At 42.4% G+C, this 1,153,433-nt stretch overlaps 3 non-coding genes and 1 pseudogene across 3 annotated transcripts; 3 read left to right on the forward strand and 1 right to left on the reverse strand.

The window, feature by feature from the left end:
* The first annotated feature begins 765,556 nt into the window (after positions 1-765,556).
* On the forward strand, positions 765,557-765,674 carry LOC126209252 (5S ribosomal RNA; annotated as a pseudogene).
* Positions 765,675-951,434: 185,760 nt separating this feature from the next.
* On the reverse strand, positions 951,435-951,509 carry Trnat-ugu (transfer RNA threonine (anticodon UGU)). The gene has a single exon. It is a non-coding gene; the product is annotated as a tRNA-Thr (tRNA).
* A 1,620-nt stretch (positions 951,510-953,129) lies between these two features.
* On the forward strand, positions 953,130-953,204 carry Trnat-ugu (transfer RNA threonine (anticodon UGU)). Its single transcript has one exon. It is a non-coding gene; the product is annotated as a tRNA-Thr (tRNA).
* Positions 953,205-953,556: 352 nt separating this feature from the next.
* Trnat-ugu (transfer RNA threonine (anticodon UGU)) lies at positions 953,557-953,631 on the forward strand. The gene has a single exon. It is a non-coding gene; the product is annotated as a tRNA-Thr (tRNA).
* Positions 953,632-1,153,433: the final 199,802 nt, after the last annotated feature.

Below are 1,153,433 nucleotides of genomic sequence, written 5' to 3' on the forward strand. Positions count from 1 at the left end.
GTTAAATCATGATGGCGTCCTCTTGGGTAAAATATTCCGGAGGTAAAATAGTCCCCCATTCGGATCTCCGGGCGGGGACTACTCAGGAGGACGTCGTAATCAGGAGAAAGAAAACTGGCATTCTACGGATCGGAGCGTGGAATGTCAGATCCCTTAGTCGGGCAGGTAGGTTAGAAAATTTAAAAAGGGAAATGGATAGATTAAAGTTAGATATAGTGGGAAATAGTGAAGTTCGGTGGCAGGAGGAACAAGACTTTTGGTCAGATGACTACAGGGTTATAAATACAAAATCAAATAGAGGTAATGAAGGACTAGTTTTAATAATGAATAAAAAAATAGGAGTGCGGGTAAGCTACTACAAACAGCATAGTGAACGCATTATTGTGGCTAAGATAGACACGAGGCCCATGCCTACTACAGTAGTACAAGTTTATATGCCAACTAGCTCTGCAGAGGATGAAGAAATTGATGAAATGTATGATGAGATAAAAGAAATTATTCAGGTAGTAAAGGGAGACGAAAATTTAATAGTCATGGGTGACTGGAATTCGAGAGTAGGAAAAGGGAGAGAAGGAAACATAGTAGGTGAATATGGATTGGGGTTAAGAAATGAAAGAGGAAGCCGTCTGGTAGAATTTTGCACAGAGCATAACTTAATCATAGCTAACACTTGGTTCAAGAATCATAAACGAAGGTTGTATACATGGAAGAATCCTAGAGATACTAGTAGGTATCAGATAAATTATATAATAGTAAGAGACAGATTTAGGAACCAGGTTTTAAATTGTAAAAAATTTCCAGGCGCAGATGTGGACTCTGACCACAATCTATTGGTTATGAACTGTAGATTAAAACTGAAGAAACTGCAAAAAGGTGGGAATTTAAGGAGATGGGACCTGGATAAACTGACTAAACCTGAGGTTGTACACAGTTTCAGGGAGAGCATAAGGGAACAATTGACAGGAATGGGGGAAAGAAATACAGTAGAAGAAGAATGGGTAGCTCTGAGGGATGAAGTAGTGAAGGCAGCATAGGATCAAGTAGGTAAAAAGACGAGGGCTAGTAGAAATCCTTGGGTAACAGAAGAAATATTGAATTTAATTGATGAAAGGAGAAAATATAAAAATGCAGTAAATGAATCAGGCAAAAAGGAATACAAACGTCTCAAAAATGAGATCGACAGGAAGTGCAGAATGGCTAAGCAGGGTGTGCTAGAGGACAAATGTAAGGATGTAGAGGATTATCTCACTAGGGGCAAGATAGATACTGCCTACAGAAAAATTAAAGAGACCTTTGGAGAAAAGAGAACCACTTGTATGAATATCAAGAGCTCAGATGGAAACCCAGTTCTAAGCAAAGAAGGGAAAGCGGAAAGGTGGAAGGAGTATATAGAGGGTCTATACAAGGGTGATGTACTTGAGGACAATATTATAGAAGTGGAAGAGGATGTAGATGAAGATGAAATGGGAGATACGATACTGCGTGAAGAGTTTGACAGAGCACTGAAAGACCTGAGTCGAAACAAGGCCCCGGGAGTAGACAACATTCCATTTGAACTACTGATGGCCTTGGGAGAGCCAGTCATGACAAAACTCTACCATCTGGTGAGCAAGATGTATGAGACAGGCGAAATACCCACAGACTTCAAGAAGAATGTAATAATTCCAATACCAAAGAAAGCAGGTGTTGACAGATGCGAAAATTACCGAACTATTAGTTTAATAAGTCACAGCTGCAAAATACTAACGCGAATTCTTTACAGACGAATGCAAAAACTGGTAGAAACCGACCTCGGGGAAGATCAGTTTGGATTCCATAGAAATGTTGGAACACGTGAGGCAGTACTGACCTTACGACTTATCTTAGAAGAAAGATTAAGGAAAGGAAACATACGTTTCTAGCATTTGTAGACTTAGAGAAAGCTTTTGACAATGTTGACTAGAATACTCTCTTTCAAATTCTAAAGGTGGCAGGGGTAAAATACAGGGAGCGAAAGGCTATGTACAATTTGTACAGAAACCAGAAGGCAGTTATAAGAGTCGAGGGGCACGAAAGGGAAGCAGTGGTTGGGAAGGGTGTGAGGCAGGGTTGTAGCCTCTCCCCGATGCTATTCAATCTGTATATTGAGCAAGAAGTAAAGGAAACAAAAGAAAAGTTCGGAGTAGGCATTAAAATCCATGGAGAAGAAATAAAAACTTTGAGGTTCGCCGATGACATTGTAATTCTGTCAGAGACAGCAAAGGACTTGGAAGAGCAGTTGAATGGCATGGACAGTGTCTTGAAAGGAGGATATAAGATGAACATCAACAAAAGCAAAACGAGGATAATGGAATGTAGTCGAATAAAGTCGGGTGATGCTGAGGGATTTAGATTAGGAAATGAGACGCTTAAAGTAGTAAAGGAGTTTTGCCATTTGGCGAGCAAAATAACTGATGATGGTCGAAGTAGAGAGGATATAAAATGTAGACTGGCAATGGCAAGGAAAGCGTTTCTGAAGATGAGCAATTTGTTAACATCGAGCGTAGATTTAAGTGTCAGGAAGTCGTTTCTGAAAGTATTTGTATGGAGTGTAGCCATGTATGGAAGTGAAACATGGACGATAAATAGTTTGGACAAGAAGAGAATAGAAGCTTTCGAAATGTGGTGCTACAGAAGAATGCTGAAGATTAGATGGGTAGATCACATAATTAATGAGGAGGTATTGAATAGAATTGGGAAGAGGAGGAGTCTGTGGCACAACTTGACAAGAAGAAGGGACTGGTTGGTAGGACATGTTCTGAGGCATCAAGGCATCACCAGTTTAGTATTGGAGGGCAGCGTTGAGGGTAAAAATCGTAGAGGGAGACCAAGAGATGAATACACTAAGCAGATTCAGAAGGATGTAGGTTGCAGTAAATACTGGGAGATGAAGAAGCTTGCACAGGATAGAGTAGCATGGAGAGCTGCATCAAACCAGTCTCAGGACTGAAGACCACAACAACAACAACTGTTTTAATCATACTGATGTACGAGGATAACTGGATGAAGTTAACAGCCGATCGTATTGCGACTGAGATGTAAACAAATCACACATGATTCACAACGTTATTGATGAAGAATATTTATGTTAAAACAACAGCACATCTTTACTACTAACTGTGTGTGCTTATTCGTGGACATGCGCCACCTTTTGATCAATTTATAAAAGTTAAAATAATTACAAAAAATGATACTTATGCAAAATACCTGATTCCTCACATAAGGTGGGGCGCAAATAAGTAGACTTGACTACTACAGGAAGCGACATTCCCATTCGGTACCCATTTAATGCAACAGTGACCTTCCATGTGTCGTTGTGTTGTACATTACAATATCACAATTTAAATAATTATTTTCTCTATTCTGTATTTTACTAATCAGGGTATTGAATTCTGTTGCTTGTCGAAGCACTTGTTGAACCTTGTTATAAGATTTTTTTTATTCATTCAACAATTATCTTGAATATGATTACGAAAAAATGGTTCAAATGGCTGTGAGCACTATTGGACTTAACTTCTGAGGTCATCAGTCCCCTAGAACTTAGAACTACGTAAACCTAACTAACCTAAGGACATCACACATATCCATGCCGGAGGCAGGATTCGAACCTGCGACCGTAGCGGACGCGTGGTTCCAGATTGTAGCGCCTAGAACCGCTCGGCCACTCAGGCTGGCTATGATTACGACATGCGGGTTGTATAATTACATGAAACAGAAACAATCGGTCATGAAATACATATATTTTTGAATAAAATTACATATACAGCATAATAATATTTTTATATTTCCAGTCCTCGTTTTGCGTCGCCAAAGTAGCACGTTTTTTAAGAGACGTGTTACACTAACGGTTCTAACCAAATACTGGGAACTCGAAATATTACGATTAAGAAGTAGCTGTCTTGGTAAATCATTCAGCGACCGTAAGTTTTAAATATCTTAAGTGCGCCAATGTGGTTCGCACTGGCAAATTGGACTTTTACTTGATATAGCAAGCAGGTTCCATGTAATTACCCACATTAAAAAAAAAAATGTTTTACATCACCTCTGCTCCGACAGTTCCGGAACCTGTGCAGAAAACTGGAATAGAGATGAAGATAAACATCATTTCCGACCTTTTTATTGCTCATGAAAACCACAAATTGCATGTTGTACCACCATACAGAGAGACCTTCAGAGGTGGTGGTCCAGACTGCTGTACCCGCCGGTACTTCTACTACCCAGTAGCACGTCTCTTGCATTGATGCATGCCTGTATTCGTCGTGGCATACTATCCACAAGCTCATCAAGGCACTGTGGTCCATATTGTCCCACCCCTCAACGGCGATTCGGCGTAGATCCCTCAGTGGTTGGTGTGTCACGTCGTCCATAAACAGCTCTTTTCAATCTGTCCCAGGAATGATCGATAGGGTCCATGTCTGGAGAACATGCTGGCCACTCTAGCCGAGCGATGTCGTTATCCTAAAGGGAGGCATTCTCAAGATGTGCACGATGGGGGCGCGAATTGTATGCGAGGTGCCGGGGCTAGTAGTGTATTTATCACTAAATTCTACTAGAATCCACATGTGTAAATCATGCTCTAAGCCCCCCCTATTCTAACTCCGACTTTTACTGTTGCACAAGGATAAAACAAATACGCGAACTGACTCTAATCAACCCTGCTAGTGGAGTAGAAGAGAGTTTGGCACCTGCAATAATTTAATTTGATAAATAAGTTAAATAAACAAAGGTTTCATTAGCATAGTGAGGAATGATAGGGTTGCTCTATTGATTAACAGAAAGAAAGTTCTGTCCAAAATAACAATATGATTTATTAAGATTAAACGCAGAATAGTAAAAGAGACACAGGAAATATAAAACATCAAATTGGCTAAAATTGGAGATTCATACAAACACAGTAAAGGTGAAGTTGTCCCTAACTTAGATCGTGAGGTTTAAGACGAAGTGGTATGTGGAGCCAATTCCTTTCCACTCAAATCTCAAGAGAGACACACAGCTAACCCAATAGTAATTGCTGCTACTCGAAACTGAACAAAGTTAGAAAAGGATGAACAGGCGCGCTCTGCTGAGCTCTGATTATCACCTAGGAAAATCCCTATCTGCCGGTGCTGCGGACGTACATTACCAACAGTCTTCTTATCTCCCAGAACACGATCTGGCGTACCGCAGGCGAGGGCTGGTTGCTCCGACGACCTCGACCGAAAGGCGACTGCCGACTACCCAGAGCACCCGTACAGGCCGAACACCGAACATTCCCGCCCCCACGACAGTGGCCGTGGTTACGTTCCAATCAGCAACTCGAAAACCCGCGGAAATTCCACTCCATTGCCGGAGCACTACCTTTCCACCAATGGAGATACTTGGCGCCAATTTCTGTGCTGATTTTGCAGAAAGTGCGGGAATTTTCCCGCCGCAACTGCGTGGGTACACAAGTCATTCCCACGCCTCGCTGGTAGCCCGCCAGAAAGTGTTTTCGCAAAGTTTCTCTGAAGTAACGGAACCTCTAGCCCAGCCGCTACTTCACACCCCAGCGGGCGTGTCTCTTGACAATGTCGGCGTCTGAAAAGCATTCACTCGACTGCCTCACACACGTCGGCTTAACTCTCTCCCGTTCCACAGAGCCCGCCTGTCACCGGCCCACCCGGGTGACGAGAGACGCTGCGTGAGAAGTACGCGTGTTAAGGAAAAGCAACCCTCCACCGCATGCAACTAGAGAGGAGAATCGTAAGATAGAAATATGAGAGGGGGCTCATGCCACCTCTCATTGCCCCTACGCCATTTTAGATTGTAATTGGTGAGCGGTTGGCTCACTTAGGAGCAAGGTAGTGAGTCAATCGCCCAAGAACAATCTTACAAAGTGACTCCACATACCGCACTCTATAAAAAAGATCATTGCAACTGTAAAATGCAACTCATAGAGGGAGGATTATTTATGATGTAGCCAACTTCACCTTCTTAATATGGAACACTAACACTCACATCACACATCCATACCCAGGGAGCCCCTTCCAAACACCGATTCACGCAGACATTCACGCTCTAAACATGGCCCGGGCATCTGAGCCAAATATGGAGCAGTTTATTCTTTACAATCAGAGTTGGAGTGCTCCGCAATTAAATGCCCAAGATGTTACAACAATTTTAATCATTAAACTAACCTGACCTCACTCACACATGATAATATTTAAGTTAACAATCTCTTTGTGAGTTTTCAGAATCTAGTTACAACCTCCGATTCATTCTGTCTCCCTGCAGCAAGAATAGCCTTTACAAAATGTTCCCTGAACTGATGGTCCATTCACAATGACAGTGGTGGTATCTGCTTCAGTTTATGGGGACTTCAGGCACACTGTTAGCATACACACAACAATAAACACAAAATACAAAAAAAACATGATGTGGAGAACAATACAGTAATCTGTAATAAGAATTACAGTGTAAAACACAAACGCATACAAGGTATAACATACATTACAGAAACAACATAAGAGAAAGAAATTTAAGAAAAAACAAAAAAAAACAAGGTTCATGGGGCATCAAATTGTGCGTGCACATTGCACAAAGTTCACGACTGTGTTGAGAATGAGGCACTAAATCACATTGTTAGAAATATCCGTGGCACTTCACTGATTCCACTGTACTGACATCACATAAGGCTAAACGTCGGTTGTAGTTGCTACGTTGTGGCAACAGCAATAGGGAGTTCTGGAGTGTCTGCAGTACGCTGTTGAGATTGTAGTCAGACCCACGCATATGATCACGGCCGTATGGTAGGAAGACACAGTGATAGGCTCTCCTCACGTCGATTAATTGTCTCTGAGGTCTACTCGTTGGGATACATCACTAGTCTAGGTCTCTTCTCTCGCTGGACAGAACTTTATGTTTCCCAATATTGCAGTTCGACGAGGAATGATGGCACGTGGAGTGACTCCACAAGTGTGTGAGGTCATCCATACAGGATCGAACTAGGAGCGACTATTGTTAAAAACTGCTCTCTAATAGAGAGGAGAAGTAAGACATGAGACCATACATTTGTTAGTGTGGCACGATACTGCTTTGTGTATGCAGATCGGCCAATGCTAGTGAGTTGTAAAAACCCAAACAGGTGAGTATAGAGCGTCCCTTTCTGTCCTGAGGCACATGATGCGCAGGTTCTGACACGATATGTGATGTTCTTCGTGTACTCACGACAACGTGGTCTGCCGCAGGGAATCCCTCCAAGCGGCTGCCGCGTCCGGAGAGCTAGCAGGCTGTCGCGTGTCAGGGTCAACGGCCAGCCCCACTTTCGCTTGTGGCGGGGCGAGGGTCCCGTGTAATCCCTCAGGTAGGCAGCTGGGTGACTGTCAGCGTGTAGGACGGGACGCTCGCCCTCTAGCAGGTAGCCGAAGACCTCTTGTTTTTGCGCTGGCTGGCCTCTGCATTGCCACGTTCCTCGTCATCTGTACAATTCTTACAAAAGTCTTATGCCTAACTTTTTCCCATGACCTTCTATGTTATAATAAATTTACATAATGAAACATTGATGGTCTGTCATTTCAGACACTCTTATTTTACTTTTATAGTTATTAATCTATGGCAATCATTATAACATCTAATCTAGACATGGAAATAATTTATTTTGATATATGTGTAGAGACCGATCTCAGTATGTACATGGTGTGTGATAACTGATGCTTTGTAATGGATGAACAACTAAATGTGCGGGCCCGCACTAATATTACTATTAATTATATAGATCGACAGTAGACATGCTTCAAGAATTAACTACCATATCCCAACGATCTACATTCTACGTCTTTTAATTAAATTATGTTGTTATGCAGGTCTAAGTTTTACTGTGCTATAAAGAACATGCAACTACGCTACTTTCGCTCGCCCGTCGTCCCTCCATCTCGGGTCTGTGGTTTGGTGACCTGAAAAATAGCAACTCAACAGGCGCGCGCCACACTTGTGGTAGAAAACCCCCACAATATTAATCTAGTTATTGTTAAATCCTACAGTTTAACTTATCCTAGTATCGTACTTTCCCTTTTATTTATTTATTTATTTATTTTATTTTATTTATTTATTTATTTATTTATTTATTTATTTTTTTTATTTACCTTATACAATACCCTTACATAGTTCCTGTTACGCTGAGATGTCTTGCTGCTCGCCGCTATTGACGACAGTGATGTGCGCGCCGTACGACATGACCTCCGAGTTTTCATTACGCCTCACTGAAACTCCAGAGACTGGGTTAGCCATGGCTATACACGACAATAAATTTATAGTTGCAACTTCCTTCTCTATGTGATGCGGTTTTCGCGATCAAAGCACACCTTTCCAGAAGCAATGTAATATGACCAAGCCAGGACTGGTTCCTGTTGAGGATTCAGACACCCAACACACGCCAGCTACACAGTATGTCACGAATATCCAAGTACAATTCCTTGGTGATTCATCTGTGACAAAAACGAGCAGCACGCTAAATCCCCAACCAGCACATTAGCATGGTAGGCTTTTATGCCCTCATTTCTCTCGTCTAGGGCACCATTAGAGTCAAATGCTCACAGGTTCACCCCGACTTGCAAGACAACGATACCGGCGCAGCTCTGCAAAAACTATACTGCCCATATTCACCCTCGAAATCACGCAATATACCACAATCTTGCAGTGCACTGACGCGTGCCTGCAAGCATTGGTATGAACGACTCACGAACTGGTTGTGGCCGCTATGGAGCGTATCACGACTTCTCAGAACGCTTCTAAGAGCACGTTCTTGTATGCGCCCGTTTGTGCGACATCTCGTCACTCATCATTATCCCTCAACATGGACACCAGATAGGAAGGGACAAAAACATTGCTCATGAAAAGGTAGTGTCTCCTACTCCATCGACATTGGAGATCGCGAACATAAACAAAAAGAGGATAGCAGCAGTAAATTCTTATGCAAGACAACGCAGCGTGTTAATACTTTAGCAATCTTAATCTATTAATGTAACGATTATTGTTCCCCGAAAAAAGGTTCATATCTTTGCCTATTCTACTATGTACATTTCTTACACTACTACTATTCTACGAACTCCTTTATGTGAGAGAAGTGGTGGAGTCCTATGGACTAGCGTCAATCCCTTCTTAGACTCCCCCTCCTCTGACGTGCATTAGGATTTGGAGGTCTAATTTCAATCTCCTGGTTCTCCTGTTGTCCTTGATTTCGCTCCCTCCAATTACGGTCGCTTTGCCGTTCGTCATTCCTCCTGTCCCAGATTGCTTGTCTGGATTGACCCTGTTCCCTGACGTTCTGGTTTCCGTGTCTCTGGTTTCCATAACCTTGAATAGCGTAACCTTGATCTCGGTAACCCTGGTTTCCTAACTGACCAGTGCGATTATGCGATCTGTTGTCGTCTTCCCTTGCTGGCCCGTGGTATTTGTTATTTTGCGCCTTCTTCCTGTCCTTTGCGTCTTGTTTATCGAAGACTACTTCGAGTTCGCGCAGTATACTCTTGAATGCATCTATGTCAGATCCACACTTCCCGACAAGTGTCTGTTGATACCTAACTGGCAATTTCGAAAAGCAAAATTTAATAATTTCTCCGTTGCTGTATGGACTATCTAAAAACTGATTCTTCTTGAGTAAATCATCAAAAAATTTGGTTGCGCTCTTATGCCCGGACACTTCCAGTTCAGGACAAAATATTATTTCCTCTTTAATCCTGTCTTGCGTTTCCTTTGACCAGTAGGTCCGCAGGAATGCACCAACAAATTCCTGATAAGTCCGACACGTCGCTGCCACGCCCCGCATCTTTTCCGCGGCTTGGCCTTCGATGTGTCCACACATGAATTCTAATTTGGCCTGGGTTGGCCATGACGACGGTAATGAATTAGTAAATTGCATCACCCAGCTCTTCGGATGCATCGACCCTCCATTATCTTTGAACTTCTGGAATTTGAGTATCGACAGGAAGTGATTGTGATCAAAATTCTGTCCGATCCTCGCACTGGTGTTGTCAGACGTTTCCGATACTTGCACGTCTGCGGAGTGTCCTGATCTATCTTGCTGATAACTGTGATGTGCTACGTCTGTATCACAGTGGAAGTGGCATTCAGCATCCACTCTTCTAAGTGGGCTGCAATTATTGGAGCTATTACTCGCTGTTTCTGCGTGTGCATTGTTAGTTCCGCACTCTGTCACTGGGCTAGAGCACGGCGGGCTTTTCCTCGGAGACACAATTCTGTGTATTCCATCATTGGTATCCGAACGCACAGTGCTCGTGTGCCCGTTTTGCTCTAGTTTTGCTATCCGACTCTCTACTTCTTCCATTCGTTTCGTGGTGTTTGCAACCGCGATATTACCTTGAGTTTTTAAGAATGCTAGGGATTTTGAGTGGGATTGTGCTGTACGTCGCAAGCGCCCTGCGAGTTTAGAAGTTGCTTCCGCGACTTTCATTACCCCTATTGCTGCCGTTTTGGCCAGGCCTGCTACTTTTTGTGCAGCTATTGACATTTGTTTTGCTTCTTCACATTCTTTCTTTATTGTTAGTAATTCCCCACGAATTTCCCCTATATGCGAAATTATAGTCTGAGTGTCCTTCTTACGCTGTTTCTCATCTTCTTCTTTCATGGATCGTAGGAAGCTCAGTATTGGGTTTACGTCATCTTTTTGATCCTCTTCAAACGTGGGAGATGTAACTCTGGACACCTGGGCGCTAGAGCTCTGACGTGGCCGAGCTAGCCCCTGTCTGCTCTCGTTCGTTTGATTATAAATTTCTGCTACCGTCTCGACCTGTGTGCCTGTCTCTGTTTCATCCTCTACTTCACTATCATAATCACGGCCGCAACGCTGCTCTGAGATCGCGTCCAAATCACCTTCCTCATCAATGCCCCTGGCGTCCTGTCCTGCTAAAAATGTGCCCATCTCATCTCCGAACCTATTCCCGTCAGTAAGCTGCCCCTTATCCATTATGCTATCCTCTTTTGTTTTAGCTGCGCTCGATAATAGTCGTGCCTTACTTCTCGTTATCATTCATGAAAAACAAATTTATCTAAAATGCACAATAAAATTAATCTACTCCATATATTTTTACACATAAACATAAAATTTCAACAACGCCGCTCCAACGCTGTAATTATACGCACGATTTGTTGTGGTACAGAAACCGCACACAAATTCGACAAAGTGTGAAGTGGTACGGACACCACACCAAAGAAACATATAAAACAATGAACAAACAAACAAATATATACGCTGAAAACAAAAACAGTAAACATGCGCCGCTACTTAAAAACTAAATGCGGAACTACCAGAAAAAACTTGCGTATTAATCAATAAAAATTAAGCAAAAAAAATTCTGAGTGTCCCTACTAATATTACTGCTTGCTTATCAGAAGATTCGCAGGAAAGATCCGAGGCTAAGGGTCGCCATATTATGCGAGGTGCCGGGGCTAGTAGTGTATTTATCACTAAATTCTACTAGAATCCACATGTGTAAATCATGCTCTAAGCCCCCCCTATTCTAACTCCGACTTTTACTGTTGCACAAGGATAAAACAAATACGCGAACTGACTCTAATCAACCCTGCTAGTGGAGTAGAAGAGAGTTTGGCACCTGCAATAATTTAATTTGATAAATAAGTTAAATAAACAAAGGTTTCATTAGCATAGTGAGGAATGATAGGGTTGCTCTATTGATTAACAGAAAGAAAGTTCTGTCCAAAATAACAATATGATTTATTAAGATTAAACGCAGAATAGTAAAAGAGACACAGGAAATATAAAACATCAAATTGGCTAAAATTGGAGATTCATACAAACACAGTAAAGGTGAAGTTGTCCCTAACTTAGATCGTGAGGTTTAAGACGAAGTGGTATGTGGAGCCAATTCCTTTCCACTCAAATCTCAAGAGAGACACACAGCTAACCCAATAGTAATTGCTGCTACTCGAAACTGAACAAAGTTAGAAAAGGATGAACAGGCGCGCTCTGCTGAGCTCTGATTATCACCTAGGAAAATCCCTATCTGCCGGTGCTGCGGACGTACATTACCAACAGTCTTCTTATCTCCCAGAACACGATCTGGCGTACCGCAGGCGAGGGCTGGTTGCTCCGACGACCTCGACCGAAAGGCGACTGCCGACTACCCAGAGCACCCGTACAGGCCGAACACCGAACATTCCCGCCCCCACGACAGTGGCCGTGGTTACGTTCCAATCAGCAACTCGAAAACCCGCGGAAATTCCACTCCATTGCCGGAGCACTACCTTTCCACCAATGGAGATACTTGGCGCCAATTTCTGTGCTGATTTTGCAGAAAGTGCGGGAATTTTCCCGCCGCAACTGCGTGGGTACACAAGTCATTCCCACGCCTCGCTGGTAGCCCGCCAGAAAGTGTTTTCGCAAAGTTTCTCTGAAGTAACGGAACCTCTAGCCCAGCCGCTACTTCACACCCCAGCGGGCGTGTCTCTTGACAATGTCGGCGTCTGAAAAGCATTCACTCGACTGCCTCAGACACGTCGGCTTAACTCTCTCCCGTTCCACAGAGCCCGCCTGTCACCGGCCCACCCGGGTGACGAGAGACGCTGCGTGGGAAGTACGCGTGTTAAGGAAAAGCAACCCTCCACCGCATGCAACTAGAGAGGAGAATCGTAAGATAGAAATATGAGAGGGGGCTCATGCCACCTCTCAAACAGCTCTTTTCAATCTGTCCCAGGAATGATCGATAGGGTCCATGTCTGGAGAACATGCTGGCCACTCTAGCCGAGCGATGTCGTTATCCTAAAGGGAGGCATTCTCAAGATGTGCACGATGGGGGCGCGAATTGTCGTCCATGAAAACGCATGCCTCGCCGATATGCTGCCGATATGGTTGCGCTATCAGAGGCCGGAGTATGGCATTCACGTATCGTAGAGTGGTTACGGTGCCATCCATGACCACCAGCGGTGTACGTCGGCCCCACATAATGTCACCTCCACCTCGTTGCACCCGCTAGACAGTGTGTCTGAAGAGTTCAAACTGACCGAGAGGTCTCCAAACATGTCTCCGACGATTGTCTGGTTGAAGGCATATGCGACACTCATCGGTGAAGAGAACGTGATGCCAACCCTGAGCGGTCCATTCGGCATGTTGTTGGGCTCCTGTGTTCTGCGCTGCATGGTGTCGTGGTTGCAAAGACAGACCACGTCATGGACGTCGGGAGTGAATTTGCCCATCGTGAAACCTATTACGCACAGTTTGAGTCATTACACGAAATCCTGTAGCTGCACGAAAAGCATTATTCAACATGGTGGCGTTGCTGTCAGAGTTCCTCCGAGCCCTAATCCGTAGGTAGCGGTCATCCACTGCAGTAGTAGCTCTTGGGCGGGCTGAGCGAGGCATATCATCGACAGTTCCTGTCTCTCTGTATCTCCTCCATGTCCAAACAACATCGCTTTGATTCACTCCGAGACGCCTGGACATCTCCCTTGTTGAGAGCCATCCCTGGCACAAAGTAACAATGCGGACGAGATCGAACCGCGGCATTGACCGTCGAGGCATGGTTGAACTGCAGACAACACGAGCCGTGTACCTCCTTCAAATGTTCAAATGTGTATGAAATCTTATGGGACTTAACTGCTAAGGTCATCAGTCCCTAAGCTTACACACTACTTAACCTAAATTATCCTAAGGACAAACACACACACCCATGCCCGAGGGAGGATTCGTACCTCCGCCGGGACCAGCTGCACAGTCCATGATGTACCTCCTTCCTGGTGGAAGGACTGGAACTGCTTGTCTGTCGGACCCCCTCCGTCTAATAGGCGCTGCTAATGTATGGTTGTTTACATCTTTGGGCAGGTTTAGTGACATCCATGAACAGTGAAAGAGACTGTGTCCGTGATACAATATTCACAGTCAACATCTGTCTACAAGGGTTTTGGGAACCGGGGTGATGCAAAACTTTTTTTGATTCTCAGCAACCTAATACTGATGATATAGGTCTGTAATTTTTCGTGTCCATTCTTCAACCCTTTTTATACACAGGAGGAACCATTGCATTTTTTCGAGTAGCTTGGGACTTTGCACTGGGCGAGAGATTCCCTATAAATGCAAGCTAAGCATCGACGTAAGGGGAGAATGCGGAGGAGTACTCTACATAAAAACTGGGATTCCATGTCTTCCTGGCGACTTTTTTGTTAAAAAAAGCGCTAACACAGGTCTATTTCCAAGAAAACGCCAACACGTACAAAAACTGGAACCTTCTCTTAGTCACATCCATACGTGCTGCCAACTCTCGTTGCATCTACTCGATATTCCATCAGAGAGAGAGAGAGAGAGAGAGAGAGAGAGAGAGAGAGAGAGAGACAGAGACAGGGAGAGAGAGAGAATTTTGTTTATTGTTACGCTACGTTTTACCTATTGTAACAGATATTAAGCATGAGTGATTAATTTACATTTTATGAATGTGCAGTGACAGAAAAAAAAATTCCTTTCCCTTGTTACACTCGAAACACATCATAAACATTCAGTCGACGTATTTTCACAACAAAATTTGCATATTTAATAAACAAGTTTGCAATACTATACATTTAGATGAGATTACAAATCCATTTACCATATAGACAGGTTTAGTGCGCTTGTGCGATTGTAGCACATCCTGTTAGGATAACACTGTAACAAAGCTTAATATTAAGCGTTTTCAATTTCACACCCTACAGGAGCGTTTCTTATATAAAAACGCTCATTAGTCGCAAATTTATTGGTTTCAATTAGACATTTCTAGGACCGTTTCTTTCGTTAAACAGCACTGCCAGCTAACTAATGGCTCAGCGCTCTATTAAGAGCCCTTTTTTTTATCGACAACGTGCTCTCTCGCTAACCTTTGACACTCGTCTACAAAACTGGAAAAAAGTTCAGACTTTCACGTCCACACATGGGAATGCAGTTTGAAGCCTAACATGGTTTGCGTATTTGGAAAAAGAAGCTCTGTTGAGTGCTAAGGTTCAATACCTATGACTTCAGAAATATTATTATTATTATTACAGGAATAATTTATTCAAGGATCAATTAATAACAACATTTTGCTGTATTCCTGCCATCTTCTGCCAAGTTCTCTATTCAGGTCATCCTCCTTACATACGCCGCGATGCCCCATTATTTCACTGATGTGGTCTTTCCAAGAATGTCGTGATCTGCCGCTTTTACGTCTGCCAGGTGGTTACCATTCAAAAATTTTCTTTGGTCACTGATGATATCGTATTCTAAACAAACACAGATACCACTCTGATGGTTTCCTTCAATTCCATCACTCTTTCATTTGGCTTCATTCTAGTTCTTACTTCATCACTGGTTTTCTCTCGATTCTTGATAATCTGGAGCTCCTTCATAAATAATCCATATCCGAAGCTATTATAATTCTTTTAAAGATTGCATTAAAATGCATAGTTGTGATCCATATGAATTTAGTTGAAGAACCTGAGGAATTTACCATCGAAAACTGTGTGAAACAAAGTGATTCTACATCTCTGTACCTATTTTCAGCCGTAATTGAAAAAGAGCAATGTATAAATTAGACGAAAAAAAGCGGAATCCAAATTTGGGGAAAGATTAAATAACCAGAGTTTCGCTGGTAACATTGTACTGCTTGCAAATAGAGCAGAAGAAATTCAAATACTGGTCAGCGAATTTGTGCCACTCTACTTGTAAGGTGTCAGGCAAATCCAACACCTTCCATCAAAACCCTGACATGATAAGCAAATCCAGTAGTATGTCACATAGCTCCGAATAAATCGTGACATTAAATTAACCAAAGTAATACGAGTAACGAGTGAGCAAATGGAATACCACAGACTAACACAAGAATGCCTAAATGCATGTCATACCTTCCCACCGTGAGACAGACGCAGTTCTGAGGGGAGAAACGAGAACAGAAGCCGAGAGCAGAACCGTGTTAAGCTGAAGGAACTACGATAAGGGACGGACACCCACATCGCCAGCTAACCGCTAGGACCATCCCAGCCGCAAGTTTTAGCGTGAGACTTTTTCGCGTCTCTGTTACGTCAGGACCACCCCCCAGCACATGTTAAAAGATAGAGCCCTCCATAAGAACAGTATAGATCTAACGATAACACTAAAAGGACCACACCAGCTGCAGGTTTTAGCGTGAGACTTTTTCGCGTCTGTTACGTTGCAAACTTTAAATACATTGCCCCACCACGAAAAGTATAACATTTCTCATTGGATAGACAGAATTTTTGTAGACGGAGCTTAAGGTTAACATTGAGACTCTGATTGGTCAGATGAAAACACAGCCAGATAGTTTTTTTTTAAACCAACTTCGGTAAATTGTAGTAAGGAGAAGTCAGGAAAGAGTTGCTTCCGAGACGGCGAGGTGAGCGGAGCTGTGCTGGCCACCGCCCCCTGACGAACACCGACAAGGTAATGAACGCCAGCGATGCCGCATAACAGCGCATAAAGCTTCACTCAGAACTGCAGAAGTGTCATCTGTTACACCCTCTTTTCTGCGTAATACTAGTGTCGATCGCCGGCCGAAGTGGCCGTGTGGTTAAAGGCGCTGCAGTCTGGAACCGCAAGACCGCTACAGTCGCAGGTTCGAATCCTGCCTCGGGCATGGATGTTTGTGATGTCCTTAGGTTAGTTAGGTTTAACTAGTTCTAAGTTGTAGGGGACTAATAACCTCAGCAGTTGAGTCCCATAGTGCTTAGAGCCATTTGAACTAGTGTCGATCGTCAATTAAAGCTCATGGTGTTCACATTTGCCACTTGAAGTAAAAATCTGAAACGCGATGATTTTTCTGTTGAGAAGCCACATCAGCCACTGTAATTTACGACAAGTTATATAAGTAATTGAAGATAATTGAGGGTCACTGTAGACCATTTTGATAGTTTTCTCTCTTGTGAAACTTAATTTAAACCTAGATTATAGATGTGATGTGGCATAGGTCATCCTTCGATCCATTGTAGAACTTGGAAACCCACTCAGGGAATATTCGTTCACATTTTTGTTGAACGCGGTTGGTTTTTATCATCCTGTATTAAAACATTTCCTTTTATCAATAGTGCAATTTATAAACAATGTTTTGTGAGTAGAATAAAATTTCCGATGGTAAACTTAACTGCTTTTTCGACGGTATTTTACCAGCTAACTAAAAATAGGAAAGCTTAGAACCCCTTCCACTAAATTTAGTTAGTATTAAGATTCTTTTACAGGGAGTGCAGTGGAGCTGACGCTGAAATCATTAAGTATTTGGTTATATCATCGCTAATCTCACTGAACTCTTCTGAACTCTACATGTCATGTGTGGTCTGGCGTCTCCTTTCCAGCAACAGGTCCCAGGTTCAAACTAGTCAATTCCCTAAAAAGCACGCTCAGAGCGTCGTTGCGCGAAAGTGGTAGGGAGACACGATATAGAAAAAACAGACACCACGCAGAAAACCAAGATCACGATAAACGAACGGATACCGGAGGGAAATATATCTGCTGGAAGTAAGGAACTTTAAAGGCTCACAGATTGCGTTTATCTGGCCGCGTGGTCTTATGCCCGTTGCCACGGTTAGTGAGGCTCCCCCCGCCGGAGGAGGTTCGAGTCTTCCCTCGGGCATGGGTGTGTTTATTGTACTTAGCGTAAGTTAGATTAAGTAGTGTGTAAGCCTAGCGACCGATGAGATCAGCAGTTTGGTCCCATAGCAATTTACCGCAAATTTCGAAACGTTACGTCTATCTAGATCAACTGATAAATATGAAATGAGACTTAAACCAGAAATACTTCGATGTATTAAATTAAGCTGGCTAGCTTATGGAAGACATTTCTCACTTATGAAGGCTGAGACATCGACCGAGCTGACGAAAGTAATTTTTGACCAATATATACTGCTGGTAACAACTTATGGTTGTGGTAAATGGACATTACATGAGTTAATTGTTAGAAAACTAATAGTAGCCCAAAGAGGAATGGAAAGATCAATGTTGGGCTACACAAAAAAAGACAGAAAGAGAGCAGTTGATATCAGGCTGGTAATAAAGGTGAGTGACACAATGGAAAGAATGAATACTTCGGAATGGCAATGGGCTGGTCATATTGCTCGAAAAAGAAAATGGCAGGTGGTGAATACGAATACTAGACTGGAGCCCAGTTTACAAAAAAAGACAAACTGGAAAAGACCATCGTACTGATGGGACAGAGACTTAAAAAAGACAGCCAGTTTGAACTGGCAACTGGAAGCTCAAGATCAGCAGAAATGGAAGAACTTGCAGGAATCTTATGTTGTACGCTGAGTCAAAGAGGCCATATCATCAAGTGGTGGGAATGGCTGATGACGATCTGCGTCTACATCTACATTTATGCTCCGCAAGCCACTCAATGGTGTGTTGCTGAGGGCACTTTACGTGCCACTGTCATTACCCTCCCTTTCCTGTTCCAGTCGCGTATGGTTTGCGGGAAGAACGACTGCCGGAAAACCTCCGTGCGCGCTCGAATGTCTCTAATTTTACATTCTTGATCTCCTCGGGAGGTATAAGTGCCGGCCAGTGTGGCCGAGCGGTTCTAGGCGCTTCAGTCTGGAACCGCGAGGCCGCTACGGCCGCAGGTTCGAATCCTGACGCGGGAATGTATGTGTGTGATGTCCTTAGGTTAGTTAGGTTTAAGTAGTTCTAAGTTGTAGGGGACTGATGACCTCAGATGTTAAGTCCCCTAGTGCTTAGAGCCATTTGAACCATTTGAGGTATAAGTAGGGGGAAGCAAAATATTCGATACCTCATCCCGAAACGCACCCTCTCGGAACCTGGACATCAAGCTACACCGCGATGCAGAGCGCCTCTCTTGCAGAGTCTGCCACTTGAGTTTGTTGAACATCTCCGTACCTCTATCACGCTTACCAAATAATCCTTCTTTGGATCTTCTCTATCTTCTCTGTCAACCCAACATGTTCAGATGTTCAAATGTGTGTGAAATCTTATGGGACTTAACTGCTAAGGTCATCAGTCCCTAAGCGTACACACTACTTAACCTAAATTATCCTAAGGGCAAACACACACACCCATGCCCGAGGGAGGACTCGAATCTCCGCCGGGACCAGCTGCACAGTCCATGACTGCAGCGCCCTAGACCGTTCGGCTAATCCCGCGCGGCAACCCGCCATGGTACGGATCCCACACTGATGAGCAATACTCAAGTATAGGCCGAACGAGTGTTTTGTAACCCACCTCCTTTGTTGATGGACTACGTTTTCTAATGACTTTCCCAATGAATCTCAACCTGGCACCCGCCTTACCAACAATTCAATCAGACAATAATGATGAGGATGGTGATGATGAGTTCCGATCCATAGCGAAAAATACGAGACTGGAATAGAAGGGAGAACCGATAGAGGTACTCAAGGTACCCACCACCACACATCGTCAGGTGGCCTGCGGAGTATGGGCGTAGCTGTACACAGATTCAACCATTAGCCTACCCACTCTTTTCTTATTGCTGTTAGAAAAGTTCTTGTACCGACAAAAAGAATTCATAGACCCAGTTAGTTTTCTGCTCTGTTGTATTTTGTGTTTTACCTCTGTATCACTGAACCCACTTTTGTCAATAAATGCCTCCTATATGTATCAAAGTAATTCAGGCGTGGTGCCAGTTGTTTGGCAGCCCTGGAGAGAGAATGACGTCACAGCAGGTAGCGGCTGGGGAGTTCCCCAGAGCGCAGCGCGGCCTTCTGGAAGAAGCGTCCTGTGTTTCTGCGCCGCGCCCGGGGCGGTGGCAGGGGATGCGGCAGGCTATCGACTGGGGCGGCGCCGCCCCCTGCGGCCTGGGGTGAGTGTGGGCGGCGCAGCCAGCGGTCGGCAGCCGGCGGCCTGGCCCCCTCCCAGCGCTCTTTCCGCCCCGCTTAACCCGGAATATGTACTGGGGTCCGCACACGTCGCATCCCACTCTTCTTCCGGCCGTGGTGAGGTCTGAAGCGGAGATGGCCTCGCCGTGTGCTTACCAGCATCCACATCTACATGTGCACTCTGCATGCCGCCCTTTCTATCAGTGGTAGAGGGAACTTCTGGAACTGAATGTTGGTCATAGAGTCTCGGCCCATTTCTAAGAAATAGTACATGCGTTCACGTAAGTTATTGGCAACGGCTTTGCCACAGTGGGTACACCGGTTCCCGTGCGATCACCTAAATTAAGCGCTGTCGGTCGTGGTCGGCACTTGGGTGGGTGACGATCCAGGCCGCCATGTGCTGTTGCCATTTTTCGGGGTGCACTCAGCCTCGTGATGCCAATTGAGGAGCTACTCGACCGAATAGTAGCGGCTTCGGTCATGAATACCATCTTACGACCGGGAGCGCAGTGTGCTGACCCCACGCCCCTCCTATCCGCATCCTCCTCAGAGGATGACACGGCGGTTGGATGGTCCCGGTAGGCCACTCGTGGCCTGAAGACGGAGTGCTTCTTTTCACGTAACTTATTAAATATCATTCACTAGGGGATTAACTTATTAAATATGATTCACTAGGGGATAATCTTATTAAATATGATTCACGAGGGGATCTTACGAACTTCCCTTCACCCATTTCGTTCATATTGACAGTGTTTGTAGTGGACGACCAGGACTTCAGCATAGGTAAACAGGAAGAGGCAACTCTCAACCCTTTTCGAGAAAAACGGATTTGAAAATTTTACGTTGGTTGGTTGATTTGGGGGGGGGGGGGGGGGACCAAACAGTGTGGTCATCGGTCTCATCGGATTAGGGAAGAATGGGGAAGGAAGTCGGCCGTGCCCTTTCAAAGGAACCATCCCAGCATTTTCCCGAAGTGATTTAGTGAAATCACTGAAAACCTACATCAGGATGCACGGACGCGGGTTTGAACCGTCGTCCTCCCGAATGCGAGTCCAGACTACAAACCACTGTGACACTTCGCTGGGTAGAATTTTAGGTGTGGTTAGGAACGGAATAAATAGGAAGTTAACCGAAGCTAAGACGAAATGGCTGTATGAAAAATGTGAAGAAATCGAAAAAGTAATGACAGTCTGAAGGACTGACTCAGCATATAGGAAAGTCAAAACAACGTGCAGTGAAACTAAAAGCGTGGGTCGTAACATTAAGATTACAATGGGGAATTCCACTGTTAAATGCAGAGTAGAGAGCGGATAGGTGAAAGAGTACATTGAAGGCCTCTGTGAGGAAGAGGTCTGATAAAATTAGAAACAGAGGTCTGTATGGATTTAGTATTTGAATTTAAAAGAGCCTCGCAAGACTTCCCATAAGGAAGAAGGGATAGAAAACATTCCACCAGAATTTCTGAAATAATTGGGGGATGAGGCAACAAAACGACAATTCACATTGCTGTGTAGAAGAATGAGACTGGGAGATATACCATCAGACTTTCGGAATAAACATTGTCCACACAATTCAGAAGATAGAAAGAGTCGCCAAGTGCAAGAATTATTGCGCAATCAGCTTAACGGCCCACGCATCCAATTGCTGACAAGAATAATATACAGGAGGATGAAAATGAAATTGAGTATGTGTTAGATGACCACTACTTTGGCTTTAGGGAAAGTAACGGCAGCAGAGAGCAATTCTGACGTTGCAGTTCATAATAGAAGCAAGACTAAAGAAACATTGAGACACGTTCATAGGATTTGTTGACCTGTAAAAAGTCTTCGACAATGTAAAATTGTGCAAGATGTTCGAAACGTTCTCTTGACAGCAAGTATTTGGGCCGCCGCGACTGACCGGAGGGGCTCAATGACTCGCTACTGAGTCACTCGTCCAGCAGAGCAGGTTTTGATCGCCAAAGGCCATGACAGTACATAGCGACTAGATTAGTGACTATTCCGAGATTACTGCTTCTAATAACAAGATTACCGATATTGTCTGCAAGAGGACTATTACAGATGAGCTTGTACCCCAAGACATGTACTCTCTTCAAGTTCAGTAAATGCTACAAGTCCATGTAAATAAAGAACCGGATTAATCCACGTGTGCATTTTGTAGAAAGAGGATACCGGCCACCCGTAACATTCTCTCCCTTGCCTCCTTGCAGTACAAGATCCTACAGTTCTGACCAGTGTTTCTCTTTCTGCAGCGTTCTGAAACTGGGACTTCAATTATGGACACCCTGTATTTTATCTTTATGTTGGCAGTACCGTTCGGAACTGTCACATCCAGCCATGCATTCGGACTGTTATGTATTTGAGTGTGGCGTTGTGTCGCCGCCGGTAACAGGCACAGACATCGGACGCTGATCTCCGCGTTCCCACGCTGTGCTGTGGAGAACCCTCCGGCGTACGTTGGAGTGGACAGGCGATGATTGCCGCTGCTTTGAGACCTGAGCAGGTAGCGTGACGCTATCGACAGCTCTGGAGGGCCACACCGCTTGTTGGCAGCAGCCGCCTTCCACGAATTGTTCTGCCGCCGGCCTTTGTCATGTTCCCGCATTCTCTCTGTCCCTCTCTCTCTCTCTCTGTCTCTCTCTGTCTGTCTCCCCCACCACACCCACCGATGCTGAGAACTGGATCGGATTAGACTGGGGAAGCGACACCATTTACAACACTGCCGCAGCTCTCGTTTCGGTTCAGACGCTTCTGGTAGTTGAGAACGGATCTCCGTAATTCACGTGTCACATTGTGCAGCCACGTGTCACCTGTTATTTTTTGCACCCCCGAAAGTTTGAATAATCATATGGAGAAAGTCATGGAACAGTGATATGCATATACAGGATGGTCCATTGATCGTGACCGGGCCAAATATCTCACGAAATAAGCGTCAAACGAAAAAACTACAAAGAACGACACTTGTCTAGCTTGAAGGGCAAAACCAGATGGCTCTATGGTTGGCCCGCTAGATGGCGCTACCATAGGTCAAACGGATATCAACGGCGTTTTTTATTACATATTTGTATAGTACGTAAAGAAATATAAATGTTTTGGTTGGACCACTTTTTTCACTTTATGATAGATGGCGCTGTAATAGTCATAAACACATGGCTCACAATTTTAGGCGAACAGTTTGTAACAGGTAGGTTTTCTAAATTAAAATAAAGAACGTAGGTACGTTTGAACATTTTATTTCGGTTGTTCCAATGTGATACTTGTACCTTTGCGAACTTATCATTTCTGAGAACGCATGCTGTTACAGCGTGATTACCTGTAAATACCACAGTAATGCAATACATGCGCATAATGATGTCCGTCAACTTCAGTGCATTTGGCAATAGGTGTAACGACATTCCTCTCAACAGCGAATACTTGGCCTTCCGTAATGTTCCACCAGCATTGCAATGCGCTGACGCATGTTGTCAGGCGTTGTCGGTGGATCACGATAGCAAGTATCCTTCAACTTTCCCCACAGAAAGAAATCCGGGGACGTCAGATCCGGTGAACGCGCGGGCCATCTATGGTGCTTCGACGGCCACTCCACCTGTCATGAAATATGCTGTTCAATACCGCTTCAACCGCACGCGAGCTATGTGCCGGACATCCATTATGTTGTAAGTACATCGCCATTCTGTCATGCAGTGAAACATCTTGTAGTAACATCGTTAGAACTTTACGTAGGAAATCAGCATACATTGCACCATGTACATTGCCATCGATAAAATGGGGGCCAATTATCCTTCCTCCCATAATGCCGCTCCATACATTAACCCACCAAGGTCGCAGACGTTTCACTGGTTGCAGCCATCGTGGTTTCCCAATAGTGCATATTATGCCGGTTTACGTTACCACTGTTGGTAAATGACGCTTCGTCGCTAAATAGAACGTGTGCAAAAAATCTGTCATCGTCCCGTAATTTCTTATGTTCCCAGTGGCAGAACTGTACACGACGTTTAGAGTCGTCGCCATGCAATTCCTGGTGCGTAGAAATATGGTACGGGTGCAATCGATGTTGATGTAGCATTCTCAACACCGACGTTTTTGAGATTCCCGATTCTCGCGCAATTTGTCTGCTACTGATAAGGGATTAGCCGCGACAGCAGCTAAAACACCTACTTCGGCACCAAAATTTGTTGCAGGTCTTGGTTGACGTTTCACATGTGGCTGAACACTTCCTGTTTCCTTAAATAACGTAACTATCCGGCGAACAGTCCGGACACTTGGATGATGTCGTCCAGGATACCGAGCAGCATACATAGCACACGCCCGTTGGGCATTTTGATCACATACATCAACACGATATCGACCTTTTTCGCAATTGGTAAACGGTCCATTTTAACACGGGTAATGTATCATGAAGCAAATACCGTCCGCACAGGCGTAATGTTACGTGATATCGCGTACTTACACGTTTGTGTCTATTATAGCGCCATTTATCACAAAGCGAAAAAAGTGGTCAAACTAAAACATTCATATTTTGTTTACGTACTACACAATGTGTAATAAAAAATGGGGGTTCCTATTTTAAAAAAACGCATTTGATATCCGTTTGACCTATGGCAGCGCCATCTAGCGGGCCAACCACAGCGCCATCTGGTTTCGCCCTTCAAGCTAGACGAGTTTCGTTCTTTGTAGTTTTTCGTTTGATGCTTATTTCGTGAGATATTTGGCCCGGTCACTATCAGTGAACCACCCTCTATACCAAAGGCGGCATTATTGCGTACACAAGGTATGAAAGGAGAGGGCTTTGGCAGAGTTGTCATTTCTATTCAGGTGATACATGTGAAAAGGTTCCGACGTGGCCCGGTCGCATGTTCGAATCCTGCCTCGGGCGTGGATGTGTGTGTTGTCCTTATGTTAGTTAGGTTTAAGTAGTTCTAAGTTCTAAGGGACTGATGACCTCAGAAGTTAAGTCCCAAAGTGCTCAGAGGCATTTGAACCATTTTTGACTATGGCCGCACTTTAAAGTGGAAGGTAGTTAGAATCAGACGCAAGGGAAATTCGTTTGGGAAATCGTTAAGGAATTCGATATTCCGAATTCTACAGAGACAAGACTTTGCCTGGAATATCAGATTGCGGGTATTACTTCTCACCATGGACAACGCAGTCGCCGACGGCCTTCATTTAACGAGCGCAAATAGCAGCGTTTGCGTAGAGTTATCAGTGCTGGCAGATAAGCAAGACTGCGTCAAATATCAACAGAAATCAGTGTGGGACATACGACGAACGTATCAGTTAGGACATTGTGCCGGCCGCGGTGGTCTCGCGGTTCTAGTCGCGCAGTCCGGAACCACGCGACTGCTACGGTCGCAGGTTCGAATCCTGCCTCGGGCATGGATGTGTGTGATGTCCTTAGGTTAGTTAGGTTTAAGTAGTTCTAAGTTCTAGGGGACTGATGACCACAGCTGTTAAGTCCCATAGTGCTCAGAGCCATTTTTTTAGGACATTGTGGCGGTCTTTGGAGGTAACGGGCTATGGCAGCGGACGACCGACACGGGTGCCTTTGTTAACGGCACATCGCCTGCAGCGCCTCTCCTGGGCTCGTAACCATATTGGTTGGATCCTAGACGACTAGTAAACCGTGGTCTGGTCAGATGAGCCCTTATTACAGCTGGTAGGGTTCGAATGTGGCGTAGGCTTCTCGAATCTATGGACCCAAGTTGTCAACAAGGCACTGTGCAAGCTGATGGCGACTATAATGGTGTGATGGTGTGTGCTGTGTTTACATGGAATTGGCTGGGTCCTCTACTCCAACCTAACCGATCACTGATTGGAAATGGTTCTGTTTAGCTGCTTGGGGACCATCTACAGCCATCCATGTGTAAGTAGGCTGTTTATGTTTTCTTATTGGCAACGTTACGTAGCGCTCTGTATGAAAATCACTGACTGTGCTGTGTGCGGTCTGTGGCTAGTTTGCATTGTTGTCTGCCATTGTAGTGTTGGGCAGCGGCAGCTGGATGTGAACAGCACGTAGCGTTGCGCAGTTGGAGGTGAGCCGCCAGCAGTGGTGGATGTGGGGAGAGAGATGGCGGAGCTCTGAAATTTGTAACACTGGTTGTCATGAACTGCTGTATATATTATGACCTTTGAACACTAGTAAGGTAAATACATTGTTTGTTCTCTATCAAAATCTTTCCTTTGCTAAGCCTATCAGTAGTTAGTGCCTTCAGTAGTTTGAATCTTTTATTTAGCTGGCAGTAGTGGCGCTCGCTGTTTTGCAGTAGTTCGAGTAACGAAGATTTTTGGTGAGGTAAGTTATTTGTGAAAGGTATAGGTTAATGTTAGTCAGGGCCATTCTTTTGTAGGGATTTTTGAAAGTCAGATTGCGTTGCGCTAAAAATATTGTGTGTCAGGTTAAGCACAGTCTTGTATAATTGTTCAAAGGGGACGTTTCATATGTCGACCCTTAGCCGAGGATATCTCACTGGAATCTTCTGATTTTTTCTTGTAGTTTGTGCAATTAGTGCAGCCTTTGTCTATTGCTAGCGCGTAATTATAGAGAGAATTTCCTTTGTAGTTGTAGTTTTTCATTGTTGTACAGTAAAACAGTTGTGGCATGCATGTAGATTTGCAGCAAGTATTTCGCAGCTGCACTTGCAATTAACTAGATATTATTTTCAGTGTTATGTTAATGTGTTCTCTTATTTTTGCTCTTCAAATTGTGCTTTTCTGTGTTGACGTGTGAAATATTGTGACAATAATGGCGTGTGAAAAACGTAACACTAGGCTCCAAAGTAAACAGAGAAATAATAGTGACGATGAGCGTAGCTTACAAGCACCACTGTGTAATGAAGTAACAGACATTCAAAGTAGTAATTTGGTAATAGTGCATAGGGGAATGGAGCGGGCGGCAAACAATGGCGTAGACAGTGAAACAAATAGTGAAAAGGAAAGCATTATCGATCGATCGGTCGGCAACAGCTCGCCTCAGGAATCGGAAATGACAGGACACAATCTTGCAAATACTGCAGATTCAGGTTTTGGGTTCTCACCGTTTTCTCGAATAAGTCAAGACACATTTTCTGCTTGTCAAAATGTCAATGTTGCCGGTGCAAATTCACTGCCGAAAAGCACTGAGGAACATGTTTCAGACACCAGTGCATTGTTATTACAGTTAATGCAACAAATGGGACAAAGGCTACAAAAGTTAGACACAACGCTTGAACAAAATCAGAAACAAATGGGACAAAATCTTCAAAAGTTAGACACAATGGAACAAAATCAGAGACAAACACAGCAAAAGCTTCAAAAGTTAGACACAATGGAACAAAATCAGAGACAAACACAGCAAAAGCTTCAAAAGTTAGACACGATGGAACAAAATCAGAGACAAACACAGCAACAGCTTCAAAAGTTAGGCTCATTGGAACAAACTCTTGAACAAACACGTGAAGATTTAACTACTGAGTTACATAACATTGAATCGAAATGTCAAAAAGTCTGTAATGACGTAAAAACACAAATTTGTGAGCATTTCCAACCTATTTTTTCGCGGCATGAAAATGCATTACAGAATCACGAAGCAGCCATAAAAGAACTGCAAATTATTGTTCATGAAAATCATGAGACGTTGCAAGCTAAAATTGACTCCGTTGCATCTACCGATTCGGTTACGCAACTTGCAAAAACTCAGGAAAACTTAAAGGACACAGTAGATACTCTGAAACTTGGTTCAGAAAAACACACTGAGGAAATAAGTACACTATCGGAGAAAGTAGCCGAACTTTCGGATCAGTTCACTAACGTATCTACAAAGGTAGATGATGATCTGAATGACACAAGACCTGTAGCCATCACTGACACAGAAGAGTATGAACAAATTAAGAAATTCAAACAAAATCAGAATCAAATTAATACGCAATACAAAAGAGAAATCCGGGAAGTACAAGATCAGTTGGCACAAGTAATACAAAAATTTCATATTTCAGAGGACACTCGCGCTCCAACACGGGAAGAGGGACTTAGAAATACGGAACAGCCACAAAATAATAACACAGGGCATTTCGGAAGTTATGAAAGAAATTGGCATGGCACATCGAATTTTGAGATGGAACCGCCGAAACGACGTAACAATGACCGACATGCGACTCGCCGACATGATGATTTTGACTATAAGCTGTTCATTACTACACGTAAATTCAAAACGTTTAAGAATTCTGGCAACGACATTCATCCAAAAGCGTGGCTCCATCAATTCTCTCATTGTTTTCCTCCCAACTGGTCATTAGAGCACAGATTAGAATTTATGTGTGGCTATTTAGAGAATGAACCAGCTGTAAGAATGCGATCGGTCATTCACGATTGTCACAATGAAGGAGATTTTTATCATGCCTTCCTCTCAGCATATTGGTCTCAAGCTACACAAGATCGAGTAAAACATAGCATCATAATGATGAATCATTTCGAACAATCTGAATTCTCCAGTCTTGTGAAATATTTTGAAGACATGTTGCACAAGAATCAGTACCTGTCAAACCCATACAGCCCCTCAGAACTCATCCGCATTTGCTTAATCAAATTGCCTGAACATTTAAGATATATTATTTTGGCAGGACGTTGCAAAGACGACATTGAAGCTTTTCAGGGACTCTTACAAGAATTAGAAACTGACACAGACAGTCGTGGGATGCGAAAACAGGAAAACAACCACTACAGGTCACATCCGTCACAATTCCGTGACGACAGAAATAATAACTGGACACGACAAGGCTATTCTTACAACGCAAATCGTGAACAAAACAGACACCACCCATATGACAACCACTGGCAGAGTAACAATAGTTACAGAGAAAGATCGCATTTCTGTAGTAATGAATATGACAGAGATTACCTTAGAAACAGACAATATGGGAACCAAAACAATTATTATCAAGGGAGACAGAATAACTTCAGACGCAACAGTTCAGCGCGCAGTTACGATTCAGGAAGAAATTCTCCACCACATGACCGACAAGAAAGAAATTATGAAATCTACCGACATGACGACAGACGAGATAATCATAACGACAGACCTGAATTTCATCAGAACTGGCGGGATTCAAACAGAGCAGGGCACTTTCGACAACGTGAATTTGTAGAAGCTAGGTCTCCTAATCCCAATAACGACGCACGCCAATAAAGGAACAGACAATGACTCGCACCGCAGGCAGCCACCTGCGCCGGCTGGCTCTGAGAAAAATAACACAGACGCTAACCTTGAGAAAAGATTTAGCATTCCTTACCGACATATAAAACATGACAATTGCTTTTCAATTGAAAGTCTGCGTACTAGGAAGAGTAAAGGGTTACACCACATTTCGCATGTAAAACCATTTATTGAGAGATAATCTGCCTTTTAACTTAGTCTTTGCCATAAAATTTTTCACTTCACATTACTAGTATGCTTTGTCAGACTTAGAATCTGTTAATATGCAACAATGCTTGAAGTTAAATATCCAGTCAAGAACCAAGAGAACTTATTTAAACAGAAATAACGAATGCATTGTTATAGTGAACAGACTACACAGTGTTGTATTTGTACATTCTTGCTTGTTAGTTGCACGATTACGTAACGACTATCAGGCTTACATACTTAGGACACATACTGGTACTGCTAATGAGATTTTAATGCAACATTTTGGTTCACTTGAAAATACATTCTGGATTTAAAGTACTTTCTGTGAGATACCAGATGACACAGTGGTTAGTTTATGTGACAGCTACACGATTTTTATCATGACGCTACTAATGAGTGACAGTTTACAATGTTGCTTTTGCAGTGTTTCTGTTTTATATCTGCACAGTTTTCTTTTTTATTCTGGAAAGTAAAACATGTTTTAGTAGTAACTTTTGTGGTATAGCTACAATGAGACAGCCTTTTCCGTAGCACATCAATATGTTACAGTACAGTACTTTCTTCATCACAACAATAAGCGTAATAACTACGATATATATACACAAAGCATTTCACTTTTGTTTATCATGAGGTAAGTACATTGACTTCTGAAGAACTTAGCTTTCGGAAGACGATAACTACGACACTTCCACAGAGATTATCTTACAGGAAGACGCACATTTAGCGCTACAGGACACGTATTTGAGTGATTAATTTTGTACTTAAAACATTTATTTTTAAAGATTTTTGAATTACAAAGAAAGTTTTCCGTGATACATTTCATTCCATTGCTGTAATCTGTAACACCTGAGGGTATAATTACATTAATCCTCAGGGGGTACATGCTTACTTTGTGTACCATGTGTGTGGCAAGCACAAGGAGCCCTAGCTAATATGGTATTTGCTTATACAACTTTACACATCGGTACCATATTTCTCTAACACACAAATTACACAGCTATCTGATCATTTTTTTTACTACATCAGTGACACATGTTTACGCAATTACACAGTTGGGTAACTTCACACTTATGAAATTGTGTTTTGTCTGTACTTTGTGAACTGTTCATATTTTTTTGGAACCATTGTGATACTATGAGAGCTTTGAATGATGTATTTGGTAAGGGAGCATGATTTTTAAAGTACGTTTGAGGTAGATGACACTATTGAAATGAGCAGAGAATTTTTTTTAGGTTTTGAAATTATTGGAGGAAGCTACGACGATTTTGAGATTTGACTGAGGTGTTATGATGTTATTTTTACGACGACGATGTGTATTATGCTGTTGAGGTATGTTTGTGACCAATAAGCTGATGCTATATGAGGAATCTGATTATGCTACGTATTAATTATGATGAAATATTGAAGTGTCGGCGCAAGATTGACGTGTCGACGAATATGTACACGTGTAATAAGGTAAGGAATAAGGAGAAGTGGTTAGGGACTCTGATTTATGAAAAGGATGTTGGATACCAAGAATCGTACTTTAAGAGCTATGAAATGTGTGTATATGCGTGAATGTATCACAATGCCGCCGAAAATTTTTTGGACACTGTTATATTTACAGGATTTTGTTTCTACACATTTGTAACACAAATTTTCGACCTGTGAAATTTTTATATGAGACTGTCACTGTAGCGGAAACTGCTGTTGTAAATATGTCGGTAAGAAAGGTAAGTGACCGTGACGTAATGCGTTGTGAGCGGCCAGGAGTGCCAGCCGCCTTGAGAAAAAGCCATTAGGTGGAGAAGAAAGAGGCCATTATCCTCGCTATTGACATTTCTTTGTAGAAAGCATCGCAAATATGACACGCTCAAAATTGAAAACATGATTTCACTGTAGAGTTCTTAATTTATGATATTTACTGAAATGAAATGATGAGAAACATTTCACATATATTGGCTTTCTAGTGGAAAGATTGTTTACTGCACTATGAAATGCCATATGGTTAGTGAATGACGTTTCACGCCTTTCTTTGCCTATTTTGTTTAATATCTAGTTTCTAGCTGCACTGCAGCATAGGTTAAAATAAAATTTTATAGATGTACTAATATAAATATTTTATGTCTACAGATCCAGTAAATACTAATTTTGTAATACACTTCCCAAAAAAAAATGAGGGAGCACAAAGACATTTCCCTTCACAGGAACTGCATACATAATTTACTTTTCAAGTACTTGGTAATTTTTATGGTAGAATAAGTTGTGGTGCACCACTTTAATTACATAGACATTAAGATGTGAATATACATTTCCCTTGTCTGCATTGTTGTCTTTACTGTAATATTTTTCTGCTTGAGCTTTGTCATGTTTAGATATAATTTATTACCTTTGCTTCTGCTGTTTGCCAGGCATAGTACTACTAAATTTCACTTTACATTACTCTGTTAAGCCAGTTTTACTACTGATTTATTTTTCTTGTTTGCTGCTCACTGCGTAATATTAGTTGTAATATTGCTGCTTGCTTGGCCAATTTGAATATTTTGTCATTGCTGTTTGTGTTAATTGTTTTGTACTGCTGCATTGCCTCGTCCCTTAGTTTAGCATCTGAGCTCAGTAGATTTAAGTTAGCTTAAGATGGGGTAGGCTATATGAGAGAACGAGTTGTGATGAATTAGAAGAAATGCATTGCGAAGCTGTAAGAAAATGGTTTGGCCAAAAAAAGTATTTTGAAAGAGAATATGAACCAAAAAAGTAGGGTTTAGGGACAACAGGTTTAGGTAGGATTTTCTTGGAAATAAATAATGAGGTAAGAAATATGTGAACATATAAATACAGAAAGCATGCTTGGATAGGATTTTTTTGGTGGAAACAAAGATTGAAATAAGACGAAAGATCTATGGAATGAAGTTTTGGGTTGGACTGCAGTACCAAATGTTACACTGAAAACAAACCCTGTCCTTTCCTCCTGTGTTATTCTGGTATATGTTTGTGCACTCTTGTGTATTTGTGTTTTTCCTGTCTTTATGTGTTTATCTGATAAGAGATATGTTGTAGAATTTTTCAAATACTATGTTATTTTCTTTGTAAAGATGTTTGGACATTATTTATTCTGTTTTGTTTTAATGCTCATGTGTGAAGTTGATGTTTCGAAAGTTATTCTGATCTTTTATGTATATACTCATGTCATAATTCCTGTAACACTGACGTATATGTTATTTCGATTCTTTTGTAAAGCCTGTACTACAAATGTTCTCTGTATTGTTATGTTCTTTAATGATGTATTTTGTACCTTTGTAATTGTATTCTCATGTTATAAAATTGTAATTGACACCAGTTCGTCAAATTAAGTAACTTGTAAGTTACATTTCACTGCACACGTTTCTGTTGGTCATAGTATATGGACAATATGTGAGACGTAGGGACTGATAGTGTTTGCACGTGCGTTAATAATTCAGCAAGGGACTCGTTAACAGCATTGCTGGTTCTAAGGACAATTAGAAAAAACGTTGTGAGTGCACAAGTGGTGGTTTATGGCTATATTATCCGCAAGACTCTTTGATGGTGATTGTGCACCTGCACAGTCGCAACAGATGGCTGCTGGCCGTCTCTACAAGGACTACAGTGGGTCTGCGTCTTTGATGGCCCACCAATACCATTATTTCTACAAGGATTGCAGTGGGTCTGCACCTCTGGTGGCCCACCAATACCATACTCTCTACCAAGACTATACTGGGTCTGCTCTGTGATGACCTACCTACCAATATTCTTCAAAACGTCGAATGGCTCTGCTGTGGGTTTGCTCTGTTGTGATCCATTACCTGTCTGCATGACAAGAGTCAGCACTGTCTTTCCGTTGGAAGGACAACACTACTTCTTCAAGACAGCATGGAAAACCACTACTTCCGTGTGCATTTTCTTTTACTGCTCAGACTTTGAAAAAAAACTGCAATTTTACTATGATGAATGATCAGAACTGTGAGAAAATTTTACCTTTTGACCAACATTGTATTAATAAGTGTGTGCATTTGATATCTTTGTTATTGTAATCATGAAAAATTTTTTCAAATCATTGTTGGCCCGTGCTCAAAACAATTTGTAAAATTTTTTGTGGGGAGCATGGGGGCTATGTAAGTAGGCTGTTTATGTTTTCTTATTGGCAACGTTACGTAGCGCTCTGTATGAAAATCACTGGCTGTGCTGTGTGCAGTCTGTGGCTAGTTTGCATTGTTGTCTGCCATTGTAGTGTTGGGCAGCGGCAGCTGGATGTGAACAGCGCGTAGCGTTGCGCAGTTGGAGGTGAGCCGCCAGCAGTGGTGGATGTGGGGAGAGAGATGGCGGAGTTCTGAAATTTGTAACACTGGTTGTCATGAACTGCTGTATATATTATGACCTTTGAACACTAGTAAGGTATATACATTGTTTGTTCTCTATCAAAATCTTTCATTTGCTAAGCCTATCAGTAGTTAGTGCCTTCAGTAGTTTGAATCTTTTTTTAGCTGGCAGTAGTGGCGCTCGCTGTTTTGCAGTAGCTCGAGTAACGAAGATTTTTGGTGAGGTAAGTTATTTGTGAAAGGTATAGGTTAATGTTAGTCAGGGCCATTCTTTTGTAGGGATTTTTGAAAGTCAGATTGCGTTGCGCTAAAAATATTGTGTGTCAGGTTAAGCACAGTCTTGTATAATTGTTCAAAGGGGACGTTTCACATGGACTACATGTTCCCAAACAACGATGGAATTTTTATGGATGACAATGCCGCGTATCACTGGTCCACAATTGTTCGCAACTGGTTTGAAAAAGATTCTGGATAGTTCGAGCGAATTATATGGCCACCTAGATCGCCCGACATGAATCTCATCGAACATTTGTGAGACGAAGTCGCGAGGTACCGGCAATACTTTCGTAATTATGAACGGCTGTAGAAGTACCGTGACTTAATATCTCTGCAGGGGACTTCCAAACACTTGTTGAGCCCCTGCCACGTTGAGTTGCTGCACTGCGCCAGAGAAAAAGAGGTTCAGCACGATTTTAGAAGGAATCCCATGACTTTTGTCACCTCAATCTATGATTTACTATGGTTTTCTTATTTTAAAATTATTTACCATGGAAGAGTCTTTTGTGATACATACATGTCTAAATTCACCACAAAATTTCCCACCTGGGTCGACAGTTGTCTTGTTAGGGAGACGAGTCTAGAGATTGAGAGTTTCCGTGCTATGAAATTCTCTCACAGTTTTAAAAATAGTAACTACACTCCTGGAAATGGAAAAAAGAACACATTGACACCGGTGTGTCAGACCCACCATACTTGCTCCGGACACTGCGAGAGGGCTGTACAAACAATGATCACACGCACGGCACAGCGGACACACCAGGAACAGCGGTGTTGGCCGTCGAATGGCGCTAGCTGCGCAGCATTTGTGCACCGCCGCCGTCAGTGTCAGCCAGTTTGCCGTGGCATACGGAGCTCCATCGCAGTCTTTAACACTGGTAGCATGCCGCGACAGCGTGGACGTGAACCGTATGTGCAGTTGACGGACTTTGAGCGAGGGCGTATAGTGGGCATGCGGGTGGACGTACCGCCGAATTGCTCAACACGTGGGGCGTGAGATCTCCACAGTACATAGATGATGTCGCCAGTGGTCGGCGGAAGGTGCACGTGCCCGTCGACCTGGGACCGGACCGCAGCGACGCACGGATGCACGCCAAGACCGTAGGATCCTACGCAGTGCCGTAGGGGATCGCACCGCCACTTCCCAGCAAATTAGGGACACTGTTGCTCCTGGGGTATCGGCGAGGACCATTCGCAACCGTCTCCATGAAGCTGGGCTACGGTCCCGCACACCGTTAGGCCGTCTTCTGCTCACGCCCCAACATCGTGCAGCCCGCCTCCAGTGGTGTCGCGACAGGCGTGAATGGAGGGACGAATGGAGACGTGTCGTCTTCAGCGATGAGAGTCGCTTCTGCCTTGGTGCCAATGATGGTCGTATGCGTGTTTGGCGCCGTGCAGGTGAGCGCCACAATCAGGACTGCATACGACCGAGGCACACAGGGCCAACACCCGGCATCATGGTGTGGGGAGCGATCTCCTACACTGGCCGTACACCACTGGTGATCGTCGAGGGGACACTGAATAGTGCACGGTACATCCAAACCGTCATCGAACCCATCGTTCTACCATTCCTAGACCGGCAAGGGAACTTGCTGTTCCAACAGGACAATGCACGTCCGCATGTATCCCGTGCCACCCAAAGTGCTCTAGAAGGTGTAAGTCAACTACCCTGGCCAGCAAGATCTCCGGATCTGTCCCCCATTGAGCATGTTTGGGACTGGATGAAGCGTCGTCTCACGCGGTCTGCACGTCCGGCACGAACGCTGGTCCAACTGAGGCGCCAGGTGGAAATGGCATGGCAAGCCGTTCCACAGGACTACATCCAGCATCTCTACGATCGTCTCCATGGGAGAATAGCAGCCTGCATTGCTGCGAAAGATGGATATACACTGTACTAGTGCCGACATTGTGCATGCTCTGTTGTCTGTGTCTATGTGCCTGTGGTTCTGTCAGTGTGATCATGTGATGTATCTGACCCCAGGAATGTATCAATAATGTTTCCCCTTCCTGGGACAATGAATTCACGGTGTTCTTATTTCAATTTCCAGGAGTGTAGTACACACGCATAGTTTATGAAATTTCGGGATACACATACAACATCCAATAACAAAAACATGTGCATACACAATTCAAGTATACGCATAGCACAAACAACAACACACACAATATACTGTATATAAGGGGCAATCAAAGAGAGATTGTTTCGTGGCCGCACTAACCCCTTGCTTACACGTCGGTGCTTTTACGCTCTCATCGGTGTAGCGCTGGGTTGCATACACGTTGCAGCAACGAACTCAAACGGAAGCTTTTTGCAAAATTTTGTCGCTTTTGCGAATATTTTTAACATCTGTTGTATTAGGCATTGAAATCGTACTTGTTGGTGACACATGAAAAGATTTGCTGGACCTAGAACCCGCATTTCCTGCTTTTCAAGAGCGGTCGCTTTGAACATTTCAGCTACCCTTGCACGCTTCCAGGCCTCATCCAAACATCCATACATCACAGTGTCTACGCAATTGGAGCAGCGTGCTCTTCGTGGTGTGCACTAATTGTCCTGGGCATCGAGATCACCAGATCTCTCGCCAACTGAACACGTACGGGACATGATGAAGCGGGAAGTTATTCAATCTCCACGGCCTGCAACAAACATTGGCAAATTGCAGCAAAAGGTGCAAGAAACGTGGGACACACTACTGCAGGTTACCATTCGGCACCCTTATGATCGTTTGCATGTGAGAATACACTCTTGCGTTGTCGCCAGGGGGAGCTACAGTGTGCATTGGCACCAATGAATTAGCGGTTACAATTGTCAATAAAATAAACTTATCCCTCAGGGTGTTGAATTTTTTTCGACGGTGTATTTCGTGCACCTTAAGACAACCAATCCAACTCACATCATCCGCTCTAAGTTCCAAACAGTGTTAATTTCTTTTTTTAATTTTTGAGGTGAAATCCTCCAAAAATTATAGAGTCCACTTGTAGCTCCTAATCCTCGTTTATTGTGGAATCAAGGTAAAACCCGTTTCGCTCTAGTGACTTACATTTTTAGGTTATATTTGCCTGGCTTGAATTTATTAAACCAATGTGATCTACCAAAGTTCTGTAAAGCACATATCTTGATTTTTAACATCTCTTGGCATCATTATTGTAATGGATGTGCTGTGGATATGGCCCCATTGTTCACGTCAGTTACCGCTATGGCTTACCACCGGCGGAGTCTACACACCGTTTCTTCATTATAGAGGAGACAGCTGTTTTCCTAAGCAGAATGGGGAATTCAACGTTGGTTCAAATTAGAATGTGACTCCCAATTAGTGTGTCTTTCAGTGATGATCCGTGATTATCTTCGATTATTGATGGATCTTTCAACATCCATTGCACTTATAATACCAGGATATGTGGCATTTAGAAAGTTGGGGGATCGTATTGGATTAATGGCTTAATAATGTAATCCGGGCAAATGTAGCCTTAAGATGCGATTCATTATCGCGAAACTGGCCACACCTTGATTGCACAATAAACGAGGATTAGCAGGTAAAGGAAGACTCTACAATATCTTACAAGATTTTACATCAAACATTAAAAAAGTATGCTTAGATTAAGCTGCAGTTACCCATGTAGAAAACGTATATGTTGTAAATATTGTAATCAATCCGAAACTGTAGAACTATAGTACGATCTACGGCGGCTCGCGCATGTCGAGGTACGGACAGGGATTCCATTGTTGGTGATTGCAACCGAGATACTCGCATGCCCGTGCGTTCCGCTTGAAGGAAGCGTATATCCTGCGAATTATGTCCGTCGCTCGCTTATGCAGAATTTATCACTTACCACCAACATCAACGATGATTACTCGCAACAAATGGAATAGACATTCACTAAACAACTCGCTAAGATCATGTTTAATGCTCGCCTTATCTACGGCATTCACAGCAGAGTGCTCTGAATACTTCTGAACGCTCATTGGCTGTCGGAGAATACGTGTCGTAGGTGCGCAGAACAAGGCGAAACTCGACCGCCATCGTTGGTGACTCCAACTATAGTATGAGTATTTTAAAGAGAGAAACGTCGTTGGATTCGTCTCTTTTAGAACTACGATACTAGTTCAACGTAAAAAAGTGAAGTTGATTACGAAATCTGTGTAATTAATAAAGCTATGAAAGAAACTATACGTCGTTTACTAAAGACTTTTTCACTGTTCATCTGAGTGGAAACGGAATTACAATATCTTAAACAGTTCCGGAAATATTTGATTGAACAGCTTAGATGAATAATCCTCTAACATGACGCTACTCTCTTACACTATCCAGTCAAAGGTATACAGACACCCTTAAATAATGTGAAATTGACCACTAGAGACCACGAAGGCCGAACCCGCCAGTATAAAAGGAGGCCGAGAGCTTTTCTTTTTTTTCTTTTTTCCAGAAGAGAAGCAGCAACAGGAGAATGGATGTGTCAGGAGAGTTCAGTGGCCTCGAACGTGGACTAGTCACTGGATGTCAACTTAGTAACATATCCATCAGGGACATTTCATTCTTGTGAAGCTTCCAAAGTCGGCTGTTGTTGATGTAATTGTGACGCGAAAACACGAGGGAACAACCGCAGCTAAACCAAGCGTCAGATGTCATACACTGACGGATGGGGACGGTGGAGCATAGCCGAGGATGAGTGTAGAAAATCGCATGAAATCAGCAAAAGGAATCACCCATGTGTTCTAAAGCACAGCTAACCCAATGACCGTGCGTAGGAAGTTCCAGGGACTGCGCTTCAGCGGTCGAACCGCTCGTCGTAGTCCGCACATTTCCACAGTCGGCGCTAGGAGACGTTTGAGGCGGTGTAAAGAGAAAGGCCACTATACAACAGTTGACTGGAAATGAGTCATTTGGAGTGGTGGATCACGCTATACCATGTTGCAGTCCAATAGAAGGCTTTGGGTTTGGCGAATGCCTCAAGAATATTCCCTACCACCACGTATAATGCCAATATTAGGAATAACAACAATCTACATAAAGAACTAAAATCACTTACCTTGGTCCAAAAAGGGGTCCAGTATTCAGGAATACACATTTTCCATAAATTTCCGCCGGCCGGAGTGGCCGTGCGGTTCTAGGCGCTGCAGTCTGGAGCCGAGCGACCGCTACGGTCGCAGGTTCGAATCCTGCCTCGGGCATGGATGTGTGTGATGTCCTTAGGTTAGTTAGGTTTAATCAGTTCTAAGTTCTAGGCGACTGATGACCTCAGAAGTTAAGTCGCATAGTGCTCAGAGCCATTTTGAACCATAAATTTCCAGCAACCGTTGAAAACTTGGTTTCAGATAAAGCACGGTTTAAACAGAGTTTGAAAGACTTTTAGATAGGCAAGTCCTTCCCAGCCTGTGTGTAATTACCCTCTGAGGGTTAAAATAAAATCTTCTTAAGGGTAAAAACTAAACGATTCAATTCTGTTTCAGACACGAAACTAAATTATTTTCAAACGATCATTACTATTATCACAATTTCGAAAGATTCTAATACCGATTATATAAGTTATCAATAATTACTTTTTCTCATAAGCATTAACGCGGTGGAGTTTACAGATTCCTCACATAGTCCATCCATTATAAACATATGTTGTGCTTTGTATCACACATCGTTGATGATAAAAGTGAGACATATTCGTAACAAATGCTAAATATGTCGAGGAAATGCCTTCTCTAAGGTGTAGATAGTAGATGCAGTCGTCCAGAAATTGCTTCATACTAGCTGCGAAAGAGATAAATGAATTCACAGACAGCACGACACAGCAGTAACTACATGAGGCTGTACACAGTATTATTGTTAGTAGGCTGGTTAGAAACAAAGCATTAACAGCCTGAAGTCGACCAATTTGTGCCAGTTCGGAAGTAAGGAGTCCAGTAATTGAGTGATTCGCAAACAGTAAGTATAGTGTTCACATCGGAAATTGTTTGATTTTAAGTGGGGTTGCAGCGTGGAGGTCAAGCAAGTACCGCAGTGGGGAGGTGTAATGCAGCCGAAGTATGTTTTGTAACAAGCGTGTACCCTCACTGTGCATAGCGTTTTTATCTGAGGAAAAGCTGTGGGTAGCACTTACGAAAAGTCTTTCATTCTACAGTTAAGTTAGGCGCTAAAGCTGGTAACAATGTGGGGTTAGCGGGCAACAGATAGCTAGGGGGGCGGGGGAAGGAATGTCGGGGGTACTGATTGGACTCAGGGTCAACGGTCTACGGAAGGTTGGGAACCACTGTTCTGCTCTATAGATGAATAACTTAATAGTGGCTGTTGACCAACTTAAGTGAAAAGTCTGCTAGATTTTAGTTTGTATAGCACTTTGTCACAACAGTCAAGATTAGGTATTTTGTGTACGATAAATTTATTAAAAGTGCACAACTTTGTTTCATTCTGAGACTTTGTTGCACTGAAGCCCAAAGAAATTGTTGTACGCATGCATATTCAAATACACAGAAATGTAAAAGGGCAAAATACGGCGCTGCTGTCAGTAACGCCTATATAAGACAAGTGCCTGGCGCAGTTGTTAGATCGGTTACTGCTGCTACAATGGCAGTTATCAAGATCTAAGTGAGTTTCATCATGGTGTTATAGTCGGCGCACTAGCGATGGAACACAGCATCTCCGAGGTAGCGATGAAGTGGGGATCTTCCCGTATGACCATTTCACGAGTGCACCGTGAATATCAGGAATCCGGTAAAACATCAAATCTCCGACATCGCTGCGGAATGAAAAAAATCTTACAAGAACAGGACCAACGAACAACTGGAGAGAACCGTTCAACGTGACAGAAGGGCAATCCTTCTACAAATTGTTGCAGATTTGAATGCTGAGCCATCAACAAGTGTCAGCGTACGGACCATTCAACGAAGCATCATCTATACGGGCTTTCGGAGACGAAGGCCCACAAGTGTACCCTTCATGACTGCACGACACAAAGCATTACGCCTCGCCTGGACCCATCAGCAACGACATTGGACTGTTGATGACTGGAAACATGTTGCCAGGTCGGATGAGTCTCGTTTCGAATTGTATCGAGCGGATGGATGTGTACGGATATGGAGAAAACCTCATGAATCCATGGACACTGCATCTCAGCAGCGAACTCTTCAAGCTGGTGGAGGCTCTGAAATGGTGGGGCGTGTGAAGTTGGAGTGATATGGGTCGCCTGACACGTCTTGACAGGTGACACATACACTGTGTCATCAAAAGTATCCAGACATCTGGCTGAAAATGACTTATAATTTCGTGACGCCTTCCATAGGTAATGCTGGAATTCAATATGGTGTTGGCCCACCATTAGCCTTCATGACAGCTTCCACTCACTTTGCAGGCATACGTTCAATCAGGTGCTGGAAGGTTTCTTGGGGAATGGCAGACCATTCTTCACAGAGTGCTGCACTCAGGAGAGGTACCGATATCGCTCGGTGAGGCCTGGCACGAAGTCGGCGTTCCAAAACAACCCAAAGCTGTTCTATACGATTCAGGTCAGGACTCTGTGCAGGGCAGTCCATTACAGGGATGTTACCATCGTGCATTATGAACAGGTGCTTGATTGTGTTGAAAGATGCAATCGCCATCCCCAAATTGCTCTTCGACAATGGGAAGCAAGAAGGTGCTTAAAACGTCAATGAAGGCCTGTGCTGTGATAGTGCCACGCAAAAGAACAAGAGGTGCAAGCCCCCTTAATGAAAAATACCACTATATCATAACACCATGACCTCGGAATTTTACTGTTGGCGTTACACACGCTAGCAGTTGACCTTCTCCGGGCATTCGCCACACCCACACACTGCCAACGGATCGCCACATTGCGTATCGTGATTCGACACTCCACACAACATTTTTCCACTGTTCAATCGTCCAACGATTACGCTCCTTACACCAAGCGAGGCGTCGTTTGGCATTTACCGGCGTGATGTGTGGTTTATGACCAGCCGCTCGTCCATGAAATCAAATTTTTCTCACCTCCCGCCTAACTGTCGTAGTACTTGCAGTGGATCCTGATGCAGTTTGGAATTCCTGTGCGATGGTCTGGATAGATGTCTGCCTACTACACGTTACGACCGTCTTCAACTGCCCGCGGTCTCTGTCAGTCAACAGACGAAGTCGGCCTCTACGCTTTTGTGCTGTACGTGTCCCTTCACGTTTTCACTTCACTATCACATCGGAAACAATGGACCTAGGGATGTTTAGGCGTGTGGAAATCTCGCGTACAGACGTATGACATAAGTGACGTCCAATCACTTGAACAAAGCCCGTGAGTTCCGCGGAGCGCCCCATTCTGCTCTCTCACGATGTCTGATGACCACTGAGGTCGCTGATATGGAGTACCTTGCAGTTGGTGGTAGCACTATACACCTAATATGAAAAGAGTATGTTTTTGGGGGTGTCTAGATACAGAGGTCGTTGAAATTGAGTACGTGGCGGTAGATGGGAGCACAATGCACCTAATATGAATAGCGTATGTTTATGGGGGTGTCCGGATACATTTGTACGTGGGCATCCTGTCTGATCACCTGCATCCATTCATGTCCATTGAGCATTCCGATGGACTTGGGCAATTCCAGCAGGACAATGCAACATAACACACGTCGAGAATTGCTACGGAGTGGCTCCAGGAACACTCTTCTAAGTTTAAACACTTTCACTGGCCACCAAACTCTCCAGACGTGAACATTAATGAGCATATCTGGGATAACTTGCAACGTGCTGTTCAGAAGAGATCTCCACCCCCTCGTACTCTTGCCGATTTATGGACAGCCCTACAGAATTCATGGTGGTAGTTCCCTCCAGTTCTACTTCAGACATTAATCGCGTCCATGCCACGTCGTGTTGCGCCATGCGCCATTTGTGCGTGCTCGCGGGGGCCCAACACTATATTAGGCAATTTGAATTCCTGTGCGATGGTCTGGATAGATGTGTGCCTACTACACATTACGACCGTCTTCAACTGTCGGCGGTCTCTGTCACTCAACAGACGAAGTCGGCCTCTACGCTTTTGTGCTGTACGTGTCCCTTCTTTGGCTTTTCAGTTTATGGCACTGGCGAAATGAGCTTATGATTTCGGTTAAGCAGTTTTGCTAAGAGGGCTTTACTTTTATATTTGCGAATTTTCAAAATTTGATTATGGTAATTTACTATTCTGATTCAGTGACAAATTTTGATTGGTTCTGTATATACACCCGGGATTTAACACGTTTGATGCTGCTTTCCGATTGGGTGTGATGTTTCTTCGACAGTCAGAAATTAGCATATTCGCGCGTATTTTGGGAACTAGAAATTTCTTTTGTGTTGAGGGGTGAATAGAGTTGTGGCTTGGATCTCATATTGACCAGACTTATAGATATGCGCTCTGCTGAAAATTATTGAGATATTACGGTACCAAAAATGTTTGAGAAGTGCCGTAAAGACTGGAAGGGAGTTCGATTGTCAGCACGAAATTCGGAACATTTGGTGGCATTTAAATAACCAAATTCCGCGCGGCCTGCTGCTTGCTGGCGAACGTGAATATTTTGTTACATGAGACTGATATTAGTAACATTTGAGCGATAAACTCCGAAAGAAACAATCCGTTTGTGAACTTTCGGTGAAGAATTACCATAAACTGGCCATGGTTATTAATGAGGTGTGCGTGAGAACTTTCCAAACTATGTACAGTTTAGAGTAAGACTTGGCAGTAACTGGAGTATGCAAGCTTATCGTAATAGAGTGAAATATTACGCACGCACATACTTTAATTTTACTATTTCTTTCCACTGCAAAAACAATTTTAGTGCGACTTAAGATTATAATGTGTACAGCTCTTTTTTCTATAGGTTTATCCTGCGTAGAAATGATTGTCAGTATCTTCAAGGAGACATGGGTGTGTAAGAAGAAATTCATCACCAGGTGATCGCAAATCACGCTGCGGCGCCGCATACTGACAACTGACACCAGTAATTCCTTTTTGTAATACTGAGTAATAGTTTTGGAAAATAAACTGTTTTCAAAACAAATATTTAAAAATTTACTCGCATCTGCAGTACGAGTGATATTTCATTCTTTTCAGAATCAGTTTTCCCCAGTGTTGTTACCATTTTGATATACGCATATAGCTCAACGTTCTGCTCTGTCCTCTGTTTAATAATTGTGGATTCTTTGCGTGAATATAATGGAATGTCTGTGGTTTCATGCAGAACCCCTCCTCCCCCTCTCTACATCGGGACGTCGTACTTTCACGAGTCACCGGGAAACGCGACGTAGTAAATTATTATTTCCGATCCACCCGCTAACCCTTGCCTGCACCCACAATCTGCGTTTCATGTCTCGGCTAGTGCTGGCTCTGTGTTTTACACTTGTTGGCAAAATTCCAATGTTCACCATCGTTGATGCGGCGACGCTTTCTGTTCAATAAAGGCGGGCAACTGTTTTCGCAAAGCGTGTAGGGGAGCGGAAGGGGTGTGAGGGGGGCAGGAAAAATTCTGTTGCGGTTTTGTCATCCGAGGACATGTTTTCCAGCTGACGTAATGAAACCTCTGTCCACGTCCGTACCGCGTAAAGAAAAGACCGCAGCGCTGCGTGTTCTCGTTTCTGGGAATCGAATGTTCTCTCGGTCCTCTTGCGTTGTTTTCTAGCCAGTGTGCTTTTGTTTCATGTGGGAAACCTGCGCTGGAACGCCAGTTCTGGGAAGGACTTTTCCTTCGTGGAACGACTGAAAAGTGGAGGACTCAGCTTCCTGAGGACAATGGAGCACCGACGTGAGCAGACGGACAATGCCGAGAGTACGTGCTATGTTCTGTACTAGTTCATTAATTAGTACTTTTGTTTTCGATGTCCTTTCTAAAAAGCTACGGCCAAGACTTAATTTGATGGATTATATTTATTAAAATGAGATTTCTATCACTCACCATAAATAGGATCTTTGTATAATTTATACTAGTTTCAACCGTGATCGAAGATATTTTTCGTTCAAAAGTAATAGAAGTTTCGTTTTTATATGCAAAGCTGTTCTCTTTGCCGCCTGCAACGGATGTTTCTTAATGTACACTGAAGTGCCAAAGGAACTAGTACAACAGTCTGGAACCGCGCGACCGCTACGGTCGCAGGTTCGAATCCTGCCTCGGGGATGGATGTGTGTGATATCCTTACGTTAGTTAGGTTTAAGTAGTTCTAAGTTCTAGGGGACTGATGACCTCAGAAGTTAAGTCCCATAGTGCTCAGAGCCATTTGAAACTGGTACAGGCTGCGTATCCAAGTACAGAGATACGTAAACAGGTAGAATATGGCGCTGTGGTCGGGAACGCCCGTATAAAACAAGTGTGTGGTGCAGTCGTTAGATAGGTTACTGCTGCTACAATGGCAGGTTATCAAGATTTAAGTGAATTTGAAATTGGCGCTATAGTTGGGGCACGAGCGATGGTACACAGCACCTCTGAGGTACCGATGAAGTGGGAATTTTCCCGTGCGACTATTTCACGAGTGTACCGTAAATATTAGGAATCCGATAAAACACCAAATCTCCGACATCGCTGCGGCCGGGAAAAGATCCTGCAAGAACGGGACGAACTATGACTGAAGAGAATCGTCCAACGTGACAGAAGTACAACCCTTCAGCAAATTGATGCAGATTTAAATGCTGGGCCGTCAACAAGTGTCGTTGTGCGAACCATTCAACGAAACATCATCGATATGGGCTCTCGGAGCCAAAGGCCTCCTCGAGTACCCTTGATAACTGCGAGACACGAAGCTCTGCGCCTAGCCTCCAGTCTTGATGACTGGAAAGATGTTGCCTGGTTGGACGAGCCTCGTTTCAAATTGTGTCGAGCGGATGGACGTGTACGAGTATGGAGGAAACGTCTTGAATCCACGGACACCCTCATGGATTTATGGACCCTGCATGTCAGCAGGGGACTGTTGAAGCTGGTAGAGGCTCTGTAATGATGTGGGGCGTCTGCAGTTGGAGTGATATGGGACCACTGATACGCCTAGATGCGATTATGACAGGTGACACGTACATAAGCACCCTCTCTGATTACGTGCTTCCATTCATGTCCATCGCTCATTCCGAAGGTTCAAATGGCTCTGAGCACTATGGGACTTAACATCTATGGTCATCAGTCCCCTAGAACTTAGAACTACTTAAACCTAACTAACCTAGGGACAGCACACAATACCCAGTCATCACGAGGCAGAGAAAATCCCTGACCCTGCCGGGAATCGAACCCGGGCGTGGGAAGCGAGAACGCTACCGTACGACCACGAGATGCGGACCATTCCGAAGGACTCGAGCAATTCCAGGAGGGCAATGCGACACCGCACACATCCAGGATTTCTACAGAGTGTCTAAAGGAACATTCTTCTGGGTTTAAACACTTTCACTGGCTACCAAACTCCCTAGACATGAAGATTATTAAGCATATCCGGGATGACTTGTTACGTGCTGTTCAGAAGAAATATCCCCCCCCCCTCTCGTACTTTTACGGATTTATGGACAGCCCAGCAGGAGAAATGGTGTCAATCCCCTCCAGCACTGCTTCAGATATTAGTCGAGTCCATTACACGTCGTGTTGCGGCACTTCTGCATGCTCGCGGAGGCCCTACACGATATTAGGATGGTGTTCCAGTTTCTTTGGCTCTTCAGTTATATAACAATAGATCTGCAGATTATCTATTGTTCCATCTATTAAAGAATACCTTATAGATCCTTATATAGGAAGCACACACTCTACCGACAAATTTTCAGCTTGGCACAAGGGACCGTAGTCTCCTTCGGTCGTAACAGAGTAATAGTATTTTCTTTGATATCTTTCGCCCATTCACCTTTGTATCAATACGGTGCTGAAAATATGTACACGACAGTAAAAATGTCGATAGTGTGTGCTGTGTGTCTTATTTGGAACCATAACACGTGTGGCTGTCTAGTTTAACTGAAAAAAAACTTTAAATCTTTGTCATTTATCGTACAACCGAAATATAGCAGATTTTTTAAATGTTTATGTGGAGTTCCTCAAACATTTGATCAATTTCCACTTCTCATACCTTATAGAAATTCTGTCTAATTCATTTCACAATTCGATTTGACCTCTTGATGACTTTATTGGATGGTAAAAGACAGCAACATCTGTATATAACCTAAGAACACTGCTCAGATTAGACTGACTCCTAATTTGTTTCCACAAGTCAGACGCAACTATGCACAGGAACGAAACACAAGATACCATATAGCCACAGGGAATGGGTACAACACACGAATAATGAACAAAGTGAGTAACAAAATGAAAGAAGCAAAGAAAAAACAAACCTTGAACAAATTACCGGCCACAACCAAGAACCAGGGCCAACACACGACCAACACCGAGAACACATTGAACCAGGAACATTTTATAAAGAACAAAGATTGGCTCATAATAACATACAACAACAAAAACGTCCACAGGGTGAGGAAAATTCTGAAGAAACAATGACTAAAAACACCATTCCACATAAAAATCTCGATACGGAAAATCTAAACACTAAGCTGGAGTCTGTCAGTTAAATCTTAATTCATGCTGATCTGTCCACATAGGCCAAAATTACAAAAAATTTAAGAATAGACATACTAAACACCTCAGAGCGTTGAAAAGTGAGAGTAAACAATCCAATGTTATAGATAATCTCATAGAAGGAAACCAACACACAAACAACATTGCGATTGATTTCAAGATCCTCAGAGAAATCGATCGTCTGTATCAAAAATTCACAAAAGAGGATAACTTCCACATACGAAAACCAGTGATACAAGGAAATAAAGTCTTGAATGAAATCGCAACACTATGCAACAAAACTCTATTATGGACATTTGATGAATTATATAATGACACTTTCCCAAATAAAACACAGTATTCAGACAACCTCAAATCTTCAAATACATCTGCTTCTTAATTCCCTTTTTCTAGTTTTTTTCTCTCTCTCTTCTCATTCCACACACACACATACCCAAACAGAAACATACACAAATCACGCAAGTTCTGGCTGAGCAGATACACCACAACACGTTTCACTGAACATTGAAAATCAACAACACACTCAGCAGAAACAAAACGATGAGCAAGTGAGCGGGCTATGGCGACTTACGTGCGTTTTGGACAAATGCTTACGAAAAAAGTGTGGAAAATGGTGTACTCAGTATTAATAGGAAAAGAAAATGCTTCAGAGATGCACAACTAGATGGAAAGCGTAAATACAACGAAATGCACAATCACTGTTCACAAAAAAGTGTTTCAGAAATAAGCACATTCCTTTACCACTTCTTCACTTCTTTGCAGACGGTATGATGTCAAAACGATAAGAAGGCATCAATACAAACCGATCTGTAAAAATCCATTTCACAAATAATGTAATTCCAGGTGAGCAATCGAAACATATTAAAAAAATGTACATGTTATAAGTTTTAGGCTTAAAGTAAGAAAAAACAACCACGAACGGTGTATGATATTTTACAGCACTAAATGGAAACGCTCGTAATATGAGACGTAGGTGTCAAAACGTATCTGGTTAAACAAAAAAAAATGTATGGTGTGTTTTACATAAGGTGGAGTTTATGAAAACACAAACCATCCGCTGACATCAGGTCTTTTTCCAACGGTAAATTTCCCTACAAGAATGTCAATGGATTATATGACACATTTTCGTTGTGAGAACTATCGAAAGTATCTAGCATTAACGTCCATTTGCAGTTTATACTGATGTTAGTGATGGACATCAGTTCCAGATGGGCTGAAAGTTTAATCGTTTGATACCTGTTATCTGATGACATTGCCATCTTGATAAATTTCAGATTGATGCTTCATGGTGTAACACTTTCACTTCTATTGGTGTGTAAGTAAATCTGCCCTCAGTATGAGAAATGTCCTCCTATTTTTATCTACATACATCTGATTAATTCCATATATAGACATGACTTCTTCCATCACTGCATTTAATATTCTCACAACGTGGGTCCAAGTAACGAAGGATCCTGTGTAAGCAGTAGTAGCCCTTGCCATCGGTTGGTTGAGGCGACAAGATTAATTATGGAGTACATTTCGGGGGGTGTTGCTGTGTCCGCCCTTGGGGCAGACTACGCTGGCTAGCTAGGTAGCGGCTCCAATCATGCAAATTGGCACCTCCCGGTCAACCATCTTTTATTCATAGGGCAGGTGTGGCTAAGTGGAACGTGAGATACCTTGTAGCGCCGCCAGCACACATGGCCATTAAGCTGTGCGGTAGTTTAGCTGGGTCAGCACACGTGTGGGTGCACACTCACTGACCCGCAGCGCGGACGCTTGCTTGCGGGTGAGCGATTATCTGTCACACGGGTTGCCTAAACAGAGGGCCTGAGGAAGCGACGTCACGACGTCAGTTAGCCACCTCCTACAGCGATAGCTCACAATGTCACTCGCTGTTCTGCTTGGACATTCTCTCATAGCAGTCCACTTTTAAACGAGATGGCAACTGGCGTAAACAGAAAATTTTAACGGTTGCAAAATGATACTACACCAGATTTTTATAAACTGCACAAAACACTAAGATATTTTAATGTTATCAATCTGTCAGTTCTTAATTACAATTAGTATTACATCATTGATTTTAGGTTGGGGCCTTCTGCATGCAAGTGAATTTCAATATTTGATTTGCCAGGTATGTTTCGTCTCACGTTCGTTAAACAGTTTTCTTCTGTCTCAGAGCTTGGGCTTATCAAACAATATCATTCAATGAGGTTGGTTTAAAAGAGGGGAGGAAGGGACCAAAGTGCAGCAGTAAATGAAGTAAGACTGTCGTGTGAGCAGCGCAATGCCATATGAAAACATAATGGATGTACAACAGCAATGGTGTAAAGTGTACAGAACTCAGCCACTATTACATACTACATTTTATCATATTCAGGATAAGTCTGTAACAGATGGTACTGTTCAGGATGTGCATAAGGAAAGATCTGGTTCAAATGGTTCAAATGACTCTGAGTACTACAGGACTTAACTTCTAAGGTCATCAGTCCCTTAGAACTTAGAACTACTTAAACCTAACTAACCTAAGGACATCACGCACATCTATGCCTGAAGAAGGATTAGAACCTGCGACCGTAGCGGTTGCGCGGTTCCAGACTATAGCGCCTAGAACCGCTCGGCCACCCCGGCCGGCGAAAGATCTGGTCGACGAAGTCCAGTTTCCAGCGCTACTGTGTTCCAACATTTTATTAGGTCACCTCAGAAACCTGTGAAATATTGTGCAACTGAAAGTATGGTAAGCTGATCAAGCATACGAAGAATTCTGAAGTCTGCAATAAGGAAAGTGTACATTCGAAGATAGCTGCACTCTATGAACAAGGACAATCCAGACCGAAGGAGTACTGCAAATGATATGAAGGCAGGCTTTGCGAAAACGAATGGTTTGCACTTATGTGGTCTGACGAAGCGCAATTCAAACTCACCGGTACTGTAAACTGCCACATCTGTGTGTACTAGACTCCTGAAAATCCCTACGTTCACGTGGACAGACATGTTTATCTACCAGGTGTTAATGTATGGTGTGTCCTATCACTGTGGGTTTTGATTGGTCCATTCTTCTTTGAAGGCACTGCAACGGTTGAAGTGTGTATTCATATGCTGGAAACATCTATTTTACCTGCCATCCAAGAGGTGATTGTAAATGAAAGATTTTAGTTACAACAACTTCGCCTCATTACCACAGAGATGTCAGAGCCTACATGGAAGAAACTTTACCTGAACGATGGATAGGTCGAATGTGAGCTGTTGAGCACATCTCTTGACTTCTACCTGTGTGGCACCTCGAAAGATGAAGTTCGTCAACAGAAGCCAGCTACACTGAACGAGCTACGAGAAACCATCGAGGCGTCCTGTGCAGCTATCACACTGGTAAAAGTGACAGCTGTAGGTCAGTCAACACTTCTGTTGCATCGACGTTGTTTGGCTGCTAATGGGAGTTACTTTGAACTCGTAAAATAACCTTCCCCCGTGCAAGAATTGTAACGGTATGGCATTTTTCTCCATTAATACTGACTATCAAAGAGTCTATACATTTTTCTGGCTCCCCTTATATTAAGATGTTTGAAGCAACGGAGCCACACTGTAGCAACTTAATTTTTGTCTCGTGTTTTCAGTGCGTGTGCAATGAGCATGGGTTCAGTAGGTAAATCGACACTGTTTTCTAGTCTAGAAATACCTTGGGGGTGGCTAAGTTGCAGAACCCACCGAGTTGTCACGTTTAGTGGAGAATAATAACGTAATCTGTTCGCCTGCTTTTTCTCGATGTCTTCTATTGCTACTCAATATTTTCTGATCCTAACGACCTGGAATAAGAACCTGTGCTCTCCCCTCAACAGGAACCCTACCCTCGATCAGTACCTGCATATCGTAAATGTGTACTAGGTATTTACTAATACTGTCATAAGGGCCAATTTCTTAAGCTCCAGCTACCAGTAACATTATATTCATTTTCATCTTCATAGAATTCTAAGTTCTGGACAAGCAAGTACGTGTTGAGGATCAGATTACCCCATATAATAACGATAACAGCAATAAACACATATACTTGTTTCAGTTTAAAGGAAGCAATGTTTAGAAATCAATAAAAATGGTCACACAGCAGTAAGCACTATTCTCACCGATAACGCAGCAGTCACATTTTTCATAGACGGAAAGCGAATAGTTCGTTGTCTGTAAGTTAGGCAGTCCACTTAACTAACAGTCTAACCCCCTCAGGGGTTCAGCATTCATTGTTGGGTACGGATTTGGCGACTCTGGAGTTCTTGAGTCGGGGACTGGTAAGCGCTGCCAGTCAACTGTTACTGTAAGCTCAAAAAAAAAAAAAAAAGTTCTGTAAGACTTACAAAGGAACGTGGAGCTCTGTCTGAGGGGACCCTTATTTTCGTTGTTGCTCATAGGACCGAAATGGATCCCCCGAAATGTTCTTTTCCTCCTCCCAGTGGAAAGGGTGGGCTGCTGAAACGTACCAATACCCAACGTAATAAGAGGGCTCAGATAACCAGCCCTTCACACGAGAGAGTGAATAAGTACACAGCAATAAAGAATAACAGAACACAGGCTAGTAATCAGAAAGCGTTTTTGTAATGAAAAGGAAAGAAGGTAGTTTAGAGAAAGTCTCGCCTTTCTACATCCAGAAGGGCTTAGAAGGAATTTCTCTAAAATCTGTAAAGCTGTTGCAGAATGGGACGCTCTTGGTTGAAACATCAAGTTCCCAACAAGCTGATAAACTAGCTGGTTGATAGCCCTATCCAAGAACTGAAGCGTAAGTGGGCTCCAGAGAGAATGTTCACAACGTTATGAAAAGGGTGGACGGGGACCTGGTGGAATCTGACTCCTTCATTCTTATCTTCAGTAACCCCCCCCCCCCCCCCCCCCCCCCCCGGAAACTTCCAGAGCAGGCCAAGGTAGACTTTCTTCGCCCAAAAGTACGGCACTACTATGTCCCAAACGCAATGTGCTGTTTTAAATGCCAGCGTTTTGGGTATACAACACTAGGGTGTAAAAGAAAAGCGATGGTCATGAAGGAGTTGGTTGCTCGTCTCCTGCCAGATGTATCAACTACTCTGGAAATAACCCAGTTTGGAGTAGGGACTGCAGGATGTTTCTAGAGGAACGCAAAGTACAGGAAATAACAAAGCATATCCCTTACGATGAGGCCAAAAAGATCTACAAGTCCATGCAGCCTCCCACATTCTCTACATCGTTTGCATCAATGCTTCAGATGCTTATTCCAAAAGTTGAGGCCTCTACACAAACTGAGGGTGGCGAGTGTCAGAACTAACACTTGCATGTGCCAGTGCACTTGCAAGGCAGCAAGTGTTTCAGAGCCTGTAGCCCCTCCTACAACAGTAGAAAGGTAGAGTGGCCAACATGGGCGAGCCCCAGGCACCTACAACGGCTGAGGTTGTTCAGAAGTCCACATACTCCAGCTCTGGAAAAGCCTTCAATACAGGGTAAAGCTGCTACAAAGCAAAAATAGCAGGTAAAATCAAGTAGTAAACTGTGGGACTGTGTCGACGTGATTCTGCCTGATGCTTCATCTGACTCTTCCGCAGAGCTGATGGAGTCTGAGGTATGGTGTGGGGCAACCATCTCACCGCACGAGTGAACCTCCACCCTCTGCGGTCTTCCCACCCCAGCGGAAAGACATGATGAAGGTGTACCCCATGATCGATGGCGTCTGTACTTCAGTGGAACTTGCAGGTGTTCAGGAAGCTATCTCAGGGTGGACCATTATATCCGAGTCTCCACGAGACTAATTTCACTCAGTTATACACCCCTGAGCTACAGGCAATGTACTCCACAAAAGGGATGACCTGAGTGGAAGGAGAGTTAGAGGAGTAGGTATTTTCGTCCGTACCGAGTAACACTCCTCGCCTCTCACGACGAATTTACAAGCAGTTGAAATATCAGTGCACATGTATCATCTGTTAACAATATGTTTCCTTTATGTGCCGCCACATGGTGTGATCGACGAAGAGGCTCTCAACGATCTTATTACACAACTCTCCTCTATGCTGATTCTCGTGCACACAATGTAATTTGGGGCTCTGCAACTACCGTCCCACTGGTAGATCAATTTAGAGGCTTCTCCTGGCATCATACGCAGATTTGCTAAATACAGGACGGAGCACGCACTTGTGCACTGCGACTGGGTCGTTCTCTGTCACTGATCTCTGTCTCTGCTCTTACTCACACTGTTCAATAGGGAGTGTTCGATGACATGCAGGCCGGCCGGGGTGGCCGAGAGGTTCTAGGCGCTACAGTCTGGAGCCGCGTGACCGCTACGGTCGCAGGTTCGAATCCTGCCTCGCGCATGGATGTGTGTGATGTCCTTAGGTTAGTTAGGTTTAAGTAGTTCTAAGTTCTAGGGGACTGATGACCTCAGAAGATAAGTCCCATAGTGCTCAGAGCCATGACTTGCACAGAAGTTATCACTACCCGACCTGGATTCACCTGCCAGATGGAGTGGGACCGGAAACGAAACCACCGCTATGGGTGCTCAGTAGATAATACTGGACACTTTACAGTCAGATAGCCCAGTTTGAACATTGCGTCAATGTTGAGAAATGGATGGATCGTATTAGCAAAATGATCCACCGTGCCGCTGAAGCATTCTTTTCAGCCTATCCCTTGGTGGAGAGACGCATGCCGCTCTGCAAACAGTACCAGACGTGCTGCTCTGCGTAGGTGCCTCTGTGGGAGTATAAACATAGTTTTCCAACTTTTGTTATTTCTATTTATATTCCTGTTCAGTGTATTTTACCGACATACGTCTCTAACAGTTTTCGCGTGGGCGTTGAAGATCTAGCTGTTGTCCGACCATACCAACATATCCTACCTACTACCTACCAAGAGGGTAGAGGGTCTATACAAGGGCGATGTACTTGAGGACAATATTATGGAAACGGAAGAGGATGTAGACGAAGATGAAATGGGAGATATGATACTGCGTGAAGAGTTTGACAGAGCACTGAAAGACCTGAGTCGAAACAAAGCTCCAGGAGTAGACAATATTCCATTAGAACTACTGACAGCCTTGGGAGAGTCAGTCCTGACAAAACTCTACCATCTGGTGAGCAAGATGTATGAGACAGGTGAAATACCCTCAGACTTCAAGAAGAATATAATAATTCCAATCCCAAAGAAAGCAGGTGTTGACAGATGTGAAAATTACCGAACTATCAGTTTAATAAGTCACAGCTGCAAAACACTAACGTGAATTCTTTACAGACGAAAGGAAAAACTAGTAGAAGCCGACCACGGGGAAGATCAGTTTGGATTCAGTAGAAATATCGGAACACGTGAGGCAATACTGACCCTAAGACTTATCTTAGAAGCTAGGTTAAGGAAAGGCAAACCTACGTTCCTAGCATTTGTAGACTTAGAGAAAGCTTTTGACAATGTTGACTGGACTACTCTCTTTCAAATTCTGAAGGTGGCAGGGGTAAAATACAGGGAGCGAAAAGCTATTTACAATTTGTACAGAAACCAGATGGCAGTTATAAGAGTCGAGGGACATGAAAGGGAAGCAGTGGTTGGGAAGGGAGTGAGACAGGGTTGTAGCCTCTCCCAGATGTTATTCAATCTCTAAATTGAGCAAGCAGTGAAGGAAACAAAAGAAAAATTTGGAGTAGGTATTAAAATCCATGGAGAAGAAATAAAAACTTTGAGGTTCGCCGATGACATTGTAATTATGTCAGAGACAGCAAAGGACTTGGAAGAGCAGTTGAACGGAATGGATAGTGTCTTGAAAGGAGGATATAAGATGAACATCAACAAAAGCAAAAGAAGGATAATGGAATGTAGTCGAACTAAATCGGGTGATGCTGAGGGAATTAGATTAGGAAATGAGAGACTTAAAGTAGTAAAGGAGTTTTGCTATTTGGGGAGCAAAATAACATGATGGTCGAAGTAGAGAGAATATAAAATGTAGACTGGCAATGGCAAGGAAAGCATTTATGAAGAAGAGAAATTTGTTAACATCAGGTATTGGTTTAAGTGTCTGGAAGTCTTTTCTGAAAGTATTTGTATGGAGTGTTGCCATGTATGGAAGTGAAACATGAACAATAAATAGTTTGGACAAGAAGAGAATAGAAGCTTTCGAAATGTGGTGCTACAGAAGAATGCTGAAGATTAGATGGGTAGATCACATAACAAATGAGGAAGTATTGAATAGGATTGGGGAGAAGAGAAGTTTGTGGCACAACGTGACTAGAAGAAGGGATCGGCTGGTAGGACATGTTCTGAGGCATCAAGGGATCACCAGTTTAGTATTGAAGGGCAGCGTGTAGGGTAAAAATCATAGAGGGAGACCAAGAGATGAATACATTAAGCATATTCAAAAGGATGTAGGTTGCAGTAGGTACTGGGAGATGAAGAAGCTTGCACAGGATAGAGTAGCATGGAGAGCTGCATCAAACCAGTCTTAGGACTGAAGACCACAACAACAACAACACCTACCAACTGAGTATTGTGTTGTTTACGTATCGCTGAATTGGATGACTCAAGTTGATTTGGTCAGATTATACCGACAGAAATCGATCAGTGGCTAATTCATTGTAAAATGTAAACTTTCACGGTTGGAACTATCACGATTAATAAAATGTCCCGGGCAATTATGCCGTGATCGAATGGATTTCACTTTGAAACCCGACGTTTCGTCCCCATCTGCGGAGCACATTTTCAACGGAGTCGTAGCTTTGTTGTGTGTCCCATTCACACCCTGGCTCGCTACTGACTACAGCACTGAGGTAACATCACGTGTTTTGAATACGCGAGTGCAATTGGCCGTTGTCGACTGCTGTCGTCCACTGTTACTATCATCCCCCTGGAGGGAGACTGCTACACATCTTCAGTACCGTAATCCTGATGTCATTCGATTTCAAGCCCTCCTCCTGCCTTATGAAATTTCTGAGGTGTTTCACAATCTCTACGACCTCTCTGTATAGCCTTTCATGGTATCCGCTTTTAGCTGCCAGTACTTGAGTCCTATCAGAATGAACGTGGTGACCTCCTGGTTGTGAGGCATGTTCCGCAACAGCTGATCTCTCAGTCTCCAGTTTTCTGCAATTGTCTTGTGCTCTTCTAGTCATTTTTTGAGAGTTCTTTTGTAGTACCCACGTACACCTCCCCACAACTACAGGGAAACTTGTAAATTCAGATTTTTCAAGCGGTTGGCAAGCATCCTTGGCCGACTATAGGTGATCTTGCATCTTTCGTGTGGGTGTGTAAATTACCGCGATGGCCTGCTTTTTCAAGATTTTTCCTATGCGGTCCTTAGTCACATAAAATCGGTCAAGGGTGCTATCCAACCGCTGGAAAAAGCCCGAATTTATAGGGTTCCGTGTAGTTGTAGGGAGATTTACATGGATACTACGAAAAGAACTCTGAAAAAGCGACTCGAATAACACAAGAACAATCGCAGAAGAAGGGGGATTGACAGATCAGCTGTTGCAGAACATGCCTCATAGTAAAGAGACAACCACATTGATTTGGATCGGACTCAAGTAACTGGCAGCCACAGGCGGATACGACGACATATTGTACAGAGAGGCCATAGAGATTGTGAAACACCCTAGGAATCTCAACAGGAAGAAGGAGGACCTGAAACTGAATAATAATTGGATTCCCTTGCTGAAAAAGATGCGTGCGTTTTCCACCACGGGGTGATAGCAACGGCGGACGTCGGCACTTGACAACGGACAATTGCACTCGCGTATTCAAAGCACATGACGTCACGCCATTGCGCGGAAGTTCGCGGAAGCGGAATTTTGCTGTAGTCATTAGCGAGCCAGGGTGTGAGTCGGACATTCAACAAAGCTACGATCCCCCTTGAAAATGTCCTCCGCAGATGGGGACGAAACGTCGGGTTTTAAAGCGAAATGTATTCGACCACGGCACAAAAGGCCGGAACATTTTATTACTTGTGGCTATCTCACTGGAGTCCGATTTTCTCTGTCATCCTCGTCCAACCGAACTTCATATTAACTCGCTAACTGTGCTGTGTTACGCACTCATTCTTCTTCCTCTTTATTCTTCCAAGTAGGTCATCCATTATCAGTAGCTGAAAACTCGTTAAAGCAGACTGGTATCGAACAGATGCAAAATGTTCCCAGATTCCACAACCTTCGTGACTTTTGAAAACAAAAGTAGTTGCGATGAAGACATGCAGTTTGGTGTTAACACAGAATAAAATATATTCTCATTCATGTAGGCAGACAGTGAAAAAAATATCTCCATAAAACTGAAGTAGGCGTCTAAACCCTCCCAGCATGGTCCGGAGAAAGCTACAAACGAAGTTCGCTGTCAAAAACTGCAACTGTATTCAGATTAACACGAAACATTTCTAATAAAAAAATCACTTTCTAAATTCAGTAAACTTATTCATTACAGCACTGTAATCAAACCTCAATGTCTTTATGGAGAGGAAACTTTAATTTTAAATAGAGAGAGGGACACTGAAGAAATTCAAAAGAAAGAAAGAAAGATAATCAGGAAAATATTAGGCCCAAATTTACTAATGGAGGAATTTATATACTGAGAATTAATAAGAAAGTAGAAGAATACACAGACATACATGGTGACATGAGAAAACGAAGACTTGAAGTTTATGAATGGCATCCACCAGGTTGACAAAACAAATATTAGAATTCTACGAAAGCAGAAGTAAGGCCGAAACTGAGACAATTAAATGGATCGCTGCTATTGAGAAGGCTCTTAAAGTAGCCAGTATAACTCAAGCAGACGTTACAGACGGAAAAACATTCAGACAAAAGATATTTGATTGGAAAGTTGATCAGAGGGAAATTGGAAAACTGACTGGAACAGCGTGGTCTGATGAAAGAAAGAGATCTCCCGTGGTACTATTGGGCCCATACGTGAATAATAATAATAGTCTCAGCTCATGTTTATTTGATTTCTTTCTTAACTTTAACACTCATTAACGAAATAGCGCTAGTAACATAGCGTTCGTGTCGACAGTATCGGAACACGTAACTAGCAGACTATACGACTGGCGATGTGCTTTCAAACATGATAGCCTGATTTAATACAATAAATCGTAAATTGGCACAGCTATTTTTTCTGCTTTTGTGTATAGTAGCACTATACTGTGGAGGAGAAGTTAATTTTGTCAGTGACAGTCTGTACCTGCATATCAAGCGTGGAAAACAGTTTTTCTTGCAGCAGAGACAAGGCAAAGACATTGTAGATCTGTAACGCTCAGAGGCAGAAGTCATTCTGCCGTAGAGATATGGAAAACTCTTTATTCTTGCTTAGTATCCTGCTCTAAATTAATCAACATGCATTCCATCAACAGGGATACTGTGAAACTCAACTCGCTCGGCTCGTCCAAGATATCTAGCGAGTCGCAGATGACTGCACACACGTTGATTCTACGTTCCTTGATTTCCTAGAGGCATTTGATGCATTCACTCACTAGCCTTTAGTTAACATATCAGCTTATCAGCTTTGTTACTGAATTAAGGGTGTCCTAGAATTTCTCCGACCATTGAACTGATTCCCGCCACTCACAGTGATCAACAGTTTAACAAGGACTCCAAGCCACGCTTCAACTCGACATTTTCCACATCAACTAAAACTGGAAGAATTGAAAGATACAACGCTAGAAAACTGTAGCAAAACGTGAGAAGACCTGGACAGGATCGACGCTTTAAGCAGAAACTACCCTGTAGGTAAATATATATAAGGTTGAGTAGGTTATATTGTCTCGGCTCCTAAGGGGTACCGCTGCTATAAAACTCGAACCTATTGTACTAACCAACATTTAGTGAGCTAGACATGAACTGCATGTTTAATGTAGTCCTATTATCACCTAGGAACAGATCGTCTGAAGACAGCACCGATTTTGTCCTAATTTTCGTCTAACTTTCTGTGTTCGTGCCTAAGAGAGTTCCTGTTATAAGGTAAGTGGGAACACTACGTTTTATTTATAGGTGAATATGCAGGGTGGTCCATTGATAGTGATCGGGCCAAATATTTCACGAAATAAGCATCAAACGAAAAAACTACAAAGAACGAAACTTGTCTAGCTTGAAGGGGGAAACCAGATGGCACTATGGTTGGTCCGCTAGATGGCGCTACCGTAGGTCAAACGGATATCAAGTCGATGCCGCGGTCCGTGAAAACCGTAATTTCACAATAACGGAACACTCTATGAGTGTTCCACAAATTTCACGAGTTTGTGGCACGAAATCATAACCGAAAAGCTTGGTTACCACAAGTTTTGTGCAAGATGGATACCAAAAATCTTGACAGAGATTCCCAAAAATCAGCCAATGGCTGCAGCGTTAACGTTTTTGGACGCTTACGACAAAGATGGCGACTCATTACTCGATCGCATCGTTACTGGTGACGAAACATGGGTTAAGCATGTGAACTGCGAGACAAAATTGCAGTCAATGCAGTGGGGGCACACAAATTCCCCCCAAAAACCGAAGAAATGCATGCAGACAATGTCGGCAAGGAAGGTGATGGCGACTGTCTTTTGGGACAGAAAAGGTGTGATTTTTGTGGATTTCCTGGAAAGAGGCACTACAATAAACTCTCAAAGGTATTGCAAAACTCTGCACAACCTCAGAAGAGTAATACAAAACAAGCGCAGGGGTACGTTGGGCTCAAAGATCTTGCTGATTCACTACAACGCCCGGGCCCACACGGCAAATGCCACTCGTGAAGTTCTCGAATCTTTTAAGTGGTAGCTGTTTCCTCATCCGCCGTACAGTCCCAACCTGGCACCGAGCGACTCCCACTTATTCCCAGCAATGAAGAAGTGGTTGGCTATGCAGCGTTTTGATGACGACGCACAGCTTCAAGAAGAGGTAACCACGTGGTTGAAGGCGCAGGCGGCCGAATTTTACGACGAAGGAATTTCCAAGCTCTTCCATCGCTACGATAAGTGCCTTAATTTAAATGGCAACTATGTAGAAAAGTAGTATTTAAGCGTGGCTTTCATCTGTATATAATAAAAAAAATTTCCAATATTTTATTTATTTTTAATTCCGAAACGTAATGTACTTTGTGGATAGCCCTCGTATAAGTACGTGGTATCACGTAACATTCCGCCAGTGCGGACGGTATTTAATTCGTGATACATTACCTGTGTTAAAGTGGACCGTTTACCAATTGCGGAAAAGGTCGATATCGTGTTGATGTATGGCTATTGTGATCAAAATGCCCAACGGGCTTGTGCTATGTATGCTGCTCAGTATCCTGGATGACATCATCCGTTCGGCGGATAGTTACGTTATTTAAGGAAACAGGAAGTTTTCAGCCACATGTGAAACGTCAACTACGACCTGCAACAAGTGATGATGCACAAGTAGGTGTTTTAGCTGCTGTCGCGGCTAATCCGCACATCAGTAACAGACAAATTGCGCGAGAATCGGGAATCTCAAAAACGTCGGTGTTGAGAATGCTACATCAACATCGATTGCACCCGTACCATATTTCTATGCACCAGGAATTGCATGGCGACGACTTTGAACGTTGTGTACAGTTCTGCCACTGGGCACAAGAGAAATTACGGGACGATGACAGATTTTTTTGCACGCGTTCTATTTAGCGACGAAGTGTCATTCACCAACAGCGGTAACGTAAACCGGCGTAATATGCACTATTGGGCAACGGAAAATCCACGATGGCTGCGACAAGTGGAACATCAGCGACCTTGGTGGGTTAATGTATGGTGCGGCATTATGGGAGGAAGGATAATTGGCCCCTATTTTATCGATGGCAATCTAAATGGTACAATGTATGCTGATTTCCTACGTAATGTTGTACCGATGTTACTACAAGATGTTTCACTGCACGACAGAATGGCGATGTACTTCCAACATGATGGATGTCCGGCACATAGCTCGTGTGCGGTTGAAGCGGTATTGAATAGCATATTTCATGACAGTTAACTGTCTTGCATCTCCTGTCGTTTCAGTATAGTCGCTTGACCCTATAAAATGGTGACAGAAAGTGACCACTGGAAAACACTATGTATGGCCCACACGTTCACCGGATTTGACGTCCCCGGATTTCTTTCTGTGAGGAAAGTTGAAGGATATTTGCTATCGTGATCCATCGACAACGCCTGACAACATGCGTCAGCGCATTGTCAATGCATGTGCGAACATTACGGAAGGCGAACTGCTCGCTGTTCAGAGGAATGTCGTTACACATATTGCCAAACTCAATGAGGTTGACGGACATCATTTTGAGCATTTATTGCATTAATGTGGTATTTACAAGTAATCGCTTTGTAACAGGATGCGTTCTCAGAAATGACAAGTTCACAAAGGTACATGTATCATATTACAACAACCGAAATAAAATGTTCAAACGTACCTACGTTCTGTATTTTAATTTAAAAAACCTACCTGTTACCAACTGTTCGTCTAAAATTATGAGCCATATGTTTGTGACTATGACAGCGCCATCTATCACAAAGCGAAAAAAGTGGTCCAGCTAAAACATTCATATTTCTTTACGCACTACACGAATATGTAATAAAAATGGGGGTTCCTATTTAAAAAAAACTCAGTTATTATCCGTTTGACCTATGGTAGCGTCATCTAGCGGGCCAACCATAGCGCCATCTGGTTTCCCCCTTCATGTTAGACAAGTTTCGTTCTTTGTAGTTTTTTCGTTTGACGCTTATTTCGTGAGATATTTGGCCCGGTCACGATCAATGGACCACCATGTATAAGAAATAATGTTAGTTTTCAGACAATCATGTATGTGCATTAGTTGGGGGTTTATAGGAAACTGATAAAGAAAAAATTGCGACATTGGCTGCTACAATGTACCGCTATAATTTTTCGATATTGGACAGGTACAGTTTGAGAAACATTTTCGTATAGTGAACCTTAAAAATGTGTTTAGGATTGTTAGTGAAACGTAATCATAAAATGTATTCGCAGTTTCGAATACTGACAACCATCAGCTACGTAATGGAATGACAACAATGAAAGTTTGTGCCGGGCCGGGACTCGAACCCTGACTTCCCCATATATATATAGCGAGCGGTCGCCTTAGCATTTTTCTGTTGTTGTTTTTTTTTTGCTTCTTTGATCTCATTTTGTTTTATATTGTTCTTTGAATTTGTTCAGGGTGCACTTCCGATGACACCCGTTCAGGTTCTTCGTTGATCTGTTCACTCAGTTTTCTTGATTACGGAGGGTAGGTAGCCCTCTGACCGAACACGCTGAGCCACCGTGCCGGCGCACCGTTACGCTCTCCGAGCATGCTCCAAAGCCAGTCCAAAATTTCTGTATGTCGTCAGCCATGCCTCTACAACCTTCACTTGTACATTCATTATGAATATTCCCAATCTTTGTGAAACACTAATCATTTATTTGTCTGTGTATGTGCTATCACGCTCAAAAGTATCCGAGCTACCTGAATTGTGTTTTACCTGATTTTCAGGGGGCTCAGTTAACTGTCTTGCATCTCCTGTCGTTTCAGTATAGCAGCTTGACCCTATAAAATGATGACAGAAAGTGACCACTGGAAAACACTATGTATGGCAATAAATACTGGTGCTATTAATTCCACGATACTATAAATATCAGGGAGCACCAGAGACAGTCTTTAGTGATTATAAAATTAAATTTTTTACAATAAGTGACTTTTCTTATCATTTACCATTCTCATTAGTATTTGACACAAGTAATGCTCGGAACTCTAACACATCAATTATTCCATAACTCTTACTGACAACTTCATTTTCTTGTGAATGTGCCTGGGGGGGGGGGGAGTCTCCTTCCCCCTGGGGTTTTACCAGCTCCGCAACTTTTCGTCTCGCCTGTTTTTGGAATGGGGGACTGATGACCTTCGCTGTTTAGTCCCCCTTAAACATCCCAACAACCACCATCTTGTGAATACGATATTTCCAAGAATATGCGGAGTCCCAAATCTCTATATTACCCGAAATATTCTTGCTCTATAAAAGGTTTTCCAAACACCTATTAACCATTGTTCCCTGAAGGAGTGCTTTTGCATAAGTTGAACAATGAACTAACCAGCTATAAAAATCATGATTAATAGCGTCAAGCACTAATCGTCATTACTGACTAGCTTTAAAGAGCCGTGATATAACAGATTTTAGTCAGTATCAGTTAGCAAATCTGAACTTAAAATTATGCGACAACTATCCAGAAACTGTTGTCCCTGTTAATCAGCCTCGAAATATGTTAAATATGGTTTCATTCCCAAGTAACAAACATGAAATGTAATTTATGTGTTGAATGTTTGAACGTCTCGCTACTGCGATGACTGAGACTCGAACCCCGCACGTATCTTTGTTAAATACACACGACGAGACGTCAACTATCGAAGTCTTTTTCACCAGCAGCTAGAAGTGGTATGTTTCAACTTGAAATCGAAAAGATCTGTGTCTGTCTGGGAGTCGAACCATCGCATGTCATTATTGACAATGAATGAACGGACGTTAAAAATCAAAATAAATTTGCATCATCAATTCGGCGTGCTCATGCTAAAGCCTGAAAGGACGTTATTAAAAATTATGTGCCGAATTAGAATCTGAACCATGACACCCTTCTTAAGTGGAGAAAATCAGAATGTTGGAACCTTGAGCAAACAACGAACTACGTAGTAACGAAGGGATCAAATCCCATGAAATCAGAACTGATAGATTCAACATCTCAAGCTGAAATAAAGGGTAAAATTAGTACCCTGTGACATAAAATGGCTTTTGGTTTCTTTAACTGAAATAAAAATACTAGTTTAAGGAATGATATTGGCGATAGAGTTCCTATACGCTGCCACATACGCCTCTATTAAGGTCTAACCCAACCGGCAATCGGCTGTGAAGGCACATCACGTTTAATGTGAATTTGGAACCACTGTGGAATCGTATTTTCTTCATTTGTCTTATTCAGGAGTAGAGAGGATCTACTAGAACCTGTAAAAACGTCTTCACCTGAAGTGGGAATCGAACCCTGACCCTATGTGCACTAACCTTGCAGCACACAGCCAGACTTGTTTTTTTGTTTCCTAACACCATTTATTGGAATGTTAAAGCGCTCCGGTATAACCGATTCTATAACTTCCGACGAGAACACTTCTTTACTACGCGAACTTTGACGCCAAGTATCCGATATTTTGATAAACACTTCCTGTAATTTGGACGAACGATTCTGCTTGTCTTCTAAAACTCTCTCCATGTTACCATGCATGATATTTCGTTAAAATGTGCCTTTCTGTTTTAAATTATACAGGAATGTTAACGGAAGGTTTCGTTATTTTACACAGATAATTTAAAAGATTAAAATGGCCTAAAGGACTGATTTGTTTACAGTTAGGCCGAAGACTAAAACAAGTAAAACTCGTCGACGACGGCAAGGCAGAAACTACGTAAGAGTATAACTCTGAACCAGCTCTGTATCCTACGAAACCGGCGGAAGAACTCTGCCAAGAACCGTCACTGACTAGTGGACTCATACTGTAGCTGCTTCATGACTGTTGTAGGACTGGTGCGCCAGACTAGATGAGGATTCTGACTTCCAGACTCCCTGGAGTGGTTTACAGTCGGTTCAGTACATTCATTTCTTGCTCGATCGAATCGTCATTAACCAGCTGCCTAGCTGCCCAGAGCGTTCATTCAACTTGATTTTGTAATAACTGAAATAAAACCACATAACGGCCGTCTACACAAACTGCCAGCACTATAGGATGCGTACGTTTCTGCAGGAAGTGTTGCTTCCGCTTAAGCTGCTCTCCAAGGCCAACGTCGCGCAGTGAAAAAGAAAAGCTGAGTTAAAAATGTGTTAGATCACATCTCTTTTTGGTTAGTCACAAGTGACGGTTATGGTGAAGTCTTACAACATATGGATAACTTAATGTCACTTTGTGTTAGGCAGCAAGTACGATAGGTGGCTTTCGAACTGGACATACGATGACAAGCCAAAATTTTATGACCGCTGGCCACTCTGATGTTGGATGCATTCGGGTGGCATTGCGGGCACGTGACGCTTAACAAAGGTATGTAAGCGTAGCAGTCACATACGATGGATCACCCTAGCGAAGATATGCTGCAAATTGGGAAATACACTCCTGGAAATTGAAATAATAACACCGTGAATTCATTGTCCCAGGAAGGGGAAACTTTATTGACACATTCCTGGGGTCAGATACAGCACATGATCACACTGACAGAACCACAGGCACATAGACACAGGCAACAGAGCATGCACAATGTCGGCACTAGTACAGTGTATATACACCTTTAGCAGCAATGCAGGCTGCTATTCTCCCATGGAGACGATCGTAGAGATGCTGGATGCAGTCCTGTGGAACGGCTGCCATGCCATTTCCACCTGGCGCCTCAGTTGGACCAGCGTTCGTGCTGGACGTGCAGACCGCGTGAGACGACGCTTCATCCAGTCCCAAACATGCTCAATGGGGGACAGATCCGGAGATCTTGCTGGCCAGGGTAGTTGACTTACACCTTCTAGAGCACGTTGGGTGGCACGGGATACATGCGGACGTGCATTGTCCTGTTGGAACAGCAAGTTCCCTTGCCGGTCTAGGAATGGTAGAACGATGGGTTCGATGACGGTTTGGATGTACCGTGCACTATTCAGTGTCCCCTCGACGATCACCAGTGGTGTACGGCCAGTGTAGGAGATCGCTCCCCACACCATGATGCCGGGTGTTGGCCCTGTGTGCCTCGGTCGTATGCAGTCCTGATTGTGGTGCTCACCTGTACGGCGCCAAACACGCATACGACCATCATTGGCACCAAGGCAGAAGCGACTCTCATCGCTGAAGACGACACGTCTCCATTCGTCCCTCCATTCACGCCTGTCGCGACACCACTGGAGGCGGGCTGCACGATGTTGGGGCGTGAGCGGAAGACGGCCTAACGGTGTGCGGGACCGTAGCCCAGCTTCATGGAGACGGTTGCGAATGGTCCTCGCCGATACCCCAGGAGCAACAGTGTCCCTAATTTGCTGGGAAGTGGCGGTGCGGTCCCCTACGGCACTGCGTAGGATCCTACGGTCTTGCCGTGCATCCGTGCGTCGCTGCGGTCCGGTCCCAGGTCGACGGGCACGTGCACCTTCCGCCGACCACTGGCGACAACATCGATGTACTGTGGAGACCTCACGCCCCACGTGTTGAGCAATTCGGCGGTACGTCCACCCGGCCTCCCGCATGCCCACTATACGCCCTCGCTCAAAGTCCGTCAACTGCACATACGGTTCACGTCCACGCTGTCGCGGCATGCTACCAGTGTTAAAGACTGCGATGGAGCTCCGTATGCCACGGCAAACTGGCTGACACTGACGGCGGTGGTGCACAAATGCTGCACAGCTAGCGCCATTCGACGGCCAACACCGCGGTTCCTGGTGTGTCCGCTGTGCCGTGCGTGTGATCATTGCTTGTACAGCCCTCTCGCAGTGTCCGGAGCAAGTATGGTGGGTCTGACACACCGGTGTCAATGTGTTCTTTTTTCCATTTCCAGGAGTGTACATTGAGGTAAGCGATTTTGACAGAGGAGAGATTATTATTTCGCAGCCGCGCGGGATTAGCTGAGCGGTCAAAGGCGCTGCAGTCATGGACTGTGCGGCTGATCCCGGTGGAGGTTCGAGTCCTCCCTCAGACATGAGTGTTTGTGTTTGTCCTTACGATAATTTTGGTTAAGTTGTAACACCCCACCTATCACTTATCTGGTTTTGGTGTGTGTTCACCCCGGGTAATTGACTAACGGATCAACAGAGAGTGTAAAACTGCCGCAATGTCGGATAACGCAAAGAAAGTAATAAGACCCTGTGACTCCTGATTGAACTGTGGTGGCAGTGCTGATATTGATTGATTCAGAATTGATCCCTTTTAATTAAAAAGGGGTGCACATTGATGTTATATTCAGCTATTGAACACGAGATGCAAATGTTGAACATAAAATTAATTTGGAAAGTGACTTGGGAGTTCAAGTACTTGACTGAAAACAGATGCAGTCGATTAGCACAAATTTATTTTAACTCACGACCTTCAATCATCACATTACATGACTCTCCTAACAGTTAGTGGTAATAAATTGCGTTTGCGTGGAGTAAAGCGCGATAAATCAAAAGTAATTCCTGTCGACTGACCCAGGCGTAATGCGAAGTGTGAGAAGAATCCTACAATACATGGCCCATGAAACCCTCATGGAATCTTTGCCGACGTGATCCAACAAATTAATCAGTGGCCTAACTCAAGTCGGAGCCATCACAATATCACCAAATTCAGCATGGTGGGGCGTCGTCGTTGTGCGGATGTTGGCCGACCTCATGGTGCTGCAGGGCTGCACTCGTCTATTCACTCCTAGCTATTTTGCTCAGTACATAGCTGAACGAAAACTTTTTATCTCCAAGCTCAATCGTTCCGTTTGCTAAGTCCTAAACTGCAGAGATGCTCACTCTCTCTCAGGCAAGCTGAGTAAAGAACGCCACGTCCACACTCTAGGCAAGCTGGGAACTGAAGTCGCGTTAATTATGCGTCGCTTCCCAGTGCCGACCAATGCGTGCTCTGGGAAGTGAACAAATTCCCACAAAGTTTCCCTTCCTCTCAGCTTCTGTTATTTAGCTCCTCCCAGGCCACCCATCAATGTTAGCGTCTGCACAAAACACCAATTTTTCCGGAATTCTGACTCCCAGGAGAGTACTTCAAATTCCTTGGTCCTATGTTCCCGTCAGAGGCTGGCGTATTTCATTCTGTCACTCTTCACGTGATTTACTTCAGGCTCTGCAGACCGTGAATTCAGCGTGAAGTTGCTATAGACATGAACACACATATTTTGGCCTCTGTTGATTGCTCCACCATAGCTTTGCACGGCTTTCTCGGATGTTTCACTGAAAACGGGTCGACACACATTTATCAACAGGCATAAAAGTTCTCTGTCTGCTTCCTGGTACACCAGCATGGGGTCAACCACCCCCCTTCACTGTCACTCATCTTAAGGCAGCTGGAGGCCGCACCCCGTTACCGCTTTCTCAAAGTTTGAGCCGTCCTAAGCTGCCTATTGTCGCTTCCCTTCGCCGCTCCCCAGCCCGGCCGCACTCAACTCTGAATACTTCCTTGGGATAAACTAGCCTCTGGTAAATCGACGCATTTCCACAAAGTTTTCATGTCGCGTGAATTACTTTAAAACCATCACTCGACATTAATTATTCCAATACGTCCATACTATACCCTCTACAAGATGCATTGTGCCTTGTCTGTCATTTTTGTTCAGCCCTACTGTTCGCTCAACGTGAGTTCGGTGATCTTCAATGACTTCATGTAAGGGGCATAGTTCTTGCCATCTTACACAGTAGTGTGTAAGCATAGGGACTGATGAAATTAGCAGTTAAGTCCCATAAGATTTCACACACATTTGAACATTTTTTTGAACATTATTTCGCAGAGCCTGTAAACGAGCATCTCGGAAACGGCGAAGCTAGTCGAATGTTCATGTGCTACTGTCGTAAGCACCTACGGAAAGAGGTCAAAGGGCAGTGAAAGTACCACTATGGGGTAAAAGATTGGACATGCAGACTCATCACAGAATGTGGGGTTTGGAGACTTGTCTGCTCTGTAAAGTAGGATAGATTGTGATTTGTGGCATCTCTGCCGAAAGAGCACAATTTTCTGTACTCACAAGTGTTTCGCAGCACACCGTTCATCGTACAATGTTGCACATGAAAGTCCACAGCAGACCATCCCTACGTGTTCACGTGTTGACCCAATGACATCGTGAATTAAAACTGCAGTGGGCACGGGACTTTCGAGATTCGACCGTCGATCGATGAAAATGTGCCGGATCTTCGGTTGAATCACATTTTTGATACACCAGATCGTCGACGATCGTCTGCACAAACGTAGTCATCGAGGTGAACGGCGGCTCGAAACGTGCAGCGCGCCACAGAAGCAGGCTGGTGGGAGCAGTATTATGCTACGGAAGACATTCTTCTGAGTTTGCATGGAACCTGTGGTAATAATCGAAGACATGCTGACAGCTGCGAACCACCTGCTTGCTCTTTCCCGACGGCGATGTCATCTTCGAGCACTATTAGTCCGTGTCTCGGGGCCAGAATTGTGCTACAGTGGTTTGATGAACATTATAGTCAACTCATGTTGATGTTTCGGCGACCAAATTTGCGTGATGTAAATCCTATGGAACCCACATTGGTCGCTATCAGGCGCCATTACCGCGTACGAAAATCAGCGGCCCTCAAATTACATGACCTGTGGGTATACATCTAATGCCACATACCTTCACAAACCTACCAACAAACTGTCGGATCGCTGATACTAAGAATCAGTGATGTATTTCGTCCAGAAGGCGGACAAACTAGTGATACGTTATTGACGGTGAGGTTTCGATAGAGCGTCAGGGGTTGTTAAGCATGGTCTTTCTAAGTAGTTAGCTCATTAATCAAGAATACAAAAATGATTAATGTGTAAGAGCTACGGTAATTATTTGTATCAGGTACTAATGAGTGTGGTAACACTTTACAAATGCCGTTTCTTTTAATAAGTTTGACTCTACAAGCGGTAATCACTGTCTCAGGCGTCCCCTAATATTTGTAGTATCGTGGTACTAATTCATTTCTGAGGTTGTCGTCATATAGAGCACTGTTTTCTAGTGGTCACTTTTGTATAGTCAATTGACTGTACCAAAACGAGACTGGAGGACCTGCAAGGCAGTTACGTTAGGTGGGATGCATGAAAATCAGACGAAACGCAGCTCAGGTCTTTCGGATACTTTTGAGCGTGGTACTACTTCATGTCTACCAAATTCCATCCCATTCGGAGAATTCCTTCATCTTGCGTCTTTTTTTAAGTTTTAGAGGGTAAATAAAACCTCAAAAATGGTACAGTTTCGCGTTGAGAGACGGAAAAAGCTGTTTGTGTTTTCACTGTTAAAAATATATACTTAAAATATCTTACAGTATCGGTCCTAGGTGACGTGAAACGGAACAAATACGTAAAATTAGGAGCAGCGAAAGCCGAATACGACTTTTTTTACACTCATGTAATACTGTTTGAATGATATTTCCGACATTTGAGCGTACAAATCCTTTATTTTATATTACTATCAAATTTTGGGCCTTGAGCCATTATCAAATACAACAAAAATTTTTTGTTCAAATGCAGAGAAAGTGAGAAGGACCAAACATAATGTCAGTACGGCATAGCAGTGTCAAATTAAAACTATCGAAATAACACTGCTTGCCTCTTGGGTATAATTAGACTTTATTAAGGGTATAATTAGACTTTATTAAGTAAAGGCATCGTCAAGATCTATTGAACTGGACGTCTCAGTGTGTCGATGAGCACAAAATCATCGAAATTTATGGCATACAGGTAGCGAATGTGTTTTCCTGCCATAAAACAATTGAGTTACAGAATGAACATCAATGCAGTAGTTAGATGTGCAGTGATCATGATCTGAAAAAACTATGGAATCTACCGGTTGACTGGTGGTCATAGATGAACAGCATAGGCTGTAAGCCCATTTTGCATAATCCATGATAATAGAAAGATCATAGGTACATAAGATCTTACATCATTGGAATAATTGTGTTATCTGTGAATACATGTGTAAATACAACTTTGGAAAAACAGTGTTATCTGTGAATACAAATTGTAAACAATATGGGCCGGCCGGCGTGGCCGAGCGGTTCTAGGTGCTACAATCTGGAATCCCCCGACCGCTACGGTCGCAGGTTCGAACCTGCCTCGGGCATGGATGTGTGTGCTGTCCTTAGGTTATTTAGGTTTAAGTAGTTCTAAGTTCTAGGGGACTGATGACCTCAGACGTTAAATCCCATAGTGCTCAGAGCCATTTTTTTATAAGCAGTATGCTTATAGTACGAAAATATGACATCATGCCTAAAGGAGTACCCTACCTCATATACTGGTTTAAAGGGAGTTGGAACGCCCTATCCCGACAATGTTAAATTTAGTGATTTGGCTTCCTTGTGTTTCAGAAACCAGGACATTAAACTGTATGTTCTGAGTCTACCGAACTACAATGATTGCAGTTCAGCCACTGTTTTCAGAAATACAATTTCTTAATTACACGGTTAAAATTTTGTGTACTTTTTTGTATGTTACCCTAAATAATTTTAATTGTACATAAAATTATGTTCTTTTATTTCGTTAGACTCAGGATATGTCTGTTATTACTCCCCGAAAATCTGAATACGCTACTTGAAGTCGTTTCTGAGATTTAGAGAAAAATGTAACAGAAAATGTCAGTTTTCAGGACCGTTTTCTAAAGTTTCAAAAGACTGTAACTCACTTAATATATGCTTAACTTTTTATGTTTAGTCAGAAGCACCCTGCGCAATACTGTATATCAACCTCTTGTTCCTCTTGATCTTTTTGCAAGTTTTTTCTTCTTTTCTTTTTTCTGGACTCCTTAGTGGCCAACTGTGCTGCATACTCTGCTTTATCAATGTGAACCTTGTCCATCCGTTCACGTTCTCTGATGCAGTTTGCTCCAGGATTAATTCCCATATGCTGTAGAACTTTCACCTTATCAATGTCGCCATCATTAAAAGCAATAACAGCATCAATGTCCCTCCACTTTAGGGTCTTCATTCCAACAAAAACAATTATTGGTAAGCGAATTCACAAAAGATTATTGAGCAACTCATTGGGACTTGGAGCCTGACCATGCAGACACTTCTTCAGTAATTCAGGATTTGCCAGGTCTCTGTAAATAGGTTTTATGATATCCATGACTGCTGCTGGGATAGAATGTTTATGACTGTATGATTTTGTCTGTCAGCCTGCCTCTTATGGTTTTACCATCAGAAAGATTCTTGTCTCTCAAACTTTGTTTCAACTTTCTCAATCTGGTGCCTATCCTCTTCTGGACATGACCTTTATAACAGAGCAATCCACAGCCTTCTACACTCCTGGAAATTGAAATAAGAACACCGTGAATTCATTGTCCCAGGAAGGGGAAACTTTATTGACACATTCCTGGGGTCAGATACATCACATGATCACACTGACAGAACCACAGGCACATAGACACAGGCAACAGAGCATGCACAATGTCGGCACTAGTACAGTGTATATCCACCTTTCGCAGCAATGCAGGCTGCTATTCTCCCATGGAGACGATCGTAGAGACGCTGGATGTAGTCCTGTGGAACGGCTTGCCATGCCATTTCCACCTGGCGCCTCAGTTGGACCAGCGTTCGTGCTGGACGTGCAGACCGCGTGAGACGACGCTTCATCCAGTCCCAAACATGCTCAATTGGGGACAGATCCGGAGATCTTGCTGGCCAGGGTAGTTGACTTACACCTTCTAGAGCACGTTGGGTGGCACGGGATACATGCGGACGTGCATTGTCATGTTGGAACAGCAAGTTCCCTTGCCGGTCTAGGAATGGTAGAACGATGGGTTCGATGACGGTTTGGATGTACCGTGCACTATTCAGTGTCCCCTCGACGATCACCAGTGGTGTACGGCCAGTGTAGGAGATCGCTCCCCACACCATGGTGCCGGGTGTTGGCCCTGTGTGCCTCGGTCGTATGCAGTCCTGATTGTGGCGCTCACCTGCACGGCGCCAAACACGCATACGACCATCATTGGCACCAAGGCAGAAGCGACTCTCGTCGCTGAAGACGACACGTCTCCATTCGTCCCTCCATTCACGCCTGTCGCGACACCACTGGAGGCGGGCTGCACGATGTTGGGGCGTGAGCGGAAGGCGGCCTAACGGTGTGCGGGACCGTAGCCCAGCTTCATGGAGACGGTTGCGAATGGTCCTCGCCGATACCCCAGGAGCAACAGTGTCCCTAATTTGCTGGGAAGTGGCGGTGCGGTCCCCTACGGCACTGTGTAGGGTCCTACGGTCTTGACGTGCATCCGTGCGTCGCTGCGGTCCGGTCCCAGGTCGACGGGCACGTGCACCTTCCGCCGACCACTGGCGACAACATCGATGTACTGTGGAGACCTCACGCCCCACGTGTTGAGCAATTCGGCGGTACGTCCACCCGGCCTCCCGCATGCCCACTATACGCCCTCGCTCAAAGTCCGTCAACTGCACATACGGTTCACGTCCACGCTGTCGCGGCATGCTACCAGTGTTAAAGACTGCGATGGAGCTCCGTATGCCACGGCAAACTGGCTGACACTGACGGCGGCGGTGCACAAATGCTGCGCAGCTAGCGCCATTCGACGGCCAACACCGCGGTTCCTGGTGTGTCCGCTGTGCCGTGCGTGTGATCATTGCTTGTACAGCCCTCTCGCAGTGTCCGGAGCAAGTATGGTGGGTCTGACACACCGGTGTCAATGTGTTCTTTTTTCCATTTCCAGGAGTGTATATACGAAATTACCGACTTTATTGGACGTTGAAGTAATGCATGTAAAACTTTAACATTTTCGACTTGTGTAGATTATATGTCAAAACATAAAGTAAAATACTTCCCATATATATATCACTCATAAACTCACATGGGAAATGGGAAGTATATTATTTTATTTTTTGAAATATAATCTACACAAGTGACATATATAATTTTATTCGGAAAATTGCAAATGTTATAATGAGATAAAAAAACGAAAACGTGGAAAAAAATTCCATTCTAACCCCAATTAAATAAGAATCAAACACGTGTCAATGCAGTAAAGAACAATTATAAGCGTGGCAGAACACAATCATGTGTCGAATCTACTATAATGTGGTTTTATGTGCTATACATAAACATAACACAGTAAATTACAAAAGTTTGCCAAGTGTTGCAACCAATATCTTGTAGAAGAGATACAGTGTATGAAATAATGGCATTAAATGCTTAATTATACAGGGTGGTCCATTGATCGTGGCCGGGCCAAATATCTCACGAAATAAGTGTCAAACGAAAAAACTGCAAAGAAAGAAACTTGTCTAGCTTCAAGGGGGAAACACGCTACATGGCGCTGCCATAGGTCAGACGGATATAAAATACGTCTTTTTAAATAGGAATCCCCATGTTTTATTACATATTCGTGTAGTACGCAAAGAAATTAGAATGTTTCAGTTGGACCACTTTTTTCGCTTTGTGATACATGGCGCTGTAATAGTCACAAACATATGGCTCACAATTTTAGACGAACAGCTGGTAACAGGTAGGTTTTTTAAATTATAATACATTTTATTTCGGTTGTTCAAATGTGATACATGTACCTTTGTGAACATATCATTTCTGATAACGCATGCTGTTACAGCGTGATTACCTGTAAATACCACATTAATGCAATAAATCCAGAATGAGATTTTCACTCTGCAGCGGAGAATGCAATAAATGCTCAAAATGATGTCCGTCAACCTCAGTGCATTTGGCAATACGTGTAACCACATTTCTCTCAACAGCCGGCCGGAGTAGCCATGCGGTTCTAGGCGCTGCAGTCTGGAACAGAGCGACCGCTACGGTCGCTGGTTCGAATCCTGCCTCGGGCATTGATGTGTGTGATGTCCTTAGGTTAGTTAGGTTTAATTAGTTCTACGTTCTAGGCGACTGATGACCTCAGAAGTTAAGCCGCATAGTGCTCAGAACCATTTGAACCTTTACTCTCAACAGCGAGTAGTTCGCCTTCCGTAATGTTCGCACATGCATTGACAATGCGCTGACACATGTTGTCAGGCGTTGTCGGTGGATCACGATGGCAAATATCCTTCATCTTTCCACACAAAAAGAAATCTGATGACGTCAGATCCGGTGAACGTGCGGGCCATGGTATGGTATTTCGACGACCAATCCACCTGTCATGAAATATGCTATTCCATACCGCTTCAACCGCACGCGAGCTATGTGCCGAACATCCCTCATGTTGGAAGTTCATCGCCATTCTGTCATGCACTGCAACATCTTGTAGTAACGTCGGTAGAACATTACGTAGAATATCAACATACATTGCACCATTACATTGCCATCGATGAAATGGGGGCCAATTATCCTTCCTCCCATAATGTCGCATCATACATTAACCCGCGAAGGTCGCTGATGTTCTACATGTCGCAGCCATCGTGGATTTTCCGTTGCCAAATAGTGCATATTACGCCGGTTTACGTTACCGCTGTCGGTGAATGAGACTTCATCGCTCAATAAAACGTGTGCAAAAAATCTGTCACCGTCGCGTAATTTCTCTTTTGCCCAGTGGCATTACTGTACACGACGTTCAAAGCCGTCGCCATGCAATTCCTAGTGCATAGAAATATGGTACGGGTGCAACCGATGTTGATGTAGCATTCTCAATACCGACGTTTATGAGATTCCCGACTCTCGCGCAATTTGTCTGCTACTGATGTGCGGATTAGCCGGGACAGTAGCTAAAATACCTACTTGGGCATCATCATTTGTTGCAGGTCGTGGTTGACGTTTCACATGCGGCTGAACACTTCCTGTTTCCTTAAATAACGTAACTATCCGGCGAACGGTCCGGACACTTTGATGATGTCGTCCAGGATACGGAGCAGCATACATAGCACACATTTGGGCATTTTGATCACAATAGCCATAGATCAACACGATATCGACCTTTTCCGCGATTGGTAAACGGTTCATTTTAACACGGGTTATGTATCACGAAGCAAATACCGTCCGCACTGGTGGAATGTTACGTGATACCACGTACTTATACGTTTGTGACTATTACAGCGCCATCTATCACAAAGCGAAAAAATTGGTCCAACTAAAACATTCATACTTCTTTACGTACTACACGAATATGTAGTGAAAATGGGGGTTCCTATTTTAAAAAAACGCATTTGATATCCGTTTGACCTATGGCAGCGTCATCTAACGGGCCAACCATAGCGTCATCTGGTTTCCCCCTTCAAGCTAGACTAGTTTTGTTCTTTGTAGTTTTTTCGTTTGATGCTTATTTCGTGAGATATTTGACCCGGTCACTATCAGTGGACCACGCTGTATAATGATCTGAATTTTATAAAAAAGAAGAGAAGTGGAGGAGGGATTGTGATGGGAGGGCGTGTCGTGGAGGGTGTGAAATGGAGTCGGGAATACAACGTTTTTTGGGGACTATTCTGTAATCTTTTGGTATAGGAGATATCATCATGATACTTTTTCAATTACAGGCCACATGTCCTGTGGATATACGTTATGTATCTTCCGTTGCGTTCTGCCGTTGATGTTTGCTGACTCTTCCACCTTTAGAAGCAATTTCCCACCCTAAGGACAAGAGAGTGCCCTGAACCTCTGTCCACTCCTCTACCCTCCTTGACAAGGCCGTTAGCAGAATGAGGTTGACTTGTTATACCGGAGGGCTGCACCCGCCAATGCTGATTATTAAAAAAATACTTTAGCTGTGGCGGGTTTCGAACTCGGGGCCCTGGACGTTTTCATAATCCGCTCATTCGTGGATTTGACACCACATTTATCACTCCTACATCCAGTTCCCCCAACCGTTTGTGTTCCACTGCACTGACATCTTTTCCACCACTTGCCTGATATCTTCCCCACCCATTTCTTCCCTGATTCCACATTATCCTTCCTCCATGTCCAACTCGTCCCTCCTAGTAGATGTTTTATCCCGCTGATAAGTTTTCCACCACGTTCCTAGCACCATTCCGACACACTGTATTTCTGACTCCATCCCACTCCGCCTGCTATCCCCTCCAACTCTCTCCAAATTTATAAACATGCGATCATTGTATGAACCGTTCATTTAATACCTTGTATTTCATGCGTTATACCTTATACAAGATACTGGTTACAACGTATAATATTTTAATGGAAAACTTCCATAATTTTCTGTACCATGTTTATTCATAACGATACACCCATTTTATAATACATTCGACAGATGGTTTTTGTATGTCCATCCTTTTAGCAGGACGTCTCAGGGACGACGGCCGTTTACTATCGTGACAAAAAATAAAATACCTGGAGCCGTCAGTTGATGGTTGGAGTGCTGATACATTATCTGCGAATCCAGTAATGCTGGCAACTGATGGGTCATGCATGGGGATCCTGTCAACCCGTACCGCATCAAAACAGCCTGAAGATGACGCAATGAAGTGTCGAAACTGGTAGCGATAAAATAAAATAAAATCATAAAGGTGGCTGTAGGTGTTTTTATTTTTTGTCTCGACAGATGGTTGTGTTCTGTCACTGCTATGATTGTTCTATATTGCACTGATGTATAGGTGGCTCTCATTTTAAGCAGTAAATGTGTACGGTACTCTTTTCGGTTTGTGTCATACATTTGTGCTATGATTTTTTACACCTTGTATTCACAGATGACAGTGTTTTTCCAAAGTTGTATTTACAGATATAGTCACAGATAAGGCAGTCCTTTCAAGATATATGATTTTATATACCTATGATCTTCTTGTAATCACAGATTGCTCAGCATAGACCTACAGCCTACGCTGTTCATCTTTGGCCACCAGTTGGTTGGTTGGTTTGTGGAGGTTGAAGGGACCAGACTATTGGCCACCACTCATCCAGTAACTACCATAGTATATTTTCAGGTAATGTTTATTGCACATGTAACTACTGCATTGATATTCATTCTGTGGCTCAGTTGTTTTACGATTGGAAATCGTGTATGATACCTGCCTGCCACACATTTCGGTGATTCTGTGCTTATCTACACTCTGGGACACCCAGTGCAATAGATCTTCAGGGTGGCTTCACTTAACAAATTCTAATTATAATCAACATGTAAGTAGCATTATTTTGATAATTTTAATCTGACATTGGCATAGCATACTGTTGTTTTGGTCCTTTTCACTTTCTATGCATTTGTACAAAATAAATTTTTTTCAATGTTGTACTTGCCGATATCATGATAGTACTACAAAATAAAGAAATTTGTGCAGTCAGATGAGGAAAATAATAACATTCAAACAGGATAAGACTCAGTGGATGAATCTTCATGAAACTTAATTCAGCCTCGATAGTAATGTCTTGGAGAAGCTTTGATGCACCAATTCTTGAGCATTAGGCATCAGTTGGAGACCATTACCGGTTACGATTCTTGGACGGATACAGAAGATTAAGACAAAGATTGGTGCATTTTGTGACGGATGCGATTTTGTAAGTGCGAAAGATTCACGCAGACACTCTCCAAAGTCCAGAGACGTACCTTACAATAGAGGCACTGTGCGTCGCGGAGATGTCTAGAGCTGGAATTCCGTGAGCGTACTTTCCGAACAGAGTCGGGCAACGTATTACTTCGTCCCTCTTACAAAAAGGTATGGTGAAACAGGAAACATTCCTCCCATGTAGAGCGAGAAAATAATATGCTATATGGAGATGGGTCTGCGAACGTTTTATTTCCTTGCCCTCCGTTAGCAATGATACATGCACCAACCCGCCGTCGGATTGAATCACCGATGCACTGAGGTATCCCTGGAGAATACTGCGTATTGTTTCACAACCTTCCACTGTGTCGGCACGAAGACTGTGTACATCTTGCACCAGGGTTCTGCACAAAAGTGCTTTCAGTACAATCTATTGGATTTAGGTTCGGAGAACGTGGGGGCACAGGGTCTGGACAACTTCTACCTATCCATGTGTCACGGAATCTGTTATTTGGAAGCCTACGAACATTAACATTAAAATGGGGAGGGACTCCATCGTGCATAAAGTACATCAATTGTCGGACTCGTTAAGGCATATACTATAACATGTAGATTATTGTCTAAGAAAGGGTGGTAAGTTTCTCCGTTGAGCCTGTGTGGAAGAACGTGAGGCACCGACAGACACCAACAATGGCGGCCCAGACGTTGACAGAAAATCTCTATTGATGACGTGACTGCACAATTTCCTGAGTGTTCTCGACAGCCCGTACGTGCTGATTGCGAAAATTTACAATCTGATGAGGTTGAAACGAACCCCACCTTTCTTTCGTTCTTTCTCGGGCCTGTGTCATGCTCCAACGCGGGGTCGGCTTTGTTATGATGGAATTGGCAGTGTTAATGGCAGAGGGTGGCCGGATGCCCTTCCTGCCGCCAACCCGAACCCCCCGGGACGGAAGTAGAGTACCCCAGCTGTCTGCGTCGAGTATGAGTCATGAAATACTGCGAACGTTTTCGAATGTCTGTGAGTCGTGTAACTGAGGCGGAACTTGAGGACCAGCCAGGTATTCACCTAGCAGGATGTGGAAAACCGCCTAAAAACCATATCCAGGCTCGCCGGCATACCGGCCCTGGTCGTTAATCCGCCGGGTGGATTCGATCCGGGCTGGAGCGCCTACGCGCGCCCAGGAAGCAGCGCATTAGAGCTCTCAGCTACCCTAGCGGGTCTAAACGAACCCCACCTGTGAACAGCATATTTGCGCTGAAGAGTAACACACTGTTAAATCAACCATTCGCAGAATTGTACCTGTGCTGGAAAATCAGCTGCTGACGGTGCCTGCATAGGCCATACATGGTGCGGATACAGCAGATTCTCATGCAGCATTGTCCAGACAGTCACGTGGTCAACATTACCTGTTACTGTAACTGTCTTACGCTGACACTAGTGTTGTCCTCAACTTCATGAACCATTTCCTCTTCTAGTTGAGATCTCCTCGTTCTTCTAGGCCTCCCCAATCGCAAGTAGTACACGAAAACGTTCCAGTCTCCCTCAGACGACGGTCAGTTGCTCCAAACGTGTTCTTGCCGAGACACCGTCGTTATGGAAATCTCACCCGATACAACCGTTGAGTGCCACGGCCATTACACCTGCTCATCAGTACACCCAATGGGCATCTGCCATCTCCACACTTCAGTACACTTCCAGTGCTCTATACCGGAAACCAAATCGGTGGTGAACACTAAGCAATTGATGCTAAGTGCTTGATGCTAGTAGAGCAAAGAGATCAGTCTCGTGTCAACACGAGCAATGAAGTGAGTCACATGTGAAGATTACCTTTGTTCCGCTCCGGGCACCTGAATGGTCAGCGTGACGGATTGTCAGTCGTCTGGGCCCGGGTTAGATTCCCGGCTGGGTCGTGGAATTTTCTCCTCCCAGCGACTGGGTGTTGTGCTGTCCTCATCACCATCCTTTCATCCTCATCGACTGCAGGTTGCCGAAGTGGCGTCAAATTGAAAGACCGGCACCCGGCGAACGGGTTGCCCGACGGGGGGGCCCTAGCCATACGATGAAATAAAAAATAAATTACCTTTGTTCCATTGGAACAGTAAACAATGAAGGTGAACCAAAGAATTACGATGGGCGTTCAATATGTAACAACACATTTTTTTTTCTCGGTCAATTTCGTTTGAAAATGCTTAATTTGTTGTGGTACATCGTGGAATGTTCCCGCTTCAACCCCTGTAGTTTCATGAAGTTGCGATGGGTGTCGGCGCTGTACGTAGCCTTCAAAATGGCGTCTGTAATGGAAGTGCTTCTTAGAACGTACTTTCCTCATCGTATCAAATCCCCAAAAACGCTACCAGGTGGCACTCAGCTTCGCCCTGGATACTGATCCACATTTTTTGACTTTGTAACGCCGGAAATGCATGTTCTCCTATTTCCATCTATTGCACTATAAATTTTTTCCATATTTTCTTACTTGAAGATATGACATTCCTGTGTCTTTATATATTGTAATTGCTTTATAATTGGTTTGGTTTGTAAATATTATTTGTATTTTTACGCTGGGTCTTGCCTAGGGAAAACTATGCTATCGAACGATTACACCTATAGGTCGTGGGGAGAACCAAAGTGTTTAGGATCTTGGGTAGTGTTAACTCCCCTGCCGCGTGGAGCGCGGGCAGAGCAGAGTCTGGCGGGAGTAGGGCGGTGGAGGAGGTGTGTTGAGTGACGCTCCAGCGAGTTGCCGCGCTTTCGGGGTTTGGCAGCATGCAATTGCGCTCGCCTTTCTATGGTAGTTTCTGGCACGGTGTCGCGGACGGGAAACATTAGCTGGCACACATCAAGAGCCCGTTTCGCCTGGTGACCGTGTCGAGGAGAAGGCGCGCCAACATCCAGCTTCCGCAACAGCGATGGCTGACAAATGAGTAACTGTCGCCACCTCCCCGATCGACGACTGCAAACCTTCAATCATCCAACAAGGAAGACTAAAAGCACGTAAGGTTTTAGAACTGTATGGCAGACCTCAGCTTTTCAAAGTGTTCCATTTGCATCACTAAAATACAGCAACTTAGCACGAACCTTTGTTGCTCATTGTCCCAGTTGCATTACCAAGCAGGGTCCCTTCCTTTTCCGAAATGAACCCGAGTGTCGTTGAAATTCAAACGCCGGCATTAAAGTAATATTACTCCATTTCACTGCTTTAATTTCAAAGTTCAGTTAAAGTATTCATAGCTGGCTACAATAACCGAACAGTACTATATTTAGATTACACAAGCACAAATTAAGAGTGCGAGTTTTCTTACCATATTTTAGCTTACCTGTGACTGCATCTCAGCTTGGTACGTACTAAATTTTTCTATTGATAGTTGTTCAAAATCATTTAATTCAAGTTCAAAGTTAAATCTCTTATTTCTAAATTGCGTAGGTTCAAGTTGCTTCGAGATGATTGTTGAGGTAGCCCAAGACTAACCTTATTTTACCTAATTTCGTTGTACTTCAGAAACAAAGTTCACTATTAATTTCAGTCACTAAATTAACTTTCAGTTTTCCAGTTTTATTAATTCTTTTGCTAAATTAAGTCAGAGTGTAGCGAAATTTATTAGTTCTGACAAACATTCAGTTTTCACGCAGCACGTGTCAACCTTCAGTTGCCACGCTTTTAGTGCTAATTATATGTGCGTTAACCTTTCTTTTTCAGATATTATAGTAGTTGTCCATAGGACTGGCGACCATAATTTTCCCCAAATCTTAAATATCTAATTAACGTCAGTTAATTGTTAACGTAGGGACTGCACATTTACTTTCTTTATTAACTTTACCCTTTTTCAAAATTAATTTCCACCAGTTTCATTTGCATTTTTCCTTTCATTTATGTAGTGTCGGCAGACTTGCCAACACTACGCACACTAATTGAAAGAGGCGGCCAAGATGCACGCGCTAACTCACGAAGGATGGAGTGAGGTCTGAAACAGGATACGTAATGAATGCTATAAAGAAAAGTACGTAGCTGCGGAAATACTTAACTTTAATCCATCCTTTGTATACATCGTTCTTGATGAGACATCTGGCGATTGTGGCGATACAAGTGACTCTTTAGAAACAAGCTATCTAAGGCTACTGGCGCCTTGCTAGGTCGTAACCATGGACTTAGCTGAAGGCTATTCTAACTGTCTCTCGGCAAATGAGAGAAAGGCTTCGTCAGTGTAGTCGCTAGCAAAGTCGTCGTACAACTGGGGCGAGTGCTAGTACGTCTCTCAAGACCTGCCTTGTGGTGGCGCTCGGTCTGCGATCACTGATAGTGGCGACACGCGGGTCCGACATGTACTAATGGACCGCGGCCGATTTAAAGCTACCACCTAGCAAGTGTGGTGTCTGGCGGTGACACCACAATTTAGATGTAACCTGTCCTCCCTCTTTACCGACTGATTAACTTCAGTGACGATTGATTCTCCCAAATTTCCATTAGGTACGCGTGGTTTAATTTTTCACTGTAATTAAGGTCGATAAGTGAGGGGTAGGTTACAACTTATCGGTGTTTGTAGATGTCGTTGTAACGTAAAACATTCAAGACACAACGCGTGATCAAATATGCTTCGGTTAATGCTCGTTTGTAGACTGAATTTCCTAGGATCGTTAGCGCTAGCTCTGGCTATAATCCGATTACGATCCCCTTGTGTATACTAGCAGCGAGGCCATTGCTGTTTTTGAGAGCTACATTACGCGTTAACTCTGTTACAATGGTACGGAATGAATTTTGCGTCTGTTTTCATCTTTTGGGATATTATCGGTAATTAGCTCGCAGCGGTACTGCGTACGCGAGATAGCGCACCGACGCCAACCTCGATTATGCGAGCAGGCCGGAGCTGCGAAGTGCTCGCGGGACATTTCCTCTGGCTCACAGTGGTCTACGTGCCGAGGGCCTCACAGCCTCGTAACGAAACCGAAAGTAATTTGGCGCGACAGTGGTTATGCGGCGGACTGGCTGGCGTAATGACATTGCCGCAGCGCGGAATAACCGTATTATAAGGAGGGGGGCGGCGCGGCTCCTGCCATAGGCCCCTGTGCTAACCGCGTTAGCCGCCTCCAGGGCTGGAACGACACCGGGTAATGCGAGCAGGGCGACGCGGCGAAACACCTGTGCGGATGTCTCTGTACTAAGAGAGACGTGGTGTGTCTCCAAACACGTTAACGTCGTTCTCTAGGTAAAACTCCCCGAGCTTAGAATCATCTCCTGCCAGATTATTTTAGCACTAACGGAATAGAACTCGCAGCTCTTTTCATCAATCTGTGACCGACTACGACTCGATATATACCTAATGATGATGATGTCCTCCTCGCCGTGTCCGGCGACAGCGACTCCGTCAGTCTTCTCTGTCCTTGTTGTGGTAGGCTCGGATGTGGCTCGCGAATCCGAATTTCGCTTTGAATATCCTGTTGCATGAAGCACAGTGAAGTTGACCAGCAGAGTTGTAAGTATACGTGTAGACAGGCTTGAGCTGAGATTTTCGGAGCTCTCTTTTAGCATCCAGGTTCATTAGACGCTTTTGCTCGAATTGTTCGATGCTCTTATGTACAGTTGATCGCCACTCCGATCGGCGCAATGCTAGCTCCTCCCAACGGTTGCTTGGAATGCCACAGGCTGCAAGGTGGCGTTTAATGGTGTCTTCATATCGCAGGTGTTGACCACCTTTCCTCCTCTTCCCGCACGAGAGCTGCGAGTAGAACACCGCTTTAGGTAGCCTACTGTCATCCATGCGTACTATGTGACCACTCCAACTCAGTTGATGTTTCATTATTAAAGCTTCAATACCAGCCAGTTTCACGCGGCGCAAAATCTCCGTGTTTGGGACACGGTCTTCCCATTTGATGCGCAGAATTGATCTCAGACATCGAAGATGAAATTTATCTAGCTTCTTAATGTCAGCTTTGTAACAGCACCAGGTTTCCGAGGCATAGAGTAAGGTGGATAATACTACTGCTATGTAGACTGCAATTTTTGTTTGTACGTAGTTAGAGATCATGTGATTTCCATACTCGGTCATTAAGCTTACCGAAGGCTGAGGCTGCGCTGGCTATACGCGCTGCGATTTCCGTTGTCAGGCTGTTGTCACTTCTAATTTGGCTTCCCAGGTATTTGAAATTTGACACATTTTGCAAGGGTTTGTTATTTATCTCAATACTGGAGTCATCTGCATTAAGACCTCTAAGTGGCTGTTTGAGAACTTGCGTCTTAGTGATGCTAATGGCTAAGCCAAATCTTCTGCAGGAGGCATTTAGCAGATTTATGTAAGTCTGAAGAGTTTCGCAAGAATTAGCCATCATGCATACATCATCCGCGTAGAGAATCTCTAAGATGGATAGTTTGGTTACGCGACTTTTTGTTCTGAGGCGAGAGATGTTGAAGACACTTTTGTCTGTCCTTGTGTCGAGACTAATTTGATTACTACAGGCTTTGGTCGCGTCTCTCATAACAACTGCGAAGTAAAGTGAGAAGAGTGTGGGAGCCAGAACACAGCCTTGTTTTACACCACATGTGACGGGAAACTGTTCTGAGAGCTTGTCCTCATGGCGGATTTTTGCCATCATGTTTTCATGAAACTGCCGAATCAAACCTAGTCCCAACAAGGAATCATATAGCGCTCTTAGAAAAAAGTGTTCCGAGACTGTTACCTGAAATGCTCCTCCATGATACTGACAAGAGGGAGATTGAGTTAATAATTAAATCACTAAAGACCAAGAACTCTCATGGATATGACGGGGTATCTAGCAGAATACTGAAGTATTGTTCCACGTATGTTAGCTCAGTACTTAGCCATATCTGTAACTTTTCCTTTAGGAGTGGTCGGTTTCCTGACCGATTAAAGTACTCGGTAGTGAAGCCACTTTATAAAAAGGGAGACAGGGATAATGTTGACAATTATAGACCTATTTCTATGCCATCGGTGTTTGCTAAAGTTATCGAGAGGGTTGTATATACAAGGTTACTGCAGAATTTACATTCACATAATTTGCTGTCAAATATACAGTTTGGTTTTAGAAATGGCTTAACAACTGAAAATGCTATAGTCTCTTTTCTCTATGAGGTTTTGGACGGATTAAATAAAAGGTTGCGAACGTTAGGTGTTTTCTTTGATTTAACGAAGGCTTTTGACTGTGTTGACCACAAAATATTACTGCAGAAGTTGGAACATTATGGAGTAAGGGGAGTAGCTTACAATTGGTTCGCCTCCTACTTTAAGAACAGAAAGCAGAAGGTAATCCTCCGCAATATTGAGAGTGGTAATGATGTTCAGTCCCAATGGGGCACTGTTAAATGGGGCGTTCCCCAGAGGTCGGTGCTGGGGCCACTGCTGTTTCTTGTTTATATAAATGATATGCCTTCTAGTATTACAGGTGATTCAAAAATATTTCTGTTTGCTGATGACACCACCTTGGTAGTGAAGGATCTTGTGTGTAATATTGAAACATTATCAAATAATGTAGTTCATGATATAAGTTCGTGGCTTGTGGAAAATAATTTGATGCTAAATCACAGTAAGACTCAGTTTTTACAGTTTCTAACTCACAATTCAACAAGAACTGACATTTTAATCAGACAGAATGGGCATGTTATAAGCGAGACGGAACAGTTCAAGTTCCTAGGCGTACGGATAGATAGTAAGCTGTTGTGGAAAGCCCATGTTCAGGATCTTGTTCAGAAACTAAATGCCGCTTTATTTACCATTAGAACAGTATCTGAAATAAGTGACATTTCAACACGAAAAGTAGTATACTTCGCATATTTTCATACGCTTATGTCATATGGTATTATTTTTTTGGGGTAATTCTTCTGATTCAAAAAGGGTATTTTTGGCTCAAAAACGGGCTGTTCGAGCTATCTATGGTGCAAGTTCGAAAACCTCTTGTCGACCCCTATTCAATAGTCTGGGAATTTTGACATTGCCCTCACAGTATGTATTTTCTTTAATGTCGTTTGTTGTTAGCAATATTAGCTTATTCCCAAGAGTTAGCAGCTTTCACTCAGTTAATACTAGGCAGAAATCAAATCTGCATGTGGAATGCACTTCCTTGACTCTTGTGCAGAAAGGAGTGCAGTATTCTGCTGCATCCATTTTCAATAAGCTACCACAAGAACTCAAAAATCTTAGCAGTAGCCCAAACACTTTTAAGTCTAAGCTGAAGAGTTTCCTCATGGCTCACTCCTTCTATTCTGTCGAGGAGCTCCTGGAAGAGCTAAAAAATTAAGCAAATTCCAGTGTTACATTCTTGATTTTCTTTATTTAAACTAACGACTTGTCGCCTGAATATGTTTCTTATATTTCATTTTATCTGTTTCTACAATCGTGTTATAATTTCATGTATTGACTCGTTCCATGACCATGGAGACTTCTCCTAAATGTGGTCCCACGGAACAATAAACAAATAAATAAAAATAAAAAAATAAATAAAACTGACAATTTTGTCAGGGCACCCAGTTTTCTTTAGTATGATCCAGAGAGCTTCCCGTGGGACACGATCAGAAGCTTTTTCCAGGTCTACAAAGCACATGAACAAAGGCCGATGTTGCTCTAAGCTTTTCTCTTGCATTTGTTTGACAACAAATATGGCATCCACTGTGCCTCTGTTTGGGCGAAAGCCACACTGGGTCTCTGGTAGCAGTTTTTCTGCAAAGTGTGTTAATCGGGTGTTAATTATGTGGGAACTTTTCCCGCTGCTGAGAGAAGAGAAATGCCGCTGTGGGAGCTGCAGTCTGATATGTCACCCTATCCTTTATAGATCTTGGAAATACAAGCATCTTTCCAGTCTTGTGGAATCATTTCATACTCCCAAATCCTTAAGATCAGAGCAAACAATGGTTTCTTGATGTTTGGCCCCCCATATTTATATAGCTCTGATGGCAAGTTATCTAATCCTGCTGTTTTGTCATTTTTCAGCTTAGCCAGTGCTGAAATGAATTCATCGTAGGAAGGGTCATCCGCAAGTTGTTCCTCAACTGGCAGGTCTTCAAGTGCTTCTATGTATGGAATATCGGTTGTCTGATGGGATTAAGAACGTCATTAAAATGTTCCCCCCACCGAGACAGGATGTCACTCTGTTGCGTCAGCCGACAACTTTTATCTTTGTTATAGACTGGTGCTACCTTCCCAACTCTTGGACCAAAGATAGTTTTCAGGGACTCAAAGAATCTGCCCGTTTGGTGTGTGTCGGCATATAACTGTATTTCATTTGCTTTATTTGCCCACCAACTGTCTTTGAGAGCACGTACCTTCACTTTCAGATTGTAATGCGCTGCTCTACGCTTGTTATCATCAGGGGTGCGAAGAGAGGTTCTGAAATCATTAATTAGCTTTCTGATCTCTGGATCTGAGTCGTCAGGTGCAGACGAAAATTGCTTTGTTCGGCATAACGTAAATTCTACGCGATAAAAGTTGTCGGTGGAGTGACATAACAGACAATTTCGGCCACTACACAAATCTGCTTTGAATTATCCGCTCGTTTCCATGTAGATCTTTTTACTGAAACTGGTGAAAGTGTAGGGAGCTGGTGTGGAGTGGCAACACATTGGGCCACAGTAATGTTATGAAAATACAAACAAATCACTTTATTTAAAGGAGCAAACACATTTTCACACAAGACAAACTCTGAGACTGGTGAAAGTGTAGGGAGCTGGTGTGGAGTGGCAACACATTGGGCCACAGTAATGTTATGAAAATACAAACAAATCACTTTATTTAAAGGAGCAAACACATTTTCACACAAGACAAACTCTGAGACAAGGTTAGAACACATCAGACAAGAACAGCACCTACCACCAGAATTTATTAATGAGACTTTATCGAAAGGTAACTGCTAACAGAACATACTAATAATCAGTGAGCTAAGTGGCGTAGTGGATTGCACACTGGACTCGTATTCTGGAGGACGACGGTTCAGTCCCGCGTACGGCCATTCTGATTTAGGTTTACCGTGGTTTCCGTAAATCGCTTCAGGCAAATGCCGGGATGATTCCTTTAAAAAAGGCACGGCCAACTTCCTTCCCTAATTCAATGAGACCAATGACCTCGCTGTTTGGTCATCTCTCCCAAATCAACCAACCAGCCATATTAATAATCGAAACAGCAAGATTTACTCTTGAAATTTTCTGAAAGCCAAAATTGGCATTTTTAATACAGAAAAATTAATGACATCAGTATTAAGCATCACTCGCAACAGGGTTTGCTATTGAAACTTAAGAAGAGCAGTTGCTGTCAACAACAAATTTGAGAAATGCACAATGGACATAAATGGATGCAGTTATCAGACAGGATGCTTACGTGTGTGTCACCTGTAAAAGTCGTATCTAGACGTATCAGGGGTCTCATATCACTCGAACTCTACACATCCCACATCATTACAGAGCCTCCACCAGCATGAACAGTCCCCTGCTGACATGCAGGGTACGTGGATTCATGAGGTTTCCTCCATAGCCGTGAGAGGCACCCACATGCCTTGCTCTTACTGTGGCATCAAGCAGTCAGGCCTGCAAGATGAGTAGTCTGCCAAGCGAGTGGATTCATTCTTATTTATCGAGTAACATGAACTCTCGTACTCACAATTAAGTTACAAATTATCCTCCTGTATGAATAATACGCAACGGAAACGCATATCTGACTATCAGTAATTTACAGAACTCTGACTGTTCACTACGCACTGGCAATACCACATTTTCTTTTTGTCTTTTATTTAACGGCTTTTATCAACACGTGGCCACCGCACTGAATATGAATGGCGCACACATTATAAATTCTGGACATCATGACAACATACAATTCGAAGGAAAAGTCCACCAATCTTTTTCTTTTCACTAACTTATTTATTCCGATAAATTCTATAACCTAAACGCACAAATTCTATAACCTACAACAATAACACAAGAGAAATTCCGCCCAGTGGGCATGGCTTTACATTGGTGAATCTCTATGTTATGGTCTCGTAATTATTTAACGCTACAGTGCACTTTCTGGATAGGATGGTGGATCTTTCATTATTTCTCACACTTCGACTCTCACAATCATCATCACGAAACTTTCCTCCAGACCGAGCAGTACAAAAGGAACACGCATAACCCACTAATCTTTTGAAACTACCTTGCTACTCTCCCATGCAAACCACACATACCCAAATTACATGACATACACCACACTACAACATGGAATACAATACAATAAATAGTCACAACACTATCACTTTCAGCTCTCCCACTTCAATTAGTATTTATCCCAGTTTCACACGACACTGCCCCACTTTGTAATTCTACTTTCCTACTATGAACTCTGGAGATATATGCACGTCTTCCTGTGCAATGCAAGCCAAGTGGCGTTGCTGGATAGACGGCCGACTCACCTTGCTTCTCTCTCAGAGTTTCAATCTAGCGTCACACGGAATCATATCAGGCAAAGTAATATTAAGAACATATTCATCACACACGCGAGTCCTCAACTGATCCTTTGTCTCATACACAGATTGAGACTCACACAGTACTCACCACGTGGAAGTACTCGCCTCTAATTTCAAATTCTGCACACGCTATTTCTTAAATATTTCATCTTATGGTACACACGCTATTTCTTAAATATTTCAACTTATTGTACACACGCTAGTAATTCAGCTTAACTTAAGCACACGGAAGTATTTCAACTTATTGTACACACGCTAGTAATTCAGCTTAACTTAAGCACACGGAAGTATTTCAACTTATTGCTACACGTAGTTTCATTGCGACCGTTGGTCACTTTCGAAGATTACTACGATCCCATTAATATTACCTGCCTGACACTTAATTCTCCCCACAAAAGTTCCTGAAATAGAGAAATTATTATTTCAAATTACTCTTAAATATTCCACATGCATACCATGTCACCACTCTTTTGTCTTTGCGGAGCACACCTAAGACAGGTCTTAACAACACAAGATCCAGCGGCAGAGTGCCGAAACATGGCCATTCTTCAGGTTCTCTCGCACCTCTGCTGAAGTGGGGGAGCACCTTGCTACCGTATTGGTCAGCCACATTTCAGGCGCTCAAAGCTCAGGTAAATTTCATCTCTTTGGTCCCACCAAAGGTGGCCAAAGGATCGTCTCAAAGATGATCATATATTCACATTCACTATCTGCGGTTAGCAGACGACCATACATTCATTCATTTCACAGATCTCACCAAACTGGATGTAGGGATTTACTTTGTGGGAGTGCACATGTGATCAATTAAATAAATAAATTGTCATTCTTTCCCACACTGTTATCCGGCTTCGCTGTATTAATTGAAATTGAGTTATTTTCCAAAAAAAATGTGTTGTTCTGACAAAAATAATGAAGTATGTTGTACCTATTTTCAATGTCGGGCGGTACTGTGCCCTTTCACCCGTACACGTCCATCCGATCGACACAATTTAAAACGAGACTCGTCGATCAGGCAACATGTTTCCAGTCATCAACAGTCCATAGTCGGTGTTGACGGGACCAGGCGATAAGTAAAGCTTTGTGTGGTGCAGTCATTAATGGAACACGAATGGGCCTTCGGCTCTGAAAGCCAATATCCCTGATGTTTCGTAGAATGGTTCGCACACTGTTACTTGTTGATGGCCCTGCATTGAAATCTGCAGCAGTTTGCGGAAGGTTGGACTTCTGTCAAGTTGAACGATTTTCTGCAGTCGTCATTGGTCCCTTCTTACAGGATGTTTTTTTCGGCCGCAGCCATGTCAGAGATTTGATGTTTTACCTGATTCCTGATAACGGCGGTACATTCGTGAAATGGTCATACCGAAAAATCCCCACTTCATCGCTACGTCGGAGATGCTGTGTCCCATCGCTCGTGGGTCCACTATAACACCACTTTCAGACTCACTTAATTCTTGATAACCTGCCATTGTAGCAGCAGTAATCTATCTAACAACTACGCGAGACACTTGTTGTCTTATATAGGCGCTACTGACCGCAGCACCGTGTTCTACCTGTTTACATATCACTGTATTGGAATACGCGTGCCTGTACCAGTTTGTTTGGAGTTTCAGTGTAAATGCTCACCGTAATTTCAGAGTATCGGTCTATAAATCAAGCTGGCCCAAATAACAGAGACTGCAAGCAAGCGGGCGTTTCCAAAATGTAACTGTCGTTCAGGAACCAACAGGGCTTAATCCACAGTGAACCCTTGTGCGCATTTCCTGGCGCTAATCACGTTAGAAACATTTCCCTATGAATCACCTGACTACAAACGACAGACCCACCAATGCACTGCCTTTTATACCACGTGTACGCGATACTACCGACGTCTATATATGTGCATATCGCTATCCCATGAATTAAACCACCACAGTGTAGGTCCTACAACGCTTGGATAGGGCTCACTTGATGCTGCTTTCGTTTCTGTAGGATGTTCACTGTGCAGTGTAACATACTAGATTGTATAAATGAAATATCTATTGAGCCAATCAATAATCTGCGAAGATAATCCTTATGATTATATCTTGGTTAGTAGTGGAAGATGTGTTACAGCGCCGATTGCCTTTGGGAAATCTACAAACATGGTATCTGTTCACTGCACCTGTTGTTTGCATCTTGTATGAATAAAGCAAGTTGTTTCACAAGAGTGTGTTTTTCCTGAAACCTTACTGACTGTATGAGAGTAACTTGTTTATCTGCAGAAAGGTGACAGTGTTTGACGTACGAATATGCTCCGGAATCCTGCATCGTACGAAATGTTTGTCTGGAAATCAATGCATCCGATATTTTTCCCTCCTTTTGAACATCATACTTCTGTGTGCTCTTTTCAGGTCATGCGGCTCTATTCGCTGCGCGAGTGATTCTCTGTAAACATGAGATAGAAAATGAGATAATTTCGCAGCGTATTCAGTGCGAGAATCAATTATGTCGGGGCCTGGGGCCTTGTTATTGTTTTCAATAGCGGATGTGCTTGTGTCAACACCTCTCGTTTGTGAGTCTGCGCAGCGCTCCAGCAATGGAACGATAATACCCAATGCGCAGATACACTTTTAATTGTTTTTGCTTCGCGTCTGCTGTCTTTCGTTTCCACACCGGACGGATCTACCACAGACTGGAAGGAAAATTTAGAGGTGTTCATCGATTTTATGATTGACCAGAACTACCTTGGATTTTCTGATAGACCTTTCTCCAGGATTTTACTGCAGAAATTATCGTGGGCTTCTCACGTGGCCCCTTTTACGAATACGCAAGTTGCTGTTAAGATTTCTCTATCAGTTCCGCTGCAGTCTCTTGTGTAGCGAGACCGTAGTAAATGCCAGTTTGTAACATTTTATGAATAGTGTCGGTAAGCAGCAAGGTCTTTGCCATGTCTTACTGCATTACTTGGTAAGTATTTATCTAGACCACAGTTTTAACATCACTCAGCATTTGTTTTGAGTCAGCAGCCGTCTGACTGGTGTGATGGGGCTCACCAGGAACTCCTCTCCTGTGCCAACCTCTTCATCTCGGAGCCGCACTTGCAACTTACATCGCCCGCATCTCGTGGTCGTGCGGTAGCGTTCTCGCTTCCCACGCCCGGGTTCCCGGGTTCGATTCCCGGCGGGGTCAGGGATTTTCTCTGCCTCGTGATGGCTGGGTGTTGTGTGCTGTCCTTAGGTTAGTTAGGTTTAACTAGTTCTAAGTTCTAGGGGACTTATGACCACAGCAGTTGAGTCCCATAGTGCTCAGAGCCATTTTGCAACTTACATCCTCCATTATTTGCTGGATGTATTCCAGTCTCTGACTTCCCCTCCAGTTTTTCCCCTTTACAGCTCCCTCTAGTACCATGGAATTCATTCCCTCACGTCTTACAGATGTCCTATCATCCTATCCCTTCTCCTTGTCAACGTTTTCCACATATTCCTTTCCTCTCCGATTCAGTGCTGAACCTCCTCTTTCGTTCCCTTATCAGTCAACCTAATTTTCAGCAATCGCCTGTAGCACCACATCTCAAATGCTTCGATTCTCTTATGTTTCGATTTTCCCATAGTCCATGTTTCACTACTATACTATACTGTGCTCCAAAAGGACATTCTCAGAAATTTCTTTCTCAAATTAAGGCCTGTATTTGATACTGGCAGACTTCTCTGGTCCAGGAATGGCCTTTTTGCTACTGTTAGTCTGCTTTGAATGTCCTCCTTGCTTCGTCCGTCATTGGTTATTTTGCTGCCTAGGTAGCAGAATTCCTTAACTCCATATATTTCATGACTATCAATCCTGATGTTAAGTTTCTCGCTGTTATCATTCCTGCTACTTCTCATTATTTTCGTCTTTCTTCGGTTCACTCTCAATCCATATTCTGCACTCATTATTCATTTTCTTCAGTACATTCTGTAATTCTTCTTCGCTTTTACTCGGGATAGCAATGGCATCAGCGAATATTGTCATTGATATCCTTTCACCTTGAATTTTAATCCCATCCCTAAACCATGCTTTTATTTCCGTCATTGCTTCTTCGATATACAGACTGCAGAGTAGGGGCGAAAGGCTACATCCCTGTCTTACACTCTTTTTAATCCGAGCACTTCATTCTTGGTCGTCCTCTCTTATTATTACCTCTTCGCCCTTGTACATATTGTATATTACCCGTCTCTTTTTATAGTTACCCCTGTTTTTCTCAGAATTTCGAACAACTTGCACCATTTTACATTGCAGCTTTAATCACAATTATTCTGCGTATACCAGTTCTCAACTATATTATCTCATTGATAGTGACTGCCTGTTAGTTCTCCCAAACAGAAATACTCTCGTAGCTTCCTTCATGACCATCCTTTCTGTAACGGAATCGTGGTGGCTGTGGAGTGGTACTTACATGAAGTAGTAATTATCACATCGAAAATACGGAACTGCGATCGTGAAACTTTATGGTGGCGTCAACAATTCCCTTCATATTCACCCTTTAAATTTACCTGGAGATCATCTTGTCGTAATTCTGGAAACGACGGCTACACAATGGCTTCTTCCCACAAGGAAGGTGGAAGAAGCCACTGTCTGTCATATGAGGAGAACACGGGTGAGCGGAACAAAACTGGACAGCCCCAAGGAAGCGGCATGTGCGACCGTGTTCTATTCAGAATGACTTGCAGCGTTGTCGTGGAGTTGAAGCACCCTTCCAGTCCACGCATTACGGAGAAGTGATTGCAAAAATTACTGTCTGAAAACAAATAAAAAATGAGCGTATAGGAAATTAAATTTAAATAGAGCTTCTGCTTAATGAAACACCACATTAAAAAAACTAGAAAGTTGTAAAAAAACAGATTTTCCTAAATAAGTAGAAAACTATAGATCGAAAAATGGGAAAGTTTTAAGGTTTAAAAATACTTATCGAGCATCAATTGATTTGTTACGTTTCGTGATGTATTGAAAAAACCGTTCAAAATCATTTTAACGTTCGCATTAAGTATCGCGTTAACGTTCAAGTTCCCACACTTGTTATTTACTGTAGGTATCAGAAATGTACCACTTTGAAAAACAAAAAATATTTATTATTTTTCGAGATATATCAATTTTTTGAAAAAAAGGCGCTCTTGTTAATTGGTTATACCTTTTCAGCAGATGGTCCTAAAGTAACGGTTTTAGTCTTATTTCCTTCAGAAAGATCTGTGCTACCGTGCTATGAAGTAATTTTTGACTATTTTATTGATTATAAGGTTAAAAAATTCCTTCGAAAAACTTGCACTTTTGTTGGGCGTGCCTTTCAACTACCTCTGTTTTCATTTTATGGAAATAACGTTTAAAGAAAGAAGTTTCTGACATTTTTTTCATGGATAAGAAACTTTCTCTTGACTTTCTGGAGCCAAGATATCTACTAAAATGTTCTAGTGGACACAGTTAACATTTTAAAGTGATGGGTTTGAACTTAATATTGCATCCCCCAGGCTTTGGCAAAGCCATGTCTCCGCAATATCCTTTCTTCCATGAGTGCTAGTTCTGCAAGGTTCGAAGGAGAGCTTTGGAAGGTAGAAGAGGAGATAATGGCGGAAGTAAAGCTGTGAGGACGGGGCGTGAGTCTTGCTTGGGTAGCTCAGATGGTAGAGCACTTGCCCACGAAAGGCGAAGGTCCCAACTTCGAGTCTCGGTCCGTCACACAGTTTTAATCTGCTAGGAAGTTAAATGTTTCATACTTACATTTTGAAGAAAAAATACTTTGATATGTTTCATTGTGGTAGTGTAGTTGGAGTCAAGAACATGGGCTGTTGAGTTTAGGCTCTTTCTTCGTACTTAACTTCACGCAGCCTCCGACAGCCAATGAGCGTTCAGCAATGTTCTGAGCGCTCAGCTGTGAATATCTTAGCCAATACAAGCATTAAACGCGACTGTATCGAGTTATGCAGTGACATTTTATTCCGTTTGTTGCGAGTTGTCACCGCTGTTGGCATTGCTAAGAGACAAATAATACATAAGCAAGCGAGAGACATAATTTGCAAGAAGTACGATTTAAATTAAGAGCAGAGTACGTTATGCCCATACCACTACTATCCCTTGGAAGTGTCAACAACGCAATCACAGTCGAAGCCCGACCTGCACGAACCGCCATCATTCTTGAATCGGACTACATAGCGCACGCAGAATAACATGGCTGGTAGATACACAGTCGACAGGGAACACGTGGGGAGAGCAGTGGTGGTGGGGATTGTGGGCAGGCGCTGTAGGGGACATGCCGAGCATTGGAGGGGAAGTGCCATCCTAAACTGAAGCCTAAACTCAGATTTTCTGTAAACATCAACTGGAGCTCCTCCACTTCTGCATTGGCATGGGGTTCATTGAAAAATATCTACTGATACCTTTGCTTTAGTTAGTATCTAGAAATAATTCTGCTGAAAATGCAAGAAAATCGGAGATTTATTTTCACTTGGCTTGTTAAACATTTGTAACTTTTAGAGAAGTGTCATGAGTGACCAATACTGACTAAAACTTACACTTTTGTCTTGTTGCCATGCTAAAATTTGCTTCTTTTCCAAAACATAGGGGAGTTTGCACAATTTCACCTCATTAAAATGTTGTGCAGATGCAATTGTGAGAGAATTCTGAAACAGCGTTTTGTTAATTTTATTAAGTGAGGAACTGAGGAAAAGTAAGGTCAGTAGCTTATGCAAAAGAACACTATCAGTAAAAAAATTGTTACAAACCCCATAGCATTTCTCACTTCACCAGCAGTGAACGGCCCTTAAAAATTACAATCTTTCACTGTAATTAGTGGAACAACAAGGTAGATAATGATGATTTGCACAATAACCATATGGAAAAATACTCTCCTCATTGTGTGCTATGATTTACCAAAATCTCAATTCGATATCACAAATCGTTTATGGAATATAAGGAATGTTGTGAATATTTCACTCTGCCTTTATCGCTGGCGTGCGCGACAGCAAATATTTGTGCGACATCAGATCAATTTTCTCAAGATTAATGGCAGAGACCCCCACGCAAATCTAAACAAAAATTCAATACGTTATCTAAATTTCGTCTGCAACAACTTATTATGTAATATACACCAAACGAAATATCATAGCAACCTCTATTAGCCGGCCGAGGTGGCCGAGCGGTTCTAGGCGCTACAGCCTGGAACCGCGCGACCGCTACGGTCGCAGGTTCGAATCCTGCCTCGGGCATGGATGTGTGTGATGTCCTTAGGTTAGTTAGGTTTAAATAGTTCTAAGTTCTAGGGGACTGATGACCTCAGAAGTTAAGTCCCATATTGCTCAGAGCCATTTGAACCATTTGAACCTCTATTCTTCATTGCAAACTTTTTCGAATTCCATGCTGTATCTTACTTATTGCAAATATAACAATAACTATGACCATTAACGAAATGATGGGCATATCATCGTGAAGCTGAAATATAAAGCTATAAGTAACGCAAAAATAAATTTTTTTATCGAATAGCTTTCCTAAAATCGTTTCAGAAAGATTGCAGGGCGAGTGCTTTGATTCTCTCATCGCCGACAGCTCGAAAGGGGGCAAATAGTCTCCCCTTCTGAACAAACGAATGAACTTGCCCAGCACTTTGGACGAAAACTGGTCACTGTGCAGCGGCCACCGTACTCTGCATGGACTATAGTAGGAGTCACGAACGATGACGGTCGAGTTTACGTTTGTTCTGAGCACCTACGTCACGTATTCTCCGACAGCCAATGAGCGTTTAGAAGTGTTCAGAGCACTCTGCTATGAATGCCTTAGCTAATGCGTGGATTAAACATGACTTTAGCGGGTTGTTTAATGAATTTCTATTCTATCTTTTGCGAACAGTCATCGCTGAGGTGGTGGTAAGTGATAAAATTCCGCATAAGCAAAAGAGAGACACAATTTGCAGGATATATGCTTTCTTCAAGCGGAAAGCGCGCGCATGCGCGTACCGAAACTGTCGCTTGGAATCGTCAAACAGTGCAATCCCCGTCAGTGCCTCGGCATGCGCGAACCACCATTGGTTCACGCAATTGAAGAGAAGATTAAAAACAACCCTATGTTTACACTTAGTGCCCTTGCTATGGAAGTTCCGCAAATCTGTTTTTGATGGTCAACACTTCAACAATGATGACGAGCTGAAAGAACATGTTACCACATGGTAGAATACACAGGTGGCAACCTTCTAGGAAGAAGGCATACAAAAACTTGTGCCACTCTATGACAAGTGCTTACAAAATTTCAGACTCTATGTAGAAAAGTAATTAAACAGTTGTAGATTTTTGTACAATAAATATTTTTTCTGTATTTGTACACGTTTGTTTTATATAACCAAACGGAACTTACTTTGTGGGCATACCTCGTATGAGTGGGATACCTACTTGAAATGAACTAAAGTTTTCTTTGAACTAGCCAGAAACTGTTACATCTGAGTCACGGGGGGCGGTAAAAAGAACCAGTTATTAATTTATTCCGGTTGTCAAGTATAACCTCTACCAATGCTAACTCAAATGAACCATCTACTTTGATTTGACTACAGGGTAAATTAATTTTGACAGCAATACAGCAATAAATTCGCCACCACCACCTTATATAATCTGTCCTTTCTGGTTTGAAGCAATTTCGGATGAACTTAATTCCGACTTTAGCCAGCTTTCCATATCTAGAACGATTTGAGCTTCAGTGCTTTCTATTAGCGCTTGGTGCTCTGGTTCCTTCCCAACACAGCTACGTCAATTTATGAGTAACAATACTGACTGTTGCTACGTTTACCTCCACGTATTTGCTCTGCACTCATTTTGACTGACGCCATTTCTGTAGTTTCCCGAGGTCCTCTAACCTAAAAATTCGCCCAGTCCCCTCCACACATACCACATTACCAGTGTGGCAGCTTCCTGTGCGTATTGGACCCCTGACCTATTAAGCAGAACCTGGAAACCCACCACCCACCACTAGGTCGAGGAATCTGATGCCTAGACGGTCGCAGAACCATCTGATCCCCTGATTCCGACACTCCACTCCGCTCTGTAACAGAGGACCACATTCAGTTCTGTCGATGAAGCTGCAGATGGTGAGCTTCTCCTTTATCTCGCAAGCAATACTAGCAGTCTTTACCACTTCAGTTAGCCGCCCGAAACCAGAGAGAACGTCTTCTGATCCAAAGCGACATATGTGCAGAGAATTTTCGTGTAGTAAATATCCGTGCAGCATTTATTCATATAGAAAATCGTGTGTGTTCACACTATTCTTTTTTAGACTATTCGTGAATCCTAAACCGTTATATTTCGAAAAATTAAATACTCACCAAAAGATATAAAGTTATCTTGTCACGTACGTTTTATGATACACTGATAGCTATTTCGTAGGTTATTCCGAAAACATACCGAGTTCTGGACAATCGATATCAAAGATTATGCAGGCGCACGCCGTTTGGATTCAGTTTTCAGAGGCAGCGCGTGCGAGTCGCCCCTCCCCTCCCTCCCCCACCCATCCCTCCCCACTCCATCGCCCGCTCTGGCTGTCATAGTCCACGCTCTGTTAACTAATACTTTTAAACATGGCTGACGTCAGCAACCGTAAATAAACTTTCAGTCAATAAAGTATACAGCCAAGCAGTTGCATAAGGTTAGTGTAAAGACCGAGCCCAGGATAGAGTACCACTAAGGGTATCTCCTTCAGAAGGAAAGTCACATAAATTAATTAACGTTAAAATTTTAAGTACACGTGATGAGCTAAAAATCTGAAGTCAAGCAGCAGGAAACATGGAACAAAGTCCTGCATGTAAACAGGAAAAACTATTATACTGAAACATACAGTAGTAGCTTATTCAATATTAAGCTCCATTAAGTGCACGTAAACAGGAAAAACGATTATACTGAAACATACAGTAGTTCCTTACTCAATATTAAGCTCCATCAAGTGCATCGCTGTGAAGTGTTAACTGCGTCTACTAGATATTTCTTTAAGTAATCTTGGCTCCAGAAGGTTTTAGAATTTTTTTATTTCTTTCAAAGTTATTTTCATAAAATAAAAATTGAGACAGCTAGTTAAAAAAAGAAACATGCCCAACAAAAGAGAAGTTTCAGGAAGGCACTTTTTGATCGTTACAATTAATAAAATCGCAAAAATTATTTAATAGCATTGAAGCAAAATTCTCTCTGAAGTAAGCCTAAAACCGTTACTGTAGGACTATCAGCTGATAAGATCTAGCCAATTACAGAGAGGGCAATTTTTTTAAGAAAAAGCTCGATTTGTCTCGAAAAATAATTAATATTTATAATTTTTGAAACAGGTAATTTTTCAACTTAAGGCGGGCTATATTTGCAGTAATCAGAAAAAATGGAAACGTGAACGTTAGTGAGATTTTTAACGTGAATGTTACGATATTTTTCAACAGTTTTTCCAATATGTCTCTAAACGTACCAAATGAATCGATACTTCTAGGAAAACAATCGATAGATACATTTAAGCCCTACAATTTTCTCATATAATATTTTTCGATCGGGCCTATAGTTTTTTAATTATTTAAGAAAAACTATTTTTCATTTACAACTTTTCGGATTTTTTTCCCATCGAGTTTCGTGAAACTCTCTGTCTACAATTTAATTTCGTATACGCTAGTATTGTTTCGTTTCCAAGGAATAATATTCGCAAATTTAGCGTTAGGCATGCTTGAAGTACTCCGTCAGTTTCTCGCGTCGCTTCAACTGGACATGCACCCATAGCCGCTTCAGCAAGTCGCGTCAGTACGCTCCTGTGATGGTTTGCCCACTTCTCTTACGACTATTGGTTCTTAATTTGGTTCTTCGTCTTTAACACCAGTCTGCCTGCACTGCAAGCGCTTGCGCCACCTAACCACTACGCCACACGATGGCTGCCGTACGCTTCTATGAACTTTGTTGCAGCGTTGTTCAGCTTCGGACGCAGAAAACGAAATAGCGCACTGTACTACACTTTGTCAGTTGGCTGAACCGCTTTGGTTTGCGTACGCTGGCTGGTTGTTACTGTGAGGATTTCTGTGTATACCAGGACAACAGACACATACGTGGAAACAAACAAAAAATTATGATCCCTGAGTCTTTTCCGGCTGCTATGTTCAATATATGGCTCTCACGTCTGCCGCACGATCATATTTTGTGCATGCCAGAATATTCCGTCGAGGTACCTGCTGAACACCATAAAGTGGTGGTTGACGGATATTGCTGGCAAGTAGCAACTGTAGTGCGGCTGTCCGAAATACTTGCTTTTTTTCGTTGCTTTCCTCTGCATCTAATAGCAGAACGCATAGGATTTCAGGAATCTTGAGTCCCTGTTTATCAGATTATCCACAATGCGAATGGACATTGCCTCCAAATAGCACAGTCCCAGAAAGAAGAAACTGAAACACTGTCCTACAATAAGGCAGTGGTCTGCTACTGCAGATATATACTGTTGGACCATACGTGTATGAAGATTGTGCTCATCACATCTATCTTGCGCCGAACAGAAAGTCCAATAAAAAAGGATTCAGATCACACTGAGGTGACAAAATTCGTGGGGTAGTGATGTACACGCATACAATTGGCGGTAGTATTGCATACACAAGGTATAAAAGGGCAGGGCATTGGCGGAGCTGCCATTTATTCTCAGGTGATTCAGATAAAAAGGTTTCCGAAGTGATTATGGCCGCACGACGGAAATCAACAGACTCTGAACGCGGAGTAGTAGTGTTGGATCTAGACGACTGGGACATTCAATTTCGAAAACAGTCACGTGATATTCCGAGATCTACAGTCTCAAGAGTGTGCCGAGAATACCACATTTCAGTCATTACCTCTCACCATGGATAATGCAAAGGCCGACGGCCTTCACTTAACGACCGATATCTGCGGCGTTTGCGTAGAGTTGTCAGTGCTGACAAACAAGCAACACTGCGTGAAATAACCTCAGAAATAAATGAGCGACGTCCGACGAACGTACCGTTAGGACAGTGCGGAAGCCGATGACCGACGTGAGTGCCTTTGCTAACAGCACGACACCTTTTGCAGCGCCTCTCCTGGGCTCGTGATGACATCGGTTGGACCCTAGACGGCTGGAAAACTCTGGTCTGATCAGATGAATCCCGATTCCAGTGGATAAGAGATAATGGGAGGGTTCCAATGTAGCGCACAGACCCCACGAAGCCAAGGAGCCAGGTCGTGAACAATGCGCTGTTAAGGCTGAGGGTGGTTTCATAATGGTATGGGTTGTGATTACGCGGAAAGAACCGACCACTCTGGTCCAACTGGACCCATCATTGGCTGGAACTGATTATTTTCGGCTACTTGGAAACCTTTTGCAGCCATTCATGGACTTCTTGTTCTCAAACAACGATGGAACTGTTTTTGCATGATAATGCGCATGTCAGAGGGTGTTCGCGATTGGTTTGAAGAACATTCCGGACAATTCGGGAGAAAGATTTGGCCGGCCACGTAGCACGACACGAATGCCATCGAACATTTACGGGACGTATTTGTGAGGTCCGTTGGTCCTTAAAATCCTATACCGGCAACACTTTCGCAATTATGGACGGTTATAGAGGCAGAATGGCTCAATATTTCTGCGGAAGACTTCCAACGACTTGTTGAGTCCATGCCATGTAGCTGAACTACGCAGGGCAAAAAGAGGTCCGACAAGGTATTAGGGGTATCCCATTGCTTTTGTCTCCTCACTGCAAGTGCAGCCTGCAAACCTTGGCTTGTCGCCAAGAAAAACGAGAATATCCAGGGACAGTTACACGGGAACAAAAGGAAGTCCCGTCCGTCTAGCGACAAAATTGGTTTGTCTCCTGGCCGCAGTGAAACTCGGTAGCACTATAAGCGGAAGGCCACAGTACGCCTTTCGGCAGGGGACTATGGAAGCGCTACAAACATCCGTCTGCAAGTAATTCGATTGCCCATGCGCGACTTTAAAATGAGTACTCTGTTAATAAATGTAACATATTGCGTTTATATGCATAAAGGAATCCACTACTGTACAACTACACTGTCGATGAGAAACTGCTGTAAACTCTATCTACTGTAAAATATCTTGAAGTAACTATCAAGAGCGACCTTAAGTGCAATAACGACAAAATACAAATAGCAGGACAAGCAGACGGCAGATTGTGTTCCATAGAAAAAAGTCTTAAGCGAAATGTTACTCATCCATGAAGGAAGTGGCTTATGAGGCATTTGTTCGACAGATTCTTCAGTATTGTTCATCAGTATGATAACCTTACCAAGTGGGAGTGATAGAATAGATAGAGAAGATCCAAAGAAGAGCGGTGATTCTCGTCACGGGGTCGTTTAGTCGGTACGAGAGCGTTACTGAGATTCTCAGGAGTCTGTATTGGGAGACGCCAGATGAGAAGCGTTGTGCATGACCGATAGGTTTAGTATTGAAATTTCGAGAGAGCACTTTTCAGGAAGAGTCAGACAACATATTACTTCATCCCACATACGTCTCACCTAATGACCACGATGAGAAAATTAAAGGAATTAGAGCGAATACAGAAGCTTGCCGATAATCATTCTTGTCACGTGCCATTCACGAGTGGAACAGGGTGAAGGGGATGAGTTAGTGGTACCAGAAGAACCCTCCGCCAGCAGACAAGAGAGCCATATATTAAGCAAAAAACAATTATCTTGCTTTATTTTTTAGATGCGATGGTTGAAACTTATGTGTAGCACTCGTATAGTTAGTGTCTTGCAGCACACGAGGTCGGTTCCAGGGATTTTACCGCACCATTGGAAAACGGCAAGCCTCTACTCAACCACCCACCTCCTAATTGCATTGTCAGACATCGTCAGTCTATTTCACAATGTCATTTTCATGTATCACACTTATTTACACGTGTTTCTTGGCGCGGGTACGTCTTTAAGACCACAGCCAGGTATGTGGCACAAGTCACTGAAACAGAAGTGAAACGTTTACAGTGTAATATACACACGTCAAAAAACGTTTTGCGTCACCTCAGTTCCGAGAGTTTCGGAACCTGTACAGAACATTGGAAAAGACCAAATCTAAATATCATTTCCGCCCTTTTTATTGCTCATGAAAACCACACATCGCATGTTGTACCACCATACAGAGAGACCTTCAGAGGTGGTGGTCCAGACCGCTGTACACACCAGTACCTCTATCAACCAGTAGCACGTCCTCTTACATTGATGCATGCCTGTATTCGTCGTGGCATACTATCCACAAGTTCATCAAGGCACTGTTGATCCGGATTGTCCCACCCCTCAGCGGCGAGTCGGCGTAGATCGCTCAGAGTGGTTGGTGGGTCACGTCGTCTATAAACAGCCCTTTTCAATCTATGACAGACATGTTCGCTAGGGTTCATGTCTGGAGAACATTCTGGCCACTATAGTCGAGAGATGTCATTTTCTGAAGGACGTCATTCACAAGCTGTGCACGATGGAGGCGCGAATAGTCGTCCATGAAAACGAATGCCTCGCCAGTATGCTGCCGATATGTACGGCGCCTTCCATGACCACCAGCGGCGTACGTTGGCCCCACATAATGCCACCCCAAAACAGCAGGGAACCTCCACCTTGCTGCACTCGCTGGACAGTGGGTCTAAAACGTTCAGCCTGACTGGGTTGCCTCCAAACACGTTTCCGACGACTGTCTGGTTGAAGGAATATGCGACACTCACCGGTGAAGAGAACGTGATGTCAATCCTGAGCGGTCTATTCGACATGTTATTCTGTACTTCGCTGCATGGTGTCGTGGTTGCAAAGATGGACTCCCGCCATGGACGTTGGGATTGAAGTTGCGCATTATGTAGCGTATTCCGCACAGTTTGAGTCGTAACACGACGATCGACTGTCGGAGCCCCTCTGTCTAATAGGCGCTGCTCGTGGATGGTTTTATACATCTTTCGGCAGGTTTAGTGACATCTCTGAACAGTCAAAGGGATTGTGTCTGTGATACAATAACCACAGTCAACATCTATCTTCAGGAGGTCTGAGAACCGGGCTGATGCAAAACATTTTTAAATGTGTGTGTTTTGAGTTACAAAATTAATTATTCCAAGCAGAATCAAGTTACGTCGCCTGAAGAGCGTGTAACTAAAGTCTGTCCACCTTTTCTCATTTCCCGAGCAAAGGGGGCAGATGCGACGCATGGGGAGAGGTTTGCAGCGTCCATCCCTTCCGCCTGCAGCGTCGGCATCCCGCATGACAGAACAGAGATGCGGGATGCCTTCATCACAGCGAGTGAAACCAAAGCAGATGTATACGGTACGAGCGAGGCCGCTGCCGGAGACGTAAACACAGCCTCGTGCCTCAGTCAACGGCCGCCAGGGCCCGCTACCAGCGCCAGAGGTCGCGATCAACAAGCGGACTGTTTTCCTACTCCAGAAGACCCATCCGACAACCGGCCTTGTAAGCCGGAGCACCGCCGGCGAGAGGGCAGTTCGACAGCCCTCCCGGACTTACAGGGATCTGCCGTTCCAACCATAGCATTCGCGCACATCGTCTGCTAGTACTCCCTGATCGTTAGGAGTGATAGCTTCGAGTGACTCAAGAGTGTCGTGTAACTATGCTCCGAACTCCCTGGACCGCTTTGTGGTAATGCTGCGCCGACCACTCTCTAGTAGTTTTGTTTACATCTTTTCTTCGGTGGAGTTCCTCGAACGGTTGACTTGTGAGGAAAACATTTTATTTTGTTATTCTACTGTTATCAGATCATAAGTGGAATCCATACTTTGTTTCTTGCTTGAACTGTGTTTTGTTTCGACTACATTGTTGAATTCAGCAATGTCTTGTTTATTGGTTTTTCGCAATAAATACAAATTGAGGAGTATCGTTCGAGTTTTGCCTCTGTTACCACAGACACAGCGTGGAGCATCAAGAGTGCTTCGGGGGGAGCAACAAGCTGGCAGGAGAGTCAAGTAGAGGTCTCACAATGCTTCCGTCAGCCCTGATAGCTGAGTGGTCTGCGTGACGGATTGCCGTTCTACGTGCCCTGGTTCGATTCCCGGCTGGGTCGGGGATTTTCTCCCCTCAGGGACTGGGTGTTGTGTTGTCTTCATCGTCATTTCATCACCATCCGGGGCGCAGGTCGCCCAATGTGGCGTCGAATGTAATAAGACCTGCACCAAGGCGGCCGGACCTGCCCCGTAAGGGGCCTCCCGGCCAATGACGCCAAAAAGTCATTTCCATTTACAGTGCTTCCAACGCTCACGGTTTGCGTTTCATTCCGACTTCACGCAGTAGTGTAAATGACGTACGGGGGAGGCATGTCGCGTGGAAGCACGTGTTTGTATTGTATTGTGTTGTATTGTATGTTAACCGGGGACATAGAAACGACGGAGGGTCTCCATCCCCGCCGCAGCCGCAGTGGTCCGCAACCCCACGACGACTACCGCAGTCCACTTCACCTCTCCGCCGCCCCACACCGAACCCAGGGTTATTGTGCGGTTCGGCCCCCTGTGGACCCACCAGGAAACGTCTCACACCAGACGAGTGTAACCCCTATGTTTACGAGTAATGGTGGTGTACGCGTGCGTGGAGAACTTGTTGCGCAACAATCGCCGACATAGTGTAACTGAGGCGGAATAAGGAAACCAGCCCGCATTCGCTGAGTCAGACGGAGAAACGTCTAAAAACCATTCACAGACTGACCTGTTCAGCGGACCTCGACAAAAATCCGCCGGGCGGATTCGTGCCGGGGACGGGGCGCTCCTTCCCGCCCGGAAAGCCGTGCAGTACATATTCGTATCACACCACAAAGATAAAAAACGGACACTTGTTCTGTGCACACTGAACGACTGCCGGCTGGAGTGGCCGTGCGGTTCTAGGCGCTATAGTCTGGACCGCTACGGTTGCAGGTTCGACTCCTGCCTAGGGCATTGATGTGTGTGATGTCCTTAGGCTGGTTAGGTTTAACTAGTTCTAAGTTCTAGGCGACTGATGACCTCAGAAGTTATGTCGCATAGTGCTCAGAGCCATTTGAACCATTTTTGAATTGAACGACTGTTCACTGCAGCACTAAACAGTGGTGCAACGCACGGCTTGGCAGAAGCTGCAAAAAAAAGGCAAGAAACTTTCCGAATTATTTCAGCGTGCTGAGAAAAGAACTTTGAGTTTCAGGTAACAAGAAAAAGCAAACAGACTATAATATGTGAAATAGCATCTCTAACGTTGGGCTTGTACAGGTGGTTGACATTTGGCAACCTACACAGAAACGCCAAAGACACTGGTGTAGGAATGCGTATTCAATACAGAGAAATGTAAACAGACAGAATACGGAGCTGCGGTCGGCAACGCCTATATAAGACAGCAAGTGTCTGGCGCTGTTATTAGATCGCTTACTGCTTCTACAATGGCAGGTTTCAAGATTTAAGTGAGTTTTGTTCCGACGTAACCACAAGTGCCGGAACGAAGATGATGGACGTAAGACCGGAGAAGGCGGTGCGTCGACGTCAGCCAATAGCCCGATGACAAGGACCGCGCCACGACAGCAGCGACATCTGCAAGGATTGAATATAAGCGCCGATCCTGCCAGCCTCGGCTGCTCAGATCGGTTCAGTATACGGACATTAGTGGACGGTTGTAGACCGGCACTCGCAGAACGGGTTGTAGTGATCCGTATCAAGTATTTACTTGGACTTTGTCTGCAGCGAAGGTCATATCACTGTTTGCATGCCGTCCCTCGCTTGCTGTAAATAAAGTTAAGTACTGTCAGTCTCCTTTATAGAAATAAAACGATGAATGTTATTTGTTTGAGTTGTTGTATAGCATTCCGAGAACGCAGAATCCTTTAGGCACCCTATAAGCGACGAGTGGGCAAGATCCAACAAGTTTGAGAGTGGTGTAATAGTCGGCGCACGAGCGATGGGACAGGGCGTCTCCGAGGTGGCAATGAAGAGGGGATTTTCCCGTGCGACCAGTTGGCGAGTGTAACGTAAATAACAGGAATACGTAAAACATCTAATCTCCGACATCGCTGCGGCCGGAAAAAGATCCTGCAAGAACGAATCCAACGACGACTGAAGAGAATTGTTCAACCCGACAGAAGTGCAAGCCTTCCGCAAATTGATGCAGATTTGAATGCTGGGCCGTCAACAAGTGTCAGTGTGCGAATCATTCAACGAAACATCATCGATATGGGCCTTCGGAGCCAAAGGCCTACTCGAGTACCCTTGATAACCGCGAGACATTGAGCTCTGCGCCTCGCCTGGAGCCATCTGCCGATGCAGATGGACTGTTGATGACTGGAAACAAGTTGCCGCGTCGGACGAGTCTCATTTCAAATTGTATCGAGCAGACGGACGTATACGGGTATGGAGATAAACTCATGAATCCATGGACCCTGCATGTCAGCAGGGGACTGTTCAAGCTGATGGAGACTCTGTAACGGTGTGGGGCGCGTGCAATTGGAGTGATATGGGACCCCTGACACGTCTAGATACGACTCTGACAGGTGACACGTACGAAAGCATCCTGTCTGATCACCTGCAGCCTTTCATGTCCGTTGTGCTTTCCGACGGACTTGGGCAATTCCAGCAGGACAATGTGACACCTCACACGTCCAGAGTTGCTACAGAGTGGCTCCAGGAACACTCTTCTGAATTGAAACACTTCCACCGGCCACCAAAGTCCACAGACATGGCCGCACGGGATTAGCCGAGCGGCCTGAGGCGCTACGGTCATGGACTGTGCGGCTGGTCCCGGCGGAGGTTCGAGTCCTCCCTCGGGCATGGGTGTGTGTGTTTGTCCTTAGGACAATTTAGGTTAAGTAGTGTGCAAGCTTAGGGACTGATGACCTTAGCAGTTAAGTCCCATAAGATTTCACACACATTTGAACATTTTTCCCCAGACATGAACATCGTTGAGCATATCTGGGATGCCTTGCAACGTGCTGTTCAGAAGAGATCTGCTGTTCCTCGTACTCTTACGGATTCATGGACAGTCCTACAGGATTCATGGTGTAAGTTCCCTCCAGCACCTCTTCCAGACATTAGTCGACTTCATGCCATATCATGTAGCGGCATTTCTGAGTGCCCACGGGGCCTTCTTTGGCTGTTCAGTGTATTTCGCCGTTACACAAAACAAATGTAGTCCCACCATACAACAAATCTTATGAGGTAAATGAATGAACAAGCACGATATATACAATTACATCAAAAGTAAATTCTTTGACAGACATATGTTTACACTCCTACCATATACTTTCTTTTCTTTGGAATCAGCACTCATGTAGAAATTAGTTTTGAAAACATTAGTGGAGATATCAGCGTTTCAAATACTGTGTTTGAAAATAATTATAACAGTATAGATCGGAAGGCACATTTATTGAAAGATGATTGACTTCGATGATCACACGATCGTCTTCAGATCTACAGCAATTTTGATGGACAATGGTTGCGTGTGTAGCATGCTCGACGCTGCCACTGCTTGTTGTTGTTGTGGTCTTCAGTCCTGAGACTGGTTTGATGCAGCTCTCCATGCTACTCTATCCTGTGCAAGCTTCTTCATCTCCCAGTACCTACTGCAACCTACATCCTTCTGAATCTGCTTAGTGTATTCATCTCTTGGTCTCCCCCTACGATTTTTACCCTCCACGCTGCCCTCCAATACTAAATTGGTGATCCCTTGATGCCTCAGAACATGTCCTACCAACCGATCCCTTCTTCTGGTCAAGTTGTGCCACAAACTCCTCTTCTCCCCAATTCTATTCAGTACCTCCTCATTAGTTATGTGATCTACCCATCTAATCTTCAGCATTCTTCTGTAGCACCACATTTCGAAAGCTTCTATTCTCTTCTTGTCCAAACTATTTACCGTTCATGTTTCACTTCCATACATGGCTACACTCCATACAAATACTTTCAGAAATGACTTCCTGACACTTAAATCTATACTCGATGTTAACAAATTTCTCTTCTTCAGAAACGCTTTCCTTGCCATTGCCAGTCTACATTTTATATCCTCTCTACTTCGACCATCATCAATTATTTTGCTCCCCAAACAGCAAAACTCCTTTACTACTTTAAGTGTCTCATTTCCTAATCTAATACCCTCAACATCACCCGACTTAATTCGACTACATTCCATTATACTCGTTTTGCTTTTGTTGATGTTCATCTTATATCCTCCCTTCAAGACACCATCCATTCCGTTCAACTGCTCTTCCAAGTCCTTTGCTGTCTCTGACAGAATTACAATGTCATCGGCGAACCTCAAAGTTTTTATTTCTTCTCCATGGATTTTAATACCTACTCCGAATTTTTCTTTTGTTTCCTTTACTGCTTGCTCAATATACAGATTGAATAACATCGGGGAGAGGCTACAACCCTGTCTCACTCCCTTCCCAACCACTGCTTCCCTTTCATGTCCCTCGACTCTTATAACTGCCATCTGGTTTCTGTACAAATTGTAAATAGCCTTTCGCTCCCTGTATTTTACCCCTGCCACCTTCAGAGTTTGAAAGAGAGTGTTCCAGTCAACATTGTGAAAAGCTTTCTCTAAGTCTACAAATGCTAGAAACGTAGGTTTGCCTTTCCTTAATATAGCTTCTAAGATAAGTCGTAGGGTCAGTGTTGCCTGACGTGTTCCAATATTTCTACAGAGTCCAAACCGATCTTCCCCGAGGTCGGCTTTTACTAGTTTTTCCATTCGTCTATAAAGAATTCGTGTTAGTATTTTGCATCTGTGGCTTATTAAACTTATTGTTCGGTAATTCTCACATCTGTCAACACTTGCTTTCTTTGGGATTGGAATTATTATATTCTTCTTGAAGTCTGAGGGTATTTCGCCTGTCTCATACATCTTGCTCACCAGATGGTAGAGTTTTGTCAGGACTGGCTCTCCCAAGGCCGTCAGTAGTTCCAATGGAGTGTTGTCTACTCCGGGAGCCTTGTTTCGACTCAGGTCTTTCAGTGCTCTGTCAAACTCTTCACGCAGTATCGTATCTCCCATTTCATCTGCATCTACATCCTCTTCCATTTCCATAATATTGTCCTCAAGTACATCGCCCTTGTATAGACCCTCTATATACTCCTTCCACCTTTCTGCTTTCCCTTCTTTGCTTAGAACTGGGTTTCCATCTGAGCTCTTGATGTTCATACAAGTGGTTCTCTTATCTCCAAAGGTCTCTTTAATTTTCCTGTAGGCCGTATCTATCTTACCCCTAGTAAGAAAAGCTTCTACATCCTTACATTTGTCCTCTAGCCATCCCTGCTCTAGCTATTCTGCACTTCCTGTCGATCTCATTTTTGAGAAGTTTGTATTCCTTTTTGCCTGCTTCACTTACTGCATTTTTATATTTTCTCCTTTCATCAATGAAATTCAATATTTCTTCAGTTACCCAAGGATTTCTACTAGCCCTCGTCTTTTTACCTAATTGATCCTCTGCTGCCTTCACTACTTCATCCCTCAAAGCTACCCATTCTTCTTCTACTGTATTTCTTTCACCCATTCCTGTCAATTGTTCCCTTATGCTCTCCCTGAAACTCTGTACAACCTCAGGTTTAGTCAGTTTATCCAGGTCCCATCTCGTTAAATTCCCACCTTTTTGCAGTTTCTTCAGATTTAATCTACAGGTCATAACCAATAGATTGTGGTCAGAGTCCACATCTGCCCCTGGAAATGTCTTACAATTTAAAACCTGGTTCCTAAATCTCTGTCTTACCATTATATAATCTATCTGATACCTTTTAGTATCTCCAGGGTTCTTCCATGTATACAACCTTCTATCATGATTCTTAAACCAAGTGTTAGCTATGATTAAGTTGTGCTCTGTGCAAAATTCTACCAGGCGGCTTCCTCTTTCATTTCTTAGCTCCAATCCATATTCACCTACTACGTTTCCTTCTCTCCCTTTTCCTACACTCGAATTCCAGTCACCAATGACTATTAAATTTTCGTCTCCCTTCACTATCTGAATGATTTCTTTTATTTCATCATACATTTCTTCAATTTCTTCGTCATCTGCAGAGCTAGTTGGCATACAAACTTGTACTACTGTAGTAGGTGTGGGCTTCGTATCTATCTTGGCCATAATGCGTTCACTATGCTGTTTGTAGTAGCTTAGCCGCGTTCCTATTTTCCTATTCATTATTAAACCTACTCCTGCATTACCCCTATTTGACTTTGTGTTTATAACCCGGTAGTCACCTGACCAAAAGTCTTGTTGCTCCTGCCACCGAACTTCACTAATTCCCACTATATCTAACTTTAACCTATCCATTTCCCTTTCAAATTTTCTAACCTACCTGCCCGATTAAGGGACCTGACATTCCATGCTCCGATCCGTGGAACGCCAGTTTTCTTTCTCCTGATAACGACATCCTCTTGAGTAGTCCCCGCCCGGAGATCCGAATGGGGGACTATTTTACCTCCGGAATATTTTACCCTGGAGGACGCCATCATCATTTTATCATACAGTAAAGCTGCATGCCCTCGGGAGAAATTACGGCCGTAGTTTCCCCTTGCTTTCAGCCTTTCGCAGTACCAGCACAGCAAGGCCGTTTTGGTTATTGTTACTAGGCCAGATCAGTCAATCATCCAGACTGTTACCCTTGCAACTACTGAAAAGGCTGCTGCCCCTCTTCAGGAACCACACGTTTGTCTGGCCTCTCAACAGATACCCCTCCGTTGTGGTTGTACCTACGGTACGGCTATCTGTATCGCTGAGGCACGCAAGCCTCCCCACCAATGTTGCGTGCAATGCCACTTTCTTGCATGAGTTTCAAAGTTTCAATTTTGTGCTACCAGGCTCTGCCAACGTTAAGGCCAATTTAAGTTCATTCTTTAAAATCGACAACACTGAACATAAAGTTCCGCTCCAATCGTCGTAAACATTACAGGAAATACGTCGATGTTGCTAAAATTGTGCTAAAAGAGATTTTCAGGTTCTGTACCATTCTTATACTTCAGTGCCGATTTAAGGAGTACGTTGTTAATAAAATTCAAACACATCTAACGAAATGCTTCTTTCTTTAGGTTTGTTTGGTGGTGGGCACAAAGTATCGCCCTCCCCCTCTCCCCCCTACACACACACACACACACACACACACACACACACACACACACACACACACACACACACACACACACACACACCGCCCCCTGCTTGCCTTGATATTACGAGTTATGGAACATGTTTTGGTATTGCTAGGGTTAAACTGATGAAATCTCTCACGGAAAGCACATATTACGCGTATAACATCCTGCACTTCAAAGTGAAAATCAGTTTTTTACTGCATTTATTAGCCAGCCGCTGTGGCCGAGCGGTTCTAGCCACTTCAGTCCGGAACCGCGCCCCTGCTACGGTCGCAGGTTCGAATCCTGCCTTGGGCGTGGATGTGTCTGATGTCCTTAGGTTAGTTAGGTTTAAGTAGTTCTAACAAGGGAACCTCCCCATCGCACCCCCCTCAGATTTAGTTATAAGTTGGTACAGTGGATAGGCCTTGAAAAACTGAACACAGATCAATCGAGAAAACAGGAAGAAGTTGTGTGGAACTATGAAAAAAATTAGTAAAATATACAAACTGAGTAGTCCATGTGCAACATAAGCAACATCAAGGAGACAGGAAGATCAGGACCGTCGTGGTCTCGTGGTTAGCGTGAGTAGCTGCGGAGCTAGAGATCCTTGGTTCAAGTCTTCTCTCCAGTGAAAATTTTATTTTCTTTATTTTCGCAAAGTTATGATCTGTCCGTTCGTTCATTGACGTCTCTGTTCACTGTAATAAGTTTAGTGTCTGTGTTTTGCAACCGCACCGCAAAACCGTGCGATTAGTAGACGAAAGGACGTGCCTCTCCAATGGCAACCGAAAACATTTGATCGCAAGGTCATAGGTCAACCGATTCCTCCAAAGGAAAAGACGTCTGACATATTCTCTATGACACTGGTGACGGCATGTGCATCACATGACAGGAATACGTTGTCGACCCACCTAACTTGTACACTTGGCGAATGGGTAAAAAGATTCTTCTACCTTGCCCGATTTAAGTTGTCTTGTGGATGTGATAATCACTCCCAAAAAAGTGATGAAAACATAAAAGTTTGTCACATAAACTGCAACAAATGAATGCAAGAGTTTCACAGTCGCACGGTTTTCCCTGTGCTCTGTCAAAACGTATGTTTTTAACGTTTTCAAATTTTTCCGTGTGTAGACCGTCAAATCCTGCATATGTCCAAGCAATTCTGAACATGTCCTGGAATTTTGGAGAGCGAAGCTGATTATGTGTGAGTGCCTGAACTTTGATAATTATCTGAAAATAAAAAATTAAACTTTTCACTCGAGGGAAGACTTGAACCAAGGACCTTTCGTTCCGCAGCTGCTCACGCTAACCACGGGATCACGGTGCTCCTGAGCTCGGAGTAGACTTGATGTTGCCTATCTTGCAAATGGACTAATCAGTTTGTATATTTTGCTTATTTTTTTCATAGTTCCACAAAATTTCTTCCTGTTTTCTCGATTGATCTGTGTTCAGTTTTTCAAGGCCTATCCACAGTGCCAACTTATAATTAAATCTGAGGGGGGTGCGTTGGGGAGGTTCCCTTGTAAGTCTAGGGGATTGATGACGTCCGATGTTAAGCCTCGTAGTGCTTAGAGCCATTTGAAACATTTTTGCATTTATTAATCTTCAGTTTTGTCGTCTTCTAACTCATACTGAAATTGCTTCTCCTTCCGTCTCTTTAGCATCTGCGTTGTAGGTGCCTAAGGCTGGGTTTATATTTGAATGACATGTATTTCCAACTTAATGTCACACCTCTTCATTTATGCAGACCTTTTATTGCACTATTTAATTCATTGACGTTTAAGCCTATTAAAGTTTAAGATTTTGCAGCCCCCATAATCCTGCCACCCGCAAACACTTGCCGCTCTGGGCAGTGGCACGGTTTGCCACCCCCTGGTAGCACAGTGAGGTGCAGCTGTAGCAGGCGCCGTGTCAGCCGACGCTGTCCGGCGGTGGTAGGCGGAGAGGGCAGCGTCTGAAGGGCGGCCATTGTGTGCCGGAAATGATTATCAGGCGGTCGTGGTTAAGGGCCCGTCCTAGCGAGTCGCAGGGCTTCGTGGACGGAGGCGGCCAGCAGCTGCGGGCTGCGCCGTGCCTCAACTGATACTCGGCAAATAGTCTCGTCACCGCCAAGTTCCCTGTCTACTGGCTTCCTGTGGACACTAAAGTGCTACAACATAGTTGTCATAGCATACCTGCTAATATCGTATCGCTCCTACTTTTTCCCGGCGAAGGGCAGCAATTCGACGTGGCATGGACTCAACTAGTCGTAAGTCCCCTGCAGAAATATTGATTCCTCTATAGCCGTGCTAATTATTGTTGTGTTGGCGATGCAGGATTTTGTGCATGAACTGACCTCTCGATTATGTCCCTTTTCTCTGCCTCGTAATGACTGGGTGTTGTGTGATGACCTTAGGTTAGTTAGGTTTAAGTTGTTCTAAGTTCTAGGGGACTGATGACCATAGATGTTAAGTCCCATAGTGCTCAGAGCCATTTGAACCAATTGATTATGTCCCATAAATCTTCGATGGGATTCATGTCGGGCCATCTGGGTGGTCAGATAACTCCTCGACTTGTCGACAATATCCTTGAACCCAATCGCGAACAACTGTGATCCGTTGATGCAGCGCGCTGTCGTCCATAAAATTTCCATCATTGTCTGGGAACGTGAAGTCCATGAATAACTGCAAATCTCCAAGTAGCCGAACAAAACCATTTCCAGTGGTTCGGTTCAGTTGTACCAGAGGAACCAGTGCATTCCGTGTAAACATAGTCCACACCATTATGGAGCCACCACAAAAAAATGGTTCAAATGGCTCTGAGAACTATAGGACTTAACATCTCAGGTCATCAGTCCCCTAGAACTTAGAACTATTTAAACCTAACCAACCTAAGGACATCACACACATCCATGCTCGAGGCAGGATTCGAACCTGCGACCGTAGCAGTCGTGCGGTTCCGGACTGAAGCGCCTAGAACCGTTCGGCCACCACGGCCGGCGGAGCCACCACCAGCTTGAACAGTTGTTGACAACTTGGGCCCATGGTTTCGTGGGGTGTGCGCAACATTAGAACCTACCATCGGCTCTTACCGACAGAAATCGGTACTCGTCTGACCAGGCCTCGGTTTTCCAGTCGTCTAGGATCCAACCGATATGGTCACGAGCCCAACAGAAGCGCTGCAGGCGATGTGTTGTTAACAAAGGCACTCGTGTCTATCGTCTGCTGGTAAAGCCCATTAACGCCACTGTCCTAACGGATACGTTCGTCGTATGTCCCACATTGATTTCATCGGTTATTTATCGCAGTGTTGCTTGTCTGTTAGCACTGACGACTCTCCGCAAACGCTGCTGCTCTCGGTGAAGGTCGTGGGATGTGCGTTGTCCCCGGTGTGAAGTAATGTCTGAAATTTGGTATTCTCGGCGCTGTGGATTTCGAAATACTGAATTTCGTAACTATTTAAGGAATGGAATGTCACCTGCTTCTAACTCATTATGTGTTCAAAGTCTGTTAATTCCCGTCATTCAGCCACAGTCACATCGGAAACCTTTCACATGAGTCACCTGAGCACAAATGACAAATGGTTCAAATGGCTCTGAGCACTATGGGACTTAACTGCTGTGGTCATCAGTCCCCTATAACTTAGAACTACTTAAACCTAACTAACCTAAGGACATCACACACATCCATGCCCGAGGCAGGATTCGAACCTGCGACCGCAGCGGTCACGCGGTTCCAGACTGTAGCGCCTAGAACCGCTCGGCCACTCCGGCCGGCCTACAAATGACAACTCTGCCAATACCCTGCCCTTTTATACCTTGTGCAAGCGATCCTAGCGCCATCTGTATATATGCACATGACCATCCCTTGACTTTTGTCAACTCAGTGTACTTCCTAGTGGTTTGTGCTCTTCCCTCTCTGGTGATGGAAGTGTTTATGGGGCAGTGGGTAGAAGACGGAAGAGGTCAGTCGGTCGCTGGTCCGAGCCACCAGCGAATACGTTCTCTTGTTCGCTTGGAAAGAGTTTTTCTACAGGCTGCGAATGTGGTTTGTTTATGGGCCAGCTGCACACACAGAGCGATCGCGGGCCTGCCGGAGTGTGGAGTCCGGACGTTGGGCACCCTCAATTTACACGAGTTACTTATTTTTTTCATGCTTAGCATGACGCGTTCCAAGAATTTATTCTCATTTTCGAGTGCATTTATTTAGATGAATATTTTTGGACATATCTGCATGTGTGGTATTATGGCTCTCTTGCATTGTAGATGTCTTTCTGAGATGGTACTGCAGTCGTTAAATGGGACGAAATGAATCTTTGATTGTTTTTATATGCTAATGTCTGGAATGGTTAAACTTGCTCAAGCTACTACATACGCTAAACTGCCAAAAATTTCCAGATTAGATACACTGAACACATCAGCTGTTACACACATAACCGATTTACGAAATCAGCAGTAGCAACACACATGAAGAACACTGAACACACATTCGAAGACACTTAAGATGTTAAGATACATCCACCACGTCCAAATAGCACTTGCAACGGATTTAATGGAGTAGCTTTAAATTTTTGAACAGCACAAAAAGCAAGGAGAAAAATAATCTAGATGACAAAATAGAGAGTGAATAACTTTTTCAAATGTTTCTCCTGAATATCATAACAGTAATAATTTTCATAAGTATTTACGATTCCTCATATACACAAAAAAATGTAATCGATAATTCAGTATTCAATAGTGGTAAAAATAAATTTTGTAATTGATGATTTTATATAGATATACAATGCAGTCCAAAAAACTGTGAACAACCTCTTTTTTGTAGCATGTTTTGATTACAAAAACAAACAGTGTAAGTGATAATTTGTGTGTGTGTGACATTCTGTGTAGTGTAAGAGGCACCATACCTTAGTAGACAAATAAAAATATTACATCTCCGACGAACAAAATTAAGTATATACTCAAGCTGAAAGTAAGAAAAGAACCCAAATACACTTCTGATTGAAAGAGTTCCTGTATCTCGGTGTGGCTATATCGCCATTTTCTAGTTATCTCTTACAGATTGGGTGCCGATTTAATGACTTAAACTGTATTGATGGATTTCGTTCCTCTAGATCTATACAGCGATAGACCTCCCATGAATATACGTTGTGAACGGACGGTTGCATGATACCATTAACCAATGAATCAGACATATTTTAATTTTGTTCTATGACTGTAGACTTCTGTGTTATTTCGAATAAAATAATTTTGGTTATTAGAGCACGTAATTGTGAATCACTAAAGCAACTAAATTGCAGACGCTTTGACCTACTTTACGCGGTGCTCTTCAGGGTGGTTAACTACTGGTTACTGGGGGATTTCTTCCCCTATATGCTGTGTATCTGGTGGCTAACAATATCACAAATATTGGATGTCATTATTGGATGTCATGGGACATAAAATCTTTGTTTAGAAATGTGGCTGTAATGAAACCATCATCATCCTACAGGAGCAAAAACCGCTAGATATCTGCGACCCAGTCCAAATGTACTTGTCTTCAACATATTTTAGTTGCCACGGCAAATTTTGCGAGCAGTCACACGTAATGACATTGGGCTCCCCCACTTCAGCTGGAGCAGCTAACATATTCACGGAAGCTTTAGAAAAGACCGAGCTAAATTCCGCCCCATTGTGCCCCCGATGTTGGTTGTAAGTGCACGATGTGTTCGTCATACGTCCGTACAGGGAAGCAAAACTACACAGAGTTCACGAGCACCTTAACAGCTTACACAGGGAAATACGGTTAACGACAGAAGTGGAAAACAACGAAGCGGTTGCTGTTCTGGATGTGGAGGTGTATAGAACATCTAGCAAGGTATGACATAAAGTCTACATAAAACCGACACATACCACCAGATACCTGCATGTTGATTCACACCATCATCCAGCACAAAAGAACGCTATGCTACGTGTGCTGTCAGCCCGGTCTCACCGGATTAGTGACGCTAACCACATAAAACATAAACTGAAAAGCTCACGGCAACATTCCGTGCTACTCGATACAGCTAAAGAGATATACCGGGTGGTTGTAAATAAAGTGTATCTACTCACAAAGGTCCAGTGTGGGCTGTACTTATCGTATGGCAGCGGAACTTGGTTGGTGTGCTAATGATGTAATCCGGAACCTATTTACGCTGAAAAGAAATAGCTTCCAATTTTGGCTACCAGGTGCGAATAGGGCGCTATACACCGTTCGTATGGCGGTATGACATCCACGCTGTCATTTAACAAGCCATGTGGCTATCGGGAGGAGAAACGCGTGCTGTCAGTGAAACATGGAAGCAGTTATTCGGCTTGGAATTGATTGGTAGAGTTGTTGAATGTTCTGCTGAGGGGTGCATGACAAATTCTGTCCTTCTGGCGCGTTAGACCGTCAAAATGCCGAGCTGGTCTCAGGCTCCTGCCCGTAGTGCTCCAAAACGTTCTCAACTGGGGAGAGATAAAGCGAACTAGCTAGCTAAGGAGGGGTTCGGCAAGCACGAAGACAAGCAGTAGAAACTGCCGCCGCGTGTGGACGGGCATTATCTTGCTGAAATGTAAGCCAAGGGTGGCTTACCATGAAGGGCAACATAACGGTGCCTAGAATATCGTCGACGTACTGCTGTGTTGTAAGGGTGCCGTGAGTGATAACTGAAGGGATTCTGCTATGAATAGAAGTGGCACCCCAGACTATTAGCCGTGATTGTCGGATTGTATGGCGGGCGACAGTCAGGTTGGTATTCCGCTGCTGTTCAGGGAGACTCCAGAAACGTCTTCGATGATCACAGTTCCTAGTGACACTCGCCACTTAAGGCAGTTATACTCCAGACAATGAGATTCACGCCAAAGACGTGGTCGGTGAGACTCCAGACAGCGGTGGAGTAGCAACTGAGGCCCTGGACAGTGATTGGGTAGAAACCTGACGGTTGCCTGCCATACAGCCCGACAACCAGGAACAATATTCTTGGGAACCATTTCTTTTCATTGCAAGACTCCATTGGTTGTCTTCTGTGGACACTTACAGCACATCGGTATGTTAACGATATTCAATGCCTCGTATTGTTGCCCTTCAGGAGCAGCCGTCCTGGATTTACATTCCAACAAAATAATGCCCGCCCAGACACGGCGAGAGTTTCTACGTTGTTCAGCAAGGTCGCCGGATCCCTCCTCAACGGATAGTGTCTGCAGCATTATGGGTAGGGCTCTGCAACCAGCTAGAGATTTTGACGAACTAAGGAGCAAATTGGACAGGATCTGGCAAAATATCCCTCATGAGGACGTCCAACAACTCTATCAAGTAATGACAAACTAAATAACTGCTTGCTGCGTTGCTGACTTTCTCAAAATGTAAAGCTCTCTCTTTTGAATAAATGATGCAGTTTTTCTGAAACTCTAATCATTTGATTGTCTATACATGTACATCGCATCTACCGACATCCGTCCCATTCGGATAGTTCCTACACGGTGTGTCTTTTTTTGTCTTAGAGAGTATTATTCTTAGTTACATGCAAGCATCAAACAAAATGCTTGATACGCCATAATGTTACTACAATACTGTAGTATGTCATCATTCATTATTGTGACCTGATGACAGTGTAACTTACGAAGTTAATACCTACTTAGGCAATAAATCTAGCTGTATATGTGTACTAAAGTGACAGATATATCACGTCATTGCCCAGTAAAGTAATACATACCGCAAAACCCAATCTGCTTGCAGAATTTCCCAATGGTTATGATCGTCAGCAAGAGATGTGTAGGCATACATGTGTATTGTGATAATCAACCTACATCTGGTTTGTATACACACTGTGTGGCACCTTTGTTCTTGATTTAAGATACTTTTCTTGTTTTTATTAAAGCTTTCTTTCTTACTGCAATAAATCGTAATTAATGAACAAGCATGTTGCCTAAGACAAAATACCAGAACAAAGAACTATACCATGCCATGACGCTTTCACATTATATTTTTTTTTTACATTATGAAAGTTATTGTTTTTTTGTGCCTAACAAGTCCACTGCAAGCCAACGTTCGAGTAAACTAGGCTTGTGAGGTTCCTTTGATATTACGAAATGAGTAATAGCAGTGTCGCCTGTAGAAAAACTATTGGTCTTCTTTAACGCAGTTTGGGAAAGACACACATTCTGTTTTGCAGATAAATTTCTCATTAATTGTCTGTGAAGCCGACTAAAAATTTCTCCCACAATAGCTTGAATTATTACAATGCTGAAGGACACTTTCACTATTTTAAAATGGAATATGACTCAGGATATCTATACAATGCACACAACTCTTAGTATTACATTTCTCTGGAATTATATTTTCAACTTGAATACACTTACATGAATCAACAACTAACAGTTGTTGTTGTTGTTGTGGTCTTCATTCCTGAGACTAGTTTGATGCAGCTCTCCATGCTACTCTATCCTGTGCAAGCCTCTTCATCTTGTGGGGCGGCGGTTAGAATTATTGTTGTTTAAAATGTTCCTATTATTTAGAATGTTATTTATGCTGTCTTTCGCCGTTCTCAACACTGGCTCTCTAACTACAATATTGGCCACCAGAAAGTGATTACCAAAACGTGAAGCCTGTAATTAGAATTCCTAGTGCCCACTTCATCTGAGAATACACTTACAGTTACAGCTTATAGCTCTGAGTAATTTGGAGATTGTCTGGGATTTATAATCAAAAACGGTCGTGAAAAAAAAAAAAAACGTTCTGTATTCTGAAAGTCACAGATGAAAACAAAAGAATCCACACAATCTGACTAACAGAGCAGTTCAGAGTCTAATGCGCTGATGCAACTATAACTGTCCAAATTAAATGTTTAAATGAATGCTCGCCATAATTTGATGATAATGTTCATCAAACGCCACGCTAAATAATGGTAGAATGTCTGTCCCGCGACGGCACGTGAAAATACGACAATACGCAAACTGAAGCTAGATAATGAAAATCATCCCAGAATTAACACTTCACTCGAAAATGATTTCATGGTTACGCGTATCTCGAGTAACTTAATACGGCATCCGAGGCTGTTTGTAGCAATGATACCGACGCGACGCGACTTCCGACACAGATGGCGTGTTATTCAGCGTCTGGAGAGAACTGGGGCCTTGCTTCCTCGCGCAGCGTTTTTGTATATAAAGCCGCGGTGCGGACGGCTAAGGGAATGTCTGATCAAATCGGCTCTCCCGACTAGCTGCTGGGCTAGTAATGCACCACATTAAGTTATTGAATAAATCGTAGCTTCTTTTGCTGATGGCCGATGAAGCTCTCAATTTAAATGTGCATTCAGCACGCAGGTAAGTATTGATAATAAAATTTTGACGTGGCTAAGTTAAATATTTTGGGCGAGAGAATTAATTTAGTTACACTTCACGCAGTAGACGAGCTCTGAACTGGCCCTTTGGAGATACGCTATCGCTATAGTTTTATAGGTATTCAAATGAAACTTCTCACATCCTTATAGTGATAGCGGATCTCCATTCTACTTAAATATAAACATCCTAGCCTTATTTATTAGCCTACTTAATCTATCTTGCTTCCTTAAGTTTTAAGACGAAAACCAGAAAATCATGAATTTCAACTAAAATCTTAAATTGTGAGATCCAGAAGACTGTTTCTATTAAATATTTATGAAAAAGGAATCTGATTATAAATTTTGAAGTCTCTAGCTCTTTTCTGTTGTGCCAATGATTTTTACAGAAAAACGTCCAAATTTCGAAAATGGCTAAAGTTATCGAACTGATATTCAACACATATTAATTTAGTATTACTCCTGACACGCTAGAAATGTTTTAGGTTATTTGCTTGATTTTTAAAGTATTGCGCATCCTTTGGCATACATATTGCCTTAGACAAACAAACACATAAGAATATGTAAAATTATGAAAATCTTAAATCCATTAAATACATTTTTACATACACAAATTCAAAGAAAATAAGTAATTCAAGATACATAAACAGATAATTATCTCTTAGCAGTCTTTTCTAAACCTGAAAGAGAATTTTACAAATATATTTTTTTTGTTACACGTGGTTGTAGCCGCTTTGGCTGGCGTTCTACACTTCCATTCACAAGGGTAGAGGAGGGGAAGTTGCTATGGTGTGCGTCCTTCACGTTCACTCTAAATTACATGGGGAAAGGGGAGGAGTCACTGTGAGTGGTGTCCAAGTCACTCCACGCTTTCACGCAGCTACCAGGCTGCCATTATCTGGTTTGTCCTGTAGAACAAACAAATAGAGTGCCTCAGACTCTGTTCACTTAATATCTAAGGGTGGGTCACAATGAAATGGGGATATATACATTTTATCCTTCAATATTTTGCCGGAACAAAGTTAACAGAACTTTTTCAATATTACTCTCGTGGTTACTTAATTGTCATAAAATCGGTAAACAAATGGCTCAAAACGCCGTTAGTCAAGTACTAGAGAAAATTGATGCTCAAGGCATACAATCATGAATCTTATTTAACATCAATCTATTATTTCTGGGCCGGAACACTGAACCAATGCTCGGTACATTCCTGATACATTTGTATTTTATTTATTTAGCTGACTCATCTTCGATTACCTTATTCTTAGAGATAGTATGAGTATATTTAATTAGTAGTTTTCTTAGCTTCTTTGTACATGTGAGTAACTTTTGGTAATAGTACAGTTCTGAGTGTTCAAAACACACAACGTTTAGTTGACTACAAAATCCACTTATTGGTCCTCTGCTGCTGTGTCAGTTCCACGTCTGCAATTAGGTACTTACTTACTTTGAAGTGTATTTATGCTGAGCTATCAATAATATTTCACGTCTGTCATTATGTTATTCAATTATATTGCTAGTGTATGTACTTATTTAACAGTCACTCTATTAACATTTAAAGCATAGGATAGCACATTTATTTCACATCCATAGTGTATTGCAGCTGATCAGTTTGCTCACGTGGCAATCCATTTCCACTCGATCGGACGCTGAAACCACAGGTAGTCTCTCTCGACCTACCACTAAAGTGCATCAAGTAATTATGGATGAGCGTAATGCTAAATTCCTTAAACCTATAGGACACCATTAGCTGCTCTGTCTCATCTTACAATAAGGGTACCTATGGTCGCATTCACGCCTCCAACTCATAACCTCAATACGTATAGGTGTGTCCTGTCACACACTACACAAAAATAATGGCCAGCTCCAACCTTATAAATACTTCAGGGACGTGTCCTTCACGTCTCAACCACAAACACTGTTCAATTCCATTATACTGCCATTCCTTGCTACACAAGGTGAGTTTATTCTTACAACTTGTCTGCATATTTTTCATAACACTAAGCACTCTCTCTTACTATTTATTAGTTAGCTCTGCAGCATACAATAGGTTTCACTGCCACTTCAGATCCTGCTTGTACACGAATTCGTATATCTTTTTAAATTACTATTGTGGGACCATCTCCAAGAAAACAACAACTTTGTACTTATAATATTACCACGGTTCTATACATAATTGTTACTCAAATACATTTGTATCTTAATTACGTCATACTTCTCTATTGTTTATGCCACTGTTAGGTTTGTCACATTAGGTATTTTCTTCACTAATTCGTGGATAGAATGGTTACAGAACTCATGGCTCGATAGCCATGACAGAAAATTTTTATATTGCAAAGAAGGAGTCGAAACTTTGGTGGACAGGAAAGATGAAGAATGAGTGAGACCTGAAAAGGAAAGAAGATCTCACACAGCTGGGACTGCACAGCTGCCACACTGTGTAGAGGTTACAGAACAACCTCCTCCCTACAGCATTCATTAGTTTCAGAAAATTTTCGTATTGGAAAGAAGGGGTCGAAATTCATGTATGGATAGGAAAGATGAAGAATGAATGAGACCTGAAAAGGAAAGAAGATCTCACACAGCTGGGACTGCACAGCTGCCACACTGTGTAGAGGTTACAGAACAACCTCCTCCCTACAGAGTTCATTAGCTTATTATTGGCTCGATAACCATACGGAAAATTTAGTGTTGGAAAGAAGAGGTCGAAATTTTTGGGGACAGGAAAGATGAAGATTGATTGAGACCTGAAATGGGAAAGAAGATCTCACACAGCTGGGACTGCACAACTGCCACACTGTGTAGAGGTTACAGAACAACCTCCTCCCTACAGCATTCATTAGTTTCAGAAAATTTTCGTATTGGAAAGAAGGGGTCGAAATTCTTGTATGGATAGGAAAGATGAAGAATGAATGAGACCTGAAAAGGAAAGAAGATCTCACACAGCTGGGACTGCACAGCTGCCACACTGTGTAGAGGCTACAGAACAACCTCCTCCCTACAGCATTTATTGGCTACCTATGAATTTCTTTGTTTCTGCATTTACTTTCTTTGATTTTTCCTTGGTTTTGACAGGGACTAACTGACCTATTTCAAAACTAGTAGGTACAGCTTTTGCTTCATGACGCTTCTTCCTTTCCAACGCTCTTTTTCTTATATTTGCCCTAGCCTTTAATTTCTTCTCGTCTGTGGATATTTGCGTTAGAATAGGGAATTCTACCATATCTGCAAACACATTGTGCGGTTCTTGGCCAAACATCAATTCGCAAGGTGCAAAACCAGTTGCATCATGTCTTAAGGTGTTAATTACATTCTCAAAATACTTAATGTGCTCTGCCCAACTTGAGTGTTTCCGAGCAAAATAAGTTCTGCAAAGCCTATTCAATTCTCTCATAATACGTTCACTCATATTTCCTCGGGGGAAATACGCAGATATTTTCAGATGTTTCACGCCGGCCTTATCTAGACATTCCCTAAATTTATCGGAAGTAAATTGAGGCCCATTGTCTGACAGCAAATTCTTCGGAACGCCAACGTTCACGAAGAAATCTTTTTCCAACTTTTCAACCAATGTTTTTGCATTTGCTCTCTTATTGGGTATAGCTTAACATAGTTACTGAATCCATCCACAACAACAAAAACATGGGTGCAACCACCTCTCGAAACAGGAAGAGGGCCAAACAAATCACAAGCCAGTAATTCTAGGGTTTCAGTTGGCTCTACTGAATGCATATCCCCTTGTATTCTGGTGTTAGCAGCACGGACTTTCTGGCACACTACACAAGATGCTAGACGCTTGGCCACACGGCGGTACATGCTGTCAAACACAACCTTCTCTTTTAATTTTGCAATGCACTTCTTTGCACCGTAGTGCCCATACCTCAGGTGTACATAGTCGATTAGTAAGTCTACATGTTGTGAGGGAAAGCACAGCTTCCACTCAGAAACACCTACCTTTTTCCTCCTAAACAGAATACCTTTATGCAGACAATAGTATTGCGAAAGCTTAGGATAGTTCGCATTTCCTAAATAGCTCTTCACTATTTTCAGTTGGTCATCTGCATTCTGCTCACGTCTCAAGTTCTTAATCACTCTCTTTAATGCACTTTCTTCCTTTACTTCGTGCAATGCAAACATTCGAACTTCATTTAGGTCTGTTGCTGTAATTCCCGCGTCATCACAGAGCTCCGCACTTCTAGATAACCCATCAGCTACCAGATTGTCTTTCCCTTGAATATATTTAACCTCAAGGTCAAACTGCTGGAGATACAATGACCATCTTACCAAACGAGCATTCCTCAACTTACAGGTCTTTAAAAAGGTCAACGCCTTATGGTCACTGTAAACAATCATCTTGTGACCTAATAGATACTGCTCAAACTTCTGTACCCCAAATACAATTGCCAATGCTTCCAGTTCTGAGATGCCATAATTTCTCTCTGCTGCCTGTAAAGATCGACTTGCGAAAGCTATAGTCTTGTGCACTTCTTGTTCGTTCTCTATTTCTACTTGGAATATCTCCACAGCTATACCATAGCCACTAGCATCAACAGACATACAGGATGATGTAAAATAGGACTATTAATTAAAGATTGTTTAAGCACCTCAAACGCCTGTTGACATTCTGCTGTCCAAACCCAAGGGGTATTCTTTTTCAGCAGGAGGTGAAGACAGGGAGCATTAAAAGCCTGATCACTAACAAAACGCCTATAGAAGCCGAAAAGACCGAACATCGATCTCAACTGCTTCTTGTTTCTGGGAGCCTCAAATTTTTCAATGACTGCTAGCTTGCCTGGGTCAGGCAGAATACCTTTTCCACTTATCATATATCCCAAGAAACCTATTTCCTCTTTAACGCACTCTGTCTTTTCAATCTTTAGTTTCATGCCACCTCTCTCAATAGCCTCTAACACTTCCTCTAATAAAGCAATGTGTTCTTCCCAGGTAGGAGTTGCTATTAACAGATCATCTACGTAGACTGTTATTTTATTACTTAAAGCTGGTCCTAAAACATGGCACATCACACGTACGAAGGCATAAACAGAGATATTAAGTCCGAAAGGTACCACACGGTATTGGTAACAAACTCCTTCGTACAAGAAAGCTGTGTACTTCCTTGAACTTTCCGCCAGTGGCAAATTCCAATATCCACACGTGATGTCCATAGAAGTTAAGAATTTTACTCCCCGGAACTTTTGCAATAACTCGTCCAGGTTCTGCGGTCTATCACTTTCCCTGACCACTATTTCATTCAACCAACGAGCGTCCAAGACCAATCTGACACTTCCGTCTCTTTTTGGTACAACAACAAGAGGATTATTGTACTCACTGACCGCTTTTTCAATCACACCCCACTCTAGCATTCTCTGTATCTCCTTTCGAACTGCCTCCTTCCTAGCTACATGTATTTGGTATGGCTTCCTGAAAAACACTTGGCCGGGTTTCACCTTTAACAGACATTCATAACCTTTGACCACGCCAGGTCGATCTGAAAATACCTTATGATGCCTTTTTAGAACCTGTCTCAGTTCTTCCTTCTGATGAGCTGAAATTTTATGGATTTCCTGCAATTTAGCTTCTATTTTGTCCAAAATAATTGCTTCCTCTTCTTCTGTGTTTAGCTTACTTGTACTAAGATTAACACCTTCGTCCCAATATCTCCTATTTTTCAGAACTCGTATAGGCAGCTCCCACGTTTCATCATTAGTTACTACATGTTTATCACTAAAAGGTACTGTAATTACTCCGGTTATTGGCATGACCATTTTTAACTGGCTTCTTTCAAAGTCAACAACACTCTGATATTTTGACAGGAAATCTATGCCAATTAAAACCTCAATACTGAGATTGTTTACAATTAAACATGGATGATCAATTAAATTACCATTAATGTTAAAGGGCAGCAAAGCTTCTTGCTTTACCGTTTTTGACACCTTGCCAGTAGCACCAATTATTCTTAGTCCTGATACCCTCATTACTGTAAGCTTGTCTTTACCAGGTAATGCATCAAAGAAGGACTGAGACTCACCTCACTTCCACTGTCTAAGAGACAACGTACATTGATACCCAACATATTCACTATTATTGTAGGGTGGTTTATTCTAATTTGTACAGGTGGTTCCTCAAACTCATCCAATAGTTCCTTTTGGATTTGTCTCCAACTAAAGTGATCGACATCTGTCTTCATTACATTTAGGTCACAGTGTGTAGGGGTTTCCTGAATTACATTTTCAGCTGCCTTTTCCAGTCGGTCTATGAATTTCAAATCGTAACACCTCACGACTTCATTACATTTAGTTTGCTGAACATGACCCAAATTACTGTAGTCTGAGCGATTCTGCGCCTCCAGACCGGGCATAACACTAGTTACAACTAAACCACTTTCACTATTATCGTCGGGTTCCTTCTCAAGTGACAACTGGTCACAGCTACTGGGTTCATCGACCCCCAACAGGCTACCCTCTACATTCTCACTTACCTCCTGTCCTAAATCTATTAGTACATTATCAACATCCTGCACAGGCACTTTAGATAAGAGCACACCATCCTCATCGTAAATATAAGCATGAATTTCTTCTGCTTCTTCACCTGACAATTCAGTATTTTGCAGCTCCTCCCTATCGTTACACTGCTGCGCCTTCTCTTTCTCTTCCCACTTAGAAAACGTCTCTAACACGGTATCTATCAAATACTGTGAGTGATCTAATATTTCTGCTGTATTCTTAGATGCTACCGACTCTTCATCCACATGTTCAGTCTGAGTATTCTGATCTGTCTTACGAATTCCCGTAACTACTGGCTTAGGAAAAGTAACCGCCTGGTGAGCGCCAGTGTCCTCATAGACGGGAACTAGTTTTCCTGCCTCGGCCTACTACTGTTTGCTTTATTTCCATTATAATTAACTGGAACAGCATTGGTTTGGTCACTGTTGTTTTCCTGCATAATTTTGTTCGGAACAAAATTACTATCATTTGGATGCCATTGTTGGTTCTGATAATTACTTCTACAATTCCTACCTCTCTTAGGATGGCGAACACCTACTGTTCTGATGTTTACATTGCCATTCTGCTCGTTCCTAAAATTACTACTATTGTTATTAGCATTTCTGTTATTACATGCTTGCTCCTCATTGGCAGCAACACGTTCTACACGTTCCAAATATTGTCTCTAGGGGCAGATATAATTCTAGTTTGCCAATAACATGGCAGTTTGGCTTCAACCTAGTATAATCATTTCCGGTTTTAGCTTTTCGCCCAAATGTGACAAACGTGAGATCCATGACCTAGCAAACTCTTTAATAGATTACTTGCCTGCATTGAAGCGTTTTCCACTCCAAAATTCTCTCAACACCTCATTTTGCTTATTGCTAGACCAATACTCATTAATGAAAGCTGTTTTAAATTCCGCTAATGTTTTACACTTCAACATAACATCAGCTGACCAACGCATGGCGTCACCTGCTAAATGGCTTCTAACAAATGAGATTTTATCTCGTTAGACCAAGTTGGTGGAATCACATCTTCAAAATCGTTCCAGAAATCTAACGGGTGGATATTTTTATCTGGATCGAATCGCAAGAACTGCCGACACCCGATAAAAGCGGCGTTTGCAGCTACAACAAGTTGTATACTACCATTACCAGAAGTTACTGAAGCTACTTTACTCTCAATGTTAGCAATGTTAGTACTGATATTTTCTACTCTCATTTCAACATTATCTACTCTTTGTACAATATGAGTAGTATCAGTTTTGATTGCATTTACGTCTGCTTGACATATGTTTACTTTTATATTAACATCTTTAAACCTATCTGAGCACAGTTCAGATTCCGCCTCGATTTTTTCTGTTAACTTGTGCTCCAGCTTCGCATCTTCCATTTGGGAGTCCTTGCGAACCTCAGCAACTTCGGATTTTACTGTTTTATACATTTCAGAAAATTGTTGAGCAACCTTTTTCTTAATATCCTCATGGTTGTAATCAATTTTATAGTTCAAACTGTCCAGATCCTCTTTCAACTTATTGCAACTAGCCTTGAAAGAATTTTCTAATTCAGCTTTATTGGATTCTAATTTATTGTCCATTGCCTCAAACCGTTTAGTAAAATTAGTTTGACTGGCCACAATCCTGTTATTTACCTCAATTATATCAGATTTTAATTCAGCACTACTGCTTTTGACCTGTTCACTTATTTCAGACTTTAATTCAGCTGTCATTTGAGCATTACTGGCTGACATTTTTGCATTACTGGCAGCTATTGCTTGTAATATAACATTTAAATCAATAGCCCCAGTATCTTTGGGTTGCTCACTAGCTGGCTTTTTATCACACTCAGGTGACGAAAAACTAGCTGCAACACCAGAATCATCAAAACTAAACGAAACTTCTGATTGATTAGTCATATCTAACTTATCCTTTTTAAACTCTACTATCTCTGATGACTGTTTCCTTTTTAACTCATCAGATAAACTATCATCCAATAAATTTACAATTTCTAATTTCTGCTTTACTACAGGGGTCTCTATTATTGAATCATTGCCCCTTTTTACACTACTGCCACAAGACAATACTTCATATTTTACTTTAACATTACTACTTTCATGCATATTTACAGTTGAACCGTTGTCTGGATTTACAGTTCCCTCAACAGACATAGGTTCTGATATAAGTTTAACCTCAGTTTCTTTTGGCGTTTCCATCGCCGACAGTCTTTTAGTGCAGGTTAGTAAAATTTTTAACAGTAAAATTTTTAACAGTTCCTTCTGCACGACGTATGGCGTTTCTGGCGTGGCGTAGCAGGATTACTGAAGCGACGCAGCCCGCTGAATTGCAGACGGCACTCCGACGGCTGCTGTGTGTTTGCGTGGCCCGCAACTGCAGGCGCTGCTCCGGCTGCTCCAGCGGATGACTGCGGTGAGGCGAAACTGGCTTCTCTCGATGCCGGCAGCGCCGCTAGACTCAGTGCCAGCTCCGTCAATCCAGAGGCGCTGTTAATCCAATTGCGTCGTCCACATACGCACGTAACACGTTCACTGTTCTGTGCTCAGTTGCGTGTCGCATTTCACACGCGAATCCGAATAGTTAAAAATCACTTTCACTTTTACTCAGTTTGTTTCCCGGCCGATGCACCATATGTGGGGCGGCGGTTAGAATTATTGTTGGTTAAAATGTTCCTATTATTTAGAATGTTATTTATGCTGTCTTTCGCCGTTCTCAACACTGGCTCTCTAACTACAATATTGGCCACCAGAAAGTGATTACCAAAACGTGAAGCCTGTAATTAGAATTCCTAGTGCCCACTTCATCTGAGAATACACTTACAGTTACAGCTTATAGCTCTGAGTAATTTGGAGATTGTCTGGGATTTATAATCAAAAACGGTCGTGAAAAAAAAAAAAAACGTTCTGTATTCTGAAAGTCACAGATGAAAACAAAAGAATCCACACAATCTGACTAACAGAGCAGTTCAGAGTCTAATGCGCTGATGCAACTATAACTGTCCAAATTAAATGTTTAAATGAATGCTCGCCATAATTTGATGATAATGTTCATCAAACGCCACGCTAAATAATGGTAGAATGTCTGTCCCGCGACGGCACGTGAAAATACGACAATACGCAAACTGAAGCTAGATAATGAAAATCATCCCAGAATTAACACTTCACTCGAAAATGATTTCATGGTTACGCGTATCTCGAGTAACTTAATACGGCATCCGAGGCTGTTTGTAGCAACGATACCGACGCGACGCGACTCCCGACACAGATGGCGTGTTATTCAGCGTCTGGAGAGAACTGGGGCCTGTAACATTATGTGATTGCCTTATCATTTTAAATCATTCATTAATCGAGCAGTCGCTCGGCAACAGCTACAGTTAGCAAATAACTTTGCGAAAATGTAAAAGGTGGACGACCTGTGACGTAACTTGTTTATTGTCGAAGCGCCGTCAGAGATGCTGTGAGTTATTGACTTTGAAAACCGCGGCGCGAAAAACGGACAGAAGAAGAACATTTTTACACATTTTGTTTTGTTGTACGAGATATTCTCGATGAACAGTTACTCATTCTTCTGTTGTCTCCTGTAACTTGTGTCGGACGCGCATGTCTTGCCGCCGTATTATTATTGTCAAAATTAATATTGTTCTAGTGTAAAGTAAATGTGTAATACTAAAAGTGCCTAGCAGTAGATTTATTGTGCGACGTGTATGTGAAAACGTCAAAAGGAATTGTTTTCATTAAGAGAAGTGCCAGTCAAAACGGCATCCATGTTAATTTCTTCATTGCAGTGTAAGTTCGTCTATTAATTGCCATAAATTCAGAGTTAAATGGAACTGGTGTATGGACTATTCATTTACTATAGAATCTATGTCTCACTTCTTCATGAAATTATTTAATTTTCTATATGTTTCTGCCAAATAGAGAGTTCATAGTCACGAATTCTTTCGTCGAGTTCGGACGGAGGTTGCATGCGGCGAAATATTTTCTCCGCGCCATATTCTACTGGTAAATGCATGATAAACTACGGTCCCTTAGGAAATTCATGTTGAGCTATCCAAAATAATTATATTTTGAATAGGCATTTACTCTCCTCTGCAATGCAACTTCCGACTGATCAGACGATCCAACAAGAAACAGCCGCAGACGGTCGGCGTTCGCAAATATGTTTCCACCGCTGATTATAGCTATATGATACAGCACAAAAGTAACATATTGTTATAATTAGAGACTACGAACGGGGACATTTATAACTGTATGTTTATGTATATACATCACGTAAACATATCGTTATAATTGGCGCCCGAACAGGGACCCGAATTAAAAAGAAACTTAAAGGAGTAAAAATTTATGTAAGATAGTCATTATGGAATATTCATAAATAATTGTAGCTAATCTTGTGCTTTTTATTTGTTACATGACATCAAACGCCATCCAATAAAATTTCCATTGAGCGAAAGAAAGGAGATATTCAGAGTAAATTACGGAAGAGAGATTATTTTTTTTGGAACCGAATTTGTGCGAAAATCTAGTTGCAACGCCCAAAGCAGTCATCAGTAACGTAAGTTAAAATTTCGTTAGCCGTAGCCAAGCTTCATTAATTTCAGCCGACATTAATCAATTTGTGACGATCTTTAGTAGTTGCAGTAAAAATTTGCTTTGAATTCAGTAGATTACATTTAGTAGATTAGTAATTTCTTCAAGTACTGTTTAAATTCCATTGTTGTGTATTGCATATCATTTGTTTTTAAATGTCCGCTGCCTGTTCACGGAGCTGACCAGCCTTAGTTTTCATTTATTTTGAACAGTGTGCAGCCATACTTTCTTTACGGTCCAGAATAGTCTCTTGTTCTCGTGACGTGCATCTCCCGACATTCCGATCTTGTGACGTAGCAGTGACAACTGACCCGCAACCGATAAATTACATCTCTGTCGACAGCTGACGGCCGTAGCTCAAACGAACTTCATTGACTTACTGTTTGTAAATAAGTGAGCTATGGCAGACGATAAAATGTCATCACTAGATTCAGATGAACAGAATGAAACGAGTGAAGTGTCGCGTCGCTTACGGTCCCGCACGATAATTAGTAGGGCTGAGACACCAATTGAAACAATTGTAGAAAGTGAAGTGGGAAATCTTACGAACTTTGGTGCCTCACACCATAATGTTACTGGTACTGAACTAGACAATGCCAGCATAGTTTCTGCCACTAGTAGTCGTAGCCATATACCGGTTACAAGGGAGGCAGGTGAAAGCAATTCAGGGGTAGTGACAGACGATGTATTCAAACAGCTACTGAGTCAAATAAGTCAAATGATGCAGGACGGAAATCGCCAATTGAAAGAGGAAAATCGCCAAATGGTGAATTCCATTAAAAATGATTTGAAAGACGAAAATCGCCAATTGAAAGAGGAAAATCGCCAAATGGTGAATTCCATTAAAAATGATTTGAAAGACGAAAATCGCCAATTGAAAGAGGAAAATCGCCAAATGTTAGCCTCGATTGAAGATAAACTGTCTACAGTAAGCGAAGAAATAAAAACTGTTAGAGAAGACGTAGCCAAAGAAGTAGCAAAGCAAGTTAAGGATGCTGTTTCTCAAATGCGAAGTGGAATAATTATCGAACTGAATGACACTTTAGCTACCATGCAAAGCGAGACAGCTGACATCCGAAACGCAACCAAGAATCTTGACTCCACCGTAACCACGGTTAATCACAGATTAGTCAGAGTAACTACGCAGGTAGAAAAATTAACCGAGGGAATGTCAAACTTGACTCTGGAAACGGAAACGAAAGTAAAGGAGAGGCTAGATAGTCATGAGAGAGAATTTAGAGAAAAGTATGAGAACTGGATTGCTGGAAAGGACAAATTTGTCGAAGATAAAATTAACAAAGACCTAGTAGAGACTGTGAAAGCAACCACTCTTGGTATCTTGTCAGCTCCTGGAAGCTCCGGAGATACCGTAATGTCTGAACTCGGTAGCATTAGGCGTACCCTTCAGCAAGAATTACCAAATTGGAAGCAAGAGGTAACGGAACAGCTAAATAACCTGAAGGCACAAGTGAGTAGTAGTTCCCGAATACAGAGACCGAATTATCCTAACTCTTTAGCCTCAGAGGAAGAAGATGAATTATTTCGGCAATTCCGAATACCTGTTGTATCTAATGAACACACTTCACCACCACATATTCCAGTTAGTCAACGAAACCAAGAATCTGACTCATTAGTAAAAATGATGAAGGAAGAAAGCATGATAAAGCATCGAGTTTTTCAAACCTTTAACCCGGAAAAACGAAATATCCACCCAATTGTTTTTCTTCGTGGATTCTCCGGCATTTTTCCAAATTCGTGGACTGATAGACAGCGTATCCAATTTGTTACCGGATATATAGGTGGCGAATCGGCAATATGGGGAACAGAAATGGTTGATAAGTGTCGAACATATGAGGAGTTTGAGCACTGTTTCCTCAGCAAATTTTGGAGCGAAGGTGTTCAGAAGCGCCTTCGTAAAGAAGTCTATAATGCAGAACAATTTGACCCCAGGAATAGCAGCCTGAGAAAGTACTTCGAAAAATATCTTGGCAAAATTAGGTATTGGGATAACCCTATCAATAGTAAAGATGTAATTATGATTCTCAAGTCTAAATTACCCATTTCGATTCGTGAAAAGCTGATAGCCATACCAGATGATGATCCAGATACCTTTCTGTCGATATTAGATTCCCTAGACCTGATCTATGAGGACATGAGAGCTAACAAACCGCGGAATACTCCGCACAATTCTTGGCCACAACATTACGACAGTAACGGCTATGAAAAGCCAGGGAACGATTCAAAAAATAGTAACGATTGGCAAAACGGAAATAAAGGCAATGGGTATCCGCACAAAAGGAATAGACATAATCAACACAACCGATTCAATCCCGTGTATAACACGACTGGTAACCAGTACGGCAATCAATCGTACAAGCAGAAGTTTGGAAACGGTTTCAGTCAAAAAGGTTGGCAACAGCAGAGCGGAACGCAATGGAATGCACCGTACTCGCGCAGCCAACACTCAGATTACGGGCAGCAACAAACAGCTGATAACGCCCACTCCTACCAATACAACTCCGCGCCTAGTAAAAATCAAGCGCAGGGAATGTACAGAAACACACAGTTTAACGGCAAACCGCAGTGTGAAGGTGGATTTCACAGCAACAATCCCGGAAATCATAATAGTAATAAAAATCATCAGACCCCGCGAAGGCATTACAATCCCCCTGTATTTTTCGCAAACGCGGAAGACAGTAACACGTATTGGACACCAGAACAAACGCAGCAACATTTTGACACGAGGTTTGTGCATAACAGTAATTTTGTTCCTCAGTGTTCTCATAATGTCAGATTGGTCGAACTTTCTAATGATGAAGGCCAATCAAAACCACACAAACAGGAAAACTAAGTTCAGCATCTGAAAGCTCCCTAAGCGATGCTGTGAGACAGAATGGGGCTACCACTTCGACGGAGAGACTAACTATGACGTACTTGTACTGAGATAAGGTGTTAACTTATAAAGTCGGGGAAAAGGTCTTGCTAAAAACACACTTTAAACCATCGTTGCTCTTACACAAAAATCGAAAATGGCAAAGTCTTTTTGAGGGACCTTACGAGATCCTTCGTATACCGCACACAGGTTGTTATCTGATTTCTGATCCCGCAAATGGAAAAATAAAATGGTTACACCATCACTCTGATCTTAAAAAATATCATGCTACAGAATAAGTCAAAAGGAAAGCTTTATAATGACAAGAGAAGGTTAGCCGCTAGTGACTAAGTGACAACTGATCTGACTTCGTTAAAAAAAAAAAAATGCTTAGAATAAATTACACGACAGTGAGTCTATCTTGCTATACAGCAGAGAATTTAAAATATGTTATCTTGAGCCATAATTTAAGTACAGACAAGCTGATAAATAAAAAAAAACAAATTCTTGTTTAACAAAGAAAGTGATCAACTCCAAGAACTCTAGTTTTAAGATTTAGTTTTAAGGAGATAATATTTAAGAGAGAAATGAAATATAAAGCGAAGGATGTGCCTAACAAGCCAGCTTCTGCGATATGAAATGCTAAAGAAGTGAAAATAAAACATAGTATGTAAGAATTTTTTTTTTTTTTAAGTTCAAGGAGCAATGATCCAGAAACTAAATTTATTTCCGTCAAGGACAAGGGTCGCTTGACAATTATTGGTTCCTGATCCCACAAAAAAGGAAAACAAGTAACTAGTTTCTAAGTCAGCTATGTCTAGATTAAGTTCTAATGTACACAAAAATCTGGAACAGGTTCATCTCTGCAATAAAATAACGTAATGTTCACGAAGCATGTGAGTTACTTGTAAGTACCACCATCACCACGAAAGCGCTATCCTTCAGCTAGATAAACAAAGTAGCATTAATTGTAATTGCAATACGCAGGACAGATACATTCAAAGCCATAAGTGAAATAAATACCAAGTATAAGAGCGTAAGTGGCAAGGACAAAGCAATGATGACTTAAGGTCATATATAGAGGTCAATGCAGTGTAGCGCAAGCAGGCGTCAAGGCGAGAATAAAATGACGATGAAACCGCCGGCAAAACAAAGTAGCTAGTTTGTAATTGGAGCGCGTACGCAGACGTACGGCGCAAAGGAAAATTAATTTCTAAGTCATAAGGAACAAGGAGTTGTTTGCTAGATTTCTTCTTCTATGTACTATTATATCTATGTCTTTCTTCTGAATTTGTGTAAATACCCTAAACCGCCTAAACCCGTCCCGTAGACTTGACGTCACAGATTGAGAAATGCGGTTGACGTGGAAGACTGGTTTGGCATACGATTTTCAAAAGGAAACGCGTGAACGAAAGCGGGAAAAGCTAGTTTTGAAATGTCTTTATTTTTCCTTTTAAAGTCAATCCGAGACGGAAACCGAGATCGCGATAAGGAATTTGAATATTTTCTTGAATGGTGTTCTGTTCTCATGTGAGAGGGCGATCAAATGTGACTGATTGATCCTCACATCTAGTAAAAAGAGAATTTTTGTTGAAATGACAGTGATAACTTTAATGAATCTAATAAATAGAAAGAACGGTTGAAATGAATTAAAATAATAGTAATTGCTAACAGATCGGAGAAACTAATGTGTTGTGACTGTGAACTAAAAGCATAATTAGTCTTAGAGAAAGATGAGGAACAATGTAAAGCGAAATGTTAAAGATAGTTACCAACAAAGTAACAGAAATTGAAATGGACATGGTAATCGAAGCTCTCAATTAGCAAGCTTCAAAGTGAGACAAACTATTTGATTATAAACTGTAAAAAATTGTGTACATAGTAGTGTATAAGTGAAGGCTTAAAATGGTGTGGAAGTCTGCCACAGAGACGAAGCAATGCATCGATGTTGTAAGTAAGTGATAATTTCATTCACGATGAAGATTAAAAGTGTTAAACGTGCAGATAGGCCGACGGACAATGATAGTCCGGTTGTGTAACCGAAGGCGGTGATGTGATTACGTGCAGTGCATCGGAAATCAAGTGTGTTAGCTGCTTTGCAAAGTGCGAGCGCTAGCCTACCTTAAAATCTTCAAAATCGGCTGGAAAATGTGGAGACAGGGATGGTTTCAATGGAGTCTCTGTCCCTGGTAATCTTCGTCCCTCCACACCAGCTCAGCAAACCACAAAAAACCACAACACCATCGACGCAACGTGTTCGCTGAACCGTGCGCGGAAAAGCTGAAGTACCGCGTGGAGGCTAGTGAGCGCCTCGAGTTGCGATTCAGCTCTAACAATCAGCCTGTGTCAACGTCCATCGACGCAACAAACGCGTTAAATTTAAAGTTATGTACTTGCACAGCACTCCCGCTACAGTTCGACGAAACGGACTTTCCATGAAAGCCGCTCCCAAAATAAAAGACTCTTATATGAGTTCACAACATATCACATACTATGCTAATGTTATATCCCGTGGATGAAATGCGAACAGCCAAACCACACGCGAATTGTGACCAAGTCAAATTCCTATGAATCCCAAGTCCTAAAATAGATTTAAGCTTAGTTTTTAGACTAATGGTTATTTATATTTTTTTGTTACATGTAACGTGTGTACGTAACGTGCGAGTGAGACTCGCCCGCCAGAGCTGATGAAAAGTTTTCTACTCGGAGACCGCAAAGTAGCGATCCAACTTCTCAAGGCATAAGTTTCACCTGGAGAAGAATCAAATTTTAACTTTCCTGTTAATACACAAACGATGAAAGCGTAAAAATTATAACAACTAGTGAGCAATGGAAAATGGACACGTGTGAGAAATTCCATGTGTGAGAAGTATATGTGTATAAAAATGGACACGTGTGAGAAATTCCATGTGTGAGAATTATGTGTGTATAAAAAGATGAATCCTATGTGTTTTCTTTCAGGAGCAAAGAGCCTATGAGCTCTGGACAATAACTTGAGGCCACAAAGATGGTCGTTATGAACTCTGTAAAAAAAAAAAAAAAAGACTGTAATGAGTACAATTGTAAACTTCGTAGATTTACTGTCTTAGTCTTTAAATTTTTTTTTGTGTATCTTTACCTTAAGAACTGACTTTGTCTGTGAATGAGAGATCACAATATTTGTGTAATCCTAATAATCAAATGACAGGAATACTGTGTTTGATCAATGTAAATCTGTAAAGTACTCAATCCCATAATGTTAACGGCGACATGTGAATCTTGGTAATCTCCTTGATTTCCAAGATTCCCATGGAAGGCAATGTAACATTATGTGATTGCCTTATCATTTTAAATCATTCATTAATCGAGCAGTCGCTCGGCAACAGCTACAGTTAGCAAATAACTTTGCGAAAATGTAAAAGGTGGACGACCTGTGACGTAACTTGTTTATTGTCGAAGCGCCGTCAGAGATGCTGTGAGTTATTGACTTTGAAAACCGCGGCGCGAAAAACGGACAGAAGAAGAACATTTTTACACATTTTGTTTTGTTGTACGAGATATTCTCGATGAACAGTTACTCATTCTTCTGTTGTCTCCTGTAACTTGTGTCGGACGCGCATGTCTTGCCGCCGTATTATTATTGTCAAAATTAATATTGTTCTAGTGTAAAGTAAATGTGTAATACTAAAAGTGCCTAGCAGTAGATTTATTGTGCGACGTGTATGTGAAAACGTCAAAAGGAATTGTTTTCATTAAGAGAAGTGCCAGTCAAAACGGCATCCATGTTAATTTCTTCATTGCAGTGTAAGTTCGTCTATTAATTGCCATAAATTCAGAGTTAAATGGAACTGGTGTATGGACTATTCATTTACTATAGAATCTATGTCTCACTTCTTCATGAAATTATTTAATTTTCTATATGTTTCTGCCAAATAGAGAGTTCATAGTCACGAATTCTTTCGTCGAGTTCGGACGGAGGTTGCATGCGGCGAAATATTTTCTCCGCGCCATATTCTACTGGTAAATGCATGATAAACTACGGTCCCTTAGGAAATTCATGTTGAGCTATCCAAAATAATTATATTTTGAATAGGCATTTACTCTCCTCTGCAATGCAACTTCCGACTGATCAGACGATCCAACAAGAAACAGCCGCAGACGGTCGGCGTTCGCAAATATGTTTCCACCGCTGATTATAGCTATATGATACAGCACAAAAGTAACATATTGTTATAATTAGAGACTACGAACGGGGACATTTATAACTGTATGTTTATGTATACACATTACGTTAACATATCGTTATAGGCCTTGCTTCCTCGCGCAGCGTTTTTGTATATAAAGCCGCGGTGCGGACGGCTAAGGGAATGTCTGATCAAATCGGCTCTCCCGACTAGCCGCTGGGGTAGTAATGCACCACATTAAGTTATTGAATAAATCGTAGCTTCTTTTGCTGATGGCCGATGAAGCTCTCAATTTAAATGTGCATTCAGCACGCAGGTAAGTATTGATAATAAAATTTTGACGTGGCTAAGTTAAATATTTTGGGCGAGAGAATTAATTTAGTTACACTTCACGCAGTAGACGAGCTCTGAACTGGCCCTTTGGAGATACGCTATCGCTATAGTTTTATAGGTATTCAAATGAAACTTCTCACATCCTTATAGTGATAGCGGATCTCCATTCTACTTAAATATAAACATCCTAGCCTTATTTATTAGCCTACTTAATCTATTTTGCTTCCTTAAGTTTTAAGATGAAAACCAGAAAATCATGAATTTCAACTAAAATCTTAAATTGTGAGATCCAGAAGACTGTTTCTATTAAATATTTATGAAAAAGGAATCTGATTATACATTTTGAAGTCTCTAGCTCTTTTCTGTTGTGCCAATGATTTTCACAGAAAAACGTCCAAATTTCGAAAATGGCTAAAGTTATCGAACTGATATTCAACACATATTAATTTAGTATTACTCCTGACATGCTAGAAATGTTTTAGGTTATTTGCTTGATTTTTGAAATATTGCGCAACATTTATGACGTCAGAGCTAGTTACAGCGGATTGGCTAGCACACAATGGAAAGACAGATGTGCATTTACTACAGCGTGAGTAGGCTGCTTCCCTACAATCTCCCAGTACCTACTGCAACCTACATCCTTCTGAATCTGCTTAGTTTACCCTCCACACTGCCCTTCAGTACTAAATTGGTGATCCCTTGATGCCTCAGAGCATGTCCTACCAACCGATCCCTTCTTCTAGTCAAGTTGTGCCACAACTCATCTTGTCCCCTATTCTATTCAATACCTCCTCATTAGTTGTGTGATCTACCCATCTAATCTTCAGCATTCTTCTGTAGCACCATATTTCGAAAGCTTCTATTCTCTTCTTGTCTAAACTATTTATCGTCCATGTTTGACTTCCATACCTAGCTACACTCCGTACAAATACTTTCAGAAACTACTTCCTGATACTGAAATGTATACTCGATGTTAACAAATTTCTCTTCTTCAGAAACGCTTTCCTTGCCATTGGCAGTCTACATTTTATAACCTCTCTACTTCGACCATCATCAGTTATTTTGCTCCCCAAATAGCAAAACTCCTTTACTACTGTAAGTGTCTCATTTCCTAATCTAATTCCCTCAGCAGCAGTTTTTATTTCTTCTCCATGGATTTTAATACCTACTCCGAACTTTTCTTTTGTTTCCTTTACTGCTTGCTCAATATACAGATTGAATAGCATCGGGGAGCAACTACAACACTGTCTCACTCCCTTCCCAACCACTGCTACCCTTTCATGTCCCTCGACTCTTATAAATGCCATCTGGTTTCTGTGCAAATTGTAAATAGCCTTTCGCTCCCAGTATTTTACCCCTGCGCCCTTCAGAATTTGAAAGAGAGTATTCCAATCAACATTGTCAAAAGCTTGCACTAAGTCTACAAATGCTAGAAACATAGGTTTGCCTTTCCTTAACTTTCTTCTAAGATAAGTCGTAGGGTCATTATTGCCTCACGTGTTCCAACATTTCTACGGAATCCAAACTGATCTTCCCCAAGGTCGACTTCTACCAGTTTTTCCATTCGTCTGTAAAGAATTCGCGTTAGTATTTTGCAGTGGTGACTTATTAAACTGATAGTTCGGTAATTTTCACATATGTCAACACCTGCTTTCTTTGGGAATGGAATTATTATATTCTTCTTGAACTCTGAGGGAATTTCACCTGTCTCATACATCTTGCTCATCAGATGGTAGAGTTTTGTCAGGACTGGCTCTCCCAAGATTGTCAGTAGTTCTAATGGAACGTTGTCTACTCCCGGGGCCTTGTTTCGTCTTAGGTCTTTCAGTGCTCTGTCAAACTCTTCACGCAGTATCATATCTCCCATTTCATCTTGATCTACATCCTCTTCCATTTACAGAATACTGTCCTCAAGAACATCGCCCCTGTATAGACCCTCTATATACTCCTTCCACCTTTCTGCTTTCCCTTCTTTGCTTAGAACTGGGTTTCCATCTGAGCTCTTGATATTCATACAAGTGGCTCTCTTTTCTCCAAACGTCTCTTTAATTTTCCTGTGGGCAGTATCGATCTTGCCCCTAGTGAGGTAAGCCTCTACATCCTTACATTTGTCCTCTAGCCATCCCTGCTTAGACATTCTGCACTTCCTGTCGATCTCATTTTTGAGACGTTTGTATTCCTTTTTGCCTGCTTCATTTACTGCATTTTTATATTTTCTCCTTTCATCAATTAAATTCAATATTTCTTCTGTTACCCAAGGATTTCTATTAGCCCTCGTCTTTTTACCTACTTGATCGTCTGCTGCCTTCACTACTTCATCCCTCAGAGCTACCCATTCTTCTTCTATTGTATTTCTTCTCCCCATTCCTGTCAATTGTTCCCTTATGCTCTCCCTGAAACTCTGTACAACCTCAGGTTTAGTCAGTTTATCCAGGCCCCATCTCCTCAAATTCCCACCTTTTTGCAGTTTCTTCAGTTTTAATCTACAGTTCATAACCAACAGATTGTGGTCAGAGTCCACAACCATGCCTGGTAATGTTTTACAATTTAAAACCTGGTTCCTAAATCTCTCTCTTACTATTATGTAATCTATCTGATACCTACTAGTATCTCCAGGATTCTGCCATGTATAAAACCTTCTTTTATGATTCTTGAACCAAGTGTTAGCTATGATTAAGTTATGCTCTGTGCAAAATTCTACCGGACAGCTTCCTCTTTCATTTCTTAACCCCAATCCATATTCACCTACTATGTTTCCTTCTCTCCCTTTTCCTACTCTCGAATTCCAGTCACCCATGACTATTAATTTTTCGTCTCCCTTCACTACCTGAATAATTTCTTTTATCTCATCATACATTTCATCAATTTCTTCATCCTCTGCAGAGCTAGTTGGCATATAAACTTGTACTATTTTAGTAGGCGTGGGCTTCGTGTCTATCTTGGCCACAATAATGCGTTCACTATGCTGTTTGTAGTAGCTTACCCGCACTCCTATTTTTATTCATTTTTAAACCAACTCCTGCATTGCCCTATTATATTTTGTATTTATAACCCTGTATTCACCTGGTCAAAAGTCTTGTTCCTCCTGCCACCGAACTTCACTAATTCCCACTATAACTAACTTTAACCTATCCATTTCCGTTTTTAAATTTTCTAACCTACCTGCCCGATTGAGGGATCTGATATTCCACGCTTCGATTCGTAGGACGCCAGTTTTCTTTCTCCTGATAACGACGTCCTCTTGAGTAGTCCCCACCCGGAGACCCGAATGGGGGACTGTTTTACCTCCGGAATATTTTACCCAAGAGGACGCCATCATCATTTAATCATACAGTAAAGCTGTATGCCCTCGGGAAAAATTACGGCCGTAATTCCCCCTTGCTTTCAGCCGTTCGCAGTACCAAAACAGCAAGGCCGTTTTGGTTAGTGTTACAAGGCCAGATCAGTCAATCATCCAGACTGTTGCCCCTGCAAGTACCTAAAAGGCTGCTGCCCCTCTTCAGGAACCACACGTTTGTCTGGCCTCTCAACAGATTCCCCTGCGTTGTGGTTGCACCTACGGTACAGCTATCTGTATCGTTGAGGCACGCAAGCCTCCCCACCAACGGCAAGGTCTATGGTTCCGGGGGGGGGGGGGAACTAACAATAATTAGTATTGAAATTACTATTCTTACTAACTAACAGTAATAATAGTAATTTCAATAGGAATCGCTAGAGGAGAAGTGAAAAAGAAGTGAATGATTTTATATTGTTTCGTCACATTTACACTTCTACAAAAGACACAATTTAAGCACATTATGATGTATTCTGCGTCATGTCTCTGGTTAACTTATAGTTCTTTGCATTGGTACTTTATCACATTAGGCACCTTCCTTCTTTACCAATTACAGTTTGTTACCAATAAGAAAATGTAGCTTAAATCAAGAAAAGAGGGCCCATAAAGTGTGCGTACAAAACAGACATATGCTGACTATCACGACAGACATGTATGCTGACACATTTCTGATTGGGAATCACAACCATTGGTAAATGCTGCAAATAGCTTGGGTTTGCGGTACGTATTACTTTACTGGGCAATGATTTAATACAGCTGCCACTTTAGCACATATATACGGCTAGATTTTTCGTCTAAGTAAGCATTTTGGGGTGGAGAGTAATGGTATGTGTACAAAATGACAGGTACGCTATCTGTAGTAGTGCTGGCAGCGTGTAATAAGTTGCAGAGGATCGATGATTGGTACATGGTCTGGAGGTTTACGAAGTATTTAAATACGTGTGACACAATGTGGAACGTCAAGGTAGTTTATTTGTAAGGGAAATTACCATTTTCATCTCTTTCTTTTTGTACGACTTGTTGCGGATGTAAATCAGATTCCTTTGTGTGGAAATTTATACGAGAAAACTTCGCTAAGGACACTATGCCAGAGCGATGGCTTATTAATAAGAGTGTATCATTCCCCACTTTTGGTATATGTGTGGGGATTGGCCTTTAGACCGATTTCGAGATGCTTTATTGAATGGGAACTTTAAAATCATTTTAATCTATGTGTGTGTGTGTGTGTGTGTGTGTGTGTGTGTGTGTGTGTGTGTGTGTGTGAGCGTGTGTTTATCTATCGTTGCTTAGTTGAGCATTTGAAAGGAATCTGTTGAGATAAAAATGCATAATAAGCATATATAACATTATGCTGATGGATCACGCCGTTTTTCCGTAAATGTGCGAAAATATATAATATTTCACCACTGACACATGAAAGGAGCCTCTCCATAGACTGTGATCGAGAAAAGTAAAGGGACATACCCTGGGCGTCAAGATATGACGGCTGATCCTTTCACACCAGAAATATCCATATACAAGCCCTTTTTAGGGCCACAGCTAAGCATTACCTCAATCAACATAAGAGGAATAATATCAGACATAGAAGAAGTGCTACAAGAAGTTTGCGAACGGCACCAATGTCGTATAAAGGGCACGCAAGAAACACATAGGAGCTGCGACATGCTTAGACCGAAGATAAAAGGAAACCACCTAGTGAAGAATTCACAGTTAATAAACCAACAAATAACCAGAATAGAAACGTGAAGAATGTGATTGGTGATTTCAACAGCGATAGTCACATTTTGGGCCATAATAATGAAAATGAAAGTGGGACAGCAGTACTCGAATGGGCAGAAATGAATCACCTTACCCTAACCCACAATGCAAAGCTGCCTGCATCATTTAACAGCATCAGGTGGAGGCGAGGGTACAACCCCGACCTCATATTCACCACCAATAGCGTTAGCTAACAGTGTATAAAGTCTGTCTGTTCTCTAGTACCCAATTCACAACATAGACCAATAATCTGTCCAATAGTTGCTGCTGTTACACCTCAAAAAATCCCATTTCGGAGGAGGTTTAACTTCAGAAAAGCTGGCTACTCGAGATTTGCAGGTTTATTGGATGGCGAAGTGTCTGTGGAAACAACACCAGAATGGTACGAAACCGTCACCACGGCCGTAAACAGATGTTCCAAAATACTCATTCCTCGTGGATGTCGAACATCTTACATCCCTGGGCTCCTATCAGATCAGGCAGTCTTATTTACAGAATACAGCAACTTATTTCGAGAAACCCTTTCAGTGAAACAACTACCAAAACAGGACACAAACCCATTTCCAATAGGAGAGAGTCAAAAAGGGGAAATTGGATTAAAGAAATAGAAAAGCTGGATCTGAAAAGCGGCAGTCATAAGGAGACGCCTTTGCAGAGATCCAACTAAGAGCACTACACACCAAAAAATCACCGCCAACTAAATAGCAAAACCAGCTACTGCTAAATGGGGAGCGCAGACATAACCCCTCCCGCCCCCCCCCCCAAAAAAAAAAAAAAAAAAAAAAAAAAAAAAAAACTACGAAGGACTGAGCAAGAGGAGAATAACTTTTCACTCCCATTCACGATGGATGAATTACAGAAGTGAAATTATAATTAAATTGGCACCCTAGCTGCAAACAGGCTAGCTCAGATGGATAGAGCGTCTGCCATGTAAGCAGGAGATCCCGGGTTCGAGTCCCGGTCGGGGCACACATTTTCAACATGTCCCCAATGAAGTATATCAACGCCTGTTTGCAGCTAGGGTGTCCATTTAATTATCATTTCATTTCTAGCAAAGCTGCATGGTCATCCACGGTAACTGTTCTTTCGGGAACAGATACTACCGTCATATATAGAATTACAGAAGGCTATTAAACAGAGTTAAACTGGTAGGTCAGCTGGCTTGGAGGATGCACGAACAGAACAGATTAAGCACTTCGGATTAGCAATAAAGGAATGGATTCTCCAACTCTTCAATAAATGGACTTATAGATGTCAAATTCCAAAAATATCGTGGATGAGCCGAGTAATTGCTATACTGAAACCTGGTAAAGAAGGAAACAGTCCAAAGAATTTCAGACCAATCGCACTATTGTCTCACCTTTACGAATTGCTAGAGAGAATGATTTTAAACCGGCTCTTCATAAAGAAGGAAACAGTCCAAAGAATTTAGGCCAATCGCTCTACTGTTTCACCTTTACAAATTGCTAGAGAGAATGATTTTAAACCGGCTCTTAATGTTACTGGTCCCTGGCTAATACCACAACAAGCTGAATTCCGCGCTGACAGGACAGTTAATCAAGAATTCCAACAGAAGATGGTTTTGAACTCCGTAAGGTGACAGAAGTAGCATTCGTTGACTTGACAGCAGCGTACGACACCGTAAACAACCACTTACTATTAAACAATGTCTACAACCTAACCAAGGATTTCAGCCTCACCAGGTTCATCGCCAATCTTCTGAAGAACCGAAGATTCTTCGTTGACCTCCAAGGACAGCGCAGCCGATGGAGGCTACAGAAAAATGGCCTTCGTGATGAAAATGGGTTGGCTCCAGTTCTGTTCAATATATATACTAACAACCGACCCATAGTCCCCACCTACTGGAGTTTCTTCTAAGTTGATGTTCTCGTCTCTAGCAAACCAGAGCACAAACTTCGACTCAATAGAAATCACCCTAAAGAGTGATCTTAAAGATGTCAAAATACTATAGAATAAACCAGGTTAAACCAAACCCATAAAAGACACAAGTGTGTGCTTTACACCTGGGAAATAGGGAAATCACCGGCAAGTTAAAGACAGAATGGTCAGGGGTTAAATTGAAACACTGTGACACTCCAAAATACCAAGGAATAACACTTTACGTATCTCTAACGTTCGAGAACCACTGCATGAATTTCAAATCAAAAGTCTCCAGCAGGAACAACCTACTGAGAAAACTGGCCAGATGACGGAGGGGCAACCAAGGTAAAGCCATCCGAATTTCTGCAGGGCATTGTGCTACTCCACTGCAGAATATGCCTGTCCTATCTGGTATAAGTCAGCAAATGCCGGACAGATGGGTGTTGCCCTAAACGACAGATGAAGTATTGTAACAGGCTGCTTGAAGTCAACTCCAGTCGAATGGCTCTGCCACCTTGCAGGAATCGCACCACCTCCTGTTCGGAGAGAAATAGCACCAACAGGGAAAGAATGAAACTGGAGCAGGAAAAAACGCATCCCATTCATAGGCAACAACTCTACCCACAACGACTAAGATCAAGGAAAAGTTTCCTCAGAACATCGTAGAAACTAACCACTGATGAAGAAGCCAGGCTGCAACTACAGAGGGCTGAGACATCTCCCCCCCCCCCCCTCACACCCCCCCCCCCCCCCACCAGGGTGGAAAAGATTTTCAAAATCTTTACCCGCTGGTCATGATGAGAATCTGGAAGTTCTTGAATAGGCTGAGGTCAGGAGTAGGCAGATCACGGGTTAACTTGGCAAAATGGTGATACATTGAAGAAAACAAAACCCAATGTGACTGCAGGGAAGAAGACACTGTTCAATATATGCTTCAGTATCGACAGTGTGCAACCACAGAAGATGATCTTCAACAGGCAACGGAAAAATGCACAAAAAGTGGCCAAATTTTGATGAAGGATTACATAAATTGTATAATAATATTTTTCATAATGCGGAGCCACAGTCATAATATATTTCTTTAAAGTCAGTACCACCATTATACTTGTTTATTTACTGTGTAATATTTACACTTACACAATCATGATTTCGGCTTCAAAGTGTCATTATCAAGTGTTTTCTGAAAGCAGGTTAGACAATAACAGTGAAATACTTAACAAGCGATATAACCACATAACAATCAATATTTGTAATGCTTACTTACAAGTGTTATAAATTGCCTAAGATGGCATACTGTCGTATTAAAATACACAATTCGGCACATTGTCTAAGAGTCGATATTTCTGGCAGAGCCTACCTCTTTGTTTCAGTACTGAGTACAACATCTTGACTGAATGACAGTTGGCTAAGTGTGAAATTGTCTTGATCAAAGAAATTCCTGTTACAAGCAGGTGACCTTTTTTGGTGTGTGGTCTCAGTGTCCAGTAGGATAGGAAAGGTTAGAAGCAATTTATTTTATTTGGTAGTTGTTACATCTCTGCAGTACCTGTTTATCTTTGTATACAATGAAGTTGCCTGCTCATAAACATAAACAATAACAAACCTCTCGATAATATTCGCTGCATCCATAAATATAAAAGTCCTGCTAGTCATTGACGTTGTTTAAAGTACGTTTTAGTACGTAAATATACAGCTTTCTACTTGAAATAAACACATGGCCAACTCTAAGTTGTGTAATTTTGCCTCAATTCAGAATTAGTACAACACAGTGCAATTACTTATTCTACTCACTCATCAATTAACCAGTGAGGTTTGAAGCGATGTTTATGATGTACATATCATCAGGCATGTAAATCGTATTATATGTGTTGGAACATTACTTACGAATAAGTGCAAAAAACACAGGTATGTGAAAAATGTCATGAACATAAAAGAATTTAAGCAAATAAAAGAATCAAAAGATTTCTTGTTAAACAGCACATTTAAATTTAACTAGGGATATCCTAGTATTCGTTAATGTTTGATAAGATACAATTACAAACGTGAGTGCACCGTGATATTGATACATATGGCTGTAGTCTTGGTGCTATAAATCTTATTTACATGTTATAGTAATGACATCTTATTTATATGACGTTAAGTTGTTAGCCGGCCGGTGTGGCCGAGCGGTTCTAGGTGCTACAGTCTGGAGCTGCGCGACCGCTACGGTCGCAGGTTCGAATCCTGCCTCGGCATGGATGTGTGTGATGTCCTTAGGTTAGTTAGGTTTAAGTAGTTCTAAGTTCTAGGGGACTGATGACCTCAGAAGTTAAGTCCCATAGAGCTCAGAGCCATTTGAACCATTTAAGTTGTTAAAATTACTGTGTCACTTGTAAGTAAGCATTACAAATATGGATTGTTATGCGGTTATATCACTTATAATGTTTTTCACTGTTATTGTCTAACCTGCTTTCAGAAAACACTTGATAATAGCACTTTTAAGCCGTAATCATGATTGTGTAAGTATAAATGTAACACTGTAAATAAACAACAGTCTAATGGCGGTACTGACTTTAAAGAAATATATCAACTGTGTTGATCTGTCAGCAACTGCATAAACTGTGTTTTATATTTGTTTCTGACACGGTAATAATGATAGTAAGTGACACTGACTTGAGCATGTGAATGGAAGTCGTTGAGATATCAATGTATAATAAGCTTACGTAGTATTACCCCAATACATCATGCGTTTTTATGTGGGATCAATAATATGGTGGCAAGAATCCACTGACGCACGTTGCGTGCTGCTTTCTGATGTGTGATGCCACCTCTCGTGCCTGTTCAAATGGTTCAAATGGGTCTGAGCACTATGGGACTTAACATCGAAGGTCATCAGTCCCCTAGAACTTTGAACTACTTAAACCTAACTAACCTAAGGACATCACATACATCCATGCCCGAGGCAGGATTCAAACCTGCGATCGTAGCCGTCGCGCGGTTCCAGACTGAAGCGCCTAGAACCGCTCGGCCACACCGGCCGGCCTCGTGCTAGTTGCTGACTAACAATGTGTGATGTGGATAGGATCTTGACAGAATGTTTCACACTGCAATAGCCTTACGTCAGGCACACAAGTAAACGGTAATGAAGGGTTGTGATCATTCGTCAGTGTGTTTCCAAATATTTGTCGCAAAGTTCTTCTAATATGCTAATATGCGTGCTGTGTGATACAGTATGGTTCATGTGCCAGGGAATGTGGCAGTTTCATCTCTACAATAGCACTGCACAGCTCCTGCCAACATTTGAAGAAAACTGTTAGGCATTTTTTTCGGGCTATCATTGACAAAGTGAGTTAGTTATTTTTTATGTTCCACAAACCATTTTCAGCAATAAGTCGTAAATGCATTAACTAAGGTACAAAACTTAGGAGGCGACCATTTCGAATAATTAATTACAGTATAAGTAATATCGACTCCATTATTATGTAGAACAGCCCTGTGTCACACACACAGTTCGCCTACAGGAATGGATGGACTATTGATTTCCGCCAGTTTTTTAGAATATGAAATGCAAAAGAACCTAATAACTTGCAAGAACCCTATTTAGGAACAATGTCATCAATGTCATGCTTTCTAATAAATATGTTGGACTCTTCCACCTTACTAGACAAATTTACCACTGTTTAGCGGAATATGTAGAATATCACACACACACTCACACACACACACACACACACACACACACACACACACACACACACACACATATATATATATATATATATATATATATATATATATATATATACTGGAAACCAATATCACTGGGAACCAAAAAAGATGACCTACAAATCCCCTACTTAGCCTACGCAGACGATCTTGCAATAATGGCAGATTCTAGTGAAATGGCAGTCAGACAGATGGAAACCTTAAAAGAGTGTGCAGGAAAAGTTGGCCTACAAATATCTTTTGAGAAAACGGTGTTTACAACAACAAATCTAGAAATTTCTAAGTTACAAACCAAATATGGAGAAATTAAGAGGGTACCATACTTTAAATATTTAGATTACAGAAAAATTCTAAAATTGAAGAATATTCTAACATAGAGATAGACATGAGGGAGAGGCGTCTAAAATTCTATGGCCACATAATGAGACTTCCCGATCACAGACTTACAAAAAAAATAGTAAGATACGTAGCATCCCTTGTTAATGGAAGAGAATGGATCAAAAATGTAAAGAAAGATCTGGAATTAGCCAACATTACTACTGAAGACATGAACAAAAGAAACAATTTCAAACTTAAAGTTGACAAATGGGAGGTCAAACCAGAGACAAAAGCGCCGAGAACTGGAACGAAATGGAGCGAAGAAAGAAAAGCTGAATTCTCGCAAAGAATGAAGACCTGGTGGGCAAACAAGAAGAATAAGAAGCCCCAGAAGTGAACCATCTTTACTTAGCGTCTTCCATGTTAGGAGCTTTACGACAAATAATAATAATAATAATATATATACTATTCCCCCATGAACCATGGACCTTGCCGTTGGTGGGGAGGCTTGCGTGCCTCAGCGATACAGATGGCCGTACCGTAGGTGCAACCACAACGGAGGGGTATCTGTTGAGAGGCCAGACAAACATGTGGTTCCTGAAGAGGGGCAGCAGCCTTTTCAGTAGTTGCAGGGCCAACAGTCTGGATGATTGACTGATCTAGCCTTGTAACATTAACCAAAACGGCCTTGCTGTGCTGGCACTGCGAACGGCTGAAAGCATGGGGAAACTACAGCCGTAATTTTTGCCGAGGAAATGCAGCTTTACTGTATGAATAAATGATGATGGCGTCCTCTTGGGTAAAATATTCCGGAGGTAAAATAGTCCCCCATTCGGATCTCCGGGCGGGGACTACTCAAGAGGACGTCGTTATCAGGTGGCAGGAGGAACAAGACTTTTGGTCAGGTGAATACAGGGTTATAAATACAAAATCAAATAGGGGTAATGCAGCAGTAGGTTTAATAATGAATAAAAAAATAGGAGTGCCGGTTAGCTAATACAAACAGCATAGTGAACGCATTATTGTGGCCAAGATAGACACAAAGCCCATGCCTACTACAGTAGTACAAGTTTATATGCCAACTAGCTCTGCAGATGATGAAGAAATTGATGAAATGTATGACGAGATAAAAGAAATTATTCAGGTAGTGAAGGGAGACGAAAATTTAATAGTCATGGGTGACTGGAATTCATCAGTAGGAAAAGGGAGAGAAGGAATCATAGTAGGTGAATGTGGATTGGGGGGAAGAAATGAAAGAAAAGCCGCCTTGTAGAATTTTGCACAGAGCACAACATAATCATAGCTGACACTTGGTTCAAGAATCATAAAAGAAGGTTGTATACCTGGAAGAATCTTGGAGATACTAATAGGTATCAGATAGATTATATAATGGTAAGACAGAGATTTAGGAACCAGGTTTTAAATTGTAAGACATTTCCAGGGGCAGATGTGGATTCTGACTACAATCTATTGGTTATGAACTGCAGATTGAAACTGAAGAAACTGCAAAAAGGTGGGAATTTAAGGAGATGGGACCTGGATAAACTGAAAGAACCAGAGGTTGTAGAGAGTTTCAGGGAGAGCATAAGGGAACAATTGACAGGAATGGGGGAAAGAAATACAGTAGAAGAAGAATGGGTAGCTCTGAGGGATGAAGTAGTGAAGGCAGCAGAGGATCAAGTAGGTAAAAAGACGAGGGCTAATAGAAATCCTTGGGTAACAGAAGAAATATTGAATTTAATTGATGAAAGGAGAAAATATAAAAATGCAGTAAATGAAGCAGGCAAAAGGGAATACAAGCGTCTCAAAAATGAGATCGACAGAAAGTGCAAAATGGCTAAGCAGGGATGGCTAGAGGACAAATGTAAGGATGTAGAGGCTTGTCTCACTAGGGGTAAGATAGATACTGCCTACAGGAAAATTAAAGAGACCTTTGGAGAGAAGAGAACCACTTGTATGAATATCAAGAGCTCAGATGGCAACCCAGTTCTAAGCAAAGAAGGGAAGGCAGAAAGGTGGAAGGAGTATATAGAGGGTTTATACAAGGGCGATGTACTTGAGGACAGTATTATGGAAATGGAAGAGGATGTAGATGAAGATGAAATGGGAGATAAGATACTGCGTGAAGAGTTTGACAGAGCACTGAAAGACCTGAGTCGAACCAAGGCCCCGGGAGTAGACAACATTCCATTAGAACTACTGACGGCCTTGGGAGAGCCAGTCACGACAAAACTCTACCATCTGGTGAGCAAGATGTATGAGACAGGCGAAATACCCTCAGACTTCAAGAAGAATATAATAATTCCAATCCCAAAGAAAGTAGGTGTTGACATATGTGAAAATTACCGAACAATAAGTTTAATAAGCCACAGATGCAAAATACTAACGCGAATTCTTTACAGACGAATGAAAAAACTGGTAGAAGCGGACCTCGGGGAAGATCAATTTGGATTCCGTAGAAATGTTGGAACACGTGAGGCAATACTAACCTTACGACTTATCTTAGAAGAAAGATTAAGAAAAGGCAAACCTACGTTTCTAGCATTTGTAGACTTAGAGAAAGCTTTTGACAATGTTAACTGGAATACTCTCTTTTAAATTCTGAGGGTGGTTGGGGTAAAATACAGGGAGCGAAAGGCTATTTACAATTTGTGCAGAAACCAGATGGCAGTTATAAGAGTCGAGGGGCATGAAAGGGAAGCAGTGGTTGGGAAAGGAGTGAGACAGGGTTGTAGCCTCTCCCCGATGTTATTCAATCTGTATATTGAGCAAGCAGTAAAGGAAGAAAAAGAAAAATTCAGAGTAGGTATTAAAATTCATGGAAATAAAAATTCATGGAAATAAAAACTTTGAGGTTCGCCGATGACATTGTAATTCTGTCAGAGACAGCAAAGGACTTGGAATAGCAGTTGAACGTATAAAATAAATAAAAAATAAAATGGAATAAAATATTAATGATTAATTATTCTGTATGTATGATGATTGGTTGTAATTGGTATTTGCTTATCTGGAACGTGGACGTTTAATTATTCGGTATCAGACGCTTGACAATGGCTATTTGGAAAAGGCAATGTAACTCGTAGTTGACCGTGAAAGAAAACTGAAATAATCGGACTTCATAATTAAATCGTTTCCAAAGACTGCTGCGGTAGGTACGGACTCATGATCTAATCTCAATATTACAATGATTTGCCAGCCATGCCAATACGTCGTACAGAGGTGATTGTCTACTAAACATAAAAGGTTACACAGTTAGTTAAATCAGATATATTCAATGAAATAGCCTACAGTTCATAATCCTACTTACTTTTATAAATATAAATTCATTACAGAATCGAGTGCCTAGTGTGGTTGCAACTCGCAGTATTCTTCTATAACATGAAAATATGGCGGTGTGCCAGACAATAAAATAAAATACGTGCTTCTCGCACCACTTCTACCTGAGCTCTCTCCTCTCTTAAACAGACATAAGAGTAACGTAATTATTCTTTTGTCTTTATCAGCGACACAGCGCTGCAGTTGTGTGCCATAGGCTTTATTAATTAGTCACTGATTATTTATTTAATTAATATTTCGCGTTTCCGCGGAAACTCACGCTCGGCATGCAAATGTGCCTTTATATTGCCCCCTGAATTGCGAGGCGAAAGGACACACCTGCAGGCGAGCAATTCACCTAAAGGCACAAGAAAATCTAAGTTATCTACAACTATTCACATGACTTACATTACACACATTATACACATTATATACAAAATTTGAATGACGCGGGTGCGTCGTAAAAGTTCTTATGTTGGCAGATAGAGTGCGCGCATGCGCAGAAGCGTCTGTGTGACACCGGCAGTGCCGTTATATCATACAGTTAGATCACGCGGCACAGTAATGCAGTTCATATTGTTCGTGTGCGCGCGTATCTTAGTCGTTGCACAAAGAAAATATTCAACCAAGATTACATATGAAGACTACATTCTATAACAGGTAACTTAGTTTTAAATTTACAATATTTGTTATATCACAATACAACTCAGATTGTTGAATGTTCTTAGTTACATAGTATTGTTTTGAAATACTTCAAAGAAAAATGTCCGTATGTTTCAGGTGCGTCGACCTATTCACATCGTGTCGTTATTACAGTTCATATTCATCTGCTGCACAATAATTTTTTCACAGGTTAGTATCATCGTTGTATAACAACGTGATTAAAACATAAGCGTGTCCATTTCCATTTCCATTATAGTCGTTGTGATGCAGTTCGTTGTGACAAAAAAACATTGTTTATTACAGATTTGACGTGACCCGTTAGTAATTGGTCCATGTGCAGTTCGTTTTTTACATTCCGTGGAAGCTTGGTTGCAGAACCTCGGACGGCACATAGCTGGCGTGGATCCTTGGACAGTCCAGGTAAGAGTGTCCGTCACATTTCGAGAACATTTCATTCCCTGAAGTTCCAACCAAAATTCTTCCACCCGTCGTGTTGTTTTCTGGACAGGCACTTTGTGTCCGTTTAATCCAGTTAACATCTTGAAGTTAGGTACTGTAGTATTGTCACTAGACGATGCACGAATTATGCACTTCACATTTTCAGTTTTTTTTTGCTGAATATAGCTCACCTAAATGTTTGTAGTTATTAATCAAAGAAATGGTTCATCGCGTTTACATAGGTACGATGCATAATGAATGTCATTAACAGTTTCTTTCACATAGGTTTCTGCGTAGTTGCAGAGTTAGTAATGTTCATTAATGTCCGTGAACAATGGTTCACTATGCAATGTCCTTTTGGCACTCGTTTTGTTCAAATTTCTTTTACATAGTAACAGTTACATTATACATCATTGAAAGAGAAGCAAAAAAATATAAGTAATCATACATACACACGTCACATATTTTCTTAGCATAATACAGTTGCACATAAACATGTTTACATCATTATTACATAGCTATGGGTTATTACATTGTGTCACATTTGATTACATGAATTGCAGATAATTACGTCCTCTTTATCAGTTTTGCTGGGATTTTATCGATGTTTATTTTGTGATGTCATCTGAAATTAAGATAGGTTAGACACAACATTCATTACATCAGTAGGCAAGACCAGGCATTTTCACTACTCAATAAATATTCAAAATAGTAAGAGAGAAAATGTTTGATTCCTCGCGTTTTGTGCGTGTGTGTATAGTGTCTGTGTGGCCTTGACTACTGATAGATGCTTTTCGTGTTGAGAGATGTGCGTCTAATCTATTTCTCAAAGTAAAAGTTTGCTTCACAGATGACGTCTGTCGGTTCGTCAGGTGTCACGCCAAGTCAGTGATACCCACAGTCACAAATGTTCCGTGAAAAAATTAATATATCATTCACTGCTACGTAAACATAAATTTTATTTTAATATTCCGTCTTCCAGGTGGTGGCGCGCGCTGAAAGAAGAGTTCTTCTGCCTTCAACTGCGTCACTGGAACCGCTGAAATGAAAATTTCTATACTACTTACTATCTGTGTTGTAGCAACAGAGTTTTTTGGAGTTGCTTAGCAATGTTTTGATGGATGTTACTTTGACATTATTCCGCATGAAATGCTCTAAGATCTCGGTGTGCGTATAGCCCAATAATTTTGTTAGTTCTACGATGTTGTAACAAATACGCTCCAGGATGCGGTATGTTAACAATTATATAAGGTCCTTCATATAGCAGACGCCACTTAGCGTTGCGTCGTTTGAGTGCTACAGATTTATGATGAGTACGAAGTAGTACAAGCATTCCTACCTCGAATTTTTGTTTTCTTTTTATTATGTTTCTGTGATGTTTGTTTCGTATCTGTGCGTGATGTGTCAGCGTAGTCAAAACTTCTTTTATTTTCTGTTCAGGTGTGATTTCCTTGTCTGACAACTTAGGTAATGGTTCTATCCACTGATCGTTCTGTTTGCAATTGAACATGATCTCGTTAGGTGTGTAATTTGTATCGTAAATATTTAAGTTATTGTGTACGTCTTCGAAAAGACTTAGGTAGGACACCCTATTAGTATGTTTTGATGAAATATAGGTCCTCATGAATCGGTTTAATTCTCGGAAAAGTCTCTCAGTCGCGTTACATTGTGGACTAAACTTTGAAATAGATATACTTTTAATGTTATTGTCCTTCAAGAAATTTCTCCATTTGTACCCAGAGTAGTATGCTGCATTATCTGACAGAATTGCTTTAGGTTTTCCCACGTGCGTCAGGTAATCACTTGAGAATCTTCGTATTATAGCACTTGCAGTGGCGGATTTTAAAGCATAAAGTTTTACATGTTTAGAAAATATATCGTAAAAAGCCAAGATATATTTGACGCCTCCAGAGCTTGCTGGATGCGGTCCACTGATGTCAGTACACAGAATTTCCAGGGGTTTACTGGGTAAAATAGAATGTAAATCTGTCTTTGTGGATAAATTCTGAGGTTTTGATTTTTGACATATGACACATGTTTTCAGTTCCCTGTAAATTTTCCTTCTCATATTGCTAAAATAACAGTATGTGCTGAGCTTTGCTAAACACTTCTTCGTCCCATAATGACCCCAAACTAAGTGTGTGTGCCAAATTAGATTACGTTCAGACTCTTTGGGAATGCATACACACCAGTTAGTAGCATTTGAATGTCGGCGATAAAATAACACATCATTGTGTAACTTGTAATACTTAGTCAAAGGATGATTGTGTTTTTCTACCAGTAATGTTATTATCTTATACCAGTGAGGATCAGATTTTTGTAATTTAGCCATGTTTCTGCACATATCAATATAATATTGGTGATACTGCTTGTCTTGCATTAAGAGAATCCTGTAGTCATTTATATTTTCTAAGTCACTGTTGGTTTCATTCATACCTTGTGGAAGTCTAGACAAAGCGTCGGCAATGGTGTTGTCCTTACCTTTTATGTACTTAATTTCAAAAGAGTAGTTCTGAAGTGTAACTGCCCATCGTGATAGTCTAGGATGTACAAGTTTACAAGTTAACAAAAATGTCAGGGCCTGGTGGTCGGTATAAATTACTGTATGTTTTCCAAATAAATAATAATTGAATTTCTTGAATGCCCATACAATGGAAAGTGTTTCTAACTCAGTAGTGGAGTATGTACGCTCACATTCAGATAGAGTACGACTCGCAAACCCAATAATTCTTATCTGTTCCTTATCTTTATTCTTTACAACTTGAAATAAGCAACATCCCAAACCAGTACGTGAAGCGTCACAAGTCATACAAAAATCTAAATTGAAATCTGGATGGCTCAATAAGTTTGCATTCACTAAAGCATGTTTAATTGTATTAAAGTCATTCTGGCACTGTTCCGACCAGATCCAAACTTGATTCTTTCTGAGTAGATTTAGCAGATGTTTACTGTTCAAAAGTGGTTGTGGCAAAAAACGTCTGAAAAATGAACATAGCCCAAGGAATGATTTTAACTGCTTTTTAGTTCGAGGACTAGGAAAGTTTCTGATAGCATCTAATTTACTGGGATCAGGACGTATGCCCTGTGAATTAATGATATGTCCTAAATATTTTATCTCACTGCAACCAAACTTTGATTTTCTAAGATTGGCTGTGACTCCAGCTTGTGCAAATTTTTCTAAAATTCCTTGAAGTGTGTCAACGTGTTCATTCCAAGACTGTGTAGCTATCAGTATATCATCAACATAGTGTGTGACTGTCTCAACTAAATCATCGCCAAGCACGGTATCCAGGGCTGTAATGAATACCCCAGAACTGACATTCAGTCCGAAAGGTAGAACACAAAATTGATAGGTTCGCCCCCCGAACATAAATGCAGTATATTTCCGAGAATCAGGAGTGATACTCACCTGCCAAAATGAATTAGCAAGATCTATTGTGGAAAAATACTTTGCATCTAGAAATTTCTGTAATTGCTCTTCTAAATTTTCGGGTTTTGTGTGAACTGGTAAAATTATTTCATTAATTGCTCGTGCGTCTAACACTAACCTAATGCTTCCATTTGATTTTTTGACAACAAGTAGAGGACTACAATAAGGTTAGGTGGATGGTTCAATGACCTTCCAGTCTAACATTTGTTTTAATTCTTGCCACACAGCAGGTCGTTGAGATAACGGTACGTTATATGTCTTGTGGTAGAAGATCTTGTGAGGCTTAACTTCAATCTTGTACGCATATGTGTTGATAACACCTATTCGTTTGGCAAAAACTTGTAAATATTTGGATAACACTTCCTGTAGTTTTATACGTTCATGTGCACTGAGAGCTGTAGCTCCATTTATCTTATGATCAAGCAATGTTTTCAAGTCCATTAGCCCTGTGTCAAATGAGTGTGTGTGCGTGTCTTGAATGTCATTGTCAAGTACTAACTGAACCTTGTACCCTGTACAGTGTTTGTCATGCTTTAGAGTTCTCCTGTCCAAATCAATAATAATTACACTGCCTCTATCATTTAAAATACATTTACCTTTGGAGAAGTCTATAATGCAGTCCTTCTCGCTCATAATATCTATTCCTAATATGCAATTTGTCACAAGGTTTTGTACAACCAGGAATGGCCATTGTACGGTTCCATTACCTATTTTAATGTTTACAAAAACTTGCTTCGTAACCCTACATGACTTATTACCTAGTGCAGTAGTTATTTTACAGTTTTGGGCAGGAAACTCAGGCACAGGTTCCAATTCACACATCTTTTTATAGAAATTAAAAGACAAAACGCTCACAGCTGCACCTGTATCTAGAATAATAGTAGTTGGAATCCCACCTACTACACCAGTGGTAGATGCTAAAACAATTTCATTTGTGTTTGAACGACATTGTGTACTGTCTTGTAAAAGTTCATCTGATGTATTGTTATTGTGGTTGTATCTTATAAATAAAACAGGTAATTTTTGTTTAGAATTATTCGGCATATCATTATTCTGATGTTCAACTGTGGTGCCAAATAACTGATTAACATTGAAGTCGCCCCCCAAGAATTCCTCAGCCACGACCTGGGGCATAGAAGTGACTGTTTCTAGTTTGTTGGATTAGCATTTGTACTAGGTACTGACACAGATTGAGGTTGTGTGTCAGGTGTCATTTCTATTATATTCACATTCGGATATTGCCTATTGTGATCTCCAAACTTTTGCAGTTGTTGTTGCTGTTGCGCATTATAACTTACCTGTCGGTCATAAGGTATGCTCCAATTTTGTCCTGGTGGCTGCTGTGTTAAAGCAGTGTTTGAATGAAAGTACTGATCGTTACGAGTCCAGCCTTGACGCTGTCTTGGCTCGTAGTTATTATTATTATTTCTGTTTCTGTTTGTGTTTTTGTTGTTGCCTATGTATCCGTTGTTACCGCTGTAGTTATTACCGCGGTACCTTTTGTATGGATTGCCGCATGAAGTGTTATTACTGTTGTAACTATTGTTTGTATTGGAATACGCGTGTTGATTTTGATTTCCGTATTGAGACGGCATGTGAGTTTGCTGTTTTTGTTGTACCGCGTATCCAACTGTGGGCGCGCCAGAATTGAGTTGGCAAGCCTGCATGTTTTGCATTCCACTAGTGTAAACATTGTGGCTGCTGTTTTGCCACGCGAAGCGCTGATCTTCAAGTAACATGTCAACCGAATCTAAAGCTGTTAAAAAATAATCTGAATCGTCATCCGGGATATGTAGGAGTTTTTCTTTAATGTTGAAAGGCAATTTGGCCTTCAACGCACGGAGTATATCGCGTGTTGCGACTGGTTCGTCTAAAAAGTGTCCCATGTTCAAGTATTTTTCAAAATATCGGCGTAAGTTGCCATTTTTACTGTTAAAAGTTTCAGGTTCTAGAATTTGTCTTCTGAGTCGCTCCTGGACGGATTGCGACCAGAATTTGTTCAGAAAAGCACGCTCAAACTCACTGTACGTGGTACATACGTCAGCTTGACTGTATGCCCAGACAGCTGCATCGCCTTGGATGTAACCGACAATATATGAAATCTTTTTCCGGTCACTCCAAGTGCGTGGAAATGCGTTACTAAAAGATTTAAGAAAAATCACCGGATGAATGGTTCGTTTTTCTGGGATAAAAATCTGAAATTGCCTGTGTTTCATTAAGCTTTCTTCTTCCTTCGCATTGTGATATGAATTTGTTCCACTGTAATTACTGCAATGTTCAGCTGGCGAGTAATTACGATAATGTTGCTGTGGTTTACCATGATAATAGCTTGTGTTTGTGTTTGCACCTCGTGGTATGTGTTGTAGTCGTGGTGTGTTTTGTTCTTGTGTGTTTGTCGTGTGCGGTATGTGTGTGTCATACTCGAATGTATATTGGTTCCTGAACTGTACATTTTGACTGATATTTTCGTTACATTCAGACTGTGGTCGATCGGTGAATTGTGTCATTGGTCCAGTGACGGATTGTACTGCGTCACTGATCAGCTGTTTGTTATTACTGATGTATTCCGCTACGGAGTCGTGCACAATTGTTGGTAAATTTTCACGTAGGCATCTATCAAAATGTTTGTCTTTGTTCACTACCCAATCATGAAATTCTTTATTAATGTTTTGAAAATGAGCTGTAGCATCAGATTGTAAGATGTCAGTCAGGTGTTGTTCAACATTGTCAAATTTATTCTGTACGTCAGTAATTCGTTTTTCAAGGTTGTCGTGTACTGAAGGATATGTTTGAATTTGTTCAGTAAGAACTTCACACGTGACATTAAGATTTTTTACTTGTGTCTGTAAAAGTGCTACGTCAGTTGTAGTCTTTTCTTGTGTCGTATTAAGCTGGGAAAATTTAGTACTGAGTTCAGTCATCTGTTTGGTCAGTGTGGCGTCTATAAGTTCCACACGTTTACATAAAGTGTCATTACTCGTCTTGAGTGCTATGAGGTCAGATTTAATTTCGTCATTTTGTGTCTGTAAGGTTGCCATGTTTTCGGCGTTCTGTTTCATTATCATTTGTAACATGTCGGCAATGTTTACCGTTTGCAACGTCTGTGCCCCCGCCGCGTCATTAGACGTGACGTCATGCATTAACATGGGCTCTGACTGAGACTTTGAAATTTTTGTGGTGGACGGCCTATTGTCAAAATTTCCGTCAACACTTGCGTCAATGTTTGATAAATCGTCACTACCTGTTGCTGTCGTAAAGTCATTTTCTAACATTTGTCTCTCGTCCGAGTCGGATTGTGTCTGAATAGTACGTCTTTGCTGTTCCATTTTTGCGTATTGATTTCTAGTCATTACCATGCCACACGTGATTTATGTTTCAAGAAAATATTTGACACTGATTTTAAAATGAAATGCAGTTGAGCATGAATCGCTCGTAGCAACAATGGCTGTCCCGTTAATTTAAAAATATAAACTGAATTTGAGATTATTGGTAATGGCTGCTGGCCATGTTACATCATATCGTACAGAAGTCGGCCATATTGCACACTCGTGTATTGGTATTGTTGGATACGTTATTGTTTAGGGAAAAGTGCTAAGAATGAAATTTGTTACTGAAAACTGTTATGCGCGAAAGAAACACTACAGAATTTACTGAAAAGCTAATACACTGAATTATACGTCTGGTCAAGCCTGCTAATGCAAAGATGCTGCGTCTTACCTTATTTTGCTGGAAGCTTCATTGCGTCTTCCGGCAAAACTTTAGAATTGGAAAATATCTTCAGATTTTCATTATCTCTCATACATTCACGTCCAGGTCCAGAAAGTTGATTTTTGACATGAAACAAAAAGAACAACGTAACAAATGACAAAATAACAAGTCCGACACGCAGTCGCCAATATAAAATAAATAAAAATAAAATGGAATAAAATATTAATGATTAATTATTCTGTATGTATGATGATTGGTTGTAATTGGTATTTGCTTATCTGGAACGTGGACGTTTAATTATTCGGTATCAGACGCTTGACAATGGCTATTTGGAAAAGGCAATGTAACTCGTAGTTGACCGTGAAAGAAAACTGAAATAATCGGACTTCGTAATTAAATCGTTTCCAAAGACTGCTGCGGTAGGTACGGACTCATGATCTAATCTCAATATTACAATGATTTGCCAGCCATGCCAATACGTCGTACAGAGGTGATTGTCTACTAAACATAAAAGGTTACACAGTTAGTTAAATCAGATATATTCAATGAAATAGCCTACAGTTCATAATCCTACTTACTTTTATAAATATAAATTCATTACAGAATCGAGTGCCTAGTGTGGTTGCAACTCGCAGTATTCTTCTATAACATGAAAATATGGCGGTGTGCCAGACAATAAAATAAAATACGTGCTTCTCGCACCACTTCTACCTGAGCTCTCTCCTCTCTTAAACAGACATAAGAGTAACGTAATTATTCTTTTGTCTTTATCAGCGACACAGCGCTGCAGTTGTGTGCCATAGGCTTTATTTATTAGTCACTGATTATTTATTTAATTAATATTTCGCGTTTCCGCGGAAACTCACGCTCGGCATGCAAATGTGCCTTTATAAACGGAATGGACAGTGTCTTGAAAGGAGGATATAAGATGAACATCAACAAAAGCAAAACGAGGATAATGGAATGTAGTCAAATTAAATCGGGTGATGCTGAGGGAATTAGATTAGGAAATGAGACACTTAAAGTAGTAAAGGAGTTTTGCTATTTAGGGAGTAAAATAACTGGTGATGGTCGAAGTAGAGAGGATATAAAATGTAGACTGGCAATGGCAAGGAAATCGTTTCTGAAGAAGAGAAATTTGTTAACGTCGAGTATAGACTTAAGTGTCAGGAAGTCGTTTCTGAAAGTATTTGTATGGAGTGTAGCCATGTATGGAAGTGAAACATGGACGATAACTAGTTTGGACTAGAAGAGAATAGAGGCTTTCGAAATGTGGTGCTACAGAAGAATGCTGAAGATTAGATGGGTAGATCACATAACTAATGAGGAGGTGTTGAATAGGATTGGGGAGAAGAGAAGTTTGTGGCACAACTTGACTAGAAGAAAGGATCGGTTGGTAGGACATGTTTTGAGGCATCAAGGGATCACAAATTTAGCATTGGAGGGCAGCGTGGAGGGTAAAAATCGTAGAGGGAGACCAAGAGATGAATACACTAAGCAGATTCAGAAGGAAGTAGGTTGCAGTAGGTACTGGGAGATGAAGAAGCTTGCACAGGATAGAGTAGCATGGAGAGCTGCATCAAACCAGTCTCAGGACTGAAGACCACAACAACAACAACATATATACTATTAATGCAAGGATGGCATAGATTTGGTACGTTCCAAGAGTGTATTTCTTCAAACTTCGTGCTGTGGTATATTAATACATACATATGTTTTCTTACTGCTACTAGCTCCACGTCATCATAACGCGTCTGTGCGTTGCATACAAAGTATTGCGCGATAATGTAAGAATTAAATTGAAAATTAAAGTAAATTTTCCAAACTTTGTTAATTTACGCTTGAGTATAGTAATGTTAAAGTTATGAAATTTAGGAATGATCAGATGAATATGTGTCGCTAAACGCATTACTTTAAGAAAAAATAAGTGCTGCTGGATAATAAAGCTAGAAAGCTGAAAACTGTTCAGCACATGAAAATGTATGTCACAATCAACTGTTACAAGTTTCAATTTCATGGGAGCATTATTTTGGTCAAAATCGGCGTTTTTGCGAAAAACTGAAGGCCCTAAATATTAGGCACAGAAAGATGAAAATCCATATGTATCCTGAGTTTCATATAAAAGCGTTAACTATGTGGCTCCATTAAGTTACCTCGGATAGTTTTCAAGTAATTTCAAGTAATGTGGAACGAACACGTCCTTATTTGTAATAGATTAAGTATCATTTGTATTAACGATAGAGAGTTCTTCTTATAGCACTTGATTACATTACGAAAATAATACATATGTACCAAGTTTCAAAATTTTAGTGTAGATACCAGTCAATACAAGGACTCTTAAAGAAGTAATTCAGAGGCCATGTTCTACTGTCGGTTCCATTCTAAAAATTCTAGCCAGCAAAGTTTAAATGCAGTCGAGCTGAAACTTGTTCTGCAATTAAAGCCAACTTAGGTCCATTCATATAAATATTATGAAGATTGTAAACTGAAACTCAACAGAGTTATTAAGTAATATGTGTCCGAGGAAACGGCCATTTAGATGATACTGCCTGGGCGTAGAGCGCTTGACAGCAGATGTTCCATTCGGCCGTCCGCTGCACCCCTATGTAAATGCACCCGGAGAGGCAGTACGAGAGAGACTTCGCAGCCAACTATCAATCGGTCTGTGTCAGTCAAACGCCGCCTTACGCGCTGCCTCTGAAAAAGTAGGAAGTCAACTCCCGAAGACGGTACACCGTCCTGGATCGCTTAGATTTCATGTAAATATCTCTTTGTGTTGACAAAACCACATGGAAATTGATGTGATTATTTTACACCTTTGGGTAAAGCAATTAACTTTGTGATTAGAAGTCAGGGCGAAAGACCATTTTAATTGGAACTTACCGTAACTATCGCCTCTGAACTGCTAATAGTGCTGTTTATGATAGGGACATTATTGTTATCAGGAATATTACTATGTTTGTGCATGTGAACTTTTGCTGAATATATGAATCAGTTAGAACTCAAAAATTTTGTTTATAGTTATGCTTCCTGATCCCGCTGAGTAAACAGAGAGAAACAAAAATGTTCTATCAGTGGGCACAAGAAGAATGCTGACTTGCAGACTGGAAATTATGGTCAGTATGTTCTCCATTGCTTTCTGGCTGACCACAAAAATGGTTTTCAGGCTCTTGTAAACGACGACAAGTAAATATAGCATAAATTAACAACTTGCAGCCCCACAACTGGTTTGTACACGGCAGTAGGTGGGATGTCCGTTTGAAATTTCATATTGACTATTCCTAACAACTTTTGGCTTCAGAAAGTCCATAGCCAGTGAGCCAATACTTAAGCAGTCACTGACTCGGTAGAAATGCATGTGTACTTTTTTCAGGACAGACTGACACATGTAAAAATGCGAGTTCGGAGTTTGCTGTTGCCTAATCGCCATGGGTCATGTCAGGCCAAACGAATATTCCACAAAGTCTTATTCTAACATACGGACGGCAGTGGATTGCTAATGCATATTCATAGCATTCAAATATTTGATGCAAATGCTCACAGAAGGATGAGTGGAGCTACTGCAAGATGTGTTTTCTGGCAACAATGCTTTGTCTCATACTTAGAACGAGTATTTGCCTAAAAATAAGCTACAGTTACAGTAAATTACATAAAATATCTAATAATTTGTTGCTAATTGTGTTAATTGAGATAAAGAAGTTGAAGACAGTCATTAATTATGGTTTTAGATAGGATGGTATAGTGTCTCTCACACTCACGAACTGCGTAGAGAACTAACGTTTTTTCTCATCATTTTGTATACTGTACATGACGTTATTTAATTACACACACACACACACACACACACACTATAATATCAATGTATCTTACGTTGATATTTACACCCATTTGGGCAAATATATTGTAACATACTTAATTTATAGTGTCAAACTGTCTTATCTCTTAATATTTGCAACCATTTATTAACTCTACTGCAAATTGTCTTCTCTAAAAAACTCCACTCGAACAGGCCATGAAGCCCCAACGGTACTGACCGGCCGCCGTGTCATCCTCAGTCCACAGGCGTCACTGGATGCGGATACAGAGAAGCATTTGGTCAGCATACCGCTTTCTCGGCCGTATGACAGTTTACGAGACCAGAGCCGCTACTTCTCAACCAAGTAGCTCCTCAATTTCCCTCACAAGGGCTAAGTGCACGCCGCTTGCCAACAGCACTCGGCAGACCGAATGGTCACCCATCCAAGTACTAGCCCAGCCCGGCAGCGTTTAGCTTCGGTGATCTGACGGGAACCGGTTTTATCACTGCTGCAAGGTCGTTGGCTTAATGGTCTCACTACAGTGAATGACGAAACTGACGTAATAGGTATAACAATAAAAATTTAATTTGTTGTAACAAATACCCACACAGTGGTACTCTCACTACACAGCAAGGACCTAGAATGGAGTGAAAATTGCACGAGAGTAATGACGCCCCGAGGTGATTGGCCAAGAGCAACATGATGGCAGAATTGGGTGAGAGCAAAATGGGGGGGGGGGGGGAGTGAGGAAGGAGAAGGGAAGTCAGTGACCTTGAATATAACAAACACAACTGGCCAGCACCGGGAATACTGACACTAGAGTGTGCTGACATTGCCACTTCCTGGAATTCTTACACCAAAAAGTGCTGACATTAATGCACTTCCTAGAATGCTGACAACAAAACAGCGCTGAAGTCAGCGCTTGAGCTAGAACGTTTGGTGCCCTTGTAAAGTCGAAGGGCTCATCACCTTTTTTGCTAGCTTGGCTTGTTATTCTTCTGAAATCTCTCACAGGCTGAGTGGATAGGCTAGGAAATGTGTCCTAAGCCTTTCATTGGCTTGTCATTCTGTAACGTAGTCCCCATCACAAACTACTCTCCCTTTCTTCCTTACAGGTTTTGCTCTCCATCTCACAATTATTTCATTGCCAAAGGACCTCACTTTATTAATTCTGTCACCTTATTTAGCCCTTACTATCTAAGGACCTTGCTTCATTCATTCTGTCACCTTATTTATCCTTTACAGTCAACTGACTTCGCTTCATAAATTGTGCAGCTTTATTCATTCTTTTATCATCTAAGGACTTTGCCTCATAAATCATGTTACATAACTTATCTTACAGGGCTCCCACGTCAGCCCTCCTGCGCTCGTTAGTCCCGACATGTGTGGGATTCGTGGCTTCTTCTCCATACTATAACTAACTTCAATATTGTGTTTTAGCTATAGGCATTGCAGTTGCGCGCTAATGAGCGGCAGCAGGGTTTGGTGTGACGTCAGCAATGCAGATACGTGGTCTACGTTAAATATAGTCTTAAGCGCCAGTCTGTGTGACCTCACCAATGTAGTGTTCGTGGCCAACGATAAATACTTATCAAAGCTCTATCGTCAAATCTTTGACACTACAGCAGGGAAGCTTTAAGCAAAGATCTTGAGTAAAAGTTAGGTCGAGGACAGTTGTTTACATATCACCTCGCTTGCTGTACTGCATTGAAGCTATAAAATGAAGTAAATTTGATACTTCGCTTCCACCACAGTGATCATTGCAAAGCATGAAAGATACAAATTTGTTTACAACATAAAGCACGCTGACTAGACAGACCGTACTAGGCGAATGGAATCTTACAAACAAATACCTGCAGAATCAGCTGCTTTCGAAGTTGCTGCGCTGTAGATGATGTTACGCTTATATATAGGACGAAAGAATATGGAACGAGATGGAAATGTGAAAACGCATGTGTGTTAAAAGTGCACAAAAGTGAAATAAATGTATTTATTTCTACTCTAAATTTCTCCTTAGGTGATTAATACACTCATAAAAAAATTTTTGCATCACCCCGGTTTCAAAACTCCTGGAGGTAGACATTGACTGTGGATATTGTATTACAGACACGGTCCCTTTGACTGTTCACAGATGTCACTAAACCCACCCAAAGGTGTAAAGAACCATACATGAGCTGCTCCTATAAGGCGAAGGGGATCCGACAGCCGATCAGTTCCAGTCATTCCACCAGGAAGGAGGTACACGGCTGGTGTTGTCTGTAGTTCAACCATGCCTAGACGGTCAATAATGCGGTTTGATCGCTTCCGCATTGTTACTTTGTGCCAGGAAGAGCTCTTAACAAGGGAAGTGTCCAGGCGTCTCGGAGTGAACCGAAGCGATGATTTTCGGACATGGAGGAGATACAGAGAGACAGGGACTGTCGATCACATGCCTCGCTCAGGCCGCCCAAGGTCTACTACTGCAGTGGATGACCGCTACCTACGGATTATGGCTCGGAGGAACCCTGACAGCAACGTCACCATGTTGAATAATGCTTTTCGTGCGGCCGCGGGACGTCGTGTTACGACTCAGACTGTGCGCAATAGGCTGCATAATGCGCAACTTCACTCACGATGTCCATGGTGAGGTTCACCTTTGCAACCACGACACCATGCAGCATGGTACAGATGGGCCCAACAACATGCCGAATGGACCGCTCACGATTGACATCATGTTCTCTTCACCGATGAGTGTCGCATATGCCTTCAAACAAACAATCGTCGGAGACATGTTTGGAGGCAACCCGGTCCGGCTGAACGCCTTAGACACACTGGCCAGCGAGTGCACTAAGATGGAGGTGTCCTAATGTTTTGGGGTGGCATTATGTGGGGCCGACGTACGCCGCTGGTGGGTATGGAAGGCGCCGTAACGGCTGAACGATACGTGAATGCCATCCTCAGACCGATAGTGCAACCGTATCAACAGCATATTGGAGAGGCATTCGTCTTCATGGACGACAATTCACGCGCCCCCATCGTGCACATCTTGTGAATGACTTCCTTCAGGATAACGACATCGCTCGACTAGAATGGCCAGCATGTTCTCCAGACATGAACCCTATCTAACATGCCTGGGATACATTGAAGAGGGCTGTTTATGGACGACGTGACCCATCAACCACCCTGAGGGATCTACGCCGAATCGCTGCTGAGGGGTGGGACAATCCGGATCAACAGTGCCTTGATGAACTTGTGGATAATATGTCACGACGAATACAAACATGCATAAGAGCAAGAGGACGTGCTACTGGGTATTAGAGGTACTGGTGTGTACATCAGTCTGGACCACCACCTCTGAAGGTCTCGCTGTATGGTGGTACAACATGGAATGTGTGGTTTTCATGAGCAATAGAAAGGCTAGAAATGATGTTTATGTTGATCTGTATTCCAATTTTCTGTAGAGGTTTCGGAACTCTCGGAACCAAGGTGATGCAAAACTTTTTTTGATGTGTGTACAGTGGTTTACATGTTTCTAGAATAATACGTAAAATGGTAAACTGAGGAATTAGAAACTGAGTTAAAAGCCAGAATAGCTTTCGCTTGTTGCTAAAAATCTTAACCTAATTATGAGAAGATCTTCAGCAGAAACAGCATTGATAATTTAAATAATGAAACACTTCACCAGTCACTAATTTGTTCCACAATCTGCACGACTCTTTGCGAGAATGTATTCTAATGATCAAGTATAAATATTTATGTAGGTTCGTTATGCCATGTTTCGAAAAATCAGACAAAGAAATCTGACCCATTCCAATAAACCATAAAAACACAACTGCAAGGCAAGAGTGCAGAACAACACACATACAGTCACCACGAAAAATACCTACGCAAATATTTCTTCTTGATAAGGAGAATAAATCCTCAACAGGCGTCATATTAAGCGTGAAAAAATACGTACGTAGTGAAGTGTTTCATTATTTAAATTGTTAATGACACAGCTGCAGGCTACCCAGAAACATCAATTACGATGAATGAACTAAGAAATTGCATTTCTTAAATGAGTATCACATATGCAAATATGAGGGATCACTTTCATGAGCGCAAATTGAAATCTTTGTACGCACATTCTCAAATAATTTTCGTTGATCTTTTTGTCTTTGCACTATAGCTCGCGAAGTAAATTCTGGTGAACACCTCGAGCTTTTCTTCTCAACATGCACACTTTCACCCACAATCGCTTCCATTTATTTTTCTTTTCAAATAATGCGCTCGCCACCAATATGTGCCAGTACTTTCGGTTTCCATTCCAAAATAACTACAGTGAAAAGAATTACGATAGTGTAATAGCTCCAATGAAGAAGTTTGGTCAAAGAAGTTCGATTAAATCTTTGACAGAGGTCTTTTAGAGCGCAGTGTTTGTGTCGGCCGTCAGTAACACTATATTGCTGACGTCACACAGACGAGCGCTTACGCCTGTATTTATCGTTGGCTATGAGCAGATAGCTACTGCGCACGTACACCATAATTCCTAGCATGTATTTCAGTAACTGTCGCACCGGTTCTACCGCCTCAGATCAGTGTTGTTTCTCAGCTATTATCGATTACACTTGTCGCATCATTCCGGAATTTACCTTGGAAGACTAACACCGTTGCCAGGGGTGACCAGCAGTGTAGTGCTGGAAGGTGCTCTCCAGCTCGGTCGCTTTGATCTGGCGATGCCCAGACGGAACCCGTTCGCTGCCTGCAGCCATGATCCCTCCATTCCTCCAGAGGGGACGACTCCTGGCGCCTGCTGCCGCCACATAAGTTCTCCGGTAATCTCCGCCGCCAGCGGTTGTAATTAATTTAACAACTTGCCTGCCGGGACCCTCCTTGCGCTCTCCGTACAGACAGCGGTGGCGGCCGCGGTGCGGCGCTGGTAATGCACAGTGATTGATGTCGCGAGCACGACGTTCGTCGATGGCCCTCTTGATAAGATCCCCGTGAATGCTCCTGCTCGGTCGGGCATTTAGTAGTACTTACATAGGATACAACCACTCTAGCAGTCTCCGATCAAGGACTGAATCGCGTTCCGTCTTGGGAGAAGGTTATCCTGTTGTAATACGGCGGAACAAGTTGGGCATTAAGCTGGTAGTCAGAATGTTATGGCTCATCAGAGTATGTATAACATATTACATGTAATTCTTTTGCTTTTTCGTTATTCAGACATTACAACACTGAATAACGTTACGAAGTTGCTTCAGGAGCGTAATACGCAACGTATCCTCGGTGAATTTATTACAAACTGTCTTTTTTTTCCTTTTTACAACCTAATTTACTTACTTTCCCAGATTCGATTTGGTCCAAATATATACGGGGACAAGGTCGATTATTCTTGTGGTAAGACCAGTTGATTATCTCTGATTAAACGTCGGCGGAAATTTTGCAGTATCTTTGATGACGTCTTTTCTGTATGAAGATCTGAAGAGAAACTATAATTTCAAAGTCACTGTAAACACATATCCCAATGCGATTTCCTTCTTCATGAAATTGAAAATATATACTTTCACGAAATAGTTTATTTTGTAATTTTAGTTTAAGGAAATACTATAATACTTCTTACAAAATTTTGGCGTTGGTAGTAATAACTGTATATTACATTCTCAATCACAGTGGTGCATGCTGGTATCTTAACAGTAGCCAAAAACCAGTTACGCTACAAATGATTACATTGTACGAAGGTTTATTTGTCGGCTCCCCTGACCGAGATATCCCATTATTGCTTTCGTTCCGTATAAGGTGATAGTGAAAGTTTTATCACATTGAATTGAATTTATTATTCTTTGTTGCGAGATGTTTGCAGTTCTGATTCCAGCTGAAATCCGCATGTCACAATACCGTGCCACACCACTAGACGAGACAAAAGAAAAAAAAAACATTGCCGATCCCCCTGAGGTAGTCGAATATAGTTTTTTGTGCATCTGAAGGGGAATACCGCTATAACAGTTCTTACTTAGTTGTTGGAAGTGTACGACAACAAAGCACCATCATATGATACAGTGATTTGGTGGTGGAGAAGCTACCAGTGTAGCCAAAAATTCTCAGGTAAGGAGAACGAAGTGGCGGACCATCCACGTGGAGAACCAGAAATCCCAAGATTAGTGTTAAGTATCTCGTTGTGGGACGGTGCGCACAGAAACCGAGAAGTTGCCCACGTAGCACTGAATCATAGAAGTTTATTCCTACAAAGATGCAAACAAGAGCATAAACAACGTGAAAGGAACGTAAAGCTCTGCCTGATCAGAAGAAATGTCACATATATGCTTGCATAATCATTGTCATGGTTCTGATGCACTGTACTCGCAGACTCATAATAGCAGAGGCCAGATTCACACAGGTGAAGAGCTGCAGCCGACGATCTTATAAAGGCCACCCAGCGTATGAATACCAGGAAGTTGGCCGAAGTTACGTGGTTCGCAGATGAAATATAGTGCCGGTTATGTCCGCTGATCGTGGCGCCTTCGTTACTGCATAGGTTTTCGCAGTGAAGCGGTGCTGCGTCGGCTGCAGGCGTCCTCCAGGGCGGCAACCCGCAGGACAAAGTTGTGTGGCGTGTGGCTGGAAAATCAGGCGCCAGCCGAACTCTGCGAAGTGGAAGCCCTGGCGCTCTAAATCGGAGTTTCGCAAACGAAGCAGCAATGCAAAAAGAGACAATCAATACTGGCCGAGATTTTGACATCGCGCACGATATTATGAACTCGACAAATTTCGCCGTTCGCTCGGTTCCACGGCAGAAACAGCCATTCGAAAAGCCCACCAGGAAGAATGCTAAAGCGGTTTCGGGACTTCTTTAGCTGCCAAGTGACTGTGGAAGAGTGTTGGGTGTAGCACTATGACCCCGAGACACAGGAGAAAAGCGAGTTGTGGAAACGTGAAGAGGGCCATTATAATTGAAGTTCCAGGTTCAAAACGCTGTAAAGATAGAATCGCTGCTCAGAACGACGTAGAATTTGAACGAAATATTGTTGAGTAATAGGGAAATGTAGTGGAAACAAAAAATAATAAAATGAAATAAAAAATAAATTAAAATAAAAATAAAAAAAATTATTAGATAGCGCTGTAAACGTCATAGCGGAAGAGTGTTCAGTGAAACTACGAAACGGTTAGAGCTGCACAGGAATTCGTTTCTATTTCAACGGCAACATTGGGAAACAGTTGAGATCTGAGGACGGATGTGGTCCTTGTCCGAATGTTCAATCTTCGTAGGTGACGATTCCGGAAGTCTGTTCCAGCTCGCAGGAGTCATCCGTTCGACGCAAGATGTCAACTTCAGCTCTGGGGGTCGGCCCGAGTTCGGTCGGCACCATGGCTGACTAACTACAGCGAGAACTTCCAGCTGGACTGGCTGCAGCGCGGTCTTGGTCACAGGCGCTGCCGGGGACTGACGCCTGGACTTCACGGCAACCCGGCCACGTTGCGTGGTCCGTCCACGACGGGACCTCGCGGACATAGATAATACATAAGGTCAATCAAAGTATGAGGGTTACCCAGAAAGTAATGCACCGCATTTTTTTCTTCAACAAGTCGTTATTGAAGATAATGAGAATTACACACACAAAGTTTTAGCTACACATCCTATTTTGCCATGTAATCTCCATCCCGTTCTATCGCCTTCCTCCAGCGCGAAACAAGAGCCTGTATGCCATGGTACCAATCCTTGTCCTGGTGGCGCAGCCAGTGCTTCACTTTGTGAATCACCTCCTCATCGTCCTCAAAATGTCTTCTACGAATGGCGTCCTTTAATGGCCAAAACAACATCAGCTCGCTGCAACATGTCAGGTGAGATAGCTGTGGATGGTCTCCCTGACCGCTGCAAATCGTCAAGCTCCGCCGAACAGCCTTCTGATGACCTCACCCTCCGTGCCTATTGACTAACTGCACTTCTGTCGATAGCAGATGCTCCATAGACCTTGCACAAGTGTCTGTGACTATTTCCCACAATTTCTTCCTCTGCAGTGAGAAATTCAATGACAGCATGTTGCTTGTTACGCACATCATCTACAGACGCCATTTTTAAACTGTCCTGTAGCTACGCTATCTGTCGGAAGTGACGGAAACATGGCGCGCTCACTCGGGAGACGTCAAATAATACATACCCCGTGGTCTAGGGGTAGCGTCTTTGATTCATAATCAAAACGTCTTCGGTCCAGGGTTCGATCCCCGCCACTGCCTAAATTTTGATAAATAATCAGCATTGGTGGCCGAACACTTCCGGCGTAAGAAGTCAGCCTCATTCTGCCAACGGCCTTGTCAAAGAGGGCGGAGGAGCGGACAGAGGTTCAGGGCACTCTCTTGTCCTAGGGGTGGGAAATTGCCCCTAAAGGCGGAAGAATCAGCAATGATCAACGACATGAGGATGCAGAAGGCAATGGAAACCACTCCATTAAAGACACGTAACGTGTATCCACAGGACATGTGGCCTGTAATTGAAGAAGTGTCATGATGATCTCTCCATTGGCAAAAGATTCCGGAATAGTCCCCCCATTCGGATCTCCGGGAGGGAACTGCCAAGGGGGAGGTTACCACGAGAAAAAGGATAACGTTCTACGAGTCGGGGCGTGGAATGTCAGAAGCTTGAGCGTGGTAGGGAAACTAGAAAATCTGAATAGGGAAATGCAAAGGCTCAATCTAGATATAGTAGGGGTCAGTGAAGTGAAGTGGAAGGAAGACAAGGATTTCTGGTCAGATGAGTATCGGGTAATATCAACAGCAGCAGAAAATGCTATAACAGATGTAGGATTCGTTATGAATAGGAAGGTAGGGCAGAGGGTGTGTTACTGTGAACAGTTCAGTGACCGGGTTGTTCTAATCAGAATCGACAGCAGACCAACACCGACAACGATAGTTCAGGTATACATGCCGACGTCGCAAGGTGAAGATGAACAGATAGAGTCATGGGCGACTGGAATGCAGTTGTAGGGGAAGGAGTAGAAGAAAAGGTTACAGGAGAATTTGGGACCGGGACAAGGAATGAAAGAGGAGAAAGACTAATTGAGTTCTGTAACAAGTTTCAGCTAGTAATAGCGAATACCCTGTTCAAGAATCACAAGAGGAGATGGAATATTTGGAAAAGGCCGGGAGATACGGGAAGATTTCAATTAGATTACATCATGGTCAGACAGAGATTCCGAAATCAGATACTGGATTGTAAGGCGTACGCAGGAGCAGATACAGACTTAGATCAAAATATAGTAGGCTGAAGTTCAAGACATTAATCAGGAAGAATCAATACGCAAAGAAGTGGGATACGGAAGTACTAAGGAATGACGAAATACGTTTGAAGTTCTCTAACGCTATAGATACAGCAATAAGGAATAGCGCAGTAGGCAGTACAGTTCAAGAGGAATGGACATCTCTAAAAAGGGCCATCACAGAAGTTGGGAAGGAAAACGTAGGTACAAAGAAGGTAGCTGCGAAGAAACCATGGGTAACAGAAGAAATACTTCAGTTGATTGATGAAAGGAGGAAGTACAAACATGTTCCGGGAAAATCAGGAATACAGAAGTACAAGTCGCTGAGGAATGAAATAAACAGGAAGTGCAGGGAAGCTAAGAAGAAATGGCTGCAGGAAAAATGTGAAGACATCGAAAAAGACATGATTGTCGGAAAGACAGACTCAGCATGTCCTTTGGTGACATTAAAAGCAACGATGGTAACATTAAGAGTGCAACGGGAATTCCACTGTTAAATGGAGAGGAGAGAGCAGATAGGTGGAAAGAGTACATTGAAAGCCTCTATGAGGGTGAAGATTTGTCTGATGTGATAGAAGAAGAAACAGGAGTCGATTTAGAAGAGATAGGGGATCCAGTATTAGAATCGGAATTTAAAAGAGCTTTGGAGGACTTACGGTCAAATAAGGCAGAAGGGATAGATAACATTCCATCAGAATTTCTAAAATCATTGGGGGAAGTGGCAACAAAACGACTATTCTCGTTGGTGTGTAGAATATATGAGTCTGGCGACATACCAGCTGACTTTCGGAAAAGCATCATCCACACAATTCGGAAGACGGCAAGAGCTGACAAGTGCGAGAATTATCGCACAATCAACTTAACAGCTCATGCATCGAAGCTGCTTACAAGAATAATATACAGAAGAATGGAAAAGAAAATTGAGAATGCGCTAGGTGACGATCAGTTTGGCTTTAGGAAAAGTAAAGGGACGAGGGAGGCAATTCTGACGTTACGGCTAATAATGGAAGCAAGGCCAAAGAAAAATCAAGACACTTTCATAGGATTTGTCGACCTGGAAAAAGCGTTCGACAATATAAAATGGTGCAAGCTGTTCGAGATTCTGAAAAAAGTAGGGGTAAGCTATAGGGAGAGACGGGTCATATACAATATGTACAACAACCAAGAGGGAATAATAAGAGTGGACGTTCAAGAACGAAGTGCTCGTATTAAGAAGGATGTAAGACAAGGCTGTAGCCTTTCGCCCCTACTCTTCAATCTTTACATCGAGGAAGCAATGATGGAAATAAAAGAAAGGTTCAGGAGTGGAATTAAAATACAAGGTGAAAGGATATCAATGATACGATTCGCTGATGACATTGCTATCCTGAGTGAAAGTGAAGAAGAATTAAATGATCTGCTGAACGGAATGAACAGTCTAATGAGTACACAGTATGGTTTGAGAGTAAATCGGAGAAAGACGAAGGTAATGAGAAGTAGTAGAAATGAGAACAGCGAGAAACTTAACATCAGGATTGATGGTCACGAAGTCAAAGAAGTTAAGGAATTCTGCTACCTAGGCAGTAAAATAACCAATGACGGACGGAGCAAGGAGGACATGAAAAGCAGACTCGCTATGGCAAAAAAGGCATTTCTGGCCAAGAGAAGTCTACTAATATCAAATACCGACCTTAATTTGAGGAAGAAATTTCTGAGGATGTACGTCTGGAGTACAGCATTGTATGGTAGTGAAACATGGACTGTTGGAAAACCGGAAGAGAAGAGAATCGAAGCATTTGATATGTGGTGCTATAGACGAATGTTGAAAATTAGGTGGACTGATAAGGTAAGGAATGAGGAGGTTCTACGCAGAATCGGAGAGGAAAGGAGTATGTGGAAAACACTGATAAGGAGAAGGGACAGGATGATAGGACATCTGCTAAGACATGAGGGAATGACTTCCATGGTACTAGAGGGAGCTGTAGAGGGCAAAAACTGTAGAGGAAGACAGAGATTGGAATACGTCAAGCAAATAACTGAGGACGTAGGTTGCAAGTGCTACTCTGAGATGAAGAGGTTAGCACAGGAAAGGAATTCGTGGCGGGCCGCATCAAACCAGTCAGTAGACTGATGAAAAAAACAAAAAACAAAAAGTTTCGCATTCATAGCATTGTTTTCGGCTGAGAAAAATATGCGATGCATTGCTTTCTGGGCAATCTTGGTACATGTATATTTGGCAAGATGATTACATAAGACATAAGCGCTATCCACAACCGTTGGCCACATTGCTTCTGTAAGCGGCTAAATGCAAGGTACTATTTGCACCTCACGCAAGCAACGTGCCCAGCGCTGTTGTGGTAGCGCTTATGTGGTAAGTAATCATCTTATCAAACGTACTTTTACTTTGATTGACCGTATATACTGTAGACGTTAACTGTAACACGATACACTCTGTTCTTGATAATGGACTAAGGTCCGAAACTGGTCGCCATTGAAATAAAAACGAATTTCTGTGCAAGTTTGAAGGTTAAGTAATTTCATAGAATCATAGAAAATTGCTGCCTATGACCATCGACCATCCTGAAAGTGAGTAAAACTGTTCGACTATAACTGACAGATGAATCAAAATATGATTGCTATGATATGAGCTGCACATTAAACCGACCGTACCTTTCAACGTGCGTGACCGCACAAGCTCGGCGGATAACAGTTGTGTCACTGTCTGTTAGGTAAGCCCATCCACTACTGTAAGGTCGTACCTCATCGGATGGGAAAAATTGGTTTTTAACTGTCCTAGGGCCAAAAACCACATAAAAACAACAATCTACATCTACACCTACGTGGTTTATTTCCTATTCACAATAAAGTGCCTGGCTGAGGGTTCAACGAACCACCAATGACATAGGTTTTTTAATTTCCTAAGGCAAAACCGCATAAACAAGCAACCATGAAATAGGATTTTTACTGTCCTGAGGTCAAAAATTGCAATAAAAGCAACAATGAAATCGGATTTTAACTGTCGAGAGACTGGCGCAGAACTCATTCAGTATACTGCCCACCATTTTCCGCCTCAAGTTGAAATAGAGATACAGCATGTTCCACAACAGATCGGAGTATCTCGTGGGTCACGTCCAGAATTTATTGCGCAATGCATGCCTTCAATTCAACTAAGTTTGTATCCTGAGCACTGGTCAGGGCACCTTCCAGATAACCATACAGCAGAAGTCACATTTATTAAGATCAGGTGATCTGGAAAGACAGGTTGTAGTGAAAATGAAAATGAAATGTCGTGTGGCTAGGGCCTCCCGTCGGGTAGACCGTTCGCCTGGTGCAGGTCTTTCGATTTGACGCCACTTCGGCGACCTGCGCGTCGATGGGGATGAAATGATGGTGATTAGGACAACACAACACCCAGTCCCTGAGCGGAGAAAATCTCCGACCCAGCCGCGAATCGAACCCGGGCCCTTTGGATTGACAGTCTGTCACGCTGACCACTCGTTGTAGTGAAATGACGGCTGATGATTCTAGCATTTCCAGAATGCCTTTTCAGCAGGTGCTGCACTGGCTCTGCATAGCGCGGAGGAGCCGTTACTTGACGGAGAAATACATCCAAAGTAGAGGTAGGCGACTATTCAGATTTGTCGCAAGTTTTTTTCTTCTTTTGCTTACGCCTGCGTCCAGCAGTTTTCGCAGAGTCGGCGTGGTTACAATAGGATTTGGCAATGTTATTTTAAAGGGGTGGCCAGATGCCCTTCCTGCCGCCACGCCGTACCTTCCAGGACGGAATCAATGTACCCCAGCTGTCTGCATCTAGTGTAAATCATAAAATAGTGCGAACGTGTTTCAAATGTTTGCGAGTAGTGTAACTGAGGCGGGACGTGGGGACCACCCCGGTATTCACCTAGTGGGATGTGGAAAAAAACCTAAAAACCACATCCAGGCTGGCCGGCACACCGGTCCTCGTCGTTAATCCGTCGGGCGGATTCGATAGGGGGCCGGCGCGCCTACCCGAGTCCAGGAAGCAGCGCTCTCGGCTAACCTGGCGGGTTGATATGTCACAACTTTGAAATACAGAAAGGTCTTGATCACGCAATTCTTTATTAAGCGTTACGCGTTCCAAAATATTATCATCAGACTGAAGCTGCGGAATAAAGTGTACATTTACTTAATGACATAAATATGTACATAGTAACATATGTATGTGATAAGAGCTTATCGATTTGACCTGTCGAACGGCCTTTTAGTTGTATCGATGCGGCTAAAGTCAGAGGTCGTGGTCGTTCCGAGCGTAAAAAAACCACTCTTTTCGTGCGCTTCGACAGTGAGTTGTGGGCTGCCAACGGGAAAGGGTCCTGGTACGGAGGTTTGACTTAATCATGAGCAGTGGACGCGGACGCGCCTCGGCAGGAGGTATTCGGCAGTTGTTTTTATATACCGGAGAGAGGCGAAACCTGAACAGCGAGGTGCCTGTGTTGTACTGGTAGTGCACAATGAGTATCTGAATTGTTACTGTGTTCTACTTCTATCCACCACATTAAATGCATGTTGAAAATTTTGTTTGCTCGTTTTTTGAGAAGTGTGGCGGGTGCTGTCTTTCATGCTCCTGTATGGATTAACATTGGTTTTATCTGTTGTAGAAGCAGGACGTTTTATATGTATGAACCGAAACGTCCTGAGTGTGATGCTTGCTTAACGTTAAGAACTGATGGCTTGTGTTTACCGACGGCCGGTTTCTACGCTGACAGCAAAACGCGCTGGTAAACCGTCTGAGACGGAATGGGTAATGTAAGTTTGCTTCCCGAGTGCTGGAAAGGTGGCTATTGGCTCAAGCTACTGTAAGTGATCACGTATTCTTGTTTCATCATTTCCAAGTGTAAATTTGTGAGTTATTCTCTTGGATGAGACGTGAGTAAAGCTCAGACGTAAGTGGTTAAATTTTAAAAGGAACAAACAGCTGTCGTGTTGCTTATTAGGGTTGTTGAGCTCAGACTGAAAGATCGTTCTCTTTAATGACAGAAACTCAATGCACCAATTTAAGTGTTAAATTTTAACGGAAACGACAGTTTCCGTGATGCTCAATGTAGTTGTTGATTTCAAACTGAAATTATCTTTACTCTTGTTGCGTACGTAATAGCGTTTAAGGAAAATTGGCCTATTAACCTGTAGCTCAGACTTGCTTGCGTCGGAGTTTAAATAACCACACTGTGCCATAGATTTGGGCTACTTTGAGGACAATTTCAAGGAAGGATAGTGCCTGAAGTTTAAGTCATTTACAGTCTGTATCTAAAAATGTGTGTTGTAATTCGTCTTGGTTCAGTATTATTCATGTGTGTCTTGTAATTTTAAAAGGGTTAAATAACAGGTCATTTTGAAAAATTTGCTAAATTTTAGGTTCAAATTTTAGGTAGTTAATTCCCGAGGACTAGTGTCCGCGTTCATGCAATTTTAGTGTAAAAATTTTATTTTTAGTATGCGAATTGTCTTTAAACTTCCTATTCATTGATGAAGGGGCTAGTGCCCATGTTTTGTGGTCCACAGATTTTATTTAGTTACATAATAAATTTTGAAGGGGCTACTGTTCGGCGTCGTGCAACCATATAGTGCATGTTTATTATCTAATCGCGTGGATAATGGGTTCTGGTTTCGCCTTAGGTTGAAGATAATACAGCGGGTGGCCACTTCGCAGATCAGAAACTGTGCCCATTGGCTTTATGTCAAGATGTCATTGTATGTTGTTATTGCCGTTTTTTTAATATGTGTGGCTAGCACCTCGAAATAAAGAAAACATTGTAGTTTTGTTAAGAACCTTCTAAGTGACTTAGTGCCCCCAATCAGTAATGTTAACATTTTTTCATTTGATTAAAGCAAATCATGATTTCAAATCATGATACTTATATAATTGATTCCGTTGATTGCTCTAAGTGCTAATGTGTGTTCCTTGAATGATGTTAACAAATGTTTTGTAAATCTATCATCCAGTGGCTTTCAACTCAACTGTATCCAAGCTATCCCGCTCTAAAGGTTTTAAAATGGTCGTTAGTTCCAAAGTAATTCCATCTGCCTTCACCAATACCGAACCCCCCTCCTCTTCCTACCAGTATGCACCTTGGTAATCCAAATACAGGAATTTAAATTAATATCGTACTTACATTTAAATCAAACTTTAGTAAAAGCTCACGAAAGTGAGCGCATAGCCAGAAAATAAGACAGATCTCATCTTATATAGGCATATTTGACAGTGTCGTTGTCTGTTCGAAGAGAACCAGTGCCGAACTGACTGTGGCGATTAAACTGTCAAAGAGGTAAAAGAAGAACATTGTGAGTAATATGACAAAGATACGTTTCTGCTATTTTACGGAGGAGAAACTCATACTTACAGCATGAAATGTGCGTCGTTAGGTAGCACCGTGAACAACATTACAGAGGTAGTCGTTAGCCAGTTAGAACAGAAGACATATTTGCAACCATTAACTGGTGTGGTAAAACAGAAACAAATAGATCAAAAATAAAATATAAGTTCTGAAAAAATAAGTTTACAACCATCACTAAGTAAAATGTATAAATATGACCAAATGCCGTCATATTACAATAGCCGAACATATAATAAATGACATAAAACAGAATCATATAGGTGAGCCTAGATTAGTGGCAACAATTTGAAATGAAAAGGAAGCTATTACTACAATAAAAGGGATTTTTTAATTTACTTGAAAATTGTTAGTTCCCAATAACACTCCATCTGTTATCAGTATAGAAAAGATTACAATATGAAATTTTATAAAAGTATGACCAACTATACTCATATTAGGATAGTCGAGCATATAATGGATGACATATAACAGAATGATTTTGGTAAGCCTAGATTGGTGTTAAAATTTTGGAATAAAGCAGAAGCTTATTTTACAATCTTCTTATCTTTCTTTTTTCATTTGATATTAAAAAGCGCGTAGGAATAATTTCAGAATGTAGCTAGGCTGTTATACATTCTGATATTATTCTTTATGTTTATATAGTACCACGCTAGTCAATGGTTGCAAATATGTCTTCTGTTCAGATTATTGACTAAAGACTATATCTGTAACATTGTTGACGATACTACCTAACAATGCACATTTCATACTATCAGTATATGAGTTCCTCCTCCACAAAATAGCATAAATGTGTCTTTGTCAATTTGCTCACGATGTTGTCACATGTAGTTCATGACAATGTGTAGTTGTTTGTAAAATCACTCTTTGGCTTCATATCTGTGAGTAATGCTAGCGGCACCTAGTGGCCTTCGTTTACTTCATAGCTAGCTTAAACGCCACAGGCAGTTTGGCACTGGTTCTCGTCGAATAGATAAGGGCATTGTCAAATATGCCTGTATGATATGAGATCTGTCTTATTTTCAGTCTATGTGCTCATTTTCGTGAGCTTTTTACTGAAGTTTGCTTTAAATGTAAGTACGATATTGATTGAAATTTCTGTATATGGAATACTTATGTTATTATTTACATATTTGCCATCGTTATTTTTCATGTACACTTTATCCCACAGCTTCAGCGTGATGACAAAATTTTGGAAAGCATAACGCTAAATAAGGAGTCGTGCGATCAAGACGTTGGTACATTTCACAGTTGTGACAAATCTGAATGGTCGCCAGCCTCTATGTATCCAAGGCTGTTTCGAAATATAAAGACACAAGAAAGAAAATTGTAAACAGAGGTAACTATTTTGGATTTTCTGATGATGACAACCCTAGCCGATGTCCAAACTAGGTCAAGTTAAATCTTATTGTAATCGGTTGGCACTGTTATACAAATCTAGTACAGTTGCTGGCTCAAAGCCATGTTTATTACTGCCAAAGAATTATGATAATAGTTTTTATAAAGACGTTCTCAATATTGGTTTAATATTTGAACTCCTCATTATGATTCCACAATTTCAGATTTGTATAATGGTAAATGACCATTTGACTTTTATTCCTAAGTTTCATAAACCCTAATGTGTTTTCAGCAAAAACTTTTTCATCAAAATTTATGCTACAAAATATGCAACTTAATTGGAAATAAAATATTATTGATAAGCACAAAGAGAATATTAAAAGTGGCATATTTATTTTATTCTAGAACTCTAAACAGTCCACAGCTGCATGTCCGATATACACTAAAAGTGACATAAATAGAATAAATAATCTGCAGTTAATGCTAGAAACTGCTAAAACACGATTTGAACCTAAAGTTATGTCCATTGTCGTGAGTGCTGATAAATTTGTTTGTCTTAATAATGTTTAGTTATTGCCAAAAACGTTTTTCTTGATTTACGGAAAACCTGAGATTTTGAGTTGTGTCAATTTTGTAGCAAGAAGGGCTAATACCAAGTTTAATGGACGTAGCTTGTTTTTTACGAGGTAATACACAGTGCACCGTATAAGTAAAGTGACTGAAATTTTTTTTCCAGGAACATTTTCAAGAAACGCATCAGATGTGATTACCACTTCACCCGCAACGTTGTGCTCAACACGCAGACGATTAAATTGTGTCGATGACTCAGTGAATGCACGCGGAGCTGCCGTGAGAGTAACGTTGTGTAAATAGCCGCAGTCAAACGTAGCATCGTGGGTCAAAGCGCTGCTATTAACGTTTAATGTAAATTAAGAAAAATAGCATCAGAAGTTTACACAGGCGTGCAACGTGTTTACGGGAAGGATTGCTTTAGGCGTGGCCAAGTGTTCCGCTGTTTTACCGCCTTTGGGAACGGGAGCAGTCCTTAGAAGGTGAACCACGCGTCGGACGTCCAGTATCTGCTCGCGCGGATGAAAATGTCGAAAAACTCTAGCAAATTGTTGCCCGTGATAGAAGAATAATCATCAGAATGCTTCCAGTGGAACTCAGTTTCGGTAAGGGAAAGGCTTCGTCCATTTTAGAGAAGAATTTGCGCGAGGGAATTATTCGTTCTAGGTATGTGCCTCATTCATTGACAGGAGAGCAGAGAGAACATCGAACTGCATTATGCGCTAGTGTCATTGGCGCAACTGATGAGGATGCTAATCTATTGAAAAGAATTGTGACTGGCTATGGAAACTGGTGCTGTCGGTTCGATGTTGTTGTTACGGTCTTCAGTCCAGAGACTGGTTTGTTGCAGCTTTCCATGCTACTATATCCTGTGCAGGTATCTTCAACTCCAAAAAACTACTGCAACTTACACCCTTCTGAATCTGCCTAGCGTATTAATCTCTTGGTCTCCCTCTACGATTTTTACGCTCCACGCTTCCCTCCAGTACTAAATTAGGATCTCTTGATGCCTCAGAACGTGTCCTACCAACTGATTCCTTCTTCTAGCCAAGCTGTGCCATAATTTCCTCTTCTCCCCAATTCTATTCAGTACCTCCTGGACGCCGGCCGAAGTGGCCGTGCGGTTAAAGGCGCTGCAGTCTGGAACCGCAAGACCGCTACGGTCGCAGGTTCGAATCCTGCCTCGGGCATGGATGTTTGTGATGTCCTTAGGTTAGTTAGGTTTAACTAGTTCTAAGTTCTAGGGGACTAATGACCTCAGTACCTCCTGATTAGATACGTGATCTATCCATCTAATCTTCAGCATTCTTCTCTAGTACCATATTTCGAAAGCTTCTATTCTCTTCTTGTCTAAACTATTTATCGTTCATGTTTCGCTTCCTTACATAGCTACACTCCATACAAATACTTTCAGAAAGGACTTCCTGACACTTAAATCTATACTCGACGTTAACAAACTTCTCTTCTTCAGAAATGCTTTCCTTGCCATACACAGTCTACATTGTATAGCCTCTCTACTTCGACCAGTATCAGTTATTTTGCTCCCCAAATAGCAAAACTCCTTTACTACTTTAAGTGTCTCATTTCCTAATCTAATACCCTTACCATCACCTGATTTAATTCGACTACATTCCATTACCCTCGTTTTGCTTTTGTTGATGTTCATCTTATATTCTTTCAAGACACTGTCCATTCCTTTCAGCTGCTCTTCTAGGTCCTTTGCTGTCTCTGAGAGAATTACAACGTCGTCGGCAAACCTCAAAGTTTTTATTTCTTCTCCATGGACTTTAAGTCCTGCTCTAGATTTTTCTTTTGTTTCCTTTACTGCTTGCTCAATAAACAGTTTGAATAACACAGAGGATAGGCTGCAACCCTGTTTCGCTCCTTTCTCAGCCACTGTTTCCCTTTCATGCCCCTTGACTCTTATGGCTGCCATTTGGTTTCCGTACAAATTGTAAATAGCCTTTCGTTTCCTGCATTTTACCCCTGCCACTGTCAGAATCTGAAACAGAGTATTCCAGTCAACATTATCAAAAGCTTTCTCTAAGTCTACAAATGCGACAAACATAGGTTTGCCTTTCCTTAACTTAACTTAAGTTTCCTGCAGGCAGTATGTATCTTACCCCTAGTGATATACACCTCTACATCCTTACATTTGTACTCTAGCCATCCCTGCTGAGCTATTTTGCACTTCCTGTCGATCTCATTTTTGAGACGTTTGTTTTCCTTTTCGCCTGCTTCATTTATTGCATTTTTATATTTTCTCCTTTCATCAGTTAAATTCAATATCTGTTCTGTTACCCAAGGATTTCTACAAGCACTCTTGTTTTTACCTTCTTGATCCTATGCTGCCTTCACTATTTCACCTCTCAAAGTCACCCATTCTTCTTCTTCTATCGCATTTCTTTCCCCTGTTCTTATCAATCGTTCCCTAATACTCTCTCTGAAACTCTTTATAATCTCTGGTTCTTCCAGTTTATCCAGGTCTCATCTCCTTTTTGAAGTTTCTTCAGTTTCAATTGACAGTTCATAACCAATAAATTGTGGTCCATATCTGCCTCGGGAAATGTCTTACAATTTAAGATCTGTTTCCTAAATCTCTTGTCTTACCATTGTATAATCTATCTGAAACCCTCCAGTGTCTCGAGGCCTCTTCTATGTATACAGTCTTCTTTCATGATTCGTAAGCCATGTGTTAGCTATGATTAAGTTATGCTCTGTGCAAAATTCTACCAGGCGGCTTCCCCTTTCATTTCTTACCCCCAGTCCATATTCACCTACTACTTTTCCTTGTCATCCTTTTCTAGTCCCCCTTGACTATTAAATTTTCGTCTCCCTTAACTATCTGAATAATTTCTTTTATCCCATCATGCATTTTTTCAATCTCTTGATCATCTGCTGAGGTAGTTGGCATATAAACTTGTACTGCTGTGGTAGGCGTGGGATTCGTCTCTATATTGGCTACAATAATGCGTTCACTATGCTGTTCATACTAGCTTATCCGAGTTCCTATTTTTTTATTCACTAATAACAGACTCCTGCATAACCGTTATACTATGTGATCAAAAGTATCCGGACATCTGGCTGAAAATGTCCTACAAGGCCGGCCGGTGTGGCCGTGCGGTTGTAGGCACTTCAGTCTGGAACCGCGTGACCGATACGGTCGCAGGTTCGAATCCTGCCTCAGGCATGGATGTGTGTGATGTCCTTAGGTTAGTTAGGTTTAAGTAGTTCTAAGTTCTAGGGGACTGATGACCACAGATGTTAAGTCCCATAGTGCTCAGAGCCATTTGAACCATTTTTTTGTCTTACAAGTTCGTGGCACCTTCCATCGGTATTGCTGGAATTCAATATGGTGCTGGCCAACCTTTGTACTTGATGACAACTTTCACACTCGCAGGCATACGTTCAGTCAGGTGCTTCAAGGGTTCTTCGGTAATCGAAGCACATTCTTCACGGAGTGCTGCACTCAGGATAGGTATCGATGGCTTTCGGTGAGGCCTGGCACGAAATTGGCGTTCCAAAATATCCCAAAGGTGTTATATAGTACTCAGGTCAAGACTCTGTGCAAGCTAGTACATTACAGGGATGTTATTGTCATGAACCACTCCGCCACAGGTCGTGCATTATGAACAGGTGCTTGATCGTGTTGAAAGATGGAATCGCCATCCCCGAGTTACTCTTCAACAGCGGGAAACAAGAAGGTGCTTAAAACATCAATGAAGGCCTTTGCTGCGATAGTGACACGCAAAACAACAAAACGACCACACCATAACACCACCGCCTCCGAATTTTACTGTTGGCACTATACACGCTGGCAGATGACGTTCACTGGGCATTCGCCATATCCACACCCTGCTATCGGATAGCCACGTTGTGCACTACGATTCGTCACTCCACACAACTTTTCTCCACTGTTCAATTGTTCAATGTTTACGCTCCTTGCACCAAGTGAGGCGTCGTTTGGCATTTACCGGCGTGATGTGCGGCTTATGAGCAGCCGCTCGACCATGAAATCCAAGTTTTCTCACCTCCCGCCTAACTGTCATAGTAATTGCAGTGGATCCTGATGCAGTATGGAATTCCTGTGTGATGGTCTGGACAGATGTTGCTATTACACGTTACGACCCTGTTCGTCGATCTCTGTCAGTCAACAGACGAGGTCGGCCTGTACGCTTTTGTGCTGTACGTGTCCCTTCACGTTTACACTTCACTATCACATCTTAAACAGTGGACCTAGTAATGTTTACGAGTGTGGAAATCTCGCATACAGACGTACGACACAAGTGACACCCAATCAGCTGACCACGTTCGAAGTGCGTGAGTTCCGCGGAGCGCCCCATTCTGCTCTCTCACGATGTCTAATGACTACTGAGGTCGCTGATACGGAGTACTTGGCTGTAGGTGGCAGCACAATGCACCTAATGTGAAAAACGTACGTTTTTGGGGTGTCCGGATACTTTTGATCACATAGTGTATTTGCTTTTGTATTTATAACCCTGTATTTACCTGATGAGGAGTCTTGTTCCTCCTGCCACCGAACTTCACCAATTCCCACTATATCTAACTTTAACCCATCCATTTTCCTTTTTAAATTTTCTAACCTACCTGCCCGATTAAGTTATCTGAGATTCCACGCTCCGATCTGTAGAACACGTTTTCTTTCTCCTGATGACGACGTGCTCCTGAGTAGTCCACGCCCAGAGATCCGAATGTGGGACTATTTTACCTCCCGAGTATTCTACCCAAGAGGACGCCATAGTCATTTAACCATACAGTAAAGCTGCATGCCCTCGGGAAAAATTATTCAGCTCGATACAGAAACGAAACGGCAGAATACACCACAGAAACTCAGTTTACAGAAATCAAGCACCAAGATATAAAATGAATTTTCTCATTATGAGAGTACTGCAGGGCGATCTGCTTTAATTGTTAAAAACCATTCAAAAACCAAAATCACACAAAATATTTTTTATTCTAGATAACCTGTTTCAGCAGTCTTAGCTTTCATCTTCAGGTATTAGAGTTTTTTATATTAAAACATGTTCGTTTTACGCTGTACCTCAAGCACAAGATGTCAAGTGGATAAACATTAGCACATTATAAACGTTTGTCATCGCTAAAATATTTAGAAACAGACAGAATCTTGTCCAAGAGGCCATGTCTGTATGCATATTGCTCACAGATGCTTGTTAAATGATACAAATACGGTACACGACCACGTTTTACGACAAAAAAAAGTTTAAGACCTGAAGATCACAGCTAAGACTGTTGAAACCGGTTGTCTTGACTAAGAAATATTTTGTCTGATATTGGCTTTTGAATGGTTTTTAACCACGATAATAGTGTTTTTGTTATTTTCGAAGCCTCTGCGGTGGTCCAGATTTAATGTCTTCCTGTCATCACAACAGTGAATGGACGCTACTACTTGGCAGCAATGCACTTCCTCTTTCCTCGCATGTCTCGTGTCAGGACGCAGTTGTTCCAGAGCAGCAGCTGGGTTCTCCTGCAAGACAATGCACCGGCTCATTGTGCACTGCCTGTGAAACTGCTTCTGGCAGCAAAACAGATCTGTGAAGTCTGTTTTTAGGATCAAAACAGGTCAGTGTGCTCTAACACCAAACTTACTTGCCCGATTCAGGTCCAGAAAAATTCCTTGTATTTCCGAAAATTAAATGGACTTTAAAAGGGGAACGTTTCACTTGCGACGAGGACAACCAACATGCTGTGACAGACACACTGAAGAAGGTACACAATCAGGACTTTCAGAGTTCTTTCAACAGCTTGTACGATCGATATAAGCGTTGTGTGGAGGTGCAAGGTGATTATTTTGAATCCATGTAACTGCGAAATCAAAACGAAGTTCTTAGTTTGGCAGTAGTGCTAGTTGTATCATGTTACTTGGCGCAGCGTGTATTTAAAACTTTATGAATTTTGCCTCGTAGCTTTCTTTTTACTCCTTCCCAGATAATACTCAGTTTGACATATTTCACTTTCTTAATTGCTCGTAAAAGTATCGACATGACAGGGACATTCCTAGATCTAAAGACTGATTTCTAACTTTTCTTTTGCGTGCGCGACACCAATCAGTAATCGTATTACGTCTCAGTGTGCGAGTGCTGAAAAGTGGTGCTTTGAACCAAAAAATGCTAGCAGGATCTAAGATAGTTACTACAATGATCTGTCTAGCGTTTTTAGTTCGTCTGTTCACCAGAAAAAGCTTCTACTTTAATACCGGCAATTAGCGACTGCAGTTTGCCGTGTAAGGGACGCTAAACACACAGCAGTTAAGCCGATCGGCAGAAAAGCACTCGATGTTAAACACAAATCTGCGCGACGGAATGTACACAACAAATGTGTTTAATACGGACGTTGATGCCCACATCGTTATTCAACGCGTGCGTCAGTGGAATCACGAGCGAAACGAAACGAGGCTATTCCATCTGCCTGTTTTAATCGAACCATTATCTCGTATGACCGCATTCTGTAACAACGACAAATTACCATCGAGCTTTGCATACTGTGGGTAAAATTATATAGAATAGTACCGGTCAATCTACATAATAAACTTTATGCGATGAAGTAAAAAGAAAAAGCAACCAGCCAATGTTAATTATGATATTTTTACGAACAAACAGCGCCCCATTACCGGTTTGAAAGCGAGATGTTAATGTTCAGACGACTGTTCATATTTAAATTTACATTTTGCGGTACATTTGATGTTCACTGACCATGACGGAAGTGGTGATCCACAGAAAAAACTGTAAGAAAAATGGACAATTTTATTGTGTATTGCGTTAATAATGAACTGTAATTGTGTAAACAACGTCCTTAGATAAGAACTGAATTACTTTTGTGTTATTTACATCGAAAATCCTGAGTCTTTTTATTCTATTGTACGGAATTATTAATATTGGTTGGTTGCTTTTTTGCTTTGTGGTAAGCATTTATCTGAATCTTCACACAACCACAGTCTCATCATGTCGATTTTTGACAAAACAACATAAAGAATAATAGTAAATGAATCAAAAGCAGCCAACCAGATACAACAAAAGGTGGTTTCATTCCGTCTTTGATCACGGGTTCGAAGGATGTAATCTCGTCTTCTTCGGAAACAAGCTGGAGGTAATTTAACAGCAATAACTACAAACTCGGAAACATATGCGTCCAAAATTACACGTCTTACAGAGACCAGAGTCCTAGCAAGGGGGTAGAAATATCACATACATCATAAAACAGAGCCAAAAGAATAGTTTTTACCAAAGCTTCGCATCGGTAAAAGACCAAATAATGAAGTGATTTGACCTTTGTCCATTGAAAATATTCTGTCAGCGCACATCATTGTACACGTTACTATGCATGCTGGTCCCTGTGATCAGAGCTTGGCAAGTAAGAACAATGCAGAAATAAAACCAGTCAAATAAAGTGATACTTATAGTAACACAAATACGTTATCGTACGAATAGCAATAAAGTTAGTACATAAACACGCTTTTGGTAAACGCACACAGCAGTGAAAGAGATTAGAGACAATGATGTGCTCTGACAGCTTATTTTCATTAGACAAACGTCAAATTACTGAACTATTCATGGACGACAATTCGCGCCCCCATCGAGCACATCTTGTGAATGACTTCTTTCAGAATAACGACATTGCTCGACTAGAGTGGCCAGCATGTTCTCCAGACATGAACCCTATCGAACATGCCTAGGATAGATTGAAAAGGGCTGTTTATGGACGACGTGAGCCACCAACCACTCTGAGGGATCTAAGCCGAATCGTCGTTGAGGAGTGGGACAATCTGGACCAACAGTGCCTCGATGAACTTGTGGATAGTATTCCACGACGAATACAGGCATGCATCAGAACAAGAGGATGTGCTACTGGGTATTAGAGGTCTCCAAGTGTACAGCAGTGTGGACCACCACCTAAGAAGGTCTCGCTGTATGGAGGTACAACATACTATGTGTTCTTTTCATGAGCTATAAAAAGGGCGGAAATGATTTTTCTTTGATCTCTATTCCAATTTTCTGTACAGGTTCCGGAACTCTCGGAACCGAGATGATGCAAAACTTTTTTGATGTGTGTAAATACAAAATCAAATAGGGTTAATGCAGGAGAAGTTTAATAATGAGTAAAAAAAAAAAGAGAGCGGATGAACTACCACGAACAGCATAGTGAACTCATTATTGTAGCTAAGATAGATACGAAACTCACGCCTACCACAGTAGTACAAGTTCATATGTCAACTAGCACCGCAGACGATGAAGAGATTGAAGAAATGTGTGATGAGATAAAAGGAATTATTCAGATAGTTAAGGGAGACGAAAATTTAATAGTTAAGGTGGACTGGAATGCGATTGTAGGAAAAAGAAGGGAAGGAAAAGTAATAGGTGAATGTGGAATGGGGGTAAGGAATGATAGAGGAAGCTGCCTGGTAGAATTCTGCACAGAACATAGCTTAATCATAGCTAACACTTGGCTTAAGAATCATGGAAGAAGGTTGCATAGATGGAAGAGACTTGGAGACACTGGAAGGTTTCAGATAGATTATATAATGGTAAGACAGAGATTTAGGAAACAGATCGTAAATTGTAAGATATTTACAGGGGTGGATGTGGATTCTGACCAGAATCTATTGGTTATGAACTGTAGATTAAAACTGTAGAAACTGCAAAAAGATGGCAATTTAAGGAGACGGTATATGGATAAACTGAAAGAACCAGAGGTTGTAGACACTTTCAGTACGAGCATTAGGGAACAACTGACAATAACAGTGGAAAGAAATACAGTAGAAGAAGAATGGGTAGATTTCCTATATGAAATAGTGAAGGCAGCGGAGGATCAAATAGGTTAAAAGACGAGGGCTAGTAGAAATCCTTGGGTAACAGAAAATATATTGAATTTAATTGATGGAAGGAGAAAACATAAAAATACAGTAAGTGAAGCAGGCGAAAAGAAATACAGACGTCTCAAAAATGAGATCGACAGGAAGTGCGACGGCTAGAGGACAAGTGAAAGGATGTAGAGGCATGTATCACTAGGGGAAGATAGATACTGCCTACAGGAAAATTAAAGAGACCTTTGGAGAAAAGAGAACTACTTGTATGAATATCAAGAGCTCAGATGGAAAACCAGTTCTGAGCAAATAAGGGAAAGTAGAAAGGTGGAAGGAGTATATGAAGGGTCTGTAAAAGGATGATGTACTTGAGAGCAACATTACGGAAATGGACTCCGGGAGTAGACAACATTCCATTAGAACTACTGATAGTCTTGGGAGAGTCAGTCCTGACAAACTCTACCGTCTGGTGAGCGAGATGTATGACACAGGCGAAATACCCTCAGACTTCAAGAAAAATATAATAATTTCAGTCCTAAAGAAAGCAGTTGTTGACAGGTCTGAAAATTACCGAACTGTTTGTTTAATAAGTCGTAGCTGCAAAATACTGACACGACTTCTTTACAGACGGATGAAAAAACTAGTAGAAGCCGACCTCACGGAAAATCTGTTTGGATTCCGTAGAAACGTTGGAACACGTGAGGCAATACTGACCCTAAGGCTTATCTTAGAAGATGCATTAAGGAAAGGCAAACCTACGTTTCTAACATTTATAGACTTAGAGAAAGCTATTGACAATGTTGACTGGAATACTATCTTTCGAATTCTGAAGGTGGGTGCGGTCAAATACAGGGAACGAAAGGCTATTTAAAATTTGTACAGAAACCTGATGGCAGTTATAACAGTCGATGCATCTGCCATTAATATTTCATTCCCTTATTCCCTTCTTCCCCCCCTCCCTCAATACACACAATATATTCATTCGTGTTTCACCGTTGCTTTTTGAGCGCAGTTTACAGTTACAGTTTGTCGGCTTCGGGACTTTATGCGGAATCTGCGGCGACGAGTGAAAATGTGTGCCGGAACGGAATTCGGAACTGGGTTCGCCTGCTTAGTGGGCAGTTACGTTATCAACTGTGCCACCGGGACACAGTGTTTATCGCAACCGCGTGAACTCCCTCTCACGTCTGTCGGCCGATTCACATTCCCACCATGCGCCACCTATCCACAGTTACTGTACAAGTCCTCCACGCTCGCTACTTTGAGATTCCCGCAGGAGGTCGGACGTAACTGCGCATCCTCACTGAAGGTGGTAGAGTCACTGCCCATCGAAGCGAATCAATTCTATTCTGAAAGAATACGAATGATTATATTTTACCACCTACGTAACTGCATCTGGAGGCAGCATTTGGAATACTGGACTAAAACACAAAAACTAAGGAAGCCGAAACCATGTTTTGCAATCCACGGGCAAGTTCTCTACCATCTGAGCTACCCAAGCACGGCTCATAACCCCTCCTCACAGCTTTACTTCCGCCTGTATGAACTGATCCCCTTCCCCCACCTCCTCCTGTTCCTCCAACATCTCCGCATCCTTTACATTGTTCGCAGGCTTGATCCCCCCCACCCTCTGGTTTCCTCCTTCCTCTCCACCCCCCGCCCGTTGCCGCGCCTCTATCGCTGTATCCCTCCCTCTCTCCACCTCCACACCCTCCATCTCCTTCATCAGGGCAATTTCCAACGCCTCCCCTTCCCGGATGACGAACTTCGCCGTGACATCTACCCTTCCTTCCAACTATAACCTGGCCTTGTTCCCCCCCCCTCCCCAGGGCCCCCTTTTCCTCTTTCCTCCTTCTCCCAGAGCGGATTTTCCTCCGTCCCCCCCTCCCCTGAGACCCTGCACCCCATTCATGCCTCTCTCCTTCCCACATCCCTCCCTACCTGGCCCTCTTCCGCGCGCCCCCTGCTCACCTCCCCCATCTCTTCCCCTCCCTCCCTTCTTCAGGTCTCCCTCATCTCCTAGCGCCTGGCAGATCCTCTGTATTGCTCTTCCTCAGTGTGCCACATCGGTGTTGTTTAGTGCTGTTTCTCGTGTGCGTCAAGAGGTGTGATTTTAATTGTGTCCTACCTTGAGGTTCGCCGTCAGTGTTACGTTATGTGCTATGCCATCCGTCGCTACCTTTATGCTCCAGTCATACTGTGCCTTGTGTTCTTTTAACCGTCGCAGTGTGTGGCTTTTTGTGTGTGCTACTTTTAAACAGTTTTTTATCTCCATTTTACAGTCACCCCGTTGTCTATTGCCTTCCATGATGTTCCCCTTTTTTATATCTATGTTCACCTTATTCTCTCCTTTGCTGTTTTTAAATGTCTTCTATTGTTTTGTTCTATGTCTTTCGGCTGAAGAGCAGCGCCTATGCTGCTGCCAGCCCGCCCCGATGGGGAATTGAAATACAATAAAGGAAAAAAAAAAAAAAACTTTACTTCCGCCAGTACCTCGTCTCCTACCTTCCAAACTTCACAGAAGCTCTCCTGCGGACCTTGCAGAACTAGAATTCCCGAAAGAAGGGATATTGTGGAGACATGGCTTAGCCACAGCCTGGGTGGATGTTTCTAGGTTCCGAGTTCGAGTCTCGGCCCAGCACACAGTTTTAGCCCGCCAGGAAGTTTCATATCAGCGCACACTCCGCTCGAGAGTGAAAATTTCATTCTGGAAACATCCCCCAGCCTGTGGCTAAGCCATGTCTCCACAGTACCCTTTCTTTCAGGAGTGCTAAGTTATGCAAGGTCTGCATAAGAGATTCTGCGAAGTTTGGAAGGTAGAAGACGAGGCACTGGCGGAATTAAAGCTGTGAAGACGGGTCGTAAGTCGTGTTTGCCTGGCTCAGATGGTAAAGCCCTTGCCCGCGAAACTCAAAGGTCCTGAATTCGAGTCTCAGTCCGGTACACAGCTTTAGTCTGCCAGGAAGTTTCATATCAGCGCACACTCCACTGCAGGGTGAAAATTTCATTCTGGCGTGTTTGGCAAGTTTGGGCTTGAGCAGGGGGCGGATGAAACTCGTGGTACGTCCAGAGACGAGCCATGCGAACTTTAAGATACACCTGCTCACAATCGTTATAGAGATAGAAGCTCCTAAGGGCAGACTATGGTATGTGGGAGCTGTTTCCTTTTTACTCGAGTCCAAAGCCATACTAAACTCTACTTTGTACAATGTTGTGGGATACTTCTAAAACAATAACTTACAAAATTAAGAAATAACAATTTTAAATATGAAAAAAATGACCTTCACCTAGGATTAGGCGACAGCGATTGCAGCGCCTTTACTCTCCATCAGCTATTCATCACTGCATGACTCAGGCAGAGCGGACAGTGCACTGGTGTTCCACTGGTTGTCCTCCGCATTCACATTTTGTCGGTCTTTTGGGCAGTACTTGTTTGACAAGGTTGTCCTGGGAACCAACACCTGATAAAAGCCTGTTCGATGATCTCTATGTGGATCAGTGTGAAGTACCTACAGGCGGTACGAACTCAGCAGGATTCAACCACGTTTGGAGTTAGTCACATCTAACTGCTGGCAGCTCTTATCTGTCCGAGCGTGGAGGCATAGTCAGTGTAGAAACTGTTCTGAGATTTTGGTGGTCGTAAGGTTGTAAGTGATTTCGTTCAACCTTTTTCCTTTCAACGACTGTATCTGCTTTACGACGTGTATCAGGGGGTACTGTACCTGCCAGTCAACAAACTTAGTCTGTAGGTGTCGATTTCAGACATCCAGAGGCTAGTCGTGTAGCTTTATTCAGTGCGACATCCACTTTCTTTCTATATCCACATCGACATTGATACTCTGTAAGCCACTGTACGGTGCTTGGCGTAGGGTACCATGTGCCACTACTAGTGATTTCCTTTCCTGTTCTCTTCGCAAATAGAGTGAGTGAAAAACAACTGTCTATATGCCTCCGTATGAGCCCGAATTTCTCGTATCTCATCATTGTGATCCTTACGCGCAATGTATGTTGGCGGCAGTAGAATCTTGTGGCAGTCAGCTTCAAATATTGATTCTCTAAATTTTCTCAATAGTCTTTCTGGAAAAGTGTCGACTTCCCTCTAGGAACTACCATCTGAGTTCCCGAAGCATTTCCGTTAACACTTATGTGTTGTTCGAAACTATCGGTAACAAATCTAGCAGCCCGTCTCTGCCTTACCTCTGTGTCTTCCTTCTATCCGACCTGGTACGGATCCCAAACACTCGAACAGTACTCGTCCTATATGCAGTCTCCATTAAGCTGGGTTTACACTAGCAAGTCGTTTGCAGAAGTTACTGCTGCAAGTTATTGCTAGCCGCTTGCAGCTGTGTTTACACAGCAGCGCAAGAATTAAGCAAGATTCTTCCACAAGTTCTTTGGCAAGAAACTTGCGTCAACAACTTGCTGATACTGTTTACATATGCTTTCAGTACCACTACGAGTGTCAGTCGAAGTATAAAATGACAAGTAGGCAGGTGAGATATGCTGCAGCTCTCGTAATTGCAATGCAAAACGTGTAAAAGAAAAAGAGAAGAATTTGGGTTAGAGAGTGGATAATGAAAAGATTGCAAAATTGTGCCTATAATAACCTTTTGCAAGAACTTAGTATCGAGAGCATGGATACTTTTGAAAAATTTTGCAGAATGTCCTCAAATGATCTAGAGTATTTGTTGATGTTAATAGCGCCCGTCATATCAAAACAAGACACAGACTTCCGTATTGCTATTTCAGCAAAGGAACGTTTGCTAGTCACTTTACGATTTATAGCTACAGGTGAGCTACGAATAAAATACGCATTTCATTTATTTATGTGAAACATACAACCAAAAAAAGTTTGAATTCTGAAATCTTTTCTTTGTAGGAGATTCATACAAGTCCCTAATATACTTGTTTCATATTCCCGTCAGCACGATTTCTCTGATCCTACCCGGTGTATGTAGAGCCATTTTTGACGTCTTGAAAAGGGAAAATTATTTGAAGGCCACAGCTGCAAAATACTAACACGAATTCTTTACAGACGAATGGAAAAACTAGTAGAAGCCGACCTCGGGGAAGATCAGTTTGGATTCCGTAGAAATACTGGAACACGTGAGGCAATACTGACCTTACGACTTACCTTAGAAGAAAGATTAAGGAAAGGCAAACCTACGTTTGTAGCATTTGTAGACTTAGAGAAAGCTTTTGACAATGTTGACTGGAATACTCTCTTTCAAATTCTAAAGGTGGCAGGGGTAAAATACAGGGAGCTATTTACAATTTGTACAGAAACCAGATGGCAGTTATAAGAGTCGAGGGACATGAAAGGGAAGCAGTGGTTGGGAAGGGAGTAAGACAGGGTTGTAGCCTCTCCCCGATGTTATTCAATCTGTATATTGAGCAAGCAGTAAAGGAAACAAAAGAAAAATTCGGAGTAGGTATTAAAATCCATGGAGCAGAAATAAAAACTTTGAGGTTCGCCGATGACATTGTAATTCTGTCAGAGACAGCAAAGGACTTGGAAGAGCAGTTGAACGGAATGGATGGTGTCTTGAAGGGAGGATATAAGATGAACATCAACAAAAGCAAAACGAGGATAATGGAATGTAGTCGAATTATGTCGGGTGATGTTGAGGGTATTAGATTAGGAAATGAGACACTTAAAGTAGTAAAGGAGTTTTGCTATTTAGGGAGTAAAATAACTGATGATGGTCGAAGTAGAGAGGATATAAAATGTAGACTGGCAATGGCAAGGAAAGCGTTTCTGAAGAAGAGAAATTTGTTAACATCGAGTATAGATTTAAGTGTCAGGAAGTCATTTCTGAAAGTATTTGTATGGAGTGTAGCCATGTATGGAAGTGAAACATGGACGGTAAATAGTTTGGACAAGAAGAGAATAGAAGCTTTCGAAATGTGGTGCTACAGAAGAATGCTGAAGATTAGATGGGTAGATCACATAACTAATGAGGAGGTACTGAATAGGATTGGGGAGAAGGGATCGGTTGGTGGGACATGTTCTGAGGCACAAGGGATCACCAATTTAGTATTGGAGGGCAGCGTGGAGGGTAAAAATCGTAGAGGGAGACCAAGAGATGAATACACTAAGCAGATTCAGAGGGATGGAGGTTGCAGTAGGTACTGGGAGATGAAGAAGCTTGCACAGGATAGAGTAGCATGGAGAGCTGCATCAAACCAGTCTCAGGACTGAAGACCACAACAACAACAACAACATGTGAAAACACTACAATGAAATAAAATTTTTATTGAAATAAACTGCATCTTACAGAATATGCTTATAAAAATGTTTTTTTTCCTAATGCTCATAAAATGGAAAGTGACAAGCTAATTAAATAGAACACGTAGTAATTACACATCGTCTTTTTCTAGACTCCTAAAACAACAAGCGAGTGGATGCAAGTGGCAAAGGGGTTGTGTATTCAAGTTATGCTACTTTCTCTGTTATTCCTTCACAGATGTTTCGAATATCGACGAGATTTCATTTAATGCGCTCATCTTCTGCACTCTAACCTTAAAATCTGGATTATGCACGTTCCATATTTCGGGGTAGCTCTCCACGGCTTCAGTAAAATGTTCTGTATCCTGCTTCATCCATTCCTGTTTCTCGTCCATTTCTGAAATTTTTTTGCGTATAATACGTAGGATGGTTGCATAAAATTAAGTCATCACATTAAGTAAAATGTTAAACATGAGTGTTATGCAGACGACATACTTACTATAACTTGCGCTAAGCTGCAAGCTACTTGCAGATACTTCTTGCGAGATGTTCACACTGGAAGGGGAAAAAATGCAGCAAGTCACTTCCGCAATAAATTGTTGCGGTCCTAAGTCGACTTGGCGATATGTTAACACTCGCAAATCGTGCGGCAAGTTCCTCCGCGCAAGTTAATTGCTGCAATAACTTTCCAGTGTAAACCGAGCATTACAGATGAACCATTTTTTCCTAAAAGTCTGCCAATAAACCGAAGTGGACCATTTATTTTCCCTATCACAATCCCCACATGTCGTTCCATTTCATACCGCTTTCCAACGTTACGCCCAGATATGTAAACTACTTGACTGTGTCAAACGGCCGCGCAGGGTAGCCGTGCGTTCTGAAGCGCCTCGTTACGGTTAGCGCGGCTCGCTCCTTCGGACGTTCGAGTCCTCCCTCGGGCATCGTCGTGTGTGTGTTATCCTTAGCGTAAGTTGGTTTAAGTTAGATTAAGTAGTGCTTAAGCATAGGGACCGATGACCTCAGAAGTTTGGCCCCATAGGATCTTACAATAAAATTTTGTCAAGAAGGACACTAGTAATACTGTATCGGAATGTTACAGGTTTGTTCTTCCTACTCATCCGCATTAACTTACTTTTTTCCTGATTTAGAGCCAGCTGCCATCCATCACACCAACTGGAAATTTTGTCTAAGTCGTCTTCTGCCTTCCTACAGTTAGTCAACTTCGATACCTTATCGTACACCACAACATAATCAGCAAACAACCGCAGATTGCTGCCCACCCCGTCCACCAAATCATTTATGAATACAGAGGACAAAAGCGGTTCTGTCGCACTTCCCTGGGGCACTCCTGGTGAAAGCTTTGTCTCTGAAGAAGAGTCGCCGTCGGGGGCAACATAAAGGGCTCTCTTACGTAAGAAGTCTTCGAGCCACTCACATATCTGTGAACTTATTCCATGTGTCGTATCTTCGTTAACAGCCTGCAGTGAGGCACCGTGTCCAATGCTTTCCGTAAATCTAGTAATACGGAATGTGACGTCCTTCATCCACAGTTCACAGTACATGATGTGAGAAAAGGGCAAATTTCGGACGAGGGATGGTTTCTAAAACCATGCTGATTTGTGCACATAAGCTTCTCAGTATTAAGAAATCTTTGACTTTCGTATATAATGAAGTCACCTGCGTTTTTTACAGTCACTTGGGACTTCGTGCTCGGCAATAGATTCACGATAAATGCAGGCTAGGTAAGGAGCCAACGCCATAGAGTACCCTTTGTAAAACCTAATTGGGATTTAATCTGGGCCCGGTGATTTACTTGCTTTCAAATCTATCAGTCGTTTCTCTACGCCAGGGATGCTTATTACTATGTTGTCCGTACGGGCTTCTGTCTGACGGTAAAAAGACGGTATGTTTGCACGATTCTCCTGTGTGAACGATTTATTGAACGTGAAACTTAATACTTCGGCTTTCCTTTTACTATCGTCAACTGCCGCATCAGACTGGTCAACAAAAGACTGAATGGTAGTTTTAGACCCCCTTAACGATTTCCATAGAACCAGATGGGCAACGCTGTACCAGAATGGCACGTATACTCGCCTGCGGAAAAGCAAAGTGCCATGGCGGAGGTTTTGATGAAGTGGATTCCCTAGTTAGTGCCAGTGAGTTTCCGAATATTGTTTCGGGGTGACACCTTGAGCTTGGTGTTACGACAGTGTGTGCTGTTTGTTAAGCCCCGCACCACATTTAATGTTGTAGTATGAAGTACTGGAGGAGAAAAGACAAAAAATATTTGGGTCCTAATTTCTGAAGAGACTGCGCCTAACAAAGATCTAGCAATGGGTCTCCCACGGCTCTTCATAGGCACTATCTGGTTTTATCTAGAATTACAGGGAAAGAAACCGCACAACAAACTCAGTTTCGCTGCCGAAAACAGCTGCCTATGGCCGCTTTTGCTTTGTTTCCCTGATTAAATCAAGTCAGATAAATTTTATACCACTGGAAATAGTTTAAAAAGTTCCATCTGCATGACCATCAATGCATAACGATACTTCAAGCAATTGGAAAGAATGAAAGTAGTAAAATTTTGTCGAAAAAGGATAAATATCCGTTGTTTGTGAAAATGTAGGATCCTCACACCGTCTCACGTATGAGTCTCTTCGAGTCGATGGGAGAACTTCCACGACTTTTCGGTCAATATTTTTCGCTGTTGACAAGGTGAGCGAGGCTACGCATTTCCTCGTTGTTGAAAGACCTCGCTCTTACTTCTTCTTTAGCGACTTAGAGAAACAACGGAAAACTTACATTTGTCAGGTCATACAGGAGGACGTAAATCTAGCTACCGCTGAGTACAAGTCCCGTATTGTGACATATCCCAAACGCATTCTGTAGAACGGTAGCAGTTAAAATACCAGACACTTCCATATTTAGTAGCTGACATTAATGTGTTAATTCATTTCAGGGGATGTATTAATCAGATGTAATCACGAGCTAACTTTTTATGTGTATCGTAGTCTTTACACGGTGTATGATGTAAACAATACACGAATTGATATCCCGGCGTCCACGTACAAATTCATGTGTGTGAAATTCGAAACACCTCCGTAAACGTGGCTACATCACAACTCGAAACGTAGACGGAGCATTTTGCTGCCGTCACAAGTACAGAGCTCTTTGAATAAGTAGGGCGGAGACAGTGATAAATTATTCTACTATCGCGCTCCGAACGACGAAAACCGACTGCAGCGGAAGGTAAGTGGTCGTTAATTTTGGTAACGACACTGAATTCCGGCCGGCGCTCGGTTCACTCTAATAGGCTGAAGTAAAAACTAATAAATAAAGGCACTATTCTGCTTGATTACTGCGGAAGGAGGCGTTCCTAAGAACGTAATCTCTTTAAGGCGAAGCGTCGCTGTCTTCTCTGTGGTTGCATGGCTACCCTGGTAGTCTGTTGTTGAAATTTATTTTCCTTTTGGTTTGGCTACATGTGCATAAGCAATTTGTTTTTGCTGTCATTATTATCTCTGTACTATCCTATGGTATTTATTAAGAGAAAATTTTGCCTCTTGCCGTGTGCTGAGGTTGCAGTGCTAAGATTCTGTTTAATTATTCACAATGATCCGGCTATAAATTGCTTTTCATGATCTCTGGAATTAATAAGCTGTTGTTGTTGTTGTTGTTGTTGTTGTGGTCTTCAGTCCTGAGACTGGTTTGATGCAGCTCTCCATGCTACTCTATCCTGTGCAAGCTTCTTCATCTCCCAGTACTTACTGCAACCTACATCCATCTGAATCTGCTTAGTGTATTCATCTCTTGGTCTCCCTCTACGATTTTTACCCTCCACGCTGCCCTCCAATACTAAACTGGTGATCCCTGGATGCCACAGAACATGTCCTACCAACCGGTCCCTTCTTCTTGTCAAGTTGTGCCACAAACTCTTCTTCTCCCCAATTCTATTCAATACCTCCTCAATAGTTATGTGATCTACCCATCTAATCTTCACCATTCTTCTGTAGCACCACAATTCGAAAGCTTCTATTCTCTTCTTGTCCAAACTATTTATCGTCCATGTTTCACTTCCATACATGGCTACACTCCATACAAATACTTTCAGAAACGACTTCCTGACACTAAAATCTATACTCGATGTTAACAAATTTCTCTTCTTCAGAAATGCTTTCCTTGCCGTTGCCAGTCTACATTTTATATCCTCTCTTCTTCGACCATCATCAGTTATTTTGCTCCCCAAATGGCAAAACTCCTTTACTACTTTAAGTCTCCCATTTCCCCATCTAATTCTCTCAGCATCACCCAACTTAATTCGACTACATTCCATTATCCTCGTTTTGCTTTTGTTGATGTTCATCTTATATCCTCCTTTCCGTTCAACTGCTCTTCCAAGTCCATTCCATTCAACTGCTCTTCCAAGTCCTTTGATGTCTCTGACAGATTTACAATGTCATCGGCGAACCTCAAATATTTTATTTCTTCTCCATGGATTTTAATACCTACTCCGAATTTTTCTTTTGTTTCCTTTACTGCTTGCTCAATATACAGATTGAATAATATCGGGGATAGGCTACAACTCTGTCTCACTCCCTCCCCAACCACTGCTTCCCTTTCATGTCCCTCGACTCTTATATCTGCCATCTGGTTTCTGCACAAATTGTAAATAGCCTTTCGCTCCCTGTATTTTACCCCTGCCACCTTTAGAATTTGAAAGAGTTATAAGAAGAAATACAAATGATAACGCTAGTTGCACCTTCAGCCAACACATTCAGCACAGAGATAGGTAACAGCTTGCTGAAAACATGTCGCTAATCAAGCTGGCACTAAACTAAACTATCGGAATTTTCTTAATTGTTCGACGTAATTTAATTTAACTTTGTTGCTACTCTTTTATTTAGGTTGTATTTGATTTGAATCATTCAGTTAATAAAGAGGGTGCTAGGAACTGTCATGACCAACAAATAATTAGCATGAATGCTTTTACTGTATCAAACAAGATTCTCATTCTCTATGAATTCGAATTGCAGGTGCTTTAATCGACGTTATTGCTAAATCGGGTAACGTAAACTTCAGTTATACGGAGTTACTAGCAAATGAACCCCTCTTAATCGGTCTCTTACTCATGAATTACCCTTCGGTCACACTGTCAGAAAGGCAAGAGGGGGGAAAACGATCTCAGAACAACAGAACATGGAAAGACACAGATACGCAAATCGAAAGCAGCCACGCGGTGCTGATATAGGGTGAAAAGTTATTGAACTATATGAAATAAAATTGTCATAACTTCTGAACGGTTTGCGTTAGCGCGCTCGAACTGCACGGTTGGCCGCGTGGCATTATGGGAATTAGTATGTGCATTGGTTTAACGACAAAGTCCACATTCATTTCGATGAGTTCACCAGTATGAAAAATGGGCGCATTTGGGGGACTGAGAATCCGCATTTCACGATGGAGAAGTCTCTTCACCCTCAATGGGTGACTGTGTGGTGTGCAATGGCCAGTTACGGAATAATGGGTGCGATATACATTGATGGTACAGTGACTACGGAACGGTACTGAAGCTTTTCGAAGATAATTTCATCCCCATTATCCAAAGTGACCCTCATTTTGACAAGATGTGGTTCATGCAAGACGGATCTCGACCCCACCGAAGCAGGGTAGTGTCCTGGAGGAGCACTTGGGGGAACGCATTCTGGCTCTAGAGTACCCAGAGGCGACTAGAATAGGCCTTGATTGGCCCCCACTTTCTCCGGATCTGAACTCATGCAACTCTTTTTTGTGGGGCTATATTAAAGACAAGGTGTACAGAAATGATACCAAAACCATTTCTGAGCTGAAGACAGCTATTCAGGAGGTCATCGACATTATTGACGTTCCCACACTTCAGCGGGTCATGCAGAATTTCTCTATTCGTTTCCGCTACACCATCACCAATGATGGCAGGCATATCGAACATGTCATAATCTAAATCTGTATATCTTCAGTGACGTTTACATGTTGAATAAACTGTGTGCACGCCGTTGTATGTACACTCCTGGAAATTGAAATAAGAACACCGTGAATTCATTGTCCCAGGAAGGGGAAACATTATTGACACATTCCTGGGGTCAGATACATCACATGATCATACTGACAGAACCACAGCCACATAGACACAGGCAACAGAGCATGCACAATGTCGGCACTAGTACACTGTATATCCACCTTTCGCAGCAATGCAGGCTGCTATTCTCCCATGGAGACGATCGTAGAGATGCTGGATGTAGTCCTGTGGAACGGCTTGCCATGCCATTTCCACCTGGCGCCTCAGTTGGACCAGCGTTCGTGCTGGACGTGCAGACCGCGTGAGACGACGCTTCATCCAGTCCCAAACATGCTCAATGGGTGACAGATCCGGAGATCTTGCTGGCCAGGGTAGTTGACTTACACCTTCTAGAGCACGTTGGGTGGCACGGGATACATGCGGACGTGCATTGTCCTGTTGGAACAGCAAGTTCCCTTGCTGGTCTAGGAATGGTAGAACGATGGGTTCGATGACGGTTTGGATGTTCCGTGCACTATTCAGTGTCCCCTCGACGATCACCAGTGGTGTACGGCCAGTGTAGGAGATCGCTCCCCACACCATGATGCCGGGTGTTGGCCCTGTGTGCCTCGGTCGTATGCAGTCCTGATTGTGGCGCTCACCTGCACGGCGCCAAACACGCATGCGACCATCATTGGCACCAAGGCAGAAGCGACTCTCATCACTGAAGACGACACGTCTCCATTCGTCCCTCCATTCACGCCTGTCGCGACACCACTGGAGGCGGGCTGCACGATGTTGGGGCGTGAGCGGAAGACGACCTAACGGTGTGCGGGACCGTAGCCCAGCTTCATGGAGACGGTTGCGAATGGTCCTCGCCGATACCCCAGGAGCAACAGTGTCCCTAATTTGCTGGGAAGTGGCGGTGCGGTCCCCTACGGCACTGCGTAGGATCCTACGGTCTTGGCGTGCATCCGTGCGTCGCTGCGGTCCGGTCCCAGGTCGACGGGCACGTGCACCTTCCGCCGACCACTGGCGACAACATCGATGTACTGTGGAGACCTCACGCCCCACGTGTTGAGCAATTCGGCGGTACGTCCACCCGGCCTCCCGCATGCCCACTATACGCCCTCGCTCAAAGTCCGTCAACTGCACATACGGTTCACGTCCACGCTGTCGCGGCATGCTACCAGTGTTAAAGACTGCGATGGAGCTCCGTATGCCACGGCAAACTGGCTGACACTGACGGCGGCGGTGCACAAATGCTGCGCAGCTAGCGCCATTCGACGGCCAACACCGCGGTTCCTGGTGTGTCCGCTGTGCCGTGCGTGTGATCATTGCTTGTACAGTCCTCTCGCAGTGTCCGGAGCAAGTATGGTGGGTCTGACACACCGGTGTCAATGTGTTCTTTTTTCCATTTCCAGGAGTGTAACTAACTTCCTTTTTTTCATATAGTTCAGTAACTGTCACCCTGTAAAACTAATTGCCTTAGCGTATGTCATGTGGAAGCTCTGCATCAAAGATGCCTCAGGGTGCAAACACGTGTTCAAAAGGGAAGCTTTGCTTACGATTAATAATATAGAAAATTTTTTATCACTTGAACTTATAACGCGAGCAGACAGGGGGCACTAGTCACTTTAGGCGGGAACGAGCAGAACTACACTACTGGCCATTAAAATTGCTACACCAAGAAGAAATGCAGATGATAAACGGGTATTCATTGGACAACTGACATATGATTACATTTTCACGCAATTTGGTTGCATAGATCCTGAGAAATCACTACCCAGAACAACCACCTCTGGCCGTAATAACGGCCTTGATACGCCTGGGCATTGAGTCAAACAGAGCTTGGATGGCGTGTACAGGTACAGATGCCCATGCAGCTTCAACACGATACCACGAGCCAGTTGCTCGGCCACAATTGGTCAGACGTTTTCAGTTGGTGAGAGATCTGCAGAATGTGCTGGTCAGGGCAGCAGTCGAACATTTTCTGTATCCAGAAAGGCCCGTACAGAACCTGCAACATGCGGTCGTGCATTATCCAGCTGAAATGTATGGTAATGCAGGGATCGAATGAAGGGTAGAGCCACGGGTGGTAAAACATCTGAAATTTAAAGTCCACTGTTCAAGGTGCCGTCAATGCGAACAAGAGGTAACCGAGACGTGTAACCAATGTCACCCCATACCTTCACGCCTGGTGATACGCCAGTATGGCGATTACGAATACACGCTCCCAATGTCCGTCCACCGCGATGTCGCCAAACAAGGATGCGACCATCATGAAGCTGTAAACAGAACCTGGATTCATCCGAAAAAACGACGTTTTCCCAGTCTTGCTCCCAGGTTCGTCGTTGAGTACACCATTACAGGCTCTCCTGTCTGTGATGCAGCGTCAAGGATAACCGCAGCCATGGTCTCCGAATTGATAGTCCATGCTGCTGCAAACGTCGTCGAACTGTTTGTGCAGATGGTTGTTGACTCAGGGATCGAGACGTTGCTGCACGATCCGTTACAGCCATGCGGATAAGATGCCTGTCGTCTTGACTGCTAGTGATACGAGGCCGTTGCGATCCAGCACGGCGTTCCGTATTACCCTCCTGAACCCACCGATTCCATATTCTGCTAACAGTCATTGGATCTAGACCAACGCGAGCAGCAATGTCGCGATACGATAAACCGCAATCGCGATAGGCTACGTTCCGAGCTTTATCAAAGTCGGAAACGTGATGGTACGCATTTCTCCTCCTTACACGAGGCATCACAACAACGTTTCACCAGGCAACGCCGATCAACTGCTGTTTGTGTATGAGAAATCGGTTGGAAACTTTCCTCGTGTCAGCACGTTGTAGGTGTCGCCACCGGCGCCAACCATGTGTGAATGCTCATTTGCATATCACAGTATCTTCTTCCTGTCGGTTAAATTTCGCGTCTGTAGCACGTCATCTTCGTGGTGTAGCAATTTTAATGGCCAGTAGTGTACTATCTGTGACGCAAATTCCGCATGAATGGTACCATACGCGAGGCTCAAGGCCGTTATAATTCTGATTCTGAAATCTGAAGGGGGGGGGGGAGGAGAAGTAAATGAAAAACTATGGACACATTCACCACATAGATCTTTAGTAAGTACATGGATATCATTCCCTCACAAAGGAACAAATTGAAAACTACACATAATTCACACAAAACTGATGTCAAAATGTTCCACATTACTTTAAATACTCGTTAGGACACTGAGTTATTGGTTGGGTGTCTTTTTAAAAACACTGCATACCACTTGCATACACATGGGCAACACAATGCACCTACCCCGAACCACAGAGAGAGTCAACCCAATACTCAAATTAATCAAGTAAAATTTCTATCACAATAATTCATGCTACCTCTTCTAACCCCTGTCCAGAGTGAAACACTGAACACTCATGGTATTCCGACCGTGTGCAAGCCGCACACACAAGTGACGCAGGCCAAAGATACACAGAAAGTGCCGGGAATTCGTCGAAAAATTAAGTAAGAGCATTCTAGCCGCTTTCTGTTATCTTTAGTGTCCATCCACTACCAATGACCGTGGTTAAACCTAAGTATTTTCCAGAGTTACTGTGCCATACCAGAAATGGTGCGAACCGGTGGCCTAGACACAAAAAAATGGTACCTCAGAATTTACCTCTATTCCACAAAATTGTGTCAGCGAAGAAATATCTTCTCCCCTTTCTTAAATACTACCATTTAATACTCTGAATATCGTCCTCTAAGGTGCAAGACTGATGGTGAGGTCTATTACAATGGCGTTTGTTGCAACTACCTCTCACTCATTATCTCATTGCGCCAGAATAATAACAATTACATCGACATGTGACACAAATCAACCCTAAACAACATATCGCGAGTCCTATGCACAGTGATGCAACTCTTCTTTTTTTTTCAACTTCTTACGACATACCGACTGGAGCTAAGATGCAGCATAGCTCCTCATTCCGACACCGTAGCAATAGTGCCGGAACATGGCTACTTTCGAGAGACAAGTAGCTGAAGGCCGACCTACGCCCACTGGTCTCTCTCGAATCGATGTTTCTGCAGCTTCCTGAGGTAAACTCTGTCCTTAGCTTTCTAAAAATCTTTGGGTTATCCCTTCACTTAACTACATCCACATATATTCTCATATCATGCCCTCATACACACTAGGAGAGGAACAGCTGAAATCGGGATTCGTAGGACAGAGCGGATCAGGTTGTGGAAAAGAACGAAGGTGAATTATTGTTAGTTATACGCCGGCCGCTTTGACCGAGCGGTTCTAGGCGCTTCGGTCTGGAACCGTGCGACCGCTACGATCGCAGGTTCGAATCCTGCCTCGGGCATGGATGTGTATGATGCCCTTAGGTTAGTTAGGTTTAAGTAGTTCTAAGTTATAGGCTACTGATGACCTCATATGTTAAGTCCCATAGTGCTCAGAGCCATTTGAGCTATTTTGTTAGTTATACAAGAACACACAGAACTTTATTCCTTAAACCAATGGACAGTTTTCTCCTTAAAACAACAAAGATCAGTTTACGGCTGAGGGCCCAAGTAACTTCTCCATAATGAGTTTAAATGATTGCTTTTAAAACACCAGGATTAAGAGTAACGGCTGCAGACCTTACTTAAGTAAAATTACAATATCTTCTTAGCTAAAGGCTGAAATAATATTTCAGGCCAGCCAAGGAAATTCTTTAAAATCAAAGCATTTACAAATTCCGGCTAAAGGCCAAATTAAGGGAAATTCAAGTTAATTCTTCGGCTGAAAGCCCAATTTAAAAAAATCCTTTACATAATAAAAGAGAGACTTTAAAGATAAGCATTTACACAGTAGAACAGAAAAACATCTTAAGAAAACTTGAAGTATTTTGTCGGCTGAAGGCCCAAACAATTACTGAAGAATAACTAAAGACAACCTTAAGATATACATTTACAGAACACAGCTGAAGGCCGTTTCAAGAATGCAAGTTAATTAAAGAGATACCTTATAGACAAGGATTTACATTTTAAAACCACAGATTCTGAAACAAACGCGGCTGAACGCCTAAATACAGAGCAACAACAATTTTAAATGAAACACGGCTGAAGGCCTAATCTTAAAGTTGTTATGAAGTTCGGCTGAAGGTCATGTACTAAACACAAAACTGACAGCATTAAAAAACGGCTGAAGGCCTGGCACAGTACCTGCGACCAAACAAAATGACAATCACAATTAACAAACAGTTGTTCTTAGAAGTGTTCCAAAGGGTCGGCCTGGGGAGGAAACTCTAACAACAGTTTAGGTGAGACAGGCAGCCAAGGGTAACACTAAATAGTCGGGTGGCAGCACGACCTAGCGACGGCTGAAGAACCAACCAACAACCTAATCAATTCCATTCCACCCAACCAACGGCACGACAACCGAAAATGACTTCCTGGCTGCTCTGTCGCAACCGACCGACACCCTACTCCAGTACGCAGACAGCATTCATCTGGTCAGTGGAAATCACAGAAGCTACACCCACGGTTCCACGTAATCACACTTGCACAAGAACTCGAACAATCAAGGACGAATCAGTTCGATACACAGAGAGTTTCCACAAGCGGTCGGCGACCTATGAGACCAATGAGACGACGGACCGAACGACCAACCCAGGTCGTTCCCACTCAGGTTACGTGTGTCGGCAACGGTCGGGCGAGTCTTGGCCGTCCGAAGCTGCCTGCAGCTCCAACCGGACTCAACTCCATGTCCGTTCGGAACTCGAAGACACGGCGACCCGGGCACACTGGCTCTGACCCAACCATGCAGAGGTAACTCTTGCCCATTGGCCACGACATCTCTGCACAAGGTAGGAACCGACCCACGTCCGACAAGGTGACCAACTGACGAGGCCCAGAAACGGTCAAAAGACCAAATACACGTCGCCCGATGCGGCGACCGACCGAACGACCAACCAGCGTTCGTTCCCGCTCCAATCTCCTTCCGTCGGGACAGTTCATGTGTGTGGCTAGCGGTCGGCAAGTACTGGCTGCCCGCGCCTCACTGGCGCTCCGTCCCCGACTCAACTTCAGTACTGCTGCGTGCCGACTGACCTCCAGACACACCACGACCCGGAAATACTGTCGGTCGCTCCAGAGATGGTACGAGAGTGCGCTTATTGATAAGCGCTGCTGCTGCCACTTACGGGCAAGTAAGGCTGGATGTTAGTGACGCCAGTAAACGGAATAAGAAAACGAGGCGGCAGTACCGTAAGAGTAGATGACAAACAAGAAATGAGATGAACACGAGCCGCGCACAGCTCAGCAGCCGTACAGTGTGAACGTTAAAAAAAAAAACCGAAAAACTGTAGGTACGGATTACTGACTGGAAATTGGGAAAAAAAGCCGTAAGAAGTGTGTCAGAAAATGCATCGTTGCCACAGTAGATGTCGCTGACGAATGAAAGTTCCTCTGTCGACGTGCCGTGTGTTCCTCGTCCGTTGCAGGCTGTGTAACTGTCGCAGAGTACTGTTAAGCAGCAGAATGGTTCAGTATTCATGTCGGCAACAAGCCGAGATAGTGTTTGTGTGCGGCCAAGCAAATGTAAACGATCGAGAGGCAGCACGGCTGTACCAAAACAAGTACCCTCTCAGACACCAACCACGTCACACAACACTGCAAGCCCTTTCTGGGCGTCTGTGTGATCGTGGGTCCTTTCAGACCGATGAACTTACAGGGAGGCAGCGAACTGTACGTACACCAGATGTGGAGGACCGGGTTCTACTGGATATTCAGATGAACCCTAGTGCAAACTCCGGGCGAGTGGCCCGCCAATATGGTGCAAGCCAAAGTTCGATTATGTGTATCTTGCATGACAGCCGCTCCTATTCCTGTCACCTGCAACGAATGCAAGGATTATCAGCAGTGGATTTCCCTCTACGGGAAGGATTTTGTCGATGGTATTTGCACCAGACCATCACGATTTTGGTATTTCTGTCGTCAGTTGTCTTTACCGACGTGTGCATTTCATCGGATGCCACTTTGAAAATCTGTTGTGGGGTGGATGCTGTGCAGCTCTGTTGTATATTCCTCGACTATTTGTTGTCGTTGCAGCGAACACTGTCCATCTCCGGCCAAGTGTTCATACGACCTTTCTCCTCCATTTCCGGCGGCCGGGGTGCCGCGCGGTTCTAGGCGTTACAGTCTGGAACCGCGCGACCGCTACGGTCGCCGGTTCAAATCCTGCCTCGGGCATGGATGTGTGTGATGTGCTTAGGTTAGTTAGGTTTAAGTAGTTCTAAGTTGTAGGGGACTGATGACCTCAGAAGTTAAGTCACATAGTGCTCAGAGCCATTTGAACCATTTTTTCCCTCCATTTCCAATCAGCAGTTCGACCCTGTATTTTGTAAAATGGTTCAAATGGCTCTAAGCACTATGGGACTTAACGTCTGAGGTCATCAGTCCCATAGACTTAGAACTACTTAAACCTAACTAACGTAAGGACGTCACACACATCCATGCACGAGGCAGGATTCGAACCCGCGATCGTAGCAGCAGCGCGGTTCCGGGATGAAGCGCCTAGAGCCACTCGGCTACAGCGGCCGGCCCAGGGAGATTAATCTGCTTCTATGATCAGACGAACGGATCATATAAGTGAAAGGAGGCCTCATCCTCCGTACTCTGCGGACCTGGCCGCTGCGGACCAGTTTATACTTCCAGAGTTAAAAACCCCATAGGAAGGACGGAGATTTTCAAAGATAGACGAGATAAAAGAATATTCGCAGACGCGCTTCGCGGGATTCAGCAAGAGGCATTCCAAGACTGCCTCCGGAAGTGGAAAAGTCGTTGGGAGCGGTGTATCAATTGTGGAGGAGAGTATTTCGAAGGAGACCATGCACAGTAAGTATAAGGTAACCGCAGAAAAAGTTTGTGGTCAAATTTTTTGAACAGACCTCGTACGTACCGTAGATCTACGGACCGAGCGAGAAACTGGCCACTGTCTTGGTGCGTGGCACACATTACCGGCAGGCGACACACCGGACCGAGCGACAAATTAGGCTCTCACTGCGGCCTCCGCTTCTGACTGGGTTAAATCGGCCAGCTCAGAGCTTGCTGTAGCAGGTGACAGGCAGTGCTGAGCAGCTTATAACGGAAGCATGCAGCCGCCTCTGGGCAGGGTAATTGGAGGCCACAGCGCAGTACGTGCCACAGTGTGTGTGTGTGTGTGTGTGTGTGTGTGCTGGAGAGGCAGAGGGGGCGCTGCACGCTGACAGGAGGATCCTGCCCGCAGGCCGGAGGTCGATGCCAAGACGCGACGCGTCGCAGCTGCTCATGACGGCCGCTAATTATGTCCTAATTTACGTCAGTACACGCCACACCTTCGACGTCCCACGTACATATTTATTTAACAATGAAATTCGCCGAACAGCCGTGCATTTGAAATGTTATTTTCGCCACTAGTTTCGGCAATGCATCATCCCATCTTCAGGCACCTGCCTAATAAAAAGAGTATACATCAAGATCCACCACGGAAGCTCTACAGTAAGTGACGGCTAACAATAAATCCACTTAAAATTACAAAATGAATCAAATACACATTACTGGCCATTAAAATTGCTACACCACGAAGATGATGTGCTACAGACACGAAATTTAATCGACAGGAAGAAGATGCTGTGATACACAAATGATTAGCTTTTCAGAGCATTCACACAAGGTTGGCGCCGGTGGCGACACCTACAACGTGCTGACATGAGGAAAGTTTCCAACCGATTTCTCATACACAAACAGCAGTTGACCGGCGTTGCCTGGTGAAACGTTGTTGTGATGCCTCGTGTAAGGAGGAGAAATGCGTACCTTCACGTTTCCGACTTTGCTAAAGGTCGGATTTTAGCCTATCGCGATTGCGGTTTATCGTATCGCAACATTGCTGCTCGCATTGGTCGAGATCCAATGACTGTTAGCAGAATATGGAATCGGTGGGTTCAGGAGGGTAATACGGAACGCCGTGCTGGATCCAAACGGCCTCGTATCACTAGCAGTCGAGATGACAGGCATGGCTGTAACGGATCGTGCAGCCACGTTTCGATCCCTGTGTCAACAGATGGGGACGTTTGCAAGACAACAACCATCTGCACGAACAGTTCGACGACGTTTGCAGCAGCATGGACTATCAGCACGGAGGCCATGGTTGTGGTTACCCTTGACGCAGCATCACACACAGGAGCGCCTGCGATGGTGTACTCAACGACGAACCTGGGTGCACGAATGGCAAAACGTCATTTTTTCGGATGGATGCAGGTTCTGTTTACAGCATCATGATGGTCGCATCCGTATTTGGCGACATCGCGGTGAACGCACATTAGAAGCGTGTATTCGTCATCGCCATGCTGGCGTATCACCCGGCGTGGTGGTATAGGGTGCCATTGGTTACACGTCTCGAACACCTCTTGTTCGCATTGACGGCACTTTGAAGAGTCGACGTTACATTTCAGATGTGTTACGACCCGTGGCTCTACCCTTCATTCGATCCCTGAATTACCCTACATTTCAGCAGGATAATGCACGACCGCATGTTGCAGGTCCTGTACTGGCCTTTCTGGATACAGAAAATGTTCGACTGCTGCCCTGGCCACCACGTTCTCCAGATCTCTCACCAATTGAAAACGTCTGGTCAATGGTGGCCGAGCAACTGGCTCGTGGTATCGTGTTGAAGCTGCATGGGCATCTGTACCTGTACAAGCCATCCAAGCTCTGTTTGACTTAATGCCCAGGCGTATCAAGGCCGTTATTACGGCCAGAGGTGGTTGTTCTGGGTAGTGATTTCTATGCACCCAAACTGCGTGAAAATGTAATCACAAGTCAGTTCTAATATAATATATTTGTCCAATGAATACCCGTTTGCCATCTGTATTTCTTCATGGTTTAGCAATTTTAATGGCCAGTAGTGTAAAAATCGTTTCCTTCGTAATTACTATAGATGAAAAAAACCCTAGTACGAGGCGTATTTGAAAGTAAGGTCTGATTATTTGCGAAATGGAAACCACTGCAAAAAACCGATGGAACTTTGCACAGATGGGTTGGGCAGTGTCTTTAGTGAGTATGTCGATCGCTTCACCTCGCTCGTTTCAGTGCAGAGCGCAAAATGATCACGTAGAAGTGCTGTCTCCCACCAAGCATGTGGATCTGGTGAGAGATCTCGCCTGAAGCTATGCAGTCAACATAACGTAAATGCCATGCTCTTCTTTCTTCAAGACAATTTTCAGCCGCATTCTGTAGGGGCAATGGAGACGCTCGTGCAGAGTTTTCCATGGGAAGTGTTCGATCACACACAATACAGCCCTTAATTGGCTCGCTCTGTTGTTCGTCTCTGCTCAGATGAACAGCTGGCTACGAAGACAACATTTTGGCACAAACAACAAAAGGCAGACCAGCATAGGGAACTGGTGGAAAGCAGAGGCAGCTGTTCTCTGTGACAAGGCTACTGGGAAGTTTGTACTCACGACAAATGTCTATGTCGGAGAGGCGACTACTTAGAGGGGTAGCTGGTTGTGGCTAACCGTTCCATTTCGCGACTGATCGGACCTCATTTTCCGAAATGCCCTCGTATTAAATTGTGAAGCAGTTTACGTGACAGGCTGGGCATGAAATGCCACATAAAAAGATATTTCTGGAAACAGAACAGGTGATCACTATGAAACTATTGATGTTACTAAAGAGCATGTGAGATATAAATTAAACGGTCTTATGTAGAAGAAGTCGCCAGCAGACGGTCAGGTAATATCAGAGATGATAAAGGAGGGATCTGAAGACGTCATTAAAGACTTGATCAGTCTAATCTGATTGGTACGAAAGAAGAAATTCCAAAAGAATGAAGCTAGCTGTCGTTGTCCCAATCCTTATGAAGAGAAGCAAAAGAGATTGTAGCACCCACAGGGGGTGTCCCAGGAAGAATGTCTGACATTGAGAGATATGAAACGGATACCTTAAGGAATACAAGTATGTCTTCCTCTTCGGTACTGCGAATCAAATTTATTTTACTGTGACCTCTATACGTTTCATATTTTGGGAGGAGGTAGTATGGATCAAAACAAGAAAAAATTGTATAGTAAACATGGGCTCTAAAATGCATATCATAACAGCTATGAACATTTGTTCATTAGAAGAAATGTGTTTCACAAAACTGAAGATGAACGCGTGCTCATATCTCTTAGTCCATGCTACCAGCAGTTAAAAATATGGAAAACAAAGAGCTTGCAGTAGAAGAGATTTATTTCACCTTATCGAAGACGAAGTGCTCAGAGCTCTGCAGGTAAGAATTTCAGAGCCCATGTTTAGTAGACTTTTGCTTCGAATGACTGTTCCTGTCATATCCCTGAATATTGATCATCCCTCCTGGGACATTCTGTAGAGAAATATCACTGCTGAATATGAGTTATAATACCTGTAAAAGTTAAGTCATACGTCAACGAAATAGTATGGCACTACCAAGCTGGAAAATGTATAATTTACCATATATTTACTATGAGATAGCTATGGAAAAAATTTTGGAACTGCATCAATATTCGTTACTTTCACAAATACTTCATAGGCATACAACAAAGTGAGGCTCTACGTCATCCTTAGGGAGATCAGAGTACCTGAGAAATTAGTCAACGTACTTATAGCGTGTATAACAGAGAAGAAAGGTAAAGTAAAATATGAAGATGGAATGGCAAAGGAAGTGGAGGTACGAACTGCGGTATGCATTTCACCCACATTATTTAACCTTCTTCAAGAACAAGTTGTATGCAAGGTAAAGGGAGTCGGTAAGGGCATCAGTCTGAACGGAAATCTGCAGATGCTAGCATGCGCAAGTATGACATTTGTATCAAAGAAACGAGATGATTACAACAACGGATGACATGTGCGGAAGTGCAGGGAAGGTACGCTTGAGAAAAGGGACAGAAGACACGGCAGTGATGAATTAAGTAGGAGGAGTAACCATAATGTCCTGGGGAATTTACAGCTGGGAGAGATGAAGTTGAAGTTAGTTGAGAAATTTCAGCCGGTGGAATAACGTCCAGTTAGAAGTAAACCAAGAATTGTTAATGTTTTCAGGTCATATAGCAGCCGAAAATCAATCATGAAATCAAAGATAATCTCAACAGAAGTTAAAATGAAGACATATAATACAACAATTGCTGTTGTTATGTTGCATAGAGATGCTGAGTACCACCAACAGCGACAGAGAAAAACTGATGGTGTTTGAGAGATAGATAATGCCCAGTATTTTTGGAGCAGTGAAGGAAGGAACAGGGTGGAAAAGACTGAAAAAGAAAGAAATAAACGCTTAATATTGTGCAAAGGTTAAGCGGCTACATTCGGCTGGTCACGTTACAAGGGTGACTACGTCCAAAAGTAGTGTTGGTAAGAAGGTCAGAGGGAAAGTGCCCCGTGGACGACTACGAACTAGGTGACAGGACTAGCTAAAGGAAGACCGGCCACACCAAAGCTTCAGAGGAAACTGGACAGAAGCTGCACATGGTAGGCAGCGGTGGAGGCAGTTGATGAGATCGGCATATGATCTTCAAGGTCCCTCATGTAAGTATGTAAGATTCCCCACGCACTGCAAGTGGTGGCCTTAACCACTTCGGCTATCCGTACACACTGCCCACTGTCGAGGTGGTTTAGGTGACAGCTGGTGATAAGCAGTAAATCTGGGTTCGGAAACTTTCCTGTCAGTATCGGGCAATGGATCTACTCGTGTACCTACTACAGCTCAAGTCAAGAAATTCGTAGTCAGTGTACTAATTTCAAAGGACACTCTAAGATCCTGGGACGGAAATCTGTAGATGTGATGAAAATGTGCAGATAAACAAATTAGTCCAATTTCCGAAAATTTGATTGACTCATTCAAGAACAAGAGTTTCAGGAATTGAGAAAAGCAAGGACGCATTCCTCCACCTTGGCCCTTATCAGCAGTTATTCGGCTTGGCAATGATTGGCAGAGTTGTTGGATGCCCTCGTGAGGGATATCGTGCCAAATTCTGCCCAATTGCAGCTTTAGATATTCGCGTTAGACCGCTAAAATCCTGAAATGGTTGGAGGGCGCTGTCCATAATGCTTCAAACGTTCTCAGTGGTGAAGAGATTCGGCAACCTTGTTGGCCAAAGTTTAGTTTGGAAAGCACAAAGACAAGCAGTAGACACTCTTGACGTGTGCGGGCAGGCGTTATCTTGCTGAAATGTAAGCCCAGGTTTGCTTGCCATGAAGGTCAACATATCTGGGCATAGAAAATCGTCGACGTATCACTGTGCTGTAAATGTACCGCGAATGACAACCAAAGGGGTCCTCCTCCGGAAACCATCACGCTGGATTACGTGTCGTATGGCCGGCGACAGCCAGATTGGCACCACTGTCCAGGGAATCACCAGACACGTCTTCGCCGGCCGTCGGGGCTTAATTCGAAGCAGGACCTATCACTGCTCATCACTCAAGACAATTCTACTCCAGCTAATGGGATTCCAGGCTGAATATGTATCAAGGAAATGCCACAGACAACTTTAAGTCTGAAAATAAGTCCTTGATCGTATTGTGTCACTTTATTTTACAGGCATGTCTTGATCCCACAGATTTTTACACTTCGCTATTACACTAGACAGCATGCGTATAACCAAAATAAGAGTGCTTTCGGTATAAATTGGGACAGAGAATAACATTCGGCAAGAAACATAGAGATTAATATGAAAGTGTTACATAGGGTACCAGAGGGCAAGTACTAAACCAACTCGAGGAATTGGAGATTTATGGACATAGAAAACGACAACCGAGATTACTGCTGAATGAACAGTATTCAGGAAAACTGAATGTTTATTTTGATGAGTCATGTGCGCCGGCCGCCAGCGACGAGGGGGCTAGAACTTTCTCCGAAGGTTCCGCCTCAAGGAAACTGTAGTGGGACGCGAAATTGAAGCGTCACCCATCCACCAGTGTCAGCCCAGTTTGCAGGTGAATATTAGTTTAATTTAGTGTTTTGTTTATGTATTTTGTAATATTTGTAATGTTTGTGAATTATCTAAAGTTTTGTATTTATTTTTATGTTTCATGTACGGAGAGGGCGGCGCAACGAACGGAGACAGCATCTTCACTGCCGGGACCAGAGAGAAAATTGCTGGCCACTATACGTCGCGGGTCGACAGCCAAAGAGCAACAGAATATCCTGAAACCGAGTTGTTGCGTCGTACTTCTAAAAACTGAAAAAAATAAGAATTTGTAATGTTTCTACAACAATGACGTCATAGAAAGTTTAATCATGTTGTAAATGTTCAGTCCTATCTTGTCAAGGCTCAGGTTCACGTCTATATGTAGTATATAGGAAGATAATAAACTAGTGTATACTACAAAAGTTTAAATACGTGTTCCGAGAATTTATTTCTGAAGAATTATATTAAGGAAGGAGCAGTACTGATTTATTTGACAAGATTATTAATTTTGACAACGTTCATCTCGAGTTTGAGTCTTAAAAGTTTATTCCATGCGGTTTTAATATTTATTAAAGCAGATAACTTGCATTAATATAATGTCTGAGAAAAAAAAAACGACATCTAAATTGAAAAAAGTTTGCGCAAACCAATTGGACTGAGTGACTTAATTCTGCGCATACGACTCAAATGATGATGCTTTAATTACAGTTTCGTTCAAGAACCATTCAGAGACAACTTTAAAAAGAGTTTAAATAATTTTGAAGTGTTTTGTAACTGACATTGGTGACGAAGTCCGCGCATGGTCATATGTCGAAAGGAAATCATTTATACAAAACTTAAGTCGTTACACTACACCGTGGCGACCTTATAAACAGGACTTGTGTGCAACTAAGGCACACAGGTACGAAACAAAACATCAAGAGTCCTTCGGAAGTCAACGCGAGTCTTCGTGGAGCCTTCACCTGCCAGCGGCGACGTCGTGGGTGTGGGCATCTGACGGAGCGCAGCCAAACAGTACGGTCACGCAGTTATTCCACGAGAAGGCGCATTTGTTTGGCAGCCGCTGAATGTTGCAAACCCCGACAACCTTTTTCTCCCTAATCTAACAGGCCCAGTACGTCAGCTGGGGGGCGTTCCTCCGGCTGATATTAGATGTGTTGCTGAGGGCTTCACCGGTCTACGGTGGGGCCGGCGTGGTTTCAGCCAGTGACGTCTCCGGTGTTCGACTCAGCGTCCTACCGGTCGTGGAAACGAGGTCGCAAGCATCTCAGCGGCTGCATCGACGGCTGTTACTTCTGCAGCCCATAGCAGCACACTGATCACCGAGAACTACAAATTACAATATTAGTGTCCGGTGAGTCTGTTTTAAGTTGGAAGTGGAGTGTTATACACAGGGAGTGTGCTTTTAATAGGATTGTTGATTACAAGTCTGCGTGTGTAACTAGTTAATATCTTACAATAATGTCGGGAAGTGAAATGTCAGACGAAGAGCAATCTGTGTCCGATAGGAGCATGAGATCCCCTTTTAGGGTGATCGTTAATTAAAACAATCTAACGAGGATTTTTTAGCTGAATTAAAACAATCTAACGAAGAATCTACTGCTATATTAAAAGAGGAACTAAAACAGGAATTAAAACAATCTAACGAAGAATCTACTGCTAGATTAACACTCTAAGCGCCAAGCCCGTAAAATTTACGGGCCTGGGATCGCGCGAAAATCACCAAGCCCGTAAAATTTACGGGCCGCTACATTTAATTTCATTCAAAACACTGCAACGTTATTTCTACGGGTTTGGCCAGCGCTATACGTTTTTCAGATGTTTATTAACAAAATGCGTCCATAGATGTCACGGCAGCGCTGTAATTCATGTTAAAACTTATCTTTGCGTTCTCAGTCTGTATATCATTCAGTTGTTTGTCATCATGTTTCGGCGCGGTTTATCAGACGCAGAAATTGCGGATTTGATCAATCATAGCGACACTCTGGATAATGTAGAGAGTGATTCAGACGATTCTGAATGCAATGGTGTGTTTGAAGGTACGTATTTCCGAATTTTCCACGTAATTGTGCAGTACGCACATATCTGTTGAACATGTGTAAACGATGTATGTAGTTACACATAATGTGATATTCTTTTTAGAAGACGAGATTGATGACAGTTTGTCTTCAGATGAAGACGAGAATGATGTTGAAGGTGTTGCTTCAAATCCAGCAGCTGTGCCGTATCCGAAAGACAGTGAGTGGACTGCAGTTGACACCTACCGACCTCTGCCTGTCAACACGACACCCAGGCAGATACTAGTGGATATTGATGAGTCGAGTTCTGTACTGGATTGCAGTTAAGTGTTCCTTACTGACAGTGACGTAAATGAACTCAAGAGACAGACAAATTTGTATGCATCACAGACAATACAGAAGAAAAGAAGAGGAAATAATCTGAAGCCCCATTCAGTTTTGAGTTCGTGGAAGCCAGTGACTATAAGTGAGATGAGGCGTTTCTTGGGTATTATTTTCCACATGTGTGTTTCGAAAAAGCCAAAAATTGCGGACCATTGGAGCACTAATCCTGTTCTTAGTTGTAACTTTTGTCCCCATGTCATGAGCCGTTTGCGTTTCACTCAGATACTGTCATGCTTGCATCTTGTTGACAATTCAAATCAGAAAAAACCAGGCGAAGATGGATTTCATCCACTTTACAAAGTTTTGCCATATTATAATAATTTGAAGGAGCGATGTATCCAGGCATATCGTCCCTCAGAAAAAGTGACAATTGATGAAGGAATTTGCCCATTTCGAGGTCGTGTGAGTTTCCGTGTTTACATGCAAAATAAGCCTCATAAGTATGGACTGAAAGTATATGCTGTTGCTGAAGCCAGTAGTGGCTATGTTGTAAATTTTGAAGTTTATGCTGGTAAGCATATTGTTGACAATTCTTCGTCTGCGGTTATTTTGCGATTGTTGTCTGACAGCAGCTTGCTGAACAAAGGCCACACTGTGTATTTAGATCGATTTTATTCCAGTCCAGAGCTATTTCAGCAACTGGCAGAGAAAGGCACTGGAGCTGTTGGTACTGTGAACAAATCCAGGAAAGGATTGCCTAAAGATTTAGTATCTGCTAAGCTGAAAAAGGGCGAAATGTCTTTTCGGCGTAAAGATAATGTATTGGCAATGAAGTGGAAAGATAAGAGAGATGTGTATACATTGTCTACAAGGCATCAAGCAACATTTGGTACGCATACTAAGAGAAATGGGTCTGTAGTATTGAAACCACTTCAGGTACTTGATTACAACCTCAATAAAATTGGAGTGGATATTGGAGACCAACGCCTGCAGTACAATCCGTTCCAGCACAGAACTGTGAAATGGTGGCGAAAATTATATTTCCATTTGCTGCTTATGGGAGTATCAAATGCATTTTGGCTGTACAATGCAGTGCACAGGAAGAATATTACAATAACAGACTTTATAACAGTGCTTGCAGTTCAGCTTGTTGAAGACGACACACTTGAATTCATTCCAAGAAATGAAGGAACTGTAGGTCGGCTAACAAAGAGACATTTTTTGCAGCACATACCTGCAACTACTAAGAAGTATGCTGCTCGTGTGTGTCACGTGTGCAGTTCCAGGAGCAAGAAACAGAGTGGCAAGGCTTCTCGCAAAGAGACACGATACGAATGTGAACAGTGTGGCGTTGCACTCTGCCTGGAACCTTGCTTTAAAATTTTCCACACTAAAAAACAATATGATTCTGTGTGAAATTTATATGTAATACTGTATACTATCAGAAACATGTAATGTAGTGCCACAATTTTGGTTAAAAATAAATCACAATTGTATTCCCTTATTCGTATGACTTTTTCTAAATTCTTAAAACATCTAAGTGATTTCTATAACTGTACCTTAAAGCTGTGCATTGTAAAGTAGTTTCTTTCACTCAGAATTAAAGTAGAAATGTGCAGCTTCAAGATGGTACCAAATTTGCCACAATCCAAACAGTAGATTTGATGCAGTAATTTTTTTAATATTGGTAAAATTGCCCGGTTTCTAGGGACGGGTGCATAAAATAGGCCTGGTACAGAGAGTGTTAAAAGAGGAACTAAAACAGGAATTAAAACGATCTAACGAAGAATCTACTGCTAGATTAAAAGAGGAACTAAAACAGGAATTAAAACAATCTAACGAAGAATCTACGGCTAGATTAAAAGAGGATCTTAAAGGGGAGCTAACAAAATCTACAGACAGGTTGGAGGAACATCTTAATGAAACCAGTCGAGAATTAAGTGAGCTAACAAAATCTACCGACAGGTTACAGGAACATCTTAATGAAACCAGTCGAGAATTAAGTGAGCTAACAAAATCTACCGACAGGTTACAGGAACATCTTAATGAAACCAGTCGAGAATTAAGTGATAAAATAGAGGCTTCTGAAGTTGAAATGCAGGAAAAACTAGTAGGACTTAGTAATAAGATTGCTGATAATTGTAAAAGGTTAGAAGAACATATCCAGGAATCGCGTGAGGAAAAAGCTCGCATGCGAAATGATATTACTGACTTAACCAAGAGACTAGATAATGTCAATGTCTTAGTTGTAAATGAAATAGAGAAAAATAACGATAAGTTACCAGATGAATTTTCTGTGCAAACAGAAACTATTCGTAGAGAATTATTAGATTCTAATAAGGAGGTTTCTACTAAACCTGTAGAGATTTCTTCAATAGATACTGTAGAATTAGAGACATTAACTCATCGAGTAGAAAAAGATCATACTGAAATAGAAAACATGAAATTTTTAATTACTGAAATATGCAGTAACCTTGAGACTTCCAAAGATAATAACATTGACGAAGGTACAGAGCGTTCACATCGTGAACACAGTGAAGAATCGATATTAGCTAACCATGTATCCAATACAGAAATGCGAATACAGGAAATTACTAAACGGTTATCGGAATTAGATAATAATGAAAACATTTCAAGTAGTAGAAGTAATAACGTAATCAGAGACAACAGTCGCGTCGTGTTTGCTAGCTCGGACGACAACAATACAAATAAAGAAATCACGGCAACCAAATCCAACGCAACTCCGTCTCTGCAATCTAAACAAAATCCAACTATCTATCTCGCAGAATGTTGGGATGATATAACGACAAATTCAAATGTAGCAAGTCGATTTCCTGTATTCAAACCAGGAGGCGAACTTCATCCTATAATCTTTATAAAAGCTTTTGAAACTTCATTATCTCCTAAATGGAGTAATGAAAAACGGATTCAATTTGTAATAGGACATTTAGAAGCAGAAGCTCCGGAATGGGCAGTACTGCATAGAACTGAATTTAGGGACTGGGATGATTTTGTTAAGGAGTTTAAACAAAATTATTGGTCAAGAGGAAAACAACAACACTTAACATTAGAGTTGTTAGATCCTCCTCCTTATTCTAAACGGTGGGGAGGTTATAGGAATTATTTCGAATGGCATTTAAACTGTGCTAAATTAATTGAAGAACCAATTATTGAAAGTCATATAACACGAGTCCTAATTAGTAGGTTACCGTATTATGTAAAGGAAAGAATGATAGAAAGGGAATGGTCACAACCTTGCGAATTATTAGGATATTTAGAACAGTTAGATATACTTAATAGAGAACGGGAAGACGAGAAATTCAGATTTGGTAGAAACGACAATTCTCGAAATAATAATAATTCAGAACCACGAAAATTTAACAACAATCATAGCCGGTTTTGTTATATAAAAAGTCAATCTAAAGATAAAGAGAGCCAACAAAATCGGGGTAATAACTCTAAAATGCGGAAATTACACAATAACGATAAAGAGATAAATCATCCTCAAGTAATTAATGAAGGTCAAGTTGTAGGTGACGTTATCATAGAAAGTTCGGAAAACTAGTAAAGTCCTTTAGTACGGGTCGACTAAAGGGAACTGTTAGTCAAAATTATACAAGACCCAATTGCACATGCAAATTGGAATTAAAACAATCTAACGAAGAATCTACGGCTAGATTAAAAGAGGAACTAAAACAGGAATTAAAACAATCTAACGAAGAATCTACTGCTAGATTAAAAGAGGAACTAAAACAGGAATTAAAACAATCTAACGAAGAATCTACGGCTAGATTAAAAGAGGAACTTAAAGGGGAGCTAACAAAATCTACAGACAAGCTGCCAAAAGGAAGGTGATTGGCAACAAGATTTACTTCAGGAAGACAATCAGATAAGGGAGAATATAACTTATAAACCCGTTATTAAAGTTTATATTAAAGATACCGAAGTAAATATTATAATCGATTCGGGTAGCGAAGTAAATATTTTATCTAAAGAATTATTTCAACTTAAAAGGAAATATTGGAATTTCCCAACCTTACCTATAACTGGAGTGAAAATTATAGGAGTTACTGGTAAAAGAAGTCAAAATATTACTGAGGCAGTTTATTTAACTTTTGAAATTTCTAAACAATTAATTTCTCACTCTGTACTTGTCGTAGCCAACTTAAATGTGGCCATAATTTTAGGTATAGATTGGTTGTGTAAATATAAAGCTATATTAGATTTTAAAGACTCTTTCTTAACCATCCATAAGGAGGCATGTGCTTTTAAAGTGAGGTTTTCTAATAATCAAGTACCTGAAAATTGCTACGAATCCTTACAGATTAAGTACACACAGACCATGAACCTATTAATAGATTCTAGTGATATTGAATATGAAGTATACCAATGTGAGGCTAGTAATAGTATCGAAACCGAAGTGAAAGAAAAATGTTATTCTACGAATTGTCTATCCGAACAAGAAAAGGAAGAGTTGAAATCTTTATTGTTAGAATTTAGAGCCGTCTTCTCAGTTGAACTGGGGAGAGTCAAAGATTACGTTTGTAAACTTAAGATTAAAGATCAAAAACCATTCTTTAAGAAACCTTATCCTATTCCAGTACAATTCAAAAAACCGGCTAGTAGAGAAATAAGTAAGATGCTAGAACAAAATATTATCGAACGATCATGTAGTGCTTTTAACAGTCCTTTGTGGGTAGTTAAGAAAGCTACTGGTGGGGTACGACTGGTTCTGGGTGCTCGTGAATTATACAAAATTATAGAGATGGAAAGAGGCAGACCTATTGCTATGGAGGAGGTACTTCTTAAGATTGCTGGTTCTCGTTATATGAGTACAATGGATTTAACTGCTGGCTACCATCAAGTCGTATTACACCCCAATTCACGGCAATATACGGCTTTTCTTTTTGAAGGCAGATCATATCAGTTCCAAGTTTTACCTTTTGGACTTAATATATCAATGGTAACTTTCATTCTGCTTTGAGTCAGCAATTATTACAAGAGATTATTTTATATGTAGATGATATTTTGGTAGCCACTAAAACGTGGGAAGAACACGTAACAATATTACGGGAATTGTTTGACCGTTTAATTGACAGAGGAATTACTTTAAAATTATCTAAGTCTTACTTTGGAAAGGAGGAAGTGAGATTTTTGGGGCATATAGTGGACAGTAAAGGTATTAGGCCAGACCCAGCACATATTGAAACTATTGCTCGATGCCCGAGTCCTAGAAATCGGAAACAACTGAAATCATTCTTAGGAATGGTAGGATTTCTGAGAAGATTTCTTCCAGGGCAGGATAGTGTTAATCCTAAATTACTGGATTTATTACAAGAGAAATCAGTATGGCTCTGGGGAAAAGAGGAAGAGGAAGTTTTTAATAAGATAAAAGGAGCATTAACAGAAGCAAAAATATTATACCATCCAGATTTCAATCAGGACTTTTGTATGTGCACGGATGCCTTTGATTATGGTGTGTCTTGTGTAATATTCCAAGGTGATCTGACCAATGAAAAGGGATTATATCAGCCTATTGGATTCGCTAGTAGAACTTTAAATAAACATGAAAGAAATTATTTTGTAACCGAGAAGGAAGCTCTCGCAGTGGTATGGGTTTTCAAAGATTTAGAGGATTATTAATTGGAAGAAAAACAATTGTATATACTGATCATCAGGCTTTAACCTTTTTGAACAATTGTCAGTTACTTCACCGTAGATTATTACGTTGGGTATTATGCTTGCAAGAATTTCAGTACGAAATTAGGTATATAAAAGGATCTCAAAATGTAGTTTCGGATGCTTTGTCGAGACTTCCAGTAGGAATGGAGAATATTAACATTGCGGAAGAACCAGGCACAAATTACCATGTTTATTTCCTTTTAACTCAGGAGAACGAACATAAGGTTAAACGGATAGTAACTGCTATTAGATGCAATCAAAGAAATGACGATCAATATAGGGAACTTATACAAAACCTTAATAATGGGGACGAAACAATTAACACCCGGGGTGTGTGGTTATATTTCAACGACTTGTATTGGAAAGCACAGAGGGAACACCAGAGATGGAAAATCTGCATTCCGAAAACTGTTGTGTACGAATTAATTACTTATATTCATGAAGGTTATGGGCATTTTGGAATTCATAAATGTATTAAACATCTAATGAAATATTATTATTTTAAAAATATGTCCCATATTGTGAAAAGTATTATTAGGACTTGTGAAACCTGTCAAAAGGTTAAAGTTAATAACAAAGCTAAGTGTTATAAATTATATGCTGTAATTCCTCGAGGTCTGTGGGATCTACCATCATTAGATTTTTTCGGCCCTCTGCATCGTAGTTCAGGAGGATTTACTTATGTGTTTGTTGTAATGGAATGTTGGTCCAAACATGTGAAACTATATACTTTGAAACGAACGAATACAGCAAGCGTTATACGCTGTCTTAGTCGAAATTACTTTGTTAACTGGGGCATTCCTAAACGACTTATGTGTGACAACGGTAGTGCTTTTATTAGTCCAAAGTTTCAAGATATGATAAAACAATATGGAATCAAACTTATCTTAATTTCGAAATATCACCCTCAAAGTAATTTAGTAGAAAGAGTCATGAAAGAATTAGGACGATTATGTAGAACTTATTGTGCATAAAAACATACTTGGTGGGCCAAACTAATGCCTGAATTCGAAAAGATATTAAATGAATTGCCTCATCTAACGACGGGATTATCACCTATAGAAATTTTAGGCAAACGAATTATAGGTGAGCCTTTACTAGCTGCTCCACCTTGGCCACCAGTAAATGAGATCCAACAATGCATTCCAAGCGACAAAATTCGTGAACAGATTGTTAAAAATGCTGAACGGAGAATTAAAAATTATAATCAACATGCTATAGAACCCTCATTTCATGTAGGAGACCTTGTATTAGTACGATCTCACCCTAAAGGTTCGAAGATCAGTAAGGAATGTAGAAAATTCTTCTTTATCTTTGAAGGTCCATATGTTGTTCATAAGATTGTACACCCCAAAGCGTTACTTCTTATGGAACCTTCATCAGGTGTAATTAAAGGATTATATAGTGTCGATCAAATTAAACCCTTCATTCCTAAATAAGTTAATATTTAGTATATGTTACATACGGACGAGCGTTCATAGTTTATTCATGTGAAGTTTTTCGTGATAGTTACGTGTTATTTTAAAGAAATGACAGGAAGTTTAAACAAGTGTTCTACAATAATCTACCGGTACTTCAAAAAGGGAAAGATAACTAAAAGGGGATTTACATGGAAGAAATATTTGTTATTAGGTCAGAAGGAGTTTTGTATATTTTATATTTACTCAGATAGTAGGAACCAAAGGGGATGGTTAATAATTTTAGGGACCATGGGCGTCCAGAGCTATATGGCTCACGAGAACATAGCAGAGTGCATTTAATAGAGATTTGTAATAGTGTTAATATGGAACACACCAAACGGGGCTCTCTCGCTTGTTTCTCCTAAATAAATTGCCATTACCCAACAAAGTGTCCGAAGGTAAAGAAAGCCGTGCCGAGATTCTAAAGAAAGTTTTGCTTGATTTCTTCTTGACCTCAGGCATAAATAAAGCATTAGGGAAAAGAACGACGTAAAGTAAACAGTACTACTAGTTATTGTGAGAAACGTATTAGTAATATATATTTTGGGAAGAATAACTCTAGTAAATGAATAAAATTGAAACTAACCTATCACAATTTGAACGCTCTATCCTAATGTAACAACGTTAAAGAACGCACTAAATTATTATTTACTAGCAACTATTAAATGAAAAGGAGTAATCTCCGTATATTCGGTTATGAATTACCATAATAGCACAATTAAAAGTAAATGGCAAATAGTCACAACATTATCGTCATAAAAGGATTGAATCTATCTAAGAGCAAGGACTTCAGATTACGGTAAATGTGAGAAAAATGTATAATATTAACAGTTAAATATTGTATATAGAAGAAGTTTTGTTTTCGGTTAAAACCTGACAAACTGAGCTTGTGGGTGGGGTATGTAGTGGGACGCGAAATTGAAGCATCACCCATCCACCAGTGTCAGCCCAGTTTGCAGGTGAATATTAGTTTAATTTAGTGTTTTGTTTTTGTATTTTGTAATATTTGTAATGTTTGTGAATTATCTAAAGTTTTGTATTTATTTTTATGTTTCATGTACGGAGAGGGCGGCGCAACGAACGGAGACAGCATCTTCACTGCCGGGACCAGAGAGAAAATTGCTGGCCACTATACGTCGCGGGTCGACAGCCAAAGAGCAACAGAATATCCTGAAACCGAGTTGTTGCGTCGTACTTCTAAAAACTGAAAAAATAAGAATTTGTAATGTTTCTACAACAATGACGTCATAGAAAGTTTAATCATGTTGTAAATGTTCAGTCCTATCTTGTCAAGGCTCAGGTTCACGTCTATATGTAGTATATAGGAAGATAATAAACTAGTGTATACTACGAAAGTTTAAATACGTGTTCCGAGAATTTATTTCTGAAGAATTATATTAAGGAAGGAGCATTACTGATTTACATGACAAGATTATTAATTTTGACAACGTTCATCTCGAGTTTGAGTCTTAAAAGTTTATTCCATGCGGTTTTAATATTTATTAAAGCAGATAACTTGCATTAATGTAATGTCTGAGAAAAAAAAAGACATTTAAATTGAAAAAAGTTTGCGCAAACCAATTGGACTGAGTGACTTAATTCTGCGCATACGACTCAAATGATGGTGTTTTAATTACAGTTTCGTTCAAGAACCATTCAGAGACAACTTTAAAAAGAGTTTAAATAATTTTGAAGTGTTTTGTAACTGACGTTGGTGACGAAGTCTGCGCATGGTCATATGTCAAAAGAAAATCATTTATACAAAACTTACGTCGTTACACTACAAAACGAGAGCGTCATACAAAGAAGCCACAAGGCAGTGCCATTGAGAACCCACGCTAGATTTATAATCGACTATTGACTGTTTAATTAATAATCTCTGTTTCGTTAATTACCTTACACTTACAGTTATGGTGTAATTGTTATGTCATGATGGCAGATTTCGTTTCATAGATGTGATTTTATTCTTAAACTTTTTATACTGCTTTTTACACAATTATGTGTTTTGCTTTGCCAGGCTATGAGCTTCACACGATTACTCCTTGCACATTCTATTTGGTTTCTAAGTATGGATCTAATTCCGTACGTTTTATGTCAGTACATGTTTTTGTGCGAGACGCACATTTTACCACGTGATGTAATTTTAATTAATGACTACGCATACTGCATTTTAACCATTACATTTGTAATACTGGCTGCCCATGTACCGTAGCTATAGAAAGCTGTGTTGGTTTCAGTTAATTATATAAATACCATACGCATCCAGGCCTTCACCAGCAATTACTTAGTATCCACATATATAGTTTGACGTTGGTACGTACATCAGAATATTGTTACACCCTATTTTTTTCCCAACAGATCTGAAGATAGCAGTAGCCGAAACCAGTAACAGAGAAGTGTAACATTTTGTGTGATCAAGACGGACCTGTAAAATAAATTGCGACAGACAGCTGTGGATAGCGACCTGACTGTCATCTGCCATCCGGCGCAACAGCCAGGTGTTATGGTCTGGGGTACCATTTCTTTTCCTAGAAGGATACCTTTGGTTTTTATCGCAGTACAGTGGTACGTCAACGATATTCTAAGTCACGTTTTGTTGCCATCCATGGAACGCTATTATGGACACTCTTTTTAGCAAGATAATGCTTATTTTTATTCTTATCAAACCTTACCTTGGCCAGCAAGGTCGCCGGATATCTCCTCAATGGAGAACATTTGGAGTATTATGGGCAGGACCCTGCAACCTCATCTGGATTTTGCAATCTAACGCGCCAGTTGGACAGAATTTGGCATGATATCCCTCAAGGTATAATGGAATGTAGCCACATTAAGTCGGGTGATGCTGAGGGAATTAGATTAGGAAATGAGACGTTTAAAGTAGTAAAGGAGTTTTGCTATTTGGGGAGCAAAATAACTAATGATGGTCGAAGTAGAGAGGATATAAAATGTAGACTAGCAATGGTAAGGAAAGCGTTTCTGAAGAAGAGAAACTTGTTAACATCGAGTATAGATTTAAATGTCAGGAAGTCGTTTCTGAAAATATTTGTATGGAATGTAGCCATGTATGGAAGTGAAATATGGACGATAAATAGTTTGGACAAGAAGAGAATAAAAGCTTTCGAAATGTGGTGCTACAGAAGAATGCTGAAGATTAGATGGGTAGATCATAACTAATGAGGCGGTATTGAATAGAATTGGGAAGAAGAATTTAGTGTCATTGCCACAGATACTACTACAATGCTGCGCCAACTCAAGGTTGGCAGTCCGTCGTCTGCCGAGTACAGCGCACTCTAGCGGGATGTGCAGCTCGACGGAACTGGAGTGTGCCTCGTTCACTTCTTAGCTAGATTTCAACCTAGGCAGATGCACTTTCATAATCGTCCCTCAGCCAGTTCCTTAATGTTTGCGTTGTTTGTCTGAGGAGGGGCCACCAGGCTTAGCCGCTGAGAATATGCTGTGTTAGTTCATGGTATTCCATGTTACCGAGCGGTTCTAGGCGTTTCAGTCTGGAACCGCGCGACCGCTATGGTCGCAGGTTCGAATCCTGCCTCGGGCATGGTTGTGTGTGATGTCCTTAGGTTAGTTAGGTTAAAGTAGTTCTAAGTTCTAGGGGACTGATGACCTCGGATGTTAAGTCCGATAGTGCTCAGAGCCATTCCATGTGACAAGACTGTCAGTTCACAGCCGCAGCTGCAGTCGTACAAACTACTGAAGATAAGTAATTTCATTGTACTATGTGTTTCTTGAATAATAATCCTTCTGTCTAACAGTGTGCCGTACCGCATATTATTGCATCCTGGACTCCTTCAGCTCCTATCAACTCGGCCTCCTACTTATTTACATTTAGTAACGAGCTGAAAACACCCACGTGTTTTGTGCCTCTAAACAGTGAGACACAATAAAGAGGAGTTTGTGGCACAACTTGACAAGAAGAAGGGACAGGTTGGTAGGACATGTTCTGAGGCATCAAGGGATCACAAATTTAGCATTGGAGGTCAGCGTGGAGGGTACAAATCGTAGAGGGAGACCAAGAGATGAATAGTCTAAGGAGATTCAGAAGGATGTAGGTTGCAGTAGGTACTGGGAGATGAAGAAGCTTGCACAGGATAGAGTAGCATGGAGAGTTGCATCAAACCAGTCTCAGGACTTAAGACCACAACAACAACAACATCCATCATGAGCACAGCCAACAACTCCTTCAATCAATGCCAAACCAAACAACTGCCTGCGTAATTGCTAGAGGTGGACCAATGTGTTACTGACTTGCCCAATTTCTGAAGTTGTTTCTCCTGAATAAATGATCCGATTTTTCTGAAACTGTAATCATTTGTTTGTCCATTCATTGACAGCACATCTGCTGCTTTACGACCCACTCGAGTAGTTGCTTCATGATATGACGTCCTTTTGATCTTAGAGCATATTTCGTACAACTGCAGATTGTTAACAGTACGTGTTCTTTGAGACATGCATGTAGATATACCTGTTATTTCTTTTCCTGCCGTACGTGTGTTTATGCTAATTACAGATCTAGTATCATCTAGCAAAAATGACTAATTCTGCTTAGGTTGAAAGTCGTTTACGTATATGACAAACAATAATGGTCCTTAGACTGAGCCTTGTGGGATCTCCTAAGTGATTTGTGTCCAGTCATAAGAATCTTTCCTGGGTACATTGGTTAAATCATCAAGAACAACTCCCAGCATTCTTTCTGTAAGCTAAGACAGGGTCCGTTGCTTGGTTATGCCATCAGTTCCATAAAACCGCAGTTTATGTGGGAGGTTATGGAAAGTGTCGGGTAGTCGGGTAGTCATCCGCCAATAACTGAAGACTGTACCGTGTGATGACGCGGGCGAGCGTGCACCCGCGTCAGAGTTCTTGCAGGAAGTGCCGCTTAGGCGGCCTGGGCTGCCCCGAGCCGAGCCAGCGGTCATCAAGGAGGGAGCATCGACTTTATAAGACGGGCGGTTCCGGTGCCCGTTTCTCCGCCTAATGGGCCGCGCTGGCTCCTTTACGGCGCGTGATGCGATTTAGGTCGCAGGCGCTACGGCCTCGCAGACGCGCTAAGGGCGAAGGAGGCGGTAGCGATAGAGTTAGCTGCCGGCGATCCCGCCGGGTATTAAGGGCGCAACACCCCGCCTGCGTCATCAGCGGCTTTACTTTGTGAGAACTGCACGGAGGATTAAGGGAAAACTGCGACCGCGGGGGAAAGTTTCATTGGCGGGATTTGCTGCACACATTACAAAAGTAGTGAAGCTCAGTCGGTTTTGCACGTTACCGACTGGACTGTTTAGGGGGTTATTAGGTCGGTGCATAAGTTCGTAACCTTTATGTTTTGCATGCTGGATTACGGTGCCATAGGTTCATTTATCGATTGCCATTTTTTATTTGTAGTTCACTGTTGCTATTTGACTTCATGTATTGTCATCTGGAGATGATGCGTGGAGCTATGGACGCTAGAAAATAGAGAAAAATGAAGGTGGAGACATCGGAACATTTCCGACATAACATATTTTTCTGTTTGAGTTCGATAGAGGGGTGACAGCAACAGAGGCAGCCAGACACATTCGCGCCGTGCATCGAGATAATGCGATTGGATAGTGCACGGCAAGAAAATGTTTTTCTTGTTTTACTCTCCACATTTAGGAAGACCTCTAAGGTTTGATAAAGATCGTTTAAACGCATTATTCCACAATGCTCAACGTCATTGTACTCGAGAACTGCCAAATGGGACGAATTGTAATCGTTCCACCTTCGAGTGATGTCTGCATGCTATGGGGAGAGTCCAGAAATCGGGTATTTGGTGTACCGCACGCTCTAAGCCTCATCAAGAAAATATCGTAGCGAACGCTAGGCCTTCTAAAGCTAATTAAAGGACGTCTAAGAAGAGCACCCAATACACTGATCTACACCTATCAAACGTTTATAAGACCCGTCCTCGTATATGGTGCACCGACAGGGATCCCAAATAAATATCAGGAAGAATAAATTTTAAGTACAGAAAAGAAAATCCTGCGAATGGCCACCAGGCCAAGTCTAAGTACTACAATTCAAGACATTTATAAATCTGTAAACATACTACCACTACAGTGCTGACTTATCGATCTTACCAGCAATATAGGACAGAACAGACTTCACTTCGACACGCTAACAACCAAAACGCTAAAAGGAGAATTTATGCACTTTAGCTTTCCACTTTATCAGTACGAATGCCGATCACACACAATAGCACAACGCATTAGAGAAAGTTACGAATAAAGTGACGAAACATTTCCACTTGGACCATCCAATAACATTAGCCATTTACTTACTGAAAGCTAAAGTGCAAATGTGAAGTACTACACTCCTGGAAATGGAAAAAAGAACACATTGACACCGGTGTGTCAGACCCACCATACTTGCTCCGGACACTGCGAGAGGGCTGTACAAGCAATGATCACACGCACGGCACAGCGGACACACCAGGAACCGCGGTGTTGGCCGTCGAATGGCGCTAGCTGCGCAGCATTTGTGCACCGCCGCCGTCAGTGTCAGCCAGTTTGCCGTGGCATACGGAGCTCCATCGCAGTCTTTAACACTGGTACACTGGTAGCATGCCGCGACAGCGTGGACGTGAACCGTATGTGCAGTTGACGGACTTTGAGCGAGGGCGTATAGTGGGCATGCGGGAGGCCGGGTGGACGTACCGCTGAATTGCTCAACACGTGGGGCGTGAGGTCTCCACAGTACATCGATGTTGTCGCCAGTGGTCGGTGGAAGGTGCACGTGCCCGTCGACCTGGGACCGGACCGCAGCGACGCACGGATGCACGCCAAGACCGTAGGATCCTACGCAGTGCCGTAGGGGACCGCACCGCCACTTCCCAGCAAATTAGGGACAATGTTGCTCCTGGGGTATCGGCGAGGACCATTCGCAACCGTCTCCATGAAGCTGGGCTACGGTCCCGCACACCGTTAGGCCGTCTTCCGCTCACGCCCCAACATCGTGCAGCCCGCCTCCAGTGGTGTCGCGACGGGCGTGAATGGAGGGACGAATGGAGACGTGTCGTCTTCAGCGATGAGAGTCGCTTCTGCCTTGGTGCCAATGATGGTCGTATGCGTGTTTGGCGCCGTGCAGGTGAGCGCCACAATCAGGACTGCATACGACCGAGGCACACAGGGCCAACACCCGGCATCATGGTGTGGGGAGCGATCTCCTACACTGGCCGTACACCACTGGTGATCGTCGAGGGGACACTGAATAGTGCACGGTACATCCAAACCGTCATCGAACCCATCGTTCTACCATTCCTAGACCGGCAAGGGAACTTGCTGTTCCAACAGGACAATGCACGTCCGCATGTACCCGTGCCACCCAACGTGCTCTAGAAGGTGTAAGTCAACTACCCTGGCCAGCAAGATCTCCGGACCAGTCCCCCATTGAGCATGTTTGGGACTGGATGAAGCGTCGTCTCACGCGGTCTGCACGTCCAGCACGAACGCTGGTCCAACTGAGGCGCCAGGTGGAAATGGCATGGCAAGCCGTTCCACAGGACTACATCCAGCATCTCTACGATCGTCTCCATGGGAGAATAGCAGCCTGCATTGCTGCGAAAGGTGGATATACACTGTACTAGTGCCGACATTGTGCATGCTCTGTTGCCTGTGTCTATGTGCCTGTGGTTCTGTCAGTGTGATCATGTGATGTATCTGACCCCAGGAATGTGTCAATAAAGTTTCCCCTTCCTGGGACAATGAATTCACGGTGTTCTTATTTCAATTTCCAGGAGTGTATAATTCACTAATAGAGAATTAAATTAACTGCCATGAGATAAATATAAATGTAATGTTAAGCAAAACAGAACGTAAGAGAGATTATCTCAGGAGGCGTTTAAAGAGGGGTTTCCTCTACCCGTAAAGCTAATGCCAGGATAAACCGCCATTCCCCTCAGGAAGAAGGAAGAAAAATAAAATAGTAAATAGACGTAGAAGATATGTGTTAATGAAAGTAATGAAAAATAAAAAAAAGCAGATAAAAGTACGTATGGCTGAAAGGAGCTAAAATTAAAATGCAGCTCCCCTCACCAAAGATAATGAAAAATGAAAACGCCAAACTCACAAAAATCAGCAGGTGGTCATATGTGCATCACTCCATGGTCGTCATCAATTGCTTCGTAAGCAACACCGTCCATTTCTGTCCCGTATCATTATTGGTGACGAGAAAATGATCTCTTTATATTAACATAAGGAATGGCTGAGCCCAAACAAAGCAGCAATTCCCTGTGTGAAGACCTGAGTGCTTCTACAAAAGATAACGTTGTGCATATGGTGGAAGATGGACAGTGTGGTGTACTACAAATTGCTTCCCTGCGGTGTAACTGTCGCTGATCAGTTGCTGACAATAAATGTCAGCTGTGACACCTTGGTAAAGCAAACAAAAAGAAGAAGTTATTAATCTGTGGCGACTCCATTGTAAACTTTCTAAGAAATTCTAATAGTAAAAGTGAACTAGAAGTGTTGTTAATGACATGTAACTTTGTCAGTGCGCAGTTTCCTTACACGTACAGGTCAAGGCTGTAGCACTCCAACAGATAATGTTTTTTGTACAGCAATAGTATGTAAAGCTTTCTCTGTGTTAAGTGGATTATCAGACCATTATGTACAATCGACTAACTTACAAAATCTAGCACGGTGTACACTTCAGAAACCATTAAGTAAAAGTGTAAGGTTGCTCAATCTGGCATCTATAGAGCACTTCAGAGAAAGTTTAAGAAAAGTTAGTTGGAGACATACGAGTATATAATGAGGCAAATGCTAATGATAAATGCAACATATTTCTTGATAAACTTATATCCATTTTTAACCATTGTTGCCCAAAAAAGTCACTAAATGTAACACCAAACAGTTTTCGAAGAAGACTTGGATAACTATAGGTATTAAAGGGTCTTCAGAAAGGAAAAGAAACCTGTATGAAACAGGAAGAATTAGAAAAGACCCAGAAATAATTTTACACTATAAAAGTTATTGTAACATACTGAGAAAAGCTGTCAGAAAATCAAGAAACATTTATGTTACATGTGAAAGTAACAACTCAGGCAAAAAAATTAAATCAGTATGGGATGTTGTTAGAAGAGAGACAGGAAAAGCAACCATAGGGTAGGTAGTATTGGTGTTAAAGAGAACGAGGCCAGCTTAACCAACATCACCCAAGTAGCTAATGTATTTAACAACCATTTCTTAAGTGTAGTTGAAGAAATTGCTGAGAACAGTTCAAAAGAAAAAGCCAAGCACTAGATGAAAGCGTCAGTCTTGAGGAAGCTTAGTCAGATTAATTTTCACCTAACAACCTGTTGTTAAATAAGGAAAATCATTAAATCTTTGAAAAATAAATATTCTTTTGGAGTAGATGACATCTCTAACAAGATATTAAAACAATGTGGAACATTTATAGCTGATGTTCTGAGTCAGATATGTAATGCATCGCTAACTCAAGGTATTTTCCCAGACAGGTTAAAGTACACTGATGTTTATTATTCTTTCTAGTGAAATCCAAGTAGAGAAGGAATTAGCATATTTCATCAAAATATAAGAGGTATTAGAGATAAAGTTAGTGAACTACTAATAGATGTTAACTCTGAAATTGATGGTATATCAGAGCACCACTTAAATAATTTGATAATTCAGAGGCTTCCTTTACCAGGCTACATATTAGCTGGCTGTTTCAAGGAGTTCCTTGTGGGGTGGGGGAAGTGGCTCTGTATTTAAAAAACTGTATTTCATTTGAGTCCATAGGCGTATCACGACACTGCACTGAACAGATATTTGAAAGTTGTGCAGCATTAGTTGAATTTGGTGAAACTAAACTTCTAATTGCTGTTGTATGGGTCCCCTAACTCCGACTTCAGAGCATTTTTGCTTTAGCTAGAGAGGGTTCTTGATTCACTTTGTAGGAAGTACCAGAAAGTAGTTATATGTGGTGACTTCAATATTAATTTTGTACATGATTGTGCAAGAAAAAGGAGGTTGGTAGATCTCCCAAATTCATATGATCTGATGCAAATTGTGTTTTTTCCTACTAGGGTGCAGGGGAACAGTAGCACAGTCATAGACAATATTTTTATTCATTCTTCGTTACTAGATGGGCATTCTGTTAGTAAAAGGGTGAATGGCCTTTCAGGCCATGATGCACAAATTTTAACACTAAAAGGTTTTTGCACTCAAACCAATGTCGTATTTAATTACAAACTACATAGGAAAGTTAATCCAACAGCAATAGAGAGTTTTTCAAAACCTGTCAAGGAACAAGAGTGGCAAGATGTTTATAGTGCCGATAGTATAGATGATAAATACAATGCTTTCCATAACACATTTCTCATGCTCTTTGAGTGTTGCTTTCCATTAGAACATTCTAAACGGGGTACTAGCAGTAACGGACAGCCCGGTTGGCTCACTAGTGGGATAAGGATATCATGTAGAACAAAGCGGGAATTATATAAAAATGTTAGAAGTAGTCACAATCAAGCTACAGCAGCCCATTACAAACAGTATTGTAAGGTGCTTAAAAACGCTATTACCAAGGCAAAAAGTATGTGGTATGCAAATAGAATAGCTAATTCACAGGATAAAATTAAAGCCATATGGTCAGTTGTGAAGGAAGTGTCTGGTCAGCAGCACAAGGTTGATGATATAAAGTCAGTTCGCAGTAATAATATTTCTGTTACTGATAAATCAGATGTATGTACAGTATTGAACAACCATTTTCTGAGCATTGCTGGTGAATTCAATAAAAATTTAGTTTCTACAGGAAATCATATAAATTTCTTAGAAAATGCCTTTCCAAGATTGATGTCTGAAATACTCCTCTGTGATACAGACAAGAGGGAGATTGAGTCAATAATTAAATCACTAAGGACTCTCATGGTTATGATGGAGTGTCTAGTAGAATATTAAAGTACTGTGCTGCACATGTTAGCCCTGTATTTAGCCATATTTGTAATTTTTCCTTTAGGAATGGTCAGTTTCCTGAGCGATTAAAGTACTCAGTAGTAAAGCCGCTTTATAAAAAGGGAGAAAGGGATAATGTAGATAATTTTAGACCTATTTCTATGCCATCAGTGTTTGCAAAAGTTATCGAAAAGGCTGTGTATGTAAGGTTAATTGATCATTTTATATCACACGATTTGCTATCAAATATACAGTTCAGCTTTAGAAGTCGTTTGACAACTGAAAATGCTATATTCTCTTTTCTCTGTGAGGTGCTAGATGGGGTAAACAAAAAGGTTCGAACGCTTGGCGTATTTTTTTAATTTAACAAAGGCATTTGACTGTGTTGATCTCACAATATTGCTCCAGAAGTTGGACCATTATGGAATAAGGGGTGTAGCTCACAATTGGTTCACCTCTTACTTTAGCAACAGGCAGCAAAAGGTCATTATTCACAATGTTGATAACAGCTGTGATGTGGGATCTGAGTGGGGTACTGTCAAGTGGGGGGTGCCCAAGGGATCAGTGTTGGGGCCACTCCTGTTCCTTATTTATATAAATGATATGCCCTCTAGTATTATGGGTAACTCTAAAATATTTCTGTTTGCTGATGGCACTAGCTTGGTAGAAAAGGATGTTGTGTGCAACATTGACTCGGTTTCTAGTAGTGCAGTACATGACATCAGTTCATGGCTTGTAGAAAATAAACTAACGCTAAATTACAGTAAGACTTAGTTTTTACAGTTCCTAACACACAATTCAACAAAACCTGACGTTTTAATCTCACTGAACAGGCATATGATTAGAGGAAATGAACAGTTCAAATTCCTAGGTGTTCAGATAGATAGTAAGCCGTCGTGGAAAGCCCACGTTCAGGATCTTGTTCAAAGACTTAATACTGCCATTTTCACTATTCGAACGGTATCAAAAGTGAGTGATACTTCGACACGTAAATTAGTCTACTTTGCTTATTTTCATTCACTTATGTCGTATGGTATTATGTTTTGGGGTAACTCTTCCCATTCTAGAAGGATATTTTTGGCTCAGAAACGGGCGGTTCGAGCAATAAATGATGTGAGTTCACGAACCTCTTGTCGACCTCTGTTCACGAGTCTGGCTATTTTGACATTGGCCTCTCAATATGTATATTCGTTATTGTCGTTTCTTGTTACCAAGATTAGTTTATTTCCAAGAATAAGCAGCTTTCACTCGGTTAATACTCGGCAGAAATCAAACCTCCATTGGGATCGGACTTCCTTAACTCTTGTGCAAAAAGGTGTGCAGTATACTGCTGCATCCATTTTCAATAAGCTGCCACTCGAATTCAAAAATCTTAGCAGTAATCCACGCGCTTTCAAATCGAAACTGAAGAGTTTCCTAATGGGTCACTCCTTCTATACTGTCGAGGAGTTCCTTGAAAAATTAAGATGATTCTCATTGTATTGCTGATAGCGTTTGCTTAAACTTATGGACTGATTTTCTTTCAGGTTCATGAACAATTATTTTTATCTGTTATTAATTTTATGTTGTAAGTTCATGTACTGACACGTTCCATGACCTTGGAGATTTGCTCCTCAATTTGGTCCTACGGAACTTGACATGTAAATAAAATAAAATAAAATACACCATTGTTAAGCCTCTCTACAGAAAAGGGGACACCACAGATGTCAATAATTACCATCCAGTATCCTTGATTACTACATTTTTCAAAAATTGTCGAGAATGTAATGTACTTAAGAGTGGTTATCCATCTCAACAGTAAATGTAAATGTCGTGGGACTAGGGCCTCCCGTCAGGTAGACCGTTCGCCTGGTGCAAGTCTTTCGATTTGTCACCACTTCGGTGACTTGCGCGTCTATGGTGATGAAATGATGATGATTAGGACAACACAACACCCAGTTCCTGAGCGGAGAAAATCTACGACCCAGCCGGGAATCAAACCTGGGCCCTCAGGATCGACATTCTGTCGCGCTGACAACTCAGCTTCTGGGGGCGGACATCTCAACAGTAATGAGATACTTAGTAAATCAGAGTTCGGATTTCAGAAAGGCGTTCCACTGAGACAGCAATATACAATTTCACTGATTGATCACTTAATAGAGTCTTTAAATAGTAAAATGTCAGCAATAGGAATTTTCTGTGGCTTAACTAAAGCATTTAATTGTGTGGAACATGGCATTATGTTAGTGAAATTACAATTCTATAATATAAATGGAACAGCATATAAGTGGTTTAAGTCATATGTACAGAACAGGAAACAAAATGTTTCTTTACATGGTTTAAGTGATTTAAGGAAGTTTGCAACTTCATCTAACTGGGGTGAAATTTCATCAGGTGTTCCACAGGGTTCGATCATGGGTCCCCTTCAGTTCTTGATATATGTAAATGACCTCCCTTCTTATCTGAAACAAAAAGCTAAACTGGTACTGTTTGCTGATGATACAAGCATCATTATTAATCGAGTAGTAGAAACTGCAATAGAAAATGATACAAATAATGTCTTTGGAAAAGTTATTAATTAGTTTTCTACGAATGGGCTAGGTCTGAACTTTGGAAAAAAAAATGAAACATCAAATTTTCTGCTGCAACGAGTAAAGTTCCTTCAATAAATATAACACATCAACGGAAGTCAGTAATTAGGGTAGAGCATACTACGTTTTTGGGCGTGCATATAGATGAGAATCCTGATTGGAAAATTTGTATTTCTGATCTCCTAATGTGACTAAGTTCAGCAACTTTTGCAATCATATTAATTGCCAATTTTGAGAATATAGAAATTGGTAAGCTAACATATTTTGATACTTTCACTCTCTGATATCATATGGAATAATATTTTTGGGTAATTCGACACTTAGGCAAAAAGCATTCACTGTGGGGGGCTCATAGTCGCACATCTTGTAGGCACCTGTTTAAAAGGGTAGGAATTCTTACAACAGCTTCACAGTATATTTGCTCAGTAATGAAATTCGTTCTCAACAACATGGCTAAGTTTAAGAACGAGAGTGACATTCATTATTATAATACCAGAAGAAAGAAAGACTTGCACTATCCTCTATTTAATCTATCTTTGGTGCAGAAAGGGGTAAAATACGCTACTGTAAAACTTTTTGATGAATTACCATATGAAATAAAATATATGACAGACTGTAGTAGTAGTTTCAAAAATAAACTGAAATCATATCTCCATGACAACTCCCTCTATATCAAAGATGTATTATTGAATAGAAATAAATAAATATATAGGGCCAATATATACATTTTGCGCCATTTAAGGGAATGGGGAAGATAATAAAAACTTAAAGCTTAAAAAAATCCTCGATTCATAAGTGCATTTCTTATGCACTTGACACGTTGCACATCATAACAGTTACCGTGAGATTGATACATGGGTCATGTAACTAACTAACTAACTTCAGAGCACACCACACTGTCCAACTGAGACGTCATGTAGATGAAATCCAAGAACAATGACGAGGAAGACTTCGTGAAGTGATGGTGGTCAACTGTAAGATCGCCCGCATTTTGATAGACTGACAAAAAACGCTATACGGGACTTGGGTTGGGAAGTCATTCCGTACCCTCCTTATTCATCTGATCTTGCGCTCTCAGACTTTCACCTTTCCCGCTCTTTATCGAACAACCTTCAAAGAACGTGCCTTCCGCACGAAAAGGCGCTTCGAACTTAGCTCAAAGAATTCTTCGTCTCAAAACCACGTGATTTCTGCAGTCGCGGAATGCAGAAGTTACCCCAACGTTGGCAGACTGTTGTCAATAGTGAAGGAGACTACATTATTGGTAACTAAAAGTCTCTGTGTATCTGTTGTGTTTATTAAACGTATGGCAACCCTACGAACTTATGCACAAGCAAAATGTAATACAAAAGTTTCATTTAATGAGGCGAGACCTACAAGTGTTGCTATAAAATAACGGGACTGATGTTGTCACGGAGAAAGTACGGAGGTAAGTACGGGGGAGTCAAAGATGAACGACCAAAAGTTGTGAGGCGCGAAGCCTTCACGGCCGAATGCGGCATCTCTGGTGTTTGTAGACAAATTAGTGTGGCCGTGGCATTCGTTTCTGCAAGAGCTTTTTTGTTTTGCAGGAAAAATAATGTCAGACTTGTATAGATAATGAATTATCGCAACAGAGTGCTCTGGAACAAGGAACTAACCGACAGAAGTTAAGTCACTTGAAAACTTTAAGAACATTGTTATAATTCGAATTCCAAGAAAGGCAGCTGCCGACAGTTCTGAATATTGTAGAACAGTCAGTTTAGTGAGGTGTGGTTGTAAGGTTCTGGTGCGAACTGTTTACGGCAGAATTGAAAAGTTGGTAGAAGCTGACATCAGGGAAGATCAGTTTGTATTCGGAAGAAATGAAGAGTACTGACCATATGACGTACCTTACAAAACAGACTGATGAAAGGAAAACCTACGTTCACAGCATTTACAAATTTAGAGGACAATATTTAATGGAGTACATGCTGTGCAAGTATGGAGATAGCAGGGGTAAAATACAGGGAGCTATAGCTAATTTGCAACTTTTACAGAAACCGGAGTCGAAGGATGCGAACCGAAGTTGTGGTTGACAAGGAAGTGAGCGACAGCTTTAGCCGGCGCCCAGTGTTATTTTACCTGTACACTGAGCAAGCAGTAAAGCAGTAAAGTAAATAAAGGAGTAATCTGAAGGCGGTTAAAGTTAAGGGAAAAAAAGATATTGAGTTTGCGAAGGATATTGGAATTCTGACAGAGGGCTTGGGGAATCAGTTGAACGGAATTGACGGTGTCATAATGAGAGATTATAAGATATATATACGAACGAAACTAAAACAAAGTAATGGAATATAGTCACATGAAATGAGGTGATGATGATGAAATTAAATTAGCAATTGGGGCATTAAAAATAGTAGATGAAACTTGCTATTTGGGCATCAAAGCAACTAGGGATGGCCGAAGTAGAGATGATATAAAATGCAGCCTGGCGATAGGAAGAAAAGTTTTTCTGACAAAGAAGAATAGGATAAGATAGAATATAAATTCAAGTGTTGTGAAGTCTCATCTGATGATATATTGTCTGGAGTGTAACCTAGTACGAAAGTGAAACGTGAACGATAAGCAGTTCAGAAAAGAAGACAACGGGAACTTTCAAAAATGCTGAAGATCAGATGCGTAGATCGGGTAGCTGACGAATGGGTACTGAGCTGAATTAGAGAGAAAATAAATTTATGGCACAACTTGGTCAAAAGAATGGATAGGTTTGTAAGGCACATCCTGAGGTATGCAGGAATCGTCGGAATAGCAGTGGAGTGAAGCGTGGGATGTAGAAATGGCAGAGAAGAGATCAAGGAATGACTACAGTAAGCTGGTTCAAACGGATGTCACTTGCATTGTTACACAGAGCTAGAGAGGATAGCACAGGATAAAGTAGAGTGGAAAGTGTCATTAAACTAGTCATCAGACAGAAGACAACAACAACAACAAACAACTTGAACGCAAGAATACGAGCTCATAAGCTGAGCTCTGGTGTCAATGCAAGGAACACAAAGGCAGATATCGTTTTGCCTCACATTCTCAGATATTGCCTTTGTCTATTGTATTGTAAAGTTGCAAGATTTTGCCACCTTATTGCCAATATTCTGTAAATTCTTTTCGATTTATATCTATATTAGATCACTGTTTATGATGCATGATCATATTATTAATCATTTTATTGGGTGATACTGGATAGCACCACGTACTAACAAGTTCTGTAGTACTGCATGTCCGGGAATTAATTAGAGCTAAGCGCTGAGAGAAAGGGCACGAGGGTGATGCGTTCCTCAGAAGCCGCTGTGGGCTAAATAGGGGCTGGGAAGAGAGTTGTGTTCTGCAGGGGCGGATATTTACTGCCCTGTGAGAACAGAGCGGCGAGGCGACGATTTACAACGATGGAGGTCGCAGAAACCCCGTAGTGCGTACAGTGCGGGCAAGAGATTGCACTCTGGTTGCCCCCCCCCCCCCAAAAAAAAAAAGAGTTATCAGGGTAGTATAACTGGCATAAGAGTGTAAGAGTGTTGGGGGTGGAAAAAGACGGAAATATATTCTTTTTTATTATTAAGGAAGGCGCAGGTCACGAGCTGACCTCCAAGGAATCTTGTCATTGGAAGCGCCGAGGCATGCTTTCCACTGATAAGCAGAGATGCGTTTTTGATTTGCGGAATGCTAAGGATATAGGAGGGGAAATGGAAACTCCCAGAAAATTCGCTAACAGGAGTACGAGCTCTAGGCGACTGGCTGGCAGATCCATGACCCATCTATTGGGAGGTAAGCTTTTTGTAATGGCCGCTCACATTCGTCGCCAGAGCACAAATGTAGACGCCGAGTGTACAGGAGCGATCAGGTTTATGGCGTGGACACGCTTCCTTGCGAGTATCTATCGAAGACATTCCACTCTGGGGATCGACCTAGAGGCTTTGCTGGCGAGACACACAGGGCAGATTGTGATGGTTAGATTTTGAAAAGCGGTTTTGGAAATTTGGAAATTTGTGGTAAGAACCTATGGGACCAATTTGCTGAGGTCATCGGTCCCTAACCTTACACACTACTCTCGTAAATCATAATTTGTGAATGTTTCATGCATAACGCGATTGATGAGCACTTTTTTGATATTCCTCACCTGCCATGTATGTGTTGATTTGTTATGATGACACAGATATGAAGCTGACGTCCGGCACGTTGGCTGCCCCACATTAGCTTCTGATGGAAGGTCCTTTCATTTTGGCACTTACTAATCATTCTGATTGTAGTCAAAATTATAAGAGAACCGCATTTCATTCGTACGTGGACTCGTCCAAACGATATTTTCATTTCTATTCATGAACTTTGGCTGCGCTGTTTGCTTTTACTGTGGTGGTTTTATTTCTGTCATGTGACTTGAGATTTCCTATCAACTAATCTCGAAATACTCTGTGACTGACCGAATCGTGCGTGTCACCACTGGCAGGCCTGCCTTCTACCAGAACTCAACATAAAATGTCTTTAAGATCTAAACAAAAGTGCCCAGAATCGCTGCCTTGGGAACGTCCCTGTGCACTTCAGTTTTGTTCTATCATTGCCTGCTTTTCCAATGGCTGAAGGCCATCGACACCAAAAATAAATACTTATTACGTTTTACAGATATGATTTGACTCAACTTGACCATTTCCTGCACTAAACTAATATATTACAACAATATTTAAATAAAGAAATGTTATGAACATTCAATCACACCCAGATCATTCACAATAATTATAAATAACAGTCTGCTCATAAATAAATAAGGCAACATTATTGCCCCAGTGTGCTCACTTTAAACAACAGATCGTTGCTAAATATTGTTTAAACCATTATGTATGCCTTCCTGACAGAAGTGTCTTTTGGTCCTCTTTTCAATTGTGCTGTCAGCTAACACGTGCGATTGACCACTTCTTAAATTACTATGATTTTCTAGTGGCAACTGTAATCAATGGTTAAATAAATATCTGGCAAAAATAGAAACATATTCTTTAAATAAATACCCAAATATGACAGGTTATGGGGTATTCATTGTGCATTCATTTGCTGTGTTGTTGTGGAGGATGTGTTGTTGTGACACATATCTGCATAATGAAAAAGATATAAAAAACGTTGTAAATCAGTAATTAAAAGAAATAGAGACATAGTTTTTAGAGATGATAGCTATATGCAGTGGTACCATGTGAGATATCGTTTATTGAATCACGAGAAGCATTTAAAAGTTGTTAATTCAGAGGTTCACTGCGAAAATATTTAATCACTGTCAAATATTAACTTCTGCTGTCGAAGGTACTGAAATTATTGTTGTGCTGTTGGATGTGCGTCATTTTTCTGAGATGGTAGATTTGCTTTATTGTGTAACTGTGATTTATTCGCAAGTTTTCTAAATGCTCTAAGAGGCCCGTCTGAAACTCCGCCATTGCTGGTGCGATCCCTCTTGTTCAAAGTGTGCGACTGTTGCTCAAATTTTCTGCACCAGGACTTACCTACACCTGTCTTTCGGTGACTCCTGTATCGCTTACTGCTGCTCGCCCGGCTGCAGTGCTTCGTCTAAGGCGATCATACCACGCCCTGAGACCTCATAACTTATCAAACAAATTTACCTTACCTCCTACAAATTCTATGTGGCTTAATAGCTCGCCTACTTACCCATAGCGTAACACTGTTAAGGAAAACGCTGAGTTACGAAAGAGGCCTTCTGACATCATACTTCTCTTATTGGTTATTCGAAACACATAACAAAAACAAAGGTATATTGATGAGGCGAAATTCGTCGTATTACTAGATCAAATACGCATTAAGACCAGAATGAGGTCTGAAAATGCCTTCTTGATGTTGTGTTATTCGGTAAAGCACTGGCACATTTTCTATTTGAAACAACCACTGCATGCACACTCCAGAAATTAAGAACAAGATGCAACCGCGTACAGTAGTCTGGTAATTTTTGGGGCATCTAGAATAGCAGCGCTGGCTTCAAAGCAACGTACTGCCTAAGTCTACATCTACATCTACATCTGCGTACATACTCCGCAATCCACCATACGGTGCGTGGTGGAGGGTACCTCGTACCACAACTAGCATCTTCTCTCCCTGTTCTACTCCCAAACAGAACGAGTTACCTGCCATTCTTTACACCAATAAATCCTATCCAAGTCATCCATGGTTCGCAAGATATCATGTGAAAAAACGGCGAGTTACGTTTCGCAGGAGTGATGCTTTCTAAAGCCGTGCTGATGCATGTACAGCGACTTTTCTGTCTCAAGGAAATTCATTAAATTCGAACTGAGAATATGTTCGAGAATCCTGCAACAAACCGATGTTAAGGGTATTGGTCTGTAATTTTGAGGATCCGTCCTTCTACTCTTCTTATATACAGGCGTCACCTGCGCTTTTTTCCAGTCGCTCGGGACTTTACGTTGGGCAAGAGATTCGCGATAAATGCAAACTAAGTAAGGAGCCAATGCAGTAGAGTACTCTCTGTGAAATCGAATTGGAATCCCATCAGGACCTGGCGATTTATTTATTTTCAACCCATTCAGCTACTTCACAACCCCAGGGATGTCTATGACTATGTCCTCCATACGGGAATCTGTACGAGACTGCCATCTGTAGAGCCATCTCGCCTCATCATGCATTCATGATCGATAGTGTCTGTCTTTATAAAGCTTGGTCTCCTACACACTAATGTCTCTGCTGGACACTAGACAATTGTTTCCTGACGATGGAAGAATAAGCCGAAAGTGGTTCGAAAAAAATGTAGGACAAAAACGCACATTGTTTTTCAAACTTAAATATGAAATTTTCCCAGGAACAAGTGACGCAGGAACTGCTAAATGAAACGTTGAGCACCCCTCCCCCACTTCGTTGTGTCAGCTTCCCCGCCCTCTATTCGCGCGTCGTCTTTGTGCATGTGTTGCGTCAAAGTACGCTGGCCAGCAGCCGCCGCGAGGCATTTGACAGGCAGGTGCGCAGCTGGTGGGAACTGGCCAGCGTGGAGGCCGCTAATTACGTAGCGACAAAGGGTCGGTAATTGGGAGCAGTAGACAGCGTGTCACCCCAAAAACGCCGTCAGCCTCGGGCAAGCCACACAAATTTGGCGGTCGAAGCGGCTGTTGCTTAGGCGCCAGAGGGCGACGCAACTGGGGCTGCCACTGCACTACACCCGGGCCGCCGAAAAAAGAAAAAAAAAACATGATAGACTGATTATCACTTCGTAACAAATTCTACACAGTTGTGGTTGTTGTAAGTTTAATTTTTAATAGTCAGATGTGACGTACCACAAGGTTCAATACTGTGTCCTTTGTTGTTTCTAAATTATGCTAACGATGTTTGCAATAAGGCAATTTTTTTCGATCTAGCGCAAGACACGAGTTTCGTAACAAAATTTCAGATATGTTCTTTTATTCGCATCACAGGCAAAGAATGACAAAAGTACAATAATAGTACTTAGTAACGAAACATACAAAAAATAATAGCGAAAATTTTTCCAAATCACGGGCGTTGCGTGTTGCTGCCATCAAGTACTCCACAGTGCATCTTAAAGAGCGCTTGCTACAGTTCATGAAATAGGTAGTGGTTTAAACTTCACCACATTCGCAGAGTGTAGATGGGCTAGGACAGCCACACTCTGGATCTGCGAACGCCAGTAAGAAGTGTATATGACGACTTACAGGGTTCCTCTCGTCCAACCAGCAAGATGATGGTATATATCATATGCGTATGATGTTATTTATATATATTTGACGATGCTGGTGCTGATTTTCCATTTAACATTTGACGATGCCACTATGGCTGCAGTACATCAGGACTTTGTTTTTATACTTAAAGCTTTTCATACTTAAAGCTCACAAACGCATATATATATGTCAGTTGTACTTTTCATTGTTGACTATTTATTGTTTTTAAGCTGTAGACAATCTGCGAGTGTATTTACGTTTTTTTCCCATTTTTTTGCTGCAGATCTGCTGATGGTCATTATAGACCAAAACCGGTAATCTGTTAACAAAAAGTCTGTGACCATAGACGTAAATTAAAGGAATCTTATTGTATATACGGGTCACTGTTTTATTCGCGACAGTGTTGCAGCTTGTGAGACAACATGAAGTTCACGAATGGCTGTAAATGGTCTCCAAGCAGCCGAACATAAACATTTACAGTCAATGATCGGTTCAGTTACAGCAGAGGAGCCAGTCCACTCCCTGCAAACACAACACACCGTTAAGGAGCCATCACCAGCTTGCACTGTGTCTAGTTGACAACTTGGGTCCATGTCCTCGTGGCGTCTGAGTTATATTCGGACCCTACCATCAGCTCTTACCCAACTGAAATCGACTCATCTGGCCAGCCCACGGTTTTCCAGTCGTCTAGGGCCTTCCAAATGGTCACGAGCCCAGGCCTTCGCTCCTTCGCTCCTGGCACTCGCGTCGGCCGTCTGCTGCCATAGCCCAATAACGATAAATTTCGCCGCACTGTCCTAACGGATACGTTCCTCGTACATCCCGTATTGATTTCTGCGGTTACTTCATGCAGTGTTGCTTGTCTGTCATCACTGACAACTCTACGCAAACATCGCTGCTCTCGATCGTTAAGCGAAGGCCGTCGGCCACTGCGTGTCCGTGGTGAGTGTCAACGGCTGAAAATTGGTATTCTCGGCATACCCGTGGCCATGTGAATCTTGGAGTACTTAATTCCATAATGATTTCCGAAATGGGATGCACCATGCGTCTAGCTCCAACTACCATTCCGCGTTCAAAGTCTGTTTATTCCCGTCGTGAGTCCATAATCACCTCTGAAACTTCTTCGCATGAATCACCTGAATACAAATGACAGCTGCGCCTACGTACTGCCCTTTTGTACACTGCCTACCCGATACTACCGCCATCTGTATATGTGAATATCGCTATCTCATGACTTCTGCCACTCCAGTGTAGCTACGTGCCTCCTAGGACATGTGAGGCACCAGTCAACTCGACGTCTTCATTCACTCCCGGCGCCAAAAGCTCATCTCCGAGCAGAAAGTTGGCTATAAGTCCGGAACGAGCAGCTTCATGCGTCAGACAGCAGGCTTCATCGCCTATTCCGCAATTCGCATTCGATACGCTCATTTCTAGTGTACGAAGCCACCTCGGAAGTTCTGGGACTATTACATCAATTTTGCCACAACTGTCTTCTGTCTATTAGCATCTTCCTCTCACTCAGACCTAATTTTTTGCACCTTTCAAAGTTGTAGTGTATTTACTGTATCTCATAGGTACTGCATAATGTGCTTTAACATTCTCGGTGGGCAGTAACAATTTTCTTTTCGTAGATTGTATTTACAATATTAGTTTTCTTCTTTTAGTTTGTACTTGTGGATGACGTGTACACTGTTCTGAAATTTTGTAAATGGAGTGAAATATTTTTAATCTCTATTGATCCATTGTGGACGCGGGAAAAGGGCTGGTCAAATATTTTACACAGAAATTCACCAAACAGCCGTGAAGTTTGAGAAGTTATTTTATTTTATTTTCACTACCAGCTTCGGAAATTCAGTACGCCATCTTTAGGCCCCATATGCGCCTCATGTATAGACACTCAAACGTATCGATATTGGCATTCCGGATCATCAGTTTCTGAATGACATAAATTCTTATTTCAAGAAACTGATGGCTGCAGTGTGCCAATATTGGCACACTGCAGCCATCAGTTTCTTGAAATAAGAATTTATGTCATTCAGAAACTGATGATCCGGAATGCCAATATCGATACGTTTGAGTGTCTATACATGAGGTTTATATGTGGCCTGAAGGTGGCATGTTCAACTGCCGAAACTGGTTGTGAAAATAATATAAAATAATGTCTCAAGTTTCTCGGCTGTTGGCGATTGTCGTTGTTACATAAAATATTTTTGTACGTTCGGACCTTCTGAATATGTTACTTTTCAGTAAATTTCGGCGGAGATGCTCCACACAAGCTTCAGCAACTTTATCATGCGACAGTAGTATTGTGTCGGACACATAGTTTCATTTTCCTCCTCATATTTTCTGCTATAAATCTGTGAGAATCTCATGGAGTCCTCCTCCTTCCTATTAAAAGTATTGACAGCGTTAGTGTAAATAAATCCTGAAAGCTACAGTTGTACACAGTAACTATTTGTAAACTGGAATAGTGATGTAGTAGTGTGTAAACGTTGGTTTAATTATCTTGTCGTCCACAGAAACTAAATTAACTGTGCTTGTTAAAGGCCATACGCACCCTATCATTTAGTTCTGTGACAATTACATTCATCTCACCCGACGTGTTCAGCAGACGTGAAACGTTAATTACGGGTGATATTATGATACATTCGGAGGAGCAGGAGTTATCGAGAGATGGACGCTGAGGTCAGAGGTGCGAATTGTGCTTGAATTATTCAGACCTGGATTGTTAAGAAGGGGTAGCAGCAGGTCCTCGATTTCTTCACATTTTTACTGCTGTGAGGAAAGACTCAAAATCGTGCTCAGAAACGATGGAGCAGTTTTTGGTCAAATGATTGAGCCGAGCAAGAACAATACTCTTCAGTAATTACAAAATGTCGGAATTACACATTCTTCTGTTGTCCGAATTTTCGAAGCTAAACGATCTCTGGGAAAAGAGGGTAATAAGAAAAAACTTAATTAGTAATTTGAGCGAAATTGTTTGCTATACTTTTTATAGCAAAACAAAGAATGGGAAATGGGCAAACTGGATATGAAATTAGTTTAATTATTCGATAGTAATTATGGTATTTAAGGAAACCTTAATTAGTGGTTCGACGGAAAAATGAAACGTTTCAGTAACAGCCGCTGCTAGTTATTTATCTGAAGAATCAAGAAGTTCATTTCTTCAAGATTTAGCTGTTTTGTGCATAAAAAGTTATACTGGTGTGATATATAACTGTCAATAATGCTGTGCAGGAAAAAAGTCCGCACAGAAGTTACACAGTGCATTTTTGTAGGAGTTTTAATAGCAAAATAATGATATAATGTGTTGAAAGTAATCAGTGAAAGTATATTACTTTTAATGTTTTCTGGACCAACATTAGAAATAAATAAAAAAAAACAGAGAAATCAAAGGATTTTTGAACTGATTTGTCTGAAACAAGAAATAAAGTAGATTAGGAGATCATTTAACACACCTTTTAGTGGTACTCGAAATCATATGCAGCAAATGGCGTGCCAATTTAGAATTTAATTTTTAATATTTGACTTAGGATGTTCAGGACTACAAGATGATATTGATCATGTGGGGCCGGCCGTTGTGGCCGAGCGGTTCTAGGCGCTTCAGTCTGGAACCGCGCGACCGCTACGGTCGCAGGTTCGAATCCTGCCTCGGACATGGATGTGTGTGATGTCCTTGGGTTAGTTAGGTTTAAATAGTTCAAAGTTCTAGGGGACTGATGACCTCAGAAGATACGTCCCATAGTGCTCAGAGCCATTTGAACCATCTTTGATCTTGTGGGTTATGTACGAGTAGACCATCCAGTCCGCTGTACAAGATTTCAAGCATCATTCAAAGGCGCGTAAATTGTTTCTCTAATCTGTTTTATTTCCTACTTTTGGAAGAATCATTCCAGAAACCATTGTACTGTATTTTTGTCAGTTCTTTTATTTTGAGCAGTAATGCACACTACGGTGATAGCGATATGCGCATATACAGACAGCGGTAGTATCTTGTACACAATACATAAAAGAGCCTTGCATTGACGGAGCTGTCATTCGTATTCTGGTGATTCATGTGAAAAGGTTGCGGCGGGGCCGGGGCTGGTCGTCTGCATTCTCCCTTTCACTTATCGTAAGTCCGTCTGCCCCCGGTGGCTGAGTGGACGCCGGGACGGTAGCTCAGCGTGTTCGGTCAGAGAGCCGGTTGGCCTCTGTAATAAAAAACTGAGTGAAGGATCAAACACCGAAGTTGGACAGGATGTCTTGCGACGTCCGCAACGAAAAAAAAGTGGTCAGCGCGATAGATTGTGAATCCTAAGGGCCCGGGTTCGATTCCCCGCTGGGTCGGAGATTTTCTCCACTCAGGGCCTGGGTGTTGTGTTGTCCTAATCATCATCATTTCATCCGCATCGACACGCAAGTCGCCGAAGTGGCGTCAAATCGAAAGACTTGCACCAGGCGAACAGTCTACCCGACGGGAGGCCCTCGTCACACTCCATTATTATTATCATCATCATAAGTCCACCTACCTCGATATGCTTCTTTCCAACGTCCCTTCACTCTGTAGTAGCAGATAAGTGCTAGGCAGTGTAAAGCAGCGTTGATGAAACCACCACCTGATACCTACCACACAGAGGCCGCGTAACTCGAGTTGAAAGTCAGTTCCTGAAAGTTCATGTGTAAAAAATCTGGCGTTCGGAGTATGCAGTCTACTTGCAGAAAGCATTTAAAATTAGACTGAATGTACTTTTTATTCATAAGGAAACACATGAAATGGCTATCAAGTCCGTGTTTACTATGGTAATACTCTATCATTCAAAGTTCACTGTCTGTACAACATAGTTTCACTCGAAAAGCAGCCAGAAATTTTGCATCCGACTAATTTTTCACGTTCTAACAGTCACAGACTATAACACCTCCGTTTATTTTATCCCGACCTGATCTGATCTGGTCGAATAGCAGCCCAATAATTATTATTAATGTGACCGTGTACCTAATGGGGCTGGCAATCGGAATTGACTGCTATGGAAGTTGTTACTTTCCAGTTCGTCCTTCTCAAATGCTGTAATAATGAAATGTCCGGTAACAAGAAAAACACCAACACAGTTTCACTAATTACGAACCTATATTCGTCTCAAAAACACAAAAAGGAGGAGACAGCCACTGCCTTCGTCATACATATCTAATTACGGCTGATCTCAGCACAGGCTTCTTCATTTTTCATTATCGTCACACGTTAATCCATCACTGCAATCCAACACTGCAATCCAACACTGCAATCCAAGGTGATGCCGGCGCGGTAGACGCGAAACCAAAATATCGGCACTAGAAATGTCGCTGACCACTTCCGTAACTATACTTCTTCACTTTCCCGGTATTATTTCTAGTACAAAGGGGTCTAACCACGGCGATGGCAACTCCCTTTGTCGTTAAAGCCTTGCATTACAACAACTGGCCTCCACACACCTCTACCCGCAACATGGCACTGACACAACTCCACACTCGCTCTCGCAACACGACACAATCGATTGTTCGCCCTATCGACCTGTCCCGAGTGCAAATTTATAGTAAGGGCCTACGGACCCCTTACATCCCCGCCCTCAAAAACTTCTTTGGAGCCTCTGGCGTATAAGAATCGGCAAAGAAATTAAATATTATTACATCTGAACAAAACACACAGTGTAAATAATTAATGAAAATACAATTCACCAAATAATCCCTCGACTCCGGTAGTGGGCTGCCTCCACTATAATTTTCTACAAAAGGTTATTACATCTCACAAACATGGCATTGTCCAAATCACAGTTTTTTATCAAGCAGCAATAATCCTCTATAGTCCATATTGAATGTCACACACAACATACAATCAAAAATTATTACATGAACACATGACATATGAGTTATTATATTACAAATTAGTTGTTACAGGTTTTACACCCATTCTCAGGTAATCGTCGATATGAAATACGAAGTTCTAGTTGTAATACATCAGAAAATACAATTCAAATAAACAATCCCCTTTTTCAAATGTCCGTTTAACAACTAAATGTTCTAAACATGTCGTAGTAGGTTTATTCTGGTCCTTGTCGCTCTCACTCCTGACCGGACCTCATCTGGAGTGTCATTCAGTTTTCCGGTCTCTCCGCCTCTTCTATATGCACTGTGTCATTCATTCGCCTATCCCTTCCTCTCTCATAATCTCTTGGGTGTTCACTCCTTCTCCAATCATTTCTCCATTGCCGTTCACCACCAAGGTTCCTATACTTATGGCCACCACCTTTTCCTCTATAATCAGACGAATTATTAAAATGATTCCTTTGGTCACTACTTCCCTCTCGGTTTTGATCATTAGCTTGATTGTGTTCCTGTGATCGAACAGATTCCAACTGTTCCAGTATCTCCATCAAGGCCTCCCTATCTTTAATTAGGCTCCCGGATACAGTTTCTTGCATTCTCCGGCTCAATCTTCTTTTTATCGCGGATATCATTATGTCATCACTCAGGGGTTGTTCCAAGGTCTCGTTCAATTCCCACAAATGTTCGGCAAACTCTCTCAACGTTCCTCTCCATGTATTAAGTGACTTGTGGTGTAGTAGGTCCTCAATTGCTGCACACTGATGACCTTTGGACCAGTATTTCTTCAAGAATTCCCCTTCAAACTGATCAAAACTAGTAGTCCCCTCTTTCTTCCTGATTCCCCAAGTGAAGGCCTCACCTTTCATCCTATCTATTGCAAATTGAATCTTGTCTGAGTCTTTAAAATGTGCTGGGAAAACTCCTTTTAACCATTTCATAAATATCATTGGGTGCAACCCTCCTTTCGGTTTAAATTTCTGCCCTGTATTATTTCGGACGTACCGATTATCACTGCTCATCAAGGTAACGACTCTATCTTCCCCAACGGTTAAAGTGGCATTGCTAATTCGTTTATCAATTTCTTCGGTTTTGCTCTCCAATTGTTGCACTCCCTGTTGTAATTGCCTGACATCCATTGCAACCCTCTTGTTATCCTCTTCTCATTGCACAGCTATAGCATTTCTCAGATTGACAGCCAGTTGGTTTTGCCTATCTCCTATCCCCTTAAGCGCATCATTGCATTGTTTCTGCATCTGTGTCACCTCGGTGATTCGATGATTGCAATTTGTTTCCACTTCGGTGATCCTTTCTCCCAATTCGGCTTTAGTTTCTTCAATATCATCTTCTATCTTTTTTGTTAACTTTCCATCCATCTTCTCCACGTCTCCCTGGACTTGGTCTATATTCTTCTGTAGCTTACTCTCTCTCTCGTTGATGTCCATCTTCAATCATTCTTGTAACTCCTGCATTTCCTTCTTCAGATTATATTCTACCTTCATTTGCGATGTTTTGATCTCTTGTGCTATAGTTTCCTTGAATGATGTTTCTAAACTTTCTTTAGTTTCTTGTAGACCTTCCTTTAATGATTTGCGGAATACTTCTTCCCTTTCTCTAGTTTTTTGTAAATCTTCCTTTAATGAGTCTCTAGTTTCTTGTAAACCTTTCTCTAATGATTTGCGGAATATTTCTTCCCTTTCTCTAGTTTCTTGTAAATCTTCCTTTAATAATTCTCTAGTTTCTTGTAAACCTTTCTCTAATGTTGTCTTGGTTTCCTTTAGCAAGTCTGCTAACATTGACCGTATATCCGCACCCTCTGAAACTGGCTTATCTTTCATCGTTTGTCCCGGTGTCTCAGGGTAACTAGTTGAATGTGCTAATGGGCTTTCTAATGACAATCCATAATCACTGATTCCTGAATCATCTCTGTCTTCCTGTCCTATCCCTTTCCTTTCAACTACTGCCTCACAAACCTGCTTATCTTCGGTAGACATGTTTGGTTTATTTTTAATGCACAGGCAAGTAATATAAAATAACCTCTTGTAACCCAAAACACTCCTAATTACCGCGAAACTAATGAAACAGTAACTGCAGTATCTTCAGTTAATCCCAAAATTGACGCAATACGTATGAATACTGAACATAAAGACTCTCAAAACCTAATAATTTCAAACATCGATTTTCACATACACAGTTTATGTAAAACGTTTTAAATAAGATAAATCACACCATTCATTAAATCTATAAATGTAAAATCCCCAAAAACAATGAGCATATCTGTATAACCACCATTTAGACAGCGCAGCATGCATAAATAAGTATGCTATATTTCAGGGTATATTTCGCAAACCTTTCGGAAATCACTGTAATTGGGCACTTTTCCTAAGGCGAAACACAGTTTAAAACTGTTTATTTATCGTGAAGACAGTACACTGCAATTTAATGTTATGCTAACCAGTCGTTTTCACTCACCAACTGACGTTACCACGAGTCGCGATGTTTTGACGTTTGAAGTGGGCGTGGCGCTGTACTGCCGCCGGAGCCACGTGAAGTCGCGCTGAAGATCTGTGGCGAGTCGTCGTAGTTCTCAGTTGGCCGCTCCTTGGCGCTGCAGGCGGGCGTAGCCTGTAGTTCGGCCGCTAGATGCCGGGTTGGCGCTCGGTGTCTCGAAGTCGTGCTGACCACTGCCCAGTGTAGTGCGTCTGCGTCTAACCTACTCCTTGCACAGGTAGTTGGGATGACATGTGAAATCACCTCATGGATCGAAGCTCTTTGGCGCAGCTGCTGCACGGGTCTGTGTGATGTCATTCAACAATTGCGTCGCCACATAAATTGTCGCCTGCATAACATTTTATGGGTCCACATGAAGTTTCTCGATTTTCATCATTTAAAAAGCAATTTCGGTCATATCATTACTATTAAACACTTCTTTAAAAGCTTTTGTGAATTCTTGGCTCGTTTTGTTGTTGTAATGTTCACGCGTGTCTTTCTTTGGTGTTCACTTTTCACAGTTTTTCGCTCAGAATTACGCGTTTGCACATTATAACACAGTTTAATGACACTACTACCCTTACCTAATATGGCGAGAAAAACAGTTTATTCACAATCGTAAGATGCTATTACTTCGTATTGTTCAAGATGCACTGTTTCTTGTTGCGATTTTAAAGTTTATACTCTGTCTTAATCCGAAATTGGAAAAATATTTTCTCGCGTTAAGCAAGATAAAATTACCTATTGTTCTTACTATTCGTCCGAAGAATGCACTTGTCCTTTCACGGTAAGCCAAGGTGTAACACCTCCACTTATTCTATCCCGACCTGATCTGATCTGGTCGAATAGCAGCCCAATAATTATTATTAATGTGACCGTGTACTTAATGGGGCTGGCAATCGGAATTGACTGCTATGGAAGTTGTTACTTTCCAGTTCGTCCTTCTCAAATGCTGTAATAATGAAATGTCCGGTAACAAGAAAAACACCAACACAGTTTCACTAATTACGAACCTATATTCGTCTCAAAAACACAAAAAGGAGGAGACAGCCACTGCCTTCGTCATACATATCTAATTACGGCTGATCTCAGCACAGGCTTCTTCATTTTTCATTATCGTCACACGTTAATCCATCACTGCAATCCAACACTGCAATCCAACACTGCAATCCAAGGTGATGCCGGCGCGGTAGACGCGAAACCAAAATATCGGCACTAGAAATGTCGCTGACCACTTCCGTAACTATACTTCTTCACTTTCCTGGTATTATTTCTAGTACAAAGGGGTCTAACCACGGCGATGGCAACTCCCTTTGTCGTTAAAGCCTTGCATTACAACAACTGGCCTCCACACACCTCTACCCGCAACATGGCACTGACTCAACTCCACACTCGCTCTCGCAACACGACACAATCGATTGTTCGCCCTATCGACCTGTCCCGAGTGCAAATTTATAGTAAGGGCCTACGGACCCCTTACAAGACCCACAACTATTCGCGAGTTAAACATTCGGTCGTTTCAGTGGTCTTCTTAGTAAGAAGTGCTCGCCAAAGTATTCCGTACAGAGCACGAAACATGCCACGCAGAATTGTTACTACGACCAGAAAGCTCACTCGCTTATAACTTTCAAACTATTTAACTTAGAAACACCAGACTTTCATTAAAACGTTCGTAACTCCAATCGATTCAGTCACGAGATATTAACTCCCAATTTCTTCATTTTATAGAGTATTTTTACGGAGCTATCTAACGTAGTGTTACCCATAGGCCGGTTAGCAAGCGACTATCTCGAACTATCGTACTCACTGCCCACTCCACTATATTCGCGCGGGAACAGAATTCTGATTGGCTGTTGATCTAAACGACCAATCAGAATGTTCCTACCACATCATTCTCGTGGCAAAACTTGCCTTATCCAATCAATAATCTGATAGTAATAAACGTCATTAAAACTTCAGTTTCTAGTATATTGTTTAATCAAAATAAGTGAAGTACAAATTATTCTTCGAATTGATAAATTAACTTATTCCGCCTCTATTTTTCATTCTGACTGCTTTTGTACAAAAGCAGGGTCACAACGACATACATCATCTGAACCATGGTTGCACCATAACTTTCCCACGGTCTATTTGTACAAGATTTTATGGAAAGCAACATATTAAGTTTTAACGTATGTCCCATATACACTCTCTCAATCATTCTCATGCACTCAAGCAACAAAATGTAATCAAATAATAGTTTTGACCGAATTTTGTGTTATGTAATGCACAGTGACCAAAGCGTTAAAAAAATTCTGGTTAATTGATTTTTTTGCAGTGATAGCTTTGTAATGGCTTCAAATGATAATGCAAGTCAATCTGTATTGTTCCTAACATGTTTTTAAAACACCCGCATTGGTTTTAGGACTTTTAGATAATTTTCTTTATCTCCGGCACTATAATAAACAGAAATATGAAATTTTGACAGCACCATTCCATTAATAACAGAAGGCTGTGTACCAAATTTGAACAAAATCGCTAATAACTAATATGGATTATTTAGATTCGTAGAGGGTATGAATCTTCCTATTGACTGACTGTTACGCTATTCAGTTCTGCCGGCCGCTGTGGCCGAGTGGTTATAGGCGCTTCAGTCTGCAATCGCGCAACCGCTACGGTCGCAGGCTCGAATCCTGCCTCTGACATGGATGTGTGTGATGTCCTTAGGTTAGTTAGCTTTAAGTAGTTCTAAGTTATAGGGAACTGATGACCTCAGATGTTAAGTCCCATAGTGCTCAGAGCCATATGAACCATTTTTATGTAGTTCTCACGGCAGGCAGCGTCAGCTGCGTCGTGAAAAAAAAAAAAAAAAAAAAAAAAAAACATAGCCATCCTGTAGCCACAGTAGCAAACAGCTGCGCGTGCCTTACTGCCACGAAGGCCATCTAGTAGTAACTTGCTACGTTACAAGATTTCCGACGTGATTATGGCCGAAAGTCGGGAATTAACAGACTCTGAACACGGATGGTAGTTGGGGCTAGACGAGTGGGGCATTCCATTTCGGAAATAGTGAATTCAGTATTCCGATATCAACAGTGTCAAGAGTGGGCCGAGAATACCACATTTCAGTCTTTATCTCTCACCGCGGAGAAATAAGCCCGACGGCCTTCACTTAACGACTGTGAGCGGCGTCATTTGCGTAGAGTTTTTGGTGCTAACAGACAAGGAACACTGCTTGAAAATGGCACAGAAATCAATGTGCAACGTACGACGAACGTATCCGTTTGGACTGTGTGGTTAATGGGCTCTGGCAGCAGACTATCGACACGGGTGGCCTTGAAGCACGATATCGCCTGCAGCGCCTCTCCTGGGCGCGTCACTACATCGGTTGGACCCAAGAGGAAAATCGCACCCCAGTCACATGAGTCCTGATTCCAGTTGGTAAGAGCTGATGGTGGGGTTCGAGTGTGGCGCAGACCCCACGAAGCCATTGACAACAAGGCACTGTGCAAACTGGTGGTGGCTCCGTAATGGTGTGTGCTGTGTTTACATTGGAATAGACTGGGTCCTCTGATCCAACAGAACAGATCATTGACTCCAGAATGAAATTTTCGCTCTGGAGCGGAGTGTGCGCTGATTTTGAAACTTCCTGACAGATTATAACTGTGTGCCAGACCGAGACTCGAACTCGGGACCCTTGCCTTTCGCGGACAAGTTCTCTACCAACTGAGCTACCCAAGCACGACTCACGACTCGTCCTTACAATTTTACTTCCGCCAGCTGGTAGAGCACTTGCCCGCGAAAGACAAAGGTCCCGAGTTCGAGTCTAGGCCCGTCACACACTTTAAATCTGTCAGGAATTTTCAAGATCATTTACTGTTGTTGTTGTGGTCTTCAGTCCTGAGACTGGTTTGATGCAGCTCTCCATGCTACTCTATCCTGTGCAAGCTTCTTCATCTCCCAGTACCTACTGCAACCTACATCCTTCTGAATCTGCTTAGTGTATTCATCTCTTGGTCTCCCCCTACGATTTTTACCCTCCACGCTGCCCTCCAATACTAAACTGGTGATCCCTTGATGCCTCAGAACATGTCCTACCAACCGATCCCTTCTTCTGGTCAAGTTGTGCCACAAACTCCTCTTCTCCCCAATCCTATTCAATACCTCCTCATTAGTTATGTGATCTACCCATCTAATCTTCAGCATTTTTCTGTAGCACCACATTTCGAAAGCTTCTATTCTCTTCTTGTCCAAACTATTTACCGTCCATGTTTCACTTCCATACATGGCTACACTCCATACAAATACCTTCAGAAATGACTTCCTGACACTTAAATCTATACTCGATGTTAACAAATTTCTCTTCTTCAGAAACGCTTTCCTTGCCATTGCCAGTCTACATTTTATATCCTCTCTACTTCGACCATCATCAGTTATTTTGCTCCCCAAATAGCAAAACTCCTTTACTACTTTATGTGTCTCATTTCCTAATCTAATACCCTCAACATCACCCGACTTAATTCGACTACATTCCATTATCTTCGTTTTGCTTTTGTTGATGTTCATCTTATATCCTCCCTTCAAGACACCATCCATTCCGTTCAACTGCTCTTCCAAGTCCTTTGCTGTCTCTGACAGAATTACAGTGTCATCGGCGAACCTCAAAGTTTTTATTTCTTCTCCATGGATTTTAATACCTACTCCGAATTTTTCTTTTGTTTCCTTTACTGCTTGCTCAATATACAGATTGAATAACATCGGGGAGAGACTACAACCCTGTCTCACTCCCTTCCCAACAACTGCTTCCCTTTCGTGTCCCTCGACTCTTATAACTGCCATCTGGTTTGTGTACAAATTGTAAATAGCTCCCTGTATTTTACCCCTGACACCTTAAGAATTTGAAAGAGAGTATTCCAGTCAACATTGTAAAAAGCTTTCTCTAAGTCTACAAATGCTAGAAACGTAGGTTTGCCTTTTCTTAATCTTTCTTCTAAGATAAGTCGTAAGGTTAGTATTGCCTCACGTGATCCAACATTTCTACGGAATCCAAACTGATCTTCCCCGAGGTCGGCTTCTACTAGTTTTTCCATTCGTCTGTAAAGAATTCGTGTTAGTATTTTGCAGCTGTGGCTTATTAAACTGATTGTTCGGTAATTCTCACATCTGTCAACACCTGCTTTCTTTGGGATTGGAATTATTATATTCTTCTTGAAGTCTGTGGGTATTTCGCCTGTTTCATACATCTTGCTCACCAGATGGTAGAGTTTTGTCAGGACTGGCTCTCCCAAGGTCGTCAGTAGTTCCAATAGAATGTTGTTTACTCCAGGGGCCTTGTTTCGACTCAGGTCTCTCAGTGCTCTGTCAAACTCTTCACGCAGTATCGTATCTCCCATTTCATCTTCATCTACATCCTCTTCCATTTCCATAATATTGTCCTCAAGTACATCGCACTTATATAGACCCTCTATCATTTACTGGAAATGGTTATATTCGGTTACTTCTAGACTTGTAGCCATTCGTGGACGTAATGTTCCCAGAGAATTATGGTATACTTATAGATGACAATGCACCACGTCAGCGGGCCAGAATTGTTCGCGACTGACTTGAAGAACATTCTGGACAATTCGAGCGAGTGATTTGGCACCCAGATAGCCCAAAACGAATCCCATCGAACATTTATGGAACATAATCGAGAGGTGAGTTTGCACACGAAATCCTCCACCAGCAACGTTTTTGCATTTACGGACGGCTGTAGAGGAAGCATGGCTCAATGTTTATGCGGGGGACTTCCAACGACTTGTTGAGTTCATGCCACGTCGGGGTGACGCACTTCGCCGGGCAAAAGGAGGTCCGACACTTACGATACATCTTGTATTTCTTATCGTCTTAGTTTAATGTCTCCTATGGAGCAGCGACGGTTAGTGATGTGAGAACACAATTTAGAGTGGTCCGCAGGTGTCGAACCACCGCTCTAAAACAAAAACAGATGGATGAATAGATATTTAAAGTAGTACGAGATGCAAAAGGGAGACAAGTTGTGGAAACTTACGAGGCTGTGTTATCAACACGTCGACCATTCTGAAATCCATGACCTCGTATGCAACTAGTAATTTAGAAATGGAAAGTAGGGGGGGGGGGGGAGGGGCACTTGACATATCAAACAGAGAAATACACAAGAAAATCGATAGTGTACATAAGTACAGCTTTACTCACTATCTAGTTACTACTGATATTTCTTGCTTAGAGGTGACGCGAAAACTGACGGCGTTAACACAGGTCAGTCTCACTGACATTGGCCTGTTGTTGATACAGAGGACCACACGTGTTATTGGAAAGGGTTTTTACCAACAGCATCGAGGTAGACCCACAGTGTGGCTGCCAAGTTTCTCACGAAATCTCGTGAAACGGGCTCTGTCAGAGACAAACTGAAAGCTGGACGATGGCAAACAGCTACTACTCAGCTAACGTCAGCCGTTGCTCTGGCACCGTTCAGCTACAGCTGAGAGGCCAGGCGAACGGGGTCAGCCGTATATCAGAGACTAGAATTTTGCTACACCTCGCAAGTTTGTAGAAGTCCAGTGGAATGGCCGCCACGTATTCAGATTCCAGTCCAGTAGATTTCTGTCTGTGCCCACATGTGAAGGCAGCTGTGTATGCGGTGAATGTCTGAAAACCTGAACAGCTCATGGAGTGGACTGTTGATGTGTGTGCTCGCATTTTGGTACATGTCTTGGTTAAAGACCGGGAGGAATGAGTGAAGAGAGTAGCAAAAGACTTACAACGTGTTGCACAACGTGTCTTTAAGCCTTATTCATAGCATTTGTCTTGTGTTGGCCAAAATGTGATACAACTCGAGAATAAATAAAGCTGTGCTCAAATGAAAGACACAATTGTTTGTCTCGTGTGATTATCTATCGGTTTGTGGGTCACATGACCCACCTTTCCATTTGAAATTTCGAACTGCATGCAAAATGGTGGTTTCCAAAAAGGCTGCAATGTTGGTGATGAAAAGTCACAGGTATTTCACCTCACCCATCTGATACTACTTGACTTTATAATTTCTGTTTATCTTCCTGATTTTGTTTTTAAAGTAGTCTCCAGGCTACATGGCGTAAAGTCAGTGGGTGAAATCAGGGTATACGATGTCCGTCCAGCGGCACGATTGATGATACCAAGACATCTGACAACTAATTTTATATCCCGTTAGCCAACCTAATGGAGAAGGCCATAGTGAAACTGGACAGTATACCGTATTTCTGTAAAAATACTGTCATTCTGTGATTGTCCTACTATGAAACCACGAGTATTATACGACCTGCTATAGGCAACAAGGGAGCAGGTCGTGTAACTTGAGAGTGTTCTATTATAATTCATCCCTCTTCTTATTCCTTTACGGTGGACCATTGAGTTCGCGGGCTTTTGTTGAAGTTTCGAGAACATACCTTCACCGAGGAGTCAAGCAGTATATTGCTCCCTCCTACGTATATCTCGCGAGGATATAACTGAATTTATATAATCTTGCTTTTGTGGTCAATGAGCGAAATGCATGTCTCTTGGTCTACCTTGACACGACCACCCTTGTCAAGTTTGGAGTAAGCCTTTACGGTAGATTCCATGTAGACAAGAGAGAAATATCCTGCATGTTGCAGTAGTTTGTTTTTCCCAATTTAGACGCTCACTCACGTTTATAACAACATGTTTTACTGTTTTATGACTGGGTAACAGGGTACCATCAAGAAGTACTGGAGGAAATGCATCGTGAAATCTTCTGCTGATAGACTTTTGGTGTGGTATGAGGGTTGCCTGTGCCTTATTTTGAGACCCATGTTTGCGTCCGCCATTAGACTAAGAAAAAGTCCATCATTCATACCTGATACGGCAGTAGCAGTGCTCTTAGGGCACCCGCTTCAGATGACAATGGATGTTATCAGCATATACCGGGGTTGCAGAAATTAAACACATTACTAGGCCTAACACAGTCTAGGAAACACGTTGCCATTTACAACAACTAGCAGTCGCCTCGAAATGAATAAATGCAGGTCCTGTGTGGGTTTTAAGGGAATCTTGCACCATTCCGCCTGAAAAAGATTTGCAAGTTGAGGCAACGAATGGTGGAGGTGCAGACCGATCACGTACCCTTATCTCCAAAGTAGACCACACAGGCCCAAGAACAATGAGATTTGGTGACTATGGGGGCCAGAGGACATGTGAAAATTCATCCTCGTGTTCACAAAACCAGTCCTAGACGGTGCGAGCTGTGTGAATCAAGGGCCCTGTTGTCTTACAACACAGTTCACCATTGGGGGGAACAAATATTGTACCTTGGGATGGACCTCATCAGCGAGAATGTTGACATAATCTTTGGCAGTAATGCGACCTTCCAGCGTAATCATGGTGCGACAGAACACCATGATATGGGTGCTCCAAATCATCACGTATCCCCGCCATAATGCACTTTTTGGCCAAAAATTCGACCTGAATTTCGAAACAGTACAAACAAGAGTAATCCCACCAAATGATATTCTTCCATTTCCCAAAGTCTAGGTTTTATGGTGTCGACACCACGTTTTCTTACGGGCAGCTGCATAATTGATGAGTGTTTTGAGTTCCAGGTCGCCCTGTAAATACCTGTTTATGGAGCTCCCTTCGGATTTAGTGCTCAAGGAGTTGACAACTGCGACATCCAGTCCCGCAATAAATTTTCCAGCTGTCGCCTAACTATTTTTTATCACAACCATTTTCAATGACTGTCTGCCCCAGTACGCTCTCGTTTGAGTTGTGACTTAGCGGATAATGTTTCTCTGCTTTCACTTTATGCAGTGTACAATGATAAGCCAAAACCTTATGACCACTGCCCACCACGACGTTAGATGCTGCCTGGTGGCGTTGGGTGCACGTTACGCGGTAGCAAAAGTATGCGATCGGGGCAGACAAGTACGGGATGTCACCCTAGCGAAGACGTGAGCTGCAGATTGGGAAATCCATTGAAATAAGCGAAGGGCAGAATAAGACGATCGTGTGAATCCCAGCTTTCGCTATTCGTCCACGAGACTCAGAGGGCCATAGACACGGGTTCCCAAGTGGATGCCATGTTTCTTGACTTCCGCAAGGTGTTTGATTCAGTTCCCCACAATCATTTAATGAACAAAGCAAGAGCATATGGACTATCAGACCAATTGTGTGATTGGATTGAAGAGTTCCTAGATAACAGAACGCACCATGTCATTCTCAATGGAGAGAAGTCTTCCGAAGTAAGAGTGATTTCAGGTGTGCCGCAGGGGAGTGTAGTAGGACCGTTGCTATTTATAACCTAAATAAATGACCTTGTGGAGACCATCGGAAGTTCACTGAGGCTTTTTGCGAATGATGCTGTAGTATATCTAGAGGTTGTAACAATGGAAAATTGTACTGAAATGCAGGAGGATCTGCAACGAACTGACGCATGGTGCAGGGAATGGCAATTGAATCTCAATGTAGACAAGTGTAATGTGCTGTGAATACATAGAAAGAAAGATGCTATATCATTTAGCTACAATATAGCAGGCCAGCAACTGGAAGCGGTTAATTCCATTAATTATCTAGGAGTAGGCATTAGGAATGAATTAAAATGGAATCACCATATAAAATTAATCGTGGGAAAGCAAATGCCAGACTGAGATTCATTGGAAGAATCCTAAGGAAATGCAGTCCAAAAACAAAGGAAGTAGGTTACAGTACACCTGTTCGCCCACTGCTTGAATGCTGGTCACCAGTGGGGGATCCGTACAGATAGGGTTGATAGAAGAGATAGAGAAGATCCAACGGAGAGCAGTGCGCTTCGTTACAGGATCATTTAGTAATCTCGAAAGAGTTACGGAGAAGATAGGAAAACTCCAGTGGAAGACTCTGCAAGAGAGACGCTCAGTAGCTCGTTACGGGCTTTTGTTGAAGTTTCGAGAACATACCTTCACCGAGGAGTCAAGCAGTATATTGCTCCCTCCTACGTATATCTCGCGAGGAGACCACGAGGATAAAATCAGAGAGATTAGAGCCCACACAGAGGCATACCGACAATCTATCTTTCCACGAACAGTACGAGACTGAAATAGAAGGGAGAACCGATAGAGGTACTCAAGGTACCCTCCGCCACACACCGTCAAGTGGCTTGCGGAGTAAGGATGTAGATGTAGATACGGTCGTTAGCGTCTGTCGAAAGAGCTAGAAGGACAGTGAAACTACCACTAGGCGCTAAATGGTTGGACGTCCACGACTCTTCACAGAATGTAAGGTTAGGAAGCTTATCTCGTCATGAGTGGCATCTCTGCCGGTGCACGCACAAGTGTTTCGTCTTACTCATTGTTGAACACGGAGCTCCGCAGCACACCACCACCACGCATTCACACGTTGACCCAACGACATCGTCTACGATTGCAGTGGGCACGGGACCATCGGGATTGTTCCGTGAATCAACGGAAACGTGTAAGCGGATGAATCACATTTTTGCTGCCCAAGGTCTATGGTCGTCTGCACAAACGCCATCACCAAGGTGAACGTCGGCTCGAAACGTGCAGGGCGCCACGGACGCATGCTGGTGCGAGCAGTGTTATGCTATGGAAGACATTCTCCTGCACTTGCATAAGACCTGTGATAGTAATAGATACCCTGACAGCTGCGAACCACCTGCATCCCTTCACGGATGATGTCTTCTCTGACGACGATGCCATCCTTCAGCAGTGTAATTGTCCGTGTCTTGGAGCCAGAACCATGCTAGATCGGTTTGAAGAGTATTATAGCTAAGTCGCGTCGATGTCTCGGCGACCATGATTTAAATCCTACGGAACGTATCTGGGTCTCTATCGGGCGCCATCACGTCGTACGCAAATCAGCGGCTCGTTATTTATGCGGATTTCATGATCTGTGTGTAAAGATCTGTTGCCACATGCCTCCACAAACCTACCAAAAAATTGTCGGATTTCTGATAAGCAGAATCGGTGATGTATTTCTTTCCAAAGACCGACAAAAAGGTTATTAAGCAGGTGCTCTTAAGGTTTTGGTAGTGGCCGCACCCTTGGAGTGGCGGTGAGTGGTAGACCACGGATTATCAGAAACGTAGAGTGCAGGTCAGCAAACCGGGGGCTTAGGCCCTGTGCTGGAAAAAACACGGCCGTCAGCGTGGACTTGAAAGAGTATCCGCCATGGCCGTCTTAACAGAGAAAATATCAAATAAGGAAAACTCTAATGAAGACTAAACCCAACCAGTGACATAATTTATGTAACCTGCACGGGTGGCCACGGGGCATGATAGGAAATGGTATGCGCATTTATGGTTTGGTTTAGCGACGAAGCTCAGTTTCATTTGAATCGTTTCGCCAATAAGCAAAATTGGCTTATTTGGGGGACAGAGAAACCGCATCTCACGATCGAGAATTCTCTTCACCCTGAACAGATGACTGTGTGGTCTGCAATGTCCAGTCATGGAATAATCGGTGCGATATTCCTTGATGGCACCGTGATTTCCGAACGGTACGTGAAGGTTTTGGAAGATGCTTTCATCTCAATTACCCAAAGTGGCCCTGATTTCGACTAAAGATGTGCTTCGTGCAGAACGGAGCTCGGCCCCATCGAAGCAGGAGAGTGTTTCATGTCTTGGACGAGCACTTTGGGGACCACGTCTCTGGGGTACCCAGAAGCCTCTGGCATGGGCCTCGGTTGGCAGCCATATTCTCCGGATCTGAGAACAGGCGACTTCTTCGTGTGGCTCTATTTTAAAGATAAGCCGTACAGCAATAACCCCAAAACCATTGCTCAGCTGAAAACAGCTATAAGGAGGTCATCGATAGCGTCGACGTTCCGGCACTTCACACATTCTGTCTCTGGGGTAACCAGAAGCTGACATCTGGAAGCGGTGGGGCATATGAGTGGCAGTCGCATAGTGAGTGTACCAGAAATATTTCTAATTATGTGGTCGTGGGCTTACGATCTTCGAGTGTTTCGATAACGAACACTCTGAAACATTTTCAGTTTGTGTGCACATAGAAGACTTCACGTCAGGAGAACTGGCTGCTTTGGGAGCTTGTGATATTCACGTGTGTTGACATTGTATATTTCGCGTTAGGTGACTTGGTGCAAACTTTAAAAACTTATCTGCAATTAACTTTGAGAGTGATCTACCTTAGAATTAAGCTACTTCACGATTTTGGAACTTTAGACTTGTGTTGAATGAACTTTAATTATTTTATGTGTAAGTTCGGAAGTTTATGAGAATGTGTGATCCTGTTCAGTGGTTATCAACGTAGTAATTAATGACTGTTAACTATGAAAAATTGTGTTTTATTATTTTTATTGAACTCAGTTTCTTAAAAAATTTCAAAATGTTCTCAATAGTGAACATCATTTCGTATATGCATATATAGAACTTCTGACTGAATTTATTTACGATTTATGTGACGGATGTGTTGGTTGGCCCTTGGATAAAAATGAAGCCAACGTTTTCGAAATCCAACCACGGTTTAAGGAGGCTCTACAAACAGTGTTTCTTCCGTGTTTTCAAAATTTTTTATCTTTGCTAATGCTCTTGAGGGCTCACGAGTCATTATTTGGTCGAAGCACCAGGGTTCAGCACCTCCGCGATAAAATTTATTCAACCATATCGTGCATAGTTTGGTCGCATTAGAATCAGCAAGAGAACAGCCTACGTTTCATAATAACAGTCGTAACTTCGCAGTTGGCTTCAGCTGAGGAAATGAGCCTCCCATGTCACGCAATGGTCGTTCACAGTGGAGTCCGCGTAACGGCCGCTGTTCCCTGCACTACCACATTGTCTACACAGCCACAAGTCACGTTATTTTGTATGTACTCTAACCGGTAAACATTGTGCGATTCGTAATGCCATGCCATTCTCCTTCTCCTGCTCCCCGTCGTTCTCCGTTTTCTTCCACTTCTTATGCCTTTTTCGTTATATCTACAGGGTCTACATAGCTAGGCATCGATTTTGGCAGTGTTATTTGCTCATCTGATGTCCCCCCTGACGCCACAAATTATTCTTGGAAGGAATCTGCTTACCCTATACTTCGTCTGGTATAGGTGTCATGTTCAAGTGCGGTGATGTACAGGGTGGTTATAATTACACTTCCCCCTATTTAACACTTTATAAGACGGAAACTAATTATCGTGCAAGTGCAAAACTTGATAGCATTAAAAAATTTGGAAATTTGTGTTGTCATATGGGACCAAACTGATGAGGTCATCGGTCCCTAAGTTTACACACTATTTAATATAACTTAAACTAACTTACGCTAAGGACGACATACACGCCCATGCCCGAGTGAGGACTCGAACCTCCGACGGGGAGAGTCGCGTGGACCGTGACAAGGCGCCTCAGACCGCGGGGCTACCACTCGCGGCGGTAGTATTAATGTCCAGCGTATGGGGCGCAGATTTTCATGTGTCACAGCGCCACCGTCCATTTCCAAATTCATAGTCTCACACATCTGACAAATTGCAGTGTACTTGCTGTGTCAACACGAGCTTGGACAAAAGGAGCAGGACATTATTGATGAAGTTCTGTTATCAAAACAACACTAATGCTGCAGCTGTACTTCGAGAATATCGCCAGCTGAAAGGATTACGGAAGGGTCCTCTTTCTCCACCTGCTGTGCGGAGCGTGATGAAAAAGTTCGAATCAACTGGAGAAATGGGCGCCGCTCTGAGAAAAGTCCGACAACCGGTTGTATACAGATGGTTGATGAAAACGCTCTTGCTATGACAGAAAACTCTGTGCGCAATTCGCTATCGTCAGGCAGTGTGCATGCTGTGTCACGACTGTTGGAAATCCCGTGGTCCGCTGTACGGAAGGTGCTTCGAACCATTCTCAAATGGACGCACAAAGACGTGTTGATTTCGCTCTACACTTTCTCGCAAGGACTGAAGTTGACGAGGGCTAGCTCTGGACTATTCTTTGGCTGGACGAAGCTCATTTTTCTCTGATACATGAGATGAACACACAGAATTGCCGAATGAGGGGATCTTCACCACCAGTCACTGTGCATGGAGTTCCTCTGTATGGCGAACGTGGTGTGGCTTCATGGCTACATTCATCATTGGCCCATTCTTTTGAACAGGTTCGCGCTCAAGGACCAAAGACGAGCAATGCGACTGGCCAGCGTTATTGCCATGTGCTTTGCCAGCATGTCATACCCACAGTACAGGAGGCAGACACATTGAACTCAACAGTTTTCATGCGAGATGGGGCCCCACCGCACATCGCTCGTGAAGTTCACCTGCTTCTCCGAAACACATTTGGAAGCGATCAAATTATCAGCCAATCGTCTCCAAATGCTTCGCTGTCATGATCCCCGGATGTCACTCCCTGTCCGACCGCTGTGGCCGAGAGGTTCTAGGGGCTTCAGTCCGGAACCGAGCGACCGCTACGATCGCAGGTTCGAATTTTTCCTCGGGCATTGATGTGTGTGATATCCTTAGGTTAGTTAGCTTAAAGTAGTTCTAAGTTCTAGGGGACTGATGACCTCAGATGTTAAGTCCCATAGTGCTCTGAGCCATTTGAACCATTTTTTCTCACTCCCTGTGATTTCCGGATGTGGGGCTACCTGAGAGACAGGGTTTACCCGATGAACATTCACGCGTGTGCTGATTTGAAATGCAGCATATCAAGAGAGGTAGCCACTATACCTACGGATATGCTTCGTTCTGCTGTGCAGAATGCAACATTGCCCTGTCAGACTCTTGTGCACACTGATGGGCGCCATACTGAGCTCCTTTTGTAGCAGTAATGGTACCGGTATGTAATAGTATGATGTACCGTAACAGCGCATGAAAAGTGTTTCAATTAACCTAATTCTGCATTACATCTCTTTTCCATGTCGCTGACAGTAATGCTGCCAAGTGTTATAACGTGTTAAATAGGGAAAATTTAATTATAGCTTCCTGGTAATACTGTTTGCATATTATGTTCTAACATTCTGGGTGGTGTCTGTTTGTTCTAAGTCGTGTCTCCCTACCACTTTCGCGCAACGACGCTCTGAGCGTGTTTTTTAGGGACTTGACTAGTTTGAACCTGGGACCTGTTGCTGGTAAGGAGACGCCAGACCACACATGACATGTAGAGTTCACAAGAGTTCAGTGAGACTAGCGATGATATAACCAAATACTTAATGATTTCAGCGTCAGCTCCACTGCACTCCCTGTAAATGAATCTTAATACTAACTAAATTTAGTGGAAGGGGTTCAAGGCTTTCCTATTTTTAGTTAGCTGGTAAACTAACGTCGTAAAAGCAGTTACGTTTATCATTGGAATTTTTATTCTACTCACAAAACATTGTTTGTAAATTGTATTATTGATAAAAGGAAATATTTTAATACAGGATGATAAAAACCAACTGCGTTCAACAAAAATGTGAACGACTATTCCCTGAATGGGTTTCCAAGTTCTATAATGGATCGAAGGCTCACCTATGCCATATCACATCTATAATGTAGGTTTAAATTAAGTTTCATAAAAGAGAAAACTATAAAAAATGGTGTACAGTGACCCTCAATTATCTTTAATTACTTATTTTACTTGTCGTAAATTACAGTGGCTGATGTGGCTTCTCAATAATTATATAACAGAAAAATCATCGCGTTTCAGATTTTAACTTCAAGTAGCAAATGTGAATACCATGAAGTTTAATTGACGATCGACACTAGTGTTACGTAACAAGGGGATGTAACAGATGAGACTTCTGCAGTTCTGAGTGAAGCCTTATGCGCTCTTATGCGGCATCGCGTGCGTTCATTACCTTGTCGGCGGTTAGGCAGCGTCAGGGGCGGCGGGCGGCGCAGCTCCACACACCTCGGCCGGCGATGTGGGTGTCCCATTGTCTTGCTCTTATCGTACGGCCTTCTAGCCTACACAGCTCTGCTCTCGGCTTCTGTTCTCGTTTCTCCCCTCAGAACTGCGTCTGTTTCATGATGGGAAGGTATGATATGCAATTAGGCGTTCTTGTGTTAGTCTGTGGTATTCCATTTGCTCACTCGTTGATCGTATTACTTTGGTTAATTTAATGTCAGGATTTATTCGGAGCTATGTGACATATTGCCGGATTTGCTATCTTATCAGGGTTTTCATGAAAGTTGTTGGATTTGCCTGACACCTTACAATGTGCATGGGGTAGGATGCGACTACTCAGTAATCACCTGGTGGGATGTGGGAAACCACCTAAAAGCCACATCCAGGCCAGGTGGCTCACCAGCCCTCATCGTCAGTCTGTGAGGCGGATTCAGTTCGGTACTGGCTTGCCACTGCATGCTCCAGAAGCACGCACGTTGGCCCTTGCTTTCGGGTACCCACGCAGTCCGAAAACTCCCTACCGTTGCACTGAATTTATAACCGGGTTGTTTTCTGTCCATCCTTTTTAATACAAAGGTAGGGGCAGTTGCTAAGCCACAATTTGCTCTTGTTTGCCTCTAACTGGGTGTATCAGTGCGCGCGTTCCGTTCTGCCAGGTAATGTGTTAGCTGCGGGAGAGCACGGGCTGAATCCCGCAGGGTGCCCTAGCGGCCTGCGAGTTTTTTGACAACTGCCGCGTTGCACCGCGCCGCCAAATTGCGTTCCGCACGCGTCGCCGCGACCGCGGCGCTGCTTAAAGCTTGTTAACGTCGGCGGGCGTGGCTCGATAAATCAGGGGGGCGCCCTGGGAGCCGTAAAACTCCCACTCCCCAGCCCTGAACGTGGGGCGGTGGGCGCCAACAGCCGCTACACGGCGCTTCGGGGTGTGTGCTGCTGCTGGAAGTAATTTGCGCTTCCTGCTGCAGGCCGGGCGAACACGCCGATACGAGCAGCGCGCACCCTGGGACCGCCAGAAGAGTTCCATACCTAGGAAGCCGTTTATGCCCTTCTACTTCCGTTATTTTCCAGCTGCTTTCCAGAATCGTGATTTTGAAATACTCGCAGTTACAGAATGTCAAATAAAACACCTTTCAGCTGTCCAAATTTCCAGACTGTTATTTTATTGGGCTACGAGTTTCGGCAGTATATTACGCCATCTTCAGGCCACCTGACCGACGTGTATGAATATTCCAGCCTCGATTATGGTCAAAATACGTGCCATCATTCGCAGACTACAGTCTGTAGACTTCTAATACAGTGATTACTTCAAGAGATCACTTCAAACGTCATCTGTTGACCGTTAGATACACATTGAGACTGGCGCCAGCACAACATGCGGCAAAGAGGTTGCAATAAGATGCTAGGAGTAGTTCAAAATGGTTCAAATGGCTGTGAGCACTATGGGACTTCTTAGGTCATCAGTCCCCTGGAACTTAGAACTGCTTAAACCTAACTAACCTAAGGACATCACACACATCCATGTCCAAGGCAGGATTCGAACCTACAACCGTAGCGGTCGCGCGGCTCCAGACTGTAACGCCTAGAACCGCTCGGCCACTCCGGCCGGCTCCTCGGAGTAGTGAAGCAACTTAAATCACTTAATAAAAGCAAGTCTTCTGGCCCAGACTGTATACCAATTAAGTTCCTTTCGGAGTATGCTGATGCATTAGCCCCATACTTAACAATCATATACTACCGTTCGCTCGACGAAAGATCCGTACCCAAAGACTGGAAAGTTGCACAGGTCACACCAATATTCAAGAAAGGTAGTATGAGTAATCCACTAAATTACAGGCCCATATCGTTAGCGTTGATTTGTAGCAGGATTTTAGAACATATATTCTGTTCGAACATTATAAATTACCTAGAAGAAAACTGTCTATTGAGAAACAATCAACATGGGTTGACAAAATATCGTTCCTGTGAAACACAACTAGCTCTTTACTCACATGAAATGCTGAGTGCTGTTGACAAGGGATTTCAGATCGATTCCGTATTTTGGATTTCCGGAAGGGTTTTGACACTGTACCACACAAATGGCTCGTATTGAAATTGCGCGCTTATGGAATATCGTCTCAGTTATGTGACTGGATTTGTGATTTCCTGTCAGAGAGGTCACAGTTCGTAGTAATTGACAGAAAGTCATCGAGCAAAACAGAAGTGATTTCTTGCATTCCCCAAGGTAGTGTTATGGGCCCCTTGTCGTTCCTTATCTATATAAACGATTTGGGAGACAATCTGAACAGCCGTCTTCGGTTTTTTGCAGATGACACTCTCGTTTATAGACTAATAAAGTCAGCAGAAGATCAAAACAAAATGCAAAACAATTTAGAAAAAACATATAAATGTTGTGAAATGTGGCAGTTGACCCTGAATAACGAAAAGTGTGACATCATCCACATGAGTGCTAGAAGGAATCTGTAAAATTTTAGTTACACAATAAATCAGTCTAATCTAAAAGCCATAAATTCAACTAAATACCTAGGTATTACAATTACGAACAATTTAAATTGGAAGGAACACATAGAAAATGTGACTGCGTTTTATTGGCAGGGCACTTAGAAAATGTAACAGACCTACTAAGAAGACTGCCTACACTATGCTTGTCTGTCCTCTTTTAGAATACTGTTGCACAGTGTGGGATCCTTACTAGATAGGACTGACACAGTACATCGAAAAAGTTCAAAGAAAGGCAGCACGTTTTGTACTATCGGGAAATATAGGAGAGAGTGTCACAGAAATGATACAGGATTTGGGCTGGACATCATGAAAAGAAAGGCGTTTTTCGTTGCGACGGAATCTTCTCACGAAATTCCAATCACCAACTTTCTCCTCCGAATGCGAAAATATGTTGTTGACACCGACCTACATAGGGAGGAGCGATCGCCAAGATAAAATTAGGGAAATCAGAGCTCCTACGGATAGATATAGATGTTCATTCTTTCCACGTGCTATACAAGATGGAAATAATAGAGAATTGTGAAGGTGGTTCGATGAACCCTCTGCCAGGCACTTAAATATGATTTGCAGAGTATCCATGAAGATGTAGATGTAGATCGAGGCCAACATCAGACACGAAGGAAATGGGCCGCCAACGCCCTCTCGCCCAGCAGTATTTAAAATGGCTGCTGCGGACCGGAGGGCGCGTCTGTCGCAGTCTGTCACACCGAGTATGTTCCAGTGTCACCAGTCGCAGCCCAGCGACAATCGCAGTAGCAGTTAGCTCTGCCACTAACTCAGAGACAGGCAGCACATAACAACCAGAATAGTGTTCATAGTGGACTTGTACCTAAACAGCAGTGAGGCTAACGTACAAAGAGCTCGTACCGCAATGACGATCTTGAGGTAAGTAACTTTCTATTGTTATGAATAAAGAACCCAGTTAATATATGCAAGTGTTTTGTGTTATAGAAAGAGGATACTGGCCACCAAAAAACATCCTCTGCTTGCTGCTCATGGTACAGCTCCACAGAGACAAGACGACATAAAAACAGGAGTCGTTGACTGTTTATCTAACAATCAGCAGATGATGTTTGAAGCGATCACAGTATCTGAAATCTACAGATACCAGTCTTCGAATACTGACCCCTGCTTTGACCGAAACCGATGTTCGAATTTTCCTACACGTCCGTCGAGGGACTTGAAGATGGCGTAACATATAGCCGAAACCCGTGGGCCAATAAAGTAACAGTCTGCAAATTTGGACAGCTGAAAGGTGCCTGATTTGACATTCTGTACTGAACAGAATGAGATCGACAGGAAGTGCAAAATGGCTAAGCAGGGATGGCTAGAGGACAAATGTAAGGATGTAGAGGCTTGTCTCACTAGGGGTAAGATAGATACTGCCTACAGGAAAATTAAAGAGACCTTTGGAGAGAAGAGAACCACTTGTATGAATATCAAGAGCTCAGATGGCAACCCAGTTCTAAGCAAAGAAGGGAAGGCAGAAAGGTGGAAGGAGTATATAGAGGGTTTATACAAGGGCGATGTACTTGAGGACAGTATTATGGAAATGGAAGAGGATGCAGATGAAGATGAAATGGGAGATAACATACTGCGTGAAGAGTTTGATAGAGCACTGAAAGACCTGAGTCGAAACAAAGCCCCGGGAGTAGACAACATTCCATTAGAACTACTGATGGCCTTGGGAGAACCAGTCATGACAAAACTCTACCATCTGGTGAGCAAGATGTATGAGACAGGCGAAATACCCACAGACTTCAAGAAGAATATAATAATTCCAATCCCAAAGAAAGCAGGTGTTGACAGATGTGAAAATTACCGAACTATCAGTTTAATAAGTCACAGCTGCAAAATACTAACGCGAATTCTTTACAGACGAATGGAAAAACTGGTAGAAGCGGACCTCGGGGAAGATCAGTTTGGATTCCGTAGAAATGTTGGAACACGTGAGGCAATACTAACCTTACGACTTATCTTAGAAGAAAGATTAAGGAAAGGCAAACCTACGTTTCTAGCATTTGTAGACTTAGAGAAAGCTTTTGACAATGTTAACTGGAATACTCTCTTTCAAATTCTGAAGGTGGCAGGGGTAAAATACAGGGAGCGAAAGGCTATTTACAATTTGTACAGAAACCAGACGGCAGTTGTAAGAGTCGAGGGGCATGAAATGGAAGCAGTGGTTGGGAAAGGTGTGAGACAGGGTTGTAGCCTTTCCCCAATGGTATTCAACCTGTATATTGAGCAAGCAGTAAAGGAAACAAAAGAAAAATTCGGAGTAGGTATTAAAATTCATGGAGAAGAAATAAAAACTTTGAGGTTTGACATTGTAATTCTGTCAGAGACAGCAAAGGACTTGGAAGAGCAGTTGAACGGAATGGACAGTGTCTTGAAAGGAGGATATAAGATGAACATCAACAAAAGCAAAACGAGGATAATGGAATGTAGTCAAATTAAATCAGGTGATGCTGAGGGAATTAGATTAGGAAATGAGACACTTAAAGTAGTAAAGGAGTTTTGCTATTTAGGGAGTAAAATAACTGATGATGGTCGAAGTAGAGAGGATATAAAATGTAGACTGGCAATGGCAAGGAAATCGTTTCTGAAGAAGAGAAATTTGTTAACATCGAATATAGATTTAAGTGTCAGGAAGTCGTTTCTGAAAGTATTTGTATGGAGTGTAGCCATGTATGGAAGTGAAACATGGTCGATAACTAGTGTGGACAAGAAGAGAATAGAAGCTTTCGAAATGTGGTGCTACAGAAGAATGCTGAAGATAAGTTGGGTAGATCACGTAACTAATGAGGAGGTATTGAATAGGATTGGGGAGAAGAGAAGTTTGTGGCACAACTTGACTAGAAGAAGGGACGGGTTGGTAGGACTTGTTCTGAGGCATCAAGGGATCACAAATTTAGCATTGGAGGGCAGCGTGGAGGGTAAAAATCGTAGAGGGAGACCAAGAGATGAATACACTAAGCAGATTCAGAAGGATGTAGGTTGCAGTAGGTACTGGGAGATGAAGAAGCTTGTACAGGATAGAGTAGCATGGAGAGCTGCATCAAACCAGTCTCAGGACTGAAGACAACAACAACAACAACATACTGAACAGCCGAGGTGTCACAACCGACTCTGAAAAGATGGGCATACAGAGACTTCTAATTACTGTCAACTATGTTCGAGAAGTCCCTGCATGCGAATCGCCACTGTCAAATTATTGTTATCTGCTATGCGCTTGCGGGAAATTTGGAGTTTATTATAAGGCTATTATTTTTCACCTTATCAGCTCCTTTATTATATCAGTAGCTCCATTTCCTCCCCACACTGTCCTATAGCTAGATACATTGTGAAATACATAAGGAGCTGCTGCGAGTCAACTGGAAAGTCTGTAATATGACACCAGTATACTATGCCCGTATTATTACACTGAGATGCATTAGTGAGTTGTCATTTGTACTCAGGTGATTCATGTGAAAAGATTTTCGATCTGATAATACAAACACGACGGAAGTTAACAGATTTTGGAACGCAAAATGGTAGCTGAAGCTAAACGCGTTCAACATTCCATTTCGGAAGTCTTTAGGGACTTGAACAGATCAATATCGATTCGCTGAATACATCTCATGCCGTTCCCATACACAAATCGGGAAAAAGATGTGATAAACCCGAATCGTATCGACCTACCACCTTACTAACGTGTTCGGCGAAGGTAATGGATAGGGTTACTAAGTGGTGCTTACAATGGTCGACGAAAGACAGGAAAATATTAGTAGGAAAACAACTTGGGTTTCGAAACGGAAAAGGCACAGGTGAAAACCTGTATAATACCAGGTGTCTGTATCTAAGGTATCGCACAGAATACATCAGAACAACCAACAATAAGATAAATAAACAACTACTGATTATCATGTAGTGTCCTGACATGCAACATCCCAAGTAATACATCAACATACACAAACACGATAAACATACTTAAACACAAACCATTTCAGATGAGAATAGCTTGAGGTTCTACCCAGACCTTCTAATGTCAAATAGGTAGAAATAGGCTATTATCAACGAACAAGCTGCTTAGACTATATTATACCTGCAAATATCCTGTATCACTTCCCTCTACATATTGCAGCCTATTTTCAACACACTTATTGTATTACACTTTTTAATTTTTCTTTGACATTTGCAGGAAATATATTATATTCTCATTAACTAAGGAGAAACAAATTACATAGAAGAAATGTAACAATTGATAAGCGTTCAGTTCTCTGTAACTTCAGAGAAATTTTTATATATTACGTTCTTTATATTATTTAAAAAAGCATTAATAACTGTACACCAATAAGAATGAAAAAATAAGAAGTCTTTGTTGTTAGATTTATAAGCATCTGACGCACCTTATATTTCAAGGGGGTGGGTTACTCTTTACTGTTAATGAAATAAATAAGTAAGAAAGTAAGTAAATGTATTTGTAGTTACTGAGGTACGGCAAACTTCTCTCGGAGTAATTATATGACAGCTGCGTTCATCGACTCGACTAAAGCATACGACAACGTCGTCTTATCAGTCTTAGGAAAAAAGTTGGAGGTACTCGTGCTTAGTGTTGTAAACTTCCTGATCAATAAGAAGACTATCATCTTGCAACAGGGAACTATTCTGGGACCCAAAGAAATTAGCAGAGCACTCCCACAGGGATCAGTCTTGACTCCCCTGTTATTCAGTCGGTATACTGCAGATCTTCATGGCCTCTTTGCCAGTGATACCAAATATTACAGTATGTAGATGAGGTATCCATATATTCCAAAGACTGTACTTTTCAGTCCTGCCATATGAAAATGCACACCTCTCTCATACGGCTGCATGAATGGTGTGCAGAGAGTGGCTTCGAAATCTCTGATAGCAAGTCCTCTCTTAAGAACTTTACTCGCCAAGGATTTCACTTCCCCAGACGATGCGATTCAGACAACAAAATTTTGCAGCTGCGAAAACAACACTATATCTTGGGATGATTATTGATGATAAACCAAGATGTGTTCATCATACCCGACTTATGACTACATCGGTGGACGGAGATGACTTTATAACGGTCGCTACTGAGGACACACTTTGATTATGGCCACATGTCGTCGGACCAGAGTCAGACAGCACGCTCCAAAGAATCGACACTATGCAGTACAAAGCCTCACGTATGGTTATTGGGACTTTCAGGTCAACCCCAGCCATCGCATTGCTGGTTTAAGCGAATGACGAATATTCTTCTGCAAGAAATCCCTCCTGCTGCTCTGTTTCGACGAAAATGGGCCACTTCATAAAAAATACGGGAATTAACATCCAGTTGTGTTTGCGGAACGTACTGCTTGAACAAGCAACTTCCACCCATCGCAGCTGACCATATGGAGTGAAACGGATCTTGTTGTCTCGTTCCATATTTTTCTCAATAAATTACGGTACAGGAGAATTATAGCGAGAGTGTTTTTACTCTGCAGAAGAAAGTCTGTGAGTAACAAGCAGAAGAGAATGGACCATGCGGTGTTTATTTATTTATTGATTGATTTTTATGTTGTGTGTTCCACGTTCTTTGCATCCTTTCCCTTACGCGACCTTGGACTGTATGAATGAGATATTATGTGAAGTAGCAGAAAGCTTTGGTCAGAGGTCGTAGCATTGCATGGGTTGAGTGGTTCTGAGGTAAGATAGTACCAACCCCCTAAAAGCGAACACGTTTGACAAAGATAGTGTGCAAGTCAGGTCAGAGAGGTCGCGAAGGCACGATTGTTGGCTCCGTCAGGTTGGCGAAGCATCCCCTCCACCACCTTTTGAAGGAACAACGGTTAGGCGAGGTGTTCGCAGGCCCACTTGTTCCTGGGAAGCGACACAGGGCAGACGTGGAGACGCAGCTCTCGATTTTTGTAATGTTAACAAAGATATCAGAATGTCTCAAAATTGCTAATAATAAAGTTCAGATGTTGAAATCAGGTGTGAGATCACCACCAAACACCCGCAAGCGAGTTTATTCTCATAATTTACTGAAATTTCAGTAGAACTTTGAGTTTGTGCCTTGGTCAGGCCACGCACCTTTGGCCTGATCACGGTCGCATTACTGCTATGTCTTTAACCGAAGTTCACTCATTTAGTGTATTTTAATGTGGTCTTCCTTTTACAGTAATATTTTCTGGGATTTTTATTTATTTTTCTTGTGTTTCCTTTGTGTACTTGCTTTCCCGCCACGTCGTCGGTTGGAGCAACCGCCGCATTGGGAACCTGCAGTTTCGGTCTGCAAATGTATAATAGTCGAGTGAATAACCATACGGTAGTGGGTGAGTGTAAGATAGAGAAGGAATAATCTTGTGTGTCCGTATTTTTTGCATTTCTGTTGGCTACCGCTGCTTGGCCACGTGTGTAGAATATTATTGATGTGATAGTTAATGTTTCTTGTACCACCCCATAACAATTTGATTCGCCTACAATGAAGCGCGTTATGTAAGAGTACACAGTTTAAACTCTTGTATCTAGGAATGTTCAGATTTTAATGCCCATTGATGGACTAAAGACTTGCAAAATTTTCCAGCCATATAATAGTAAATGTTCTCCCCCCCCCCCCCCCCCCCAGCTAAGTAACGTGGTGTTGATTCTCAAAGCAAGATTTATTCGTAGTTAAGTGCACCACTTGCTAGCCCTTCTTCAGCGTACGTTTTAACTAAAATTGAAATATTTCGGCAAATACTATTGTACCTTTTTTACTAACGATTCATCAAGACGATTAACACATTTAATCACACTGTGTGAGCGTGGAAGTAGTTGCCAGGGAGTAACTGATGAAACCAAAATGAAATTGCTTTTAACAAATGGGAAATTTATTCCTAAAAGTTTTTTTTAAGAAACAGGTTTAAAATTATAAGCAGAAAGCACCCTCTAAATATCAAGTTACAATTTATTCAGAGGCATAAAGAAACAAATTTTTGAGTGTATGAGCTTTCGAGCTGAGAACCTTGCCGCTCCCTTTTGACATAGCCGTAGTCACGACCGCTCACAACAAACTCTGAAAGACTACACAGGTGCAAATCTGCAACACACCAGATTACCTTAAAGTAAAAGTTTTAACAATTCACACAAGCACACAAACTATGCACCCCGTAGGAGGGATGGAAATGGTACAAAACACTAAAATTAAAAGATTAACTCGCCACCGAAGGTGCAACTTAAGTTTAACTTCTAACAAAGTCTTACGGTGGAAGGGTGGCAACTCTATATACTAAAATGACCATTTAAATAAAAGCCCATGAAATACAATCTTACATAAAATTATACAAGGTTGGCCAAACATGCTCTACAGTACACGTATACCGCCTCTCAAGATGACAGGCAAGGTAAAAAACATATTTCAGGAAATAGGCCGTTACGCTTCAAGCAATAAATTCGTTAACACACCGAATCCGACAAACATGATAGAGGCAGCTATTAACGTACGGCAAATTGATAGGGAGATTACCGAACAACCCGAACCGCAGGTTGCTCTAACCCGCCCCTACTCCACAAGGGAAAAACGGACCCCCCAATCCATAACCACTTTCCCGTGGATGGGCAAACGGAGAAGAATGGTGGGACGACCCCAAAGCAAAACGGCTGGTGACCCCACCAAGAAAACAAGTAGAATTTAACAAGAGTAAATCAAACAAGATATCACCATTCACTTAACTTCTAATAAACTGCGATTTCTGGCGAAGACCTGGCGCAGTACCCCCAAATCGCTCTCCCGAACCGTCCGCTGCCAGCCGCTTCAACGGACGCAAGAAGGCGCTCCGATCTCCCGTCTCACGGCGTCGCAGCTCGCACCGACCAGACCGATATCGTGGGTTGACTCCTGTTGCTCTCATGTCGGCCGCGAAGCCACTACCCCTCGCTATACGGCGCGGCCCACTGGACTCACGTGGCGACCTCACATGTGCCGACGCTCAAGGTGGACAAGTCATCTTGTGTCTCAGTGCGCGACCGACCAACCGATCGATCCAACCGCCAATGACCGTTGCCTGAGCAACTCGAGCAGACTGACGGCCTAACGCGCAGACTCAGATGCAGGAACTAAGCCCCCCACCGGGCGACCACTCGTTGAGTTCTCTCACTGTACCACAAATTCGGACGAGAGACAGACTAGCAAACTGGGGACGAGAGACTGACCCCAGACTGACTAGACTCACCAACCAACTGGCGAGCTCATAGCGCCCCTTAAATGCACGCGAACAGGCAACCTTTTTTCCTTTTTTACCAGAGGGAGGCACCAAAGCTGCGATTGCCACAGCGGCGCCACCGCCAGAAACGGAGGGCGACTGCTTCACACAACGCGCTGCGGCGCGCTCTTCAAAACAGCCATTTTTACCACGGCTCAACTCTTCCACCCTGACCGAGTTCGCTTGTAGTGTCTCTGCTAAATTTGCCTGTGTGATCTTTAGTAATTGATTGTATTATGCATGGGTTTAGGTATAATTGTGTGCGTGCATAAAATTACATTGAAGCCAGGTCTGAGCTTCCCTCTCCCGTTCCATAATTACGTGCCGAAAGTGAATCATGTTAAGGGGCTCCGGAACGCCCTATACTTGCAATGTTAAAATAACGCTTATAAATTACATCTTTCCTCACAAAGTATTTGAGGTAGGAAGTTGAACTTTTTACAGATTATTTATTGGAATATGGGCTACAACTTAACACAGGGATTTTACAAAATTTTAGTTCAGTTATTAAAGATGATTTTTTTTCAATTGTAATGAAAATTCACATTTTTTTGCAATTTTTTATTTCTATATTCAAAAATATACAGTTTTTTGGAAAAAGGCTGTGTTAAATTATGCAGAAGGTACTGTGTAACATTTACTGAAAGTTTGAAACAAATATGTTTGGAAGATCCTTAGAAAACATGTAATTAGTATGAGAAAATAAAAGTTTTGGGAATCGAGCGACAAAGATTGGATTAACTTTTTAGTGCATTCCAGGTCCATAGGATGCATTATCTTCATCCTCTGCAAACTCCTCCTCCAGCTTCCTCTTGTTCCTCCTCCTGTTTACTCTTGCTTGTATTTCTAGACTCTTTACAGCCCTGTCTGCAGCCCGAAGGCGTTCCTTGTCTAAAGCAAGTATCGCTCGTACCATGTTAGAACCTATCTTCATTCCCATATTTCTAAATACCTTGCACCTTACAATGTTGCCATCATTGAAAGTCGCAACAGCATCATACACACCAAAGTGAAGTGTTTCTATTCCAACAAAAACAGTCTTGGGGATTCTCGACCATACAACACTATTTACACTTTCATTGGGGTTTTGAGTTTTTCCGTGAATACACTTTTTCAACAGTTCAGGTGCTGCTAAGTCTCTGAAAATAGGTTTTATCACCTCCATTATTGCATGAGGCAGATTATGCTTATGAGTGTACCCTTCACCAGTTAGCAATCCTTTGTTATATTTACACCAACTGTCTTCTTCTTTGGGACACAAGCTATGTTGGGGATTTTCATCGTCTTTATTGTTTACAGTAATAACACATACCTTTGGCTTTCCAACATTTCTCCTTTTCTTAAAAGCCTTCAGAGGATTTCTAATAACTTTACTTTTACTCATTATTATACTTCAACAAAACAGAGACTCAAGAAACAGAATTAATTACGAATATTTTCGAGATAACGACAGAGTAAATAAACATGAAACAATCGACAATCACACCAGCGATATATATTGAACCATCACAGGTTAGCCACAACACATACTTTATCTCACATCACTAAAATGTACCTGATGAACACGGACGTTAATAATAACACCATTTGACAGCAGTTTAACAGCGCCACAGTGGGTCACGCCCATGTAGAACACATTTCAAAAAAAATTTAAAAATAGTTGTAGTCTTCGGAATTGAATAAATTATATATCTATTAAAAGGTAATAGTCTGCAGATTCAGAAAACGCAAAAAAGTAAAAATTGAACTTTTCATGATTTTGAGCCTTTCCGGAGCCCCTTAACTAGAGAGACCAGTTGTGATGATGTATATTCCAACAGATACACGGATAGTTATTGAAATGTCATCGGTATTGAATAAATATCAATTAACCTATACCCTATGACTGATTATTTCTTCTCTTCATCATAAAGAATAGGTGAAAGTTAGTACCATAGATCAATGCTGGGTCTTGAAAGTGAATAATGACTCTAGGCTCCCTTTTTAGCCCTGCATTGGTGCCTTCTGTAGTGGTTCCAAAAAAATATTGCGTTATCCGTTGAGTTCAAATTTTTACCGGTTGGTTAAGCCCTCCCGCTAAAAATTATTAACACCCGGCAATAACTCGCAGGGGACTATAATTACGTGGACAACACGAATTTGTCATACCATTACTATGGAGGGTAACTTGCAGGAGCTGTAGGACATAACAAGCGACGGTAACCTTCGTACCAGGTTGAGTTATAACATTAAATATATCATCACCAGTACGAAGGTTGGTTGCAGGAGATGCAGGCATTAAGGCGCAAGGTGTGGAAAAGTCCTTTTCTAGCGCACTACAACAAGTCATGCGAAATACCGGCTCTGCAGACTGATGCCGGAAAGATTTAACGTTTCAAAATCAGGACCCAACTAAAGCAACGGCAATCTAATTCCTGTCCACTATCACCATTTCTGCGTGGTATATACAGATGGGTCCAAGTCTAGTGACGGCTCTGGTAGTACCTGTTGGGTACTCCAAAGTAAACGACAAGATCCAAGCTGGATCCGCAATCCAATATTATGACAGCCGAGCTGATTGCCAGTTTGGAATCTCTACTACAAGCACAGACGACCACAGCAGACGAAATAGTCACCATCTCTAATAGTATGGCAGTCATACAACTCTCTAGAAACCATCGTAATAATTGGACGAACCCCACAGTTGTAGCATTTATCGACGTGTTTCGCGTGCAGAGGAACTACCGCAACGTCGTGATGGTATGGATGAAAGACCTCTCTGTGGTATGTGGAAACGATCAAATTGATGTCCTAGCATAGCAAGCATCTCAACAGGGAACTATTAAATATGATAAACTCCCTCCTACGGCCGGCCGCGGTGGTCTAGCGGTTCTGGCGCTGCAGTCCGGAACCGCGGGACTGCTACGGTCGCGGGTTCGAATCCTGCCTCGGGCATGGGTGTGTGTGATGTCCTTAGGTTAGTTAGGTTTAAGTAGTTCTAAGTTCTAGGGGACTTATGACCTAAGATGTTGAGTCCCATAGTGCTCAGAGCCATTTGAGCCATCCCTCCTACATATACGATTCACATTCTCAGAAAGCGGTTGTCTTCGGACTGGCAAGAAGAAATCAAAGGCAGTCAGTACGCACTAATTCACCCCACGATTCCGAGAGTACCATGGTAGCCGTCCGGGGTCGCCGAGCGGCTCTAGGCGCTTCAGTCTGGATCCGAATGACCGCTACTGTCGCAGGTTCGAATCTTGCCTCGGGCATGGATGTGTGTGATGTCCTTAGGTTAGTTAGGTTTAAGTAGTTCTAAGTTCTAGGGGACTGATGACCTCAGAAGTTAAGTCCCATAGTGCTCAGAGCCATTTGAACCATTTGAAGTACCATGGTATAGTAAGACACAAGCATCGAGGAATTGACGACAGTTGTAGCATGGGTGAAATTTAGTCACTGGAACTTAAATAAACACCTGTATCGGCTCAATTGGAGTGCCACCTCTCTATGTCTTTGGAGAGAGGAAGAAAATGCAAAACATTTTTACAGTGTCGTCAGCAACGTATCACATAAACGTACTTGTACACAGTCTTGGTCACTAGTTCCTAAGCAGCCTCCAAATCTTATTAGCATCCAACGATACAGCACTGTATAAGATATTGAAGGATTTTATCAACAGTGGCAACATCCTCAAATACAAGTTTTTGCATGCTACAAATTTAATGCTCTCGGTAACTGCAATGCCAGTCGAAGACCAAAGCGCAATTAACTGACTACAGTCGCACGTGCTACTCAGCAGGATATGGAAAGCTTAGCCTATAAATGTATGCCACTATAAACCTCTTATAAATATGTGTCTGAATACTGCTGTATCTAAATGTGTGGCTGTAGTACCCAAATATGGTGCCTGTGTGCTGTTCTAGTGCTCTGTTTAGATGTTACTCATAGACCTGCACAAATATTCAATTCTTTGTCCGTAGCTTTTGAAATGATTCTTACAGGTCATACAAAAGAACATTTTATTGCTAGAAAAACTTTTTATAGGCAAGTTCGCATTAATTTATTGCTGGGCCTGGTTTCGACAGTTGATATTCTCATCTACTGATCTGCAAAAAGTTTTGGTTATAACTTGTGTTCCATAATGAGTTTATCACTCATGCCATGTCGTCATTGCGGGGGTGAATACTGACAAACAGCACATTATACATAGGCTTTGTCAAAATTAAAGTTAATGTGTGGTGGTTTTACTTTTGACAAAGTAGAATATCAAGAGCACAGCAGTATGAGTTTTATGATGAGCAACATATATATTGGTGACGAAGTGCCTGATAGCCGAATGGGTCCGGATCAGTGAGCTCTGGAGCGTATGTGTACAAGAAGAACAGTAGCAATAGAATAACCTCGAGGTTACTAAATTATTTTCTTGGTCCATATCTGCTCCTGGGTACCTCTTATAATCCAGTACCTCATTTCGAAATCTCTGCGTGACCAGGGTGTAACCTGGCAGGAATCTTCCTCTGTCTCTGGGCACTATGACCATCTGAAATTAATTGCTGAACTCAATTAGTCTTTCTCCCCTCTCATTCCTACTACCACGCACATATTCTCCCGTAATCCTTTCCTCTGTTCCTTCTGCTAAAGCCACATACAAATCCCTCATGACTATTAGATTTTTATCTCTCTTTACATACTGAATTGACCGTTCAATATCGTCATATAATTTCTCCATCTCTTCATCTTCTGCTTGCGAAGTTGGCTTGTATACTTACTTATCGTTGTCAGCGTTGGTTTGCTATTGAAACTGATGAGAACAATCTTGTCACTGAACTGTTCACAGTAGCTCACTATTTTCTATAATTTTCCATTCGTAACGAATCCTACTCCCGTTACAACATTTTCTGCTGCTGTTGATATTACCCTACGTTCTTCTAACCAGAAATCCCCATCTTCTTCCCATTCCACTTTTACTGATCACCACTATATCTAGATTGAGACTTTTCATTTCCTTTTTCAGATTTTCTTGCTTTCCTACTAAGTTCAAACTTCTGCCATTCCATGATCCGACTAAGAGTCGTTGGTTGTTCCATCTTTTTCTGAACTCACCTCCCCGTTTGCAGTCCCCTTCCTGATATCAGAATGGGGACTAATCCGAAGTTTTATGGACAGATCATCGTGACACTTCATTTAAATTAAAATCTATATGTCTTGTGGAAACACATAACATGTCTTTGACGCAGTGGCTCCCATTACCTTCTGCATTCTCAGCGTTGATCATTGCTGATTTGTCCGTCTTTCGAAGACAGTATCCCACCTCAAGGACAATGTTAACCTCTGCCCGCTCCTCTGCCCTCTTTTACAATGCCGTTGGCAGAAGGAGGGTGACTTTTTATGCAGGAAGACTTTCGCAGCCATTGCTGGTGATTTTTATTCAAAATTTAAGCAGCAGTACTTTGGCTCGAACCCGGGATCCAAGATGTTCTGATTATTTGTCAAAGACGCTATCCTCCTCTTCGTCCTTGTTCTCATATGACCTTGGCGGACGTTACATGACACCCCTTCAAGTTCATCGTTGAATACTTCTTTTAGTTTCTTTTTTAATTACAGAGGGCAGCCTGCTCTCTGACCGAACACTATGAGCTACCGTGCTGGCAACTAGACCATTGATGAAACTCGATCATATTGAATGTTGCCGGCGTGAGTGGCCGTGCGGTTCTAGGCGCTTCAGTTTGGCACCGCTCGACCGCTACGGTCGCAGGTTAGAATTCTGCGTCGGGCATGGATGTGTGTGATGTCCTTAGGTTAGTTAGGTTTAAGTAGTCCTACGTTCTAGGGGACTGATGACCTCAGAAGTTAAGTCGCATAGTGCTCAGAGCCATTTGAACCATGTTTGAATATTGAATGTTTTTGTTAAGATTAGATTAGATTAGATTTACTTTCATTCCAATTGATCCGTAGTGAGGAGGTCCTCCAGGATGTGGAACATGTGAGAAAAACAACAATACGTGACAAATATTTACAACTAAAACAAATAAGCTAATGTACCATTCCACAGGTTCCAAGTGGAATGATCGTCATTTTTTAATGAACACTGTCATTTTAGAAATACTAATGCACTGAATTTAAAATAAAAAAGTTTTTTATTTATTTATAAGGTAATACAACTACTGTAATACTTATTTACAATGAACACATTACTGCACTGAAATGGTGCAGAAGTTAGATTATACTAACACACACACAAATTTTCAATGAACACATTACTGCACTGAAATTGTGCAGAAGTTATGTTGTACTTATATACAAATCAGTTGGTTTTACTAAGAAATTCATCAATGGAGTAGAAGGAGTTGGCCACCAATAAATCCTTTAGGCTTCTCTTAAACTGAATTTCATTGGTTGTTAAGCTTTTTATGGCTGCTGGCAAGTTATTGAAAATGTGTGTTCCTGAATAATGCACACCTTTTTGTACAAGACTAAGTGACTTTAAATCCTTGTGAAGATTATTCTTATTTCTAGTATTGATTCCATGAATTGAGCTGTTGGTTTGAAAAAGTGATATATTTTTAATGACCAATTTCATTAAGGAATAAATATATTGGGAAGCAGTAGTTAGTATCCCTAGTTCCCTAAACAGGCTTCTGCAGGATGTTCTTGAGTTCACACCACATATAACTCTCACTGCACGTTTTTGTGCCTGGAAAACTATAGCTTGGCTTGATGAATTACCCCAAAAAATAATCCCATATGACATTATGGAATGAAAGTAAGCATAGTATGCCAGCTTTTTCATTTTTATATCCCCTATGTCTGACAAAATTCGCATTGCAAACAGAGATTTGTTAAGACGCTTCAGCAGTTCTGTGGTGTGCTCCTCCCAGTTGAATTTATTATCAAGCTGTAATCCCAAGAATTTAACACTGTCCACTTCTTCTATCTTCTTGTCATCGTATGTTAGACATATACTCTTGGGACACCCCTTACAAGTTCTGAACTGCATGTAGTGTGTTTTTTCAAAGTTTAGTGACAAAGAATTGGCTAGGAACCAGTGATTAATGTCCACAAATATTTTATTGGCTGATCTTTCTAAGACTACATTTGACTTGCTATTTATTGCAATGTTTGTATCATCGGCAAACAAAACAAACTTGGCATCTGGTAATGTTACTGATGAAAGGTCATTGATATACACAAGAAAAAGTAAGGGCCCCAAAATGGAACCTTGTGGGACCCCACATGTAATTAGTTCCCAGTTGGATGAGGCCTGATAGCTTGAAACATGTCTCTTTCCTAATAACACCCTTTGTTTCCTGCCAGAGACATAATATTTGAACCATTTTGCAGCATTTCCTGTTATACTATAATATTCTAGTTTACTTAAAAGGATATTGTGATTTACACAGTCAAGTGCCTTTGACAGATCACAAAATATATCAGTTGCCTGCAATTTTTTGTCTAATGAATTAAGCACATTTTCACTGTAAGTGTAGATAGCCTTCTCAATATCAGAACCTTTTAGAAATCCAAACTGTGACTTTGACAGTATGTTATTTGAGATAAGATGGTTAAAAAAACGACTGTACATTACTTTTTCGAAAATTTTTGAGAATTCTGGCAACAGTGAAATTGGACGGAAATTTGATGCTATTTCTTTATCTCTCTTCTTAAACAGTGGCTTAACTTCAGCATATTTCAGCCTTTCAGGAAATATTCCACTAATAAACGACTGGTTACACAGATAGCTTAATATGTTACTTAGCTCAGAATCACATTCTTTAATTAACTTTGTTGATATTTCATCATACCCACTAGATGTTTTTGATTTTAAAGATTTTATGATGGACATTATTTCTGTTGGGGTAGTGAGGGTCAAATTCATATTAAGGAAGTTACTTGAAATGTCTGGTCTAAGGTAATCCATAGCAGCATCTACCGAACCTGACCACCCCATCTTTTCAGTAACAGTTATAAAATGTTTGTTAAACAGTTCTGCAACACTACACACATCTGTCACCAATGTATCATTTACTCTTAATGCTATTTGTTCCTCTTCATGTCTGGTTCTACCGGTCTCCTCCTTCACTATATCCCATATTGTCTTCATTTTGTTATCTGATATGACTATCTTTTCCTTGTAATATATTTGCTTTGACATCCGTATTACAGTCTTTAATATTTTGCAGTATTTCTTATAATGTGCTATAGCATCAACATTGGAAATGTTTCGGAGTGACAGATACAGTTTTCTTTTTGTTTTACAAGATACCCCTATTCCTCGAGTAATCCATGGCTTCTTTGTAGACTTTGCTCTAACCTTGGTAAGTTTTGGGGGAAAGCAGTGTTCGAATAAGGTAAGCACTTTATTAGCAAAAATGTTATATTTTTCATTCATGCCATGAACGCTGTAAACATCAGTCCAGTGAATGTCTCTGAGGAGTGTCCTAAAATAATCAATTTTTGGCTTACTGATTACCCTTTTGAGCTCAGATTTAACAGATTTTATATCCTGTTCAGTATTAACATTTAACAGAAGGAACTGCATGTCATGGTCTGAGAGGCCATTGACTATTGGTTTTGTAATATAATTTTGTTCATTGGACTTTTCTATAAAGATATTATCAATGGCTGTTTGTGAGCAAGTGGCTATCCTAGTGGGGAACTTTACTGTGGGAATTAAGTTGAATGATAGTGTTACTAACTCAAACAAGTTCTTATTGGGAGAGTCTTTAAGGAAATCTACATTGAAATCACCAGCAACCACTATTTCTTTGTTTTTGGTTGTTAAATGGGCCAGTACAGCTTCAAGGTGGTTGACAAACAGATTAAAGTTACCTGCAGGTGCTCGATATACACTTAATATTATGAAGGATTTTTTGTGAAATTCTAATTCTGTTGCACATGCTTCCATATGCTGTTGTAGGCAAAATTTATGAATGTCTATGTTCTTAAATTTATGACAGTTCCTGATGAATGTGGCAACTCCTCCTTTCTCCATTTCTGATCTACAAAAGTGAGATGCTAACCTAAACCCTGTAACACTTAAAAGTTCTATACCAGTGGTCACATGATGTTCAGAGAGGCAGATTATGTCAGCTGGGTTTGAAGACTCTAATTCATCTATGCAGATAGTTAATTCATTAATTTTATTTCTCAGTCCTCGAATATTTTGATGCAATAAAGATAGCTGACATTTCTCATTGACTGAGTTAAGATTGGGTGGAGTTAAAATATCTGCTGACAGTTGAAAATTCTTAACCAATGGCTGTTTATGCTGATGTAATAAGCTGGAATTATGTTTTTTGATTTCTTTCTCAAACTGAAGATTTGTCTCAGTTCTAACCTCTCTTAAAATTTGCTTTCTTTCTGTCCTCCCTACCCTAAAAAAGGGTCTTTTCTGAATCCTATAACCACTGGTACTTTACCACTCATGACAGTGCCTCCCCCCTTTAACTTTCCTGCTATTTCCCCAGCCAATTTACCCTTCCCCTTCCTGTTGAGGTGAAGGCCATGCCTAGTATAATCCCACCTACTGAGAGAATCAACAGGAACCACACCAATGTGTGACCCCGCACCCGACATGAGCAGCCGTTCCAGCTCCAAATTAACTCTCCTGACAGAAGAGTTCAAATGAGATCGGTCATGGCGCCCAAGAACAGATACAAACTCAACACTAGTATGCTTCGATGCTGATGCAATCTTCGCCAGGTCACACTCTATACTGTACCCAGGATCTCTGTCAATACTGTTACCTGCCCCACCCACTATAACCACGGTGTCTTCCTTAGTGAAATCTTTGCAAAGTGATCCTAAATCCTCTGTCACCTGCTCCAGACCAGCACTAGGTTTAAAAAAATTGGTGACCTGGTATTCTGATCCTAGTTCATCCTGCAAAAGTTGGCCAACACCTCTTCCATGGGAACTACCTAACAACAACACTTTCTTTCTCTTTACTGATTTCCCTACATTCTTACTTTTCAATTTGCTGCTGAAAGTTTGTTGTGCCCTGTCTACACCTGCAACTGCTTGAGGCTCACCAGCTTCTAACTGAAGCAACAGGTCAAATCTATTTTCCACATTCACCATAAAGCTGTCAGACAAAGTTCTAGGCCTGTTCCTCCTGTTGCCTGTTGCCACTTCCCACCTCTCTTTACCGTTCTCCCTCCTTAACCTGTCAGGATCTCCCCTGGCCTTGTCTAACTCAGCCTGAAGGGCAGCAATTTTCCCCTCCTGTTCTAGTATCTTCCTATCTCTACTACAAATCCTACAAAACCACTGATGAGTCTCATTTACTTCCCCTATTCCCACGCCACTACAGTCACCCACATGGAAAAAACTACAGCACCCACCACACCAAAGCCCCGACCTAACAATTCTACGGCAAGTCAAGCACTTTTCACTCATGATAAACGTAATAGTTTATTAAGAATAAGTCAGTTAAATTACAGATAAACACGAAAATATGGTTACACAAATTTGGCCTATACGCAACTGTTTACGCAACTGTGTAAACAAACACAAGTGCAAAGTTTCTGAAACAACAACTTAAACTTTACGCTACTTTCCGGAAATGCTAGTTAAATAATGAAGAGGTACGCTAAGTTAAATTGCTGGAGAGAGCAAGGAACAACTAAACGAAATTCTATAGATTTGCTTCAGCAGAACGTAAACAGAAAATACGACTGTACGGTCTTTTCGTGTTTTCTGCTATATTACGTAAAGAAAAATGAAACCTTTAATGGTAGACTTAAACGGCACACTAATACACTTATTTACCACGTATTCAGTACTAATCTATATGTTTTATAATCTAAAATGACTTATCTTTACGAGAACACCAAAACTCGCGCTAGTCGCCTGGCTGCAGGGCTGCCAACCTCTGTTGTGGTTGTGATTACTGTTTATCTCTCGAACACATTGCACATTTCGTCTTTGCACTGACGTCAGTATCTCAAGCAATTTTTTCTACTCGTTGCTGCGAATGCGTCGTGTATCTCTTGCTCTCCCTTTCGCTTCTTGCAGCCACTACTTTGCGTACCCATCACACCTCAAGGCGAGGGCTACCAACATTGATCTGCTAAACATACAAATGACTGTATTTCTCTCGATCTAGACTGTTAGCGACAGGGATCAATACTTAAAAAAAAGTTATAGAAGGTGCAGAGAGCAATTAGGGGCACGTAGATGCTTGAGTAACTTCGTGAGCTGAGCGCTGAGTACAGCTTTTTTAATTCCTAGCAGTTTTTGCGGGTAGATCTGTAACACTTACGTTCGATATCGTGTAACTTGTACGTTCCCCTATGTGTAAGATGTATTTGCTGGTGTGCCACTAATTTTCTTCCTTTGTTTCCTTTCACCCATTGTTTCATTATTTCCAGTGTGCCATTCACTCACCTGATGTCCTCCTCGTCAGCTGCCCTTAATACAGTTTTCATAAGATCAGCCTTCCTCATCGATCCAACCTCTCCTCCTTCTCGTGTTCAGCATAATCCCCAGAACCTGCGTCAATTCGTCCCTCAACCTCTCGTAAGTCCCATGTACTCGCCTACATAACCCGCAACTTCTTGAATCACACTGTGATTCTCTGCACACTTTCGAGAATTACCGAAGACTTCCCCTAGTGGTCTCATCTCTTTTCGCATCTCCCATGTGTTAAACACCACCTGTTTCACTGTGATGACCGGTGATCACCGCGCTTCTTGCTTTGGGAACAGCACTCCCCTTTCCATGTGCTATAATCCGATATCTGTGTGGCTACATTCTTTGGTTCATTACATATGTAAATAATTGTTGTTGTTTTATGTAAAGTTATTTAAAGGATTTAATTTTTGAATGTATTTTTCAAAGCTATGTTCTTTTATAAAGTAAATATGTTAAACTGTTGTGTATAAAACTGGCTCTTGCATTGGGTACTTATAGATTTATATAGATGTAAAAGCTGAAGGCGAGAAGATGAAAGTTGGTTTGACGCAAAGTACTGCAAGAAGTCTATGTGAGAGATGGAGTCAGTGGCTAGGATGCCAACAGCGAACATCTTGAGAGCAAGGCTGGATTAATTATGCCTCAGATCAAGGTGTGTAATGGCTATTTGATCATGGTAATTATTGGTTTGCTGTGAATCGTAAAATTTTGGTCCCAAGAAGACGGTTTACAGAGCAGTCTTACATCAAGAGTATGTATGATTTTTTTTAAATTTTATCCATATTTCGCAGCTTAAAAAGATGACTGTATTCAATCTACTGGAGGTATGAATTAAAAAAACGCCTTCAGTCTCATCTTTTCGTGTTTACAAACATGTGTCTGCGAATGTGCCTCTTGAATGAAGTGATATGTACGAAAACGGTGGAGAAAAGAATGTATGATGGTGCCAAAACGTTAAAAACTCTTGTCTTGGATTGTTTGGATTATACATTTCACCTCATTCAAGAGAAAAAATAAAGCATATATTAAGACGAATTACACATGATGATGGACCCACAGGGTCCGAAATGCATCGTGTACTGAATAAAACACGAAAATTTGTGATTGAAGGAGTTTTTTAATTAATACCTCCAGAATTATGTATGATTATTTCATATTAATGCCACAGAAGATCGCCACAGTCACCACCTGCGCTAGAAGTAAAGTTTGGTATTGTATTTATTTGCATGGGCCAGTAAGTTGCTCTACATGCAAATAATAAATAGTTTAATTTCAACTGTGTGTTAATATTCGTTATTCACTTACCTAGACAGACTTCTTTTTCTAGTGGTGCAGTAATTCTGATTGTCCGAACTATGGAATCAGTACTCTTTGAAATTGTTTATTTCCTTTTGTGGCTATAGTCCTCTCAAGCGTTTATTTAATCTTTGTATGAAATGCTCCGTATGCCTAGTTAAAGTATTGCAGAAGAATAATTTCTAAGAAAAATTCCTAGTTACACCATTCAATTTTCATTCTAAACAAAAGCTTTGCTCAGTATTGAAGCAAGAGAATGGAACTGAGATTATTAGGAATGTTTATAGGTCATTACAGTTTAAAGCCTGCCATAACTATTCTGTAGTTTCCAGGTTTGTAATAGCGCTTTCATTCTAATATTTCCATTTATGTATGCATTTTGACTATGCCTAGTCAGAAGTATGTGCATAAACTAGGCCGACACTTAATGTCGAGCCAATATTTAAACGACTCTTACAGTGTATTATGAAGTCTATTATGAAGTTTAGTAATTATCAAGACATCTGTGTTCTTATGAAGATAACTGGATGCAATGTGAGAAGATATTAAAAGCTTCTGGGTCACCATGTTTTACTTGTGTTCTGCATGATACAAATATTTATATGTTCCACTTGAAGACAAATAGTAATTGTACCAACTAGCATAATATTGATAATCATTGTTATGTTACTGTCTTTTAAGAATAAACTGCTAAAGTTACGTCATGTCTAAATTAGCTGTGCTCGTCCCTTATTAAGTGGTATTGTGTAATGAGCGTTATTTTTCCTGCTTTAATACAGGCAGGGAGATTGCTTGCTGTCAAGACATTTTAAGCTTTTGTCTGTTTTGCTTATGCATAACTACTTTACAAAAACCTGTTAGTTTGTGCTATCGTTTCGCGTCAAATTTACAAAGTGGATTTCAGTTGACAGAAAAGTTACGTATATTCAAAGTAAAGTTATGCATAGTTGTTAGTTTCCTTGATTAACCGCATATTTACTTGTATGGTTACGAAAGAGGTTGAAAATCAACGAAAATGCTTCACAGTATACGCTACTTAAAAATTTTTAATTAAAAAACTTCGATGGAATTATATCACTCTTAATATTTACCGTAATATTTAATTATAGCAACTTTTACAGCGTCGTAGGACTATTCATACGTACCAAAAAGTTTAATTACAACAATTTTCATTGGATCGTAGTTCTATTTATATTTGCCATTTTATCTGCACTCATCCAAAAGTGTGACTTCATCGTCAACACATCTGAAAAAGTCTCTACAAGAAATGAAGAAATTTCTAACAATTCGTTATTCAGCCTTAATACATTCAACAGAATTTCTGTTTCTTACATCAATCCATTTGTTAGCTATCAATGAAAACATTCCTCCGGTATGAGCAATGGATCCAGAGTGCTCATTACAAAACACAATACTTTTTTCAAATTTGGCACATTAATTATAAGCTGAAGAAGCGTCTCGGGAGCTGGTAATGGGTGACAACCCATTTGTTGTCATCTTTGACCCCGCACTGTTCTGGATACAAGTAGTTTCCGATCCACCTGACGCTGAGCTCTGAAGGTGAGTTGTCGATCAGCTGCTTCAGTGCGAGGTATGGAAGCAGGGTGTTTGCTGCTGCCTTGTAAACTGATGTTGTGTGTCGCTTGTTGTCCCGTATCACTCCGCCTCTTCCAAATGTACCTCCTCCTCTTGTGATTCTTGAACAGAGTATTCACTATTAGTAGCTGAAATTTATTACAGGACTCAATTAGTCTTTCTCCTCTCTCATTCCTTGTCCCAAGTCTCCTGTAACCTTTTCTTCTACTCCTTCCCCTGCAACTACATTCCAGTCTCCCATGGGTATTAGATTTTCGTCTCCCTTTGCGTATTGTATTACCCCTTCAATATCCTCATATACTTTCCCTATCTCTCCATCTTTAGCTTGCGACGGCGGCATGTATACTCGAACTATTGTTGTCGGTGTTGTGTTTCCTGCCGATTCTGATAGGAACAAACCTATCACTAAACTGTTCACAGTAACACATTCTCTGCCCTACCTTCCTATTCATAACGAATCCTACTCCCGTTACAGCATGTTTTGCTGCTGTTGATATTACCCCATACTCATCTGATCAGATATCCTTGTCTTCGTTCCATTTCACTTCACTGACCCCTACTATATGAAATATCCGTACCTAAAGACTACAAGGTTGTACAGGTCACACCGATCCTCAAGAGAGAATATTGTAGTAATCTGTTGAATTACAGACTCAAAATCACTGACCTTGATTTGCGGTAGGACTTAGGAACATATGCAGTGTTAGAACATTGCGAACTACCTCGAAGAAACGGTCTGTCGTCACACAATTGGCACGAATTTAGAAAATATTGTTCTTGTGAAACACAGCTACCCTCATGCTCATAAACTAAGGATAATTGTAGAATGTGGTGCCACACAACATGACACTACACAAAACTGGCGCTAATAGCATAGGCACATAGGGAACACACACGACACAAATCTATAAGTCCACGGTAAGTTGAGAAAAGCGTCCCGAAACACATGTGCTACATAACGCCACTGTTTCCCGCGCATGTACACCGACGTCAATATGGGATATGATCACCGCGCACACGTACACAGGCCGCACAACGGGTTGGCATGCTCTCGATCAGGTGGTCGAGCAGCTGCTGGGGTGTAGCCTCCCAATCTTGCACCAGTGCCTATCGGAGCTCCTGATGTGTCTTAGGGGTTTGAAGACGTGCAGCGATACGTCGACCGACACCATCCCAGACGTGCTCGATAGGGTTTAGGTCTGGAGGACAGGCAGGCCACTCCATTTGCCTGATAACTTCTGTTTCAAGGTACTCCTCCACGATTGCAGCTCGGTGGGGCCATGCGTTACCATCAGTCTGGAGGAAGGTGGGACCCACTGCACCCCTGAAAAGGCGGACATACTGGTGCAAAATGTCGTCCCGATACACCTCACCTCTTACAGTTCCTCTTTCAAAGACATGCAGGGGTGTACCTGCACCAATCATAATCTCACCCCACACTATCAAACCGCGACCTCCATACAGGTCCTTTTCAAGGACATTAAGGGGTTGGTATGTGGTTCCTGGTTCACGCCAGATGAAAACCCGGCGAGAATCACTGTTAAGACTATACCTGAATTCGTCCGCGAACCTAACCTGCGACCACTGTTCCAATGAGCATGTACTGTTTTTTTGTCACCAGGCTTTACGGGCTCTCCTGTGTCCAGGGGTCAGTGGAATGCACCTTGCAGATCTCTGGGCGAATAAACCATGTCTGTCCAGTCGTCTGTAGACTGTGTGTCTGGAGACAACTGTTCCAGTAGCTGCGGTAAGGTCCCAAGCGAGGCTACCTGCAGTACTCCGTGGCCGTCTTGTGGTGTTGTACACTGTGGACGTCCCGTACTGTAGCACCTGGACAAGTTTCCTGTCTGCTGGAATCGTTGCCATAATCTTGAGATCACACTTTGTGGCATATGGAGGGCCCGTGCTATGACCTGCTGTGTTTGACGAGCCTCCAGTCGCCCTAGTACTCTACCCCTCATAACCTCATCAATATGAGTTCTTTGAGTCATATTCAACACACAGTCACCATTAGCACGTCTGAAAACGTCTGCGCACTTACTCGCTTCACCGTCCTCTGACATGCACCAATACACATCTGCATATGTGGACTGCTGCCAGCGCCACCGTGCGACGACCGCAGGTCAAATGCACCGCATGGTCATACCCCGAGGTGACTTAAACCCGCAAATCGCCCACCAGAGCGTTATTTCACCATGTATCAGCATTATACTTCATTTATGAGCATGAGTATAGCTCTTTATTCACAATAGGTAATGCGTACTACTGGCAGGGGATCTCAGACTAATTCCATATTTCTAGATTACCAGAAAGCTTCTAACACTGTTCCTCAAAAGTGACTTCTAATCAAATTGCACGCCTATGGGGTATCGCATCCGTTGCGGTATAGGATTCCATTTCCTAACAGAATGTTCGCAGTTACTAGTAACTGATGAAAAATCACCGAGTAAGACAGAAGTGATATTTTGCTTTCCAGAGTTGTAGACTCTCTGTTGTTCGTGATCTATAAAAACGATTTACGAGACAATCCTATTAGCCCTATTAGATTCTTTGCGATGATGCTGCCCTTTACCGCCGAGTAAAGTCATTCTGCATGTACTCAGCGCTGGTTGATGTCCCCTCCAGAAAGGTGAACGAAGGTTGTAGCTTGTCAGGCCCCAGATCAACAGGCCTGGGGTGGGACTAGTGTGTCTTGGATGAGTGTATCGTACGAGACAGTCTCACCAGATCTACACCGTACTTGCAAACGGCTATCAACTGCTTGCGTACAGAATCTGCTTCCATCACTGAAGACCACAACGCACCTTTCCATCTAACAAGTGGTCCTCTGACGGCACCAGCCGAGCCATGCACGTCAGTGCTGTTTCGTGAGTTGAAGGCGGGCTAGAGGTGTGCTAATAACCGGTTTGCAACAGTTCGTGTCGACACGTCTGAGCCCATAAGCCGTTTTGTTTGTCCTGTGGCCCTCACAAAACAACGATCCTGGTGGGCGTCTGTGTTGCGTGGACGTCCAGAACCTCGTCTACAGGTGTGAGAATGCTCACGTGACCACTGATGCCAGTATCATTGTACAACTGACGCAGCACGTCTCCGAAAGGACCATTCCACCACTCGGAAGTCCATATTTTGGCCCCTTTCAAACTCGCCCATTTGGCTGTAGGAGGCACAAGTGCATCTCTACATCTACATCTACATTTATACTCAGAAGCCACCCAACGGTCTGTGGTGGAGGGCACTTTACGTACCACTGTCATTACCTCCCTCTCCTGTTCCAGTCGCGTATGGTTCGCGGGAAGAACGACTGCCGGAAAGCCTCCGTGCGCGCTCGAATCTCTCTAATTTTACATTCGTGATCTCCTCGGGAGGTATAAGTAGGGCGAAGCAATATATTCGGTACCTCATCCAGGAACGCACCCTCTCGAAATCTGGAAAGCAAGCTACACCGCGATGCAGAGCGCCTCTCTTGCAGAGCCTGCCACTTGAGTTTGCTGAACATCTCCGTAACGCTATCACGCTTACCAAATATGTGACGAAACGCGCCGCTCTTCTTTGGACCTTCTCGATCTCCCCTGTCAACCCGACTTGGTACGTATCCCACACTGATGAGCAATACTCAAGTATAGGTTGAACGAGTGTTTTGTAAGCCACCTCCTTTGTTGATGGACTACATTTTCTAAGAACTCTCCCAATGAATCTCAACCTGGCACCCGCCTTATCAACAATTAATTTTATATGATCATTCCACTTCAAATCGTTCCGTACGCATACTCCCAGATATTTTGCAGAAGTAACTGCTACCAGTGTTTGTTCCGCTGTCATATAATCATACAATAAAGGATCCTTCTTTCTATGTATTCGCAATACATTACATTTGTCTATGTTAAGGGTCAGTTGCCACTCCCTGCACCAAGTACCTATCCGCTGCAGATCTTCCTGCATTTCGCTGCAATTTTCTAATGCTGCAACTTCTCTGTATACTGCAGCGTCATCCGCGAAAAGCCGCATGGAACTTCCGACACTATCTACTAGGTCATCTCCATGGCAAGGTAGCCTGCCTGGTTCACGCTTTTGCACCACACTGAGCCTTTTAGCTGTGAGCATCCCCTATTCAAGGGTAGACACAGATGGTAGACTCAGATGGCGATCTGGTAGCAATGCCACTACGCCATCTGTTGGCGGACGATGTTGAAGCTATTATCTGTATATCTGTTATCCCGTATCGTCATCAGATAAAAATCTACATCGTCTTTCTAGATCAACTAATTTTGTTTTCTGGCAGTATATAATGACGGTACTACATTATAAGGTGTTTTTCAATAAAATAACTCTAAAACTTTCGTGTACAAAAGCTATCGAAGAAAGTTGTAACAACTAGGTCCAGTCCCCCGCCAAGTTTTAACTTCTACAGCCACATCTACAAGGATTCTCTGCAAATCACACTTCAGCGCGTGGCAGAGGGTTCATCGAACCACTTTCGAAATAATCCCGAACAGCGCGCGGGGGAAACGGACACCTACGTCTTTCGGTGCGAGCTCTTATTTCCCTTATTTTATTATGATGATCGTTTCTCCCTATGTAGGCAGGTGTCAACAAAATATCTTCACATTCGGAGGAGAAAGCTGGTGATTGAAAATTCGTGAGAAGATTCCGCAGCAACGAAAAACCCCTTGGTGACCACCCCAAATCCTCTATCATGTCAGTGAGACCCTCTCCTCTATTTCGCGATAATGCAAATCGTGCTGCTCTTCTTTGAACTTTCTCGATGTACTCTGTTAATCCTATCTCGTAAGCATCCCAGACAGCTCAGAAGTATTCCAAAAGAGGACGGACAGGCGTAGTGTACCGGTCTGTTTTGTAGATAAATTGTTCGTAATTGTATTTCCTAGGTATTTAGTTTAATGTTCGACCTTTAGATTTGACTGATTTATCGTGTAACCTACATGTAAAGGATTCCTTGTTGCACGTATGTGGATGACCTCACACTTTTAATTTTTTGGGTTCAATTGTCAATTTTCGCACCATACAGATATGTTTTCTAAATTTTGCGATTTGTTTTGATCTTCTGATGACTTTACTAGTCGATAAACGACATAATCATCTGCAAACAACGACTGCTCAGATTGTCTTCATAAATAATTGAAAAAAATTGTTACAGTTGGGCCTGGTCTCCCGTACAGTTTTGACTTGTCACAAATGTCCATTGCACTTTGTACTCTACCAACTAAAGAGTATGAGCTTGTCATCTCAGGGATAAACTGTCCTTCAACGTGTGACAAACACGACGGAGAAGAAGAGTTTTGAAGAAGTGGATTCATTACGGTGTATTGAAGGGCCCGACAGCTGCAGCAGATACTGCTTGGTCAGTCTCCGTGTGTTTGTGTGTGTGTGTGTGTGGGGGGGGGGGGAGTGCGAGAGAGAGAGAGAGAGAGAGAGAGAGGGGATGGGCGGGAGTGTGTGTGTGTGTCTGAGCACGGCTGTGCTTAGCCGCGGAGAAGGACGCGGGGTTGGCGGCCCGGTTTGTTATGAATAGCAGCTCATTACGAGGAGAGCGCGGGAGAAAAGGACGCGGACAGAAATTTAAATTAAGCGTCGCAGCAGGTACGCCCCGACCGGCTTCACATATTTCGCCCAACTTTAATAACACGGCTCTTTCGGGTCGGAGCCCTAGAAGGTGGACCATTAAAAATGTAGATCCCAGAAGCTTTGTTCAAATTGGAGCCTCGTTCTTCCGCCGGTTAATAAAATTTCAGGGAACCGGCACGTTTTCTCCTACACTTTTTTTTAGAATTTTTTTTATTAAAAAAAAGAAGAAAAACTTCGCGCGCGTAAGCACTGACGCACACGCGTACCCATTCGCGTCGGCGATAAAATTAGCAGGTAGAACGCAGGAGGCAGCAAATGCGCGGTATTAATGTCCACTTTACATTAAAACAATGTAACGGCGGCGGCGCGGCCGGTGGAGCAGAAAGCGCCCGGGCCTAACGCGATTATCAGAACAAATGTCGCTGCCGACTCGCATTTGCTGCTCGAAACGCTAATTTATAGAGAGGGCCCTAGTTTGTAGCGCCGTAATCGAGTTCGCACCAACTGCGCAGCCGTCAGATGGCGTCACGGTTTCATGTAAACATGAATGAGCACTAAAAACTCACCACCTTGTATATATTCCAAAGTACGTGTATATAATGAGGCACGGATGGTGAGGCAAGTGATGCAGCATCTGTAGTTTTATCGCATGACTGATGAATGACGTGCTTTTGGGTTTCCAGCCAAGTTAGTGATTCCATTTTTTTTTTCATGATGCCTCGTTAAGCGACACAGCGATCTTGTTCAGGTGTTGTGGGTGACGTTATTGTGTACTCGACTGCCTGAAGTCCAACGAGTCTTAATTACTGTTGGTGTTCACAGCCGAGTTCGATTCCAGGTGCTCGCTACATTTTGGCCTTTGTACTTCATTTCTTGCTCTTTTCTTTCTTCCTTTGTCTCGTTAACTGCGTTGTCCCAGAAAATTGACCATTATACCACGATACTGGTCTTGTCCCCTAGACGGAGAATATTGCTGTACGATAATGTTATGTAATATTATTGAAATTCTCCCAAGCCTGCTCAATAGCGACGTCAGATGTTTTCCTTAGTTCGAGAATGGATTAAAAACTGATACAAGGCGTGAACAAAATTAACTTCCCATAAATTATTAAGAAAATTGAAGCTGAACGAGATAAACCATCCAGAGACCTATTTTTGGCATTGATGGTCTAACGTGTGATATACAGGGTGGCGCACGAAATGTGTTACCATTTTGTTTTTGAATGCAAACTGTATTGTCAATACAATCTGAAAGGAACATATACTACAACGAAGAGCTGTCCATGGAGATTTGTTCTAACTCAGCACATGCTCTATATGTCCACCATTTCGTTTCCTAACTTCCTTCAAACGAACACTGAAGTTAGTGATTACCCAACGGCACATGTCTTCCGTAATTTCACTGCAAGCTTGAAGAATAAGTCTTCTGAGCTCCATTAAATCACGTGGACATTTGGGGAAAATTTTTTCCTTTAGGTACCCCCAAAGAAAAAAGTCACACGGATTGAGGTCTGGACTATTGGGGGGCCAATTTAGTCCGTCATTGAAGCGACCTGGAAACCTGAGTGAAATGATCCGCATGTCGAAATGCTCGTGTAAAAACTCCAACACAGTGTTTGCAGTATGTGCTCTTGCTCCATCTTGCATGAACCACTGCGTGTTGAAGGGCAAGGCAGTAGCAAAGAAGCTGTGGAATGAAGCTATTGCGAATCATGCTCAAATAACGCTCGCTGTTCACAGTTTCTTCAAAGAAAAAGGGTCCAATAAGTCCGCGACTGGAAATTGCTGCCCACGCTGTAATCCTCGGAGCATGAAGCACTTGTGGGTTTTCAGTGGCCCAAAATCGTACATTTTGTTTGTTAACCACACCGTCTAAATGAAAATGCGCCTCGTCTGAAAACCAAACGTTGCTGAGAGTTTCTTCCGTATCCTCCGCCAACGGAGCAAGCAGTAGTCTCTGCTGCTTGTGTTCTTCAGTGAGCTTCTGTGCACAGGTCAACTTGTATGGGTACATATGGAGGTCACTTTTAAGAATGCGCTGAACGGAGCGTCTGAATATTCCCAGTTGCACTGCTGCCTTTCTACACGATTTCCCGGGACTTTCCTGTACAGCAACTCGTACCGCTTCAATATTCTCTGGCGAACAAACAGGCTTAGGCCGAGGTCTCTTCGCTTTATTTATTTAGTGATTTATTGTTCCGTGGGACCAAATTAAGGAGAAATATCCATGGTCATGGAACGAGTCAATACATGAAATTATAACACGATAGTAGAAACAGATAAAATGAAATATAAAAAACATATTCAGGCGACAAGTCGTAAGTTTAAATAAAGAAAATCAACAATGTAACACTGGAATTTGCTTAATTTTTTAGCTCTTCCAGGAGCTCCTCGACAGAATAGAAGGAGTGAGCCATGAGGAAACTCTTCAGTTTAGACTTAAAAGACTTTGGGCTACTGCTAAGATTTTTGAGTTCTAGTGGTAGCTTATTGAAAATGGATGCAGCATAATACTGCACTCCTTTCTGCACAAGAGTCAAGGAAGTACATTCCACATACAGATTTGATTTCTGCCTGGTATTAACTGAGTGAAAGCTGCTAACTCTTGGGAATAAGCTAATATTGCTAACAACAAATGACATTAAAGAAAATATATACTGTGAGGGCAATGTCAGAATTCCCAGACTATTGAATAGGGGTCGACAAGAGGTTTTCGAACTTGCACCATAGATAGCTCGAACAGCCCGTTTTTGAGCCAAAAATACCCTTTTTGAATCAGAAGAATTACCCCAAAAAATAATACCATACGACATAAGCGTATGAAAATATGCGAAGTAGACTACTTTTCGTGTTGAACTGTCACTTATTTCAGATACTGTTATAATGGTAAATAAAGCAGCATTTAGTTTCTGAACAAAATCCTGGACATGGGCTTCCCAAAACAGCTTACTATCTATCCGAACGCCTAGGAACTTGAAGTGTTCCGTCTCGCTTATAATATGCCCATTCTGTCTGATCAGAATATCGGTTCTTGTTGAATTGTGAGTTAGAAACTGTAAAAACTAAGTCTTACTGTGATTTAGCAACAAATTGTTTTCCACAAGCCACAAACTTATTTCATGAACTACATTATTTGATACTGTTTCAATATTACTCACAAGATCCTTCACTACCAAGCTGGTGTCATCAGCAAACAGAAATATTTTTGAATCACCTGTAATACTAGAAGGCGTATCGTTTATATAAATAAGAAACAGCAGTGGCCGCAGCACCGACCCTTGAGTAATGCCCCACTTAACAGTGCCCCATTGCGACTGAACATCACTACCACTCTCAATATTGCGGAGAATTACCTTCTGCTTTCTGTTCTTAAAGTAAGAGGCGAACCAATTGTAAGCTACTCCCCTTACTCCATAATGGTCCAACTTCTGCAGTAATATTTTGTGGTCAACACAGTCAAAAGCCTTCGTTAAATCAAAGAAAACTCCTAGCGTTCGCAACCTTTTATTTAATTCGTCCAAAACCTCACAGAGAAAACTGAATATAGCATTTTCAGTTGTTAAACCCTTTCTAAAGTCAAACTGTACATTTGACAGCAAATTATGTGAATTTAAATGCTCCAGTAACCTTGTATATACAACCTTCCCGAAAACTTTAGCAAACACCGATGGCATAGAAATAGGTCTAAAGTAGTCAACATTATCCCTGTCTCCATTTTTATAAAGTGGCTTCACTACAGAGTACTTTAATCGGTCAGGAAACCGACCACTCCTAAAGGAAAAGTTACAGATATGGGTAATTACTGGGCTAACATACTCAGAACAATACTTCAGTATTCTGCTAGATACCCCATCATATCCAGGAGAGTTCTTGGTCTTTAACGATTTAATTATTAAGTCAATCTCCCTCTTGTCAGTATCATTTAGGAGCATTTCAGTTAACAGTCTCGGAACACTTTTTTCTAAGAGCGCTATATGGTTCCCTGTTGAGACTAGGTTTCTATTTAGTTCACCTGCTATATTCAGAAAGTGATTATTAAATACTGTACATATATGCGACTTATCAGTAATACGGACATTCCCATTTCGCACTGATTCTATATCCTCGACCTGTCTCTGCAGACCAGCCACTTCCTTTACGACTGACCATATGGTTTTAATTTTATCCTGAGACTTAGCTACTCTATCTGCATACCACTTACTTTTTGCCTTCCTAATAACATTTTTAAGCACCTTACAATACTGTTTGTAATGGGCTGCTGCATTTAGATTTTGACTGTTTCTAACGTTTTGATATAATTGCCACTTATGTTCTACAAGATATTCTTATCCCTCTAGTCAGCCACCCAGGCTGCCTGTTTGTGCTAGTACCCTGTTTTGAACGTTCTAACGGAAAGCAACTTTCAAAGAGCACGAGAAAAGTCTTGAGAAAAGCATTATATTTATCGTCTACTGTATCAGCGCTATAAACATCTTGCCACTCTTGTTCCTTGATAAGGTTTACAAAGGTCTCTACAGCAACTGGATCAGCTTTCTTAAACAGCTGATGACTATATTTAACACGTGTCTCAGCACAAAAATCTTTTAGAGTTAAAATTTGTGCATCATTATGGTTCAAATGGCTCTGAGCATTATGGGACTTAACATCTATGGTCATCAGTCCCCTAGAACTTAGAACTACTTAAACCTAACTAACCTAAGGACAGCACACAACACCCAGCCATCACGAGGCAGAGAAAATCCCTGACCCCGCCGGGAATCGAACCCGGGAACCCGGGCGTGGGAAGCGAGAACGCTACCGCACGACCACGAGATGCGGGCTGCATCATTATCTGAAAGGTCATTCACCTTTTTGCTAACAGACTTCCCTTCTAGTAATGAGGAATGAACAAAAATGTTGTCTATGGTTGTTCTACTGTTCCCTTGCACTCTCGTTGGAAAGAATACGGTTTGCATAAGATTACATGAATTAAGGAGGTCTACCAGCATCCTTTTCCTTGCACAGTCACTTATACAATTAATATTGAAGTCACCACATATAACTAACTTTTTGTATTTCCTATAAAGTGAACCAAGAACCTCCTCTAGCTTTAGCAAAAATGTTGTGAAATTGGCGTCTGGGGATCTATAAATAACAACAGTTAGAAGTTTATCTCCATTAAATTTAACCACACCTGCACAACATTCAAACCCCTTTTCAGAGTAGTCCTTTGAAACATCAATTGACTCAAATGGGATGCCGTTTTTCACATACATGGCTACTCCCCCACACCGCAAAGAGCTCCTAGAAAAGCTGCCAGCCAACCTGTATCCCGGTAAAGGAAGTCTCTGAATTGTCTCCTTGTTTAAGAAGTGTTCAGATATACCAATAATTTCAGAGTCAACCTCTATATGCAGTTCACTAACTTTATCTCTAATAACTTGTATAAGCAGGAATACCTATCAGCTGACTTCAATCTAAAAATGGTGCAGCTCTAACATCTAAAAAAGGTGCAGCTCTAACACCCACTACTGCAGGAATTTTCCCATGAGTGATCCCACCACCCCCACCTATGCTGTCACCTATAAGCTTTGCCAACCTCCCCTTCCCATACCTGTTGAGGTGCAGGCCATGTCTAGTGAAACCCGTCCTGCTGATAGACTCCACCGACACCACTGAAATGTGACCCATGCTTTCTGTCATCAGCGCACCCCAAAGTCTCATGTTATTACGCCTGACGGCTGTATTAAGATGAGGCCGATCGTGACGCTGAAACAGTTCCAAGAAATGCACATTGGCGTTGCCAGTCTGAGTGTTCTATATAACATAACAATGCTGAAAAGAAGCTGCAAGGATAGTTGCACGTGTTAGGTACAGTTAACAGAAACCTCCTGAATAAAACCACGGAATCATTTATATTATATGACTGCGCCGTTACTACTCTATGGATCCACAGTATACACTTCAGAAATGAGACTTCTAAGACGTTTGGCCGGTTACTACGTGTGGATCAAAGCCAGGTAAAAGGAAACCTATGAGTACAGATCCAAGGGAAGAAGAAAGATAGGACGACCACGAAGAAGATGGTGCATAGTCAAATGAAAACGATACCGATGAAAAAAATTAAGTAAGATATTTATTGTTTCAAAACTAATCGTCGTTACTGTTAGTACATTTATCGCACTGTAAAACAATGCCAATGCCTCCCTGTGAAAATGTTTGCGGTCTCCTGTGGAAACACGATTACACCCACCCGTGCGGCTCTTCGTCAGAAGCAAATCAACGGTGACGAATGTCTTTCTTCAGGGCTACTAAAATATGGATTCGCATGACGAGAGATCGCGACTGTATGGAGGACGTGTAATGACTTCCAGGGAACTCAGAACAACCTTGGTGACATTTGAGCCCTCTGGAAAGCCCTTACAATTCTCCATACAGCCCCGAGATCTCCCCATATTTTTGTAGTCCTGAAGAAGGAGATTCGTGGCCTTCCATTTGCTTTGGACGAAGAAGTTCACGCCTGAATACAGTCTTGTACCGTAGGAGACCGGAAACATTTTTACATAATGATATTGACCGTCTTGTATCATAGTGCGATAAATACGTTAACTTCATAGAAGATCTCCTGCGAACTTTAGTACTCCTGGAAGCAAGCTCCTACCCTCAAGTATCCTTCTGTCACACAGGGGAATCACAGAAAGCAGTTTATAAAAGAAATTGTGTTTTTATGATTACAATTTAATTTGAATAAAACAAATAACAGGTTATCCCCAGAAATGAAATACTAACTGATTTAATATCTAATTTCCCTCCTGGATGCTGTTATACAAAATCAAGCACACAAGAACACACAATACATACATGATTCCTAATTGCGGAACAACTTGCCCAAGCGCACATTTTACATAGTTATTGATAAAATAAAATATCCATCCATCACGTATCTCCTCAATACACACACACTCTCTCTCTTCACATAATCCACACAGCGAAACGTAGCTAAATAATAGTTTTCAAAGTGGTTTCTATTAGGTCCGCAGCTACTGTAATGAACCCAAAGTCTAGAAAAATAACTTGTATGGACTGAATCCTGTTAGTTCCTAATGATATAGTAAATGAACGCATTACAAACCGTAACTCAGTTTTATTACCCCGAGAAGTTATTAAACGTTGTAGGTAGTTTTTTATATCTCAGAAAGTGCTGAAGATACTGATCTGAGATTTTTACGGTATAGTTGAATCATTAATGCAAATCTGTATGTGGAATATGAAAACTATCCAATAAAATTTATTACTATTACTTTAGATTCTTAGGGAGTGTGCATAATGAATCGTACGCACGTGGTACATCTACATCGACATAGATACGTTGCAAATCACATTTAATTGCCTGGCAGAGGGTTCATCGAACTACCTTCACAATAATTTTCTATTATTCCTATCTCGTAGAGCGCGCGAATAAAAACAAGCACTTATATCTTTCTGTGCGAGCTCTGAATTCCCTTATTTTATTGTGGTGATCATTTCTCACTATACAGGTCGGCGTCAACAAAACATTTTCGCATTCGGAGGAGAAAACTGGTGATTGGAATTTCCTGAGAAGATTCCACTGCAACGAAAAACGCCTTTCTTTTAATGATGTCCATCCCAAATCCTGTATCATTTCAGTGACTATTTCGTGATAATACAAAACATGCAGCCCTTATTTGAAATTCCTCGACGTACTCCATCAGTCCGACACCGCGCAGTGTAGTGTAGGCAGTCTCTTTAGCATTTTCTAATTGTCCTGCCTTCCCCACAACATTTTATATGTATTCCTTCCAATTTAAGTTGTTTGTAATTGTAATTCCTAGGTATGTAGTTGAATTTACGACCCTTATATTTGACTGATATATTGTGTAACCGAAGTTTAACGGATTTCTTTTAGCACTCATGTGGACAACGTCACACTTTTCGTTATTCAGTGTCAACTGCCAATTTTTATAAATCGTTTAGCAATTCGTTTTGATCTTCTGATGACTTTATTAGTCGATAAACGACAGCTTCATCTGCAAACAACCTAAGACGGCTGCTCAGGTAGTCTCCCAAATCGTTTATATACGAGGGCGGTTCAGAAAGTAACCTCCGATTGGTCACAGTGCGGGTTGTGGGGGGAGTAGCGACGCCATCTGTGCGTTCACGCACTCAACAGGTCAGTCGGCATCAAGCCGTGGTCGAGTGAACGTCGTACCTGCGCTAGTTTAGTTTTTGTGGCAGTTTGAAATGTGTGCTGCAATAGAAAACCCCGCCAAATGTGAAGTGCGTGCTGTCATAAGGTTTTTTACAGCCAAAGGATATTCTGCAGCAGCTATTCATCGTGAGCTTTGTGCCGTGTACGGACCAAGAGTTATGAGTGAAGGAGTTGTCCGTGAATGGGTACGTTTATTTAAAAGTGGACGAGAAAACGTTCATGATGAAGAGAGGAGTGGTAGACCATCATTGGTGACTGACGAGCTCGTTCAGACAGTTGATGCAAAAGTTCGTGAAAATCGACGTTTCTCAATGTCGGAGTTGTCTACTGGTTTTCCACAGATTTCTAAGACTCTCTTGTACGAGATAGTGACAGCAAGATTGGGTTACCGTAAGTTCTGTGCACGATGGGTGCCCAAAATTCTTACCGACCACCACAAAACTCAAAGAATGGCCTCTGCGTTAGACTTTCTGTCACGTTATGAGGACGAAGGAGAACCATTGTTAAACAGAATCGTGACCGGTGGCGAAACCTGGATTAAGTACGTGAACCCTGAGACAAAAGAACAATCAAAGATGTGGGCACATTCAAATTCGCCTACCAAACCAAGAAAAACCTCGCAAGATTTTTCTGCCAGAAAACTGATGGCAACGGTGTTTTGGGATGCCAAAGGGGTGTTGTTGGTTGAATTCATGGAACGTGGTACGACCATTAATCAAGACGTGTACTGTGAAACAATAAAAAAGTTACGACGGGCTATACAGAACAAACGCCGTGGTATGCTGACTTCCGGTATCGCTTTTTTGCACGATAACGCCCGTCCTCACTCTGCTCGTAGAACAACGGCCCTTCTTGTGTCCTTCAAGTGGGACGTTATCAACCATGCACCTTACAGCCCAGACCTGGCGCCAAGTGATTATCACCTCTTCATGCATTTGAAGAAATGGCTCGGGTCACAGCGGTTTGATGACGACGAAGAGCTCAAAGATGCGGTCACAGGCTGGCTCCAGGCACAAGCGGGTGATTTTTATGCAGAAGGAATTTCAAAGCTTGTGAAGAGATACGATAAGTGCCTCAATCGCTATGGAGACGATGTAGAAAAATAGTGCAAAGATGTAGTTGTAAGATGTATATATTAAAATATTTTTATTTAACTTGGTGTATTTTTTTAAATCAACCGGAGGTTACTTTCTGAACGGCCCTCGTAGATAAGGGACAACAAAGGGCCTGTAGCACTACCTTGGGGAACGCCAGAAATCATTACTGTTTTGATTGATGTCATTCCGTCAATTACTACGAACTGCGACCTCTCTGACAGGAAATCACAAATACTGTCACATAACTGAGACGATATTCAAGCACGCATTTTTACTACGAGCCACTTGTGTGGTACCGTGTCAGAAGCCTTCTGGAAATCTAGAAATACGGAATCAGCTGGAAATCCCTCGTCAATAGCATTCACCACTTTTTGTGAGTAAAGAGCTAGTTGTGTTTCACAAGAACGATGTTTTATAAATCAGTGTTGACCGTGCGTCAATAGACCGTTATCTTCGAGGTAATTCACAATGTTCGAACACAATATGTGTTCCAAAATCCTGGAGTATATCGACGTTAATGATATGGTCGTGTAATTTAGTGGATTACTCTCACTACCTTTCTTGAACATTGGTGTATCCTGTGCATCTTGCCAGGCTTTGAGTACGGATCTTTCGTCGGGCGAGCGGTTGTATATGATTGTTACACTACTGACCATTAATATTGCTACACCAAGAAGAAATGCAGATGATAAACGGGTATTCATTGGACAAATATATTATATTAGAACTGTCATGTGATTACATTTTCACGCAGTTTGGGTGCATAGTTCCTGAGAAATCAGTACCCAGAACAACCACCTCTGGCCGTAATAACGGCCTTGATACGCCTGGGTATTGAGTCACAGAGCTTGGATGGCGTGTACAGGTACAGCTGCCCATGCAGCTTCAACACGAGACCACAGTTCATCAAGAGTAGTGACTGGTGTATTCTGAAGAGCCAGTTGCTCGGCCACCATTGACCAGATGTTTTAAATGGGTGAGAGATCTGGAGAATGTGCTGGCCAGGGCAGCAGTCGAACATTTTCTGTATCCAGAAAGGCCCGTACAGGACCTGCAACATGCGGTCGTGCATTATCCTGCTGAAATGTAGGGTTTCTCAGGGATCGAATGAAGGGGAGAGCCACGGATCGTAACACATCTGAAATGTGACGTCCATTGTTCAAAGCGCCGTCAATGCGAACAAGAGGTGACCGAGACGTTTAACCAATGGTACCCCTTACCATCAGGCCGGGTGATACGCCAGTAAGGCGATGACGAATACACGCTTCCAATGTGCGTTCACCGCAATGTCGCCAAACACGGATGCGACGTAATGATGCTGTAAACAGGACCTGGATTCATCCGAAAAAATGACGTTTTGCCATTCGTGCTCCCAGGTTCGTCGTTGAGTACACCATCGCAGGCGCTCCTGTCTGCGATGCAGCGTCAAGGGTAACCTCAGCCATGGTCTCCGAGCTGATAGTCCAAACGTCGTCGAACTGTTCGTGCAGGTGGTTGTTGTCTTGCAAACGTCGCCATCTGTTGACTCAGGGATCGAGACGTGGCTGCACGATCCGTTACAGCCATGTGGATAAGAGGACTGTCATCTCGACTGCTAGTGATACGAGGCCGTTGGGATCCAGCACGGCGTTTCGTATTACCCTCCTGAACCCACCGATTCCATATTCTGCTAACCAGCATTGAATCTCGACCAAAGCGAGCAGCAATGTCGCGATACGATAAACCGCAATCGCGATAGGCTACAATCCGACCTTTATCAAAGTCGGAAACGTGATGGTACGCATTTCTCCTCCTTACACGAGGCATCACAACAACGTTTCACCAGGCAACGCCAGTCGACTGCTGTTTGTGTCTGAGAAATCGGTTGCAAAATTTCCTCATGTCAGCACGTTGTAGGTGTCGCCACCGGCGCCAACCTTGTGTGATTGCTCTGAAAAGCTAATCATTTGCATATTACATCATCTTCTTCCTGTCGGTTAAATTTCGCGTCTGTAGCACGTCATTTTCGTGGTGTATCAATTTTAATGGCCACTAATGTAAATATGGCGCTATTGTATCAGCATACTCTGAAAGGAACGTAACTGGTATAGGGTCTGGGTAGGAAGACTTTGTTTTGTTGAGTGATTTAAGTAGCTTCACTACACCGACGATATAGATTTCTGCGTTATTCATGTTGGCAGCTGTTCTCGATTCGAATTATGGAATATTTACTTCGTCTTGTTTGGTGAACAAATTTCGACGAGAAAAAAAATTCATTTACTCTTTTCCCGGCCATATCGCAAGACACTTTTCCCAAGATCGCTTACTTCACTGCAAGGTGGAAAGACTCGGAAGAACTTGCTGCACACAGAGGCTATAAGCCACGATGGTGTACTCGGTACGGCAACAGGCTTAGCGTTAAGGCCACACTCACAGAAGCTACTGTACCATCGTGCAGCTGGACACAGTGGATTGCGCCAGACCCGGTTACTGCGGGTGCAATCTCAAAAATGGTTCAAATGGCTCTGAGCACTATGGGACTGAACTGCTGTGGTCATAAGTCCCCTAGAACTTAGAACTACTTAAACCTAACTAACCTAAGGACAGCACACAACACCCAGCCATCACGAGGCAGAGAAAATCCCTGACCCCGCCGGGAATCGAACCCGGGAACCCGGGCGTGGGAAGCGAGAACGCTACCGCACGTCCACGAGATGCGGGCAAGGGTGCAATCTCCCGCTCTTGGCCGCCTCTGGAAGACCACGGACTGGAGACCACAGACGGCGCTAAGACCTGTCCAGATTACTGGAGACAGAGCCGGGGGCCAGAGGCAGCTCTCAGTTAATGGTGCGGACGCTGATCGCCGATGACGCGGGGCATGGCTGATTGCCGCAGTAATTAACCCCCACCCTTCTCACGTCTTCCCTCTGCAGACTGCAGCTCCGCTGCGCTACAGACGTCCGCCATCTTAGCTCCGTCTGTTCCTCTCAGTCCTGGGGTGCTCCCGTCGAAGGCATAGCTGCAAACTCGCTCGCTTTCTGCGGGCTTTGTCGGAGGGTGCTGAAACAGCTTCCCGAAATCTAGAAACTGGGGTAATGATAAGGTTATGAATGGGGGACGTACATGAAACACACGGTATTACAGATGAGGAAGTAAAATTTTATGTGTTGGTTCGTAATGGGCTAACACAATTTCAAATTCAGTTTTCAAAAATTTTATCCGACTTTACAAATTGTTATAAAATTATCAATTTCGTTCCTATTCGTTTTCCCTGCTGAAGCAATCCCTGCCAAAATGAGATTTTCACTCTGCAGCGGAGTGTGCGCTGGTGTGAAACTTCCTGGTAGATTAAAACTGTGTGTCGGACCGAGACTCGAACTCGAGACCTTTGCCTTTCGCGGGCAAGTGCTTTACCAACAATTTTTTTGACCTTACTTTGTTCGTGATTTTTCATTCTGTTTGTTCGGGGCGGACATCCCACGTCGTTCCAGTAACTCAGTTTTTTTATTAGAGAGGGCGGCTAACCCTCTGACCGATCTCGCTGAGCTACCGTGCCTGCCTCAACTGAGCTACCCAAGCACGACTCACAAACCGTGTTCACAGCTTCAGTTCTGTCAGTACCTCGTCTCCTACCTTCCACACTTCACATAAGCTCTCCTGCGAACCTTACAGAACTACCACTTCCTGTCAAAGTTTATCTGTGTTATGTCTACATGAGTATAAACAAGTGTTCCTAAGCAATTTTGATTATTTTTGACAAAAATATTTCGTCGTATTTTACATCTTTTTGCTAGGAATCCGTGTAGAGTCTGAGCACCTTTATCTTCATGTCTCAGCTTAAACAAAACTTTCCATAATTTAGCTCTGCATATTTGTTTGTTGTACTGCGAGAAATGTATGGGTCAAATGTCAAGGCATTGTATTACAAATGTCCTGAGAAAAATTGAGCAAGTGTTACAGAGTGTAGTTTCTGGGAATATGTATATATGTTTACATGTGGGGATATTCAGTAGCCAAATAATTGTCAAAGTTCATGATGAAAGCTTCAACTGTCATTTATTTTGCACAATTAGCTACTAGTTTTGGTCAGTGAGCATTATCAATCCTAGTTTGAATAAACGGCAAGAAAGTTATGCCACAATGTAGACAAAAGTAATTCGTTCCTATAGGCCCATCATAGTACGTAAAAATTTCTCACAATAATAACTGTACGATAATTTTCGTCAAGAAGCGAGTTCAAATTGACAGCTAGTAACACACTGGCATCTGTGATGGGCTTAAAAGAGCAAATTACTTTTGTTCAGATTATGGAATGATCTTCCTGCCGTTTACGCCAGATAAGCTTGATAATGATCACTGGCAGAAGTTGTAGCGAATTATGCAAAATAAATGACACCTGAAGTTTTCTGGCAAAATGAATTTAAAGTTTGAACTTCCATTTTCTCCAGTTATACCTTCTCGGAATGCTCCAGGACTGCACTGAAGATCTTCTTTATCCTCAAGACTTGTTACTTCTTTTCTTTTGTCTTTGATAGATCCAGAATAGAAGTTCCAACTCTACGCGCAGATACACGACGGCGGTAAATTTCCTTACGAATACGTTGAATGTAGCAGGCTTGAAGAGTAAACACTGTTAACACTTCCGCTCTCCCTGTTTCCACCATTAAAAACAATTACAGCATCATATGTTGCATATTTTACTACTGTAGATGATGAGAAGTTGACTTGGGGCAACGTTTCCAAATAATAATAGCATTCAGAGACTCATTACGAGTTTGAGATCTGAGGTTTGCCATAAATAAACTTCCTTAGTAGGTTAGGATTTGCCAGGATACTAAATGCGGTCCGGCCAGCAGTCATTAGATATTCAGAAACGCATTTCCTGCGTGTCCATCGCGACAGCTGCAAATGGAGGTGTGACCGGAAAACACTGAACAACATCACGTCCCAGGCAATTTCGAAAATGAAACTTTGGGAAACAGTCGTCAATAAATTTTGCAACTGAATGCAAACAAACTTGAAAAACGAAATTTTTTGTCACTTTTGCACTCGTCCTCCCTCAATTATGAGCTTCCCCCCATGAACCATGGACCTTGCCGTTGGTGGGGAGGCTTGCGTGCCTCAGCGATACAGATGGCCGTACCGTAGGTGCAACCACAACGGAGGGATATCTGTTGAGAGGCCAGACAAACGTGTGGTTCCTGAAGAGGGGCAGCAGCCTTTTCAGTAGTTGCAGGGGCAACAGTCTGGATGATTGACTGATCTGGCCTTGTAACATTAACCAAAACGGCCTTGCTGTGCTGGTACTGCGAACGGCTGAAAGCAAGGGGAAACTACAGCCGTAATTTTTCCCGAGGACATGCAGCTCTACTGTATGATTAAATGATGATGGCGTCCTCTTGGGTAAAATATTCCGGAGGTAAAATAGTCCCCCATTCGGATCTCCGGGCGGGGACTACTCAAGAGGACGTCGTTATCAGGAGAAAGAAAACTGGCGTCCTACGGATCGGAGCGTGGAATGTCAGATCACTTAATCGGGCAGGTAGGTTAGAAAATTTAAAAAGGGAAATGGATAGGTTAAAGTTAGATATAGTGGGAATTAGTGAAGTTCGGTGGCAGGAGGAACAAGACTTTTGGTCAGGTGATTACAGGGTTATAAATACAAAATCAAATAGGGGTAATGCAGGAGTAGGTTTAATAATGAATAAAAAAATAGGAGTGCGGGTTAGCTACTACAAACAGCATAGTGAACGCATTATTGTGGCCAAGATAGACACAAAGCCCATGCCTACTACAGTAGTACAAGTTTATATGCCAACTAGCTCTGCAGATGGTGAAGAAATAGATGAAATGTATGACGAGATAAAAGAAACTATTCAGGTAGTGAAGGGAGACGAAAATTTAATAGTCATGGGTGACTGGAATTCGTCAGTAGGAAAAGGAAGAGAAGGAAACATAGTAGGTGAATATGGATTGGGGGGAAGGAATGAAAGAGGAAGCCGCCTTGTAGAATTTTGCACAGAGCATAACTTAATCATAGCTAACACTTGGTTCAAGAATCATGAAAGGAGGCTGTATACATGGAAGAAGCCAGGAGATACTGACAGGTTTCAGATAGATTATATAATGGTAAGACAGAGATTTAGGAACCAGGTTTTAAATTGTAAGACATTTCCTGGGGCAGATGTGGATTCTGACCACAATCTATTGGTTATGAACTGCAGATTGAAACTGAAGAAACTGCAAAAAGGTGGGAATTTAAGGAGATGGGACCTGGATAAACTGAAAGAACCAGAGGTTGTAGAGAGTTTCAGGGAGAGCATAAGGGAACAATTGACAGGAATGGGGGAAAGAAATACAGTAGAAGAAGAATGGGTAGCTCTGAGGGATGAAGTGGTGAAGGCAGCAGACGATCAAGTAGGTAAAAAGACGAGGGCTAATAGAAATCCTTGGGTAACAGAAGAAATATTGAATTTAATTGATGAAAGGAGAAAATATAAAAATGCAGTAAATGAAGCAGGCAAAAAGGAATACAAACGTCTCAAAAATGAGATCGACAGGAAGTGCAAAATGGCTAAGCAGGGATGGCTAGAGGACAAATGTAAGGATGTAGAGGCTTGTCTCACTAGGGGTAAGATAGATACTGCCTACAGGAAAATTAAAGAGACCTTTGGAGAGAAGAGAACCACTTGTATGAATATCAAGAGCTCAGATGGAAACCCAGTTCCAAGCAAAGAAGGGAAGGTAGAAAGGTGGAAGGAGTATATAGAGGGTTTATACAAGGGCGATGTACTTGAGGACAATATTATGGAAATGGAAGAGGATGTAGATGAAGACGAAATGGGAGATAAGATACTGCGTGAAGAGTTTGACAGAGCACTGAAAGACCTGAGTCGAAACAAGGCCCCGGGAGTAGACAACATTCCACTAGAACTACTGATGGCCTCGGGAGAGCCAGTCATGACAAAACTCTACCATCTGGTGAGCACGATGTATGAGACAGGCGAAATACCCTCAGACTTCAAGAAGAATATAATAATTCCAATCCCAAAGAAAGCAGGTGTTGACAGATGTGAAAATTACCGAACTATCAGTTTAATAAGTCACAGCTGCAAAATACTAACGCGAATTCTTTACAGACGAATGGAAAAACTGGTAGAAGCTGACCTCGGGGAAGACCAGTTTGGATTCCGTAGGAATGTTGGAACACGTGAGGCAATACTGACCTTACGACTTATTTTGGAAGAAAGATTAAGAAAAGGCAAACCTACGTTTCTAGCATTTGTAGACTTAGAGAAAGCTTTTGACAATGTTGACTGGAATACTCTCTTTCAAATGCTGAAGGTGGCAGGGGTAAAATACAGGGAGCGAAAGGCTATTTACAATTTGTACAGAAACCAGATGGCAGTTATAAGAGTCGAGGGGCATGAAAGGGAAGCAGTGGTTGGGAAAGGAGTGAGACAGGGTTGTAGCCTCTCCCCGATGTTATTCAATCTGTATATTGAGCAAGCAGTAAAGGAAACAAAAGAAAAATTCGGAGTAGGTATTAAAATTCATGGAGAAGAAGTAAAAACTTTGAGGTTCGCCGATGACATTGTAATTCTGTCGGAGACAGCAAAGGACTTGGAAGAGCAGTTGAACGGAATGGACAGTGTCTTGAAAGGAGGATATAAGATGAACATCAACAAAAGCAAAACGAGGATAATGGAATGTAGTCAAATTAAGTCGGGTGATGCTGAGGGAATTAGATTAGGAAATGAGACACTTAAAGTAGTAAAGGAGTTTTGCTATTTAGGGAGTAAAATAACCGATGATGGTCGAAGTAGAGAGGATATAAAATGTAGACTGGCAATGGCAAGGAAAGCGTTTCTGAAGAAGAGAAATTTGTTAACATCGAGTATAGATTTAGGTGTCAGGAAGTCGTTTCTGAAAGTATTTGTATGGAGTGTAGCCATGTATGGAAGTGAGACATGGACGATAACTAGTTTGGACAAGAAGAGAATAGAAGCTTTCGAAATGTGGTGCTACAGAAGAATGCTGAAGATAAGGTGGGTAGATCACGTAACTAATGAGGAGGTATTGAATAGGATTGGAGAGAAGAGAAGTTTGTGGCACAACTTGACTAGAAGAAGGGATCGGTTGGTAGGACATGTTTTGAGGCATCAAGGGATCACAAATTTAGCATTGGAGGGCAGCGTGGAGGGTAAAAATCGTAGAGGGAGACCAAGAGATCAATACACTAAGCAGATTCAGAAGGATGTAGGATGCAGTAGGTACTGGGAGATGAAGAAGCTTGCACAGGATAGAGTGGCATGGAGAGCTGCATCAAACCAGTCTCAGGACTGAAGACCACAACAACAACAACAGAGTACCAACTTCGTGTTTCAGAAGAAACACAACGGTCGACGTGCAAACGTTAGGTTACTCCCCGCGAAAAAGTTAATTTTAAACTGTTACTGAGTGATGGGAGAAGGGCGGCAACTGCAGAAAATTCTTTTTTGTAATAGTTTTTGAAGAACTTTGTTTCACATTCTCTTCTAAGAACGTCCGAACCACCACCGAGCTCGACGATCAAGGAAATACAGTACGTGGGAATGCATTGGGAGCCCGGGGCAATGGTCTAAGAGGCATGGGATCCACAGCGTGCTTTGAATATGCAACATGACTATAAAACGGTAATAATGTCATTGTATTGTATTCGTTTTAGACTAACAGATATAGAATTGCAACAGAACCAATACAGTTATCACTGACATTTTTCGAAAACTGTTGGGAAGCTGTTTCTATGAGCTCCACTGCCTGTTTTTTTTTTGGTCATCAGTCTACTGACTGGTTTGATGCGGCCCGCCACGAATTCCGTTCCTGTGATAACCTCTGAGTGCAAACTACGTCCTCAATTATTTGCTTGACGTATTCCAATCTCTGTCTTCCTCTACAGCTTTTGCCCTCTACAGCTCCCTCTAGTACCATGGAAGTCATTCCCTCATGTCTTAGCAGATGTCCTATCATCCTGTCCCTTCTCCTTATCAGTGTTTTCCACATATTGCTTTCCTCTCCGATTCTGTGTAGAACCTCCTCATTCCTTGCCTTATCAGTCCACCTAATTTTCAACATTCGTCTATAGCACCACATCTCAAATGCTTCGATTCTCTCCTGTTCCGGTTTTCCCACAGTCCATGTTTCACTACCATACAATGCTGTACTCCAGACGTACATACTCAGAAATTTCTTCCTCAAATTAAGGCCGATATTTGATATTAGTAGACTTCTCTTGGCCAGAAATGCCTTTTTTGCCATAGCGAGTCTGCTTTTGATGACCTCCTTGCTCCGTCCGTCATTGGTTATTTTACTGCCTAGGTAGCAGAATTCCTTAACTTCTTTGACTTCGTGACCATCAATCCTGATGTTAAGTTTCTCGCTGCTCTCATTTTTACTACTTCTCATTACCTTCGTCTTTCTCCGATTTACTCTCAAACCATACTGTGTACTCATTAGACTGTTCATTCCGTTCAGCAGATCATTTATTTCTTCTTCACTTTCACTGAGGATAGCAATGTCATCAGCGAATCGTATCATTGATATCCTTTCACCTTGTATTTTAATTCCACTCCTGAACCTTTCTTTTATTTCCATCATTGCTTCCTCGATGTACAGATTGAAGAGTAGGGGCGAAAGGCTACAGCCTTGTCTTACACCCTACTTAATACGAGCACTTCGTTCTTGATCGTCCACTCTTATTATTCCCTCTTGTTGTTGTACATATTGTATATGACCCGTCTCTCCCTATAGCTTACCCCTAGTTTTTCCAGAATCTCGAACAGCTTGCACCATTTTATATTGTCGAACGCTTTTTCCAGGTCGACAAATCCTATGAAAGTGTTTTGATTTTTCTTTAAGCTTGCTTCCATTATTAGCCGTAACGTCAGAATTGCCTCTCTCGTTCCTTTACTTTTCCTAAAGCCAAACTGATCGTCGCCTAGCGCATTCTCAATTTTCTTTTCCATTCTTCTGTATATTATTCTTGTAAGCAGCTTCGATGCATGAGCTGTTAAGCTGATTGTGCAATAATTCTCGCACTTGTCAGCTCTTGCCGTCTTCGGAATTGTGTGGATGATGCTTTTCCGCAAGTCAGATGGTATGTCGCCAGACTCATATATTCTACACACCAACGTGAATAGTCGTTTTGTTGCCACTTCCCCCAATGATTTTAGAAATTCTGATGGAATGTTATCTATCCCTTCTGCCTTATTTGACCGTAAGTCCTCCAAAGCTCTTTTAAATTCCGATTCTAATACTGGATCCCCTATCTCTTCTAAATCGACTCCTGTTTCTTCTTCTATCACATCAGACAAATATTCACCCTCATAGAGGCTTTCAATGTATTCTTTCCACCTATCTGCTCTCTCCTCTGCATTTAACAGTGGAATTCCCGTTGCACTCTTAATGTTACCACCGTTGCTTTTAATGTCACCAAAGGTTGTTTTGACTTTCATGTATGCTGTGTCTGTCCTTCCGACAATCGTATCTTTTTCGATGTCTTCACATTTTTCCTGCAGCCATTTCGTCTTAGCTTCCCTGCACTTCCCATTTATTTCATTCCTCAGCGAGTTGTGTTTCTGTATTCCTGATTTTCCCGGAACATGTTTGTACTTCCTCCTTTCATCAATCAACTGAAGTATTTCTTCTGTTACCCATGGTTTCTTCGCAGCTACCTTCTTTGTACCTATGTTTTCCTTCCCAACTTCTGTGATGGCCCTTTTTAGAGATGTCCATTCCTCTTCAACTGTACTGCCTACTGCGTTATTCCTTATTGCTGTATCTATAGCGTTAGAGAACTTCAAACGTATCTCGTCATTCCTTAGTACTTCCGTATCCCACTACTTTGCGTATTGATTCTTCTTGACTAATGTCTTGAACTTCAGCCTACTCTTCATCACTGCCTGTAATATTTCAAATATACATTTTAGTTCAGTGATCGGTGGTTTATTTTAGTTACTGAACTAATGTGATATGAAACTCTCCGTATTTTTGCGGAGTGTGCAGTTTTCTTTTTAAGTTGTTACGTGAAGATGAGACAATATTTACTCTTTGTTTTAACATCTGGCATTAATTTTTTTGCGTAAAATTAATAGTAGGGAGACATCAAATCAAGGGGTTTGAAAGATTTAAATATTTGGGTAGTATCATATCGGGAGACGAAATAAGTAATTGGGAAATACAACAGCGAGTAGACCATGGGAAAGCAACAATTCAGCAGCTAAATCCTCTATTAGGGTCTTCTAAGACAGTTTGGAAAGTAAAGAAGATAATCTATAGGAGTACTGTAGAGCCTATACAGACCTATGGACGCGAATGCTGGGAGCTTACTGAAAAAAATAAAAACAAATTGAGAACTGGAGAAACGGACTGTCTAAGAAGATCGTGTAGAATAATCTCTGTGAGATCAGGTAAGACTTAAGTAGGGAAATAACTGAGATTCAGTAACACATCGCAGATAGAGTAGTAGCTGGTGGATGGTATAGACGTACAATGCAAAGGACAGATATGACAGAGGACACTTGGCAAAAGAAGATCTTGGTGTACTGTCCTCGTGGAAGAAGGAGAAAAAGAAGATTGAAGATTTTCTGATTAAATGGGGTAGAGGAGGTTGTGAGAAAAAGAGGAACAAAATCCGAGGTAGCATTGGGAAGTAGAAACCGATGGTGACAGATATGCGGGATGCAGCGACATCTATAGGAGCCCTACAGAAGCGAGAGAGAGAGAGAGAGAGAGACAGAGAGTAACTTAAATTTTCCAGGCGATGATTTAGGCCTTTATAGCGCTTATTCACCCCAGAAAAACTGTAATAAGTAGAATTGTTATTGCTCCTGAGAGTATTTTTGATTCGTCGTTACAAGCACAAGAAAATGCTTTTTCTCACCAGGTGCATTTCGCTTTATTGAAATAAATCGTCGTCAGTGGTCTGTAATTAAAGATATTTCCAATTTTTTTGTTTTCTAGATCGAAAATCGGTTCGTTAAAAATTTTCGGTTTTTACTTACAGTAATTTCTCTGTGATTTTTCGCCTACATCAAGGATATGCCGTCTGCTATCACGTCTCTTCTTTCTTTCTTCGTCACGCACTGATAATTGAGGTCTAATTTTACGCTGCTTTGAAGTAATATGCATTTTCACGTTTTAGACAGCATACTATTACGTACACCAATATTGACTGTTTATTTGTATACTTGTAAATGTGTACTGGAGTACAACTATCAGTGCCTAACAAAGAAAGAAATGAAAGACGTGTTATTAGGCTGTATCTGCTGATGTAGAATTTCCGTAAGTAAAAACCAACAATATTTAACGAACTGTTTTTCGATCTAGAAAACAAATTAAACTGTAAATATCTTTAATTACAGGCCACTGATGATAATTTACCTCAATAAATCGAAACGCCCCTGATGAAAAAAAAAAAAAACCAGGCATTTTCTTGTCGTTGTAACGACGGAACAAAAATACCCTAAGTATTTGTAAGGCAGCTACGGACAATAAGGGCACACACATAAAGAAATTAAATTATTATTGAACTATAAGGTTGTGGACTGAATAACATTTAATTAACTTCAAGACCCCATTTTTAAGAATGGGAGCCGCCACAGTATATCCAATAATTTTGATTTGACTCAGCTTTTGTCAATAACAACGATACCTAAACGTTTGTCCACTCACGGTAGCTGAATGGTCAGCGTGACAGAATGTCAATCCTAAGGGCCCGGGTTCGATTTCCGGCTAAGTCTGAGATTTTTTCCGTTCAGGAACTGGGTGTTGTGTTGTCCTAATCATCATAATTTCATCCCCACCGACGCGCAAGTCGCCGAAGTGGCGTCAAATAGGAAGACTTGCACCCGACGAACGGTCTACCCGACGGGTGGCCCTAGTCACACGACATTTACATTTACCTAAACGTTTCAAAAGAATTTAATTCAAAATAATCACACCGCCCATAAGGTGACGTGTCCAACTATTTATATATAAACATAATATATCTTCGGTAAATTTCAATACAAGTAACTGCACGGACCACACAGGACACTATGATCTCAACCACCCGCATTCTCACGTGTGCCAGTACAAGAAGGCTGTCAGTCAAGCTTGCACTCAAAGACTGTCGGCTAGTACTACATAATAAATATTAAAATGTTAACTTATAAGAGTGGCGTTAGATCGACCTTCCAAAACAGAACGCGTAGTGGAGTTTAAACTGAAAGGCTTGGTCGTCTGCAAGGAAAGGAACTTAAAATTTCCCACGTGACCACTAAGCCAGCAGCATGAGAGAAAACTAGTCAAAAACCGAAAATCACGCAGACGCAAAGCCAAACCTCAGAATGAACTGATGCAGCAGCATTTTGTCTAAAGAACGCGGACTATCGATGTGTTAAATTTCATAACTAAAATACAGGGTGAACAAGAATTCCACAGACAAACTGAGAGTATGGACCGTATGGTATTATGGCGTGGACAGAAATAAGAAAAAAAGAGTCCAGAAAACATGGACTCTTAAATTCATACCTTAGGAGCTGTGAGTATTCGTTCACCTTCAATACAGTGAAACACATAGCTTCTACTCTAAGTTATGCTTATCATGTTTTGGGAGGAGATATTACGGACTAAAACAAGAAAAATACGTTCCGTACAAATCGGATCTAAAACGCGTAGCTGAAGCTCGTGTTTAGTAGAAAATATGTGTTTCACAGAAGCGAAGATGAACGAGTTCTCAAAGCTCATAGTTCTTTAGAGCCTGTGTTTACTGGACATGTTTTCTTGTCTTAGTCCATAATACCACCTCTGAAGAGCTGTCGGTGGAGTTCTGGAGCACCCTGTATATACAGGGGATAGGCAAAATAATGTGAACACCTGTACTTGCTTGGGAATGGTTTATTAATAATGGGTAGGATTCCCATTTGCCCAAAATACAGGTGGAATTCTTCTTGGAATACTGCAGTGTAATGACTGTATAGTCTCCAGTAGAATGTTATGCCACTCTTCGCTCAGAATCTCTACTAACCCCTGTAGTGACGAGGGAGGCTGAAATCTGCTCTGGAGTCTGCGCTCCAATACCGCCCACAAGGATCGATAATGTTCAAGTCTGGGGACTGTGCCAGCCAGGGAAGATGCTGCACTTCAGTCGCATGCTCCTCATAACACGATTGTGCTATCCTGGCTGTGTGAATGGGTGCATGATCGTCCTGAAATATGGAACCATTTTTGGGGAACAATATTTGGATCATGCGGCGAACCTGATCACCTAAAATGTTCACATAATCGTTGGCTGCAACACTGCCTTTGAGAGTAATGATGGGACCAACGGAATACCATGATATGGCTGCCAACACCATCACACTTCTACCTCCATGCTTAACCGTTGGAATCAATCAATGAGGATTGTAGTCTTCTTTTGGCGCTCTCCAGATGTAAACCCATCCTAATGTTGGAAATAACGAAAGCGTTGACACGTCGAACCATAAGACGTGTTTCCACCGATCATCCGTCCACGATTTATGCTCCTGACACCAAGTTTTACGCTTCTTTGCGTCGACTGTCTTCACTCGTGGTTTTGGTATAGCAGGTCGTCCATGAAAATTTGCGTTATGGAGCTCTCGGCGGCCAGTGTCGATAGATACAGGATCTGTAAGATGGCTATTGAGCTCTGCAGTCACTTTAGCTGCCGTAGTTGTATGTTGTTTCAACGCAATTCCTGTTAGCGTACGACGCTCTCTGTCATTTAGTTTTGATTTGCGCCCACTATTACGTTTGCACAATGATGTCTTTCCATGTTCTGTGTGGGCTGTCATGACTGTTGAAACAGTTGCTCTTGAAGCATCCAATAAGTTGGCAATCTTGGTTACTGATGCTCCAGCTAATCGGGCCCCCACAACCAGCCCTCTTTGGAACTCTGATAGGTCTTTCATTGCACGTCGACCTCGGCCTCTGAAAGTAAATGCGAAGTGTGGACTGCACGTAAATAACCTGCACTGATGCCCAGTCAATATTGGACACGCACAGTCCAGCGCGACACGTGCCTTACCTGCGTCGTTGACCGTCAAACACAACCATCCCATTACTAACACGGTTCACATTATTTTGCCTATCCCCCGTACATTTACACTCAACAGAAGTCACTGACTGACCGATACGTAACTTAATGTATATGTGTGCTGGACTAAAACGTGTTACTAATCAGTAGTTGTTTCAAACAGTATAGTCTCCAAATTCCGTTCAAATTTGTAAAAATACTTTGTGAACGCTGGGGCAAAGATTTTATAGAACATTACTAGACGCATTCGTCTGCTGTACGGGGTGCTGACGTAAGAGCGTGCAAAAATATAACAGGACATAGACGATGCTCCGGAGAAGCCATCTTAATCAAATAATAGGAATAAAATCACAGCACTGTGTACTTTTTTATTTACATTAGTTTCAGTTAACTGCAAATACCATCAGTGACACAATGAACCTACCGTTTGTACTATACCCTACAAAATGCGCTGAAACTGACGGCCATCAACCTCAATTCTAACATGATATCGGCGAACAAAATTCTGACGCACCCTGACTAACATCCATGGGTGCATCGAATCACGTCACAGGCAACTATAGTTCTGGCAACTAATTCCATCTCGGCAACGACCTTGCCGCAGTGGATACACCGGTTCCCGTCAGATCACCGAAGTTAAGCGCTGTCGGGAGTCGCCGGCATTTGGATGGGTGACCATCCGGGCCGCCATGCGCTATTGCCATTTTTCTGGATGCACTCAGCCTCGTGATGCCAATGCAGGAGCTACTCGACCGAATAGTAGCGGCTCCGGTCAAAGAAAACCATCATAACGACCGGGAGAGCGGTGTGCTGACCACATGCCCTTCCTATCCGCTTCCTCAGCTGAGGTTGACACGGTGCTCGGATGGTCCCGATGGGCCGCTTGTGACCTGAAGACGGAGTGCTTCTTAAGTCAATCTCCATATCCACTGGGATCTCATAAACAAGTGACTTTAGATATCCCGTAGGAAATAATCGAGGGAATTCAGGTCAGGTGACCTCACAGACCATTGAATCGGACTTACGCTTCCAACCTAGCGACCAGGAAATACTTCCTAGTAACCAGGCTCGTCCTCCTTTTATCCTTGCAGGAAGTGAAGAATGTACATGTAAATAAACAGCACAGTACATGTAAACTTAGTTGTAAATAAGCTGGAAAACACTGATGTTAGACAAAGCCGTAGACTAGTTTAATTCCATATCTCCCAAGTCGTCTTCTCCGACTCCATGTTCCCTACCTCAAATCGTTCAGTGGAACATTCTGTATGTCCTGTTACATTTTTGCACGCTCTTACGGAAACACCCTGTGTACCCAAGCAGTGAGGCCACAGTAAACATTAGCTATTCGATGCAATACACATCATGTTTGACTGTGATACCGAGCGGTACTTTCAACCCAATAACGTATCGCCACCACAGCAAGAATTGTTGGCTACCACGTCGTAAGTTGACTTTTTGTGCTAAGGACAACCTTAATGTGGAACAATGGATGTCACTTTAACTTTTTGGCATTGTGATTATGTACATTATTGTTTCTTTTGTACTGCGGTGCTTTATTCACTAGCTTCATGAGAGCAAATACACGGATAAGCTGTACTCAGAATTCCTAAAACAAATTTCTTCAAGGAAAAGATGTTTATGAAGAGTAACACATACTATTTTTACAGCACGGTTTTAAGCAACGAAAACTTTCTTTCTTAAAGATGAGTTGCACCAGAACATTATTCCATATTATGTTATTTGATCAAAATCTGTAAAATATGCTTCAGTCAGGAACCGCGCGACCGCTACGGTGGCAGGTTGGAATCCTGCCTCGGGCATGGATGTGTGTGATATCCTTAGGTTAGTTAGGTTTAAGTAGTTCTAAGTTCTAGGGGACTGATGACCTCAGCTGTTAAGTCATTTAGTGCTCAGAGACTTTTGAACCATTTTTGTAAAATATGCTGACTTATCGATTTGTGTTTCCTCAGAATTTCAACTGTTCAGAAATCCAAATGTGGCTGAACTAGGGTGTTTTAGTTCGAATTTATTTTTCTGTTGAAATTTTCAGTATGGACACTAAAAAAGTTTTGAAGTTTCCTATTAGTTCCTCACCGTGTACTGCATTTAGCATTCGTGTAGTATCTCTGTATGTGTAGAGCTGAATGTGTCGTGTACTTTTGTTATTGAGAGTGAGACTACAGAGTATTTGTAAAATTCCGCTCAGTGATGCTTTTAAGAGCATACTTACATTTTATTCTTTTGGCGTATGTATATTTTGATGATTATAATACTAATGTCACCTGCAAAAAGAACTAGTTCTGCTTGTTGTATGTTAGATAGAAGGTCAGGCCGCTTACATATATGCTTGAAATGGCTCTGAGCACTATGGGACTTAACTTCTGAGGTCATCAGTCCCCTAGAACGTAGAACTACTTGAACCTAACTAATCTAAGGACATCACACACATCCATGCCCGAGGCAGGACTCGAACCTGCGACCGTAGCGGTCACGCGGTTCCAGACGGTAGCGCCTAGAACCGCTCGGCCGCTCTGGCCGGCTACATATATGGGAAACAATAGTGGTTCTAACACTGAACCTGGTGGAACGCCGTATCTCATTTCTTCCCAGTCAGAGTAATCTATCGTGGCTTCATCGGTTGAATTACTATGTACCACATTCTGTTTTATCTCAATATTATTCACAGCAGTCACCCGGTCCCATCAGGCCATGACTGCGATTTCTAAGATCCGCTTGGAAGCTCACCGTGCAGCTGATAAACTGCAAAACGACATTTGGAGGAGAGGTGTTTATCTTTGTCTCATTTTGTTATTCCCTTTGGCGACTACAAGATCCCGTAGCGAAAGAGAAAGAGGGGGAAAAAATATACATCGAAGAGACGGAATGGCGGACAGACGGAACTAGGAGGCCAAGTCAGGCGAGCTTCCTTTTGTTCGACTGTGCCCTGCCCCGCCCTGCCCTCCGTGCCCTCGGTGCAATTTAAATGAGTTCCTTGAGGAAACAGGGCACGTCTCGCAAATGAGAGCGGGGCGCTCCTCGCGGGCGACGGCTGCGACTGCGACGCAAGGCGGGCAGCGGCGGCGCGAGCGAGCTAACGAATTTCTAATTTCTGTTTTCCCTGGCGCCCGCCGGCAGCTGCACTCTACGTGCGCAGCGACCCAAGAATCGGTCGCGCGTTCGCACTCCGCCGTGACCTACACGAGGGACGGCGAAATAACGTCGCCCCGGAAAAAAGTTGTTCTCTTTTTCTTTGTTTTTATAGCGCCGCGGGTTCGAGGAAAGAAAAGTAGCTCTCGGGGATTACTTTTTCTTCTGTGGAATCGTGGATTTCTCTTCTCATTTCCGTCCACTGCCTTACCTCCCACCCTAGTCTCTTTCAAAAAAATCTATCTGAAACTATTGCAGTCGACATGGATACGAACCAACCATAGTGGATAATATTTTAAAAAATAAAATCAATAATAGAATCACTACTCGTGGCACTTCTCTTAATAACGGACACTATGAAAATCATTTTTTTCTTCTATTCCGTCTTTAGGCCCTGTATCTCACAGAATTCGGAGTCTCCTCCAAAAAAAAGTACGACTGCAAAACAACATTTTCTACTAACAATGGCTCAAAAAAATAATAGTATTCAAAATTTCAAACCAGCGCATTCTCCCTTAGAAAACACAAGTTTCTATAAAATTTGCTGTGCACAATGTCCAGCCTATTATACACGAAGTTGTAAAATCATGGAATAGCGATATGCAGACATGCAGATAGCAGTAGTATCGGGTTCAGCCGGCCGAAGTGGCCGTGCGGTTAAAGGCGCTGCAGTCTGGAACCGCAAGACCGCTACGGTCGAAGGTTCGAATCCTGCCTCGGGCATGGATGTTTGTGATGTCCTTAGGTTAGTTAGGTTTAAGTAGTTCTAAGTTCTAGGGGACTAATGACCTCAGCTGTTGAGTCCCATAGCGCTCAGAGCCATTTGAACCATTTTGAGTATCGGGTTCACAAGGTAAAAATTGGCGGAGGTGTTAATTGTACCCAGGTGATTCATGTGAAAAGATTTCCGACGTAATGATAGCCAAACGACGAGAATTAATAGACTTTGATTCCGGAATGGTAGTTGGAGTTAGACGCTTGGGGCATTCAACTTCGGAAATCGTTACGGAATTCAGTACTTCGAGTGTCAAGAGCGTGCCGAGAATACAAACTCTAGGCGTTACCTCTCACTACGGACAACGCAGTGGTCGACAGCCTTCACTTAACGCCGGCCGCGGTGGTCTAGCGGTTCTAGGCGCTCAGTCCGGAACCGCGCGACTGCTACGGTCGCAGGTTCGAATCCTGCCTCGGGCATGGATGTGTGTGATGTCGTTAGGTTAGTTAGGTTTAAGTAGTTCTAAGTTCTAGGGGACTGATGACCACAGATGTTAAGTCCCATAGTGCTCAGAGCCATTTGAACCAACCTTCACCTAACGACCGAGAGCAGCAACGTTTGCGTAGAGTTTTCAGTGCTAATAGACAAGCAACACTGCGTGAAACACCAGCAGATATTGATATGGGACGTAGGACAGCGCAGACCGGCGACATATGGCGTTAATGGACTGTGGCAACAGACGAGCGAGGCGTGTGCCTTGGCTAACAGCACGACATCGCCTGCAGCGCATCTCCTGGGCTCGTTACCGTATCGGTTGGACTCTAGACGACTGGGAAACAGTGCTCCGTTGAGATGAGTCACGGTTTCATTTGGTAAGAGTGGGTGGGATTCGAGTGTAGCGCAGACCCTACGAAGCTATGGACCCAAGTTGTCAACAAGGCACTGTCAAGCTGGTGGTTACTCCATACTGGTGTGTGCTGTGATTACATTGACTGGGTCCTCTAGTCCAACTGAACTCATCGTTTATGTTCGGCTACCTGTAGATCATTTTCAGCTATTTGCGATGTAATTTTTATGGATGACAAGCGCCTTCTCACCGGGTCACAGTTATGGCCGTTTGGTCTGAAGAACATTATAGACATTACGAGCGAATGATTTGGCCACCCAGATCACCTGACGTGAATCCCATCAAACATTTATTGGGACGCGATCGGGAGGTTGTGATATCGGCTATTTTTGGCTTCATTAAAACAGCAAATAGTTAATACTTTCAGCCATAAGGCAAATACTTGTTTATAAAGAATGATTTATGTATAATAAGGCGTCGCATAGCGACGGTGGAATTTCTTAAATAAAGTAATTCGTCGTCTTTGGGCGGCAATAGAAACAGAAAAATACGGATAGATATGCGTTCCTTCATATTTTGTTCGCTGGAGAACAAATGAAGCCTTGAGCTCAAAACACTTGTACTGTTTTTCTTAAGTTCAAATGGTTCAAATGGCTCTGAGCACTATGGGACTCAACTGCTGAGGTCATTAGTCCCATAGAACTTAGAACTAGTTAAACCTAACTAACATAAGGACATCACAAACATCCATTCCCGAGGCAGGATTCGAACCTGCGACCGTAGCGGTCGCTCAGCTCCAGACTGCAGCGCCTTTAACCGCACGGCCTTTTTCTTAAGTAAGACGGACGCAGATTTGTGGCGGTCTGATCCAATTTTTTACTAAATAAATAAAAACGTATTCCGTCTACGTTTGAGTGAAGTGTAAAAAGAAGAACTGTTATAACTTATCGTGACGAGGCACCAGAGACTCAAGAGGACAATGGCTATATAAAAGAGCGCTCAATGGACGTGAAACGGACATAAAAATCTACTGTCATTGTAGTACTAAGCTTAAGGTACAACATATGTTTTAGTTATAATAAATATTTGTTCTGGGAATACTGAACAATTTAGCAGTGCTCATTCCTATCATCTCCTCAGTATTATTTTCATTTTAATTATGCATTTTGATAAGATTACGGACACCAAGATCAGCAGTCCAATGTGCGTGTTACATTGATAAAAAGAAAACTGTTTTATCGTCTTCTTGCATCAGCTTTAATATTGAATTTCCCTTTTGTGTGATGTTACAGTTGTTTTTGCGCTCTTAAGAACTTTCTGGTCGCTTAGGAAATTGTTTTGTCCTAACAATAACTTCACAACCGGGTATGATCGTATCTACGATCATGAAGTAATTATAAAGACGATAATGCAATTTCTTAATCAATAGCACGCTAGCTGTGACTGCTTCAAGCCACGCGAAACTGCAATTAAAGACTATTCACATTTCATAATGCAATATTTTATGACAATGGTCAATCCATGATTCTTACGCCAATTGTGATTGATAAAACAGTAAGCGAAATCTCAAATTCCAATTTCTCCATTGAATAACATCACTTTTATTTTGTTACATCATATTTGGCGCCCGAACGGGGACCTGACCAAAAATTAGTTCAAATACTTGGAAAATTTTCTAGGTGCTTGTGTTAATAAATGTTCTGTCGTTTCATGTACACATCATCCCTCTGAGAGAAAGACGGAAAATATGCTGGTCAATAACGCAGTTTAATTACCGAGAGGAAGGAAAAGAAAAGAGACGCGAATTTACTGAGACAACATAGCGGTAATCAAGCTATCAAAAAGTAAGTCAGAATTTGGCATACGCAGTTTAGTGCTTCAGTAGCAACGTTGCTTTTCCAAGTCGATCCACATCCTATCTCCTTCCCGCTATAGAAAATCTGCTTTATTTTATTTTTCAAAGTAAAATTCTTCGTAGTCTGATAATAGAAATTATTTTCCATTGTTAGAATAGCTGTATTACATTTTCAACATGGTGGATATTTTGTGCAATTTGCAGTGAAGAGCATCTTCATTCATTTGTCTGAAACGTTTAGGTTCTATCTTGTCTTCTCGCCAGATAGAATTTCATTTGTTGCTCACGCGAGAGCGGTGCTCTTAGCGGAGTCACCACATCACTAACAAACGTCGAAAGCCTTCCGTAGCACGTGATTTACTGACGAAAATGGCAGATAGTAAACAGAGACAGGAGACAACAGGAGACGGGAGTGAAGACGTTAACAGTATTCCATACCCTTTACGATCGCGAACGGTAGGTTCCCGTGTGGAAACTGAACTAACCATGTCTGTAACAGGGGAAAGTGACCCTAAAGTCCAAACTCTTCCCGCTGCAGCTACAAATGACCTCGGTGGGTTAATGGAAATGCTGAAACAACAGTTTGACGCAGTAAATGAGACTATAAAAACACAGAATGAGACTGTTAAAATCAAATGGCTCTGAGCACTATGAGACTCAACATCTTAGGTCATAAGTCCCCTAGAACTTAGAACTACTTAAACCTAACTAACCTAAGGACATCACACACACCCATGCCCGAGGCAGGATTCGAACCTGCGACCGTAGCAGTCGAGCGGTTCCGGACTGCGCGCCTAGAACCGCGAGACCACCGCGGCCGGCAATGAGACTGTTAACGCCCGATTAGATGCTGTAAGCGAATCAGTAAAAACACAAAATGTGACTGTTAACGCTCGATTAGATGCTGTAAGCGAATCAGTAAAAACACAGCTAGGCACAATCAAAACAGATTACGGCTGAATTAAATACTGATTTGGATGAGGTGCAAACTAAGATCAGTGATCAAATTCAGAAAATGCAGAAACAGGTGAAAAGTAAAATAGCTGAAGTATCTGGAACATTAAACACAAAAATTCAGGCAGCTACCAAAGAAATAAACTCAGTTGGAAATGCGGTATCTGACATTGAAGGTGTAGTAGAGGATCTGTCGAGGCAGATAGACTCAATCAATATCGAAGAACAGGTTAAGAGCACCATGAAAGCACACGCGGAAACATTGTCGGAACACTACGGTGAATGGATAAAGGGCAAAGATATTTTTATCATAAAGAAGGTCAGGGAGGAGCTTAGGGAGACTGTCGAGGATGTAACATATGAAATCTTAGCTGCTCCTGGTAAGTCGGGAGACACAGTGGTTTCTGAATTTGGACAGATTCGGAGGATCTTCCTGAGTGGAAGCAGCGAGTAGTGGGCGAAGTCAGAATGCTGAAAAACTGGGTAGAAAATCCGCACACGTATACGCAAACTATAGGGAACAACTCTATAGACGGTGACGAATGTCAGTCAACTCCTTATGGTTCACCGCCTGATTACATGCAAAACAACTGTTCTGTTGAGACCCGAGTGGGGAAAATAAATGATCCGCCCACAATTGTGAGTTTAATGCAAGAGAAAAGTGTGATTAAGCATCGCACTTTTCCTGTTTTTCATCCGCAGAAGCGAGAGATACACCCGATCGTGTTCCTAAAGAATTTTTCCGTCATGTTTCCCAGGAGCTGGACAGACAGACAGCGTATTCAGTTCGTCACTGGATTTATTTCCGGTGATGCAGCATTATGGGGAACGGAAATGGTAGACACATGTAGGAATTATAAAGAGTTTGGGATAATGTTCTTTGCAAAATTTTGGAGTAATGGGGTACAGCAGAGATTAAGGAAGGAGGTGTATGGTGCGGAAATTTTCAGTGAGAAGCATGGAAGTCTCCGGCGATACTTTGAGAAGTGTCTAGCAAAAATTAAATTCTGGGATTCTCCGATTACTTCCAAGGACGTAATTATGATTCTCAAAAGGAAACTCTCTGTGTCTATCAGAGAGAAACTAGTAAATGGGTCCGAAGAAGATACGGATGCATTCCTTTCTGTGCTGGATTCCTTAGATTTAATTAGCGAGGATGTGCGCTCCAAGGTTGGCAGCGGCAAATTCTTCCATGGCAGACAGCAGAATGCATCGCACGCGGACAACAATGCGCTGAAGGAGAGAGCGTGCTACTGCCATCGCTGGTACCAACCTGCCAGCCATTATGAAAGCACAAACGGCAATAACTTTAAACAGAAGTAGAAAACCAATTATAATAACCAGCAGAGATACCACCCAGTTTACAACCACCAGGTACAACATCAGTACGGAAACCCACCCTTTAATTCTGCGCCTGAGCAGTATGGAAATTCTCCACAAACGAGTGGTAATTTTTCAAATGGGCCAGTGTACAATCAAAGTTATAGGTGGAAAAATAGCAAGTGGCATGGGCAAGGCGGAGGCCACCCAGCACAACAAATGGCTCTGAGCACTATGGGACTCAACTGCTGTGGTCATAAGTCCCCGAGAACTTAGAACTATTTAAACCTAACTAACCTAAGGACAGCACACAACACCCAGCCATCACGAGGCAGAGAAAATCCCTGACCCCGCCGGGAAATGGCTCTGAGCACTATGGGACTCAACTGCTGAGGTCATTAGTCCCCTAGAACTTAGAACTAGTTAAACCTAACTAACCTAAGGACATCACAAACATCCATGCCCGAGGCAGGATTCGAACCTGCGACCGTAGCGGTCTTGCGGTTCCAGACTGCAGCGCCTTTAACCGCACGGCCATTTCGGCCGGCTCCCGCCGGGAATCGAACCCGGGAACCCGGGCGTGGGAAGCGAGAACGCTACCGCACGACCACGAGATGCGGGCCCCAGCACAACATCAGAACAACTTTTCACAGGATAGAGGACCGCGGAACATTTTTTCAAACGGCACCAAATGCGAACTTTCCTTCACAAGGAAATGGTTTTGCCGGCAACCAAAAAAACGGGCGACAGCAGACGTCACAAGTATTCTATTCACAAGTGAATGCACCCAGTGGATTTGACCCCTTTACACCGGCATTTGTACCACATAACCAGCACCAATATGAAACGGAACAAACACTTAAGGCCATGAATGACAAACAGACTAAACATCCTGCGGAAAATTAGAGGCAGCGCCTTTCAGCCTCCTAGAGGTCGCTGCCGGTTCGAGTGGGGGTACTAACGAATACTCTGATTCTGAGTATGTTAATGCGATTCGGTACGACCATGAGACCGACTTACGAGATGACTTTGCAGCTGAAAAAGAAGCTCAAGACATTAATGACATTTATGATGAACAGGTTCAGGCTTCGATTAAGATTTCTATTGCCAACATTCCTGTCACAGCCATTGTTGATACAGGAGCAAACATCAATGTCATGTCATCATGTCTCTTCAGACAGGTGTCTTCTATTTCAAAAGTTTTACCATTGCCGATTCAGGGTCGCTCCATATCGGGAGCGATTTGTCCATTGAAACAAAGAGTTAGTTTACAGACGCAGCTTCAACTGCAGATAGAATCTGTTTTGGTTTCTTACTTCTTGCGTACTGGAAATTTCCTTGTGTGAACTGTTAACGATATGTATTGTATTGAACAGCGCCCCGGACTACATGGTAATGGTTTCTACATGGAAACTTTAACTATTAAATGTTAAGTGTGGAAAAATTGGTTATAGTGATGGACATGAACTGATATTTCTTCAACAAGCTGAAGCAGGAAATTAAGGTTGGAGAAAGAATTTCAATTTAAGTTAGTACACAAAAAAAAAAAGAAGGTGCTTGCGAGGTGATTGACCGGAGCTGTATAAATATGTAAAGGTGAGAAATGGAGGAGGGTGCGTAAATCAGCACTTCTCTCATACAAGAAGATTTATAGATTTATTTTTAGTAATGTAAGTACTTGAAGTTCTGTTGTAAAAGCCCAAATTACCTGCTTAAAAAAATACATGTTCAAAAGGTCCAGACAGTGAACAGGAGTGGAGGAAATAGCTTAAAGTTCAATTAAAGCGTGCTGTTAAATGAGAAAGCAAGTGGTAACCCACATGTGTTCACGCAAGGAGACATTAAGCTGTAGTAAACTAAGTTAGTTGAAGTACAGTGCAAAAAGAGAGGCAAACCATGAAGCATGAATAATGTAGCGTAAGTACTCCACGAGGCCATTAATTGCTATGAAAGTAAACTGTTTCCTTGTGATCTGAGCCCAATCTAAAGAGTGTATGAGGGATGTTAGCTGACGAATTGATTTCAGTAGAATCAAGGTACTAAGTAACCACACAGCAAGCCCCCTGTACCATAAATAAGTCCAAGTAAAGATCTTCAAAAGTTTTGTAGTGTAATCTAGCGACCATTCAATACCATAATCGAAGGCTAATCTAAAGAACAAGCAATGCAGTGATGTTTAAACTTAATACTGATTATAACGAGAGTAAGATGTAGAAGTAGCAAAGCATACTGTAATGAAAGAGGTTAAGAATTTATATATGTGGCTATGTTTATAATGATAATTATATTCACATGCAGATTTTATTGCAAAATTGTCTCCTAAGACACTCCTCTTATGAAATCCATTTTCCTTGTGCCCGTTCCTTTTGATCCTGGTTCATTAACCCAGACCAAGGGTCGACTTGTAAAAGGCACGTGTGCTTGGAGGCAAAGCAGTGCTTATGAGAAATGAGACAAGTAGCGCGATGAACTTTGCTAGCTTTGGTAATGTTTTTTATGGACATGTTGTGTAAACACAGTGAAATGTGGGTAATTCCATTCATGCGAAAAATAGTAGACACACGTTACCCTTTTTTTTTTTTTTTTTTTTTTTTTTTTTTTTTTTTTTTTTTTTTTTTTACAGAGAACGATTGCTGAGTACATGAAGCGAAGAGGGAGACCTATTGTTATCCAGTCTGCCCTCAAATATAAAAATTTTGGCAAGCACAAAGGAAAGCACAAAAGAAAAGGTTCAGCGTTAAATGCGTATTCGTTAAGTAGTAGATATGCTACGTGGCAGTAGAAAATGATCTTGGGTGCACTAAAGAATAAATGCAACGATTGTTGCGGAATCTGTGGTTTTCATAATGAGGAAATGAGCCCTTAAAAGAAAGTTTGAAACAATATTTTTAGATTCACTAGTGAAAGTAAACCTTGAGATATAAAGAGTCCATTCATAAAGCAGTTGTTCACTGGACTTAACAAAAGGAGTGACCATTAATTGTAAATATTAGCTCGTAAGTGATCTTTTGTAAATAGTAGAATATAAATCTTTCTGTACCAATGGAGGAAACCTGCAAAATTGAATGTTTTGTAAATGAACGCTATCGATGAAGGAACTGGGCACGAATGCTGTGTGAAGATGCACACTAAAGTGCGACGTACATAATAAAAATATCTGTTCAGTGTGTATTAGTGGTAGTGTTGTACTGCAAGTGTAAAAAGAAGTCAAGGCTACGACAATAGGTGCAACGCTAAGTTCCGTGTTGTTCTAAGTGCAGCGACAGCTAAAATATTTGTCGTTACTTACCTGTGAGCCTCATGGGAGGCAGTTGACAGGGAAGTATGGAGGCAGCTTCAGTGTCCGGCTACTCCGATGGAAAACGCGCTGGAGGTGTGTGTATCGATGCACTCGCGTGATACTAAGTTCACAAGGAAAAAAAAAAATTCGATCGACAACCGGCAGCTCTGTTACAGCCTGAGCGCGAACGGATACCGAGTATTGGAGCTCACGCAACACTGTGCAGCCGCTGTGAGTGGCTGACGTGTGGGTGACGAAACAATCCAAACTTTAAACTGCTAACCGCCATGACTTCAATTGTACATACTGGAGGAAAGGCATTTGCATACTTGTGTGACACGTAAATTAAGCAATTTTCCTGAGTTGAAGTTGAGTGAGAAGTAGATTGTCAAATTACTCAGACCTTAGAACCATTAATACCGGCACTCCTGAACGCAGCTAAAATGAATTATAATCCTGTCTCTTGATGGACAAAGAAAATGAATGTGCACTATAGGAAGACTCTGAACTCCAGACCAGCCCCGGTCCTTAACCAATGTATCCAATAGATTGTAAGTTATACTAATAATTTTCCACTTCTTTTGTTTCATATTGTAAATAAAAACCCGGGAAGCCACTTGAATTCCTGGCACCACAGTGGAAAGGACAGATGTACTGCATGATGAACGCCGTAGACAGCTAACACAGAAGGTGAAAGCATCACCAAGTGTAGAGATACGCTGTTGTTGTTGTTGTGGTCTTCAGTCCTGAGACTGGTTTGATGCAGCTCTCCATGCTACTCTATCCTGTGCAAGCTTCTTCATCTCCCAGTACCTACTGCAACCTACATCCTTCTGAATCTGCTTAGTGTATTCATCTCTTGGTCTCCCTCTACGATTTTTACCCTCCACGCTGCCCTCCAATGCTAAATTTGTGATCCCTTGATGCCTCAGAACATGTCCTACCAACCGATCCCTTCTTCTAGTCAAGTTGTGCCACAAACTTCTCTTCTCCCCAATCCTAATCAATACCTCCTCATTAGTTACGTGATCTGCCCACCTTATCTTCAGCATTCTTCTGTAGCACCACATTTCGAAAGCTTCTATTCTCTTCTTGTCCAAACTGGTTATCGTCCATGTTTCACTTCCATACATGGCTACACTCCATACAAATACTTTCAGAAACGACTTCCTGACACTTAAATCTATACTCGATGTTAACAAATTTCTCTTCTTCAGAAATGATTTCCTTGCCATTGCCAGTCTACATTTTATATCCTCTCTACTTCGACCATCATCAGTTATTTTACTCCCTAAATAGCAAAACTCCTTTACTACTTTAAGTGTCTCATTTCCTAATCTAATCCCCTCAGCATCACCCGATTTAATTTGACTACATTCCATTATCCTCGTTTTGCTTTTGTTGATGTTCATCTTATATCCTCCTTTCAAGACACTGTCCATTCCGTTCAACTGCTCTTCCAAGTCCTTTGCTGTCTCTGACAGAATTACAATGTCATCAGCGAACCTCAAAGTTTTTACTTCTTCTCCATGAATTTTAATACCTACTCCGAATTTTTCTTTTGTTTCCTTTACTGCTTGCTCAATATACAGATTGAATAACATCGGGGAGAGGCTACAACCCTGTCTCACTCCTTTCCCAACCACTGCTTCCCTTTCATGCCCCACGACTCTTATAACTGCCATCTGGTTTCTGTACAAATTGTAAATAGCCTTTCGCTCCCTGTATTTTACCCCTGCCACCTTCAGAATTTGAAAGAGAGTATTCCAGTTAACGTTGTCAAAAGCTTTCTCTAAGTCTACAAATGCTAGAAATGTAGGTTTGCCTTTTCTTAATCTTTCTTCTAAGATAAGTCGTAAGGTTAGTATTGCCTCACGTGTTCCAACATTTCTACGGAATCCAAACTGATCTTCCCCAAGGTCCGCTTCTACCAGTTTTTCCATTCGTCTGTAAAGAATTCGCGTTAGTATTTTGCAGCTGTGACTTATTAAACTGATAGTTCGGTAATTTTCACATCTGTCAACACCTGCTTTCTTTGGTATTGGAATTATTATATTCTTCTTGAAGTCTGTGGGTATTTCGCCTGTCTCATACATCTTGCTCACCAGATGGTAGAGTTTTGTCAGGACTGGCTCTCGCAAGGCCATCAGTAGTTCTAATGGAATGTTGTCTACTCCCGGGGCCTTGTTTCGACTCAGGTCTTTCAGTGCTCTGTCAAACTCTTCACGCAGTATCTTATCTCCCATTTCATCTTCATCTACATCCTCTTCCATTTCCATAATACTGTCCTCAAGTACATCGTCCTTGTATAAACCCTCTATATACTCCTTCCACCTTTCTGCCTTCCCTTCTTTGCTTAGAACTGGGTTGCCATCTGAGCTCTTGATATTCATACAAGTGGTTTTCTTCTCTCCAAAGGTCTCTTTAATTTTCCTGTAGGCAGTATCTATCTTACCCCTAGTGAGACAAGCCTCTACATCCTTACATTTGTCCTCTAGCCATCCCTGCTTAGCCATTTTGCACTTTCTGTCGATCTCATTTTTGAGACGTTTGTATTCGCTTTTGCCTGCTTCATTTACTGAATTTTTATATTTTCTCCTTTTATCAATTAAATTCAATATTTCTTCTGTTACCCAAGGATTTCTATTAGCCCTCGTCTTTTTACCTACTTGATCCTCTGCTGCCTTCACTACTTCATCCCTCAGAGCTACCCATTCTTTTTCTGCTGTATTTCTTTCCCCCATTCCTGTCAATTGTTCCCTTATGCTCTCCCTGAAACTCTCTACAACCTCTGGTTCTTTCAGTTTATCCAGGTCCCATCTCCTTAAATTCCCACCTTTTTGCAGTCTCTTCAGTTTCAATCTGCAGTTCATAACCAATAGATTGTGGTCAGAATCCACATCGGCCCCTGGAAATGTCTTACAATTTAAAACCTGGTTCCTAAATCTCTGTCTTACCATTATATAATCTACCTGATACCTATTAGTATCTCCAGGATTCTTCCAGGTATACAACCTTCTTTTATGATTCTTGAACCAAGTGTTAGCTATGATTAAGTTATGCTCTGTGCCAAATTCTACAAGGCGGCTTCCTCTTTCATTTCTTCCCCCCAATCCATATTCACCTACTATGTTTCCTTCTCTCCCTTTTCCTACTGACGAATTCCAGTCACCCATGACTATTAAATTTTCGTCTCCCTTCACTACCTGAATAATTTCTTTTATCTCGTCATACATTTCATCAATTTCTTCATCATCTGCAGAGCTAGTTGGCATATAAACTTGTACTACTGTAGTAGGCATGGGCTTTGTGTCTATCTTGGCCACAATAATGCGTTCACTATGCTGTTTGTAGTAGCTAACCCGCACTCCTATTTTTTTATTCATTATTAAACCTACTCCTGCATTACCTCTTTTTGATTTTGTATTTATAACCCTGTAATCACCTGACCAAAAGTCTTGTTCCTCCTGCCACCGAACTTCACTAATTCCCACTATATCTAACTTTAACCTATCCATTTCCCTTTTTAAATTTTCTAACCTACCTGCCCGATTAAGGGATCTGACATTCCACGCTCCGATCCGTAGAATGCCAGTTTTCTTTCTCCTGATAACGACGTCCTCTTGAGTAGTCCCCGCCCGGAGATCCGAATGGGGGACTATTTTACCTCCGGAATATTTTACCCAAGAGGACGCCATCATCATTTAATCATACAGTAAAGCTGCATGTCCTCGGGAAAAATTACGGCTGTAGTTTCCCCTTGCTTTCAGCCGTTCGCAGTACCAGCACAGCAAGGCCGTTTTGGTTAATGTTACAAGGCCAGATCAGTCAATCATCCAGACTGTTGCCCCTGCAACTACTGAAAAGGCTGCTGCCCCTCTTCAGGAACCACATGGTTGTCTGGCCTCTCAACAGATACCCCTCCGTTGTGGTTGCACCTACAGTACGGCCATCTGTATCGCTGAGGCACGCAAGCCTCCCCACCAACGGCAAGGTCCATGGTTCATGGGGGAAGAGAGATACGCTATTAAACTGTAATTGAACCACAATGAGTCAAAAGAGGCTCGAACATTGTCCTCTGTAGTTTAGTGAAAATAAACACTTACTGTACTCATATATTAGTTGTTAAGCTCACGAGGATGTAAATTCTGAATTCTATCCCCTGAAGTGAGAAATGAACGTTCACTTATTGTTATAAACAAATATGGACCAAACTTAAATATGCACATTCATGTGAATTTTGGTATTAAGAAATGACGTGACTGAAGAACAAAGAGTGAAAAACTTTCTTTTGAAAAATGATAAATTATCTGATATATGTTTATAAATGTAATTTCAATTTATGTACTTAATACGCTAGTAACATTATGTAAGTGTCATACCAAAAATCACGGATATCTCATGAGGACATGAGGATCGACGTAATCCATCGGCATTCCCTCTCTCCTCATGGGAGACGATGTGATATTCGCTATTTTTGGCTTAATTAAAACAGCAAATAGTTAATGCTTCCAGCCAGAAGGCAAATACTTGTTTATAAAGAATGATTAATGTATAATAAGGCGTCGCATAGCGACGGTGGAATTTCCTAAATAAAGTAATTCGTCGTCTTTGGGCGGCAATATAAACAGAAAAATACGGATAGATGTGCGTCCCTTCACTATTTTGTTCGCTGGAGAACAAATGAAGCCTTGAGCGCAAAACACTTGTACTATTTTTCTTAAGTAAGACGGACGCAGATGTGTGGAGGTCTGATCTAATTTTTTACTAAATAAATAAAAACGTGTTCCGTCTAAGTCTGAGTGAAGTGTAAAAAGAAGAACTGTTATAACTTATCGTGACGAGGCACGAGCGACTAAAGAGGACAATGGCTATATAAAAGAGCGATCAATGGACATGAAACGGACATAAAAATCTACTATCATTGTAGCACTAAGCTTAAGGTACGATATATGTTTTAGTTATAATAAATATTTGTTCTAGGAATACTGAATCATTCAGCAGTGTTCATTCCTATCATCTCCTCAGTATTATTTTCATTTTAATTATGCATTTTGCTGAGATTACAGACACCAAGATCAGCAGTCCAATGTGCGTGTTGCATTGATAAAAAGAAAACTGTTTTATCGTCTTCTTGCATCAGCTTTAATATTGAATTTCCCTTTTGTGTGATGTTACAGTTGTTTTTGCGCCCTTAAGAACTTTCTGGTCGCTTAGGAAATTGTTTTGTCCTAACAATAACTTCATAACCGGGTATGATCGTATCTACGATCATGAAGTAATTAGAAAGACGATAATGCAATTTCTTAATCAATAGCATGCTAGCTGTGACTGCTTCAAGCCACGCGAAACTGCAATTAAAGACTATTCACATTTCATAATGCAACATTTTATGACAATGGTCAATCCATGATTCTTACGCCAATTGTGATTGATAAAACAGTAAGCGAAATCTCAAATTCAAACTTCTCCATTGTATAAAAACATCACTTTTATTCTGTTACATCACAAGGTCTGTTTGTGTACAAAATCCTGTACTGCCATCATTTTCGCAATTGTGGACGGCTATAGAGGCAACGTGGCTCCATATTTCTGCAGGGGACTTCCAACGACTTCTCGAGTCTATGCCACGTTGAGCTGCCGCTCTATGACGAGCAAAAGGAGGCCCGACACGAGATTAGGAGGTATCCCACGACTTTTGTCGCCTCAGTGTACAGCGCAAGCAAAACGAACAACTGCTGTTATATAAAACAGCTCTTAGGGAAGGAGGTACAAATACATGTAATTCGTCCTTTGGCGATGATTTATTACTTACATGTCGTAAACCTAAAGAATTTCGTTACGTCAGTAGCCTGCACACAGAGAAGAAACCTTTCGGGCTTGGTATCCTTGGAGTATTGGAAACTTTCAAACACCTTCCATTCATTCTGAATGAACAACAGTTCTAGCTACGTAATAAAATTTCTTCAATGGTATAAAACCATTACTAAATAACGTCTAAAGTTGACTCCTCTTTATCCTCGGTGAAGACTCTGAAATGTCGTCTTCCTCTCTCCCTTTTAATTATCACATTGTGATCGTTTTCACACAAAATGTACAGAATAGTTGCTATTGCACTGTCCTGTATAAATTTCAGTTTGGCATAATACTGGCTATTGACTTGTGGGATGAATACTTATATGCTGTTTAAAATAATTTTTGCAATTTAAGCAGCTGATTTCTTCGATTGTTAATAGATGACGCGACTTTTTTTCGTGTCCACAAGTTAGACCTGAGAGCCTGTTAGTCAGACGCCACGTGTAGTGCCTGTATCCTCTTCCAGCCTTTAGCGGCCTACATTGTGCTACACCTTGTAGCTATAATTTTACTGACAACTAACAACTTTATGTTGCTTACATTGTCTGTAATTTTATATAGTTCAAATATTTTCTGTGAAGCATTTTATATGACGAAAGCATTTTGATCTTAAATCTGTTCACCCGTTACTACATGCGAGTATAGTCACCACATAAATATGTTCGGTGTAATAAGCATTTATTCTTGAAGTTTCCCTGTGTTAACGGTTCTGAAACCTTTTTAGGTAACTGTTTGGATTTTATGATAAATACAACTGTAGTCGGTGTCGAAATCAGTTTAATGTAAGGTTTTGTTGCAGCTGACTGGCTGTATTATACGTACCATATTACTGTACAGTTCCGGCCTCACAGCCATGTTTAAAAGTGTTCAAAAGAGCTTTAAAAATTCGCAAGATCGCATTTATCCCTCGCCTGACAATGCCAGGTCTTACTACGGTCGAATATTACTGTTGTAACGGTCACTCTATCGATTTCACCACGAATGTGCTATTGTAAGAGTTCTTTGACAATTTCACAAAATAAATTTGTCCACGTACAAGAATACTTATTTATCGTAACTGACAAAGAATCTAAATCTGGCGGTATGTTTAATCCGTCCATACTGAGATCTGAATTACGCCACTAACAGTCACTTCGAGCGGTACAATCTCCTGGAGACGAAGTCCGTAGCCACGCCGTTGCGACGTGTTCTGTAGCGGACCCAATCCTTGCATATCGTTTTCGCTAACAGAGTATTTCAGTAGTGCGATCGCTAACTCGAGAAACTCTGCTGAAGAACTACGTCGAAGACTATTCGCAGCAGACTGGTAGGTGGCTGTACATACATGAGCCAGTGACTCATTTTGTTGCTACTCATGTACTATTCCTTTTTTTACTCATTTAAGTATACGAAGTCTGTTCAAAAAATTCCTGAACTTTTTCCATAAAATTTTTCTACTCTTACCTTTTACTTATTGTGCATGGTTTCCTTCGAAACACCCTTCTCCACAATTCATACACCGCTGCCAACGCCGTTTCCGCTTCCGGAAGCGGTCTTGGTACGCATCTTGCTGGATTGCGTGAAGCGAATTTTCTTTTATCTCGTCTATCGTTGCAAATATTCATCCTTTTAACTTGGTTTTCAATTCTGGAAATTAAAAAAAAAGTCCACAGGTTGTAGGGAAGCAGTCTACTCAAGCCATATAGAATTCATATACTTTCCATTGTGTGCCAGCTTAGTCCGCTGTAACTAGCTGTGACATCACGAATGTTACGCAATACCTTAAAAATAACGTAAATAATCTGAAAAGTTGATAGCATGTCAGGAGTGATGCTCAAATAATAATGTGTTAATTTCTGTTTGGTAACTTAAACAGTTTTCGAATTTTGGATGTTTAACGTAAAAATCATCGACGCAACAGAAAGGAGCTAGAAACTTCATACTTTATATTCGGATTTCTTTTTCATTGTAATTTAATGGAAACAGCATGCTGGATCTCACAAAGTAATATTTTGGTTGAAATTCACGATTTTCTGTTTTTGTGTCCTAAAAGTATGGAAGCAAGATAGATTAAGTAAGTGATTAGATAAAGCTAGGATGTTTACTTTTAGGTAGAATGGAGATACGCTATAATAACAAAGATGTGAGAAGTTTCCAAATGGTAGCTATAAAACTATAGCTGTAGCGTCTCTCCAAAGGGCAAGTTCAGAGCTCTTCTATTGCGTGCAGTGCAACTAAGATAATTCTCTCGCCAAAAGTATTTAGCTTAGCCACATCAGAATTTTATTACAGATACTTACCTGTGTGCTGATTGCACAATTAAAATGAGAGCTTGATTGGCCTTCAGCAAATGAAGCAATTAATTATTTAGTAACCTGAAGTGGTGCTTTACTAGCACGAGTGGCTGGTTAGGAAGGCAAATTTTGTCGGCTGCGCCTTTGGCAGCCCGTGGCTATATAAATAAGAGCGCTACGAGCTAGAGTCAGGCTCCAGTTCTCTTCTAGATTCGTATCAGCACACACTCCGTATCGGAAGCAACGTCGCGTTTGTGCAGTTGCAAGGAACAGCTTTGGATGCCGTATTATGTAACTCGGTGTGCACGTAACAATGAGTTCGCATTGTGGTAATGTGTTAATTGAGGAACGACTCCAGTGATTTATTCTCAGTTTGCGTATGTCGTATTTTCACGTGTCGTCGCAGAACAGACCTTCTGTAATTACTAGCGTGGCATTTGATGAGTATTAACATCAAATTTTGGTGAGCATTCACTTTGAACATTTACATCGACAACAGTTATTGAACAGTTTCGTTGTCTAGGAATAATAGAATCTGTGCAATAGACTTCGAACAGCTCTGATAGTACAATAGCTGTTAGTAGAATTTGTCTGGAATTTTATGTTTCATCGTTTTCAGAATATAGTGAAAGCTGTTATAGTAAACTGCATTTTCTATTAATCCAAGACATCATCCTAAATCCTCAGCGTAATGAACTTCAATGATCAATAAATTTATTTCTCCATCAGCCTGGAGTGAACTTTAATTGCAGGCATCACGTTTTTGCTAATCCTTTCTGGTTGCCAGCATTGTAGTTAGATAGCCTGTGTTGAGAATAGCAACAATACAATAGAAATAATAAATTTTCCACCCGCCGCCCCACAAGGGGCCTGGTCTGGAGAGTATGGAGGATGAGGTAGCAATAGTCATGCAAAAAAGGGGCTGAACGTGCAGGTGCGTTATCGTAATGCAAGAGCCACGAATTGTCTCGCCACATTTGAGGCCGTTTTCATCGTACATTTTCTCGCAGGTGTCGCAATACATCGATTAACAAAATCTCGCTGTAGCATGAATTCACGATGAACTAATCCTTCGAATTCGAAGAAACAATCAGCATGCCTTTGACACTTGACCTAACCTGACGAGCTTTCTTTGGTCTTGGAGAACCTTTAACTGTAGACCCACGCCTCATCACCAGTTATGATTCTCTTAAGGAACATCTCGTTCTCATTTGCGCGATCCGAAAGCTCTTCACATACTGCGAGCCGAATGTCTTTTGTGTCGGGTAATGACCAGTGCGACTAATTCGGTGGCAGCATGAGGCATCCAAAGATGAGGTGTCGGGATTTATGAAATGATCCAACTGAAATGCTACAGTCTTCTGCAATCTCTCGGACAGTCAGTTTTCGATTGGCACGCACGGTTTCGTTGACGTTCCTGACATGGGTGTCATGCTTAGACGTCGAAGGGAGTCGTGAACAAGGGTCATCTGTTTTTAAACAGTGTAAACCATTCGTAACGCCGAGTATGACTTGAGCACTCATCACCGTAGGCTTTTTGCATCATTTGGTGTGCCTCTCTAAAGGTTTTCTTGTGTTTCACACAAACGTTATTACAGACGCGTTTCTCCTCTGAGTCTTGACTTATTTCCAGTTGTTACTGTTGGATCATAGGATAGCAATAAAGAACTTCCATCTGGTTCTGTTGGCAGCCAAACATTTCACTTCACTCCATGTTTCTCCAGCTCTCAGACTTCCTCTTCCACCGTTCTTTTCCATGTCTTTTTCGGGCGGCCACGTCCACGTGTTCCTTGTGGGTTCCAATCCAGTGCTGCCTTTTCAACAGCTCCTTGTTGTCTGCGTATTGTGTGACCAGTCCACCTCCCTTTTCTTTCCTTTCTTTGTTCATGGATTGGTCGCTGGTTTGTCATCTCCCACGATTCGTCATTTGATGTAACATCTGGCCACATCATATTTATAATTTGCCAAAGACACCGGTTTATGAGGACTTGCAGCTGGTTTGCAATCATGTTTGTTACCTTCCATGTTTCACGACTAGGCTGCTATTGAACAAGCACAGCTTGGTTCGTCTCGAGATGTTCTTATTACGCCGGACAGGATACACTTGTACAAAGGCTCCATTTTCCTTCTGTATCCGACTCTTTACATCCTCCTCAGCCCCCCCCCCCCATCTTTACAGACGGTACTTCCTAGATATACAAAGGTATCTACTTGTTCCAGTTCCTTTCCGTACACTGTTAGCTTCGCTGGTTTTTCAGATCTCATTCTCATTTCCTTAGTTTTCTGAGCATTTATTTTAAGTCCTGCAAATTCTACTTCCTTTTTCAGTCTTTCCAGCTTTTCTTCGATGTCACGCAAACTTCGCGAAGGCAGACAGATATCGTCAGCAAAGTCAAGGTCTTCAAGCCTGTCTGGCATTCCCCACTGAATACCTCTTCTCCTGCCATCAACAACTCCTTTCATTACGTTGTCCAGTACCGACAAGAACAAGGTAGGTGACACAGTACATCCCTGCCTCACCCCAGCATTTGTTTGGATGGATTCAGTAAGTTTTCCATTGTGTAGCACCCTACATTCATATCCATCATACATGGCTTTAATAGAATTTTTTTAACTTTGATGATATTCCACATTCTTTCTAGGTATGCCGCATAGCTCTTCTATTAAGAGAGTCTAATGCCTTTTCAAAATCAATAGATGTAAGGTAGAGTGTGTTGTGACATTCTGCACTCTGCTAAAGTATTATACGCATTGTGTTGATGAGATCGACACAACTTCTGTGCTCTCTAAACCCAGCTTGCTCTTTTCTCAGTCGTGCCTCGACTGAGTCCCTGATACGATTTAGTATCAATCTACAGAGTACTTTACTTGGTACAGATAGGAGGATGATACCTCACCAGTTACTACATTTGGTAGTATCCCTTTTCTTTTTGGCCACTTAATAATCATCCCTTCTTTCCAATCCTTTGGTAATTTCTCTTGTGACCATATGTTCTCAAACAATGGATGTAGTAGATTTACGGTGGTGTTAATGCCTGCTTTTAGCACCTCAGGTAGGAGCCTTCCCGTTCTTTATCTGTTTGAGAGGTATTTTAATTTGTCTTAGTTGGTTTGTTTACATTGATTCTATCACTGGCATCTGGAAAATTACAACGGCTCTCCCTTTCTTCAGGTTGCTCTCTGTTTAAGACTTCAGAAAAATGTTCTCCACATTTTCTGAGTCGGTCTTCTTCTGTCGTCAACAGTCGACCCTCCTTGCTTTTCACAGGTCTGTTCTTGTTGAAACCTGTTTTGGACATCATTTTGGTGATGCGGTTGAGTTCTTTTCAATCACCCCTTGCTGCTGCTGTCTTTGCTCCCAGAGCTTGCTCATCCATCCACTTTCTCTTATCATTCCTCACACTCCTCTTTATTTGAGAGTCGGTAGCTGCATACTCAGCTTGCATTCGCTTTTTGCCTTAATCTACTTGCTACAGCGGATCAAATTTCCTGTACGCTCAGACATCCAATCATTCTTCAAATGGTTTTTAATGCCATGAACCTGTTTGATAACATTGCAACAGACGTACTTAATCTGAGTCCATGTATCATCAACACTATTTTCATCACTTTCCTGTGCTTCTCGGTGGCCTCGTAGCGGTTCCTTAGCTCAATACATAAAGCTTCTTATTTTGCGGTTATTCTAAGTTTTCACACATCATATTTTTTGTTCCGTTGTTCAAACTTTCTATTTGTAGCTATGATTTGTAGTCTAAAATTTGCAACAGTAAGGTGGGGATCACTGCCAACATAAGCCCCACGTTTATTTCTCATGTTCATCAGCGACCTTCTAAATACACTCCTGGAAATTGAAATAAGAACACCGTGAATTCATTGTCCCAGGAAGGGGAAACTTTATTGACACATTCCTGGGGTCAGATACATCACATGATCACACTGAGAGAACCACAGGCACATAGACACAGGCAACAGAGCATGCACAATGTCGGCACTAGTACAGTGTATATCCACCTTTCGCAGCAATGCAGACTGCTATTCTCCCATGGAGACGATCGTAGAGATGCCGGATGTAGTCCTGTGGAACGGCTTGCCATGTCATTTCCACCTGGCGCCTCAGTTGGACCAGCGTTCGTGCTGGACGTGCAGACCGCGTGAGACGACGCTTCATCCAGTCCCAAACATGCTCAATGGGGGACAGATCCGGAGATCATGCTGGCCAGGGTAGTTGACTTACACCTTCTAGAGCACGTTGGGTGACACGGGATACATGCGGACGTGCATTGTCCTGTTGGAACAGCAAGTTCCCTTGCCGGTCTAGGAATGGTAGAACGATGGGTTCGATGACGGTTTGGATGTACCGTGCACTATTCAGTGTCCCCTCGACGATCACCAGTGGTGTACGGCCAGTGTAGGAGATCGCTCCCCACACCATGATGCCGGGTGTTGGCCCTGTGTGCCTCGGTCGTATGCAGTCCTGATTGTGGCGGTCACCTGCACGGCGCCAAACACGCATACGACCATCATTGGCACCAAGGCAGAAGCGACTCTCATCGCTGACGTCTCCATTCGTCCCTCCATTCACGCCTGTCGCGACACCACTGGAGGCGGGCTGCACGATGTTGGGGCGTGAGCGGAAAACGGCCTAACGGTGAGCGGGACCGTAGCCCAGCTTCATGGAGACGGTTGCGAATGGTCCTCGCCGATACCCCAGGAGCAACAGTGTCCCTAATTTGCTGGGAAGTGGCGGTGCGGTCCCCTACGGCACTGCGTAGGATCCTACGGTCTTGGCGTGCATCCGTGCGTCGCTGCGGTCCGGTCCCAGGTCGACGGGCACGTGCACCTTCCGCCGACCACTGGCGACAACATCGATGTACTGTGGAGACCTCACGCCCCACGTGTTGAGCAATTCGGCGGTACGTCCACCCGGCCTCCCGCATGCCCACTATACGCCCTCGCTCAAAGTCCGTCAACTGCACATACGGTCCACGTCCACGCTGTCGCAGCATGCTACCAGTGTTAAAGACTGCGATGGAGCTCCGTATGCCACTGCAAACTAGCTGACACTGACGGCGACGGTGCACAAATGCTGCGCAGCTAGCGCCATTCGACGGCCAACACCGCGGTTCCTGGTGTGTCCGCTGTGCCGTGCGTGTGATCATTGCTTGTACAGCCCTCTCGCAGTGTCCGGAGCAAGTATGGTGGGTCTGACACACCGGTGTCAATGTGTTCTTTTTTCCATTTCCAGGAGTGTATTTTGCTTAGCGCTATGTGATCAATTTGGTATTCCGTTCTGTGATCAGGGGACACTCATGTAACCTTATGGCAATTGTCGTGTGGGAATAATGTACCTCCAATCACCTCTAAGTCTGCCATACCGTAATTTTGAAACTGTGCGACGCAACGTTCTACTCAACACAGCACTGAACAATGACTGACAGACATACAACAATGAAACTTCCGGTAGTTACACATTAAACACAGGCGTGTGTAAGGATGCCAAGCGCATTTCACTGCAACACACCACTGGCGCAAATTACGAATGTCCCGGAATTTTTTGAAAAGACCTCGTATTATACAGCAAGTTAGGAATACACATTGTTGAAAGATCAGTGTTGTTGTTGTTCTTGTCTTCAGCACGAAGATTGATATCATGCAGGTCTCGATGTTAGTCTGCCCTGTGCAAACCTTCTCCTCCCTCCATAACGACGGCAACCTACACGAGGTGGACAAAAATTTGTGAACACCGCGAGAGATGCTTGCTTGAACGGAAATTCGGATGCTAGCTAAGCCTGCAGGTTGCACTGCTTGACCACGAAAGGCACCTCTGCAATGCCCTCAATAAACTGCAAGTGTCAGTCGTGGCCAGAACTGTGTTCTGTGTAGTTGTGAGTTGTTGTTGTTGTTGTTGTGGTCTTCGGTCCTGAGATTGGTTTGATGCAGCTCTCCATGCTACTCTACCCTGTGCAAGCTTCTTCATCTCCCAGTATCTACTGCAACCTACATCCTTCTGAATCTGCTTAGTGTATTCATCTCTTGGTCTCCCTCTACGATTTTTACCCTCCACGCTGCCCTCCAATGCTAAATTTGTGATCCCTTGATGCCTCAAAACATGTCATACCAACCGATCCCTTCTTCTAGTCAAGTTGTGCCACAAACTTCTCTTCTCCCCAATCCTATTCAATACCTCCTCATTAGTTACGTGATCTACCCACCTTATCTTCAGCATTCTTCTGTAGCACCACATTTCGAAAGCTTCTATTCTCTTCTTGTCCACACTAGTTATCGTCCATGTTTCACTTCTATACATGGCTACACTCCATACAAATACTTTCAGTAACGACTTCCTGACACTTAAATCTATACTCGATGTTAACAAATTTCTCTTTTTCAGAAACGATTTCCTTCCCATTGCCAGTCTACATTTTATATCCTCTCTACTTCGACCATCATCAGTTATTTTACTCCCTAAATAGCAAAACTCCTTTACTACTTTAAGTGTCTCATTTCCGAATCTACTTCCCTCAGCATCACCCGATTTAATTTGACTACATTCCATTATCCTCGTTTTGCTTTTGTTGATGTTCATCTTATATCCTCCTTTCAAGACACTGTCCATTCCGTTCCACTGCTCTTCCAAGCCTTTTGCTGTCTCTGACAGAATTACAATGTCATCGGCGAACCTCAAAGTTTTTACTTCTTCTCCATGAATTTTAATGCCTACTCCGAATTTTTCTTTTGTTTCCTTTACTGCTTGCTCAATATACAGATTGAATAACATCGGGGAGAGGCTATAACCCTATCTCACTCCTTTCCCAACCACTGCTTCCCTTTCATGCCCCTCGACTCTTATAACTGCCATCTGGTTTCTGTACAAATTGTAAATAGCCTTTCGCTCCCTGTATTTTACCCCTGCCACCTTCAGAATTTGAAAGAGAGTATTCCAGTTAACATTGTCAAAAGCTTTCTCTAAGTCTACAAATGCTAGAAACGTAGGTTTGCCTTTTCTTAATCTTTCTTCTAAGATAAGTCGTAAGGTTAGTATTGCCTCACGTGTTCCAATATTTCTACGGAATCCAAACTGATCTTCCCCGAGGTCAGCTTCTACCAGTTTTTCCATTCGTCTGTAAAGAATTCGCGTTAGTATTTTGCAGCTGTGACTTGTGAGTGCACTGGGCAAATTGTTGGTGATCGTATGGTGGGTGCATCCGTAACCAAGGGAGTCAAAGAGTTCGGTGTATCAAGAGGCACCATATCGTACATCTATACCGCGTACAGGGAAAGCGGGTAAACATCATCCGCTGAGTCACAAAGCAGAACGAAATGTTAGTTGAGGACTATGATGGCAACATAACAGGGCGACAGCTGAAAAAGTCACTGCGTGACAGAATTTCGTATTCGCGAACCCACGTCAGCTCGAGAAGCAGGACTTGCACGGCGAGTTGGGATTCCAAAACTATTCTTCAGATACAAAACCTAGGAGGTGTTGTTGCGCAGATGTCCTCCTATGATGTGTTTGCCACTGCAGATATGTGCTGGGGCAATGATACCAAAACTGCTTAGCGAAGGATTGCTCTTCGCCACCTACCTGATAAGACACATTTGGAGCTCTATACTGTTGAATTTCATCTTCAACTAGTTTACCGATATGGAAGCATATTGTCAATAAATGTTACTGTGTGATAATTTTTGCTGTATATTACGCGAGACACGGACAGAATTTTGGAATACGGCTTAGGTTGTAGTGTTAAAAACATATCGTCTTTTTTGACTTAGTGTTTTACCTCTCTATTCATATGTTCTTTATGCTTTTTGAAAATATTTTAGCTTCTACTTGCTACCAAAATAGTTTCGTAATTTTATACCAGTTATCACATTTTTATTAAAATTACATATTTATATTTGCAGCTGACGACGACATCAACACATAAGCTGTCTTTCAATATCGTCGTTTAACAAATTTCGGGTGTGCAAGCATTTTGTCAGTAAATCTTACTGTGGGATTATTTTGACTTACATCTGACGTTGTACAAAGATAGGATTTTGATGTACGACTTTGGTTGTAGTATTGAAAACATTATTTTTTCAACTTACCGTTTTGTCTCCATGTTGTTACATATTTCCTTCTGTTTATAGACAATGTTTTAGCTTCTACCTGCTACAAAAAATTTATAACTGTACACCAGTTAACACATTTGTATTAAAATTACATATTTCTGAAATATGTATTGAAATCTATTTTAAATTGCATATTTAGCGGCACTAAATCTCAGTACATTCTCTTCTAACTTCGGCTATTTTTCAGCTCAGCGGCGCTCTTGGATGAATGATGCTCTACTCTGTGATCTGTAATACGGGACGGATGCACAATGTAAAACAGTTTTTAAATATTGGTTTTAACTCTGAACATATTGTAAGCCAATGAATCTTATGTCAACTTCCCAATAATTAAGATATGGAGTACATTTATGGTTCAAACTGGTCATGTCTACGTCTATTAACCTACACAGAAGTTTGTGTAATAATAATTCAGTCTATGTTTTTTATTAATGATATGTACGCTACGTTTCATAACGTAATATGTTTGACAATTTATGTAGTGTAGAGGAATGATGGACAGGGATGGAAACTGTCAGGATGCGCTGTATTGAAACTCATCCGAGTTTACCAAGTGCTTTGTCCTCTCGGTCTGTGTCACCGGGTCCCACAATGCTGAGGGCACCACTTCACTGTTTGTGAAACAGCTTGGCATGGAATGGCTGCTGCCTCAGCGACCTGTGCAATGCCCTGCTGTGTGTCGGCCTTGTATGACCACGGAGTTGTGACAACATCAGGATGCGCTGGCAGTCGACTCAGTGGTCTCCATCTCTACTGCCTCAGTGCAAGGTGGCCCGAGCCGTGCTTTCTCGCTAGCGTGGCTGAGATCACAGCGACAACAAGTGGCGGCTATCTCTAGTCCGTGGCCCTCTCCTCAGGATGCCTAAGGCGTGTGCTGGGAGCTAATAAGACTGCCCACAGTAGCTAGCCGTGGCGTGGCCCACCGCTGGCTGGCTGCAGACCCGGCATTGACCTCAGAGGGTCGAACCAGCGACCTGCCATGTACTGGAATGCTGGCGCCCCATCTGCTGCTGCGTGTAGCAGGTGGTGTGACACACCCCGTCGTTCAGGAGAGCTGTCACACTTCAATGCCTTGTTAGTGAACTGGCGCCTATTTATACGTGGCTGTGCACCTCTGTTTTGCTATCTCACTGCACCGAGTCATGTACTCATAACACCTGGGTTGGGCTCCTTCTACCTGTACCCTGCCCCATACAAACCGCTGCGTTTACTCCTTTCAGCGGGTCTACGGTCCTGTGGCCTCCATTCTACTTCGCAACCTCTGGTAGCATAACTTACTGCCAACAGGTCCGCATTTGGCTGTAACTTGTGTGCTCAAAAAATGGTTCAAATGGCTCTGAGCACTATGGGGCTTAACATCTGAGGTCATGAGTCCCCTAGAACTTAGAACTACTTAAACCTAACTAACATAAGAACATCACACACATCCATGTTCAGAAATATTGCACTGAAGCCAAACTTTTCCCATCTTAAACGGTGGTGTCGCTACAGTACACTGTTCACAGATCAGATGATGGTAAATCTATGTAGCGAAACCAGTAATCGTAAATAAAGGTTTCACAACTGCGATCTTGGCTGAAAATCTGTCCTTCAAGTTGAAAGCTTATTTGGTTGGATGAGTCGTGTTACACTCTGTACCCAATATCTGACCAAGTTTACATTCCAAGAGTCAAACATGGCGGGGTATCGGTGCTGATTTAAGCTGGTATATCGTGGTATTCCATGGGCTCCATAGTTGCTCTGGAATGTTGCATTACTGCCAAGGATATGCGTCTGTTTTGTATGATCAGCTCCTTTTCGTGGTGCAATGTTTGTTGCCAAATGGTGATGCTGTTTCCGAAGAAGACAGGGCCCTTTTCACAGATCTCGCATCGTCCAGGACTAGTCCTGTGAGCACAAGGATGTATTGTAACATCTAACATGGCCACCAGAATCACCCGATCACAATATTATTTATCCTTTGTGGCCGACTTTAGAGATAAGGGTGCATCATCACTATCCAAAACACCGTGTTAGACGCGGTAATGTGTCCTGTTTTTAGTGTTTCCCTATTTTTACCCAGTGCCTGCATATCTTTCTGAACCTGTTCTCTATATTCAAGTCTTGGTCTCCCTCTAAAATTTATCAAAAATTATTCCTTCCATTACGAAAATGACAAATGCTTGGCAGACTCTGAATGTGTTGTACCAACCGACTGCTTCTTTTAATCAAGTGGTGCTAAAAATTTCTTTTTTTCCAATTCGATTCAGTATCTCCTACTCGCTAATTCGAAATATTCATCTAATTTTCAACGTTATTTGTTAGCACCACACTTTAAAAGCTTCTGTTCTTGTCTCAACTATTCATTATCCATTTTTCCGTACAAAGTTGCACTCAATACAAATACCTTCAGAAAAGGCTTTCTATTATTTACATTTATGCTCGATATTAACAAACTTCTCTTTTTCAGAAAATATTATTATACTGATACCAGTCTGCACTCTACATTCATTCTACTTCGATAATCGTCAAGCATATTGCTGCCCTAATACACTACTGGCCATTAAAAGTGCTACACCAAGGAGAAATGCAGATGATAAACGGGTATTCATTGGACAAATATATTATACTAGAACTGACATGTGATTACATTTTCACGCAATTTGGGTGCATAGATCCTGAGAAATCAGTACCCAGAACAACCACTTGGGCAGTAATAACGGCCTTGATACGCCTGGACATTGAATGAAACAGAGCCTGGATAGCGTGTACAGGTACAGCTGCCCATGTAGCTTCAACACGATACCACACTTCATCAAGAGTAGTCACTGGCGTATTGTGACGAGCCAGTTGCTCGGCCACCACTGACAAGACGTTTTCAACTGGTGAGAGATCTGGAGAATGTGCTGGCCAGGGCAGCAGTCGAACATTTTCTGTATCCAGACAGGCCCGTACAGGACCTGCAACATGCGGTCGTGCATTATCCCACTGAGATGTAGGGTTTGGCAGGGATCGAATGAAGGGTAGAGCCACGGGTCGTAACGCATCTGAAATGTAACGTCCACTGTTCAAAGTGCCGTGAATGGGAACAAGAGGGGACCGAGACGTGTAACCAATGGCAACCTATACCATTACGCCGGGTGATACGCCAGTATGGCGATGACGAATACACGCTTCCAGTATACGTTCACCGCGATGTCGTCAGACACGGATGCGACCATCACGATGTTGTAAACAGAATCTGGATTCATCCGAAAAAATGACGTTTTGCCATTCTTGCACCCAGGTTCGTCGTTGAGTACACCATCGCAAGCGCTCCTGTCTGTGATGCAGCGTCAAGGGTAACCACAGCCATGCTCTGGGAGCTGATAGTCCATGCTGCTGCAAACGTCGTCGAACTGTTCGTGCAGATGGTTGTTGTCTTGCAAACGTCCCCATCTGTTGACTCAGGGATCGAGACGTTGCTGCACGATCTGTTTCGGCCATGCGGATAAGATGCCTGTCATCTCGACTGCTAGTGATACGTGGCCGTTGGGATCCAGCACGGCGTTCCGTGCATATCACAGCATCTTCTTCCTGTCGGTCAAATTTCGCGACTGTAGCATGTGATCTTCGTGGTGTAGCAATTTTAATGGCCAGTAGTGTAGAAAAACTCATTCACTACTTTGTCAGATTTCCTAATCTAAATCCGCGGTTCCACGGGCTTAAATTTCTTACACTTGCATACCCCCACCACTAGTGCATATGTTAACTTACATGTAGAAACACTCAACCTGCACGCTGTTGTGCCAACTCACATGTAATTTACAAACGTTGAAAAGCATTCTGCTTTCTTGTAGTATGTAGTTTCCCCCACCATGGCTCACGAGTTTCAGCAGCTGTTAGTACGTGGATCTGTTCTCATTCCGCTCTTGAAAAGCTTTCTCTAAATCTACATACGCCGTAAACATAAAATTGCCTTTCTTCAATGTATCTTCAAAGATAAATAGCAAGGCCAGTATAGCCTCATGTGTTCCTACATTTCTTCGAATCCTGAAGTGATCTTCATGTGGGACGACCGCTGCCAGTTTCTCCATTCTCCTGTAAATAATTCGTGTCAGTATTTTACAACATGATTTATTAAACTGATAGTTCGGTGATCGTGAAGTCTGATAGTATTCCGTCTGCCTCATATATCTTGCATACAGGGTGGAACAGTTCTGTCGTGGGTGGTTCTCCTTAGGATCTCAGTAATTCTTGGGGAATATCTTCTACCAATCAGTCACGATGTTCTGACAACTCTCCAAAGATTAGGCAAATTTCCTTTATAACACCCGTTGTCCACAAAATATTTTTATAGTTTCAAAAATTTATTGAAAAAATGGTTCAAATGGCTCTGAGCACTATGGGATTTAACATCTGAGATCATCAGTCCCCTAGAACTTAGAACTACTTAAACCTAACTAACCTAAGGACATCACACACATCCATGCCCGAGGCAGGATTCGAACCTGCGACCGTAGCAGTCGCGCGGTTCCGGACTGAAGCGCCTAGAACCACTCGGCCACTGCGGCCGGCACACAATGATCAGCCAGAACATTATGACCGCCTACATAATAGCCGGTACGTTCAACTCTGGTATGGATAACAGCGGCGATGCGTACTAGCATGGAAGCAATGAGACTTTGGTAGCTCACTGGAGGAAGCTGTCACCACATCTGCACACACAAGTCACTTAATTCCCATAAATTTTGGGGAGCAAGGCGATGAGCTCTGACGCCACATTCAATCACATGTCAGATGTGTTCAATGTGGTTCAGATCTGGCAAGTTGGAGGCCCCGCTCATCAACTGGAACTCGCCATTGTGTTCTTTGAACCACACCATCACACTCTTCGGTCGACGTTTGTTTCACGATTTTTCTGACATAGTCCTATCTTTGTCGTGTTTTTCTCTATTTTAATAATTGCATAGTCTCTTTATATTCTCAAAATTCTACCTGCTATATTCACTCACTCATGTATTCATTTCTTATATACCACCATTGTTGAAGTCTAGCCAAGGTCCAGAGATTATACAGGTTGTAAGAGCTATAAGTGTAGCTGTTTCAGTTGGTGACTGAGGATGGTGTACTTAACAACGTTAGATCAATATTTTCGTCAGTTGCAGACTAATAATTACACATATTGGAAGTTTACTTTTTTGGATTGGTTAGTACCTCCAGGTCCATGTGGCAAGAGCAAGCCCTTAATACTTACTTTCCCCTGGGCATGGGTCAGTTGTTGAAATGTGGACATGTGGGTGCAAACAGTTACTCTGCACTACCACCCATAGTCCACTTAGTGGTGCAGTAACCACCATTCAGAAAACATCAGTTTATGTGAAGTGTTTGTGGGAAGACTGTTCGACGCAGAGAAAAGCGACACACTAATATGTGTGCATATTAAGGTATCATATATAAAACTATCTGCACATATACCCTATAGGTACCTATCAAGTCAACATCTTAGGGCTTTTCCCTGATCATCTCCGCTGTGGTTCTCCCCTTGCTACTTGCATCGTTCGTTCACTGCTACTCAGGCGTCCAAGATCTGCTTACTCTGAGGTTTCCCTTTTTCTCGTTAAGGCATTTGTCATGTTAATGGATTTCTATGGCTTTCCCGATCAAGGCAACTTGCTAGCTCTACTACTTCTACAAAATATCGTGTCAGATGCTTTGTCAAGGTTAACAGTAGGAATGATGCCAGCTGAAAATGAATTAGGAGTAGAAGGATGCAAGAGAGAGCACCATATAAAAGGAGTTAAAAATCAGAAAGAGATTAAAAATACCTAAAAGTAGCTATGAAGGGAACAACACATTGTCACATTTTTAAACTAGTTAAACTGATCTTGGTAAGAAAGGTAATGTTAAGATGGAAAAGTGTTACTGAGTTTTTTCAGGGTTACTATGTAGAAGAAAGGATGAGACATTAGATGTCTGAAAGATATGTTAATCAAATGAACATATAGTTAGTTAACCGATTGTATCTATTTGCGTTGTGGGCGCTCTGGAACGAAAAAGTCTTTAGAAACATTGATGGAGTCATTTATTAATAATATGTCTAGAAGAATACATGAAACTTTAAACTGTGTCAAAAACTGAAAGTAGCCAATCACAACTGTAGAGGTCCCAAGCAGCAGATGTTACCCTCACATGTATTAGAATTAATAACATTAGACTGGACTCTTGTTGAGAACGTTGTGAGGTTTCTGCAATATTCTAGTAGCAGTTGATATGTTTTCTGAGTTCATTAAATTATACCTGATGAGAAATCCGCCGGTGAAGCTGACACGATGATTAAGGATTATTTTGTAAAAATAAACAGACCAAGCTATCTTGTCTCATAACGGTTCTGTCTATTTCCAGGAAATAGAAAACTAGATACAAGTGCAAGGAATCGGACTAAAATACATTGCCACTTACCATACAGCTAGTAATCTATCAGCAGAGACTCCTGTAAGGCAGGGTAAGCTCGAAAAATGTCAGAGGGTCCTGCGTTTTTGGGAACACGTGGAAAAAAATTATATCGCTATATATATTTTTCTTCCTTATTCAGATGTGATTTCTTTGTAGATTGAAAATTTTGCTGAACTGTTTGTGATGGGCTATTGCACAAGCATTGCAGTCAGCTGACAAAACCCCACATCCAATGTTTGGCCTGTTCGTGAGCGACAAACAATCATAAGTTTTCAAGAGATCAACAAGCACAATGCCAAGGGAGAGGGTATACTTCGTGTGCACGTTTAGAAAATGTTGTAATCTAGTCAGCGCGAAAGCGATCAGAAAAACATAAACGCCTTGAAAAATTTGTAAAGGAGCTAGAGAAAATTAAAAAACTAATAGGTAGCTTTATTTTTTGCAGAAAGATAATCCAGTGTCGAATGTTGAACCAGGAAAACTGGAAAACTGGAAAACTGTTCTGAGCAACTAAACTAGCAGCATCTGAAGTAGGCATTTTGCCACTTGACAAAGGAGAGGAGAGGTAAGTGAACAAAAGTATGAGTGTGTTGAGTGTAGTGACTGTGAGTGCAATCCAGCTGATCCTAAGCAGAAATAATAGTGATACGGACAGAATTGTTAGAAAGGGCGTTTCAAATACTGATTTTATAACAGTTCAACAGTTACTAGACAAAGTAGGAAGTTTACAAAGAAATACTTGTATTCTAAATGTTCTAAGTAAAAAGAGATTAGTTAGTATGGGGTGAGAGCTAGAAACTACTCTTCTATTGGCCATGCTTATTATTTCAGAATGATCCCGAAAAGCTTGTTATGTCCAGGTTACCTAAAGAAGATGAATAATTTGACTACACTCAATTTTTCCTGATCATGAGGGTAATTTTTTGAATAAAAATAATTGTTCAGCATGGAGATGCTATGAATAAAGCCTGATTGGATGCAGTGCGCATTTCACATTTCAGGAACTATGGCTCAAAGAAAGAGGCTTTTGATATGAACTGTTAAAAAGAATTGTAGATCTTATTATCTTCTTAATATCACGAAATTTGCCTTTTGGGGAAGTAGCTACCAGTTAGGAGAGTCAGATAATGATAATTTCTTGGGGTTAATTAAGCTATGGGCTAAATACAACCCATTTTAAGGAGAATATACAATTTATGTTAAAAGTTGTCATGAGAAACATGAAAAGGTAAGCCACAGTTTATCTTGGAAAGCACAGAATGAGCTTTTATCTTAATCTTAGAAGAAAGGCAGGAAGTTCCATTTTTTGATTTATTTGCGATGTTACTCCAGATATGTCTACGACTGAACAGAATACTCTCATTTGATGGTATTTTCTTTTTAACAAATAGGAAAATAAATGGCAAATTCATGAGAGGTTCGTGGAATATTTTGAATTGAGAAAAAGACAGGTGGTGCAATTAGTATTGCAATTAGTAATTAACAAACATGAATTTTATTTACAGCACTGTCTTAGTGATTTGATAATAGATCAAATATGGCTGGGAAAATAATAGGTGAACAAGCAAAAATTAGAGTTATTTATCCACTGGGAACAATTTCTACTTGTGGAGCTCATACTCTGATATTAGTAGGATCAGATGCTACAAGAAGTAATGAAGTAGTAGCTATACACTTCAGCTGTCTGAACCAGATATACAATTTCTTCAGCACAAGCCCACGAAGATGGGAATGGTTATTAAGCTACAGTGGTGGTCGGTCTCTTCATGGCCTGTCTGGAACAATATGGAATGCAAGAATTGAGGCAATGAAGCCCGTAGCAGAAAAATTACTATCAGTAATAGAAGCTTTAAAATACAAAAAAGTCAATGCAATCTGTCCCATAATGGAATAGCGGAAGTAAATGGACTGAGCAATTATTTCTTCAAGTTTGAAACATTGATTCTCTTGAATTTTTGGAAGGAAATTTCAGGCCCTATAAATGAGAATGTTTGATTCTGCAGTCAAAAGATTTTTCCCTTGATACTAAAATGAAAAATACTGATTATCTTACAGTTACTATAATTAAAGATGTAAGAGCTCTCTGGCCTTAATTCTTAAGCAAAGCTGAAAAAAGGGCTACTGAATTGGGACTGAGGTAGTTTTTTTATGAGAGAGGAAGGGAAAGGAAGTTTTCCTTTGATGAATTTGATTGGGATATTGGTAGATGACTCGCTGTTGAAACTCAAGCAAGATCAATAACTTTGAAAAGAGATTTATAACATAGTCATAAACATGATTGTTTCACAGATGAATTATTGGTATGAAGAAATGAGAAATGTTTGTGCAACTTTTGAAGCGACTCTTAGAATAAATAGAAATTTGGATGATAGTGAATTAAGACATCAGTTATAGCTTATCCTAATCATCTAAGTGGTAATCTTACCACAGAAATACAGATGTTTAAGTCAGCGAGTGGAGCTAATTTTCTGTACTTGACAAAGTCAGCAGAAAGCAAAATGCTTCCATTTCTTCTTGTAAATGATAATTATGTCCTTCCTCACCTTACCTTTGCACTCAGGATTGTCATTCCCCTTCTCTGTGACTCATGATTCAGGGGAGAGAGGATTTAGTAAATTAACATTGATCAAAAACCATTTACGACCAATTTTAGGTCAAGAGAAACTTACTCATCTAACATGTTAACAACAGAGCATGAACTTGCTTCTAAAATATGCTTCTGTGATGTAGTGGATAACTTCATCAGCTGCAAGAATACAGATTCAGCGTTCCATCTGCTGCTGTTCATAACAGTTCAGCTGACACAGAGTTTCAACCAGACTTTTGAAATCAAAGTGACGAAGTACGCTGCAAATGCATCTCACTAAATCTTAGGTTTGTTTCTTTTAGTAGATACTTTTTAATACTGTGCTTTTTATTAATACTGTGTAGACTAACATTTGTATATATTCACATACAGTACATAAAATTAATAAATAGATTATTGACAGTGTATGCTACATTTATTTATCCTCAAGTGTAAAACAACGTACTGGAGAATCAATATTTATCATAAGTAAATCCTATGGGCTGAGAAGGCTTGGGGGCCCTCACAGAAGTTTGTCTAGGGGCCCATGAAATGTATGGGCAGCCCTTCCAGCAGAACCTTATTTGGGAGAGATTCAGAGGCTTTTCTGGACATTTTACCATTGGGGAAGATATGTTCGAGGAATTTAAAGTATATTAAATAATATTTTTGTTGGTTATTCAATCTTTTCCTCATTGTCACCTCCCACTTGGCAGTCCCCACCCAGAATCCGAATAGGGGAGTGGTCTGGACTCTTTCGCCAATGGAAAGATCAGTATAACACTTTTTCATTTATAGGCCACATGTCCTGTGGATAACATTATTTGTCCTTAATGCAGTGGTTTCCAGTGCCTTCTGTATCCTCATGCCATTGATCATCTTTAGGGGCAGTATCCCACCCAGAGGACAAGAGAGTGCCTTGAATATCTGCCTGCTCCTCAACCCTCTTTGACACGGTTGTTAGCTAACTTCTTATGCCACAGGTCTTCCACCTCCATTGTCGATGACTTTTATTCAAATATGAGCGGTGGCAGGGCTCGAACCTGGGACCGAAGATGTTTTCATTACTACTCAAAGACAAAGGATATTGGGCGTGGGAGTGTAAGAATTAAGTCTACTAAAATTATGAAAGGAATAAGAGAGCCTGACATTAAACAAGAGAATGTCAAAAGTGACATGTCATTAACAGTAAAGAAACGGTTAGATGGGGAGCATTATAACTAGTTTTCTGATCGATATGCACTTAAAACCCACGAAAATGCACCAAAACTCCTCGAAATATGCAGTTAAAATATGCCTTCAAATGTGCAGCTAAAATTCTTGAATTATCCATTCCTCTTAGATGAATTCCTTAAAATACGCATCTTACTTGGAAAATTAATGAATAACAATCACATACTTTCAGTAATGGCTATAATTCAGTGAATAAAATGAAGCATAAAATAGGTACTTTCAATATTAGTTTGGTAAATTCTAAAAATTAGAGTTTTTTTGAACTACCAACAATTTACCATATGCTCTACATGAAAATTTTTCCTGTGGTCAGATAATAACATTTTCAATCTTGAAAATGATCGTTCAACATCACATGACACTACAGGTAAAAATTTAAGAGCAGAAACATCGGACGACATGAAATCATATAGATTCTTGAAGCTTTTCTCTCCTTCCAGTAACGGAGTGATCTTCCGAATCGTAGGCCAACCAGGGTTTCTATGGAGAACCGTATCCAATTTTTTCTAAGCCTCTCACTGATCGGACCTGGCCAACTCTTCCTCTGTGCCTTGAGTTCCTGGACGAGAGCCACAGCCTTCATAACTTCCATGTTACGAGTCTCAAGTTTCTCCGTTAGGTCTGGAAGGCCACGCAAGGGCGCTCGGATGAAAGATAGGTGCGTAATACGCTGGAATTCTTCTGGGCGTCCTTGGCTTTTGGTGTGGCTAAATTTTTGCTATCTTCAAAGCCCTTTAGGACCTGGAACAAGAAAGAAGTAATCTAGTGAACGTCGGTTTCAAGCTGAAAACTGCTGTACAGAGAAATTAGCTTAATATTGGAATTCTATGTTGCGTTCGTTTTCTTTGCTTATTCAATTTATCCAGATCTACATAAGCATCCATACCTCTTCAACTTTTCTGTGGTTGTCTGCATAATAGTTTGCAGCTGCAATCGACGTTCCCCACCTCGCCCAGACTGTTTCAGGTGGCAGAGGACAGTCAGGGTGAGCAGTCTTGAAAGCTCTCACTCGACTTGGTGCCTTGATGAAAACAATCTTTGCCGAATATATACGGCTGTTGATCTCTGGCAATGTGGCTCTGACCTCTTCAGCGACTCGATGGATGCCACGAGCCAGACACGTGAGATGAAATAGGGTACAACACCCGGAGACACTCTGCAGTATTCAACATATATGTGGCACTATCCGTCACAATGACCAAAACCTTGTTGTCCTCACGTTTATGATCTTCGCTTCTTAATAGGACGCCTAAAAGAAAACCAAAGGATTTTAAAATTTTACAAATTTTTTGTTATTTTATTAAAGGCTCGGGATATGATGTGAAAAACTGCACTCTTATATTACCTACAGTTTATTTTAAACTAGTCATCACTGGCGAAACTCACACAATGCTTCCTGCACTGTGCATACAATCGTGGCCTGTGTCGTTCATTCCACTGGTCTGCACAGTATGAGGGGTCCTCGTCCAGTCTCGTCAGCAGGGAGTTTTCCAACTATGACGTGCACCATACACCGTCTGCAAGAATCAGTGGTTTCGTCAACGGATAGCCAGACTGGAGAATCGCCAATGTCTTTCCTAATATTCTCCAATGTCTGTAATAGAGAAACTAAATTAAACAATACACATAAACATGTGGACACTATGTAGGAGACATACACACGAAAACAAACTGTATCCGTTTTAGTACTTACCTGTATCTTGACTATTTTATTATGTGTATACATTGACCAAAATAATAGTTGTTTAATTGACAGAAAAAATTATATTCTTTAAAAATAAATTTACTTTCCTTTTTACAGTGAACGTTTCGAGACAGACTGTCTCCTTCTCGAGTTCTTTCTTCATTTGTCTTTTCCTTTCTTGAAAAACTTCACTCACTTTAAGTTTAGTTTTTTTTTACATTCAAGTAACAATGTTCATTTTACAAAAATAACAATTCAAACATATATTTAAATTTATTTTTCGTTTTTATTAAAAATTAAATGACTATTATTTTGGCCCATGTATATACCAAATTATATCCATTGACCTTCAAATACCTACATTTATAAAAGTTACCGAAAAACCTTATCTTTTCATACGATGGGTCCACATAGTTCATTCTGAGCGTTGAGTTGTGAGGAACATCTTTTCCTATGTATTTTTTCAAGAAGGTCCTTAATCCTTCATTATCCAGCTTATTCAAGGGGCTGTTTGCTTTTATTAAAGCATCGCAAAGATCTCATTTTTGGCGTCCATATGCTTCGAAAATGAGGAGATCAATGGTTGCTGTGAAGTTTTCAAACGTGTCTTGGTTACGTTGTTCTGGTGCTGAGATGTCTTTTTATGCTGATCCAGTTGAAATTTTTTGTCAACTGTAACCTAAAGCATTGGAGAAGTGAATAAATATTAATAAGTACATACAATTGTACAAAAACGCAAGAGAACAGTGTGTACCCACGAGATGGTCACTCAAAAAAATGAATTAAGACTACAAATAAGTTTCTAAAAACTGGAATTTCGATCCCCTCACAACATTTAACATCTTTTTTTAATTTGCAAGAATGCCGAAGGTAATTCCTAAAGGTTTTTTTTGTTCCTTCCCATTTGTACATGGAAAACATGCACGCAGATTTACAAATGAACTTAATAATTGTTTTAATTTCTTGGAAAAATTATCGAAAAAAAACAAAATAAAATTAAACTTACCTCTTTTTCACATGTTTGGCAGAATATTATTTTTTGGCCGTTGTGAAAGCACAATCGCTCCAGATCCATTTCCTTAAATATTTGTTTTTTGGCATGCGTATATTCCTAATTTGAAGATAGTAGCAAAGAGCCGATGTGAACAGCAAGGAAACACACGAAAGAATGATTCATATCCTGAAATGCCAACAATAACTAGTAGGGCATTGTTGGCGCACTGCAGAGATCAGGTGAGTAACCTGAACATGCATTTACTGCGGGCAACAAATACCAAAGCACGTTTCTACTCCGATAATCCATCTTGCAATAATGAACCATCACAGGTCTTTAGGGTCCTTATGCAAGAGACTGCCTAAGTGGAAAAACAAGGCAATGTCCCTCCATAAGCTACCCGTGTTTAACTGAAAGGCTTTTATTCTGATGGCTCTTCCCATATTATCTCATTCTGGAAATTTATTGGCTTAATATTCCTGGGGGGGGGGGGGGGCGTCTTGTATTGTCAGGGAACAAAATGAACCTCAATATGACCTCTAAATGTCAAAAATGTGCATCTTTACGGCCATTTCCTCTAAATATGACAATAATATGCTCAGACGCCAAAAATATGCAAATATATATGCATTTTAAGTTTGAATTTAAAGTACCGTAGTACCTCCAAAATATCATAATTCGTAAAGATAAAAAATCAAGTACTGTAAAAAAATTACATGAAAAATCCGAACTCTAATTATAACCAGTAAGTAAAGACATGATGAAAAGGGAAAACTAAGATACAAGTAGGAGATCGCATGTTGGCGAAGTCACATGAAAAATCAAAATAAATTACCTCTGAAATTTCTAATATTTTCTATAGGTGGCTGATATACCTCAACCCAATGTCTATTGCCTGATTGTGAGTAAATGCAAAATGACAGATATAGTAAGAAATATAGAGGGCTTAAAACTATACAAGAAATAAATGCATGAGCTATTCAATATATTACGTACAATTCTGTGAATATAAAGAGACTATATAAATATTAAAATAGAGAAAGAGTAAAGAAAGGACTGTGCAAATAGCCATAAAAGATCTAGGACAATCTTGAAAAAAATTGACTTGATTGTTCAATTATAAAACGATAAAAAAGCTTATTCTCAGTATCAGAATTTTATTACTTTATTAAAGTACAATCAGGGTGTGTCTAAACGAGAGGAACTGCGAGAAAAAGTCAGTTTAGGAACTATTGTGGACTGTATAGTGATTAAGACGTACAGGTATTGTCTTTATAATGGTAGGATTTCAAGTACATATTCTTTGTCTATTTTATACATCTTGTGTTAATTTTGATAACCCTTGATGTAATGGAGGGGAATATGTAACAATACGAATATTGCCAACTCCGTAACATTCTAAAAATCAATTTTCATTTCTAGCCCTCAGTCTGAATGTAAATGCCAAGTGGCTATTAGGTTTGTGCATGCTTACACCGTCTAGTGGCCATTGTGAGAGTCAATGAGGGATTACTGGCCGAACTGTAGGGTGCTGTACAGTGCTACCACCCAGTGAATAGTACTATAAATAACTAGATGCATAGACTGTCATTTTTCAAATGGTTTTTATTGATAACAAAAATGTTTGATGCTTAAATGACACTGTGTATAAAATAAATTAGTAAATGTCATTATCGAAGTATAAATGTAAATGACGACAGAATAAAGGCTGTAGGGAGAACAGCAATGTATGTCGGAGGAAGCACCCATAAACAGAGAGCTACAATCCCACCCTTCAAGCCTTCTTTGTGACGCTTCTTCGCGAAGTTGTCAAAGGCGCTTGTCAGTGAGCAGTCATGGACTCAACCTCTGATGTATTGTATGAGAATTGATAATGATGCTCTTCAATTAGACCGCAGCAGAACACCGACGTCATTTCTACAGGGGTTTAACTAAACTCAGATAATGATGACATGAACAGCGCAATTTGAGTTGATTGTTGATTGGCTAGCTACATACGATAACAGGAATAAGCAGATTACATGGAATGTGAGCTTGTTGTATATAGCCAGACATTTTGCTTACTGCAGATATCGCAATTACATAGCATCTACAACAGGGACGCCATGCTGCTCATTGACATGACGACAGGTCTGAAGCATATTTATCACAAGTCTTGCGCAAACGATGAATTTAGTCACAGGACGCTGCTATTCAGAGTTAAGTGTTTCATTTTGTAGAGTATAGCTCTTACAAGTGTGAAGTGTTATTTGAATAATTACTGTAGAATTTAATGATCTTGGTTTTACGTATTTCACCCAGTAAATAGTGAAAGAATCGCAGTCAAATATTCTATGTGCTTAAGTCAGTTCACATTTCACAGTTGTAACAGCAGAAGCTGGTACCAGATAAATTAATACACCCAATATCTGAGAAATGCAGTTAATGTATATAAATAATAAACGAGCTTTAGATGACAAATATACAACGTTCTGTGAAAGAGGCTACGAAGCTAACTTCAAATGGTAACAAGCTAAATTCATCATTATTCAGTAGATGCACTGTGTTGAATTAATTACATTGAAAACAGTTTGTTTCATTACATGTGACGATGTTTGAATATTAATTACACAAAGTTTACATTTCAGTTACACATTCAGTTATCTTTTGCTTTTATGTTAATTACTGTAAAGTCAACTATTCAAAACCACCGTTTTCAAATTGAAATGTTGCTCACACAAATACTCAAACGACCAGCTACCACAATGCGCATTCTACTATTTGTGCAACGCAACTTGCTCATATATTTAACCATAAAGTATTTTTATATAAATGTTCATTATTATGTGTTTTACATGTTAACATCACGTGCGAGTATACTTGCGATGGGCTAAATTACTCCAGTTAATGTGTCCCATCTGTAGTGTTTGTTCCCCATTTCCAGCCATCTCTAGTTTAGAATGAAATTGTCAGTACAGTTAGCAACCTATTCACTCACTGTAGTTTCATGTATCATTTCAAGTATAATGGCTAGCATATACCATCTTATCATTTTGTCTATAGTGTAACATTGACTATCGAGTAGCTTCTAGACGTTTTCGTTGCCATTTCAGTCTGATGACTCATGATTAAATGTCATTTGTAATTAAGAAAGGACTAATTAGGTGAAACAAAACAGTAGTGCAGTCTGAACATAAATATATATAGTAAACTGAAGGTAACTCGATCTACTACAAGTAAGATGAGCTATCTGGATGAGAAAGTGTTTTGGAATTTCTTTTATTTTAACGGTGGGAAGGAGTCTAGTAAGACATAACCAGCTTCTGTGGCTACATTAAGATTACTACACTAAATGACTGTCAAAGAGATGCTGGGTGTGTCTCTCAGTTCTAATACAGTTCCTCCATTAAAAATATTATTTTTCATTGACAGCTACATGTTCGCAATAAATCACATACTCAAAAGGCACAAAGATACGTTTAAAATACATTTATTAAAACACATCAAAGACAAAACTAGTGTGGATTTACCACTCTGTGAGTGGCCGAAAGAGTCAGCCTACAGGAATTGTGAAACGAACATGTCCTCCAGGACCGTGTGCCACAAAGGGCGCAGATTCACCACGAGATGGGGAAACTCACAGGTTTCTGTTGTCTATTGGGGCCTAAGCGCTGTAGTGTCCGAGTGAGACAGACGAGAACCTGCGGCAAAGGGAAACCCAGTGGAAGCTATTTGTGGCCAGGGAGACGTAGCAGTGTTAAATATGGCAGACCTAACAAAATTTCGCATAGTGTGTTATTGCGGGACTTACTTTCTGAACGGTGAGCAGCCGCGCGCCTGGTGTGAACTCTATCTTTTCGTGTAAATGACGATGTGGAATATCGGACTTGCGTTTCGTGATGAGAAAGTGCATGATCGAACTGTGTCGAATGGATATGCGCTCGAGTGCATCAGTAACTCTAAATACGACTACTTTCGCTATTAGTTTGCTTTCTGAACTAACACTGTTCTAACCAAATCGGAGCTGAGTGGTCTACATCATTTATGGGTCGTTAATTAAAGTTCCCCATATTATTATTACCGTTATTATATGTTATATTAACTTTATATTTCGCAAACTTTCCATCAGCCAGACAATTTAACTAAAGTGTCACAAGTTTCTAATTTAGGGCGTGTAATGTGACACGTGTGTTTCAACACCTAGACTGGTTTGAGCCAAGACATTTCGATGAAGGGGAACCGCATGTGAGCCCGAACATCTTTGGGATGTTAGCTCGCAACTGGGGGGTCATCCGGGGTAGGAATTTGGAAAGTGTTAATTTAGGGATAAGAATCTTGCAAAGTGTACGAACATGATTGGATTCTGGAAAACGTTAGTTGCAGAATATGAACGCTGAAAAGATTAGAATTGGATTTTAGTTCTGCAAAGTGTTTGCAAAAGAATTGTCTGAACTTCGATAGACAGGGCCTCTCGCAAAAGCTAAATATGAGTTCGGTTCAGGACTGAATATTAGGTTTCTTTAATAGTTATGAAATTACAATTGTAATTCTCACAGTTAACGACATTCTGTGACCTAGGTCCAAGTCTGTGGCAGTTTAGGCAGTTTGTGTGGGGGCTCTGAGCTACGAATTTTGCAAAAGTTGTGTGCACCGAGTTTTAGCAGTGGTTAGGAGTGACAAAAAAGTAAAGCTGAAGAAGAGGCGACATCGAAAGCACGTGGTTCCAGCTAGCAGCCGCATCTTCAGCGCCGATTCGTCGCACAGCGGCGGTTACAGTACCACAGCAGAGGCTACAAGATCTTCAGCGTCGGCTTCAACTGCAACATCGGCAGAAGGCTCCAGCACTACAAAGGTAAGTACCTGCGCTGACAGCGAGATGATGTATGATTCTGTAGTTCAATCGCCAGTAATAGACGTTGCTAACAGTCGGCCAGTTTGTGTGGGTCCGAAAATACTAGCGAGCCGCTTAGCCCGACGTCGGAGCGAGAGAGCGTGATCGGCGGTGAATTTAGTAGAGCAAATAGTCCGAAATCAGGCAACGGAGATGAATTTGGGAGAGACATGATGTCGCAATTAATGCAAATGATAAGAGGATGGGAATCCAAAATTACTTCTGTCAAAACCGATATCGGTGGCGTAAACTTAAAAATTCATTCTGTTAAAACCGATATGGCATCCAAAATTGATTCTTTTAAAACCGATATGGTTGACGTAAATTCAAAAATTGATACGGTTCAATCCGAAATAGCTTCGGTTGTGAAAGGTGAATTAGGAAGAATGACTAGTGGAATCGAGGAATTGATGGACGGAAAATTAAAAACCATTCGGGAAGAAATGGGAAAAATTTATGATGAAGATGGGGTGCTTGAACCTAAGGTAGATCAAGCGAAGAAAAATTTCAGGGATAAGGTGGAGAAGTTGCAGGCAGATCTGGGAGGCAACGTAAGAAATTGTATGAGTAGGCAAGATGCTCTAATGGCTGAGACGGCAGAAGCTGTTAGCAACTTACCCAGTCGAATAGGTAAAGGGGAGAAAGAAGTAGATAAAATGAACAAGTAGAATCTTGCATTAAAGATGAAAATTGTGTAAATTGAAAAGCAAATCCATGAAATAAAAAAAAGCGAACTGAATTCTTTAGCTGCACATCAAAGCTCTACAGTGATCAGTGTTTCGCGGTTGAATGCAGGATCGGTCAAATGTTTTAGAGTCGACGGGAAATATCACCCAGTAAATTTTGTAGCAGCGTGCAGGGACGGTTTTATAAGGAGAATGTCTAACAAGGCGAAGATAAAATTCATGAAAAGACTTTAGGAAGATGAGCCGCAATCGTGGGCAAAAACACACAGCGAAACGTTAACTACCTACGAAATATTGGAAAGCAGTTCCCAGAACTTGTTCCGGAGTAAAGCGAAACAAACGCGACTCCAAAATGAGTTTCTGAACGGGCCAACTTTTAAATACGGGAACGGGTTGATGCGAGAATTTTGTAAACGTGAACTTGCGAGTTTAATGCATATGAAACGTCCATTGGGAGTGCTTACTGAAATTACGACGTTGAAAAGGCGGTTACCGGAAAATTTGCCGTGCGATCTAGTGCACAGTTCTAGCAACTCAATAGACGAACTTTTCGATTGTACAGAAAAATTAGAACGGTCGCTGATATTTAAACCGCTAAGTAAGCAGACAAATAGTTTTCAGAGTGGAAATCGTAACTACAGTCCAAGCGACTACTATGAAAGACAGCCGAGAACTTATCAACGGAACGCAAACAACAGTTCTAATAAGGGAAACTGGTAACAGGAGCACCTCCAACGATAAATTTCAAAGGGGTAATGGGAACGGATATTTTCGTGACAGGGACCGACATCAAGAATGTAGATTTGAGGGACCGGCACCTGTCGAATTTAACCAGCGTTAATGGGACATCGGAAAACTAAGTTTCTCCACATCTCAGGTCCGGAGATGGCAAAATAAACCGGCGATGAATAGGACGCGAGTAAACGGAAATGTGATAGGTGTTTGAAGTCCCTGGGCTAGCGGCACAGAGTGGTTATATTTGTGGAAAGGGGCCAAAATAAGCTACTGTCAGTTGCACTCAGTATATAAACTTTACTTCTTAAGACACACAGTCACATAATCAAGAATCAAAACTCTCAAGGGTGTAACGAAAGATCGCCTTTGATTTAATTTAGATCGGCTAAAGGCCACATCGAAAATCCAAGGCACAAGGCCTAAGCAAGGAATTGAAGTACAGGAGTTCTTATGGAGATTTCACTTCTTTAGAAATTTTTTTTACCTTAAATATAAATAGGCTGAGAGCCTTAGCTTAAATCTTTTTACATAGAACTCGTCTGAAGGCCTCACATTAATCAAGAAGAGTTTTACGGCGTGAGGCCGAGACAAAGATTTTCAAAGTTTAATCTAAATAGGTTGAAAACTCATCAACAAAACAATTTAACGGCTTAAGGCCTAGGAAGAAGAGCTTTCAATTTGAAAAGGCTGAAGGCCTTATCTTAAAATATTTCGTGTAAAACTCGGCTGAAGGCCTCATACTAAAGAATAGCAATCTTATGACTTAAGATTAAGGATTTTTTAATTTAAGAGAGATTAAAAGTTGGCTGAAGACCACACACCATGCAGAAAACAATTTTACGGCTTAAGGCCTAAAGGGAAGAGCTTCTAAATTTCAACTAAAATAAGCTAAAGGCTTTATCCTAAAATGTTTCACATAACTCTCAGCTGAAGGCCACATAAAAAACCAATCAATCTCATGGCTTAAAGCCCAGACAAAGAAATTTCCAATTTTTAATTTAAGCTTGAAAACTCGGCAGAAGGCCACATAAAAGCTACAAAATATTTCTTACAGCTTAAGGCTTAGACAAAATTTACAATTTTTTATGTCAAAAGGCTGAAACTCGGCTGAAGGCCACATACCAAACAAGAAACTTTTTTTTTATGGTTCAAATGGCTCTGAGCACAATGGGACATAACTTCTGAGGTCATCAGTCCACTATAAATTAGAAGTACATAAACCTAACTAACCTAAGGACATCACACACATCCAAGCCCGAAGCAGGATTCGAACCTGCGACCGTAGCGGTCGCGCGGTTCCAGACTGTAGCGCCTAGAACCGCTCGTCCACTCCGGCCGGCCTTCTTTACGGCTTAAGTCTTAAGAAGAAAAGCCTTGCAATTTTAATAAGCTAAAACTAGGCTGAAGGCCTCACAGAGTACATAAGACTAAAAAGTAAATCACTATGTAAAACACAAGGAGCGGCTCACACAAGGTTCCAAGGATCGGCCTGGGAAGACAACATTAACGCAAGTTTAGGTGAGACAGGCAGCCAGACTGACAACCTCTTAATCGGAAGGCACCCCAACCGAAAGCCAGACGACGAACCAACCAACAAGATCAGTTCTGCTCCACGCGACCAACAAAACGACAGCAAGATGCCAATAGCACAACGTTCTGGATACTGGTGCCCAATCCAGTCAAGTCAGAATAAACACCCAGAACTACCAACAAGACCTCAGCTGTAGACCTATACGCTGTGCTGGACAGCATCAACACGACGTGGAAAATACACAGCCGAAAATTATGTCAACGACCAGGGCAGGTAACCGGAACGTCAACGGACACAAGGCAGAAAATACCGCAGGTACACTTCATTAATGAAGGAATGAATTAAAATAAGTTCAAACGCCACACAGGAAGACGGCTGCAATTCTAGCCGACTTCGATGCACACACGTTGTTGCTTGTGAGAATCTCCCAGAAAGCGACAACCAGGATCAAACGAAGAGATGTGATAACAGTTGAGGCTTGATAGCAGGTTGAGTGAGCACTCAGCTTTAGTGTCCAGGATCGGTGGGCGACAAACTTCGTAACCCTCGCAAGAAGCGCCTCACAACTCTATCCGCGCGTGCACGCTGCCAGCGGCTCCGGCCTGACCACGCGCCACGGAAACTTTCTCGTTGCTCTGCCCCAACCCACCGACTGCCTAGGCCAGGAAACGATCAATACACGTAGGCCGATGAGACCACCGACAGAACGACCAACCAACGGTCGATCCCGCCCGAGTCTCCTTCCGTCGGACAGTTCACGTGTGTCGCCAGTGGTCGGCGAGCACTGGTTGTCCGCCCCTTACTGGCGCTCCGTTCCCGACTTCACTGCTGCTGCGTCCAGACTGAACTCCAGACACACGACGACCCGGAGATACTATTGGTCGCTCCAGAGATGGGACGACAGTACACTTGTCGATAAGCGCCGCTGCTGCTGCCACTCACGGGCAGGTAAGGCAGGAAGTTAATGACGCCAGTAAATGGAATAAGAAAACGAGGCGGCAGTACCGTAAGAGAAGATGACAAACAATAAACGGCATGAACACGAGCCGCGTACGGGTCAGTGTTAATAAATCGGCACGAAGGCGTCAGAATATTTGTATGAAATTAGTAAGAGATGAGAATCAAATAGGTAAATTTTCAAATCAGATCGTCGTCTACGGCATAATCCTAAGATAATGAAAGATAACGACGATTTAGGGCTAAATGATTTGTTTTATGAATGAGACACAAAAGAGTGTGTGGATGTTAATACAATGAAAGAGTCTCTGTGCCAAAAGCAGGCTGAGGTGGAGCTGAATTGGGTGGAGTTAGGTGATATATAAAATTCTAAAGAAGTACCAACCAGCCGTAATGATTATACTGATGAAGGTGATGATGTTTCAGGTGATATTGTGATGGTGAAAGCTGTTAAGGAGGTTAATGAGGGCGGCATAGCATTAATCTCATCAGCTGTTGATAAACGTGTGTGTGTATCAGCAGATATTTGTGAATTATTTTTGAAGGAAGGTAATAATGATGTTTTATGTGTAGAAATTACGAAAGTTGAAGCTGCTCTTATTGATACTTCAGAGGAAGGAATCTGTGCGTATCTTTCTACTAATGGAGGTGAACCTGAAAGTCTGGATGGATCTGTGGATCTTGAATGTTTATTTGAGAATGAATGTCGATCTGAATCTGATGTGCGATCTGAAATTAATGTGGCGCAGGAACATGTAGGAGATGAAAAAGTACTATGCTCAGGTTTAGATCAAAACGCAGCGGAATTTAATGGTACTCTTGATTCTGAAATGGCATGACGCTGTAGCTACAATTTATGTGATGTAACGGCAGAGGATGGTGAAACTATGAATGGTTCTTATATTGGTGATTTGTCGACGGAGGTCAATGAGGTTTTATGTGGCGAGTTGTATGATGTATCGGCGGCTGTTGAAAGTGCTGTTTGTGAAGGTATTTTTAACGACGTAGAAGTAAAATGTAATGCTTTATTTCATGATAATGATGTTGTAGCTACTAATGTCGATAATGTAAGGGAGAATACAGTGAGTTTTATTGTAATAGAAAATGTGATATTTGGACAGAATGTTGTCTTCAGGAGGAAAGTGATTTTACTGTAACTGATTGGCGATGGTACGGTAGATCACTACGAACGTTTTTGCCTCATCTGTGGACTCGAGTGAAGTTTAAGATAAGGAGACGTGTATAAGGGAGAAAAATGAAATTGGGGCAAAACGAGCATTTAACGAATTATTTTACGACGAATACGAAATTGAGTAGTGGATCAAACAGGGTATGTATACTCCACAGATGGAAGAGAAGGGACGAGACATAGAGAATGATTTATTGAGGGACCTGTGTTTGGAGCGTAAAGAAATGATTAATATTTAGCCTGTCACTGAAATTAAAGTAAATGACGAGAAAGTAGACGCACTACTCGTTTCTGGAAGTAGTGTGTCGGCAGTGTCTGAAGGTTTTCTGCATAGGATAAAGAATAAGAAATTGGTATTACTACCTGTAAATAGTGAAAAAATTAAAACGGCAGTTGGTGGTTTAAGCAAGCCGATAAGTGCGAGGAGAATCATTTTAGTACAGGATGCTTTGTAGTGAATTGTAAAAGATGTGGTGCTGGGAACAGATTTCTTATACATATATAGAACTGCACAGTATGGGAGGGTGCTTGGATTTTGAAATTGAGGATGAAAAAAGGAAAGTAAAATTTAACAATCTTTTTACGAGGGACACACCATGGTTGGGATGAAGACAACGATGTGTGTGACAAGTGTGGAGTGGTATGTTGCAATGTTTTATTTCAGTACTTATTGCAGCTTGTTTGTTGTTGGTCGCTTAAGTGTGTCTTTGGCATAAGGTCTGTACAAATATAAAGAGATAGTTTAGACGCACATTTGGGTGCGAGGGGGTCGTAGAACTAAATTATTTGGTGAAAGGTACCAAGTCAAAAATCAGTGCACAGTATGCATATAAATTAGGTTTTTGGGGGTACATAAGGTATTTATTTATGTGTATGCATGTATTAGACTTAAGTTTATGAATGGTTTTATGTTTATTGTAATTTCCGTATTATACGTTATGGTCACGCCAGTTTGGGTGCATGGAGGTCGGAGAAATTTGGAAAATGAAAATTAATAATGCTTACATAGGAAGACATGTATGTTTATCTACTTATCTGAGAATATTTTGGGGGAATAATTTATTGTTGTATGGAGTAACGTTTTGTGTACGCAGCTTCACTGCATCGAATTAAACGAGGGGTGAGATTTGTTTTGAGCCTAATGGAGTTATTTAAATTAAAATAATATTTATTTGCCGATGAAGCCGACTGGGAATCTGTTCAAATGGCTCTGAGCATTATGGGACTTAACATCTATGGTCATCAGTCCCCTAGAACTTAGAACTACTTAAACCTAACTAACCTAAGGACATCACACAACACCCAGTCATCACGAGGCAGAGAAAATCCCTGATCCCGCCGGAAATCGAACCCGGGAACCCGGGCGTGGGAAGCGAGAACGGTACCGCACGACCACGAGCTGCGGACTGGGAATCTGTCAGGAGATTCATGTCTCTAGTGGGACTAGAATAAAGTGTCAAAATCATTGAAGAACTTACGAGCATCTTGCAAACGCTGTAAATAATTTGTTTAGATCTGTTTGTATCGATTCCACTGGGGAAAGTGTTCAGTGCAGATAGTACTTGGCTTCGACAATTGTTTGTTTTCTGGTATCTGCACCCGATTCGGATTTCAACAGATTTGTTCCCGAGAAACATTGGCGATGGAATGCAGAGCCATACAGAATTTCGGCCGGGTACTCGGCTCCGAATCTGTGGAGCGCCACTGGGGACTTCGTTGTGACGAAAAAGTTCTGTGAAAGTGAGAGCGGTGGCGCTGATATTTCTGCGGCATTTCAATACACAGTCGATTGTGATAAATGAATAGCTCTATTCGACATTTATTTAATGTTCCGCAATTCATAATTTGTGTTAGATATAAGTTTCTTTAAATTTAAAGCATGCTGCATCAACACCACTACAAATAATTACACTACTGATCGGACGCTTAAGATATTTATGTTATTGTATTATGAATTTGTGTGAATTTGTGTCTCGTAAATTTGGGTGCTACTTCATAACATATATGGCACGTCAACATGTTATGAAGTATTGCGCTCTCATTTAAATATATGGCCAAAAGAGTCAGCCTACAGGAATTGTCCAGGACCGCGTGCCACAAAGGGCGCAGATTCACCACGACATGAGGAAACTCACAGGTTTCTGTTGTCTATTGAGGCCTAAGCGCCGTAGTTTACAAGTGTGACAGACGAGAAACTGTGTCATAGCGAAACCCAGTAGAACCCGTTTGTGGTGAGGGAGATGTAGCAGTGTTAAATATGGCGGAGCTAAGATCGGCAATAAGGGAAACATTTATGAAAACTATGTAACTCCGTAGTAGTGCATGGAATGAAGTCACAGTAATTTTAATCTGCCTTCGTTCATAAAATTTCATGGTGATCCCAATAAAACTTGAATATTGATCATATCTATAATAATTTAGCATTTACTGTTAAAGTGAAATTAACGAGTTTTGTAACAAAGACCTGAGTGCTAAAATCTGAAAGCTTTCGTCAATCTTAACGATCGACCTTTCATTTAAAAGCGCATCATTAAAATGACAAATGTCGTATATATCAATTCTGCAACTTTGTTTGTTTAAAAGATATAGTAAATTTAAACTATCAGTATTTTCAGTGAAGCATCAGATCATCATTTCCCCCACACAAAACACATTGAACGAAGACAGAATGACGCCTTATCGAATCATTAACTAATAGATTTTTTTGTTAAATTTAGTGCATAATAGTTACTTTTGTTCTTTATTCATTTATCAGAAAGCACATTGGTGCAAGGCTACTGTCCGTGACATTCAAAGTTAAGAAGGAAATTGTATTGGTTTTATGTAAAAGAATTTAACGCTCATTATGGAATGGGTATTATTGTTACTTTACATAGAATGCGAAAGTCGTCAAACTTCTTTTATTTAAATATCTCAAAATGTAATATAATGTAGGATAAGCTGTAGCCAATCGATGGACGGCTTCAGGAAAGGGAACTGCCCTAGTCAGTTGAGCGATATTCGGCGCGCAGGAAACGTGGCCTGGGGCGGGCAGAGGGATAGTGCTGGTGGAGACGCGAAAGGGGACAGTTCGCCTGGAGACACCAAAGGGTACAGTTCGGATTGAGACGTGAAAGCGGAGTCGGTGTTTAGGCACCTAGGAAGTGAAGCGACTTAGAAAATTTCGCGTTGTGTGTAATTGCGGGACTTAGTCTCCGAGCGGTGAGCAGCCGCGCGCCTGGTCTAAACTCTAACTTTTCGTGTAAATGACGAGGTGGAGTTTCGGACTTGCGTTTCGCGATGAGATTGTGAATGATCGAACTGTGTCAAATGTATATGCGTTCGTGTGCATCAGAAACTCTAAATACGACCACTTTCGCCATTAGTTTGCTTTATGAACAAACATTCTAACCAAATCGGAGCTGAGTGACTTACATCATTTATGTGTCGTTAATTTAGTTACTCATTATTATTACCATTATTATATGTTATATTAACTTTGTATTTCGCACACTTTCCATCAGCCAGACAATTTAATGAAAGGGTCACAAGTGTCTAATTTAGGGCGTGTAATGCGACACGTGCGGTTCAACCCCTAGACGAGTCTGAGCCAAGATATTTCGATGAAGGCGAATCGATTGTGCGGCCGAGCAGGTTTGGGATGTTTGCTCGCACCTCAAAGAACTGATTGGAGACCGGTGTACTTTGGCCTCTGCCACACTTAAATTTATATTTCACGTTTTCAGTATTCTTGAAGTGATACGTAATTAAACTTACAATTAAAATTTACTAGTTTTCTTAGTTGTCAATACGAAATGTGCTCTCACATATTTTAGTAACAATTTTATAAGTCCAACATATTGAATTTCTGTGTAATTACATTATGACTTTTGATACTAACATGATTTTGGGGTCTTGAGATTGAGTACTATCAGTAATACTACTGCTTACAGAATGCTATTCTCACAAGTAATAATCTCAGTGTGTATCTGCATTTGGTCTAACATACACTCCTGGAAATTGAAATAAGAACACCGTGAATTCATTGTGCCAGGAAGGGGAAACTTTATTGACACATTCCTGGGGTCAGATACATCACATGATCACACTGACAGAACCACAGGCACATAGACACAGGCAACAGAGCATGCACAATGTCGGCACTAGTACAGTGTATATCCACCTTTCGCAGCAATGCAGGCTGCTATTCTCCCATGGAGACGATCGTAGAGATGCTGGATGTAGTCCTGCGGAACGGCTTGCCATGCCATTTCCACCTGGCGCCTCAGTTGGACCAGCGTTCGTGCTGGACGTGCAGACCGCGTGAGACGACGCTTCATCCAGTCCCAAACATGCTCAATGGGGGACAGATCTGGAGATCTTGCTGGCCAGGGTAGTTGACTTACACCTTCTAGAGCACGTTGGGTGGCACGGGATACATGCGGACGTGCATTGTCCTGTTGGAAAAGCAAGTTCCCTTGCCGGTCTAGGAATAGTAGAACGATGGGTTCGATGACGGTTTGGATGTACCGTGCACTATTCAGTGTCCCCTCGACGATCACCAGTGGTGTACGGCCAGTGTAGGAGATCGCTCCCCACACCATGATGCCGGGTGTTGGCCCTGTGTGCCTCGGTCGTATGCAGTCCTGATTGTGGCGCTCACCTGCACGGCGCCAAACACGCATACGACCATCATTGGCATCAAGGCAGAAGCGACTCTCATCGCTGAAGACGACACGTCTCCATTCGTCCCTCCATTCACGCCTGTCGCGACACCACTGGAGGCGTGCTGCACGATGTTAGGGCGTGAGCGGAAGACGGCCTAACGGTGTGCGGGACCGTAGCCCAGCTTCATGGAGACGGTTGCGAATGGTCCTCGCCGATACCCCAGGAGCAACAGTGTCCCTAATTTGCTGGGAAGTGGCGGTGCGGTCCCCTACGGCACTGCGTAGGATCCTACGGTCTTGGCGTGCATCCGTGCGTCGCTGCGGTCCGGTCCCAGGTCGACGGGCACGTGCACCTTCCGCCGACCACTGGCGACAACATCGATGTACTGTGGAGACCTCACGCCCCACGTGTTGAGCAATTCGGCGGTACGTCCACCCGGCCTCCCGCATGCCCACTATACGCCCCCGCTCAAAGTCCGTCAACTGCACATACGGTTCACGTCCACGCTGTCGCGGCATGCTACCAGTGTTAAAGACTGCGATGGAGCTCCGTATGCCACGGCAAACTGGCTGACACTGACGGCGGCGGTGCACAAATGCTGCGCAGCTAGCGCCATTCGACGGCCAACACCGCGGTTCCTGGTGTGTCCGCTGTGCCGTGCGTGTGATCATTGCTTGTACAGCCCTCTCGCAGTGTCCGGAGCAAGTATGGTGGGTCTGACACACCGGTGTCAATGTGTTCTTTTTTCCATTTCCAGGAGTGTAGTTTAAATTTACAGTAGAAAATTTGCACGAGTTAATTAAATGTGTATACTAAGTGCCTAATTTCATCACAATCTAAATGTGGTAAGTGTAAAGCAATAAAATTAATTTTTTTATGCACAGGGGCGGTTGTCATGCATATTACTCGGTCGACTTCCCACTTTGCTGCTGCAAGCCGCTGCCCTCTGCCGCAGCTGCGAATTATAGCCTCTGACATGGCAGTGTCTAACGTAACTACGTCGGCGCTTGAGAAACAACGTTCTGTAATCGAGTTTCTAATCGCAGAAAACGTGCCCCACATTCAAAACCGTTGAAGAACGAAAACTGTGTACGGTGTCAATTGTACAGAAATCGATAATGTGTGAGGTTGTATTGTTCGTGCTCACTGTCATCAATTATCTTGCATACTTGGCCCCATCGGAATTTCATCTGTTTCCAGAACTTGAAGAACGACTTCGAGGTCTTCACTTTGATAGTGGCGAAGCTCTGAAAGCAGAGTTCAGGCTGTGGCTCCGGTAACAGAGCAAACAGTCGATCGTGAGGGTATCAACAAACTGGTCCCTCGTTGGGAGAAATCTGTTCGTCGGCAGGGTGACTATGTTGAGAAACAAAGACATAGTATTTTAGTAAAAACTGTGTTATTTAAAAAGCGTTAAGAGCTTTCAGATAAAAAAGATTTGGAGGTGTTAATTTTCAGCACGCTCTCTTATATAGGGTGAGTCACGTAAGGCGTAGCACACATTTTGTTTCCTGATATCGAAATGAGATTTTCAGGATTTGATAATACGCTGAGTGGCACACAATGTTTTGTATGGATGATGCTCTGAATTTTGATATCAACCGCGATTTTGAAACAAGTATGCTTTGTTTTTTTTACAGAAACCGTATGCTTTTCGTAAGTGCGTTCAGTAGCTATTGGAAAGACGATTGCAGTGATACAGCGCTTGTCAATACTGACGTCGAAACCTTTCGCAAAAGGAGTCTCAGGTTGTTGTTGTTGTTGTGGTCTTCAGTCCTGAGACTGGTTTGATGCAGCTCTCTATGCTACTCTATCCTGTGCAAGCTTCTTCATCTCCCAGTACCTACTGCAACCTACATCCTTCCGAATCTGCTTAGTGTATTCATCTCTTGGCCTCCCTCTACGATTTTTACCCTCCACGCTGCCCTCCAATACTAAATTGCTGATCCCTTGATGCCTCAGAACATGTCCTACCAACCGATCCCGTCTTCTGATCAAGTTGTGCCACAAACTTCTCTTCTCCCCAATCCTATTCAGTACTTCCTCATTAGTTATGTGATCTACCCATCTAATCTTCAGCATTCTTCTGTAGCACCACATTTCGAAAGCTTCTATTCTCTTCTTGTCCAAACTATTTATCTTCCATGTTTCACTTCCATACATGGCTACACTCCATACAAATACTTTCAGAAATGACTTCCTGACACTTAAATCTATACTGGATGTTAACAAATTTCTCTGCTTCAGAAACGCTTTCATTGCCATTGCCAGTCTACATTTTATATCCTCTCTACTTCGACCATCATCAGTTATTTTGCTCCCCAAATAGCAAAACTCCTTTACTACTTTAAGTGTCTCATTTCCTAATCTAATTCCCTCAGCATCACCCGACTTAATTCGACTACATTCCATTATCCTCGTTTTGCTTTTGTTGATGTTCATCTTATATCCTCCTTTCAAGACACTGTCCATTCCATTCAACTGCTCTTCCAAGTCCTTTGCTGTCTCTGACAGAATTACAATGTCATCGGCGAACCTCAAACTTTTTATTTCTTCTCCATGGATTTTAATACCTACTCCGAATTTTTCTTTTGTTTCCTTTACTGCTTGCTCAACATACAGATTGAATAACATCGGGGAGAGGCTACAACCCTGTCTTACTCCCTTCCCAACCACTGCTTCCCTTTCATGTCCCTCGTCTCTTATAACTGCCATCTGGTTTCTGTACAAATTGTAAATAGCCTTTCGCTCCCTGAGTCTCAGGAAGGTGCTTAAATTGGAAAGCAATGCTGCCAGAGTCTGCTGCTGCGCCAAGCAGAGCTGTAACGCGAAGTTCCGTCGTTCTGTGGAAGACAGGCTTACACTACTAACAAGGAACTCCTTGAGTGTGAGGTCGCAAGTTCAGTCTATAGTAAGGTTCAATTGAAAGTGTTGTGTTAACAGCTATAACAGGAAAATTATTAGCTGCTAATGACTCACCATGTGCATCAGGAGGGCGACAGAATATGAGTGTCTGTGAGTGTCTGGAGGGTGGGAGGGGGTGGTGTTAGGGGGGGGGGGGGGGGAGCAGATATGTATGTATTAAGCTTCACAAAATTGACATCGTCAACATTCAAGAAATTCTCAAAACAGACAGTTAACTTGCATCGTGAGCACCGAATGTAAAATGAAGCGCCACAGTGATCGCGAAGGTTCCCACCACCAAGATCGAAGGCGAACTCCTTGGGAGCGACAAGCCATGTAGGACGTTCAGCAAGGTATCAACTCTTAAAGAATGCATATAAAGTCATTTTGCTGTAATGGGGTGATCAGAACTGATGGAATATAATGGCATGCAGCCGAATACGAAACAGTCTGTCGTTGAGCTTATCGTGACACTGGCTATCCTTTAAGGCGTAGCTGCAAATAGTGCTATGACACGTTTTACAGACGCGAAAAAAACAAAGATCCTGAGGCTCAATCTGTGGTTCAAGGTGGCGTGAGCTGACATGTCACACACGTGTCAAGAGCGATAGTTTGCTCTGAAGGAGGATTTTTATACGCAGACAAAGAATCAAGCAAAGGCAAGTTATTTTGACCAGCTGTTGTCCAAAATCAGTGCTCATACCATAGTTCTCTTATACCCATTTACCCACTCCTGCTTGATGTGGCGTAAGTATTCCCTACTGCCCTTGCAAGAACATGGACACGAGAAAGAATCGAAGGGGGCAGAGCACCTACACCTCGCAGCGCAGTAAATAATTTTCCAGCCAATTTACCACCCACATTAACAGTCGGCATAATTTTATACGAATGCATAAATTGATGCTGGTGAAACTCTCTTAATACCGCTAATTTCCAGAGTTCCTTTCACACGCATTTCCTCTTCAAATCCTGATTAACTGGAGCTGAAAATAAATTCTTCAAATTCTGGAGCACTGTTTGAAGTTGTGCAGCCGTCCACTGCTCCCCTCGAAATTACTGTAATCTATGTCACGCGCAGTTCGATGTGCATAACGTAGCTGGTCACTATCATGCACATCCCGTGCATTGTATCGAGCATCATTGAAACGCACAACAACCACTTTTTGTAACAAGTGCGATTTGTCCTCCGTTGAATATCCGTAGTTTTTCTTATGCTCTACACGGCCATATAACTGCGGAATTATTCTTTTTTTATTTTTTTTATTTTTATTGTGCTGCGGGTTATCTTCTATGTAAGTAATTATGTTTAGTACTCAGCGCCTTGGACAACATTTCTCCTTTACCACGTTTCACTGGAGACTGGAGTGGTTCCCCCCTCTGACAAGCAGTCGAGCGCATACGAGACCACACATCCGACTGACTCGTCTTGTAGAAACGCTAATATTTCATCTGTCATTTCTTTCTCACGCTGCGAAATTCCTTGGGTTCCTTTCTGACGAAATGCCAACTTCGGCAACTGTTGTTGTTGATATTATGCAATGTTTGCTTTGTTTATCGGCGCCATTGCTGTACTTTGTATCAACGCTGTAGCACTGTTGTGAGTTACTCGTCGACCAAGCAGTTCAACTACACTCCGTAACCTCATACTGTGCTCACTATTGGGTACCTCCGTCCCCCCCCCACCCCTCCCACTTCCTCCTTCTGCGATTAGCAGCCAATGTTGTGCTTGTATATTAGACAACATGTAGGGTGTCGAATGTCCTAAATATCATTGACCTTTTGCGACCTCGCACTGAAGGGGTTCCCTATAAGATAGAACCTCACTTCCAATACGTCGTAGATACAGGGTCAGCTATGGTTTTTGTACATGTATCTATGGCACATGTTAGCTTTTGGCGCATCAGATGGGGCTTAGGAGAGCTACTTCAGATGTGCGTACGCTTCCGGGTTTCTGTGGAAACAACTACAGTTTCACCAGTAAGTTTTTTATTACCATTTCGACAACATTTGTTTCACATTCGCCGTATAAAAGTAGCATGTTTAACTTCTTCTCATCGGTGCACACAAGTAAAAAGTCTTAAGGCTTGAAACAACGGCCTAGCCTGGCATGAGCGTGTTTACAACGCAACGGACGATTTCGATTTTAAAATGTTTCTTGGATCCTTTTGCGAAGAATTTCGACCTCAAAATTAACAAGCATTGTATAACTATACTCGTCTTTTCAAGCGCTTTCAGATGCCTTAAAATGTACGTCATTCTACTTAAGAAACTTACACTTTCTTCAATACCTCGATCGATTCAAGAGTCATGATTCTTCATTAGATAACAAATTTCATGCCCCTTCATGATATCATTTGCCGGAAGCCTCGTTTCTGTATATGCTACTGTTCATCAAATAAGAGGGGTGTTACGTACTACTCCATCGCGTAGTAATGTCGCAATATTGGCATCGATCTGTTCGTTATGTACAGTTCCATTCCGCTATATTGCACTAAAATCAAGCGACGTCAGATTCGTGTTAAATGGGTTCAAACTTAAAACGCAGGTGTCTTACAGTGTGTGGTGTGCAATTCCTGTGATGCTGAACACTCAGGTGACAAAAATCATGGGATACCCCCTAATATCGTACCGGGCCCCCTTTTACACGGCGCAGTGCAGCAATTCGGTGTGGCATGGACTCAAAAGGTCGTTGGAAGTTTCCAAATATGCTGCCACTATAGCCGTCCATAACTGCGAAAATTTCGTCGGTGTAAGATTTTGTACACCAAATAGCTTCTCTATTACGTCCCATAGTTGTTCGATGGGTGCCCAAATCATTCGCTCGAAATGTCCAGAATATTATCTAAACCAACAGATAACAGTTGTAGCCCGGTGACTTGGCGCATTGTCACCCATAAAAATTTCATCGTTGTTTGGGAACATGAAGTTCATGAATGGCTGCAAATGCTCTCCATTTTCAGTCAATGATCATTCCAGTTGGACCAAAGGACGGAGTCCATTCCATGGAAAAACTCACTGCACCATTACGGAGCCATCACCAGCTAGCACAGTGCCTTGTTGACAGCTTGAGTCCAAGACTTGGTTGGGTCTGCACAGCACTCGAACCCTAGCGTCTGCTCTTACCAACTGAAAGCAAGACTCATCTGACCAGACTATGATTATCCAGTCGTGTAGGGTCCAACAGATATGGTCTCGAGTTCAGGTGAGGCGCTGCAGTGATGTAGTGTTAGCAAAGGTATTCACGTCGGTCGTCTGTCGCCACAGCCACTTAACGCCCAAATTCGCCACACTGTCCTAACCGACTCGTTCGTCGTACGTCGCATATTAATTTAGGCTGGTATTTCACACAGCGTTGCTTGTCTATTAGCTGTAACACTTCTGGCACTAAATGTAACTGGATTTTCTCTTTTGATGCTAGTCAATTGTCAGGATGAGCATTACTGAAAAGGGCATTTGATTCTAAAGCATTATGTCAGGGTGAAAATACTAAATAAATTAATTTTTCTCTCTTAACAACACGTGGGCAGGGTGGGTTCTTCCTAGGCTCAGGTATGAGGTAGAATGAAACAGCATTTTTACGTAAGATAACTTTTATTGAAGATTTGTACAACGATTTTCTTACTGGATTGTTCTGGTTGCGAGAGCGGCAGCTGTGTCGTTTGCGAAGCCTACATGCTGCGTGAGCGGCGGCATCTGATTACGCCTGGCGGTGTGTATCTCGTGTCGCCGTTTCGCCCAGTTGACTGGAGACGCGCATCGTGCTGTGGCCCGTTTAATTATTGAGAGCGAAGTCGTGCATTAGACGGTGAAACCTTGGATGTGGCATCCCAGTGTTTCTCTTCTCTAAGCGGCCGCGTGTGTTGTGCGTCGGCCAGCGGAGCGGCGCGGCGGGGGAAGGCCAGTGTCTCGGACTCGAACAACGGACTTCCGCTTGCCAGTCTTCGGCTGTCAGATCTTCATTCCAGCTCACAGGTGACTGCTGATGTGAGGCCGTCTCCTTCCCGTCCTCACGAGTCACCCGGGTACGTAAAAATCAGACTTCAAATACCTTTTAAATTCTGTCTTCTGGCGCCGAGGCTGCTGCTTGCTATTCCATTACAGTGGCGGACTTGGTACGTCTGTGTATGATGTAGTCTCTTCTTGCATTACGGTCTTCAGCACTGAAACTGACTGAAAACTACTGCTACTCTCTTGTCGGGCCCACTGCGTCTCACGTATTTATTCATTTCAGTTCACTGGAGGTGAACGACCTCACGGTCATTGCCTCTCACGTTGAAAAGCTTCTCGAAGAATCTTCTTAACGTCGTTCATTGGCTCTTGGAATGTAGGCAAGGGCCTTTGCTCACATGTGACAACTGAGAAACACGTGAGCCAGTCGGGCGATGCCCTGACGGCTGAATCGACAGCGTCCGCTTATATGGGGAGGGCGATGGCTTCCCCTGAACTTGCTGACTTCACGGTCATTGTCTCTTCTGCTCTACCTGCTGTTTGCCAGTATGTAACTCTCTAAACTAAACCAAGTTTTTCATTTATTTTCTAATTTCTACTTAACTTTGATTTCACTAATTTATTTACTTATCTTAAGTACCACTCAACATAGCACTGACAAATCTAAGTGAACGCTGCTGCTCTCGGTCTTCAAGCGAAGCCTGTCAGCCGTAGCACCGACAAATCTAAGTGAACGCTGCTGCTCTCGGTCTTCAAGTGAAGCCTGTCGGCAACTGCGTTATCCTGGTGAGAGGTGATGACTGAAATTTGATATTCTCGGCGCACTCTTGCCACTGTGTATCTTAGAGTATTGAATTCCCTAACTATTTCCGAAATGGAATCTCCGATGCATGTAGGTGCAACTACCATTTTGCGTTGTGTGGCCTTAATCACGTGACAGACCTTTTAACATGAATCACCTGAGCACACTCAGTCCTTCGCACTACCCTTTTATACCTCGCGTAGACAATCCTGCCGCCATCCGCATATGTGTATATCGCTTTTATGACCTCGGTGTATTTTTCCCATGACATATTGATTGATTATTACAGTTCGTAATTCTGTTCATAGTATGATATGTAGCCTGCGTCTGGGGTAGTAGACAGTCCATTAGAATGCAGTCTCCTGAAAAGTTTCGGTGCAAAGCGAAATGCGAAGCGCACTCCACTCTCCAGCACAGTAATTGCTCGGTTCACGACGCCCGCAGGTAATTACCGCCCCTTTGCAAGAGCCGCAGCGCTTGCAGAAGCAATCACCTCGCCATCCTCTTTCTCTCTCTCTCTCTCTCTCCCCAGAGAAACTGCGTGTTAAACGTAAACAGGTCGAGGTCGCCTGGAAACATAAAGGGAGGTGAGCGGCCTCCGGGTGCTGCGGTGTCTCGAAGAAGACGGAGGAGGGGCAGCGACGGAAGAGCAGAAAACAAAGGACTGCTGCAAGTTGCTCCTATTCCAGGGGGCGAGCAATAAAGCGAGTGGGCTGCAGCCGAAGTGGTGGGCGGGGGAGGAGGGGCGTTGCAGCTGGCGCTGGGGATGGGGGCGGCGTCGAAGCGGGGAGAACAAACGGGCGCGGCCTTCTTTTGTTCCCCGGGACGTCGCGGGCCGTGATTAAGACTCGCCGGCGTGGATAATTGTCCCTGAACGACGCTTATTCCTGCCCAGGAGGAGCTCCGCGGCAACTTCAACTTCCCGGTGAAGGGAAGCGTAGTCTCTCGCCGGCTGTTTCCCCAACACGTGCCGGCGACGAAGCTGCGGGTGCCATCCGATTACTTTGCGAGCATACGAAATTTCTAGAACTTATTGTGTACATCATCATCATTATCTTTAGAGAACTAGGCCTTACCGTCAGTTTCAATCTCAGAAGTCGTTTGACCACCCCACAGGCTGTCCGACATTTCTCTCTTCCTCTTTTGTTGCTTGCTACTGGATCTTACGGTTTTGCAACACTGGAGTCTCTGATCAGATCTAGAAGGCAGTTACGGCCGTCAGCTCACAGCTATCTGTGTGTTATTCTCGGCTAGGTTGTGAACTAAAGTGATGGTGAAGAGTTATTTTTAAAACTGGTAATACAACAAAATCATCTGATGAAACAAAAAAGTTGGGCAATTCTTTAAAAATTGCTAAGAAGATAAACTTTTAGCGAGCTAAGACTACTGCCGGCCGCGGTGGTCTAGCGGTTCTAGGCGCTCAGTCAGGAACCGCGCGACTGCTACGATCGCAGGTTCGAATCCTGCCTCGGGCATGGATGTGTGTGATGTCCTTAGGTTAGTTAGGTTTAAGTAGTTCTAAGTTCTAGGGGGCTTATGACCACAGCTGTTGAGTCCCATAGTGCTCAGAGCCATTTGAACCATTTTTTAAGACTACTACACGACAATGCAACGAATATGGAAGTATTGTTTCGTGTAACATTGGCTATTTCTGGAGAAAGCCAAAGAAAATGATGTGTTTTGCAGGTCACATAAATTAATTACATACAGAGTTTACGTTCTAAAAACTAGGAACATTCAGTTTCATCTACAACAAATATGAAACATTCATCCATGTCATCAACACAAACTGGAGCTGTTCACTTTCTCGTAATAACATACAAAATTTTCATTTTGGAACTACGACAGTAACCAGTGTTACCTGTATATGAATTTATTTCAGTCTTCCTAGTAAACCTTCTACTGCCCCCTCTCTCGTTCCATCTTCTCCTCCCACTCTCTCTGTCCATCTCCTCCACCCTCTCCCTCTCACTGTCTCCACCTCCTCACTATCCATTTCTCCCTTCCCTCTGTCTATATACATCTCTTGATCTTTCTTTTTTCTGTTCATCTCTCCTCCCACCTCTGATTACCCACTTCTTTCCGCTCTTTGTATCTCCTCCTAATACTCTAAGTCGATTGCCCGCCCTCCCTTATAAGCACTTCTCCTTCTAGCCTTCCTTCTGTCCAACCCCTTCTTTTTTTCTCCCTGTCAATCTCCTTCCATCCATTCCTCCTTTCTCTGTATCTCCTTCCCAACTTCCCCTTGTCCATCTCCTCCTACCCTCTCTCTATGTTCATTTCCTTCTCTTCCATCTGTCCATCTCCCCTCTCCCATTCTACTCCTATCAGCTCAGTCCCCCCATCCCCCAGGGGGCTCACAGGTCTTTTGTGAGTTTGGCTTGGGACACATGGGACCTGAGCAATTGCAGCCCATTCTTTATTCCCTGGCTGCATTTCATTCACCCTGCCCCCTCCCTCCCTATCCTCACTCCTTCCCCATTGCCACCTCCTTCCCCCCTCTCGGTTTTCTGATTTATGTCGACCTGGCTATCCACCTGGTTTCTTGTATTGGTTGCAATTTTGTTCCTTCTCCATGTGCTTTCATCCCTTTTTTTCATTTAAGTCCCCACTTGAGGTTTGACCACCACTTCAAAATTTCCTGTGTTTAGTGTGAGCCATATGTGGAAGAACTCCCTCCCTAGCATCCATGGTGTGGATTCCTCTGCCCCCTTCCTTCTCCTCTCCCTTCTCCACTGTAGCCCCCTCCCACCGTGCTAGGTCACCAGCATGTGTAGCTAGTCCTTGTGGTATAGCTGTTACATACCCATATGGCTGAGCTCCCTGACAACACAGGGATTACACTACTGATACTTGAGCTGTTGCCTCCTCATGTACGCCAAGGAGTGGTTGCTTATCTTCTTGGAGTATCAGAACTCCTGGCAATGGTTGCTGTGCCAGATGGCCCTTGCTGTGGCTGGGTGGCACCCGTGGGGAGAGCCCCTGGTCAGAGTGGTTGGGTATCAGGGCAGATGCTTGGTGCATGAAACGTATCAAGCTGCAAAAATCGGGCCATTCTCAAACAGCTGTCTCTTCAAATGGTGAAGGATCCTTGACTGCTGCTTCATATGACCTGGTAAAGTACTCTTCTCTGGCTACACTATGAGAGGAGGGCAAGGCTCGCCTCTTGAGATGAAATCCTTTCCCCATTAACCCTTCTGTACTAGGACACATCACCACAAAAAAAACCCATTTCTTTTCGTGGAAAATATTGAGGACAAGTTTGGTGAAGTGGAATCTCTTAGTAGGATGCAGTTGGGCTCCCTGTTAACCAACGCTTCTTCTGCCACGCAATCTGCAGGTCTTCAAGCCTGTGATCATCCTAGCAATGTCCCGGTGTCTATCACCCCTCACAAATCTCTGAATATGGTTCAGGGAGTAATTTTTCATAGGGACCTCATCCTGCACACTGATGAGGAACTCCAGGCTAATGTGCAGTAGCATGACATTCATTTTGTTCGGCGTTTGCAGAAGGATTGCAAAGACAACTGCACCAATACTGGCGCCTTCATTCTGGCTTTCTAGGGGGATACCATGCCAGAGAAGGTCAAGGTTATGTGCTACAGATGTGACGGGAAGCCATGCATCCCCCCACCCATGCAGTGTTTGCGGTTTGCGCATATGTCTTCCCGCTACACAGCCCTCTCCAACTTTTCGTGGTTGTCGGGGATTGTGTGGTAACCGTGCTGGTCCTGGAGTAGCATCTGGTGGGGTCTGCATTTTGGTTCACTCTGATGTCATTAGTGACTGGATCACCCTACTTACCAACTTGGAAATGACAGTGGTTCAGGAACAAACGACTTCGGCAATCACCATTTGCACTGTCTACCTCCCTACAGGTAGGCCACCTCCTTTGTGTGGCAGACCCTTTGTGTCGTGACTGTGGCCACCCAATCTATGAGGGAAGCCCCTGTGTTCCGCCACCTGTGTGTGTCAATTCTGCTGACCACCACTCCCCTCGCTCACTGTATTAACTGGCTTACAAGAAAGAAAAGAGGATCCAACAACACAAGTCCCTGGACCATCTGTCTTATGTTGAGGCTCGCCAAAAGTGTGAGAGACTCCGTCCAGTCTCCTATATTCAACTTTTGCCCCTATTACTTCATTTCCTCCTTCTCCCTTGTCCTTACCCCAGCCCCATCCCTCCCTCCCCTCTCCCTCCCCTGCTGTTCCCATGACCTCTAATCAGAAAGCCACTCCCCCTCCCAGCCAAAGAAGTGTCTCCCTTCTTCACAATCTGCTGGAGATGGGCTTCCTCCCAGGACCCGTACCTCCTTCCCCTCTCCCTCCCCTTCTGTTCCCATGACCTCTAATAAGGAAGCCACTCCCCCTTCCAGCCAAAGAAGTGCCTCCCTTCTTCACAATCTGCTGGTGATCGGCTTCCTCCCAGGACCCGTACCTCCCTCCCCTCTCCCTCCCCTGCTGTTCCCATGACCTCTAATCAGGAAGCCACTCCCCCTCCCAGGCAAAGAAGTGCCTCCCTTCTTCACAATCTGCTGGTGATCGGCTTCCTCCCAGGACCCGTCTCTCAGGCCAGAAGACTGTTACCACCACCTGGCCATGAGGTGCACCATCTGTGTACCCCAAGGTCACCAGCTCTCTTTTGGTTGCAGATCTAGCAGAAGCCTGTCCTCCCCCTGTGCACTGTCCTCCTTCTCCTCAAAAAAACATAAATCCCAAGGCAAGGCGCTCCTGATGCCCCTGGAGGTGCCATCCTCCCTCACAATCTGAGTCTCAGATCTTAATTATGTATGTTAACTCATCCTTGTTGGTGATGACTACTGACTGAGTGACCTGACCTCCTCCTTGGCTTCTTCATGACTACCTAGGACTCACACCACATGATCATCCAGTGGTATTGCAACAGATGTTATCGTCACCTACCGGGAAGGCAATGTCTTGTCCCCACCTATTCTGTGTTGTTCTTCAAGAAACCCATTTATGTGATGACCACTCGCCAACTTTTCACAGTTATCATGTGTTCTTTCTGTCAGAACCGTGCTGGGCCCAGGGTAGCATCTGGTGGGTTCTGCACTTTGCTTCACTCCGATGTCATTACTTGGAAGCGATAGTGATTCAGGTACAAACGATTCTGTCAATCACCATTTAGAATGTCTATCTCCCTCCAGGTAAGCCACTTCCTTACATTGCACTGTCTACCTTAATCCAACAACTTCCACACCCATTTCTCCTCCTCGGGGACTTCAGTGCCCACCATCCACTATGGAGGTGTCACTTCGACAGGTAGGGGTATCCTAATTGACTAACTTATCACGGAAGTTGATTTGTGTCTCCTCAATGATGGTTCCCCTAACCACCTTCTCTGCTATCGATCTCACGATCTTCTCCCCCACCCTCGTGGCTTCTGGTGATTCTATCGTTCCCTACTGCAGCCAGGCAGACAGGCCCCCATGTTGGGCATTCTGCAGGGCCAATTGGCCTTATATTTGTCTACTGTCCACTTTGATACCTCCTTCTCGAATTCCATTGATGTTGTCATGCAAGGCATCTCTGCAACTATTCTTCATGCTGCTGGCACTGCTGTTCTCCTACCTACAGGTCCCCTCGTCGTCGACCAGTACCATGGTGGACCAAGGATGTCACAGTCACTCTCCAGGACAGCCAACGGGTGCTGCAGCAATTTAAGGGACACCCTTCACAGACCGACCTCCTCACTTTTAAGCATCACTGTGCTAAGGCTCGTTACCTTATTAAGCGGACTAAAAAGGAATGCTGGGAGCTCTGTGTTTCCTCCCTGAGGATGTATGCCTCTTCATCACAGGTTCGGTCCAAGCTCTGTAGCCTTCTAGGCTGCCAGCAACAGTCAACTGTTCAGGGTCTGAACCTCCAAGGTGCTCTGTACACTGATCCATTGGTCCTGACAGATCAGCTCACGACACACTTTGTTACAGCATCATCGTCCTCTGCATACCCTGCTGCCTTTCTCTGCCAGAAACCCAGAGTTGAACAGACACCCCTCTGTTTCATCTCACACCACATTGAGCCCATAATGCACCCTTCACTGAATAGGAATTGGTGCTGGCCCTTAGCTCTCCATGAGACACTGCCCCAGGACCAGATTCCATCCACAACCAGATGATCCAACACTTCGACATTCCCCAGATGCAACAGCACCTCAGAGTCTTAAACCACATTTGGCTCATGGGTGCTTTTCCATGACAGTGGCGAGACAGTATAGTTATTCTCATCCTTAAGCCCGGGAAAATCCCCTCGTCTCTCAACAGCTACCACCCAGTTAGCCTGACAAATGTACTTTGTATAATGCTTGAAGTGATGGTCAGCTTCAGATTCAGGGCGACCTCCAAATGATCTCCGACTGGAATCAGCCATCCGACGGGCTTTTACTTACCACCGGCACCTTGTGGTCTTTTTTGACCCATATAAGGCGTATGATATAGTTTGGCGCCATCACATTTTAGTTACCCTCCATGACTGGGGCTTCCATGGTCCTCTTCCGATTTTTATCCTCTAGTTTTGACCTCACTTGCTCTTCTGGGTTTGAATTGGCACTTCACTCAGCGCCCCTCAGATTCAGGAGACAGGCATACCACAGGGTTCTGTGCTAAGTGTCACACTCTTCCTCATTGCCATCAATGGGCTTGTAACCTCTGATGGGCCTCTGGTCACCCTGACGTTGTACATCGACGATTTTTTCATCTGGTGCAGCTCCCACTCGGTAGTGTCTGCTGGCTCCAAGGTGCCATCTGACGGGCCTCTGCGTGGGCCACCGCCAATAGCTTCCAGTTTTCTCCCTCCAAAACACAGGGTACGCATTTTTCTCACGACCCAAGTACACCCAAATCTAGAACTTTATTTAGGCAACCAGCTCCTCGATGATGTATCACTTTATTTTTGATAACAAGCTCACATGGCTGCCCTACATTCGCCATCTAAAGACTACATGTATGCAGAAGCTTAATGCTCCCTGTCTCCTGGCCCACACACCTTGGAGTGCTCTCCATCATTGTAGGGTACATATGGCTATTGGTGCCTTTTGCACTAGTCCTGTTGATAGTCTCGTCATAGAAGTGGGGATTCCCCTTCTACACATCTGACATACCTAACTGCTTGTTTCTTATACAGTCGCCATTTGCCAATTCCCTGACTATGTTGTGTACCCTGTGCTCTTCACCAACGAGGGATGTCTTCCTCCTACTACCTGCCCATGTGTGGGATTGCTGCTTGCCGGCCGTTGTGACCGAGCGGTTCTAGGTGCTTCAGTCTGGAAACACACTGCTGCTATGGTCGCAGGTTCGAATCCTGCCTCAGGCATGGTTCTGTGTGATCTCCTTAGGTTAGTTAGGTTTAAGTAGTTCTAAGTCTATGGGACTGATGACCTTAGATGTTAAGTCCCAGAGTGCTCAGAGCCATTTGAACCATTTTTGATTGCCACTTGACATGCATCTCACTTCCTTCTGTTGGTATCTCCATCTCCACTCACTGGGCCGCACCCCTTGTCTTTCACCCCATGCCCCCCCCCCCCCCCCCTTGGATTGTGACTAGACGATGGATTATGACTGATCTATTCCAAGGTCCTAAGGTCTCTGTTGCTCCTATGGTTTTCCAGCGTCTTGTATGTGCCACCCTTGTAGAGTTCCAGGGTGCCACCATCTTTTATGCTGATGGTTCTAAGGCAATCGATAAGGTGGGATACACTTTCACATCTCCTACTGGTTTTAAACACCATTTGTTGCCAGGTTTTGTAGTGTGTTCACAATAAAGTTTCTAGCCATTCACAGGGTTCTCCTTTTTGTTTCTCAGGCCTCCCTCCACAGTGTTTCAATTTGTTCAGACTCCATGAGCAGCCATCAGGCTATTGACTGATGCTACTCTCATCACCCTTTGGTCTCTGCTATCCATGACTTTCTCTCTGCCTTTGAGGGTGCTGTCTGTTTATTCATCTTTCTCTGGGTCCCAAATCATGTGGGCATCCCAGGGAATGAACTGGCTGACGGTTTGGCTAGAGGAACAGATACTTACCCCCCCCCCCCCCATTTCCTTTCACGATTCCAGATGCGGATATGTGGATCTACGTCAAATGTCTCTTTGCCCAAAAGTGGAATGCCAATTGGAGCACTATTGCTCATAGTAATAAACTCTGCACAATCAAGGAGTGTAGTGCAGTTTGGCACTGTTCCTTCCACTCCTCTCGGAAGAATTTCACTGTTTTATGCCGTTTATGTATTGTTCATACCTGGCCCACCCACTGTTTCCTCCTAAATAATTACCCACCCCACAATTATTTCCAGATATGTGGTTATCCTTTAGTCTTGGAGCAGGGGCAGGCTGGTTGTGGTTGGGACTTCTTTTACAGTCTTCTCGGTCTGTGACTCCATGACTGCTACCCTTTTTTCTGTCCAGTTTTAGTAGACCTTCTTTCTTCTGTGACTCACATCAGAATTGCGGGACTGATGAGCGCGCTGTTTGATCCCTTAACCCCTCTCAATCAATCAGTCAGTCAAGCATCTCTGTCCACCACTTCCTCCCCCAGGTCCACATCTTCCTCCTTCTCTATCTCTGTTCATCTCCTCCTCTAACCTCTCTCTGTCTGTCTTCCTCATCCCTCTCTCTGCCCACCTCCTCCTTCTCCTTTCTTTCTCTGTCCATCTCCTCCTGTCTCCTGTCTCTTACATCTCATTTTCTATTTCCCACCCCCCCCTTTCTCTATGCCTCTCCTCTCCCCCTTATCTATCTCCTCCTTCATCTACTCTGTCCTCCTCCTGCAACCCCCTTCTCTCACCACGTTATCACCATACCCAAATAGCGGGTTACCAGTTCTTGCACACAAAGCACATCTTTCCAGGTGGTAAGCAGTATACGTACCACATCTGGTTGAAATCGATCGAGGGGCTTATGAGGGATTTTTACCTGTGGCTTTACCCACGTACAGATCTGTAACATACATTTAACGTATTTCACACATAGTTGTAGACATAGTTCACCCATATCTCTAACGAATTTTGCCCTGTAGTTTCGTTTTCACACAGTTCAATGTTTATGACGCCATATTTCCTGAACTATGTGTCGTACAGTGATCTAATTTTGTAAGTACATTGTGAAGGCATATGTGGATACTGCCTGCAAAATATATCGTGAATAGTATTGATAGCAAAGTAGTAATAAATATAATGTCATGGATGATGTGCAGTTTTCACATATCTCAGTATGTATGACATGAAATATCCTGAACTATGTTTCATACAATGATATAATTTTGCTGGTACATTCATTACGTCCATACTGTAGGCAAGAAGAGCCACAAAGGAATAATAAAACAAATAATAACAATAAAAAGAAAAATAAAACATCATGCTTGATGCTGAATTTTAAAGCTTGAACAGCGGAAATGTAGTAATCTTTAAATTTTTTCGGTTTATCATTATTTGGGGTTGTGAGCGAGCAAAACTTTCGCAAACGTTTATTGCAAGTCTCTAGGTACTCTCATTCTCAAATATAGGAGGAATAAAATCTGAGAAACCGCGCATCATGGGCTACACTTCAGCTTTCAGCTTTCCTAAGTATGCAGTTATTACCACTACAGCGATTCATTCCAGACAGTAAGTGATGGGTATACCAAGTTTGGTTGAAACTGATCCAGTGGTTTAGCAGGAGATGTGGAACATACATACACCAATTTTTATAATATATATGAATAATAAATATTCTATCGCAGCTGCTGAAACTCTGCTATTTAATTTCTCTGATCACACTGGAAGCACGGACATACGGTATACAAAAATAGCCCAAAAAAATTTCAAGAAGATATTGGAATCAGTTTGTGTTGCTTAAAACAAAAATGATGTTCTTGTTAATACGAGGTGTGCAATAGTTTTAACACTTATTTTTTATTCTTTTACACATATATTTTTTTTAATTTCTTGCTTAATGACAAATTTCTTAGAACGCTGTTAACGAATATGCCAGCTGTGGTTCCAACAACGCTACATCCCATCGCGAGTCCATCTTCTTGTGTATATATTTTACTATCTAACTCGATGTAATTTTGGTGCAAGGTAAGTATTGTCAGTTGTAAAATTTCTGTAGGGTCTTGCACTGATATTATTTGATATTTGATTAGGTTTTTTTCTATGATATTTATTGATTCCTGCATTGGGATGTTCGTGTATAGGGTTAGTCCCCATGAACCATGGACCTTGCCGTTGGTGGGGAGGCTTGCGTGCCTCAGCGATACAGATGGCCGTACCGTAGGTGCAACCACAATGGAGGGGTATCTGTTGAGAGACCAGACAAACATGTGGTTCCTGAAGAGGGGCAGCAGCCTTTTCAGAAGTTGCAGGGGCAACAGTCTGGATGATTGACTGATCTGGCCTTGTAACATTAACCAAAACGGCCTTGCTGTGCTGGTACTCCGAACGGCTGAAAGCAAGGGGAAACTACAGCCGTAATTTTTCCCGAGGACATGCAGCTTTACTGTATGATTAAATGATGATGGCGTCCTCTTGGGTAAAATATTCTGGAGGTGAAATAGTCCCCCATTCGGATCTCCGGGCGGGGACTACTCAAGAGGACGTCGTTATCAGGAGAAAGAAAACTGGCATTCTACGGATCGGAGCGTGGAATGTCAGATCCCTTAATCGGGCAGGTAGGTTAGAAAATTTAAAAAGGGAAATGGATAGGTTAAAGTAAGATATAGTGGGAATTAGTGAAGTTCGGTGGCAGGAGGAACATGACTTTTGGTCAGGTGATTACAGGGTTATAAATACAAAATCAAATAGGGGTAACGCAGGAGTAGGTTTAATAATGAATAAAAAAAATAGGAGTGCGGGAACGCTACTACAAACAGCATAGTGAACGCATTATTGTGGCCAAGAAAGACACAAAGCCCATGCCTACTACAGTAGTACAAGTTTATATGCCAACTAGCTCTGCAGATGATGAAGAAATTGATGAAATGTATGACGAGATAAAAGAAATTATTCAGGTAGTGAAGGGAGACGAAAATTTAATAGTCATGGGTGACTGGAATTCGGTAGTAGGAAAAGGGAGAGAAGGAAACGTAGTAGGTGAATATGGATTGGGGCTAAGAAATGAAAGAGGAAGCCGTCTGGTAGAATTTTGCACAAAGTACAACTTAATCATAGCTAAAAATTGGTTCAAGAATCATAAAAGAAGGTTGTATACATGGAAGAAGCCTGGAGATACTGACAGGTTTCAGATAGATTATACAGTATAATGGTATGACAGAGATTTAGGAACCAGGTTTTAAACTGTAAGACATTTCCAGGGGCTGATGTGGATTCTGACCACAATCTATTGGTTATGAACTGCAGATTGAAACTGAAGAAACTGCAAAAAGGTGGGAATTTAAGGAGATGGGACCTGGATAAACTGAAAGAACCACAGGTTGTAGAGAGTTTCAGGGAGAGCATAAGGGAACAATTGACAGGAATGGGGGAAAGAAATACAGTAGAAGAAGAATGGGTAGCTCTGAGGGATGAAGTAGTGAAGGCAGCAGAGGAACAAGTAGGTAAAAGACGAGGGCTAATAGAAATCCTTGGGTAACAGAAGAAATATTGAATTTAATTGATGAAAGGAGAAAATATAAAAATGCAGTAAATGAAGCAGGCAAAAGGGAATACAAACGTCTCAAAAATGAGATCGACAGAAAGTGCAGAATGGCTAAGCAGGGATGGCTAGAGGACAAATGTAAGGATGTAGAGGCTTGTCTCACTAGGGGTAAGATAGATACTGCCTACAGAAAAATTAAAGAGACCTTTGGAGAGAAGAGAACCACTTGTATGAATATCAAGAGCTCAGATGGCAACCCAGTTCTAAGCAAAGAAGGGAAGGCAGAAAGGTGGAAGGAGTATATAGAGGGTTTATACAAGGGCAATGTACTTGAGGACAGTATTATGGAAATGGAAGAGGATGTAGATGAAGATGAAATGGGAGATAAGATACTGCGTGAAGAGTTTGACAGAGCACTGAAAGACCTGAGTCGAAACAAGGCCCCGGGAGTAGACAACATTCCATTAGAACTACTGATGGCCTTGGGAGAGCCAGTCATGACAAAACTCTACCATCTGGTGAGCAAGATGTATGAGACAGGCGAAATACCCACAGACTTCAAGAAGAATATAATAATTCCAATCCCAAAGATAGCAGGTGTTGACAGATGTGAAAATTACCGAACTATCAGTTTAATAAGTCACAGCTGCAAAATACTAACGCGAATTCTTTACAGACGAATGGAAAAACTGGTAGAAGCGGACCTCGGGGAAGATCAGTTTGGATTCCGTAGAAATGTTGGATCACGTGAGGCAATACTAACCTTACGACTTATCTTAGAAGAAAGATTAAGAAAAGGCAAACCTACGTTTCTAGCATTTGTAGACTTAGAGAAAGCTTTTGACAACGTTAACTGGAATACTCTCTTTCAAATTCTGAAGGTGGCAGGGGTAAAATACAGGGAGCGAAAGGCTATTTACAATTTGTACAGAAACCAGATGGCAGTTATAAGAGTCGAGGGGCATGAAAGGGAATCAGTGGTTGGGAAAGGAGTGAGACAGGGTTGTAGCCTCTCCCCGATGCTATGCAATCTGTGTATTGAGCAAGCAGTAAAGGAAACAAAAGAAAAATTCGGAGTTGGTATTAAAATTCATGGAGAAGAAGTAAAAACTTTGAGGTTCGCCGATGACATTGTAATTCTGTCAGAGACAGCATAGGACTTGGAAGAGCAGTTGAACGGAATGGACAGTGTCTTGAAAGGAGGATATAAGATGACCTTCAACAAAAGCAAAACGAGGATAATGGAATGTAGTCAAATTAAATCGGGTGATGCTGAGGGGATTAGATTAGGACATGAGACACTTAAAGTAGTAAAGGAGTTTTGCTATTTAGGGAGTAAAATAACTGATGATGGTCGAAGTAGAGAGGATATAAAATGTAGACTGGCAATGGCAAGGAAATCGTTTCTGAAGAAGAGAAATTTGTTAACATCGAGTATAGATTTAAGTGTCAGGAAGTCGTTTCTGAAAGTATTTGTATGGAGTGTAGCCATGTATGGAAGTGAAAAATGGACGATAACCAGTTTGGACAAGAAGAGAATAGAAGCTTTCGAAATGTGGTGCTACAGAAGAATGCTGAAGATATGGTGGGTAGATCACGTAACTAATGAGGAGGTATTGAATAGGATTGGGGAGAAGAGAAGTTTGTGGCACAACTTGTCTAGAAGAAGGGATCGGTTGGTAGGACATGTTTTGAGGCATCAAGGAATCACAAATTTAGCATTGGAGGGCAGCGTGGAGGGTAAAAATCGTAGAGGGAGGCCAAGAGATGAATACACTAAGCAGATTCAGAAGGATGTAGGTTGCAGTAGGTACTGGGAGATGAAGCTTGCACAGGATAGAGTAGCATGGAGAGCTGCATCAAACCAGTCTCACGACTGAAGACCACAACAACAATGTTGAAAGATACACATCTTCCATTTGGGGGTATTTTTGTGTGTTTGATATTGTGCCGGCATGGTAGCCCAGAGTGTTAGGTCAGAGGGTTAGCTGCCCTCTGTAATAAAAAAAAATTAATTAATCGATCAACGACGAACTTAAACGGGTGTCTTTCGACGTCCGCCTCGAGCAGATGCAACGAACGACAGCGAACAAAATGAGATTAAGAAAAAAAAAGTGGTCTAGTGGTTATGATACTAGACTGTTGCATGGAGGGTCGTGAGTTGAAAACTCACCTGAACTGTAAAATTTTAATTTCTATATGCGGCTCGAGTACATTCTAGAAGTTTCCACAAATGTCAAGAATCATTTTAGTGGAATGTTCTGTAGCTGTATATATACCATGTGTGTTCTGGCCGGAGGCAGTTCGCTCCTCGCTCTTGTATGTGCAAGTGCTGAAAAAACCTTCGTTAAGTGAATTTAGTGTTCAGCATTCATCTAATTACACATTCGTCTACGTGACAATATTTTCAGCTAATATTATAGAATGCTTTATTGTAATTTTTTGTCGTATTTGTAAAATTTATTAAGGAGTTGGTTTAATATATTGCTTATGTAATATGTGGTACTGTTAATATTGTCTACTGCAGGGCATATAGGAACGAATTGTTTGTGTATCTTAGGGTGTCCACGGAGCTTTCGTGTTCTAGGTATCATGGGTATACACGTCATTAAAAGAAATATTTTGCTATGCAGCCCGCAATGCACAAAAGTTCTTGCTTAATATAAATAATTAAAAGGATGTTTGAGAATGGAAAACCTTTGAATCAGTATTTACAGAACGTTTCAATTTACCGTATTATACCCCTGCAGTAACATTAAAAGACTTTCACCTAAAAATAGTGTTTCGGTAATAAATAGCCAAACCACTGACTCAGATTTCACGGGTTCGATGCCAAACAGTGTAGAATTTTCATCTGCTACTTATCGCTACACCCACCTCTGGCTGTGTTTGTTAACAAGAGAAAATGCGGTGTTGCACTGTGGTTAATACTTACATTAAAACATAGGTCCTCCTCCAACTGACTGGTAAGCCTATTCAAAAGCGGTAGGAAGTCAACAGCATACCACCCCCAGCAGAACCTTGGCTACTAAAGCAATGAAGCTGTCAAAGCAATCTTTGGGCTAATGAAAACTTTCCTTTTTACTAATATTGTGCCACATTTTTTCAGTGTGGATCTGCTATTCGTAACTGTACGGTGTAATTCGTTGATCGCCTTTGAGGTTTACTGGTTAATGCTGCTGTCTACTGATATGGGGCTGCTAGGTGGTGTTCCTGGTAACTGTATCGTTTTTTAGAAATAATTCAAAAGCCAAGATCGCATAAATACTGTTTACTGCATGAACGCTTTCAACACACTAAAGGTGCCATCATCGGATCTGAATGTGGCTTGACATTTATAAACCATTTGGATATAACGATACATGAGGCACACCAGCTGATATAAAATCAGGCACAAAAAAAAAAAAAAAAAAAAAAACAACTACTCTCATGGTCATTCTTTTCCATCAGATATGTAAAACCGAAGTCACAAGATAAAACTGTTTGGTACATGACCGATGCTCGACTAACAACGGTCGGCACCAAATCACACGCACAGTTCCACTCCAGCAATTAGGCAGTTTCACACCAGCCATTAGACATCACCGTCCATTGCTTGCAGTTAGTTCAGACAGTTCTCTGAAGATGGTCCTCCAATGCAGCAATCGCTATTTATGGAGAACTGTGATCAGTGACAGAGTGTATGAAACTGTTACTATCAGCAGTACAATCTCATTGACTGCCGAGAGACAGTAAAGTTAGTTTGATACCACTCTATTGGGTATAGTGAATCAAGTGTCATTTATCAAAGTGTACCAAAGCAGCATTTGTAACACAGTCTTAATAAATGAATTACAAATTGTTGAAAGCAAATAAGTCAAAATTTTCAATTTTCGTTTTTTCACTAAGTAGTACATTTAAGAGTAGAGCCTATCGTTTGGTGTTGAAATGAAACACGTTATGCTTATTTCGTTTCAACATATGCTGCTCGTTCGCGCGCAGAGTGTCTTCCTCCAACACTCCACATTGTTGGGGCCAGCCGGGGTGGCCGAACGGTTCTAGGCGCTACAGTCTGGAACCGCGCGACCGCTACGGTCGCAGGTTCGAATCCTGCCTCGGGCATGGATGTGTGTGATGTCCTTAGGTTAGTTAGATTTAAGCAGTTCTAAGTTCTAGGGGACTGATGACCTCAGAAGTTAAGCCCCATAGTGCTCAGAGCCATTTGAACCATTTGAACACCACATTGTTGATAAAATAATCCACTTCCTTTGTTGTGGCACTAACAGTCAGTGTTAATGTTCGTTGAGTGGCAATTGGTTGTATTACTATGGCTCCGAAAAGGAAGAATAATACTGCAGATTATGATACAAATAAGGTAAAGACAGCTCGTACCAAAGGAGGGCCTTATCGAAATTACAGAGGAGATTAAGTTCCAGGGAAAGCAGTTAGAGAATTTTCCAGGTAAATATCAGTCTTTCTCGGAACAACCGTAGGAAACTGTATAGATGCAAATAATATCAATATTACCAGCAATACCAATCTTATGTTATTAATTTCCTTTCAGCTGCATAATGAAATGTTTTGACTGCATTGATGTAATTCAACGTAATAATATTGTGGCAAGATTCTTTGATCTTCCTACCAAAGATGCCCAGGACTTACATCTGCAGCGTCTTATTGATCAAAGGAAGTAAAGCAGAGGCGTCCACAGAAATCTGATCCAGAATGTTGTGAAAACTGTAGGGATGCAACATTTCCTTACCATGCTTGGAAGTGAAAGGAAACTGGTTTGCAAGAAAGCTTTCCTGAATATAAAAGCACTGACGAAATCGCGCGTGTTTCTAAACTGTAAATTGCTACTTAAGGGAATCACATCTGTTGATAAACGCGGGAAAAACACGAAGACCAAGAAGATACCAGACAGTACCCTTGCACTCATTCACGAGCATTAAAAGTCTTTCTCCACAAAACTTCACATTATTCACTAAAAGAAGGAACATATTTAAACTCTGAACTAAATGTGCGGATAATGCACAGTATGTTCAATGATAAATATGCAGATTGTAATGCAAAATATTATGTTTGTCGTAATTATTATCGGGAAAATTTTAATTATTCTTTCGCAGACCCCAAGTGGATGTCTGTTGTAAATGTGAAGAGGTTTAACTCAAACTGAAAAGCCCACATTTAAATGAAAGAGCCAAGCTTGTCGCCGGAATGGAATCAAATGTTCATAAGCGTCGCAGTCCTAAATTTTGTAACTCACTTTGGGATGCCAAGAGATGAGCGCAATCTATTGATAGTGTGGGAGCCATAGTTTTTTATTATATCCAAAAGTTGTTACTTCCACAAAAATGGCTCTGAGCACTATGGGACTCAACTTCTGAGGTCGTTAGTCCCCTAGAACTTAGAACTAGTTAAACCTAACCAACCTAAGGACATCACAAACATCCATGCCCGAGGCAGGATTCGAACCTGCGACCGCAGCGGTCTTGCGGTTCCAGACTGCAGCGCCTTTAACCGCACGGCCACTTCGGCCGGCTTACTTCCACAATCACAATCCAACAGATATTCTATCTGCGCCAACTGTGAGTGTACTGTTTCAGCATACATGATTTGAAAACTGAACACTCCACTGTACCGTGAGGGCTTTGGAAAGAAAGATCCAAACGAAGCAGCAGTGTGATCGCGACTTTGGACAATATAAGAGGAAAATAAAAACTCCTGACCCCATTTACACCCCTTGTGAATACATGGAACTGATAATGAGTAAAAGGAATCTGACAGTAAAATTAGTTTATGGAGAGGACTGGTGGCAAAAATATTTTAGAAAAAAGTGTTGTTTCGTATGAGACAGCGACAGAACAACACAACATCAACGAAAATCTTCTTCGCTCCGAGTAACTTCAAAGAAATACAATACCTTGTGACAGGAGAGGTGATTGGCCTTCTGTATATCGATGGATTAGAAACACATACTTTCCACTTATGAGAAAGATATGAGGCGATCATTCCAGCTTAATGGACAGCATTCAAATGGCCTACCCAACACACCAAGTACCTATTTCCAGAATGAAGATGGAAGGCGTGTAGGAAGTCATTGAATATGAGCCTGTGGCAGAGAGATCATCCTATGAAGAAGTGCTTTCTTGGCCAGTCCTTGACAAAAATTATAGATAATGTACAACTTATCATTACTGCTGTTAAAATAATTTAGTTTGTTGTATTTTGTCCGATCATGGTAATGTACTACGAAGTGTTCGTACAGTTAAATCCTAAAAATGCAAATATTTTCGTTAATTGTTGAAACCAAGTAAGTCAAACTGTGAAATCATTAAATATTGAAATTATGTACCACAAGTTAATTATTTCTCTCTCAATAAAAGCAGAATGAAGCCAATTTCAGATCTGAACAATTCCAGTAATATGGCAATAATACACTACTGGCCATTACAATTGGTACACCACGAAGATGACGTGCTACAGACGCGAAATTTAACCGACAGGAAGAAGATGCTGTGATATGCAAATGATTAGCTTTTCAGAGCATCCACACAAGGTTGGCGCCGGTGGCGACACCTACAACGTGCTGACATGAGGTGGGTTTCCAACCAATTTCTCACACACAAACAGCAGTTGACCGGCGTTGCCTGGTGAAACGTTGTTGTGATGCCTCATGTAAGGAGCAGAAATGCGTACCATCACGTTTCCGACTTTGATAAAAGTCGGGTTGTAGCCTATCGCGATTGTGGTTTATCGTATCGCGACATTGCTGTTCGCGTTGGTAGAGATCCAATGACTGTTAGCAGAATATGGAATCGTTGGGTTCAGGAGGGTAATAGGGAACACCGTGCTTGATCCCAACGGCTCGTATCACTAGCAGTCGAGTTGACTGGCATCTTATCTGCATGTCTGTAATCGATCGTGCAGCCACGTCGCGATCCCTGAGTGAACAGATGGGGACGTTTGCAAGACAACAACCATATGCACGAACAGTGCGACGATGTTTGCATCGGCATGGACTATTAGCTCGGAGATCATGGCTGCGGTTACCCTTGACACTGCAGCACAGGCAGGAGCGCCGACGATGGTGTACTCAACGACGAACCTGGGTGCACGAATGGCAAAACGTCATATTTTCGGATGAATCCAGGTTCTGTTTACAGCATCGGATTTGAAACCTACGGGTTTTTGGCGATATGTGGACGACACCTTTGTTATCTGGCCTCACGGCATTGCATCGCTGAATGTTTTTCTTGGGCATCTTAACTCGCTTCATCCCAACATCAAGTTCACGATGGAGATGGAGAAAAACGGCGAACTTCCATTCCTGGACGTGTTGGTACGGAGAAAAGAAGATGGCACGTTAGGTCACTCAGTGTACCGTAAACCAACACATACGGACTTATACTTACAGGCCACCAGCTGTCACCATCCTTCGCAACGAAGTGGCGTACTGAGGACGTTGGTCCACAGAGCACGAGCCATATCAGACTCAGACAGCTTATCCAATGAGCTACTCCATCTGCGTACCATTTTCCAACAAAATGGATACTCCGAACGGGAGATTCGCCGTGCCTTACAACCAAAGCGGGTTACCCAACGTGAGGAAGTGGAAGAAGGCGAAGAACAAAGGGGAATGGTCATCTTGCCATACATCGGCGGTGTCTCTTCAAAAATAGGAAGACTATTGAGGAGGCATAAAGTTAAATGTGTTTTTCGTCCGCCGGCAAAACTCAGAGCTCTCTTGGGCTCATCTAAGGACAGCCTTGGCCTAAGAAGACCCGGTGTTTGCGAGATTCCTTGTAGCTGTGGCATGTGGTACATCGGACAAACTTGTCGCACTGTAGAAGAGAGATGCACTGAACACCGACGCTACACTCGTCTGGAGCAACCAGAAAAGTCTGCAGTGGCCGAGAATTGTCTCAGTACAGGCCATTCTATGAATTACCTACATACAAAAATTCTCGCATCGACGAGTTCGTACTGGGACAGTGTTATTAAGGAAGCAGTGGAAATACGTAGCTCGACGAATCTTGTAAACAGAGACACGGGCTTTCAGCTTAGTTCAGCATGGGATCCAGCACTGGCCATATTGAAGTCGCTTCGAGCAGAGAGGAATTCTTTTGGTCATAAGACGGACGACGATTCGCCAGCAACATAAATATTCTGTTGACAACGGGAGGATAATCAAGGCGCCTACGTGGACGCGCAGTACTGCTTGCGGCTTCCGACAGAGGTCGCTGGGGCTGCCGATGGCAGCGCAGAGCAGCGGCGGCAGCCTCCGCGCGTGCGCCGAAGTTTTTGGTTCTTCATCCTGTAGGTGGCGTTACTGTCCTTCCAGCTATCAGTTGATATCGTCGCTATTGGCCATCGAATTTGGCGCCTCCACGCATGCGCACTTCCTGCCTAAAACTGGCATAAATGGGGAGCCCTGGTCCTGCCTTAGCAGTGTGTTCGTCGCACCTAAAGATGTCGGCCAGTTGCGCTGACGAAATATTGTGGAGTTTTCACTATGACATCCGACGTCTCGCCCGAGAACCATATACACATAATGTCCCTATATTTGAAGGTTTACTGAAATTCCCCGAATCCAATTGTTTTGAAAATTTAATTAGACAAAATTCACATGTAGGAGCGCGGGGTACTAATAACTGCACTGGAGGTAAGGTCAGGAGAGTTTGACAGATTGACGATATGCAGAAAGACTCCAGAGACACAGAACTGGCAGGTGGGTCAGTTTCAATATAGTAACACGCTGCTTTTTGTAACAGTGAGTTATGTTCAACATGACGTTGCCAATTAGGGCTCGATGTTCTAATTTCTCACAGAGCCGGCTGATGTACACACATCAGATAAGTTTTGCATCAGCCCAATACCCAGAACTCCTGAATATAGATGTCGACTGTGGATACTGTATCAAAGACACAGTCGCTTTGACTGTTCAGAGATGTCACTAAACCCATCCAAAGATGTAAACAACCATGCATGAGCAGCGCCTATTAGACGGAGGGGGTCTGGCAGCCGATCAGTTTCTGTCATTCCACTAGGAAGGAGGTACACGGTTTGTGTTGTCTGTAGTTCAACCATGCCTAGACGGTCGATACCGCGGTTCAATCGCGTCCGCATTGCTACTTTGTGCCACGAAGGGCTCTCAAGAAGGGAAGTGTTCAAGCGTCTCGGAGTGAATCAAAGCGATGTTGTTCGGATATGGAGGAGAAAGAGATACGGGAACTGTCGATGACATGCCTCACTCAGGCCGCCCAAAGGCTATTACTGCAGTGGATGACCTCTACCCACGGATTATGGCTCGGAAGAACCCTGAGAGCAGCGCCACTATGTTGAATAATGCTTTTCTTGCGGCCACAGGACGTCGTGTTACGACTCAAATTGTGCGCAATAGGCTGCATGATGTGCAACTAAACTCACTAAGTCCATAACGAGGTCCATTTTTGCAACCGCGACACCATCCAGCGCGTTACAGATGGCTCCAACAACATGCCGAATGGACCGCTCAGTAGTGGCATCACGTTCTCTTCACCAATGAGTGTCGCATATGCCTTCAACCAGATAATCGTCGGTGATGTGTTTGGACCCAACCCGGTCAGGTTGAACGCCTTAGACACACTGTCCTGCGAGTGTAACAAGGTGGAGGTTCCCTGCTGTTTTGGGGTGGCAATATGTGGAGCCGACGTACGCCGCTGGTGATCATGGAAGGCGCCGTAACGGCTGTACGATACGTGAATGTCATCCTCCAACCGATAATGCAACCATTTCGGCAGCATATTGGCGAGGCATTAGTCTCCATGGAGAATTCGTGCTCCCGTCGTGCACATCTTGTGAATGACTTCCTTCAGAATAAAGACATCGCTCGACTAGAGTGACCTCATGTTCTCCAGACATGAACCCTTTCGAACATGCCAGGGATAGATTGAAAAGGGCTGGTTATGGACGACGTGACCCACCAACCATTCTGAGGGATCTACGCCGAATCGCTGTAGAGGAGTGGGACAATCTGGGACAACTGTGTCTTGATTAAGTTGTGTATAGTATGTCATCACGAATACAGGCATGCATCAATGCAAGAGGACGTGCTACTGGGTATTACAGGTACCGGTGTGTGCAGCGATGTGGACAACCACGTCTGAAGGTCTCGCTGTATGGTGGTACAACATGCCATGTGTGGTTTCCATGAACAATAAAAAGGGGAGAAATGATGTTTATGTTGCTCTTATTTCAATTTTCTGTACAGTTTCCGGTAGTCTCTGAACCGAGGTGATGCAAAACTTTTTCGATGTGTGTTTCTTCGTCGTCACCAGCCCAATGGTTATATTTAGAGTAAGAGTTAATATGGCCACGCCAGCCGGTGTGGCCGAGCGGTTCTAGGCGCTTCAGTCTGGAACCGCAAGACCGCTACGGTCGCAGGTTCGAATCCTGCCTCGGGCATGGATGTGTGTGATATCCTTAGGTTAGTTAGGTTTAAGTAGTTCTAAGTTCTAGGGGACTGATGACCTCAGATGCTAAGTCCCATAGTGCTCAGAGCCATTTCAACCATTTTTTTTTAAAATCTGGCCACGACAGGCTATCAGAGACGTAGCACTCTGACTTGACGCGAAGGCGGCCTCTGCTTCTGCTACACGGGCAAAGAGATTACAGCACGCTTTTTACTTCGTATCCAAGCTTCATAACAGCACAAAGTAAGGTATAAATTTCTGTGTACTTTTACTGTAAATTTCTAATCTTTGTTATTAATGTCATATTATGTACAGTACTTATACATCCACTGTATTATTCATTGACCGTGGTAGTGACAGAACGACCTGAAATTATCCTGGATGAGAACGCCGGAAATGGCCGCCGAGTTAAATAAATTACGTATCAGCAACGGAAGGGGCGTTTCTTTAATAACACACTAGTGTTCAATATTGGTGAGGTTAATGCCTTATAGTAGAAAACTTTGCTGCCTCAAGTGTGTTCCGCCTGCACGATCGTTGGTGCTTATCGGACGAGAGAGATCGGGTTCCTTTAATTTGGCTTATTTCTGCAGCTCAAAGGGTCTCCACCAGTAGCTCTCTTTGTGCTCTGCAGAGCCAAGTCCTCTGCAGGCGTGCCTTTAATTAAATGCGGTAAGTCAAATATATTCGTTTCAATGCATGTACTGAAAGAAAGAGGTTTATACGAAAAATCGCTATTAAAATAAATATTTCAAAGCATTTTATTCGTGAAATTTATATCCACGGTAGCCCTGTTCACTCATCAATCATTCTTTTATCACATTGTTACTCGGTTATTGGAAGTAACTACGTTATTCACAGAAAGCTGATAAAAATGGTGAAGTGCAAACAAAAATAAATAAATTGGCATGAGGTATGCGATGGCATCTACAAATTAATATTACGCTATACCGAAACGCTCGAAACTGTGGAAGGAACTCCCATCTACAATTAGAGGAGCATGACACAGTGGAAGCCTTTCAGCAGAGCTTTAAAAATCTTAGTCTCATCCCTCAAACCTTTTAGTGCTTCAAGAAGCTAAAGGAAAATGAAACATCAAAATAGCGCATTCGTTTCACTACCGCGCATAGTTAATGTTATCCAAGTGAAAGTCAGTGGCTAGATGTTGCAGTCCCTTTTGAATTTGCCTGTATTATTAACCGCAAATCCCACGAGGGCGTGCACGTGTGCCTATAGGGTTGTGATTCTGGGACACTTTAACAGCAAAGAGTTGTTGTTGTTGTTGTTGTTGTGGTCTTCAGTCCAGAGGGTGGTTTGATGCAGCTCTCCACGCTACTCTATCCTGAGCAAACTTCATCTTCGAGTAATTACTGCAACCTAGTGTATTCATCTCTTGGGCTCCTACTATTTTACCCTTCATGCTTCCATCCAATAGTAAACTTATATTCCCTCGATGCCTCGTGTAGCAGCCCTTTTTCTGTTTTCGCTTTTTCGTCTAATAGGTGAAAGTTTGATTTTATTTTTTTTTCATATTGACTGTCATTGAAGGGTTTTACTTTTATTTAATATTGTCCCGGCTAAGTATCAGTTTGATTACTTTTAAAACCCAATGTTAAACGTGGGTCACTACACGTATAGTCTTCCCAATTCTGAGAGAAAAAATCTTTAGTAGCTTTACTACCAATGTTCACAGACGACGATACTTTAATCTTTCGTTCAATTGTTTTAGTTACGAATCGCTAGTTTGTTCTTGGCATAGATCACGTAAGCTTAACGTTTATTAATCTAAGATAAATTAATGTTCAAGGCTTGTATTAGGTTTCAAATTAACAACGTCAGTTTACTGACAAGAATTATTAATAAATAGGTTCACTCATATGATCTCATTCAAAGGAGTTCTTTAGTAGATGTCTAAGTAGGATTCCCGCTAGCATCAGAGATGTTAGATAATATCCTGTCACTTTCGGTAAATAAGTTATTTCTATTTAATATCCGCAAACTGTCATTAACTATGTTAAAGTTTCCCACTATCACAATTCAAAGTCCGAATCCGGTTAAAATTCTCAATTCAGTAAAGCGTTTAAATATTCACACGAATTAACATTAAAGCCAAAGAAATTACTATTCACCTTCCCGTTTATCTAATCTGATAAATGTCCAAATTAAAGTCTTCAATTGACAATCGTCAAAAACAGTCTCCTCACGATCTATTCTTGATCCCGATTTAATAAAGTCCCAATTGTTGTTCTCTAAAGCTGTACGTCCTAAATAACTTCCGAACTAGAACAGACTAGAGACTGGAGTATCGTAATTACAACGTATAGCTCTTTATACTTTAATAAACACTATCTTTGGTGTCCCAGATCTACGTTCTATGACTATAATATTGATTTTCTTACGTATTGGAATAACTAATATTTCAATATTTTCTACTGTTTTTCCCCCTTCCCATGTTTCTAAAATTTATAATTAAATTTTCTTTTTCTTTTGCTTTCTATACTAGATATTTCCCTCTGTTTGTTTTTTATTTATTTTTCGTAATTACTACTTGTGGAGGGACTTGGGACATTTTGTGAATTGATATCTTAAGGACATGTGAGCTAATTTGGGAGCTATTTTTGTTTTTTCAACACCGAGAGGTGCTGTAGGTGTTACACTCAGAACGTGTCCTATCAACCAATCCGTTTTTCTATTCAAGTTACGCCACAAATTCCTCTTCTTCCCGACTCTATTCAGTACCTTCTCATTAGTTACGTGATCTACCCATCTAATCTTAAGCATTCTTCTGTAGCACCACATTTCAAAAGCTTTCATTCTCTTCTTGTCTAAAATGTTTATCGTCCATATTTCACTTCCATACACTGCGTATAAATACTTTCAGAAAGGAATTCCTCACACTTCAATCTATGTTAGATGTTAACAAATGTCTCTTCCTCAGAAATGCTTTTCTTGCCATTCCCAATTTACATTTTATACCCTCTCAACTTCGGCTAGGACACATATTCACTTGTCACCACTGATTCCGCATACGGTCCCGGTGCAGCTGACCTGAATACTTCCTTCACTTTCCTTTCTCTCCCATCCACCTTCAAGTTACAGAACTGAACCAATATAATTGTTAAGTATATTAACTTTGTCTTCGAACTCACACAGCGTCTATGTTATGAATGTCATGTCGAAAGCCAAGTGTAAAACAGAGAATAATTTTTTATAGTACAGAGAGAAATTTTAGATTTGAAAATCTCACAGTGCGTTTCTCTAACAAAAGTATGAAGTTTATAAAACTGAAGTAACTAGTAAAAAAATATAGTCGGTTTAAAAAACATGTGACCGAAGCTATCGAGGTTCAACCTTGACATCAAAGCACTTCAAAAAGTTCGAGAATCCTTCGTTGTTGTTGTTGTTTTTAATTTTTTTTCGGTGTTCTGACTGGTTTGATGCGACTGGCCACTTATTCCTTTCATGGGCCAACTTCGTCATATCACGGTAGTACTTGCACCCTACGTCCAAAATTATTTGTTTGATGCATTTCAGTATCTGTCTTCCTTCACGGCTTTTGCCCTCTACATCTCCCTCTGACACCACGGAGGATAATCCTGTCATCCTGTCTCTTCTTCTTGTCAGTGCCTGCCATATATTCCTTTCATCAACTACTCTGTAGCACCACATCTCAAACGCTTCGATCCCTTTCCGTTCTGGTTTTTCCACGGTCCATGATTCAGTGTCATACAATGCTGCGATCCAACAGTACGTTCTCGGAAATTTCTTCCTCAAATTAAGGCCTATGATTGATACTAGTAGACTTCTCTTGGCCAGGAATGGTATCTTTGCCTGTGCTAATCTACATTTTATGTTACTGCTTAGTCCACCGTGGGTTATTTTGCATCCAGTGCATCAGAATTCCTTAATTTAATCTACTTCGTGATCACCAATTCTGATGTTAAGTTTGATTTTATTTTTTTTTACATATTGACTGTCATTAAAGGGTTTTACTTTTATTTAATATTGTCCCGGCTGAGTATCAGTTTGATTACTTTTAAAACCCAATGTTAAACGTGGGTCACTACACGTATAGTCTTCCCAACTCTGAGAGAAAAAATCTTTAGTAGCTTTACTACCAATGTTTACAGACGACGATACTTTAATCTTTCGTTCAATTGTTTTAGTTACGAATCGCTAGTTTGTTCTTGGCATAGGTCACGTAAGCTTAACGTTTATTAATCTAAGATAAATTAATGTTCTAGGCTTCTATTAGGTTTCATTATGCATTACCTTGACTTCTCTCACTCGACCTCGGCAACATAATTTCGTTTGCTACTCTTGTACAGGATCTGATAGGTATATTCCTCCAGCTTGAACCTAAATGTTATCAATCTGGACCACGGATCTGATGTATTATCTACCCATGTCAGGGGTTTATAGTCAGCACATATCAGGGACTTTCTTTCAAATACAAAAGGCCTAAAATATTTTGCTCCCCTATAAATGGCCAACATCTCCCTCTCAACTGTATTGTATCCTCTTTCTGCGTAGTTCAGTGTCCTCGAGGCGTACACGTGAGGTAAGTGGCTTCCGATTTTTCCCTGATCTGAAACCACCCAAATAGTTGGCTCGTTAGTGTCCGTGGTAATTATGAAGTCCTTTCTCATGTCCTGGTTCTGTAGTAGAGGTGGATTGATCAGCTTCTCTTTCAAATGCTGGAAAGCGTTTTCTTGCTCGACACTCCAGCTATAAGACACTTCTTTCCTTAATAATTCACGCGGCGGATTCGCGATTTTGCTGAAGTTGCTTACAAAACGCTGGTAGAATCCAACAAGGCCTAAATAAGCCTTTAATTGCTTCGTTGTGTTGGGTTTGGATATTTCTTTATCACCTTGAGCTTCCGTGAATGTGGCCTCAAGCGCTGGGCTGATAACATATGACCCAATTACACTACTGGCCATTAAAATTGCTACACTACGAATATGACATGATAAAGACGCGAAATTTAATCGGAAGGAAGAAGATGCTGTGATATGCAAGTGATTAGCTTTTCAGAGCATTCACACAAGGTTGGCGCCGGTGGCGACACCTACAACGTGCTGACATGAGGAAAGTTTCCAACCGATTTCTCATAAACAAACAGCCGTTGACCGGCGTTGCCTGGTGAAACGTTGTTGTGATGCCTCGTGTAAGGAGCAGAAATGCGTACCATCACGTTTCCGACTTTGATAAAGGTCGGATTATAGCCTATCGCGATTGTGGTGTATCGTATCGCGACATTGTTGCTCGCGTTGGTCGAGATCCAGTGACTGTTAGCAGAATAAGGAATCGGTGGGTTCAGGAGCGTAATAAGGAACGCGGTGCTGGATCCCAACGGCCTCGTATCACTAGCACTCGAGATGACAGGCATCTTATCCGCATGGGTGCAACGGATCGGCAGCCACGTCTCGATCCCTGAGTCAAAAGATGGGGACGTTTGCAGGACAACAACCATCTGCACGAACAGTTTGACGACGTTTGTAGCAGCTCGGAGACCATGGCTGCGGTTACCCTTGACGCTGCATGAAAGACAGGAGCGCCTGAGATGGTGTACCCAACGACGAACCTGGGTGCACGAATGGCAAAACGTCATTTTTTCGGATGAATCCAGGTTCTGTTTACAGCATCATGATGGTCGCATCCGTGTTTGGCGACATCGCGGTGAACGCACATTGTAAACGTGTATTCGTCATCGCCGTACTGGCGTGATGGTATGGGGTGCCATTGGTTACATGTCTCGGTCACCTCTTGTTCGCCTTGACGGCACTCTGAACAGTGGACGTTATATTTCAGATGTGTTACGACCCGTGGCTCTACCCTTAATTCGATCCCTGCGAAACCCTACATTTCAGCAGGACAATGCACGACCACATGTTGCAGGTCCTGTACGGGCCTTTCTGGATACAGAAAATGTTCGACTGCTGCCCTGGCCAGCACATTCTCCAGATCTCTCACCAACTGGAAACGTCTGGTCAATGGTGGCCAAGCAACTGGCTCGTCACAATATGGCAGTCACTCCTGATGAACTGTGGTATCGTGTAAGCTTCATGGGCAGCTGTACCTGTACACGCCATCCAAGCTCTGTTTGGCGCAATGCCCAGGCGTATCAAGACCGTTATTATGGCCAGAGGTGGTTGTTCTGGGTAGTGATTTCTCAGGAGCTATGCACCCAAATTGTGTGAAAATGTAATCACATGTCAGTTCTAGTATAATATATTTGTCCAATGAATACTCGTTTATCATCTGCATTTGTTCTTGGTGTAGCAATTATAATGGCCAGTAGTGTAATACTTCATTTGTCACGAATTCCAAGGTAAAAATACGTGAAAACATGTCACTCCTCGGTAAAATCTTGGATGAAACAGCAGAGAGGCATCAGACCCGGACCATTAATACATTTCCAAAACACAGTCAGAAGATGAGCCCGGACAGCACATGACAATTCACGTATGATAGTGTAAGACCATCGTCAAAATCAACGGGAAAAACAAAGAATGAAAAGACACACAATATACTGACATGCATGAAATAGAACTACACGTTACAGCACTAGCCAAGCAATCTTATAACTTGTGGCATGATAATTGCACGCCAATTCCACGACTTAACCCACATATGACTCCAGACAAAAAGAGAAACTAGGCATCACCTCCAGCAAGCGGTCTAGACGCTCATTGACAAAGGAGACTGGAGTAAGTCCGTCCAGTCAGCTAACATCTAGACGGCTAACTGGAAGGTCGAATCAGTTATGGGATTCTGCCCGGAAATAATCGAACAAAGACAAGACTTGAATAACTACATTCTTTAATTGCTCATCTGAGCGAGGATTGGATAGTGACTTGAACTCGTAATTCTGTATAACGTTTTAGGAGAACAGCCTCTTACTGTGATAAAATTATTTAAAATCAGCCTTGATCACAGCTGATGTTAACATCTGACTGTTTTAGGCCGTTTAATTATGGACCGTCATCAGAGTTTGCACTGTCTCGATGACGGCAATTCAGATGGTGCAAACTCTGATGATGGGCCTAATTAAAAGTCAGGAAACAGTCAGAAGTTAACATTGGCTACAATAAAGACTGCCTTCAAATAATTTTAAGGACTTGAACAACTGCAAAATCCCGTGGAGGGAGGTATGTGGCTAAGGATGAGCACGAACATTGCCAGTGCGAATACGACAAGTCCAGACCCTGGGCCCGACCTACACAGACATCACTCAGGGTCTACTGATTGTCTGTACTGAATTCCCTCAAGGGCTGCGCCACCCCCACCTTTTACGTGTGTGGCAGACTGCGTAGGCCCTTTCACATTGGCGGCTCTGGCCACCACCATTTTGGGGGCTCAATGTGACCATATATGGTTCCCATCAATGCCTTGCCGCACCTCGAGGTGATACTTCATGAGTACGTGAAACATTACTGGCCAACGTCCAAGCCAACGCCTTTCCTGTGGCATCGCCTTTGGACTATGAGTACTTGCTAGAAAAAAAACTTATTCTTTCTGGTGTATGTTCGTGGTATTTTCTACATATGCGGCAGGAGAGTCCGTGATCACGGCGTATTCTCGTCTTCACCTTGTTGATGATGGTATCTGGTAACAAGGGATTGGCTTTACATTGTTCGATGACACAGTAGATGGAGACTGTGTTTACACATCAGCTGATGGACTGAGATGTGGAGAAGTGTCAGTAATCTGATAATTTTCTTTCTATTGGATCTGATAGTGCAAACTTCTATTCTCCAGATTCATTTGCATTGAGCAGGAAAATACCACTCATTTCAAACACGGATAGATCCGAACATCTGAGCAATTTGGTACTGGGTTGCCACTGTTCCTAGATGCCTAGTGAGCCATGTCTTACTTTCCTGGTCGTATAAAGAGATTAAGGGTCCCACCTGAAATGAAAATATGCCTCTTCAATAAGGGATTATTAATCAAATTATTAATGAGAAAAATAATCTAAAAACTGGCCCAAAATAATTGTAAATTCTATATGCAATTATTAAATTATAGTTATTAAAACGTGTTCATACAGTTAGCATACCATTAAAAGCATATAATGGTTATGTCACACGTATAAGTTACATGTAATGAAGTCATGGGGTAGTATCAGATAGTCCCAGTTATACGTACGTTACCTGTAAAATTCTTTCTGCATAAGAAATAAGGTGGAGAATCGTTTTACGCGGCATATCTTCATAAAGACTGCTAAAAGTCCTATTCATTGTAACACTAGTGTCAGCCTGTAAGGCGACGGTATAAGTTCCTCATAGAACACGAAATAGCACCAACTAAGATACACCACTACAAAAATTCCACAATTTCCTCAACAGCTCGTCTGACTCTACCAAACCTCATAGTATTACTGAAGTTGCCGGTTATCTACATGGTCTAAAGACCAAAAAACTTTGTTAGTAAGTCATATTGATGGTTCCTGTTTACCCCCTTACCCGATTAAACCCCAGCTTCCCCTACATAGCCAAACAAAGTTTTATTATAATATTTAATGAATTCTAAAAAAAACTGAACTCGTGTTGCTCTTGCAACAAGCAAATTGGGTTTTGTATTAGATGTTAAAAAATAAACAAGTAACTGAAGACATCACTACTATTAGCACTTTACAAGTTACTGAATTTGATGAGGAATCTGAGAAATAAAAAAAAAAAATAAAAGGAATTGATTACTCTGATATATGTCACTGATGTGGAATGTTAATAAGAAGTTTATTGTGCTTCTTCTTGTGATGTACTTTTTGTAGCACCCGTAACAGCTCTTCCACAGACCATATATGAGGCTGACACAAACTCCTTGGCAAGCTTCATGACATCTCTGTATTTTTCAGATTTAACAGCCAGCGCACTTTATAATGATTTTCCTCTGGAAAAGTCACTGTAGTTGAGGCTTTCTGAATGACCAACAACATGATGGATAAGTTACATTAATGATGCACTACAAAGAACTACATCCATGTACGCAATGGAATGTCCTCTAAGAACCAGTACTTTGAAACAGTAAAGTCTTTATCACCACTTTCTTTGTCCGCCCCGGTAGCTGAGTCGTCAGCGTGACAGACTGTCAATCCTAAGGGCCCGGGTTCGATTCCCGGCTGGGTCGGAAATTTTCTCCGCTCAGGGACTGGGTGTTGTGTTGTCCTAATCATCATCATTTCATCCCCATCGACAGGCAGGTCGCCGAAGTGGCGTCAAATCGAAAGACCTGCACCAGGCGAACGGTCTACCCGACGGGAGGCCCTAGCCACACGACATTTCATTACCTCTCTTGTTTTTAGCCCGAAAGAGCTTTTCGGGTGGAACAAGAAAATAGATCTTGTGTAACATTGAGCACAGTGAACTTCTTGGATGTACTTCACATGCCAGAATTTGACAGCTTTTTTTTTTTTTTTTTTTTTTTTTTTTGCTGCAGTAACAAAGCAGGCCCTCGATATGTCTACTTCTTGCCGCCCCCCCTCCCCCCCCCCCCCCAAAATCCCACGTCGACAACTCCATTCCCTATGTTATTCTGAATTGGTCCATGGAGAAGTCTCACTATTGCACCGCACGACAAAGCCATTTTAAATCAACGCAGTGGTAGTAATATCTCATTTTAGGCCAAGAGTGGACATACCTAGTTATTGCACCAATGCCTTATTCTTTTCACACCTCCGTAATGAAGGATTTTCGGTTCCATGTTCATATGAACTTTTTGTGATTTTTTGATGTCAAGAATAAATCCATAAACTTCCTGACACGTGTTATTATACATTCTGCATGTAAACAAGTAGTCCGGAACCGTGCGACTGCTACGGTCGCAGGTTCGAATCCTGCCTCGGGCATGGCTGTGTGTGACGTCCTTAGGTTAGTTAGGTTTAAGTAGTTCTAAGTTCTAGGGGACTGATGACCACAGCAGTTGAGTCCCATAGTGCTCAGAGCCATTTGAACCATTTTTGTAAACAAGTTGCACGTTCTAAATAATAAAAGAAACACCACTGCGTATGGTCAGTGTACTACAGCAAACTAACAGGAAACGCGACGTTCATCATTCAACAGTTTGAACACAGAAATAAAGTTAGTTTTTGTCCTTTGCCTCTGAGAAAAATCTTTGCGAAAGGAAATTATTCCATAGCGAGTTGTCCCCCAGAGTGAAAGGTGCGAATTCCGCAGTTTCGTTATTAAAATTAAGGAGGCAGTACAATGTCTTGAGTGGAAGAGGCCGAGATTTACTGAGACAGGCCGCTGCGGAGAACCCAGAAGTTTATCCGTCTAATATTTGCGCAGCGCGGGCGGAGATTGTGGAGGCGGCGGGGCAACGAACTCGAGATAAAGGCGACACCGCGGCGCCGCGAAGCTGACTCGCTTTCTCTGCAGAGGTCTTCTAAGGGCGCAGTGCAGAGCACCCTTTGTGATCCCTCGGCTTCTGCCCTTGAGTGTTCAGTTAGTGAGTCGCATCTCACTACCGGTGAAAAGCAACGTCGTACACGCGTTTACTGGTGGTTTCGAGTGACTCACTTGATCGAAAGACACTTGCCGGTTATTGAGCAGAGAAATATTCTATATGCGCACCACAGTGATGTGGATGGTTGAGGGTACTTTGTCAGGGTACTTGTTACGCTTAAGGCTATTTGGAGCCATCAAGGGCACTACATGGTAGAAAATCAGAGACACAATGCAGAGAGCAGGAAATAGTGGTAGCGTTTAGGTTACTGGAGTTAAATAGTAACACTAGAGCCTTGGAAATTGCTCTGTGTCTGTCCGAAGGGATATGTTTGACTTCAGAGAATTGACTGGTAACTCCATCCACCGCCTAGACGCTGTCATAAGGCGTCACTGTAGAAGACGGTCACGAAAAGGCACGTCGTAGTAGAGGAAAAAGCTTAACACTTGCTCCTGAGAACTCAGCGGTTTATAAAGGTTAGGGAGCTACTACAGCAGCCCACTCACAGAAGGGCGGAGGGCGATCCAAGTGACGTAAAACACTACACAGGAAAGAGTACTGTACAGTAGTCCCCACCAACAGAAGGGCAGAGGGGGGAGAGGGGGGGGGGGGGCGGCAAGTGATGAAAAACACTACACAGGTTAGAGAGCTACTACAAAAGCCCCACCCACAGAAGGGTGGAGGGCAATCCAAGTAATGTAAAACACTACATAGGTTAGAGAGCTACTACAAAAGCCCCACCCATAGAAGGGCGGAGGGCAATCCAAGTGATGTAAAACAATACACAGGTTAGAGTCCTACTACAGCAGTACCCACCCACAGAAGGGCGGAGGGCGGGGCCAAGTGACGTAAAATACTGTTGTTGATGGCAATAATAGGAGTGGCAGGGAATTTCAGCTTTCAGCTGCACGCTGTTGATGGAATTTGTTGAAAGCATCTCTACCTACCGAGTAGGAGTAGGAGAGGAGTTTAAATGTGGTTGGCCAGAGGCGCCATGGAGGTGCAGAATAACTCGCCAGATTGGCCGAGGCTTGTCAGGATCCAGCACATTGGCAGGTCGACTTTGGGAAGTGATAAATCGTGCACCGCCACGATTCTTTAAAAACCCATGTTTTTGTATGCAGAAGGTGAGTTCGCTCTCAGTACCCTGCATTACCGACTCGGTGTTGCTCGTGGCCAGCCTCGGTATTCTCCAACAAGCTTGGTTAGAGTGCTGCTCTATGTTTGTCCTTAACGTTCTGCTAGTGTTCGCTACTTCCGTTGCATCCGCCCACGTGACTTCAGGCGCTGACTTCTGCTGTGCAACCAGTTGCCTCCTTTCCTTTTTCTAATGGTCGAATTAGCCTTGAGTGTAGCAGTTAGTCTGGTCACAAATAAATAGTGCTAATCAGACCTCTGAAATCCGTGAATCTTCTGCTGCCAGCATCCTGTCGAGTCCCAGAATCTCCATCTCTCGTAGGGTCCCTGTGACAGTATTTGGTGCTGATCCAAGTCATCATTCTGCCTTCACTGGGAATTTGTCTTTCAGCATTTGCTTCGCACTGTTCGGAAATTATAGACTGACCTTAAACACACTGCATTCCCCCTATCCTGTGTCAGGACACGACAATTTACCACTTCAGTAGACAGTAGATTACTCCCATTTTCATTCGAGTACGCCTCTGTAACGATCACTTATCACGACATACGGCAGATCAAATATGAGTGCTGGACCGGGATTCGAACGTGGGACCTTTGCTTCTCTGGTTAGGTGCTCTACCAGCTGAGCTACCGGTGCTATTAGGCAAAGTTCCTGGGTTCGAATCCCACATACGGGTTTAATCTGCCAGGAAATTTCTTATCCTGCAAAAGACTGGAAACTTCACTAACGTGTGTGAAGTGAGGCGTTAGAGGAATATACTAACTCCTCACTTCACACTCGTTAATGACGTTTTCAGTCTCTTGCAGGTTAAGAAACTTCCTGGCAGATTAACATCGTGTGTTGGACTGGGACTCGAATCCGGGAACTTTGCCTGCTAGCGCCGGTAGCTCAGCCAGTGAAGTACCTAACCCGAAAGCAAAGATCCCACTTGCGAATCCTAGTGCAGCAAGCAATTTTGATCTGCCAGAAATTTTCATATCAGTGCACACACCGCTGCAGAACGAAAATTGGAAATTTTCGCGGTGTAGTCTGCGACTGTCGACAAACGTCAGCCGGTTATGTTTTTTTAAATATTCTGGGACCCTCCACTGTAGATCAAATAAATCTGTGGCCATTCGTGCTGCCCCTTTCTGTATCCTATTTGGTATTCATCCTACACAGATGAGCAATATTCGAGGAAGATTCACACGCGTTTTATGTAAGCAATCTCCTTTATAGGCTGAATACTTTTCCCAGTAACCCCCTAATGAACAGAATTCTGCCACTTGCTTCACATAATAATGAATATAAGGTTCAAAAATGGTTCAAATGGCTCTGAGCACTATGCGACTAAACTTCTGAGGTCATCAGTCACCTAGAACGTAGAACTAATTAAACCTAACCTAAGGACATCACACACATCCATGCCCGAGGCAGGATTCGAACCTGCGACCGTAGCGGTTGCTCGGTTCCAGACTGTAGCGCCTAGAACCGCACGGCCACTCCGGCCGGCTAGAACCTAAGGCATGACTCCATTTCGTATCCCTACAAACTGTTACATTCAAGTATTTGTACGAGCTAATCGGTTCTTATTGTAAATCACTGATATTGTAGTCTTGTGATGTACTGTTTCTGGCTTTTGGTAAGCGCATAATTCTACATTTCTGATCCCTTACAGCAAGTAGCCAGTTTTGCAACACTTGCAATCCTTATCAAAATACGACTGAATATGTTTGTAGATTTTCTCAGTCCGTACTTCAATATTAATTTCTGTATTATTTTAATAGTCTGTGGCTGCTCCTGGTATTGCCTGCCAAGTCAGGAACAGAAGAGCTCCCAAGAAATATCACTACGACACACCAGAAGTTACTTCTACAGCTGTCGATGACGTTCCATCCACAATAACATGCTGCATCCTTAGTAGCAAATCATCCTCCATCCGACCACAAATTTCTGTTGACACCAGAGATGGCCGTCAATAAGACTTCGTGTCACTGAATTGTATGTCACGAGGAGAAGCACAGTTACGTGCAGGTGGCGCAGTTGTTAGCACACTAGACTGGCATTCGGGAGGACGACGGTTCCAACCCGCGTCTGGCCATCCTGATTTAGGTTTTCCGTGCTTCCCCTAAATCGCTCCGGGACCGATGACCGTAGCAGTCTGGTCCCTTTAATCCCACAAACCAACCAACCAACCTAAATCGCTTCAGGTAAATATCGGGCTGGTTCCCGTGGAACGGCACGGCCGACTTCCTTCCCCATCCTTCCTTAATCGGACGGGACCGATGACATCGCTGTTTGACACCCTCCCGCGAACCAATCAACCAACCAAAATTCCGTAACTGATAAATGAACATGTCTTTCACGTGATCCGTACTAGGCGGTTAACCAGGAAATACATTTGAGGTAGTTTGGAGGTAAGCAATTTTTCTGTAATAACCTGATTTCTAATCTACATTATACACACTGAAGCGCCAAAGAAACTGGTATAGGCATGCATATTAAAATACAAAGATATGTAAATAGGCAGAATACGGCGCTGCGGTCGGCAACGCCTATATAACACAGGTGTCTGGCGCAGTTGTTAGATCGGTTGTTGCTGCTGCAATCCAGGTTATCAAGATTTAAGTGAGTTTGAATATGATGTTATAGTCGGCGCACGAGAGATGGAACACAATTTCTCCGTGATAGCGATGAAGTGGGGATTTTCCTGTATGACCATTTCACGATTGTACCGTGAATGTGAAGAATCCGGTAGACATCAGATCTCCGACATCGCTTGCGGCTGGGAAAAAAAAAAAAAAAAAAAAAAAAAACCCTGCAACAACGGGACCGACGACGACTGAGGAGTATCGTTCAAAGTGATAGAAGTGCAACTCTTCCGCAAATTACTGCAGATTCCAATACTGGGCCATCGACAAGCGTCAGCGTGCGAACCATTCAACGGAACGTCATCGATTTGGACTTCCGGAGCCGAAGGTCCACTCTTGTACCCTTGAGTGCACGACACAGTGCTTTACGCCTCACCTGAGCCCGTAAACATCGACATTGGACTGTTCGTGACTGGAAACATGTTGCCTGGTCGGACGAGTCTCGTTTCAAATTGTATCGAGCGGATGGACGTGTACGCGTATGGAAACAAGCTCAAGAATCCTGTCTCATCACTTGCATCCATCCACTGTACATTCCGACGGACTTGGAAAATTTCAGCAGGAAAATGCGACACTGCACACGTCAATAATTGCTATAGAGTGGCCACATGAACACTGTTCTGATTTAAGTAGCCAGGCTCAATACCGTTTCTTCCAAATCCACTAGAAACAAACGCAAAATAATTTTATTTAAAAAAGCGGATAAAGCGTCACTAGAAGCCTTCCTAAGAGACAATCTCTATTCCTTCAGAACTGACTATGCAAATGTAGACGAGATGTGGCTCAAATTCAAAGATATAGTAGCAACAGCAATTGAGAGATTCATACCTCATAAACTGGTAATAGATGAAACTGATCCCCCATGGTACACAAAACAGGGCCGAACGCTGTTGCAGAGGCAACGGAAAAAGCATGCGAAGTTCAGAAGAACACGAAATCCCGAAGATTGGCTAAAATTTACAGACGCGCGAAGTTTGGCACGGACTTCAATGCGAGATGCCTTTAATAGGTTCCACAACGAAACATTGTCTCGAAATTTGGTAGAAAATCCGAAGAAATTCTGGTCGTATGTAAAGTACACAAGCGGCAAGACGCAGTCAATACCTTCGCTGCGCAGTGCTGATGGTACTGTTACCGACGACTGTGCCGCTTAAGCGGAGTTATTGAACGCAGTTTTCCGAAATTCATTCACCAGGGAAGACGAATTGAATATTCCAGAATTTGAAACACGAACAGCTGCTAGCATGAGTTTCTTAGAAGTAGATACCTTAGGTGTTGCGAAGCAACTCAAATCGCTTGATACGGGCAAGTCTTCAGGTCCAGATTGTATACTGATTAGGTTCCTTTCAGATTACGCTGATACAATAGCTCCCTACTTAGCAATCATATACAACCGCTCGCTCACTGATACATCTGTACTTACAGATTGGAAAATTGCGGAGGTAGTAGGAGTAATCCATCGAACTACAGACCTATATCATTGACGTCGGTTTGCAGTAGGGTTTTGGAGCATATACTGTATTTAAACATTATGAATCACCTCGAAAGGAACGATCTATTGATACGTAATCAGCATGGTTTCAGAAAACGTCGTTCTTGTGCAACGCAGTTAGCTCTTTATTCGCACGAAGTAATGGCCGCTATCGACAGGGGATCTCAAGTTGATTCGGTATTTCTAGATTTCCGGAAAGCTTTTGACACCGTTCCTCACAAGCGACTTCTAATCAAGCTGCGGGCCTATGGGGTATCGTCTCAGTTGTGCGACTGGATTCGTGATTTCCTGTCAGGAAGGTCACAGTTCGTAGTAATAGACGGCAAATCATCGAGTAAAACTGAAGTGATATCAGGTGTTCCCCAGGGAAGCGTCCTGGGACCTCTGCTGTTCCTGATCTATATCAATAACCTGGGTGACAATCTGAGCAGTTCTCTTAGGTTGTTCGCAGATGATGCTGTAATTTACCGTCTAGTAAGGTCATCTGAAGACCAGTATCAGTTGCAAAGCGATTTAGAAATGATTGCTGTATGGTGTGGCAGGTGGCATTTGACGCTAAATAACGAAAAGTGTGAGGTGATCCACATGAGTTCCAAAAGAACTCCGTTGGAATTCGATTACTCGATAAATAGTACAATTCTCAAGGCTGTCAATTCAACTAAGTACCTGGGTGTAAAAATTACGAACAACTTCACTTGGAAAGACCACATAGATAATATTGTGGGGAAGGCGAGCCAAAGGTTGCGTTTCATTGGCAGGACACGTAGAAGATGCAACAAGTCCACTAAAGAGACAGCTTACACTTCACTCGTTCGTCCTCTGTTAGAATATTGCTGCGCGGTGTGGGATCCTTACCAAGTGGGATTGACGGAGGACATCGCAAGGGTGCAAAAAAGGGCAGCTCGTTTTGTATTATCACATAATAGGGGAGAGAGTGTGGCAGATATGATACGTGAGTTGGCATGGAAGTCATTTAAGCAAAGACGTTTTTCGTCGCGGCGAGATCTATTTACGAAATATCAGTCACCAACTTTCTCTTTCGAATGCGAAAATATTTTTTTGAGCGCAACCTACATAGGTAGGAATGATCATCAAAATAAAATAAGAGAAATCAGAGCTCGAACAGAAAGGTTTAGGTGTTCGTTTCTCCCGAGCGCTGTTCGGGTGTGGAATGGTAGGGAGATAGTATGATTGTGGTTCGATGAACCCTCTACCAAGCACTTAAATGTGTAGATGTAAGTTAAATGAACAGTCGAGATCGCAATAATATTAGTTTTTTAACCGGTTTCGGCTTAGGTCCAAGCTGTCTTCAAGATTTTTGGTCCCCTATGTCTTATGCTGGCGGATCCTCGGATTCCTCGCGATACCACATAAGCCGAATCCGGTTAATAAACAAATATTATAGCGATCTCGACTGTTCATTTAAATTAAATATAGCGTCATGTCGCTGCTCTCCGTAGACTACGTTGTCAAAATTTATGAGAGTCCTCTGAGTTTAAACACTTCCGCTGGCCACCAAACTACTCAGACATGAACATTATTGAGCGTGTCTGGGATGCCGTGCAACGTGCTATTCAGAAGAGATCTCTTGCCTCTCATACTCTTACGGATTTATGGACAGACCTCTACGATTGGTGGTGACAGTTCTTCCCAGCACTACTTCAGACATTAGTCGAGTCCATGCCACGTCGTGTTGCGACATTTCTGTATGCTTGCGGGGACCCTACACTATATTAGGCAGGTGTACCAGTTACTTTGGCTCATCACTATATAAAAATATGTCCATGGAAAAAGATCATACTGAAATCACTGGGCTAGTAGGACAGAGCGGATGAGGTTATATTTGTGGAAAGGGCCCAAAATAAGTTACTGTCAGTTGCACTCAACATACAAACTATATTTGATAAAACACAATCACACAAGCAAGAATAAGAAACTCTCAAGGTTTTAACGAAAGACCTCCTTTGATTTAATTTAAGGCCACATCGAAAATCCAAGGCACAAGGCCTACGCAAGGAATTGAGAAACAGGAGTTCTTCTGGAGGTTTCACTTCTTTAGAAAAAAAATATCTTCAATATAAATAGGTTGATAGCCTTAGCTTAAATCTTTTTCCATAGAACTCGGCTGAAGGCCGCACATTAATCAAGAACAGTGTTACTGCTTAAGGTCGAGACAAAGATTTTCAAAGCTTAATCTAAATAGGCTGAAAACTCATCAACAAAATAATTTAACGGCTTAAGGCTAGGAAGAAGAGCTTTCAATTTCAAAAGACTGAAGGCCTTATCTTAAAATATTTCGTGTAAAGCTCGGCTGAAGGCCTCATACTAAGGAATAGCAATCTTATGACTTAAGGTCAAGTGAAAGAATTTGAATTTTTAATTTAAGAGACATTAAAACTCGGCTGAAGGCCACACACCATGCAGAAAACAATTTTACGGGTTAAGGCCTAAGGGGGAGAGCTAATTTTCAACTAAATTAGGCTAAAGGCTTTAGCCTAAAATGTTTCACATAAACTAGGCTGAAGGCCACACATGCAACCCTAACAATCTCATGCCTTAAACCCCAGACAAAGAAATTTCCAATTTTTAATTTAAGCTGGAAAACTCGGCTTAAGGCCACATATCAACTTAAAACAAATTTACGGCTTAAGGCCTAGACACAAGGAATTTTCAATTTTTATCTTTAAAGGCAGAAACTCAGCTGAAGGCCACATCCCCAAACAAGAAACAATTTTTTGTATGGCTTAGAGCCTAAGAAGAAGCCTTGCAATTTTAATAAGCTAAACCTCGGCTGAAGGCCACACAGAGTACGTAAGACTAAAAAGGAAATCACTATGTAAAGGACAAAGAGCGGCGCTCAGAATGTTCTAAGGGTCGGCATTTGAAGGTAACAGTAACACACGTTTAGGTGAGACAGACAGTCAGACTGACAACCTCTTAATCGGAGGGTAATCCAACCGAAAGCCAGCCGACGAACCAACCAACAAGATCAGTTCGGCTCTGCCCGACCAGCAAAACGACAACAAGATGTCACTAGCACAACGTTCTGGATACTGGTGCTCAATCCAGCCTTGTTAGAATACACACCCAAAACTACCAACAACACCTCAGCTGTCGAACTACACGCCGTGCTGGACAGCATCAACACGACGAGGAAAATACGCTGCCGAAAACTATGTCAACGACCAGGGCAGGTAACCGGAACGTCAATGGCCACAGGGCAGAAGATACGGCTGGTATCTAAACATTCTGCGTGGTGTCTGTTTGTTCTATATCGTGTCTCCCTACCACTTTCGCGCAACGACGCTGTGAGCGTGTTTTTTAGGGAATTGACTAGTTTGAACCTGGGACCTGTTGCTGGTAAGGAGACGTCAGACCACACATGACATGTAGAATTCAGAAGAGTTCAGTGACACTAGCGATGATATAACCAAATAATGATTTCAGCGTCAGCTCCACTGCACTCCCTGTAAAAGAATCTTAATACTAACTAAATTTAGTGGAAGGGGTTCAAGGCTTTCCTATTTTTAGTTAGCTGGTTAAATAACGTCGAAAAAGCAGTTAAGTTTACCATTGGAAATTTTATTCTAGTCACAAAACGTCGTTTATAAATTACACAATTGATAAAAGGAAATGTTTTAATACAGGCTGGTAAAAACCAACTGCGTTCAACAAAAATGTGAACGAATATTCCATGAATGGGTTTCCAAGTTCTACAATGGATCGAAGGATGACCTATGCCATATCACATCTATAATGTAGGTTTAAATTAAGTTTCACAAGAGAGAAAACTATCAAAATGGTCTACAGTGACCCTCAATTATCTTTAATTACTTAACTAACTTGTCGTAAATTACAGTGGCTGATGTGGCTTTTCAATAACTATATAACAGAAAAATCATCGCGTTTCAGATTTTTACTTCAAGTGGCAAGTGTGAACACCATGAGCTTTAATTGACGATCGACAATAGTATTACGTAAAGGGGATGTAACAGATGAGACTTCTGCAGTTCTGAGTGAAGCTTTATGCGCTGTTATGCGGCATCGCGTGCGTTCATTACCTTTTCGGTGTTCGTCAGGGGGCGGCGACCGGCGCAGCTCCGTCCAGCTCGCCCTCTCGGAAGCAACTCCCTCCTAACTTCTCCTTACTACAATTTACCGAAGTTGGTTTAAAAAAACTATCTGGCTGTGTTTTCATCTGACCAATCAGGGTCTCAATGTTAACCTTAAGCTCCGCCTACAAAAATTCTATCTATCCAATGAGAAACGTTATACTTTTTGTGGTGGGGCAATGTTTTTACAGTTTGCAACGTAACAGAGACGCGAAAAAGTCTCACGCTAAAACTTGTAGCTGGTGTGGTCCTTTTAGCGTTATCGTAAGATCTATACTGTTCTTCTGGAGGGCTCTATCTTTTAACATGGGCTGGGGGGTGGTCCTAACGTAACAGAGACGCGAAAAAGTCTCACGCTAAAACTTGCGGGTGGTGTAGCCATTTTTGTGTTATCGTAAGATCTATACTGTTCTTCTGGAGGGCTCTAGCTTTTAACATGGGCTGGGGGGTGGTCCTAACGTAACAGAGACTCGAAAATGTCTCACGCTAAAACTTGCAGGTGGTGTGGTCCTACCGGTTAGCTGGCAACGTGGGTGTCCGTCCGTCCCTTATCTTAGGGCCTTCCAGCTTAACACGGTTCTGCTCTCGGCTTCTGTTCTCGTTTCTCCCTTGGAACTGCGTCTGTCCCATGGTGGGAAGGTATGACATGCATTTAGGCATTCTTGTGTTAGTCTGTGGTATTCCATTTGCTCACTCGTTACTCGTATTACTTTGGTTAATTTAATGTCACGATTTATTCGGAGCTATGTGACATACTACTGGATTTGCTTATCATGTCAGGGTTTACATGGAAGGTGTTGGATTTGCCTGACACCTTACAGGCACACTTCATTAATGAAGAACTGAAGGAATTAATTAAATTAAGTTAAACACCACACAGGAAGACGGCTGCAATTCTAGCCGACTTCAATGCACACACGTTGTTGCTCGCGGGAATCTTCCAGAAAGCGACATCCAGGATCTAACAAAGAGATGTAATAGCGGGTGAGGCTTGACAGTAGGTTTAGTGAGCACTCAACGTTAGTGTCCACCACCGGTGGGCGACGAATTTCTCCTCACAACTCCAACTGTGCGTGCACGCCGCCCCAGCGGCACCAGCCTGACCACGCACCACAGACTTCCTTGCAGCTCTGCCTCAACCGACCGACAGCCTAGGCCCGGAAACGGTCAAAGGACCAAATACACGTCGGCTGATGAGACGACCGACCGAAAGACCAACCAACGATCCTTCATACTTCAGTGTCCTTCCGTCGGGCAGCTCAAGTGTGTCGCCAGCAGTCGGCAAGGACTGACTGTCCGCAACTCACTGGCGCTCCGTCCCGTCTTCACTGCTGCTGCTCACTCCAGACAGACGACGACCCGGAAACACTATCGGTCGCTCCAGAGATGGTACAACAGTGCGGTTATCGATAAGCGCTGTTGCTGCCACTTACGGCAGGTAAGGCAGGAATTTAGTGGCGCCAGTAAATGGAATAAGAAAACGAGGCAGCAGTACCCTAAGAAAACATGACAAACAATAAACGGCATGAACACGAGCTGCGCACGGCTCACTTACGTGCCTGGGCTTGCAGTGTGTGTCAAAGTTCTATGAGTGATTGTCATTGATATTGTAACCTATAGTATGTTTCACGTGTGATGGCAATTCTGTGGCAGTATTGCTCGAAAACAAATGTATGGGGCAAGAAAAAAAAAAAATGGCTCTGTGCACTATGGGACTCAACTGCTGTGGTCATCAGTCCCCTAGAACTTAGAACTACTTAAACCTAACTAGCGTAAGGACATCACACACATCCATGCCCGAGGCAGGATTCGAACCTGCGACCATAGCAGTCGCACGGTTCCGGACTGCGCGCCTAGAACCGCGAGACCACCGCGGGCGGCATGGGGCAATAGAGGTGGTATATTGGCACTGAGCACTATGAGACTTAGCATCTGAGGTCATGTCCCCTAGAATTAGAACTACTTAAACTGAACTAACCTAAGAACATCACACACAGCCATGCGCGAGGCAGGATTCGAACCTGCGACCGCACCAGCCGCGTGGTTCCAGACTGAAGCGCCTAGAACCGCTCGGCCACCCCGGCCGGCTAGAGGTGGTATAGTGACGAACTAGGGAGAGAGAGGAAGATACTTTACACACACTGCGCAACAATATTAGTCACTTTTTTGAAACTCCATAACTGTCTCTTATTGCGATGGAGAAGTTCAGCCTACGACTGTCTTCTGTATTGGCGCATAAGTTTAGCTCCCTGCGATGTCACTTTCTGGTTTGGAGACACTTCAAACAGTTAGGTGTGGACACATGCGAAAGCAGTAAACTTCACAACAGTACTACCCATCTCACACAAATCTCGCCACTGATGTTCACACCTGGTGGGGCGGGGAAGGTCAGAACTGAGTCTCTCAATGGAAATCACGCGGTGTTCTAATGGGGGCCGGAGGAAAACATTTCAGACCCCCAGCCGCGCACAATTCACAGTAAAAGGCCTAAGGCGGTGACAGGGAATCCACCCGTTCTTTTCGGGCCTGCATTTCCACACATTTCGCGGCCTAAAACGGCAGTCTGCACTGTTTCGTGCAACAGAACGACGTTCTTGAGCGACTTTGACACAGCTGACACCCTACGGACGTTTCAACACTTCCCTGGAGACATCGTCGGGCTGCAACCCCACTGAAAGACATCGTCCCTCTGGAGTGTGGCGCGCATCGATAATTGCTCTGGTATGCAGGGTGTAACAATTAAGGACCGTTGAAAACCATTCTACGAAATTTAGACGTTATGATTTTTCAGCACTCCTGTTTGGCGCCCACCTTGCTGACATCATTAACCTGCTTCACACCTCACACGATCGTCTAAGCTTTGAAATTTTTTTCTAATTCTTCGATATCTTGATGTTCAAATCCAGAGGACGGCTGTAGGCACCTTAGTGTCAAATGTCAAACTTATCCAACGGAATGAGAGACTGTTATGGAATTAAAATAATTGACATTTTCATTTTGTTGTGCAGTGTATATGAGAGTGATCAGTGGTGATAGATACGTTGATTAGCTGAGAGCTCATTACGCCATGGTTTTATATGTCTTCTGTTTGCTGTGGCTGAAGTACACTGCACGGTGCTGTTGTAGGACGATTTCAGTACTACCAATACCTGTCTCGTGGCATAATTATACGCAGGTACAAATACAACACGTCTGCATATCCTTCGTCGATTCAATTTACGTAATTTAACTGCGCTGCACGTTAAATTTGCGGTGATGATTGTCGCATTCATTATTCACACTGAGTTTTTAGACTAAATTTTGATTGCTGGGGCCTTTAATAAAAGTAGTTAATATGGCTTCCGTAATATTTAAGGACAAAAAAGAGCAATTTCAGAATTGTTCCACTAATAAATGTGTGTGTATATCAGTAATGAGTACAAAAATATAAAACAAAAACAGTCAATTGGAAAAAATAAAAACGAATCACACAGATAATTGTTTTTTAAGTTGTCGTTGATATCTTAAACAGCTGCTGTTTCCAAATAACTTCCCAGCATGAATGGCAGATGGTGAAATTAATTAATTAAAATGCCGATCAAAGCATATGGATGATTTCCAAAATGCTTTGCCTTGACGAAATCGGATTTTGTGCCAGCAGCTCGTGTTGTTGCGGTTAAGGTTGCTGACTCCCTGCGGGAAGCAGGGCTCGGTTCCCGGCCGGGTCGGACATTTCCTTCGCTCGGGGTTGGGTGTGGTGTGCATGTTATCATCATTTCAACAACATCGACGTGCAAGTCACTGAAGTGGCGTCAAGAAAACACTTGTGTCAGACGGCCGAACATCCCAGATGGACCGATAACCTCACAGTTTGCTTTCCCCCCCCCCCTCCCCCCTCTCCGTTAAACCTACCAACCAACGAACCAAGCAGCCATCCAAGATGTGGTCTCTTGGCCAGTTATGTCATATGCGCATACATCATTTCATTGCACTTTTGTGTACTCGCGTTTTAGTATATTTGTAATAAATAGATATTTTTCCCTGGTTTCAGCTGTTCCGTCGTCTTGCAACCCGGTACAATTGACGTTTTGGAAATATGATTTGCATCTAAACAGAGCTAAGAAAGTACAAAATTTTCCGTTACATTTACTTTCAGAGCAATATGAAATTCTATAAAAGATAACTAGCTTAGCGCCCGCTGCTCTGCTCGCGTAGGAACTTTTTTGTTTTGTTTAATCCAATTTTTATGTTGTTCATAAATTGCTAAGCTTCTAAGATTTTCACGCTAATTACGGCCATATAAACATCGTCTTTTCCGAATTTACTTCTGAGCAAAACGTGATTCTGGTAGCTGGAGTCAAATGTATTTGTTAATTATTCCTTTCGCGTTCTTATGGAGATGTTTCCATAGCAGCTGTCATCGGCTACAAAAATTTCTATATATCTAACCGAGAAGCGAAATACCAAATTTTATAAAGTTAGCTTTAATTCTTTTCAATGTAACGAAATATTTTCTTAAAGTGTTTCATGCCCTACTGAACTCCCTTATGGGTTGAATTTCCGAAACACTGAAATGCATACTTTTTTTTATTTCTAAGAGAGAATTCAAAACTACATCTACGTCTACGTGATTACTCTGGTATTCACAATAAAGTGCCTGGCAGAGGGTTCAATGATCCACCTTCAAGCCGCCTCAGCCGTTCCACTCTCGAACGGTGCGCGGGAAAAAGGCGCACTTAAATTTTTCTGTGCGAGCCCTGATTTCTCTTATTTTATCGTGTTGATCATTTGCCCCTATGTATGTGGGTGCCAACAGAATGTTTCCGCAACTGGGGGCGAAAATTGGTGATAGAAATTTCATGAGAAGATCCTGTCGCAAGGAAAGACGTCTTTGCTTTATTGATTGCACTCCAATTCACGTATCAGTCCGCGGCACTATCTCCCCTATTTAGTGATAATACAAAACGAGGCCCTCTACTTAGAACTTTTTGAATGTAATCCGTCAGTCCCATCTAATGCAGATTCCACACCGCCCAACAATACTCCGGAACAAGGCGGACAAGCGGAGTGTAAGCAGTCTCTTTAGTAGACCTGTTGCTCCTTTTATGTGTTCTGCCAATTAATCGCAGTCTTTAGTTTGCTCCACCCACAACATTATGTAAGTCATCATTCCAATTTCGGTTATTTGTAATTGTAATCCCTAAGTATTTAGTTGAATTTACACCTTCAGATTTGTGTGACTTATCGTAAATCGAAATTTAGGGGATTTCTTTTAGTACTCATGTGAATGACTTCACACTTTTCTTTATTCAGGGTCAATTACCACTTTTCGCACCATACGGATATCCTATCTAGAGCATTTTGCAATTCGTTTTGGTAATATGATGACTTTACAAGACGGTAAATGACACGATCATCTGCAAACAATCTAAGAGGGCTACTCAGATTGTCTCCTACGTCGTAAATATACATCAGGAACAACAGAGGGCCAATAACACTTCCTTGGGGAACGCTGGATATTAGTTTTGTTTTACTCGAAGACTTTCCGTGCGTTAGTACGAATTGTGACCTTTCTGACTGGAAATCACGAATCCGGTCGCACAACTGAGGCGATACTCCACAGGCACGCAGTTTCGTTTGAAGACGCTTGTGAGGAACGGTGTCAAAAGCCTTCTGGAAATCTAAAAATATAGAATCAATTTGACATCCCCTGTCGATAGCACTCATTACTTCATGAGTATAAAGAGCTAGTTGTGTTTCACAAGAACGATATTTTCTGAAACAGTGCTGACTACGTGTCAATAAATCGTTTCCTTCGAGGTACTTCATAATGTTCGATTGCACTACATGTTCCAAAACTCTAATGAAAATCGACGTTAGTTATATGGGCCTGTAATTCAGCGGATTACTCCTACTTCCGTTTTTGTGTGTTGATGTGACTTGAGCAATTTTCCAGTCTTTCAGTGAGCGAGAAAACGCGGCTTACTGACCTTGTTTTGTCTGTCAATACGCCTGGATCGTTTAAACAGTAAGCTTACAATGAGGCGATAGAAGTCATGGAATAGCGATATTCACTCACACAGATGGCGGTAGTACCACTCACACAAGGTATAAAAGGGCAGTGCATGACAATTGCCACAGATGTAGCCTTGTTGTTGTTGTTGTTGTTGTTGTTGCTGTGGTCTTCAGTCCTGAGACTGGTTTGATGCAGCTCTCCATGCTACTCTGTCCTGTGCAAGCTTCTTCATTTCCCAGTACCTACTGCAACCTACATCCTTCTGAATCTTTATTTTATTTATTTATTTATTTAAATGTGAAGTTCCGTAGGACCAAATTGAGGAGCAAATCTCCAAGGTCATGGAACGTGTCAGTACATGAACTTACAAAACAAAGAGTAATAACAGATAAAAATAAATGTTCATGAACCTGAAAGAAAATCAGTCCATAAGTTTAAACAAACGCTATCAGCAATACAATAAGAATCATCTTAATTTTTCAAGGAACTCCTCGACAGAATAGAAGGAGTGACCCATGAGGAAACTCTTCAGTTTCGATTTGAAAGCGCGTGGATTACTGTTAAGATTTTTGAATTCGAGTGGCAGCTTATTGAAAATGGATGCAGCAGTATACTGCACACCTTTTTGCACAAGAGGTAAGGAAGCCCGATCCAAATGGAAGTTTGATTTCTGCCGAGTATTAACCGAGTGAAAGCTGCTTATTCTTGGAAATAAACTAATATTGGTAACAAGAAACGACAATAAGGAATATACATATTGAGAGGCCAATGTCAAAATGCCCAGACTCGTGAAAAGAGGTCGACAAGAGGTTCGTGAACTCACACCACTTATTGCCCGAACCGCCCGTTTCTGAGCCAAAAATATCCTTCTAGAATGGGAAGAGTTACCCCAAAACATAATACCATACGACATAAATGAATGAAAATAAGCAAAGTAGACTAATTTACGTGTCGAAATATCACTCCCTTTCGATACCGTTCGAATAGTGAAAATGGCAGTATTAAGTCTTTGAACAAGATCTTGCACGTGGGCTTTCCACGACAGCTTACTATCTATCTGAACACCTAGGAATTTGAACTGTTCAGTTTCACTAATCATATGCCAGTTCTGTGAGATTAAAACGTCAGGTTTTCTTGAATTGTGTGTTAGGAACTGTAAAAACTGAGTCTTACTGTGATTTAACGTTAGTTTAGTTTCTACAAGCCATGAACTGAGGTCATGTACTGCTCTACTTGAAACCGAGTGAATGTTGCACACAACATCCTTTACTGCCAATCTAGTGCCATCAGCAAACAGAAATATTTTAGAGTTACCCATAATACTAGACGGCATATCATTTACATAAATAAGGAAAAGGAGTGGCCCCGACACTGATCCCTGGGGCACACCCCACTTGACAGTACCCCACTCAGCTCCCACATCACAGCCGTTATCAACATTGTGAATAATGACCTTTTGCTGCCTGTTGCTAAAGTAAGAGGTGAACCAATTGTGAGCTACTCCCCTTATTCCGTAATGGTCCAACTTCTGGAGCAATATTGTGTGATCAACACAGTCAAATGCCTTTGTTAAATCAAAAAATACGCCAAGCGTTCGAAACTTTTTGTTTAGCCCATCCAGTACCTCACAGAAAAAGAGAATATAGCATTTTCAGTAGTCACACGACTTCTAAAGCCGAACTGTACATGTGATAGCAAATCGTGTGACATAAAATGATCAATTAACCTTACATACACAGCCTTTTCGATAACTTTTGCAAACACTGATTGCATAGAAATAGGTATAAAATTATCTACATTATCCCTTTCTCCCTTTTTATAAAGCGGCTTTACTACTGAGTACTTTAATCGCTCAGGAAACTGACCATTCCTAAAGGAAAAATTACAAATATGGCTAAATACAGGGCTAACATGTGCAGCACAGTAATTTAATATTCTGCTAGACACTCCATCATAACCATGAGAGCCCTTAGTCTTCAGTGATTTGATTATTGTCTCAATCTCCCTCTTGTCTGTATCACAGAGGACTATTTCAGACGTCAATCTCGGAAAGGCATTTGCTAAGAAATTTATATGATTTCCTGTAGAAACTAAATTTTTATTTAATTCACCAGCAATGCTCAGAAAATGGTTGTTAAATACTGTACATGTATCTGATTTATCAGTAACAGAAATATTATTACTGCAAACTGACTTTATATCGTCAACCTTGTGCTGCTTAGTGTATTCATCTCTTGGTCTCCCTCTACAATTTTTACCCTCCACGCTGCCCTCCAATACTAAATTGGTGACCCCTTGGTGCCTCAGAACATGTCCTACCAAACGATCCCTTCCTCTAGTCAAGTTGTGCCACAAACTCATCTTCTCCCCAATTCTATTGAATACCTCCTCATTAGTTACGTGATCTACCCAACTAATCTTCAGCATTCTCCTGTAGCACCACATTTCGAAAGCTTCCATTCTCTTCTTGGCCAAACTATTTATCGTCCATGATTCACTTACATATATGGCTGCACTTCATACAAATACTTTCAGAAACGACTTCCTGACACTTAAATCTATACTCAATGTTAAAAAGTTTCTCTTCTTCAGAAATGCTTTCCTTGCCATTGCCAGTCTACATTTTACATCTTCTCTACTTCGACCATCATCAGTTATTTTGCTCCCCAAATGGCAAAACTCCTTTAATAGTTTAAGTGTCTCATTTCCTAAACTAATTCCCTCAGCATCACCCGACTTAATTCGACTACATTCCATTATCCTTGTTTTGCTTTTGTTGATATTCATCTTATATCATCCCTTCAAGACACTGTCCATTCCGTTCAACTGCTCTTCCAAGTCCTATGCTGTCTCTGACAGAATTACAATGTCATCGGCGAAACTAAAAGTTTTTTATTTCTTCTCCATGGATTTTAATACCTACTTCGAATTTTTCTTTTGTTTCCTTCACTGCTTGCTCAATATACAGATTGAATAACATCGGAGAGAGGCTACAACCCTGTCTCACTCCCTTCCCAACCACAGCTTCCCTTTCATGTCCCTCGACTCTTATATCTGCCATCTGGTTTCTGCACAAATTGTAAATAGCCTTTCGCTCCCAGTATTTTACCCCTGCCACCTTCAGAATTTGAAAGAGAGTATTCCAGTCAACATTGTAAAAAGCTTTCTCTAAGTCTACAAACGCTAGAAACGTAGGTTTGCCTTTCCTTAATCTAGCTTCTAAGATAAGTCGTAAGGTTAGTATTGCCTCACGTATTCCTATATTTCTACGGAAACCAAACTGATCTTCCCAGAGGTCGGCTTCTACTAGTTTTTCCATTCGTCTGTAAAGAATTCGCGTTAGTATTTTGCATCCGTGACTTATTAAACTGATAGTTCGGTAATTTTCATATCTGTCAACACCTGCTATCTTTGGGATTGGAATTATTATATTCTTCTTGAAGTCTGAGGGTATTTCGCCTGTTTCATACATCTTGCTCACCAGATGGTAGAGTTTTGCCATGACTGGCTCTCCCAAGGCCATCAGTAGTTCTAATGGAATGTTGTCTACTCCCGGGGCCTTGTTTCAACTTAGGTCTTTCAGTGCTCTGTCAAACTCTTCACGCAGTATCGTATCTCCCATTTCATCTTCATTTACATCCTTTTCCATTTCCGTAATATTGTCCTCAAGTACATCACCCTTGTATAGACCCTCTATATACTCCTTCCACCTTTCTCCTTTCCCTTCTTTGCTTAGAACTGGGTTTCCATCTGAGCTCTTGATATTCATACAAGTGGTTCTCTTTTCTCCAAAGGTCTCTTTAATTTTCCTGTAGGCAGTATCTATCTTACCCCTAGTGAGATAAGCTTCTACATCCTTACATTGGTCCTCTAGCCATCCCTGTTTAGCCATTTGGCACTTCCTGCCGATCTCATTTTTGAGACGTTTGTATTCCTTTTTGCCTGCTTCATTTACTGCATTTTTATATTTTCTCCTTTCAACAATTAAATTCAATATTTCTTCTGTTACCCAAGGATTTCTACTAGCCCTTGTCCTTTTACCTACTTGATCCTCTGCTGCCTTCACTACTTCATCCCTCAAAGCTACCCATTCTTCTTCTACAGTATTTCTTTCCCCCATTCCTGTCAATTGTTCCTTATGCTCTCCCTGAAACTCTGTACAACCTCTGGTTTAGTCAATTTATCCAGATCCCATCTCCTTAAATTCCCACCTTGTAGCAGTTTCTTCAGTTTTAATCTACAGTTCATAACCAATAGATTGTGGTCAGAGTCCACATCAGCCCCTGGAAATGTCTTACAGTTTAAAACCTGGTTCCTAAATCTCTGTCATACCATTATACTGTATAATCTATCTGAAACCTGTCAGTATCTCCAGGCTTCTTCCATGTATACAACCTTCTTTTATGATTCTTGAACCAAGTTTTAGCTATGATTAAGTTGTACTTTGTGCAAAATTCTACCAGACGGCTTCCTCTTTCATTTCTTAGCCCCAATCCATATTCACCTACTACGTTTCCTTCTCTCCCTTTTCCTACTACCGAATTCCAGTCACCCATGACTATTAAATTTTCGTCTCCCTTCACTATCTGAATAATTTCTTTAATTTCATCGGACATTTCTTCAATTTCTTCGTCATCTGCAGAGCTGGTTGGCATATAAACTTTTACTACTATTGTAGGCGTGGGCTTCGTGTCTATCTTGGCCACAATAATGCGTTCACTATGCTGTTTGTAGTAGCTTACTCGCACTCCTATTTTTTTATTCATTATTAAAATTACTCCCCCATTACCCCTTTTTGATTTTGTATTTATAACCCTGTATTCGCCTGACCAAAAGTCTTGTTCCTCTTGCCACCGAACTTCACTAATTCCTACTGTATCTAACTTTAACCTATCCATTTCCCTTTTTAAATTTTCTAACCTACCTGCTCGATTAAGGGATGTGACATTCCACGCTCCGATCCATAGAACGCCAGTTTTCTTTCTTCTGATAACGACGTCCTCCTGAGTAGTCCCCCCCCCCCCCCCCCCCAGAGATCCGAATGGGGGACTATTTTACCTCCGGAATATTTTACCCAAGAGGACGCCATCATCATTAAACCATACAGTAAAGCTGCATGCCATCGGGAAATATTACGGCTGTAGTTTCCTCTTTCTTTCAGCCGTTCGCAGTACCAGCACAGCAAGGTCGTTTTGGTTAGGGCCAGATCAGTCAATCATCCAGACTGTTGCCACTGCAACTATTGAAAAGGCTGCTGCCCCTCTTCAGGAACCACTCGTTTGTCTGACCTCTCAACAGATACCCCTCCGTTGTGGTTGCACCTACGGTATGGCTATGTGTATCGCTGAGGCACGCAAGCCTCCCCACCAACGGCAAGGTCAGTTATTACTTCTTTAGTAACTATTTATTTTTAAAAACAATTTCACCCACTGTATCATCCCCGTAGTCGCTGAGTTCCAAAACTGCTGAAGCACGATCTTTTATTTTCTGACTGAGAAATCAAGTACCAATTTTTGTAGTTCTAGCTTCGAAATTCCCTTAATAGCTACATACTTTCAAAACGCCATCCATCCTCTATTTCACCACATTAAGAGTGGAATTTCGGACAATCCCTTCTTAAACGCTGCGTGCTGTGTAAGATCCACACCCTTTGCTAACTTAAAGTTTCTATCGTAAGCGGCTATGAATCAGGCCTTCGGGGTTAAATTTCCAAAACCAGTGAAACATGTATTTTTTCATCTGTAATCGAGAAACCAAACACCAACCCCTTAGGGGTTAAATTTCCAAAAACACTGACATGCGTATGTTTTATTTCTAACAGAGGAGCCAAATACAAATTTTCATAAATTTATCTTCAAAAATGCTTGCACAGTGAAATATTTTCATAACAAGGTCTCATCCACTAGTTCATTCGAAAGGGGTTCAATTTCTAAACAAAGTGAAACACATGTTTTTTCTATTTTTAACTGAGAAACCAAATTTAAATTTTCATACATTTGGCATTAAAAATGCTTTCATAATGAAATATTTTCGTAAAAATCTCTACCCCTATTTCATGCCCTTAGGGGTTCAAATTTCAAACACCCTGAAACAAGTGTTTTTTTATTTGTGACCCAGAAGCCAGTTTGAAATTATCATAGATTTAACTTTAAAAATGATTTCATGATAAAATATTTCCATAAAAACTTTCATCCGTTTCGCCCCCATATTTCCAAAAACCGTGAAATGAGTATTTTTTAATTTCTAACTCAGAAGCCAAATTTAAATTTTCATGGATATTGTTTTAAAAATGCTTTCATAATAAAACATTTTCGTAAAAATCTCATCTGCTGTTTCACCCCTTAGGGGTTCAATTTCCAAAAGACTGAAACACATGTTTTTTTAAATTTATAACCGAGAGGCCATTTACCAATGTTTTTAGATGTATATTTAATAATACTTTAGTAGTTTTTTAATAATGATAAATTTTCAAAAAAAGCTTTCACCCTCTATTTCAGCCCCATACCGTTAAATTTCTAAAAATGCTAAACTGTGTAGTTCCTTATTTCTGACCGAGAAAAGAAATACCAATTTTCGTATGTCTAGCTTCGAAACCACCTTATTAGCAAAATAAAAAAGCTTAATCTGCTCTTTCACCCCCTTAGGGCTGGAATTTCGAAAAATCCCTTCTTAAACGACGCGTAGAGCATAAGATACACACCTTCCCCAAATTTCAAGTTTCTATCATTGGCGGTTTGGGGTGGGCGTTGATGAGTCAGTCGGTCAGTCATTGCCTCTTCTATGCAGAGATTTGAATCAAAAGACATTTTGTAATTACAGTGTATGGGTTGGCTGAAGCCTTGAGAACTCCGTCACAAGCCGTCTTTAGTAAAGGACGTGACTCGGCTGACAGTACCAGCAGAGTGGCGTGAGGCCATTAGTCTGGCAGCGTGCGTCTGGCACTGTTTCCGTAATGAATAATGGTGTAGTGCCATCACTGGCTTTGGCCGTACTCAAGTCCTATAGATGGTGTTTCTGTGCTGGATGTTGGTGACAAACATTCCGTAAAGCGTTCTTTGATATTCAATTCTTAATATAATCCCAAACATCAAAGGAAGCCGTGAAGTCGTAATCCTAGACGAAAGGATATTAGCTAAAAGTAGTGTCCACCAGAGTTATTGATCTGAGCATCTACTGATGGTGGTCTCGACCATACGCCAGAAAATAGTTATAGCTAGATCTTAATGTGCTTGTGCTATTTGTCGTTTCTTATCCAGTTTCCGAAATATTTAAGACAGAAACAACAGACTGCAAATACAATAATGTTCATACAGAGAAAATATTAATTCTAATAATTAATCGTTTCCAGTGTAATAAACTCCTGACGGAAGTACGGAAATATAATACGTCTATACTGAAAGTCAAGTTTAAGAGCGAGTTGTTTCTTGCGCGAGCTGTCTAAGGCGTTGCAGTCATGGACTGTGCGGCCAGTCCCGGCGGAGGTTCGAGTCCGCCCTCAGGCATGGGTGTGTGTGTATGTTTGTCCTTAGGATAATTTAGGTTAAGTAGTGTGGAAGCTTAGGGACTGATGACCTTAGCAGTTAAGTCCCATAAGATTTCACACACATTTGAACATTTTTTTTATGTTTCTTGCGAAATACACAAGCGACATTCTTTCATACAGTTATTAGCGGCATTTCAAGGCTTTCGGTCCTTCTGACGACAACTGCATTATTCCTACAGATTAAAAAAAAAAAAGAGAAAAAAGGAGCAAATCGCATATTCGCAAAAAAAATGTCTAGTTCAAAAACACAATAACAGACTTCACTTGGTTTTATAAGAATCATGATTTACATGGCTGAGGAAGGACGTAGATTTGTGTTTTATTTCGTATTACGTCCAGTACTTACATGGAACTTTCGCTTCGAGGCGATTCTAGCACTATTCCGTTTTCTTTTTGCGAGCAGCCATTCAGAACATCTTCTACTTTGCCTCTGCCCCCTCCCCCCCCCCCCCCCTCCGTTCTGTGCTCTTGCTGTCAAATGAACAGAACCCTTCAACCCATTCTCAGAGAAAGTAAACGAATGTCGGAAAGACAGAGGCTTATGGAAACTCGTCACGTTCCGCTACCGTAATCAGACGGAAGTTGCCAAGTGAATGCAGTAAGAAACAGTCAAGTTGTTCCCATTTTATGCTGCACCAGTAGCAGCGGACGCGGAACATTCGTGCAAACAACCAGAAAAATTGCAAGTACTTCGGCGCCGGTCGGACGAGGTCTGATTCACTAACGAAACAGACGAGGACTCTGCAGTCTGTGCACACGAAGCAGGCAGCACAGAGGGACTACGTTATCCTGCGTCCCTGGTACGTTATGCACCGTCCGTTTATGGCATGTTTTGGTGAACTAGACACTTTCGCTGGAGCATCGCTGATAACGTCTATCGTGCAGAGGAATCGGTTAACAGTGTACTCAATATTTAATCAAAGTGATGTTTGCCCTGCTTTCGCGCAACATTTTCAGGTTTCAGAATTCCACGACGCGCCTTGTGGTTTTACGGGTAGGTCGAAAAGTAATCTTGCGGTACCGCCGTTAGTGCAGCTTGTCCGTATAGTAATAAATGCACAGCCAAGAGACGGGCCTAACTTAGCAGCTACTTTACGGTGATGCGCAAATGTTCTCCCTCTAGTTTTCAGTTTCAGTTTCATTTAAAAACTTCAAGAATAATATTTATAATAATGAAAGCGTAAGGGCTTCGCTTGTAGTTAAACTGAAACAATTCACGCCACCCGTTAGTTGACGTGCAGTGTTTTATTTGATTTATTCTTCAAACAAACGCTTCGTTTCGAATGTGCAGGCGAGCGAGTTCAACTGTAGTTTCATTATTAAAAGAGCCCAGCGTGGCAGTGCAAAATTAACCGTTTACGAATACTCTGAGTGAAAATGGTATCCAAATTCTATGTGTTCCCAGCATAGAAGTATTGTTCTACAAGTCGTTAAAGTATATCATACTTATCTAAGCAGCAGGGCCTGATTTACAGTGTACAATAATATGGACATGAATGGTGGAGTATCATCATATGGCGTGGAAGGGAAGACGTTAGTCTCATATCTGACGTTAGTTTCATACCTGAATAAAGAAAACTGTGAAGTTACTCACATGACTACTAAAAGAAATCAGCTAAATTTCGATTACGCGATAAGTCACACAAATCTGAAGGCTGTAAATTCAGCTAATACTTAGGGATTGCAATTACAAATAACCTCAATTGGAACGATCACATAGATAATATTGTGGCTAGAGCAAACCAAAGACTGCGATTCATTGGCAGAACACTTAGAAGGTGCAACAGGTCTACTAAAGAGACTGCTTACACCACGCTTCTCCGCCCTATTCTGGAGTGTTGCTGTGCGGTATGGGATCCGCATCAGGTGGGACTGACGGATGATATCGAAAAAGTACAAAGAAGGAAACTCGTTTTGTATTATCGCGAAATAGTGGAGATAGTGTCACAGACATGATACGTGAATTGGAATGGCAATCAATAAACAAAGGCGTTTTTCGTTGCGACGGCACCTTCTCATGAAATTTCAATCACCAGTTTTCTCCTCCGATTACGAAAACATTCTGTTGGCACCCACCTACATAGGGATAAATGATCAACACGATAAAATAACAGAAATCAGGGCTCGTTCAGAAAAAATTAAGTGCTCGTTTTTCCCGCTTGCCGTTCGAGACTGGAACGATAGAGAGACAGCTTGAAGGTTGTTCATTGAACCCTCTGCCCGGCACTTTATTGTGAATTGCAGAATAATCACGTAGTTGTAGATGTAGATGTACTCTGTTATTCGCGTGCTCTGGGATCCAACAAAAGGCGTCCAGTTCTACAGTAAAAGCAATCCCAACACATGTAAGATGTGCTTTCTTAAAGGAAAATGCGCCTGTCAATTACATTTTAGTAGTCGTGGTGGATCCGTATTCTTATTTACAACGAACCTTTTCATTTCCAAAATTACCTTTGTTTATTGTTTCTTCCCACAAGAGATTAGAGTGAGTGCGTCGAGAGCGGAAGAGTGGGACTGTCTTTGAGGGCAACACATCTTCACGAAGTATAAAGGTTGTGTGGTCTGTGGTGCTCGCGACACTTAGAAGACCGTAGGTGGCCGTTGGCCGGTTGCGTGCCCTACCTAATGTAATTTGTTTGGCACCCCTGCTCTCAAGCGATTAACCACTGGCACCGATACAGAGCAACAACAATCAAAATTATTTTCAATCATATTACATCATTTGATTTAGTCACTATGGTAACCAGGTGGAATAAAACTCAGAGTGACTAACATTCCACCCGAGCCAGTTAACTTCCAAAGAGACGGATTCTTTAGATGATTTAGGGCAGGTTTTAAACCTCCAGAAACTTAAGACCTCCACCTCACCTTTTAATGCATACATTTGATACACCTTTTATATGAACATGTCTGAAAGAATACACACCACGCGGAATCTGCGACTGTGATACACAATATTTACATTAAAGGTGGATGGGGGAGGGCTGAAAGGAAAGGAAAGGGAACGAATTACTGATTTCAGTTCCATCGGGACTTTATGCGGAATTAGCGGCAAAGAGTGAAAATGTGTGCCCGACCGGGAATCGAATCAGGGATCTCCTGCTTGTCTCGATTTTTCTTCTCAATACTTTTAAAAGCGGATAACGATATATATTATTTCTCGAGTCAACAGCCCTGTTCTCAACACAACTAATTTTGCAGGGATGAGTGAGCTATCGTTAGAAAGGTTTTTTAACTGTCTTCTTACGTTCCATACCAGTTTTGCTCTAAAACTTGTAACCTCCCCCTACCTAATCGGCCTACTGGAATGCGATATAACTGACCGTGATCACATATGCCTAATGAAACTTTACAGTGAGTAAGGCTATCGTTACCGAAGGAAAATAACACCGGTTAGTTGGAGAAGAGCGTACAACAGACTCTTCTGAAGGAAGAATCTATTCTAAACCTAAGATAAATACTGATGATAATTTTGAAATGGGTGGAATACAGTGCAATTCTCGCGAACTACACAGGGGGGAAAAAGAGTACCACGTAATATTTACCACAAAAATCACTGAAAACACAAAGAAATCACTGATTACCTAAAAGGGGGATAATTAAACGGTCAGCAGCCTGGTAGGGCAATGGATCTCCAGAATCTCGACAAAGGTAATAGCAAAAAATTTAAGCAAATAATCACTGGCGTCGTAACAGAAGGATGTCAATCCTGTCCACTGCACAACAGTTCCAGAGAAAATAAATGAATTGGAAAACACTGGGTTTGCAGTTAATCTGAAATACTACATTTTGGATGTAAAAATTAAATGGAGTTACTGGTTAAATGAATGACTGGCGTAACATAAACTCTGTTATGTAAAAAAAAAATGACTTTCAGTAACCTCCGTATAACGTAACGCAAATTTTTTTAAAAAAGGTAAGCAATTTACCTTTGATTGTTGAAAGATTGAATTGAATTTACTTTAAGCAAATGAGCAACTGGTTTTACTTTTAAAATAACAATAAAATACATACCAAGCCAGCAGACGTCACTCGCTAAGTTACAGAATAATTAAAATTGCACACTCTTAATTTGTGCTGCATCTTTAGTTATTAGGTTCGCCAGTAAAATTTTACTTTATTTTAAGTAGCCTATGTTATGCAATACAAGAATGACCGGTTACTGAGGCAGGAAACCCTGCTTGGTAATAATATGTGAAGACAATGACAACACAGGTGCTCTACAAGTTTTAACTATTGCAGGTTCTTATTCAGCTTAGCCATACTTTGTGAAGGAAATGTTGCTCAGTAATGCCTATGTAAGTTTATAATTTTTCACTTAACAGTCTTGGCTGGTTGCTTCGACGTCCCGTCGTGGTGATGATAATGTTGTGAGTATAGCGCGAAACAAATTCTCCTGGTCTGGTTGTTCCAGACTAAATTCTTCCTAGCAACACAAATACACCTCTGAGGGAGATGAAGAAGGCTCACTACACAATCACGGACAGTACAGTGAGTGATTTTAGCAAGAGAAGTCACACAGTAACTCCAGTACAGTCAACTTTAGCCAAAACTGCTCAAGACGGACAACATAGGCCGCTTTTACGCAGAACGCTCAATTGCCAACTGTACTCGGAAAGTTACGTTGAAGTCGAAACTTCAGCAACTTCGTGAGACAGTTACAATTAAATGAAAGTATATTAGACAGCCAAAGGAAGACAGACTGTCCAGAGCAGCGAGAGCTCAGTCTTGTAACCTACCCCGACCGAAAGGCGAGAGCCGACTCTCTGAAGAGCACTCGTACAAACCGAACACAGAACATTCCCACCCCCACGACAGTGGCCGTGGTTAAACGTTCCAATCAGCAACTCGAAAACCGGCGGAAAATTCCACTCTATTGCCAAAGCACTACCATTCCACCAATGGAGATTCTTGGCGCCAATTTCTGCACCGATTTTGCTACGTCACGGAGTTATACCCTGAGCAAGCTAATCACAGTTACGATTTTGCACAAAACGAGGGAGTTTGCCCGCCAAGACTGCCTGGGAACACAAGTCATTCCCACGCCTCACTGGTAGCCCGCCAGAAACGGTTTTCACCAAGTTCCTGCGAAGTAACGGAATCTCTAGCCCAGCCGCCCCTTCCGGCCCATCTGGTCGTGTCGCTCCCGCTCTTATGACAATGTCGGCGTCTGTAAAGCATCCACTCGACTCCCTCACACCCGTCGGCTTAACCCCTTCAAGCTCAGCAGAACCCCGCCTGTCATGGGACCACCCGGGTGACGAGAGACGCTGCGTGGGAAGTCCGCGTGTGAAGGAATCGCAACTTTTACCGCATGCAATTAGAGAGTAAAATCGAATTACTCAGAGTAAGAGAGAAATATGAGAGGGAGCTCATGCCACCTCTCATGTTATACAAGGATTATCGTAAATCCACGATTATTATTTTACGCCGTTCAGTTGATTTTTAAATATATTTTCTCTTCATTCCCACAACTAATCTTATCTCAACAGCTATACGTATACCAAAAACTGTGGTTATTTGTACTATAAAAGTGAGTAAGTTTCGCACAGCTCTGCCGGTCTGCTTTGTAGTTGGTAGCCGCGATGGAGTTAATGATTTTCGGAAAAAAGAAAAAAAAAACAGTCACTAGGAATATAGAAGGAACGTTTCCGAATATAACTGCAACAAGCTGCCTTTTGTGATGCTTCAATTGTTACTGTACTATGAGCAGTTTCGAATCGTCTAGCGAGTCATCATCAGACGGCACAAACGTTTAACAAATATTTCGAACTTTATGTGGGTCGTGTAGCACGGACTGCGACGAGAATTAATTACTTCATAACATAGACTTAAATACATCACAGTTCATAGCACTCATTGGTACATTACGATCCTCACTTTACTCTGGAAAACATAATAAAGGTAAAAATGAGTGAAACTGTTGCCGCCATATGCTTAATAGCCTTGGATCACATCAAAGGGGGCCACCAACCTTATTACCGTAAATCGCTAGGCACATCACCATAAGCAGCAGACAGATATACTGATATTGCTGGTTATTTATTTATCTGCACCTACATCCACTTGAAAACTCTGCAGTTCACAACTTAGTGCATGGCAGAGGGTTCATCGAACCATCTTCCAGCCATTTTTGTACCGTTTCACTCTTGAACTTCGCACGGGGGCAACAAACACCTAAATCTCTCCGTGTGAGCTCTGATTTATTTTATTTTATTACGATAATCATTGCACCCTATGTAGTTGGGTATTGAAAATATATTTTCACACATGGAGGAGAAAGACCATGATTTAAATTTCATGAGAAGATCCTGCAGCAATGAAAATCGCCTTTGTTTTAATGACGGCCTCCCCAGTTCGCGCGCCGGCCGCGGTGGCCGATCGGTTCTGGGCCCTTCAGTCCGGAACCACGCTGCTGCTGCGGTCGCAGCTTCGAGTCCTGCCTCGGGCATGGATGTGTGTGATGTCGTTAGGTTTAAGTAGTTCTATGTCTAGGGGACTGATGCTAAGTCCCATAGTGCTTAGGGTCATTTAAACCATTTTGAACCCAGTTCGCGCCTCATATTGATGGCACTGTCTCCCCTATTTAGTGATAATACAAAACTAGCTGCCCTTTCTCGATGTCCTTCGTCAATCCTGCCTCTTGCGGATTAACACTTCAGAGCAATAGTCCAGATGAATGCGGACAAGCTTAGTGTATGCAGTCTCTTTACTAGACATGTTACGTTTTCCAAGTGTTCTGCCAAAAAAAGTCAGTCTTTGGTTTGCTTTCCCCACAACATTACCCACTGGTCGTTCCAGTTTAAGTTATTCGTAATTGTAATCGCTGAGTGTTTAGTTGAATTTACAGCCTTTATATTTGTGTGATGTACCGTGCAACCAAAATCTAGTGGATTTCTTATAGTACTCATGTGGATCACTATAGAGTCAATTGCCACTTTTTGCACCATACAGATATTTTCTCTACATCATTTTATAATTGTTTTTGATCATTTGATGACTTTACAAGACGGTAAATGACAGTAAATCTGCAAAAATTCTAAGTGGGCTGATAAGATTGTAGAACAGCAGTGGCCTTAAGAGGGCTTACGATATTTCACTGGGGAGCGCCAGATATTACTTTACTTGATAACTTTCCTTCACTCAGTACGAACTGTGTCCTTTCTGTCAAATAACGCACCGAATCACACAACTGAGTTGGTACTCCATAGGCACGCTATTTGATTAGAAGTCGCTTGTGAGGAACGGTGTCAAAAGCCTCCTGGAAATCTAAAAATACGGAATACATCTGACATCCCCTATCGATAGCAGTCATTACTCAATGAGAATAGTCCGCAGCTCGTGGTCGTGCGGTAGCGTTCTCGCTTCCCACGCCCGGGTTCCCGGGTTCGATTCCCGGCAGGGTCAGGGATTTTCTCTGCCTCGTGATGACGGTGTTGTGTGCTGTCCTTAGGTTAGGTAGGTTTAAGTAGTTCTAAGTTCTAGGGGACTCATGACCATAGCTGTAAGTCCCATAGTGCTCAGAACCATTTGAACCATTTTTTTCAATGAGAATAAAGAACTAGTTGGGTTCTACAAGAACGATATTTTATGAACACGTGTTAGCTGTTTTTCAATAAATCGTTTTCTATGAGGTAATTCATTATGTTGGAACACAGAATATGTTCCAAAGTCCTACTCCAAATAGACGTTAGCAGTATGGGTCTGTAATTAAGCGGATTACTCTTATTTCCTTTCCTGGGTATTGGTGTGAACAGTGCAACTTTCGTCTTTAGGGGTAAGGATCTTTCGACGAGCAAGCGGTTGTATATGATTGCTAAGTATGGAGCTATTGTATTACCACTTCTGAAAGGGACCTGCCTGGTATACAATGTGGACCTGAATTAAGCTGCTTCACTACACCTAGGATATCTACTATGTTACTCATGATGGTATTTGTTCGTGATTCGAATTCCGGAATATTTACTTCGTTTAGTTTAGTATCTCTGCCTTGACGACACTGTCATAAACGACATCAACATTGTTATTGTGTAGTTAAAGTATTGATTGTATCTTACACTGGTGTACTTTACAAACAACCAGAATGTCTTCGGGGTTTGTGCCAGATTTCGAGACACAGTTTCCTCGTAGAAACTTTTAAAAGCATCACGCAATAAAGTTCACATTAAATTTCGAGCTTCTACCAAATTTCGCTAAAATGGGGATTTTCCGCTCGTTTAAATTTGGCATGTTTTTTGGTTGCTTCTGTAACAGTCTTCTCACCTGCTTTGTGTACCTTGAAGGATCCGTACCATCGCTTCTTAATTTATTTGGTATATAACACTCAATTGCCGTGGAGACTATTTCTTCAATTTAAACCACATCGTGTCTACAGTTACATAATCAGATTAGAAGGAATTGAGATTGTTTCTTAGGAAAGTGTCAAGACAAGTTTTATCTATATTTTTCAGAGTTTGTGAGTAAAATTTATCTTTCCAGGTGAGGCGTTTTAGGGGCTTAAATCTATTTTGTTGTATCTCCAGCTACTGGAGGATCTTGCGGCTCATAGTCTGAACTTGCGGTGCGGGCTCTATTAGAGGAAATTTCTTGATATCTAATCATCCCCTCCCCCTCAAAAGAAAGTTAAATCAATTTTCAAACTAAATGTGTACAACCATGCACTTAAGGTTTGTTTTTTAACCATGCACATTTTTACTGTGCTATTGTACGACTGAAATGGTTCAGATGGCTCTGAGCACTATGGGACTTAACATCTATGGTCATCAGCCCCCTAGAACTTAGAACTACTTAAACCTAACTAACCAAAGGACATCACACAACACCCAGTCATCACGAGGCAGAGAAAATCCCTGACCCCGCCGGGAATCGAACGCGGCAACCCGGGCGCGGCAAGCGAGAACGCTACCGCACGACCACGAGCTGCGGACTGTACGATTTAGTAGCTGATAAGAATAATAAATCAAAAGAACTAAAATCATTGGTATATTCGCACGATTTATTCTACGTCTATACTCCGCAAGCTGCCTTGCGGTTTGTGGGGGAAGGTGCTTTGTATAGCCCTGTAACTCCCCCACCCCCCTCCTCTCTCATCCAATCGCGAATAACTCTGAGGAAGAAATGTCACCGTTAAGCTTCCGTGTGGGCTGGAAACTCTCTAATTTTATCTTCGTTGTCTCAGGAGGAAGCAACATACTGGCTAACTATTCCAGGAACGTACACTCTCGGAAATTTAACAGTAGACCATACAGTGGTGCAAACGCCTTTCTTGAAGTGTCTACCACTGCAGTTGGTTGATCATATCTGTGACGCTTTCTTGCTTGCTAAATGAACCTGTAACTAAATGCGCCGCTGTTGTTTGGATATTCTATATTTCCTTTTTCAGTTCTGGCACGGATCCCAGGCTGACGAGCAATGTTCAAGTATTGCTAGAACGAGTGTTTTGTAACCAACTTCCTTTGTTGATGGACTACATTTTCTGCTGAGAATTCTTCCTGTGAATCTCAGACTGGCATAAGCATTATTTCCAATTCGTGAGGTCATTTCACATTAAATCGGTCCGTACACATACTCCTAGATATGAAAGTAACTGTGTAAACTATACATATAAAGGCTCTTTCTCTATAGTATTCGCAATACAGCTCTCCCCTGGGCACATCCGAAGCTTCTTTTACGTCTGAAGTCTTCTCTCCGAGACTCTTCAATCCAATCACAAAATTGGTCTGATATTCCATACGGTCGATTTTTGTTCATTAGGCGGCAGTGCTGAACTGTATCGAGTGATTTCCGGAAGTCAAGGAACATGAGTCTACCTGGGCGCCGTTGTCTGATTATTTCTGGGTCTCGTGGACGAACAGAGTTATCTATGCCTCACACGATCGTTGTTTTCGGAACCCGTGTTGGTTTAACATCACTAATGAAGAGTGTGCAAGATGTATGAGACAGGTGAAATATTCACAGACCTCACGAAGAATATAGTATTTCCAACTACAATTCCAAAGAAAGCAGTTGCTGACAGTTGTGAAAACTACCGAACTATCTGTTTAATACTAACATGAACTCTGTACAGAAGAATGGAAAAACTGGTAGAAGCCGACGTAGGGGAAGACCAGTTAGGATTCTAGAGGAATGTTGGAACACGCGATGCAATACTGACCCTACGACGTATTTTACAAGACAGATTAAGGAAAGACAAACATTTATTTATAGCATTTGTACCCTTAGAGAAAGCCTTTGACAATGTTGAGTGGAATACAGAGGACAAATGTAATCATAAGTTCAATACACAGCCGTCATTCCGTGAACCATCGTCAGTTGAAGAGTTGCGTGAGTAGAATGTACACCAACGAAGAGAAGGTAGAAATGCTACTCATCTATGGGGAATGTAAGAGAGCAAACAGTAATTGCAATACTGTTTCCTTATGTACGAGTACATTTAGTACAGTAGTTTAGTCCTTTTAAATACTGTTGTGTAGGGTAAGCATACAGTAAAGGCTGTCCTTCTACAAATTGATCGACATGACGTTTCTTTTATTGTTATTGTTGAAGGTAGGAGAAATGCTGCGCAGGCAGCGGAACTGTACAGAGAGCGATATCCTGACAAGAACCCACCTTCCCGACGGATGTTTTTTCGTCCTGTTGCAACGCTTCAGGAAACGGGAAGTTTCAACCTACGTCAACGCAATCGTCGTAGCACTCGCGCAGACGAAGCTTCCGAAGTTATTGTTTTCGCTTCCGTTGCTATGAATCCACATGTGAGCACACGACAGCTTGAACACGAGATTGGCATTCCAAAAACCAGTGTACATCGTATTCTTACACGTCACCGGTTCCATCCTTACCATGTACACTTACATCAAGAATTGCATGGGAATGATTTCCAGAATCGTGTACAGTTCTGTCAGTAGGCACAGCAGTGAATCGTCGCCAGCCCGAACTTCTTCTCCAATATTCTATTTACCGATGGGTGTTCCTTCTCAAACAAAGGACATGTAAATACAAGGAACATGCATTATTGGCCCAGCGACAACCCACAATGGCTTAGCCGACCGCGGTGGTGCCGTGGTTCTAGGCGCTCAGTCCGGAACCGCGCGACTGCTACGGTCGCAGGTTCGAATCCTGCCTCGGGCATGGATGTGTGTGGTGTCCTTAGGTTAGTTAGGTTTAAGTAGTTCTAAGTTCTAGGGACTGATGACCGTAGCTGTTAAGTCCCATAGTGCTCAGAGCCATTTGAACCACAATGGCTTAGACAAGTCGAACATCAGCGTCAATGGAGAGTTAACGCCTGGTATGGGATGCTTGGTACTACAATTATTGGCCTTTATTTCAACAATGGTAGTCTAAACGACACAGCTTGTGCCAACTTCCTCAGACGAGTTCTCCCTGCTCTTCTGGATGAAGCGCCGCTAAGAACCAGAATGCTTATGTGGTATCAACACGGTGGATGTCCAGCACATAATGCCTTGCGTGCACGTCGTGTTCTGAAACGAAGTTATTCTGCCAGATGAATTGCTCGAGGAGGAACAGTTACTTGACCTACTAGGTCTCCTAATTTAAATCCTCTGGACTTCTTTCTTTGGAGACGCATTAAAGACGTTGTCTATCGCGATACTCCAACAACTCCAGAGGACATGCAGGAACTTTTCGTCCTTGCTTGTAATTCTATTGAGCAGGCAACACTGGAAGCAGCAAATAAATCTTTCATTCAACGAGTGCACCAATGTATCGGTGTCCAGGGTCACCACTTTGAGCACCTATGAATGTTCTACTCATGGACAATGGTACAGGAGAGTCAAAGTCAATTTTGTGTTATGTTTTTACTTGATTTTCATTTGTTTTCTGACAACACCAGCAAGTGAACGAGTTTGTGATCCAGGCCTCAAAGTCATTGTTGTGTTACATAATTAATAACATTGTGTTTCAGTGAGTAGTACACTATGGTACATTTTTGAATAGGTCTTTAGGAGTGGAAATGAATTACGTATTAAAAAATACAGGGTGCCATTTAAAAAAAAGTCATACCGCGCTGTTCATATCTTTGTAAAAAATCTTTGTAAAAATCAAAGCTACAACGAAGGCGATCATGCTGATTGATGTCCCTCTGACGGCTAAAGAACATTTGCTTGAAACATTTTGTAATTTGCATCTGGACAAACAGTTATTTAGGTTGGTCAATATAAGAAAATAAAAAGACCCTAAAATCTGATATTCATTTTCAAGCAAAACTCAGTGTTTCTGCTTTAAAAATGAGGTGAAAGCTAAAACAGATAGTAGTAGCGTAATTATTTTGACAAAATCTTTTTTTTGTAAAAATACAATCATTCCTTACTTTAGCAGGTGTTTCCACTTACCAGCAGTTGGTTGTTCTGAGACGCCACAAACTTCCATCCTGCAAGTCTTCTTCCGACACAGCTGTCCTTTCCACGGCTTTGGCTACAGTTCCCACTCCACGTTGCCTTCAGCCTCCCTCGGCTCCTACCAGTTGAGTTAACAAATACTGCAGCCACCACTGTAGTTCCATCCGTCGGACACGTCGCCAGCTTCTCAGTGCTCTAACGTCAATCCTATCTGTGACCGGTTGTACCACAGCCATCCCCATAAATGCATCTGTACTTGAAAAAAGTCTTTCGAATTTCCAGGTATAACGCTCATGGGGGTAGCGTGACACTGCAGTGACGTGACGAGACACTAAGTTGATAGACGTTATCGATCTGAAGGAAACTTCACCACTTCAGCGTTTCCTGAGTGTCCCGTCAACAAATAAGTTTTCTTCTTTTTCTTTTTGGAAACGGTAAGAAATAAAGTATCCAAGTCGTCAGACGGGAAGAAACAAATACTGCGGGTCCTGCTTTTGATGAAATAACGAGTAAAATAAATCCAGTCCTCCAGAAATCGAAGTCATTTCGAACCGCCACAATTCTGTTAACCGTGCTTTTAAAAGTCTTAGCAATTTAGGCAACTGGGCAACTGAAAGTGACGCCGTCCCCTTTGCCATCCAGTACTGCTAAGAATCGAACAATCATGTATAATTCAGATTCATAAGTCGGATTTTAAAATGAATTACATATTTAAAGTTAAGCATGTCAGACCTTTCAGACTGAAGACGACATTAATTATGATGGTTTTATTAGTTTCGAATTATTTATCCATACACTAACGAAAAAATTCTCAAAAAGTTTTGAAATTATATTTAAAGTGTCACCGTAGTCGACTTATTCTTATGAGTCGCGTTTCCGTGAGTGTATGTGTGTGGGTATGTTGTTTATTATGTTAAAGGACTGTTTGGCCGATAGCTTTGTTTGACAGTCTTTTTGTTGTGTCTATCAGCAACTCAACATCTCCTCTATATGGTGAGTAGCAATTATCCTTTTCATAACATTATTATTCCTTTCTGGATTTTGCATTGTTTGATTCTGCACAGTTTTAAATTAGATGGCATGTTTCCATCACTCAGGATCATCTTCAGAGCTAAGTGGACGCAACTAATTGCATCTGAAGATGATCCTAAGTGATAGAAACATTTAATCTAATTAAAAATTGTGCGACTGAGGGGGAACAGAAAATGAGAGTTGTCTTAAATATTTAAAATGGTTGGGATGCTGCTACTGGTCACATCTTCAAACACTGGGTGAGTGTCGTTTGGGTAATTTGCGTTCCGTTTTGAGGAAAGTTAGTTTTTCACGCATCCCAACGTCTATGAAGTCAAATATCTGGACCTATAAGTCGTACAACGATAAAATTTTTGCGTGTACTTTAAGTGATATACGTGGATAATATTTGTGAAACGTGTTGCGAGTATCGTTAGTAGTAAAGAAGTGTTATATTAAAATACCATGTATGGTGCTGAGGTTTAACAGCACGAACAGCAGAAATGTAGTGAATGATGAATTCTTTTCCTTTCATTATTTTGTGTCTGAGAGTATGTGGAGGGGGTGATTTCAGAGATATAAGGCTTCGTAAAGTCTTGACATGATCTGTAAAGTTTGCTGGAAGTCACTAAGTGCGTTCTTTCTCAAATAATGGGTGAATATAGTCAGAATAGTTTGAGCACAAGAAGTTATGTTGCCTTGAGACATATACACTGTTTCAGACTTTTCATACTCATAGTGACAAATCTCTAATGTAACGTTGTACCTCTTCATGACTAGGACGAAAAATTGTAAATTTGTGGTAAGATCTTATAGGACCAAACTGCTTAGGTCACCGTTCCATAAGCTTACACATTACTTAATCTAACTTAAACTAACTTACGCTATGGACAACACACACACTCATGCTCGAGGGAGGACTCGAACTTCCGACGGGGGTAGCCGCGCGGACCGTGACAAGACGCCCCAGACCGCGCGGCTACCCCGCGCGGTGACTAGGTCATGACAGCATGAGAATTGTGTTTCTCGCTGTGGGGCGGCGCTCGTATTCACACTTTTCTTCATCTGATGGCGCTGCACTTCCTGTTTCTCGTGATGGGGTGGCGTTCGTATTTAAACGCACTAGCCTGCTATTTTAAAATGTTGACCTATTCTGAAAGTGGCATAGAGCCATTCTTTTAAAACAGTGAGAGATGACATAAAATTATTTTGCACCACATTAATCACAGATCTTGTGATATATCATTTATTCAAAAATCACCCTCGTCGAAAGTTCACACAAAATTGCATTCGCAGCTGTATGTCGCCCCTAGCCGATAGCTAACGCATCATACGTTTGTGTACTGCTGGTAGCATAATTGGAAGTTTCGAGCGTAAGTGGTACACGCCACTGTGAACGTGTTGAATTAGGTCAATTATCTTATAAAATACTGAAAATAAAACTGTCGTTGCTCTTGGAAGACGTTAGCTAGGCAACCTCTACCAGTAACTGCATGAGCTTGATCGTTTAAGCATTTTAATGACATGCATCAGCAGTCCACTAATTCAGCCGCGTAATGCTACATGCAGACATCTACAGGGTGTTACAAAAAGGTACGGCCAAACTTTCAGGAAATATTCCTCACACACAAATAAAGAAAAGATGGACATGTGTCCGGAAACGCTTAATTTCCATGTTAGAGTTCATTTTAGTTTCGTCAGTATGTACTGTACTTCCTCGATTCACCGCCAGTTGGCCCAATTGAAGGAAGGTAATGTTGACTTCGGTGTTTGTGCGACTCATTGCTCTACAGTACTAGTATCAAGGACATCAGTACGTAGCATCAACAGGTTAGTGTTCATCACGAACGTGGTTTTGCAGTCAGTGCAATGTTTAGAAATGCGGAGTTGGCAGATGCCCATTTGATGTACGGATTAGCAGGGGGCAATAGCCGTGGCGCGGTACGTTTGTACCGAGACGGATTTCCAGAACGAAGGTGTCCCGACAGGAAGACGTTCGAAGCAATTGATCGGCGTCTTAGGGAGCATGGAACATTCCAGACTATGACTCGCGACTGGGGAAGATCTAGAACGACGAGGACACCTGCAATGGACGAGGCAATTCTTCGTGCAGTTGACGATAACCCTAATGTCAGCGTCAGAGAAGTTGCTGCTGTACAAGGTAACGTTGACCACGTCACTGTATGGAGAGTGATACGGGAGAACCAGTTGTTTCCGTACCATGTACAGCGTGTGCAGGCACTATCAGCAACTGATTGGCTTCCACGGGTACACTTCTGCGAATGGTTCATCCAGCAATGTGTCAATCCTCATTTCAATGCAAATGTTCTCTTTACGGATGAGGCTTCATTCCAACGTGATCAAATTGTAAATTTTCACAATCAACATGTGTGGGCTGACGAGAATCCGCACGCAATTGTGCAATCACGTCATCAACACAGATTTTCTATGAACGTTTGGACAGGCATTGTTGGTGATGTCTTGATTGGGCCCCATGTTCTTCCACCTACGCTCAATGGAGCACGTTATATCTTTTACAGTCCCAAAGGCCCGTGTCTCATTACTGAACCATAAATTTGGTATTTTGGATTTGTGTGGTGTGGGCTCCTAGGCTTGCAGCTTAGACAGACTGCACATAAATACGGCGCTGCCGGCATGTGCTGTCGACTGTGCCTGAGCACGTACGCCCGGTCTTGGGTCTTTCATCCGAGTTAACGCTAGTGGACGGCGGAGCGCGGGACGATGCGTCTCCACTGGGGCCAATTCCGAACGCCGCACCGCAGAGCACATATATCTCAGTCTGGCGACGCCGATGTGGCAGCCCGTGCGCCACACGCCGTATTGGAGGGCGGTCCTCGGAACTACCGCACTTAATGGGATCGGCGAGGGAGGAATCTCAGGATGCGTGCCACGGTAGTTGCGGAACCAGTCGGGAACGAGATTGCAAAGACGTGCCTGCACTGCTTCTCAAAAGCCTCTTGCTAATTTCTTCAGGAAGTGGATTGATAAGATAACAAATGAAGAAGTTGTGCGCAGAATCGTCTAGGAACGGAGTGCGTCGAAAATTACTTGGAGAAAGAAGAAGGATATATGTGTTAAGTCATAAGGGAATAACTTCGGTGGTACTAGATTGAGCTGTAGACAGAGCTGAAGACAGAGATGCACAGTAAATAATTGAAGACGTCTAGTGCATATCCTATCCTCACACGAAGCTATCAGAAAGCGTATATCATAAAAAAACGTTTCAGTGTTGGTTTGTGAGTTCACTTGGGTACTACTGGTAACATGAGGGAGAGTACTGGACTTATTTTGTAAGGTAGGACTAGATACTTGGAGACAAATATTCCGTAACCAAGTCTTCGAATTCCTCACTTCAGCTTCAGTGTAGTTATTGTAAAGTTAAGATCTTACGATGTTGCAGTAAAACGTTTTTCGAGGTCTGACAACGGTTCTACGAAAGGGTGAACTCGCTATGTGTAGAGTAGATTCGTTTCCATAAACGTAAATTAAGTTTCTAGGTCCAGATTGAATGTTTCATTCTCCAGCGGAGCGAAACCGTATTAAACTTCCTGATAGATTAAAATTGTGTCTTGGACCCTTTCCGTTCCTCGACAGTGCTATCCATACATGACTCATGTACGAGGATTGGAACTTATATAGTGGGAACTATTTATTCACAACCGATCTAAAAGAGTTACATGTTTGCACCTATTCCTGTCCTTCTAGCAAGGGAACCTCCCCATCGCACCCCCCTCAGATTTAGTTATAAGTTGGCAAAGTGGATATGCCTTGAAAAACTGAACACAGATCAATCGAGAAAACAGGAAGAAGTTGTATGGAACTATGAAAAAAATAAGCAAAATATACAAACTGAGTAGTCCATGGGAAGATAAGCAACATCAAGCATAATGTGAGCTCAAGAGCGCCGTGGTCCCGTGGTTAGCGTGAGCAGCTGCGGAACGATAGGTTCTTGGTTCAAGTCTTCCCTCGAGTGAAGTTTAATTTTTTATTTTCAGACAATTATTATCTGACAAACTCTTATGTTTTCATCACTTTTTTGGGACTGATTATCACATCCACAAGAAAACCTAAATCGGGCAAGGTAGAAGAATCTTTTTACCCATTCGCCAAGTGTACAAGTTAGGTGGGTCGACAACATATTCATGTCATGTGACGCACATGCCGTCACCAGTGTCGTATAGAATATATCAGACGTGTTTAACTGTGGAGGAATCGGTTGACCTATGACCTTGCATCAAATGTTTTCGGTTCCCATTGGAGAGGCACGTCCTTTCGTCTACTAATCGCACGGTTTTGCGGTGCGGTCGCAAAACACAGACACTAAACTTATTACAGTGAACAGAGACGTCAATGAACGAACGGACAGATCATAACTTTGCGAAAATAAAAAAGTAAACTTTTCACTCGAGGGAAGACTTGAACCAAGGTCCTCCCGTTCCGCAGCTGTTCACGCTAACCACGGGACCACGGCGCTCCTGGGCTCAGATTATCCATGATGTTGCCTATCTTACGCATGGACTACTCAGTTTGTATATTTTGCTTATTTTTTTCATAGTTCCACACAACTTCTTCCTGTTTTCTCGATTGATCAGTGTTCAGTTTTTCAAGGCCTATCCACTGTGCCAACTTATAACTAAATCTGAGGAGGGTGCGATTGGCAGGTTCCCTTGTAAGTAGTCACCAGCGTTGTGTAGAACCCGTTGCCAGCGATGTGGAAGGCGTAGTATACCGAGGATAAAATCTTCTCGGGTTGTCAGCTGGGTCAATGTGTTGTTCTCCAGCAACGTTTCAGCAAGTTTCTTACTTACCATCTTCAGGCGAACAACCCGATAAGATTTTATCATCAAGATTCGCCGAGAAAGCCTGCATTCTCATATAGCGTTGTATACCGTTAGCAGAGCCTGTTTTGTAGATCGTGCGAATGGAGCGGTCTACTGCCTGTCGAATCTCTGGAACAGTTCTGAAGCGAATTCCAAGAAGTGATTCCTCCAACTCCGGAATCAAATCAAAGTCCGGGGATTATGGTGGATGGTGCAGTACTTCCCAGTTCTATCGGCCGAACAGAGCAGCCACAACTTGCGCTGTATGCGCACGCGCATTGTTGTGCAAAATGATGGGTGGGTTGCGCAGAAAGTGTCACAGCTTTTTTCGCAAAGTTGGTCGCATGTGACACTCCAAAAACGAACAGTAATACTGTGCATTGAAGGTCTGCCGTGGAGGAACGTAATGCATTAGGATAACACCATCAGAGTCGTACACGAGAATCACCATAACTTTCACCATACTGGGGCTCTGACGCACTTTCGACTTTCGCGGCGACCCATAATGATGCCATTCATCGGATTGGCGTATCAGTCTTGGCTTCGTGGCATTCGCTTCAGAACTGTTCCAGAGATTCGACGGGCAGTAGACCGTTCCATTCGCACCATTAACAGAACAGGCTCTGCTAACGGTATACTACGCCTTCCACATCGCTGGCAACTGGTTCTACACAACACTGAAGGACAGTAACAGGTGCTAACATGTAACTCTTTTGTATTGGTTGTGGGGAAATAGTTGCCGCTATTTAAGTTCCAACCCTGATACAATACTCATAGATTCACTTCTGGCAACACTTCTCTCCTACTTTCCAAACTTCACAGAATTTCTGATGCATACGTTGCGGAATTTGCATGTCTGGTAATATGAATAGCATGCAAAAATGGTATACCCCAGGGGATTGTTCCCAGAAAGGACATTTTGTGAAGCTCAGGAAGTAGGAGATAAGGTACTGGCGGAAGTGAAGCTGTGAGAGTGGGTCGTGAGTCGAGCCTGGATAGCTGAGTGGGTAAGACCATTGCCACCAAAGGTAAGGTTGTGGGCTTTAGTCCTAGTCCGGCACACAGATTTAATCTGACAGGCAGTTCGAGCTTCTAGGCTGTTATTGTATGGATAAAGCCATGGAAGCCTCCGAACAGCAGCAGAAATTTATCATTGTAGCGACAGATGCTGCAGTAATTCTCAACCAGCATATACCTGAACATCTCTCGTTAGTAAGAAGCAATAGTAATTTTCTACATCTTTAGAGGAACGTTAACTGGTTGTTCACCAAAACTGTTTGCAGAACGTATTGTAAGTGTATTTCGCAATGGGCACAACAGACGTAACCTATTGTAATTTTAACTTCGTAAGTTAGCTACATACCTAGTAATGTTTATTTCAGCGTAATCTGCAAATAACCTTCTGTAACTAAACAGTATTAAAGGACAGGTGTAATAGAAACATTTTGAAGTGCATCTTTAGCATGAACAACAGTTATTTTAGCACTTAATGTGTCTGTGAGGGAAATAAAACTTACAGATTATAATTACTTAGCACTTAAATTCTTTCTTGACATCTTGGACATTGTTTTCTTGCAATGTTTGGTCCCGTTGTCTTAGGTCCCATATCTTTTGATTGGGGTAGTGAAAAGGCAATGTTTCATTGATTTGTTCGACATTTATTTTGCTTTCAGAAACGATTTCTAAAAGACGTCGTGGGGTTTAGAACAACAATGGTCACATGCCGCATACAGCTGAAGTACAAATTCGTGTTTTCCCATTTGACGCGCTTTGAGTCTTTATATACGTTTCTGTTTAGTATGTGAAATATTCTGAAGATTGTAGTTTTCTAATTACAATGCTTTGAAAATTAATTTTCCATTTTATTTATTTTTTGAATTTACGGTTTTAGTTCCACAAAATAGTGGAATTTATACTTAAAATTAAGTGCACTACTGAAAATGCGAGATGTGGTAGGTTTTTTGCATGTCAGTTTTGATAAATGTTTCTTTTTATAAGATATGTATCACGAAAGTGATTGTATGAACTAGGTAACGCACGCAAAACGTTTGATTAACAAATTGTTTATGATTTTGGATTTTGCGATTAATTTTGATTTCAAGATGTTCAACAACAGAAAATTCTGTTCTGTAAACGAACAGCTGTGTTCAAGACAATAACATCATTTATACTTCTTCCTTTCAAAATGAAGTAATTATGAGATGATGAACCTTTTGTGGAACACAATCTACGTACTTACGTAATGCGAAACCAATAACTAAATGGAATGCTTACGTTAACTATTGTCAACTCTGAATGACGTGTTTAATTTACGTGGGCAAATGTATCGTGAAATACTAATACCACACTGTATCGAATAATAAACTAAATTTCCGGTGTCGAACACTTCTTAAATAGACTTTTACCGATTCCGTGATACTTTTCACTATATAGACAATGACGAAGCCTCCTGGGAAAATCTGCTACGTATACGGAGCGACGATTCGACAAGTTCCTTGTTTGTCATTTTGTTCAAATGGTTCAAATGGCTCTGAGCACTATGGGACTCAACTGCTGAGGTCATTAGTCCCCTAGAACCTAGAACTAGTTAAACCTAACTAACCTAAGGACATCACAAACATCCATGCCCGAGGCAGGATTCGAACTTGCGACCGTAGCGGTCTTGCGGTTCCAGACTGCAGCGCCTTTAACCGCACGGCCACTTCGGCCGGCTGTCATTTTGTGGCAAAGTGTCTGGGTCCAGTGTGTAGATACTGGTGCTTATTCTTTTGTGGTTGTAGCTTTCATCACTCTGTGCGGCAAATTCGAGCGCTCGGAAGTGAGAGAACCGAAGGTAGAATGAAAGTTGGGGGAGGGTGGAAGAGTGAGTTGGTGGGGGAAAGGCCCGGCATCGATGCCGGGGAACAACGGTCCGTACAGTCTGCTGCTGGCCCTCTGACGTACTTTTGGTAATACACTGCGATACAGTTCTCTTCCACATCTACATGGATACTCTGCGCATCACATTTAAGTGCCTGGCAGAGGGTTCATCGAACCACCTTCACAATTGTATATTATTCCAATCTTGTACAGCGCGCGGAAAGAACAAACACCTATACCTTGACGTTCGAGCTCTGATTTCCATTATTTTATCGTCGTGATCGTTTCTCCCTATGTATCTCGGTGACAACAAAGTATTTTCGCATTCGGAGGAGAAAGTTGGTGATTGGAATTTCGTGAGAGATTCCGTCGCTACGGAAAACGACTTATTTTAATGATGTCCAGCCCAAATCCTGTATATTTCAGTGACACTCTCTCCCACATTTCGCGATATTACAAAACGTGCTGCCCTTCTTTGAACTTTTTCGATGTACTTCTTCAGTACTATCTGTTAAAGATCCTACACCGCGCAGCAGTAATCTAAAAGAGGACGGACAAGGGACGGACAAGCGTAGTTTAGGCAGTTCCCTTAGTAGATCTGTAAGATTTTCTAAGTGTTCTGCCAATGAAACTCAGTCTTTGCTTAGCCTTCTCCACAACATTTTCTGTATGTTTCTTCCAATTTAAGTTGCTCGTAATTGTAATTTCTAGGTACTTAGTTGAATTTACGGCCTTTAGATTTGACTGATTTATCGTGTAACCGTAGTTTAATTAATTCCTTTTAGCACTCGTGTCGATGACCTCACACTTTTCGTTATTTAAGGTCAACTCCCAATTTTAGGATCTTTTCTAAATCGTTTTGCTATTTATTTTGATCTTGTGATGAATTTATTAGTTGATAAACGAGAGTGTCATGTTCAAACAACCTAAGACGGCTGCTCAGATTGTCTCCCAAATCGTTTATATATATAAGGAGTAGACAGAACCACAGGCACATAGACACAGGCAACAGAGCATGCACAATGTCGGCACTAGTACAGTGTATATCCACCTTTCGCAGCAATGCAGGCTGCTATTCTCCCATGGAGACGATCGTAGAGATGCTGGATGTAGTCCTGTGGAACGGCTTGCCATGCCATTTCCACCTGGCGCCTCAGTTGGACCAGCGTTCGTGCTGGACGTGCAGACCGCGTGAGACGACGCTTCATCCAGTCCCAAACATGCTCAATGGGGGACAGATCCGGAGATCTTTCTGGCCAGGGTAGTTGACTTACACCTTCTAGAGCACGTTGGGTGGCACGGGATACATGCGGACGTGCATTGTCCTGTTGGAACAGCAAGTTCCCTTGCCGGTCTAGGAATGGTAGAACGATGGGTTCGATGACGGTTTGGATGTACCGTGCACTATTCAGTGTCCCCTCGACGATCACCAGTGGTGTACGGCCAGTGTAGGAGATCGCTCCCCACACCATGATGCCGGGTGTTGGCCCTGTGTGCCTCGGTCGTATGCAGTCCGGATTGTGGCGCTCACCTGCACGGCACCAAACACGCATACGACCATCATTGGCACCAAGGCAGAAGCGACTCTCATCGCTGAAGACGACACGTCTCCATTCGTCCCTCCATTCACGCCTGTCGCGACACCACTGGAGGCGGGCTGCACGATGTTGGGGCGTGAGCGGAAGACGGCCTAACGGTGTGCGGGACCGTAGCCCAGCTTCATGGAGACGGTTGCGAATGGTCCTCGCCGATACCCCAGGAGCAACAGTGTCCCTAATTTGCTGGCAAGTGGCGGTGCGGTCCCCTACGGCACTGCGTAGGATCCTACGGTCTTGGCGTGCATCCGTGCGTCGCTGCGGTCCGGTCCCAGGTCGACGGGCACGTGCACCTTCCGCCGACCACTGGCGACAACATCGATGTACTGTGGAGACCTCACGCCCCACGTGTTGAGCAATTCGGCGGTACGTCCACCCCGCCTCCCGCATGCCCACTATGCGCCCTCGCTCAAAGTCCGTCAACTGCACATACGGTTCACGTCCACGCTGTCGCGGCATGCTACCAGTGTTAAAGACTGCGATGGAGCTCCGTATGCCACGGCAAACTGGCTGACACTGACGGCGGCGGTGCACAAATGCTGCGCAGCTAGCGCCATTCGACGGCCAACACCGCGGTTCCTGGTGTGTCCGCTGTGCCGTGCGTGTGATCATTGCTTGTACAGCCCTCTCGCAGTGTCCGGAGCAAGTATGGTGGGTCTGACACACCGGTGTCAATGTGTTCTTTTTTCCATTTCCAGGAGTGTAGTAAAATTTAGTATTGATGTAAGGTACCACTCACTTTCGGCTTCTACAGTAAGATGCTTGAACTTATCCATTTCCTTCCACAGAAATCACTTTTACTTGTTGTTAATTTGTTGGCTTGCTAATTGTTAATTCAGTTTTCGTTCATGGTTTCTTTTTTAGGAGTTACCCTCAGCATTAATAATATTTTCTGGGAGTCAGAATATATCGGATAAAATTTGTTGTTGTTGTTGTTGTGGTCTTCAGTCCTGAGACTGGTTTGATGCAGCTCTCCATGCTACTCTATCCTGTGCAAGCTTCTTCATCTCCCAGTACCTACTGCAACCTACATCCTTCTGAATCTGCTTAGTGGTTAAAATTTAACTTTGAAAAACCATAGGAGATGTGAGAGAAAAGCAATGAGACTGACAACACCGTGAACGATCTGCGAACTCTGCGTTGTTCTACTTACGAAGCCCAGTGTGTTCATCCGTTCCAGATACTCAGTCCGACTTCCTACTTCATACACTCATCACGTGATTTTTGTGAGAGCCCTCTGTGAATTTGTTTTTGTTGTGTGGTACGAAAATGGAACAGCATAATTCAGAGCAAAGATATGCCATCAGGTTGTGTGGGAAATCCGCGATAGTGACCTTAAAAAAGCTGTAAGAGGCCTATGAGGAACTTTCCTTATCGAGAGCACAAGTTTGTCGCTGTCACAAATCATTTTTGGGATGGTCGAGAACACGATGGAGATGAACCTCACTCAGGGAAATCTTCAACATCAAAAACCTACGAACATGGCGAATGTGTGCGTGCTCTTGTGACATCAGACCGACGTTTAACAATAACGATGACGGGTGAGCTGTTAAATTAAACATTTTCACCGTACATCAAATTTTGACCGAATTTTTGCACATGCGAAAGTTTCATGTCAAAGTGGTACCGAAAAAGCTCACAATTAAGCAGAAGGACAGTCGAAGAAAAGTGTGCGTTGAACTTCTTGAGAGGACTGCCAATGGCCACGAACGATCCTGAGACAAAGCGACAAAGTGAAGGGTGGCACACTTAGACATCTCCTCAATCGAGAAAAAGGTCGAATGAGGAAATCAAAAATCAAAACAAAGCTGTTTTGCATTTTTGACGGTAGGGGTATGATGGTATATAAAGAATTTATTTCTCCAGGACACACTGCCAGTCATTCTACAAAGAGTTTTTGTACGCCCATCCTTCTGACTGAGGGTTTGAGGGACTTCTGCTGTTCACTTACGTAATGAAATGGAACACCTACAGCTATTCTTACGATGTAATTTATTATATGAAAACCAGTTTCGGTGTTTTAAGTATACCATCTTCAAGCCTTAACTAACGCTGATGGAGTTAACCTCAATCTTATACACGATTAATCAGTGGCCAACATCTGTAAACTGGTTTTCGCAGACTACCTGTAACAACATAGTTAAAGATGTCCTCGAAAGGCTTAGGAAAAGTGTGAATCGAGTGGGACCGGAAATTGCAGACAAGTGCATGCTGCATTATGACAACGCCCCATGTCACACAGCCCCTTCCATCATGGAATTTTTGACCTACAGAGGCATTCCTGTTCTTCGACAACGCTCCTGTTCACCTGATGTGAGTATCTTATTTCCCTGATGTTTCAAAAATCTCTTGAAAGGATGTCATTACGGCATTCTGCATTCAAAAGAATGTGGTCGACATATTAGAGGCCCTACGTGTGGTATGACGTATCAAAACTGCCCACCTGTGTATCACATTTGGCAATGGAATCGCAATCTTCCGTCCAACGTCGACAGTGGTAATGCTGGATCCAGCAGACACGCAGCACGCACACTGAGCCACGACTCCAGCGGCCCTGGACTGCGACCGTCTGCGGCAGCCTCTCACCAGTTTAGCTTCTGGAACCAGTTCGCTATGGGACGCTAGAAAATACAAGTTAAATAAATCTGTAAGCTTACGTAAAAGCTCTAATATGTCGACCACATTCTTTTGAATGCAGAATGCCGTAATGACATCCTTTTAAGAGATTTTTGAAACATCAGGGAAATAAGATACTCACATCAGGTGAACAGGCTTTCGATCGTCTCTGGCACAACGGACTCATACGCAAACTAAGCGAAGCTGGTTTCCCGGACGGACTCGTACGTCTCATACACTCATATCTCACGAACAGATGTTTCAACACTAACGTGCAGGATAAACAATCAACACAACACGGTATCCAAGCTGGAGTACCCCAAGGAAGCATCCTAGGGCCCATCTTGTTTAACCTGTACATTAATGACTTCCCAGCGACACGAAACACGACGTTAGCCGTCTACGCGGATGACACAGCCATCCTCGCGCAAGACTGGAAACCGTCGAACATCAACTCACGAATACAGACAGCACTCAGAACAGCTGAGCCTTGGCTGGAGCGATGGCGTATTAAAGTAAACGTCGACAAGTGCGAAGCAGTTCTGTTCACACGCAGACCGAAACTACTGCGCAAACACCAACACTGTAGACCGATAACACTACATACACGCCCAATACGTTTCCGAGAGAAAGTCAGATACCTTGGTGTCTGGCTGGACCGGAAACTTACATGGGGGGACCACATTGAATACGTTGCCAACCGAGCGCACGCGAGGCTCAAACACCTCTACCCAATGCTCAACAGGGAAAGCACACTGAATAGGAGGGTGTCGAGGTCCTTATACACGACGCTGATTAGACCTCTGATGACGTACGCAGCTCCCGTCTGGGGATATGCAGCTCCCACACGACTGCGCCGCCTGCAGATCATACAGAACAAGGTGCTACGAATCATTAGCAATGCTCCACGCTACACACGCACCGTGGATCTTCACCGTGAATACCGCCTTGATACCCTCAAGGAAGTATTCAAGAAACACGCCACACGACTATACAGGAACTCGAGACACTCGAACAATCCGTTCATCCTCACTCTGGGAAACTACGATCACAACCACAGGTGGAAACACAAGCGGCCAAAGACACTGCTTGCTAGGGCATAACCATCTATGGTAAACTAACATACGCAAACAGCGACAAACGTCGGTAAGCCCCTGCATATCAGCAACACTGACTGGCAACTACCAGCTGCTATTAGAGCCGACCAACAGGCCACAGCAGGGACACCGACGAGCTCGCCCACAGACGCACGAACAATCTCCCAACACTCCCTCACACTGTGCCTCCGGTATATGACCATCGGACACGAGACCGATAACAAAACTAACTGTTGCAGGTTGCAGGACGCTGAACGAGGACTCTGTACCAGCACCAGCCGCCGAGCAGCACAAACGCACGACATCAAGGTATCGACATGCATGATACCCACTACTAACAAAGCCTATCCTTGTACAACCTATCGCAGGCAGCAAGACAACCGCTACTGCTCTTGCCGCCCGACCTAACTTTCGCAGAGGTTTTTTTCCCTTGGCTCTTGCCTTGGCACTTTTTTTCCTCTGCCCTTCAAACCGCTACCCTTCGTCAGACTTCGACCAATCTATCTCCAGATGAGCGCGTATTAATGGTTAATCCTAACCAGACGTACGCAAACATCGCAGTACCCACATCCTGCGACACCTCACTTTAGTGAATACTAACCCTTATGCAGAGATGGCAGTAGACCTTTTGTGTTGGCCATCATGCCGGTGTGGGCGTGGAGGGGCTCCACCTCTTATTAAAAAAAAAACGTAAACTTTCATCACGGGAATTCCGTGAACTTTTAAAATAAGAATTAATCTGCGAGAATGCGTTGCAAAATCTGAGAATACCCATTCTTCAGAAACACAGTCTGCAGGTGCTCCAGTTCCGTTTGCAAACTATGGTGTCAGAGATGACGTGGGCTCTGTGAGTCAAGGTCTTCAGCACACCCATCATTTTTGACAGATGGTGCCAACTAGTGGCTTGCAAGTAAAAGTGTGTGTATGTGGGTATTCTATATACTGAACGACCAAGTCTGCCACAATCATATTTTCTTTAAGGGATACATGAAGAATGTTGTTTGTGCCACCAAAGCTTCAACCCCAGGGCATCGAGGTACCTTCTCGTTCCTTGACACCAGCAACTTCCTATATTTTTCCTCATATAATTTTTCAGGTAATTTGGAAGACATCTCGAGTTGCGCATTCAGGAAAACGCGCTGTATTTCAAGCTTCTCACTTTAATGAACTTTCCGCTACCACAACATGCTGCATCCATGCCTGAAATTTGAAACGTTTCTAACTTGCTAACGAAAAGTGCTAGAAATTTGTTTTAAAGTGTTTTCTACACAGATGGATTAAATACAGTCATGTTCATAAAAAACAGAATACCTTCAACAACTAGAGATAGTTTGACGTTCATATCCACATGACATGTACATTAGTATGTTCTGCAGAAATGATTAGGATTTGAGTCACCTCGATACAGGATGTGTCCTGTCACCTAGTAAGTACGGGGTGCTCCGTGGGGCCTGAAGACTTGTTCCATGCGTGATGGCATCGACTGGTATAAGGCGCGAATGGCGTCCTGTGGTATCCATGCTGCATTCACCTGGTTTCAAAGTTCATCTTTGGTGGTTGGCATGGGGTCACAGTGTTGCACCTGTCATTTCACCATATCCCGCACATTTTCGATTGGTCACAGGTCTGGTGATCTGGCGGGTTAAAACAAAATGCTGACGTCCTACGACACCAAGAAGGCACGTGTTCTTACAGCTATGTTGCATGGGGGCTTAATTAAAATAGAATGCAAATAATTTTAATTTTTGGTTTTAGTAGCTGTATGTTCGGTTACGAAGTCTCGTAACGGTTGGCCCTGAGTAGTATTATTACGCAATCTGACTGCATAGAACAACAACAAAGAATGAAATGGAAATTTTCATTAACACAATTAATTAATTAAGTCCCCAGCAACTATAAAACCTACGAAACCAAAGCACAAGTATAACTGCTCTGTGTGTGGAAGTATGACTCAAGGTAGGCATCTGGCATGGTTCTTCTTCAACAACACAAGAAATTTTAAATATCATTTATACTGAATTAATTAAAGAAAATAGAAATACCATAATTACTCAAGAAAACCAGAATTACACTCTAATACAAGAACACAAGCCAGATGCTTTGTTGACTGAACCTGTAATGACGCATTATTCAGGACATTGAAATAATGAGAAAGAAAAGAAAAGTAGTTTGTTACCTTAATTTATATTGATGAAAGGCACTCTAGACATTACAATCTCTCCACACCGACTCGCTACTATCACATCTCAACAAGAACTTTTCAGTATCACATCTCAGCAAGCACTGCCTACTAGCTCATCTCAACAAACACTACTCACTACGACATCTCAGCACTGACTACCACGAGCTCTCCCCAAGCACTGCCCCCTAGGAGTTCTCAATAATCACTGCCAGTGGAGGCGGCGGAACAATGCTCTCTAGCGCGATCTCTGGCGCTGTGGCTCAGTGTAGCCACCTTTCATATGCCCTTCCTCCACGGGCTAGAATTTGATGGTATTTTTGCCAGCATTGGTGGTGAAAATACCACCAAATTCGTAAAAAAATACAGACAAAAATAAAAGATAATATTCATGCGTAAATATCATATAACTAGATAAAATTTTGGCTTTGCACTGACCTTTCAATGACCTAATATATAAAATACAGTAAGCAATACAAATTCTTTCATACATGTGACTTTACATAATAGTTTACACAAGTATTATGTGGTTAAACAGTTCAATCAATAGCGTCAGCAATGACGAATATGTGCAGGTAAGAGTCTCATAACTTTTCACAAACAGTAATACACAAAAAATCAGTTTATACAAATATTCACATAAACGCTTTTGATTTAGAAAAGACAAGTAGTTGATAGTTCCAACAGCAGCACCCAGCAATGGTCAACAGGTGCAAATACCAACAAGTGACATCTTCACTAGAAGCAGTCCCATCAGTTGCACCCAGCAATGTTGAACAGGTGCAGATATCAACAAGTAACATCTTTTCAGTAGAAACAGTCCATCAGTGGCACCCAGTAATGTTGATCTGGTGCAAACACCAACAAGTCATCATTTCAGTATAAGCAGTTCCATTAGTGGCACCAGCAATGTTGAGCAGGTGCAGACATCAACAGGTGACATCTTTTCAGTAGAAGCAGTCCATCAGTGGCACCCAGCAATGTTGGGCAGGTGCAGACAGCAACAAGTAACACCATTTCAGTATAAGCAGTTCCATTAGTGGCACCAGCAATGTTGAGCAGGTGCACACAGCAACAGGTGACATCTTTTCAGTAGAAGCAGTCCATCAGTGGCACCCAGCAATGTTAAATAGGTGCAGACACCAACAAGTAGCACCATTTCAGTATAAGCAGTTCCATTAGTGGCACCCAGCAATGTTGAGCAGGTGCAGACATCAACAGGTGACATCTTTTCAGTAGAAGCAGTCCATCAGTGGCACCCAGCAATGTTAAATAGGTGCAGACGCCAACAAGTAACACCATTTCAGTAGAAGCAGTCCATCAGTGGCACCCAGTAATGTTGACCAGGTGCTGACCGCAGTCCATAAAATTCACTATCACTAATCACACTGTTCATCAGCAGAAATTAAACATGTCCTAGTGGCACCAATCATGTAGAAAAAGTGCAAATAACAGTTCATAATATTCCCTATCACTAATCACACAGTTCATCAGCAGAAATTAAACATGTCCAGGTGGCATCCACCATGTTGAAAAGTGCAGCACCATCACTAATCAGACAGTTCAGGCATGAACAATAGTTTGAATACACATACAATGCTTTTACACTAAACATACAAATCATAACAAACACACAAATGATATCAGATAATTGTCCTATTAACTATTACAATACACAAATACCAGTAAACCTATAATATTATGGGTGTCAGTGCAAGCCACAACAACAAGTAAAATAATATTTAGGACATAGGTTGGGATCACTTCTCTGGGATTATAAAAGGAAAACACACAAAACACACTCACTCATCTTTCATCCACATTTAGTGCTACTGTGTAGTTGAATAGTGTTAACTGTGTAAATGCAATTCTGTCAAAATTTTATGTTCATCATGTGTATCAAGTAGTAGTGGCAGCAATGTATAACAGTCAATAATAGTTAGTCAACGTCATAGTCATCATGTCAAGACCAATGTTTGCCAAGCCAGATCAAATTGTACGGTTGCTGAACAACTGTCAGTGAGCCAAGATATGAAAATGCTTCCTCTCTCCAAAAAAAAAAAAAAAAAAAAAAAAGTATATACTGCTTAGTGATTTAACAAAGTGTGTGTGTAGACAATCTTCTTTCTACTTGAGTGTTCTAGTCTGCCATCTTCATCCTCCTTGTTCCATATAGACCAACAAAAAAAATATGCTCCTCACTTACTTCACCTCTTATCCACCAAAACTCCAATAATCATCAGCCTCATATAATCTCAATACTTCAATAATACCTCTTCAATACGTCGATCATCAATATCATTTACCTTACCTCTTGTCCACGAAAACTCCAATAATCATCAACTTCACATAATCTCAATACCTCAATCATACCTCTTCAATACGTCGATATATATAACCTCATTGCCAATATCATTTCACTTCCATAACAACTCTTTCCTCTAGTCAGTCTCCTCGAACAAGTGCAGACAAAATCCTAATGCAAACCTCAATTCATCATCTCATACAATCCGAAGACACAATGTCAACACACAACCTCTCGTGTAATCCATCTGATCCAAATCTGCTACTCATTATAAATTATAAGATACATTTTGTTTACCTTGTCCATCATTAAATAAAAGAAATGCGTACATGACCTCTAACAGAGTTAGTTCGAATAACTCTCAGTAATTAATTACGATTACGGAGTGTGAATGATCATAATATTTCACAGTGTGTACACCACATCAAGAATCATGGCAGAAGCGAACATGTGGAGTATTTCTTGTGTCAAGTGTCACTTCCTATTTCAATTACTCACGAAAAATGCAGTGTAATAACTGTCGATGGTCTAAACCTAGTGTTGGTATGTCATGTCGCCAGCTTCCTTCCTATTAGCATAAATTTATACAGCTTCCATAAAACCTCCAGCTCATGTGATTTCTATGAATTTTCTCGTACTAATGTCGTTCGTAAAATTATAGCAGTTCATTTTCTTATCTTAAAAATATAAGGCACTGAGCGTAAGCAAAACATGCAATAGCGAGTAAATATACCAGTAGAGAACAGAATGTCAACAAGTGGATGCAGCACAATCCCTATAACGAGGCTCTGCCAAGCGAACAATCTACAATTAATACAATAGTGTAACCTAATCTTCATGTTTGTACACTGTACATCAGCATTGCTATATTCTAAATTGAAGAGTAGTTATGACAACAAAACAGAAATGTGTAAATATGCAATCCATACGCACAGCAGCAAACATATATCTTACGTAATAAACAAGTCATTAGCATCATTCAGCATAAGCAAATAAATGTTCATATGTAATCTTAATAAGTAAACATGAAGGCGCAAGCAGATAAATCACAAAGTGTAACCTACATACCTAACTACAGTCAGCACAATTAATCAGGTGACAATTATAATTTAAATAAATAAGCACAGCAGGCACATAATAGAAAAATATGACATCAGTGAAAAAGCAGTGCAGCCAAGCGATGCATAATATATACAAATAACAAGCCTGTTCATTAATCAATCATCGTCAAAATCAGTTAATGCGCGTAAGCACGTCGCTTCACAAGTAAATTCATAGAACATGAAATTTAGCACAAAGTATGAGTCACGTAATCGCAAGCAGCAAATTACGTCTAAAGTACGTACCTAAGTGGAAATATGTTACCTGAAAAATAAACTCAATTAACAGTTACCTTTTTTTTAGTTTATTAGTTTCTTCTTCGAAATTACATTCTTCCTGAAATTTTCTCGATAACGAGTCGTCTTAACGTCGGACACGCACAGAATTTACCTGAAGTTCTTAAATATTTTACACAACCGTATCCTGAAAAATACTGAACGTTAATAACATAATTTATAAAGTCACCATAGCTTTATACAGAATTTATTCGGAGAATTTAGACTGTGTATTTGTTTACGTCTGTCAGTGCATTCGCACTGAGCGCTCGATCAGCTGTAGGCGCGTGACGTAGAAAGTGATTGTTTGCGGTCAACGACAGCTTTGTGCGGCGCGCAGACTGACTGTTGCTTTGAGTATGTGCCGCCGCCAAAACACAGCGCGGTATCCTTGTACTCTCCGCATGTTTACATGTAGCTGTTAGTTTCTCTAAAGTATGTCATTCCACAAAAATTTTAACGTTGCCTGTTGACATAATTTGCATTTGGCAAGAACAGATCGAATACGTTTTTCCATATTACTGAAGTAGCAATTTTCTCGTAATTTATGAAAGCATTTTCTGGGACCAAAGTGCGCATAACTAAAATGTGTAAATGAGGTGTGGCCAAATCGTCCAATTTAATAAAGCGTCTAAGAAAATTACAGACACCAAGGAAACTACGAACATCACGTTTTGTGGTAGGTACAGCATAATTACGAATAGCGTCTAATTTCTCTGGATCAGGAAGAATACCTTCTGTAGAAATAATGTGACCGAGAAATTTCACCTGAGAACGACCAAATTCAGATTTCTCCAAGTTCACAGTAATGCCAACTCTTGCAAAAATACGTAATAATAAATCCAAAATTTTGTTGTGCTCACTCCAAGAACGTTTAGCAATAAGAATGTCGTCAACATATGAAGTAATATTGTCACGAAGATAAACAGGTAAAATTTCATTTAAACTATGAATGAATGCTGCAGAAAATATAGTAAGTCCAAACGGTAATTTCCGAAGTCACTTTTGGGTAAAACAGTCAAATCCGGTTATTCTTTACCTACTGTCTAGATAGATGGATAGTAGAAGAATTGTTTTTTACAGATGCAAAGAATAGTGAAAGAGTAGGCAGCGGTGCAGAAAACTAAAAGGGAAATAGCATCACTACAGCTCGGGGCCCTGTGAACGCTACGGCACATATTCACTTAGTATAGTGAATCCCCTGAGGACATTTAATAGCCGCTCATAAATTCCAGTTTGTGACTTAATGGCCAATTTGGTGGGAGTGCATACATAAATTGTTCTAACCATGCACATGTATGTCATTCTTAGAATTGCGGAAGATCTTAAATTTCCGAACAGTCAAAAAGTGTTTATAGTCAAAGTTTTCGCCTCGTGGCGACAAAGACCTACCGCGTCTGTCCCAGTCCCAATGTTGATTATTGTCAAGTTCGCGCGCCTGGCGCTCCCTTGTTGCATCCCGTAAATGAAACAAATTATTTTCTTCAAACCCCTCCGCTAACTGTGATTCCAAATTTCTTTTGCTGTCCTTTCCTACGATTTCGCCTTCAATTTGTTTGACTTGCTTTCGTAATGCCTCAACTTCCCTTTTAACGCGTTCATTAAATTTTCCCTGATTTTCAACATGCTTACTTATGTTATGGTACTCTTCGGTTTCTGCAAATGGTAATGGAGCTGTATCATCTGAATCTCTATCCCCATTTAAACTAAGACTTGTAAATTTATCTGAAATCTCCTCAACTCTTTCCGATAAGTCACCTATTTTTTCTTTCTGTTTACTTACGTCTTCCGTAAGTGTCGCGACTCGGGTGTCAGTATTGACACATTTGGTAGTTAACTGTTCATATTGTTGTGTTAGATTATTTATTCTGTCATTTGGTACGGATTCCTCGATTCTCTCAAATATTTCTTCCTTATCATGTGCACGTTGTAAATTTAACTCTGAAAATTTTTGTACTATCACGCGATCTCTTTCCTCCTGTTCTCTATCCTGTTCCCTTTGTCTAATCTCTACTGCAATTAATCTATTATTGTGAGCATTCAAAATCGGTTGTACTTCTTCTCTGATTTCTTCCTTTAATTCATCTTTCATGTTTTTGAAACATGTCCCTATTCGTGAGTCTAACCGTGTTTCCATTGTTCCCATCTGTGTTTTTAATTCAGATCCAAACCGTGTTTCCATTGTTCCCATATCAGTTTTTAATTCAGATCGTAAAGTTCCCATCTCTGTTTTAATTGTTCCTATTTGTGATCCCATTGATTCCATTGTTCCCCTCTGTGTTTTTAATTCAGATCCAAACCGTGTTTCCATTTTTAATATAGCACTCATCAACTGCTCCATAGTAACTGATTCGAAACTCCTTTCGCCCCTAACATTTCCCGCAAAACCAGTTTCCTTCGTCATAGCTGTAAAGCTATCTGTGTTCGATACTATTTCAGACTCTTCTATCGTTAATCTCGTATTCTGTGAATTTCCTGATAGAGAAAAATTTTGAAATGGTTCCCGACTATTTTCCCGACTTATTAAATTGTTTTCCACTCTATTATTCATCATACTGTTGTCCTGTGTTGGCGAGTTCGCCATGTCAACAATTTCGTCATTCTCACTGTCCATCATTTTTGCCTTTTTCATCGACCGCGTAATCATTTACAAAACATACAAAACTCGTCACTATATGAAATTACACACAATGACACTTTATCTCCAACAATACCATTCACACGAAATGTTTCCCTCAAACACGATTAATCGAACAATTGAAATAATTGCACTAATTGTCAAACCCATAGACAAGACAACAGAAATGAAATTTTGCAAAAAAAAAAAAATACCATTAGAAGAATGACAATTACCAAATCTACACATGCAAAATAGACTACAATTGCTAAACTACAAATTACTACAACAATACTACTGTCTACTATTTTTACAATCAGATGATTCCAAGGGACGATCCGAAGCAGCGGTCGCCACGTGCATGGGGGCTTAATTAAAATACAATGCAAATAATTTTAACTTTTGGTTTTAGTAGCTGTATGTTCGGTTACGAAGTCTCGTAACGGTTGGCCCTGAGTAGTATTATTACGCAATCTGACTGCATAGAACAACAACAAAGAATGAAATGGAAATTTTCATTAACACAATTAATTAATTAAGTCCCCAGCAACTATAAAACCTACGAAACCAAAGCACAAGTATAACTGTTCTGTGTGTGGAAGTATGACTCAACGTAGGCATCTTTCATGGTTCTTCTTCAACAACACAAGAAATTTTAAATATCATTTATACTGAATTAATTAAAGAAAATAGAAATACCATAATTACTCAAGAAAACCAGAATTACACTCTAATACAAGAACACAAGCCAGATGCTTTGTTGACTGAACCTGTAATGACGCATTATTCAGGACATTGAAATAATGAGAAAGAAAAGAAAAGTAGTTTGTTACCTTAATTTATATTGATGAAAGGCACTCTAGACATTACAATCTCTCCACACCGACTCGCTACTATCACATCTCAACAAGAACTTTTCAGTATCACATCTCAGCAAGCACTGCCTACTAGCTCATCTCAACAAACACTACTCACTACGACATCTCAGCACTGACTACCACGAGCTCTCCCCAAGCACTGCCCCCTAGGAGTTCTCAATAATCACTGCCAGTGGAGGCGGCGGAACAATGCTCTCTAGCGCGATCTCTGGCGCTGTGGCTCAGTGTAGCCACCTTTCAATGTGTGGTCGTGCATTGTCTCGCTCAAAAATGGCGTCTGGAGTGTTGTGTTGAAAGGGTATCGGTATAGGCCGTAGTCTGGAATTCACGTACATCACACTCGTCACAGTGCTCTGGACACGCACCAGCTGTGATTTGTGGTTGTACCAAAGAACATCCCACACCATAAGGCCTTGATTATGTCTCGTGCGAATGTAGTCATCGTGATGCCGCTCCCCCTGTCTGAGGTGAACCAAAATGCGGACATCATTTTCAAACAAACTGAACCTAGATTTGTCCGTAAACACTATCTGAGGCCATATGTGTCAACAGTGACGTCATTTTATACACCATTGCCGCTTAGCAGGTTTCTTCACATTCGTCAAAGGTAGGCAGAGAAGTGGACGACGTGGACGTAACCCATGCGGTAATAAACGGTGACGGACTGTCACCCCTGATACTGTAGGATGTGTTACGCTATTCCACTGCTGCACCAGAGCCGAGGAAAATGCGTATCTGTCCTGCAATGCCATTCGGATGAGGTGTCGATCTTCTCGGGGCGGGGGAGGGGGCAGTCTGGGTGGTACGACCTGATACATTTCGTCGTTTTCTAGGGCCTTCCGTGAAACACCGTATGCGGACCCTTCGAACTGCGGAAACACTTCCTCCCACACGAGGAGAAATTTACAGAGTTCATTCATCACATTCTCTCATGCCAATAATGCGCTATCTTTCAGACTCGCTGATTTGACGGTACGGTTCGCGCAGACGTCTGCGAGGCATCCTGCACGTCTCTCAAGTCACACTGATCTATTACCTTCGGTTTATAGCGACAACGTGAGCCGCAGGCACATTTTACGTGTAGATGGTATTGCGCCGCGATGTCGGTGTTGATCTTAAACCCGCACGCCGAAATGGTTCAGACGCTAATCATTTCTTGAGAACATACTAATGTACATACCCGATGAATATGAACGTCCTACGTCTAGTCGTTCAATAGTGTTCTGTTGTTTATGAACTTGAATGAACATCATCTACATGATAGATATAATAGCTCGTCGCAGTAACTTTCTGGAAAATAACTAAGTATACTCTGTTCATACATACCAGAAAGATTAACGTTTCTTATCACAACAACAACATGTGTGTTGTTGTTGTTGTTGTGATCTTCAGTCCTGAGACTGGTTTGATGCAGCTCTCCATGCTACTCTATCCTGTGCAAGCTTCTTCATCTCCCAGTACCTACTGCAACCTACATCCTTCTGAATCTGCTTAGTGTATTGATCTCTTGGTCTCCCTCTACGATTTTTACCCTCCACGCTGCCCTCCAATGCTAAATTTGTGATCCCTTGATGCCTCAAAACATGTCCTACCAACCGATCCCTTCTTCTAGTCAAGTTGTGCCACAAACTTCTCTTCTCCCCAATCCTATTCAATACCTCCTCATTAGTTACGTGATCTACCCACCTTATCTTCACCATTCTTCTGTAGCACCACATTTCGAAAGCTTCTATTCTCTTCTTGTCCAAACTGGTTATTGTCCATGTTTCACTTCCATACATGGCTACACTCCATACAAATACTTTCAGAAACGACTTCCTGACACTTAAATCTATACTCGATGTTAACAAATTTCTCTTCTTCAGAAACAATTTCCTTGCCATTGCCAGTCTACATTTTATATCCTCTCTACTTCGACCATCATCAGTTATTTTACTCCCTAAATAGCAAAACTCCTTTACTACTTTACGTGTCTCATTTCCTAATCTAATCCCCTCAGCATCACCCGATTTAATTTGACTACATTCCATTATCCTCGTTTTCCTTTTGTTGATGTTCATCTTATATCCTCCTTTCAAGACACTGTCCATTCCGTTCAACTGCTCTTCCAAGTCCTTTGCTGTCTCTGACAGAATTACAATGTCATCGGCGAACCTCAAAGTTTTTACTTCTTCTCCATGAATTTTAATACCTACTCCGAATTTTTCTTTTGTTTCCTTTACTGCTTGCTCAATATACAGATTGAATAACATCGGGGAGAGGCTACAACCCTGTCTCACTCCTTTCCCAACCACTGCTTCCCTTTCATGCCCCTCGACTCTTATAACTGCCATCTGGTTTCTGTACAAATTGTAAATAGCCTTTCGCTCCCTGTATTTTACCCCTGCAACCTTCAGAATTTGAAAGAGAGTATTCCAGTTAACGTTGTCAAAAGCTTTCTCTAAGTCTACAAATGCTAGAAACGTAGGTTTGCCTTTTCTTAATCTTTCTTCTAAGATAAGTCGTAGTGTATATATCAAAATAAATATTCCTATCTCTTACTATTTTTGTACGTTACAGAAGAAAACACATTATCTGAAAATTGTAGATGCAGCTGTGGACGAGATAGTCCATCCTGCAAACTGACTACTGTGCGTCGTTTACCCATCAGTATAAAGGATGAACCAGAACTCCACCGACAAACTTTCAGGGGTTTTTCAGGGTACCTTCTGATAATTTTGGCGTGAAGAGGCACGGTCTCCGGCGGTTCATCACAGAGTTTCTGCGTTTCGTTTGGACAACAATGGATTGGTCGCGGACGACCTGTTCTGTGGGCAGCTCCATCGTTGGACGTGACAGCAGTCTGGGAGAATATGAAGAGCCTTGTTTAAGAGACACCGGTCTATAATCGCACGGACTATCGCAGCTGTAGAAGTACAATGCCAAACTCCTGAAAGTCTTCTGCGTGTGAGAAAGTCGATCGTATGTCACTGTACACTCTGCCCTGATCGTGTTGGTCGACAATTTGAACAGTGCCAGAAGGGAGCAGTTCTGTCCGTATTGTGTGCTGTACTGTACACTGACACAACAGACTGACCACTCTGTGATAAAAGTATACGTGTTTCGTGTGAGGATTGTTGCATTACTCTGTGTTGTGTATTCCACATTAAGGTTATTGCGTATTACACGATTCTTCGCTGCTGTGAAGGTGATTCCACAGAAACGAGGGTGATTTCAGTAAAAAAACCGAATAAATCGGAATTATATTGTTACCTTGTAACAAACTGACCAAGACTGTGGGTCACTCATAGCAAAATACTCAAAAAGTACCCTGAAGAACATACGAAAGTTTGTTGATGGAGTTCTGGTTTAACCAGTGTATGTTTGTACATGGTGACAGTTATTGAACTGTATGAAAAAAACGTAAATTAATTACAAAACACGGTGTATACACACTATATTCAACATGTAAACGTGACTACAGTTATTAGGATTTAGGTTATGACATGTTCGATATGCCTGCTGTCATTGGCGATGATAAGGCGCAGACGAATAGCGAAATTCTGCATGACCCGCTGAAGTGTCAGAACACCGATGCTGCTGCTGATCTCCTGAACGGCTGTTTTCAGCTCAGCAATGATTTTAGGGTTACTGCGGTAGACCATGTCTTTCATATGGCCCCACAATAAGGAGTAGCATGTCTTCAGATACGGAGAATATGGCGGCCAATCGAGGCCCATGCCAGTGGCCTCTGGGTACCACAGTGCCAGAATAGTGTCCTTAAACTGCTCCCCCAGGACATCAAACTCTCTCCTGTTTCTATGGGGTCGAGATCCGTCTTGCATGAACCACATCTTGTCGAAATCAGAGTCACTTTGGATAATGGAATGAAATCATCTTCCAAAACCTTCATGTACCATTCGGCAGTCACTGTGCCATCAAGGAATATCGCATTAATTATTCCGTGACTGGACATTGCTCATCACACAGTCACTCGTTGAGGTTGAAGAGACTTCTCGATCGCGAAATGCGGATTCTCAGTCCCCAAATGCGCCAATTTTGCTTATTGGAGAACCCATCGAAATGAAAGTGGGCTTCAACAATGCGTGCGCATTTTCATACTAATTCCAATAATGTTCCGCGGCCAACAGTGCAGTTTGAAAGTCCTAATGCAAACTGTTCAGAAGTATGACTATTTTATTTCATATACAGGGGATAGGCAAAATAATGTGAACTTTGGTATTAATGGGATGGTTGTGTTTACGGTCAACAACTAGGAAAGGCACGACTCGCAATGGACTGTGCGTGTTCAGTACGGACTAGCCAACAGTGCAGGCCGCTTACGAGTAGTGCACACTTCGTATTTGCATTCAGAGGCCGAGGCTGACGTGCAATGAAAGACGTAACAGAGTTCCAATGAGGGTAGATTGTGGGGCGCGATTAGCTGCAGCATCAGGCACCAAGACAGGCAAATTATTAAATGTTTCAAGAGCAACTGTTTCAACAGTAATGACAGTCTCCACAAAACGTGGGAACACGTCATCGTGTAAACGTAATAGTGGGCACAAATCTAAACATGACAGCGATCGTCGTACGCTGACACGAATTGTATCGAAACAACACAAAACTACTCCGGCTAAAGTGACTTCAGAGCTCAATATCCATCTTGTATCGAAACAACACAAAACTACTCCGGCTAAAGTGACTTCAGAGCTCAATATCCATCTTCGAGACCCCGTATCTATCGACACTGTCCGCCGAGAACTCCATAAAGCGAATGTTCACCGACGAGCTGCTATACCGAAACCATTAGTGACGGCAACCAACACAAAAAGCTTAAAAATGGTGTCAGGAACATAAATCCAGGACGGCTGATCAGTGGAAACACACCATTAGGTCTGACGAGTCAACTTTTTCGTTATTTCCAACATCGGACCTGGTTTACGTTTGGAGAACAGCAAAAGAAGTCTACATTGCTTGATTCCAACGATTAAGTGTGATAGTGTGAGCAGCCATATCATGGTATTCCGCTGGTCCCATCATTACTCTCAAGGGCCGTTTTACAGCCAACGAATATGTGAACACTTTAAGTGATCAGGTGCACCCCATGATTCTAATATGTTGTTCCCTAACAATGCTGCCATGTTTCAGGACAATAATGCACCCATTCACGAAGCCAGGACAGTAGAGTCATGGTATGAGGAGCATGCAACTGAACTGCAGCGTCTTCCCTGGTCAGCACAGTCTGCAGACGTGAACATTATCGAACCCTTGTAGATGGTATTGGAGAGCAGACTCCGGAGCAGATTTCCGCCTCCCCGGTCACTACAGGAATTAGAAGAGGTTCTGATCAAGTAGTGGCGTAACATTCCACTGGAGACTCTACAATCATTATATGCCAGTATTCCAAGAAGAATCGCAGCTGTATTACGGGCAAATTGAGGTCCAAACCCTTATTAATAAACCATTCCCAAGTAAGTATAAGTGTTCGCAATATTTTGCTTTCCACCTGTAGTTCAATAATGGTCCCCCTGTAACTTAACAGTGATATGAAGCGGCAACGGTGTGTAGTTCGTCACTTGACGCTCGTGGCTGGTACCAGCTACATGGCTACTAGCAGTACCTATACCGTGATCGAATGTCTGCATATGCATATACATGGATACTCTGCAAACCACATTCAAGTGCCTGGCATAGGGTTCATCGAGCCACCTTCACAATTCTCTATTATTCCAATCTCATACAGCGCGCGGAACGAAAAAACATCTATATCTTTCCGTACAAGCTCTGATTTCCCTTATTTTATCTTTGTGGTCGTTCCTCCCTATGTAGGTCAGTGGCAACAAAATATTTTCGCATTCGGAGGAGAAAGTCGGTGATTGGAATTTCGTGAGAAGATTCCGTCGCAACGAAATACGCCTTTCCTTTAATGATTTCCAGCCCAAATCCTGTATCGTTTTTGTGACACTCTCTCCCAAGTTTCACGATAATACAAAACGTGCTAACTTTCTTTGAACTATTTCGATGTACTCCGTCAGTCCTATCTGGTAAGGATACCACACCCCGCAGCAGTATTCTAAAAGAGAACGGACAAGCATAGTGTAGGCAGACTCCTTAGTACGTCTGATACATTTTCTAAGTATCCTGCCAATAAAACGCAGTCTTTGGTCAGCCTTCCCCACAACATTTTCTATGTGTTTCTTCCAATTTAAGTTGTTCGTAATTGTAATACCCAGGTATTTAGTTGAATTTACGGCTTTTAGATTTGACTGATGTATCGTGTAACTGAAGTTTAACGAGTTCCTTTTAGCACTCATTTGGATGACCTCACACTTTTCGTTATTTAGGGTCAACTGCCACTTTTCGCACCATTCAGATATCTTTTCTAAATAGTTTTGTAGTTTGTTTTGATGTTCTGATGACTTTATTAGTCGATTAACGACAGCGTCATCTGCAGACAACTGAAGAAGGCTGTTCAGACTGATTCCAAAATCGTTTATATAGATAAAGAACAGCAAAGGGTCTATAACACTACCCTGGGGAACGCCAGAAATCTCTTCTGCTTTACTCGATGACTTTCCGTCTACATCTACATCTACATCTATACTCCGCGAGCCACCTTACGGTGTGTGGCGGAGGGTACTTATTGTACCACTATCTGATCCCCCCTTCCTTGTTCCATTCACGAATTGTGCGTGGGAAGAACGACTGCTTGTAAGTCTCCGTATTTGCTCTAATTTCTCGGATCTTTTCGTTGTGATCATTACGCGAGATATATGTGGGCGGTAGTAATATGTTGCCCATCTCTTCCCGGAATGTGCTCTCTCGTAATTTCGATAATAAACCTCTCCGTATTGCGTAACGCCTTTCTTAAAGTGTCTGCCACTGGAGCTTGTTCAGCATCTCCGTAACGCTCTCGCGCTGACTAAATGTCCCCATGACGAATCGCGCTGCTTTTCGCTGGATCATGTCTATCTCTTCTATTAATCCAACCTGGTAAGGGTCCCATACTGATGAGCAATACTCAAGAATCGGACGAACAAGCGTTTTGTAAGCTACTTCTTTCGTCGATGAGTCACATTTTCTTAGAATTCTTCCTATGAATCTCAACCTGGCGCCTGCTTTTCCCACTATTTGTTTTATGTGATCATTCCACTTCAGATCGCTCCGGATAGTAACTCCTAAGTATTTTACGGTCGTTACCGCTTCCAATGATTTACCACCTATGGCATAATCGTACTGGAATGGATTTCTGCCCCTATGTATGCGCATTATATTACATTTATCTACATTTAGGGAAAGCTGCCAGCTGTCGCACCATTCATTAATCCTCTGCAGGTCTTCCTGGAGTACGTACGAGTCTTCTGATGTTGCTACTTTCTTGTAGACAACCGTGTCATCTGCAAATAGCCTCACGGAGCTACCGATGTTGTCAACTAAGTCATTTATGTATATTGTAAACAATAAAGGTCCTATCACGCTTCCTTGCGGTACTCCCGAAATTACCTCTACATCTGCAGATTTTGAACCGTTAAGAATGACATGTTGTGTTCTTTCTTCTAGGAAATCCTGAATCCAATCACAAACCTGGTCCGATATTCCGTAAGCACGTATTTTTTTCACTAAACGTAAGTGCGGAACCGTATCAAATGCCTTCCTGAAGTCCAGGAATACGGCATCAATCTGCTCGCCAGTGTCTACGGCACTGTGAATTTCTTGGGCAAATAGGGCGAGCTGGGTTTCACATGATCTCTGTTTGCGGAATCCATGTTGGTTATGATGAAGGAGATTTGTATTATCTAAGAACGTCATAATACGAGAACACAAAACATGTTCCATTATTCTACAACAGATTGACGTAAGTGAAATAGGCCTATAATTATTCGCATCTGATTTATGACCCTTCTTGAAAATGGGAACGACCTGTGCTTTCTTCCAGTCGCTAGGTACTTTACGTTCTTCCAGAGATCTACGATAAATTGCTGATAGAAAGGGGGCAAGTTCTTTAGCATAATCACTGTAGAATCTTAAGGGTATCTCGTCTGGTCCGGATGCTTTTCCGCTACTAAGTGATAGCAGTTGTTTTTCAATTCCGATATCGTTTATTTCAATATTTTCCATTTTGGCGTCCGTGCGACGGCTGAAGTCAGGGACCGTGTTACGATTTTCCGCAGTGAAACAGTTTCGGAACACTGAATTCAGTATTTCTGCCTTTCTTCGGTCGTCCTCTGTTTCGGTGCCATCGTGGTCAACGAGTGACTGAATAGGGGATTTAGATCCGCTTACCGATTTTACATATGACCAAAACTTTTTATGGTTCTTGTTTAGATTGTTTGCCAATGTTTTATGTTCGAATTCGTTGAATGCTTCTCTCATTGCTCTCTTTACGCTCTTTTTCGCTTCGTTCAGCTTTTCCTTATCAGCTATGATTCGACTACTCTTAAACCTATGGCGAAGCTTTCTTTGTTTCCGTAGTACCTTTCGTACATGATTGTTATACCACGGTGGATCTTTCCCCTCGCTTTGGACCTTAGTCGGTACGAACTTATCTAAGGCGTACTGGACGATGTTTCTGAATTTTTTCCATTTTTGTTCCACATCCTCTTCCTCAGAAATGAACGTTTGATGGTGGTCACTCAGATATTCTGCGATTTGTGCCCTATCACTCTTGTTAAGCAAATAGATTTTCCTTCCTTTCTTGGCATTTCTTATTACACTTGTAGTCATTGATGCAACCACTGACTTATGATCACTGATACCCTCTTCTACATTCACGGAGTCGAAAAGTTCCGGTCTATTTGTTGCTATGAGGTCTAAAACGTTAGCTTCACGAGTTGGTTCTCTAACTATCTGCTCGAAGTAATTCTCGGACAAGGCAGTCAGGATAATGTCACAAGAGTCTCTGTCCCTGGCTCCAGTTCTGATTGTGTGACTATCCCATTCTATACCTGGTAGATTGAAGTCTCCCCCTATTACAATAGTATGATCACGAAACTTCTTCACGACGTTCTGCAGGTTCTCTCTGAGGCGCTCAACTACTACGGTTGCTGATGCAGGTGGCCTATAGAAGCATCCGACTATCATATCTGACCCACCTTTGATACTTAACTTAACCCAGATTATTTCACATTCGCATTCGCTAATAACTTCACTGGATATTATTGAATTCTTTACTGCTATAAATACTCCTCCACCATTGGCGTTTATCCTATCCTTGCGGTATATATTCCATTCTGTGTCTAGGATTTCGTTACTGTTCACTTCCGGTTTTAACCAACTTTCCGTTCCTAATACTATATGCGCACTATTTCCTTCAATAAGAGATACTAATTCAGGAACCTTGCCCTGGATACTCCTGCAGTTTACCAATATTACGTTAACTTTTCCTGTTTTTGGTCTCTGAGGACGGACGTTCTTTATCAACGATGATAATGTTCTCTCTGGTAAGCCGTCAGGTATTTTATCGTTTCGCCCAAGGGGGGGTCCCTCTAACCTAAAAAACCCCCGTGTGCACGCCACACGTACTCTGCTACCCTAGTAGCTGCTTCCGGTGTGTAGTGCACGCCTGACCTGTCTAGGGGGGCCCTACAGTTCTCCACCCAATAACGGAGGTCGATGAATTTGCAACCATTATAGTCGCAGAGTCGTCTGAGCCTCTGGTTTAGACCCTCCACACGGCTCCAAACCAGAGGACCGCGATCGACTCTGGGCACTATGCTGCAGATATTAAGCTCAGCTTGCACTCCGCGTGCGATGCTGGTTGTCTTCACCAAATCAGCCAGCCGCCGGAAGGAACCAAGGATGGCCTCAGAACCCAAGCGGCAGGCGTCATTCGTTCCGACATGTGCTACTATCTGCAGCCGGTCACACCCAGTGCGTTCAATAGCTGCCGGAAGGGCCTCCTCCGTCAATTACTAAGAACTGTGACCTCTCTGACAGGAAATCACAAATCCAGTCACGTAACTGAGACGATATTCTACAAGCACGCAATTTCGCTACAAGCCGCTTGTGTGGTACAGTGTCAATAGCCTTCCGGAAATCCAGAAATACGGAATCGATCTTAAATCCCTTGCCAATAGCACTCAACACTTCATGTGAATAAAGAGCTAGTTGTGTTTCACAGGAACCATGTGTCCTAAAACCATGTTGACTGTGTGTCAAAACACCGTTTTCTTCGAGGTAATTCATAATTTTCGAACACAATGTATGTTCTAAAATCCTGCTGCATATCGACGTTAACAATATGGGCCTGTAATTTAGTGGATTACTCCTACTATCTTTCTTGAATATTGGTGTGACCTGAGCAACTTTCCAGTCGTTGGGTACGGATATTTCGTGGAGCGAACGGTTGTATATGATTGTTCAGTATGGAGCAATGCATCAGCATATTCCGAAAGGAACCTAATTGGTATACAGTCTGGACCAGAAGACTTGCTTTTATTAAGTGATTTAAGTTGCTTCACTCCATGGATATTTACTTCTACGGTACTCTTGTTGGCAGCCGTTCTCTCTCGATTCGAATTCTGGATTATTTACTTTCTTCTTTTGTCAAGCCATTTCGGAAGGCTGTGTTTAGTAACTCTGCTTTGACAGCACTGTCTTCGATAGTATCTCCATTGCTATGATGCAGAGAAGGCATTGATTGTTTCTTTCCGCTAACATACTTCGCTTACGACCAGAATCTCTTCGGATTTTCTGCCAGATTTTGAGACAAAGTTTTGTTGTGGAAACTGTTATAGGCATCTCGCATTGAAGTCCGCGCTAAATTTCGAGCTTCTGTAAAAGATCGTCAATCTTGGGGATTTTGCATCTGTTTAAATTTGTCATGTTTGTTTCGTTGTTTCTGCAACTGTGTTCTAACCCGTTTTGTGTACCAAGGAGGATCAGCTCCGTCGTTTGTTAATTTATTTGGTATAAATCTCTCAATTTTCGCCGATACTATTACTTTGAGTTTAAGGAACATCTTATCTACACTTATATTATTAATTTGGAATGAGTGGAGATTGTCTCTTCGGAAGGCGTCGAGGCACAAACATAGAGAAACTTACCAGAAACAAGTCAAAATCCGACCGCATATAGGCCACAGCCGAACAGGCTCAGAACTGATGTGCCTCATGCTCTCTTCACTAACGACGAGCTACAATGAACTTTCATAACATCTCTCATATTTTGCCCTCATGAGACACTGTAACTTGATCCTTCGGACACACTTCATGTGCCAAGTCCCATTCGCCGTGGTGGTAGCAGTGATATCTTTCCAATACAGCCGGTACCTCTTACTCTGTTAGCATAGCTTACTAGTTGCTAACACAAAAAACGTTTCGTCCGGATGTTTGTAAAGCGATGAACGTATTCCCTGCGAACACAGCGTATCGATAGCACATCGTAAACCTCTTCTGTCAGAAAGCCAGTAATACAGGGGCATGTAGCAGTTCGCAGTACAGCTTGTTCTGACGTCAAACTGGGGCGACTCAGATCAAGTGATTTTTTAGATTTGTTTGTCATACGCATATAGAAACGAGGTTTTGCACTCACATTTTATGGAAAATAATTCAAATAGCGAACGCTGAAAAAATGTTTTCCGGGGGTGGAGGTCGTCAATAAAAAACGACTGACGTTTGCAGTGCAGTAACTAGAATTACGAGGCTGCTAGCGGCAACACCGCTTGCCAGCATTTCTCTGTCTGTTGATGAGAGAGAGTTCGTGTGTGTGTGTGTGTGTGTGTGTGTGTGTGTGTGTGTTGCGCACGTGCCTGGGAATATCATGCATAACTTTTAATTCCTCTCTAGCTAATTGGCTGCTTATTGGGTGGATGTTATAACAACAAATCTCGGACAGAGCCCAGTGGGCACCGAAAATTGAAAATAAATATTTATGGCTTTTGATATATGTGCTAGCATAGAGTGGTAAAACGCAGTCACTCCAGTAGCTCATTTCTGTTATCAATGTACTATACTATGCTGATTCTTTGGCTTTAAGGTATTTTGCGGAGATACTTATGCAAATAATTTAAGGGAGAATATCAACATATCAACTAAAAATCAAGTTCCTTCACAAAACGCCTTTTTACGTTACTTCTATTCTATTGTAGAGACTTGTTTGCCACTACGTAGTTCCTTGGCACGTATATTCAAGTCTATTTCTAAAGCCATGGTACTTCATTTTTCGTAGGAGACCACTATCGGCACGTGACCAACTGATTTGATGTGCTGCTTCGATGTCACTGAAGACTTATCTTCAATGTGTCTCTTTGTATTGGAAGTGAACATACACAAAAAATGGTTCAAATGGTTCTGAGCACTATCGGACTTAACCTCTAAGGTCATCAGTCCCCTAGAACTTAGAACTACTTAAACCTAACTAACCTAAGGACATCACACACATCCATGCCCGAGGCAGGATTCGTAACTGCGACCGTAGCGGCCGCGCGATTCCAGACTGTAGCGCCTTTAACCGCTTGGCCACCCCGGCCGGCGAACATACACAAGAAAAAATCTGTAAAGAAATACTTGTAATAAAATTCGGCGACCTACCCGCATCATCTTGTCGATAAATTGAAATGGAATCTTGAAACGGCGCTATTTCATTTCCAACAGAGAAAAATAAAATCCCTAAATGAATACTCTGATAATAATGAAGTTATATGTACCTATTACACAGGTTTTACTCTGGATACAACGATTACAACTAAAATTGTTGTGGTAATAATTTCAAGATCTCGTGTTGGGACTATTACGTACAGTACAGTCTTTCATAGAGACATAAAATCAAAATCTTGTGGTGCAATTCTTCTTGTTAAGTCAGTGCTTGCTACGAAGATGGAATGAGAAATTCCGCCTTATGCAAGACACCTTTTTTTCTGCTCTGTTTCACCCAACGTGTTTCACCACTTTTAGGCTATCTTCAGTGAGTTTAATTTTTATTTTTAACTTACATGATGCTATTGTCCATTTATTTTGGTAGCACAATATACAACTTGTCACAGTTTTGAAATTGTGTTGCGTTCTCCTATGTTGTTGGCGAAGTAAATAGGCTTACTTCGCCAACCATTATTGCAGTAGTTTAGTCTTTATTTCTGGTCTTAGTACTTCCTAAAACTCCATGGGGATACCGTCCGGCCCAGGTGATTTGTTTTTTGGACTTTGTAAGATAGCGTCTACGTCCTCATCTTTAGCCATTTCCCTCAGCACTGAGTATTCCTAAAGTTGCTGCTAATTCCTACTGAGTATATTCATTGATGGTTTGGATATTCATGTTCTGTGAAATGGGTAAACGTTACTGTCCTAATTTCTCTTTGTTTCGTGAAGGTTGTCCTATCTAAGCCGCGGTGGGACCGGCGGCAGTAGTACCTCTGACATGAGTACGATAGATTTTCTAGTACAGAGGTTTGTCTTGGGGCTTGGGCAGGCTCGGGATATAAGCGAGTGCTGACCGCGAGTAAAGGGAACAACGCTTTGAGAACGGAAGGCGGCGGTGCGCGAGTCTGCGATTGGCTGGCGGGCGGATGCGAAGACGGCGTGCCTGAGGTCGGGCGGCGGTTGTCACGTGGTTGTACTGGAGTTCGCGGGAGTTGGCCGGCACTGTGCATTCTCCGGCAACCTCGTGAGCTGTGGATGAGCCCGCTTGCTTGGAGGGACACGCTGTTAAGGTCTTGCGAAGTGATGGTCTGACATCTTCGGAAAACAGCCCCAGCATCAAGACACCCAGATACGTACTCTAATTAGTAAGAGCGCTTAGTTAACTGTGTTAGTGATCGCTCTTGGTATAGTAAGACGTTGCCGGACGCGAGAGGTTATGTGTGTTCGATTTCATTTGGTGCCTCTTACTAAGCGTGTGCTCTGCTTCCGCATAATATTGATGTACAGGGTGTTTAAAAAATGACCGGTATATTTGAAACGGCAATAAAAACTAAACGAGCAGCGATAGAAATAAACCGTTTGTTGCAATATGCTTGGGACAACAGTACATTTTCAGGCCGACAAACTTTCGAAATTACAGTAGTTACAATTTTCAACAACAGATGGCGCTGCAAGTGATGTGAAAGATATAGAAGACAACGCAGTCTGTGGGTGCGCCATTCTGTACGTCGTCTTTCTGCTGTAAGCGTGTGCTGTTCACAACGTGCAAGTGTGCTGTGGACAACATGGTTTATTCCTTAGAACAGAGAATTTTTCTGGTGTTGGAATTCCACCGCCTAGAACACAGTGTTGTTGCAACAAGACGAAGTTTTCAACGGAGGTTTAATGTAACCAAAGGTCCGAAAAGCGATACAATAAACGATCTGTTTGAAAAATGTCAACGGACTGGAAACGTGACGGATGAACGTGCTGGAAAGGTAGGGCGACCGCGTACAGCAACCACAGAGGGCAACGCGCAGCTAGTGCAGCAGGTGATCCAACAGCGGCCTCGGGTTTCCGTTCGCCGTGTTGCAGCTGCGGTCCAAATGACGCCAACATCCACGTATCGTCTCATGCGCCAAAGTTTACACCTCTATCCATACAAAATTCAAACGCGGCAACCCCTCAGCGCCGCTACCATTGCTGCACGAGAGACATTCGCTAACGATATAGTGCACAGGATTGATGACGGCGATATGCATGTGGGCAGCATTTGGTTTACTGACGAAGCTTATTTTTACCTGGACGGCTTCGTCAATAAACAGAACTGGCGCATATGGGGAACCGAAAAGCCCCATGTTGCAGTCCCATCGTCCCTGCATCCTCAAAAAGTACTGGTCTGGGCCGCCATTTCTTCCAAAGGAATCATTGGCCCATTTTTCAGATCCGAAGCTATTACTGCATCACGCTATCTGGACATTCTTCGAGAATTTGTGGCGGTACAAACTGCCTTAGACGACACTGCGAACACCTCGTGGTTTATGCAAGATGGTGCCCGGCCACATCGCACGGCCGACGTCTTTAATTTCCTGAATGAATATTTCGATGATCGTGTGATTGCTTTGGGCTATCCGAAACATACAGGAGGCGGCGTGGATTGGCCTCCCTATTCGCCAGACATGAACCCCTGTGACTTCTTTCTGTGGGGACACTTGAAAGACCAGGTGTACCGCCAGAATCCAGAAACAATTGAACAGCTGAAGCAGTACATCTCATCTGCATGTGAAGCCATTCCGCCAGACACGTTGTCAAAGGTTTCGGGTAATTTCATGCAGAGACTACGCCATATTATTGCGACGCATGGTGGATATGTGGAAAATATCGTACTATAGAGTTTCCCAGACCGCAGCGCCATCTGTTGTTGAAAATTGTAACTACTGTAATTTCGAAAGTTTGTCTGCCTGAAAATGTACTGTTGTCCCAAGCATATTGCAACAAACGGTGTATTTCTATCGCTGCTCGTTTAGTTTTTATTGCCGTTTCAAATATACCGGTCATTTTTGAAACACCCTGTATTTGCAGAATGTTAGTTCATTAGTTACTATTAGCAAGTGTTTTATTTGCTTACGATATCGGTTAATCCATGTCAATACGTCCTCTGCGGGTAGTCTGAGTTTTTATTTCTAAAGGTTACCGTGTTGAACTTTGCAGGCTCACTTAAGGTGGCCAAAATGTGTGTTATTAAGTTCTAGTGAGTGTCGATTCTCGTGAGCCAGTTAATTTACCACCCTTAGCGTTTGTTTATTAGGTACTGTTTCTCTTAAAAAAAGCGCTTGCGAGTGAAATTAGTTATTGTTTAGCCTTAATTTTATAGTGTTAATTTACTGGTCAATCTTGAATGTTAAAGTTAAGAAAAGTTTTATGGCCTCCTGTTGTAGGATGTGGTCTGTGTTTCAGTGAGCTGAGGCAGCGGGCAACCGAAGCGCAGAGCTTCTCTTAAGATTACAAGTTTGGCTTAAGGCCGGTGGACTTCACCTGAGCTCTTGTGTTCCTCTTCGGTAGCGTTTGCTGGGGTCACATTTCGGTGGCCTACTCGATGTGGGGTTGCGAACGGAGCCACGACTTGGTTCGACGTAAAATATTACTTCCCTCAGTCGGCTCCACCGTTCGTGGTTAAACTTCGGCCTTACAAGCTTGGGCCTTTCTTCTGTTGTTACACATTCATGATTGTACAGAATTGTAACTTTCTGTGCCCTAAAAGCCTATCTTACAAGCCAATGGGCATTTGAATAATTTCGTGGTTCGCTCTGCAAGGTTCTCTAGTCTAGTAATTTGCAAGATGGCCTAAGTTACGTTTTAATAAAAATGTTCTAAGTATTCATTTTAAAATTGAGGCTGCGCATCCGCTGTTATTTTACAGGTAATATTAAATTTTTGGAATTGAAAGGATCTTAAATAACGTGTCTTAACTAGAGTTGTTTTGTTAAAGTTTGGTCAGATTCAGCCTTACTGGCGTTAATGTTTGTGGGAGATCGTTGGCTAATGATTTACTTACTTGTTTATCATTTTATGTAATGAGTGTTTCGTAAATAATCTTGCCTGAATGACGTCTGTCCACTTTCATGTGAGATTGTTTTTGGCAGTTAATAAACACATTGGAATGGAAATGTTCACTTTATCGGGTCAGCCCTTCCACTACATTTAGATTTAAATGTTAAACAAAGCAGGTGTTAAGTAGAAACGTTCCACTATCCTTTAACTTAAGTTCAGTGAATATTTTTGCATTTGCCCTATTACTCTCTTATATCAAATGATATATACGATACCGAGGGTCGAATGGATGTCATTTGCAGTTATTATTCAATGGTGAATGGTTCAAATGGCTCTGAGCACTATGGAACTTAACATCTGAGGTCATCTGTCCCATAGAACTTATAACTACTTAAATCTAACTAACCTAAGGACATCACACACATCCATGCCCGAGGCAGGATTCGAAACAGACTGAAGCGCCTAGAACCGCTCGGTCACATCGGCCGGCTATTCAACGGTGAAGAGGCCTGCACGGGATAGACAAACGTTGACAGCTGAATAAACAGTCTTTGGACTGAAGCTTCCTTTCCACGTATTGTGTTCTGCACTTTAGATCTTATTTTGTAGCTCTTTGTTTGTTGCCCCGTCAGGCTTGTTAGTTTTGCTGTAATTTGTTTTACCTAGCCATATTTTCTGTCACTCGTTCGTCTCATCGGGTATTTATGTTTCTATTCCGTCAAAATATTCTGGAAACCTTCGTGGCACTCTGTGTCTTCCTGGTGTATGACGTAGGCATGAATACGGTAACGAGGGTCGAATGGATGTCATTTGCAGTTATTATTCAATGGTGAAGAGGCCTGCAAGGACAGACTAACGTTGAGAGCTGAATAAACAGTCTTTGGACTGAAGAGCAGGAAACAACATCAGCAACAAGGAACTGCTATTTTCCGTATTGAAAATCACTTGGAAACTACATATTATTGGTTGCTTGTCACAATAACTATATTTTGGCCCCCCGGCCCTCCACAAATGTATTTTTCATTGTGGTGCGGGAGTAAACATTGTGCTTTGCTACCTCTCAATTTCTTACTACAACCAGATTTTCTGCTTTCACATTCGTTGGATCCGCAAACTCACACCCGAATTGTCACCTTCCAATCTAATCTAGACCTCGGGCTGCGCTATATATCAGTCTATCACCAAAACCAAGATTTCAGGGGGAGGGGGAGGGGGGGTGTCCAGTGTCCAATACGTAGCTTTAGCCCTTAGTAGGTTCAGTATAAATTAACAGGTTTTTCTTCTGAAAGCTGGTTGGTTTTTTTCGTGATTCCAGTACACCATATTATTATTTAGCATAAAAAACCCTATTTTGCAACGTAGTTGCCTTGCAATACGACAGCCTTACGACAGCTTACTGGGAAAGGCTGTATGTCTGTACGGTACTGCTCTACTGGTCGACGTCTAAATCTACGTCTTGCTGCATCAATACAACTCCAATCATCTGTCAAGATCAGCCTCGCAATGGGCAAACAATTCCGCATACATGACTCTCTGTGGTCTTCCATTAGGCGGCGAGGTACCCAAGGGGCACACGTCTTTGAGTACCCCAACTGATGAGCGAGTGAGGCAGCGCTACCAACAAAGACGTCCAGTTGAGCAGCGAGGTGCTAGATTGTGATCCGTCCATCACGTCGAATGAGAGTGTCCGGACGTTCCAACATTGCAGGAGTCACAGCTGTGTGCGGCCGACCGGCACACGGAAGAGCGGACAAGTTTGCGGGAACTCGTTGCGATGATGACAGACGCCTCGCCCAACGACTCACTGTGGTTTTGTTCACTACCAGGTTTTTGTAGACATTCTACAAATGCCTATGAATATCTGCGATGCTCTGGTTTTCCGCAAAAACAAGCTCAATAACAGTTCACTGCTTGGAACGCACCTCTGTTACAGACGCCACTTCGTGAAATTTGTAGGGGCTGAAGCAGTAATATCCCACGATGTCCCCCAAAAAAATTCTTCATTCTTTCAACTGAAACTGCCGGAGAAGAAAAATGTGTTGCATTATTTATTGAACGCCCCTCGTGCATCAGGCATGAACGTTGAAAGCGGTGATGTCTTTTTCTGCTTACATGAGACCTTGTATGATAAATTGCATTTGTACCATTTTTTCGTTAGTCTTTGTGGTCTATGAAGACGTTTACCATGTAAGTCGACTGGTGTTTTAACTTAACTCAGCGATTCCTTGGAAGGTTTGACTCGCTGATAGATAATTTAATGAAATGTCGTGATGCACACTGCAGTTCTGGGCAAGTCTCCTCTCTCTAGTCTCACTTGCTACACATAAGGATGTTCACGTAATCCACTAACCGTCTGGCCACGCCATGTTTGTGTAGTTTCTGGCGACATACCTAACAGTCCAAATCGATGACGCTCCTCCACAGTTTAAGGTGTCATCAAAGTGGACTTCTTAATCTGTCTCTGTATGGTAAAGGAAACGTAGGAAAACATTGCAAGTGATGTTGACCACATTCACTAATTGCGAGATACACTAGAGTGCATTACTACCCTCTCCGTCTCTCTTCTTTCCCTGTAACACATCCTCCTTGTTTAACAGACTGTTTAAATATGTAGTTGTTGACTTCACAGACATGCTGCGCTCACACAATAACAACTGCACTACTTGTGTTAATTCGTAAATCTGAACATTCTCGTTCAACTTAGGAGACTTTCTCACAAACTAAAAATGTAGTATGAGAACTAAAATGAAATTGAGGAATAATTTGAGTAGCCTCCATTACAAAAGGGTTATTAGATTACAGATAATTACACTAAAAATAATGCAGCTAAAGTCAGAATCATTTTTTTGGTATTACTGTAAACTTTCATCGTATACCCATAAGACTAGTGGTACTCGATAGTTTCTCTATTTAGCCATAAATATCTACCTATTACATATAGTACACTTAATCATTTTTCTATACTGGTTTCTCACTGAGAACCTCGTACTCCGTATATAATACAAGATGACTCAGTTGATTAATAGATTTTAATCGTTTTTTCACTGGTTAATACGACATCTTGCAAGTTTCTCTAATTTTCTATTAGTAACCCAATTCGAATATTTAATAACGAACAACTCTGGCATCATACAAACATAATAACTGTTAGAATCAGTTTTCTTTTATCGCAAGCTAAATTAAGAAATATTTAACGTGAGTTTGTAACGAATTTTGACATGTTTCCTGTAGGCCGTGTTTTGATTTCTTATCGTGTGTGAAAATGGCAGAATGTTCCGTAGCTTATGAGAATTAATTTAGAATGTTGGAACATTTTACCTCTTTATTTCGGTTGTTGTGAATGAGATTGGTGCATATTTGAACTGCGTTCTTTAACTTATCACTAATTCGTTCCTGAATTGACTGTTTCACCAATAGTTCATTTCGCTCCCTCTACGAATAAAATTTATGATGGATCGCAAAAGCTGGCATTAATTATTCGTGACGCGGCACCATCTTTCGTGGCAGGCTTTGTCTGTTCAGATGAGTTCGTTACTAGAAAATGAGATGTTAACGAGAACTCGCATTAGCTCAGGCAGAAGGTGAGTTTAGAGGTAATCCCGACGGAGCGAGATGAGAATAAAGGGTCTCAGAATGGGTTGCCCCCTGCCAGGCTCCCTAAAGGCGCGACGCCAGAGATTCAGAGCTCTTGAAGGACGCCTCGTCTACCTGATCACCCTTGGATTCTTGCTGTTTGAAATCGAATCATCGTTTTCGAAGATCATACACAGAATATGCCATTTATCTTGACCAGCAGTAATAACTTTTTATCCAGTAAAAAATATCCAAAACACACAGAATCATCAAAAACACCTGGGAAACAGAAAAGCCACCCGAATAATGGAAATCAGAGCTAATATGCGCTCTCCACAAAAAGGAGGCAAAACAGACCCTCATAACTACAGAGGAATTTCACTACTGCCTCTGACACACAAAATTCTATAAAAAGCGATGTTAAATTAGATAGAGCCTCAAACAGATCCACAGATACGAGAATACCAATGACGGTTGAGAAAGGGAAGGGCATGTAGCGAATAGATCTGTTGTCTGAGAACAATATTAACAACAAGAAAATCCAGGACCACCACAAAACTTTCGTCCACTTCAAAAAGGCTTACGACTCCAAAGACAGAGAAACACGCTTCAGCACAGTGGAAGAAATGAAGGTGGGCAACGACTCCAGAAAGCTAATTCGGGAAACGTTAACAAATACAACGTCCAGAGTGAAGTTTGTGAGACAGATGTCGGAACCATTCGAAATCAAGATAGGAGTGAGGTAGGCAGATGGCTAACACCAAATTTATTTATTTCCGTTTTGGAGAAAATAATCAGGACATGGGATAAAGGAGTCAGTGGGGTAAACGTGGGGAGACAACGATAGAAAAACCAACATAAAATGTCTGGCCATCGCCGATGATATAGCCATCACAAAAAATAACAGAACAGAAGTCAAGGAAACTGTAGAGACACTACACGACATCTCAGCCAAAGTAGGACTGCACATCTCATATGAAAAAACGCAGTACATGGACATAAAATCTGCAGATAGACACATACTGGTAACAAAGTGTAGAAAGATAATACAAGTAGAATATTTCAAATACCTTGGAGAGATTATACAGAAAGCAGGACTGAAGTCGTCATCCAATGAAGAAAGGATCACAAAAAACATACAAACTTAGATGGAACTATTACAACAAAAGAAGTATTTTCATCAATGCCCAGTTAAGACAATACAGTACAGTAGTCTTACCAATGGCTGGTAAACATAAACAACAGAAATCAAGGGAATAACGAAAATACAGGAGTTGAAAAAAAAAAGAGAAGAAAACACTGTGAAATTTTCAAGGGGCATTTCAGAAAGAGGGGATCTGCATAAAGAGATCGACAAAAGAACTGTACAGACAGACAAAGACGATTACAAATACCATCCGAAAAATAAAGGCAAAGGTATAGGGACACATATAAAGAGTGAACGAAATTAGATTGACCAAGAAAATTTTTAATATAGTGACAACCATTACAGTGATAACCAGTTTGGTAAAGGAAACCATGGAAGACCTCAAGAAACTGATCATCCCCACAGAAAACATGACAGACGAGGACAAATACAGAGAAAATATCAGAAAACAGAAATTTCAGCAAACACCCAAAGCAAAGAAAACGGAAAAGAAGGGAAAGAAATAGAAAGAAGACCGGAGGAAGACACACAATGAATACATGAGAGACTTGTGTGAAGAAAAAAGGAAACATAAAAAAGGCCATGAAAATTGATTGTATGTTAGCCCTCTCCTTAAGGGGTACTTAGCAATAATAATAATAATAATAATAATATACAAGAAATGTTTTGTAGCTGCTAGTGGGAAATTACACATCAAAAGTGCGTTTCTTGCAACTTTATTAGCTGCGAAGGTGTGAACAGCAATACGTCCTCTTTAAATAACAGCCTATATTTTTTATTCAGTTGTCCACTTTCTCTCCTTAAGGGGCTCCGGAAAGTCCTATATTCCCAATGTTAAAATAGCACTTATAAATTACATGTATTCTCATAAAGTATTTGAGCTAGGATGTTAAGATTTTTACAGGTTATTTATTGGAGTAGTGGCTACAGTTTAACACAGGGATTTTTTAAAAATTGAGTTCAATTGTTAGAGATTAATTTTTTCTATTGTAATGAAAATTCACTACTTTTAAGTGCCATTTTTTGTTTATAAATTCAACAAGTGACACAGAAGGGACTTTACTGAAAATTTTAAGCAAATTGATTTGGTAGATTCTGAGAAAACATGTAATTTGTATGAAAAAATAAAACTTTTGGGAATGGAGCGATCTATTTTGGATTACTTTTTATTGCATTCCAAGTCCATAGGATGGATTATCTTAATATTTTGCCAACTCCTCCTCAAGCTTCCTCTTTGTTCTCCTCCTGTTTACTCTGGCTTGTATTTCTGGGCTATTTACAGCCCTGTAAGCAGCCTGAAGACGTTCCTTGTCTAAAGCAAGCATCGTTCGTTCCATGTTAAAACCCATCTTCACTTTACCAGTTAGCAATCCCGTTTTGAACTTACACCAACTGTTTTGTCTTTTGGCACACTTAGTGATGGGGACTTTCATCAGGTGACAATATATGAAAAAAAAACAGCCGTCTTCATTTCATTGACATTGTGTGTGTTTTGCCTAATAGGCATCAATAATACTTCTGTATTTTGTCAATTACACTGTCAGTTAATCTTCCCTTTCCATTCAACCCTTTACCATCACTGAGGTTTTGTTTTTTGTACGAAGCTTTCAGTCGTTGAAGTCTTGATCCCATTCGTTTCTGTACATGTCCAATACACGCAAATTTCTGACACTACAACATCATCACCATAGGGCTTCAGTTCTTGAATATGTCTGAAACTTTTAGAATCACCATCACCAAGGTAATTCACATATCGCACTTTATCATACGCAACATAACGTTGAAACGTTCTAGCAACAGCAGGCTTTTTCATTCCTCCACTACTGCCACTGTAGCTAGCTGTGCAGTTATTTTCATGTGTATCTTAATTTTTTGTGGACACCTACAATATTTATATACTACGGCTACATCTAAAACTTTGCTTGTATACATACTGGTGGCAGATACGACACCATGAAGAGATCTGTATCCCCGTTTATGCTAGGTACCATCGAATGCTACAGTTAAGTCTCTGTTACCACTGTAATCTATTAATGCCTCTTCCACAGCTTTCTTCATAGATTGTACAGTATATAGACGTCTTCTACTTTAGCCCCCGTAAATCTGTTATAGTTCGTAAACTTGGTTGGGGATTTGGGAGATTCATCATGCCACAAAAAATTGCAACTTCAGTAGTACCCTCAACAATTGTACGCAAAGCATAAACATATCTAATGTTGTGTTTATAGATTTTGCTACCATTTTCTTCATTTGGAGTTACTGCAACACTGTTCCAAAACGTGGTCATATATAAACAATTAACACATTTAAATACCATTTCACTTGGAAGTCCTATGTGATTTTTTATAGAGATTTCCAGACCGACTTCACTGCACTGAATACATCTTATAAAGGCTGCAAAAATTCCGTTGATAACTGACATATCAAATGTTTCAGTCGCATTCGATAAAACATTCAGACTTTTCACTAACTGAACCAAGGTTTTTCTGCGAAGTACTTTCTTTCTCATTTTCATTGCAGTGGGGAGGTGTACCAGCAATGTTAGATTCACACATTTGGTTATCATCTTTATTGTTTACGATAATAACATCTATCTTTGGCTTTCCAATATTTCTCCATTTCTTAAAATCCTTCAGAGGATTTGTAGCCACTTTACGTTTACCAGTGACTATTCTTCAATAAAGCATTGACTTCAATAAACAGAATAAACTACAAAAAGTTTCAGGATTACAAAAGAATAAATAAACATGAAAGACACGACAATCGAGCAAGCGATATATGTCAGAACATCACAGGTCAGCCACAACACTTATTTTGTAATACTCCTTTTTTCTTGCATCACTAAAATGTACATGATGAGCATTTAGATTCATTTGACAGCAGTTTAACAGCGCCACATCGGGTCACGCCCATGCAGAACATATTTCAAAAATATTTTGAAAATAGCTGTAGTCTTCTGAAGTGAATAAATTATATATCAACTGAAAGGAGAAGGTCTGTAGTTTTTAAAATGCAAAAAACTAAAAATTGAACATTCATGATTTTGAACCTTTCCGGAGCCCCTTAAGACCTGTTCTAAGACCTAACACACTGTACCACTCACGTAAACGTAATGTTATGATTTTATTAAATAAATGCTACAAAATTGACTTTGATTCTCTTATATTACTATACAGTGCACGTACATAGGGTAGAGACTGACGTCAAACAAATGGGAACACAAGGAACATGTGACGGTCCTTCAGCCAACCGTCTTGAGATGAAGGTTTGTGTGAATACAATATATACCAACGAAGAGAAGGCAGGAATGCTACTTAGCGATGGGGAATGTGAATTTGCATTTTCCTTGCGTTTCCACCTGTTTACTCTTACCTACAGCTTGTGGTAGAATTACACTACCCTAATACAGTGGAGTTCAAGTCAATTTTGGGTTACTCTTTCAGTAACGTGAATAGTATACTGTGATAAGTTTTTGAACAGTTCATAAGAAGGGGAAACGTGTTACCGAATGAAAGATGTATGCTACTATTTAAAAACGACGTACTGCGGTTCATTTACAAGAATGGTTGCCAGCATGAGTAACTTAGAAGTACATGTCCTCGGAGCACTGAAGCAACTTAAATCACTTAATAAAAGCAAGACTTACGGTTGAGATTGTACACTAATTAAGTTCCTTCCAGAGAATGCTGACGCAGTTTCTTCAATCTCAACAGTAACATACGACCGCTTGCTCGACGATGGATCCGTATCGAAAGACTGAAAAGTTGCACAGCTCACACCAATATTCAAGAAGGGCAATAGGAGTAATCCACTAAATTACAGGCCCATATCGTTAACGTCGATATACAGCAGGATTTTGGAACATACACTCCTGGAAATGGAAAAAAGAACACACTGACACCGGTGTGTCAGACCCACCATACTTGCTCCGGACACTGCGAGAGGGCTGTACAAGCAATGATCACACGCACGGCACAGCGGACACACCAGGAACCGCGGTGTTGGCCGTCGAATGGCGCTAGTTGCGCAGCTTTTGTGCACCGCCGCCGTCTGTGTCAGCCAGTTTGCCGTGGCATACGGAGCTCCATCGCAGTCTTTAACACTGGTAGCATGCCGCGACAGCGTGGACGTGAACCGTATGTGCAGTTGACGGACTTTGAGCGAGGGCGTATAGTGGGCATGCGGGAGGCCGGGTGGACGTACCACCGAATTGCTCAACACGTGGGGCGTGAGGTCTCCACAGTACATCGATGTTGTCGCCAGTGGTCGGCGGAAGGTGCACGTGCCCGTCGACCTGGGACTGGACCGCAGCGACGCACGGATGCACGCCAAGACCGTAGGATCCTACACAGTGCCGTAGGGGACCGCACCGCCACTTCCCAGCAAATTAGGGACACTGTTGCTCCTGGGGTATCGGCGAGGACCATTCGCAACCGTCTCCATGAAGCTGGGCTACGGTCCCGCACACCGTTAGGCCGTCTTCCGCTCACGCCCCAACATCGTGCAGCCCGCCTCCAGTGGTGTCGCGACAGGCGTGAATGGAGGGACGAATGGAGACGTGTCGTCTTCAGCGATGAGAGTCGCTTCTGCCTTGGTGCCAATGATGGTCGTATGCGTGTTTGGCGCCATGCAGGTGAGCGCCACAATCAGGACTGCATACGACCGAGGCACACAGGGCCAACACCCGGCATCATGGTGTGGGGAGCGATCTCCTACACTGGCCGTACACCACTGGTGATCGTCGAGGGGACACTGAATAGTGCACGGTACATCCAAACCGTCATCGAACCCATCGTTCTACCATTCCTAGACCGGCAAGGGAACTTGCTGTTCCAACAGGACAATGCACGTCCGCATGTATCCCGTGCCACCCAACGTGCTCTAGAAGGTGTAAGTCAACTACCCTGGCCAGCAAGATCTCCGGATCTGTCCCCCATTGAGCATGTTTGGGACTGGATGAAGCGTCGTCTCACGCGGTCTGCACGTCCAGCACGAACGCTGGTCCAACTGAGGCGCCAGGTGGAAATGGCATGGCAAGCCGTTCCACAGGACTACATCCAGCATCTCTACGATCGTCTCCATGGGAGCATAGCAGCCTGCATTGCTGCGAAAGGTGGATATACACTGTACTAGTGCCGACATTGTGCATGCACTGTTGCCTGTGTCTACGTGCCTGTGGTTCTGTCAGTGTGATCATGTGATGTATCTGACCCCAGGAATGTGTCAATAAAGTTTCCCCTTCCTGGGACAATGAATTCACGGTGTTCTTATTTCAATTTCCAGGAGTGTATATTGTATTCGAACATTATGAATTACCTCCGAAGAGAACGGTCCATTGGCGTGTAGCCAACACGAATTTAGAAAACATCGTTCTTGTGAAACGCAACTAGTTCTTCCTTCACACTACGTATTAAGTGCTATCGGCATAGTGTTTCAGATTGATTCCGTATTTCTAGATTTCCAGAAGGCTTTTGACACCGTATCTCACAAGCGGATTGTAATCAAATTACGTGCATATGGAATGTCGTCTCAGTTATGTGACTGGATTCGAGATTTCGTAGGACTTACAGCTACGAACAACTTAAATTGGAAGGAACACACAGAAAATATTGTGAGGAAGGCAAACCAAAGACTGTGTTTTATTGGCAGGACACCTATAAAATGTAACAGATCTACTAAGGAGACTGTCTACACTAAGCTTGTGCGTCCTCTTTTGCAGTACTGCTGTGCGATGTGGGATCTTTAGAAGATAGGATGACGGAGTACATCGAGAAACGTCGAAGAAGAGCAGAATGTTTTGTATTATCCAAAAGTAAGGGAGGGAGTGTCACGGACATTATACAAGATTTGGGGTGGACGTCACTAAGAAAATGTGTCTCTCGTTGGTGTGGTATCTTCTCATGAAATATCAGTCACCCACTTCCTTCTACGAATGCGACAATATTTTGTTGATGTCGACTTACGTGGGGAGAAACGATTATCACAATAAAATAAGGGAAATAAGGGCTCACACGGAAAGACATAGTCGTTCATTTTTCCAGGCGCTGTTCGAGAGTGGAATAACAGAGAATTATTGTGAAGGTGGTTCGATGAACCCGCTACCAGGCACTTAAGTGTGATTCGCAAAGTAGTTATGTAGATGTAGATGTAGATGAAAGACAGTTAATGTCACCCTGGCAGCTAAACAACATCTGTGAGGCACATTTCTATATCAGTTTCTGTACATTTACTACACTGTGGTTCCGAAGTATGGAATTAAGGACCAAACAATTTTAAAGAAAGGAAGAGGCAGAAACCAGCCTTGTAAGACCTTTGACAGGACCCACCTTAAAAGGTCATAAGAAATGTGCTAGGAATAGCAGAAAATATCCAATATTATAGAATGGAATGACATGACCATCTACTATGTACAATCCAAACCCAGATATCAAGAAAAATCAATGACCACAGACCCAATGGTAGAGGAAGGATAGGAGGATCAAGGAGATAATGCGATCAGCTTCAAATTTCTTCGCTTTCGGAACCGGCAATGATGCTTAATCCAAAATTGTTCGTGAGGATGATGATGAGAAAAAGCAATTTAGGATGGTCGATATAAATGGGACGCTATGTTTATTAGACCGAAGAATGTTGTAAAATGGGTAACTACACTCCTGGAAATGGAAAAAAGAACACATTGACACCGGTATGTCAGACCCACCATACTTGCTCCGGACACTGCGAGAGGGCTGTACAAGCAATGATCACACGCACGGCACAGCGGACACACCAGGAACCGCGGTGTTGGCCGTCGAATGGCGCTAGCTGCGCAGCATTTGTGCACCGCCGCCGTCAGTGTCAGCCAGTTTGCCGTGGCATACGGAGCTCCATCGCAGTCTTTAACACTGGTAGCATGCCGCGACAGCGTGGACGTGAACCGTATGTGCAGTTGACGGACTTTGAGCGAGGGCGTATAGTGGGCATGCGGGAGGCCGGGTGGACGTACCGCCGAATTGCTCAACACGTGGGGCGTGAGGTCTCCACAGTACATCGATGTTGTCGCCAGTGGTCGGCGGAAGGTGCACGTGCCCGTCGACCTGGGACCGGACCGCAGCGACGCACGGATGCACGCCAAGACCGTAGGATCCTACGCAGTGCCGTAGGGGACCGCACCGCCACTTCCCAGCAAATTAGGGACACTGTTGCTCCTGGGGTATCGGCGAGGACCATTCGCAACCGTCTCCATGAAGCTGGGCTACGGTCCCGCACACCGTTAGGCCGTCTTCCGCTCACGCCCCAACATCGTGCAGCCCGCCTCCAGTGGTGTCGCGACAGGCGTGCATGGAGGGACGAATGGAGACGTGTCGTCTTCAGCGATGAGAGTCGCTTCTGCCTTGGTGCTAATGATGGTCGTATGCGTGTTTGGCGCCGTGCAGGTGAGCGCCACAATCAGGACTGCATACGACCGAGGCACACAGGGCCAACACCCGGCATCATGGTGTGGGGAGCGATCTCCTACACTGGCCGTACACCACTGGTGATCGTCGAGGGGACACTGAATAGTGCACGGTACATCCAAACCGTCATCGAACCCATCGTTCTACCATTCCTAGACCGGCAAGGGAACTTGCTGTTCCAACAGGACAATGCACGTCCGCATGTATCCCGTGCCACCCAACGTGCTCTAGAAGGTGTAAGTCAACTACCCTGGCCAGCAAGATCTCCGGATCTGTCCCCCATTGAGCATGTTTGGGACTGGATGAAGCGTCGTCTCACGCGGTCTGAACGTCCAGCACGAACGCTGGTCCAACTGAGGCGCCAGGTGGAAATGGCATGGCAAGCCGTTCCACAGGACTACATCCAGCATCTCTACGATCGTCTCCATGGGAGAATAGCAGCCTGCATTGCTGCGAAAGGTGGATATACACTGTACTAGTGCCGACATTGTGCATGCTCTGTTGCCTGTGTCTATGTGCCTGTGGTTCTGTCAGTGTGATCATGTGATGTATCTGACCCCAGGAATGTGTCAATAAAGTTTCCCCTTCCTGGGACAATGAATTCACGGTGTTCTTATTTCAATTTCCAGGAGTGTATTCTGTTTCCCATTAGGCAGAAACGGGTTCCAAATGTATTATCAGACAACTGTTAATTTTCTCCTTCATAGTAACAGAACACATGTTGAAAGATAGGGTGGTTCCTTGGCGAAAACACGGCTGTTCATACAAAATATGTTTTCCACATATTATGACTGAACGACTCTCATACTGGTAGATCTTCAGCTCTTGAAAGTACTTCGAAAGGGATGGATGTTTAGCATTAACGTTCAGTCGAAGCATAACAAGCATAGGAAATGAAGTCTGTCGTTTGCTATTCAAAGAATTATTCCGGCATTCACATTGGTCTTTATAAAGGAAACCACGGAATACCTGAATGTGGCTTTTCGAAGCGGAACGTGAATCACTTGACTCCTGAATGGAAGTCCACTAACTTATTTACCGCCCAGCCTCGGTCCATAAACAGTGCCAGGTGCACACTTATTGCCTTTCGTATTGATTCTGTCGGTATGTCAAACATCCTTGACTCAAAAAAAAAATATGTTGACAGTGTTTCGTGTAGCAGTTAGCTTTAGTGGATCAGAATGTTGAAGTTCCCTGCCGGTGTGGCAAATTACAAGTGAGAAGAGTGAGCCGTTAATTGCTATGTTTCACAAATATTAAAATATAATGACTGACAAAAGAAAGCTAGTATTTGAGTATAACAAAGATATTCATTAGATGTTTCCCTAAAGTGTGGAGAGAAACCAAAGTAATTACAACCTTGAAAGGTGAGAAGAACCAATCCATCAAGTTAACGACCCATTTCACTTCTGTGACATGTTTACAAAATATTTGAGCGGCTTCTTTTGAACCTTTTGGCCCCTGTGGTTGACGGGTAAACACCTGAACAGTCAAGCTTCAGACTTTAAAGGATTTTTTCAATGACGCTGCTGCCATTTGAATGTAATAATTTTTATTCTATCGTAACACGATTCAGATTTCGGCCTTAGGCCATTTTCAAGTACAAAAATTGGAATAAAGAATAAAAATATAAGTCACAAAAAACAAGAAACAGTTTAGTAACTTAAAATTACAAGCTCTTTATAAGAAGTTCTCAGTGGCTGCAAGTTAGAAGATATTAGAAATGAGCTTAAAATACACTCCTGGAAAATGAAATAAGAACACCGTGAATTCATTGTCCCAGGAAGGGGAAACTTTATTGACACATTCCTGGGGTCAGATACATCACATGATCACACTGACAGAACCACAGGCACGTAGACACAGGCAACAGAGCATGCACAATGTCGGCACTAGTACAGTGTATGTCCACCTTTCGCAGCAATGCAGGCTGCTATGCTCCCATGGAGACGATCGTAGAGATGCTGGATGTAGTCCTGTGGAACGGCTTGCCATGCCATTTCCACCTGGCGCCTCAGTTGGACCAGCGTTCGTGCTGGACGTGCAGACCGCGTGTGACGACGCTTCATCCAGTCCCAAACATGCTCAATGGGGGACAGATCCGGAGATCTTGCTGGCCAGGGTAGTTGACTTACACCTTCTAGAGCACGTTGGGTGGCACGGGATACATGCGGACGTGCATTGTCCTGTTGGAACAGCAAGTTCCCTTGCCGGTCTAGGAATGGTAGAACGATGGGTTCGATGACGGTTTGGATGTACCGTGCACTATTCAGTGTCCCCTCGACGATCACCAGTGGTGTACGGCCAGTGTAGGAGATCGCTCCCCACACCATGATGCCGGGTGTTGGCCCTGTGTGCCTCGGTCGTATGCAGTCCTGATTGTGGCGCTCACCTGCACGGCGCCAAACACGCATACGACCATCATTGACACCAAGGCAGAAGCGACTCTCATCGCTGAAGACGACACGTCTCCATTCGTCCCTCCATGCACGCCTGTCGCGACACCACTGGAGGCGGGCTGCACGATGTTGGGGCGTGAGCGGAAGACGGCCTAACGGTGTGCGGGACCGTAGCCCAGCTTCATGGAGACGGTTGCGAATGGTCCTCGCCGATACCCCAGGAGCAACAGTGTCCCTAATTTGCTGGGAAGTGGCGGTGCGGTCCCCTACGGCACTGCGTAGGATCCTACGGTCTTGGCGTGCATCCGTGCGTCGCTGCGGTCCGGTCCCAGGTCGACGGGCACGTGCACCTTCCGCCGACCACTGGCGACAACATCGATGTACTGTGGAGACCTCACGCCCCACGTGTTGAGCAATTCGGTGGTACGTCCACCCGGCCTCCCGCATGCCCACTATACGCCCTCGCTCAAAGTCCGTCAACTGCACATACGGTTCACGTCCACGCTGTCGCGGCATGCTACCAGTGTTAAAGACTGCGATGGAGCTCCGTATGCCACGGCAAACTGGTTGACACTGACGGCGGCGGTGCACAAATGCTGCGCAGCTGGCGCCATTCGACGGCCAACACCGCGGTTCCTGGTGTGTCCGCTGTGCCGTGCGTGTGATCATTGCTTGTACAGCCCTCTCGCAGTGTCCGGAGCAAGTATGGTGGGTCTGACACACCGGTGTCAATGTGTTCTTTTTTCCATTTCCAGGAGTGTACTTGCCATAACAGGACAAAAAATCGACAAACGTAAGCAGAAATGGAAGCAACAAGGGATATGTCCTAAGAAAGTTTGACAATATATATCCAAAGTAATAAGGGAAGTAGATTGGACCAGGAAGCGATGGAGCTAGGACGCTGAACCCGGAACAGGCTCCTCCAACCTAATCCACGAATGTAGATGATGATGATGATATATGAAACGTAATATTTGCACCGATTTGTGGAACATCATCCTCCTGATCATGAAGCTAGCTTATCTTACCCTTGGATGCGTGAGTGTTTGTACACGCAGAAATGCATTTTAGGGGTCTATCAGACCCCTATCCTCAAACCAATACAAAATGTTGGTACTGTTATCAAATTTTACAGGGATTGGTGAGACAGAATGAATAAGAAGGCATTTATTACCACTTTGACCTTCATTTAACTGTAATATGAAATTCAGTATCACAAATTATGTTTACTGAGTTCGAAAAGATAACACTCTTCATAGATAGCTTATTTCCGTATTTTACACATATGTTTTGTGCATTTGTAGAATGTTTTACCACTTTTCTGTCTAATCGCCGTGGATACATGAAGAATCATGTTTCTGCTGGTCTTCCAGTCTCCACAAACTTTGTCCATTGGCGAGCCGTGTCGTGGCTTGTAGATCTCAGTTCTCCATATGAGAAAGATTTTCCTTTTATCAGATCACCCTTCTACGTAGGTGGAAAGCTCCTGTGAAAATACCCACACCTAATACGTTGTAAATGATGCAAAATATCATCTTCTTGTCCAAAATGTGCCATTTGATTAAGAGAAACAACGTCCGATTTACAGTCATTATTGCCTTTATCAGCAGCAAACCATATTAGTATCTTCTGTAAAATTTTCACGAGATAAAATAGACCCTCAATCGGATCTCCGGGTGGGGACTGCAAAAGACAATGACAACATGCAGGAAAAGAATCCCAATTTTAACATAGCCACTTGGAATATGAGAACACTGCCTCAGTGTAGCAAGCTAGAGAATCTAAAACTTGAAATGGAACGACTGGAAATCGATATTCTAGGCGTATCTGAGATGAGGTACCGGAAATAAATTGCGAGCAGAATACAAAAGGCCAAAATTGCATTTAATCGGAGGAGGAACTTACCAGCAACGACATCAGTCTGTATCGTGAAAGGTTTCGTTTGGAGTGTGGTCCTATACGGATGTGAAACTTGGACAACTGGAAGAGAAGAGAGAAGACGGCTAGATGCCCTGGAGATGTGGTGCTAAGAGGTGCTTAGAAGAGTACAGGAAACTAGACCTCTTTGAGGCACATCCAAACAAGAAGAGACACACTTGTACGGTACATCCTAGCGGAAGGAGATATTGAGGGAAGGAATCGGTGGGTGCGTCCAAGGATATCATACATGCAACAGATCATCAATGACGTTGGATGTAACACATACGTGGAAATGAAGAGGAAGGCAGACAGAAGAGAGGAATGGTGCTCTGCTGCAAACCAACCTCAGGGTTGAACACTAAAAGAAAGAAGATTTTCTTTATTTTCTTCATCTACAGATATGCCATGATGCAGTAAAATCAGCAATATCACACTTTTGTTTTTGACAGTCACATGAAGTATAATAGTGAAATAGTCTTTCAAACCAAAGTGATGATAACGAAATTTCTCTGGACGTGGACGCCATCATTTCTGGTTACATTTCCTTTTTGCGTTGTTACACTGGCATTTAATGGAGCAGGAGGAATTTCCATGCTATTGTTGTTGTTGTTGTTGTGGTCTTCAGTCCAGAGACTGGTTTGATGCAGCTCTCCAAGCTACTCTATCCTGTGCAAGGTTCTTCATCTCCCAGTACCTACTGCAACCCACATCCTTCTGAATCTGCTTAGTGTATTCATCTCTTGGTCTCCCTCTACGATTTTTACCCTCCACGCCGCCCTCCAATGCTAAATTTGTGATCCCTTGATGCCTCAAAACATGTCCTACCAACCAATCCCTTCTTCTAGTCAAGTTGTGCCACAAACTTCTCTTCTCCCCAATCCTATTCAATACCTCCTCATTAGTTACGTGATCTACCCACCTTATCTTCAGCATTCTTCTGTAGCACCACATTTCGAAAGCTTCTATTCTCTTCTTGTCCAAACTGGTTATCGTCCATGTTTCACTTCCATACATGGCTACACTCCATACAAATACTTTCAGAAACGACTTCCTGACACTTAAATCTATCCTCGATGTTAACAAATTTCTCTTCTTCAGAAACGATTTCCTTGCCATTGCCAGTCTACATTTTATATCCTCTCTACTTCGACCATCATCAGTTATTTTACTCCCTAAATAGCAAAACTCCTTTACTACTTTAAGTGTCTCATTTCCTAATCTAATCCCCTCAGCATCACCCGATTTAATTTGACTACATTCCATTATCCTCGTTTTGCTATTGTTGATGTTCATCTTATATCCTCCTTCCAAGACACTGTCCATTCCGTTCAACTGCTCTTCCAAGTCCTTTGCTGTCTCTGACAGAATTACAATGTCATCGGCGAACCTCAATGTTTTTACTTCTTCTCCATGAATTTTAATACCTACTCCGAATTTTTCTTTTGTTTCCTTTACTGCTTGCTCAATATACAGATTGAATAACATTGGGGAGAGGCTACAACCCTGTCTCACTCCTTTCCCAACCACTGCTTCCCTTCCATGCCTCTCGACTCTTATAACTGCCATCTGGTTTCTGTACAAATTGTAAATAGCCTTTCGCTCCCTGTATTTTACCCCTGCCACCTTCAGAATTTGAAAGAGAGTACTCCAGTTAACGTTGTCAAAAGCTTTCGCTAAGTCTACAAATGCTAGAAACGTAGGTTTGCCTTTCCTTGATCTTTCTTCTAAGCTAAGTCGTAAGGTTAGTATTGCCTCACGTGTTCCAACATTTCTACGGAATGCAAACCGATCTTCCCCGAGGTCCGCTTCTACCAGTTTTTCCATTCGTCTGTAAAGAATTCGCGTTAGTATTTTGCAGCTGTGACTTATTAAACTGATAGTTCGGTAATTTTCACATCTGTTAACACCTGCTTTCTTTGGGATTGGAATTATTATATTCTTCTTGAAGTCTGTGGGTATTTCGCCTGTCTCATACATCTTGCTCACCAGATGGTAGAGTTTTGTCATGACTGTCTCTCCCAAGGCCATCAGTAGTTCTAATGGAATGTTGTCAACTCCCGGGGCCTTGTTTCGACTCAGGTCTTTCAGTGCTCTGTCAAACTCTTCACGCAGTATCTTATCTCCCATTGCATCTTCATCTACATCCTCTTCCATTTCCATAATATTGTCCTCAAGTACATCGCCCTTGTATAAACCCTCTATATACTCCTTCCACCTTTCTGCCTTCCTTTCTTTGCTTAGAACTGGGTTGCCATCTGAGCTCTTGATATTCATACAAGTGGTTCTCTTCTCTCCAAAGGTCTCTTTAATTTTCCTGTAGGCAGTATCTATCTTACCCCTAGTGAGACAAGCCTCTACATCCTTACATTTGTCCTCTAGCTATCCCTGCTTAGCCATTTTGCACTTCCTGTCGATCTCATTTTTGAGACGTTTGTATTCCTTTTTGCCTGCTTCATTTACTGCATTTTTATATTCCATGATATTATGCACTCATATTCTGCTAGTTGGTGGCACTAATTTACTTTATTCAGCTCCGTCATGAACGATAAGTAAAGCACCAACATGTAATCTACGAGGCCTGTTCAGAAAGTAAGCTCCGATTGATTGCCAAATTGAAACCACAGTGAACATCAGAAATGTTTTACTTGTAACAATTAGCTACACCTTTCAGCTACTTCTCTACGTAGTCGCCGTTCTGACTTAGACTTTTGTCATAGCGTTGTACCAACTTTTCAATAGCCTCATCATAGAAGGCAGCCGCCAGTGCTTTCCGCCAATTCTCCACGCTGGCCTACACCTCGTTGTCTGTGTCAAAATGTTGTCTTCAAAGACAGCGGTTCATGTGACCAGAGATGAAACTCAGGGGGAGACAATTGCGGACTGTATTGTGGGTAATCTCACATTTCCATTTGAAAACGATGCAGGAGCATCTTCATTGCCCCTGCAGAATGCGGCTGAGAATTGTCTTGAAGAAGAAACAGCACGACAGTTATGTAATGTTAGCTGCATAGCTTCAGGCGAAATTTCTCACCAGGCCCTCGTACTTGGCGGCAGACACTATTTTCTAGACATCTTTACGCACTCACTGCGAGCTCAGAAATGAGAAGAGCGACGTGATGCTAACTGGGGTTATACTAGAGACACTACCCAACACATCTGTGCAAAGCTTTATCGGATTTTCATAGTCGTTTCCATTTCGCGACCGATCGGAGCTTACTTTCTGAACGCCCCTCGTATATCATATAATTCTTCGTTGCTTACTCTACTTGAGACGTCAGAAGACGCAAATTGATTATCCTGGGGGCCATCGGTTTCTGAATATCTGATACCTTCCTGACCAAAGAGAGCTCCATCTTCAAGTCTTTCAGTAATAGTTGATTAAAAATTTTGATCACTTGTGCTGAATTTAGATGCTGTTCTTTTGTGTCTTGCAGGTAGTATTGTTTGCCTGTTCTACGTAAAGAATAAAAATATAATTACACTGTTTATGAAACTACGCTTACGCTCTTCTGAAAGTATTTTGGCATTGAGAAACGCCCATAGCTTCAAAAGAACACTCAGACGTAGCTTTTTTCGCAATTCTGAACTCTCTAGAGAGACTATGACTGTGCGGAAGTGGTAACTGTTATCGGTAACTTGTTACAAATAGAACAGTTTCTGTGTCAGTCACTCGTTTATTTTGCCACTACGCGTTTCGATGATTCAAACCATTATCTTCTAGTGGAGAATTGCTTATCTGAAAGGCTGGTGTTGGTGAAGAGTACAGACGTTTTTCACAGTTGCAGACCAAGGGCAGTGTACGTTATTTTGCGTCTTTTGAGGTACGGTAGAGTTTTAAAAAGGCTGCACACTCGTCATTTTTCCTGTTTTCCGTCTTTACTTAGTTACTTTGAGTTTCGCGGACTTACGTTACGTCTATGCATCTAACTGAAGGCATTGACTGGAAATGCCTCACAAGGCTGTACTTTCGTCATTTTTTCTGTTTTCCGTCTTTCCCTAGTTCCTTTGGCTCAAATGGCTCTGAGCACTATGGGACTCAACTGCTGAGGTCATTAGTCCCCTAGAACTTAGAACTACTTAAACCTAACTAACCTAAGGACATCACAAACATCCATGCCCGAGGCAGGATTCGAACCTGCGACCGTAGCGGTCTTGTGGTTCCAGACTGCAGCGCCTTTAACCGCACGGCCACTTCGGCCGGCGCCCTAGTTCCTTTAAAATTCGTGAATGTATGTTCCATCTATGCAACTAATTGAAGGCCTTTAATTAGATGCATAGACGAAACATACCTCTACAAATTCTGAGCACTGTTGTAAAGTAACCTACAATTCCCGTGGTCTGCAACTGTGGAAAGACGTCTGTACCCTTCACCAACGCCACCTGGGTAAATAAACAATTCTCCACCTGAAGATGAGTTCTGAACCTTTGGCCAAATAAACAATTGAATGACACAAAAACTGTTTTATTTGTCTTCATCAACAGTCGCACCCTCATATTGGCGTCCCTTATAGACGAAATGGATGAAATATTCAACCTAACTTGTTACTTTAAAATGAGATCCAGATTAATGACAGACAAATTACTGAAAGACGGCTTGTTTACTAAGGGAACTGAAAGACACTGTCATCATTACACGTATTGGATTACAAAATTCATAAGATAAAATAAGTAATTTGACTTACAACAAATAAGGCGTTTTCGAAAGAAAATAAATTGTATTTTCAACGCTTATACTATACCTCAGCAAAATTAAACTAATTTTAAGGCTATTTATTGAGAAAATGAATGATTGACGGGTATAAAATACCCCTGTTATGCATCCAAAGGCTAAATGGTTTGAGTCATCTTGTCAGTTTTTTTTAATTAGAAATATCGCTTTCAATGTATAATCCGGATCACTTCACTCGTTTGGTGAGGCTGCCGTACGGTCGGCGGCTAGCGCCCTTAGAACCGGAATGGTGCCAGTACTGTTGTACAGCGCAGTAATTTGCAGATCAGTGGATGTCGGCGCGGCGCTGTCAACCTCCTCCCCCGTCTGCTGTCAGCAACGCAACTGCGCGGCCCTCCCGCGGCTGGCGCAGGCAGCTGCTAGCTACTGTGTGGGCAGTTGGATCCATTAACGCCAGCGAGCAGGCAACCCGCCAAACTGTGGACAGGCGCACGGGGCTCCATAACAAGCATTGGCGCGGGGAGGCAAGGGGAGGAACACTGCCCGGCTTTTGTGATCGGCCCGTTAGAGGGTGGGGGTAGGAGGAGGGGGGGGGGAAGGATAGAGGGACGGCATAAATCCCAGGGGAGCGCACCCGCTAGAAAGCCATTATCCTCTGGTCGAGTAAATTGCCCGTGCCGCTAGAGGCGAAATGAGCGCTGTGGCAGGGCTGGAAAAAGAGAGAAAGGAGCCGAAGGACGGTAGCGGTTTTAAATGGGCTGCGGCGGCTGCGGGGGCGAATAAAAAGTGCCGAAGAGGCTCAACCCGGCTAACCACATGCGGGAACACTTCCGTTTCGCCGTTATCCGCACCCCAGCGGCAGGTATCGGCGGTGACACGTTCGTTAAATGTAGCGTCCGTCCACGAGCAGACGCCGTGGAGTCCACCCGCTATATATGCATACAGTACTTCGCGTGCCTCCACGCATTCAAAAAGGATGCACAAGATACTAAACCAATCGAGAAAGGAAATTCTACGTGGGCCGTGTAATTCGAAATTCTTGTTATGACTTCTAGAATTAATTTTTGTTAACATGATTAGACTGTGGTGTCACCGCCAGACACCACACTTGCTAGGTGGCAGCCTTTAAATCGGCCGCGGTCCGTTAGTATACGTCGGACCCGCGTGTCGCCACTATCAGTGATTGCAGACCGAGCGCCGCCACACGGCAGGTCTAGAGAGACTTCCTAGCACTCGCCCCAGTTGTACAACCGACTTTGCTAGCGATGGTTCACTGACAAAATACGCTCTCATTTGCCAAGACGATAGCTTAGCATAGCCTTCAGCTACGTCATTTGCTACGACCTAGCAAGGCGCCATATCAGTTACTATTGATATTATGAATCATGTACCGTCAAGACCGACATTCTTCATTAATGGATTAAAGTTACGTATTCCACCAGCTACGTCCGTTTTTCTAAATCCTAATTTCATTGTCCTGTTCCAGACCTCACGCCAGCCTGCGTGAGCTAAAATGTGTGCCTTTCGGCCTCCTCTAGTAACACGGTGTTGGCTCTCCTGCCAACCAAAACATTGGCGACGAGGCACAACCGCGTTCTTATCGATATTGCCCTGATTTACTTGTGTAATAGCTTCGCCACATTCTCCAGATGTACGTTCCGAATTTTATCGCTTACATAATCAGCAGACGCAGGCCTTACTGGATGCCCTTGGACAGCTTGTCCAGGGTCAACGGGCAATGCAAAACGATGCGGCAGCCACAACACGTTGTTGCACCAACTTTTCGACCTTTTGATGCTGCACTGGAAAGCTGGACGGAGTGGTCACGCCAATTTGGATTCCATCTCGCCGCCTACAGAATTCAAGGTAACGTGCGGCAGCCTTTTTTGTTGTCTTCAGTCGGGGTGACCACGTACCGTGTGATAGTCAAATTATTTCCCCGACGTGACGTAGCAACTCTGTCCTACGACGAAATTTTGTCTGCATTAGATGCATATTTCAAAGAATCAGTCAATGTAGTTGCAAAAAGGTATACCTTCTTTCGTACAAAACGTACAGCAGGTCAGACTAATCGGGAGTGGGTTGCAACTTTGCAAGGCCTTACTAGGGATTGTGCATTTGAGTGTCAATGTGGACTCCCTTATTCAGATAGTATGGTACGTGATGCAATTGCACAGAACGTTTCTGATGTTCGTATAAGGGAACAGATTTTGAAACTAGTCAATCCCTCCCTTCAACAAGTGATGGACATATTGGATCAGCAGAACACACTTGACTTTGCTCAGGAATCATTTGAAACTTCACCAGCCGTGTGTCAGGTTAACCGGCCTGCCGGGTGAGCTGCACGGAGCAGTAAACAGCCCTCGTGTCCGGCCGCGCCGCTGCCGCCAGGCTCTCAGCCACGTGTGCCGTGCAGGCAAGCAAATGCAGTGCTAAAATCATGCCCGTGGTGTGCTACTAGACATTCGCGTGAGAATTGCCCGTCACACCAGACTATTTGCTTTTTCTCTAAAAAAAAAAAGGACACATTCAGAGTGTTTGCCAGAAAAAGCTCAGATCGGAAACTCACAACCATTCCAGGCCCTTTGCTTCGCGCCGAATTCGAACCAAGGATACTCAGGCTCGTGAAACTTCGCCCATGGAAATTCATGTAGTTCATTCCACTCCGCTCAGTGCCACTCTCTCTAACAGTGACTGTGTTCGTCCCACAAATAGTGTGCGTCGACATCGCCGGAAATCCTGTCAAGTCGCAAGTGATTATGTACCAGTGACAGTTCACGTTGCACGAGACAGTCGCTCTTGTCCTCAGCAGGACAATAAACTTTTTGTAGACTTGGACATTAACGGCAAAGTGATACCATTCCAGCTCGATACCGGAGCTGCCGTTTCACTGATCAATCAAGACACGTACAAACAGCTGGGCACACCTCCGTTGCGTGCCGCAAATGTTAAGTTAACTAGTTATTCAGGTCAAGATATTCCTGTATTAGGACAGTGCAGCCTTCTTGCAACATACAAAGGACAAACAAAACTTGTGTCAGTTTACGTCCTTCGTTCTTCTTCTGCAGTGAACTTGTTTGGTTTCGATTTATTTCAGTTGTTTAACTTGTCTATAGTAAATCAGGTCCTATAAGTGAACCAGACTGTGCCTTCAGACAGTGTTTCTCGTCTATGTGGAGAATTTGCAGACATTTTTGCACCGGGCCTCCTCTAGTAACACGGTGTTGGCTCTCCTTCCAACCAAAACATAGACAAACTGAAGAAAAAAGTCGTCATAGTCTGAAATTCTAATAATACGTTTATTGAAGTCAAATGGTCATACAAGGTCAAAGTACAATTATTATAACACACGAAAGTAGAAATTTTACTTGTTGTCGCTTGCACAGTTACTTATTGACTGCATCCTTTTGATCCAGAGTTCTATATGGTAACGTTTTCATGTTCGATGACACACTTTGTAACCTCCCTCTTACTAATCGGCCTATCGTGCTTGCGATATAAAATATGACCATGGATCTCAGGTATACATAATAGATTGTTTCTAGTTGGATAAGGCTATCTTTCCCGAAGAAGTAATACCATAAGTAGGAGGAAAGTGTACAACCGACCCTTCTGATGGAAAGTCTACTAAAAATAAAAAAGTAATTAAACTGAACAGAGCTATAATTTGGAAAATGAAGGTTATTTTGTGCATTCACTCACGAACAACACTGGACAGAAAAGGGGTACTACTGATCATGAATCCAAAAGTTACACTAATGAACGAAAAGGAACTAATTAACTGTCACCAGCCCACTAGGGCAATTTACATCCCAAATCCTGTACAAGATGATGGGAAAGAAAAACATGTATCATTAAACACTGACGTGGCAACTGAAGGTTGTCACGTTTATTGACATTAATTTTAAGTCAGCATGTAATGATGAATAAAACTGAGAAGTCACTCTTACGTTATGTTTGGCATTAAATTTTGAAAAAGGCAATCGAGTAATGATTTGAAAATATGTAATTAAGCTGTATGTTAGTATTGAACTTCGTTACGTGAACAATGACTTTCAGTGACCTCAACATAACGTCGTCAAAGAAATTTAGAAGAAAAAGCAAGCACTTTTTACTTTTCCGTTACTTATTTTGCAACTTGGATTTCATATTACTGTCTGAGCAACTGAGCCTTTTTTCATTGACTTGAACAGAATTAAATACTAGAATACGTACCAAACAAAACAGCCATGAGCTCCAAGCTATATGTAAAAGAAATAAAACTTCCGTACTCTTAATTTGTGCATTTTATTTAGAATTGGATTTTTTCCAGTGATAGATTCACAAACTTGATAAATGAAATTGCTTTACTTTAGTCATATACTGAAGCTTCTGTTGTACAACAGTTAATTGAAAATAGACTGCCCTAGAACTCTTGAAAGTAAAATTATTTATTAATAAACTGGCTGTAACTATTCAATTTGTTTCTTATGACACTCGGTTATCATATAAGGGAAAAAAGGAACAAGGACTAATAAACTGGCTGTAACTATTCACTTTGTTTCTTATGACACTCGGTTATCATATAAGGGAAAAAAGGAACAAGGATCCTCCTTGGTAATAATGTCTGGAGGTAATGAGGACACACTCGCCTGAGTTTAACTGATTATTATTTAAATAAATTTTATCTTTCAAATCACATTCAGTTGTGCTGATGGGTTAGCCGTTAATGCTTTCTATCAATGAACAACCTTACTTGAGTGCTGTGCATACGACGAAACTCGGAGCCGACCACGCAACTGTGTTGCTGGAACTGCTGCTTTTGTTGTAGACGGTAGCATCTTGTGGAGCCACAGCTATTTACAGGAACGGCAATCGTAATCAATACAGCCTCTTCCGCCCGTCCACCGTCCGTACTCCTGCTCTAGACATCTGGCCGGCGCGCGTACATGATGCCGCAGAAAATGGTACTCTCTGCTGCGAGAGTGTTAACACCAGACTTCGACACACTAGAAGCAGTGGAACCCGTCTCTCTCTCTCTCTCTCTCTCTCTCTCTCTCTCTCTCTCTATCTCTCTCTCTCCCTACCTAAAGCTTTTACACCACACAAGCACTGCTATTATTGTTGCTAGTCGATGCAAATAACAATTCCTTTGGATTTTTCCCAGAGCTTATATGTTTCACAGTAAGACACGGATAAATACAATGAAACGTCAACAGACTTCTACCTAAATTTACACATACAGTGAAGCAATGTCCTTACTTATTAAAAGAAAGCATTTAAATTACAAATATTTACATACAATTCTGTGTTATTATGAAATTATGTGTCATATATTTTTTGTGTTATTATGAAATTATGAGCCATATATGAAATTATTCGTGTAGCGTTTTCGTTTTGTCATTGTCCTACCCATGAGAGGTAACGCTGATTCGGACAAGTTTTGTAACTAATGAAAAATTGTAATGTGTCGGCTTCTAAAGTTTACATCAAAGTAGAAAATAAATCTATTAAATGAGAGTCAGCATTTCAGTTAAGAAATATTCCCTCAGACACCTGACACATAAAATGGGTAGGATGTATCTTATTCAGTCCGATTTTCTAAAGTTAATGAAAGACAGAAATAATCTGAAATGTGAATTTAGATAGGCTACCAGCTGCTATAGTGACGGCTTTAAGAACAACCACCCCAGAAGTTATCTTAGAGAAACTCGTTGCGCGCATTTCTGAAATAATTAATTTGTTTTCCAAATTAATCAAGTAAGGGTCAAAATATAGATACCATTTATGGGCCTGGTATATTAGCACCCAGGACGCAAAGTCGAGAAAAATTCTCTAAGGTAACGCGAGGAGATGGTCACACAGGTTCAATATAAATTAAAAATATATGAAGAACGAGAATACAGCAGACGAGAAGTCATACAGCAAGATGAGGTGTTGCTGCAAGTAAGGTAGTGAAAATCATGGACTGCCATTCTTGTGATTATGTGTCTCATTTCGAAAATTTCCTTTGTCCACGTTCGGTCAATGTGGCATTTTTATCCTGCTTGGTTTGGAACACAATAATGCGAGAGAGACACATGAGGAAATGCTGTCTCTTGGCTGACACAGGAGTAGAAATCTGTGGCCTATATGCAAAATTCTGTTGAATGCATTGTACACACTGAAAGAGTACATGGAGAATCTACAGATTTCCACTCGGATAAAGAAATAGTGCCTTGTTATTTCGCCTGTTGAAGCAAATATCTCCGGTAACGATTCAAAAACGAAACGAAAGAAGGAAGGAAGGAAAGGAACATAGTTTAACAATCCATTGACAGTACAGTCATGCCAGTCCAGTGTCCTAACCATTGTGTCACCTCAGTCAATGCGTGAGACAGTTAAGCTAATCGACGTCATATGGAGAGTATCACAGGTCAGTTCAGTGACTAGGTGCCATAGCACAAGATCAGTTATTCAGTATATCAAGAGGATGTATTCAGTATGCTGACGTTGTAGACGACACTTCCAGCGCTTCTGAAAGGTGAAGTTGGGACCAATCACAATGCTCAAAGGTCTTATGGCGGTACAAACAAGACAGGAAAGAAAGGGCAAATGATGTCATGGTTGCCCAACTATTACACCTGGCAGCTCCAGTCCGTTATGAATTAGAGGTCAAGAGTGCTGTCATTTGGTAAACACCAGCCACGTACGAGAACGAAGCCCTTTGTGGTGGCACTGATATGTAAAACATTTGCGGTTTTCTTGCTACGTCAATACTGTTAGATGAAACAGAAATTTTGACCCATGCCTCCACATACTGGGATCCTGTTATTAAGGAGGCTGTTGAAATAAGAATGAGAGAGAAGAACTTTAACCGTGATAGCGAATAGCGAATATTATCTGAGTGGTGCATGGAAACGAGCGCTCGATGCAGAGAAGAAGCAAAGATATTCCTTGCAGTGTTTACATTCCCACAGAAGCGGTAGCGCTACCAGCGACAGCAGTACGTAATCGCCGACCAACCACAAGCCGGCCAACCACAAGCCAGCCAACCATGAGCCAGCCAACCACAAGCTGGCCAACCACAAGCCAGCCAGCCACAAGCTGGCCAACCACAAGCTGGCCAACCAGAAGCTGGCCAACCACAAGCCGGCCAACCACAAGCCGGTCAACCAAAAGTCTGCCAACCGCAAGCCAGCCAACCACAAGCTGGCCAACCACAAGCTGGCCAACCACAAGTCTGCCAACCACAAGCCAGCCAACCACAAGCCGGCCAACCACAAGCCGGCCAACCACAAGCTGGCCAACCACAATCTGGCCAACCACAAGCTGGCCAACTACAAGCTGGCCAACCACAAGCCGGCCAACTACAAGCTGGCCAACCACAAGCCGGCCAACCACAAACCTGCTGACCACAAGCCTGCCAACCACAAGCCTGCCAACCACAAGCCGGCCAACCACAAGCTGGCCAACCACAAGCCGGCCAACCACAAGCCGAACAATCACAAGCCATCCACGGGCTATAAGGGCCACCACAGCAGCAGTGAAGACAGTTAGTTGCTCCTGACAATGACGATGGAGGCTATTGTGAAAGCTCGATATTTTATCCCGAAATGATTTGGTAAGAAAACCGAGAATGTTTTATATACCAGCCTAATTTAAACTCTCAGACACCATCAGTTTCTAGTCATTAGGAGGAGGTCCTCACGCATCTGCCACCCTAGATGAATCAGCACACTGCGTCCACACTGCCATCATAGCTGCAGGCCACTGCCTGTGCTAAAAGCGATACTACCAGCCCGGAAATTTCGCCCCATTGGGTCACCAACTGGGTGATTGCCGCCTCTTGATGGCCCGCATCCTTGTGGCATTTGAGTTCGAGCCTGGTCTGGACCATCTGGCTGCCCAGCCATCAGTGCCCATACAGGGTGAACACCGATGCTGTTCATCTCCCATGTGGTCATACACCTTTGCTTCCTCTCACCGTCAGGTGCAAGCACAAAAATGGGTTCAAATGGCTCTGAGCACTATGGGACTCAACTGCTGTGGTCATAAGTCCCCTAGAACTTAGAACTACTTAAACCTAACTAACCTAAGGACAGCACACAACACCCAACCATCACGAGGCAGAGAAAATCCCTGACCCCGCCGGGAATCGAACCCGGGAACCCGGGCGTGGGAAGCGAGAACGCTACCACACGACCACGAGATGCGGGCAGCAGGCACATGACAGAAACATATTAAACTCTGGACCTCACTGTTTGATTCCTCATATCCTGGTACACGCCGAGCTGAGCAATGAGTTAAGGTCACTACACCTCATCTGGTGCCATCCACGAGCAGCACACCTTGTTGGTAGCTGATACGGCCGTTGCAAGGTCACCACACATCGTCCTTCTGCATCTACATGGCTATTCTGCAAATCACACTTGAGTGCCTGGAAGAGGGTTTATCGTACCACCCCACAATAATTCTGTAATACTCTATTCCGAAGCAGCACGCGGAAAAAAAGCCTATATCTATCCGTGCAAGCTCAGATATTCCTATGCTGGTCGGCGTCAACAAAGTATTTTCGCACTCGGATTAGAAAGTTAGCGATTGAAATTTCGTGAGAAGATAACACTGTACTACGTCCGTGACACTCTCTCCCATATTTCTCGATAATACAAAACGCGCTGTCCCTCTTTGAATATTCTCCATGTACACCGTTAGTCCTATATGGTAACGATCCCATACTGCACAGCAGTACCCCAAAAGAGGACGGACAAGGGTAGTGTAAGTAGTCTCTTTAGTAGGTCTGCTGCATTTTCTAAGTGTCCTGTCAATAAAACGCAGCCCTTTGTTTGTCTTCCCCATAACATTTTGTGTGTGTTCTTTCCAATGTAAGTAGTTCATAATTATAATTCCTTGGTATTTAGTTGACTTTACGGTCTTTAGTTTTGATTGACTTATCGTGTAACCGAAGTTTAACGGATCCTTTTAGCACTGATGTAATGACTTGACACTTTCCCTTATTTAGAGTGACTTGCCATTTTTTTGCACTGTTCGGATATCTTATCTAGATCGTTTTACAGCTGGTTTTGATCTTCTGGAGGCTTTACTACACTGCTGGCCACCGTAAATCCAACACCAAGAAAGACAAGAGGTAGCACAACAAAATTTATTTTGTAGATAACATGTTGACCAAGTATCAAATGATTACGTTTACAGACGTCTGTGACATGTGGTTCCTGCCAGAATCAGTAGCCAGAGTAGCCGCCATTGTTGGAGATCACCGCTGCCACAAGTCTCGGCATTGAGTCTGGGGTACAGCAGCCCAAGCAGCTTCCACACGTTGCCAAAGATCATCTGGTGTGGCAGCTGGGGATGTAATCTGGGTCACTCGTTGAGCAACCATGGACCACATGTTTTCTATCGGCGAAAGATCCGGAGAGCGAGCCGGCCAGGGAAGCAATTCAATCTGGTTATTGACGAAGAACCTTTGGACAATGCGTGCCACGTGTGGTCGCGCATTATCCTGTTGGAATATGGCTGTGGCCGAGCCCTGACGGTAAGGAAGGACAACTGGCTCCAGCACCTCGGATATGTAGCGCCGGCTATTTAAAGTACCGGCAATGCGTACTAGAGGCGTGCGAGAGTAAAATCCAATACCGCCTCATATCATAATACCTGGTGCAAGACCAATGTGGCGGTGCATAATGCAGCTGTCCAGCATCCTCTCTCCACGGTGTCTCCACACTCGAATCCGACGATCGTGGTGCTGCAGACAGAAGCGTGCCTCGTCAGTAAAGACAACGTCATTCCATTCTGCCGTCCACATCCGTCTGTCATCACACCATTGGCGACGGAGACGTCTGTGGTTCTGCGTCAATGGTAGACGAAGCAATGGACGTCTTGCGGACAGACCACTCTGCTGTAAACGGCGTCGAATGGTACGCGCAGACACTGGATGATGCGTTACAGACGCAATGTGCTGTGCTACGGTTCGGGATGTCACTGAGCGATCCGTCACTGCCATGCGCACAATTTGCCTATCAGCACGTGGAGTGGTGCACCGAGGTGAATGCGATCGACCACGTCGGTCCGTCGTACCCTCCTGCATCCAACGGTCACATATCCGCATTACAGTTGTTTGGTTTCGTCCAACACGACTAGCGATTTCTCTGTATGATAATCCACAATCTCGGTAAGCCACTATCCTTCCTCTTTCGAACTCGGATACTTGATCAAAAGATGTTCGCTGTTGTCTACGAGGCATAACTGATCGTCTTGTGAAACAACCACAAGGTAAACACACGTGCCGAACGTACACTCGTCGAAATCGCCAAGCCTTAAATGGTGCTATGAGGTGCCGCCACAGGCGCGCGTGATGTGCGTCTGCGCTGAAATTCTAATCAGTTGCATATCTCATCGCTGCAAACCCATGGTGTAAATTTCACTTGATTCGGATGCTTCCTTCAGGGTGTTGCATTTACGGTGGCCAGCAGTGTAGATGGTAAACTACAGCATCATTTGCAAAAAACCTAAGACGGGTACTAAGATTGCTTCCTAAATCGTTTACTTAATTAAGGAACAGCAGAGGGCCTATAATGCTACCGTGGGAATTCCAGAGATCACTTCTGTTTTACTTGTTGACTTCCCGTCAACTACTACCAGCTGTGATCTCTCTGACTTGCTGCAGACTACTGCTGACGCTTGCACGCTTTTCCTCTCCAACTGCGTCTGGGCTAATGCAGTTGTATGGAATAAAAAACTTATACATCCAGTATGGTTTCCATGAGGGATCACTGCCCGACACAAGCTACCACACGACTGCAGCCACGCACTGGAAGGTGAACTGCTATACATACTGACCTATCACAGCCAGCTTCCTGTGGCACTGGAGAGGTCGCACACCCTGACCTCTACAGTCTTGAAACTGCTTGTGTCACCATCGGATACTTTCAACTGTTGGGGGTGAACTGCCGTTCTCTCGACGAAAATCACGTGGCTCAGTTGTGACCGAGTCTCACATGTTGAAACGGAAAACGGAGAATGCCTTTTCTGCCGCTAACAATCAATTTCAGATCATAATTATCGTTACCATGTGTGACTCGTTACATGTTGTGCAGTCAAGTACTGTTGTAATCCTGTCTATTACATTTAAAGTTTTGTACGTCCTTCTTTCCCTTAATTTGTAGAAAATGTCGTTACGTAATTTCTATAATTATCGCTGTGGCTAGACCAGCACTAATTGTAACTTGTTACTAGCATACGTTACAGAAGCAGCCTGAAGTGGCCTCCTTTTCTGTTAATGTATACACATATTCGACGACTCTATTGCCGGATAGTGTTTACACAACATGTACGTCCTTCTTTCCCTTAATTTGTAGAAAATGTCGTTACGTAATTTCTATAATTATCGCTGTGTCTAGACCAGCACTAATTGTAACTTGTTACTAGCATACGTTACAGAAGCAGCCTGAAGTGGCCTCCTTTTCTGTTAATGTATACACATATTCGACGACTCTATTGCCGGATAGTGTTTACACAACATGACGTACATAGAAATGAACGAATGAGCCAATGCATTTTTGGAATTCAAAGCCTTTTAGATTCTCCAAAACGGAGATTATGTACAGTTCTCTAAACTTTATCATAAGTGTTACGTTTGTAATGTGATATGCAAAGTTAATTTAAATCGCTTGTACAATTTCCGATCCAGTTTTAAAAAGCAGGGAGGACGAAGAACGTCAAACGGTAAAAGATTATTTAGTTATTTAACACGTTTCATTGAGCGTCCCCCATTTCTGTCGAAACAACGTGGAAGTGGACAAGTTTTATAACTACTTACAGGTGATTTGTTTGTGATTATGTGAAACAGTATTTTAACGGAAAGTAAACAGCTTTGTCTACTACAGCACACAAACTACCATAGTTTTATTACATATTTGTCTGTTGCGCAGAAGGAATGATTAAGATTAGATTTAAATTTTTGCTGTGCTGCTTCTCAGACCTTGTGAATTATTTCGTTAAATGTCTCAAATATTTATGAGTGCGTCTTCAACTCATTTCCAAATGCGAGCAGTAGACGACCCCTGATACAAAATGTGAAGGAAAATATGTCTGTTACTCGAGACAGATCTTTTCTTAGCTTTGTAGCTATGGACGCTTCTGTTCTTCTGCCTGACCTAAAAGGCTGCGCACCCTCAAAGGAGGAAACCAAATTAAACTTCATGGGTTGAGAAGGTACGTGCTGTTATTTCAGTGATTACAGTATTGAGTCAGATGTCTCACACATGTAGTGCAGGGGGCAAATCTGGGAATATTGGTGGCCACGCAACATCAGGGAGTCCTGAGAGCATAGGACGTCCGTCACGTGCCCTTACAGCGTCAGAGTCCTTCAGTCACCAATCGAGGTGGCGCAGTTGTTAGAACGCTGGAGTCGTTTTCGGGAGGACGACGGTTCAAACTCGCGTCCGGCCATCCTGATTTAGGTTTTCCGTGATTGCCCTAAATTGCTTCAGGCAAATGCCAAGATGGTTTCTCTGAAAGGGCATGGGCAATTTCCTTCTCCATTCTTCCCTCATCCGATGGGGCCGATAACCTCGCTGTTTGGTCCCTTCCTCCAAATCAACCAACCAACCAACCAACCAAACCACTAACAGCCATGATCTAAAATATTTCCCGATAGTTCTGCGCAACATGACTGAAGGAATATCCCCGCTGTGCCTCACCAAAACAGTGGAAAAACGGGGCCTCTCCCCAGCTTCCAACTGAACACGTTGACAATGGTCATCCGGCGTAGAGAAAAACCCCGAATCTTGGCGGAACACCGTGCGTCAGCTGTCCGTGTTTCTCATTACTTTAAACGCAGCCGTCTTCGTTGTGGTGTTTACAGCAGCCTACGCGTGGGATGACAGTTACGTAGTCTAGCTACAGCCGGTGTCAGACCTACGGTTTGGGATGAGACTTAATACTGGAGGGAGTCCGTTACTTGCTCTTGGATAGCAGACCCAAAGGTGGAGGGGTTCTGATATGCTTAGTGCACTATACTGCGAGCATCCCTTGTGATGGGCAGACTTGGCCGACCGGTAACTTTACGACGCTTATGCCTGTCCTTAATCTTCCACGCAATCCAACATCGGGATATAATAACATCCGAATGCCCCAAAAATCTGGTCAATTGGAGACCAAACAATGAGACCCCTTTCAAACCGTTACCGGTGCTTACAGCCCAGTCTCCGTGGTAGATGGCACCTGTGTGACTTTTAGAGTGATCACACTATATCTGCCACTGTCCACGCCCCTTACGTACCGTACCAGGGCTGGTAACAACACTAAACACGAACAACAGTGATACAATCTGGTGTCTGTTCAACGTGTCACAGAGAACGGTAACTCTTAATCAACTACATATACGCCGTGTGTTCTTGTGAGAATTTATGTTGATACCCGACCATATATTCTGGGTGCTTCACGTTTCTTGTGAAGCACTGTATATTCAGATGTTTATTTGACACCACTAACGGTCATCAAGCTACAGTCACTAAAACAATGAAATTTTAAAATGTTACATAATTAGTTTCGAAACTCTCAGTCGTCGTTTTCAAATGTAATCACAAACCTAGAACACTGCAATAATAATTCCAACCACACTTCTTTCAAATATTACGAAAAATACACTAAAATCAGTAAACAGAAACAAAGGCTCCAGTTGCCTGGTTGCACAAACGGGATTTAATGGGATTTTACGTGCAAACAGGCAACCGAAGCGATGTCATGCTTGCAGATTAGTCTTGTGTTAGCCCCAAATAAGAGAGCATGGTCTTTGCAATATTTCATTAGCAGGACACGGTTTGATTATATGCAATGTTCTCATTTTGGGCGCGGTCCGCGCGGCTCTCCCCCCCACCGTTCCCCCCCCCCTCCCACCTCCCCGCGGGCATGGGTGTGTGTGTTGTCCTTAGCGTAAGTTATTTTAAGTTAGATTAAGTAATGCGTAAGCCTAGGGACCGATGACCTCAGCAGTTTGGTCCCATAGTCCTTACCACAAATTTACAATTTCCATTTTCTAATTTTGGGCTTGCTGCGTGTTATAAGATTACGATGCATGAGCCTTTATTTGCAAAGTGATCGTTGCATCACTGCGGGACGTAATGCAAGAGTATATAAAATCTTTCATCCCGATGCAGTTGTCATCTACGCTGCATTAAGGTGTGAAATGACGGATCAACCAAAAATTGTCATTACGTCTTGTGGGCTGTTTCTGCTGCCTTTGCTTCAGTTTATTGGTTTTAGAGTATTTTTCGTAATATTTGAAAGAAATATGGTTGAGTTTATTGATGCGGTTTTCTGGGTTTGTGATTACATATGAGAATGACGAATGGGTGCTTCGAAACTAGCTATGTAACCTTTTAAAAATTTCATTGCATTTGTGAGTGTGGCTTGACCACCGTTTTGATGTTAAACTTCTCAAATTTCATTCAGTCACACTCCTTTATAGCAGTTATGTCGAAATACAAAATCAGCGTTGCTCCTCGAAAAGGTTCGTGTAAGGTAACTTTGGGTGATCACGCCGTACTGTGGTGGAAAATAGTCTCCAGTTTTGTCCTGCTCCATTCGAAAGAGTAAACTGACGTTTTTTTTTGTGGCGTTAAATCTGCTTCAGTTCATCACTTAGCGGTAAATGAGACGTAGTTATTAGTTTGATGCTTAAAAAATTGAAGAACAGACGAGATAAGGGAAATAAATATTGTCACTTATTGCCTTCGTTGATCACGATACATTCGTCTTCTATGTCGGATAAATGTTGCGCAATTATGATTTGTAAGAATATTGTGTCGTTATTAAATTCTGAGTACCGGTACATGTAAGAACATCAACATAATTTATCTCTTATAATTTATAATTAAGGACCCATAAAATTTTACTAAACGCTCTATAACTTTATTTTAATAACGAGTTAACATGGGTAACACTTACTTTGTGCAAAGGTTAACCAATGGGCATAAAGAACATATTTAAATTTATCTCTGTTATATGGAATCGTTTGAGGATTGCGACTGTATTGTAAATGTATGAAATAATTTCTACTGCTTCAGTCAATTTTTAATAATATTTAGCTAGCACGACGCATTTTGGCAACATGCTGCCATCACCAGATACTTATACATTCCAGTTAATCTATATTACCCTGAAGTGAGATTAGTTTAATTTGCTGTGTGTGGCATTGAGGTTATGCGACGAAATAGAACCCTGTATAGTAACAGACTTTTTGCATTGTTAGATCATTTCATTGGTGCTTTTATTTACATTTTTGTTGGAACTTTAGTTATCCGGCAAGCAGGGCACCGTAACAAACACGTTACACCTTACTACTTTCGCTTACAGATATCAATATCATTCCAAATAACCGTAACTGCTAAGATGAACTAGTTTAGATTACTAAGATAGGTGAAACATTTAGTATTTAGATGCATATAAATGAACATTTAATGATCAAGTTTCCTCTCAGCGAGTACATCACGTCGCTTATGAAATGACCAAATGCCTCACCATAAGGATAAAGGAATCAGCGTACTTGGCTTGCACTTCTGATCTACTTTTCGACACAAAGACTGAAGGTCTTGAATAACAGCGTAAATAATGAATAGATCCCGAGGAACTGTCGGGTACTACAAAGATCTTGACATAGCTCAGCTTCAAAATCTGAAAGACTCATACAAAGACGCTAATCGTTTTGCTGGTTAACGTAAATATTGACTGTGCAGGGAGCTCGTATTGAATAAGCACGTTTGCTGAAGACAAATAATCAGAACAGAATTTTTATTGCAGTTTGATTTGCATCATAAATGAACACATGACATACTAAATAAAATCGTAAAATTTCAGCCATTAGTTTAATAGTGGTGTGTCAAATAAATGGTTATTTCAACTCAGAACACAGCTGATAGGACATGGAAGAACACAATTATTTCTTCAAGAACCCAATGCAGTTCAAATGGTTCAAATGGCTCTGAGCACTATGGGACTCAACTGCTGAGGTCATTAGTCCCCTAGAACTTAGAAGTAGTTAAACCGAACTAACCTAAGGACATCACAAACATCCATGCCCGAGGCAGGATTCGAACCTGCGACCGTAGCGGTCTTGCGGTTCCAGACTGCAGCGCCTTTAACCGCACGGCCACTTCGGCCGGCAACCCAATGGAGTTCTGCACCACTTCATAAAAAGGAATTTACCCAGAAAGTATTAAGAGAACCCATGAAAATACCGATAACATACGAGGGAAGTCTCATTGCAAGCTTGCACATCAATCTTCTTAAGGAACGTTCCAGGACAAAGCTTCCACATACAAGCCGAAGTAATAACCACCACCCTGCCTCTTTCACCCAACTTCCACACTACAACTCGCTTGTGCCCTCCAGACTAGATAAAGACTACTTTGTCACGATCTGAACGCAGACCAAGTCGTACCGGCCACAGCTGCGCTGATCTCCAGTTGCCACAGACGTTACTTACCAAAGACCGCCGCTCAGACTAACCATCTCGACTGAGTAAAGACTTCATCTCTGACGTCGACTACTGCGCTCAGAATAAGTGAGAAACGTTCTCGCTAGTCAGAAAACAGAGAGAACAGTGAAGGAGGAAGCTGAAATTTGTGACAAACCACTTCCATCTTACACTTTACTTATGTACTACATTATTAGAATGTAACGCTTTAACTTGTGGTTCTCGGTTGGTTGTATAGTAAGAGCAAAGGTTACATTATTATCGTTACGTATCGTGTGAAGTAAATGTAAAAGTACCAGGGTGAGTCATTAAACTAGTCACGAACGGCGGTAGAGATATTAGAGTAGCGTGTACGAGCCTGAAAGTTGTTTTTCTTTTCAACATACTCCCCTTGTAAACAACTTATCATAACGTTCGACAAGGGGTCAAAAGACTGCAGCGTAGAAGTCTTGTGGCAGTTTTTGCATCCAACGAGTGACCTCTCAGCGTATAACAGGTTCATTTGGTTCCTAAAACTGGTGCAACCCACATGACCGGTGTGTCCTGGGGGCAACGAAACACCCCTAGACGGGAAAACGAAGTGCCATCACTGGATAACCAGGGCAGCGAGGATTTTTTTCCTTGTTCTTTGCCGAATTCCCGTTCCAACTGAACACACATTTATATGAAATACCGTTCTGACCATATATCAGACGAATTTCACTATGGAAGTAGTTAATCGGCTCACAAAAATTGCGCTGTTCTATTTGGGCACACACTCCTAAACACCTGCAGATTATTAACCACTGGCCACGGAATACTGTGTACGGCTAGATGCTACGCGACATGTGCTGCCACCTTCTAATTACGTACAGGCACGAAATTTTAGAAATTATGCGACATTATGTTGTTTGCGGCTTATGTATTGACTCACCCTTTCAATATTTCACTTTTATTATTTTGAATTGCTGTAGTTTTTTTTTAATCAGTGACGTTGACAGAATCGCAAATCAAACGCTTTCATTAGAGTGGAGGTGGGTGGGAGGTTGTTCTACCACTTTACAGATTTCAGCGCCTCTCGAGACCCTGTAACAGAAGTTTACTACAGTTTCTTATTTCATTTTGACAAGACAGCATTCATATTACGTGTTCTGCAGTCTTTTCCTGAAATCAAGAATTTACTCTGGAAAAGTAATGTTCCAAATATGAAAAAAATTACGTTGTCATCTACTTAAGAACTAATATTGTATTCAAATTTAAATGTGTTATAATCGAGAAAATAATGTGAATACTGTATTCAATAGTCCACGCGTTACATTATTACTCTACTGCATAAGCAGCAATCAATAAGTGAAATCAAATTAGGAAATATTATCAGAAATAAAATTTTAATATATTTTGAAATAGGAACTATTGGCAACTGACCTAAATTTCTATTTTTCAGACGGGAAAAGTAGTTAAGACGTTAAAGAAACTCAATTTCTTTACGATTACAACACATTCTATGGTGGAAGGCCCTTTTCTGTTTCAATGTTCAGGCCTATGCACCACTAACGAAATATGAGTTAACTGTCCAGTAGTTATGTAACGCGTCTTACAAATATACGGTATTTTACTTTCTATAAAACGTTAAACCTAAAGAATTAACAGTACATTCCTAATTACTTTAATATATTATGCAGCACATTAAGATGTAATCCGAGAATTATTTACTACGGTTGTCTCTAGTGCCTATTACTTCGTTTGATTCTAAAAGGAATCACTATACTGTAGTACCAAGCAGAACAAACGTCTTGTGTTCCTAGATATACTATCCTCCGGGTGCCACAGTCTCCAGTACAGTGAGAAACATGCTATATGATCTGAAGCGTAAGTCTGAACGTGGAACTTTTTCACGAACACGGAAGACGACGTTTTAATTTCCAAATGAGGGTAATAAGACAATCTAATGTGTGAAATACTGTACAAGTGCGAAGAAGAGGATAAAGAGTCTGATGATTTTCTTGAAATACTGCGTCCTATGTATGATATTTAAATAAATAAATAATATTTGTAAATATAATCTCAAACCGTGTTTGTGTTTTGTTTTATTTCATTCCTCTCTGATTATAGTCAGAGTATTACGTTTATTAATATCATCATTCTTCAATGCTACACCAGTTATTGACAATGAATGATCAAGTTACTCTTCATGGGTGATATATATGTATATATAGCTGATTTCTCTGTGTAGCCAATATAGCTCAGTCGGTTAAGTGACGGATTTATAGTGGTTACACATACTATTATCATCCCATCAAGTGTATCTTTCTATATATGTCAACTACTTGTCAGTACCTGGATTAGTCAGTATCATGGTGGAGTGGGTGAAACATCCTCATTACAAGGATTTTGTAGTCGGTGACTGGTCCTGTGAAGATGCAAAAGAAGACCTGAAGAAGAAGAAGAACAGAGTTCTCTTCCCTGAAGATATACGAGCAATTATTGTAGGTCCATCCAATTGTGGCAGGACTAGTTCCTCATGACGCTGCTGACCCATGTAGAAGTAGTCCGTCTCGAACATGTTTCCGTATTCTCAAAAACACAGTTTCAACCCAAGTATTAGCTATTACAGGAGATACTGAGCAGCGTAGATGGTGTTACATACACGACATTCAGTGAAAGCGGTGATATCTCTCCACCTGAAAAAGCAAAGCCAAACACTGTCTTCATATTTGACGATGTTGCTGTGGAAAACCAAGACCAAATTCGAAAATATTTCTGTTCCGGTCGTCATATGGGCGCTAATGTATTTCATCTAAGCGAAAAATAAGTCAGAATCCCGAAACAGTTGGTTAGGGTTAATGCAAAGCTCAATGTAGCCTCCAAACAAGAAAGTCTGAATCTGAAACATATTTACCAGGCACATGTAGGAACTGACATGTCGTTCAATGATTTTGTTAAGATATGTGCCGATTGCTGGAGTCATTCACAGTATGGGTTTCTTGTTTTTGATCAAACAAGAAATTTGAGCGATGGTAGGTACAGGCGAAACTTTCAAGAGTATCTGCATACATAGCACGGTAAGAGAGGTTAGTACATCAGTATACGCTGCACCATGGACAAATTCGCGCGCATGTCTAGCTCTCAACCCGAGAGAATGGGTGTACACAGACGGAACATTCGCCTGTACATGGATGCGAAAATTCAGGCTATTGTGCATAAAGTTGGAGGTATGCGATAGGAACTAGAGACGTATTACCAGCCTCTTCTGAGAACGGTGAATGCGTTAAATGAGTTAGTAATGAAATAGGTAAGAAAGTAACCGACTTAACTGAGAAGTCGAGGCTATTGAGGGGACAATAGATGTAGAGTTTCTTGTTGCAGAGAAGGGGGAACAGGTACACAGTAAGAGAAAGAAGCAGAGTGTATATGTAAAGCCTCCCGCTGCGGAGGTGTATGATTTGTATACACCGGGATGTCAACGAAGCAGCGCGGAAAGCAGTTCGAGAGAAATTACGGTTGCTGAGGTTAGGGGATAGGGATCGACAGCAAACACTAAGAGAGAGCTTTAATCCGGTTACTGAATCTCTCAGTCAGCTCTCAGCAGAAACAAAAACGAGCGATAACGATGGTATTACCATTCACGAATTCATTATCCGTCCGTCCCTTGTCAGATAGACAGAACGTTCGGCGTTAGCAGGGGAAGATCGTACATGCTGGGCATACATCCTATAATTATAACTGATGACCCAACACAGATTGGTGATAGGCAGTTTGAGAGAACACCTGATCTAATGAACCTTATTTTCCTAAGACCTACCGAAAAACCTATAAATTATTTGGTTAATGATAGGGAAACGTACCGTGAAATACTGCACATGACTGATGTACATAAGAGCGCGAAAAGCCTGAGCAACAAGAAATATAAAACCAATACTCGATCGCGAAAACAACAACAACAACAGCAGCAGCAGCGGTGATTGTATTTACATTGAGCATAAAGCAGTGAACAATCGATTCCCACAGTATATATATACTAGGACGACCCCAACGAGCTAATAGATCGACTACGGCTGCTCATGGCATCAGCTGCTGCAGGTAATACAGCTCATTCGAATGTGGCTGTCTCAGTAATCTCTGAGCTAAGAGAGAGAGGTATCACTGACTAACTAAGGAGACAGTAGCTCGAGAACTGCACAAACGAGCAAGCAAAACATACCCTCGTAGGTATGTTGTGATTAATGGTTTGGATGACTCATGGCAAGCTGATCTTGTAGATATGAGGGAATATTCACATGGAAATAATGGATTCAAATATATTTTAATGATTATTGATACATATTCCAAATCTGCCTGGGTGTTACGTGTTAAAACAAAAACGAGTAGAAATGTCGCGGATGGTTTTGAGCGTTTGCTATAGACAGGGACGAATCGATGCCCAGACAACCACCAAACCGATTACGGCGGAGAGGTTTACGATAGGTATTTCAAGACCGTGATGCAGTTGTACGGAATACATCGCTACTCAACATTCACTCACCTGAAGGCAAGGGTCGTGGAGCGTCTGAACAGAACAATAAAAAGTCGAATGTGGGTGCGTTTTAAACTTGCGGCTCATAGAAATGGATAGATATCCTCCCAGAAATAATTTCTCAGTATAATAGAGACAAACAAACCACAATAAAAATGAGACCATCGACGTTCGTGATATTGGACTCATGGATACGGCGTACTATCGCATTAAAATGCTGGATCCACGCAGACAGAAATTTACTATAGGTGTACTATAGGCATTAGAGAAATCATACCTGCCGAACTGGTGAACAGAGATATTTACAGTTTCAAAGGTGCAAAGAACGATTCCTAGAACTTACGTATTGAAGGATACTAAAGGTGAAGAAATTGCAGGCTGCTTCTACACCGAGGAGTTGCAGAAAAGCTCAGAACCGGATGTGTTTCTCGTGGAGAGAGTCGTAAGACTTCGGGGAAATAAACACTCTCAAATGGCTTGGTTTTCCTGCTGCACGAAACAGCTGGACTGATGCTAACGATATGCTATATAATGGGGACCCACAGTTCACAACCACCGCAGCAGCATAACATGCGTGCTAGGAGACGCATTAGAGGAGGTGCTGGTATCCTAGACAAACTACCAGTGGAATTACACATCCCTTGGTATAACTACTGTGGACCTGGGACAAAGAGCTTCAGAAACGCTTGGCATCAGGTTATAAGGGGGTTAATTTGCTCGATGAAGCGTGTATGGAACATGAAATTGCGTACACTGCAACTAAAGATGTATCAAGTCGTCACATTGCAGATAGGATTTTAGCTGATAAGGCTAAGGCGATACAGAGAAGGAAGGATATTGGTACAGGTCGACGCATCGCAGGATTTGCAGTTGATAAAACCATGCGAGGAAAAATTAAGTTCAATTTAGGAGTGATGAATTTCAAGCGAGTTATGAGTGCTGCACGTTGTGCATTAAACAAGAAGAAGGTCAAGGGCGGAACGAAGAGCTGTTTGAAGAACTGTATCCTGACAGCGATGTATGCAGCTAAAAACTCACTGAAGCAGGAAGGTGCGGGGAGAAGAAGAGGATCGGTTAAAGCTCCTCGACTTCTACCAACGCCCACGACACCTGGCGGTTTTCTTCCATTTCTCATCCCAGCCCTCTCCACGCTCTCGTCGGTAAGGTCCCTCGCTGGTGGTGCTGCAGCTATTGCTCTAACAGTCAAGAACGCACAAAACTCCCAAGCGCAGTTAGAAGAGACAAGAAGATATAACCGCATGAGGGAAGCCGCAGCCATCGGAAAAGGACTATACTTGAAACCGTACAGGAAAGGTCTTGGTTTATTCATAAATAAAAAAGCCCATTAGTGGTCCTGCCAGATCGACCACTTACAAATACTAATCATCTTAAGTTTTTTAGAAACAAATTCAACTTTCCAAGATTCCGTGCCCCCCACCCACATGAACCATGGACCTTGCCTTTGGTGGGAAGGCTTGCGTGACTCAGCGATACAGATGGCCGTACCGTAGGTGCAACCACAACGGAGGGGTATCTGTTGAGAGGCCACACAAACGTGTGGTTCCTGAAGAGGGGCAGCAGCCTTTTCAATAGTTGCAGGGGCAACAGTCTGGATGATTGACTGATCTGGCCTTGTAACATTAACCAAAACGGCCTTGCAGAGCTGGAACTGCGAACGGCAGAAAGCAAGGGGAAACTACAGCCGTAATTTTTCCCGAGGGCATTCAGCTTTACTGTATGATTAAATGATGATGACGTCCTCTTGGGTAAAATATTCCGGAGATAAAATAGTCCCCCATTCGGATCTTCGGGCGGGGACTACTCAAGAGGACGTCGTTATCAGGAGAAAGAAAACCGGCGCTCTACGGATCGGAGCGTGGAATGTTAGATCCCTTAATCGGTCAGGTAGGTTAGATAATTTAAAAAGGGAAATGGATAGGCTAAAGTTAGGTATAGTGGGAATTAGTGAAGTTCGGTGGCAGGAGGAACAAGACTTTTGGTGAGGTGAATACAGGGTTATAAATACAAAATCAAATAGGGGTAATGCAGGAGTAGGTTTAATAATGAATAAAAAAATAGGAGTGCGGGTAAGCTACTACAAACAGCATAGTGAACGCATTATTGTGGCCAAGATAGACACAAAGCCCACGCCTACTACAGTAGTACAAGTTTATATGCCAACTAGCTCTGCAGATGATGAAGAAATAGATGAACTGTATGATGAGATAAAAGAAATTATTCAGGTAGTGAAGGGAGACGAAAATTTAATAGTCATGGGTGACTGGAATTCGTCAGTAGGAAAAGGGAGAGAAGGAAACATAGTATGTGAATATGGATTGGGGGGAAGAAATGAAAGAGGAAGCCGTCTGGTAGAATTTTGCACAGAGCACAACTTAATCATAGCTAACACTTGGATCAAGAATCATAAAAGAAGGTTGTATACATGGAAGAATCCTGGAGATACTAAAAGGTATCAGATAGATTATATAATGGTAAGACAGAGATTTAGGAATCAGGTCTTAAATTGTAAGACATTTCCAGGGGCAGATGTGGACTCTGACCACAATATATTGGTTATGAACTGTAGATTAAAGCTGAAGAAACTACAAAAAGGTGCTAATTTAAGGAGATGGGAACTGGATAAACTGACTAAACCAGAGGTTGTAGAGAGTTTCAGGGAGAGCATAAGGGAACAATTGACAGGAATGGGGGAAAGAAATACAGTAGAAGAAGAATGGGTAGCTCTGAGGGATGAAGTAGTGAAGGCAGCAGACGATCAAGTAGGTAAAAAGACGAGGGCTAATAGAAATCCTTGGGTAACAGAAGAAATATTGAATTTAATTGATGAAAGGAGAAAATATAAAAATGCAGTAAATGAAGCAGGCAAAAAGGAATACAAACGTCTCAAAAATGAGATCGACAGGAAGTGCAAAATGGCTAAGCAGGGATGGCTAGAAGACAAATGTAAGGATGTAGAGGCTTATCTCACGAGGGGTAAGATAGATACTGCCTACAGGAAAATTAAAGAGACCTTTGGAGAGAAGAGAACCACTTGTATGAATATCAAGAGCTCAGATGGCAACCCAGTTCAGAGCAAAGAAGGGAAGGCAGAAAGGTGGAAGGAGTATATAGAGGGTTTATACAAGGGCGATGTACTTGAGGACAATATTATGGAAATGGAAGAGGATGTAGATGAAGACGAAATGGGAGATAAGATACTGCGTGAAGAGTTTGACAGAGCACTGAAAGACCTGAGTCGAAACAAGGCCTCGGGAGTTGACAACATTCCATTAGAACTACTGACAGCCTTGGGAGAGCCAGTCCTGACAAAACTCTATCATCTGGTGAGCAAGATGTATGAGACAGGGGAAATATCCTCAGACTTCAAGAAGAATATAATTATTCCAATCCCAAAGAAAGCAGGTGTTGACAGATGTGAAAATTACCGAACTATCAGTTTAATAAGTCACAGCTGCAAACTACTAATGCGAATTCTTAACAGACGAATGGAAAAACTAGTAGAAGCGGACCTCGGGGAAGATCAGTTTGGATTCCGTAGAAATGTTGGGACACGTGAGGCAATACTAACCTTACGACTTATCTTAGAAAAAAGATTAAGAAAAGGCAAACCTACGTTTCTAGCATTCGTAGACTTAGAGAAAGCTTCTGACAATGTTAACTGGAATACTCTCTTTCAAATTCTGAAGGTGGCAGGGGTAAAATGCAGGGAACGAAAGGCAATTTACAATTTGTACAGAACCCAGATGGCAGTTATAAGAGTCGAGGGGTATGAAAGGGAAGCAGTGGTTGGGAAGGGAGTGAGACAAGGTTGTAGCCTCTCCCCGATGTCATTCAATCTGTATATTGAGCAAGCAGTAAAGGAAACAAAAGAAAAATTCGGAGTAGGTATTAAAATTCATAGAGAAGAAATAAAAACTTTGAGGTTCGCCAATGATATTGTAATTCTGTCAGAGACAGAAAAGGACTTGGAAGAGCAGTTGAACGGAATGGACAGTGTCTTGAAAGGAGGATATAAGATGAACATCAACAAAAGCAAAACGAGGATAATGGAATGTAGTCAAATTAAATTGGGTGATGCTGAGGGAATTAGATTAGGAAATGAGACACTTAAAGTAGTAAAGGAGTTTTGCTATTTAGGAAGTAAAATAACTGATGATGATCGAAGTAGAGAGGATATAAAATGTAGACTGGCAATGGCAAGGAAAGCGTTTCTGAAGAAGAGAAATTTGTTAACATCGAGTATAGATTTAAGTGTCAGGAAGTCGTTTCTGAAAGTATTTGTATGGATTGTAGCCATGTATGGAAGTGAAACATGGACGATAAATAGTTTGGACAAGAAGAGAATAGAAGCTTTCGAAATGTGGTGCTACAGAAGAATGCTGAAGATTAGATGGGTAGATCACATAACTAATGAGGAGGTGTTGAATAGAATTGGGGAGAAGAGGAGTTTGTGGCACAACTTGACAAAAAGAAGGGATCGGTTGGTAGGACATGTTTTGAGGCATCAAGGGATCACAAATTTAGCATTGGAGGGCAGCGTGGGGGGTAAAAATTGTAGAGGGAGACCAAGAGATGAATACACTAAGCAGATTCAGAAGGATGTAGGTTGCAGTAAGTACTTTGAGATGAAGAAGTTTGCACAGGATAGAGTAGCATGGAGAGCTGCATCAAACCAGTCTCAGGACTGAAGACCACAACAACAACAACAACAACAACAAGATTCCGTGGTATGTTTATGCGGGATACATTTTCGAAGATTATGTGGCTTTATGAATTTAGATGTTGCTGGAGGCCCCGGCACCCACTTGGTTTCATATATCAGGACTTTCTATCAGGACTATCAGGACTTTAATACACACCTCTGTGGACATCTGTGCATGATACTTCTCTCGACGTTTACAAAGAAGAAGATGGTTCAAATGGCTCTGAGCACTATGGGACTTAACTTCTGAGGTTATCAGCCCCTAGAACGTAGAACTAATTAAAGGTAACTAACCTAAGGACATCACACACATCCATGCCCGAGGCAGGATTCGAACCTGCGACCGTAGCGGTCGCGCTGTTCCAGACTGTAGCGCCTAGAACCGCTCGGCCACCCTGGCCGGCCAAAGAAGAAGAAGCATGCTTGCTATATAAGGAGGAGCTTTAAACATTCCTTCATCAGTTGAGCTTCAGATGCAATGTCGTACACTTTGTCGTTAAAAGAACGGTCATTTGTATTGCGTGCAAGTTACCCCCGCTAATTGATTTGAGCATTGGTGAATGGAGTATTGCATTGATAGGGCTGGAGATGTACAATGCAGCATCCCTAATATCACTGAGACTAACAACAAATTGTATCTGGATATTAATGGTTAAAAAGACATTGTGGAAACAGAACTGGGGGCATACGATATCGATGATTAAACGAAGTCTTAAAACAGTCAGGAAAAGAAATTCAGCTACGTGCAAACATCAGTACACTTAAATCTGAAATAAGGACTGTAAATGCAACGATTGATTTAACCAGAAAGGTTCAATAGGGTACCTACGGGGTTTCACAAAAGGACAAGTTTTGAAAAAGGATCCAAGCAAATGTTACAAGTCAGATCAGACAGTGGATATACTTCCCGTCAGCACAATCCGAGTTGAGTGTAACATTGCAGCGAACTCCTACCTAAACGATAATCTGATTTGTACTATTTACGGATTCTTCCCCTCAGTTGCAACGGGGTATAAGATTGTTGAGAACCCTGCCAATGCAATATACCTTCCAGTGACAGCTCAGACATTGGACTATTTGGAGCTGCGTATTGTGGACCAGAATAAGCAACTTGTTGACTCTAGTGATGAGGAAATCATTGTGCGATTACATCTAAGGCAGGATGGGCGTACGGTTTAAAACAAATTCTGCAATCCACAGCACGTCACTTCGCTACCGAACAGCAAAGTGATAACACGTGCGAACAACGAGTTTCTTAAATCAGTTGACTTGAAACCGCGCTTTGACGTCCTCACTCTATATAACCAGTCCAGTGGAGTATTATGAGACATTTATATGTCAGGAATACTTCTCTCTTAAACCTTACGAATCAGCCACATTTAACAAGAACGATGAAATTAGGATTGTAATCCAGCACCAAGATGCACTGACGCTTCCATGCAAGAGTTTAATGTATCTAGAGAAGTCATTCAAGAAAACCAGCGGCAGCATTCCTGTCCCAAGAGATACGCTATGAACTCAGTGGGTCTGAGATCGACCGTACACACAATGTCGGCATAACATCAACCCTTAAAACATACGTCTCTGCATCACCAGCGGATTTGCATGGTTTAGAAAATGCAGTGTGTTTCATAGAGGATCTGGAGGATGGAACAGTTGCAGAGTAAAATCGATTTACTGCATGCATACCTCTAAAAATGCTTATGGGATACTTTGAGGACATGAGACTGATTATTATTAACGCTAAACAAGAACTCGTTCTGGTACGGAGTGGGACGGTCATATGCTCATACATTCAAGGAACTCAAGAAGAGAATGTGATCACAATCAGCAAGATAATATGGAAAATGCCTCACATCAATGTGTCAGAGGAGGAGCGTTTGAAGCTTTTAAAAGTCCCGAATTCCAATGCTTTTCTATCACTGTCATTTCGCTCGTGGGAGGTTCTCGAGTACCCAGTGTTATCGACTGCGAGCAGACGAACATGGGCTATTAAAATCACCTCACAGCTACAGACACCCAGATTCATCATACTTGCGTTGCAGACTGATAGAAGAGGTAATATAGCAAATGATTCCACCGTGTTCGACAACTGCAAGTTAACTAATGCCCAAGTGTACCTGAATTCAGAATTCTACCTATATGATAATTCACATCTGCAGTGGAATGAAAATGTATACAGTGTAGCATACGACATGTAAGCAAGGTTTCGTGCTTCTTACTATGAAACTGATGAAGAAGAGGGACGGGGGTGCCTACGCAGTCCGCGGAAGTTCAAGAAGCTTTCACCGATCATCATATCAGACTGCTTGAAACAGGACGAGATAATTAAGTCTGGACCTATAGATGTGCGAATTGAATTTGAATATTCGACAATGGCTGTATCAGTGCTGTGCGCCATTCTTTCCAAATCTCTTCTGTTTCCCATATCTGTTTCATGATGTGTATGTGTTCTGTGAGATCCGAGTCTTGTAGCTTCCAGAATTCCGCGATGATTCCATCCTCTCCTGGTGCTCTATTGTTCTTGATGATTCTCTTGCTTCTTGTATCAATGGCGGTTCGCTATCTGGGTTTGGTGCGGGTTCCTCTGCGTCCAGTGTATCTGTTGGCGATTCTGCGTTTAGGAGTTTCTCGAAGTACTGTGCTAGGAGGTTACAGTTGTTCTTGGTATTAATCTCTAGTATGCTGTCTGGTCTCTCTAAGGCAGAGGTTCTGTGCTTGGTATTTCATCATGTTTTCTCTGAACATCCTGTAGAAATTCTTCGCGTTGTTCCTTGTGAAGTCTGCTTCTATCTCCTCTAGTTTCTGTTTGTCGTAGTTTCGTTTTTCTTTACGGATAATTTTACTAGTCTGTTTCCAAGTTTTGAGAAATTCTTGCCAATTTTCTGGTATCTTGTTGCTATTGAACTTCTTCCGTGTGTTGATTGTCTTTCGATTGCTAGGTCACATGTGTGGTTCCACCAGTGGTGTTTCCTTGTTCTCGGTGCTACTGCTAATTTCATGGCTTCCTGAAGTTTTCCTGATAGTTGTTTCCACTTTTGCATTGTTCCTATCTTAATTTTCTCCAGTATTTTCACTTGGTTGAGTGTTAAATACTCTGGGTCTGGTCTAATGATCGTAGTTTTCTGCTGTTTCCTCGTAGAGATTAGGTGTGTCTCTATCTGTAATAGGCAGTGATCCGAGTCAAAGAAGCCCTTTCGTGTGTTGATGTTCTGGATTTCTCTCTGTGCTTCTTTTTGTATTATGAAGTGGTCGATCTGTAATTCTCTCCTGGAATTTTGGAGTTTCCATGTGGTTAATTTTTGTACGGCTTTCTTGCAGTTCGTTGACATGACTTTGAGGACATAGGTCTCGCAGAATTCTATCAGGTGCCTCCCGTTTAGGTTTGTGTCACAGTGTGGTGTGTATCTTTCTGTAATGTGTCTGTATTTTTGTTCCTTTTCCTAATTTTAAATTAAAGTCTCCTGGAATAATTTTAGTTCGGTGCGTAGGTATTTTCTTGATTGTCTCCTCAATTACTGTCCAAAATTCCTCAATGGCGTCTGGGTTCTTCCTGTTGTGGTCATTTGTTGGCGCGTGTGCTTTTATGATCGTGTATGTTCTGTTTGCCGACTTAATTGTCAGTGTGCTGATTCTTTCGTTAGGCGATGTGAAGTCCATTACTGCATCTGAGTTCGTCCTATGTGCCATAGAGCCTGAGGTTCTTCCTGTGTACCGATGGTTTTCCCTTTATATTCTGTAGTTCCCTGTGTTGAAATGGTCTTCATCTGGGAATCCTGTTTCTCGTATTTCGCAAATTTTGATCTTGAACCTGTCTAAAGTATCTGTGAGCTGTTCCATCTTGCCCGTCTTGTGTAGTGTTTTCACGTTGAGTGTTGCGATGTAGTGTTTCTGTTTTGTCTCGAGGGAGTTTGAGAAGGCTCAAAAATGGCTCTGAGCACTATGGGACTTAACAGCTGTGGCCATCAGTCCCCTACTACTTAAACCTAACTAACCTAAGGACATCACACACATCCATGCCCGAGGCAGGATTCGAACCTGCGACCGTAGCAGTCGCGCGGTTCCGAACTGCGCGCCTAGAACCGCGAGACCGGCAGTTTGAGAAGCTCCGATTTTTCTCATGATGTCCGTGAGCCCCCGGAATCCGATGCTCACGACTGTTCCAGTCTATTGACCGGGGCCTGGGGTAGTGAGATTTTCCTCGTTGTTCCATCATGGTGTTTAGTGGTTGGATTTGTGGCGTGTTGCCAAGTACAACATTATTTTCCAGATCAGGAGGTTGGTTTGAGGCCGCCACTAACATGTGATACAGACGCCTTTTGTAGCCGCCCGTTGTGGGAACAGACGCTACTAGTAGTTTTGTTCCGCCCCGAGTATTTCGTTTCCTCGGTACCACCTATATCTAGGAGGCATTCCACTATCCGGCACCTGGGGAAGCGCACGGTTGCGGATCTATCAAGCGTCTAGGGAGATTATATATATCATATAATAACAAATAAACAATTTTAGGATTTTGCTCGTTCTTTGTACTGCAAAGCCTTGCATCTTGTCAAATTCCAGGATTGTATAGGTCAAGGGGAAGTACTGTATATCTTTTGATGAGTGAGTTGGCTTACATCAACATATGTGACACTGTCGGAGATTTGAATCCTCCCTCGGGCATGGGTGTGTGTTGTCTTTAGAGTAAGTTAGTTAAGGTTAGATTAAAAAGCGTGTAAGTTTAGTGACCGATGACCTCAACAGTTTGATCCCATAGGAACTTCCCACAAATTTCCAATTTTAATGATTGCCATTCTAATTCACATATCATGTCAGTGGCACAATCTGCCCTATTTCACTGCTCTTCTTTGAACTTTTTCGATGTAATCCGTCAGTCCACTCCGCACAGCAGTACTCCAGAATAGGGCAGACAAGCTTAGTGTAAGTAGTCTCTTTAGAAGACCTGTTGCAACTTTTAAGTGTTTTGCCAATGAATCGCAGTCTTTGCTTTGCTTTACCCACAACATTATCTATGTGATCGTTCTAATTTAGGTTATTTGTAATTGTAATACCTGAGTATTTAGTTGAATCTGCAGCCTCCAGATTTGTGTGACTTATCGCGTAGTCGAAATTTAACAGATTTATTTTCGTACTCGTGTGAATATCTTCACTCTTTTCTTTATTCATGGTCAATTGCCGCTTTTCACACCAAACACATCTTATCTAAATCATTTTGCAATACGTTTTGGTTATCTGATGACTTCACAAGACGGTAAATGACAACATTATCCACAAACAATCTAAGACGGCTACTCAGATTGTCTCCTATGTCGTTAATATAGATCAGGAACAATAGGGGGCCTACAACAATTCCTTGGGGAACCGCGGATATTACTTCTGTTTTACTCGATGACTTTCCGTCTATTACTACGAACTGTGTCCTTTCTGACAGGAAATCAGGAATCCAGTCGCACAACTAAGGCGATATTCAATAGGCACGCAGTTAGGTTAGTAGACGCTTGTGAGGAATGGTGTTTTAATCCTTCTGGAAATCTATAAATTTGGAATCAATTTGACATCCCCTGTCAATAGCACCAATTACTTCGTGAGTATTAAAGAGAAAGTTGTGTTTCACAAGAATGATATTTTCTTCATCCGTGCTGGCTATGCGTCAATAAATCGTATTCTTCGAGGTAATTCATAATGTTCGAACACAGTGTATGTTCCAAAACCCTATTGCAAATCAACGTTAGTGATATGGGTCTGTAATTCAGCGAATTACTCCTATTTCCCTTCTTGGGTATCGGTGTGACTTGAGCAATTTTCCAGTCTTTGGGTACGGATCTTTCTGTGAGCGAGCGGTTGTGTATAACTTGTAAATATTGAGCTATTGTATCAGCATACTCTGAAAGGAATCTGACTGATATACAATCTGGACCGGAGGCCTTGCCTTTATTATGTGATTTAAGCTGCTTTCATACACCAAGGATATCTACTTCTACGTTTCTCATCTTGGCAGTTCTTGATTGGAATTTAGGAATATGTACTTCGTCTTCTTTGGTGAAGGAGTTTCGGAAAACCGTATTTAATAACTCTGATTTAGTGGTACTGTCATCAGTGATTTCACCGTTGTTATCGCGCAGTGAAGGTATTGATTGCTTCTTGCTAGTGGTGTGCTTTACGTATGACCAGAATCTCTTTGGGTTTTCTGACAGATTCCGAGACAGTGCTTTGTTGTGGAAATTATTGAAAGTATCTTGCATTGAAGTACGCGCTGTACTTCAAACTTCTGCAAAACTTTGCCAAGGATTTTGTGTTCTTTTAAATTTGGTATGCTCTTTTTGTTGCTTCTGCTACAGCGATCTGACCCGTTTTGTGTACCGAGGGGGATCGGTGGCAACACTTATTAAATTATGTGGTATATAACTCTCTCTTGCCGTCAATACTATGTCTCTGAAATGATTTTGTACCTTTACATGAACACGTCTGTAGGAGTGGAGACTGTTTCTTAAAAAGGCGTTAAAAGCATTTTCATTAGCTTTTTTAAATAGATGTACTTCACGTTTCTTTTTGGTGGTTGTGGGTGTTACGGTATTCAGCCTAGCAGCAACTGCCTTGTGGTCGCTAGTCCCTGTATTCGTCATGATGCTACCTAATTGTCCAGGGTTATTTGTTGCTAAGAAGTCAAGTATGCTTCCGCAACTATTTACGCTGTTAGTGGGCTCATGAAGTAATTAATCAAAATCACTTTCTGAGAAAGCATTCGGTGCAATTTCGGATGACGTTTTATGCCTGCCGCCGGCTTTGAACGTAAAATTTTTCCAGCATATCGAGGGTAGATTGAAGTCACCTCCCATTATAATTATGTGAGTGTGGCACCTATTTGAAATGAGACTCAGGTTTTCATTCTACTGTTCAGAAACTATAACTTCTGGGTCGGTAAGACGATCCAATCAATAGTTTAGTCTGATTGTTCAAATGGTTCAAATGGCTCTGAGCACTATGCGACTTAACATCTGAGCTCAGCAGTCCCCTATAACTTAGAACTTCTTAAACCTAACTAACCCAAGGACATCACACACATCCATGCCCGATGCAGGATTCGAACCTGCGATCGTAGCGCCTAGAACCGCTCGGCCACAAAGCCCGGCAGTCCTATTGTCAAGTATAACCTCTACCCATACTATTCCGGAAAAGGTATCTACTTCAATTTCACTATAAGGCAAACTACTGCTGACAGCAATAAATACTCCACCACCACCTGTATTTAATCTATCCTTTCGGAACACTGTTAGATAGTTTGAAAAAATTTCGGCTGAACTATTTTCCGGCGTTAGCCAGCTTTCCGCACCTACAACTATTTGAGCTTCAGTTTTTTCTATTAGGGCTTGGAGCTGTGGTCCTTTCCGAACACATCTACGACAATTTACAACTACAACAGCAATCGTTTCTACAACTACCTTATTCTGTTTTACCTGCCCCCTTTTAGACAGACGTCCTTTCTGTGGTTTCCTGGGACCCTCTAACCTAAAAAACCATCCAGTCCCTTCCACACAGCCCCCGTTCCCCGTGTAGCCGCTTCCTGTGTGCAGTGGACTCCTGACCTATTAACCGGAACCCGGAAGCCCACCACCCGATGGCTCAAGTCAAGGAATCTGCAGCCTGTACGGTCACAGAACTGCCAGTGCCTCTGATTCAGACTCTCCACTCTGCTCTGCACCGATGCACCACAGTCGGTTCTATCGACGATGCCGCAGATGGTGAGCTCCGCCTTAATCTCGGAAGCGAGACTGGCAGTGTTTACCATTTCCGCTAGCCGCCCGAAACCAGACAGAATCTGCTCCGATCCAAAACGACACACGTTATTGGTACCGACGTGAGCCACCACCTGCAGTTGGCCGCACCCTGCACTCTTCATGGCATCCGGAAGCACCCTTTCCACATCCGGAATGACTCCCCCCGGAATACACACGGAGTGCACACTGGCTTCCTTCCCCTCCTTGGCAGCCATGTTCCCAAGGGGCCCCATTACACGCCTAACGTTGGAGCTCCCCACTACCAGCAAACCCACCTTCTGTGAATTCCTAGACCTTAAGGGACGAGAGCTTCCTCTGGAACAGGGTGGACCACTGCATCCAGCTCATAGCTTCATCAGCCACAGATAACGCCCGAAACCTGTATGTCAAACGAAGCACGGAGGCTCTACGATCGGTCCCTCGGTAAGCCTTCTGCTCCCTGCCAGACTTTGGAATGATCTCCCACTCGACCACAGGTGAGGGGTCAAACTCAGTGCAGGCAGTACCCAGGCAGCCATGGCTGTGGAACGATCGGGAGACACGTGGGACGTGCTCGACGTCCCTCACATGCCCGCGTCTAACCCCCCACAGCGATGCCCCTCGGCAGCAGCCTCAAGCTGTGTGACGGAAGCCAACACTGCCTGGAGCTGTGGGTGAAGGGTCAGCATCTCAGCTGGCATCTGTACACAGCAATTACAGTTCCTATCGATTGCTGAAGTCGCTCCTGTTTGAAGCTCGTAAAAATATATGTACTCGGCTTATTAGCAGGAGGAATTCAAGGTGCTGCGTCACTGACTTTGTAACTGACACTGAGCTACACTAACGAAAACAACCCCTGTGTACGTCCATGCTACTTTGTGAGCATCGTTTGCCCACGAGTGCGGGCACCACTTGGTGGTGAGATGGGGGAGAGCCCCCGTCGGTTCGCCGCCATCACGCCGCCGGCCCTGATGGCGCCCGCGTCAATACGCGCCACTGGAGGCCGCTGGAGAGAGGGGCTGTCCAGGCCTGGAAGGCAGCCAGCAGCCGGCGCTGAGTCAGCAGTCCGCAGCCAGCGACCACGACACGGCTGGCGGTTCCAACACCCGCGTACTCTGTCGTTAGTTGCTTGTTCTGTCGATTAGATTCGTGATCAACGTAATGACGGGGATCGTGTTAACATAACGAACGTAGACCACACAATGGAACAAGTCAACTATTATTACCAGTCATTGCTTATTTCCGCAACGCATTTCGAAGTAAATCCTAACCCTTTCGCTGATGTGGCCGTATATACAAGTCCTGATAAGACATTTCACAGGTGTTGTGGAAGTGTGCACGCACGCCGCTTGGGTTTTCCTACGGTGCTGTGGACGTCTGAACTTGTCCTGAGCTGCCAATCTCTCACTGCTGCAGACGAATTACTTCCATTTCTTGGCAAATAAAAAGGCTTCGAGTATTTATCATGCAGCATATGAACCACATTGCGTTCTGTCATTTGCAAAATAACACCCGTTTCGATATCTTGAATTTATTACGAGATATGACGATTATTATGGCCTCACGACACGCGATGTTCAAGCGCGTCAATGGGCGCATCGTGTGTGACCAATCTTCTGATATAAAACCCAATAACTCTAGAACGAAATGAGATATCCATCTGCACTCCGTTTCCAATCAAATCTCGATATCTTACCTACATTCGATTTACTGCAATGTATGACCTAAAATCAACCATACGCAAAGTTTATGGAAAACATTTTTTCTTCTCGGAACTTAATGTGAGGCAGCGCAATAAGTATGATGTGAGGCAGCGCAATAAGTATGACGGACAACGAAAAGAAAATCAGTTCTTTTTTGAATGAAGACATCAGCCTGTAAGATACGTGAAACCCAAATTTTTTCACCTAATAGTTTTTGAAAAATACGGTAATAAACATTTCATATCATTCGAAACGCCTTCTCTCAGCACACGCACCAGAATTTCGCGAGCAGTACAGCCGTAACAAAAACCGCCTCAGCACGGAATGCAAAGAGCTCGAATGTGGCAGCGAAAGGATTAAACATCCATCAGGTAGATTAATGTGGAATTAGTACAAGTGATTGCTGCGTCAAGACTTTGGAGTAAGCTGTGACGCTGTCTAGCAGATAAAAACAAAACACTATTTCACTATGTGGCTTATAGATTTGCGGAGGTGTTTGAGAGAATGAACATAAATATAAAGGTGGAAGTAAAATGAAAATATCCTTAGTGGTCACGGGCGTCCTTTTCTTTTCGTGATATGTCATATACAACTGCAGAGTTTTCTGACACCGACGGAACAAAGATGGCGTATTGACTATAATAAGGGTAATGATAGTTTCACATGTCATTTTAACGTCAAGTGCAATATCGACAACCTTATGATCGGCTATCGACTTTATGACAAAGAAAAATATTAATGTTATTTCTCCTCGATTCACTCGCAGCAATTTAAGTGGTTCTCTCAGATTCCTGCCTAACCATACGCTCGGAAGTCGCGACATAATCGGAAATAAAGACCCAAATATTTGTAGAAGGAAGAATATCAATTCCACTGTTGCTCGTTTCACTCATAGTAATTTAAACTGTCCTCTTAGGTTCCTGCCTAACGACATGCCCTAAAATCGCTAACTATTTATTTCCTCCTTCGTTTTCAGATCAGACTGAAAGTAAATAACATCCAATACTGGAGAACAAACTTTTATTACATTCATAAGAAAGTAACAAAATGTGTTAACAACGGTAACATGAAAAACAAAATTGAAAGTAATGGAATGCGAACCAACAAGTTTTGGACTCCAGAAACTACGACGTTATTCATTACGCTAGGACTTAACCATGCAATGTTTAACTCCGGTCTTGGTTATCATGTTCTATCTCGAAGGCTTGTATTGTTGATGCATTATTAAGTGACATTTAATGATAATGGTGATGTGTTTGTGATGAATTTCTGTGCTCCCTTACATTGAAACGGCACAGTGCAAATCAGAAAACAAATGAGTTTCATTCTTAATTGGTAAATTATTGGAGATAATAACTCAATCCTAAGAGAGCAGTCTTATATGAAAGTGTTAAACGTCGATAAATCATTACTTGACATTTTATTATAGCAATAATTATAATACATTTTTCGAAGAACGACTTGTTTTTGTATATCCCCAGTACGCATCCATGAAATCTTGTGAGAGGCCCGTATCGAATGCTAACTAAAGCCGATAGCCGATCATGCGGTTGTCGATATTGTGTGTGACGTCAAACTGACGTCATATTTGTGGGATTGTTTGTGAAGTGAGCGCTACCCCTATAATAAGTGCACAGACCATATAGCAAAAAAAAAAAAAAAAAAAAAAAAAAAAAAAAAAAAAAGCACAAATTAGGAGCAAGTGTCAAAGCACTGTCGAGATCTTTGGTTGCATAGTTGTTACTTCATTCTATAGCAGTGAGAAACACAGCAAAGTTTTGATATTCAAAGAACTTAGAACACATGTATCTCCAAAAAAGATGAAAAATTTTACAGCCTTTTTCTATAAAAATGACTATCTACTTCTGTTCAAAAAGAGTCTTTGTTATAGAAGGAATTGTTAAGGAGGAACGTATGTAACCTAAATTTGAAGACATTTCTTACATCTCAAAGACAATTTATTGCTATAGATAGCCTGTCAAAAACTTGGATTCGCTAGCCCTTTCTGTGGAAAAATCAGATTCATTAAAGAGTTAACCAAATCTTTTTTCCTTATGCTGGTGCTCTTGTGAATACCTATGTCACTCTCAAACTCAAATGTATTATTCGTAACAAATTTCATAACCGAATAAATGTAGCGTGACAGTATTGTTAGTATTCGAAAGTCAATGCTTTGAGTCCCAACAATATAAAAGTAAACTGAACTTTAAAATTTTTCCATTATCCTCTATCAACATAGTAAGCAACGAATGCAGGAAGAAATTGACGAAAGGTAAGGAATAAATTATTGTAAGAAGGTAGTTTCAATTTGATATATAATTTTATTTTAATTTTTTCAAAAAATTAACCTTTATTGTCCTAGTAAGCAGCGAATACGAGAAGATATTGGCAAAAAGTAAACAATGTTTTAAGAAGGTGGTTTCAAATGAAATGACAGTTTCAGAGGCTTTACTGGTCTCATATAGGTATGATTTTATGTATATAGACTGACGCGGTGAGGGAACATGCAGGGTCTCAGCAGTTCTGTACGTTTTTGTGGAGGAATTTCAAGTAGACTGGGGACCGCAGTGAGAATTCGGATCGAGGAGGAAGGTGTGCCAGGGTAGTTCGCGCAGCTGTGTGAACTTCTTCTCCGCCTGTGACTGGAATTGTATTTGCGTGAAATCTTTTTTCATTTATTGTGAAACTTCTTGCCTTTCTGGTGACGTTATTGACTCGGAAGTTGTGACGGATTCAGAGCTTGTATGATCTTGATCTCTTCCCTCTGTTATAATTCACAACAGTTCTTCTCTGACCTTTTCGAATAGATTCTTCGTTTTCGCTTCTATTCTTATGATGCGAGTATCATATCTCTTGAGAACCGCTTTCGTGATGCGTTTTTGCAGCACACTGTCTTCAACTATTTGTCGTGCTTTACCCGCTGCTTGGCGTTTGATTGAATTAATCTGTTTGGTTAACTTTGCAATTCCACAATGAGTATCGTCACGTAATGCTTTATTGTCATAATGAAATGTTTTAATGTAACCCTGAGTGTCATCACCCAACGTTTTTATTTCTGTCTGGATATCATCTCACAATGTCTGCACGTCCACTTGAACCTTGTCAGTTTCTGTTCTTAATTCAGTGTGACCTGTTATTAAATTTTCAATCACCTCTCAGGATTCTTTTGCCTCTTCCTCAATGTGACGTAATTGTTCTTTGAACTCAATGTTTCGTTTTTTAATTTCACGCAGCTGTTCCGTTGTTTCTGAATTTTGCTCACGTATTTGTTGCAGTTGTTTCGCTGTTCCCACAATCTGCTCCCTCTGCTCACATATTTGTTATTTTATGTTTCTGTTTTGTATGATTATGGTGCGCGTCAATTGCTGGAGAATTTCCGACAAAATAACGGGTCCTATCATCTCTTCTTCCAATGCACTTCGTTGTGTGTTTACGTTCTCGTGTCTGTCTGCAACTGATTGCAGTGAACTATGCGGTTACATATTTCGACTGACGCTGCCTGTACTCGGTTGTGAGGGAGGTCGTATTACATGTACTATGGGTTCTACGTATTCAAGACGGTGCCCAACTTCCTGAACGTCTGCAATGTGTTGATCGCCTCTTTCGGCGCCTTGTTATACGGTATTTACCTCCTGCTGCACCCCCTAACCTATTTCTAGCGGCATTGTGTCGTCTGTTGTTCTGTTATTAGGTTCACTTACGTTATCTTTCTGGGTATCAAAGTCAGTTCGGTCAAGGACTCGATCTGCCATTGCTAACCTCTCTGATTCCCGTCTTTGCAGTTTGAATTGACATGTCTTACTTCGTGTAATCATGGATCATTCGACCTTACTCGCTGTATAAAATTATTATCTCCAGCCTTCCTCTACTGTTCCTAGTTGCCTTGACACAATAACAACACTCTACGACCGTACATACCAGTTAGGACAGAACCAAATTATCAACGCTGTGTCGGCCACCTGTGCGCTTGCAAGAAAAACTTAAAGCCAACAATGGCGTTACAACTATACTGTGGGGATACTGCATACACTACTTAGTGCATTGCACGTCTCTGGCTCCCTACTGACTTGTCAGACACAACAAAAAATTTAATACAAAAATTATTTTTAGAGTATATTTTTCGGGTTTGATAATTACATATGGTCGACCACTTTACCATGGTTTTACCATCTTGGCAGGGCCGCCATTATTTAACATTTGTGAGACTGGTTCTGATATATCTTCCTACCGCAACTGCACAAGGATGTTTTGTGAGTGTTTTAGGAACTTGTGTTTGTACCTATGGCCCCATGACATAATTATAATATATACGGGAGAGTAAAATATTGATATGAGGTGTTCACAACTCTGAAGCGAAATTCCTATTGTAAGGATGTTTAATAGTAAGGTGGTTTATGATCATATCAGGGGGTCGAAAAAATACAAACAAATTAAATACAGTTGGGGCCAGACATATTAATTAAGCTAAAAATGCATAATTAAAATAACCAAAAAGAAGTACACAGTTAAAACAATTTAATAACTTCAGGGGTATGAAGCACTCTACAGTGGCTCATCAATTCTTTTCGTTAAATTGGATATTTCGCGTTTCTGCTTCAGTTAAGTCCGACAATAGTGAATACGTTTAACTACAGGTCATGGCTGAATGTACAACAAAGAATAGAAGAGACGTAGACGATCGCAGTTCTGGGTGTTAACTGAATATCAGTTGCTGGAGTATCGCGAGCACGTGTGTTTACTTCTCTTTGGAGGCGGCAGTGGCTGCTGTCGGCGCAAGCAGTGAACCTGAGAATCTACTCTAAATCTCTCTCCTCTGTTGAACACCAGTCTGATGCTTTTCCTAGGTCTTCGGTGAAGCCGAGACTCCTAGTTGTTCCCTAGCTACGTTAATTACCATGGTAAAGCTATTTAGATGGGAATAGCACATACGTCATTGCCCTCAAATCGCTTGCAAGCGTTAAATGTCAGTGCTCGGCGCAATTATCCATACTTGCAATTTAACTCCTTACGAGTTAAGACTAGCCTGTGAACAAGTGTTCGCATAATGACTCTCGCAATCGTCTCAGCATGGTGCGAGTCACCTTGCTCAAACATTCGACAGTTTGCTACAAAAGAAAGAGCGAATACTTCTCTCTACATTTGCGCATATGAAAGCTGGTGGCCATGCATTGTCTTTCTGGCCAATCAGAGCACTTGTACTTGTGATAACTCCAGGCACTACAATTTTATAGTCTGTCACAGGGACCATTTTTTCGTAGGGCCGAGTTTAACTTCTGATACGTAATACTGAGATAAACAGCTGTTTCTTTCATGTGACTTTTAACACAGTTGGGTACAAGAGTGACGAACGTTTTGAATTGGGTTTCTCCAGACGTTTTATCTGCCATCTCTGGCCGTGTTCCTGTAGAAAGGCTTTCCAAAGGGTCGTCGTTAAAAGCAGGGACAAGGGTGGCTTTTGCCACCGCCGGTCTGCGCAGTGGCTCTGCCATCTCATTCTGTCCGCTAGATGTCCTGCTGTGACGTTTTCGGTCTATATAGGATTGGTTGCTGTCGCAAAATTCTCCTTCCCTCAGAACCGCGTCTCGTATCTCGGGTCTGGGAAATTACTTGCATTCAATTACTAGTGCGAGTGTTAGTGGTTTATATTCACAAAATGCTGGCTTGTTTATTCGCGTTGTCTATCAATAATTCACTCAGGCTGAACGCATTGTTTGCAATGCCAAAGCAGTGTCAGCAGTTGGGGACGTAGTTGTTTTTTGAACATTAAGCAGGCTAAGTGGCAAACAAGGAGCTGCAGAGGCCCACTCCACAGGATGAGATCCTTGCAATTCAGATCGACACAAAAGAGTAGGTTCGAGCGCCACATCATCTGGGTCAACTGGTGCTATTTCATGGCCACAAATCTGGTCCACTGGATACACAATAGTTGGGCGTCCTGTCATCAACTGAATGGCTGACAGCAAGGGAATAGGATCAAATGGTTCAAATGGCTCTAAGCACTATGGGACTTAACATCAGAGGTCATCAGTTCCCTAGACTTAGAACTACTTAAACCTAACTGACTTAAGGACAGCACAAACAACCATGTTTGAGGCAGGATTCGAACCTGCGACCGTAGCAGCAGCGCGGTTCCAGACTGAAGTGCCTAGAACCGCTCGGCCACAGCGGCCGGCGCAGAGAATAGGTATTTTACGGGATTCTCAATTTGGTGCTCCTGAATCGTTGGAACATGGGAAGGCTCACCAATTTCCCCACCCACTGGTGATTCCAGAGGAGTTACTTCAGCTGCAGGAGGAACCCTAGGAGATACACTAGAACTCAGCAGCTGCTTTTGGGCTATCGACCGCATCAGAAACGCAGGGCTCGGCTCTGGAAGACACAAAGTTGAATAAGGGAAGGATGGATGAGAAATAAATGTACCTGTCTCCTCACCACCCTGGGTACTACATCTCTTATGTTGCACTGCAGATGCTGCCCGTCTGGCAATAATAATTTAAGGATAATGCTGCGAGAGAGCAGTACAGTATGCATCCCTCTGTTGCACCTGGAGAAGATGTGACATGAATTTTGTAAGCAGTAGAAACGAGATCAGCTTATATGAATTTTCTATGTGTTCAAACTTCTGTGGGCAATTAGATCTAAAATGGCCGCTTCCACTGCAGAGAAAGCATGTCCACTACACGTCATATGTCTGCGGCTACCACATACCTGTAGATTGGAAGGTATGTTACGCTTAACGTCCATTTTCACTGAATGGATTCCTCTATAATATTGCAATCGGTGTCGAGTGGACTAGATCCGCATCATATACCCTTCACTTCACGAAGCAATACTTTCTTCAGTAAAACGTCATCAACTTACGGCGTGAGGCTGAAAACTCGGACATTGATATAATCCAGTTCCATGTTAGCAAGAGGCACCATTCTTACGAAACCATCAGGATGCTTCGAGGGAACTTGAGAACCATGACGCAAAATCAACATATATAGTTGTAGTGGATTCAAAAACTTTACGAAAGAGACAAATCAGAATGAAAATAGGCGGTATGAACCTGATAAAACGATACATGAATTGTATGAACGAGCCAACAATGACTCTACAAAGATCAGAGCTGCACGGAGCGCGTGGATTTATCGAAACTAAAGCTGACTGTACCTTTTCACAGAATGCACTTGGAACTCATGGAGCACACTATGAGTGGACTATACTGCTGTTAACGGACGCACACAACAACTAACACTACGGACCACACAACAATGCGAGACACCCAAAGACACAAACAAGAATGAGGAAAAGCGCTCCAGGCACGCCTACTCGGCGCTCGAGGCGGAACTGACCACATCTACATGGTTACTCTGTAATTCACACTTAAGCACCTGGCCGAGGTTCATCGAACCATTTTCATACTATTACTCTACCTTCCACTCTCGAATGGCGAGTGGGAAAAAGGAACACCTAAATATTTCCTTTCGAGCTCTGATTTCTCTTATTTTATTATGATGATTATTTCTCCCTACGTAGGTGGGTGTCAAAAAATATTTACGCATTCGAAAGAGAAAGTTGGTGATTGAAATTTCGTAAATAGACCTCGCCGCAAAGAAAACCGCCTTTGTTTAGTGACTGCCACCGCAACTCGCGTATCATATCAGTGACACTCTCACCCCCATTGCGCGATGACAAGAAACGTGCAGCCCTTCTTTACACTTTTTCGATGTCCTCTGTCAATTCTACCTGGTAAGGATCGCATACCGCGCAGCAGTATTCCAGCAGAGGACGGACAAGTGTAATGTAGGCTGTCTCTTTAGTGGGTTTGTCGCATCTTCTGAGTGTTCTGCCAACAAAGAGCAGTATTTGTTTCGCCTTACCCTCAATATTATCTATGTGGTCTTTCTAATTTAAGCTGCTCGTAATTGTAATTCCTAGGTACTTAGTCGAATTGACAGACCTTAGATTTGTGTGATTTATCGTATACCCTAAATTTATCGGATTTCTATTAGTACCCATGTGGATGACCTCGCACTTTTCTTTGTTTAGCGCCAATTGCCACTTTTCGCATCATACAGAAATTCTCTCTAGATCATTTTGTAATTGAAATTGATCTTCTGATGATTTTACTAGACGGTAGATTACTGCGTCATCTGCAAACAATCTAAGGGGGCTGCTCACATTATCACCCAGATCGTCTATATAAATCAGGAGCAGCAGAGGGGGGGGGGGGAGGGGGGGCTATGATACTACCTTGCGGAAAGCCAGATATCACTTCTGTTTGTAAGTACGCTGTTTAGGTTCTATTATTGGTAACGCTACGTAGCGCTCTGTATGAAAATCACTGGCTGTGCTGTGTGCAGTCTGTGGCTGGTTTGCATTGTTGTTGCCTATTGTAGTGCTGGGCAGTTGGCTGTTAACAGCGCGTAGCGTTGCGCAGTTGGAGGTGAGCCGCCAGCAGTGGTGGATGTGGGGAAGTGAGATGGCGGATTTTTGAGAATTGATAATCTGGAGGTGTGTCCATCAGAAACAGTAGATTTCTAAGAATGGATGTCATGAACTGCTATATATATTATGACTATTAAGGTAAATACATTGTTTGTTCTCTATTACAATCTTTCATTTGCTAACTATGTCTACCAGTAGTTAGTGCCTTCCGTAGTTTGAATCTTTTACTTAGCTGGCAGTAGTGGCGCTCGCTGTATTGCAGTAGTTCGAGTAACGAACATTTTTGTGAGGTAAGTGATTCGTGAAAGGTATAGGTTAATGTTAGTGAGGGCCATTCTTTTGTAGGGATTATAAAAAGTCAGATTGTGTTGTGCTAAAAATATTGTGTGTCAGTTTAAGCACAGTCATTTATAATTTTTCTAAGGGGACGTTTCATATGTTCTACTCGCTGATTTACCGTCTGTTACTACGAACTGTGATCTCTCTGAGAGGAAATCACGACTCCAGTCACACAACTGAGGCGATACTCCAATTTGATTAATTGGTGAACTACTGTACAACCACGTTGTTATTTTTTGATTTCTCGTTATTGCAAAGTTTTGGTCTCAGTGTGCGAAATATTGTTATTGGATGCTGTGTATTAGTTATGATCTTCTGATTCTGTATCTTTGTTTGGAAATCTGTTTCCAAAGTTATGGAGTATTATTTTATTGTACAAGGTATCAAGGCCGTTTGATACACTGGGCGATAGTTCCTGGTTTGTGTTTTCTCATCCATGCTCTCTGTATTCAGATTGTTTAGTAAAACTGATATAAAATTTGTTTAGATCCATGCCTATTCAACCCCCAGGTACTTTCTACTGTTTGCTGCCTCGCAGCCCAAAGACCGGAAAACGTATATACTTTTGCATTTGATACTGGACCCAAATAAAACGAAGGTGTAACACGATATAAATCAGGTCAGTGAAAAATTAATAAAGAATTAGGCAGCTGGAGCTATAAATGCAGCGATAAAAATGTGATAAACCTTTAAAAAACACAGTGAGTTCTACAAGAATTACTTCAAGAGAAGGTGAAAAAAAAAACACATAAGAACTATGTAATAGCCAAGCGGTTAAAGGCGCTACAGTCTGGAACCGCGCGGCCGCTACGGTCGCAGGTTCGAATCCTGCCTCGGGCATGGATGTGTGTGATGTTCTTAGGGTAGTTAGGTTTAAGTAGTTCTAAGTTCTAGGGGACTGATGACCTTAGGAGTTAAGTCCCATAGTGCTCAGAGCCATTTGAACCATTTGAACCAACTATGTAATATAACGAACACACATCTCGTCAAGGCGGTAGCACACACACACACACACACACACACACACACACACACACAGATATAGGGCCAAATATATGCAAGTGCTGAGAGCGGTAAACATTGTTACTGCTTAATGTTCTATATACGTATTAGTATATCTTCACTGTTTTTGGAGCCGTTTTGCAACGCAAATAATTTAAATGGGGCCCACAGTGTAAAGTCAATTAATTTTTCACTGTAGGGCGGTACCTCATTTTCATCCAGATATTATTTCATCTGGAAAAGGCTATTGAAAATAATAATGTAATTCTTTTGAGTCAGATACTGTGTTGATGCCATTCATTTTACAGTTTATACGTGAGCGCCCATTACGAAAATTCAAGTTTCCATACACTGTACTTCCCTCATTACAGCCCGCTATTTACGCGAGTCACAAGTTTTCTCTTAAAGTGGCATCTCCAACGAAGCAGTCTCTTTATTTGTCTGCTCGCCTCAACAACTTTACTTCCAGATCTCGACCATTAAAAAGTTTTTAACTATATTGCGCTCCTAGTTCTTAACTTCGTTATGTCTCGTTACTGCAGCCTGTGAAAATTGATGTCTGCGTCTGCTTTAATAAGCGGCATCAGTTCCTTCACGGCCCTGTATTCCGTTGCCTTGGTTCCCGCTTATTCACTCCGGGAAAAAGAAAGGCCATCGACACCAGTTTTTCCATCAGCACAGTCTGTACGCTGTGTCTCTTGTATGGTCTACTTAGAGCTTCAAGCAGAAATTAATGTTAAGTCATGGGATACCTTGCGATGTAACGCCTGAAATTTAGTATTCTCGGCGTACTCTTGTGCCGTGGATCTCGGAATATTGAATTCCTGTTGTTGTTGTTGTTGTTGTGGTCTTCAGTCCAGAGACTGGTTTGATGCAGCTCTCCATGCTACTCTATCCTGTGCAAGCTTATTCATCTCCCAGTACGTACTGCAGCCTTCATCCTCCTGAAAGTGCTTACTGTATTCATCTCATGGTCTCCCTCTACGATTTTTACTCTCGACGCTGCCCTCGAATACTAAATTGGTGATCTCTTGATGCCTCAGAACATGTCCTACCAACCGATCCCTTCTACTAGTCAAGTTGTGCCACAAATTTCTCTTCTCTCCAATCCTATTCAATACCTCCTCATTAGTTATGTGATCTACCCATCTAATCTTCAGCATTCTTCTGTAGCACCACATTTTGAAAGCTTCTATTCTCTTCTTTCTAAACTATTTATCGTCCATGTTTCACTTCCATACATGGCTACACTCCATACAAATACTTTCAGAAACGACTTCCTGACACGTAAATCTATACTGGATGTTAACAAATTTCTCTTCTTCAGAAACCCTTTCCTTGCCATTGCCAGTCTACATTGTATATCCTCTCCACTTCGACCATCATCAGTTATTTTGCTCCCCCAATACTACTTTAAGTGTGTCATTTGATAATCTAATTCCCTCAGCATCACCCGGTTTAATTCGACGACATTCCAATATCCTCGTTTTGCTTTTGTTGATGTTCATCTTATATCCTCCTTTCAAGACACTATCCATTCCGTTCAATTGCTCTTCCAAGTCCTTTGCTGCCTCTGGCAGAATTACAAAGTCGTCGGCGAACCTCAAAATTTTTATTTCTTCTCCATGAATTTTAATACCTACTCCGAATTTTTCTTTTGTTTCCTTTACTGCTTCCACAGTATACAGATTGAATAACATCGGGGAGAGGCTAAAACTCTGTCTCACTCCCTTCCCAACCACTGCTTCCCTTTCATATCACTTGACTCATAACTGCCATCTGGTTTCTGTACAAATTGTAAATAGCCTTTCGCTCCCTGTATTTTTCCCCTGCCACCTTCAGAATTTGAAAGAAAGTATTCCAGTCAACATTGTCAAAAGCTTTCTCTAAGTCTACAAATGCTAGAAACGTAGGTTTGTCTTTTTTTAATCTAGCTACTAAGGTAAGTCGTAGGGTCAGTATTGCCTCAAGTGTTCCAATATTTCTACGGAATCCATATTGATCTTCCCCGAGGTCGGCTTCTACCAGTTTTTCCATTAGTCTGTATAGAATTCGCGTTAGTATTTTGCAGCTGTGACTTATTAAACTGATAGTTCGGTAATTTTCACATCTTTCAACACCTGCTTTCAACGATTTACAATATCGAATGCCTGTAGCTCCAGCCACCATTCAATTCTCAGCCTGTTAATTGCTGTCGTGCGGCCATAAATGAGAGCAAATGATAACTGCGTAATGCACTGCCCTTCTGCACCACGTGTACGTGTACTACCCCCGTCTGTGTAACACGCGCTGCCGATATAACACCATTATGTCGCCTCTGTGGATAAATGAAGCACGACGGAACACACACAATAACCTAGCTTGCTGAGTGTAGATTGCCATGAAAGGTGGATATCATCGTCTTATTCATCCATTAAAAACATTGGGTTTACTTCGAAATTTATTCGCTGACTGTGCCGGCCGCGGTGGTCTCGCGGTTCTAGGTGCGCAGTCCGGAACCGTGCGACTGCTACGGTCGCAGGTTCGAATCCTGTCTCGGGCATGGATGTGTGTGATGTCCTTAGGTTAGTTAGGTTTAAGTAGTTCTAAGTTCTAGGGGACTGATAACCACAGCAGTTGAGTCCCATAGTGCGCAGAGCCATTTGAACCATTTTCGCTGACTGTGAATACTTCACTATCAGCTGTATTAGGTACTGTCAGATCGATCATCACGAGTGGCTGCCTTAACCACTTCAGCTATCCGCAGTGTGACGTAATGAAGTTTGACAGTAACCTACACGGTAAGTTGTTAAGGTGACCACTGGCGAAAAGATTGAAATTCCGGTTCGAGCCCTGCCTGTCACAACTTGTCATACGCCACTATTGGACTGTATGTAAAATAACCGGTATCAAGGACCTGGTAGTCAGCGAATTAATTTAGAAGTATTTCGTACAGCCGTGATCATCAACAGTGCCTGTTCCTTCAGTCGCGGATGTAAATACTGGGCTTATTCCCATTCTGCGACAACACAAAGTGGTCATTCTGTCGAGACGTTATACACTGCTGAAAAAAAATTGGGTCACTCTTTAAGATCTTTCCAATTCACTCAAGAGTTGTTGGTGCAACAGTGCATGTGGAGTACTTGAAATGATTAAATTTTCAGATGAGCAGCCCAAGCGGTTCTGAGGTACCAGGCATCGATCCACGCTGAAACACTCGTGTCAGCTTGCGGTGTAGGCTCCACAGTCAGCAATGCAACCGATGGCTCTGGCATCTTGTCGATTGCCCTGGGATACGTTATGCCACGCCTGCTGAACCTGTTCACCTAGTTCTGTAAGAGTTGTTGGTTGATGCGTCGCACGAGTCACTTCACGTCGACACAAGACCAGAGATTCTGCTGGCCGTGTAACAGGAAAGTTTATGCACGTCTTGCAGATAACTTTGAATTTCACACTCAGTGCGCGAGAGAGCATTGTCGTGTTGGAATAACATATCAGCTTCCTGTTGCAAAAACGGCAGAACGCGTCTAAACTGGTGTAACAACACTCTGCACGTACCGAGCGCTGGTTATCGTCACCTCGAGAAACATCGAAGGTGAACGTAAGTTTTAGCTTATCGCACACCATACCATGAGGCCTGGGGTGCGGCCGGTGTGATTTGGACGAATATACTCTTTGAGACAGTGCTCACCAGAATGAGATTTTCACTCTTGTAACACCTCCGTTTATTTATCCCGATCTGATCTGATCGAATAGCAGCCCAATAATTATTATTAATGTGACCGTGTACCTAATGGGGCTGGCAATCGGAATTGACTGCTACGGAAGTTGTTACTTTCCAGTTCGTCCTTCTCAATACTGTAATAATGAAATGTCTGGTAACAAGAAAAACACCAACACAGTTTCACTAATTACGAACCTATATTCGTCTCAAAAACACAAAAAGGAGGAGACAGCCACTGCCTTCGTCATACATATCTAATTACTGCTAATCTCAGCACAGGCTTCTTCTTTTTCCATTATATACACCCGCTAATCCATCACTGCATCGAACACTGCATTCCAACACTGCAATCCAAGGTGATGCCGGCGCGGTAGACGCGAAACCAAATATCGGCCCTAGAAATGTCACTAATCACTTTCGTAATAATACTTCTTCACCTTCCCGATATTATTCTAGTACAAAGGGGTTTAACCACGGCGATGGCGACTCCCTTCACCGTTAAAGCCTTGCATTTCAACAACTGGCCTCCACACACCTCTACCCGCAACATGACACTCGCTCAACTCTACACTCGCTCTCGCAACACGACACAATCGATTGTTCGCCCTATCGACCTGTGCCGAGTGCAAACTTATAGTAAGGGCCTACAGACCCCTTACATCCCCGCCCTCGAAAACTTCTTTGGAGCCTCTGGCGTAAAAGAATCGGCAAATAAATTAAATATTATTACATCTGAACAAAAGACACAGTGTAAATAATTAATGAAATTACAATTCACCAAATAATCCCTCGACTCCGGTAGTGGGCTGCCTCCACTATAATTTTCTACAAAAAGGTTATTACACCTCACAGACATGGCATTGTCCAAATCACAATTTTTTATCAAGCAGCAATAATCCTCTATAGTCCATATTGAATGTCACACACAACATACAATCAAAAATTATTACTTGAGCACATGACATATGAGTTATTATATTACAAATTAGTTGTTACAGGTTTTACACCCATTCTCAGGTTATCGTCGATATAAAATATGAAGTTCTAGTTATAATACACTCCTGGAAATTGAAATAAGAACACCGTGAATTCATTGTCCCAGGAAGGGGAAACTTTATTGACACATTCCTGGGGTCAGATACATCACATGATCACACTGACAGAACCACAGGCACATAGACACAGGCAACAGAGCATGCACAATGTCGGCACTAGTACAGTGTATATCCACCTTTCGCAGCAATGCAGGCTGCTATTCTCCCATGGAGACGATCGTAGAGATGCTGGATGTAGTCCTGTGGAACGGCTTGCCATGCCATTTCCACCTGGCGCCTCAGTTGGACCAGCGTTCGTGCTGGACGTGCAGACCGCGTGAGACGACGCTTCATCCAGTCCCAAACATGCTCAATGGGGGACAGATCCGGAGATCTTGCTGGCCAGGGTAGTTGACTTACACCTTCTAGAGCACGTTGGGTGGCACAGGATACATGCGGACGTGCACTGTCCTGTTGGAACAGCAGGTTCCCTTGCCGGTCTAGGAATGGTAGAACGATGGGTTCGATGACGGTTTGGATGTACCGTGCACTATTCAGTGTCCCCTCGACGATCACCAGTGGTGTACGGCCAGTGTAGGAGATCGCTCCCCACACCATGATGCCGGGTGTTGGCCCTGTGTGCCTCGGTCGTATGCAGTCCTGATTGTGGCGCTCACCTGCACGGCGCCAAACACGCATACGACCATCATTGGCACCAAGGCAGAAGCGACTCTCATCGCTGAAGACGACACGTCTCCATTCGTCCCTCCATTCACGCCTGTCGCGACACCACTGGAGGCGGGCTGCACGATGTTGGGGCGTGAGCGGAAGACGGCCTAACGGTGTGCGGGACCGTAGCCCAGCTTCATGGAGACGGTTGCGAATGGTCCTCGCCGATACCCCAGGAGCAACAGTGTCCCTAATTTGCTGGGAAGTGGCGGTGTGGTCCCCTACGGCACTGCGTAGGATCCTACGGTCTTGGCGTGCATCCGTGCGTCGCTGCGGTACGGTCCCAGGTCGACGGGCACGTGCACCTTCCGCCGACCACTGGCGACAACATCGATGTACTGTGGAGACCTCACGCCCCACGTGTTTGAGCAATTCGGCGGTACGTCCACCCGGCCTCCCGCATGCCCACTATACGCCCTCGCTCAAAGTCCGTCAACTGCACATACGCTTCATGTCCATGCCGTCGCGGCATGCTATCAGTGTTAAAGACTGCGATGGAGCTCCGTATGCCACGGCAAACTGGCTGACACTGACGGCGGCGGTGCACAAATGCTGCGCAGCTAGCGCCATTCGACGGCCAACACCGCGGGTCCTGGTGTGTCCGCTGTGCCGTGCGTGTGATCATTGCTTGTACAGCCCTCTCGCAGTGTCCGGAGCAAGTATGGTGGGTCTGACACACCGGTGTCAATGTGTTCTTTTTTCCATTTCCAGGAGTGTACATCAGAAAATACAATGCAAATAAACATTCCACTTTTTGAAATGTCCGTTTAACAACTAAATGTTCTAAATATGTCTTAGTAGGTTTATTCTGGTCCTTGTCGCTCTCACTCCTGACCGGCCCTCATCTGGAGTGTCATTCAGTTTTCCGGTCTCTCCGCCTCTTCTATATGCACTGTGTCATTCATTCGCCTATCCCTTCCTCTCTCATGATCTCTTGGTTCTTCACTCCTTCTCCAATCATTTCTCCATTGCCGTTCACCTACATGGTTCCTATACCTATGCCCACCACCTCTTCCTCTATAATCAGACGAATTATTAAAATGATTCCTTTGGTCACTACTTCCCTCTCGGTTTTGATCATTAGCTTGATTGTGTTCCTGTGATCGAACAGATTCCAACTGTTCCAGTATCTCCATCAAGCCCTCCCTATCTTTTATTAGGCTCCCCAATACAGTTTCTTGCATTCTCCGGCTCAATCTTCTTTTTATCGCTGATATCATTATGTCATCACTCAGGGGTTGTTCCAAGGTCTCGTTCAATTCCCACAAATGTTCGGCAAACTCTTTCAGCGTCCCTCTCCATGTATTAAGTGACTTGCGGTGTAGTAGGTCCTCAAGTGCTGCACATTGATGACTTTTGGACCAGTATTTCTTCAAGAATTCCCCTTCAAACTGATCATAACTAGTAGTCCCTTCCTTCTTCCTGACTCCCCAAGTGAAGGCCTCACCTTCCATCCTATCTATTGCAAATTGAATCTTGTCTGCGTCTTTGAAATATGCTGGGAAAACTCCTTTTAACCATTTCATAAATATCATTGGGTGCAAGCCTCCTTTCGGTTTAAACTTCTGCCCTGTATTATTCTGGACGTACCGATTATCACTGCTCATCAAGGTAACGACTCTACCTTCCCCAACGGTTAAAGTGGCATTGCTAATTCGTTTATCAATTTCTTCTGTCTTGCTCTGCAATTGTTGCACTCCCTGTTGTAATTGCCTGACCTCCATTGCAACGCTCTTGTTATCCTCTTCTCGTTGCACGGGTATATCATTTCTCAGATTGACAGCCAGTTGGTTTTGCCTACCTCCTATCCCCTTAACCGCATCATTGCATTGTTTCTGCATCTGCGTCACCTCGGCGATTCGATGATTGCAATTTGTTTCCACTTTGGTGATCCTTTCTCCCAATTCGGCTTTAGTTTCTTCAATATCGTCTTCTATCTTTTTTGTTATCTTTCCTTCCATCTTCTCCACGTCTCCCTGGACTTGGTCTATGCTCTTCTGTAGCTTACTCTCTCTCTCATTGATGTCCATCTTCAGTCATTCTTGTAACTCCTGTATTTCCTTCTTCAGATTATATTCTATCTTCATTTGCGATGTTTTGATCTCTTGTGCTAGAGTTTCCTTAAATGATTTTTCTAAGCTTTCTTTCGTTTCTTCTAATTTCTCTTTTGTTGCCTCGGTTTCCTTTAGCAAGTCTGCTAACATTGACCGTATATCTTCACCCTCTGAAACTGGCTTATCTCTTGTCGTTTGTCCCGGTGTCTTGGGGTAACTAGTTGAATGTGCTAATGGGCTTTCTAATGACAACCCATAATCACTGATTCCTGAATCATCTCTGTCTTCCTGAACTATCCCTTTCCTTTCAACTACTGCCTCACAAACCTGCTTATCTTCGGTAGACATGTTTGGTTTATTTTTAATGCACAGGCAAGTAATATAAAATAACCTCTTGTAACCCAAAACACTCCTAATTACCGCTAAACTAATCAAACAGTAACTATAGTATCTTCAGTTAATCCCAAAATTGATACAATACGTATGAGGGCTGAACATAACGACTCTCAAAACCTAATAAACTCAAATATCAATTTTTACATACACAGCTTATGTAAAATGTTTTAAATAAGACAAATCACACCACTCATTAAATCTATAAATGTAAAATCCCCGCCGGCCGCGGTGGTCTAGCGGTTCTGGCGCTGCAATCCGGAACCGCGGGACTGCTACGGTCGCAGGTTCGAATCCTGCCTCGGGCATGGGTGTGTGTGATGTCCTTAGGTTAGTTAGGTTTAAGTAGTTCTAAGTTGTAGGGGACTTATGAGCTAAGATGTTGAGTCCCATAGTGCTCAGAGCCATTTGAACCATTTTTTTGTAAAATCCCCAAAAACAATGAGCATATCTGTATAATCACCATTTAGACATCGCAGTATGCATAAATAAGTATGCTATATTTCAGAGTCTGTTTCGAAAACTTTTCGGAAATTACTGTAATTGGACACTTGTCCTAAGGTAAAACACAATTTAAAACTGTTTACTTATCGTGAAGACAGTATACTGCAATTTAATGTTATGCTAACCAGTTGTCTTCACTCACCAACTGACGTTACCACGAGTCGCGATGTTTTGACGTTTGAAGTGGGCGTGGCGCTGTACTGCCGCCGGAACCGCATGAAGTCGCGCTGAAGATCTGTGGCGAGTCGTCGTAGTTCTCAGTCGGCCGCTCCGTGGCGCTGCAGGCGGGTGTAGTTTGTAGTTCGGCCGCTAGATGCCGGGTTGGCGCTCGGTGTCTCGAAGTCGCGCTGATCGCTGTCAGTGTAGTGCGTCTGCACCTGACCTACTCCTTGCACAGGCAGTTGGGATGACGTGTGAAATCACCTCGCGGATCGAAGCTCTTTGGCGCAGCTGCTGCACGGGTCTGCGTGACGTCATTCAAAAATTGCGTCGCCACATAAATTGTCGCCTGCGTAACAGTTTATGGGTCCACATGAATTTGCTCGATTTTCATTATTCAAAAAGCAATTTCGGTCATATGATTACTATTAAACACTTCTTTAAAAGCTTTCGTGACGAATTCTTGGCTCATTTTGTGTGGTAATGTTCACACGTGTCTTTCTTTGGTGTTCACTTTTCACAGTTTTTCGCGCGGATTTACGTGTTTGCACATTATAACACAGTTTATTGACACTATTACTCTTATCTAATATGGCAAGAAAAAACAGTTTATTCACAATCGTAAGATGCTATTACTTCGTATTGTTCAAAATGCACTGTTTCTTGTCGCAATTTTAAAGTTTATGCTCTGTCTTGATCCGTAATTGGAAAATATTTTCTCGCATTAAGCAAGATAAAATTACCTATTGTTCTTTCTATTCGTCCGAAGATTGCACTTGTCCTTTCACGGTAAGCCAAGGTGTAACACCTCCGTTTATTTATCCCAACCTGATCTGATCGAATAGCAGCCCAATAATTATTATTAATGTGACCGTGTACCTAATGGGGCTGGCAATCGGAATTGACTGCTACAGAAGTTGTTACTTTCCAGTTCGTCCTTCTCAATACTGTAATAATGAAATGTCTGGTAACAAGAAAAACACCAACACAGTTTCACTAATTACGAACCTATATTCGTCTCAAAAACACAAAAAGGAGGAGACAGCCACTGCCTTCGTCATACATATCTAATTACGGCTAATCTCAGCACAGGCTTCTTCATTTTCCATTATCGTCACACTCTAATCCATTACTGCATCCAACACTGCATTCCAACACTGCAATCCAAGGTGATGCCGGCGCGGTAGACGCGAAACCAAATATCGGCCCTAGAAATGTCACTAATCACTTTCGTAATAATACTTCTTCACCTTCCCGATATTATTCTAGTACAAAGGGGTTTAACCACGGCGATGGCGACTCCCTTCACCGTTAAAGCCTTGCATTTCAACAACTGGCCTCCACACACCTCTACCCGCAACATGACACTCGCTCAACTCCACACTCGCTCTCGCAACACGACACAATCGATTGTTCGCCCTATCGACCTGTGCCGAGTGCAAACTTATAGTAAGGGCCTACAGACCCCTTACACTCTGCAGTGGAGTGCACTTGCCCGCGAAAGGCAAAGGTCCCGAGTTCGAGTCTCGGTCCGGCACACAGTTTTAATTTGCCAGGCAGTTAGTGCTCACCAGGTCTACGACGTATGTGCAGACGACCGTCACTTACGTGCTTCCATCGCTGAAGACCCGGCACGCCATTCTTCACACGTCTGGGCTTGCAAGCCCTCTTATCTGTGCTGTGGTAGCTGTACGATCTGCCACTTCTGTCCTTACAGTACAGAGATCCAGGCGGGCGTCTGTGCCGTGTAGGCGTCCAGAACCTCTTCTATGGATGTTCACGTGAACACTGATACCTGCAGCGTTACACAGGTGACGCAGCACGTCCAATTTGTGTGGAACTTCTCCGAAAGGACCATTCCACCTCTCGGAAGGCCACAATTTGACGCCTTTCAAACTCGCCCAGTTGGCTATTGGAAGCACCAGTGCGTCTCCGTATAATGGTTGCCTGCTTGCTTCACACTTTTGCACCACACTGGGCCTTGGGGCTGTGAGCATTCCCTGTTAAAGGGCAGAGAAAGACGGCGCTCTGGTAGCTACTCCACTACACTGTATGTTCACAGAGGAGTTGAACTCATTATCAGTGCATCTACTATCCCCCAGGTGACATATTTCGTCAACAGATCAAAACTGACGTCGCCTTTCCAAGTGTGCTAATATTTCTTTCCTGCAGTGTAGTCGACAGTCCCTCCTTCATGGAGGACAGTATTAATGTTCTGTATTTGGTGACATATCTCCTGTCTCCTGACGTATTAGTGATATGTTGGTTTCTCGTTAATTGGTTCTTTTAGTTCTTATTTGCTACATAGAATTGTTTTATAATATTTCCACTTTTAATTTGTTCATTAATAATATTTTGACTTTTCACTTTTTTCATTAAAGTTAAAGGACTTTTGGAATCCTTTCCGTAGAGAGTCGCTAATGTATTTGTTTTTAAAGATGGACCATACCGCTATTTAGCAAGTGTCATAATGTTTTCGCCCATCAATGTAAATTTTCACCAGTACGCTGTAGCTAATGTTTCTTTATTACATAGCTTTTAACTGTATTTATCATTATTTTACGATCATTAATATTTGCTGACATCAGAATAAAACTTGGGAGGCAAAAAAGCAAGAAAAATTTTAATTAATCATCTGGGAAAATGGATAAAATCAAATCCTATTCTTGTGGCATATATAGAGCGTGTCTCGGTGGCTTAGAGTTCGATGAAGTTTCAGATGAAAATGTCTGAGATTCTAGTACTCTTATCCGTCACCTACCATTTCGTTCACCTTTGGCAAAGTTCGTTAATGCGAAAAATTCCGAGATGCCTTCTGTGTGGGAGCCCACGTAAATGTGTATGTCCCCCTAATTCCTGCGGATATAGCCATGAATTCCTCCATCATTATGACAGCATGTAACAGATGCTACGTTGGCATGAACTGTACTGCAGGCTTGGGTATGGAAATGATTAATATTTCAGGGCGACAGCAGAGGTAGGATTAACGGCATGTATAGCCGCTGAAACAGTGTCTGCGACAGCTGGCGGCTGCGTTGCCAATGCTACTATGCGGCTGTTTGTTGTTAGGCCTTGTCGGTCACCTGTCGGCAAATATCACAGCACAGAATTTTAGAGGTACGCCTCGGAAGCTCGGTGGTCGGTGCTAACCAAAGGGGACCGGATTCGATTCCTGGACGGATCGGAATTTTTCTCCGCTACGGGAATAGGTGCTGTGTTGTTTTTACGTTCTAATCCTCGTAACTGACATGAAAATCATCTCCAAAGCGCTGACGTATGGTCTTCCCACTACTGTGACGGCTACATTGGCATCGACAGAAAGCTAATAAATCGAAATAAAAAAACGATTATAGAGCGATTGCAATGGAGTAGTACTCAAGCTGAAAAAACGCTAATAACCTGGATGGATCGAAACGAAATCTCATCGTAGTTAAAAAAAGTTAGATATACACTACTGGCCCTTAAAACTACTACACCACGAAGATGACGTGCTACAGACGTGAAATTTAACCGACAGGAAGCAGATGCTGTGATATGCAAATGATTAGCTTTTCAGAGCATTCACACAAGGTTGGCGCCGGTCGCGACAGCTACAACGTGCTGACATGAAAGTTTCCAACCGATTTCTCATACAAAAACAGCAGTTGACTGGCGTTACCTGGTGAAACGTTGTTGTGATGCCTCGTGTAAGGAGGAGAAATGCGTACCATCACGTTTTCGACTTTGATAAAGGTCGGATTGTAGCCTATCGCGATTGCGGTATATCGTATCGCGACATTGTTGCTCGCGTTGGTCGAGATCCAATGACTGTTGCAGAATATGGAATCGGTGGGTTCAGGAGGGTAATACGGAACGCCGTGCTGGATCCCAACGGCCTCGTATCGCTAGCAGTCGAGATGACAGGCATCTTATCCGCATGGTTGTAACGGATCGTGCAGCCACGTCTCGATCCCTGAGTCAACAGTTGGGGACGTCTGCAAAACAACAACCATCTACACGAACAGTTCGACGACGTTTGTAGCAGCATGGACAATCAGCTCGGAGACCATGGCTGCGGTTACCCTTGACGCTGCATCACAGACAGGAGCGCCTGCGATGGTGTATTCAACGACGAACCTGGGTACACGAGTGGCAAAACGTCATTTTTTCGGATGAATCCACGTTGTGCTTACAGCATCATGATGGTCGCATCCGTGTTTGGCGTCATCGCGGTGAACGCACACTGGAAGCGTGTATTCGTCAACGCCATACTGGCGTATCACCAGATGTGATGGTATGCGGTGCCATTGGTTACACGTCTCGGTCACCTCTTGTTCACATTGACGGCACTTTGAACAGTGGACGTTACATTTCAGATGTGTTACGACCCGTGGTTCTACCCTTCATTCGATCCCTGAGAAACCCTACATTTCAGCAGGATAATGCACGACCACATGTTGCAGGTCCTGTACGGGCCTTTCTGGATACAGAAAATGTTCGACTGCTGCCCTGGCCAGCACACTCTCCAGATCTATCACCAATTGAAAACGTCTTGTCAATGGTGACCGAGCAACTGGCTCGTCAAAATACGCCAGTCACTAAAACTCTTGATGAACTGTGGTATCGTGTTGAAGCTGCATGGGCAGCTGTACCTGTACACGCCATCCAAGCTCTGTTTGACTCAATGTCCAGGCGTATCAAGGCTGTTATTACGGCCAGAGGTGGTTGTTCTGGGTACTGACTTCTCAGGATCTATGCACCCAAATTTCGTGAAAATGTAATCACATGTCAGTTCTAGTACAATATATTTGTCCAATGAATACCCGTTTATCATCTTAATTTCTTCTTTGTGTAGCAATTTTAATAGACAGTAGAGTACTAAGGATAACGATGTTTCAAGATTTTAATTCATGTTTTAAGCCATGGATTCATCTCTTACCAACATTTTACGGAAGAGAATAAACTCCGCAGTCATCAAAGGGTGCGTCGTCATTACGCTGTCTTCTCCTAATCTTATTATTATGTCTTGCCTCTTGTTATGCCTCTTCCAAAATATGCCACGTATAATTGACAGCATTGTTCTGTTTTGTGGTAGTACGTACTCCCCAATGCCTTAGCACTACAAATTCGACGTATTTTAATGTGAAACCCTTAATTCTCCCTTTGGAGCACATAATTTCACTTGAGAACACACGAGCTGTATTGCATTGACATGGTAGAGATATGGTGGCAGGCCCAGCACTGTGTGACCCTTTTCTTCTATAATTTTGGCAATTTCGTAAACTTTTTAATGTGATTCGTGCTTTTTCAAGGCTTGCAGAGGTTCTGACTATCTAACTTCCCTATCAGATAAATCTATGTCATTCTTCTCCAGCCAGTGCACTACGTCACTCCTCCTGCTGCTGCACGTAAGTGCTTTGCTTAACTGAGTGGAGTGATACGGTGCATTATCGGATATTATAGTGGAGTACTTTATTATGTTTGGATGCAAAAAGTATGTGCACCACTCTTCCAATTTCGGTGCCGTTATTTCCTAGTGGTAATCCCCAGATTTATTTGACGTAATCAGCAACAAAGTGTTTGGTGCAAGGCCACCGATTGTACCAGCCTGTAAAGGAATGAGCCAACTGACCTTTGCGCGTGGAGATTTCATTGTTCAGTCCCCGCAGCCGGTGTAGAATGACCAACATTTACTCACATTTCACGAACCAAACAATTTAGAGAGGTTAAGACTTGAATACTGCCCGCAAAACACTGCAGGTCCACACAACGATATCCTCTCGTTCAGGCAGACTTGTTCTTGCAGAAAAACGTTTTCCATCGAAAACCTAACTTCTTTAATGCAACTGAAAATCTGGTTTTATCTCCGAAAAACAACTCACTGTCTCATAGTGAGAGAAGCAGCTTCTACAAAGTTAGACATTCTTTCCGCGCACAGTAGTCATGTACTGTACTCGTATATGTCTCCGAGTTGCGTCCACTTGAAAATGATCGACTTCCGTCGTTTCAGTAGAGCGGCTTTTGCTGGAGTCTAATGAGAAGCACTTGGTTCCTGTAAATCTCCAGAACACTCCTCCGCCATTGTTTTCTTCAGAGAGGTCGTTGCAGAATTCAGAGCTGTAGCAACTCATTCAACTACTTTCGACCACTGTATATCTATTTATTTTTCATAATTACAGCCTGTTATCTGAAAAGCTAAAATAGGCCATACAAATCAAATTTCCTTGGATAGTAACAAATTATATATTAATTACTTATTTCTGGTACTGAATTTTAAAAAAAAGAAATATAAGTACTACTACTACGAAACTAAAATGAACCATTAACAAAATGGCTCCGAGCACTATGGGACCTAACATCTCAGGTCATCAGTCCCCTAGAACTTAGAACTACTTAAACCTACCTAACCTAAGGACATCACACACATCCATGCCCGAGGCAGGATTCGAACCTGCGACCGTAGCGACCATTAACAAATTACCCAACTACTAATCTCTACTACAAGCACTACAGAATTTGTGCTGTGTTTGTTCATTAAAGTAATATGCAGATTGTTCTTGTTTCCGCTGCTGGATCCGCCCTCATACTACCACGGTCAACACCCATTGTCTGCTAGATTCCTTGGGCGTTGGGCAACATGTCAGCAACGTTCCCAGTGTAGCGAGTAATTCCAGCCATCACTGTTACTTCTTTGTCCAAACTTCCACGATCACTTGCACCGATGCAATTTAGATTGTTAGGACAATATTTCATTCGGTGGTCACAGACCTCTGTTATTTATCTCTTTATCTACAGAGCATGTTGTCTAGCTTGAATGGCTGCTCGATGACGTATGGTTGAATGCGTCGTGAAGTCTCCCTTGGCCTTCCTGGATACTGCGTTTGCAGTATAGTCCAAGATGCGCCAGATCGACTCGCCCCTTAGTGCTGCTGTGGAATCCAACATCCTTAACACCTGACGTCCATTACTCGCTCCATCTTTGTAGAGCACAAAGTGTGTTCTGGTGTGTCCACACTGCCACAGGTGCAGCTATCGGTCAGCTATCTTCTGATATTATACAGCCGGTCGGAGTGGCCGAGCGGTTCTAGGCGCTTCAGTCTGGAACCGCGCGACCGCTACGGTCGCAGGTTCGAATCCTGCCTCGGGCATGGATGTGTGTGATGTCCTTAGGTTAGTTAGGTTTAAGTAGTTCTAAGTTCAAGGGGACTGATGACCTCAGATGTTAAGCCCCATAGTACTCAGAGCCATATGAACCATTTTGATATTATACAGATACCTAGTATCAGTCCACTAGACGGTATATGAGGCCTCTCTTATTCCGTTCTTCCCTAACATGCTCTCACGAAATTGGCTGCTCAAGGAACCCCTCGACCCCCCCCCCCCCCCCGCAATTCCCCAGCCCTCACCCGGTTTTCTGTGGCTAGCAAAAGAGGCCACATCACATACAATTGAAATTGGTCGCTCTTTACAACGTTACAACGCACCATTAACACGAACTGACACGGTAAGTCACGATCCGTGATAAATGGCGACCATGCAACAGATGCTTTGCAGCCACTGAGAAAGCATGGTGCACACGCCATCTTGAGTGGTAAAGGTGGCAACGCGGCACCGTCACCATGGCAACGTTCACGAATTCCAGAGCTCCACATTATGTGATTCGCGCGTGAAGTGCCAAGGACGTTCTTTTAGGGGCCTGCATTAAGCAACGAGCTTCTCTTTCAGAAACCGTACTTGAATGTGAGTTGTCTGTGAGGGGATCGCGTCACAACTCTAAGTTTGTCTGAATTCGAAAGCTGTGGGATCGCGACATCGGTACACGATGTAGCCGTTTTAGTTTTCATGCCGATGACTCCCTGAGGTCTTACGCTTCACTAAATGTAAATGCACATTTCAAAACTTGTGTTAAACGGCCTTTGCCTCTACTATGGTGTATACTTAACTTATGCAAATATTTTATTCTGTGTCACATGTTATAATTTTATGTTGCCATCACCCTTTACCAGTGGGTATTTCTTCTGAAGTAAGCTGAATGTAATTTGGCTGCTGTCTAAAGCCATGGCATGTGATAATTCTCGTTTTTATTTCAATTTTATATATGACAAGAGCCGCTCGTCCACCGTTCTATTCATCCAATGGTGGAAGACTAGTACACATCTTCTCCAGCACCGGAATCAATGTGTCATTCAATTTCACGCCCTCCTCCTTTCTTCTGAAATTCCTGGGGTGTTTTACAATCTCTATGGCCTCTCTGTACAGCGTTTCATGGTATCCGCTTGTGGCTTCCAGTACGTGAATCCTATTGAAATATATGTGGTGGTCTAAAAAATGGTTCAAATGGCTCTGAGCACTATGGGACTCAACTGCTGAGGTCATTAGTCCCCTAGAACTTAGAACTAGTTAAACCTAACTAACCTAAGGACATCACAAACATCCATGCCCGAGGCAGGAGTCGAACCTGCGACCGTAGCGGTCTTGCGGTTCCAGATGCAGCGCCTTTAACCGCACGGCCACTTCGGCCGGCTGTGGTGGTCTTCTGGGTGAAAAGTATGTTCTTTCAATGTCCTCTCTTCTGCAAGTGCCTTTGGGCTCTTCTAGTAGTTTTTCAACGTTCTTTTTGGGTATTACAAAAAAAAAAATAGTCAAGTAACAACTAGAAGCGTTGTGGAATGTACAATTACAGGACTACATGAACTGTAATAAGAAGCAAAGTATACTGGCTGAAATGGCTGCATTTTTTAACATCTGCACAGCAGAAAGTTACCAGAACATCCACAATTCAAGGAATCAGGCAAAGTAGTTTTACACTATAGATTTATTAACACAGAGAAACAAGTGAATTTATGTTTGAAAATAATCATTTTGGAACTCGGAAATCTGCCATTTAACTGTAAGTAATACAGATGTACCGTATCTATAATTTTACGTGCGTGGTATTTGTTGATTATATTATACTGAATGTTGAAGAACAGATCTTCAGGAATTTACGAGTGGTTTCTTAAGTCAATACAAGTAAAATCCTTAAAATAAATGAATGCCCAGAAACGCTTTATTTATCAGATTTTTGTCCTATTTGGCTTTTGAACTTCTATGGTTGTCAAGCTGAAACTGGTGTAGTTATTTCATCGTAATTTCTATTTTTCCTGATATTAAGGAGAATAAAAGTAGCTGATGTTAGAAATGTTAGTGTCACAACTAGTCTTATCTATAATATTAATGGATTTACGAGTAGTAGTATCTGCAATGTTGGGTCTAGTTTTTTCTAAATATTAAGTGGGTCCCCTACACGTCCATACTTGCAAGGTGACTATTCAAAAAGATCTATTGTCACCTCTGCTTTTGGTAGTATCTAAAACGAATTCCATCAAAAATGCAGCGATTTATTTTTGCCTGGTTTATTAACCATTTATAAGTTTCAGAGAAGTGTCATGAGTGGCGAATTTTCAGTGAAACCTACACATTGCTCTGGTTACCATGACAAAATTTGCTTGTTTTGCTGACACACAGCGGAATTGACACTGTCTCACCTCACCAACAAGTTGTGAAAACACAATTGGGAGAGAATTATGAAACAGTTGTTTATTAAGTTTATTAAGTGAGGAAGTGAGGAGAAGTAAAGTCAGTAGCTTATGAAAAAGCACAAAGAGTGTGCACACATGTTTTTCCAAAACCCACAGCATTTCTCGTTTCATGAGCTGTCGATGGCCCTTAAAAATTACATTCTTTCACTGAAGTCTGTAGTTACTGGAATAACACGGTAGGTAATGAAGTTTCAAATAATAACGATATGATAAAATACTGTCCTCTTTGCGTGTTGGCATTTGCTAAATCCTCATTTCTATATCTGGAACTGTTTACAAAATATGAGATATGTTGTGTATACATCAGTCTGCCTTTACCACTGGCAGATCAATCGGTGACATATAGAGACCTCTACTCTAGTCCTCGGAAAAATTCAATCTGTTAACTAAATTATATACGCAAAGACGTATCATGTAATATGCACCAAATGCAACATCATAGTGACCTCAATTTTTCATTTCACACTTTTCTTAATTTCACGCAGTGTCTTACTTTCACGTAAATATCACAATAACTATGACCGTTAAGGAAATGATGTGCACATCATCATGAACCTGACATATAAAGCTTTAAGTAAAGCAAAAATGAAATTTTTTACTGAATAGTTTCTATAAAATCCCGTTCGATTGCAGGGCGTGCGGGTCGATTCTATCACCGCCGACCGGCCGAAAGGTAGCAAAAACTTGTCGGCCTCCCCTTCTGAACAAGCGAATGAAAATGCTCTGTGCTCTGGACGACAACTGGTCACTGCACATTGGCCACTGTATCCTGCGCGAGCTATAGCCACGTGCATCCTCTCGCGATGCGACCGGAATCCCAATGTGATGACTCTGTACACATCTGGTTCCAAAGTCATGGAGGTCAGAACATGCTGCTAGCTAAGAGGACGGTAGTCTCCACAACAGTTTCCATCAACTACCCGAAACCGTTAGTTTCATTACCTAGGTGATGTGCCTCGACCATTAGAATATAATCTCCACAGGCAACTCAACATTTTACACAGAGGCGACAGTAGTCACGGGATAGCGATATGCACATATATAGGTGGTGACAGTATAGCGTACACAAGATGTGAAAGGGCAGTGCATTGGCAGAGCTGTCGTTTGTACTCAGGCGATTTATGTGAAAAGGTTTCCCACGCGATTGTGGCTGCAGGTTGGGAATTAACAGACATTTAACTTGGAATGGTAGTTGGAGCTAGGCACTGGGACGTTCCATTTCGGAAAGCGTTACGGAATTCAATATGCCGAGATCCACAGTGTCAAGAGTGTGCCGAGAATACCAAATTAAAGGTATTGCCTCTCACCACGGACAAGGAAGTGGTCGACGGCTTTCACTTAACGATCGAGAACAGCTACAGTTGTCGGTGCTAATAGACGAGCGACACGGCATGAAATAACCCCAGAAATCAATATGGAACACACGACGAACATATCTAATGGAACAGTGTGGCTAAATTTGACGTTAATGGGCTTTGGAAACAGACGACGATGCAAGTGCCTTCGCTAATAGCGCGACATAACCTGCAGCGCCTCTCCTGGGCTCTTGACCGTATCGGTTGGACCCTAGATAAGTGACGAAAGTGGTCTGGTCAGATTGGTTCCGATCTGAGTCAGTAAGAGCTGTTAAATAGGATGCGAGCTGGTGGTAGCTCCATAGTGGTAGGGGCTGTGTTTGCATGGAACTGACTAGATCCTCTGGTCCAAATGAACCAATAGGTTATTATTTTGGCTACTTGGAGACTATTTCCCGCCATTCATGGCTTTCATGTTCCAAAACAAAGATGGAGTTTAAATGCGAACATTTTTAGGTTAGGCTTTACCGTGACTGTTACTGACATTAAATGAAACAACAAGTTTACTTTTACCAGTCACCGTTTTATTTTTTCACGACGCGTTTCGAAGGTTTAAACCTCCATCATCAGGTGAATTTACATTAGTTAGTATTACATATGTGTGTATGTTGTGTTACGGCTTTGGAGGAACTTGTGGCACTGCCTAGTGGAGAAACAAGACACTATTTCAGAATATGGTTTTGGATAACTTTTGACAAAAAATTAAACTGATATCTAATGGTAAACTTTAACAAGTAAACTAGAGTACCTCCAGTGGTCACAGGTTCCCTTTTCTGTCGTAACACTTCACATGTATACTGCCACATTTGTAAACAAATATGGCGTCTGGAATCAGCTGGGTGCAAGGTTCATACAGCAGAAGAGAAGACATAATCGCAAAGTGCAAAGAAAATACATCGTAACAACATTATTACAGAATAATCGTTTGAACCATTTGCAGGTGTTTGTTTTGAGGTGTCAAATATATGTATGTGTACTTCAGGTGGTATATAAATCCAAATTTGAAAGGTTAAAACAGCTAAACATTCGAGAAAGAGAAAGAGAAAGAGAGAGAGGAAGGAGTGATTATATGAGAGCAAACATTTACATGGCAAGGAGTCTTAAGATTACATGTTGCATATATTAGCTGCCTAAAGGTTGGGGTAATACACTGGTTAATGTTATAAAGTATGCAGATAAATATACATTTGTGCCAGTAGTTGATGTACATACAGTTTTAAGCTGACAAGGGGTACAAGCTGTTGGTGTGATTATTATCTGTGAATGAGGTCAATCTCTTGTACTCTTGGCAGCTGTCCATATTCATGGTAAATATTAGGATGTGTGCACATGTGTGTGTGTGTGTGTGTGTGTGTGTGTGTGTGTGTGTGTGTGTGTGTGTGTGTATTTTAAGAGTGTAGGCAGTTGCTGAAAACAGAGATGATACTATTGTAAATATTGTAATTTTTGTCATTTAAGATGGATTCTGGTTGTTTCATTTGGTGTTTGTATATTTGGAGTGTTTCAAGGATGTCTAGTTTCCTGCCTTTTGGTTGGATGTGTAGGATGCTAATACTTGTGTTGTTAACATGGTGTTTTGTTTCATGTAGGTGGGTAGCTATTGCTGATGTGTGGTATTTTTTTGTTTTTTAGTGCTGCCATGTGTTCCTTGAACCTTATCTCAAATGATCTGCCTGTCTGGCCTATGTAGAAGCAGTCACAGTCCAAACATTCAATTTTGTACACACCTGTGTGAGAAGTGGGTCTTGTGTGCCGATGTTGTGGGGTAACTTCTGTCCAATCTTGTTGTCTGTTGTAAAGGATATGCTTATGCCTTTCCGTTTGAGGACATTAGCAATCTGGTATGAAATGTTACCCAGAAAGGGGATTGTATGGAAGATGTCATTTTCTTTTTGTTTTCTGTGTTGTGATTGCTTTGCCATTATTTATTATTTATACATATATTTGACATCTCAAAACAAACACCTGCAAATGGTTTAAACGATTATTCTGTAATAATGTTGTTACGATGTATTTTCTTTGCACTTTGCGATTATGTCTTCTCTTCTGCTGTATGAACCTTGCACCCAGCTGATTCCAGACGCCATATTTGTTTACAAATGTGGCAGTATACATGTGAAGTGTTACGACAGAAAAAGGAACTTGTGGCCACTGGAGGTACTCTCGTTTACTTATTAAAGTTTACCATTAGATATCAGTTTAATTTTTTGTCAAAAGTTATCCAAAACCATATTCTGAAATAGTGTCTTGTTTCTCCACTAGGCAGTGCCACAAGTTCCTCCAAAGCCGTAACACAACATACACACATATGTAAAACTAACTAATGTAAATCCACCTGATGATGGAGGTTTAAACCTTCGAAACGCGTCGTGAAAAAATAAAACGGTGACTGGTAACAGTAAACTTGTTGTTTCATTTAAAGATGGACTTTTTGTAGATGAGAATCCAACCTGTCAGCGGGCAACAATTGTTTACAGGTGGTTTCAAGATCGTTGTCGACAGTGCGAACGAACAATTCGGCCACCCAGATCGCCCGACATGAATGCCATCAAACACTTAAGAGACGTAATCGAAAGGTCGGGTCGCGCATAAACTCTTGTTCTGGCACCAATTTCGCAATTACAGAAACCTATAGATGCAGCATGCCTCGATAATTCTTCAGGGGACATCCAATGTTATCTGAATCCAAGCCACGTTGAGCTTGCTACTCTACGACGGGAAAAATGAGGCCCCACACGATATTTGGAGGTATCCCATGAGTCTTATCACCTCAGTGTATATGAGTTGAATAATTATGCGGCTGAAAGCAAGGGGAAACTACAGCCGTAATTTTTCCCGAGGGCATCCAGCTTTAATGATTAAATGATGATGGCGTCCTCTTGGGTAAAATATTCCGGAGGTAAAATAGTCCCCCATTCGAATGTCCGGGCGGGGACTACTCAGGATTACGTCGTTATCAGGAGAAAGAAAACTGGCGTTCTACGGATCGGAGCGTGGAATGTTAGATCCCTTAATCGGGCAGGTAGGTTAGAAAATTTAAAAAGGGAAATGGATAGGTTAAAGTTAGATATAGTGGGAATTAGTGAAGTTCGCCGGCCGCGGTGGTCTAGCGGTTCTGGCGCTGCAGTCCGGAACCGCGGGACTGCTGCGGTCGCAGGTTCGAATCCTGCCTCGGGCATGGGTGTGTGTGATGTCCTTAGGTTAGTTAGGTTTAAGTAGTTCTAAGTTCTAGGGGACTTATGACCTAAGATGTTGAGTCCCATAGTGCTCAGAGCCATTTGAACCATTTTTTGAATTAGTGAAGTTCGGTGGCAGGAGGAACAAGACTTTTGGTCAGGTGAATACAGGGTTATAAATACAAAATCAAATAGGGTTAAAGCAGGGGTAGGTTTAATAATGAATAAAAAAACAGGTGTGCGGGTAAGCTACTACAAACAGCATAGTGAACGTATTATTGTGGCCAACATAGACACGAAGCCCACCCTACTACAGTAGTACAAGTTTATATGTCAACTAGCTCTGCAGATGATGAAGAAATTGATGAAATGTATGATGAGATAAAAGAAATTATTCAGGTAGTGAAGGGAGACGAAAATTTAATAGTCATGGGTGACTGGAATTCGACAGTAGGAAAAGGAAGAGAAGGAAACGTAGTAGGTGAATATCGATTGGGGCTAAGAAATGAAAGAGCAAGCCGCCTGGTAGAATTTTGCACAGAGCATGACATAATCATAGCTAACACTTGGTGCAAGAATCCTGAAAGACGGCTGTATACATGGATTCCAGGGGCAGATGTGGACTCTGACCACAATATAGTGGTTATGAACTGTAGATTAAAACTGAAGAAACTGCAAAAAGGTGGGAATTTAAGGAGATGGAACCTGGATAAACTGAATGAACCAGAGGTTGTACAGAGTTTCAGGGAGAGCATAAGGGAACAATCGACAGGAATGGAGGAAAGAAATACAGTAGAAGAAGAATGGGTAGCTTTGAGGAATGAAACAGTGTAGGCAGCAGAGGATCAAGTAGGTAAAAAGACGAGGACTAGTAGAAATCCTTGGGTAACAGAAGAGATACTTAATTTCATTGAAGAAAGGAGAAAATGCATAAATGCAGTAAGTGAAGCAGGCAAAAAGGAATACAAACGTCTCAAAAATGAGATTGACAGGAAGTGCAAAACGGATAAGCAGGGATGGCTGTAGGATAAATGTAAGGATGTAGAGGCTCATCTCACTAGGGGTAAGATAGATACTGCCTACAGGAAAATTAAAAAGACCTTTGGAGAAAAGAGAACCACTTACATGAATATCAAGAGCTCAAATGGGAACCCAGTTCTATGCAAAGAAGGGAAAGCAGAAAGGTGGAAGGAGTATAAAGAGGGTCTATACAGGGGCAATGCTCTTGAGGACAATTTTATGGAATTGGAAGAGGATGTAGATGAAGATGAAATGGGAGATACGATACTGCGTGAAGAGTTTGACAGAGCACTGAAAGACCTGAGTCGAAACAAGGCCCCGAGGTTGGCCAACATTCCATTAGAACTACTTACAGCCTTGGGAGAGCCAGTCCTGACAAAACTCTACCATCTGGTAAGCAAGATGTACGAGACAGGCGAAACTCCCTCAGACTTCAAGAAGAATATAATAATTCCAATCCCAAAGATGCAGGTGTTGACAGATGTGAAAATTACCGAACTATCATTTTAATAAGTCACAGTTGCAAAATACTAACGCGAATTCTTTACAGACGAATGGAAAAACTGGTAGAAGCTGACCTCGGGGAAGATCAGTTTGGATTCCGTAGAAATGTTGGAACACGTGAGGCAATACTGACCCTACGTCTTATCTTAGAAGAAAGATTAAGGAAAGGCAAACCTACGTTTCCAGCATTTGTAGACTTGGAGAAAGCTTTTGACAATGTTGACTGGAATACTCTCTTTCAAATTCTGAAGGTGGCAGGGGTAAAATACAGGGACCGAAAGGCTATTTACAATTTGTACAGAAACCAGATGGCAGTTATAAGAGTCGATGGGTATGAAAGGGAAGCAGTGGTTGGGAAGGGAGTGAGACAGGGTAGTAGCCTCTCCCCGACGTTATTCAATCTGTATATTGAGCAAGCAGTGAAGGAAACAAAATAAAAATTCGGAGTAGGTATTAAAATCCATGGAGAAGAAATAAAAATTTTGAGGTTCGACGATGACATTGTAATTCTGTCAGAGACAGCAAAGGACTTGGAAGAGCAATTGAACGGAATGGACAGTGTCTTGAAAGAAGGGTATAAGATCAACAACAACAAAAGCAAGACGAGGATAATGGAATGTAGCCGAATTAAGTCGGGTGATGCTGAGGGAATTAGATTAGGAAATGAGACACTTAAAGTAGTAAAGGAGTTTTCTTATTTGGGGAGCAAAATAACTGATGATGGTCGAAGTAGAGAGGATATAAAATGTAGATTGGCAATGGCAAGGAAAGCGTTTCTGAAGAAGAGAAATTTGTTAACATCGAGTATTGATTTAAGTGCCAGGAAGTCGTTTCTGAAGGTATTTGTGTGGAGTGTAGCCATGTATGGAAGTGAAACATGGACGATAAATAGTTTAGACAAGAAGAGAATAGAAGCTTTCGAAATGTGGTGCTACAGAAGAATGCTGAAGATTAGATGGGTAGATCACATAACTAATGAGGAGGTATTAAATAGAATTGGGGAGAAGAGGAGTTTGTGGCACAACTTGACTGGAAGAAGGGATCGTTGGTAGTACATGTTCTGAGGCATCAAGGTATCACCGATTTAATACTGGAGGGCAGCGTGGAGGGTAAAAATCGTAGAGGGAGACCAAGAGAGGAATACCCTAAGCAGATTCAGAAGGATGTAGGCTGCAGTAGGTACTGGGAGATGAATAATCTTGCACAGGTTAGAGTAGCATAGAGAGCAGCATCCAACCAGTCTCTGGACTGAAGACCACAACAACAACAATTATCCAGTGGGGCGAGAGTGTTCCATGTTGTAGTAACTCTGAAAAAGGTTACTTACAAGTTGTGGTTCATGACAGACTAGAATGAGAATTGTTGCACATTAAATTGCTTCTCTATTTGTTAGTATCGTTTTATTTTCTAACTGATATCATGGTAGTCACTATAAAGAGTCCTTTCTTACTAGGCTAATTACTGTTTAGCTCTACAGGACCTTTATACTGAAATGTTTCCCCACACAACCTAGTATTGTCCTTCTATGTGTGTGAGCAACTGTATGTTCACTGTTGTAACAGCGTACACAAGGCGGTGTGTGAAACTGACAGCGATTACACGCTTCCGCTGTTGTAGAAATCTGCTTCAGATGCTGCAGACACCGTGTTGAGCTGAAAGTGGTAACCAAAGTACGGAGAAATATTGCATAGCAATCAGATTGCTTTCAGTTCTGAGAAATGTCCAGGTACTATTGTGAATTTGAATTATCCATGAAGTGACTTCTTTTCCGAAGAAAACATCGAACTATTTCACTAGAACTGAACGCTCCCGTCGGAACTGTTCTCAAGCTGGTGTTTATTAGTAAATCACAATAAAAGTATATCGCTGGGTGTATAATAAGACGTACCTTCTTGAAATGAACAATATTATAGTGTTCTGTTAACTGATTTCCTTCCATATACACTTATATTTTACAATGTGAATCAAAACTAGCAATGGCGTCGATTTTTACATCACAAGAAATGGCTCTCAGCTCCAAAAAAATTACTCTTAACAAGAACAAAAGCTCTATATCCTAAGAATAATTATGTGAGCACTGACCACCACAGAGTAATAAACAATATGCTTGTCTCTCTCTCGCACTGTCACAGCAAGTTACGCTGCATGATACATCATATCACTTTGCAATCTCACATCGCTAATCAGAAAAAATTAATCTCTTGTTTTGTCAGTGAGTGCTTGTCGGCATCCTTGATAGCATACAGAATCTTTCCGTCTCTACTGTAACAAGCAGGAGAGGGTTTCATTAGATTTCTGTGTAGACAGTTTAGGGTCAGTGTAGCAGCAGAAATCGTTTCTAATGCTTGGAGGACAGGGATGCTTCTTTTGATTCCAAAGCAGGGAGAATTAATCATACTTAGGATCTGAGACTGATCAGTCTGTCTTCCTTTCTTCTAAAGACAAGCACTGCAAACAAGGGAATCTCCAGTATTGGTCGTATAGATTTGAAACCGTTTTTTATTACTGCATGTCTATTTCAGCCACAGAGTGATAATCTTCAGTGCTAAAACAACATGAAGACACACACAAAGTCAAACCTAAAAGATAAATGTACTAAAATATGTGTCAATTTGTGATAGAGTACACTGAGTTTAAAAAAATAAAATACTTACCAAGAGCAAGTGCAGTGGACTTAGATAATCATGCAAAAACTATACTTTCGTACGTAGTTGTTTACAGTGAACTAGCAGGTAAGATTCAAACTGAGCCACCTGCTTACAAAAATTTACGCAAGTAAGCTCTATGTTTGTTTTCGGCTTCAACTGCGTCCTCTTCATTGATTACATTTTCGATACACAATATTTGTTAGTACAGTAGAACACAACTGCTTGTACAGAGATTTATATTTATAAAATATATAATTAAAGAATTAAAAATATATTGCCATAAAAACACAGTGCACGATAATGCGAACACTACTAATACAAATTAGGACGTTGAAAGGAGTTACAAGTAATTTTTCTAGACATATACACTACTGGCCATTAAAATTGATACACCACGAAGATGACGTGCTACAGACGCGAAATTTAACCGACAGGAAGAAGATGCAGTGATATGCAAATTATTAGCTTTCCAGAGCATATACACAAGGTTGGCGCCGGTGGCGACACCTACATACGTGCTGACATTAGGAAAGTTTCCAATCGATTTCTCATACACAAACAGCAGTTGGGCGTTGCCTGGTGAAACGTTGTTGTGATGCCTCGTGTAAGGAGGAGGAATGGTTATCATCACGTTTCCGACTTTGATAAAGGTCAGATTGTAGCCTCTCGCGATTGCGGTTTATCGTATCGCGACATTGCTGCTCGCGTTGGTCGAGATCCAATGACTGTTAGCAGAATATGGAATCGGTGGGTTCAGGAGGGTAATACGGAACGCCGTGCTGGATCCTAACGGCCTAGTATCACTAGCAGTCGAGATGACAGGCATCTTATCCGCACGGCTGCAACGGATCTTTCAGCCACGTTCGATCCCTGAGTCAACAGATGGGGACGTTTTCAAGACAACAACCATCTGCACGAACAGTTCGACGACGTTTGCAGCAGCATGGACTATCAGCTCGGAGACCATGGCTGCCGTTACCCTTGACGCTGCTCACAGACAGGAGCGCCTGCGATGGTGTACTCAATGACGAACGTGGGTGCACCAATGGCAAACGTCATTTTTTCGGATGAATGCAGGTTCTGTTTACTGCATTATGATGGTCGCATCTGTGTTTGTCGACATCGCGGTGAACGCACATTGCAAGCGTGTATTCGTCATCGCCATACTGGCGTATCACCCGGCGTGATGGAATGGGGTGCCATTGGTTACACGTCTCGGTTACCTCTTGTTGGCATTGACGGCACTTTGAACAGTGGACGTTACATTTCAGATGTGTTACGACCCGTGGCGCTACCCTTCATTCGATCCCTGCGAAATTCTACATTTCAGCAGGATAATGCATGACCACATGTTGCAGGTCCTGTACGGGCCTTTCTGGATACAGAAAATGTTCGACTGCTGCCCTGGCCAGCACATTCTCCAGATCTCTCACCAATTGAAAACGTCTGGTCAATTTTGATCGAGCAACTGGCTCGTCACAATACGCCAGTCAGTACTCTTGATGAACTGGTATCATGTTGAAGCTGCATGGGCAGCTGTACCTGTACACGCCATCCAAGCTCTGTTTGACGCAATGCCCAGGTGTGTCAAACCCGTTATTACGGCCCGGCCCGAGGAGGTTGTTCTGGGTACTGACTTCTCAGGATCTATGCACCTAAATTGCGTGAAAATGTAATCACATGTCAGTTCTAGTATAATATATTGGTCCAATGAATACCCGTTTATCATCTGCATTTCTTCATGGTGTAGCAATTTTAATGGCCAGTAGTGTATGTTAATGACAACATGGCATCTTCAACACCACTGTAGCAGACATTTAAAAATACGTATGTTTATTATTAAGATATTTTGTCTACCTGGAATGTTATACGTTAAACTGTAGCGTACACGTATCAGCTGAACTGCTTGATACCCAGGCCCACGAGTCTTGTGCTTAGAAACTGATCTGATTACAACGTCAATTGATCGATACCATCTTGAGAGGGTCATGATCTGTGACTGGATTTTATATCTGTTGAATATACTGTTGAATGCACTGTTTTTTTGTAACTGCAGGACTCAACGTTCGCTAAGACCTTTCTAAGTGTGTGTGAAACATCTAGGACCAGTCTCAGGGTTGTATGTACTGGTAGGAGATGGCAGGGTGGGTGTGGGGTCGGGACGCCCTGCAGGGTCGGCAGCCGGCCTCACAAAGGAACTCGTTACGCCGCGCGTAATTGGCTCGCGTCCTCGGCTCTGGGGTGTGGATGTGGATGGTGCGGATAGGCTGTCCCCCGCCAGCGGTCGGGCTTCGTCAGCTCCTTCCTTTGCCTACATAGTCACCACCGCAGGGCTCCGGTATGAAATATGCTTCCTATTTTCCCCTCGCGCTCTGTTTTAGCTCCCGGTATTACCAAAACGCCGAGAGGGTTCCGCGAAGCAGGCAGCATGCGTGACCTCTCCGTTCCACAGAGCATCTGTCTCCAACTCACAAGTAACTTGGCGCGTAAGGCGTTCTACTATCAATGGTGGCGACATAGTCATCGCTGGTTCTCTGCAACATCTGGAGCCGAAGGCAGCGGGAGGTACCGTCTTGCTGATACGTTCAACAATGACCCATCTCCACCGTTCACCCTCCCTTATGCGAGACGAAGGCAGTAATCATTTACGCTTCGCGTGCAGCGGTCGTTTTCAGTCGAATCTCATAAAACTTTTCTCGGTGGGTTGTGGCAGTACTTTGATGTTGTTCCACAATCGAAATACAGAAACGAAATATCAGCGCCAGACAGTTTAGAGGAAGAAGACGGGTCGTCTGTAATTCGCTGGTGTTTCAGAAGCAATGTGTAGGCAGAGTAGTATGTGGTAACTGGCAGCGGTGCTTGGGAGGCATTTTGAAATGGGATGTTCAGTACTGAGGAAATTGGATAATTTTTTATTTCGTCCGTCTCTGTTGCATAAGCTGTAGCCGTAGTGGTTACCTACTTCGGGCTGACAACTCATTTTCAAACCACACACCTAGAAATTACCAAGTACATGTCTTACAATAATGTGTACAAACAGTGTGTATGTCCGTATTACAGGTACACATATGCTTATAGGCATAACTTGCTATTAACCGTAATCATTCATACAATACAGTGTCAAAAGGCACAGCAGAGTATACAGTGGGCAAAAATCACCTTCACTGATCTTGGGCCATGTGACTGTTGCTACTGGCTGACTGACACAGGGAAACTGAGAAACATTACCTACAGTAGTCAACAGGACACCTTTGTAGGTGTCATCCTCAAACATATGCCCATGGTCATGTGGCTGCCTACTGTCTGTATTATGCATTGTATTGTATTAAACTAGGGACCTAGAAACGACGGAGAAGCCTCGTCCTGCTGAAGCCCTCAGTGGTTCACAACCCCACAACAGGCCACAGCAGTACACCTACCCCACCACCGCCCCACACCGAATACCGAACCCAGGGCTATTGTGCGGTTTGGCCCCCAGTGGACGCCCCCCCGCCCCCCCCCCCCCCCCCCCCCCTCGGGAACGTCTCATACCAGACGGGGACCGACACGCCTTCCCGGTCGGGATGCAGAGTGTTAGACCACGCGGATAGCTGGGTGGGCTGGCTGCCTATTAGTTTTTATGGTGCTGCCACAACCATTGTCTTTTATTGATAAGATTTTAAAAATAGAAAAAAAACATCAAATCCCTATTGTAGAAAACGCTGGAATTTTGTTTCACAAAACGACGTGGCATTCAAATGACAAATATTATATTACAGGAAACGTTAATTGTTTACAAAATAATGTAGCCTCCAAATGGTAGATATAAAACCAGGAGGCAATGTATTTTCGCAGCAGGGTACAGTACCAAGCATTACAGGGAGTCGATACTAAATCCTAAAATATGCTGTTCATTATAATAATCGTAGGTAAAAGTATTATACAAAACTCTGGTAACATAACACTGTAAAAGAACATGTTACAACTATTATGCATCCTTATGAGGGGTGTAGTTTTGGTCACAAACATTTGCACAAGTGTATCAAACACTTATGTGTGCACTTACCCAAACTGCAATAGTAATATAACAACATATGCTTTTCGCTCAGAAAGAGATTAACCATAAGTACTACTGACTCATACAGCACAGCACATTTTTGTGTGACCAATGCGTACTGTATAATAGAATTCCTGGGTTGTGTAATGGAACCCGCTACCATCTTCTCTATAATGCATTAAAATTTTCTTATTAAAACAGAATTTCTTGTTTATTATAAGGTGTCGTGAATAAAATATGAATGTTTTGAAAAAATTTACTTCTTACCTACAGTTACATCGTATGTGATACCTTCTCAAGTTTCAATGCTTAAATAGTTATTATTTGCTAATTTCGATGTATGTTAGTTGTAACGTGGCGCCTTATATTACAGCACTTTCAAATGCATTAACCTAGTTATTTGTAGTGTAAAATAGTCTACTGTACGGCGGTCATCTGCCCTAACACTCATTACAGGATTTGGACTTAGACTCCCAACCTCTTATACATCTGCTGCTGGCTACTATGTATCAGAAATATTAAACATCACTTGTTGTTTACACTCCATTGTGAATGCATTTTCAATTATAAGTTGCTACCTATGGCGATACTACTTGGCATTAATAACCGAAACTACCTAACATATCAAATTTCATCCAGACATGAAAGCGTGTATGCGCTGTGGACAGTGGTACACATATTTGAGATCATAATGACAGTTAAAGTTCTAGTTAAGTGCCAAGGCATGAACGATGTCTACAGGCTAGTTACAGTCATGAATTCCATATCACACAAATATGGCGCCTACACAAACAATCATATTTGTTTGTTCCAACCAAATGAAAAATTCTTACACTGCCGTACCGGTTGCCTCGCAATTCGCGGTGTTGATTACTGTATCATACAGCATTGCTTACGGGACTTCGACGTCAACTCCTAAGCATATAATAATAACGTTAAATATATATATAAAGTATTTACAACTACTCATTACCTAAGTGCTACACATCTTATCTACATCATATCCTCAGACATGTGCATGTACTGGGCGCAAACCTTGTACTACCTCTAACGGTCATAATACCTTGCAACTTCATGCTCAAAACACGCCAGTGTGTAGTAAGCATCGCATTTTACGTAATAGCACATTCCCTTACTTCAGTATCAGAACCACATACTTCATACATTGTAATATACACTCCTGGAAATGGAAAAAAGAACACATTGACACCGGTGTGTCAGACCCACCATACTTGCTCCGGACACTGCGAGAGGGCTGTACAAGCAATGATCACACGCACGGCACAGCGGACACACCAGGACCCGCGGTGTTGGCCGTCGAATGGCGCTAGCTGCGCAGCATTTGTGCACCGCCGCCGTCAGTGTCAGCCAGTTTGCCGTGGCATACGGAGCTCCATCGCAGTCTTTAACACTGGTAGCATGCCGCGACAGCGTGGACGTGAACCGTATGTGCAGTTGACGGACTTTGAGCGAGGGCGTATAGTGGGCATGCGGGAGGCCGGGTGGACGTACCGCCGAATTGCTCAACACGTGGGGCGTGAGGTCTCCACAGTACATCGATGTTGTCGCCAGTGGTCGGCGGAAGGTGCACGTGCCCGTCGACCTGGGACCGGACCGCAGCGACGCACGGATGAACGCCAAGACCGTAGGATCCTACGCAGTGCCGTAGGGGACCGCACCGCCACTTCCCAGCAAATTAGGGACACTGTTGCTCCTGGGGTATCGGCGAGGACCATTCGCAACCGTCTCCATGAAGCTGGGCTACGGTCCCGCACACCGTTAGGCCGTCTTCCGCTCACGCCCCAACATCGTGCAGCCCGCCTCCAGTGGTGTCGCGACAGGCGTGAATGGAGGGACGAATGGAGACGTGTCGTCTTCAGCGATGAGAGTCGCTTCTGCCTTGGTGCCAATGATGGTCGTATGCGTGTTTGGCGCCTTGCAGGTGAGCGCCACAATCAGGACTGCATACGACCGCGGCACACAGGGCCAACACCCGGCATCATGGTGTGGGGAGCGATCTCCTACACTGGCCGTACACCACTGGTGATCGTCGAGGGGACACTGAATACTGCACGGTACATCCAAACCGTCATCGAACCCATCGTTCTACCATTCCTAGACCGGCAAGGGAACTTGCTGTTCCAACAGGACAATGCACGTCCGCATGTATCCCGTGCCACCCAACGTGCTCTAGAAGGTGTAAGTCAACTACCCTGGCCAGCAAGATCTCCGGATCTGTCCCCCATTGAGCATGTTTGGGACTGGATGAAGCGTCGTCTCACGCGGTCTGCACGTCCAGCACGAACGCTGGTCCAACTGAGGCGCCAGGTGGAAATGGCATGGCAAGCCTTTCCACAGGACTACATCCAGCATCTCTACGATCGTCTCCATGGGAGAATAGCAGCCTGCATTGCTGCGAAAGGTGGATATACACTGTACTAGTGCCGACATTGTGCATGCTCTGTTGCCTGTGTCTATGTGCCTGTGGTTCTGTCAGTGTGATCATGTGGTGTATCTGACCCCAGGAATGTGTCAATAAAGTTTCCCCTTCCTGGGACAATGAATTCACGGTGTTCTTATTTCAATTTCCAGGAGTGTATTTTTTTAAAAATTAAAAAGTCTATTATATTTAAATTCTGCCTGCTCATTTAGCAGTTTTTCAGGTTCTTTGACCTCCATCCTGTATATTTCCAGTTCTTCGAGGATATATAATTTCGCCCCGTTTTTGCATTGTGAAAAATGCTCATCGTGTTCACCATGGTACCTGGAGCATGGGACTAAATTCTTATATGTTGTCCTGATACATTGTAGCTAGCAGCAGACATATAAGTGGTTGCGGGTTTGAGTCCAAAACCTGTAATGAGTGTTAGGGCACATGACCGCGATACAGTAGCTATATTACACTAGAAATAACTAGGTTAATGCATTTAAAGGAGCTGTAATTATGGCGCCACGTTACAACTACTATACATTGAAATTAGCAAATAATAACTGTTTATGAAACTTCCTGGCTGATTAAAACTGTGTGCCGGACCGAGACTCGAACTCGGGTTCGAGTCTCAGTCCGGCACACAGTTTTAATCTCCCACGAAGTTTCATATCAGTGCACACTCCGCTGCAGAGTGAAAATCTCATTATAATAACTGTTTATGTATCGAAACTTGAGAAGGTATCACATACGATGTGACTCTCGGTATGAAGTAATTTTTTTTTCAATACGTTCATATAGTCTTCATGACACCATATAAGGAACAAGAGATTTTGTTTTAATAAGAAAATTTTAATGCATGATACGAAGGATGATACCCGGTCCGATTCCACAACCCAGGCATCGTATGCAGCAATGCACATTAGTCACACAAAAATGGGCTGTACTGTGTGTATCAGCAGTACTTACAGTTATTCCCTTCCTGAGCGAAAAACGAATGTTGTTGTACTACTATCGTGCTTAGAGTTCGCGCATATGGCTGGTTCAAATGGCTCTGAGCACTATGGGACTCAACTGCTGTGGTCATCAGTCCCCTAGAACTTAGAACTAATGAAACCTAACTAACCTAAGGACATCACACACATCCATGCCCGAGGCAGGATTCGAACCTGCGACCGTAGCAGTCGCACGGTTCCAGTTCGCGCATACGCAAGTGTTTGATACACTTGTTCAAATGTGTAGGAACAAAATTTGCACGTTTCGTAATGACGCATAATAATTGTACCAATCTCTTTTGTAATGGAGTCTTATGTAATATTATATTACCGTCATTTTATTTAATACGATTGCCTACGATTATTTTTACATGATCAATGCACAAATGTTTGACTTTGAATGCGGCCTTTGCGTCATGAGTGATGATTGGATTGGATGATGTTCAGTATGATGATGTGTATTTAATGCGTTATCGCGGGTTTGGTGCCAAAGGTTACACTAGTAATGTGTAAAACTGTAACTGTTTTATTTATTTTGCTCTATTTTATTTTGGGGAGTATTTGGCTAAAAAGCAATAATGAATAGAATATTTAAGGTTTTAGCATTGACTCTGTGTAATGCTTGGTACTGTATACTCCTAAAAAAAAAAAAAATAAACGGGGTTGTATGCAGGAGGGTGCGGTTTGTCGTCGTCTCTTATGTTCCATTTGGACGCTACTTTATTTTGTAAATAATTGTTGACATTTCCGGTAACATTTTTTTTCATTTGAATGCCACGTTATTTTATAAAACAAAATTTCAGCGTTTTCTATAATGTAAATATTGTACTTCTTTACTTTTAAACGCGGGATTAGCCGAGTGTTCTATGGCGCTGCAGTCATGGACTGTGCGGCTGGTCCCGGCGGAGGTTCGAGTCCTCCCTCGGGCATGGGTGTGTGTGTCTGTCCTTAGGATAATTTAAGTTGAGTAGTGTGTAAGCTTAGGAACTGATGACCTTAGCAGTTAAGTCCCATAAGATTTCACACACATTTGAACATTTTACTTTTAAAATCTTATCAATATAAAGACAAAGGTTCCGGCAGCACCTTAGAAACTAATACGAAGCCACTTTGGTATGCTCATAGGTATGAGGACGACAGCTACAAAGGTGTTCTGTTGACTACTGCTAGTAATATTTATCAGTTTGGTTGCGTCAGTCAGATAGTAGCAACGGTCGCATAGTCTACATCAATGAAGGTTCTTGTGGCCCACTATACAGTGTGGTCCATTGATCGTAACCGGACCAAATAGCACACGAAATAAGCGTCAAACGAAAAAACTACAAAGAACAAAACTTGTCTAGCTTGAAGGTGGAAACGAGATGGCACTATGGTTGGTCCGCTAGATGGCGCTGCCATAGGTCAAACGGATATCAACTGCGTTTTGTTTAAAGAGAAACCCCCATTTTTATTACATATTCATGTAGTACGTAAAGAAATATGAATGTTTTAGTTGGACCACTTTTTCCGCAGTGTGGTCCATTGATCGTAACCGGACCAAATAGCACACGAAATAAGCGTCAAACGAAAAAACTACAAAGAACAAAACTTGTCTAGCTTGAAGGTGGAAACGAGATGGCACTATGGTTGGTCCTAAGCTTACACACTACTCAACTTAAATTATCCTAAGGACAGACACACACACCCATGCCCGAGGGATGGCGCTGTAATAGTCACAAACTTATGGCTCACAGTTTTAGACGAACAGTTGGTAACAGATAGGTTTTTAAATTAAAATACAGAACGTAGGTACGTTTGAACATTTTATTTCGGTTGTTCCAATGCGATACATGTACCTTTGTGAACTTATTATTTCTGAGAGCGCATGCTGTTACAGCGTGATTACCTGTAAATACCACATTAATGCGATAAATGCTCAAAATGATGTCCATCAACCTCTATGCATTTGGCAATACGTGTAACGGCATTCCTCTCAACAGCAAGTAATTCGCCTTCCGTAATGTTCGCACATGCATTGACAATGAGCTGACGCATGTTGTCAGGCGCTGTCGGTGGATCACGATAGCAAATATCCTTCAACTTTCTCCACAGAAAGAAATCCGAGGACGTCAGATCCGGTGAACGTGCGGGCCATCATCATTTGTTGCAGGTCGTGGTTGCCGACCAATCCACCTGTCATGAAATATGCTATTCCAGACCGCTTCAACCGCATGCGAGCTATGTGCCGGACATCCATCATGTGTGAAGTACATCGCCTTCTGTCATGCAGTGAAACATTTTGTAGTAACATAGGTAGAACATTACGTAGGAAATCAGCATGCATTGCACCATTTAGATTGCCATCGATAAAATGGGGGCCAATTGTCCTTCCTCCCATAATGCCGCATCATAACCCGCCAAGGTCGCTGATGTTTCACTTGTCGCAGCCATCGTGGATTTTCCGCTGCCCAATAGTGCATATTATGCCGGTTTACGTTACCACTTTTGGTGAATGACGCTTCGTCGCTAAATAGAACGCGTGCAAAAAATCTGTCATCGTCCCGTAATTTCTCTTGTGCCCAGTGGCAGATCTGTACTCCATGTTCAAAGTCGTCGCCAATTCCTGGTGCATAGAAATATGGTACGGGTGCAATCTATGTTGATTTAGCATTCGCAACACCGACATTTTTGAGATTCCCGATTCTCGCGCTATTTGTCTGCTATTGATGTGCGGCCGGCCGCGGTGGTCTAGCGGTTCTAGGCGCTCAGTCCGGAACCGCGCGACTGCTACGGTCGCAGGTTCGAATCCTGCCTCGGACATGGATGTTTGTGATGTCCTTAGGTTAGTTAGGTTTAAGTAGTTCTAAGTTATAGGGGACTGATGACCACAGATGTTAAGTCCCATAGTGCTCAGAGCCATTTGAACCATTTGAACAGCAGCTAAAACACCTAATTGGGCATCATCATTTGTTGCAGGTCGTGGTTGACGTTTCACATGTGGAACACTTCCTGTTTCCTTAAATAACGCAACTATCCGGCGAGTGGTCCGTACACTTGGATAATGTAATCCAGGATACCGAGCAGCATACATAGCACACGCCCGTTGGGCATGTTGATCACAATAGCCATACATCAACACGATATCGACCTTTTCCGCATGTGGTAAACGGTCCATTTTAGCATGGGTAATGTATCACGAAGGAAATAACGTCCGCATTGGCGGAATGTTACGTGATACCACGTACTTATGCGTTCGTGACTATTACAGCGCCATCTGTCACAAAGCGAAAAAAGTGGTCCAACCGAAATATTCATATTTCTTTACTTACTGCACGAATATGTAATAAAAAATGGGGATTCCTATTTTAAAAAACGCAGTTGATATCCGTTTGACCTATGGCAGCGCCATCAAGCGGGCCAACCATAGCGCCATCTGGTTTCCCCCTTCAAACCAGGCGAGTTTCGTTCTTTGTAGTTTTTTCGTTTGATGCTTATTTCGTGAGATATTTGGCCCGGTCACTATCAATGGACCACCCTGTATATTTGCTGTGCCTTTTGACATCATATTGTATGATTAACTACAGTTAATAGCAAGGCATATGACTACGTAAATATGGACATACACACTGTTTGTACGCGTTACCGTAATACATGTACTTTGGAATTTCCAGATTGTGGTTTGAAAATGGGCATGCCAGGCCGCAACCGTTAGCACTGTAGCTGAATATTGTTTCTATAGAACTGACATGGACGAAATAAATTATCAACTTCCCTCACAGCTGGCAGTGGTGCTGTAACTCTTTTCTTCCAATGGTGTAAACGCCATTTGTACACTGAGATGACGAAAGTTATGGGGTAGCGGCATCCACGGATACACGAGGCTATAGTACCGCGTACACAAGGTAGAAAAGTGCTGTACAGTGGCACAAATGTAATTTTTACTCAGTCGATTCATGTTAAAAGATTTCCGACGTGATTATAGCCGCACGGCGAGAATTACCAGAGTTTGAATAAGGGATTTTCATTCGAGCAAGATGCATGGGACATCGTATTTCAGAAATGGTTAATGAATTCAATATCCCAACATCGACAGTGTCAAAGGGGGGCCGATTTCAGGAACTGGCTCTCACCACGGACAACGCTGTGTCCGACGGTCTTCACTTAACGAGCGAGGGCAGTGGCGTTTGCGTAGAGTTGGCAGTGCTAACAGTCATGTAACACTGTGTGCAATAACCACAGAAATCAATGTGGAGCGTACGACGAACGTATCTGTTAGAACGGAATGGAGAAATCTGACGTTAATGAGCTACGGCAGCAGACGACTGACGCGAGTGGCTTTGCTAAGAGCTCGACATCGCTTGCAGTGTGTCTCTTGCACTCGTGAACATATCGGTTGGACCCTATACGACTGGTTAACCGTGGCCTGGTCAGGTGACTCTCGAGTTCAGTTGGTAAGAGCTGACGGTAGGATTCGATTGTGGGACAGGCCCCAGGAAGCCATGGACACAAATTGCCAACAAGACAATGTACAAGCTGGTGGTGGCTCCATAGTGGAGAGGGCTGTGTCTAGAATGGTCCACCTGAAATGATTTCGGCTACTTATAGACCATTTCCAGCTGTTCATGTACTTGAGGTCCACGGTGACGACGGAATTTTTATTGGTTCAAATGGCTCTGAGCACTATGGCACTATGGGACTTAACATCTGAGGTCATCAGTCCCCTAGAACTTAGAACTACTTAAACCTAACTAACCTAAGGACATCACACACATCCATGCCCGAGGCAGGATTCGAACTTGCGACCGTAGCAGTTGCGCGGTTTCGGACTGTAGCCCCTAGAAACGCTCGGCCACGGCGGCCGGTTTTTATTGGTGGGAATGCGCTATGTCTCTGGCCCAAATTGTTTACAGTTGGTTTGAACATCATTCTGGACAACTGAAGGGTCTGATTTGGCCACCCACGCTGCCCAATGAAAATCCCATCGAACATTTATGGAACATAATCCAGTGGTCAGTTCGTGCACAAAGTTCTGTACCGGGAACAATTTTGACATTATGGTCGGCTATAGAGGCAATAAGGCTCAGTATCGAGAGTGAAATTTTCACTCTGCAGCGGAGTGTGCGCTGATATGAAACTTTCTGGCAGATTAAAACTGTGTGCCGGACCGAGACTCGAACTCGGGACCTTTGCCTTTTGCGGGAAAGTGCTCTACCAACTAAACTACCGTGCGCAGCTCGTGGTCGTGCGGTAGCATTCTCGCTTTCCGCGCCCGGGTTCCCGGGTTCGATTCCCGGCGGGGTCAGGGATTTTCTCTGCCTCGTGATGACTGGGTGTTGTGTGATGTCCTTAGGTTAGTTAGGTTTAAGTAGTTCTAAGTTCTAGGGGACTGATGACCATAGATGTTAAGTCCTATAGTGCTCAGAGCCATTTGAACCATTTTTGAACTAAGCTACCCAAGTACGAGTCACGCCCCGTCTCCTGCAAGGTATGCAGGAGAGCTTCTGCGAAGTTTGTAAGGTAGGAGACGAGGTACTGGTGGAATTAAAGCTGTGAGGATGGGCGTGAGTCGTTCTTGGGTAGCTCAGTTGGTAGAGCACTTGCCCAAGAAAGGCAAAGGTCCCGAGTTTGAGTCTAGTTCTGGCACACAGTTTTAATCTGCTTGGAAGTTTCATATAAGGCACAGTATTCTTGCAGGGGACTTCCAATGACTTGTTGAGTCCATGCCACGTCGAGTGACTGTACTATGCTGAGCAATAGGAAGTCGGACACGATGTTAGGACGTATTCCATGACATTTGTCACCTCAGTGTACTTCAGCTATTGATGATTGTGTTTGTGCGTTTATTTGGTATGAAGCATCTTTGTTCTTACTAACAACATGGTAAACATTCTGCAGTTTTGTGATACTGTGTTAGTTTTTTGCTGGTGATCTAGTAAACGTAGATATATCCACATAAAAACTAAAAATTCTGCCCAAACTGTCCTTGAAGGCTCAATGGTACCGACCGGCCGGCCTGTCATCCTCAGCCCACAGGCGTCACCGGATGCAGTTGTGGAGGGGTATGTGTTCAGCACAACACTCTCCCTGCTGTATGTCAGTTTACAAGACAGGAGTCGCTACTACTCAGTCAAGTAGCTCCTTAGTTTGCCTCAAAAGGGCTGAGTGTACCCTGTTTGCCAACAGCGCTCCGCTGACTGGGTGGTCACCCATCCGAGTGCTAGCCCATCCCGAAACCGCTTAACTTCTCTGATCTGACGGGAACCGGTGTTACCACTGCGGCAAGGCCGTTGGCATATACATAAACTGGCTGAGAAAAATAAAGCACCCTGAAGAAATGTTTAGATGTAAATGTAACTTCGTGCAGGTACACACCATAAGTTTGTATGTACGTTATCAGAGCTGCAAGTATCTGTGATATGTCGAATGACCACCAGAAAGCATTAGTGTTAGTAATAGGCTGGGTAGGGTATATCAGTGGCATGAACAGCGTCAGATGTTGAGTGGTTCAAATGGCTCTGAGCACTATGGGACTCAACTTCTGAGGTCATTAGTCCCCTAGAACTTAGAACTAGTTAAACCTAACTAACCTAAGGACATCACAAACATCCATGCCCGAGGCAGGATTCGAACCTGCGACCGTAGCGGTCTTGCGGTTCCAGACTACAGCGCCTTTAACCGCACGGCCACTTCGGCCGGCAGATGTTGAGTGATCGATGTGAAGGATACGGAGGTATCGCATACAGCGTTATCAGCACCTGACAGCGTTTTGAAGGGGCCTTCTTGTGAGTCTCCATTTGGTCAGTTGGCCGAATGATGCGGTTATCAATTTTGTGAGGCATTCAGATGTTCCAGTGGCCCCAAGTCGACCTGCACGGAGATGTGACGCCAGGCATACTCCCTGTTAAGGTTCCAGCCAAACAGTGCGCAGCTCGTGGTCTCGCTGTCGCGTTCTCTCTTCCCGAGCACGGGGTCTTGGGTTTGATTCCCGGCAGGGCCAGGGATTTTCACCTGCCTCGAGATGACTGGGTGTTTGTGTTGTGCTCATAATTTCATCGTCATTCATGAAAGTAGCGAAATTGGACAGAGCAAAGTTTGGAAATTTGAATAGGCGCTGATAACTGCGCAGTTGAGCGCCCCACAAATCAAACATCATCATCATCAGCATCATCCTCATCATCATCCAACCAAACACGTCTGACGACTATAAGAGAGGATCGCCATATTGTGCACCAAGCGCATTGTAACTCTTTACATCTAAGCGTGTAACATTCTGTGTCATTCCACATCAATGATCGGAGACTAGCAGCAGTAGATCTAGGGAATAACCATCCTATGAACAGACTGCCGCTGTAAACACCACAACACTAGTGGCTGTGTTTGGAGTGGTGATGTGACTGGGAAGCAAGGACTGCTGATGAGTGTTGTCACATTGTTGGTCAGTGTAACGTTTCGCATATTTGAGTGCGCTCATGAGCCACCTAGAAGTGCTACGAGGTAAGAAGTAGTTGATGTATGGCTGAACTAGCAGCCCTGGGGCTCGGGGCAAACCACAGCATACACTCTAGTCCAGCCTTCGGCCAAGACTGAATGTGTGTAAATCTATACAGAGTGGAGCTGGACAAAGGTCGCTTGCTTAGCAGAATGCGGAATGACCACCAATGACTGGCTCTGAGACAAACTGATAGATGGCTTCTTACTGCCCTTCAAGAGTCTATAATAACTTACAACCAAATGTTACCGTAAATCTGAATACATTAGCAATCCCAGAAAAATGAAGAGCAGCCTACGAAACAACACTATTACAATATCTTTAAAACAACAGAAAGTTCATATTTCACATTTATACAATGAACCTCTAAATTAACAACTTTTAAACGCTCCATGCGATATCAGGACACAATACCTCGGTGATAGCATTAGACTGTAGTAATCATCCCTGAAAGCTACGTATCAGTATCTACTTCATTTATTGATTTACGATGTCTTTTTATTCCTTTTCATTATGAAAATATTTGTCACAAGATCATATTATCCACATTTACACGAATACAGCATGAATAGCTCGCATATTGTTATACTTCTGTTTTTATTTAATGGACAGTTTACTATTTTGCCAGTAAATTTATTTAAATTTTGACTGCAAGTGCTATTAAACAAAACTGTGCTAATTTAAAAGTGGTTAGTTGCATGCGTAAGCTGACGCCATAGTTGAAAGGAGAGTTAAATGGCGCTTCTGTCAAGAAGGTATAAATAATTATTGAGATAATATATAAAGACACTCTGTTGTCATTTAACGTGAATGCAAGTGCGCAAGAAAACTGGCTGGTTTATGGAAAAATCTTTATTTAAAATTATTATAAATTATCTGAGTGTGACAGAATGTTTATAACCTTTTTATATACATGTTGTTGTAATTGTTTAGTGTAGAAAAGTGATCAAGTTTAATTAAATCATATCTGCAGAGCTTAAGAACGATTTATTTTTGATGGGGAGTGCCTTCAGCCAATGGAGAAACACTATGGGAGTCCAATGGAGACCGGGACTTGTCGAGTGAAGAGCTGAAGGTAGCGATTCTGGGCTCCTTTACGTTTGTTCTTGAAGAAGGCAGACTTGCCTGTGAATAGCGCTTTATTCAGTTGTGTGGCTGATAGATTATGGGTGGTGAACAGCCACCACGAGACTGTAACTTTTACATTACATCTTGAGGAAGTGGGGCACTTTGAGTTGAGTTATTGAAGAAGGTAAACCTGCCTGAGGTAACGTGTATGATTCAGTCATATAGGTATTTGATTTTCTTTGGTGACTGACCGTTACCATACCTCAACTTCTGAAGGGACTTTGTATTTCGAGACGTCTATAACTGTTCTAGAGTAGGACTAGCTTTTTCCGCTTGTACTATGGAACTGAAGATAGAAATAATGTGGGTGATTATTCTTTGCATTGTGTGGGTTAATTTGTAAATTATCATGTCGAACTCTGAACTATTCTGCGCTGGTGAATACTGCGTGAATTGTGGCTGCGAAATGATCCTAATTATCGTGTATCTTTGATGATGACTATTTAGTTTGGGGATTTTGCTACCTTACTCTTACCGCTCACAACGTAACTTTACTGCATTTGAGAAGGGTATGTCCTGTCTGCATTTTAACTGAATTACGTAGGACCACTTTCAGTTTATTCGAGATGTTCTTTCTTGAATGAGCATTATTTAACATAGTCCTCTGTTGTCTATGTCAATTGCAGGTGTTAGAGTAGAACCCTTCTTATTAAATTGTTCATTTATGTGTTATTTTGTGTTTTTGTCTATTTTATTAATTTGCAATTCTAGCCAGTACATTGACTATTTGACCACAAGATCACAGCTAGTGGTAACTATTCGCAGTAAATTAGCTGCAAAGCTTGAAAGCAGACATGTGTGGCTCAACCCAATGACTATGTTGAGCTATTCTTTTAATCAGAGCCATGCATAGCCCAAGTACCTAAAGTACGAGTAACTTGTTTGCTTATATAGGAGGCTGTATGGAAGAGCAACTACACCTGCCAAAGCCGTTAGGTACCGTCACATCAGGGATTACTAATTGAGCTACAGTCAGGGACAGCCGAAGTCGTAATGTTTGTTAATAACGTGTCTCATTGTGCCCAGCGATGAATGCTGGTTTTACACTATCCGACAGGACCGTCGGCGACGGTTATGTCGGCGACCTGGGTATACGAGGTGCATTCATGTTCTAAGGCCTCCGATTTTTTTTCTAATTAACTACTCACCCGAAATCGATGAAACTGGCGTTACTTCTCGACGTAATCGCCCTGCAGACGTACACATTTTTCACAGCGCTGACGCTATGATTCCATGGCAGCGGCGATGGCTTCTTTAGGAGTCTGTTTTGATCACTGGAAAATCGCCGAGGCAATAGCAGCATGGCTGATGAATGTGCGGCCACGGAGAGTGTGTTTCATTGTTGGAAAAAGCCAAAAGTCACTAGGAGCCAGGTCAGGTGAGTAGGAAGCATGAGGAATCACTTCAAAGTTGTTATCACGAAGAAACTGTTGCGTAACGTTAGCTCGATGTGCGGGTGCGTTGTCTTGGTGAAACAGCACACGCGCAGCCCTTCCCGGACGCTTTTGTTGCAGTGCAGGAAGGAATTTGTTCTTCGAAACATTTTCGTAGGATGCACCTGTTACCGTAGCGCCCTTTGGAACGCAATGGGTAAGGATTGCACCCTTCCTGTCCCAGAACATGGACACCATCATTTTTTCAGCACTGGCGGTTACCCGAAATTTTTTTGGTGGCGGTGAATCTGTGTGCTTCCATTGAGCTGACTGGCGCTTTGTTTCTGGATTGCAAAATGGCATCCACGTCTCATCCATTGTCACAACCGACGAAAAGAAAGTCCCATTCATGCTGCCATTGCGCGTCAACATTGCTTGGCTACATGCCACACAGGCAGCCATGTGGTCGTCCGTCAGCATTCGTGGCACCCACCTGGATGACACTTTTCGCATTTTCAGGTCGTCATGCAGGATTGTGTGCACAGAACCCACAGAAATGCCAACTCTGGAGCCGATCTGTTCAACAGTCATTCGGCGATTCCCCAAAACAATCCTCTCCACTTTCTCGATCATGTCGTCAGACTGGCTTGTGCGAGCCCGAGGTTGTTTCGGTTTGTTGTCACACGCTGTTCTGCCTTCATTAAACTGTCGCACCCATGAACGCATTTTCGACACATCCATAACTCCATCACCACATGTCTCCTTCAACTGTCGATGAATTTCAATTGGTTTCACACCACGCAAATTCAGAAAACGAATGATTGCACGCTGTTCAAGTAAGGAAAACGTCGCCATTTTAAGTATTTAAAACAGTTCTCATTCTCGCCGCTGGCGGTAAAATTCCATCTGCCGTAGGGTGCTGCCATCTCTGGGACGTATTGACAATGAACGCGGCCTCATTTTAAAACAATGTGCATGTTTCTATCTCTTTCCAGTCCGGAGAAAAAAAATCGGAGGCCTTAGAACTTGAATGCACCTCGTATATCCCACTCTTCCTATGCTTTGGAGAGGCACAGCGTCATGATATGGCGAGGCGTGAGGTATGACTTCAGGTCACGGATGGTAGTGGTTCGGGGCCCAACAATACGTCACCGGCATCCTGCATCCACATCTGCAAGAGATCATTCGCTATTATTACAGCGCAGTTTTTCAACTGGACAATGCTGGACCAAACAGCCCAGCGTGTGTATGAACTGTGTGCGTGTTGTTGAGGTACTCCTAAGAACTGCAAGATTCCCAGATCTCTCCCCAGTAGAGCATGTGTGAGAGGTGCTGTCCTATTGCCCAGTATCCAGGATATCAAGAACCACTTAGAACAGTTGTGGTGGATCTTGCCTTAGGAGAGGATTTTATTTTATTTTATTTATTTATTATTTTTTTTTTGGGGCATTCAGTCTTCTGACTGGTTTGATGCGGCTGGCCATGAATTCCTCTTTTGTGCCGTTGCAACACATTTCCTCAACAATCTGGTGGATATATTCCAATCTCTGTGTTCCTATACAGTTTTTGCCCTCTACAACGCCTCTAGTATCATGGAAGTTTTTCCCTGATGTCTTAATGCATGTGCTATCATCCTGTCCCTTCTCCTTGTCAGTGTTTCCCACATATTTCTTTCCTCTCCAGTTCTGCGCAGAACCTCCTCATTACTTTATGAGTTTACCTAATTTTCAACGTTAGTCGGTAGCACCACATCTCAAATGCTTCGATTCTCTTCTGTTCCGGTTTTCCCACAGCCCACGTTTCACTATCACACAATGTTGTGCTCCAAACGTACATCCTCAGAAATTTCTTCCTCAAGTTAAGGCCTATGATTGATACTGGTAGACTTCTCTTGGCCAGGAATGCACTTTTTGCCAGTGCTAGTCTGATTTTAATGCCTTCCTTGCTCCGTCCGTCATTGGTTATGTTGCTGCCTAGGGAGCAGAATTCCTTGACTTCATCTACTTCGTAACCTTCAATACTGATGTTAAGTTTCTCGCTGTTCTCATTTCTACTACTTCTCATTACTCTCGTTTTCCTCCGATTCACTCTTACTTGTGCGATAATTCTCGCACTTGTCAGCTCTTGCAGTCTTCGGAATTGTGCGCATGATACTTTTCTGAAAGTCAGATAGTATGTGGCCAGAGTCATACATTCTACACGCCAAAGTAAATAGTAGTTTTGCTGCCACTTCCCCCAATGATTTTAGAAATTCTGATGGAATGTTACCTATTCTTTCTGCATTATTTTAAGTTCTCAAAAGCTCTCTTAAATTCTAATTCTAATACTGGATTCCCTGTCTCTTCTAAATAGACTCCTGTATCTTCTTCTATAGCACCAGACAAATCTTCCCCTTTGTAGAGGCCTTCAATGTACTATTTCCACCTATCCTCTCTCTCCTCTGGATTTAACAGTGAGATTTCCATTGCACTCTTAATGTTACCATTCTTGCTCTTAATTTCGCCGAAGGTTGTTTTCAATTTCCTATATGCTGACTCAGTTCATTTGACAATCATTTCTTTTTCAGTTTTTTCAGATTTTACATGCAGCCATTTCACCTTAGCTAATTATTTCATTCCTCAATGACTAGTATTTCTGTACTTCTGAATTTCGCGGAACATTTCTTTAGGATGCGTCGACTGTATGATAGTCTTCGCAAATGAATGAATGCATCCAGGGGGGCAGTTAGCAGGGACACTTTGCACCGAGGTATCAATGTGTTCACGTCAGTCAAACGCCTGCGTGCACTGCACCTGGGATGACGTCTGAGCTAGGCACCTATCAAAAGCGTTTTCAATAAAAGTAGGAAGAGAACTCGAAAGGACTTAACACCGTGCTGGATCGCTTAGATTTCATGGAACTAGCTGTCTGTGTGCCGACCGTAATATCGACAACACCTTGTGGCACGTGAAGAGATTATTTTTCATTTTCAAGGAAAGCAATTAGCTTATGGTGATTTGAAGTCAGGGAGAGTGACCATATTACCTGTAACTTCCCGTAGAGGTCGCATCTGTACTGTTAATAGTGCTGTTTCTGTTTATTAGGAATAATATTGTATTTTGTGCGTGTGAACATTTCTGCATATACCAAGGAAAGAAAACTCAAAACTTTTATTCATACTCATTGTTCCTGATCCCGCTGATAAAACAGAAAGTATGAACATTTTCTTTCACTGAGCATGATGAGTAATGTGGACTTGCAGACTGAAAATTATGGTCAGTATGTAGTCCATCGCTTTCTGGCTGAAAGCAAAAATAGTTTTTAGGCTCTTATAAACGGTGAAAGTAGGTGTAAAGCAATCACAGACAACTTAAGTGTTTTCATTAATGACGTAACAGAAGTAGCAACCGTCTGATTATTTACCTCAAATATGAAGTTCCTTGTACGTTTCGTCCTCTCCTTCTGGTTGCTCCACTTTCTTTGTCAGACTGTGTATTTTCGGCTAACTTCGTCTCGCTGCGTGTCAGATGTTACTTTCACACGCCAATCTAGATACAACAGTTTATAATCAGGCAGAAAATTTTTCTCACCAATAATAGAAACTTTATAAATTACAACGACGTAATTTGAGAGACTGAGTTACTAATGATTGGAACTGGATAGGTACAGAGGAGTTAGGCTCAGCAACGTCGTTGGGAAATGCGTCTTATAGTATTCCAGCGTAAAACGAAGTGCAAGAGCAGTATCATGTGCAGGAAAGCAAACAGTCAACACAAGCATCTCTTTCGCTGTGTCTGTAAGTAAATGTCCGTCTTCGTTTTTTGCGTAGCTTACATACGGCTGGCAAGAGGATTCTCACATACTTATGAGCTGAAAAGTAAAACTCGCTGATATTTTCCGTGTTTTTTTTCTTCTCTTTTTCCCGAGAAATGCAGTGTTTGTAGTTCTAGTCGAAATAACGAAGTGTCAAAAGGAAAGAAGGAAGTCTGACTTTCCGGGAAGCCAGCTAACTGCGAAAACCAGCCCTCTCCTGCAAAGAGCAACTCCGAGCGTTGAATAAACAGCTGGAAATCTCTGCTGAGGGCAACGAAAAGACGACACTGTGCTTGCGTGTTTTCTACTGCACTTAAGCACGAAACGGGGACTTTGTAAAGGAAAGAGAAAAAGTGAAGGGCAGTTAGGCAGAACAGAACCACGTAGTGAGAAGAAACCTAAATGGACGCAAAGTGTCCACGGTCGAAAATTACTGTAATGAGCGAGCATTACGACAGAAAGTTACGTGAGTTCAAATCATTACCTATGATAGGTTTGTCGTCCACTGACGATGACGAACTATGATACTACATAAAATAAGGATTGTTATTATTTCATAATACAGTCTCTGTTGTTATATAAATTGAAGCATAATACAGGGTGTTTATAAATTGGTTGTACAAAAGTATCCGTTCATTGTGAGAACGATAAAAACTCAGGGAACTGTTTTATACAGCACTGTTAATTCCTAACGTTCCAGCTAGGTGGCATGCGCGAATGAGTTGTATACTGAAGAGCCAAAGAAACTGGTAGATCTGCCTAATATCTTGTAGGGCCCCCTCGAGCACGCAGTAGTGTAGCAACACGACGTGGCATGGACTCGACTAACGTCTGAAGTAGCGCTGGAAAGAACTGACACCATGAATCCTCCAGGGCTGTCCATAAATCAGTAAGAATACGAGAGGGTGGAGATCTCTTCTGAACAGCATGTTGCAAGGCATCCCAGATATGGTCAATAACGTTCACGTCTGGGGAGTTTGGTGGCCAGGGTAAGTGTTAAAACTCAGAAACGTGTTTATCAAGCCACACTGTAGCAATTCTGGACGTGTGGGGTGTCACATTGTCCTACTGGACATTTTCAAGACCGTCGGAATGCACAATGGAGATGAATGGAGGCAGGTGATCAGACAGGATGCTTACGAACGTGTCATCTATCAGAGTCGTATGTAGACGTATCTGGGGTCCCATATTAATCCAAGTGCATACGTCTCACATATTTACAGAGCCTCCACCAGCATGAACATTCCCGTACTGCAAGCACGTTCCATGGATTCATGAGATTGTCTCCATGCCCGTAAAAGTCCATCCGCTCGACATCCATCCGCTCGATACAATTTGAAAAGAGACTTGTCCGACAAGGCGACATGTTTCCAGTCATCAACAGACCAATGTCGGTGTTGACGGGCCCAGGCGAGGCGAGAAGCTTTGTGTCACGTTATCAAGGGTACACGAGTGGCCCTTCAGCTCCGAAAGCCCATATTGATGACGTTTCGTTGACTGCTTCGCACGCTGGCACTTGTTGATGGCCCATTATTGAAATCTGCAGCAGTTTGCCAAAGGATTGCACTTCCGTCAAGTTCAAAGATTCTCCTCCAGTTCTTGCAGGATCTTTTTCCGGCTGCAGCGATGTCGGAAATTTGATGTTTTACCAGATTCCTGATATTCACGGTACACTCGTGAAATAGCCGTTCTGAAAAATCCGCATTTCATATCTACCTCGGAGATGCTGTGTCCCATCGCTCATGTGACGATTATAACACCACATTCATATTCACTTATCTTGATAACCTTCCATTATAGCAGGTGTAACTGACCTAACAAATGCGTTGTCAACCGCAGCACCGTGTTCTATCTTTACATATCTCTGTACTTGAATACGTATACCTATACTAGTTTGTTTGGCGCTTCAGTGTATAACGTTGCAGAGCTCACGCAGCATTGTTTATGGTTTCATGAATCCAAAGCCTCTACTACAGATCAGAGAAAATTCAGGACTAAATATCGCAAGCCACAAAATCAAAGACGAACTGTTACTAATCGGCAAAGTCATTTCACGAAAACCAGCTGCATATCGCATAGCACGCCGGTACAGCGTCGGCCAGCAGTATCGGATGCAGCAATTGAACCAGTTCGGAAGACTTACATTCGTAGTCCGGGTAAAACAAAGAGACGTGGATGGTATTACAGAAACGCCTGTCATTCAAACCCTCCAAATTGGAACTATTGCAAGCCTCAAGAGAAAATTACAAAGAAAAACGAGATAGGTTTTGTGTAGAAATTATTGACAAAATGCAGACTGAAGATGATTTAGTTAATAAAATTGTGTTTAGTGACGAAGCCGCCTTCCATACCTACGGTAAAATGAATCGGCATCGAGTTCAGACATGGGGTGAGCAGAAATAACGTCACGCAATCGGTCATATGCGAGACTCGCCTAAGGTAATATTTTTTTGTGCTGTAATCTTTATCAAGATTTACGGTCCTTCTTTTTTGCCGAGTCATCCGTAACTCTTATATCGTTCTTGGACATGATTAAACATTATCTAAAGTCTGAGTTACAATGCGATATAAACTTATTTCAAGGCAAGAAGACGTGCCACCACATTATCATCGAGAGGTTGTCGCGCATCTCTGTAGGGATGTGTCGATTTGGATTGGACGTGATGAAACAATGTCATAGCCTCCATGATCACGTGATTTGACCACAACGGACTTCTGAGTATGGGATAACATTAAAGACAATATTCCTTCACTTGTGGGAAACGTCGACTAGCCGCGTCGACGGACAACACGAGCAGTTCCCACAGTACTTCCAGATTTGCATCACAGGATTTGATGGGAAGTTGATTACAGACGACATTTGTCGTGTTACAATTTTAATTTTAATTTAATCGTATGGCTATGGCGCCCCGTCGGGCACACCGTTCGCCGGGTGCCGATCTTTCAATTTGACGCCACTTCGGCGACCTGCAGTCGATGAGGATGAAAGGATGATGATGAGGACAGCACAACACCCAGTCCCTGGGCGGAGAAAATTCCTCGACCCAGCCGGGAATCGAACCTGGGCCCAGAGGATTGGCAATCCGTCAAGCTGACCATTCAGCTACCGGGGGCGGACGTCGTATTACAAAAGCCACACTGAAAATTTGTAAATAAAGCTTGAAGATGTACCAAACACTTCTGTAAGTTATTTAACTTTTTCAGAACTGAAAGTTACTTTTGTACAACTAATTTACAAACACCCTGTAAATTACTCGTCTGTAGTCGGTGAGGCGTAGGTGCGAGTTGCGATGATGCAGCTGCTCATGTGGGAGGGTGATATGGTGTGCGACACTGCTACTACCAGTCTTAAAAGTGTTATGATGTCAAGGAGCACATACCTTTAGTGTAAGACTATAGTGTGTTCAAAACTGCTTTAGGATTGAGACGTACGGAGCAGGTAGTAGGATGAGAATCGCGAAGTAGACACGCATTGAGTCACTCAGAAGTGGTCTGCAACCGCACCAGCTACCCACGGTCCACCACCACCACCACAACTCTTGCCGCTTGCTGTTCTGTGGGACTGTCCGTTCCGCACTGATGTTTTCTTTTCATTTCTCATAACAGAGGGTATAATAAACTCATGCACAAAAATTAAGGACACAAGTAATTCACATTACTGGCTTCGGCAAATAATTGCGATCTTCAGAGGATATCCTGTGACGATATGTACATTCGCTATGTTAAATGACATTATTATGTTCAAAGTGCTTAACTGTGTTTGCTTGTCTGTACGAATCTCTTTGTAGATTAAGCAGATCTGAAGATAGAATTAGTTGCCGAAACCAGCAATGTGCATATTTTTTAATGTATCTGAGGCATCAATGACGTAATAAATTGTTACACAAACGTATCGTACGTCGCATACTTCCATTTGGCAATATGTCTTCATTACGGTGTTGTTTATGAGTGGTCTGCCACGGGGAAACCTCTCTCCAGATAATTCTCAATCCATATCATGAACCCAGCATTCCATTTAACACGTCATGTAATTTTTATTATCTTTGACTAAGGATGGCAAAGTCATCAGCAAATCTTATAATTCATATCATTTCACCCTGAATTGTAATTGTACTCTTGAATCTTCTTTTCCGACCTTGTTTCTTCGGTATATAGACTAAAAACTAGGGAGGAAAGATTGCACCCCTGTAACACTTTCCTTAATCTTATTTTTCCGTCTTGGTTCCTGTAGATACTGTACTTTATAACTCTTTCCCAGTAGCTTACAATAATGTTCTTGAGACTGTGGAACATCTTACACAATTTTAATCTATCGGTATTTAGACAACTATAGAAGGGAATGACTGTTGCCTCTAGGAATAGTTGACTGTTTTCGAGTCGGTGTTTATAAGCAGTATTCCTTGTTGTTGTTCGCTCATGTGGAAGACGAGCAGGGCTTGGATGAAAAAGCTGCTCATCTGGGAGGAGGCGGCTCCCAGGGGCGTGAATCTTTAATGCTGCGTCACGAGGCGGGTCTGAGGGGGGGAGGGGGAGGGGGGACTGGGAGTGCCTGCTCTAAAGGTCACACAGCGCTGACGCGGCGAGCAGCGCGCCCGGCGTTCAATTTAGCCTGCACCGCGTCATCGTCACAGGCCGAGCGAGTCTACGGCTCCTCAACCACGAGAGGTAGCGACTACCGCAACATACCTTGCACCAAGAACTACGAATTTCTGATTCTATCCATACAACGGTGTTTCGATTCTTTGCAGGCGCAAAACTGACGTTCCCATCTTCGGTGATGATTCAGTTCTCACGTTTCCCGCAAAATGTGGACTAGCTGTTGCACTCTTCCCACACTATGTTGCTTACACTATATTGTTTGTGGTGTCCGCCCCCGGTAGCTGAGTGGTCAGCGCGACAGACTGTCAATCATAAGGGCCCGGGTTCGATTCCCGGCTGGGTCGGAGATTTTCTCCGCTCACGGACTGGGTGTTGTGTTGTCCTAATCATCATCATTTCGTCCCCAACGACGCGTAAGTCGCCGAAGTGGCGTCAAATCGAAAGACTTGCACCAGGCGAACGGTCTACAGGACGGGAGGCCCTAGTTACACGAATTTTTTTATTGTTTATGGTTTTATTTTGGTGCTGTACTTGCGCAATGTGTGCAAAAGTTGCTTCTAGTTGCCTCCACTCTTCACAACCACGGGCGTCCTTCGAAGGGTGGAATACAAGACAAATGTGTCTGATAAAGACATCCTTGCCAGGGAACTGGGGAAATGTATAATCCACGTTCTACGAAAATGGATGCTTTCTAGGCAGGCCAGTCCATTTCAGGGATTGTATTGTCTACAACCATCGTCTCGCAGATACTCCTTTATTACAGGATGCATTGTCTGGCTGATACAATCAGTCATCTTCTTTGAACTAAACCTCTACCACATTCAGTACAAAATGCTATACAATGTGTTTTTACCCCTAAAAATTTAGAGTTTTCTGAAGCTCAACAAGAGGATCTAACCGTAACTACGAAAAGCACCGCTATACCACAGCACCACCTACTCTGAATTTGATTGTAGGAGCTGCGCCACTTGCCAAACACAAATGCTTTCATCCGACTGGCACAGAGTACAATGTGGCTCGTCACTCTCTATCCCTCGTATATAATCATGCACTGTTCAGTGCGTCACTCTTTATATCACTTCAAGCGTCATTTAGCAGACTACATCTACATCTGATTACTCTGCTATTCACAATAAAGTACCTCGCAGAGGGTTCAATGAAACACCTTCATGCTGTCTCTCTACCGTTCCACTCTCGAACGGCACTCGGGAAAAACGAGCACTTAAATTTTTTTGTGCGAGTCCGGATTTCTCTCATTTTATCGTGGTGATCATTTTTCCCTGTGTAGGTGGGTGCCAACCTAATGTTTTCGCAATCGGAGGAGAAAAACGGTGATTGAAATTTCATGAGAAGATCCCGTCGCAACGAAAAACGCCTTTGTTTAAATGATTGCCACTCCAATTCACGTATCATGTCTGTGACACTATCTCCCCTATTTCGCGATAATATGAAACGAGCTGCCCTTCTTTGTACTTTTTCGATGTCATCCATCAGTCCCACTTGATGCGGATCCCACACTGCACAGCAGTACTCCAGAATTGGGCTGATAAGCGTAGTGTAAGCAGTCTCTTTGGCAGACCTGTTGCATCTTCTACGTGTTTTGCCAATGAATCGCAGTCTTTGGTTTGCTCTACCCACAATATTATCTATGTCATCGTTCTAATTTAGGTTATTTGTAATTGTAATCCCTAAGTATTTAGTTCAATTTACAGCCCACAGATTTGTGTGACTTATTGTGTAATCGAAATTTAGCTGATTTCTTTTAGTACTCATGTGAATAACTTCACACTTTTCTTTATTCAGGTTTAACTGCCACTTTCGCAGCATACAGATATCTTATCTAAATCATTTAGCAAGTCGTTTTGATCATCTGATCACTTTACAAGACGGTAAATCGGTAAATGACAACATCATTTGCAAATATGTGCCACGCGGGATTAGCCGAGCGGTCTTGGGCGCTGAATTCATGGACTGTACGGCTGGTCCCGGCGGAGGTTCGAGTCCTCCCTCGGGCATAGGTGTGTGTGTTTGTTCTTAGGATAATTTAGGTTAAATAGTGTGTAAGCTTAGGGACTGATGACCTTAGCAGTTAAGTCCCATAAGATTTCACACACATGCGAATTTTTTTTTTTTTTTCGAATGTGTGGCTTATGAGAAACTATTCGAGGTTTTAATTATTAGTTTGGTTGGTTGGCTGCAGAACGCCGCAGCTGTTTTGTTGTAGGAAATTTGGTTTGTTTGTAATTATTCTCTGCAGAACGCCTTGACACACCAGCTACCAGCATAACATAACCCGTCAAACGGGTCCCGGACTGAGTAGAGGCCAGTCTGGCGGACATCAAGAAGAAACCAAACCAAGTCGGCAGCCACCATGAGGCGTGAGATACGCCGCTAGAGGTCCGACGTACACGAACTAGGTTATTACACACAGATACCTGACTTAAAATAGTGCGTCGAGCATTTTGCCGCGGGCAGCCCATTTGAGGCCGCGCGCAGACTACAGAAGGCAATCTTCACCAAGTAATCCACTGGGCCAGACGTTGAGAACAAAAGCTGTTCCACAATCGCAGCCTATTACGGTGCATCCAGGAAGATGTGTCGTAGCCCACCGCCAGATACGTCACCGAGTCGTCCTCCCGGGAGAACCGCAACGCTCCAGACCATTAGCAGTCGACATGTGGCCTACGACGCCGTGTCAAGAGTTTGGACTAGTAATTAATGCTGTTTATTAACTTTGGCTACACTCGTCGAACTCACTATCTGCGATTGGTGTTCAGAAACAGTAATTGGCTTGCTTGTCAGTATCTCAGAATACCTTGACAGCCGTCAACCTAATTTCTATTGTTTTAATTTTTTTTCAATGCCGGCCTTCCACCACCACTCATCAATTGATGTAATAACTGTTGTTGTTATTAAAACTGGCTTCCTACCAAGCGTTATTTTGTGGTCTGGGCATTTAGACAGAAATTATTTGTTCTTGTTGTTGCTAGTTCACAAGAAGGGTTGGGTTAATATTAAGGAAAAACGCATCGAAGGTGAATGTTCAAATGTGTCTAAGCACTATGGGACTTAACATCTGAGGTCATCAGTCCCATAGACTTAGAAAAACTTAAACCTAACTAACCTAAGGACATCACAGACATCCACGCCCGAGGCAGGATTCGAACCTGCGATCGTAGCAGCAGCGCGGTTCCCAACTGAAGGTGACCCACATATTTCGTCATTTGTCATTTCATGAAATACATTTTATTGCTTAACAATAATAGTTACGATTACAAATTAAAAAACTTGTAAAAATGAGTAACAGCGCTCACAATAATTTAAGGAACTTGAACATGATCGATTCATTAATAAAAACTTTGACAATTTTTACCATTACAGGGCTTAAATCCAGGAATACACGTAAGTCACTAAATACGAGTAAGAAGTCACAACAACTAGGTTTGACTGCAAGCTGATTCAACAAAGTTATACCAGTAAAATGAATTACAAATGACTTTCACTAAAAGTACTAACATTTCCCGAGAGTGGATAAAACTTTAAAGAAATAGACAACACCCACTGAAAATACAGAAACGATAAAGAGTTACGCCACTGATTGTGGCTGTTGGAAATCTCTTAAAAAATTATAAACTTAATAAAATCCTTTAAGAAATGCAATACATAGTCCTCCTAAATACAAGAAAAGCTGCGAAGGTGTACAACTTAAATGTGACTCCCAGTTGGTATACACCAGCACACGCTCCAGAACTAGCTAATAGGGCCTGAAGTTTAAACGGTAGTAAACGGCAAATAAATTCACAAGAAACTTCGAACTTGCGGAACACACTTTGAGGCTTGTGTGCTTTCTCAACTCTCAATATTTGAATAGATCAAAGGTTCCGAAATTAATTGGCCGATGCTCCGTCGTGTCACGTACAAAAACGATCGAATTTTTTACTTTACTGGCGATTACGTGAGGCAGCTGACAGAGGCGCCTGGTTGCGGGCAAACTTTCACGCTACGCGACGACGGAAGTGTCGCCGCAGCAGGAAGAAAACCCGTCTCTTCGCCGGGCCCAGGAAAGAGGGACGCGTCGTCCTGTGCCAGGACTAACCTGGAAATATGCATCAGAAAGAAAACAGTAATCTGCCCAAACAACGCTACAAACGACAATACCTCAGATATATGAAATATTACTTATTGCAGAAGTGGCTGCACATACAAGTCACGAGCTCTCAAGCTCCTTAATATTAGTTACAAATTGACGACGAGATCTACCATTACCTGCAAATCCACATACCACGGCAGACCGTCTTTTAATAGTCTCCGACACAGACTATATTGCAGTCCCAATTACAGCAACCCAGTTTACATCAGAGAGTATTTGTATACTTGCAATGAATATGATCTGGAACACACAGATTAAAATCAGTTTCACTGACCGGTGACCATCCAGACAGTCACACAGAGGCGTAATGAACATTTAACATTAACACAGACGTGGGCCTACGATAGCAAGTACCAATAAAGATCAACACGTAACTCCACTCAAGTGCGAAGGAATCATGACTTCCAGCATTCCAAGCAGGGGTATCTTTGCAGGTCATTTACAGGCCTCCAGAGCTGGCCCGGTGCTTGCTGACCAGGCTGCACATGGCGTCAGCTGTCCTTCCAGTAACTCGCCGCTATTAATACTTAATCCAGCCGGAAAACTTTGGCCGAGACCAATTTAACAACTCGCGACTTCAAGAGCTCCACGCCCGGACAGCAGGAGTACCGCAAAAACCAACTTGCCAGCCATGTGGCCTCCCGCTCATTGCGAGTACCATGGTCTACCAAACCCAATAACACACCTCTCGACCAAAGACCCTAGCCGTAGCATATGACCAGGATCGATATCGGCTGTACGAGTAATTAGTGGCGCCACGGGACTGGCATGCCCGCCATAGTTAAAGCCGCCACGGATCAGTTGTATTTCGGCCTTCGTAATTAGGCCTTCAACCTGCAGGTCAGGATCACTGGAAAGAAAGAGACTTGTGTTTATTTACAGGAAATAAACTTTCTTTTACGTCATGAAAACTGTCCTAGTCCGCTGACCACGGATGTAGTAATTTATAACCTACCCTTTTTAATACCATAGCCACAGTCATTCTCTAGCTGGGGTGCTGATTACAGTTTGGAAATCAGGATTGGTTTCTTCCACTGATTTCATGCAATTTCTTACAGTCACCCTACACAATGCTCGATGCACCGTCAGAGCTAGAGGTCTGGCTGGATACATGAACTGTTAAGCTGATTGTGCAATAATTCTCTCACTTGTCGAGTCTTGAAATCTTCGGAATTGTGTGGTTGATGTTTTCCCCAAAGTCTGAGGGTATACTTCCAGCTCTTCCAAAGCTATTATCCATTGTAATACTGGGTCATCTATCTCATCACTCTCGACTTCTATTTCGTCTTCTATCGCGTAATCGGACAAGTCTTTCCTCTTGCCTTGAATGTACTCTTTCTACCTATCCCTCTTTCCCCTGCATTTAACAGAAATTTGCGACTGCTCGAATTATTTCCCACAGTCGAGCTTTTTTGGTCTTAACTGAGTGACCTTTATCACGCCATCCGCTTAGTCGATCAATTGACTTACACTGATCAGATCATTATCATCACCGACCTACTGTCGATGTAAACCCGTCCAGGCGAGAGCACCGTAACCTGGCGAGGAATTACTGTTAGTCACGCACACACACGGTTTTCGTAGTATCAGTGAGCGTGCTGTCCGTATGTAGAATGGGGAAGGTGGGCGATTTTTCTTTGTTGACCGAGGGCAAATTCTCATGACGCGGAGGCTCAACACGAGCATTTCGGAAATTGCACCACTCGTTTAGTGTTAGAGGAGTAATGTTGTGAGTGTCCTCAACACGTGGCGAAACTGAGGGGAAACTACGCTCAGACGTCAAGGGGTTGGGCGGCCACCCCACATTACAGATATCGGACGTCGTAAGCGGGCAGACTGGTAAAAGAGGACAGGCGGCAAACTGTGGCGAAACTAAAATCAGACTTTAATGCTGGGCGGAGTACAAGTGAGTTTGAACACATAGTGCAGCGAATACTCCTAAAGATGGGCCTCCGTAGCCGACGAACCACGCATGTGCCAATATTAGCTCCACGACATCGGCAAATACGACTGAAATGGTCACGTGACCATCGGCATTGGACATTGGTGCAGTGACAGAGCGTTGTATGGTCTGATACCTTCTTCATCAAGCCGATGGGAGGGTGCGAGTCTATCCTCTTCCAATGGAACAGCTCTTGACACGAGCACTGCGGGATGGAGACAAGCTGGCGGGTGGCTTCAAATGGTTCAAATGGCTCTGAGCACTATGGGACTTAACATCTGTGGTCATCAGTCCCCTAGAACTTAGAACTACTTAAACCTAACTAACCTAAGGACATCACACACATCCATGCCCGAGGCAGGATTCGAACCTGCGACCGTAGCAGTCGCGCGGCTCCGGACTGAGCGCCTAGAACCGCTAGACCACCGCGGCCGGCGCAGTGGCTTCATTATGCTCTGGGGAACATTAACTTGGGCGTCGTTGGTCCAGTAGCAATCGTGCAACGTACCATGATGGCCAAGGGGTAACGCGTACTGGTTTCAGACTCCCTAAACCTCTTCACGACGATCATGTTTCTCGACGGCAGTAACATTTTTCAACAAGATAATGCGCCATGTCACAAGGTCAGTAGTGTGATGGAGTGGTTCGAGGAACATAGTGGCTATTTCCAATTGATGTGCTAAGTACCCCAACTCTGCAGATCTGAACCCGATCAAACACATCTGGGATGTGATTGATCGAGGTGTAACAGCTCATCGCCTCCTCCCCAAAATTTACGGGAACTAGGAGACTTGTATTTGAAGACGTGGTGACGGCGCCCTCCAGCGACCTGGAAAGGACTCATTGCTTACATTTTATGACGGGTCGCCCTTATTATCCGCGAAAAATGCTGACATACCGGCTGTTGGGTAGGTGGTCGTGATGTTCTGGCTGATAAGTGTAGAGACCTTGTAATTCCATGAAACAACAGACTAACGATGACTTCATCGAGGTGAGAGGAATTTGCAGTGCTAAATAACTGATTTATTGGCTAAGCCGTGTGTGCCTGCAACGCATCTGCCACTTCTAGAGAACACAGACGAGTGTGGTGGCAGCCAAGGTCCAGCGCTTAATAACGACGGAGCATTCAAACGCAGAAGGAGTACTTTGTTTTGTTGGCAGTGTACTCACTATCCCTCTTCAACGTTTTTTGTACAGCCTGCTGCATATACCACAAATAGTTTTCTTGTGGGAATCAATGTATGCGGTGGAGGACAGCATCCTTTCCTTTACGTGGACGTTCTATGTACTTCCCTGTGCACCAAAATGGTTCTCAATAGTATATTCGTCCGCAAAAACTAGATAAAGGTCATAATATGTCCAGCCATATTGATTTAAAAAACTTATTTAACAAATGTTATAATGTAACAGACAGCGATTCACCTAATTTAGTGTATGGTCCATGAGTGTTGTAAACAACACAATGAACTGTATTGAGTATTATGTTATGCTTCGTGCTTGCAGAACCCTGCCTTGGTCAACGACATTGCCCAACTCTCCCCAATAGAGAACGTTTGGAGCATTAAAAGCAGGGACCTGCAAATATCTTGGCATTTTCAAGATCTAACGCGCCAATTGGACAGAATGAGGCACAATATCCCTCAGTAGGAAATTCAAGAATGTATCAATGAATGCCAAGGCGAATCACTGCTTGCATGAGGACAAGGGGTGGAGTAGCATGTTACTGACGTGCTCAATTTGAGAAGCTCTTTCTCTTGAATAAAACATCCAATTTATCTGGAATTGTAATCATTTGTTTGTCTGTACACGTACATCACATCATTGACTTCCATCCCATTTGGATAATTCATCGCGCGGTTTGATTGGTCCATTCTTCTCTGAGCGTACCGTAACTCGTGAGGTATATCTTCATGTGCTGCCAACATTGATTTTACCTGCCATCCGAGAGGTGTTTGGAAATGGAAGGTTTTACCTACAACAAGATGACGCTCCCCCTCACTACCAAAGAGATGTCAATTTGGATGAAAATCTACCCGGACAATGGATAGTTTGAACAGGAGTACCCACTAAGGTCTCCAGACCTTACACCTCTTGACTTTTAGCTATGGGTGACCTTGTAAAATGTTTACCAATAGAAGCCAGCTTCACTGAACGAGTTGCGAGAAACCATTGAGGTATTCTATGCGGCTGTCACACTGGCGACACTAATAGCCATATTGCGGTCAACAGTTCAGCGGAATAGACTTCGTTTTGGTGCTAATAGAGGTCACTTTAAACACATAAAATGACATTCCCCATGTGCAAGAATAGTCATTTTGTTCCGTTAATACGAGGGCAGTTCAATAAGTAATGCAACACCTTTTTTTCTGAAACAGGGGTTGTTTTATTCAGCATTGAAATACACCAGGTTATTCCCCAATCTTTTAGCTACACAACACTATTTTTCAGCGTAATCTCCATTCAATGCTACGGCCTTACGCCACCTTGAAATGAGGGCCTGTATGCCTGCACGGTACCATTCCACTGGTCGATGTCGGAGCCAACGTCGTACTGCATCAATAACTTCTTCATCATCCGCGTAGTGCGTCCCACGGATTGCGTCCTTCATTGGGCCAAACATATGAAAATCCGACGGAGCGAGATCGGGGCTGTAGGGTGCATGAGGAAGAACAGTCCACTGAAGTTTTGTGAGCTCCTCTCGGGTGCGAAGACTTGTGTGAGGTCTTGCGTTGTCATGAAGAAGGAGAAGTTCGCTCAGATTTTTGTGCCTACGAACACGCTGAAGTCGTTTCTTCAATTTCTGAAGAGTAGCACAATACACTTCAGAGTTGATCGTTTGACCATGGGGAAGGACATCGAACAGAATAACCCCTCCAGCATCCCAGAAGACTGTAACCATGACTTTACCGGCTGAGGGTATGGCTTTAAACTTTTTCTTGGAAGGGGAGTGGGTGTGGCGCCACTCCATTGATTGCCGTTTTGTTTCAGGTTCGAAGTGATGAGCCCATGTTTCATCGCCTGTAACAATCTTTGACAAGAAATTGTCACCCTCAGCCACATGACGAGCAAGCAATTCCGCACAGATGGTTCTCCTTTGCTCTTTATGGTGTTCGGTTAGACAACGAGGGACCCAGCGGGAACAAACCTTTGAATATCCCAACTGGTGAACAATTGTGACAGCACTACCAACAGAGATGTCAAGTTGAGCACTGAGTTGTTTGATGGTGATCCGTCGATCATCTCGAACGAGTGTGTTCGCACGCTCCGCCATTGCAGGAGTCACAGCTGTGCACGGCCGGCCCGCACGCGGGAGATCAGACAGTCTTGCTTGACCTTGCGGCGATGATGACACACGCTTTGCCCAACGACTCACCGTGCTTTTGTCCACTGCCAGATCACCGTAGACATTCTGCAAGCGCCTATGAATATCTGAGATGCCCTGGTTTTCCGCCAAAAGAAACTCGATCACTGCCCATTGTTTGCAACGCACATCCGTTACAGACGCCATTTTAACAGCTCCGTACAGCGCTGCCACCTGTCGGAAGTCAATGAAACTATACGAGACGAAGAGGGAATGTTTGAAAATATTCCACAAGAAATTTCCGGTTTTTTCAACCTAAATTGGCCGAGAAAAAAAATGTGTTGCATTACTTATTGAACTGCCCTCGTATTATCAAAGAGTGCGTATGTTATCCTGGACTGCTTCTTTGCCATTCAAAGCTACCTGCACTAGCCAAATTTTTGGCGTTTCCTAATCTGTCAGAATCTGACAGCGGAGATTTACCTATCATCTGAGAGGTGTTTGGAAACGATTACCAAGATCTCTGAGTGTCAGTGTAAAATTGATTCAGACATCTGGGCGCTGCGTACGTGTTTGTTGCCTACTACATTCCAGAAAGTACTGCTGTCACTAGATCCCACACCCCGATATTATAGTTCTCAGGAAGACGTGCAAAGTCAGACCTACTTCACCTTGTCTTATGCCGACCAGTCAAATTAGGTGGTGTAAACAGGGAGACAGTAAGTCGGTGACCCGAATCTTTAGCATCTTCCAGTATCATTTTAACTGAGCGACACTGATTTTGTGCAAGGATCTGCCACCCTAACTCAAAGTCATCTATCGCTACGCGTACTGGTACTCAATACCAATGACGTAATGCATCGTGAACAGTTTATTTTCCCACCAGAGAGCGTTTGAAGCGGTGGCATCACATTTCTGCAAGTGGTTTCCATTTTCTGCACATGTACTGAGTTTAAGTAATTTGTGACAACAAGCTGATGACTGAATGTCTCCATGTCAGTGCGAAAATGTTTCCCAAATTACCGATGACTTACTCAACTTCCTGTGTTCGACTCTGCGTGGCACATCACAGAGAGGTGAGTTTATGTGTAAATGTGTGCAAATTTTTCCAAACACAAGTGGTGTTTTAGAGATCTATATCTATAAGCAAACTCTGCAAACCAATGTGAATTGCATTGCAGTAGGCGGTTCCCACTGTGTCAATCGTTAGGGCTTCGTCTCATTTCATTCACGTATGGAAAGCGGTAAGACAGATTGCTTAAATACCCTGTGTGTGGTATACTTAATCTAATCTTGTCCTAGAAGATTCCTGTGGGAGCCGTACACAGGAGGTTGTAGGTAATCCTAAATTTATCACTTGAGGCTGGTTCTTGATAATTTTTAAGGAGGTTTTCAGGGCATGTAAAAGCCTTTCAGCAGCCAAGATTGCATAAAATACTTCTTTAATCAAGACAACCGGTTTCAACAAACTTTGCTGTCATTTACAGGTCTTAAAATCTTTTTGTTGTAAAACATGTTCATATTACGTTGAACCTCATGCCCAAAATGTAAAACGGATGGAAATCAGCACCTTATCCATTTGACATCTTGTGCGTGAGGTTCAGCCTAAAATGAACATGTTTTAGAACCAAAAAAATTAAGACCTGTAGTTGACAGCAAAGTCTGTTGAAACCGTTTGTCTCAAATAATGAAATATGTTATGCAATCTCGGATGTTGAATGGCTTTTTACGGTTAAAACTGATTACCCTTCATGACTCTCAAAATGAGGAAACAACATGGGATGGTTTGCATCTGTCTTCGAGTATCAGTCAGTCCATTTTTTCAGCCTCACTGTGACGCTCTCCAGCAGATATAATGGGTCTCACTCATAATGTCACAGAGACGTACACGTGTCAACCAGAAGGTCTAAAACCATTTTCACAACCAAAGAAGACACAGGAATGTCGTCATAAACAAGAAGACGTCGTAAGTGTCTACTTATTTTACTACGTGCTCTTTATTATTTTTAATAATTTTCATCATCTACGCTGAGGGGGAGGGGGCATTTCGAGTAATGACCCATGCTAGAGTCAGGAAGTTTTTCTCGTTTCTGCTATATCTAGGATTTCCGTATAAAAATATTACGTGTACATAACGTGGAAAAACACAAATCGTGTCTGCAAAATAAATAGCCGTCAAAGGACAAAAAATTACTACGTATGATGTATTCTGTTATATTTTACTCTTTAGCTACACACCGAAAGAGTATGCAAACTATGGAAGTGCCAGAAGTACTGTAAAATTTGTATTACAGTTTCATGTAGTCTAAGACGCGGAGAACGTCCATCATAACGTTCATATTACCTATACGACTTTTTACGGTGTAGTTGAACAGCAAAGTGACGTCATACAGTCCTGTAGCATAACTTCAAGGCGATCGCCAATTATCTCTGTTCCTGCCGATGTCTAATGAAGTCGAACTCTTGTCTTGTCGGCTCAGCCTCCTGCCAAGGTTTCATTAGCGTAGTTACCAACTTGCGACGGCCGTCACCGACCCGCGCGCAGCCAGTAAGAGGTCAGCTTAATTTCACCTTGCGGTCAAACAAACTAAGTTATCGGCGTAATTTCCAGAAGGAGAAAGTGGCAAAGTATTTAATTAAATACGAGTAGCCGGCTGGATTTAATTAACCCCTACAGAGCCTATGGAGTTGCCGTATATTATAATCTGGAGGAGCAATATCGCTTTTCATCACCAAATATCCGCTCCAACTTCGTAGCAAGAACGGAGAAACTCTGCGGTTCTCCTCAAATTATACTCGCTGACGTCATCAAGGATGTAATAGGCAATACGGTAGTCTGATTTCGTCCATTTCATTTTCTTAATTGTGTTTCACTTACGACAGGATTAGGTTATAAAATGTTCGATTAATAAGCCTATGCCAGCACACATCCCGCTAACAAAGCTAGCGTATTTGTCACATGACATCCTGAAAACGCCGAATGAAGGTGATAAGACAGATGAGGATTTCTCGACTTCCGAAAAGCATTTCATCCAAGACCACACACACGCTTGTTATCGAAAGCACGATCGTATGCGTTATCAGGCGAAGTGTTTTACCGGGCTGAGGACTTCTTGGCAGGCTCTAAGCGTGTTATGTATGAAGGAGGTTAATCAGTAAATGTAGAAGTAACTTGAGATGTGCTGCAGACCGGCGTGTTGGGAACTTTGCTGTTCACATTGTACACTGTGGTGGTAAAAAAAAAAATGGCTCTGAGCACTATGGGACTCAACTGCTGTGGTCATAAGTCCCCTAGAACTTAGAACTACTTAAACCTAACTAACCTAAGGACAGCACACAACACCCAGCCATCACGAGGCAGAGAAAATCCCTGACCCCGCCGGGAATCGAACCCGGGAACCCGGGCGTGGGAAGCGAGAACGCTACCACACGACTGTGGTGGTAAAAGTCATGGGATATTTCTGCTGGTAAACCTTTCATGCATGGTCCACAAAACTCTTCTGTTCCTAACGATTCGTCCAGGACTGTGCTGGACACCTTCAGAGATGTTGCTCCGTTGAGTCGGACGTCTGAGAGCGACATATACACTACAGAAAAACGCGTGATAAGCAGAGTCGGCAGAGAATTTTGTGTGCCTTTTAGCCGTGTATTCACATTTCTCTTGGTTGTTCTAATATGAACTTTACCAAAAGTGCACGGAATTTCATATGCGCCACACGCTAACAGAGGAGGGTGTTTATTCTTTGCAGATCGGAGTGCTTGACTTATTTTATTTGTTGGTCTAAAAACCGCTTAATGTCGTGATTCTGTAAAATCTCTTCGATCTGATCTGCAACATTTTTAATAAAAGGGAGAGATACTGTGTGCTTCCATGGCTGTTTTTCCAGCTTGTCCTTCGGCTGTCCGTTACTTAGTCGTATAATTCTGTTTACTTGCTTCCCTGAGCAGTTACTTTTCTTGAAAGCGTGCTTCAGATGTTTTACTTCGGCTTTTAGGTATTCCGGAGGGCAAAGCCTTTTAGCTCTATCGACATGACTTCTAATGACACTTCTCTTTTGTTGTGGACGGTAATTAGAGGTCCGCAGCTCGTGGTCGTGCGATAGCGTTCTCGCTTCCCACGCCCGGGTTCCCGGGTTCGATTCCCGGCGGGGTCAGGGATTTTCTCTGCCTCGTGATGACTGGGTGTTGTGTGATGTCCTTAGGTTAGTTAGGTTTAAGTAGTTCTAAGTTCTAGGGGACTGATGACCATAGATGTTAAGTCCCATAGTGCTCAGAGCCATTTGAACCATTTTTTTTTTTTTTTTTGGTAATTAGAGATCTTGTGTAAATATCTGACCGTGTGCGTTACCTTTCGAAAAACTTTTACATTCCAAAATTCCATCGATGTTGGAACAACCAAGACAAGTATAAATAAAAGGCTAAAGGAATACAAAAGTGTCTGCCGACTAGGGAAAACAAACAAATCGCCTGTAGCAGACCACGCTCTTCAGTCAGGAAGTTACGAAGTTTTCTGAAACAAAAAGATTATCTGCGACGCCGAACAGTATCCACCCCTACATAGAGAATCCATTGACATACATATAGGCATGATTTTAATAGGAAGGAAGAGACAATGAAACTTAGCGACTTATGGGCAGTAGCTCTGCAGATTCGCTTAACCGTTTTTTAACTTTGACAAGACGACAATCGATAGTCAATTTTCATCTTTCACAAGGATTATCTCTGCTTATCACGTGTGACTCCGGCCACGTTCCTTCTTCTGTCGTAAATATGCCATTCTCAGACTTCCGACCCATCATTCGGCAGACTCAACGGAGCAGGAACTCCTCTGCAGATGTCCAGCGCAGTTCTGGACGAAACGCTGGGAACTGAAGAGTTTCGTGGACCTTGACCTTATACCCCGAAAGGTTTATCAGCAGCAGTGTCATCCAGTCATGAAAGCCTGCATTCAGTCATGAGATACCTCCTAATATCATGTCGGACCTCCTTTTGTCCAGCATAGTACAACTACTGTACTTGGCATGGACGCAACGAGATTGGTTAATCAAATAGTAGGAAGCGGACTAGCGCATTATAAGAAGCATTTTTATAGGTCGGTTCTCAGAATGTCTGGAGGCCTCCAATCGGAATTCAATAAGAAATGGAAAACGTGACAGCATGAAGTTTCCTTTTAATAAGTAATTGATCAAAAATTACTCTGACCGTTGGGAGCGTCCTAAGTCACGCTTTCCCGCTGATACCCTGGCCTGCTGCCTTCAGAACTGATGTTTTGAAGGACTTGTATAGAGGGAGAAATTTGGGACTGATTTTCATCTTCCCATTGGCAAGGTCATTGGGGCTATTAGTGATCTTTTTTAACCGCCATTTCAGTCTCCACCTACAACACTACTATGAGATCTGGCAGCAACACAGAGATAAGGTGTAGGGAAACTTCCACCTTCATTCATTTTGAAGACGTATATTTCGAACAAGTGAACTGTTTGTTTTCAAGTCCAACCAAAGGTTTGATGTATTCCCTTTTGTACTAGTACCTGGTTTCAATTACTTTAACGACAGTAACAGACTTCATGACTGCAATTAATTCACCTGCGCAATTATTAGTATCTTTTCCCCTGACTCATATGTCACGTATGTCAAGGCCTTATTATATTAATGTTATTGTTTGTCAACAATTCTATCGGAATAAATGAAAGTAATTTTGATTGGCGTCTGATTTGGTAGTTATAAGCTTCAACGTTCACTATTGTGGAGGGCACTTTAATAGTTTTGGATTTGCATTTTTAGTGACGTCTGCCTAGGATTCGTTCATCAGCTATCACCTGACACCGCAGTCAGATTCGCGGATCTTAGGATTAACAGAAAGGTGTACGTTACTACCTTAAGAATAACTCAATTCTCAAAACAAAAAATAGTTCTAAGTTCTAGCACATAACCATTTATGTACATATTTCAGTGAATTAGGTGAGTATTGTCCATCGTTGTCGAGCTGAAGAATAGTGATTGTAATTCTAGAGATGATTGTATTTATCATGTGTATATGTGTATTGTACATTACGAGGGGAACGATTTTTAGTGCATGTGGGAAGATTGAGGAATTTAATGTTGGATTGATTAGCTTCGTTTTAAATGTCAGGTGCGTTTGTAATTTAATTTTTGTATTAATGTCAAGGTTTACGAGAGGGAGGGCGAGAGGTTTAGCATTAATGAGTGAAACAGAGAGGGAAATTCAAGTAATTCAGAAACATTTAATGGATATTCGGATGTGGAGGTGCCGAATGAAAGCACTGAGGATTAAATAACAGTGAACCATATGAAATAATATCTCAAGACGAAACCAACATCGTTGAAGAACTAGATCAGGGATGAGGTAGTGACGAGATTTTGGAGATGAACAGAAATATTAGAGGAGTAGAGGAGTATGAAGCTTCACCTGCAGCAGAAAACGTAGAAATTACACGACGCGAAAGAGCAGCACAGACTGAAGCTTGACAAGAACACAAACAACATCACCTTCAGTATTCAACCTGCGGAACTTTCTGACTGAACATTTTAAAACGCCTAATGAACAGTTTAAGAAAATCGGAAACTTATTTAAAGAGGGTAAAGAAAGGACTGCCGTGAGGCATAAGGAAAGGGGGGGGGGGGGGAATGGGACACAATTTGAGAAAAATGAGCAACAATTCAAAAACTTAAATAGGAAACTTTATAAACAAGTAGGAGCCCTAAAATATAAGTTAGATGATGACATCACGAAATAAGAAGTCCAGGGAAAATCTTAGATAAGAAGATAGATGGCAAGATACAACAAGTAAATTCAAGAGTGGAGACATTAATGCAGGACGCTGAAAGTGTGAGCTATGTATTAAGAAAATATATAAATGCCAATAAAATTGACACTGAAGGAGTGAAATCATAGAGGGAAGAACAGATAGACACCGTTGAGAAGGTAGAAGAATAAGTTGAACTGCTAACCACAACCGTGAAGCAGTTATCAAACTGTATGGGAAAGCTTCTGACAGAGCGGTTCCGACAAACCTTAGAACACGCCAAAATAAGGGATTTGGTACAGAGTAACACTGCACAAGAAACCATAAACCACAGCCACAAGGAGACATTGGAAGCACTACCAAAGGGAAAGTGGGTAGTAGTATTCAATAACGAATAACGGGAAGAGAACGTGACGAGTGAGAGAGAAGTAGAACACAACGGACAAGAAGAAGAGACTAACGGTTTGACTGAAAGGTTATTCCGCATCAGAGGACGACCGACATACTCTGATTCATCAAAAATTTCCACCATGACCACCGAAACGATTTCTTGTGCCTTGGAAGAAGAGGAGCGTTGGAAACAGTTCGTATCAGTACAGAAATTTTCAGCGTTTCCGGACACCAGAAACCATCTACATCTGAAGTTGTGGACTGAGGCATTCTGTGAGGCGTTACCAAAATCATAGCCACTGTCCTGAAAATCGGATTTTTGTATGCTCACTGCAGAGAGGGAGCAGAATCGAAAACATGAGAAACAATGTGACAATACAGGACATATGCACCCTGGAAAGACATAAGTCGAAAAAAGACACTTTTTAGTTTAGTCACTGAAAACTTTGTGTGAAGTGTACCAACGTGCTGTGAAAAATGTAATGAAATTTACTGCCAACACTACTTACTTTAAATTTAATTGAAGCCTTACCTTTTCAATATGAGCTTTATGGAACTTATAATTTAAGTTGTTATTTCCCAAGTAATGTATGTTTGAGTAGTAACACTGTTCTTGCGGAGGTGTGAGACGAATTTACGAGTGCATTTTTGGATGAGTGATGGTGCAAGAGAAAACAAGATCAAGTAAAACTAGGACTCATGATGATCGAGAACTATGTCGAACCAAGGTGTCAGAAGCCAGTGCAATATTCCAAAGTCCTGATAGGGAGAAACCGATTTTTAGACGTGGTGTTTGAAGTATGAGAAATAATAAATCTTTACTTGATGAAGCTTTCACGTCAGGTTCAGAAAGAAATAAGTATCGCTTGCATAAATATGCACGATGTTAAAGGATTCCAGAAGCTACAGGGTGAGTTAGCATGCAAGATAAGTTAAGAAGCATCGGAACAGGTGCATTTCCTGCAGGAAAACTTGTAACCTCCCCCTCACTTATCGACCTTAATGACAGTGAAAAATTAAACCACGTGTACCTAATGGAAATATGGGAAAAGCAATAGTCACCGAAGTTAATTTGTCGGTAAAGAGGGAGGAAAGGGTTACATCTAAATGAAAGGAAAAATGCAAATGAAACTGGTGGAAATTAATTTTGAAAAGGGGTAAAGTTAATATAGAAAGTAAATGTGCGGCCGTTACGTTAACAATTAACTAGCGGTAATTAGATATTTGAGATTTGGGGGAAATTATGGTCGCCAGTCCTAAGGACAATTACTATAGTAACTGAAAAAGAAAGGTTATTACACATATAATTAGCACTAGAAGCGTGGCAACTGAAAGTTGACACGTGTAGTGTGAAAACTGAAAGTTTGTCAGAAGTAATAAATTTCGCTACACTCTGACTTAATTTAGCAAAAGAATTAATAAAACCAGAAAATTGAAAGTTAATTTAGTGACTGAAATTAATAGTGAACTTTGTTTCTGAAGCATATTGAAATTCAGTAAAATACAGTTAGTCTTGGGCTACCTCAACAATCATTTCAAAAGCTACTTGAATCTACGCAATTTAGAAATAAGAGATTTAACTTCGAACTTGAATTAAATGATTCTGAACAATTAACAATAGTAAAATTTAGTACGTACCAAGCTGAGCTGCAGTCACAGGTAAGCTAAAATATGCTAACAAAACTAGCACTCTTAATTTGTGCTCGTGTAATCTAAATATTGTAGCCAGCTATGAATAATTTAACTGAACTTTGAAATTAAGGCAGTGAAACTGAATTATATTATTTTAACGCTGGCGTTTGAATTTCAACGACACTCGGGTTCATTTCGGAAAAGGAAGGGACCCTGCTTGGCAATGCAATTGGGACAATGAGCAACAAAGGTTCGTGCTAAGTTGCTGTAATTTTGTGATGCAACAATTTTAAAAGCTGAGGTCTGCCATACAGTTCTGAAACTTTACGTGCTTTTAGTCTTCCTTGTTGGTTGATTGAAGGTTTGAAGTCGCCGATCGAGGAGGTGGCGACAGTCACCCATTGTCGGCCGTCGCTGTTGCAGAAGCTGGATGCTGGCGCGCCTTCTTCTCGACACGGTCACCAGGCGAAACGGGCTCTTGATGTGTGCCAGCTAATGCTTCCCGTCCGCGACACCGTGCTAGAAACTACCATAGCCAGTCGATCGCAATTACACTCCTGGAAATGTAAGAAAGAACACATTGACACCGGTGTGTCAGACCCACCATACTTGCTCCGGACACTGCGAGAGGGCTGTACAAGCAATGATCACACGCACGGCACAGCGGACACACCAGGAACCGCGGTGTTGGCCGTCGAATGGCGCTAGCTGCGCAGCATTTGTGCACCGCCGCCGTCAGTGTCAGCCAGTTTGCCGTGGCATACGGAGCTCCATCGTAGTCTTTAACACTGGTAGCATGCCGCGACAGCATGGACGTGAACCGTATGTGCAGTTGACGGACTTTGAGCGAGGGCGTATAGTGGGCATGTGGGAGGCCGGGTGGACGTACCGCCGAATTGCTCAACACGTGGGGCGTGAGGTCTCCACAGTACATCGATGTTGTCGCCAGTGGTCGGCGGAAGGTGCACGTGCCCGTCGACCTGGGACCGGACCACAGCGACGCACGGATGCACGCCAAGACCGTAGGACCCTACGCAGTGCCGTAGGGGACCGCTCCGCCACTTCCCAGCAAATTAGGGACACTGTTGCTCCTGGGGTATCGGCGAGGACCATTCGCAACCGTCTCCATGAAGCTGGGCTACGGTCCCGCACACCGTTAGGCCGTCTTCCGCTCACGCCCCAACATTGTGCAGCCCGCCTCCAGTGGTGTCGCGACAGGCGTGAATGGAGGGACGAATGGAGACGTGTCGTCTTCAGCGATGAGAGTCGCTTCTGCCTTGGTGCCAATGATGGTCGTATGCGTGTTTGGCGCCGTGCAGGTGAGCGCCACAATCAGGACTGCATACGACCGAGGCACACAGGGCCAACACCCGGCATCATGGTGTGGGGAGCGATCTCCTACACTGGCCGTACACCACTGGTGATCGTCGAGGGGACACTGAATAGTGCACGGTACATCCAAACCGTCATCGAACCCATCGTTCTACCATTCCTAGACCGGCAAGGGAACTTGCTCTTCCAACAGGACAATGCACGTCCGCATGTATCCCGTGCCACCCAACGTGCTCTAGAAGGTGTAAGTCAACTACCCTGGCCAGCAAGATCTCCGGATCTGTCCCCCATTGAGCATGTTTGGGACTGGATGAAGCGTCGTCTCACGCGGTCTGCACGTCCAGCACGAACGCTGGTCTAACTGAGGCGCCAGGTGGAAATGGCATGGCAAGCCGTTCCACAGGACTACATCCAGCATCTCTACGATCGTCTCCATGGGAGAATAGCAGCCTGCATTGCTGCGAAAGGTGGATATACACTGTACTAGTGCCGACATTGTGCATGCTCTGTTGCCTGTGTCTATGTGCCTGTGGTTCTGTCAGTGTGATCATGTGATGTATCTGACCCCAGGAATGTGTCAATAAAGTTTCCCCTTCCTGGGACAATGAATTCACGGTGTTCTTATTTCAATTTCCAGGAGTGTACATGCTGCCAAACCCCGAAAGCCCGGCAACTTGGGGGAGCGTCACACAACACACCTGCTCATTCGCACTACTCCACCCAGACTCCCTCTCGCTGCCCGCGCTCCACGCGGCAGAGTTAACACTATACCAAAGATCCTAAACACTTTCGTTCTCCACACGACCTATCGATGTATTCGTTCGATAGCATAGTTTTCCCTAGGCAAGACCCAGCGTAAAATACAAATAATATTTACAAAACAAACCAATTATACATCGACATAAATGCATAAATATATATATATATATATATATATATATATATATATATATATATATATATATATATATATTGAAACAATTTCAATATATAAAGACACAGAAATGTTATATCTTCAGGTAACAAAATAAGGAAAAAATTAGAGTACAATAGATGGAAATAGGAGGATATGCATTTCCGGCGTTACACGTGCCCCACATTGTCTGAGGATGTTCGTGTAACCTAATCAGACTCAGAAAATGTCCCAAAAAAGAAACAGCGGAAATGCATATGGTCAAAACATCATCAAAATTTAGCATTCGTCTAATTAAGCATAAATCAATTTTTAGACCATAATAATTGAGTGGAGACACTCCTAATCTTATTCCACTGTGTCATCTTGCACAAAATAAAACAGGTTGACAACATATTAAAATTCATAGAAAACATAGAAAATGGTTTAGCTATTCTAAAATCGTCAAAATTCGTAACACTATCAAGAAATGGAATATTATTCACAAAATTAATCAGAGTACATGGCCATAAAAACAGGTAGATCAAAATACGCAAATTAATTATTAATTACATATTATACACATTTTTATAAAACCTTTTCATAATTAATATTCTCGTCATGAGAGTCCAGTTAAAGCTAAACAAGAAAATAATATTCAGCAGATCGACAAAAACATAAATATTGAGAGCAGAATTCTTTCACATCAGCTGTCCGGGAAGAAAAACTATTCCGCCTTTCGTACCCGCAAGTACAAAGAATGCTGAGAGCGGCACAAGAGCCGACAGCGGCTCCGCCTTGCCAGTATTGTTGCCATCGCCTGTGCGGCACGCTTCATCTCACTCGCCTGTCTAACGGCATTTCCAGAACGCCCGTTTCACTGAATTCTTTGGGAAAAACTCACTCCCGAGTAATCTCAAGGAGTCCATTAACACTATCACAGTGGATAACTCAACACTGTCCATCATCACACGCATGTACTAGCCTGAAACTTAAAACAGCGTCTAAGTACATCGGCAACGACTAGTAAAACAGATATTCATGAAATCTTACAGCTACTTACAAAATCATATTTACATTGCTTAATCTACTGTGACTCAGCTGAAAACTTAAACTAGCAGCTTGGATTTTTCAATTGATAAATAATCATTCTCTGTTAAATCATTTAGTACAAGTTAATTACTTATTAATTACAACTTCTTTAATGTCCTCTTGCTCAGGAAAAAGCATGGCGATCTAGCAAACCTTAAATCTTACATTCTACATTTACGTACTATACAAATTACCCATTGTGTGGTATTTACCGATCCTAGGTTGGTACAATTTCAAGTCTACAATATTCCGTATACCTAATCGTTTTCCTGAGCTTGGATACTCTAAGCAATAGCATTTGTGTGAGGAATACCAATGACTTTATATGGTCCATTATAAACAAACTTAAATTTAGAGATTTCATTGCCTATCTCGCTCGATCTCTCATGAGCTTTTACAAGTACTAAGTCTCCGATTGCAAACTTAGCAAAACGCGCTTTAGCGTCATGACGACGTATGCGGGCATCGGCTTTTAGCTTCATTACTTCTCGGAAACGATCTTTTTTCACACCAATACTAATGTCAATCCGTGGAGGGAATTTGATTACCTCTTCTAATTCACTTTCTACACTATTGACAATGGCGAGATTCCTTACATTACAGTAGTTCAAATTCATACCTAAGTCAATGGCATCCGGCCAGTTAACAATGTGTATAGGCTGTTATTGCCTATAGACACCGTCTCCTGCCCCGTCAAAACTAACTACTATTGTTTTATCTTGTGACGTACATCTCAAAGTTTTGCTTTCGCAATTAATCACTGCACGGTACTTTAATAGCCAATCTAACCCGATAATTACTTCCGTAGTTAAGTCTGGCACGACGACAAACTCTTGTTCAAATCGTGCCCCACATATCTCGAAGCTGACAAAAATCTGTTTTGTGACCGGTTTACTGGCCTTCCCAGTAGCACCGATAATTTTCACTCCTGTTACTGGCATAACCACGATGCCAGGTCTGTCTTTCAGTAACTCAAATATTTTCCCAGATACAGCACTCAATTCTGCACCGGTGTCAATCAACACGTTTAGATGTAGGCCGTGCATATTAACAGACACTATTATCTGTCTACACTTGTCCTCGACTGTTTCTTTATTTTCCCACAATAAATCCTCTTCTATATCCAGGTCATTCCAGAAAAAACCATCCGGCTTTGAGCCTAAATCCGGCTTATCTGGCGGCTTTTTCAGCCTCCACATACAGTTTTAATTTCAACACGTTTGTCCTGAGGCTTTGTCTGTAGCTTCGCCTCCAATACCGAAACCTTTTCCTGTAACTCGTCAACTAGCGAGTGTTGCTTTGCTATCAATTCATAAATTGTCACCTTCGTTGATTCCTCTTTGGTCAGATTGATCTCATCTGCCAATCTACCTGGAGGAATGTGCCCAGTAGTATCTGCAATTACTTCCTCTGGATCTGCGCAACCCACACTGCTACCGTCCGACCGTATAACGTCAGCTCTAACCTCATACACGCTGTAATCTACGTGCTTTTCTACCAATCGTGTCCGGCTATCACTAAAATTCTCGTAATCTTTCTCCTCAATACTTTCGCAATGTTTAAACAGGGGTTTTGCGTCGGATGGGTCGGCTATTTCTACCACTATAACTTTTGGTAAAGTCTGCCGGTTAGGGCCAGAACTTTCTATCACTTCACAAACACTATCGTCCTGCGGGACGAGACGCGGCAAATCCTGCCCGCGCTCCCCATAAACACTTCTCCCGTACAGGCCACTATAATCTCTTAATTCGTCGTATAAACGACCGAACTGCCTTAACCAGACATCATCCCTCTCTGCATCCCCTCGCTCAATAACGGACGTGTTATCCGACATCTGATCTTCTCTCAACAATTGCGAATCATTCTTAAACTCAATCTCCATTTCCGCTGTGGGTGTTACAGCTGCCACTTTATAATCGTTTTCCGGAACACTACTTAAATTGTTCTCACTGACAGTGAATGTATTTTCTACTGCCGTGTCTACAACTGATCTACTACTTGTGGGCGCACTCCTTTCTCCTAACACTGGCACACTCTCCCACCGTTGATTATTCCATACGGAATTTTCATAACGACGACACCTGGGTTTTCTCCTGTTATTTGGCCGCCAAAATTTCTCCACGCCCGGTCGGCCCCTCACCGGCACGGCTAATGGTTTCCCTGTCTCGTCCCAGCAAATACGCTCCCTGGATGCTGCTGAGGCGGCTGATCACACCCTCTGGCGTTATTACTATTCTGTGAAGCCCGTATCACGTTAGTATGATACTGGTTTCCGTCATTCCTGTTATTATTTGCATTGTACCGATTGTTATTACGGTCCGAACCATTATTGTTATTGCTGCCATGGTTGCGGTATGCATTATTCCCATGATTATCGTTGTTGTGGTTGCTGTGGCACCGGTTGTTGTTACCACGGCCTCTACCACTGTCGCGATTATTGCGCCAATTGTCCTCGTCCTCCACTCTTTCCAGGAAATCATTGATTGTCCTGTAATTGCTTCCTACGTAGCGTTTTGTATCATCTGGAAGCTCCTTGTAGAGTTCCCAGACTATTTCGGATTCCGTGCGGCGATCACGCAAATACTCCAACTTGCGGATCCAGCCCTCACAAAACTCCTTCATCGAGCCGCGCGAATTCGCATCGAAAGGCCTCGATATGAGAAATTCGCGCCAGACACTTTGCTGTTTTTGCTCTGACCAGTATTCAGCCATAAACAAATTTTTAAACTCGTCAAAAGTCAGGTTCGTAATGTTGAGGTTTAAGCCCCAACGCTTGGCATCACCAGCCAACACATCAGTAACTGCATTAATTTTTCTCTCATTAGTCCATGATCTGGGTAAGACTCTTTCACAATTTTTAATGAAGTCCGTCGTGTGTATACCGCCTTTTTTCAGGGGGTCGAACCGCTCCTCTTTCATCAACAATTCCGAACTATGTGCACAGATTGGCACATAGCTCTGTTTTTCGTCAAGTTTCTTTTCTAATTCCGACACTCTCGTAATTACTTGGCAAGTGGTTGTCGCAAGCGTTTCTACTTCCTTTTTTTTCTCTTCGCAGGTATTAGCCTGCTTCGTCACTTTGGTATTTACTTCGGATACTAAAGCCTTTAAAGTTTCCACCTTCTTTTGATCCTCTTTTTTCACTAACTGAATTTGTTCCGTCACCTTATCCTCGATGATCGGAGCAACTGCTTCTCCTACACTTTTTTCGATTCTGCTAATTTCGGAATTAAAACGCGTATTTATGCTCGCAATTTCCGCCTGAACGCCTATCATTTCCTGTTTAAGATTACCGATTTCGGTATTAATCACAACAATATCTTCTTTGATTTTATCAACTTTTGCGTTAACAACTCCAACATTGCTGTTATCAACATTAATAGCTTCGTTCTGATTGACTAGCTTCCTGTCAATTTTTTCAGACTGAGCTTCTTGCTTGGCAGACTGAGCTTCTTGCTTGGCAGCCTGAGCTTTAATTTCTGCCGATTGAGTTTCTATCTTGTAAGACTGAGCCTTGATTTCGTTAATCAAAACATTCAATAAATCACCTAAATTCCCGGAAACTACCGGTTTTACTTCCGTATCGGCTTTTTCTTTAATTGTCCCCGCGTATTCGTCATCAAGGGGTTCAGATTTGATTTTCACTTCCGATTCCGAAACATTTTCTAAAGTTTGGAATTCCATTTCAGCTCTTTGTTGCGTTTCGGCGGTCGCGTCTTTCACGCTAGCCGCCTGCCCCTGAACAATGGCTACCGCAGTGCGCGTTTCCCACTGTTCGACCGATTGTTCCGTATCCAAGTCTACCAAATTTTGGTAATTGTTGTCTTCACTCATTTTAATAATTTTCAATATAAATAACAAATCTCAAATCTAATTAGGATTCCGCACACTAATATTCTCGCTGACGTATCGACCATTTCGTAACCAGTACTTTGTTACGAGATTTGCACAATGCAAAATTCGTGTCCAGAACAACCTCAAATTTTAAGATTGTCCTGTCACGGTCGCCACGTTTAACCTCCCCCTCACTTATCGACCTTAATGACAGTGAAAAATTAAACCACGTGTACCTAATGGAAATATGGGAAAAGCAATCGTCACCGAAGTTAATTTGTCGGTAAAGAGGGAGGAAAGGGTTACATCTAAATGAAAGGAAAAATGCAAATGAAACTGGTGGAAATTAATTTTGAAAAGGGGTAAAGTTAATATAGAAAGTAAATGTGCGGCCGTTACGTTAACAATTAACTAGCGGTAATTAGATATTTGAGATTTGGGGGAAATTACGGTCGCCAGTCCTAAGGACAATTACTATAGTAACTGAAAAAGAAAGGTTATTACACATATAATTAGCACTAGAAGCGTGGCAACTGAAAGTTGACACGTGTAGTGTGAAAACTGAAAGTTTGTCAGAAGTAATAAATTTCGCTACACTCTGACTTAATTTAGCAAAAGAATTAATAAAACCAGAAAATTGAAAGTTAATTTAGTGACTGAAATTAATAGTGAACTTTGTTTCTGAAGCATATTGAAATTCAGTAAAATACAGTTAGTCTTGGGCTACCTCGACAATCATTTCAAAAGCTACTTGAATCTACGCAATTTAGAAATAAGAGATTTAACTTCGAACTTGAATTAAATGATTCTGAACAATTAACAATAGTAAAATTTAGTACGTACCAAGCTGAGCTGCAGTCACAGGTAAGCTAAAATATGCTAACAAAACTAGCACTCTTAATTTGTGCTCGTGCAATCTAAATATTGTAGCCAGCTATGAATAATTTAACTGAACTTTGAAATTAAGGCAGTGAAATTGAATTATATTATTTTAACGCTGGCGTTTGAATTTCAACGACACTCGGGTTCATTTCGGAAAAGGAAGGGACCCTGCTTGGCAATGCAATTGGGACAATGAGCAACAAAGGTTCATGCTAAGTTGCTGTAATTTTGTGATGCAACAATTTTAAAAGCTGAGGTCTGCCATACAGTTCTGAAACTTTACGTGCTTTTTGTTGTGGCGTAACAAGCTAGCTACGCCACACTGAAGTAGCCGAAAGGGCACGCGTCAACTCACGCCGTCTTGCGTGAGGTCTGAAACAGGATACTTATGAATACTATAAAGAAAAGAACGGACCTTAGGTTTACTTAACTTTAATTTCCTTGTGGTACATATCTCTTGATAATACAAGTGAGACTCTCTCCAGATATGGTTAATGGCGCCTTGGTAGGTCGTAGCCATGGACTTAGGTGAAGGCTATTCTAACTGTCTCTCGGCAAATAAGAGAAAGGCTTCGTACGTGTAGTCGCTAGCAATGTCGTCCGTACAACTGGGGCGAGTGCTAGTCAGTCTCTCTAGACCTGCCGTGTGGTGGCGCTCGGTCTGCGATCCTGACAGTGGCGGCACGCGGGTCCGACATGTACTAATGGACCGCGGCCGATTTAAGCTACCACCTAGCAAGTGTGGTGTCTGGCGGTGACACCACACTTTTAGTCTTCCTTGTTGGTTGATTGAAGGTTTGAAGTCGCCGATCGAGGAGGTGGCGACAGTCACTCATTGTCGGCGGTCGCTGTTGCAGAAGCTGGATGCTGGCGCGCCTTCTTCTCGACACGGTCACCAGGCGAAACGGGCTCTTGATGTGTGCCAGCTAATGCTTCCCTTCCGCGACACCGTGCTAGAAACTACCATAGCCAGTCGATCGCAATTACATGCTGCCAAACCCCGAAAGTCCGGCAACTTACGGGAGCTTCACACAACACACCTGCTCAATCGCACTACTCCAACCAGACTCCCACTCGCCGCCCGCGCTCCACGCGGCAGAGTTAACACTACCAAAGATCCTACACACTTTCGTTCTTCACACGACCTATCGATGTATTCGTTCGATAGCATAGTTTTCCCTAGGCAAGACCCAGCGTAAATTCCAAATAATATTTACAAAACAAACCAATTATACATCGACACACACACACACACACACACACACACACACACACATATATATATATATATATATATATATATATATATATATATATTAAAACAATTACAATATATAAAGACACAGAAATGTTATATCTTCAGGTAACAAAATAAGGAAAAAATTAGGGTACAATAGATGGAAATAGGAGGATATGCATTTCCGGCGTTACAAACTTTCCGCCAGAGAATTAGCAGATGAGGATTTATAACTGAAGGGAGAGACACCGACCAGGAAGAAACGAAATTGGATGGAAAAACAGAAATGACAGCCGTCGCTGGGGACCATAGTATCTGCCAGACGACTGCAAAAATAATTGGACACATGACGATGGAAGGAATAATGACCAGAGACTGATAGGTGAAAGGGAAGAATGGAGATTATGGAAGTGCATGTGCAGACCCAAGTAATAATCGTAGGATTAATGAGGGAGATGACGCTCCACAAAGCTGACTTGTTGTAGACGCCCCGGTAATGCAGTTAGTAATGACCAGCTTATAGATGGCATTGTTCATGAATTGTACTCAGTTTAGGAAACCAAGGAATTTCAGAAAACGGTAGATGTCAGACACCCGACTTTAAGAGTATCCATGGTAAGAAAGGAGGTGCAATGCGTACTCGACTCAGGCAGTCAAGTCCCGGCACTGGACAAGGAATCGTATGATTTGTGTCACCACGAGAAGCAGTGACAATCATTCAAAACGAACGGGATGGAGATACAAAGTGAAACGCACGGCAAGTGCGCAGAAATTACGGAACAGGTGTGGATAGACTTAAAATGTCATACTGAGGCTTGTGTGGTGCCTGCACACGTAACAACCGTTGGTGGTGACCTTTTTATAGCACAGTCGTTCGATGCATGTCACAAAAGTCTGTTTTATTTCTGCCAGATATTTTGTGAATGTGTTGTCATTACTGTGCTGTGACACGTGCATTAGATAACCAAGTTTAATATATTTTGACGATAATTTCGTTTATAGACCACAAGCATGTCCAACATTGCAGTATTTGAAACTGGTCAAGCCCGAAATCCTGACTGTAGAGTAGAACTAATGATCTACCAGTTAAATGGCGGAATTTTCGTTAAAGAAAGTACTTCTTCGTTATTTGTCATAAGTCCTTATACAAAAACTTCATGTTTTAGTTAATTATTCTGAAATGATTAGATGTAGAATAATGTGTTTGGTCTTAAAGGAACTGGAAGAAAAAGATATTTAACTAAAATCGAATGTAAATATTGTAACTTGATTATTTTTAGAATGATACTCCATTTTCTGTATTGTTAAGTACAACTTCATTGTAGATTTTGGTAGAGGGGGAACCGAAGTCTACGAAGGGTTCAAATGGCTCTGAGCACTATGGGACTTAACATCGACGGTCATCAGTCCCCTAGAACTTAGAACTACTTAAACCTAACTAACCTAAGGACATCACACAACACCCAGCCATCACGAGGCAGAGAAAATCCCCGACCCCGCCGGGAATCGAACCCGGGAACCCGGACGTGGGAAGCGAGAACGCTACCGCACGACCACGAGATGCGGGCTCTACGAAGGGCATGCAAGCAGGAGCTACTGCTCGTTCTGTGTCTAGTGGTCACCCTGTATAGATCAGTAGTGAGGTAGCGTGTTGCTGAGCTGATAGTGATGTATCAGACTATTAAAAGTGACAGAATTTGCCAAGCCATCAGCCACGCGAATACTTCAAATATTTGTTCGTACTTATAAACGTTCTGACGCAAGTGAGACTTACACTCTGAGAACTCACTGGAAACGTAACATTTAGGGAGCATTAAACGATGTCCTAGATGAAAATTTAACTTACTTCGGTTGCGATTTTAGACTTAATGCTGGAGAGAATACGAGAACCTACTTGAGAATTCACTTGTGTTAATTTGTTGGTTGCCATAAGTGCACTTTATGTGAGTTGCTGAACAACTTGTGTTTAATTTAACAGATTGGGAATCTATTTTTCACCTATCACTGAGGTTAAAATAGTATTTTTGGAGTCTGCAACCATACTAATTACATATTTACGCAAGCTTACCTGAATTTAAGCACCGTCAGATCATATATTTGGATTAACATTATTTTACTTCACGTTTAAACGCTGTACTGTAGGGCCATTATTCTTAGCAGTTTCTACATTCGACTAACTGAATAAATCAATTCATTCAGTTTAAGTCCTTTGGTGTTGTCTACATAAAATATTCAGTAGAATACATTACTGCAACTTGTTTATTTAGTATTTCGCATTACATGCCAGTGATAATTAAACTGCAGGTCCACAGGTTAGTACTACTTGTTGCTAATAATTTGGCTGATGGGCACGGAAGCAGCCATGTACGACTCGACCCCATGACTATAATGGGTCACAATTCTAATTACAGCTATGTATTTCTCAAGTACCAAGATTGAAGGTAGAGTCGCATGCTGTCGGTGCTTCACCTTTTAGATTAATTACTTTGTTTAGCCGTCACTGTGCCTACTATAAGGCCACTTTAATTAATAATTCAGTTTACTTAACGCAGTCTTTCGCTTAGCAGTCCAGGCCAAGATTTGTAACTAAGACGTAAGTAGTAAGCAGAAACATGTCTTTCATTTGGCAGCTCCTGCGGGAGTTTAAAACAATGGCGCTACGTATAAAAAACACGTCTTTAGTGTTAATAGTAATTTTCGAGAAAACGTGTGTCTTTTTGGTTATCTGTTCAGTTCCATGTTCTCTTTATACTGAATAATTGGAAGATTGTTGTCGCTTTATTTCATTGTGACTAGTCCCTATTCTTTGCTTTACTCTAAGAACTAACCTGTATTACTCACCGAAAAGCAGAAGAGTTGATAGGCAAGATAGTGTACCCAGTGTGAATGATTTATAGAGATGTAGGTTCTCATGAAACGATTTAACTCTCTGAATATCGTTTCACAAGGCTTGGCAGAAGGTGAAAATTTTGAGATGAAAATGCATTTAAGTTGTAGTCTTTCAAAAACTGTTTCCATTCTGAACTTACGTTTAGACAGTAAGGTAATACACAAAATTGATAGGTACAACCAGCAAACATAAAAGTAATATACTTCCTGGACAAAATTAGTTGGTCAAGTCACGTAAAGAAAAGTACATTGCGTTCCAAAAATCGCTGTAGCTTTTCCTCTAAATTCTCAGAATATGTTCTGACTGGTAATATTATCAAGTTATAGCTCTGGCATCAAGTAAAAGGTATATGTTTCCATTAGGTTTTCTCACTACGTGTGACGGCGTAGAATAGGTTGAAGGGGATAGCTCTATAATTCTCCATGTTAGCATTTGCTTTAACTCGTGCCAAACTGCAGGTCGTATAGATATAAGTACGTCATAAAACTTATGGAAATATATTTGGTGAGGTTTCACTTCGATGGTGTATGCGTAACTTTTGATCACATCGGGTCTTTTTGTAAATACATTCACATTTTTAACTAGAATATCCTTTAGCTGTGACTTTTCCTCTTCATCGACTGCAGTGCATTCTGGAAGTTTAGAATTAATTTGTGTTAATATGTCTTTGCATTCATACTCTGTCTGTGTAGGTGTGCAGTGTTGATCTGTCTCGTGTATCATCTGCAGTTCATATCCAGTGCAGTGTTTACCATGTTCAACTGTTCTCGTGTCTAATGTCACACAGATCTCACTTTCACTTAAACAATAACATATACCTTTCGAGAAGTCTATAATGGAGTCCTTCTCGCACAAAAAATCTATACCTAAACTAAAATTTGTAGTTAAGTGTGGAACGACGAGGAATGGCCATTGAGTAGTCCCATTGCCTATCTCCAACTTCACAAACACTTGTTTACTTACCCTAGACTTATAACCTAGTGAAATGTGTATCTGACAATTCAGAACAGGAAATTCAGCTACTTAGGTCACTTCGTTCAGCTTTACATAAAAGTTATGTGATACTACACTGACTGCAGCCCCTGTATCAATGACAATAGTAGTGGGTACTCCCCCTACTGTAGCTGTAGTGGATGATAGCACTATTTGTTTGTTCTTGGATCGACAATGTGTGTTATCACTCGTGACGTCATCAGCAAAGTTTCCTTGTTCGTTGTATCCCTAGAATAGTGTGTGTGATTCATGTGGCGTGCATCTGATCGTATTGCTGTGTGGTGTGTTAGAGTTTGGTGTGTCAAGTAGTAATTGTGTGGTGACTCTGCCTCACAGGTATCCCTCAGTCACGCCCTGGGGCACGGTAATTACTGCGCCTAGTTTGACTCTTGGGTAGTGTTGGCTTGGGTAGTGTCAGTGTTAGCTACAGGTGGCGTTTCGCTTTGCATTTCAATTATACAGGGTGATTCAAAAAGAATACCACAACTTTAAAAATGTGTATTTAATGAAAGAAACATAATATAACCTTCTGTTATACATCATTACAAAGAGTATTTAAAAAGGTTTTTTTTCACTCAAAAACAAGTTCAGAGATGTTCAATATGGCCCCCTCCAGACACTCGAGCAATATCAACCCGATACTCCAACTCGTTCCACACTCTCTGTAGCATATCAGGCGTAACAGTTTTGATAGCTGCTGTTATTTCTCGTTTCAAATCATCAATGGTGGCTGGGAGAGGTGGCCGAAACACCATATCCTTAACATACCCCACTAAGAAAAAATCGCAGGGGGTAAGATCAGGGCTTCTTGGAGGCCAGTGATGAAGTGCTCTGTCACGGGCTGCCTGGCGGCCGATCCATCGCCTCGGGTAGTTGACGTTCAGGTAGTTACGGACAGATAAGTGCCAATGTGGTGGCGCTCCATCCTGCTGAAATATGAATTTGCAGCTCTCTGCTAGCTCTGCAAGTCGATTTTCCTGGGCTGCGAACAAATGCTTGCTGGATGCGTGCTACATTTTCATCACTCGTTCTCGGCCGTCCAGAACTTTTCCCTTTGCACAAACACCCATCCTCTGTAAACTGTTTATACCAACGTTTAATACACCACCTATCAGGAGGTTTAAAACCATACTTCGTTCGAAATGCACGCTGAACAACTGTCGTCGATTCACTTCTGCCGTACTCAATAACACAAAAAGCTTTCTGTTGAGCGGTCGCCATCTTAGCATCAACTGACGCTCACGCCTAGTCAACAGCGCCTCAAGCGAACAAATGTACAACTAAATGCAACTTTATAGCTCCCTTAATTCGCCGACAGATAGTGCTTAGCTCTGCCTTTTGTCGTTGCAGAGTTTTAAATTCCTAAAGTTGTGGTATTCTTTTTGAATAACCCTGTATTTACCTGTGTGTATTGGCGTCGCCAGTCTCCGAGTTGATTGCAGTGTTGCTGTTGTGTATAACGTAATGTTGGCATGATGTTTTGAAATGTATAATTATTCTGTTGTATAGGCAGCGCTGGTTTCTGTCAGTGTTGATAGTAGTGAAATATATTATGTGGATGAAAGTTTTGGTTTTGCATGTGGTTTTGTAGTGGCGTATAATTCATATTATGTATGTGCCACTGTTTCCTGTTTGAAGATTGTCCATTACGGAAGTTGTTAGCATTTTGTCCGTATTGGTTATGATTTGTTCTTGGATTGAACTTATTAAATTTTCGTCTTTTTTAGGGATTACCCCCTTGTGTATAGTTGTTTTGATGTCTGCAGTTATTTGCATTGTATTGTGGTGGTGAGTTTTCGAAATAGTTTCGTGTATTTTGCGGGTGCACGAAAGAAACGTTTGGCGGCGCGCTTGAGTTGGATTGACTAGCCTGTAAGTTCGGCATAGCCGATACGTAAATATTATGATTTCTGTTCCGGGACTGGCGTTGCTGGTTCTCAAATGGTTCAAATGGCTCTGAGCACTATGGGACTTAACATCTGAGGTCATCAGTCCCCTAGAACTTAGAACTACTTAAACCTAACTAACCTAAGGACCTCACACACATCCATGCCCGAGGCAGGATTCGAACCGGCGACCGCAGCAGTCGCGCGGTTCCGGACTCAAGCGCCTTAAACCGCTCGACCACCGCGACCGGCGTTGCTGGTTCTCTTTGTAGAGTAAATCAATAGCGTCAAGTCTTTCTAAACAGTATTCGGCGTCATTGTCAGGGAGATGGACTAATTTTTATTTATGTGAATCAGCAATTTGGATTTGAGTGAACGGATTGTGTCACGAGATGCGACTGGTTCGTCGAGGAAGTGGATATGTTGCGATATTTCTCAGAGTTTCCGTTTTTTGGGTTGAAGAACTCAGATTTTATTACTTGTTTCCTAATGAGTTCCTGAACAGTCCCTGACCAGTATCTATTCAGGAATGCATTTTCGAGTTGCTCATATGTGTTAATTTGTCACTCTCTTTGTATGCCCAGCTTCGCCCTGAATGTAACCAACGACGTGGGAACTTTTCTTTCTATCGCTCCAAGAGCGAGGAAAGGCGTTTTTGAATGCTTTGAGGAATATCACAGGGTATATGGTATTCTTTCCTGGAATATAGGGTTGAAACTTCTGTGCTTAAACAGGCTTTCTTCTACCTTATAGGCATTGCGTCTGTAGCGATCTGAGAACGTGTAGTGTTCTTGTGGGCGTTGTGAATGTATGTCTTCTCAGCAGTAATTGTAATGGTATTCTGGTGTCATGTTTCGGTTCGTGTCACTGTTCATGTTCGGTGTTCCTGTGTGGTGCGATTCATGACGATAAAATTGTTCTTTACCAAATCTAGTGTACGTGAAGGATTGTATGTGTGTGTTTGTTCAGATGTGGTATATTGTACTGTGTGGTCGATCACCTGTTTGTCTTTCGACATATAATCAATTACTGTGTCTTGCACTACGGCTGACAATTTCTCATTCAAATTTTTATCCTTCTGTGCTGTCCAAGTCCGAAATTGTTCATTGAAGTTTGAAAAGCGTGTGTAAGTTTCTTTCTGTACACTGTCGTGTATATGTGATTGTACCCCACTGAGTTTACATTCAACATCCTTTACTATGGTGTGTATTTCCTCGTTTGTACGATTATTGGTCTTAATCAGAATAACCATATTTTCACAGACTGTGGCCAGGTCTTTTATCGGATGTTTGACTGCATTCACATCTGATACTGTCTGATCGTGCTGCAAAGTAAGCTCTGAGAATGTCTCCGACAAGTCGTTTATTTGCTCTGTCAAACAAGTGTTAATGTTGTCAAGTAATCGTGTCAGTCTTTCTTCGGTCTTTGTTAGTTGGGTTGCATTGTCTACCACTAATTGCGAAATGCGTTCGTCATTCTTGGTCTGTTTTCCATTTAGGTTGGAAATACCTTTCATGATTGTGCTCGATGTTGCGATAAAATTTGTGTCAGACATGGCGCTGCCCCCACAGCGTTATTAGGTGAGGCGTACAAACGTAAGTTTGGCTCGGAATTTGATCATTCTGAAGTTGACAGCAAAGAAATGAAATTATTTCCTGTCACAATCTGATTCGGTACTTGGTTACTCATGCTATTGTTGTATATGTCAGTGTTGGTGTGTGTATCGGTACTAACGTTATCTAATTGTTGTTCCATGTTGGATTGGTTCCTGGTTTTGACCAAAATGAAAAATGCGAAAAGAAAGTCATTAAATTCGTAAGTGTGTAAAATGTGTGTGCAATCCGTGTAATAAAGTCACTGATCCTGTTGATGCGAATAAATGAAAACAAATCTTCACACGCAAAATTTCAATCTTGCTGGCTTATCGCCGTGTTATAAGAAATGAACTTGAATATGACCATTTTGTGTACTGAAAAGAACCTATTGTTTAAGCTGATAACTATTGTCGTGATTTAGATGCACTCGCGAATTGTCAGAAAATTAAATAAAATGAAATGAATCTGAATTTTGAATGAATTTAACACTGAATCTAAAGATTGATTGGGCACACTGTAAACTGAATTGAAATGCGCATATGCTGCGTCTTACTGTACTGTGGAATTTGGATCTGTAGATTGCAATTTCAGCCACGTCATATCGGGGATTTCTTGATTGCTTTCCAAATAATGGTTGGTAATTGTTCCTCCAGTTGTTTTTATTGTCATGGGAAAGAGAACAGGTGGTATGATACATGTAACGAAGTCCTGTCACGGTCACCAATATAAATAATAAAATTGATAATTTGCTTCTGCGTGTGAGGATGAGAATACAGTTCAGATAATCAATAATATTTCAAAGTATTAAGATTAAACGACACATTGTCTGGGGTGCAAACAATGGCATTGTTGGCTGAGGTCGTGCATTTGCTTAAAATTGCCGTGAAGTTTGACTTATGGGTCTTTTATGTTAGGATTTGATAATTTTCCATCAGACTGCACACAAACTTCTGCCATGTCACAGCCGCTTAAATTATTGCTGAAACTACTAAAATAACAAAAAGAAATATAGATTACTAAAATATAGATTCACATATGCACGTAAATTATGAATATACACTTACAGATAAATAATAATTGTTGCTTGGCAGTATATTAATATAAATGAGTACGTCGATGCGCCTCTTCAAATCAGCCTGTTTTCAGTATGTCAGGAGTTACAGAGCAATAACAAAATGCGTCCATACAGAAACAGATTATCTCACAACTCTATGTAGCGCGAGGGGAGTCAGAGCTGAAGTAAAATATTAAAACATTTGCTGTTTTTTTCACCGCAACTACGTATTGATTATCGATAGCGCTTCATATCATGTCTTTGACAGGGCGTAAAAATTATATTATCGCTTTCGCATGCTGATGTGCCCTTAAAAGACCTGCGCCGCTAGAAGTTGTGTGTTGTGTGTGTGTGTTTGTGTTTGTGTACTGTAGCTCGTGAAGGATAACTTCTAGCCAGCACCATGCAGTGACCTACGCGTGTGTACGCGCATGTCTAAGAGTGTGTGTGTATGTTTATGTACTCTAGCCCATCAAAGAATAAGTTCGAAAGCTAGCAAGTTTTCCTCCTTTTGTGTCTACCTTCCGACAACTCAAGGTTTTCAATGCTTCTGCTTTTCAGTGAATGGTCCCCTTCAATTCCAAACTATTTAAATTCTACAAGAACTTCCCTACAACATTTAACCTGTATTACAGACACATAATATTCCTTCGCTTTGGCTGCGGCCAGCAGAATGATCGTACTGCGAAACTCGTCGTCTGGTAGCAGTATTCGCTCTGCATCGCATTACAGTCCGCTCCGTTCGCCGGCTACGTAAGCCGCTGGCAGAGCTGGGCTGCTGAGTCGCCAGGAGGGGGGCAGCCGGCTCAGCCAGAGCCTAAGCTGGCTGGCCGCTGGCTGCTCCAGACGGCCGCTCCCGCCCGGCCCCTAATCTGCAGGCAACCACCGATAGCTGCTGAGCCTCTGCCGGAGCCGCTACTGACCCCGCGGTCGGGCTGTTCTATCGATCTGGTCATGTCCTGGCGGGCGGAATGCCTCCTCCTGAGCCCATACTCGTACAGGGCGGGAGAAATAAAACTGAACCAGAAAATACGCTGGTGTGCCAAACTTAGAGAAGAAACTGACTTTCCCATGATGTGTCACTAGAAACATAGCTCCATGAAACTTACACCAAGCGTAGAAAGAATTGCTGCTATTATATTGTACAGGGGGTGAATGAAAGATATAACCACCATTTCGCTATACAACAGGTTCTATTCCAGAATCTAGATTCCACTCTGAGACAATTATCAAGTATTAACAATCACTACACTTCAGACAAGTCACTGTCAATTTTTTCTTTCCATAATTTATTTTCAATTCTCTATCCAGGACGGGAAGGCAGCAGCATAGGCGCTGCTCTTCAGCCGAGAGACGTGTCAAGTGTCCAGAAGGACATTTAAAACAATATAAAGAAGAAAACATGGTGGAACACAGATGTAAAAAGGGGAAACACAATGGAAGAAAGCAAACAAAAGGGGTGACTGTAAAATGGAGATAAAAATCTAAAAAAGTCTTCAATACAAAAAAGGACTCACTGTACAGATTAAAAGACACAAGGCCAAGTATGGCCAGAGCATAAAAAGTCGCAGAACGATTAAAACAGTGACGCGAAGGGCGGCATAGCACAGAACAATCGTCGATGACAAAACTATATGCAAGTGTGCTCCCTGCCGCCGTTGGATAAGCAGCTGCAGCAGCAAGTCGTATACTCTTACTCACTTATTTGTTACATAGTTTAATTCTTGATTTCTTTGCGTGTTTTTGGTACTTGCATTGTTTAATTCATAAATTTCAGGAGTATTATAGTATTTGAGAGTGTAGCATCGCGTTTTAGTACCTGAATAGTGTAAAATCGCGTAGTCTCCTTCCGCCGCCGAGCAGTGTGTCAGCAGTGCGCAAGTAGCAGCATTACTGCATTTACTAGGCAATCTTGTATTTTAATAACCGTTTAAATATTGTGTCGAATTGTTTGTGCTCTCTGTAGATTAGTTCAGACGTTGTTTGAACAACAGTTTTTAGCATGGATAGGGACTGCAACTGCTGTGTTCGTATGCGGGCTGAGTTGGGATCCCTTCGCTCCCAGCTTCAGGCAGTGGTGGCTTCGGTCACACAGCTTGAGGCTGTTGCCAGTGGGCATCACTGTGGGGGTCCGGATGGGGGATTGTCGGGGACGGCCAGCGCGTCCCACGCATACCCCGATCGGACTACGATTGTGGCTGATCCCTAACCTGTTGTACAGTGGGAAGTTGTCTCGAGGTGTGGCAGGGGCGAAAGACATTCCGGAGGGCTGAACGGAAGGCCTCTCTAGTTTGTCTGACGAACCTGTTTCAGGCTCTGTCTCAGGCTGATACTGATCTTCGGCCGGAGATGGCTGCTTGTCCTGTTCCAGAGGTTACCCCTCAGTCTGCAAGATCCGGGCGGTCACAGAGGGTGGGCTTACTGGTAGTTGCGAGCTCCAACGTCAGGCGCGTAATGGGGCCCCTTAGGGATATGGCAGCAAGAGAGGGGAAGAAAACCAATGTGCACTCCGTGTGCATACCGGGGGGAGTCATTCCAGTTGTGGGAAGGGTCCTTCTGGATGCCATGAAGGGTACAGGGTGCACCCATCTGTAGGTGGTCGCTCATGTCGGCACCAATGATGTGTGTCGCAATGGATCGGAGGAAATCCTCTCTGGCTTCCAGCGGCTACCTGATTTGGTGAAGAATGCCAGTCTCGCTAGCGGGATGAAAGCAGAGCTCACCATCTGCAGCATCGTCGACAGGACTGACTGCGGACCTTTGGTACAGAGCCGAGTGGAGGGTCTGAATCAGAGGCTGAGACGGTTCTGCGACCGTGTGGGCTGCAGATTCCTCGACTTGCGCCATAGGGTGGTGGGGTCGCGGGTTCCGCTGGAGTCCACTACACGCAGCAAGAGGCTACACGGGTAGCAGGGGTTGTGTGGCGTGGACTGGGCGGTTTTCTTAGGTTAGATGGCCTCGGGCAAGTACAGAAAGGGCAACAGCCTCAAAGGGTGCGGGGCAAAGTCAGGACATGCGGGGACCAAGCAGCAATCGGTATTGTAATTGTAAACTGTCGAAGCTGCATTGATAAAGTACCAGAACTTCAAGCGCTGATAGAAAGCACCGAAGCTGAAATCGTTATAGGTACAGAAAGCTGGCTAAAGCCAGAGATAAATTCTGCCGAAATTTTTACAGAGGCACAGACGGTGTTTAGAAAGGATAGATTGCATGCAACCGGTGGTGGCGTGTTTGTTGCTGTTAGTAGTAGTTTATCCTGTAGTGAAGTAGAAGTGGATAGTTCCTGTGAATTATTATGGGTGGAGGTTACACTCAACAACCGAGCTAGAGTAATAGTTGGCTCCTTTTACCGACCTCCCGACTCAGAAGCATTAGTGGCAGAACAACTGAGAGAAAATTTGGAATACATTTCACACAAATTTTCTCAGCATGTTATAGTGTTAGGTAGAGATTTCAATTTACCAGATATAGACTGGGACACTCAGATGTTTAGGACGGGTGGTAGGGACAGAGCATCGAGTGACATTGTACTGAGTGCACTATCCGAAAATTACCTCGAGCAATGAAACAGAGAACCGACTCGTGGAGATAACATCTTGGACCTACTAATAACAAACAGACCCGAACGTTTCGACACTGTAAGTACAGAACAGGGAATCAGTGATCATATGGCCGTTGCAGCATCCCTGAATATGGAAGTTAATAGGAATATAAAAAAAGGGAGGAAGGTTTATCTGTTTAGCAAGAGTAATAGAAGGCAGATTTCAGACTAACTAACAGATCAAAACGAAAATTTCTGTTCCGACACTGACAATGTTTAGTGTTTATGGAAAAAGTTCAAGGCAATCGTAAAATGCGTTTTAGACAGGTACGTGCCGAGTAAAACTGTGAGGGACGGGAAAAACCCACCGTGGTTCAACAACAAAGTTAGGAAACTACTGCGAAAGCAAAGAGACTTTCACTCCAAGTTTAAACGCAGCCAAAACCTCTCAGACAAACAGAAGCTAAACGATGTGAAAGTTAGCGTATGGAGGGCTATGCGTGAAGGGTTCAGTGCATTCGAAAGTAAAATTCTATGTACCGACTTGACAGAAAATCCTAGGAAGTTCTGGTCTTACGTTAAATCAGTAAGTGGCTCGAAACAGCATATCCAGACACTCCGGGATGATGATGGCATTGAAACAGAGCATGACACGCGTAAAGTGAAATACTAATCACCTTTTTCCAAAGCTGTTTCACAGAGGAAGACCGCACTGCAGTTCCTTCTCTAAATCCTCGCACAAACAAAAAAATGTCTGACATCGAAATAAGTGTCCAAGGAATAGAAAAGCAACTGAAATCACTCAACAGAGGAAAGTCCACTGGACCTGACGGGATACCAATTCGATTCTACACAGAGTACGCGAAAGAACTTGCCCCCCTTCTAACAGCCGTGTACCGCAAGTCTCTAGAGGAATGTAAGGTTCCAAATGATTGGAAAAGAGCACAGGTAGTCCCAGTCTTCAAGAAGGGTCGTCGAGCAGATGCTCAAAACTATAGACCTACATCTCTAACGTCGATCTGTTGTAGAATATTAGAACATGTTTTTTGCTCGCGTATCATGTCGTTTTTGGAAACCCAGAATCTACTCTGCAGGAATCAACATGGATTCCGGAAACAGCGATGGTGTGAGGCCGAACTCGCTTTATTGGTTCATGATACACAGAAAATATTAGATACAGGTAGATGCTATTTTCCTTGACTTCCGGAAGGCGTTCGATACAGTTCCGCACTGTCGCCTGATAAACAAAGTAAGAGCCTACGGAATATCAGACCAGCTGTGTGGCTGGATTGAAGAGTTTTTAGCAAACAGAACACAGCATGTTGTTATCAATGGAGAGACGTCTACAGACGATAAGGTAACCTCTGACGTGCCACAGTGGAGTGTTATGGGACCATTGCTATAAATGACCTAGTAGATAGTGTCTGAAGTTCCATGCGGCTTTTCGCGGATGATGCTGTAGTATACAGAGAAGTTGCAGCATTAGAAAATTGTAGCGAAATGCAGGAAGATCTGCAGCGGATAGGCACTTGGTGCAGGGAGTGGCAACTGACCCTTAACATAGATAAATGTAATGTATTGGGAATACATAGAAAGAAGGATCCTTTATTGTATGATTATATGATAGCGGAACAAACACTGGTAGCAGTTGCTTCTGTAAAATATCTGGAAGTATGCGTGCGGAACGATTTGAAGTGGAATGATCACATAAAATTAATTGTTGGTAAGGCGGGTACCAGGTTGAGATTCGTTGGGAGAGTCCTTAGAAAATGTAGTCCATCAACAAAGGTGATGGCTTACAAAACACTCGTTCGACTTATACTTGAGTATCGCTCATCAGAGTGGGATCCGTACCAGATCGGGTTGACAAAGGAGATAGAGAAGATCCAAAGAAGAGCGGCGCGTTTCGTCACAGGGTTATTTGGTAACGGTGATAGCGTTACGGAGATGTTTAGCAAACTCAAGTGGCAGACTCTGCAAGAGAGGCGCTCTGCATCGCGGTGTAGCTTGCTGTCCAGGTTTCGAGAGGGTGCGTTTCTGGATGAGGATCGAATATATTGCTTCCACCTACTTATACCTCCCGAGTAGATCACGAATGTAAAAGAGAGATTCGAGCGCGCACGGAGGTTTTCAGACAGTAGTTCTTCCCGCGAACCATACGCGACTGGAACAGAAAAGGGAGGTAATGACAGGCACGTAAAGTGCCCTCCGCCACACACCGTTGGATGGCTTGCGGAGTATAAATGTAGATGTAGATGTAGAAGTCGAGCACATGATTAAAACCACATCACTTGAGAACACTGTAGAATGGCACCGAATTCAACACTGGTGCCACACACACAATGATGAAAAAAACTGGGAGGATCTACCATGGGTGGGAATACATGGGAAAAGGGGGTAGAAGGGAGCAAAGAAGAGGGATGGGGAGATAGAATGGTGGCGTGCCAAAGGGGGCCAGGGAGGGAAGGACGAGAGAGGAAAACAGCCAAGGAAGGAGTGCAGAGATTCAGGAGCGGAGAAGGAGGAAAACCCACCCACACAGAAGGAGGGGGTGGCAAATGGGGGGGACTTGGGAGGGGGGCAAGCAAGTCCAGGCTACAGTTGGTTAGAAGGGAAGAGATCATGGCGAAGTTCATCATCTGGGAGGGGGAGGTGCTGGAAATTGTCATGATGGAGGATATGGAGGATGTGGAGGTGGCGAGAGGGTGGGATACAGTGATGCAGGAGCAGAGGAGGACACCAGGAGGTGGGCGGTATCAAGCCTATGGACAGTGTAAAGAAAATGGATTTGTTGAAGGAAAAGGAGGAGTGAGGAAGGGGATGAGTTTGTACGGGAGCCATGTGTGGGATGGAAGGCAAGGTGGAGCATGTGCCATTCAAGGCCTTATAAAAACGAGGGGGGAGGGGAGGGCGGATATCCAGGCAATGCTGGCATAACAGAGGATGGGACAGAGGAGGGATCTGTAGGTGTGGAGGATGGTGGAAGGATGCAATCCCCATGTCTGGCTATACAGCTAGTATCAGTAGGTGGAGACAGGTGTAATCTCTCTGATGGATGGGCAGGAGATGGGGGGTCCATGTGAGGCGACGGTCGAGAGTGAGGCCAAGGTATCTCAGGGTGGAGGTGAGCTGGATGGGATGACCATAAATGGTTAGGTAGAAATCATGGAGACGAAAGGAGCGGGTAGTGTGGTGTATGATGATTGCCTGGGGTCTTGGAGGGGTTGATACGAAGGAACCACTGGTTGCACCAAGTGGTGAACTGGTTAAGATGGTTTAGAGGGTTCGTTGGGACCGTTGAAGGGTAGGGTAGAGAGCTGGGAACACGGTGTCGTCAGCATATTGGAAGAGTTATACATGTGGTAGTGGCTTGGGCATATCAGCGGTGTACAGGAGATAGAGAAGAGGGGAGGGGACAGAGCCTTGGGGGACGCTGTCGGTGGGATAAAAGATATGGGCGTTTGTGTCATGGAGGGTGACATAGGAAGGCCAGTGTCAGAGGAAGGAAGTGACCAGATGGACAAAACTGATAGGCAGGACATAGGTTTGGAGTTAAACGAGGAGTCTGGGATGCCATATGTGGTAGTAAGTATTTTGGAGTGCGAGGGAAACAAAAATGGCTCAGTGATGGGAGGGAGAGAAGATGGACGAGATTAAGGAGGCGGTCTTTGGCGAAGAAGAAGGGTCAGAAGCCACACTGGGTAAGGGGTTAAAATGCTTCAAATGGCTCTAAGCAATGGGACTTAACATCTGAGGTCATCAGTACCCTACACTACTTAAACCTAACTAATGTAAGGACATCACACACATCCATGACCGAGGAGGATTCGAACCTGCGACTGTAGAGGGATGCAGTTCTGGACAGAAGTGCCTAGAATTGCTCGGCCACTGCGGCCAGCCTGGGTAAGGGGTACAAGGTGGTTTTGATTAGGGTGGTGATGGATACGATGGGAGAGGACATGGGAAGTCTTCCATAGGTCGGGGTAAGGACTGGTGGAGTTGATGACGTTGTATAAATCAGCAAGGACAGTCAGGAAGGAGAAGGGCATTCTTTGAGGTGGCGGTAGGTGACACAATTGTGACCAGGGGCCGTGTTGCTTTTTGACCAGTGAATAAGTTTAATGTCTTGCGCTGTGGTGGAAGCATTGATGTCAAAGGGGTGTAACTGCCCAAGTACTGGTGACTGGGAGCGAGTGGAGTGACTGAGGTATCAGCGCATTCCATAACGATGGGGAAAAGGGAATGATCAAAGTCAGGATCATCAGGGATAGACTTGCAAGGGCGGGAAGCGAAGTGGTTGGTCAGACTGAGGTTATCATGAGGGGGGCGGTCATTTTGAAGAAGGGGGTAATGGGGTGCAGAATATGAACCAATAAGGAAATGGAACGCAGATCACTACTTGGAGGAGTTTACAGGGAGGGTAGTGTTGTGTTGTGTACAGGTCTGGCGCCAGTCCCAGCGTTTCTATGCTGTAATGATGTTCCAACCGTGTTGCTGTAGTTGATGATCACAGTGGAGTGTATCCCTGTCACGAGTGTACAGGAAGGAGCGATAGGGGCGGCAAGATTCTCAGAGCAGGAGGACAGCCTGTGGACTGAGAGTGGGATAGTGGGGGTGGATGGTTGTAATAGGGACAGGGGCCTCCATGGCATCAGTAATGGTCTTCTGGAGGAGGACGAGGTGTAGGTGATGTTGTCAGAACAGTGATAGGTGGCTTTCGACCTGTGTGGCAATCGATTCCTGGTAGGCATCCCAGCTGGCACGATGGTAGTCATGGAGTACCTTGGAAGGGGGTGCAAGTCGGGGAGCTGGATGTGGGCAGTGATAAGATGTTATAGTGAGAAGGACAGGAAGGTGGTTGCTACCCATTAGGTCAAGCACGTCTATGGCTACATGCCGAAGAAGTTTGGCAGAGGCAATGGTGGTGTTGCTTTCAGAACAAGTAGTCTGAGGAAGAGGAAGGTCACCTTGGATCGTGGGGAAGAAGTGATGCCACTGCTAAAGGGCGGCAGGGTAATGGCTGTGTATATTGATGTCAGCAGCAATCACATAGGTGGAGAAGGTGCAGTCTGTGTTTGAGATGAAGTCATAGGGAAAAGGAGCAATGAAGTTGACATAGATAGTGATGCAGGTGACGGTGAGATAGGGAAAAATGATGCTGAGGATGAGGTGTTCAGTTGGGTCATTGAGAAGGGCTGTGACCGAATGAGGATGTGCTTAAGGTGCTGATGGCGACTCCATGTTGTGCTTGGGGACCAGCATCATCTGTTTGGTGGAGGATACAGGAAGAGGTGCGGATATTATGGTGGGGCTGGAGAAAGGTTTCATTCAGGAGGAAGGTGTCAACCTGGTGTTGGGAGGGGGTGTTCATGGGAGGTATTTGTTGGTGTGGAAGGAGCAGATGTTCTGGAAGAGGATGTGACACTCATGTCATGCCATGGCGGGAAGACAGGGGGTTGAAGGGAGTGGAGAGGAGATGCTTGAACTAGGGTGTCCAGGTGAGTGAAGGTGAAGTGGGCTTGGTTGTGGGAGTAGGTGGCGAAGGTGTTAAGTTGGAAGACAGAGCAGGTGGCAAGGAAGATCTGTTGGAAGGTGAAGGGGCATTGGAAAGGGTTGATCTCTTGGAGGACTACGATTAGGAAAGGGATGATGTCTTCAGTAGTGGGGGCAGACTTAGGGAATTGTCATTGTCAATTGTCAATTGTCATTGTCAATTTATTTTTCATTTAATGTGCTTTCATTCCCCTGCCCCATATGGGCAGGGGATGCCTGGCAGAAGCACAATCCGCCACTCTTCAGCTGAGTGGCATAACAGCTAATAAAAGATTAGGTGGGATGCAGTTCATTCCAGGTGTTACAGGAAGGTTGGTACAGTTTTTGATGAAATGGGAGTCCCAAACAATGGGGACAGGTGGGGGAGATCTACAGTTGTGGGTCAGGTGGTCATTGTACATTAAGTAGCACTGGCAGCAGTAGGATTGGGGAGGGGATTTGGAGGATTCAGCTGCATGGTGCTGGTACCCTCAGTGAGGAGGTCATCGATGGAGGAGGTGAACTCCAGAAACACCCACATGAGATAAGTGGGACCGGTGGCATTGTGGATACGGTGGGCAGAGCATAGTTCAAGGACAGGGTGAGAGTTTAGTTCATCCAGCACCTCATCCTCCATGATCAATGGGCTGAGCTTGGTGATCATAGCTGTGCAGGTTGAGGGTCGACAGGAGGCTGGGACTGCCGAGTAGAGGAAGAGGAGAGGAATGGTGTCAGGGATATGTAGGAGCCATACATGATATGAGGGAGTTTATGAAGGAGGTCTGTATGAAAGGAGGGGGATGGGTACTTGATAAGGACTGAGTTCCTCTGGGGAATTAGTTGGGAGATGTGAGCACATGGGAGATACTTTTGTATCTTAATGGTGAGAGTATGGGCGTCGAGAAACCTGGGGTTTGGGGTTAAAAGGACAAAGGTGTTGATGGTGGAGGCAGGGCTATTGATGTCAGGAGGGGTGGTATTCATGGATACAATGGTGGGAGGGGGAAGCTGTGATTTTTTGTTGGAAGTGGTGGGAGTAGAGTCAGCATTTACGTGCTTCTAAGATTTTGTGGTGAGGGTAGCCTGGGAGAAAGGGAGAGGGACAGGAAGGGGAGGGAAGTGGCAAGTGGCAGGTCCTTCAGGCATGGCGGAGGTGCTGAGGGTTCTGTGGTGCCGATTGTGGCCTGGCATGATGTGATATGTGTGAGGGAGGCGGAATATGAAGCGAGAGTTGGGAGGGGTGAGATGGGGGAAGACTAAAAGCTGAGCAGTTGCAGTGGAGGTGGCAGCTGAGGCATATGTGAGGCCAGGAATCACCACTGGTTATGGGGGAGGGGAAGTCTCTTTCAAACACATCGATTGCACTCTGAGAGTAGCCCATGTGGCGGAATTTCGCGAGTTGGAAGTTGTGGGAGGACAGGGCAGTGGGTGGTGGCAATAGGGGGAGGGGTGTCTCTTCCAAAAGCGTCGACTGCATCCTGAGAGTAGCTCATGTGGTAAAAGTAGAATTTCCCGAGTTGGAAGTTGAGGAACACCAACCCACTGGATTGTCATTGTCAATTTATTTTTCATTTAATGTGATTTCATTCCCCTGCCCCATATGGGCAGGGGATGCCTGGCAGCAGCACAATCCGCCACTCTTCAGCTGAGTGACTTAACAGCTAATAAAAGAGGAAAATTGTGCATATAAAAACGATAGACAGGGGGACATAAAAACAAAGGGGAGATGATGGAGGGAAAATATACACTGACAGGGTGACATTTATGAGGGGACAATTAAAAAAGTCTACATAGAAACACTTTTGGCAATTTTTAGAGCACGAAAAAGACACTGACATCACATGTACATGGTAAAAGTTGGCCACAGTAATAAAACACTCCTTAAAACCACTTTAAGAGATGAAGCACACATGAGAAAGAATAAAACCTGTCAGGAGGGACCTGCTGAGTGAGAGGACTGAGGGGATGGAAAAAGAGGGGAGAGCAAGGTGCAGCAGGGGAGAGTTGGGATGAAAGGGATAGGGCGGTCAGGGGGTGTACCAAGAGATAGCAGACAGGTGGTGTGGGAGATGAAGAGGAAAGACAAAGCAGGAGGGAGTGCAGAGACACTGAAACAGAGCATGGGGCAGTGAGTGGGTGTAGGGGGGAAAGCTGCTCAGGAGAAGGGAGGGGGAGGAGACGGAGGGGAGACGGATGCGATAGGCGACACAGAGAGCATGGCGTTCTAGGATCTGAAGGGATTTGTAAAAGGTAGGGGGGCCGAGATCCAGGCAGGATGGGCGTAACAGAGGATAGGGCGGATGAGGGATTTATAGGTGTGGATGATGGTGGAGGCGTCCAGACCCCACGTACGGCCGCAAAGGAGCTTGAGGAGACGGAGTCGGGAGCGTGCCTTGGCTTGGATTGTCCAGAGATGGGGGTCCAGGAGAGGCAACGGTCGAGGGTGACGCCAAGGTACTTAAGGGTGTGGGTGAGGGCGATAGGACAGCCATAGATGGTGAGATAGAAATCAAGGAGGCGAAAGGAAGGGATGGTTTTGCCTACAATGATCGCCTGGGTTTTGGAGGGATTGACCTTGAGCAACCACTGGTTGCACCAAGCGGTGAATCGGTCAATATGGGATTGGAGAAGGTGTTAGGAACGCTGCAGGGTAGGGGCGAGGGCAAGGAAGGCGGTGTCATCGACAAACTGGAGAAGGTGGTCAGGGGGTGACGGCGGCGGCATGTCCGCTGTATACAAAAGGTACAGAAGGGGGGAGAGGACGGAGCCTTGGGGCACACCGGCGGAGGGAAAAAAGGTGTAGGAATCCGTGTTATGGATGGTGACGTAGGAAGGAAGGTGGGAGAGAAAGGAGCCGATCAGACGGACGTAGTTAATGGGAAGGGAAAAGGTTTGGAGCTTGAAGAGGAGGCCGGAATGCCATACGCGGTCATAGGCACGTTCGAGGTCCAGGAAGAGGAAGATTGCGGAGCGTTGGGAATTTAGCTGTTCAGAAAGGAGATGAGTGAGGTGGAGGAGAAGGTCATCGGAAGAGCAGGACGGTCGAAAGCCACGCTGGGTATCGGGAAGGAGGCAGTGCTGGCGGAGATGCTGGTGGATGTGTCGCGTGAGGATGGATTCGAGGACCTTGCTGAAGACCGAGGTAAGGCTGATGGGACGGTAGGAGGAGACGGCGGACGGCGGTTTACCGTGTTTAAGGAACATCAGGATATGGGAGGTTTGCCACAGGTCGGGGTAGTAGCCGGTGGACAGGACTACATTGTAGAGCCTGGCCAGGGTGGAGAGGAAAGAGAGAGGAGCTTCACGAAGGCGGCAGTAGGTGACACGATCGTGACCAGGAGCAGCGTTGCGTTTTATGCGGAGTGTAGCAACGAGATCCTGTATAGTGATAGGGGCATTGAGTTCCGTGTCTGCAATGTTGTCCAAGTACTGGAAACCAGGTGCAAGGGGAGGGACAGAAGTGTCAGTTTGATCGCGGACATCCGGGAAGAGGGAGTAATCGAACTGGGGATCGTCGGGGATGGAAAAGACATCGGAAAGGTAGGAGGCAAAGTGATTGGGAAGGGGTTATCATCATGGAGAAGAGGATAGTAGGGGGAGGGTTTAGTTCCGGTAAGGCGACGGAAGGCTGACCAGAACGTGGAAGAGTTTATAGGTAGGGTAGCATTTAAACGGGTGCATGTCTGTCACCAGTCCCGGCGTATCTTAGCCGTGAGCAAGTTTCGGATGTGTCACTGGAGTAGCCGGTGGCGTCGTAGTGTGTCCGAGTCACGCGTGTGGAGGAAGGCACGGTAGAGATGGCGGGATTCACGGAGGACGAGGACGGTCTGTGGGGGTAAGGTAGGACGGTGGGGGTGGATGGCGACAGTAGGGACGTGGGCCTCCACAGCCTCAGACAAGGTCTGCTGGAGAAAGGAGGCAGCATGGGTAACATCGTCAGGGTGGTGGTAGGTGAAGGGGTGGCCTTCGACCAGGGTGGAGAGGGTATCACAGTAGGCATTCCAGTCGGCATGGGAATAATCATGGACGTACTTGGGGGGAGGGTCATTACGAGGGTCGGGGCGGGGGCGACGACCGTCTGAAACAGTGAGGAGGACAGGGAGATGGTCGCTACCAATGGGGTCCAGGACATCCACCGCTATGTGGCCAAGGAGGTTGGGGGAAGAGAGGATGACATCGGGAGTGGAGTTGGATTCGAGGCGGGTGTGCTGGGGAATGGGGACAAGGTTGCCTTGGAGGGTGGAGAGGAACCGCTGCCACCGCCGTAACTGGGTGGCGGAACGACTATGGATGTTGAGGTCGGCGGCGATCACGCAGGAGGAGAAGGTACGATCAATGTGGGAGAGGAAGTCGAAAGGAATAGGGGCGTTAGGGCGGACATAGATGGTGGCGCAGGTGACGGTAAGGCCGGGGAAGAAGAGACTAAGGATCAGGTGTTCGGTGGGGTCGAGAAGGAGAGGTTGCAGCCGAACTGGGATCTGGCGGTGGTGACCAATGGCAACTCTGCCACGCGCTATCGGGAGGGGATTATCGGAGCGGTGGAGAAGGTAGGGCGAAGTGTGGATGGTGTGGTGGGGTTGGAGGAAGGTTTCATTGAGGAGGAAGGCATCCACGCGTAGGATTGTAAGGGTGTGCATGAAGAGGTTCTTGTTGCCGGGAAGGGAGCGCCATACTGGCGTATCACCCGGCGTGATGGTATGGGGTGCCATTGGTTACACGTCTCGGTCACCTCTTGTTCGCACAGCGGACTTTACATTTCAGATGTGTTACGACCCGTAACGCATGTTGCGGGTCCTGTACAGGCCTTTCTGGATACAGATAATGTTCGAATGCTGCCCTGGCCAGCACATTCTACAGATCTATTACCAACTGAACCAATTGAAAACGTCTGGTCAGTGGTGGCCGGGCAACTGGCTCGTCACAATACGCCAGTCACTACTCTTGCTGTACCCGTACTCGCCATCCAAGCTCTGTTTGACTCAATGCCCAGGCGTATCTAGGCCGTTATTACGGCCAGAGGTGGTTGTTCTGGACACTGATTTCTCAGGATCTATGCACCCAAACTGCGTGAAAATGTAATCACATGTCAGTTCTAGTATAATATATTTGTCCAATGAATACTCGTTTATAATCTGCATTTCTCCTTGGTGTAGCAATTTTAACGGCCAGTAGTGTATTATGACGGTATTCGAGATCTAAGACCTCAGCTTCTCTTGCGGTTCTTCACGGAAAGGTGCTCCAGTACTTCCTTTCTTGTCATTTAGACTTCTTTGACCACAGCGGAAGCATCTGCGCAACATTACTGCAGTGTCATATGACGGTACATTTCTCCTATATATTTCCAGTAACTCAACATGTTTTGTTGCAACGTTATTCTCCTTCATATGCAGAAAGCGAATTATCGCAGGGTACTCTACTTTACCAGTGGGCTGCGCCATTTTGTTTCCACTTCTCTAGCAGAGTGCTGTGGTACTATGGAGCAGGGATTGCAATGTTTACTGGGACTGCAGAAATGTGCCAACAAAAATTAACAAAAAAGTGACGCTGAACCAGTATTTCGACGTTTGGAATCTGTAATTGAGATACATTCTGTTGTGTTTTTCTGGCATAACAGAGGTCCACAGTCGTGTCAGCTTTTATTTTTATTCTATTTTATTTCTTTCTTTTTCCACGCGGCAGCGATCAGACAGTTATAGACATAAAATGAAGGAATCGGTATCACATGTCTTCTCCATGTTGACGTATTCCCCATATTCACCATAGTTGGTGTCCATAATATTTCTGAAGAGTCAACAAAGGAAAAGGTCTCTTTTACAATACACACGAAAAATCTAAAAATTTGAATACTACATTGTTTACCAATATGGCATGTAATATTTTGTTGGAAAGTACGACATACAGTTTCGTTTGTGTCATCGTAAGAAACTGATAAGTCGCACATACAAACATAAATCATACCAGTGATCTTTCAAGTAACTGAAGAGCTGCGAATTGAAGAGACGACGAGGCAGTTTATTTTTCCGAAAATATGGAAACAAGTGGCTGTTGACAATGTAACACAAGTCAGATGACTCTTTCCTCCATATTTCGGCAGATATTTTAAGCGTTCTATGATTGAGATTCAGCTATGAGATTTAAGTATCCGACGTTCGAAAAGGAAACCATTTTAGCAGCGGAACCTGGTATACCTCACTCACTCTGTAAACTCCCACACCTTACTCTTCTCGTTGTTTTATCGTGACGGTTGCAGAAGATTAATACAATTCATTTGGTTAACATATTCGAGATCGAAAAGAAACATTGTTGTCATATTAGAGGACTGCTACGTGTCATTACCTGTATGGTTTTCACTGATAGCGATGAACGTGTTAAGTCACAAATAAGCTAATTTATGAACCTGTTGCACTCAATAACCAAATTTTTCTGATTCTGATATTTGATAAAATACACCATTAATAGCGTGATCTCTGACATTTGATTTTTAACGCCACTAACACACCTGACGCGCGCGGTCACGCTTACGTCTTATACCAAAACAAGCTCACCAGATACCACTGTTAGGCATAAACCGTACTTGCAGCAGCTGCCGTGTTGCATGTTTTTACGTCAGACCATAGCAAACCTTACAACTGTGACTAGCGAGACAACTAATTACATATTACTTTCCGCTCCAATATTATTTACTTGAGCTGTATTGCTATCTGATTTCCATCTTGTCCCTGGCCTTCTCTTCCCATTTCTTTTCTCTTTTACCTACCATTCCTTCATTTATATCATTTCTTCCTCTCTCTCTTTTTATAATTTTTTCCTCTTTCTTCATCTTCTGCTCTTCCATTGGTGAACCGGGTAAACTAAGACCTGCTGTGCAGTATGTTACTGTCATACTGTTTTCCTGTGATTATTTTTTTCCTCTGCTCACTTTCTGCTCACCATTCTCCATCAATTTCTCGATTGCTCACGTCTACTCGACAACAGACGCTCAGTTTCCTTATTGTTGTACATCTGGAATCGCTTTCCGTTATCTCTAAATGAAGATGAATTAACGAAGGAGAAGCAATAAGACTGTTCAATCGAACCCTCATGTAACATCTTGTTTGACTGTGCTGTGCAATGCCAAGCTAATTTTTGGATAACTGTTGGTGCATACTCAGTGGTGAAAGCAGACAGTGGAGGTTATATACACTCCTGGAAATTGAAATAAGAACACCGTGAATTCATTGTCCCAGGAAGGGAAAACGTTATTGACACATTCCCGGGGTCAGATACATCACATGATCACACTGACAGAACCACAGGCACATAGACACAGGCAACACCTTTCGCAGCAATGCAGGCTGCTATTCTCTCATAGAGACGATCGTAGAGATGCTGGATGTAGTCCTGTGGAACGGCTTGCCATGCCATTTCCACCTGGCGCCTCAGTTGGACCAGCGTTCGTGCTGGACGTGCAGACCGCGTGAGACGACGCTTCATCCAGTCCCAAACATGCTCAATGGGGGACAGATCCGGAGATCTTGCTGGCCAGGGTAGTTGACGTACACCTTCTAGAGCACGTTGGGTGGCACGGGATACATGCGGACGTGCATTGTCCTGTTGGAACAGCAAGTTCCCTTGCCGGTCTAGGAATGGTAGAACGATGGGTTCGATGACGGTTTGGATGTACCGTGCACTATTCAGTGTCCCCTCGACGATCACCAGTGGTGTACGGCCAGTGTAGGAGATCGCTCCCCACACCATGATGCCGGGTGTTGGCCCTGTGCGCCTCGGTCGTATGCAGTCCTGATTGTGACGCTCACCTGCACGGCGCCAAACACGCATACGACCATCATTGGCACCAAGGCAGAAGCGACTCTCATCGCTGAAGACGACACGTCTCCATTCGACCCTCCATTCACGCCTGTCGCGACACCACTGGAGGCGGGCTGCACGATGTTGGGGCGTGAGCGGAAGACGGCCTAACGGTGTGCGGGACCGTAGCCCAGCTTCATGGAGACGGTTGCGAATGGTCCTCGCCGATACCCCAGGAGCAACAGTGTCCCTAATTTGCTGGGAAGTGGCGGTGCGGTCCCCTACGGCACTGCGTAGGATCCTACGCTCTTGGCGTGCATCCGTGCGTCGCTGCGGTCCGGTCCCAGGTCGACGGGCACGTGCACCTTCCGCCGACCACTGGCAACATCGATGTATTGTGGAGACCTCACGCCCCACGTGTTGAGCAATTCGGCGGTACGTCCACCCGGCCTCCCGTATGCCCACTATACGCCCTCGCTCAAAGTCCGTCAACTGCACATACGGTTCACGTCCACGCTGTCGCGGCATGCTACCAGTGTTAAAGACTGCGATGGAGCTCCGTATGCCACGGCAAACTGGCTGACACTGACGGCGGCGGTGCACAAATGCTGCGCAGCTAGCGCCATTCGACGGCCAACACCGCGGTTCCTGGTGTGTCCGCTGTGCCGTGCGTGTGATCATTGCTTGTACAGCCCTCTCGCAGTGTCCGGAGCAAGTATGGTGGGTCTGACACACCGGTGTCAATGTGTTCTTTTTCCCATTTCCAGGAGTGTACATCTCTCCCAGTGGTTGCCCATTTTTATTTTCTCATCGTCTTCGTATATTCAAATGCTCAATCAGCAGCTACCACTAATTCCTCTGCAAAGTAGATGCAGAACATTTGGTCACTAGAGATAACGATGTTCCACTTACCTCTTTTGTCGTTTGTATTGAGCTTCTATGATATTTACACTAAAAATTTATTAGGAGAACATTTCTCGTTTTAGCCTTATTTCCTGTACCACTTACAATAATTAAAGTGCCCTGATTATTGTGCTATTTATACATTATACTGCGATCATTCGAATCTGTACTATGTTTATCACCGTGATGAAAATCAGCTCCAAGTTGAAGCCATATCAGTGCCAATCAGATATGCTTGTCTATCTATTTCTAGCCTTTTTTTGACAGTACACGCAAGACCGCAGTTACATATTATGTTCGTTGGACTGCTACAAACCCAATCTGGTCTTATCCAACTAGGTCATCAGTTTCTCTACAATTCGAGTTTTTGGGATATTCAAGATTCTTGAAAGCATGGTATAAAATGGACACTGCCTCGGATTTGTGCAGTCCACTACTTTCACACTCCTTGGTTATTGTTCTAAATTTAATGAAACCCTCTGTTAATTTGGCTTTTTCTTAAGATTTTTAATTACATGCAACTTTAGCCTCTGATGAACAATGAATGCAGGCGTCTTTATTAATTACGTTAAGTACGACTAATAGATTTTGAAGAACAAGTATATTCACAGGTATATCAGACAACTGTTGTGAAAATGGTACTGTGTTCCACACTTTTGCATGTTAGAAATTTGTGGACTTGTGTCTGAATGCGTGAATGGCGGCTTTTTAGATATAAAATAATTGAAACTATATCTCGCTTTGTCTGACTAGATACGACATGCCATATTTGCGAATAATGCAGTATTCAGATCTATAGATTGTTCGTACATTGTAAAATAGACCTATTCTCTTTGTTGACTTTCCGTAAATCAACTGCTCTGGAGTTTTGTCAATACAGGGAACATAACTGACGCTCTTTCCCTCGTTCTAAATTTAGAAGTGCCTCACACACGTCAAATAACAATGAGGATTTGTCGTTGACAGAAACACATTAGAATATTATTGAATTCCAGATCACGGAGGTCGATATAGCTTCTCGGTGTTTAGTTTTGTAACGTTAAGATAAATTCATGTCTGGCCCTCTCTACAAAGTCAGAACTAGCTGTCATACCTAATGCACTGTGACTCTTTTCGAATGCTAATGTTAAACACAAGTAGGATATTTAAAGCGCATACGAGATCTCTCTCTTACGTTATACTGAAGTATGTATAATTAAGAAGTAACTGAACTGAAGCACTTGATATTGAGCAATCGCCATGTTAGGAACTTCGGGCTGTTAACTGGTTTTCACAGTGGGTTTACGCTGATTGTTACCTGATAATAGACGAGACGTTGCACCTGCGAAGGAAATCAAATACTAGATTCAATATGTGCTTATTAGTTAGAAGACGAGTGGAATGCATATTGAACTCTTATTCAAAGAGGCACTCCTTGATCTTACCGTCTAAGTGAATGATAAGATTTGCTTTGTGTTCTATGAGCAAACCATTCCTACTTTCTAAAGCAAACCGTCAGTCTGTATAAGTGTAATACAACTCCTACAACTGGATGGAGTGATTAATTTTGTATTTGATATTACGATTTAGTTTAGTAGGGGAAACGCGTTATCCTTTGCGTTCACAACAGATGGAGTACAAATTATTTTCCTGTGATATGATTCCGTACGTCAATAACCCTACTCGAAAGTGATATTAGTTTTTCATTAGTGTTAAGGAAGAAAAAAAACCACGTAATTTCGTCGTTTCGTAATGGAGTTGATGGACAATACAAAAATATTCCCCGGCAATGCACACGATGAACTTCACCATGAGAGATTCCTACATAAATAATCAGCGTTTATGTAATAAAATAATTGTAACATAGCTACATTGCTTGAAAAGCAACAACATTTACTTGGAGGTTTGGGATAGTTAACGGTATTAAAACAAATCAATAAACTGGGAAAATAGTTCCATTTTCCTTTATGAGTACCCAAGAGCCACTATAACATAACGTAGATATCATCTACCACGCTGAGACCGTGTTTTACAAAATCGACAAATGATCATCCATATCATGGTTTCAGATCGAATGAGGTACACATTAGGAAACTCGACTGAATATTTCGGTTGTCGCTGAGATAATATTTAACTGACTCTAGTGAAGTTTTCATTCTCCACGAGGGAGGAGAAAATTAGAACACTGCTTGCAGACGTCAGTCACTCCCGTTATATAATTTCGGATTGGAAACGGCTACATTCCAGATGCTAGTTTCTGTCTGCCTATCTGATTTTGGTCATAATTCTTCATATGCTCACCACCTGCAGCAACGTAAGTCGAAGAATTACTTTTAAATACAATGTTTGATACTCGTGAGAAGGTAATGGAAATGAATTAAAAAATCATTCTAATTAATGATGCTTCATACTATTTCAGCAAAGTATTTCTTTTGTTAAAAGACTATTGGATGAATAATTTAAAAAAATTATTTGCCTACAATCGTGACGCATGCACTGTCTATGTATTACAGTTGTTGCTTACAAGTGTAGAGTTGTAGTTTTCTTAGAATTCTTATTCTTATGCAGTTTGAAACAGGAGAACACCTCACACATGAAAGATGTGCCATCGGACATGGTTCTCCCTGTGTATCTCCATGCATTACTTAATTTCAGTATTTCTTGACGTTCTCTGCTGAATCCAGACGCCGGTCCTCCAATGTCCTCGAAAATTGTTGTGTCTGTAAATTCTGTGCCTTACTGTAAGTCAGGCATTCAAGATAAAACTAAGATCCAAATGAGACGACATGGGAAATCAAGAACAAATATTTAAATTAGTTTTATTAACAACTCTATAAATACATTTTTCAGAGAAATTATCATCGGGATAATAGCTGTCATTTTTGGTGTCATTCGACCTCTGCAAGGAAGTTATTTATCTCTGTAAACGACGTTACCCCGCTGTGTTTCTAACCTGTTAAGCTGCAAATGATTTTACTCTCGTCAGTTCAGTAATTACATTAGGAATTTGCTCTACAGGTTCAGGCCAGCTGATGTCGTAAAACATTATTTCGCTGCTGTTCGTTGCAGACTTAAAAGCAGTTCTCGAGTTTAATTGGATCGCAGATTTCTCTGCGCAACTTCTTCCTCAGGCAAACCGGCACTACAGTCTGGTGCATCTTACTAACGGAAAAGTGGAAGATCGCAATACGTGAGTTACGAAGAATCTTCCGAAAACTAATTATGATTTCAGATAGAGATTTAGGTATCGATGTTATTTTTATTCTTCAGTATGCTAAAACATCAGGGGTTAAGTGTAAATACAGTTTTATTTAAGTGATGTAGTTGTAGAACAAGGGGGTTGAAAGCTTAGAGGTTAATTTCTTGTGGAGGTTTACGTCAGCAGAGATAGAACCCAAAATTAATCAGGGAATAGTTTGGGACGGATTAGGGTGTGCTGTTCGATAGGATCAGACCCTATTTGCCCTAATCGATTTACGGAAACCACAGGTGACATCAATCACGAGGTCTCATGGTACATCTGAGCATCTACCTTACCAAATTTGACGATCACTGTTTTAACATCATTTATCCCAGGTTCAGCATAGTGAATTGCTGCAAGTGTGTAATATGAACCTGGTATCAGGATACTGATGTAAGAGTATTATGGTGTAGCAGCTAAAATTTAATTAAAATTTAACTGTGAGAATCTGATGTAGCCTTATTTCCAAGAGTTCAGAATAGTTTACGTCATAGTACAATGTTTCAAGAAAAGAAGATTATCGCTTTTCGTAAACACTTCGGAATAGTATCTAAAATTCAAATTACAACCAGAATATCTCCGACGGCAAAATTATTTTTTCTTGGTGTGTTAATCCAACAGACAAATTTAATAGTAATATAAATGAGCTAACCAACTAAAATGATATTTTGCAAATTCCTATTCAAAAGTATAGTCTCTCAAGATTATTGTATATGTATTACTGAAACCCAACTTGCGTATTCGCTAATTCTTTGTTTGATACTATCCTTGTTTCTTATATTTTATTGTACTACAGTAATGGTAAATAAATAAGAATGATGAATAACAATTTTCATACTGAAGTTGCTGTCAGTTTTTTGTTTGAGATCAAACTTTCCTCGACACTGAGGAGACAGATAAATCACCAGTTGAGCTGATATAAAGCATATACACCAAACTGACTTTTCCCCTTCCTGATTTAGCGCCAAAAACAATTTAATTTGGTTTACTTACAAATAGGCTGTGTACCCATGGAGATAGTAACAATCGAGAATGAGGTAGCGCAGTCTTAAGGCACTGACTGTGAAGGCCTTAATTATATTATTATATAAAATTGCTTGAATCGACAAACTAATATTGATACTCTCGAATGAAGGCTACTATTTCCATGTTAGATTTTTTTTTTGGATGGTCAGTGAGAGAAAATTTACTGTAACACTCCCGCTTAAATGTTGATTTAACATCTTGAATAAACTACAAACAGTTTTGATTGCTCAAAAACATTATAGTCAGGAAATATAGATTTTGTAATAACTAAGGTAACTCTCAGTTTGCGCTATGTAAAGTAGTATATTATTGTTAAAAAACCAAATTGAGATAGTCGGCAAGTGTGATTTTCATGTCTACTCACGTCTAATGTCAGCACAGCTCTAAGACATCGAAATATCGTCACATGGTGTTGTTGTAGTGCACAGTTGTGGTCAACACTTGTAATACATAGGCTGGTACGGCCGATGCAAACATTTTGATCGGCACTCTATATTTAAACCTTTACCTTTTAATAAAAACAGATACTTTCGTCACTAATTGGTATAATTACACCGATTTACTGGGTTCAAATGGGTCTGACCACTATGGGACTTAACTGCTGTGGTCATCAGTCCCCTAGAACTGAGAACTAGTTAAACCTAACTAACCTAAGGACATCACAAACATCCATGCCCGAGGCAGATTCGAACCTGCGACCATAGCGGTCATGCGGTTCCAGACTGTAGCGCCTAGAACCGCACGGCCACTCCGGCCGGCCATCGATTTACTCATGGCGATGAGGACACATACAGGCGATAACATTTTCAACTCACCACATCTCGTTACGACATCACAAGAACGACATGAGTCACTGACCGACAACAATGCCATTCACCCAGCGAATTCGGCGCTCGGCAGTCGATCTTTTACCTACCCACGACCTGTATTAGCAAGTTGTAATTATTGCTGAGAAAAGGATCGTGTATCCCTTACAGTACCTTCAAGTGTAACGATGAAGAGCGTACTCTTGTTGGAACAGAATTCTAAAGAATATCGACCATACGAATTTTTATATTTAAATGACACAGTAACGTTACAGATTAGAGGGGTACCTGCAACTTACTGAAATTGGAAGAAAAAGGTGAAGAAAGCGCTTGAGAAACAGGACTTGTATCTGTATTGTTCAATATTGTATCAGTCTTGTAACAACTACAGTTGTTGGAAAATTTAAAACTGTTCAGAGATATCTTTCTAAGAATTTGAAAAAAAGTTAACAGTGACTTAACGAACTGTACACAAGTGAGACTACCGTAGTGATATATTTGACTTCGTCAAGGAGAAAACAGATAAACAGTGATCTTCATGTACAATAGAACTAACGATTTCAAGACATAGACTGCAGACCTTCAAGACGTATAAGTCGATGACGACGAAATAAGCACAGAAATCAAGGAACAAGGAAACGAGACAGTTATCCAAGCAGCAGATTTGTAATACGTGTCGGGCTGGTACTCAACTTCCCTAACAGCTCCCTTAAAGCTTTTCCGCCACGCGGGGTAGCCACGCAGTCCGAGGCGCCTTTCCACTGTTCGAGCGGCTACCCCCGTCGGAGGTTCGAGTCCTCACTCAGGCATGGGTGTGTATGTGTTGTCCTTAGCGTAAGTTAGTTTAAGTTTGTAAGCCTAGGGACCGATGACCTCAGCAGTTTGGTCCCATAGGAACTTACCACGAATTTCAATTCAATTTAAAGCTTTTCCAGGAGCTGTTGCCTCGCACTTCACTTCAAAGGGTCTTTTAATCCCACTGTAAGAAACTTCTGCACGAGCATAATACTAAATTCGAAGTTTTAACGAACGTTGACTGTACTGTACAACAGTACGGGAAGACGGAAAGTTGTCGAGTTCATTCAGTTCGATTCAGAGGTTTGGGTGCCTCAAACTGGCTTTACAGGACTTTCGGGAATGCTTTCCACGACGCCGAACTGCGATACAGAAAATTAACTTCGTTATCGGTTTTCTGAAAGCCGGAGCAGCGTCTTGTGATCAGTAAAAGAAAGCGTCTGTCAATAAAAGGACATACTTTCAAAAAGAGTAAAAAAGAATGGGTCTAGAGATACTACGTTAGTATAAAGGAATATTACAAAGACAAAAAAAAAAAAAAAAGAAAGGAGTATCCGAGTACCTTTCCTGAGCCTTAAGAAGACAATGTTGACTCGGTAAATAAAGCAAGAAAACGCTTACGGCACGCGGCCAGATGTTGTGCATAAATTAACTTGCAGAAAAGGACAGGGAGCGTACTCGACGGAGTTACTTGAAAGTATGTTTTTCATTGTAATCATTCCATTACGCAGGTGATGGTTGTCCGTATTCGCAGCTGCGAATACGTTTCATGTTGTACATATACACTATTGTAGGAAGCATACATGACTATATTTGTAGATGATTTGGGAGTACAGAAATGTCATTTCACAAATTTTGTACCATTGCCGTACCTGTTAGAATGAAAGTAATAGTATTACTAGTATAAGTTCACTAAAGTTCACATCGTTTTCTCTCTAGTGCTACAGCGGATACTGAGTTTATATGGAATTAAATAACAGCACCAGGTGGACATTTACTTTCGATCACCACGATCGGCGTCAGCCTCCATGATCAGTTTCAAATATTTATGTGAAAAATATGGAAAAACACGGTGCAGTGCTGTACGCTCTATGAAGACGATTGTAACAACAAATTCCGGTAACCACAGACATAGTAAAATAGTAATCCATACATATTATAAAAATGGATATACATATGTGCATATGTATGAACACATGTTCCACATCTCCTCCTAAAACAATGGACCGATTTCTACTACACTTGTTTTACTTATCACTTACTGTTTTGGAAAATCACTATCAGTGTAATAACGGTTTACGGATCAAAGGTATTGGAGCTGAAGGCGAAAGGGAAGTGCCTCACATGATGCACGAATACACACACTTATTCATCCAGTATTTGAGCATGTGAGCACTTAGTGACCTGCAAAAAACTTTAAACATAATCTGGAACTTCCGTGAAACTTTCTCGCATATAACGCCTACAAAATAGTCAAAGGAAAAGAAGTTTGTTGCTTACAAAATTTTCGTTGTTCTTGCAGCAAAACTGCCGCATCGGGCACGAAATTTTAATTTATTACTTATTTTCTACTACCTGTACACGCCACAAACTTTTCAGACAGTATTCATACATAACACTGAATGTACCTGCAACATTATATTGTTGTACGAGACATATTTCAGGAGATATGGCATCATAAACATTGAGATGAGTGAAAAACTGCCACCTCATGAATGAAATTTAAATTTATTACTTCTTTGCTTCTAACTCTATTAGCAACGTATTTCACAGACAGTATCCACATATGATACGGAATGCACCTACAAAGTAATATCACTGTGAAACACATAGTTCAGCAGATATGACGTCTTAAACATTGGGCTGCATGAAAACGAAACTGCACGGTGAAGTTCGCTAGAGATACAGGTAAAATATGTGCACAGATATCTGTGAAAAACGTTAAATATATGTGACATTCGAGCAAGTTGACAAACGTCGTGGATAAAAATCTCCTCCTAAACTCCTGAATCGATTTCAGTTAAACGTGGTACAAATGCTGCACACTATCTGGAAAGAAATACTTTGTGGTAAAAACAAGCAATCTCCTATTTGTGTGGTGGTGATAACTTGGAGAGAGAAGATGAGGAAGAGATGGAAAGACAGAGAGTGGGAAGTAGGAGGTGGACACAGATTTCCAGGAGGAGGAGGTGGACAGAGAGAGGGAAAGGGGGAAATGGACAGAGAAAGAGAAGAGGGGGAGATTGACAGAGAGAGGGGGAGGAGTAGATGGACTGAGAGACAGAGGAGGAGGACATGAGACAGGAAGGAGGAGATGGGCATAGAAAGGGAAGAGGAGATTGACAGAGGGAATGAGAGGAGGAGGTGGTCAGGGAGACGGAGGAAGAGACAGACAGAGAGAGGGGTGAGGAGGAGATGAACAGAGAGAGGTGATGGAAGGAGGAGATAAAAGGGGTGAGGAAGACATAGAGAGGGCAGGGACGAAGAGGGGAGGGAAGGAGGGGGAAGGGGCATATGGACAGAGAGGGAGGAGCAAATGGATAGAGAGAATGAGGAGGAGCAGATGGACAGAGACAGGAGCAGGAGGAGATGGACGGAGGGTGGAGGACGTGAAAAACAAGAGTGGGAGAAGAAGATTGACAGAGGGGGCATAGAAGAGAAAGACAGAGAGAGGAGCAAGGAGAAGATGGACTAATAAAATGGCAAGAATTTCATATGTGGCCATTGTAGGGTACTCAGCTACTGTTTTATAAAAACTCGTTCACAAATGTAATCCAAATAAGATAATAAACTAAGTAATCTTATATAGAAACTTGGCTGCAAATTAAGAAAGTAAAATATGTAACTTCTTAGCCTTTCCTCGTGGGGGCGGGGGGGGGGGGCGGAGGGGAGGGGGGTACACAGAGGAAGACTGGTGAGAGATGTTTGTGAAAAATTGCTCAAATAGGGGAGCGACTTCTTACAAGGAGAGCTTGTAAAGGGCAGGGAAGAGGACTGACAGAAACAAATGACATAAATACAACAACTTGGAACTAGCAAAAAAATAAATGGCTCTGAAATGATTGAGACAGACAGATAAGAGAAAGCATCGTAAGAAGGAGTATTATGAAAGAAGTAAAGACAACAGACACGCACAGATAACCAAAACCGAAAGATTAAATCAATGTTGCGCCATTTTGCATCCAAAAATGGCATTCATTACTCCACAGTTAGTGAAATGCGCGCGTTCTTCAGATGGCTGCCGACAAATATAGTGATGACCCTACAGAGAATTTACAATTTGTATTTTTCCATTTTTTTATATTACTTTGTCTAAGCTCAGTGCATCGTTCCACATGTTCATTGGTAGAATTGATTTCAGGGCTGCTAAGACACTATGTCAGCTACATACTCATAATAATAAAACAAGCAACCAGTGCTACTGCAGCTATGTATATATGTACTGTGATGACTGCAGACTTTTATACATCAGCCAGAAAGGCAGAAACGTCAAATCTTATTACAGGAATTTACAGAAACATGAAGAGGAACCCTTCCCACACTATCACAGAAGTGTGCACTGTTACTAATATTAACAATAATCACACGATTTTGCACAAAATGGGGAAGGGTACTCCTACGGAGATCGTGAAACAGATAGAAATTTATAACAATGTCGATAACAATAGGAATAATTACTGACGAAGAAAAAAATTGAAAGACATTGCTTTATTTGATGCTTTTCAGCGTGTATTCGACATGTTGAAATGTGAATAAAACGCCGTCACCTATCGTTACACAGAATGTGTGCCTCACTTTTAGACTTCATGTCGTGTGAGAATCTAGTTTACGTACAGAGATGCATTTGCTGATTGCACTTCCTTACCAACGCTAACTTTCCAAGCTGTTGCCTTTACTTTTTTACATTACTAGTTTCTGCTCTGGTTTCCCTTACGCGTCTTTGTAAATCTTTTAAATACCGCCTCTTTCTGTGTTTTGTTGCACTTTTAAAGCACTCTACTTCTGTCCTTATCTGCTTCCTACTGTGCATCTTTTTAAATGGCTCTGAGCGCTATGGGACTTAACTGCTGAGGTCATCAGTTCCCTAGAGCTTAGAACTACTTAAACCTAACTAACCTAAGGACATCACACACATCCATGCCCGAGGCAGGATTCGAACCTGCGACCGTAGCAGTCGCGCGGTTCCAGACTGTAGCGCCTAGAACCGCTCGGCCACCCCGGCCGACGTTTGTCCATCTTTCCTGTCCTGTAACTCGGCCCGCCAGCATTTAATTATTGTCTCTTCACTAGTCTGACCAGTCTGTATATTTATTCCGATGACGCTGGACTTGTGAATTCGTGTTATACATGTTACGTTCTTAAAATGTGGACAAGTTGCTAGAGAACATTATTTATTTTATTATTCTTTTTTAACATGATTTACATTATTATGCTTGTTTCGAAAATATCTTTTGTTAGTTTCTTTTCTTTATAACTTATGTCACTGTCACGGTTCAGACCTGTTGTAGTATACGACTCAGCATTCAGAGGCTCTTCAAAGTGTTGTCGGAAAACATCTGCATATAGTTAGAAAGTTCTCCAACATTGGTTGAAGGAACTCTGATATTTTACTTTAGTTTCAAAAACAAATCTAAGAAATCAGCACATTACGTTCTTGACATCTTTAAAAGGACGAACTGTTCTCTCATTATAGATGGACATTAAGCACAAGCATATGAAAAAGAAGTGAAATCTGAAATACGGCATCATATTTGAAAAATTATATACAGGTCGATACCTATATGACGAAAAACTAAAAATTAAGTTTCCATTTCTATAAGCAGAACATTCTGGGTTTCAGTACTTACGAACAATGCATAGCTCATAAGTAAAGAAGGATTAAATGTCAACAAACTCTGTGCATTACTAATAAGAAATAATAAAGTGAAATTAAACTGCACATTGACTGAGTGACGATACTACTACAGGTTTGCGCGGCCTCATTCAGGAGGATGTCCATGGTGACTGTTTAGTCTTGGGGAAAGAGAAACAGATTCTCGACAAAACAGACCCATTAAAAGTTTATTGCTCAAAAATTCAGATAGTGATTAACAACTCTCAGGCACCAATTTAAAGTAGCTGATTGTGTTATATTTTCTTCATTTACAGCAGGAGAGTTCATTTGTACTGTGGCTGCTGGTCGGAGCTTGTCGGTAAACGAAGAAAGTTGTAGTCATTGGAACTGCTGCCAACCTATGGGATCTACCATTAGGTGCCGCTTGTTCAGTAATTTTTGTACACCTGCGTTCATGTATCTCTTTCCATTATCACTACTGCAAATAAGCACCACATTATAGCGTGTATGTCTGAACAATGCGCCTTCACAAAACCCAGGTGATCAGTATAGCGGGAGAGATGTAAAAATATAGAGAATAGAGAGAGAAATTTCTGGTATTCGTAAGTTTGTTGTACCTCACAAATGATTGAAAAGCGAGGAAATCAAAACAGATACTACCTGCGATGAAATGTCACTAGAAAAGCGTAAGTCAGAATCAAATATTGCTGTTAAAATTCCCAGTAATTGTACTGATGGAGAAAATATGGGATTAGACAGTACCATTGCCAGTTTCAAGTGCTTTAATGAATTGGATAGTAGTCTCATGGTCAGTATATGCCATGTTGGCAATTACGTTGCAAGGAAGGAAATTCCCTAAAGCATAAAATTTTATTAAACCTATGGCAACCTGACAAAAATCGTCATTTAAAGAATTACATAGAAGGCATAAAGAGAGAGTTTCGATTGTACTGAATGTCGATATATCCACGGGTGATTTATTCTGAAGCAGTAAAGGAGCACTTGTAAGACGTGTGTGCTTTTTCGGCCGTGTATAAGATACAGCAGTCACCATGACGCATTCTTAAGTCGTCCACTCACTGATTTCAAAATGTTTCATGAATCTTCAGTGATAATGAACCGAAAATGGCATAATGATGCAGAAGGAACGTCAAACAAGTTTGTTAATGTGTGACAAACAAACCTAAGGGTTTACCGATATCATAAGAAATTTTTTTAAATACTGTCATGTTTTGTGAAATGATATATCTGCAAGCAGGAAATAAAATAGACCATCTTTTTCCACGTGGCTTATCCCGCATAATTTAGGGACATATATTGCACATACTTCTTCCCCTTTCTATGTTCACCTCTTCTTCCTTACACTGTATCGAGTGTTGGGGTGTTTCGTTGCCTTGATATACGTATCTATGGTCCATTTCATATGTGTATCAGTCTTCTCCACCCCATCTCTCTGTCATCTCCCCCTTAAGCATCCCTCTTTCTCTGTGCTCTCTCAGCCCATCTTCTGCTGCCCACTATCTGTCTTCCTTCTACACCTGTCCATCTCCTCCTACTCTCTCTCTATCTGTCCACTTCCACCTCCCAATTTCCTCCTACCCTCTCTCTCAGTCCACATCATCCTCTCACATCTTATTTCGTCCTCCGCACTGTCTCTGTCCATCTTCTCCTCCCCTCTCTCTATGTCCATCTCATACTCTCCCTATCTGCCCATCCTTGACTCTTCAAATTCATCTTCTGCCTTTCTCACTGTCCATCTCCTCCTCCCCTTCCTCTCCACATAGCCAAGCCCATCTGCACGTGTAACCCCTGCTATGCTAACCAAAACTGTGTGTAGAATGTGCTTGTTCTGCATGATACGTTATGACTAGAAGAAAAACAAACGTTTTTCGTCTATAACTTTGTACTACAGCAGCTAGGTGATTGTAATCACCATAGTGGTGATTACCATCCAGTAATAAGTATGCAGACCAAATTTCATTGTACTCGATCCAGTGATTTAGGGAGAGATGTCGGACCTATATAAGGACACAAGGATTGTAGAAACATTTGACACATCTTTGAATGATGATGGAAATCCAGTCCAGGAAATGATGTGCATCAAATGTTACTTACTTTCGGACATTTCATTTCAATTACCATTTGACTGTTTTTCTTTCGAAAATTTATTTTTATTGTCTCATTTTGCTCAGAAACCGCGAATTATATTTAAATATCGATTGGTAGCCTGTTGTTATTAAGAATATGTAGAGAAAGAGAAGGCAGGAAATTTTTTCGTTTTACGGCATAATTTGACATTTATTCTATCTTTTAACATAAAAGAAAGCATTCCACAGTCTCTACACCAACGTAATGTTTTATGTGCAGAGTAGCTAGTCTCTGAAGGTATGACCATTTTCGCACTTTGCCAGGCACTTTATTGTGAATAGCAAAGTAATCACATAGATTTAGATGTAGATAAATAGATAACCACAGCTGTTAACGAAATTTTCAATTTTTCCTCAGAGAACTAATTAAGTTTCTTTTAATTATGCTGTTTAGTTTAAAGAAATTACACTTTTCTCTCAAACCTAGACCTCATGTTGGTCAGTTAGATACCTTATTTCTCCAGTTCCGATTTTTCATTTGGCTGTGTAATTTTGGGCAAAAATCCGTTATGTACTTTATAGAGAGTCTTGTTTCTGATTTCGTCAAACATTTGTCTGATGAGAATTTTGCGCCAGCCGTAGTGGCCGCGCGGTTTTAGGCGCTTCAGTCCGGAACGCGCAACCGCTACCGTCGCAGGTTCGAATCCTGCCTCGGGTGTGGATGTGTGTGATATCCTTAGGTTAGTCAAGTTTAAGTAGTTCTATGTTTTAGGGGACTGATGACCTCAGATGTTAATTCCCATAGTGCTCAGAGCCATTTTGAGAATGTTGTTAAATTAATACCAGCAGAAACTAAGTTGAAACCTATTACTGCTTTCATATTGTTCTGTAGATAACATGACTTTCCAGTAAAAGCAAAAGCCAATTCAAACTCTGCTGTATGATTTATTTAAGTTGAAAGTACAGTCAGATTATGAAACATTATGGAAACACTTTGGAAAGGCCCCTAAAATGCCACATACATTTCTCTTAGAATACAAAATGATATCCTTGATGCTTGCTCCGTTGTACTAAGAAGATATTTGATTAACCCCATTAATAATATCATATAATTTTTTATTTTGGGTGACAAAATAAAAGATTTTGCAGGCATGAAACAATAACGTGTGCGTTATTGCTTGTAACGTAAATCCAAGGAAGTCTTCTCTGAAAATATTAGTTGCATGATCAAAATAATATGCCGTAAGCGAAAGCGCAAAATGTGGCGAATGTTATCCAAACGATATTTTTAATGACAGAAAAACAATTAATGGAATGAATACGGCTTACAGCAGGTGGAATGGCGTAAATGGCGAAAAAAACGTAAAATCTGACAATGTAAAAACAGGCTTTATCTACATCTACATCTACATCTACATCTATACTCCGCGAGCCACCTTACGGTGTGTGGCGGAGGGTACTTATTGTACCACTATCTGATCCCCCCTTCCCTGTTCCATTCACGAATTGTGCGTGGGAAGAACGACTGCTTGTAAGTCTCCGTATTTGCTCTAATTTCTCGGATCTTTTCGTTGTGATCATTACGCGAGATATATGTGGGCGGTAGTAATATGTTGCCCATCTCTTCCCGGAATGTGCTCTCTCGTAATTTCGATAATAAACCTCTCCGTATTGCGTAACGCCTTTCTTGAAGTGTCCGCCACTGGAGCTTGTTCAGCATCTCCGTAACGCTCTCGCGCTGACTAAATGTCCCCATGACGAATCGCGCTGCTTTTCGTTGGATCATGTCTATCTCTTCTATTAATCCAACCTGGTAAGGGTCCCATACTGATGAGCAATACTCAAGAATCGGACGAACAAGCGTTTTGTAAGCTACTTCTTTCGTCGATGAGTCACATTTTCTTAGAATTCTTCCTATGAATCTCAACCTGGCGCCTGCTTTTCCCACTATTTGTTTTATGTGATCATTCCACTTCAGATCGCTCCGGATAGTAACTCCTAAGTATTTTACGGTCGTTACCGCTTCCAATGATTTACCACCTATGGCATAATCGTACTGGAATGGATTTCTGCCCCTATGTATGCGCATTATATTACATTTATCTACGTTTAGGGAAAGCTGCCAGCTGTCGCACCATTCATTAATCCTCTGCAGGTCTTCCTGGAGTACGTACGAGTCTTCTGATGTTGCTACTTTCTTGTAGACAACCGTGTCATCTGCAAATAGCCTCACGGAGCTACCGATGTTGTCAACTAAGTCATTTATGTATATTGTAAACAATAAGGGTCCTATCACGCTTCCTTGCGGTACTCCCGAAATTACCTCTACATCTGCAGATTTTGAACCGTTAAGAATGACATGTTGTGTTCTTTCTTCTAGGAAATCCTGAATCCAATCACAAACCTGGTCCGATATTCCGTAAGCACGTATTTTTTTCACTAAACGTAAGTGCGGAACCGTATCAAATGCCTTCCTGAAGTCCAGGAATACGGCATCAATCTGCTCGCCAGTGTCTACGGCACTGTGAATTTCTTGGGCAAATAGGGCGAGCTGGGTTTCACATGATCTCTGTTTGCGGAATCCATGTTGGTTATGATGAAGGAGATTTGTATTATCTAAGAACGTCATAATACGAGAACACAAAACATGGACGATAACTAGTTGGGACAAGAAGAGAATAGAAGCTTTCGAAATGTGGTGCTACAGAAGAATGCTAAAGATTAGATGGGTAGATTACATAACTAATGAGGAAGTATTGAATAGGACTGGGGAGGAGGGAAGTTTTTATAATAATTATAGAGTTATTGCTTCTGTTTATGGCTCTAACCTGGTACGAAAACGGCACTGCAAAGATTGATTTGAGAAAATGATAAGCAGATAGCAATATTCTCATAACTTGTAAATCAAATGAATGGAGAAAATATTTTGCCCCTACTGACGTGAAAACCTGCAGTCACCCTTGTACAGTTCCGCATCATGTATCATCATTTTGAACAGCGTGTGTAATAAGCGTTGAATATCTACTGTTACGGTTAATAACAGAATGCTGAGGTGCCACGTGACAGAAGCCTACTGTGGGGAATAAAAGTAAACTAAGCAAATATTGTGAAGGAAAGGATTTAATTTTCGCGGACAAATTTTTGAGAAGTCGCAATTCCAGGTACGTGACATTCACTGATTAGCATTGACAGCACAACCAATATGACACATCGATTGAACTAAACTAGGATTTGCCAAAGCGGAGTACTCGAATTTAAACGAGCATGCCAAGGAAAGTAACATATAGTAAGTCACGCTAGTTTTTCTTTACTGCACATATCCCTTTCCGCTCACTAGTTTCTTTAAATATGTTTTAGCATTGCATGTCATTTATCTCTCGGGGTTAAATATAGAAAGCTGGAATGGGTGTGAGTGAAAGCAAAGTAATTTATGTAACCAACAGGATTTTTTTTACTGGTGTACATTTATTCATGTAAAGTGAAAAGATTGGCGGCAGCAACTTATCTGAAATATATTTAATACATTATATTCATAGTAAAACCACATAGATGTAATCATAATTGGATGAATGTGATCGAGTCGCTTGAGTACAAAGGTCTTTTGGCGGTGGATAAATCCTTGGGTTAAAGACATCACTTTTCATCACTACAGGGTAAAATTACATATTGACACATGGACTCATATAGCTAAAAAGAACAGGAAACAGTTTATCCTACTAGTAAGCCAAGAAAAGAACGAATCTAGTGAGGCCACATCCAAGACAGACCATCATCTACAAGTTTTTGAAACAGTCAGAAAAATACTCACCAGAGAGTAATTCGGATTGCATGTACAGTAGTCACTCAGTGGAGGTTTTAACTTACTACATACTGCGAGATATTGCAGCTTTCTGGTTATGAAATCATGAAGAGGTGGGGTTCTACCAAACCAAAGCCCACCATAATAGTCTCCAGAAATGAACATTGAAACAATATAAAATCACACACGAATTTCTCTACTGGCTACACTAGTTACTGCTAGCCATAAGTCAAGAAACAATAGACTTATAATGCTCGGGGCACGGAATACATAAACACATATCGACGACCTAAGCTTGCAAAAAGCAATGGCCACCAAATCGCTCTCTACCACCAAAATTTAATATGACGAACAGAATATAGGATTTTGAATCTTTTCCCAGATGGGGTGGGGGAGGGGGAAGAGACCACATTCGGGCCAACCATGTGAAAAAATTTGATTGGCAATTGATCTATGCTACATATGTTGTTGTTGTTGTGGTCTTCAGTCCAGAGACTGTTTTGATGCAGCTCTCGAAGCTACTCTATCCTGTGCAAGCTTCTTCATCTCCCAGTACCTACTGCAACCTACAACCTTCTGAATCTGCTTAGTGTATTCATCTCTTGGTCTCCCTCTACGATTTTTACCCTCCACGCTGCCCTCCAATACTAAACTGGTGATCCCTTGACACCTCAGAACATGTCCTACAAACTGATCCCTTCTTCTAGTCAAGTTGTGCCACAAACTTCCCTCCTCCCCAGTCCTATTCAATACTTCCTCATTAGTTATGTAATCTACCCATCTAATCTTTAGCATTCTTCTGTAGCACCACATTTCGAAAGCTTCTATTCTCTTCTTGTCCCAACTAGTTATCGTCCATGTTTCACTTCCATACATGGCTACACTCCATACAAATACTTTCAGAAACGACTTCCTGACACTTAAATCTATACTCAATGTTAACGAATTTCTCTTCTTCAGAAACGCTTTCCTTGCCATTGCCAGTCTACATTTTATATCCTCTCTACTTCGACCATCATCAGTTGTTTTGCTCCCAAAATAGCAAAACTTTAAGTGTCTCATTTCCTAATCTAACTCCCTCAGCATCACCCGACATAAATTGACTACATTCCATTATCCTCGTTTTGCTTTTGTTGATGTTCATCTTATATCCTCCTTTCAAGACACTATCCATTCCGTTCAACTGCTCTTCCAAGTCCTTTGCTGTCTCTGACAGAATTACAATGTCATCGGCGAACCTCAAAGTTTTTATATCTTCTCCATGAATTTTAATACCTACTCCGAATTTTTCTTTTGATTCCTTCACAGCTTGCTCAATATAGAGATTGAATAACATCGGGGAGAGGCTACAACCCTGTCTCACTCCCTTCCCAACCACTGCTTCCCTTTCATGTCCCTCGACTCTTATAACTGCCATCTGGTTTCTGTACAAATTGTAAATAGCTTTTTGCTCCCTGTATTTTACCCCTGCCACCTTCAGAATTTGAAAGAGAATATACCAGTCAACATTGTCAAAAGCTTTCTTTAAGTCTACAAATGCTAGAAACGTAGGTTTGCCTTTCCTTAATCTAGCTTCTAAGATAAGTCGTAGGGTCAGTATTGCCTCACGTGTTCCCATACTCCTACGGAATCCAAACTGATCTTCCCCGAGGTCCGCTTCTACCAGTTTTTCCATTCGTCTGTAAAGAATTCGCGTTAGTATTTTGCAGCTGTGACTTATTAAAGTGATAGCTCGGTAATTTTCACATCTGTCAACACCTGCTTTCTTTGGGATTGGAATTATTATTTTCTTCTTGAAGTCTGAGGGTATTTCGCCTGTCTCATACATCTTGCTTACCAGATGGTAGAGTTTTGTCAGGACTGGCTCTCCCAAGGCTGTCAGTAGTTCTAATGGAATGTTGTCTATTCCTGGGGCTTGGTTTCGACTCAGATATTTCAGTGCTCTGTCAAACTCATCACGCTGTATCGTATCTCCCATTTCATCTTCATCTACATCCTCTTCCATATCCAAAATATTGTCCTCAAGTACATCGCCCTTGTATAGACCCTCTGTACACTCCTTCCACATTTCTGCTTTCCATTCTTTGCTTTAACTGGGTTCCCATCTGAGCTCTTGATATTCATACAAGTGGTTCTCTTTTCTCCAAAGGTCTCTTTAATTTTCCTGTAGGCAGTATCTATCTTACCCCTAGTGAGATGAGCCTCTATATCCTTACATTTGTCCTCTAGCCATCCCTGCTTAGCCATTTAGCACTTTCTGTCGAACTCATTTTTGAGACGTTTGTATTCCTTTTTGCCTGCTTCATTTACTGCATTTTTATATTTTCTTCTTTCATCACTTAAATTCAGTATTTCTTCTGTTACCCAAGGATTTCTACTAGCCCTCGTCTTTTTACATACTTGATCCTCTGCTGCCTTCACTACTTCGTCCCTCAAAGCTACCCATTCTTCTTCTACTGTATTTCTTTCCCCCATTCTTGTCAATTGTTCCCTTATGCTCTCCCTGAAACTCTCTACAACCTCTGGTTCTTTCAGTTTATCCAGGTCCCATCTCCTTAAATTCCCACCTTTTTGCAGTTTCTTCAGTTTTAATCTACAGTTCATAACCAATCGATTGTGGTCAGAGTCCACATCAGCCCCTGGAAATGCCTTACAATTTAAAACCTGGTTCCTAAATGTCTGTCTTACCATTGAATAATCTATCTGAAACCTGTCAGTATCTCCAGGATTCTTCCATGTATACATTCTTCTTTTATGATTCTTGGACCAAGCGTTAGCTATGACTAATTTATGCTCTGTGCAAAATTCTACCAGGCGGCTTCCTCTTTCGTTTCTTAGCCCCAATCCATATTCACCTACTACATTTCCTTCTCTCCCTTTGCCTACTGACGAATTCCAGTCACCCATGACTATTAAATTTTCATCTCGCTTCACTAACTGAATAAGTTCTACATATGCAATACAGAATTTGAGAAATGGAGCTAATAAAGGGGCTTAGCTATAATGATTTTTACCATGCAACATTTGGAACTGGAACGGGGAGGAGAGGGATTAGTTCAAATGGTTCAAATGGCTCTGAGCACTATGGGACTCAACTGCTGAGGTCATTAGTCCCCTATAACTTAGAACTAGTTAAACCTAACTAACCTAAGGACATCACAAACATCCATGCCCGAGGCAGGATTCGAACCTGCGACCGTAGCGGTCTTGCGGTTCCAGACTGCAGCGCCTTTAACCGCACGGCCACTTCGGCCGGCAGAGGGATTAGTTAATAGTACCAGAAGTATCCTCCACTAAACACCGTCACGTGGCTTGCGGCGTATGGATGTATATGTAGAAGCTCTTCTACTTGCCCATTCAAGCATACCAATTCCAGATTCACTAATCTCCACTCACTCACGACCAACGAACTTGAACACAAGGTCTGGAAAGAAGGTGTACCAAAAATAAACTAATAAGGTGGCACGTTCCTTCTACAGACCGGGTTTAGCAAACGACGAAGCGTCGGAGAAGAATGTAAGGTATATGTTAGGATAGAACTCCCTCGTGTTGTCGTTTGTCTGACCGAATATGACCTCTTCCTCCCACCACTGGCATGAAAGTAGAGTCGTTCTACGAGCCGGCTCTATGGTCGGCTCAAAAGGTAATTGAGAACCAGAAAAGCAGCTTTGCAAGTAACGCAAAAACGCGTAAACTGTGAGACCAATGAAATGGCTTGAGAAATACTGTGCTATCTCACTCCAGTATCCCTTCGTTGCGCTACCAGCATTGCGTTATCGAGCTACACAGTCAGCAAAACACCGCACTGCTCGAGGTCCGCAACATTAGTTGCACAGCGGCGTTGTTCTCGCACTGCGGCTAGCACCACAGCGTGGAGCGCACGATCAAGTTTAACGCTTGTGCCACCCGCAAATATACTTCTGCCCACCCGGGGTCTGGGGTCTGCTGCTACTGTGCTCTAAATCAGAGGCGTGGCCGCCGGGTAATAAATAGCGAGCGCTAAGCCCGCAGCCGGCTGTGCACTGGCCTCGCAAGCGTGAGATAAACACTGGCTGTGTGCCGTGCAGGGAAGCCGAGCGCTGGTCTGCGTGTTGCGCAGGGAAGCCTAAGCGCCGGGGCTGGGGGGGGGGGGGTGGCGAAGGGGCGAAGGGGCTGTGTTGCGCAGGGAAGCCTAGGGGCCAGGCGGCCGCTTTGCGTGGGGCACCGTCCCCCCATTCTGTCTGGCCACTCACTCTGTCTGTGTCTGCTAGGCTCCTGGAAGAGAGGTCAGTGCTCCGACGGCTTAACATGCGCAGGCTTTTGTGAGCTGAAGGCTCAAGCAGTGCTCGAGTCTCTGGAGAGTTCCTCTCTCTGGCCAAGGTATTTTAACATCCTTCGCGGCAAACCTCTCATACAGGCTTTACATCCTTTCATTCCGTAGTTTTGTGGCTCACAGATCGTTTACCAGCGGTCGCCTGTCGAGGTAAACTAGAATTTTGTGTGGAAGGATTTTCCGCTTTGGCATTATGTTAACGCAAGTATGGGACTTTTTCTTGAAGTGGAATGTTTTTAAATTTTGCGTTCATAGCTATGTGGCAAATCAGAAATTGTGCTATGGGAAATTAATAAAACATTTCAATTTATAAGTCCGCAAGCATAGCTAGCTGATTTTCTTTCTGAAGGTAAAACCACTGCAGGAGAAAATGCTTTATTTATAAGTATGATTGATTCTGCAGCATTTTACCTGCAGCAGGTACAACAAAATAAAATCATGTTCTGATCAGAAAAGAGAATGGATGACTAAACATGATTTTATTGCACCTGATAGTGTAGCTAAAATGGTATGAAACCAGTCGAGCTTATAAACAAAGTAGTTAAGGCTGAGGCGATTTTGTCTTCAGAAAGGTATATCCAAGCTGTGGCTACCCTGAATACAAATTCTTCTGCACAGATAGTTGAAATGAGAAAGTTCGAGATAAAAACTCTACATCTGGCATTAAGTTTTATTTTTTGGCGTCTTGACAACTTCACATTGTACAGCAAATGTGTAGCAAGGTGCAGACTTTACTCTGGTATAAATAAACACATAAAAGCCTCTTTCCCTTAAAGGGTGAACAATCAAGGATTGATCAACAGCATGAGTATGCAAAAGGCAATAGAAACCATTGTATTAAAGGAACATACTGAGTATCCAAGGGGCATGTGATCTCTAACTGGAAAAAGGGTCCTGATGATCTCTCCATTGGCAAAAGTTTCCATGTTGGTCCCTCATTCGGATTTCTGGGGTGGGACTGCCAAGGGGGAAGTGACGATCAGAAAAAGATTTAGTAACCGACGAAAGATTAACGTTCTACGAGTCGGAGCGTAGAATGTCAGAAATTGAATGTAGTAGGGAAGGTAGAAAGTCAGAAAATGGAAATGATGATATCCAGTCTAGATATAGTGGGTATCAGTAATGTTAAATGGAAAGAAGACAAGGATTTCTGGTCAGACGAGCATAGGTTACTAGCGGTAGTAGCAGAGGTGGTGGTGGTTAGTGTTTAACGTCCCGTCGACAACGAGGTCATTAGGGATGGGATAGTAGCAGAAAATGGTACCATTGTGGTAGGATTTGTTATGAAGTGGAAAGTAGAACAGTAAGTGACTTAATGTGAACAGTTCAGTGATAGTGTGGTTCTCATCAGAATCGACTGAAAGTCACCAGACAACAACTGTTCAGGTACACATGCCAACGTTGCTAGCATAAGATAAATAGGTAGAGAAAGTACATGAGGATATAGAACAGATTATTCAGTATGTAAATGGAAGTGAAAATCTAGTAGTAATGGAGGATGCAATGAGCATATAGAGGAAGGAGAAGAAGAAAGGGTTATTGGTGAATATGCGCTTGGTAGTAGGAATGAGAGAGAAGGAAGACTAACTGAGTTCATCGAGAAATTTCAGATGGTAACAGTGAGTACGCTGTTCAAGAATCACAATAGAAGGAGGAGTACTTTGGACAGACCTGGAGATTTCAGTTAGATTATATCATTGTCAGGCAGAGGTTCCGAAAACAGATACTGGATTGTAAATTGTGCCTAGGACCAGATATAGACTCATATCGTAAATTGCTAACGATCAACAGTAGGCTGAAGATTAAGAAACTAGTCAGGAAGAATCAGTGTGCAAAGAGGTGGGGTGCAGAAGTACTGAGGAATTAAGAGGTACACTTGTAGTTCTCTGAGACTATAGATAACGCGATAACAGCACAGTAGACAGTCCAGCTTATGAAGAGTAGACATCTCTAAAAAGGCAGTCACAGAAGTTGGAAAGATAAACATAATTACCATGAAGTTAACTGCGAAGAAATAATGGGTAACAGAAGAAGTACTTCAGCTGATCGAGAAAAGAAGAAAGTATAAAAACGTTCAGGGAAATTCAGGAACACAGGAACATAAGTCACTTGTGAATGAAATAAATGGGAAGTGGAGGGAAGCTAAGGCGAAATGGCCACATGAAAAAAGTGAAGAAATAAAAAAAAAGTCATTGTTGGAAGGACTGATTCAGCATTTATAAAATTCAACACAACATTGATGATACTAAAAATAAAGGTGGCACCAATAAGATCGCAACGAGAATTTCACTGTTAAATACAGAGGAGAGGGCAAGTGTGTGGAAAGATTACATTGAAGGCCTCTGCGAGGGGGAGGACTCATCTGATGACATGACAGAAGAAGAAAAATAGTCATTGGGGAAGAGAGGGGAGGTTTAGTATCAGAATCAGAGTTTAGAAGAGCTTTGGAAGACTTAAAATGAAATAAAGCACAAGGGATAGATAACTTTCTATCGGAATCTGCTGAATGGAATGAAGTCTAATTGGTAGAATATATGCACTGAGAGTAAGTCGAAGAAAGACGAAAGTAATGGATGGGAAGTAGCAGAAATAAGAACACTGATTAAATTAATATCAGGATTGATGATCACGAAATAGATGAAGTTAAGGAATTCTGCTAACTAGGTACCAAAATAACCCATGACGGTAAGATTAATAAGGACGTGGAAAGCAGATTACCACTGATAAAATAGGCATTCCCGAGCAAAAGAAGTCTGCTAGTGTCAAACGTAAGTCTTAATCTGACGACGAATTGTATGTTTGGAGCACAGCATCAAATGGCAGTGAGATACAGACCGTGGGAAAACTGGTACAGCATAAAAGAGAGGCATCTGAGGTGTGGTGCTACAGAAGAACGTTGAAAATTAGATGAACTGTTAAGATACGTAATGAAGGTGCTCTCTGCAAAATCGGTGAGTAAAGGAACATATGGAAGACACTGACCAGAAAAAGGGACAGTATGATAGGACATAGGGCACCTATATTAACAACGTAGGAGACAGTCTGAGTAGCCCTCTTAGGTTGTTTGCAGGTGATGCTGTCATTTACTGTCTTGTAAAGTCATCACATGACCAAAATGAATTGCAAAATGATTAGATACGATATATGTACGGTGCGAAAAGTAGCAATTGACCCTGAATAAAGAAAAGTGTGATGAAATTCACGTGAGTGCTAGAAGAAATCCGCTAAATTTCGATTACGCGGTAAGTCACACAAGTCTGGGGGCTCTAAATTCAGCTAAGCTATTACAATTACAAATAATCTAAATTGGCACGATCACGTAGATAATGTTGTGGGTAGAGCAAACCAAAGACTGCGATCCATTGCAGAACATTTAGAAGGTGCAACAGGTCTACTAAAGAAACTGTTTACACCACGCTTGTCCGCTCTATTCTGGAGTATAGGCTGTGTGGTGTGGAATCTGCATCAGGTGGGACTAACGGAGAACATGAAAAAAGGTCAAAGAAGGGCAGCTCGTTTTGTATTATCGAGAAATAGGGAAGATAAGGCCATAGACATGATTCGTGATTTGGAGTGGCAATCATTAAAACAAATCGTTTTTCGTTGCGACGGGATCTTATCACGAAATTTAAATCACCAGTTTTCTCCTCCGATTACGAAAAACTTCTGTTGGCACCCACCTACATAGGGAGAAATGATCATGACGATAAAATAAGAGAAATCAGGGCTCGCACAGGAAAATATAAGTGCTCGTTTTCCTGCGCACCGTTCGAGAGTGGAACGGTAGAGACGAGCTTGAAGTTGGTTCATTGAATTCTCTGACAGGCACTTTATTGTGAATAGCATAGAAACCACGTAGATGTAGATATCTGTCAACAGACCGGGGAATAACTTGCATGGCACTAGAGGGAGCTGTAGAGGGTAAAAACTATAGATGAATATCCAACAAATAAATGGGGAAGTTTAGCACCAGAGCGAAACTGGTGGCGGGCTTCATCAAACAGTCAGAAAACTGAATGCCAAGAAAAAGCTCAAGTTTTACAAATTAATCCAAAATCCAAACCAACTCGAAATTATTTGACATTTAAAAGCAATTAAACGAATCACCACATAAATATATGAAATTTTGTCAATATTTGCGTTATTCATCCTTCCTAATTTTGCCAATAATAAAGATATTTCCACAGCATAGACATAACATATTAGAGAACGGAACTTCAATATTTCTCAAAGACATCTTTATATGTTTCAACAAGTGGGACCTTAGAACATTATAAATATAAATTAAAAACAATGGTATATGATATGCATGACTTCAACACAATTTTTATTGAGCCTGTCAATTTGAAACCATGTGTTGTCGCGTGATATGGGCATTGTATCTTCACTATCATCACTCTATGTTTATATCTGTTACTTTTCCTTTAATGTACAAATACACTATGGAAAATGAGACATGACCACCTTTATGGGAGTGCTAAGCTCACTACAATTGTATTTGGGCGTTTGAAATATTGCACAGTTCTTTCTGTCACTGGACGTGGGTAGCGAGCATTGCAGAAATACGAGTTACCACGAGAGGCACAATTCATTGAATTTCATTGAGGACACATTCTCGAGATACCTGAAACTAGATAGTCCTTGGAAAACATTTTGAATTTTGAGGTGAGGTTTGAGTTGTGTTTCGTTGTCTACGGGTGTGCTGCGATGGTACATGCAAGGTCAAGTTAGTAATGTTGCAATGTAAGCAATTCCTATGGTCGCAAAGCGCACGCCTTTAAGAAATTATCCCACATAGTTTAATGCCACAGTGTTTAATGTAATTTTGAATGTCAAGTACTGAATGACAATATGTCTGCACCTTCAGTACATGTTCGTAAATATAACCCATGCAAAATATAGTTATCGATTCAGAGCTGGTGAAATGCGTAGGCTGTTAACACGCCGTCATGTTTCATTACACAACCATGGTGAAGAACCAAATGAATTAAGACGAAATATGTCAATTCAGTTAGCGAAATAACCGGTATTTCGTACACTTCTGTGTGTTTCCCCATTCGTCTTCCTTCATCAACACACGCGGATGGATAAAAAACTAACGTCTTATGTGTCACAAAAAAATTAACAATTAATATACAGTCCGATTTAGCTGCCCCTCCCCATAGGTTTTATTCAAGCTGTCACGCCTTCAGAAACCAAGTGCGAGATTTTTGTACTCTCGCTACATGGAAACTCCGTCATACAGAAAAAATGAACAGGACCTTCCTGTAGGAAATTAAATGTTGTTCAATTTTTTACTGGGATACGTTTTCGTTGGAGGCCACGGTTTTCGAGTTAATCAAGAAATACGCATTAGTAAGTCATTTTCGTACGTTTTTCATGAATAATTCAAGGACTGTGCCCTCTAGTGAAAACGTATCCCAGTAAAAAATTTAACTACATTAAACTTCCTACAAAAAAGGTCCTATTCATCTTTTTCCCGTAGGACTAGCAGTTTGCGTGTAGCGAGCGAGAGAAGAATACGAAAATCTTGAGTGAGTTATTTGAAGGCGTTGTGGGCCGCTGAATGAACAGCCCTCCACGCAACAGTATAGATCCGTATATTCACTATTCATCTGCACACCGAGCGAGGTGGCGCAGTGGTTAACACACTGGACCCGTGTTCGGGAGGACGGCGGTTCAAACCCGCGCCCGGCCGTTCATATTTATGCTTCCCTTGATTTCTCTAAATTTCTCCAGGAAAATGTTTTTATGGTTCCTCTGAAAGGGCACGGCCAATTTCCTTCCCCATTCTCGACACAATCCAAGCTTGTGTTCTGTCCCTAATGATCTCGGTGTCGACGGGACGTTAAACCCATTCTTCCTTCCTTTTCATGATTCATTCATTTGTACACACTTGCGCCACCAACGAACGCCCGCATCAAAACCGGTTTGGAAAAACTGAGGTTTTTAGTTCCTTACTCATGATTTTAAAGCTGTATTAATCTCATACAAGTAACTGAATCTGTAACTACGTAGGTAGCCTTTCATAGGTCGAAACAGGCAGAAGCCAGACACGGGCAAACCAGGGCCGTAGGGTGCATGAACTACCTCTGACCAGCCCATTCTTGTGGCCTCTTAGGTTGTGAAAAATGACGTTTGTGGGAGGGCGTTATTGCCTCCGTAAGTTTCTCAAGTATGGTCTTACACATTTCACGGTTTACTGTCATCTCTAATGTGTCTATCTCAACGAATCACTTCATCAAACAATATTCCTTTGTCTGTTCAAAATGGCTCTGAGCACCATGGGACTTAACTGCTGAGGTCATTAGTCCCCTAGAACCTAGAACTACTTAAACCTGTACAACATCACACACATTTATGCCCGAGGCAGGATTCGAACCTGCGACCGAAGCGGTCGCGCAGTTCCAGACTGTAGCGCCTAGAACCGCTCGGCCACCCCGGCCGGCAGGATACAGGGACGCGTCGTCCTGTGCCGGCCTTTGTCTGTTACCCGACTTTTTTACGCAACGCTGCACATTGCTGATGTTCATTACAGCATCGCCACATACTTTATTGATGGATGAGAAAACAGCTTTAAAATTATGGATCGCGCAACAGAACCCTGCAGACTGCCAAGCTGGTTTTAATCCCAGGGTTGACGGTGGTGTAAATGTGTAAAAATACGTGGTGAGTACGTTAAACGGTAGTGTTGTGGAGAGCACAATTCAGGATATGATCTGTACTAATTCTGGTGTCATATGGTAATTATTAAATTTTTAAAGCACAGGAAGCATAACGTTTTGATCGAACGTCGTAGTAGTGGTCGCAACCCGTCTTATTTATCTTTCACAGTCCCACCAGTGATTTCAAAGTATATGAGCAGTGTATGTCAGACAATCGCAGAGCAGAGAGGTTGTTAGGAATTATTCAGCAAGCGGTAGCTATTTAACTGTGGGATCTCTCTCGAAATATCAGTACTGGTAGAGCGAAGGCCTTGCGGGTAGTCGGCGTGGTCCGTCGATCAGCGAACGCCGCAGGTAGTAAACACGGGCGAATGCTACATGTTCTCAGCAAAACATAATGCTTGAGAGAAAGAAAGGCTGCAGAGCATAAATAGTTTCTACTTAAAATTAAGTTAGTGTACAGGTGTGTTGAACCGACTTTGTCTAACACTGATTAATGAAAGAACAGAAGTTAACCATCAGTATCAGTAACGGTCCTCAATTACACAAAAAATTTTGACTGACATTAGGTCAAATTTCCATTTAGGCATTTAAGTTTCGTTTCTATTTGCAACTGATGCTGACGTGTTACATGTACATGTGCTGCTTGTTATTCTCGCGCAGATTGTAAATTAATTGTTCAATTTGGGGACAGTGTGTTGAGAGTCAGTTAGGTTCAACCTAGATTGGATAAATAGTTTTATAGTGCCTCTTTCTTCTCTCTGCACACCTCGGAAGGGATTTTTCTGGCTGTTCCGGAGCAAATTGCGAGGTTAATTGATCAATTTTGTATTATCTGCATTGTTTGAAAATCCACTGAAATTATATCACGTGAGTGTGCAAAGGTGATGCCACGGTCAAGAATGCTGTAAATTTGAACACTCCGATGGGATACCCTTATTACATCGGATCAGTGCAGCTATTGTTTGTAATGTACCCCTTCTAGCGGGACTGATGACTTCTCCGTTTAGTCCCATACCCCCCCCCCCTCCCCCCCACCCTCAATCAATGAAGCCGTTTCTGTAAGCTGTGCTACCGATAGTTTGGCCCATAAACACAGCACAACTGGGTATGCTCTCTAGAGTTTAAGAATTTTAAGGTACAATTGTTTAAAAGAGTGTGCTACCCTATTTTATAGGTATGGGACATTCGATTCCTGTACAACAAATGTTATTACATGTTACACTTTTAAACATGGCTGTTACACAGCAACCGTTTACTAGTTTCAACACAGGATTATACAGCCAACCGGTTGCAAAAAATTGTTTGGTACATTGACCTAGGTTTCGCCACCTACTAAAGGTGTCTTCATCAGAATGAAATTTTGAATAACCAGTTGCAAATAACTGTTTGGTACATTGACCTAGGTTTCGACACCTGCTAAAGGTGTCTTCATCAGAACGAAATTTTGCAAAACCGTAAAATTACATTGCGAAAAAGCAATGGTCAGAATTTAAGCATCTATGCTCAAGCCAAAAATGAAATAAAACGTTCCAGCCTTCGGCCGGTGTGCCTATCTACGAACAACATTATTACATGTTCCAGTGTTTCAAAGTGTGATCCACTTGTTTGTGACTAGGGCAAAACCAGTGTAGTGAAATAAATGTGTAAGGGAATATTTCCTTTATAAAGGATGGCGTCATGAGGGCTGCGACTGTTATTAAATTTAAATGAAACAGTTTATCGTATTATTCACTCGCTTATTTTCTCATTACGCGTTTCGATGGTTGAGATCCGCATCGTGAGGTGGAGATCTGTATAGTTACACACTAGATGCGGTGAAGAGCGCAGACGTCTTTTCACAGAACCACACCAAGTGCAAGGCATGTTAAGTTTCGTCTTTTGTGGGTGATAAACCTGGTGTTAATGTTAAAAACTGAATTTGTAAAAAGAAAGATTACTTACATTGTCAGTAGACTCGAAAGGAATTTGGCCACTGCTATTAGCTGCATGTGGTCTCCAGTATACTTTATGTTCACACTGTCTCTTCGACGATGTACATGTCAGAGATATGCTTGCTTACACTGAACACCAAGATAATTGGAAGGTCGAACTGCAGGAGCTTGACTACTTGTTGAACGTACATCACAATTCAATTGTTATATAGTCTGTAGGTCGTTTATTCGTTTAGTTATTATAAGTACTGTAAAAACGTGACGCAACATTTCTTACTGCGATACACAATGCAGAGCGGTTTGTGATGATGTGAAACCATGACATAATTTTTATAACGCTTTTTTTTGTGGCGGGGAATCTCCTGCAGAAATAAGGGTACTGCGTAGAAAATGTGGGGGACACTTCTGTTAGAAGAATGGACTCGATCAAAAGAGACAGTCCAGAGGAGGGCAAGAAAATAGCGCGTGATTTTAGAACGTATTTTAATGCTTATCTCCTCGAGAAACACGGCTACAAATATTCTATTACTTTTTCCATCAGGAAAGGTAGACCAGGTATTATGACACAAGCATGGAAAAATGTTTGAGAAAATTTACGTAATTAACAAAGGAAGATGCGAGCCAGTAAGCAAGAGCCCGCCACAGTCTCTGATCCTCTCGTGTGGTAGTGCCCACATAGTGTTGTGCGTCTCGTAAACCACTAGCTTATCCGCTTTGCAAACGTGCTGCAACGTTACTGCACCATCTGTGCAGCTGTCGTTAAGTCTCTGTATATCTCTGCAGGCACTCTGCATTTCCACGCCGCTCTGGCACGCATTTAGCTGGACCACGTATACGCTGTATTCGCAGCTAACAACTCACGTCGAATGAAAGGGATGCTGAGACCCAAGTAGGATGGATCACCGAACGCAGTCCTTGTAATCTGCAAGCAAGTGTTTAAGTTTTGCAATAACTGAGCGCTGCATCTGTATACATAACACGAGGCAGCAGAAACGGAACAATTTCGGCTGTATTTTTCCGCAAGTGACTGAGCCTCATGACACAGTGACAACAATTCTGTAGAGTATCAGAAAGGGTATAATATTCTGTTGTAATTTTCAACTGTAATGGCTTCCTTGTTGTTGTGTCAAGCATAGTGTATGAGAAGAATTGTCACTAAATTAACACTAAGAAAATTACAATGGAGTACATTGTGGAAAACACTCGGGTGTGCAAAACTCAAGAACGGTAATAACATTTGTCATGTCCTCATCTAGTACCATAGTAATAAAGGAAGAGGATTTCGTTTGATGGCTGGTATCCTCTCCCTATACGGTTCTTTATTTACTTGAACATGGACCTACTTATCTTTAAGAGAGTCCATGTACTGTGGTACAAGCTCTTCCGTAATAGTCCACGTTAGCCTTACAGCTGGTGACGTACGAGTCCCGCGGTGCGTTGAAAGACGCCAAACTGGATTGCGAGTTACTGCATCAGTGACTGAGCTAGTGACTGAGCGACTGCGCTAGTGTCTGTGACAGAGCCAGTGACCTGGTGACTGAAACTGAGAACCTCTGGTCAGCGGCGGCGGCCTAAATACTTGCACTCGAGAGGGCGTTGGCGGCGTGTTGCTTGCGAGGCTGTCTTAGGCCTCTCTCTCCTGATAGGCGCGCTTGATCCAGCGTCTGCTATCGATCTTTTTGCTACATCTTTGCCGACCTGTGTGCTGGCGACAGCTTACGTCAGCACAACATTCGTATGATATATCCCTGCCAAGTAAAATAGCTAAATAAAATTTTGACCATATACAGGGTGCTACAAAAAGGTAAGGCCAAACATTCAGGAAACATTCCTCACACACAAATAAAGAAAAGATGTTATGTGGACATGTGTCCGGAAACGCTTAATTTCCATGTTACAGCTCATTTTAGTTTCGTCCACCTACGCTCAATGGAGCACATTATCATGATTTCATATGGGATACTCTACCTGTGCTGCTTGAACATGTGTCTTTACAAGTATGACACAACATGTGGTTCATGCGCGATGGAGGTCCTGCACATTTCAGTCGAAGTGTTCGCACCCTTCTCAACAACAGATTCGGTGACCGATGGATTGGTAGAGGCGGACCAATTCCATGGCCTCCACGCACTCCTGACCTCAACCCAAAAAAAAATAGTTGAAATGGCTCTGAGCACTATGGGACTTGACATCTACGGTCATCAGTCCCCTAGAACTTAGAACTACTTAAACCTAACTAACCTACGGACACCACACAACACCCAGTCATCAAGAGGCAGAGAAAATCCCTGACCCCGCTGGGAATCGAACCCGGGAATCTGGGCGCAGTAAGCGAGAACGCTACCGCACGATCACGAGCTGCGGAGTGACCTCTACCCTCTTGACTTTCATTTATGGGGGGCATTTGAAAGCTCTTGTCTACGCAAACTCGGTACCAAATGTAGAGACTCTCCGTGCTCGTATTGTGGACGGGTGGACGGTTGTGATACAATACGCCATTCTCCAGGGCAGCATCAGCGCATCAGGGATTCCATGCGACAGAGGGTGGATGCATGTGTCCTCGCTAACGGAGAACATTTTGAACATTTCCTGTAACAAAGTGTTTGAAGTCACGCTGGTACGTTCTGTTGCTGTGTGTTTCCATTCCATGATTAATGTGATTTGAAGAGAAGCAATAAAATGAGCTCTAACATGGAAAGTAAGCGTTTCCGGACACATGTCCACATAACATATTTTCTTTCTTTGTGTGTGAGGAATGTTTCCTGAAAGTTTGGCCGCACCTTTTAGTAACACCCTGCATATAAAGAAAGCTATTGTGTAGTACAGAGAGTAACTGCGCTGTGGCTCCTATTTTCACCTCCTCACTGTTGATAGTTTCTAGCTGATGTCTCAGCACGCGGCACATATTACTCCCTTCTGCAGTTATCGCTGCTCTAGCGAGGCTTCAAAAGCGGCCGCTAGAGCAGCATTGGAGAGGCCTTCGAACAGCGCAGTGCAGCCAGTTTACGTGCAGTCTTTGTGGAGTGTGGAGTTGGGGCCAGAGGCAGTGCTTCGAGCACCAGACGCGCCGTGCGAATCGTTAAGACGTCTTTTCCATATCGTCTTTCACTCTTCTTCGCCAGGACTGGGTAGAAGGCAAAAAGTTCGGTTCACATGCGATGTGCGTATCTGGTTGTTCAACTCTGTGCACCGAATTCCAGCTCCGCAATCTATTCGAGCTGATGTTTTCCGTCTATGTTCATTAAGTAAAATCATTAGGATGATACAACTGTGCATGGATGGCTCACAGGCAGTAGTGAAATTCAGGGGATCCATATTCCCCCAACTTCCCAATCAAAGTATGCTGAAAATAGGCAGATGCTTTTTCATGTGTTCTCTTCAACATTGCATTAGAGAAAGTGGTTCGAGCATGTGATTTACAGTTACACAATTGTCTCCTCTTCGGACACAGTGACATAAAATTCCTGGTATACGCACATGATATAGTCTTACTCATTGAAACAGAAGAGCTGAAGGACATGTACTGATCTCTCAGGCATGGTTCCAGCAAAATGAGACTTTTGATAAAAGTAGAAAAAAAACAGAATATATGGAAACAGGTAGAGAGTCATAAAACCAAATCCACATTGTGAAACTGACCACCATTCTAGATTCAGAAAAGTTCGTCAGTTTAAATACCCTGGATCGCGCTTCAGCAGTAAAAATATCATAACGCTGGACATAAACGAGAGGAGCGCCTCAGGATCAAGATGTCTGTACTCTCCAAGCAGCCCACTCAAAAGTAGAGCTTGGTCAGTCGCCACTAAGACGAAGATATATATCTGGCCAGTAATACTCTATGGTTCGGAAAGCTGGGCGCTTAACAAGAAAGAAAGAGAAAAGCTGAATGTTTTCGAAAGAAAGAAAAGTGCTGAGAAGAACTTGGGGCCCTGTGTTGGTGAATGGCACATGGAGAGTTCGAAAGAACACTGAAATTTATCAGTTAATGAAACAGCCCACTTGCGTCTAGAAATTAAAAAGTAGGAGACTGAAACGGGCTGGGCAGATGGTTAGAATGGAATCAAACAGAGTTCCTAAGAAGGCATTTGGGGGCACACCTCAAGCAACAAGACCATTGACCCGACATCGCACGCGGTGGAAAGACGACATGGAGAAGGACATCGCAGCATCAGGAATCCCCGCAGGGTGGAGGGAGACAGCGAGAGGTAGAAGATGGAAGCAGATCGTTGACGCAGCGCATGGTCTACAGGGCCTGTGTTCGCTCAAAAGAAGAAGTCGTCACGCACGTCTTTGTTATTGGACTCCGTGTGATTCTAGTACAGATCTATTGTCCTGCCTGCTCTGTGCATTTTTTGAAGTGACTTGTATTTGTCTGCTGGCCAGGGTTCTCTCTAAAATTTGCCATGGTTAATTATTCTTCCTATGACATGTTCATGTAACATGGATTTACCACATTCGGCCCGGCTTTAGGCTTTAGGGTTATGTATTGGGCGGACACGCTTGATCAGACTTACGGCTGTTTCTTTCAGGTATGTGAAATTCGGTGCCTTGTGTCGTGTCTGGTTGTCCTGGCGACTTGTGTTACTGTGTAATGTGCACAGCTTCCACGCAGATGTCTATTAATTACCTAATTTAAAAAATTTGTTTTTCAATTGTTTTATGTAAGAGAACAAACTATTTCTGGATTTTAATACTTGTTTTAATTGGGTTTTAGAAGCTGGTCTGCTTTCTGATGATCCAGGCCTTTACGTTTTCTGTGTTATGAGCTCTGGCTACTGGTAAGACCTTAGCGAGTACCTTCCTGGAAGAATTTACAGCTCGCTTTTGGTAGTTCTCTTTTACAACTTACATTTTTACCGACGCTTATTTCCTCGGGCGTATGACGTTATTGGAAAGGTTCTATGAGTGCAATCTTAGTTAAACAATAGCTTTCAGATGTAGTGTAATTCTGCGAGAGATTTGTGTTTGGTGTTTCTTGAGAGTACCAGCTAATTTTCCGGGATAGCGTTCCGAGTCGGCAGCTTTCTGCCGTGTGGGCCTGGCTTGCTTATGGCTTTGTGGACGGCTTTAGAGCATATCCTAGAGCAACTTGGTATTTGTTTGCAGTCACGTGTCGTGACTGTCTGTGATAGAGTTGAGTGCCTTATGTTACCTGACTTACACTGTAAACGAAATTCTGCTATCGGTTAAGGGGCCTTTATATGACTAATTGGCTTCACATATGGAATTTCCCTTTAATGTTATTGTTCTCTTTAATACATACTGCAACTTTTTTCTGAATTATATTTTAAATTATTAGCTGTAAGCCAACTGAGTAAGCAGTAAAGGCAACCAGTTATGACTTGCTAACTAGAGAATATTTATCTTTCAGGAGCGGGCGTAATATCTTTGTTTTAAGCTCGCTTGCAAAAATTTATGAAGAGCTCAGATTTAATCACTTGCTGGTTTATTTAACTTTTACTTGAAATTTAAACTTTTTAAAGGCCATTGTCTCATCTTATTGCATCTTGTTTAAGGCCATTAAAGGGATCTAATTGTAATTCGGTAACTCTGTTATTCACCATTTCCAACGCGTTTCTAGTGTGTAGATTTAAGATGGCAAATTAACTTGCATTTCTCCTAATTATTTTTCTTAAAGGAGAACTGTTATTACTTTGAAAAATAAATGTCCGTTTTTAATATTTTTCGTGTGGAATCTAAAATTTAAAAACCTCTCTCACACCGGCCTGATTTAGCTTCACTGATCAGGATAGTAAAAACATGCGTATGTTAAGGGAATTTTCATTCACAAAGCAGGCTTATCACATTCACACAGTTCAATACTGTTCTATCCTGATTAAATTGAGCTTAACTTAAATTCCATAAGGCAGTGAAGCAATTTCAAATCCTCGGTGCGACAAAATTGTCAGTCGATCTCCTGGAAACATTTGAAATAATTATTAACTTTCGGTGATCACATGGGGAAGACCGGAGATCTGCTGGTAAGACCGTGTTAGCCTATTTATTTGAAGTAATTGGATATCTTGAGCATACAAAACGGCAGGTTCGTCCAGTGTAAATGAGACGTTCCCCACTGATCCCCGTGCAACACAGTGCAGTAAGCAGACTCTGTCAATAATAATCAGTTAAATAATACGCGAACACACTTACTTTAGTTTAGTTAATGTATTAAATTCCTTCTCATACAGAATCTCATCAAGATGGCGACTAGCTCAACAATACATACATATACATCCTCCTTCTTTGACGACTAATCGGCAAGATTTCCTTCATTCTTTTCATAAGAGAAAACATAGATAGTAGAGAAGCTATTCCATGGAGTAAATGGACGCTCCGAGGAATAATTGGGCTTGAAACTACTTTGCATTGATAATTGGTAAGATAAGAAGAGTTATTTCGAGATATGTACTGAGTTATACAATTTGTAAATTTCTGAAAATATCGCGGAGAGACCGCTGCAGGAGACATTACACGTTGTCAAAAGGATAAATGATGATAGTTAAATGGGCGTAGTCCTTCCATGTCATTTTCCTGATCTTGGTAATTATCGATCAGTAGCTGACTCGAATACTCATTGACACGCACAGAAATGACACTTTCGTTTAACGACAATAATTACCAAGAAGAAACCACCATCTATGATGGTCCGCTGGACATAAAAACATTCGGGACGTACTTTCTCAATAGGATGGGTGATTATAACAGGTGTGCTTGCTTCGCAACGCTTTCCCACGGTGGCTACGAGGTTGTTAAGGAGTATTTCTGGTAGGGCGACCCATGCCTCAAATAGCGCGATTGACAACTGCTGGTTGACGGTTGGTGCATGTGGACTCGCTGTAATACGTCTCTCCAAAGCGTCCTTCGCGTGATGTATGGGATATAAACTGAGGGTAACGGGCAGGCCAGTCCACTTGTCTAATATCCTCTCTGTTGCAAGGCCTTCTCCTCCTCCTCCTCCTCCTCCTCGTGAGAAGTTCGTAGCAGTTGCACATTGTCATCCAAAAACGAAGTCATGGCGGAATGCACCCCTGGAAAGACGCTCATGGGCAAGGAGTACGGTCTCACAATAACTCTGACCAGTGATTGTACCTTGTTCTAAGGCTTGGAGATCAGTAAACATCTTCTTCTTTTCCTTCCTCACGTATTACCCAGAGTTCGGGTTACAGTACACATTTGTTGCATGGTCTTTCTTCTTTTCTTCTTGTGGTGCATTTACAATTTAGAGTCTTTACCGGGAACCCTTATACACCCATATGATTTACACTTCGTTATATCTTCATTTCTTTAACGATCTTTCCTTGTACATCCTTCCGCTCTTAGAAATCTCATACCTTGAGACTAATCTACTTTCTTAGTGTCTTGTTGCCCAGGCTCCAATTCCATAAGTAAGGGTGAGTGCTGCTGTTGTTTTATAAAGCTTCAGCTATGTTTCTTCTTTGGTTTTTTCTTGCAATCTTTTTACGATGGTTCCACAGAGAGAAATAAATTTACATAATATTACATTTACATTATATTCGCAAGTGATATCGCACACTAGATATTTAAAATGTATTCTTGCTCCAAAATCTTATTATTCAAGACAGTTTTAGGTCTCACTGCTAGTGTATCCTGAAATACCATCACCTTTTGTTTTATCTAATGACAGTATTAGGGTAAATTGAGTCATCTATTGCAATGTACAGACTCTCATCTGAAGGTCGTCTTCATTCTTTGAAGTATATTTAGTCTAGTGTCACGATGTAGAAGAACTCCATTTGTATTCAACATTTTCCATTTGCTTATAACTTCGTCTCTCTACCCTCATATATATACACTCCTGGAAATTGAAATAAGAACACCGTGAATTCATTGTCCCAGGAAGGGGAAACTTTATTGACACATTCCTGGGGTCAGATACATCACATGATCACACTGACAGAACCACAGGCACATAGACACAGGCAACAGAGCATGCACAATGTCGGCACTAGTACAGTGTATATCCACCTTTCGAAGCAATGCAGGCTGCTATTCTCCCATGGAGACGATCGTAGAGATGCTGGATGTAGTCCTGTGGAACGGCTTGCCATGCCATTTCCACCTGGCGCCTCAATTGGACCAGCGTTCGTGCTGGACGTGCAGACCGCGTGAGACGACGCTTCATCCAGTCCCAAACATGCTCAATGGGGGACAGATCCGGAGATCTTGCTTGCCAGGGTAGTTGACTTACACCTTCTAGAGCACGTTGGGTGGCACGGGATACATGCGGACGTGCATTGTCCTGTTGGACAGCAAGTTCCCTTGCCGGTCTAGGAATGGTAGAACGATGGGTTCGATGACGGTTTGGATGTACCGTGCACTATTCAGTGTCCCCTCGACGATCACCAGTGGTGTACGGCCAGTGTAGGAGATCGCTCCCCACACCATGATGCCGGGTGTTGGCCCTGTGTGCATCGGTCGTATGCAGTCCTGATTGTGGCGCTCACCTGCACGGCGCCAAACACGCACACGACCATCATTGGCACCAAGGCAGAAGCGACTCTCATCGCTGAAGACGACACGTCTCCATTCGTCCCTCCATTCACGCCTGTCGCGACACCACTGGAGGCGGGCTGCACGATGTTGGGGCGTGAGCGGAAGACGGCCTAACGGTGTGCGGGACCGTAGTCCAGCTTCATGGAGACGGTTGCGAATGGTCCTCGCCGATACCCCAGGAGCAACAGTGTTCCTAATTTGCTGGGAAGTGGCGGTGCGGTCCCCTACGGCACTGCGTAGGATCCTACGGTCTTGGCGTGCATCCGTGCGTCGCTGCGGTCCGGTCCCAGGTCGACGGGCACGTGCACCTTCCGCCGACCACTGGCGACAACATCGATGTACTGTGGAGACCTCACGCCCCACGTGTTGAGCAATTCGGCGGTACGTCCACCCGGCCTCCCGCATGCCCACTATACGCCCTCGCTCAAAGTCCGTCAACTGCACATACGGTTCACGTCCACGCTGTCGCGGCATGCTACCAGTGTTAAAGACTGCGATGGAGCTCCGTATGCCACGGCAAACTGGCTGACACTGACGGCGGCGGTGCACAAATGCTACGCAGCTAGCGCCATTCGACGGCCAACACCGCGGTTCCTGGTGTGTCCGCTGTGCCGTGCGTGTGATCATTGCTTGTACAGCCCTCTCGCAGTGTCCGGAGCAAGTATGGTGGGTCTGACACACCGGTGTCAATGTGTTCTTTTTTCCATTTCCAGGAGTATATATATATATATATATATATATATATATATATATATATATAAAAGGGTATTTGAAAAGTACTAATAGATTATTTATGAATACGTCTTTATCCATAAATAATCTATTTGTACTTTTCAAACTGTTGAAGCGTATTTTTCCATTTCATTACGTTCATTTGCTCTAAATTTGCCTCTCATTTCTGGAATTAGTATATTTTGAACTATATATATGCGTCTTAGAGAAATACAGCATACTTGCTAAAAAATTTTGAGGTATGTGTATAGACTCTTAATGGAATTTATTAGGTGAGATGAATATCCTCCTTCAGCCATGATATTCCATAGCATTTCTCTATTCACATTGTGGAAAGCTTTCTCAAACTCTATAAAAACGTAATAGGTTGCCCTGTTGAACTCTTGTCTCTTTTCTGTAACTTGTTGTGATGTGAAACATTGCCAGTAGTTGACTGTCCTTTTCTTACACCTGATCGTTCTTCACATATTGACTTTTCTATTATATCTTTATGTTTTGCAGTCAGGACTTGGATGTATGATTTATAGGCTGAATCCAGGAGGCACACATCTCGATGGCTACTACATTTATTTTTACCGCCTTTTTTAAGACGGATATCAGTTTGGCTTCCACCCAGTCTTTTGGTACTTTCTTATTCTCCAACACTGATTAAAAACGCGAAGACGTCTTAGAGGATGGAATAACCCTCGATATTTCCACAGTTACATGTTAATAACATCTAACCAGTTGCTTTCCCATTTTTTGTAGCTTTTAGAGCTTCCATCAGTTCTACATATACATTGATACTCTGCAAACCACATTTAAGTGCCTGGTAGACGGTTCATCGAGCCACCTTCACAATTCTCTATTATCCCAATGTCGTATTTCGCTCGGAAAAAACAAACACCTATATAACACAATACATCGCCCAAACTCCTGCTGCATATCGACGTTAATGTTACGGGATTGTAATTTAGTTGATAACTGGTACTACCTTTCTTGAATATTGGTGTGACCTGTGCAACTTTCCAGTCTTTGGATACGGTCTTTCGTCGAGCGAATGGTTGTTTATGATTGTTAAGTATGGAGTTACTGTATCAGCATACTCTGGAAGAAACCTAACTGGCATACAATCTGGACCGGAAGACTTGCTTTTGTTAAGTGATTTAAGTTACTTCGCTACTCCGAGGATATGTACTTCTACGTTACTCATGTTGGCAGCTGTTCTTGAATCGAATTCTGGAATATTTACTTCGTCTTATTTAGTGAAGGAATTTCGGAAGGCTGTGTTTAGTAGCTCTGCTTTGGCAGCACTGTCTTCGATAGTATTTTCATTGCTATCGTGCGGATACGACCAGAATCCCTTTGGATTTTCTGCCAGGTTTCGAGACAAAGTTTCGTTGTGGAAACTATTATAAGCATCTTGCACTGAAGTCTCACTAAATTTCGAGCATGTCTAAAAGATCCTCAGTCTTGGACTTTTTGCGTCCGTTTAAATTTGGCATGTTTTTTCGTTGGTCCTGCAACACTGTTCTGACCCATTTTATATACGAAGGAGGGTCAGCTCCGTTGTTTGTCACTTTATTTAGTATAAGTCTCTCAATTGCTGCTGATACTATATCTTTGAATTCTGACCATATCTAGTTACACTTACTTTGTTAATTTGGAAGGAGTGTAGACTGTCTTTTAGGAAGGCGTCAGGTGAATTTTTATCTGCTTTTTTGAGCAGGTATACTTTTCGTTTATTTTTGGAGGATTTGGGTGCTGCGATATTTAGTCTCATTACAACAACCCTGAGTTTACTAATCCCTGTATTCGTTTTGATGATCGTTATTAGCTCAGAACCATTTGTAGCAAAGAGGTCAAGTGTGTTTTCACAACCGTTTCCTATTCGCATGGGATCATCAACTAACTGCTGGAAATAATTTTCAGAGAATGCCTTTAGCACAATTTCGGATGATGTTTTATGCGTACCTCTGGAACTAATTATGTATTTTACCAACGTTTCGAGGGTAAAAGTCACCAACAACCATACTTGTATGAGCCAGGTACGTGTTAGAAACCAAACTCAAGTTTTCTTTCAACCTTTCAGCAAATGTATCATCTGAATTTGGAGGTCAGTAAAAGGATTCAATTATTATTTTATTCCGGTTGCCAAAAATGACCTCTGCCCATACTAACTTACAGGAACTATCTACTTCAATTTTGCGACAAGGTAACTAATAGCAACAAACACGCCACCGCCAACGTTGATTAGTCTATCCGTTTGTTCTTCGTATTAATTTCGTGTGACCATATCTCCGGCTTCTCTTATGTCAATATCATCCAGGCCTTTTGTGTCATTTATTTCAAGTAATGTCTGAATTACAGCGTCATCATACCACATTTTTCTATAAAGAGCTAACCATTCGTTGTCTCTTATATTATTAACATATTAATAACCATTTTCTTTAATTACTTTTTTCATTTCTGGCCTTCAAATGCACATTTCTCTATGTTCCCTGTATTTTGTTTTCTTCCCCAGAACATCAACAGGTATGTTTGACATAGCTGCTTTTTAAGTTTTTCCATTCTTCTACCGCTTCTAATTTTTCTGTCATCCGCTTTCGATGGCGATATCTTATACTGCTATCTCGTAAAGGTATACTTTAATAGCTTGTTCTTCCTTTTGATACTAACAGCTTTCTTCGGTTTCCTTCATTTTGCGTATTTGTCAATTATTGACACCAATAAGAAAAGATCTGATCCAGTATCCACTCCTCGATAATGTCTGGTGTCTTTAACCCGGTTAGGATATCCCTCGTTTATTAATTTATTATCTACAATAGATCATTGCACACCAGGTAAATTTGTGTATATCTTTCATCCTAAAGAAACTATTAGTAATTTTCAAATTGTTGTAGGTGCAAAATCTTTGAGAAATTTTCCGTTTTTATTATGTACGTTTGCTCCAAATGTGCCAACTATTTCTGGAATTGGTATATTTACGATTATAACATTGGGATCTCCCATAAGCAAAATCTGTTTTTTACTGTGTTTGGATAAGATCCCTTGTAACTGTTGGTAAAAGGTATTGGCCTCGTCAATTTTTCCTTCTTCTGGGGCACTAATTGGTATTATTATTAGGACTCTTCTCAAACTTTGAATTCCTACTAGTACGACATGTTTCTTTAGCAATTCCTGGTCCAATATTTTACCTTTCCATTTTCTATGAATTTAGATAGTAACACCACTACTCCTGCTTTACAGCGCCGTAGATCTTAATGTAGTTGTCTACATATTCAATTCCAGATATTTTATTCTTTGTTTCTGTAATTGCTGTCAAATTTATTTCCTTTTGATTCAAAGTTGAGCTAATTCGATTTCATTAAGAGCAATTTCCCTAACGTTCCAAGTGCAACTTTCCAAATTCCATTAAAGCTTTTTATCTTATTCCTACTTCTTGTCCATGTCCTATCCTGTTAATCTTTCCTGTTTCTGAGGATAGACTGAGTACTGCAAGTACGTTTACTGAGTTCCTGAATGGGGTAAGACTGGTGATGGGTCTGCCATCTCTGAGCTTTACCAGTCACAGCTCGTAACTCAGATAAGTGAGTATGGTATAGCATTTCCTCTGTATTCAGTGTTATGGCTATACCTACGCATATCCAACAATATCACTCTCCACACCACAACATCTTATCTAGCAAAACGAATATCTTCAATAATGCACCTGGGTGCATTATGTGTTCCCACCTGTTGAGGTATGAGGGTATTTACTGCATTAATGACCATAATCGCCTGTGCATCTCTGTTACTGCGTGGATGAGATTGACGTCGCATCCAAGCGGAGAACGACACTTGTTCCAAAATCACATTATCCACAATGATTTTAGATCGGTCCAGATGACTCCTCCAGGTTTGCTTTTAGAAATCTCATCACGTATTGTTTCTAAAGGCCATTCAGGTGATACGGAAAGAGGATAGTTTATCTATGAACACACTGTGTATCTGGTCACGTCTATGACTGATTGTAGAATTAGGTGAAAGAACGCGTCCTAGAAACCGCCATAAACAGATTCCGCCATTTTCTACAATTTTGTTGTTGTTAGACATCGGTTGCGTTTGGTGCAGCATCTTTAAATATTTAGAGTTGTAAAAAATGCTGTACTATGTTTTCAGTACGTTTTCATATCTGTTGCCTGCAGTTCAACGTAATGTCACTAAAAGAGATTTTAGGAATAATAGGTGACACTTGTCATCCTTGTCAAACTCCTTTGTTTATTAGAATTTATTGTGTTCCTATTTCACTTGCATTTGTCATAATTGTTTGTTCTTTCCTTAGGCGCCTTGTGACATCTACTAATTGGGTGGACTATTTGTGTCTTTCTTTTTAGCGCAGATTTTGTTTTTTTTTTTTCAGAGTATGAAATGGTTTAATTAAATTTATGATTGTATTTTGTGTGTATTAAGGTTATGCTCTTGTCTTTTCTCTATTTCTCGTTGCAGAATAAATACATTCTCTGTTATTGATGTTACTTTTGTAAATCTAGTCTAGTCTTCACTTATGAGAATTTCCCAAACGCTTTTACATCTGCTGTTTAATAATCGTGCATATAAAAGACGACAACAGGGAAATAACACACAACAAGACACAGGCACCTACTATAGTGCCCAAAGAACAATAGAAATCGAAATGGAATAAATTCTTAAAATTTCGAGATACTAGCAAAGAAAAAAAGGAAATGAAAATGTAACTGATGTAGTACTTTAATACTGAACTCATTAAAATCGTTGGAGTTCCGAAAAACGAATGCCGATCTCCATGTCAGTGGAAAAAAAAACGCAAAGTAGTAAACTTTTGATAAGCAATAGTTAACACTCTGGGCGTATGTTCTATGAAATTGTCTGTTTTCAACTCAGTTCAATAAGTTCTATCGGAAACTGATAGCAATAGCTGACAGTAAAATTTCGAGCGCATATTTGCGTGTAAACCGGTTGCTACTCTCTCGCAGCCGATCATGTCCAGCTACCTATCCGCTCCGTGAGGGGGCTGGAAGGGGAGGAGGGGAAGGAAGGAGGAAGGAAGGAATTCGAACTCAACCCCCGCTTGCACCACCCCCGCAGCCTTCCTGGAAGTTGCTCCCGGACTGCAGGGGGTAGCATCCACCTCCAGGAAATTCAATTAGGGCAGCGTTGTTAGTGCAGGCGGGAGCGACGAGAGTGCGCTGCAAGGTTGTGCTGGGATAGGATAGGGGAGGGGGTTGGAGGGGGAGGTGCCCCACTGCACTGGCGCATCCTGCAACGCCGTGCGCGGCGCCGCCGAAAGTGCGCACGGCGCTGGACTCTCGCCAACGGACGTTCTTCTCAAGTAGAAGAGGAGAAAAGACGCAATTCCGATGATTCAAAAGGACACATACCGAAGCGATTACTTGGCTACTAATCCTTGCAGCACTCACAGCTTTCCAACTGAGTGGGATAGATTTCTTTTTTTCCTTTTTTTTAAATTTTAAACAGTGAAACTCTTTTCTGGTCTTAGGTCTTAGAACTAAAAACCCAAAATCAAATTATCTTGCGATAGGGTCAGATCTAGTCACAGTATACAACTCCGTAAAAAAATGAAATAGCAGCTATGAGTAGCTCTACATATCAACGAGGAGCGTTTCATATTGATTTACACCTATGGTACGTCATCTGACTTAACATTACAGTTGCAAGTACATAGTACTATAGTCTAATTGCAGGTGACAAGGCAATCACTGGGGGTGTAGTCCCTGCACAATACAATCCATTTTCCCAACTGCTGTCGTTACGTGAGTGTGTGATCATTAATGACAGAGGTGCAAGAAGTGGCTTCTGTGAAAGGGGGTGTAAACACCGCAGATATTCACAAGCAATTGGTGGCAGTATGTGGAGACTGTGCCCTGGCGCAACAAGTGCTCTTGCAACGCGAAAACGCTCAACTCCATACGAGTCGGAAAATCACATCTGCCAATGCTGACATGGGGTTCCAGATACTGCGACACCAATCTTAATATCCTGACTTGGCCTTTATTCGGGTCTTTGAAGAAGCGTCTCCACGGACACCATTTCGTTGACCTCCAGAAACTGCGAGCAGCTGTCCTACGGTGGTCACGAGAGATTACAAGACTTCTAAGAATACAGGGCTTTTACAAATGATAGAAGCGATTTCATAAATTCACTGTAGCTCCATTCATTGACATATGGTCACGACACGCTACAGATACGTAGAAAAACTCATAAAGTTTTGTTCGGCTGAAGCCGCACTTCAGGTTTCTGCCGCCAGACCGCTCGAGAGCGCAGTGAGACAAAATGGCGACAGGAGCCGAGAAAGCGTATGTCGTGCTTGAAATGCACTCACATCAGTCAGTCATAACAGTGCAACGACACTTCAGGACGAAATTCAACAAAGATCCACCGACTGCTAACTCCATTCGGCGATGGTATGCGCAGTTTAAAGCTTCTGGATGCCTCTGTAAGGGGAAATCAACGGGTCGGCCTGCAGTGAGCGAAGAAACGGTTGAACGCGTGCGGGCAAGTTTCACGCGTAGCCCGCGGAAGTCGACGAATAAAGCAAACAGGGAGCTAAACGTACCACAGCCGACGGTTTGGAAAATCTTACGGAAAAGGCTAAAGCAGAAGCCTTACCGTTTACAGTTGCTACAAGCCCTGACACCCGATGACAAAGTCAAACGCTTTGAATTTTCGGCGCGGTTGCAACAGCTCATTGAAGAGGATGCGTTCAGTGCGAAACTTGTTTTCAGTGATGAAGCAACATTTTTTCTTAATGGTGAAGTGAACAGACACAATGTGCGAATCTGGGCGGTAGAGAATCCTCACACATTCGTGCAGCAAATTCGCAATACACCAAAAGTTAACGTGTTTTGTGCAATCTCACGGTTTAAAGTTTACGGCCCGTTTTTCTTCTGCGAAAAAACGTTACAGGACACGTGTATCTGGACATGCTGGAAAATTGGCTCATGCCACAACTGGAGACCGACAGTGCCGACTTCATCTTTCAACAGGATGGTGCTCCACCGGACTTCCATCATGATGTTCGGCATTTCTTAAACAGCAGATTGGAAAACCAATGGATCGGTCGTGGTGGAGATCACGATCAGCAATTCATGTCATGGCCTCCACGCTCTCCCGACTTAACCCCATGCGATTTCTTTCTGTGGGGTTATGTGAAAGATTCAGTGTTTAAACCTCCTCTACCAAGAAACGTGCCAGAACTGCGAGCTCGCATCAACGATGCTTTCGAACTCATTGATGGGGGCATGCTGCGCCGAGTGTGGGAGGAACTTGATTATTGGCTTTATGTCTGCCGAATCACTAAAGGGGCACATATCGAACATTTGTGAATGCCTAAAAAAACTTTTTGAGTTTTTGTATGTGTGTGCAAAGCATTGTGAAAATATCTCAAATAACAAAGTTATTGTAGAGCTGTGAAATCGCTGCAATCATTTATAATAACCCTGTACTTAAGGAGGAGCAAGGCATAGTACTCTACATCTACATCTTCATATTATCTTACAGTAAAACTATTAGTCATCTTTGAGTGGAAATAGTCTCTACCAGACCACCCATCCACTCTATTTTGCTGCAGAATATCAACAAACAGCCGTTTGTTGTCAAATGTTGTTATTTTACTTACACTACCAGCTTCGGCATCTCAGTAATGCCATTGTCAGGGCTCCATGTATAGAGAATTAGATGCTTTGATGCATGCATAACCAGAGCCATCAATAGCTAGATAATGTGAATTTTTCGCAGAGTGTGTACTTCAAAGACTTGATAAGAACTAGCAGCAAATAGCTGTCAGGGGTCCTGGACGCTGTTAGCCACAGCGCTGCCACCCATGCTCAGCCCGATCCACCTTCGATCAGCGGGACACTTTGAGACCTATGCTATAACCCCAGACGTACGCCACACTTTTCGTCGTCGTAAGGGACCCTACTTCAACTGCTGCTGCTTCGTATTCTTCCCACGGGCGTGCAGCCGCTGGTGCGCCTACGCTTGTGCAGGCAATCTTATTGCTGCCTATTTGCTGCTCCGGTGGGCATACCCCACTGCTGCTGTCCACCCTCCTATCAGGAAGTCGCAGCATGACTCAGCACGATTCCAAAGACGGCACGCATGACTGCCGACTACTGCTGGCGCCATGGCTGATGTCTAGAATCGTCTCGCCACCTCAGTAACCTTGTACCGCTCCTGTTGTCACAGCAGCGTCCACAGCAGTAATTACCCCCAACCTAGGGGTAACTACCCACTGAGGGGTAAAGTGAAATTTTCTGAAGGGCAAAGACAAAACGATTCGATTCTGTTTCAGTCACGAAACTAAATTATTTTCAAAATACCGTTACTACCATCACAGTTTTGTAAGACCTTAATATCGATTTTATAAGTTATCAATAATTCCTTTTTCTCAATTACTAACACTAATGTGGTGGAAGTTACAGGTTCCTCATATAGTCCACCCACCACACACATGCACATACACCTGCCTGAAAATAACGTACAAGTTCGTGGCGCCCTCCATCTGTAATGCTAGAATTCACTATGGTGTTAGCCCACCCTTAGCCTTGATGACAGTTTCCACTGTCGCACGCATACGTTCAATCAGGTGCTGGAAGTTTTTTTGGGGAATGGCAGCCCATTCTTCACGCATTGCTGCACTGAGAAGAGGTATCGATGTCGGTCGGTGAGGCCTGGCACAACGTCAGCGTTCCAAAACATCATAAAGGTGCTCCATAGGATTCAGGTCAGAACATTCTGCACGTCAGTCCATTACATGTCCATTGTCATGTAACCACTCCATCACAGGCCGCACATTATGAACAGGTGCTCGATAGTGTCGAAAGATGCAATGGCGCTCCCCGAATTGCTCTTCAATAGTGGGAAGCAAGAAGGAGCTTAAAATATCAATGTAGGCCTGTGCTCTGATAGTACCACGCAAAACAACAACGGGTGCAAGCCCCTCCATGAAAAACACGACCACACCGTAACACCACCGCCTCCGAATTTTACCGTTGGCACTACACACGCTGGCAGATGACGTTCATTGGGCATTCGCCATACCCACACCCTGCCATAGGGTCGCCATATTGTGTATCGTGATTCGGCACTCCACACAACGTTTTTCCACTGCTCAATCGTCCACCGTTTACACCCTCTAAACAACAAGTGAGACGTCGTTTGGCAATTACAGGCGTGATGTGTGGCTTATGAGAGGCTGATCGACCATGAAATACAAGGTTTTTCACCTCACGCCTAACTGTCACAGTACTTGTAATGGATCCGGATGCAGTTGGCAATATCTGTTTGATGGTCTGTATAGATGTCTACGTAGTACAAATAACGACCCTCTTCAACTGTCGGCGGTCTCTGTCAGTCAACAGACGAGATATGCCTGTAGAATTTTGTGCTGTACGTGTCCCTTCACGTTTCCACTTCACTATCACATCGGAAGCAGTGGACCTCGGGACGTTTAGGAGTGTGGAAATATCGCGTACAGACGTATGACACAAGTGACACCCAATCACCTGACCACGTTCGAAGTTCGTGAGTTCCAAGGAGAGCCCCATTCTGCTCTCTCACGATGTCTAATGAATACTGAGGTCGCTGATATGGAGTACCCAGCAGTAGGTGGCAGCACAATGCACCTGATGTGAAAAACGTATGTTTTTGGGTGTGTCCGGATACTTTTGATCACGTAGTGTATGTTGTACTTTGTTCCATACATCGTTGACGATAAAAGTGAGACATATAGGTAACAAATGCTAAATATCTCAATAAAATGTGTTCTTCAAGTTGTAGAGAGGACCTGTAGCAGTCCAGAAATTGCTTCATTCCTCCCTTCCAAAAAGATAAATGAATTAATTGACAGCAAGACACAGCCATAACTACGTAAGGGCTATTATAGTGCTGTACACAGTGTTATTATTATTGTTGTCGTTGTTACTATTTACTATTACTGGCTGTGGTCAGACACAAAGCATTCACATCCTGAAGTCTTCCACTTACTGACAGTTCAGAAGTAAGGGGTACAGCAATCAAGTGATTTAGGAGCTGTAAGTACAGTGTACACATCTTAACTTGGTCGGTTTTAAATGCTGTTACAGTGTGCAGGTCAAGCAAGTATCACAACAGAGAGGAGTAATGCAGGGGAAGCGTGTTCTGTAACAAGTGTCTACTTTCTCTGTGTATAATAAATGAAAAGCACCAGTTTGCTTTTGTTCTCTGTGGATGGTTAGCTTTTTTATCTGAGGCTGAGTTGTGGGTAGCACTTGCACCACAAATTCCGTCGTCATTCATTCTAAAACCTCCCCCCCCCCCAACATTCACACACACACACACACACACACACACACACAAACACACACACACAGACACACACACATACACACACACACAAAATAAATCTCATTCATCTTTCATCATTTTAAAAATAAAAATGTTCCAAGAAAAGTCTTAATTCTACATTCTAACGTTCCGGTAAGTGTTAAGTTGGTGACAATATGTGTAGTGTGTAGGCGGGGGGGAAGGGGGGGTTGCAACAGACAGCAGGGGGGAGTGTGGGCGAGGGTTCTAGGTAGTGTGTAAATGGTAAATGTACTCAGGGGTAATGGTACAAAACAGACTGAGAACCGCTGGTCTACAGTGTCCACGCACTAGCGACAGTGGTTCTTGGCACGATGTACGATTCTTCTGTCCTCCTGCTGCAAGCAGCCTGGAATGTCATCGCATCATCTGTGTTCTGTTGAAGAATAAATGGCTGGTTCTTTAAAGCTGTCTCGCTAAAGCCCATTGGGTGTCAGACAGGCAATCATGACATATATGTTATATAGCAGGTACGTAAGATTCCATATTATTGTGTAATAATGCGCAAAGCCTCCAGTCTGCATAGTGGACAGTGGCCCCAATATTAGAGTCAGAAATTAAAATACCTTTGGAGCACTTTGGGGGGGGGGGGAAGGAGAAGGCAGAATGGGTATGATCCAGTTACCAATTTGGTTTTCAAAACAGGGGTCTTCGTTGCAAAATCGCGGAAGTTTTTTTCTCAGCGGTTTTGTACGTTTTTTGGGCTGCCGATTCCGAATTTTACATTTTACGTTTGCTGCCTCGTAGGAGGTTGGCTTCGCAACGAAAAACGCAAAGAAGCTCAGAATTTTCGCATTATTATCAGTTTTTCAGCCTGTATCTCGAAAAGCATGCGTTCTTCGCCCATGACTATTCTACTCACAGTTATGCAAATACTGATTGTGCCAGGTACTAAGTCGCAACAGCACAACGCCTTTGGTTTAGGTCAATGTTTTAATTACACTGCTACAAACGATGAAATGCCTGTTCTAATTATCTCATGAATGGATGTCATTTTCAGAAACATTTGTGAACCCATAATTGCCCAAACTTTAATCAAAAATGTTTGTGATCTGAAAATGGCTATATTGTTAGCCCAAAATAGTAATCAAACTAAGTAAAGACGATTTCTTGTGTGATCTTGGCTTCATGAGTTTCCAATTTCTAACATAAATTAAAACTGAATGTACAAAAAGTTGTCTATCTCCTGCTTGACCATGTCAACATACTTGAAGAGGCACTTTACTTTCAACTTTCTGAACAGAAACTTGACTGAATCCTTGGTCATTTTACCTAGGCAAGATACTTTCTCAAGTACTGTAGTATGACTCAGTGTTCTTTAAAAAGTATGAAGTGTAGCTGGATGAGTAGCACTAAAAATAATGTGCTCATTAATGTTAACTCTAATCATGTATACATATTCTGTAAACTGACTCCTTCCACATCTTTCTCATAAAAGACTGGTTCAAATAATCTGTGGAACATCTAACTAACTAACTAACTTACTTAGGTACAGATTATTTATTGTTTTGATATTGCTCGTTTACTTCCGTGTTTCAGTAAATCTCAGGTGTTCAGTTAGTTTTGTTTCTGAAACATTCCACGTGATTTGTGTGGGTGAATAGTGTCAGTTTTGCAAAAGTGTGAATCCAAAGTCAAGAACTAATGACACTGCTTAAACTTCATTCTTGCCAAAATCTTAGTTCAGTATTAAAATTAACTAAACGAAACAGTGATTATAAAAAACTGATCCTTGATCATTACAGTTTAACAGCCAAAATGATGAATACCTGCTTCACAGGATTTTTAAACCGCTTTTTCATATATTTCCTTGCAAAAGCGTATTCATATTGTGTTTTGCAGAAGTGATTGATCTCACTCAGTTGATAAAGCAATTTATGGGCCCCAAACTAGCTGTTGAACCAACATTACAAGCATTATTGCAGGGGAAACTGTTTGGGAAACGCATCCGTCATTTCGGTACGGTTTGTGTTCTTAACAGATTAACTTGCTACAACTTGTTTGGACCAGAATAGATTCAGGGTCTCCACGTTTTACTTACGCCCTACTGAACGCAAAGAAGTAGATGCTCCGTTTCGAAACATATAGTATTCATAATAATCAGTACAATAATTATCATTTATATGTCAGTGTTTTTTAATAGTTAAGTAGTAAAACTTCCTCATGTACAAATTAGTTGTGCTCCTCCCTTTTGCAGTGATATTGTGTATTGATTATTTGCTTTCTTGCTTTGAATACAGACAGTACATGTTATTGAGAGACAGTTTTCTGCCAAAACTGTTTAACCTTTTGTCTGTGCTGATCACCACAAACTACTTTTCCAATACTTTCTGAATTGTGCTACTGTTTCGCGTATTATTTGCAACTCAAATTTCTGTACCACGTAAAGTCATATACGACAATTCATTTTCTTAATTAAAAAAAAAACGCAGGAACCTGGTTCCACTTTACCTAATTAGACTGGCAGCCTTTTTCATATAAGTAATTATAGTTTACGTTATAACTAACATAACCTTGGTTTGAAACCCACTAGTTCAACTGTTCCTTCCTAACAAAATTAACCGTTCGAGTAACGAAATTTACTCCCATATGTTAAGCATTGCACACCTGCACGGTCAACCAAAATTCCCTACATAGGAGTAACATTATCGGCGAATAGCTCATTTGGTAGTAGCCGGCAGTGTTATAACCTTCTCCGAGACGCAGGGAATGACATGAGAGGAATTCCTCTTGGAATGCGTCGAACAAATGAGAAAAGGCATGATTCAAAAGAAAGTCCCATTTAAGTCATATACGTCTTAAAAACATACTTGGATTGTGTGGTACCTCGAGCGAATATTCATTTAGACATCTGAACGCCAAATTTCGGTTAATACCAATCTCTCGTGGTTGTGCGAGTTCGTGTACCACGTTATTCGCATCATTATATCTTCTGCTCGCCACTGATGTTTTCACAGAGCAATATCATTCTCGCTGTCACCTCTCACCCACCACGTGACATCTCGTATTGTCTGCAAACACCTTTTCTGTGGAACATACGGAGCCCGACTTTCATATAGCTTGTCTTCATATAATGTATATTGCACACACTTCCGGCGTTCCCCTATTACTTTACTGTCAGCTGCGAATGAAATTTAATATCGCCGTGACACAGAACAACTGGCCACGTGTGCACTCCCTATGCAGAAAAAAGGCGGCTTCCACTGGGAACGTTGCGGTAAAAAGAAGCGACCAATCTTTCCACAACCGGACCTCAAAGCGAAACGAGTAAACGACATCGCCCTTGTCAAAGAAAAGCTTGACCACGGCAACTCAAAGCGTCGGCGGAATCACCAAAAATAAAAAACGAAAGGTGTCAGAACGCTGACGCTCTCGCAAATGAGACATACTGTGCAAACAAGAAACGCACCGTGACGAAAGATAAATAAGACCAGTAACAGAATTTATACCTTTGCCATAGAAACTTCAGACACTAAAATAGCAGCACAATCTTCTCTAAAGCTTATACAGATTTAATATCGACAAACATGGCCAAATGCAAGAACACCGAGCGACAAACAATCAAATGCAGCATCTTCACCATAACATCTGTGGATAATCTGCCTGGAGATAATCTCAGCTTGACACTACTGCAAAATTTCTTTAACCAGGAAAAACAGTTGGTAGTCGGGGACTTCAACTGTCACAGCACCACAAGAAACGTATGATAGTGACAATATATTATACCAATGGGTGGATACAAATAACTTACCGCAATTGCATGACCATGAATTATCTCGCTCCTTTAATAAAAAATATGGAGGCGTGGATATAACGCTAAAAAAGCTTCAGAAGTGCAAAAAATAGGTAAACCTAATAGGCCTATTATGCCACTAGTTAAACAACTAAAATAACGTACCGCAGGAAGTTCGGTTTATAATAGACCAAATGAATGGAGAATGCTGAAGACTTCGCTGCAGGAATAAAGAAACTAGACCAATACTGGTAAACTACGAAGTATTCGTAGAGATTTTCCAAAAGGCTTCCAAGACACGTTTCCCGCGATGCTGCCGACAACGTTTCATCACAGAAGAATCGAAGGCTATCCTGAGCAAATACGAGGCACTATAAAAGCAGGCTTCTTTTAATGTACTGCACTAGCAAAGATCAGTGAAACAAGGTAGAAGAACTGGATTGAAATCTCTTAATGAACGGACCTACAGCAGCGAAATGGCCTGGAACGTAGTTAAAGAAGCTCAGCTGTAACCCTAGATGTCTGTAGGGACAGATGTGTTAGTGGTGAATCTGAGGATACGGAACATTACCAGTCCTGTCCTAACTGTTCCAGCAAATGTCGTCTCAACGAATTATGGCAGTGAAACGAGTAAGTATTATTAAAAGGTCAGCTCATTATGATTAGAAAGTGGAATAAAGTGGTATAAAGTGTTAGCATGTTATGTGAAAGGAATTTTATATATGTATAAATTATTATTTTGATTGAGCAATTATTCATTCATTCGAATTCAGTTAAATTAAATACTGACTGGGACTGTTCTAGCTTAGTCATAAATCTGAAGCGCTTTGTCTGATTTGAGGTCTCATTTTCTCATTTGGCAATATGAATTTACTTGCATGTCTTGGTGCAGAAGAATTGCAAACATGCTAAACAGAACTTCTTTGTTAGTTTGGCCACGGAACTGTTAACTACTGGGCGGTGTGGGCTATTAGTGAAAAACATTTAATTAGAACGGAGGTTATGAGTCGTCGTCGCGCAGTTCAGTGTCGTAATGAAGTGCCGAATGAATCAGCAGTTCACAGACTTATTGTAAAGTTCTATGAAACGGGTTTAACGTTTAACGTGGAGAGTTCTCAGTGCCTTCGTTCTCACCGAAATATGCAACACATAGTGGCGACTCATGACAGTGTGGCTGTTAGTCCAGTGAAGTCGATTCTTCACCGTTCCCAAGAACTTCAGTATGGCGAGTTCTCCGGTATGAGTCCATTACCACGCTTACGGAATTAAGTTGGCGCAGACGACAGGAAGACGACGGTCATACGAAGCACATCACCCATAGCGGTGTGGCGCACTTCTAGTTAAATAGCTTTTTGAATATTCAGACCTGTCCTTTATGGGGATCAGAAGATTCTTGCGTGGCTCAAGAAAGGGAAATACATCCACAGCGAGTAATGGTTTGGTGTAGCTTTTGGGCAGGCGGTTGCAGTGGGCCATACTTTTTTGAATATGAGGTGGTTAGTTAGTTAGTAAGTTAGTTATAGGTTGCATACATCATTCGAAACATTTTTTTTTATTAAAGTGATGTGGAACGTGTCAGTTTATAGGAAATGTATTCATTATTAGTGTTAACTTTAATGAATTCGTTATTTTTTAGTTCTACTGATGCAAATAAACTTTCTTTTTTTGTTTTTATAGTCGCTACAGGTATTAAAGTAAAAATTGGTCAGTGGAATTGAAAGAGCTGTCCAGGAGAAATGATTCTAAGTTAAATTTAACACTTGCTTTGCAACTTGTCAGACATTTTATGTTTTTGGGCAAATGATAAAAATGTTTGTTTCTGTGTACTGAAATCCTTTCTGAGCCACTGTCAGCTCTAACAGTTGGTAGTAAAAGTCATTTTCCCTGTAGTGTTGTAGGTATAGACATCGTTGTTCTTTCCAAATTATTATGAATTATTTATGACAAATTTCTTTGTCGAAAATGTGTGTTATGACAACGCAGTTAAAATATCTAACTCCTTAAAGAAGTACATGCATGACGTCCATGAGTGAGCACCACGAATCATTTTTACAGCTCGCTTTTTTGCAGTCAATACTTCCTTTCCAAATGATGAGTTTACTCAGAAAATTATTCCATAGAACATTATTGAATGGAAATATGTAAAATATGTCATGAGATTAAGTCGTTTGTTTTCAAGATTAGCAGTTATACGAAGAGCAAAAGTAACTAGTTGCTGACTCTTGCTCATGACCAATATCAAGTTTGGTGAGACAATTTGTTGCACAGAACTGAACATACTATGTTTTTTTCAAATTTTATGGAGAAATTATTTTCTGAGAACCATTTCATAATATTTTTTGAAATAAATTTCAACTTCTTCTGTTGCTTCCACTGTAATGGAACTTCTTATGACAGTAGTATAATCTGCTGAATGTATCATTCTGCTTGATGAAAGTTAAGTGGAACGTCATGTACATGTCGGCTCCAAAATTGTACCCTGTGGGACTCTATTAGTGACTTCTCGTCAATCACTACACATTTATACGCTTCTCAGATTGTTTGAACTATTCAGTCTACTTTTTACATTTCGCCGTTTCTTAAGTGGAATTCAAAGAAGCTCTGTCTAAAGCCATCACTTCCATAGAACGTGAGTTTTTCTAACAGAGTAACTTGATCTTCACAGTAAAACTCCTTGGAAAGACCACAAAAAATAAAAGCTTGTGATATCTTATTATTGAAGGCTTGTACTGTTAGGTGAGTGAACATGAAATGAAATGTCTTGTGGCTGGGGCCTCCCGTCAGATAGACCTGTCGCCTGGTGCAAGTCGTTTTGAGTTGACACCACTTCAGCGACTTGCGCGTCGATGGGGATGATATTATGACGATGAAGAAGACGACACAACACCCAGTCCCTGACCGGAGAAAATCTCCAACCCAGCTGGGAATCGAACCTGGGCACCTTTCCATGGCATTCTGTCACGCTGACCACTCAGCTATCGAGGCAGACTGTAAGTGAATGTATATATAGCATCCTCGGTCAATCAATCCTTCTGGAAACCAAACTCTGGTATGTTTAGAAAATTATTTCTACTTACGTGTGAGACTGCTCTTGAGTACATAACTTTTTTGAATAGTTTGGAAAATACGTTAGTAAGAAAACTGGACGATAATTTTTTAAGTCTCTCATGTTACCTTTCTTAGGAAGAGATTTAAGAGTTGTATACTTTAGCTTGTCTCTAAAAATTATAGGTGTTATGTATATTTTTAAGGATTTACTTATTAACCTGGAACAACTTTTCAGAATTCTGTTCGAAATTTCACCAACACGAGACGAGCTTTTTGTTTTTAGAGTTTTTAAAATTCTACTTATTTCAGTGACGGATTTCGGTGCTACTACAAGTTCCTCAGAGCTTTGTGGAATGAAATTATTTTAAATATTCTCTTGCTTCTTGAATGGAACGATTTCATCCTAATTGCTGCTACATTTAGAAAGTGAGTGTTAATAGTACTTGCAGCTAGTCAGTTATCAGTTGCAACAGTATCGCTTTGTTTAATTAATATAGCATGTTGTACACTGACTGGCTGTCCAGTCTTTCGTTCGACAACATCCCATGTGTTAGGTATGTGCGTAAGTTCGTAGCTTTCTGGCGTAAGTTTCATTAACATGACAAATACACATAACAGAGACTTTCGTCATCAATGGTATATTCTCTATCATTATTTACAGCACCTTGGTAACGCTAAATTACCGAACTATCAGTTTAATAAGTCACAGCTGCAAAATACTTACGCGAATTCTTTACAGACGAATGGAAAAACTAGTAGAAGCCGACCTCGGGGAAGATTGGTTTGGATTTCGTAGAAATGTTGGAACACGTGAGGCAATACTGACCCTACGACTTATCTTAGAAGAAAGATTAAGCAAAGGCAAACCTACGTTTCTAGCATTTGTAGACTTCGAGAAAGCTTTTGACAACGATGACTGGAATACTCTCTTTCGAATTCTGAAGGTGGCAGAGGTAAAATACAGGGAGCGAAAGGCTATTTACAATTTGTACAGAAACCAGATGGCATTTATAAGAGTCGAGGGGCATGTAAGGGAAGCAGTGGTTGGGAAGGGAGTGAGACAGGCTTGTAGCCTCTCCCCGATGTTATTCAATCTGTGTATTGAGCAAGCAGTAAAGTAAACAAAAGAACAATTCGGAGTAGGTATTAAAATCCATGGAGAAGAAATAAAAACTTTGCGGTTCGCCGATGACATTGTAATTCTGTCAGAGACAGCAAAGGACTTGGAAGAGCAGTTGAACGCAATGGGTAGTGTCTTGAAAGGAGGATGTAAGATGAACGTCAACAAAAGAAAATCAAGGATAATGGAATGTATTCGAGTTAAGTCGAGTGATGCTGTGGGAATTAAATTAGGAAATGAGACACTTAAAGTAGTAAAGAAGTTTTGCTATTTGGGGAGCAAAATAACTGTTGATGGTCGAAGTAGAGAGGATATAAAATGTAGACAGGCAATGCCAAGGAAAGCGTTTCTGAAGAAGAGAAATTTGTTAACATCTAGTATAGATTTAAGTGTCAGGAAGTCGTTTCTGAAAGAATTTGTATGGAGTGTAGCCATGTATGGAAGTGAAACATGGACGATAACCAGTTTGGACAAGAAGAGAATAGAAGCTTTCGAAATGTGGTGCTACAGAAGAATGCTGAAGATTAGATGGGTAGATCACATAAATAATGAGGAGGTACTGAATAGAATTGGAGAGAAGAGTAGTTTGTGGCACAACTTGGCAAGAAGAAGGGACCGGTTGGTAGGACATGTTCTGAGGCATTAGGGGATCAGAAATTTAGCATTGGAGGTCACCGTGGAGGGTAAAAATCGTAGAGGGAGACCAAGAGATGAATACAATAAGCAAATTGAGAAGGATGTAGGCTGCAGTAAGTACTGGGAGATGAAGAAGCTTGCACAGGATAGAGTAGGATGGAGATCTGCATCAAACCAGTCTCAGGACTGAAGACCACAACAGCAACAACAATAGTAACGCTGGCCTACCTTCTCGATTCCGCGATTGTAGAAATCTCCTCTAGCCGTTTTCTGAGCGCATTTTCATCCGGAAAGGAAGTTCCTTACAGATTGTTCGATTGGGAGAGGGAAATGTGCAAAACTGAGGGTGCAAGATCAGATGAATAAGGTGTGTGCTGAATGACTTCGCAACCCAGCTACTGCGTAGCGCTTTTTGTCAGTGTAGGAGAATGCTGTAGGGAGTTATCGTGAGGCAGCATCACTTCACGCAGTCTTCTTGATAGCTGTTCTTGGACTGCGTCTGCAAGACGTCTCAGTTGATGACAGTAAATTTCATGAGTGATGATTACATCTGGGGAAAACAATTCGTGGTACACGACACCATCGCTGTTCCACCAGATGCATAACTTTATCTTTCGTGGATGCGCGCAGGTTTTTGTACCAGCTGCTTTGTTTGGGCACGGTTATTCTTTTCGTTTCCTTATATTAGCATGAGGGGAGATGGGACCTGGATAAACTGAAAGAACCAGAGGTTGTACAGAGTTTCAGGGAGAGCATAAGGGAACAATTGACGGGAATGGGGGAAAGAAATACAGTAGAAGAAGAATGGGTAGCTTTGAGGGAGGAAGTAGTGAAGGCAGCAGAGGATCAAGTAGGTAAAAAGACGAGGGCTAGTAGAAATCCTTGGGTAACAGAAGAAATATTGAATTTAATTGATGAAAGGAGAAAATATAAAAATGCAGTAAATGAAGCAGGCAAAAAGGAATACAAACGTCTCAAAAATGAGATCGACAGGAAGTGCAAAATGGCTAAGCAGGGATGGCTAGAGGACAAATGTAAGGATGTAGAGGCTTATCTCACTAGGGGTAAGATAGATACTGCCTACAGGAAAATTAAAGAGACCTTTGGAGATAAGAGAACCACTTGTATGAACATCAAGAGCTCAGATGGAAACCCAGTTCTAAGCAAAGAAGGGAAAGCAGAAAGGTGGAAGGAGTATATAGAGGGTCTATACAAGGGCCATGTACTTGAGGACAATATTATGGAAATGGAAGAGGATGTAGATGAAGATGAAATGGGAGATACGATACTGCGTGAAGAATTTGACAGAGCACTGAAAGACCTGAGTCGAAACAAGGCCCCCGGAGTAGACAACATTCCATTGGAACTACTGACGGCTGTGGGAGAGCCAGCCCTGACGAAACTCTACCATCTGGTAAGCAAGATGTATGAAACAGGCGAAATACCCTCAGACTTCAAGAAGAATATAATAATTCCAATTCCAAAGAAAGCAGGTGTTGACAGATGTGAGAATTACCGGACAATCAGTTTAATAAGCCACAGCTGCAAAATACTAACACGAATTCTTTACAGACGAATGGAAAAACTAGTAGAAGCCGACCTCGGGGAAGATCAGTTTGGATTCCGTAGAAATACTGGAACACGTGAGGCAATACTGACCTTACGACTTATCTTAGAAGAAAGATTAAGGAAAGGCAAACCTACGTTTCTAGCATTTGTAGACTTAGAGAAAGCTTTTGACAATGTTGACTGGAATACTCTCTTTCAAATTCTAAAGGTGGCAGGGGTAAAATACAGGGAGCGAAAGGCTATTTACAATTTGTACAGAAACCAGATGGCGGTTATAAGAGTGGAGGGGCATGAAAGGGAAGCAGTGGTTGGGAAGGGAGTAAGACAGGGTTGTAGCCTCTCCCCAATGTTATTCAATCTGTATATTGAGCAAGCAGTAAAGGAAACAAAAGAAAAATTCGGAGTAGGTATTAAAATCCATGGAGAAGAAATAAAAACTTTGAGGTTCGCCGATGACATTGTAATTCTGTCAGAGACAGCAAAGGACTTGGAAGAGCAGTTGAACGGAATGGACAGTGTCTTGAAAGGAGGGTATAAGATGAACATCAACAAAAGCAAAACGAGGATAATGGAATGTAGTCGAATTAAGTCGGGTGATGTTGAAGGTATTAGATTAGGAAATGAGACACTTAAAGTAGTAAAGGAGTTTTGCTATTTGGGGAGCAAAATAACTGATGATGGACGAAGTAGAGAGGATATAAAATGTAGACTGGCAATGGCAAGGAAAGCGTTTCTGAAGAAGAGAAATTTGTTAACATCGAGTATAGATTTAAGTGTCAGGAAGTCTTTTCTGAAAGTATTTGTATGGAGTGTAGCCATGTATGGAAGTGAAACATGGACGATAAATAGTTTGGACAAGAAGAGAATAGAAGCTTTCGAAATGTGGTGCTACAGAAGAATGCTGAAGATTAGATGGGTAGATCACATAACTAATGAGGAGGTACTGAATAGGATTGGGGAGAAGAGGAGTTTGTGGCACAACTTGACCAGAAGAAGGGATCGGTTGGTAGGACATGTTCTGAGGCATCAAGGGATCACCAATTTAGTATTGGAGGGCAGCGTGGAGGGTAAAAATCGTAGGGGGAGACCAAGAGATGCATACACTAAGCAGATTCAGAAGGATGTAGGTTGCAGTAGGTACTGGGAGATGAAGAAGCTTGCACAGGATAGAGTAGCATGGAGAGCTGCATCAAACCAGTCTCAGGACTGAAGACCACAACAACAACAACATATTAGCATAAAGACGCCATTTCTCGTAACCAGCAACGAAAAAGGATAGGAATGGTCGATGTTGTTCACGAGCCAATCGATGACGAGCAAGTAGAGATGCACATAGGATCAGCCACTGATTTTTGTAATATTGGCTTATAGCACTTAACGAAAACTGATACTGCGTGACGAGATTTTTGTGGTCTCATTTAAGTGGAATGCACGTTCACGAGTAGTGGTTTAAGCGGGATGCAGTCACCAGTCAAAGTCTCATGAGACAAATGAGTTGCTACAGGAGCGGTTTCTGTGTCATCTCGTCACGCTTGCCTAATGGTGACCAACAGTGAACAACAAGGTCATGTGATTTAATTCCTAGGGGTTTTATTTTGTTTGGGGTTCTCTTAAACCATCAGTGTATGTCAACAAACACTGAAACATGCACTAGTGAAAGGAGGAAATTGGAAGTGTTTTCGGCAAAATGCAGGTGGAGTCGTGGAAGGTAGTCATTGAGAGTTTAACGGAAAGAATTCTTATGTGCCAGCACGGTATAGGAGATCGACCAGCGCGGTCTTCGACATGAGATCGAAAACGTGGTCTAATGCCTTTGCCTGTGTGGCTAAGCAATTGAATCCTTGGCTTCCCGCCAAGGAGCATCCGCATTCTCAACCTCGATGACTAAACGGTGATGCACGTAAGACCACTTTCAGTCATTTTGCACCGGCAACTGCAGGATGGCCATCCAAGGACAAGTGCTGCTTTTCATGAGGGACATGGACGCTATTAGCATTTGCCGAAGTTCAGAACCACTTTGAGTGCTGATGTGATCCTCAAGTCAACCAGCTTACGGTTCAAATGGTTCAAATGGCTTTGAGCACTATGGGATTTAACATCTATGGTTATCAGTCCCCTAGAACTTAGAACTACTTAAACCTAACTAACCTACGGACGTCACACAACACCCAGTCATCACCAGCTTACGGGTCTGAGAAATTAAGTCGCTCGTATTTGGTGGAAGAAGGCGTTGGAACTTTGTCTGCTATTTGTGTCTGCAGAATGCAAGGGCAAATTAGGATTAGTGAGCCGTAGTCATCGGCAATTATTGGACTTGTTGAGCAGGTCAGAGTGTAAACAGTACGAAAAGTTATTTGGAGTGCTGCAGGGATCTTTACATTAAGTGTATTATATTGTTTTAGGTTTTGGTTAATCGAGATCTTATTTAAAGAGTTTTAGTTGGACCACTTCTCTGTTTTGTACGTACTTATACGTTTGTGACTATTACAGCGCCATCTATCATAAAGCGAAAAAAGTGGTTCAACTAAAACATTCATGTTTCTTTACGTACTACACGAATATGTAATAAAAAATGGGGGTTCCTATTTTAAAAACACAGTTGATACCCGTTTGATCTATTCCAGCGCCATCTAGCGGGCCAACCATAACGTCATCTGGTTTCTCCCTTCAAGCTAGACAAGTTTCGTTCTTTGTAGTTTTTTCGTTTGTTGCTTATTTCGTGAGATCTTTGGCCTGGTCACTGTCAGTGGACCACCCTGTATAATGCAATTAGTAGAAAAACTAAACGGGCTTTACTTTGGGGATAGTGAAAGCGCTAAAGTTGATATGAATGAAACAATAAACGGTCGCCAGCCTAATTAGGCATATGAATTTGAAATATTATGTTTAAGAAAATTAAGCACTAGTTGTCGAAGTGACTTTCGTTAAGGTTCCCTTTGAATATTACACTGTATACTCAAGAATACAGGACGATCTAAATTACGTGTAGCAGTAATTGCCATAAATGCAGAAGCCAGTAATTATAGAAAGCCAAATAGTACTACACTCATAATAATAACAGTTGCAATCACAATAATTATGCAACTCAGTAATGAGATGTTAGTGCAGGAAGCACTGGACCAAAGTTAGGTATGTTAAGGTTTCTTAATTAACTGACATATAAACAAAAACAAATAGAATTAATTAATACCAAAATTACAGTGTTTATACTCCCATGCATGGAAATGTATAAGATTTATTTAATAGCGACAATATCCCCAATATCTTTCAAATACGAAAAGAATATAGTGGGGACCCATAAACTGATACTGTCTCAGTAGTCAAACTCTACGATTATTTCAGAAGTAAAGTTCGATTCAACCAAAATTAATTCTTAGCCGCACTGGGAATAATTTATGTTTCCATCCTTCAGAGCAAATTACCCAACACTGACCTCGTTTAACGTAAAAGAAAATCATTCATGAAAGCAATCAAGGCTAAATTACGTTTCAAATAAGTTTAATTCATGTGACTTTTTCGTCCTCTGTGAAGCAGGTATTTTAGGCAGTAATATTTACACACTCTGGCACTGAATTTTTGTACATTTAATACACAGAAAGAAATCAACAGTTAGTTAGAAACAGGATACTCAGTTTTATGTACACTTATGAGGGGATCCTGCTTCGGTTCACGATTAGCATAAAGTTAGGGTTCAAAACACAGTTTTATAGCAATTTGATTATAATTGAAATAACACAAATTAACTGGTCCGTGCTCTGATACATATCTGTGTGCCCGAAGTTGGCAGAACAGTGGCGAAGTAGTGGTGGCAATCGATGTGGCGCCTAACTGTACTAACGGCTCTTGATGTTGAATGCTCTTTACAATTTCTTCTTTGCGACGGATTTTTAGCGTGTTAGAGCCATTCCGTATTTCGGAGAGTACTATGCAACAGCCAAATCTACATCCGAGGCTATATTCCATGCAAAACGACTTCCAAAAGCCTCCATTGGCATCCTCCGTGCAACGGCCGGTCACTGACGGTCTCCCGTTCCCACCAAGTAGCCGCTCAGATCGACAGCCAAAACCACCTTTTACCTCGTGCCAAGCCACTTCCGTTATGGAGGGAGTTCCCTGCTGCTTTTACTTTTCATAATACAAGTTCCCTAAGCATGAACCAGCTTCCAGTATATAAATTTTTCTTTATGAACATACATATATTATAAAATTTCATTATTTTTGAACTTCATTTAGCTTTTACAAAACATATATATTGCAAACCTTAAATTTCTTGTCACAAATCAATGACCTTAATTAACAAAGAACAAACATTTCATAATCACAGATACACATTCACATAGTATAAACCTGTTTCTAATAGATGTTGGTGTTACAACTGGACACATTTCAGCCGCTATCGGTACCCCTACCTCTGCCAGAACCAATTCGCAGCGATGGAATCAGGCTGGTTTGTATGCTCCGAAGCCTGTTAAATGTATTCCACTTCAACCACACCATCGTCGAGAAAGAATGGTTGGTGTAAGGAGCATGCTGGTTAGGGTCAGCAACAGTGGTCCAGAGCGAAGTTCTCCGAAGAATCCCGCTTCACTGTGGCAAGTGATTCAGGCCACCAGTTAGTGTAGAGATAGAGCGGAACTCATTGCACACCGGAGAATGTTCAAGAATGTCATCGGTATGGCCTAGGCATAATGGTGTGGGGAGGCATTATGCACGATGGCCGAACTTCACTGTGTATCTTTGAGCAAGTTAACGTTACAACACAGTGGTATTGTAAAGACATTATTCAGGGTCATGTCGGTCTCTTTACGGATGACAGTGCCCGCCAACAAGGACCGCTGAGGTGTCAAACACTCTGGAAAGTGAAGATATTCAACGTATGAAATGCCCTGCGTACTTTGCGGACCTGTACCCTGTCTCGGATGCTCTTGGCAGACGTTTTTCTCAACGAACACCACCTCCCCGAACTGTGCAGGAACTGAAAGCCGCTTTGAGAAAGGAGTGGGACAACATCTCCCAAGGATTCCTCAGTGCTTTGGTGTTAAGTATTGAATAACCTGCATTAGTGCCCGAGGAGGGCAAATTTCTTACTGAGAGTACCACATCGACTTTCATGTAGGGAGTCTGACGAGTGTCAAACGTTATCGTTATTTGTGTCTTTTATCCCACTTTCCCATGTGCTGCAATCTATACAGTCTTTCGTTACAATTTACCACTCCACCTTTGTTGCGTATGCACTCTCTTTCATGTAGTTTATCATTGCCTGTGATTATTCCTGTTCAGAAATGTCTCTGTTCCTTAGCAGTTCTCAAGTAGTGTATTTCGTTTCGTCGTGAAGTCAAGCCTCGGCACGCCAGTCGGAAACGATAGAGAAGAGATGGCTGTGAGAAGACGTCAGCCAATCGCACGCTGACTGACCCCTCTCCAGGATGACAACGTGACAGCAGCGGCCTCTTTGTGAAGAGGACATAAGCGCCCGGCCCGACTGGTCGCGGCCCACTTCTACAGCAGCCTCAAGACTAGCGACTTGCATAGAAGCGTCAAAGCTCATTACTTCCCTTGAATCCTCTATGCGTCAGACTTTGGAATTATTATACTAGAGAGACGTGATTGTTTCATATGTTGCCCTTTGCTTGTGACACATCTGTGTAACACAAAGTTAAGTATTGTATTTGTTCATTTTGTAATGAAACTCATTAATACGATTTGTTTGAACGTTGTCTAGCGATCCGAGAAAGCAAGTTTCCTAGACACCCCATATTAAAGACTAGCCAGGATTTAACATATCTGATACTTGATAACTGCGTGTCCTTGTCTGCTGTGTTTAAGGGTGTTAACTATGTGTTAAATAATGTTTATTAATGCTTGATGTAAATGTTTCCTCGAACATGTGTTAACTGAAATGTTTTTCTGTATGTTATAGTAGAAGCTGAATTAATACTTCGCTTTATTCGATTCATTTTGAGGTAGAACCTCTGCGTAATGTCACGATTTATAACGACAACTGAAAATTGCTGAATTTTAAAATAATAAATTCTTATTGCATATTTTCTTGTCGTTGTTTAAGTTTGTCAAATATCACCTGTTCAAAATTTTAATTTGAACTGTTTGTTAAATAAAAATATTTTCCTGACACCATACTACTCTCAGCCCATCACGTACTAACATTCTTCAGAGGTCATAGCCTAGGCGGAGGAATCAGCAATGTTTAACGGCATGAGGATTCAGAAGCCAATGTAAACCACTGCATTAAAGACACATAATGTATAACCACAGGACATGTGGCCTGCAATTGAAGAAGTGTCATGATGATCTCTCGATTGGCAAAAGATTCCGGAACAGCCCCCCATCCGGATCTCCGGGGGGGGACTGCCAAGGGGGAGTTTACCATGAGGGAAAGATTGAATAATCAATGAAAGGATAACATTCTAAGAGTCGGGGAGTGGAATGTCAGAAGCTTGAACGTGGTAGGAAACCAGAAACTCTTAATACAGAAATGCAAAGGCTGAGTCTAGATACAGTAGGGGTCAGTGAAGTGAAGTGGAAAGAAGACAAGGGCTTCTGGTCAGATGAGTATAAGGTAATATCAACAGCAGCAGAGAATGCTATAACGGGAGTAGGATTCGTTATTAATAGGAAGGTAGGGCAGAGAGTGTGTTACTGTGAACAGCTCAGTGACAGGGTTGTTCCTATCAGAATCGACAGCAAACCAACACCGACAACGATAGTTCAGATACACCGGGTGATCAAAAAGTCAGTATAAATTTGAAGCCTTAATAAACCACGGAATAATGTAGATAGAGAGGTAAAAATTGACACACATGCTTGGAATGACATGGGGTTTTATTAGAACAAAAAAAAGTTCACAAAATGTCCGACAGATCCCTTGCGCGCGTCGTTTGGTGATTATCGTGTGCTCAGCCGCCACTTTCGTCATGCTTGGCCTCCCAGGTCCCCAGACCTCAGTCCGTGCGATTATTGGCTTTGGGGTTACCTGAAGTCGCAAGTGTACCGTGATCGACCGCCATCTCTAGGGATGCTGAAGGACAACATCCGACGCCATTGCCTCACCATAGCTCCGGACATGCTCTACAGTGTGCTGTTAACAACATTATTCCTCGACTTCAGCTATTGTTGAGGAATGATGGCGGACATATTGAGCATTTCCTGTAAAGAACATCATCTTTGCTTTGTCTTTATTTGTTATGTTAGTTATTGCTATTCTGATCAGATAAAGCGCCATCTGTCGGACACATTTTTTGAACTTCTGTATTTTTTTGGTTCTAATAAAACCCCATGTCATTCCAAGCATGTGTGTCAATTTGTACCTCTCTATCTACATTATTCCGTGATTTATCCAGTTCTCAAATTTATACTGACTTTTTTATCACCCGGTACACGCTGACGTCGCAAGTTGAAGATGAAGAGACAGAGAAAGCGTATGAGGATATTGAAAGAGGAATACAGTATGTAAATGGGGATGAAAATCTAGTAGCCATGGGGGACCGGAATGCAGTTGTAGGGGAAGGAGTAGTAGAAAAGGTTACAGGAGAACATGGGCTTGGGACAAGGGATGAGAGAGCTGAAAGACTAATTGAGTTCTGCAATAATAATAGCAAATATTCTGTTCAAGAATCAGAAGAGGAGGAAGTATACATGGACAGGGTCGGGTAATACGAGAAGATTTTAGATTACATCATGGTCAGACAGAGATTCCGAAATCAGATACTGGATTGTAAGGCGTACCCAGGAACAGGTACAGACTCAGATCACTATCTAGTAGTGACCAAGAGTAGGCTGAAGTTTAAGAAATTGCTCAGGAAGAATCAATGCGCAAATAATAAAATTACAATGAAATCCAGACCATTGGCTACTTACAGGCGTTGACAAATATCAACTGGGAAAGCTGAAAATGTGTGCCCCGACCGGGACTCGAACCCAGTATCTCCAGCTCCGGCACGCTGCCCGTGAGACCCACACTTCCAACCTACTTTCCATACACTACATTTGCAGTGCCTCTGCCCACTGTACTCATTACTCGTGGTAATCTATCTACCGATTCCCGTGAGAGTTCGGGCAATGTAAGTGCATCCGCATTGAAGAAGATAATAGGCCGGTAAGCCTTATCTATATGAAGATGGTATCTGTTCTTATGGGACATGGCCGAAAGAACAGATACCATCTTAATACAAATAAGCAAATCAGTGCGATGCGGAAGTACCATGGAATGGCAAGATATGCTTGAAGGCTATAGATACAGCAATAAGAAACAGCTTAGTAGGCAGTACAGTTGAAGGAAATGGACATCTCCAAAAGGGCCATCACAGAAGTTGAAAAGGAAAACTTAGGTGCAAAGAAGATAATATTGAAGATTCCATGGGTAACAAAAGAAATACTTCAGTTGATCGATGAAAGCTGGAAGTACAAAAATGTTTCTAGAAACTCAGAAATACAGAAATACAAGTCGCTAAGGAATGAAATAAATAGGAAGTGCAGGAAAGCTAAGGCGAAATGGCTCCAAGAAAAATTTGAAGAAATCGAGAAAGAAATGATTGTCGGAAGGACAGACTCCACATACAGGAAAATCAAAACAACCTTTGGTGACATTAAAGGCAAGAGCGGTAACATTCAAGAGTGCAAAAGGAATTCGACTGTTAAATGCAAGGGAGAGAGCGGATAGGTGGACAGAATAAATTGAAACTCTCTATGAGCGGAAATATTTGTCTAATGTGATAGTAGAAGAAACAGGAGTCGATTTAGATAAAGGATCCAGTATTATAATCGGAACTGTTAGGACAAGGAAAGAGGAGCTTCTGCGAAGAACTGGAGAGGAGAGGAATGTATAGAAAACTGATAACAAGAAGGAACAGGATGACAAGACATATGTTAAGACATGAGGGAATGGCTTGCATGGTACTAGAGGGAGATGTAGAGGGCAAAAACTCAAGAGAGAAGTTGGAATAGATCCAGCAAATAATTGAGGACATAGGTTGCAAGTGCTACTCTGAGATGAACAGGTTGTCACAGGAGATGAATCTGTGATGGGCCGCATGAAACCACCGAGAAGAGGCTTGATATCATTTTCCATACCTGAAATAGGAATGTGTAATGAACTTGTCGCTGTGTTTTGTTAATGGTTTTGCCGGCCGCGGTGGTCTAGCGGTTCTAGGCGCTCAGTCTGGAACCACGAGACTGCTACGGTCGCAGGTTCGAATCCTGCCTCGGGCATGGATGTGTGTGATGTCCTCAGGTTTGTTAGGTTCTAAGTTCTAGGAGACTGATGACCACAGATGTTAAGTCCCATAGTGCTCAGAGCCATTTGAAGCATTTTTTTTTGTTAATGTTTTTTTGAAAGAATATGTTCATAATGTTATACGATTGGTGAAGTAACATTTAGTATAACCGAAAATGGTAATGACGAATTAAGTAAAGACTTGACTACGGCTGTTCATGACTAATGTTTGAGGACCCTAGATACCCAGACCTCACTGCGCTTTCACTCGTGAACGAAATTGACTTGTAATATAAGTTGCTGAAAACGTTCTGTTATATACTTGATTTTATACATAAAACCAAAGTTAAAATGTCGGCTCAAGCACCTACTTACAGTATAAAAAAAAATACACTAGAATTTACCCGTTTCGAAGATCAAGTCTTCTTCACCAACATAGCCGTTCAATAATCTCTAAAATTGACCAATAAAAACATAAACAAGAGCAATAATAATAAATACATTGTTGTACAATGAAATAATACTACCTGTTCTTGTTTATATTTTATGTTGGTCATTTTTAGAGATTCATGTACGGTTATACTTAGGATGATAGCTTGATCTTCGAAACGCGTAAATTCTAGTATTTTTTTACACATTAAATAGGCATATGAGGCAACATTTTGACACTGATTTGTTATATCCATTGAACCAAAATTCTGAGAAGGGAACCGTAGAACACACGGAAAAATGTAGACGAAATAGTGTGACATAAAGAATAAGAGGGATGGTGTAGAGCTACATATCTTCGTGTGGCTGCCGGTGATCCATAAATTTTCGGCCGCTGCTTGTGAAGTTACAAATCAAGAGACTGTGAACGTCCAGCCAGCATTACGCTATTATGAATGGCCTTTCATTACAGATAGCCGTAAATAATCCGAAGGTGACGTGAGCCTGTTGGCCGGCCAATGCCGGCTGCGAGTGACGGGGGAATCCCCTACGTCAGAGAGCCAAAGCCACGCGCAGTGTTTGGAGCTGCCGGCGGCGGCGCTGCGGTAGGCCTGGATTAAAACAGAGGTTAGCCAGCCGCCACGCCACACGCCAGCCGCCCTCTCGCGAGCTTCATTAGCGGCTGCTCGGCATGCGACGTTCCACTGCGAGGTACCTGTCAGCTTTGTTACCTCGCAGTGTATACTGGGCTTGCAAATGGGACAGCGCAGTGTGGGATCCAAGTCTGCGTCCAGCGTTATTCTCGATCCTTAAGCATTTTACGCGAATCCTTGTGTATTGGCTTCGGCTGGTATTACGATATCAAAATACTTTGACAAAGTTGCTTTGTCCAATGTACATTGATCATCCAGAACATATGGCCACCGACCTGCCGTCGATATAAATCCATCCAGGCAATAGCAGCGTCACCTGGCGACGAATGACTGCTAGTCAGGCACACGTACAGAGCACGTTCACTACTGGCCATTAAAATTGCTACACCAAGAAGAAATGTAGATGATAAACGGGTATTCATTGGATAAATATATTGTACTAGAACTGACATGTGATTACATTTCCAGGCAATTTGGGTGCATAGATCCTGAGAAATCAGTACCCAGAACAACCACCACTGCCCATAATAACGGCCTTGATACGCCTGGGCACTGAGTTGGTTCAAATGGCTCTGAGCACTATGGGACTTAACATCTATGGTCATCAGTCCCCTATAACCTAGAACTACTTAAACCTAACTAACCTAAGGACATCATACAACACCCAGTCATCACGAGGCAGAGAAAATCACTGACCCCGCCGGGAATCGAACACGGGAACCCGGGCGCGGGAATGGGCATTGAGTCAAACAGAGCTTGGATGGCGCGTACAGGTACAGCTGCCCATGCAGCTTCTACACGATACAACAAACACTTCATCAAGAGTAGTGACTGGCGTATTGTGACGAGCCAGTTGCTCGGCCACCATTGACCAGACGTTTTCAATTGGCGAGAGATCTGGAGAATGTGCTGGCCAGGGCAGCAGTCGAACATTTTCTGTATCCAGAAAGGCCCGTACAGGACGTGCAACATGCGGTCGCGCATTATCCTGCTGAAATGTAGGGTTTCGCAGGGATCGAATGAAGGGTAGAGACACGGGTCGTAACATATCTGAAATGTAACGTCCACTGTTCAAAGTGCCGTCAGTGCGAACAAGAGGTGACCGAGACGCGTAACCAGTGGCACCTCATACGCAGTGTGAGACGTCAGTGTGGCGATAACGATTACACGCTTCCAATGTGCGTTCACCGCGATGTCGCCAAACACGGATGCGACCATCATGATGCTGTAAACAGAATCTGGATTCATCCGAAAAAAATAACGTTTTGCCATTCGTGGACCCAGGTTCGTCGTTGAGCACACCATCGCAGGCGCTCCTGTCTGTGATGCAGCGTCAATGGTAACCGCAGCCATGCTCTCCGAGCTGATACTCCATGTTGCTGCAAACGTCGTCTAACTGTTCGTGCAGATGGTTGTTGTCTTGCAAACGCCCCCATCTGTTGACTCAGGCATCGAGACGTGGCTGCACGATCCGTTACAGCCATGCGGATAAAATGCCTGTCATCTCGACTGCTACTGATACGAGGCCGTTGGTATCCAGCACGGCGTTCCGTGTTACCCTCCTGAACCCACCGATTCCATATTCTGCTAACAGTCATTGGATCTCGACCAACACTAGCAGCAATGTAGCGATACGATAAACCGGAACCCCGATAGGCTACAATCCGACTTTGATAAAGTCTGAAACATGATGGTACGCATTTCTCGTCCTTACACGAGGCATCGCAACAACGTTTCACCAGGCAACGCCGGTCAACTGCTGTTTGTGTATGAGAAATCGGTTGGAAAGTTTCCTCATGTCAGCAGGTTGTAGGTGTCGCCACCAGCGTCAACCTTGTGTGAATGCTCTGAAAAGCTAATCATTTGCATATCACAGCATGTTCTTCCTCTCGGTTAAATTTCGCGTCGTAGCAATTTTAATGGCCAGTAGTGTAGTATCAGTGAGTTTGCTGTCTGTGTGTAGCATGGGGAAGGTGTGCGATCTATCTGAGGTTGACCGAATGCAGATTGTGTTATCCCAGAGACTCGGTACAAGCATTTAGGAAACTGCACGACCTGTCGCGTGTTCGAGGAGTGCTATGACTGTTCAAACAGGACAGGCGGTGAACGGTTTCGGAACTAACATCAGACTTTAATGCTGGGCAGAGTACAAGCGGGTCTGAACACAGAGTACGCTATAACATTAGTAACGACGGGCCTCCGCAGCTGACGACCCATGCATGTGCCGATGTTAACATCACGACATTGGCAACTTCGACCGAAATGGGCCCGTTACAGTAGTCAATGGACGTTGGAGCAGTGGCAGAACGTTGCACTGTTTGATAAAGCCTGAGACCTTCTTCATCGTGCCGATGACAGGACACGAATCCGTCATCATCCAGGTGAACAGTTCCTTAACACCTCTACCGCAGGACGGAGACAACCTGGACGTGGCTCGAGTTTGCTCTGGGGAACATTCACGTGAGCATCCATGGGTGTAGTGTAGTAGTACTCCAAAGAGGAAGGAGAAGCATACTGCTGGCAGTCTCTTTAGTAAATCTGTGGCGTCTTCTAAGTGTCCTGCCAATCAATCAATCAATGGCGTGTGACGAGGGCCTCCCGTCTTGTAGACCGCCCGCCTTGTGCAAGTCTTTCGATTTGACGCCACTTCGCCGACTTGCGCGTCGATGGGAATGAAATGATGATGATTAGGACAACACAACACCCAGTCCCTGAGCCGAGAAAATCTTCGACCCAGCCGGGAATCGAACCCGGGCCCATAGGATTGACAGTCTGTCGCGCTGACCACTCAGCTACCGGGGGCGGACTGTCCTGCCAATAAAATGCAGCCTTTGGTTAGCCTTCCCCACTACCTGTTCCTTCCAATTTAAGTTGTTCGTAATTGTAATTCCTTGGTATTTAGTTGAATTTACGGACATCAGATTTTATTGATTTATCGTGTACCCGAAGTTTAATGGATTTCCTTTAGCACTTATATGTATGACCTTCCACTTTTCGTTATTTAGGGTCAATTGCCAATTTTAGTACCATATAGATATCTTATCTTAATCTTTTTGCAATTGGTTTTGATCTTCTGATGCTTTTAATAGACGACGAAGGACAGCATTATTTGTAAACAACCATAGACGGATGCTTAGATTGTCTTTTAAATAATTTCTGCAGGTAAGGAATAGCAGAGGCCCTATAACATTTTGTTTTACTTGATGACTTCCCGTCAGTTACTACGGTCTGTTACCTCTCTTACGAGAAATCACGAATTCACTCACATAACTGAGACAGTCTTCTATAAGAACATAATTTCAATACAAGCCACTTGTGAGGCACACTATCGAAAGCCTTCTGGAAATGTAGAAATAGGAAATCAGTTTGAAATAACTTGTCAATAGCACTCAACATTTCGTTTGAGTGAAGGACTGGTTGTGTTTCCTTAAAACAAATCGACTATGTGTTAACAGACCGTACTCTTCGAGGCAGTTCGTAATGTTCGAACACAATATATGTTCCAAAATCCTGCTGCATATCGACGCTAATGGTGTGGGTCTGTAATTTAGTGATTACTCCTATGGCCTTTGTTGAACATTGGGTGTGACCTGTGCTACTTTCCAATTTTTGGGTACGGATCTTTCGTCGAGCGGGCGGTCGTATATGATTGTTAAGTATGCAGCTATTGCATCAGCATACTCTGAAAGGAACCTAATTGTCAAATAGTCTTGACGGCAACACTTGCCTTTATTAAGTAATTTAAATTGATTCAGTACTTCTAAGTTACTCATGTCAGCAGCTGATCTTCTTTAGTGAAGGGATTTCGGAAGCTGTGTTTAGTAACTCTGTCTTAGCGGCACTGTCATCTACAGTATTTCCATTGCTATCGGGCAGAGAAGGCAATGACTGGGTCATGCCGCTATCATATCTTACATACGACCAGAATCTCTTTGGAATTTCTGCCAGGTTTCGGGACAAGGTTTCGCTGTGTAAACTATTATATGTAAACACCTCGCATTGAAGTCCGCGCTAAATTTCGAGCTTCTGTAAAAGATCGCCAGTGTTGGGGGTTTTGAATTCGTTTGGATTTCGATGGAAGGATGAGGAGAAGGGGAACGCGGCAGGATGCGCCACACCGGATTAAAGTCCTATTGAAAACTCTGTGATGAATTCCTTGATGTCTCCCCGATCTAAATAATCTTTCCTTTCATCGTCACAAATGATTTTCAAAATCTCCTGCCTACCTCTTTTCGAGTTTCTGCGAAGATCGAAATGAAATGCATCTCTCGGCAACTGCACTGACTGTGAACGAAAAAAATCTTCTCTTGATCTTCGTACAAAACGAACATAAAACGAGGTCCCTACAGGAAACAAAGGAAAACTGTAAGACTGCAATTTCTCATCATTAGTGATAGGAAAGAGCGATCAATACTTCCTTCTAAGAAACTTTTAACAGCCAAGAACGCATCCAGTAATTTTTTTTTCTGATGATCGGCTTCAACAGCTGAGACTGTCATCTGACCTTCAAAGAACCGGTCCTGCACTGAAGAGCCAAAGAAACTGGTACGGCTGCCTAATATTCGTAAGAGTACGAGAGGGCATCCCAGATCCCAGATATGCTCAGTAATGTTCACGTCTGGGGAGTTTGGTGGCCATCGGAAATGTTTAAACTCAGAAGAGTGTTCCTGGAGCCACTCTGTAGAAATTCTGGACGTGTGGGGTCTTGCATTGTCCTGCTGGAATTGCGCAAGTCCGTCGGAATGCACAATGGACATGAATGGCTGCAGGCGATCAGACAGGATTCTTAGATACGTGTCATCTGTCAGAGTCGTATCTAGACGTATCAGGGGTCACACATCACTTCAACTGCACACGCCCCACACTATTACAGAGCTTCCACCAGCCTGAACGGTCGAGATCCGTTTTGCATGAACCACGTCCTGTCGAAATCAGAGTCACTTTGGATGATGGGGAAGAAATCATCTTCCAAAACCTTCACGCACCGTTCGGTTGTCACCGCACCATCAAGGAATATCGCACCGATTAGTCCGTGAATGAACATTAAACACCATACAGTAACCCTTTGAAATTGAAGTAATTTATCGATCACGAAATGCAGACTCTAAGCCACCCCGACCCCTCAAAAATGGTTCAAATGGCTCTGAGCACTATGGGAGTCAACTGCTGAGGTCAGTAGTCCCCTAGAACTTAGAACTACTTAAACCTAACCAACCTAAGGACATCACACACATCCATGCCCGAGGCAGGATTCGAACCTGCGACCGTAGCGGTCTCGTGGTTCCAGACTGCAGCTCCTAGAACCGCACGGCCACTTCGGCCGGCTCGACCCCCCAAATGAGCCAGTTTTGATTATGAACGAATCCATACAAATGGATGTAAGCTTCGTTGCTCCGCCAAATCATGCATGCGCATACTAATTCCCATGATTCCGCGCGGCCAACCGCACAATTTGAACGTCCTAACTCGAACTATTCAGAAGTTACGACGATTCTATTTCGCATAGTCAATAATTGTCCCCCTGTAAAAACCTTTCCTCGGAAATTTCTCTCCTTCATACCTCCTCTGTGTCACCACAGAGGACGTATCACTGATCTCATTGTACTAAGATTGCAGTACACGTGAGGTCCCTATTTGCTTCCACTGCCATGTGTGGAATGAGTAAGTTCTAATTAATGTTCATCAACCTGCCAATTTCTATAGTTGTCCATTGCGTGGAAGACAGCACGTATGTCGTGAATCCGACATCTTGAGGCTGTAAGAAACTATTAGCGAGGAACTGTTACTTAAGAAATAATTAAATTCCCAATCAGTTTTTTTATACGGAATGCCACTCGCTTTCTTTTTCTAGCAGGACACGAGAAACTGTACAGTTACATTCCCTTTTAGAGTCAAGTAGCTTCTGTTCTTCAACAAATTAATGAACTGTGCATTTCCGTAATTACAGCTATCACATGTGGGAACTAGAAAATGCAAGTTAAGTGTTAACTGATATCGTAGCAGACAACATGTCCGTCCGAGACTCCCGAACCAGCTCACACATTTATTCAACGCATGCATCGCTAATAGAGTCTTAACTGACACCGACCGGGCAGACTACATGTCTGTCCTCCAAGACTGTCAGTCCAGTTCTCACATTTACAAACTAGATATTGCAAATTATGTCCTAACTGATACCGCGGCAGGCAACATGTCTGTCCTCCGACACTGCCGAATCAGCTCTGACCTTACAACCGAAAAACTTCGCCCGCCATCCAAGTCAGGCGCGATACGAAGATCTCCAAAGTGCTTCGTCTGACTTTTCATTCATCAGTTGTTTATTATTCTGCTGTTTATTAATACTTTTCAAATTATGGAATGATAGCCTGCTACAAAATTGGTTCAAATGGCTCTGAGCACAATGGGACTTAACATCTGAGGCCATCACTCCCCTAGAACTAAGAACTACTTAAACCTAACTAACCTAAGCACATCACACACATCCATGCCTGAGACAGAATTCGAACCTGCGACCGTAGCAGTCGCGCGGTTCCAGACTGAAGTGCCTAGAACCACTCGGCCACCAACGTCGGCAGCCTACTAAAGAAAGAATCTCTTTCTTTTTATAAAATGCAAGTAAACACACTGCTTAATTGGGTGGTTCCCAAGTGTGTGAGTAGCTCGAAGACTTCTTAAGTAATAGAACGCAGTACGTTGTCCTCGATATTGAGTGTTCAACGGAGGTGAGGGTATCATCTGGAGTGCCCCAGGGAAGTGTGGTAGGTCCGCTGTTGCTTTCTATCTACATAAATGATCTTTTCGGTAGGGTGGATAGCAATGTGCGGCTGTTTGCTGATGATGCTGTGGTGTACGGGAAGGTGTCGTCGTTGAGTGACTGTAGGAGGATACAAGATGACTTGAACAGGATTTGTGATTGTGTAACACCATAGCTCTAATGCTGTACGGATTTATTTTGCTTTTTGCTTTGGTTTAATGTTATAACATTGAGTATCTGTAAATGTGTTTGAATCGATAACATAAAATTGTATACTCCTTTCTTTGTTAAAACTTTGATGTCGTGGTTTGATTCTATGCAATGTAGTATATCTGTCATTTAAATTCTTTGTCCCATTTGGAGGGAACAAAATTTCTGTGTGAATAGTTTTTTGTAGAAATGCCAATATATGCAAATGTTCTGTTTTATGTAAAATGTTTGTTTGCTGTTATGTAAACTGCTGACCTTCACTTAGGATTCTTAGTTATTTTGTGTGTAAGGGATAGTGTGGTTTCCCTCAGGAACGGAACTTAGTAGCGCGCGCAGGTTGTGGTTGGCCTAGGTAGAAAAGGTGGAACAAGAGTGAGTACCAGGTCACCAGCATTGTGAAGCCTAATGCAGGATTGGCTCAGGTGACTTTTAACATAGGGGGGTTATGTAGGGATTTTACTAAAGAGGATCAGGTAGTGATTGTGGGTGGGGCTGGTAATAGTATTGATAGGGATGGGGAGTATGACATAGATGGTGACCTGGAAAAGATAGCCACTCAGACTGGCAACACGAATGTGCATTTCGTGGAACTGTTTCAGCGTCACGATCGGCCTCATCTTAATACAGCCATCAGGCGTAATAACATGAGACTTGGGGGTGCGCTGATGACGGAAGGCATGAGTCACATTTCAGTGGTGTCGGTGGAGTCTATCAGCAGGACGGGTTTCACTAGACACGGCCTGCACCTCAACAGGTATGGGAAGGGGAGGTTGGCAAAGCTTATAGGTGACAGCATAGGTGGGGTTGGTGGGATCACTCATGGGAAAATTCCTGCAGTAGTGTGTGTTAGAGCTGCACCTTTTTTAGATTGAAGTCAGCTGATAGGTATTCCTGCTTAAGGGAAGTCTCTCTAACAAAGAAACCACTTTCTACAAAGCTTGGGTATCCGATTAATGAGGGAATTAGTATATTTCATCAAAATATACAAGGTATTAGAGATAAAGTTAGTGAACTGCTTATAGATGTTGACTCTGAAATTATTGGTATATCTGAACACTTCTTAAATAAGGAGATAATTCAGAGGCTTCCTTTACCAGGATACAGGTTGGCTGGCAGCTTTTCTAGGAGCTCTTTGCGGTGTGGGGGAGTAGCCATGTATGTGAAAAACGGTATCCCATTTGAGTCAATTGATGTTTCAAAGTACTGCACTGAAAAGGTGTTTGAATGTTGTGCAGGTGTGGTTAAATTTAGTGGAGCTAAACTTCTTACTGTTGTTATTTATAGATCCCCAGACTCCGATTTCACAACATTTTTGCTAAAGCTAGAGGAGGTTCTTGGTTCACTTTATAGGAAATACAAAAAGTTAGTTATATGTGGTGACTTCAATATTAATTGTATAAGTGATTGTGCAAGGAAAAGGATGCTGGTGGACCTCCTTAATTCATATAATCTTATGCAAACCGTATTCTTTCCAACGAGAGTGCAAGGGAACAGTAGAACAACCATAGACAATATTTTTGTTCATTCGTCATTATTAGAAGGGCATTCTGTTAGCAAAAAGGTGAATGGCCTTTCAGATCATGATGCACAAATTTTAAGTCTAAAAGATTTTTGTGCTGCAACACGTGCTAAATATAGTTACCAACTTTTTAGGAAAGCTGATCCAGTTGCTGTACAGACTTTTTTAAACCTTATCAAGGAACAAGAGTGGCAAGATGTTTATGGTGCTGATACAGTAGACGATAAATATAATGCTTTCCTCAAGACTTTTCTCGTGCTCTTTGAAAGTTGCTTTCCGTTAGAACGTTCAAAACAGGGTACTAGCACAAACAGGCAGCCTGGGTGGCTGACTAAAGGGATAAGAATATCTTGTAGAACAAAGTGGCAATTATATCAAAACGTTAGAAACAGTCACAATCTAAATGCAGCAGCCCATTACAAACAGTATTGTAAGGTGCTTAAAAATGTTATTAGGAAGGCAAAAAGTATGTGGTATGCAGATAGAATAGCGAAGTCTCAGGATAAAATTAAAACCATATGGTCAGTCGTAAAGGAAGTGGCTGGTCTGCAGAGACAGGTCGAGAATATAGAATCAGTGCGTAGTGGGGATGTCCGTGTTACTGATAAGTCGCATATATGTACAGTACTTAATAATCACTTTCTGAATATAGCAGGTGAACTAAATAGAAACCTAGCCCCAACAGGGAATCATATAGCACTCTTAGAAAAAAGTGTTCCGAGACTGTTACCTGAAATGCTCCTCCATGATACTGACAAGAGGGAGATTGAGTTAATAATTAAATCACTAAAGACCAAGAACTCTCATGGATATGACGGGGTATCTAGCAGAATACTGAAGTATTGTTCCACGTATGTTAGCTCAGTACTTAGCCATATCTGTAACTTTTCCTTTAGGAGTGGTCGGTTTCCTGACCGATTAAAGTACTCGGTAGTGAAGCCACTTTATAAAAAGGGAGACAGGGATAATGTTGACAATTATAGACCTATTTCTATGCCATCGGTGTTTGCTAAAGTTATCGAGAAGGTTGTATATACAAGGTTACTACAGCATTTAAATTCACATAATTTGCTGTCAAATGTACAGTTTGGTTTTAGAAATGGCTTAACAACTGAAAATGCTATAGTCTCTTTTCTCTGTGAGGTTTTGGAAGGATTAAATAAAAGGTTGCGAACGTTAGGTGTTTTCTTTGATTTAACGAAGGCTTTTGACTGTGTTGACCACAAAATATTACTGCAGAAGTTGGAACATTATGGAGTAAGGGGAGTAGCTTACAATTGGTTCGCCTCCTACTTTAAGAACAGAAAGCAGAAGGTAATCCTCCGCAATATTGAGAGTGGTAATGATGTTCAGTCCCAATGGGGCACTGTTAAATGGGGCGTTCCCCAAGGGTCGGTGCTGGGGCCACTGCTGTTTCTTATTTATATAAATGATATGCCTTCTAGTATTACAGGTGATTCAAAAATATTTCTGTTTGCTGATGACACCACCTTGGTAGTGAAGGATCTTGTGTGTAATATTGAAACATTATCAAATAATGTAGTTCATGATATAAGTTCGTGGCTTGTGGAAAATAATTTGATGCTAAATCACAGTAAGACTCAGTTTTTACAGTTTCTAACTCACAATTCAACAAGAACTGACATTTTAATCAGACAGAATGGGCATGTTATAAGCGAGACGGAACAGTTCAAGTTCCTAGGCGTATGGATAGATAGTAAGCTGTTGTGGAAAGCCCATGTTCAGGGTCTTGTTCAGAAACTAAATGCCGCTTTATTTACCATTAGAACAGTATCTGAAATAAGTGACATTTCAACACGAAAAGTAGTCTACTTCGCATATTTTCATACGCTAATGTCATATGGTATTATTTTTTGGGGTAATTCTTCTGATTCAAAAAGGGTATTTTTGGCTCAAAAACGGGCTGTTCGAGCTATGTGTGGTGTAAGTTCGAAAACCTCTTGTCGACCCCTATTCAATAGTCTGGGAATTTTGACATTGCCCTCACAGTATGTATTTTCTTTAATGTCGTTTGTTGTTAGCAATATTAGCTTATTCCCAAGAGTTAGCAGCTTTCACTCAGTTAATACTAGGCAGAAATCAAATCTGCATGTGGAATGCACTTCCTTGACTCTTGTGCAGAAAGGAGTGCAGTATTCTGCTGCATCCATTTTCAATAAGCTACCACAAGAACTCAAAAACCTTAGCAGTAGCCCTAACACTTTTAAGTCTAAACTGAAGAGTTTCCTCATGGCTCACTCCTTCTATTCTGTCGAGGAGCTCCTGGAAGAGCTAAAAAATTAAGCAAATTCCAGTGTTACATTCTTGATTTTCTTTATTTAAACTAACGACTTGTCGCCTGTATATGTTTCTTATATTTCATTTCATTCTGTTTCTACAATCGTGTTATAATTTCATGTATTGACTCGTTCCATGACCATGGAGACTTCTCCTAAATGTGGTCCCACGGAACAATAAATAAATAAATAAATAAATAAAGAGTCAGTCGGGGACGAGCTACCAAACTGTGCACTATCATGTAAAAGTTGTATATTGTGCTGGTTCCGAGAGAGGCTTTTTCTGCCACTTTACAATGCCTCGGATGGATGGATAAATTGCTGGAACCATTCTGGAATTGGTATCCATCATCGCCACCAAGAAGGGACAGAGTCCAGCAATTCTACCTACAAATCCACCTACCAACATGCAGTTGCCACCACATTGCGCAATCACTGTAACGGAATACTATAATAATGTACAGTGAAGGATCAGCTTATTGGATGTGTTAGTGTGCTCAAATATAAGGTAACTTCTAATTGAATTCATGTATCTATCTTGACTTTTCCCTATCTCAACACCTTTCAAGTCCCTCAAGTCCCTATGATTACCGAGTGTCCTAGTTTGTGGTAAAAAATGAAAGCCTCAGAACATTAAATAATGTTGTTTGATATTTGGTAAAAAGGGAGTGTTCAGATTTACTGTGGATTCAGTGAAATTGTGGGAGGTAGTAAATGTAGTCTTGTGAAAGCCTCCCAGGGATGGAAACAGTCTAATTTAAAGTTTTGTGGAGTTTCAAAGTCTCCTCTTTAACCATTTACTTGAAAGTAGAAGACTGTGGTAATAAAGACAATTTGCAGTTTCTTTTAAAGATTAAAAGCTCTTAGAACTGAGGCTTACAAAGTGTTGCTTAGTTAATGATCATAGTACTGTCTGTAGTGTGCTGTACAAGTTGAGTCAGTTTCTTGCAAATTTGTCAAGATCATGTTTCCTGTAGTAAAAGTGGAAAACTGCAATAGTGGCTAGTTACATATTCATGTTTGCTAAGTGTTTGTATGTCTTGTGTATTGGAAAACAATAATTTCTTTATTCAAAGATAGTGAGAAGCAACCTGTTAGTGGATTCCAATTAACTTTCATTTTAAATAGTAAAGTATTTAACTGAGAGAGGCTTAACCTATGTACAATTTATGATTCTGCTGTGAATGTTAATAGTAACGTTATAAAACTTATTTGGTTTGAATAAGCCTTGAAAGTAATAGTGTGTTCCGTTATCTGTTATATTTATGCAAATAGTGCGTCCTGCTCTGTCAGCTTCCAATCGTAACCGTGAACATATGCAGGTGCCAGAGTTCATTGCACTTGCTTGTGGTAAAGTATAGGTTGAGTTTGTCCGTTAAAGTTACTAATAACTATTTTCTTGAACAAGAATGTTAATCATTCTCTTGCCTAATTAGGCTGGCGACCGTTTTCCTTGTTCTCTAAACAGTGTATCTAGGTAAAACATTATTTGTTACTGTTTGAATAATTACGTAATTGTGACTTTCACTTCCGATAAGCCACCTCCGTTAGGTAAAACGCGGTCAATATAACAAAATTCCTCTCAGAGGGTAACACTGCTCAGCTTCTTCATACTATAATTACTAGAATAAGAATAATTTCTTTATACGAACTGCCTTAGGCTTTGAGGTTATGGTATAGTAGTGGCAGACGGTAGTGTTATAATGGGTGTAAAGAATAGCAGCTAACTCAAAATATAGATAAATGTAAATTAATGCAGATGAATAGGAAACAGAATGTTTGAATACTCCATTAGTAATGTAGCGCTTGACACAGTCACGTCGATTAAATATTTGGGCGTAACATTGCAGAGCGATATGAAGTGGGACAAGCATGTAATGGCAGTTGTGGGGAAGGCGGATAGTCGTCTTCGGTTCATTGGTAGAATTTTGGGAAGATGTAGTTCATCTGTAAAGGAGACCGCTTATAAAACACTAATACGACCTATTCTTGAGTACTGCTCGAGCGTTTGGGATCCCTATCAGGTTCGTTTGAGGGAAGACATAGAAGCAATTCAGAGGCGGACTGCTAGATTTGTTACTGGTAGGTTTGATCATCACGCCAGTGTTACGGAAATGCTTCAGGAACTCGGATGGGAGTCTCTAGAGGAAAGGAGGCGTTCTTTTCGTGAATCGTTGCTGGGGAAATTTAGAGAACCAGCATTTGTGGCTGACTCCAGTACAATTTTTCTGCTATCAACTTACATTTCGCGGAAAGACCTCAAAGATAAGATAAGAGAGATTAGGGCTCGTGCAGAGGCATATAGGCAGTCATTTTTCTCTCGTTCTGTTTGGGAGTGGAACGGGGAGAGAAGATGCTAGTTGTGGTACGAGGTACCCACCACCACGCACCGTATGGTGGATTGCGGAGTATGTATGTAAATGTAGATGGGAAGGGAGCAATCTGCTAGGTCATCGGTCCAACTGCTTAGTGTTTTTAATAGTAATAACAGAAAGTTATCATTTCGGCGCGAAACTTCCGAACGCAGCAGCCAATCGCTGAGAAGGACCACAACTTAGGCGGTGTTCCTCACGATACCCCTACCGAACAAACCATCTGCCATCGGTACCTCACATCACATTACGTCATCTCCCTACTGCTGCCTCCTCAACTGCTCTAAGAAGAGCTTCTGGTAGCCAAATACAGTATGATGGCTGTAAAGCTGGAAATATTACAATACTTGTTTTTATTTTTAACACAACTGTGTAATGTGCTACATGCCATCCGCTTTAGTGTCAAAACGCTATGTTTAATACAGTCATAATGGAACAGGACGCGCAACAACAAGCTCTTTGAAGACCAGAAGATGACAGTCTTACTGCTGAAACCGGTCATCAGTAGGAAATGGTATTGAATGCGATCTCGGCTATTAAAAGTTTCTTCAAAGCTCTAAAATCCGTGTGAAGAGGGATTTGTAATAAGTCTCAAAACGGTAGTGGTTTGAGTTAAACTTTCTTAAACCATAATTGTGGCTAGTCGCTGCTTGAATTATAAACCTGGTACTTCTAATAAGACTGCGTTTCTCAACATGTCAAATTTTTACAAATTAGCATAAAACTTTTTGAACAGAAAATCAACAAAGTACGGCGGGAGCCAGATTAGAGTGTTGTCGAGCAACAGTCGGCACATAACCGTGTCTTATTGGGTGGGCGGTGGAAATTTCCAGAGGGGTCCAGTGTCGTAGCGGCAGTGACGGAGAGAGACAGTCGTCGGCCGCTACTTGGCGCTAACTCGGCTAACAGGCGGCTAAATGAGAAGTTTGAGTGGGGGCGGCGGCGGCGTTCCGCGCCCCCAACTAAATCAAGCCGCCGCCTCCGCCTTGGCGCCGCAGCTCCTGCTGTTGCTGCTGGGGCGCCGCTGCTGGTTCGGAGAGCTGTCTGCGCCTCCCGCTTCGTGCGAGTCTGACGATTCGTCGCATTGGACACCTATCTAGGACTGTCGATAAAATGTCGTTATATCAGTATTTCAGCATTTCTTCGAAAAAGTATCGATATACAGGGTGGTCCATTGACAGTGACCGCACCAAATATCTCACGAAATAAGCGTCAAACGAAAAAACTAGAAAGAACGAAACTTGTCTAGCTTGAAGAAGGAAACCAGATGGCGCTATGGTTGGCCCGCTAGATGGTGCTGCCATAGTTCAAACGGATACAAACTGCGTTTTTTAAAATAGAAACCCCCATTTTTTATTACATTTTCTTGTAGTACATAAAGAAACATGAATGTTTTAGTTGGACCACTGTTTTCGCTTTATGATAGATGGCGCTGTAATATTGAACATTTTATTTCGGTTGTTCCACTGTGATAAATGTACCTTTGTGAACTTATCATTTCTGAGAAGGCATGCTGTTACAGCGTGATTACCTGTAAATACCACATTAATGCAATAAATGCTCAAAATGATGTCCGTCAACCTCAATGCATTTGGCAATATGTGCAACGACATTCCTCTCAACACCGAGTAGTTCGCCTTCCGTAATGTTCGCACATGCATTGACAATGCGCTGACGCATGTTATCAAGGCGTTGTCGGTGGATCACGATAGCAAATATCCAACTTTCCCCACATAAAGAAATCCGAGGACGTCAGAGCCGGTGAACGTGAGGGCCATGGTATGGTGCTTCGACAACCAACCCACCTGTCATGAAATGTGCTGTTCAATACCGCTTCAACCGCACGCGAGCTATGTGCCGGACATCCATCAAGTTGGAAGTACAGCGTCATTCTGTCATGCAGTGAAACATCTTGTAGTAACATCGGTAGAACATTACGTAGGAAATCAGCATACACTGCACCATTTAGATTGCCATCGATAAAAGGAGGGCCAATTATCCTTCCTCCCATAATGCCGCACCATACATTAACCCGCCAAGGTCGCTGACGTTCCACTTGTCGCAGCAATAGTGGATTTTCCGCTGCCCAATAGTGCATATTATGCCGGTTTACGTTACCGCTGTTGGTGAATGACGCTTCGTCGCTAAATAGAACGCGTGCAAAAAATCTGTCATCGTCCCGTAATTTCTCTTGTGCCCAGTGGCAGAACTGTACACGACGTTCAAAGTCGTCGCCATGCAATTCCTGGTGCATAGAAATATGGTACGCGTGCAATCGATGTTGATGTAGCATTCTCAACGCCGACGTTTTTAAGATTCCCGATTCTCGCCCAATTTGTCTGCTACTAATGTGCGGATTAGCCGCGACAGAAGCAAAACACCTACTTGGGCATCATCATTTGTTGCAGGTCGTGGTTGACGTTTCACATGTGGCTGAACACTTCCTGTTTCCTTAAGTAACGTAACTATCCGGCGAACGGTCCGGACAGTTGGTGATGTCTTCCAGGATACCGAGCAGCATACATAGCACACGCCCGTTGGGCATTTTGATCACAATAGCTATACATAAACACGATATCGACCTTTTCCGCAATTGGTAAACGGTCCATTTTAACACGGGTAATGTATTTCGAAGCAAATACCGCCCGCACTGGCGGATTGTTACGTGATACCATGTACTTATACGTTTGTTACTATTACAGCACCATCTATCATAAAGCGAAAAAAGTGGTCCAACTAAAACATTCATATTTCTTTACGTACTACACGAATATGTAATAAAAAATGGGGGTTCCTATTTAAAAAAACGCATTTTATATCCGTTTGACCTATTGAACCGCCGTCTAGCGGGCCAACCATAGCGCCATCTGGTTTCCTCCTTCAAGCTAGACAAGTTTCGTTCTTTGTAGTTTTTTCGTTTGACGCATATTTCGTGAGATATTTGGCGCGGTCACTATCAATGGACCACCCTGTATACGGAAGAGCCAGAGATACTTAATATCATGTAGGGCCCCCGCGAGCGCGGCTAAGTGCCGCAACATGACGTGGAATCGACTAGACTAACGTCTGAAGTGATTCTGATGGGAACTGATACCATGAATCCTGCAGCGTTGTCCATAAATCCGTAGTAGTACGATGTGATGGAGATCTCTTCTGAACAGCACGTCGCAAGGCATCCCAGACATGCTGAATAATGTTCATGTCTGGGGAGTTTGGTGGGCAGCGGAAGTGTTTAAACAAGGCAGAGTGTTCCTGAAGCCACTCTGTAGCAATTCTGGACATGTGGGGTGTCGCATTGTCCTGCTGTGACTGCCCAAGTCGGTGGGAATGCACGATGGACATGAATGGATGCAGGCGATCAGACAGGATTCTTAGATACGTGTCACCTGTCGGAGTCGTATGTAGACGTATCAGGGGTCCCATATCACTCCAACTGCACGCACCCGACACTATTACAGAGCCTCCACCAGCTTGAACAGTCCCCTGCTAACATGTTTCATCATGTTGTCTCCACACTCGTCCATCCGTTTGACACAATTTGAAACGAAACTCTTTCCACCAGGCAACATGTTTCCAGTAAGCAACAGTCGAATGTCGGTGTTGACGGGCGCAGTCGAAGCGTAAAACTTTGCGTTGTGCAGTCTTAACGGTATATAAGTGGGCTTTCGGCTCTGAAATGATGTTTCTTTGAATGGCTCACACGCTGACACTTGTTGATGGCCCAGCATTAATATCTGCATCAATTACCGGAAGGGTTGCACTTCTGTCACGTTGAACGATTCTCTTCAGTCGTCGTTGGTCCCTTTCTTGCAGGATCTTTTTGATGTTTTACCGGATTCCTGATATTCGCGGTACACTCGTGAAATGGTTGTAGCCGAAAATCCCCACTTCACCGCTACCGGAGAAGCTGTGTCCCATCACTCGTGCGTCGACTGTAACACCACGTTCAGACTCACTTAAATCTGATAAGCTGCGATTGTAGCAGCAGTAACCGATCTAACAACTGCACCGGACTGGTCTGACACGTCTTCATGCATTTGAAAGAAATCAGTTTTATAACTGCTTCTGGTGCTGGTGGCTGTAGAGTTAGTACTGGCTACAGAAGACCTATGGATTTCCTACACCCGCACTGCACAAGATCTTTTTCACTATCAAATCCACTGCTGTACTTGAAAGTATTGCAGACTCAGTAGGAGGAAGGGATGCGAAATGGGCTGTTGTTCTGTATGCATACCTAAGTTAGCATTTATACCTCAGTCTGTTCAAAGTGATATTTTCCTTGTCAGCCAGTTTTTACTACGCAGTGAAAAATGTAATTCCAGAATTTGTAACAACGTCACGATGTACCGTAGGATCTTTAAAAATGTCACTGGTCTAGGTTAGAGCTCCGTCTTTCATGAGGTATGAAGAAACCTCATTTTTCCTACTTTGAACGAGGCTGAACCTATGCCATATCGACTCATGGCATCCAAAGTATATTGTCACTGATGAATTGTTCTCATTTGCAGTCAGGAGAAAAAGAGAGCTGTGAAAGTGCCCCTTTGTCCGGCTTTAGGAAATACACATTTGAATGTACACTTCGACAACGACCAATCACGATGACCAGCAAATCTCCATCTTCGCCCACAATAACTACAGACCTCTACTGTTGTGTAAGATCCACTGCTGTGATTGGTTCAAATGGCTCTGAGCACTATGGGACTCAACATCTTAGGTCATAAGTCCCCTAGAACTTAGAACTACTTAAACCTAACTAACCTAAGGACATCACACACACCCATGCCCGAGGCAGGATTCGAACCTGCGACCGTAGCAGTCCCGCGGTTCATTGCTGTGATTACAATAGGAATATCCGTGTCATCTTGTGTCTGCTTTGTGTGACTGCCAGCTGCTGCAAAGTTTTCCTTTAGCACTGAGATGAGACGATTTTTATTTTTTATAGTCATTAGGAATTTTTCTAGTGGCACTGTCGGCATCATTATTTCATCTAATATCACATCTACTAACATCTGTTTGCGTGGTCTTCCAGTTCGCTCAGCATATTAAGGGTAAACATGGAAAATGACTACAACACTGTCCTTGTACTTGGACTTAATAAATGAAACATAACTTCTACAAATTGATAAAAATGACTGACGCTTGGTCAACATGACTCTGTGCAGCAACTGTCCTCTGTCTATGACGTAGGCACACCCTTGCAGATTTGCCTGTTCAGCTGGTGTGAATGCTTTGTATAAAGCAGACTTGGTACCTTTTTTCATTCCATAGGCGTCGGAAAGAGATAACGGATAAGGGGACAGTTCATATTTTAAGAACAATTTCTTCATCAGACTGTTTAGCAATAGTGATTCTTTGAAAAATAATCGTAGGATTGATGAGGATGGTTTCATCATTTATTTCGATTGCATTGCTCAATTTAGAAAGTGGCGAAACTCCGACTTTCCTGTAGAATTCATCAGTTTCAAAGTCACCATCCAGAATTCGATAAACTACATGAAGTCCAGTCTCCTTGGCCATGTGCAGTTGATGGTACTGTCTCTTGCAACACCAGTGGTGAGAGATAAGACGTCTGTGACATCAGGAAAAGGATAGCGTTGCGTAAACTGGTCCATTATTTTTTTCGAATCACATGTATCTCTTTTAGTCCTTGATTCGCTCACTTCCACAAGCTGCTCTGAACCAGTGAATACACATCGTCTCCATTTCCTGACATATATTTTGGAGGGAAGTCATTCCTTTAGTTCACCTATACAGAATACTTTCACTAACACCACGACCATGAGTCAGCCCTCTAGCTGTTTTCATTATCCTCAGTAGGGACTGCTCAATCGTCATATCGGTCTATGTTCCACATCAAAATTTGCTGGTCCTTCGTACTTTTAAGCTACCACCTGCACGTATTTCATATTCCTAAGCACTCATTTCATCTTTCAAGCCGTGCATGTCTTGTAGGTAAAAGCAGCAATGTCTGGCATACAAAAAATTCCGCTAGCGTGAAAGTACGGAAACATTTGATAGATAACTTGGAGATTCCATTTCCCTGCTCTTTCAGCTTCAATGTATACCTTAACAAGTCCAACCGTTTCAAAGTACTTAATCCATAGCTTTGAAGTAGCACCACGGTTAGCTAAGGCTTGGAACTGTGGAGAAAATTTGGTTTTTGATTCCTTTACGTACTCTTTTTCGTATGCTAACAAAATCAGTGATCTGACTCCATCATTTATGAGTTCTGCAAGTTTTTCTAGAAGGTATGAGGCTAAATGCATTGTCACAAAGATAATTTTCACCAAGGTGGTATGGGCTAATGTATGTGATCTAATTGCTCTCAAAAAGGCATGTCCAGTCAGTAATCTGTTGATTGCAGTGCATATATTGAATCGAACAAGTCCTTCAACACATTGCCATCCATTAAGCAGCCTACACCTTTCAAGAACAGTATCAGAAGGTGAAACCCACCTGTCCTAATGATATTATAAAAATCGGGATCTCCTTGTGGGCAAGCTGCTATAAATCTTACCTTTAAGTATAGAAGCTGGTTGTAGGTTTTCACAGTAGCTTGTTGATTGGTTCAAGTGGCTCTGAGAACTTTGGGAGTTAACTTCTGAGGTTATCAGTCCCCTAGAACTTAGAACTACTTAAACCTAACTAAGGACATCACACACATCCATGCCCGAGGCAGAATTCGAACCTGCGACCGTAGCGGTCGCTCGGTTCCAGACGGTAGCGCCTAGAACCGCTCGGCCACTCCGGCCGGCGTTTGGTGATTCATCAATTTGCTCTGCTCTACGGAGCTGAATAAACTGTGTATACGGTACTGTGATCAGAAAGTGCAGCGTTTATAAATGGCAGGTAAGCAACATAGTATGCCCACACACTCACCGTCGTCTCGACTGTACAGATATCGCTTCGCCGTTAACCCCTGGCAACGGAGCTGATCTCAAAAGTTAGTGTATATGTTGTCCCGGCTAGTTAAGAACAATTATCTGCCGTATGGGTCGGGCATTAAACATCTCTGAATCACGTTGTGAGCCGCGCGGGATTAGTCGAGCTGTCTGAGGCGCTGCAGTCATGGACTGTGCGGCTGGTCCCGGCGGAGGTTCGAGTCCTCCCTCGGGCATGGGTGTGTGTGTTTATCCTTAGGATAATTTAGATTAAGTAGTGTGTAAGCTTAGGGGCTGATGACCTTAGCAGTTAAGTCCCAGAAGATTTCACACACACACACACAATGACGTTGTGAATCTAGCCGTGTGAACTAGCAGTTGAAAATTGATCACGGTTTTCCAGAGATATTTCATACACTTTCAACCACGACGGATCCAAAGACAATTTTGTTTTTGTTTTTATTACTCTGGTGTAAGATATTAATTGAGTTCCATTCCGTTTTTACTAATTTGTTTCCCTGAGTAATTTGATTTAGTTACTTTAGCAGTCTGTGTGCATTCGTTGAATCCTATTAAATCTGTTTGTAAAACGGTTTATCAGCTTCCTTCAATAACCCTTGAATGTTCACAAACATTATTGCCTATGCACTAGCTGATTATGGAATTTAGTAAACGTTGGGAATGTCACGTATATTTCTGTTTTATTGACTCAATTAAGTTCTTAATTATTGAGAGATGGCACCGGGGGATCAGTAAAATGAGAGTTGATCCTAGTGTGTATTGTTTCGGTATGATAACAGTCAGTCAGCACTACATTCCTTCGTGTACCTATCACCAAAGATATGCTTTCCCATGAAACTGTCCTTTACCATTAATGTCCGATAAATTATAAATATGTGTCTGGGCCTTACAGTGTCTAACCTTCTCAATACTTACGACACGGTATTAATTATGGGTTCGAATCCTTTCAATGTCTGTTCATCACAAGTTTAATCTTTTAACGGGCACTGCTTTTCACTTCTCGTTTATTAGCGGAATCACCTTGACAACGAACGGCAAAGATACTGGTGTGATAAGGTCCAAACTATTTTCAGTCCCAATAGTCTTTAACAATTTGCATACAGCGAATAAAGTCCTAATTCAACATAAAAGTTTCCGTATTGTCAATAAATCTTTTCACAATCGTAAGTATACGATCGTAGCGTTTCGTTTAACACGTAAAATCACCATTCACTTGAATATCAATGTTCGTACACCCAATCACTTCTAATTAACTCTGTCTCTGAATTTATCCTAAAATAATCTATTCTCTACCACTCCAGTGTCTAATCCAGTTCAAAAAATGCAATTTAATTACGTTTCCAATCCCAAAATTCCGCCTACCACGGAAGAACTGCGAACACACTCGCCACCGCTGAAAATGAAATCTCAAGAGACCTAACAATGCTGCGCATTGGTTTACATATTACATTTAAAACGAAACGCAGTTCTGTTATCTCTTCCTTGGATTCCCTTTGTACTACTCTGCGGTACTCTATTTCAAATATCTACTCTTTGTAAAAATTTTAACTAACTATTACATCGAAATACTACTACCGGTTTTTGGCTCTTAGGTCATTTCGTATTACAGAATTTAATCTAATATTCGTTTCTGTATAACCACTCTCTAAAGAGCGGTTTCAATAGATTACGTCAAAGAGGAGACCATCTGTGGTTTTCTTCAAGAAACCACTCGAACGTAGAATCCCGGAGACATCTTTCCACTCCCCATAAAGCCAAATCAGATCTGCCAAAGAGGATGTGATGCTATCAGGTTAAGCAAATAGCCATTTGAGATTATCGATATTGGTATTCATTAAGCAAAGAGAGCCCACTTTCTCAAAGTGTTTTAAGGATACAGCTTCCATCTCACCACCTAGATGAGCTGGTATTGTTTTCTTTACTTCGACAATTCTTTTACCTGGAGCAATAGCCATTTCTAGGGATTATCAAATGTATTCCCTCCATTCCGTGGAAGGTATTATGTCCATCCAGTTAGAGAGTGTTGAATTCCGCATTATCATGAACAAATTGATGGAAAGCTGCTGGGCATATTTGTAGTGGTGGTCACACGATTGCTGTTATTTCAAGACAGGCAGCTTCGGAATAAGAGGCGCAAAATCCCGAGAATTACACAGCGTCAATCAGTTTTCGTGATTTATAGAAAGAACCTGACAACCCAGTTTGTATGGGGGAAAGGAAAGAGGTTGGACTCACAGCGCTAATAACACTGTGTGAAACGGCTGAAAGTTTTTTCTCCACTTGAGTACAAGACTCTCTCAGAAAACTGTGAAAACCTCTGGAACAAGACTTTCATTTTCGTCCATGAAATAATATGGAAAAGGACAGTCATCTATGGAATACAGTACTGATCGTATCTCTCCAAGAATTATATCAGCCACCGTCTCATCTAATCCATGAGGTTCTTCCCGTTCTGATGAAAGTTTTTCGTAGTATCACGCATCTGTCAAAATTCTATCGCCATTATTTTTGAAACAAACGATTTTATACTGTTTTATCTTCGATATGATAACATCTTCTCCATATGTCTTCAATGAATGTCGTGTTGTAGTTTTTCTTTGAGGAATGAAGTTGCCCTGTGTATGAGTCATCAGTTGATCATATGAAAAGCGAATTCCTCATCATTGCCTTCCTCAACAGTGAAAATGTCATTCAGAGCCCTCTCAACCTCTTCAGCCCGTGACCAACCTGTTTTTCATCAGCCTTGGGTCTACGAATGTACACTTCATGTAAACATTTATCGTGGTTCTGACAATACGCAGCCACCATGTCTGTTATCAGCTAGATTCTGTTGACAAATGCTGCACCAAAATCATTTCCACATAGCTGAGCCTGTTTCCTAACTGTACCTTTCATCTCTATTATCGTCACCTGATGAACAGAATTTTATGATGAGGCAGTTGTTTTTGTCACCTTGCATAATTTGCAGGAACACCCATTCCACACAAAAAACAATGTTTTTTGAAGCAGAAATACTCAGGGATATCTTAATTCTCCTGAAGATGTGCTGTGTTCAGCAGCTTTCTTCCGGTGAGCAGCTACCGTTCTTTCTTTTATGTAACTTTTCTAAGACGAAACATGTATTCTCACAAATGTTTAAGCTGCCAAAACAGCTTTCTTGCTATCATTTCTGTTTGTACTAGCATCTCGTAAAGTTTCTATTCCTGTTTCCTCGACTACTTTCACTGCACCCTCATTCAAGTCCTTTTGACGAATAAAACTCTTATCAATGGACATTGTGACCGAGTCGTTGTAGTGCATCTCAACGAAAACGCTCAGAAACGAATTTACTTCACGCCATTAAAGCGAGAGTTAAAGACATGGTCGCTGCAGTGAATGTAAACAAACGTTTAGGCATCAAAACCTATCCCGTCACACCAAGAAGGACTTCTTCGGTTTGACAGATAAACAATGAGAGTTAGCAAAGGGAGGAGTGGGGAGTGGGGCGCAGGCAGAGAGAGAGAGGGAGAGAGAGAGGGAGAGAGTGGGGGTGTGCAGTTGAGCTACAGTGCCACAAAGAACAAAAAGAAGAGCTTTTTCTACAGTTTAGCCAACGGCCTTGCCACAGTGGTAACACCGGTTCCAGTTAGATCACCGATGTTAAGCACTGTCGGGCTGGGCTAGCACTTGTATGGGTGACCATCCGGTCTGCCGAGCGCTGTTGTCAAGCGGGGTGCACTGACATACAGCCGGGAGAGCGGTGTGCTGACCATATGCCCCTCCATATCGGCATCTATAATCCGTTCATCATAAGAGTAAACCTGATGTAAACATTGCGCTATGTATTCTTCCGCATTTGCTGGAACCTCATTGTATTTCCGTTTCACGTGGGACTGCAGTCAAGCTCTCTCGAGTACTGTCAAGTACAATACTGAGGGTATGTTTTGTGTTGTGCGTTAATCGCACGACTTACCGATAATACGGGACAACAGCTTTAGCGGCGCATTTAACTTGGACAGCACTGGCCGGTCAGCTGCTACAGCTAGCCTGCAGTGACGTGGCTATTTGTAGTTCACACGTAAAAAGAGACGAGCAGATAAGCAATACAGCTTTAAATGTGATTTAATTTTTAAGCAGAATGTAATAATAAACTGCAAATCTCCCACAATGCGCCCCTTAGACGTTGTTGTTGTGTTGCTGTGGTCTTCAGTCCTGAGACTGGTTTGATGCAGCTTTCCATGCTGCTCTATCCTGTGCAAGCCTCTTCATCTCCCGGTACCTACTGCAGCCTACATCCTTCTGAATCTGCTTGCTGTGGTCTTCAGTCCTGAGACTGGTTTGATGCAGCTTTTCATGCTGCTCTATCCTGTGCAAGCCTCTTCATCTCCCGGTACCTACTGCAGCCTACATCCTTCTGAATCTGCTTAGTGTATTCATCTCTTGGTCTCCCTCTACGATTTTTACCCTCTACGCTGCCCTCCAGTACTAAGTTGGTGATCCCTTGATGCCTCAGAACATGTCCTACCAACCGATCCCTTCTTCTAGTCAAGTTGTGCCACAAACTCCTCTTCTCCCGAATTCTATTCAAAACCTCATCATTAGTTATGTGATCTACCCATCTAATCTTCAGCATTCTTCTGCAGCACCACATTTCGAAAGCTTCTATTCTCTTCTTGTCTAAACTATGTATCGTCCATGTTTCACTTCCCTTTAGACGACTGGACGAAAACTGCAACACGTTGTCGTTTTTACCTCAGGTACTATTGTTATTAAAAACAAGAATGATGAAAATTCCTGACTTAACCGCAGTTTAATTTTTCTGCATAAACTGTGTGTAATGTAAGAGAGTATTGAAGGATTTTACCGTATAGTCAAATATTGAAGCCACTGAAGGTATTGCTCACAGTCAGTCGTCTGGCAATGTCTTAGCTCCTTCATAAATGAACAGCATTTGTCTGCTTTTGTTCTACAATATTAGTTTTATTGTGTTAACCGGTTTTCGGCTTACAAGGCCATCTCCAGACATTAGCTCCTAGCTCCTTCCTTATCCGAATTCAAGAAATAGGTTTCAGTTTTGGAAGTGTCACCTGCTACGTTGATAACGAGCCTACCAACAACAGAATCCACGAAGCCAACCAGGCGCATCATTTTCTTTCCTTCTATTATGACGACCGTGCTATATCCCGCCAGCGTTCGGCAGTGAGGTGAGAAAAAGCTGCGAGCGTTAGTTCCAGTACGTCTGGCAACTTAACAGTCTTGTTACTTCACGGAACAAACCCCGCAGCTTAGCTCCAGACCAGTCCTGCTGGGTTCATATTGTAATGGTACACTAGCAAATGTAAAAATACAGCATTTGTATGGTGTGCTCGATGCTGTGAAAATGATTATTTTTCATGTTTCTACGATACTTATCTACCTTTGTGATATAAAATGATGGACATAGTCCAAATACAGAGGATTTGGTTCTTCATTTTTGCCTTAAAAATTAAATTGTTATGTTTTCTTAATTTAAAGAACTTTTATGAACAGTCTTTCATAAAACATCGATAGTGAAGAATTTGTATTTGAAATGGAAACAGGAATTTCTCGTCCAATTTGTAGCTAGAAACAAGACGACGTGCATTACTCATAAAAAATGATGAGATTTATAATTAAGAGATGTAGGTATTTTACATTGAACGAGGAAAAGAAGAAGATACTAGGCAGATTTGAACTAACGCACGAATAACCGAATTTGGTTTACACTCCATAACGCTACCGCCTGTGCAACACGTTCCATGAGAATCTATTCGTCATCTGCATTATATACAACGCTGGGAAAACTTCAAAGCCCATTATCTCCGTAAATTTATGAAAAACAATGAGAACAGCCTGTTTCTCGGCACTTTATAACCGTCTTCCTGGAGCGTGTTTCACTACGGAACAGAAAGCAGTCTCAGCCATTTTCATACTGCTCATTAACAGCGCCAAAATCAGAGAACAACGCTGCTGAGGTTGTAACAATACAGGATTTTTGAAATAAAAACTACGTAGCTAAAGCGCGAGTAAAAAAAAAAAAAGAAAAAAAAGGAAAAAAAAAGGAAAAACGCTATTAGCTGTTAATACGTTTCAATATCTAGAAGTTTCATTTAACCTAACTTAGTAATAAGATATCGAACACATAAGTAGGACCTACTTCCAAGAGTGTAACAGCACCAGTGTACGTGTGCTACGACTTCTAACCAATCATCGCGTTTGTGTTTGTTTACAGCAGGTTTGTTCTTATGATGGACGGATTATAGTGACATCTGTTGGCTCAGGATGACATGGCGGCCGGTCGCCACCGTTGGGCCTTCATGGTCTGTTCGGCCAGAGTTTAGTTTGGTTTCTTCTACGGTTTGCCAGGTAAACACATTTAAAGGCAAGGAACTCCAGATGAAATAATTCACTTGAGTGGAAAATTGCAACTTACACAACTTTTTTTGCTACTTTCCAAACATTAACGACTATCAACTATATTTGAACAATGTTTTGCGTGAAAAGCATGCAGAATATGAAAAAAAATGTTACAGATATAATTTTTAGGTAATTTGCACCGATTTATTTTTCTACAGGGTCACTTTTTTTTGTAAAAAAACTTGCTTTGCAAGTAGTAAACTGAAAACCAATAAAAAAGCTTTTTTTGTTTTTAGATATTTTCTCATATTTTCGTGGAAAATTTTTGTTAGACAGTTTCAGATTCTCATTCAGCGCCGCAAGAAGCATAAAGCGATTCACTATAAACAATTACACCAAAATTTTCCACTTCAAATCGTTTTTGCGCTATGGCCTATGCAGACGTGTCCGGGCCACGTGGATAGGCCACGCGCTTGCACGGGTCTAGTTCCTCTACTCAAATTCCTTTGTCTGAATCTGTTTTTCTGCTCTGTACTACTATTCAAATTGCTTTTCGGTATCCTGTACACTAAAAAAAAAAAATACGTAGCCTTTGCCCGTCTGCATGTTAATGAGAGTAACGTGTTGGAATTTGAAGTAAATCGGTCAAGAACAAACATCTCGAGGAGTTTGCAAACAATGTTGAACAACGTCTTGTTCTTGTATAGGGTGTCCCTGGACGTTGGTAAGTATTGAAAGATATGGCCGGAACGCTCATTTCAAGCAAAAAACTTCATGTGGACATAGTCATCTGTCCCACTGAGAATTTTCTCCTGGTAGATGACATTTAATGTGCAACTGTTTTTGAGTGAGCAGCATACACGTATGTGCCTTATCCTCACTAAATAACATCCAGAGGTACTCACAGAAGCAACAAACCGTGCCCTTCCAAGAGTGACTTAATGCACTGAAGCTGATGGTGGAATATTCATTCGAAGATTTATTGTGTAGTGTATAACATCTGTAATGTTACGTGTACGATGATGGTTAGAGGTGAGTGTGTTAAAAATACATATTTTTCAGTGGATACTTCGTAAAACGCAGGCTGTAAATTTTACTAACTGTTGTGTATGCGTACTACCTAGAACTAACAGCGTCTTCGATATTAGAGAAAGTAAATAACAATGTACCGTAAATGTATTCTACCTCGAAAACCATTCGGAATAGAGTGTATGTCCATATGAAGTTTTTTGCTTTAAATGATCGTTCCTCTCCTATTCCTGAATAATGAGCATTTCTCCTCGGACACCATGTGTGGTAGTGTAGAGTACTCATAGTCTACATAATTTTTAAATGGCATTACGATTAAAAAGTTTATTTACTAACATATTTTCATAGTATTTTAGCTAAACGTTTTTTGAGACAGTGCCACGATCACTGCGGAGATTCTTCCAAAATGAAGTTGTAAGGTAAACTTTCGAGACCAGTCACTGTTACCGCTAACTACATTCGGCTCGCGGTAAACAGTCTGAAAATCTACGGACAATATATGTTTATTCTGAAAACAAGCGTGACTGCTTTTCTAGTAGTCGTGTCCTAACAAAAGCAAATGATACCGACACCAGTGAAGCACTTCCAAACCGCGAGCAGGAGAGAAAATATTTACCCTGTAAACACCAAACGCTGCACTGCGGTGAGGTTTAACGCCCATGCCGATCTTCGCAAAACTTCAGTCTAGATTTCGTATCCAGTTTATTAGGGAACTGCCGTGTTCAACGAATAAATTATTTTCCTAAGAAAAACTGACAATGCATACGGATGCCAGAGAAATCAAATGAGGAGAAAGTACAATTCGGCAATCAAATAACACCTGCCTACCTGTTTGAGAAAGTGAATACATCCGTAAAATTTATTCCATCCCATCTATGCGGCTGGTAAAGCAACCAGTCTAAGATTTTAGATGAAATAAGAAAATAAATACCTCCGTAAGCAAGACTGAATTTGTATTTGGACTGCAATTGTTTTATTAACATCTCGAGTAGAAAAGACAGAAAAACACATAACAGCTACTACCTTCAGATACCATATGGTGTTTAGGAATTGATAAGAATATTTAACTATTCTGAGGTTTGATGTAGTATAATAATTACTTACGCCGAACAATCGAAACTATTGCCAGAAAAAGTGAATGACTGCCAAAAAAGGCTGGGTATTGTTGTTGCCTAACGACTGATCAGACATAATTGCGATGGTAAAAGGAAAGCTAGTAACAGAATACAGTTGTAGGAGAGCGTGGTCAAAAGAAATGCCTCAGAATTTTTCATTTTGTTCTCAGCATCGGTTGACGTGTTACATGCCAGGCGTATTAATCGGTAGACTTTTCCCGCTTCGGTGACCCAAGTTGCAACTTTCTGCAGTTAGAGGATTCCGAATTATATCACTTAACATGGCGGTGTGTAACTCAACTGTGTCGATGTGTGAGAAAAAGCGTGTTGTAATCAAGTTTCTAACCGCAGAAAACTTCGTCCACACGTGGAACACCATCTCCTCCTCTATGACAATGCGAGACCACACATTAGCGCCGCAACATCTGCAACAATCCGATGCTTTGGGTTCATCGTCGTCGATCATCCTCCACACAGACTCTGTTTGACCCTATTCGATATTCATTTGTTTCCAAACTTAAACGACACCTTCCACGACATAGCTTCGCGAGTGATACAGACACAGTGGTACAGACACAGGTAAGGTTGTGGCTCCAAATACACACATAAAATAGCTAATTCACAGAATAAAAATAAAACCATGTGGTCAGTTATGAAGGAACTGTCTTGTCAGCAGCACAATGTCGACATTATAAAGTCAGTTCGTAGTAAAAATATTTCTTTTAGTGATAAATCAGATATATATGTACAGTATTTAACAATCATTTTCTTAGGATTGCTGGTGAATTGAATAAAAATTTAGTTTCTACAGGGAATCATATAACTCTCTTGGAAAATGCCTTTCCGAGATTGATGTCTGAAATATTCCTCTGTGATACAGACAAGGGGGAGATTGAGTCCATAATTAAATCACTGAAGACTAAGGACTCTCATGGATTTGATGGAGTGCCTAGCAGAATATTAAAATACCGTGCAGCACATGTTAGCCCTGTATTTAGCCATATCTGTAATGTTTCCTTTAAGAATGGTCAGATCCCTGAATGATGAAAGTACTCAGTTGTAAATCCGCTTTATAAAAAGGGAGAAAGGGATAATGTAGACTATTCTATACTAATTTTTAAGCCATCAGTGTTAGCTAAAGTTATTGAAATGGATGTGTACGTAAGGATAATTGATCATTTTGTATCACATAATTTGCTATAAAATTTACAGTTCGGCTTTAGAATTCGTTTAACTACTGAAAATGCTATGTTCTCATTTCTCTGTGTAGTATTGACTGTATTAAACAAAAGGTTTCGAACCCCAGGCATATATTTTTATTTAATTAAGGCGTTTGATTGTTTGTTGATCACAAAATATTACTCCAGAAGTTGGACCATTACGGTATACGAGGAGTAGCTCACACTTGGTTCAACTCTTACTTTAACAACAGACAGCAAAGGGTAGTTATTCACAGTGTTGAGAACAGTTTGCGATGTGGGGTCTGAGTGGGTTATGGTCAAATGGGGGGGAGTGCCTTAGGGATCACTGATGGGGCCACTCCTGTTCTTTATTTATATACTGTAAATGGTATGCCCTTTCGTACTATGGGTAACTCTAAAATATTTCTGTTTGTTGATGACATTAGACGGAGTTGTGTGCAACATTGGATCGGTTTCATGACAGAACTTCATGGCTTGTAGAAAATAAGCTAACTCTAAATCACAGTAAGACTCAGTTTTTACAGCTTCTGACACACAATTCAACAAAACCCGACGTTTTAGTTTCACAGAATGTACATATGATTAGTGAAATGGAACAGTTCAAATTTCTAGATGTTTAGACAGATTGTAAACTGTCGTGGAAAGCCCACGTTCAGAATCTTGTTCAGAGACTTAATGCTGCCATTTTTACTTTGCGATCGGTATCTGAGGTATCATGAAAATTTGTCTACTTTGCTTATTTTCATTCTCTTATGTCATATGGTATTATATTTTGGGGTAACTCATCCCATTCTAAAAGGATGTTTTTGGCTCAGAAACGGGCAATAAGTATAAGTTCGCGAACCTCTTGTCGATCCCTGTTCACTAGTCTGGGTATTTTGACATTGACCTCTCAATATATATATTCTTTATTGTCGTTCCTTGCTAACAATATCAGTTTATTACCAAGAATAAGCAGCTTTCACTCAGTTAATACTCGGCAGAAATCCAACCTGCATTTGGATCGGACTTCCTTAACTCTTGTGCAGATACTGCTGCATCCATTTTCAATAATGTAACATAAGAATTCAAAAATTTTAGCAGTAATCCACGCGCTTTCAAATCGAAACTGAAGACTTTCTTCATGGGTCACTCCCTATTCTGTTGAGGAGTTCCTTGAAAACTTAAGCCGATTCTTACGTTATACTGCTGACATCGTTTATTTAAACTTATGCTTGACTTCTCTTTGACGTAGAACGTTGACAACGTTTGCTTTATTTTAAATGGCTTAAGAGTTTTCACGTACAAAATTCGGAGGCATTACTTTACAGTATGTCCTCGTATGTTAATCAGAGTTATTTATCTTTAATTCTTATAACCTTTTTCTTCCTTTCTTGTGAACTGTTGTTGTACATTCTACTTTCCAAACTTGCGAGATTGTCTCACCATTTCAATATTTTTCAGATACGTTGATCAAAATTTATCATTATATATCTGTGTTCTCCCGAGGGGAACAAAGCAAGTGCCATAACTCTATTTCCCAGAAACTTCGTTCAGTGCAAGAGGAGTGACAATAAACGATCATATGTCTCGGCTTATCCGTAAATTCTCAACCATTTCTGAGGAAATGATGGTCAAAGTTTTCGAGGTAATTTATTTACCTTTTAGATGGTGAATCTTCCCGTTGTAGATGTGGCGCATTGGCTAGCAGCGGAATGTTACATTTTGTGCTCTATGTTCGAAATCCGATTATTACTTTTATTTTTTATTTTCATTTACCTTCCCACATCAGTAGCAGTGTACTAGAAGAATGTGTTCTAAATCATACTGAAATGACGATGCTGTTATTCGTATATTAACTATATGTCTGATGAATGAATTTAAATAAATAAATAAATGGAAAAATGGGCGGGCACCCAATACATTTATTGGGGAATTTCAAATCGATCATGTAGCAATTTCATGCCCTGACTACAAAGGTATTTTTATTGTCCAAGTTGGGAAAGGTGCTAATATTGACTCTGACCAAAATTTAACGCGAATAAAAGTAAAACTTAAACCTGAAAAACTCTTCAAACAAAATATGTTATCCAAATTTTGACACTGCTAAAGTAACGCCAACTGTACCAAGCGAAATGGACAAAAAACAATCGAACAGTTGGCAAAGCTAAAATAAAAGTTCATTAAAAGAGCAGCAAATTTAATTTCGCTTCGAAAGAAACAAAAACACCCTTGGTGGAACACGGATTGTGAAACAGCAATTAAGTCTAGACATGAGGCATTCAAAAACTGTAATAGGAACAAAACTGATAATACGTACAAAACCTTTCTAACTGTAAGAAAAGAAACATCTAAATTAATCCGACAGACTAAAAGACAGTAAGAAGATGCCAAGCTTTTAGACATCGAAAAAGACTTCCAAAAGAACAATGCCAGAAACTTTTGTAAGACATTCAAAACAAAACTAGCTGGTTACCAACCTCAAAGTCTTTGATTCAGAAATGAAAATGGCAGTTTGGGTCTTAACAACTAGGAAAATTATAAGGTACTTCATAACTATTTTGAAAAACTATTAAACTGTCCAAAACCATGAATAAATTCGAATCACAGCAAAGTCATAACTCCAACTCAAACTCTAAAGAACCTGACAGAATCGAAATAACTAAACAAATTCAGAGACTTAAAAACAATAAAGCATCCGGAGAAGACGGTATAAGTGCAGTGCAAAACTTCTAAAATCAGCTGCCCCTAACCCTATAAGAGAGATCACTCAACTAATAGAATATATCTGGCAAACTGAGAAAATACCTAAGGCCTCCAAAACTACCCTAATTCATCCCTTGCATAAAAAAGGGGATAGAACCTATTTTCATAATTATGGAGGAAACTGTCTTCCCCTGCTCACATACAAAATTCTATCGAGATGTTTACTTGATCGAGCCCAAGAATAGTTAGAACCTAAAATTGGTGAATACCAAGCAGGCCTTATACCAAACAGACCCTGTCCGGAACAAATTCTTAACATAAAACTAATCCTTAGGCACCAAAGGATTTGTGGGTTTTAAAAAGGCCTACGACTCAGTTGATCATGAACATGTTTCCCAAATTTTAATGGAACGAGGGGTAGCCAATAAAACTCTAACGCTGATGAACGAAACGTTAGTCAACACTATCTCTAAAGTTAAATTCATGGGAGAAATTTCTGAACCATTTGATATAAAGACTGATGTTACACAGAGAGCAGGACTCTTCCTATTACTGTTTAACTGTGTTTTGGAAAAGGTAATTACAGAATGGCGAGATCAAAAGACGACTCAAAATATGGATCATTCAATCAAGTTAGAAGTAATGTTAGAGTAGATTGCCTCCCCTTTGCAGATGATCTGCTAATCTTAACTAGGGATATTACTATGGCTCAAAAACAAATTGAAATTCTTAACGAAGTTGCGGAAAAAGCAGAACTACAAATATTAGTTAAGAAAACGGAGTATATGACATGCGTCGGCCGCTCTGGCCGAGCGGCTCTCGGCGCTTCAGTCCGGAACCGCGCTCCTGCTACGGCCGCAGGTTTGAATCCTGCTTCGGACATGAATGTGTATGAAGTGGTTAGGTAAGTTAGGTTTAAGTAGTTCTAAGTATAGGGGACTGATGATCTCAGATGTTAAATCCCATAGTGCTTAGAGCCATTTGAACCATATGACATGCAACAAACACAATATGTGGAAAAATAAAACGGTTTCCTCAGTTTAAATACTTTGGTGAAATCATACTAGAAAACGGCCTGGAAAAAGCTGCAAACGGTGTTCGCTGTGGCAACTGCTTTCAGATTAACACAAAAAATTTACAATAGAGAATCACTTTATAAATTCAGTAAATTTAGGCATTACCGCACTGTAATGAAACCTGAAAGTCTTTATGGAGCAGAAATTTTAATGTTAAGTAGAAAGAGGGATATTGAAGAAATTCAAAAGAGAGACAGAAAGACGGGTAAATATTAGGCTCCAAAATTAGTAATAAGGGAATAGAAGCATACACAGACACACACGGTGACATGAGAAATCGAAGGCTTAAATTTTATGTGCACATTAAAAGAACGGCACCCGCTAGGTTGACAAAATAAATAGTAGAATGCTACGAAAACAGAATTAAGGCCAAAACTGAGCCAATTAAATGGATCGCTGCGATTAAGGAGGATCTTAAAGTAGCCGGAATAATTCAGACAGACGTTACAGATGGAAGAAACATTCAGACGAAAGATATTTGATTGGAAAGTTGGTGAGAGGGAAATCAGAAAACGGGCTGGAACACCGTGGTCTGATGAAAGAAAGAGACTTCATTCTGACAGGATGAAACAGATTTGGACACAAAGGGAGGCCAACCATCAAACGGGACATTGATTGATTGTACCTCGTGTGGTCATATTGGGCCTATACGTGAGTAATAATAATAATAAATGAGAAAATTATTTTAAGAAGCTTTTGATGAAATTCCGTTAGCGTATCTTGATTTATAATTAACTGCAAGCTCCAGTTTTCGCTAAAATGATGCGTTGTGTGTGGTTGGTAGCGAAATTATTTCCAATGTGTGAAATCTTCAGCTGTGTTAGCGACGTTTCTTTCCCGAGTGAGATTCATACGAAGAAATGTCACTGCAGCAAGTCTGCCTTCAAGCGCTGCTAGTGGTGCTCGGAATTTCTGTGATTCGAATGTTCTTACCATCGGTATCATCAAAGGGAATGCGCCAAACCTTCCCGAAGACTCAACATGAGAATGAAGTATGAGAATTAATATAAGAACTGATATAAGAATGATATTCTCGAATATGAGAATTTAAAAAGGCTGTAACCCCTGAAAATACCATCCGTTCGTATACTGTACAGTAAATGAACGACAGTTATTGTGAAACCCAGTTGTAAATTTATTATTAATACAACGCCCTTGTGTCCTCTAACTTGATGAGAAACATTGGCGTAGTGACCTACGGCGGACATTGATAGATAAAAAAATTAATAAATAGAGTATATTAAATAAAAACAGTGGTCGAGTCCGAACTCTGTCCACTGTGACGCCATTTCGGCTCAGATTAGTGGACGCTAACAGGAATTTAAATTACGTCGAAAACTTTGACCGTCATTTCCTCGGAAATGGTCTCGAATCCACAGATAAGCCGAACCACATGTACACTTCATTTGACACCTCTTCCACTGAGCGAAGTTTGTGGGACGTCGGACTGTGGCTCTTGTCGTGTTCTCCCCGCCATTATGCGGAGAGCTACTGTAGCAATAAAATCGAAGTGAACAAAAAAAAGGAAGGAATTTAGATGGGAAGTTGGAATGTGAGGCTGGCTTATCTGGAGCTCTTGACTTTCATGGAGCTCTTCCCGTCCTCCTCCTACCCTTCCACGCCCGCTGGACTGGCCCGTGTCGCCAGTAATCAGAGGTGTGCGCCGGTGCGTGAAACTGCCCCTGTTCTCCACGTAAGAGGGATCCTGCACGGTCTGTCGCGCGTCTTCCCCGTAGCACGGACAGCGTATCGTGTCTCACATTACGTCCGTACTGGTTGTCTGGGGAGGCAGGCGCAGCCAATAGCACGGGCGATTGATCGCCGCGTTCGCTGAACGAGCAATAGATGGACAAGTATGGGACCGTCTACTTGACTCCATCATCTCAGTCGCTTTGCAAATAACACAGTTACTTGAACTCTGCGGCGTGATCAAAATTACCATCCATTGGAGAGCCTATTTTCACAGTAACTTACCTCATGGAATTAAAATTTTCTGCGAAACGCTAACTATTAAAATTCAGTAAACGTTGGGGAAGGAGCAACAAAACGACTATTCACGTTGGTCTGTAGAATGTATGAGTCTGGCGACGTTCGGGAAAATACACTCCTGGAAATTGAAATAAGAACACCGTCAATTCATTGTCCCAGGAAGGGGAAACTTTATTGACACATTCCTGGGGTCAGATACATCACATGATCACACTGACAGAACCACAGGCACATAGACACAGGCAACAGAGCATGCACAATGTCGGCACTAGTACAGTGTATATCCACCTTTCGCAGCAATGCAGGCTGCTATTCTCCCATGGAGACGATCGTAGAGATGCTGGATGTAGTCCTGTGGAACGGCTTGCCATGCCATTTCCACCTGGCGCCTCTTCATGGAGACGGTTGCGAATGGTCCTCGCCGATACCCCAGGAGCAACAGTGTCCCTAATTTGCTGGGAAGTGGCGGTGCGGTCCCCTACGGCACTGCGTAGGATCCTGCGGTCTTGGCGTGCATCCGTGCGTCGCTGCGGTCCGGTCCCAGGTCGACGGGCACGTGCACCTTCCGCCGACCACTGGCGACAACATCGATGTACTGTGGAGACCTCACGCCCCACGTGTTGAGCAATTCGGCGGTACGTCCACCCGGCCTCCCGCATGCCCACTATACGCCCTCGCTCAAAGTCCGTCAACTGCACATACGGTTCACGTCCACGCTGTCGCGGCATGCTACCAGTGTTAAAGACTGCGATGGAGCTCCGTATGCCACGGCAAACTGGCTGACACTGACGGCGGCGGTGCACAAATGCTGCGCAGCTAGCGCCATTCGACGGCCAACACCGCGGGTCCTGGTGTGTCCGCTGTGCCGTGCGTGTGATCATTGCTTGTACAGCCCTCTCGCAGTGTCCGGGGCAAGTATGGTGGGTCTGACACACCGGTGTCAATGTGTTCTTTTTTCCATTTCCAGGAGTGTATAATCCATACAATTCCGAAAACTTTCAGAGTGGAGAAGTGCGACAATTATCGCACAATCAACTTGACAGACCATGCATCACTGCTACTTACAAGAATAATATACAGAAGAATGGAAAAGAAAATTGAGGATGTGTGACATGACGATCAGCTTGGCTTTAGGAAAAGGCATCAGGGAAGCAATTCTGATGTTGCGGTTGATAATGGAAGCAAGACTGCAGAAAAATGAAGGCTTGTCTATAGGATTTATAGACCTGTAAAAAGTGTTCGACAATGTAAAATGGTGCAAGATGTTCGAAATTCTGAGAAAAATGGGGGTAAGCTGAAGCTGGAACGGGTAACATACAATACGTACAAGAGTCAAGAAGGAATAATGAGAGTGACGACCAAAAACGAAGCGCTGGGATTAAAAAGGGTGTAAGACTGAGATGTAGTCTTTCGCCCCTGCTATTCAATCTGTACATCGAAGAAGCAATAATGGAAGTGATAGAAAGGTTCAACAGTGGATTAAAATTCAAGATGAAAGGATGTCTATGATACGATTGCGGAAGGAGCTACAACACGTCTATTTACGTTGATCTGTTGAATTTATGAGTCTGGTGACGATCGGGAAAATATAATCCATACAATTCCGAAGACTTTAAGAGTGGAGAAGTGCTAGAATTATCGCACAATCAGCTTGACAGATCATGCATCCCTGTTACTTACAACAATAATATACAGAAGAATGGAAAAGAAAATTGAGGATGTGTGATATGGCCATCAGTTTGGCTTTTGTAAAGGTAAAGGCACTAGAGAAGCCATTCTGACGTTCCGGTTGACAATGGAAGCAAGAGTGCAGAAAAATGAAAACATGTGTATACGATTTGTCGACCTGGAAAAAGCGTTCGACAATATAAAATGGTGCAAGATGTTCGAAATTCTGCGAAAACTGGGGGTAAGCTATAGCCGGAACGGGTAACATACAATACGTACAAGAGTCAAGAAGGAATAATGAGAGTGACGACCAAAAACGAAGCGCACGGATTAAAAAGGGTGTAAGACTGAGATGTAGTCTTTCGCCCCTGCTGTTCAATCTGTACATCGAAGAAGCAATGATAGAAGAAAAGAAAGGTTCAGGAGTGAAATTAAAATTCAAGATGAAAGGAAATCTATGACACGATTCGCTGATGACATTGCAATTAACAGTGAAAGTGAAGAATACTTACATGATCTGCAGAGTGGAATGACCAGTCTAATGAGTACACAATATGGCTTGAGAGCAAATCAAAGAAACACGAAAATAATGAGAAGTAACAGAAATGAGAACAGCGAGAAACTTAACTGTGGGAAAACCGGAACAGAAGAGAATCGAAGCATTTCAGATGTGGTGATACAGACAAATGCTGAAAATTAGGTGGACTGATAAGGTAAGGCATGAGGTGGTTCTGCGAAAGGAATATGTGGAAAACACTGACAAGGAGAAGCGGCTGGATGACGACATCTGTTACAACATCAGGAATGACTTCCAGGGCATTAGATGGAGCTGTAGAGGGCAAAAACTGTAGAGGAAGACAGATGTTGGAATGCATCCAGAGAGTAATTGAGGATGTAGGTTGCAAGCGCTACTCTGATACCAAGAGGTTGGCGCAGGAGAGCAATTCGTGGCGGGTCGCTCCGAGATTCAATAAAACATCGCAGAATTTTGCGATATTGGGTTCCTCTAAATTTGGCATGCCTTTTTAATTGCTTTTTCACCAGTGTTCTTATCTGTTTTTTGTCCCATGGTGAATCACTACCGACTCTTATTGATGTGCTTGGTATAAATCTTTCAGTTGCCTTCGATTTACATTTTCACTGTCCCCATAGCGTGTACGTACAATGTAAGCCACTGAGAACTGTTGCTTCTGCATATCGTTCCTTATCTTTGTTATAATTTCCTGGACGAAAACAGCATTTTTAGTAATACTGCACAGTATTACTGCACAGTAGTAGTCACTAGCTGACAAATCCGACCTGTCCCAGGTATTCATTTTGCCACTTTTCTAATGAAAACGTCAGCAAAATTACCAGTATTTTTAATGAAGTATCGAAAAAGTTTCGTTTACATGTATTCGTGAAAACGCCTTTGAGATTATGAACAATCGTAAAAAGAAATGTGCAGCAAAAATTTACAAATGTTTAAGCACGGTATCCAAATCAGAAAACATGAGACGGACAGTTTCTATACACTGGGCGCAGCTGCTTCGCGCGTCTAGAACCCGATTTTGTAGAAGTCTCTACCGAAACGTCTGTTTATAGCTCTATAGAAAGCTACTGTTCTCGCCTACAGCCGTTTGCGCTTCGTGTTTGAAAGCTGCGAAAATCGCTGCGAGATGTCGGGGATTTCCTTAAGTTGATCCGACTGTAGGAGTATCATGATGTGGTATTTTCCCACCTATCTACGTGTTTATGACACATACCTTCAACTATGTGTCTTACAATAATGTATTGGTGTAGGAACATTTAGCAGCATGTATGGGAAATAAGGTGCGAACAGAGTTAGCAGAAAAGAATTAATAAATTTAAACGGCATGCCCGATGTGGCAGTTTTTCGGGAATCTCAATGTTTATGACATTAAATCTCCTGATCTATGCATCATACACTGACACCATTTTGTAGGTAAACCCAGCGGCATAAGTGGACACGCTGTCAAAATTGTGTTGCGAATAGAGTAAGCAGAAAATCAGTAAAAAACTTAAGGCTTATGCACAATATTGTAGCTTTTCACAGTGTTTATGACGTCATACCTCCTGAACTATGGGTGGTACAATTATACACTTTTGTAGATGCATTTAGCGGCATATGTGGATATTGCCTGCGAGATTTGTTGCTAACCGAGTTAGTAGCACTGGAACAGTACATTTAAATGTCGTGCATGAGTTGGTAGATTTTCACGCATGTCTTTGTTTATGACGTCATATCTTCTGAACTATGACAGGTAGGTAGTTCTTATCCTCATAGTGATTGTTGCCTGACAGTAAGGGATATGTGTACCAACTTTGGTTGCAATCGGTCCATTGATTTAGCAGTAGATGTGGAACACACACACACACACACACACACACACACACACACACACACACACATACACACACACACACAAACAAACATAAACACAAGCATATATACGTGGATTACGTTGCCTCACAATGTCCATCATTGTGTTTACAGAGTTACGGCCATGTCTAATACATCTCATTGTTCTACCATTCTATTCTTTCTCTTCAAGAGCGTCCAGTTGCGTGTTGCTCGTCTGGTTGAGGATAAGCAGGTAGCGGTGGGTGTTTAATAGCTGGTGCGGGCAGCCTGAAGCGCGAAGCTGCAGCAGCAGCAGCAGCCGCCGACGGAATTCCTGAGGTCACCCCTGGTCGGCCACTGTGTCCGCAGCCTCCACCACAGCGACCACACCTCTATCGGCCTATCGGCAGGTACACCGCCTGGCGCAGCGAGCGCCGCTAATGGAGCTGACTACGTTAGCACTCCATTAGTCGCTGCTCCCGTCCAGCTCTACTGACCGCGCACCACCTCTGAGATGCAGTTCTTTGTTTATGCTTATATGAAACAGTAAATTAAGGCAGTCTTGGACGGAATGAAGACATGTGATTAACTATATGAAACTTCATTAATCCTTCTTTCCTTACGAAAGCCGCAGTAACCTGTACAACAAAAAACAAACACCAAAAGCGGTGGCTATGATTCGATTTTGGAATCCATAACAAGTTTTGATTGCTCATCGTGAAAAAACTACCAATTTTCGTCGTCTTAAGCTTGTACATTTTCTCTAAGCCTGCCGTTTTGTCCTCACACTGGGTTTTTGATATTAAGGTACAGCGAAACCTCACTAATTCTGGCAAATTGGGGCTACTTCCAGTCCAAATTACTAACAGGCCGAATTATAGAAATGTTGTATAAAGTAGTTAACTGCAGGTATATTTAGGAGCATAGCATATTATGTATTCAGTGGCTAAACTAAAAGTAGATGAACTGTCTTTCCTGGTGGCATATGCATTTTTTGACGATTTTCCAAAACAAGCTATATTTTCACTTGCCTTGTAGCTCTATGTCGAAGAAAATTTCTTCTCTTTTAAGACAGGATTCAGTCCTTTACCAAATATTTCAAAACTTGTCGGCGCCTTTTGTGTTAGAGATGATGTACCGTGTGCCTATTACGGAATTTGAACAGATATACAGCACTACCCACGAAACCTGTTTGACCTAATTTATCCCCAAATATTTCCACTGCATCCGGCAATTCGATCTCTTTTACAGGGAATACGGCAGAGGGTTGTTGTTTATGTACACGGCGTAATCAGTGTTTGTGAATTTTGGTGCAGTTGTCCGTTTTCGCCTTCGGGCCAGATGGTATTCTTTGAACAAAAAATCCGACTTTTGTTGTGATTCTTGTTAATGTCGTAAAAATTTGACTCAGCAGTACTAAACTTTGTCAAATCATTATGGACAGAACCACTGGCTTGACAGGTACTCTCATTTTAACACAAATTACACTATTTATACCTACTCCTAACACCCACTTGATTACTCTGTTGTGAGGTACGGCCATCTGACCCACTTATATGCGATAACAAAACTACACTACTGGCCATTAAAATTGCTACACCAAGAAGAAATGCAGATGATAAACGGGTATTTATCGGACAAATATATTATACTAGAACTGACATGTGATTACATTTTCAAGCAATTTGGGTTCACAGAACCTGAGAAATCAGTACCCAGAACAACCATCTCTGGCCGTTCAAAAATGGTTCAAATGGCTCTGAGCACTATGGGACTCAACTGCTGAGGTCATAAGTCCCCTAGAACTTAGAACTACTTAAACCTAACTAACCTAAGGACAACACACACATCCATGTCCGAGGCAGGATTCGAACCTGCGACCGTAGCGGTCGCGCGGTTCCAGACTGTAGCGCCAGAACCGCTCGTCTCTGGCCGTAATAATGGCCTTGATACGCCTCGGCATTCCGTAAAACAGATCGTGGATGGCGTGTAAAGGTACAGCTGCCCATGCAGCTTCAACACGATACCACAGTTCATCAAGAGTAGTGACTGGCGCATTGTGACGAGCCAGTTGCTCGGCCACCATTGACCAGACGTTTTCAGTTGGTGAGAGATCTGGAAAATGTGCTGGCCAGGGCAGCAGTCGAACATTTTCTGTATCCAGAAAGGCCTGTACAGGACCTGCAACATGCGGTCGTACGTTATCCTGCTGAAATGTAGGGTTTCGCAGGGATCGAATGAAGGGTGGAGCCACAGGTCGTAACACATCTGAAATGTAGCGTCCAATGTTCAAAGTGCCGTCAATGCGAACAAGAGGTGACCGAGACGTGTAACCAATGGCACCCCATACCACCACGCCGGGTCTTACGCCAGTATGGCGGTGACGAATAAACGCTTCCAACGTGCGTTCACCGCGATGTCGCCGAACACGGATGCGACCATCATGATGCTGTAAACAGAACCTGAATTTATCCGAAAAAATGACATTTTGCCGTTCGCGCACCCAGGTTCGTCGTTGAGTACACCATAGCAGGCACTCCTGTCTGTGATGCAGCGTCAAGGGTAATCGCAGCCATGGTCTCCGAGCTGATCGTCCATGCTGCTACAAACGTCGTCGAACTGTTCGTGTGGATGGTTGTTGTCTTGCAAACGTCCCGGTCTGTTGACTCGGAGATCGAGACATGGCTGCACGATCCGTTACAGCCATGCGGATAAGATGCCTGTCATCTCGACTGCTAGTGATACGAGGCCGTTGGGATCCAGCACGGCGTTCCGTGTTACCCTCCTGAACCCACCGGTTCCATATTGTGCTAACAGTCATTGGATCTCAACCAACGCGAGCAGCAATTCCGCTATACGATAAACCGCTATACGATAAACCTTTATCAAAGTAGGAAACGTGATGGTACGCATTTGTCCTCCTTACACGAGGCATCACAACAACGTTTCGCTCGGCAAAGCCGGTCAACTGCTGTTTGCGTATGAGAAATTGGTTGGAAACTTTCCTCATGTCAGAACGTTCTAAGTGTCGCCACACAGCATCGTCTTCCTGTCGGTTAAATTTCGCGTCTGTAGCACGTCATTTTCGTGATGTAGAAATTTTAATGGCCAGTAGTGATCCGTGTGGCTTCACTGATAGATCACCGTCTCCCATTCACTGTGATGTGAGATAGATAGACCACATCCGCATCCCCATGGCCTACACCTACGCCTATTCTTCGCAAGCCACTATACGGCGCATGACTTAGGGTACTAATAGACGCGGACGGGTATCCACTCGGTGCCACGCGACCATATAACCAAAGGAAAGAGTGTTCCGGTTTTTTTCATTTGCACATAGCTGATGTGTAGGTAACACAGACTTTATTTAACATTAAGTTGGTCTTGACAGAAGAAAGTAGTGATCCTTAATAATTTATGAATAATTTAAAAAATACTGGTAATCAGCTAGACGGATAATATTTTTCACACACAGAATGAAGGGCTAATAGAAAAAGCAAAGTAAGACGGAAAGACAACATTTCCCAAAGGAAAACGCCACAAGGGCTGATTTTAAGGAACAGCAAATAACAACCAATAACGTTTGAAGGGGTCATTTAAAGAAATTGCCATTATCACAACCACTAATGGCTGAAGAGCTGATTTAAAAAAGTTGCAACTAATAACGAATGACGCTTGACGGGCCGATTCCAACAAAAAATAGCAAACTGCAACCACTAACGCCTGAAGGGCTGATTTTAAGAACTATCAACTACAACCAATGATGCCTGAAGGGATAATTAAATAAATCGAACAAAAAACTGAATAATTATCTAACACTCGAAAAGTTAATTTTAAAACAGGCCTAAAGGGCTACGTTAAATACACGCGTTTTGACAACAAGGTATTTGACTAAATAATTAACAAGACACTTTAAACAGAAGCCAATGGTTTAACAATGAATCACAGTAATAGGTAGACTTTAAAATTTCCAAATATGATAATTAGAATCCCCAAAAAAGAACTGAAGATTTGGTCCTGAAATCTAAATTAGTGCGAGCTGCTTCACATTTCGCTCATACATGACCTGGCCGGTACACTACAGCCGGTTCCGAAACCACCAGTTTCATGTAGGAGTGTCCGCAAGTCTACAACAGACTAAAACATTCAGTTACCAGCCGGTACTGACAAATACTATAATAACAGGAATGAGAACCTAAACTGAATTATGCTGTGCCCACATTAATAAGTTGGCGCCGCAAGGAAACTTTTTTTTTTTTTTTTTTTTTTTTTTTTTTTTGCTGAAACACAAGATCGCGGACCTAGCCACCAATTATACAAACACATGTGAGATACCAAGACGCCAGGCAAATTGTACACAGCAAACACTCTCTCAGTGAAACTGTTAAAGAAACAGAGCAAAAGTATCTTAATACAGGGAGGGGCAGACTGAGCCGACACAGAGATTAGGTCAACAAGTACAGTCAGGCAATTCAAATTGCGTAACGAGTAACTAGAACGGCTGGCGATAGTGGAAGAGTCTTGAGGAGGTGGCACACGCTTCCTTAGTGGTCTGCAGAAGCAAATAAGTAGCAGGCTGCTAGTTTCAGTGGTGATATAGCAAAACCGGAATGGATAGCCTCTAACGAACCTCGCCTGTGCGTCTCACACAAACACCGAGGCCGACATTCCATAATTCCTTACAGGTTGCAACTAACGCGTTGCACCGCGCCTACAGCCCGTACTGAAACCTCCAGAAGCAGCGGAGTACGGTGTACTCGTTCCTCTCCAGCAAAGCCAGGCGTCTTCACTTCCTCATACAGGTCACCACTTCCCACTAAATGCTCACACCGTGCAACCTACACGCCATCACGTACCAAGCCAATGCAGAAATCACTGCATGACGTTTCGCATTGACAGCCATCCTCCCCCCGCGCTCACTAACCTCTTTGACAAACATCACTTTCCGTGATAGGAAAGATAAACTAGCCGATCGCTGACGGCCATCAGCGATCTGGCTGAGTTAGGTTGTACCCCTGCTAGTCATTCTCTTTCATGTCACAGTCATAAATGGAACGAGGGGGAAAGTACTGTACAAACCAGGATATCACTTATCTTGTGTTTGCGGTCTTTACGAGAGATGTATATTGGTGGCAGTCGGATGTTTTTGCAGTCTGTCGTAAATGCCAGTTCCCTCAACTTTCTCAATAGTGTTTCGCGAAAAGGAAGTCTTCTTCCCTCCAGGGATTGCCGCTTATGTTGCATAATCTACCAGTAAAAATCTAGCTGCAAGATACTGAATTGCTTCATGTCTTCCTTGAAGCCGACATAATAGGAATCCCAAACAAGCCAGTAATACTCAAGAAATTTTCTGCACGCTGTCTCCTTTATAGATGAACTGAACTTTCTCAGAATTCTCCCAATAAATCGAAGTCGACCATTTACCTTCCATACAACGGAGGTTAAGTTCTCGTTTCATTTCATGACGCTTTGCAATGATACGGCTAGACATTTAAGTGACGTGACTGTAGTAAGAAAAGCACCACAACTAACATTACAGGATTGTTTTTCCTGCCGATTTGCGTTAATTTACAGTTTTCCACATTGAGAGCAATCTGCCATTAATCATACCAAATACACACTGGCTAGTCACAGTAGTTGTGACCACCGCCGATGTTCGACTTAAACGTGCGATAACTATTCAGAGATTGCAAGTGGCAGCACTAGCAGTGGAGGATATTTAAAGCAGATGGGGGAGGGGGATGCTGAAAACGATGCGGTCGTTCTCGTAATGTACAAACGGAGTTATTTATCTGACGCCGAAAAGGGAGTTATCATTGGATTTCGAGCCGAGGGTGGAGGCGTTTCCGAAATGGCCAGTTCTGTAGAATATTCACGTGCCTCCGTGGTTAAAGTACGAGGGTTGGGACTTAAACAGTGGTAACTATTTATTCACAACCGATACAAAAGAGTTACATGTTTGCACTACTTACTGTCCTTCAAAGTAGTTACCAGTGTTGTGTAGAACCCGTTGCCAGCGATGTGGAAGGCGTACTATACCGTTGGCAGAGGCTGTTCTGTTGATGATGAGAATGGAGCGGTCTACTGCCTGTCGAATCTCTGGAACAGTTCTGAAGCGAATGCCACGAAGTGGTTCCTTCATCTTCGGAATCAAATAAAAGTCACAAGGACTTAAGTTCGGGGAGTATGGTGGATGGTACAGTACTTCCCAGTCCCATCGACCGAACTGAGCAGCCACAGCTGGCGCTGTACGCGCCCGCGCATTGTCGTGCAAAATGATGGGTGGGTTGCGCAGAAAGCGTCGCCGCTTCTTTCGCGAAGCTGGACGCATGTGATGCTTCAAAAACGAACAGTAATACGACTTAAGTCCTTGTGACTTTGATTTGATTCCGGAGTTACAGCACACTGCTGCTCAAGCACTGATGTGGTTACGCTGCACAGCATCGTGTTACACACTACAATTCGGAGTTCTCTAACAGCAGAGAGCTGCAAATATGTAGACTTGCAGAATAAAGATTGTATTGCACCTGCTCATGTGGCTAAAATACTGAAAATCCGATCGTATTTATAAACAAAAGACTTACAACTGAAGTAGACAACTCTTCAAAATGACATAGAATTTTAATAAAGTTTGTTTCATTTAGAACGCCTTAAGAGTTTTTGCTTAAAAAATTTGGAGCCATTACTTTTCAGCAACCATTTGTACTTACATGCCGAAGCTATCAGCAATAGGCACTGGAAGTAAGGCGGCAAGATTTTTCCAACATACATTTAATATTCTTGAAGGTTTATATTTACACTAGATCATTGTTCATGATGCACAGTTGGAGTATTAGTCACTTCATTGGCTGATACTGCCTATCGCCATATGCTAACAATTTCTGTAGTACTGCATGTTTGCGAGTTAATTAGGGATGAGCCCTGACAGAAAAGTCTGAATGGGCAATACATTCTTCTTAAGCCGCTATCTGCTAAAGAGTGCTTGGGAAGAGACAGGGCGAACATTTACTGCTCTAAGAGGAAGCATAGGCTGGCGGCGGGGGTTTATGAACCTGGAGGTGGCAGAACACCTGTAGTGCAAACAGTGTGGATGGGGGATTGCACTCTGACGGGGCAGAAAAAAATTCAGAGCAATGGACCTAGAGGAAGAGCATCAAGGATGGAAGAAGGTGAAACTATATTCCTTTAGTGTGAAAGAATGTGCGAGGAATCTTCTCACGGGCAACGCTAGGTCACGCTTCCTGCTGAAAAGCAGACATGCGTTTTCTATTGGTGGAGTACTAAGTATGTAGGAGGGGTAACGGAACCTTCCAGAAAATTTTCTGAAAGGAATATGAGCTTCGGGTGACTGGCTGGGAGATTCATGATACTTGTCATGGGGAGTCATGTTTTTGTAATGGCCACTTGGATTCGTCGCCAGGAGGGAGCGGAGTATGATGACTGGCTGAGAGATTCATGATACTTGTCATGGGGAGTTATGTTTTTGTAATGGCCACTTGGGTTCGTCGCCAGGAGGGAGCGGAGTATGACTTGAACAAGGACGTTCCTCCAGGGATCGATCGTGAACAATTCCCTGCTGGTGGTGATTGCAGACGGCTCCTTCGGGAGTGAGAGCCAGTGTGGGGTATGTGGTGGTTAGATTTCGAGAAGTGTTGCTTTTTACACAGGAAGTGCCTGAAGTCGTTTCTCAATGATAGAGTTGTTATTCTGTTTACACGAGTGACGATTCTTTAGCTCTCTGTGGAGTCTGACAAATACTGAAGTTCTTCTTTACAGGAGAATAATTGACTTGAGTTTCTGTGTCCGGTTAGTGAGCAAACAGGAATTTTTACTCGTGATCTCTCTTGAAATGAAGTTATTGCCGCCCTATTAGTTTTCAGATGGCATACTGTGTCCTCTGTGTAGACAGAGAATTGCAGGTACGCCACATACCTCACCTGCACAGCAGCCAACTTCTCGGCGGGCAGATCATCATCCCAGAGAAACCGCTGTCCGTTCTGCAATATGCACACTCCGTTTCGGCAGATAGGGAAACAACCACAGCAAATGTTTTGAGTTCCATTTGCGTGTTCACTGAGCGTTGTTTGAAGGTGCCAGGGTGAAGGTCTTTTGTTTCTCGCGGCTAAGCAATATCACGCAACTTTGTGTCTGTCTAATAGTGGATTGTGCAGTCTAAAGAAGGTCAAACATGTTCTGCCAATCTCTAAATTACATGTACGGTAAAATCCGATATTGTATTGTTTATCAATATTTGTTATAAAATTGCCACTAAAACTCAGAAATGAGTCAGAGTTTGGTCAAGGGAGTTATATAGTGGAGAAGCCCTCTATCTCCATGAAGAAGTCCTCATTTTTATATGAAGGGCGTGCTTCTGAAATATCACTCTCTAGAAATTTCTGGAACAATCGAGAACATTCTAGAGTACTCGAAAATATTCCAGAACATTCGAAAGTATTCGAGAGCATTCCATAACATCGCTGAATGTTCCGGAATGTTCCACAATGATCTGGGATGTTTGGAATGTTCGGGAATAGTCTGAAACATTCGAGAAGGTTCTAAAATGTTCTGGAGCATCACAAGTCATTGTGGAACATTCCAGAAAACACTCGAATGTTGTGGAATGTTCTGGAACGTTATGGACCATTCGAAGCCTTGTTGGTATGTTCTGGAATTCGCCACTCGTGTGGCTACCCATTGCTAGGGGGTATATACGAGGTGCATTCAAGTTCTAAGGCCTCAGATTTTTTTTCTCCGGACTGGAAAGAGATAGAAACATGCGCATTGTTTTAAAAAGAGGCCACGTTCATTGTCAATACGTCCCAGATATGGCAGCACCGTACGGCACTTGGAATTTTACCGTCAGCGGCGAGAATGAGAACTGTTTTAAATACTTAAAATGGCGACGTTTTCCTTACTTGAACAGTGTGCAATCATTCGTTTTCTGAATTTGCGTGGTGTGAAACCAATTGAAATTCATCGACAGTTAAAGGAGACATGTGGTGATGGAGTTATGGATGTGTCGAAAGTGCGTTCGTGGGTGCGACAGTTTAATGAAGGCAGAACATCGTGTGACAACAAACCGAAACAACCTCGGGCTCGCACAAGCCGGTCTGACGACATGATCGAGAAAGTGGAGAAAATTGTTTTGGGGGATCGCCGAATGACTGTTGAACAGTGGGTTCTGTGCACACAATCCTGCATGACGGCCTGAAAATGCGAAAAGTGTCATCCAGGTGGGTGCCACGAATGCTGACGGACGACCACATGGCTGCCGGTGTGGCATGTTGCCAAGCAATGTTGACGTGCAACGACAGCATGAATGGGACTTTCCCTTCGTCGGTTGTGACAATGGATGAGACGTGGATGCCATTTTTCAATCCAGAAACAAAGCGCCAGTCAGCTCAATGGAAGCACACAGATTCACCGCCACCAAAAAAATTTCGGGTAACCGCCAGTGCTGAAAAAATGATGGTGTCCATGTTCTGGGACAGCGAGGGCGTAATCCTTACCCATTGCGTTCCCAAGGGCACTACGGTAACAGGTGCATCCTACTAAAATGTTTTGAAGAACAAATTCCTTCCTGCACTGCAACAAAAATGTCCGGGAAGGGCTGCGCGTGTGCTGTTTCACCAAGACAACGCACCCGCACATCGAGCTAACGTTACGCAACAGTTTCTTCGTGATAACAACTTTGAAGTGATTCCTCATGCTCCCTACTCACCTGACCTGGCTCCTAGTGACTTTTGGCTTTTCCAACAATGAATGACACTCTCCGTGGCCGCAAATTCACCAGCCGTGCTGCTATTGCCTGAGCGATTTTCCAGTGGCCAAAACAGACTCCTAAAGAAGCCTTCGCCGCTGCCATGGAATCATGGCGTCAGCGTTGTGAAAAATGTGTACGTCTACAGGGCGATTACGTCGAAAAGTATTGCCAGTTTCATCGATTTCGGGTGAGTAGTTAATTAGAAAAAAAATCGGAGGCCTTAGAACTTGAATGCACCTCGTAAAGAAAGACCTGTCGTGGTTTCGAACGTCAGTTAATAATCAGTGACGACGGGAGGAACCGAAAACGTAGTGCAGTGAGTGACTAAAACAAACAGTGAAGTGTGAAGAGTCAAAGTGATACAGTGACTGAATATAAAACAATAAGGTGTGTCAAGTGCACTTAACGTGTTTGAATAAAAAGCCGATTTGATTTATATTTTAGACAATGCCCAAACGTAAAGGAGGATGATAACCTGGCAATTCTGAAGAAAAACTGCGGAATCAAGAAGAATCACAGCAAAACGAAACAGACGAAAAGCGCGAAGCTCCTTGAAGTTCCCAACGAACGACAATGAGCACAGTGAGAAGGAGATAAACCAAACAACAAGGAAATGAATTGACTGAAGAATCAAGACCTGCGACACAGTCTTGATAAAAGACCGAAGTATCACTCCACGAGAAGCGCAGACTAGGACAAGTAAACAGTGCAGCCTAACAAAGGAAACATTCCACTACGACCCGACGAAAGTATATAACAAACACAAACACGTCGTAATCGGAAAAATGGATAACATCTGCGGATTTTGCAAAACAGAAAAATTCAGTAGAGAAACACGAGGTTTCTGTTGCACGAATGTAAATATCCGACTACAACTGGAAGCATCTCCCCAAGAAGTTTTACACTACGTGACCGAGAAAATTCCATTACCGAAACTCTCTCTTCAAAATATGAAAGCGTAAAACGCCTGCTTCCACATTCCTTCTTTCGGTGTCACTTCGATCAGCAGTTACAGAAATGGAAAAGATTAGGTTTTTTCCATCGAGGGACAAATCTATCACAACGTGGCATCATTACTACCACTACCCAACGATGACCATAAATTTCTGCAAGTATATTTCATCGGAAAAGAAGAAACAGAAATTGATCAACAATGCACAAATATCCGTGGATTATGACGAAAAATAGTCCAAGATGTACAGAGCGTCTTACAAAGATGGCTCTGAGCGCTATGGGACTTAACTTCTGAGGTCATCAGTCCCCTAGAGCTTAGAACTACTTAAACCTAACTAACCTAAGGAGATCACACACACCCACGCCCGAGACAGGACTCGAACCAGCAACCGTAGTGGTCGCGCGGGTCCAGACTGTAGCGCCTAGAACCGCTCGGCCAGTCCGGAGGATCTTACACAAATACAATGAACTGATTCATGTATTCAAACCAGCCCTATACCAAATGAGAGAAGGACTACAACACACTGCAGGGACTCACCGTTCATATGATGCTCACAATATCCATTAATATTTCTGCACGGAGAGGCACATTGTTGTTTATTTATTCACGAGCCAGGTTTCGGCCTTTTGTGCCATTTCAAAGTGATTGAGTTTATGCCATTTTAATACGAAACAAGTCTAGCCTGAAACAGGAGTAGAAACAAACAAACAAAAAGGAGTAGAAAAAAAAACAATCCTAAGGAGTTCTATTGTTACTGTTTAATGAACAGAGACAGCAAAACACACAATCACGTTCTCAACACTCGCCGTTTATTCCAATAATTCCTAGCAGATATGTATGCAAAAATAGAAGCGGAACGGAAGCTATACAGAAGACTGGATCAGAAGAAGAACTGCTCACGGAAGTTTACATCCATCTTCGAGACAAAATCGTAAATGACGGAAACATTGACGATCTTGGAACAATGCTATTCTTAGTCTCATCATACAAAGAAAGTCCGAGACGCATGCACAATTACTCTCCAGATGCCATGAACTACAAAGAAAATATGGACGATCTTACCTCTTCATAACATTCACATGCAATTCGTCGGGGCCGGAAATCAAACAACAATTAAGATCCGGACAAGCCTCCATGCATCGACGCGACGTAATAGCTAGAGCTTTCCGACAAAAACAAATGAGATTTATTGAAGTCATGACAAAATACCACCTCTTTGCAACCGTTAGATGCTGGATGTACACAATTAAATGGCAAACACCAGGGCTACCTCACTAACACAATCTCACTTGACTACAGGACAGAATTCATCACACGGATATCGACAAAAATCATCGAAGCTGAATTTCCAGATCCTCAAGAAGATCCAGAACTGTACGACATAGTAATGAGAAACATGATTCACGGGACATGCGAGCCATTAAGCCCCAATTCGCCATGTATGAGTGATAAAAAATGTACAATAAATACTCAGATCCATACTTGGATGACATGTCATACCAATTACCTGAACTAAGCCGCGTACCCCAGTTATTGTTTGTATAATTTTTTGCACTTTGCATTTTTTTGGAGAATAAATAATTTACGTTATCCACATTATGATTCACAACAGTAGCATCCCGATAGGAATAATTGGTTTGATCTGCTAATCTGAAGTGAAGTGAAACCGTAACACGATACTCTGTTTTATAATCCCTAGGTGTAGTTTGTCAGTGGCAGGGTCATTTAATCATTTGTAGGCGTGAGAATTACGTTGCGAAGATAATGTTAGGCAACTATATATACATAATTTATATGATACAAACGCCACGGAGATACACAAATTCTATTAATAATTCAGTGTATTCTGACATTTTGTGTCTGTAAAAGTAAAAAGAAGGGTGAAAGATGGGTGGAATTGCTGTAGAGTTTAAACTGAGCCCATTTCATCCAGGTGTTAAAGCAGCCGCGGCTCACCTTCCATTTAATGTCGTCACGTCATCTTCTTCCAGCTCTGATACCGATTTATTTCCAGAAAATTCAGCTGATTTAGTACACATTGTTTACACTTGGCGTTTTGTGTAGTAGACATTTCATACTCAGCCTCCCTTCGAGTAAGCCAAATCGCTTCTTCTCTATACGTCGACTGCTCTCCAACGCATCTTTGACTACTCTCTTCCTTTGGGACTGGCTGTGGATGCACGGTTATTACGACTAGTTTACATTCATCAAATATAGATCTGCCCGTCTTACACATTTCTTTTAGGAGTCATCAGCCTTCTCACCGCTTCTATGTGGCCCATCAGGAATTCCCCTCTTGACCAAGCTTGCGCTTGCACCCTACGGTCTCAATTGTTTGTTGGATGTTTTCCAGTCTATCCAATCCTCTACGTTGCTTATCACTTGGAACTCACCTTAGTAACATTAAAATTACTGCAGAACGTCTTAACACATGTCTTATCAACCCGTCTCTTCTTCTTGTCATTGAATGAGTATGGTATGTGAAGTGTCGTAGCTTGGGGCACTTTCACAGTAAGTCAGTTGATTGCAGTCAAAAAACAGTTTGTTGACATATCGTGCCGAAATGTTTGGAAAGGTCTAGGAAATTACTACATTTTTGCAGGGAAAAATCAACAACCATATTTATCTCGAGAGACAAACTATCGGCCTTTAACAAGATATCACCTGCGTAGAAATGGACAGTATTGAATGTTTTCAGCTTTTATATAATATTCTGCAAAAAATATGTTGGAATCACCTAATGAAATGAGAAATATCGTTACTGCCCATTTGTTATAACTGTTCAACTGTTTGTCAGATTACTTCTAGATACTGGATCATTTGGATACAAAATCCATTTATACATTAAAAGTCAACCTGCGATGCTAACCGTCCTAGAACACGAGCCACTCATTGGTATTCAGAGCCAATTCGCATTAAAACACGATTTGAATCTGTGTCAATGAACGAGTTTTGGGTTAGTCTTAAGAATGAATACCCTGAAGTACCCGATAAGGCTGTCTTGATTTTGCTACCTTTAGTGACAACGTATCGTTGTGAAACAGGCTTTTCAGTTTATGCTTATGCAAAAAATAAGAATATATGTCGATAATGGATGCTGCCCAAGACATGCGCATACAGTTGTCGGATATAATACCGAACTTTAAAACAGTTGTTAATAAAACAGTGAAACAGTTCCATTTTTCACGTTAAAAGCTACTGTAAACTGTGAAGAATGGAACTGTGCCACGGAGAAAATATTTATAATAAAGTCTTTTCTTCTAATTTTAAATTACAGTGTCTTTAATTTATAATAATTTGATGTGGGTTTCTAGAAGATAAAAGCGTTTTTTTATTGTTCCATAACTTAAGGTTATTGGAAAACAACATAAATAAATCTCTGCGTGCGACTGCCTTCTGAAAAGTTCTCTTGCAAACGAAACAGAATATCTTCTTAGAGATCAACAGTAGGCAGATAATTAAAGTCTGATCTCACGAGCAGTACAAGGAGTTCCAGCATCAGAGTCCACGACCGGAGCAGAGGGTCGCGATACGTGGTGGTTGCGTATTGCATGGCCGACGTCGGGTCGGCGGTGTACTGCTGGCACAAACGGAAATGCCTGCTGCTCGCCGCGAGAGAGCAGTTATACCTGCGTGGCAGAAGACTACCAGACAGCTATTGGTCTGGCGAAGTAGACTAGGATTGGCTGAGGGAAAAGGCTTGGCGGAAGCAGCAGAAGGTCCTTAGAAGCGGCAGCCTCTACTGATCTTGTACGCGCCCTCTGAACTAGCCTGCTTCCTGCAGGTCAGACGAAGTTCGGCTGACTTCAGCCTTTGCGCCTGCGGAGTTGGAGCGATGACCCGCAAAGCAGTGTTACATTGCGTGTTGGCGGCATTGTAGGAGATCCCAGAAAGACGCCAGTATGTTCGCTTCTTTGCCGATTTTGCGAGGACCTTTTTCATTATCGTATCAATCCGCCTACCAATATTCTGCTATAGTATCACATTTAAGACTTTTCATTTCCCTCCCTTCCGATTTCCGTTCATCAGAAGTAGATTCTTAGAAATTTCTTCCTGAAATTGAGGTCTGTGTTTTATAGTAGTAGGCTGCTTTTGCTAATCTTCTTCCTTTGTCCACCTTGTTTCATGCGCTTTTTATTTTTCGAGACAGCAAAATTCCTTACCTTCGTCCAATTTGCGGTCGGAAATTTAGATGTTAAGATTGTTGCCAATCTCATTTCTGCTATTCCTAATTACTTTCGTCTTCTTCGATTTACTCAGAGTCCATATCCCATACTCCTTAGCTTGAGCATTCCATTCAACACGTCTTGTAATTTTTCTTCACTTTCGCTGCGGATGGCAATGTCACCGTCGTGTGGTATCACGCTGAATGTTAATCCCACTCTTGTAGCTATCTGGCAATTTCCAGATTTGTTTCACAACATACTTTGATTGCAAGAATACAAGAGGTTCCTTCTTATCAAAACAGTGATGTGCAGAAATAAGGCACATTATACCTAGATTTGTAAGTTTGGGAGTTTCGGCGAGAGATTAACAGTAAATGCAGGAGTGTCTCAGGGTAGTGTGACAGGACAATTCTTATTCTCTCTATATATAAATGATCTGGAGACAGGATGAGAAGCAGTTTATGAATGTTGGCTGATGATGCACGAGAATCCAGGATAACATAAGAGGAATTCATACCTGATATGATAAATGACAGCTTGTTCTAAACGTAGAAAAATGTTAATTAATGCAGATGAGTAAGAAAAATAATCTGGTAACTTTCGAATACAGCATTAGTAGTGTGTTGCTTCAGACAGCCACATGGATTAAATACCTAGGACAAACGTTGCAAAGCGATATGAAATGAAACGAAGACATCCTGTTCATAGTAGGGAAGGCTAATGGTCGACTTCTTTCTATTGAGAGAATCTTGTGAAAGAGTAGCTCATGTATAAAAGGGACAGAATATGAAACACTAGGGTGACTCATTCTTGAGTATTGTTCCAGTGTTTGGGATCTACAACAGGTGGAATTAAAGGAAAACGTCGAAGCAATTCAGAGGTGTGCTGTCAGATTTGTTACCCGTAGGTTTGATCAGCACACAAGTATTACGGAGATGCTTCGTGAACACAAATTGGAATCCCTGGAAGGAAGACGACTTTCTTTTCGTAAAGCACTATTGAAGAACCTTAGAAATCATTCTGTGATTGGAACGAAGCAGCTATCGGTATAAAATGGTAAAAAATCAAATAAGAACAGTTTCGATCGAGTTTCCAGATTTTTATTGCTGAACAACGGGTTTCTTCGGAGTTTTCCCCGCTGCAATACAGTAATAATACATATTCAGTATAGAGGGATGAAAATATGGCTAAAAAACCTCTAAACTAATAACTACAATAATTAAAAAATCCGACATTATACCCATTATGTATGCTGGTGGCGGAAGACGGAGCGAGATTCGTAGAAGTAAGGAAGTCACTGCTGAATAAGGCAGCTTGAGTGGAGATTAAATACTGTAAGCTCCGCCCGTCGCATACAGCGCTACATCACTGAAAACCAATCATGCGTTAGATATGCAACGTTGACTGCTTTAGTCGAATTTTTAAGAAAAATGGGTACAAAAAAATACAAAAACTACATACATAAAATTTTATGTGTCTAATTCTATCATAATTAACTGAAGTAAAAAAAAAAAAAACAAAATGACGGGCATCCTGTAATTGTTACTGTATGGAGACTGATTTCTTGTGGTCATTTGTATGTACTCGTTGCAGCGGAGACGGCTTTATTTGGTTGCTGTAACAATGGCTTCCCATTATCTGCAGCGAAGTCCACCAAAGACGGAACGCTGTGGAGGTGGTGGATGTCTGGTGGCTTGGAAGTCGACCTTCGTGCTTCACTTTTGGTGGAAAGTAGTAGCGAAGACTCACTCCCACAGTATAGCCTTTTGTGGTTGAATAAACCGCTTAAGCGATCACTTCCATGGACGGTACATTACTGCCAAAGATCCTGGTTACAAACTTGGACAATACTGTCTTCAAAATTTCTATGTGTTGCTTAGTACTGACGAAATATTCCTACAATAAAATAGTACACTGGTCTCATAAAAAAATTATGTAAAATGAGATGAATGTAAAGGTCTCTAAAAATATAAAACAACGAAATAAAGTACTACAGTAACTGGATACAGAAAATATGTATATAAAAGAAGCAAACTTAGTATTTGTAAAATAAGTGTCAAATAGATCAGTAAATAGCTGTTACAGAAGACAGTTGATCCAGATCTGTAGTATACATCGAAATTATTGAAATGCTTAAATGTGCCGTAAAAGTAAAAGAACTGGAGTGGCCATCCACGGGTATAACTATGGTGCAATAATATGTTCAGTCATTATTAATTATCACTAAACATAGATCCTGAGTTCTTTGTTAGGAAAGTATAACGAAAAGGTTGCAGCCACCCTAAAGAAATCGTCATGAAATTCAAAAAAGTATCTTTGTCTAAAATCAATAGCGATAGTGGTTTATTTTTAAAATGTGCATTAGTTTCCATCTCCTCAAGGGCATTAAGCAATAATCCCTTAGGTGCGTTATGAAGGATTCTCACGTTTTTATCACTGGAACCTTCTGAAAGCTTACTCTGCGTCAAATGCTGCTGGCCGAACAGTGATTTGTTGCAAGATGTACCTACTGTACGTTCTTTAAACCGCAAGGCAAAATTTCTTCCTGTCTGTCCAGGGTATTTCTTGTCACAGTGTAGGCATAATAATTTGTATACCCCTGAATTTAAATACCTATTATTGCAATTGCCACACTATGCTGCACATGATTGGCAATTGGGGGGGGGTGAAATACAGACAGTGGTTGTACTTGGTACCCCCCCGCTGTACGCCGTACCATGCCTTGTGGAGTATGCATGTAGGTGCAAATGGAGATGAGCATGAGGTCAGTGTCTAACTGAAATCTGTGTAAACTCTAAATGGGATTCCACTTATACCTAGCGACTCTTTCTGCTTCTTAGCAACGCGAGGGATGCCTAATTCTGTGTCCTCCGTACGGGTTGTTTGGTGCGGCGGTCAAACGGCGGCGTGTCTGCACGATCGTCCTGCTAGGTGACGGCAGCACTGGACGTCTGTACAAGACCGAACAGGCAGCAGCACGCTTCCAACGCAGCCCGGCTGTGTACTCGCCTGTGTGCACTGGCGCGCATGCGCTGCACCGCACGGTATGTGGCGACCGCTGCAGGCAGCAAGTGTTTGCAGTGCACTCGCCCCGGCGGCGTCCAGCGCCGCGCCGGCAGTGACCGCCCGGCCGTCGTCAACAAGTCGCCCGCCCCCGTGGTAATTAATCGCCCTCTGCCAACACCCGCCTCGGCGCGCTCCGCTGCTGCGAGATGTCGGTATAGACAGCACAGCGCGGCTACCTCAACCCGGCGCGCCGTCTTCCACAGCTCGTGCGATCCCAGGTGGCGAAATGAAAGGAGATTGTCCCTGCTGGCGATGAGCGGTAAATTTTAAGAAGGTCCCGTAATTTGAAGCTGATGTCCTATCTGGTATTCGACCGTCTAAGGCGTCAACAACGTTGCTACATGAAGAGAGTTCCTGATTTGTTAGATTCTGGCTCAAATGGCTCTGAGCACTATGAGACTTAACTTCTGAGGTCATCAGTCCCCTAGAACTTAGAACTACTTCAACCTAACTAACCTAAGGACATCACACACATCCATGCCCGAGGCAGGATTCGAACCTGCGACCGTAGCCGTCGCGCGGGTCCAGACTGTAGCGCCTACAACCGCTCGGCCACCCAGGCCGGCTGTTGGATGCTGTTAAAGATGTTAGGATCTCGCACCTCCAATAAGAAAGAAATAATGAGTAACAAAAACCTATACATGTTATAAAAATGTGTGTGTGTATGTGCGTGTGCATTCCACATCTCCTCCTAAATCAATGGACCGATTTCAGCCAAACTTGGTACACATATCCGTTACTTGCAGGCACTAATGACTGTGTGGATAAGAATGACGTATCTATTACAGTTTAGGACACGTGACATAATAAACAATGACCTGCTTGAAAAACTGCCGCATCACGCATAACATTTGAATGTATAACGTCTATGCTCCTGTTTCCATGAGAGTATATACATTAGCCGCTAAATGAATCTAGAAAGTATATCACTGTATGACACATAGTTCAGGGGATATGACGTCATAAACAACGAGGTGCGTGAAAAATCGCGTCATCGTTCATCACCTTTACGTTTATTACTTCTTTGCTACTAACGTTTAAATTTACTACTTCTTTGCTACTAACTGTAATTGCAACTTATTTCACTGACAGTATCAACATAAGACACTGAATGTATCTACGCGAATACATTGGTGTTACAAATTAAAGCAACAATCCGCTGTTTGCCCGTCATGTGTCTCATTCACGATATAACCATACTAACTGTCAAACGATGTCCGTACGATCGTGTTCTGCACGGAAGATGGCATTCCGGCCAACGGACGACCACACCAACGATGACATCAGGGCAGCTATCAAACCGTATAGTGTTTGCCGGGTACTCCCACATCCACAGTTGCAGTATATGAAGACACAGACGGTGCAGTATAGCACAGAGAAGACGCCTGCCAGACTATGTGGTGGAGGGCCATATAAAAATGGAAGCAGGACAGTCGCAAACTGATGTAACCCGATGGCTTAACGTGAATCGTTTTGTTGTTTCTCGGATGCGGCGACTGTTTATAGTGACCGAAACGGTACCCCGAAGAAATGTGCCGCTCGGGATTAGCCGAGCGGTCTGGGGCGCTGCAATCATGGACTGTGCGGCTGGTCCCGGAGTAGTTTCGAGTCTTCCCTCGGGCATGGGTGTGTATGTTTGTCCGTAGGCAAACGGCGTACAGAAGGCTTCAGGAGAATGGTCTTTACTGTCGTAGACCTGCTGGATGTGTACCTCTGACTTACCTTCACAGAAAGGAACGTCTGGGGTGGAGTCGTTCAACATGCCTCCTGGACGGTCAAACAGTGAGCCAATGTTCTTTTCACAGACGGGTCCCGGTTTGGTCTGGAGAGTGATTCACGGCGGATTCGCACCTGGAAGGAACTGGGAACACGATTTTGGGATCCAAAAACTGTGGAAAAACACCTGTACCGAGGAGGATCCTTAATGGTGGGGGCAGGGTTATGTTGACCACTCGAATACCTCTTCATGAAATTGTACAGGTGAATCAGCAAGGTTTAACTGCCAACGTCATTGAAATTCACCAACAGCAGTGTAAGTTAAGATATTATTTTATTATATTGTGCAGGCTACAACTATCAGCATTTCATTATGCCATCTTCAGGCCCCTTATGCATTTATCCAAAAAAAAAACGGAAATGCCATATAGAATCATAAATCGCTGGACATCGTGAATTCAGTCGTTACACTAGGACTTCATTCGAAGACATGATAGCAACAGTTGTTATCAAATCTTCGAATGAAGCCCTAGTGTAACGATTGAATTCACGGTGTCCAGAGATTTATGATTCTATATAGCATTTCCGTTTTTTTGGATAGATGCTTATGCACCTATGGGGCCTGAAGATGGCACAATGAAATGCTGAAAGTGGTAGCCTTCACATTAAAATAAAGTAATATATTAAGTTACACGGCTGTTGATGAATTTCATTGAGATTGACAATTACTTAACCAGCCGATGTCCCGTGTCCATGATGGGCCGACAGAGATTTAACTGCTCTCAGGTATCGTGACGAGATCTAGGGAGCTCACGTACGGTTGCTGCGAGGTGCTGAGGGTTCAGACTACATACTGATGGACGATAATACTCGACCCTATAGACGTTTTCTTGGTAACGGAAAATACTGCACGCATAGCGTGGCCTTCCCGCTGTCCCGATTTTAATCACATAGTGCATGTTGGTGAAGGATTATGGAGACGGGTTGCATCACGTGAGCATCCACCAACCACTCTTCAAGACTTGCGAGCAGCTCTGCAGAGAAAATGGGCGTTATTACTTCAACGTGAGATTGATGACATCATTCACAGCATGGTCCGTTGTCGTCAGGTGTATTGCTGCCAGAGGTGATTACATTGCATACTGAGCAGATTAACCAGTTGTTGAAATATGTGTGTAAATCAGTTAAGTTGAAAAAAAAAAACGCAGAACATTTTTGTCTACCGTTGTCCCTGTTGTGCTGTTTACGTTCTCTGTTCTTTACATTGTTTTTACATTACTGTCACTTGTTTATACTGTTTTGTGGCAAAATAAATACAACTTTGAAACATTTCCGTTTGTTGCTTTAGTTCTGGACACCAGTATATATGAATGTTCGACACATGGTTCAATAGATATGACGTCATAAACACTGAGATCCGAGAAAAAATGCTGTATCATGTATTAAGCTTTCATACATTTACTGGCCGGCCGCTGTGATCGAGCGGTTCTAGGCGCTTCAGTCCGGAACCAAGCGGCTGCTACGATCGCAGGTTCGAATCCTACCTCGGGCATGGATGTGTGTGATGTCCGTAGGTTAGTTAGGTTTAAGTCCAATTCTAGAGAACTGATGACCTCAGCTGTTAAGTCACATAGTGCTTAAAACCATTTGAACCATACATTTATTGTCTACTACCAAGACAATCTCAAAGTCGAATCAGTTTAAGGAAATCCCTGAAACGCGGCAGCGCTTTTGACAGCGTCCAACTGCTAAGCGTAAAGGTCTGTAGGCGGAAACGATAGCTGTCTATAGAGCTATGAAAAAGCGTTACCATAGAGATGTCTACAAAATCGCGTTGTAGGCCCCCAGTGTACAGAAACTGTCTGGGATAATGTATCTTAATCTGAATACTGTAGTTATACATTTTTACATTATGCATATTTCTTTTACCACTGTTTCATAGTTTCAAAGGTGTTTTCACGAATGCAGGAAAATGACTTATTTCCGGTACTCCACTACAAACGCAATTTATTTATTCAAATAGCAAAGCATACAGCAGTCAGTCGAAAATGATATTTAGTGCATGCCTAAACTTCTGTCACTGTGTGGTCATCTTCACTGCAGTAAATTGAAGTAATAACATTAAAACCACATGTATATGCACATCCTCCCAAGTGGGAGGACATTGACTTCACTGGAGATGGTAGAACAGGGACCTAAATCTAGATACGCATTAAACATCATTTGTGAATCCATACTGCGCCCTTTACTACTTGAAATGAATACAGTCGCTGGGAATAACTGTTTCGCTGTGGAATCAAATCTGAGTTCATTTTTTGTTTTCGTTTCTAATACAAAATCGGCAAAATGAGTACGCGGGCAATGCCGGCTTGTCAGCCAATACTGATACATTTTGCTAAAAATTATAATGAAGCAAACAAAACACAAAGTTTAGATTGTTTTCAGCATGGCAGTTTTGTAATGTCTTCATTTTACAGTGTCTGCATAGTACTATGCAATGCCCTTCAGACTTGCATGCATGCATACCTGAAGGAGTAGACACTGCGGATGATCTACAGCCATGTGAAATAGAATAGACGTATTTGCAATTTGTGAATACGATTAAACATGAGCTGTACAATTTATTAGTGACGGATGAAAGTTCGTGCCGGACCCAGGCCCGAATGTCGATTTTCCCTTTATCGCGAACGGTCACCGTAACTACTTCAGTTAGGCCGGTATTCCACTATCAAATTTCTTTATTTATTTTTTATGAACTATCATATTTGAAACTTCCTGGCAGATTAAAACTGTGTGCCGGGCCGACACTCGAACTCGGGACCTTTGGCTTTCGCGGGCCAGTGCTCTACCATCTGAGCTACCCAAGCACGACTCACGCCCCTTACTCACAGCTTTACTTCTGCCAGTACCTCGTCTCCAACTTTTCAGACTTTACAGAAGCCCTCCTGCGAACCTTGCAGAATTAACACTCATGGAAGAAAGGATATTGCGGAGACATGGCTTTGCCACAGCCTGGGGGATGTTTCCAGAAAACGATTTTCACTCTGCAGCGGAGTGTGTGCTGATATGAAACTTTCTGGCAGATTAAAACTGTGTGCCGGACCGAGACTCGCAGGAGAGCTTCTGTAAAGTTTGGAAGGTCGTGCTTGGGTGGCTCAGATGGTAGAGCACTTGCCCGCGAAAGGCAAAGATCCCGAGTTCGAGTCTCGGTCCGGCACACAGTTTTAATCAGCCAAGAAGTTTCATATCAGCGCACACTCCGCTGCAGAGTGAAAATCTCATACTGGAAACTATCATATTTCTTTGTCAAAAGCTGATATGACAAATATTTATATCAAAAAATTTGATAGTGTAACAGAGAACGTTGTCAAATGTAGCCTATCGTCAAGTAAATATGATCAAATCTAGGGCCTCGTCGTAGATTTGATCATAAAAGTCGTTCGTCTCCTGTTCACTGCAATGTGAAATGTAACCGCTTGGAGCGCTGGCTTCGCTACAGCTATTTCGCGTATCTGTAGTGTGTTTATAAATATGGCCTTAAGGTGGTGTGTTTCTTAGACTCTTTTTTTTATTTTTTTTAATAAACTTGCCTCGTCAAGGGTGTGCGTGAGCAACGTGCTATTAATGCTATTAATTGCTATTAATGCTATTGAATTGTTTGAATGCTATTAATTGTTTGTTGATGGGCAAGTGGAATATGCTGCAGGTGACTTCATGTCCACAATTACAGCAACAACGATCCACCTCTACATCTGGAAACAGCCAGGCAGCTTTTAAGCAAGCCGGAATAGAGAATAGGAAAAAAATTCTTTCTTAGCTATCCATTCTATTTTGTTTATTCTTGAACTCTAGATGCCACAAGTTAAAAAGCGCTTCATCTGTTCCGTACTTTCTATTAATTTTGTAGTTGTTGGAGCAATAATTCCATTAATTAAATTATTCAAATGAAAATTAGTTCTTATCGTCCATTTAGTGAACCAAACATTTATTTACATTCACATACTCCACTTCCAGTGCTTTATATATCGCTTCAAACCTTTCTGAAATTATTTTGGTTAATGTGAAATGTGATATTCGAGTGGTGTATTGTAAACCCGAGTAGGTCTATCCTGTGTCAAGAAACCCCAGTGTCACAGTTTGCCTGTCTTCTGCACGTACACCATTTCTCAAAAGAGTATTCTCTTTTGTAATATGAGAAGTCACTTTACTGAGCAAATACTGAAATACACTGTCATCCATTCGTAAGTATGTAATACCTATGGCTTCATTCAAGTAGGTTTCCTTTTCTTCCGCCGCTTTTCTTCCAAACCCACACACAGTGCAGTTGTGGTGCTAGCAACTGCAGCGCATAATAAGAGGTTGTCGTCCACCATCTTGAAATTTGATGAAAAGTATGACGACAGTGTAATACCTTTGTCAATCTTTGTCAAACGAATTTGACAGATATTTGATCATATCTTTGATCAAACCTTTGTCAAAGAATTATGATAGTGTACTACCGGTCTTATCCATTAACACCTTGGGACGGTGCACGGCACTAAGTGCTGGCACACTTACTGTGATTTCCGCAGAATGATAGACTTCATTATTATCGTCGTTTAGGCCTATCTTGGCATGTAACACAGTTTCCCTATGTCAGTATTTTTACAGTCCTGAATAGCACTATGCCATGTCCTTGAGTGCACAGTACTACGACCAATCAGGGGAGAGAGGAATGAATCCAGAGTGCAGGCCAAAGGGAAGATACCGGTCAACACACTGACGGAAAAAATTACAACACACAGAAGTAACTAATATAGAGTAATTAAATACCGTGAATACATTTGTCCAGGTACATATTTAAGTGATTAACACTGCAATATCACAGGTTAATGTATGTGTGAGATAAGCCACTGCAAATGTGAAATGCTTGTACGTTAGTAACCGATGTAACCGCCAGCGTGTTTAATGCGTGCATGCATTGTGCCGGATGTCAGTGTGTGGGATGATGTTCCATGCCTGTTGCACTTGGTCGGTCAATACAGTAGGCCAACGCAACACGTGGATACTCTGTAGAGCATGTTAGGTTACAACAGAGGTTGGAAAACACCCCTGGAATGCTGTTCACGAATGTCTGGACGACAGGTCGATTTCCCAGATTGGCGTACAGTTCTACAGTTCGTATGACAGCAGCAGCACTCTAGTGAGATAACCACGAGAGTACTCCTGCTGTCACACGAAATCGCACACCAAACCATGACACCAGGCGTAGGTCCAGTGCGTCTGGCACGCAGACAGGATGGTTGCAGGACCTCAGCTGGCCTCCTTCTAACCAACACAACTGTCACTGGCACCGACACAGAACCAACCATTCATCAGAAAACACAACAGACCTCCAACGAGTTCTGACTTGATACCAATGAAATCGCAAATGGCGATGGTTTGGGGTTCAGTGGAATGCACGCTAGCAGGGTCTGTCTCGGAGCTACGATTTGTAACAGTTCGCAGTGAGAGTGTGGTTCCAACTGCTGTCAAACTGCTGACGCAGGTGCAGTATGATGCGACAGAGCCATACGCCGAACACGATGGTCGTCTATCTCGGTAGTGCCATGTAGCCGTTTGGAGTGTGGTCTTCTTGCGACCGTACATTCTCGTGATCACAACTGTCAGCAGTCATGGACAGCGGCTACATTCCTGGCAGGTATAAAGTTTTCGAGTATACTGAGGCATAGTCATACAGTATTTTTTAAAATAATAAACCTACATTTGACTGTATATTAATATATTTATCTTTTGTACTCTCTACATTTCGGCTTAATGTCGTTACCGAGTACAATGCTAAAAGTTCTTTGACCATGAACACGTCATGTGTAGTAAAATGAAGCGTTAATGGTCTAAGAACTCTTAGCATTGTACTCGATAATGGCATAAAAGCAGAAATCTAGGTAGCACACAATATATACACATCAATATGCAGTCAAAAAGTTCTAAAACAAAAGAAAACGAAGTTGTTCCAGCCAAGCCTCTCTGCAATACCGCAGAAAAAAAATCTAGCTTCTCGGAGACCTAATATACGATCTCGTTCAAACTCAGTTGTTGATGGTGTAGTCTTTGTCCACGTAAAGGCATTGCTGACTAACATCATCTCATCACGGTCAATCTCAACGCTCACGACCGTTACAACGTATATTTACAGCAAAGCTGATTTGTTACTTAGTTTGTTAATGTTCCATAGATCATTTTGCACTATATACCGTGTTGATGTGGAGCGAGTGATTTTACATTCACATCGCAAATTTATTTGTACATACGGTAACATTGTGCACACTTTTAACTTTCTTTTTTTAAAGAAAAAAGATACATAGATGTGAGATAGTAATTCCTACGCACCACCTCTTACGCACTACAGTAAAGGAAATTCTTCTACGGAATGGAAGGAGTTGTCAAGGCGAATGTTTCAAAGTTTGTTACCTGTCATACATTTTAGATCACTGGTTAAGTGATCAAAATATTTTGTTGTACCATTGTGAACCCCTTTTTGTGCTAAGGGCAACATAAATATGGTGTAATGAGTGTCATTTTCCATTCTGGTACTGGAATTATGTACCTCATTGTTCATTTTGAACTACAGTGGATTATTTACAAGAATCTTCATGAGGGAATAAAAATGGTATGAACCAATAGTTAGAATGCCCAACTCCTTAAACAGATGTCTAAAAGATGATTGTGGATGAGCATCACATATTATTCTTACTGCACGTTTCTACATTTTCGCCAATGAAGACTTTCTTTCTGAAAAATGAATTACCCTGGAATATTATTCGATATGACATTATTAAATGAAAATATGTAAAATGCGTCAACTTGTTGATTTGTCTCTCTCCAAGATTTGCAATGATTCTAACCGCAAATGTGGCAGAACTAACTTGTTTTAGGAGTTCCAGAATGTATTATTTCCAATTTAAATTCTCATTAACGTCAACCCCTAAGAAATAAGAAGTTTCCACCTTATTTATTATTTTCTCAGCATGTGTTGCACTTATCATTGGTATAGTAGATGTGGAGAACTGTAGATATTACGTCTTTTTAAAACTGAGGGTGAGGACATTCGCAGAATATCAGTCAATGATACATTTAAGAACTTTGTCTACCATTTCTTCTGTTTCTACTCATATGCTTTGAATGATTACAATATTAATGTCTTCTGCAAAAAGTATGGATTCTGCTTGTTGTACACTAGATGGAAGATCGTTTACATATTTGACGAATACTAGTGGACCTAAGATTGAACCATAGGGAACCCCATACGTGATTTCTCCCAGCTCAGAATTATGTCCCTGGACTACATTGCTGGAATTACTAGATACAACTTTCTGCAATCTTTTTGTTAGATATGACATAATCCTTTGGTTGGCTACAATATCAGTCCCACAAAACTTCAGTTTATGTAAGAGAGTACTGTGATTCACACAGTCAAAAGCCATAGAGTGGACACAGCAATATACATATGCGATATTTCATTATTTAATGCTTGTAGCATCTGTTGAGTAAACGTGTTAATGGCATTCTGAGTAGAGCAACCCTTCTGAAACCGAAACTGTGACTTTCTAAGAATACTGTTGTTGCAAAGGTGAGACACTATTCCAGAATACATCTTCGCAACAATTTTGGTGAATGACGCCAGCAGTGACACCGCTCCGTAGTTACTGACATCTCTCTTATCACCTTTCTTAAAGAGGGGTTTAACAGGGGCATATTCCCATCTCTCTGGAAAATGCCTTGAGTTAATGTCGCGTTACATATTCCTGATAAGAATTACATGGGAATAAATTTTTGGTATCTATCGGAAACACTGCCAAAACCAGATGAGCTTTTATTTTTAAGAGAATGTGTAATTTGTTCTGGTGTAAACAGGCGAAATACCCTCAGACTTCAAGAAGAATATAATAATTCCAATCCCAAAGAAAGCAGGTGTTGACAGATGTGAGAATTACCAAACAATCAGTTTAATAAGCCACAGCTGCAAAATACTAACACGAATTCTTTACAGACGAATGGAAAAACTAGTAGAAGCCGACCTCGGGGAAAATCAGTTTGGATTCCGTAGAAATACTGGAACACGTGAGGCAATACTGACCTTACGACTTATCTTAGAAGAAAGATTAAGAAAAGGCAAACCTACGTTTCTAGCATTTGTAGACTTAGAGAAAGCTTTTGACAATGTTGACTGGAATACTCTCTTTCAAATTCTAAAGGTGGCAGGGGTAAAATACAGGGAGCGAAAGGCTATTTACAATTTGTACAGAAACCAGACGGCAGTTATAAGAGTCGAGGGACATGAAAGGGAAGCAGTGGTTGGGAAGGGAGTAAGACAGGGTTGTAGCCTCTCCCCGATGTTATTCAATCTGTATATTGAGCAAGCAGTAAAGGAAACAAAAGAAAAATTCGGAGTAGGTATTAAAATCCATGGAGAAGAAATAAAAACTTTGAAGTTCGCCGATGACATTGTAATTCTGTCAGAGACAGCAAAGGACTTGGAAGAGCAGTTGAACGGAATGGATGGTGTCTTGAAGGGAGGATATAAGATGAACATCAACAAAAGCAAAACGAGGATAATGGAATGTAGTCGAATTAAGTCGGGTGATTTTGAGGGTATTAGATTAGGAAATGAGACACTTAAAGTACTAAAGGAGTTTTGCTATTTGGGGAGCAAAATAACTGATGATGGTAGAAGTAGAGAGGATATAAAATGTAGACTGGCAATGGCAAGGAAAGGGTTTCTGAAGAAGAGAAATTTGTTAACATCGAGTATAGATTTAAATGTCAGAAAGTCTTTTCTGAAAGTATTTGTATGGAGCGTAGCCATGTATGGAAGTGAAACATGGACGATAAATAGTTTGGACAAGAAGAGAATAGAAGCTTTCGAAATGTGGTGCTACAGAAGAATGCTGAAGATTAGATGGGTAGATCACATAACTAATGAGGAGGTACTGAATAGGATTGGGGAGAAGAGGAGTTTGTGGCACAACGTGACCAGAAGAAGGGATCTCTTGGTAGGACATGTTCTGAGGCATCAAGGGATCACCAATTTAGTATTGGAGGGCAGCGTGGAGGGTAAAAATCGTAGGGGGAGACCAAGAGATGCATACACTAAGCAGATTCAGAAGGATGTAGGTTGCAGTAGGTACTGGGAGATGAAGAAGCTTGCACAGGATAGAGTAGCATGGAGAGCTGCATCAAACCAGTCTCAGGACTGAAGACCACAACAACAACAACCACAAGCGGCGGAACGAAGAGAAGGAACGTAAGACCAGAGAAGGCGGTGAGGAATCGTCAGCCAATAGGTCGCTGACAAGGGCCGAGGAGCGCTAGGAGCGCCCCTTCAAGAAGTGAATATAAGCGCCGCTCCTGCCAGCCTCGGGGCCCGCTACCCCGGGTGACAGCCCTGCCCCCCCCCCCCCCACCTATGTTCAGTCTTTTTAGCGCCGAAGATCGTCACCAGTGTTTTGTACAACAATGTTTTTCGTCGTTACTGTGCATCAGAGCTCTCTTCGGTGTGCTCATTCGTTCGGTGGACAACTGACTGCCTTCGTTTGTGTGCCCTGTCGACCTTACTTATGTGTCATGTGCCTTCCACCGAACGCCCCCATCACATTCTTACGTTTTTAACATTCATGTCTATCTGTATTTATGTCTTCCTGTACGATTGCTGCTATACTATTGGCCGAAGAGCGGCGTCTGTAAGCCGATGCTGCGCCCCATCCCCCTTTTTACTATAAAGGAAAAAAAAGCAGCCTCGGGACTCAGATCGACATTAGTGGAACGTATCTGTGGAGTGTGCTACAAGAACAACTAGTTGTGATCCTTATCAGTTACTTGTCGCCGGCCGGTGTGGCCGGGCGGTTCTAGGCGCTTAAGTCTGAAACTGCGCGACCACTACGGTCGCAGGTTCGAATCCTGCCTCGGGCATGGATGTGTGTGATGTCTTTAGGTTAGTTAGGTTTAAGTAGTTCTACGTTCTAGGGGACTGTTGACCTCAGCTGTTAAGTCTCATAGTGCTCAGAGCCATTTGAACCAAGTTACTTGTCTGGACTTTGACCGTAGCGATGACTATTTCTGTTGGCATGTTACTTGTGACACCGATGTATCTCCGACGTTAACTACTGTCAATTGATTTATAGAAATAAAACTACTAATGTTATTTGTTTGAATTGTTGTATAACACTCCGAGAACGCTGCATCCCTTAGGCACCCTATAAGCGACGAGTAGGCAAGATCTCACAATTTTCTCAATTTCAGAATGAGAAGCTGGTGATACATTCATATGATTGATTTTTGTGAAATGTACATTTTCAACTTACTGCTGAGATTTTCAACTTCAGCTGTTTGCTCCTAGGTTTTCTATTAAATAAATGATTATCAAATGCATTTCCTTCCTGTGAGTGATCATAGCCCTTCCATTCAGGTTCATAATGCTACTGTCTTGTTCTGTGGCTGGTTGTGCTATGTACTAGCGCTACTAGGACTACTGTTATGCGACTGGCGCGAAATTGGAATAGAAATCATCTTTCAGACGTAGAAACAAGCTTACCAATTTCATTTATATCGCTCAACTCCTTCTTGGTGTTGCAACCTTTTTCTCGTTAGTGGATTCCTGAATGGATGGCGCCATTGGTTAGTGGTTGTAGTGCGAAACATTTGCACTTGCCGAGCCAACGAAACAGCGAGTGCGCACTAGCAACACTGCTGCATTGTGTTGAGAGTGGTGGACAATTAAATCGCTACCAACAGTAAGGCGATGAATTCCTGTAGCAAGACGCGTGCGCCCGCGACAATGCACAGCTGTTCCGACTCGAAACTCAACCTGAATTTGCGCAGAATATTAACCGTTAGAACTCTCATGGCTCGTTTGACGCAACACTCCCTTTATCCTCCGACTTGAAAGAAAGTGAACCGTTGCCAACTTAGTGTCGCTCTTAACAGAACAAAACTGACGGATGTAAAGATAAGCTGTGTTGAGTGGCCGCGCTGTTAGAGGCGTCATGTCACGGATTGCGCGAACTCTCCCACCGGAGGTTCGAATCCTCCCTCGGCCATAGATGTGTGTGTTGTTCTTAGCATAAGTTACTTTAAGTAGTGTGTAAGTCTATGGACCGATGACCTCAGTAGTTTGATCCATTAGGAATTCATATACAACTCAAAAATGGTTCAAATGGCTCTGAGCACTATGGGACTTAACAGCCGAGATCATCAGTCCCCTAGAACTTAGAACTCCCTAAACCTAGGTAACCTAAGGACATCACACACATCCCTGCCCGAGGCAGGATTCGAACCTGTGACCGTAGCGGTCGCGCGGTTGCAGACTGAAGCGCCTAGAACCTCTCGGCCATCACCGCCGGCTAACATAAAACTATGTAAAGGTAATTTCAGGAGTACCTCAAGGAACTGTGACACTACCATTATTGTATACTACAGTATATCAGACCAAGCGGTTGTCTGTAAGAGGGCAATGAAGTCACAAGACTAGCGAATTGCTGGAAACCTGCGAAACTATGATGAATGGTGCAGGCTCTGATAGTTGATAGTGAACTTAAATAAAAATAGCATATTGTGTATATGTAGGAGAAGAAATAGACTTTCTACAATCACACAGTTGTTGGCCAAACGTTCATAGATCTTGAAGTGCATCTGTACTCCACGGACATCCAGAACCTGATCTGCGGGTGCGGGAATTTTCTGCAAATGTCTGTGGCGGCACACCATCGACAGGTTGTGCCAAATGTTGGCAACAACCGCTTTATACGTGCCTCTAGCTTCCCGCACGCACAGAATAGGGACGTTGTTCAAACGGGTGAAGTTGTTCAAAAGGAATACGTACTCGTCGGCAGGACATAGGACATGGTTGTACCATAGAATGAATTTAAGGGGGGACGTTGATGAAACTGACCAAAAATATCAATTTTCGATTTATTTTCTTTTTGTTAGTACAACTCATGGACAACAAGTTCCCAAGGTTTCAATGTTGAAATCGCATCCGAAGTGCCTGAAAATTAATTAAAAGTGTGACGCGGCCTCCCCGCCACGCCCACGTTTTGAAGCAGCACTTCAGTACCAGCTCAGTGAACAACGATTCTTTGTATTACTTTCAAACAAACGTGTGCACGATACATCTAGAAGGCCTGATACATACTCTTTGGTTTTATAGATGATCTTTGACCGATCCTGCACTTCTCAAAAAGTGTGTTCATGACAAAATCCAAAGTCCAAATGAGTCTCTAAATTCACTCATATGGAAGCGATGTCCTAAAAACACATTTGCATCTGCTACAGTTGTCAGAATTGCCACTTATGATGCAGTTATTGTATTTAATGATGCGAACGTCAGGAGGATGAGGATGAAGGTATTAGAAATAATGGGCTTCAAGATAAGAAATTTTATTCAAGACATCCTGAGAAAAATGGGTTGTACACGTATTTCTGTAAACCTAATAAACGTGGTCTCAAGGGCAAATTTTGAAATTCTGGCTTCAAGATGAGAAATGGCGCAAATTACTTGGAATTTTGCATTAATTTAAAATTGTACTTTTGGAACTATAATTAAAAATTATTGAAATTCTCCCATTTGACCTGTTCCTCATGAGAGAAGCATACAACATATAAAGAGATGAAACAGAGAAATTTTTGTAGAAATCTCTTGAATACTTTCTAAGAAAACGGATCATACATTATTTTTTGAAAATAAAATTTCAAATTTAATTTTTTAAAAAGTTGGAAATATATATGATAAAAGGATTTTATATGTAAATGTGTTTCTTTCATGTAAAGCGCGCGGTACAAAACTTGATTGCCATATCTCCAAAACTGTGGATTTGGTGCATTTTTGAAATAGTGTGTGTTTTTCATCAACGTCCCCCTTAACAAACACTAGTCGTCTCTAAACCGAACGAGCTACTAAGTGTTGGGTCAAAAAAGAATTTACACAGACAAACTTTCAAAACGGCCAATACCCGATGATCGACACGAACGAATCACTAACAATACAGCCCCTCACTATCCGCGTATTATTATGTCCTGGTGTCACTGAACACAGACCTTGATGGCGCAGGGTGGTGTATTTTCTTCTGGCAGTGTACTATGAAGTCGAGAATTAAGCCACAGAGAGCAATATGCATTTTGCAAGCTGACATTTATTTCACTGTTATTTCGGAACTGTAGAGAATGCCTTATTGAATTCTGGGAACTTAGCAGGCACTTAGCTGCCGGTATTTGAATTAGACTGTAGACACTCGAAACGTGTTCGCAATACTGTTGAATTTTGCGTAGGGCAGTGAAGTACTGGGCGAAAGCGCACAGGTAGCGGGAACCAGGGTGGTGTGTAGTGGGATGGGATGGGATGGAAGGGGATGTTGGGGTGGGACGGGTGGCGCAGCATTTCACGCATCTGGTGCTGGAGGCAAGGTGTTTGCTCTGCACTCGTGGCGTGGCGGCGGTTTTCGGCCACTCTGCCAGGCTCGGCGCTCGCCTCGTTTGTGACGTAAAGCGAACGCGTGTGGGGAGAGCACAGTGGCAGTATGGGGCGGGGGATGAAGGCGGCCGCGGTTGCAGAGGCTGCCCGGTGCCGGCCACAGCACAGCACGGACCAGGCCTGGCCTGCAAAAGGCGGGTCGCACACCGACTGTGGATACTGATCCGAGCTGTTCCACGTGGAGCTGGGCCAGTGCGAGCTGTTTACTGACGCATTAATATTTGTTTTGGCGTTCAAAGCTTACGGTGGTTCTCACCACAGTGCGCCGAATATTGTACCCATTTATCCAAACATATAAAAAAGATGTATGTATGTATCTATGTTCGTATGTACTAACAGAAATTCGTGCGTCTGTACAAAGATCGATGGGCGAAGCTTACAACTACTACCACTGTCATAAGTTAAAAAAAGAGATTCTAGAGAAAGGTCCGGTCCTAAATAATATCGCTAAGTGGGTCTAAGGTTCCTATCCAGACACTCTTTGACCACTCTAGTGTGGCAGTATAAGACAGCAAAAATAAAGCATAAATTTTAAACTTCCCATTTAACATTTCACTTACGCAAGAGAAATGGAATAACATACCGTTATTCGATCATTGCACGGACTCCCTCAGGGAAGACACCGAGCGAGGTGGCGCAGTGGTTAGCACACTGGACTCGCATTCGGGAGGACGACGGTTCAATCCCGTCTCCAGCCATCCTGATTTAGGTTTTCCGTGATTTCCCTAAATCGTTTCAGGCAAATGCTGGGATGGTTCCTTTGAAAGGGCACGGCCGATCTCCTTCCCAACCCTTCCCTAACCCGAGCTTGCGCTCCGTCTCTAATGACCTCGTTGTCGACGGGACGTTAAACACTAACCACCTCCCTCAGGGAAGACATGGTAATGAACATAAGTGGAGAAACAACTGAAAGAGATGAAGGCAACTAACTTGTCAGGTCCCCATTGAATACCAATTACGTTTCACGAAAGTATTCTAGAGCACTGGCTTCTCACTCAGTCACCCCTCTCCCCAGTCACCAGTGCAAAGACCCACGCAACTGGAAAAAAGCGTAGGTGCCACCTGTATATGAGAAGGGTACAAAATCGGATTCGCAAAATTACAGGCCAATACGCTTAACATCAGTTTGCTGCAGAATCCATAAACTTATTCTCAGTCCGAGTATAACAAATTTTCTGAAGAAAAAAATCGGGAGATATGACGTCATAAACACTGACAAGCGTAAAAAATCTGCCACGATGTGCATGACGTTTAAATTTATGGCTTCTTTGTCACTAACTACTGACGTAGTAAGGGCTGAGCTGGTTCAAAACTGAACTGCAAGGCGACATCGGCTAGAGATGCAAATACGAATGAAGTACAGTATGTTAAATACAGGGCTTTTTAAAATGAATAAACGGGTTTTATCGCTTTGTAGCATTTATTATATTCAACTTACAACTATAAATTGTATATAAAATGAAACAGCAGCTCAAACAGTTTTGTTTGTATATCTTTGCGCAAAGGGAAGAGTATGGACTAACCAAGAGTAACTGAAGAACGCTTTGAACGAGTGAGAGTGTTTCACGCGGAGGCCCAATGAACCCCTTTGGAAGGCTAGTCGCGAATTAGCAGTTCCAGTAGGTCTGTGTGGAAACTTTTAACGAGACGCTTTAACTACGTCCTAGTTGTTTTCAAAGTCCTAAAGCCTAAAGACTATAGTTTACGTGCCAGCTTTGACTGGGGGTCACCCAGCTGCACACATTGGGTATGTTTCCCCAACTCCACTTAGGCGAAGTGTCGATTCATCGCTGAAGACGACACGCTCTAGAAGGTCTTCATCGTCGTGCAGCAACATTTCGTTTCCAAAGTTGTCACAACTATAGTGTTTAGGCCTGAAAACGACAAGGACGTTGTTTAAGCGTCTCGCTAAAAGTTTCCCCACAGACTTACTGGAATTGCTAATTCACGACTAGCCATCCGAATGGGTTTCTTGAGTCTCCGAGTGAAAGACTCTCTCACTCGTTCAACGCGTTCTTCAGGTACTCTTGGTCATTCCATACTCTTCCCTTTGCGCAAAGATATACAAACGAAACTGTTTGAGTTGCTCTTTCATTCGATGTACAATTTATTATTGTAAGTTGAATATAATAAATGCTACAAAGCGATAAAACCCGTATATCCATTTTGAAACACCCTGTGTAGAAACATGTCCGTACACCGGCAAAGCAGCGAATGAAAAGTTCCTCCTATATTACTGAATCGATTTCAACCAGATTTGGTACTCGTACTACTTACTAATTGGAAAGAAATAATGTACGTGTAAGAACTAGCAACCTCGTCTTATGATAGGGGTGACGACGTGGAGAGAAAAGTTGAGGGGAGGGGGTAGGAGGAGATGAATAGAGGGACAAAGATGGACAGAGGTGAAAGCAGCGGGTGGACAGAGGGGGCACGAGCACAAGGACAATGACCGATCTCTCTACTGCAGCAGCTGCTAGATCTAGGATGCGCTAAGCTGCACGAACGACAAGACAGGCGCTTTACAAATTGCTGGTTCGTACAGTGTGGAACGTACACCCTAGAACTTGAGCGAAACATTCGTCTGTGGCAGCGCAGCGAGTCTGCAGTGGCCGAACACCGACAAGAATGAGCGAAGGAAATCAAATTTAACAAACTTGCACACTGACTAAGCAGCCAGCGACGTCGAAGCGCAAGATCAAGGAAGTCATAAAAATAATAAAACACTCTAAGAACATGAGCAGAGACGATGTATACAAGCTTACCTTATGCTGGCTGTCAGCGACAACAGAAGGCGCTAGCGCTATCGGCGAGAAGCTGTCTGCGTCCAGCATGGGAGAAACAGGAGACCGCGGCTTATTCGCCGATGAGCGCCAATCGTATCAAACAATGAAACAAGCAACAGACAACGGCATATCCCCATTCCCCGCACCATAGCAACCTATTATAACGAAGTTCCCGCTCCTTTCGTCTCAAGTGACCAAATTTAACAACGACCTTTTCCAAATTATGACGTAAGTCACGCTCAGTGAGCAGCATGGCTAAATAAAAGCTACTCCACACAGGTAAAACACATCAGTAAGAAGACGGGAACTGTAACCGTGGCTGAAACGTTAGTTTCTCCAGTAAAAGTACACGATGACGCAGTGCGATACACAGAAAACTTCTATGTCAACTGACTCTGACTGTTCTAGCTTGCGCCATTATATAAACCATAGGTTGTTTTTCTGAGGTATATGGAACCAGATGCCTAAGCACTGGTCATGCATTTCTCTTAAATAAACGACTCTGGATTTGCGGGTGCGGAACTGGTACCTGATGTGTTCTGTCGGATTCAAATCAAGCGAACCTGGCGATCAAGACATAATTGCCAGTTCACTAGTGTCTTCTGTTCAAAAGACTATCACGCGATTCTGGGATGTGACATAGACAGTTGTCCTTTTCTAAGACTACTTCGCCGGAGCTGAAGACATCAAATATGATGATATGTGAGTAATCTGTAATAAGGTTCAAGTAGTCGGCAGCCATTATGGTGGCTTAGTTACTACCACAGGTCCACCGAGCGAGGTGGTGCAGTGGTAAGGAAACAGGACTCGCATTCGGGAGACGACGGTTCAAAACCCGCGTCCGGCCATCCTGACTTAGGTTTACCAAGATTTCCCTAAATCACATCAGGCAAGTGCCGGGATGATTCCTTTGAAGCGGCTCGACCGACTTCCTTCCCCATCCTTCCAAAATCCGATGGGACCAATGACCTCGCTGTTTGGTCCCCTCCCCCATGTCAACCAACCAACCAAGCACAGGTCCCCTGTAAGCTTAAGTGAGTGTCCTTCATATCACAATACTGATCCCATCAGCCTACGTCCGTTGCGTGGTACACGTTTCGACCAGCCATTCACCCGGGTGAATGTCGCTCCATTCAGCCACGGTCCCATCTCTATGATCCCAAGCCAACTGAAATCGCAAACGAGATGCCGTTGGGTCAACACTGCAACACGTGAGCATCTTCCATTCCGGAGCCTCATGTTCAACGACCCGTCCCGATTGATTTTCTTCCACCAGAACCTCCGGCAAACTTGCGCCTGTACCAGCAATGTACTGTGTCGTGTGATCTGCCACAGGTCACAGCCCATCGTGCCACCTTCCGACGTTCTCGTTGTGTGATGAGGTGCCGATGATCAACCGTCGCTTACACGTGGCTTCACCGTCCTTTCACAATTTTCCACATTTGCTCACGACAGCACACGCGAAATCCGATGAGCTTCGCCGTTTTCTAGTTGATTGTTCCCAGGCGCCAGACTACAACATTCTGTCATTCGTCTAAATAGCTTATGTCAGCGGATACCTCCGTTCTCTGTCCGTATTGTCACTACAATGTTTCCGTAAACTATAGTCTTCAGGCTTTAGCACTTTGAAAACAACTAGGACGTAGTTAAAGCGTCTCGTTAAAAGTTTCCACACAGACTTACTGGAACTGCTAATTCGCGACTAGCCTTCCAAAGGGGTTCATTGGGCCTCCGCGTGAAACACTCTCACTCGTTCAAAGCGTTCTTCAGTTACTCTTGGTCAGTCCATACTCTTCCCTTTGCGCAAAGATATACAAACAAAACTGTTTGAGCTGCTGTTTCATTTTTTATACAATTTATAGTTGTAAGTTGAATATAATAAATGCTACAAAGCGATAAAGCCCGTTTATTCATTTTGAAAAGCCCTGTATTTCACATGTATTTAACATACTGTACTTCATTCGTATTTGCATGTCTAGCCGATGTCGCCTTCCAGTTCAGTTTAGAAGCAGCTCAGCCCTTACGACGTCAGTAGTTAGTGACAAAGAAGCCATAAATTTAAACGTCATGCATATCGTGGCAGATTTTTATGCATGTCAGTGTTTATGACGTGATATCTCCCGAATTTTTTCTTCAGAAAATTTGTTATACTCGGACTGAGAATAAGTTTATGGATTCTGCAGCAAACTGATGTTAAGCGTATTGGCCTGTAATTTTGCGAATCCGATTTTGTACCCTTCTCATATACAGGTGGCACCTACGCTTTTTTCCAGTTGCGTGGGTCTTTGCGCTGGGGAGTGAGGAGAGGGGTGACTGAGTGAGAAGCCAGTGCTCTAGAATACTTTCGTGAAACGTAATTGGTATTCAATGGGGACCTGACAAGTTAGTTTCCTTCATCTCTTTCAGTTGTTTCTCCACTTATGCATATTACCATGTCTTCCCTGAGAGAGTCCGTGCAATGATCGAATAACGGCAAGTTTTTCCGTTTCTCTTGCGTGAGTTAAAATATAAATGGGAAGTTTAAAATTTATGCTTTATTTTTGCTGTCTTATACTGCCACACTAGAGTGGTCAAAGAGTGTCTGGATAGGAACTTTAGACCCACTTAGCGATATTATTTAGGACCGGAGCTTTCTCTAGAATCTCTTTTTTTAACTTATGACAGTGGTAGTAGTTGTAAGCTTCGCCCATCGATCTTTGTACAGACGCACATTTATATACTTTCTTCTCGACGTCATGGGCCTGCAGCACCACGAGGCGACTTTCAGTCTCTCGGAGGACAGTAATCATAATATTTTGAGACAACAGTCCTATAACTGAAACTTCCTAGCAGATTAAAACTGTGTGCCCGACCGAGACTCGAACTCGGGACCTATGCCTTTCGCGGGCAAGTACTCTACCAACTGAGCTACCGAAGCACGACTCAAGCCCGGTACTCACAGCTTTACTACTGCCAGTACCTCGTCTCCTACCTTCCAAACTTTACAGAAGCTCTCCTGCGAACCTTGCAGAACTAGCACTCCTGAAAGAAAGGATATAGCGGAGACATGGCTTAGCCACGGCCTGGGGGATGTTTCTAGAATGAGATTTTCACTCTGCAGCGGAGTGTGCGCTGATATGAAACTTCCTAGCAGATTAAAACTGTGTCTCGGTCGGGCACACAGTTTTAATCTGCTAGGAAGTTCCATATCAGCGCACACTCCGCTGCAGAGTGAAAATCTCATTCCAGTCCTATAACTTTTCAAATAAACATCCGTCCGTTGATTGACGTTGGGGACCTAAGCATACATACTTTTCCCGATTTTTCTGATCTCTGAAATCGACAGTTTCGATACATGGGTAATCTTTGCCTGCAGAACGAATCTCTCACTTTGCAGCGGAGTGTGCGTTGATATAAAACTTCCTGACAGATGAAAACTTTGTGTCCGACCGGGACTCTAATCCACGGCTTCTTCCTTTCACGGGCAAGTGCTCCGCCGACTGAGCTACCCAAGCATGACCCAAGGCTCGTCCGTACGGCCTTACTTCACCCTTCATATTTCCACCACGCAAACGTCACAGAAATTTTCCCGAGAAACTTACGGAACTGGCGTTCTAAGAAGTAAGTATAGTGCATTCATGTGGCTTTGAAAAAAGCACAGGTCACTTCAGTATATAAGAAGGGTAAAAGAACGTATAACCCTCCTACCTCTCCGGCTAATTAGGCTTTTCTATATGACCGGCTACCTAAAGTCCCTAATCTATCCGAAGAATAATGCAAAACCGAGAGAAGTAGATGAAGTTATAACCGGATGGCTACTGCTCAGTATTTTAGCAATGACGATTAGAAACAAAGTTCGGTTAGCGTTATATATATTTTTAATTACGTAAACTATCGTTAGTTAAAAGTAGTTGTTGGAAAATTTGGAAGAAGGGTTTTCAAAGTATGTCATTAATGAAATAACCAACGGTCGCCAGTTCCTAGCCGGAACAAGAATAATTAAATTAAAACTGAACTTTATACTCGTAAGCAATCTTACATAAGAATAGTTATTGGCGTAATAACGTAGAAACAGCACCTAACGCACATTTCACACCACACGTGTCACAGTAGTCAAATAATAATCAAACAGCAAACACATGCAACATATTATATTAATTTTCTAAGATCAATTAAACTAAGATTGTTTACTGGCTGAGGACAGGAACTTTTTGTTACGTTATTCACCGTAATACTGTCTGTCGTAATTGCAGCAAGCAGAAGGATGTTTTGAATTAAGTCATTGGTAAAGACTGTGCTTTACCTAGCAGTTACCCTGATATTTCTTTGTAATGAAAGTTATAAATTATGCCACAAGCTATGAATTATAACTGTGCTTTGACAGTGAAATACAGTGTCCAATTTACCTAAAGTTTTACTACCAACTTTTTTTATTGTGAAACTTATTCTTCTTTAACAAATGAATTAATACTGGATTTTGTTTCATTATATTTCTGACATTATTCATACTACAGCCAAGGATTTTATTATTACGTAATTGCCCAAAAGTTTAAAATTTATGTTTCGATAATATAATAAAATATTGTTCACTTAATTTTCAGTTCGTTTCTGATTATATCGGTTCGTACAAAGGGATAGAATGGTAACTACTTGGATGATGATTTGGGAAAATTATTTACTTGGAATATGCACGAAAACAATGTTTTTAAGCAATGAAATTCCTCCAACTACACTAGTCAGCCTACTACACTTCTAGTCTTAACAAGTCTAGATCTTACCTCACTTTATGATGCTGTTGGTTTGTCGAGTGGCTTTATTTAGCGGTAAAATTGGGCACAGGTCGATGTTCTTGCCATACTACAGCCAACAACAAGGACCCACAGGACTCTTGATGTTACGTGAATTACTCTTGGTGCATTTGCACTGTGCCCAATAAATGTCATAGCTTCCTCATGTTTAACATCCGCCGAACCAACCATTTCAGTTTTCACTGCTTCGCACTTCGGACACAGACTTTTTATCCCAGCACTTTTGCATAGCCACACCGGCGAATACACACAATCAACGACACCAGTCGTGTCTCCGCCATTCCGAACTGCTACACGCCCAGCGATAATGCATTTACAATGTATTACACTTTTTGACAATATCTTTTCCCTGACTAGGCCAGCGTGAATAGTTACAAAATGTTAACATTCCATGCGTTTTCTCTTTCTTGAATAACAGATAGCAATTGTAACTTGACAACATATTTACAAGAATAACATTCAACACAACTAATATAGAAAACTTCAAAAAACACGTAGAAAATGTATGATCATCCACAGGGTTGTGGTTTTATAAACGGACCCGTAAAATTATAGACCAATATCCCAAACTTCGGTTTGCAGCAGAAGCCTTGAACATATTCCCAGTTCAAATATAATAAACTTTTTTGAGACTGAGAGGCTTATGTCTACGAATCAGCATGCTTTTAGAAAGCGTCGTTCATGCAAAACTCAGCTTTCCGTTTCCTCACACGTTATACTGCGAATTATGAATGAAAGGCCACAGGCAGATTCCATATTTGTAGATTTCCGGAAAGCATTTGACACGGTGCCCCATTGCAGGCTGTTAAAGAAGGAGTTCATGGATATATGAGTGGCTCGAAGACTCTTTAAGTAATCGATCCCAATGTGTTGTCCTCGACGGCGAGTGTTCATCAGAGACAAGGGCATCGTCAGCTGTGCACCAGGAAAGAGTGGTAGGCTCCTGTTTTCTCTATATACATGAATGATTTGGCCAACAGGATGGGCAGCAGTCTGTGGTTGTTTGCTGATGATACTGCGGTCTACGGTGAGGTGTCGAAGCTCAGTGACCGTGGAAAGATACAAGACGACTTAGACAAAATTTATAGTTCGTGTGTTGAATGGCAGCTAGCTCTAAACTTGGGAAAATGTAAGTTAATGCGGATGAGTAGTAAGAACAAACCTACAATGTTCGGTTACAGTATTACTAGCATCCTGCTTGACACAGTCAAGTCATTTAAATACCTGGTCGTAACGTTGCAAAGCGATATGAAGTGGAATGAGCATGTAGAACTGTGGTAGCGAAGGAGAATGATGGACATCGGTTTGTTGGGAGAATTTTAGGAAAGAGTGGTTCTCCTGTAAAGGAGCCCACATGTAGGACACCAATGCGGCCTATTCTTCAGTACTAAGTGTTTGGGATCCATACCAGGACGGACTGAAGGAAGACATCGAAGCAATTCAGAGGAGGGCTGCTAGGTTTGTTATCGTTAGATTCGAACATCACGTAAGTGTTACGGAAATGCTTCGGGAACTCAAATGGGAATCCCTGGAGGGACGGAAACTTTCTTTTGAGAAAAACTGTTGAGAAAATATAGAATGGAGCATGTGAATAAAGATAAGATTTGAGAAATTAGGGCTCATACGGACGTATAAAGACTGATGTTTTTCCTTATCTCTGTCTGAGAGTGGAACAGGAAGGAAATGACTATAAGTGGTACATGGTACCCTTCGTGCCGCGCCGGGTAGCCACGCGGTCTTGGGCGTCTTCCCACGGTTCGCGCGGCTACCCCCGTCGGAGGTTTGAGTCCTCCCTTTGGCATGGGTGTATGTGTTGTCCCTAGCGTAAGTTAGTTTAATTTAGATTAAGTAGTGTGTAAGCCTAGGGTCCGATGACCTCAGCAGTTTGGTCCCATAGGAACTTACCACAATTTGGTGCCCTCCGTCGCTCATCGTAAGTTGGCTTGCGGAGTATCTATGTAGATCTAGATGTAGAATCAGAGCCTGGGGGATTGTTTCTAGAAAGAATAGTTTACAGGGTATCCATAATGTCCCTTTACAAATTCAATTTTTTTTTACAACGGCAGTTGTTGAAATATTTTAACAAAATTTCTTTTATTGTAATCACTGTTTACTAAAGTTTCTGTACAAATTAAAATTTTGTGTTTCAAATACTATGTTGATGGAAGGAACTGAACCTCTATAAAATGGCAAATCCTCAAGAGAAGGCACAATGTGTGTCCTGGTTTATTGAGACCAAAATGGATGTTCTGACTTACGAAACTTCAGAACGAAGCGACCCACCATCGCGCCCTTCAATCCGTGCGTGGCACACAAAATTTATGGAGACAGGGACAGTGTTGGATAAAGGAAGGAGCGGGCGACCAAGAACCTCTGAGGAAAACATCGATCGCATTTTAAACATCGTCACTCGTTCACCCACGAAGTCCATCCGCACTGCTTTCAGACAGTTACAACTAACACGTTCAACTGTACATACGGTCCTAGAACATACGGTTCTGTGCTTACAAAGTGCAACTGTTACAGACACTTGAGTCAAATGACAAGCCAAAACGGACAGTTTGTACTCAACATGCTGGAACGCCTTTCGGAGGATGGAGCATCCCTCAAGCAAGTTTATTTCCGTGACGAGGCAACGATTCATGTTTCTGGGACATTAACAGACAGAATGTGAGAATCTGGGGATCTGAACACCCTCATTGGACTAGGGAGCATCACCGGGATAGTCCAAGGGTGAATGTGAGGTGTGGTATCACGTGCAACCGAATAATTGGTCCATTTTTCTTTAAACAAGTCCACAATTACTGCAGATGTTTGCCGGCCGCTGGTGGTCGAGCGGTTCTGGCGCTACAGTATGGAACCGCGCGTCCGCTACGGTCGCAGGTTCGAATCCTGCCTCGGGCATGGATGTGTGTGTTGTCCTTAGGTTAGCTAGGTTTAAGTAGTTCTAAGTTATAGGGGACCTCAGCAGTTGAGTCCCATAGTGCTCAGAGCCATTTGAACCATTTTTTTGAACTGCAGATGTTTAACTCGACCTTCGGACCGAATACATAGAACCACAACTGACTGACTCACAATCATCTATCATTTTCAAGCAACATGGTGCCCCACCACATTAGGGACTGCATGTTCGTCGGTTCCTCAATGAAACATTTCCAGACAGATGGATTGGGAGGGATGGGGCAATTCGTTGGGCACCGCGTTCGCCGTGTCACTGTCTTGGACTTTTTTATGGGGGTATGTAAAAGATATCGTGTATAAAACACATTGCTGACTTGAAGCAAAGGATTCGTAATGCCAATGCCACCACTGACGACGCTATGCTACAGCCAACATGACAAGAAATCGAGTACCGTCTTGATGTGCTTCGTGCAATTAAAGGCGCCCATATAGAGGTCTATTAAACATTGTGAAAAAAAATTATAAACAATGATTACAATAAAATAAATGACGTTAAAATATTTCAGCAACTGCCGTTTTAAAAATACACTCCTGGAAATTGAAATAAGAACACCGTGAATTCATTGTCCCAGGAAGGGGAAACTTTATTGACACATTCCTGGGGTCAGATACATCACATGATCACACTGACAGAACCACAGGCACATAGACACAGGCAACAGAGCATGCACAATGTCGGCACTAGTACAGTGTATATCCACCTTTCGCAGCAATGCAGGCTGCTATTCTCCCATGGAGACGATCGTAGAGATGCTGGATGTAGTCCTGTGGAACGGCTTGCCATGCCATTTCCACCTGGCGCCTCAGTTGGACCAGCGTTCGTGCTGGACGTGCAGACCGCGTGAGACGACGCTTCATCCAGTCCCAAACATGCTCAATGGGGGACAGATCCGGAGATCTTGCTGGCCAGGGTAGTTGACTTACACCTTCTAGAGCACGTTGGGTGGCACGGGATACATGCGGACGTGCATTATCCTGTTGGAACAGCAAGTTCCCTTGCCGGTCTAGGAGTGGTAGAACGATAGGTTCGATGACGGTTTGGATGTACCGTGCACTATTCAGTGTCCTCTCGACGATCACCAGTGGTGTACGGCCAGTGTAGGAGATCGCTCCCCACACCATGATGCCGGGTGTTGGCCCTGTGTGCCTCGGTCGTATGCAGTCCTGATTGTGGCGCTCACCTGCACGGCGCCAAACACGCATACGACCATCATTGGTACCAAGGCAGAAGCGACTCTCATCGCTGAAGACGACACGTCTCCATTCGTCCCTCCATTCACGCCTGTCGCGACACCACTGGAGGCGGGCTGCACGATGTTGGGGCGTGAGCGGAAGACGGCCTAACGGTGTGCGGGACCGTAGCCCAGCTTCATGGAGACGGTTGCGAATGGTCCTCGCCGATACCCCAGGAGCAACAGTGTCCCTAATTTGCTGGGAAGTGGCGGTGCGGTCCCCTACCGCACTGCGTAGGATCCTACGGTCTTGGCGTGCATCCGTGCGTCGCTGCGGTCCGGTCCCAGGTCGACGGGCGCGTGCACCTTCCGCCGACCACTGGCGACAACATTGATGTACTGTGGAGGCCTCACGCCTCACGTGTTGAGCAATTCGGCGGTACGTCCACCCGGCCTCCCGCATGCCCACTATACGCCCTCGCTCAAAGTCCGTCAACTACACATACGGTTCACGTCCACGCTGTCGCGGCATGCTACCAGTGTTAAAGACTGCGATGGAGCTCCGTATGCCACGGCAAACTGGCTGACACTGACGGCGGCGGTGCACAAATGCTGCGCAGCTAGCGCCATTCGACGGCCAACACCGCGGTTCCTGGTGTGTCCGCTGTGCCGTGCGTGTGATCATTGCTTGTACAGCCCTCTCGCAGTGTCCGGAGCAAGTATGGTGGGTCTGACACACCGGTGTCAATGTGTTCTTTTTTCCATTTCCAGGAGTGTATTTTGAAGTTAGAAAGGGGCTGTAGGGACACCCTGCATTTTCTTACTGCCTCTGTTAAATTCTTCAATCATCTTTGTTCATTCTTCCGTCTACTTGCTTCTCTCCTCAGCCACTATCTTACTTGCTAAACCTGATACTGGAAATAATTGTAATTCGTTTCACACGAAGGATGAAATGTTTAGTATGCAATCTTCTCGGTTGCCATTAGCGTACCCCATGTAGCTGTTTATCAGACTTAATAGTGTATGAAGTATCTGCACTATCTGTACCAGATACTTGGCTCACGGGCCAGCAACGGGAGCTGAGCTCCCGCCTGCGGTGTGGAAGATAGGAGGCCAGCTGCTGCTGGTAGCACGCGAGGCGTGCTTTAATATCGACCCCTGGCGTACAGCACTGGAACGGGACGGGCAGAGAGCCCGGCTAAACTGCCTCATAAACCGGGGGAGACAGATTAACCCCCGGCCCGGCGCTTGCACGTCCACGTCCCGTCACAACAGCGCTTCCAAAGTACCGACAGCCCACGGCGCGGACCCTAATTTGGCGGTGGCTTATTGCGAGTACTTGCTCCACTGCGCTGCCTAAGTAGGCTCCTCTGTCTAGCGATAATAGGCGGATTTGTAGTAGTTCATAGCTGAATGAGACCATTAAAAAGTTATAACTGAAATAATGGTTGTAGAAGAGGAAGGACATGGTTGACCTGTGAGTGAACTCATATATATGTTCGAATTTATTTACGAACCACATAAAATCTCAGTTAACAAGATGTAGTTAAAATGTGGCGAACTTTGCATGAATTACCTGGATAGCCAAAACAACAACAACAAGAACTTATTGAAAACTTCCTCTACAGGGGCCAAATGCAAGATAAAATAGCTTTTATTCAGAACATCAACAACCATTGGCACCAAAGAAACTTTATTTCTTTATTGGTTTTAGGCAAGTAGTGCCCGTCTTCAGAATATCGGAATTACCGCATTGTTAGAGAGTGTCGAAAATAAGAAGGTATATGCAACGTATTACTGTAGTTATATGGAAGGTGGTACATGTGTAAATATACGAGGGGTGTTGAGTAAGTAATGCAAAATATTTCTTTTTTCCGAAAGCATGTTGGTTTTATTCAGGATTTCAGTACACCATGATATTCCTCACTCGTTGGGCTACGAAACGCTATTTTTCAACATAATCTCCGTTCATTGTGGTGACCTTACGCCACGTTACTGCGAAGGCATGTATGACCGCATAATACCTCTCTAGTCATCGATGTCGGTGCCAACGTCTTGCTGAATCAATAAGCTCCCCATCATCCACGTACTGCTTCCCGCGGAGTACATCATTCATTGGGCCACACAGATGAGAGTTGGATGGCGCAAGATCCGGGCTGTAGGGTGGATGAAGAAGAACAGTCCAGTTTATTTCATTTAGCGTATGGCATCTACAGAGAAAAATTGCACACATACTATTAATTAATATAATAAACGAATTACAAATACATTATTAAACGACTGATTGCAAACAACAACATTAGGGAGACAGCCACTGCAGCTATTACATCTAAGCAGGTCACCCACTGAACAGCACGTGGAGTAGCATTCATGATATCCCTCGATTCTCCTTCAAACCTCCCCGCAGGACATTCGAAGATCAGGTGAGGGATTGTTTGTTCTTCTGCACCACAGTCGCATCGTGGGACATCAGTGAGTTTCCATTTGTGGAGAATGGCCTTACACCTGCCATGGTTAGTCCTCACACTATTAAGCCTTCTGGGCATTTGCAATCCTTCCACCGGTATCGAAGGATCAAAATCAGTTATGAGAGGATGGTGATTATTCAGCGACCAATATTGCCTCCATTCCCTTGCTGAGTCGTACCTTTCTGGGAATTTGAGGACTTCCCATATAGGTTTCCTGGATTTTAGGCGGGTAGTTGGTAGATGGTCCAATATTTTTCAGATAGGTATACCTTCAGAGACAGAGGGGTAATTAATTTTCTTCCATTCTCGGATAGGTGCTTGTTGCCTTCTGAGGGAGGGAGGAGCTATATTGCAAAGGGCATGAAGCCAGGGAAGTGAAGTTCCTGAGACAATTCTCATGGTGGTATTAAGCTGGACATCTATTTTTTTCGTGTGTGTGCTCTTGTACCAGACTGGGGAGCAGTATTCTGCCACCGAGTAAACAAGAGATTGTGCTGCGGTGCGTAGGGTGTTAGCTTGAGCTCGCCAGGAGGTTCCAGTCAGCTTTCTTAATATGTTATTTCGATTTTTTATCTTTTGACTGGTTATTTCTAGGTGTTTTTTATAGGTTAGTGACCGGTCTACAGTTATTCCTAGATATTTTGGATGGCTGTTGTGCGTCAATCGCCCAATGGTGTGTGGTACTTGTAACTCTCGTCTTGCCTCATGATTGTTCAGGTGGAATACGCTTACCTCAGTTTTATTTGGATTTGGGCAGAGCCTCCGTTTCGTATAATACTGGTTAAGAAGTTGAAGGTCCGTTCACAGAGTAGCTTCGCCCTCTTCGAATGTCTTGCTCTGAGTGGCTATTGCAATGTCATTTGCATAGCAGAATTGTTGCAATTTAGTTGCTGGCGTGTCACTCGTGTGTAAGTTGAAGAGAAGGGGAGCCAACACTGATCCCTGTGGGAGCCCATTGTTTATTGTGTAGGAGTTACTCGTAGATTGACCTACGTTCACTCTGAAGTAGCGATTTTTCAACATGTTTTCCAGGAGCTTAGTTGTCTTGCGCCAAGGGATCGCTTTTTTCAGCTTGAGTATATGTCCATCGAGCCAGATGGTATCATAGGCGGCCGAGAGGTCCACAAAAGCCACACAGGTTTTTTGGGCCCTTTGAAAGGCTGACTCAATGTATAAGGTTAAGTCAAGGAACATTTATAAGCTCATCTCGGCTGCGCAGTCGTGTGTAAAGCCTTGCGTTGTCGTGGAGAAGAAGTCCGTTTGCATTTTTCTGGCGAAGAACAGGCTGAACTCGTTACTTCAATTTCAAGAGGGTAGCAGAGCTATGTGCGGCCAGCCTGTCCGCAGGAAATCTTTCAGGTTTGCGCGACCTTGTTCCAATGATGAAGACGCCTCGCACAACTACTCACCATGCTTTTGTTCACTGCCAGGTCTCCGTAGACATTGTGTAAGCGCCTGTGAATATCTGCAATGCTCTGGTTTTCCGGCAAAAGAAACTCAATGACGGCTCTCTGCTTGGGATGCACTTCCGTTATAGACATCATTTTCATAACCAAGTAAAGACATGTCATCCATCCGAACTTCATGAAAGTATAGGGGCTGAAGCGGTATCTTCCACGATATCCGCAACAAATTATTCTTCTTTTAGACAGAAATTAGTCGAGAAAAATATGTGTTGCATTACTTACTGAACTCCCTTTGTAGTATACCCAATTTGTACATGTACTATGATCCATATGACATTTGACAACCGTTAGTAATGTGATAGTTTCAATCTTCTGAAGAAGAGCACTAAGTATCCAGAAACTTTTAAAGAAATAAAATTTCTTTTATGCCAATGGTTTCTGATTTTTTCAAAAAATACATTTATAGTTGCTGAAGATGGATAATGTAATACAACAGCGAGAAATTTAAATTCACTATGATTGTGGAACCTAAAATCTTACAAGGCAGTAAATTTACCCACCCTCCATGAACCATGGGCCTTGCCTTGGGTGCGACTGCTTGCATGCCTCAGCGGCGGAGATAACCGTACCGGTACTGTAGATGAAGCCACAGCTGAGCGGTATGTGTTGAGAGGCCAGACAAATGTGTTGCTCCTGAAGAGAGGCAGCAGCCTTTTCAGCACTTGCAGGGGCAACAGCCTGAATAATTCACGAATTGTGAAAGGATGCTGAAACTGTAGCTGTACGTTTTCCCTAGGGCGCGCAGCTCAGCTGTGTTGTTAAATTATGATGGCGTCCTCTTACGTAAAATATTCTGGAGATAAAATAGCCCCCAATCGAATCCCCGGATGGGGACTGCGTAGGAGAATGTCGCCATCAGCAGAAACAAACTGGCGTTCTACGGATCAGAATGTGGAACGGCAGATCCCTTAACCGCGCAAGTGGGCTACAAAATTTGAAAAGGGACATGGATGAGTTGAAGTTAGATACTGAGGCAATTAGTGCAATTCGGTGGCAGGTATAACAGGACATCTGGTCAGGTGAATACAGGGCTATAAATACAAAACCAGATAAGGTAATCCTGGAGTACATTTAACAACGAAAAGAAAATAGGAATGCGAGAAAGCTACTACAAGCAGCATAGTGAACGCATTATTATAGACTAGATAAACACAAACCAACACCCACCACTGTAGTATGAGTTAATATTCAATCCAACCCCACAGATGATAAACAGATTAAATAAATATGTGATGAGGTAAAATAATTTATTTGAATAGTTAAAGAAGACGAAAATTTAATTGTGATGGGGGAATGGAGTTAGTTATTAGGAAAAGGAGGATAAGGAACAATTGTAGCTTAATATGGACTGGGGGGCCGGCCGCTGGTGGCCGAGCGGTTCTGGCGCTACATTCTGGAACCGCGCTACCGCTACGGTCGCAGGTTCGAATCCTGCCTCGGGCGTGGATGTGTGTGTTGTCCTTAGGTTAGTTAGGTTTAAGTAGTTCTAAGTTCTCGGGGACTTATGACCTCAGCAGTTGAGTCCCATAGTGCTCAGAGCCATTTTTATGGACTGGGGAAAAGGTATGAAAGAGGAAGCCGACTTGCAGAATTTTGTATAGAGCATAATTTAATCATCTCTAACACTTGGTTTAAGAACCATAAAAGAAGATTATATACGTCGGAGAGACGCAAACACCAGAAGGTTTCAAACTGATTGTATAATGGTAAGAAAAAGATTTCGGAACAACATTTTAAATTGTAAGACATTTCCTGGCGCAGGTGTGGACTTTGATCACAATTTATTTGTAATGAACTAAAGAAATTGCAAAGAGGTAGGAAATGAAGGGCATGACGCCAGGATATGTTGAAAGATCATGAGGCTGTTGAGATTTTTAGAGGGAGCATTAGGCAACAATTGCTTAGAACAGGATAAAGGAGCACAACGGAAGATAAATGGGTAGCTTTGAGAAAAGAAATAGTGATGGCAACAGAGTCTCAAATAGGTAAGACAAGACTAGTAGAAATACTCGGACAACAGAGGAGATATTGAATTTAATTAATAAAAAGAGAGAATATAAAAATACAGCAACTGAAGCAGCAGAAAGGGATCACAAATCTCTAACAAATGTGATTGATAGGAAGTGTAAAACCTCTAAGCAGGGATGGCTAAAGGACAAATGTAATGATTTAGAAATATATTTCACTGTGGGAAAGACAAGTATCGCTTGCAGGAAAATTAAAGAGACCTTGAAAGAAAAGAGAAGCCGCTGTGTGAATATCAAGAGCTCAGATGCAATTCTAGTCCTAAGCAAAGAAGGGAAACCTGATAGGTGGAAGGTGTATGTAAAGGGTCTATGAAAAGGAGATGAACTTGAAGGAAATATTACAGAAATGGCAGAGGACGTAGATGAAGACGAGCTGACCGATAAAATACTGCAAGGAGAATTTGACAGAGCACAAAAAGGCCTAAGTCGAAAAAAGATCTCAGGACCATTATAATTATCCGGGCTGTTATGCCGTGGTCGGTTGATGAATTCTGTGTTAATTCCCAACGTTTCGTCCCCGTCTGCGGAGGACATCTTCAAGGGGCTCTGTAGCTCGATGGAAGTTCCAACACACCCACTGGCTCTCTCCTGACATCGAACAAGCAGTGAAGGAAACAAAAGAAAGATTTGGAGTGGGAATTAAAATTCAGGGAGAAAAAATGAGAAATTTTAGTTTGTCGAAGACACTGTAATTTATTTCTTTTATTTACACGTCAAGTTCCGTAGGACCAAATTGAGGAGCAAATCTCCAAGGTCATGGAACGACGAACCCAAAATGTCAGTCCATAAGTTAAAGAAAACGCGTTCAACAATACAACAAGAATCAGCTTAACTTTTTAAAGAACTCCTCGATAGAATAGAAGGAGTGACCCACCAGTCAACTCTTCTGTTTAGACTTGAAAGCGCGTGGATTACTGATAAGATTTCTGAATTCGAGAGTTAGCGTACTGAAAATGGATGCAGCTGTTTACAGCACATCTTTCTGCACAAGAGTTAAGGAAGTCCGATTCAAATGCAGGTTTCATTTCTGCCGAGTATTAAGTGAATGAAGGCTGCTTATTCTTGGGAATAAGGTAATGTTGTTAACAAGAAATGACAGTAGGGAATATATATATTGAGAAGCCAATGTCAAAATATCCAGACTCGTGAACAGGGAACGACAAGAGGTTCGTGAACTTAAAGCACTTTATTGTCCGAACCGCCCGTTTCTGAGCCAAAAATATCCTTTTAGATTGGGATGAGATACTCCAAAACATAATACCATACGACATAAGAGAACGAAAATAAGCAATGTAGACTAATTTTCGTGTCGAACGATCACTCACATCAGCTACCGTTCGAATAATAAAAATGGCAGCATTAAGTCTTCGAACAAGATCCTGAACCTGGGCTTTCCACGACAGTTTACTATCTATCTGAACACCTAGAAATTTGAACTGTTCTGTTTCACTAATCGTATGCACATTCTGCGAAATTAAAACTTCAGGTTTTGTTGAATTGTGTGTTAGAAAGTGTAAAAACTATGTCTTCCTGTGATTTAGCGTTAGTTTATTTTCTAAAAGCCATGAACTTAGGTCATGAACTGCATTATTTGAAATCGAGCCAATGTTGCACACAACATCCCATACTACCAAGCTAATGTCATCAGCAAACAGAAAAATTTTAGAGTTACTCGTAATACTAGAGGGCATATCATTTATATGAATGAAATGAAATGATCGTATGGCATTGTTGGCAGGGAGGCCTCAGGCGGGGCAGTTATATGTTCCAAAATAGTGTAAAAAGAACCTCAAGCTAAATTAGGTTCTTAATAACAGGTACTTGAGGTACCAAACCATGAAGCTTAATCAAGTGAGGTCTCTGAACGCATATATCGTGGAACAGACAATTTTTTTTCACTATTTTGGTACATATCCGATAGCACTATTCAAAAGGATCTCTGTCGGCCATTAGATACTAAGGGCGATGAAGGCGACGCTGTACGCCCTTTCACGCAATTACACTATGCCTGTCATACTAATTTGACCCTTTTATGGTCAATAGCGCTTAGTATTTAATATAGTAACTTTAGACGCTTATCCAAGCGTAGTCATCAAATACTATGACCGACCCCAAGTAACTGACAATGGGTTTTTAATCTCCAATATTTTCAGCCTGCTTCTGGCTGATGGTATTTTGTCTGTCCTGCTTGCATGCGTTTTGACCATCCGTGGAAATTGCTATCCCACATATATAGTTTCAGCCTATCCACGTTCTATAGTTCCATAACATCGCCCTCGAGCTAGGACATAATACATACACACGCATTAACTTCCTGTGCCTTCGACCCGGTCATCGGATCACTTTCGTAACACATTTTATGCCAATCATATGGAAGAAGACGATTTCTCAAATTGCGCAGGCGTGTTCCTTTCCGACATTTTCACAGCCTAGCTGCCGGCGCCACCTCACTTTACCTGAGAGCCCGCGGCCAACCGAACGTTGGCTGGGGTGAGGCAGCATGCTTATGACGTTTGAGCTAAGTACAGTTATTGACATGGTACACACTTACCGATTATTTTACATTTTATGCTAGTCTTTTGCCCGTTTGGGCGTTCTGTATTAATGTTGGATCATGCCTCTTTAGGCGCTTTGTAATTTTAGTGTGTTCTGAAGAAGGCGTGTTTATCCGTGCCGAAACCTAGGTCAACATCCGGTTTCTATGTGCAATCGAGGCGGATTCTTTATGATCATTAAATTATTCACGATTGCTCACGCGCTGCAATGTTAAAAGTTCTCAAGTTAGAGAATAAACTTAAGCGAATGTAACTATTAACTAAAAGTAAATATATGTGTGTCTGTGGGCAACATGTTGAAACATACATACTTGATGCATCAATAACGCACCTCCCATATAGTAAACGCTGTTGTATCAGACATAATTTATCCTTACACGAATATACTGATCAGGGAGGCATTATGACCACCGATATAAACCCTTGCAGGCGATAGCAGCGCCACCTGGTAAGGAATGACTGCTAGTCAAACAAAAGCACGGTGCACTTAGCATTGATGACGTGCTGTCCGTGTGACGAATGGGGAAGGCGATCGATCTATCTGAGTCTGACCGAGGGCAGATTGTGGTGGACCAGAGGCTTAGCACCAGAATTTCGGAAACTGCAAAACTTGTCGGGTGTTCGAGGGGTGCTGTAGCGAGTGTTTTCAACACGTGGCGAAACCAAGGTGAAATGACATCCTCATGTCGTGTGGTTGAGCGACAGCCCCTCATTACAGATGTCGGACATTGTAGGCTGGGCAGACCGAGAGAACAGGCGGTTAACTGCGGCGGAAATAGCCTTAAGGTTTAATGTTGGGAAGAAAATGGTTCAAATGGCTCTAAGCACTAGGTCATCAGTCCCCTAGACTTAGAACTACTTAAAGGTAACTAACCTAAGGACAGCACACACATCCACGCCCGAGGCAGGATTCGAAGCTGCGACCGTAGCAGCCGAGTGGGTCCAGACTGGAGCGCCTAGAACCGCTCGGCCTAACGTTGGGAAGAGTACAAGTTAGTGTGAACGCTAGGTGCACCAACGACCCACGCATGTGCCAATGTAAACACCACGACATCGGCAGCTACAATTGAGACAGAAGGGCTCAAAAACTACTTTTTAGTGTGGCCTGGGCACGTGACCATCGGCACTGGACATCGGTGCAGTGGCAGAGTGTTGCATGGTCTGATGAATTCCAATATCATGTTCGTCATGCCGATGGGAGTGTGCAATCCGTCATCCTCCAGGCCGACAGCTCCTTGGCTCTTGTACTTCGGGATGGAGACAAGCTGGCGGCGGCTCCGTTATGCTCTGTGGAACATTCACGTGGGGCATCCACGGGTCCAGTGGAGTTCGTGAAAGCCACCATGACGGCCAAGAAGTATCGTACACTGGTTGCAGAAAACCTACACCCCTTCACGACGATCATGTTACCTCACAGCAGTGGCATTTTTCAATAAGATAATGCGCCTCGTCGCAAGTCCAGGAGAGTGATGGAGTGGATCGAAGAACACGGTGGCGAGTTTCAACTGATATTCTGATCTACTGCCGCCCCCCTCCCCCCTCCCGCTCAAATGCACCAGATCTGAACACGACCGAACACACTTGGATGTGATTGAACATGACGTCAGAGCTCGTCGCCCTCTCGCTCCCGGAATTGACAGGAATTAGGTGACTTGTATATACAGATGTGGTTTCTACTCCCTCCAGCGACCGACCATGGCCTCATTCCTTCCATGCCACGACACGTCGCCGCTGTTATCCGTACCAGAGGTGGACATACTGGCTGTAAGGAGGTGATTATAATGTTCTGGGCGATCAGTGTATATACCATGTTATTTACATCAGTAGCTGTACTATTATGGACACTGAGAACCGAAATAAACAGTAGTGAAATAGGACATAGTTTCTGAGAATGAAGTGATTTATGTAATATTTCTGTAAATGGTGGCTGGATGGATGGGGTGCGTCTGTGGTTCTCTGCTGGAAGTTTATGAATGCATATACTATGAAAACTGCCAGATACTGTCAAAGTTCATTGTTGTTAACGATAGGTGAACGTCGAGCAGCGTGCCTGGAGTAAGCAGATGGCAGACAGTGGGTGTTAAACCCAGGACGAGCAGTTTACTAGAGAGGGGACCTGGTGAGCAGCGGCCTTGCTATCAGCATACACCTGCGGTTGGCTGTTGCTGTGTCAGGACAGCCTGACAACGTCCCAGCTTCGGGTAGCCTGAGTGAGACAGGCCAGTGTCCAGCATAACGGGAGATGGACATGTTGCCCTAGCTGACGAACCCTGTACCAATGGCATTGGCATGGGACCTCAGTGGCAAGTACTTTAGTTCGGATCTCGGACCATGAGACAGTGGAAGGATCCCCGACAGGCGATAGTTTGTGGACGGCGACACAGGGAAGGCGACCCGACGTCTAGGCTGTCAAGCAGTGGTCAGCGCTTCACAGCCCGTCTACGACGATGACGGCTGTGTCACAGAACCATCAGTGATCCCACGATAGAAACTCAACTCATGGTCGACGTCGACGCATAGACCAGTCTCGTGTCGGTGAACTGTTTGGCTGGTCTAATGTTAAACGTCAACCCTATGTGGGCTTGCTACTTCAGAAGACAAGTACGGTCAGACAGTTGCTGTGGAAACTTGCTCACTGCCCAGACAATTGTGTCACTATACAGGACACTACTGATACGATGGAATGCTGCGTTAGCTGTCTGCGACTGACAGCCTGGGTACGGCACTGGGCTCCCTTCTTGTTGCGATTATTTTTTTCTTTTATTTACGCAGATGACAATCGCCGGTTTCACTTAGATAAGCTTCGTCCAAATCGATAATCCGCAAATCACTGTGAATGAGATTGTGAAGGGTAGCTGCCACTTCACTTCGTAACACCGTTCTTCTCAGGCATGCTCGTATTAATGGCATAGTGACTGACAACTTCTATGGCTACGAGTGCACTGTAATTAGTATGATCAAGTATTCCGGTCGTTATAGGAGAGACATGTGGGAGTTTATTGTATTATGAGTGATACAAAATGAATGGGGAAAAATAAGTATTCCTGTGACTGCAGTAATGGCTTTACTCCAGAAATACACATTTAGATCGAAAAATTAACTCTCGCAGTTCGGGTTCAACAATGAAACAATGGTAAGTGGCCATTGTTGTTTATGTGTGGCATTAGTATTTAAAATGGTGGCATCCGTGATAGATATTGTGTCACAGAATTATGCAAAAACTTAATCAATAATCGTTGTTGAAAAAATGTTCTGACCAAGTTTGATAAAGTGACAACATACTGTCACAGCATTGCTAGTTGAGCAAACCAGTTCGAGAAGACAGGATGTATGTGCAAGAATAAAACCATAGGATGTCCATCTGCCGATGGTGAAGTAATGGAAATCATTCGTACGATACATTGAAGTAGTCCCAGTTAAGCCACGCGTCATGTCAAACAGAGAAACGAACGTGTCACAATCGACTGTGCAGCGTGTGTTGTGCAAGCGCGCCGTACAAGGCTTACATAATTCAAATGATGCAGGCGATAAAAGACAGCTGACAAACCAAAACAGAAAATTTTGCATTGATTCTCAAACACGAATGAAGATGGTTGTCTTCGAAGACACAGATCTGTGTTCTCCAACGAAACCACATTTCACTTAAGGGGCAAAGTGAACAAGCGTTACTTGTTGAGAATATGGGGTACACAAAACCTGCATGGCTCTCAGGAAAATGAACATGATTCTCGGAAACTAATATTTTCTTCGCCATAACCAACCGTAGAGACCCTTTCTTCTTTGCAGAAACTACAGTTTTAGGAATAACTTAAATCGATATGCTTTCTCCCTCGATGTTCCCTCATTGACACATGAGGTGCCAGACCTCAATTTGCAGCCGGATGGAGCCCAGCCATATTGACATAACCTCGTACGTAGTCACCTCAAGCAGCAATTTCCAAAGTGCTGGGTTGGTCGTAGTGCTTTGAATGGTGTGTCGTTCATACTGTTTGAGCCCACGTTACTGGAGCCTGCACTAGTGCTTTTTTTACTTTTCGGAACATGTGAAGGACGTGGTTTGTTTACCCCATTTTCGGAGGAGCTACCTCAGCTAATGCACCGGATCGTCGGCGCGTTTAATTACATTGATCGGTCTATGTTGGAATGTGTCTGACACGAAATTCGGCACTGGATTGGTAACAAATGGAGCCTACATCGAGCATTTGTTAGTGTCCGTAGAAGCAGTGTGAATTGCCTTTTCAGTCTACGTCTGTACTTCTGAAATAAAGTCATTACAGTAGTTGGAGGAATACTTTCTTTTTGTTCTATTAATTTTGAATCACCCTGCATTCCTAGATTCCGTAATTAACAATGATTCTTGAAATTTTGTACAAACACTTTCATGGGATGGTCTCGAATCATCTGCCAGTTTTGACTCTTCAGCAGTTCCGAGAAGCTACCCCGAGAGCAAACCTGTGACCATTTGCGCTGCTCTGCTTCATATACATTCAATATCTCCAGATAGTCATGTTAGTATAGTCCGACAAGTTTGAGTAATGTTCTAGGATGGGTCGCATGAGCGTTTTGTACGTAATCTTCTTTGTAGATGGATTGCATTTTCCCAGTATTCTAAAAATGAACCGAAGTTTGTTACCTACTTTTCCAGTTAGTGGGCCTATATAATTATTCTGTTTAACATCTTCACAAATTGTTGCACGGATATATTTGTATGAGTTTACTGATTCAAAATGTCACTCATTGATATTAACAAAATACGTTTCAGCTTTCTGTGAATGAGCAGTTTTGCCAGTAAGGTACATATTTATCACCGATCGTTTACTGAATAAAACTGTGAGAGTATTGTGGGTAAATAAAATAGTAAAACAAGATAGACTGTGCGGCTACAACAGTTATCTTATCATTATTTGTTCTTTTCGTTATTGTTCGTGTTCTTCTAGTCCTTCTTCTTCGTCTCCTCCAAGTGTTCAGTCCTCTCAAGACATCATGAAATAGATTTCAGAAGAAGGCTGAATTATACGAAAAGAACATTGAGACAACCGAAAAAGAAAAGTTATTAGAAGGTCAAATATGAAGTCCACTGGGTTCATCATGAACGGATCTGCTGTACCCGAAACACGATTTTATTGCGCAAAGCGAGGCGTTGGAAGATCCTGCTTAACTGAGAGGAAATTTCGCTCTCAGCAGTTTCGCCCGTTTCTCTGAGTTTGCCAGAGAATTCTCGCTTCGTCGTGTAAATCGCAAAATCTCGCAAATGTTAAAGGGCTGCAGGCTCCACAGGCGCAGGGTCGGCCGGCCGCAACACGCCTCGCCTGCGCCCTCGGGGTAGCGGTTAGCCGGTTCGTTTAAGCCGGCGAGGCCCCCATGCAAACCCGCGCTGATTCCGTAAACGTCCGGGGGAACGACTTTCTGCTCGTGTGGCGGCGTTAGCCACTGATGAGCGGTCGCGTCTGTCCATAAATACTCATCGTTCGCGGCACCGGAACCACGACTGAAACTTATTTGAGAAGCAAACTGCGAACGCTACAGTAATAATTCAGGTAATTGATTTGGAGGAATTCCCACATTTTAGATCAATTTGAAAATTTCTGAAGGCTTATCAGTTATGTATCAGTAAATCTCTGAACTTTTAAAGAACCGATCTATGCGTATAAAACGGCTTCAAACGTCTGATTACTTTACAAATGAGTTAATGTGTTGGACAGCGACTGCCCTGTCCAACTTCTTTAATTCTCTCTAACCAGCCTTTAGCACATCTACGACGAACTTAGTGCAAAAATCGCAAAACGCAAGTCGTAACAACACACAGAAATACTCTCATATTTAATATCTGAACAAAAGGATCTACACTTGCTTTGCATTGGAAGAATTTCGTAGCGAGGCAAACAAATTAGGAATGCAGAGGTCGTATTTGCTTTTAGTGGATCAAATGGCTCTGAGCACTATGGGACGTAACTGCTGTGGTCATCAGTCCCCTAGAACTTAGAACTACTTAAACCTTACTAACCTAAGGACATCACACACATCCATGCCCGAGGCAGGATTCGAACCTGCGACCGTAGCGGTCACGCGGCTCCAGAATGTAGCACCTAGAACCGCACGGCCACTCCGGCCGACTTGTACTGGATCGCCTAACCAGGATCAGTTATAGGATAACTGTTTGGTTCTGAGATTCAAATCACGTCTCATTTCCACAAGATAATGTGCAAACCACCTTCGCCTCTAGAGCTTTGAGCAACGGCTTATGACAACCTTAACCTCAAACTGTAGTCCCCAGGGGACCTATTCCGTTCTGTAGAGCCTCTGTGACTTTGTTCCTGTGGCCAAATAAATTTCTCCCCCCCCCCCACCCCCCATCATCTCGATTCTTAGCAAGATAATCTGTAGCGTTCTTCCTGAGCTAGCATGCCTTGTACTCTCCTCACAAATAAAAAATAAATAAACAGAAATGTAACTAAAAATGCCATGTCACAGCGTTAATATTTGATGTTAACAATGGATACGGGAAAAAGTGTGGAAAAGTTTTGAAATTAGGTTTAAAGCTTGTTGGTAGTCGTTACGTACTCTCAGTCTCAAATACTGGATGAATATACAGGGTGGTCCATTGATCGTGACCGGGCCAAATATCTCACGAAATACGCATCAAACGAAAAAACTACAAATAACGAAATTAGTCTAGCTTCAAGGGGGAAACCAAATGGCGCTATGGTTGGCCTGCTAGATTGCACTGCCGTAGCTCAACCGGATATCAACTGCGTTTTTTTTTTTTTTTAGTAGGAACACGCTTTTATATTACATATTAGTGTAGTACGGAAAGAAATATGAATGTTTTAGTTGGACCACTTCCTTCGCTTTGTGAAAGATGGCGCTGTAATAGTCAAAAACGTGTAAGTACGTGGTATCACGTAGCATTCAGTCAGTGCGGGCGGTATTTGCTTCGTGATACATTACCCGTGTTAAAATTGACCGTTTACCAATTGCGGAAAAGGTCGATATCGTGTTGATGCATGGCTATTGTGATCAAAATGCCCAACGGTCGTGTGCTATGTATACTGCTCGGTATCCTGTACGACATCACCAACTTTCCGGATCGTTCGCCAGATAGTTACGTTATTTAAGGAAACAGGAAGTGTTCAAATGGTTCAAATGGCTCTGAGCACTTTGGGACTCAACTGCTGAGGTCATAAGTCCCCTAGAACTTAGAACTACTTAAACCTAACTAACCTAAGGACAACACACACATCCATGCCCGAGGCAGAATTCGAACCTGCGACCGTAGCGGTCGCGCGGTTCCAGACTGTAGCGCCAGAACCGCTCGGCCACCAGCGGCCGGCAGGAAGTGTTCAGCCACATGTAAAACTACAACCACGACCTTCAACAAATGTTGATGCCCAGGTAGGTGTTTTAGCTGCTGTCGCGGCTAATTCACACATCACTAACAGACAAATTGCGCGAGAATCAGGAATCTCAAAAACGTCGGTGTTGAGAATGGTACATCAACATCGATTGCACCCGTACCATATTTCAATGCACCAGGAACTGCATGGCGACAACTTAGAACGTCGTGTACAGTTCTGCCATTGGGCACAAGAGAAATTACGTTACGATGACAGATTTTTTGCACGTGTTCTATTTAGCGACGAAGCGTGATTCACCAACAGCGGTAACGTAAACCGGCATAATATGCACTATTGGGCAACGGAAAATCCACGATGGGTGCGACAAGTACAACATCAGCGACTTAGTGTGTTAATGTATGGTGCGGCATTATGGGACGAAGGATAATTGGCCCCCATTTTGTCGATGGTAATCTAAATGGTGCAATGTATGCTGATTTCCTACGTAATGTACTATCAATGCTACTACAAGATGTTTCATTGCGTGACAGAATGGCGATGTACTGCCAACATGATGGATGTCCGGCACATAGCTCGCGTGCTGTTGAAGCGGTATTGAATAGTATATTTCATGACAAGTGGATTGGTCATCGAAGCACCATACCATGGCCCGCACGTTCACCGGATTTGACGTCCCCGGATTTCTTTCTGTGGGGAAAATTGATGGATATTTGCTATTGTGATCCACTGACAACGCCTGACAACATGCGTCAACGCATTGTCAATGCATGTGCGAACATTACGAAAGGCGAACTAATTACTGTTGAGAGGAATGTCGTTACACGTATTGCCAAATGCATCGAGGTTTACGGACATCATATTGAGCATTTATTGCATTAATATGGTATTTACAGGCAATCACGTTGTAACAGCACGTGTTATCAGAAATGATAAGTTCACAAAGGTACATGTATCACATTGGAACAACCGAAATAAAATGTTCAAGTATAGCTACGTTCTGTATTTGAATTTAAAAAACCTACCTGTTACTACTGTTCGTCTAAAATTGTGAGCCATATGTTTGTGACTACTACAGCGCCATCTATCTCAAAGCGAAAAAAGTGGTCCAACTAAAACATTCATATTTCTTTACGTACTACACGAATATGTAATAAGAAATGGGGGTTCCTATTTAAAAAACGCAGTTGATATCCGTTTGACCAATGGCAGCGCCATCTAACGGGCCAACCGTAGCGCCATCTGGTTTCCCCCTTCAAGCTAGACAAGTTTCGTTCTTTGTAGTTTTTTCGTTTGACGCTTATTTCGTGAGATATGTGGCCCGTTTACGATCAGTGGACCAACCTGTATTCATAGCAATTTTCGCGTGGTGAGCTATGTTGTCTGAACACATATAAGCACTTTCTAACTGTAATACTTGTGTTATTGTCAAACATGTAACGTAAGATTATACCTCTTAACGGGTACATTACGGCAGCATATAAATTTTTTTATTTTGTCCAATAATTATATTAAATGTTGAAAATCAAATGTTTATTCCCCAAGAAAGCCATTAGACAGACAACCTGGAATGAGGATTGTGAACTATGAACCATGAACTGTGTTCATCGGTTATTAATACTCCCGGATGACGACTTTGGTTCAGTATCGAACTGAGTACAAAGCCTAGTTCTTAAACTGAACACTAAGAAATCACAGGTCATTCTGTCCCGTCAAAAGCCGGACAGCAGATATTTTTGTAAAACTTTTCGTCCCCATCACTTCTTCATTGTATACTATTATCCAATAAAAAAACAGTAAGAGATTGTGGAACAATTTTTAACGAGCGAGTAATGCGATAAATCGAGAAATATTTGATCTCTAGCATAAAATGACATGAAGCGTACTAATTATACTGCCACATGTTGGGCATCAAACCTATGGTGAGTTGAGATTTCTTCGATCTCTTGCATCAATTGACATGTGGATTACTAATTGTACTGGGAGGTAATAATTAAGTAACATCAATAATTAAGTGAAATCAAAATGCAAAAGTTCATGAGAGTGAGGGATCGACAAGCGAATGGACCAGATTATTTTGATGAGTACATTTCTTTCGGTAACTGTTACACAGATGGCAAAAAGAAATTACAAGTCTCACGGCCGATTTCACTGGCGTGGACGGGACTCGATTATTCACGGGGAGGAGGGGACAATGAATCATTTAACCACTCTTCGTAGTTATCTGTAGTGGGTCGGTACGGCGCGTTGCCTCGTAGCGGCAGTGGCTAGTCGGCGGCTCTCACCAGTGACCCGCGGATTTTCGACGACTGGTCTCTGCCATTTCGCCGTATGTTGCTGTAGCTGTAGCTGCGACATCACGGAGTCTGGAGGTGGATGTGGGCGATGGATGGAAGAGCCCCCGTATCCTCTTGCGTCCACGTTGTCTCCATCCTCTTCCCTTCTCCTCACCTTGCGAAGCTCAACGACTTCTCGAAATTTTCACCCTCTCTGCGTTATCTTATGCGGAGTAAATTTGCAATGCTGTCCAATGACTGATAGCTGTTTCGTTACCAGTCCTCCAAGTGCTGGATGGAAAGTTTCTACATTGTGTGGAGAATTGACGTCTTTCTCAGATTTTTGCTTACAGGGCTGTTTATACCATTGGTTACAAATATTTTTCGGCGTTTTTCTTCATTCCTTTGGTTCTGTGAAAACAGCCACACAACATTTCTTTGTAACAGATATCTCTCTGTAAGGCCCCAGCAGTCTCATGTTCGTACCTCATCCAATCATCTGCTGGAGCCTATGATTTATAAGCAATCTCCTTCCTGTCCAGGAAACTTTTTTTTAAGCTCACCTTCTCCGTATTTTCTAGTTTCAAAAGTCTCCATGTGCAAATTCGTGGCGCTTTGTGTCTACACTCTATCCTAGTGTCTGCAGGGGTCCGCCAGCTATTTGCACATTTCGCACGGTCCGCCAGGCTAGGGCCTCCGCCAAGACCTCTGTGTAATTGCAAAATTCATCCCTGGCGCTCGTTCTAAGGGCTTCAATTTCCATCTCCAACTCGGTCGCTGGCGCTGTGAGTCAGCGAAAGTGATCGTCAAAGGAGGTATGACAGTAAACTGGGAAGAACCTGCTGGAACAGCATGCCAGAAATCTCTTTCTCTCTTGGCTACGCGCAATCCAGAGATTTAGAGAATATTTCCACCTCAAGTTAAAGAAAATATAGTCCAGTCTTCAGTTCTGAGAAATCCTTACCACTATAGCGTATCGATTGTACTTGGTAAAAGAATACGCCAGATAGGAAGTAAATTGCAGCTGAGCCAGCTGCAGGCAGGCAAGAGAGTTATTCATTGTGATGGAAAGCACGGCTGACAGATGTTTTGAAGCGGAATCACCTGGGTGCAATACAGCAACAGCTGACACTGCAGTACGCTAGCAGAATGACGTAAGTCTTTCCTCACCTGCCACCATAAAAGGGTTTATGGTACATGCTTTAATACCTAGTCTGGAGCATATAAGTACTCAACCATTCGTGTACTAAATCACTCTCATCTCAGTATCACAGCCTACACCACAAGTCTGTGACACCTGGAGCGACATCGGAGAATGCGTTACGGGGTCTGCTGTTCGATTACGAGACAGGGCAGCCTGCTCTCAGTCACAACGGAGCCACCGTCGCGCTGGAGGAATTCAAGGTCATCGTCAGCTGTGCCGCTGTGCTGTCATCATCGTCGGAGCCGGAGTTGTCGGTGACAGTGGCATTCGAGGGATTTCATTCTCGGTCCTGCTCTTTGTAGTGTCAGCAGTGCCAGACATCTATTGCTTTGCATGAGAGGCAACTGGATGCCTCCACCGAGCTGTTCCTGATGTACTATGACTGAGGTCTGGAATAAAGAAATTAAATGAACAAATCTACTGTCATCCTGATGTCTCATCTCACTCTCTATGGGTGACAATCCAAAGGTCATACAAAACTACTATAACCATTAAGTTTCAGGTGTGCACCCGAAGAAATCTCCTTCTTCTTCTAATATTTCGTCTGTATAACGTTCAGCCATCTTCAGAGTGAGCCGCAAGACTCTCTCTTGCGGCTCACTCTGAAGATGGCTGAACGTTATACTGCCGAAATATTAGAAGAAGGATATTTCTTGCGGCTGCACACCCGAAACTTAATGGAACAGTCATTGCGCCGCCAAATCCTGAAGTTTCACAAAACTACTATAATGTTGAGCTTGGAGGTCTATGGGTGGATTTCGAGACTGGAGACTGTAAAGTGGTGGGACTTAATACCTGTCAGATGGCAGAATTTTTCAGTCTGTCTTTATGCCAGCCCTTATCTCTCAATGATACGAAGATATGCCAATATGATATGTTTAAATACCACGTTAAACTTGTAACCTCCCCCTCACTTATCGACCTTAATGACAGTGAAAAATTAAACCGCGTGTACCTAATGGAAATTTGGGAAAGCAATCGTCACCGAAGTTAATCTGTCGGTAAAGAGGGAGGAAAGGGTTACATCTAAATGAAAGGAAAAATGCAAATGAAACTGGTGGAAATTAATTTTGAAAAGGGGTAAAGTTAATAAAGAAAGTAAATGTGCGGCCGTTACGTTAACAATTAACTAGCGGTAATTGGATATTTGAGATTTGGGGGAAATTACGGTCGCCAGTCCTAAGGACAATTACTATAGTAACTGAAAAAGAAAGGTTATTACACATATAATTAGCACTAGAAGCGTGGCAACTGAAGGTTGACACGAACTCGGGGTAAACTGGTTTTAGGGGTTGGGTAGACAGATAGACGGTCAAGAAAGTAAGACCAGTAGGGTTCCATTTTTACCGATTTAGGTGACGAAATCCTAACAACGAAAATAACTACGACAGTTACTGAAGATAAGGGCCTACTATTTAATGGAAATGTTCTAGTTGTAGGTAATACATTAGCATATTACTCGTAGCTACGCTTTCGATCCAAATCACGTTTACAGGAATGCAAATAAAATCCATTTGCCTATACACGTGGTAATTCACATCCCATTACTAATGCCACCGGGTTTTAGGAGTTCGATCATTCCCATTGCTAGCTAGCTTAGGAAACACTTAGTCTAATGAACGTTTTCTGGCTGTGGCGAGTCTATTGGAGAATTCGAAACATTGCAGAATATGTTTGGTAGCTATGTAGCCGTTTATTTCCTGGGGTGGTGCAGAATTATCCTAATAAATTTATTCGCTAATAACAGTATATTGTTATTTCAATAAACATCCCAAATGATCGTCACATAAGCGATGACATAAAAGTCGAAAATTCTTGTTTTTGTGTCCAGAAAGCTCTATACAACAGAAAGTGCTGATCATTTTGCCATTTTCATTGTGAAATTGCAGGCTTGTTCATGTCTGGGGTAATAATAGAGGGCTGTTTGCCTGGGTTGTCAGCTGGCGTAGTGAAAGGTGTTTGCTACTGCATAGGGAGGTCTGGTTTGTTTTCGATTCTAATCTCGATGGAGGCAGATAGACTATCAGCAAAGCAATTTTAAAAAATTCTCGCTCCCCCAATTCGTTTTATTGCTACCTTTAATTCCGTACCGGCACCCTGTGGATGTAAATATGAATATCTTGTAGAATTTCATACTTGTTACTGCCTACTTTTTTCCGCTTCTGTCAACAATTGAACTGACTTACGTGTGGCACTGAATGATTTTTAACTGAATTACGTTATGAATCTTCAAGCATTGCTAAATTTGGACACTTTCATTTTAGGTCAGCAACGGTATTCCAGTATGACTGGCCTGAACGTTGACACAGACCGTTTCGCGGCCGAATGCGCTTAATATTTTGCTAATTCGTAAAGACTGGGGTACTTTGTCTTACTAAAACAGTTGTGTTGTCTCGATAAGCTAAAATTCATTCTTATTAGTACAGTTCATATTAATTAAAGTTTCTTCTTTCATTTAAATCTTATATTTACGTGTTGTTTTTAACACAATAATCAGCATTAATATAGTCTTACACATGATGAAAACAGTCTGAAAAAGTTCGAATAGTTTGTGAATTTCACGCCTGTGCATAGTATGTTGGTAGCACTTCGTCGCCTTGCGTGTTATGCTGTGTAGCAGACTTTGAAGCTGCGCGGATCAGCATAACGAAAAGGGGAGGGGTCTCGCTCGTTTTGTCCACGACTGTACATCCCCTATCCCTGATAGCATTACTTGGAGTGGGTTATAGGCAAGTTAGTGAAGTGGCATCCAAAGAACAATTAAACCAACTTGTAAACAGGTGGATGAAAGTCTTTCTTTATGGACACCCAGCCCGTCATGGTAAACGAACTACCTTTTTTTGTCGTGTAGTTCACAAATTATGAGAACTCGAAAACTTCAGACGATTCGAGCTAGATATGAATAACGCAGAGTAATGTGACAGGAGTGTGGTCGTCCTCTGGGCATGTAAGAAGCCAATAAACTTTAAAAATCGCTAATATATTTAGTTAGACCCTTTTTACAAGAGTGTATGTAAAGAGAGACTTAGAAGTTGTTGCTTCGGGCGTTTAAGGCTCAGGTATTAAGTTTCCGGTCGCAAGAAATATCTCACCACAACCGAAAGCCGTAAACAGTTTTGCAGTAGCACTGGCACGACTAACTGCTGTAAATTTTCTCAATATCGCGTGTTTAAGTACAGTACCTTCCTTTTGTAGACCGTCGCCGACTGAACCGCTCGTCGAAACGTCACAAACTTACGGCCGCCCCGTAGCGCATTCGTCGGCCAGCGCCCACGTTTGAGAGCGACACGGCGCGCAGATTAGATTTGCCTCTGCAATTACGCGGGTGGGCGTATCGTCGCCGCGACACAGAAGGCCCAATTAATTAGGAGGAAGCGGCTGCAGCGGCCTTGATTGATCTTCACGGCGCCGCCTTTGATGTTGCAGGGAAGAAGCACCGGGGAGCAAAGTAAATTACCACGCGAGAAGAGACTGCCACCTGCCAGCGACAGGGAATGGTGGAGAGAAAAGGGGAAGGGGAGGAGGAGAAGAGGGTGGCAGGCGGATGGGGAGGAGGGGATTCCCCTGCTTCCACCAAGCGACAATATGGCTCCCCGGCAAGATTGCGTAATCTAAACGATACTAATCAACTTTGTTAGGCTCTTACAGGTGTTTGTCTCTCAACTGAAAATTACGTTTGTCGAGTGTTGTGTTTCAAAAGCACTTTCTGAATAATGTGTGACGCCCGTAGCAGGTCAGAGAAAGAATTTCTACTTGCTTTGTCAGCCTTCTTTCGTACGGGGTATTTAGAAAACGGGTTTATAACTACTTTGGAAGTTCATGCAGACTTAATCGTACGTTTCACACAGCTAATCATGCCGTCATTTTGTAGGAAAATGGATCAAGGTTTGATTCACATAGAACATTAATACGAATCATACCACTGCAAGCACTAGGCCCAATTTGAGCAGACATTGCTGCTTTTACTTGTCCTGGAAAAACTCGTTGTATTCTTTTGGTTAGGAAATTGAAAATGTGCAGCGACTGTGCAACTTAATTTTTGTACAGTGTACGGTAAAGATCCTTTCAGTTTATCCATAAACATCCCCAGGTTGTCCCCTAGTGTCAGACGACTTAAAAAAAGTTTTTTACCTTTATCTTTATTTTTTTTATTTTCTTTGTTTATTTAAATATTTTATTTATTTCATTTATTTAATTAAATTTTGTAAGAAAAGTTAATAGAAGAGTTAATCTTCTAGTTTTAGGTTTTCAAAACATATGCTTTTCCTAAGCTAATTAACTTATTTATTCTATAACAGATTTACAAAATCAACGCAGGACGTTCCTTGTGAGCTGGGTGTCTTGCATGTTGCTGTTTGGGATGTGTTCACATGACATGCATCTCAAACGATAAAAGTTAATAATCGGGTATGACCTAAAAAATCTGACGGGATTGCCTGTAACGTCTTTTGTGTGGAAGTGTTACATTGATTGATAAAAGATGAACATCTGATTGGAAACAATATCTTAAGTGATGAGTTGACGTTTCACTAATGTGGTGAAGTTAATGAACACGACTGTGGGAGTCGGGGAAATGAAAAAAATGTGTTCAAATGTGTGGGAAATCTTATGGGACTTAACTGCTAAGGTCATCAGTCCCTAAGCTTACACACTACTTAACCTAAATTATCCTAAGGACAAACAAACACACCCATGCCAGAGGGAGGACTCGAATCTCCGCCGGGACCAACCGCACAGTCTATGACTGAAGCGCCTCAGACTGCTTGGCTAATCCCGCGCGGCCCGGGGAAATGAAAATCCACAACAACGTTCGAAATTGCCCAAACGTCAAATTCTTTTGTGCATTGAGCAAGAACAAAGTTGATGGCCCTTTGTTTTTCATATAGACTAGAATCCACAGATTAGTGTACTTAGATATATTCAAAAAAGTTTTGACCCTAACCAAGAACGCAGGAACACATCATGCAAGATGGCGCACTGTCATGCTACCTCAAGGACGTCGTAGGTTTTCTTGAAAACTGTTTAACAGGTATATGGTGCGCCCACGTTCACTGTAACTGACATATATGAATTTTACCTTCTGGGATTCATCAAGGACATTGTGCTTATGTAACAAAATTTCCATATTCTGAAAAGATTGAAAAGCTACACATCATAATATGATTATGTCGCAGCGAATCTGTCAGAAAATAGACTTTCAGATCGGATGTGTATCATACAATCAATTACAGTCACATTCAGCTTGTTTTTCTGTAGAGCAAAAAAAATTTGGTTTTTTTTTTTTTTGCTGTAAAAAATGGAATCCAGATCAGACGTGTAAGTCATATGAAATTTTCAAAGTTTGTAAACGCACTTAAGTATCATTGCTGACATCAGAATCGATAGTTGCCCTTTCGAGAGCACAAGTTGTCACCGTTAAGGAGCCGTTCGTAAGTTTTTGTTGGGCACACCAGGAAAACGACGTTCGGCATACAAAAATGACAAGTGTTGTGTTGTTAGGGACGGGTAAAATATTCACAATAGGAGCTGAATGTTTTGTATTTGTCTTCATGAGTAATTGTATCTGTAAATTATTGTGAGGAGCCTCATTCCACATTCGTGTGTTTGTTGTCAAGATAACTAACAGCTGCATGACGACGTTTGCTGAAAAAGATAGATGAATTTGATCATCATACGGTGAGCATTCTAATTGTGAGAGACAGTGTCATGAGATCAACAGAGAGCTCTGTTGCGAAAGAGTCACATGTACACTCGTTAAAGAGACTGAGCCGGCCGGAGTGGCCAAGCGGTTCTAGGCACATCAGTCTGGAACCGCACGACCGCTACGGTCGCAGATTCGTATCCTGCCTCGGGCATGGATGTGTGTGTAGTCCTTAGGTTAGTTAGGTTTAAGTAGTTCTAAGTTCTAGGGGACTGATGACCACAGCAGTTGAGTCCCATAGTGCTCAGAGCCATTTGAACCAAAGAGACTGATACCATCGTTAAGATGAAATAGCGCTAATTACGAGAAACTGTGAAAAGTATCAAAAGCAGAGCTGAGTATCCAAACAGAGACTCGCAAATAATCGAGGAACTAGTGAACAAACAATAAGTTGTAATGAATCGCAAATAGACCACTGTGACTGGAGCACTGCTTACAACTTGTGAGTGCTGTGATATAAACCAGTTTACGGACAGTGCAACCCACATTAATATATTTTAGTGGTAGAATACACCAGCTATTTTTAGCGGTAGGGATGGATGGGTAATATACACACAACAGAAAAGTTTTGCATCACCTCGTTTCCGAGAGTTCCGGAACCTGTACAGAAAATTTGATTATAGATCAACATAAACATCCTTTCTCCACTTTTTACTGTTCATGAAAACCACACATTCCATATTGTACAACCACACAGCGAGACCTTCAGAGGGGGTGGTACAGATTGCTGTACTCATCATTACCGCTAATACCCAGTAGCACGTCCTCTTCCATTGCTCCATGCCTGTATTCGTCGTGGCATACTATCCACAAGTTCACAAGGCACCGTTGGTCCAGATTGTCCCTCTCCTCAGCAACGATTCAGCGTCGATCCCTCAAAGTGCTCGGTGGATCACATCGTCCACAACCAGCAATCTATACCAGGCATGTTCGACAGGGTTCATGTCTGGAGAACATGCTAGCCACTCTAATAGAGCGATGTAATTTTCCTGAAGGAAGTCATTCACAAGATGTACACGATAGGGGCGCGAAGTGTCGTCCATGAATACGAATGCCTCGTCAATATGCTGCCGTTATGGTTGCACTATCGGTCGGAGGATGGCATTCACGTATCGTACAGATGTTACGTCACCTTCAATGACCACCAGCGGCGTATGTCGGCCCCACATAATGCTACTCCAAAACAGCAGGAGACCTCCAACTTGCTGCACTCGCTGGACAGTGTGTCTAAGTCGTCCAGCCTCACCGGGTTGCCTCAAAACACGTCTCCGACAATAGTCTGGTTGAAGGCATATGCTACACTCATCGGTGAAGAGAACGTGATGTAAATCCTGAGCAGTCCATTTGGCATGTTACTGGGCCCATCTGTACCGAGCTGTGTGGTGTCCTTGTTGCAAAGATAGACCGCCAGGGACTTCGGGAGTGCCATTACCCGTAGAAGGCGGTCATCCACTGCAGTAGTCGCCCTTTGGCGGGCTGAGCGAGGCATGTCATCGACAGTTCCTGTCTCTCTGTATCTGCTCCACGTCCGAACAACATCGCTTTGGTTCACTCCGAGACGCCTGGACACTTCCATTGTTGATAGCCCTTCCTGGCACGAAGTAGGAATGCGGACGCAATCGAACCGCGGTATTGATCGTCTAGGCATGGTTGAACTACAGACAACACGAGCCATGTACTTCCTTCCTGATGGAATGACTGGATCGGTTCGGCTGTCGCACCTCCTCTGTCTAATAGACCCATAGAAGGCGGTCATCCACTGCAGTAGTCGCCCTTTGGCGGGCTGAGCGAGGCATGTCATCGACAGTTCCTGTCTCTCTGTATCTGCTCCACGTCCGAACAACATCGCTTTGGTTCACTCCGAGACGCCTGGACACTTCCATTGTTGATAGCCCTTCCTGGTACGAAGTAAGAATGCGGACGCAATCGAACCGCGGTATTGATCGTCTAGGCATTGTTGAACTACAGACAACACGAGCCATGTACTTCCTTCCTGATGGAATGACTGGATCGGTTCGGCTGTCGCACCTCCTCTGTCTAATAGACGTTGCTCATGCATGGTTGTTTATATGTTTGGGGTAGTGACAACTCTGAATAGTCGCCGCGCGGGATTAGCCGAGCAGTCTAAGGCGTTGCAGTCAATGACTGTGCGGCTGGTCCCGGCGGAGATTCGAGCCCTCCCTCGGGCATGGTTGCGTGTGTTTGCCCTTAGGATAAATTAGGTTAAGTAGTGTGTAAGCTTAGGGACTGATGACCTTAGCAGTTAAGTCCCATAACACTCCACACACATTTGAACTTTGTTTACTGAATAGTCAAAGGGACTGTGTCTGTGATACTGTATCCACAGTCAACTTCTATCTTCAAGAGTTCTAGGAACTGGGGTGATGTAAAAGTTTTTTGATGTGTGTGCGGTACTGGTGATCCCTGCAATTCTTCGCAATTGCTAAGCTGCTCTATCAGTCACCTCCTCCTCCACTCTCCCTCTTCGTCCAAACCGTACTCCTCTCCACTGTCTCTTTGCATTGTCTCTTACTGTCTCTGTCAAATGTCTCCTCCTTCGCTCTCTCCATCACCGCTTCCCTTCTCTCTCTGTCCATCTCCTGCTTCCTCCTCTCTTTAACCATTTCCTCACCACCCCCTCACTGTTTTTCTCCTGTTCCCCCCACACTCTGAACTTGAACCATCTTTATTGTTATATAATTTCACTTTTTAAATTTTTCTTTTTCTTTTTTTTTGTTATGGCACAAAAACAATACACTAATGAACATGGTTGCAACGGCCATGCCGCAGTGGATACACCGGTTCTCGTGAGATCACCGAAGTTAAGCGCTGTCGGGCGTGGCCGTCAGTTGGATGGGTGTCCATCCAAGCCACCATGCGCTGTTGCCATTTTTCGGGGTGCACTCAGCCTCGTCAATTGAGGAGCTACTCGACCGAATAGTAGCGGCTCCGGTCAAAGAAAACCATCATAACGGCCGGGAGAGCAGTGTGCTGACCATGCACCCTTCCTATCCACAACCTCATCTGAGGATTACACGGCGGTCGGATGGTCCCGATGGGCTACTTGTGGCCTGAAGACGGAGTGATTAATGTACATGGTTACGTCTGTTACCCGACACAAGCGAAACACTCATTGTAAACTGAAGTCGCTTAAAATGAATGGGTATGTTAGTTGAAATCTTTGGTACATGGAATATGAGAGAGACTTCTCGATCTGCTATATTTGCGGGGATAGTGGCTTCGATAAATGTATGTACATTATTTAATGTCCCGTTATCAATTAAAAATAACTGCGAAAAAGCTAAGAAACCTACTTATTTTCACAGCATGGCATAGCACAGCATTTTCTTTCTCTCAATGGGTTTTAAAAGAAAACCTGTATATTGGAACGGAAGTAATTGTTTATGTACCTCCCGTAATGTTGACAAAACAGGGGAGCGATAGACCATTTTACTCGGAACTTCCAGTAGAGGTCGTATCTGCACCGTCAATAACGCTGCTTCCCAAAGGGACGGCATTATTAGCATTACGAATATTTTTATAATTCGTGCGTGTGAATTTTTATTGATTTTTTTTATCATCAGTCCTCTGACTGGTTTGATGCGGCCCGCCACTAATTCCTCTCCTGTGCCAACCTCTTCATCTCAGAGTAGCACTTGCAACCTACGTCCTCAATTATTTTCTGGATGTTTTCCAATCTCTGTCTTCCTCTCTTGTTTTGGCCCTCTACAGCTCCTCTCCTTCTAGTACCATGGAAGTCATTCCCTCATGTCTTAACAGATGTCCTATCATCCTGTCCCCTCTCATTTTCAGTGTTTTCCACATACTCCTTTCCTCTCCGATTCTGCTCAGAACCTCCTCATTCCTTATCAGTCCACCTAATTATCGACATTCATCTGTAGCACCACATCTGAAATGCTTCGATACGGGTTTTCCTGTAGTCCATGTTTACTAACATACAATACTGTACTCCAGACGTACATTCTCAGAAATTTCTTCCCCAAATTAAGGCCAATATTTGATATTAGCAGACTTCTCCTGTTTAGGAATGCCTCTTTGACATTCCTAGTCTGCTTTTGATGTCCTCCTTGCTTCGTCCGTCATTGGTTATTTTACCGTCAAGGTAGCAGGATTCATTAACTTCATCTACTTCTCATTTCTAGTACTACTCATTACCTTCGTCTTTCTTCGATTTACTCCGTACTCATTAGGCTGTTGGTTCCGTTCAGCAGATCATGTCATTCATCTTCACTTTCACTCAAGATAGCAAATGTCATCAGCGAACCGTATCATTGATATCCTTTCACCTTGAATTTTAATTCCAATTCTGAGCCTTTCTTTTATTTCCATCACTGCTTCCTCGACGTACGATTAAACAGTAGGGGCGAAAAGCTACATCCTTTTCTTACACCCTTTCTGATACGAGCACTTTGTTCTTATTCGTCCACTCTTATTATTCCCTATTGGCTGCTACACATATTGTACACGACCCGTCTCTCCCTTTAGCTTACCCCTAATTTTTTCAGAATTTTGAACATCTTGCACCATTTTACACTGTCGAAAGCTTTTCCCAGGTCGACAAATCCTATGAACGTGTCTTGATTTTTCTTTAGTCTTGCTTCTCATGTCTTTACTTTTCCTAAATCCAAACTGATCGTCATCTAGCACATCCTGAATTTTCTTTTCCATACTTTTGTATATTATTCCTGTAAGCAACTTGAATGTATGAGTTGTTAAGCTGATTGTGCGACAAGTCTCGCACTTATTAGCTCTTGCCGTCTTCGGAATTGTGTGCATGATACTTTTCCGAAAGTCAGATGGTATGTCGCCAGTCTCATACATTCTACATACCAACGTGAGCAGTCGTTTTGTTGCCACTTCCACTATGATTTTAGAAATTCTGATGGAATGTTATTTATCCCCTCTGCCTTATTTAATCTTAAGTCCTCCAAAGCTCTTTCAAATTATGATTTTAATACTGGACCTCCTATCTCATATAAATCGTCTCCTCTTTCTGCTTCTATCACATCAGACACATCTTCCCGCTTATAGAGGCTTCCAATGTATTCTTTCCACCTTTCTGCTATCTCCTCTGTATTTAACAGTGGAATTCCCGTTGCACTCTTAGTGTTATCACCCTTGGTTTGAATGTCACCGAAGGCTGTTTTGACTTTCCTGTATGGTGAGTCTGTCCTTCCGACAATCATTTCCTTTTCGATGTCTTCACAATTTTCCTGCAGCCATTTCGTCTCAGCTTCCCTGCACTTCCTATTTATTTCCTTCCTCAGCGGCTTCTATTTCTGTATTCCTGAGTTTCCCGGAACATTTTTGTAGTTCCTGCTTTCATCGATCAAATAGAGTATTTCTTCCATTACCTATGCTTTCTTCGCAGTTACCTACTTTGTACCTATATTTTCCTTCCCAACTTCTGTGATGGCCATTTTTAGAGATGTCCATTCTTCTTCAACTGTACTGCTTACTGCTATTTCTTATTGTGTATCTACAGCCTTAGAAACCTTCCATTGTATCTCGTCATTCCTTAGTACTTCCGTATCCCACTTCTTTGCGTATTGATTCTTCCTGACCAATGTCTTAAACTTCAGCCTTCTCTTCATCACTACTATATCGTGATCTGAATCTATGTCTGTTCCTGGGTACACCTTACAATCCAGTATCTGATTTCGGAATCTACGCCAGACCATGATGTAATCTAACTGAAATCTTTACGTATTATCCGGCCTTTTCCAAGTATACCTTCTCCTCATGTGATACTTGAACAGAGTGTTCGCTATTACTCGCCAAAAGTTGTTACTGAACTTAATTGGTCTTTCTTCTCTCTCATTCCTTGTCCGAAGCCCACTGTCTCCTCTAACCTTTGCTTCTACACCTTCCCCTACAACTGCATTCCAGTCTCCCATAACTATTAGATTTGAATCCCCCTCCACATACTGTATTACTCTTTCATTTTCCTCATACACATTCTCTTTCTCTTCATCTTCATCTTGCGACGACGGCATGTACACCTCAACTATCGTTGTCGGTGTTGCTATGCTGACGATTCTGATAAGAGCAACCCTGTCACTGAACTGTTCACAGTAACACTCTCTGCCCTACCTTCCTATTTATGACGAATGGTACTCCCGTTATACCATTTTCTTCTGCTGTTGAAATTACCCTGTACTCATATGACCAGAAATCCTTGTATTCTTTCCATTTCACTTCACTGACCCCTACCATATCTAATTCGAGTCATCATATCTAAGAGAGATCATCATGACACTTCTTCAATTACAGGCCACATGTCCTGTGGATACAAGTTACGTGTCTTTAACGCAGTGGTTTCCAATGCCTTCTGCATCCTCATGCCGTTGATCAATGCTGGTTCTTCCGCCTTTAGGGGCAGTTTCCCACCTCTAGGACAAGAGAGTGCCCTGAACCTCTGTCCGCTAAGGTAGAAGAAGATGGTGTATCTTCACGGAGAGTTTTTTCATTGTGGAAAATCTCTTTCTGGAAACATCCTCCAGGCTGTGGCAAAGCCACGTCCCCGCAGTATCCTTTCTTCCAGGAGTGCTAGTTCTGCAAGGTTCGCAGGCAAGCTTCTGTGAAGTTTGGCCGAAGTAAACCTGTGGGGACGGGTCTTGAGTCGTGCTAGGGTGTCTTAGCTGGTAGAGCGTTTGATCGCGAAAGGCAAAGGCCTCGAGTGCTAGTCTCAGTCTGGCACGAAGTTTTAATTGCCAGGAGGTTTTTAGCATCTAAACTATTTGTTAACTGGTTCTAACAGGCTATTATAATGGAATCTAATGATAGCGATGATGTGAAAATTAAGATGGAACCAGTATCTGACGATGAATCCTCACAATTAGCAATTTGCTATTAACTAGGATGATTACGTCAAAGTAATATCTCAAAAACGTGAAGGTGACTTGCCAAAAGAAGAATCTGTGGTAAATTTCAATGCTAGAGCGAAGTTAGAACCAATTGCTGATGATCACGTACTTGAAGTTGAAGTCAAAAAAGAAGACTTGAATACGAAAATGGAACTAAGTTCAATATTTCTGAAATTTAGCAAGTAAGGAAATGCTAACGACTCCTTTAAAACCGGTTGAAGTGCCAAGCGACAAGGAAGAGGCACCAAAATAGATGCAATTACTCTTTTCTAAACGTGAATCGCATCATAAAGAAGTACGAAGTAAGACTGAATCTAGTAGTAAATAACTAAAGGCTAGAAGTGAAGAATTAAAGGATAGTAGTAAAGAACTAAAGGATGAAATAACTCAAAACTGAATTGCTGAAATTATAAAGTTGATTCTAACCACAATGATCTCCAAGTAGATGTAGGCCAACGCCTAACTAAATTACATAGTATGTTCACAGCCGAAACTGGTGGAGTTCGTATAGATTTGAAGGACGCACATTATCTTGTGGAAGGGAGGTACTCAGAAAGAATAGACAATGAATCCAAGCTTTAATCTAATCGGTTTGAGGAATCAACTAATAAAGTTAAATGCTTGTCAGAATGATGTTAAGAAAGTAAAACCTGAATGTGTGAATTTATGTGAGAGTGTTAATTAAACCTTTCTCACGGGGTGGCGGTAGTAGAACTACAAATAGAAGAAATAAATACTAGTATTACCAACATAGAAAATAGAGTAAATTCTGGTAGCTCTTGTAATACTATCTAAAGAATTTTGATTCAGTTGACGCAGCTTTTATAGGATGCCGTCAACTTTTACGTTTTGATCCAGACAAAAAAGTTCACTCATTAGAGTTCCAAGTGATTTTGAGGATGTTTCATCAAATGCATGGACAGAATGTGAGAAATTTCTTTCGTAAGAAGTCATTCGTCATGAGATGCTTCGCGATGGTCGGCTGACGTAATGATATGGTGCAAAACTCTTTATGAATTTATCACTACATTTATTAATGTGTACGGATTGCATAACAAATAAAACTAAGTTCTGAGAGAATTTTGGAGTGTTAAAAAATTTACTCTTGGTCGGGAATCAGTTAAAGATTTCTCTAAAAAGTCAGTTTCACGGCTTTGACATCTGAGAGTAGAGTTGAAATCGGATATGATTATCATGGGAGTCAAAGGTAAGCTGCCTTGTTGTTGGCAGAAAAAAAAATCATTTCCGCACGTAGAGACGATGTGGTTCACTGAGTACCTGGAGCGAGTGGCAAGAGTAGCTGCTGTTGAGATGTAGGTGCAGAATAATAATAGGTCCTCTAACAGTCAATTAAACAACCTAAATAATGCCAATGGCAACGTGAACGTTAGAGATATGGAAGTTTAGAATACACGATATAATTATCGTTGTCGAGGCTTGGTAGAGGTAGAGGAGGTCGAAATCCACCGCGCTTCCGCAATAATTATTGTGACGAAGGCATAATACAAATAATGTCCAGCTAGACAAGACGGAGAGCAGAATACTAACCGATCTGATTCTGAAACCCATTCGAATCCAATAGGCCGCATGAGGGAAACTGAGTCCCGTCTATGAGGAAACTGGCACTCACCAGGCGAAACAGTAGCGCAGCCAGTAAAGAAAGCTCAGACCGCAGTTAGTCAGTACACGCAAACCGACAACAGGGATGATGAAACAGGAACAGGCAGTACCACTGATATACTAAACCGCTCTCATTATATAGCTGATAGCATTTTGGATACATTATAAAAACGGGTCATGAAGGGAAAGGAAACCCCTAACGTAGTAAGGAGTGAGAGATTAACTGCTTTAAATAGATGAGGACGAAGATGAGGTAAAGGCTTACATCTTCGGCAATAGTGGCAATCTGAGGACCAAAGTTTTGAGAGAGGAAGTAGAATGAATTTTGCAAGGTTTTGAAGAGCAGGAATTCTTAGATGAAGGGAGTAGCAATAATAATGAGGTTAGGATACGTATTAGCTGTATTGGCTTGCCACAAACTGCAAAAGGAGACGACAGTATTGTAGAGACGAATGCCGCGCAGGATTGCCGTTGCTCAGGGTACAAATTTCCACTCTCCGCTTAGACTACACAAAGAACATTTGTTCCGTTTGTGATCTATGCCATTGAGAAATATGTGGAGCGTGACTGCAATGTCATCTTCATATGGCATGTTCGCAGTTTCCCACTCTTCTTTCTTGGAGTGCATGGCATTGGGGGGAGGGGGGGGGGAGTTATATGCAGCCAGGCTGATTGGTATGGCACGCGAGGCGTCGAGTCATATAGTGATAGCTAGACCACGGATTTTTTGGTCATAAAAAAGTGTGTTTTAGGCACCTAAAATAGGCTTCTTCAGTAGTTCATTTAGGCTATATAAAACCTAAAATAGGCTCTAATAAAAATGATGCAGAGAAAATAAAAATAAATTAAAAACACAGTGTTGACAGTATGAACATCTTATTAGTCATTAAAACAAGGAGAATGAATATTTACACAGTTACAGAGTACAGCAATCTACAACATTAATGTTGAACATAACTCCAAATATTTTTGAGTTCCTGCAAGATAAAGATATCCGTAAAAAAGATGTGGCAATGGTTTAATTAATACATTCGTAGTTTCACATGTTCTGACCATAGTTGACTTCAAAATAAATAACCAAAAGCTTTTCTAGGTTTTCTAGTGAAACTCTGTGGCGCTTGTCAGTCAGAAGCAATTTATACGCTGAAAAAGAACGTTCTATATCAACAGATGTGACAGGGACGTACTTCATTTTCGGCACATGTTGGACAGGAATGCTGCAGTCAGGAGTGCTGGATTTTCCAGTAAGTATGTCGGCAACTGCACACAGCTCCTTCAGGCCAGTGTTCTTCTGCAAAACAGTTTGCATTTTTGCCCGTACTTTTTCCCCTACTTCACCTGGCGCTTCATTAATTTTCATTTTGAATTCTTCAAGCAAAGAAATATTGTCGTAGATAGGTCTCCCTGAGCCTTCTAATTGTGAAATTATTCTTGCCATCAATGTGTAGTGGACCCTAATGTAAGATAAGTCCCGTTTTAAAGAAGAATCTTTGAGTAACTACATTGCTGCAGTTACGGATGCAGCATCCTCCGGTATATTTTCAACCACCTTCTGGAGAGCTGAGAGATGCGTACTATAGTATTCCGCTGCTATCAGCCACGTGCCCCAGCGGGTGACAACAGGCTCTGGCGGCAATGGGATATCTGGAAGCTGTTCTTTGAATGCCTGTATTCTAGATGGTGCCTTAACAAAAAATTTCTTCACCATAGATATTACTTTAGGAAATTGTAGACTTGCTTGCTCTGCTATGCGGTTGACCCCATGCACTACACAAGTTACGTGCAGCATCAACGGGTAGAATACTTTTAATAGTTGAAACGCTGCTATCATATATGCAGCAGCATCAGTGACGGCCAGAAGCACCTTGTTCTCATCCACTCCGTTTGGGTATAGCACCTTAAGCCCATTGTTCACAAACTGTGCTATTGTTTGTTGGTTAGTATTTGCAAACTGTTTTGAATAAATCAAATGAGCCCTGGATGGAGCATCTGGATCTAGCTTGCCAATAATCAGGTTTGCAATGTAACGGCCAACACTGTCAGTAGTTTCATCCACAGAAATCCATATACAAGATTCTTAAACATCTTCTCGATTTCTGTGCAATGCAGCATTGTAAGCTGAATCCACATAATTCTTACGTAAAGTTGACTCTGCGGGAATAGACTGATGGCAGTACTTCTCAAGAAAACCTCTGAAAATAGGGTTTTCTAGTTTCCGAAAGGGGATGTTTGCTGCCACAAGTGCATTACACAAATCACTGCAGAACTTGTTTTTTTCGGAGGATTCACCAGATTAATTGGTTAAAAGAGTTTGCTTCAACATTATCTTTATGTGCGATTCCATCTGCATGCTGAAAGTGAGGTTTCTTAACACTCGAAACCTAATACGAGAGAAAAGGGAAATGCAGTTTAGAATCGCATATAAAGAGTATTTCTTATCACTAATGGATAGCGATAAAAAGACTCCTAAGTGACAGGAAAATAATAAATCTAAGAAAAACATCAACTAACCTCCTTGTTGCATGCTTGGCAGAAAATAATTTTCCCATCTGTTGTATAATACGGAAAATCTTGCAGCCACTGTCTTATATGAGTAGACTTTGAACTAGCTGTTTTCGGCATGGCGTAGTATTCTCACACAAAAACTAGAATTTATTTTGCACTTAGAACGTCAGTAACACTTAACACGTCGGTCGCTACACAATGTACTGATTTGTTTTCGCTGGGAAAAAGTGAACGATGACCTGATTTTTTTTCCTTTTACTGCGGTGCGTGGGAGCGGTAGGGGAAGTACCGTACTCGTTGCTGGACGTATGGCACCAGACAGATGGCCGCCCCTTCTGAACAAGCGAATGGAATCTACCTGTGCTTCAGATGAAAACATCTCACTACTGGCAAATTATTTTTCGAACCGGAAAATTCACGTATAATACCTTTCACGAAACAGAGTAGCTTGATAGGACTGCCTGTAGACAGCAGCGAGAAAATGCGCGGAGGGCAGGAATTTAGCTGTAGAGGGCGTCTACGATTAACACTGTGATGTTTTAATCCGTGCTCAGCTTAAGGCCTATGAAACCGTTTCTTTGCGAAAATACACAGCTGGCCAGAATCCTACGAACGAAATATTTTCGAATATAACATTTAGTACTCCCACGTTCGATTCTAATGTGTAATTCAAATCTTTGACCGGTTCTCATTCGCTCACTGAAGTTAAGTACTGTCGCGCTCGGCGCGTACTTGGATGGATGACCATTCAACCGTGCCGAGTGCTGTTGGTAGTACGTCAAGCAAAGGAATTGTAAACAGTCTCTAACGACCTTCGCCTTCGACGAGACGTAAAGCCCTAAGTTTACTTCCTTTTTCTGATCTTTGAAAACACAAGAACTCTGTCAGAATAACGAAATAGGTACTTTTTAGGATTTTGATGCCGAAATAGGCACAATTAGGCGTCAACGTCGAAATACGCAATTTTAGGTCCTATAGAACTAACGGTATTGAGTTTAGTTAGTCATGAAACGCAGAAGTACCAACTTATATGCAAATTGGAGCTTAGGAAAAAAATAGGTTTTAACCTAAAGATGCGTGATCCATTTTTTACATATGAATAATAAAACACCTATAAAGAGTATTTGGTATTAACAGGGATAGCGATATAAAAAAAGAAAAACAGACCGAAGTGTTAGGCAAATACGAAGCATGAGCGCATATCAACTAGCCACGTTGCTGCACGCTGGGAAGAAAATATTCTTTTCCATCTGTCGTATAGTGTGGAAAAACTTGGAGCCACTGTCTTATATGATGAAATAGGCACTTTTTAGGATATTAGAGCCGAAACAGGTAAAAATAGGCACTAACGTCGAAATAGGCTTTTTTAGGTCCTACAGAAGTAATGCTATTAAGTGTAAATAGTCATGAAACGCAAAAGTACAAATTTTTATGCAAATCGAAACTCAGGAACAAAATAGGTTTTTACCTAAAACCTGCGGTCTAGTAATAGCAATAGCTCTATACTTAACAATAATATACAACCGCTCGCTCCAGCAAAGACTAGGAAGTTGCACAGGTCATACCAGTATTCAAGAAAGGCAATATGAGTAATCCACTAAATTACAGGCCCATATCATTAAAGTCGATATGCAGCAAAATTTTGGAACATATTTTGTGCTCGAACTTTACGAATTACCTCGAAGAGACACAGTCAAATCGGATTACGAAATGTTGAGTACTATTGACAAGCGGTTTCAAATTTATTGAGCGTTTCTGGGGTTCAAGCGGTCTTGTGACAGTAAATCTCACGAGTGGCTTGTGATGAATTTTCTTGCTTATGGAATATCGTATCAGTTACGTGACTGGATTCGTGATTCCCTGCCAGAGAGGTCACAGTTCGTAGTAACTGACGGAAAGTCGTTGAGTAAAACAGAAGTGATATCTGGCGTTCCCCAAGGTAGTGTTATAGGCCCTCTCTTGTTCTTTATCTACGAAAACGATTTTGGAGACAATCTGAGCAGCCTACTTAGATGATTCTGTCAATTATCGTCTAGTAAAGTCATGTTTGTTGTGTTGTTGTTGTAGTCTTCAGTCCTGAGACTTGTTTGATGCAGCTCTCCATGCTACTCTATCCTGTGCAAGCTTCTTCATCTCCCAGTACCTACTGCAACCTACATCCTTCTGAATCTGCTTGGTGTATTCATCTCTTGGTCTCCCTCTACGATTTGTACCCTCCACGCTGCCCTCCAATACTAAATTGGTGATCCCTTGATGCCTCAGAACATGTCCTACCAACCGATCCCTTCTTCTAGTCAAGTTGTGCCACAAACTTCTCTTCTCCCCAATCCTATTCAACACCTCCTCATTAGTTATGCGATCTATCCATCTAATCTTCAGCATTCTTCTGTAGCACCATATTTCGAAAGCTTCTATTCTCTTCTTATCTAAACTATTTATCGACCATGTTTCACTTCCATACATGGCTACACTCTATACAAATACTTCCAGAAACGACTTCCTGACACTTAAATCTATACTCGATGTTAACAAATTTCTCTTCTTCAGAAACGCTTTCCTTCCCATTGCCAGTCTACATTTTATATCCTCTCTACTTCGACCATCATCAGTAATTTTCTCCACAAATAATAAAACTCCTTTACTACTTTAAGTGTCTCATTTCCTAATCTAATACCCTCAACATCACCTGACTTAATTTGACTACATCCATTATCCTCGTTTTGCTTTTGTTAATTTTCATCTTATATCCTCCCTTCAAGACACTATCCATTCCGTTCACCTGCTCTTCCAAGTCCTTTGCTGTCTCTGACAGAATTACGTCATCGGCAAACCTCAAAGTTTTTACTTCTTCTTCATGGATTTTGATACCTACTCCGAATTTTTCTTTTGTTTCCTTCACTGCTTGCTCAATATACAGATTGAATAACATCTGGGAGAGGCTACAACCCTGTCTCACTCCTTTCCCAACCACTGCTTCCATCTCATGCCCCTCGACTCTTACAACTGCCATCTGGTTTCTGTACAAATTGTAAATAGCCTTTCGCTCCCTGTATTTTACTCCTGCCACCTTCAGAATTTGAAAGAGAGTATTCCAGTCAAAATTGTCAAAAGCTTTCTCTAAGTCCACAACTGCTAGAAACGTAGATTTGCCTTTCCTTAATCTAGCTTCTAAGATAAGCCGTAGGGTCAGTATTGCCTCATGTGTTCCAGTATTTCTACGGAATCCAAACTGATCTTCTCCGAGGCCGGCTTCTACCAGTTTTTCCATTCGTCTGTAAAGAATTGGCGTTAGTATTTTGCAGCCATGACTTATTAAACTGATAGTTCGGTAATTTTCACATCTGTCAACACATGCATCTTTTGGATTGGAATTATTATATTCTTCTTGAAGTCTGTGGGTATTTCGCCCGTCTCATACATCTTGCTCACCAGATGGTAGAGTTTTGTCAGGACTGGCTCTCCCAAGGCCGTCAGTAGTTCTAATGGAATGTTGTCTACTCCGGGGGCCTTGTTTCGAGTCAGGTCTTGCAGTGCTCTGTCAATCTCTTCACGCAGTATCATATCTCCCATTTCATCTTCATCTACATCCTCTTCCATTTCCATAATATTGTCCTCAAGTACATCGCCCTTGTATAGACCCTCTATATATATTCCTTCCACATTTCTGCTTTCCCTTCTTTGCTTAGAACTGGTTTTCCATCTGTGCTCTTGATATTCATACAAGTGGTTCTCTTTTCTCGAAAGGTCTCTCTAATTTTCCTGTAGGCAGTATCTATCTTACCCCTAGTAAGATAAGCCTCTACATCCTTACATTTGTCCTCTAGCCATCCCTGCTTAGCCATTTTTCATTTCCTGTCGACCTCATTTTTTATAGACGTTTGTATTCCTTTTTGCCTGCTTCATTGACTGCATTTTTGTATTTTCTTCTTTCATCAATTAAATTCAATATTTCTTCTGTTACCCAAGGATTTCTACAACCCCTCGTATTTTTACCTACTTGATCCTCCGCTGCCTTCACTACTTCATCCCTCAAAGCTACCCATTCTTCTTCTACTGTAGTATTTCTTTCCCTCATTCCCGCCATTTGTTCCCTTACGCTCTCCCTGAAACTCTGTACAACCTCTGGTTTAGTCAGTTTATCCAGGTCCCATCTCCTTAAATTCCCACCTTTTTTCAGTTTCTTCAGTTTTAATCTACAGTTCATAACCAATAGATAGTGGTCAGAGTCCACATCTGCCCCTGGAAATGTCTTACAATTTAAAACCTGGTTCCTAAATCTCTGTCTTACCATTATATAAGCTATCTGATACCTTTTAGTATCTCTAGGCTTCTTCCGTGTATACAACCTTCTTTTATGATTCTTGAACCAAGTGTTAGCTATGATTAAGTTGTGCTCTGTGCAAAATTCTACCAGGCACCTTGCTCTTTCATTTCTTACCCCCAATCCATATTCACCCACTATGTTTCCTTCTTTCCCTTTTCCTACTACCGAATTCCAGTCACCCATGATTATTAAATTTTCGTCTGTCTGAATAATTTCTTTTATTTCATCATACATTTCTTCAATTTCTTCGTCATCTGCATAGCAAGTTGGCATATAAACTTGTACTACTGTAATAGGAGTGGGCTTCGTGTCTATCTTGGCCACAATAATGCGTTCACTGTGCTGTTTGTAGTAGCTTACCCGCATTCCTATTTTTTAGTCATTATTAAACCTACTCCAGCATTACCCCTATTTGACTTTGTATTTATAACCCTGTATTCGCCTGACCAAAAGTGTTCTTCCTCCTGCCACCGAACGTCACTAATTCCCACTATATCTAACTTTAACTAATCCATTTCCCTTTTTAAATTTTCTAACCTACCTGCGCGATTCAGGGTTCTGACATTCCAAGCTCCGATCCGTATAACGCCAGTTTTCTTTCTCCTGATAACGACGTCCTCTTGAGTAGACCCCGCCCGGAGATCCGAATGGGGGACTATTTTACCTCCGCAATATTTTACCCAGGAGGACGCCATCATCATTAACCATACAGTAAAGCTGCATGCCCTTGGGAAAAATTACGGCTGTACTTTCCCCTTGCTTTCAGCCGTTCGCAGTACCAGCACAGCAATGCCGTTTTGGTTAGTGTTACAAAGCCAGATCAGTCAATCATCCAGACTGTTGCCCCTGCAACTACTGAAAAGGCTGCTGCCCCGCTAAAGGAACCACGCGTTTGTCTGGCCTCTCAACAGATACCCCTCCATTGTGGTTGTACCTACGGTACGGCTATCTGTAATGCTCACGCACGCAAACCTCCCCACCAACGGCAAGGTCCATGGTTCCTGGGGGTAAAGTCATCAGAAGATCAAAACCAGTTGCAAAACGATTTAAATTAGGTATCTTTATTCTGTGCAAATTGGCAATTGACCCTAAGTTATGAACTGTGTGAGGTCATCCACATACTTAGCAATTACAATTACGAACAACTTAAATTGGAAAGAACACACAGAAAGTGTCGTGGGGAAAGCAAACCAAAGACTGCGTTTTATTGGCAGAAAGAAGATTCAACAGATTTACTAAAGTGACTGCAGACACTACGCTTGTCCGTCCTCTCTTGGAGTACTGCTGCATGGTGTGAGATCCTTACTGGATAGGATTGATGGAGTATGTAAAGAATGTTCAAAAAAGGGCAGCACGTTTTGCATTATCGAGAATCAGCGGAGAGGTGTTACGGACGTGACACAGGATTTAGGGTGGACATAAGTAAAACAAAGGCGTTTCTCGTTGTCACGGGATCTTCTCACGAAATTTGAATCACCAACTTACAATGAGAAAATATTTTTCTGACGCAGACATACATAGGGAGAAACGGTCATCATAATAAAATAAGGGAAATACCAGTATATAGGTGTTAGTTTTTTCCGCGCGTTGTTCGAGAGTGGAATAACTGAGAATTATTGTGAAGGTGATTCAATGAACCCTCTGCCAGGCACTTAAGTGTGATTTGCAGAGTATCCATGTAGATGTAGATGTAGATATGATGTAGATGCGGATGTAGAGAGCAAAGTAGGAAAATCTGCCTTGCATTCTTCGTTCCGACAGGTTCGATTCAGTTACGATCTGTGTATATGTCACTGTATCTTGTACAGTATAAGGGCCATCCACGTTTCGCATTGCTGCATTGGCCTGAATTGTTGTTCGATCTCATGGCAGGTGATTTCTTTTTATGTTTGTGATAGACTGCGTATTTGTGCCACGAAAATATTTGGCGACGAGATAACAACAGTATGGGACAATTCTGTCATTCGAAAGTTTATCATGTATGCTATGGAAGGCACACTGAGAGTTTGAGGAAGGTGAATGAAAGTGTTTACGCGAAATGTAACTGTAAAAAATAGGCTATGGTTGCGTGTATTATGAGAAAGTTGATTATTCTTTCTATTGAAAGTTCATAGTTCTATGTTCAAGCTGAAATTCATCCAAAGTTTTTATCTCCATTTATATAGAAGCTATAGCCTTCCGAAATCGGATGGATATTATTTCAATTGCATTTTATTTTCTCCTGCAGGAGCAGTTTATTGACGAGTATAGCAAAAATAAATAAAATGCTGATATGTGACTTGTACCAAAGTCTGTTATTTTAATGCGTTTTAAAATTTTTCAAACATCTAGAGATCAGTATAACTCTGAAAGAACTTTCCAGGCAAGAATTCTAATACTTTCACACATTCGTTAGTCGGTTGTCAGAATGGACTGTAACGGTGCATGACATGCTTATGAGACGTTAAAGCAGTACTTCATGTATATTTAACTACCGGCAATGTCTCCATTTGGGATGCCAATGCGTGGGACTAATGAGCTTATAAGGATTAGTGAGATTACAGCGCATACTAATTAGCTAATGGGATAATTCTCTAATTGAAAATTATCACTGTCTGATCGGATGATTAGCGCTGGACTGTGGCAGAACTGATTGCACTCAGTGACGTCATATCCTAGTTTAGATTCCCTGAATTGAATCGTTTCATTAATTTGTGAGATTCTGGAATCAATAACCTTTCATTGTTAGACAAATGGGTCTCCCTATGCCAACTGCTTTGAGGTGTGTTGTCCATATTAATACCATCAATGGTCTCTACAAATTTCATCCATAATCCTGACTTGTATCTTCACAGTCATGAGAATGAAACTTGTACTTTGTTGAAGTTGAGGGACACTGGGCAACACCAGTTAAACGCATTTTCTGATAAAGGATAAGCGATATTAGGCAGTCTCACAATTAAACACTGTTCTGAGCATTTAAAGATTGTTGAAACTAACATTAAACTTCAGTCTTGATTTATCCACCCGAAACCACTTTAGAGGTGAATGTGACTAGTGACAACGTGCGGCGTTGCAGTTCCTTTTGTCCTTTTTTATCTGCACTTACCCATGAACTCATTGCAGCAGATCGCCGGTAGGAAAGCCGAGCAGAAACCTATCGTACTGCAACTCGCACCAGGCTGTATACAACGTAACTATTCTAAAAATCGGGAACAGGGCTTTATTTTGAATGAAAGGTGGAAATACTGGCAAAACTTTGGTATATTCTTAAGTCAAGAATTACACGTTCACTGGCCAAGCCCGTTCTAATCCGAACACAGTCGTGCACAAATTCTTTGACTCATATTAGCAAGTTTATGGTAACGTATTTCCCGAAATCTGAACAGCTACTAAGCACGGATTGTTCCTAAATGAAAATGCTCACCACGCTGTTCAATTTCTCGGTGTCTAATCCACTCAAGTTTTTAGTCCCTGATCTGCTCAATAGGCCACGTGGAATTAGTGTCTTTTCTCGTACACAAAATTACTTAAAAATCCATACTTTCTAAAAAAACATCCCGAAATAAATATGACTTCACTTTCAAGCACTTTTGAGGCACGTAGCACAACTAAAATTGGCAAACTATGACTTCCTTAGGAGCTCGCATTACATACGACCGTACCATTGAAATGCTGGGCTCCGACTACTTTAGACTGCTGTAAGCATTCTCTACCTCCAAGAGCAAACGTCGCGCAAAGAATACTACATTCTGATTGGTCAGTTTTCGTTAAGGCCATCAGAAAAACATTACTCTCCGGCGTCTTTCGGCGCTATTCATGACTAACCAACCAACAAATAACACACATTAGAACTGTACTTTTTCGCGAAATAAATATTTAAAATTATTTTGTTTATACTTGATGTTATTGACTATTTTCATTTGCATTCGAATTAGCTTTCCTTTTACCATAAACTTACGTTGAAACGTACCCTTGGAAAAATTATACATGACTGTACTTAAACTGACACCTAGTACTTTTAGCGCAACGCAATCTGACTTTCAATAAACCCTACAAAAGAATGGCCCTGACTAACACTAACCTACACCTTTCATGAATCACTTACCTCACAAAAATCTTCGTTACTCAAACTACTGCAATACAGCCAGCGCCACTACTGCCAGCTAAATATAAGATTCAAACTACTGAAGGCACTAACTACTGATAGGCATAGTTAGCAAATGAAAGATTTGTATGGAGAACAAACAATGCATTTACCATATCAGTGTTCAAAAGTCATAATATATGTAGCAGATCATGACATCCAGTCTTACAAATTTACTGTCTCTGATGGACACACGTCCAGATCATCCAATGTCAAAACTCCGCCATTTCTCTCCCCACATCCACCACTGTGGCGGCTCACCTCCAACTGCGCAACGCTACGCGCTGTTAACAGCCAACTGTCCAACACCACAATGGAATATACTCCAACAACGCAAACCAACCTCAGCCTTCCCACAGCACAGTCAGTGATTTTCATATAGAGCGCTACGTGGCGTTCCCAACATAAAAACCGAAACAGCCAACTTACATAGCCCCCATGCTCCCCACAAAAAATTTTACAAATTGTTTTGGGCAGTGGCCAAACACAGATTTGAAAAATTTCTTCATAATTACAATAACAAAGATATCAAATGCACACACTTATTGATACAGGGTTGGTCAAAAGCAAAAATTGTTCTCATAGAGACAGTCCTAATAATTTGTCACAATAGTAATTACATTTTTTTCTTTTACAAATTCTCATTAGTAAATGAAAATGCACATGGAAGTAGTGGATTTCCATGCAGGCTTGAAGAAGTAGTGTTGTCCTTCCAACAGAAAGACAGTGCTGACTCTTGACATGCAGACAGGTAATGGGCCACAACAGAGCAAACCCACAGCAGAGTCAGTCGAAGTTGAAGAATATTGGTAGGTAGGTCATCACAGAGCAGACCACTGTAGTCCTGTTAGAGATTACGGTATTGGTGAGTCACCAGAGGTGCAGATCCACTGCAGTCCTTGTAGAAATAATGGTATTGGTGGGCCATCAAAGATGCAGACCCACTGTAGTCCTTGCAGAGACGGCCAGCAGCCATTTGTTGCGACTGTGCAGATGCACAATCACCATCGAAGAGTCTTGCAGGCAATATAGCAAGTCCATAAACCACTACTTGTGAATTCACAAAGTTTTTGGAATTGTCCTTAGAACCAGCAACGCTGTTAACCAGTCCCTTGATGAATTATTAACACACGTCCAAACACTAACAGTCCTCTTTTTTTTCACATATTGTGCATATAGTATGACCAACAGAAATGTGTGCAGTGAAATGAATGCTTACAAGTTACTTAATTTGATGAACTGGTGTCAATTACAATTTTATAACATGAGACTACAATTACAAAGATACAGAAAACATCATTAAAAACATAATAATATGGATAACATTTGTAGTAATACAGGCTTTACAAAAGAATAGAAATAAACATACACATCAGTGTTACAGGAATTATGACATAAAAATATTTAAAATAATGAGAACAGTTTTCGAAACAATAATTTCACACATGAGCACTGAAACAGAACAGAATTAATAATGTCTATAAACATCTTTACAAAGAAAATAACTTATTATCAATGTAAATTATATTTGAGGACAACAGTATTCCTCATCATAGTGAATGTAGCTTAGTACTAGAAAAATTCTGCAACATAAATCTTATTAGCTAAACACATCAAGACAGGAAAAACACAAATACACAAGGGTACACAAACACATAGCGGAATAACACAAAAGGACAGGACAGGGTTTGTTTTCAGTGTGACATTTGGTACTGCAGTCCAACCCAAAACTTCATTCCATAGATCTTCCTCTTATTTTAACATTTGCTCCAGCAAAAAAAAAAAAAAAAAAAAAAAAAAAAAAATCCTAACCATGCATGCTTTCTGTATTGCTATTCTCCATAGTTAGTTTCTTATGTAGTCTTCCCCCTTTTAAGCTAACTTAAATCTACTGAGTTCAGATATACATACTAAGGAACGAGAGAATGCAGCAACACACAACGAATTAACACAAACAGCAATGACAAAAAATGCAAATTGGCAAAGCAAGCAGCAGTATATCTAAATTAGCAAATCAATTGCAATATTACAACTAATATAAGGCACTGTGCAGCAAACAAGAAAAATAAATCAGTAGTAAAACTGGCTTAACAGAGTACTACAAAGTGAAATTCAGTAGCACTATGCCTAGCAAACAGCAGCAGCAAATACTGTAACTTATATCTAAACATGAAAAAGATCAAGCAAAAAAAAATAGTACACTAAAGACAACAATGCAGATAAGGGAAATTTTTATTCACATCTTAATGTCTATGTAATTAAAGTGGTGCACCACAACTTATTCTACAAAAAAAAATTACCAAGTACTTGAAAAAAAAATTATGTATGCACTTACTGTTATTAGTCCCTTCTTATTGTTCTTTCCTTTCCAAGTGTTCCTTTTTCGAAGAATGTGGATCATAAAATTATTATTTACTAGATCTGTTGACAGAAAGTGTTCACATTAGCAAATGCAACTATGTACAAATCATAAAAATATCATTCAATAGTCATGTGGTATTTCATAAGTTAGTAGAAATTCTCTCAATTCTCGTAGAAAGACACTTGTCATAATCAGGTGTGTAGATGTAGGAATATTTCCCATCAATTCATAAGCATTTCAGTAAGTAGCACAAAGTACAATATGTTCCCAAGTAATAAGCGTGAAGTATTTGCGATGCTTTCTACAAAGGAATGTCAATAGTGAGGTAAATGGTCTCCTTTATTCTCCACCTGTGCCTCTGAAGGGCACACACTGATGGCTTTTTTCCAGGCGACTGTCGCGCAGCTGGGTGCTTACAGTGCATTATGTCAAGGTGACCTACCTTCCTTACCGAAATATTTACAACATCAGTTTCCGCTACAGTGACAGTTTGATACAAATAAAATTTGACAGGTCGAAATATTTGCGTTACAAATCCGTAGTAAAAAAATCCTATAAATATAACAGTGTCCAAAAAATTTTCGGCGGCATTGTGATACATTCACGCATGTACACACATTTCATAACTCTTAAAGTACGATTATTGGTTTCCAACATCATTTTTCACATATCAGAGTCCCTAACCACTATTCATTACTCCTTACCTTATTACACATATACATGTTCGTCGACTCTTCTTCAATATTTCAACATAATAAATACATAGCATAATCTAATTCCTCATATAGCATCAGCTTATTGATCATAAACATATCTCAACAACATAATACACATCGTCGTCATAATAATATCATAACACCTCAGTCAAATCTCAAAAACGTTGTAGCTTTCTGTAATAATTTCAAAACCTAAAAAAAAAATTCTCTTCTCATTTCAATAGTGTCATCTACCTCAAACGTACTTTAAAAATCATGATCCCCTACCAAATACATCATTCAAAGCTCTCATAGTATCACAATGGTTCCAAAAAAATATGAACAGTTCACAAAGTACAGACAAAATACAATTTCATAAGTGTGAAGTTATCCAACTGTGTAATTACGTAAACATGTGTCACTGATGTAGTAAAAAAAAAGTTTGTCTCTCGCAGTTAAATGACAGATAGCTATGTAATTATGTGTTAGAGAAATAGGGTACCGATGTGTAAAGTTGTATAAGCAAATACCATATTAGCTAGGGCTCCTAGCGCTCGCTACACGCTTAGCACACAAAGTAGGCGTGTACCCCCTTAGGATTAATGTAATTATACCCTCAGGTGTTACAGATTACAGCAATGGAATGAAATGTATTACGGAAAACTTTCTTTGTAATTCAAAAATCTTTAAAAATAAATATTTTAAGTACAAAATTAATAACTCAAATACGTGTACTGCCGCACTAAATTGTGCTTCTTGTTGTAACATAATCCCTGTCATTACTTAAGGGTAAAAAATGTGCCAAGTGTGGTAATTACCGTCGTCCGTAAGCAAAGTTCTGTAGAAGTCAATGTACTTACCTCGTAATAAACAAAGTGAATTGCTATGCGTATAGATATCGTAGTTGTTACGCTTATTGCCGTGATGAAGTAAGTTCTGTAGTGTAACGTATTGTTGTGCTACAGAAAAAAGCTGTCTCATTGTAGCTATACCACAAAAGTTGCTACTAAAACATGTTTTACTTTCCTGAATAATTCAGAAAAACTGAGCAGATATAAAGCAGATACAGCACAAAAGCAACAATGTAAATTGTGTCACACATTAGTAGCATCGTGATGTAATCGTGTAGCTGTCATATAAACTAACCACTGTGTCATCTGGTATCTCTCAGAAAGTACTTTAAATCCAGAATGTATTTTCAAGTAAACAAAAATGTTGCATGAAAATCTCATTAGCAATACCGGTACATGTTCTAAGTATGTGAGCCTTATAGTCGTTACGTAATAGTGCAACTAACAAGCAAGAATGTACACACACAATAACACTGTGTCGTCTGTTCACTATAACAATGCACTCGTAAATACTGTCTAAATTTGTTCCCTAGGTTCTAGACTGGATAGTTAACTTCAAAACATTGTTGCATGTTAACAGTTTTTCAGTGTGACAAATTGTACTAGTAGCGTGAAGTGAAACATTTTATGACAAAGACTAAGTTAAAAAGCAGATTATCTCTCAATAAACGGTTTTACATGTGAAATGTGGTGCAAGCCTTTACTGTTCCTACTATGCAGAACTCCAGCTTCAACGGAATTATCATTTGGTATATGGTACATCGGTAAAGAATACTCAAATTTTTCTCAAGGTTAGCGTCTATGTTATTTTTCTCTGAGCCAGCTAGCGCACGTGGCTGCCTGCGGTGAGAGTCATTGTCTGCTATCTCTTTGTTGGCGTGCGTCATTATTGGGTTTAGGAGACCTAACTTCTACAAATTCACCTTGCCGAGAGGGCCCAGCCCTGTTACAATCCCGCCAGTTCTGATGAAATTCAGGTCTGTCGTTATGATTATATCGTCTGTCGTCATGTCGGTAGTTCCTGCAGTTTCTTTCTTGTCGGTTAAATGGTGGAGAATTTCTCCCTGAATTATCACTGCACGGTGGGCCGTTGCGTCTGAAGTTATTCTGCCTCCCATGATAATAATTGTTTTGGTTCCCATATTGTCTGTTTCTCTCATTGTCTCTGTGATAGCCATTACCATGGAGAGGTGATCTTTACCTGTAATTATTACTACTCTGCCAACGGTTGTCATACGGGTAGTGTCTGTTTTGGTCACGATTTACGTTGTAAGAATAGCCTTGTTGTGTCCAGTTATTATTTCTTTCATCGCGGAATTGTGACGGATGTGACCTGTAATTGTAGTACTCCTGTTTTCGCGTTCCGCGATTGTCAGTGTCAATTTCCAATTCTTGTAAGAGTCCCTGAAAAGCTTCAATGTTGCCTTTGCAACGTCCTGCCAAAATAATGTGTCGTAAATGTTCAGGCAATTTGATTAAGCAAATGCGGATGAGTTCTCAGGGGCTGTATGGGTTTGAAAGTTACTGATTCTTATGTAACATGTCTTCGAAATATTTGACAAGACTAGAAATTTCCGATTGTTCGAAATGTTTCATCATTATGATGCTATGTTTTACTCGGTCTTGTGTAGCTTGAGACCAATATGCTGAGAGGAAGGCATGATAAAATTCTCCTTCACTGTGACAATCGTGAATGACCGATCGCATTCTTACAGCTGGTTCATTCTCTAAGTACCCACACATAAATTCTAACCTGTGCTCCAATGACCAGTTGGGAGGAAAACAATGAAAGAATTGATGAAGCCACGCTTGTGGATGAATGTCGTTGCCGGAATTCTTAAATGTTTTGAATTTACATGTAGTAATTAACAGCTTACAGTCAAAATCATCATGTCGGCAAGTCGCATATCGGTCATTGTTACTTCGCTTTGGTGGTTCCCTCTCAAAATTCGGTGTACCTTGCCAATTTCTTTCATAATTTCCGAAGTGCCTCGTGTTATTATTTTGTGGCTGTTACGTATTTCTATGTCCCTCTTCCCGTATTGGAGCGTGGGTGTCCTCTGAAATATGTAATTCTTGTATTACCTGTGTCAACAGATCTTGTACTTCCCGGATTTCTCTTTTGTACTGTATATTGATTTGATTTTGATTTTGTTTGAATTTTCTAATTTGTTCATATTCATCTGTGTCAGTGAAGGCTACGGGTCTTGTGTCATTCAGATCATCATCCACCTTTGTAGATAAGTTACTGAACTGATCCGAAAGGTCGGCTACTTTCTCAGATAGTAAACAGATCTCGTCAGTGTGTTTTTCTGAACCAAGTTTCAGAGTGTCCATTTGTGTTGAAATCGTATCTACTGTGTCCTTTAAGTTTTCCTGAGATTTTGCAAGTTGCGTAACCGGATCGGTAGATGCAAGTGAATCAATTTTAGCTTGCAAGGTCTCATGATTTTCATGAACAATAAATTGCAGTTCTTTTATGGCTGCTTCGTTATTCTGTAATGCATTTTCATGACGCGAAAAAATACGTTGAAAATGCTCACAAATTTGTGTTTCAGACTTTTTGACATTTCGATTCGATTTTAAGTAACTCAGTAGTTAAACATTCACGTGTTTGTTCAAGCGTTTGTTCCATTAAGACTAACTTTTGAAGCTGTTGCTGTGTTTGTCTCTGATTTTGTTCCATCGTGTCTAACTGTTACTGTGTTTGTCTCTGATTTTGTTCCATTGTGTCTAACTTTTGAAGATTTTGTCCCATTTGTTTCTGATTTTGTTCAAGCGTTGTGTTTAACTTTTGTAGCCTTTGTCCCATTTGTTGCATTAACTGTAATAACAATGCACTGGTGTCTCAAACATGTTCCACAGTGCTATTCGGCAGTGCATTTGAACCGGCAATAATCGCATTTTGAAAAGCAGAAAATGTGTCTTGACTTATTTGAGAAAACGGTGAGGACGCAAAACCTGAATCTACAGTATTTGCAAGATTGTGTCCTGTCATTTCGGATTCCTGAGGCGATCTGTTGCCGACCGATCGATCGATAATGCTTTCCTGTTCACTAATTGTTTCACTGTCTACACCATTATTTGCAGCCCGCTCCATTTCCCTATGCACAAATAGTTAAATCATTACACGGTGGCTCTAACACACTGCTTTCGTCTTCACTGTCATTTCTTAGTTTACTTTGGAGCCCAGTATTACGTTTTTCACACGCCATTATTGTCACAGTATTTCACACGATAACACAGAAAAGCACAATTTGAAGAGCAAAATAAGAAAACACGTTAGCATAGCACTGAAAATAATATCTTGTTAATTGCATGCGCAGCTGCGAAATACTTGGTGCAAATCTGCATGCAGGCCACAACTGTTTTACTGTACAACAATGAAAAACTACAACTACAAAGGAGATTCTCTCTACAATTACACACTAGCAATAAACAATAGCTACACTAGTTACACAAAGAAACAATCAGAAGATTCCAGTGAGGTATCCTCGGCTAAGTGTCGACATATGAAACGTCCCTTTGGAAAAATTATACATGACTGTACTTAAACTGACACACAGTACTTTTAGCGCAACGCAATCTGATTTTCAATAATCCCTACAAAAGAATGGCCCTGACTAACAATAACCTACACCTTTCATGAATCACTTACCTCACAAAAATCTTCGTTGCTCAAACTACTGCAATACAGCCAGCGCCACTACTGCCAGCTAAATAAAAGATTCAAACTACTGAAGGCACTAACTACTGATAGGCATAGTTAGCAAATGAAAGATTTTGATAGAGAACAAACAATTTATTTCCCTTAATAGTGTTCAAAAGTCATAATATACACAGCAGTTCATGACATCCAGTCTTACAAATTTACTGTCTATGATGGACACACGTCCAAATCATCCGCTCTCAAAACTCCGCCATTTCTCTCCCCAAATACACCACTGTGGCGGCTCACCTCCAACTGCGCAACGCTACGCGCTTTTAACAGCCAACTGCCCAACACCACAATAGAATATACTCCAACAATGGAAACCAACCACAGCCTTTACACAGCACAGTCAGTGATTTTCATATAGAGCGCCACGTGGCGTTACCAACATAGAAACCTAAACAGCCAATTTACAACGTAATATATAAGACACAAAATTCCCCATCGTCTGCATTCACACCGTCTTAAAATTTCCCATTCTAGTTCGTACAGCGTATATCAGTAGAACAATTATCTACATAACGTTAGATCACATTCCCGCATCACTCACACTACTAAAACCTTATACAAAACTGTACAAACATAAATAAACAAAACAAAGCATTCAAAAAATAAATGGAAAAATTCACAAAAGCATTCTGTTGACCGGTTTCTTGAGTGTCTCTGTCCTCTAGGAAATGAAAATTAGAACTATGTACCCGACTGAACGTGCTTCAGATCATCTGTCACTGTGCACGCATGAGTTATTCTCCCGATACACAAGCTCCACACAGGAGCGATATAAGGCGTCACGCCTGAAACGGATGTTAGTATTGTCGTGATTGAGGCAGTTTCGTAGAAGTTGTACCTTTCTAAAAGATGCAGCTCTCCTGTATCTTTCTTACATATTATTAACTTATAAGTAATTGCTGAAGTGGTACCTGAGTAAAACCGGAACGGTTTGACATATGATGACGATTGTCATTCACAGTACGGCAGGAAAACGCAGATCATTTAATTAGGTGAAATCTACGTTTCCATATCATATGAACGCAAATGGTATCTGGCAGATGTACGGCAATATAAGTTTTACATAGGGTGCACTAGGCTCTAGAGAAAGTTTTAATATTTTGCAATTTGATGCTGAAAGTTAATAGATAGATCTAAACAGCATATAAAATGAACCATAGATGTCCTCAAGAAATATAGTTTAATCCTGACTTCGGTCAGTTTGAATTAACTTTCAGCTATGATATAGGAGACAAAATCTTAAAACGTTTCTGGCATGTTGAATTAAAAAAAGTAGATACACTGCAGAGAAGGCACAAGTATAGAGTTGTTCAATAAGCAGGTTAGTAGAATTTTTTTAAGAACAGAAAGGTATATCGGGTTAAATTAAGCAATAACTTCATCCGTTCAGAAAATGAAGATGATACAGATGATTTAAAATGTGTAATTATTTAACAAACGTAATTAGCCAAACGATGCTGAAGGTGCAACAAAAGCACAGTAATAAACGTTTCAATTGAAAAAGGTCAAAGTCAAATAAAAGGGAAGGGCTTCATGCAAATGATGGTAGATGCTTAAAACAACAACGTGACTTACGCGAAACACCCAGAAATCTCTTTAAAATGAAAGTGGAAAAATGCAATCTGCTTCTGATACCTCAATAAAATGAAAACATTGAGGTTATGAAGAAAACGAAACAAAGAAAAATTTGGGTGCATATCATATACTACGTGATCAAAAGTAACTGGACGCCCACAAAACCATACGTTTTTCATATTAGGTACATTGTGCTGCCACCTACTGCCGGGTACTCCATGTCAACGTCCTCAGTAGTCATTAGACATCGTGAGAGAGCAGAGTGGGGCGCCCCGTGGAACTCATGGACTTTGAACGTGGTCAGGTGATTGGGTGTCACTTGTGTCATACGACTGAGATTTCCGCGCTCCTAAACATCACTAGGTCCACTGTTTCCAGCGTGATAGTGAAGAGGAAACTTGAAGGGACACGTGCAGCAGAAAAGCGTACAGGCCGACCTCGTCTGTTGAGTCACAGATAACGCCGACAGTTGAAGAGGGTTGTAATGTGTTACAGCCAGACCATCACACAGAAACTCCAAACTTCATCAGTATCCACTGCAAGTACTATGACAGTTGAGAAAACGGATTTCATGGTCGATTTGCTGCTCATAAGCCACACATCACGCCGGTACATGCCAGACGACGCCTCGCTTGGTGTAAGGAGCGTAAACATTAGACTATTGAACAGTGGACAAACGTTGTTTTGAGTGCTAGATAACGGTACACAATGTGGAGATCCCATAGCTGGGTGTGGGTATGGCGAATGCCCGGTGAACGTCATCTGCCAGATTCTGTATTGCCAACAGTAAAATTTGGAAACCGTGGTGTTATGGTGTGGTCGTGTTTTTCATGGTGGAGGATTGCACCCCTGGTTGTTTTGCGTGGCACTATCACAGTATAGGCCTAAGTTGCTGTTTTAAGCACATTCTTGCTTCCAACTGTTGAAGAGCAATTCGGGGATGGCGATAGCATCTTTCAACACGATCGAGCAACTTTTTATAATGTACGGCCTGTGGCGGCGAAGTTACATGATAATAACTTCCCTGTAATGGACTGGGCTGAGTGGAGCCCTCACCAGAAAACTTTTTTTTTCTTTTGTTCATCTTCGTCTGAATGGTTGAATGCGGTCCACCATGCATTCCTTTCTTGTGCTGACCTCTTTATCTCAGAGTAACCCTTGCAAACTACGTCCTCAATTATTTGCTGGATATATTCCAATCTCTGTCTTCGTCTACAGTTTTTGCGCTCTACAGCACCCTCTAGTAACATGGAAGTCATTCCCAGATTTCTTAACAGATATCCTATCATCCTGTCCCTTCTCCTTATCAGTGTTATCCACATATTCCTGTACTCTCCTATTCTGCGTAAAACCTCCTCATTCCTTACTTTATCAGTTCACCTAATTTTCAATATTCATCTGTAGCACCACATCGCAAATGCTTCGATTCACCTCTGTTCCGGTTTTCCCACAGTCCAAGTTTCACTGCCATACAATGCCGTACTCCAGACGTACATGGAAATTTCTTCCTCAGATTGATATTAGTAGACTTCTCTTTGCCAGGAATGCCATTTTTGGCATAGATAACCCGCTTTTGAAGTCCTCCTTGCTCCGTCCGTCATTGGGAATTTTTCTGCCTCCTTAACTTCATCTGCTTCGTGACCATCAATCCCGATGTTAAGTTTCTTGCTGTTCTCATTTCTACTACTTCTCATTACCTTTGTATTTCTTCGATTTACTTTCAATCCATACTCTATACTCATTAGACAGTTCATTCCATTCAGCAGATCTTGTAATTCTTCTTAATTTTCACTCAATGTCATCAGCGAATCGTATCACTGATATGCTTTCACCTTGAACTTTGATTCCACTCCTGAACCTTTCTTTTATTTCCATAATTGCTTCCTCACTGTACAGAGTGAACAGTAGGGACGAAAGGCTACATCCTTGTCTTACACTCTTTTAATACGAATGCTTCGTTCTTGGTCGTCCACTGCTGTTATTCCCTCTTGGCTATTGTACATATTACATATGACCCGTCTCCATCTATAGTTTACCCCTACGTTTTCCAGAATTTCGAACATCTTGCACCATTTTAAATTGTCGGACGATTTTTCCAAGTAGACAAATCTTATGAACGTGTCTTCATTTTTCTGTAGTCTTGTTTCCATTAGTAACCGCCACGTCAGTGTTGCCTCTCTCGTGCCTTTACTTTTCTTATAGCCAAACTGATCGTCATCTAACACATCGGGAATTTTCTTTTCCATTCTTCTGTATATTATTCTTGTAATCAACTTGGATGCATGAGCTGATTGTGAGATAATTCTCGCACTTGTCAGCTCTTGCCGCCTTCGAAATTGTGTAGATGATGCATTTCCGCAAGTCAGATGGTACGTCGCCAGACTCATACATTCTACACACCAACGTGAACAGTCGTTTCTTTTGTCACTTCCCCCAATTATTTTAGAAATTCTGATGATATGTTATCTATCCATACTGCCTTATTTGACCTTTAGTCCTCCAAAGCTCTGTTAAAATATGATTCTAGTACTGGATCACCTATATCTTCTAAATCTAGCCCTTTGCCCCTTCTATCACATCAGACTAATCGTCCCGCTCATAGAGGCTTTCAAAGTACTTTTTCCACTTACCTGCTCTCTCTTCTGCATTTAGCTGTGGAATTCCAGTTGCACTCTCAATGTTACCACCATCGCTTTTTTGTCAACAAAGGTTGTTTTGACTTCCCTGTATGATGAGTCAGTCCTTTCAATTCCTTCACATTTTTCCTGCAGCTATTTCGTCCTTTTAATTTCCCTCCTCAGCGACTTCCTGTATTCCTGAATTTCCCTGAACATTTTTCTTCTTCCTTCTTTCATCGATCAATTGAAGTATTTCTTCTGTTACCCATGTTTTCTTCGCAGTTTAGTTCTTTGTATTTATGTTTTCCTTCCCAACTTCTGTAGCAACCCTTTTAAGGGATTGTCGTGTCCCACTGACGTGTCCTGAGAGGGAGTGGAAGGACTGCGTTGGTGCGCGTCAGAGAACTTACTTGGCATGAGGTCTCGGTGGTGTGGTCCGCCAACTCCTCACTGCTCCGTTGTAGAGAAGGCTGCAAGGTGAGCTAGAGTACGGAACTCGGATAGGATCTTAGGGAAGCTTTCATGTATGAACACTCGATGTATAGAACGATTATACTGGAAGTACCCCTGGCACTTGTGATTTAAATAAGATTCTATATACAGACTCCAATGATTGTCCATCTGGCTATGCGGTTGCCATCCGTAACTTCCTAAACCTAAGTCCTAATACAGCAGAGGCGAGCGCACCAGACAAAGTGTCAGCTGTGTCGATTCAGCCTGAGTCCCTACTTGTTGCTGTGCTCAATATTCTCCTGCAACTCTTGCAGCATCCCGCCGCAGACTAACGTGGACCGGCGTCCTAAGCACCTCACTCCATCACTGTCCTTCGATCTAGCGGCTATCCGCTTTTATAGGCGGTAGTGCACCCGGCACCACTTGTTCTAGAAGGTTCTAGCACGTTCTAGCACCCTCGAACTTTGAGCCCTGAGTAGGCTAGACACGCGGCAGCATGTGATGCCTACGTGATGAACTAGCCATTCTCCACTGTTTGCTGTGTCCAAGGGTTGCCACTAACTGTGCTTGAGCCTCGTGATACTGCATACTCCGCTCTTGTTAGTCGAGTACACATTACACATTGCACATGAGATAGTCTGGCCACGTCCGCCTCGCTTGATCTGTAGCAATAATTTTCCAGCCTACAGCCTACATGATTTTAATTCTATCTTCTACTATTCGCGACAGGATGTCCGTTACTCTTCAGCTGTTCTGCTAACTGAGCTATTCCTTACAGCTGTGTCTACGACCTTAGGGAACTTCAAGCTTGTCTCGTCATTCCTTAGTGGTTCTGTATCCCACTTCTTTGCGTATTGATTGCTCGTGATCAATCTCTTTAACTTCAGCCTACTTTTCATCACTACTGTATTATGATCTGTGTCTATATCTGCTCCTGGATGCACCTTACAATCCAGTATTTGATTTCGGAATCTCTTTCTGACCATGATGTAATCTAAATGAAATGTTGCCGCATCAGCCGGTCTTTTCCAAGTATATTTCCTCTTCATGTGATTCTTCAACAGAGTATTCGCTATTACTAGATGAAACTTATGTCTGAACTCAATTAGTCTTTCTTCTCGCTCATTCCTTGTCCCTTAGCCCATATTCTCCTGTAACATTCTCTTCTATTCCTTCCTCTAGAACTGCGTTCCAGTCCCCATGACTGTTAGTTTTTCATCTCCCATTATGTATTGTATTACCTTTCAATATCCGTGTATACTTCCTCTATCTCTTCATCTTCAGCTTGCGACGTAGGTATGTACACCTGAACTATCGTTGTCTGTTTAGCTTTGCTGTCGATTCTAATGAGAAAAACACTATCAGTGATCTATTCACTGTATCACACTCTCTGCCCTACCTTTCTGTTCATAACGAATCCTACTCCCGTTCCACCATTTTCTGCTGCTGTCGATGTTTCCCTATACTCATCTTTCCATTTCATTCAATGATTCCTACTATATGTAGTTGATCCTATGCATTTCCACGTTCAAGTTTCTGACATTCCACGCCCCGACTCGTAGAACGTTATCGTTTCGTTGATTATGCAATCTTTTTCTCATGCTCTCCCTTGGTAGTGGCCTCCCAGAGATCCGAATGGGTGACTATTCCGCAAACTTTTTCCAATGGAGAGATCGTTATGACACTTCTTCAGTTACAGGTCACATGTCCTGTGGATTCACGTTATGTATCTTTAATGCAGTGGTTTACATTGCCCTCTTCATCCTCATACCATTGATTATTAATGACTCTTCCGCCTTTAGGGGCAGTTTCCCACCCCAAGTACATGAGAGTGCCCTGAACTCTGCCAGATACTCAACCCACGACCGAGAACGTTTTGATTACTAATCAAAAATGCTACCCCTCGACGACTTGTGCATCCTTCTAGAGCTGTGGTAATCTATTGATCAAGATACCTAAGCCACTAGTGGAATTGTTGCCTGATAGGGTTGGTATTATCGGTAGATTCTGCTGAGGAAGCACAGGGGGCTTTCTAGTTTTTCGGTACTGCAGGCTCCAGTGGATTTCTTAAATGCTACAAACAGATAAATTATTAGTATTATTGTAATAATAAATTTTGGATTACTATATATTTTTTCCAAATTTGTTGTTATTTCTTAATAACTGATTGAATTATCAATGTGTAGAGTATCAGTGTTTTTAAAGAAACCCATGACTATTATTATATGTACAATGATTAATGTAAATATATGATTTATATTTTTAATGTAAAGATAAGGTAATTGATTTCGAGTGACATACTTTACTTGATGCAATTCTTGTAATGCAATAAATAAAACTGATGTACCACCAAGAATTGTTTACAAAAAAATATATGATAATCAATAACTTTCTATTATTGTTCCTTCTATTAATCCAGTATGGATGGTTTGCAAAATAATAAAAATTATGATTAAAATTGGATGCCTTAATTTAATAAAATTAATATTTATCACGTCTGACAGTGATTGAATTATTATTGTAATCATTTCAAGAGTTAGTTCATTATCGATTTTGGGGACCGATTAAGTACTGAACATTTCTACCAGTTCTTGATCCCCTTGATGGACGGGTAGTCAGAGCGAGCATCTCATAAAAGATTGGAAGCATAAGCACACTGTGTGTGACGTCACAACATAGCGGCGTCTGCAGTCAATGAAAGCTTGTAAACACCGCGCTGTGCGGTATTGCATTGTAATTTAGGTCGTCCGTGAGTGCAGCTAGTACATATTAAACATGAAATGTTTTTGTTTCCTTGGTGTACACGAGACTGACGATTTGTGTATATTCTATCGAGTCTTGTTTTAGACATAATGTTGTTTTGTTATCAAAATTCCTGTCAGATCACGTTGTTTTGTTGTTATATGCTGAACTGTAAAGCCAACTACTACAGAAGCCCGAAAATTTCTGTATTTCAGTTTCAGACGAACAGATTATAACACTATAACCGGTCTTACGTAGCTTGTGTAATCAGATACCAAATTTGGTTTATTACGTACTATGCCTCATCAGAACAAATAGTCCTGTCACGGAAAAGCCACATATAACACTACCGTCTGCAACAGTTATACCATAACATTAAAGTTGGAAGCGGGTCGTGAAATAAAACTATCTTGTTGAATCAATAATGGTATAAAACAATAGAACAGTGTTACCCTCTGAGAGGAATTTTGTTATGTTGACCGTGTTGTACCTAACGGAGGTAGCTTATCGGAAGTGAAAGTCAGAATTACGTAAGTATTCAAACAGTGACAAACAGTAATTTACTTATCCACACTGTTCAAAGAATAAAGAAAACGGTTGCCAGCCTAATTAGGCATGAGAATGATTAACATTCTCGTTTAAGAAAGTAAGTATGAGTAACTCTAACGGACAAACACAACCTATATTTTGCCACACGCGATTGCAATGAACTCTGACACCTGCATATGTTAACGTTAAGTTTGGAATTGACAGCTAGAGCAGAAAAACCTATTTGCATAAATATAACAGATAACGATACACACTACTATCTTCAGAGCTTAGTCAAACTGAGTGGTTTCAATAATATTACTATTACAGTGCACTTTAGAATCAAACACCTTTTTATTTAGAATGAAGTTAAATGGAATTCATTAACAGATTACTTCTCACTGTCTTTTGAATAAAGAAGTTGCTGTTTTCATAGATAGAAGTCTTTCTATTAATCGTTATGTAGCATGAGCACAATAGACAAACTGTGGTTCCTGTTACAACGTTAACATGCACTTTTAATACACAAGAGGAATCCAATATTGAACAGAATTTGACTTGAATAGCAACAGTAATTGAAACTTTCTATAATTAAGTAAATTTGAACTACTTTCAATGGAGGGGGTCCCTTAATCTTGACCACTGTAGGAGAGCAAACTAAACACACTGTCATTACATCAGTGAAACAAGCACTTAGCAAGCATGAACATATAACTCTCAACAGTTGCAGTTCTGAACTTTTACTGCATTGAAACACAAAATTGAGATATTTGTAAGATCCTTTCAACAAACAATATTAAATTTAGCACACTCGATTACCATATTAATTTTAATATGCTACTCGGTATTCATAGTTCAAATGGAGAGGAACCTGACAGGTGTTGTCATAAGAAAAAAATCAATGTAGGTACATAAATTCAGTTATAAATTACCTTGTATTTGAGTAGACTATAACATCCTATGAGCTGATCCTTCATTGTACATTACTGTAGTGTTCCATTACAGTGACTGCGCAATGTGGTGGCATTTGTATGTTGGTAGGTGCATTTACAGGTACAACTGCTGGACTCTGTCATTTCTTGGCGGCGATGATAGATACCAATTCCAGAATAGTTACATCTATCTATCCATTCATCCGAGGCATTGGAAAGCGTCAGGAAAAGCCTCTCTCGGAATCATCACAATACACAACTTTTACTTGAGCAGTTGATAGTTTAGTAGCTTGCCCCTGACTGACTCTTGGTTCCACCTTTCTATCCATGCCCACCAAATTTTGCGCGCGTTACACAGTTCCGTTCACGAGGGGAACCACACCACCTTATACATACAAAATAACTCAGAACCCTAAGTGAAGGTCAGCAGTTTACATAACAGCAACCAAATATATTAATAAATACAGAACATTTGCATATATTGACATTTCTACTGAAAATTATTCACACAGAAATTACAATTACATACAGTAAGTTTTGTTCCCTCCAAATGAGACAAAGAATTTAAATGATAGATACACTACATTGCATAGAATGAAACAATGACATCAAAGTTTTTACGAAGAAAGGTGTATATAACTTTGTGTTAACGATTCAATCAAACAACATTTACAGAAGCTGAACAATCGAATGTTGAACAAAACAGAAAGCAAAATGAATCAACAAAAGGTATGCAGTGTCTAAGCTATGGTGTAACAAGATCGTTATTAAGAATTCACAGGACCATCTTTACTCGTTCTGCAAGTTCAAGTGGCGATTTTGTTTTATTTAATTTCTTAAAAGATATTTTAATGACAAAGGGTACATATAACGTGATTCTTTTTTTTTGAACCCGCCTTTCCCCACAAAATAAACATGTTTACTTGATGTAATTTTTTTTATTCCATAAGCACTGGCAGTAGAAATTTGAATGAAATTTATAACTGACTCATGCATAGGTTTCTTCGAACATTAGATATTTTTCATTTGCCCCTACATGGCACAAAATTTCTTCCTAAATATTTGTTGCTAATAAAACAAGCCGGTTTCTGATGAAGTGTCATATACATACAATATAAGTCACTCCTACATGGGCTGCTTGTAGTATTCAGTTCTGTTTCCTACTTAAAGTAAGCTGCCTGTCAACCCACTAAATCGAAACTAAATAGAGAGTAGCTGCTGTATTGGCATATCTCTAGTATCGTAAATCATCTGGATAAACCTGATGTTCCAAATCCCTGCTAGTAACTCTGGGCGTGACACTGAGGGAAAAATGCTTCTGATCTTACAATGCTCACGTAACTATTTTTCATCAAAAATGTAGGCAGAGTTCCACAAAAGGGGAAATGGATGTGAAGTTTAATACAGCAAATGGAAAGACAGCAATATAGTCGTCAGCGGATATAAATACAAAATATTGGTGAACATACGTGTGTAAAAAGAAGTAAAGTGTGTCGTATTAGTTCTTTCTGCAACTTGTCTTAATTTCCAATAGATGTCAGTGCCTTACACTTTCTTCATAAGCACGTAATTAAATGTGTGCATATGTTTCTGCTAATACGCAGCAAGTAAGTGGCTAAGTTTTAGCTTTCTTAACGTTCTCAGTTCTTGTGTATGGATAAAGAGATTAACTGAATTAGTAGCTGAATCACGGAGATGCAAAGGGCATCACAGGTATTCAATAAAAAAGTAAAATAGTTCATAGTTACACTTGATGCACAAAGGTCTTGAAAGTTATGTACACTATGTGATCGAAAGTACCCGGACACTTGGCTGAAAATGACTTACAAGATCGTGGCACCCTCCATCGGTAATGCTGGAGGAAAGGTACTTTATTTCAGTTTCTGTAGTAATGTGTTACATCACCTACAACTTTAATCTTGGCACAATTCAGTGCACCTTTAACCCGTACAGACACACACTCGGATTCATTTACTTTACGACGATTCCTTGCCCTAAGAACCAACCGCATTGTACACATGTAGTAAGATGAACCACGATCTAAGTTATACTTCATATATCTGAAATGAACGATAAGCAATAACTTCATGGCTGCTAAATGTCTCCAGCCCTGATACAGCCTCCACTTTACTACCACGAACTAGAGCCACAGTAACCCCACCATTACCATGTGCACTAGCATCAGCATTAGTAAGTGTAATATTCAGTAACCATCCACAAAACACCGATAGGACAATGAAGAATAACTTACGCACCTACTCAGCCCTTTCTAGTAATACGAGGTATATACATTATCAATAGCTTTATACACTGTAGTGCTTAGCCTTGATGACAGCTTCCACTCTCGCAGGCATGCTTTCAATCTGGTGCTGGAAGGTTTCTCGGGGAATGGCAGCCCATTCTTCACCGAGTGCTGCACTGAGGAGTATACAGAGGTAATGGTGGAGGACATACAGTGCCATATGTAATTTTATTTATGTTCGAAACAGGCTTATGTCTGTTGAAGTTATTTTATTGGTCTTGACACAGCCGCTGGGCTAAGACATTTTTCATTTATTAGTGTGTGTATGACTTCTGAAGAAGGCTATGTTATTATATCAGAAACCATGGTCAAGGTTTAAAATAAACATAATTTAGTGCAACTGTCGGCTGTTTTTCATTCGAGACAATTTCGTAACAGTTGCTGTTGTCGCTGCCATGATGAAAATAATTATATCACAGTCATTTGATTCAACAATGCTGCCAGGTCAAAATGAACAGTAGCCTTCTGTCTTCATGTAATGACATTGGATGTTCTGGGAATGTTCATCTCCGCCGACTGCTTTTTTGTCGATTTTGCTGGTGAACGAAGCAATGTTTGCACTTAAGCATTATGTGACTATATTATCGTTGTCATACTTCTTGGGCGAGTGCGCATCTGTAAGAGACCCAGTTGCAAAGGCCTTTCAAGCCAGATTTCGAAGATTGGTCTTCGTTGAAGCTACTTTCATTAAATGGGATGTGAACTTTTACGAAATTATTTCATTAGGAAAGCACTTCCACAGCCATATCTATGAAAATTTCGCTACTCTTAGAAATAAAAAGCGTATGTATTTCACTCGTTTTGGAAATTATACGCTAAGAGGATGAAATAGGGGATGTTAAAAAATTTAAAACTGAATCTATGAAAATTGGTGTTTCAATTCTCAGTTAGATATAAAGAAATGTCTGTTAGGTGACGAAAGGTACTATGGAAATATATCCACAAGAAGAAGGCATGTTGAACAATAACTTTGAATTCCACCTGCTACAATCTGTAATGTTATGGGTATGAAGGGGAGTGATTTGGCCTCCTTGAGTTGGCGGGAGGTCAGGTGAATTTGCTTGTGGATGCCTGGGGCTGAGGACACGGCAACGCCCCCCCCCCCCCACTCCCTAATAAAAGCGCCGCAGCTGGGTAAGCCACAGCAGTCGATAGAGTCGAACCATGGGCAAGGGCATCGGCAAAGGGCTGGATGTCGGGAAAATCCTGGTGTGGGGAATTTTGACTGCGCATCCATTGTTTCAGAGGGCCGGCTATGCTCCATGCAATGGCCTAGTGTCAGAGTAACTGAAAGACAGCTTCTTACGGCTCTTCAAGAAACTATAATTATTCACAGTCAAGTAGTAATGTAAATTAGAATACATCTGCAATCTCAGGGATATGAGACGCATAAAATGATGCAACAATATATTCAAAACCTTCAAAACTACAGAAGTTAATAATTAATAGAGAATAAATAGTTTCACAGTGAACGTGTGAATAACAACTTTCAAACACTACATTCAGTTTCAACAAACAATACCTCATATGATAGCATTGCACTATGGCTATGATCACTGAAAGCCAGATCTCTATCTATTTTAGTTTTTGATTTATTACTTTTTTATATCTTTTTACTAGAAAAATGTTTGTCAGAACATCATATCCTCCACAATGACACAGAATATTAACGTAGCATGAATACCCCACATCTTGGTCTACTTATGTCATTGTTTAATGAACAGTTTACTATTTTGTTACTGCCTTTATTTAATTGTTACAGCAATTGCTGTTAAAGGACTGTGCTAATCTGAAAGTGGTCAAGCTGACCGCACAATTTAAAAGAGAACCGAAAGACATTTCTGTCAAGAAGGCATAAATAATTGTTTAAACTATATTTAATGATAATTTGTTGTCATTTGATGTGATTGCACTTGTGCAAGGATACCGCCTTGTTTATTTATGGACAAACATTTATTTACAATTATTAATAATGGTCTGAGTGTTACCGACTATGTTGTTGTATTATATTAATTTGGCCTGGGAGGCTGTCAAGGTAAGTCGAATTATGTCAGTAGAACTTCAAAACGATGTATTTTTGTTGGGGACAGCCTTCAGCCAATGGAAAAGCAAACAATAGTGGAACTCTATGGGAGTCAAATGGGGACAGGGACTTTTCGAGTGAAGAGTTGAAGGGAGCGAATCTGGATTTTTTTTATATTTTACCTTGAAGGAGACAGGTCTGGCTGTGATAACGAGGCGTAATCGATCATGTGGCTGACTGACTTAGGGCGGTGAACGACCGCTACCATACTTTAACTTCTGAAAGGTTTTTATATTATCAAAGGTCTAAATGAGTTACAATTCTTTGTAATGCATGTGATAATTTGTAAATTATGTTCAACTATTAACTGATTTCGGCTGGTGAATATTCTGTGGCTTGGGATTACGAAATTGACTTAGTTTGATTACAATTCAGTTCGAGCATTTGTCTGCCATTCTCAACGGAACCTTACCGCATTTGATATGGATATTTTCTGTCTGCATTTTAACTGAAAAATGTACGACCACTTCTTGTTTATTTGAGATGTGTGAAAAGTTTAGAGGGGTAGCAGTTTGTGAACAACATGAAAAGTCGACTAACGAAAACAAAGCAAATCTGTGCAGGCCATACAGTCCGCCAGAGGGAAGCAGAGAGCGCTAAGCTAGTCTACATATACAGGGTTATTACAAATGATTAAAGCGATTAACACAGCTCTACAATAACTTTATTATTTGAGATATTTTCACAATGCTTTGCACACACATACAAAAACTCAAAAAGTTTTTTTAGGCATTCACAAATGTTCGATATGTGCCCCTTTAGTGATTCGGCAGACATCAAGCCGATAATCAAGTTCCTCCCACACTCGGCGCAGCATGTCCCCATCAATGAGTTCGAAAGCATCGTCGATGCGAGCTCGCAGTTCTGGCACGTTTCTTGGTAGAGGAGGTTTAAACACTGAATCTTTCACATAACCCCACAGAAAGAAATCGCATGGGGTTAAGTCGGGAGAGCGTGGAGGCCATGACATGAATTGCTGATCATGATCTCCACCACGATCGATCCATCGGTTTTCCAATCTCCTGTTTAAGAAATGCCGAACATCATGATGGAAGTGCGGTGGAGCACCATCCTGTTGAAAGATGAAGTCGGCGCTGTCGGTCTCCAGTTGTGGCATGATCCAATTTTCCAGCATGTCCAGATACACGTGTCCTGTAACGTTTTTTTCGCAGAAGAAAAAGGGGCCGTAAACTTTAAACCGTGAGATTGCACAAAACACGTTAACTTTTGGTGAATTGCGAATTTTCTGCACGAATGCGTGAGGATTCTCTACCGCCCAGATTCGCACATTGTGTCTGTTGACTTCACCATTAAGAAAAAATGTTGCTTCATCACTGAAAACAAGTTTCGCACTGAACGCATCCTCTTCCATGAGCTGTTGCAACCGCGTCGAAAATTCAAAGCGTTTGACTTTGTCATCGGGTGTCAGGGCTTGTAGCAATTGTAAACGGTAAGGCTTCTGCTTTAGCCTTTTCCGTAAGATTTTCCAAACCGTCGGCTGTGGTGCGTTTAGCTCCCTGCTTGCTTTATTCGTCGACTTCCGCGAGCTACGCGTGAAACTTGCCCGCACGCGTTCAACCGTTTCTTCGCTCACTGCTGGCCGACCCGTTGATTTCCCCTTACAGAGGCATCCAGAAGCTTTAAACTGCGCATACCATCGCCGAATGGAGTTAGCAGTTGGTGGATCTTTGTTGAACTTCGTCCTGAAGTGTCGTTGCACTGTTATGACTGACTGATGTGAGTGCATTTCAAGCACGACATACGCTTTCTCGGCTCCTGTCGCCATTTTGTCTCACTGCGCTCTCGAGCGCTCTGGCGGCAGAAACCTGTGCGGCTTCAGCCGAACAAAACTTTATGAGTTTTTCTACGTATCTGTAGTGTATCGTGACCATATGTCAATGAATGGAGCTACAGTGAATTTATGAAATCGCTTCAATCATTTGTAATAGCCCCGTATAAAAGGCTGTGTCCTCACTTACTGACTCATCCTTGCCCAGCACAATCCACTCAGGACAGAGACTTGAAATTTGGAGAGCGTCTTGATCTTATGCTGTAGGAAAGGATTTTTTGTAATACTACCTGTACACTAGTGAAATAGGGGATGAAAAGCTTTTTGAAAATGTGTCGCTATTAAGGTAATTTTCAAACTACACCTACGATAATTCGTATGTGATCTCTGGATCAGAGGTAAAGAAATATGTGTTTAGCATTTTTGGGATTTTAACCCCTATGCGTGAAATAGTGGGTGACAAGTTTTCTCAAAATAAATCATTTTTAAATAACTACTGCCGTATTTTTAAAGCTTCATCTATGAAATTTGTATTTGGTTTCGCAGTTGAAAGTAAAAAAAGAAAAAATAATACGTTTCGATGTTTCTGAAAATTCAGCTCCTACGGGGATCAAACGTGGAATGACATGTTTTAAGATAATATTTCATTACGAAAACATTTTTAAAGATAAATCTACGAAATTTGTAGTTGGCTTCTCTGTTAGAAGTAAAGAAAATAACACGCATTTGTTTGGAAATTCAACGCTAAGAGGGTGAAATAGCAACAGACTGATTCACTGACTCATCATTGTGAGGGGGACTCGGGGTTCGTGTTGTCCTCATCATTTCATCATCAGCATCATCATTGTGCATGTGTGTAGCTTGGACTGTGAAAAAATTGGGACTATGTACGGGTGCTGATGACCGCGCAGTTGAACGCCTCACAAACCAAACATCATCATCATCATCATCATCATCATCATCACCGTGCAGCTCAAACTGCTAAGGATAGAAACTTGAAATCTGGAGAGGGTGTGGATACTGTACGCACCGTTTACGAAGGGATTGTTCTAAATTCCATTCCTAAGGGAGTGAAATACGGACTGAAAGGTTTTTTGAAAATAAGTCACTATTTTGAAGTTAGAACTAAGAAAATTGGTATTTTGGTTTCTTCATTTTCGAAGTAGAAGATGACACACCGCTGTACAAAGGGAAAAATCATGAAGATGTTGACAGGCAATTATACCTTGTACTTCGCATCAGAGGATAGAAGAATGTGGAACATCAGCAGCCCCCATATAAAGACAATTTCAACAGAGCTGCTGGAGAGACTAGATAACAAGCTGATGTCATTACATGTAGCTATAAAGCATTCTACAAGTTGTACGTAAGTAAATGTCTTGATGGAAACTGAAACAACTAAAAGATGTAGTTACTTAGGAACTACATCTTGATATACAGGTTTCGATTAAAGCTAATTTTCCCACATATATTGCCGTAAATATTAATGTGTGCAGTGGCACAGCATTTTAATTTTTTGATTAGCAATTACATACTGTTACAAGAAGTACATCGTTCCACTGAAAATCTATGTTTACTTTCACACCTCAAGACATAAAAGAGTTCCGAGTATTAAACAGACGACGAAATATGCACCTTTCTGCATCATATCATTTGCAAAATATCTCGTGTCGATATCTTGAACCATTTATGACATAGATGTGTGTTACAATTATATGAGTCATGCTGTGCACGGACATAGCACCAGATCCATTGCGCGCAACTCTCCTGTACATATAAAAGCCAAAATTTCTAGAACGAATATTCTTATAATTTCGTGCAATGCCTCACTTAGTTTGAGTCAGCTCAGCAATTATTGCGAACAGTGAAAAGAAATTCAGTCCTCTATCGAGTAAGGATATCAGGCTGTAAGATTTAAAAGAATCAGATATGTCCGTCGAATTCTTTTCTTAAGATCGAATGATAAGTATTTCATAGCGGCCCTCGTGTCCACTTGACAGTGCCCATGAAATCTCGTGTAACTTGGCAGCCCTATGTGATGACGATGATGAAGTGCCGTACTCCGAGGGGCGTAAGGGATGATGCGGGAGACTCCCACCGCCGACGAGGCAAGGTCCTAGTGGAGGTAGTGCGCCATTGCCTTCCTACGACCGTAATGGGGATGAATGATGATGATGAAGGCGACACAACACCCAGTAATCTCGAGACAGAGAAAATTCATGACCCGCCGGGAATCGAGCAGGACGCGGTGCGCGGGAAGCGAGAACGCTACCGAAAGACCACTAGGTAAGGACCTAGCTATATGTACATAGAAAAAAGTAATCGCATCACACAAGTTCTCCTTAGATCGCTTTGCAATCTGTTCTCCAGTGACAAAATATTCCTTTCGCTATCGTGTAGGAAACAAATCGTACATCAAACCTTAGAAGAAATATCACGAGACAGTAACAGCAAACGTGGAGCGAAAAAGTTATTACTGTGATTCCAAACGACTGCTGATGTGTTAGAGCGATATCACAGACAGATTCATTCTTTTCTTGAGCTATTTTTTATTTCCGATTTTGGCCGTCTAGGGACCACGTTAAACAACTATTTTTCAATGTACATTTCTTCTATTGCGCTCCTCCTCTTTTCTCTTCTGCCAATATGTCTTCATCCTCTCTCTGTGCTGCTCCCTTCGGTCTTCTGTCCACACTGTTCCTCCAGTTCTTCTCTTCTTCACTTCAAATCCTTCAAAATGTTGAATTTTGTCTCTCATTAAGTCTCTGTTGGTTATATCATCTTCTCCTATACCCATCTCCTCCAAGTCTGCTTTGACTTCTTTGAACCAGGTAATTTGGGTTCTGGGGTTCTTGTCAAAAAACATGAATATTTTCTTTGTCAGCCTTTCATCATTCATTCTTTTCAAATGGGCGTGAAAGCTTATTCTTCTCTTCCTCATAGTATCTCCCACTTTCTCAATTTTGTCATACACTTCTCTATTACTTCTAAGTTTCCAAGTCCCATTCTCAAACCTCGGCCCAAGTACTCTTCTAATGATTTTTCGCTCCTTTTTTGCTATAGCTTCCATTTCCTTGTTAGTGTTCATTGCTAAACATTCAGATGCATACAGACACTCTGGCTTAATCACAGTGTTGTAGTGCCTTATTTTTGCGTTAATTGATACTGACTTCTTGTTGTACACATTCTTTGTTAGCTGGAATGCCATTTCCATTTTCCTTGTTCTTGTTTTATTTCCTTCTTTATCTGAAGCATTGGGCTGGATGATTTCCCCTAAATATTTGAAATTAGATACCTTCTTTATCTGGCCATACTTTGTAATCATATTGTTCGGTGCCTCTTTTACATTGGTTAGGTACTCTGTCTTTTCAAAGGAGATTTTCAGTCCTGCTTTTTCTGCTGTTTCATTCAGAATATTGATCTGTTTGACTGCTTCTACCAAACTTCCTGCCAGAATCGCTAAGTCATCAGCAAAAGCGGGGCAATCTACTTCTAATCCATCCTTTATTCTTCCTAATCAGATTTTTTGTATTCCTTCTTCAGTCGTTTTCTTCCTCCACTCTCTGATAACTTTTTCTAACACACAGTTGAATAGCTATGAATGTAACGAGGACAGCAGTTACTGAGGAAAAGTAACTCTGAAAGACCACTAACAAGGAACCCTTTCAGTGCCAGGTCGCACAAGGGCAACGATGTTTATGGCCTTCGACGCCCCATATACTTTATACCATACAACCGCAATATTGGCTGCTAACGCAAAGGAAACGACAAATCAAGCAAATATTGCATTATCTACTGCAACAACAGCTGCCGAAGCTGACATTTCTTCAGAAAGGAAACCAAGGAATTTCGAAAAAAGAGAAATAAGTGACAGATGAAATTTTAGCTTTTCTACAAGATGAGTCTCTGGAACGTGTGGAATCGTATACGCTCGACTGTGCGAACAATGTTCATGAGGAGTACAATGATGACGATACTTGAAAAGTGATATTGAAACTGGTGTTAACCTACGTAGTTTATCGTCCTTGTGGGACAGAGAACCACATATCACGTCTCCGGTGAAAAGTAGTGAGGGACAAAAGTCGTCCAAGGAGCGGGTAATAAACATTAGTACGTATATGTAAGATCATCCGCACCATATTAAAGAAACAATTATGAACAGATTTCGAATAAGTCCGCAGAAATATGACCGTGTAGTGCACAAGAAAAAAGTACGGATATTCAACGGTGGGAAAGGCGCACTTGCTACAGAAACCAGTGTTTGCACTTTTCAAGGATGCTCGATACAAATAACAGGATACGCATGATAGTGACCTACTACGTTACGCACATCAGACTGCGAGCGACATAGATTACGGCGCTTTCAAGAAAAGCGATGGATGGTTGTATAACTTCAAACAGCCGTACAGAATTGTAATACGTCAGATAACGAAATTTCAAACAAAGCGTCAACATGACTATGCACGGAAAACTGCGAAATCGACTCTAATATTTGTAAATCAGTACACAAACTTGTTCCATAGTTCAGTATGGAATTTGTTATCAACTCTACCAACTGGGATTTTGAGAGGAAATGATTCTGAGAGGAACAAAGAAATTGGCGATATCAAGAGAGTTGTATCAAGGTCAAGTACCATCAATGCATTAAGGCATTCGTATACATTTATGCCGACCGTAAACATCGATGATAATCTGCCTGGAAAGATATTTATTGTATTGCAAGAAATAGGAGATGCTCCGCCCCCTACGATTCTTTCCCACTTATGCATGATCTTGCAAGGCCAGTAGGGAATATTTACATCACGGCTAGAAAGAGTGGGAAAATCGTTATGAGAGAACTACAGATATGGTATGAGCACTGCTTTTAGCCAATAGCTGATCAAAATAACTTTCTTTTGCTTGAGTTCTGGCCTACGTATAAAAATCAAATTACTTTAGAGCCAAATATCCCTCTGAAAAGTGTGTTATATTGCATTCCATACCACCTGGAACCACTGAACAAATTCAGCCTCTGGGGTTTGTTTTCAAAAATGGTTCAAATGGCTCTAAGCACTATGCGACTTAACTTCTGAGGTCATCAGTCGCCTAGAACTTAGAACTAAATAAACCTAACTAACCTAAGGACATCACACACATCCATGCCCGAGGCAGTATTCGGACCTGCGACCGTAGCGGTCGCTCGGATCCAGACTGTAGCGCCTAGAACCGCACGGCCACTCCGGCCAGCGCTTTGTTTTCCCATTGCCTGTAAAACATACACTGAGGCGCCAAAGAAACTGGTATAGGCATGCGTATTCAAATACAGAGAGATGTAAAGAATCAGAATACGTCGAGTTGTCGGGAACGGCTATATAAGACAACAAGTGTCCGGCGTAGTTGTTAGATAGGTTACTGCTGCTACAGTGGCTGGTTATCAAGATTTAAGTGAGTTTGGACATGGTGTTAAGGTCGGCGCACGACCGATGGAACGCAGCATCTCCGAGGTAGCGATGAAGTGGGAATTTTCCCGTACGACCATTACAAGAGTATTCCGTGAATATCAGGAATTCGGTAAAACATCAGATCTCCGACATCGCTGCGGTTGAAAAAGATCCTGCAAGAACGGGACCAACGGATACTGAAAAGACTTGTTGAACATGACAGAAGTGCAACCCTTCAGTGCTGGGGCATCAACGAATGGCAGCGTGCGAACCATTCAATGAAACATCATCGATATGGGTTTTCTGAGCCGAAGGCCCACTCGTGTACCCTTGATGACTGCACGACAAAAAGCGTTACAGCTCGCCTGGGAGCGTCAACACCGACATTGGACTGTTGTGGATGACTAGAAACATGTTCTTGGTCGGACAATTCTCGTTTCAAATTGTATCGAGTGGATGTACGTGTACGGGTGTGGAGACAACCTCATGAATCCATTGGCTCTGCATATCAGCGGGGGACTGTTCAAGCTGGTGGAGGCTCTGTAATGGTGTGGGGCGTGTGCAATTGGAGTGATATGGGACCCTTAGTACGTATAGATACGACTCTGACAGGTGACACGTAAGTAAGCATCCTGTCTTATCACCTAAATCCGTTCATGCCCATTGTGCATTCCTACGGACTTGGGTAACTGCAGCAGGAGAATGCGACCACACGTCCAGAAATGCTGCAGAGTGGCTCGAGGAACCCTCTTCTGAATTTAAACACTTCCGCTGGCCGCCAAACTCCCCAGACATGAACAGTATTGTGCGTACCTGGGATGCCTTGCAATGTGCTATTCAGAAGAGATCATACCCTCGTACTCCTCAAGATTTAGGGACAGCCCTGCAGGATTGGTGACGTCAGTTCCCTCGAGCACAACTTCAGACATTAGTTGAGGCCATGCCACGTCGCGTTGCGGCTCACGGGGGCCCTACACGGTATTAGGTAGGTTTACCAGTTTCTTTGGCTCATCAGTGTATTATCACACTATCTGCAGCTACACCTTAATCGATAGCCAGTTTCACGATAAGCCCCATGACAGATTGTTTCTTATTCGGTCGCATGCCACCACATTCCATCAGTTACCATCACACCGTTAACCAATATGATTCTGAATGCATTCTTTAAAAATGGATACGTAACTGAACATCCTCCACAGTTTGTAACTCCCACAGAGTTCGCCTTCGATCTTGACGGTGTGAACCTTTATGATGACTGTGGCGTGCCATTCTTCATTCGGTGTCCGTGGTGGTAGTTAATAGTTTATTTCGAACATTTCTTGAATGTCGGCGACGCCCACTATATGAAATGTAATATATACACTCCACAGAGGTTGGTCTCTGCACCTCCCGATTTTCTGTCACCCTCCTGAGCGCATGGTGAGTCATTAGCAGCTAGTATTATTCCTGACATAACTGTTAACACAGCACTTTCAAATGAACCTACTGAAGATTGATCTAGAGACCTCGTACTCAGTGGGTTCCTTGTAAGTTACTAAGGCGATTTCCGAGCAACAAGTCGCTTTTGTCATTCGCTGCTGAATACCTACGAAACTCTCAAGAAAAGATCTAATTCTCAGTCGTGAAACAAAACTGCCACATCTGTGTGCCTTTTCTATGCTGCCATTCACTTCTAAAGAAGCTTTAGAGTGAAAAAGTGGAAAACGTAAGTTGTCGGAATAACAGTATTTGATTTGTATAGGGATTGCCGAAATCCAGAGTAGCAGACAAAGTCGTCACGCCCAGTGGCCTAGGAATGTTCAGCACAGGCAAGCCGGAGCGTGGGGCTAAAGCAGAACACAGGTAGCAGACGTAACTCCAGTGATTCATTCCAGGAAGCACAAGCCGACAGAAAAAGCCGCGCTCACTACGGAATGCAGCGAGCGCGGCTGTAGCAGTCAAAGGGTTAAATCACAATAGCTCAAGAAGACACATGGCACAGGGGTGGCAAAGCAAAAGAAAATCGATTAAAAGCAAGATCATTACGACTCAGACGCGTCCAAACAGTGGTAGTTCCAGTTATTTCCGAATGCGAACTGAGAAAATAATTATGCATGGGGCATAAGTTCACTGTGGATGATTAAAAAAGATCGTATTGCACAGCTGAACTGCAGCTAACTCCCGCACCGTAAGCCTAGTTTACACTACGTCATTTGGTTGCGCCAGTCGTTGCGTGGAATGAATTGCACGCAAGTGGTTTCATATTTGACTGCAGACACGGCGACACCAGTATACACTTTAGTTTCGTCGTTTTGTGGGTTCCTGAGTCATGTCTGAAATGAAAATTTTGGCAGCTGCACTTCGCACGAGTTGTGATGGAGTTAAAGCTTGTTGCGTGGAATCGCTGCATAAGACAAAAATAAGAAACGTGTTTCGATTGGTGACTGGATGAAGAAAAGACGCCAGCTCCGTGGCTCAGCATTATTGCTGCAACAATTTATAACGAAAGACACAAGAAGTTCTTTTAATTATCTTAGAATGCCACCAGAATTGTTCACGTTTCTTCTAAACAGAGTTAATTATGTGATACGGAATGAAGGTATTGTAATGCATGAAGCACTGTCCCCAGAACTTAAATTACATATCATATTGTGTCCATTGCAGTCGAGAGCACTCGACATGCTATAAGACGCGGTTTTAGTTGGTGATGACGCTTTTTCATTAATACCATTAATTATCAACATTAACAGTAATAATTATCAACAATAACAGAAATGATTATTTGAAGCAGGCCACATTAAGAAGAGAATGGTTTGAAAACTACTCTCTTGAAGATAAATATGTACTGTGGCAATATTTCAAAATTCTAACATGTGTGAATGGGGAGCACTGCTGCGACGTTTTAATTAGTTGAATATTGAATAAAGAATGCAGCTTCTTGAATTTGCATAGCCTTCCCTCCTGTCAACAATATTCCTTAACAAAGAGTCGGCCAACTCTAACAATGGGATTTTAGTCTTGTACACGAGAGCATTGCCACAGCTAGAATTACACTTGCTTGTATTTTTCTTTATTCTGTTGTATATGTGCTCCTAACTCAATAAATTTTCCCTTGCAGCTCGGATATTGTCAAATAGTCTATGTTATCATCGCACATGAAGGTCTCAGGAGCAGTAATATGTTGCTTATTTTTGTAATCAGCGTCAATGAAATCCCACAAACACCTATGCAAAGCATAGTTATCCTAAAAGCGAACATTATTCTCCATGCCCCACTTCATATTTCAGTTTGTCTACATTCTACGAACACACATAACCTCAAAACCCATGCAACTAATGTCGCCAAAGTTGGAACACGCCGAAAGTGTTTAGTTTAATCAACGAATTGAGCAAACGCGCGGAGCGCATGCACAGTGGCCGGTGGCGTAGTTGCCTGCAACCTAGTGTCGTCGTGTAAACTAGGCTGTACAGTAAACAGCAACTCGCGCCACCAGACGCTAAAACAGTTGAAATACTTACTTTTAATATATTTGAATAATAACCTGAATCTAATACAAAAGCATATTTTAACAGGATGTGTACTTCTATTATGCAAATCTATCAATAAAACTAGATATATTAATCTATGTTTTTAATTCATAAAACAATATTTCTGGTAAACCCCTTTTCCACAAATTAATGTCAGTGTATGGTGTTACGCGCAAAATTAATTTCTTATTCAAATCATTAATGTTGTAATGAAAACCTTATAAGCACGAAATGAAACAATAATTAATGTATACAACATTTGTCGTCGTTGCAAGACCAGTGAGCGTTATTGTACTAATACCATTTTCATGAAAACAATGAGGACAAAGATCCTCATGTACGATGTATTATACTGTCTTGCAGTTCATTTTTCTTTGTTGTCGAGATTGATAATTCATGAGAGTTGTCACTCATTATTATGCATGTCAGAGTTTGAGATAATTAAAGTGAAAGAGTTAACTACGTTCCTAATACTTCCCTTATAACTACCTTTTCATTTTATTAAACAGAAAAGTTCACAATAGAGAAAACAGTGGAATATTTAAATACGGAAGCTTTACTTTTGGTGCAGGAATCAACTTCAGTTGCCAAGTTCCGCAACATTATTTTTCAGTTATTCATTGAAACAGAATCTGCAATCAATTTTCTTTGTTCGGAAGTCCGATCGTCTTTTCACAGAGTTAAAGTCAATATTACGTGGTCAGAGAATTAAACCGAACCAATTGTTTCCAAGTAAACAATGGGCCGTTGCTATTTTGAAAATAACAGTAAGTAAGGGGCTTGAGATTGTCAGTAATTCTGCCGTTTTATTAAAGGAAGAATTTAATAACTAAATCAAAGATAAATTTTGGCCCAGTTATTACGTTTATCGTTGCCACAACACAAGTGAATTGCACGAAATTATGTTTTACGTGTCAGTTGATAACTGAATTTATTAAACTATGAATAAGGAAAGAAAATAAAGCCTCAGTTACCGTTTGGACACGGTAAAAGTATGTTATAATGAGTAAACATTTCTTACATCAAATGTTATTTTCACTCACAGAACACATTGAAACATAACAGTAATATTATTCTTAATAACACCTACGACCGAGGAGTCCTCAGAAAGGTACAAGAATGAAATAACAGGAAGTAAATTGACAACAAAATGCAACTATACAAATAAAATACATGTTTTGGTCCAGTGCTCCACATATTATGGTGGATAGATTTTATTTGCTAAATAGTGTCTGGCTCTTGTAGACTATCTTCAAACATATACCCACGAAATACTTTCGTCATCCATGTAATTAATTAAATCCCTGAAATCATTTTCTTCTTCTGACTTCACTGGATTAAATGTCACTGCTGATAGTCTGTGGTTTTTTAATACTCCATTACTGTATTTGTGTTTCCAAATTCGAAGTCATGTATGCGGACCTTTCTTAGTGATGCTACTACGTAATCATCTGCTTTGCATTTCAAAACAAAATACTTTTCATTTTAAACTCAGTTCCATTGGCAACAAGATTCTTGGAGCTGACTTGCACGTTAGTGCTCGGTACTTTAACCTGAATGAGGAGTGCGGCTTGCGCGTGCATCAACGAAATGCCGTCATGACCTCTGGCGTTGGGTAGAATATTCTGTGCAACCCACTAATTAATTTTAAACGATTTCCCGAAAATGTGCACATACACTCCTGGAAATGGAAAAAAGAACACATTGACACCGGTGTGTCAGACCCACCATACTTGCTCCGGACACTGCGAGAGGGCTGTACAAGCAATGATCACACGCACGGCACAGCGGACACACCAGGAACCGCGGTGTTGGCCGTCGAATGGCGCTAGCTGCGCAGCATTTGTGCACCGCCGCCGTCAGTGTCAGCCAGTTTGCCGTGGCATACGGAACTCCATCGCAGTCTTTAACACTGGTAGCATGCCGCGACAGCGTGGACGTGAACCGTATGTGCAGTTGACGGACTTTGAGCGAGGGCATATAGTGGGCATGCGGGAGGCCGGGTGGACGTACCGCCGAATTGCTCAACACGTGGGGCGTGAGGTCTCCACAGTACATCGATGTTGTCGCCAGTGGTCGGCGGAAGGTGCACGTGCCCGTCGACCTGGGACCGGACCGCAGCGACGCACGGATGTACACCAAGACCGTAGGATCCTACTCAGTGCCGTAGGGGACCGCACCGCCACTTCCCAGCAAATTAGGGACACTGTTGCTCCTGGGGTATCGGCGAGGACCATTCGCAAACGTCTCCATGAAGCTGGGCTACGGTCCCGCACACCGTTAGGCCGTCTTCCGCTCACGCCCCAACATCGTGCAGCCCGCCTCCAGTGGTGTCGCGACAGGCGTGAATGGAGGGACGAATGGAGACGTGTCGTCTTCAGCGATGAGAGTCGCTTCTGCCTTGGTGCCAATGATGGTCGTATGCGTGTTTGGCGCCGTGCAGGTGAGCGCCACAATCAGGACTGCATACGACCAAGGCACACAGGGCCAACACCCGGCATCATGGTGTGGGGAGCGATCTCCTACACTGGCCGTAGACCACTGGTGATCGTCGAGGGGACACTGAATAGTGCACGGTACATCCAAACCGTCATAGAACCCATCGTTCTACCATTCCTAGACCGGCAAGTGAACTTGCTGTTCCAACAGGACAATGCACGTCCGCATGTATCCCGTGCCACCCAACGTGCTCTAGAAGGTGTAAGTCAACTACCCTGGCCAGCAAGATCACCGGATCTGTCCCCCATTGAGCATGTTTGGGACCGGATGAAGCGTCGTCTCACGCTTTCTGCACGTCCAGCACGAACGCTGGTCCAACTGAGGCACCAGGTGGAAATGGCATGGCAAGCCGTTTCTCAGGACTACATCCAGCATCTCTACGATCGTCTCCATGGGAGAATAGCAGCCTGCATTGCTGCGAAAGGTGGATATACACTGTACTAGTGCCGACATTGTGCATGCTCTGTTGCCTGTGTCTATGTGCCTGTGGTTCTGTCAGTGTGATCATGTGATGTATCTGACCCCAGGAATGTGTCAATAAAGTTTCCCCTTCCTGGGACAATGAATTCACGATGTTCTTATTTCAATTTCCAGGAGTGTAGATGTATGGATCCTTATTTCGGAAAATGTCTTAATTGCTGCTCCAAGCACTCTCGACCCAAAAGTCGCCGCAATGGAAGCCGTGACCTGATTGGTCAGCTAGAACTCGAAGAAAACGTCCTCAAAACCTCAAAGACTGGCCGAAAGAGAACTTACGTTGCTGGCAATCGATGAAGTACATACATAATTGCATCTCTGCAGTAATTAATATAGGAATACAACGAACAGTGGAAGAGAAAATTAAATATTGAAGATTGGAAGTGTAAGAGGTAACTTTAAAGATGTCGTAAGGACAGGTCTACCTGTAAGACGCCAACAGAGTGTGAGTTATGAATAATTCCTCTTTTTCTCAAGCACATTGTAAGATAGTCGGATTTATCACTTCCAGCTCTTTTTATACAAAACTCACTTTAAGAAAAAGGTTTTTGCTTATGCAGTAAGGTACAAAACTTGCGGGACAGTGATATGCACATGTACGGATGGCGGTAGTCAGCGTACACAAGGGCAGTGCATTGGTGGAATTCTCATTTATACTCAGTTGATTCATATGAAAAGTTTTCCGACGTGATTACGGTCGCACGACGGGAATTAAAGAGACTTCGAACGCGATATGGCAATTGGAGCTAAACGCATGGGACGTTCCATTTCGGAAATCGTTACGGAATTCATTATTTCGAGATGCATAGTGTCGAGTGTACGAGAATACCAAATTTCAGGCCTTACCTCTCACTATGAACAGGGCAGGGTTCGAGTGTGATGCAGACTCAACGAAGCCACTGAACCAAGTAGTCAACAAGGCACTGTGCAAGCGGAAGGTGGCTTCATATTCGTGTGGGCTGTGTTTACGTGGACTGGGTCCTTTGGTCCAACTGAACCAATCATTGACTGGAAATGGTTATGTTCGACTACTTAGAGACCATTTGCAGCCATACATGGACTTCATGTTTCCAAACAACGGTGGAATTTTTAAAGATGACAATACGGCATGTCACCGGGCCATAGTTGTTCGTGATTGGGTTGAAGAACCTTCTGGACAGTTCGAGTGAATGATGTGGCCATCCAGATCGTCCGATATGAATCCCATAGAATGTTTATGGGGCATAATTGAGAGGTCAGTTCGTGCACAACATTCTGCACGTACAACACTTTCGCAATTTTGGATGCCTATAGAGGCGGCAAGACTCAGTCTTACTGCAGTGGTATTCCAACGACTCGTTGAGTCCATGACACGTCGAGCTCATGCACTACGCAGTACAAAAGTAAAATAAATGTGCATTTCTAATGCAACTGCAAGAGGTCACCATTGGGTGGGCGTAAGTAGAGTTGGTTCTGCGTCAGAAGGCGCTCTCACAGTTCGCTCCTTGCCAACCTATCTTGGAAAGACGGTAGTGACCTGTAGTCGCCGGTAGGCCACAGGTAACGTCTTGACTCGCGGTTGTCATCGTATGCCAATGCCCGCTGAGGAATCGCGCCGTAAGCGGCCTTCAGCCCCCTCAAGGCAGCTGGCCTTCGTTCTATACAGCTGCTGCACTGGCGGCTACGGCTGTATCGCGACGCCGCGGCAGTCTGTGAAGGCGGCGGGTGTGTCGGTTGCACTCACACACGCCGACTTGATAGGTGCTCTGTCCCCTAGCGCTAACCACCCTTCTTCGACATCCGTCGTACCGCGATGACGGCATTCGTGTAGCCGTGAAGTTGACGATATTGGCCTGCCGTCCAGGTAGGCCCTATTCAGATTGCCGGAATGTCAGGAATGCTGGTATCCTAGGACAGAAAGCCGTCCAGGTACTCCCGTCTCCGGCAGAGGCAGACTGTGGTTTTGAACTCTGCGACTGGTGATTACGGCGAGGTAGCCATATCTCCCAGTAGCGGCTGTTGTTGTCCGTAGCATGCAGGAAACCTACAACAGTCTTGTGCCAGACACCATTACGCTGGAATCAGAGAATCGAATGCAAACTTCATGTATGCCATCGATCCGTCTGACCAACTGCCTTTTGAGTTCAACTGCTGTTATATTTATGGAGTGAAGTAGTGGCTAAAGTTTAAGCGACGTTATTGGTCACGACCGCATAGCGCTTGCTATTACGAATGTATCAGCGGTTTTCCTTTTGCCATGCTTGCTTAGTGAATTTATTATAATATACACTGAAGCGCCAAAGAATTCAAATACAGAGGTATGTATACAGGTGGAATACGGTGCTGCTGTTGGCCTATATGACAAAACAAGTGTCTTGCACAGTTGTTAGATTTATTACTGCTGCTACAATGGCAGGCTATCAAGATTTAAGTGAGTTTGAACGAGGTGTTATAGTCGGCGAACGAGCGATGGGACAGAGCATCTCCGAGGTAGCTATGACGTGGGGATTTTCCCGTACGACCATTTCACGAGTATTCCGTGAATATCAGGAGTCCGATAAAATATCAAATCACCGACATCGCTGCGGCCGGGAAAAGATCCTGCAAGAACGGGACCAACGAGGGCTGAAGAGAATGATTCAACGTGACAGATGCGCAACCCTTTTCGCAAATTACTGCAGATTTCAATGCTGCACCATCAAAAATTGTCAGCGAAACAACATCGATATTGGCTTTCGGAGCCAAAGGCCCACTCGTGTACCCTTGATGTACGATACAAAGCTTTACGCCTCACCTGGGCCCGTCAACACCGATATTGGACTGTTGATGGCTGGAAACATGTTGCGTGGTCGGAAGAGTCCCGTCTCAAATTGTATTGAGATGATGGACGTGTACGGGTATGGGCACATCCTCATGAATCCATGGAGTCTGAATGTGATCAGGGGACTGTTCAAGCTGGTGGAGGCTCTGTAATGGTGAGTGGCGTGTGCAGCTGGAGTGATATGGGACCCTTGATACGCCTAGATACGACTGTAACTGATGACATGTACGTAAACATCCTGTCTCATCTCCTGGATCCATTCCTGTCCACTGTGCATTCCGACGAACTTGGGAAATTCTAGCAGGCCAATCGACGTCCCAAACGTCCGGAATTGCTGCAGTGTGGCTCCAGAAACGCTGTTCTGAGTTTAAACACTTCCGATGGCCACGAAACTCCCCAGACGTGAACGTTATGTATGATATCGGGGATGGTTTGCAACGTGATATTCAGAAGAGATTGCCACCCTCTCATAATCTTACGGATTTATGGACAGCCCTGCAGGATTCATAGTGTTAGTTCCCTTCAGCTCCACTTGAGACGTTGGTCGAGTCCATGCAACGTCGTGTTGCAGCTGTCCTGAGTGCTCGTGGAGGCCCTACGCCATATTAGGCAGGTGTTGCAGTTTCTTTGCCTCTTTAGTGTAGAACTGGTTCGTAGAAGCCTTTGGTACCGTTTGTTGCATTCGCCCTAGACATTTTTGGCACATAACGTAGGTGACGTGACCCCCTTTGTGTAGTCTGGCCCACTACATTCTGCTGAAGTCTGCTGCCTGGCTCGCCAGAAGCGCCGATGTTGTGTTTCGCCCTGACCCAGTCTCGGTGGCGAAATGTTTTCATTGCGGCAGCCCCTTGTGGATATTGCCCTCAGGCAGAGAGTTAGTTTCTCTCTGAGAATTTGAAAATTTTAGCAGTTTTAGTGCCCTATACAAACCTCACAAGCAACACAACTAACATTTTACAATGGTTGCTTCATATCTTTCCCTGTCATTAAGGAATCATTCCAGATTTCAACAATACAATACATAAATGTAACAGTAAGAGTGTTCCGTCACACACTGACATCACTTTGTACAGCTTAAGCGGAGTATCCCTTCTTACATTAACTCTACATGGATACTCTGCAAATCACATTTAAGTGCCTAGCAGATGGTTCATAAGACCACCTTCACAATTCTCTATTATTCCAATCTCGTATAACACGCTAAAAAAATGAACACCTATATCTTTCCGTACGAGCTCTGATTTCCCTTATTTTATCGTGGTGATCGTTCCTCCCTATGTAGGTCGGTGACAACAAAATATTTTCGCATTCGGAAGAGGAAGTTGATGATCGGAATTTCGTGAGAAGATTCCGTCGCAACGAAAAATGCCTTTCTTTTAATGATTTCAATCGCAAATCCTGTATCATTTCAGTGACACCCCATCTCATGTTTCGCGAACTTTTTCGATGTACTCCGTCAGTCCTATCTGGTAAGGATCCCACACCGCGCAACAGTATTCTAAAAAGAGGACGGACACGCGTAGTGTATGCAGTCCCCTTAGTAGGTCTGTTACATTTTCTAACTGTCCTGCCAATAAAACGCATTCTTTGGTTAGCCTTGTCTACAACATTTTCTATGTGTTCCTTCCAATTTAAGTTGTTCGTAATGGTAATACCTAGGTATTTAGTTGAGTTTACGACTTTTAGATTAGACTGATTTATCGTGTAACCGAAGTTTAACGAGTTCCTTTTAGCACTCATGTGGATGACCTCACACTCTTCGTTACTTAAGGTCAATTGCCACTTTTCGCACCATTCAGATATCTTTTCTAAATCATTTTGCAGTGTGTTTTGATCTTCTGATCATCACTTTATTAGTCGATAAACGACAGCGTCATCTGCAAACAACCTAAGATGGCTACTCAGATTGTCTCCCAAATCGTTCCTATAGATAAGGAACAGCAAAAGGCCTATAACACTAACTTGGGGACCACGAGAAATCACTTCTGTTTTACTCGATGACTTTCCGTCAGTTACTACGAACTGTGACCTCTCTGACAGGAAATCACAAATACAGCCACATAACTGAGACGATATTCCAAAGGACGCAATTTCAATACGAGCCGCTTGTGTGATACAGTGTCAAAAGTCTTCCGGAAATCCAGAAATACGGAATCGATCAGAAATCCCTTGTCAATAGCACTCAACACTTCATGCGAGAAAAGAGCTACTTGTATTTCATAAGAACGATGGTTTCCAAACAAATGTTGACTGTGTGTCAATAGACCGTTTTCTTCGAGGTAATTCCTAATGTTCGAACACAATATATGTTCTAAAATCCTGCTACATATCGACGTTAACGATATGGTCCTGTAATTTAGTGGATTACTCATACTACCTTTCTTGAATATCGGTGTGACCTGTACAACTTTCCGGTCTTTAGGTACGGATATTTCGTCGAGCGAACGGTTTTACTCTTTTATTTGACTCTTTGACTCTGACTCTTTTATTGTCAATAAAATCTTTCAGCTTTTTTCTTCTATGTCTATTTCTGCCACGAATGGAATGATGTTAGCCTGGAAGGTGATCGCTGTAACTCTTTCTATTATCTGATCAATTACATTTAGGTAATCATTCAGGCACGATCTGCCTTCACAGCTCCTGGCTGTCCAAACCTACACTGGCCCAGTGAAGTGGGCCAAAGGCAATGTGCGTCTGCTGAGTGGGCACGCGCGGCGGTGGGTCGGCTGAGAATGGAGCCATTGTGCGCGCCGAGTTTGCCCGGCTGCTCAGTGATTCTGGCCGCTCCCCGGCCGTGCGTCGTAACTGCGCAGGTAGCAGCTGGCAGGTGTGCGTGGTCGGTGGCGGTAGGTGGAGGCGGCGGCTGCGGCGGCGGTGGCGCGGGATATCGGCGGAGATGCTCCCAGCGACGCCTCGGCTCGTTCGCGGAAGCCATCCGGCCGACCGCGGCATTAGCATGCAAACGGGACCCGCGCGCACATGTGGCCCCAGGGAGGCTAGCCGGGCTGGGGGGGACTCCGCAAATGACGACAGCCGCTCCCCTCTGTCTCCATCACACCAGGGCCGCAGCACACTCACGCCGTTTCTCTCGAGTTCTCACAGCGACCAAACATCGTAAATACGCCGCCGTCTTCACTCCGAACACTTATCTGATGCACCGCAAACGAAGCCACGACTAATACACAAATGACCATTAAAATTGCTACAACAAGAAGAAATGCAGATGATAAACGGGTATTCATTGGACAAATATATTATACTAGCACTGACATGTGATTACATATTTACGCAATTTGGGTGCATAGATCCTGAGAAATCAGTACCCAGAACACCCACCTCCGGCCGTAATAACGACCTTGATACACCTGGGCATTGAGTCAAATAGAGCTTGGATGGCATGGGCAGCTACAGCTGCTCATGCAGCTTCAACACGATACCACATCTCAAATGTAACGTCCACTATTCAAAGTGCCGTCAATGCGGACAAGAGGTGACCGAGACCCATACCATCAAACCGGGTGATACGCCAGTATGGCGATGACGAATACACGCTTCCAATGTGCGTTCACCGCGATGTCGCCAAACACGGATGCGACCATTATGATGCTGTAACCAGAACCTGAATTCATCCGAAAAAATGACTTTTTGCCATTCGTGCACCCAGGTTCGTCCATGAGTACAGCATCGCAGGCGCTCCTGTGTGCGATGCAGCGTCAACGGAAACCACAGCCATGGTCTCCGAGCTGAAAGTCCATGCTGCTGCAAACGTCGTCGAACTGTTCGTGCAGATGATTGTTGTCTTGCAAACGTTCCCATCTGTTGACTCAGGGATCGAGACGTGGATGCACGATCCGTTACAGCCGTGCAGATAAGATGCCTGTCATCTTGACTGCTAGTGATACGAGGCTGTTGGGACCCAACACGGCGTTCCGTATAACCCTCCTGAACCCACCGATTCCATATTCTGCTAACGATCATTGGATCTCGACCAACACGAGCAGCATAGTCGCGATACGATAAACCGTAATCGCGATAGGGTACAAGCCGACCTTTATCAAAGTCGGAAACGTGATGGTACGCATTTCTCCTCCCCACACGAGGCATCACAACATCGTTTCACCAGGCAACCCCGGTCAACTGCTGTTTGTGTATGAGAAATCGGTTGGAAACTTTCCTCATGTCAGCACGTTGTAGGTGTCACCACCGGTCCAACCTTGCGTGAAAGCTCTGAAAAGCTAATCATTTGTATATCACAGCCTCTTCTTCCTGTCGGATAAATTTCGCGTCTGCAAAAAAATGGTTCAAATGGCTCTGAGCACTATGGGACTCAACTGCTGTGGTCATAAGGCCCCTAGAACTTAGAACTACTGAAACCTAACTAACCTAAGGACATCACACACATCCATGCCCGAGGCAGGATTCGAACCTGCGACCGTAGCAGTCGCACGGTTCCGGACTGCGCGCCTAGAACCGCGAGACCACCGCGGCCGGCTCGCGTCTGCAGCACGTCATCTTCGTGGTGTAGTAATTTTAATGACCAGTAGTGTAGAATGCATGATCTCCAAGATCTGCGATTTTTTACTGAACCTCGAAATTTACCGCGGACTTAAGCGGAAGACGTATTTAATACTTGCTGATTCGATGCTTTACTGCGCCGGGACGGTTGGTCCGCAGCTGTGTAGTATTGTCGATATTTTGTAATTTTTTTATTTTGTCCGTCTCAGTTGCATTATACAGTTTATTCCTGCACTGATACCGGTTTCGGGCTGAGTCGACCGTTCTAAAACCACACACCTCGTTCTTAAACGTCACTTGTTATGTTGCCCAAAGATAAGGATAGCTTTGTGCAAGAACGTCAAACTGTGAGCAACAAATATTTTCATTGATAAGACAGCCTATGTGTCTACTGTTATAAAATGTTCAAATGCGTGTGAAATTTTATGGGATTTAACTGCTAAGGTCATCAGTCCCTAAGCTTACACACTACTTAACCTAAATTATCCTAAAGACAAATACACACATCCATGCCCGAGGGAAGACTCGAACCTCCGACGGGACCAGCCGCACAGTCCATGACTGCAACGCCTTAAACCGCTCGGCTAATCCCGCGCGGCTCTACTGTTATACCTGAACGACGCAAACACATATAACAGTAGACACATAGGCTGTCTTATCAGTGAGAGTATTTGTTGCTCACAGTTCGCCTTTCTCGTACAAACCTGTCCGTGTGCTTCGTCCCCACGTTTTATCACCAGTTACGGATAAAGCCACGCGGGATTAGCCGAACTGGCTAGGGCGCTGCAGTCATGGACTGTGCGGCTGATCCCGGCGGCGGTTCGAGACCACCCTCGGATAAAATAAAAATATATCAAATTTTCCACAATGCTTTTAACAGTTTCTACAAATAAACTCTGTCTCTAAATCTGGCAGAGAGTCAATAGAGATTCTGGACAAATGTAAACTACACCAGCGGCAAGACACAATCAATCCCTTCACTGAGCGGTAACAATGGTGATGTTACCGATGACAGACCCACTGAAGCAGAGTTACTAATGCCGATTTCCTACATTCAGTCACAACAGAAGACGAATAAAGAACCACTGCTGTCAAGGATAACTTTGAAACAGCTATCCTCAGTGCAGCGGTGCAGCCTTAGTCGCTTAACAAACCGAAGTCCACCAGTTCGGATTGTACACCAGTTAAGTTTCTCTCAAAGTATGATTGTACAACAGTTCTACACTTAGCAATCAAGCACAACCAAGAAAGTGACATAGGCCCTCAGGTATTCGTAATATATATAAAAGATTTAGAAGACAATGGAACATCCCTCTCAGATTGTTTACAGATGAGGCTGTCATTTACCGTTTAGTAGAGCCACCAGACGGTCAAAAACAATTGCAAAATGATTTTCACAAGATACCTCTATGGTGCGAAAAGTGGCAGTTGACTTTAAATAATGATAAGTATGAAGTCATCCGCATGAGTACAAAAAGGAACAGGGTTACACGATAAATCACGTAAATCCAAAGTCTGCCAAGTAAGTAATTAGGTAACTGATACCACAACATTACACAAGATAATATTAACGAATTAGAATTAAAATTGTGGGCCGATCTGATTCAGCCGACGAAGGTTGTTGTCCCAATTTTGTACACGTATTACTGTCCAAATAACCGTATGCGTTGCTGTGCGAATTCTAGTGGGCACTCCTCCCGCTTATTGGAACTTCCATATCTACATTTTCTCAGTTTGAGGGTTTTATTTAGGAAGCCCACCACCGGTGTTTAACTGACTTCTAGTCTTACGACAACAGTTGAGAGAACAATCAGTATCTTTTATAACCGCATCTTGTAGCTTTGCGCATTGTAATTCTCATCAGGCATGAAGTAATTATTTAAAGGCACCTGAGAATGCAACTTTAACGTGACATACCTGTCGTTGGTCTTTGAAAGGGCTACAATAAACATTTCGTGCTGTCATATGGACTTTCATTCATTGTAATTCCAAGCTGCTAATAACATCCGGCGTAGTGGTGTGGTACGAAAGTTCCAATTCCGTCAGTCACGTACTACTTAAGCTGTGGTTGCCCAACCTATAGAGCAGTCTGTAAATAATTTGCTGTTACAGTTGCCGACAACTTAAACCTGGACAGGGAGAAAACGAACCAAAGACTGCGATTTACTGGCAGAACGCGTAGAAGAGACGACAGGTCTACTAAACAGACTGCCTATATTACGCTTGCCTTTCCTCACCTGGAGTACCGGCCGCTGTAGCCGAGCGGTTCTAGGCGCTTCAGTCCGGAACCTCGCTGCTACTACAGTAGCAGGTTCGAATCCTGCCTCGGGCCTGGAAGTGTGTGATGTCCTTAGGTTAGTTAGGTCTAAGTAGTTCTAAGTCTAGGGGACTGATGACCTCAGATGTTAAGTCCCATAGTGCTTAGAGCCATTTTAACCATTTCACCTGGAGTATCTCTGAGCGGTGCGAAAGTCACATCAGATAGGATTGAGGGAGGTCATCGAAAACGTCCAAAGAAGGCCACACCATTTTGTGTTGTCATGAAATACGGCAGAGGGTGTCACGGACATGATACGCGATTTGGGATATCACTCACTAAAGCAAAAGAGGTTTCCGTTGTGGTAGGTCCTTTCCGCGAAAATTCAATCACCAACTTTCCGTTTGGAAATGTGAAAATATGTTGTTAGCGCCCACCGACATGATGAGAAATGATCATTGTACTAAAATAAATAAATCAGAGCTCGCATGGGAAGATCTAAGTGTTCGTTTCTCCAGATTGCTGTTCGAGAGTTGAATGACAGAGAAATAGTTTGTAGGTCATTCGATGAAATCTCTGCCAGACACCTAACTATGAATTTCAGTATATTCATGTAGATCTGTATGTAGATTAGATGCAAGCCGATTCATTTCTGCATGACAACTGAAACCTAAATCCATTTGAATCCCTTAATCGTACTCTTTCTTGGTCTCCCTCAACAACTTTTATACACCACACTCAACTCCATTACCAAATTGACCATTCCTTGATACCTCATGACGTGTCATATAATCGGATACCAACTTTTAGTCAAGTTCTGCCATAATTTTTTCTCCCCAATCCTGTTCTCCTCATGTGTTATTCGATCTACCGATCTAATCGTCAACATTCTTCTGTAGCCCCATATATCAAAAGCTTCCGTTCTCTTCTTGTCTGAACTGCTTATCGTCCGTAGTTCACCTACATGGTAAGCTACACTGCATATAGACACCAAGGAAAGACTTCGTAAAACTTAAATTTATAATCGATGTCAACGAAATTCTCTCTTTCTGAAATCCATTTCTTGCTATTGCCTTCCCACTCCGCAGTTTTTACCCTGTTTGGTCATCGTCAATTGTTTTGCTGCCTAGGAAGCTAAACACATTCAGTGTCGCATATCCTAATTTATTTCCTTCAGCATGCTCCGAATTAATTCGACTACATTCTGTTTCCCTTGTATTACTTTTGTTGATGTTCCTCTTATAACCTCTTTTGAAGACAGAGATGATCACAAATTCAGAAAATCTGCGTGATTTATACAAGAGAAAGAGATTCACAAATTGAGCAAGTCAATAACGCGTTGGTCCATCTCTGGCCTTTATGCAAGCAGTAATTCGGCTTGGCATTGACTGATACTGTTGCTGGATGTCCTGTGGAGTATAGTGCCAATTTCTGTCCAAGTGGCGTCTTAGATCGTCAAGCCAATAATACTCCAAACTTTATCAGTTGGGGTGATATCAGGCAACCCTTATAGCCAAGCACCAGAAATTCTCGCCGTGTGCGGCCAGGCATTATTTAGCTGAAATGCAAACCCAGGATGCCTGCCACCAAGGGAAACAAAACGGGGCGTAGAATATCGTCGAGGTAAAGCTGTGCCGCAAGGATGCCGGGGATGACAACCAAACGTGTCGTGCTGTAAAAAGAAATTGTGTCCAAGAAAATCACTCCTGGTTGTTGGGCCATATGACAGGCGACCGTCGACCCATTGCTGTGTGGAAGGGGGGTTTCCACAGCGGGCCTCAGTTCAATTCGGGACTCACCTCCGAAGACAATTCTACTACAGTTCATGTGATTCGACGTCAAATACATGTCTGGAGACGGCCTGGCCTGTGGTGGGAGTCCAATATGATTTTCGCCCGAGTGATGATCTGCAGTGGCATTTCTTTTCATAGCAGGTCCCATTTGGTTTTCCTTGTAAGTCCATCTTTATATGTGATTGTTGCGGGACCTCGACTGTTCACTATAAAATATCAAATAAAAATTCGAGGAGCCACCTAAATTTCCAGTTCTCTTTTATTTGTGCAACCAGTTTCGGCGTTACATTACACAGTCTCTAGGCCCTCTGACCGATGTGTAGAAAGAATCCCACCTCTGATCCAGTCGAAATAGGTGCCAGCATTTAGTGACTGGTAACCGTAGATTTCTTCTTATTAGAGCGATCCCTTCGATCAACACTTGGCGACTTTCGGCATGCATTTTTGGTACTGTGGCCATTACGTTTTATGTAAAATTAGGCCAGATGTATATATCTCATTACTCGTACTTGAGTGCCTGAAGCATGATGTGTGTGTGTGTGATCTACGTGACATATGACTGCCAGTAATTGTGAATAACTGAATAACTGAGAGTATTTTGAGAAGACCTTTGGAACTTGCATCTGGATCGTATGAGTAATATAGTTCTCGGCCTCTACAACTCCCTCTAGTACCAAGGAAGTTATTCTTTGATCTCTTAATAGATGTCCTATCATCCCGTCCCTTCTTCCTGTGAATGTTTTCTATATAGTCCTTTTCTCGCCGATTCTGGGGAGAACCTCCTCATTCCGTACCTTATCAGTCCACCTAACTTTAAACATTCTTCTGAAGTACCGCATTTAAAGGCTTCGAATCTCCTCAGTACCTGTTCTCCCACAGTCTGTGTTTCACTACCATAAAATTCTGTGCTCCAAACGTACATTCTTAGAAATTTAATCCTCGAATTAAAGCCCATGTTTGATACTAATACACGTCTCTTGGCCTTGTACGCCCTTTTCACCAGTAGTCTACTTATGATCTCCTAGCTACGTCCATCATGAGGTCTTTTTTGCAGAATCCCTTCACTTCGTCTACTTCGTGTCCCCAATTCTTATGTCGTGATTCTACCTCCTCTTATTTCTGTTACGACTCTCGTCTTTCTTTGGATTACTCTCAATCCGTATTCCGTATTCTGCCTCACTGTCAATGACAACTTATGGTTGATACCCATTCACCTTGAATTATAATCACACTGTTGAACCGAACTTTTGTTGTCATCTTTGCTTCTTCGGTCTATACATTGAACAATAGGCACGAAAGATTACATCTCCGTCTTACACCCTTTTTCATCCGAGCGCTTCTTTCTTGGCCTTTTAGTCTTATTGTTCGCTCTTGGTTCTTGTACATGTATATTACCCGTCTTTCCCTATATTTCACCCACATTTTTCTTGGAATTTCGAACATCTTGTACAATTTTACATTGTCGAACGCTTTTTCAAAGTTGGCAAATCCAATGAACGTGTCTTTATTTTTCTTCAGTCTTGCTTCCGTTATCAACCACAACACTTGTACTGCCTCTCTGGTGCCTTTAACCTCAATAAAAAAATGATCGTCATTTAACAGATTTTCTTTTCCATTCTTCTATATATAATTCTTCTCAGTAACTTGGATGCGTGAGCTGTTAGACTGATTGTGCGATAGTTCTCGCACTTTTCGACCCCTTGCAATCTTAGGAATTGCGTGGACGCTGCTTCTCTGAATGTCTGATGGTGTATCACCAGTCTCATATATTCTACACACCAATACGAATATTCGTTTTGTTGCCACTTCCCCAAATTATTTTAAAAACTGCGATGGAATTTTATCCATCCCTGCTACCTTATATGATCTTAAGCTTTCCAAAGCACCTTTAAATTCTGATTCTAATACTGCATCTCCTCTGTTTTCCCAATCGACTACTATTTCTCCTTCTATCACGTCAGCAGGCAAATCCTCCCCCTCACAGAGGCCTCCAGTGTACTATGTCCACATATCCGCTCTCTCCTCCGCATTTAAGAATGGAAATTTCCATTGCACAGTGAATGTTACCACCCTTGCTTCTTTTTACTTTCCTATATGCTGAGTCAGTCATTCTAATTCTTCACATTTTTCCTGCAGCCATATTGCCTTGGATTCACTGCATTTCCCTTTTATTTCATTCCTCAGAGACTTGTATTTCAGTATTCCTGAATTTCCCTGGACATTTTTCTAATTCTTTTGTTATTCATGATTTCTTCCAGTTACGTTCTTTGTATCGATGTTTTTTTCAACTTTTATGATTGCTCTTTGTCGAGATGTCCATTTGTCTTTTACTGTAATGCTTACTGAGCTATTTCTTATTGCAGTGTCCACAACCTTAAAAAACTTAAAGCGTATCTCTTCATTCCTTAGTATTTCCATATCCCACTTCTTTGCGTATTGATTCTTCCTGTCTAATCTTTTAAACTTCAGCCTACTGTCCATCACTGCTACATTGTGCTCTGTGTCTATATCTTCTCCTCGGTACGCCTTGCAGTCGTGTATCTTCTTTCAGAAACTCTATCTGACCATGATGTAATCTAACTGAAATCTTCCCGTATCACACGGCATTTTTCAAGTATTTATCCTCCTGATTTTTCAACAGAGTAATCGCTATTGCTAGCTGTAATTTTTTATAGAACCCTATTAGACTTTTTCCTCTCTCACTGCTTGTCCCAAGCCCATATTCTCCTGCTATCTTTTCTCCTACTCGTTCCCTTACAACCACATTCCAGTCCCCCATGCCCGTTAGATTGACATCTCACTTGACGTACTGGTTCAGTATCTTCATATATTTCCTCCGTCTCTCCGTCTACTGCTTCAGATATCGGCATGCGTAGCTGAACTCTTCACGGTGGCTTACTCTCCGCCCCAACATCCTTTTCACAACGAATCCTACTCCCGTCATATCATGTTAATATTTTCTATACTCACTGACTAGAAACTCTTATCTTCATTCCATTTCAATTCAGTGACAACCACTGTATCTAGATTCAGCCTAGCAATTCCATTTTCAGATTTTCTAACTTCTGTACCATTTTAAAACTTCTTATATACCACGCCGACATTTTTAGAACGTTATCCTTTCGTTGATTATTCCGTCTTTTTGTCATAGTCACCTCCCCCTCCGCACTGGAGTCCCCTCCCAGAGATCCGAATGGAGGCCAAGTCGGGAATATCTTGCCAGTGGAGAGATCATCTAGACATTTGCATGTTGTACCACCATACAGCGAGACATTCAGAGGTAGTGGTCCAGACAGCTGTACACGCCGAAACCTCTAATACTCAGTAGCACTTCCACTTGCATTGATGTATGCCTGTATTGGTCGTGGCATACTATCCACAAGTTCATCGAGGCACTGTTGGTTCAGATTGTCCCACTTCTCAACGGTGAATCGGCGTAGATCCCTCAGAGTTGTTGGTGGGTCACGTTGCCCATGAACACCCCTTTTCAATCAATTCCAGGCATGATCGATAGGGTTTATGTTTGGGGAAAATGCTGGCCACTCCAGTTGAGAGATGTCGTTATTCTGAAGGAAGTCATTCACAAGCCGTGCACGAATTGTCGTCCAGGAAGACGAGTGCCTCGCCAATATGCTGCCGATATGATTGCACTGTCGGGCGGAAGATGGAATTCACGTATCGTAAGGCCGTTACGGCGCCTTCCATGACCACCAGCGGCGTACGTCGGCCTCATATAATGCCACCCCAAAACAGCTGGGAACCTCCACTCTGCTGCACTCGCTGAACAGTGTCTAAGGCGTTCAGGCTGACCGGGTATATTTCATATACGTCTCCGGCGATTTTCTGGTTGAAGGCATATGCGACACTCATCGGTGAAGAGAACGTGATGCCAATCCTGAGCGGTGCATTCGGCATATTGTTGGGCTCGTCCGTACCGCGCTGTATGGTGTCGTGGTTGCAAAGATGGACCTCTCCATGGACGTCGGGAGTGAAGTTGCGCATCATGCAACCTATTGCATATTAGGAGAAATGGACCAATTTCTCTGAAAAGTGCGGACGCATAGAGCAGTATCTGCAATTACTAAATCTGCGTAAATTCGTCTTTAGTGTTCCAGGACACAATATTAAGGTGGAAATAGTGCTGTCTCTCATGAGTGTAGAGAGGACTGAGGAACGGAATAAATTACAAATATCAACGGTCGAGGCGACAATAAAGTGTGTTCTTAATTATTAAATGAACTGGTATGCCTTGTGACCGTCACGTCTGCCGTGCGCTGTTCCAAGCCGGGTGCACTCAGCTCTTACTTCATCGAGAAGTAGCGGCTCCGGTCTCGTAAGCTGACATACGGCCGGGAGAGCAGTGTGCTGACCACGTGACCCTCCATATCCACGTCCAGTGACTCCTGTGGGCTGAGGATGACACGGCGGCCGGTCGGTACGGTTGGGCTTTCATGTTCTGGCAGAGTTTACGTTTTTTTGAAAAAAAAAACTCATTGGGAGGATCTTCTCTATAAAGCTCAGAAATCCGCTAAGTATCAAATGTAGAGGAGAGCAGAGAATTTAAAATGAAATTTTGTTACTTGTGTAGAGCTAAATCTCAGTATTTCAACATATTTAAGTATTTAATTTGCGCCTTATAATGCAAACATGTTAAAAAAATAGCTGGTTGGTTTATTATGGCGTCACAAGTATTGTTATAATGACGTTCTTTCTTTGGTTTTATTACATTAATTATACTTAATATGAAGTGTTTTTCTTTATTTTACTAAATCAGTTGAATGAAGCTTTGGGTCTTTCACGCGAGAGAATACGGGTTTGCTGTAGTTTGCTGAAGCGAATCTCAATACACGGATTCAAATTAGAGCGTTCCACACGAGTGCTTCGGCTCTGCAGATGGCTTTTCAGTTGTAAAGCGAATCGCCTGCTACTCTCATTACACACTGCGAACGAATTTATAACCGACTGATCGCAACTTGCAGTGCTGAGCATCTGCGGTGTGCGCGGGCGCCATAATATAGCGTGCTAGCACGGAAGAGCGATAATTCTAACAGTAACGGAATAGTGCCAGTACTAGATTCCTTACTTTTGAAATAACTGCTTCTAGGCAGCAACAATGGAATGTGTAAATTTCGCTCTGTCTGATTTGTTAGGTGTCGTCTCTTTTAAAAAAAAGAATTGAAAAAAGAAACACAAGGAGAAATCCCAAGTGGATGGTCGACTTTTCAAAACCAAATATACGATGATGCAGGTTAAGATCCCAGTTATCATACCCTGCAGGGGCACAACCTGGTGGCCCGTCGTTCGCCAGTAACAGACGAAAACTTTTTGGATATTTGTGTGATATTCAATAGCGTTAAAAATGCTAAATAAAATAGTCTGTCTGAGTGGTGTAATCGGTAGGATAACAGCTTCACATACTTCAGGTTGTGGGTTCAAACTCGTCAGTTGCTGTTTTTGTTTTTAAAGCCTTATCGAAATGACTTTGATCACTACTTACATTCAGTTAATTGGTTTAAATGTAAGTTTTTATACCTCTCCCTTGTCACATTATTTTAATCAACATATTAACTTCTTTCATTTGTTTAATTTTTTCTTTATATCATTCTTCTTCCAATCGGAATTTGTGGGAATATTAATTTAATCATCTTTATGTATTGTAATACTTAATTATTTGAAAATATCGATCTATCAGTTTAAAAATAAAGACACCAAATAATCTATAAATATTGAATGTGCAGTGGTGTGAGAAATATATTTTTTATTACCAGATGTGCGCGTTTTGCATGGTAATCATCATACAAACACTTAAAAGATAACCTAAATATCTATTGGACTATGAACAAAATAATGTAAATGAAGATTTAAATAAAAGAAGGTTTTAGAAGTATATCGAAATTCAAAGAAAATGAGAAATAGATATAATGAAATATCCACATAATAATGTCAATGAAAGAACAGGGCCATAAAACAAAAGAAATTAAATCGAAATAAATACACAAAATTAATTAAAAACACACGAATAACGATTTGGGGCCCTCAAGTGAGCGGTTATCAGCGCCCGTAAAAATTCCCAACGTTTGCTCAGTCCAGTCGCTCCACTTTCGGGAATGATGATGAAATAATGAGGATAACACAAACACCCAGTCATCTCAAGTCAGGTGAAAAATCTCAGAGTCGGCGGCAATCGAACCCGGGACCCCGCGCTCGAAAAGCGAGAACGCAATCGTGAGACCACGAGCTGCGGACTGAAGCGGAAGGGGAGGTATAGGAAGGAAAATGAGAGCAAATGAAGAAGTCCACGAGACTCAGAGGGCCATAGACAGGGGTTCCCAGGTAGATGCCGCGTTTCTTGACTTCCGCAAGTCGTTCGATACAGTTCCCCACAGTCGTTTAATGAACAAAGTAAGAGCATATGGACTATCACACCAATTGTGTGATTGGATTGAAGAGTTCCTAGATAACAGAACGCAGCATGTCATTCTCAATGGAGAGAAGTCTTCCGAAGTAAGAGTGATTTCAGGTGTGCCGCAGGGGAGTGTCGTAGGAGTGTTGCTATTCACAATATACATAAATGACCCTGTGGATGACATCGGAAGTTCACTGAGGCTTTTTGCGTATGATGCTGTGGTATATCGAGAGGTTGTAACAATGGAAAATTGTACTGAGATGCAGTAGGATCTGCATCCAATTGACGCATGGTGCAGGGAATGGCAATTGAATCTCAATGTAGACAAGTGTAATGTGCTGCGAATACATAGAAAGAAAGATCCTTTATCATTTAGCTACAATATAGCACGTCAGCAACTGTAAGCAGTTAATTCCATAAGTTATCTGGGAGTACGCATTAGGAGTGATTTAAAATGGAATGATCATATAATGTTGATCGTCGGTAAATCAGATGCCAGACTGAGATTCATTGGAAGAATCCTAAGGAAATGCAATCCGAAAACAAAGGAAGTAGGTTACAGTACGCTTGTTCTCCCACTGCTTGAATACTGCTCAGCAGTGTGGGATCCGTACCAGATAGGGTTGGTAGAAGAGATAGCGAAGATCCAACGGAGAGCAACGCGCTTCGTTACTGGATTATTTATTAATCGCGAAAGCATTACGGAGATGATAGATAAACTCCAGTGGAAGACTCTGCAGGAGAGACGCTCAGTAGCTCGGTTGGGGCTTTTGTTGAAGTTTCGAGAATATACCTTCACCGAGGAGTCAAGCAGTATATTGCTCCCTCCTACGTATATCTCACGAAGAGACCATGAGGATAAAATCAGATAGATTAGTGCCCACACACAGGCATACCGACAATCTTTCTTTCCACCAACAATATGAGACTGGAATAGAAGGGAGAACCGATAGAGGTAGTCAAGGTACCCTCCGCCACACACTGTCAGGTGGCTTGCGGTGTATGGATGTAGATTTAGATGTAGATGTAGATATTTTGATTAAAATGATGTAGCAAAAGAATGGAGATAAAAGAACTACGTTTAATTCGAGCCATATAATGTAAATGGTGATCAAAGTCATTTCGATAAAGATTTAAAAAAAAAGCTTCACTGGACCTGGCGAGATTCAAACCCACAATCTCTTGTGTGGGCCACTATTATCCTCCCGTTTACACCACATAACCAGACTGTTTGAATCACCTTTTTAACGCTATTGAATGTCAAAAAAATTCTGAAATTCTTTTTTTGCCAATTTGTCGTAAATGAGGACCCACCAGGATGAATGACTGCAATGTGTAGTACCTGGGATCTTCTCCTACATAACCGCATAGATGGTATCAAAAAAGTCGATCGTACCACTGAGGACTTCTCCATGTTAGGCCTACCAGTTCACCAAAAAATTTTAAACTTGAGCATCATGAATTTTAGTACTTACGGGTGCAGTTAACGGGCAAAACAATAAGTGTGCTATGTACCTTTGCATTACATCTTTTATTCTGCTAAATGCTGTACAGTTTTGTGACAACTTTCCTCTCCTCCTCTTCCTCTTTTTTAAATACTTCTTCCCCTTTGAAAATAGTGTCTCACTCACCGAATGTCAGCTGTTGTGTGATGTGTCTGCTCTGAGGATCTGCTTGTGTGAACCACCTCTCTCCTACCGTTAGGCGATCGCTGCAGCGGTTCGCAATCTCGCAACTAAAAGGGACAATTTGCTCTCATCTGCCACTTTGTGAAGCTTAAGAGATGTGTCGCTGTTTGTCCCGGTTTCTGCCTCCCAAATTACGTCAACTTTTAGTCACTTTAAGAGCAATGTCCCTGTCTGACGCACGGAAATTACGGGAACCCTACGAAGCACTCTAAACCCCTTCATGAGACGGTAATTTAGCACGGAAGACTAGGTGTTCCCAGAAATGCGTCCGACTCTTTTGATTTACCTCTTCCTCTCATTTTCCCTCTCTTTAAACAGACTGTGCCAAGCGTACTGGCAAGCTCTTATTGAGAATTTCCAGGAATTTTAACACGCCAAGAGACACGTTGGGTCCATTTACTTTGACACTTTTGTCTCCACATCGAGTTAAACATTGAAATTTCTCCGAATAGATGTCTCACCTCCCATCCACGACGAGTAAAACCTCTCGGAAAGGACAACATTTCACAGCGTCTCTACCCTTTGATAAAAGAGACCTCTTTATTGACTTCTGCATTGGGATAGAAAGTGCTCGTTAATACATCGGCAAGTCGCAGAGTAGAATTACAGTTTCACATCTGAGAAAAGGGAACATTTCAAACACAAGGCCTTTGTGCAATGTCAGTGCGTGGAACTTTTATGAACAAAAGGATCCAGTTATTAATAACTCCAATTATGAAGGCATTATGGGCTGGAAGCAGGTGTGCCTGTTTTAGTACTAATGAGAAATGTATATAACAAAAACATAAGTAGTATGTCGATTGCAAAGACACTTGTAATCCCCTAGTGCATCTTTTGCAGTACTGTTTGTTGGTTCTGTCTATTACGGTCTGTCAAAGCTTGCAAGTTTAGGAAGATCTTCTTTCCATCTTAACAAAGTAAATCTCTATCGACGGTAAGGATTATTCACAAAAATTTGTAGAATTTTAAGTGAACAATTTTACAGTTTACAAGTTTGGAATTGGAGTCAAGATTCTACGAACAACTTGCTGACTGAAGAGCGATTTTGAGACCTAAATTTATAAAGTTATTCAATGTTGTAACCTGGTTAGGCGGTAAAAGTTAATCGTACAGTGGTATTTCAAGCATTTACAGTAAGATTTCTGAAAACAGCAGCACCCAGAAAGCGTGGTCCAAAACGATGGAAACCCAGACACTGATAAGGAAAGTTGTTATACGTCCTGTTGTCACCATCATCATCATCACACTCACCTTCGTCTGCTGTTCGCTCCTACCCGGTCAAAGTTGTACGTGGGACCGTTCCAGGAAGTTATGACCCGTTAATATTCTTGGCTTTCGACATTTAAAACAGTAGTACATATCTCGCAAGTGTCGTTCTAAATGTGTTCGTCGCGGTCATTAAAATGTCGCTATCATTCAGCCAGGTCTACTGTATCATATAATCTTTCGAATTATTGTCAACGAAATTTGTTTAAAGATGATTTTTGTTTCTCATACGCTCTACCACTCACTATGTTGAGTTCCATGGCATCCTTACGACTCCTTTCTAGATAATTACGTTTTCAGATGCCGTCATTTTTCTGTTTCATCCTACTTTGCTTTTTGAAGACAAGACTGAAGAAACGGCATCTCCGCTCCCTCAAGGCGACTACTGATTCATGTTGCCAATTTCGGTACTTACATGCCAACATTTCAAAACTTTGGCCAAATACGTTTTAAAAAGTGCGATCTTCTAAAGTTATGGGAAAGCTCAATCTAACACTAACTGACGAAACAGAGTAGAAGATTTAGGAAGCTGCTTGAATTCTGTTTGCTATTTCTTGATTGATAGAGCAGATTGAGAAAACAAGCTGTCTAAATATTTTAAGTGGTTCGTTCGTTTGATTTCTAGTACCTAAACTCTTAGCGGAGTGATGGATATTATAGAGCTGCTGACATTCAGTCCCATTTCGTAAAATTCTGTTTGCCAAAAATCTAATATGCCTTGGATTCTCCTTCTGATTCCCGCTGTATGAGGAAGTGAATCAACGAAAGCCAAAGCATTTCTGATATGTTGTCTTCTGTTCATTCTAATGATCAGGAGAAAGTGTAACAAGCAACCTCTCTGTTTGATTTTACTTCAAATTATATACCATTGTCCTCTTAGGAGGGTACCGTCAGGGAGAGGACTGAACAATCGACGATAGGGTAACACTCTACTAGTCAGCACGTGAAATGTAAGAAGGTTGAATGTACTCCCGAGCAGTCGGATACACAGATGGCAAAACGTCGTGGGACATGCCCATATACAGATGGCCGTAGCATCGCATACAAAGGTATAGAAGGGCAGTCCATTGACACAGCTGTGGTTCCTACTTAGGTGATTCATGTGAAAAGTTTCCGACGTGATTATGGCCGCAAAATGGAAATTAACAGACTTTGAACACGGAATGGTGGTTGGAGCTAGACGCACAGTAAATGCTTAGCGAATTCATTGTTCCAATATCCATTGTGTCAAGAGTGTGCCGAAAATACCACATTTCAGGCATTATCTCTCACCATGGACAAGAGGATGGCCGACGGCCTTCACTTAACGACCTAGACCAGTGGCGTTTGCTTAGAGACGTCAGTGCTGGCAGTCATGAAACATTGCGGGAAATAGCCGCAGAAATCAATGCAGGACGTACGACCAACGTATCCGCTAGGACAGTGCTGCGAAATTTGGCTTTAATGAACTATGGCAGCGAACCACTGATACGAGTACCTTTGGTAATACAGAACGACATCGCCTGCAGCGCCGCTCCTCGGCACGTGACCATATCAATTGCACTCTAGACGACTGGAAAACCGTGGCGTGGTCCGATGAGTCCCAATTTCAGTTGGTAGGAGCTGATAGTAGGGTCCGAGTGTGTCTGAGACCCCAAGAAGCCGCGGATCCAAGTTGTCAACAAGGCAATGTTCAAGCTCGTATTGCCTCCATAATTTTGTGGGCTGTGTTTCCACGGAATACACTGGATCCTCCGGTCCAACTGACCTGATCATTGACACTATGTTCCGCTACTTGGAGACCATTTGCAGCCATTCATAGAATTCATGTTTCTAAACAACGATAGAACTTTTACGAATGTCAGTGCGCCATACCACCAGGCCACAATTGTTTGCAACTGGTTTGAAGGATGTTCTCGACATTTCTAGCGTGTGATTTGGGCACCCAGATCGTCCTACATGAATCACGTCATAGATTTTTGAGAGATAACGAAAACGTCTGTTCGTGCACAAAATCCTGTACCGGCAACACTTGCTCCATTATGCACAGCTATGGAGATAGCATTCCTCAATATTCCTGCAGGGGACTTCGATCGAGTTGTTGAGGCCATACGACATCCAGTTGCTGCAAGACGCCGGGGAAAAAACAGGTCCGACACGAGGTTAGGTGGCACCGCATGACATTTTTCATCTCAGTAGAGCTCTTCCGGTACTTACTTCATGTTCTCGGAGGACGAACCATACGGTATCAGACATTACTGGGTCAAAAGGGATTTTACAAGCGATAATGAAAATGCCGCGCGGAATTAGCCTAGCGGTCTAGGGCGCTGCGGTCATGGACTGTGCGGCTGGTCCCGGCAGAGGTTCGAGTCCTCCCTCGGGCATGGATTTGTGTGTTTGTCCTTAGGGTAATTTATGTTAAGTAGTTTGTAAGCTTAGGGACTGATGACCTTAGCAGTTAAGTCCCATAAGAATTCACACACATTTGAACATATTTTGAATAATGAAAATGGTCGATGGTACATTCTCAACATATCGTAAGAACTACAAAATGTGAAATGAGAAATCCTAAGGTGTTAAACGAAAAACATGAGTACATTCTGCTGTTGAAGGATTAGATTATCCTGTTTCTGTAGGCGTCCATAAGGTATCTGCTCTTTCTGCCCTTTTGCTCATCGTAATATTTGACACGCTCACCAGAGATCTTCAGAAATTAGCACTTTGAATGTTACCGTGTGTCGATGTAAAGGCCATACTGTCCTTAAATTTTAAATGCATAACATTTTTGTTCTCACTTTTATATTCCTCCTGTTTCTGTAATGGAGGAATGTCGTGTGCGCCATCTGTGTTTGCACTGCGTAAACTTTGTTCCGTCTGTGAACGTAAATTCTATATTAAAAAAAAGTCAAGAGAAGGAGGTTGCTCAAGAAAGTAGTTATTCGATTTGGAATTGACTGAAAGAGGTGTTTGGTATGTTTCTAAGGGATATCGTACCAAATTCTATTTAACTGGCGTGACAGAGCGTCAAAATCCCGAGTTGGTTGTTGGAGGGCCTTTCCCGTAATACGCGAAATGTACTCGACTGGGGAGGGGTCCGGAGGCCTTACTGGCCAAGGTAGGTTTGGCACGCATGAAGACAAGCAATAGAAACTCTCTCCGTGTGCGGGCAGGCATTGGTTTGCTGAAATCATGAACAGCAACAAAATGGAGCGTACGATATCGTCGAAATACCGTTGTGCTTTAAGGGTGGCGCGATAATTGTTGCGCTTGTAGGCTACTGCAAACTTAAGAATAGTGTGGATGAGGTTTTCCAAAAGTCTGATAGTAGAGCACTAGTTTCATACAGTTTGCACGCCTACGTGAAACGCCACTTTATTTGCAATTCTCCCAATTATTTTAGGAATATCCTAGCTACTTAGGGAAATATGACACGCATCACAGACACTTGTGAATGTGGAGTATTCAGCACCCTTGACCACATCGTTTGAGACCGTGTCTTTTTTCAGCTCATGAACTGCAAGCCTACTTGGATGAGAGACAACCAGCAAGAGGCCTTATATGATGACAGCGAGAAACGCCACGGCAGAACATCCACCTTCAACAACCTTCCGGAAGCAGTGAGCAGATGAGCCTCGGGGAGGACCAGGAAGGATTTCCTGAGACTCTGACAGCTATCTCCCAATATCTACACCCTTCCAGAAAAATGAGAAATCTAGTTTGGTTATGATACTAGTAGTGTAGTGTAGTGCTGTGTAATGTGGTGATGTACGGTAGTGTAGTCCAGAACTATCAATTACAAAATCTAGAAATGCAGTATAGAAAATGGATTCCAGATGAACATACATCTGTGCTCCAGATGGTCAAGGGGTAATGTAGAAAAAATTAATATTTTTTTTCACGTAGATATTTTATGTAGATTTTTTGCTCATAAACACCATAATTTTTACTTATGCGAAGACATTAGAAATTATGTTAAAATATTATGGGCTACACTCTTGCCAATTCATGTGAAACGTTTGATCTGTACTTGTATCTACTCAACACACTAAAATAAAATAGGAAATAAATTAAAAATTAATTGAATATTTTCGTTTAGTGATTACGAATGTGACTTTTATTGCAACTTTGGCATCGAAATGATTCCTTCCAGATGTCGATTCAGTAACTGTCGTTTCATTACGGTACTAAGATAAATGGCTGGGCACAGTCACGGTCAGAATTAGATAGTTTTATCTCATCACTTATCCTTACATCATCGTTGCTAGTATGGTAGCTGTTGATTTACTTTCTCTTGGCTTTGTTGCTTTTTTTGTAATTTTGATAAGTTAGTGTGTGTATTCCATCCTGTACATGTTGTAACATTTCACTCATTTTGGTCTGAACACTGTCTAACTGACTGACTCGTTTAAGAACGTAAGCACGTAAGTTAGCCCTCACCTTCAGTTTACATTTCATTTTCCTGTTTCGCAGAGTTATATCGCGTGCAGTAAGTTTAGTCAGAAGTGCTGAACCCATAGCTAGGAGTAAGGTTTAAGTTCCCACGCTGGCTGAAGTAGCCGCTGGATCATTCGGCGTTGATGGTAGACGGTGGGGCTGTGGCAGGCTGTGAGAAAGACACTTACACCAGAGAACGATTGGTAGGGAAACCACTGCCACTGTCGTGCGAAGCTACTGATTTTGTTTCGTTAATATTTACTAACGAAAGCCACATTTTCTATTACATGTATTAGGAAAAGCCTGTTGGTCATAAACACTTTCTTACAACAACATTACAAGAAAGTAGTCATTTGAATAAACAAATGAACTACAAACTGTTGCCATGTTCCACGATGTAAGTAAGAGCTATAATCACCCGTCGCCAATAGGATGACTTCCAATCATCGGATTTTTATTATGGGGATTCGATTTTAAGCTTGAACTACAAGAAACCCAACAGGCCTCTCGCAAAATGAGTTATAAATATTTTTCTTGTTGTTCCCAGACTTAGGCTATATGGAGCAATTGCCTATTAAAATCCAATACATAATTTCTATTTCAGATTGTAGTACGGACTGTCCGCTTTTCGGCATCTCCGCTACGAATTGCTCGCTTCAAAACCAAACAGCTTGAAATGTATTTGTCTGATGTTAATGAAATTTTAATAGTTTTTAGGCACGTATACTGGTAGTGGAAATTTAAAGTTGCAGAAACGTAGAACAAGTTAAATCAGTAAGTGGCTCGAAACAGCATATCCAGACACTCCGGGATGATGATGGCATTGAAACAGAGGATGACACGCGTAAAGCTGAAATACTAAACACCTTTTTCCAAAGCTGTTTCACAGAGGAAGACCGCACTGCAGTTCCTTCTCTAAATTCTCGCACAAACGAAAAAATGGCTGACATCGAAATAAGTGTCCAAGGAATAGAAAAGAAACTAGAATCACTCAACAGAGGAAAGTCCACTGGACCTGACGGGATACCAATTGGATTCTACACAGAGTACGCGAAAGAACTTGCCCCCCTTCTAACAGACGTGTACCGCAAGTCTCTAGAGGAACGGAAGGTTGCAAATGATTGGAAAAGAGCACAGGTAGTCCCAGTCTTCAAGAAGGGTCGTCGAGCAGATGCGCAAAACTATAGACCTATATCTCTGACGTCGATCTGTTGTAGAATTTTAGAACATGTTCTTTGCTCGAGTATCATGTCGGTTTTGGAAACCCAGAATCTACTATGTAGGAATCAACATGGATTCCGGAAACAGCGATCGTGTGAGACCCAACTCGCTTTATTTGTTCATGAGACCCAGAAAATATTAGATACAGGCTCCCAGGTAGATGCTATTTTTCTTGACTTCCGGAAGGCGTTCGATACAGTTCCGCACTGTCGCCTGATAAACAAAGTAAGAGCCTACGGAATATCAGACCAGGTGTGTGGCTGGATTGAAGAATTTTTAGCAAACAGAACACAGCATGTTGTTATCAATGGAGAGACGTCTACAGACGTTAAAGTAACCTCTGGCGTGCCACAGGGGAGTGTTATGGGACCATTACTTTTCACAATATATATAAATGACCTAGTAGATAGTGTCGGAAGTTCCATGCGGCTTTTCGCGGATGATGCTGTAGTATACAGAGAAGTTGCAGAATTAGAAAATTGTAGTGAAATGCAGGAAGATCTGAAGCCGATAGGCAGGGAGTGTCAACTGACCCTTAACATAGACAAATGTAATGTATTGCGAATACATAGAAAGAAGGATCCTTTATTGTATGATTATATGATAGCGGAACAAACACTGGTAGCAGTTACTTCTGTAAAATATCTGGGAGTATACGTGCAGAACGATTTGAAGTGGATTGACCATATAAAATTAATTGTTGGTAAGGCGGGTATCAGGTTGAGATTCATTGGGAGAGTCCTTAGAAAATGTAGTCCATCAACAAAGGAGGTGGCTTACAAAACACTCATTCGACCTATACTTGAGGATTGCTCATCAGTGTGGGATCCGTACCAGATCGGGTTGACGGAGGAGATAGTGAAGATCCAAAGAAGAGCGGCGCGTTTCGTCACAGGTTTATTTGGTAACCGTGATAGCGTTACGGAGATGTTTAACAAACTCATGTGGCAGACTCTGCAAGAAAGGCGCTCTGCATCGCGGTGTAGATTGCTCGCCAGGTTTCGAGAGGGTGCGTTTCTGGATGAGGTATCGAATATATTGCTTCCCCCTACTTATACCTCCAGAGGAGATCACGAATGTAAAATTGGAGAGATTAGAGCGCGCACGGAGGCTTTCAGACAGTCGTTCTTCCCGCGAACCATACGCGACTGGAACAGGAAAGGGAGGTAATGACAGTAGCACGTAAAGTGCCCTCCGCCACACACCGTTAGGTGGCTTGCGGAGTATAAATGTAGATGTAGATGAACAAGAAAGTTTCTTATGAATTTTCTAAAGTATCATTTTCTTACATGCAAACCTCCAGATATCAGACATTCAAATGGGTTAGTAAACGTGGAACGTCGATAGAGTATCAACAAAAACACCGATTCAGCTTATGCTATGTGCTGTGGTCCAGTACAAAAAGCCTAAACGGTAATTAAAAGTACCACCAGAGCTACGTAGCACAGTAAAAGCGTATGTGTGAGTAATTGTATGGTAGATCTCGCGTGAATACGAAAATAGAGCGTAAAAATCAAACTGAAGGCCATTTTTTAACTGTTTACGCTTGAAGCTGTTATATGGGAGAACATTTTCCTGACATTTAAAAGAACGTTTAGGAGTTTTAGCAATGTTCTTTTGGCACTCTTGTTTCACTTCGTTAGTTGAACGTTATGTACTTATAACTGATCTTATTATTTTCTTTATTATTAATTATTACTCTTACTATTACTTCCGCACATGTGATACAATTGTTCCTTTATTTTTCTGTTTGTATATTCTGTAAACTACAAATGTATTCTGCAGGTTTACTACTTTCAGAGAAACGAAACAAAAGCAGACTGCCATGAGAACATTGCTGTAAACTCCAAACAGCCCTTCTACATGTCATAAACACGTTGTCCCATGCACCGCTTTCACGCATTACAGTTAAATAATTGGTCGTCTTTGGGGTTTGAATCCGAGACCTTTGGATCTACCAACTTTCCCACAGAAGCAACACGTGGTAGATACAGTTACGCTTTTGATGTTCTTCGTAGTTCTGGTGTTCCTCTGATTAACGTTTACACCCGTGTTGGTGGACGACAGCACGTAGTTAGAACTGAATCAGAGTTCTGGTTGATACTCTATCGAAGTACACACGTTGTTTGGTACCGACAGGAGTGTCTGATGTGTGGAGGTTTGGGTGTAACCCCAGGGTAAACACATAACAGAAATCATGTGTTTGTTTTGATGGTCTCTTGTGTGGTTGTAAAAAGCTACAGCCACCATGATCATACAGCGTGACACGGATTTTATAAATAGTGATAGTTAAGACGGGTTCCGTGCGGGCTGGACCTCGCGATTTACAGCGTGCAAATGAATGCGTCGTTGCCGCGAACCCCGAGCTGTTGGAAAACGGTTTGCCTGCGACTGGCAACCGTAGCACCAGATTCCGCCATTGCTCCCACTGTTATTCCCCCGGTCCTGCACGCACGGAACAATAAACTGCACTCTTTATAAAATACGTGTCACACTATAAAATCACAGTGAAATGGTACTGTGAGTACGCTTTATGAACGCAAGTCATACCTTATTTGAATAAATCCCAGTTGAAGGATGTCAGAAGTTAATCAACTGATTGCCGAATTGCGTACCATATGATGCTCATTTGTTAAGTCAGCAACCCAACTGAGGGACGTGGAGAAAGACGACTTAGTATTTTATTTCGATTTCTTTTTCAATGTATCACGTTTTCTCATCCTCTCTGTAGCTTTCCAGTATGTATGATGGAATGTTGTTTGAATGTGTTGGGCTTGGAAACGTGAGGGGCTGCTTAAAAGGCTGTCAGTAGATGCAGTAGGCTTCTTAAGAGAGGAACTAGGGAAACTAAGCACAGGGATAGCTTGAGAGACTTCGGAAAGATCGGTTCTGAGAAGTGTAGAGGGGGAAGCTTGGCCTTCAGCCAATAGAAACGTTGCAATTCGAACAACGGCCGTGGCTCATGGGTTGGTATCCAGGACGTGCTGAGGAGAGGTCGCAATGCGAAGACACTCCGTCTGGAAGGTAATAAGGTGTAGTGAAATGCAATATATCATAGATACAGTTCGCCAACCAACGTCCCCTGTTTTGCTCGTCTCAAGTGCGCGGTTGAAAATTTATGCACTCGGCCATCTCTGCTGGTAGCTTCCAGCTCTGTGCGATTACCCTTTTGCATTAATTTATACAGTAGCGGCATTTTTCGCAGTGCTTCACGGTGTACTTCAGCGCGTCGGCGCATGGGATGGTCGTACAGTTGTGTGTGATAATGATTTTTCCTATGGCCTTCCTATAGTGTGATAATTGGTTAATGGTACGAGACCAATTAGGTATTTCAGTACTTATCAGCACCGATAATAGAGTAGACCAATGATTCCAGATTATATTCAATTATGCCATCTTACTTTGTAATAAAATTTCAGTCACGTAAAACCAGTGTTGGATACTTCAAACAATTATCTCTCGTATCCCCGTTGATTATTATCAACCTCAGATTCATAATTATAAAAGAGCAAGAACCTCCTTACTACTTTATTAAATAATCCCAATTCAACTATCTTCCCCCTCATGATAACCCAGTAGGAGTATGACAATATATCTGAATAATAATAGCGGTTACTGCCACCGTTACTGAGTGCGTTGGTTTTTTGTGTATGTCGTATTATTCGTTGGCTGTACTTGTGTTTTCCAAATAATCAAAAATCTGTGTCGTTGTTAGTAATCACAAGACGAAATTCTCACGCACACTCAACCACAGCATACATTAGGGGAGAAATATAGATAAGAATACAGTGCCATAAAGTGAATGAGCACCAAACAAGCAAGCAAATAGTACAGGCAAGCACTTACGGAAATACGGAAACTGCGCAACAGTGGTTGTAGCTTCTTAAAACTACAACTGAGACCTTCAAAACAAACTCATTGTTTCTTTTATATGTTTACTTTGGGCTGAGAAAAATTTACTTTAGAAAAATCATAAAAACTTATTTTGGGTGTTTATATGTAGTTTTGAAACGAGCAGTTCGTAGGGAAGACGCCGAAAACCGAACGGTCCTAACTAAAATCGAAAACGTAAAATATATATTAAATTTTAAAACCAAATTACTTCTTATAGCCCAATATTCTATAAAACAAGCAAAAATTCATTTCACGATACGCCTATTGATTAGCTTGTAGTTAAAGCCTAGACTTGAATCTCCTAAGGGGAAAAAATCCGATAGACACTCAACAAGTAGCTAGTATTGAGTTAACGCGTAACATATTTACGATCTTCCAGAATGTTGGAGTAGCTTGGTTCAGCAACTTCATTTAATCAGTAGAACGAAAAACCAGTTCAAATTTGCAAATTTTACTTTTTTTTCTCTCGATTACTAGTTTCGGAACGAGACCCATTTTCAGACCATCGTAACATAGTGGAAAATGGCGTTTCCGAAGATGCCAAAAATGTGCAACACGCTGTAATAGTTCTTTGTAAATTTTTGACATCTTCGGAAATGCCATTTTTGAATATGTTACGATGATCTGAAAATGGGTCTCGACCCGAAACTAGTCATCGAGTGAATTTAAAGTAAAATTTGCAACTTTGGGGATTGGTCTTTCTTTCTACTGATGTAACATATTGTTTCATTTATTGTCAGATTTCAACTAATGCAAAGCCCATTTTCATCACTTAGTAATTGCAGAACATAGAATTTCACTTCTCAGAGAATCCGATAGCACTGATACTGCTTCTACGATGGACACCAACTAATAGAGCATTGCTGTAAAAGAGGTAAGAAGAAATCTTACGCGATGACTCACGAAGATAAGCCAAAGATTGGTGATCTTAATCTCTGTAAGTCTCGGATGAAAAAGCATTGCCCGTCATACTTACCGTACGCCTCTTATGCCATCTTCTACGAGCTCCCTAACTAAACAGAGACACTTGTAGAGGTTTTGTTCGAAGGGGAGGGGGGGACCTTACAAGCATTTTCGTAGATGTCATTTCCGTTTGAAGGGATTGTGGTTTAGTGTGAGTTGAGAAGGAGCGTGTAGCTGTGGGGATAGAGAGAAGCCACGTGGGACGGGCCGACGTGCTGACGTGCTGGCGGTATTCAGCGTGCGGGCTGCGATGCGGTGCTCTGCGGGTTGCGGTACGGCGCGGCGCGGTGGCCCCGTATTAGCATTTAAACGGGATCGCCCGCGTCAGGACGCGGCTGATTTCCGGCACTCAGGCCCGGTCGCGACCTCCCCCCTCCCTCTACACCCCACCCCCCACCAGCCTACCACAGCGCTCCAATATCAGAAAGGGGGGTGGGGCAGATGTGCCGGCTTCTGCTCGAATGAGCCCGAATACCATCCGGTCCCGCTTCGTGGTGAGCTGTGCGGAGGTAGCACGTCTTGGGTTGCCTTGATCCACCTAATGGCAGGTGCCACACGTTGTGAAGTTCTCTAAACGGATTACCACGAGCTTCAACTTACTACTAGTACTAAGGAAACTTGAGGCAATGTCTAGCAGTCATCTGGCTGTAACTGCGAAATTTTATTTATTGTACAACTTACAATATGTATCGTCACTTTGTTTTCGATTAAAAATATATAAAATATTTAAAATATGTTTTAAACGCAACTAATATATACTTTATGGTTCTATGCACCATTTACACACACTTAAAAATATGATTAAAGTTTACTGTGCAAAAAAAATTATTTTCAAAATACTTACTCTTTGTGAGATTAAAAATAGTTGCTAGAATAAGATCAATTTTAAAAATATTCATAATAGCTCTGAAAAAAATGGAGAAAGGTACTAAATCACAGAAATCATATCCTATTTCCAAGGTAGGTACAGAAGAACATCTCCCAGAAGGTTACAGAATATTGCTCTGTCTTGTTTTTGCTAAAACCAAGAGACCTGCTATAGAATACTTCTGTAGGCTTTCTTCCAGCAAGTTTAGGTTTGCGGCGTTTAAGGAACTAGTTTAGGTTTCTCGCTTTTAAGAAAAATGTTAAGTCAGTTTTTACCAGCGATTTAGTCTTTGAAAGCGTATTCAATGCTGTTCCTGTTGGCCAGTTGTGTGGCAGCGCTTCACAAGTCATTATAAGTGAGCCAAGAGAAAGAACGTTCTAAAGCAAGAAGACACTAAACTAAATCATGTTTAAGATCCTTACCCAAAATTGTAGGTCCACCTATTTTAGTTTATCCTACTTCCTCACGAGTAATGTACTTTATGTTGGACAAGTGTTGCATTTTTAACATCAAGCGTTTCACTCGCGTTCTTCCAGCCCATCTTTTTTGTCTGAACTCAATGAATAGCTTTACTAACTTTAGACGGACTCCGCATTCTTTGACCAAACTTTCCCATTATCCTCTTAGAATCAGCACTAGAATTCCAAGAGAACGAGAGTGTGTATCAAAACAGACCCACATTAAACTTGAAAAAGTGAGGGGTTCAGTTAAAGCAAGTGAATGGGGCCTTGTTTACGTAGTTATATCTTACATTTAGTTAACCGTACAAATATTTAACTAAACATCGAAATCAAATTGTTTGGTCACAAACATTAAACTTAATCTCTACTATTACGTAACTGAGAGTCGAGGAGGGAAAAAGGAAAGGAAAGGGAAGGAACTGCTGATGTCAGCTGCATTGGGACTTTGTCCGCAATCAGCGGCGACGAGTGATACACATGTGCTTGACCGGGACTCGATTCAGGGATCTCCTGCTTACTATGCAGTTGTGTTAACCACTCCGCCACCTGGCAGGCATCCCGGCCTATCCACACTCCCATCAAGCGCCACCTGTCCACAGTCTCCTCCCACGTCCCCCATGCTCGCTACTTTGAGATTACTGCAGGAGGTCGAATGTAATTCGGCATCCGAACTGAATGAGGAGGATTCGTGACCCATCTAGACGACACAATTACATGAGTGCATGGCGTCTGTTCTTTCCGACATGTCCGAAAGGCACGGACTGTGGACAAGTGACACTCGATGGGAATTTCAGTCGGCAAGGAAGTGTGCCGAGTTATTCAATGCATTTGCGAGAAATTGCCTAGCAAACAGGAGATTCTGGGATCAGGTGCCAGTCCAGTAACCGTTTTCATTCGTCGCAACTGATTCCGCACAAAGTCCTGATGCAGCTGATTTCAATAGTTCCTTCCCTTTCCTCTCCTTTCTACCCCCTCCACATTGGAATATCACAGTTGCGGATTGCTCATGGTATATGTTCTTTCGGGCATGTATATTATTATAACTTTTCTAGAATAATGCAACCAAGCTTCACAAATAGAGGCTGAAAGTCTCTTCTGACAATACGTTGGAGAAATAACGAAAAGGAGAGCCCAATGTAAACCTTTTTCCATTGTCGGAAGATGTAATGCTGTACTGATAAGTAACAAGTGCAGTAGCCAACTTGTATTCTCTGCTACAGAGTGATAGGAGAGTAAACTACTGTTTACATTTGGTCCCGCTAGAGTTAAAGAAAACGAAGTGGCAACAGTGCAGGAGGTCCGCTTTAGAAGTGGGTTGGTGGGGAGCTGAGTTTAGGGCTCAGTCCTCTGCTACTTGTATCAATTAACAAGTCCTATTTGGTATCTGAAATTGCTGAAGCAATTAGATCGCATTCAGTTGTGTATTTTGCAATAATTTTTGCAGGCTTTGCCATATACTGATCGCGTCTGAACACACAACCATTCTATATTCGGATTCTCTTGGTGACTTAGTCAATCCAATTTTATGTAACTCCGTCTCGAATTACCTAATTTCCTTACGGTATCCACATTTTTCAGTTCCCATCTTATGGATCTCCTTTCCCTGATCTTTACCATACTCCTCTGATTACTGTCCAAATACTTCCATTTTTCTAGATGTTCCGTCAGTTCATTTTTACATGGCGTAATTTAATCTACACCTACAGATCTTGCAGCACATTTTTCTTTGTTCCTCCTGTTCCTTGTTCCACTCTATCCCGCGTCTCTTCTCTATTTCCCCACTGTCTCTTTCTATGCAAATGGTTCAAATGGCTCTAAACACTATGGGACTTAACATCTGAGGTCATCAGTCCCCTAGATTTAGAACTACTTAAACCCAACTAACCTAAGGACATCACACATATCCATGCCCGAGACAGGATTCGAACCTGCGACTGTAGCAGCAGCTCGGTTCCGAACTGAAGCGCCTAGAACAGCTCCGACACAGCGCCCGTCTTCTTTCTGTGCACTCCTATATTTTATCTCTCTCCTCTATTCGCAATATTTCTTATTTCAATCCTCCTTCTCTCTTTTCTTCTGATTGATTTGATGTGGACCTCCGCGAATTCCAGTTCTGCACCAAATGCTTCATCTCAGGATAGCACTTGCAATCTACGTGTCAATTATTTGCTGGACATATTCCAATGTCTGCCTCCCTCTACAGTTTTTAGTCTATACAGCTCGATCTAGTACCATGGAAGCTATTCCATGATGGCTTAACACATGTCCTATCATTCTGTCCCTTTTTCTTGTCATTATTTTCCATGTAGTCCTTTGCTCGTCGATTCTGCAGAGAATCTCCTCATTCCTAAGCTTGTCAGTCCCTTTAATTTCCATTATTCTTCTACAGCACCATATCTCAAATGCTTCGAATCTATTCTTTTCTGGTTTTCCCACAGTGTATGTTTCACTACAATACAATTCTGTGCTCCAAAAGTACATTCTCAGACGTTTATATCTCAAGTTAAGGCCTACTTTTTATACTAGGAGGCTTCTCTTAACCAGGAATGACCTTTTTGTCATTTTTAGTCTGGTTCTCTTATATCCTCCTTGCTCCGTCCATCACTGATTATTTTGCTGCCTACGTAGCACATTTTCTTAACTTCGACGACTTCGTGATCCCCAAATCTGATGTTAAGTTTCTCGCTGTTCTCATTTCTGCTACACCTCATTACTTTAGTCTTTCTTTGATTTACACTCAATGCATATCCAATACCCATTAGAAGATCCTGTAATTTTTCTTCACTTTCACTGAGAATAGCAATACCTTGAGTGAATCTTATTATGGATACCCACTCACCTTGAACCCTTCTTTTATATGTCATTGCTTCTTCGATGTATGGACTGCACAGCAGGGGGAAAAGACTACATCCCCGTCTTACACACTTTCTAATCTGAGCACTTCGTTCTTGGCCTTCCACTCTTATTGTTCCCTCTTGGCATTTCCCTATAGCTTACCCCTTACTCAGAATTTCCTACATTGTGCAGCTTTTGACACTGTTGAACGCCTTTTCTAGGTCGACAAGTTCTATGAACGTGTCTTGATTTTTCTTTAGTTTTGCTTTCATTATCAAACGTGACGTCAGTGTTGCCTCTCTGGTACCTTCACCTTTACTAAAGCCACACTGATCGTCATCTAACTGATCCTCAGATTTCATTTCCATTCTTCTGTATAGAATTTTTGTTAGCAAATTTGATGCACGAGCTGTTAAACTGATGGTGCGATAATTCTCGCACTTGTCGGCCCTTGCAGTCTTCGGAATAGTTTGAATGAAATTCTTCCGAAAGTCAGATGGTGTATCTCCAGACTCAAACATTCCACACAACAGTGTAAACATTTGTTTTGCTGTCACTTTTTTAGAAATACCTACGGAATGTTATCTATCCCTTCATTCTTATTCGATCTTAACTCTTCCAAAGCTCTTTTAAATTCTGATTCTAATACTGCACCCCCCCCCCCCCATCTCTTCTATAACGATTTATGTTTCTTCCTCTACCAAGTCTTCCCTCGCAGAGACGCTCAGTATATGTTCGCCACCTATTCACTCCAACCTCTGCATTTAATTGTGGAATTCTCATTGCACTCTTAATGTTACCATCCTTCACCTTACTTCACCGAAGTTTGTTTTGACTTTCTATTTGTTCAGTCACTCCTTCCGACGATCATTACTTTTTCGATTACTTCACATTTCTCATGCATCAATATCGTCTTAGCTTCCCTGCACTTCCTATTTATTTTATTCCTAAGTGACTTATTTCTGTGTTCTTGACTATCCCTGAACAGTTTTGTGGTTCCTTCTTTCACCGATAAACTGAGTATTTCTTCTGTTACCCGTAGTTAATTCGCAGCTACATTCTTTGTACCTATGTTTTGATTTGCAACTCCAGTGATTGCCCTTTTAGCGAATTTGGTCGTCGGGACATCACCGTGAGCTCACTATTATTCTCCTCAATTCACTGTAGCACGGTTATGACCCCGAGACACGGACAGTTATACACTCCTGGAAATGGAAAAAAGAACACATTGACGCCGGTGTGTCAGACCCACCATACTTGCTCCGGACACTGCGAGAGGGCTGTACAAGCAATGATCACACGCACGGCACAGCGGACACACCAGGAACCGCGGTGTTGGCCGTCGAATGGCGCTAGCTGCGCAGCATTTGTGCACCGCCGCCGTCAGTGTCAGCCAGTTTGCCGTGGCATACGGAGCTCCATCGCAGTCTTTAACACTGGTAGCATGCCGCGACAGCGTGGACGTGAACCGTATGTGCAGTTGACGGACTTTGAGCGAGGGCGTATAGTGGGCATGCGGGAGGCCGGGTGGACGTACCGCCGAATTGCTCAACACGTGGGGCGTGAGGTCTCAACAGTACATCAATGTTGTCGCCAGTGGTCGGCGGAAGGTGCACGTGCCCGTCGACCTGGGACCGGACCGCAGCGACGCACGGATGCACGCCAAGACCGTAGGATCCTACGCAGTGCCGTAGGGGACCGCACCGCCACTTCCCAGCAAATTAGGGACACTGTTGCTCCTGGGGTATCGGCGAGGACCATTCGCAACCGTCTCCATGAAGCTGGGCTACGGTCTCGCACACCGTTAGGCCGTCTTCCGCTCACGCCCCAACATCGTGCAGCCCGCCTCCAGTGGTGTCGCGACAGGCGTGAATGGAGGGACGAATGGAGACGTGTCGTCTTCAGCGATGAGAGTCGCTTCTGCCTTGGTGCCAATGATGGTCGTATGCGTGTTTGGCGCCGTGCAGGTGAGCGCCACAATCAGGACTGCAGACGACCGAGGCACACAGGGCCAACACCCGGCATCATGGTGTGGGGAGCGATCTCCTACACTGGCCGTACACCACTGGTGATCGTCGAGGGGACACTGAATAGTGCACGGTACATCCAAACCGTCATCGAACCCATCGTTCTACCATTCCTAGACCGGCAAGGGAACTTGCTGTTCCAACAGGACAATGCACGTCCGCATGTATCCCGTGCCACCCAACGTGCTCTAGAAGGTGTAAGTCAACTACCCTGGCCAGCAAGATCTCCGGATCTGTCCCCCATTGAGCATGTTTGGGACTAGATGAAGCGTCGTCTCACGCGGTCTGCACGTCCAGCACGAACGCTGGTCCAACTGAGGCGCCAGGTGGAAATGGCATGGCAAGCCGTTCCACAGGACTACATCCAGCATCTCTACGATCGTCTCCATGGGAGAATAGCAGCCTGCATTGCTGCGAAAGGTGGATATACACTGTACTAGTGCCGACATTGTGCATGCTCTGTTGCCTGTGTCTATGTGCCTGTGGTTCTGTCAGTGTGATCATGTGATGTATCTGACCCCAGCAATGTGTCAATAAAGTTTCCCCTTCCTGGGACAATGAATTCACGGTGTTCTTATTTCAATTTCCAGGAGTGTATTGCTCAAAGATGACATCGCCGGGGAAGTTATCAAGCATGAAGGGATCATCTGGTTCGAAGCTCTCAGCGTGTCTTAGATTACTACCACCTGTCCTATGCAACCGCAGGAGAATGTCTCCCATAGCATAATACTTCTCCCACCAGCCTGCGTCCGTGGCACGGTGCAAGTTTGGAGCCACCGTTCACCTCGATGACGTCGTTTGTGGAGACGACCAGCGACCTAGCGTAATGAAAATGTGATTCACCCAAAGAACTGACATGTTTCCGTTGATCGACAGTCGATTCCCGATAGTCCCGCGCCCACTGAAATCGTAATTGACGATGTCGTTGGACCTATATGTGAACACGTAGAGGTGGTCTGCTGTGGAGCTTCATTTTTAACCATGTACGATGAACAGTGTGCTCCGAACACATGTGCGTGCTCCAGCATTGTGCTCTTTCGACAGACATACCACACATCACCATCTATTCTACTTTACTGAGCGGACAAGCCTCCGAATCGCATGTTCTATGAAGAGATATTTAGCGCCAAATGGTAGTTTCATTGTCCTTCTATCTATTTCCGTAGATGCTCACGACAGTAGCACGTGAACATTCTACCAGCTTCGCCGTTTTGAAGATACTCGTTTTCATGTTCTGCTTAATAATAATCTGCCTTTTGTCAGAGTCGCTTATCTCAATGGGTTTCCCAATTTGCAGCCCATATGTTCGCTAAGGTGACAACCGTCCGTGTCTGCTCCACTTTCGGACTTTTCTTACCGTGTCACAAACACGCAACGCCACCAGGCGGCATCCAGCGTCGCGGTGAGCAGTGGTCATACTGCTTTGGCTAATCTATATATAGACAGATACTTACATTGAGTGCTTGCGCTTGCAAGGGAGATGCGTGTTAGCTAAAAATCGAAACAGCAGAGTACAGAATTCGCCAACCACAATGACGTACTTCGTAAACAGTTGAAAAACTTCAAAGAAACACAGTAAGCGACACCAAAATGAATAAGATAGTAACAGAACTGAGCTATTGTCTTTATAGTGTATATGCAGATTGAATCTAGGTATTAGGAACGTGCATATACTCAAATACGAGGGTACGTCAATTATTATATGCAAAGTAGTTATAAAATTTTATTGTAGTCAAATAGGAAACTTACAAGGACATCATTTTTCGACATAGTCTCCTTGCGTTTCGACACACTTGGTCCATGCCTGTACAAGCTTCCTGATGCGCTCATAAAAGAAGGTTCTCGGCTGAGCTGCGAGCCAGGAATGTACCGCTTCTCTCACTGCTTCGTTCGAGGAAAATCGACGGCCCCTTAATGCCTCTTTGAGTGGACCAAACAACTGATAGTAAGAAAGGGCATGATCGAGACTATATGGGGGATGATCCAGTACTTCAAATTTGATTTTCTGGAGCGTTTCAGCAGTGGGGGCAACAGTATGCGGACGGGCATTGTCGTGAAACAACAAAACACATTTTGACAGCAATTCTCGGCGTTTGCTTCGAATTGCAGGCTTTAGCCTGGCAGTAAGATTCTCATTGTAACGTACACTGTTTATTGTTGTGCCCTTTCCCCATAATTTTCCAGTACTGGACCTTGTGGGTCACAAAAAACCGAAAGCATCAGTTTTCTTGCGGACGGTTGGGTCTTGAACTTTTTCTTGTACGACGAATTTGGATGTTTCCATTCCATACTCTGCCGTTTACTCTCCGGCTCGTAGTAATGGAGCCATGTTTCGTTACCACTAATGATCCTGTCTAAGAAGTTGTTCCAGTCGTTACCATAGTGATCCAATTGTTTTTTACAGATGTCCAAGGGCGTTTGTTTATGCAACTGTGTGAGATGTTTTGGGACCCATCTTGCACAAACTTTATGAAACCCAAGTCTGTTGTGGATGATTTAGTAAGCAGAACAGTAACTAATTTGCAGACGATGTGCCACTTCCTCAATAGTTAATTGTTTGTCTAAGAGAATCATTTCACATGAACGCTCAATGGTTTCTTCATTTGTGGCAGTAAACAGTCGTCCGGCTCCTTCATCGTGCGTAAGACTTGTGCGACCATTTCGGAATTTTTCAATCCATTCGTAGACACTCCGTTGCGGCAAAACACTGTTTCCGTATTGTAGCGAAAGTCTTCGATGAATTTCGGCCCCTGACACGCCTTCAAACCAAGAAGTTTGAAAATAACAAAGATATAACAACAAATAAGCAAAGCATGCGTCATCAACATAAAACGACAGTACTACCAAAGTAAACAAAAGTATAAGTAAATTGCGGGTAATAATTGACTTACCCTCGTAGTTTTATAACACAAAATGGCCTATTTCAGAGCAATGGTACACTGCATTAAAAAAGTACCAATGAGTGATAGAAACCAACAAAATGAAATCAATATAATTAAAACAGTTGCTCACAATAATTGATATAAACCCACAATAATAGAAAAACTCCACAACAAAATGCAAAAAAAAAAAAAATCACAGTTCCACCAAACAGCAACGCACACAACATGCACTCGAAGCCAAATCAGTGTGCCACAGAAGCCAAACCTAAATATGCTGCTCTCCCATACATATGCCAACTATCACAACAAATAACAAACTTATTTAAAAAGAAAAATATCACATCAGCTTTTCCACAAAGAATAAATTATAACAAAAAGTAATCCATTATGTAAACACCTCCAAGAGCCCATACAGTAAACCAGGAATATACAAGCTCAAATGTGATACATGCTCAAAATTGTACATTGGACAGACAGACAGAAGTTTTGAAGTTAAATACAAAGAACACATCGATGGTTTAAGGCTTGGAAACTTGAACAAATCTGCGTTTGCAACCCCTATTGCTGAAGAAAACGATTCAGTGAGAAAGACTGAGAACAACTTAAAAATCTTACATCTAGCAGAAAAGGGAGCCACTATGAATATATTGGAAGAAATAGCAATACACACACAGAAAAAAGCACCCAAGACTATTTCCTTAATGAACCAAACTAAGCTGGCTAACACTCCTTTCCTGAAAAATTTAAAAAATTAATTTCCACCCTCCAAAGTAAATAGTATTCCTACACCTATCTGCAGATCATGTAGCAAACTTATCTGTTACTACAATTCTCATGATGCTAAATGTAAATGAATAATGTATTGTCTTACCCATATAAAAAATAAAGAAAATAAAAAAAGCTTTGACATCGAACATTTTTATAATTAGTGTGACAGTATTCGCTCTAATATTCACAAAATCAGTATCTCTTTGTACTGGTGCAAAAGGGGTTTCAGTTGCATAAGTGAATATAGGATCTTTTTCCAAATATGTAGCATCTTTGTAATATTACGATATATCATAGCATCTTCGACAGTCATATGTTTGTAAACACTATGTATCTATCAAAACATGCGGTGCATGTTAGAAGTCTGTTCTGTGACTAACAAAAAGTTGAAGTGCTCAGTGATACAAATTTACGTGTGCAACGATAGAAATGTGGTGGAAATGACTTCAGTGACAAATCTGAAGCGCTCAATTATGCACGTTTATGCGTTCAATGACGTGAATGCGGCGAAAAATACAAACGTTGTCTGTTGGACGAAAACTATGAAAATAAGTACTCGAAACCGACATTTCACGATAACTAATCAGTAAAAAACGCAGCACATGTTGTAATGAAAGCATGAAAGCCGTCTGACGATGAATCGTAATGATTCGAAACCATTAACGGTACCCTTAGAATAAAGGAACTTAAAAGAAATTTGTAGCTGGTTGCTGTCTCAACACCATAAACATTTGTCTACAAATATATCAGCTGTTTTGAGGATGAAATTGCTCAATACACACTACAAAAGCTATGATAGACTAATAATAGCAAGAGGTTTTGGCATGCTGGTATCACATCAGTTAAAATGCTAAATAGTCGGCAGTCCACTGAAAGAAGAAAAAAGAGTAATTTTTTCACTAAGAACAGAGTTCTTCAGCAGTAGATGAAAGAAGCTCATAGGAGACGGAAAATAATATGCTCATTGAAGATTCTAACCTGCCTCGCGTTTTATTAGGTCGCAATAACGATTTAAAATTTTTTCTGCCCTCACCAACATCTGCAGTGATTTTGTTTGTAGTACATTTTCTCACACCTTAAAAACAAAACAAAGGAAACGTTAAAGTGGGTGATTCAAAAAGAAAAGGTAGAACTCAATGTTTGTTAAAAACACTCTACAAAAGGTACAAATACGTTGGGCATGTCACTGGATGATGGAGGATTCAAGGTTTTGACAGCTACTCCGTTGTTTGTGTTTAGCAAGATGGCGACCACATCGCAAGAGAAATAATTTTGTGCGTTGGACTTCGCGCAAAGTCAACCCATTGCCCAGGGGTAACGTGCATTCCGTCATCGATTCAGCAAGAAGCCGCCTGTACACAAGCAGATTTATAACTGAAATACAGCGTTTCCGCAAATTGGCTGCACATGATCCTCACTTTCACCTTCAAGTGCGACGTTAGCTTAACAACAGCATCCCACAACGTTCGGCTGAAAGAGGTGATCAACCAGATCTTGTTCATTGCCTTTGGCCTCCAAGGTCACCAGACCTCATAGGCTTCTATTTTTTTTTCTGTGATGGTACATAAAAGACAGAGTCTTTGCAGCTACACTTCCAGAGTTTAGAAATCAGTTCGTTGAAGCTGTCGATTCAGTAAACAGGGACTTGTTGATTCACGTGTCGAATGAAATGGACTATTGTTTCGATGTTTCTCGAGCAACACATTGTGCTGATGTTGAATGTATCGTATAGTATCTGTGCGAACGTATCCAGAGACACTTATCTTTCATAGTTTGCCTGTAATAAGGAATTGAAATTTGTCCTTCCTTTTTGAATCACCCTGTGTTATACATGCATTTAAATGGATATTATAACATGCGATGTTTTATTTATCTGCTGTCAGTTGTACGTTACTAATCATCCTTGCAAAAAGAGATCTACGGATGAATAAAGCTACTACTGCTGCTACTACTACTACATTGTCGTCATTGTCACAGGTGTCAATACGATTCCTCCAAGCAAAAGGGATTGGAAGGCTCCATTTAATTACATGTAAATGATTAAGTGAAATATGGCAGTCTGTTGCCTTCTATCTTAGACATTTTTAATTATTACTTACACATTAATATAATATTCACTATATACATTCAGACGACAAGGAGTCCTACTTACAGCTCACACATACTAGACATGATATAACTCCTGCCGAAACTCTACTCCAAGATGCATAAAAATAGTAATATCAGTGATCTCAATCACGTATTTATCTGATTTTCAATAAATTTTAATAACATCGTTATCCTTGAATTATCACAATTAGAGTGTAGGCAAAATTTACATGCGTATTTCATATTGATCTGTGTGACTGCATAACTGAAATGATATTCAAGCTATAATAAAATATGTAGAAAGAATAAGGGAATTATTTGTCAATTATTCATGTACCGTGTTGTTTACTAGTATGGTGTAATTAGCAGCTTAAGAGAAAATGAAAGAAAGATTGACCATTTCCAGTACAAATGTAGCTTAAACAGGTAACACAAATTAAATCTTCAGATTTTTAGTGGAACGAGCATCAAGACACCCGAAGTAACTTTAATGCTATGTTTCAACTCTTTTTAACCTTAATTTTACTGTGTTTTTTGAGGTCACAGGTAAACGCCCACTGAACAGAAGCAGTACTGGCTTCCAAAGAGAATACGATAATCAATATGGGACAGCGTACCAGACAAGTAGATCACTATAACTACCGTAATAGCGAATATTACGCCGAATAGTCTCGTCCAGTATCCAGCTTTTGTGAGACTACACTCAGGACGATATTGCACCCGCTAACCGAGCGTTAGTAATGCTGTAAATGAGGCACAATGTATGCAGCGAGCCACCATGCCTTGCAGTGGGTTTAGAGCACCGAGTAAGCCAATGAGCTTCATGGCTCGGGAGCAGCGTCGGAGGTCAACGAGTTTGCTGTAGCGTTCATGGGTTGACGCCTGCAGAATAACTTTGATTGAGACACGAGGGAAAGGTTCGTTGCAAACACCAAGATTCCTGTAGCGCACACTTAATTATGTATAACGTTTACATTTAATCTTTCAATTTCTTTTTAACATGCATATTATATCTATCAAGACTTCTGAAGAGAGACAAGAAAACAAAGGGCTGTTTTACTATTAAATATGCTGTCTACGTCCGGGATATTACAGATATAACACAACTATGGATTGGAAAACGAAGGAAATGTGAACCACCTACATTGTTTTCGAGGATTCATTACAGAATTTACTTTTAGTTGTTTGGTGAAACGACGTAGTGTCTGCCAAGGGGTCTGAATGCTGGTTTCCTGGATACTTGCCCGTCGTGCAATGATTTCAACAGCACAACAGGTAGTATCTAATACAGATACTTACACCCTAAGAATGTGAATTTCATCATGGACAAGACGTCTGGCGCTGCATGAAAATTAGTGTGCTGGCAGAGCTGGAGAGGGGGTGCTACGTGTATATACACAGTGGATTCGAAAAACAATTTCGGGGTTTTGTCAACAATATTTTGTGACTATTTTGGTGTAAGAGACCAATAGTCTCCGTTAGCTCATTATAAAGTAGTAACATCTTTTTTCCTATTGACCAACTAGGATCACGTAACAGCCTATTCTTCTTTCCTTGCTATTTCCTATTTTTCCAGCACTCCTTCATCTTCTACTCAAGCTCTCTTTTCATTTCTTCTGTGTAACGGAAGCCTGTGGGCTACAAAATTTCTTCTATGAATCGAAGTTTGTAAATAAGTGTAAACAATTGTATTAATCGCCATTTTTATGTGTTTTTCCGTCTTTCCCTTAGTTGCTGTAAATTTGTGGAGGTATGTACCGTCTATGCAACTAAATGAAGGCAGTTTGTTTCTTGCCATACGAGTTTCGTATCTTTTATTTGGGAAGCATCATCAGTGGCCTGAAATGCATCTTTATTTCTATACATACAATAAACGCATTATATGATGGATAAAATGTTCTGCTATATTACATTTCGTCGTGTTTTTCGTTGTCTTTTTAGGTTAGAAGCAACTTAGGTAGCACAAGTTCCGTATTTTGAATGTATCGTTAGGCGTTACTTACGACTTCCAGCGCTGTTAACACATGTTTGTGGTCCTAGAGATGTATTTGTTAGTCTTCGTACCCTAGCTGGCCGATTTATGGCGTTGTTTCAACCCCATGTGTCACATTGCATGTTTTAATTTCACTTCCATTTGGTGATCAACATATGTGTGTTTTCGGTTCAAATGGTTCAAACGGCTCTGAGCACTATGGGACTTAACATCTTAGGTCATCAGTCCCCTAGAACTTACAACTACTTAAACCTAACTAACCTATGGACATCACACACATCCATGCCCGAGGCAGGATTCGAACCGGACTTAAGCGCCTAGAACCGCTCGGCCACCTTGGGCGGCAAAACAGGTAGCCCCCCCCACACCCAATGTGGTGGTGGACGGTATTCGTGAAACACTACCCGCCGTTGAATTTCCTGGAACTGTGATGCAAAGTAAAGTGGCAACATGTCCTTGTGAAGTATCGCCGTCATCACACCGAATAAAACGTCACGCTTGTTTACTTTCTGGGAAATTTGTAAAGTCTTTTAATCGAAAAAAATATGTAGGTAAGAATTGTCTGCATTGACTCGTTGCAGCATGTTCCTTGCAAACTATATGCTTGTGTCCCTGTCATCTGGCTGCGAAGAGTTGCAATTTGTATTCTAGGAAATTCTGCCAGTTGTGTAAAAATCTTCACTGCGGTACTTAGCGGTATGTTTTTTTACAGGGACTAACAAACACGTGGTTTTCCACGCAATGCTCAGAAACGTTGTACACACGGTCATCAGCAGTGTCGTCACTGACTCCATGGCGACCATTTCGTCTCTTCACCAACACTACCCGTCTTTTGAAACTATTGATACTATGAAATGATAATTAAATAGACACCCTAGCTGCAAGCAGGCGTTGATACACTTCATTGGGGAAATGTTGAAAATGTGTGCCCCGACCGGGACTCGAACCCGGGATCTCCTGCTTACATGGCAGACGCTCTATCCATCTGAGCCACCGCGGGCACAGAGGATAGTGCGTCTGCAGGGACTTACCCCTTGCACGCTCCCCGTGAGATCCACATTCCCAACATGTCCACAACACTACATTCGTAGTGCGCCTAATAGATGTTTGCCCATCATACTCATTACTCGTGGCAGATTAATCTACCAAGTCCCGTACGAGTTCGGGCATAGCAAGTGCGTTCGCACAAGAAGGTCAAAGGCCGGGAACCCATATTTTTAACTATATATGACGGTAGTATCTGTTCTCGAAAGAACAGTTACCGTCGATGACCATGCAGCTTTGCTCGAAATGAAATGATAGTTAAATAGACACCCTAGCTGCAAGCAGGCGTTGATACACTTCATTGGGGACGTGTTGAATATGTGTGCCCCGACCGGGACTCGAACCCGGGATCTCTTGCTTACATGGCAGACGCTCTATCCATCTGAGCCACCGCGGGCACAGAGGATAGTGCGTCTGCAGGGACTTATCCCTTGCACGCTCCCCGTGAGATCCACATTCCCAACATGTCCACAACACTACATTCGTAGTGCGCCTAATAGATGTTTGCCCATCATACTCATTACTCGTGGCAGATTAATCTACCAAGTCCCGTACGAGTTCGGGCATAGCGTGTGCGTTCGCACAAGAAGGTCAAAGGCCGGGAACCCATATTTTTAACTATATATGACGGTAGTATCTGTTCTCGAAAGAACAGTTACCGTCGATGACCATGCAGCTTTGCTCGAAATGAAATGATAGTTAAATAGACACCCTAGCTGCAAGCAGGCGTTGATACACTTCATTGGGGACGTGCTGAATATGTGTGCCCCGACCGGGACTCGAACCCGGGATTCTCTTGCTTACATGGCAGACGCTCTATCCATCTGGGCCACCGCGGGCACAGAGGATAGTGTGTCTGCAGGGACTTATCCCTTGCACGCTCCCCGTGAGATCCACATTCCCAACATGTCCACAACACTACATTCGTAGTGCGCCTAATAGATCTTTGCCCATCATACTCATTACATCATGAGTATGATGGGCAAAGATCTATTAGGCGCACTACGAATGTAGTGTTGTGGACATGTTGGGAATGTGGATCTCACGGGGAGCGTGCAAGGGATAAGTCCCTGCAGACGCACTATCCTCTGTGCCCGCCGTGGCTCAAATGGATATAAATAAAAAAAAATAAAAAAATAAAATAAAAAAAAGATGGATAGAGCGTCTGCCATGTAAGCAGGAGATCCCGGGTTCGAGTCCCGGTCGGGGCACACATTTTCAACATGTCCCCAATGAAGTGTATCAACGCCTGCTTGCAGCTAGGGTGTCTATTTAATTATCATTTCATTTCGAGCAAAGCTGCATGGTCATCGACGGTAACTGTTCTTTCGAGAACAGATACTACCGTCATATATAGTTAAAAATATGGGTTCCCGGCCTTTGACCTTCTTGTGCGAACGCACACGCTATGCCCGAACTCGTACGGGACTTGGTAGATTAATCTGCCACGAGTAATGAGTATGATGGGCAAACATATATTAGGGGCACTACGAATGTAGTGTTGTGGACATGTTGGGAATGTGGATCTCACGGGGAGCGTGCAAGGGATAAGTCCATGCAGGCGCACTATCCTCTGTGCCCGCGGTGGCTCAGATGGATAGAGCGTCTGCCATGTAAGCAGGAGATCCCGGGTTCGAGTCCCGGTCGGGGCACACACCAATGAAGTGTATCAACGCCTGCTTGCAGCTAGGGTGTCTATTTAATTATCATTTCATTTCGAGCAAAGCTGCATGGTCATCGACGGTAACTGTTCTTTCGAGAACAGATACTACCGTCATATATAGTTAAAAATATGGGTTCCCGGCCTTTGACCTTCTTGTGCGAACGCACACGCTATGCCCGAACTCGTACGGGACTTGGTAGATTAATCTGCCACGAGTAATGAGTATGATGGGCAAACATCTATTAGGCGCACTACGAATGTAGTGTTGTGGACATGTTGGGAATGTGGATCTCACGGGGAGCGTGCAAGGGATAAGTCCCTGCAGACGCACTATCCTCTGTGCCCGCGGTGGCTCAGATGGATAGAGCGTCTGCCATGTAAGCAGGAGATCCCGGGTTCGAGTCCCGGTCGGGGCACACACCAATGAAGTGTATCAACGCCTGCTTGCAGCTAGGGTGTCTATTTAATTATCATTTCATTTCGAGCAAAGCTGCATGGTCATCGACGGTAACTGTTCTTTCGAGAACAGATACTACCGTCATATATAGTTACTGATACTATGCTTTCATGCTGTTAGCGTCTGGCGGATCTCGACCATAGGCACCTTGGAACTTTCTCTGAAATGTGATAGGCGACCGTGTTTCATGAAACAGCGGAAACATTGCTCCTTCTTTTGCGTCAGTGTGACGGCAGTACTCTTGAATTACACTACCCGTAACAACATAGAGAGGGAAAAATCAGATGCCTTCAGAGCGCTTGTGGAAGTATATCAATAAAAAGTTCACGGATTAAGCTGCAATGTACTTCAAACGTTGTAGGTGCATACAGAACAGTTGCTCGGAAGGAAAGCATTGTAGTCCGGCAACGTTTTTGTTCCTAACTTTATGTTGTCTTTGGCACGCCAGTACTGACGAAGGCTCCGCAAAAGGCCTATTCCATTGCTGCTTTGGGTAATAATTCTGCAACTATCTTTCTGTTATGAGCGCTGACAGTATGAGCTTGTTCGCAAGCGAATTTTAGTACTGCAAATGCGCTTCTGTATATTCCACTTACCTTCGACCCGCTCACGGAAAACGTGTTAAGAGAAACGAAACGGAGCAGCAAATGGAAACATCACAGATAAAGAACAAAATGTAGTGGCCTATACAAAGATCATATTTTAATAGAAATTAACAATGGTGAGATTGCAATGTTTTCCAAGAAGTTAAATGAAACTACCATGTAAAAAAGGCTAGAAATTCATGAAGGAAAGAATCGAATACCTGATCATACGAGAGCAAAATGTGACTAAAGGAAAACGTGATAGTATTCAAACAGATAAGTACACTTTCAAGAACACGCTCAACTTCAAACATCTGGGTGTAACTATAAATAATTGCAATAGAAGCAATTCGAATAGTAAACTACACTACGCAGCGGAAACAAAGTGTACTTTACCCTCCAAAAACTTCTATCCTCCGAACTCTCCACCAGGAAACCCGAGCTGAAACTGTACAATGCAGTCATCAGGCCAAGTCTGCTGTACGGAGCTGAAGCATGGAGCATGACCAAGAAGCAACAACAACAACGGTCAGTCTTCAAAAATAAAGTGTACAGAACAATCTTTGGGCTAGTATTTGACGAAGAAACACAAATACGTGTTTGGAGATCCGACGTGACTAGCCGACCGACTCTCAGTAGTGGACATGGCGAAAGCAATGGATACGTCGTGTTGTCAGAATGGATCATGGCAGAATAATCCGTCAGATTTATGACAAGAAGATGGAAGGCTCAGGACCCCCTGGAAGATCAAGATGCAGATGGCAAGACGAGGTAAGCTCACACTGCACAGTATCAATGAATTTCAGGATGTGGCACAAGACTGGAAGAAGTGGAGGAAGTGAGTGTGGTGCGGGATGGTTGCGTTCCAAAGAAGTCAGTGGAATGAGTGGACAAGTGTGAGTGCGTATTCGGAAACAAGTCGCTCCACCACATATCCTTTTCCTTTCAATGTCTTTCCTCTTGTTAACACTTCCACTTCCTTTATCGGACGTTACGAGTTTTTTGTTACTGGTAGTGACACTCAAGTTGTTTCTATCAGCAATGTTTGCGGATAGCGCGGAAAACAACTGACTGAGATGCCTTGTACTCCAGCACCCAGACAGGTAAATGTTAACAGAAGCGTAAGAGAATGTCGTCAGCTGCCTCATATCTCCACGAACTCCACATACTACAAGAAGTGCCATACAGTATTATTCACGCGCATGTTTCAGGTACTATAATTTCTTTGGGTCACAGGGGATGAAACGGTGAAGAACAGCGCAAATACACTCATTTGTTCGGTAGCTGTTCTGTGACATTATCTTCTGTTTATACGTAAGATAACTTCCATGAGATAAAGATGTGTGTGATGGTATTCTTCTGGAACTGCACATAAGAATTAACAAAATATAATATCATATTCATCGTATTATTGCGAGTCATTTGTGGAGCAGCAAATATTTTCTCTTGCAGTGTGTGGGACGCATAATCACAATAGTTTATTAATGTCACGTATTACATCTCCTCATTAGTTTCTAAGGGATTAGGCATCGGTCTTGCAAAGTGGAATATGCTCTACGAGACAAGCGACACTAATTGTTTTCTCTTACATTGCATGTCCATCGATCTGGATGAGTGATACCACAGTGGCCGCTAATGGACTTCCACCGGCGCTGATGCCTCTCGTATGATCCGCCATTAACTGCACCCAATGTCATATTTAGTTTCTCCCTGGTGATCTTTTTGCGAAGAGAGTTATGGTGCTCTAACAGTTACTAGCTAATACCAGTGTCGACCGCGGGGTAGGAAAGAGGGCATCTGCACCTACCGAAAATTCACTTGGTTCACGTATATTAAAAAATACCAGTAAACACAAACCAAGGATTTTTATGATCTACAATACATGGACAATTATCACTGAAATGACCATAAAATATTGATAAAATGACATGAAAATGAAGCAAAACGCTTGTGAAGTGAATTAAAAATGAACTAGAGTAACGAAAAATTTTGTGAGAAGTAGCTCAGAAATTACAAAAATTTCGATGAATTCAAAGTCGCTTTGTTTTCATGTAAGGAAACTGATTCTTTGAGGATGCACGTAAATTGTTGCATAACCATTTTCGAACTACTGCGTTGTATGACAGTCAGCATGCAGAGTTTATTCAAAAGTGAGGGAACGTCTGTTGTCGGACAGTGCTTGCTTGTGCTTAAAAATCTATCAACATTTCCAGAAACAGCTGGAGCCAATCTAAAAATTCAACACACAGATATCGATGTTCCACAAACGAGTGTTACTATGGTAGAATCTCGATGCACAACATCGATATTTTTGTTTCAATACTCATTTGCCATGCCTGGCATTAGTGAACAACTATACGTAACTCGATGATAGCAGAAAACAGATGAACATCACCTTATTTTCAACAGGCACGATTCTCCAGACATATGACATCAAGATCGTATTTTGCCCACCCACCAAAATTGGGGCTACGCTGGGGAACGTGTGGGATGTCATACATTGGCCAGACCACCAGAACTGTGGGCATCAGGTGTAAAGAACACCAGAGACATACCAGACTCAGACAGGCAACTAAATCAGCCATAGCAGAGCATTGTCTGGAAGTTGGTCATTCAGTGGATTACAATGACACCAAGATTGTGACACAGGCCTCAAGATTTTGGGACAGTGTCACTAAAGAAGCCATTGAGATTAAGGTCACAGACAATCTGAGCAACAGTGACTCGGGATACCAAATCAGCACAGCATGTAATCCAGCGCTTGAGCTTTTGAAAACTCAATGCACGACACTCTGGGATTCTACAAGAAATAGAAGTGGAGACCGAGAGAACAGCCGTGAGACAAGGTGTCGGACATTAGAGACCAGATCTGATACACCCCGGAGCATGAACTCGAATTCAGAAGAAGGCCAGGCCGGGCGCGGACGGCGGTCGGAACACTGGCGGCCAGAGAGGGCCAATGTAGCCGCGTCTGGCGGGCGCGGACCACACACGGAACACTTGACTCGGCGCGGACCGATTAGGGAACGCCCAGCTCCTTCCAGGCATACATACTGGACTCGATCGACCCAAGGCCCAGTCTCAGGTAGCACCTGAAGAAGACAGCGAGGCACGCTGTTGAAATATCGTGCGAGAACGACGCGAACATCCGGCTGGATTCCCGAATATCCGAGATGTCATACAGGTTGTTTGTGAGCGACAACACGATGTAGTTTCCACATAAATAAAACTTAATATAGGTGTTAGAGCTGTGGTAGTATTTCAAAAGCGTCACACGTGGGAAATGTTATCATTAAGCTATACTTAATGGCAGGGAAACATTTAATTGTTAGGACTGGGTTTACTATGGAACTGACAGAAAATAACATAAATGGTGGGAGACCTAAAATCTGCGAAGGCAAAAACAGATTTTTCTGTAATTATACTGATAGCTTATTTATGTTTGTAACACACTGACCAAGTGCTAAAAGTGCATTGTAGATAACCAACAGGAGATAACTATGAGCAGGTAACAACGTACTTGAAATTTGTAAATCGCATACACAGAGAAAATATTTTGCCTCTACTGACATGAAAAGCTGCAGGCGCACCTGGCTATTAATATATACGGTGTATCTATGTATTAACATTCATTTGCATTTACCTACATTTTCCGCCTGACCTTATTTTCTGAGGCAACGGTCTCTCGAGACAGTGAACATCAATCTAAACTCCGCTCATTAAAACTTGGGATTACTTAAATTGCGTTAACGGCTCTGGAAGGAGGAACAGCCGCCCACAAACTTCAGCTTCTATAATAAAACCCCACTGGCACACTCTACGTAAGTTAATGGTTTTAAAGAAACCTCTAAAGGTGTGTTATTATTTTTCAGTTACAAAGTTAGTGGCTACTATGAGTCAACCTTAAGTATACTCTTCAGAATCATACATACGAAATCGTTTCAAGTTAATTTAATTAACTGATATAAACGTTTGCTTGTGAGATATGCTTAAAAGGAGAACAAGTTACTTCGTGCTAATGAATATAGGCTGCCTCATCTAACTCTGCTACCTCAAATAGCTCTGGAACAATAGATATTGAAAAACCGTGTTCACCAGCATGCACTTACGGCAGGTGCTTAGGAAACGAAATACCACGATAAATTTTAAAACGTATACAAACATTATTTTCAACATAAACTTGCCTATTTTTAAATGGATACCCCTTATTATATCGTATGCAGTCAATAGCATGAAAAATCACAAAAAGTAATTAAATCTCGAGAAATTGCGAAGATAAGTTGTTGCTTGAAATAAATGAAGCGCACAGCTAGCTCACGTCCTGAGAGTCAAGCATGCACCTCCCGCTGCCGGTTGTTGTTGTTGTTGTTGTTGTTGTGGTCTTCAGTCCTGAGACTGGTTTGATGCAGCTCTCCATGCTACTCTATCCTGTGCAAGCTTCTTCATCTCCCAGTACTTACTGCAACCTACATCCTTCTGAATCTGCTTAGTGTATTCATCTCTTGGTCTCCCTCTACGATTTTTACCCTCCACGCTGCCCTCCAGTACTAAATTGGTGATCCCTTGATGCCTCAACACATGTCCTACCAACCGATCCCTTCTTCTAGTCAAGTTGTGCCACAAACTCCTCTTCTCCCCAATTTATGTGATCTACCCATCTAATCTTCAGTATTCTTCTGTAGCACCACATTTCGAATGCTTCTATTCTCTTCTTGTTGAAACTATTTATCGTCCACGTTTCACTTCCATACATGGCTACACCCCATACAAATACTTTCAGAAACGATTTCCTAACACTTAAATCAATACTCGATGTTAAAAAATTTCTCTTCTTCAGAAACGCTTTCCTTGCCATTGCCAGTCTACATTTTATATCCTCTCTACTTTGACCATCATCAGTTATTTTGCTCCCCAAACAGGAAAACTCCTTTACTACTTTAAGTGTCTCATTTCCTAATCTAATTCCCTCAGCACCACCTGACTTAATTCCACTACATTCCATTACCCTTGTTTTGCTTTTGTTGATGTTCATCTTATATCCTCCTTTCAAGACACTGTCCATTCTGTTCAACTGCTCGTCCAAGACCTTTGCTGTCTCTGACAGAATTACAATGTCATAGGCGAACCTCAAAGTTTTATTTCTTCTCCATGCATTTTAATACCTACTCCGAATTTTTCTTTTGTTTCCTCCACTGCTTGCTCAATATACAGATTGAATAACATCTGGGAGAGGCTACAACCCTGTCTCATTCCTTTCCCAACCACTGCTTCCATTTCATGCCCCTCGACTCTTACAACTGCCATCTGGTTTCTGTACAAATTGTAAATAGCCTTTCGCTCCCTGTATTTTACTCCTGCCACCTTCAGAATTTGAAAGAGAGTATTCCAGTCAAAATTGTCAAAAGCTTTCTCTAAGTCTACAAATGCTAGAAACGTAGGTTTGCCTTTCCTTAATCTTTCTTCTAAGATAAGTCGTAAGGTCAGTATTGCCTCGCGTGTTCCAATATTTCTACGGAATCCAAACTGATCTTCCCCGAGGTCGGCTTCTACTAGTTTTTCGATTCGTCTGCAAAGAATTCTCGTTAGTGTTTTGCAGCTGTGGCTTATTAAACTGATTGTTCGGTAATTTTCACATCTGTCAATCCCTGCTTTCTTTGGTATTGGAATTATTATATTCTTCTTGAAGTCTGAGGGTATTTTGCCTGTCTCATACATCTTGATCACCAGATGGTAGAGTTTTGTCAGGACTGGCTCTCCCAAGGCCGTCAGTAGTTCTAATGGAATGTTGTCTACTCCCGGGGCCTTGTTTCGACTCAGGTCTTTCAGTGCTCTGTCAAACTCTTCACGCAGTATTGTATCTCCCATTTCGTCTTAATTTACATTCTCTTCCATTTCCAGAATTTTGTCCTTAAGTACGTCGCCCTTGTATAGACCCTCTATATACTCCTTCCACCTGTCTGCTTTCCCTTCTTTGCTTAGAACTGGGTTTCCATCTGAGCTCTTGATATTCATACAAGTGGTTCTCTTTTCTCCAAATGTCTCTTTAATGTTCCTGTATGCAGTATCTACACTCCTGGAAATGGAAAAAAGAACACATTGACACCGGTGTGTCAGACCCACCATACTTGCTCCGGACACTGCGAGAGGGCTGTACAAGCAATGATCACACGCACGGCACAGCGGACACACCAGGAACCGCGGTGTTGGCCGTCGAATGGCGCTAGCTGTGCAGCATTTGTGCACCACCGCCGTCAGTGTCAGCCAGTTTGCCGTGGCATACGGAGCTCCATCGCAGTCTTTAACACTGGTAGCATGCCGCGACAGCGTGGACGTGAACCGTATGTGCAGTTGACGGACTTTGAGCGAGGGCGTATAGTGGGCATGCGGGAGGCCGGTTGGACGTACCGCCGAATTGCTCAACACGTGGGGCGTGAGGTCTCCACAGTACATCGATGTTGTCGCCAGTGGTCGGCGGAAGGTGCACGTGCCCGTCGACCTGGGACCGGACCGCAGCGACGCACGGATGCACGCCAAGACCGTAGGATCCTACGCAGTGCCGTAGGGGACCGCACCGCCACTTCCCAGCAAATTAGGGACACTGTTGCTCCTGGGGTATCGGCGAGGACCATTCGCAACCGTCTCCATGAAGCTGGGCTACGGTCCCGCACACCGTTAGGCCGTCTTCCGCTCACGCCCCAACATCGTGCAGCCCGCCTCCAGTGGTGTCGCGACAGGCGTGAATGGAGGGACGAATGGAGACGTGTCGTCTTCAGCGATGAGAGTCGCTTCTGCCTTGGTGCCAATCATGGTCGTATGCGTGTTTGGCGCCGTGCAGGTGAGCGCCACAATCAGGACTGCATACGACCGAGGCACACAGGGCCAACACCCGGCATCATGGTGTGGGGAGCGATCTCCTACACTGACCGTACACCACTGGTGATCGTCGAGGGGACACTGAATAGTGCACGGTACATCCAAACCGTCATCGAACCCATCGTTCTACCATTCCTAGACCGGCAAGGGAACTTGCTGTTCCAACAAGACAATGCACGTCCGCATGTATCCCGTGCCACCCAACGTGCTCTAGAAGGTGTAAGTCAACTACCCTGGCCAGCAAGATCTCCGGATCTGTCCCCCATTGAGCATGTTTGGGACTGGATGAAGCGTCGTCTCACGCGGTCTGCACGTCCAGCACGAACGCTGGTCCAACTGAGGCGCCAGGTGGAAATGGCATGGCAAGCCGTTCCACAGGACTACATCCAGAATCTCTACGATCGTCTCCATGGGAGAATAGCAGCCTGCATTGCTGCGAAAGGTGGATATACAATGTCCTAGTGCCGACATTGTGCATGCTCTGTTGCCTGTGTCTATGTGCCTGTGGTTCTGTCAGTGTGATCATGTGATGTATCTGACCCCAGGAATGTGTCAATAAAGTTTCCCCTTCCTGGGACAATGAATTCACGGTGTTCTTATTTCAATTTCCAGGAGTGTATATTACCCCTAGTGAGATAAGCCTCTACATCCTTACATTTGTCCTCTAGCCATCCCTGCTTAGCCATTTTGCAGTCCCTGTCGATCTCATTTTTGAGACGTTTGTATTCGTTTTTGCCTGCTTCATTTACTGCATTTTTATATTTTCTCCTTTCATCAATTAAATTCAATATTTCGTCTGTTACCCAAGGATTTCTACTAGCTCTCGTCTTTTTACCTACTTGATCGTCTGCTGCCTTCACTACTTCATCCCTCAGAGCTACCCATTCTTCTTCTACTGTATTAATTCCCCCATTTGTGAAAATTGTTCCCTTACGCTCTCCCTAAAACTCTGTACAACCTCTGGTTTAATCAGTTGGTCCAGGTCTCATCTCCTTAAATTCCCACATTTTTGCAGTTTCTTCAGTTTTAATCTACAGTTCATAACCAATAGATTGTGGTCAGAGTCAACATCTGCCCCTGGAAATGACTTACAATTTAATACCTGGTTCCTAAATCTCTGTCTGCCGGTAATCATGATGTAATTAATGTACTACGTCAGTGGAGTGTTAATGTATGGTGCGGTATTGTATGACAAATCATCACTGGCCAATATTTAATTGATAGCACTCCTAAAGGGGGAGAGTTTAGCCCCTCCTTGAGCTGAACCGGTCCACCTCTTTAATGTGTCAAATAATTCGGGATCAGAGTGATGTATGTCCTGTGCATAATGTTTATAGTTTCGAAATGACAACTAGAGTTACAATTAGTGGTAACACACTTGGTTTCACGTTACTAAACCTCATAAGTTCTGAAATATGTGGCTTGCAAAGGATAGCACAGTCACAGTTTCTGACGTAATGCATCGCATGTAGTACTGTGCTCAGAGCAGAAGTTACCTGCACTGGCGCCTGTATCCTGCCGTAAACATACCAATATCACCGTGGAACGCACTACCTTCTGTGTACAAGTGGCTCCTAACCTGGTCTGCTGAACTGGTCTCGTACTGTAACGTAATTCACATGCGTTGACACATTAAAACCTGTTTTCTTGTGGCTTGTTACATTTGCCGTCATCCAGTCAATATGCCGGCCTTCAGTAATGAAGAAACACTTGATATTATTTTAGTTTACGGCGAATGTCACAGAAATGCCACCGCAGCTGTGACACTGTATGCTGAACGCAACCCAGATCGGCGGTGTCCGTCACGTTGAACCATTGGCAACATCTGCAAGACGCTCACTGAAACATGAAGCTGGGCTCCCACAAAACGTCAGCGTACAACGCCAGTGACTGCAATGGTAACGAAATAGACGTTCTGGCTGCTGTAGCGCTCAATCTTCAGGTGGGTGAACGAGAAATTGCACTAGGTGTAGGAATAAGCCACAGTAATGTGTGCAGAATCTTGCATTGGTATCGGTTTCATCCGTTCCATATCTCACTGCACCAAGAACTGTACGGGAATGACTTTGAATCCCGCATTGCATTCTGTCGTTTTGTACTTCAGCAGTTGCAAGGTAATCCAGTATTCCTATGCAATACATTGTTTACGGACGAGGCTTCATTTACTAATCATGATAATGTGAATCTGCGGCACATGCACTAATGGTCCGTGCAAAAGCCCTCTGGATTCGCCAAGTTCCTCATCAACGACAGTGGAATGTCATTGTTTAGTGTGGTATCATTGCTAACTGTATTGTAAGTCACTATTTTTACCGTGGGACATTGAGTGGGCAGCAGTATGGATCATTTCTCCAACACACACTAGCGCTTCTCATGGAGGATCTAGGTTGGAAACTTGTCTATCAATGTGATTCCCACATGATGGATGTCCCGCACACAATGTGAAAGTTTCCAGAGACGCTCTAGATGCGAAATTTCCAAATAGGTGGTTGGAGTGGGAGGTACTGTGCGATTGCCAGCAATGTCCCTCGACTTGATGACATTAGACTTCTTTCTCTGGGGCGCAATGGGAGACAGAGTGTGTCAAGAACTCCCAACGACAGTAGATGATATGCAACAGCGTATTACTGCCGCGTGTGCGGAAATATCTGTAGAAACTCTACAATCTGTTCAACACTCTCTTGTTACCTGTTTGCAAACGTATATTGTTGCAAACAGAGGGCACTTCAAACATATGTTGATGTAACCCAGTTTCATTGGTCAAGATGCAGGTGTATTTTCTATGATGGATGTAATGCACAACAATACAGTTTCTGTGGGCGACAGAGCACATGGGAATGTGTATAGCAAAGTGAATTCAAGTGTGTTATCTCTAATTGTAGCTCCAGTTGTCTTTGCGCTAGAATAAACATACATTTAAAATTTCAAAAACGAAACTTTGCGTTGGACGTGTTACTTGCTTATTTTTGTGGATTGTGCAGAGCTTCCCATTGTGTGAGCCCCTGACACAGGCAGCGTGAGGCGCACGCTTCTGTCTCAGGACGTGCGCTAGCTGTGCGCTTAATTTATTTCAAGCGTCAACTTATCTTCGCAATGCTTGGGATGTAGTTGACGTCGTGCGATGCAAACCACGCCATTATTTTTGTGATTATTCATGCTATTGATTACATACAAAATAATAGGGGATGATCGTTTAAAATACACACATTTGTGTTGAAAACAGTATTTGTTTACGTTTTAAAATTTCTCATGGTATTTCGTTTCCTAAGCTACTGCCGTACGTTCATGCTGGTGAGAACCGTTTTTGAATATCTGTTGTTGTTCCAGAGCTATTTGAGGCGGCAGAATTACGTGAGACACCTTATACGTAGGTGAGACACCTATCAAAAAAGTTTTGCATCACCCAGATTTCCAGAACTCCTGAAGATAGAGTTTGACTGTGGATATTGTATCACAGATAAAGTCCCTTTGACTGTTCAGAGATGTCACTAAACCCTCACAAAAATGTAAACAACCGTGCATGAGCAGCACCTATTAGACGGAGGGGGTCCGACAGCCGATCAGTTCCAATCATTCTACCAGGAAGGAGGTACAAGGCTCGTGTTTTCTGTAGTTAACCATGCCTAGACGATCAATACCGCGGTTCAATCGCGTCCGCATTGTTACTTCGTGTCAGGAAGGATTCTCAACAAGGGAAGTGTCCAGGCGTCTCGAAGTGAACCAAAACGATGTTGTTCGGACATGGAGGAGAAATAGAGAGACAGGGGCTGTCGATGACATGCCTCGTTCAGGCCGCCCAAGAGCTACTGCTGCAGTGGATGATCGCTGCTGGCTCGGAGGAACAATGACAGCAACGCCACCATGTTGAATAATGCTTTTCGTGCAGCCACAGGACGTCGTCTTACGACTGAAACTGTGCGAAATAGGCTGCATGATGCGCAACTTCACTCCCGACGGTCATGGCGAGGTCCATCTTTGCAAACCACGACACCATGCCGTGCGGTACAGATGGGTAAAACAACATGCCGAATGGACCGCTCAGGATTGGCATCACATTCTCTTTACCGATGAGTGTCACATATGCTTTCAACAACACAATCGTCGGAGACGTGTTTGGAGGCAACTCGGTCAGGCTGAACGCCTTAGACACACTGTCCAGCGAGTGCAGCAAGGCGGAGGTTCCCAGCTGTTTTGGGGTGGTATTATGTGCGGCCGACATACGCCGTTGATGGTCATGGAAGACGCCGTAACGGCTGTACGATACGTGAATGCCATCCTCCGAACGTTGGTGCAAACATATCGGCAGTATACTGGCCAGTCATTCGTCTCATTGACGACTATTCGCTCCACCATCGAGCACATCTCGTGAATGATTTCCTTACGATAACGATAGCGCTCGACTAGAGTGCCCAGCATGTTCTCCGGACATGAACCCTATCGAACACGCCTGGGAGAGTTTCAAAAGGGCTGTTTATGGCCGACCTGACCCACCGACCACGACGAATACAGGTACGCATCAATGCAAGAGGACGTTGTACTGGGTATTAGAGGTACCGGTGCATATAGCAGTCTGGACCACCACCTCTGAAGGTCTCACTGTGTGATGGTACAACACGCGAAGTGTGGTTTTCATGAGCAATAAAAAGGGCGGAAATGATGTTTATGTTGAGATCTATTCGAGTTTTCTGTACAGGTTCCTGGACTCTTGGAACCGAGGTGATGCAAAACTTTTTTTTTATGTGGATATATATTTCCTACCACGTCGCTCCAATAGTTCTTCCTGTCTCCATCTTTCCAGGACGGAAGTAAGTGGCCCTCAGTAAGGCTTTGTCTCGCAGACCCCCTCATCCCCGTAAGCCTCTTACGGCAATGCGTTGGCAGATATTCTGAAACATCCCGGTAATGGCTTTCCCCCGGGACCGCGACCCATTCTGAAGCTCTCGGGGATTCAACGGATGCCACCCGATAAGCGAACGAGACGATTCCAGCAGCTTTCCCTGTAATGGTGAGTGCGTTTATCTGCTGGCGCAGTCTGGCTTCTTTACCTAATATACCGCGAACAATAGTTTAGAAAACGTTCTTCCAGAGCTTTCCGCTACGTTTCATATCGCTGTGTAAATAAACCGACGTTCAATAGTTTCTGCAGGAAACGAAAGATGTCACTTGTAGCATGATAGGGCTGTTTCTTCGAATAGAGAAACAAATAACTTTGTAACTGCCATGTCAGAGCAGAATTACCTTTAGCGTGTGTCTGCAGATAGGACATAAAACGTGGGACTAATTCTAGAAACACTAGATTACCTTAGTACCTTAGAAAAGGATGACATTCTCCGACGTAATTCGGCTATTTTGCTACTGAATGTTTGTTTCCCACAAACAATACCAGCTACGACATTTTAGGGCTAAATGTAAAGAGAAGATTTTTTTTACTTCTTGTGAAATACTATGCAGATAGTGCAATCCACAAAATACCAGAACATTAATATTTGTAAGCAGCACATATGTCTATAGTACAAGCATCAACATTGCTCTGCACAGTGTTCCCACAACTGATTCAGATAAACCTCAGTAAATGAAATCGTATAGTACTCTAAAAAGTAATCATTACGTAAAATGAGTCTTATGGAAGGTGAACTGAAGAATCTGATTTGTTGTAGATTACATAAAAAACAATTAGGTTCAGATTATAAAGAAAAGATTACATAATTTTAATCTTTCGGCAATATGTAGGATGTTTTTAGGAATGCTGTATGGTGTCAAACATCTTCTCTGCATAGTACGGTTCCTATTTTTGACCATTATTTGGAATTCAATATGAACTGTTAGTCTTTGAAGTTGGTCATAACAGTGGAAGGTTGTTTTTGGTATAAATAAATAATAAGGACATTAATGAAAAGCTATGTAGCTACAAGACATATCTAGAGGAAGACTACTGACAGTTTAAGGTCTCCTCTGACAATATATATGTAAATACTGTACCGAGTAGTTGCATGAGCGACTCTGGAAATATTTATTATTAACACATAAATAATGAAACAGGCTACCTGATCTGTCACTCTACTGGCTAATGCAAAAGCAGATGAAAAAAGTAGTACACTAACAACTGAGTTATAAGACATAAATGTAAAGTAAAATAAAGTTCAAAGTGTATTATAAAGTAGATAAGAAATTGCATGTAAAAGAAGGTAAAAAAACAAGATCAGCCAAGTCCATTAATCCTAGCAGTGCCATGCATTTTCCAAAGAGAGTCTTTGTGCCCATCCCCAAAAAAATCTAAAAAGATTAAATTGTTTAATTGTTCTTGAATTATATTAACAAATCACTTTTTGAAGCGGCACTGACGGGTAATTAGGATCCAGAACCTGAAAATATCTTTTAATAGACCAGTAGCACCTAGGAAAGGGAAAAAATAAGATCAGCTAAGTTCATTAACTCTAGCAGTGCCAAGGTATTTTCCATAACATGCATTACCAAAGGGGATCTTTGCACCCATCCCTAAAAAAATCTAAAAAAATAAAATTCTTTAACTGTTTTGAATTATATAACAACATACTACAAATTGTTAAGGCATTCGTGGCCACTTGTTGACAACCTGCCTATTGGCTTCTGTCTCGGGTTCTTCGGCCGACGTTCATCTAATGATTTTTCTGACGTTTCGCCAGCACGAGTGGCTGGCATTGTCAAAGCTTCACCCTCCATTGCCGGTGGTGAACTGGAGCCGAGCTGGTGGAAACAGGCGAAATCGAGATATCGATATCAAAAATTATATTCTCACATTATGACGGTTCACCTTTCCATTTAAATGGAAGCGTGGAAGAAAACTGTCATCCTCCATTTTGTGAAGAACGAATTTACAGAACTGCACACGTTGTTGTTTGCTACCCTCACGAGAAGCTTGAAAGTAGCTGAATTTTGTGTGGTTTCATGTGTGAACGTCGACGCAACACGCGCCAGACGGCCATTGTGGGCATGTTGAACTGTCGAGCTGCACGGGAAACGGATTTCTGCGGACTCCTTGTGAAACTAGGGCGGGTGCGTTTGACGTTTGTGTCGGACACTCTGGGACGGCCCGGCGATTTGTCTTTACACAGACAACATATTTCTCGGAATGATTGATGCCATCGTCTAATGCTCTGTGATGCAGGAGGATCTAAACCATACCTAGTATGAAAGTCAGGCTGAACAGTTATTACTGACCCACAATGCGCAAAACGTAGAACACAAAATGATTTATGTTGTCTCTACACTGTTTTTCTAGAACTGAAGTAGGCGCACACTGCCGCTACCTAGCGGGAACCATGTAAAACTCGAGTGTTTGCTCTTTCCACTAGTACGTTGTCCACGCGCATATCTCAAATAATGTAATAGTTATGTTTTTTTTTAAATTTACTGATTCTTTTTTATACGAGGTGTGGCTAGAAAAAAACCGGACTAGTACTGGTGAAACAATAAAACGAATGCAATAAGGCTGAAAGTCGCGTGGCCTGTCACGTGACTCTCGCTCCGCCTACTGCTCGAGTTTCATCTGCCTCCTGCACTCAGTCTGCCCGTGGCGTCTGTTTTAAGTAGTTGACGTTTTGTCTGTGCGTCGGAAAATGTTTAGTGTACAGAAAGAACAGCGTGTTAACATCAAATTTTGTTTCAAACTAAGAAAATCTGCAAGTGAAACGTTTGTAATGTTACAACAAGTGTACGGCGATGATTGTTTATCGCGAACACAAGTGTTTGAGTGGTTTAAACGATTTAAAGATGGCCGCGAAGACACCAGTGATGACACTCGCACTGGCAGACCATTGTCAGCAAAAACTGATGCAAACATTGAAAAAATCGGTAAACTTGTTCGACAAGATCGCCGTTTAACAATCAGAGCAGTGTCTGAGTTAACAGGAGTTGACAAGGAAAGTGTTAGGCAGATTCTTCATGAAAGTTTCAACATGAACAAAGTGTGTTCAAAAATGGTTCCAAAGTGTCTCACAAGTGAACAGAAGGAACGCCGAAGAATGATTTGTTCTGACATCCTGGAAAACATTTAAAGTGATCCCACCTTCTTACAAAATGTTATTACTTGCGATGAATCGTGGTTTTTTACTTACGATCCCGAAACTAAACGCCAATCGATGCATTGGAAAACTCCTGGTTCTCCACGACAAAAAAGCACGAATGTCAAAATCGAAATTCAAGGCAATGATGATTGTATTTTTTTGACATCAAAGGGATTGTGCACATTGATTGGGTACCAGAGGGACAAACAGTGAATCAGCATTACTACATTAGCGTCCTGGCTACCCTACGTGAGCGAGTATGGAGAAAACGGAACGATTTGTGGAGAAAAAAGTCATGGATCCTTCACCAAGACAATGCCCCAGCTCACAGTGCGTTGTCAGTGAAGAAGTTTTTGGTAAAACACAACATTCCCATCTTAGATCATCCACCCTACTCACCTGATTTGGACCCCTGTGACTTTTTTCTTTTCCCTAAAGTCAAGTGCCGGCCGCGGTGGTCTAGCGGTTCTGGCGCTGCAGTCCGGAATCGCGGGACTGCTACGGTCGCAGGTTCGAATCCTGCCTCGGGCATGGGTGTGTGTGATGTCCTTAGGTTAGTTAGGTTTAAGTAGTTCTAAGTTCTAGGGGACTTATGACCTAAGATGTTGAGTCCCATAGTGCTCAGAGCCATTTGAACCATTTTGAACCCTAAAGTCAAGTCAGCTTTGTAAGGAACTAGATTTGAGACTGTTGAAGCAGTAAAAGAAAAAACGACGGAAGTAATGTATGGACTTACCGAAAATGATCTGCAGCATTGCTATGAACAGTGGAAAATTCGTATGGAACGGTGTAGAGACCGAGGAGGAGAGTACATTGAAGGAGATAACATGAAATTGTAAATAATTGTAAATAAATGTTTTTTCCAGCATCAGTCCGGTTTTTTTCTAGCCGCACCTCGTATATCCTGTATATTGCACCAAATATTTCACGGAAACCAGTGTTAGGTATCACTTCCCTGCTCCCCTCATGTTCTATAATTGGACGTACTGCTGATGAAGATCTCAGCAGTGGGTCTGAAACATCGAGCTGGTGAAGAATTACACGACATTACCCAATCAACCACAAGATTTTGGTAAAATTTTTAGACTGTTATTAATTTTGAATACAATTTGACGACATTGTGATCGGAAATATTGCAAAGCTATATCGAATAACATCTGCTCAATAGCTGTTCAGAAGCTAAGTAGTAGATTAGTTCGTTTCACGAGATAAAGATTGATTATACATTTGTAGAATATTCCGTCGTAGTACACCCATGCAAATAAGGGAAAAGTTGTAAGCTGGCTCGTTAATACCTGGTGGGAAAACGAGCACAGTGGCTGAATCACTCATTATGACTTTCGTGATTCACAACTAAAAACTCGCTATGAATTTTAATTGCAGTCCGCGATTAACGTCGCGTTTTCAGATTCCACTCTGAGTATCTGACAGCAGTGCATAGCACAAAGTTAAGCGACACACGCGCTGCAGCAGCGCAACCGCTTTTGAAGCACAATCGTGTACACTGATGTAATAACCTGGTATCTGCTTTTGTCATTGTAAGCGCGGCATTCGCGCAATATCATCAGCCAATATGCAGCACACGCTAACCATTTCGTGCACTTCCGTGAACACCAGGAGCGCTTATTAGCACAGATTTCCATCGAGTGATGACTTGGAACGCTTGGAGATAGACATTCTTTCGTCAATTACTCTCTCACCATCGTTTCTAGAGCTCAATAAACACACTACACAGTCATTTTCACATTTAAAAGAGTTTTATTAAGTTGGAACGTTTCCCCCCGAAGATGAAACACAGATAGTTTGATGACTTTTGCAACATACCTTTGTGGGCACCATCCCTGTTAATCAACAGACAGTGCTTCCAGTCTTCCAATCACGCTGCTTTCCAACAACACATTACCCTAAATAAACCAACAATCAAGTTAGTTTTAATTTTCATCTGAAATTAATCGGTAAAAATTTTTTGGAATCATCAAAATGTGGAATATCAGTTTCTTTCTTTCAGCAAATAAAATTCAAGTCTCGGCAGTAGATGTTACAGTATAATACATGTGACTACGACATAGAGTATGATCGCTTGTAACAACGGCGTTGAGTCCCCTTAAGCTAACTCTAGGGTAAGATTTTGCTTTTGTTTCCCGAACTACTGTACCATTTTTTTTTCTTTATTGTGATTTCACTCCCCTGCCCGATATCAGGGATGGCAGCGGCACAATCCGCCGCTCTTCGGCCGAGGGTCATGACAATTAAGAAAGAAGAAAACTATACATATAAAGGCGATAAAAAGGGCGACATAAAAACAGAATAACTGGAGATAATGGGGGTTAAACTATACACTGAGATGGGGACGTTCATTGTGGGACAGTCAAGAAAGTCGACATAAAGCTAAAATACACAGTTGACGATTTACTGTACTCCTGTTATCTTGATAGTAAAATGTTGCGTGGCTAAGAAACAGAGTATGTTACTTGTTGTTGTCGTGGTCTTCAGTCCAGAGACTGGTTTGATGCACCTCTCCATGCAACTCTATCCTGTGCAAGCCTCTTCATCTCCGAGTAACTACTGCAACCCACGAGGTTCACTCAAATGAAAACCTTAAATAATTTTTTAAATATTAAAAATGGTTCAAATGACTCTGAGCACTATGGGACTCAACATCTTAGGTCATAAGTCCCCTAGAACTTAGAACTACTTAAACCTAACTTACCTAAGGACATCACACACACCCATGCCCGAGGCAGGATTCGAACCTGCGACCGTAGCAGTCCCGCGGTTCCGGACTGCAGCGCCAGAACCGCTAGACCACCGCGGCCGGCTTTTAAATATTATTTATTTTGCAGAAGTGGTACAAAACTGTATCGCTTTTCAACATAATCTTCCCCACGCTCAATGCAAGTCCTCCAGCGCTTACAAAGTGCATAAATTCCTTTAGAAAAAAATTCTTTTGATAGTCCACGCAACCATTCATGGACCTCGTGGCGTACCTCTTCATCAGAACGGAACATCTTTCCTCCCATTGCGTCTTTGAGTGGTCCAAACATATGGACATCACTTGGGACAGGGTCTGGTGAGTATGGTGGATGAGGAAGACACTAAAAATGCAGGTCTGTGATTGTTGCAACTGTTGTACGGGCAGTGAAGGGCCATGGATTGACATGTTGCAAAAGGACACCAGCTGACAGCAATCCACGTCGCTTTGATTTGATTGCAGGCCGCAGATGATGTTTTAGGAGATCTGTGTAAGATGTACTGGTGACAGTGGTCCCTCTAGGCATGTAATGCTCCAAAATGACGCTTTTTTCGTCCCAAAAGATAGTCAGCATAACGTTCCCTGCAGATGGTTCTGTTCGAATCTTATTTGGTTTTGGTGATGAGGAATGGCGCCATTCCTTGCTCGCTCTCTTCGTTTCCGGTTGCTGGAAGTGAACCCAGGTTTCGTCCCCAGTAACGATTCTTGCAAGGAAGCCATCACTTTCTCGTTCAAAGCGCCGAAGAAGTTCTTCACCAGCATCAACACGTCGTTCTCTCATTTCAGGAGTCAGCTGCCGTGGCACCCACCTTGCAGACACTTTGTGAAACTGGAGCACATCATGCACAATGTGGTGTGCTGACCCATGACTGATCTGTAACCATGCTGCAATGTCATTGTGTCATTCGGCGGTTTTCCTTCACTATGACTTCAACTGCAGCAATGTTCTGTGGAGTCACAACTCGTTGTGCCTGACCTGGACGAGGAGCATCTTCCACTGAAGTCACAGCATTTGCGAACTTCCTACTCCATTCGTAGACTTCCTGCCGTGACAGACGTGCATGAGCGTACTGAACGTTCAGTCGTCGATGAATTTCAATAGGTTTCACACCTTCACTACGCAAAAACCGAATAACAGAACGCTGTCCTTCCCTGGTGCAAGTCGCAAGTGGGGCGGCGACCTTTATATTGATACTGCGACGGTATGTGTGCAGCTGCACTATGCTGCCACCTACAGGCCATTCTGCACGCTGTTTGTAGCACGCTTACCAACTAACAGGATAACGGCGCGAAATTTCGATTTGTTATTACAAGTTTAAGCTTTTCATTTGACTCATCCTTTTTGATTCCTCTGAATTTGCATACTGTATTCATCTCTTGGTCTCCCTCTATGATTTTTACCCTCCACACTGCCCTCCGATACTAAATTGGTGATCCCTTGATGCCGCAGAACATGTCCTACCAACCGATCCCTTATTCTAGTCAAGGTATGTTACCTAACAAATCTAATTAGTATTTGTCGGAACTGTTTAGATTAACTAAACTCAACTGCTTTGACCTAGACAATATATAGGTTGAACATTAATAAATCAGGCAAACTGCAGGGACGGATTCCTGGTGATTGGGAATGGAGGGAGAAATGTCCTATGAACATGTGTTCGGAAACGCATCGTTGCGACGGTAGATGGCGCTGACGAATGAAAGTTCCTCTGACCACGCGCCGTCTTTTCTTTGTGTGTTGCAGGCTGTGTAATTGACGCAGCGTACTGTAAGCAGCAGAATGGTCGAGAACAAGACGAGATGGTGTTTGTGTACGGCCAAGTAGATGGAAACGGTCGAGAAGCTGCAAGACTGTACGAAAGGAAGTACGCCCACATACACCAATCACATCACACCACATTTCAAACCCTTTTAGGCCGTTTGTGTGATGATGGGTCCTTTCAGGCAGACGAACGTACAGGGAAGCGGCAGACTGTGCGTACACCAGATTTTCAGGACCGGGTTCAATGCCTGTGACGCTATTCGGAGAGACACCGGAACTTGCGGAATGGTACGGCAATCCCCGATGCGACTTGTGAACACGACCATTGCATGCGATGAAGGCCACGTAGAACATCTTGTAACACACCTGGGGGTGCAACTGGTGAGGGACCCTTAAACTGGTTCTCGCTTTGATCGTGCGTTCTGCCCACGCCACGTACCTGGTACTCCTGCGGCAGTCGTATTATTTCTGCTCCAAACAGCTGCTATCTTGCCTGAAATGACGTATATGAATACGCAAGCGGGTTTATGGGAGCCACTCAACACTAAACACAACACTGTCCGACCTCTGGTACGAAAAATTATATTCTGAGACGATAAGAAAATCGCAGGTAGCACTTGTAACACTTCTGTCACTAAATGTAACTGGGTTTTCTCTTTTGATGCTAGTCAATTGTCAGGATGAGCATTACTGCAAAGGGCATTTGATTCTAAAGCATTACGTGAGGGTGAAAATACTAAATACATTAATTTTTCTCTCTTAACAACATGTGGGCAGGGTGGGCTCTTCCTCGGCTTGGGAATGAGGTAAAATTAAACAGCATTTTTACATAACTTTTATTGAAAGTTTTGTACAACTGTTTCCTTACTCGATGTTCGGGCTCGAAGAGCGGCAGCTGTGTCGTTTGCGAAGCCTTCTGCTGCGGCAGCGGCGGCGGCGGCGTCTGATTACGCCTGGCGGTGTGTATCTCGTGTTGACTGGAGACGCGCATCGTGCAGTGGCCGGTTTAATTATTGAGAGCGAAGTCGTGCATCGGACGGTGATACCTTGAATGTGGCGCCCCAGTGTTCCTCTTCTCTAAGCGGCCGCGTGTGTTGTGCGTCGGCCAGCGGAGCGGCGCGGCGGGGGAAGGCCAGTGTCCCGAACTCGAACAACGGACTTCCGCTTGCCAGTCTTCGGCTGTCAGATCTTCATTCCAGCTCACAGGTGACTGCTGATGTGAGGCCGTCTCCTTCCCGTCCTCACGAGTCACCCGGGTACGTAAAAATCAGACTTCAAATACCTTTTAAATTCTGTCTTCTGGCGCCGAGGCTGCTGCTTGCTATTCCATTACAGAGGCGGACTTGGTGCGTCTGTGTATGATGTAGTCTCTTCCTGCATGACGGTCTTCAGCACCGAAACTGACTGAAAACTACTGCTACTCTCTTCTCTTCTCGAGCCCACTATGTCTCGCGTATTTATTCAGTTCAGTTCGCTGGAGGTGAACGACTTCACGGTCATTGCCTCTTCTGTCACGTTGAAAAGCTTCTCGAAGAATCTCCTTAACGTCGATCATTGGCCCTTGGAATGTAGGCGAGGGCCGTTGATCATATGTGACAATTGAGAAACACGTGAACCGGTCGGGCGATGCCCTGACGGATGAATCGACAGCGAGCGCTTACGTGGGGAGGGCGATGGCTTCTTCTGTTACGTTGAAAAGCTTCTCGAAGAATCTTCTTGACGTGAGCCGGTCGGGCGATGCCCTGACGGCTGAATCAACAGCTTCCTGAACATACTGACTTCATGGTCATTGGCTCTTCTGTCACTGCTGCTCCGCGCGCTGTTTGCCAGTGTGTAATTCTTCTAAAGTAAACTAAGTTTTTCATTTATTTTCTAATTTCTACTTCACTTTGCTTTCACTACTTTATTTAATTATCTTAAGTACCACTCAACACACTGTTTACACATTGAGTCGTAAGTGTTGATGCAAATTGATATTCTTGCTGATTTCATGAGAGGCCTAATTATCATTTCCTTAGTACTGTACAGTATTCTTGACGATGTTAATGTCTGTCACTATTGTACTTTACGCCGTCACACGTAATTCGCAGTCTTACTCTGGTCGAACATTCAGTGATAGACACACACGTAATCATGATGATTATCTGTCCAAATGCTGAAGATTAGATGGGTAGATCATATAACCAATGAGGAAGTACTGAATAGGAGTGGGGAGAAGAAACGTTTGTGGCACAACTTGACTAGAAGAAGGGATCGGTTGGTAGGACACGTTCTGAGGCATCAAGGGATCACCAATTTAGTATTGGAGAGCAGCGTGGAGGGTAAAAATCGTAGAGGGAGAGCCAAGAGATGAATACACTAAACAGATTCAGAAGGATGTAGGTTGCAGTAGGTACTGGGATATGAAGAAACTTGCACAGGGTAGAGTAGCATGGAGAGCTGCATCAAACCAGTCTCAAGACTGAAGACCACAACAACATAATAGTTATCACCTGGACGAGCGTAGCGTAACCGGCACGACGCGGGTGATTGTTGATGTTGCGGAAGCCAAATGGTCGAACGAAAGTTCTCACGCTCGTCACATACACACAGATACCTGGTACCAGTCCTTCTTGACACTTGTAATAATTGACAACTTCATAAAAGTTAATTTACAGTTCATTGTTCTCGCTTTGTAAGTAAGCTGTTTAGGTTTTTATGTTAGTAACACCACGTAGCGCTCTGTATGAAAATCACTGACCGTGCTGTGTAGTCTGTGGCTGGTTGGCATTGTTGAAATATTCGCTATTGTACTGTTGGGCAGTTGGATGTGAACAGCGCGTAGCGTTGCGCAGTTGGAGGTGAGTCGCCCGCAGTGCTGGATGTGGGGAGAGAGATGGCAGAATTTTGAGAGCGGACGATCTGGACGTATGTCCATCAGAAAGAGTAAATTTGTAAGAGTGGATGTCATGAACTGATATATATATATATATATATATATATATATATATATATATATATATATATATATATATGATGACTTACATTACTAAGGTATATACATTGTTTGTTCTCTATCAAAATCTTTTATTTGCTAACTATGCCTATCAGTAGTTAGAATCTTTTATTTAGCTGGCAGTATTGGCGCTCGCTGTATTGCAGTAGTTCGAGTAACGAAGGTTTTTGTGAGGTAAGTGATTCATGAAAAGTATAGGTTATTGTTAGTCACGGCCATTCTTTTGTAGGGATTATTGAAAGTCAGATTGCGTTGCGCTAAAAATATTGTGTCTCAGTTTAGTGTTGATCAGAATAAATAGAGAGAGCAGTATCTGAGTACGTTCAGTTATGCTCAGCAGTTTGAAAATCAAATAACGTAAGGGGTTTACGAGAACAGTATTTCATAACTTTTTCTGGAAATACAGAAGCGTACGATCTTACCCGTCGGCTTTGACCCATGACGTCACAAATACCGCGGAAACGACCATAAACAACAATTCCAATATGGCGGATACAAAAACATCGAATACGTATTGTAAACACTGAAATACACAAGTTTCACAAAAAGCCTAATGAGTGTAACGGGACAAGCGTGGGAAATTGGGGGTTTTTGGGTGGGGAGAAACTAAATATGTCGTTATGCGGTGGGGGGAGTCTGCAGTGCCCCCCCATCCCCCCACAGGCTTCATTAGTGTCAAATCAATATTTTCGAATCATAGGCGGCCGCTGCCGCGGCCGCATTAAAAAAAAAAAAACTCCCAACCTAACCTCAAGTGGGCTACGCTACAGATCAATATGTTCATCAAATTGCTTCATATTACGTATACATGTTCTTTAAACAAGAGTACATCAAACCATGTATTAGGTTTTCCGCGCCGTAATGACGTCACACACCACAACACGCTTACGTCACGGGTCAAAGCCGACGAGTAAGATCGCACCTTTCTGTTGACCCCTTTTTCTAAGGGGACTTTCCATATGTCTCAAAATTCTGCCATCTCTCTCCCCACACCCACCACTGCTGGCGGCTCACCTCCAACTACATCTACATCTACATCTACATTCATACTCCGCAAGTGGAGGAGGGCACTTTACGTGCCACTGTCATTACCTACCTTTTCTGTTCCAGTCGCGTATGGTTCGCGGAAAGCCTCCGTGCGCCCTCGAATCTCTATAATTTTACACTCGTGATCTCCTCGGGAGGTATAAGTAGGGGGAAGCAATATATTCGATACCTCATCCAGAAACGCACCCTCTTGAAACCTGGCGAGCAAGCTACACCGCGATGCAGGGCGCCTCTCCTGCGCAACACTATCCGCTGTTCACATCCAACTGCCCAACAGTACAATAGCGAATATTTCAACAATGCCAACCAGCCACAGACCGCACACAGCACCGTTAGTGATTTTCATACAGAGCGCTACGTAGTGTTACCAACATGAAAACCTAAACAGCCTACTTACAACTTGTACAAGCGTGCGCGTAACCGTCGCGACGCGGCTGATTGTTGATGATGCGGAAACGCGATGACCGAACGCATGTTCTCACGCTCTCTACAAGACACTGGCACTTGATTGCTCTCCTATGTGGTAAACTATTTTACTGATGCACAACAGTTTCATTCTTGGATGCCGAACGCCGTACACGACGCGGACGATTGATGTACGGTACAACACGCAAACGGGTGGACACTCAAATACGCTACTGGGGGCATAGCGGATTTTTAATTACTTCTTTACGCACTTTTCACTGAATCCACTTTCATATCTCATTACTTTACAGTAATAGTACTTGCAGCCACACTTGAACTTCTACAATAATGTCTTTCCCTTGCAGAGCTACCCACGACACAACATATCAGCCCCGTGTCCCGTGCTCGACGCTGCAAATGCAGCCGCTCGCAAAGATACACCGCAACCAAGCCAGCGATATGACAATACGCTTGCAATCTGTGGTGACGTGGGTGCGATGCAGCTGTGTAGTGTGTTCCAGGAGGGTCTGTTGTCGTTGCACGCACATTGTCAATTCCTGCACACAGTTTCACAGGACCTTTTTCTCCTATTTCCAGTCAGAAATGCGTCTCTGCAGTTTGCCGGTTTTTTATACTAATCTCTTACAGCACATGCATCACTTCACAGCTATTCACAATTGATCACGTTGTAGTGACCGTTGTTGTTCAAATGATTTCAAATAACTACATTAAATAATTTTTTGTGGAATGCAATAGCAATATTAGGTACTCACTTTACTCATACACGTTTCAACTTTAATTAAGTAAATTGTAAATGTACGCGTTTTTCAAATTAATCACATACCTTATCGCTACAAATTACTTTTTATGTGTCTTGTATTAATGGTATAAAAATCAATTTCGTGCCCTTTCTTTCATTTTGTAGATCCTTCCAATATTACTATTTATACTGACGAAGAGATGACCTTTGATGTGAGAGCGCAGTTGTGACTTACTGTCATCGTATGTATGCTAATCATTGTTACGTTTTGTGTAAAATTACGTGAAATTTCCTCTACTTTGACTTGTTTACAAGTACAAAACGTCGCAGGTAACGCAAATGATTTTTTTTCTTTTTTTGTGTCACAATATGTCCAGTTAGCTGCCTGTATGCTTTGCATCTGAACATTTAAGCACATAGGGATGATCCAACCCAATTGGAGCCATACTGAACCACACACATTCTAGAGACACTCTAACCGTTACCGCTTCTGGAAGAAACTTACTATGTTTTTCGACGAAGAAGTCGTGTGGAGGAAACGGGTCGCTCGATGAGATGCAAAAAATAGCGACGTGTAATTGTCGTAGGTCTCTTGGATGTGGACCAGTCGGTAAAAAAGCAGGCGGGGAGTATTGTATTGTCATCAGAAAAGCGGTAACGGCAGAATGGGTAGGTCAAGAGAGGTCACTCACTTCGATCATGGGCTAGTCTTTGGGTGTCACCTGAGTAACAAACCGGTGAGAACATTTCAAACTTTCTATAGTTGCCCTAGTTTATTGCCAATGGTGTGATCTTCAGATTTAAACGCAGATCAAATCACAGTTAAACCACGACCAGGCAGACCTCATGTACCAACGGACAGCAACCGTCGAGAATTGTGGAGGGTGGTTGTGAAAAATCGCATGGAATCGACAGAAGGAACCACTCGTTAGTTTCTAAGTCCTACCATGAGTCCAGTTATCACAGTTACTATCAGCAGGGAGTTAAAAATACCTGGGATACAGTGATCGCGATGCTCCTCATAAGCCATCCATTTTTGTAGACAATGCTAAAGTCACTCCTGATACGTTTTGAAGTGTGACGCCAGTGGACACTGAATGACTGTAAACGAAACATTTGTTGTGATGAAACGTGCTGTAGCCTGTGGAAGTCCGATGGAATGAATTTCTGAAGAACGTCACTTCCTGTTATTAATGCTTATCAGTAAACAAGATCCCTGAAATAATATTTCGCAGTAAACACGGTAGTTGACGCACGGCTCTATTTAGAATAACCGTCGTTCCATATAGACATAGGGTAGAGCTGTACATGCCTGCTTTCATGCCCAGCAGCTGAATTCGGTGCAAGAAATAGTTGCAACCTGGGATCCTGCAGTCTAATTATACAAGCATTAGCATGAAATGCGAATTATAAAGTAAAAATAAGTTGCAATAAAATGGACTAATAATAATGAAAAAGGAGTATATTGTACTGGATAACTGAAGCAGACGATACGAAATGGTTTATCAAAAAAAAAAAAAATGGCTCTGAGCACTATGGGACTTAACATCTGTGGTCATCAGTCCCCTAGAACTTAGAACTACTTAAACCTAACTAACCTAACGACATCACACACATCCTTGCCCGAGGCAGGATTCGAACCTGCAACCGTAGCAGTCGCGCGGTTCCGGACTGAGCGCCTAGAACCGCTAGACCACCGCGGCCGGCGAAATGGTTTATCTTAAATAAAATGATTTAGTTAAACACAGAAATAATTGAGAATGGTGATAGAACCGTAATTCATTTAGATATATAATACAATGTAATAACTGTCAAGTGCATTTAATCTTGCTGAAATGCGTAACTGGATTGGTCGCAGAATCCCCAAATATTGTCTAAACATTAGATAACAATTTGTAGAAGGAATGTTGACAGTACTGCCAGCTACATGTATGTTTTCGTTTACATTTTCCTACACATCAGTGCTGTGCAAAGGACAGTTCCTTTCCATTAAACAAAATACGTGTTCTCCAGGCAGTAAAATACAGTGTGGCAATCAACATACGAAAAGATGACAAATGTTAGTCTCCTAAATGCAAGAGGTATTAGTTAAAGTTCAGTGCCACACAGCATCTAATACTTATGAAATGTTAGAGTTCTAACCAGCTCTCACAGTCTGAACCCCATTTGGCTTGGAATTTTTGTAAGTATGAACGAATATTGAAGTAATCTCATTGACGCTTGCTACCCAAGATCTATGACATTTGCATTTATGAAACTACACAATCAGCTCATGAGTGTGTTACCTAAAGGTCAATCTGTAGAGAGTGACTGCAGGACGTAGAATGACTAGGAGCGACCGCTCACTATTGTTTCTGAGACATTGCTTCCCCCAATAAAATGCATACCTTACTCCAGCACAACAAGATAGTATTCTTCATACACGGAGAAAAATGTCAAACTTCTTCCCTGGTATTGTCAGAGGTGCAGTAGAATGGGTGATCGATCACGCAAAAAATATAGCAAATTGTTATCAAGGAAACAGACAGATGGTGTCATTGTGGTGACTAGCGTCATAGTGATGACTGCACTAAACGTCACAATAAACTTTAATTCAGACGCAAGAGTAATTATTCAGTTATTGTAATGGCGGAAAAGAGCGTTTGAAAGGCGAATTTACACTGAAACGCCAAACCAACTGGTACAACGCGTATATGAGACAAAAAGTGTGTGGTGCAGTTGTTAGATCGTCTACTGCTGCTACAAAGGCAGGTTATCAAGATTTAAGTGGGTTTGAACGAGGTGTTGCAGTCGGCGCATGAGCTATCGAATGCACCACCTTCCAGGTAGCGGTGAAGTTGACATTTTCCCGTATGAGCATTTCACTAGCATACCATGAATATCAGGAATCCCGTAAAACAACTGTGGCCGGAAAAAGATCATGGAAGAATCGGACAAATGATCACTGAAGAGAATCGTTCAACATGACAGAAGTACAACCTGTACGCAAATTGCTATATATTTCAGTGCTTAGCCATGAGCAAGTGTCAGCATGCGAACCATTCAACGTAACATCATCGATAAGGGCTATCAGAGCCAAAGGCCCACTCGTGTATCCTTGATGACTGCTCGACACAAAGCTTTACCCCTCGCCGTTGGACTGTTGATGACTGGAAACATGGTGCCTCGTCGGATGGATGTGTACGGGTATGCAGACATCCTCATGAATCCATGGACCCTACAAGTCAGCAGTGTAATATTCAAGCTGATGGAGGCCCTGTAATGATGTGAGGCATGTGCAGCTGGAGTGACGTGGGGCCACTGATACTTTTATATGTGACTCTGGAAGGTGGCATTATGTCTAATCACCTGCATCCATTCATGTCCACTGCGCATTCCGACGGACTTGGGCAATCCCATCAGGACTATGCGATGCCCCACACGTCTAAAATTGTTACAGAGTGGCTCCAGGAACACTCTTTGGAGTTTAAACACTTCCACTGGCCACCGAACTCCCCAGACATGAACATTCTTGAGCATATCTGTGATGCCTTGCAACGTGCTATTCAGAAGAGATCTCCACCCCCTCGTACTCTTACGGATTTGTGGACAGCCCTGCGGGGCTGATGGTATCAATTCCCTCGAGCAATAATTCAGACATTGGTCGAATCCATGCCACATCATGTTGCGGCACTTCTGCATGCTCTTGGGGGCCCTACACAATATTGAGCAGGTGTACCACTTTCTTTAGTTCTTCAGTGTTTGAAATCCTAAACCGACCAAGAGAGCTGACCAAGTGGGAAAAGCAGAGTGAATGATGTCTTTACCACTTCACTGTAGCAGAGCAAACAAGCTCATCCATGTAAATACTAGTTGCGTTGTTGTGGAGTTCGATTTAGTTTTAGCAGTTCTGATGAGTGGGGAGGCCCTTGTCAGTCGGCCCTCTGCTCTTCTAGTAGCCTTGAATCTACTATGGAGCAGTGAGTTTTGTCTGCAGAGACTTATTCGTTGTGAGCTGCAGCGTCAACTGCCAAGTCAAGACTGATGGGGTGCTGTGATTGTCATCATCTAGCAAGCCATCTAGAGGGTTAACCAGTAGGGCCTGAGGGCAACTCGTCATCCATCATCATGTATGTGAGCCACAGCTGCTCCTTGCCTCTCGTTCTGTAGCAGATTACCTACAGGAGAACCTGGCACTTCTCTCCATGGATTCAGGTACTCGGAGCATAGCTGGTAGATCCCTTCCCAACATTCAGTCAATGAGAGGGTCATGGGTTCCCTGGTCTTCTGCTCTGAGAAGCTGGTCGCCATGTTGAGCAGTCCAGGCAGCATGAAGTGCTAACACCACATGAAGTCATGGCGTACCTGCTGCTGCTGCCGCTGTGACTGTTGGCAGCATTGGAGTCAGCATATACCAGGTGAGTGCCCATGCTGGCTGCTTGGATGTTGAGGAGTCAACTGTCATATTTTGTGGACGAGAAGTTCTTAATATTGAAATACCGTTTTACTAATGAATTTGGGCGCTAAACAAGCATACCTCTGAGTCAGGAGACTCACATAGCTGATGTGTTTCATCAACATGCTGACCTCGATCTGACATTGGCATACGAATCACCTTAGTATCCTGTCCCATGGGCGCTACATTTGGTGTCAAAAGTGTTGCTGTCTCAAAACATGGTATCCCACATCAGGGCTGTAGTTGGAGCCAGGTGGGTCAGAATTGCAACTGCAAACTCACCTAGTGGTCCTGTACTATTCATTGGTTAATGCATCTTTGGCTAACTTTTCCTTTTGCTTGTTATAGACATGACTACTAGTCAGAACATTCGTAGTAGTTTGAAGGTGACTTTTGTAAAATCAGCACAACCTGCTGATATGTCACATTTCAAGGGTAGCTCTAGGGAATGGTACTTACTGCCTGTTAAGTGCAATATTGTTTCCAGTTTCCTGTAGAAGGTTTATAATGTAAGCAGCTAGAAAAGATGTTTAATTTTGTAGTCCGTAATACAGCTGTCTATGTATTTCGATAGTATTTGTATTGTTAAGGCCTGTTCATTTGCTTTACATATTCTTTTTCCTGTAAACATCAGCAATGTGTGATAAGTCTAGTGGTCTGTTTTTGCGAATTTCACGAATTCAAAACGTTACATTACATCTCCTGATCACTTATGATTCATCAGTGGCAAATTTGTAGTGAAAAAGCAGCAACGGACAATATTAGACATTGTGAGGACGTGTATTTTCCGTATTTCCGTGCAAAGGCTGGCGATCAGCACAATTCATGTACCCCACACTAAATGTGTTCAGACTGAGAGGAAGGAACCCCTACTCCTTATGCAGATGGGACAGTCGCACTACAGACAAACAATGATCTCAAAATACGTTACGAAGTAGAATACCAACTGTTGGACTATTCGATTCAATGTTGGACACAGAAAATTTTCCTTCTGCTTCAAATAAAACTTGGCACCACGAAACAGTTCATTAAATCCCCACCAAAATATGGCGACTGTCTCAGGTATGTGGCAAGTAAGTTCCTGTGGCTGTCAGAACCTAAAACGAAAGGAAGGGGTTTTTGTCAGTCCTGACATTAGTAAATTAATGAAAGACGTAGCATTTGAAGCCATAATGAATCATATTTAAAAGTTAATCTTGGGTATCCTCTAAAAAGTAGTCAACATTGTTCTTGGCAACTGCAAAGTCCTTGATTGTAGAAATTAGTAATACACATGCTGGATGAGTCCGAAGCACCGAATTCCTCAGTGAGATTGATCCTGCCCTTTCGGAATTCCTCCGTCAGCGGTTTTCTAAAAAATCTAGGTGCTGTAAGTGATTGATAGGTAGATAGGTTTCAAGCATACATTATACAAATGGATGGGTACCAGTGCTGATGGGATGCCAGCATGATAGTTGACTTCTGCTGGATGCGCATGGGGCGTGTCTTCAGTCAGTGCACAGAAGAAAACGTAATGGTGGTTTGGGACGGAAAAGAAGAAACGTTGGGGTATATGCCTTTATATTAAACCTGAAAAACGTAATACTTCATTACAGTATTAGTAGTGCCTTATTTTATCATGTTATTATTGTTGTTGTTGTTATTGTTTCGGTCTTCACTCTGTCCTACGCATGCCTATTTACCTCTGAATAACAACTGCAACCTACATCCTTCTGATTCTTCTCACTGTACTCATCTTTAGGTCATCCTTTATGGATTTTAACCCCCACGTATCACTCCAATGCTAAAATGGTGATCCTTGATGTCTCATAATCTGTCCTACAACCCATCCGTCCTTCTAGTCAGGTTGCACAAAAAATTTCTTTTTCCTTATTTCTAATCAGTATCTCCTCATCAGCTACATCGTCTACTCGCCTAATATTCAGCATAACTGTCTATTATCACAATTCAAAAGCTTTTATTCTCTTCTTGTCTAAACAGTTTATCGCCCATTTTTCACTTCCATAGATGACTACACTCCAGACAAATACTTTGACAAAATAGTTAAATCTATGTTTGATGTTAACAAACTTCTCTTCTTCGGAAACGCCTTTCTGGTCACTGCCTTTCTATATTTTATATCCTCTCCACTTTGGCCATCATCAGTCTTTGCTGTCCAAATAGAGAAACTCCTCTACCACTTCCAGTTTCTCGTTTGCTTATATAATTCCTCAGCGTCACCTGATTTAATTCCATTACATTCCATTATTCCCGCTTTGCTTTATTTGAAGTTCATCTTATATCCTCCTTTCGAGTCGCTGTTTATTCCGTTTAACTGCTCTTCCAAGTCCTTTGCTGTCTCTGACACAATTACTGGTAAACCATAAAGATTTTAATTCTTCTCCCTGTATTTCAATCCCTACTGCAAATTTTGCATTTGTTTCCTTTACTTCTTGCTAAACATACAAACTGAATAACATCGAAGATCAGCTACACTTCTGCCCCTCGACTCTTGTAACTGCCGTCTGATTTACGCACAAATTTCCTTGTGCTCCCTGTATCTTACCCTTGCTACTTCCAAAATTTCAACGACAGTGCTTCAGCGAACATTGTCAAAAGCGAGCTCTGAGTCTACAAACGCTGTAGACATAGGTTCGCCTTTCCTTTACTTATCTTCTAAGGTAATTGGTAGGGCTACTATTGCCTCTCGAGTTCCTACATATCTCCTGAATCCAACTACTCTTCCCCAAGGTCGGTTTCTACCAGTTTTGCCATTCCTCTGTAAGGAATTTGTTTTAGTAATTTGCAGGTACGGCTTTTTGAACTACTGGTTAGTTAATATCCACACTTGTCAAACGATTTTTTCTGTGGAATTGGAATTACTGTATTTTTCTTGAAGTCTGACTGCATTTCGCCTGTCTCACATGTCTTGCGCACCAGATGGAAGAGTTTTGTCACGGCTGGTTCTCCCGAGACTCCCGCGGGTTTGTTTCGACTTAGGTCTTTAACTGCTCTATCGATTTCTTCTGGCACCATCGTATCTCCCAAATCATTAACATTTACGTCCTCTTGCATTTCAATGACACTGCTTTCAAGTTCATCTCCCTTGTATAGACCCTCTTGATACTCCTTCCACGTTCTAGGTTTCCCTTCTTTGCTTATGACTGGTTCCAATCCGAACTCTAGATATTCATACATCTGCTCTTCTTTCTCAAAAGATCTATTTCATTTTCCTGTAGACGGTATCTGTTTTTCCCTTAGTGATATAGGCTTCTAAATTCTTCCATTTGTCCTCTGGCCATTTTTCCTTCCCCATTTTGTACTTCCTGTCAGTATCATTGTTTAGTAGTTTATTTCCTTTTGCCTGCTCCATTTGCTACATTTTTATATTTTCTGCTTTCGTCCGTTAAATTCAACGTCTGTTGCTGTATCCAACGATTTCTACTAAGGCTTATGTTTTCACCTAGCTGATTCTCTGCTGCCTAAACTGCTTCGTATGTCAAAGCTGTCCATTCGTCTTCTACACTATTCTTTTCCTCTGTTCCAGCCAACCGCTGCGTAACGCCCCCTGTAAAATTCTCAACAGTGCTGGTTCTTTCAACTCATCCAGGCCCCAGCTTCTTAATTTCCTAACTGTTTTCAGCTTCTTCGGTTTTAGTCTGCAGAATATAATCAATAAATTGTGGCCAAAGTTCAAATCTGGCGCTGGAAATGTCTTACAATTTAGAATCTGGCCCTGGAAATGTCTTACAATTTAGAATCTGGCTTAGAAATCTCTGTCTTACCATTATGTAATCAATATGAAACCTTCCGGTGTCTCCAGATCTCTTCTAAATATGCAACCTTCTTTCACGATACTTTAAAGTGATGATTAAATAATGCGCTGTGGAAAATTTTGCCGTTCGGCTTCCTCTTCCATTCCTTTCCCACATTCCACAGTTACCTATTATTTTTCCTTCCCTTCCTTTTTCTTCAAACAAATTCCAGTTGCTGATCATAATTAAATTTTCGTCTTCCAACACCCAACGGTGTGTGGCGGAGGGCACTTGACGTGCCACTGTCATTACCTCCCTTTCCTGTTCCAGTCGCGTATGGTTCGCGGGAAGAACGACTGCCGGAAAACCTCCGTGCGCGTTCGAATCTGTCTAATTTTACATTCGTGATCTCCTCTGGAGGTATAAGTAGGGGGAAGCAATATGTTCGATACCTCATCCAGAAACGCACCCTCTCGAAACCTGGACAGCAAGCTACTCGGCGATGCAGAGCGCCTCTCTTGCAGAGTCAGCCACTTGAGTTTGCTAAACATCTCCCTAACTCTCTCACGCTTACAAAATAACCCTGTGACGAAACGTGCCGCTCTCCTTTGGATCTTCTCTATCTCCTCTGTCAACCCGACCTGGTACGGATCCCACACTGATGAGCAATACTCAAGTATAGATCGAACGAATGTTTTGTAAGCCAGCTACTTTGTTGATGGACTACATTTTCTAAGGACTCTCCCAATGAATCTCAACCTGGCACCCGCCTTACCAACAATTAATTTTGTATGATCATTCCACTTCAAATCGTTCCGCACGCATACTCCCAGATATTTTACAGAAGTAACTGCTACCAGTGTTTGTTCCGCTATCATATAATAATACAATAAAGGATCTTTATTTCTATGTATTCGCAATACATTACATTTGTCTATGTTAAGGGTCAGTTGCCACTCCCTGCACCAAGTGCCTATCCGCTGCAGATCTTCCTGCATTTCGCTACAATTTTCTAATGGTGCAACTTCTCTGTATACTACAGCATCATCCGCGAAAAGCCGCATGGAACTTTCGACACTATCTACTAGGTCATTTAAATATATTGTGAAAAGCAATGGTCCCATAACACTCCCCTGTGGCACACCAGAGGTTACTTTAACGTCTGTAGACGTCTCTCCATTGAGAACAACATGTTGTGTTCTGTTTGCTAAAAACTCTTCAATCCAGCCACACAGCTGGTCTGATATTCCGTAGGTTTACCAGGCGACAGTGCGGAACTGTATCGAACGCCTTCCGGAAGTCAAGGAAAATGGCATCTACCTGGGAGCCTGTATCTGATATTTTCTGAGTCTCATGAACAAATAAAGCGAGTTGGGTCTCACACGATTGCTGTTTCCGCAATCCATGTTGTTTCCTACGGAGTAGATTCTGGGTTTCCAGAAATGACATGATACGCGAGAAAAAAACATGTTCTAAAATTCTACAACATATCGATGTCAGAGATATAGGTCTATAGTTTTGCGCATCTGCTCGACGACCCTTCTTGAAGACTGGGACTACCTGTGCTCTTTTCCAATCATTTGGAACCTAACGTTCCTCTAGAGACTTGCGGTTCACGGCTGTTAGAAGGGGGGAAGTTCTTTCGCTTACTCTCTGTAGAATCGAACTGGTATCCCGACAGGTCCAGTGGGCTTTCCTCTGTTGAGTTATTTCAGTTGCTTTTCTATTCCTTGGACACTTATTTCGATGTCAGCCATTTTTTCGTTTGTGCGAGGATTTAGAGAAGGAACTGCAGTGCGGTCTTCCTCTGTGAAACAGCTTTGGAAGAAGGTGTTTAGGATTTCAGATTTACGCGTGTCATCTTCTGTTTCAATGCCGTCATCATCCCAGAGTGTCTGGATATGCTGTTTCGAGGCACTTATTGATTTAACGTAAGACCAGAACTTCCTAGGATTTTCTGTCAAGTCGGTACATAGAATTTTACTTTCGAATTCACTGAATGCTTCACGCATAGCCTTCCTTACGCTAACTTTGACATCGTTTAGCTTCTGTTTGTCTGAGAGGTTTTGGCTGCGTTTAAACTTGCAGTGAAGCTCTCTTTGCTTTCGCAGTAGTTTCCTAACTTTGGTGTTGAACCACGGTGGGTTTTTCCCGTCCCTCACAGTTTTACTCTGCACTTACCCGTGGTAAACGCAATTTACGATTGCCTTGAACTTTTTCCATAAACACTCTACATTGTCAGTGTCGGAACAGAAAGTTTCGTTTTTATCTGTTAGGTAGTCTGAAATCTGCCTCCTCTTAATCTTGCTAAAGAGATAAACCTTCCTCCCTTTTTTTATATTCCTATTTACTTCCATATTCAGGGATGCTGCAACCGCCTTATGATCACTGATTCCCTGTTCTGCGCTTACAGAGTCGAAAAGTTTGGGTCTGTTTGTTATCAGTAGGTCCAATATGTTATCTCCACGAGACGGTTCTCTGTTTAATTGCTAGAGGTAATTTTCGGATAGTGCACTCAGTATAATGTCACTCGATGCTCTGTCCCTACCACCTGTCCTAAACATCTGAGTGTCCCAGTCTATATCTGGTAAATTGAAATCTCCACCTAAGACTATAATATGCTGAGAAAATTTATGTGACATGTATTCCAGATTTTCTCTCAGTTGTTCTGCCACTAATGCTGCTGAGTCGGGAGGTTGGTAAAAGGAGCCAATTATTAACCTAGCTCGGTTGTTGAGTGTAATCTCCACCCACAATAATTCACAGGAACTATCCACTTCTACTTCACTACAGGATAAACTACTACTAACAACGACAAACACGCCACCACCGGTTGCATGCAATCTATCCTTTCTAAACACCGTCTGTGCCTTTGTAAAAATTTCGGCAAATAAACTTGTACTACTGAGGTGCATGTGGGCTTCATGTCAGTCCTGGCTACGGAATGCGTTCACGATGCTGTTCACAGTAGCTTCTCCACGTTCCTACTTTTTTCACTCATTATTAAACCTATTCATGCATTACCGTTATTTGATTCTGTATTTATAACCCTGCATTAACCTCACCAGAAGTCTTGTTCCTCCTGCCACCTAACTCCGCTAATTCCCACTATATCTAACTGTAACCTATCCATTTCTATTTTTAACTTCTCTAACCTACCTGCTCGATTAAGGGATCTGACTTTCCACGCTCCGATCCGTAGAACGCCAGATTTGTTTCTGTTGATATCGACATCCTCTTGTGTAGTCCCATCCCGGAGATACGAATGGGGGACTATTTTACTTCCGAAATATTTTACCCAAGAGGATTCCATCATCACCTAACCATTTGCATGCCCTCGGGAAAAATTACGGCTGTAATTTCCCCTTGCTTTCAGTCGTTTGCAGTGCTAGCACTGCAAGGCGGTTTCTGTTGATGTTACAAAGCCATATCAGTCAGTCATCCAGACCATTGCCTCTACAACTACTGAAAATGCTGATGCCCCTCTTCAAGAACCACACGTTTGTCTGGCCTCTCAAGAGATACCAAGAGTATGGCTCTCAGTATCACTGAGGCAGATAAGGCACCCTATCAAAAGCAAGGTGCAAATAAAATTATTTCGAATATTTGCATTTTGTATGAGTCTTCTGTATCTTCGGTATTACTTTTGGAAGAATACCTAAGATGATGTAGGGTAACGTTCAACATTTTCGAACTTAGAGCATCTCAAGAAGCGCTGGAATCATCTAAAATCATAAAGAAAAATTGTAAAGTATAGATTTGTAGACCCGTGTAATTTGCCCTTAGCTGCACAAGCGTTCTGGTACGGGGTGGCAGCTACCGGTAGCAGTGGGTGCCTTGTAGCGAAGTGCCATCTAGTGGTAGGGGACATGCAGGTTGTTAACTAACGCTGTGCACTAATGTATATCTCGATTATGTCTCGTGAAACGCAAGTCCTTATTCGTTACGGATCAAAGACTCACCCGAAGAGGTTTTTGGTCCAACAGTAAACAAAACAATTCTCATCAATGTCACAGCTACACTACTGAGCTCTATAGGAAGCACCCGCACGTGAAACAGGTCAGCAACACATTAGAGAGAGGTGTAACATCACAGTAACAAGAAGTGCGCTAGCTCAGCTGGAGTCTAAGTGTTAGGACAGAACACACAAGCCACCTAAGCAAAGGAATGAGTCCGCACTGGTAGCCTTACAGAGGAATGTCGGCACTGGCGCGAGCACTGAACTCACTTCTCAGAATCTTAACTAAGTAACAGTCACGAGTGAGTGCAAGAAATTAAGCAAAGGAATGGAGGCGGATAACAGTAATCTGCTACTATTAAAAACGGTAAACAACGTTTAGGATGGATCGACAAAAATGCATAATTGGATGAAACAGCTCGGCAACTTGAATCAACGTTTAAAGCAATGCGAGTGGGAATATACAAAGAAGTAGGTAATGAAGAAGATACAGAGAAAAGAGAAAAAAGCGAATACGCTCACAAAATACGGCCACCTATTCCGAGAGAAATTGTGTGTGTGTGTGTGTCTGTCTATGTATATATACAGGAGAGTCGAAAGCGCTGCGAAGAAAACACGAGCAGCTATTAAACGAAGGCGTTAAGTTTAATGGGCAGGGAGCGCCGAGAGAAGTACGGGAGTAGCTAGTAAAAGTGAAATTGTTTGCAATGAAGTGAGGAACGTCGCAGTAGGTATCTACGGGAGCAAATTATTTTACCATAGCATGGGAAGTGAAGCATTTCTATTCGGGAATGCCAATTGGAAATAAATAAAGGGAGAAAGCTACGAAAACTTTATTCAAGACTACTGTGTAGGAAAATAGAAGCAAATGAGAAACTTACGAAGTATTAAGTTGAAGCTGAAGGCTTAATAGGTGGCTGTGATGAAAACACACATAAAGAGATTGAAATAATAACAGGAGATAACATATTAGAACCCCTAGAGTGGTTCTCTTTGCAAAACCAAGAGACTGAAACTGAAGGGCAGCACATTTGCAGCATCTGATGGAAGTCGCTAAAGAAGTAGCAATTGAAAAATCAACTATGTCTCCAGAAAGTGCAACACTGAAGGTCTTTAACGTTTTTTGAAATGATTTAATGAACGATGACAGTTTTTTATGGGAAGTTCTGGAAAATGGAGAGACCGAAAACATGAAGCAGGCACTCACATCGATTCAAATATGCGGTGTAAAACTACAAGTACAACTGGGTACAGGTTTTCAGGTAAATACACTTTTACAAGAATTTTTTCGACACCTCGAAGACAAACATGGGCTAGTCGCTGTGCCAACCTCTTGGTGTGACAATGAAACTAAATGAACCCATTTAGACAAACGCAGACATAGTTTTCACATTAGAAGAAAACACGTCTGAATACGAATTTCTAGTTGTACCAGAACTTCGTAACAAGATTATTATTGAGATCAGTTTGTTAATAAAACAGCAATGAGTATCTATTGTAACAACAAAGTAATTAAATATCGAACAGCCCTTAAAGTTTTAAGATAGAATTTGAAGAGCTGAGCGATAAATGTAGTTAGCGTTGCAGTCGGGAGAAGTGGAGCGCATCAACGAATATGGAAACTCTCAAAAACACTGACGTAATAGCTCACATATGATAATGTTACTCGAACTGTGAGATCTGTACAGAATTGTCATCAGTTTGGTCAGACTGAGTTTGTGCCACACCACACGAAATGTATCAACATTCTTTGTAGATGTGATGTCCCCTTATATACTTGCTCTTATATTCTGCCTAAATACTTTGTATCATTTACTGGAAAGCTCAGAAAAATAATCAGTCTTCTGATTGGTTTGATGTAGCCCGCCATGAATATCTCTCCTCTGCCAGCCTTTCTATCTTAGAGTAGCAATTTCGGAATAGGTCTTCGACCATTTGCTGGATGTATTCCAGTCTCTGCCTTCCTCTACAGTTTTTATTCTTCCTTTACAGTCTCTACCCTCTACAGCTTCCTCTAGTATCATCGAAGTTACTTCCTGGCGTCTTAACACATGTCCGATCATCCTATCCCTACTTCCTCTAAGTGTTTTTGCTTATATTCTTTTCCTCGTCGATTCTGCGGAGATCTTGTCATTCCTTACTTTATCGGTCAACCTAATTTTCAACATTCTTCTGTAGCGTCACATCTCATGTTCTTCGGTTCTCTTCTGTTCCAGTTTCCCCGGAGTTCATGTTCACTTACACATAATACTGCGCTCCAAACGTATATTCTTAGAAATTTCTTCCTCAAACTAAGGCTTACGTTTGAAACCATTAGACTTCTCATTGGCAGGAATGACTTTATTGCTACTATAAGTCTGCTTTAGATGTCCTCCTTGATGCATTCATTATGAGTTATTTTGCTGCCTAGGCAGCATAATTATTTAATTGAATCTACTTCGTGATCGTCAGACCTGGTGTTAAGTTTCTCGCTGATCTTAATTCTCATTACATTAGCCTTTTTTCGATTTTCTCTCGGTGCATATTCTGTACACGTTAGACAGTCCATTCAGTTCAGGTGATCCCGAAATTCATATTCACTTTCCCTGAGAATAGCAATGTCATTAGCGAATCGTATCATTGATATCCTTTCACCTTGAATTTTAATCTCACTCTTAAACCTTTCATTTATTTTCGTCATTACTTCTTCGATGTATAGACTCACCATTAGAGACGAAAGGCGGTCTTACACCATTTTTAATGACAGCACCTCGTTTTGCGTGTTCCAGTCTTGCTGTTCCCTCCTGGTTCTTATAAAAATTGTATATTACCTGCCTTTTCCTACAAGTTACACCTATTTTTCTTAGACTTTCGAACATGTTGCACTATTTTCCACTGTCGAAGAGCTTTTTCCAGATCAACACGTCATAATTGCTTCCATCGTGCCTTTACCTTTCCTGTAGCCAAATTGATCATTATCTGACAGATCTCCAATTTTGTTTTCGAGAATACATAGTTTCCCATTTCCAGCAGAAGAACAGCAGTAGCGATGAAAAAGTCAATTTTCAGAATGTCTACACGGTTTGTTTGAATAGTATTTCAAAAACAGCAATTCATAATTCGAGAAGAACGATCCCCGCAGTATGAACACATCCACACGACTTCAGACTTAGGGAACGCTTCATCACACGTGATTACATTGTCAGAGAAGGAAGCAGTGTAAAGAGAAATCGATAAAACGTTAGAATTGGGTGTGATTGAAATAAGTAATAGTCCATAGAAAAACCCACTTATTTTAGTAATCAAGAGTGATGGAGGAGGGAGATTTGTGATAGATGCATGAATACTAAATAAAAAAATGACTGTCTCGAACATATAATACAGAAATTTAATAACATATATAACATGACTAGCCAGGAGTTATCAGCAGGACACTACAAAAATACCGTCAGTCCTGAAATCTCTTAAATATAAAGTTTTCCAGTTTGCAGTTAACGTTATCGAGCCCTTCCTTTTAATTTACGTCTCTTTCTGTGTTCATATGTACTTTAGATTTCGTCGTTGGGACTGAGTTGAACTCGTGGCTGAGTACTTATGTAGATGACCCACTAATTACTAGGAAAACTTAGTCTGAGCACTGTGAACTAGTGAATAAAGTTTTTAAAACTCTTCAAGTACGTGGGATTACAGTAAAGCGTAAAAATGTGAATTTGTGAAAAAGGAAATTAAATTTTGAGGACACGCAATGGCTATGTTTTGGAGTGATAAGGATCTTGAAAAATTTACTATCGTCCATCACCTAAGATTAACAAAGATACAAAGTTTTTCTCAGGCTGCGTGTGCTTTAGAAGGAAATCTGCAAAGGAGCATACTTTCAGTAATCGCAACTTGAATAATTTATTCAGGAGAATCATTGTTTCTATTTGGAAAAATGAATGCCAGTCAGCTTTCGGGTCGCTGAAGAAGGAAGTAATATAAAATCACGAACTGTCCCATTCTGATACATCTCTACCTTTGCACGTGAGTGCTGACAGTAGATTTGTACCGTACGTATGGAGATTCTCGAAGAAGTAGATGATTCAGAGGAAAAGTGTAAACTAAGCAACTGCATTTTCGAGTAGTATATTGGCCAAAAATAGTAATTTACCCCATCTTGACGAAAAACGCCTTAGCTGTAATATGATGTTTCAAGCATTTCAGATATTATTTTTGGGCGAATAAAGTGACTATACATAAAGACTCTACAGCACTAACTGTCTTGAAAGAGTGTTAACTTTCACGTGGGAGATTGGTGTGATGGACAATATTCATCTAATAATTTATGAAAAGTAGTGCGTGAAAGGAACCGATAACCACGTGGGAGATGCTTCGTTTCGGTATGCTGAATATTTGAAAGAATCATCTCAAGAAAATGATGTAAAAGGAACATTTCAAATAAAATGTTTGAAAATGTAAAAAGATAGAATAGACATGATATATACAAAAAAGATCAAAATGAAGATGAGTGTTGGATATTGATAAAAATGATGATAATAAAAAAGAATGCAATGTGTGTACTAGCAAATCCATACCTGTCGCACTAGAACAATGTAAACCTGAAGGATGCTTGTAAACATGACCAATATAAAACACCGCAGGTGGCACCATAAGTAATTAAGAGAGTCAATTACTTATGCCGTAATGTTCCCTATATTGCTGACAGGCTCTTTTGAACCGCTCCTCCAGAATTTCCAGCCGCCACATCCACACACGCCTAACATTTGGGTCTAGCCACTCCTCACGCTGCCTCAACGTTTGGGTCTCTTCAGTCATCCGACATACATCCGCGTACATATCGTCGATATTCTCCAGTAATTCCCTTTCCCGCCACGCTGTTTTTCCACTTTTACCGTCTCTCACCGAATCCGGCAAATGGTCACGGTCGTGACTCCTCCTGACTTTGCGAAGTTCGTCTTCTGCAGAAACCGACTGACTTTCATCTTCAGTAAATTCCTCGCTGATACCAGGAGGGCAGGTATTCCCCAGCTGATCACAAATTGCAGCAGGACAGCGGTACGGACCTAAAACGCGAAGGTCAGCGTGAACGGTTCCGACCACTTCGCCTGTGGCCACCCGATACAACGCAAATTTCCCAGGCTCCGCCACCACAAAGCTCAACTCTGCTTGAACCAAATGAGGATCACAGCGGACCTTGTGATGGCTGACGTTCATCATCGGTGGCAGTGCAGCCACTTGCTCCAAAACGTCGCCTCGGCGAGTGCAGATCTTCACCGTGCCAACCAGCCCAGATGGCGTAACGTTTTCATTCGCACTCTTAATAACGACTTTCGTTAAAACGCTTTGTTCTTCCAGTTGTGGATGCTGAAAACCAATGAACAGTATCCCGCACAGGGAATCGTCAAATACTATTATCTTCGTAACTGAATACCTTGCACGGTACATCAAATGTGAGCTGTTACTTTTATGGTACTGTGTTGTTAATTTCTCTGTGTAACTCCATTTCTTCGGTGGCGTCTCACGGTGCGAAGACTTTTCAGCCGCAGCTGTAGCAGCATCATTGAAATCTCTTTTGCTGGTAAGACACGTGTTTGCAGCGATTGGTGACTGAGACTGTGATTTTACAGCACAAGTTCCAACACGAGTGTGTGATTGCGTCTTTCCATCGCGTTTGTTTTGTTTTACTGACCAGCAGTGACTGCCAGTCAAACTCTTGTCTAAAGCAAGAGATGAATGACAACGAAATATGTCCTTGTTCGAGGAGGAAGGTAGGTCCATTTCTATTGATGTGACAGTTTCTGTATCATTCAAAAGGGGCGACGCCAATTGATTATCCAAGGAAAACGATTGTACTTTGTTGTAAGTGGTTCGAATGGAATCTCCCTCCTTTGAGCTATGTTTCTTCTTCTTCCTCTTCTTCTTCACAGCCTTATTGTCATTGAGTTTCAAATCCGTGTCGAAAACGAGATACGACTCAGATGAAGAAAACTCTTCAACAGCTGCAGGTGAGTTTATTACTGGCGGCACGGTGCCTACGATGGCAGAAGAATCGTCAATGGCTGCCCTAGAAACACTTTCTGTCAGACTTTGGTTTACTGGAAGTTCCCGTACACTTTTCTGAATTTCGCCAGAGGATGAGACTGGACACAAATCTTCCGATGAAGAGCTTCCACTGGCAATACTGGCTGTCCCGTCTGAGGCTCCGTCACTTCGTTCACCGATACTGGCAGTGCTATGATGTGGGGCGTGTTCTAAAATGAATCGTGTTTCACTGTCTGAAGGAGAAGGAGTACGCATGTGACCCGTTAAGCATGTGATGGATTGTCCAATCGTGTCGCTTGCAGCTAATGAGGCACTGACAGACGGTACAGATTCATCTGGAATAATGTCTGCAAAGCCTCGAGGCTTGTCTTGGGTGAGAGATGATGGGGAGGAGTGCACTACAGGTCTTCCATCATCTGAGCGATATTGGGTTGGCGTTACTGGGTAGCTACGACTGTATATGGTGGACTGATCTGCAATTCCACTAAATCTCTCTGCTGGAAGGCTTTGGCACGATCTTGAGTTGTTGGTTTGCTTTATCCCCGAGGACGCTGCAGGGTATCCCGATTTGTCAACTGTTTCATCTGGTGACTCTTCATCGCACCCCAGTGTTAATGCTTGAGAACGGCTGGAGGAGGCTGGGGAGTAGTGTGCTGGAGACGCAGAGCTGGAAGACCGGTGGGTGGCGCCTTCGTAGTGTTGGACAGCGGTGCAGTTGGTGGCGAACTGACCACGGTGCTCCCATTCGGAGAGGGAGATCCGTCTCAGAGACGCCACCACGGTGACGGTCGGCACCGACCCGTCGGCGCCCTTAGGTATGGAGCCCTGTTCGTCGCACGCCATCGTCAGGACCTGTTCAGCCTCGAATATATTGCACGCATCGCCGCCAGCGGAGAAATCTTTGAACAGCGGTCCACTCAGCAGAGTGCTGAGTTGCAAGTTGGCGTGCCTGTTGAAGGAAACGAAAAGGGCACTTCATCGCTATGAGTCTGTTCAGGTTAGATTAGATTCAGTTTTTGTTCCATAGGACAAAAAAAAAAAAGAAGAAGAAGAGATGATTTTCGTGGGTGTGTAACATGCCAGAAAGTAAAGCATAAAAAATATAACATTTGAATATAATACTTACTATCCTGAGCATTTGTTATAAGATTGTCAAAATAGATGAATGCGATACAGTAAACTGGAACAGCTAATATTTACAGTATTAATATGCTGTCAGAATGAAACTTTATTATGTACAATTAGTAAATTTATCTTGACTGTTGCGACCAAGTGCTGTCAAAACTGAAATCTAGCAGACATTTTTACTTAAGCCGACTTAACAGCCTCTGTTAAGATGTTCATCTACAGAGTAGAAAGAGCAGCCTGTCAAAAAGTCTTTCAAACTCTGTTTAAAACGTGCTTTATGGTTGCTGGCAATTTGTTGAAAATGTGTGTTCCTAAATATTAGACCCCTTTTTTTGGACCAAGGTAAGTGATTTTAGGTCCTTGTGTAGGTTGTTCTTATACCTAGTATTGATACTATGTATTGAGCCATTGGTTGGAAATAGAGATATATTACTTCCTACAAATTTCATCAATGAATAAATATAATGATAAGCAGTGGCTAGAATAAAAAGTTCCTTGAACAGGTTTCTACATGATGTTCTTGACTTTACACCACAAATGATTCTTATTATACTCTTTTGCACGCTAAAAACTTTTGCTTGGTTTTGGTGACTTACCACAGAATATGATCTCGTATGACATAACAGAATGAAAGTAAGTATAGTATGCAAGTTTTTTTTAATATTTGTATCTCCTACATTTGACATAACTCTCACTGCAAATACAGGTTTGTTTAGGCGCTTAAGGAATTCTCTGGTATGCCCTTCCCAACTGAATTTATTATGGAGTTGTAATCCCAGAAATTTAACACTGTCAACCTCTTTGATCTGGATGACTTCATATGTTATACACATGCTGGGAGAAAATCTCTTACAGGTTCTGAACTGCATATAGTGGGTCTTTTCAAAAGTTAATGACAGTGAATTAGCTTTCAACCATTTATTTATGTCAGCGAAAATTTGATTGGCAGATATTTCTACATCTGTACTTGACTTGCTTTTATGGCTATGTTTGTATAATCTGCAAATAACACAATCCTATCATATGTCAGTGTAACAGCCGAAAGGCTATTAATGTACACAAGAAAAGGAAAGGACCCAAGATGGAACATTGGGAAACACTACATGTGAATAATTTCCAGTCAGGTGAAGACTGACTGCTTACTGCACAGGTATTTTGTAGTGACACATTTTGTTTCCTGTTAGTTAGACAAGACTCAAACCATTTCGGAACACTGCCAGTGACACCATAATATTCTAATTTACTTAAGAGAATGCTGTCGTTCACACAGTCAAAGGCTTTCGACAGGTCACAGAAAATGACAGTAGCTTCTAATTTATTTTCTAATGAATTAAGTACATTGTCATTGTAAGAGTAAATAGCTTTCTCTATATCAGAAACCTCAAGAAACTCAAACTGTGGCTTGGACCCAAGTGTGACAGGCTAATCAAAAGTATTTTGACCATGGCACCTAATTGCTATGTGTTGCATATGGAACCAAACCTGAGTCATTGCCTTTCCATGTGGAATCTCCTGTCATTGAAGGAATGAGACGACGCCTTTCAGCCAAAACCATAGATACAGTGGTACCATTCCTCTGTCTCAAAGTTAGTTTGTTGTCAAAAGGAAGTTTGGATGAGTATCGCAGTGTGTTAGTAGGCACGGCCAAGCTGGTGGTGGTACATCCTTTTCTTCCTCCAACCTCTGAGGGTCTGGACAAAAATGCACAAACACGGCGAAAAATTACGCCTGAATATGAATGCAGACGTTAGCCAAACATGCAGGTAGCGATGTTGTACTTGAGCACGAACGGGACCTGTGCAATGCCCTCAATACATTTCAAGTGTCAGTTGTGGCCAGTATAGTGTCTCGTGTAGTTGTGTAATATTTGTAATGAAACATAAAACATTCATCTTCTGTGTATGTAAAAAGCGATGTCCTAACTGGCTGACTCATCAACAGCCCAAACAGCTAAGGACAGAAATTTGAATTTTGGAGAGGGTGTGGATTTTATAGTGTAGACGTCCTTTAAGAAGGGATTTTTCGAAATTTCAATTCTAAGAGGGTGAAATAGGGGATGAAGGTTACTTTTTTTTAATGTCACTATTCAGGAAATTTTGCAGCTACACCTACGAAAATTGGAATTTCGTTTCGCAGTCAGAAGTCAAGAAATACGTGTTTCAGCATTTTTGAAAATTTAACCCTATGGCGAGTAAATACTGGGCTAAAGCTTTTTTTGTTGAAAATATATCATTATTAAAAAAAGTGATAAAGTATTTTTAAAACAACACGTATGAAGATTGGTATTTGACGTCTCAGTTACAAATTTAAAAAAAGAATATATGTTTCAATTTTTTGGAAGTTGAACCGGTGCGACGGGGAATAGGAATTTTTTGTGAAAATATTTCATTATGAAGGCATTTTTAAATTTAAATGTATGAAAATTTAAATGTGGCTTCTCAATTAGAAATAAAAAGATACTTATTTCACTGTTTTTGAAAATTCAGCCCCTATGAGGATGAAACAGGATGGAATATTTTATTATGAAAGAGTTTTTATAGTCTTTATGGAATGTTTTATTATGAAAGAGTTTTTAAAGTTAATTCTATAAATATTTAAATTTGGTTTCTCAGTTACAAATAAAAGAATACGTGTTTCATTGTTTTCGGAAATTGAACCCCTAAGAGGGTCATATAGGGAATGAGATTTCAACATTTTTGGAAATTAAAATACTAAGGAGGTGAAATAGTGGGCGAAAGTTTTTGTGAAAATAAATATATAATAAGGAACTACTAAAGGATATTTAAGGCAACATCTATGACAACAGGTCTTTGACTTCTCGGTCAGAAATATAAAAAATAGTGTTTCACTGTTTCTGGAAAGTCAACCCGTAAAGTAGTGCTTGTTTGGGATGAAAATTTTAAAGAAACTATTTCGCTGCATTAAAAAAAAAAGATTTAAAGCTAAATTTATAAAAACTGGTATTTCAGTTCTCGGAAATATATAGAAATATTTGTTAGGGTATGAAAGTTGCCATGGAAATATCTCCACAAGAACGTAAAAGGCTTTATTCACAAAAACTTTGGTCTCCATCTACCAGAATCGGTTTTGGTCTGAAGTACATTCGGAAAAGATCATGCTTATATGGCCTTAAAAACGGTGAAAAACTTAGGTGTTGCAGTTTGTGAACAACGAAGAAATTCGAGTAAATAAAAACAAAATCTCAGTATCCCACACAATCTACTTGAGCGAAGCAGTGGACGGTAAGCTGTCTTCATAAATGCCTTGGGCCTTTGTTCCACTCCAGCGCGGGGTCGGATCTGTTGCTATGGATTTGGCAATGTTAGTGTCTGAGGATAGCCGGGTGCCCTTCTTGTCACCACCCCATACCCCCCGGGATGGAAGCAGTGCACCCCAGCTGTCCGTGTCTAGTGTAAATCATGAAATAGTACGGACGTGTTCAAATGCAGTGGATGCTAAGCTACTGGGTATATAAATATATATTTGCTCTTTTATGAAGTATTACTCACTGTTTACTGTTATGAATATTATCAAAATTTTTACGATTTAATAATTGGTAATCTTGTTATTCCTATTTTGATGCTGACAAATCATTTTGGATCCAGTAATAAAGTAACAGCTTCAATGGACTATATTAAAACACGACTTATTATATATTGACAGGTAATAGGTTTAAAGGAAGCAGTAAATTAATTTGAACGTGAGCAAATTGTTGGTGGTCGGATGGTGGGTGCTTCCATAACCAAAGAAGCCTGAGTGTCTTGTATGTCAAGAGGCACTGTATCAAATATATATAGAGCATACAGGGGAAGCGGGGAAACATCATACATCATCCGCTAGGACACTGCGCGGACGAATGTGTAATTTGAGTGATCGTGATAGACGGCAGTGAAGAGGATTATGAGGAAAAATAAGAGGACGATAGTCGTGGTCAATTAGGTGACGTTATGAACTTCGTTTGGAAATGATGAGAAGATTGTGGAACGGGAAAGTTGGGGGAAATGAGTGGCATAAAAACCGCAGAGCAGGTAAGTTTGGCGACTAGGATGACTGGAGTATAGCAAGAAATCTGTGGATATGTAGTATAAGGGAGAAGAGGGCGAATTTTATAAACTGATGAACAGTTCGTCTAGAGCTTGATAAGTGAGGCTAGAAAGCCAAGTACAGCGTACAATGTTTGAGAACGTTCACAGGGTCAAAGGGTTGATGCAGCACTGCACGGTAGTATTTTGTCTGCTTGTGTAAAGTATTTGAACCAACAGGTTAGATCTTCAATAATTATAAAAATGCAGTGAGGTGAAAAAGTCATAGAGCAGTGATATGCACATATATAGATGGCATTAGTATCGCATACGTAAGATATAAAAGGGGAGTGCACTAGCAGAACTGTCATTTGTGCTCAGATTCATGTTAAAAGGTTTCCGACGTCATTATCACCTCACAACGGGAATTATTACACTTTAAACGCGGAATGGTACTTGGAGCTAGGCACATGCGATATTCCATTTCGGAAATCGTTAGGGAATTTAGTATTTCGAGATCCACAGTGTCAAGAGTGTGCCACGGATACCAAACACAGTGGCCGATGGCCTTCACTTAACGACCGAGAGCCACGGCGTTTGAGGAGAATTGTCAGTGCTAACAGACAAGCAACACTCTGTGAAATAACCGCCGACATCAATGCGGGACTTACGACGGACGTATCCGTTGGGACAATGCGACGAAATTTGGCGTTGATGGGCCGTGGCAGCAGACGACCTGGACGAGCCCTTTGCTAACAGCGGAACATCGCCTGCAGCGCCTCTCCTGTTCTCGTGACCATGTCAGTTGGATCTTAGACGACTGGAAAACCGTGGGTTGTTCAGATGAGAACAAATTTCAGTCGGTAAGAGCTGTTGATGGGGTTAGAGTGTGGCGCAGACCTCACAGAGTGATGGAACCAAGTTCTCAAAAAAAAAAAAAGTACTGTGGAAGTATGGAAGCTGTTGGTGGCTCCATAATGGGAATGACTGGCTCCTCTGGTCCAAATGAACCGACTATTGATAGGAAATGGATTTGTTTGACTTTTGGAGACCATCCGCAGCCATCCACGTACTTAATGTTCCCAGACAGCAATGGAATTTCTATGAATGACAATGCGTCATGTCACCAGGCCTCAATTGTTCGCAGTTAGTTTGAAAAACATTCAAGATAGTTCGAGCAAATGATTTCGGCTACCAGATCACTCGTCCTGAGTCCCATGGAACATAACGACTTCTGTCACCTCAGTGTAATGCATGTTCAGGTCGTATGAAGGTGGTGATCAGGTGCTTGCCATGCAGCCTCTCTCGCGTTCTCACCCGATGCAGTTCCCGCGGCTGTCGACCAGTCGAAGTGAGACCGGCGAGCCGCAGGCCACCTGCCGGAAGCCGGAGACGCTGCCTCGGAAGCAGAGCGCGCTGCGGTCGTCTGCGGAGGGTTCTGCCAGTATGTTGGCCAGAGAGCCGGCGGTCAGCGCGGGGAATCCCGCCAGCGCGCACTCGAGGCGCAGGCCGCCGCCCCCTCCACGACCCCGGTGACCCAGTACCAGCAGGTCCAGGTCTTTTGCTCCGCTCACGCGCGTCTGCAACAAGCATCGGAGCTGCAGCTGCCCAACTCAGAGATTTATACTAAGTACTCTACTGTGTCTGAAACGATCTACAACGCAAGGTACTGATCGATGTGGATTGCTTCACCTGCATTACACTTATCCTGAAGTATGGGCCATAATGTGGTGCACACTTAGCATTAAGGTGTTCAAGGAACAAAAAATTTTTACATGGAACATCTGCTTAAAAAGGATACTTCTTTTTTTTTGAGTCTTCAGTTTTCTGACCGGTTTCGTGCAGCCCGCCACGAATTCCTCTTCTGTGCAAACCTCTCCATCTCAGAATAGCACTTGCAACTTACTTCCTCAAATATCTGATGGTTGTATTCCAATATCTGTCTTCCTCTACAGCTTTTAGCCTCCACAGCTCCCTCTAGTATCTTGAAAGTCATTTCCTGAAATCTTAACAGATGTCCCATCATCCTGGCCCTTCTCCTTATCAGTTTTTTCCACATATTCCTCTCCTCTCCAATTCTACAGAGAAACAATTCATTCCTTAGCTTATCAGTCCACCTAGCTCTCAAAATTCGTCTGTAATACCACATCTCAAATGCTTGGATTTTCTTCTGTTCCGGTTTTTCCACAGTCCATGTTTCACTACCATACAATTCTGTATTCCAGACGTACATTCTCAGAAATTTATTCCTCAAACTAAGGACTTTGTTTGATACTAGTAGACTTTTATTGCCCTGGAATGCACTTTTTTCAGTGCTAGTCTGCTTTTGAAATCCTCCTTGCTCTATCCCTCACTGACCTAGCTAGTAGAATTCCTTTATTTGATCTACTTCATGACCATCAGTCCTGGTGTTAAGTATCTCGTTGTTCTCATTTGTGCTACTTCTAATCACTTTCGTCTTTCCTTGATTTACTCTTAGTCCACATTCTGTACTCATTAGACTGTTCATATCATAAGGCAGCTCATGTAATTCTTCTTCACTTTCACCCGGGATAGCAATGTCATCAGCAAATCGTCTCACTGGTATTCTTTCACCTCGAATTTTAATTTCGCTCCTGAACCTACCTTCTATTTCCATTATTGTTTCTCCGATGAACAGAGTGAACGGTAGGGCTGAAAGACTGTACTCCTGTCTTACACCCTTTTCTATCAGAGAACTTCGTTCTTGGCCTTGTTCTATTATTATCCCCTTTTAGCTCTTGTACGTAGTGTGTATTATCCTTCTTTTCCTAAAGTTTATCCCTATTTTCCTCATAATCTAACATCTAGTACCATTTTACATTGTCGAAAGCTTTTTCCAGTTCGATAAATCCTATGAATGAGTCTGATGTTTCTTTATTCTTGCTTCCATTATCAACCGCAATACCAGAATAGCCTCTCTGGTGCCTTTACCTTTCCTAAAGCCAAACTGATCGTCATCTAACACATCTTCGACTTTATTTTCCATTGTTCTCTATACTATTTTTATCATCAATTTGGATGCCTTAGTTGTTAAGCTGACTGTGGGAAGTAATTCTCGAACTTCTCAACTCTTGCAGTCCTCGGAATTGTATGGATGACATTTGTGTGAAAGTCAGATGGTATGTCGCCAGACTCATACATTCTACACACCAGTGTCAATAGTCGTTTCGTGTCCACTTCCCCTAATTATCTTAGATATTCTGATGGAATGTTATCTACTCCTTCTGCGTTATTTGATCATAAGTCCTCCTAAGCCGTCTTAAATTCTTATTCTAGTACTGGATCTCTTCTAAATCGAGCCGGCCGCGGTGGTCTCGCGGTTCTAGGCGCGCAGTCCGGAACCGCGCGACTGCTACGGTCGCAGGTTCGAATCATGCCTCGGGCATGGATGTGTGTGATGTCCTTAGGTTAGTTAGGTTTAAGTAGTTCTAAGTTCTAGGGGACTGATGACCACAGCTGTTAAGTCCCATTGTGCTCAGAGCCATTTTTTTTTTCTAAATCGACTCCTGTTTCTCCTTTTATTACATCAGTCAAATTTTCCCCCTTATACAGTCCTTCAATGTACACTTTCCACCTATCCGCTCTTACCTTTGCATTTAATAGTGGAATTCCCATTGAGCTCTTAATGTTAGTATGCTTGCTTTTAATTTCACCGACGGTTGTTTTGAATTTTCTATATTCTGAGTCAGTCCTTCCGACAATCATTTCTTTTTCGATTTCTTCACATTTTTCATGCAGCCATTTCATCTCAGCTTCCCTGCACTTCCCGTTTATTTCATTCCACGACGACTTTCATTTCTGTATTCCTTAATTTCCCTGAACATTTTTTTTTTACTTCCTTCTTTCATCGATCAACTGAAGTATCTCATCTGTCACCCATGATTTCTTTGCTGTTACCCTCTTTTCACCTATATTTTTCCTTCCAGGTTCTGTGATTGCACTGTTTAGAGATGTCTTTTCATCTTCAACAATGCTATTAAAGCTATGAGCTATTCCTTATATATAGCCTTAGATACCTTCAGGCTTGTCTCTTCATTCCGCAGTACATCCGTATCCCACTTCTTTGCGTAATGAGCCTTCCTGATTAAACTCTTAAACTGTAGCCTACTCTTCATCACTTCATCACTATTACGTTGTGATGTGAGCTTATATCTCTTCTTGGGTGTGTCTTACAATCCAGTATCTGATTTCGGAATCTCTGTCTGACGATGAAGTAATCTGACAGAAATCTTTCCGTATCAGCCGACCTTTTACAAGTATACCCCTTTCTCTTGTGATTATTGAACAATATGTTAGGCTATTATTAGCTGAAATTTATTACAGAACTCAGTTATTCTTTCTCCTCTCTGATTCCTTGTCCGAAGCCCATATTCTCCTGTAACCTTTTCTTCGACTCCTTCCCCTAGAGCTGCATTCCAGTCCTTCATAACTATTACATTTTCGTCTCCCTTTACTTACTGAATTACCCGTTCAATGTCTTCATCTACTTTCTCTGTCTCTTCATCTTCTGCTTGCGATGTCGGTATGAGAACCTGAACCATTGCTCTCGTTTTTGGTTAGCTATCAGTTATGATGAGAAAAACCCTATCACTGAGCTTTTCAAATGGCTCTGAGCACTATGGGACTTAACTTCTAAGGTCATCACTCCCCTAGAACTTAGAACTACTTAAACCTAACTACCCTAAGGACACACATCCATGCCCGAGGCTGGATTCGAACCTGCAACCGTAGCGGTCGCGCGGTTCCAGACTGTAGCGCCTTTAACCGCTTGGCCACCCCAGCCGGCGTTAGTTAGGTTTAAGTAGTTCTAAGTTCTAGGGGACTGATGACCTCAGAAGTTACGTCCCATAGTGCTCAGAGCCATTTGAGCCATTTGAACCTAATTAACCTAAGGACTTCACACACATCCATGCCCAAGGCAGGATTCGAACCTGCGACCGTAGTGGTCGCGCGGTTCCAGACTGAAGCGCCTAGAACCACTCGGCCACAACGGCTTGAAAAGTGATATTAGTGTTCCATTTACAGTTCCAACACTATAACCAGCAGATGAGGCAACCGTAAAACATGTTCACAGTCTGAAATTCGGAGCAATCTGTAGCAGTGGCAGAGACCTTACTGCATATTCCACTGTTCAGTAATGTACCGCAATGCGAGTTGATCTGTCATCACGGTGTTAAATCGACAGATTTTCCCGGGGGTTCTGCCTGCGTCCCAGACCTCCCGTTGTCGTCTTATCATATTGGGTTTGTCCTACGGCCTGAAAGCGAGCAGCCGAGGTAAATGTACGTACTCTACGTGGTGAAACATCCAATAGTCCACCCTTCCAGAACTACTGGTAAAGTGCATTGGTGCCAAATAGCTATGGGAAAGCTCTTGCGAATGAACGAATAAGAAAAATAATAGTATCAATAACAGACTAATAAGTAATGATATATCTTGCATTAAAGAAGAAGGCTGACGATAAAAAAATAAATAAATAAGAATAGGCTGAACAGTTCGCCCAAGGCATAGGTCTCAGCATTTTCTTACTCTATACCATTCTCGACATTTCCCGAGTAAAAACAAAGAAAACTGAAGCCATACACATCGTTAGTGCAACGAGACCTGAAACAGCAACTATCATTGGCTTCGACCACGAGACGGCCACGATGTCACGGAACAAACATGACACTGTTTCGTTTAGCTTCCTGCCATTGCTCTGGTAGTAGTTAAGACAGAAATTTCACAACATAAAATGCAAAAGCAGTTGTAATTTAAGCGTGGGGTGCCCATTCTCGAATTTAAATCTACGTTCTCGATGTCACATAAACGCAATGACTCTTCATATTACTTTATCAGTATGCAAAGAGAACATTACGAGCAGTATGCAGGATCACTCAGCACCAGTCCTGAAACTGAGTGCATTACCATGAACGGCTGAACATCGTTAACAATACTGCCAAGTCTAGACTGCAGAAGTAGTACGAAGAATTTAATGGAGAGCTCACAATGTCCCCACTGCTATCCGCAGGCAGCTCCTGCAAACCTCAGTGGAGCTGCGCTTCCAGAGCCGGTTCAAGGGAAGGCTACAAACCGACAGCAGATCATATCATTACAAATTAAAAATAAGTTGTTTTTACCGTCAGGAATCCAACAGTGCCAGTGAAAGGAACTGCCACAGTCAACAAGTTACGTAGATAGATGTACTCATTATCAGTGTGGCCATGTTATATGTGCCATGTTGCGATCGGCATGGACTTAAGACTCAGTGGCGGCTGGCTGTCGTCCAAGTTTAATGTCAAAGAGTGTACATCCAGAACCCAGAAAGCAGATTCTACTGGCCTACTGTAACGTGCTGTATTACAAAATTTTGTAATTTCTATTTCTAGACAGCATTATTCTATACATCACTGCACTACATAATGAAAGTTGTGTCCCACTTGTGGATCAGAGCCAAGGAGCGTAAGTATAATGGTCATTATAAAACAAATCTCTGATCGTACAAGAGGAGCGACTGCAATGCTCGTTAGATGTGCATCAAGTTATATTTACGATTATTTGCGCCTAGACATGGAAACGTTACAGGAAATTGTAAACGACCTGGAAACTAAGTTAAGACTGACATTATCAGACATGTCTTTGGTCTGGTAACTGACAAAAATAACAATAAAAATTAAGAGAGGCCTAAGTTCCTTAAAACTCAAATCATATTACAAAAACGAGGATAAAAGTGAGGGGTGGTAAATAAATGTATGGAAGACTTTACGGGAAAAGCGCAACAAGATCTGCGCATCTCGGTACCTCGTGAAATCAAAGTAAAAGATACAGCCAGATACCTGGAAGGAGTACATAGAGGGTCTACACAAGGGCGATGTACTTGAGGACAACATTATAGAAATGGAAGAGAATGTAGATGAATATGAAATAGAAGATATGATACTGCGTGAAGAGTTTGACAGGGCACTGAAAGACCTAAGTCGAAACAAGGCCCCGGGAGTAGACAACATTCCATTAGAACTACTGACAACCTTGGGAGAGCCAGTCCTGACAAAACTCTACCATCTGGTGAGCAAGATATATCAGACAGGCGAAATAACCTCACACTTCAAGAAGAATATAATAATTCCCAATCCCAAAGAAAGCAGGTATTGACACATGTGAAAAATACCGAACTATCGGTTTAATAAGCCACGGCTGCAAAATACTAATGCGAATTCTTTACAGATGAATGGAAAAACTGGTAGAAGCCGACCTCGGGGAAAATCAGTTTGGATCCCGTAGAAATATTAGAACACGTGAGGCAACACGCTACGACTTATCTTAGAAGATAGGTTAAGGAAAGGCAAACCTACGTTTCTAGCATTTGTAGACTTAGAAAAAGCTTTTCACAATGTCGACTAGAATACTCTGTTTCAAATTCTAAAGGTGGCAGGGGTAAAATACAGGGAGCAGAAGGCTATTTACAATTTCTACAGAAACCAGATGGCAGTTATAAGAGTCGGGGGTCATGAAAGGGAAGCAGTGGTTGGGAAGGGAGTGAGACAGGGTTGTGGCCTATCGCCAATGTTATTCAGTCTGTATATTGAGCAAGCAGTGAAGGAAGTAAAAGAAAAATTCGGAGTAGGTATTAAAATCCATGGAGAAGAAGTAAAAACTTTGAGGTTCGCCGATGACATTGTAATTCTGTCAGAGACAGCAAAGGACTTGTAAGAGCAGTTGAACGGAATGTACAGTGTCTTGAAATGAGGGTATAAGATGAACATCAACAAAAGCAAAACGAGGATAATGGAATGTAGTCGAATTAAGTCGGGTGATGCTGAGGGAATTAGATTAGGAAATGAGACACTTAAAGTAGTAAAGGAGTTTTGCTATTTGGGTAGCAAAATAACTGATGATGGTAGAAGTAAAGAGGATATATAATGTAGACTTGCAATGGCAAGGAAACTATTTCTGAAGAAGAGAAATTTGTTAACATCGAGTACTGATTTAGGTGTCAGGAAGCCGTTTCTGAAAGTATTCGTATGGAGCGTAGCCATGTATGGAATTGAAACATGGACGATAACTAGTTTGGACAAGAAGAGAATAGAAGCTTTCGAAATGTGGTGCTACAGAAGAATGCTGAAGATTAGATGGATAGATCACGTAACTAATGAGGAGGTACTGAATAGAATTGGGGAGAAGAGGAGCTTGTGGCACAACTTAACTAGAAGAAGGGATCGGTTGGTAGGACATGTTCTGAGGCATCAAGGGATCACCAGTTTAGTATTGGAGGGCAGCGTGGAGGGTAAAAATCGTAGAGGGAGGCCAAGAGATGAATACACTAAGTTGATTCACAAGGATGTAGGTTGCAGTAGGTAGTGGGATATGAAGAAACTTGCACAGCATAGAGTAGCATGGAGAGCTGCATCAAACCAGTCTCAGGACTGAAGACCACAACTACAACAGCCATAACTTATAACCACATTAAGGAACACAAGTGGCGTGGCGAAGTAATTACTTATCAATCCTTTCAGAATATGAATCACACTGCCACAGTTGCAACACTTACATTTCCCCAAAATCAACAAATCATGCACCCATGAGCACCAAAAGGTAGCCTAGAGACGAGTCGCCATCGTGACAGGCGTCGATCTCCCTCTAAAACCCAGAAGTTTCATCTACATCTACATCTACACCTACATGATTACTGTGCAATTCATAATTAAGTGACTGGAAGAGAGTTCACCGACACATCTTCAAGCTATTTCTCTACTGTTCCACTCTCGACCATCATGTGAGAAAAATGAACACTTTAGGAGCTTCGATTTCTGTAATTTTATTGTGATGATCATTGCTCGCTGTGTAGGTGGGCACCAACAAAATATTTTCGGCCTCGGAGGAAAAAGTTGGTGATTTAAATTTCATGAGAAGATCCTGCCGCAACGAAAGACGCCTTTGTTTTAAAGATTGCTACCCCAATTCGTGAATCATATCTGTCGATCCCTCATCCATGTTTCACGATAATATCAAACGAGTTGTCCTTCTCTGTATATTTTTGATGACCTCTGTCAATGGCCGGCCGCTGTGGTCGAGCGGTTGTAGCCGCTTCAGTCCGGAAACGCGCTACTGCTACCGTTGCAGGTTAGAATCCTGCCTGGGGCATGGATGTGTGTGATGTCCTTGGGTTAGTTAAGTTTAAGTAGTTCTAAGTCTGGAGGACTGATGACCTCAGAAGTTAAGTCCCATAGTGCTCAGAGCCATTTGAACCATTTGAACCTCCGTCAGTGCTCTATAATGCGGATCCCTCATTGCACAGCTGTACTCCAGAAGAGGTCTCTGTAGTAGCCCCGTTGCATTTTCTGTCTTCTCGCAAAAAATCACAGTCTTTGGCTTGCTTTCCTCACAACATTATATATGTGATCGCTCCAATTTAGGTTCCTCATAACTGTAATTCCGTGGTAATGATTTGAAGTTACCTATATTTGTTGGGGGGTGGGGAGGGGGGACAAAACAATGCTGTGGCCATTGTGACGGGCGAAAATATCGTTTATTTCATTAAAAAAAATGGGGCAACGCTGCGGAAACTTCCCACACTTGCCGCAAGAAACGCACCTTAATAATAGTTTGATGCTGGGACGGAGCAATGTCCCATTGACTGGTCGGGCTGTAGGAGCCAAACATAGTGGTACGACGGCTCAATTCGCTAGCGTATACGAAATCCAAAAGACCTCCCCATGCTGGTTAGATGGCATATCGGGGTTTCGTACTATGATGACAAAATAGAATAGACAGAAACGACCTGCTCAGTTTTTCTCCTGGATGACTCAATGCCATCCATTCAGAACCCGGAGAGGCGCGAGCTTTGCCAACACAAGCATGAAGGTGGCTATATCTCCCATCGGGCCGTAACCACTCCTAACGAGATTCGCTGACTGCCCCTTGCTGACAAAGAGAACCCTAAGATCACTCCAGGAGAAAACCTTCCCAGTGAGAAAAAGGCAAGGCTTTCCTCATAGCAAATGTGCCCAGTATACTCTAAATAAAATAATCCGCAGAATGGTAGAAGAAATATATCAGTTCAAAAGCTATTCAAATATGTGTGAAATCTTATGGGACTTAGCTGCTAAGGTCATCAGTCCCTAAGCTTACACACTATTTATCCTAAATTATCCTACGGACAAACACACACATCCACGCCCGAGGGAGGACTCGAACCTCCGCCGGGACCAGCCGCACAAAAAATATATCAGTATTTGACAATAAAGTCACAACAGCACCTCACTATAATAGTTGGAGGACAAAACTAGATTTACTCACTGTCTTTTAGTGTGGTGAGGATTTCACAGGGGCTGTGCTGCAGCGTCACTTCAAGGTACAGGTGTTGGTATACGGAAGCATACAAGTTGGCTGGCTCTGAGCACTATGGGACTTAACATCTGACGTCATCAGTTCCTTAGAACTTAGAACTACTTAAACCTAACCAACCTAACGACATCCCACACATCCATGCCCGAGGCAGGATTCGAACCTGCGGCCGTAGCGGTCGCGTGGTTCCAGACTGAAGCGCCTAGAACCGCTCGGCCACACCGGACGGCAGCATGAAAGTAACAGAGTTTTAATTGGTGCCCTAGGGAATACTTAAGAGTTGGTAGGTAACATGAAGTACAGACCGAAAAGCGATAGAGCTCATCCCCCGAGGTGGGTGGCTCCATGCGGAAGAACTGCTTGTCGGCGTCCCAGACGAAGGCTACTGCGGGTTTCGCGGTCTGCGGTCTGCTGTGGACGGGTGTCTTCTCGGCACCTGCAGGCGAGTGAGGCGAGGCAGTGAGGGGGCGGAGGTCGCAGGCGGCGGCGGCGGCGGCCGGCCTGAAGAACGTCCCCACCAGCAGCTGGGCGCCGCGGGGCCCGCCCACCAGGCTGCGCCACGAGTGCCGCTCCGGCTGCAGACAACCGCCCGCTGTCTGGCCGTCGTGCTGGCTGGAAGAGCTCTTCTCACTGCACGAGCCGAGGTCAGCCTTACCACCAGGGACAAGGCGCGGGAAGCTCTCAGTAACTGGGCACTGTCCTACGGGAGGTGGTACGCCACTCCCTTCCTCCGACCTTCATTAAGAGTTATAAAACCGCTTAGAGCACATCTAACAACAGCATCTCCTCTTTCTTAGTGCCGTTACTTTATTCTTTCGGATTACACCTGGGTTGTCGATTCTGTAACACCAGACCACGACGTCACAAGGTTGGATGAGGCAATGGCGACAAATGTACACTACTGGCCATTAAAATTGGTACACCAAAAGGAATGCAGATGATAAACGGGTATTCATTGGACAAATATATTATACTAGAATTGACATGTGATTACATTTTCACGCAATTTGGGGGCATAGATCCTGAGAAATCAGTACCCAGAACAACCACCTCTGGCCGTAATAACGGCCTTGATACGCCCGGGCATTGAGTCAAATAGAGCTTGGATGGCGTGTACAGGTACAGCTGCAGTTTCAACACGATACCACAGTTCATCAAGAGTAGTGTCTAGTGTATTGTGACGAGCCAGTTGCTCGGCCACCATTCACCAGACGTTTTCAGTTGGTGAGAGTTCTGGGGAATGTGCTGGCCAGGGCAGCAGTCGAACATTTTCTGTATCCAGAAAGGCACGTACAGGACCTGCAACATGCGGTCGTGCATTATCCTGCTGAAATGTAGGGTTTCGCAGGGATCGAATGAAGGGTAGAGCCACGGGTTGTAACACATCTGAAATGTAACGTCCACTGTTCAAAGTGCCGTCAGTGCGAACAAAAGGTGACCAAGACGTGTAACCAATGGCACCTCATACCATCACGCCGGGTAATACGCCAGTACGGCGATGACGAATACACGTTTCCAATGGGCGTTCACCGCGATGTCGCCAAACACGGGTGCGACCATCACGATGCTGTAAACAGAACTGGATTCATCCGAAGAAATGACGTTTTGCTATTCGTGCACCCAGGTTCGTCGTTGAGTACACCATCGCAGGCGCACCTGTGTGTGACGCAGCGTCAAGGGTAACCGCAGCCATGGTCTCCGATCTGATAGTCCATGCTGTTGGAAACGTCGTCGACCTGTTCGTGCAGATGGTTATTGTCTTGCAAACGCCGCCATCTGTTGAGTCAGGGATCGAGACGTGGCTGCACGATCCGTTACAGCCATGCGGATAAGATGCCTGTCATCTCGACTGCTAGTGATACGAGGCCGTTGGAATCCAGCACGGCGTCCCGTATTATCCTCATGAACCCACCGATTCCATATTCCGCTAACAGTCATTGGACCTCGACCAAGGCGAGCAGCAATGTCGCGATACGATAAACCGCAATCGCAATTGGCTACAATCCGACCTTTATCAAAGTCGGAAACGTGATGGTACGCATTTTTTCTCCTTACACGAGGCTTCACAGCAACGTTTCACCAGGCAAAGCCGGTCAACTGCTGTTTGTGTATGAGAAATCTGTTGGAAACCTTCCTCATGTCAGCACGTTGTAGGTGTCGCCACAGGCTCCAGCCTTGTGTGAATGCTCTGAAAAGGTAATAATTTGCATATCACAGCATCTTCTTCCTGTCGGTTAAATTTCGCGTCTGTAGCACGTCATCTTCGTGGTGTAGCAATTTTAATGGCCAGTAGTGTATCTGACATGGCGCAGCGCTCGTGCGACGCTGCGGCAGCAGAACCTACTTTTCTCCTGATAGACTTGTCTAGTCGAAGCTAGAGGGGATAATTTACCTATATTCAAGCCAAGCTTCATGCTTTTATTAATTAGTGGTTACTAACTTACCTCCATGTCCGCAGCTCGTGGTCTTGCGGCAGCGTTCTCGTTACCCACGCACGGGGCCCGGGGTTCGATTGCCGGCTGGGCCAGGGATTTTCCCTGTCTCGAGATCACTGGGTGTTGTTGTGTCGTCTTCATCATCATCATTCATCCCCATGACGGACGGAAGAAGGGAATGGCAAACCAACTCCGCTAGGACCTTGCCCAATCGGCGGTGCGGGTCTCCAGCATCGTCGCCTGCTCTCCTCGGAGTATGGGACCTCATCATCATCATCATCAACTTATCTTATGCCCCATGAACCATGGAGTCTGCATTTGGCAGCGACTGAGTGGGATATGGATAAGGAATAAAACAGAAGGCGAATGGGTAGCTCTGAGAAATGATACAGTGAAGTAGCAGATGATCAAGTGGGTAAGCAGATAAGGCCATGTACAAATCCTTGGCTAACACAGGAGATATTGAATTTAAGTGGTGAAAAGAAATATATAAAAATGCAGCAAATGAATCAGGTGTAAGGGAATACAAACGTTGAAAAATGAGGCTGTCAAGAAGCGCAAAATGGTTAAGCAGGAATGGCCAGAGGACAAATCTAAGGATGTAGAAGTATACATCACTAGGGGTAAGATACATGCCGCCCACAGGGAAGTCAAAGCGGCCTTTGGGGAAAAGAGAAGCAGGTGTACGAACATCAAGTGCTAAGACGGAAGACCACTCCTAAGCAATGAAGGGATATCTGAAAGTTGGAAGGAGTCTCTATACGAGTGAGAAAAACTTGAAGGAAATATTACAGAAATGGAAGAGCAGGTAGACCAAGACAGGGTGGAAGAAATACTCTGAGAAGAAGTTCACAGAGCACTGATAGACCGAAGTCGAAAAAAGATTCTTGGAGAAGACAACATTCCTTTAGAACTACTGATAGCCTTCTGAGATACAACCATGACAAAATTCTTCCATCTCCTGTGCAAGACGTATGAGACAGGCGTACAACCCTCAGACATCAAGAAGAATATATAATTCCAGTCCGAAGAAAATAGATGCAAATATTACCTAACCACTAGTTTAATAATAAATGGTTACTAAATAGAGCCGAGCGAGGTGGCGCAGTGACTAACACACTGGACTAGCAGTCGCGAGGACGACGGTTCATACCCGAATCCACCCATCCTGATTTAGGTTTTCTTGATTTCCCTAAATCGCTTCATGAAAATGCCGGGATGATTTCTCTGAAAGGGCACGGCCAATTTCCTTCCCCATCCTTCTGTAGTCCGATGCAATCGATGACCTCGCTGCTTGGTCTCCTCCCCCAAATTAACCAATCAAGGACGAGTTATTTACAGAGGAATGAAGAAACTGTTACAAGCCGACCTCAAGGAGGTCACTTTGGATTCTGCAGAAATGTAGGAAAGCGTGAGGCAATACCGACCTTAAGAGTTATCTTACAAAACTGATCAACGAATCGTAATTCTATGATTATAGCACTTGTAAACCCAGAGAAATCTTTTGATAACGTTGACTGCAATACTTTACTGGAAATTCAAAACGTAACAGGAGTAAAATACAGGAAGCGCTTGGCTGTTTGCAGAAACCAGACGGCAGTTAAAAAAGTCGAGGGCCATGATAAGGAACCAGTGGTTGAGAAGGTAGTGAGACAGGGTTATAGCGTATCCCTGATGTTATTCAATCTATCCATTGATCAAGCAGTAAATGAAGCCAAAAAAAAAAAAATATCGAGTGGTTATTAGAGTTTGTGGAGTGCATCCGTGTATGGAAGTGAAACATGGACTATAAAAGCTCAGACAAGAAGAGAATAGAGGCTTTTGAAATGTGGTGTTACAGAAGAACACTGAAGGTTACTTGGGTAGATCGTATAACTAATGAGGAGGTACCGAATACAACTCGGGAGAAAATAAATTTATGACACAACCTCACTATAAGAAGGGATCGGTTGATAGGACACATTTTGAGACATCAAGGTGTAAGCAGTTTAACATTGGAGGGAGAGATGAATACTTTAGGCAGACTCAGAAGGATGCAGGTTTCAGTAGCTTTAGAGATGAAAAGTCTTGCAAAAGATCGAGTAGCATTTAAAGCTGTATCAGACCACTCTTCGGACTGAAGACCACGACCACAACTAAATCTCCAGATATATTCCAAAATACTGTGCGAGATCCTCTCAGTAATGTGCTACTATGACGTATTTACACCGTCATTTTTGAGTTACTTTAGATAACCAATTCGTATATAACTGTCAATGTAAAGATCTCCTGGCGAAGTGGTTCGTGCCAGCAAGGCCCTATAGATATGACGATATGATGTTAAGTCTCGTACGATTAAGTTCGGTCAACAGACAGAAAACCAGAGCATACTAAAGAGTTTAGAATGTATAATCTGTCTTATAAGATCTTAATAACGTTTGTTGTTCAATTATAAAGTGGAAAAATGCAGAGTTTTGACTAAGGGGACCGACAGATGGTTTGACGTGTGAACTTGCTAGGCATTTGCATTCTCTGACGAAATATTTCACGTCATATGTCTATATCTGCACACACTGCCTACTTCGATATATAGCTGAAATGAAAGCTTCAGTTAGTTTCATTGTAATTCCGTTCAGCCTTTCATCAAGATCAACGGACTCAGGACCTAATTTCTAGGAATTCGCTGCGACAAAGACACTGCGTGAGACTCCAAGTAATGCAAAATACTGACGTCTCAGGTCGGCTGCAGGTGAAGTAGCTTGTCTTAATACTGTACCAAAACAGAGCAGACCTCAATGAGGTCACCTATATAAGCGATACCTAGACCTGGCGCTCGACTCAAAGATAAACTGCTGGAAGCCTGCCGATGGAGAAAGGTTTCACCACTTTTTATTTCGTTCAGCCAACTTTATATTTTATCGATTTGCTCTTATCGAATGCTACCTTTTGGTGGCAAATAAGACAAGCAACCCGGACACATTTCAGAATAAAGTGAAAGACAGCTGTAATAGTGATATAGGTGCGGAGAACAGTTAAGCATTTTCAGGTATTGAAAATTAGGGGGGGGGGGGGCAATAAAGGGTAATAGCACAAGTACCCAAAACATAAACGTGTGATGTTGAAGGACGAGTTGGAGGAAAAGAACAGAGGAACGTACGGTTCAACGCTACAACGTTCTAGAGAATAGATTGGTCGCTACTGAAAATAGAGTTGAAGTTACTACAAAGCCGAACAGACGGTACGCGAGTTGGAAATTTGATAACGCCATCAGCTTAAGGAAGTGGAGGGCTACACTGTTTCCCCAGAGAACAAGCTTGATTAAATGTGTACCATGGTCAGATACATTAACAAAAGTAAGACGCTAGATTCGAAATCTTTGTTGATTTATCAACTTCAGAGACAGAGGGAGAGACAAAATCATTTAGATAGCCAGAAAAGATGTGGGTACATGCAGAAAGTTAATAGAATTATTGATTATTACCGGAAAAAGTTGTACATTAACAATGAAATGGTTTCAAATGCCTGGGGTCTAACTGTAAGACTATGACAAGCAGAATAAGGACACCTATTTGTTTGCGGAAAGAAAATGCAGAAGTTAAGGAGGTTTGCCCAAATCTGCTGATCTGTTGATGCAAGTGTTATTAGCGAACGACGCTTTGGTGGATGAAGATGCCGGTGCAGTAAAGTGATTCGACAGCGACCTCAGAAACAGATATAAAAGGGTTATCTGAGGATCTGAGAAGTCGTCATGGAGAAATGTACTCTCTGAAGTCACTTGGGATTTTGTTGTTGTATATCAATATCTCATACGTGCTTCACTCATGTAACGATCGCATCGATGCAGGTGATACCTAATTACATTTTATAACTTAGTATATAGCCGCGAAATTAATACCTTTTGTATTTCAATTCACTAAAATTTCAATGTATTTGATTATTATTATTATTATAATGATTGATTCTGGTGCAGTCTTTGTAAGTAGGCTGTTTAGGTTTTTTTATTGGTAACGCCACGTAGCGCTCTGTATGAAAATCACTGGCTGTGCTGTGTGCAGTCTGTGGCTCCTTTGCATTGTTGTAATACTCGCCATTGTAGTGTTGGGCAGCTGGATGTTAACAGCGCGTAGCGTTGCGCAGTTGGAGGTGAGCCGCCAGCAGTGGTGGATGTGGGGAGAGAAATGGCGGAGTTTTGAAATTTGTAAGACTGGATGTCATGAACTGCTATATATATTACAACTTTTGATGACTATTAAGGTAAATACATTGTTTGTTCTCTATTAAAATCTTTCATTTGCTAACTATGCCTATCAGTAGTTAGTGCCTTCCGTAGTTTGAATTTTTTATTTAGCTGGCAGTAGTGGTGCTCGCTGTATTGCAGTAGTTCGAGTAACGAAGATTTTTGGTGAGGTAAGTGATTTGTGAAAGGTATAGGTTAATGTTAGTCAGGGCCATTCTTTTGTAGGGGTTTTTGAAAGTCAGATTACGTTGCGCTAAAAATATTGTGTGTCAGTTTAAGCACAGTCATGTATAATTTTTCTAAGGGGACGTTTCATATGGCGATCCTGCCCGGATACCTCACTGGAATCTTCTGATTTTGTTCTTGTAGTTTGTGTAATTAGTGTAGCTATTGTTTATTCCTAGCGCGTAATCATAAAGAGAATTTCCTTTGTAGTTGTAGTTTTCATTCTTGTACAGTAAAACAGTTGTGGAATGCATGTAGATTTGCACCAAGTATTTCGCAGCTGCACTTGCAATTAACGAGATATTATTTTCAATGCTATGTTAATGTGTTTTCTTATTTTTCTCTTCAAATTGTGCTTTTCTGTGTTGTCTTGTGAAATATTGTGACAATAATGGCGTGTGAAAAACGTAATACTAGGCTCCAAAGGAAACTGAGAAATGACAGTGGAAACAAAAGCAGTGTGTTAGCGCCACCGTGTAATGAATTAACTAATGTTCAAAGTAGTAATTTGGTAATTGTACATAGGGAAATGGAGCGGGCTGAAAATAATGGTGTAGTCAGTGAAACAATTAGTGAACAGGGAAGCATTATCGATCGATCGGTCGGCAACAGCTTGCCTCAGGAATCCGAAATGACAGGACACAATCTTGCAAATACTGTAGATTCAGGTTTTGCGTCCTCGCCGTTTTCTCAAATAAGTCAAGACACATTTTCTGCTTTTCAAAATGCGAATATTGCCGGTTCAAATGCATTGCCGAATAGCACTGAGGAACATGTTTCAGACACCAGTGCATTGTTATTACAATTAATGCAACAAATGGGACAAAAGCTTCAAAAGTTAGACACAATGGAACAAAATCTTCAAAAGTTAGACACAATGGAACAAAATCTTCAAAAGTTAGACACAATGGAACAAAATCTTCAAAAGTTGGACACAATGGAACAACACCAGAGACAAACACAGCAACAGTTAGACACAATGGAACAAAATCTTTAAAAGTTAGACACCACACTTAAACAAACACGTGAAGATTTAACTAATGAGTTACATAACATTGAATCGAAATGTCAAAAAGTCTGTAATGACGTAAAAACACAAATTTGTGAGCATTTTCAACCTATTTTTTCGCGGCATGAAAATGCATTACAGAATCACGAAGCAGCCATAAAAGAACTGCAAACCATTGTTCATGAAAATAATGAGACCTTGTGGCTAAAATTGACTCAGTTGCATCTACCGATTCGGTTACGCTACTTGCAAAAACTCAGGAAAACTTAAAGAACACAGTAGATACGATTTCAACACAAATGGACACTCTGAAACTTGGTTCAGAAAAACACACTGAGGAAATAAGTACACTATCGGAGAAAGTAGCCGACCTTTCGGATCAGTTCACTAACTTATCTGCAAAGGTAGATGAGGTAGATGATGATCTGAATGACACAAGACCTGTAGCCATCACTGACACAGAAGAGTATGAACAAATTAAGAAATTCAAACAAAATCAGAATCAAATTAATACGCAATACAAAAGAGAAATCCGGGAAGTACAAGATCACTTGGCACAAGTAATACAAAAATTACATATTTCAGAAGACACTCGCGCTCCAACACGGGAACTTAGAAATACGGAAAAGCCACAAAATAATAACACAGGGCATTTCGGAAATTATGAAAGAAATTGGCAAGGTGCACCGAATTTTGAGATGGAACCGCCGACACGACGTAACAATGACCGATATGCTACTCGCCGACACTATGATTTTGACTATAAGCCGTTCATTACTACACGTAAATTCAAAACATTTAAGAATTCTGGCAACGACATTCATCCACAAGCGTGGCTCCATCAATTCTCTCATTGTTTTCCTCCCAACTGGTCATTAGAGCACAGATTATAATTTATGTGTGGCTACTTAGGGAATGAACCAGCTGAAAGAATGCGATTGGTCATTCACGAATGTCACAGTGAAGGAGAATTTTACCATGCCTTCCTCTCAGCATATTGGTCTCCAGCTACACAAGACCGAGTAAAACATAGCATCATAATGATGAAACATTTCGAACAATCTGAATTTTCCAGTCTTGTGAAATATTTTGAAGACATGTTACACAAGAATCAGTACCTGTCAAACCCATACAGCCCCTCAGAACTCGTCTGCATTTGCTTAATCCAACTACCTGAACATTTACGACATGTTATTTTGGCAGGACGTTGCAAAGATGACATTGAAGCTTTTCAGGGACTGTTACAAGAAATGGAAATTGACACTGACAATCGCGGAACGCGAAAACAGGAAGACAACAAATGCAGGTCACATCCGTCGCAATTCCGCGATGAAAGAAGCAATAACTGGACACAACAAGGCTATTCTCACAACGCAAATCGTGACCAAAACAGACACCACCCGTATGACAACCGTTGGCACAGTAGTAAGAGTTACAGAGAAAGATTGCATTTCCGTAGTAATGAATATAACAGAGGCAATCATAGAAACAGACAATATGGCAACCAGAACTATTATTATCACGGGAGACAGAATAACTTCAGACGCAACGGTCCACCGTGCAGTGATAATTCAGGGAGAAATTCTCCACCACTTAACCGACAAGAAAGAAACTACAGGAACTACCGACATGACGACAGACAATATAATCGTAACGACAGACCTGAATTGCATCAGAACTGGCGGTATTTAAACAGGGCAGGCACTATCGACAAGGTGAATTTGTAGGAGTTAGGTCCCCCCATGAACCATGGACCTTGCCGTTGGTGGGGAGGCTTGCGTGCCTCAGCGATACAGATAGCCGTACCGTAGGTATAACCACAACGGAGGGGTATCTGTTGAGAGGCCAGACAAACGTGTGGTTCCTGAAGAGGGGCAGCAGCCTTTTCAGTAGTTGCAAGGGCAACAGTCTGGATGATTGACTGATCTGGCCTTGTAACAATAACCAAAACGGCCTTGCTGTGCTGGTACTGCGAACGGCTGAAAGCAAGGGGAAACTACGGCCGTAATTTTTCCCGAGGGCATGCAGCTTTACTGTATGATTAAATGATGATGGCGTCCTCTTGGGTAAAATATTCCGGAGGTAAAATAGTCCCCCATTCGGATATCCGGGAGGGGACTACTCAAGAGGATGTCGTTATCAGGAGAAAGAAAACTGGCGTTCTACGGATCGGAGCGTGGAATGTCAGATCCCTTAATCGGGCAGGTAGGTTAGAAAATTTGAAAGGGGAAATGGATAAGTTAGATATAGTGGGAATTAGTGAAGTTCGGTGGCAGCAGGAACAAGACTTCTGGTCAGGTGACCACAGGGTTATAGACACAAAGTCAAATAGGGGTAATGCAGGAGTAGGTTTAATAATGAATAGGAAAATACGAACGCGGGTAAGCTACTACAAACAGCTTAGTGAACGCATTATTGTGGCCAAGATAGATACGAAGCCCACACCTACTACAGTAGTACAAGTTTATATGCCAACTAGCTCTGCAGATGACGAAGAAATTGTAGAAATGTATGATGAAATAAAAGAAATTAATCAGATAGTGAAGGGAGACGAAAATTTAATAGTCATGGGTGACTGGAATTCGAGTGTAGGAAAAGGGAGAGAAGGAAACGTAGTAGGTGAATATGGATTGGGGCTAAGAAATGAAAGAGGAAGCCGCCTGGTAGAATTTTGCACAGAGCACAACTTAATCATAGCTAACACTTGGTTTAAGAATCATGATAGATGGTTGTATACATGGAAGAACCCTGGAGATGCTAAAAGTTATCAGATAGATTATATAATGGTAAGACAGAGATTTAGGAACCAGGTTTTAAATTGTAAGACATTTCCAGGGGCAGATGTGGACTCTGACCACAATCTATTGGTTATGACCTGTAGATTAAAACTGAAGAAACTGCAAAAAGGTGGGAATTTAAGGAGATGGGACATGGATAAACTGAAAGAACCGGAGGTTGTACAGAGTTTCAGGGAGAGCATAAGGGAACAACTGACAGGAATGGGGGAAAGAAATACAGTAGAAGAAGAATGGGTAGCTTTGAGGGATGAAGTAGTGAAGGCAGCAGAGGATCAAGTAGGTAAAAAGACGAGGGCTAGTAGAAATCCTTGGGTAACAGAAGAAATATTGAATTTAATTGATGAAAGAAGAAAATATAAAAATGTAGTAAATGAAGCAGGCAAAAAGGAATACATACGTCACAAAAATGAGATCGACAGGAAGTGCAAAATGGCTAAGCAGGGATGGCTAGAGGACAAATGTAAGGATGTAGAGGCTTGTCTCACTAGGGGTAAGATAGATACTGCCTACAGGAAAAGTAAAGGGATCTTTGGAGAGAAGAGAACCACTTGTATGAATATCAAGAGCTCAGATGGCAACCCAGTTCTAAGCAAAGAAGGGAAGGCAGAAAGATGGAAGGAGTATATAGAGGGTCTATACAAGGGCGATGTACTTGAGGACAATATTATGGAAATGGAAGAGGGTGTAGATGAAGATGAAATGGGAGATACGATACTGCATGAAGAGTTTGACAGAACACTGAAGGACGTGAGTCGAAACAAGGCCCCCGGAATAGACAACATTCCATTGGAACTACTGACGGCCTTGGGAGAGGCAGTCCTGACAAAACTCTACCATCTGGTAAGCAAGATGTATGAAACAGGCGAAATACCCTCAGACTTCAAGAAGAATATAATAATTCCAATCCCAAAGGAAGCAGGTGTTGACAGATATGAGAATTACCGAACAATCAGTTTAATAAGCCACAGCTGCAAAATACTAACACGAATTCTTTACAGACGAATGGAAAAACTAGTAGAAGCCGACCTCGGGGGAGATCAGTATGGATTCCGTAGAAATACTGGAACACGTGAGGCAATACTGACCTTACGACTTATCTTAGAAGAAAGATTAAGGAAAGGCAAACCTACGTTTCTAGCATTTGTAGTCTTAGAGAAAGCTTTTGACAATGTTGACCGGAATACTCTCTTTCAAATTCTAAAGGTGACAGGGGTAAAATACAGGGAGCGAAAGGCTATTTACAATTTGTACAGAAACCAGATGGCAGTTATAAGAGTCGAGGGACATGAAAGGGAAGCAGTGGTCGGTAAGGGAGTAAGACAGGGTTGTAGCCTCTCCCCGATGTTAGTCAATCTGTATATTGAGCAAGCAGTAAAGGAAACAAAAGAAAAATTTGGAGTAGGTATTAAAATCCATGGATAAGAAATAAAAACTTTGAGGTTCGCCGATGACATTGTAATTCTGTCAGACACAGCAAAGGACTTGGAAGAGCAGTTGAACGGAATGGATGGTGTCTTGAAGGGAGGATATAAGATGAACATCAACAAAAGCAAAACGAGGATAAAGGAATGTAGTCGAATTAAGTCAGGTGATGTTGAGGGTATTGGATTAGGAAATGAGACACTTAAAGTAGTAAAGGAGTTTTGCTATTTGGGGAGCAAAATAACTGATGATGGTAGAAGTAGAGAGGATAGAAAATGTAGACTGGCAATGGCAAGGAAAGCGTTTCTGAAGAAGAGAAAATTGTTAACATCGAGTATAGATTTAAGTGTCAGGAAGTCATTTCTGAAAGTATTTGTATGGAGTGTAGCCATGTATGGAAGTGAAACATGGACGGTAAATAGTTTGGACAAGAAGAGAATAGAAGCTTTCGAAATGTGGTGCTACAGAAGAATGCTGCAGATTAGATGGGTAGATCACATAACTAATGAGGAGGTACTGAATAGGATTGGGGAGAAGAGGAGTTTGTGGCACAACTTGACCAGAAGAAGGGATCGGTTGGTAGGACATGTTCTGAGGCATCAAGGGATCACCAACTTAGTATTGGAGGGCAGCGTGGAGGGTAAAAATCGTAGGGGGAGACCAAGAGATGAATACACTAAGCAGATTCAGAAGGATGTAGGTTGCAGTAGGTACTGGGAGATGAAGAAGCTTGCACAGGATAGAGTAGCATGGAGAGCTGCATCAAACCAGTCTCAGGACTGAAGACCACAACAACAACAACAATAACAGGTCTCCTAACCCCAATAACGACGCGCGCCAACAAAGAAACAGACAATGACTCGCACCGGCAGGCAGCCACGTGCGCCGGCTGGGCTTGAGAAAAATGACATAAGCCAACCTTGAGAAAAAGTCCAGTGTTCCTTACCGACGTAACTACATGATAATTGCGTTGAAACTGAAACTCTGCGTTCTAGGAAGAGTAAAAGATTGCACCACATTTCACATGTAAAACCGTTTATTGAGAGAGAATCTGTTTTTTTTTTTAACTTTGTCTTTTCCATAAAATTTTTCACTTCACATTTCTAGTATGCATTGTCAGACTTAGAAACTGTTACCATGCAACAATGTTTGAAGTTAAATATCCAATCAAGAACCAAGAGAACTTATTTAAACAGAAATTACGAATGCATTGTTATAGTGAACAGACGTCACAGTGTTATTGTGTGTGTACATTCTTGCTTGTTATTTGCACGATTATGTAACGACTATAAGGCTTACATACTTTGAACATATACTGGTACTGCTAATGAGATTTTAATGCAACATTTTGGTTTACTTGAAAATACATTCTAGATTTAAAGTACTTTCAGTGAGATACCAGATGACACAGTGATTAGTTTATGTGACAGCTACACGATTTTATCACGACGCTACTAATGAGTGACAATTTACAATGTGGCTTTTGCAGTGTTTCTGTTTTATATCTGCACAGTTTTTCTGTATTATTCTGGAAAGTAAAACATGTGTTAGTAGTAACTTTTGTGGTATAGCTACAATGAGACTGCCTTTTCCATAGCACAACAATACATTACAGCACAGTACTTCCTTCATCACGGCAATAAGCGTAATAACTAAGATATCTATACGCAAAGCATTTCACTTTTGTTTATCATGAGGTAAGTACATTGACTTCTGCAGAACTTAGCTTTCAGAGGACGATAACTACGACACTTCCACAGAGATTATCTTATAACAAAACGCACAGTTTAGCACTACAGTACACGTATTTTAGTGATTAATTTTGTACTTAAAACATTTATTTTTAAAGATTTTTGAATTACAAAGATACAAAGGTTTTCCGTGATACATTTCATTCCATTGCTGTAATCTGTAACACCTGAGGGTATTATTCATTAATCCTCAGGGGGGTACACGCCTACTTTGTGTACCTGTGTTTGGCAAGCACAAGGAGCCCCAGCTAATATGGTATTTGCTTATACAACTTTACACATCGGTACCATATTTCTCTAACACATAAATTACAAAGCTATCTGATCATTTAACTGAGAGAGACAAACATTTTTTTTCCAAGTCAGTGACAGATGTTTACGTAATTACACAGTTGGATAACTTCACACTTATGAAATTGTATTTTGTCTATACTGTGTGAACCCCTCATATTTTTCGGAACCATTGTGATACTATGAGAGCTTCGAATGATGTATTTGGTATGGGATAATGATTTATAAAGTACGTTTGAGGTAGATGACACTATTGAAATGAGCAGAGAGTTTTTTTAGGTTTTGAAATTATTGGAGGAAGCTACGACGATTTTGAGATTCGACTGAGGTGTTATGACATTATTACGATGACGATGTGTATTATGCTGTTGAGGTATGTTTATTATCAATAAGCTGATGCTATATGAGGAATTTGATTATGCTACGTATCTGTTATGATGAAATATTTTAGAAGTGCCGACAATATGTATATGTATAATAAGGTAAGGAATAATGAGTAGTGGTTAGGGACTCTGATTTGTGGAAAAGGTTGTTGGAAACCAAGAATCGTACTTTAAGAGTTATGAAATGTATGTAAATGCGTGAGTGTATTACAGTGCCGACGAAAATTTTTTGGACACTTTTATATCAATAGGATTTTGTTTCTACACATTTGTAACGCAAATTCTCAACCTGTGAATTTTTTTATATGAGACTGCCACTGTAGCGGAAACTGCTGTCGTAAATATTTCGGTAAGAAAGGTAAGTGACCTTGACGTAATGCGTTTTGGGCGCCCAGCTGAGAGATAGTCGTCTGACAAAAGAAAGCCATTAGGTAGAAAAAATAAAAAAAAGATTCCATTATCCTCGCTATTGACATTTCTTTGTCGAAAGAATCGCAAATACGACATGCTCAAACTCGAAAACATATGATTACACTGTGAAGCTCTTAATTTATGATATTTACTAAAATTCCTAATGAAATGATGAGAAACATTTTACATCTATTGTCTTTCTAGTTGAGAGATTGCTCATTTTGTTTAATATCTGGTTTCCATCTTGTTGCAGCATTGGCTTTATAAAATGAAATTAAGTGCATTTGCTAATGTGCTCACTTTCTGCCAACAGATCTATTAAATAACAATTTTATGATCCATATTCTTCGAAAAAGGAGCAATTGGGATGGAAAGAACAGTAAGAAGGGATTAATAACAGTAACTGCATACATAATTTTCTTTTCAACTACTTGGTAATTTTTTGGTAGAGTAAGTTATCGTGATGCATAACTCTAGTGTTAAGATGTGACATAGGTATTAAACATGGCCATTTTCACTGTAATTTTTTTTCTGCTTGAGCTTTGTCATGTTTATATATATGTTATTGCATTTGCTGCTGCTGTTTGCCAGGCATAGTGCTACTAAATTTCACTTTGTATTACTCTGTTAAGCTAGTTTTACTACTGATTTATTTTTCTTGTTGCTGCACATTGGTTCATATTAGTTGTAAAGTTGCATTTGCTTGGTAATTTAGATTTACTGTAGCTTGCTTTGCCAATTTCCATTTTTTTGTCATTGCTGTTTGTGTTAATTGTTTTGTGTTGCTGCATTGCCTCGTCCCTTAGTTTAGCATCTGAGCTCAGTAAATTTAGGTTAGTTTAAGATGGGGTAGGCCATATAAGAGAACAAGTTGTGATCAATTGGAAGAAATGTATTGAGAAGCTATAAAAAATGGTTTGGCCAAAAAAGTATTTTGAAAGAGGATATGAACAAAAAAGTAGGGTTTAGGGACAACAGGTTTAGGTAGGATTTTCTTGGAAATAAATGATGAGGTAAGATAATGGAAAATAAATAATGAGGTAAGAAATATGTGCACATATAAATACAGAAAGAATGCTTGGATAGGATTTCTTTGGTGGAAACAAATGTTGAAATAAGAGGAAAGATCTACAGAACGAAGTTTTGGGTTGGACTGCAGTACCAAATGTCACACTGAAAACGAACCCTGTCTTTCCTTTTGTATTATTCCGCTATGTGCTTATGTACCCTTGTGTATTTGTCTTTTTCCTGTCTTTAAGTGTTTAGCTAGTAAGATTTATGTTGTAGAATTTTTCAAATACTATGTTATTTACTTTGTAAAGTTGTTTAGACATTATTTATTCTGTTTGTTTTAATGCTCATGTGTGAAGTTGATGTTTCAAAAGTTATTCTGATCTTTATGTATGTACTTATGTCATAATTTTTGCAACACTCATGTACATGTTTATTTCTATTATTTTGTAAAGTCTGTGTCACTACAAATGTTATCTGTACTGTTGTGTTCTTTAATGATGTATAAAATTGTAATTGACACCAGTTCATCAAATTAAGTAACTTGTAAGTTACATTTCACTGCACACATTTCTGTTGGTCATAGTATATGGACAATATGTGAGAAGTAGGGACTGATAGTGTTTGCACATGTGTTAATAATTCAGCAAGGGACTGGATAACAGCATTGCTGGTTCTAAGGACATTCCAAAAAAAATTTTGTGAGTGCACAAGTGGTGGTTCATGGACTTGCTATATTGTCCACGAGACTCTTTGATGGTGATTGTGCACCTGCACAGTCGCTACGGATGGCTGCTAGCCATCCCTACAATGACTACAGTGGGTCTGCATCTTTGATGGCCCACCAATACCATTATTTCTACAAGGACTACAGTGGGTCTGCACATTTGATGGCCCACCAATACCATTATCTCTACAAGGACTATAGTGGGTCTACACCTCTGATGGCCCACCAATACCATACACTCTACCAGGACTACAGTGGGTCTGCTCTGTGATGACCTACCTACCAACATTCTTGAACTTGGACTGACTCTGCTGTGGGTTTGCTCTGTTGTTGCCCATTACCTGTCTGCATGTCAAGAGTCAGCACTGTCTTTCCGTTGGAAGGACAACACTACTTGTTCAAGACTGCATGGAAAGCCACTACGTCCGTGTGCATTTTCTTTTACTGCTCAGACTTTGAGAAAAAAAAAAAAACACTGCAATTTTACTGTGATGGATGATCAGGACTGTCTTTATGGACTGTGAGAAAATTTTAGCTTTTGACCAACATTGTATCAATAAGTGTGTGCATTTGATTTCTTTGTTATTATAATTATGAAATATTTTTTCAAATCTGTATTGGCCACTGCCCAAAACAATTTGTAAAAATTTTTGTGTGGAGCATGGGGGCTATGTAAGTAGGCTGTTTAGGTTTTTTTATTGGTATCGCCACGTAGCGCTCTGTATGAAAATCACTGGCTGTGCTGTGTGCAGTCTGTGGCTGCTTTGCATTGTTGTAATAGCTGTTGATATACTTTCCGGGATGTGAGGTCGTGGTCCAAGAACTTTTCTGCTCCTTACGTTTCATCCAGAACTGCGCTGTACTTCCTCAGAGGCGCTGCTCCGCCGAGTCTTGCCGACATAATTCTCAGGAAGTCCAGCGCAGTTCTGGACGAAACGTAAGGAGCAGAAAAGTTGTTGGACCACGACCTCACATCCCGGAAAGTATATCAACAGCCATGTCACCCGGTCGTGAAAGCCTTCATTCTACAATTGTTGTAATACTCGCCATTGTAGTGTTGGGCAGCTGGATGTTAACAGCGCATAGCGTTGCGCAGTTGGAGGTGAGCCGCCAGCAGTGGTGGATGTGGGGAGAGAAATGGCGGAGTTTTGAAATTTGTAAGACTGGATGTCATGAACTGCTATATATATTATGACTTTTGATGACTATTAAGGTAAATACATTGTTTGTTCTCTATTAAAATCTTTCATTTGCTAACTATGCCTATCAGTAGTTAGTGCCTTCCGTAGTTTGAATTTTTTATTTAGCTGGCAGTAGTGGTGCTCGCTGTATTGCAGTAGTTCGAGTAACGAAGATTTTTGGTGAGGTAAGTGATTTGTGAAAGGTATAGGTTAATGTTAGTCAGGGCCATTCTTTTGTAGGGATTTTTGAAAGTCATATTGCGTTGCGCAAAAAATATTGTGTGTCAGTTTAAGCGCAGTCATGTATAATTTTTCTAAGGGGACGTTTCATCTTTTACTGTTATTTTCAATTGGAAACAGAAGCTGATATAGAACACCTCGTAAACTGGTCAGTGTTGACACTGACTCACCAGTCATAGATCGTAAGGAGTCGAACTTCAGAACATCGTTCAGACTCTGATCTTTGTTTTTCCAATAACCAATTTTTTTAATTTTTTGTTTCTTTGAAAAGTGTTTGAAAGAAAAAAAATTTGCAAACTTCATTTAGGGTCACAGAAAATAGAAAAGTCATAGTTCCACAAATCTCGAAACCTTCTTGAACGATTTGCATCAGATTTTTACTCGATACTCTAATGAACGTTGGAACGGACATAGATCACACATTTTTTATTACATATATACAAATTTGTAACAAAAATTCAAGTGGACATAGACTATGTATTTTTCAAACGACTATCCCAAAACCAACCGTGAGAAAGAAAATGCCGTTCTGTACTACACAGTGATATTGTGTGGTTTAGTTTTCTTTGTCTTAGTCAGTTTCAACTACGGTGGCAAGCCATTTGAACCATTAGAATATTTGTATCTGTCATATATATTGTTCCTCCTTGTACATTCGGTTTTTAACAGAAAGCATAGAAGTTGTTTATCGCTTTATCGTTACAATACTAAAACGGGATTTGTATCATGCGAATTTTTGTAATCCTACCCATTTGCACATTTAACTACGAGGAATAATATCATTGAACTTACTATCGGCACAGATGTAGTATCATCGAGTTTTCGTTGGCTGTAGCAGTAAAAAAAACGCTTCAGGTCAGCAAGAGGGGGAAGATAAGATAGACAAGGTGGGGGAAGGGAGAGAAGAAATCGACATAGAGATAGGGAAGGGGGAGACGGACAGACGCATGAGGGGGGAGAGGAGATGGACGGAAAGAGTGCACAGGGGAAGTTGAAAAGGGAGAGGGGCATAATGGAGCAGGACATACATCCAATCCCGCGTATATTTAGTGATTACGAAGCATTGCCGTTGTCGTTAGTGTGTATATAAACAGTGTGTCCTAGTTCCGTTAGGACAGTAGTAAATGAAAGTCATGGATTATGTTCATTAAATCACTACTTATTGAATCTAATCTTCTCCAGAATCGAACCACAAGTGAAATCGTTTTAAAAGTGTTTTGAAACAGTCCCTGCAATCCATTTTTGGAACTGCATTTAGTGCCGCAGTTCAATTTCCTTACATATCCTTTCCTGCGTCATACCGGTATCCTTTAACTACCAATCTCAATTTTGGAAACAACTAGAAGTCAGCTGGAGCCAAGTTGGGAAAATATGGCGGGCGATACAGCACTGTGACCCATGTTGTTGTTATTGTGGTCTTCAGTACAGAGACTGGTTTGATGCAGCTCTCCATGCTACTCTATCCTGTGCAAGCTTCTTCATCTCCCAGTACCTACTGCAACCTACATCCTTCTGAATCTGCTTAGTGTATTCATCTCTTGGTCACCCTCTACGATTTTTACCCTCCACGCTGCCCTCCAATACTACGTTGGTGATTCATTGATGCCCCAGAACATGTGCTACCAACCGATCCCTTCTTCTAGTCAAGTTGTGCCACAAACTCCTCCCCAATTCTATTCAATACCTCCTCATTAGTTGTGTGATCGACCCGTCTAATCTTCAGCATTCTCCTGTAGCACCACATTTCAAAAGCTTCTATTCTCTTCTTGTCTAAACTATTTATCGTCCACGTTTCACTTCCATGCCAGGCTACAATCCACACCTACGGTCGCAGGTTCGAATCCTGCCTCGGGCATGGATGTGTGTGATGTCCTTAGGTTAGTTAGGTTTAAGTAGTTCTAAGTTCTAGGGGACTTATGACCTCAGAAGTTGAGTCCCATAGTGCTCAGAGCCTTACAATCCACTCAAATACTTTAAGAAACGACTTCCTGACATTTAAATCTATACTCGATGTTAACAAATTTTTCTCCTTCAGAAACGCTTTCCTTGCCATTGCCAGCCTACATTTTATATCCTCTCTACTTCGACCATCATCAGTTATTTTGCTCCCCAAATAGCAAAACTCCTGTACTACTTTAAGTGTCTCATTCCCTAATCTAATTACCTCAGCATCACCCGACTTAATTCGACTACATTCCATTATCCTCGTTTAGCTTTTGTTGATGTGCATCTTATATCCTCCTTTCAAGACACTGTCCATTCCATTCAACTGCTCTTCCAAGTCCTTTGCTGTGTCTGACAGAATTACAATGTCATCGGCGAACCTCAAAGTATTTATTGCTTCTCCATGGGTTTTAATACCTACTCCAAATTTTTCTTTTGTTTCGTTTACTGCTTGCTGAATATACAGATTGAATAATATCGGGGATAGGCCCCAACCCTGTCTCACTCCCTTCGCAACCACTGTATTTTACCCCTGCCACCTTTAGAATTTGAAAGAGAGTATTCCAGTCAACATTGTCGAAACCTTTCTCCAACTCTACAAATGCTAGAAACGTAGGTTTGCCTCTTTTTAATCTATTTTCTAATATACCCATATGCTGGCCTATGATGCACAATCTTTGCTCTGTGGGCTTGGGTTTCATCATGGAGGAGCATCCAGGAACCTGCCTCTTAGTATTCGTCCAGAATTCGACGAATTCTGGCCCACGAAAGATCTGATGTGTCACTACTCCATTACCATTTTCCTATGAGTGCAAAACACTTGACTTTCTACGAAGCTGTTTTTGAAACTTCAAGGGTGCGGTAGCGTTCTCGCTTCCCGCGCCCGGGTTCTTTTTCGGGCGGGGTCAGGGATTTTCTCTGCCTCGTGATGACTGGGTTTTGTGTGATGTCCTTAGGTTAGTTAGGTTTAAGTAGTTCTAAGTTCTAGTGCACTGATGACCATAGATGTTAAGTCCCATAGTGCTCAGAGCCACTTGAACCATTTTTTTTTTTTAAACTTCAAGGAAGGTAACGCCGCATTTCGCCACGAGTTTGGAATGTCACACAAGCATTCTTAACGGAACTCGAGCAAACTGTGTATCAGGAATTAAAAAGCTTAAAAATTAAATTTTTTCAGGACTAGCTGCCTTTTGTTTAAAACGATCACTGAACTTGGAATAATTGTGATATTGAGAAGGAGACATAACGATCTGCAGAGTGCAGATAGGGATGCAGAATAGCTGTAACGAGACTATTAACGAGAGACGGTTCAGTTTGAGATGAATGTAGACCAAGTGGGCCCAAGTGCCACAGCGTGGGCGGGCACCTTGCTCGGGTGGGCGAGCACGTCCTGCGCCTCGCGCAGACTGAGGTGCAGGAAGGCCAGCCTGGGCGCCGCCCCCGTCTCTGCGGACACCTCCACCCTGACGTCGGCAGAGCGCATGCGCGGGAGCCGCTGGCGCCGCTGCTTCCACACGTAGAGCAGCGGAAGGCGACCGGCGCGGCGCGCCTCCCTGCAGTGGCGAGTCTCCTGGCTGGAGCCCTACAACAGTAGCGCACGTCTTTAGGGATTCGGTTTCTTAATTTGTCGTGCCAGAAAGACATCGTTACTTAGAAATAAGTAACAAAAGATTACACTGGTGTGCTGTACCTAACCCTAACTACAGAGCAAGGCTGTTAATGGTAGCTTCGGTGGCGTTTTATATCAGTTCCAATTATTCAAGTTGTAGCGTTGCTCTTGGGGGGCAAAAAAAAAAAAAAAAAAGAATTGTTATTTTTTTTAAAAAAAAATGTCGAAAAAGTGAATACTTTGGTGGGCCACTTGGCAACAGAATCAGGGATTGATTACACTATTATAATAACATACGTTGAGTATTAAATACCTGAATAACAGAAACATTATCATTTCTGTGCATTTTTATATCCGCGATGTAGTCATACCCGGAACAACACTAAGGAACCAGAAGATTTATAGACTTTAAAAGAAATGCAACACTACACAATTAAAAAAAAAGTTAGTTCAGAAATAATAGGAAAACGATAATGTTCCTTCCGCCTCATGCTGCGTTCGGCCCATCAGCGGGATCGTAATTTCTGGTGATGAACTAACACAAAATAATTATCGATTAATTAAATGAGGAGATGGAAATCATCAAGGTTAATTTACTAAAATAAGCACACTTACCTTTAACATACTTTTTTTTAATGCTACGTACCTTTTCATATTAAATTAAAATGGATGACCATTGTGGTTAAACACTTTATACATACCAGTCAAAATGTCCTCTTGATGCTGTCTGTTCGTAATCAGTTACAAGAAACTACATGTTTTCTGATTGAAAAAAAAAAAAAACAATTAGCATGTTCACTCAATATTTTCACATGAAATATAAAATACCGTAGCGGAACGCAGCAAGTCCGCGTCCGCCTTTCGTGGAATACCAACAATAAAAGGTTAGGCGCCAAATGCCTCATTTGTCTCGAAACAACAGAATTCTTTTTTTTTATATCATTAATCGATACATGTACATAGAGATTTACAGGCACCGCGCAAGAACGGCAAAGATAAAGAATAATAGATTCTGTCGCTGCTATGCGATGGTTCATTTCTTTTTCTTTACAATTTTTCGATAACTTTAGGTCATCAGGCGATTACTATTGAGCGTATATTAATGTTTGTTAGGCGAAAATTACTAATATTACAAAGTACACGCAGCGCTCTGCAAGTAGGCACTCGCCACAAACATTGTGCCCTGCTTGCATCTGCAGCCTTATGACTAATTGGAAGCACCAGGTGAGAGGTGATCGTTGAAAGCTCTCCAATGCAGTGAAAACCGTGCCCCACATGGTTAAGGTCCAAGATGCTACTCCTGGCGGCCGTTCTGAACGACGACTTCCAACCCGGAGGTGAACTTCAGAATCGTACAGGTTCGCAACAGTACAGTTCCTGACTATAAATTCTACTGAGAGCAAAGACAGGAAGTCCGTCTGTACCAACAAAAGCTGATATCGAGCGACCGTCACACACGGGTGCTCACAACGGAAGACCACGTCTCTCTAGGGCTGGCTTCCCAGCAAGGCTTGACTCCCCACCATCGTAATTCTGAAAACGAATCATATTCCCGAAACCACGGAATATTCTCCCTCTCTACATATTCTTCCGAATGCTAATCAACAATATTTTAGTCTTTTGTCGTCCAGTGCGGAAAATTTGCGAGGAAAAACCTATACTCGTACAATGGTACGGTCCTGAGTGAAAATCCTTGGAAATAACCCAGCCTGCGTGGTTTCCGAAGTGCCACTTCTTCGTTCCTCTCACCTGTGCCCAAGATTGTCAGCGTTCGGAACTATTATCCGGTTATCGTTCCGGCCCCTACTACGTATAATAGCGGTCGGCCGTCACCCTACTGTGATCCAGAACTCAGGTGCCACGACGTCTGTCCAGCTACTTCTTGTGTTTAAGCAGACCACCTTACAAAGGACGGAAGTGACTTTCACATGATGTGCCACTGCCGAGTAATAAAGTTCGATGTGACTTGACGTGCATGGAAAGAACTGCTACAGTACAGCGCAGAGAGTAACTAAAGGAAATACGCAGTGAGACAAGCAGCAATGATATTTATATTCCGAGACAATCATTACAGTGAAGTCGCCGAGATGTATGATGATCCCTTGGAGATTACAAAAGGCGGGACACGGTTCTCATTAGGGTATCTGATAACTGCGGACAGCAAGACATGTTCTGCAACGTGCCCCAATGCTGGTTTGGAGATGAGTGAAGAGTTCTTATGGTAGGCCGTTCCAGTCCCCCGCCAGTAAGTTTGACAACTGCTGGATGGTCGACGGCGTACTAAACACCTTTTTCCAAAGCTGTTTCACAGAGGAAGACCGCACTGCAGTTCCTTCTCTAAATCCTCGCACGAACGAGACAATGGCTGACATCGAAATAAGTGTCCAAGGAATAGAAAAGCAACTGAAATCACTCAACAGAGGAATGTCCACTGGACCTGACGGGATACCAATTCGATTCTACACAGAGTAAGCGAAAGAACTTGCCCCCCTTCTAACAGCCGTGTACCGCAAGTCTGTAGAGGAATGGAAGGTTCCAAATGACTGGAAAAAGGCACAGGTAGTCCCAGTTTTCAAGAAGGGTCGCCGAGCAGATGCGCAAAACTGAAGGCCTATATCTCTGACATCGATCTGTTGTAGAATTTTAGAACACGTCTTTTGGTGCGTATCATGTCATTTCTGGAAACCCAGAATCTACTCTGTAGGAATCAACATGGATTCCGGAAACAGTGTTCGTGTGAGACCCAACTCGCTTTATTTGTTCACGAGACCCAGAAAATATTAGATACAGGCTCCCAGGTAGATGCTATTTTCCTTGACTTCCGGAAGGCGTTCGATACTCTTCCGAACTGTCGCCTGATAAACAAAGTAAGAGCCTACGGAATATCAGACCAGCTGTGTGGTTCGATTGAAGAGTTTTTAGCAAACAGAATACAGCATGTTGTTCTCAATGAAGAGACGTCCACAGACGTTAAAGTAACCTCTGGCGTGCCACAGGGGAGTGTTATGGGACCATTGCTTTTCACAATATATATAAATGACGTAGTAGATAGTGTCGGAAGTTCCATGCGGCTTTTCGCGGATGATGCTGTAGTATACAGAGAAGTTGCAGCATTAGAAAACTGCAGAGAAATGCAGAAAGATCTGCAGCGGATAGGCACTTGGTACAAGGAGTGGCAACTGACCCTTAACATAGACAAATGTAATGTATTGCGAATACATAGAAAGAAGGACCCTTTCTTGTATGATTATATGATAGCGGAACCATCACTGGTAGCAGTTACTTCTGTAAAATATCTGGGAGTATGCGTGCGGAACGATTTGAAGTGGAATGATCATACAAAATCAATTGTTGGTAAGGCGGGTGCTAGGTTCAGATTCATTGAGAGGGTCCTTAGAAAATGTAGTCCATCAACAAAGGAGGTGGCTTACAAAACACTCGTTCGATCTATACTTGAGTATTGCTCATCAGTGTGGGATCCGTACCAGGTCGGGTGTGACAGAGGAGATAGAGAAGATCCAAATAAGAGCGGCGCGTTTCGTCACAGGATTATTTGGTAACCGTGACAACGTTACGGAAACGTTTAGCAAACGCAAGTGGCAGACTCTGCAAGAGAGGCGCTCTGCATCGTGGTGTAGCTTGCTGTCCAGGTTTCAAGAGGGTGCGTTTTTGGATGATGTGTCGAATATATTGCTTCCTCCTACTTATACCTCCCGAGAAGATCACGAATATAAAATTAGAGAGATTCGAGCGCGCACAGAGACTTCCCGCGAACCATAGGCGAGTGGAACAGGAAAGGGAGGTAATGACAGTGGCACGTAAAGTGCCCTCCGCCACACACCGTTGGGTGGCTTGCGGAGTATAAATGTAGATGTAGATGTAGATGTAGATGTCCTCCCCCTCCAAGAATCATGGACCTTGCCGTTGGTGGGGAGGCTTGCGTGCCTCAGCGATACACATAGCCGTACCGTAGGTGCAACCACAACGGAGGGGTATTGTTGAGAGGCCAGACAAACGTGTGGTTCCTGAAGAGGGGCAGCAGCCTTTTCAGTAGTTGCAGGGGCAACAGTCTGGATGATTGACTGATCTAGCCTTGTAACACTAACCAAAGCAGCCTTGCTGTGCTGCTACTGCGAACGGCTGAAAGCAAGGGGAAACTACGGCCGTAATTTTTCCCGAGGGCATGCAGCTTTACTGTATGATTAAATGATGATGGCGTCCTCTTGGGTAAAATATTCCGGAGGTAAAATAGTCACCCATTCGGATCTCCGAGCGGGGACTACTCAGGAGGACGTCGTTATCAGAAGAAAGAAAACTGGCGTTCTACAGATCGGAGCGTGGAATGTCAGATCCCTTAATCGGGCAAGTAGGTTAGAAAATTTAAAAAGGGAAATGGATAGGTTAAAGTTAGATATAGTGGAATAAGTGCAGTTCGGTGGCAGGAGGAACAAGACTTCTGGTCAGATGTATACAGGGTTATAAATACAAAATCAAACAGGGGTAATGCAGGAGTCGGTTTAATAATGAGTAAAAAATTAGGAATGCGGGTAAGCTACTACAAACAGCATAGCGAACGCATTATTGTGGCTAAGATAGACACGAAGCCCACGCCTACTACAGTACTACAAGTTTATATGCCAACTAGCTCTGCAGATGACGAAGAAAATGAAGAAATGTATGATGAAACAAAAGAAATTATTCAGATAGTGAAGGGAGACGAAAATTTAATAGTCATGGGTGACTGGAATTCGGTAGTAGGAAAAGGGAGAGAAGGAAACGTAGTAGGTGAATATGGATTGGGGCTAAGAAATGAAAGAGGAAGCCGCCTGATAGAATTTTGCAAAAAAGCACAACTTGGTTCAAGAATCATAAAAGAAGGTTGTATACATGGAAGAACCCTGGAGATACTGACAGGTTTCAGATAGATTACATAACGGTAAGACAGAGATTTAGGAACCAGGTTTTAAATTGTAAGACATTTCCAGGGGCAGATGTGGACTCTGACCACAATCTATTGGTTATGAACTGTAGATTAAAACTGAAGAAACTGCAAAAAAGTGGGAATTTAAGGAGATGGCGCCTGGATGAACTGAAAGAACCGGAGGTTCTACAGAGTTTCAGGGAGAGCATAAGAGAACAATTGACAGGAATGGGGGAAAGAAATACAGTAGAAGAAGAATGGGTAGCTTTGAGAGATGAAGTAGTGAAGGCAGCAGAGGACCTAGTAGGTAAAAAGACGAGGGCTAGTAGAAATCCTTGGGTAACAGAAGAAATACTGAATTTAATTGAAGAAAGGAGAAAATATAAAACTGCAGTAAATGAAGCAGGCAAAAAGGAATACAAATGTCTCAAAAACGAGATCGACAGGAAGTGCAAAATGGCTAAGCAGGGATGGCTAGAGGACAAATGTAAGGATGTAGAGGTTTATCTCATGAGGGGTAAGAGAAATACTGCCTACAGGAAAATTAAAGAGACCTTTTGAGAAAAGAGAACCACTTGTATGAATATCAAGAGCTCAGATGGAAACCCAGTACTAAGCAAAGAAGGGAAGGCAGAAAGGTGGAGGGAGTATATAGAGGGCCTATACAAGGGTAATATACTTGAGGACAATATTATGGAGATGGAAGAGGATGTAGATGAAGATGAAATGGGAGATACGATACTGCGTGAAGAGTTTGATAGAGCGCTGAAAGTCCTGAGTCGAAATAAGGCCCCGGGAGTAGACAAAATTCCATTAGAAATAATGGCGGCCTTGGGACAGCCAGTCCTGACAAAACTCTACCATCTGGTGAGCAAGACGTATGAGACAGGCGAAATACCCTCAGACTTCAAGAAGAATATAATAATTCTCATCCCAAAGAAAGCAGGTGCTGACAGATGTGAAAATTACCGAACAATCAGTTTAATAAGTCACGGATGCAAAATATTAACGCGTATTCTCTACATACGAATGGAAAACTGGTAGAAGCTAACCTCGGGGAAGGTCAATTTGGATTCCGTAGAAATATTTGAAGACGTGAGGCAATACTGACCCTACGACTCATCTTAGAAGCTAGATTAAGGAAAGGCAAACCTACTTTTCTAGCATTTGTAGACTTAGAGAAAGTTTTTGACAATGTTGACTGGAATACTCTCTTTCAAATTCTGAAGGTGGCAGGGTAAAATACTCTTACAGGGAGCGAAAGGCTATTTACAACTTGTACAGAAACCAGATGACAATTATAAGAGTCGGGGGTCATGAAAGGGAAGCAGTGGTTGGGAAGACAGTGAGACAGGGTTGTGGCCTATCCCCGATGTTATTCAGTCTGTATATTGAGCCAGCAGTGAAGAAAATAAAAGAAAAATTCGGAGTAGGTATTAAAATCCATGGAGAAGAAGTAAAAACTTTGAGGTTCACCGATGACATTGTAATTCTGTCAGAGACAGCAAAGGACTTGGAAGGGCAGTTGAACGGAATGTACAGTGTCTTGAAATGAGGGTATAAGATGAACATCAACAAAAGCAAAACGAGGATAATGGAATGTAGTCGAATTAAGTCGGGTGATGCTGAGGGAATTAGATTAGGAAATGAGACACTTACAGTAGTAAAGGAGATTTGCTATTTGGGTAGCAAAATAACTGATGATGATAGAAGTAGAGAGGATATAAAATGTAGACTGGCAATGGCAAGGAAACTATTTCTGAAGAAGAGAAATTTGTTAACATCGAGTATTGATTTAAGTGTCAGGAAGCCGTTTCTGAAAGTATTCGTATGGAGCGTAGCCATGTATGGAATTGAAACATGGACGATAACTAGTTTGGACAAGAAGAGAATAGAACCTTTCGAAATGTGGTGCTACAGAAGAATGCTGAAGATTAGATGGATAGATCACGTAACTAATGAGGAGGTACTGAATAGAATTGGGGAGAAGAGGAGCTTGTGGCACAACTTAACTAGAAGAAGGGATCGGTTGGTAGGACATGTTCCGAGGCATCAAGGGATCACCAATTTAGTATTGGAGGGCAGCGTGGAGGGTAAAAATCGTAGAGGAAGACCAAGAGATGAATACACTAAGCAGATTCAGAAGGATGTAGTTTGCAGTAGGTACTGGGAGATGCTTGCAGAGGATAGAGTAGCACGGAGAGCTGCATCAAACCAGTCTCAGGACTGAAGACCACAACAACAACAGATGTAGATGTATGTGGTCGCGCTGCAATGCGTCTCCCCAACGCATCCAACCCATCATCGATAGGATTTAAGCCGGAGGAACGGCCAGGGCATGCTATTCGTTCAATATCCTGTAGTTTCAGGAGCTCCTCTTCCTGAGCTGCTCTATGGGATGGAGCATTGTCCTCAATAAAAAGGAGACCGAATTGAATGCCCTCTAAACAAATGAGCAGTTGATTTTACTTTTAATATAACAACAATAGAACACATACCAAGCCAGCAGAAGTCAGTCGCTCAGCTAAATACAGAATAAATGAAACTGCGCACTCTTAATTGGTACTGTACATTTCGTTATCAGTTTCACTGAAAGTAATAGTCGAAAATGGAAATTAGTTAAGTCTCTGTTAAGGAATACAAGGATGAAGAGTTAGTGAGGCAGAATAATTTAGCCTGAAACTTGTCATTAGCAAACAAACAAAACCGGCAGTAAGTAGTTAATCAGGTTTCATATTTTTACGATACCCGGTAACTACATGGAAAGGAAACGGACCATGCTTGGTGATAGTGCCTGAGGTCAATGACAACACAGGTGCCCTTCAAGTTTTAACTATTGCAGCTCATTATTCATGACAGTTAGTCGAAAACTGTGAAAGGAATACCACTGGGGAATGCCTGTACAATATAACTTACATTTTGTCACTCAACGCTCTTACGACGTTGTAGCTGGCCGGACGACGAAGAATGTAGCCGACGACAATGATGAGCTGCTACTATTGCTCCTGCTGATTGAGTGCCACGGGTATTCTCCAGAGCCACGGATAATTATGGGACAGGCAATAGTTAGAGTTCCAGCTTCCTCCGCCTGTCCACTCATGTCCTTCTCTCAATACTCGCGGGATAACAGAACACTTCCGCACTTTTTCAGCGCTCGAGCTGCTCTGCTTGCCCTCTGCGCGCGGCGCGACAGGCTCTCCATACCCATAGATAAAACAACGGAACAGCTACTTCTGTCGATACATTAAAATAAATTTCCCTTGTCTGTTATCCAGCAATTTACAGTATTTACATTAAAATTACAATCAGTTATATAAAGTCAGAAATAAATACACCATTACATCCATTACATATTAAATATTATTTCTGTAACAAAGCTTACAGAGTTAAAATTAGCTGCACAGTGGAAGATATCAACGGATATTAAACGGCAAAAATTTTTGCATGGTGCAAAGGTATTTTATCTGTATTTTCGGTGTTACAAATGATCCAAAGCTCCGCAGCAGGCTTTGGAGCAACTGGAAAAGGGGAAAGGTGTGCAGGTACCGGATTGGCGCCCACAGTAGCCTGACGCTAATACCATTGAACATGTATGATCCTACATCAAAAAGAAGTTGTAACAAGAATGTTCTTCACTTTGTAACAGCTTTCAACGCAGATTCGACACATTTGGAGGTCTCTTCCACGTGAATGCGCGGAAGACGTAGCTTCAAGTATGCCTCGGAGATCCCAAGTAATTGTCGTCACAGCTTGTGGTTGGCTCTGAGCACTATGGTCATCAGTCCCCTAGAACTTAGAACTACTTAAACCTAACTAACCTAAGGACATCACACAACACCCAGTCATCACGTCACAGCTTGTGACTGGACGTATTATTATCTTTAATTGTAGTTTTCTTTTCTTTATACATGACGTATGTATACTAATTAGTGTGTTGTCAAGTACATTTTTCTACTGATACATCTGGCCACCATTTTACTTAGCAGACGGTGGTGTTGCAATTTTAACAGCGAGCAGTGTAATTTCTACTTATCCGTAAGCTGTCCGTTAGAATGTTCCCCATATCTCTTTTCTGCGCCCATAATACACCCTACATTGCTTTTGCTCCATAATGAGCAAGAAGCACATGCAGTTTCTGAGAGCATAGATATCCAAGATCTGAGAAGCTGCTTTGCGGTTTGGTGTGCTACAATTTTCCTAATTAACCGTGACCTCACTGGGCAGCTCGGTGGATTCTCTTTATGAAAGCAGGTGACCGCGGATGCCTTCTTGCTCCCTAATCAAGCGCAGTGGCTTCAAATTAACCCCACGCCACTTCTTTCTTTTTCGGGCCGCTACGGTGACGCCGGCAGAGCGGCGTTATTAAAATTAACGACCACGGGCTTTTTACTGCAGTCTCTCTCGCGATTCGTAAGGCGTAAATGATTTTAGCGCTGCTGCTACGCAGCTCTACGCAGGCCGTAAAATGTAATGCCATTTCGACTGACGTTGTAGGCTGCTAGAGTGGAAGTGTTGCACCCATTACGGATTACATTAGAGGCAATCTGAGCGAATAATCTGTTATGAACGTCGTACTTTATGATAAAACAATGAAAGAGCGAGCTTGCTCTTACTCGTTGTCCATACAGTCAATAAAATTTTCATTTATATAATATGTGGAAACGTAACAGTCTGTCACTGAGGATAATCCTGTTCGATGTGTAAAGTCGCTGTTTCTCCTCATCTCTTGGCCAACATATCCCACGTATCACAAGAAACTTAAAATCTTAAATGGCGCTGGCCATTAAAATTGCTACACCACAAATAAGACGTGCTACAGACGCGAAATTTAATTAACAGAAAGAGAATGCTGTGATATGCAAATGATTAGCTTTTCAGAGCATTCACACAAGGTTGGCGCCGGTGGCGACACTTCAACGTGCTGACATAAAGAAAGTTTCCAACCGATTTCTCATACAAAAACAGCAGTTGACCGGCGTTGCCTGGTGAATCTTTGTTGTGATGCCTCATGTAGGGAGAAGAAATGTGTACCATCACGTTTCCCACTTTGATAAAGGTCGCATTGCAGGCTATCACGATTGCGGTTTATCGTATCGCGACATTGCTGCTCGCGTTGGTCGAGATCCAATGACTGTTAGCGGAATATGGAATCGGTGGGTTCAGGAGGGTAATACGGAACCCCGTGCTGGATCCCAACTGACTCGTATCACTAGCAGTCGAGATGACAGGCATCTTATCCGCATGGCTGTAACGGATCGTGCAGCCACGCCTCGATCCCTGAGTCAACAGATGGGGACGTTTACAAGACTACAACCATCTGCACGAACAGTTCGACGATGTTTGCAGCAACATGGACTATCAGCTCTGAGACCATGGCTGCGGTTACCCTTGACGCTGCATCGCAAACAGGAAAGCCTGCGATGGTGTACTCAACGACGAACCTGGGTGCACGAATGGCAAAACGTCATTTTTTCGGATGAATCCAGGTTCTGTTTACAGCATCATGATGGTCGCGTCCGTGTTTGGCAACGTCGCGGTGAACGCACATTGGAAACGTGTAATCGTCATCGCCATACTCCCATATCACCCGGTGTGATGGTATGGGGTGCCATTGGTTACACGTCCCGGTCACCTCTTGTTCGCATTGACGGCACTTTGAACAGTGGACGTTAAATTTCAGATGTATTACGACGCGTGGCTCTTTCCTTCATTCGATCCCTGCGAAACCCTACATTTCAGCAGGATAATGCACGACCGCATGTTGCAGTTCCTGTACGGGCTGTTCTGGATATAGAAAATGTTCGATTGCTGCCATGGCCAGCACATTCTCCAGATCTGTCACCAATTGAAAACGTCTGATGAATGGTGGCCGAGCAACTGGCTCGTCACAATACGCCAGTCACTACTCATGATGAACTGTGGTATCGTGTTGAAGCTGCATGGGCAGCTATACCTCTACACGCCATCCAAGCTCTGTTTAACTCAATGCCCAGGCGCATCAAGGCCGTTATTACGGCCAGAGGTAGTTGTTCTGGGTACAGATTTCTTAAGAACTATGCACCCACATTTCGTGATAATGTAATCACATGTCAGTTCTATTATAAAATATTTGTCCAATTACTACCCATTTATCATCTGCATTTCTTCTCCGTGTAGAAATTTTAGTGGCCAGTAGTGTAAATAATAGGGCGTACTGAAATGTATTACCTCCGAATTACTTATGAGAAAACATTTCAAGCTTTTGAACGAAAACGAACGTTATTGACGTTTTACATCTTTATACTTCGTGTCTACTTATTTACAGCTTCCTGCTGCGAGACGGCTCAGAACTGTAGCGTGTAATATGGTGGTGTGTAACCTAACTACAGTAAGGTGACGAAAGTCTGGGATAGCGACATGCACAAATAAAGACATGGGCAGTATCACGTTCACAAGACATAGAAGGGCATTGCATTAGTGGAGCTGTATTTTGTACTCAGGTGAGTCATGTAAAAAGGCGTCCAGCGTGATCATGGCCGCACAACGGGAATCAATAGATTCTGAACGTGCAGTTGAAGTTGTAGCCAGATGGATGCGATGTTCCATGCCGGAAATCGTTAGGGAATACAGTATTCCGACAACCAGAATGTCAACAGTGTGTTGAGAATACCACATTTCAGGCATTACCTCTCACCCCGAACTATGTAGTCACCGACGGCTTTCGCTTCACGACCGAGAACAGCGGCGTTAGCGTAGAGTTTTCAGTGCTAACAGACAGCAACACTGAGTGAACTAACCGCAGAAATCGATGAGGGATGTATTAGGACTTCTGTCGGCTATGGCAGCAGACTGTAGCGGCACCACCGTTTACGATTGGGGAAGTTGGTTCTGTGCGATATTCTGAGCACAAGTTACAGCCAGGTGTGGGCTGGATTGCAGTAAGTTACGCTGACCGGCGGTTGCGAAGTGGAATGGAGGCCACAGGGGCCGTCGAACCGCTGAAAAGCGTAAACGCAACGGTTCGCATGTCGCAAGCTGTAGGCAGAAGGGGCCCACTGGCGCAACTGGGGTGTGGGGCTTAGGTGACTCGGAGCGATGCGTTAGCGAAACAGAGGTGCTGTTTTCTAACGAGATTCATTCAAGTGTGGCAGATCTCTTGGGCGGCGGGGCGTGTGATACTACCGGCGACACCCGGCAGCAGATGGGGCGACAGCGTCCCAGTCCACGGCGGGTCGTTGGTTCGACCCTCTGAGGCCGACGCGGGTTCCGCAGCCAGCCAGGGTGGGCCACTCTTCGGCTCGCTACCGCGGACAGTCCTCTCGTCTCCCGACACACGCCGGAGACTTACAAGGTGAGGGCCGCAGGTTCGGACGCCGGAACGGGGCGGTCGTTGCCGCCGCTTTCCCAGCTAAGCCAGCCGAGCAAGAAGCAGCAGCGGGGCTGGCCTACGGCTCCCGGCGGAGCAGCGCGGAGTCAACGGGCACGGTGGCCGCTGAGTCAGCTGCTGGTACAGCCATGCTGACGAATCGGAACTCTACAGCTGGCGAAACACGCCGGCATGACACAGCATTGCGTTGCACAGGCCGCTGGGGGTACTTCCTGAGCAATATGGGGCCTGTGACGCGGACCGAGGTGAACGAAGCTCTGTATTGGAAACGAATAAATAATTTGGAATGTTCTCAAATGGTTCAAATGGCTCTGAGCACTATGGGACTTAACATCTATGGTCATCAGTCCCCTAGAACTTAGAACTACTTAAACCTAACTAACCTAAGGACATCACACAACACCCAGCCATCACGAGGCAGAGAAAATCCCTGACCCCGCCGGGAATCGAACCCAGGAACCCGGGCGTGGGAAGCGAAAACGCTACCGCACGACCACGAGCTGCGGGCGGAAAGTTCTCCCCGAGTTTTAATACGGCACCTCCTGGCACCCATCCACTACAAGACTATTGACGCGAATGCCTTTGCTAACAGCACGACATCGCCTGCATTGCCTCTCCTGCGCTCGGAACCATATAGGTTGGACCCCAGACGACTGAAAAACCACGGCCTGATCAATCACGATTTCAGCTGGTAAGAGCAGATGCTAGGATTCGAGTGTGGCACAGACCTCACGAAGTCTTGGGTCCAAGTTGTCAACGAGGCACTGTGCAACCTTCCGGTGGCTCCCTAATAGTGTGGGTCGAATTGAGCCGTCCATTCACCGCAAATAGTTATGTTCGGCTACTTAGAGACTGTTGTGGACTGACAAGACAGCCAGTCCACAGTGACGGGTAACCGAAAGGCACGCGCTTAAACTCACGCAGGCTAGAGAGGTCTGAAACAGGATACGTAATGAATGCTAAAAAGAAAAGTACGTAGCTTCTGGAATACTTAACTTTAATCCATCATTGTTGTACATCGCTCTTGACGATACAAATGAGACTCTGTAGATAAATGCAATGTAAGCTAATGGCGCCTTGCTAGGTCGTAGCCATTGACTTAGCAGAAGGCTATTCTAACTATCTGCTCTGCAAATGAGCGAGGCTTCGTCAGTGTGCATCGCTAGCTAAGTCGTCCGTACAACTGGGGCGAGTGCTAGTCCGTCTCTCGAGACGTGCCGTGTGGTGGCGCTCGGTCTGCGATCACTGACAGTGGCGACACGCGGGTCCGACATGTACTAATGGACCGCGGCCGTTTTAAAGCTACCACCTAGCAAGTGTGGTGTCTGGCGGTGACACCACAGAGACCATTTTCTGCCATTCATAAACTTCATCTTTCCATAAAACGACTAAATTTTTAGGGATGACAACGCGCCACGTCACCTTTCCACAATTATGTGAATTTGAGTGAATCGTTTCGCCATCCACAACGTCCAACATGAAACGCATCGAACATTTATGGGTCGTAATCGAGAGGTCGGTTCGTGTGCAAAATCGTGCGGTGGCGACACTTCCGCAGTTATGGGCGGATATAGAGGCAGCATGGTTTAACATTTCTGCAGGGGACGTCCAATGACGTACTGAGTCCATGTCACGTCGCGTTGCTGCACTATGTTGTTGTTGTGGTCTTCAGTCCTGAGACTGGTTTGATGCAGCTCTCCATGCTACTCTATCCCGTGCAAGCTTCTTCATCTCCCAGTACCTATTGCAGCCTACATCCTTCTGAATCAGCTTAGTGTCTTCATCTCTTGGTCTCCCTCTACGATTTTTACCCTCCACTCTGCCCTCCGGTACTAAATCGGTGATCCCTTGATGCTTCAGAACATGTCCTACCAACCGATCCCTTCTTCTGGCCAAGTTGTGCCACAAACTCCTCTTCTCCCCAATTCTATTCAATACCTCCTCATTAGTTATGTGGTCTACCCATCTAATCTTCATCATTATTCTGTAGCACCAAATTTCGAAAGCTTTTATTCTCTTCTTGTCTTAACTATTTATCGTTCATGTATCACTAAGCTGGGCAAAAAGAGGTCCGACACGATAGTAGGAGATGTCCCATGACATTTGTCACCTGAGTGTATGTCGATGGGTGAGCGAAAGCGTACTGTAATCCAGTTTCGAATTTTAAGATTTCGTCCACACATGTAGCACTCTCTACTTCAGCATCAAAATGCTCGATCACACACTAGCGCTGTGACATCTGCAGCAACCCAGTGCCTTGGGTGCAACGTTATCGTTTATCCTACATACCATCCAGACTTCGTCTTTTTCCAGAAATTAATGAAACTTCGACGAGCTCACTTTGATAGTGATGCAGCGGTGCAAGTAGAGATATCAACAAATGGCCTCTGTCTGAGAGGAATGTGGTCTTCGTCAGGGTACCTATGTTTGAGAAATTAATATTTGGACACAGAGAATAAAGATGTAGACTTAATAGAGTTTGGTTTATTTAAAAAGCCTTAAGACATTCACATAAAACATTCGGAGGCATTACTTTTCAGCACGCCCTTGTAGCTTAGTTTGGTAGTAGTTTTAGTTACATGGAGTATGATGGAAGAAACCGCTACTGTAGAAACATATCCTTTCTATCAATCACTTGAGACAGTCGATCGGTGGATTTCCGCATAAAATTCATCTGTTTTACGCACAGAAGGTTTATTCCTTCGTGAGCAATCATTAGCAGACTCGGGTTATTTCGCTAACAAAGGACTAGTACGGATGAGAAAACTTTCTAGTGGTCGAAGAGTACTTCTTCTAGACAGTCTAGACTCGTCAAGTATCAAAGAGGTTTCCAGGACTTCAAGGCAAATATTTATTTTTAGGATGAAAGTAGTAGCAGCATGGCTACCGCAGGAGACCAGACTGGCTGAAAGACTCAGTTTTAAATCATTTTGTGGACTTGCTGCACACCTAGATTCCGAGGATTTAAAAACAGTTCCTCACAATGGTAGGAGAGGTTCCTGAAATTCACAAGTGAAACTTATATTTCCAGAAGATGTGAATTCCCGAGGCAGATCTTGTGATTTAGCCCAAACGCAATGTTCCTTTTCGTTGGCAGCTGTGTGCTACGTTGTAGAGCCGAAAGAAAAGATTTTATTTTGAAGACTTGTAAGGATTGCTACATAGAAATGAACAGCAATACGTCCACGGAAAGCGAGGTGATAAATTCTGTGTGAGGAGTTTACTTCTGTGCCGTTTAACTGTTATCCCAAGAATTCTCTTTTCAGACAGTTATGAGTAGAGTTGGTTGGTTGATTTGGGGGAGGGGACCAAGCAGCGAGATCATCGGTCCCATCGGATTAGGGAAGGCTGGGGAAGGATGCCTGCCGTGCCCCCTCAAAGGAACCGTCCCGGCATTTGCCTGATGCGATTTAGGGAAATCACGGAAAACCTAAATGAGGATGGCCAGTGTGCTAACCACTGCGCCACCTGGATCAATTTAGCGGTTCTGGCGCTGCAGTCCGGAACCACGGGACTGCTACGGTCGCAGGTTCGAATCCTGCCTCGGGCATGGGTGTGTGTGATGTCCTTAGGTTAGTTAGGTTTAAGTAGTTCTAAGTTCTAGGGGACTTATGACCTAAGATGTTGAGTCCCATAGTGCTCAGAGCCATTTGAACCATTTTTTGAACCTGGATCAATTAGAGCTGGAGAGTAGGAGTTGTGAATATACCAGAGCCTTCGATACTATACCCACTAGAATGACGTCATAACAGCTCCAAACTGTAATACAAACATTATTTCAGAATGAAGAACAATGACATTGCCCGTTCCCATGTCACCTAAATGTTAACATTAAATACAGAATCGTGCAAATTCTTAATAATGAATATTGAAGTTCATTGGGAAACTATAAGAAATTCAGTTTTATACACGGACAAAACAAAATGTAACATAAGAACAGTAAAATGAAATACAAAACGAAACAACGAGAGAAACACTATACAATAGTTTGTTGCAAAGGCGGAAAAAAATTAATCAGCGTGAACTAACTAGGACTGGAACCTAAAGCACCGTTTGACTCGTTTAATTCAAGTTAAAAGACCGATACCAATTCACAAAAGCCAAATGCAGATGACAGTACTAACAGCAAGAAGGCGATACCAATACACAAAGCAGAACTCGAAAAAGCTAACGAAACGTGATACCGAAAGCATCATTTCATCTACACAGCTCAACTTGGGACGCCGATACGGATACAAAAAGACGAAAACCGCAGTATGCAATACTTCATTCATTTCATTAACGAGTTAAGCTATAGACTAAAACAGAAAACTCTGGCTCCAGATTTTCCGTGTGTCCCCGAGAGGAGCTTGAACCGGAAACTACTCACGATTATTCCCTCTGTACGGGAGTAACTATTGGCCAGGTTAATTTTTAAACAGTAATTTTAGGTGTGGAAAGATGCCAATAACCGCCTATAAATGCTTGTTGGATCGAAAGAGGGCTTCAGGAGCGCAGGGATACATTGCTGAGAGGTAATTGGTGGTTAGGACCAGCCATGCAGTGGCAACCTAATAGATTTGGATAGTTTCCTCAGAAATCGCATGTAAGGCACATAGCTTTATAGGGTGGGAATAGAAAACAGTTCCTACCGTGACAGTCAGCTGTTCTCTTGCTGGGATTGAGTTTTTAACTAGGACCCAACAGGGCCACTCTGCTAAGTCGGTGTCCTGGAACAGACAACCCGTAGCGTCCCTCTCCACCACAAAGGATCTCGTGTACAACCGCCCAACCGAAGAGATGTTGCCATCTAGTGCAGGGGTTTAAAATTTTTCTTATACTATTACCCCTGAGTGCAATGAGACGTTAGGTAGTCCCCCAGCCTGCCCTCTGTTGCCCCCACCCCACCTTTTCTTACATTATCACCAACTTTAGCACCTAACTAAACTGTAGAATGATAGATTTATTTTTAGAATGATGAAAGATGAATGATATTTAGTTTGTGTGTATGTGTGTGTGTGTGTGAGAGTGGGTGGGTTTTTGTGCGCGTGCTAGAATGAATGACGAAGGAATTCGTGTTTCATAGCAAGCGTTACACCCATACCTCTTTCTCAGATAAGAAAGCTAACTATGCACAGTGAGGGCAAACACTTGTTACAAAACATGATTCCCCTGCATTACTCGTCTCCATTGCGGCACTTGCTTGACCTGCACACGGCAACCCCGTTTAAAATCAACCAAATTAAAATGTGTGCACCGTACTTACTGTTCGGAAATCACTTGATTGCTGCAATCCTTACTTGTAATCTAGCAGAAACTGGACGACTTCAGACTGTTAATGCTTTGTGTCTGACCACAGGCACTAATAGTAGTAGTAGTAGTAATACCAATAATAATAATAATAATAATACTCTGTACAGTACTATAATAGACCCTATGTAGTTACTGTTGTGTCTTGCTGCCTATTAATTCATTTATCTTTTCCGAAGAGAGTTGTTGAAGGGAGGAAGAAAGGAAGACTGGGTTTTTCATCCCGTCGACATCGAGGTCATTAAAACCTTGGATTGTGTCAAGGATGTGTAAGGAAACTGGCCGTGCCCTTTCAAAGGAACCATCCCGGCATTGCCTGGAGCGATATCGGGAAATAACGGAAAACCTAAACCTGTATGGCCGGATGCGGCTCGAACCGTCTTCCTCCGAATGCGAGTCCAATGTGCTAACCACTGCGCCCGACCTCGGTCGGTTTCATGTTGAACATCAGCGCATTCTTTCCTCCTGGTTTCAGTGTTCAATATTTGTTTTGTGTTGCCTTGTAAATCTTGCATGCAAGAACATCGAAAACTATTAACTTGAATATTGAGTCTTCTCACTGTGGTACTGCTCTTCCTGTTCTTATCTGCATCTCCATCTACATCTACATCTACATACATACTCCGCAATCCACCATACGGTGCGTGGCGGAGGGTACCTTGTACCACAACTAGCATCTTCTCTCCCTGTTCCACTCCCAAACAGAACGAGGGAAAAATGACTGCCTATATGCCTCTGTACGAGCCCTAATCTTATGTTTGTGGTCTTTTCGCGAAATGTAATTTGGCGGCAGCAAAATTGTACTGCAGTCAGCCTCAAATGCTGGTTCTCTAAATTTCCTCTGTAGCGATTCACGAAAAGAAGACCTCCTTTCCTCTAGAGACTCCCACCCGAGTTCTTGAAGCATTTCCGTAGCACTCGCGTGATGATCAAACGTACCAGAAACAAATCTAGAAGCCCGCCTCTGAGTTGCTTCTCTGTCCTCCCTCAATCCGACCTGATAGGGATCCCAAACACTCGAGCAGTACTCAAGAATAGATCGTATTAGTGTCTTATAAGCGGTCTCCTTTACAAATGAACCACATCTTCCCAGAATTCTACCAATGAACCGAAGACGACTACCCGCCTTCCCCACAACTGCCATTACATGCTTGTCCCACTTCATATCGCTCTGCACTGTTAAGCCCAAATATTTAATCGTCGTGACTGTGTCAAGTGATACACTACTAACGGAGTATTCAAACATTACGGGATTCTTTTTCATATTCATCTGCATTAATTTACATTTATCTGTATTTAGAGTTAGCTGCCATTCTTGACACCAATCACAAATCCTGTTCAAGCCATATTGTATCCTCCTACAGTCACTCAACGACGACACCTTCCCGTACACCACAGCATCATCAGCAAACAGCTGCACATTGCTATCCACCCTGTCCAAAAGATCATTTATGTGAATAGAAAACAACAGCGGACCTACCACACTTCCCTGGGGCACTCCAGATGATACCTTCACCTCCGATGAACACTCTCCATCCATGGTTGGCTTCGATCAGTCAATGTTCAAAGTAAATTAAAAGTGTAAGGCCACAACAACGTGAGTGTAACTTTTTCTTTATTTTGCACGTTTCACTCAACCAAAGCGAGCATCTTCAGAAATTTCGTGACCGAGTAATCGTTACAAGTATCTCTGAGAACACTCCCGTTGCTCGAGTGAAACGTGTAAATGAAAGAGAAAGTTACATGCGACTTGTGTCGACTCTACAATTTTAATTTCTTACAGTCACCGTTACTCTGCAGGTAAATGTCTGGGCTCGCTAAATGTTTAAAGTGACTGCTTGATTCACATCTGCAGCTAGGCTTCCAAATCCGCATGGTGTGACATAGCCTTCATTGGGTGCCATTTGTTAGCAGAAGCAATGGGCAAGCGAGGTGTAATTCGAGTAGAAAAAGCAAACAGTTGATACCAAGAGAAACATTGAAAAATCAAGAAGACGAAAACGATATCGAGATAATCACTTGACGTGTGGAGCCCAACTAAGAAACTGACAGCAATACAGAAAACTAAAAAACCGATACCAATACGGACAGCCAAAAGGCTATACCAATACATATAGACAAAAATAACGAGAACTAACAAAACGTGGTATAATAATATTAGTTTACCTATGTTGCTCAACTTAAAAGCCTATAAAATGCAATAAACTAGAAACCAGTAGCAACAAAAAAAGCCAAAAGGCTGTACCGATAGACATAGCCAGAAACAGTGAAACAAATGAAATGCTGAACCAAAAACAGCACTTGACGTATTTAGGCGAACATAAAACGCCGATATCCATACAAAAATCCAGAAAGTGATTGCGTCTAAAGCTGCAAAAAGCGATACCAGTACAAATAGCCAAAAAGCACAGTATTCTACTAAGTAAGGTATCGAAATAAATCAAAGGACTAATGGTTTAACATCACTGTAATACACAAATGGTAATTTCCAAGAATGTTTGCCTATCGACGCCGCGGGCTCCAAACGATAGATAGATATCGAACGCGCGATCCTAAATCGACCACACGACTGTGGTGGCGGGCGTTATGAGCATGTTCATAGTGGTCACTACAGCAACGACAAAAGAAGAGCGTTACTAAAATAGTTGTAATGACAAAGCCAACGACTTACCTCACTCGTCGTCGACGTTGTCGTCATGAAAAACTCCATTTGATGTGTATACTGCGGGAAGCAATCCCTTTCTGCCGTAACCCTGGTAGACTCTGCCAATGTCACGCAAAAATGTGGGTAGAGTGTCACATTTCCGAAAAAAATTCAAACAATTATCTACATTACATTAGCATGGAATTAGATTCTTCCTCGTGAGGCAACGCGTACAATACTAGACATCCCACTCACAACCGTCTTAAATCGTTTGGGTTTTCCTAGAATCTCACAAATAATTCATCATAATGTCCGCCACCACAGACGCGTGATCGATTTATAATCGCACGTTCGATATCTATCGTTTGCAGCCCACTGCTTCGATAGGTAAACATTCTTGAAAATTACCCACAAATATATTCGAAACGAAAATGTATTTATAATTCCAAGTTCAAGTGAGATGTAAACACTGTTTTCACATGTTACTAGGACAACCAAAGATAATGTTTAATCTCTCAATGATTACGAGTGTAAGGTCGTTGCAACAGTACTATCACTGCTCAAAGCCGACATGTGGTATCGAAAGCTGAAGTTGTCCCGTAGTTGCTGCTAATTACGATAAGTACTAAATTCCAAGTTCAATATTTTTTAATATTTTATAGGATGAAAGAGGACTTGTAGTACTAGCCGTCGACTACGACGTAATGGTAGTAACTGCTATGACTCTTAGTCTTGGTGCGCTTTTTGGAATCATTTCTTTGCAGCCTTGCTGGTTACCATTACGAAAGAATTATTTTTTTAAATTTCTGATGCGTGTTGTTAACGAACACTGTGTCTTCTGTTTCGATGAGTATTCTAATATTGCATCTCTTTCTCAGTCTTTTATCATTACACAGAATATCCACTATAGGTGGTATTTTGTAATTTACTTGACTCATTTCCTTTTGTATTACGAGCGAAATTTCTTTTTACTATGAACGTTTTGCTGTATTCTTGACATATATGTGAATTCTTAACTGCGTATCGTAGTCCACACTTAAACTACAAAATATGTTTTGCGAAACTAGCTTCTCGTACTCTTTTTCGTAGAATCGGTTACGGTTTACATCATATTTTATTGAAACATCCCTGCCTTCGTCTTGAGTACGTTATATCGTTGGTACTAAGCGAGTGGGGTAACTCACTTCTGAACGTAAGAAACATCGGTTAATTGTAAGTAAGTTAGCCAAGAGGGTTAGTAAATTTGAATATCTTTGAAAAATGATGCATCAGAGTCGACTAGAAAAAAACTGAATAAGAGTTAAATAAATAGAAATAATTTGACAAAAAATATGTACAAGAGTAAGTGTATATTGAGGAAAATTAACTGAAACACTATAAGACAGTGATGAGATCAGAATGTTTGTGAGCATGTGAACGTTTAACGATGAACTATAGGCTGCCCAGATTAAGAGACGCTTGACGGATTATCAGAAAAACTAATAAATGAAATACAAACTACAGATATTTGAAAAATGAGAAGTAACGAGGAGAGCTGCGAAGGTATACCGAAAATATCGGAAGCAATGGCAAGGCTAAAATGACTTTTCTTTGGACACCTCTACTGAATGAATGAGAAGATGATTGTGGCGACACACAACATCAGAAAAGTAAAGACAATAAGTCAGTGAGAATAGTGACGAATATTTTTGTATCTGTTCGTTTTTGTTCAGATCTTTTTGTTTCCGTTCATGTGTCTGTAGCAACTGAATTTTGTCAAGTTTATGTTGTATTAGGTGTGCGAAATAAATTGATTTTATTCTCCTTGTATGTATTACATACGGTTTCTGTTGTGGATGCTTTTTCCCACAAGCTGTGATCTCACAACAACAATGAACGACGAATAGTGCATAAAGTATGAAGCTACGTCTGCCGGTTGCAATGGGTACTCTTTCACTGGGTTTCACTAGTGCGTTAGTTACAGCAAAGGTGTTCACTGTATTTAATTTTATCCGTATTTTGTAGCTGCAAACGTGACTGTATACAGTACACTGCGAGTATGAATTATAAAACGAAATGCATCATGTAGTTAATAAAACCGAAAATTTGTGAATGAAGACGTTTTTTAATTATACTTCCAGTGTTCATTGTAGTTGGTTTCAAAAAAGCATACTACTAGAATCCAATGAGACACGTGGATTCCAAATTTCATATGTTCTTATAAGATTTTGCTGCAGCTGACACTTTATTAACTTGTTATATTTAAAGCGGGAGGAACTTGTTCTGAAACTTTTTTGGCGTTTTAAAGTGATCCAACAGTAATGGTAGAATTTCTTGTTATATAATTTGATAGAAATGTATTGCCTACGTCTTCATTTGTAATTATTTGTTCTAAAGTATATGCCACAATATAATATGCTACAAGAGTATATGGCATAAGCCTTTGTTTGGTTGTTTAGTTTATGTTTCAGTATAAGGCAATATAGAAGCATCTGGCTTTCATATAGGTTAGTAGTTGTTTGCTTTACATCTCAGCTGTTACCACATATGTTACAGCATTGGACACTGGAGCGCATTTTTGCCTGTGTCTCATTTTCGTGCTGTTGGTAATTATTGTTTGTGATGATTTTTATAACAGAACTCATATGTGTTTGACAGCTTTGTTTGACAGCCTTCTCCAGTGATACTTACATGTTTGCAATGAATTTTATTCACAGAAAATCAGCGATAATAAGTACATTACAAAGGTTGTAGAACTATAATTTTTGTTTGTCGTACAAAAATATTTATGTTGAATATTCTTTGTTTTCTACGTCGTGAAGTGTTGGTAATTTATCCTTTTTCCTTTATAATGTAAGTAATGATTTCTAGGTGATTTTAAGTTTTAGTCTTGTTTGTGCATTAAAAATTTCATTTCTGTATGCATCTGTGCGAGTGTAAATTTCCAGCTCCTCCAGGATACTCACTAAATGTCCTTTGCGTACCCTAAGTAGAATTTTTACTGCATTTTCTATTTTTCTGCTCTGTATCTTGAGTAAAATGTAGATTGATTAATCTCACAGTGATAGGTGTGTTTCTTGAAATTTATGCTTAAATTTATATATCTTTGTTCGACGTAGAATGTGATGCAGTCATTGCGGGAATTTTACAAATTACTTGATTTGAGGAAATAGGTATTTTGGATTTTCGTGACAGAATTGTCATTTACAAATTGTTTTTGTTGAGAAATGCTAGTTTCACTTTCGTCTATTAAGAAGATTGTTCAGATTTCTTGAAATATGGCCATTGTATGGTGCTGTGACATACTGTAGGTACGTTTATCTGTGAGACCTTTCTCCCTTTTTATCATTATTTCTGTATGTAGGTCATGTGTATTTGGTTGTGTGTACTGCTGTAGGATTGAAAGCTTTCTTCTGTGCTATGTATTATAATGTCTTAATTTCCTCTTGTAGTGATTCGGTGAGGAGTAGTAGATTTAATTATTGATATGAAGAAGGCACATTTATGCGAATTTGGGTTGCAGGAGTGCATTTTCTTCTCAGTGTCTGTTGTGGTGGGTTTACTATATATTTCAAATCAGTGGTACTGTCACTTATTGTTAAGTGTACAAAGTTCATTGACTTGTTATGTTCCGAACACTGAATAAATATTTTACTGCCAAGGTCGCTAAAAAAAAATTATTCGTTTAGATAATCGATTTCGGAAATTCTCTGTCGCCATCTTCGGATCTATGTTTACATAACTGCATGATGTCCTCCTCCTCCAGTACAGTAAGTGATGCCATACAAGGTATGTCCCTTCTGGTATCATGATTTATATTGGAAGTCAGCATGTCAATTTGAAAATAACTGATATGTACAAACATGTTATTGCTCCAATTTCTAGTACAGCTCACGATACCAACGTGGACATAAATTGTATACCACAACTGACTTTACTGAAGGAGGAGATTATGTAATTATGTAAACACAGGTCCTAAATGACAAGAGAGCATTACCGAAACCGGTCATCCCTATGAATAAATGATTTTAGCGACCTTGGCAGTTGAAAATTTTTTCATTGTTCATAATACTACAGATCGGCCACACGCTGATGCTGTCAGAAGTGCTTTACTATGTTCTACGTCCATTGTGAACTTCATTTTTAGGGCTCAGGCTGTTTAGTTGTTGATGAATCGTTGGTGTGTCATTGTCATCATCGTTTACCAGCAGCAGAGCGTCGTCTGAGTGTTGTTATATGGCTGGTGGAGATGGGTTGGGGGGGGGGGGGGGGGGCGGGCACGTCAAGGCAACAATTAAACAGCTTGTAATTTCAAATGTCATATTACAGCACTACGCCGTAGCTCACTATACAGGAAGTGGTAGCTTATCTTCTCCATTCAGCGGCCTACTGCTTGTCGCTACGCAATGCTAACATAGCGGAGCGTTGGCCGGACCGTGATGCAACTGCTCCTGTCAGTGGTGACTCCAAGTCCATGGGACCTTGGCTAGCTGCGACACACCACGTGCTGTCCAGACACTTCCCCTGAGTCAATGGCCGGTGATCTACTTCCGAGGCCTGGGCTGGCCCACTTTGGAGGCATCTCCAGGACATGGGGCTCAGGGCACACTGCCTTGAACAGCGGCCCATGAACAGCATCCCATATGACGGCCAAGTGACACAGCTGCGATTCTGGAAAAAGTGACTTTAGTATATATGTCTACTTATTTATGTGCTTCCAAGCTGTGCTGTTTTGGCCTTTGCTATGCCTTGTGTTACGTATACTAAACATTTTGGCAGCCGCTGTGTGGAAAGGCTTATGACATCCACTGTACGGGTACTGCTGTGCTAAGCGTGTCCATACGTTGCCATGCTGATAGGTTCACAACATCGCCAAGGTCGTGTTATGTTTTGTAAAGCACAACACGTGCACTTGCCTGTGGCAAGCGCTACCGCGGTCCACTTCCAGCTTCGGACATTTAAGACCAAATATCGTCGGTGCACTAGAATATCAACGGTAGTAAATAATTTTGTTAGAATGGGCCCACTTCAAAGAGAAAAATTTCTCATATTCTGTATTAATAAATAATCTGCAATTTTGGCTGCAATGCAGTTACGCACTGCTTTAGCGTCAGAGTATTTGGAAATTTTATTCTGGAATTCAGACTACACTGTAACACGAAGAAAAACTAAGGAAACGGCGAACTACGAAGGAATTATCCGAAGGGTACAGCAACCTGTTTGAGTGAGGTCCATGTACAGAAAAACAAATGATTACAGTTTCGTAAAAACTATTGGATTTACTCAAGAGAAGGAGCCACACGAATTGAGAAATCCAATAACGCATTTGTCCGCCTCTGACCCTCAAGCAAGCACTTATTCGGCTTAGCATTGATTGACAGAGTTGTTGAATGTCCTCCTGATGGACGTCGTGTCAAATTCTGTCCAACTGATACGTTGAATCATCTAAATCCCGAGATGGTTAGAGAGCCCTCTCCATAGTACTGCAAACGTTCTCAATTGTGTAGAGATACAGAAACCTCGCTGTGCAGTATAGAGTTTGGTAAGCAAGAAGGTAAGCAACACAGACTCTCGGCATGAGCGAGTCGGCATTATCTTCCTGAAATGTAACTCGAGGACTGCTCACAATGAAGGGCAACAAACCGGGCTGTAGGATATCGTCGACTTACTGCTGCGCTGTAAGTGTGCCCTCCAATTGCATCCAAAGGAGTCCCGTTACGAAAAGAAGTGGCAGCCCAGACAATCGCTCCTGGTAGCCCGGTCGTATGGTGGCCGGCTGTCAGGTTAGCATCACACTCCAGCCCGGGGCGTCTACAGTCACTTTTCTGGTCTGGAATCTCATTGACTGAAGTTTAACTACCTTCAGTGATGAGTTCCACTTCGAAATGAGCCCCGATGACTGACGAAGATGTGTCTAGTGATGCCACGGACACCTCGAGATAACAACCTGACTTATGGCTTGACACCAGGAGTGACGGTCTGGGGTGTCATTTCTCTTCATAACAGGACGTTTTTGGTTCTCATCCGCAACACGCAGCACAGCGGTACGTCAACTATTGTACGCCCCGTTTTGTTGCCCTTCGTTGTTCGCAATCCTGGAGTTACATTTCAGCAAGATAATGGCCGTCCACACAAGGTGGGAGTTTCTACTCCTTGTCTTCGTGCTTGCCAAACCCTATATTTGCAATAAGGTAGCCGAATCTTCCCCAATTCATGATGTCTCAAGTATTATGGGCACGGATCGCCAACTATCTCAAACATATCAGCAGCGATTTGCAATGAAAATGTTATGAGAGGACGCGGCCATTTAATAACTATTCTATTGTCTTGACCACACTTTTTATTTTTACAACAACCTTACGCCTTTCGACTTTACCTCATTTTCATAGACAGTGATATCACAGTTAAATAAAATTGTTCGTAGATACATTGTATCACATCAACATTCTCGATCACGAGATCGAGGGCAGTCTGGTGGCTTTACAATTCATAATGCTAAACTGACAGTCGTGTAACTGATCGTCAGAAATCCTTCCCAATCTTCTTCTTTAATTTTGTCAGCAGCTTAGGTGCATGGGTTGTTAAGCTGATTCTGCAATAACTTTCGCACGTATCTGCTCTTGTTATCTTGAGAATTATTTGGATTTCTGACTTTTTGACCACAAATTTTCCAGAGCTCTTTGAAATTCCAACTCTAATACTGGATGAAGTAAGTCATCCCTATCGATTCCAATTTCTTGTTCTAATACTCTATCAGATAAGTCCTGCCACTCATAAAGACTCTCTCTTCTGCGTTTCATAGTGAAATTTCCATTGAACTCTTAACGCCACCACCTTTGTTTTTAATATCACCGAACGTAGTTATGACTTTGGCACCTTTACAAACCCCCTACACATGGTCTTGAAGGGCGACGAACACACACTGAAGATCCTACAAAATGGCAAAGCCGCAACTGTATCTGTAGAGCAGGTTAAGCCTTTCGGCCTGTTACCGGGGAACTAATACGGATCAAAGCTGGACCTTCGCCTACGCCGGAAGCCACGAGCTAAGCGGATACTGCACCGGTTTCACGGGAACAGTTGCCATCTCCTTTCAGGGCTAGCAGAGTGCTAAACAGACACGCCTTTATACTCGAAGATCCGCTCTACCAAAGGCGGGGTGGGAAGTGGTAGGGAGCTGGGTCTTTGTAGTGACACAGAAATCAGAACGAAAGACAATCGCTGCGTTAGAATAGTGTGAGGTATCTCTGTGTCTGCTCACCTTCGTTCTCCTTGTTTCCTTTCAAAATGCCGTAGCAATTGATACGTTTCTTGCAGAAGTGCAAAATAAATAGCTTTTATTCAGCTGTATGAGTTTAATACGGTCTTTTAGTGTGGATAGTGTTCCCACAACCAATGAAACAAATATTCCAGTATTTCAGGGAAAAGGAATCGACAGTAGCATGCATTACAGAAATAAGAAATGAAATACAAAGAAAAAAAAAACATCAGTGAAACGAAAATAACATTAAGATACCGTTTCGAGAACAAAATACAAAATTTAGTAGGCTTTCGGGGCAGATGAAATAAAAAATTCGAACAACATGGAGAGATGAAGGGAAAAGACAATATGAAGAGAAGATTAAGAAGTACTGCAAATATTGGAAACAGCAAAGAAAGAAGAGGAACTGAAGATGACATGTGATCAATGGTTCCAACTAGTCAACAAGAAGACTATTTTCAGAAAAAAAAGAGGTAATGAACTTCTGTTGGGGGAAAGAGTGGGGGGAGGTGTATTACAAGCGGTACAGCTGTTTAGCGATACTCGACTCGATGATCATCATAGCCGGTATCGCAAAAAATTTCGGTTTCCGTGTCAATAAATTCTCCTGATAGAAACCCTTTTGTCTAAGTTTCTAAATATTGGCAAGGAATATAACGTTAGAGTCAGCATATTGTTCAAGTCATCTGACATGTTCACCACGTCATTGGTCGAAGACGATGGCTAGAATAGCAAATCCTCTTATATTGGAAACTCTTTGTACGGAATTAAAATTTGATGACCCTCAGAATACACACTTTTTCAATCGATTTCCTCTTAGATTTTTTCTGGATTGATGTAGAAAACGAGTATTCGTCGTTACGTTGTCATTTATGTTCTTCCATCATTCCAGACACCTTACTCCAGAATAAATAACCGTAGTAGGATACACACAGGGATAGGAGGGCAAAGAAACGGTGAAGGAGACAGACAGCGAGAGAGAGACAAAGAGAGATGAATGATAACAGTTCAAAATATGAGAAGAAATGTAATCGAACGATGATAAATAGTGAGCTATTTCAATCATTTCGTCTGTCGTAAGTATGCCATAGGTGTCAAATTCTTTTCAGTTTTGCTGCTCTTAATGGACTTTGTAACTAGACCACGTCGAACGCTTTTCAAACACCTTTGCTTCTTCTTGTGTTTGATACATTTGCTTGTAAACTCTAAACGCTGACAAAAGAAACACAAAAAATGTTTCATCTTCCACTTTTTTCCCTTTAGTTCTGTTATCCTCAGGAACATAGTTGTGGAACGTTCATTCTGTTCTTCTCTGTGTTGGTTGAACAGGTGCATTCCAATTTAACGTTTTCTATTAAAATCATACTGTAGCGGAATTATTTCAGTCGATTTACTAGAAACCGCCAGACTGAAACAGAAGTTAAATTTAATTGTGTTTCCATGCATAGATTAGAATCTGAATTTATTATGGACTGCTCCTTTTATTTACAATTCCTCGGAATAACATGCAGATAATACTGCCTCGTTGTCTAGAATTTAGAGAAACGGAGGTAGCTCTCAAATTAATAGAATTATGTAGTTTTACGACATACCACTAAGCAATACGTTCAGCACTGATGTGGGCAGCAACTTTCACGTTTTAAGTATTCCTGTACGTAGGGTGCTTCTTAGATTTATTTCATGTAGCCTACATTTCCTTGTCCGTGGCGTATAAATCTTCGTGCTACTACTTTCTTTCATTAAAAAGTGTGACGTTTGTAACACCATAGCTCTTATGCTGTACGGATTTATTTTGCTTTTGTTTTATTTAATGTTACATCGTTAAGCTTCTGCAAATGTTGTTTGATTGAATCGATAACACAAAATTGTATACTCCTTTCTTTGTAAAAGCTTTGATGTCATGGTTTGATTCTATGCAATGTAGTATATCTGTCATTTAAATTCTTTATCCAAATTGGAGGGAGACAAAACTTACTGTATATATTTGGAATTTGTTTAAATAATTTTTGGTGGAAATGTCAATATGTGCAAATATTGTTTTTTGTAATGTGTTTGGTTGCTGTTATGTAAATTGCTGATCCTCACTTAGGGTTCTTAGTTCTTTAGTATATAAAAGGTGTAGTGGTTCCCCACGAGAACGGAACTGTGTAGCGCGCGCAAATAGTGGTTGGCCTAGGTAGCAAAGGTGGAGCCAAGAGTCAGTCGGGGACGAGCTATCAAACTGTGCACTGCCATGTAAAATTTGTATATTGTGTTGGTTCAGAGAGAGGCTTTTTCTGCCACTTTCCAATGCCTCGGATGGATGGATAAATAGCTGGAACGATTCTGGAATTGGTATCCATCATCGCCACCAAGAAGGGACAGAGTCCAGCAATTCTGCCTGCAAATCCACCTACCAACATGCAGTTGCCACCACATTGCGCAATCACTGAAAAGGAGTACTATAATAATGTACAGTGAAGGATCAGCTTATTGGATGTGTTAGTGTGCTCAAATATAAGGTAACTTCTAATTGAATTCCTGTACCTATCTTGACTTTTCCCTATCTCAACACCTTTCAAGTCCCTCTCCATTTAATCTATGATTACCGAGTGTCCTAGTTTGTGGTAAAAAATGAAAGCCTCAGAACATTAAATAATGTTGTTTGATCTTTGGTAAAAAGGGAGTGTTCAGATTTACTGTGGATTCAGTGAAATTGTGGGAGGTAGTAAATGTAGTCTTGTGAAAGCCTCCCAGGGATGGAAACAGTCTAATTTAAAGTTTAGTGGAGTTTCAAAGTCTCCTCTTTAACCATTTACTTGAAAGTAGAAGACTGTGGTAATAAAGACAATTTGCTGTTTCTTCTATATATTAAAGTTCTTAAAATTGAGGCTTATATACACTCCTGGAAATTGAAATAAGAACACCGTGAATACATTGTCCCAGGAAGGGGAAACTTTATTGACACATTCCTGGGGTCAGATACATCACATGATCACACTGACAGAACCACAGGCACATAGACACAGGACAGAGAGCATGCACCATGTCGGCACTAGTACAGTGTATATCCACCTTTCGCAGCAATGCAGGCTGCTATTCTCCCATGGAGACGATCGTAGAGATGCTGGATGTAGTCCTGTGGAACGGCTTGCCATGCCATTTCCACCTGGCGCCTCAGTTGGACCAGCGTTCGTGCTGGACGTGCAGACCGCGTGAGACGACGCTTCATCCAGTCCCAAACATGCTCAATTGGGGACAGATCCGGAGATCTTGCTGGCCAGGGTAGTTGACGTACACCTTCTAGAGCACGTTGGGTGGCACGGGATACATGCGGACGTGCATTGTCCTGTTGGAACAGCAAGTTCCCTTGCCGGTCTAGGAATGGTAGAACGATGGGTTCGATGACGGTTTGGATGTACCGTGCACTATTCAGTGTCCCCTCGACGATCACCAGTGGTGTACGGCCAGTGTAGGAGATCGCTCCCCACACCATGATGCCGGGTGTTGGCCCTGTGTGCCTCGGTCGTATGCAGTCCTGATTGTGGCGCTCACCTGCACGGCGCCAAACACGCATACGACCATCATTGGCACCAAGGCAGAAGCGACTCTCATCGCTGAAGACGACACGTCTCCATTCGTCCCTCCATTCACGCCTGTCGCGACACCACTGGAGGCGGGCTGCACGATGTTGGGGCGTGAGCGGAAGACGGCCTAACGGTGTGCGGGACCGTAGCCCAGCTTCATGGAGACGGTTGCGAATGGTCCTCGCCGATACCCCAGGAGCAACAGTGTCCCTAATTTGCTGGGAAGTGGCGGTGCGGTCCCCTACGGCACTGCGTAGGATCCTACGGTCTTGGCGTGCATCCGTGCGTCGCTGCGGTCCGGTCCCAGGTCGACGGGCACGTGCACCTTCCGCCGACCACTGGCGACAACATCGATGTACTGTGGAGACCTCACGCCCCACGTGTTGAGCAATTCGGCGGTACGTCCACCCGGCCTCCCGCATGCCCACTATACGCCCTCGCTCAAAGTCCGTCAACTACACATACGGTTCACGTCCACGCTGTCGCGGCATGCTACCAGTGTTAAAGACTGCGATGGAGCTCCGTATGCCACGGCAAACTGGCTGACACTGACGGCGGCGGTGCACAAATGCTGCGCAGCTAGCGCCATTCGACGGCCAACACCGCGGGTCCTGGTGTGTCCACTGTGCCGTGCGTGTGATCATTGCTTGTACAGCCCTCTCGCAGTGTCCGGAGCAAGTATGGTGGGTCTGACACACCGGTGTCAATGTGTTCTTTTTTCCATTTCCAGGAGTGTAGTTTTGCTTAGTTAATGATCATAGTGCTACCTGTAGTAAATTTTAAAAGGTGAGTCAGTTTCTTGCAAATTTGTCAACATTGTCTTTCACTGTAGTAAAAGTGGAAAACTGCAATAGTAGAAAATTATATGTTCATGATTGCTAAGTGTTTGTCTCTTGTGTATTGGAAGTCCATATTAATAGTGTAACAGTATACACAGTCTGTATTGTGCTGATGCTAGGTAACAAGTAACGGGAAGACCACTATTATGAAAACAATAATTTCTTTATTCTAAAGACATTGAGAAGTAACCTGTTAGTGAATTCCATTTAACTTTCAGTCTAAACAGAATAGTATTTAGTTGAGAGATACTTAACCTGCGACCATTTCATAATTTTGCAGTGTACTACATTTATAATTTCATGCCAGCTGGAAAATGTTTGAACAATAATGCTGAACCTATGCCCAATTAATGATTCTGTAGTGAATGTTAATAGTAATGTTATAAAGACCATTCAGTTTGAACAAGCCCTGAAAGTAATAGTGCGTTTCGGTATGTGTTATATTTTGCAAATAGTTTGTGCTGCTCTACCTGTTAGCTTCAATCTTACAGTAAACGTATGTATGTGTCAGAGTTCATTGCACTCGCGTGCGGCCAAGTCTAGGTTGTGTTTGTCCGTTAAAGGTTAAAGTTACTCGTACCTACTTTCTTAAACGAGAACGTTAATCTTTCTCTTGCCTAATTAGGCTGGCGACCGTTTTCCTTATTCTTTAAACAGTATAGCTAGGCAAAAATATTGTTTGTTACTGTTCAAATATTTACGTGATTCAGGCTTTCATTTCCGATAAGCCACCTCCGTTAGGTACAACACGGTCAACATAGCAAAGTTCCTCTCAGAGGGTAACACTGCTCTGTGGCTTTATACCATAACTGCTTTAACAAGATAGTTTTATTTCACGACCTGCTTCCAACTTTAAGGTTATGGTATAGCAGTAGCAGACAGGAGTGTTATACGTTGCAACGATTATAATTTCCTATATTATTTAACTAGAACAATCAGTGCACAGTTTAAACGTACAAAGGACATTTTAATGTAAACTCTCTGGAGCAACGAAACATTATCACAATATGCTTTCCTCAGAAGTGAATGGTTTAACGTTGCTGCGGGGACATGATAGTGCTCAGAGTTCGTAATGTTTATTTGTAAATCACTGAGTAAAATATGTATTATACTTTTGAATATTCACTGACTCATAGAAAACTTAATTCATCTGCGGGTATTTATGCGTCGTCCTAGCTAAACTGCTAACGTATCGCTGAGCACATTTATTCCCGAGTTATCCGTAGTCTGGAAATTTAATAGATAATTTTTAGTACATCACAGAATGGACACTAAATTAACCAGTGTTAATACTTCCGTTACACACACAGAGAAACGTTAACAGCTACCTTGCTGCGTCAACGACATTTAGTAACAATAACAAAATATAACTTTGAGTAACAACTTCACTCTATAAACTTATAATTCAAATCTCTATAGATCATTGAAGATGCTTCCCTGTCTGTCACAGTACGTATAATACAGAAAATGTTTAGTGATGTCATTAGGACACTTAATACTTTAATGCGATATTAAACGATGTCTGACTTTAGTTATTGAGTAGTGTAGGGAAATATTGCACTCGTTAAGGAGCTCTAAATGCAGCAACTACAACCGTAAGAATTTGTATCCCATATATTTTAGACAGCAAACAAGATAGAGACTCGGAAAAATAAGGAAGTACGTAACTCCTTGCACATTACAATGCATTCGGTATAGCCACACAATTTGTAATACCAAATAAATTAAAGCATGCAACATATGGCTGCAAGCAACTGTTGACGAATAAAAGTAAAATGAGAAACCTGATTGAGGCTAAAAATACATACTTAAGCTAAATAATTTAATACTATCCACAGAACTAGTTTCTTCAGTTAACGTGTATGAAGGAGCTTTGGGCCATTGTACTAGCACAACGAAAGTATCATAGAATGTAAGCGAGAGAGAATCACAAAATTCACATGACTGAAGTGCATAAGTAGAACTTTATTTATATGGAAGGGAAAGGAAACGTTATACGCTCTGAGTCACATTGTACTATTGAGGTGAAGTCATTAAGTGAACTGAAGGACACATTATGCGTCAGTTAGAAAACCAAATACAGCTGGAAAGAAAAGGAAAGATATATTGTGGTAGCATATAGCTGCTGCTTCTCACCTCTGCCACCATCTGCACAATATGGCGTTCTTCTTAATATGATTTTCATGGAACTGTCTGCATTTCACAAGATAATGAACGAGTTGACTCATACCAGATAAGTAATACAAAATACCCATCAGTACAACAAATTCCTCTGCTACACAACGGTTATTAATTATGATTATAAGGCATACTGTATATCTGTATCTCCGCTACATTTTTCAGGCCTCTACGATGTACGTATAACGCTGAGTTTTTATGTACAAATTGAGAAAAAAAAAAAGATCAGCTCTCCATACTGCAGTCGTACCAGACTGTAAACCACAGTGCTGTTATTACACAACACGGCAAATAAGATAATTTGGTTTCTGGTACCTGAAAAGTCGCTGTTATACAGAAGTCTCCGAAAGACGCCAGGCACTTCCAGTCCTTCACCTGTAGCTGTATCACCACATCCTCACAGCCGACCATTACTGCGTTACGTGACACATACTCACTAGACTAGTTGCAAAGACAGTCACGCATCACTACCAACAGACAACAGACCACAGATGATAGATCCCACGTGACGTCATTATTCTGAAATCAACAACTCAGTCAGCTGACTAGAGTTGGCAACCATTTGAAGGTGACTCCCAAAATAGTGTTCAGTTGATCTTATAGTATTTTCTTTTAATATTTCCTTATTACAATGGTGAAATCTTTTGCGGCGTTTGGTTGCACCGAAAGACCTCTGAAAGGAAGAAGTATATCGTTTCACGGTAAAATTTATTTTAGAATCGCCACAAATTTGCCGGGTCTAGTGAAGCAGGGGATACAACACGTCGGCTTTGAACAATGACGTCATTCCTTAGTCATAGATAGTAATGTCTTCACTTCGAGGCATAAATAATAAAGCAGTTCTGTGTTCTAATAAGCGCTATCATTAAAATAATTGAATGCGAATCTAAAAGCGATCGTGTATCTATATTTCACTATTTTGCCATATTTCACTTTCTTATTCCACCAATATGCTTCAGTAGCTGATAAGTGTTTTTTGGCTTTTTAAAAAACAATCTCACGAGATAGAATAAACTGATCCTAAGATACAGATGCTTCAGTAGCTGATAAGTGTTTTTTGGCTTTAAAAAAAAAAACCTCACGAGATAGAATAAACTGATCCTACTTCATTAAGCAAACAATAAAAAAACTAAACTAAAACATAACAGCAAAAGCGAAAATGGTAAACTGAAAATAGAATAGATTACGAAGACTTCGTAATCTATTCTATTTTCAGTTTACCATTTTCGTTTTTGCTGTTATGTTTTAGTTTAGTTTTTTTATTGTTTGCTTAATAAAGTAGGATCAGTTTATTCTATCTCGTGAGAATTTTTTTAAAAGCCAAAAAACACTTATCACCTACTGAAGGGAGCTACAACACTAAGAAGAATCGCTTCTCGGCTTTTGACAAGATCAATGTGTAGTTCCCTTTTAACAAGTGAAACACAAAGATTAAATAAACAATCAAAACGTATAAAATGAAACAGGTTGCAAATGTAACGTACGTGTATTTCCACCTATTCGTTACCAGTGTACATATATCGAGGCCAATGGAAGTCTGGTATACATATATTACATACGTAGGTCCTTCTGTCATCAGTAATACTGATATGTACGTAAGAAAGGACTGTTCGTAATAGCGGAGACGAAATAAACAGCACATCTACAATTTGTATCCCGTGTTCCACTTAGGGTTTACTGAAGCGGAGGATACATCGTTCAGGCGAAGAACAGGACAGTAATGCTAGTGAAAACGAAGAAATCGCCTTACGACAAACTCGTATTCCGGACTGTACTTAAGCAGCACACTTCGAATCAGCTTTTTATTTGTATCGGGTGTTTCATTTGCGGTTTAGCGAAGCAGGGGATACATAGTTCAAGTGAACAACAGGACAGCAATGCCACTTGAAACTAAGAAATCGAGTACGCTGAACTTGTATCCCGTACTGCACTTAAGCAATACAGTTCGAAAGACTTTCGAGATACAACTGACATTCATGTAACGTGACGTATTCTTTGCTAGTAATTTCATTCATTTCTTTCCATTGTATTTTGCGCAGAAATACTAAGATACAAACACGCGTTATCGTTAACGTGAAAATACCACTGGCCCTTACATATGTGAAATAAAGTTTATCTCTCTCGCATTCCTTTGTTTCTCAACATTCTCCTCAGCTCTTTCATCTTTGTAATACATGCTCTGTGGCGACTTGTGACGTCATTGTTCAAAGCCGACGGGTTGTATCCCCTGCTACACTAGACCAAATTTGCCTACGCCTCTTAGGAGGGTAGTTTAGTGTCTTTACAAGCCAATGTTAACGAGTGAATCGTTACCAAGCAGACGCGAATGGTCTTACATCTTGAGAGTATTCATTACTATGATTATGGGTCATCGTATATGTATCTCGTAAAAATACGCTCAAATTTAGCACTCAATGAATGACGAAGATTTAGAGACTACAGGATGTTACTATCTAAATACTACAAGAGATATATCTATGATCAATGTTTTGTAATATTTTACCCTTCTTATGCTGTATTGTTTCGCTTTCAGTGCTGGATTAAGCAAATCTCATAAAAAATGAATACTTATTCTGCCTAATAACCGGGAACTTGGTATAAGCGATTGTAATTCATTTATAGAAGCATACTGAAACATTTTACACGTAATTTTGACGAATTATCAGAAAAGTAAATATTTCTCGCGGAAGATATATTTTGTTTTCTGCTCCTGTGAGTCTCAGTGCAACAGATACAGGAATTATCCGAAGAGTTGTCACTTGTGTAAATGCAATGCTTCAGACAGGTACGAATTCAACTGATAAAATGTAAAAAACGGTAGCTACCGCAATAATATCAAGAATTTCTACTGCGTGTGTAATAATAATACAAGACGCTGTACAAATGTTAAAATCAGCTGTAAATGAAAAACAGTATAGCTGTCGATTCCACTTTGCATACCGCCAAAGGGGCAAAAAATCGACTTTTTGCCTTTTATCGTGTGACTTGAATGATAGCTTCAAACCTTAACACGACAAAGACGGCAGCGCGCGGTGTTTATATGTATCTGTGTGCTAACGCCCAAAACTACACATGTCAGACAGTCAGATCGGTAAAAACGTTGTTTGTCGATAGAGTATCAACCATAACACCTATTTAGTTCGTGCTACGTGCTGCCGTCTAATAGAACATGCGTGAAAGGTAATTAAAAGTAATACCGGAACTACGGTATACAGGAAAAGCGTATCAGTGAGTGATAGTTCCGTAGACCTCACGTGGGTTAGTTGGTAGAGTGTGAGGTCGTCTCACCAAATGTCCCGTGTTGAAAACCAACTGATGACAATAATTTTTAACTATTTACGCTGGACACTGTTATATGTGACAACATTTTCCTAACATGTAAAAGGGCTCTACAGAGTTTGTAGAAATATTTTTTTGGCAGTCTGCTTTGGCTACGTTAGTTGAAAGCAGAAAACCATTTGTATAGAGAGGTGTGGTGTTCTGTCGGTCATGTACGACAGAACAGACACCACTCGTGACGAAATAGCTAGTGCAACTCTAGTTTTACAGAATAAACATAAGGAATCGGAACAGTAGAATAAGTAAACAATTGCATCAGATATGCAGAAGTATTAATAGTCCCGTATAACATTTTCACTGGCAATATAGTAAAAACATAAAAGTGAACCCCACACTCTTGTACGACGTCCTAACGCTCGACGAACTTCCCAAGGAAGCCACTCTTATCAGCTACTCACAGCTGTGCTTTTCCTGTACTCCATAGTTGTGGTATTACTTTTAATTAACGTGTACTCCCGTTCTGCTGGAAAACAGCACGAATTAAATCGGCGTTTTGATTGGTAATCTATCGACACACAACGTCTGGTACCTATCTGAGCGTCTGACACCTGGAGATTTGGGTGTAAGCAACGGATGAATGTTGCCTTACACACCAGTCACAGTACTTCGCAGAATACTGTAACGATCACGACAGCATGGAATACTCCATTGCGGGACTGTGTTAACAATAATTTCGTCTGGCTTTATGGCCTGGTGCAACTCTTGCAACTGGACGCCGTTCGGTGACTTTCGCGTCTCTAACCTAATCTAGCTATACACGCGAAGAAAGGAGGCTTACAGCTTAATGTGGGAACCAACCCACTTCTAGTTTCTGGAAAATCGCCACATCATAGAGACATAAATGCTAGGGTAAGAGCAGACTCAAAAATCCGTACTCCGATCGGTGTTCGATCCAGCGAATTTTAACCCAGTGACCTTACGGTTTCCAGCCACAAACTTCACCGGTAGATCTTTTTCAAAATTTTTTTTTCTCCGGTTATGGTTTCACTGACGAGCTTCAGCGAGATGCTTTACTAATTTTTTTAGTTTCATTCGAACATAGTGACAGTAGTTACAACTTCAAAAGTCTGTGCCTCTTTACATGTGGGAGTAATGAATTGGAACGTCTTCTTGAAGTAAATAACATCTATGTATTCTTCCTAGTTTTAACATACACCGAGGTGACAGAAGTCATGGGACAGCGATTACATACATAGAGATGGCGATAGTATCGCGAACTCGAACTCCCGGAGTGAAAAGGCAGTGCATTGGCGCATCCATCGTTCGTACTGAGATGATTCGCGTGAAAACGGGCCCGACTTGTTTAGGGCCCCACGACTCGAATTAACAGTCTTTAAACGCGGAATCCTATTTGGAACTAAATGCATAGGACATTCCACTTCGGAAATCATTACAGAATTCAGTATTCTGAAATCGACGTTGGCAAGAGTGTGTCGGGAACACCGAATTTCGAGCGTTACCTCTCACCTTGGACAATGCAGAGGCCGACGGCTTCACTTAACGACTGAGAGCAACGGCGTTTGCGTTGAGTTGCCGGTGCTAACAGACAAGCAGCACTGCTTGAAGTAACCACAGAAATCAAAGTGGGACGAATTAAGAACGTATCCCTTAGAACAGTGCAGCGGAATGTGGCGATAATCGGCTAAGCAGACAACCGACGTGTTAATGGGCCATGGCAGCAGACGACCTGCGCAAGTGCCTTCGCCAACAGCGCGACATCGCCTCTAGCGCCTCTCGCGGGGTCGGGACCGTATCGGTTTGATCGTAGATGACTGGACAACCGTGGCCTGGCCCGATTAGTGCCGATTTAGGTTGGAAAGAGCTGTTGGTAGGGTTGGAGTGTCGCGTAGACCCCAAGAAGCCATTGACCCAAGTCGTCAACAAAGCTCTGTCGAAGTTATTGGTGGCTCCACAATAGTGTGGGATGTGTTTACATGGAATTGACTGGGTCCTCCGGTCTAGCTGAACCGGTTGGTCACTAGAAATAGTTATGTTTTGTTAGTTTGAGACCAGTTGCAGCCATCATGGACTTAATGTTCCCAAACGACGATAGATTTTTTATGAATGACAATGCGCCACCTCACTGGGCCACAATTAATCACTATTGTTTTGAAGAGCAACCTGGACAATTCGAGTGAACGATTTGGCCACGTACATCACCTGACACGCATTTCATCGGACATTTACGGGACATAATCGAGAAGCCAGTTCGCGCATAAAATCCTGTATCGGCAACACTTTCGCCATTATGAACGGCCATAGAGGCAGCGTGTCTCAATATTTATCACGTCAAGTTGCTGCAGTACATCGAACAAAAACGATATTAGGAGGTATCCCATGACATTAGGTTCCTCAATGTATATAAGTGCTATTATAAACGTGATCACATATAAATGTTACTAGTACCAAGAAAGTTGAGGGAGAATGAAAACGACACTCCAGGATTCAATCGTAATGTACGTCGTAACATCTGAGACATAAAGGAAACAACTACTAACATATACGATAACTTGACAACTTCAAACATTGCGGAAAGGATCGCGTCGTGATGTAAATGTAACGACTTATTTAAGTGTCGATTGCAGCAAAAACTTGGAAGGCTTTATATAATATTTCGTTCTTCGGAATAATACGCACAGCTGGTCCATCATAAAGACAAAATAAAGGAATTATATGTGATATATCCTGCTAAAAATGTAATCCTTCTTACTGTTAGACGTAGAACCTTGTTTTACATAGCCAACAGATTGGAATGTTTTACCTTGCTATTTAGGAAAATAACAAGTTCCGAAACAGAAAAAAATATGAGAGGAAAGAAAATGCTGAATTTTTTATCTTCTGAGTTTCATGTCTCAACCTCCTTAGTGCAACTGGTTTATTTGAATAATGGTAAGTGGAACTGAATGCTGACGCTTATGACATAAGTTAAATATCAATTAGCATTTTTTGTACTTTTAGGTTGTTCACCTTAATTGTGTAATAAAGTTAGGGTGAAATTCGTATGTGTATTACAGATCAAGCTCTCACGTTCTAGAAATTAATTGAAATGAGGATTCTTTACACCGTTAGGATTGAGATTTTTCTATAGTTGTCTGGATTTGTTTAGTCTCGTCGTTTCTGTCTAGGAATGATTATTGTTGTAGTTCAATGTTCTGGTAGTTCTTCATTGTTTCAAATTTTCACTACGCATTGGCGTAATGATACAGTCACTGGTTGTGCTGTACATTTCCAAAGCTCCATAGATGGTTGATCTTCCCCACTTGCTTTGTAGTTTTGGGGCTCTTTAAAAGCATTGTAGACTTCATGGGTTGCGGATGGGTTTATATTTTCTGGTGGTGTTTTAGTAGGAGAATCGATGTTTATTTAAAGTGGTTGTGGAGGATATTCACTATTTAAGGGGGGTACGACGTCAATTGGGCCGACTTTGAGCAGGAGAGACACCACAGGAGATTTTAAATTCCACTGTCTATACTTTTACAAATAAATTCATAAAACTTTGTCAGCATGACCAGGAAGGATTCAAGAGTCACACTCGTAGCAGTAAAAGCTCGAAAAACCTAAGGAAATAAATTATTTTTATATGTGAAATTTCATAATTTTTTCACTTACTATTGGCTTCATTTGTTGCTATAGGTACACTTTTCTTCATAAGTAAGAGAGATTCTTCCACGAATTTTGCACTGCTTGTTAAACACAAACTCCTTAATGCAAAACTCTTGAATTTTCCAGATCTATTAAAATTTGTGGTAACAGTTGAGGTAAATAATTATGAAATTTGAATTTCTTCTAAACATGAAGTTTAAAATGTACAAGCTCATTCATTATTCCATAAATTAATTAAATTCTAGAGTTTCATACACCTGTAAGTATGGTTTTTATGCTGTGCAAAATTAATCGAAGAATCTCTCTTACTTATGAAGAAAAGTGTACCTATAGCAACAAATGCAGCCACTAGTAAGTGAAAAAATTATGAAATTTCACTTGTAAAAAAATTATTTGGTTATGTTTTTGAACTTTCATTGCTATGAATGTGAATCTTGACTCCTTCCTGTTCTTGCTGGCAGAGTTGTAAGAATTTATTTATGAAAGTATACACAGTGGAAATTAAAATGCCCTGTGGTGCCTCTCCTGCTCCAAGTCGACCCGTTTGACGTCCTGCCCCCCTTAACAATTTTTTAAACGTTTCTGCTAAAATTTTTGTATTTTCTCTGCTGCTATTGGCTATCTTGTTATTTTCATCCTTTAACATTAATGTTGGACGGCGATCTATGGAAATTTCAGATTAAAATTATTCTTTCTCTTTAAAATACTACTTGTTATTCATTCTGAATGATGAAATTGTGCCACACAGGCAACAATTGATTGAATTAAAACTTCCTGCGTGCCGCTGTTTCACGGCCTGTTTGAGTCCCCATCCATCCAAAAGTCCACACCTTCACTGTTCATGTGCTCCGGCGCACCGGAGTGCAATCGTATCTGTTTGTTGACGAACGCAGCGCCACGACGAGGCGTGGAGCTGCCTGCTGGCAGAGCAGAGGTCAGTACGATACACCTGTTCTGAACGAACACAGCAGCTCGCTTGCCAGCGCCGGTCTCCTCAGGGCAGCGGTGAGAAAGACGGTCTTGTAACGGGGACACACATGGTATTCTGCCCTATGCCCGATCCCACATGATAAAACAATTTAGATCTTTTTCCCTCACTCATTACTGCGCCTTTCACTGTCGACAGTGACTATCAGTGCCCATACTACCTGGAGCTCCTGTTAGGCATTCTGCGTCTCGCAGCTTTGTATCCTGTAATTAGGGTGACCCACTATACCGTTTCTCACGGAATCACCCATATTGCAGCAATTTCTCTTTAATCCTCTCTACTTCATTTATGGAGTGCATCTTTCTCCCTTATACACTCCTGGAAATTGAAATAAGAACACCGTGAATTCATTGTCCCAGGAAGAGGAAACTTTATTGACACATTCCTGGGGTCAGATACATCACATGATCACACTGACAGAACCACAGGCACATAGACACAGGCAACAGAGCATGCACAATGTCGGCACTAGTACAGTGTATATCCACCTTTCGCAGCAATGCAGGCTGCTATTCTCCCATGGAGACGATCGTAGAGATGCTGGATGTAGTCCTGTGGAACGGCTTGCCATGCCATTTCCATCTGGCGCCTCAGTTGGACCAGCGTTCGTGCTGGACGTGCAGACCGCGTGAGACGACGCTTCATCCAGTCCCAAACATGCTCAATGGGGGACAGATCCGGAGATCTTGCTGGCCAGGGTAGTTGACTTACACCTTCTAGAACACGTTGGGTGGCACGGGATACATGCGGACGTGCATTGTCCTGTTGGAACAGCAAGTTCCCTTGCCGGTCTAGGAATGGTAGAACGATGGGTTCGATGACGGTTTGGATGTACCGTGCACTATTCAGTGTCCCCTCGACGATCACCAGTGGTGTACGGCCAGTGTAGGAGATCGCTCCCCACACCATGATGCCGGGTGTTGGCCCTGTGTGCCTCGGTCGTATGCAGTCCTGATTGTGGCGCTCACCTGCACGGCGCCAAACACGCATACGACCATCATTGGCACCAAGGCAGAAGCGACTCCCATCGCTGAAGACGACACGTCTCCATTCGTCCCTCCATTCACGCCTGTCGCGACACCACTGGAGGCGGGCTGCACGATGTTGGGGCGTGAGCGGAAGACGGCCTAACGGTGTGCGGGACCGTAGCCCAGCTTCATGGAGACGGTTGCGAATGGTCCTCGCCGATACCCCAGGAGCAACAGTGTCCCTAATTTGCTGGGAAGTGGCGGTGCGGTCCCCTACGGCACTGCGTAGGATCCTACGGTCTTGGCGTGCATCCGTGCGTCGCTGCGGTCCGGTCCCAGGTCGACGGGCACGTGCACCTTCCGCCGACCACTGGCGACAACATCGATGTACTGTGGAGACCTCACGCCCCACGTGTTGAGCAATTCGGCGGTACGTCCACCCGGCCTCCCGCATGCCCACTATACGCCCTCGCTCAAAGTCCGTCAACTGCACATACGGTTCACGTCCACGCTGTCGCGGCATGCTACCAGTGTTAAAGACTGCGATGGAGCTCCGTATGCCACGGCAAACTGGCTGACACTGACGGCGGCGGTGCACAAATGCTGCGCAGCTAGCGCCATTCGACGGCCAACACCGCGGTTCCTGGTGTGTCCGCTGTGCCGTGCGTGTGATCATTGCTTGTACAGCCCTCTCGCAGTGTCCGGAGCAAGTATGGTGGGTGTGACACACCGGTGTCAATGTGTTCTTTTTTCCATTTCCAGGAGTGTATTTCGACACTAATCATTCTTATGCATAGTAGTCCCATTAAGTACCATCGATATTTCCAAACCCCTGACCACCACATCTCGAAACATATTCCAATAATAATGCAGGCGAACGAAAAATTTTTTTGAAGAACTTTTTTTACTTCGATAGCTGATCTTCATAGATTTTTATTAGCCGAATCCTAATCTGCCCTTAGTTTTTTTGTATCAACGATAGTTTTCGAGCATTTACTATACAGGATGGTCCATTGATAGTGACTGGGCCAAATATCTCACGAAATAAGCATCAAACGAAAAAACTACAAAGAACGAAACTCGTCTAGCTTGAAGGGGGAAACCAGATGGCGCTGTAGTTGGCCCGCTAGATGGCGCTGCCATAGGTCAAACGGATATAAACTGCGTTTTTTTAAATAGGAACCCCGATTTTTATTACCTATTCGTGTACTACGTAAAGAAATATGAATGTTTTAGTTGGACCACTTTTTTCGCCTTGTGATAGATGGCGCTGTAATAGTCACAAACGTATGGCTCACAATTTTAGACGAACAGTAGGTAAAAGGTAGGTTTTTAAATTAAAATACAGAACCTAGGTACGTTTTAACATTTTATTTCGGTTGTTCCAATGTGATACATGTACCTTTGTGAACTTATCATTTCTGTGAACGCATGCTGTTACAGCGTGATTACCTGTAAATTCCACATTAATGCAATAAATTCTCAAAATGATGTCCGTCAACCTCAATGTATTTGACAATATGTGTAACGACATTCCCGTCGGGTAGACTGTCGCCAGGTGCAAGTCTTCCGATTTGACACCACTTCGGCGACTTGCGCGTCGAAGGGGATGAAATGATGATGATTAGGACAACAAAACCATCAGTCCCTGAGCAGAGAAAATCTCCGACCCAGCCGAGAACTGAACCTGGGTCGTTAGGACTGACATTCCGTCGCGCTGATCACTCAGCTACCGGCGGCGTACTGGGCTTAGATTTCAGCAAGTGAAATGGCGAGAGTTTCAATGTTTCCCTTCGAGCTTACTAAACCCTACCCTGACCAGAAAGGTCGCCGTAGCTCTCACCAGTTCAGAACGTTTGTAGCATTATGCCCACGGCCCTCCAACCAGCTAGGCATTTTCTGTGGAGTTCTTTCTCTAGAATAAAATATTCAACTTTTGTGAAATTATCACTTATGTCTGTATATGTACATCACATTTACCAATTTCCACCCAGTTCGGGTAATTTCTTTGTGGTGAGTCTGCTTTTGTTTTCTCTTAGAGTGTATTTTATCAACTGACGGGAAAAACTTCCGATACTAATGGCTTCAAATCAATTCCGAATGATAAATGAGACGTCCCATTCTACCAACAGAGTGATCCATATCAACTTTTTGCACATACCTTTTATCGTCCACATTCGATTTTCGTATTAGATTACTCTTCATAAAATATCTTTAGAAAATGTCTCATAACATTTGAATTTATATTCGATACTAATGAACGTCTGTTTTTCAGAAACACTTTACTTGCTGTAGCCCATCTGCAGATGCATCCGCTCTTCTATGGCCACGTTTAATATCAATAAAATAATTCCGAATTTTCACTCAACATACCCCAAGCAGGCCACAAATTAGATTATGGAGTTCTTGAATATACTGTAAAGAATTTTTTGGCTCCAGTGGATTCAGTTTCTCCAGTCACAGAGTTCTTCTGTATGTCAAGTTTAGTAGCTATGTGAAATGTAAATATTGATGAATTAAAACTTGTCATTATGGTTCAGTATTTACTCGTGTTTTATAGAAAACTGTTAGAAACTATTTGTGACACATCGGACATGTTTCTCCGGCATCTAATGACTAATAGTTCCTTTTCAAAACTATCATTTAATTGACTATGAAACTTACACAAGAGCACCTTTTGTTCATTTGTGATGCAATTCTGGAATTAGGCAAACAGTTTGGTCACCTATTAAAGATATTATCTTATTATAGTCTTTAGTTGCTAGAGATCCTCATTTAATGGCAGGGAAACTGAACTGTTAGAGAGCTAAGATCTGTTAGTCGTAAGGTAGTGAGCGATAGTCAAATATTAGAAGCAAAATCATTTATTGATTCATCACAGAAGGCGATTATTTGTTATTTACAAAAGTAAGTCACATCTGTTCGCCGCCGAGGCTAAGCTTGAAAAAAAAATCGTCAGGTTCTGAGAAATACCCAAAATTTATCAAACTTTTGTTCAGAAAGATTCTGTAATACATATAGGCAAATAGCTGACTCAGGAAATGAGGAAACACCGTATATACGCCTGTGAAGAATACATAGTAGCATCAGTAAACGTCAAAACTTTAACATAATTCACATGTACAGTTGTAGAAAAACGCCCAGAAGTAATAGTTCTCACTAGTTGGGAAAGTCCGGAAACGTGGGAAATTAAATCAGTATATGCGTTTCTCAACGAGACTTTTGAACCTGGTAATACCAGTCACCAGATAGAAACATTAGTCGGCTTTGAAGCAGTCTAAAGGAATTGCTATTGGCTTATATTTATATAAATCAATGTCTACGTCTGTGGAGCAGACTTCAGTACCAATGAACATCAATTACATAAAAGTAGAATTAAAAAAAATGAAAAATAACCTTCACATCTGTGAAACAGGTGTTTGGTTCAACAGTTTCAAATACACAGACAAAAAAATATTGTTACGTACAAGGCTGTGAAGCAGCAAAGGAAATTGCTGTTTCACTAAAATGAACATGTATACTAGGCAATGATTTTAAAATAATATATACATGTGTGAAGCAGACATTTGCTTTTGATTTTACATACATGGCCGCGAAGAGCCTATTTCACTACTATACGTAATCACACAAAATGGGAAATTCAAACTTATGCGTTTTTTATGATGCAGGCTGAGCCGTTTACCAAGTATTTTTATAAGCAAATTACGGGCTAGTGGAAAGACTCAGGTACACGCATTAGGGACATACTGTAACGGTTCGATTTCAGCCGACTTCCCTGAAACTCGATCGACAAATTCTAGGACATACACGCGGAGAACAAATTAGATTTACACAGAAAGTGTGTGACAGTCAGTACGTTGACCCATGTCATTCACCACGGAATCGATTGAGTCCATTTGACTGCTAGTATCAGATAAGACACTAACTATAAAATGGCACTCCAATACAGGAGATAAACACTAAAACTTTAATTTAGAAAACACACAATCCTTCTTAAGCGGATTGTTTGAGACAGATCATCATCGCCAAGATGCTAATCCACAGAAAGAGATCGGTGAAAAACGACCAGTAGAAAGATCGGAACCAGTTTAATGTCAAAATAACGAACGATACTGAGAAGTAACTGCGCAGTTAGTGGGTGTCGTCTCCTGAACTTACGAACACTTGACACTCGCAAAATATTGCTCACCGTCGTTCGTGTACCAGGCCGAAGTAAATCGTGCACAGTTCGTGTGGCCCCGTCCACCAGCCAAGGCAGCAGAAAGAAACCGCAACATCAGAATACTGACCGTCACTGCGCACGCAGGACTAAAGTTGCAGCTCCTTAGCAGACAAAGCCTCGGCCTGTGAAGTAGCCATCACACGTGGAGACACGATGAACATCCACTACGGCTGCGAGGTACGAGCCAGTATGCTGTGCGAGTTTCCATCAAAACAGTGTAACTCAGCCGATCACGTCTGAGCTGTGAGCGTGCCTAAATTCCTCGCGGAGCTGCTCCAGGTGCTAATAAACGGGACGCCAAGAAAGCCATAGCTAACGAGGGAAACGCCCCATCGCAGCCCCCTCAGATTTAGTAGTAAGATGTCCCAGACGATAGACCGTTAAAAACTGAACACAGATCAAGCATGAAAACAGGAAGATGATGTACTGAACTATGAAAATGGAAACAGTAAGCGATCCAACCTCAAGATGTGCAACATCGAGCGAATTTGAATATTTATGGCGTCGTGGTTGTGTGGTCACGGTGTTACACTGCAAAGGAGGATGGTTGAAATGGCTCTGAGCACTATGGGACTCAACTGCTGTGGTCATCAGTCGCCTAGAACTTAGAACTACTCAAACCTAACTAACCTAAGGACATCACACACACCCATGCCCGAGGCAGGATTCGAACTTTCGACCGTAGCAGCAGCGCGGTTCCGGACTGGAGTGCCTAGAACCGCACGGCCACCGCGGCCGGCTGCAAAGGAGGAGATCCGTATTCAAAACGTCATTATGCCCCTATATTTTTATAAAATTATGAACTGCCCATTCAGCCGTTGACGTGTCTGTTCGCTGTATTCAAACTTGTGCCTGTGTCGTGGTGTAACGTCCGTTTACAAAATCGAGATCTAAGGAAGGGACATCCGAACGTACGTAAACCTATGTGTTCTGCACAACCACCACGTGTTATGACTCTTGCATTCCGTTTTGGAAGTTTTAATTTTTGATCTCCTTTGTAGTAACATAGTTCACATCCGTTAATCCGTTACTTTCATTTCCTGAGAGGGTCTATGCGGAATCTCGCCCGGTACCATTATTCATCACATTTACTTGCGATGGTAATACATTCTTACCATATGACTCATATTCTATAGTCAATGTATAGTATGACAACTGTCGAGACTACCGAAGAAGAACAGACACGTCAGTAACCGGACGGAACTTTCGTTGTTTCGTGAAAAAAAAGTGGGGAACGAGGGAGGATTGACCACGAATCTTCCACTCTGCAGTCCAACACCGTGACCGCACAACCATGACGCCGTTTTTCTTGTAATTAGCCCGATGTTGCACATGTGAAGCTTGGACCGTTCACTGTTTCTGTGTTGCTTCTTTTTTCACAGTTCAGTACACCTTATCCTGTTTTCAAGCTTGATCTGGGTTCAGTTTTTGACGGGCTGTCAACTGGGTCAGTTTAACCCTAAATCTGAGCAAGGTGCCATGGGGAGTTTCCCTTCTAAGTACCGCTACGCAAAGATACAAAGGATTTAAAGACATTAGCTGTAATTCGGCATTGATTTATCTAAATGGGGCAGGCTGCAAATCTATCCTCGACTGGGTTTCGAATCCGAGTCTCCTTCTTACTAGGGAGTTGCGCTGACCACAACGCCATCCGGACAGAGTGGTCACCACTGACTCATGGACTGCTCTAGCACAGCTCCAATCAGACCAAAATTCTCAACTTGCACCACATTCTACCGAAGTAGTGACTCTGGTCATTAGCCTTTCCGATTTCCGTAAGAGTTGGATCTAAGTGTGCACCTGCATGACAAGTGGCGAGAGCCTGTGAGTGACGGGAGGCGTGTTGGGGTAGGAGGTGGCAACCACTGTGTCCAGATGGTACAGTCGTCAGCGCATCTGCGTCTTAAACAGGAGACGTCCGTTCGAATCCCGGTCAGCTAAAATTTTTCAACTTGCCCCATTGTTATAAATCAATGGCCACTGACAGTTAAGGTATTTAATTCGTTTGTGTCTTGATTCATAGTGGCTGCAGGATCAAAATGGTGTCTGTTCTTTCGGACATGTCTGAAAGAATAGACCAACGTATACAGGGTGGTCCATTGATAGTGACCGGGCCAAATATCTCACGAAATAAGCATCAAGCTAAAAATCTACAAAGAACGAAACTCGTCTAGCTTGAAAGGGGAACCAGATGGCGCTATGTTTGCCCAGCTAGATGGCGCTGCCATAGGTCAAACGGATATCAACTTTTTTTTTTAATGGGAACCCCCATTTTTATTACATATTCGATTAGTACGTAAATAAATATGAATGTTTTAGGTGGACCACGTTTTCGCTTTGCGATAGATGGCGCTGTAATAGTCACAAACGTATAAGTACGCGGTATCACGTAACATTCCGTAAGTGGGACGGTGTTTGCTTCGTGATAAAATGGACCGTTTACCAATTGCGTGTGGATGTATGACTATCGTGATCAAAATGCCCAACGGGCGTGTGCTATGTATGCTGCTCTGTATCCTGGACGACGTCATCAAAGTGCCCGGACCGTTCGTCGGATAGTTACTTTATTTAAGGAAACAGAAAGTGTTCAGCAACATGTGAAACGTCAACCACAGCCTGCAACAAATGATGATGCCCGAGTAGGTGTTTTAGCTGCTGTCGCGGCTAATCCGCACATCAGTAGCAGACAAATTGCACGAGGATCGGGAATCTCAAAAACGACGGTGTTGAGAATGCTACATCAAAACCGATTGCACCCGTACGATATTTCTATGCACCATGAATTGCATGGCAACGGCTTTAAACGTCGTGTACAGTTCTGCCATTGGGCACAAGAGAAATTACGGGACGATGACAGATTTTTTACACACATTCTCTTTAGCGACGAAGCGTCATTCACCAACAGCGGTAACGTAAACCGGCATAATACGCGCTATTGAGCAACGGAAAATCCACAATGGCTGCGACAAGTGGAACATCAGCGATCTTAGCGGGTTAATGTGTGGTGCGGCATTATGGGAGGAAGGGTACTTGGCCCCGATTTCATCGATGGCAATATAAATGGCGCAATGTATGCTGATTTCCTACGTAATGTTCTACCAATGTTACTACAAGATGTTTCACTGCATGACAGAACGGCGATGTACTTCCAACATGATGAATGTCCGGCACATAGCTCGCGTGCGGTTGAAGCGGTATTGAATAGCATATTTGATGACAGGTGGATTGGTCGTCGAAGCACCATACCATGGCCCGCACGTTCATCGTATCTGACGTCCCCGGATTTCTATCTGTGGGGAAAGTTGAAGGATATTTGCCATCGTGATCCACCAACAACGCCTGACAACATGCGTCAGCGCATTGTCAATGCATGTGCGAACATTACGGAGGGCGAACTACTCACTGTTCAGAGGAATGTCGTTACACGTATTGCCAAATGCATTGAGGTTGACGGACATCATTTTGAGCATTTATTGCATTAATGTGGTATTTACAGGTAATCACACTGTAACAGCACGCGTTCTCAGAAATGATAAGTTCACAAAGGTACATGTATCACATTGGAACAACCGAAATAAAATGTTCAAATGTAACTACGTTCTCTATTTGAATTTAATAAACCTACCTGTTACCAACGGTTCGTTTAAAATTTTGAGCCATATGGTTCAAATGGTTCAAATGGCTCTGAGCACTATGCGACTTAACTTCTGAGGTCATCAGTCGCCTAGAACTTAGAACTAATTAAACCTAACTAACCTAAGGACATCACACACATCCATGCCCGAGGCAGGATTCGAACCTGCGACCATAACGGTCACGCGGTTCCAGGCTGAAGCGCCTAGAACCACACGGCCACACCGGCCGGCTGAGCCATATGTTTGTGACTATTACAGCGCCACCTATCACAAAGCGAAAAAAGTGGTCCAACTAAAACATTCATATTTATTTACGTACTAGACGAATATTTAATAAAAAATGGGGGTTCCTATTTTTAAAAAAACGCAGTTGATATCCGTTTGATCTATGGCAGTGCCATCTAGCGGGCCAATCATAGCGCCATCTGGTTTCCCCCTTCAAGCTAGACGAGTTTCGTTCTTTGTAGTTTTTTCGTTTGATGCTTATTTCGTGAGATATTTGGCCCGGTTACGATCAATGGGCCACTCTGTATATTAGCTAGACACAGATTTTACTTAAGCACAAGGATCTTATAGTCACGCACAGGGCTCAGGTGTATATGTGGGGCAAAGTGTTAGCGTGTTTCAACATTCTCACAGTAACAGTGAAATTCAACTTTGGAAGATTGTATCACATCAGTACTTTGATATCTTGTTTCTGGCCAAAATTTATGACTCTAGGTGAAGGCGAAGTATCCTATAGGGTTCAATGAGTAAGTTTGCATGACATAAATGATCATATTTTTCTTAGCATTGACTTAGAAGCTAAACTTTTTATATCACCAAGGTACCACATAGCTCATATGTGACAGAAATGCCAACTTGATATGTGTACCCGTTCCTTACAAAAATGAGTTTTAACAGAAGAACGTACAGAGGGACAGTCGGATAGCAAATGAGAAAAATGATTTTTTTGTGTGAGACATAATTACAAATTAATGATTGTAGGATTCTTTCCGTTGGTTGTACAGTGAAACCTTGCTTTTTGCCAAAATTCATGATTCTAGATCAACGCAAAGGATACTATATGTTTTCATGAGTGAATTTGCGAGTATTAAAATTTATGACATAAGCGGCCGTATCTTTTGTTTGCGTTGACTTAGAATCTAAAGTTTATTACACCGCCAATGGACTTTAGATCTTAGTGTGTGATATAAATTGCAACCTGATATATTTACCAATTCCTGTGAAAAACGGGTCTTAACAGCTGGACGGACAGACACACACTTGTCTAGCAAACGGCAAAAAATTTGTCCGTGTGATGTAATTTGAAATTACCAGTTTTAGAATTTTTGCCGTTACTGTGAAACTTTTAACTGTGCCAAATTTTACGACTGTAGCTCGTCAGTAATCTGCAGGTATAGAAGAGTGAGTTTTCAAGTATCAAAATAAGTGACACAAATTGCAGTATCTCTTGAGTGTATCGACGTAGAAGCTTCAATTTATACATCACCAAGAGACCGCAGACTTTAGTATGTGACATAAATTTCAGCTTTATACTTCCACCCGTTTCTAAGAAAAATTCTTTTTTACAACCAGACAGACAGACACACGGACAACAAAGTAATGTATAAAATGCAAGCTTCACTATTAGCTCCTTTTTCATTTGAAACCCAAATGTCGACCGGCTTCAGTCACAGACCACTTCACGGATTCTGTCCAAAGATACGAAAAAATACGTGTACTCTACAGGAAATGTTACAAATTGTTTTCCAAGGAAGTGCAGAATATACACGGTTAAAGCAGTTTAAGTCACAACATCACACCTGTCATTACACAAATAATGGTCACGTGTCACATCTAGAGAATGCAACGAATTCCATAATAACACATAGGACTTTGGAAGGCAACCATACTGATGACATACGTAAACAGAGCAGTACTTAAGAGAAGAATTGTACAAAATATTGAGGAGTTGGTCAAAGATATTTACAAAGTATTTTTGTCATATGGTACAATAATATCTTGATGATAAGTTTCTTGCCAAATGCATGGGACTGGACTATGTTTGGCGAATATCTTTGATGTAGTGTCACATGTTAACAGAAAAAGGAAATTGCTATCCCAGATATAGAACAACATCTCGATCTTACAATATAAACTCTAATGTTAAACAGTAGGAAAATCATTGTTGTACTCCATGAAATATATGTAAACAAAAGTCAATTATATCATAAACATAATGAAAACAGTAACCATAAGATAAAAACAAGTTAAAATACAATGTTCAGAAACACGTTGAAATGTCACGCAGCATTCATAGTCCAATGCATTTAACAAGAAACTTATGATCGAGATATTTTTGTACCATATGACGAAAATACACTGTAAATATCTTTGATCAACTCCTCAGTATTTTGTGCACTTCTCTTCAGTGCTGCTGTGTTAACGTATGTCAGTAGTATCGTTGCCTTCCAAAGTCCTGTGTGCTATACTGGAATTCGTAGCATGCTCTACATATGAGACATGGCCATTATTTATGTAATTGGCATATGTGGCGTTGTGCCTTAAACTGTTTTAACTGTATAAGTGTTCATGTATATCTTGCACTTCCTTGGAAAAGAATTTGTAACATTTTTGGTATACCACACGTATTTTTTCAATCTTTGGATAGTATCTGTGAGGATGACCTGTTACTGAAACAGGTCGATATTTGGGTTTTAAGTACAGAAGCAGCTGATGGTTAAGCATGCATTTTATACATTACATCACGGATGTTAACAGAAACCTTGTAAGGTGGCTATAATTTCGCGCCTTTCAAGCACCCATCCACACACATTGCCGCGATCTCTAAACACAATTAGTTATCATGTGAATGGTTGTACATCGTATATATGAATATATAAAGGAGACTGACATTGTCACATATTGTAAATAATTGTTAACGCTTATTGCATGACAGGTGATGGAATGTCTTTATTATCATACTAGTAGAGGTTGGAGCGACAGTGGAAATGAAACGGCAGGCGGGACTCAAGACCTGGGTGGAAGGCCACACAGGTGTGTTGGTCCTGCTTAAACACAGGAAGTAGCAAGACGGACGTTGGGACACCTGAGCGCTGGGGCGCAATAGGCTCGCGACCGGCCGGAATTGTAGCCGGACGGGAAGGATTATACTTCGGAAACTACGAAAATCTTGGACGCAGCTGAGAGGAACGAAGAAGCGGCACCTCGGTAACCACCCGGGCTGGATTATTTCCAAGGATTTTTACTTATAAGCATACCGTTGTACGAGTATAGGTTTTTCCTCGCAAACTTTCCGTGCTGGACGACAAAAGACTAAAATATGGTTGGCCGGCGTTCCAAAGAATCATTAGAGAGGGAGAATATTCCGTGGTTTCTGGAATATGATTCGTTTTCAGAATTACGAGGGTGGGGAGCCGAGCCTTGCTGGTAGGCCAGCGGTGGAGGGACGAGGTCTTCTGTTGTGAGCGCCTGTGTGTGACGGTCGCTCGATATCAGCTTTGTTGGTACAGACGGACTTGCTGTCTTTTCTCTCAGGAGAATTTATTAGAACAGTTAGGCACTGTACTGCTGCGAACCTATACGGTTCTGGACTTCACCTCGGGGTTGGGAGTCGTCGCTGAGTACGCAGCGTTCAGTAATTGAGAGCACTTCCTCGGCCCATACTTACGTTGAGACGTTATCTGAAATCCGTCCTTGTGGCTGGCTGTTCGCGTTTCTCGTCTATAGAACACAGAGAGGAGAAGACAGTAGTAGAGTATATAAGTCAGAGGACCGCCGTCTTCCGTCCTAGTGTTTGAAAGAGTTTATTTGTGGCTCAAGTTCTTCCATCGTCGCAGACGAGTACGAGAACCATCACTTCGACGCACCGGACGCAGTACATACGGTGATATCGCAAATCGCTTCGGCTTTTTAGGGCTATAAAAGCTCAGCAGCTGTGATCACGTTGGTTCATTTCAACTGACGTTGCACTCCATTGTAGATCGTCTTTGAAAGTAATGTCTTCTAGTATTTGGTACGTGGATGATGTCAGTCATTTCGCGTTATTGATATTATATCGCGCAGTGATAATAAGGGGCAGAGTTGGGCAACTGATCTGTAATTTTACGTAGGAAATGTAAACTTAGTAATATATTGTTATTTTTTAAATCTACAATAAATATATAAGCAGGAACAACGTTTATCATTTAGTAGGGTTAGTTGCCTTCAACATTCAAATATGTTTAGATTGTAATTTTTAGAATTAAGAGATACTAATATCTGCTTCCGGGGGTAGTCAGACAGGGCCATATCTTCATTTTAGCGTTTATTATTTTCCGTTGCGCACACTTATATTTACACCCGCCTGGAGTAGCATCTTGGAACCTTCCAAAAATGTTCAGGACAACAAAGTGATTCTACAATTATTCCCTAAAATCGAATTAACATGTCATACATATTGGTGAGGTTCAGAGAGTTAATGTTATAGGCCACGATCCCATTTGCTCTGATAATCGGTCACGGAACTGTTACCATACTCGTCACTATACTAAGATGCAGTGATGAATATGACTACGTGTTCGTCGAAGTTGGAGTCTAAGATTACGTCAGATGGGACGGACGCCACATCAGACCTCTTTCCCTCGCCACTGCGTCCCCGGCGTCAACTGGAAGCCCTGCTTGGGGGAGGAGAGTTTTCTCGTCAGCAGGGAGATGAGGCGTGATCCTCTCATCTCGTTACCTGACACGCCGCGCGCTCCAATTACCCTGTCGACAGGCGGCTGGCTGGCTGGCTGCCTGTAATGAGCTGCCCTACACAGCTTGTCGCCACCCCTCCCTCCTCCCTTCTCACCCCTCCACCCCCTCACCATCCTATAAGCCGGCCGCAGTAGTCTGGCAAATGTTGCCGTATCGCGAGGCCAATTTGTCGCTCGGTCCTGCGTGTTACCGGCCGATAATGTGCTCCGTTCCAAACAGCTATCAGCATGAACACACGTCTGACAGCATAGCTGTGTGGGTGCGTGTGTGTAGTATTATGCATAATCGACGATCCGCCCTTTGCGGGTATCGACCACACACAACGGCGGAGATGTATCAGCCGTACGGTCTCATAATGCTTCCACAACATTAGAACTCAGAGTGCTGAAAAAAAATAAAAAGATCTCTCCAGACTCGCTCTGACTACATTTTGCATTTTTTTTGAAAGGGATAGTGTTTTACTTTGAGATAATTCTCATTTATTGTTTCAGTTGCACATTTTTTAATTAGATTACACCGAGCGAGGTGGCGCAGTGGTTAGACACTGGACTCGCATTCGGGAGGACGACGGTTCAATCCCGCGTCCGGCCATCCTGATTTAGGTTTTCCGTGATTTCCCTAAATCACTCCAGGCAAATGCCGGGATGGTTCCTCTGAAAGGGCACGGCCGACTTCCTTCCCCATCCTTCCCTAATCCGATGAGACCGATGACCACGCTGTCTGGTCTCCTTCCCCAAAAAACCAACCAACCAATTAGATTACGTGTTTCGATCACTTATCATTTGTGTAAACCCTCGTCGCCAGTTTTGCAAAGGCCCCTTCGCTGCTTCTGTGGAGGTCTAGTTGCCACTGTTGTTACAGTATGCCGACTTTGTGAGATCGTGAAACGGCTTCTTACAAATGGTTCAAAAGGCTCTGAGCACTATGGGACTCAACTGCTGAGGTTATTAGTCCCCTAGAACTTAGAACTAGTTAAACCTAAGGACATCACAAACATCCATGCCCGAGGCAGGATTCGAACCTGCGACCGTAGCGGTCTTGCGGTTCCAGACTGCAGCGCCTTTAACCGCACGGCCACTTCGGCCGGCGGCTTCTTACACCGCTAAGACAATTGCTCCAGTCATTACTACATAGCTATGCCTCAGCGTCAGGTAACAGGATGGGAGAACGAAGGTTCTACAACACTCCAACAAATTAGTAACAAAGTCACAAAAATGAGTTAAAAAGGTTTACTTAGCTTTGTGACTTGTTGAATAACGAAATCCGCAACACTGCATGTAATATAACACAAAATGGCCATCAATGACTAAGTACGAATAACGGTAGGTAAACTTCTCAGTACATAGCGAATGCATTTACAACTGTCTGTTCACTTCGAAGAGTCCGCTAAACGATGTTTCCTGTCAAACTCGGCCCTGGCCGATGACGTATAACCAAGTGGGCCGGCCGAAGTGGCTGCGTGGTTCTAGGCGCTACAGTCTGGAACAGCGTGACAGCTACAGTCGCAGGTTCGAATCCTACCTCAGTCATGGATGTGTGTGATGTCCTTAGGTTAGTCAGGTTTAAGTAATTCTACGTTATAGGGGACTGATGACATTAGAAGTTAAGTCCCATAGTGCTCAGAGCCATTTGAACCATTTATAACAAAGTGGGTGAGAGCTGCTCTTCTGTCTTCCGAGTAGCTCTCTGTCCGTTGTCGTCCGGTAATTGGCGGATTGTACTCGTCCAGCAGCTGGCTGAGGCGAAGTCAATATCTTCATCTTTAGCGCCACCCGTGGCGCTGTTGCAACTCGCGCAAGTGGCGAGTCTCTATGGCAGTGGCATCAGTTGGCGTCTTTGCACCTGCGGCGTTTTTGCCCTGGCTGTGTCTTGGGTCAAATGGCTATAAGCACTATGGGACTTAACATCTGAGGTTATCAGTTCCCTAGACTTAGAACTATTTCAACCTAACTAACCTAAGGACATCACACACGTCCATGCTCGAGGCAGGATTCGAACCTGCGACCGTAGCAGCAGCGCAGTTCCGGACTGAGCCTAGAACCGCTCGGCCACAGCGTCCGATGGCTGTGTCTTGTTCGGACGACACAGCAAGTATCATCTTCGGATGTAAGTACTTGCGTCAGGAAGTCATCTTGTCCATTCAGAACCACATATCAGAGTACTCTGAACTATGGTACTGAATAGACGAGAAGGGGTTGAGGCAACTACATAGCTCCGAAGATGATCCCGATTGATTGAAACATTTCACCTGGTTAAAAAAATGTTCAACTGAGACGAAACAATAAATGGGAATTATCTGAAATACCGATACAGTTGCTGAATCTGTCGAGACGAATACGTCTGTTATAGTGAGACCGTTGGATCTTTGAATACTTTCCAAATTTTCACCTCTAGTTAGACCTGTAATTTTCTTACTCCATTTCTAAATTATGAGATTCAATTTTTATATGCTGCATCTTTCTTGCCGGCCTGAGTGGCCGTGCGGTTCTAGGCGCTACAGTCTGGAACCGAGCGACCGCTACGGTCGCAGGTTCGACTCCTGCCTCGGGCATGGATGTGTGTGATGTCCTTAGGTTAGTTAAGTTTAATTAGTTCTAAGTTCTAGGCGACTGATGACCTCAGAAGTTAAGTTGCATAGTGCTCAGAGCCATTTGAACCATTTTTTTTTTTTTTTTTGCATCTTTCTTGTGAAGTTACAAAACTTACTCTGGACAAGTAAGGTTTACGCAAATAGGAAAACGTGCTCCGAGGTACAACAAATATTCGATTGAAATTTAAAACGAATAAAATTACACAATTTCAGAAACCTTACTCGTCTCATACACGTATGATTTTATGTACATAGACCGAAGCGGTGAGTGAAAATTTGTACCAAAGCCGAAAATCGAATTGTGTCATGTCATTTGTATAAGTACCTTCACCTGGGTTTTCGGCCGGTTCCCCCATTTACGTTCGATGGTGAGGTGCTATCCCAGAAGATGGACAGCCTGTAAGCAGTAGGCTCGGCTTCGATTCCCGGCCTTGGTATACATTTTCGCTCGCCGCTTCAGTATACATACATAAAATTTAAAACAGTCTCAAGCGAGAAAATCTTCTCACTACTGTATTTAGTTGCCTACCTGTTACAGTATTAGTCTACTACACACCAATAATCAGTTACGGAAATCAAAGTATTTTCGAAAAGCAATTACAGTTTAGATACATGTTGTAACTGAATCTGTTGGAAACAAACACAAATTTCCGTTTTCAAGACAGACACACTTGCTACGACATTAAAGAAACTCAGTCCGTTTGCAAGTATCACATGTTCCACGGTAAAAGACCTCCTTCTGTTTCCAGATAGAAGATGGACCACGACTGACAAAGTATGGTTCAACAGTTCAAAGGTTATAGTGGGTGGCCAAAAACAGTCTGACAAACTTATAAGAGTGTTGGAAAGTAGGTTGTGCTGCGAAATAATTTTTTAAGAAAAGAATTCTGCACCTTGTGCTATTTCCGAGTTAATTAGAACTGAAATAAGCGAATCAGACTGTTTCGCGTGCGATTTCCAGCGATCCGCCGGAGACGGTGTCTCCAGATGTGTCCTTCGTTCGGCTCCCTAAAACCTAACCAGTGAGAGATACAAAAACTGGACATGGGACGGTAGTAAGGATCCAATTCGAGCCAAAGGTTGAGCAGGCTCATGCGTTATCATCTGGCTATGAGACCAGCTGTCACTAATTGTATATTGAATTTGCTCACACAACGGCCTGATTGGTTAACTTCAATGCTAATTAACAAGGAAAGTGCGCAACGTATCGAATTGTTTCGGAACAATGATTTCTCAGCACAACTTACCCTGAAACACCATTACAAGGTTTTTCAGACTTTTTCTGACCACGCTGTACAACTAGCTTTAAAATTCTACAGAATTTTACATGGTGTAAAATCTCTGATTTAAATCTACAGGGTGTTTCCGTAAGAGAGTGAAAAAAATGAAACAGAAAATAGACAATGCTCCACTGAACAATTTGAGGTAGGGGACCTCGGGTCGGAGAAGGCAGCTTAAGGAGATACGGAAGTAAACGTGTCTACCGCTTTGCCTAGCATTTCTCTTCTCCAGCCAATTTAAAACTAACATGCGTACAGGTTTACACGGATTGTGCTGTTTATTTACATGTAAGGTTTGATTGCCTGCAATGAAACAAGGAGGACGAGCCTGATTACAAGGAAGTTATGATGCAGGTTTTGTTTGCTTTACTTGTTCGTAAGGTGGCTCTGTTGTCTCGTATTTATATTATCCCATGACAGAACGTGCTGTGAATCGACGACAGACCCATTCATTAATCAATGCTATTCAAAGACGTACAGTGTTTCCTGGTCACTGGACGGGACGGGGAGGTCCTATCCCGTGACCTGCGAGGTCACCTGACCTGAATCCCCTTGATTATTTCCTATGGGCATGTCTAAAGTTACTTGTGTGTGGCACCCCAACGGATACGGAAAGGTAATTAGTTGCCAGAATTGTAGATGCCTTTGAGGTGATTCGAAACACACCAGGGAGATTTGTTAGAATCTTGTTCACCGAAGTCAAGCTTGCATTGAGGCTGATGCCGTCAGTTTCACCACATTTTGGAAGATACGGTACAAATGGTACGTTAGTTGTGTCAATGACGGTATTTTCAGTTAACTTATTTAAATAAAAAATACACAGTAATGTGATTTTATTCCTATTATCTCCTTAAGCTGGATTCTCCGACCCCAGGTTCCCTCCCTCAAATTCTGCAGCAGAGCATCCTCCATGTCGTGTTAAATTTTTGAACGCCCTTACGGAAACATCCTGTGTAACAGAGGAATTAGAAGCATATTAAAAATTGATTTAGTACATTTTCAACAATTAAATGAGTAGAACTTGAAATAGTTACAAATGCTGTACAAAACACAATCTCATGTCTCATACCAAAAAAAAAGGGAAAATACCGAAAAGCGTTTATGGTGGTCTGTAGTTCCTTCATGTATTTCGAAAGTCAGTCACTAGGCTGAAGTTGTTGTTGTGGTCTTCAGTCCTGAGACTGATTTGATGCAGCTCTCCATGCTACTCTATCCTGTGCAAGTTCTTCATCTCCCAGTAACTAATGCAGTTTACATCCTTCTGAATCTGCTTAGTGTATTCATCTCTTGGTTTCCCTCTGATTTTTACCCTCCACGCTGCCCTCCAATGCTAAATTGGTGATAACTCGATGTCTCAGCACATGTCCTACTAACCGAATCCTTCTTCTAATCAAGTTCTGCCACAAGCTCCTCTTCTCCCCAATTCTATTCAATACCTCCTCATTAGTTATGTGATCTACCCATCTAATCTTCATCATTCTTCTGTAGCACCACATTTCGAAAGCTTCTATTCTCTTCTTGTCTAACCTATTTATCGTCCACGTTTCACTTCCATACATGGCTACACTCCATACAAATACTTTCAAAAACGACTTCCTGACATTTAAATCTATACTCGATGTTAAATTTTTCTTCTTCAGAAACGTTTTCCTTGCCATTGCCAGTCTACATTTTATATCCTCTCTACTTCGACCATCATCAGTTATTTTGCTCCCCAAATAGCAAAACTCCTTTACTACTTTAAGTGTCTCATTTCTTAATCTAATTCCCTTAGCATCACCTGACTTAATTCGACTACATTCCATTATCCTCGTTTTACTTTTGTTGATGTTCATCTTATACCTTCCTTTCAAGACACTGTCCATTCCGTTCAACTGCTCTTCCAAGTCCTTTGCTGTCTCTGACAAAATTACAATGTCATCGGCGAACCTCAAAGTTTTTATTTCTTCTCCATGGATTTTAATACCTACTCCGAACTTTTCTATTGTTTCCCTTATTGCTTGCTCAATATACAGATTGAATAACATCGGGGATAGGCTACAACCCTGTCTCACTCCCTTCCCAACCATTGCTTCCCTTTCATGTCCCTCAACTCTTATAACTGCCATCTGGTTTCTGTACAAATTGAAAATAGCCTTTCGCTCCCTGTATTTTACCCCTGCGACCTACAGAATTTGAAAGAGAGTATTCCAGTCAACATTGTCAAAAGCTTTCTCTATGTCTACAAATGCTAGAAACGTAGGTTTGCCTTTTCTTAATCTTTCTTCTAAGATAAGTAGTAGGGTCAGTATTGCCTCACGTGTTCCAACATTTCTACGGAATCCAAACTGATCTTCTCCGAGGTCGGCTTCTATCAGTTTTTCCCTTCGTCTGTAAAGAATTCGCGTTAGTATTTTGCAGCTGCGATTTATTAAACTGATAGTTCGGTAATTTTCAGATCTGTAAACACTTGCTTTCTTTGGGATTGGAATTATTACAGGGCTATTACAAATGATTGAAGCGATTTCATAAATTCACTGTAGCTCCATTCATTGACATATGGTCACGACACACTACAGATACGTAGGAAAACTCATAAAGTTTTGTTCGGCTGAAGCCGCACTTCAGGTTTCTGCCGCCAGAGCTCTCGAGAGCGCAGTGGGACAAAATGGCGACAGCAGCCGAGAAAGCGTATGTCGTGCTTGAAATGCACTCACGTCAGTCAGACATAACAGTGCAACGACACTTCAGGACGAAGTTCAACAAAGATCCACCAACTGATAACTCCATTCGGCGATGGTATGCGCAGTTTAAAGCTTCTGAATGCCTCTGTAAGGGGAAATCAACGGGTCGGCCTGCAGTGAGCGAAGAAACGGTTGAACGCGTGCGGGCAAGTTTCACGCGTAGCCCGCGGAAGTCGACGAATAAAGCAAGCAGGGAGCTAAACGTACCACAGCCGACGATTTGGAAAATCTTACAGAAAAGGCTAAAGCAGAAGCCTTACCGTTTACAATTGCTACAAGCCCTGACACCCGATGACAAAGTCAAACGCTTTGAATTTTCGGCGCGGTTGCAACAGCTCATGGAAGAGGATGCGTTCAGTGCGAAACTTGTTTTCAGTGATGAAGCAACATTTTTTCTTAATGGTGAAGTGAACAGACAATGTGCGAATCTGGGCGGTAGAGAATCCTCACGCATTCGTGCAGCAAATTCGCAATTCACCAAAAGTTAACGTGTTTTGTGCAATCTCACGGTTTAAAGTTTACGGCCCCTTTTTCTTCTGCGAAAAAAACGTTACAGGACACGTGTATCTGAACATGCTGGAAAATTGGCTCATGCCACAACTGGAGACCGACAGCGCCGACCTCATCTTTCAACAGGATGGTGCTCCACCGCACTTCCGTCATGATGTTTGACATTTCTTAAACAGGAGATTGGAAAACCGATGGATCGGTCGTGGTGGAGATCGTGATCAGCAATTCACGTCATGGCCTCCACGCTCTCTCGACTTAACCCCATGCGATTTCTTTCTGTGGAGTTATGTGAAAGATTCAGTGTTTAAACCTCCTCTACCAAGAAACGTGCCAGAACTGCGAGCTCGCATCAACGATGCGTTCGAACTCATTGATGGGGACATGCTGCGCCGAGTGTGGGAGGAACTTGATTATCGGCTTGATGTCTGCCGAATCACTAAAGGGGCACATATCGAACATTTGTGAATGCCTAAAAAAACTTTTTGAGTTTTTGTATGTGTGTGCAAAGCATTGTGAAAATATCTCAAATAATAAAGTTATTGTAGAGCTGTGAAATCGCTTCAATCATTTGTAATAACCCTGTATATTCTTCTTGAAGTCTGGTGGTATTTCGCCTGTCTCATACATCTTTCTCACTAGACGGTAGAGTTTTGCCAGGACTGGCTCTCCCAAGGCTGTCAGTAGTTGTAATGGAATGTTGTCTACTCCGGGGCATTGTTTCGACTCAGGTCTTTCAGTGTTCTGTCAAACTCTTCACGCAGTATCATATCTCCCATTTCATCTTCATCTGCTGAAGTACCGTCCACAAATCATCATGTGTTCCTGGGTACACTATCCTTCAGGTACAACACACTCCCCTACTAATAAAGCCGTGGGTATGAAACTTTTAGTACTAAACAAGGTTACAAAAGCTACGTCCAACAACTGTGATTTTACCAGCGAAGTAGGCACTGTAGACGCTATTTATACCACTAAACTCCTAATGCAAAAATGTAAAGATGTCAGTGACGACCTCCATCTTGCGTTGATCGACCTTGAAAATATCTTCGACCGGGTAGCTAGAAAACTTATACGGCAGGCTCTTCGCACCAATGCGTCGGAAATTACTATATCTGGCGTGTATAAGAATGTCAATATGAAAGATGTAAACCCTGCAGCTGTCAGCGAAGAATTCGAGGTAAAAGTTTGGGTCCAACAACGGTCTGCCTTCCGTCCGCTGCTGTTCAGTCTGTTCACGATCTTTGTCAAAGAACATTTACAGAAACCAGCTACACAGACGCTTCTATACGCTGTCGATATAGTTCTAGTAGCAGAATCTCTACGAGAAATTCAAAACGACCTTAGTTCCAGGTGGGCAGTCCTAGAACGTAGAGGATTTAAGAGTAATTACGGCCAAGAACGACGTCCAGTTGCAAACCGCAGTTGAAAAGAGATAATTCCCGTCTAACATCAAATGATCAGTCCAAGTACCTCGGATCGACAATAACTTCGATAGCTTCAAGAGACAAAGACTCTGAAAACAGTATAAAAAATGGGTCGTTCAAATTCAGCTCACCAAAGTGTGTCAATCACTATGCAAAATCGCCTGTCCAAGTCAAAGGAAATACAGGGAGTGAAACACAATCAGGAAATACCAAAAATTCAGTACATTACCACGGTTGATAAGGTGTAGGTAAATAGTTGACATTCGAAACAACTTCCACTCGTCTCGGAATGGATAAATACATATCCTTTATGTTTACAATGGAAAATTACAGCATTCTTCCTGCAAAAGGGTGGAAAATTGGGGTAACGATGATGAAGATCGATAGCGATCACGCACACTTCTCTCCAAAGTAGACCTCAAAGGCTCAATACATTGAAATCTGGTGACTTTGGCGGACAGGGAAGATGTGTCAGTTCATTATCGTGGTCACAAAACCAGCCCTGGACGATGCGAGCTGTATGAACAGTGGTGCTGTCGTCTTGGAACACAGCCTCACCATTCGGGAACAAAAATTGCACGACGCAGAGCAACTATCTACATTTACGTCTACATGGATACTGTGCAAATCACATTTAAGTCCCTGGCACAGGGTTCATCGAACCACATTCACAATTCTCTATTATTCCAATTTCGTACAGCGCGAGAAAAAAATGAACACCTATATCTTTCCGTACGAGCTCTGATTTCCCTGATTATATCGTGGTGACAATTCCTCCCTATGTAGGTCGGTGTCAACAAAATATTTCCGCACTCGGAAGAAAAAGTTGGTGATTGGAATTTCGTGAGAGATTAATGATTTCCAGCCCAAATCCTGTATCATTGCAGCGACACTCTCTCCCACATTTCGCGATAATACCATACGTGCTGCCCTTCTTTGAAATTTTTCGATGTACTCCGTATGTCCTATCTGGTAAGGATACCACATCGCGCGGCAATATTGTAAAAGAGGACGAACAAGCGTAGTATAGGCAGTCTCTTTAGTAGATCTGTTACATTTTCTAAGTGTTCTGCCAATAAAACAAGGTCTTTTGTTAGCCTTCCCCACAACATTTTCTATGTGTTCCTCCCAGTTTAAGTTGTTCGTAAGTGTAATTACTAGGCGGTCAGTTGAATTTACGGCATTTATATTTGACTGATATACCGTGTAAACAAAGTTTAACGGATTCCTTTTAGCACTCATGTGGATGGCCTCACACTTTTCACTATTTAGGGTCAACTGCCAATATTCGTACCATTCAGATATCTTTTTTAAATAGTTTTTCAGTTTGTTTTGATCTTCTGATGACTTTATTAGTCGATAAACGACAGCGTCATCTGCAAACAACCTAAGACGGCTGTTCATACTGTCTCCCAAATTGTTTATACAGATAAAGAACAGCAAAGGGCCTATAACACTACCTTGGGGAATGCCAGAAAACACTTATGTTTTACTCGATGACTTTCCGTCAGTTACTACGAACTGTGACCGCTCTAACAGGAAGTCACAAATCCAGTCACATAACTGAGACGATATTCCATAGGCACGCAATTTCTGTATAAGCCGTGTGTGTGGCACAGTGTCAAAGGCCTTCTGGAAATCCAGAAATACAGAATCGACCTGAAATCCCTTGTCAATAGCACTCAAGACTTCATGTGAATAAAGAGCTAGTTGTGTTTCACATGTTTTCTAAACCCCTGTTGACTGTGTGTCAATAGACCGTTTTCTCCGAGGTAATTCATAACGTTCGAACACAATATATGTTTCAGAATCCTGCTGCATATCGACGTTAGTGATATGGGCCTGTAATTAAGTGGATTACTCCTACTACCTTTCTTGAATATTGGTGTGACCGGTGCAACTTTCCAGTCTTTGGGTACGGATCTTTCGTTGAGCAAACGGTTTTATATGATTGTCAGGTATGGCGCTAATGCGTCACCGTACTCTGAAAGGAACCTAATTGGTATACAGTCTGAAGTAGAAGACTTGCTTTTATTATGTGATTTAAGTTGCTTCACTACTCTGAGGATATTTACTTCTACGTTACTCATGTTGGCAGCTGTTCTCGATTCGATTTCTGGAATATTTACTTCCTCTTCTTTCGTGAAGGCATTTCGGAGGGCTGTGTTTACTAACTCTGCTTTGGCAGCACTGTCTTCCATAGTATCTTTATTGCTATCGCGCAGAGAAGGCATTGATTTTTTCTTGCCGTAAATATACTTCCATACGACCAGAATGTCTTTGGATTTTCTGCCAGATGTCGAGACTTCGGAAGTCGGGATTAGCATGGAAGGTCAAGGCCCTTATAATATCACTCTTTAAACCCAACAACTTGTAGATCAATAAATTAACCATTTATTCAAGACCGCATTTATAAAATAGCCAACATACAATCAACACGTGGCCGTTTCAAAAACAATATCCAAAATTACCAATAGCTTCCTTCTGAAGTAAGCAGCAATTTAGAATTACTTAATGAACAATAAATCTGACGTAATCTAAGAGGGTGGCTCAGATAAGAAATTTTTTTGAGCAGTAACACAACCAGCAAAATACATTACACTTAATATAACTCATTGGCAAGCAAATTTAAATTTTTTTGAATACATGAGAGATTTAAATGTTTATCAAATGGGCAGTGACGCGAGGCTGCCCTGGGTAAAAAGAGAATTAACTTAAAATGCCGGAAGCAGCAGACCAGCCGTCCAAAATAACACCTAAACCCCGGGGCCCAACTGGAAGTCACTTCCCATTAGACGACACCTATCAGTTTCTGTGAACCGAAGCGGAAAACTCGAACACAAACAGACCGCTTAAAATACGGCAAAAACCAAGCAAACATCAGTTAATATAAGTTAATAGATCAACAATCAATATAAGTTAAAACACCGATAAGTGCTTTCCATAGAAATTACTTAAATTTTGCAGCAATATCAATGACGTAAAACATTTAAACTAAGACTTGTACATAAATGAAATTCGGTAAAATAATATCAGACCTTTACACTCTCATAGTTTACCCAACAATATTTACACATATGATTAAGGCCGACAATGTGTACAAAGATGAAAAGGAAAAAATTTCAAGATAACATCACGTTATTCAAATGCACAACCTCACAACAAAACTAGGTTTGTGCACTTTAATTTCGTTGCATAGGTCTGCAATGTAACTGGCAACTGTGTAAGCTTGGTATGCAGAAAATCAGAACTAGACTATGAGTTAATATCTTCAATGCCTCACAGTTACTACATCTTTAGGGGACGCTGATTTCTTTGAAGGAAGTAGTGACTGCTGGTCTCCATGCGATCACACACCTTCCCGGCTGCTCTTACATCAACGACACACACAGTAGGGTAACCAACCAACCAACAAGTGACAGTCGCTACAACGCAAATAGTTCCACGAAGCGAAGGCTCCAAAACCACTTACACCTTTGATGGAGAGCGTTGTTCGAGATGGTCTCGAGGAATGAGTCTGTCCGAGAAAACAGGCACCAAAGCAATGCGACGAGCAGCAGCCGGAGTTGACATCAGGCAGGTGCACCACAAACTCGTGAGCATCCTGCAAGCTAGACCGGCCGCGCCGCTGTTGACCCAGCCCGCGTGTCTTGCGCCTTCGTTCGCTCAAGCACGTCCTAGCGCCTCATGGCGAGTCCGACGACCAACTCCCCGACCGCAAAAACCCGCCGCCAGATCACAACAGGGGCAAAGATCGTAGTACAGCCGGATAATCGATAGTCGTGCCAAAGAGCTTGTGTGCCAGAAAAGGCGCACCACGGCTCAAAAGTTTCGTTGCGAAAACTGCTATAAGGATCTCGCATTGAAGTCTGCGCTAAATTTCGAGATTCTGTAAAAGATCTCCAATCTTGGGAATTTTGCGTCTGTTTAAATTTGTCATGTTTGTTTCGTTGTTTCTGCAACAGTGTTCTGACCCGTTTTGTGTGCCAAGGAGGATCAGCTCCGTTGTTTGTTAATTTATTTGCAATAAATCTCTCAATTCTCGAAATTTAAGCCGCATCAGGTCTACACTAAAATCATTAATTTGGGAGGTGTGGAGATTGTCTCTCAGGAAGGCGTGACGTTAATTTTTATCTGCTTTTTTTGAATAGGTATGTTTCCCTTTTATTTTTGGAGGGTTTGTGTGTTACAGTATTCAATATCTCTACGCAACCCTGTGTTCACTAAGCCCTGTATCCGTTTTGATGATCGTTATTAACTCAGGATTATTTGTTGTTAAGCGGTGAAGTACGGTTTTCCAACAGTTTACTATTCACGTGGGCTCATGAACTATCTGCTGGAAATAATTTTCAGAGAACGCGTTTAGCACAATTAAATTAAAGTCACCACCAACTATAAGCCGGCCGGAGTGGCCGAGCGGTTCTAGGCGCTACAGTCTGGAACCGCGCGACCGGTACGGTCGCAGGTTCGAATCCTTCTTCGGGCATGGATATGTGTGAAGTCCTTAGGTTAGTTAGGTTTAAGTAGTTCTAAGTTCTTGGGAACTGATGACCACAGCAGTTAAGCCCCATAGTGCTCAGAGCCATTTGAGCCAACTATAATCGTATGAGCTGGGTACGTGTTTGATATCAAACTCAAGTTTTCTTCCAACTGTATCATCTGAACCGGGAGATCGGTAATAGGATCCACTTATTATTTTATTCCGGTTGCCAACAATGACCTCTGTCCATACTAACTCACACGAACTATCTACTTCAATTTCGCTACAAGATAAACTACTTCTAACCGCAAAAAACACGCCACCGCCAACCGTGTTTAGCTTATCCTATCGAAACACCGTTAGGTTCTTCGCTAAACTTTCTGCTGAGCTTATCTCCGGCTTCAGGCATCTTTCAGTACCTATAACGATTTCAGCATCAGTGCTTCCTACCAGTGCTTGGAGCTCTGGTACTTTCCCAACACAGCTACGACAATTTTCAACTGTTATACCGATGGTTCCTGTACCTACATTCTTCCTGACTTCGACCTTACCCTTTGTGGCTGAAGCCCTTCTTGTGTTTTCCCGAGAGCTTCTAACCTAAAAAACCGTCCAGTTCACGCCACACAGCACCTGCAACCCGTGTAACCGCCTCCTGCGTATAGTGGATACCGAAACCCAACCACTCTTTGATGTAAGTCGAGGAATCTGCAACCAACACGGTCACAGAACCGTCTGAGCCTCTGATTCAGACCCCTCACTCGGCTCTGTACCAAAGGTCCGCAATCGGTTCTGTGGACTGTGCTGCAAATGGTCAGCTCTGCTTTCATCTTGCAAGCAAGACTGGCAGCCTCTACCACTTCTGTTAGCCGCTCGAAATTAGAAAGAGTCTCTTCTGATCCAAAGTGACACATATCATTGATACCGACGTGAGCAACCACCTGCAGTTGGCTGCACCCTGTGCTCTTCATGGCATCCGGGAGGACCCTTTCCACATCTGGAATGACTCCACCTGGTATGCACACGGAGTGCACATTGGTTTTCTTTCCCTTCTTCGCAGCCATGTACCTAAGGGGCCCCATAACGCGTCTAACGTTGGAGATCCCAAATATCAATAATACCACCCTCTGTGATCATCCGGATCTTGCAGGCTGTGAGGTCTCCTCTGTAACAGGACAGGCGACATCATCTGGCTCAGCGACAACGTCAGCCACAGACAACACCTGGAACCTGTTTTTCAGGCAAATCGGAGAGGCATTACGTGCGGCCGCCTGGGAAGTCTTTCGCCGCCTGCTACGCCCCGGGCGAGCTCCCACTCGACCACGGGTGAGGGGTCAGCCTCAGTGCGAGCATTAACTGGGTTGGCCACCCGTGAGGACCGATCGGAGGAGTCTGACGTGCTGGACGTCGTCCGTTGGATCTCCACGGCCCCACGGCCGGCCTACAACAGTGGTGCCCATCCACTGCAGCTTCAAGCTGTGTAACCGAAGCCATCACAGCCTGAACCTGAGAGCGAAGTGGCACCAACTCGGCTCTCATCCATACACAACAATCGCAGTCCCTGTCCGTACTAAAGACCGTGGAAAACGGCACGTGCTGCGCAACTCTACTGTAGATCCTGACGAATAAGCACGAACTGTGTCTTTTAATTTTAATTAACACGCAGAGATTCAAAAACCTTACTACCAAAGCACGCAAGTGAAACTAAATAATTCGCTCCCGATTTGGTACTTTTAATAAGCCACCAAATGTATTTACTTTCCGACGCAATCGAAAAGGCGAGAACTGTGACTATTAGATATTAAATAAATACGTAGAAACACAAGAAACTAAACTATTAAAGCACACAGATGATGATATAAAATTCTCTCCTGCGTTGGAACTCGTAAAAGTCACAATATCGGTGACTTCCCTGTTGCTGCTTGTGTCTCGGTCGGCTACTGCTGTCTGATTGACGATGGGATCGATCACGAAGTGGTTGCCCAAACCATCACCGGACCAATTTTTTTACTCTTGCGACGTAAACTCGGCCATAAGTTGGAAATAGTATGGAACTAGACTAATACGATCAAAAGACTTGCCTCCCTTGCTTCAAAATCCAGGTTTTATTGCTTCAGCACCACGTTTTAGTGCTACGGGCGTTTACATCACTGACGAATGGTTTTGGAATTCCAGCTCGCACTATACTTCTGGAGCTGACTTCGTGTTGTTTTGGCGCTGACAGTGTTCGCGTGTGCGACATTCAGCTCTGTAGTGACTTTTGCAGCTTTCGTCCTCCAATTTTTTGTCACAATCGTCTGCAGTGACTGACTGTCACGATCACTCGAAACATACTATAGTCCACCTTGTGACTTAATGGACGATGCTTTGCCTGTATGAAATTCGATAACGTGCCTCTTGAAATTCCCAACACTGCGGCTACCTCTACTACGGAAGCACTCACCACAAGGGCTCCAACACGTTGCCCACTTTCGAAATCACTTAGTTCCGACACAATGCACTCGCAACTACACAGGACATTGTTCTGACTACAAATAACTCTTTAAACGTATTGAGGGGATTGCAAAGGTCCCATTCGTGGCCAAATACAACAACGCCATCTGCAAGCATGGCTAGCATTTGCATCCATTTCTAGAGGGTTTTCCTTATTTTTGTCAACCCCCTGGACTTTTAAACGAGCGAAACGACAAGCTCTAAAGTACGATTCCGAATATTGGACCAAGCGCAAATTCGAGAAACGAAAATTCCACGTTACGCAGAAAAGAGTGTTACGCTGTTCTGGAGCTGTGACGCTAAGAGACGGAGTAAAACACGATCACATCCCAGGCACGTTGGAGGTAGCAAACGTAACAAAAAAGATTCAAGACATACCACCTATGCTGATACGGGCTAGTCATGCGCGTATCAACGTGGATGGTATGTCTTAAAGCTTCACTGGGGAAGTCATGCACTGTAAGCATAACCATAATACTAAGACAGTAGAACCAAAAAGAGTCCCTGGACGCTGAGAGAATACATGGATTTTGATCCTAAAACCGACAGAACCTATGCTAAAAAAGCAATCAACTACCAAGATCGCATAAAATATTTCTTTATTTAAGACAACCGGTTTGAACTGACTTTGCTCTCACCAACAGGTCTTAAAATCTTTTGTTGTAAGACACTCATTTTTTGCTGAACATCAAGTACAAATGTCAAGAGAACATAAATCAGCAACTTTTAAAAGCGGTGACAAACCTTTTGTAAGTTTTTGCTGATTTTTATGCACTTCATCTCATGTGCGTGATGTGCAGCGTAAAATGAATATGTTTTACAACAAAAGATTTTAACACATGAAGATGACAGCAAAGTCTTTCTAGGCGCTTCAGTCTGGAACCGCGTGACCGCTACGGTCGCAGGTTCGAATCCTGCCTCGGGCATGGATGTGTGTGATGTCCTTAGGTTAGGTTTAAGTAGTTCTAAGTTCTAGGGGACTGATGACGTCAGAAGTTGAGACGGATAGTGCTCAGAGCCAGAGCCACTTTATGCGAACATGGCTGTTTGTTCCCTTCAGTACTCTCAAAATAGGAAAATTCAATAAACCTATGCAACTGCGTCCTGAAATGACTCAGATACGTTCAGAAAGGCGTAAAAATATCTTCAAGAGATATGTGAAATGAGGCACGAAAGAAGAAGGGGAAGAAGGAGTCAAACTTGCACTAGCTTTGTTAAATTGATATAGTGTATCTTTGAAAAATTTACTCATTAAGCCGGCACAATTCTAAATATACTAAATCGTATTCAGGAGAATTGGGGCATAAATATTGTCCAGTTTAAATTGAAAATCATGAGATACTCAGCTCACTCTCTTCGTCCATGAGATCCATAGCACTGAAGTATCGTCATCCATGTTGATGCCGAGGACATTGACTGTAGAAAGGTATTTCATACAGTTCCACATCGCAATTTAGCTTACCGAGTATTGAGCCACATTTGTGGCAGGACAGACCACAACAGTTCGCTCTTAACGCTATAAAATCGAAAGATGTAAAGCCAGTTTCACTATAACCCCAACATGGCTTGATAGGATCGTTATTGTTTACACATTAGGTTGCAAAAAAATTGTAGGGGTGATAGAGGCATCGAAATGTACCAAAACCGTAATAGGGAACTGATGATTTTGCGAGTAAACCTGAGCCAGTGGCAGTAATTCAAGAAGCTACCACAGTAAGGAATACCACAGCTTGGGTCATCAAATGTGAAAAGCTTCCCCAGTGACAGGATAACATCCAGTAAATTTTCTCACTGATTACAAAAATGAATTTTTTTCAGGGGTACGTAAAACTGCAAGGGATGCTCAGCCATCGGCAAACCTAATCAAAAGTTCGTTTACTGGTTGTGGATTATTTAGAGGTGTGTTCTAGATGCGTTCTTTGAAGAGGCGAAGCAAATACGACTTCAAAACGAATTTTTAAACGGAACCATCTTACGGGAATGGTGGCGTTACAGTGACGGAACTGAGCAATGGCTGTGCTGACTGAGGTTACGGTGGTCAAAAGACGATTTACAGATTTTTTTACATACTTTTTGCATAGTCCAAGAGAGCCGATCGATGAATTTTTTGATGTTTTTAGAAAAGCTGGAGTGGTGGTATCACACGAATAACACAATTTTCATGCGAGGCAGAGCAACGGAAACCAAATAAGCATCACGCTGTTTATTGGAACAGCCATGAGAACAACAATTTTAAGCAACGTAACAATCATAACAATTTTTCAACTCTGGGATCACGATCAACAGTGAAAGCCCCAACTGACCAGTGATCCACAGACCATAAAATCAAAACAGGAATTCAGAAAACTACGATGCGCTGCATCTCAGGTCTGAAGATGGAAAACTAAGTCAGTGACAAGAAGAATGCAGACGATGGAAGTGGTAGGCATTAAGGATGCCGGGATCTGGGAGTGGTAAGTGAGTGAGCTCACACTTAACAAAAATGCAAATCACAACTTAACCCAAACACTTTACTTAAGAAACACGGTGGTAAAGTAAACACATTTAATTATTCACTTAAGCAAATGTAAATTATTATTTAACCGCTTACAGTACATCGAATGCTATTAATATGGAAAAGATGCCAGTAAAAAGATCTGATAGTGTAACATACAAAAAAATATTTAAAAGGGCCGCTAATTAAAACATCAACTTACTGTCAAAATTAATTTAAAAACCGAAGGATTTAAGCAAACAATTTAACATCAAAATCAGCTAAACAGTGCCAGTATAGTAGTCGCTCTTGACAAAATACTTTACGTCTTCCACAAAAAAGATAGTTCAGCATCAAAGAACCTTTAGGAACAACAAAGACCAAATTATTGAATATAGCGTGAAAAATTTATTTTAAAGACTCCATTAATAAGACAGTTTAGGATCAAGAAAACCTCTGAAACTAACAACAAATTTAACAATGTTATACCAAAATTTATTTTACAGGAGCCAATAATCAGAGCAACGCTGTACCGTTCCACGGATTTAAATTTAGTACTAGCAGATTTTCAATAATGTAGATAAAGTAACAACCCAGATTTTTTGCCAGTGAGGAACGCCAAGGACTCATCCCGTAAACTTTGCCTAGAAGCAGGCAGTTACATTCGACATCAGTCCCTCCCATAGAATAGTAACAGGTAGAATAGAAACACGTAAATTTTAGAGCTATAATACAGGGCAAAAAATATTACCACTCATACAATAGCACCTTAAAACGATTACATATCATTTAAGAGAAGAAACAAGTTTGCCTCTTTCTCATCGCTTACATTATAAATGAATTCATAAAACGAATAATCAGTTACTAGACGACCCCCGTGGCAGAATCACACGCATTTAATCGAGTGCGAACTCTGGCGGCTAAAGGGCAAGCAATTTATTGCAGAATACGGCCCTGGTGGCGTAATAGTTGCAAAAGAAGTAAAATAGTCCAGGAGACACTCAAGTTTCCGCCAGTATTCCCTCTGTAATTTTGAATAAAAGGAACACATAAATGATGGGGCATCCGAACTGCGACGATAATTAGCGATTTTAATCACGTTTAGAACAACTTGATTATTACGCAATACAGCATACAGGAGTCCACTAGTAACATTAATGATGGAAATAACTGTCACACAGCCTCTCCACTATCACTATCTGTTCAGCAGCTTCTCTCCCCTACAACATCGTTTCCCATGTTGACCGTACCTTCTCCACTTATGTGATTGCCGTCAACCTCAACATCCACAGCCGTGATCCTGCCACCTTTCAGCGATGGCATCAGTTCCTTGCCACCATCCATGGTGACCTTGTTCCTCTCCCACAACACACCAATCCTGAAAGTAACTCCACCCCACATGTTATCCATGCTTCCACCAAACCTCCTTGGTCGTATCGGCGCAGACGTCCACGATCCCATTGGTAGTGACCAACTCCCAGTCCTTCTCACCATGTCATCCACCCATGGCGTAATAGCCATCGCCCTGCTCCCCCTCCAAACTCAATCCATGAGTACCGCCGTACCGACTTGGATGTACTGCTGATATGTCCCCCCCCCCCCCCCCCCCCGTTCACCTCCTCCAATTTGCTGATGACACCACCTTCCTGGCCCTTTATATTATCTTTCAACAGTCCCAACGTACCCTTCAAACCCACCTTAACCAGTTCACAATCAGTGGCCCCTTTGCACCAACCTTTCCAATCATCATAGGTCATACCACCCACTACTGACGATTTATGGTCATCCTATCTCACTCCTACACTGTCACCTCACCTGGACTCCACATCTCCTTATGATCCAACATAAAGTCCACAATGGACTCCACCTCCTGAAATTCCTATCTGGCTGGACTGCATCCGTCCACCATCCTTCACACTTACAAATCCTTCACCAGCCCTAACCTTTGTTATGCCAGTGTCACTTGGATTTCCGCCCCTCCCAGATTCTATAAAGCCCTCCAAGTCCTAGAACGCCATGCACTCCACTTCACCTTCCATATCCATCCCCCACACGAATCCTCTATGACCTCATCCTTTTCCCACAAATCCTTCTTTTCCTTGAACACATTCACACCCTGTACATTATCCCCAGACTCTATCCCTCACACCCCCTGGTGTTTTCCCTCCTCTCCACCCACCACCCATCTTTGTGCCTTTACCATTGTGTCCCACCCTCTCTCCATTTCCACACCCTCTATCTCCTTTTCTAACACAACTTCCAGCACCTACCCCTCCTAGATGATGAGTTTTGCCTTGATCTTTACCCCTCCTCCCAATTCTAATTCCACCTTCTCCACTCCTCCTCATGGCTCACTCTCCCTTCCCCTTCTTCACCTGAGTGGTTTTCCTCCCTCCTACATCCCATCCCTTTCCTGTGCCCCTTTCTATGTCTCTGTACACCCTCCTGCCTTGCCTTCCCTCTTCATCTCCTGCTCTGCCCATCTCCTGCCTCTTGGTGCTGCCCTGCCACCTTTTCCCCTTCCTCTCACCCTCTCTAGACCCCCTCCCACTGCACATCCCCCCCTTTTTTCCCTCCACTCAGGCCTCGTGTCCCTTGGCAGGTCCCTGCCAGCAGTTTTTATTCTTTGTGTGTACTCCATCATGTACAGTGGTTTTTAAGTATCTCTTGTTCTGTGTGTTTTTATACTGTGGCCAACTTTTAACTTGTGTGTGACTCCAGTATATTTTTAAGTGCCCCATAAATTGCCAGCTGTGTTCGTTTATCTTTGTATCAACATTTTTAGCGGTACCCTAGTCAATGTCCCCATGTCGGTGTATATTTTAACTTCCATTATCTCCATTTACTGTGTTTTTATACACCCCTTTTTACCCTTTTTATGTATGAATTCCACAAATTATATTTTATGCAAAGCCACTCGGCTGATGAGCGGCAGACTGTGCCACTGCCAGCGATCCCCTGCCAATAAGGGGCAGGGGCATGAAATTACAATAAAAGGAAATAATGAAAAAAAACAGCCTTTCAGTAGGTACTCCTCGACGAAATACTTTCAGGGCAGAATTAAAATCTGTCACCAACACATTGTATGTTCCACAACAGCAATGGAAATGGTACAAAAGAAGCAACAACTTTAGACTGTGCTACCTACCATGTAACCACATCCAAACACGGAAACCTGCCACATTACAAAACCAACACCCTCCATTGTCCTGGGAATCCTTCATGTATACCTGGCTGCTAGGAGACTCGCTGTCCGTATCCTGCTTACGCAACCTTTTTTTTGTTTTTTTGTTTCTTTACAGTGTCTGTGGATCGCCTTCGAATGTGGCGCATGTGCAAGTAGCGTGCTCTGGCAGCATACCAAAGAAATAAAAGTCAAAGCACTGCCGCTACGTTACCTGAAATATATCAACACGAATGTATGAAGAAGAACCGTATAAATGTCATGAGTGTACAACAAAGGACTTACAGAGATTTGAAATTGTGGAAAAGCAGGTTTGGCTCCCAAGCATTCTAATTTGTATTTTACACTCCTAATTGCAACACCTATGATCTATACTGGCTTTTTTGCTTTCTGTTATTCTTCCAGAACACATCACATGAAGTTACAAACTAACATAAATTCGACTATACATAAATAACATAATTTCGACTGGAAAACTATTTATTGAGATTATGCAGTTCACTATTTCGAACATTTTATATTAATTTGTTTCCCCAGAAATAATGTTTTTCAAAAGTTGCTGTGTTTCAAAGAATTCTATTTGAAAGGCATCCAGAAAAATCTATCAACTTATAAATATATTCAGAAAAGAAGATAATCTCTAAACTGTATACCCGTTTTTGCTCGTTCCCAAGGCACGTTTATCTTTGTTCAAACCTAATAAATTCAGAAGATATAATTAATTAAAGGTTTCAAGCAGCTAAAACTTTCAGCTTATATTGTGACCAAATCACTATAAATTTCTGGAATATATTAACATACTATTGATGTGTCCAATTTTCTGTGCTCAACGACACCAATAACAAATATGTGACTGCCAGAATTAAAAACTGCGTAATTTTTAATATCCAAATTTCAGTAAACAATATGGATGCCATACCCAAAAGTCAAAAATTCCCATAGTCTAAGCACAAACTGGTTACTAGCTACTGCTCATATCAGTTATTTGATAAACAAAATGTGGCAGTGATTACTACATTTATTTAAAAAGGATTGATTTCACCTAGAGAAATTTGATACAATAATCAAATAAACCATATCTTATAATATTCCAGCGCGTGTCTACGTACGGACGAAGCGCGTGCAGTTCCGTACCTTCAAGATTCTTCTTTAAGTCTTTGTCAGTATGTAACTTGATCCGAGGGGGAGGAGGAGGAGGAGAAGATTGATGTTTAACGTCCCGTAGACAATGAGGCCATTATAGACGGAGCGCCAGCTCGGATTAGAGAAGGATGGGGAAGGAAATCGGCCGTGCACTTTCAAAGGAACCATCTCGGCATTTGCCCGAAGCGATTTAGGGAAATCTCTGAAAAACAATCAGGATGGTAACTTGCTCCGAGGTTTCAGTATTCTCTACACTGTGTGCCCTAGTGTTGTTGCCTGAACTAGCCTCGCAATTATTCGATCATATGAGCAGTGACTATTACACTCAGTGGTAGGCTTAACAAGTAACATTCGTAGACATGCCTCTTTTCCTTAAGGAACTATGAAAATTTATGTGCCTTGTAGACAACTTTTTGATCTGAAATAGAAAAAATTACTTTGTGGGCCACTTAATTCATGATTCTCATCCCTTTGCAGGAATATAATGTAAAGGTTTCCGTCAGACGTGAGTACAAGGTAACCTGCATAAACAATTTTGATCTGTAAACAGGCCTGGTTTTTAGCGATGCGAGTAAAACTCCGTAAATAAATATGCGAAGTGATTTCTTGTCAACATTTTACAAACACTAGTAGACTCCCCTTCTCATTTATTTAGAGATACAATCCCATCACGTACATTTTTAGCTAAATGACCAGTGACGCAGCTACTGAGAGGCAACATTAATACACAGGTAGGTTTCCCTGGTATCCTTACAAAATAGATGCTGTTTTATGTGATAATGAATTCTGGAGAAGTCTGAAATTACGGACGTGATAATGGAATACAGGTTTAATCACCTAACGTTTTCACCGCAAATATTTCGGACGTAGAAGGAGCTATCGATACGCGGTTTTCACAGAATTGAATTGCAGGCAAGACCACGTACTCGCAGCCAGTAAACAGATTTTGAGACGTTTAACAAAGTGCGGTTATATGCTTATTGATAATGGTGAACGTATACAATACACATCGAATGACATCTCAACAGACGGCAACCACCGTGACAGCTCCCTCCGAACCTCCTCAAACAGTTACGAGGCAATGGTAGCGTAACGCATGAAATGGGTAACGGAACGAAACATATGATTAGAGAGGAGGGTGACATTAATGCTCTGCCTACATAGCAGTAGATCCGCAATGTGATTCCCGTGCAATCGCACAAGGAAGCTGCGTGAATCAACCCAGTGTACAACTCGTTTTCGAACGTCCTAAGTTTCCATTAATATCACATGGAAAAAGCGTGGAAACTTTTGTTTGTGGTCATTATGACATGACACTCCGGACGTTTCAAGTATTTGTTTACGCCTGAAGCAATACTTAACAATCCTGACCAAGTAAATCTCAGAAACGTGCATTACTCGTCTGTTGACAATCCCCGTCCTTCATCAGGTGGAACGTCAGTGACCATGTAATGTGGTTCTGAATAGATCACCATCTTCTGATGGAGCATTGCTGGTCGATGGAACACTAAATTCGCACAAGCATCTCAATCCCCTAATGGATCATCTTCCACGGATGTTAGATGTTCCTCTTCAGACAAGGAGGAACCTATGGTATTAACATTATCGCTGTCCAGCCCATTGTGCGCGAATTACGGCTGCGTGTCTTCAGGTATTGTTTCCAGATCGCTGTACTGAACACAGATGACCTCTCCCTTGGCCGGCCCGCTCCCCAAATCTGGAGCCATTCGATTTTTTTTCTTTTGGAGGAAGCTATCTACGAAGACATATTAACGAAACCAGATGATATGAAACGGCGTGCTATACCTCCCTGCGCTGCAGTTTCTTCTGAGACAATAGAATGTGTGCAGCAGTCGTTGCGTGGCAGGCTGTAAGCTTGTATTTATGCTGGTGGCAGTCATTTTGAGCACAAGCTTTAGGGTACATTGGTTCTTTGCGTATTAAACCTCACAGAGGTACTGAGTTTAGTTTTTATTGCCTTTCGTTTGTCATACGTTATGTCCCATTTACCATCATGGCGCCTCCGGAAACGTATTAACATCTGTGAAAGGCTGCACGTACGCACCCATGCATAATTCACATTCGTTGAGCTACCACATGGAACAAACAACAGTCGCTGTCTATAATGTTCAATAATCTCGTAAACTACCCGCACTAGACTCCTGCAACAAAACCATCACTTTCTAATTTACTCTACTCTGATCGTGGTACTGTCAGTATGCACGGTTCCATTGAAATATTTGTACCTTTTGCAATTAAATACACATTCTAAACTGATAATAATCTTCACATGGGTTGAAAAGCTAGGCTCCTACCCACCGTTCTGTGAAATCCACATGTCATTACCTAAATAATTTCGTTGTAAGTTTTAGGATATTCACTCAGTGTAACTTTAATTTAGATGATAAGTCTATGGAGTTAGGTACTACATCCAATTTAGGGGTAGTAAAAGGTAGCTTCGGTTTAATTTGGGTGGAAAATTGCGTATCCGAAAGGGATTTAGAAGCGAATCTTAGCGGAAGTACGATGTAATGGCAATAATACTAATGATGTGTTTGGAAGTGTGTTAGTGGAGAATTCTGATGAGGTACTCTGTAGTGGCAACAATGTTGGTAGTGTGTGAGAAAGTATATTAGTGAAGAAATCAGTGAAGGGGCCGTTGCCGCGGGCCCGTTAGCTGGACACGAAGTTACTATGCGTTAAGTTACAGCTAGTGTAAGAGAAATATGTCATCTTATGCATTAAGTTTTCGACAAAAGCTGCGTTGTGGTAGTATTTCATTTCACCAGGCTAGTTTAGGGCGTTGCCCATCATCAGAGAGGCAAATCTGCTTTCACTGAAGTATACTAACGAAAATTTTAGATGAATTTTGTACGACCTTCCAGCATGCAGGAGTAGCTTGGGCCAGCAACTTCCGTTGATCAATGGGGCGAAAAACAAGTCCAAGTTGGAAATATTTTGCTTTCTGTTCATTCGAAGACTATTATCTGGGTGAGACCCATTTTCAAATCAACGTAACGAAGTCGAAAATGCCAAAAAAATGTGCACTGTACGTTTTTTGACGTCTTCGGAAATGCCATTTGCGACTTTGTTGTGTTGATTTGAAAATAGGTCTCGACCCGGAACTAGTCACTGTATGAATAAAAAAGTAAAATATTTTCAATTTCGATTCGTTTCTCGTTCTATTGATGAATTTCATTTTGTTAATTTTCGATCGGTCTATTCGTTGAAAATAATGTCAAGGTGTTTCGCTATACGTGTATATGAAAATTTCTATTGCTTCAAAGATATGTAGTAAACTACATTTTACGGTTGGTATACACTTAAGAGAACAAAACCACCCAGCCAGTGACATAACACAGTGTCCATCAGTCCTGTGTACGTGTACTGCCGTAAACGACAGTTTGCTAAGTACTCGTACTTGGGGAGAAATGGAGATTTACAGATATGTAACGAAACATCGTGACACTACTCTTGTTAGTATACCTTAAAAAAAAAAAAAAAAAAAAACACGTTTCTTTCTTATGCTAAGAGGGATACTACAAAGTAGAAGTAGCATTACGTATATTCTGTGACGTATACCAAAAGTAATCTTTGCCTGCAAAGCAGTTGCCAATGACACGCAAAAAATTTCCTTAATCTGATTACATAAATATACATTATGTATTTATATATACACCCCACGTCACCTAGACGAAAGACCATAACAAAAGCCCATGACATAAAGTATAACGCACCAAAACCCATACCCAAAACACCGCAACGGCACAACTGCACAAAACACACAAGTATCACACAGAAAAACACAACATCAACACACACAAAACATGACAAAAGAGAACAAAGACAATCGTAGACTAAGGAAAATATTGTAATACCCAACTCCGAGTACTGTAGTAACAGGAAAGGAGAACCTGTAACGTAGAAGTAAGCGAAAACACAAAAGTACGAACACCACAACACATAACACTCCTGCACAAGATAGCAGGAAAAAAAAAAAAAAAAAACAATGTAAACCCCAATAATACATCACTTATCTATTTTTACTTATATTTCAATTATTTTAATTTATAATGTTATCAATCACATATTTATATGTTAATGAACCAAAAAAGCAATATTATGTATAGCATGTATTCAAAAATATAAGTTATGTACACTAAATAAAATAAAGATGTAAATCTCTGGCTGATGAAGGGCACTGAGATAAGCCTTAAAACAGCCCGCCTTCTCCCCTCAGGAGAAGGTATGATGTAATCGTACCATTGCATGAACATTACTAAATACTGTCAAAGGGATATGCCAGAGAACGTTACAAAAAATGGTTCATATCGCTCTGAGCACTATGGGACTTAACTACTGAGGTCATCAGTCGCCTAGAACATAGAACTACTTAAACCTAACTAACCTAAGGATATCACACACATCCACGCCCGAGGCAGGATTCGAACCTGCGACCGTAGCGGTCGCGCGGTTCCAGACTGTAGCGCCTAGAACCGCTCGGCCACCCTGGCCGGCAGAACATTACAAATACAGCAAGACCAATTGCAATGAAATGAAATATCATAGATATGTAAAACTACTGTAAGTAACTTATTATAAGGAATATAGTGAACGCATTATTGTGGCCAAGATAAACACAAAGCCCATGCCTACTACAGTAGTACAAGTTTATATGCCAACTAGCTCTGCAGATGATGAAGAAATTGATGAAATGTATGACGAGATAAAAGAAATTATTCAGGTAGTGAAGGGAGACGAAAATTTAATAGTCATGGGTGACTGGAATTCGTCAGTAGGAAAAGGGAGAGAAGGAAACATAGTAGGTGAATATGGATTTGGGGGGAAGAAATGAAAGAGGAAGCCGCCTTGTAGAATTTTGCACAGAGCATAACTTAATCATAGCTAACACTTGGTTCAAGAATCATAAAAGAAGGTTGTATACCTGGAAGAATCCTGGAGATACTAATAGGTATCAGATAGATTATATAATGGTAAGACAGAGATTTAGGAACCAGGTTTTAAATTGTAAGACATTTCCAGGGGCAGATGTGGATTCTGACCACAATCTATTGGTTATGAACTGCAGATTGAAACTGAAGAAACTGCAAAAAGGTGGGAATTTAAGGAGATGGAACCTGGATAAACTGAAAGAACCAGAGGTTGTAGAGAGTTTCAGGGAGAGCATAAGGGAACAATTGACAGGAATGGGGGAAAGAAATACAGTAGAAGAAGAATGGGTAGCTCTGAGGAATGAAGTAGTGAAGGCAGCAGAGGATCAAGTAGGTAAAAAGACGAGGGCTAATAGAAATCCTTGGATAACAGAAGAAATATTGAATTTAATTGATGAAAGGAGAAAATATAAAAATGCAGTAAATGAAGCAGGCAAAAGGGAATACAAACGTCTCAAAAATGAGATCGACAGAAAGTGCAAAATGGCTAAGCAGGGATGGCTAGAGGACAAATGTAAGGATGTAGAGGCTTGTCTCACTAGGGGTAAGATAGATACTGCCTACAGGAAAATTAAAGAGACCTTTGGAGAGAAGAGAACCACTTGTATGAATATCAAGAGCTCAGATGGCAACCCAGTTCTAAGCAAAGAAGGGAAGGCAGAAAGGTGGAAGGAGTATATAGAGGGTTTATACAAGGGCGATGTACTTGAGGACAATATTATGGAAATGGAAGAGGATGTAGATGTAGATGAAATGGGAGATATGATACTGCGTGAAGAGTTTGACAGAGCACTGAAAGACCTGAGTCGAAACAAGGCCCCGGGAGTAGACAACATTCCATTAGAACTACTGATGGCCTTGGGAGAGCCAGTCACGACAAAACTCTACCATCTGGTGAGCAAGATGTATGAGACAGGCGAAATACCCACAGACTTCAAGAAGAATATAATAATTCCAATCCCAAAGAAAGCACGTGTTGACAGATGTGAAAATTACCGAACTATCAGTTTAATAAGTCACAGCTGCAAAATAATAACGCGAATTCTTTACAAACGAGTGGAAAAACTGGTAGAAACTGACCTCGGGGAAGATCAGTTTGGATTCCGTAGAAATGTTGGAACACGTGAGGCAACACTAACCTTACGACTTATCTTAGAAGAAAGATTAAGAAAAGGCAAACCTACGTTTCTAGCATTTGTAGACTTAGAGAAAGCTTTTGACAACGTTAACTGGAATACTCTCTTTCAAATTCTGAAGGTGTCAGGGGTAAAATACAGGGAGCGAAAGCTATTTACAATTTGTACAGAAACCAGATGGCAGTTATAAGAGTCGAGGGGCATGAAAGGGAAGCAGTGGTTGGGAAAGGAGTGAGACAGGGTTGTAGCCTCTCCCCGATGTTATTCAATCTGTATATTGAGCAAGCAGTAAAGGAAACAAAAGAAAAATTCGGAGTAGGTATTAAAATTCATGGAGAAGAAGTGAAAACTTTTGAGGTTCGCCGATGACATTGTAATTCTGTCAGAGACAGCAAAGGACTTGGAAGAGCAGTTGAACGGAATGGACAGTGTCTTGAAAGGAGGATATAAGATGAACATCAACAAAAGCAAAACGAGGATAATGGAATGTAGTCAAATTAAATCGGGTGATGCTGAGGGGATTAGATTAGGAAATGAGACACTTAAAGTAGTAAAGGAGTTTTGCTATTTAGGGAGTAAAATAACTGATGATGGTCGAAGTAGAGAGGATATAAAATGTAGACTGGCAATGGCAAGGAAATCGTTTCTGAAGAAGAGAAATTTGTTAACATCGAGTATAGATTTAAGTGTCAGGAAGTCATTTCTGAAAGTATTTGTATGGAGTGTAGCCATGTATGGAAGTGAAACATGGACGATAACCAGTTTGGACAAGAAGAGAATAGAAGCTTTCGAAATGTGGTGCTACAGAATAATGCTGAAGATAAGGTGGGTAGATCACGTAACTAATGAGGAGGTATTGAATAGGATTGGGGAGAAGAGAAGTTTGTGGCACAACTTGACTAGAAGAAGGGATCGGTTGGTAGGACATGTTTTGAGGCATCAAGGGATCACAAATTTAGCATTGGAGGGCAGCGTGGAGGGTAAAAATCGTAGAGGGAGACCAAGAGATCAATACACTAAGCAGATTCAGAAGGATGTAGGTTGCAGTAGGTACTGGGAGATGAAGCAGCTTGCACAGGATAGAGTAGCATGGAGAGCTGCATCAAACCAGTCTCAGGACTGAAGACCACAACAACAACAACATGTTTTTTGGGGAATACTGACGCCTTTGATGATGCGCAACGTCCGAAACTAGTCCGCTGAAGTAAAATACTACCACAAACCAGCTTTTGTCGAATTAACAATATGACATATTTGCAAAAAACAATGGACATTTTGCATTAAATGACTTGTCTTTAAGTGTCTGGACCCTGAAATTTATTTCCATTCCGTCCGTTCTGCTACCTGCAGGTCTGTAAAGAGACAGCTGCAGATACAAATAACGAGGCGAAAGAGCATTTCGCCGTGGGCGTATTGGCTCAGCACAGAAGGTGAATCGCGGGCGAGCAAGCGTTTGATTGCCTGCCGGCTAAGCGGTTTTGCCGCCGGTAATTGCTACCGGACGCCCGGCGGAGAGGGAGGAATCGCGCAGCACGGGTGCTAGCGCCGTTATAGGGGGCGTGGCGCGAGGCGCGACCAGGTCGTGGGTCGTGGTCGGCGACATCGATCACCGCAGTCGCGACGGCTGGGCGGGCAGCGAGAGAGCAGGCGCGCCAGCAGAGTTGTTAAATTAATTACGGCAGGCGGCGGCGGGATTACGGCGGAATTTGTGTGCAGCGGGCGGCCGGAGCTCAGGGGGAGAACCGTGCTTTCTGCCGGGTGTGGGGGGAATCACACCACTGGTGGCGGTGGGAAGGCCAGGACCCGTCTGTGCGATCGACGCCGGAATACATGTGGAGAGCTTCATCCAGGATTCCTCTGCCGTGAAGGACCAACAGTGAACAGTGCAAAGGAACAGCAGAACGAGCGGCATTCCTGGATGCTACCCAGTTTCCCACTTTACTTTTCTATTGCACTTCATTCTAACAGCGACTCTTAACAAGATTACATCTACGTATATTGACACTCCGCAAGACACTGTACTGTGCAATACGGAAGTTTCCTTCTAGCAGTTGTAAAGGAACAGGTTTACTTTCACACATACATAGTGTGTTGTCGCTGTCCTAAATGATTATCTGAGGTGTTATGGGGAGTGTCTTCAAACTGATGTCAGCCTAGTAACTGAATGCTACTATTAATTCAGCACAAACATCCGCAGTTCAAAATGGTTGCTCTGAGCACTATGGGACTCAACTAAATGGCTCTGAGCACTATGGGACTCAACTGCTGAGGTCATTAGTCCCCTAGAACTTAGAACTAGTTAAACCTTACTAACCTAAGGACATCACACACATCCATGCCCGAGGCAGGATTCGAACCTGCGACCGTAGCGGTCTCGCGGTTCCAGACTGCAGCGCCAGAACCGCGCGGCCACTTCGGCCGGCTGGGACTCAACTGCTGTGGTCATTAGTCCCCTAGAACTTAGAACTACTTAAACCCAACTAACCTAAGGACATCACACACACCCATGCCCGAGGCAGGATTCGAACCTGCGACCGTAACAGCAGCGCGGCTCCGGACTGGAGAGCCTAGAACCGCACGGCCACTGCGGCCGGCCATCCGCAGTAGCAGAAAAATGTTAACGGTAGTCGTTGCACACTATCATTATTATGTAAACATTTGCTGTGACAGGGAACTCTACAACAAATATGTGGAAACAAATTAAGAAGTAACAAACAACATATATTGAGAATGCAATTTTGTCATATGTTGACATGATAGAGACCGTGGTTCTTGTTTGAAGACAAATGTTGATGGTGTTAGGACAGCAACCAGCCACAAATTTACTTTCGGTTCCTTTATTCAAAGGGTACGGTACCCTTTGAATAATGGAACTGAAAGTAAATTTGTGGCTGGTTGCTCTCCTAACACCATCAACATATATTGAGAATATGATAAATAATTGTGCTTTGGTACGCTACGGCACATGGCACTTGCTGTTTCTTGACAATCCCAACCTTTTTTAGATCATTACCCCTGAGTGCAATCAGACATTAGCTAGTACTCCCACCGTCTTGCCCCCCCCCCCTTTGCCGTCTGTTGACCCCCCCCCCTCCCCTTCCATCGCAATTCCGACATTAGCACCAGCGTTAGCACTTGACGAAACTGTAGAATCAAACACGTTTCTTAGAACACTTTCACTTTTAAAATGATGAAAGTTGAATGATCGTTAGTCTGTGTGTGTGTGTGTGTGTGTGTGTGTGTGTGTGTAGTGGGGGGAGTAGGGTAGGGGGTGCTAGAGTGACTGACGAAGGGATTAGTGGTGCACTGCAAATGCTACCCACAAGTCCTGCGATAAGAAAGCTAGCTGCCCACTTGTTACAAAACATACATCCTTTGCACTACTCCCCTGCACTGCGGCAATTGTTTGACCTGTGCACTACAACCCCATTTAAAATCAACCAAGTTAAAATGTGTGCACTTTATGTACTAGTCGTAAATAATTTGATTACTAAACTGGAAGAAATTAGACGACTTTAGGCTGTTAATGCTGTATCAGTCTGGAGCCACTAACAATAATAGTAATAATAATAATAATAATAATAATAATAATACCGTGTACAGCACTACAGCAGCACTTATGTAGTTATTGCCGTGTAGTGTTATCAATTAATTTATTTATCTGTTTCGAAGCAAGTAAAGAAGCAGTTTCTGGACTATTGCAGGTGCCATCTACAGCTTGGAGAAGACATTTTCTTGAAATATTTAGCATTTGTTATGTATATGTCTCACTTTTGTCATCAGAGATGTACGGGACAAAGCACGGTATATGTGTGTAGTGGGTGGACTATGTGAGCAGCATCTAACCTGGCTGCATTAATGCTACTAATCGATAAAAAGTAATTATTGATAACTTATTTAATCAGTATTAGAGTCTTAAAATTGTCTTAAAAGTAATGACTTTTTGAAAATAATTTAGTTTCGTAACTGAAGCAGAATCTAATCATCTAGTTTTTACCCATAAGAAAATTTCACTGTACCCCTCAGGGTATAATTACCACAAGGTTGGGAACCGCTGGTCTATCATATGTGAAGTATCACCGATACTGACAGACAAGTCGTTACTGGTCGTAGTTCTCAGTAAATAACGACTGTTACATCAATACGCAGTCTTCAGGGCACTGTCTAATTGCAGGCATTGAAGTTAAAGGTCTGACTGTTGGTGTAGAACAGACCGAGTGTATGTGTTGTAGCGAGGCGTGGTGCCAGTGGGCTGCAGAAATTCCAAGTCCATCAACACAACGAGGAAGCCAAGTAGTCCGTTGTTGACAGCGTTACCTATTGGTTGTCTCCACTACTGGTGGATGTAGATACCACATGCTAACTATGGCATGCTGTATCTCCACACACTCATACTCCGCAAGACACCTTACTGTGCAATGCTCACTTGTAAAGGAGTCATGTCACTTTTACAATTACGTCGTGTGTAGGCGATATCTGAAATGATTCCGCAATGATAATGTGAGGTACTATGGGGAGTAACTGTAATCAAATTGTTGTGAATGTACACTGCTCGAAAGATTTAGGGGAACATGGTATCGGTCGTCTCCCACACTCAGCTGACCAATAATTGACGACTTGCTATGTTACAAATTCTAGCTTTATCTTTCACAAATTAAGTAGACAACGAAACATCATTACATGCTCGAACGTTCACATAAGAGTAACTGAAATTCCCGACGAGTGTCAAAAACTAAATGGAAATAATCATTTATCCCGTCGTCCTGGATACTTATCATTGGAGTTTCAGAACTTCAATAATGGATGAGACCTCCATGAGCCTTTATCACTCCCTCACCTGTACGTGGTATGCCGCATAAAAGACTACGGAGGTCAGCCTGTAGTAGCCACTAGCACTCTTCAATGAGAGCCCAAGAGGTCAGCCTGTAGTAGCCACTAGCACTCTTCAATGAGAGCCCAAGAGAGTTCTGTGACAGTCTGTGGTGGTACAGGACAACCACAACACCTCTGCCAAGCATGATCCACATATGCACGATGGGGCATTGGTCGGGACTCATCGCTGACCGTTCCATTTCTTCAATGTCCAAGCTTCGCAAGACTTCCCTCCCTGTTGACCTCCGCCACAAGGATCCTAGTATCAGAATGAATTCAGGTTCACTACCGTATGCACGAAAAGAAAATTGAAGATGTGTTAGATGACGATCAGTTTGGCTATAGGAAAGGTAAAGGCAGCAGACAGGCAATTGTGACGTTGCGATTAGTCATGGAAACAAGACTAAAGAAAAATCAAGACACGTTCACATGATTGGTCGACATGGAAACAGCGTTCGACAACGTAAAATGGTATGATATCTTCTAAATTCTGAGAAAAATAGGAGTAAGGTGTAGGGAGAGACGGGTAATATACATTATATACAAGAGCCAAGCACTCCGTCTTCAAGCCATGAGTGGCCTACCGAGACCATCCGACCGCTGTGTCATCCTCAGAGGAGGATGCGGATGGGAAGGGTGTGGGGTCGGCACACCGCTCTCTCGGTCGTTATGATGGTATTCTTGATCGGGACCGCTACTATTCGGTCGAGCAGCTCCTCAATTGGCATCACGAGGCTGAGTGCACCCCGAAAATTGGCAACAGCGCTTGGCGGCCTAGATAGTCACCCCTCCAAGTGCCGAACACGCCGACAGCGCGTAACTTCGGTGATCTCACGGGGACCGGCGTATCCACTGCGACAAGGCCGTTGCCTATACAAGAGCCAAGAGGGTTCAAAAATGGCTCTACGTACTATTGGACTTAACATCTGGAGTCATCAGTCCCCTAGACTTAGAACTACTTGAACCTAACTAACCTAAAGACATCACACACATCCATGCCCGAGTCAGGATTCGAACCTGCGACCGTAACAGCAGCGCGGTTCCGGACTGAAGCGCCTAGAACCGCTCGGCGACAGCCGCCGGAGCCAAGAGGGAGTAATAAGAATGGACGATCAAGAACGAAGTGCTCCGATTAAAAAGGGTGCAAGACATGGATGTAGTCTTTCATCCCTGCTGTTCAATCTGTACATCTAAAAATAATAATAAAAAAAGGGTTCAGGAGTGGAATTAAAAACAAAGGTGAAAGGATATTAATGAAACCATTCGCTGATGACACTGCTATTCTATGTGAAAGTGAAGAAGAATTACATGATCTGCTAATGGAATGGACAGTCTAATGAGCGCAGTATATGGATTGAGAGTAAATCGAAGAAGCAGAAATGAGAACAGTGAGAGACCTAACATCAGGATTAATGGTCACGAATTAGATGAAGTTAAAGATTTCTGCTACCTAGGCAGCAAAATAACCATTGATGGATGGAGCAAGGGGGACATCAAATTGGACTAGCATTGCCAAAACGGGCATTCCTGGCCAAGAGAAGTCTTTCAGTATCAAACATAAGCCTTAATTTGAGGAAGAAGTTTCTGAGAATGTACGTTTGGAGCACATGGACTGTGGGAAAACGAGAACCGAAGAGAATCGAAGCATTTGAGATGTGGTGCTACGGAAGAATGTTAACATTTAGGTGGACTGATAACGTAGGGTATGAGGAGGTTCTATGTCGAATCGGAGAGGTAAGAAATATGTGGAAAACACTGAGACAGGGAAGGGACAGGATGACAGGACATCCGTTAAGACATGAGGGAATTACTTCCATGGTACTCAAGGGAGTTGTAGAGGGTAAAAGCTGCAGAAGAAGACAGAGACTGGAATATATCCAACAACTGATGACATAGATTGCAAGTGCTGCTCTGAGATGAAAGGATTGCCACACAGGAGGAATTCGTGGTGGGCATATCAAACCAGTCAGAAGACTAATAACTCAGAAATTAATATATATATATATATATATATATATATATATATATATATATATATATATATGCCGTATGCAGTAGGTGCCACGTTGTGCAACAGGATATGTTCGACTTACCGCCCGGGGGTAGGCGACCGTGGACAACGACAAGGTCCGTATGTCTGTCAATACTGAAGCCACGGCACAATATGACAGAAACTTGGAAATCTGTCGATTTCCTGGAGAACAATAGGCAAGTAGCACTCACCACACAAACACGGCCATCACCTTGCACTCGTCTGTGAGTAGCACACTTCTCCACTGACGATGTGGCCTTTTGACATAGGAACGGCAGAACTGAAGGCAAACAATAGGATGTTGTCTTCTAAAGTGGGGTACTCGAGATGACGTCTGGGTCGTATGGTTCTTTCTCATAACCTGTTCAGTACCCTCTGATGGGACACAGCGGCTCCATTGGCCTTCTTGAGATCGTCTTGCAGTGCTCTAGCGGTATCAGTACGACGCCGCAACGCAGAGGTGGCCAGACGAAAGTCTTCACCTTAGGCCGTAATGCGTCGGCGAACTTGTCCAACTCGCCATGTGTACTGACCTGTCTCCCTATAGCGTGTCCACAACCTTTGGATGACCCAAGGATAGGCATTAGCATCTGCAGCAACTCAACCGGAAGTTCATCCTTTTTGGGCCAAACAGCTCACCTTAGCAACTTGCACTGCATTAAGATGTCGCATTGAATGTACGTGGTCCAATACAACGTCCAGAAATGACAACTTCCACCTGTGTGCCTCACTAGAAAACGTAAAGATACCGTTACTCACTTCCTTCTAAAGTAGTCACCTGACACTGTAATGCGCAACACAGCTTACGGATAGCAAATGATTTTATTGCTGTCTCCGCTGGAAGCAAAGGTGTCAAGCCATGCAATAAGACCACAGGAACCGCTTGTATAAAAATAAACTTAATATATGGGAGGTTGGTATACGTGTTTTTTTTTAGCAGTATAGCAACTGAGTGCAACAGTTAATTCATCAGAAACATCCACGGTAGCAGAAAAATGTTTCCCTCGTACACTTCCTTATCGGGGGTTGTTGCGCACTATGATTAATAAATAAACACTTGCTGCGATAGGGCGCACTATAACAATAATGCGGCAACAAAATAAGAAATAACAAATGGTATTTATTAAGACTATTTTAAAAAGGGGCACTTCAGTACACCCTGAGTATGATACTTGCTGTCTCTTGGCAATTTATGATGTTTTAAGTATCACTGATAAAAATATTCACAGACAAGTTGTTACTAGCCGCAGTTACCTGTAAATAGTGACTGTTACGTGTGACCAGTGGTGTGGAACAGAGTGAGTGTACATGGCATGTTGTGGTTTGGTACATGTCAGTGGAAGAATTTCTACGTTCACCACTACAAGGCGGAAGCGAAGTAAACCTATTGGCTGTTTCCACTATCGGTTGATATACGACGCGCCAGAGTATATGGTGCGAAAGCAGAAAGAGGTCTCGCTTCCTACGCCCGGGTTCCCGGGTTCGATTCCCGGCGGGGTCCGGGATTTTCTCTGCCTCGTGATGGCTGGGTGTTGTGTGATGTCCTTAGGTTAGTTAGGTTTAAGTAGTTCTAAGTTCTAGGGGACTGATGACCATAGATGTTAAGTCCCATAGTGCTCCGAGCCATTTGAACCAGAAAGAGGTCCATGTTTGTAAGCACCATCTAGAGGCTGCTGCAAGCGGCTGAGAGACGCCAGGGAGGTGGTTGTGTCTGTGGTGTGGGAGCTTCTCGTAGTATTTGTTGTGTACCTTTTGCTTGGTACATAACATGAAAAGTTGTAAAAGTAAGCTGAAATTAATAAATCTATTTTTATTGCAGTGTTATATGTGAGCCATGTGCGGTTCGTGTTCATGCAGTTTGTTCTTTGGCATTTTGTCACATCGAGTGGCGTCTTGTTCCTTACTTACTTAACTGGCGTGACGAAGTTGCTGGCTTGTCTCCTTGAGTGGCAGCAGCAGCAGTGCTTACCAATATTAGTATTGTCGTACTATATTAGGTGTGACCGCTAGTATTTCCGGGTGGTGGTGGTGTGTTTGGTGGTCAGTCAGTTGGGACGGAGCAGCGAGGAAGTTTCAGCGGCGCGAGGCCAGGCCAGGACCGCTGGCGGCGTGCACGGGCCGTCGGATCGTGAGGCGCTGGCTGCGAGAGCGACAAAGTTCGTTGCCCACCGAACCTGGACGCTGAAGTTGAGTGATCAGTTAACCTGTTATGAAACCACAACTATTGTGACATCTCTTCGTTCATTTGTGGGTTGTTGCTCCCTGGGCAGTTTTTAGACGCCAACTTCTGAAGACATAGTGCTCTTCATATCCTCGTCCTCGGCCGATATTTTCCATCGTTGTGCTGCTGCCCCAATATTATGCCAAGCAGGCTTGATATCGGTGGCGTTTCTCGGACGTAGAAAATAAAAATACTCACTGTCAAACTGACTGACTTTCTGTTGACCTTATGAAGAACGCAGTTGGTAGTTCCACCATCGCTCGTCAGTATTATTAATTTGTAATCGTATTTTCAGGATTTATATTATTTCATACTCTCTCTCTGTTTTCCACTACTAGCAAGGTGGCTTCACAGAGTGCTGTGTCTGTCTATATGAAGTTGTAACTTTTCTACTGTGTTTAATCTTGTTAAGGGGACATTGGAGTGAACTGAACTGCTACTCATTATTCTCTTGTATATGTGTTGTTATTATCAACAGTACAAGTGGTGTAATTACGAAAATGCTATCCAATTTAAAAAAATCCCCAAAACTAACTGTGTAACTTTATTTTAAATTAACTTTTGCAAGGTGATTGGAAAACATAACTGAGTGTAAAATAAGCTGTTCTGTGAAATTTTATGGTGTAGTACAGAGTAGTGCTTGTGAGTTAACAAGCATTTTGCTCTCGTTTAAGTATATGGCCGAAAGAATCATCCTTCAGGAATGTGAAACGAACCCTGTCGTCCAGGACCATGTGCAACAAACGACGCATATTCACCACGAAATGGGGAAACTCACAGGCGTCTGTTGTCTATTGATGTCTAAGTGCAGGAGTGTGCGACTGAGACAGACAAGAACCTACATCATACGGAAGCCTAGTAGAAGGCGTTTGTGGCCAGGGAGACGTAGCAGTGTTAAATATGGCGGACCTAATATCGGCCATAAAGGGAAACATTTAAGGAAACTATTTAAATCTGTAGCAGTGCAGGGAATGAAGCCACAGTAGTTTTAATCTACCATCCTTCATAAATTTTCATCGTGATCCCTATAAAACTTGAATACTGATCATATCTAAAATAGTTTAGGATTTACTGTTAAAGTGAAATTCACAAGTTTTGTAAAAAACACCTGAATGCTAAAATCTGAACGCTTTAGTCGATCTTAACGATCGACATTTCATATAGAATTGCATCATTAAAATGACAAATGTTGTGAATATCAACTCTGTAACTTTGTTTGTTTAAAAGCTATAGTAAATTTAAATTATCAGTATTTTCACTTAAGCATCATATCATCATTTCCTCATCACAACACACGTTGAAAGATGACAGCATGACACCTTATTGAATCATTAGGTTATAAAATATTTGTTGCAAAGTCCAGTGCATAATAGTTACTTTTGTTCTTTATTTATTTATCAGAAAGCACATTGGTGCAAGGCTACCGGCCATGACATTCAAAGTTAAGAAGGAAATTGTAATGGTTTTACGTAAAAGAATATAACGTTTATTACGTAATGGATATTATTGTTACTTTATTTAGAACGTGAAAGTGGTCAAGCTTTGATTATTTATGTATGTTAAAATGTAAAATAATGTAGAATAAGCTGCAGCCAATCAGATGGACAGTTCAACTGGAGACACCAAAGTGAACAGATCGGATGCAGACGCGAAAGCGGGCGCTCGGTCGTTAGGCAAATAGGAAGTGAAACGACTTAGAAAATATCGCGTTATGTGGTATCGCGGAACTCTCTGGGTGGTGAGCAGTCACGCGCCGCCGGCTGCGGTGGTCTCGCGGTTCTGGGCGCTCAGTCCGGAACCGCGCGACTGCTACTGTCGCAGGTTCGAATCCTGCCTAGGGCATGGATGTGTGTGATGTCCTTACGTTAGTTAGGTTTAAGTAGTTCTAAGTTCTAGGAGACTGATGACCACAGATGTTAAGTTCCATAGTGCTCAGAGCCATTTGAACCATTTTTAGTCACGCGCCTGGTGTGAACTCTAACTGTAAATGACGACGTGGAGTATCGGATCTGTGTTTCGCGATGAGATTGTGAATGATAGAACTGTGTCGAAGGGATATACGCTCGAATGTAACAGTAACTCTAAATACTACCACTTTCACTATTGTTTACTTTCTGAGTGAACATTATGCTAACCAAATCGCAACTGTGTGGCCTACATCATTTATGGGTCGTTAATTTAGTTCCAGATATTATTATTACTGTTATTATATGTTACATCAACTTTGTATTTCGCAATCCTTCCATCAGCCCGACAGTCTAAGCAAAGAGTCAAAAATGTCTAATTTATGGCAACCGCAGGTGAGCCCGAACATGTTTGGTATGTTAGCTCACAATTGGGGGCTTGTCCGAGATAGGAATTTCTAAAGGGTTAGTTGAGGGGTGAGAATCCTGCAAAGTTTTGGAACAGGATTGGATTTTTGAAAGTGTTTATTGCGAATAAGAACCCTTCAAAGTTTAGAATTGGATTTGAATTCTGGAAAGTGTTTCCAAAACTATTATCTGAACTTCGATAGGCAGGACCTCTCGCAAACGTTAAATCTGAGATTCGTTCATGACTGCATATTAGGTTTCTTTATAACTGTGAAATTACAATTGTAGTTTTCGCAGTTAACGACATTCTGTGACCTGGCGGTCTGAAGTTCTTGGCAGTTTAGGCAGTTTGCATGGGGGCTCAGAGGTACGAATTTTGCAACAGTTGTGTGTACCGAGTTTTAGCAGTGGTTAGGAGTGACAAAAAATTAATGCGGAAGAAGAGGCGACATCGAAAGCACATGGTTCCAGCCAGCAGCGGCATCATCAATGACGATTCATCGCGCAGCGGCGGTTGCAGTACCACAGAAAAAATGTAAATGTCGTGTGACTAGGGTCTCCCGTCGGGTAGACTGTTCGCAGCTGCAAGTCTTTCGATTTGATGCCACTTCGGAGACTTGCTCGTCGATGGAGATAGAATAATGGTGATAAGGACAACACAACACCCAGGCCTTGAGCGGAGAAAATCTCTGATCCAGTCGAGAAACGAACCCGGGCCCTTAAGACTGACATTCAGTCGCGCTGACCACTCAGCTACCGGGGGGCGGACAGTGCCACAGAAGTGGCTAAAAGATCTTCAACGTCGGCTTCAACTGCAATATCGGCAGCAGTATCATGACAGAAGCATCCAGCACGAGAAAGCTAAGTACCAGTGCTGATAGTGAGATTATGTATGATTCTGTAGTTCAATCGCCAGCAATAAACGTCGCTAATATTAAGCAGTCGACCAGTTTGTGTGGGTCCGAAAATAGTAGCGAGCCGCTTAGCCCAAAGTCGGAGCGGGAGAACGTGATCGGCGGTGAATTTTGTAGTACAAGGTAGATGAATTTGGAGGAGACATGATGTCGCAATAAATGCAAATGATAAGAAGATTGGGATCCAAAATTGATTCTGTTAAAACCGATATGGTTGATGCAAATTTAAAAACTGAATCGGTTCAATCCGACAGTTCTCAAATACGAGGGCCGGCCGTGGTGGCCAAGCGGTTAAAGGCGCTACAGTCTGGAACCGCGCGACCGCTACGGTCGCAGGTTCGAATCCTGCCTCGGGCATGGATGTGTGTGATGTCCTTAGGTTAGTTCGGTTTAAGTAGTTCTAAGTTCTAGGGGACTGATGACCTTGGAAGTTAAGTCCCATAGTGCTCAGAGCCATTTGAACCATTTTCAAATACGAGGTAGGTAAAATGGGTAGTGGAATCGAGGAATTGATAGACGGAAAATTATAACCCATTCGGGATGAAATGGGCAAAATTTCTGATGAAGTTAGGATACTTGCTCCAAGGTAGATCAGTCAGAGAAAAATTTCAGTGATAAGATGGAGAAATTGCAGCCACCTCATGTTCCTGCTGCTAACAAGGCGAGTACACTGTTCGTTTGTTGTATATTTTTAAAAGCTTCCAGCAGGAGGGGCTGATTTATTTACAGATACCTGTGTAGTTACTAGATTATTTTTGTAATTTCTTGTGTGTTCGAGTGCTTACCAGGCACAAGCTTTTATTTTAATAACAGTGTAGCGTACCATACCGCCAATGCTATCGACCCTTTCATTGTACAGGCTTTGGTTTGTTTTGGTTAGTATAGCTCAGTGTCAGATAGACGGTCAGTGACAAAGCAGCCTGCGTTCGTGCTGCTAAGAAGGCGAGTACGCAGTTCGTTTGTTGTATATTTTTACGAGCTTCAAACGAGAGCGACTGCAGTAATGGATAGGAACAGTGACTGCTGTGTACAGATGCGAGCTGAGTTGGCGACCCTTCGCTCACAGCTCCAGGCTGCGTTGGCTTCCGTCACACAGCTTGAGGCTGCTGCCAAGGAGCATCACTGGGGGGGGGGGGGGGGGGCGGATGCAGGAATGGGAGGGACGTCGAGCATCTCCAATGTGTCCCCCGTTTGGGCCATTGCTGTGGCTGCCCCAGAAACTGCCTGCAATGAGGTTGACCCCTCACCCCTGGTTGAGTGGGAGATCATTACAAAGTCTGGCAAGCAGTGAAAAACCTTCCAAGGGGCCAATCGTGGGGCCTCCCTGGTTCGTTTGATGAACAGGTTTCGGGCGTTATCAGTGGCTAACGATATCTCTGAGCCGGATGCAGTCAACCACCCTATTCTAGAAGAAGCTTCTCGGTCTGCAAGATCTGGCCGTTCACAGAGGGTGGGTTTGCTGGTAGTGGGAAGCTCCAACACTAGGCTTGTAATGGGGCTCCTAAGGAACATGGCTGCCAAGGAGGGGGAGGAAGCCAGTGTGCACGCCGTGTGCATTCCAGGGAGAGTCATTCCAGATGTGGAAAGGGTGCTCCCGGATGCCAAGAAGAGTACAGTGTGCAGCCAACTGCAGGTGGTGGCTCATGTCGGTACCAATGACGTGTGTCGCTTTGGATCGGAGCAGATTCTGACTGGTTTCGGGCGGGTGCTGGAAATGGTAAAGCCTGCCAGTCTTGCTTCCGAGATTAAAGCGGAGCTCACCATCTGCACATCGTCGATAGAACCGACTGTGGTCCTTTGGTGCAGAGCTGAGTGCAGGGTCTGAATCAGCTGCTCAGGCAGTTCTATGACCGTGTAGGCTGTAAATTCCTCGACTTGCGCCATCGGGTGGTGGGTTTCCGGGTTCCGCTTAATAATTCAGGAATCCACTACACACAGGAAGCGGCTACACGGTTAGCAGGGTCAGGGGCCTGTGTGAAAGTGATTGGGCGGTTTTATAGGTTAGAGGGCCTCAAGGAACCACAGAAAGCGCATCCATCTAAAGGGGGGCAGGTGAAACACAATAAGTTAGTCGTAGAAACTATCGGTATTGTAAACTGTCGTATATATGTTGGGAAAGAACCAGAACTTCAAGTCCTAATTGAAAGCACTGAAGCGCAAATCGTTATAGGTACAGAGCTGGCTAAAGCCGGAAATAAGCTGAGCAGAAATTTTTTTGTAACCATCTAACAGTGTTCGGAAAGGATAGATTAAATACTATTGGTGGTGAAGTATTTATTACTGTCAGACGTAGCTTGCCTTGTAGTGAAATTGAAGTAGATAGTTCCTGCGAAATAGTATGGGTAGAGATTATACTTGAAAATCGGACTAAACTATTAATTGGGTCGTTTTACCGACCCCACGACTCATAAGATATAGTTGATAAACAGTTCAAAGAAAGCTTGAGTCTCATTTCAAAATTTCATACAATTATAGTCGTTGGTGACTTTAATTTACCCTCGATATGCTGAAAAAATTAAACGTTTAAAGCGCGTGGTAGGCATAAAACGTAATCTGAAATTGTACTGAATGCTTTCTCAGAAAATAATTTTGAACAATTAGTTCATGAGTCGACTCGAAGCGTAAAGAGTTGCGAAACCATTCTTTACCTCTTAGCAACAAATAATCCTGGACAAATAGTGAGTACTGTGACGAATACAGGGATTAGCGACCACAAGGCCGTTGCTGCTAGGCTGAATACCGTAAATCCCATAACCATCAAAAAGAGGCGCTAATTATATCTATTTAAAAAAGCTAATAAATTGCCCTTAACACCTTTTTAACAGACAGTCTGCACTCCTTCCGATTTGATCATGTAAGCTTAGAAAAGTTGTTGAATGATTTCAAAGAGATAGTATCGACAGCAATTGAGAGATATATACCACATAAAGTAGTATCTGATAGTACTAATCCCCCATGGTACACCAAACGGGTGAGATCGCTGTTTCCGAAGCAGTGAAAACAGCGTGCCAAATATAAAACAACGCAAAATCCCCAAGATTGGCGAAGTTTTGCAGAAGTTCGAAATATAGTGCGTACTTCAATGGGAGATGCTTTCAGTAATTTCCAAAACAAAACGCTGTCTCGAAATCTGACAGAAAACCCAAGGAGATTCTGGTCATACATAAAGCAGTAGCAAGACGCAATCAAGATCTTCATTGTGCGATAACAACGATAAAGTCACTGGTGACAGTGCCACTAAAGCAGAGTTGTTAAACACGGTTTTCCGAAACTCCTTCACCAAAGAAGACGAAGTAAATATTCCAATCAAGAACAACTGCAAAGATGAGAAACATAGAAATAGATATCCTTGGTGTTGCAAAGCAGCGTAAATCACTTAATAAAGCAAGGCTTCCGGTCCAGATTGTATACCAGACAGGTTCCTCTCAGAGAATGCTGATACAATAGCTCCATATTTAACAATTATATACAACCACTCGCTCACGGAAAGATCCGTACCTGAAGACTGGAAAATTGCTAAAGTCACAACAATACACAAAAAGGGAAGTAGAAGTTCAAAATGGTTCAAATGGCTCTGAGCACTATGGGACTTAACTTCTGAGGTCATCAGTCCCCTCGAACTTAGAATTACTTAAACCTAACTAACCTAAGAACATCAGAGAAATCCATGCCAGAGGTAGGATTCGAACCAGCGACCGTAACGGTCGGCCGGTTCCAGACAGTAGCGCCTGGAAGTAGAAGTAATCCATTGTATTACAGGCTCATATCACTAACGTCGATTTGTCGTATGGTTTTGGAACAAATACTGTATTCGACCATTATGAAGTACTTCTAAGAAAACGGTTTATTCACACTTAGTCAGCACGGATTCGGAAAATATCGTTCTTGCGAAGCAACTTTATACTCATGAAGTAATGAGTGCTATCGACAGACGATGTCAAATTTATTCCATATTTTTAGATTTTCAGAAGGCTAAATTGCGGTTGGAACAACTGGAGGCAAATGAGTGGATTGTTGTGTGACAAGAAGGTGAGCATTGGGTTGAAAGGGAAAGTGGTACAAGTCGGTGGTAAGGCCTGCTATGATACACCGGGCAGAGACATGGCCAATCACAGTAGCCCAGGAAACGATGGAACTGGCGGAATGAGGATGCTGAGTTGGATGTGTGGGGTAACAAGGAAGGACAGGTTTATAAATGTTAGAGGAGCTGTGAAAGTGGGTCCCATGGGGAAAAAGATACAAGAGAGAAGACTAAGGTGGCACGGACACTTACAGGGAAAAGGGGAAGAGTATATCGGAAACAGAGTTGAACATATAAAGATTGAAGGAGCGAGAAGGAGAGGAAGACCGAAGATGAGGTGGAAGGATAAGATATCCGGGGACCTAAGGGAGAAAGGATGGAAGAAGGAAGAGGCAATGGATAGAGTACTATGGAGGAGAAGGATCCAGAAGAGCAACGCCGACCCTACGTGACGTGGGACAAGGCGACGATAAAGAAAGAAAGAAAGAAAAAAGGCTTTCGACACCGTTCCTCACAAGAGTCTTCTAACCAGTCTGCGTGTCTATGGAACATCGCCTCATCTGTGGGACTGGAATCGTGATTTCCTGTCAGAAAGGTCACAGTTCATAGTAACCGACGGAAAGTCATCGAGTAAAACAGAAATAATATCCGGCGTTCCCCAAGGGAGTGTTATGGGCCCTCTGTTGTTTCTGATTTATATTAACGACGTGGGAGACAATCTCAGTAGCCGTCTTAGATTGTTTGCAAATGATGTTGTCATTTACCGTCTTGTAAAGTAATGAGATGTCCATAACGAATAGCAAAATGATTTAGTTAAGATATCTGTATGGTGCCAGAAGTGGCAATTGACCCTGAATAAAGAAAAGTGTGAAGTTATTCACATGAGTAAAAGATATCCACTAAATTTCGATTAAGTGATAAGTCACACAAACCTGAAGGCTGTAAACTCAACTAAATACTTAGGGATTACAGTTACAAATACCCTAAAATGGAAAGATCACATACATAGTATTGTCGGTAGAGCCAACCAAAGACTGAGATTCGCTGGCAGAACACTTAAAAGGTGCATCAGGTCTACTAAATAGACTGCTTACACCACGCTTGTCCACTCTATTCTGGAGTATTGGTGAGCGGTGGGGGATCCGCGTCAGATGGAAGTGACGGATGGCATCAAAAAAGTACAAAGAAGGGCAGCTCGTTTTGTATTTTCGCGAAGCCACAGGCATGATAGGTGAATTGGAGTAGCAATCATTAAAACAAAGGCGTTTTTCGTTGCTACGGGATCTTCTCATGAAATTTCAATCACCAGTTTTCTCTTCCGATTGCGAAAACGTTCTGTTGGCACCCACCTACATAGGGAGAAATGATCATCACGATAAAATAAGTGGAATGAGGGCTCACACAGAAAAATTTAAGTGCTCGTTTTTCCCGCGCTCCGTTCGAGAGTGGAACGGTAGAGAGACAGCTTGAAGGCGGTTCATTAAACCCTCTGCCAGTCACTTTATTGTGAATAGTAAATTAATCACGTAGGTGTGTAGATGTAGATGTAGATCTGGGAGGCTACATAAGAAAATGTATGAGTAGGCAAGATGCTCTAATGACTCAGGCGACAGGGGCTATTAACAACTTATCCGTTCGAATAGATAAAGGGGAGAAAGAAGTCGATAAAATAACAAGTAGAATCTGTAATTAAAATAGAAAATAGTGAAGTTCAAAAACAAAGCAATGAAATAAAAACCAAACTGAATTTTTTAGCTGCACATGAAACCTCTACAATGATCAGTGTTCCGTGGGTGAAATCAGGTTCGGTCAAATGTTTTGGAGACGACGGGAAATATCACCCAGTAAATTTTATAGCAGCATGCAGGAATTGTTTTTTAAGGGGAATATCCGACGAGCCGAAGATAAAATTCATGAAAAGGCATTTGGAAGGTGCCCCGCAATCGTGGGCAAATATACACAGCGATACGTTCACTACCTACGAAATATCTGAAAGCAGTTTCCTGAACAAGTTCTGGAGTGAAGCGAAGCAAACACAACTCCAAAATGCGCTTCTGAACGGGCCAACATTTAAATACGGGAGCGGGTCGATGCGAGAATTTTGTAAACGTGAATCTGCGAGATTAATGCTTGTGAAACGTCCATTGAGAGTGCTTACAGAAATTACGGCGTTGAGAAGGCGGTTAACGGAAAATTTGCAGTTAGATCTAGTGCACAGTTCTAGCAACTCAACGGACGAATTTTTGGACTTTGTAGAAAAATTAGAACGCGCGTTGAAGTTTAAATCAGCAGGTAGGCACACAGATAGTTGTCAGAGTGGAAATCATAACTACAGTCCGAGTAACTACAATGAAAGCTATCTGGGAAGTTATCAACGGAACGCAAACGGCAGTTTTGATAAGGGAAACGATAACAGGAACACTTCCAATGATGTATTTCAATGGGGTAATGGGAACGGATACTTTCGCGACAGGGACCGACACCAAGAACATAGATTTGAGGAACCAGCACAAGGTGAAATGAACTACCATAATTGGAGATCGGGAACCGAAATTTCGTCGCATCTCAGATGCGTAGATGGCAAAATAAACCGGCAATGAATAGGACGTGACTGAACGGAAATGCGAGAGGTGTTAATAAATCGGTAGAAAGGCGACAGAATATTGAAATGATTATGTCACATATAAATTTCTTTAAATTTAATGGATGCTGCATCAACACCACTACAAATAATTACAATTTTGATCTGGCGCTTAGGGTATTTATGTCATTGTAGTTTGAATTGGTGTCTTATAAATTTGGGTGCGACTTCATAATACATATGGCCCGCCGACATGTTATGAAGTGGAGGTATGTGAGTTAACGAGCATTTCGCTCTAAATCAAGTACGAGTATATGGGGAAAAGAGACAGTCTCGAGGAATTGTGAAACGAACCCTGTCGTCCAGGACCACAAGGGGTGCAAATTCACCACGAGATGGGAAATTTGAAAGCGTCTATTGTCTATTGATGCCTAAGTGCTGCAGTGTGCGAGTGAGGCAGACGGGAACCTATGTCATAGGGAAACCCAGTAGAAGGCGTTTGTGGCCAGGGAGATGTAGCGGTGTTAAACATGGTGGACCTAAGATCGGCCATAAAAGGAAACATTAATGGAAACTGTTTAATTCTGTAGTAATGCAGGGAATGAAGCCACAGTTATTTTAATCTACCATCCTACATAAATTTTCATGATGATCCCAATAAAGCTTGAATACTGATCGAATCTATAATAGTTTAGGATTTACTGTTAAAGTGAAATTCACAAGTTTTCTAACAAACACCTGAATTCTAAAATCTGAACGTTTCAGTCGATCTTAACGATCGACATTTCATACAGAATCGCATAATTAGAATGAAAAAAGTACTAAATATCAACTCTTTAACTTTATTTGCTTAAAAGATATAGTATATTTGAATTGTCAGTATTTTCAGTTAAGCATCAGATCATCATTTCCCCCATACAAAAGAGATTAAACGATGACAGTATGACACCTCATTGAATCATTGATAGAATATATATTGTAAAGTCTAGTGCATAATAGTTACTTTTGTTCTTTATTTATTTATTTATTAGAAATTACATTGGTGCAACGTTTCTTGCCATGACATTCAAAGTTAAGAAGGAAATTGTATTGGTTTTATGTAAAAGACTTTAACGTTTATTATGTAATGTATATTATTGTTACTTTATTTAGAATGTGAAAGTGGTCAAGCTTTGATTATTTAAATATGTTAAAATGTGAAATAATGTGGAATAATCTGTAGCCAATCAGGATGGGCAGGTTTAGGAAAGGGAACTGCTCTAGGCAGTTGTGCAAAGATGTTCGTCGCACGGAGAATGCGGCCGAGGACGGGCAGGACAAAGCCGGTGCAGACGTGAAAGCAGATAATTCGGCTGGAGACACCAAAGTGAACAGATAGGATGCAGACGCGAAAGCGGACGGTCGGTCTTTAGGCAGATAGAAAGTGAAACGACTTATAAAATTCCGCGTCATATGGTATCGCGGGACTTAGTTTCTGAGCAGTGAGCAGCCGCGCGCTTGGTGTGAACTCGTAACATTTCGTGTAAATGACGACGTGGAGTATCGGACTTGTGTTTCGCTATGATATTGTGAATGATTGTACTGTGCCAAATGGATATGCTCTCGAGTGTAACAGTAACTCAAAATACGACCACTTTCGGTATTAGTTTCCTTTCTGAATAAACATTATTCTAACCAAAACGCAACTGTGTGGCCTACATCATTTATGGGTCATAAATTTAGTTCCTGATATTATTATTACTGTTATTATATGTTATATTTGTATTTCGAAATCTTGCCATCAGTCAGGCAATTTGACCAAAGGGTCACAGGTGTCTAATTTGGGGCGTGTAATGCGACAAGTGTGGTTCAACCCCTAGACGAGTTTGAGCCAAGACATTTCGATGTGAGCCCGTACATCTTTGGGATGTTAGTTCGCATTCTATAATGCATGACGTCATAAACGTGATTTGCAATTCCTACAGAGGAAGCTAGCAGAATAAAAAGGCTGTATAAAATTATGATTCGAATTTTGAAAGAATAAAGAAACAAGATATGTCTACAAAAATCACCTGTAATTTCACGTACCCAAAATTGCCTAACAGATTTCTAAAAACTGAATAACCCCCATGCAGACGTAGCACTACTGAACCACTGTCTGCATATGAAACAATAACTGAAATAAACTTCCCCTAATCTGGCTATGATAAAAAATTATAAAATACAAAGCTGACTTAACCTGCCTGTATTGTAAAACTGGCTGTAACAATGTTTTTGAAACATTTGAATTACAAAATTTCTATTATGAATTACGCAATACAGTACTGGTTACTATGTTTATTCCTGGATTCATTTATGAAATAGTAATCGAAAGTAATATTGTGACAGAAACCAGTAGAAATTCATTTAAGAAAAATAATAACCTCTTTGTAATACGGTTATTTCCGCAGAGTGTGAGAGTCGTAAGTGGCAACAAGCAAACTAAATAAGAAAGAAAGCCCTGCGCAGTGCATGAAACGGGCATAAAACTATTCTAAACGGATCACGCTTTGTGTTTAGCCACTGTGTTCCGCAGAGTGGAGTGCGGCGACAGGCAAAATCAGAAAATAAAATTTCTTGTGAGGAGATGCTGCACTTTGAACATGTTGAATGACTGAAGTTAGATTGACCTTTAAAAAAACTGTATTTGTGAGAACAAGCTTATTGCCTAGCTATAACAGTTATCTTACGTAATTTGTCCTTTATAACAAATTCTACTCGGCCAAAATTATTTACTGAAATCACAAAGTAGTGATAAATCTATAATTTCTGAGAACAAGTGTGAATTGATTAGTTACTCAAGTGTAAACAATAAAACTGACTAACTCACACTAATAAATAGAGATTCCACTAATCCCTTCCGTTATTCGTACCCACCACAATTACTCGCAAGCAAGCAATGCAGTAACGCTATACCTCAAAGAACCTTCACTTGCCCACTTAATATCTACGAGAATCGTAATTCATAGTTCATTCTTCTCTGTATCTTTATGTCTTGGCTCTGCAAGCCATTTCCAATCGCTCAGTAGCATAGCCAATACCCCCCTCTCTATCTAGCTACTCTTAGAATCTTATTGCAACGATAACGCTACTAGCAACCAAAGATCACACTGCTTGTACTCATAACGTCTGTGGCGTAACATATCGACTACTGAAACATAGCGTTTGAAAAATACCCATTGTACACACGTGAAATATGGCACATTGAATGAAAATAGAGCTTACATAATTTTTCTTGAGTACCAGAAATAAACTAGATACCTTACAAAGTCTATGAGATACAACAGCGCATGATTAATTTTTTGTTTTAATTATCTGTGACAGTTTGCCTGTTACGTGAAAATAGATCAATATGGCAACATGTTATTGGTCAACATGCTCATTGCTGGTGGTGGTATCCTTACCTGATTGTGATTGGCTCGCAGTTTCTAACCTGACAAGTAGTTTCGTTACACATCTGTAAATACTAATTCTCACTATCCAACCATAACGAGTAGAAGTGCCACATGGGTCATTTTTGAGCCACGAGGGTTTTTGAGGGCCCGATCTCTCTCCACAATCATCGCAGGACCAAACGCTCCCGTGTCTTTTCACAATTTATTGGGTTGTACAACTCACCAAAATTTCATGTCCCTAGCCCACCTAGAAGTATAAAAAATTTACCTGTTATACCAGTAATACAACGTGGATAATATTTGACCCACACGCATTTTATCACAGTTTGATGTCAGTAAGACCGGTTCTGAGACACTAAATAGTTTCTGGGGGTGCCTCACGTTATTCATGAGATGTTGGAGTATATTACGACACTTTGAGCCAAGAAGAATGTGAAATACGAAGAATTCGAAGGTTGGGCGATACTTTATATCAGCGCGGCTATCCATTTTCTACGGTCTGGCGATATGTAGACCTATGAAATGACACTGGGAAGTCACAGAACAACATATTATGCAATGGGGAAGCCCACCCCCCCACCAACACCGCTTTCTGGGGCACTACTAACAGTTCTCTTATACGACAGCACATGTCAGGCGCGTCGCCCTAACAGAAATTTCCTCCAAGTATATCTTTGTCTGTGGTCAAGCCGAGCGTGTGGAGGCCATCCCGACACCAGCGAAAACAATTCTCAGTTTATTTTCGCGACTTCGCATCATTGAAGCTCAGCGACTAGAATTCGCAGTTTATTTTCGCCACTTCGCATCATTGAAGCTACGATGGCAAGACGATGTGGCCTTACGGAAGCCGAGATTCTCTAGTACCTGGAGAACGTTTCACCGACGCAATCGAGTGATGAATCCGGTAGTGAGACGAATTTGGAGGCGGACGACAATTTTGTTACAGTGGAAACTGCTGCCTTAAGTGATTCAGATGCATCAAATGAACAGCAAGCACAATCTGATCCATCTGAGATGACCTGCATCTAGCACTACATAAGCATGAACCATTCTACCTAAGATTTTGAACCAATCAGCGCGCAATCAACTGTACGACTTTGTTTCTCTGATTCTTTAGGTGTAACATTTATGGATTCCACCTGAAGGCATGGTCATCCCTCCCAACGACGAGCCAAACGTGTGTGCAATGCAGGATGGGACCTTCGACAATGACGAGCAAGGCGGTGTGAAGGAGTTATCGGCCAGTTACCGGATGGGGTCGGTAAGCCACTGATGAATAAATCTTCGTGACCGCTACGGTCGCAGGTTCGAATCCTGCCTCCGGCATGACTGTGTGTGATGTTCTTAGGTTAGTTAGGTATAAGTAGTTGTAAGTTCTAGGGGACTGATGACCATAGATGTTAAGTCCCATAGTGCTCAGAGCCATTTGAGCCAATAAATCTTCATTCAAAACTCAAACGCAGTATCTCTGATCATCTAATGTAAATGGGTAAGTCATATTATATCGTGGCCTGTCTCTTGTCGTTATTTGTTTTCTCTCACTAGTTACAAATAATTTTGACATGCGATTTAATTTGCAGATGATAATGGCGATGATGCAGGTGCTGTGGGCGATTCACGAGACGGCGAAGGCGTCGCGGTTGGTGCAGTTGACGGAGCGGCGAGAGTTGGACATTGTCGCGGTACATTGGGCGTCAAATGTGGCGCGGCAGCTCAATGTGGACGAAGAAGAAGAAGCGCCGTGCAGAATCCACTCCTCGGCGTGGAAATGGAGAGTTCATAAATATGCAGTCATCTTCGATCTGATTATATGTCATCAAGAAGACGACGTGAGGAAACTAATAAATTTTGCATTGTTTTAGAAATATGAAATCTATTCACTGTCAATTGCATTGCCTGCTATAAGCCAGAAAAGAACATGATTGTTGCCGAGAAAGTGCATCTTTGCAAGGGCAGGTGCCCATTTATAGGGTAGGTACCAAATAAACCTGGCTGGCTCTGAGCACTATGGGACTTAACATCTGAGGTCATCTGTCCCCTGGAACTTAAAACTACTTTAACCTAACTAACCCAATGAGATCACACTCATCCATGCCCGAAGCAGGATTCGAACCTACGGCCGTAGCGGTCGCGCGGTTCCAGACTGAAGCGCCTAGAACCGCTCGGCCACAACAGTCGACCATAAATCTGGTAAGTATGGGATAAAGTACTGCCTTTTGTGTAATCCGACAACGTTACATCCTGAATGGATTCCCTTACCATAGCAAAGATTAAACTCGTTATCCAAGCAAGGGTCTTGGTCACTATGTCATTATTAATTCATTCCTATACTGTGGTCGTAGCATCACAACTGACACCTCTTCACCTCCGTGATACGGGCGGCTGAGCTGAAACAAAAACTAACAAGTTTAGTTGGCGCTCTCCGGAGATCACTCAAAAAGGTCCCTCCTGCGGCGCGAAATGGAGACGACGCATTGTAGACAAAACACATGTACAACTGAGGCAACAACCTTCTCACACCGTACCAACAGAAAAAGAAAAAGAAACTCCTTTTTCTGTAACATGCATGCTGGATGTCACGTGAATGAGAATACTGAGAGGAAACTTCGAGGAACTGTGAAATTTTATAATGAAACTAAGGGCGGTGTCGATATAGTTGACCACCGATGGCCAATGCATGTTTAGTACAACATTCTTGACCTTGCTATAATAAATGCTCACACAGGTTTTAAGTTACTCCGAGATTTTATCGTCAGAGTAGCTGAAGAGCTTACTGCCCCATAGAAACCGCAGAAAGGAGAGATCCTCCCCTTTCAGGCACTCGATACCGGAGATGGCCAATATGAAAACAGAAGGCGTTGTGAAATTCAGGTTTCCAGCATACAACAAACGTGGAATAAAACATTAAACGCATGGACCCAGTATAACAAGTATGTGTGCAAAACCTGCCAAGCAAAAACTATTGTCGAATGACTGAACTGTGAGCCCGTCCCAGCTTAGACAGTTCTGCCAGCTCTTTGTTCCTAAATATTTCCAAATATTTATTACTATAGATCGACATTGTTTGTTTTTATGTTTTTGTTCCTTGGTTGCAAGAAGCAAGAAAACATGCAAAGTATTTTAGGCACCTGCTGCGTTTTAGAATCTTTCGCAAATATTCCGGACTTACCTTATTTGTCTGTAAAAGTATAAGTACTATTAGTACTCATACTAATAGAAGTTTTGACTCTGTTTCCATCTTTTTATAAAGAAAATCATTCGAACATTCTCTTATTTACTTGTTCTAAAGATGATTGATGAAAGACTGCAGGATTTCTTGTAAAATTTAAAATAAGAAACATTTATCTCTGAAAAATGTCTGACAGTGTACTATTCCTTTTAGAGACCAAATTATCATTTGGTTACATTTTAGAGACTTTCTGGACGTATTGACAACAAGGGGACACTCAATATACCACCAAAATACAAATAAAACGGGGTTTTCCTACTGTGGGACAAAAATGACTCGCATACTACTATTATTAGGGGTATAGCGTAGTCCGGTACTTCTAGTGTTAAGAAAGATCGACGGTCCTGTAGATGGAGAAAATTATGAGAAAATGGTGAACACTTAAAGGACCTTCGTGTGAGATAAGAGGGTAAATGCAAAACAGGAACCAATCCAGAGTGCTGCATTTTTGGCCTGTGTATGTAATTGCCGTCCGTAATAAGCGACAGACTAGTGCGGGGATTCCTGTGAGTGCAGTAACGAAGCGAAGCCTAGTCCCCGGTTGCGGTGCCCTTTGGTGGCCGTCCTCCACGGCCGCAGGGCCCGGGGTGGGACGGCGCCCGCGTGTCCGCCTGCCCTTGCTGCCAGCGGCCCTTAACCACGCCCGCCCTCAGCGCGGCGCGGCCGGCCAGATAATCATTTTGGGCGCACAATGGCTCTCCACAGCCCCCCCCCCCCCCGTCATCCTCCCACGCAGGCCAGCAGCGGACGCTGACGAGGCGGCACGACGGTTGCTGCTGCTGTCTCAGGCTTCACTACGCTGAGCTTGTACAACTCCCTAAAACAACACAGCACAGCACTTGTAACGAGACTCACTCCTCTAGCAGTACTTTGTCTCAACAGTAGTTGTCGATACCAGTATTATTTTTCGAATTTTGGACAGGTCAGTATTATCTCAGTTGATTTCCTGAAAACTTTCATGTCATATCATACACAGTATGTTAAATTTCAAACTAATTTTATGAAAATGAATTACTTTATAAAATGTTTTATTCTCAATGTTATAATCGAAAAATACTATTTCTGAATCTACAATTAAAATTATTCTTTTTACAAACATTTGAAATGACGAAGTATTGACACACTTAAAATATCTATTATGAATTACGTTATACAGTACTGGTTACTTTGTTTATTCTTAGATTTATTTACGAAATAGTAATCGGAAGTAATATTATAAAAGAAACCAGTAGGAATTCATTTGAGAAAAATTGTTAACTCTTTGTAATACGGTTATTCCCGCAGACTGTGAGAGTTGTAAGCATGCTTCTGATGGGATCGGACCTACACTACTAGCCATTTATTATTTATTTATTTATTTATTTATGCATTTATTTTACCTGGCAAGATTAGGGCCTTCAAGCCCTCTCTTACACCTAACCAGGCATACTCAGATTCAACAAATTTCAGTTTCTACAGAACATTAAGGACATATAACATGTTATACAGTATTAATGTTAAAGAAAAAAAATAGAGATTATAAAAGTAGTACAATGATAATTATAACAATCAAAAATAATTATAACAATCAAGAATAATAATAATAATAATAATAATAATGACTATGTATATGAAAGTAAACATATTTTTCTTTTATGAATGTCAGTCCTATTGCTAGTTGTTAATTTTCTCGTTATATTCTTGCAGCTTGTGAGTTATTCTCATCAAGCAGAGACATAAGACGATAGAATGGGGTGAAAGAGATATAGAAGAGGTAGATAGGTTAGAGGAAGAGAAATAGAATGGTAAAATTCGAAGCTATGATGGAGAGGAGAAAGAAAAAGATGAGAGGGGCACAACAATGGTGGCTATACCGTCCCTAATGTGTAAGTCTTGAGTTCCCTCTTGAATGTTTAGTGGTTCTGGATAAGACGCAGATCACAGGGGAGCGCGTTCCATAGTCGTATTGCTGAGATGGAGAATGACACGGAGAAAGATTTTGTGTTATGTAAAGGTACAGCCAAGATGCTAGGCGTATCCGATCTGGTATTGCGGTTGTGGAATGATGATAGGTGTTTTGTGAGAAGATAAGTATTGGGGGCACCAGTGGCTAAGAAATCGATGAAGTAAGCACATCGTGTGGAGATCGTGTGCCTTATGTGGGCGTATCCAACCTAGCTGGGAGTATGAAGGACTGATATGATCATACAACCGTATATTGCATACGTATCTAACGCAAGCATTCATCACTAGCTCGAGGCATCTGGAATTTTCACTATTTGTACCGTGTTGAACTACATCACAGTAGTAAAGATTAGGCAAGACTAGTGTTTGGACTCATTTTTGTTTAACATGGGTTGGAAATATTTTTCTAAATTTTTGAATCGCATGTAGGGAGGAGAGCGATTTCCGGCAAGCTGTGACTGTTTGTTCTTCCCAGTTTAGGTGTTCATCCAAGATTATTCCAAGGTCTTTTACTGTTTTTTGGTATGGTAGTTGGGTACCATTGAGGAGTATTTGAGGGACTGTTTCGCGAAAGTACCGACTGATTAACTTTGGATGAGATATAAGTATGACCTGGAATTTCTTGGGGTTTAGTTTCAGACCTAGGTTCTGTGCCCATCGAGAAACAGAGCAAAGATCTGCGTTCATACTCGCTACTGCGTCAGCAATGTTCTTGGGGCTTGCACTTACGTACAGTTGGATGTCGTTGGCATATAGATGGTAGTTGCAGGAGTGAATCACTGAAGAAATATCAATAATGTACAGTGAGAAGAGTAATGGACCAAGGACGGAGCCTTGGGGAACTCTAGAGCGCACGTTTCTCCATGATGACTTTTCTGACCCACAGATGACTTGTTGACTTCTGTTTCTGAGGTAGCTGTCGAACCAGTGTATTGCGCTGTTTGAGAAATTCAGCTGCTTCATTTTAATTAGTAATATATCAAAGTCAACTGTATGAAAAGCCTTGCTAAAGTCAAGCAGTGTTAGGATGGTAGCTTCACGTCTGTCCATAGCATGTTTAATGTCATCAGTTACTTTGATTAATGCAGTTGCTGTACTATGGTGCTTTCGAAAGCCAGACTGATATTTGTCGTGGATGTTATGAGTTTTGCGGTAATCCGTCAGCTGTTCATGGACGATGTATTCTAGGGCTTTAGATATTGCAGGTAGTATGCTGATCGGCCTGTAGTCACCTGGCGACTTAGGGTTGTCAGTCTTGGGTATAGGTTGAATTAAACTTTGCTTCCACTCAGTAGGATATGTACTACTGACAAGAGAAAGGTTGAAGATGTCTGTGATAACTGGAGTAATAGTGTTTACGACGTTCTTAATCATGGCAATGCTCACTCCATCATTTCCTACTGCCTCAGAAGAGATTCTCATAATTGCCTTGTGTACTGTGCCGGTAGTGACATGTTTTAGGAAAAACTTGTCTCTCGAGAGATTGATATCTTGGGGCTGGTAATTTGTCGCTGCGTGGCAGTTTACAGCTGTTGAGAAGAAATCGTTTAATTCTTCTGCAGACGCTTGATAAACAGCGTCAGATCTTCGCTTGCCTATACCGAAACTGCGCAGCTTTTTCCACAGTGCATCAGGTTTTGATATGTCGCATAAGACAGAGCGGGCATGTCCGATTTTGGCATTCCTCACGCTTTGCTTGGTTCTATTTCGGAGTTTCCTATAAGCTTCGTACGCCTCGGGAGTTGGGTTACGCTTGAAGGCACTATGTGCAGCATCACGTTTATTCATTAACTGGCGTAATGCAGTGGTGAGCCACGGAGCGGGAGCTCTCTTTACCTTGACAGTGCGTTGAGGAGCATGTTTACCATACAGTGCAATAATTTTGCTACATAATTCCCGAATTTTTCCGTCTAAAGTCGGTTCATTGCTTATATCATGCCAAGGGATGTCTGAGCAATCCTTTTGAAGAGCGTCATGGTTAACGTTTTTTAGGTTTCTGTAGGTTACCAGGTGAGATTTTTCTTTGGTAGTATGTACTGAGTAATTTAAGAATATCACGTCATGAGCAGAGAGTCCTGGAGCGGATGTCTGATTGGGGCGAATTATTTTATCTGGTCGCTTTGTTGCTATTATATCTATGAGTGTATGGCTGTGTGGCGTGTGATGAGTTGGGTCCAGCGGTGTTAAACTCATATCATTGGAGTGGAACAGTCTCCTTAGTTGTTCTGCAGAGGGAGATTTTAACTGTAAGTCGATGTTTGTGTCGCCCATAATGATTATGTGTTCATACAGTGTCACGAGCGAGGACAGGGCAGACTGAAAGGAGGACATAGCACCGACGTTTGGAGGTTTATATATTACTCCAATTAGCAGTTTCTGATTTGATGTATTTATTTCGAAAAACAAGAACTCTGCTTCTCCTTCGCCCTTTGCATCCGATGTGCATAGTATAGTAGGTCTCAGATCAGAGCGAACATCGGCACCCACACCACCCCCGCGTCGTGTTTCACGATCTGCCCTTAGGAGAGCGTAACCAGTGATTCGGATAGCGTCGGAAGAAATGTTTGGTTTCAACCAAGTTTCAGAGACGAGGATAATATGGAACAGCGATTGGCAGAACAGGTCACAGAACTCGTCGAAGTGAGCCATTAGCGACTGAGCGTTCGCGTGGGCCACAAAGAGCCCGCCACCAGAACCGCTCCGTCCCATTGTGGCCGCCTGTAGGACCGAGTGCGCTCCGTCTACCTGCTGGCCGGAAGAGGGACAAAAGCTGGATTTCGCGGGGGAAGACATATTTACAGGTGTGTCCAAGGTCGTGACTGACTCAAGCGTCTGTGGGCTAAAGGTGAAAGACAAGCTGGAGGTATCGGAGAAGGGAGCGAAAAGAAAGATGGAAAGTGGCAGTAGTGGTTACGAAAAAGATAATAGTAGTAGTGGTGGTAGTGACCAGGATGAAAATATCAGATATAGAAAGGCGGTTTTAAGGAGATTCCTGTTAATGGAGAATGTTAATTCCCGGTTGACTGACAATATGAATATACATGAGCACTTATGACAGACCAATAAAGAAGCAATATTTATGTGAAACAATTGACTGATTTTAAATAGAGTACTTATGGTACTTATAGAAATAACGAAGCAATATTTACGTAAAAAAATTAAAAGAAAGAATAAAAATTAACTTATATTATACAGAGTACAATATGAGACTTTGTGTCCCGCGAGATTTCGCTCAGTCTTTCAGTTCGGACATGTTCGTCACCGTTTTCCTCCCTCCTTCCGTCTTGACTACGATCCTGCCATCCTGGGTCCATACGTTTTGAAGGCCGAACTGTGTGATCGCAGTGTTCAAAACTTTTAGTCTTTCGCGCGTCAGATCTTCCCTCAGGGTAACCCCACTCTTGGCGAGTTTTCTTTTATGAGCAAACACTTCAGCTCTTTTCCGGTATGACACAAATTTAATTATTATGGGCCTGGGTTTCATCGCACCTGGTATCCTGCGCCCAACACGGTGGCTTCTGTCAATATCGGCTACGTCGATCTGCACGCCAAGTTTCTCACGCACGAGGCTAATGGCCAGGTCGTCGGTGTTTTCACGATCGTTTTCAGCTACCCCGAACAAGCGCAAGCTGTTCCTTCGCTGATACTGCTCAATTTCATCGGTGGCCGCAGACAGTTCAGCTTCTAGGTCGGCGGCTTTTTTCTCTTGTGCGGCCAGGGACTTTTTAAGAGACTGGATTTCGGTGCTGTTGCGCCCGACAGACTCTCGCAGTTTGTCCATGACCGCGGCCGTCACAGAGTCCGTGATGGATTGCACGATTACGTCTAGCGTGTCTTTGCTGTGCAGCGCCGCACTCACCTGGGACCGGACGAGCTCCCCGATGTCGGGAAGCGAGGCCTCACCTGCCACCGGATACCGGGCGCCCACGCTGCCTGCGCCCCTGTAGCCTCGCCTGCTGCCGCTTACTCGTGCTCTTCCCATTTTTCACTCACTTGTCACTTATCACTTGTGGTAATCAACGGAGAACAACACACCACGGCAAGTAACACTTGTTTAGTCGGATGCACACGTTGTGAACTGCCGCACTTCTCTGTAACACCTTCAATGAGCGGAAAAACTCGCGAGCCAAAGAAACGCGCGTCACTCAGTGGCCGCCATCTTATTCAGCTCTAAATTGCTACACCAAGAAGAAATGCAGATGATAAAGGGGTATTCATTGGACAAATATATTGTACTAGAACTGACATGTGATTACATTTTCACGCAATTTGGGTGCATAGATCCTGAGAAATTAGTACCCAGAACAACCACCTCTGGCCGTAATAATGGCCTTGATACGCCTGGTCATTGAGTCAAACAGAAGTTGGATGGCGAGGTACAGCTACCCATGCAGCTTCAACACGATACCACAGTTCATCAAGAGTAGTGACTGACGTATTGTGACGAGTCAGTTACTCGACCATCATTGACCAGACGTTTACAATTCGTGAGAGATCTGGAGAATGTGGTGGTCAGGGCAGCAGTCGAACATTTTCTGTATCCAGAAAGGCCCGTACAGGACCTGCAACATGCGGTCATGCATTATCCTGCTGAAATGAAGGGTTTCGTAGGGATCCAATGAAGGGTAGAGCCACGGTTCGTATCACATCTGAAATGTAACGTCCACTGTTCAAAGTGCCGTCAATGCGAACAAGAGGTGACCGAGACGTGTAACCAATGGCAACCCATACCATCACGCCGGGTGATACACCAGTATGGCGATGACGAATACACGCTTCCAATGTGCGTTCACCGCGATGTCGCCAAACACGGATGCTACCATCATGATGCTGTAAACCGAACCTGGATTCATCCGAAAAATGACGTTTTGCCATTCGTGCACCCAGGTTCGTCGTTGAGTATACCATCGCAGGCGCTCCCGTCTGTGATGCAGCGTCAAGGGTAACCGCAGCCATGGTCTCCTAGCTGACAGTCCATGCTGCTGCAAACGTCGTCGAACTGTTCGTGAAGATGGTTATTGTCTTGCAAACGCCCCCATCTGTTGACTCAGGGATCGAGACGTGGCTGCACGATCCGTTACAGCCATGCGGATAAGATGCCTGTCATCTCGACTGCTAGTGGTACGAGGCCGTTGGGATCCAGCACGGCGTTCCGTATTACCTTTCTCAACCCACCGATTCCATATTCTGCTAACAGTCATTGGATCTCGACCAACGCGAGCAGCAACGTCGCGATACGTTACAATCCGATCTTTATCAAAGTCGGTAACGTGATGGTACGCATTTCTCCTCCTTACACGAGGCATCACAACAACCTTTCACTAGGCAACGCCGGTCAACTTGTAAGTAGGCTGTTTAGGTTTTTTTATTGGTAACGCCACCTCTGTATGAAAATCACTGGCTGTGCTGTGTGCAGTCTGTGGCTGCTTTGCATTGTTGTAATACTCGCCATTGTAGTGTTAGGCAGCTGGCTGTGAACAGCGCGTAGCGTTGCGCAGTTGGAGGTGAGCCGCCAGCAGTGGTGGATGTGGGGAGAGAGAGATGGCGGAGTTTTGAAATTTGTCATGAACTGATATATATATTATGACTATTGAGGTAAATACATTGGTTGTTCTCTATCAAAATCTTTCATTTGCTAACTATGCCTATAAGTAGTTAGTGCCTTCAGTACTTTGAATCTTTTATTTAGCTGGCAGTAGTGGCGCTCACTGTATTGCAGTAGCTTGAGTAGCGAAGATTTTTGTGAGGTAAGTGATTTGTGAAAGGTATAGTTTAATGTTAGTCAGGGCCATTCTTTTGTAGGGATTTTTTGAAAGTCAGATTGCGTTGCGCTAAAAATATTGTGTGTCAGTTTAAGCATAGTCATGTATAAATTGTTCTAAAAAGGGGACGTTTCATATGTCGACCCTTAGCCGAGGATACCTCACTGGAATCTTCTGATTTTTTCTTGTAGTTTATGTAATTAGTATAGCTTTTGTTTATTGCTAGCGCGTTATTGTAGAGAAAATCTCCTTTGTAGTTGCAGTCTTTCATTGTTGTACAGTAAAACAGTTGTGGCATGCATGTAGATTTGCACCAAGTATTTCGCAGCTGGAATTAACTAGATATTATTTTCAGTGTTATGTTAATATATTCTCTTATTTTGCTCTTCAAATTGTGCTTTTCTGTGTTATCGTGTGAAATATTGTGACAATAATGGCGTGTGAAAAACGTAATACTAGGCTCCAAAGTAAACTGAGAAATGACAGTGAAAACGAAAACAGTGTGTTAGCGACACCGAGTAATGAATTAACTAATGATCAAAGTAGTAATTTGGTAATTGTGCATAGGGAAATGGAGCGAGCGGCAAACAATGGCGTAGACAGTGAAACAATTAGTGAACAGGGAAGCATTATCGATCGGTCGGTCGGCAACAGCCCGCCTCAGGAATCGGGAATGACAGGACACAATTTTGCAAATATTATTGACTCAGGTTTTGGGTTCTCACCGTTTTCTCAAATGAGTCAAGACACATTTTCCGCTTGTCAAAATGTGAATGTTGCCGGTGCAAATTCACTGCCGAAAAGCACTGAGGAACATGTTCCAGACACCAGTGCATTGTTATTACAATTAATGCAACAAATGGGACAAAAGCTTGAAAAGTTAGACACAATGGAACAAAATCAGAGACAAACACAGCAAAAGCTTCAAAAGTTAGACACAGTGGAACAAAATCTTAAAATGTTAGACACAATGGAACAAAATCTTCAAAAGTTAGACACAATGGAACAACACCAGAGACAAACACAGCAACAATTAGACGCAATGGAACAAAAGCTTCAAAAGTTAGACTCAGTGGAACATAAGCTTGAACAAACACGTGAAGATTTAACTACTGAGTTACATAACATCGAATCGAAATGTCAAAAAGTCTGTAATGACGTAAAAACACAAATTTGTGAGCATTTTCAACCTATTTTTTCGTGGCATGAAAATGCATTACAGAATCACGAAGCAGCCATAAAAGAACTGCAAACCATTGTTCATGAAAATCACGACACCTTGCAAGCTAAAATTGACTCAGTTGCATCTACCGATTCGGTTACGCAACTTGCAAAAACTCAGGAAAATTTAAAGGACACAGTAAATACTCTGAAACTTGGTTCAGAAAGACACATGGAGGAAATTAGTTCATTATCAGAGAAAGTAGTTGAACTTTCGGGTCAGCTAAATAATTTATCTACGAAGGTAGATGATAATCTGAATGACACAAAACCGGTAGTCTTTAATGAGACAGAAGAGTGCGAACAAATTAGGAAACTGAAACAAAATCTGAATCAAATTAATACGCAACAACAAAGAGAAATCCGGGAAGTACAAGATCAGCTGACACAGGTAATACAAGAATTTCGTATTTCAGAGGACACTCGCGCCCCAACACGGGAAGAGGGACTTAGAAATACGGAACACCCACAAGATAATAACACAGGACACTTCGGAAATTATGAAAGAAATTGGCAAGGTGCACCGAATTTTGAAATGGAACCGCCGACACGACGTAACAATGACCGACATGCGACTCGCCGACATGATTTTGACTATAAGCTCTTCATTACTACACGTAAATTCAAAACATTTAAGAATTCTGGCAACGACATTCATCCTAAAGCGTGGCTCCATCAATTCTCTCATTGTTTTCCTCCCAACTGGTCATTAGAGCATAGATTAGAATTTATGTGTGGCTACTTAGAGAATGAACCAGCTGTGCGAATGCGATCGGTCATTCACGATTGCCACAGTGAAGGAGA

Source organism: Schistocerca nitens, chromosome 1 (genome assembly GCF_023898315.1).
Source record: "Schistocerca nitens isolate TAMUIC-IGC-003100 chromosome 1, iqSchNite1.1, whole genome shotgun sequence".
Lineage (NCBI taxonomy): Eukaryota > Metazoa > Arthropoda > Insecta > Orthoptera > Acrididae > Schistocerca > Schistocerca nitens.